At 40.3% G+C, this 1,153,433-nt stretch overlaps 7 protein-coding genes and 1 long non-coding RNA gene across 14 annotated transcripts; 5 read left to right on the top strand and 3 right to left on the bottom strand.

Annotated features, from left to right (window-relative positions):
* The first annotated feature begins 7,673 nt into the window (after positions 1-7,673).
* LOC134212167 (neprilysin-3) lies at positions 7,674-59,103 on the top strand. 3 transcript variants are annotated; one of them, XM_062689785.1, is made up of 5 exons: positions 7,674-8,339; positions 33,805-34,081; positions 55,250-55,770; positions 55,829-56,247; positions 56,306-59,103. In XM_062689785.1, exons 1-5 carry the CDS (start codon positions 8,316-8,318, stop codon positions 57,459-57,461), a joined length of 2,397 nt encoding a protein of 798 aa, XP_062545769.1. In that variant the 5' UTR covers positions 7,674-8,315; the 3' UTR covers positions 57,462-59,103. The 3 variants fall into 3 exon arrangements, with proteins under 3 accessions (XP_062545769.1, XP_062545770.1, XP_062545771.1); XM_062689786.1 differs by lacking the exon at positions 7,674-8,339 and adding an exon at positions 33,303-33,461; XM_062689787.1 differs by lacking the exon at positions 7,674-8,339 and adding an exon at positions 33,529-33,718.
* Positions 59,104-64,411: 5,308 nt separating this feature from the next.
* On the bottom strand, positions 64,412-91,315 carry LOC134216264 (transmembrane protease serine 9-like). Its single transcript, XM_062695201.1, has 6 exons — positions 91,030-91,315; positions 90,452-90,886; positions 65,350-65,658; positions 65,085-65,267; positions 64,819-64,957; positions 64,412-64,747 (listed from the first exon to the last, which is right to left on the bottom strand). Exons 1-6 carry the CDS (start codon positions 91,283-91,285, stop codon positions 64,471-64,473), a joined length of 1,599 nt encoding a protein of 532 aa, XP_062551185.1. The 5' UTR covers positions 91,286-91,315; the 3' UTR covers positions 64,412-64,470.
* Positions 91,316-129,313: 37,998 nt separating this feature from the next.
* On the bottom strand, positions 129,314-130,849 carry LOC134216263 (regucalcin-like). Its single transcript, XM_062695200.1, has 4 exons — positions 130,617-130,849; positions 130,129-130,554; positions 129,931-130,069; positions 129,314-129,870 (listed from the first exon to the last, which is right to left on the bottom strand). Exons 1-4 carry the CDS (start codon positions 130,777-130,779, stop codon positions 129,672-129,674), a joined length of 927 nt encoding a protein of 308 aa, XP_062551184.1. The 5' UTR covers positions 130,780-130,849; the 3' UTR covers positions 129,314-129,671.
* Positions 130,850-195,672: 64,823 nt separating this feature from the next.
* Positions 195,673-999,350, top strand: LOC134212165 (protein madd-4). Of its 3 annotated transcripts, XM_062689781.1 has the most exons (19): positions 195,673-196,844; positions 729,014-729,083; positions 889,807-889,926; positions 890,597-890,749; positions 890,815-890,942; positions 905,206-905,383; positions 930,921-931,065; positions 931,803-931,932; positions 932,313-932,511; positions 956,593-956,981; positions 966,866-967,081; positions 967,136-967,597; positions 967,659-968,243; positions 968,303-968,399; positions 968,619-968,750; positions 996,525-996,812; positions 996,873-997,202; positions 997,273-997,423; positions 997,486-999,350. In XM_062689781.1, the coding sequence occupies exons 2-19, from the start codon at positions 729,054-729,056 to the stop codon at positions 997,602-997,604; spliced, it is 3,852 nt and encodes a 1,283-aa protein (XP_062545765.1). In that variant the 5' UTR covers positions 195,673-196,844; positions 729,014-729,053; the 3' UTR covers positions 997,605-999,350. The 3 variants fall into 3 exon arrangements, with proteins under 3 accessions (XP_062545765.1, XP_062545766.1, XP_062545767.1); XM_062689782.1 differs by lacking the exon at positions 968,619-968,750; XM_062689783.1 differs by lacking the exons at positions 195,673-196,844; positions 729,014-729,083; positions 889,807-889,926; ... (2 more) ...; positions 905,206-905,383; positions 930,921-931,065 and adding an exon at positions 931,303-931,736.
* Positions 200,117-201,202, top strand: LOC134216262 (uncharacterized). The gene is made up of 4 exons (XR_009980577.1): positions 200,117-200,202; positions 200,259-200,361; positions 200,422-200,574; positions 200,634-201,202. It is a non-coding gene; the product is annotated as an uncharacterized LOC134216262 (long non-coding RNA).
* LOC134216261 (endoplasmic reticulum metallopeptidase 1-like) lies at positions 230,849-233,542 on the bottom strand. The gene has a single exon (XM_062695199.1). It carries the CDS (start codon positions 233,521-233,523, stop codon positions 230,881-230,883), a length of 2,643 nt encoding a protein of 880 aa, XP_062551183.1. The 5' UTR covers positions 233,524-233,542; the 3' UTR covers positions 230,849-230,880.
* LOC134212166 (3-oxoacyl-[acyl-carrier-protein] reductase FabG-like) lies at positions 944,556-945,498 on the top strand. Its single transcript, XM_062689784.1, has 2 exons — positions 944,556-945,143; positions 945,204-945,498. Exons 1-2 carry the CDS (start codon positions 944,597-944,599, stop codon positions 945,419-945,421), a joined length of 765 nt encoding a protein of 254 aa, XP_062545768.1. The 5' UTR covers positions 944,556-944,596; the 3' UTR covers positions 945,422-945,498.
* Positions 999,351-1,036,900: 37,550 nt separating the features above from the next.
* On the top strand, positions 1,036,901-1,152,903 carry LOC134212164 (sodium/potassium-transporting ATPase subunit beta-2-like). Of its 3 annotated transcripts, XM_062689779.1 has the most exons (7): positions 1,036,901-1,037,058; positions 1,049,226-1,049,464; positions 1,116,632-1,116,772; positions 1,141,082-1,141,201; positions 1,141,811-1,142,103; positions 1,142,175-1,142,343; positions 1,151,399-1,152,903. In XM_062689779.1, exons 2-7 carry the CDS (start codon positions 1,049,320-1,049,322, stop codon positions 1,151,500-1,151,502), a joined length of 972 nt encoding a protein of 323 aa, XP_062545763.1. In that variant the 5' UTR covers positions 1,036,901-1,037,058; positions 1,049,226-1,049,319; the 3' UTR covers positions 1,151,503-1,152,903. The 3 variants fall into 3 exon arrangements, with proteins under 3 accessions (XP_062545763.1, XP_062545764.1, XP_062545762.1); XM_062689780.1 differs by lacking the exon at positions 1,036,901-1,037,058 and having other exon boundaries at positions 1,049,218-1,049,464; XM_062689778.1 differs by lacking the exons at positions 1,036,901-1,037,058; positions 1,049,226-1,049,464 and adding an exon at positions 1,060,607-1,061,329.
* The last annotated feature ends 530 nt before the right edge of the window (positions 1,152,904-1,153,433 follow it).

Here is a 1,153,433-nt window from a genome sequence, read left to right as displayed (position 1 = left end):
GTAAGACGCGCGGCTACAAAGCAAGACCATGCTGAGGGTGGCTGGGTTCGATTCCCGGTGCCGGTCTAGGCAATTTTCGGATTGGAAATTGTCTCGACTTCCCTGGGCATAAAAGTATCATCGTGTTAGCCTCATGATATACGAATGCAAAAATGGTAACCTGGCTTAGAAACCTTGCAGTTAATAACTGTGGAAGTGCTTAATGAACACTAAGCTGCGAGGCGGCTTTGTCCCAGTGTGGGGATGTAATGCCAATAAGAAGAAGAAGTGTTAAGAAAACACGGAACACCTAGTCTAAGAGATGAATGCATGTATTAGATAATTAGCAAATAAAATTAGTAAAAAAAAAAAAAAAAAAAAGTTTGTGAAGGCAAGTGGCTAGCTTTTCCGGGCCCATCTTGATGAGCTCAGCTCCGATACCATCCTTACCAGCTGCTTTATTGGTCTTTAGCTGTTGAATGGCATCCTTAACTTCCCTCAAGGTGGGGACTGGTTGGCTTCTATCGTCCGCTGAACTGACGTAGTCTTGACTTTCACTGCCTGTACTCTCAGCGCCATTCAAATGTTCCTCGTAGTGCTGCTTCCACCTTTCGATCACCACACGTTCGTCCGTCAAGATGCTCCCATCCTTATCCTGGCACATTTCGGCTCGCGGCACGAAGCCTTTGCGGGATGCGTTGAGCTTCTGGTAGAACTTGCTTGTTTCTTGAGAACGGCACAGCTGTTCCATCTCCTCGCACTCCGCTTCTTCCAGGCGGCGTTTCTTCTCCTGAAAAAAGCGGGTCTGTTGTCTCCACTTCCGTCTATAACGTTCCACGTTCTGCCGGGTACCTTGCTGCAGCGCGACCGCCCGCGCTGCGTCCTTCTCCTCCAGAATCTGTCTGCACTCTTCGTCGAACCAATCGTTCCGTCGACTTCGTCTTATATACCCGACGTTGTTCTCCGCTGCGTCGTTAATGGCTGCTTTGACTGTATTACAGCAGTCCTCAAGAGCGGCCCCATCGAGCTCACTCTCTTCCGACAACGCTGCCTCGAGATGCTGCGCGTATGCAGTGGCGGCATCAGGTTGCTTCAGTCGCTCTAGGTCGTACCGCGGCGGTCGTCGGTACCGAACATTGTTGATGACGGATAGTTTTGGGCGCAGTTTAACCATCACCAGATAGTGGTCAGAGTCGATGTTAGCGCCACGATATGTCCTGACGTCGATAATGTCGGAGAAGTGCCGTCGATCAATCAGAACGTGGTCGATTTGTGATTCTGTCTGCAGTGGTGATCTCCAGGTGTACCGCTACGGAAGGCTGTGTTGAAAGTAGGTGCTGCGAATGGCCATATTCTTGGAGGCAGCGAAATCAATTAGTCGTAGGCCTTGTCACACGCAAATCTATGAAAATGCTATTCGGAAATGCTATTCCGAAACATTACACGGCAGGACTTAAACGCTGTTGGTACCTACCTATACCTTCGATGCTCGTACATTCCGTTTTGTTCGAAGCAAAACCGAGTTTAACGTCATATTCCAGGTCCATGTCCCCCGTTGGATATACCCCGTTGAGCATAAGTACGTTAGGCGTAAATACGTTACATTATAAGGCAGGTTCTCCACGATATGCCAGACGAGTTGAAATCGGCCGTCAGTGGACAATGGTCGGATTCGTCAAATTTCACGACATAAATCGATAACTCAAAAACCACCAGTGCTAGAGTTTTGACGTCTTCAGAAGAAATGATCTACAAGAAAAGATTTATTTTTGGTGTAAGTTGCCCTTATGTGTTTTTTTGAGAATGTATTTTTTTAATCTTTTGAGTTAGGAGATCATGTTATTCTACAAAGTTGTAGAGAATTTAATTCTTAACATTTTTGCTTAATAAACCTTTATTTTATCTCATATAGGTAATGTTTTTTTGTGGGCCCTCTTTAGCCGTTAGGTAAGACGCGCGGCTACAAAGCAAGACCATGCTGAGGGTTGCTGGGTTCGTTTCCCGGTGCCGGTCTAGGCAATTTTCGGATTGGAAATTGTCTCGGCTTCCCTGGGCATAAAAGTATCATCGTCCTAGCCTCATGATATACGAATGCAAAAATGGTAACCTGGCTTAGAAACCTCGCAGTTAATAACTGTGGAAGTGCTTAATGAACACTAAGCTGCGAGGCGGCTCTGTCTCAGGGTGGGGATGTAATGCCAATAAGAAGAAGAAGAATGTAAAGTTTTATGACAAAATTACTAAATTTAGATAGGGTGGTCCCGAAAAAAATAGTTTTTAGCTTCCATTTTCATCAATTCAAAATATTTTCAAAAAACGTGTAGCATCTCTTCACCGTCATTGGATAGCGCATCTTTTGGTTACATGAAATGGTTGATAGCTTCATTTTCAAGCATATTATGAGCGTTTTTTTTGTGAAAAAGTGATATTTTTGTGAGCATTCTACTGCAACTAGTAGCAAATATTAGCAAAAATTTCAATCGTATTCTGAAAGTATACATTCAGGCCCATCAAATCCATGGTATTTCATTTGTCCATCTTTGTCCACTTTTGTTTTAAAATCATATTAGTTTTTGTATGAAAAAATCAGCTATTCCATGGGAAACACATATACCATATCTCTGGTTTTCGCAATATTTGGTAGAATCATTCTTTTTCGAAAATAAATAAACTCACTTTTTTATTTTGTGCGATGCACTAATTTCGATCCAGGATGGGCGAAAAAATCAACATTTTTGAAAAAATATGTTTTTAAAACATAATTTTTGAGCTACTGGACCGATTATCATTTTCATGGAATGTTCATGGAGACCCTCACTTAGAAACTACGAAAATGAAATTCGGCGAATTAGCCATGAAAAATCAACTTGGATTTTATGGTTTCGTACTTCGACACAAAAGTAGTGCTCTTAAGCACTTATTTCATGAGAACACCTTGAAATCGGTCCAGTAGTTCAAATGTCAAAATGATTTTTTCGACTACTTTTCCACACGAGTTGATTTAAATATTTATGATAAAGAACGATAAAGATTCTGTGTGGGCTTTGTGGCCATGCGGTCAGCGATGGCAATCGTCTAGACGCATGGGCTATGGAGCCCGAGTTCGATTCACGCCTCGGTAAGAAGGAAACTTTTCGTGATCGAAAAAATCTCCACCGGTCCAGTGGGTGTTATGTGTCCTGTCCGTTGTCTAGGTGTTAAGTGTTCAGTCTGTACGACCTCTGGTCGAAGATGGTGTTCCTGTCTTTTATTCTACCAAATATTGCAGAAATCCAAAAGAGGAAAAGAGGATACTAATATGATTGTCAAACAAAAGTGGACAAAGATGGACAAATGAAATACCATGGATTTGATGGACCTGAATGTATACTTTCAGAACACGATTGATTTTTTTTGCTAATATTTGCTACTAGCTGTAGTAGAATGCTCAGAAAAATATAGCTTTTTTAAGAAAAAAAAAAAACGCTTATATAGAATGACCCAGAAAGTATAAGCACGATTTTGATGCACTCTTGTTTTCAGAAAAAAAATTAAATGACAAAAATTAAAAATTAAATACGTTTTTATGCGATTGCGAAGCTTTTTCCTTGAAAAGCGCAAACAGACTTTGCACGAATGATGCACTATTCCAAACATTCACTGAGTCAGATGGCGAAAATAGAAAATTAGACCATCGGAGCAGTTTGCAATGCGATTCGGAAGTATGGTGTGGGTTTTTCATTTCAGGGCATCAACAAATCTGAGCGTAAATCGGTCCCTATGAGCCATATGTTCGATCGGAAAAAATTCAATCTTTTCCGGTAAAAATGGTACTTCTGTTCAAGATTTGTAAAAATCTGAGAACATCAAAGAATAAAGTCGACCGAACAGGACACAAAATGAATCACGGACTTCCAGGGAGCAGAAGAAGAAAAAATGAAGTGAATAACATGATGCATGTGTTCGAATATGGGCCCATAAGTTATACGATGAACTTTTGTGTGGAAGATCGTTATGCAAGGTGATGATGATGATAAACCATGAGTGAAGTTCGATTATAAAATGCTTCTACCGGACCATTTCAACATAATCTGTACTGGTAAAGTATTGATGATGCTGATAAGCAAGTTTATTTTGGCAAATTCTGTAAAAAGGCAATGATTTTGTAAGAAAATTGTAAGTGTGTAATTCTCTCAAATCCATTTGCAGCGATCGAAACAATAACGGTTGATGTGTACGTTCAGGAATTCTTGTAGTGGCGATTACTGTCCATTATCCGAAAGCATCATAATCCAGCACTATTTTGGACGGTTTTGATTTTAATGTATTACGCGATGTACACGGTAATCTGGTACAAAGCAAAAATAGTCGAATCCGTACTCAAGGAGATGGATTCTTTAAATCATTTCCAGGAAATTTCTATTATGACTTTTTTTGCTTTGACAAAGGCACATTTGTGAAAGCATGTTCAGGAAGCGGACTCCATCATAACTTTGCAAAAAAGATGGAAAATGTAGCCTAAATCAATGACGAACGGTCCGTGCAGAAGCTAATGGATACCATCTGATGAAAATCCAACTCCTTAGCATACGATCAAAAGGATCTGAGAAAAGTGATAACAGGGGCACCCTAATGGCAACTTACACCAAAAATAGACCTCTTCTTGTAGATCATTTTTTCTGAAGACGTCAAAACTTTAGCACTGATGGTTTTCGTGTTATCAATTTATGTCGTTAAATTTGACGAAGCCGACCATTGTGGTAGTGGCGGCAGCGGAAGAATCCGATCGACAAGAGCATCCACTAACTCCTTGTCACGTGTAAAGGTGGTAAGTAGGGTTCTTCTTCTTCTTATTGGCATTACATCCCCGCACTGGGACAGAGCCGCTTCGCAGCTTAGTGTTCATTGAGCACTTCCACAGTTATTAACTGTGAGGTTTCTAAGCCAAGTTACCATTTTTGCATTCGTATATCATGAGGCTAACACGATGATACTTTTATGCTCAGGGAAGTCGAGACAAATTACAATCCGAAAATTTCCTAGACCGGCACCGGGAATCGAACCCAGCCACCCTCAGCATGGTATTGCTTTGTAGCCGCGTGTCTTACCACACGGCTAAGGAGGGCCCCTTAGCCGTGTGGTAAGACGCGTGGTAAATACATCCTTAGTAAGTAGGGTAAAGGATGTATTTTGGACCACCCTTACCGGGGCTCTTCTTTTGAACCACCAAGAGGAATTTGCACTCAGTGGTCTTAAATATGATCTGTCGAATTGGTGGTCCAAAATACCTCCCTTACCCTATGCTGCACAGGTAACAAAATTGCGGTATACTGAGTCAACTGATCTTTATAGTAGCTCCAAATAGCTTAAGGAATCTTTTTCGGTCGCGCGAGATCTCAGCTTTTCGTTAACAACCATTACCATGGCATCTCCAGTAGGTTTGCGACTGTTATTCGTGTTGCGATCGCATCGGAATATGTACTTCGTATTCCGTGCTAAAAACTAAATAAGATTTCGTTCGTTGGTCGAGCCAAGTTTCCGTCAGCACAACCACGTTATAGCAGCTATCAGAGATTGATAGACGGTTCTATTCATACCGCTTATATTCTGGAAGTATATAGCAATGTTAGCGACGGTAGGGACTTCGTTATGATGATTGTAACCCGGTCTCATAGGTTCACTATCGACTAGCAAATACCGGGCCGACGAGTTTAAAAGCGGCATGTGCTCCGGAGCATTTGATGGAACTGGGTCTGTAGCTGCATTACATGTGTGGTCATCGGACGTATCGATTATCGGAATATGACAAAGGTTGCCGGTAGTGTTGAAAATAGACCATTAGTGGTTGATAGAGGCTCCTGAATGTAGTCGTATGTACTTGCCTGTCAAAGCAGGCTGGAAGACCTCAGAACCTCTTCTAGGACTACACAGCAAAAAAATTTGAATGTTACGAGACATGTAAATCGGAAATACATGTAACATTCACATGCTGTGAATCAATTTCCGACTCTAAAATGCGTCAAATGTGATGCACATAATGGGAGCATGACGTCATCCTCAATAACACATCAATGAATTATTGGCAGTGGCTGATTTTCTACTCGCCGCTGTCACATCCAGGCGCTATAGTATATGCGCAAAACAGCCAGCAAGAGTTAACCGCCAGAAATTTGTATGGCGAAAGTCATCTAACGCGGGTTTTCTCAAAATAAGAAACTTTTCATGAAAAACTATTTGGTACCGATTATGCAGGAAGGTGTCCGCTACCATGCCTACCAAATATTTTTTTGATGAAAGTGCTTATTTTTGAGAAACCGAGCCTTAGATGCCTTTCGCCATACTGATTTCAGAAAGTTAACTCCTAGTGTGCCGCTGTAAGCACGCTCAAAGCAGGCGATTCATTCACTACTATTATTACCAGCCCTCCGAATGGTCCATGTAAAAGCAAAGAGCTTTACATGTCTTCATGTAAATGTGCCTCTACATCGTGCCATGCATCAAAAGCAAAATAAACAAGACGGCTTTCGTACCTATTACGTCTCCGTGCGTAATCATTGTCGCGTCGATTTTATCGGTTTCAACGGTTTCAACTGAGAAAAATTTAACTGTAGTACCGTGAATTCGTACCAATCATAGGCAGCTATGAACGCGGTTGGCTTGATCGATTGCCATAGTGACCATTGCGGGAATACGATGAGCTAAAAATTAGAACTACGGAAGATTATAACTCATGCGCCAAACCAGGTCCTACTCGAGTTTGCTGCAAAACCAACTTTATTATGGCATCCTGTTTGCGTGACAACGAGAGCATCGCTGCCCGGTAGTTCCGTTTTTCGAGGCGATCCTTGCCTGATAAGTGACATTTTAGACAACGGATCCAGAACATTTGGATACAGGTAGCCGCTGCATAATCATTTTTTTTTTTTGTTTCTTTATTAAGGAGACTTTCAGCCCGAGGCTGGCTCGTCTCCGGCTGCATAATCATGCACTGCATCACTGTGGTGTTAGAGGGTGTCCCACGGGCGGTCGGTTATTATGGGAAACTGACGACAATACAAATATTTGTCAAGAAATTATTATTATTTGTTATGTTTTATTATGATTGTAGATATTAAAAGGTGCTTCCGAGAATAAAATAGTTGAAACTAAATGGTTGATTTTAATTACTGAAAGAAAGACCACTAGAGGAATAAAAATTGCTTCCTGTTTGATGCACCCAATATTTCACTCGGCATGTACAATTACAGGCAAATGTAATTGTACTTCCAAAACTGTTTTGATGATCAATGTAAATATAAAATCTAATGTGACTTTCCATTTTATGTCACGCTTCAATTATGTGCATAATATTTAATGTAAATCTACATATATTTTTCAAACTGTGTAGATTCTAATGAGCTCGAATCGCATACAATTTTGCAAGTTTTTCTTAGAATTCCTGTACAAGACTTTTTTTCTGTATTAAAATCAAGCAATTTCACAATTTTTCGGTTCTTATTCACATTTTGGTAGGATCCAAGACATAATTGAACGAAAATCTGTAAATATCTAAAACTAGAAGCAAATCACACATGTAAATGTAACGACCGTTGCCACGTGCTCTCAAGTTCAGGCATTTTGTTGCCGGTTACTATTCGTTGGTCCATTTTTGCGGTATATTTCCAGCACTGACAGTTACATTCATATTCGCGCAGTCGCTTTCGGGAGTATTCTGGCGCATGCCAGCTATCGATGTTTTTATCGCCATTCCCATATGGATACGCTGTTCGGGACAATAAAATGTTTGTGACAAAGATTGTCCTTGTTTTGGGAAAATTTGAATACTAATTTGTATCCATTTTACAAATACTGCCAGTGATTAATGTTTTGCTCATAAAAAGTGCGCTGCAGTGGTATCCCAGTGTGGTTAAAACGTGATAGTTGAAATGTGCTGCGTTATTTTCACAAAGCCCGGATGCTACATCGTGGAAAGTGTTGACACAGAAACTGAATAGATAGTGGATTTTTTTTATCCCAAGCATTGTGATTTTACATATTCGTTCAATTAACCCCAATCATATCAATAACCAACGGGATTGAGTGTAGAGCCGATTGGAAACAAACGAGCTGGCTTCGCCGTGGAAAACTGCCAGCGGATGTGTTTATTGATTTTCCCAAAAGGATAAACAAAGCACCCAACAGGGGTGAAGTTTCCCGGATGCCAATAATAAAATATGCATTGAAAACCACACGCAAAGAACGAACGAGATTATAAATTTTCTGGTCTTCGACGAGGCGAGCGCCTTCGATGTAGAACAGAAGGAGCAAAAAGTGTTGTACTCCAGTGCGGTTGAAGCTAGGCAGCGGAGGTGAAATAAATGAGTCTTATAATGTCAGTTCAGGTAATACTGTTTGTTCATTGATAAGAGCGTTTGCATAACACAGTTGCTGAGTCAAATGAAGACCTTCATTATTTTGTTCATTTAGCAAAAATTTGGTGTTTCATAATATCTTTTCCGATATGCATGGATATGTTCAAAATAAAACAAAAAATTAAAACGATCGATCCACGGTCTGGTAAACATCAACCCAGAGTATTTTAAATTTTGATAAGCGACTCTAGGAACTTTTTTATTTCAAATGCGCGTAATTGATTTTGACCTTGATTTTATGAACAGCGATTGTGCTCTTCATTTAAATTATTTTGGCTGAATAATGTACCCAAACGAAAGAAAGGATTGCGATCCATCTGGTAGTAACTTCAGTTGAGCAGAATATTAAAATATGAGTCGTTTCAAATTTCATGGAAAATACAGCTACGCTTATTTGAAAATAGGTAGTTCCTAGATCTGTAGGTACGGATAGAATGTTCAACTTTACACAAAGATTTGAGAAAATCAACAGTTGCTCTAGCTGACCCGTCGAACTTCGTCTCGCCCAAAATAATTAGCTATAACTAATATTGTATTGACAATTTAAGTTTTAATGTTTACTCTGCGATTCGATTTAATTCAACAGGCAACATTAAAATTTCTTCTTCCCACACGCCAAATTTGGCTCCATTTGCTTGATTTATGGAGAAATTTGAGTTTTATTTGTAGGGGAGCCCCCCGCTCGCTTCTAGAGCGGGGAGGGGTCTCGAACAATCTTAAAAATCTTCTCCGGGCCCAAAAACCCCTGCATACAAAATTTTCTCGCCGATCTGTTCATTAGTGTCCGAGCCCATGAGGGTCGAACAGACAGAAACTCATTATGTATGTTGATGAAGATATGCAAAAAGTGTTGGGTTTCTGCGAGAACTTGAGGTTCATAATTTCCAGCGCCGTTTAGCAGGCAAGATTAAATCTAACTTAGGGGCTATTCAAGTATGGCGTCCACTACTTTTCGGGATTTCTAGACCCCCTCCCCCCTCTGTCTCGCTTTTTTGTGTACCTAGTATATGTACTGTCACAAAGTGTCAGACCCCCTCCCCCCCTTAAACCTGTGACACCATTATTGAACGACCCCTTATTTAAAAAGTACTGCATTAGAAATGAATTACCAATAGGAATATCGAATCAATATATTGGTATATATATATGGTATCGACTGAGAATAGAGGAGATGGGGGCTGATTGGCCGAAGCGGCAGGATGACTTTTGTGAAAACGTTTTGAGGCGCATGACTTGTATATTTATGACAGTGAAAACCGTTTTTTGAAAAGTCGAGCCAGAATTAGTACAGACATTTCGAAAGTAAAACTTGGCCAACCAGCCCCGGTCTCCCCTACTCACAGTGGAATCGAGGAGGTTAGAAGCCAATGCACGATGGGCCACGTCGGAAAATTAGGAGAAAAAAATATTTTCACTTAGATAATATTTTAGCAACAAAGAGTCTTCAGCGAAGTCAAAGCTTATTGTTTGAGCTTTATTTTAACAACTACTTTTTGAGATATTTTTTTAAAACTTCTGTATACACCATTGTACGATGTTCTAGAAAATTGTTCCTTTTTTAATTTTGTGGCAGTTTGCTGAAAAAACTATTGTATGTCGTTTGTATCCTTTGATATGATAATTCAATATTTCAATATCAATAAATCAATATTTTGATTGTAACTTTTATATTTAAATTTTTAACGCAGTTGAAGTAAAAGTGATTTTACAAAAATGTCACGGATTGCCTTGATACTAGAATCATTAATGATGATACTTTTATGCCCCGGTTAGTCGAGAAAATTTCCATCCCGAAAATTTGAATTTTTGCAATCATGTATTTATGCAGTATTTTTTTAGGTTTACTGACGATTGACATAATAAAAAATAGTACGATAGTTTTTTAATCACATTTCAAAATGATGTGAAACTCGGTTCGGGCAGCTTATTGGTTCAGCTATGGGTACCTTTTGATTGACAAATCGTTGAATACCGCTGTAGATGTCACCTAGCATAACGTTTTAATTCATTTCTTGCCATTGTAAACACACTTTCTACACTTTTAAGATCTTATCAGTAATCCATTTATGTGCAACAAGTTGCATTTGAGGAGAAATCCAGTCGAATAGTTTGCTATTAAAAATTGGACCAATCAGATATTGCCTTCTGAAGGTATTGGAAAATTATCTTTTATTTCCCCAGGTTCCTAGGCTCTTGTAAAAAGTGAAATATTTAAAATATTTTTTTCCGTGACGTCTATGAATGAGTGCAACACATTTAAGTCAATGAAAAGATTGAAATCAGTATACCTGATTATTTTCATTATTGTCCTTAATGCACGTGAAAGGCAACATAACTACTAGGTGAATTAGTTTGGGGTTTTAGTGCCTTATGGCTATTAATATAAATTTTATTTTAATATGGGCGGTTTTCACTTTTCTTCCACCATTTTTATCTCGGTTTTTAAGGGTGCTCACAACCGAACCACAAAATTTAAATGTCTAAAAATTTGCCAAATTGCCAATACAAATTTCCAAACCGACAAAATCTAGCTCATTTCTTTGTTAGTAGTAAGGTTAGGTTGTTTACGTCATCCACAGAAGGCCTTATTCATAATACGTCTTTTCACTTCAAGGGAAACGTCATTATCGCAAAGCCCAGCAGCAAAAAACTTTATTCAGCATTATTATTAGATCTTCGTTAATAATTATGTTTTCTGTGTTACTTGGGTATCAGGTATCAGAACGTCGGCTCCAGGGGCACGTTCACCTCAATTCGGGAGATTTGTGCCATCGCTTTCACAGTCTTTCTCATCACGCACCAGACGGAAAAGGAAGTGAACAAAAAGGAAAGGAATATGGATGGGAGAAAAATGGGAAGTTTGGGAAAGGGACCCTTGCAGAGGGTATACAACGTATACAACACGTACAAAAGCTCATAGCTCCTTGACACAACGGGTTATGAACAACGGAATACTTTGAAAGTTTAGGTTTCTGTAGTCAATTTCACTTAGTAAGTGTTTACCAAATATTTGGAAACGCAGTTGCGCATAAACTGGGCAGTTACATATCAGATGATAAGAAGTTTCATAATCGGATTCACAACCTTCACAGACAAAAGATTCAATACGTTGAATATTTGCCATGTGATAGTTTAGTCGGCAGTGACCTGTCAAGGCCTTGGCTAAAGCACTGCAATTCTGTTTAGACAGATTAGCTAAATACCGGAGATGGCTCTCGGATATATAATTTTGTTTGTCGACATGAATCCGAACTACTCCAATACCGTTTGTGCTGAGTGGAAGCCCAAGAGCTAATCAAACGCTTCACCCAATACTTAGATATTGGAATAGCTGGCTCAGGACCAAAAAAGTCTTGTGATGCTCCAGTGCAAGCTAACTCATCAGCCAATTCGTTTCCAGCTATGGAAGAATGGCCAAGTACCCATATAAGGTGCAACGTATTAACTGAATTCAGTTCCTCAATTTGAGTTCGACATGCGATTACTGACTTCGACCTTGAGTTGGCCGAAGCGAGGACTTTGATAGCTGCTTGGCTATCTGAACAGAAGTATATTACTTTGCCCATAATGCGTTGCTGCAGTGCAGATTGCACTCCACACATGATGGCAAATATTTCCGCTTGAAAGACAGTGCAGTGTCTACCCAGTGAGTGGGACTGTTCCAATCTTAGCTCACGCGAGTAGACACCTGCACCTGCTCTACCTTCGAAGAGGAGCCGTCAGTGTAACAAACAATGTTGTCCGACATACTTCTCTCCAAATAGCCAGATGTCCACTCATCCCGCGAGGGGAATTGTGTTGAAAATGTCCTATAAGGAAAACTACTAGCGAGTGTGAGATCACTTGGAGCGAGGACAGTTCTGTCCCAATCAACCATGAGTTGTAACAACGAAGTGTGTGTAGAACTGCGGTTTACAGGATTCTCTTCCATGAAACCGAGAACCCATAATCGGTAAGTACAAGAAAGTGCTTCTTGTTTGAGATGTATGTGTAGTGGGACCACGTCGAAGAGAACCTCGAGAGCAGCCGTGGGTGTCGAAGAGAACGCACCAGTCATTGCCATTTGGCACATCCTTTGAAGATGCGTCCCACCTGGCTAAAACGCCCCCCTTTGATTTCAAGAAAACTATAACTGACTAACATTCTGGAGTGACGCTAACATACTGTCGCAAAATTTACACTGAAACACTCAGTTGGGCAACAAAATAACTTTTCTTAGTGCACTTGTCATAAGACGAGTTTGTGCAATCCCATTGAATTCCACCACTTAATTGTATCTTGACAGATACGTATTTCGACCTCAACAGTAAGGTCGTCTTCAGTGTCTCGTACTTGACTCGAGTTGAGTTACTGTTGAGGTCGAAATACGTATCTGTCAAGATACAATTAAGTGGTGGAATTCAATGACTCGAGTTGAGTTACTGTTGAGGTCGAAATACGTATCTGTCAAGATACAATTAAGTGGTAGAATTCAATGGGATTGTACAAATTCGTCTTATGACAAGTGAAGATATTCCACTAAAAAGCTCAAAATAATTTTGTTAACTTTTCTTAGTGGTTAATATGATATAAAATTGTTTCCATCTTCAAAAATGTAACGTTTTTCGAAAATATGTTTCATTGGTCAAAACGCCCCAGCGTAGGCAGGACGATATGCTCTTACCAACTGGATACAAGCGCGGTGAGCTTGCAGCACTTTTTTTTTATTTATTTGTTTTATTGTGATTGGCTGGTGGTGGTGGGCGGATGGCAGCGTGAAACGATAGGAGCATAATATGCATATCATTAAACGTGTGGATCGGTTCAAAAGGTTTAGGATTTTCAGCTTCACCGACTTTCGGACTACAGATTTATAGTGATGCAACATGGGTGCATTTTTGTGACTCTCTGGTAAAGCGTTATAAAGGTTACTTCCAAAGTAGGTGAATCTTTTCTTCCCATATTCCGTGTTAGGCCGTATCAGTGCACTATGGTCCAGGATACAGATTTACGCGGAAAGATGAATTTTACGCCAAAACTATATTTTTTAGAAAAAACTGTTGTTCTACAAAATTGTTCGAAATAGTAAGGCCATCATTATGTTTTTACCAAAAAATAGGGTGGCCCATCATATAAAAAAAATTAGAAAATATTTTTTTTATTTCTTGGAATACTGACATGTTATCACGGTGTGTCTGTGACCATTATTAACGAAAAAAAATGTCCATCCATTCTGAACTCGCCTTTCGAAAGATATAATATCCAGGCGTCTGCTATGAAAATTTCAAAATCTTTCATCTAGGGAATCGAAAGTTATAGCAGTTACAAATTTAATGATTTTTGCGTTCGATATCTCACTAATATGCAACCATATATACCGTGAATTTTTCCTGATTACATCCAAATAAATTATCATCAAATATGCAATTTGCAACCTCAATCAACTATAACCTAAAACCTATTCTTTGAATAATAAAAAAAATAGCAAAGGATGTTAGAGATAACATTGTACAAATATCGATGGCAAAATAGACAATACAACCAAAATACAGTAATCAAATTACAGAGTTATTGCACTTCAATCTCCTAATCATACCAAAGTGTGAATATTGTCTATGACAGACAAGTAACTACACTCTGTATGATGATTCTGCTTTTATTAAATATGATAATAGTTGGTAACATAGAATACCGCGCTGAAATAATTTTGTCTTTCATGGGTACTGGGTAGTTAGTAAGACTAGTAACCAACATTTAAACAACAATGTGCATCATTTGTTGTCAGTTATACAACCATCATCCAGTTCGATTCAAGCAGTGGTACGAAAACGAGTTCCATTTGGGAAAAAATGGGAAAGTCTACACCCAAAAAAATCTGCACGTTGTTTCCACCTGAAAAAGTACGTAGATTTTTTTTCACCTGAAATTCACGTAACCTTCACCTGATTTGTCGATAGAATTTCCATTCTACGTGAAAATCAGGTAAGTTCTACCAAAGTTTTGGATAGAATTCACCGGACACGTAAGTTTCACCTGAATTTTCTGAAGCATTTGCAGTTACGTGTGCACGTAAAATGTACCTGAAAATTCAGGTGGAAACAACGTTTAGATTATTTGGAGTGTAGATCACACAAGCAGTGTTGTAAAATGTCATTTGCATTCGTTTGTATATTTTTTCCAGATCTTTTTCCAGACGGTAGCTATCAATTCATGATGTATGACGAACTTATAGCGCTTAAATGTGCCTACAACTTTGTCTAACCAGACATTGTTGTAAATATGTAATCTGGGCCGTGGGAGGCAAATGACATTCAAATGACATTATGTCAAATGACACGTGACATTTTGGAGAGTTTTCACTCTCCAGCCTCAGATGTTATATTTAGAGCAATGAACCCTTGGACAAAAATGTAGCCCTACTCAAGAGTTATAAGTACATCTAAAATTATAAAATAAATTTGGCTTCTAAAGAAAGTTATGAACAAATTGGTCAAATGACATGCAGATGACATTTTACAAGCCTGCACACAAGGAAAACCGCCTTCCGGAACGTCTCAACAATTACTGAAACTGACTTGCTGGACTACGATACATTTACTTGATAAATTAACTGACACAGGGAATACTAGTATCCGACTAGAAGATGGAAACCATCGCATTTCCATGAAGCCAGGTCAGAAAATGAGAGATTTCAAAAGACTGAAACTATTTAAGAGATATTTCACTGTCATGAGACGATTTTAGTACAATTCCATTTAATTCCACCAAATCATATTACATATCGTATTTCGACCTCAACTGTATGGTCGTCTTCAGTGTCTCGTACTTGACCATGACTCGACTCAAGTCGAGACACTGAAGACGACCTTACAAGTCAACAGACTAAATACTCACGCTCCTCTAATGTGGACGTGTACAATACACTTATGGAAGTGTTGGCTTGACAAATGGATTGCGAGTGATTTGACTATGCGTCCAATTTAGGAATCTCGAGCTCATTCAGTAGCCTCTAGGTTGCGAAGGCCGATGGAGGTCCTTCGTAGCTTAGTTGGTTAAAGCACTAGTCTAGCGTACTGTAGGGTCGTGGGTTCGAGTCCTACCGAAGGGAAAGTGGTTACCTCCAATACATTTTCAATTCATTATCTTCCACAAAATGTACATATTTACATATAAGTTTTCATAACATTGTAAATTAATTTATGTAATAAATGCATTATTTTATGAAGTAAATGCATCGTTTTTCAGCAAATCAGTTAAATTGTTGAGACGTTCCAAAGTGGTGCATATATGCTTTTTCCGTCTACCGTTCTCGGAAAAGGCGGTTTTACTCGTGTGATCTAGACTTTCCCATTTTTTCCCAAATGGAACTCGTTTTCGTACCTCTGCTTGAATCGAACTGGATGATGGTTGTATAACTGACAACCAATGATGCACATTGCACATTGTTGTTTAAATGTTGGTTACTAGTCTTACTAGCTACCCAGTACTCATGAAAGACAACATTGTTTCAGCGCGATATTCTATGTTACCAACTATTATCATATTTAATAAAAGCAGAATCATCATACAGAGTGTAGTTACTTGTCTGTCATAGACAATATTCACACTTTGGTATGATTAGGAGATTGAAGTGCAATAACTCTGTAATTTGATTACTGTATTTTGGTTGTATTGTCTATTTTGCCATCGATATTTGTACAATGTTATCTCTAACATCCTTTGCTATTTTTTCTATTATTCAAAGAATAGGTTTTAGGTTATAGTTGATTGAGGTTGCAAATTGCATATTTGATGATAATTTATTTGGATGTAATCAGGAAAAATTCACGGTATATATGGTTGCATATTAGTGAGATATCGAACGCAAAAATCATTAAATTTGTAACTGCTATAACTTTCGATTCCCTAGATGAAAGATTTTGAAATTTTCATAGCAGACGCCTGGATATTATATCTTTCGAAAGGCAAGTTCAGAATGGATGGACATTTTTTTTCGTTAATAATGGTCACAGACACACCGTGGTTATGTTCTACAAAGTTGTAGCGTAGCTTATTCCAATCAATTTTGCTAAAAAACTTTTTCTGTAGCTCTTAAGTTGGCTGATTTAGAGCAATTTTACCTAATTGGATTAGGGTGTACCTCAAAAAACAGTATTTTTGATCTAATTTTTTTGTTTTAGATTTCTCGAAAAAGTCGTCTTCAGGTGACTTTTAGAGCTCAAAAAAATGCAACTTTTGATGGGTAAATATGCACAATATCTTTTTCCGATCAAAAGTTATAATTGTTTTTCTGTCAAAATTACATTTTTTTCATAAGTTGATATCTCCAGTTAGGGCAGACCAAAAAAATATGTTTACACGGCATTTGAAAGATAAATTAATATTCTTCATTATGTCAAAAAATTGGGGATATGTTATTTTTTTATCTCAAGTTTTACCAATTTTACTAAAATCATGTTTTTTCAAATAAATTAATATAACTCAACAACGGAAAAAGATACAGACGATATTCTTATAGCAAAACACGCGTTTTGAAAAGCCTCAAAAGTCTTCAGAAGATGACATTCGTGAGAAATGAAAAATAAAAAATCTACAGCTCTAACACTTTTTATAAGTTTTGTCATTATCATCGTATTGCAAGATTTACGAGAAAAGCTGCATTTCGGTCTGAAGCATACTTTGAAGAAATAAAATTGGTTCTACAAGGTTTTTTGGATACTTGGGCCCTTATTATAGAGTTACCGAAAAATAGGGTGGGCAATTTTATAAAAATGTAAAATCTTCATTTTTTTTATTTTGCGGAATATTGACGTAAAATGTTCTACAAAGTTGTAGCGCAGCTTTTTCCAATCAACTTTGCTATATAAACTTTTAATGTAGCTCTTAAGCTCATTTGTTTAGAGTAATTTTACTTACCAGGATTAGGGTGTCCCTAAAAAAACAAGATTTATGATCTGCTCATTTCATTTTTTATTTTTCACGGATGTCACCTTCTGAAGACTTTTGAGGCTTTTCAAAACGCGTGTTTTGCTATAAGAATATCGTCTGTATCTTCTTCCGTTGTCGAGTTATATCAATTTATTTGAAAAAACATGATTTTAGTAAAATTGGTGAAACTTGAGATAGAAAAAGGTTTTTTGGATACTTGGGCCCTTATTATAGAGTTACCGAAAAATAGGGTGGGCAATTTTATAAAAATGTAAAATCTTCATTTTTTTTATTTTGCGGAATATTGACGTAAAATGTTCTACAAAGTTGTAGCGCAGCTTTTTCCAATCAACTTTGCTATATAAACTTTTAATGTAGCTCTTAAGCTCATTTGTTTAGAGTAATTTTACTTACCAGGATTAGGGTGTCCCTAAAAAAACAAGATTTATGATCTGCTCATTTCATTTTTTATTTTTCACGGATGTCACCTTCTGAAGACTTTTGAGGCTTTTCAAAACGCGTGTTTTGCTATAAGAATATCGTCTGTATCTTCTTCCGTTGTCGAGTTATATCAATTTATTTGAAAAAACATGATTTTAGTAAAATTGGTGAAACTTGAGATAGAAAAACAACACATCCTCAATTTTTTGACATAATGAAGAATATTAATTTTTCTTTTAGATGCCGTGTAAACATATTTTTTTGGTTTGCCCTAACCGAAGATATCAACTTATGAAAAAAATGTAATTTTGACAGAAAAATGATTATAACTTTTGATCGGAAAAAGATATTGTGCATATTTACCCATCAAAAGTTGAATTTTTTTGAGCTCTAAAAGTCACCTGAAGATGACTTTTTCGAGAAATCTGAAACAAAAAAGTTAGATCAAAAATACTGTTTTTTTGAGGTACACCCTAATCCAATTAGGTAAAATTGCTCTAAATCAGCCAACTTAAGAGCTACAGAAAATTTTTTTTAGCAAAATTGATTGGAATTAGCTGCGCTACAACTTTGTAGAACATAACATGTCAATATTCTGAGAAATAAAAAAAATATTTTCTATTTTTTTTATATGATGGGTCACCCTATTTTTTGGTAGAGCCATAATGATGGCCTTACTATTTGGAACAATTTTGTAGAACAAAAGTTTTTTCTAAAAAATATAGTTTTGGCGTAAAATTCATCTTTCCGCGTAAATCTGTATCCTGGACCATAGTGCAGTGAGATATGACTGGATTGCCGCGACGCTCGGTTCGGATGTATTCTACGAAGGACCGTATTGTGGTGTGTTGAGTTTTCTTTAACGATCTTCTGCATTTGCACCAAAGCTTGGAATTCGTAAAGCCCTTTTATTGGTAACAGGGAGTCAGCATCATTGGAATATAGACGATAAGTGGGGTACATATAGGGCTTTCGGAAAACGATTTTTAGACAACGATTTTGCAAGACCTGGAGTTCCCGTAGATGGGATTTACTTGCTGATCCCCAGATGGCTACCAAGTATTGCAACCTGGAGTGTACCAAAGCAAAGTACATCTTCTTCATACAGGACTGAGGCATAACTTGCATATCTTCCATAATATTCCGCAAATTGAACTTAGTTTTGCTTTCAATTTGTTAATGTGGGCCGACCAATTCACTACGGAATCAATAGTAAGGCCCAGAAATTCGTATTCAAGCACTTTTTCTAAGGTGTGTCCATGGATAGAATACACACCGTTAACATGGACTTTCCTTCTTGCTTCCAAATGATATGGAAACTATTGAAATGTAAATCGATCCTGCTTATATGGACCTATTGGTTTTTCAATGTCAAGCACATAAGGATCTGTAACCTTTTCATTAAGGGATTGATAAAATACTAATGAAGGGCTACGAAACGTCTTTGGTTAAGGTGGGGCCCAGGCACTTGTTGAAATTCATTTTTTCACGACTTTTCAAAAAAGCTTTATTACGTGTTCTCTGCAATATTTTTATATGACTACTCATAGGCAATGCATTTGCGACTTTTTGGACTACCAAATAACACGAAGTTGGCATAAATTGCGTTGAAAAGTAAAAAGTTATCATAGGTATTGTCTTAGGGGGGGGGGGCATATTATACCGTCTTACCCTACATAGTCAGTGCCTTTTCTTATAGATCGGGCATATGAGGCCATCCATCCAGCCATTAGGTAGTTCTTCCTCTTCTCTTCTTCTTTTTATTGGCATTACATCCCCACACTGGGACAGAGCCGCCTCGCAGCTTAGTGTTCATTAAGCACTTCTACAGTTATTAACTGCGAGGTTTCTAAGCCAGGTTACCATTTTTGCATTCGTATATCATGAGGATAACACGATGATACTTTTATGCCCAGGGAAGTCGAGACAATTTCCAATCCGAAAATTGCCTAGACCGACACCGGGAATCGAACCCAGCCATCCTCATCATGGTCTTGCTTTGTAGCCGCGCGTCTTACCGCACGGCTAAGGAGGGCCCCGTCCTCTTCTCATATCTTTTAAATAATGAGGTGGATATATTGACGCAGCTGCTTACTTCCAAGTTTGAGAAGCTCGACCGGGATCTCGTCCTTCCTTGCAGCTTTACTCCTGTTTATCTTATTTAGGGGAAGAGGCCCCAAAACTCCCCCCGAGGCAAAACGCCTTTTGTGGTTTCCATCATATTTACCGTCATTAAAATAGCCTTTACAAAACTGAAAGGGGCCCTCCTTAGCCGTGCGGCAAGACGCGCGGCTACAAAGCAAAACCATGCTGAGGGTGGCTGGGTTCGATTCCCGGTGCCGGTCTAGACAATTTTCGGATTGGAAATTGTCTCGACTTCCCTGGGCATAAAAGTATGATCGTGTTAGCCTCATGATATACGAATGCAAAAATGGTAACTTGGCTTAGAAACCTCGCAGTTAATAACTGTGGAAGTGCTTAATGAAAACTAAGCTGTGAGGCGGCTCTGTCCCAGTGTGGGGATGTAATGCCAATAAGAAGAAAGAAGAAGAAGTTACAAAACTAGATCTAAAATTATGTAGGTTAGGCGAAAAAAGTTTCAAAATAGTGTATGGGAAGGTTGGAAAAACCGAAAATTTCCACATTTTGAGGCAAAATGCCCTAGTGGCAGTAACCTTCAATGTACTTGCGTCTCCACGCACTATCCATACCAGAATGCTGATTCGCCGACGCATGGTGCTTTGTTCCCTAGGAGCTGCCAGCTAAAAGGCGTTTTGCCTCATGAGTTTTCCGGCGATAGAATATCACCATTTTTTTTAAATGTGTATACAGTGTTGACCCGATTTTGTCACTCCCCGATTTTGTCTACCCCCGATTTTATCACGTTTTCGACCCGATTTTATCACGTCCCGAATTTGTCACTTTTTCGACCCGATTTTGTCACCCCAAAAAATTTTGTCATTCTTTTTATTTTCGTAAATAATACCAAAAACAACATTTCATGAAATAAATTTCACCGACTGTAGTTTATTACGAATGACTTCTGAGTACCTACCTGTGAAATATTCTGTAAGCAATTTCGACAAGAAATAACGGGTACCCTTCACGCATTTGGGCTTTCCAAAGCATAAAATGATTCATATTTGTGGAATAAATTTAAAAAAAATTAAAATATTTTTTTTCCAATTTTGTCACATACCCTGTTTTATCACCCCAAAATTCACCAGGGGGGTGATAAAATCGGGATATTACTGTATTATCAATATGATTGAGATTTTTGACAATTTTTGAATGGCATCAACTAGCTATCTTGTTTAATTGTTGCATAATGTAAAAATACTAATGAATAGCGTTACAAATAAGACAATAAAAGCAGTGTTTGCTTAGCTAGGGCATATTGCCCCCCGCTTCCCCTAGAGCATTCTTAACATCATCCAGCGTTAGTGGTTCCACAGCTTGACCGTCGCCGTTCATGTCTATTTTACTTCTTATTACACCTTTTTTTCACCGTGTATGAAGTGTTCCTTCTAAAAAATGCTAGCTCCATATGTAAGATATACATCTGGAATAGAATACATGGAATAGTGGAATCATTTTTCAAATTATTAAAATATTTCTCTAAAAATGCCTGAAAATGAAATTATAATAATTTACTTCCTTCACTTCACAACTGAGTATATTTGTGTTCAAGTTATCAGACTTTTCCAAAGAGTTGTCGACAAACAAAACATAGTCATACTAATAAAATCATTGCTAAACTGCTCATTGATACAGATGAACACATGTTTATTACAACCAAGCTCGATTTATAAACATTTACAAATCATCTGACATATAAAAGCAAAATCGAATGATTGTCGGTAACGGCACAAGTTAGGTGGGCGATGTAAATCAGAATTCCGTCGTCGCATCTTTCTATTTAGTCTAAGGAATTTGATTGACAATACGGAACCGGTAGAACAACCTTTTCGAAGGTTTCCCTTCAATTACCCAATTATATTTGATTAGTTTGGTTGTGTAAGTTTCCACCATCATAATTTTAATTACCCTCTTTGTCTAATGTGGTTTTGTGTGCGACATACAATATTAAATTTAGTAAAAATATTAAATTTAGTATAATTGTGAACATGTTTATACAGACCATTAAGCTTTTTTCTGTTGGATGAATCTATACTTTCTCCTCTAATTCTACCATGAACATGTGCGTCTAAGTTTGGAAGATGATATTAACGTTTCCATATCAATGGATTTATGTTTAATCCTTCAGATTTGCACCAATTGATTGTAAAGTTTAAAGCTTGTTGCATTCTATTTGAAAGGATACCATCATACTTTCCTTTAACTATTATGACAATGTCATCAGCAAACCTTACTACTTCGAATCCTAGTGATTCTAGATTTGCTAATAGTTCATCCACTATTAATGACGAGAGGAGAGGCGATAAGACGTCTTCTTTACAGCTTTCACAGATATGCATGAATTACCAAGTTCTGATGATATTTCACGTTTTGATAGCATTTCTGTAAGCCAGTTCTCGTCATCGTCATGCATTATCAAACAATGCTTCTATATCAAAAAATGAAGCGAGTAAAATTTCTTTTATTTCAAAAGTTTTTTTCTATTTTTAAAATAAGCTTATGTAGTGCTGTCACAGTTGATTTTCTTGATTGATAGACAAACTGGAAATTATTGAAAGGACTTTTCACTAACATTAAGCTCAATAGCAATTCAATGTAATGGAATCGTATTTTCCTTAAGTGTCTTATTCGTCATCATACAAATGTTTTGTGTTGCTCATGGAGCTAACGAAATATAAGTAACACGGAAAAACGTCCGCAATGCTACTGATAAGATAACAAGTAGAATGTCTATTTCATTATTTATAACACGATCATATATTAGTTGCAAACGTGAGCAAATAATTATTGTGTCTATACAAAAAAATGAGATAAAAAACAACACAACTTGTGATTCAGAAGAGTTAAGGTAGGTACATGTAATGAAGCAAATTATTAGTTAGCTTGATGTAAAATATTACCATCAGTTGCTGATGTTGAAGATCCCATATCACATGCGTTGAACAACATAATTTTCAAGACAACGTGTCGATAAATTAATTACAACACTTTTTTTCTAAAAGTGCTTCGGAAACTATGAATGTTTCCTAGGACATGTTGATATAACATTTTAGTAGGGTAAAAGTTCTGATGATGAAAAGGACTGGAAACAGAGAAATGTTTTTTTGGCATTTGAACAGCTAAAGGATATTGATCTTCTCTCGACAATGACAATATTCTCAGCAAAGAATATCGCCGCCAACTCATCACAATGTGTCATAATGGAAATTGTACAAATAACTAGCTGGGTTAGCTGATTGGAAGTTTTAAGTTGTCCTTTTTGTCGATCGTTTTTTATTTGTTTTAAATGCTGCTTATTGGTCAGGTCTGTTTAGACTTTAGAGTCGCACCCCACACCAAGATTTGGGCTAATACGCGTTGAGTGGCACACGGTTGTTTTGTTAAGGCCTGCTTTCCGATACATGAGCCTTTCTAAAGAGGATCGACAGAACCACATCATAAACTATTATGGCAAGCCTCGCAACTCGCAGTGATCAGGGGAGGAGTCATCAGCATGTTCCCTGCTGCCCGTTTATTTGCAACCGATTCATTCAACTGTTGTGTTAAAGTAGTTATTCTTCACAGAATCATTTGTAAGGTAGACAGTCTCACTTGTCAACCTTGTATACGATAGTAACGTCATTATTTCCTCAATACTCAAAGAGTTGGAGAATTTATGAGATTGGTGAACTGTTTTGTTTTTTAGATAACTATAAAATTTGTTTTTGAGCACGTCGATGTTCCAAAGTTCTGCTTTTGATGCAGGAACATTAAGCACTTAGATTCTAATCTCAGGAATCACAACCATAAACAACCCACAAAGGCAATACGATTAATCCCAAGATTTTTTTTATCTGTATACGATGTGATGTAGCTTGGAAAACTTATTAAACTTGATTGCATTATGATTTTTTCAAAAAGAATTTCCAAATATCGATATTTATTAAAATTGTTATTATTTTTCTTCATTGGCATTACATCGGTGCTCAACAGAAAAACCCATTTTTATTCACACTCGATGCTGCCTTTCTCGCATTTAGTCAAGATACCAACCTTATATGGGGCTTATATGGTTCAATGTACTATTTTCTTCATAATTTTGAAACGCAAAGGTCGATCGTTATCAAATTCAATGGTGATCAACAAGGCTTTGCCCCCTGTCGAATAAAACTTGTTGCGAGAAAATCGGTTTAAGATTGCTATACGAAAAGTTGTCTAATGTTTTTCTTAGCTTTTGTGCACACACACACACACATACACACATACATACACACGGACAGACAGACATGTGCTCAGTTCGTCGAGCTGCGTCGATTGGTATATAACATCATGGGTTTCCGAGACTTCTATAAAAAGTTCGATTTTGGAGTGAAATGACAGCCTTTCGGTGCAACTTCGTTGTACGAGAAAGGCAAAAATGAATAAGTGCATCACAAAAAATAAGATGACTAACATTCTCATTCTAGTGCAACCACCGTTTCGTGGCACGTGAAAATAAATTGGTTTGAAAGCTGAAGATTAGAATTAATTTGACTGAGCCAGAGCGTAAGTTTTGTTTATTGCTTCGAACATCATCACTGTCTAATAAAATAATATGTGCGCGCGCAATTTGTACATCTCTGCTCGCGAATTCCGCTATAGCGTCGTCAGATCTTCGCCGTGCCGTTGATGGTATAGGAAGAGGTTGCCTTTTGTAGCGAGGGACGCTTCTATTATCATCAGTGTGTTTGGAGTACACACCACATAGCACCCCCGAGGCGTGGTATTTTTTAAATCTGTTCATTTTGGAGAGGTGTTTTTGGATGTTCGATCGTGATCATGAAAAAGAAAACTTTTTTAAAGTTCAGTTACTTAATCTTCTCGATCTGTGAGGAGTTAAATACCTAGTTCTTGGCGGTCAGATTTCAACCTTTGGTGAGGTTGTAAGATATACTGAGCGAGATGGGAAGAGATAAGATTTTTTCATACATCTACCATTTTTTGAACAGTAAAATCTCAAAGCTCGTGAATGATTCAAATCAAACGTGAGTTGTAACACAATGAAACCATCTTACAAAACCTCAATCATGAGTTGAACCATCAGTGGGTCACGTTAAGTTTTAGTTAAATAAGTGAGACGATGCGATTTTGCATAACAAACACAAGCGTGATGTTTTCCTTCGTGAGGTTTCCTTTTTCCGCGTGAGGGCATGATGATTGTAGTTTGAAAATGATTTTACCATTTTTTTAATCATTTTTCAGGTGTGTTGATAGCTTTTTTGTTTTGAATTTGGATTTTTTTCGTTTGATTTTTTTTTGAAAATCAAAAGCCCAAAGTCGCCCACGGAACCAAAAGATGATGATAGTCACATGATAGGATAGGGAAGTGCCACAGAAATATTCACACGTAAACTTAAAATATGTTAGTATAAAAATATGTATACTTCGTAGATTGGGAACTAGTATCACTATGTTTTAGTTTTGCTATCAATTTTATATATATGAAAACCTTACAAAATCTGTTTAATACCATGGCATAAGTTTTTGATCTGTTCTGTTCCAAATATTCCATATGACAATATGGTTATATTATATTTTAACTAATATAGATTAAATATAGTTATATTATATTAAACTAAAAGAACGTACCTGATCTTTACTTGCCTGGTTGAATTTTTTGATCTGGTAATTGCTGGGTTGATTATAGCGCTGCTCTTTAAATCGATTTTAGTACTAGCTTAATGGCTGATTGAGGTCAAAAAGTTGTATATTTACGACTTTTTAGCTTTCCCATTAAAATGTTTGACTTTTTCATTTTAATAAACATTCTTCAAAACAAAAACTGTGTAAATAAAGGAAAAAATATTTAAACTCTGATGATCCCAACATGAATCGAGCAGCAAACAAATATTTTAGTGACCCTCCTCTCTCCCCCACACCAAAATACTCAAAATGACCATTCTGGTAGTGGACACTCAATTCTCAGCCACAGCAACACGAAAAATAAAAAAGAAAAACTTGAAAATTGGCTGAGAATAATTTAAAAATTTAATAGAAAAAAAATGTGAGATGAAATACTATAAATACAAATTAGGTACTTCTAGTGGATTGAGCATCCTTTTAAAGAAGCACGAAGTGTAGGCATAATAAGCAAACGTATATAATTATTAGAAAAAAAGTGACTATTTTTTTAAATTTAATTTAATTTCTCTATGGCGGTTACATACACATGAAACAGATAACATAAAAGAATTATGACATAAATCAAATTAATAATTGTGTTATTTGACTTTTCAAAAAAGATTTTATGTTGGATTTAAATTCTAAACGATTAGATATTATTTGTAGACTTCTAGGTAAATTATTATATTTTGCTGGGCCGACAAAAGTGAACCGTTTCTGACCAAAGCTAGAAAACACGCGAGATCTAGATAGATGATTAATTTGTCTTGTAATCTGCAAACGTGGCGTTAAATTTATAACTAAATTATGGATAATTCTGGGATTATGTAAAATATTATGAATCATAAGTAATGTTTGTTCTTCAAACATTCCTTGTAATGGCAATATTTTATGTGGAAAATCTGAGTATATCTGTGATGTTGGATATAGTAAGTTAAAAATAATTTTTATGCAACGGTTCTGTAAGGTTTGAAGTTTCTTCAGTTTTGATTTACATGCTCTTCCCCACACTATAATCAAATAATTCAAATGTGAATGTATATGAGCAAAATAGAACATCAGTAGAGCTTTTCGAGACACAAAGCTACTGATTCGTTTCATAATTCCGCACATTGATGAAACTTTCCCAGCGATTTTCTTGATGTGCTGATCCCAAGATAAGGTACAATCTAAGTGAATGCCAAGGTACTTGAAAGAATCAACTTTTTCTATTGTGTGACTGCCCATCATTAAGTTACGAACTATTGGAGGTCTTCTTCTTGGCGATCGGAAAATCATATATCTGGTTTTTTCCAAGTTTAATGAGAGCAAATTGTTACAAAAATAACGCTGCAGGATGTCCAAGTCTTCGGCCATGCTTGAAATGATGGATTCTGGGTTAGTATATGGGTAGAATATGGCAGTATCGTCAGCAAATAATTTTGGAGTTCCTGTGAGTCCTATTTTGTTTATATCGTTGATGTACATAAGGAAAAGGAGAGGCCCAATATTACTCCCTTGGGGCACGCCAGTGTGAATAGGCCTCAAAGAACTTCTCTTTTCTTTATAAGAGACAAACTGTTTTCTATGCTCCAAGTAACTTCGAATAATATTGTTTGCGATTCCTCTGATTCCATAATATTCTAGTTTTTGTAGTAAAATGTTATGAATCAGAGTATCAAAGGCTTTCTTCAGATCTAAGAATAAGGCTCCAACATACCTCTTCGAATCCGTTTCATCCAATAAGTTGTCAACTAGCTCTGTGATGGCAATAGTTGTACTGCTACCGCTTCGAAATCCGTATTGCTGACAATAAATCAAATTATAACGGTCAAAAAAACTAATGAAGCGATTGACCAACATTTTTTTCCAATATTTTGGTGATAACAGATAAGGTCGATATAGGACGATAATTATCTGTTTTTTGTAGAATCTCCAGACTTGAAAATTGAAATTACTTTAGTGTTGAGACAGTATGAGTTAATACCAGTTTGAATCATATTATTGAATGATTCGGACATAATACGCGAAAATGATACCACATTATTTTTCAATATTTTAGCTGGAATATTATCAGGTCCTGGGCTTTTACCTATTTTTAACTCGTTAATTAATAATACCACTTCATTTATGGATGATGGTTGCAGAAAAATCGAATTTGCCATGGGTGCAATGTGCTCTACCGGGCTCATGTTTACCGGAGTGATGTTTTCTGCCAATTTTGCACCTACTGTAGAGAAATGTTCGTTGAAAGCTTCACATATTTGTTTGCTGTCATTTATGTGGTAACCATTAACTTCCAATATTATTTTTTGTTTATTTTCCGATTTACCTAATAAAGCGTTGATATTTTTCCAAATTTTAGAATGCGATGTGTTGTCTAATAATCTTTCAAAATAATTCTTTTTAGCTATTTTTTTGGCAGAATCTAGCTTCTTAGAAACGTAGTTTAGTTGCTGAGCGAATGTTATTGGGATTTCGACGACATCTTTTTAAACAATTGTTTTTGATTTTTATCAACGTCCACAAATCTAAAGTCATCCACGGACATTGTTTTTCTTTAACATTCACAGACTTTTTAACTATTTTTGTGCAATCCTCGAGTAATGAATTGTATTTGGATATAATGTTTTCCGAGCAGTTGTTGGCATCCTGGACGAGTCCAACATTATCAACATAAGTTTTGAATTCAAGATTTAATTTTTCATGATTTATTATTCTTTTGGTTAAAATAATCCGGTTTGTGCCAACTTTCATATTAAATTCTGAAAGAATCAAACAGTGATCACTCAAGTCGTTAAATATTGTGTGGTTACTTAGCCGGTGAGAATCACCCATTTTACATACAGTATGATCTAGAATATTTGAGCTAGACGGTCTCGTAACGAATGTATTTGTGCAAATAAAACCATAGGACTCTAACAGATATTTGTATTTTAGGACAACGTTATTATTAGTCATATTTACTGGAACATTCATATCACCAAAGATTAAACAGGGGTTTTTACTACTGCTCTTATTGAGCCAACTTTCCAAGCAATCATGGAATTTATTGCACTCGTAAGATGGAGGACGATATACACCATGGACATCTAAGACCTCACCATGCGACATCAATTCTACATTTATATGATGAAAACCTTCAGTGCACACGTTCTCAATAAGTTTATATTCAATATTATCTCTACACAGAAAAAAATAATGAAAACTAAGAAGCGCGTAAAAAATAAAGACATGGAAAGTTACACTAAATTGGGCGTACATGAATATTTTTTAACAAGTACACCCTAAATGTATGCAATTTCTATAGCATTATGTCAGTTTCTGTGGCATACATCATATAAAAATTGACATAATGCAATGGAAATTGCATACATTCAGGCGATAAAATCGTTGAAATTTACGCTCTTTTTGGCATTCCCTTTATGTGCATTACTTTCGTGTAAATTTCAACAACTTTTTCTATCTGTGTAATATACATAGCTAATCCTCCAAATGAGCTTTCTCTACTTGAGAATATACTAGTGTAGCCTTTAATTTTATATAGCGCAGTGTTTCCAGCTTTAATCCAGGTTTCTCCAATGATGAGGACGTCAATCGGCACAGCTAAATGATCCATCGACATTAAAATATTATCAAATTTATGTAGATCATTAATACCCCGTACATTCCATTGTAGAACACGCAATTTTTTCGGACATAAGACAAGACATATTAAAATCATCGATATGATTATGGAAATAATTTAACGTTTGATACATTTTTACATTTAATTGAGAGCACAGAGACCTTGACGAACAAGTTAAAAAAAAATGTAATATCATTAGCTTTGATCATTTTCCTTGCGTTTTAGACACAGGGTTCGTTTAGAGGATTCATTATAACGATTAACTAAAATTTTGAAATCCTCCCTAGTTCTAATCAAGTCTGGCTTAGAGTTATCGTCTTTTTTAACCAATATGCCACCTCCTCTAGCAGGCCAGACATACTTTATTTTGAATGACTCCTGGCATTCACGCATTTTTCGTAATAGCTCAGTAGATAAAGCAGACATTTCCTCTCTAATTGTGATGCTTGTTGCCTTGCCATTAACTACTAGAGATGGGTCAATATTAGTTGAGAGCACACTTCCAATTTCTTTTTTACATGAAAGAACCAACTGCTTAATATTCTTATCTTTAAACACTATTTGGATTGGGACGAGCACGTTTGTCTTGTTAGGTGTATACAGTCTTGTAGTTGAAACAATGGAATTAGATGGCAGAGCCACTCCAATGTGGGCAAAAGTACGGTCAACTAATTCCCTTGTATTCTCATTAACAACGTTTGGAAGCCCTAGCAAAACTGCGTTGTTCGAGACTGCCCTACGATCAGAATGATCCACGTTAGCCTCCAGTTGATTAACGATTCTGCTTAAATCAGTATGTGACCTAGATAGTTCATTAATTTCCCTTTTCAAATTTTCATTTTCTGTTTTAAGTTTGTTGAAGTTTGACAACATTTCTTCAAACTTAGCCGATAGAAATTCCTGCGACTTTTCTACGGCTGCAAATACTAAACGCACCTCAGATTTAACATTAGTCATTTGAGCCGCAACAGCGCTTGCAACAGTTTCTTTCAATTCAGAAGCTATCATTTTTATCAATGAAGATCTGTTGTTTTGCATCTCTACGATCTGTTTGTATATTTCTGAGCATTTGGGTGTGCAGAAGTACATGTTTGCTTTCGCCCGACCAACAGCATTACCTATTATGTTTTTACATTTAAAATGTGCTGCAGAGAAGCAATACATGCACGATATTATTTTATTATTATCCGGCTCTTGCCTCTTACATTCAACACACCAAACTTTGTCATTATTCATATCGACCAAATTTGACATACCTACAAAATACAAGACAAGAAAAATGTTTATGGACAAAAAAACACGTTTAAAAAGAGACAAGCGGAAACAAAATAATATATTATTAGTTTGATTTACGCTAGCTTGAAAACGAGTATTGGTTGAGAATTGTGGACTGTATATTAGAAATGTTTTTGAGCGTTCAACTGCTAGATAATCATCATCTAATCAAAGGATCCCACCGCACTACTAGTTGTAGGCCAATAATCTACTGAGTTTCTTTCGGTGTTTACTAAGTCAGCTGCTTCTCCGACCACAGCTAGCTTTGTATGTATGCGAACCTTCTGAGCACAGCCGCATACAGTGAGACCAGCCGTTGCCTTCCACTGCTGAGCCACAAGAGTGTAGACAGTGACGTACTAGAATGTATTACGAAATCAAATACAGGAGACTTTCGTACCGTGGAAGCTCTGGTAAAACAAACACTTCGACACTTTTTAAAGCAACTACGTGTAATCATCAAGAACTCCACAGGACTACTCACCTCATGTTATTAATCCCCATTCGTTCAGTTTGCCCTAAATCAGTCGTTTCTCCGACCACAGCCAGCTCTGTATGTATGCAAACTGTCTGAGCACAGCAGCATACAGTGAGACTGGCCCTTGCCTTCCACGACCGAAACAACAGTTGTGTGTAAAGGTACGTACTAGAATACTTCTGAAATTATTTATAGCCTAGCAACTTTCCGCCACGGAACCAATCAGTGACAGAGTCGACCACTGGCAGCAACAGCAGCAAACAACAACAGCAGCAGCAAACAACAATAGCAGCCGCAATTAAGGTAGTACCAGACGATTGAAAGCGATATTAAAACAACTACAATATTCGTTCACTTTCCACTAATCTTCACCAAACTAATTGCATATTATCTCATTTGCGCCAATCCTCACAATATACGTTGGACAAGCACTATTGAAAACACAAATCCAAATATATACAAGTATTTTAAAACTACAAAATACAGTGAAATTAGTGATTTTAAAGTCAGAGCTAAAGGGTGTTATAAATTAACCGCCACAGTGTTCCCAAACCGTCACAGTGTTCCCAAACCGAGTGTTAGCCACAGAATCCCTAAAGAATTCCCTTCGGAATCCCTAGAAGGTTTCCTTTGTAGTTTCTGAAGGTTTTCCTTCAGAATCCCTAGAGGATTCCATTCGTAATTCCTGAATGATTCCCTCCAAAATCTCAAAAGGATTGCCAGCGGGATCTGTAAAGGATTCCCCAAGGATGCCCTACAGCATTCCCTGCAGATGCGCTAGAGGATTGGCTGGAAGGAGTTTCCTGAGGATGATAGTTTGGAGGCAAGATAAGTTTCGATGATATAATGGTTGACGAGGGGACTTTGAACACTTAGTCGTCATGATGGGTTTTAGAATGGTACGAACCAAGATTTGTTCGAAAGTAATAAAACTGGTTTCGATTTGGTGATCTTCTAGGATTGACACTTCTTCTAAAGCTTCGCCATAAATGGATTCTCCGACGCTGGTTTTGACTAGATTGTTTACTTTTTCCAGTTCGAATGCAAACTTGCTTGGCCCAACTGCTTTATACCTCCCACATGAAAATGCATTTGTTCAAATTCAGCAGTAGCAGATAAGCCCGGAGCTCCGCTTCATTCCGGCAAAGGATCACATTCAGCTCCCGGTCATGATACATCTACATGTACTTCAAACATTGCAAACACTTGGTCATATTTTCCGTGTTGATCTTGTTGAATCCAGTGCCCGAAATCGCTCCTACGCTGGCAACGCCGGCTTCCTAGCAAATGACTCAAATTCGATTCTAGCATCAACTCGCTTTAATCGCTATCGGATCGTCTTAACACAGCAAATCCATCGCTGTGCACTGCCGCCAGAAATCGTTGAGATTACTCTGCATATCATAGCGCCGTTGAGCGAGGAGTGCAACGTCATCAGCCAATTCGAAGTCGGTTACGTGCTCCATGGTTATAGGCTGCCATAGCAGCCCGCGGTTTGGTTCACGGTCAATCGCACCTAGCAGAATCTCGTCGATTACGATGAGGAACAGTAACGGTGATAGAATACATCCTTGCCTTACACCAGCTACAACCCGGATAGGGTCGGACAAGACCCCACTCTACATGAGAAGGCCTCGTACTGTGCCTCGATGAGGCCGATGATCTTATATATGAGAGAGCGTGAGAGTAAATCGTCGATTTCCCCTCTTGGGAAAAAAATGTTGCAAAAGGCAGTTTTGTTTGTTGTGATCAAAGTTCTTTTTTTCCTTCAGGCTTTATGTCGCAAGCTTGTTGCTTATGGTAATTAGGTTACAGTGCAGTTTAAACTTGATGCATGTATCAGCAAATTGTGTAGCAAGTACAAGGATGCTCTATGCCCAGAGAAGTCAAGAAAATTTCCAAGTCAAGAAGATCCCTTTTACCGGATCCGGAATCGAAAATGCCTTCTTAGACAGTCTCATGCAACTGTAGGCAGCCAATTTCTGTTTTCACACGATTTACATTTTCTTAATTTTGTACTCATCCAAAATGTTTACCGTATATTAATTACCATGTGATTTTTCTTTGAATTATTTAGGATTTTTTGAAACATGTTGCAAGGGCTTGGGTGGCAAATTGAAGTCACACGATCAAAATTACGAGCGAAAAAAATAGTGTAAAATTAAATTATTTGATATGGATATTTTTACAAACTTCAGGCACATAACAAGTAATAATATCTTTAAAGCAGATATGGCTTTATTTATAGCACTTTAGTTCTTTTATGACAAAAACATTGTTTTATCATCAAAAACATTTTATAAGTAAATATGTAAATAGCACTGTTCATTACGATTAGTAACAATAATTGTCTGTGTAAAAATAACGTGCGTACATACCGATTTAAAGTGGTACACGTCTTATAAAGAAGTAGCCGGCTGCTATTTTCTAAGAGGAGGGCACACTGAACATGTAGTACTTCCCTACTATTTGCCAGAAGCGGCCGCTATCAACGGAGTGAATCGTATCTACGCGCGAAAACAGTGCTTGTTTACATTATCAGAACCTACAGAAGCGGACGAGCGGTGCTCGGGTTTATCTGTTCAAACTTGAAACCCTCTTTAAGGTTAGTGACGCTAATCGAACTTGCACTTGGCTGCCGCCCCGCTAGCGAAAGTCCTCTTGCTGATGTGCAAATCGCGCTCGGCACCCTATGCGATAGGAGCGTAAATCTAATTGCCGTATCTATTGAAAAGCCTGCCGACGCTGAATTGATTTGCGTCAACTTTCCTGTCTGCACCTAAATGAGAAAGAGTGATTTGTTTGTGGACGATCGAATCGAAAGTCATCAGTGTTGGCTCCGAGGGGGGTCGTTAATTGAAGGCAACTCTTATTTTTCATTACTCAACCACCCTCAATAGACATTCTAAACGGCGCAATTCCTCCATGCATATATCTTTCACCCGCAGATGACCCGATACAAACAGGCACAGTTTGCCGATGAGGACAGCAGCAGCATTGGCTCGGTCCAGATCACAGAGACTAGACACAGTCCGACGAGGCACATTCGGTATCACGCGGCAAGGGGGACATCGCTGTGGAACGCCCGCAGCAGACTAGAGCGGGTACTGCTGCTGCTGGTGCTGATATCGGTTGTGACGATTGTCGCCCTGATCAGCATACTGGCAACCGAAAGCACCAGAATACTGCACGTGCAGCCCCACGTTGACTCCAACATATACAGAGGTGAGTGAATGGGGGGGAGGTGATTAGCTATAGTTGACTGGCTGACGTCGTCGGAGGGATGCGAATTTAATTATAGCAATGCACAAGAAGCGAATGAACATTGGTAGTATTTGTTCCTTATGTGTCGTTTCTGCATAGAATCAGGTGGAATGTGGCACTATTTCAAATGGTTTAATCACAGTAAACTTGCTTTCAGATTTCTAGTTCCTGGAATTTTACTTTAATATTGCTCAATAAGTTCGGATACATTTTCAAAGTGCCCTACAATAAAGCATATGTTACGTATTAAATGTCTACTGATATTTTTTGGACGTATTGTTTGAGTAGATTAACTGCAGATAATGATTCACAATATCTCTACTTCAGCCTGTTTACTAGCTTTTTACCGTAACAGGTGGTACGCACGAATTCCATGTGCAAGTCCTTCCAAGATTTCTGGATATCCGCCTTAAAATGAAGCAAAATCTAGACTGTGTGGTCATTCGCTTTGGACAGCAAGTAAGATCGAAGGAAAAAAATCCTCCGGATTCAGATTAGAGAGTTAGGGGAGGATATTTTTCCCTGCTCAGAAAATTAGTCAAATGATCAAATATTTGTGCGACTGGACTCTATTTTGCAGGGATATAAATGATCCTCTTGAAAGAGCACAAAAACAGCGTAGATATTGAGAAAACTTGGGAGGACTTAGTATTAGAATTCGCGCGTGTCAGCTGTTACATGTGAAGCTGATGATGGCTAAAGGGGGGGCTATTTCTAAATATTTGCGATAGTTAATCAACACAAACAATGCTTTGAGAAATATCACAAGACATTTGTTAATATTACGTAACGACGATATGCAACCCTACAGTAAAATAAGACTTCCAAAATACGAAAACAATCTGAAAAAATCTAAAAGAACCTACTTTTAAAAGGTTGAAACATTCACAATTATGTATAAGAACCTACCAAAATATGTACTTTAGAACCGGGCATATGCAAAATTGCTAGAGCAATAGTTCTAGAGCAAAGGTTCCCAAACTTTTTGGATATGCGACCCACCTAGCAGAATACCATATTGCTGGCGACTTACCAGGTGGCAAATGTATTGATTTTCAGAAATTGGATAAAAATTAGTTTCATACCTCATCATTGTATTTGCCAAAATCTCATCAGGAACTAGACCCTAAAGCATCAAATTGATCCTGCTACATATTTGCTTGTAGTATAATTGCCTCCTGGATAGCCTTTGTCACATCTTCCAACGTAACTGTATCCTTTTCTTGACGCAATTTCTCCACATAATCGATGGTATCCTCTACAACAGCGGTTCTCAACCTTTCCCTTGAGAGGAACCCCTTTGAACTTGTGACTTTATTGAGGTACCCCCTATTTTTACGCTCTAAATGGAAATAACCCTAGCTCATGAAATATATGGAAAACGGATCTGAAGACTAACGGGATATATGGCTCTCCAAGAAATTGTCTAAAATTTTTGTTATTCCGTTAAACTTTCCAATGCATATTAAATTTATACTGCCGCTAACCTCAAGTCAATCCACCTCGGTATGTGGATGTCATATACAGGTGGAACCGACTTGCAGTTAGCGGCATTATACATCAAGCTTCATACAAGACTTAAAGACTTTTGGAGTCTTCCGAGCCCCTTGCTAAGAGGCTGCCAAGCCTCTTGCAAGGAGACTTCCGAGCCTCCTGAAAGAAGGCTTTCGAGCCTCTTGAAAGGAGGCTTCCGGGCCTCTTCAAAAGAGGGTTACGCGCCTCTTGAAAAGAGGCTTCCGAGAGGATTTCAAACCTCTTGAAAGATGGCTTCCGAGCCTCTTGAAAGAAAGCTTCCAAGCAAGGAGGCTTCCGAGCCTTTTGCAAGGAGGCTTCCGAGCATTTTGCAATAAGGCTTCTTTCAAGAGGCTCGGAAGCCTCCTTTCAAGAGGCTCGGAAGCCTTCTTTCAAAAGGCTCGGCATCCTCTTTTCAAGATGCTCTTGAAAGGAGGCTTACGATCCTCTTGAAAAGAGGATGCCGAGCCTCTTGAAAGAAGGCTTCCGAGCCTTTTGCAAGGAGGCTTTCGAGCATTTTGTAATCTTGATTTTTTTCCGAAGTATTATTTTTGCATATATCTATACTCAGTGTTGGTAGAATCATACTCAAATCTCAATCATCGAGGCTTCATACACGATCTAACACGCTTGCGTTTCTATAGGGAGAGCATCGTGCTTGAGTTTCTACAACAGAATCGCATCACTTCGTTTACTCGCAAATAAATGATTTCACTTTAAAGGACGTCAAAACGCAATAGTGACGTATGTTTGATTTACATATAGATTGAAGAATCATTATTTTAAGCGAAAAAAGTTAATTCAATGCATTCAACAATTCCTTACGTCAGGTATTGTAGAAATGCCGCGAATACAACGTGCCCACACATGCACGAAAGCGAATTTTCATATAAACTGATACGGTGACTGGGTGATGTGCGTAGTTCGAATTTCCGGGGCATTCTCGAGTCCCTTCGAAACGCGCAGCGGGTTACGGCAAGGTGATGGTCTTTCGTGTCTGCTATTTAGCATCTCTTGCTTGGGAGGGGTAATACAAAGGGCAGGGATTGACACGAATTCCGTCCAGTTATTTGGTTTCGCCGACGACATAGATATTATGGCACGTAACTCTGAGAAGATGGAGGAAGCCCACAACATACTGGAAAGCGAAGCTAAACGGATGTGACTAGTCATCAACACGCCGAGGACGAAGTGCATGATAGGAAGAGGCTCAAGAGAAGCCAACGTAAGCCACCCACTGCAAGGTTGTATCGATGGTGACGAAATCGAGGTGGTAGGAGAATTCGTGTATTTGGGCTCACTGGTGACCTTCGATAACGATACCAGCAGAGAAATTTGGAGACGCATCATGGCATGAAGTCGTACGTACTTTGAACTTAGCAAAACGCTCCGTTCGAATAGAGTTCACCGCCACACCAAACTGACTATCTACGAAACGCTTATTAGTTGCATCTGCTGTTGGAAGAACCATCTATCATTCATTCCGCGAAAATCGTGGGCCTATGGTGGAACTATGGTGGGCCGGGCACGTAGCCAGAATGTCGGACAGAAATCCGGTGAAAATGATTCTTGACAACGATCCAACGAGATGGTGAAGAATACAACGAGGTAGATGGAACGATCAAGTGTAGGACGATTTGCGGACCCTCCGCAAACTGCGTGGTTGGCGACGTGCAGCCATTAATCGAGCTGAATGGAGAAAACATTTATGCATTGCACAGGACAGGCCACTCCAGTTTCAGTCTGATTATAAATAAATAAATCAACAATGAAGAACACGTAAAAATCTTGCAATGATACAAATCGCGATTCGAATCATGAGCGATTCTCTGGGCAATAATTCTGATGGGATGTGACTAACGCACGATTTGAATCGCCAATGAGATTTGAGAATTTGAGAGTTTGCCAACACTTATACAATACTGATGAAAAAACCTATTACTGCTCCATTACTAGCATTTGAGTCAAGAATATCGACGATTTCAGGAAAATTTGATTCTAGGTTAAATAGATTCGAAAAACATACGAAAACGACCGAAAATAAAACAAATCAGTGTTATTCATTTTAAGACCGTTGTATCTCAGAAATGGTAGCACTTAGAAAAAAATTTCCGTTCAACTTTTTCATTGGAAAATTTACTTATTTTCTTCAAATCGAGCATTTAATCAATTTAAAACGAAAAATAAATCCGGCCATGTTGATAAACCGACTTATTAAAAAAATACTTTTTTGTCCATCATTTCTGAATTATGGCCCAAATTGCAAAATCTATATAAATGAAGTTTAACTCATGAACGGGTTAACCGATTTGCAAAATTTTCTCCCTGATCGATTCGCCTTGGGATCCGTACGTAAGGTTTGTATGTAAAAAAAGTTTGTTAATTTTCTCGGGTTAATTTAACTGGGATAGGTGAAAAAACAGTATAATGTAGCTTTGGGTCAGTGCTTGCTGCAAATAGTACAGTATATGGCAGTTGCAACACAAACACCCAGGCAAAGCTAATATATATATATAATATATATATATATATATATATATATATATATATATATATATATATATATATATATATATATATATATATATATATATATATATATATATATATATATATATATATATATATATATATATTACAGTCGACTCTCTACATCTCGATGTTCTATATCTCGATATCTCTCCCTATGTCGATGGTTTCCTCAGTCCCTTCAATCTACATACATTTGGGCTTTCTACATCTCGATAACCTCCCTATCTCGATATCTCTCTATCTCGATGTGTTCTGATCATATTTTGTTCAGGATTCACTCTCCTTATGTCGATATGTTCAAATTTTTAGGTTACTAGACCATCTTTGGACAATAACAAACACATCAACAACAGGAAACGACATTTGTTTTGTTGTCGTTTTTCATAGCAACGAGCTTTTTTGGATCTAGTACCCATCTCAATTTTGCTTCCATTCCTCGATCTCTCCCTATCTCGATGGTCCCTTCAATATCGAGATGTGGAGAGGCGACTGTACTAACAGACCCGACGAACTTCGTTTCGTCTAAAATGGATTTATTCTCTGATTAGTTCTCTCGTTATGAAGTAATTGGTGTTTCATTTGCATGGGAGCCTCCCTTTCCAAAGGTGGGAGAGAACCTTCCCCGATTCCAAAAACCTCTGCATACAAATTTCCACGCCGATTGGTTCAGTAGTTTCCGAGTCCATAAGGGTCAGACACACAGAAATTCATTTTTATGTATATTGATTTGTTACCAATTGATTACCATTGCCAAAGACACGAAGTCAATCAGACTAGCCATTTTAAAGTTATATTTTTATTAGAGTTTCCATCCAATCCAGAGTTTCCAAAAAATCCCGGGATTTAGGAAAATTCGGGATTTCCCGATTCCCGGGATATTATTTTTGAAATCCCGAAAATCCCGGGATACCCGGGACATAAAATATTGTTTCATTCCCGGTTCGCAAACAGTGTAAATTTTACTTAGGTGATTAACTCATATCATATTTTTAAACTTCCTATCAGACATGATTTTTTTTCAAGTTCGTTTATTTGGTAAGCTCAGGCACGACGCAGCCCAGGTTATTTGTGATGCACAATCGATCATCTTATCTTATTATCATCTTATTATTAAATTAGTAAGAGAGGAACAGACAAGAAAATATCGGGGATAGTTAATAGAACACCTTCACAAAAAATATTAGATTCCCCTATACCACTCAACTGACTGATACTTTTTACTTTTTACTGACTGATACTTACTACTGACTGATACTTTCTCCAGCAGTTACAGCTCTTTATTAATTAAACGACAAGTACCTACTACAGTACAAGATCAGCTACATCTATTTGGCGCATGCTTCCTACCCATCTCCCGTTTTTTTTTTTTTTTACAAGGGAGAATGCATTTACACACTAACCCAGTACACGTGCATTGTAGTTGCCAAACTACCACACGGAAGTGTACTGGAGTGTCGGACTCGACCATACCGGTAATACCGACTAAACTCCCTTGGGCTCCACCATCGTTTCCCCCAGGAACTACCTCCCAGTACTACTTCTGGGGGATGGCAGTACTAAACGTACTCGCTCGTTCCCGCTCACACAGGCACCCGTCCCGTGCGAGACTGACTTGGGTGCTCGCTCTATCGCACCCTCAAACACACCCTACATACTCTGTTGCACCTCTGTCATGCCGTGCGGGTTTAACTTGTGTGCCCACCCTTCTCATGCCATGTGGGTCTAACTTGTATGCCCACCCAAACCCTTGATTCATGCTCATACACTCCATGCTTGCACACACGCTAACGCTCCTATGGGTCTGACTTGTGTGCCCACCCTTCTCATGCCGTGCGGGACTAACTAATAATGCCGTGTGGGACTAACTTGTATGCCCACCTTTATCGTACCATGTGAGACTGCTCACCTCTTTCATTCAGTTCGCGCTGACACATACTACTCGAGTCATTCGACCTAACACTCCCTCTGGCATCCCTTGTGGGACTCTTCGCTTAGGTTCCCACTTCTGACATACCATGTGAGTCTGACTCACCTCGTTCATGCCATATGAGACTAGCTCAACACGACTCAACTCATTCCTTTCGTACCATGTGAGACTAACTTGGATGCTCACCCACACTCCTCTGCCACGCCGCGGGGTATCAGTAGTCGTAGGAACCAACATTCCTGCGCTACTCCCAGCGCGGCGTGTGCAGTCCATACATACACCTATTCATTCACCCTTCTGCCATGCTTCGAGGTGACGATCTTGGTTGCCACCCGCTGCGCCATTACCTCTGCATGGGCAGACCATTCACACACTTCTTCGCGTTCGGCACTTTCGCTCTAACTTACCAATCACAAGTTAGTCATGCTTGTCGATTGTTGCTCGGCGCGCCAGATTCTCTGCAAGCTGCAGGCAATCTGAGTGGTTGCAGTCGAGACTGCGTTCCACTTCTCCACCGCTTGACACATCCTTTGGATAAGATTATCCGGAGTTGTGTCCCGGCCGCAAACGTCTAGCATTGCTCTTCTTTCGACGTCGAAACGAGGACATACGAACAGTATGTGCTCTGCAGTTTCGTCAACACCTGGGCAGTCAGGGCAGACGGGGACCTCCGCGTGCCCAAACCTGTGGTGGTACTGTCGGAAACAGCCATGGCCTGACAGGAATTGTGTCAGATGGAAGTGAACCTCCCCATGGGGTCTCCCCACCCAGCTTGATATGTTAGGAATCAGCCGGTGGGTCCACCTACCTTTCGAGGAGTTATCCCACTCGCGCTGCCATCTGGCAACCGAAGTCACCCTGGTACGCTCGCGGGCTCCTCTGGTGCCACGTAGGTCAAAACACTCCTCGTCCTCCCGGATGACCAGCCCGACTGGCATCATACTCGCTATCACGCAGGATGCGTCGCGCGATACCGTGCGGTAGGCCGATATCACCCTGAGACACATCAAGCGGTAGGTGCTCTCCAGTTTCTGCAGGTAACTGGTTACCCCCAGTGCTTTTGCTCAGGACGGGCCGCCGTACCTAAGAATAGATGCGGCAACGCCTGCCAGTAGCCTACGTCTACTGGCGCACACCTTGGAGCTGTTGGACATCATCCTCGATAATGCCGCCACAGCAGTCGAAGCCTTCTTGCACGCATATTCGACATGGCTACCGAAGGTAAGCTTGTCGTCTATGATGACCCCAAGAATCTTCAGACTCCGCTTTGAAGTGATCGCGACGTCTCCCACGTGTACAACTGCATGTTGTGCCGACTTACGGTTGCTGACGATAACCACCTCCGTCTTATGTTGAGCGAGCTCAAGGCCTCTCCCACTCATCCAGTCCGCCACAGTGCTGATCGCGTGTTCTGCGCTTAGTTCTACTTCGGGGATCGACTCCTCGTACACCTCTAGGGTTACATCGTCAGCAAAACCGACGATCTTCACACCAGGAGGAAACTTTAGCTTCAGAACCCCGTCATACATCAGGTTCCATAGTACCGGGCCCAGGATTGACCCTTGCGGGACTCCTGCGGTAATAGGAACACTTTTCTGACCGGCATCGGTATCGTATAGCAGCACACGGTTCTGGAAGTAGCTTTCCAAGATCCGGTACAGTCCCACCGGCAGGCTAAGCCGGTGTAACGAGAGCGCGATGGCATCCCAGCTTGCGCTGTTGAATGCGTTCTTCACGTCCAGTGTCGCCAACGCACAGTATCGAATTCCTCGCCTTTTCCGTTGGATCGCTACCTCTGCAGTCTTGAGGACTGAATTGATAGCGTCCACCGTGGACTTACCCTTCCGAAAACCAAACTGGTTACTCGACAGGCCATCCGTACCCTCTGCGTACGGGGTGAGCCTGTTGAGGATGATCCTCTCGAGCAGTTTACCCGTCGTGTCGATCAGGCAAATTGGTCTGTACGCCGATGGGTCACCCGGAGGCTTCCCGGCCTTCGGCAGCAGTACCAACTTCTGCCTTTTCCATCTCTCAGGGAAACAACACTCATCCAGGCATCTCTGCATAGCTAGCCTGAACATGTTCGGGTTCGCTATGATCGCTGCCTTAAGTGTACTCCATCGGGGCCTGGAGCTTTGTTCATCGCAAGGGTGTTAGCCACTGCGAGTAACTCTTCGTTCGTCACCGGAGCCACCATTTCGGCCACATTCCCAGCGCCTTGCAGCGCAGGAGGAGGCCAGCGATTTGTGGCTCGGGACGGAAGAGTACTTCGATAATCCTCGCCAACCGGTCCGGTGACCGTTCGGGGGTGAAGAGCCCCTTTGGTCTTGGCCATCACGATCCTATAGGCGTCACCCACGGATTCGCACCCTCGCACAGGTTGTCGAAGCACGCTCTCTTGCTGCTCTTGATGGCCTTGTTAAGGGCCAGTCTCGCAGCTTGAAACACTTCCCGGCGGACCGCTCTTTCCTCCTCGGTGCGGGCTTCGTTGCGTCCTACGTCTAGCCTTGAGGCAGGCTGATCGTAGGGCTGCAATTTCGGCACTCCACCAGTATACCGGGCGTCTGCCATTTCTTGGCAGGGCTTTCCTCGGCATAGTAGCGTCGCACGCGCGTGATAGGACAGCTATCAGCGCATCCCCGTTTAGACTGTCGGTGTTGGCCTCCAGTCCCAGGGCCGCGGTGAAAACTTCGCTGTCGAAGTGATTTGTCTTCCACCCACGGACCTGACGGACGCTGCACAACATAGTTGATCTTGAAGCGAATTGCTAGGTGATCACTATGGGTGTAGCCCTCGTCTACCCTCCAGTCCAGATCCGAGACCAGACTGGGGCTGACAAACGTTACATCTATCCATGACTCGGCCCCTATTCATACGGAATGTGCTACTGGCTCCGTCATTGACAAGCACTGCGTCGAGTTTTGCAAGTGCCTCAAGTAACGCTTGTCCCCTCTGATTGGTGCAGCGGCTGCCCCATTCCACTGCCCAAGCATTAAAGTCTCCCGCTATAACGAACGGGCTCCGACCTACTAGATTGGCCGATAGCCTATCGATCATCTGGTTGAACTGTTCCATTGGCCACCTTGGTGGGGCGTAGCAGCTACAATAGAACACCCCTTTGATCTTGGCTATCGCGACACCCTCCGCGGAGGAGTGTACAACATCTTGAACGGGGTACCTTCCCGTTGTGCAGATTGCCGCCGACCTAGACCCGTCCGCCGCCCAGTTGCCATTGTCGGCAGGGACGTTGTACGGGTCGGACAGGAGGGCGACATCGATCCTCGACTCTGAGACCGCCTGCCACAGCAGTTGCTGGGCAGGTGCACAGTGATTCAGATTCAGCTGTGTTACTTGCACGGCTTTTTTCGATTGGCTTCACCGAAGGGACACGCAGGCCCGCCCTTAGCATGGTTCCGGTCCTGCTTCTTACTGGCGCAGATAAGGCACCTAGGTGCCTTGTCGCATTCCTGTGCCTTGTCTCTCCTCGCCGCAGCGACGACACATCTTGCTTCGGTCTGGGCCCTTGCAGTCATAAGACTTGTGCCCGGACTCAAGGCACCGGTAGCACCTGTCCACTGAAGGTGGCTGGAGCACGCTTACTGGGCATACTGACCAGCCGATCTTCAGCTTCCCTTTCTCGATGACCTTTTTGGCGTCAGCCACCGGTAGTCTGAGATAGGCTACCTGCGTACCAAAGAATCCTCCTTCTTGGGCACACGCCCTTCAGGCTCCGGTGCACCATCCAGGCGACGCTTCGCCTTAATGGTAGCGCGTTTGGGTCGCTTCGTACTTGGCGTTTTCTTGCCCTCACTGGCCGTAAGGGCGGTCGCCTCTTTCACCGCAGTAACACCGCTAGGGGAGGAGAGGGCCTTGGTCTGCGTACCTTTGGCTGCCTTCTCTGCTGCCGCTACACGCCTGATATAAGCGACCTGTTCTTGTCTTGCGACACGAACAGCTCGCCGGAGCACCAACAGGCTCTGCTTAAGCTCCTTGTTGGTGTTCTGCCTGCCGCTTACGAACTCGATGATCTCATCGAGTTGCTCGGCCACCACCCGTATCCCTGGTAGTGGCTCGTCAGGCGTGCAGGCAGGGCTACTCCCCACCACCACTGGAGACTCTTCGGTACTGCCAATAGCAGCAGCCGTCACTCCACTCGCCCCTCTTTAATAGGGGACCTCGCTAGACCCCTTTTGGCAAAGGGGTCCGTCACCCAACTCCAAAGATTGATTTCGTTCAATACTCATTGCTTATGGGTCCCCCTTGCGGCTGCCGCCGAATCCTACTGGAGTAGTCGCCTTTAGTGATCCCATGGTTATCTATGCCTGCCTTGCGGCAAGCAGGTTGACACTTTCGTGTTCAGAGCTAGATCAGCGCAAGTCAGGAAAGGGCATCTGAGCCTACTCCCACCCAGTAGGCAAAACTGGATGGCAGGATTGGGCAGCGTGCTACAAGGCCCGCCACGGTTTTATGGGACGGAAGACAGCCTAGCCATTAGCCCACTCGCCGTTTCGAGTCGGTGTCACCCGGCCCTACTAAGAGAGTAGAATGTCAGACTGCCAGCCCTCACTTCACAATATAACAATATCCAAATACAAAACCAGTACACGCAACCAGTATGCCATAATCAGGGTCTTACTGATATCAACCCTGATGTGCCAGTGGCACTCCCTGGGCTTGTGCTTTTGAAGCGGCACACAGTCGCTTTGATAGAGTCTGATTACGGGCACTTGTGGTTTTTTGGGAGGGATTTTAGCAGAGCCCACTGCTAAATCCCACCACGCCCTAGGCAGTTCTCCCTGACTCAGCTGGGGAGGGGTCGTCAAGCCCTTGGACATGGTCCATGCTGTCCCTGCTGTCCCTGCTGCCCCCACCCATCTCCCGTTTACAGCGAGGTTGTGTACACAGCTAATATTCGCCTTGCTAATCTCCTCGCACCGCCCAACATTGAGTCAGTCTTCCTGAGCTCCATGCCTCCAAAGCAATTCTTGATGCAATCCATGTCCTCACAATCGACGTTCGTACAACAAACTTTCCAGCACATGCGCAAGTATAAGTGGTCCGACCCCGATGCTCTGCCTATTTTTTTGTTGCTGCTGACCAGCTCCTGACCAAAGCTTCGCTTGGACTCCTACTGACCAACTAGCAAGCTACTGAAAGTACGAAGTACCACTAAATTCCGTACGGCGCTATCCGTGACTTTCGTAGCCAATGCATGATCCCACGATGCCACGAGACTTTTGCGCCCGACCCGACTGCGATTACGTTTCTGTAGATAATCCATCGACACTATGTTTAAGATCCGAAATCTTCCTGGACCATAATCTGTTCCAGGGTTGTTAATCGATAAATGATCGTCGTTAATTTAACGCCAACTTCGATAACGATAACGGTTGTACGATGATGTTTCATTGATGATAAAGTGAGCGTTGATTTAATTTAATCGTTATCGAGTACTCGTTGATTTATCGATAATTATGGAGTTAACTGTAACGTATACTGCCGCTAACCGCAAGTCGAGCACATATGTATATGGAGGCCCATGTACAAATGTGGTCGACTTGCGGTTAGCGGCAGTATACTACAGTTAAAAGTACAAATATTCTCAGATTGGTTTTACAAAACCTTATTCCAGCATTGCATCACCTTCAAATATTCAGAATCGCATTTAAATCGTGGATTTAACCGTTGTGTGGCCGGCAAAAAAAACACCCTTAACAGGCCGGCAGGGTACCCGGGTACCCACGAAACTAAAATGCTTATATCTCTGGAAATTTTCAACCGATTTCAACAATTTTGGGCTTATTCGATTCAGAATTTTCTCTTCTATAAAGATGTTATCAGGATGAACCGATCCGGTCAATTCGATTCCTGGAAAATCCGGATTTCCAGGAACATGTCCTGCATAAATGATACTGATCGTAGATTTCGGTAGCTAATCATCTATATGGGTATCAAACTTCTTGAAATTTCATCATTAGATTGATTTTTATCGATTTGGGTCCATCAGAAGTGCAGACTTTCGATTGGCCATTCCAGAACAGGTTCCTCGAGGGGTCATAGGTGGCCATGAACATTGTTCAAGGGAACATCAACTATATGGGTATCAAACTTCATGAAATTAACTCTTGCGTATGTCCTTCATGATCCTAGGCTCACCAGACAAGTTGACTCCGGAGTGGCCAGTCTGGAACAGGTTCCCCAGGAGCCGGGGTTGACCAAAAACATTTCTCATTGGAGCCCCAACAATATGGGTGTCAAACTTCTTGAAATTGTCTCAAGCGTTTATGTCTGATCTATTTGAGTACATCAAACAAGTTCACCCCGGATTGCCAATTCCGGAATAGGTTCCCTGAGGAATCAGGAATGTTCATAAGCATTTTCAGAGCCGCATTTTGTTTTAAATCAATTTATCTAGCAATGTGAGTGCAAAATCAATGCAAGGACCACTCATTGACGCCGGGTGACCAGCAGGAGACCCACCATAAGATTCCGGACGCTCGGAGATATGATCGATTCCAGAAATTCTTCTAGATAGATGTGACTTTTCATAAACCGTTTGTTTTAACATTGTCACATCAAAACCAATACATGCACTACTCTTCGATTCTAGGTTGCCTCTATCTGATACTACGAAAGTTTGTTCTAGAAATTTGCGCGTTTTTTATAAACAATCCGTTGTGAAGTAATGTCCAGGGCCATCAACTAATTCCAGGTGGACACTAAGTTATCCTTGGGAAGCTCCGAATCATCCGGAGCAGTGGTTAATTCTTGAAATTCGTCATTTGTTTTGAGAGCAAAATTAATGCAAGGGCTACCTGGTGGTCCCCAAATGGTGCTCCAGAATTGCAGGGACATCTAGAGCAGTGGTCAATTATTGCAGTTCGTTCTAGAAACTTACGAATATTGTTTGTAATAGCAGTATAGAAGCAGAGTCATTGCTTGCGCTTAGAATCATAAGGGCGTAACTGTATTGATCGATTTCTCTTCATCGATTTTATATTTACTTTTGGTAGGAGATGCAATCATCCTTCATTACAACCATGAACTCGTCGAAGATAAATCCATCAAAACAGTTTCGCCCATATGATTCTAAGCGCGAGATTGCGAATATCATTCATTGATCCCGAGTGGCCACCAAGAAGTCCTCCTGAAATACCTGAAATACCGCAGCAATCGTCATTTCTTACATTTTGTTTTCAACAGTTGCGTAATCGTGAACATTTTGTTGTAACAAAGTAAAAAAAGAGAGAGAATAGACCGGGTTGGTAGTCATAAGGCTACTGCTTCTGCCTCATACGCTGGAGGTCGTGGGTTCAATCCAAGGTCCGTTCCATTCTCCTACTTTGTATATTTATCTCTAGCAATCGCTAGAACTGGAAATGGACTTGGCATGTGCAGAGGTATATTCGGCTTGCAGTGGGCGAGTGATTGTATCATCATTTCATCCCCCTTCTCTACATTGACTTGCATTCTGAATCCACTGATAATCTGTGTGAAAAAAAAATCTGTAACTAGATGCGCTCCCTCAGTAGATGAAGAAACTGGCTAGTCTTATCATAAGAAAATTATTTTGAGCTTTTTAGTGGAATGTCTTCACTTGTCATAAGACGAGTTTATACAATCCCATTGAATTCCACCACTTAATTGTATCTTGACAGATACGTATTTCGACCTCAACAGTAAGGCCGTCTTCAGTGTCTTGTACTTGACTCGACTTAGTGTCTTGTACTTGACTCGACGTAGTCTTATCAGTTTCTTCGTTCTAGTTTCAAAATCTACCTGTCTGGCCGTGAAGGCCGATCAACGACTGATGAGATGTTTAGCCTGAAGATGATCCTTTATGAATTTCGGGATGCAACTTGCAGACTCACCATCTGTCTATTGATTTCAAAGCGGCGTACGATTCAATGAAACAAATTAGCTGTGGCAGATAATGTCTGAACATGGTTCTTCCCCGAGCAGGAGAAATTGGCTCAATAATACCTAATTCTGTTATTGATACCATACTCTGTTATGAACTAGCCCTGCATGAGAGGTAAAATACCAAAGGAATAATACCAAAAACTAATATGCACAATACTTGAGCCATAACATACTCAGTTATTAAATTGAATTTCAATATCAAATGCATAACCAATTATTATTCGTTTGGTATTGAAATAACTAAGCATGTTATGCCTCCAGTATTCTTCATATAAGTTTTTGGTATTATTTTTTGGTATTTTACCTCTTATGCAAGGCTAGTTCATACCAATTTCTGTTATCGAGGTCGTCGCTCCTGCTCGGGTCGGCGAAGCTGATTACGATGATACGTGCAATGCTTGATGACTCGAAATAAAGTATTCGGGTGGAGAGATTGAAGCATAGTGATGCGCTTTCAAATTTATTGTAAACTAGCAGACCCGACGAACTTAGTTTTGCCTAAAATTAATTTATTCTCTGCTTAGATCTCGAGTTATGCAGAAATTTCTGTTTCATTTGTATGGGAGCCCCCTTTCCAAAGAAGGGAGAGGTCTCGAACCATCTTAAGAACCTTCCCCGGCCCCAAAAACCTCTGCATACATATTTTCACGCCGATCGGTTTAGTAGTTTCGGAGTCTATAAGGCTTAGACAGACAGGAATCTGATGGAATACAAACAATAGCATAATCATGATCAAATCGTTTATCAGATATGACCAGTGCTATCGGCAGGTGCCTTGCTACAATAGATGGTAGTATCATCATCATCTGAGACGAGACCTGCAAAGAGGAAAAAATGTAACTTCAGCTGCTGCCAGTCAACTGCTGTCACGAACTGTCAGGTGCAACCAGCAGCTTTTTGAGTGAAAGTATTGGTATCCCAAATAAAATATTCCACATCATTTTTGTTTTACCAAGACTTTTTTACTTTAACGAGTATTCCAAACCTTCCGTTTAGCTTGTTAATAATCAGTAATAAACCTCTGTTTTGTTCCCGGTATAAAAATCCTTATGAAAATGAATTAACTAATTCGTGAATTGGATACACTTTTATTGTGCTCAGAAGGGTCCACCTGGGGCTTAGGTGAAACAGTCAAGTAAACAGTTGAAACTCGATGGTCAACTGTGATGAAAAGAAGAACAAGTGTCAAAACAAGAAAAAAGAAGCAGCGTCTTTGCAGGTCTCGTCTCAGATCATCATCATCATCATCTATAAGGCTTAGACAGACAGAAATTCATTTTTATGTATATATATATATATATATATTGCACTCGAGGGGGTGATTAGGAGATCTGGTGTGCAGAAGAATGACACTATCATCACATGGTCGCATGGACATTGACTACATTCGATCGCAGAGCAATAGTGGAGGCTTTTGCCATAATCAAAAGGAAGCCGGTGAAGATAGGCTAAATCATCGACTCTACTAATACGGAGTAGATGGTTGCGGGTAGACCTATAGATATAGACCTATAGATAAAGGTAGACCTATTGGTGTTAGTGCTGAGATAGTGCTTGATGGGGAAGTCCTGTGAAGTGAAAAGACGTATTCCTGCTGCGAATAGGGGCTTCCTCGAATATTGGAAACGAAATTTGCTCTGATTCGTAAGGATGTAAAAAAAAAGCGGACAGGAAAGCTTTTGACGATTTCGAGCGAAAAGTGCTACTTACAGTTCTTGATGGGAAACTAGAAAAAGATGTGTGGCGCAGACGCATGAATCACGAGCTGTATCAAGTGTATAAAGAAGAAAATATTGTGAATCGTATAAAATACGGCAAACTCCAGTGAGCCGGTCACTTAGTGGGAATGTCGGAAGAAAGAATAGCAAAAACAATATTCACCAGAGATCCGGATAGAGGCCAGTGACTTCGCTGAATGCCACGAACACGCTAGCTGCTGCACGCGGTGGAATCGGACCTGGGAACCCTAAACGTTTATGAAAACTGGAGGAACATCACCCAAGATTGACAATTGTGGAGCTCTACAATACGTCAGTCAAAGGTTGTTTAGAGCTTCTAGTGAAGTGTCTTCACTTCCCGAGCAGCACAAGTCAGGCAAATCTGGTTGTAGCAACTTGATTGCGACTGAATCTGGTCACATATGAGTTGCAGTAACCTATATGGAATATGTGTGCTGCTAGGGTTGTCATAAGACGATTTCGTACTATCCCATTTTATTCCATCACTTGAAGTGAACGAACGATTTATTGAAAGTCGCAGCATTATTGGATGTATTGTGGCTATCCGTTTAGATTGCATCAATTATGCTCTCACATTTCTAAAAACTCACAACTTTCTCGGACGACTTAAAAATTGGCACATCTTCGAAAGTTTCGAAGCTCCCAGATGCTCACCTAACGGCCACACGGTGTCAATGAATGATCCTCGAATTGATTTTGATCGCAAACAGCTACTAGGGCGAGTTTCTAGAAATGATTACCTTTTCGGCTATTCCGGAGCTTCTGGAACACCACTTAGTGGCCTCCCGAGGCCAACGTTCGGTTCTTGAAATGATATTGGTCTCATTTTGATGCATAAATCGTTTTGTGAAACAGTACGGTTTACGAGGATGAATTTAAAAATTGGCCCTTTTCTCAGAATGTTCCGGAGTTCCTTATTTAGCGTAGTTTTGCTCTCACATTCATAACAAACCACTGTATTCTAGGACGATTTTCAAGAATTTGTCTTTACTATGGGTGTTTCGGACCTTCAGTGCCAGATGACCAATGGTGGTCAATGCGTTGTTCATGCAATGATTTTACTCTCACAATGCTACAACAAGTAATAGTTTCTAGGACGGATTTCCAGAATTGGCATTACGCCAACAATAGATTTATAAAAAAAAATTATACAAAATTATTATAAAAATTTATTATAAAAATTTATTTATAAAAAAACTTCAAAATATAATCTTCTACAAATGGTCATTTCTCCTGATGTTCCAGCACTTTCTAAAAACCACTTAGTGGCCATCCGGAATGAATGAGTAGTCCTTGTAATGATTTTGCTCGCTCATTGCTACAACACTAAATTTCTAAAAAGTCTCAGTTTTCTAGGATAAACTTTCAGAATCGGCAACTTCTCCGGATGTTTTGGAGCTTTCGGTGATCCACTTAGTTGCCTTCTGGTGGCAAAGGGTGGTCCTTGCAATAATTTTGCTCTCAACACACGGATTACAAAAAACTGCAGCTTTCTATTTTTTTATTTATATTTATTTATATTGACAAGTATTTATGGCCATTTAAGACCCTACGGGGAACCTGCCCTGGAATAAAAACTATAAAGTCAGCACGTCTGGTGGCTCTAAAACAATCAGAAACAAACTGCTGAGGCCATTTCAAGAAGTTTGATGCCCATATTGTTTAGGTTCCATTGAAAAATGTTTATGACCATTCTTGGCCCCACTGGGAACCTGTTCCGAAATGGACACTCAAATTTTCACACATCTGTTGGATTGGAACCAAGATAATAAACAACAGTTTATGTGGAGGTTTCAAGAATTTTGACATCCATATTGTTGGGGATCCAATGAGAAATGTTTTTGTCCAACCTTGAGCAAACAAACCCCCCGCTCCCCAACTTCCCCACACGGGAGACTTGTTCCAAAATGGCCACTCCGGTGTCAACTTGTCAAGAACACACGCTGGAAATAATTTCAAGATGTTTGATACCCATATTGTTGATGTTCCCTTGAAAATTGTTCATGGCCACCTATGACCCCTCGAGGAACCTGTTCTGGAATGGCCAATTGAAGATCTGCACGTCTGATGGACCCAAATTAATAAAAATCGGCCTGCTGATGAAATATCAAGAAGTTTGATACCCATTTTGCTGATTAGCTACCGATATCCACGATCAGTATAATCTTTGCAAGATATGTCCGTAGAAATTCGGATTGCCTGGTGATCTGAGGGACCGGACCGGTCCAATACTAAATCAGCATGATAAAGGACAAAATTCTGAATCGAATGAGCCCAAATCGATTAAAAACGGTTGAAAATTGCCGAAGATATAAGCATTTTAGTTTCGTGGGTACCCGGGTACCCTGCCGGCCATTTAAAGGGTAAAAAAATGTCGGAACCCCGCCCTCCACCCCTCCTTGATCAAAATTTCAGTTAACCCGTACAATCGATTTTGGCCGTCATTATTGAGGATATGACAGAGTTTCAACCTCCTACTATGAAAATTCATTTAGATATCGCGAATTGAATTCCAAAAAGGTACCCGGGTACCCAGCCGGCCACACAAGGGTTAATTGGAATTCGAGAAGGTCACCGAATTTACCAATCATTAAATTTCTTACAGAGTCTTAGTTTTCCATAGTAAATAATCTGACCAACAGTGAGGTGAGGACAAAATTCCTCGGCCTAACCAAATTATACTGAATAGGGGACGATGTTAGTTCACCAATTCATTGAGAGTATTTTTACTCGGCGCTAGAATGCAGTAATGCAGGTCGCTGCATTAAATATTGTTTTAGAGCTTTCTAAAATATGAACTTTACCCCTGAACATTGAATAAAATCGTTTTTAAATAAAAAATAAGTTTTCTAAGGAAACATCGAAAAATCCTGATCCTGGATTTCCAGGATATACGAACAAGTTCATCCCGAATCCCGGGACAACGAAAATGGTCGGGAAATGGAAACTCTAATTTTTATTTTTGAAAAAGTCCAAGGTGTTTTTGCTTGAGCCCTTGCCAACAGTTAGGCTATAGTTAAAATGGCAAACTAATGATTCAAATTATGTTTTATGCTCATAAAGAATTTATATGCAAAATTTCAGGAAAATCATAAAGAACAAAAATAAATTGACCTACGATTTCACAGAGAATTGCTCAAGAGTTAGGGGATAAAATTACACCATTCAGTTTCTGTAGCGTCCTGGAACTTAAGGAAGAGATTCTTGAAGTATTTTTGGTTGTTTTCCTCGCCAAATCACGGGACTTATAGCTTCGCACGGTATACCAAGAATTGATCCAGTGATCCGTCTGGCGCAAGTTTTGCAGCTACAGGGTGTGGCAGAAAATAATACGTAAATTGGTTCTATTTCTTTCAAATCCCATTTGAACTGCTCCAAGCAATAATAGCAATAATATGACGCCGGAGTAAAACACCTCTTTCGAACTTAGTCCTCCGACATCGACTGCCATGTGCATGTTAGGGCTGACATTAGGGTCTTCATACAAGGGTGCGATGATTTGCATGCTCGTGCTTCAACATATGCCCCAATCGTATAACCCAACGGATTAAGATCCGGACTGCCACAAATCTCTCAATTAAAATTTCATTTTATTCTTTTGCCATTGTTGGGTCGATTGGACGTGTGACATGGCGCTCCATCATGCCGTAGGACAACACCCAACATAACGACAGTTTCAAACCATTGCGACTATCAAGAGAAACATCATGACTTCAGCCGAATAGGTTTGGAATTTAAACTTCATTTTCTCCAAAACATCCACAACTTTTATCGAGGAAATGAACTGGTCCGTGCGGCCGTTGGCACCTAGAGATGTCGCAAATTAATCGATTACTTCGATTAATCGATTCATCGTTGTGATAATCGATTAATTTTGAATCGATTATTACCCAACGATTAATCGATTCAATAATCGAGATGAATCGTGAGTAATCGATTAGTTACTAATCGATTAATCAGAATTTTACGACATCATAAGGATGTCGAAAATTAATTGATTATTTCGATTAATCGATTCATCGTTGTGATAATCGATTAATTTTGAATCGATTACTATACAATGATTAATCGATTCAATAATCGACAAGAATCAAGAGTAATCGATTAGTAACTAATCGATTAATCGGGATTTTACGACATCTCTATTGGCACCAGCATCGATGCTGTAAAGTTTTCCGCGTCGGAGAACAGGATTATGTTTTTTTCCTTCTTCAACAAAGAAATCAATCTTTTTGTACGAGTCACTCGTAGTTCCTATACCCGGTCAGTAATCAAGTGGCACTTCACTCAAGATCTGTAAGGTACATACAAGTCTTCTTTAATGGATCTCGCATAGATTTCTCAGAAATGGTGCCTTCTTTGGCAATCTTTTTGATGGAACGCACCAGGTTGTGAGTAATCTTTCCACAAGCCGATTTGATCACGTTTGGCATACGTGCAAAGCATAGACGTCCACTTCCCGGCTTCCGCTGCTTAGACCCATCCTGCAGAGACTTTTTAAGGCGATAAACTGTGGCTAGAAGACATCCTACCACCATAGTAATCTCATTCGGCGTCTTCTGGGCATGCAACAAACTAGTAACCAATTGTTTTGCGTACATTTTTAGAAATTTGCAATAAAACAATCACAATATCTCGGTGCAGCATTTGAAAGTACACATAAACAAATATGCTTCCAACAGAAATTAGTCACTAGCTGCTCAAATTAAAAAATACTCAAATTTAAGCATTTTCGCATTATTTTCTGCCGCACCCTGTACATAGCAGCTATACTATTTAAAGAAATACAGCACCAATCTCGTTTTTTCTTTTTGCTAATATACGTGCTCACTGCTGAAAAAATCACAAAAATTAAAAATCATTTCCATCCCATCAAACACAAATCAAATTCCTTTTCATTGCTTTGTTTTTGATGGGATATAAATGGGAGCTATGAGATGAAGTGCCGAACCGTTCCCCTAAATCAACAAGATGGTTCGTTCTCAAGCGATGAATTTATCTTTATCATGGTTACCGTCCAGCAAACAAGAAGCTTTACCAGAATATTAAACAATTTTTACAAAATAATGCTAAACTCATGGGAAATATATTTGTTGATAGCAAGAATTGATATAGGGTAATTCGCCAAATGTTGAACGGCTAATTTCTTCGCCTATTGTTGAACGCACGTGCATTCCTTATGGGCGTTCAACAATAGACAAGAATTTTAGCCGTTCAACATTTGGCGGTTTCTATCATTTGCATACGCACAACTCCTCACAACACTACAGACGGTGACTGGGTTCTCAATATAGTTTTGTTGCTTACTAGGTATCAAATCCAATCTAAACTTTCTGAAATCTGTATTCAATCTAGTATCATCCTAGTTGATACTTACCGCCATTAGAGGACGATTGTCCCTTCCCTAAATAATGATTTGTCGATTTTATTCCATATTTCATTGTAACGGTCCCAGCGTACCGGATGTAATTCTGTCTTCTCCCTTTTACTAAATAGGAGCCTCTTTGGACGGCGACGTATCACTGCCGTGTCTGAACAAACATTGCATTTTCGCCGCAAGCGAAATACTGCACTCCATTGATTCCACCGTTGATCCTTGCGATGATTTCTACGGGTACTCCTGCAACCAGTGGATCAAGAACAATCCCATCCCGGATGGTAAGTCAATGTGGGGAACGTTCGGCAAGTTGGAGCAGCAAAATCAGTTGGTCGTTAAGAATGTTTTGGAGCGCCCGGAAGCGGAGTTCAAGTCCAAATCGGAGAAGAAGGCCAAACTGTACTACCAATCTTGCTTAGACGAGGATGAAACCATGGAAAAATTGGGGGCTGATCCATTGCTCAAGCTGTTGAAAAATATTGGCGGCTGGAATATTACCGCTAATGCCACTGGGTTCGACGTGAAGAAGTGGTCGCTGCAGAAGTCGTTGCAGATACTGCAGATCAAGTACAACATGGGTGGTCTGTTTGGGTGGGCCGTTGGTGAAGATGACCGTAATTCTAGTAAACATATCATCCAGGTAGGTTTGGTTTGCTAAGGTTTTGTTGATACAGCTTAAGAACTTTACCAATTAATAGATTGATCAAGGTGGATTGACTCTTCCGTCGCGGGACAATTATCTCAATAAAACAGCTAATGCTAAAATTTTAACTGCTTACCTTGACTATATGGTAAAAGTATCAGTGCTGTTGGGGGCAAATGAAGCCGATGCACGTCGACAGATGACAGATGTGATTGACTTTGAAACCCGACTGGCCAATATCACAACACCGCAAGACATGCGTCGTGACGAGGAGGAAATGTATCATCTTATGCCAGTTAAGACATTGCAGTTGAAAGCTCCGTTCATCAATTGGCGTGACCACTTCGATGAAGCATTCCGATTGGTGAAGCGGAAAATTACTGAAAAGGAAAATGTAGTGGTTTACGCTCCGGAATATTTAGAGAAACTTAATGCCCTTGTTAAAGAGTATAATGCTACTGACGACAAGAAAATGTAAGTAGCATACGCAAAAGGTTTTTATTGTTAGTTTGAGTTTCATTTCATTTCACAGAATCTTGAATAACTATTTGGTGTGGCAAACGGTGCGCACTCTGACATCTTGCTTATCGAAAGCTTTTCGAGATGCATACAAAGGACTCCGGAAGGCGCTAATTGGTTCTGATGGAGGCGAAGAACCGTGGAGATACTGCGTGAGTGACACAACAAATGTGCTCGGATTCGCCATAGGAGCTATGTTCGTGCGAGAGGTGTTCCACGGCGAATCGAAAAGCCGAGCGGAAGAAATGATCAATGAAGTACGAACAGCTTTCAAAGATAATCTCGACAGTTTGGCGTGGATGGACAATGAGACAAGGCAGTTAGCTAACGAAAAGGCCGATAAAATTTCCGACATGATAGGGTTTCCTGACTACATCTTAATTCCGGACGAACTAGATAAAAAATATCAAGAGTTAAATATAGATCCAAAGGCTTATTTTGATAACAATATAAATTTCAATATCTATAGCTTAAAGAAAAATTTGGAGAAATTAGATCAACCAGTTGATAAGACTCGATGGGGTATGACCCCTCCCACTGTTAATGCGTACTACACACCGACCAAGAACCAGATTGTGTTTCCAGCGGGTATATTGCAGCTTCCATTCTTCGGGATGCAGAATCCTAAAAGTTTGAACTATGGTGGCATGGGCGTAGTAATGGGACATGAGTTGACTCATGCTTTCGATGATCAGGGTAGGGAGTACGATAAATTTGGGAATTTACATCAATGGTGGAATAACAAAACAATAGACAAATTCAAGAAACAAACTGAATGTTTCAATAAGCAGTATAGTGCGTACAAAGTGAATGGTAAGAATCTGAATGGAAAGCAAACAATGGGAGAAAACATAGCCGATAATGGGGGTCTAAAGGCAGCTTTCCATGCGTATATCAAAAATGAAAAATACAGTACTTCGGACACCGATACATTACCACTTCCTGGCTTGAATCTAACGCATCGGCAGCTATTTTTCGTTTCGTTCGCTCAGGTCTGGTGCTCCACGGTGACTGACGAAACGACTACTTTGCAGATAGAGAAGGATCCTCACTCTCCACCGATGTACCGAGTGATAGGATCACTGTCAAATTTGAGGGAATTCTCGGATACTTTCAAGTGTCAGCAGGGTTCAAGAATGAATCCTATAAACAAGTGCGAAGTATGGTAAAAGACTGTGTAGTATGTTGATCGTGGAGAAGCTCAAAGCTTAATGAAAAGCGGAAAAGGGAGAGCTAGGAACTTCGTACCTTTATTTTTTAATTATGTTCAGATAGTAGCATTATGTCAAACTATCATCATTATATGTTACCTCAATTTACAGTTAGGAAGATAAAAGGAAAATTGCTCTAATTGCTGTATCAAAAGAAAACTAAGTTTATATTCGTGTACAAACATACACTTTAGTTCTACTTCCAGCCATCGGCATTTACCAGTAGTGATTTAATTGATTGAAAGTGAAATCAAACAATTGCGATGCCAAATATTCCTATCACTTGACAAAAATCTCTGTCCTATTGTATTAATGAGCTAGTGATTAGAATCGAAACTGTGCTAATTGAAAATATGTATGAGTGTAAAAAATTGCAAAGTTACTAAATGTGATTTACAGACCAGAACAAAAAATCTGATACGTTCAAAGTAAATGACTGCAGTGCAGGAAATTTATTGTTGTGAAGAAAGTTCTAGGGTATCCATCATAAAAGATTTTTCCAATCTTTATAGTTAACCTTCCAAAATAATTTGAGCGCGTTATGTTGCGTCAATCCATTGATTGTGGGCGAATTTATTTTCGTTCAATCTGTTGAGAAAACGTAATTGATGTTGAATTCTTAAACGAATAAATACTGTACTGTAAAATTTCTCTTTGGCCGCAAAGCGTGAAAAGCTAGAGCGTAAAAATAACGTATGTTGTTTTGAGATTTGAATGTAAAAGAATTAGGGTAAAACGACCTATTATGGAGGGGTTAAGCACCGTTTCAAAATAAAATTGATTACAAAAATTCTTCAAAAATTACCTGTTGGTCGAATTCCACATTGTAGTAGTTGAATAGGATGCTCGTTAACTATAGTTTCGTAAATATTACGTGAATTGTGCTGAACTTATGTTGTTTTGTTTTTATCACAATAAAAACAAACTACCGCAATAACAGGACGCAGTTGCCTATCGTTGCGATATTTTTTGAAGGTCAGTCCTATTGTTGTGGTATTGCATGTAATTCTTATGGAGAGCGATACCGCAACAATAGGACCTTAGCACTACCGCAATAATAGGCTCAAGGGATTCAAATTTTTAACGAAAAATGTTGATTTTTCATCATTTTGAACGGAATTTCGTCAAACAAAAGCTGTTCTAGTCGTTAATCCGAAGAGTTTTAGCGTACCCACAATTGTTTTTAATAGTATTATATCCAGATTGGACTATTTTAACACTACCGCAACATTAGGACATACCACAACGATAGGACGTTTTACCCTAGCATTTCTCACATTTTGTGTGTGAAAATGGAGAACAGCATAAAAAGAAGTTTTACAGTACACAAATTTTACATGTCTAATTTATTTCGGATGATTATGGCAGATCTCGAAGTATTCACAGGAACAGCCTATATGAAGGTATGAAAAATTCTGATATAAATGATTACATAAATGTATATGTGTATAAATTATACGTTATTACAGCATTTAGTTATGTAACGTCCTGTACTTTTTCCGTTTGTATTCCATTTATTTATTGCATTTCAGAAAACGGAAGCACAATTTGAAACAATTTGAGAATAAATAAAAATAAATAAACTGATACATTAAGTTTACTTCTATGTTTTCATGTAGATATATCCGAAAAGTCCCTCATGGCATCCTTTTTGCTGTAATGGAGGTAAGTACAGATTGTTAAGAAAATTATTTTGAGCTTTTTAAGGACTGTATCGAAAATAAGTTATCCACTTTCAAAGTGTTACTACTCAGAAGCTCATGAAGGCATTGGTTTGTTTTACCCTGCAATCGATGTATTCATATGTTTAGTTTCAAAAAAGAAGTTGTGTATTTGTTGAAAATTTGTTATTTTCGATGTATCGCAAATTGAAAGGAATATTGAAATTCGAGTTTTGGACACATGGCTCCGTAAGAAGGGCATCGAGATGTATAATTTGACCAAGCGTTTCGCTATCCACCCCCAAAGGTAAAAAAACATGGTCAACAAGCTTGGGGAATATTGCACGTTCGCTAGCCTCTTGGAAAAGGAAGAAAATCAAAATCAAGTGACCGGAATTTGGACCAGAAAGTAATCATTTTATAAAACGAGGAAATTTTACGCCAATTTATGCCCAGGAAAAAAGCTTGAATAAATGTTGGAATAGTGCAATATTTATTCAGTATTATATTTTTTCATAAAACTTAACAAACAGAATTAACATATATTGCTGGACAAATTTTAATAAATTTTTAAAATTCATCCGATTTTATTCGAATAAAATGATGTGGATAACTTATTTTCGATACAGTCCTTAGTGTAATGTCTTCACTTGTCATAAGACGAGTTTTCACCATCCCATTTAATTCCACCCAGGGGACTGAAGAGAAGGCTAATACGCCTACCCACCATTCATTCAATATGGCGTACAATGTTTTTGTTTTAATTTCGTTTAATGCATGATAACAAAGCTTCGGAAGTATCGACGGGCTATTTTTCGACATAAAAAAAGCCATTCAAACACAAAAGGCTCGAAGTTTTCGCCAGGAAAAGTTAATTGCCGACAATTAGCACTAACTGCGTACGAACCAGTCACCCAAAATGAGCAGCTGAATTCGGGTATACCACCCAGAAACTGGGTACCAAAAACAGAAGTACCAAAAACGATCTTGGCTAGAGTGCCATTGTACCGCGGATGACAGACGTTTCACCCTCCTGATTCCACCACACAGATACGTATTTCGACCTCAACAGTAAGATCGTCTTCAGTGTGTCGTACTTGACTCGACTTCCAAGTCGTTTTTACAGCAGATTAGCAGCGGAAACAAATTTTATTTTACTTAATTTATTGGTCCAACTAATTTGATAAAACGCGTTACAGGACATAAACATTTGATACACAATCGGTATGATGATATGGACAGAGTTGCCCCGTTAGCTTTAGTATGGGCTGGACACTGAATGACAATAGACTTTCGTAGAATTTTCCGAAACCCCTCCCTCACCCCCTTGAAGTCTACGTAGACTTTTTCAAATTTTATAAAATATCATATGTATTGGAAAAATTATGGTAATAAACCACGTTTTCAGCAATTCAGCTGAATTTCCAAATCCCTTGTAAACATTACAGTAATATTAAAATTTCAAACATAACAAAATCCAACACAATATCAATTAAAAATTCAAAACGAAATTCAATTCAATCCTCTGTTCATAGCTCCTGAAACAAAGCCTCGAAGCCAATTAATTTCATTTCTGTTGAATTTGACTCCTCCTAGAGGTGTGCGCCACCGCCATCGCCACTTGCATCTGCGCGCCACTGCTTAAAATTTGTCACGCATCTGAATTATAATTTTTCATGCCGGTTCAAATTTGTAGAAAACCCAGCAATTTTCAAAATTTCGTCGAAATTCCGAGAATGTCAAGTCAATAAGTTTTTCGGGGAAATTCCCGATTGATAACCTTTAAAGTGAATGACAACGGCCAACGATGCATAAACTTCGCAGCCTCCCGAGGAATGGTAATCCGAAGCACCTTCTTTCCCCGTTAAAATATCCACAAGGAGGGTTGGTTTGCTCAGAGGGGTATTCAAGGGAAGGTGTAAAATCTCTTTCTCGACCTGTTATCCGAGTGTATCGTGCAGAAATACACTTTCTCTTTGAATTAAAGAGCGTGCGTCATACACACTCGTCATCACACAAGCTCACAAATGTAAGGAGTACAGGAAAATGCCAATTAGCTGTTTACCAAAATGCATACATTTAGGCTGTGTTCTAAATCTTCCATATAAATAAGTTGTTGTAAACGCCTAAACATAGACCTTTTCTATACACAACAGCAAACCACACACGTTCGAAAATATTCTCACTCTTTATCGATCATGTTTCTCTAGGCTTCAATCACACGCACGTATGAACGCTCTCGAGTGTGATTCAATACACTTCTCTTTACTTGCACAATCTCTGCACATTTCAAGACGAAGTGTGAGAAATGACCAACCCTGTCCACAAGGCCACATGGAGATCACCTAACCAAGAAACGGAACACCAAATCGACCACGTTCTAATCGACGGTAAATTCTTCTCCGACACCTCGAACGTCCGCACTTACCGCAGTGCGAATATTGAATCCGACCACTACCTCGTTGCAGTATGCCTGCGCTCAAAACTCTCGACGGTGTACAACACGCGTAGAAGTCGGGCGTCGCGGCTTAACATTTGAGCGGCTACAAGACGGTAGACTAGCCCAAGAATACGCACAGTGGCACTTCCAACGGAAGAGCAGCTAGGCGCAGCATCTCTTGAAGATGGCTGGAGAGATATTCCATCCGCCATTGGTAGCACCGCAACCGCTGCACTTGGCATGGTGCCCCAGGATCAGAGAAACGACTGGTAGGACGGCGAATGTGAGCAGTTAGTAGAAGAGAAGAATTCAGCATGGGCGAGATTGCAACACCGCACGAGGGCGAACGAGGCACGATATAAACGGGCGCGGAACAGACAAAACTCGATTTTCCGGAGGAAAAGCGCCAGCAGGAAGATCGAGACCGTGAAGAGACGGAGGAACTGTACCGCGCTAATAACACACGAAAGTTCTATGAGAAGTTAAACCGTTCACATTAGGGCCACGTGTCACAGCCTGATATGTGTAAGGACATAACCGGGAGCCTTCTTACGAACGAGCGTGAGGTGATCCAAAGGTGGCGGCAGCACTACGAAGAACACCTGAATGGCGATGTGGCAGACAAAGATGGCGGTAGGGTGATGGACCTGGGAGAACGCGCGCAGGACATAATTTTACCGGCTCCGGATCTCCAGGAAATCCAGGAGGAGGTTGACCGGCTGAAGAACAACAAAGCCCCTGGGGTTGACCAACTACCAGGAGAGCTATTTAAACACGGTGGTGAGGCACTGGCTGGAGCGCTGTACTGGGTCATTACCAAGATTTGGGAGGAGGAAGTTTTGCCGCAGGAGTGGATGGAAGGTGCCGTGTGTCCCATCTACAAAAAGGGCGATAAGCTGGATTGTAGCAACTACCGCGCAATCACATTGCTGAACGCCGCCTACAAGGTACTCTCCCAAATCTTATGCCGTCGACTAGCACCAATTGCAAGGGAGTTCGTGGGGCAGTACCAGGCGGGGTTTATGGGCAAACGCTCCACCACGGACCAGGTGTTCGCCATTCGTCAAGTACTGCAGAAATGCCGCGAATACAACTTGCCCACACATCATTTATTCATCGACTTCAAAGCCGCATATGATACAATCGATCGGGATCATCTATGGCAGCTAATGCACGAACACGGATTTCCGAATAAACTGACACGGTTGATCAAAGCGACGATGGATCGGGTGATGTGCGTAGTTCGAGTTTCAGGGGCATTCTCGAGTCCCTTCGAAACCCACATAGGGTTATGGCAAGGTGATGGTCTTTCGTGTCTGCTATTCAACATCGTTTTGGAAGGGGTAATACGAAGAGCAGGGATTAACACGAGTGCAATTTTCAATAAGTCCGTCCAACTATTTGGATTCGCCGATGACATAGATATTATGGCACGTAACTTTGAGAAGATGGAGGAAGCCTACATCAGACTGAAGAGGGAAGCCAAGCGGATCGGACTAGTCATCAACACGTCGAAGACGAAGTACATGATAGGAAGAGGTTCAAGAGAAGACAATGTGAGCCACCCACCGCGAGTTTGCATCGGTGGTGACGAAAGCGAGGTGGTAGAAGAATTTGTGTTCTTGGGCTCACTGGTGACTGCCGAAAATGATACCAGCAGTGAAATTCGGAGACGTATAGTGGCTGGAAATCGTGCATACTTTGGACTCCGCAAGACGCTCCGATCGAATAAAGTTCGCCGCTGTACCAAACTGACAATCTACAAAACGCTCATTAGACCGGTACTCCCTTACGGACAAGAGACCTGGACGATGCTCGTGGAGGACCAACGTGCACTGGGAGTTTTCGAAAGGAAAGTGCTGCGTACCATCTATGGTGGAGTGCTGATGGCGGACGGTACGTGGAGGAGCCGAATGTTGCATGAGCTGCTGGGAGAACCATCCATCGTTCACACCGCGAAAATCGGACGACTGCGGTGGACCGGGCACGTAGCCAGAATGTCGGACAGTAACCCGGTGAAAATGGTTCTCGACAACGATCCGACGGGCACAAGAAGGCGAGGTGCGCAGCGGGCAAGGTGGATCGATCAGTTGGAAGAGCAGAAGAAGAGAATTGAAGAATTGAAATATTTTTTTTGTGGAAACTCAAAGAGTTTTTGGTGGGAAATTCAAATATTTCTCGTGAAAATATTCAACAATTTCTTTTTCCATCGATAATTCCAAAGAATTTGCCTTATAAATGCCGAAGAAATACAGCAGCTGAATTGCAGGATTGGATAGCGTGTCACAAGGCCCGCCACGGTTTTAGGGTACGGAAGACAGCCTCAATAATTGGCACTCCTTGGGCCCCTGTCAAACGGTCGCTTTGATAGGGTCTGCTTGCGGACACATGCAGCTTTTTGTAGAGGTTTAACAGAGCCCACCGCTAAACCCCACCACGTCCTAGGCAGGCCCCCTAACTCGCAGAGGCTGTGGGGAGAGATCGTTAAGCTCTTGGACATAGTCCATGCTGCTCTAATGCATAATGATCTCCTTTGGATCCGCGAGTTATAAAAAAGTTTCAGTCATTAGAAGTATATGTTCATTGTTGCTCATCATATTTTGCAATCATTTGTCAGTACTCCATAAAAAAATCACTACAAGTAGAGATGAATTACAACTTCTTAGTATCATCACCCAATTCTCAATTCATTTCCACATCTATCATTGGCTCATTTTTGTTCCATATGTTTTACAATCGCGGATGCAACTATTATGTATATTGAGTGATATTTGCATACAAAAAAAGACAACAATCAACCATTTCGAAATCGTCAATCTAGATTTATCTTTCACATTATACTACCACTGGAAAAAAGCTCCATTTATCAATCTCTCTTCCACACAATACTTTCAATCCATGGCACAAATTTCGGAAGCTTAATAAATCTTATCGTCGTGCACGTGCTGTTAATCACAATGCCAACCAAATGGTAGTAATCTCGCTCTATCATAATGGATGGCGCCAGTAGCTGATTGAAGCATTTTACCGATGAATCCGTTGATGGTGGTCGGCCCGAATCAGTCATCGCCGAGTAAAGAAATATTTTACCTAGATCCAACTCTCCGCGGCTCCATAGGCAGACAAACTGGCTGCTGGGAAGTCTGGAAGCAATTCGTTAGTGATAAAGGATTCGTTCGCAAATGATTAACATATGGGCAAATTAAGGTCATACGATACGTCTCGGTTCAGCTCAATTAGCGCGAGGTTGTTTTCGGATGGGTTGTGCGAATAGCTTGGATGCCGGTGGAAGCCTTCTATTCTGTACTGCAGTGCCCGGCCTTCCGATTCGACAATAACAAATTGCTTGGGTCCTGAATATTAGTGGGGAATGGGAAGGATGAAAAATAAAATATTCTATCTATTATGTGCACCTTTACATCGCAGTGCTGAACAGTGTTCATCTGGAGTAAATAATCATATATCACTTTCCAAACTCACCTGATTTTGTGGAATGCGAGGCTAGAGGTGAATAACAGTCAGCCTTTGCTAGGAGGAAACGCTCACTTATCAATACTGCGAAACAATCAATCTTACGCATGAATGGGGAACCCTCTGAAACGTATGCCAAATAGGACAATTCTTGGAATTTTGTCTTCGATTTGTTGTGATACTGGACACACTCTGGACAAATGGCACAGAAACGAGAAATAGAAAGTTTCGTATTACGCTTGGCATATCAGAGATAGATGATCGATTTTAATACTTTTCTCACTGATGCTGATTGACGACGTTGTTGTCGTGGGTGTCACCGCGCTGTTGGGCCTAGAATACGATTTTTCATCGCTATTGTCTGAGGAGGATTCAATTGGTAGAAAGCGATCTTTGTTTACCATCCTTTCAATCCAGCCCACGTATCGAGGGATGTTGACAAAACCGGCTAGGCTTTCCGCCTTGCACAGCGTTACGGACGAATCTCTCAGCCCCGTGAACGACACTATTCCTCGTGCAGCCCAGGTTCCATTGATGTCTATGGCAAAGGCACCGCCACTGTCTCCATTGCATACGTTTGTGGCTGTGTGGAACATTGGGAGGTAAGCGTTAGATGCTTTGTAAAAATGACATAAAAAGTATAGTATGAGAGTTAATTAATAGCATAATACAATCGAAGTTTATTCCGTTAATGTAAATAAAATCCGTTGAAACAAAACAATATAATAAACAATAACCAATATACATAAACAGAAATAAATATGCATAGGTATTAATTAAAATAGTATAGTCCAATCGAGTCTACTGAATGAACAACGTTGAGTCATTAATGTAAAACTGAAAGCTAGTAGGATCATAGTAACTCGTCTATAACAAGTATAGGTATTGCTTGAGTCTAGCTAGTAGTGACTCTGACTTTATCGCATTCACATTAATCAATGTGGTTGGTTCGGTACACCATATTTTTTGTAACTGCTAGTTACTAGTAGTTGCTGACTGCTAGTCATCAATTCATTGAATGCTTGCATTTCCCGTGCACTAGAAGCTGTTACTAAGAGGTAAGTAAATAATTATTAGTTCAGTATGTACGTACACCCTTAGTGGTGCAAAGGGTCGATTAGAATGATCTCCATCCTGAGCGATGCCTAGCTGTTGCTTCAACCTGTTGCCAGGTTAGATTTCGATCGACTTCTTTTGAGCATGAGCATTATAACCGCACAATTCGTAGTTGCTATTTCGTGATTGACTAGAACTTCCGAAATTGTACATGGGGTTCGGGACTAGCTATCCATTCTCAATATACACGTTTCGGGAGCTCAAATATCTAAAGTCAATAACGGCGCCGGCCACTTCCTTACGGTCATATAGGAAGGGAAAGATTGTAAGTACGACTCTCGATGCTACTATAGACCGAGCATACCTCTGCATCGTCATGATTGTCTTGGGATACGATATCGTTTTAGTTACAAATGATAATTTATTTGGATTCACTTCTGTAAGTGATGCGATCTACGGGATGGAAAATAATACTAATTCGCTGTCTCGCCACGAGGCAAATGTTAAACCATGCACGCCCGGTTCCAAGCTTCCAATCGTGATACTTTATTCGTCGCCTAGGTCGTTGCCGATTATATCGAGTCGTATTATCTTCTATGTCGTTCGTAATAGTTGTTTTTAAAGGCGGCTTATTGTGCCTGCGCAAACCTCCTGTCTCGTCGGAGGGCCGTCGTGTCAGGGCTGTTTAGCGTCCCACCTAACACCAGGACTTGGGCTTGTGCGCTTTGAGCGGCACACGGTCGCTTTGGCGGAGCCATGCAGCTTTTTATAGAGGTTTAACAGGGCCCACTGTCAAACCCCACCACATCCTAGGCAGGCGCCTCAACTCGCAGATGGCCTGGGGAGGGATCGTCAAGCCCTTGGAAATAGTCCCTGCTGCCCCGGGAAGGCGAGGTGCACAGCGGGCAAGGTGGATCGATCAGGTGGAGGTCGATTTGCGGACCCTCCGCAGACTGCGTGGTTGGCGAAGTGCAGCCATGGACCGAGCTGAATGGAGAAGACTTTTATGTGCAGTACAGGCCACTCCGGCCTTAGTCTGATAATAAATAAAAAAATGCACGCCCGGTGGCATACGAAAACGAGGGAGAAATGTTTTGGACGACCGAACGGACGCGCAGTACTCTGTACTTACTTGCCCGATAGCTACTGCAAACAATTGAAGATCGCACTTGTCTCGACCGGAGCAAAGCGCAATACATGCGCATGAGCCACCGAACACGAAATAGATATTTTATTATTTTCCCGACGACTGAAACACGCACTGCACTTACTTGCTCGATGGCTACTACAAACTCGCTTACTGGAGAAACACGACTGGACAAGGAACAAACTTCCACTTTCTGATTTATTTACTCACTCGCACAAAGCAAAACTAAATTTCGATGACCGGCTGATCCGCTTACTGGAGAAACATGACTGAATAATAAACAAACTTTCACTTCTCGGTTAGATTTCGATCGACTTCTTTTATTTAACTATCGAGGCTGCGCCGCCATAACCCTCTGGATCTGCCTCTTCTGTGATGTCTCGCTGAGTTCCAGTCTAATGCTCGTTTTCAGAGTTCGTTTCCGCCCCTAGGTAAGGTGTGACCGCCCCAGCCCCACTTTCGATCCCGAATTTCTGTTGCTATCTGGTTGGTGCCTCCGGCGCCAGTTGTGAGGCAACCAGGTTCGAATTATTTACCGCAGGCATCTGTTAATGAACAACTGCAGCCGTTGAGTGTTCTCCACTGATACACAACATGTTTCGCTAGAGATTTTTTTTTATCTTTATTAACCTTCCTAGTGCATTGGGGTCTATTTTGGCCCATAGATGATTTAAAACGTTGTAGCTTTGTAATCAAATGAGATAGGGCGTTGAAATTTTCTGACTTTTCCTAACTTTTGGAAATGAAAATTTTGGGGTGATAACCAGCTATCAGCGACCTCTAGGAACGCCACAACAAAAAAAGTGACACATTGTGCATTAGCGGGTCAAAACTGATCCCAACTTGAATTTGCTCCCAAAAGTTCATTTTCGCACCGATTCTCAATGATTTGGAACCAAATTGAAGGTATGGAATCCACGGATGTCGTTACGGACAGATTTTTGCACTTTGGCCATTCTGGTCCCCAGGAATCGATGTTGAAGGAACATAGATTCTTAGGTCAATTTTTGGCGTGATTTCTTGCCTCTCGAAGGGTGATTTTGGAAATGTTCATTAATTTGCGTAGCAATAATCCTATTAAAATGTAGCCATTGTCCATTTCCATGGATCAACACAATTCCTGGTTATTTCACGGTCCGGTGTCCCTCCGGAAGATCCGGAACATCCGTAGAAGTGGTCAAATCATTGAACTCATCATAGAAGAGCGCTGTTTTTTTTAAAGCTTTTAATTATCAAACGCTGAGTAACAAATGATTGTGGTGACCCACTGTGATAGACCTGAGTGGCCACCGGAGTTCCTTTAGAAGATCCGGAACATCCGTAAAAATGGTCAATTCATGGAACTCATCTTAGAAGTGCGCGATTTTGTTTTCAAAGCTTTTCATTAAAGTACTTTGAGTAACAAATGATTGTGGTGACCCAATTTGGTGGACCTGGGTGGCCACCGGAGGTCCTCCAGTAGATCCGGAACGTCCGTAAAAATGGCCAATTCATGAAACTTATCATAACAGGGTGCGGTTTTTTCCAAAGCTTTTCCTCATAGTACTTTGAGTAACAAATGATTGTGAGGACCTATTTTGGTGGACCTGGGTGGCCACCGGAGGTGCTCCAGAAGATCCGGAACGTTCGTAAAAATTGCCAATTCATGAAACTTATCATAAAAGGGTGCGGTTTTTTCCAAAGCTTTTCCTTATAGTACTTTGAGTAACAAATGATTGTGGGGACCTATTTTAGTGGACCCGGGCGGCCACCGGAGGTGCTCCAGAAGATCCGGAACGTCCGTAAAAATTGTCAATTCATGGAACTCATCCTAGAAGTGCGCTTTTTTCCAAACTTTTCATTATCGTACTTTGAGTAACAAATGATTGTGGTGACCCAATTTGGTGGACCTGGGTGGCCAAGCAAAGTCCTCCAGTAGATCCGGAACGTCCGTAAAAATGGCCAATTCATGAAACTTATCATAAAAGGGTGCGGTTTTTTCCAAAGCTTTTCCTTATAGTACTTTGAATAACAAATGATTGAGGTGACTCAATTTGGTGGACCTGGGTGGCCACCGAAAGTCCTCCAGTAGATCCGGAACGTCCGTAAAAATGGCCAATTCATGAAACTTATCATAAAAGGGTGCGGTTTTTTCCAAAGCTTTTCCTTATAGTACTTTGAGTAACAAATTATTGTGGGGACATATTTTGGTGGACCTGGGCGGCCACCGGAGGTGCTCCAGAAGATCCGGAACGTCCGTAAAAACTATTAATTCATGGAACTCATCCTAGAAGTGCGCTTTTTTTCCAAAGCTTTTCATTATCGTACTTTGAGTAACAAATGATTGTGGTGACCCAATTTGGTGAACCTGGGTGGCTACCGGAGGTCCTCCAATAGATCCGGAACGTCCGTAAAAATGGCAGATTCATGAAACTTATCATAAAAGGGTGCGGTTTTTTCCAAAGCTTTTCCTCATAGTACTTTGAGTAACAAATGATTGTGGGGGTCTATTTTGGTGGACCTAGGGGCCCTCCTTAGCCATGCGGTAAGACGCGCGACTACAAAGCAAGACCATGCTGAGGGTGGCTGGGTTCGATTCCTGATGCCGGTCTAGGCAGTTTCGGATTGAAATTGTTTCGACTTCCCTGGGCATAAAAGTATCATCGTGTTAGCCTCATGATATACGAATGCAAAAATGGTAACCTGGCTTACAAACCTCGCAGTTAATAACTGTGGAAGTGCAGAATGAACACTAAGCTGCGAGGCGGCTCTGTCCCAGTGTGGGGATGTAACGACAATAAGAAGAAGAAGAAGAAGAAGGGTGGCCACCGGAGGTGCTCCAGAGGAGCCGGAATGTCCGTAAAAGTTGTCATTTCTTGGAATTCGGGTTTGGGACAGTTCGGCGAATGGCGTTTAGTTCGTCATTTTTTCGAAAGGACATTTGGTCGAAGGATCTTTTAGTCTAGTGGTCATTTGAACGAATGGATATTTAGTCGAATGGACATTTAGTCGAATGGAGATTCGGTCGAATGGACATTTAGTCGAAAGGAGATTTAAACATTTCTGGTTAAATAATCTATAAGATACATGAATAAACTGGTTGGAGGAATTCAGTGGACATGAGGAATTTCAATCAGCAGCTGAAGAAACGAATAAGGAAGCCAATGAGGATTTTTCATCTGAGCTAACAGAAACTTCTGGAGACCTGGTGGATTATTGAAAGATTGAAAACCTTCAGAAGTAGCAAAATATATACTGTCGCTAACCGCAAGTCGAGCACATCTGTATATGGGGCTCCATGTACAGATGTGTTCGACTTGCGGTTAGCGGCAGTATACCCTCTATTCTATTTTCGGCACATGGTCTAAAACCAATGATATCAATGTTATTTTGCTAATACTTCATCGCAGTCGGCTTTGGAACGTTTCGTTGATTGACATTTGGTCGAATGGAAATGGTTTTTTATTCTTTTCATTAATACTCTTTCTTCCACTCAATATGTATACAATAATTAGTTCAGTATAAAATGGTCTTTGAACCATAATTCGTTAGTTATTGGCCGAAAACTTTATTTCGACCAAATGATCATATGACCTAATCTGCCATCACACGCATATTCGTCCAATATTTGCTGGAATTTCCGATGTACATGGGACAGTTATGCGTGTAACGGTAGTAATGTCTATTCGGCGTCATGTGTAATGACGAAACATCATTCGACTACATTTCTTTTGACGAGGTGGTATAGATTCAATGTAGTCGGTTAGAGGGGTTCGCGGAAGTCAATATCCAGTCAAGAATAATATCGCAATATTCACCGTTTTCGTATTATTTATTCTTTTTATCAGCCCATCATTCTTTGGACAATATTGGAACAATAATTATATGACTTTTAGGAATACCGCAATAAATCATTTATTTTTTAATTGTTATTGGCTTAAGTTCTTTTTTTCAAATATCCATTCGGCGGAACGTCATTAGACTGAATGTACCAAGATTATCAATTCGAAAATCCACTTTCGACCAAATGTACGAAGATTCTTTCAGAAAACTGATTTCGACTAAATGTCAATTCGACGTAGTGTCCTTTCGACCAAACGTCATTCGATCAAATGTCCTACGTCTCTAGTGGATTAAAAAATCATTTTCGACTAAATGTCCCTTCGATCAAACGTCCATTCGACGTAATGTCCTTTCGACCAAATGTCATTAGACTAAATGTCATTCGATGAAATGTCTTTCGACGAAATGGTATAGATTCATGGAATTCATCCTAGAAGTGCGCGTTTTTTTTCCAAAGCTTTTCATTATCGTACTTTGAGTAACAAATGATTGTGGTGACCCAATTTGGTGAACCTGGGTGGCCACCAGTAGATCCGGAACGTCCGTAAAAATGGTCAATTCATAAAACTTATCATAAAAGGGTGCGGTTTTTTCCAAAGCTTTTCATTATCGAACACTGAGTAACAAATGATTATGGTGACCCAGTGTGATGGACCTGAGTGGCCACCGGAGTTCCTCCAGAAGATCTGGAACATCCGTAGAAGTGGTCAATTCATAAAACTCACCATGGAATAGCTGAATCACCGAACGCTGAGTAAAAAATGATTATGATGACCCTTTTTGAAGGACCTGGGTGGCTACCGAGGTTTTCCGGAAGATTTGGAACGTCCGTTAAAGTGGTCAATTCGTGGTGAATGGTGAATATCGATCATGGAAGCAAATTATGCCATACTTGAAAATATTTTCTGGGTTAATGTGATTGTCCTTTCACAAAAAAAGTGTCATCTTAATTTTAATGAATTGACTATATTTACAGATTTTTTGATCTTGCGGAGTTTCATTCGTGACTACACACGTTCCTGAGAATGGGTTACAACGATCATCCATTACTCAGGATACGAAAAAGGAAAACTATGACAAGTTTCATGAATTGACCGATTTTACGGATGATCTGAATGTACCTGAAGACATACAGTGGGCAATCCATGCGAATTGGTTACGATCATTTGTTTCTAAAATTAGGAAAATAAAAAGGTTTAGAAGAATAGTGTGCTTCTTCTTCTTCTATGGAAAACACGCCATTTCTAAGGTGGGTTTTATGAATTGATCTCTTTTACGTGTGATACGGATATTCCGAAGGGCCTTTAGTTGCTACTCACATCCGTGAGAAAAGGTCACGGCAATAATTTCATGTTCAGAGTACGACAAGGGAATTTAAAAAAAGGCTCTTCTAGTATGTATTACAAAAATTAACCACTTTAACCGATGTTCCGTATCTTCCGTAAGACCTCCGGTAGTCACTTTGGTAAATAAGAACGGGTCACGACATTCCTTCGTATCTTGCTCAGAGTTCGATAATAGAAAGATTTTTTTTAAAAGTTCGATAATGAAAAGCTTTAGAAAAAACCGTGCTCTTTTATGATAAGTTTCATGAATTGACCATTTTTACGGGCGTTCTGGATCTTCTGGAGCACTTCCGGTGGCCACCCAGATCCACCAAAATAGGTCACCACAATCATTTCCTACTCAAAGCACTATGAAGAAAAGCTTTGGAAAAAACCGCGCTCTTCTATGATGTATTTCATGAATTGACCACTTTTACGGACATTCCGGGTCTTCTGAAGGACCTTCGGCCATACAGGTCCATCCAAATGGGTTACCACAATCATTTGTTACTTGTAGTTCGATAATGAAAAGCTTTGGAAAAAACCGCGCTATTATATGATAAGTTTCATTAATTGACCATTTTTACGGATGTTCCGGATCTTCCGGAAAACTCCGGTGGCCACCCAGTTCCACCAAAATGAGTAACCACAATCATTTGTTACTCAAATTACGATAATCAAAAGTTTTGTGAAAACTGCATTCATCTAGGATGAGTTCCATGAATTGACCACTTCACCGAATGTTCCGGATCCTCTGGAGGACCTCCGGTGGCCACGCAGGTCCATCAAAATGGGTCACCACAATCATTTGTTACTCAGCGTTCGATAATTAAAAGCTTTGGAAAAAACCACGCTCTTCTAGGATGAGTTCAATGAATTGACCACTTCTACGGATGTTCCGGATCTTCCGGAGGGACACCGGACCGTCAAATAACCAGGAATTGTGTTGATCCATGGAAATGAACAATGGCTACATTCTAATAATATTATTGCTACGCAAATTAATGAGCATTTCCAAAATCACCCTTCGAGAGGCACAAATTGACCTAAGAATCTATGTTCCTTCAACATCGATTCCTGGAACCAGAATGGCCAAAGTGCAAAATCTGTCTGTAACGACATCCGTGGAATCCATACCTTCAATTTGATTCCAAAAGATTGAGAATCGGTTCGAAAATGAACTTTTGGGAGCGAATTCAATTTGGGGTCATTTTTGACCCGCTAATGCACAATGTGTAACTTTTTTTTAATGCACTAGGAAGGTTAATGTGTTTTTGCCTTTCTCAAAAACAAAGTATACGTAAAGGCTATAGGATCACTCCAAAACCGAACTTTTGATAGAGGGTTCGAAGGCCCATAGTGTTGTATATCAATAGACTCAGCTCGACGAATTAAAGTGATGTCTGTATGTGGGTGTGCGTTCGTGTACAAAAATGTGAGACATACTAATTGGTACTTAGCATTATTCGATTTGCTCGCAACAAGTTGCAGTCGACGCGGATTGTGGTCTAGTTGTTTCCTATTGAAAATTGGCCCGATCGGCCATTGCGTTCCAAAGTTATTCAAAAAACATTGTTTTTCTGCCAAAGGCCTTGGCATTTTTTTTTCAAAAACGATTTTTTTTTCAAGGATTGCAGCAATGCATTCAAATGACCGCAAATGCATATGAATTGATGGAAAAAGTAAAATCTATCCCCCTAAAGTGCTATTTAGACCTCTCTTATGTGTTTTTCTTATTTTTTTTTTTTAAGAGCCAGTTCGTGAGAAGCGCGACCCCCATTTCAACGTCAACGATGTTCTCCGATTTGGATGAAATTTTCAGGATATGTTCATATACGTAAAAGAAGACATTTTGCAAATTTTCAGATTTTTTTCATTGAGGGGAAGTGGCGTAAAACGGCCCTTCAAAAATTATTGTTCAAAATCGCCAAAACAAAAAAATGCAATAACTTTGGCAATGAGTGACCGATTTTGTTTAAATTTCGCACGTTTTTTCTACTCAATTAGTACTTTATACCAAGTGGTTAATAGGGTTATAAAGCTGTTTACTTTAGGAGAAAAATGGCCTTTTTGATAAAAATGGTCGTTTTTCCAAAGGGAATATTTTTCACCAACAGATCTAGGATAAAAAACTAAACCCGTAAGGCAATTACGGAACTAAAGAGCTTTCATCTCACATATAATTCAGAAGCGCCAACTCAAGAATTTCTTAGAAAATCGCAATTTTCTGCAACACTGTTTATTCTTAAGAAAGTTCGCACAAATTTCGACCCTACTTATGTTGATGTTTTTCGATCTGGTAAAAACTGTCCAAACTTTTTTGTCTCAGTTGAAATTAAAAATCAGAATTTTCTATTAGGGGAGTGTAGGGTAAAATAGTCCTTTAAAAATAAATGTCAAAAAATACATCATTTTTGCCTTTCTCGTATACTAAGTATACGGTAAAGGCTATATGATCGCTCCAAAAACAAACTTTTTATAGAAGGCCCGGAGACCCATAGTGTTATATACCAATCGACTCAGTTCGACGAATCGAGGTGATGTCTGTGTGTGTGTGTGTGTGTGTGTGTGTGTGTATGTGTGTGTGTGTGTGCGCAAAACTACTCAAAAAATGTCACTCATTTTTCGGGCACTTATCCTCAACCGATTTGCTCGCAACAAGTTGCATTCGACGCAGAATCCTGTCCCATTGTTTCCTATTTGAAATTGGCCAGATCGAACTATGGGGACCAGAGTTGCGGCCAAAAGACAAAGTCATACGAAAAAATCGCGTAAAAAATGTCACTCATTTTTCGGGCACTTATCCTCAACCGATTTGCTCGCAACAAGTTGCATTCGACGCAGAATCCTGTCCCATTGTTTCCTATTTGAAATTGCCCAGATCGGACTATGGGGTCGAAAGTTATGGCCAAAATACAAAATCCTACGAAAAAATCGCGTAAAAATGTCACTCATTTTTCGGGCACTTATCCTCAACCGATTTGCTCGCAACAAGTTGCATTCGACGCAGAATCCTGTCCCATTGTTTCCTATTTGAAATTGGCCAGATCGAACTATGGGATCAAAAGTTATGGCCAAAACACAAAATCATACGGAAAAATCGTGTAAAAAATGTCACTCATTTTTCGGACACTTATCCTCAACCGATTTGCTCGCAACAAGTTGCATTCGACGCAGAATCCTGTCCCATTATTTCCTATTTGAAATTGGCCAGATCGGACTATAGGATCGAGAGTTATGGCCAAAATACAAATTCATACGAAAATATTGCGTAAAAAATGTCACTCATTTTTCAGGCACTTATTCTCAACCGATTTGCTCGCAACAAATTGCATTCGACGCAAAATCCTTTCCCATTGTTTCCTATTGAAAATTGGACAGGTCGGACTATGGGATCAGAAGTTATGACCAAAATACCTTTTTCATAAAAATCACAAAAATGTCACCTATTTTCGGACACCTAACCTTAATCGATTCACACGCAACAAGTTGTATTCGACGCATAATCCTGTCCCATTGTTTCCTATTGAAAATTGGCTATATCGGACTATGGAATCGGAAGTTATGGCCGAAACACCATTTTAGCCTTTTATACGAAAAGGCTGTATGTTCGCTCAAAAACCAAACTTTTACAGAAGGCCTGGAGACCCATAGTGTTATATACCAATCGATTCAGCTCGACGAACTGAGATGATGTCTCTGTCTCTCCACTTCATACGGGAGTTTGGCAGAAAGACGGTCATGAGATTTATATCATAACAAATATTGCCCTCCGCTCGCGTGATGGGAATGACATTTTCGTTTTCTTTTGTGTAGTCGAGCTTCAGTTCACCTAACACCCAAAAGTGATATCCTTAAAATATCTATCTGGGTGAAATAAAACAGGGTTATGTACGTCAAAAAGATTGGAAAAGGAAACAAAATGTCGAAATTCTTATTAGCATATTGTAGATCAAGCTGAAAACCGAACCGAGGTCCCGCGAAATCGCATTTTCTCGCATTTCCGGATGTTGCAACTGCATCGCGAGTAGTGCGCAACTGTGCCATAGTCGGGCACCACTCGCGATGTAGTTGCGACATCCGGAAATGGGACAAAATATGATTTTCGGTTTTCAACTGGATCTACAATATCTTTGCCATAAATAATCTGATTTTCATAGAACGGACAAAGAAATTTGTCTTTTTTACTCCTAGCCACTAGCTCATCTTTTTTCAAGCACACACATTTTACGAAGGTCGAGAAAGGCACCATCACCGCTAGGTGGATTAATCTGGGTTTTATGTGAGTTCTAGCAGAAAATACATAAGTTTAAAAACACTTCTTAGATTTGATTATTCCGACCCAACTGGCAACTAATCTAGTGATTTTGCTAGTTTGCTTCGAAATTCTTCCAAGCTTAGTATTTTTATGGTTTTCTATCTGTCAACAATTAAATCTTTCACAATCTCTCAAACTCAAAAAATAGCGTGAACTAGTCAACTAGTCATGTCATTTCTATAATATTCCGGCGGAGGTATTGTAAACTTTGCGCCGTCTTAAACTCCCGTTCAAAAATATTGTTCCACCAAAATATATTCCCACCAGTTCTTCCATGGTGACGTCTTAATTGCAAGAACGATGCATGGTTCAAGAACGACGTAAAGCAAAATCCAATGCTTTAGCTAGTTTCCATCCATTCGGAAGTGAGAACATTTGTTTTGGTACTTTGTTTGTTACATTGCTACTTCAACACGGTAGTCTATTCCTCGGTGAAAAAAGCAATAGATAGATTTCTCAAAAAGTATTGCAAGCTGTTACTACCCAAGCACTACTTCTTAGCAAACCACACCTTATGGTTTGTTGGAAATATGTTCATATAAGGTTAGCAAAGATTTCAAAAGAAAAAGGCTGATATTTAAGGCATCCTTTTTACAATCAACTACACAGTTTTGTTGAGGTACTCAAACACTTTCAGGTGGTGTAAATTAAGCCGAGAATAAAACAGTTTTGCTTGGTAATCTTTAAATTAAAAATCAGAATTTTCTATTAGGGGAGTGTAGGGTAAAATAGTCCTTTAAAAATAAATGTCAAAAAATACATCATTTTTTTATGTGAGTTCTAGCAGAAAATACATAAGTTTAAAAACACTTCTTAGATTTGATTATTCCGACCCAACTGGCAACTAATCTAGTGATTTTGCTAGTTTGCTTCGAAATTCTTCCAAGCTTAGTATTTTTATGGTTTTCTATCTGTCAACAATTAAATCTTTCACAATCTCTCAATCTCAAAAAATAACGTGAACTAGTCAACTAGTCATGTCATTTCTATAATATTCCGGCGGAGGTATTGTAAACTTTGCGCCGTCTTAAACTCCCGTTCAAAAATATTGTTCCACCAAAATATATTCCCACCAGTTCTTCCATGGTGACGTCTTAATTGCAAGAACGATGCATGGTTCAAGAACGACGTAAAGCAAAATCCAATGCTTTAGCTAGTTTCCATCCATTCGGAAGTGAGAACATTTGTTTTGGTACTTTGTTTGTTACATTGGTACTTCAACACGGTAGTCTATTCCTCGGTGAAAAAAGAAATAGATAGATTTCTCAAAAAGCATTGCAAGCTGTTACTACCCAAGTACTACTTCTTAGCAAACCACACCTTATGGTTTGTTGGAAATATGTTCATATAAGGTTAGCAAAGATTTCAAAAGAAAAAGGCTGATATTTAAGGCATCCTTTTTACAATCAACTACACAGTTTTGTTGAGGTACTCAAGCACTTTCAGGTGGTGTAAATTAAGCCGAGAATAAAACAGTTTTGCTTGGTAATCTTTAAATTAATTGATTAAGCGATCTACAATTTACATACTTTATCTATGAGTGTAGAAACGTGTATCCTAAAATTTGAAGTATTTTCATGAATTTGTGTTTTCAAATCTTCAGACAATTGATACACTATCCTATTCAATAGTATACACATTACATTGTTACGCTCTCCTTGTAAAAATCAGCTCGTTGTAGAAAAAAGGTTTCTCCTGTATTGTGCAAAATGAATGAAACTTTGTTACACTTTGGAGTGTTTTTACACAGTTGTGTAAACATAGAATCGAGGGGATTCCGTTACCTATGAGATAAAATTGTCCAACTCTTGAAAATATATACACCCGATTAGAACTGGTATAGTCCATTCAGTCAAACATTTTGTTCAGATTGTATCTCTGTAATATTGGCAGTTTGAAGGTGAGTAATTCAAAATGTATGAATGGTACACGGTTTGACGTTTTTGCACAATAAACTTGCAGAATTTGGTTTAAATTGATAATGATGGAGGATGAAAGAGAGTTATGAATACCACACAATCGTTACAAGCTACAAAAACAAGCCTATGGTAACCTGATGCAAGTAGGTACAAAAGAAAAATATAATCTGAGAAGCAGCTCCACCAACAAGCTACACAGATAAAAATATGTTGTGATTTTAAATGTATTTCCATGCACATGTTTGGAACATGTAAATAAACGCAACATTCAATCGATCTTACTATTCTTTTAAATCGAAATAAATTTAAACGGTGCTTGCTTGCAAAGTTCAATCAAATTGAATTGAATATCGAATGTTAATTCGTTTGATGGGTGATCAGTTTGATCAGCTGCAATTTTACACGTCGTTGAATTTTCAAAATTTTTTGTTGTGTATGTTTAAACGTTACGAACTTGCTCATTTGCCGTTAAGAATAATTGTTTTTTTCGCATAGCTGTAAAAGCAACATCAGTACCGGTACCCACAGTAATTGTAGCTAATTCAAAAATATATCAACAAGCACTTTCGTTGAATCCGTTCATTTTTGTTTCAGTTTGCGAAGAACGATGCTAATGTTTAAGGAACTTATTTTGGTCCTATTTGACTTCTGTTGAAAATTGTTCTGCAAATAGTTTGCTATCTAATATAGATCAGCGAAGGATATACGTATCTATTGAGACGAAAATATAGATAAATTGAACGTAAGAAGAAACAGTTTTTAAAACTTATGTATTTTCTGCTAGAACTCACATAAAAAATGATGTATATTTTGACATTTATTTTTAAAGGACTATTTTACCCTACACTCCCTAATAGAAAATTCTGATTTTTAATTTCAACTTGGACAAAAAAAGTTTGGACAGTTTCCCCAGATCGGAAAACATCAACTTAAGTAGGGTCAAAATTTGTGCGAACTTTCTTTGAATAAACAGTGTTGCAGAAAATTGCGATTTTCTAAGAAATTCTTGAGTTGGCGCTTCTACATTATATATGAGATGAAAGCTCTTTAGTTCCTTAATTGCCTTACAGGTTTAGTTTTTTATCCTAGATCTGTTGGTGAAAAATATTCCCTTTGGAAAAACGACCATTTTTATCGAAAAGTCAATTTTCTCCTAAAGTAAACAACTTTATAACCCTATTAACCACTTGGTACAAAGTACTAATTGAGCAGAAAAACGTGCAAAATTTAAACAAAATCGGTCACTCATTGCCAAAGTTATTGCATTTTTTGTTTTGGCGATTTTGAACAATAATTTTGAAGAGCCGTTTTACCCACTTCCCCTTTATGAAAAAATCTGAAAATTTGCAAAATGTCTTCTCTTACATATATGAACAAACCCTGAAAATTTCATCCAAATCGGATAATATCGATACAAGAGGGGGTCGCGCTTCTCGCGAACTGGCTCTTAATGCGCGAGAAAGGCACAACCAGCGCTAGTTGGATTGATCTGGGTTTTTTAATCTACAGATTAAGTTCAACACCGAGTTTCGCTAGAGTATGACAGCACAGATTTCTCGTTAGAGTTGAAAATTTGTATTTTGGTGCGTTCACTTATCTGCCTGGTTTTCCAGATATTTCTTAAACTCGCAACGGCAGCCCTTGCTTTCTTGATCCGTGCGCCTATGTCGATCTTCGTACGGCGTATGACGTTATTTGGCCACCAAGATATTGGAAGCTTTCAACATTCTCCACTGATTGCCGGCTACTGTGAAACCCGGAAGGGGTCGCCGTGTTTACATCCAACGATTTGGTTTTGTTGACGTTGATGACTCAACGTTTCGCTCATTTCTCCGAGACCATGGCGTTCCATAATGCACTCGTGGTTCGAGTTGTCGGATCCGATATTCGCATTGAAGTCGGCCATAAAGATCTTGATGTCATCCTTCGGAGTTCTATCTACGACGGCATTAAGTTGGGTGTAGAAGTTCTCTTTATGTTGCAGTTGCAGATCGGCAGCACCGGTTGGCGCATAACATTGGATTATAGTAAGATTTTGTGTTTTTAATCTGGCAACGATTATCCTTTCACTTATAGCTTCCCACTTCATAAGCGCAAAGTGTGCCCGTGCGCTTAGTAGGAAGGCATCTCCACGATGTTGGGGAGCGTGTTCACCTCGTAATCCAGAGTAGCTATAGCAGAATGTGTATTCCAAAGTTTGGCCAACGGACGTCACTCAGTCCCAGGATCTCAAGCTTTATGCGAAACCTCCAGCTTTAGCTAATACTATCGCAGATGCAGATGAAAAGGGAGATGGATAACTTGCCGAACATCCAGGGACAGTTGTGGCTGCTAGTAGTTCACGCGATTGCGCCAGAGCTGTACTGGAATAGTCCATAATAATATTTCTTGATTCAGGGCATCACGAGTGTTCGTTGTTCTCGTCTCCACTGCTATGGTAGTTGAAGGAATCGTTTAAGAAGCCATCGTGCTAACTGCTGGTAATGGCAGGGTATATCTTGACGATGTTCGTTTCGACTGATCGGCTCCGTCATCTATGGATCCCTTATTACGCCTTTTTCTCCAGTTACTCCCGTCCCCTTCTCACGCTTTCTCCACTTTTTCTACTCGAGGCACCCTGCTCGTCGCTGATCTGCATAAGCAACTCGTAATTTCCGTTTTAGAAACTCCTGCTCTCCATTCATGGCCTTCAACTTAGTTTCTTCCTCTAACCGCCGCATCTGCAATTCTTCTTCCATACGCATACGCTTTTGCTGTTGTTGTTCTTCCAACAACTGAAGACTGAGTTGTAAACGCTGTGAGAGCCGGCTCCTCTTACTAACGGATGAGTCGTGGAAGGATATAACAGATTTGGAGGAGTCTTTTCAAACTGTCACCAGCGCACTGAAAATGTATGAAATTTGTTTCCGTAAATAATAAACGAATATCGGTTTGCTGTGCAGCTACAAAGCTGCAAGGTTATAATTTTGTAGAACGATTTCAAATTTTATATTTAATGACTTACAAATTCAGTGTTTCGGTTAACAATTTTCAGGTCGTCTGGCAAACTCGTGAGGAATGGTAAAGATCTACAGCACATTGTTTTAGGTTATCGAACGAGATAAGTATTTCTAGGAATTTCAATCTGCCTATCAACAAGATTTGTCACCGCAGTCAACGCCGAAGGGAAATCTTTAGCTCTGCTGTGCAACCAACTAGGGAACATAAAAAAGTAATATTTATTATATATTATATTAAAAATGTATTAGAAAAAGAATTATACCAATATATATATAAACAGAATACATGATCCTTCAAATCAACTTTCAGAAATCTGCGAGCTCAATTCAGCTAATGTTCACTTCTGCTAACTCCTGATGTCATTTGTTTTGCCCTCTGACACTGCAACGTCAAAATGACTTTCCGAGTGACGGAACGGACAGTTGGTTCACTACAATTTCACCGCAACGAGGGGTATCGCCTAAGGAGACGCATTATTGCAAACAAATTTGGTCTTTCCAAGACCAGTTTTGTATACAAAAGAAAGCTGATCCGAGATGAAATTTCTTCAATACACAAACGGTCCATAACTCTATTTCCGGGCCCTTTATAGGGACCCACATTTACACCGGAGGTATCTAAACGGAAATGTGAAATGAGAACGCAAGTCAAAATTAGCCATCAGTTTCCAAATTTAGCGCCCCATACTGGGTTGCTAAATTTCCATACAGGGTTGCTATTTTGTGGAACGTCACTTTGGCATTTAAAAAAATGCGGAAATTCTTTTTTTTATTTTCCAGAACAATTTCGGTGTATGTAATTAAACAGCAAGGGAGTCATTTGCTCACGTGCCCCAGCTTAACTCCTCGAAGAAGAAGTAATTACAGTAGTAGATCAGCTACGAAGAGGAGCGATGCGCACCGGCGTCCGCCAAAGCCTGTAATATTTATAAATTTTTCGTGAAAGAAATTCCTACTGTTTGTCTTTTGCAAGTAATTCCAAGGAGGAGGTTTTCCAGGAATCCCTCAGAAGGTTCATTCAGGTTCCTTTCTCAACCACGGATACAAGTAGCCTTGCGGGTACCTCCTTTCAAAAGGCTCGGAAGCCTCCTTCCAAGAGGCTCGGAAGCCTCCTTCCAAGAGGCTCGGAAGCCTCCTTCCAAGAGGCTCGGAAGCCTCCTTCCAAGAGGCTCGGAAGCCTCCTTCCAAGAGGCTCGGAAGCCTCCTTCCAAGAGGCTCGGAAGCCTCCTTTCAAGAGGCTCAGGAAGCCTCCTTTCAAGAGGCTCGGAAGCCTCCTTACAACAGGCTCAGGAAGCCTCCTCCAAGAGGCTCGGAAGCCTCCTTCCAAGAGGCTCGGAGGCCTCCTTCCAAGAGGCCCGGAAGCCTCCTTCCAAGAGGCTCGGAAGCCTCCTTCCAAGAGGCTCGGAAGCCTCCTTCCAAGAGGCTCGGAAGCCTCCTTCCAAGAGGCTCGGAAGCCTCCTTCCAAGAGGCGCCTCCTTCCAAGAGGCTCGGAAGCCTCCTTCCAAGAGCTCAGAAGCCTCCTTCCAAGAGGCTCAGAAGCCTCCTTCCAAGAGGCTCAGGCCTCCTTCCAAGAGGCTCGGAAGCCTCCTTCCAAGAGGCTCAGGCCTCCTTCCAAGAGGCTCAGGAGCCTCCTTCCAAGAGGCTCAGGAGCCTCCTTCCAAGAGGCTCAGGAGCCTCCTTCCAAGAGGCTCAGGAGCCTCCTTCCAAGAGGCTCAGGAGCCTCCTTCCAAGAGGCTCAGGAGCCTCCTTCCAAGAGGCTCAGGAGCCTCCTTCCAAGAGGCTCAGGAGCCTCCTTCCAAGAGGCTCAGGAGCCTCCTTCCAAGAGGCTCAGGGCCTCCTTCCAAGAGGCTCAGGAGCCTCCTTCCAAGAGGCTCAGGAGCCTCCTTCCAAGAGGCTCGAAGCCTCCTTCCAAGAGGCTCAGAAGCCTCCTTCCAAGAGGCTCAGAAGCCTCCTTCCAAGAGGCTCAGAAGCCTCCTTCCAAGAGGCTCGGAAGCCTCCTTCCAAGAGCTCAGAAGCCTCCTTCCAAGAGGCTCGGAAGCCTTCTTCTAAGAGACTCGGAAGCCTTCTTCTAAGAGACTCGGAAGCCCTTCTTCTAAGAGGCTCGGAAGCCTGCTTTCAAGAGGCTCGGAAGCCTCCTTCCAAGAGGCTCAGAAGCCTCCTTCCAATAGGCTCAGAATCCTCCTTCCAACAGGCTCAGAAGCCTCCTTCCAAAAGGCTCGGAAACCTCCTTCCAGAGGCTCAGGAAGCCTCCTTCCAAGAGGCTCGGAAGCCTCCTTCCAAGAGGCTCAGAAGCCTCCTTCCAAGAGGCTCAGGAAGCCTCCTTCCAAGAGGCTCAGAAGCCTCCTTCCAAGAGGCTCAGGAAGCCTCCTTCCAAGAGGCTCAAGCCTCCTTCCAAGAGGCCTGGAAGCCTCCTTCCAAGAGGCTCGGAAGCCTCCTTTCAAGAGGCTCGGAAGCCTCCTTTCAAGAGGCTCGAAAGCCTCCTTTCAAGAGGCTCAAAAGCCTCCTTTTAAGAGGCTCGGAAGCCTCCTACCAAGAGGCTCGGAAGCCTCCTTTCAAGAGGCTCGGAAGCCTCCTTTCAAGAGGCTCGGAAGCCTCCTTTCAAGAGGCTCGGAAGCAGACATAATGCACGTGTACAAAAAAGGATGAGATTGAGCAACGACTGCTACGCGCACATAAAATTTATCGCACGCGAGTCTCACGAAGCTTGTGTACCTCACATTAACATTGGTGAGTCGCATTGAGACATCTCAATGCGATCAGCTCATGCGCTGTTTGCCATGGCAAACCTTTGCAAACAACAGCGGAGGTGTGTAAAACAGCTTGGGCGGGAAATTTTCATTCAATAATATCGTCGCCTAAGTAACGCCAACTATGCATTCCTAGCGCATGAGATGAGTCTCATGAGACGTACATTGAGACACGCTCACTCAGTTATTTTATGCGCGCGCTAGCTTCTCTCGTCGCACAGAATCGGTGCTACGTGAGCTTTTGTAGCTCATGGCACACTGTCTGATCCATGTATACACGAGAACTAGGAGACTCTGCTCGGAAGCCTCCTTTCAAGAGGCTCGGAAGCCTCCTTTCAAGAGACTCAGAAGCCTTCTTTCAAGAGGCTCATGAGCCTCCTTTCAAGAGGCTCGGAAGCCCTTTCAAGAGACTCAGAAGCTTTAATTCAAGAGGCTCGGAAGCCTCCTTTCAAGAGACTCAGAAGCCTCCATTTAAGAGGGTCGGAAGCATCCTTTCAAGAGGCTCAAAATCTTTGGAAGCCTTTTTTGAAGAGGCTCGGAAGCTTTCATTCAAGAGGCTCGGAAGCCTCCATTGAAGAGGCTCGGAAACCTCCTATCAAGAGGCTCAAAATCCTCCTTTCAAGAGGCTCGGAAGCCTCCTTCAAGAGGCTCAGAAGCCTCCTTTCAAGAGGCTCAGAAGCCTCCTTTCAAGAGGCTCAGGAAGCCTCCTTTCAAGAGGCTCAGGAAGCCTCCTTTCAAGAGGCTCGGAAGCCTCCTTTCAAGAGCTCAGAGCCTCCTTTCAAGAGGCTCAGGCCTCCTTTCAAGAGGCTCAGAAGCCTCCTTTCAAGAGGCTCAGGCCTCCTTTCAAGAGGCTCGGAAGCCTCCTTTCAAGAGCTCAGGAAGCCTCCTTTCAAGAGGCTCAGAAGCCTCCTTTCAAGAGGCTCAGAAGCCTCCTTTCAAGAGGCTCAGAAGCCTCCTTTCAAGAGGCTCAGAAGCCTCCTTTCACAGCTCAGAAGCCTCCTTTCAAGAAGCTCAGAGCCTCCTTTCAAGAGGCTCAGGAAGCCTCCTTTCAAGAGGCTCCAGAAGCCTCCTTTCAAGAGGCTCAGGAAGCCTCCTTTCAAGAGGCTCGGAAGCCTCCTTTCAAGAGGCTCAGGAAGCCTCCTTTCAAGAGGCTCAGAGCCTCCTTTCAAGAGGCTCAGGAAGCCTCCTTTCAAGAGGCTCGGAAGCCTCCTTTCAAGAGGCTCAGAAGCCTCCTTTCAAGAGGCTCAGGAAGCCTCCTCTCAAGAGGCTCAGGAAGCCTCCTCTCAAGAGGCTCAAGCCTCCTCTCTCAAGAGGCTGGAAGCCTCCTTTCAAGAGGCTCGGAAGCCTCCTTTCAAGAGGCTCAGAAGCCTCCTTTCAAGAGGCTCAGAAGCCTCCTTTCAAGAGGCTCAGAAGCCTCCTTTCAAGAGGCTCAGAGCCTCCTTTCAAGAGGCTCAGGAAGCCTCCTTTCAAGAGGCTCAGGAAGCCTCCTTTCAAGAGGCTCAAGCCTCCTTTCAAGAGGCTCGGAAGCCTCCTTTCAAGAGGCTCAGGAAGCCTCCTTTCAAGAGGCTCAGAAGCCTCCTTTCAAGAGCTCGAAGCCTCCTTTCAAGAGGCTCAGAAGCCTCCTTTCAAGAGGCTCAGAAGCCTCCTTTCAAGAGGCTCAGAAGCCTCCTTTCAAGAGGCCTGGAAGCCTCCTTTCAAGAGGCTCAGGCCTCCTTTCAAAGGTTTGAAGCCTTTTTCAAGAGGCTCGGAAGCCTCCTTTCAAGAGGCTTGGAAGTCCTCTTTCAAGAGGCTTGGAAGTCCTCTTTCAAGAGGCTTGGAAGTCCTCTTTCAAGAGGCTTGGAAGTCCTCTTTCAAGAGGCTTGGAAGTCCTCTTTCAAGAGGCTTGGAAGTCCTCTTTCAAGAGGCTTGGAAGTCCTCTTTCAAGAGGCTTGGAAGTCTTTTTTCAAGGGGCCTCTTTCAAGAGGCTTGGAAGTCCTCTTTCAAGAGGCTTGGAAGTCCTCTTTCAAGAGGCTTGGAAGTCCTCTTTCAAGAGACTTGGAAGTCTTCTTCCAAAAAACTTGGAAGTCCTCTTTCAAGAGGCTTGGAAGTCCTCTTCCAAGAGAGAAGTCCTCTTTCTAAAGGCTTACAATTCCTCTTTCAAGATACTCAGAAGCCTCCGATCAAGAAGCCGTCAGAAGCCTTCTTCCAAAATGTTCAGTTCAGAATTCTCCATTCAAGATGCTAGGAAGCCTTTTTTCAAGACATCCGGAGTTATTATTCAAAGAGGCCTCCTTTCAAGAGTCTGAGAAGATTCCTTTCAAGATGCTCAAAAGTTTCCTTTCAAGAGCCTCGGAAGCCTTCTTGAGGCTCAGAAGTCTCCAAAAGTCCTTAAAGTCTTATAGGTAGCCTGATATATAAACTTAATTTCAATTTACTATTTCTGATACTTGATACTAAGTGAAACTTTATGGAAACCGGTTGAGAACCCCTGTAACGGTATTACCATAGGAGCAGTGGTCCTCAACACGGTTTCACTTCAGGGTCGTTTTCCAACTCGATTCTCCCGGATATTTCTTCCTATAATTGGTGGCAAGGCGGACTATACAGAACAAAATGGCGGAGAACAAGATTTTCTTTTAAACAATTAACGTGGAACAAATACAGTTAGGGTTTAGAGGCCATACAAAATTTATTTAAAAAAAAACATATTCAAATTAATTTATTTTATTGAGTGCACTAATTTGGGGATTTTATTTGGGGTTTTACTTGGATTGAGCTCACCGTTGCGGCCGATGCTGGAACCGTTGGCATGCAAGATGGTCTCGTCTCGTCTCGTGGGGATCTCGAACTTGGGGCTTGATTCTGCGTCTTCTTCTTTCTTCAAAACTTCGTCTTCTTCGCTTCTTCTTCTTGTTTCTGTTCCCACTATTAACTAGGGAACACACTTCACTGACGGTTTGGCCAAATATAATGTGGGCCACAGTTCCGAGTCCGGGGAGCGGTACAGATTTCGCGCGCACTTTTAGTGGTCTCTGTCAAGCGAGCGTGCACCTTTCTGAGCAGTACGTTCACAGGTTTTACTGAATACCACTTTGCACATGCGTTCTCTGCTCGACCACTCTTGTTCACTGCAGTCTTTGTCTTTCACCACTGCTCGCTTGACCAATGTCGTACGTTAGTAACCAATGCAATTTTAACGCGGCTAAGATTCACTTTTCGATTATTGGTGCTTGTTCTTAACCGTCCGTGGTGATTATCACAATTGGTCCGTACTAATTTAGCTTTAGGTGTTTTAATTTTAAGTGGTATTTTAACTGTAACAATTACACCTATTAGTTCGTAAGTTTTAACATCATTGTATAATTTAGACTTTAAGTTTTATTCAACGACTATTCACTTACGCGGAACTACTAACGGTTAGTTTAAAAGCGTACTAAACCGCGAACCGTCACTATCTTCGCTCCTCCGGACTTATTCAAAAAAAGAGACCAACCCTGTTTGGGGAATCCCTTTTATATCATCCTCGATTACTCATTCTCATTCGATGACTAGGCAATCCCCAGACGACGATGATGGCGGCCACGAAGCAGATTATGGTTGTAGTAGAGACGATGAATACACGAACACGAACAGGAACCTTACACTATAAAATATTTTGGTTGATATCCTATACTAATTTACAAGTTTACTCCGACACTGGCTGCATGCTAAGCCTTAACAATTTAAAATACCCTAACACTTGTTTCCGCATTGTTATTTATAAAAAAAATACAAAGAAAATAAATAAGCAATTGCATAAATAAACTATAGATGAATAAATAAGTAAATAAATATTTAAATATACAAAATAAATAAATAGAGAAAACACTATGAATAAATAAATAAATAAATAAATAAATAAATAAATAAGTAAATAAATAAATAAATAATAACTAATTGAATAAATAAATGAATTAAAGTCGGAGTAAAAGAAACGAACAAAATAAATAATAAATCTGAAGACATCAACCAAAAGCTACTGTACACAAAATAAACATCACTCAAACACTTGAAAAAGTGGAGACAGACATTTATTTTACATTCAGACATTTACAACAACACAAGACATTTATAACAATGTTTTATTTGAGCTAAACCACTAACTGGCCTTCCCACCAAATATTTAATTGTGACCCGAAAATGAACGGTCACATACTCGATTTATGCATATGCAGAACATGTGATAGATTTAGTTCGGAAAAGGTATTGGAGGGTAACTGCTCCCTTCGTTGGGGTTTGATCCCACGAAACCAGTACGCTAGACAGGTGTTTTCCCTACTAAGCTACGAAGGACCTCCGTCGTTCTTCACAGTTTAGTGGGTACTGATGAAACCAAATTCCCAGCACTAGGCACGTAGCCGAACTCTCGTTATCCATTTTCAAAACTAACTCTCTCATATGTATTTTTGTACATTTTGTACATGTAGAATCAGTATAAGTATTGTATGGCTCCTACACACTAGCTTCATCAGCAACTGCGCTCGATGAAGAAGGGTTGTGTGAGGTTGTGCCGGTTGGTCATCAGATCCCAGCCAGACAACCTAAGCGGCTACTGAGTAAATGCTAATAGAATACTAAGTTGAGCAGTTCCAGTTGGAATATAGAGCCATTGAAGAAGAAGATAACTACTTTTAGTATAGCCCGGTGAGAACTAACTATGTTTATGAAGTCGCTATATTTAAAATAGAAACCACCGCCGCACATAGGAGTACGCAGAGTAAAATCGTGGCCAATGTCAATGTCAATCATTTTATTGTCTGGAAATGCATTCAATATACACGGCAAAGTGTATTTTTTTCGTTTTTATGCTTTTTGCATTCATAGCAGTGCAGTATGACCACTGGTGGCGTCAGTTATTGTTATTTGATAAAGCATCACTTGGCGCAAGAACGCTGCCTTTGAAAACTACAGCGTGCTTGCGACGAGCGGTGGCCACCTCTGAATCCGTCATTGAGTATGATCTTTCTTATTTTATTCTTCATTCTTTGATTATCATTACTTACAAAATTTTTGGCCTCACTCTTTTCGGAAGCAAAACATAATTTATGTGAGTTTTGTCGCTCAAAACCAATATTATTTATCTTTTGACTAGCTTTTTAGCAAACTTCACTTTATTAAAATACAAATAAGTCACGAATGCGTGAGGATGCGTGAAATGTGTTTTGTGGAGCTTTTTAAGGAAACTCCAATCTTTCCAACGCTGAAAATTTTGTTGCTTGGACGGGTTTGGAACCTTATTAAAAGTTTAATTTTGTAAAACATATTATTGTAAAAAAGGTAGAAAAAAGCTAGCAAATAATATCATGATTATGGATCACCTGAGAACGGTTTCAGATCAAATCATGCTTGAAAACGTTTTACATACTCTCATCATTGATACCTATATTGATTTTCATCTTCAAAATCACTAATAACCAAGAAAAACACGAAAAAAGGGGACATTTTTTTATGCACAATTGCGATTAAACTTGCATTGAAATTATAGTGAAGTTTTGACAGTCAGCATTGCTTACAAGCAAACAATATGATTTCAAAAACCCCTTGGCAAATTAGTATTACTATTTGAGAGTTCAAAAACAAAAAATAATATGGAAATATCTAAAATTTTTGTTTTTGACTTTTGGCCAGGATTTGGGCTGAAATACTGAAATACACCTCCTGCGCCGGTGAGAAGATGGGGCGCTATATTAAATAGCACTCAGGAGGGTGCGCTAGAATAAGAATAGCAATGAGGACTCCCGTCGAGATAATCTCTTATTCAAAAGGCAATGATTTTCTGTGGTTGCAATAGTTCTAATTTAGACTATTAAAAAATGGCTATGTACTGCTGGGGTCTTTTCTTCAATTTCTGCTTGATCAAATGAATGCCCATTGATCACACGAATTTTCAAGGATCGCAAGACTTTGGAAAAGATTCCTGAGAATCAAGGAAAATTTTGTATATGCTTCATAATACTTTACTAAAAAAGACTGTTTCATTTGATACCCATATACCCAATCTTCATGATCTAAGAATTAAACTTACTGTTTGTGAGTCCAGCGCAGAACATTCCGTCGAAAATTGCTTGTGAGAATAAATCTCGATCGCTTTCCAGGCACTCCAAAACACTAACCATGGGCAACCTGGCCGACTTGAGCTCATCTGCCAACATGTCGTACTCTGTTATTCCCCATCCTGACACTATACCGACAAGGTTATCTCCAGGTCCATACTTTCCGTCCTCCCACAAACAAATCGGCTGAACATAATCGTTGAACTCCAATATCGTTCGCAATAGCAGCAGTGCAATGTCGTGCCTATAGGAACTTGCGTTATAGTCATGATGTCGATAGATTCTTTCAACACGATGTTCTTGTGTGTTTTTCGTCATGCTAAGCAGCTCGAACAACCCCAAACGTACGGAAACACTGCTAGGAGCAATCTGATATCCATTGGTGGCCGTAGCGCAATGGGCGGCAGCAGTGGCGTAGCCAGAAAATTGGTCTGGGGGGGGTTTTCCGAACATTTTTTTTTTCGAAAAAAAAAAATTCTCCCAAAAATTTTGTCTCTGGGGGGGGTTTTGTACCCAAAACCACCCCCGTGGCTACGCCACTGGGCGGCAGTAAGGACAATGCGATCAGTAACGATGAATCCTCCGCAGATGTATTCGCTTCCTAGCCCTTTCGTTCGGAATAGTGCTGCGTGCCATGGGAACTGCCCTGGCCAGGTCGATTGCCCAGAAGTGATGACTCCTACTCCGTTGATTGGCCGCCGACCGCATGCGTACCTATGCTGGTCTGATTTCACTTGGATTGATAACGCGGACGGAAGAGGAAACAACAGAAATAATAGTTCGACGAGAGTGAACGTTGCTCTCATGGTTAAAATCTAGCACTGAACTTGACTAACGGTTGAGACGCCCTAGTGATGGCATAAGATCACTCAAGGATTTACGCATGTTTGTAAATAGAGGCGATAGAAAGCTAATCGGATTCAATATTGGTTTTGATTAATCGTATTCATAATCAAGCAAGAAAAAAATGGAAATGTGTAATAATAAGGAGTGGAACATTTCACACATTTTATTCTAGAAGAAGTAAGTGTTTTGTTCACTTGACGTCATGCATAATGCACCTTTCACACTACTAGTGGTACATGAATCCAATATTGATGATATAATGTTTGAAATTTGCACCAAACTTACAATGAGCCCCCTTCGTTCGCCGAAATAGTCGGTAGACCGCACACCTCAAAAGACCTTCCGCGCTTTTTATGACTTTATTACCCTTCAAAGTACAAAGCGATAAATGAGTATGAATAATAATGACTCATGGACGCGCTTTACGACATGCATCACAGGGCAGCAAAATGTTGCTATCGCTGCTCCATTTCCATACAGCAGCAGTAGCAGCAGCATCCTCGGCGTCGTCGTCGTCGGTTGTGACTTTGATGACGATGCTGATCATAATGTCGTTGGAGGAGTAAACACGCGAGAAGAAGCAAAACACCCTTCTGGTTACTACACTACCGAACAACGTAAATTGGTTGCTTCCCCTGGAGAATTCTTGCGAGACGGAAAATATGAGACCTCACGGGACGCCGTTGCTGAGGCGGTGGCCCATAAAATGTGAAGACAACACCGAACGAAGCATGGAAACCGAGTGGGTATCCGTTCTAAAGCACCGACGTATTGACGTGACATATTTATAGCATTATTAAGATGCATCAATAACACTTTCGGTTAAACTGTGCTTCGCTTCGGTAGCATCCACTTGTACAGAGATGAGTTATGTTGAAAATCATGCTCAAGTGCAAGATTTGAGATGGGATCAGTTGCTGTGAAATCGATCCTGTTCCAAGTTTTATTGGTTTGCCACAATATCCCTTGAACTAGAACAAAGCTGCTAATTAATATGTTAACAATAAAGCCATATTTTAGACAAATTTCTCCCTACATACGCCCCTGTTCTACTTCGAAGAAGATGCACCTATTAATGCATGGCCAAGCAGTATATCGATTTATAATGTCGACGCGGAATTATGCTAATGATCTCATTATAGGCATGGTTGGATAAATTAACATGATAAAAACAGTAAACAAAAACTTATCGATTGCGGCTGGTCGCAGACTGATGAACTTGCTATAGAGCATGTTGGGATTCCGAGAAACAGCGAACTCGGTGAAAGATTTAAATGGGCTATGATATTTGTTGCTATGATTGAGGGGGAGAAGCAAAAGGGATGTACATAGACGAAATTCTGGTGAAATTTCAGCTGAGTAAAGTAAAAAAATGGTATAGATAGCTAAGATTATTGCTTCGTTGAGCATAACAAACGGAAGTCCGGTTATGGGTGAGTTCCAATGCGTATTTATATAGTAGACTTATTCTATTTAATATTGATGCTTGAAATTATTTAGACATAATTGATTAAAATAATGATTTATTGTCAATCACCTGATATTACATTGCCTTTTTGACAATATTGACAAATCGTCGTTTTTTCCTAGGGCTACCTTCAGGAATTTAATCCTAAAGAGAATGCACTAGTGAGAACACTTATCATCTCTGTACACATATACGACATGTAGTATACCGCGAGAGACTTTTTCGCAAGCTGTAATGATAAAGAACTGATTCGGGAGCCTATACCTGATGATAAATGACTTTAAAAAAGCTCCAAACGCGGGGAGCACTGGTTCTGATGATGCATTTCAACTTGCTCTACACAGCTGTGCGATCCCCAACACAAAATGAGCGAGAACAAAGCGAGAATCATCACTTCTCTGTGGGGACTGCCTATCCGATTCTGTTTTTCGCACTTGTATACAAGTTTGATAAATTTGTTATCATGGCTTTTTATGTTTCGGAACAGTTTTTGCCTTTCCTTCATCGTTGTTCGATATCAATTTAGAGCGATTTCTGCAAACCCTGTCCCTGCTCTTTGTGTTCCCAAAATGGTGTTAAATAGCAGACCTCCCGAATTTTTTTCCAAATGTTAAATTTTCCTAACAGAACTGGTAAGCTTTCTTCCTTCCGACTGTTGCTGTCACATGCTTGCAATGTTTCACAAACAGGAAATCCAAGAACCATAAAACACAGAGAACAATAATTTTGCTTTATACTTTTAAAAGAACATGTTTTAAAATAATTTCTGAATACAGTAATGAGTTGCTGTAACACCATAACGTCCGCTGAAATTGTGCGTTTCCTCTCTATGAAGGGTCAATTCCATATGGTCCTGGGAAATACGTCATCATATGAAGCCTTCCCTGCAAAGTTCTGAACCGGTCGCATTGAAAGATAGTTCCGAAACCATTAAGGTCTTTGTCGCAAAATACCCCATGCTCCCCATCGCTTGAAACAATGCATTGTCGGCATCTACTCAATCGTATGATAAATTTCCACCGGGAGACGCACGTTCCTGCAAGCATCGTACCGGTTGCTACTGCTTGCGCTACCAGTTCGCAATAGGCCCCAGGCGTAATGAACCGAAAAAGTATGAGCTAATTTATGTATTCTTGAATAAGGGCTGCCGCCTGTTGTTCGTGTGCTCAGGCTACCGAATCTAATGAATTTTACAATGTTATTATCAAATTTTCTTGCCGTTTTATGGTTTATGCGCTGCGAAACTTGATGCACTTATAAGAAAGTCGAAATGAGTCGGCCGTAAATCATGGAATCAATTCTGCCGAGCGTACATTGATAGTACGTGAAAAAAGAGAAGCTTAAAATTTGAGACATTCACTTTATTTGTGACTTCGGACACAGCTATCTGAATCCAAAAGTAGGGAGAGAAAATAAATTGAACACTAGGAAAGTGTATCGAACTAGAATCCCGATTGGAAGCCGTACTTGTTGAATACAAATCAGTTTTCTTTCTTGCAAATTTTTTACATTGCTTGGTGGGGGTAATTCAAATGTGACGTCCACTGTTTATTTCTACAATCTATCAATCTCTTAATCTCCTATTTTACGTGTTTTTGTATACCTTGTGTACCGTTATGTCAAAATCTAAGATCCTCTTCTCCTATAAAGTTTATAGGTGCCCCTTGATATTCTTCCATGATACAGAAGTACACATCGATGAATAGGCCTGAAGTATATGACTTTCAAATGAAAAATCTATGCAATGACTTATCAGGTACCTGTTCTATATAAATTAACCATAATTGTATAGTGTGTTCGTATAAACATTATAATTAAACTACATCCTACATTTCGTTGCAAAAAATTATACAACTCGTTGCCAAAACCTCTATTTCTCCAACTCTACAATTTGTCCTAAAAGATGTATATTTTTAGTGTTAACAAGCGTGAATAGTGAATATGTATATGTCTTTTTTTCTGACAGTATAACAAATTTGTGTTGGTGATTTTTACTTACTTCCTGCGTTAGCTACCTTATTGCCGAGAATCCAACAGCCGAGATATTGGTGATAATTTCGACGAATTTCGGTCAAATTTTCACCGAGTTTTCGGTAAATTTTACCGAGTAATCGGTAATCGTTAAAAAAATCAACTTTGCCGAGTTTCGGCAATATATTGCCGAAATTTCGGTAAAGAAATTACCGAATTTCAGTAAAAAATATTACTGAGATCTCGACTGTTGGAATCTCGGCAAAAATTTTGCCGAGGTCTACAAAATAATTTAAGTGTGTGGGTTCTCCGTAGAGCTAGGCGAACTTGTGATTCAGTTCAAATATTGTTTACTTACTGTATTATTTTCTGATAAAGAGAACTTTTCTAATTGAGAGACAAGAGATCAGTATGCCAGTTTACTAAATCGAATTCACCTGAACAGTGAACACTGCACGATGAAAAGGTGGAATGAATATTCATACCAGTGGACGTAAGAGTTTGCAAAAAGTTTAACAACTACGGCCAGAGCCAAAATCTGGGATTCCGAATGGATAAATCGTGAACGAAATTTTATTTAAAAAAACTATTTACAGAACGAGATAGGATAGGTCGGGTCAGTTGGACATAAGGGTGAAAGGGAAAGCGCTTTAGACATTTGTTAAAATTCATTAACTTTCGCCAGGAATTTCGCGGGAGTGTAAGCTAGGTCAAGAAATAGATCTTCGTCCACTTCGAAGTTAGATCACGTAATCACTTGATAGTTTGGCTAGATCGTGATTGGTAGTTATCAAACCTTTGACCCAAAAGTTATTTTTACGTTTTGGTAGTAACTAGAAAGATCTATTGAAAAATCTGGTTATCATCTCAATCCTAAAATTGGGGAAGGGTCATTTGGCCGAAAGCCATTTGACCGAATGCCACTAGGCCGAACAGACCATTAGGCCGAAACTCATCTGGCCGAAAGGGTCGTTTGACCGAAAGGGTTGTTTGGCCAAAAGGGTCATTTGGCCGAAAGGGTAGTTTGGCCGAAAGGGTCGTTTGGCCGAAAGGGATGTTTGGCCGAAAGACGTCTCACTACTCACTTCGCACTCCTTTTTTTACAGTGAGTAGTGAGAAATGAAGAGTGAGAAGTGAGACGTCTCTTTTCTCATTCCTAATTTCTCACTTTTCAAATGAACTATTCGGCCAAATGACCTTTTCGGCCAAATGTCCTATTCGGCCAAATGACCCTTTCGGCCAAATGACCCTTTTGGCTAAACGACCCTTTCGACCAAATGACCCTTTCGGCCAAATGACCCATTCGGCAAAATGACTTTCGGCCTAATGGTCTGTTCGGCCAAATGGCTTCCGGCTGAATAGGTTTCGGCCAAATGACCCTTCCCCCTAAAATTATAAAAGTATGTGATACGGTTGAAATACTGAAAAGCCTCGAAATTGAGGCTTTTCCGTGCGGAATATTTTGGTTACAAGGAAAGCGGAGGTGAATCTCCAAGCAACAGCGCGAGTGAGAAGAAGTCGAAAATCTCGACACGCTGGCCACCCTAATCTACGTGGTACTCGACATTGAGAACCGGTCTTTGAAGTGAAGCCAAACGTACGTTGACCGGCCCAAATGCTAGAGCTATCCGCAGTGGTGAATGTACGGTTGATCCCTGATTTGGTAGCCGTACACTTCGTTCCCACTATCCGTACTAGGATTGAATAAACCGCGTGATCGCGCTTTGATAGCGACCCAATTTCGCACGTGCACACCATCTCTTCCAGCCAAGTCGGCACGTGGGCGTTCACTACGATTGCCGACAGCAATTCGTTCGCACTAAGAACCACTAGAGGTTATGGACGGCCCATGGCTTGTGGGGGCGATGAACCGCAAACGCGATGGGCTTTCGGCCTTCGAGGTGGCGACGGAACAGCTGGACGCCATCATCGACTTTGCGTCATCGAAGTATAATATCAGTAAGGACCTCAAGAGTAGTTTGCTGAAACTTCGAAAGTCGATGTTGGACGCCAAGCTGGAGAGGGCGGTTGGGACGGCCAAGTGTAAACCCGTGGAGTCGAGGTCTACCCAGACTGAGGCCCAAAAATTCGCGGACTCGGGCAAGGTCGAATCGACCGAGGGCGTGCCAGCGTAGACGGTGGTGCCAAAGTCTACCCAGACTGAGGCTCAAGTATTCGGGGGCACGTCGGGGGTGACTGCTCCAACGGAGCCGACGCTGCGGATTGGAGGGACATAAGGCACAATGCTGCACGAACCCTCCCAATTGTTTGATTTGTTCCAGCAAAGCTGCGAACAGCAAGCACCACATGGGGGGTTCGATGTGCCGGGCGTTTAAGCGTGCTGCAAAATCACAGTGCAGGCAACGCAGCTGACTTGCTCGGCCTCGCCCGAGTGTTTGGTGTGCGCAGGTTTAGAGGAAACGGCGGAACACGTGTTGTTCGTGTGCTCACGTTTTTGCGCAATGCGTGACCACATGCTTGCCACATGTGGTCTGGACACTACTCCGGACAACCTAGTTCGGAGGATATGTAAAGATGAAGTTGGCTGGAACGCCGTTTCATCGGCTATCGCCCAAATCGTCTCGCAGCAACACAGAAGGTTAGTTCAGGCGCAAATAAGAGGTGGTCCAAGGGTTCGGAGTCGGCTTCATCGGTCATACCGGTGGCCATGCCTTGTGGTCGAACTCGATCCTTTTATCGAACAAGTGGCCGCGCGAAGAACAACATGGTATCGTCGCTTTCGCGGCGTCGGTCAACCGGGCGGGTTCCGAGCCCGAGGACGGAAAGGGGTCCTCGTCAAGGTTGGGGCAGGCGTAGGCACCGCGTCGGCAAGTCCCTCTATGTGTTGACGAATAGACCCTATCCCAGAGAGGTCAATTTGGGGTGCACGGGGCATCATCATTCTTGATACCAGTCGTGCAGAGGGAAGCAGGCGCGAAATCGACCCTTCCCACCTTCCGATGACATAGAGCGTGGTAAGGCCACCTGGAAAGCCGGCAATGCGCTGGCACAATACGTGTTCTTCTAAAAAAGCGAGTCACGATGTTCGATGCTGCAAGGACACGCAGCTAACCTCGAGGGTGCATTGTGCACTGGCCCCCCTTTGAAGCATTACTTTCTGGTTGTACCGAAGGGACGATGGGCTTGGAGGCAATGGAAACGATTTAGCGGGTCGGGGATGTAGTCTTGCCTCCCTCGTTTGCTGTTGGAGGTAGTCCCTAACCTCGCACTTCCTGGACAACCCAGGATGTCTGTTGAGCAGATTCCTCCTCCATTGCTTAGGAAGAAAAATAAAATAAAATCACATACACACACCCAAGCAGGTTAGGTTTAGGGCCTATCCGTATACCCCGTAGCATTAAGCCAGGGAGAGAACCTACAATACATTGTTAACCTAATGTTTGTATTACTGCTACATTTACTGTCTCTAAAGAGTTGGGTTATTGGGGGACTCGTGTTGATTTAGATTCCAAGTGATTTTATTTCCGATATAAAAAAAAGACAGAATCACCATCTTCGACCAGAGGTCGCACAGACTGAACACTTAACATGTAGCATGAGACAACGGACAAGAACATTTACACAACGACCAGTGAAGCAATGGAGAACTTTTCGCTTTACGAAAAAAAATCTCCCCGGTACGGGAATCGAATCCACACTCCACAGCACATGCGTTTAGACGATTTACGTCGCTAACCGCACGGCCACGGAGCCCACAGACACGTACCTGTGTAGAACTTGATCGGTTTTGATTCGTTGGCGTTAGAGAATGAAATTGAGGTAGTGTTGAGAGTATTCTTTCGGACATTCGAGTGATCCACAGAACCTGCCCAGGGCTTCATTCTCAGTAGTTGGTCGGGCTCAAAACACCAAGCTGGTAATCTGGAAGTCTATCCAGATTGGCGCGTAAGCCGGTTTCGGTATAGGAAGCTGGATTTGTTCTAAACGCACCTTACACATCCTTCGCCGCTACAAACCGTCTGCTTGCACACCGACAAAGATGGTCCTAAGTACTCGTCTCTAGAATACTCGCGAGTGCTTGCAAGTCCTCCTCGAGCATGGTCCAAGTTTCAGGTCCGTAGAGGACTACCGGTCTCATAAGCGTTTTATACATGACACATTTGGTGCATCATTTGTTATTCTGTCAACAGTGGTGATCTCCAGGTGTACCGATACGGATGCCGAATCCACGGTCCTTGAGCACAGGTTACAAATCTAGACCAACATTTGAAAAGGGCGTAACAGCCAAAATTTATTCCTTCTGATTCTTCGCCTACATATAAAGCTTTATATGTAGACAAAGAATCAGAAGGAATAAATTTTGGCTGTTACGCCCTTTTCAAATGTTGGTCTAGAAATGATGTTTAAATTTAAACCTTAACCCTTACACTCGATTTTGATCAGTTGAACGTAATACGAATCAGCCGTATCAGTTTTGCCAGAAAGTCATGTTCTAGCATATGTCATAATTGACATCTGCTTTGAAATCAATGAACATATAATGTGTCTGCAAGTTCTACTCCCGGAATTTATCAAGGATTTATCTAAGGGTAAACATTTGATACGTCGTTGATTGGCCCTCACGAAATCCTGCCCGGTATTCGCCGACGAAGGACTCTTCAAGCGGTCTCAATCGGTTGAACAAAATACGGGACATAATTTTGTCACCAAATCCAGGAGGTTTTTTCCTCGGTAGTTGGCGCACTCCAGTCTGTGCCGTTTCTTTAACAATATGCAAATAAGTCCGTTCAACCAGCTAGCAGGTTACTTCTCGTATTCCCATATATTCGACATAATATGGTGCAGGACTTCATGAAGCTGTTCACTGTCATCTTTGAGAAGTTCAGCCGGAAGCTGGTCCTTCTCCACAGGCTTATTGTTTTTCAGCTCCATTATGGCTTTTCTAACCTCATTTAGTGTAGGCAGTTCCACAGCTTGTCACCCATCGCTAATGTTTATTCTGTTCACCGATGTACCGTCAATTCCACTATTCAACAAACGAAGCTACAACTGTCCTGAAAGTCACCTGTTTGTTATTTGAAATAACTAATTGATCACACTGTTTCGAAAATGTTGGTGGGTTGTAGTTTATGCATTATATGTAAATACAGATGTCTGCCTACCAAATGTAGCTTAACACTTCTGATATTATACATATACAATACATTTGCAATAGTTTGGCAAAAATCGTTTCTGCATTCATAACAGTTTGCACTAGAGGACTTATCTTGAAAAAAGAAATATTTAGGCAAACCCTTGAAGAGATTAAATGAGATTATTCACAAAGTTTTATCGTATTCTAGTCGAAGAGAAGTTCCCAAGCTGGCACACATGGAGGCTAATGGTTTCTGGGATGTGTGCTTGCCTCACTTGTATGTTTGAGTATGATGTGAATACGACAAGCCTATATAACCATCAAGCGATTGTTGCCAAAAAGATGATATATGATTACAAATAGATTATGGATAGGATGACAAATCTATTGGATAAAATATGTACAAGTGTTAATCGAATATTGTTCGCTCAAGGAATTGGTATTAAGTCTGTTTGTTCATGTGTTGCATTTTAAAACTTATGAAATGGAAGAGTTTTGGCTATTCCCTCATCTTTTTATCATTATCATTATTGTTACTTACTAAATTGCATATCAAAGAAAACGAAAATTGTTTCAGAAAGATAAATTGGTGCCTTAAGTAATGTAGTGAAACTTATCACACAGATAATGACAAGTTTACTGGAACTTACGATACAAAACATAAATACACAAATGGAGGAAAAACATCACATCAAAAATAGCTCCCGGCGCTTTAGCGCAATTACCAGCAATATAGGGGGAAGTCAGTCAATAAACTTATTTCCATTATATAGATAAAAAATCTGTTGTTTAATGTACTCAGAAAAATATGAGTACCCTGAGGTCACTTTCTACGCGGTCAGATTTTCCCAGCTTCTAACCTACCCCCTGATTTATCTTTGTTTTTTGTGAGGTTCACTAAATGTTTCAATATATCCAGAGGTCAGAAAGAACCAAAAACAAGCAGCGTAAAAAGCGACCCCAGTGTATTTGGTTTGCATTTTTTCAGAGTTTATTATATAGATTTACGCAAAGAGTAAAGCCAAATCTACCTATTAAACTGTTAAAACTTAAACAAATGCTTCTTGGTAGTGCGTAAGTATTGTTATCGCCTGGTAATTATATTGGCGAATTAAAATGCATAACCTAATTGTACGATATTTGTTTCAGAAAAATCTGATAAAAATAGAGGAAGGTGGTCGGTTGTCGGCACCTTTTGACTTTTGACAGAGCATAGATATATGGATATTTAAATATTTTTTAGAATTATTTACCGGAATGGTCCTATACGAAGAATTTCAAATTCATCAATTGCCTTAAATGTCCTTCATAGCTTAGTTGGCAAATCAGCTTTTGAGAATTCAAATATTGCATGAAATAGGGAGATGGATCATTTGGCCTGAACGTTTACTCCCGTTCTCAACGTTTATTGCTCGGCCACTCATTAATCATCACTAAAAGCCTACAGATACTCTTCTTCATCAATGTTATATATTCCAACTAGAACCTGACATGCTTTTCAATCAACATACATTCAAAGCTTTCCTATGCTTGTCATTGCATGAATATGTATCCGGTGTGGTAGGCACAATGGAAATATATATCTTTTGCCCAAGGAGTCGAGACTGTAAAAGATCTTTCTCTCAAATTGCAAAGCAATTCTCACTGTTCAAATGTCCTACACAAAGCGACTATCCTTTAACAATTTTCCTATCAATTTGCCGTAGTTGGCTAACACACTGGGCGCTCGCTTCGCTAGTTCCTAGCTCATCTTCGCTTCTAGCTTGAATCAGAAATTTGCGCAGTTTTTAACTGCACACGGCAATAAATTAAACCGAAAGCTTTTTAGTCTTCGTCCCCTAAAAACGGTGCCACTGCCACTGATGTCTGATGGCCGTCCACTTGCATCCGGATACAAACTCGACGACGGCATTAAATCATGTCCTGCGGAGGTAAATATTTGCCCGAAAACTGAGTATTACTTCCAGATGCAATTCATCTTACTCCGGATGGCAGTCAAGGCGAACTGTTTTCTGCTTCATTGTGCAAACAATTAAATCTAATGCAGGCACCGATTGGCAACGGGTGGAACTTTTACCAGTTTGAAAAGCGTTATGCGAGGATTCGTTTCCAGTAAGCTAGCGTTTTAGCTGCTGAATGTGGAAGGAGTAAGTAATAGGAATGGAGCGTGGTGTCCAATTCATGACAATTAGCGATTTTTTAGCTTTTGATTGGAATGCAGTAAGTGAGTTTTGACAGTTCGGTTGAGTTAGATAACTGGATCATTGTGAAATAGTAAATGGTTGTAGAAACGATTCACACGAATTTGGGGCTCAGCTACGAAGCACGAGGTCCCGTGAAAAAAAAATATTCACCTTGAATTCATTCAACCGGCTATCAAGCCCGGATTTATACATGTATATCTAAACTTCACAATATGTATCGTAAATGAGTTCATTATCCATATATCATGACTAAGAGAAATCGATCAATACAGTTACGCCCCTATGAAACTAAGTGCGAGAATTGTTCTGAGATATTCTCAGTTATGGAGAGACAAATGAGACAAATGAAAAACAAATTTTACTTAAGGTGAAATCCATAGATTAATAACGCCATCATGATCCAGAAAACACGTTTCATGGATCCAAACATCAAAATTTTATCGTTGGTTTTAATTGCATTGTGAATAATATTGAGGGAAGATTATACCCCGCGTATCAGGGCATAGGTACTTTATGCTTGCATGAATAGTAACCTCGTAATAATATCTATTTGGTGTTCGGTGGGTCATGCACATGTATTGCGCTTGCTCCGGTCGAAACAAGCGCGATCTTCAATAGTTTGTAATAGCCATTGAGCAAGTAAGTGCAGTGCGTGTTTTAGTCGCCGCGAAGTTGTTAAGATATCGAATCAGTCTTTGGGAAAATACGATAGAAACGCGTTACTTTTCCGTCTTTGTATCATCATGAATATGGCGTCGTTCAAAAGAAATATCTAGTCGCTTACCAAGGCTAACCAACTAACATACTATTTCTTTCCAGTGCGCTCATGGAGATGCAGAGGATTCCTCGGTCTCTTGTAGCAATGAGTGTCGAACTAATTTTTCTCCCCTTATCCTTATTGACTTCGATTCCTGCATATCAAGTATATAATAGTATTGCAATTAAATACTTACTTGATACTTGATGGGTCACAGCTCTTCGATGAACCTACGCCGAATGGAGTATCCTTCTCCACTGGACTCGATCCTGGGCCAATCGCTTCCAGTCGCCCTGAACATTGAGCGCCCTCAGGTCCTCTTCAACTGCAAAAAGCCATCGTGTACGCGGCCTTCCATGAAGCCTGCGGCCTCTTCCGGGTGCCCTACTAAATATTATCTTCGCTTAACGTTCTATTGACATACGAACAGCGTGACCAGCCCACCGTAGTCTGCCGTGTTGAATAAGCTTAATAATATACAGCCCTTTATACACCTGGTACAATTCGTGATTCATGCGACGCCGCCAGATACCGTTCTCCTGTTTACCGTCGAGTATTGTCCGCAGCACCTTATGCTCAAACACTCCGAAAGCTCTCCGATCAGCCTCCTTTAACGTCCATGTCTCATGGCCGTATAAAGCCACCGGAAGAATCAGAGTAGTATACAGCGCGAGTTTTGTTTTCGTTTGCAGACTAAATGTGGGACTTAAGCTGGTTATTACGTTACCGTAATAAGCCCTATTTTCAGCTGCAATACGCCTTTTCACCTCGCGGGTAACATCATTATCGTACGTCACTAATGTTCCAAGATACACAAATTCTTCTACCACTTCAAATTTTTCACCATCCAGCACCATTTCACTACCACCACCACTAATGAACCCACGTTGATTGCCAACGACCATGTACTTCGTTTTGCTGGTATTGATCGTGAGTCCAATCCTCGCTATATTGAACAGTAGATTCGAGAGTGCATCACCCTGCTTTAATCCATCTAAGGTAACAAATGACGTCGATATTTCATCCGCAACCCTTGATTTCGATCCGTCCAACGTTATACGAATCAGCCGTATCAGTTTCGCCGGAAAACCATGTTCAAGCATAATTTGCCATAATTCATTCCGTTTCACTGAATCTTACGCTGCCTTGAAATCAATAAACAGATGATTTGTCTCCAAGTTGTACTTCCGGAATTAATCAAGGATTTGTCTTAGGTTAAACATTTGATCCGTCGTTGATCGGCCCTCACGAAATCCTGCTTGGTATTCGCCGACGAAGGACTCTTCAAGCGGTTTCAATCTGTTGAACAGAATACGGGACATAAATTTGTACGCCGAATTAAGGAGGGTTATTCCTCGGTAATTGGCACACTCCATTCTTAAAAAGAGGGTAAATGAGGCCATCCAACCAGCTAGCAGGCATTTCCTCGTCTTCCCATATTTTCGACATAATATGGTGCAGAACTTCATATAGCTGCTCACTGCCATGTTTGAGAAGTTCAGCCGGGAGCTGGTCCTTCCCCGCAGCCTTATTGTTTTTCAGCTCTTCAACAGCTTTTGTAACCTCATCTAGTGTAGGTGACTCCACAGCTTGTCCATCGTCGCTAATATTTATTCTGTTCACCGATGCACCGTCACTTCCTCCATTCAACAAAGTCTCGAAGTGTTGCTTCCACCTGGCAGCCACTTCAGTTTTATCTGTCAGCAAATTCCCTTGTTGGTCATTGCACATGACGGGAGATGGCGCTGTCTTTCTCCGCACGCCATTGACAGACTCATAAAACCTCCGCATATCGTTCTGCTCCATTTTTTCCTGCGCCTCACTAATAACTTGTTCTTCGTACTCTTTTTTCTTCCTGCGTTGGGTTCGTTTTTCGGCTGCTCTTGCCTCCTTGTACCGATCTCTATTCGATCGGGTACCCGACACCAACAATTAAATACTAATGCATAATTTTCAAAATATTTCTAAAAATTATTGTTGTAATTGTTTATTTGCAAATGATTCACAGACTTATTGCGCTGTTCACACTAAATCGAACAACACAGTTTGAAAGCGTGACGGTTACAAACTGTGACCAAAAGTGTGACGGTGTCGATTACAATGGATTTTGACATCGATAAATGTCAGACGAAAGCAAACACTGTGAGAACCACGTGCTCTTGTTTTGAACATTTTCTTCTGACATTTTCGCATTTTTGCAAGTTCTTGCATTTTCTCCTTCTGAATGATGGCCAAGGTTGCCAGTTGTGCAGTTTTCATAATTATTTCCTTAGGAAAATAATATTATTTAGTAGGATTCGAGAAAAAGAATTCGGCAACAGTGCACACGCAATAGAAAAGTGTGATTATCGAAGTGCATCTAAAATCCATGTTTCAAGGCAAACTGCAATAATTCAAGATTGGTTCGAATCCAGTCTGCCGCACTTTGTTTTTTTAAATAAAAATTATCTATCATAAGGCATCCTTTTGAAAACCATACCGATTCCTTGTGGCAAATTTCCATAAGGCGTTTGCCCTTTTCCCTCAGTGCACTATGGTCCAGGATACAGTTTTACGCGGAAAGATGCATTTTAGCCAAAACTATATTTTATAGAAAAAAAAATTGTTCTACAAAATTGTTAGAAGAAGTGAGGCCATCATTATGGTGCTATCAAAAAATAGGGTGGCCCATCATTGATTTTTTTTTTTTTTGGTTTGGTTGATTGACTGCTCGTAGTTGCTACTCCATTATGACCAGATCAGCTGTTCTTGCACAGGGAACCAACAGATGTTTGCTTGGGACTAGCACACATCTTCAATGTACAAGTACTGGTGATCTCATTTGTTAGGTCATACTGGCGCCTGCCACGTCAGAATGCAAGTCAATGTAGGGAAGGGGAGGAAATGATGATGCAATCACTCGCCCACTGCAAGCCGAGTATACCTCTGCACTTGCCACGAGTTCATGCGGAATTTGTTGGAATTTATGGGTTAGGTTGGAGAGGCAGGGGTCCGTCTTGGTTAACGAGCTGCCAATGTGATAGATAGGAGAAGGTAACTGATGGAATTTCTAATTGGATGTAGGAAACGAGCTCTATAGTTCATTTCCAATTCTAGCAGATTACTGATAGAATACTCAAGTTGGAGGTATAGGAATAGTAATGGAAACGGTATGGAAGTCCATTTCCAGTTCTAGCGATTGCTAGAACATGAGGAATAAAGAGAAAGATACAAAGTAGGAGAATGGAACGGACCTGGGATTTAACCCACGACCTCCTGCGTATGAGGCAGAAGCAGTAGCCATATGACTACCAAGCCCGCTCAAAAAATAGGGTGGCCCATCATACAAAAAAAAATAGAAATTTTTTTTTTATTTCTCGGAATATTGACATGTTATTTTCTACAAAATTGTAGCGCAGCTAATTCCAATAAATTTTGCTAAAAAAGCCTTTAACTGTAGCTCTCAAATTGGCTGATTTAAAGCAATTTTACCTAATTGGATTAGGGTGTACCTCAAAAAACAGTATTTTTGGTCTACTTCGGGTGGTCTTCGGGTGACTTTTAGAGCTCAAAAAATGCAACTTCTGATGGGTAAATATGCCTAATATCTTTTTCCGATCAAAAGTTATAATCATTTTTCTGTCAAAATTACATATTTTTCATAAGTTGATATCTCCGGTTTGGGCAGACCAAAAAAATATGTTTAGACGGCATTTGAAAGAGCAATTGATATTCTTTATTATGTCAAAAAATTGGAGATATGTTATTTTTTAACACAAGTTTTACCAATTTTACTGAAGTCATGTTATTTCACGTAAATTGATATAACTCGACAACGGAAAAAGATACAGACGATGTTATTATAGCAAAACACGCGTTTTGAAAAACCCCAAAAGTCTTCAGAAGGTGACGCTCGTGAAAAATAAAAAATAAGAAATGAGCAGATCATAAATATTGTTTTTTGAGGGACACCCTAATCCTGGTAAGTAAAATTGCCCTAAACAAGTGAGCTTAAGAGCTACTTAAAAAGTTTATATGGCAAAGTTGATTGGAAAAAGCTGCCCTACAATTTTGTAGAACATTTTATGTCAATATTCCGCAAAATAGAAAACAAAAATTTCACATTTTTATAAAATGGCCCACCCTATTTTTCGATAACTCTATAATAAGGGCCCAAGTATCCAGAATAACTTTGTAGAACAAATTTTGTTTTCTTAAAAGTATACTTTAGGCCAAAAATGCATCTTTTCTCGTTAATCTTGTAATACGGTGATAATGATAAAACTTATAAAAAGTGTTAAAGCTGTAATTTTTTTTTATTTTTCATTTTTCACGAATGTTACTTTTGGGGCTTTTCAAAACGCGTGTTTTGCTATAATAACATCGTTTGTATCTTTTTGTATCGTCGTCGAGTTATATAAATTTATTTGAAATAACATGACTTCAGTAAAATTGGTAAAACTTGGGATACAAAAATAACATATCTCCAATTTTTTGACATAATAAAAATATTAATTGCTCTTTCAAATGCCGTCTATACATATTTTTTTGGTCTGCCCAAACCGGAGATACCAACTTATGACAAAAAATGTAATTTTGACAGAAAAACGATTATAACTTCCCAAGTAGCAAAATTAATTTTATGATGCACTTGAAGCATACTTCTAGACTTGTGCCTTAAAACCACATTTAAAGCCAATTGTCCTACAAGCTTGCTCCAAGACAGCCATAAAACCACTATAAGACGAAAGAGGCCCACTCTTGAGAAGGTGTTCAAGACCATTTTCCAAGGTTCGCTTAAAACTTGTTAGTTTTATCAAAGTGAGCTTATGATGGCATGAAAGATCAGCATAAAACCCTGTTAGGATTACTAAGGAATTTGACAGCATTTGTTTTCGTTATCTAGATCCGCTGATGTTTATACTTGTTTATATTGAATTTTGTCTGAACCAAATCGAACAGTATCTCATAATGATAAAAATTATTATGGATACGTTGATAACTTGAAACTTAATTGCATTGTGATCGTGTAATTCCACATGCCACAACCACTTTGTCGATGCTTTTCCGAATAAATGTAACGAATATTGAATGCGCCTTATTTATATTGCAAGATATAATATTATTTTGAAAAACTATTTTTATTTAAAAAATTGTACACACCCAAAAAAATAAATTTTGCTCTACTTTTTATTTCGCAGATGTAACAATATTTGTTTTATGCCCCAATCTATGAAATGATTCATGCATGTAAAATTAAAACAAATAGTTTTCATCGTTCATATAGAAATGGCTTCCATCAAGAAATTTGAAGCAGACCGCCATGATTTCAATAGTTCTATCGAAAACCATTATAAGATTGGATTAAAACCACTTTATCTCATACAAAACCTATTAGGTTTATGCAGGAGCATGATAAATTGAACTAGATTTATCGCAATCTTGACGAAGCTTAGTTTGTCTTGAATAAAACTAGTTAGAATAAAACTGGTCAAAACTAAGAAGTTTTATTGAAGAGCGTTATAAGTTTGGTGCTTTCATTATAACATGTTGTTTACATATCCAACGAAAACAAGTTCATTTGGAAAGAGTTCGCCGTTAAATATTTACTAAACTAAATATCTGCACAAAATGCTGAATTAAATTAAAACTCAGTAGGGTTACTGCTCCTCGGGTTCATTATACCTATCTATCTATAATATAGATTCTATATCAATAACAATCGAGAACAAATAATTGGAGCGCAAAATGTTTTGATTCTCATGCTTGTGATGGTTTTCAGTAGTGGGCACGCATGATTGCAATAAAAAAACGACACAGTTGTTGCGTAGCTCAACCGTTCGTTGAAAACTAGAGAAATTCGCCTGTGTATTGTTCCCAGTTGGTTATGATTACGAACGCCCGAAAATCGAGAAAATGTATTTAAAAGAAAATTGATCGATCATATGATAAATGGGAGGATATGAAATCTGCCTGGTATTGGAAGATCAAGACAGCTGATGCAGCTGGTGGTAAATTTGATCCGATAGAAAGAAAACTCCGATAGAAAAATAAAACAGATGCTTGCGCAAATGGAGTTTCCATATATGGGATAAATTTACATTATTTTCCACTTGTTTTTAATTTATACACTTGTTTGCGTCCAATTTGACATTATGTTTTGATTGTTTTGATGTATTCTTCAACAAGAGCACTTTCTCCCACTCAAAACCACATAGTTTTAAGGAAGTTTTATAATGGCATTTTCAAGATCGTTCTTTCTTAATGAAGAGTACCATAAAACTTTCTCAAAACTATTTGGTTTCAATTGGGATATAGTGCTCTTGCTGCATAATTTATCAAAATAAACAGCTTAAGATGGACCTGGAGCATATCATAAAACTATTATAAGAGAATTTAGCTTTGAGGTAACTTGGACTAGATGAAAACTATGATAAAACTCTACAGTTTATGCGAATCCTTGATAAAACGGCAATAAAACTTGAATAAATCCAAATAGAATTCAAAATGTTACTTGGGATTTGATCGGAACAAGATATTTAAGCATATTCACCCATCAAAAGCTGCATTTCTTTGAGCTCTAAAAGTCACCCGAAGACAACTTTTTCGAGAAATCTAAAACAAAAGAAGTAGGTCAAAAATACTTTTTTTTTTAGGTTCACCCTATTTCAATTAAGTAAAATTGCTCCCAATCAGCCAACTCAAGAGCTACAGACAGGGCCGGATTTATGGGGGGGCCGGGGGGGCCGTGGCCCCGGGCCACCACAAATCTTATGTACCAAAACCAACCTTTTTTGTACATTTTGGGGCCCCCACATACCGTCGGCCCCGGGGCCCCCTTCCGGCTAAATCCGGTCCTGGCTACAGAAGAAGCTTTTTTAGCATTTTTTTGGAATAAGGTGCACTACAACTTTGTAGAACAAAATGTTTTTCTATAAAATATAGTTTTGGCGTAAAATGCATCTTTCTGTATCCTGGACCATAGTGCAGTGAGGCGTATGCACTGGAAAAAGGGTCGAAAGGCCCAACAGAAGTAGGGCCCAAAGCCAAAACAGGAATGGCCACCCTATAGGGAATTTAATCACAGTGGGCACATCGTATTGCATCTTGGTGTTGCTTTAACATTCGAACCATCTATCTGGCAACGTGCGTTCGGTGCTGCACAGAGATGCATCTGAACACGAAAACGCGTGTTCGTGTTCAAAACGTTCTGAACACTGCACACTGTTCAAGAGCACTGACCTAACTAAGCAACTTGTATCCTAGGAAAACAAATTCAAGCGACGGCATGCTACACATTTTTCGGCTAGTAATGGAACACGTGGCCATCTAACGGATAGAAATCAAGCATGCTCGTATGTTTTTGCATAGTTTCAAATCTAAGGAATCTTAGTTACCATGATCATTTTGCTTGCGTACCAACAGTAGAAGCATAAGTACTAGAACGCTAGTGGCGCTGTAGTCAATTAAATTATTTTGTTAAATTATGCTTCAACAACCTTCATAATTTATACATCATGTTGTAGTGCATGTTTTGTTTCATCACCAACATCGGTTTGACACTTGTAGTACCAGTACTTTGGCTGCCAGGTCGAAGTGACCTAGATGTTAGTCACGCGAACAGGGGCGACATTAGCAGTCTATTACTTATGCATCTCATGTTCTGTTCAGGATGCATCTCTGGCTGCAATAAGCTTCAACATTCGATATTTTAATCACATAATTTACTTTTATTTTATTCACATAATATCCCTAGCAAAGCCGGGTACATATACCTAGTTGATAATTAATGAAAATGCTATCCTTAGCCGTGCGGTAAGACGCGCGGCTACAAAGCAAGACCATGCTGAGGGTGGCTGGGTTCGATTCCCGGCGCCGGTCTAGACAATTTTCGATTTGGAAATTGTCTCGACTTCCCTGGGCATAAAAGTATCATCGTGTTAGCCTCATGATATACGAATGCAAAAATGGTAACTTGGCTTAGAAACCTCGCAGTTAATAACTGTGGAAGTGCTTAATGAACACTAAGCTGCGAGGCGGCTCTCTCCCAGTGTGGGGATGTAATGCCAATAAGAAAAAGAAGAAGAATTAATGAAAATGAAAATTAACTTCTGTCATAAGTTTAGTACTATTCCATTTTATAACTTGTTTAATGATAAGTGAATACATACCATTCTATTTTCGTTATGTAAATTATGATTTTTGCTTTTATAGAATGCAACCAACCAATGCAACCAAATAAAAAATAGGGTTTCGAAAGATGTTAGGACATCTGCAAATGTTTTCGATTTTTAGCAATTATTAGTGTATTTTGTTATAAACTATTTATTGAAAATGTGATTTTATAAAAATTGGCGGAAAATCAGTTTGTTAAGACAGTTATCCTAAAAAAAATCTTAAATGTCGATCTGGGAGAGTGCTCAGAGATCGAAATGCCGTTTCTAAATTCAAGGTCAAAATCAATATCGTCCTTTTGAAAATTGTCACATAGTATGTCCAGATTCCATACCATAATCTTATTTGACATTCTTCTTCTTCTTATTGGCATTACATCTTCACACTGGGACAGAGCCGCCTCGCAGCTTAGTGTTCATTAAGTACTTCCACAGTTATTAACTGCGAGGTTTCTAAGCCATGTTACCATTTTTGCATTCGTATATCATGAGGCTAACACGATGATACTTTTATGCCCAGGGAAGTCGAGACAATTTCCAATCCGAAAATTTGCCTAGACCGGCACCGGGAATCGAACGTCTTACCGCACGGCTAAGGAGGGCCCACTATTTGATATTAGGAATCCTAATTTAGGAAACTTTTTCATGTTGTAAATGAGGATGACTCATACAATACGAGAAAAACCAAAAGTTTTGTTGAACAGAAGATGGAAAAAGTTGGATAGTAATCGATATTTGCACCGCTTGGAGGATTATACCCAGATTCTAGGAATCATTTTAGTGTAGATTCTAGGAATCATTTTAGTGTCTTCGAGACACTCTATTCAACGTTTTCTTGGAATATAGTACAGACTAAACGCTTGCAGGCTTGAGACGTCTTTTGTCTGGAAACAAATGATCTCCACTTTTGACGCAAACAATATGATATGATTGAGGAGATTTTTTTTTCGTGCATTCTCATTATCTGTATCAACCCCACGCCTCGGCTGTATTATTCCGTTCGTGAAAATAAACTTCCATCAATGGGTTTTCTTTTGAGAAATACGGCCAGTCATCGTCTTTGGAAAAAGGGAAACAAATCTTCAACCCAATGAAAAGTAACAAATGAATTGTGATGACGGAGTGGAATCCGGCTTCTATTCTTTTGCAGGGTGGCAAGGGGGCGGGTTGGCAGTAAGACCCCTGTACGAAGGATTACACCCAGTTGCCCTTTTTGACGTCTTAGAAACTGTAAACAGACTAATGGAGATATTTGAACAAGCATCTCCGTCCTTCTCAATTGTTCAAGGAAAAAGAAAGCTCCGGATGAGATGGGAAATTTACGTTCCGGTTGCGCGACCCTTCCAGTATCTATGGTTAGTCGATGGAAAGGATTGCAGCCTGCGGATCTATACGAAATGAATTGATAAATTAACCGCAAAATGACCAAATGAAATACATAGTCAGAAATAATACAAGTCCTTTTGCATTTATTTTAGATTTTTTATGAAATTGCTGGCGGTAATTTTGAACTCGGAAGGATACTATTTATTAGTGCCTCAGTGAAATAAGTTCTTTCTTCTTCTCTTCTCTTTATTGGCAGTACTGGGACATTGCAGTCTCGCAGCTTAGTGTTCAATCAGCACTTCGAGAGTAACCCAAGTTACCATTTATGCATTCGTGTTGCAACGAGAAATGAGTTACTACAGCCAATTGAAGGTAATGAATTTTGTATTGTAGGCTTCTAAACGTTGCCCAAGTATTGAATCACTCATGGATATCTACGCTGATAACCCGCAACGTTTTGCTAAGCTTTCAAGCACTGAAAAGATTGAAACAGCTCAATGAAAAATCCATAACAATTGTGTAGATTTTACATCAGCAGAGGTGTTCCAAGCTTTAGTGTCGAAATCGAATAAATTTCATGCAAGTCAAATCATCCTACACACTCAATAGTGTGACACGATATGATATTGCTGATTTTGTGGTTATTTCGTCATGAACACAGCATATTAGACATAAAGCTGATTTCATTTCGTTGCCCGCCTCGATTCAGCTAGATTATAATGCGGTGTGACAAAATATCTTCGTTGCTGGGCGACACTTGCTTGCAAATTGTTTTTGTCTCGCCATTCGAATGTGCATTTACGCAAATGCAATTATATCACGATGATGATTATCGTCGCTGAGCGAATATATAAAGCCGAAAAGTTTTGTTTCAAAACGTTTCCCGCCAACGGCAGACATGCATTGGTGCTTTTTAAAATGTTCCCCATCTACATTTTTGCCACATAAATTTATATGGTACGAGTAAGCGGAGTGCTTATAAGATGAAGTCTTCAGAGCATACCCGAATAGGATAGCCATCTGCCAAAATTCTACGAGCGATAAAAAAATGTCACCCTCATGGACCGACGACGAGAGTGAGTGCGCGAACAGCAGAGATAAATGCTGGCAGCATGGAGACAGTGTTAGACGGTTGGTGTTAGTATTAGAAATAATGCACGGAGCTTGGGGGAAAGCAAGGAGAAATTGTCAAGGATGGCTCCACATTGTCTGGCTTTGAAAATAATGCACATTTTGGATGTACATATGTTGAGCTGTGCCGACCGGGTCGAGCCTCCTCGTTGCTTGTGGCGATAGAACGTATATCTACTTCGATATTCATTAAGTATAGGATATGAATGTAGAAGACCATATTTATGATAGTGAAGGCTCGAATCAAGAATTTTTGGAGACTTCTTAATGCAAAAGAAACTATCTACCCAACAGATGGATTGTTTTGTATGGGGCCCTTAGTTTGGATCTGGGAGTAAGGAATAAAGAACATGACATTTATCAACTCGTGAGCCTAGATTTGTTTGACATAAAAATGAAGTCGGAGGTGAAGATTTTAAATAAATAATCAAAGTATTATGGCTTAATTTCTTGTAACAAATCGTTATTCTAAATATTGCATCACATACTTTTCTTCCACATTTGGGTTCTTCTTCTGCATAATAGCTTCATAACACAGCAAACACGGCTATATAAAATCAATTGAGGAGTAAGATAGATTGAAATGTGAACAAATTGTCTCTCCGTTTACGATTCATGCGTTTACATTTATCCAGTTCCTGTAATGACGTATAGTAAAGGTAAAACGATGTTAAGCAACCACGTAAAGGTTATCGTTGATTGCATGAAATTATGTTTTTGATTGAAGCGATAGAAACCGCATTCAATCCATTAGGTGAGCTCTCTGTGGTACAAATAGTTTTGCGGTTTTGAATTTTGGATGCATCTGAGCGCTGCTTGCTACCTACATCTGTATTCATGCAAACCACTTTTTTACGATTATGTTTTCCATCCATTGATGCTTCAGCATGACATTAATATCGCCAGCTATAATATTTAGAGGTAATAAACTATAGAGAAAGATTGTCGCTGTCGTCGCTGGCGAAGCATCTTTTGTTGACGAGGATAGGGCACTAAATGTCAACGAAGTAAAAATTAGTACGTTTTGACAGTTCAGCACCCTACCTGTTTGGGAACGAGAACAAATTGAACTGCAGCGACAGTCTTCCTCTATGGTTTATTACCTTCATACCTGATTTCAGCTATATATCTGATACCAAACAAAGCATGGTATGGAATACGATTGCATAGTTCAGAGGGTATGCTGTGTTGGAACATAAATGCAGAGGGAAATTCTGTCGAAGTTAGCATCATTCACAGATTTACCACCGAAGAACCGACATGATGCTTGCGTTTTACAAATATTTCTCTCTACTGTGTAATAATCATTTACTGTTTCGGACGATCGCTGTTGTCAAATGAGCTAAGGCTTTGTCACATTTCCCAAAACATCGATAACTTCATACAGCCCCATATTCAGCAAAACACCTTTCTGATATTCCCTCATATTTACCGTGTGTGGGTGTAATATGTATGTTAGTCGAAAATAATAAATGAGAAGGTGGGAAAACCGGAATCTTCCACATTTTGATGAAACATCTAACATTTCAGTGAAGCAAAACGCCCTAGTAGGACTAACCTACAATATACTACGCGTCTCCACGTGCTGTCAGCTAAAAGGCGTTTTGCCTCATGAGCTTTCCGGCAACATATCATCACATTTTTGAGATGTAAATGTTACTAATATAAATTGATATTTCCTACAATTTAAAAATGACATAAGCTTGCTATATTGCTTAACTGTTGCATGAGGTGAAAATATCCATTAAAAACCCAGATTAATCCACCTAGCGGCGATGATGTCTTTCTCGTGCATCGTAAAATGAACTGAAAAAATCACATAAGAAAGGTCAAAAAAGTACTTTAGGGGAATAGATCGCATATTTTCTATCATTTTGCATGTTTTTGCATTAATTACTATGCATTGCCACCATTCTTGAAAAAAATATTTTTTTCGATTTTGAAATTTTTTTCCAAGGGAGGACCCTTGGGAAAAAACAATATTTTTTTCAATAATTCCGAAAAGCAATGTCCAATCGAGCCAATTTTCAATAGCAAAAAATGGGACCGCATTCCCCGTCGAATGCAACTTGTTGCGAGTAAATCGGGTAATTCTAAGTTCCAAAAAGTGTGTCTACAAAATTTGTACACATACACACACACATACACACACACAATTGCGAACCTGCGCCACGCCTGCCTACGGGCAAGGAGGCGGATGCAGCGAGCACGCACAGAAGAGGAGCATGTTGAACGACGGGTGGCGTTCGTGGCTGCTAGAGCCGCTCTGAAGACTGAGATTAGATCAAGCAAAAAAGCCTGCTTCGAGGGCCTGTGTCAAAGTGCCAACGCGAATCCATGGGGTGACGCCTATAGGGTCGTAATGGCCAAGACACGTGGGGCGATGGCCCCTACAGAGCGGTCTCCAGATCGCGGGGCTCTTCCTACGTCACGACCCAAGTCCCTGGCGTCCCTTTGTGGAGCTGCCAGGGGCCATGGTGGCCGACGAGGGAAGAGTAACTGTGGCGGAACTTGCGGGGATTGCACAGTCCCTTAGTGTAGGTAAGGCGCCAGGACCGGATGGTATTCCGAACCTGGCCATCAAAGCGGCCATTGCTGAGGCTCCCGAGATGTTCTGATCGGTCATGCAGAGATGCCTAGATGATGGAGTCTTCCCTGAAGCATTGAAAAGGCAGAGCTTGGTCCTATTGCCAAAGGCGGGAAAGCCACCGGGGGATCCGTCGGCATATAGACCAATATGCCTGCTTGATACGGCGGGGAAGGTGCTCGAGAAGATCATCCTCAACAGGTTGTTGATACGCACGGAGGGTGCTGATGGTCTATCGAGTAACCAGTTTGGCTTCCGAAAGGGTAAGTCGACCGTAGACGCTATCTTGTCGGTTACCAAATCCGCGGAGATGGCTATCGAGCGTAAGAGGAGGGGAGTTCGCTATTGTGCAGTAGTGACTCTCGACGTGAGGAATGCTTTCAATAGTGCCAGCTATTGCAGATGCGCTCCTGCGTCTTGGAATTCCCGAGTACCTGTACAAGATTCTCGGAAGCTACTTCCAGAATCGAGTACTGGTATACGACACGGAGGCGGGTCGGAAGTGCGTTGACATAACTTCAGGGGTTCCGCAAGGTTCCATACTGGGTCTGGTGTTATGGAACGTTATGTACGACGGTGTCTTGAGGTTGAAGTTCCCGGTGGGCGTGGTAATCGTCGGCTTCGCTGACGATATTACGCTGGAGGTCTACGGCGAATCGATCGAAGAGGTGGAGTTGACTGCAGGGCAGCCCACTCGATCGCAATTGTGGAGGAGTGGATGAGTTCCAGGAAGTTAGAACTGGCTCACCACAAGACTGAGGTGGTTGTTGTTAACAACCGAAAGTCGGAGCAACAAGCGGTGATAAGGGCAGGCAACTGCACGGTCACCTCTGAACACTCCATCAAACTCTTGGGGGTAATGATCGACGATAAGCTCACCTTTGGTAGCCACGTCAATTACGCCTGCAAGCGTGCCTCCACAGCTATAGTGGCATTGTCCCGGATGATGTCCAATAGCTCTGCGGTTTATGAGGTATGGAAGGCCAGCTTGGGGCACGGCCCTGCGTATTAACTGCTACAGAACGAAGTTAGAAAGTACGTATAGGCTCATGTGCCTAAGAGTTGCGAGCGCGTACCGTACCGTGTCGCACGATGCACTTTGCGTCATCACCGGTATGATGCATATTGACATCGTTATCGGTGAAGACATAGAGTGCTTCGAAATGCGCGGCACGAGAGGCATCCGTAGGACTGTCAGGTTGGCCTCAATGGTCAAATGGCAGCGTACGTGGGACAGTTCCACTAAGGGTAGATGGACACATAGGTTGATACCGGAGATAGGTACGTGGGTCAAGAGGCGCCATGGGGAAATCACTTTCCACCTGACCCAGGTCCTTACAGGCCATGGTTGCTTCAGACAGTACCTACACCGGTTCGGACACTCGGCCTCGCCCGAGTGTCCGGTGTGCGCAGGTTTAGAGGAAACGGCGGAACACGTGTTGTTCGTGTGCCCGCGTTTTCACACAATGCGTGACCACATGCTTGCCACATGTGGTCTGGACACTACCCCGGACAACCTAGTCCGGAGGATGTGTAAAGATGAAGTTGGCTGGAACGCCGTTTTATCGGCTATCGTCCAAATCGTGGCTAGTTCAGGCACAAATAAGAGGTGGTCCAAGGGTTCGGAGTCGGCTTCATGGGTCATACCGGTGCCCTGTGGTCGAACTCGATTCCTTTATCGAACAAGTGGCCGCGCGAAGAACAACATGGTATCGTCACTTTCATGGCGTCGGTCAACCGGGCGGGTTCCGAGCCCGAGGACGGAAAGGGGTCCTCGTCAAGGCTGTGGCAGGCGTAGGCACCGCGTCGGCAAGTCTCTCTGTGTGCTGGAATAGGCCCTATCGCAGAGAGGTCAATTTGGGGTGCACGCGGCATCATCATTCTTGATACCAGTCGTGCAGAGGGAAGCAGGCGCGAAGTCGGCCCTTCCCACCTTCCGAGGACATAGGGCGTGGTAAGGCCACCTGAAAAGCCGACAATGCGCTGGCACGATACCATGGTGTTCTTCTAAAAAAGCGAGTCACGATATTCGATGCTGCAAGGACACGCAGCTAACCTCGAGGGTGCGTTATGCACTGGCCCCCCTTTGAAGCATTACTTGGGCTTGGCGGCAATGGAAACGGTTTAGCGGGTCGGGGATACAGTCCTGCCTCCCTCGTTTGCTGTTGGAGGTGGCCCTCAACCCCGCACTTCCTGGACAACCCAGGATGTCTGTTGAGCAGATTCCCCCTCCATTGCTTAGGAAGAAAAAAAAACATACACACACATACATACGCACATACAGACATCACCTCGATTCGTCGAACTGAGTCGATCGGTATATAACACTATGGGTCTCCGGGCCTTCTATCAAAAGTTGTTTTTTGGAGTAGTCCTATAGCCTTTCGGTACAACTTTGTTGTACGAGAAAGGCAAAACGTTACAGCCAAGACAACAATGCAGTCTGAGCTTAGCTAGGGCATATTATCACCCCTATCCCTATTTTTTGAAATAGGAATAGAATCAAAGCGGAAAGGCAACTTTTATGAAACTATATTCCATGAATTGAACCTCAAGCATTTTCGAATGGAATCCAGAATTGGAAAGAAATTTGACACCGATTTAAAAAAATTATCGAAATCAAATTATTATTAATTTACATAAGTAGGTAACGGTATCAATAGTACAGGTATAGAGTGAAGCGCGGTATGTTTGCGCACGGGGTAAGAGTGCGCACTAGAGCTCTCAAACAACATGAGCATAATAAATTGTCAACAATATATTTGTTTAACACATCATTAGACCACCGATGGGGTCCTCCTTAGCCGTGAGGTAAGACGCGCGGCTACAAAGCAAGACCATGCTGAGGGTGGCTGGGTTCGATTCCCGGTGCCGGTCTAGGCAATTTTCGGATTGGAAATTATCTCAACTCCCTGGGCATTAAAGTATCATCGTGTTAGCCTCATGATATACGAATGCAAAAATGGTAACCTGGCTTAGAAACCTCGCAGTTAACAACTGTGGAAGTGCTTAATGAACAGTAAGCTGCCAAGAAGAAGAAGAAGAAGAAGAAGATCATTAGACCACCGAATCGTATATGAAAAAATATAAACAATTCCGTTGTTGTTTGCTGAAGATATGAAGTTATTTGTATTTTAAGCAATTTGATGTAGTTTTTACATAAAATATTACACAGGATTCTGTTTCACACGATTTTTTTTCGCTCGTGTTTTTGATCGTGTGACTTCACTTTACCACCAAAATCTTTGCAACATGTTTCAAAAAATTCTGAATAATTCAAATAATAATCACATGATAGTTATTATGCGCAAAATATTTAGGAAGAGTGCAAAATTGAGAAAATGTAAATCGGACTAAATAAGACTGCGCCAGTGCCCACCATGTGCAATGATCGAGAGGAAAATTTGCTGACAAACAAGACTATGGTGGCAGCCAGGTGGAAGGAGAACTTCGAAAACTTGTTGAGCGGTGAAAATGAAGGTGTATTAAGGAAAAGGATGGAATTAGTCGGCGACGGTCAAGCTGTGGAACCTCCAACGCTGGACGAGGTTGAGAAGGCTCTAGATGAGCTGAAAAACAGTAAAGCTGTGGGAAGGACTGTGGAAATCCCGGTCGAGCTTCTCAAACACGGAAGTGAGCAGCTGCATCAATCAATCCACCACATTATCCAGAAAATATGGGAGGATGAAGAACTGCCTGCCGGCTGGTTGGATGGCCTCATATGCCCAATCTATGAGAAAGGGCACAGACTAGAGTGTGCCAATTACAGAGGGGTCACCCTTCTGAACTCGGCGTACAAAATCCTGTTGCGTATCCTGTTTAACAGAATGAGACCGCTTGAGGAGTCCTTTGTCGGCGAATACCAAGCAGGTTTTCGTGAGGGCTGATCAACGACGGATCAGAGGTTTAGCCTGCGGATGATCCTTGATAAATTCCGGGAGTACAACTTGCAGACATTGATTTCAAAACAGCGTACGATTCAGTGAAAAGAAATCAGTTGCGGCAGATAATGTCCGAACATGGTTTTCCGGCGAAACTGATTAGACTGATACGTGTAAAGCTGGATGACTCGAAATCAAGTATTCGGATTGCAGACGAAATGTCAACCTCGTTTGTGACCTTAGACGGATTGAAGCAGGGTGATGCACTTTCGAATTTATTGTGCAACATTGCATTGTACTCGAAGGCGCTATTAGGAGACCTGGCATGCAGAGGAACGGCACCACCATCACACGGTCTTTAAGATATTTAATTGTGATCAATTTAATCAGATTTTGCGAAACAATAAACGATCCGATTATTTTCACAGATATAGACAACAATACAAATTATCATCGCTTTCCAGCAAAAAATAAAAATAAGTTAAAAGAACCGTTGAGCTCTACTGCAGATGTTCGCAAGCATCATCAGTGATACAGCGAGTCCGATACAAATACAAAACTTGTGATACCTCTTGCATGAAGCCATAAGTTTCGTCAGGAAGCGCGTACTCAAACCATTCTTGCTAGTACCAATCAATTTACTGTACAAAGCTCGACAACATTAAAAACTTGTGTTACCTCTCCGTAGATACCACACAGCAAAAAAAAAATGAATATTTCAAGCAATGTAATAAGAAAAAATAATGTAATTTATAATCATGTACGCCGTTTTTTAATGTAACTTTGTGTTGATAGTCGTGCACATAAATGGAGCATGACAAAACCTGTAAAATTACATTAATGTTCCCTCATAATTGAAAATCTTTAACTTGTATACAATGAGAGTTCAGTAAGCCCTGAAAATTTCAATTTCAGAACCATGAAATTTACATGATGTAATGTAAGCTCACGTAACCGTTTGCCTACGAATATACAAGATGGCTGCCGTGTTGTACGTGTCATAATTATCGAGTCGCGTCGTTAAATTTGTAAAGGCTGAAAATAATTGATAATTAAGTGATTTGTTGGATCATGGAAGAAACGGTAAGGTTTGCGATCTGCGTTTAAAGGTTTTAAAATGCCCCGTCGCCACTTGTTCGTTTTTGCTCATTTGCTGCTTTTAGAAAGCATCTAAGACAACAGCAATGCCGCGAGAAAAAAGGGCTGGCAAGAAAATGTCTTGTTGTGTCGTGTGAATTCACTACTTAAGAGCTCACTACTTTTCTACAGTATCTTTCAAGCAGTTTCAAATATTTCAAATTGTAGTGATAAATACAAAAAAAGTCATTTATACCTGTATTACGCTCGCGATTCACAAACTTTCGTAGACTACACATAAAGAATAAAAGTTAAAACACATCAACAAATAAAATACCATCATCATCATCGAGGCGAACAATATAGTCTGTGAGCACCCTAATGAAATAACAAATCATTTTCATTCGTCCAATCAAAAATATCCGTTATCACAAACTTCATCAAGATACACAATTAGTCAATAATAAAAACTTAAATAAATAGGGTTAAGGCAGGTATTTTCGTCTTTTCGTCATAGTCTCGAAAACCAATAAAGGATACACTTTTTTGACAAACTCATTCGTATCAAATCTTAAGCTCAGGAGATACGTTCTGCTATAGTGGAGCTCTAGCGAATGGATGTTGCTTTCGATGGTTTTAGCCCCTATGACGATGGACGGAAATACCTGCCGTGTCCCTAGCTGTTTAAAAAACAGTTTTCATGTGTGAAATGCAAAGTCTCTTGAACTGTACTTGAAGTGTACTTGCTCGCTTGTGCAGGCATCGAATTGAAAACATTTATTCCTTTATAAAACAATGAATTTTGTGAAGCACCATGCAAAAAATAAGGTGTACTTATTTCTTCCACGTTTCTAGTATTATATCCATGAATGTCACTTCTTCTTTCAATTCGATTACACAATTATCGTGGCAGCAATATATTTATTATTTAAAAAATGAACACCATAGTCAAATAAACAATTCTCTACTTCACTGATAACCATTGTAAAGCGTCCAACAAAAAGGAGGAGGACGTGAATCTATTACATCTCAAAATCGAACGCATTACTTTATTTTGCAAACGCTGCAAACCAAGTCAAAGTACATGGTGGCAGGTAGAGATAGAGGAAGACCTAGTGGTGTTGGTGAAGAGGTAGTGCTCGATAGGGATGTGTTTGAAGCAGGCATTGCAATTTATCCCATCATTCAATCTTTGGAGCAAAGATACTGATGATATGCTGGGATATCGATCTAAGTTATCTATCTGCTCAGTAAACAAAGTGCAATGTTCGCCATGGACAAAAGTTTTTTTTTACTGCTTTTGTTGTAGCAATGCTCTCGCAACGTGAACAAACCCCGAACCGCGCTGGCTATCAGGATCATCATCAAATGCTCAAATGATAATATCTTTCCAGAGTGCTCTTTGATTAGGGATAATATCTTTGCACAAGCAAAGATGATATCCTGTGCTCAGATGATATTGTAATGCCTGGTTTGAAGTTGTTGAAGAATTTGTTTACTTTGGAACGCTTGTGACATGTGACTATGACGTTTCCCGTGAAGTGAAAAGACGTATTGCTGCTGCGAATATGGCCTTTTACGGATTACGTAATTAGCTTAGGTCCCGCAGCATGCAGATGGAAACGAAAATTGCTATATGCAAAACTCTGAATGTACCAGTGGTCCTTTATGGACATGAAGCATGGACGTTAAAAGAGGCCGACCCGAGAGCTTTTTGGGGTTTTCGAGCGAAAAGTGCTGCGTACAATACGCGGAGGGATACTACAAAATGTTGTGTGGCGCAGACGCATGAATCATGAGCTGTATCAAAAGAACAAAGAAGAAAATATTGTGAATCGTGTGAAATACGGCAGACTTCAGTGGACTGGTCACTTAGTGCGAATGTCGGAAGAAAGAATAGCGAAAACAATATTCAACAGAGAACCAGATAGGGGCCGGGCGATTTCGTAGAAGGCCACGAATACGCTGGCTGTACGCGGTGGAATCGGAAATGGCACCCTGAACGTTCGGAGAAAATGGAGGAAGATCGCCAAAAACTGACGATTATGGAGCTTTACAGTACACCAGGCATAAGTGTATCGACGCTGTAGCCAAACATGTATCCAGATAGGTAAATCGTGTAAAAACAGAATCCAGTTGTAACCAACGGGTAACAATCCATACATGTAAAGCCCATCTCGATAATAAATTTTGTTATATTTCTTTATTCCCACACATCTCTATGAATAGTCTGTGCCCATGCACGATAGTCTAATACAGGCGAGTGTTGTCGCCGACTCATAAATGTGGTTCATTTCCGATATATACCAAAAAAAAACTAATGTTTGTGGATCTCATTTACGGGTTGCAGATTAGGCTACCGTACATGGAAGTGAGAGTGGTAAAATTTAAAATCTTTAAATCCCATTGAAGGGCAAATCACATATATGAAATATCAAAATTGTACTATTGAATTATTATCAGATTTAAATATATAAGAGATATGAACAGAATTGACTAACATTAAACAGAAATTAATAGCTTTGTGTAAAAATATGGCGATGGAGGCCACACCTGTAAAATAACTATTAATTCCTGTAGTAGATAGACTACTAAAAAATAGCGCCAAACCACTCTCAGAAGTATACTAAATAACCCACTCAGATAGGAAATACTAAAATCAACCGTCAAATCAAATTCATCGCAGAATTCAACTGAGGATACCTAAAGAGCTTCCGAAACATGGCGTCAAAGTAAGGAAAGAAAATACGAAAATGGGCTGTTTAGCAGGATTCTGGTTAAGAGTGAGTGCGACTGAGATCAAGAGGGATGAGGAAATAAAAGCCCGGATGACACGTGAATAGTTTCTGGATCTTCGGAATACGTTAAAATTATAACACCAGTAAACGGGATCGCGGTTTTTACTCGAGTAAAGTCTACTCTTTAGTAGAAAACGTTACAAACGGGCGTGATTTTGTGCATAAGCCTCGTGTCTCGGCTATTCACTGTGTGAAAGTTTTTTTAGGGATTAATCTTAACCTAAGTGGTGTCCAAAAGGACCAAAAGCATGCCGATTAGACCGGGATCGTTCGTCTGGTCCCGCTAGAGGTCTATCGGTGAACGCATGCCCGTTTTTTTTTATTTTTGGCAGAATATCCCTCAGTGAAACCCACTCAGTGCACAGTGACACGGCGAAAAATCTGGTGTTCCACTCGAGTTCGTTTAGGCCGTCCGTTACCATACGGTCCCGCCATCCCGTGCTTCGAACCATCCTTTGTGGAATTGGTTTCCTCGTCATCGCTACCCGACGAGACGAAAATCCAGGCACCAACACCTCTCAACGACTGAAGAGCACGTGTTTTCGGAGCGCAAAGCCCCATCCTCCGGGGGGATTGCAACGACGTCTGAGGTTGGATTTGTCGCACACCGACAAAGGACCGCTCTCATCGCCCTAGCCCCGAATGACCATCGATGATAGGAGAGGACTGACCATCACGATCTGCACGAAAGAGCTATTAGCACCGAACAACAATTTTCTCTCCACTCACGCAGCGATTCAACATCAGCGAGTCCCTTATCGCACACAGGTATGTGGTTGATACTCTTGCCCAAGCCCCAACTGTTTGCCACCTTCAAACGAGCCGACAGTCTACACGGAACCTTCTAAGGCGCCCAACCGACCGGCCGCAACAAAGCTAGCCAACGTTTCTTACACTGCGCATGTCTAATTTTTCCTAGTATCTTTTCCAATAAATTAAGACTTATGAGCACTCTAGAATAACCAAATTTGCCAATTATTCAAAGTTAGATAAATCATAAAGTGGATCTTTAATCAAACTCCCTTATTTTGAAGAAGAAACCGGAATCAATTGTGAGGCTTTATACGTAAAGGTAAGTGCCAATTTATTGATCGATCATCCCTGATTTGCCCTGAGGTCTATAGAGTGTTAAGGAAGAGTCTCATTACACAGTGTTTATCACTTTAATGTTTCGCTTTTAAAAAAATATTGATCGTGCTGATTCTTTAAATAATAAAAAATACTAGTATCTATTTTTTTTTTAACAAAATACATATATTTTTTTGTAAACATAATTTATAACATTAAATAGCGCTGGGACAAGTGTGCGCTGTTGATTTCATCGATGAGCCGACATTCTGATTGTTCGAATAAAAGGCTCACAATTTAAAGGGGGTATTCTTACTGGGCAAGACCTTACCAAATGAATAGTTGCCTTTTTAAAATTATAGTGAACGCGGAATGAAAATTTTTACAATAATTATTGAAAATTAGCCAATCTTTCTTGTCTTTACCTCAGACAGGGGGCAAGTGTGCGCATTTAATGTTCTGCAAAAACTATCTTATTCTCAAATTAAAATAGAATATATCAGAAATGTAATAAGAAGCTTCGAAGACAATAAAACAAACTTTCAAACCAAATCAAATTTTCAAAAGTTATTCTAAGGCAAAAGCTAGGTGCGCCAACTTGCCCCACGTTACTCTATGTAAATCCACAAAGGAAAATATTTAAAAAAATCTATAATTATGCGATATCTACAGGTTCAACACATTAGAAAATCATCTGATCATCTAATAAATTTGCTTATAACGAAAAATGTTATTAAACCTTCTACCTCCACTATTGGTGCTACCTCTACTAAGAGTACCGTTACCCTAATAGCCTTTAAAACCTTTATAGGTTTTCAAAGAATATGATATCATAACTATAACTAATTGCAGAATGCCATGGTGATGGCACTTTAACTATGGGTAAAAAATAATGCAATACTATTCTTAAACGAATAAAAAAATAATTCATGCTTACAGTTTAATGGCAACTCACTCCATAATTTGATCGCATGGTGACGAAATGAATCTTTCAAGTAATTTGTAAAGCATATCGAAATAATCAATGACGGTGTTGTTGCTGAACGCGTAGGTATAATTGAACAAGCTTTCGAGGTATTTAAGAGGATTACTGAGTGTTTCCAAGTAACATTGTATGTTTTATTCCGCTCTAGGGATGATTTTCAAGATTAATTTATGAGCTCGAACAATAAAACCCAACATTACACGACAATCTCCTGATGACCACTATAAATGTAAGATATGGCCAAGTGGCAGTCTCTAGATAACCACTATAAACGGAAAAAAAAATCTGGAAAAACATCCGGAGGAATTCCTGGAGGAACCTCCGGCGGAATTCCTGGAGTCACTTCCGGAGGAATTACTTGGGGAATTTCTGGAAAACCAATAGAAGGAATTACTGGAGGAACTTTTTTGCTTTAGATATGGCTTTTCAGTCGTGACAAAATAAAAGCATTTTGTCAAGACTGAATTAATCTTGTACGACAGCGACGTTTCGGTCCGTTTGGGATCTTCCTCAGGGACTCAATTCTTACAGGTTTATCCTCAACTGTGGTTCTGCTGAATCATTGATTATCACGAGATCAAGATTTTCCCAAATAAACGAGAATGTTTCGAACACGGCGTTTAGGAAAGATCCATTAATTACGTTTGCAAAAATGGCTATTTTCGACCCCCCTCCCCTTCATGTCACACTTTTTGTATGAAGCATCCAGCAATTTTGTATGGATTATCACACTTCGAGAAACCCTCCTTGATCTTAGTACCTGTAAGAATTGCAGGGCTGGTAGCGACCGATGTCGCTCAAAACAGTGACTTTAATGACCAAATCTTTTTTTTCGTAATTTGTGGCGGAAAACATCTTTCACTCAGCACTCTTTTCTCTTAGAACGAACTAAGAAGAGAAACGAAACGCTATCTTTTATCTACTCAGTGACTAAGTAAAATTGTATTGCCCTCTCTTTCAATCCCACGGAAATTTTACTAAATATCAGTCAAAAGCAGGACTACTCAAAACTATGAGTGGTCTTGCGAGCAGATCACATTTTTACGCTACTGGAAGTAAGCGAAACAAGATAATCAATCATAAGACCTGTTTTTTTTTTTTTCGAAAAACGATTTTTAGGCAAAAAATCTGCGTGAATGAGCATTTTCTTCTTGTGAGAATGAGGGAAAATTACGTTCACTGGATTAGCTGTACACCTACTTAAGAAAGATGCTGAGAACTCTACGATTTGTCATAGGTGCCACGAAAGTTATTGGAATTTTAAGTACAAAAGTAATAACAGTACGGATCGTTTTGGTAGAAAACGAAACAAAAATTATGAAGATTCCGGTACAACCAGCCTGGGATTGAACGCTTGAGAACAATTTATATTTTCTTGAATTTTTTTGCCAAACTTCTCAAGTTTCAAGGATCAACCCAGTCAACACAAGATCGTATATGATGTCACATAAGAAGCTAAAGTGGAGGCCTTATAGGTCCTTTCCCATACAATATGTACGTATGTCGCCTCTACTTTAGCATCTTATATTGGGAAGTCTCACTCAAAATCCAATTATCCTGAAAATGTGGTGGGATGTTGGCATTTTTATCGGTGAAGATGATTTAGCATATTTACGAAATTTGCGGTGAAAAAATGATAGCATTTTGTCATTATTAGAAGAAATTGTTCAAGTTTTGCGTGGCCAGTTACAAACATCTTTAGGAGGGACTAAACACAGTAAATAATAGAGTAAATAAGGTTGTCGATAAAAAAAATAGTTCTCGGTAAAATTGCGGAGAATTAAGTCTCTTAAAGGATCAAGTCTCCCAAGAAATCAAGTCTTCCCACCTTTCCCTACTGTATAAAATTTAAGCTTAAAAACAAAATCGGAATCGGCAGGTCTCCTGCTCGCATGACTGTATACCAATTTATAAATTGTGACGTAAAACACCTATAGTTAGCTACTGGTGAAATGCCAATAACAACAGCGAGTTAAATGGCTGGCGAAGTTTCTGAGCGATCATTTTTTTTAAGATCCGTAATTTATATTCCGCCATGATCAAAGGATCATCGGACGGATACATAAAGCTTTATTAAAAAAAATCTAAGTCAATATTTTCAAAATAGTTGAAAATTGTGACTTTTTGCGAGAAAAAGTAAATTTAGTGACTTGAAGTCAAAAAAAAAGACTTTTTAGTGACCCGCTACCAGGCCTGATTGAGTTCCTGAGGAACTTTTGGAGGAATTCCTGGAGGGACTTCCGGAAAAAATTGTAGAGGATTTTCTGGAGGAATTTCTGGAGGAACTTTCAGAGGAATTCCAAGTGGACCGTCTGGAGGAATTTGCTAGAAGAACTTCCGGAAAAACTCCTGGAGGAATCTCCGTTTGAACTCTTGAAGGAACTTTCTGAGGAACTTCTAAAGGATTTTTCGCAGGAGCTTCCGGAGGAATTTTTTTTAAAACTTCCCAAGGAATTCGTTGAGGAACTTCCGAAAAAACTCCGGACAATTTTTGACTTTTGAAATCAGTTCACGCCGCCGACGGTAAATTTTTAAAAAGATCTAATTTTTCCTTCTTCCTTCTTTCTTTTATTTCTGCCATCATCCCAAAAATATTCAAATTTTGGTCACTTCACACTTTTCGCTTGCTTGCAATATCTATCCATTCTATTCTTCATTGCTTCATTGCGCTCACTCTGAGCAGTTAATATTGTACGCACCGATAAATGCCATTAAATCAATAATGATACAAGAATCAATATGCCCAAATAAAATTTTTAGTTTCATAACGTTCTTGAAGACCATAATTTGCTCTACAAGAGTGCCTTAAAACCATTATAAAGCCAAAATGTTACTGCGGTGTGGATTGCCGAGTACTTGGACTTTCAATTATTGGTTGAAATTCCAGACAATTCTGGAATCTTATCGAAAAAAAAACCTAATCGCACACAGAAGCAGATATCAATTCATGATTTTGTTTTGTTTTATCATTTCTTGCTGACATGACCACCTGTGATTCGTGGCTTTTGAATAATTATTTATGACATAGTTCAATGTTAATTATGTAAACATGTAATAATCTGGTAAATATGTTCCCAAAAAGCAGAATGACCGAGAACTTTGGTCTCGCTTGCTCGGCGTACCGTGGTTTAACTCCTGTTCCGAGTCTAACCAATGGTCATTGTCGATGATCTCCCTAAGCGATTGAAAGTTTTGTCTTATTTCCGAGGTTTTCCAAATTTCGTGATTGAAGGTATGTGAAGCAAAAATAAAAAAATTAAAAAATCCCAAAAATACGAAACAAATCGACTTTCTTTTCATTGCTTTGTTTCCCGGATGAATGTCGGAGCAGTGAGTCGAGGAGCAGTAACCCTACATTGATATTTAATATGCAACTATTGAAGTAATGACGTAATGATCGAAAGAAAAAACACGAGTAGTACTTTCCCACCCTGTAATAAACTAGTATGCAGTAAATATTATACAGTAGGCAACTTAAAAAAAAAAATCAATTCAACAAAATGTATTTATAATTATCCGAACAGTCCACAGTACTCATCAATCTATTTCACAATAAATATAAAACATGAATTTTGTAATTTGTTGTAGGTATATGTAACTTGGTCAGATCACGGAAGTCAACTTATTTTTTCAACATACATGCTGTTCAAGAGAAAATCATGAAAAGACGTTCCTCAAGGAATCTTCAAGTAAAGGATGCCAAACTTGGTAATCAGTTTCTTTTAAACTATATCGATCAAAGGATAATGTGCAATTATCCTTGTGCTGTTAACTGAGGTGGATTGCTCAACTCCTTTATAACAGATCGTACAGAAGAATTGAAAACAGATCCTTGTCCGAATACATCATAGTTCTAATTCCGTCATCGGAAACCCTCGGACACAAAGCCCAGACACCTTAAAAGTAGCACCTGCAGGTGGCCCCTGCGCTTCAATTGATGTTTTGTTACCCGTTGTAACGAAGAGTTCATCTAAGTTTGGACCACCAAATGCCACCGATGTTATTTGCTTTGTTGGAATCATTATCTCTTGTAGAATTTGTCCGCTGTCGAAAAAATAGTTAGAATTAAAGGAATAATCATTAAGGATATCTTATCTACAAAACCTGGGACTAATTTTTAAAACTCTTGAGCCGTTTAAAATAGCTGAGTAGATGTTTCCTTCGGTATCAATGGTCATGCCGTCTGGAAATTCTTTCGGCTGTTTACTATTTTCACTAATATCGAAAAACAGGTTTCCATTACCTAGAATTCAAAAACCATCAAATTAGTTTTCGATTACGCTTTTTAACTAATGAACTTACTTAAATCACCATTATCATCAAAGTCGAACACCTTTATAGCATACGCTCCAGAGTCCACGTAGTAGAATTTGTTGGCCTCACTATTCCACGCCAGCCCGTTTGAGATGAAAACCCTATCGAACTGTTCCACGAACTTTCCGCTTTTTGCATGGAATCGCAACAGCTTCCCGGAATTCATTTCGAACGGATTTCCACTGTGCTCGGCTTTCATCGTACCGGCAAACAAACGTCCTTTCGGGTCCGCTTTCCCATCATTGAATCGGTTGGTTTTCTCCGTATCTCCAAGATCGGCAATGACTTTCAAAGTTTTCGCTTTGTCAGCGATGCCGTTCCAGGTAATCAATACAAGGCGCGTTCCATCACCTACCACGAATTCATTGCTTCTGCCCTTCACCGGAATGATGAATGATGTCCATGTGCAGCCCTCTGCAATGCAATGTTTTTTTGATCGAAATTATTGAAATTACGTCATACTTCGTGGGACTTACCAACCGATGCCGAATAGGATTTATTTTCTCGGTAGTCCCAGCGATGGATTGTCGCTTCAAACAAATCAACAAAGTACAAACTTTGGGACTTGATGTCCCAATGCGGTCCTTCGCCCAAGTCTAATTTTGGAGCAGAAATTTCTTCCACCTTGTAGTTGGCCATCGCTGGTTGATTCCCTCAATGGTATGATAAGGTACGATGTTGATGGATGCAATGTGCAGGTTGCTTTGCTAATAATTTATATGGAGCTATATGCCGGAACGCGTCAATAGAGATAAGATATGCAGTATTTAGATTTGTTAATGTCAATTTATCGATAGTGAATAATAAGTATTGCATCAACGCAAAGTTAATATCAAATATTTATAATGAGGTACTGATTTTCAATATTACACACTCCTCACACTATTATGGGTCAGCTTCGGCCTTCTTTGTCACTTAACTTCTAAACATATTCATATTCGGCTCTGCACCGTCAATTTTCAGAATGAATATGGGTCAGTGAATATTTATTTGAATATCACAAATTATTAAATAATGGTAAAACTGAGCACATGTTTGATGATTTAAATAAATACACGCATAGATCTAATCCCGACGTATAATTGAGGGGCATTTTTAGCGCCAAATGTCAATATAATCAAGGGTAATTTTGCTTTTTTCACGCGCAGTTACCATACTCAGTGGTAATCAATTGAATAATCAAAGCACGAATGTCAAAAGTCGGAGTGAATGTGCTTCATGAAAGTGAATATTTCATGCTCTGAAGGATATATTTATCAAATCAAATAGAAATCTTCGTTTCAAATTATCATCATTCTTCTATCTAAAACTTTTTTTTTTATATCTTTATTAAAGAGATTTTCAGCCCTAGGCTGGCTCATCTCTCCATCTAAAACTTCCTTGCATTTAATTTACATGTATATTTTTGGCCCAATGAGAATTTAGCTTCAAAACTTTATATCATTGTTGTAGAAAAGCCAAATTGCGCCAAAACCTGAAAACACAAATATTGGTCATTTTTCCTAGGAGATACAGATTCGCTCGGTATATGAATGCTAATAATATTTAAACCAGTTTATTTTATTGATTCAAGTACAGTATAATTTAAATAATATTATTTCACTCAGTTAATGTCACGAAAGCTGAAGATAGAGGGGCTGGAGGTAATATGGACACCCTAATGAATCGACTCATTTTCACATGGACAACTTTGTAATATTATGGTAACCGTACCCTCAGTTAATGAGATTTATCATATTTATAAACTTTACGATGGTTCCAGTTGCTACGTCGTGCTTTAAATATCCTGTTAAATGCAACTTACCTTAAGAATTCGCTTGAAAAACTATTGAAAACAATGATTTTCCTCAACAAAATTGACTCCCTATTTATTATTTTATTCAGACTAAGGCCGAAGTGGCCTGTGCGGTATATAAGAGTCTTCTCCATTCGGCTCGGTCCATGGCTACACGTCGCCAACCACGCAGTCTACCGAGGTCTACTGTCCGACATTCTGGCTACGTGCCCGGCCCACCGCAGTCGTCCGATTTTCGCGGTGTGAACGATGGATGGTTCTCCCAGCAGCTCATGCAACTCGTGGTTCATTTGCCTCCTCCACGTACCGTCCGCCATCTGCACCCCACCATAGATGGTACGCAGCACTTTCCTTTCGAAAACTCCAAGTGCGCGTTGGTCTTCCACGAGCATCGTCCAGGTCTCGTGTCCGTAGAGGACTAACGGTCTAATGAGCGTTTTGTAGATTGTCAGTTTGGTACGGCGGCGAACTCTATTCGATCGGAGCGTCTTGCGGAGTCCAAAGTACGTACGATTTCCAGCCACTATGCGTCTCCGAATTTCTCTGCTGGTATCATTTTCGGCAGTCACCAGTGAGCCCAAGTACACACATTTTTCTACCACCTCGATTTCGTCACCACCGATGCAAACTCGCGGTGGGTGGCTCACATTGTCTTCTCTTGAACCTCTTCCTATCATGTACTTTGTCTTCGACGTGTTAATGACTAGTCCGATCCACTTGGATTCCTTCTTCTGTCTGATGTAGGCTTCCTCCATCTTCTCAAAGTTACAGGCCATAATATCTATGTCGTCGGCGAAGCCAAATAGCTGGACGGACTTATTGAAAATTGTACCACTCCTGTTAATCCCTGCTCTTCGTATTATCCCTTCCAAAGCGATGTTGAATAGCAGACATGAAAGACCATCACCTTGCCGTAACCCTCTGCGCTTTTCGAGGGGACTCGAGAGTGCCCCTGAAACTCGAACAACGCACATCACCCGATCCATCGTCGCTTGGATCAACCGTGCTAGTTTATCCGGAAATCCGTATTCGTGCATTAGCTGCCATAGCTGGTCCCGATCGATTGTATCATATACGGTCGATAAATAGATGATGTGTGGGCACGTTGTATTCGCGGCATTTCTGCAGTACTTGGCGATTGGCGAACACCTGGGTTGTGGTGGAGCGTTCACCCATAAAACACGCCTGGTACTGACACACGAACTCCCTTGGAATTGTTGCTAGTCGACGGCATAAAATTTGGGAGAGTACCTTGTAGGCGGCATTCAGCAATGTGATTACGCGGTAGTTGCTACAATCCAGCTTATCGCTCTTTTTGTAGATGGGACACACGACACCTTCCATCCACTCCTGTGGCAAAACTTCCTCCTCCCAAATCTTGGTAATGACCCAGTGCAGTGCTCTAGCTAGTGCCTCACCACCGTGTTTAAATAGCTCTCCTGGTAGTTGGTCAACCCCAGGGGCTTTGTTGTTTTTCAGCCGTCCAATCTCCTCCTGGATTTCCTGGAGATCCGGAGCCGGTAGAATTATGTCCTGCACGCGTTCTCCCAGGTCCATCACCATACCGCCATCTTCGTCTGCCATATCGCCATTCAGGTGTTCTTCGTAGTGCTGCCACCACCTTTGGATCACCTCACGCTCGTTTGTAAGAAGATTCCCGTTTATGTCCTTACACATATCAGGCTGAAGTGGCTGCCAGGTGGAAGCAACACTTCGAGACTTTGTTGAATGGAGGAAGTGACGGTGCATCGGTGAACAGAAAATATGGGAAGACGAGGAAATGCCTGCTAGCTGGTTGGACGGCCTCATTTGCCCTCTCTTTAAGAAAGGGCACAGACTGGAGTGCGCCAATTACCGAGGAATAACCCTCCTTAATTCAGCGTACAAAATTATGTCCCGTATTCTGTTCAACAGATTGAGACCGCTTGAAGAGTCCTTCGTCGGCGAATACCAAGCAGGTTTTTGTGAGGGCCGATCAACGACGGATCAAATGTTTACCCTGAGACAAATCCTTGATAAATTCCGGGAGTACAACTTGCAGACACATCATCTGTTTATTGATTTCAAGGCGGCGTACGATTCAGTGAAACGGAATGAATTATGGCAAATTATGCTTGAACATGCAGCTGCAAATAGGGCTTATTACGGACTTCGTAACCAGCTTAAGTCCCGTAGTCTACAAACGAAAACAAAACTCGCGCTGTATACTACTCTGATTCTTGCGGTGGCTTTATACGGCCATGAGACATGGACGTTAAAGGAGGCTGATCGGAGAGCTCTCGGAGTGTTTGAGCGTAAGGTGTTGCGGATAATACTCGGCGGTAAACAGGAGAACGGTATCTGGCGGCGTCGCATGAATCACGAATTGTACCAGGTGTAAAAAGGGCTGGATATTATTAAGCTTATACAACACGGCAGACTACGGTGGGCTGGTCACGTTGTTCGTATGCCGGAAGAACGTCAAGCGAAGATAATATTTAGTAGAGAACCCGGAAGAGGCCGCAGGCTTCGTGGAAGGCCGCGTACACGATGGCTTTCTGCAGTTGAAGAGGACCTGAGGGCGCTCAATGTTCAGGGCGACTGGAAGCGATTGGCCCAGGATCGAGTCCAGTGGAGAAGGATACTCCATTCGGCGTAGGTTCATCGAAGAGCTGTATCCCATCAAGTATCAAGTAAGTACATATCAGGCTGTGGCACGTGGCCCTTACGTAAACGGTTTAACTTCTCATAGAACTTTCGTGTGTTATTAGCGCGGTACAGTTGCTTCGTCTCTTCACGGTTTCGATCTTCCTGCTGGCGCTTTTTCCTCCGGAAAATCGAGTTTTGTCTGTTCCGCGCCCGTTTGTATCGTGCCTCGTTGGCCCTCGTGCGGTGTTGCAGCAATCTCGCCCATGTTGCATTCTTCTCTTCTACTAACTGCTCACATTCGTCGTCATACCTGTCGTTTCTCTGATCCGGAGCCACCATGCCTATAGGCTGCACTATAGTGCAGCGGTTGCGGTGCTTCCAATGGCGGATCGAATATCTTTCCAGCCATCTTCAAGAGATGTTGCGCCTAGCTGCTCTTCCGTTGGGAGTGCCACTTCCAGCTGCTGCGCGTATTCTTGGGCTAGTCTACCGTCTTATAGCCGCCCAATGTTAAGCCGCGGCGTCCGATTTTGACGCGTGTTGTACACCGTCGAGAGTTTTGAGCGTAGGCATACTGCATCGAGGTAGTGGTCGGATTCAATATTCGCACTGCGGTAAGTGCGGACGTTCGTGATGTTGGAGAAGAATTTACCGTCGACTAGAACGTGGTCGATTTGGTTTTCCGTTTCTTGGTTAGGTGATCTCCATGTGGCCTTGTGGATATTTTTGTGGGGAAAGAAGGTGCTTCGGACTACCATTCCGCGGGAGGCTGCGAAGTTTATGCATCGTTGGCCGTTGTCATTCGATACGGTGGTGTGCAGATTATCCGGTCCGATAACCGGTATAGACCATTTCCTCCCTTCCTACCTGTGCGTCCATGTCGCCGATGACGATTTTGACGTCTCGCAGTGGGCATCCATCGTATTTCTGCTCCAGCTGTGCGTAGAACGCTTCTTTCTCGTCGTCGGGTCTCCCTTCGTATGGACAGTGCACGTTGATGACGCTATATTTGAAGAAACGGCCTTTAATCCTCTGCTTGCACATCCTTGCGTTGATTGGCTGCCACCCAATCACGCGTTGGCGCATCTTTCCCAGCACTATGAAGCCGTTTTCCAGCTCGTTGGTGGTGCACAGCTTTAGTAGAAGCTAGCTGCTCGATGCCCGCTTTTCCACACTTTCCACACAACAGATTTCCTGCAGCGCCACGACGTCGAAGTTGCGGGGATGTAATTCATCGTAGATCATCCTGTCGCAACCTGCGAAACCTAGCAGTTCCATGTTCCAAGCTTCCAATCATTGGACTAAACCATAAAGACATTCCAACACTTGGGAAGCTATATTTTGGATTGCGTAATCATCAATTCAGGAAAATTCTGGAGAAGTAAATTTCTTAGTTTGCAAACTTCTTCAACACTGTGTGGTACAACAATCCTGAAACATGATTTCTTGGATTATTTCCGTTTCTATTTGAACTGAACACATCGGGTCAGGATAATAAGGATTGCAGTTCAGAGGCATTAAAAATTCCAGTGCATGTATAATTGCATACTGGTTCGGGATATCTCTCCACGTCTGTACACCATCTCACCAGACCGAAAACTACACCATTCTGCCGGTAGATGTGGGCAATGGTCGGAAAAGGTGACATGTTCTACATTTTCTAGAACATTGCCATAAAATTGTATTACATTACCTTACTTGTACTGAAATGCCCACACGAGTGAAACGGTAGGTAGGGGTCGAGCCTTGATACAGCGATATGTGCGCCGTCTTCCATGTTCCAGGCGATATTTAATTATTTGCATAGAATGAAGGCAAATGAGAGACATGATTCAGACCAGCATGATATAAAAAAATGTTGTAGGGTTTTTCTCTGAGCCTTTTGGATTTCGTCTATGCTTTATATGAACGGGAGAATAGATTTGCTCCCCACTGTGTCAATCGGCGAGCAGCAAGCCATGACTTTGCCTCTACTTGTATATTTTTTTTTTGATTCTGACGCGGTTGATTTGTGAAGAATAAAATCTCGCTTAACTTTTCAAAAGGACCTAAGTAACATTTTTTTCATGAATTAATTTGAATAGCGCAATCAATAGAACAACATGAAAGCTATTGATTGCTGTATTCAAATTAATTCATGAAAAAATGTTACTTAGGACCTTTTGAAAAGTTAAGCGAGAAATCTTTTATGATTTGAAAAATCACTAGGTGCGTCGGGAAGGTCGTCCAAAAATTGTTAATGGTTTAATGGAATAATGGTTTGGAGGTTGGATGGAAATTTAATCATCGTTGTTTTAATGACAAAGCCCGATTAGTGATAAGTCAATCAACCTAACCAAAAATTACAACTACAGTCGCTTCAGGAAACAGATCTAGAAAATCTCGATACCCAGCGAGCATTGATTTTGGTTTAAAAAATTGATTGAAATGTATTCACTGTGCATGCATCGAACTACCGAGACTACCAGTTGAGCTAAATATAACGAAATCTGAGAAATATGGAGAATTATCGTATGCTGCAGTACTAGTTTATATGACTGCCATTTGAGTATGAGTTCTCAGACTCTGCGAAATTTTAGATAAATGTAATTTTCCTAGTGATTGTTCGAAAGGTCAACATCGAAATGTGTCACCAATACCTAACCTTAATCAACCTCCCGCGCGAGCAAACTTGTTTGAGAATTTGAAAGAATGCATCTCACATGAGTTTTTGATGCTAAATCGCATCGTTCAACTCATTTTCAATAAAAAATGTCGCTTCTAAAAGCGTTAAAAACCAATTTGGAACCAATTTATTGTTCAAACACTCAAGCATATCCATTGTTGTGTGCCACAAACGTCAATTCACTGTTTTCAACGAAGAAAAGTAAAAGAAAGACCACGATGATTCAAATAGATCAGTCATGTGTTTGGATTTGTTGACGATTGATTCAAATCTTTCATGAGTTTTGAGATTTTTCCAACACCAGAAGAAAGGCAGTCTAACTAGAATTGTGATTTTGTGCAAGAAAAAGAATTAAGGAAAAGAGAAGGTGGGATTGACATGTTCCCTAATGAATGTGAATCTTGCAAGACCTATAAGCAAAATTTTGACAAATTTGCATAATAGACAATTAATTACAAAAGAATCAAAAATATCATAACAATATGCTTCTAAATATATTTGAAGAGCATCTTTATGACTGCTGCAAATGAACACACCGCAAAATTTGGTGGCGTAATTCTAGATGCTCGTTTTCCTTCACAATTATAAACTCACATAAATTGCAGCAGGAAGTTTGATATTTTTTTCCTTTCTGCCGGAAGCGGTTTCACAAATGGGCAACGGTATCCACCATGTTATAATGGTCATTCCCCGCCTGATGACGGTTCAGTGCTACATCATCCACTCCAGCCCCGGCAGCGCTCTTCTGCTTACTCACTTGTCCGGTTTAATTCACTTGGGTCCCTGTTCGCCTGTATGATTCATTGCTACCGTGGTTTTGCCTAATGAAACCCATTCTCCGAGAGCCGGTAGTCTGTTTTCGGGCATTTCGTAGGTGGTCAGCTGGAGAGTTGATATGAAACCAGTGAATATCAGACATTAAAATGCCACTGATCATGCTCACCCGTCCAGGACAACGACTCTGGCCTGACGGGTTAATCACATCACTGGGAAGAAGCTGGGAAGATTTATGAACTGCTTCTTGGCGAGCTTTTGGCTCCCGATGATGCAATAAATCGGGGAAAAATCACTCCCCGTTGTCCGGGCCGCTGCATCTCTTCCTTGTCTTTATTGATGTCCATGGATTGCATTTGGCTCAGGGTTGCTCATAATTATTTGAGCATGTCCAGCCCCTTTCTGGCTTGCAGCGCGTACAATTTATGCACGAATTTATGTTACTCTGTGATTTATCTTCCATGGAAAGAGTTTAAAATAATCCCTTCAAACATATCGCTCCCCAACAGAATGGCACAACTGGTGGCGTTTGCAGCAATCGGGCGGGCCCGAAGTACCAGGAATGGGAACACTATGAGTATATCCGCCGTCGAAATGATGTAGCGATGATTGTGGACCACCAGGCGCCGAAGATAGGAATCGTCCGGAGGCCTCATGGTCGTAGATGGGGCGTGAGCTTGGGTTGGTCGTGTGTTTTAAATATTAAGAAGTTTAACAATTGATGCTAATCAATACGATACAAAGCCAATCAGCAATTCTTACACTTCCGTATAAAATCTTGACATATTGTTCAAAAAGCTGCTATTCAAAAAAGTAAATATCTTAGTGGTTCTTATTTTGATATTGTATAGTAAGCTTGAGGAATTGTACGCGTTTCATACAAAGTTTTATACCAATGAATTATTGGCAGTGGCTGATTTTCTACCCGCCACTGTCACATCCAGGCGCTATAGTATATGCGCAAAATAGCCAGCAAGAGTTAACCGCTAGACATTTGTATGGCGTAAGTGATCTAACGCGGGTTTTCTCAAAATAAGAGACTTTTTGGTACCGTACTATTTGGTATCGATTATGTAGGAAGGTGTCCGCTACCATGCCTACCAAATATTTTTTTGATGAGAGTGCTTAACTTTGAGAAATCGAACCTAAGATGCCTTTCGCCATACTGATTTTAGAAAGTTAACTCCTAGTGTTCCGCTGTAAGCACGCTCAAAGCAGGCGATTCATTAAGTAATTTTGTATGTACCTTCAATTTTTGCAATGGTGATTCAAAACTGTAAGAAAATTAGGCATCTAAACAATTGATGTATCAAATGCAAATGTGATATCTTCAAATGCAACGAATGCATTACAAAATTCCAATTCTATAGAAAGTGAATACAGTACATATGACTAGTTATCAGCATTGGTAACAGCAGCTAACCCCTTTCGTGATCAAAATTGTTCCAGGCATGCCACTGTGGGGTTAGTTACAAAGACTGGGAGGCTGTGCCCAGTGATCTCATCCCCTGCGGGGTGCCTTGGCGTGTAAAAGGATTATGTTGTAAAACGGGCCGAAGTTAATAAAATATTATTTCACATTGCCTTACAATGATAGACCTAGTGGAGAGTGTACGTACTGTATGCGCATTCTGACAGGAAATTTTTGGCAGCCACCGTTGGGCACTACCGAACATATATAGATCTACCATTTTTTGGTGTAAACATTTCATTACAACTGCAGTATAGGACGAGACTATTTTTTACAGCAACTGAAACCATACGGTTGGAATAAAGTTGGTTCATGAGCTTTACAAACAAAATTAATTAAACTTTGCTGCATGATTTCGAGGCACAGTTGAAGGGCGAGCTGGACATCAAGGCAGAAAGTGAAATCAACATCAATTTCACAGCATGTACAATTTATAGTTAAATGTTGTTCTATCTCCAGTGCTCAAGATGTCTCAATCTATGGATATAAAATATATCAAGTAATAGATGAAGGCACTGCCTACCACAAAAGTTCAACTCAATGGACGCAGTGGTTCTACGCCCCAACAAAAAAAAAGGCGCTGCCAAACATGACATGCAAATATAATCTAATTGCTAATGGCATGGTAATACCAGGTCGAAGGTAGTCCCACAACCTTCGACCAAATTTAAGGCTCCTCCAGACCTAAGCGATTTAATCGTTGCGACGGTGACAATTAGTCGACAATTAGCTGCTGGGGCATGTGTTTGGAGGAACTTTTAAGCACAGTAACTTTTTGTACAACATGGTAAACACGCGAACAATTGTACCTGGAACTCCGCGTTTGCTGGGTGGCGATTTGTGTTTAATTTGTGTTGTTCCTATTTCAAAGCCCACTTCCACTTCAATTAAGAAAAAGCTTACTCTCAAGTTTATGAAAAGGTTGAAATAAATTGTTTATAAATTTTCTATTTTAAACTTGCTACCCTTTCATTTTCTGATTTCTCACGAGCTGAACGAATTTTGGATCCACACGTTACCCCTGTTTATTATTATTATTATTATTTATTTTCCAGACTAAAGACAGAGTGGCCTGTGATGTGAATCAAAATCTTCTCCATTCAGATCCGTCCATTGCTGCACGTCACCAACCACGCAGTCTGCTAAGGGTCCTCAAATCGTCTTCCACGTGATCGATCTACCTTGCTCGCTACGCCCTTCGCCTTGTCCGTCGGATCGTTGCCGAGAACCATTTCGGATTACTGTCCGACATTCTGGCTACGTGCCCGGCCAACTGCAGTTTCGAGGTGTGAACGATGGATGGTTCTCCCAACAGGTTTTGCAACTCGTGGTTCATTCGCCTCTTCCATGTACCGTGTTCCATCTACACCCCGCCGTAGATAGTACGTAACACTATCCTATCAAAAACTCCAAGTGCGCGTTGATCATCCACTGGCATGGTCCAGGTATACGTAAAGAACTACCAGTCTAATGAGCGTTTCGTAGATAGTCAGTTTGGTACGGCGGCGAACTCTATTCGATCAGAGCGTCTTATGGAGTCCAATGTACGTACGATATCTTGCCACGATGCGTCTCCGAATTTCTCTGCTGGTATCGTTATTGGAGGTCACAAGTGACCCCAAGTACTCGAATTCTTCAACCACCTCGATTTCGGTACCAGCGATAGAAACTCGTGTTGTATCCACTGTTTTTCCCTCTTTAGTCAGAACTAGGTTTCTACCAACTTCCCAAAGTGCCGTAATATCAATGTCATCGACGAAACCAAATAACCGAACGGAGCTCGTGAAAATCGTACCATGCGTGTCAATCAATGCCCTTCGTATTACTTCTTCCGAAGCTATGTTGAATGGCAGGCACGAAAGATCGTAACTCTGCCGTAACCCTCTGCGCGTTTCAAAGGGACTCGAGAATGCCCCTGAAACTCGAACTACGCACATCACCCGCTCCATCGTCGCCTTGATTATCCGTATAAGTTTGTCCGGAAATCCGGATTCGTTTATTAGCTGCCATAGCTGGTCTCCCATAAATCCGGCCTGGTACTGCTCTACAAACTTTCTTGCAATTGGTGTTAGCCGGCGGATTATATTTCGGGAGAGCGCGTTGTTCAGCAATATGATTGCGCGGTTGTTGCTACAATCCAGCTTATCCCCATTTTTAGAGACAGGACACACGACACCTTCTACGAGGTCCACCCCTGCGGCCGAACCTCATCTTCCCAATCTTCACATTTTGTTATACATGTTATTTACTCAAATAACTAATTTAGTTATTATTTAGTTATCAGCCATCACTGTTTTATCGACCAAAATAGTTAAATCTTCTTTGCCGACTTCGTTACGCATTGAAAAAAATGTTGGCCTTCACTGGGATTCGAACTCGAATCGAATGATTGTACGGCGTCGTCTCTAGGCACTCACCCAATTACGCCTTTTTGAGGAGCAGCAGAGAAGATCACTACGCTTTCTACGATCTTGCATTTACTGAAGACTATTTATAATCAAATCATGAAACCATAACCACTTATGTAAATAACAGTAGGCTGGACAGAGTGCAAAGCAGAATAACTTATTAATAACAAACTTAATTATCCAGTTATATTGACAACTAGAATTGTTATCATTCTGGTTGAATTACAAGTCCACATAGCAAAAATGATAACCGAAATGAATTTAATTCAAAATAGCGAATCGGCAATCAATTAGGATAAATACGGTTCATCGTCCTTTTATTGAATACATTTTGTTTTCAGTTGTGATTAATTAAATAATAGGCTTAGGTTAGTTTTTCTCTCTTATATTATCAATCATTATGTTGCTAGCAACACCATGCTGTAAATCGATTTCGGTTATAGGTTTTATTCATTCTAAACCACAGCCTTGCATTTCACAGTGACATGTTTCATGTTTTCATATGCATATATAAACATAAACACTGCTGATTCCAGGAAGAATTATTCCGTGAAAAAATGTTGCTATTCGGTGGATGATCCAGGACCGGACATTTTCCGGGGGGCCCGAAATGTACGAAAAAGGTTGATTTTGGTACATAAGGTTATGTGGGAGCCCGGGGCCATGGCCATTTAGTATGGCTACCTAGTTCACAACGCGAATTTTTGCTTACAATGCCGGGTCGACTAATTAAACATATTTTTTGGGCTACTGTGATGGTCCATTCAAACACCTTCCAAAGGATTTTCTATTTCACATCTCAATATTCCCATGAGTCAACCGTCCTTTCATCATCGACTACCGTGCGGGACCGAAATCCGTACAGCACCGAAATCCGTCCACCTCATGAGATATCAATAAATTAATGGAGTTTAAAGGTAATTAATGTAGGAATAATTAATCTTATCCTGTTCAGATACTTGAGAGTAAGCTTTTAGGGCATAGAATTAAAAAGAAGACTTTGAAATTAAAACAAAAAAAAATCAAAAACAAATCTCCACCCACCAAACGCGGAGTTTGTGCCGCCATTTTGTTTTCGGGTAGAGCATAATTGCACCAAAAGTAACTGTGTTTTAATTGCTAATTGCAAATCATTACATAAGATAAGCGGAATACAAATCGAAGGGATCGCTTCTCTAGGTGCGTATCGTACTATTCACAGTGGTAGTTTAGTCAATCAGTCTGTTTCAATTTAAATATTTAATTAAGAAATAGCTTTACGGATTTTGATCCTTTGATTCGAATTTCGTCCACGGTGGACGGATTTCGAGTCAGGAGTAGTTGACTTAATTCATATTTTTATCATGTTTTTCGTAGATTTTAATGAGTAAATATGAAACACTTCAAAAGTAGAAGCCTTCATGCGCCTGTGTCAATGACAAACGTTTTATTTACATTCGATTCCTATTTTCTAATTACTTTTTCATATACTAAGGTGCTTAAGTGTACGGATTTCGATGCCCCACGGTATTGGAGGTTTGACTGCAGATGATCTTGCTCGTTAGGTTTAAACTGTCAGTAGTTGAGCAATTACTCTTTGGTTGAGCACATTAATAAATCGACTAAAAAGCGAGCATAATTGTTTTCTCTACAACACACCAGAACGTTGAAATTTCTTGATTATCTGACACTTCCAGTTAAATTTTCCGCTTCCCCATATACATAAGCACTGTGGATCCCAAGACGAATTATATTGCGGTTAGTCAATACTATTCACCGTTCCTGAATGAGCGCATGCCCTTGGATCATATGTTCCGGGAGCTGCAAGGCCATTTTAAGTACTTATCAAACTACAACGCTTGGTTCTCAGATACATATTTCATTATTCAACAACACCTGAAATGAAAGTAAAGTTAATAAGCAGAGTATAAAACAGATAGGAAAATTTCAACTTTTGTGGAATGTTGACAGAGAAATAAACAAAACAGTAGATATCGTTAGTAACACGAGGAAAATCACAGTATGCTTAGACGAAATTTCAGTTCAGTGTTTGTAAACAGCTCTTGTCACACTATTCATAGCATTGGCCGGGTACATTTAGCAGAAGTATTGTGCCTTGTTGACATCTTTCATGATCATTTTTTCAAGGCTTCTACAGATCTGGTATTCATCGCTACAAACCAACGCGTGGCGGTCAAATTTTCAAAATGATCAAAGTAGCTTTTTTGCTACAGATATGTTTTTCTTAGGCGCCTATCTGGCGCTTATTTTTGGTTGCGTCGAAAAATAAGCAGATGAGTAGATTTTTTATGCGCTGTACAATATGTTTGAAAGAATAAAATGCTTAGCCCGATATCTGAACGACGCGAAATTTAGAAGAAAATACCAAATTTGTATTGATAATACATTTTGTTATTATTCAGTTATCCGTTAATCACATGATTGATAACTAAATATCAAGATGATAATAAGGATTACTAATCCTGTTATCAGTTTGATATCATTTCAGTTATCTGCCTTTGCTCGGTTAGAGTTTCCATCCCTGGACATCCCGGGATTTTGGAAAATTTGGGATTTCCTTATTCTCGGGATATAAGTTTTAAAATAAAAAAAACTTTATCACTACAGGTATACTAACAGTGCACTGTTTCTGCTCACAAATTTTATTTGTGTTGGTATCCATAACATCTTTTTTGTACCTCGCATCAATCATGAACACATGAAAGATAAGGAAACCTCTCACAAAGAAAACACAATCCTAAGCCCAAGTAACATTTTAAGTTTTATAACGCTCTTGAAGTCCATAATTTACTCTTCAAGAGTGTAATAAAACCAGCATAAAACCAAAATGTTACTAGGGAAGGTTTCCTCTAATCCAGATTGGGCTACTGACTGATTCGTGTGCCTATAGCTGTAGCTCTTATTATTTATGTTATCTACAATATATCTTCAAAAATATTACTTAAATAATTAAATCTTATTCATTGATTATCATACAAAATGGCCATGTTTGAAGATTAAAATCTCGACTTCTAGCTATTAGACTAAAGAGATATTTTGCATCACAGCCTGAAAGGTCCTGAATTTTTAATTTTTGATTGTTTGTTTTGTATGCAGTTTAACTGAAAAGACACGATTCAGTTGGAAATACGTCACGCATTATTTTTAGATTTTCAACCCCCCCCCCTTGTCACGCTTTTTGTAACAAACCTCTAAAATTTCTGTATCGATCGTCACGTTGTTTTGAACCCCCTCCCCCCCCTACAGGCGTGAGGTACTTTGTGGATGGCCCCTCAGTGTACACGTATTGCAAATATCTTCAATCCTCCTAGTATTGAGCCAGTCGTCCTGAGCTCCTCGCCTCCAAAACAATTCATGGTCCAATCTTTTGTCCGTACCATTGTCCTTCCATTCGACGTCTCTACAACAACCTCTCCATCACATCCGCTTATACAACTTCGATGTATTTACAGCACATCTCGATGCTCTGCTCCTAAATATTTTGGTTCTGCTATCCAGCTAGCAACCTACCGAACGTTCCAACATCCCGATAAATTCCGTATAACTCCACTCACCACTTATGAAGCCAATTTATAATCCTACGGCGTCATGCGACTTAGGCGGCCGATCTTTGGATCGGATACTACGATTACGTCTTTGTAGCTAATCCTTTGACATTAAGCTCAAATCCGAAATCACTCCTGGGCCCATAACATGTTAGAATGATGCAGCTGTCAATTAATAGCCCAGCGAAAATATCAGTCATTGGACTGCCATTTGTCTTTTCTTTTAGATGGGGTTCCCCTATCTCCAACAGATAAAGGATTCATTGCCTTTCAACTGCGCATTTTCCGTCTACAGTGAGGTGTTGTACACTACCTGATATTCTAACAGAAAATAGTTTGCTTCGAAAGAGCAATGTAACTCAGTAAAAGTCTAAATCCAATATATATTCAAAACAATGGAAACAATCAAGGTGACTTCGTCCTGCAGAGAACGCGTTTCGTACTCGGCAAACTTCTGTTCCAAGTAAAGTGCATTCCACTTTTCGTTGAGAACATGAATATATTTACTCCTTGAAGTCGTTTTTTTTTTTAAGAAATGATTCAAAGCAATTGAGCTTCAATTTGAACTCTGTTATTAGAATCTACTCAATGACTGAGTATCCATCGGTTTCTCACCATTGTGATAACGAATTTAGTTGAAAAACTTTAAAAAATCAGCGTATCATAAATGTTTGACATTCTTACGTAACCCAAATTACACTATTATGTTAAACAATTGAAGGAAAATCAGATTCAGCTAATTACATTTTCAGTTTTTACGGTAAGTTTAGTTCCAATCTATGCACTTGTTGGCGACAAAATTTTTATTGAAAGAAAAAAAAAATTAGCAGCGTTACTAAAATGAGGATTGATTATTTTTTTAAAATTTTATTGATTTTGTTACTTTTTAGTTTCTTATTTATTTGATATAATAGTTATGTTCAAATCCCAGGAGTTCCTTCAAAAGTTCATTTCTGGATTCCACTAGAGATTCAATCAGGAGTTCCTTCTAAGATTCCTCTTAGACATCAAAGTTTGTTCGAAAATTCCATACAGGATTTCACTTGTTCCTTGGAGACGTTCTTCTAGGAAGTTCCTTCAGGAATTCATCCAGGAGTTCCTCCGAATATTCCTCCAGGAATTCGTCCGAAAGTTTCTTAAGGATTTCTTCCGTAAGTTCCTCCAGCAAATCCTCCGGAAGTTCCTCCAGCAAATCCTCCGGAAGTTCCTCCAGGAGTTCTTTCGGAAGTTCCTTCGTAAATTTCTCCAGGAATACCTCCGGAAGTTCCCTCAGGGATCCCTCCAGAAGTTCCTTCATGAATTCCTCCAGAAGTTCCTCCATGAGTTCCTCTGGAAGTTCCTCCATGAGTTCCTCCGGAAGTTCCTCTAGGAGTTTCTCCGGAAGTTCCTCTAGAAGTTCCTTCGGAAGTTCCTCTAGGAATTGCTCCAGAAGTTCCTCCAGAAATTCTTCCGGAGATTTTTCATAAAAAAAACCTGCGTAGGTTTCTCCAGAAATTCTTCCGGAAATTTCTTCGGAAGTTTTTCCAGAAATTCCTCCGGAAGCTCCTCCAGAAATTCTTATGGAAATTCTACCAGGAACTCCTCTGGAAGTTCGTCTATAAATTCTTTCGGAAGTTCCTTCAAAACATCGACAAGGGCTCATAAGAGTGGGCTAGTCAAATTTCCCAAAAAAATCCGTGTATTCTTTCAAAAATTCCTCCGAACATCCATCTTAAATTATTGCCAAGTATTTGTCCGCTAATTCTTTCAAAAATACCCTAAATTTCCCTTATTTCCTTGGTGGTTTCTTCAACAATTCACTGAAGAATTCCCTTACAAATATCTATGTATCCTGTCTCAGAACTTCCAACAGAAAATCTAATCTAATCTAATATCATACTTGCGTAGCCAATACTTGAAAGCATCCTGGAAAATGACGGTTTCTGAATTCCGTAATTTTTCTTTTCATATGGCCAGGCCAACTACGCAGTATGTACCGCAGAGATGACTCCTAGATATTGAGCGACTTCAGGAATACCTAAAGTCACTTAATAGCTTGGAATCGAGGGGAAACGAAGAAAGCGTGGACCTCCCGTACCAAACGCTTCCAATAATATATGTACCTAATATATAATAAAAATCGTGTACGTATTTATGTATGATGTATATCTGTATGTGTGTATATGAGTGTGTATGTGTGTTTATATGTGTACACTGATAGACAAAAGTATTCGTCATGTTTTAATAGAGTTTACTATGAAAACACTCACGTCCATCAGTTTATGTATGTATTTGTGTATATATGTGAATGTGTGTGTGTTTTTGTGTGGGTGCATGCGTGTTTAAATAAATTTACAGGTTTTCAAAACCTTACCTCTCCTCAATAATTCTGACGCTGAACATGTTTGAGCATTTACATAGGCTTGATCGCAATATTAGAAAGGGCATTGCCCTTGATAACAATCGATCAGCCCTAGCAAGCACGAACATGCGCACGTCTTCAGGATCTGCAGCACTTTTTTATACACTACACATTTGTTTCGACCGCGGTCACTGCACTGGTTCTATTGTTCTACTTTTAGGCGAATCTCCGCACAAAAGTAGAGCGCAAAAACCAACCGCATTGGAAGACGGTCGAAATGAGACTCATTACCGGCCGCGCAATGCAAAACACAAAATTTCGGCAAATCGCGCGATCGTTCGGCCGTCCGAAATAAGAGCCAACTCGCACTGCCCAGAACTTCCACCAGAAAATCAATCAAAAATTCTCATGTAACTCTATCTGACATTCTCTCTGGAGAAACTCCAGAAATTCCACCAAGCTTTCTTCATTAATTACTTCGAGGTCTTTCCATAACTTCCTTTTGAATTTCTTCAGTAGCTAACGTGGAAGCCCTCGATAGCCACTTTCGTTCCTACTAACGCTCCGGGAACAATTCCGAATGTTCTTCCAAGAACTATCCCGGAAATTGTTCAGGAATGTTTTCTTCGGGAATATTCCCGGAAAGTTCTTGAGAAATTCGTTAGCCTATTTCTCCAGATTTTCTTCCTAAAATTTCGTCAAAACTCTTTCGGAGTTACCTTCTAAAATTCTCCTTGAAAATCCTCTGGAAATTATTTAAGGAATTCTCCCGGAATTTTCAAGGTTTTAGCGGGTACTTCGCCTAAAATTTCTACAAAAAATCGTTCAGAAAGCCCTTTAGGATTTCAAAAGAAGTACTTCCAGGAATTCGCATTCTTCAAAAAATAACTCTAAACATTCTTCTAGAAATTATCTCCCCTTTCTTCCACTAATTCCTCCATAGATTCTCCCAAAAAATTCGTCAAGAATTTCCCCGAAAATTAAATCAAAAACTCCTCCAGAAATTCTTTTATAAGTTCCCTCGAAAATTTCTTCAACAATTTTCAAAGAATTGCAATAGTCACTTTTTCTGGGGTACTGCTGTGGATCGATCGGCAGTTGGAAATGGCTGATTCGGATGCATCCGCCTCATGCGAACACGACACTCTTAAGAGCCAGAAAGCTTGTATTCACGAAAAAAAATTAGCATGTTAAAAATGATAGCAAAAACTAAAATAATCCACCTAGCGGTGGTGATGCCTTTCTCGCACATTATATGAAAAAAAGAAAAAAAACACAAAATATCATTTTAAGGGGGATAGATTCCAGTTCCATTCTATAACACATTGCAGCAAATTGTAAAAAAACCGATTTTGAATTTCATTTCTCTGAGGGCAAAAATCAAAGTTTTGAAATGCAATAGGGATACGGCAGGTATTTCCGTCCATCGTCATAGGGGCTAAAACCAACGAAAGCAACGTACATTTGCTATAACTCCACTATAGCAGAACGTTTCTCCTGAGCTTACGATTTGGTACGCATGAGTTTTACAAAAAAGCGTCTCTTTTATTGGTTTTCGAGACTATGACGAACAGACGAAAATACCTGCCGTGTCCCTAACCGATCGGGCCAATTTTCAATCGTTTCAATTCGACGAGCTGAGTCGATTAGTATATAACAGTATGAGTCTCCGAGCCTTCTATCATAAGTTTGGTTTTCGAGTGCTCCTTTAGCCTTCTGTATACTGTATATCTGTGTATACTCTGTATTAAGGGTATGCGATAACACAATTTTTCCTGACGAAACGAAACGAAATTAGAAAAGCTATTGTTGTTTCGAAACGGAACGAAACGAAATTCAGATTTACTTCCGAGACTTCGAAACGAAACGAAATCGAAGTCCATTTGATTCGAAATTTTACGGAACGAAACGAAATTAAATTATTTTTCCGCGGAATTTTTATTTCCTAGTTTTTAGTACAGTCGCCTCTCCACATCTCGATATTGAAGGGACTATCGAGATAGGGAGAGATCGAGGAGTGGAAGGAAAATTGAATTGGGTACTAGATTTAAAAAAGCTCGTTGCTATGAAACAAATGTCGTTTCCTGTTGTTGATGTGTTTGTTATTGTCCAAAGATGGTCTAGTAGCCTAAAAATTTGAGCATATCGACATAAGGAGAGTGAATCCTGAACAAAATATGATCAGAACACATCGAGATAGAGAGATATCGAGATAGGGAGGTTATCGAGATGTTGAAAGCCCAAATATATGTAGATTGAAGGGACTGAGAAAACCATCGACTTAGGAAGGGATATCGAGATATAGAACATCGAGATGTAGAGAGTCGACTGTATAATGCAAAAACGAAAAAAAAAATCGCGAAGAAAATTAATTTTGTTTCATATTTTCAAAGCCAAATATTGTTACCCAAAATGCCATAGAGAGAATCTAGCTTAATTTTACAAACGGACATATGTAACAGATCAGTTTAGGACATGTTTACCATTTGCAAAAGTACGCCCCTCACCATAAACAACGTAAACATATTCATCGCTCAATATTTCCAACAGACCTCAGTGAAAATAAAAACAGCAGATTTTTTAACTGCAAACAACAAATTTCATATTGATCCAATCATTTGACATTTTGAAAAATATTACAGATTCAAAGTGCCACCCCTCCATTTCAATTAACATCTTGAATACAGTCTCCAGGTAAATTTTCAACCAAGTTCATGAAGATTTATTCAATCTGTAAAACTTTCCAAAATAGCCTTTTCAACAGATCTAAGCAATATGAAAGCTGTTGGTTGCAGTAGAAAACTCGACTTTTTCTAAATGTTTACTAAAGTCCGTTGGGAATATTCGGTGAGCATTTATTTTGATTTGAGAACAATTAGAAAAATTCTATGATACGCTGGGATGGGAGTCGAGCCTTAAAAATAATAGCCGCTTACTCTAGCAACACCATTACGTTATCTGCATGTAGGCGTTAGGTTACAGTGGCCAGTCCCAGATCATACGAGACAGTGCCGGGTTCAGCCTGCTTGCGTTGCATTATCATTTTATATGGAATGTGAATAAATCTGCAACAGATTTGAATAATTAAGAGAAAATAGAGAACTTGAGCCTACTGGAGTTGAGGGTCTTGAGGGTCTACTGAAGTTATAGGATCAAGGTAATTTTGAGTATCTAAACAACTCAAATCCCGAACCCTGGCGTTTTAGCGCCCTAAAACTAAAGTTTTCATCGTTTTTTTTTGTACTGAGGATCAAGATTGCAAAAGAATTTAAGCACTATGGAGAAAATTACATAAACAAATCCAAAATGGCCATTGTATCCATTGTATCCAGATGGTGACCAGTGTATCGAAAATAATTTGGTACATAATCTTCCAAACAATGTGTTTTAAAACTCTATGTTTATCTTCCTTCATATCCATTATTTTTTGTAGAGAAGCGATAGATTCAAACACAAAAGATTTCGCTTAAAATTACAAAAAATGAATATAATACTTAAAACTAACAGTTATAAATCTTTGCAGACCTTAAGAATAATGTATAGGCCTTTTATGCCAACAAACTCAAACGCAGACATTTACGTTTATTGCTAAATATTAACTTTTAAAACCAGCAGCACGTCCAAACTAACAACAAACTGCCCTACGGAAAACGCGCCGCACCGGCACGATTGTAACAGAAAATCGATACAACTTTGAAGCATTTGAATAATCTGGATCTGCAGGATCTAGAAAATGTGAGAAAATTCTAGATTTCCACACGCAATAAAAAGGTTATCCAATTCGTGAACCAGCAAAAATACACCGTGATTAAAGTCATGGATTCAGGAGCTTCAGTCACGTTTTCCAGAACGTTCCAGAAAAAGTGACTGATTTTCCCGAATCCGTGACATAAAATACACCGTGAACTCGTTAGTTCACGAGTACATGAACGCTTTTTTTTCGCGTGCATGATATACGGAATCAAACATATCCGAAGGTAAAAGTTTAAGTCATGTAAATGATCCCAATCGGACTGAATTCGTTCAAAAGACAAAGGAAAACAAACAATACTCAGTAGATCAGTGAGTAATATTTCGATTACCGAAAAGATTCCATAACTAAAGCACAGTTCGAACAATCGCCTCAAAATACATTACATTTCCCCAAAACTAACACTATGAATAAGAATCAAGAAATGTACTATTAAACTTGATCTCGGCTTCGTAACGCTTCATGGCAATTAAGGCTCCAAAATAAACGAAAGATTTTTACATTTTATTTACACAACTCAGTCAAATTAAATAAAATTAGAGCATGTCAAAACGATGAGATGTACAAATTATTTTTACGTCAATCAACAATTTTATTTAAATCAGCAAATATTACGATTTATAGTTGAACACTTTCAACAAAACATTGAAGAAATTTTCAAGTGGAAACCTGAATGCGTTTCTGTTGAAGATACAGAATTGTATAACGTAGTTAGATTTAGTGAAGAAATTTATATGTATAAAATTTTGAGTAGAGTTTGAATGATTTATTCAGCGGCGCAGCCGAATTTTTTTATGTTTAAAAACTTGAATTAATCAAAATTCATTTCGAAATTCCGCGAAATTTCGTAAAATTTCGTTAAAAGTATGATTTTTCAGTCGAAATTTTCCAAATTTTACGATACGAAACGAAATCAGAATATCAGATTTCGCCAAACTCAAATTTCGCGGAATTCCGCGGAATTTCGTTTCGAATGCCCTAAAACGAAATTTTTCGAAATACCGCATATGCTTACTCTGTATATAGAAAATCAGTTGACATGACCGATATTGTTGACGTAGATTCAACGATCCCCGTTTTCGTTGATGTCGGTTTCTCGTAACATCTACGTAGCTACGTTCACGTTCAACCTCTGAAGAGTGATCGCCACAAAAATAAAAGAAGCTCGTTCGTCAAATGACACTTCGGACAATTTTGAAGCCATACAATTTAGCACAAAACAGGAATTATTTTTATATGCCAGGGCTTACGGCGATTTTTCATGATAAACTTTGACATTAATGTGAACATTATTTTTTCGGCTTGCCTCAAAAGCACAAAAGCTTTTTATTCTGAAAATATGGCTCTGTTGTTTTATTGTCTACAGAGGGCCTTAACTTATTAAGAACTGCGTATGTGTTTCCAATAATCTGAGTAAAGCATATTATAATGATCGAACACATTGATCTGTGTCGTGAAAAAAACTAAGTAGAGAGATTTGGGATGCACAGCCGAGGCATGTATCATTTGTAGAACCATAAAATTTACTCCAACTTCAATCTGCACTTAAAATACAGCTCGAGTTTCGACTTAAAATCAACGTCATTGAACGATTTCTCATAGGGTAGATGATGGCTGAGCGCGTCGAAGTGGAGATGAATCACTACGGCACAGATTTGACTACCCATATCGGATTAAGATATCTCTCCGTTCTGCACCTCCAATCCAGTCCATGGTGGCGTCTGCAACTTATCCCATGGCACACGACGACGCTGAGCGGTGCCTGAGAGCGATAGAAGCGTGACAGAAGAAATCATCCATCCCAACCCAATTTACGTCTAATATTTATGACCGAAATTGGAAATTTAAAAATAACAAAGCATATATCACTACTGGAACTGGAACGGTTGACTTGTTCATTGATAGCCCTCATCTGTTGTCGTGTCGTCGGATTTATTTGGAAATGGGATAGGAATAGCAACAAACAGCCCTGCCATCGCCCGATGCACTGAAGACCGGCGCGCACGGGAGAGATTGGGAGACAGAATGGGCAAGAATGGATCAATGATCAAAGAATCGAATGGTGACACACATGGAGGAGATAAGACTGTTGAAGAATGAACTGCCCGAATAGGAGAAGCGTTTCGCGTAAGAAGGGCGACGATGAGAAGATGATTCTAAATTTATGAATCAGGTCGAGGAGGTCTATGTTGGGATCTTTGAATAGCTCCAATCATTCATTTTTCTATTTTTTAAACCACTATGCTGTTGTTCTCTGCTTTACGTGTATTAAAAGTTAGATGCCGAATCTTCATAATTTTAGAATAAATTTTGAAAGCATGTCGAAAAATTCTTACCTATACAATTGAAATTAGTTCAAAGTTTTTGCTCAATTATGTAATCCGATTTTGATACAACCGAAAACTTAACTCCAAACCTTTTATTATTATATATTTTTGTTCTACTCCACTACATGTTCCAAATGATAGCAGAGACAAGAAAGCGTCGATAAACATATTATTCAAATCAAGAAAGCATTATAAGCATCACCTTTTGTCTGTCTTCTGAGTATAATTAGTAAATATGAATGTATCCAGAATTTTGGGCTTCGTGAAAGTTTCATTGTAGAACTTGAACGTCATGCAAAATATTATACAATAAACAATTTCTGAACGATCTAAACATATTTGAAGGATCAAATTTTAATTAATTTCACCCTAATAAAATTATTTGGATCTAATTGGACACTTTAGTATTCAACTTATTATTCATGTTTTATATATCTGGTGGTTCTAGTAATTAGTTACATAGCTTCATGTAGGTATTTTGAACGAATTCAGTCTTAATAAATATATTTACCCTAATGTACAAATCCATTTGTATAGTAATTATCAGTCTTCTATTAACAAATTATTCAATGTGCATTAAATCTTTTTCCTCCTTAAAGTTGTGAAAGTTCTTTCTTAAAATGGTCAAGAGCTGACACCGGATTATGTAACATGCATATAAAAAGCATTAGTTCTCTGAGACAGACAAAGGGTTTAACCAGTGTCAGTCAGACCATCGGAGGTCGATTCCTAAGCTAACTTTCTCTGTTGAACCTTTCGTTATTCGTGATAAATAATGCCAAGGCACCAATATTTCACGATGACTCACTGCATTGATCACACCGCCAATGTGCATCGATGGGATGGGAGAATCTTCGACAATGCGCCAAGCACGTAATTCATCTTCTGTGCTTCTGGTGAACAAAGCCAATGAAATACTGCTGGAAAATGCGATTCTGATTGCTCATTAAATACATTAATGATACCATTAGGATGACAAATGTACATATTTTCACTCTGAAGCAACTGTTTCAGTGTTTTGAATCGCTAGATGTAGCTATAAGTTTAAAATATTAGATATTGATTGATTTAAATAATCGATCAATTAAACTGCCATGCAAATGTAAAAGAGTAAATTCATGCACTGTTATTCTAAAAATGTAATTCTGTTACAACAAATGCCTAAAATGTACTTATGTTCTGTGATTAGAGCAGAATCGCTTACATATTGATAACACACATATAAATCATATTATACACCTATGTACAATTAAAAGTAAATTAGCTGGCCTCATTTACTTGTATAGTATGAAGGAGCTTCAATTTCACATTCTCGTTGGATTATCTTTAATTACCAATTAAATATTTATTCCTCTCCGGAGCTCAGGTGGTCACTGAGCTGGTACAGCCGACCTAAATTACGTTATGTTAAACTGGAAGCTTGAGATTAAAGAATAATCTCAACCTAATATTACGGTCATCTAAAAAAACATAATTACCGTATATGATGCTATTCGCACGTCAGAACAATTTCCATACAGCCACCTTGTCTTGGTTAGGATATCACAAGGACGATCTAATCAAAATCTTTATTCCAGTCCATTTACTGCTGACCACAGAAAACCACTCGAACACACTGTAGGTACCACAAAATGCAAACAACCGCAGACAATTTTCAACAGGCTCATGTGTTTTCTTAACAAATTAGCATCCGTACCACAATTACCCGTCTTTCCGGTTTGCATATAGTGCAATCTTCTCGTGTATGTGGGTGTGTGTGCGGTTCTTAACCGTTGTGGTTTGTGCTTTCGGCATCCTAATCTGACGCGTGAAGGAGGGCTTTCACCAAATCTGGAGCGTGGAGCCACCTTCTGGTGAAATGCAGTTGGTGTATCGTGTGTATAAAACTGGCCACCCTCGCTTAGTCAATGGTCCCTTGATTGTCTGATGAGGAAGATATCGTAGACGTATAAATAAGATAGGTAGATAGGAGAAGTAGTAACCCTTTCCAGGTTACTGCGAGTTTTGACGCTTGCCGAGGGTGTGGTGGAGTTTGATGGTGGGCGGTAATTAAACTTCTATAAAAAATCTCTATGTATTCGAAAGTAGGCCTCACCAAAGCGGCCATGTACCGCTCATAGCGCACTACTAGGTCCAATCCTAATCCACCGAGCGTTTGTTTACCAAGATGGTGCGGTTCACAATGAGTGATGGTAATCAGATCGTTTTTGTTTTGTTTTGCAAATCTGATTAAATTGTTGCGAAATTAAATTCAATTCATTATCTTAAAGATAAATCGTCTAGCTCAAACCTTTGAAGGGGTATGTGGCGGGACCACCATCTTCATCACAAAAGTGTTTGTTTCCCATGTTAGGGGCGGCTGATCATCGTCCGAGAGCCTACTAGGGACTCTATGCAAATCTGTGCAGCATAGTTCGCCTTAAATTTGAGGGAATGATGTCAGGCCTTGCAAGCCAGCCCAAAACAAACAACCAACGAACAATCAACTCAGACCGCATTGTGCTTTCGTGTTGTGCGGTTCTTTTTTCTCTTTGCTGAAAGAAGTTTTTAATGCTAACCGAGGCTATTTTAATTTCAACAGTGCTCCTCAGCGCTATTTGTACATACTGATCCAGTTACGATCTTTGCTTGGATTCGTGCCTTCGTTTTACGTTGGACCCGTTTGCAGAAGTAAAATTCCGACAAGCGATGGTAATCCTGTAGGTACACCGTTCTGAAAAAAAAAACTCTTAGAAGGCCACGTCTCCACGCTCAGCAATGATTATTAATAAAAACAAGAGGAAGGGGATGTCTCTGAATTCTCCACTTCCTTTTAAGAAACAAGGTTTCAAGACCATCCTGCCAAAGCGCGGACAAAATAGAAGGAAGCTGGAGACTTCAGATGTTCTTTTTAACTCTAACATTGGAAATAATTCTTCTCCTATCAAACTGAGCAATCAGTTCGATTTGATTCATGGCGAAATTGAGCAAATCGAATCTACCTCTAGCCCAGCGGATTCGATCAACGCGAAAAAGCAAAGGACCGCCAATTTTGGTATCTGTTGCCGAGTTCTCTGGCTTTAGGAATAAGATTTTGAATAACCTTCAGGGGATCAAGATTTTATTTCAGATGGCCAGGAAGGGTGACTGCCGCGTTTTGCTGGGATCCTTTGACGATCGCAAACGTCTTCTTCAGTATTTAACTGATAAGGGGCATAAATGAATTATGAATTATTGGCAGTGGCTGATTTCCTACTCGCCGCTGCCACATCCAGGCGCTATAGTATATGCGCAAAATAGCCAGCAAGAGTTAACCGCCAGAAATTTGTATGGCGAAAGGCATCTATAGCGGGATTTCTCAAAAGTAGGAACTTTTCACGAAAAAATATTTGGTACCAGTAGTGTAGGAAGGTGTCCGCTACTACGCCTACCAAATATTTTTTCGATGAAGGTGCTTAATTTTGAGAAATCGAACCTTAGATGCCTTTCGCCATACTGATTTCAGAAAGTTAACTCCTAGTGTGCCGCTGTAATTACGCTCAAAGCAGGCGATTCATTGGCAGTAGCTGATTTTCTACTCGCCGCTATCACATCCCGGCGCTATAGTATATGCGCAAAATAGCCAGCATGAGTTAACCGCCAGAAATTTGTATGGCGAAAGACATCTAACGCGGGTTTTCTCAAGATTAGGAACTTTTCATGAAAAACTATTTGGTACCGGTTATGAAGGATGGTGTCCGCTACTACGCCTACCAAATATTGTTTCGATTAAGGTGCTTAATTTCGAGTAATCGAACCATAGATGCCTTTCGCCATACAGATTTCAGAAAGTTAACTCCTTCTGTGCCGCTGTAAGCACGCTCAAAGCAGGCGATTCATTCTTCTCGTACGACGACAAAACTAAGCGATTGTTCAAAGTCGTATTGAAAGGTCTCCCCAGTGATGATAAATCGCTGGATGAGATGAAAATTGAAGTTTTTCGATTACTTTGATTTTCACCAGTCCAAGTACTTTAACAAGAGTGAACTAAATAATATGAAAAGTCTGGAAAAGGCCTGTATTATGTCCCATGTCCTTGTTACATGGGAACATTTCCGCAGACCTGAGGGAATTTCCAAAACCCCACTCAGTGTAGTAAGTGCTAAAAGTGGGGTCACGGAACTAAACATTGCCATTTGTGGGGGCAATCACAATTTCTGGGAATGCCCTTCACGCAAAAAAGTTTTGAATTCCCGTGAAAAATTGGAATTCCAATAGGATCCCAGATTTGCGGTGAGGCTTATTTCAAACGCTCAAAATCCACAATCATTTATCGGTTGAGCAATTAATACCCACCACAATCAACGAACAAATTTTGCTCCTACCTCTCACCGGGTAACGAACAGTTTGTCGAATTCTAATTTTTCAAACATGCCTACCTACGCAAGCATCGCTTCATGCAGGCTAAATTTAATTTCTGAAAATTTACCGATGATGAATGATTTTCATACCCATTCTTCAACAGAAAATAACGTTCGTTCTGACGCCGCAAGTAACATGTCTGCTTCGGACTTTAATTTTTTAAATGAACAATAGCATCACATGATTGATGCAATGTTCAAAGCAAATACCAAAACAGAAGCTGTTCAGTAGAGTGGCCCAAGCTTATATGGAAAAAGTGAAAAGTCTGGAATTTCAAACCTTGCACCCTTAAATGACAGCTTGGGGGTCCCAGAAGCTTCCCTGAAAATTTAAGCTCATCCGGTCCAGTGGTTGGCGTGCGCAAATGGTGCAAAGTTTGTATGGGAAAAGTGATCCAAATGTATGGGGAAACGCAACCGTTTCAATTTTTTTGCTTCTAGGTGGCGCTGTAGTCGACGGATTCCTGTTGTGGACAAAATGTAGAACCTTTTTTATATTAGGAAGCGACTGGTGAAGACCGGATGTAAATCCCTTTGAAATTGACCAAGTTATAAGCATCCAAAGTCGAGGGTGTCGAGCGTGTCCCCAGGGGTGTTTAAAATGAGAGCAACGTACCACCAACCATTGCGGCGGCGATGCAGGCGTATTCGGTGCCGTGCGCAATTAAATGCATGATTATCACGCAATCTCGTGAATTTTTATCCGATTGCTAAATACTTTCCGTACTCTGTACAGTAGTGTAGCTAGAGAGGGAGCCCCGTGTGATGATGATTTTTTCTACAAACTTATCAAAAAACTTTCTGAGAGCTCTTTATCCTTTTTGGTTAATCTATTTAACAAATGTTTTCAATTGGCACTTAAGAGGATTCAAAATAAAATTTTGAAAATTCTTCTGAAGTTGCCTCCGTGATACTTTATAGAATTTCTAATATTGATTGCAACAAATGTCCAACAAAGAAATTTCCAATTTTAAACAAAAATCGTTGCAATCTTCTATTGCAGCGGTTCTTAACCTTTTTCTTGAGAGGTACCACTTCAAACTTGTGCATTAATAGGAGGTCGTCAGTTGCATTCTAGCAAAAATTCCGCTTGAGGCCTTTCAAAGCATTTTAACAACAGCCACTACACCTGATGGTATATTTGCAATATTTCCATTATCAGACGACAGGTGGTGTTGCTGCATGTTTGTATTAATGTAATATTGCATATACACTAGTGACATCTGCTGTTCGATATCGTAAGCTTTCAATGTTTCTTCCACACACACGAGGTAGAGAACAGTCTTGAAGAAATAAGGTACCAGTCAAAACGATTAATGCAAGAGATGGCGGTTTTTCAATGGTAGTGTTTATTCCTGTTTTGTTACAACTTTTTTCTCTTCTTCTTCTTGTTATGATGTTCACTGTACGATGGATCGAAACGAACAGACGAACTGACACGCGATGGAGCTCTCGTTATATACTCGCACTGTCTGACTTGTCGAACGCAGCATACTACCACAGACAAACAGACATAACACATAACATTGAACATTCACTCATCAAATTCATCGTCGTTTAAACACTAATGACATCTGTTGATTTCAATTAGTTGGGCAAATCGCGAACCAGATGGCGGTAGTGAGCAAACGTCAAACTCGAGCAAATCCGATGCGCACGCCACTAGTGATCGATTGGCCAACTAATGAATATTTGAATAGGAGATCGTCAGTTGCGTTCTAGCAAAAATTCCGCTTGAGGCCCTTCCTAAATATTTTAACAACAGCCACTACACCTGACGGTATAATTACAATATTTCCATTATCAGGCGACAGGTGGTGTTGCTGTGTGTTTGTATCAATGTAATATTGCATATACACTAGTGACATCTGCTGTTCGATATCGTAAGCTTTCAATGTTCCTTCCACACACACGAGGTGGAGAACAGTCTTGAAGAAATTGAAAGTATAAAGCTAGAATTTAGTATGGAGGTACAATGAAATCTCTTTTATTGTTTAGAACTGTAAAACAAGTCGTGGGAACAAAAAATCTAAAAATTATTTGTTGCTTTTTGACCTAGGTTTCATATTGATGCGATGCGTAGTTAATGAGAACGGATGATTTGTCCATACAAGGAAATTCATTTTACTTTAAATGTTGTGGCGCCATCTCGTTCAAACAGCACCTTTGTCTTTGCCTTATTGACCAGTAAATCAGTGATCGATGGAAATTTGACGAGGTTATGTCTGTTTGTCTGTGATACTACTTAGGGGCGTGGCTTATGATGGTTGGTGTTGTTGCTTGTAGTGATGTTTCCTCCGATTCCACTTCAGTGCGCTGACGCGGAACTGAACAGGTAGTAAAATCGAAATTTCATCACGATTAGACTATAAATCATTGCAAACTAAGTGCAGGTGATAATCTTTTCACCTCATACTTCATTACTTATCTCTACTTTCCTCTAAAATACCACTATTTTCCATAAATTTGCAAAATACTTGATTTTTCCATACATTTTATCGATTTCCAACTACTATTCTTCCATAAGCTCATGGTGAAAATTGTGAAAATCTCAGAACATAGAGTAGCAGGCTTAACAACACAGATAGAAACGCCGGTATCGCCACTCAGTGACGAGTACCGTAAACATGGTGCACGGAAGGTTGTTGTCTACACTTTTTACGGCTGCTGCACCCTGGAAGTAAATGTCATCGAAGTAAACAGTCGGTCTCTCATTGAAAGTATACAGCTAGAATTTAGTATGGAGGTACAATGAAATCTCTTTCTTTGTTTAGAACTGTAAAACAAGTCGTGGGTATAAAATATCTAAAAATTATTTGTTGCTTTTTGACCTAGCTTTCATATTGATGCGATGCCTAGTTGATGAGAACGAATGATTTGTCCATACAAGGAAATTCATTTTACTTTAAATATTGTGGAGCCATCTCGTTCAAACAGCACCTTTGTCTTTGCCTTATTGAGGTATCCCTTATTTTTGGTGTAAATGCAAATTAGCGTAAGTCATAAGATTTATGAAGGATGAACTAACGGAATTCGTGTTACCGTGAATCGCATATTTGTCCCATATGAATAGGAAACCCATCGAAGATGGGACAATAGCCATAAAAGTCCTGTAGTAAGCTTTATGCATAAGATTAATTTGAATTGGAAAGTGTCACGGAATAATGGAACTTCAAGGAAGGCCATACTACCGTAAATTGCGATTTCTTTTATGGTTATTGGACTCTTAAAAGGAGGCTTCCGAGGCCCTTTAATGGCGGCTTTGTAGCTACTTAAAAGGACGCCTTTGATCCTCTTGAAAGAATAATTCCGGGTCCTTTGAAGGGAGTTTTCTGAGCCTTTTTTTAAAGCTATCGAATTTCATGAAAGTTGGCTTCCGCGTCTCTGAGCCTTTTGAAGATAGACTTCCGAGCCTCTTTAATGGCGGCTATTGAGCTAGAATATTTTGAAAGGATGTTTCTGAGCTTCTTGAAAGTACGCTTCCAAGTATCTTGAGGAGAGGCTTACCAGCTTCTCGGAAGAAGGCTTCCGAGCCTCTTACAAGGAGGCTTCCGGGCCTTTTAGCAGAAGGCTTCCGAGCCCCTTAAAAGAGGTTTCCGGTTCTCTTGAAAGGAGGCTTCCAGGCCTCCAGGCTTGCGGACCTCTTAAAAGAAGGCTTTCGGGCCTCTTGAAAGGAGGCTTCCGGACCTCTTGAAAGAAGGCTTCCGGGCCTCTTGAAAGGAGGCTTCCGGGTCTCTTGAAAGGAGGCTTCCGGGCCTCTTGAAAGGAGGCTTCCGGGCCTCTTGAAAGGAGGCTTCCGGGCCTCTTGAAAGGAGGCTTTCGGGCCTCTTGAAAGGAGGCTTCCGGGCCTCTTGAAAGGAGGCTTTCGGGCCTCTTGAAAGGAGGCTTTCGGGCCTCTTGAAAGGAGGCTTCCGGGCCTCTTGAAAGGAGGCTTCCGGGCCTCTTGAAAGGAGGCTTCCGGGCCTCTTGAAAGGAGGCTTCCGGGCCTCTTGAAAGGAGGCTTCCGGGCTTCTTGAAAGGAGGCTTCCGGGCGTCTTGAAAGGAGGCTTCCGGGCCTCTTGAAAGGAGGCTTCCGGGCCTCTTGAAAGGAGGCTTCCGGGCCTCTTGAAAGGAGGCTTCCGGGCCTTTTGAAAGGAGGCTTCCGGGCCTCTTGAAAGGAGGCTTCCGGGCCTCTTGAAAGGAGGCTTCAGGGCCTCTTGAAAGGAGGCTTCCGGGCCTCTTGAAAGGAGGCTTTCGGGCCTCTTGAAAGGAGGCTTCCGGGCCTCTTGAAAGGAGGCTTTCGGGCCTCTTGAAAGGAGGCTTCCGGGCCTCTTGAAAGGAGGCTTCCGGGCCTCTTGAAAGGAGGCTTCCGGGCCTCTTGAAAGGAGGCTTCCGGGCCTCTTGAAAGGAGGCTTTCGGGCCTCTTGAAAGGAGGCTTCCGGGCCTCTTGAAAGGAGGCTTCCGGGCCTCTTGAAAGGAGGCTTCTGGGCCTCTTGAAAGGAGGCTTCCGGGCCTCTTGAAAGGAGGCTGCCGGCCTCTTGAAAGGAAGCTTCCGGGCCTCTTGAAAGGAGGCTTCCGGCCTTTTGAAAGGAGGCTTCCGGGCCTCTTGAAAGGAGGCTTCCGGGCCTCTTGAAAGGAGGCTTCCGGGCCTCTTGAAAGGAGGCTTCCGGGCCTCTTGAAAGGAGGCTTCCGGGCCTCTTGAAAGGAGGCTTCCGGGCCTCTTGAAAGGAGGCTTTCGAGCTGCTTGGAAGAACACAGCAAACAGCTTTGAAAATTCAATGACGTGTAAAACAGCTCGCATGAGGGAATATCATTTAAACCCGTTGGAAATGATAACGATCATATTTGCTGAAGGAATGAAGAAGATTCATCCAGCCGTGTTCGAGTTATGCGGATACGAACACAGACCATTTCATTTTTATTATATAGATATGGATGTGAAGCAAAAGTGGATTAGGATGGATGAACTACAGAATTTAAAATTGCCCTTCTCGTTAGAAAAAAAGAAACAATAATGGTTTTGTTCCTAATAACTTCTAGAAGATCCCATTAGAATATATTCCAATTGTCTTGTTGGGAATCGAATGATGTCTTGCAACCAAATCTTGCTTTATAGTTATTTATTCCATATATAGTAAGGACACGTCCATAAAATACGTTGCACATTTACGGGGGCGTTTCGAGTAGAATGGCGATTCTCACACTATACAGATACATACATTCATCGTTCAATATGGGTTAGAAGGTTAATGGTCAACCTATGCGTGGCATAGTTGATAGATCTCCCTCAAACTATAAATCTTAAAGAATCAAGTCAATAGCTCGTGGGATTAGTAAGGTGTGTGAGATCTATTCGTAGCGTGTCTATCGGTTTTAGCCAACGCGCTCTGTTCGAAGAGAATGCATACCCTCCTTGGTTGGAACGTGCGTAAGAACAAACCTCCGAAGACGCTTTGGTGATCCACAACGTGGAAGGTGTTGTTAGCGATTCGATTGTAACTCATACAGAACGATCGCGAAGCGCCCGACAGCGCCCAATATAAAACATCGTAAAATCTTCTATAAAATGGCTTTCAACAGTTAATTAAAAACGCAACCGATGACTACCGCCGCCCCAGTAAGAGTTGATGATCGTATTGTTGTGGTCGCCCGCACTCTTGGCTTAGCTGGATCAGCTGAAAAATTTGATGCTTCGTAATAGATTTCTTTAATCGGAAAGTGAGTAAATGAAATATGCATATGTGGTTCTGTGATTCTTTCATATTTTGATATGGTTATGCTAATTAATGTGTCCATGATGGTGATAGCTTGAATAAGAAAATGCGTTCACATTTCTGTATAATAACATGTTTTCAAATACTCCACGATAATTTTTAAAGTTGAGTTTTTCTGCGATCTTCTTTATTGGGCAAATGCACCGGATCGATCGATTGAAAACACGTCATGGTTTCCATTCGAAAAGGCACAACTCTTTGAAAAGAACAATCGAAACAATTGATGCGGCCTGAGCGCGTACTAGCAGATCGGTGGCGGTTGTGAGAATCGGAAAACTTTCCACTCACGGCCATCGAGACTTGCCAGAGGAAGTCAGTCAGCCAGCCAGTAGCGCAGCGAGGCGCATCTTGCCAATTTGGTACCCTACTGTGTGTCACACTGGGAAAACTTTTCCGGCTGGGCCTCGCTCGCAAGATACGAACGGGAAAACTAATATTGATTGTCACCAGAAGTTGGCAATTTATAGATAAAGTTGGTGAGTTGCTACGTCTTCCTGCAAGCTTTTGTTCCGCTTCAAGCCGATGAGGGAATGTGTACAATGCTGTAATAAAGGGATTAAGTTTGGCACAGAATAAATTGAAAAATTATTGCGGCTGTAAGTGAGCTCCGGTCTGTTACTGAGCACGATAGTTGGTGGAACAAAAGTACCGAGGAAGTAATATTTTGTGCTGCTATTATTGGTAACAGTTTCGAACCTTCCGTTTCAATTAAAATGATGGTCCGATGCGTGGTTTGGAATATATTTTTGATATCTAATAAGGAATGATGTATCTTTGACATACCAAGGCGAAGAAATGCCAAGAAATTCAACTATATACACATGGAAGCATGTTAGCATAAACAATGTCAAGCACATAGCCCCACAAATATGGCACACTCTTTGCACTGCAACATTATCGAGTTACCGTATTCAAACTCAACTAACGCCGTGCAGATCAATGTAGACCCGCATTTTTTTCTATTTAATGTTTAATTGTTCGCAACAGTAGAGATTTTGTTATGCACTATTTTTACGAAAAACGCTGGGTAAGATGGTATAATTCGCCTTCCACATAAAGGCAACACTTAAGCCTTGTGAGGTCAAAATAATACAATTTTTGTCGGTTGTTTGAAATGTTTGCAGCTGAAATTTCGAACAGCTATTAGGCGAGGTTTCTTGAAGATGTACAATTTGTCAAGGATCAAGGGTCAAATGGGCGAGGGTGAGGCTTGTGGTAGACATCCGTGGATAGCAGTTACTTTCTCGAACCCCATATAGCCCACATTCAAATCTTTCTTTCCGAATCAATTTCTTTTGCAATGGCTATCAATAGATAATACAGAATGGCAAAAAATAAACACAACGGCCTTTCCATAAATGTGAATCTCGTCTGTCAACTACACCGAAAAGAAAGACATAAATTAGGTCGCCGGTCTTAAGTCTATTTTAAAGAAAACAATGATCCAGGAAGATACTGCGGCGATGGTTGCAGTCGATATATTTCTTTCCGCACCGATGCGACCTAGAAATATTATGGCAAGCATAAGAACATCACAACATCAGCAATCAGGAACTGGCACTGCAGTCGTATCGAAGTGAATCAGAGAGTGGAGGTGGCAGATAGGCTATTGTGAAGCAAAAACCTCTTTGAAGAAAGTTTTCTATTTATTCTTTCCGGGGCACAATTGCACGATTCCGCTTAAATCTGACCTAAATTTTTCGGCACCAGAATGCTCCACGGCTGCCACGCCACCACTACTATACTGTGCTGCTGATGCGACTGGCACAATTCGAACCTTTTGCTGCGTTTGGACTTTCTTGGGAAAACTATTTTTATTGTTGCACTTTTATCCTTCCACCGCACCAGTTCGGCTCATTTGGATGGGAGCCATCTCTGTCTTGAGAATCGCATGGAGGGACCAAACGCTTTTCACCCGCATTCTCGTTGGATGATGAAGCTGTGGTTCAGCCTCCTTCATCCTTCCGAGTTTTTCTCGCTCCATAGGTACAGTAATTTCTATCGTTTCCTCGAACGAAAATGTTGTGTGTGTGTTTTTCATTTATCATAGCCCGGCGAAACAAAACACTCTTTCTCCATTCGAGTTAACCCCAGTATTGGATGTAGTAAATGTATTGCCCCAGATGAGTTGGAAATAACAAACGCTTCCAACTAAGAAATGGATTTTCAGAAAAATGGTTTGTTAAATTGCATGTGAAATTGTGAATTCTTTCACAGAAAATCGATTCTTGTTATTTGATATACTCAACAGAATGTAAAAGTAAATTAATGTTTTCTAGGTTTCGTTCATTCGTTATACTATTCTTCTTTTTCTGTTTTGCACGTCTTTTTCCATATTGCATTTTTTTTATAATAAAGAAATAAAAAAAACATATTGCATTTTTTATGCATAGCCCATTCGATTTTGGCAACATTCGATGTTGACAACAAAGTTATTCGATTTTGGCAACAGAACCATTTGATTTTGCCAACATTTTTTTATTTTAACCCAAAACTGGCGTATAAAAATTACTTTAAAAAATCGCGTAAAAATCAAGGCTCCTTCATTAGAGTGATTCAAATTTCGACTTTTTCGCTGCCCTATGCTTAAAAAATTACATTTGCTATCTTAATACTTTTCCTAAAATTTTAGCTAATTTGTTTGTAATTTAAGTTATCAGTTTGAAGATTTTATGAAATTTACTATGGAAACAGTAACTTTTGTAGAAAACTGGACTCTTGATTTTGTCTAGACTAGAGATGGGCAAAATGGATCACTTCGTTGAACTGATCAGATATGTGTCGTTCACAGACCTCCCTTGCTTCTGGGGGCGCCCCACAGTTTTTCGTGATTCATGCGATCGAAGGAATTTCCGTGTTCAATCAGTACAAAATGGAGAGATTCTTGAAATTCGTTGACCTGCACTAGGATGATGCAAAGCGTGACAGTATGGTTCTCACATGATTGTCCGCAGCCAGGGAATCAATATTCGAGCATCGCCTAACAATATACCCTTTGTCGTCAACAGAGTTTGTAACTGACAAACGCACCTTGCAACAAGCCTTTATCAGAACCCAAACACAATATGACAAGAATCATTTGGCTTGCATGCTCTGATATTTCCCAAAATACGATGCTAATTTTGTAACCATAGTTAGATTTTCGAAAATTTCTATAAAAGAAGAAAGAAGAAGATGGATAATGCAAAATAGCGGAATGAAAAGTTAGCAACAAAATTGTTTTCTTTTTTGTTGCTGACCATTTTTTTCGGATCTTTGTCATTATTATCCCCGACAAAAACAAAGCTTTGTCGTTGGTTCTCTTTTGTCGTTTGTTTCGCAAGCGCATCCGAGAAAAATTGATTCCCTGTCCGCAGCAGAAGCTTATCTGCTGCCGTCGGAGAATTGTCCACCTTTTCCTATATCCGAATTAGGGATAAAGGCAAGGGATTTTCAGATAGGGTCAGAGCTTTGTCCCCATTTGAATTCTCTGATGTAAGGCCATTTTATCTCCACTGTTACTTCTAAGCGTGGTGAAGTTGTAAAGATTCAATATGTACCAACCACAGGATAGGATAAACCCCATCCCAAAGTGGGTGGTTATTTGGGACCCTACGATCCGGCCAGAAATTTGGATTCCGTCGGTTGGCAAGCCGCTTAGCATCCACCAGTATCGGTCCGAGTACAAATCTACCTCGTGAGTGGCTGATTCCATTGTGCGATAAGCCACGCGGTACGGCCATTCTGACAAAGTTGGACACGTGGGTCAGGTCCAGGAACCGTCGATATTCTGCCTTCGCTTCGCTCATCCTGGAGGAAGGAACCCAAGACCGTAAGCTAGTGCATGAAGAAATTGAAAAGAGCTCGAAAGTAAAATTGTAATCTAGCTGTAGATTTGGCGCCAAATAGATTTATTCGACGGAAGCTCACAGCGTTCGTCCGTTTCCTGTTGATAGGAAATAAGTTCCCAAGTAACCTTCTTCTTTTTATTGGCATTACATCCCCACACTGGGACAGAGCCGCCTCGCAGCTTAGTGTTCACACTTAAGCACTTCCACAGTTATTAACTGCGAGGTTTCTAAGCCAAGTTACCATTTTTGCATTCGTATACCATGAGGCTAACACGATGATACTTTTATGCCCAGGGAAGTCGAGACAATTTCCAAACCGAAAATTGTCTAGACCGGCACCGGGAATCGAACCCAGCCACCCTCAGCATGGTCTTGCTTTGTAGCCGCGCGTCTTACCGCACGGCCAAGGTGGGCGCCAAGTAACCATCAGCACTATATTACGCCAAACCGCCATATAGGGCCAATATACGGATATTTAAAAACTTATAAGTATTAAAGTATATGGCCGGTTTGGCGTAATATACGGCTTATTGGTTACTTGGGTTATTTAAATAAATTTGGAAACTTTTGGAGTTGAATATACACTTAGACTAGATTGCAAAATAAATACTAATTAATGATCGGCGTGCTCACTAACTGCTAGAATTTTTGAATTTAATGCAGACTGCACCAAACTTTTATGAGAACGTTTGAGCGGAACCGATTGAGATATCTAAGACGCAAACCCGTTATATTTTAAGTTTCTTTCTACAGCTTCAAATACCAAGCCTGCCCTGAGGAGAAGTCTCTGGCCGGACTAAACTGTTCCTGTGGCCTCTTTCCGAAGAGTCGCGCTTAACGCACGAGTCGGAGACATGTAAGCAGCGGGCTGCGTCGATGATGCAGTTTCTGAACTCGATTGATATTTTGAATTGCGGACTCGTGACGTTGATGAATAGCATAAACTATAATGTTGTATCGATCTATGTTACGCTGTTTAGTATTTTCACACGGTTTGCTCCATTATCGAAAGATCGCCCGTTTCGGAAGAACTCGTACCCAGAATGGTTCTCTCCGACTGTTATTCAAGTTCTCAAGGATAAACGGAAAGCGTGGAAGAAAAAGCGGAGAAACCCTACTCCGGAGAATATTGCCTCCTACAAGCAGCTTCTAGCAACTTTCAAAGTATTGCACCGAGAAGCGTATCAGGTGTACATCGCACGGGTTCAAAATGAAATTAAAGAGAATCCTAAATCTTTCTGGAAATTTGTGAACAGCAGAAGGAAGAATGTCGGCATTCCAGAGGAGATGAAGTATGGAAACAAATCTTCCATCAATGGCCAGGACACTGCAGAACTTTTCGCTGACTACTTCAAGAGTGTTTATCAAAGTGCTCCCGTAAATGAAATCAATTCTCCAGACGATGCTGCCACGCAATATGCAAATGTGATTAATATATACATATATATACCATATTGGCTACGACGGACTTTATGAATTGGTCACGAGATGAAGTAGAGCAAGGATTGATGGAGCTAGACGTAAGCAAGTCGGCAGGGCCCGACAGAATTCCAGCTAAGCTGCTAAAAGATTTTAAGGATGAACTTGCAGGACCACTGTCTTTTCTCTTCAATTCATCGCTATCATCTGGCTACTTTCCGCAACTATGGACAATTTCGCATGTCACTCCAATCCACAAGAAAGGATCCCGCTCTAATACTGAAAACTACCGTGGTACACCAATCCAATCGGCGATGCTGAAATTATTTGAACGACTAGTTTACTCACATCTCTATGAGCGCATCATCGAACAGGTCTTAACATCTCAACATGGATTCCTGAAAGGTAAGTCTGTTGTGACGAATCTGTGTGAGTTCAGCTCCATGGTTACAGACTATATGTCTAAAGGCTATCAAGTTGATTGTGTCTATACGGATATGAACAAGGCATGCGATGTTGTTGGGGTGGATAGCATAATGCGCGCAGTAGGAGACTTTGGTATCAGAGGAATGCTGTTCGAATGGATTAAAACAGTGGTGCTCAGCACTTTGGGCGTTTTTTTTTTCCTTAATTTACTTCTCACACAATAAAAATGAGCTTTAATCATACAAATTAGCACTTGGTCGAAAGCTTTCAAATATATTGGTGTTAAATTCACTCCGTACGAAACGATCAAAGCAAAACAAAAGTGCGGCCCGCGGGCCGCAGGGTAATTTTAAGGTTCCCCCAAACACAAGCGACGCGACAGTCGCGACGCGATTCTATCGCATGGCGACAGCGATTCTGTCGCCGTTGGTATGGAAGCGTAAATAGAACATTGCCTGCAACGACCCAACGATAGAATCGCGGCGACTAGTTGTCGCCGTCGCGGCGATGAAATCGCTTAGGTCTGGGGGAGCCTTTACTTTGATCAAGTCGTACGGAGTGATTTTAACACCAATATTCGGTTTAATATCCTCATCTGATACTCATCTTTCGTACAAGTACTAACTTGTAAGGTGAAGGCTCATTTTTATTGTGTGACAAGCAAATTAAGGCAAAAAACGCACAAAATGCTGATCACCACTGGAGTAAAACATATCTGTTGAGCAGAATTCAGTATGTGAAAGTTTTCAACAATTCATCGGCTTCCTTCGAAGTTAATTCAGGAGCCCCACAGGGTAATCTTTTTATCTTGGTCATAGATCAGTTGCCTGAATGACTAACGCCATTTAGCTTATCTATGCTGACGACGTACAACTGTTCATGCCAGTGAAAGTCCTCAATGACTGCATTTTGCTGCAAAAGGATCTTCACAACTTTGAAAGATTTGTAAGCGAAAATGGACTAAGCGTTAATCCAAGCAAATGCTCGGTGATTACTTACACCAGGAGAGTTCAGCCGATATTTTTTACGTACAGTTTAGGACATGCAATTCTGCAACGAGTAGATAACGTTCGGGATTTGGGCGTAATAATGGATCAGTCACTGACATTCAACGACCATATCATTGGAGTCATTAAGGAGTCACTGCAACTTTTTGCGCTTATACGACGGTTTGGCCGTGATCTTACCGATCCACACGCAATCCTAACAATATACACCGGCCTCGTTAGGACTAAATTGGATTTTGCAAGTGTGGTGTTTTTTTTTCTTCTCAAACAATGGAGGGGGAATCTGCTCAACAGACATCCTGGGTTGACCAGGAAGTGCGGGGTTTTGGATCACCGAGGGAGGCAGGACTACATCCCCGACCCGCCAAACCGTTTCCATTGCCGCCAAGCCGATAGTCCCTTCGGTACAACCAGAAAGTAATGCTTCAAAGGGGGCCAGTGCACAAAGCACCCTCGAGGTTAGCTACGTGTTCTTGCAGCACCGAACATCGTAACTCGCTGTTTTAGAAGAACACCATGGTATCGTGCCAGCGCGTTGCCGGCTTTCCAGGTGGCCTCACCACGCCCTATGTCCTCGGAAGGTGGGAAGGGTCGACTTCGCGCCTGCTTCCCTCTGCACGACTGGTATCAAGAATGATGATGCCGCGTGCACCCCAAATTGACCTTTCTGCGATAGGGCCTTTTCGCCAGCACACAGAGGGACTTGCCGACGCGAGGCCTACGCCTACCCCAGCCTTGACGAGAACCCCTTTCCGTCCTCGGGCTCGGAACCCGCCCGGTTGACCGACGCCGCGAAAGCGACGATACCATGTTGTTCTTCGCGCGGCCACTTGTTCGATAAAAGGATCGAGTTCGACCACAGAGCATGACCACCGGTATGACCCATGAAGCCGACTCCGATCCCTTGGACCACCTCTTATTTGCGCCTGAACTAGCCATCCTTGAGTCTACGCGCCACCTTCTGTGTAGCTCCGAGACGATTTGGGCGATAGCCGATAAAACGGCGTTCCAGCCAACTTCATCTTTACACATCCTCCGAACTAGGTTGTCCGGGGTAGTGTCCAGACCACATGTGGCAAGCATGTGGTCACGCATTGCGCGAAAACGTGAGCACACGAACAACACGTGTTCCGCCGTTTCCTCTAAACCTGCGCACACCAAACACTCGGGCGAGGCCGAGCAAGCCAGCTGCGTTACCTGCACTTTGATTTGGTGTCAGGCCATTAGGCCGAAGGCCGTTAGGCCGAAGGCCATTTGGCCGAAGGTCGTTAGGCCGAATTTGCAAAAAGAAGCAAGAAGTGAAAAATGAGAAGTTCTTTCTTTACCATACCCCTTCTTCCTTCTCCCTTCTTGAATCTTTATTCTTCTTTCTTCCTTCTTCTTCCTTTTCTTCCTTCCTTCTTCCTTATTCCTTTTTCCTTCTTCCTTCTCTTTTTTTCCTTCTTTCTTCTTCCTTCTCTATTCTTCCCTCCTCCTTCTATCTTCTTTCTTCCTCCTTCTTTTTTATTCTTTCTTCTTCCTTCCGTTTTCTTCCTTCTTCCTTCTTTCTTCTTTCTTCTTCCTCCTTCCATCATCCTTCTTTCTTCCCTCTTCCTTCTTCCTTCTTCTTTCTTCCTTCCGTTTTCTTCCTTCTTCCTTCTTTCTTCCTTCTACCTTCTTCCTTCTTCCTTTTTTTCTTCTTCCTCCTTCCATCGTCCTACTTTCTTCTTCTTTCTTCCCTCTTTCTTCTTCCTTCTTCTTTCTTCCCTCTTCCTTCTTTCTTCTTCCTTCTTTCTTCTTCCTTCTCCCTTCTTCCTTCTTTCTTCTTCCTTCTTCCTTCTTCTTTCTTTCTTCTTTCTTCTCTCTTCTTCCTTCTTTCTTCTTTCTTTTTCCTTCTTTCTTCTTCCTTCGTCTTCCTTCTTTCTTCTTTCTTCTATCTTCTTCCTTCTTTCTTCTTCCTTCTTTATTCTTCCTTTATTCTTCTTCTTTCCTTCTTTTCCTTCTTCTTTCTTCCTTCTTCATTCTTACTTTTTCCTTCTTGCTTCTTCCTCCTTTCTTCTTCCTTCTTCCTTCTTCCTTCTTTCTTCTTCCTTCTTCCTGCTTCCTTCTTCCTTCTTCATTCTTCCTTATTCCTTCTTCTTTCTTCCTTCTTCCTTCTTTATTCTTCCTTCTTCCTTGTTCCTTCTTACTTCTTCCTCCTTTTTCTCTATTCCTTTCTACTTCTTCCTCATTGCGCACTACTCACTTCTCACTCCCCAGTTCTCATTCGGCCTAATGGCCATTCGGCCTAACGGCCATTCGGCCTAATGACCGTTCGGCCTAATGACCATTCGGCCTAATGACCATTCGGCCTAATGGCCTTCGGCCTAATGACCTTCGGCCTAATGACCCAGCATCTTAAACGCCGGGCACATCGAACCCCCCATGGGGTGCTTGCTGTTCACAGCTTTGCTGGAACAAATCAAACAATTGGGAGGGTTCGTGCAGCATTGTGCCTTATGTCCCTCCAATCCGCAGCGTCGGCAGAGATTGCTTCTGTCAGGGCCTTTGCAGTCCCATTGCTTGTGTTCCGGTTCCAGGCACTTGAAGCAAACTTCGGGTTGCTCGTATATGCCCACAGGGCACAACGACCATCGCACTATGACGCTCCCTAACTTGACTACCTTGGAGGCGTCCGCTGCAAATAGCCGAACCAATGCTACCTGCGTCCCTGCCGGACCTTTCCGTAGCCGAACGGCTGCGGTGGGCGTCTCCACTTCACACTGTCGCCGCAGTGCCGTGACGAGCTCTTCGACTTCAGTGATCTCGTCCAGGTCTTAACCCTTAGATTCACCTCCGTCGTGAGTGCCCTCACCTTGACCGTCTCGCCTAGGACCTCCTCCGCCAACTTCTTGTAGGCGGCGCCCTTTTGCGAGACGCCCCGCTTCAGCTCGAGGATCATCTCGCCCATCCGGGTACGTCTTATTCGACGTACGTCGGCGCCGAGTTCACCGAGCTTGACGTCACTCCTCATCGCCTTCAAAACGTCCGAGTACTTAGCCTCGTCCGCCGTGATGACTAGGGCATCGCCCTGGCGAAATTGGCACTTACCCTAGACTTCTTGCTACCCTCATTCGCCTGGGCCTTCTTTTCGGCCCTTGACGTCTTTGGTTTCCCCTTGTTCTTGACCAGGGTCCAGGAGGCGTCATTCCCTCTATTTCCCTGGTCTGTTGCGGCTGAGAACTTTCAGCCTGCCGTAACCCCTTACCACCGTCTTGCCTGAGTGGACGGACCTTTCCAGGTCCTTCCTCCCCGGTTTTGGAGGTACCTGACCGGGGTTCAGCTTCCCAGCCCCACTACCCTTGTTCGGGGTAGTAACCCTCCGCGTTTTGGAGCGGCCCCAGGGAGCTCATCCCCTGGAGACTGTCTCCCCGTTTTGTGTCTGCTCCGTTGGAGTAGTCACCCCGACGTACCCGCAAATACTTGAGCCTCAGTCTGGGTAGACTTTGGCACCACCGTCTTAGCTGGCACGCCTTCGGTCGACTTGACCTTGCCTGAGTCCGCGAATCCTTGGGCCTCAGTCTGGGTAGACCTCGACTCCACCGATTTCACGGGTTTACACTTGGCCGTCCCGACCGCCCTCTCCAGCTTGGCGTCCAGCATCGACTTTCGAAGTTTCTGCAAGCTCCTCTTGAGGTCCTTGCTGATATTATGCTTCGATGACGCAAAGTCGATGATGGCGTCCAGCTGTTCCGTCGCCACCTCGAAGGCCGAAAGCCCATCGCGTTTGCGGTTCATCGCCTTCACAAGCCATGGGCCGTCAATAACCCCTTCCGGCGTTTTTATAGCCGAGAGGAAGGTTGAGTGACCCACGCTGGCGCTGCGCACTGAGCTGCCGACTATTGCCTCTGGCCTCCTAGGCGGAGACCTGAACAACCCACCTCTTGCGAAGGGTTTGTCGCCTACACTACTACCACTAATTGAAGAATTGACTTGGTTTTCCATTTTGGTCCCACGAGTTGCTCGGGAAAAGAGGTCCACCACGCCAGAGCCCAGCATAACGTGGTAAGGGACAGTTACTGTGGAGGGTGCCCAGGTACCCCACAGGCTCCGTTAAAGGCCTAGCTTATTATTTCACCCCCCTGGCCATGCATCCCCTCGGCACGGGTCGCTTGACGCCTTGGGACTAGGGGTTAGGGACGATGGTCCCGGTCTAACTCGCAGTGGCTATGGGGAGGGGTCGTCAAGCCCTTGGACAAAGTCGCTGCTGCCCCCAAGTGTGGTGTGGCGGCCCCAATACGACGTAGACATTCAACGGCTGGAAGCAGTACCGTGGAAGCTTTTGAAATTTGGTGTGAGAAATCTCGAATAGAGAGAACAGTTACCGGTGTATGGAGATCTCTGCTCATTGGTTGATTTCGACACCATCAATAGCAGGCACAAGATCGCTGACATAGTGTTTTTCTGCAACATCCTGAGAGGGCGGATCAGCAGTCCGTATCTTTACAACCGGCTTCACTTCAACACTAGTCCGGTTACTGTTCGTCGTCGGAGAGTCTTCGATCCTCCATTCAGATCGAGGAACTACACGCAGCATGAGCCAACTAGTAGGTTCATGAATGATTTCAACAGACTACAGGATGTTATTTCCACAACTATGACAACAGAAGTGATTCGCAATAAGTTAAGATTATATTTAAGAGGACAACTGTATGTGTAACATTAATTTTGTGTATAATATTTTAGCAGGGTAACGGGCTTACAGCCTATAGTCCAATAAACCAAACAATCAACTGTTAATGGAATTAATTGCATATTATTCGGCAACTCGGCCGTACGAAAATATCGCAGGAATTGATAACCTGTCCTCTTTCGCTGCCTAACTTGTGTTGATTTGATAGAAACGACCGTTGGTTGAACCAACGGACACGGGGAAAGGTTTCAAAGTGAGAAGCGATAATTGCGAAGTGAATGGTGAGAAGTGAGAAGTGCAAAGTGAGTAGTGAGAGGTGAGAAGTGAAAAGTCAGAAGAGTGGAAAGAGAACTGACCAAGTAGTGAGAAATAAAAGAGAATTGATTTTTTTTAACTTTATCTTTATTGCTTCTAATCATTCCTTCTCTTTACTGCTTTCTTTGAAAAGCTAGAAGTGAAAAAGTTCTGAGAAGTGCTGACTTCGAACAATTGATTTCTCACTTCTCAATTCTCACTTTTCACTATTCATTTCGAACATTTCACTTCTCGCTTCACTTCAAATTATCCTAGCTAGGTCTTAATCCCAGGTTAATAAAATGGATTGAATCATATTTGACTGGCAGAACCCAAAGAGTAAGATTTGATGGTTGTTTGTCAAAACAAGTTATGGTTACATCTGGTGTACCACAAGGATTCCACCTTGGTCCATTGTTATTGTTCGTCAACGATGTAGATCATGTTTTGAATTAGGGGAAACCGCCAAATGTTGAACGGCTAATTTTGTCGCCTATTGTTAAGCTCCCATGAGAAATGCACGTGCGTTCAACAATAGGCGAAGAAATTAGCCGTTCAAAATTTGGCGAATTACCCTACCTGAATGTTTCAATTTACGCAGATGACATGAAACTCTTTTTGGAAATACGTAAAGAATCTGATCAAGTAGTGTTTCAAAATGAAATTAACGATTTTTACAAATGGTGTAAGAAAAATCTGTAACAGACGAATTTCGCGCCAACCCTTCTATGGGGCTGGCAGCACCATCTCAGAATCGAATGAAACTTGGTGGGCATAAAGATATGGTATTTCTAAGCCACTCTGCATACTTAGTTTTTCAAAAATTGTCAAGAGTAACATTTGATGAGGGCCTAATGTTTGTTCATGGATTTTTATAAATCGATGTAACTCTAAAATGACAAGACCTGCAAAAAGTGTTATATGGCGGACTGTCGTGAAATTCCATGAAGTTTTTTGGAAAAATATTCAAGAAATAATAAAACCGATTTCTACACTGAAAAAATTAGTTTAAAATATTAAAATTGATATAAAAAAAAACTTATTTCAGAAATCGATGAAATTTTTTCTGCAGATAGGTATTTTAATTATCTAACTTTTCTGGGAATAATGTTCCTGTGACATATTTAAGGAAAAAAAGTTTTTCTAACAAAAACATATTGAGTGAAAATTTATCAGCGTGTTTTATGTCTACAGCGTCAATTATAAGTTCAGCAGCCTATCATCAACCAACGACACATTTTGGACGTATAAAAATTTGTTTGGGAAGCAATTGTGGATAATCTAACATAATTGTGGACCAACATTTGAAAAGGGTTTATGTTTTATTTGACTTTTTGTTTCGAAGTAACTTAAAAACAATTACAAAAAAATAATTACTTTGGAAACGGGCAATGTTGCCGAAACGAAATTGAAGTGATATTTAATTGTAATAGTGGAAAAGAAGATGTTGTTTTTCAACAAAGGCTAACCACTGAACGGTGTAATTTAGAAACAAAGCCTGTAGATGATTTTGTATCGTATTTTATTGAAAAAATTGATAAACTTATAACTTATGACATTATTTGCAAACAACAATACACTTGTACTGTTAGATTTATCTGAAAATTATCCATTCATTATCCAAAATGCTGCTCAAGGTTGGAATAATTCCCAGGCAACAATACATCCATTCGAAGTTTACTTTAAAAGAAACGGTTAATTAGAAAACGTTAGCTTTATTAATCAGAAGTAATGACCCATGACACAAAAGCTGTTCACTTATTCATTTCAAAATTAATTGACTTTTTGAAACAGTCGATCGATTTTCCAAAAATAACTTTTGTGTCTGGGTGAGCTGCAGCACATTATAAAAAAAAGGAACTTTGCAAGTCTGTGTAATTTAAATTTAAAACATGGCTTAGAAGCAGAATGGCACTTTTTTACAACATCGCACGGAAAAGGCCCTTGCGAAGCTATTGGTGGCACTCTCAAACGAATGGCAAAACGAGCAACTCTTGCCAAAGATTATGGAAATACTCTCAAGACTCTTCGGGAGTTGTACGAATGGGCGAATGGGCACGTTTTCAATCAAACAAAAATATCACTATATTACATTTCTGTTATATCACGAATGAGCAATATCGCTATCGGGGGTGGCAATGGGTCTGGGGGTGAGAATGGGTCATCGCTCTCACCGCGAGCATGGAGGGCGTAGAGAAAAATCGTTTAAAAAGGTCTCTTATATTTTTGTCTTTTTGTCCTCAGATACATCCATTCTACAAGCATTCTAAGTAGTTGAAACAGTGACCCATTCTCACCCCCATTTGACCCATTGTCACCCCCGACGACGGTACTCAACAAAAGTTTGATGAACTTTTCAAAAAAGCAAAAACTATAATTGGCACACAAAAGCTTCATTCTTTTATACCATTCTTTTATACCAATCGCTCATAATAAAAAAAAGTCGTTGAATTGTTCGACTAAGTTTACAAATTAAATTAAACAAATAAAATTGAAGAAAAAAATAAAAAAAATGCGTATTCTTTAAATGTGCATTTACCGGAAATCCCCCTAATGAAATTACCTACCGAGCTTCATCGTTTGGAATCAAAATGTTTATCTGATAAAAAAAATCGACCTCCAATTTTTATTTTTGCTAAACCAATTTTAATCTTTACATTCAATAATTTATTTTCTCGATGAACGAAACGCTCTTTTATGTTTCAGACTTCATAGTTCAGACAAATTTACAATAGTCCATCAAACATCACAATTTTGTAAATCTGGTCATTTGTGTGTAACATTGATATAAGCAATCTAGGAAAATATACGCCCTTTCCAAATGTTGGTCCACATTAATGTTAGATTATGCTAAATTGCTTCCTAAACAATTTTTTATACTTCCAAAATGTGTCGTTGGTTGATGATAGGCGGCTGAACCTTTAATTGGCGCTGTAGGCATAAAACACGATGATAAGTTTTCACCTAATATGGACATGAAAAAAGTTTTTGTTAGAAAAACTTTTTTTCCTTAAATATGTCACAGGAACATTATTCCCAGAAAAGTTAGATAATTAAAATACCTATCTGCAGAAAAAACTTCATTGGTTTCTGAGATGAGGTTTTTTTTGTAATATCGATTTTAATTTTTAAAACTAATTTTTTTCAGTGTAGAAGTCGGTTTTTTATTTTTTGGAATTTCACGACAGCCCGCCATACAGCACTTTTTTGTAGGTCTTTCCATTTTAGAGTTACATCGATTTTTAAATAAATCAATGAAAAAAAATTAGGCCCTCATCAAATGCTACTCTTGACAATTTTTGAAAAACTAAGTATGCCGAGTGGCTTGGAAATACCGCATCTTTATGCCCTCCAAGATTCATTCGATTCTGAGATGGTGCTGCCAACCGCTGGTCGAGTTGGCGCGAAATTCGTCAACAACTAAATTTCAAAAAGGCCATTCAATCTCGTTTACAAGAAAGATCAATACGGAACAAGAGCAAATATACATAGGCCAGAAAACAGTTGTAAGGTGCAAACTAATTAGAGATTTAGGTATCATTCTGGACTCCAAATTGTCGTTCATAGATCACTATAATCATATTATTCATAAAGCAAGCAACATGCTTAGTTTTATCAAAAGATTCAGCTTTAATTTTAATGATCCTTACGCAATCAAAACATTGTACGTTGCACATGTTAGGCCTCTTTTAGAATACTGCTGTGTAGTTTGGGCTCCGTATCAAGAGACACATGTGATCCGCATTGAATCAGTACAGAAACAGTTTTTACTCTTTGCGCTGCGAAAACTAAGGTGGACGTCTCTACCATTGCCTCCTTATGAATCACGGTGTTCATTAATCAACCTGGAAGAACTAAAAAAACGTAGGGAATTCTCAATGATAGCTTTCATAAACGATATTATCGCACAAAGAGTGGATAGTGGTGAAATTTTGGCAAATATTAATTTTTACGCTCCTATCCGTCCACTTAGAAATAGAAATCTATTTTTTATCAATAATCAATGGACAAACTATGGCCGAAATGGCCAAATAAATAGAATGATGTCATGTTATAACGCACATTGTGAAACAATTGATGTAACAATGAGTAAAACTGATCTAAAAAAAGTGTTTTTCTCTAGACTAGTTAGGTAATGACTGAACTACACATAGACTAGATAATAAGTATTTTTTGTGCTAGGTATAATTGGTCTACATTTGATTGACGGCAAATAATTAAAATAAATAAAAAATAAAATAAAATAAGGAAATAAATTTCAACTATTCGGCCAAATGACATTCTGTAAAATTACCCTTAACCATATTTTTAGACCTCTTCATGCTTTCAAAAAGTATCAAAAATGCAACCGGTCAGCCCAGAATCACAATTCTTATAGTAAAATAAGTCTCCTGTCAAAATTTCAGCTAATTCGGATAAAATTTCGAGGTGGCTCAAGTCAATTTAGTGTTTTTGGGCTATTTTCAATTTTGGAAAAAATCTAACAAGAGATATAAACGTCGAAAACTATCGCAACAACCTCTATACGGAAGCTTTGGGTGTACTCTACAAGTCTTGTGAACATTGCGATTCGTTCCGTTCACGTTTTGTCCATGTTAAAGTGATTTTCAAGCTTTTAAGTGCATAAAAATACTGTTTCCCACAAAAGTCGTTGTTCTACAAAATTCTTGAACTTATGACAAATGATTGCTTATTTATTATATTATTATTCCTCTTTTTTCTCTGGAAATTTGAGTAATATAATTGTCACTCTGCGATTTATCGTTAAATTCTTAAAAATCAGAAGCTGAACATTTGTCATAAATTTGCACGTTAGGATTTCTTCAAACAAATTGTTCGAACAAAACATAAATCAAATCATATGATATTTGATGCTTACAACAAACGACTTCCAAATTTTGTTAATTTCACCATATGTCTGCATGCTTTTAACATTGAGTGCATCGTAGTAACAAGTGAAATCGAAGCTTCTTTGTTTGAACAACTTGTTTAAAGAAATCTCAGTGTGCAAATTTATGACAAATATTTTGCTTCTGATTTATAAGAATTTAACGAAAAATCGCACATTGAAAACTATATTACTCAAATGTCCAGAGAAAAAAGATATAATATAATAAATTAGCAATTATTTGTAATAAATTCAAGAATTTTATAGAACAACGATTTTTAGGGAAACAGTGTTTTTATGCACTTAAAAGCCCGAAAATCACTTTAACATGGCCAAACGTGAACGGAACTAATCGCAATGTTTACAAGACTTGTAGACCACACCAAAAGCTTCCGTTGCCTGCATTTATATCTCCTGCTAGGTTTTTTTCAAAATTGAAAATTGCCCAAAAACACTAATTCGACTTGAGCCACCTCGAAATTATATCCGAATTATCTGAAAATTTGAAGGGAGGCTTATTTTAGCATAAGAATTGTGATTCTGGGCTGACCGGTTGAATTTTTGATACTTTTGAAAACATGAATAGGTATAATATTTATACATGGGAAAAGATTGGTTAGTTGAAACCCATTCGGCCGAAAGTCATTTGGCCAAATTCCAATAGGCCGAACACACCATAAGGCCGAAATCCTCAGGACGAAAGTCATTTGGTCAAATAGGACACAGTAAGAAGTGAAAGCTTAATATTGAGAAATGAGCCGTCTCAATTCTCACCCTTTATTTTTCACTTTTCACTGTACAAACGTCTCACTGCCCACTTCGCACTACTCACTTTTCATACTTTTCATACTTCGCACTACTTCACTATTATTTCCATACGACAAAAATGGTCAAGGCCGATAATAAATCAAAATAGGCACTTGCTAAAAATCAATACAGTTTCAATGCTGATATTTGCATAATCCAAAACAAATTTTCCACTGTAACAGTGATAGGTACATAAATCCCTTTTACCTGTTTACAATATGGGCTCCCATATATGTCACTAGCACGTGTGTTGTCCCCTATTTGGCGTGCGTCCAGCCTATCTCTCGTCAATCTTGCACAGATTCGTTTCGTTCTTTCCATCATCGTGGTTGATTTACCATTCATTGCCATTATTAGGCGTGACAAACGGTGCTTCCCCAGTGCGGAACAGATGATGTTGTCATATTTTCACTTCATGGCAGACCAACTCTATTCCAGTTCCAACGAATAAGGCAGCTAGTGGACTGCTTGTTCATTCTCAATGGTTGCTCTTATTTTTAGGGTTTTTCTAAGGCATCTCATAATACAATGAAATTATGTGCAATAAACTTTTTGTTTTCTTTATTCCAGCTCCAATTAAATAAATCCAAAGTGGCTTATTCTAATCTCCTACAATGAACGGGATCCTTGAAATTAATCTGATAGATATACAGCATTTCATCTAATTTAGATGTAATTGTAAATTCTGATCACAACTGTTTTAAATTTTCACGTTTATTTTTACACCAAAATCTGTCATCGAATACCCCTACTTTGATGAGTATTATTAGGTTTAATTAGTTGATCATATGTCTCATGTGATCGCTTATATTACCAAAGCTGGTGAGTTTTTCGGGGTGGTAGACGATTGCCCAAAAAAATGCCAACGGACTATTGAGTGATTTTGCATGTGCCACTTCTACGATAATTAATGAGAGTGATGAATTACGCGTCGTTCTAGTTATTGGACCGCCGCCGCCAGATGCAATAGCGTGTTCGCGTTAAGATAGGATGCTGCTATGAGCACAATCAACTAGCCGTTGGAAATCATGCTGACAACGTTGACCCTGTCTCACGGCGTACGTTTATCATGATTAAATATAATAAGCTCAAGTTCAATAGCACTCCCAATGGCTGAAACTGAATGTCAACGTGATTGAATTGGTTCCCTGCAATGTGACGTGTCACGGTTCAACGGCAAGGGAATCTGTTAAACAAGCTCCGCTCGTCAAAACAAACCACCGATCGCTCGAAGACAGGTTCATCTGCCGCTTCCATATGAGCCATTAATCTATGCTGCTCTTGTCTATCACGTTTCTAATCTGATTTCGGATCTACGCAGCGATACCGTCGCATCAAGACAAAAAGTAGAAACAATTATAATTATGGAAGATGAATGGGGACTATGCTGTGCGTTTTGGTGCCCTTTGGGCTTGTTAGCGCTGATGGTGTCTCGCTTTCAGAGTGATTGCCTGTTGGGAAACATCTGTTGCACCATAATGTGTGAATGAAATGTGGACGTGTATCGAACAACGTGAAAATTGTGTACAACAAATTTTGTTTTAACGTGACTTTATATTCGATGATGTAATTTTGTTAACCACCTTTTTGTGCAACGGTAAAAAAACTTTAATCATATTCATAATCGTATTGAATGTTATTGAAAGGGTCTGATGGTTGTCTTAGATTAGGCTATTAAAGCACTCTTTAATTATTTTTTTGCAGGGGTGACTCCACAGTAGTATGTAGTTGGAGACCACATATCGATGACCACACTAATTGTCTCTACCAATAATTCACTTTTTTAGATAGCATGTTAGGAATGAAAGCCATTACTAATAAAATATTCATATAAATCATTTTCATTAAAAATCATACGTATATTACTCCTAAAATTAGGTTCCATGAATCAAATACTAAACAAAAATCCGTTCAATTTCAAAAGGCAGAAACCGCACGACGGAGGCCTCCAAAAATCGCATTGCGAGCCGTGATGCAGAGCGCAGCGATTACGCTCCTGCAATTTATGACACTACAAAGTTGAGCTCATAACTCACAGGATGTTAAGTGATTTCCCATATGATTCCCAAAACATCGTTGAGGAACAGCTTCTATCTGACAGGCATGAACGGAACAAACATGTGAATCAAACGCACGACTCGACTGTGTGCATTCAAATTCAGCATAAACAACACCCATCGCGAGCATCGTCGCTGGTCTGTCTGAGTCCTGAGAGGTGGTCGTCAGGCGATGCGCAGTGACCTCCCGAGTCGATGAGTGGCGGTTTGTTTTGGTTTTCATTATCTTTCGCTTCGCCTTTCCACAACTTCGGACTGAAAGGGGAAAGGCACTCAGACTCAGTTCGTGGGAATTATATTTGGGCTTTTCCAGATTTTCCGTTGGCTCCGAACGGCATAGACGAAATCTTGCGCTCAATTCTCTCGGTGCAAAGGGGGGTAATTTTTCACGTGCTGGATTGATGCAAAGAAATAGATATTTTGAGGCTCTCTTGTTTTGTTGTTAGAGATTCGAATGGTCGGAGCTTTTCTCTTTTTTGATTTCTATTGAGCTTTCCAGCAGTTCTATATAATTGGACGATTTCGGAGAATCATGATTCTTGGTAGAAGATAAAGTAATCCAATAGACAGCGACAGTAAAGACTCTACGATATTGTCTGCTGTATTTTCTAACTAGGCTAAGAAAAATGCTGTTGGAAAAACGGATAAAGTATACGATGTAGACTAATATTGTTGTTTCGTGAATCAAAGCCGTAGTGAAAGACTATACTTTCACTGCGAAATTACTATGGGAAGATCCAATAGTCAAGATTCACATACTAATCGATTCCGCTCAATAAAATCCGTTAATGTCTGTGTAAAGGTATGCAATACAATATTATATAGTTTTCATGTACTTAGCTTTAACTGATTTTAGTGTAATACATATTATTGTAATGTATTCGGTAGATCAACACGTTTCACTGAAGGAAGTGGTTACCCTCCAATACATTTTTGAACTAAATCTTTCACATGTTTTGCGATTGCACAAATCGATTTTCAGACATAGTAATTACATTTGCACTCCTAGTGGCTAATATCCGGAATATAAGCAATTAACTTTGATTGTACTGAAATAAGGTAGATAAATTATGGTCGGAATGCGCCCAGTTATTCCAATTTGTCTAATTCATTCAAAAATAGTTTGTCTAATTAGTCTTTTCTTTTTTAACAATAAGTGTTATCCACTGAATTTGTTTAATATTTCTAAACTATTTTGTATATCATGTGAGACTATTTTCATCGGCTTTTTTCGGTGTACATTCATTAAACTAAGCAATTACCGGACGATTCGACCTACTAATACGTTCGGTCATCATCAGCGGATCATGCTATAGAGAAAATCTACTCCCATCACTTCTCCGCTTTTGTGATGGGAGCAGAGAAACAAAGGACAACAGCATTTTTTAAATGATATTTCGGTGCATATTGTTGCCTGTTCTTTTATCTCTTATATCAATCAAGTCCATATCATGTTTTGTTATTTTGTTCATGGCTTCTGCCCGGATTCTGTGCATAAAGGTTCCCCCAAACACACGCGACGCGACAGTCGCGACGCGATTCTATCGCTTGGCGACAGCGATTCTGTCGCCATTGGTATGGATGCGTAAATAGAACATTGCATGCAGCGACCCAACGATAGAATCGCGGCGACTAGTTGTCGCCGTCGCGGCGATCAAATCGCTTAGGTCTGGTGGAGCCTTAACACTGTTTTGATTATGATGAAAAAAGAAATCTGGGAAAATTGATCTACTTTCTTTTCTAGCGTTCGATCATTTTTAGTATTTTTTCCAACCTTCGGTGTATTCAATAAATTATAACTCAAATTTCAAATTAAGAAAATAGTTCACTCACAGCTAGAAGTCACACGTGCGCAGTTATCTTAGAAGGCAATTGAAGCTGTATCGCTGAAGCTGCTTCATTAGAATAGCAGAATAAGCTTGAGCTTGATTGACTGCTCGTAGTTGCTACTCCATTATGACCAGATCAGCTGTTCTTGCACAGGGAACCAACAAGATGTTTGCTTGGGACTAGCACACATCTTCAATGTACAAGTACTGGTGATCTCATTTGTTAGGTATATATATTTGCATGGGTATATATTTTGTGTGGCAAGTACAATGGATACACTTTGCCCAGAGTGTCGAGAAAGTTTTCAACCCGAAAACATCCTAGACCGAACCGAGAATTGAACTCGTCATCTCCGGATTGCCAATTCTACCATTTTTCCAAGCATTTTACCTAAGTCTTCAATTTTTACTAACACTTATACTGCCCAAAATCTCATATTTGTCTCATATGAATAGAAAGTCCAGCAAAAATGGGACTGATATGCGATGATAGGCAGTATACAACTTACATGTCCGATTAACTTAACACGTACGTCCCCAACCCCCATTTTACGACAAAACAAAAAATTCAAAACCACGCAGCTTAGCCAATTTCTAACGGATTTGCAAGCAATCTTCTGGAATCGATCACAAAATCCCTATTGTCAATTTTTATGCAATGGCCATGGTTCTGGATATATTCCGGGGAGTACTGGGGTTACCTCCGTCCCGAAGAAATGGTCATTGACAGATCGGCTTCGAAATACATCGTGCGACATGTCAAACTTCATGATTTTGCAAAACAAGTACACTGGAGTACATTTTGGCGATTTTCGATCGAATTGACCACCATCCGGGAAGTACCCGAAGGAAGCAGGGCCTGGTTCCCTTGGGGAAGTGGCCAATATCCGTATACTCTTGGAAACCACCTTCATAATTTTGCAAAACAAGTACACTGGAGTCCATTTCGGTGATTTTCGATCGAATTGGCTACCTTCCGAATACTTCCAGGTAGACCTGTGCGCTGATTGAAATTCTACCGGCGGTGGCGTGATAGATCATTTTCAGCCAGCGGCGGCAGTGTGGATCGGCGTGGACCAGTTTCAAGCGCCAAAGTTTCTTCAGAAGTTCCTCCAGGAATTCTTTCAGAAGTTCCTTCACAAGTTTTTTCAAAAGAAATTCCTTCGGACATTCCTCCAAAAGTGCCTCTGCGAAACTCCTCCAGATATTCCTCCTGGATTTCGTCTGGAAGTTCCTTTAGGAAGCTTCTCCAAGAAATCCTCCAGGAATTTTTCCGGAAGTTCCTCCAGGAATTCCTCCGGAAGTTCCTCCAGGAATTCCTCCGGAAGTTCCTCCAGGAATTCCTCCGGAAGTTCCTCCAGGAATTCCTCCGAAAGTTCCTCCACGAATTCCTCCTGAAGTTCCTCCAGGAATTCCTCCTGAAGTTCCTCCAGGAATTCCTCCGGAAGTTCCTCCAGGAATTCCTCCGGAAATTCCTCCAGGAATTCCTTCTCCAGGAATTCCTCCGGAAGTCCCTCCAGGAATTCCTCCGGAAGTTCCACCGGAAATTCCTGAAGGAACTTCAGGAGGAATTCCTAAAGGAACTTCCGGAAGAATTCATGGAGGAACTTCCGGAGGAATTCCTGGATGAACTTCCAGATGATTTCCTGAAGGAGCTTCCGGAGGAATTCCTGAAGGAACTTCCAGACAAAATCCGGGAGGAGTTTCTGGAGGAACTTCCCAGAGGCACTTACGGAGGAACGTCCAAAGGAATTTCTTGACGATCTTTAAAAACAACTAGTGGAGGAACTTCTGGAAGAATTCCTTGACGAAATTGTTTTGCAAAATCATGAAGTTTGACATGTCGCACGATGGATTTCGAAGCCGATCTGCCAGTGACAGGGTTTGCAGAAATCGCTCTCAATACATAACGAACAACGATAAAAGAGAGGCAAAAACTGTTCCGAATCATAACAAGCCATGATAACAAATTTATCAAACTTGTATTCAGTTGCGAAAAAACAGAATCGGATAGGCAGCCTCCACAGAAAAATGGTGATTTTCGCTTTGTTTTCGCTCATTTCGTGTTGGTTACTGCACAGCTGTGTAGAACAAGTTGAAATGCATCATCAGAGCCAGTGCTCCCCACATTTGGAGCTTTCTAAAAGAAATTTATCATGGGGTATAGCATCCCGAATCAGTCCTCTATCATGACAGCTTGCGAAAAAAGTTTCTCGCGGTATGCTACATATCGTATATGTACACAGAGATGATAAGTGAGAGACTTGCTCTTTCTCTTTAGGATTCAATCCCTGGTTAGTGACCATTTTTTTCGGGAGGCAGGTATATCCGGAACCATGGCCATTGCACAAAATTGACCTCGGTTCCTAAAACTATAGGAATTTTGTGATCGATTCCAGAAGATTGCTTGAAAATCCGTTAGACATTGGCTGAGCTGCGTGGTTTTGAATTTTGAGTTTTGTCGTATAATGGGATGGGGGACGTACGTGTTAATATATCAAATGATTGTATGACATTTGCCAGAAAACCAGACATTTGCCAGAATAGACCATTTGCCAGAATGTAATTTGCCAGAATGTACCATTCCCCAGAAATAGTAAAACTGGAAATTACGATTATTCCACCAATATAAAAGAATTATATAAAGAAGGTAGTTATGCATAACGGGGATTTTGCATTATTTACTAATGTAATTAATTTTCACGAAAGTGATTATTTAACATATTAAACATTTTTTCCGAAAGATGGATACTATTTATCAGAAAAAACAATCATTCTGGCCTAACGCCAAACAAACTGTTTACGAATGGATATCATATTTGTTCGCTTCATTCCAGATGCAGACTTCATTTCAAAAATTAATTCCTATCTACGATTGGGCAACCCAGTTAACACAAGATCGTATATGATGTCTCATAAGATGCTAAAGTGGAGGCCATATAGGTACTTCCCCATACAATAAGTACGTATATCGCCTCCACTTTAGCGTCTTATTTTGCATCATATACGATTTTGTGTTGACTGGGAATATCACTGTAAGTCATACTATACAGCTATTTGCTTTCATTAAAGAAGTTAACTTCTTATTATTATAGTCTAGGCAAAATGTATATAGATGGAATCATGTCCCCAATTGTCATATTCAAACACGGGGACAGGCAAACACCTACTTCTAGAGAAGGAATCACCATTGCCTTAATCCGGACAAGTGCCTACTTTTAATAAAGGAATTACATACATCATGACCTTAATCCTGACAAACGTCTATTTTAAAAGAAGGGATCACATTCACAGTTGCCTCAATCTGGGAAAGCGCCTACTTTTAAAGAAGAAATTAAATCTTTACTTTACTTTGATGGGCTACAGCTCTTCGATGAACCTACGCTCGATCCTGGGCCAATCGCTTCCAGTCGCCCTGAACATTGAGCGCCCTCAGGTTCTCTTCAACTGCAAAAAGCCATTTTGTACGCAGCCTTCCACGAAGCCTGAGGTCTCTTCCAGGAATTAAATCTACTATTGCCTTAATCTGGACAAGCGCCTGTTTTTAAGAAGGAATCACATCCACCATTTCTTTAATGCCAGTAAGCGCCTACTTTGAAAGATGGGATTGCATCGCCTTAATCCGGGCAAGCGCCTTTTTTAAAGAATGAATAACATCCTCCATAGCGTTAATCCGAGCAAGCGCCTACTTTTAAAGAAGGAATCACATCCACCATTGCCTTAATCCGGGCAAGCGCCTTCTTTTGAAGAAGGGATCATATATACCATTGCTTTAATCCTTGCAAACGTCTATTTTTAAAGAAGGGATCACATCCACCATTGCCTTAATTCAGGCGAGCGCCTACTTTTAAAGAAGTAATTACATCCACCATTGCCATTATCCGGGAGAGCGCCATATCATATCCGGAGCGGGATCATATCCATCATTGCCTACCGGCCAAACACCTATTTGAAAGAAACGATCACATCCGCCATTGCCTTAATCCGAGCAAGTGGCCCAGAGTTACGTCTCTTCAATTCTATTATCGACCGGTGCGGTATTATGTTCCTCACTAGAAAACAAATTAAAAACAACCAAAATTTATGGAAAATGTATGCTGAATGACCCCTCCCCCCCTTTTAACGCTGTTCACAGTTATGCCAAAAGTTCATGGCGTTATGAATTATTGCGTAAACTGGGCAAACGCGTGCATGGCAGATAGCAGATGACCAATTCTGGGGAATGGTACATTCTGGCAAAAAGCCTTCTGGCAAATGTCATACAACCTATCAAATATCCACAATTTTATCAATTTATCTGATTTGTGATTATCTTAGGGGAGGTGGTTTGGTTGTGGGCACCTCCACGTATCTTTTGACAGAAAGCAGATACTGTTATTCTGACATCTGTCATTCATTTGCTATTGAAACACGATGTTTAATGCAGAGTACCAAACTAGATAGACACCTCTACTTTGAACTATGAACATTTTTTTTCTACATAAAAATCAACACGAAAATTTTGTTTGACCTATTTCAAATTGTCTTAAAATGGTGTGATTGAATTGAAAAAGTGAGTTCGTATTCATACGGTAAATTTAGTCTTTTTAGTGGTTCAATAACTATTGCCATCAAAATTTCAGCTCGAACATTTTTCTCATCACTTTCTTGAAACGCTGCTAAATTCGGTTGTGGGCACCATTATTGGTTCAGTTATAGGCACCCTCTTTTTATCGACAAATCGTTCAATATCACTGAGTTTATCAACAAACATATCTACAAACTTATTTTTATGCTGTTTTTATGTATTTTCTTCGAATTATTCTGTCATTTTTTTTTTTCTTGTTGGGTATCATTATCACTGCGACCAGTTTTTTGATCTATTGTGATGTATTCCCCTTGTTAATATGGCTATATCACGATGCAGAGCCACTATTCAGAATGACCGTCATATTTGACTAGTAGCCTTTTCCCAATCTGGTAGTACATTTTTAATAAACTGCACCACCAGATTGGGTGTTGTTCTCCAAATTTCATAGGGTTCTAATAGCCCTTTGTTGAAGAACTTCATTCTTTTGTTGACAATTGCCGGGCAATGGCATAAAATGTGTTCCGAGTCTTCCATGCCACAGAATCGACATGAATCATCTTGAAGTTTTTTCATTTGCTTCAAGTGATAACGGCTCGGACAATGACCAGTTATTAGGCCCGCATATGTTCTAAGATCTTTTTTGGAAAGTTCTAAGATTTTACGGGTTACAGAAATATTTGGTATGATAAACCTTTTGGACTGCCTCGCATTTGGAGTGTGCTTCCAATTTGTTTCTACTTTTGAGGTTATCCACATTTTCAGCTCCATTTTTAGAGCACATGCAGATAAAGCACAAAATGGTTCTGGTCCACAGAAACTGTTTGATGATCCGAGTTTTGCCAATTTATCGGCTCTCTCGTTCCCATCAATTCCACAGTGGCCAGGAACCCAATATAAAGTGACTTGATTACAACAAGACAAGTTTTGAAGGGAATTTATACATTCCCAGACGTGTTTAGAAGTACATGTCGCTGACTTCAAGGCATTCAAAGCGGCTTGACTGTCCGACATAATGCAGATATTTGAATGCCTGTATTTGCGTCGCAAACACAAATTAGAGCATTCCAAAATCGCTTGTATTTCAGCTTGAAACACAGTGGGCCACTTACCCATGGGTATTGAGATTGCTGCCCCTGGGCCAGCCACCCCGGCTCCTGCTTGGTTATTCAGCCTCGAACCATCTGTGTAGAAAACTATTGATCCTGATCGTAGATTTGGACCGCCGTTTTCCCAAGAAGTACGCCCAGGATTTATTACCTGGAATAAACGCTCAAAGTTATATTTTTTACCCATCCAGTCTTCATTATTTATTACTAGTGGGTTTATTTTAATCATATTTAGAATACTCAGATGACCTGTAAGGTCACCTTCCAAGAGGTTCATTGATCGTCGGATCTTTAGAGCACTCTTTTCGGCTTCTAATTGGATGAATTGATGTAAAGGAAGTACAAAAAGTAAGCAATCCAACGCCTTGGATGGTGTACTTCTCATTGCACCATTGTTGCTAATCGTTGAACTCTGTTAAGCTTTTTTTGCTCAATTTTCTCCTTTGATTTTGGCCACCATACCAATGAAGCATAGATAATTCTGGGTCTTACAATTGCCGAGTAAATCCAGTGAATCATCTTCGGCTTCAGGCCCCATTGCTTACCAAACGTTCGTTTACATATCCAAAGAGCATTTATCGCTTTGTTAATTGCTTGCTCCAGATGTACATTCCAGTTGAGCTTCCTGTCAAGTGTAACTCCAAGATATTTAACCGCATTTGAAAGTTTCAAAAGTGTTCCTTTCATTTTTATATTTCCTAATCGAATGTTTTTCCTTCTGGTGAATGGTATAATAGTAGTTTTACATGGATTTATATTCAATCCCTCTTTATCACACCACATAGCCACAAAATTTAGTGCTATTTGCATTCTGTTTTCAATAATACTGTCATATTTTCCTCGGACTATTATGACAATATCATCAGCAAAACCGATTATCTCGAAACCTTGGTTCGACAAGTATGTGAGAAGATCGTCAACAACTAATGACCACAATAGAGGTGACAGCACGCCTCCTTGAGGGCACCCTTTTACTGCTCTAATATTCATAGATGAGCATCCTAAGGTAGCTGATATTTCCCTGTTTACCAACATTGCCTTAATCCATTCGATAATGTATTTGTGGAAGCCACGCTTCGCCATAGCTTTTGCTATAGAATTGTGTGAAGTGTTGTCAAACGCTCCTTCAATATCTAAGAAAGCAGCAAGTGAAATTTCTTTTGCTTTAAAAGATTTTTCAATTTTTGTAACTAAATTATGTAATGCAGTCACTGACGATCTACCCTCCTGATAAGCAAACTGATGTTTACTTAATGGGGTTCGTGATTAAATATTATGGTTTTATATGCTCATCAATTATTCGTTCCATAGTTTTTAGCATTATAGACAGCAAAGTTATCGGCCTAAAAGATTGAGGTGATGATTTATCTTTTTTATTGGCTATTGCAATAAAAATTACCCTTACTTGCCTCCAAACCGCTGGGAAGTCCCTTAATTCCAAGCTTGATTGAAATAGTTTTGTGAGAATATGTGTTAAAGTCCTTTTCGTCTTCTGTAACAGGGGCTTGATAGATTCCATCCATACCAAGTGACTTAAAAGGTTCGAAAGAGACAATCGCCCATTTAACTTGTAAATATTGTATTGATCAAAGTGCTTGCACCCCTGGTTTCCGCTACCCCAGTCGTTGTTTCTGGTATTGTTTGAATACCCGTCCTGGTTCTATTGATTCCAGTATGTATTGCAGATGCGCTGTGATCTATACTTGTATTAGTGATGGAACAAGGAAAATGTGTTTTCATCATTATGTCTAGTTAGGGCTTCCATTTTTCCCGGGAATCAACTTCCCGGGAAACGGGAAATGAAATAATAATTTCCCGGGATTTCCCGGGATCCCGGGAAATAAAAAAAAACTCTCGAAACTAATTCAAAATCGTAGTTTGAATTTTGTCGTAAAATATGATTTTGAAAATATACATTCGACATCAGGGAGGCTTGCTATTTTGTCCTCAAATGATGAAAGAGTTGTTGAAAGCCTGAGAATGTTTCTTCAGTTCGAAAAGCCTTAACTCCTTCTACATAACGTTCGCCATGTCATAAGTATCAGCATCTGCTCTGGCTCAAGAGTAAGATGTGCTACTTTTCCATAATTTTTTCAGAAACTTTTTCAGGCTGTATCCGCATTTTATTTCAGTTTTTGTACAACGACGGCTTCGAGAGATTCTCTTCTATTATCGCCAAAATATTCCTAACATGAACTATTCTTATACTCGACGACTTTTTTTAGTTCATAGAATCTTCTGGTCAGCTTTGAAGGATAAACCATTTTTATTCATGTACGTCCACTTGAACACATTTTATATTTAAAGCAGATGAATGAAATATTTGAAATGAGAATTCTTCCATTCGAAATAAAAAAGAGCTTTCAGGCGAGTGCTTGATTGTCGTACTTTAATGATACTGACTGTAATTTTTTTTTTCAGTCAAACTTTGTTTGAAATTCCGAACAGAACCTAAAACGCATATAATTGCAGAAGTTTTGCAAGTATTTGTTGTAAGACAGTTGTAAGGGTCGCATACTAAATACCTAAAATCTGTCTTCCACTAAGATCTGTTAGCCCACCAATATTATAAAATATTCGAATGAAATATTTCAGAAATATCGCAAAATACTTCGGAATGTGAGTCTGTTCGGGAATTTAATCAAAAAGGATTGGAGGTCTTAAAAAACCTTTGACAATAATAGAACAAAGCTGCCAAAGCGGCCTGAATATCTGCGAACATTGATAGCTCTTCTGTTTCACCACAGACACTAAATTTTTAATTCGACTTCACAACGCTTACCGACTGAATAAACGAAAGATAGATACAAACTGGTTCTTTGTCTCGCCTCTCTTCAACGTGTGTTGGAATGCACCGTATGATTCTGTAACATTTTCAGTTGGTCGGGGTTCTGCCAGATGACACCAAGCGCCATTAAAAATTTACCCATTTTTCAGCCCAAGCTTTCGTTTAGCAGATTAAATTGATCACAAATCGTATCAGATATCCCTTAATTCCATAACGGAGGATGCCCTACAACAAATGTATGTATGAATTAATGTGAAATGATTTCCGTTTTGCTTTTATCACCAAAATATCACAAGTCAATAGAAAAGCCCCTTGGCTCTTTGATGGATTAGTTCTGATAGTTGTTCGGTGCTTTTTTCAAATTCTTGAATTGAGCCTGAACAAATGTCAAGGTTGGCTATACCATCTATTAATTCTGTCATAATTTATTGTAATAATAAGTTTTATTATTTATTTGTTTTTAGGCGCATCTAACTATTGTACATGCTACTATTGTATATGCGCTTTTTGGAACTAAGCGTTGATCGATTTGCATGCAACAAAGTGCATCCGACGGGGAATTCAGTCTTATTGTTGTTGCCATTTAAAATTGGACCTTTTAGACATTACCTTCCGAAGTTGTTGACAAATTATCATTTATTTTCATAGGGGCATTGAGAAGAAAAACGCGAAATTTAAAAAAATAATTTTTGCCTGCGATGTATATAAATGAATATATGTAAATTGATGGAAAAGTTAAATCCAACTTCCTAAAGTGCTATTTTTGACCTTTCTTAAGTGATTCAATGAATAGTTGCTAGGTTTTTTTTTATTGTTTCATGATAATTAAAACTAATAAAATACTGTTTTTCTTTGAATTTGGGTGGATTTTATTTGTTATTCTTCATTATTAGGATTTTCATGGGTGCCCTCAACCGAACCACAAAACTGAAATGTCCAAAAATTCCTAATTTGCGCAATGAATTATTGGCAGTGGCTGAGTTAACCGCCAGAAATTTGTATGACGAAAGACATCTAACGCGGGTTTTCACAAAATTAGGAACTTTTCATGAAAAACTATTTGGTACCGGTTATAACAGATGGTGTCCGCTACTACGCCTACCAAATATTTTTTTTTGGTTAAGGTGCTTAATTTTGAGAAATCGAATCTTAGAAGCCTTTCGGCATACTTATTTCAGAAAGTTAACTCCTAGTGTGTCGCTATAAGCACGCTCAAAGCGGGCGATTCATTGACAATAAAATGATTCAAATCGATGAAACCAAACCAATTTCTTTTCTAGCAGTAAGATTGTACGTCTAGCTTTCCATTGGTATAAAATGTAGACATAATACCAACTAGAACCAAAGTTATGGACAAAATTCAAAAGGGTGCCCAGAACCGAACCTCCTCCCCTACTATTACTATAATCAATTTATCAGATTTGTCCAATCCATTCGATAGGCAGCCTATATTCTACAATATGCTCAATTTTCCGTTTTAATCAGTTTATCCGAATAACTTTTCCTGTCAAAAAATCATATGTACTTCGGCTATGAACCCCAAACTGATTTTCAGCACTGCTTATTGTGACACCTATCATATAACGTTTGGAAAAATCTTATGACACGTATGAAAATTCACCGAATTGGGTACTTGTAATCATCGCATCGCACCAGTCCCGAAATTCCCATGCTGCCCATCTCTCGTCATCTCATTCTCAGAACTGACAGCATAATCACGTTAGAACATCAGAGATGCATAAGCATCGTTCGTTCATCGTCGTTCGATCGCACCATCATCCTCTCCACCACCCACTTCTGTATGCAGCGCAGCATAGCCCGTTCCAACATCGGAAATCTCTCTCGCATGCTTCTCCACCGCGCGCCGTTCGGTTCCGATCGGAGCTTTTCCCGTCTTCGTCGTGGGAACCATGCTGGTAGAGTCATCATCGTCGGCACTGGAAGACACCCGAGACTCGTGGGCTCGTCCTATGCTCTCCGTGCGCTCGAATGTCATTCGCATGCGGGACTTGGTGCTGTCGGTATCTCGGAATCTGCGTCCGTCGGTCCGTTACACGTGTCGCGCCTCTGCTGCTAGCTGCCCTGCTTCAGCTGCATATAGATACATAATAATCAAAACTGCAGCATATTCATCGACACAGATATATAAGGTTTACGGCGTTTCTCGGCTGAGAAGGTGAGGATAAGTGACGCCGGTGAAGTGGAGTCTGTGATCCTGTGGAGTCTGTGGTCCTTTCCGGACAGTCTAATTCAATCCAATCATCATCGTCGGCCAACGGCATAAGCGCTGCAGCAAAGTGTAGTGAGTGTTCTGGTGACTTCCGTTTGATATTTGGTTTGCTTGGAGCTTTGGGTTTTGGCGAAACTTAGTGAAGATCTCTCTGAGTAAAGGAATACATTACAGTGAGTGGACGGGTAGAAATTGATATTCTTAATTAAATATTAAACCGAGTGATCAGCCGTGGGGTAGACGAAACGGAGCCAAGCTTTTCGGTGACCGAAAAGCAAGGATATAAGGAGGATATCGTAATTTGGCAAGTGGTGGTGATACTTTTTGAGGCAGCATATGTACAGTGGAAATGGCCAATTCGTTTAATGAAATTGTGTAAACACTGGTGGAATCGAATAGATTGAATTCGGTTGAAGAAAAGCAAACGGTGGTATTGTTCATTAATTAAACTCGTGTTTGCTGAAAACGTCTTGGAAGTTCTTGGATCTCGGTGGTCTATTCAACATACTGAGGTTATAAATTGTGCAGCATTTGACAGTTTGTGTTAACAACAAGTTCGATTTGGATGAAACCAGAGACAAGGGAGTAGCATTGTCGTGCCCCACAAAATCTCTGCAAAATCAACCAATTGGTGATCAAATGAAAATATTCAACATCAAAAGATTGTGGAAAAAATATTAGTGCATTTGTGAAGTTTCAATCATTCGGTCAAATTTTCAAGTGAATGTTCAAAACTACTGAGACTGTGTGATCTAGTGAAGTGCAACTGAGGGAAAGAAATACTAAAGGATTACATCATACCTAAAATATAGGTATTGCAGGCTAAGAAGAACATTTTGCGTTGCGCCAAGGAGCACATAGGAAGAAAGGTGTCCATCGGAAACTGTTCAACCTTTGCTAATCCGTTGTTTCGTTCTGGATTAAGACGACCGCTGCAGGCAGGCAAATGCCGCTATCATGTTTCTGTAAGTAGCTCATGAAAATTTTGCTTCACTTAGTTGGGGTTATCTGGCACTAAAATACAAATTGCTTTCAATTTTAGGAACCATAATATGTACCTAACTCCGGGTATAATTAACACAACAGTCTTTCCTCAAAGAGCTTATAATGTATCTTACAGCAGTTGAATAAGTAGGATACGTTACATTTATAATAAAATATGAATTCCACACTTCAACTACTTTTGGTAAGCATTCCTACACTTTGGTATGCAACAGCTTCTAAGAAGAGGAATGTATTTAACAAAATGAAGGGAAGGAGTCGCTGTACAAACATTGTTTTATTCCGGATCAAAATACCTTGTATTATAGTTCGTGTCTGAGTGATAAAACGATGTTCTTTAAATATTCAAGCAATGAGCGTTATAATGGAAACTATAGCACTCAAATGAGTTGTATAAAGTTCATAATAACACTCATTCGGGAGCTCTTTAGAAAAACCAAAATTGGAACCACACTTGCAAAATAACATGTAGCCCATTTAGCATAGTTGAGTTTGATTCATTTCACATGACATTTTCAAGTTGAAAGATATACTATCAGTTTCCATATTATCGAGCCGTATAGCACAGCTCACAAACTATGATGCGAAAGATGAGTCTGCCTACGGATAATGTTGAAGAAAGTAATGTCTTTCAAACTATTTCACTTATTATGAGACGCAGAGAATATGTCTTTTGAACACACATCTATGCGAAATGAACAAAATTTTGTCATGTAACTAATGCTCGTTTTTATAATGACAATTAGCGCACCAATTTCTTTGCTGTTGAAAAGTAGGCCATTTTAGCACTCAAACACGTTTATCATGAAAACTCGTTTTTCCGCACTCGTGCAACTCTCACTAAAAATCTTCATTTTCCATAGCATTTTCAAATGAAGGCAATGACAAAATCTAACCAGAATATCAATCATTTCTTGATGGGGTAAACATTTTAAGAATTGTTTGTTACATAATGCATAATGTGTTGAACTTAATGTTTATTAAAAAAAACACCTCAACCCTCTTATGCCCACGACCGCCTTTAGACGGGATATTTTGATTATTTTTTGTAATTTTCAATTGATCATATTTCAAAAAGTTTTTGATTTTGATCAATAATATAAACTTCAATGCATGCTTAAATGCGGTTTAAAGTCAAATTTCAAAGTTCTACACATTTATAAAAAAATATTTAAAATTGAGTAATATTTTGTTCCTCCGTATTTTTGCTCGTATACCTTTGAAGGGTGAAATATTTCTAGTTTAGTATTTTTCTACAACTAACCTTATTCAATAGAAGGTTATAGTGATGAATGTCACACTCTAGAATATTTATCCAGCTCGTTACAGGTAAAATAAAAAATTAACCCCGAAAATTTAAAAATTTCAATAAGTCAGGCTTAAATAGGAATTTTCAAATTCTAAGTATGTTGAAAAATCAAAAAAGATTGATAAATTCAAAAAAATATTTAATTGGATAATAAACTTGAGCAGCAAAAAACAAAAAAAATGAGTACAAAACCATTTTTAGACCGATTTTAGAAAGCAAAATAATGATTTTGAGCGAAAACAAAAACGTGGGTTGTAGAGGGTTAATGAAGCTTAAAACAAATAATAATGCATATAACTGACTGTATAAAGTTTGAGATAGGTATTCAAATGAATAAGACTTATCATAAGATCGATAGTCCATGAAATTCAAAATCGCACTCAAAATATTCCCTAATTTCTTCAAAAATTTATATTTGTTTCTGACTTAATGATTGGACCGATTTATCCCATCTATTAGTTACTACTTTAAATATTGTTCATGGAATCGACAGAAAGAAATGCCAATTATCTTATTGCAATATTGCTTTTGCATGTGGAATCTGGAGACGCGTTTTATTTCGGAGGAGAAAATATCTTTCATATTCGTGCTTGATTGCAAAACTTAGTATACCCCTCGGATTTTTTAATGTATTCCAACATTTGAAAGACAAACAAATTGTTTTTTTTATATATCTTTTAATTCATTTCAACGCTTTTTCTTATTCTGTAATACGGACATAAAAAGTTTGAGAATTGTTTTCGATGTGTATTTCATTAAAAATAATCGTGAAAAAGACAAGATTTCTCTGAGTCAATGTAAGGCACTGCGCGCATGGGTTGCAATAGAAATTGTTTGATTTTGTTCATCGTTCATCCGTCTTGGAGCTAAGATTACGAAATTCGCAACAAAAACATACATCTGATTTCCAATGATTCTATTGCTTAAAAATGCTGTGTCTGGGTAAATTTGTCTTCTCCATATAACTAAATGTAGACAAATGTGTAATCTAAGATTGAAGAATCCTTTTCGCATTGTTCACAAAGGAAATTCGATCTGAGTGTATTTCTGAAAATTTTCAAGCATTTCCGTGATTGAATGCATAAAATATTTCAATTCAGCTTTAATTTTTTTGAAATTCTTTAGATGTGAAATAAATTCTATGAAATTTCATCATAATCAATATAAGTATTCATGCATTTCCAAAATGTGTGGGAATTCTGAAAATAACATTCGAAAATGTTTTGAGATAGGGGAACGGTTCGCCACTTCATCTCATAGCTCCTATTTCCATCCCATCAAAAACAAAGCAATGGAAAGGAATTTGATTTGTTTATATTTTTTGTAATTTTTTTCAGCAGTGAGCACGCATGTTGACAAAAAAGAAGCGATGAATTTGGTGCCGTATTTCTTTGTTTGGCGATGAGATGGATATATGTACAGTGAGATGGAGATGGGAACAGTTCCCCTACTTAAGTATCGATGAACAAAAATTTGGAATCGAGAAGTTTTTTTTATGAGTTATCAAAAAATATTAAATTCCAGAATAACATGTTTTTTCTGTCGTTGCTCACGTTAGGAAGCGGCTAAAAAGCCGCTTCAAAATGCTATAAAATAAATTGACTAAAGAAAGATTTCTTTGCAAAAATCAAAGAGACTCGAGAAGCAACCAAATCGATCGGAATTGCGCTGCAAGAGATATGTTTTCTGATGCGAAGTGTTGCGTTCACACTCGCATTACCCGAACGGAACGGAACGAAGTATAAGTTTACTAGCGTTAGCCATAGTATAAAACTGCACAAAATAGATATTATAATAGGCCACAAGGGCGTCCGCTTGCAAATGCACAACCCACTCGGAATTATCTTGCCGATCAGGACAAGATACGACACTTCCGAAACACATCTAACTGAGAGAGCAAAGCCGAGCCAAGCAGTACGTACGATACAGTGATCAAGTACAGACGGATGCATGACCAGCACCGTCAGTGCATTGACGTGTGGACGATTATAAACTGAGGGTAAAATTCAATAGTAGGTACTCCGTGGTCTCACTAGCCAACCAATTTAACCGGACCCTACTTTTACAGTTTCCTGACAAGCAAAATCTCACCAGATACACCGGTGGACTGCTCGAGATCAATACTCCACGTGTGTGAACGATGGCGATTAGCTACACGTTGTAGTTCTATGGTAGGCGTTAATATGATCCTCCACGCAACGGTCATAATATTTCGTTCTAATATGTTACAGTGATCGCATGCCCCAGTTGGCTCTGGTGAAGGTCACTTAAAGCTCGGGGAGAGCAATCTATTGTGTCTGTGGACTCGCTACTCAGGTATCGCATAACACGCACGATCGTACGGACACTTTTGATACCACAAGGCCTTCTACCACGGAATAGAAGTGAGTTAACACATTGATTGCAATGTAGAATGCAAGATCTGATCGATTGGTGCCATCAGGGCCTTTTTTCTGTTTTCCATAATCTCCGATCTCCAGCATCGTTGGACGGTCAAGACTGTAACACATCAGCACGTCTCACGACGGCAACGTCATTGGAAACCACCACGCGGGACTCGCTCGAGAGACGGTCACCGGCCGCTTCAATCCAACCAGTGCAGAAAGAGTGCAAGTATTACGAGAAGCAGAGCGGGGAGCAAGGGAGGAAGCTCATCGGCGATCGCCGTCCGTCAGCCGGATAGGGTGAAGACACCGAGCCGAGCAGCATCCACAATAGCCAGAGTGACGACGGCGGCGTGACCTGTCGTTCCATGCAAGCAAGCGGACAGCGTAGGCTAAGTCAAAATAGATGGGCCCATCGTAAGTTTTGAGACAATTGTGCATGTATAGACACCTCTAGAAATAGAAACATTAGCATGCTACTATCGGTGAATAATTAGGCTAGGAAAATCGTTGATTCAATCAATAAATGTAAAATCTGTAAGGGTGATCGAGTGTTAGTATTTTGTTGTGGCGAGCTACGTGGCTTGGCGACTCATGAGCTGTTTTAATTGAGCTAGTCGACCAAAATTAACAGAAGGTTTTTAAATCTAAAACAGTTTTTGTTATCCGAACAATATACCATTCTATTTGAACGCCAGGCAGGTACAAAAGAGTTCTCTGATGATCCTTATTACGATATATGATATCAACTCTTTATTTATCTCGGAATGTGTTTTGGATAATTGCCAAAAAATTAAATGTAACAAGATTTGTGGACCTTGTGAAGATTATAATTTTTTTTAATGCAATCTTCGTTATGAGTGAGAATTAGAGATGGGCGTTCAGATCCGGAACCGTTCAAATGATCCGGATCTTCAATGTGAGTGAATGATTCGTAGATCACTTTTTAAAAGACCCGGTTCACCAGATCAGTAAAATTCGTGAGCATTTAAAAAGGAATGACAAATGGAAAAGAAAATTGTAAGTACTTTTTACATGTTATATATGATTGTTAGCGAAAGAGGGAGGAAATATTGTCTGATTGTGTCAAAAGAGTGAGCCTGAATAACAGCCGCTACGCCATTTTGCATTTTTCTCATGTTAAGTTCAAAAGATCCGATCCGGTTCAAAGATCCGGATCTTTAAGGGGAATGACCTAGATCTGATCCGTTCAGCGAAGTGATCCGTTTTGCCCTTCTCTAATGAGAATGTTACCTAGGTTTTGTCCTTATATTTTTTAACAAATTCGAATGCTTTGCAATTTTTTGTCATTTTAACAAAGATTCTTGAGTTTTATAATTCTGAAAAAAAAAAATGTATGGGAATTTGAGAAATTTAGAGACCTAGAACGATGTTTAAAGTATTAAATGAAGGCCCATGAGTTCCAGGGATTTAGAAGAAAATTATTCGATTTCTTGAAGATACATGTGATTCTTCGTGAATTTCATCGCATTTTGGGTCCTAGTTTTAAATGTGTATGATTATGCATAGTGAGATTCTGGAGAGATTCTGAATACATTTCACTTATAATAATTCAAACAGTTTTCAAAAGGGATAAGTTCTGTTCTTTCTTGTAGGCCCGACTTCCACAGATGATGCGCCTTCGTATTTCACGGCAAACATTGTTATCAGCCGTTAGCAAGGATCCGAGGATAGACGAATTCCTCCACCTCGAAGGTATCCCCGTCTATCGTAGCACTGCCCTGTCGCTCTCAGTTCCGCCCACAAGCATTCACTTTGTCTTTGACGCATTTACCACCAGTCCAACTTTTGTTGCTTCACGTTTCTGGCGGGTGTACAGTTCTGCCACCTTTGTAAATGTTCGGTCGACAATGTCCATGTCATCCGCGAAACAAATAAATTGACTGGATCTGTTGAAAATCGTACCCCGGCTGTTACACCCGGCTCTCCGCATGAAACCTTCTAGCGCAATGTTGAACAACAGACGCGAAAGTTCATCACCTTGTCTTAGTCCCCGGCGCGATTCGAACGAATTGGAGTGTTCGTCCGAAATCTTCACACAGTTTTGCACACCATCCACCGTTGCTTTGATCAGTCTGGTAAGCTTCCCAGGAAAGCTGTTCTCGTCCATAATTTTCCATAGCTCTACGCGGTCTATACTGTCGTATGCCGCCTTGAAATCAACGAACAGATGGTGCGTTGGGACCTGGTATTCACGGCATTTTTGAAGGATTTGCCGTACAGATCTGGTCCGTTGTCGAGCGGCCGTCGACGAAGCCGGCTTGATAACTTCCCACGAACTCATTCACTAATGGTGACAGACGACGGAAGATGATCTGGGATATCACTTTATAGGCGGCATTAAGGATGGTGATCGCTCGAAAGTTCTCACACTCCAGCTTGTCGCCTTTCTTGTAGATGGGGCATATAACCCCTTCCTTCCACTCCTCCGGTAGCTGTTCAGTTTCCCAGATTCCCATCTTGATGAGCTCAGCTCCGATACCATCCTTACCAGCTGCTTTATTGGTCTTTAGCTGTTGGATAGCATCCTTAACTTCCCTCAAGGTGGGGGCTGGTTGGCTTCCATCGTCCGCTGAACTGACGTAGTCATCTCCTCCGTTGCCTTGACTTTCACTGCCTGTACTCTCAGCGCCATTCAAAGGTTCTTCGTTGTGCTGTTTCAACCATTCGATCACCACACGTTCGTCCATCAAGATGCTTCCATCCTTATCCCGGCACATTTCGGCTCGCGGCACGAAGCCTTTTCGGGATGCGTTGAGCTTCTGATAGAACTTGCGTGTTTCTTGAGAACGGCACAGCTGTTCCATCTCCTCGCACTCCGCTTCTTCCAGGCGGCGTTTCTTCTTCTGTAAAAGTCGGGTCTGCTGTCTCCGCTTCCATCTATAACGTTCCACGTTCTGCCGGGTACCTTGAGTTACGTTTTTATAATTTACTTCATTGACTCCATCCATTAGGCGCAAAAGATGGGTCATCTAAAAGCAAATTACAGTCGTTCCATACTCTTCGACCATCACTCATAAGTATTAACAAGAATAGTAAGAACTACAGCACAGTGTGGTAGATCTTACTCCGTAATGCACCACGAAAATGTGTCTACCCAGCATCACAGGATCCGTTAACTGCCTGGCTAATTGTTTCACCCCTCAAGCCATTCATCCCCTCGGCACGGGTCGCCTGACACCTTGGGATTTGGGATTAGGGATATTGTCAGCTTCAGTGTTGTACCGAGCCTGGCGATATGACCGGATTTACACCGTTACACACTACTTATGAGTATCCATATCCCAGCGTAACGGGCACGGCATACCTTGCGATTGACTCGAGGATTTTTGAAAAAATAATAGTTCGAAATTTCATTGGCCGGATTTATGTACATGTGCGCATTTAGATGTAGTTCTAAAATGTCTTTTTAGAAGCGGATCGAAGCTGGTAGTTTAACAGAACAGGAATGTTTATCTTCAAACAATTATGTTTCTGAACTTGGTACAATCAGAAGAACTTCTTAATGTATATACAAATAAGATGACATATAACATATACAATATTTTTAGCGTAAATCAAGACCAACATTTAAAAAGGACGTAACAGCCAAAATTTATTCCTTCTGATTCTTTGTCCACATATATAGCTATATATGTAGACGAAAAATCAGAAGGAATAAATTTTGGCTGTTACGCCCTTTTCAAATGTTGGTCTAGGAATGTCGATATCGGACCCCTACAGAAAGTGCTTACGAATCAGGGTTGTTAATCGTTAATTTATCGTTATCGCCGATAAAGTTGATTGTGTCCAATGTTTTAGGTTAGGATAAAGATTATTCAACTCAATAACTATTGGAGTTCGATAATTGAACGTTAACGTAAGTTCACTCGATAATTTTAGTTACAAGATTAGGCAAATAAAGTTAGCTTATATTTTTGACAATATTGATCTTTTTCAGAATATCTTACTCTGATTGCAGCAGATTGTCCATAGATGATTTTCATTGAAGCTAGATTCTCTAGAAATAATAAATACCTAATGCCTGACACTATACGGAGCGAAAACAAGTTAGCTGTTCTGTTGATGGTTTGGTGAAATTTTGAATACTGCATACATTTTCTGTGGATTTGGTGCCGGCAGCATAAAATAATGCGAGTATTTGCACAAACCAGACAGACTTGCTCTCATGGATAGAGACATATGAATATATGAAGATTTTTTTTTCTAGACATCAGATATCAGATAAGCAAGAATATACAGCTGGAATCAGAACACAATATATTTGTAGCTACTTGCAGTATTGCGTGTCAGGCAAGTACTAAACAGAATGAAAATACCTTCAGTGACGAACAAGCCGCCTATTCAACACGGTTTGATTAGGCTGAGGAGTTTAGTCCTCTCTTTGAGTCGTACCGTATTTTGATTTATGTATATATAGTTGCTCCGCATCTCATCTTTGCAAAACCAATCTGTTCATATTGTATTTTTGTATTGTGTTTTTCTCTAAATTCTCTAAATTGATAATTATCAATAAATCAACGAATACTCGATATCGATAACGATAATTCAACGCTCACTTTATCTTCAACGAAGTATCATCGTACAATCGTTACGTTATCGAAGATGGCGTTAAATTAACGACGATAATTTATCGATTAACAACCCTGTTACGAATAACGGCGTGTATCTCTCCAAGGGCAAGTTTGAAACAAACGGAAATCTCACTATACCATGAGCCTGAGCATGAGCATGAGATGATCGTACAATTCATAGTTGCTACTCCGTGATTGACCAGAACTAGCGGAATTGCACAGGGAACCAACAGATGGGACTTGGGATTAGCACTCCATCCTCAATGTGCACGTTCCGAAAGTTCAACTTTTAATGGGTCAATAACGGTGCCGGCCACGTCCTTATGATCATCGAGGGAAGGAAAGGAATGTTAGTGTAACAACCGTTGTTTTAGAGACCGACGAATCGTCTGCATCTCTACGGTTGTTACGGGAAGGAGTATTGTAGGGAGTAGGAGTAGGGAGAGGAAGTGTCATTACTTAGATCAGGATTCACCTTGGTAAGTGATGTAATTCAAGTAACTAGCATGTTAATGTTGACGCGAGAACAAAGTATAGATCAGCTACGACGTATTTTGTCAATGCTCACCCAACATAAGGGCAGACAATCAATTGCTCCGGTAGAGCTATTGTGAATTTATCTTTCAACTGTCCGGCAAACGGAAATCCCACTATACCATGGATGAAGTGTTATTGATGAAATAGTAATTTTAAATGGGCATCAGTTGTTGATTAATGTCCTAAGATTCAACTGTCTAAGGCGGCCTCACAGTTGAGATCGAAATGCGTATCTGTAAAGATAACAAAACGTAGTGGAATTAAACGGATAGTACTAAACTCGTATTAGACAGTTGAATACATTCCACTAAAAGAACTTAAATAATTTTATGTTTAGGTTTTTAACGAACACGTAAACGAAGCACGATTTGAAGAGTATTGCTTACCTTCTTAAACAAGCTGATCCCAATAAAATTTCATTTAAATATCGGTTTCTTCGACCAGGAAACTAGTCAAACAAATGCAGAAGAATTTTATTGTTTGAAGACAGTGACGGAATTAGTAGCGGCAATGATTTTAGTTTAGAAATCGAGAAAATTTTACCAGAGGTCCAGCTCAATGTGTTTGCTAAACAAATGGTCATAGATGTGATATAATCCAAAACACAAAAAAAAAGTTTTATAGAATTTGCGATTTCGCGAATTTTCACTGCAGAAGGCTTTTTTTTATACTGGATTCAAAATAATTTACTCATAGTGTGCTAGCTGTGTAGTGGAGTTGACCTTCTTCCTTATTGTTCAAACCCGAGCTCAACCCGTATCCGATTGAATAAATCTTTTCCAACCCAGACCCAACCCGAAATTGATTTATCTTCTCATCTAACTCAAATGAGAGATGATATAATATAGCAAGTTATTAAATTATTCGAATACATATAGAGTCACACTGATTATAATCATATGCTCTACAAACTTTGCAGACTTTTTTTCTACCTTTAATCTGACTTGGTTTTTGATGAAACTATGGTAGGCCAAATATGGTAGAGAACTTGGTAGAAAGCATACACTGTGTCAAAAAATTGTCCATACAGCATATGCACATATAAAAAATCATTTATAAAATACATAATACGTTAGGGGTCTCCAGTAGCCTTGCAAGCAAAGGCGTAGGATTGCCAATCCTGATCCTTGGAACCTATAAACGTTTAGCCTTCTGTTCCACGTTTCTGTTCAGACGCATTAGTTTTACTTTTTTGGGGCTAAGTCCAATTGAACATGCGTAAGAACCACGGTGGCATGACCTGGTAAGTATACAATAGAAAATATTTAATATTCCTTTGGACGCTAGGCTTTTAATTTCCAGCTGAAACAAGTCAACTCATATTTAACGACTGAAACAAGTGTTTTCTCTGTGTTTTAGTGTGAAACAGCTATCAAAATTGATGTGATATAAGTGTAGCTAAAAGTAAAAATAAAGAGTCAATCAATATCTGGATTTAAATTTTACACAAACTATGCTAACTTGTTAAAATTACATTAATAGGATTGAATGTCGAATGCAAATATGTTTGTATTTTGAGTTTACTGTGCAGAAACAATCATATATTGGATTTTATAAATCACATGTCAGATAAAAACTGTTAAAACAATTAATTTATTTTAAACCGCACCAAATCCACATTTAATGAATATCTATCAGCGAATGCAGGATATTCTTTTGATGTTATCTACCGAATCCACTTTGCGCTTTCCGGCGAAGTACAGCCTCCCCTATCGCATGGATGCGCTCTCGACTGGAATTCAATACGGATGCGTTCCACGCCGAGTGGTTGAGCATCGGAGAGAATTTGAGGGTCTTTAGCGATTTCGACCAGAAGCCAACCGGCACGGCATCATCAGTGAAGCCAACGAGCAGCTCACGGCTAATTACATTAAGCGTGAAATGTGTTGACCCAAGCCAGTAAACATGCCAACCGACCAACCAATGGAACGTGCATCGGTCGGCAACTGCAGAAGCCTACGATTGGTTTCCTACCAGAGGAAATCCATTGACCAACGTATCCGGTGTATGAGCTAGTACGAGGAGAATTATAATGCTTTGCGTTCGTGCGTGCTGATGCTGAATTGCATCTTTGATGTACTGGACGTCAGGAAGAATCACGTTGCGGTGAAATGTGGGAAACTGTTTCTTGTGAGTAGCAACCAAGCGGAATTGTTTTTCGATTTACTATTCCAAGCAATGAAGCCCAAGTTACGTTTGAGGCTTTATAACGCTCTTGCAACCAGAGATTTACTCTTGAGATAGTATACTATAAATTTATAATTAATATGTCAATACTACTGAGCAGCTCTTCTTTTCAATAAGCACATTCAAATGGCTCTCAGTGAATACTATATTGTCACTATTATTTAACGTATTCTGACGTCAAGTTTTGTTAATATATAATATGATACTAGTCGACCCGGCAGACGTTGTTCTACATAGTAGGCATAGATGCGTGTTGTGAACTGCCTATGCTAATCTTTGTTTTAGTTTTTTACTATTTACTCAACTTTGCTTATGATTTTCACATTGGGAAACATCATATAAACCCGTCGGAAACTATAACGAACCTGACTGCTGAAGGAATGAAGAAAATCCATTCAGCCGTTTTCGTGTTATGCGGATACGAACACAGACCATTTCTCGGGTACTTATTCAAAAGGACGTATGTGATTTTGTAAACAAAGATTCAAACGTCGATTTGTCCGATCTGATGGCACTCCCACGCAAACCAACACCACTAACAGGTATCCGAAGCCTTCTCTTATCTGTCTATGGTGATTGTTTGCGTGGGAGGGCAATCAGATCGGACAAATCGACGTCTGAATCTTTGTTTACAAAATCACATACGTCCTTTTGAATAAGTACCCGAGATTTCATTTTTATTATATACGACCCGACAGACGTTGTCCTGTATAGTAGGCGAAAATGCGCGTTCTGAACTGCCAATGCAAAATTTCCATACAATTCTTAGTTTTAGTTTTTCACGATTTGCTCAACCTTATTAGTGAATTTCGCTTGAGGAAATATCATATAAACCCGTCGGAAACGATAACGAACATAATTGCTGAAGGAATGAAGAAAATCCATCCAGCCGTTTTCGAGTTATGCGGATACGAACACAGACCATTTCATTTATATATATATATATAGATTTCTGCAGGCTCACTCTTTTAGGGTGGTGTCTTCGAAGAGAATGGTAAATCATACAATTGGTCATACCTTACATGAAGACAACTTGCACGCACACTTAACTTATTTTGTAGATGTGAATTTCACCGAATTCTCAACAGCCAAACTGTGATTTGTAATTTGGAAACCACATAGGCGATTTCCGAATTTACGGTGATACATTTATCGGTTCAAGAATAATCCATTAAAGACGGATTCATAGAATGTATTGAAATCCAGAACGGTTTTGAGAACCTGGGAAGTTCTACATAAATTCAAAGGTAAAAAGTTGTTATTGTTCTGTTTGATTGGATGTATGTAGTTACTTGCACTACTTATTGATGTTGGGACATTGTCTTTATCTTATTGGCATTACAACTCTCTCACTGAGTCATTGCCGCCTCGCTGCCTAATGTTTATTTAGCACTTTCATAGTTATTAACTGCGATGATTCTAAAGCAAGTTTAACCATTTTTGCATTTTCATATCATGAAGCTAACACGATGATAATTTTATGCCCAAGAAAGTCAAGAAAATTTCCAACCTGAAAATTTCCTAGATTGTTACCAACAACTGGTAAACAATGTGATCTTAGATATATTTTATTTTATTTTATTTAATGATCTATATAGTAACATAAATAACCTTTAAAGGTTTTCAAAGTATATGATACCATAACTATAACTAATTGCAGAATGCCATTGTACTCTAACTACGGTTGAAAAATGATGTAATTCTATTTTTAAACGAATGAAAATGTCTTTCAAGCCTACAATTTGACGGTAACTCGTTCCATAATTTGACCGCGCGGTGATGAAATGAATCCTTCAAGTAATTTGTGTAGTATCTCGAAACAATCAGTGACGGTGTTCTTGCTGAACGCGTATAAGTGAAAAATTTTTCGGGATATTAAGGAGGGTTGTTAAGTATTTTAAACGTTTGTGTGCATGTTCTAATCTTAAGATGGTTAGAAAAACTGCACCCAAGAAGTAGATTAGCGTAATTTGATATGTGGTCAAACTTTCTTAAATTGAATACATATCTTGTAATAGTGTTAAAAACTAGTGTCAGTTTTCTGAGGTTTCTTTGAGAAACAAGTCCAAATAGTACATCTCCGTAATCCAAAAGTGGAATAATTTGAGATCTAGCCATTTTTGGTCTAATATGTTGAGGGGTGTAATGTCTTAATATTACTAATGTATGGAGAGCGTTGTATACTTTACCACACACAGCATTAACTTGAGCATTCCAATTCATATTGCAATTCATGATAATTCCAAGGTTTTTAACTGTTGTAGAATATTCAATAATGTTATCCCCAACTTTTACTATCTGGACATCTCGCACACACATACGTTTTGTACGGAAAATAATAGATTGGGTTTTCTTGGTGTTTAGTGTTAGTCCAAAATTTTCACACCATCTGACCACATTATTAATGTCGATGTTCATTTTCCTAACTATTTCCGGAAGATCACTATGTTTACCCGAAATATACAACTGGTAATCATCAGCGTATAAATGGAATTTATAAAATTATAGTGCAAGGGGTAGATCATTTATGTTCATTGTGAATAGCAGGGGACCCAGTACCCAGTGTACCTTGAGGTACACCACATGGTACCGATATTTCTAAGACCGTTTGTTGTTAAATTCAACAAATTGGTGTCTTTTTGTTAAGTTGGAAAACATGAGGTTTATTAAAGGTTGATTGAGCTTAAAGTTTGGAAAAGGCTTATCACAAAGTAAATGATGTTTAATTGAGTCAAATGTCTTATTTAAATCTAATAACACCATTAAAATTGCCATTTTGTTATCAAGCGCCTCTCGAATATAGTTTTCAATTCTGATCAAGGCTGTGACTGTACTGCTAGTTTTGCGATATCCTGATTAAAGTGTACATAGCAAATTACGTTAAGTTAAATATTCTTTAAGCTGATTAGAGAGAATGGATTCAAATATTGTCGAAAAAGCGCAACAATACTTCTAAGTCGATTTTTCTCTGATTTAGGACAGTCCGTTTTTTCTATTGGTATTACCTTTGCAGTTTTCCAACCACTAGGAAATTCGGAGCTAGTTATGCTAAAATTGAAAATATCGGTAATGTAGGGAAGAATAACAAGCAAAGACATTTTCAAGATTTTTAAAGGAAATTGATCATCTCCAACAGCATCACATGAAGCTTTAGCAAATTGACCTAGAACCTCGTCATTGGTTACACATTTAAATGAAAAACGAGATTGAGATACTGAGTCATTCAGTGAGTCGTTGAATGTATGTGGCACACAGTGTGAAGTGAAATAGCGATTTAGAGTTTCAGCACAGACATCTCCTCCACCTGCTTTTGAATGTGTTTGTTTTAAGTCCAAGCATTTTAATATTTTTCATGATATTTGAAATTATAATTATTTAGATTAACTTAATAACTTTACTTTAAATAATATACTCTAAAACAAAAAAAAAACGATCGATTCAAAAAAACTGTCCTTTTAAATTAAAACGATTCGCATCCCATCCACTCCTATCCCTTCCACGATTATTCGTAAATGTTGCCTGTCTGGATGCAAGAGGGATGAGAAGAGAAACAATGATGACAGGACGAGAAAGCGAGGAAGGAGAGGAAGGAGGACAAGAGGAGGGTGAGGGAGAAGATCGATGGATGAGGAAAAAGATGGCGAAGGAATTAAAGCTGCGAGGAGAAGAGTGAATTTTCGTGCCGGGAGTAGAGTTTGACAATCACCAGAACCACAAGTGAGGACAATTTTATGGGAGGTTCCGGCGAGTCCCGAGCTGGTGGTCCTAGAGCCGTACGTCATTGCCAGGCCACACGGCACGGATAGTAGTGGTGGACGTTTTGGAGGTGAGGGGCTTGTGATGTCCGCGGGCTTCCCCGCTCACTAGTACCCAATATCCGATGAGCCACTACCCCGTGTTCGAGCCCGTGGAACGTCGGGACAAAGCTCCCGAACGCCACATCGGCCAGCTGCAGCCTACCTCCAATGTCCAAGGTAACTCGATTCCCACAGTCTCTCTATCGACTGCATGCCCCCACCAAGATGGACGCCTCTACCCAGTGCGACAGCCCCTTCATTCACAAGCCTTCCATAACCCCTAAATCCTTGCACTATTTAAGTTAATATAACTATGTTCACTGTGTCGTGTTTAATTTATTTATTTTGATAGACGGTCTTGGTCCACTTTGTTCATTTGTTCTTGGTAAGTGTTTTGTGTGTCTTCCCGAGTACGCCGACCCTGTTGGAAAGAACCCCTGAGCTAGCCGCTTCTTACAAGATCAAACAAGAAATCAAGACCAACCACTTTTGCTTTCAGCTTGACCTTACTATGTAACCGTACATTGGCGTAACTAAGAAAAAAATCTAGGGGGACTAACTTTTTTTTAATTTTTCTATTTTACAGTCAAAACACAGAAAAGCTTGGCCTACCAGACAGCTCTTGCAACACATTACAGATGTTGAATGTTACAAATGATTCCCAAAAATAACAAGGACAAAGACTCTTTTCTGTTGTATTTGGTTCTTATATTTCCGAAAGGATTCCTTGGATAAACGGTCTGGAAAAAACCTAAAAATTTCAACGGATTCACTTGCTCATTTGCTGAGAAAATCCACCAAAAACTTAGGAATTGTTAGAAAATGTTCGGTAACCTAAACATTCAGTGTCTCTGTGAATCTTGAATAATTTTTCCAAAATTTAATATTGTCTCAATATAAAGACCATATAAGCAGTTAAGTATTATACTTTGAATTTTCTTCATCATCTCAAAATCTCTGAAGTTGTGTTCGTTCCTTTAGTTTTTTATTCCTATTATTCATTCCATCAGCATGCATTCATTGTTCTTACTCCAACTTCCTGGCGTTGAGAATCAAAAAAGCGTCGTCTTTAGTAATGTTATCGCAAGATTTATTTTTTTCAGCACTTGTAGTATTTCGGCAAGCCTCGTTGGATAAACGTACAACTCGTGCTGAAAAAAATCATCTTTTTGCAACTTTTTTTTTTTTTTTTGACTAATTTTATTTGCTAATTATCTAATACATGCATTCATCTCTTAGACTAGGTGTTCCGTGTTTTCTTAACACTATCATCCTTATTTGCTATGTTATATTTTTAGTTATTATTAATACATTTCAATTGCCTCTGGCAGTTAGAATTTTTCCTCTGGTTGAATTGAACCATGTAGGAAGAAGAGCAACTCCAGTCGAATATCCTTCAGATTTGTTGAGCCGAATTAAGTTCGTAACTCTTAATAACTGATGAGTGGTTGAATGCCCATGGCGAAAACCAAATTGCTCATCAGCAAAAATAGAATTGTCATTAATATGAACCATCATTCTATTTAAAATAATCTTTTCAAACAGTTTGCTTATTGAAGAAAGCAAACTGATTAAGGATAACTAGAAGCCTCAGCTGGATTTTGTCCGGCTTCAAAATTGGAACAACTTTGGCATTTTTCCATTTATCTGGGAAGTATGCCAATTGAAAACATCTGTTAAATAAATTAACCAAAAGGATAAAGAGCTCTCAGGAAGTTTTTTGATAAGTATGTAGAAAATACCATCATCACCCGGAGCTTTCATATTTTTAAATTTTCTAGTAATAGATCTCACTTCATCCAAATTAGTTTCCAACGAAGGGTCAAAAACATTATCTTGGTTGAGAATGTCTTCGAAGCTTCGTGTAACCTGATCCTCAATTGGACTAGTGAGACCTAGACGAAAATTATGGGCACTCTCGAACTGCTGAGCAAGGTTTTGAGCCTTTTCGCCATTTGTTAATAAAATTTTATTTCCTTCTTTAAGGGCTGGAATTGGCTTTTGAGGTTTTTAAGAATTTTCGTTAATTTCCAAAAGGTTTCGAACTGGGGTCCAACTTTGAGACATTATTCTCAAAGTTGGTATTTCTCGGAATAGCGGAACGTGTTTAATTTCATTTTGCAAATCTCGCCAAATAACTTTCAAAGCGGGATCGCGAGTTCTTTGGTATTGCCTTCACCTAACATTTTTAAGACGGATCAGTAGCTGAAAATCGTCGTCAATAATAATGGAGTTGAATTTAACTTCACATTTCGGAATTGCAATGCCTCTGGCTTCGACAATTAAATTTGTCAAAGATACGAGCGCATTGTCAATATCACTTTTGGTATCCAAAGGAATATTAACATCAAAATTCCTATCGATATACGTTTTATATAAATCCCAATCAGCTCTATGATAATTAAAAGTAGAGCTGATTGGATTATAAATGGCTTCTTGTGAGATTTCAAATGTCACAGGAAGGTGATCAGAGTCAAAGTCAGCATGGGTTACCAATTGGCCACACAGCTGACTTGAATCCGTTAAAACCAAATCAATTGTCGAAGGATTTCGAGTGGATGAAAAACAAGTTGGGCCATTGGGATATTGAATAGTATAATATCCCGCAGAACAATCTTCAAATAAAATTTTACCATTGGAATTGCTTTGAGCATTACGAAGAATTTTGATTTGTTGCGAGTCAGAATTTGAAGATCAGCTTTCAACAAATTATTTTGCTGCCCATTGCATTGAAAAGGCAAATAGGCTGCAATGAAGGAAAATTGACCAAAATTTGTTTCAATTGAAACTCCCAAGGTTTCAAAAACTTTGGTTTCAAACGAAGAAAATAATTTATGTTTGATACGTCTATTGATGACAATGGCGACCCCACCACAGGCGCTGTCAAGACGATCATTTCTGTAGATAAAATAATTTGGATCTCTTTTAATGGAGAGTCCTGGTTTTAAATAGGTTTCAGTTATAATGGCAATATGCACATTATGAACTGTTAGGAAGTTGAATAATTCATCTTCCTTACCCTTTAGAGAGCGGGCATTCCAATTTAGAACTTTCACACAATTATTTAGATCCATTAAAGGATCCGATAACAATTTTTTGTGTGTACTTTATACCAACCTGAACAGCTTCTGGTATGGTATTTGCTTTGAACATTGCATCAATCATGTGATGCAATTGATCAGTTAAAAAATCAAAATCGGAAGCAGTCATGCTACCTGAATCGGCAACATAACCATTATTTTCCGTTGGGACATGGGTATAAACCTCATTTTGAGAAGAGAAATTTTGTCTACATTCGAGGTACATTCGAAAAATAGGAATTTTCTGAAGTGCTTGCTACCCGTTGAGGAGCGGCAAAATTTGTTTGCGGATTGTGGTGCGTATGAATTGCTCGACCGGTAACTGGTTTCGAAATTTGAGCGTTTGAAAAATTTCTACCCGTCGAATCTGGGATCCGATTGGAATTTCCTGTCATCAATTTTGCACGGGAATTCAAAACTTTTTGCGTGAAGGGCATTCCCAGAAATTGGATTTATGATTGCCCCACAATTTGCACATTTAAATTTATTGGAATCTTCTCTCACAGGACATGCGTCCTTGGCGTGAGAAGTTCCACCACAAATCATGCATTTAGCATCCATGTGACAATGTTTGGTTCCATGACCCCACTTTTGGCACTTACGGCACTGGGTGGGGTTTTGGAAATTTCCCAAAGGCCTGCGGAAATGTTCCCATGTAACACGGACATGGGACATAATACAGGCCTTTTCCAAACTTTTTCATATTATTTAGTTCACTTTTGTTAAAATGAACTAAATAAAATTCTTGAGAAATGCCCTCTGGGAAGTACCATAGTGGGATTTCTTTTTCATCTTAATTTTCACTGGTGAAAATCCAAGTAATTGAGAAATTTCAATTTTAATCTCATCCAGTGATTTATCATCACTGGGGAGACCTTTCAAGACGACTTTGAACAATCGCTCAGTTTTGTCGTCGTATGTGAAGAATTTATGGCGCTTCTCAGTTAAATAGTGAAGAAGACGTTTGCGATCGTCAAAGGATCCCGGCAAAACGCGGCAGACACCCTTCCTAGCAAATGAAATGAAACCTTGATCCCCTGAAGGTTACTCAAAATCTCATTCCGGAAGCCAGAAAACTCGGCAACAGATACCACAATTGGCGGAATCCTTTGCTTTTTCGCTTGGATCGAATAACCTGAGCTAGAGGTAGATTCGATTTGCTCAATTTCATCATGAATCAAATCAAACTGATTGGTCAGTTCGATAGGAGAAGAATTGTTTCCGATATTATAGTTAGAAGAAATATCTGAAGTCTCCAGCTTCCATCTATTTTTTCCGCGCTTTCGCAGGACGGTCTTGAAACCTTGTTTCATAGAAGGGAGTGGAGAATTCAGCGATTCCCTCTTCCTCTTGTTTTTATTAATGCTCATTGTTGAGCGTGGAGACGTGACCTTCTAAGAGGTTTTTTCCCAGAACGGTGTCCCTGCAGGATTACCACCGCTTGTCGGAATTTTACTTCCGCAAACGGGTCCAACGTAAAACGAAGGCACGGGTCCTTGCAAAGATCGTAACGGGATCAGTGGGTACAAATAGCGCTAAGAAGCACCGTTGAAATTAAAATAGCTTCGGGTAGTATTAAAAACTTCCTTCCGCAAAGAGAGAAAGAACCGCACAGCACGAAAGCACGATGCGGTCTGATCTTTTTGCAACTAGTTGCACAAACTACTATTTCTCTCCAATCTGATTCCTTAGTATGTTTCAAAAATATGTAATTGAAATAGTATCGTCCTACGAGACGAGCCAGCCTCGGCTGAAAGTCTCGATAATAAAGACAAAAAAGTGTTTTCTAAAAAAGATATGGATGACATCCTTGACTCCAATTATACAGTTTTCATAAATATTTTAAAACTTTAAATTTTAATATTTCCTTAGAAAAAACAGAATCACTCTTAATAAATTCCATTGAAAAAACTCCAAGGCGCAGTCCATTTGGTTCTACGTAAAAGTACGTTTTCCACTCAATAATATTTTATGCAAATTGCGATATATTATTAGAGAAATCGACAAAATCGAACTAACTTCTATATCATAGATTTCGTATGCTTCACTTGAAATCTAGAAGCGTTGATAAAATCCACTCTATCTAATCTCAGCTTAGCATTGATATTTGCAGCCATGTTCCAATAGGCCCATTGAGAAAGCATCAATGAGATTCGCATTTTAGGAACATAAATAAAAATATTGTAACTCTTGAAATGAATGTTATTATTTAACGTAACAACTTTTTTACATTTAAAATGTGTTTGCATGAAATAAAGTTTAACATCCTTTTATACACTCTAGCTCTACACTTTATGAGCATCATATGATACAAGTAGGTATCTAGACTTTTAATTCGATGGTATCGATACTTTCATACAATACTACTTGGAAGTAAAAGTATCGATACCTTTGCGGTATCATATCCATTCAATTAGAATACAATTTAGCTCAAATGATTACTAAGAGGATGCTTCATATCTAAAAGATGCTAATAGAATTTTCGTTATGCGTATGTACTTTAAGGCCAGTAGTTCAATTCTTGAAACTCTTGACCAAGCCATCCAAATACTCCATGGAACATGCATTCAAATCAAATCCAATTTAGTTCAAATTATTTCTGACTTCTGCTTAACCCTTCCGTTACCAACCCCTTTTATGAAAACGAAAATAAAAATCTTTTATGGCTGTAACTTTTTTGTGTTTTAACATTTTTCATCACAACTTTCACCAAAAGAAGCGGAATTTATTAAAGTTTCATGAGTTCTATTGATTTTTGAATTGGCATCTTGGTTTCGGAGTTATTCCGGATTTTAAATGGATGTTAGCTTTCGACCATTTCTCAGAACTCCGGAAATGATTATTTAAATATTTTGATTGGAAACGACGCATAAACTATATCAAATTTGATCAGGAATTTGATCGGTCCAAAATATGACCTGTAATTCGAATTCCGGACGATCCACCACTTTACGGAAATAGGCGAAATAGGAAATATATCGCATGATGGTAATATTCAACTTCATGATGTCATAAGTTATAGCAATATATGGTAGTTTTGTACTTTATGGACCATTTTTAAACCGATTAGAATCGGTAAACGGTTTTCCCGAGTACCAGTTCAAGGGTAAGTTTTGGGAAATAAGCAAACCCCATCATGATCTCAAAAGTAATGGCATTCTTTGGTAGTTTTGTACCTTTTGGATCATATTTGGCCCTAACGGGCTTTGTGGTCTCGGACTGTGCACATTGAGGTTGGAGAGCAAATCCCATGCTTCCATCCATTGATTCCCTGTGCAATTGCGATTGTTCTGGTCGATCACGGAGTAGCAACTACGAAATGCACGGTCATCATGCTCATGCTCATGGATCATATTTGGCCCACTCACAGGCTCCCAGAATCACATCTACTCAATACGATTTCTTCAAGGGTCGTTCTAATACGGCAGCAAAATAAAATTTCCATGAAGAATTAGAAATTTTCCATAAAAATATAGGAAATTGCCAATAAAGAAATCAGAGTTTGAGCAATAAACAAGTATAAAAGCATTTTTTTCATAGATGACCCCTTCTTTAAAAGCGTTCAAAGTTCATGGAAAGTTTAATCAATTTTTATATTTCTTCATGGAATTTATCTTATTTTTTATTGCTTTTTATTGATTTTCTCGTGGAAAGTTTTAAGTTTTTTGTGGAAAAAATATTTATTATGTGGAAAAATTTGTAATTGTTTTTAGCTAACATTGATTTTTTTATTTATGGAAATTTTGTTTCTTTTTTGTGAAACGTTTTGATTTCTTTATGGAAAATTTTCTTTTATAATGGCAATTTTTGCTTTTAGAAGTGCCAATTTATGTTTGTGTTGTGGGAAATTCTGAAGATATTATGGTAGAATCAGGGATTCAGGAATAATCTTGGACTCAAAACTTACTTTTTTGACCATTACAGCACGTTTATAAATAGAGCAACACTAATAAAAATCCACACATTTTTATTGGCAAAAATCTTAAGACATTTACAAATAAATTTTATGTGTGCGCTATAGGAGAATCCACATAAAGGTTATTAGTCAATAAGAGTTATGTGTGTTTCCACATACATATATGCCATGCGATTCGCATGATGCGAATTCACATAGCCATTATGTGGGAAATGTTATAGTCAGATGTGTACCTCACATAAATAAAATGATTGAATTTTTGTCAGTGTAGCAGAAACTTACATGATCCATATTTAATAGAAACGTCATATATTGCCTATGTCTGGTCAATTTTAGAATTTGGTAGCATTGCTTGGGTTCCATTTTTGATTACGCATTTTAACCGGATTGAGTCATTTCAGACACAATTTTTACTATATGCTCTTTGAAAGTTAATTTGAACTAATTTTCCTTTGCCATCATACGAAGCTTGCTGTACGATTATCAATATATAAACTTTATGTAAAAGGGGAGACATTCATAAAAAATTTGGTTGCACATAAAAACGATTCTTTCGAAATATAATAAACATATTTTTTCATAAGAAAATTATTTTGAGCTTTTTAGTGGAATGTCTTAACTTGTCATAAGACGAGTTTGTACAATCCCATTGAATTCCACCACTTAATTGTATCTTGACAGATACGTATTTCGACCTCAACAGTAAGGCCGTCTTCAAGTCGAGTCAAGTACGAGACACTGAAGACGGCCTTACTGTTGAGGTCGAAATACGTATCTCTCAAGATACAATTAAGTGGTGGAATTTAATGGGATTGTACAAACTCGTCTTATGACAAGTGATATTTTTTCAAATCCCATCACGGCAGCTACAACGCTAAATATATTCAACAAATCATCATCGAATAAATTAGGTAAAGTGTTGTCCCTTGAATCAAATGAAGGCAATCTTCTTCTTCTATATATATAAAAACCAATCTATGTATGTATGTTCGCTAACTACTTCTGAACCACTAGGCCGAATCCACCCAAATTTGGTACACACGTTCTCTATCCTCAGGGGAAGTTAACAAAGGGGGTGGGAGGGTCATTGGAAAAGGGGGGTGGGTGTGGGAGGAGGGATACTGTTTGAGTCGAAAAAACCAGTATAACTTCCACCTCCCAGGACCGATTTAAACAAAATTTGGAACACATACTCTTTGTCCTAAGGATACAATTATAGTGAGGATAGGGGAGTTATTGGAAAAGGGGGAGGGTGTGGTGGGAGGTGTTGGTGTTTAGATAACGATCAATTTAGTGTAACTTCTGAACCCCTTGATCGATTTCCACCAAATTTGGAACACATATTCTTTGTCCTATAGAGAGACTTTTTTAGTGCAGGTGAGTAGGTTATTGTAAAAGGGGAGGTGTGAGGGAGGGGTTTGATGTTTAGATTACTAAGTGTAACTTTTGAATCCATTGACCTTATTCAACCAAATTTGCAACATATGTTATTTATTCATAGAGAGACGATTGTAGAGAGGATGAAAGGGTGGGAACTTGAAAGATATGTTTTGTTCAGCAACTGAATAATTCAGTGCAAATTTTAAACACATATTCTTAAACAAATTATCATGGAAAGAGGGGGAGGGTTGACAAATATAAGTGAGAGGGAGAATTGTTCGAAATTTAAGTAACGCAATATCAATTAAAACGGCTGGGCCATGAGTTTGATATAAAAGAAAAACCGGACAAAACAGCTGAAAATGCTGGATCCAGTTACCAATATATTTTTGTAGACCAATAGATGAGAGTTTACTGTCACGGGCATTGTTACTAGAGGGAAGAACTTGGCAAAAATCAAGTACATCGATTTTTTATCCATCGATATTTTTTATTTTATTTTGAAATCATACAGCAAATCAAATTGATTTGCTTAAAAATAATGTTATCATGTGAATAATATTTATGTTCTGATAAAATGTGTCTTACTGGCTACAAACCATGTTCATAAAAATAAAGCGATAGATATTTTTTTTTTGTCCAGGTTCAGCTCACATCTCATTTTATTTGTCGTTCTTTTCTTCCTTCGAAGCTAACGTTTAGTATGAGCTCTTCACATTTAGCCTATTTTTAACGAGTTCCAATACAACTTAGTAATTTTCTGCAAATATGGTACCACATACACCTAAGTACTTGGAAATGTGTGTACTGTATTTGTATCTATAAACGCATCGTAAAGTCGTCGTTCGTGTGACAGTAATGTGGCACGAGTTTATAAGAAAAAATCGATCTGTTCTGTTGTCTTTTCGAAAGCATAATCATCTTTTGGTTTTGAATTGCTGCTCAAAAAGTAAGTGGTACAATGATCTATACCGATGCAATTCTAATGTAATAATACCGTATTCTGAACACATAGTACAAGGTGTATACAAAATGCCCCGTAGAAGTCGAAGCTCATTTCGTAGCACCGCAGCAAAAAGAATGAGGGAAGCACGATCTTTAGAAACAAGTCAAGAGCGCGATGCCCGACTGGAAGCAAATCGATTGCGAAACTCTACTGCAAGAGCGAATGAATCAATTGAACGACGTAGCGTGCGTTTGCAAACCATGCGACAGCGAAATGCAGATTCACGAGCAAGTGAAACAAGTGCGCAGCGTATAGTTCGACTGGACTCCATGCGCTTACGAAATGCAGTATCCAACCAAAGAATGCACTTCGTTTGGAATTTAGCGGCATTTAATTATGACAACACTTGCAATTATGCTACCCATCCAGATGTCTTGGTTGGTCAAATGGATAAGGAGTGCACTTATTGTCATGCTCTTAAGTTCAGTACTGAACCACCTGGAATGTGCTGTGCCAATGGAAAAGTTCGTGTGCCGTTAATTGAAGAGCCACCGGAGCCACTTCGATCGTATATTTCTGGGAGGACATCAGCGTCGAAGGATTTTCTACAAAATATCCGTAAATATAATTCGTGTTTTCAAATGACTTCGTTTGGCGCAAAACAGATTTCTCATGGCGGATTTATGCCCACGTTCAAAATTCAAGGGCAAATATATCATCAAATCGGATCCCTTTTGCCAATTCAAGACAGCCGTCCAAAATTTTGCAAATTTATTTTATGGACAATGAAAATATCGAAGTCGATCAACGCAATAGAATTGTACCTGGTACCAAACGTCCAGTTATTCAAGACCTGCAAAATTTACTGCATCAACATAATGAATTAGTCAAACTGTTCAAAACGGCATTAGAGCAAATGCCAACGGATGAAGCCAAAGTCGTAATTAAAGCGGATCGAACACCGGCTGGGGAGCATCAGCGACGTTTCAATGCTCCAGTTGTTAGCGAAATGGCAGTTGTTTTGGTTGACCAACAGCATGATCGTCGAGATATTGTAATTCGACGACGGAACGATACCTTACAGCGTGTTTGCGAAACCCACCGACTTTACGACGCACTCCAATATCCTTTGATATTTTGGAAAGGAGAGGACGGCTATCACTTCAATATTATGCAAATAAATCCATCAAATGGTGAGTAAAGAGTAATGCACTATTTGGCTACCGCCTATAAATTACGCCACGCTTCAATGGAGGTAACAAATGTAAACTTGATGATTCTTGCATGGATATTGGAAGGCTTCAAATGAAAAATAGTTAAGGGGAGGTCAAAGTATTTTTTATGTTTTAATATGCTTTGAAACCTTACACGGTTAAAAGAATTTGCCTATTAATAGGTACTCTTTTATTATTGATATTATTCCCACTGTGAAAAATTCACCCATTTTCTTTTAAAAGTAGGGAGAGAAATTTTTTGTGAGAAAATATTTGAATTTAGTGATCATTTCAAATAATTACCTACGAGGTAAAATATCAGTTTTTGCGATACGCAATATGTGAACAAGTTTTTGAACATATTTTTCGCACATTAGGTCGATAGAAATATTAAAAACAAATTATGTCCCCCTCGGATTTTTTCGGCCATAAATAATATTTTGAGGGGGCAGCAAAAAAAATTTGGCCAATTTTAAGGATGTTCAAAACATTCTTTAACAAATCCGTGGAGTTTTTTGATTTTTTTCAATTTTAATATTTATTTTTTATTATCCCCCCCCCCCCCTTGACCCTTCGAAGAGCAGTAGGACATAATTTTAATTAAATATTTGTAACGGCCTTATACAAAAATAAACAAAATTTGAAAATGGGGAAAACCCAATGTGGAGGAAAGGAGGTTGCAAAATCTATAACAACGATTAACATAATAAGCGCAAGGCATTACATAAAAAAAGATATCAACATCGAATTGGGCTCAACTTAATTTATATTTTTGTTGGATTTTTACCAGGTGAGCAAACAAATAAAAAAGTGTCAGCCATGGACTATTATGCTCATCGTTTAATGATTCGGGCCAATTCAACGAACCACATTTTGAAATATCGGCAGCTTTTCCATCAGTTTATTGTTGATATGTATGCCAAAATTGAAACGGAACGCCTTCTATTTATTCGTTTGAATCAAAAAAAACTTCGTGTTGACAATTACATTCATTTGCATGATGCAATTGCAAACGACGGAAACGTAAATGACATTGGAAAAATGGTCATACTTCCTGCCACATTCACTGGAAGTCCAAGACATATGCAAGAATATGCGCAAGATGCGATGACATATGTTCGAAATTATGGTCGTCCAGATTTATTTATTACGTTTACCTGTAATTCGTCATGGAATGAAATTCAAGAGCTCCTTTTAGATGGTCAAACGAAAAACGATCGTCATGATGTCATAGCGAGAGTATTTAGAGAAAAGCTTGCCAAACTCATAGGTTTGATAACGAAGAGCCACATTTATGGAGATGTGCAATGTTGGATGTACTCAATCGAATGGCAAAAGCGAGGACTACCACATGCACATTTGTTAGTTTGGTTGAGAACAAAATCCTTCCGAATCAGATTGACGATATTATTTCAGCTGAGTTGCCTGCTCCAGAAAATGACCCCGGACTCTTTGAAATTATCAAAAACATATGGTTCATGGGCCATGTGGATCATTCAACAGAAATTCACCATGCATGCAAGACGGCAAATGTTCGAAAAGATACCCACGTGAATTTATACGAGAAACTCAAACCGGAAATGATGGCTATCCAACATACAAACGACGAAAGCCAGAAGATGGTGGGTTCACAGCAACGGTGAATGGGAATGATATCGATAATCGGTGGATTGTGCCATATTCACCGCTTTTATCTAAAGCATTTAATGCGCACATTAATGTCGAATATTGCAATTCCGTAAAATCGATTAAATATATTTGCAAATATGTCAATAAAGGCGGTGATATGGCTGTTATCGGTTTATCAAACGCAAATGCACTCGATGAAGTCAGTCAGTATCAAATTGGTCGTTACATTAGTAGTAATGAGGCTGCCTGGCGGATCTTTGGTTTCTCAATTCATAAGCGATATCCATCAGTTCAACATCTTAGCGTTCATTTGGAAAACGGCCAAAGAATATATTTTACAGAGGAAAATGCACAACAACAGGCTACCAATCCACCAAATACTACCTTGACAGCATATTTCAAATTATGTTCAAGTGATCCATTTGCGAAGACATTGTTATATGCAGAAGTTCCGAAGTTTTACACGTGGAATGCATCGCGAAAGCAATTTCAAAGAAGAAAACAAGGCACTCGCGTTGCTGATCAAAATGGTATTTTGCTGCTGAAGTTCTAGGTCGCGTTTATACCGTTCATCCAAAAATGACGAATGTTATTTTTTGCGAATACTACTACATGAAGTAAGAGGACCTACGTCGTTTGCATCATTGAAAATCGTTGGTGAACAGCAATGCGAGACATATCGAGAAGCGTGTGAGAAACTTGGGTTACTCGAAAATGATCAACATTGGGACACAACGCTAGCAGAAGCTTCAGAAGCTTGCCATTCGTATCAAATACGCAATTTATTTGCAATCATTCTAACTACGTGCAGTCCATCGAATGCTAAAATGTTGTGGGAAAAATACAAAGAAAATCTAAGCGAAGATATTTTGTATCAACTGCGAAGAGTGAATTCAAATGATGAATTGCCTTTTTCCGCAGAAATATTCAATCAAGCACTTATAAAGCTTGAAGATAAATGCATTGCGATCAATAACAAAACTTTGGTACAATTAGGTCTACCAGCATCCGAAAGGAATAGCAATGATTTATTTGATAGAGAACTTTTACGCGAACGACAATATGATACTGATGAGTTGCGTGCATACATCGAAAATCAAACATCTCGATTAGTAGCTGATCAAAATTGGCTTTCGATACTGTAATGAATCATGTTGCGAACAATAGCGGTGGACTCATTTTCTTGATGCTCCTGGCGGCACAGGCAAAACATTTCTGATTAATTTAATACTTGCTGCTATTCGCGAAAAACGTGATATTGCACTAGCCATCGCTTCATCTGGAATTGCAGCAACGTTACTGGATGGCGGACGAACAGCTCATTCAGCTCTCAAATTGCCATTGAATCTATCCCATATGGAAAACGCGACATGCAACATCACTAGAAATTCTGGAATGGGAAAGGTTCTGAAGGAATGCAGAATCATTATATGGGACGAATGCACCATGGCGCATAAAAATGCCTTAGAAGCACTTGATCGTACATTGAAGGACATAAAGGGAAATAATCGAATATTTGGTGGTGTTCTAATCTTGCTAGCAGGTGATTTCCGTCAAATTTTACCCGTTATACCACGATCAACACCTGCAGACGAAATCAATGCTTGCTTGAAATCATCTTATCTTTGGCGATATGTTTCAAAATAACACTATCCACTAATATGCGTGTTCATTTATTGAATGATGTGGCTGCGCAAAACTTTTCAACACAACTCTTGAATATTGGCAATGGAGAATTTCCTGTGGATCATGAAACCGGCTACATTGCACTTCCTTCTGATTTTTGCCAGGTGGTGCCTTCACTGGAAGATGTAATTAAAAGGTGTTTCCACATGTATCAACAAACTACAAAAATCATAATTGGCTCTGCGAACGAGCAATATTGGCACCAAAAATGAAAACGTTAACCGCATCAATGAACAAATTCAGCATCAACTGCCAGGCCCAGTCACAACATACAAATCTGTCGATAGTACATTGGAAGACGATGAAGCAGTGAATTATCCGGTAGAATTTCTGAATTCTTTGGAGCCATCTGGTATGCCACCACATCAATTGTTCTTGAAAGTCGGTTCACCAATTATGTTATTAAGAAACATTGATCCACCGAAATTATGCAATGGAACCAGACTTTCTGTAAAAAATTAATGCCAAATGTTATCGAAGCGACAATTATCACTGGTAAATCCAAGGGCGAAAATGTATTCATTCCCCGTATTCCAATGATTCCAACAGATTTGCCATTTGAATTCAAGCGGCTTCAATTCCCGGTACGACTCGCATTTGCAATGACTATTAATAAGGCACAAGGCCAATCCTTGAAATTTTGCGGTGTGAACTTAGAAAATCCATGTTTCTCCCATGGACAATTGTACGTTGCTTGCTCTAGAGTAGGAACGCCGACAAATTTATTCATTTACGCACCAAATGGAAAAACTAAAAATATTGTTTATCTGAACGCTTTAGATTAATTTTGATATTTATATTGATTCAAATAAAAGAGTTTTCAAACAAAACACGATGCATTTTTTTTTAATTTAATATCATTGATGCGTTGCAAAGCGCGCCGGGTAACAGCTACCTTCATCTATCTATCTTCTATCTTCTTCTATCTTTTTTCTTCTATTTCCTTCTTTCTTTCTATCTTTATTCTTTCTTCTTTCTATCTTTCTACTTTCTTCTTTTCTTTCTATCTATCTATATATATAAAAACCAATCTATGTATGTATGTATGTATGTATGTTAGCTAACTACTTCTGAACCAAATTTGGAAATAATATTCTTTATCCTCAGTGAAAGGTAACGAAGGGGGTGGGAGGGTCATTGTAAAAAGGGAAAGGGTATGAGGGGAGGGATACTCTTTAGAAAACAAAAAAATCAGTGTAACTTCGAACCCTTAGAACCGATTTAAACTAAATTTGGAACGCACATTCTCTGTCCTATGGAGACGATTATAGTGGTGGTGGGTAGGGTAGAACGGTCATTGGAAAAACGGGAGTGTTTGGGAAGTGTATGTTACCTATAAGTATGTTGGCATAATGTACGTTAAAACGGAGAGGCATAACGGACGTAAAGTATAATTTATATTCTCCCTTCTTATGAACTTGAGAGGTATTTTAAAATGTACAATTCCCCAAATTGAAAAAAAAAATCCAAAAGAAAACATTTCTCCGAAAATAACATTTTCCAAAAAATTACTTTTCGCCGAATATGACATTTTCCAGAAAATAACATAGGGGAAAACAACTTTTCCCCGGAAATATAATTTCTAGAATGCAAAGAAAAAAATTGGTCGTGCTCCTGAGACGAGCCAGCTTAGGGCTGCAAGTCTTGCTAATAAAGACATATAAAAAATATATGGTCGAATGATTATATTCAACAGTGAAATCTGCCTTCTTTCAATCATTGGATGTTCTTTAAAATATTGTTTTCCCTTCTCATCGATTGATGAAGTAGCAACATTAAAACACAATAAACCTTTTGACCAATTGGTTTTATCATTTTCCGATTGTAAAAGCAATTGCAAAATCAAACTGGCAATTCCGGGCAAGACCGGGTACATACAGCTAGTATATAATAAATATTGCTATGCTATTAACCTCAGTATGGCCGAATCAAAATTAAAACCAAATTATTTTTGTAATCAACAATAGAAACATCTAATTGTAAAATTACTTCTATAACACATATCTAAAACGTGTTATTTAGTATTATATGCACTCAATGTAACAATACGGTCTACAACAGTGGTTCTCATCTTTTTCGGGCTTGCGACCTCCTTGACGATTAGCCAAGCTGCCCACGGCCCCCTGAAAATGTAATGCTAAAATCAAGAACGAACATATATTTTTAAGTCATTTTCTTGCAACATCCTTGAACACTCTAATATTAATTTTTCCAGCACTGATTCATTTAGTGGATTGTACGACAAATCCCCGAAAACCAATTCCCCGAATGCAATTTTCCAGAATAAAATTTCTTCGAATAACAATTCCCCGAACGTAACATTTCCCCGAATGTAACAATTCCCCGAATGCAACATTTTCCCGAATGTAATTTTCCCCGAATTGTTTCCAAGTATGGAGTAAGAAGTGAGAAGTAAAAATATGAAGTGTTATGTGAGGAGCTAGAAAGGGCGAAATACGAAGTGAGATGTAGGAAGAGAGAATGCAAAAATAAGGAAGCAGGATAGAGATAAAGGAAGAAAATAATGAGTCTTCCGGTATAAGGCGAAGGAAAGGGATAATGTTTTTTTTTTATAATCGCTTCGCCCGGTATTAGGAGAAGACGAGTTATAATGCCTTCTTAAAATGAACACGTTTGCCCGATCTAAGTCAAAGAGGGTAGATGGACCCTTCTTCAATTGTACACGTTTGCCTGGAGTGAAGCGAAGGAAGGAGATAATGCCTTCCTTAAATAATCGCGTCTACGCAGTAATTGATTTTTGTTGCTCGATGCGATCTCATATATTATATCAATTCCAGCCAAACTCGTCTACATCAAAGGAAGAGACTACATTTATCATAACCTTATTGCAGGCAAACTCCTACTTTTGAAAAGGTAATTTCATTCTACTTTGGCTTATTTCGAGCTAACGCCTCACTTTAATGAATTGATCACATCTAACGTTTCCACATACCAGGTAGATACAGATTTTTTAAGAAGGAATAACATTCACTTCTTCATTATTCTGGGAAAACACCTACTTTCAAAGTAGAGATCAAATTAATCCATTGCGTTATTCCGAGTAGATGCACTATTTTTAAAGAAGGGATCACATTCACGATTGCCTTATTCCGGGCATACGCATTATTTTTTTTAAGGATTCATATCCACGATTACAGTAACTTCTTAAGAAGGGATAGACCTTTCATAGGATAGGAGTTTGATTTCACAAATTTTTACCATGATGCTTTCAAACGGAGTTTCTGTTCGCGATTCTGCTCCACCAAATAAATTCAGCCTTTGTTCGACTATTTTAGAAAAAAAAAATGAATAGGAAAACACTTTATTATAATATCTTTATAATTTAACAATAAGATATATAATTTAACAGTAAGGAAGATCAAGGGCATACAATTATGTGTTTGCAAAAAAATACTTTATTTTCGGGGATTTGTTACATTCGGGGAAATGTTACATTCGGGGAATTGTTACATTCGGGGAAATTGCATTCGGGGATTTTTTACATTCGGGGAAATTGCATTCGGGGTATTGGTTTTCGGGGAATTGTCGTACAATCCATTAAGTGCGATTATTGAACTAGCGTTTGTGATACCAGCCTTTGAAGTTGTGTGTTTGATAAAGCCTATATCAAATCGTCTTCATTGTTCAATATGGTCGGGGTTCGACCAAATCGCACCAAGCGCCAACAAAAATTTACTCTTTTTTCTACCCAAGTTTTCGTTTGGCAGATTTAGTTGATCATGAATCGTATTGGATATCCCTCAACCCCATAACTGAGGATATCCTATAACAAAAAAAATGGATTGATATTAAATGATTCCCGTTTTCTTTGTACGAACAAAATATCACAAGCCAGTTAAAAAGCCGCTTGGTGCGTTTTGGTAGAACCCCGACCATATGTGTCTCACTTTGGTCTTTATCTGGAGATGTGTTGAAAATCCATTCTCGCATAGGTATGAAGTTGCGAAAGCGTATTAGAATATTCAATGCTTGGAAAGTGGCTTTGGGTTATGCTTCGTGTAGGTACACACAAAACTAAAAATATTCCACCAAATAACTCACGCGATGATGATCTTTTTCGCATGTCCAAAACTCATTTAGAATTTAATCGAGCTAGCTAAGAAAATATAGATCAATCTATTGTTCCAGTGAGTCAAGATGAGCCATAATTGCCAATTTGAGGTCTACATCTAATTAAGTTGATCCTTCCTCAATCAAACTGCCGTTCATCCGACACTTACTTCACCTCGCCAGTTTTAAACCTTTGCTTGCAAATTGACTCTGAATTGAATCAGATTGGTTTTCTAGGCCTGTAACTTCATGATCAGCGAGTTTAGTTGATCGAAAATGTCTGTTAGGTAAGCGAGACGATTCATTTTCAAAAATTTCAAAAAATTTCAAAAATTTCAATATCATTCCTCAATTTAAAAACGCGATTGTTAAAAAGAAGGACTCCGTGATTTACATCCATTTAGGTATGTGTTGAGAAATCTTGATTTGATATAGTTCAATTAATAACTGTGTAAATGCTAGTAGAACGCAAAGTTGAAAAACAGCTAGATGGAATGTTGAGCCATTGAAGAAGAAAACGAAGCGATGATAGAAGGCAAGGCTTTCTTAGAATGAACGCGGCTGACTGGTATAAAGCGAAGTGAGGAGATAATGCTTTCTTCAAATTAATTTATTGTATCCATAATGTCGTCGATTAAGGTTGTGGATTTCAAATCACCACAGAGAAGAAACGATTCTTTCAAAAGTCCAATTCCGAGTAAAGCAAATAAATTGATATTTGAGTACAAAAAATGTCAATTAAAAAAAAGAACAGGAACACCGTCTTCGACCAGAGGTCGTACAGACTGAACATTAACACCTGGAATGAGACAACGTCTCACGGCCCCTTTGATATGTTCTCGCGGCCCCCAGGGGCTCGCAGACCACCGGTTGGGAAGCACTGGTCTACAAGTTTGATTGACGACAAATTAATAAATAATGGCAATGATTTCGTTAGTGCATGTTTTTTTCGGCTACTAATACTTCAAATACTAATATTAATACTGTTAGGCCTGTTAAAAATCGTCGCATACTGCAACTGCAAATGACGCATTTTTTTAAAAGTCATGGTATTTTTTCATGAAAACAGACCAAGTTTCAGGTAGTAATTTTCAATAGATCATTAAAAAACTTTTTTTATTGATTGAGGAATGGTTGAAGAACGATGCACTGTGTCGTTGATTTTTTTTCTGGAAATGAAAACAGACACAGAAATGATCAAGGAAATCCAAGGAAATAAAAAAAAACTGTTCGACACTTATAGATTTTTATTTCCACAAAATAAATGATCAGAATACATACACGTTCATAACTGCGACGGACGGTATCACGTGAGCCCACGAAGGGAACTTCTTGATCAGATCGGTAAAATTTTGCGTGTGCTTGTCATGATGCTCCCAGAACGTTGTAACAACAGCAATATCCACCAAAGGCCCATCGTAGTTCGGATCAGGATGCTCGAAATCCATCGAAACGTTCCAAGGTTCACCTGGCAAACCATGGGTTATGAGCACAAAGTGACCCCGTTGACCGTTAAATTCAGTTTCCGCGGTTAGCTCATCAAGCAAACTCCAGCCAACCAACCGGACTCCGACTTTTGGACCAATTATAAGCGACGACTGGATGCTACCTTCAATTGTAAAATGCAGTCGCCGGATATGCGCATCGATCTGCTCCGTATGTATAAGTGTGAGAGTTACCATTGTGTCCACGGTTGGCGCCGGACCTGCAAGCCAGAAGTTATCGAACCGTATTTGGTGCCATATCGAGTAGAATGGGACAGCACAAAATATTTCCTCAGCGCAGCTGGCCATTTCACGCATTCGGACGACTCCTTCATGACCAACAATGTCTCGAATGACTCGCTCCGAATTACGATCCATTTCACGTAGAAGAAATCCTGAATCACTATGCCGCAGCTCTCCTGCTCGGTCATGGTACAGACGTAAGGCATGTGTGAGGTAGTGCCTCTGAACTGATGGAGCTTTGGCGCTTTCATCTCTGTATGGGAAACTGGCCGGGGTGAGGCATGTCAGGAAGAATGTTATCAGAATTGGAGCCACAATTCGTGCGGTAAGTTCTGATGGTTTCTTTAACAACGATATCAGTGGTGTAACGTAGCTAGTGGTTAGAAGCGTGCAGAATGCAGCAAGCAAGCCAATCAAGTTTTCTGGGTTTTTGGTTCCGCCAATTCTTCCGGAAACAGGAATAAAAAGTTGCATATAAGTGTTGTAGAAGTTGGTGGCCCAGAGCATCGTTAGAATTTGAAAAGACATGTGCAGCAATAACCACTTCCGCGTAGTATTGTGGAATCCTAGTACAGATGTAGTCAGAGATGACAAAGCTGAGATCAGAGCCACAACCATAAACATGTACGTGCTCCGAATCCCGGCTAACGTCAATGGTATAATGACCAACCCCCAAAACACGCTCACTCCAATTAATCTCGATTGCACAGTCTGCGATAAATTTAGCGGGCTCTTGTTATCAACGAAAAGTTTGTTGACAATCATTTGCGAGAGGCAATGGCAGAGTAATGCCGGTCCACAATATAGGCCCAGAATGAGATAGCGCGAAGAGTACCACGATAACGCGTAGCCCAGTGCATCCAGTTGATGTCCGATAATAAGATTAGTTAGTACACTTCCAAGCGTTCCCCCGATTGTTGCCAGAAATCCGTAGGCAGCTTCTTTCAAAATCGTTGTTTTACCTTTTGGTATTGCTTGGCCTAACCCATAGAGTGGAAACAATGCAGCCAGAATTGACACCACCGTGTTAATTATAAACGCAGCCTCGGTACTGTAACTCACAAACAGTAGTCCAAGATAATCAAAAAAGACACTTTTTCCTTCAGCGGCTTCCACTTTCTTGGTGTTTGCTAACTCATCACTGTTCACCATTTTTCTCGTTAGTGCAAGTATGTTATCTCCTGTTCTCTGCAGCACCGGCAGCGACAGATAGTCGATGTTGTCGTACTTGGTATGATAACGGTATCCATCGGCAACGTGAGCAAAATCCATCCCGGGAATATTACCAAAGTCCCGAAATATTCTAAAATCCGTATCGGATGGGATCAACCCCGATTGAAACAACTCCTCCGCCGCAGCTTGAGCGAATGGATGTCGGATGGCCTCCGCATATAGATCAATCATCCACGGATGGCGTGGTCCACTTTGAAACAGCACTTCCTTACCACCGGAGCCGCCAGATTCCAGATTTAAAAATGCCGCAACCTGTCTGGCCCACGGATGTTGAGTAATGAACCCATGCGCCGCTTGCAGTGGAGTCTCTTCAGCACCATTGAACAGAAAAATAATCGAGTGGCGGTTTCGTTTTGGTTCTCTCGACAACACCCTCATGATTTCCAACATGACACAACAGCTGGCGCCATCATCGCTCGCTCCAGGGCTGCTGGCCACCGTGTCAAAGTGGCAATTCAGCATTAGTGCTGGTTTCGTTCCGTCGTCATTCTTTCCCTCCAGTTTCACCACCAAATTTTGCACATTCCGGTACAAGCTGGCCAATGGATGTCCCAGAAAGGCTACTGAATACCCGCCGGATACAACCTGATGCTCGACAAGGAGTTGCTGATTGGCATGTTTACTTGCTTGGATCAACTCAATTTCACGCTTAATGTAATTAGCCGTAAGCTTCTCATTTGCTTCACTGCCGGTTGGTTTCGGTCCAAAATCGTTCAGTACCTTTAGATTTTCCCATGCTCGCTCGGCGATGAATGCTCCCGGATTGTTTTCCAGCTGAGCACGTGTCAATGCATCGGGGAGATTGCTAAGAAGGTAGCTCGAAATAGATCCACAAATTAGGATTAGAAGAACTCCCAGCATTCCCAGCTGGGAATCGATCTGGTGCAGGTTCGTCACATCTTTCGATGATTTTGATTTCGTTTTCGAAACTTTCCTCTGTCGGTCGACCATGTCGCTAAGAGATTAGAGACACACTGACTGCCGTAGTGGAGGCAATCTTATTCGATGATAATTGTAACCATATTTAAACTGGTTATCATATCTCCGAACGAGGTAATCAGGCTTAGATAACAGTTTGCTGGAAGATGGAAGTTCAAAGCATCTATGATGACTAAGCTGAATATTCGCCTTGGTGGTATGCATCATAAATTAAGCAGGTATTATTCTGTGAAATTGATTTTGAATACAGATGTACGGTAATAGATTAAGCTATTTTAGACACATAGTATAGTTTTTGTTTTCTAATGCAATCTCTTTATCTCGGCTAATACAAACTATGCTCAATTGTATGTGTAAAGAGTTAACATGTAACAGACTCAAACTAAGACTAGACCACCTGTGCACCGCCGGCGGTGGTTTTACTAACGCCGCCGCCGCTGACGATTTTGGGTCATAATCATAATTTTGCCACACCGATGGCTAATCACATTAAAAAAAATTAACTTCAGTCAAATCGAGTAAAGTACGAAATACTTAGGAGTTGGAATTAATTGGAATAGTACTGAACTCGTATTATGATAGTTCATAAATGTTAAGGTGGAACTCGTCAAGTGTTGGTGTCTCTAAGTCAGTGTGGTGGCATACATTGTCTTGGTTAATGAATAAGTTGGTTGATTAGTTTGTGAATTTGAATGAGGATTAATCTAGTAGATTTATTCTACTAAGTAGAATAATACATAAAATGTTTAACTGATCTTTAGAATTCGTCTAAGCCAAGGCCTCATTCAGTCGGGCACCTAAACCTGTAGGTGAATTGTAAATTATGTTTGTTGCGGTACATAAGCTTTTGTCAAGACTTGAATACATGTCCAAAGCGCCCCCATTCTTGTAGGATATGGAATTGGTGTAGGCCAGCGGTTCTCAACCTTGTTCTTGAGAGGTACCCCTTCGTGTTTTTGTAATCATTGAGGAACCCCCTATTTTGATAAGCGTAACTCTTAAGATTATCTTGAAAGAGTGCTTTCGAACCTATTGAAAAGAGACTTTTGAACATCTTAAAATAACGTTTCTAAACCTTTTGAAAGTAGGCTTCCAAGCTTCTTGAAAGAAGAGTTCCGAGCCACTTGAAAAGGGGCTGGCTGAAAGAAGAATTCAGAGCCCCTCGAAAGGAGGTTTCCAAGCCTTTTAAAATGGTGCTTGGAAGGAGGCTTTCGAACCCCGTAGCTGAAGCCTTCCAAGAGCTTTTTTTAAAAGCCTTTATGCCTTAGGCTTCTGAACTTTCAAATTTAATATTGTAGTTAAGAAGTATAATATTCTTAACATATTTAATAATTTTGTTTCTATCAAGTAGATTGCTTTTGAAGATTATTTTGATCTTTTGACCAAAGCCCTTCGTGCACTGTGTTAGCTGTGGTGGAAATGATTCGATATGTTTTAATTTACTGATTGCTATGCATATTATGTACAATACAAAGCCTTGCAATATAAATTTATATAATTATTACAACTTTACCAATATTTTTTTTTATTGCAATTGTAATTCGTCCGCTATTAGGTATTTTCGTCCGAGGCACCCCCTGGGGTCAGCGAATGTACCCCTGGGGATACATGTACCCCAGCTTGTGAACCGCTGGTGTAGGCAAATCATTGCTTTTCAGAAGTTTCAAGTCAAATACCACATTAGTTATCTTGACAATATATTCTTTTAATTGATATCAACAAGACCACTTATTTAATCAGTTTTCTCTGTTTTTTATTTATGCTATTTGAACAGTTTACTTATTTGGCAAACCAATTCAGCAAAATAATTAAATCCCTACTGTAAATGCTTTTCCAGTGTTTTTCCAGCATAACTAATTTTGATTTTAAAATCAATTTTTGAATATGATTGACAAACCCACTTGGTAGAAATATTTCACCTGGAATTCATTTTATGGCGCCGATATTCATCCCATCAAAAATAAAGCAATTTGATTTTTTTCTTATTTTTGTAATTTTTTTAGCAGTGTGCACGCATGTTAACAGAAAGAAGCATCGAATTTGGTACTGTATTTCTTTGTTTCGCGATGACATGTATAAATGTTCAGTGAGATGGATATCGGGACAGTTGATCCTATGATCCCATGTAAATTCCTCCGTAAAGTTTCTTTAAAAAAACCTTAGAATATTACTTTAGCAATTCTTCCGAAAATTGCTTACGAATTAGATAAACAAATGGTAATTTTCTGTGAATTTTCACAATTTTTATAAACATTGTACAAACTATATCAACATATTGCCGCAAAGCTCGGAATCCAAAGCATGTTTTACAGTAGTAAACTCATTTTTGACAAAAATGTAACTTACACCCCTCTGCTTCTAACCCCCTCAATTACAAAATTTTCCACAAAATAAATACTTTTTTCATAAAAAAGAAAAAAATTCCACAAAATAATCAATAAAGAGCTATGAAAAAATAAGAAAATTTCCATTAAAAATTCAAAAAAAGCAATAAAACTGATAAAATTTTCCATGAACTTTATACGCTTTTTAAAGAAGGGATCATCTATGGCAAAATGCACATTTTTATTGCTTTTTATATTTCTTCGGAAATTTTCATATTTTATTATTGCTCTTTATTAAATTTTCATGGATTTTTTAAATTTTTTTTGTAAAAAAAAAAATATTTCGTAGACAATTTTGTAATAGTTTAATGCTAATTAAGCATATGCGGTATTTCGAAAAATTTTGTTTCAGGTGGTTCGAAACGAAATCTCGCGGAATTTCGCGGAATTTGAGAATGGCGAAATCTGATTTCTTTATTTCGTTTCGTTTCGTAAAATTACAAAAATTTCGCTAGAAAAAAAACCAGCTTCTCACAAAATTTAACGGAATTCCGCGGAATTTCGAAACAAATGCTGCGCCGCTGAAATAATACACAAAACTATTTTTGAAACATTCTGTTATACAATTTTTTTTCTAATAACGCTTACTTCTTCTTCCTCAATGGTTCTACATTCCAACTGGAACTTGATCTGCTTTTTAACTTAGTATTCTATTAGCACTTCCTCAGTTATTAATTGAATTTTTTTTCTATGTCCGCCATTGCGTGAGTATGTATCTTGTGTGGCAAAACAATGGATACACTTTGTCCAAGGTGTCCAGAACGTTTCCAAACTGAAAACATCTTTGACCAGACCGAGAATCGAGCTCGCCATCTCCGGATTGGCAATCTTACGCCTTTGCTCACATAACCCCGTTCTGAGTCGACAAATACGTATTTATATTTCTCCTATAAAACGTCTTCAGTATTTTGTTAGAAATTTCTAACAGAAAACGAAAAGTATCTTTAACTATTCTATTATTATTAATTATCCTATTTGTGTAAATGTAAACAGATATGAATCAGACCAGTATAACTTTGTCAAAGATACAAAGTCGTGTCGTGGATCCCAAGGTCCCTTTTGATATCATTTTTCATACCGATTTACCGATTTCTTCACCTCCACTTCGGTCTCAAACCAGGTTTAAGGACATGGGTAAGCACCGCTTAAGAGTTAAGAAGGCCCTTAGGGATAAATTGACTGTAAGCACATGACCGGCATCATTATTGGTCATGAATTGGAAACTCCGAGGCAAGTGAATAACTTTTTTATACTATATTATTTAGTAGATTACACCCAGTTCTTTTTTTACACGGTTGGTTTTCACTCGATTACGACCTTTAGCGTCAATAAAACTACGAGTTTACTCTATGAAAAAAATCACAAAAGAATTAAAGAAAATTCAGGTAAAATTAGGTTTTTAACGAAATTTGAAACGAAAAATCAAACAATTCCCAACAAACATTAGAAGCTGATTGAGCCCTTATTCAACCAAAAATAGTTTTCTTCAGCTGAAAACAAAGCTTATTCAGCTCAAATTGTTTGTTGGGTTTCTATATTTTCATATACTTACTATAATATAAAACTGAACTGATTGATCAGATTCGGGAGCACACGCTTCTCGATGCATTATTGCTTTGAAAGCGACACAAATGCTGGAACGAGGCGATTTATCATAGACTACTTCTTCTCTTATTATAACTCTATTTGTCGCAAAAGAGTTATTTAAATTTGAAAAATGAAATCGAAATTCCGTACATAATATAAAACCAATTTAATAAAAATTCTGCGGAAAAAAAACGTTTCGTTTCGAAAAATTACGAATTAAATGGATCCTGATTTCGTATCGTTTCGAATCAACATAGACATTTTAAATTTCGTTTCGTTTCGTTAGGAAAAATTGTGCTATCGCATACCCTTAATGCTAATATTAATTTAGTCATGGAAATTTTATGTTTTTCCTGTGGAACATTTTTATTTCTATATGTAAAATTCTTCTTTTATAATTGCAATTTTTGCTTTTACAAGTGCTAATTTATTTTTGCTTTGTGAAAAATTCTTGATTGTTGGAAATTTTGCTTTATTTGTGGAAATTTTATATTTATTTATTGCTTATACCCTAATTTCTTTATTGGCAGTTTTCTATTTTTTTACCTAGACAGGTAAGATAGTTCCCAAGCTATCAGCCAAGCCGTTTCTGGGTGGACGTTAGGCAAAATAACAGCGATTTCAATTCCGTGTTGTTCTTCAATGGCCCTCTGCTTACTTTTCAACTTCTATGCGATTTCATACTTGTCGCTTGATTTCAATTCTGTGCTTCATCGTACTTTTTAAAAATGCTCCCTTCCACTTTCTGTACTTTCAATCTCGCTAATGTCGATTGCAGTAGATTCGAGTATGGCGAGAATGAGAAACTTCTCGTTGCCTTCGGGACATTCAGTATTATAGCGGTGATCAGTCAATCTAGATAGGGGATCTGCAATATTAGCTGAACCTTTCCTATACTTTACATCATACGTGCAATGACTGCAATCGTAATACCCATCTCTCTAAACGGGCGCAGGGGCGGGAAGTAGGTACAAATATCGTTTCAAGCGGCTTATGATCCGTTTCAAGTTCAAATCGACGTCCTACAAGATACACGGAGAAACGCTCGACTGCCCAAACTAGTGCTAATGATTCTTTTTCTGTTTGACAGTAGCGTTGCTTGGTGGATGTCAAACTCCTACTGGCATAACAAATTATACGAGGGTTGTCGTCACTATTATGCTCGAATCGCAACAGCCCAACGCCTAACGCTACCGGTGAAGCATCTGCTACAACTCTAGTGCGCAATTCGGTATCGAAGAACTTCAAATGCTTAATATCGCTTATAAGGTCTTTCTGTTGCTTGAATGCTTCTTCATGTACGTCCGTCCATCGAAACGGTACTCCGTTAAGCGTCAATAAACGTAGGGGAGATGCTACTGTTCCCAAATCCGGTAGAAACGGCGTCTTTTGGTGTCCGAAACGCCTTTACTGCGTCAACTTTACTTTCTGCTGGTTTGATTCCATCACCTGAGAGATGATGACCCAAAAAATGTAGCTCAGTGACTTTGAACAAGCACTTCTATGCATTGAGTAACACATTGCGGTTCTTCAAAATCCCTAACACTTTGTTTAAACACCGATCATGCTCTGCTTCATCAGCGCCAAACACGATGGTGTCATTAATGAAGCTGATACAGTTTTCACACTCTGATAGTATTTGTTCGTTGATTTTTTTGAACATTTCGGGGGCACAAGACACTCCAAATGTCAGATGTTTCTATCTGTAAGTACCGCGATGACTCATCTAGTTCGATTTGATGAAAGGCGTCTTTTATATCTAACTTGAAGAAAAATTTTGCCGATTTCATCCGAGGCAGAAAATCGTCAATCACAAGGAACGGTGATAACTAATCACTATATGGTGATTATTTGATGATTCTGATTCTGCCAAATCACACCAAGCGCCAATGAAAAATTTCCAATTATTTAGCCAACGTTTTCGTGTATCAGTTTCAATTAATCACAAATTGCATCGGTCATCGATCAACGCTATAACTAAGGATATCCTACCACAAACGTACGCATGACTTGACATAAAATACTTTCCGTTTTTCTTTTGCGGGCAAAATATCACAAGTCAGTCAAAAAGCCGCTTGGTGCGGTTTGGCTGAACCCCAACCATATATTTAAAATTACGGATAATTTTAGCTAAAATTTTGAACGCGTTCAAATTTTAGAACTGAACGCGAAGAGCAAGAGCTTTCTCTAAATTTTGAACGATGATCAACTGATGATTACTGGGTTTGCGATCAGTTTTTATGAACGAACAGTTTTAATTGCCAAACTCCTTTTAGGAATTCCTTCGGATTGTTTTTTTTAAGAAATTCCTCTAGGGGTTCCTTAAAGAGTTGCTTGACAATTTTTCCTCAAATTACCATAGGTATTCTTTCAAAACTACTTTAGGCAATTTAGGAAATTTTCTCCGGGTAAAATTCCTCCAGTAATTTCTTTGGTAACTTTAGGAAGCTACGTACCCTATATACACTAACAGAACTTGCTCTGTACACATCGTTGATTTGTCCAGTCGCCCTGTACTTCCACGACGCATGGACGTTCAAAGATGCAGATTATCGAATACTCGGAGTGTTTGAGTGTTTCAATATTTAATGGTGGAAAATGGTAAATGGAGCAGACGAACTAATGAATCACGAGATGTACCATGTGTACAAAAGTGCAGACATGGGCAAGTTGATACAGTACGGCAGATTACAGTGGGCTGGACATGTAGTGCGTAATCCGGAAGCGAAACCAGCGAAAGAACCTGCAGAGTACCTGGAAGAGGACGTCGGCTCTGGGGTAATCCCCGCACTCGCTGGCTGTGTAACAATCCTCGATTGTTTGCTAATGATACAGCAATTTTCTATCCAGACCATGATAATTCATCTATTATCTAGTATCTATTATCTATTATATTGCAATCAGTCCAACAGATGGGTTCAAATGCGATACAATTTTCTTCCGTGGGGAGTGAAATAGCATATACTTTGTTTTTGATAGATTCAAAGACAATAAATTAGAGTCAAAATATCTCATAAGTATTTGTAAATCGTTGTTCATACATTCCAGCTTTCCACGATCGCCATAATGGCGGATGCTATAATTTTTTTTGACATTAACTGCTTCCCGACACTGAACTGAAATTTTCGTCTAAGCAAGCCATGATGTTCTTCGTTGCCAATGACATCCCTCAGTTTGTTATTTTCTGTCATCAAGAAAAAACTGGTGTCGGAAAACATGTCTTTGAAAATACCTTCTGATTCTTCTACATTTTCAAATACTTATTTTATTTCAGATAATTGGTAATCGTAAAAAAAAAACTGTGTGGAGCTAATACGTTTATAAAGTGGATTTTTAACCGCAAGCTGACCGACAAATCTAAGACAAGGACGAGGTTGCCCACTTTCAAGCCCACTTCATACACTTGGTTCGACGTTGCCAATCAGCATAATGATAGTGAAGGCAGATACCATCTGTCCTTTGAGGGCTATGATATACCGGACTTTCCTGATACTCCATTTGACACAAATTTCGGTATTTTTGACCAATCAACGCGTTCTAAAATTATATGCATTTTCTAAAAACTACGGCCTACAGTCCCGTAGATGCAACATTAAAACTTTTATTAATGTTTACTATTGTAGCTTGAACTTTCGCAGCGGTTCACTTTCACATCTATCTTTAAGTTATTTTTATTATTGTTACCGTAACATCCGAATATAAGTAATAAGTGTGAATAAAGCATTTAGAATCGAATGTATTCGATTGACTCGAAATCTTTTATCGTCCGTAATAAAGCATAAGGACGGAAGCGTCTGATTTTTTTGTATTTGAATATTTTTTAGGATGTCGACTACGTGGAAAAATCTGGAAAGTCAGAGAAAGTCAGGGAATTTCATTTCGGACCTGGAATGTCAGGGAAAGTCAGGGAAATTTGATTGAGGTCAGGGAAAAAAATCACAAAAGCCAATATTTTAAATTTATAGAGATTTGTTTTTAATTCGGGCAATATACTATACTAAGGACACTTATGACAATGAAATTCTGAACCAATTTCAATCCATTGAAAAAGGACCAATAAAGGTACTGAAACGTCGCGTCGTACCGAAATCATATAACTTCTGGTCATCAGACTGCATAGCCGATAAACAATACTCCGAGGCAGTTACAGTCGACAACCACCTCCACTATCAAGCTATAAAGCTTTTTTGTGTGGCAGTTGGCAGTCTCTAGACTAAAAGTCTACTCCGGGCTCTTTTCATGTTCCCCATGGTAATCGAGTTTGTTTTAATCACTAAACAATAACAGATGTTCCAAAGCCATATTGCTCAAATGGCCACTGTTGAGACCTGATCCAAATAGTTTTTTAAAGTCCCCTGTAATATTTTAGATTATTTAGTTGGAACGGTTTTGTATCGGAGTCAACTTGATTTTTTTGCAGTTTCCTTATTAGTAGCGTTTGAGTCATGTTCCCATCAAAAAAAAAAGTTCGTTCAAATACTTTGATGATTATAAAATAATTTGATGTACCTATGATATAGCAAAATTTCATTTAATGCTCTAGTGAACCCTACTAAAAATCTAATATAATACATTTCCTTTTGATAAAATGTGACGCCCAATAAATTATCTAGTGAAAGCAGTCGAAACTGAATCAAATGGCTAAAATAGGCCATAGTTCAGAACAGTTCAACAAACAATCATCAAACATGTTCAACCTACAATCAACAACTAGATATTTGGAAGCTTGTTAAACGAAAACCCCGAATAGTATCTTTGTTGACCTGTGACGGCACTCTACAGCATCGGCCTCATCTCCAAACATGATTCTGAGGGTAATATTTCAAAAACATTACGTGAACTTCCATTTGATGATGGGCTTATAAAGTCATTGGTCGATCCTCGCGTCCTTGGGTGATCAAATTAATGGTCATGTAGAGAAAATGATAGTGGATAAAAGCATCATATGGACTACCTCATGTACGTAGGTGGCGATGGTCTCAATTAAATCACATTAAACGTTACTCGATACTCCATAATAATGCTCGAACGCAAGAGGAGGATGATGTTGTTGTCAATGGTAATGTTTCAGTTTTACATTCGCTGCTTTTGATTTTTATAAAACAATTTTATCAAGAAGTATTCTGGTTGATCTTTGAGAATTTTGTCCAGAAATTACTTCAGAATTCTCACTGAAACATAAAAAAAATCCCAAAGGATTTAAACAAGATGTCTGGATAGTTTTTATTCTGGAGCTCCTCGATGGATGTTCAGTAGATTTTCTCAAAAGCTCCGCTCCAAAAATTTGGTATGGTATTTACTCAAATTTGAATAGAATGTCTTCGTGAAGGGATTCATATAAAAAAACAAAGGAATCTTCTAACATATTTCCACGAGTTCTTAAAAAAAACTCTATTAGATGATCCTTATTAAGTTTCATTGCTTGTTGCAACTCTCTATAAATAAAACAATGATAGAACTCCAAGACCATTTTTGAAAAACAACTAAAAATCGATAAAATAAATAGAGTAGGTGTAACTCCCCTTAGTATTTGAGACTAGTTATGCCCCTTTAAAAAAACACCTATTTTTTGGATATTTTTCCATGGGACCATTTCTTTATTTAAACAAAAGGCCACAATCGACCAAAGTTTTCACGACCTGACTGTGTTCAAACCAAGTTATTTAAGGTATTGCAGTGGTTAGAATATTATGCTAGGCTTACTATAAGTGCACCAATGATTTATGTGAGTTTGTAGGGTTTGCATTCATGATTAGATTATCTGGAAGATTGCAAGCAGTCCTTAACTATATTTAGAAGTCTATAAACTCCACAGAGAGAAGACAAAGTACATGATAGGAAGAGGTTCAAGAGACGACAATGTGAGCCACCCACCGCGAGTTTGCATCGGTGGTGACGAAATCGAGGTAGTAGAAGAATTTGTGTACTTGGGCTCACTGGTGACTGCCGAAAATGACACCAACAGAGAAATTCGGAGTCGCATAGTGGCTGGAAATCGTACGTAATTTGGACTCCACAAGACGCTCCGATCGAATAGAGTTCGCCGCCGTACCAAACTGACAATCTACAAAACGCTCATTAGACCGGTAGTCCTCTACGGACACGAGACCTGGACGATGCTCGTGGAGGACCAACGCGCACTTGGAGTTTTCGAAAGGAAAGTGCTGCGTACCATCTATGGTGTGGTGCAGATGGCAGACGGTACGTGGAGGAGGCGAATGAACCACGAGTTGCATCAGCTGTTGGGAGAACCATCCATAGTTCACACCGCGAAAATCGGACGACTGCGGTGGGCCGGGAACGTAGCCAGAATGTCGGACAGTAACCCGGTGAAAATGGTTCTCGACAACGATCCGACGGGCACAAGAAGGCGAGGTGCGCAGGTGGGCAAGGTGGATCGATCAGGTGGAAGATGACTTGCGAACCCTCCGTAGACTGCGTGGTTGGCGACGTGTAGCCATGTACCGAGCCAAACGGAGAAGACTCTCAAATACCGCACAGGCCACTTCGGCCTTAGTCTGAATAAATAATAATAAACTCCACAGAGAGTGAATATGAATAGTATACTTGAGAGCCATGGAGGTTTCTCGATGTTCACCTAATCCGTAAGATTTTTTAACGGCATTAGAAGGATTTCTAAAAGCTTCCACGATGGTTTGGAAAGAGTTCAAAAGTCGTGTCAAAAGATACAAGATTTCACACAAATTTCCAGAAAGATAATGAAAATGATTTGAAGAAGTCCGTCAGTAGTATTGGAGGTCTATTGCGACACCAGGAAATTCGTGAGAGTTCCCAATGGTGGATGAAGGCACTAGAAAATTTATAACATTAATTGGAGCCAATTTTAGAAAAATGTGAATTATGGAAAATTTTCAGGAGTTCTGCGCATTATGAACGACCAGAATTGCCAACGATATTCTCCAAATCCTCGATGTTCTGTTTCTAAAGGTGATTAGGCTTTCAGTAGCTCAAGAACTCATAATGGGCTGCAAGAGTTTATACATGCAGAGATTTTCATATCCTTCTAAGAATTGAAAAAACATTTTTCATACCAGAAATTTTTCAAAAAATTGTCTGGAAAGTCAGGTAATTTTATTCTCAAATTTGAGTCGACACCCTGTTTTTTCTTGTCATCGGATGAAACTTTGTTAAATTTAGCAAGTTTTAAGGCTGGAATCTGTATTTATTGTGTTTGTTTTGATCTTCTTCAATTATGTATACATGGAACAGCTTGAGAGAATCTTTGACGTGTCTTTCGCCTACAGCATATCGAGAAAATTTCTGCTAAGAAGAATGCAAATTTGTCTTCCGAACCATCAATCAGGAGGAACCGAATCTTTTTAGATGAGTTCTCCTATGTAGTGGATAACAACATGTGGTGCTTCTTTCTTCATACTGAAATACCGAGCAACAATACTTGAAACTTTGTAGTATTGGATTACTACGGAGCTGAGAGCTCAGCTCCAGAAAAGAACTCACAGCCTGTTACAGTTACAGCTTACAGCCTTACAGTTACAGGTGTTACCGACCTTTGGCATCCGAAAGGTTATTACCTTGATCATAATTACCGCGTTTTACCTAGAAATAAATAGTATATTAGTTATGTTAGTTATGTATTTAATTCATATTTTAAAAGGTAAAAATTGAATGTAAAAAAGATAACAAACTCTAGGCTGTCATTGGTATTGAACAACATCGCTTGCTTAGACGAAAAATCCAGTTCAGTGTCGGGAAGCAGTTAATGTCAAAAAAAAAATATAGCATCCGCCATTATGGCGATCGTGGAAAGCTGGAATGTATGAACAACGATTTACAAATACTTATGAGATATTTTGACTCTAATTTATTGTCTTTGAATCTATCAAAAACAAAGTATATGCTATTTCACTCCCCACGGAAGAAAATTGTATCGCATTTGAACCCATCTGTTGGACTGATTGAAATTGAAAAAGTTTCTGAATTCAAGTATCTGGGATTGATTCTAGATTCTACGCTATCATGGGGAAATCATATAGCGACTTTACATAGAAAAATTGCTTATCTTTGTGGATTAATGTACCGAGTTCGGAGATTTGTTCCACGTAGTGCACTTTTGAAGTTTTACTTTTGATGCATATATTCGCATATTCAATATCTTATCATTGTCTGGGGTCATGCATGTAAAGCTAAACTTAAAATAAAAAACTGCAAACCTTGCAAAATAGATGTATAAAAAATATTTTCTCGTTGCCACTGTTGTTTCCTTCGGTTACACTGTATACTAGTTCTTCACACAATATTCTACCAATACGGGCATTATGTGACTTGCAAACTTGCCTGTTTATTTTCGATACGATAAAAACTTCCTACAGACATCAAACTTTGGTTCTGCCAATAAGATGATTTTTGCGACCATTCTGGATCGAGATCAGATCAGACAAAACACAAAAAGTGAGTTTATTCATTTTCGAAAAAGAATGTTTCTACTACATATTGCGTAAACAGAGATATGGTATATGTGTTTTCTATGGAATAGCAGATTTTTCATACAAAAATCAATATAATTTTCAAAATAAAGTGGACAAAGATGGACAAATGAAATACCATGGATTTGATGGGCCTGCATGTATACTTTCAGAATACAATTGAAATGTTTGCTAATATTTGCTAGGGTAAATGATATATTTTGGACATGTACATATTTTGGACAAGCCTGAGCTTCTTCGATCAATTTTAGATAATGTGTAGGAAAATTTTTATCGAAAGTATGATCATTGCATACTTTTACCTCAACTCTAGCGGCCCCTGATGAGAATTCACAAATCAACTATTATTTATCGTTAAAATTATCTAAAATAAAAAGCTTTCTACCAAAGTGCCTGCTGGACGCCAGTATGCAGGAGAACATGCATTATAGGACTCTTCGTAACATGCACCTGAAACACGTTTAAATTGGTTCAAACGGCAATCTTGAGGTCCTGCGGCCAAAGTTTGATTGTAATTGAGATACTAACATATTCCAATAGCTTAACATGAAGGGGAAGTGGGGGTAGCACGCCCATAGGGGTTAAAACGCGCCACCCCTGAATAAGGTTAAATATCCCCATTTTGATTATTTTCAATAGTCTATACGATAAAGCAATGAAAAATATTGCCATTGGATACATATACACTGGATTTTGTTTTTACGCGATTTACATTTTCTCAATTTTCCACTCATCCTAAATGTTTAACGTATATTAATTATCATGTGATTTTTCTTTGATTTATTCTGGATTTTTGAAACATGTTGCGAAGAGTTTGGTGGCAAATTGAAGTCACACGATCAAAATACGAGTGAAAAAAATCGTGTAAAAACAAAATCCTGTGTATTTCATGATTTTTCTCTAGTTATACATGAAAAACTCGAAAAAACGATTTTTGCGTGTTTTGATGCAATTCTAGCTCGGTGGAATTTAGTCTTTCTGTCGCTGTTATACATTGATAAATTAATAATTGAGCCATGAACCATGCTGCTTACTCGTGTTCTTTATGTTCCACACGAAATCGTCGTCAAAAATGGTTTTAAAACGATTTTATGGGCCTTCAAACTTGAGGTCGGTGGGGCATTACGCCCATGCTCATTTCGTATGACCGAAACAGCTGAAATATTCGGTTAATTGCCTTAATGTAGGCAATTAAAATGAAAATCAGTACGATAAGCACATGCGCGTTTTAACCCATCCACTGGCGCATCTCACCCCGCATGGTTTCAAAATCATTTTTTTCGGGTGCTTTTTAAAATCAAATTTCTGTGCAATAAAATGGACAATTAGATATCTGTTATCGGTAGTCAGTCGCAGATATGCTGTTCTTCAGTATGCGCTGATGAAAACTGGCTGAAATGGTGGTTTTCATTGATAAAAATGGCATTTTCCTTAACGTGGGTGTCCTACCCCCAGTTCCCCTAAATGAATGTGGATACGTGTAGGTAAGTCATACCATTGAGATCTGTAGGTGGCCATTTTTAAATAAGGAGAAAATGACTCTGTCCAAAATATATTCATTTTCCATGTCGAAATTATATATTTGATGTCCAAAAAGAAAATATTTCAGTTCGCAGTATATCACAGTTTACACCTAGTAAACGTAATTTACTCAAAAATTGGGTAATGGAGACACAAGACTAATCATAGGTTATGTATTTGGATGAACCTAGTGGTTTTCAATTGGTTTATACTATTCAATCTCGATATATTTTCTAATGAATGTCCTGCGCTTGTCCAAGATACATCATTTACCCTAGTATGTAGAATGCTCGGAAAAATATCACTTTTTCATGAAAAAAACGCTTATAATATGCTTGAAAATGAAGCTATCAACCATCTTATGTAACCAAACATGCGCTTTCCAAAGACCGTGAAGCGATACTTACACAGTTTTTGAAATTTTTTTGAATTAGTGAAAGTGGAAGCTAAAAACTATTTTTTTCGGGACCACCCTATCTAAATTTAGTAATTTTGTCATAAAACATTACCTGTATGAGATAAAACAAATGTTTATTAAGCAAAAATGCTTAGAATTAAATTCTCTATAACTTTGTAGAATACTATGATCTCCTAACTCAAAAGGTTAAAATAATAGATTTACAAAAAAAAAAAATTCAAAAGGGCCACCCTAATGACAACTAACACCAAAAATAAATCTTTTCTTGTAGATCATTTCTTCTGAAGACGTCAAAACTCTAGCACCGATAGTTTCCGAGTTATCGATTTATGTCGTGAAATTTTACGAATCCGACCATTGTGCGACCTCGCGAATATTGAGTTACCGTCAACTGGGGGGAAGATGATCATTGAGGTGAAGATGATCATTTGATGTGTCAGTCAAAAGTGCCAAATTTTTTAATGAAACGGTAGTCAACAATATTCTCCGTTCAACTAATGTTACCGCTAGGTAGAAATCCGAGTTTTTCGATTATAATCATGAAAATGTATTTTGTGGAAGAAAGAGAGAGATAGTCATAAATGACGCTATTTTCGTTTCAAATATTGACTTCGTAGACTTCTTTACGTAGTAAATTCAACATTCATACAAATAACCTAGTGTATTTTGACTACTAGGTCATAATGATTTTAGTAGAGCTGTCTTGATCAACTTCACCCCAAACCAGATTACTCAAAACATGTGTGATAATTTAATTTATTTTAATAAATGCGAACGCATTTCAGAAAACTAAAGTTGTTGATTATTGCAACGTATAGCAGTACATGTTTTGAAAATATTTGTGTCAATTTAAAATGTAAACACACATTGTTATTGCATATTTTGTCTTAAAAATGATCATCTTCCCCCCAGTTGACGGTACCTTTTCAATAATGTCCAACGATACGAGCTGATCTAATTTCTCTTCGATTCGACCGAGCAGAGCGATCGGCGGTCGTCGGGCATGTTGAGCCACTGGAGTGACAGTTGTATCTATCGGTATTCGAAGCTTTATTTCCTTCATTTTAGGAAATGGTGCAGTATTTTGAGCTTTATTATACATGAAATTGAAGTTTTGCTTTGGGAAAACTGTCAAAACGCACGCAAACGTATCCATTCTGCTCCTCTCTTAAATCCCAAAACGATCAGTTTTTACGAACGAACAGGTTGTTCTTAGCTCTTTTAAATGCAACACTGCTTTTAGGAATTCATTCGGATTGTTTTTTTTTAGAAATTCCTCTAGGGGTTCCTTAGAGAGTTGCTTGACAATTTTTCCTCAAATTACCATAGGTATTCTTTCAAAACTACTTTAAGCAATTTCTGGAAAATTTCTCCGGGTGATCCTTTGAAAATTCCCCCAGTAATTTCTTTGGTAACTTTAGGAAGCTACCTACAGACACTGACAGAACTTGCTCTGTACACACCGTTGATTTGTTAGGTCGCCCTTTATGGTCATGAATCATAGACGTTAAAAGAGTGTTTCAATATTTAGTGGTGGAAAATGGTAAATGGAGCAGACGAACTAATGAATCACGAGATGTACCATGTGTACAAAAATGCAGACATGGGCAAGCTGATACAGTACGGCAGATTACAGTGGGCTGGACATGTAGTGCGTAATCCGGAAGCGAAACCAGCGAAAGAACCTGCAGAGAACCTGGAAGAGGACGTCGGCTCTGGGGTAGACCCCGCACTCGCTGGCTGTGTGCAATCGAGGAAGATGCGCGTGCAGCCGGTGTGCAGGGAGACTGGCGACTGGCGGCCCAAGAACGAGCGACCTGGAATAGGAAATTACATTCGGTTTTGCTCCGGACAACACGGAGTGTACGACCATCATAGGTATAGGTATAGAGATTCTTGGACCTCCTTCACAACATTCTCCGTTTCTTTTGATTTTTTTCGGGATCTCTTCAGAAATTCATTCAAATCGGGATTCGTCGGAAATTTATTTGAAAATTCCTTCTAAAATCGCTTTTGGGATGCATTAGGAATTCCATTGAAAATTTCTGAAGAAATTCTCGTAGGATTTTACGTAGAAATTCCTAATGAAATTTTCTAAGAAATGCCTGTACGAATTTACCTAGTTTCCTCCATAAATTTTCCAAATGAGAAAGACCCTCAGTTTCTTTCCAAATATGTAATTAATTTTAGTTGAGATTAGTGCAGCCAATTTCTTTCAACGCGAAAAATGCTACGTTGTCTTGGCTAATTGCGAGAAATTAATGTCAATACTATGAGTGTATGACTTTTTTATGATTAGGTGGGTACTCATTGCATAAGTCTTCGAAAATTTGAAGAAGTATTCTAAGAATATCATATGAAGGAATGTGCAAGAAAATACCTAAACGATTTGTACTTCTTCTAGTTTCTTTGAAAGTGTTTCAAAATGCATAAAAAATATTAACCTTTTTTGCTCTCTGTTAATATTTACTGTATTCAGCTTATTTCTTTACTGCATCTATCTCCATATATCATTCGAGATATGACTCTGTATGATTGTCGACTTCGTTAAAATTTTGCGACATGATGCCACATCGCGAGACATTTCAAAAACAATAACAGTCAAATTTTTCACCCGGTGCACAAGTTTTAATCTTGCTGGGAAATCAACCGGGGGGTTGGGGGAACTTGAGTGCAAAGTGTACATAGTTCGAACGGCTACATGAGAGTATGAGCAACAACGGCGGCGCACATAGAACCGAAATCAGGTTCTCCCTCATGCTGGGAAAGTTGAAATGGGAAGAAATCCGTTCATTGAAAATTTATGAAATTTGCTGCACGGTTCGGGCGATGCTGTTCGCTCGCTCCGCTGGAAATCTTCACGCTGCGATACATAGGAAAAAAGGAAACCGCTTCTTCTTAGCCGAAAATACCACTGGAGAGCTATTATAAGTGATGCTAGGATGAGCTCATTGTTTGCGCTCCGTTTATCCTCATTCCACAGCCCTATGGTTCGTCTAATATTCCACACGAGAGAAAATGGGTTGGATTATTTCACGAGATGATATGTCGGCAATCTGCTGGGAAAATGAGGCGCACATTTCGGTAATGGTTAGTTTGCGAGGCGCGTTTTGTTGTTGGTATGAGTTTTTTCGTTAATACTTAAAATAAATTTCTGCAGTCAAGTCCACGTTCGATCTGTATAGTTCAATTTATGAAACATAAACATGAAACATAAACATGTCTTAAATTGTATTTGAATGCAATATTTTCAGCGTGGGCGATTGTCGCAACTTGTAATTTTTTATCAAGAATTTTTTCCCCAGGGGTTCTTCCATAGATTTCCTGAGTTTCTCGAGCTCTTCAAATTCGGCCTTACAAAAGAAATGAACTTCTAGGGAATACTCTCTTGGAATTTATCTCAAACAATATCCAGATACAACCATGGGGATCCCACATCGTAGTGGCTGCATTTCCGTCATAGAATAGGTAATAGGTTTGATTTCCAGCCTTATAGCTATGTTTTGTTTCGGTATTTCCGCAGGAAATTGTTGGAAATTTCCTCGGAAAAAATGCTCGGAATGTTGATCGTTTTTTTAGTTTCCACGATTTTTTTCCGGAATTTCCACGAGAAATTCTTTGGAAGTTTCCCATGAAATTATTCGGAATTACCTTGGGAAATATTTCGAAATTTTCACGGAAAATTCATCGTGATTTCCACGGGAATTCCCATCTGAATTTTTTCGCGAATCACTAGAGAACCTTTTTTTTTATTTTTACGGACAATTCGTTGGAATTCCCATCGAAACTCTTCGGGCTCTCCACAGGAAAATTTTCGGAACATCTTCGGGAAATGGATAAAAAAATTCCATGTAACATTTTTCAGAGTTTTCAGACATGATTATTTGTTTTCCTTCTTATTAATATGAGTTTAGACTTTGATAGTTAGTTCTTCACTTGTCATTAGGATGCCGAGGTTGGAAGGGGACTCAGGCTAAGACGAGGGCACCAAAGTAGCTTATAATTGTCTTATTTTTTTTTAATTTGATGATTACGGATTTTGGGGTATCAATTACATTTTTTACTAGCATCATCTCACTATTTATTTCACTTTTGAAGTTTAAAAACTGAAAATGCTACATAATCATACGGTGCATTCCATCACGTGTTGAAGAGAGGCGAAACAAAGAACCAATTTGTATCTACCGTTCGTTTATTCAGTAGGTCCAAACGTTGGTAAGCGTTGTGAAGTCGAATTAAAAATTTAGTATCTTAGGTGAAATAGCAGAGCTACCAATGTTCGCAGATATTCAGGCAATAGCAGTGACCGCTTTGGCAGGCTTGTCCTATTATTGTCAAAGGTTTTAAAAGACCTTCAATCATTTTTGATTCAATTCCCGAACAGACTCATATTCCGAAAACTCGTTTGTATTTTGAGATATTTCTGAAATATTTCATTTGAATATTTTATAATATTAGTGGGCTAACAAATCTTGATGGATAAACAGATTTTAGGTCTTTAGTATGTGATCATTACAACTTTATTATTTTAAACTAGTTTATTTGTCGACGCTGTAGCGCCCGTGTCGAGTGTTTTTTTTTTCAATCTAAATTTTCAACGTCTGTTGTCTGTGATTTTTTCATCAAATGATGTGTCTGGTTGTCTAAGGTTGTCACTGGCTTTGTTTTCTGAATCTGATAGTAAAAAAAGAATTGAAGTGTCAAATATTTTATTTTTTGTGAGAATTTCCCCGCGTGCTGCGTCTGGTTGGCTAGTCACCGGACAGACAAACAGGGCTATTATATTTTAAATACTCGCAAAACTTTCGCAATTTGATGCGGTTTAGGTGCTGTTCGGCATGTCAAGCAATGTTTGACTGAAAAAAAGGTTGTAGTCAGGATCATTAAAGTACGTCAATCAAGCACTCGCCTGAAAGCTCTTTTTATTTCGAATGGAAGAATTCTCATTTCAAATATTTCATTCATCTGCTTTAAATACATTCAAAGTCGAAAATGTGTTCAAGTGGACGTACATGAATAAAAATGGTTTATCCTTCAAAGTTGACCAGAAGATTCTATGCACTAAAAAAAGTCGTCGAGTATAAGAATAGTTCATGTTAGGAATATTTTGGCGATAATAGAAGAGAATCTCTCGAAGCCGTCGTTGTCCAAAAATGGAAAAAAATGCGGATACAACCTGAAAAAGTTTTGAAAAAATTATGGAAAAGTAGTACATAGCGGAGCTCATCAGGACACTGCATATCTTACTCTAGAGCCAGCGCAGAAGCTGATACTTATAACATGGTGAACGTTTTGTAGAAGGAGTTAACGCTTTTCGAACTGAACAAAAACTTTCTCAGCTTTCAACAACTCTTTCATCATTTGAGGACAAAATAGCAAGCATCCCTGATGTCGAATGTATATTTTCGAAATCATAGTTTCGAGAGCTTTTTTATTTCCCGGGATCCCGGGAAATCCCGGGAAATTATTATTTCATTTCCCGTTTCCCGGGAAGTTGATTCCCGGGAAAAATGCAAGCCCTAATTAGGTCCAAACCCGCAAGTTTCTTGATTTTGATGTCTGTGCTTGCGATGCATGCACGGGATTGGATATTTTACTATTTATAAATTGTTTGCATATTTTCAGTAATAAATAGATGAAAATCTGTATTTATAGAACGATACAATGAAACGTTGATCGAATGGTCCAAAAATATTGGAAATCCACGGTTGAGATATTAACGTTCAAAGTCTATCAGATTTTCGTGATGTTTTCCGATTTTCACGTAGTCCTTCGTCAAAACGAAAAACAGATAGTCTTAACACTAAAAAGATTAAAATTGGATAAAATTTGGTCCATTGGTTAAATTGGTCGAAACAGGAAAGGAAATTAGATGAAGGTATTTAAAAGGGATAAAAAATAGTGGGTTGACATCAAGGAAGGAGCGCACAACATAGGTTTGGTCTCCACAAGTTCCTATCTCACGCTTCCACGGGTCGTCCGATGACAAAATACCGCCAGCAAAGGGTTGTGTACTTAGCTGGTAGTGCAGCCTGGGCACTGTTGTCTTTCTGACGCCTCGAGGTACGCCTCGAGCATCTGTTCACCAGGAGGTGCGGCTCAAACAGCGTCTGCCTGGTACCCAGCGGCTGATTAACGAAATGCTGTATCGCGTCAGCTATACCTAAGGTGGCAGCCCCACCAGCGCGATGTAGATGAAGCCTCTCAAATACCACGAAAAATGAAGATAGAAGAAAAAGAGAACGTTATTTTTGGCAACCGACCGGGCAACGAAATAAGGACTATGATTGGGAACTCGGTACCTGGAATGTCAGGTCTCTAAATGAACCTGGACGAGCGAGCATTCTGACCCGTGAACTGCAGAGTGAACGTGGCCGTTATTCAAGAAGTCCGATGGCCTAGATCCGGAAAACGTGAATTCCGAGCCGTGGACCCCACGACCAACACTGCATTCAAATAAATAAAACATCTATCACAGCGGCGGCTGAAAAGCAGAGCATGGAGTTGGTTTCGTAGTGATGGGCAAGAAGATGAAGCGAACGAATCTATGTGTTTAGAATACTGGGCAAATTCTTCAATTACAGTCTAATCAACGTTTAAGCACCGACAAACGATGAATCCGACGACGTAAACGACACGTTTTATGAATTTCTTGATAAAGTGCCCAAAGCATGCCATGAAAATTGTTATTGGAGACGCTAACGCTCAGGTCGGTAGAGAGGAATTTTTTCCGTCCCATAATCGGTAGGAAAGCCTTCACTCCGCTGCCAATGACAACGGCCTACGGCTAGTAAATTTCGCAGCTGCCAGAGGGAGGGCCATATGTGGCACCTACTTTGCACGAAAGAACATCCGAAAGCACACCTGGAGACACCCAAATGGTGAAACTTGCAACCAGATTGACCATGTTCTGGTGGATGGGCGCCATATCTCGGATGTTATCGATGTGCGGACATTCAGATATTGGTGAATAGAGATCGGTACAAGGTAGTAAGAGCATCCGAAAAACGAACCCACCGCAGAAAAAAAGTGTACGAAGAACAAGTGATTAACGAGGCGCAGGAAAACATGGAGCAGAATGATATGCGGAGGTTTTATGAGACAGTCAATGGCGTGCGGGGAAAGACAGTGCCATCTCCCTTCATGTTCAACAACCAAGAAGTGAATTTGCTGACAGATAAAACCGAAGTGGGTGCCAGGTGGAAGCAACACTTCGAAACTTTGTTGAATAGTGGAAGTAACGGTGCATCGGTGAGCAGAATAAATATTAGCGACGATGGACAAGCTGTGGAGTCGCCTACACTAGATGAGGTTATTAGAAAAGCTGTTAAAGAGTTGAAAAACAATAAGGCTGCGGGGAAGGACCAGTTCTCGGTTGAACTTCTCAAACATGGCAGTGAGCAGCTTTATGAAGCTCTGCACCATATTATGTCGAAAATGTGGGAACACGAAAAATTGCATGCTAGCTGGTTGGACGGCCTCATCTGCCCTCTCTTTAAGAAAGGGCACAGACTGGAGTGCGCCAATGACCGAGGAATAACCCTCCTTAATTCGGCGTACAAAACTATGTCCCGTATTCTGTTCAACAAATTGAGACCGCTTGAAGAGTCCTTCGTCGGCCAATACCAAGCAGGTTTTCGTGATGGCCGAACGACGGATCAAATGTTTACCCTGAGACAAATCCTTGATAAATTCCTTGATAAAAAACAACTTGCAGACACATCATCTGTTTATTGATTTCAAGGCGGCGTACGATTCAGTGTAACTGAAGGAATCATGGCAAATAATGCTAGAACATGGTTTTCCGGCAAAACTGATGCGGCTGATTCGTATAACGTTGGACGGATCGCAATCATGTGTAAGGGTTGGGGAGAGATATCGACATCATTTGTTACCTTAGATGGGTTAGGAGTGTTTGAGCGTAAGGTGCTGTGGACAATACTCGGCGGTAAACAGGAGAACGGTATCTGGCGGCGGCGCATGAATCATGAGTTGTACCAAGTGTATAAAGGGCTGGATATTGGTATGCTTATACAACATGGCAGACTACGGTGGGCTGGACACGTTGTTCGTATGTTGGAAAATGTCAAGCGAAGATAATATTTAGAGAGAGAACCCGGAAGAGGCCGCCGGCTTCGTGGCAAGCCGCGTACACGATGGCTTTTTGCAGTTCTAGACCAACATTTGAAAAGGGCGTAACAGCCAAATTTTATACCTTCTGATTCTTCGTCTACATATATAGCTATATATGTGAACGAAGAATAAGGCGGAATAAATTTTGGCTGTTACGCCCTTTTCAAATATTGGTCTAGAGTTGAAGAGGGCCTGAGGGCGTTCAATGTTCAGGGCGACTGGAAGCGATTGACCCAGGATCGAGTCCAGTGGAGAAGGATACTCCATTCGCCGTAGGTTCATCGAAGAGCTGTAGCCCATCAAGAAAGTAAGTCTCATTTCTAGAGTTTAAAAATATCAAACTATGACAGCCATCGAACCACAACTGGCTTCAGAAGCAATGTGGAGTGGAATGTACTGTGGGGTAACGGAATCCATACAACACCTAAATTCGTCCACCTTATGAGATATCTTTACATGTATAATAGAGGGTGTTTGAAGTAATTGTTCGAAAAATGTTCACATTACCCCCACTACCCATGCTTCGTTCAAGAACAATTGAAAAGTAATAATCGCCCAATCACATAAATAATACTTATGCCAAGGTATCTTCTAAAATGGTCAAATGTTGGCTAGAAATCCATTATGCATACGTCTGCTAATTCCTCGCCACCAACTGATATTTTCCCCCACGTACATTTGCAATTAATACTCTCGATTCCACACGGACCGATGTTATTATCTGCGGACAACTGGTTCGATTCTCAAACCTTCCATTACGAGTCCCGAAAGGTACTGCCCTGGACGTGAAATACGATATCGAATCTAAGCCGTCCTCGCAAAAGCATCTCCATTGCGTACCGAAAGCTTTTCGACCATCTCACAGTCTCGAGCCGACAGAAGACGACTTGCAAGTGCCCAAACCTTCCTCTTCCGTAGCAAATTGCCAGAAGCATCTAGGAAATATCAATTACCGATAATAAATTGGCTAGCACATTATAGTGGCAAAGCACTCGATTAAAAGTTTCTCTCTGCACAAGAACTATCTAAATTCAATTTATACCTGGTTCGACAGCTTCATCTGGCATTTCATTCACATTCCCGGATTAATACGGCTGTAGCCTTTCTACCGTTTCCTTCCCAATAGGACCAGGCTCTCCAGTGGCGACGCAACACATCGCCGTTTGTCCGTTCTGGCCAAGAGCATCGGCGATCAGCGCCAACGACGAGGCAAGATGTTCTTCGGATTTCAAGAGCGTACATACATTGCTTGTTGTTGGTCTTATTCTTTCGTGCCCTTTTGAGCGTTAGATGAGGACATGCATTCACTTCCCCCAGTCGACCGGCACATAGTGTTGTCGTCATTGAAGGTGCAACTTTAGCAAGCTACATCCGTATCCTACCCCTACGGGGCAATAGGAAGCCACCACCACAGTATGAATGAAAAGTGGACCCTTTCTTTTCACCAGCACGGTGCCACACACCAGTCGTCTCGTCCGGGCGCATCGTTCCAAGGGTGACCGTCATCATTGTGCCCTCTCGACGCGAGTCTAGAGCAGTGAAGTGCCTGTACTCATTGTGGAAGGATTCACCGAAAGGTAGACGCTCTTATTCAATGGTGCCATGCTGCCTGAGTCTTATTGCCGGCTAGGGTTAATTATTCTAATTGTTAGTCATGATACCAGAGGGGGATTCCGTATTTTGGGAAATTCTTACGATGTTGAGTATCAAACTGTCATACAGATTTCTGTCACCCTCGTACAATTATCACTTGTATTATTGATGACTTCAGTCTGTGCAATACAGCAGCTAACTACACAAATATGTACAAATCTGTGAATTGGAAGAATCGCCAACAAACCCCCTCATTCTTCCCCTCCGGTCTGCTCGGTTCGAAAAAGGTCACAACTCGCAGTTAAACAAAGGTTGACAGAGGTGTAAATTGCATTTTCATGTTCTTCCTCAAACCGGTCGGAGCCTTCCCCAGCTTCGGATGTCGCCAGCTACTGGCTGTTTGCTACGTTAAGCACAAACCGTATATATTTCGGCTTGATCGGCGGCGCGTGCCATCTGGAACAAGTGTACGACAGTGCGTTAACCATCATCTTCCCACTGCTGTGTGCCGGAGGTACCGAGTGTCAGACAGAATTTGGTTCGGCCTACAGGTTTACCCGAAGATGCTGCATCGAACCGACTGGATGCCGTAATTGAAATTTTTACGAGCTGTTTTGTGGTCACTTTTACCTCAGTTTTTATGACACATTTGATTTTATTCTATACTTTTGTTGACGCCGTTACTTACTTTCTCGGTAGCCGTACCCGTCCTCATTGTCGAACGACTGTTTAGTGGTGGAACGATGTGTTATCAAGATTCGACAGTGTTACAAATTGGGCAGTTTGTCAGAGGGTAGAACACTTACCATTCATCCTAAAAAACAGTGATCCCTTAAATTCAAGAAGGCCGTCAGGGTTTTTTATTGATTTTTGCGCATATTTTGGGATTTTTCGTAGTTAGTTCGATCGTAAAACAAATTGTTATGCCAAAACATTTTTAAGATTTATCAATTTATTCTCGGTTAATTAGGTCAAGGAGAAAATAACTGGAGAAATGAAATAAAATATGTATCTATATATTAGGTACACTGGGGGAAGTGGAAAAGATAGTGCATGTTTGAATTAGTGTAAAACCAGTTTAAATGATCTAAATGCATTCAATTAAAATGGGGCTATCAAAAACAAAAATTAGGATTTTTTTTCCACTTACGCCACCCATGTTTCCTTGACCTCCAATTGTGATGAGTAGTTACATAAAACTAAAATCAAAACGATTATTGCTCTAAGTATCTTTGGTTGAATAATTTCATTAGCTTAACGGAATAGGTCTCCAAAGAATTCTCGTAATAGCTAGTGGAGGGCTGGTTTTGCCTCCTCGAACACTAAGCGTACGTAAAATTTATATGTTCGCCCCAAAGATGAGCTTTTTATAGGATAATGGACCTTACAGGGTTATAAACTAATCAACTTAATTTAACGAATGAATAGAGATGAGGTTTGTGTGTGCGTGTTATGTATGTGCGCAAAACACGTACAGAAGTATCACCTATTTTTAAGCACTTGTCCTTAACCAATTTGTTCGCAAAAAAAATGCAATCAAAGGCGAAACTTGTTTAGAATATAAATGAATGTGAATTATGGAATATATTTACCCTCCTTAGCCGTGCGGTAAGACGCGCAGCTACAAAGCAAGACCATGCTGAGGGTGGCTGGATTTGATTCCCGGTGCCGGTCTAGGCAATTTTCGGATTGGAAATTATCTCGACTTCCCTGGGCATAAAAGTATCATCGTGTTAGCCTCATGATATACGAATGCAAAAATGGTAACTTGGCTTAGAAACCTCGCAGTGAATAACTGTGGAAGTGCTTAATGAACACTAAGCTGCAAGGCGGCTCTGCCCCTGTGTAGGGATGTAATGCCAATAAGAAGAAGAAGATTTACCTATCAGTGCTATTTTTGTCTTTCTTATCCAGTATTTTGCGATCGGTAATGGCGGCCAAATGAGTGTCTTTTTGACACTCAAGAGGTAGAAAATATTTACATACTTTAATCAATGTAGGCTTCGATTCTAAAATAAATATTGGCGCTCACCAGTTCTGACTGAATTATTATTATTATTTATTCAGACTAAGACTGAAGTGGCCTGTGCGGTATATAAGAGTCTTCTCCATTCGGCTCGGTCCATGGCTACACGTCGCCAACCACGCAGTCTACGGAGGGTCCGCAAGTCATCTTCCACCTGATCGATCCACCTCGCCCGCTGCGCACCTCGCCTTCTTGTGCCCGTCGGATCGTTGTCAAGAACCATTTTCACCGGGTTACTGTCCGACATTCTGGCTACGTGCCCGGCCCATCGCAGTCGTCCGATTATCGCGGTGTGAACGATGGATGGTTCTCCCAACAGCTGATGCAATTCGTGGTTCATTCGCCTCCTCCACGTACCGTCCGCCATCTGCACCCCACCATAGATGGTACGCAGCACTTTCCTTTCGAAAACTCCAAGTGCGCGTTGGTCCTCCACGAGCATCGTCCAGGTCTCGTGTCCGTAGAGGACTACCGGTCTAATTAGCGTTTTGTAGATTGTCAGTTTGGTACGGCGGCGAACTCTATTCGATCGGAGCGTCTTGCGGAGTCCAAAGTACGTACGATTTCCAGCCACTATGCGTCTCCGAATTTCTCTGCTGGTGTCATTTTCGGCAGTCACCAGTGAGCCCAAGTACACAAATTCTTCTACCACCTCGATTTCGTCAACACCGATGCAAACTCGCGGTGGGTGGCTCACATTGTCTTCTCTTGAACCTCTGCCTATCATGTACTTCGTCTTCGACGTGTTGATGACTAGTCCGATCCGCTTAGCTTCCCTCTTCAGTCTGATGTAGGCTTCCTCCATCTTCTCAAAGTTACGTGCCATAATATCTATGTCGTCGGCGAAACCAAATAGCTGGACGGACTTATTGAAAATTGTACCACTCGTGTTAATCCCTGCTCTTCGTATTACCCCTTCCAAAGCGATGTTGAATAGCAAACACGAAAGACCATCACCTTGCCGTAAACCTCGGCGGGTTTCGAAGGGACTCGAGAATGCCCCTGAAACTCGAACTACGCACATCACCCGATCCATCGTCGCTTTGATCAACAGTGTCAGTTTATCCGGAAATCCGTGTTCGTGCATTAGCTGCCATAGCTGGTCCCGATCGATTGTATCATATGCGGCTTTGAAGTCGATGAATAGATGATGTGTGGGCACGTTGTATTCGCGGCATTTCTGCAGTACTTGGCGAATGGCGAACACCTGGTCCGTGGTGGAGCGTTCGCCCATAAAACCCGCCTGGTACTGCCCCACGAACTCCCTTGCAGTTGGTGCTAGTCGACGGCATAAAATTTGGGAGAGTACCTTGTAGGCGGCGTTCAGCAATGTGATTGCGCGGTAGTTGCTACAATCAAGCTTTATCGCCCTTTTGTAGATGGGACACACGACACCTTCCATCCGATCCTGCGGCAAAACTTCCTCCTCCCAAATCTTGGTAATGACCCAGTGCCACGCTCTAGCCAGTGCCTCACCACCGTGTTTTAATTGTTTATCTGGTAGTTGGTCAACCCTAGGGGCTTTGCCGGCTCAGCCGGCCAATCTCCTCCTGGATTTCCTGGAGATCCGGAGCCGGTAGAATTATGTCCTGCGCGCGTTCTCCCAGGTCCATCACCATACCGTCATCTTCGTCTGCCACATCGCCATTCAGGTGTTCTTCGTAGTGCTGCCGCCACCTTTGGATCACCTCACGCTCGTTCGTAAGAAGGTTCCCGTTTATGTCCTTACACATATCAGGCTGTGGCACGTGGCCCTTACGTGAACGGTTTAACTTCTCATAGAACTTTCGTGTGTTATTAGTGCGGTACAGTTGCTCCGTCTCTTTACGGTCTCGATCTTCCTGCTGGCGCTTTTTCCTCCGGAAAATCGAGTTTTGTCTGTTCCGCGCCTGTTTATATCGTGCCTCGTTCGCCCTCGTGCGGTGTTGCAGCAATCTCGCCCATGCTGCATTCTTCTCTTCCACTAACTGCTCACATTCGCCGTCATACCAGTCGTTTCTCTGATCCGGGGGCACCGTGCCTAGTGCAGCGGTTGCGGTGCTACCAATGGCGGATCGAATATCTCTCCAGCCATCTTCAAGAGACGCTGCGCCTAGCTGCTCTTCCGTTGGAAGTGCCACTTCCAGCTGCTGCGCGTATTCTTGGGCTAGTCTACCGTCTTGTAGCCGCCCAATGTTAAGCCGCGGCGGCCGACTTCGACGCGTGTTGTACACCGTCGAGAGTTTTGAGCGCAGGCATACTGCAACGAGGTAGTGGTCGGATTCAATATTCGCACTGCGGTAAGTGCGGACATTCGTGATGTCGGAGAAGAATTTACCGTCGATTAGAACGTGATCGATTTGGTTTTCCGTTTCTTGGTTAGGGTGATCTCCATGTGGCCTTGTGGATATTTTGCGGGGAAAGAAGGTGCTTCGGACTACCATTCCGCGGGAGGCTGCGAAGTTTATGCATCGTTGGCCGTTGTCATTCGATACGGTGTGCAGACTATCCGGTCCGATGACCGGTCTATACATTTCCTCCCTTCCTACCTGTGCGTTTATGTCACCGATGACGATTTTAACGTCCCGCAGTGGGCATCCATCGTATGTCTGCTCCAGCTGTGCGTAGAACGCTTCTTTCTCGTCGTCGGGTCTCCCTTCGTGTGGGCAGTGCACGTTGATGATGCTATAGTTGAAGAAACGGCCTTTAATCCTCAGCTTGCATATCCTTGCGTTGATTGGCTGCCACCCAATCACGCGTTGGCGCATCTTTCCCAGCACTATGAAGCCGGTTCCCAGCTCGTTGGTGGTGCCACAGCTTTGGTAGAAGGTAGCCGCTCGATGCCCGCTTTTCCACACTTTCTGTCCTGTCCAGCAAATCTCCTGCAGCGCCACGACGTCGAAGTTGCGGGGATGTAATTCATCGTAGATCATCCTGTCGCAACCTGCGAAACCTAGCGACTTGCAGTTCCATGTTCCAAGCTTCCAATCGTGATCCTGTATTCGTCGCCTAGGTCTTTGCCGATTATATCGAGCCGCATTATCTCTTATATTGTTCGTAATGATTGGTTTTCCAGGCGGCTTATTGGGCCTGCGCAAACCTCCTGTCTCGTCGGAGGGCCGTCGTGTCAGGGCTGTTTAGCGTCCCACCTAACACCAGGACTTGGGCTTGTGCGCTTTGAGCGGCACACGGTCGCTTTGGTGGGGCCTACTTGCGGATACATGCAGCTTTTTATAGAGGTTTAACAGGGCCCACTGTCAAACCCCACCACATCCTAGGCAAGCCCCACAACTCGCAGATGGCCTGGGGAGGGATCGTCAAGCCCTTGGACATAGTCCCTGCTGCCCGCAAGTTCTGACTGAAACAACAATAATTATTGAGTTTCTCAAAAGTTAACAAATAATCCTCCGAAATTGTTTGTATCTTTATTTGCTGTACCCTGATTGTGAACATTTATCTTTTATTTCCTGCTGTGGAATACGAAGATCACAAGCACAACACTTTGGAAACTTAATACTGCTACTGAAAATCGGAAAACCTATCTCATCTTATTGCGTTATTCTGAGAAGGAGTTTCATAGAACATTTATTAATTACCGTTCTTCTGATTTCAGCTACGAAGAGTCTATGGTCCTCTCCTTTATTATTAAGCATGACAATTAACAAAAAATTGCTGATTCGCTTTCAAACTAATGGTCGGGATCAGTATGTGGACTTGGACTTCGGTAAGAACGCCTGGACAAGCTTGGCGAACATAAAACGTTATTCGATGAGTTTGGCTTTTTTAACAATAGATCCGTTGTTGTCACGGACATGAAAAACGCAGACAAAATTCAATATTGAGTATGTGGAATATAGTTTAAATGAGTATACTGCATTATAATTGAGAAAGTCTTGCGTTCTTGCATTAAAGAAAGTCCTTGCTTCCATCCGGCCATAAAGAATTGCCCGTCAAGCTTAAGTACTGGGGAACTTTGCCTGAGTTCATAAGCCCCATTGTGTCTGCATTCTACAAGTCCTTTGAATGCAAATTAAACCTGTAAAATTCGAATGGATAATGTCCGTCAAGCTTGTACTGGTACTGGTGACAAGAGTCCGAACCATACGTCAAGTCCATCTTGTCCGTTTGAGTAACTGCCAAGTTGTCCATCGATCATCGTACTGAGAACGGTCCATTACTCCGAGCTATGAAGGGGCGTTTTTATTTAGGCAAAAAGACATTGTGCCTATTCTCAGGTTTCATAATAAGTACATCCAAATTGGTATTATAAACTCTTTTTAGCTGGAATCAAAAGTGTAGATACTAATTGCATTTTTCTGTGTAACTCTTTTTTAGAAATTCACATTCCAATGATTCGCACAAAGTATTAACATTTATCAGTTCATCAAAGCAGGATTAACTTTTCCAACTTTTCCAGCTTGCATTTTCCTTATTTTTCAGCTGGATATTAAGGATACATATTAAACAGCGAGGAATAAAAGGAACAAACAAGCAACGAATGTTACTCTTTGTTTTTTGGGAAACAAAACTGTTGATTTATGGCTGTTTATGGCAGAGCTGATGAGTGCCAATATTTTTCATTTGATCAAAGCCTACATTGATTAAAATTTGTAAATATTTTCTACCTCTTGAATGTCAAAAAGGCACTCACTTGGCCGTCATTATCAAACGCAAAACGCTGGATACATTTTTTCATATGTAAAACATGTGAAAATCATCAATACCGATAGATGGAATAATCAGGCGTTTTCTTATGCATATTAGTCCAATCACCACTGAAATCACAATGATAACAAAAAAGGAACATATTAAGATTAACAGCTATCGAAATAAAACTCGGAGGGAAGAAAAAGTTTGCGAAATAAAATCGGTGCAAATAGGAATTGATTTTATGAATGCAAAAATCAACTTCTCGCGAAACCTAAAATGACAGTTCAAGCGTTAACCGTGTTAGTGTATGTATTATACAAATTTTAACATAGAATTAGTGTGAGCAAAGTATATATTTGCACAATGTTATGATGTGGTAAGAACTGTAAAGTATGTACAATTCCATTTTTTCGTATCGATTTTTACACTTACCCCCTTTTTCCACTTCCCTCAGTGTAGCCTATTGAATAAGAAAGTAATACACAATTGACATCATCGTACCAAAAACCTTTAAAAATCAGCTTTGATTTCGTGGACTAAAATAAAAACTCCCCCTGGAAACTTATAAATTTTCCCGAAAATTGCATATTGAATATTCTAAAAACCTGGCTGGTGCGAATAGAATCGATTTGGTTGTCAAACTGAAGCAAGAATTTTCCATTTTGCCGGAGCCAAACATTGATTATTGTGGTTATGTTCGTTTCAGATCTTAAATTGTGAAGCATTGTTGTTTTTTAATCTTTCGTTTAGTGAGCCTCCAATCATTTGCCGTGAAGCGTTACGAAGCCGAAATCAAGTTTAACAATTAATTTCTAAATTCTTATATATGGTGTTAGTTTTGGGGAACCGAAAGATCGCGGTTTGAGGCTCGATAATACAGTAGGATTTAGGGTGCTTAGGTAATTACGATGCTGATGTTCACATAGTTGACATTCTTGGCGACATAGTTGACATAGTTGACATTCTTACATCTGTAACGAGACAAACAAACATTTTCTTGAGAGACAACAATGAGAGGAAGACATACGAAAGGGGTTAACGACAGGCGTTGAAATGGACAACTAGAGTAAGACATTCGATATGGGGTACGACAGACAAAAGGATGGGCAGACTAAGATCACAGTCTTACGTCAGCAACTTCCACAAATTGGTGGACGAGGGACATGTATTCGAGATCAAGGCCCGCCAACACTTCTCTAATAGGCTTTGGTTGTTTTCCTCGGACCCGGAGATGTTCAGTTAATGCAGATCTTGGGCCGCGATTCTCTTCGCACGCACACATGACATGATCAATGTCCTGATAATCCTCGCCGCAAACACAGATATTGCTTTCCGAGAGCCCCAATCTGAAAAGATGTGCGTTTAAAGTGTAGTGATCAGACATTAGACGACACATGGTTCGAATGAAGTCTCGTCCTATATTAATTTCTTTGAACCATGGATGCTTCGACACATGCGGGCAAATTGAATACAGCCATCTACCCAACTTCCCATTTGTCCATTTCTGCTGCCAGCTGATCAAGGTTTCCTGACGAACTAATGAGAAAAAATCATCGAAGGTGATTTGCCGATCGTAAATATCACCTCCGCAGTGCCCACCATTGCCAAAGAGTCCGCTTTCTCATTTCCCGGGTTCGAGCAATGAGAAGGGACCCAAGCCATGGTGATTGTGAATGACCTTTTTGATAAAGCACTCAAAGCTTTCCGTATCCCGGTTAGAAGATACGCTGAGTGCTTACCGGTTTCATTAACCGAACAGCCTCCAGGGTCGGTGACTGGTAAAGGTAAAGAAGTGGTCAGGAGGTAGGGATGCAAAATGCTCAAGTGAATAGTGTACAGCTGCTAGTTCAGCGGTATACACGGAACAAGGCTCTTTCAGATTGAAGTAGGCGCTATGAAAAACGTTAAAAACACCAAAACCAGTGGAGTCATCCATTTTTTGACCCGTCTGTAAAAAAAGCTTCTCTCCTCGCTGGCGTGTCCGTATCTGCTTGCAAATAATGGAGGTATGACCTCCGCACGAAGAAAGTCTGGTATTCCATGAACCTCCTGCTTCATGGACAGATCAAGAGTAACAGAGGAACTGTAAGAGTCTAAGAAATTAGCACGATTGGTGTCAACCGAAGATGGTCTTACCTCCAGCGTTATATACCAGTGGTAAATACCCATGAATCGAGATTGAGGGTTTTGTTCGAGCAGCTTTTCGAAGTTGTCAATGACCAACGGATTGAGAACCTCACAGCGGATGAGGAACCGGAGCGATAATTCCGAGAAACGATCTGTCAGAGGCAGTACTCCCGCAAGTACCTCCAGACTCATCGTATGAGTCGAATTCATACATCCTAACGCGATACGGAGACAACGGTACTGAATCCGTTGAAGCTTCAGCATTTGTGTTTTAACCGCGGACTGGAAGCAGAAACTACCATATTTGAGAACCGACAGAATGGTTGTTCGGTACAACGTGATAAGACTTCGGGATGCCCCACCAAGTTCCCGTTATCTTTTGCATGAAGTTGATTCTTTTCTGGTACTTTTGTGTCAGATACACAATGTGCTTCCCAAAGGTGCATTTCGAGTCGAACAAGAACCCGAGGTATTTATAAGACATGCTATGAGTGATTGCCTTACCCATCAGTTGGAGCGGGAACTTTGCCGGCTTATGTTTTTTAAAAAGACAACCATCTCAGTTTTTTTCCGTAGAGAATGCGATACCCAGCTTTGAAGCCCAAGTAGACACATTGTCCAGAGTATCTTGCAGATCAACTGCGGTTGGCCCCGAAATGGATACAACACATTCATCTGCAAGCTGTCTTAACGAGCAATTTGCCAAGATACATTCATCAATGTCTCAGACGTAAAAATTGTAAAAAAGGGGGCTTAAACATGAGCCCTGAAGGACCCATGTAGCTAACTCGTGAAGTTGCCTAGTCACCATGAGAAAAACTCATACGCTTCTCTGGCAATAGATTGTACAAATAATTGTTTAAACTTGGTGAAAGTGGAGTTTGTCAGATAAGACATCGACGCAAACTGAATCAAAAGCTTAATGTCCAAAAACACTAAGCCCATTTGCTCTATTTTAGCGAAAGTTAGTTGAATTTCTGGTAATTGTCTCGACTTCCCTGGGCATAAAAGTATCATCGTGTTAGCCCCATGATATACGAATGCCAAAATGGTAACTTGGCTTAGAAACCTCGCAGTTAATAACTGTGGCAGTGCTTAATGAATACTAAGCTGCGAGGCGGCTCAGTCCCAGTGTGGGGATGTAATGCCAATAAGAAGAAGAAGTTGAATTTCTGAAGATAGTAACGCAAGACGGTCGTTCGTTCCCTTGCCCCTGCGGAAACCAAACTGTGTATCTGACAACAAATCATTCAATTCAGCCCATTTGTCTCGCCAGAAGAGAATCATCTTCTCCAATAGCTTTCGAAGACAGGATAGCATCGCGATTGGACGATACGAATCCGACGCGGGTTTTCCGGGCTTCTGGATGGCTATAACCTTCACTTGCCTCCAATCATCCGGAACAATGTTGCACTCCAGTAACTGATTGAACAAGCTCAATAAGCGCCTCTTCGCGACGTCTGGGAGGTTTTTGAGCAAATTGAACCTTATTCGATCCATGCCTGGAGCAGAATTGCTACATGAAAGTAGAGCAAGCGAGAATTCAATCATCGAAAAGGGCCGATCCATATCATCCCTGTCAGCAAAAGCATCACGTGACACTTGCTTCACCGGCACCGAATCTGGACACACTTTCTTTGCGAAGGCGAGTATCCGCCACGACAAGTTTTCACGATCTTCGTTTAAGGACGACGCGTTACGCATTCTTCTCCCGACGGAGTTTTCATTGAGGTCTCGCGCGATAAACCTTCAACAAAAGTGCGCCAATATCCACGATTCTTCCCTTTCACCAGTTTCTTGAATTGGATCTCGAACGCGATGTACCGTTTGTCGAGAACGATTGAACCGTGTTTTCGGAATTTTTTAAACGCGGTAGATTTCTTACGATAAAGTTGTGTACACTCGACATCCCACCACGGACTATGTGGTTTCTTTCCTACGAACCGAAGCTCCTGGCACTGGCCGGCGTTGTGCCTAAAGAGCGCTGTCAAGGATCAACTGGGATAGAAACTCGTACTCTTCTCGCGGGGGAAGTGTTTCTATCGACATTACGCCATCAAGGATGGCCTCAGCATATGTAGCCCAATCGATGTGCTTCGTGAGGTCACATGAGAGGTCGATAGAAACAGATTGATTACGTCCATTGGAAATCGAGACTTCAATCGGCAAATGATCACTTCCATGGGGATCTTGGACCACCTTCCAAATACAGTCCAACGATAATGAGCTCGAACAAATGGAAAGATCTAGACGGCTATCTCTTGTTGGAGGAGCCACTTGTGTAACTTCTTCTGTATTCAAAATTGACATATTAAAGTCAAGTACAGAGGTCGCAGAGGTCGTATATCTTTGTTGAATGGTTGTCTTCGTACAGTTCCCCCAGCCTGTTCCGTGGGAGTTAAAATCTCCCAAGAGCAACCGTGGCTCGGGCATAACCGAGCAGATGTGCGAGATATCTGTACGAGATATCGCGGTGTTTGGAGGAAGATATATAGAGGCGATACTGAAGTCTCCTGACATGCGACAGCTTCGGTGCCTGACATCGGAGCAAAATCGACCCTATAGAAGCAGTACTGTTTTTTTGATCCCTAAAAGCACCCCTCCATATGGATTTGCTCGATCGCGGCGAATGATGTTAAAATCGGGAAAATGAAGGTTTACATCTGGTGCTAGCCAAGTTTTACATAAAACAAAAACATCTCATTGTTATTTGTTAACTAAAAATTTGAAAATATCTAATTTTGGAAGAATACTTCGACATTTCCACTATAGAATCGAAATCATATGAGCCTTATCGACGAAATTAGTCATCGAAGGATACGAATGACTCGAGGAGGGGCATTTTTTAAGCCAGCTGCTTTAGGAGAGGAGTCAGAATAGGAAGAACAGTTTTGACCATGTTTTTCACGGGGTCGGAATCATCAAAGAAGTTGAGGATGAGCTCTACGATGCCAGAAAGTGTGAACATTGGAGCGCTCAGAGGTTGTTCTGCTCGCTCTCTATGCTCTCTTTTTGTCTGAGAAATCGCAAAAATGGGGGCATCTGGGATTTTAGATGTTCCCGGAAGCGGTGGAAACTCTCGTTCATCCTGATGTGAAACCACAAAAGTTGGACGTTTTTGAATTCCACCTGCGTTTGATTTCACCATGTTGGAATGGGGCTCACTTTGAGGCTGTTTTCATAGGCTTTTTCGAGGGACGCTGGCTTTGTTTTACTCGTTTCTCCGTTGAGCCTTTGAAAACAAAGGCCCATTTCCAACTTCGGAGTCAGAGCTACCTTGATCGTCCAAAGGAAGAGACGAGTAGATGGTGTCAGAAACTACTGGTGAAGCGGCCTTCCTCAGCATTTCGGCGTAGCTACGTCGAGAACGCTCCTGGTGGATTCGCCGCTGTATGTACGTCGGGCAAGCTTCAAGAGCATGTAGAGGGCCTTCGTTGCAATAGCCACATTTCGGTGCCGTCTTGCATGCGCCCTCCACATGCTTCTCTCCGCACGATGCACAGCGCGATTTATTGCAGCAGTACAGAGCAGTGTGGCCCAGTTGCTTGCAATTAACATAATTCATCACCTTCGGTACATACAGCCGCACAGGTAGACGAATTTTGCCATTCACTACGTAGTCAGGCAGTGCGGACCCGGAAAAGGTGATGCAGAAAGAGTCAGACGGGAAATAAATCCGCTTCTCTCCAACCTTCGACACCGAATACATTTGTTTGCAATCCAGTATCGCAATAGGTGGCAAAGAAATGTTCTTGAAACTACCGAAACCTTGTTTCAAATCGTCGCATGTCATACTTTCCTCCGTCACCACCCCCGCGATCTCAAACACTGCTGACGGTAAATAAACCATATATGCGAGAGTGAAAAGCTCACAGGTGGCAATCTCGTTGGCCTGTTTGCGATCACTGACCGTGACGCGAAACTTACTGGACCCAACCAGGTAAATGGTCGTGACAGACGAGAATCGCTTTTCCAGATCTTTGCTGATCTGACTATGGCGTCCATATCTGAGACGAGACCTGCAAAGACGCCGCTTTTTTTCTCTTGTTTTGACACTTGTTTTTCTTTTCATCACAGTTGACCATAGAGTTTCAACTGTTTCCTTAACTGTTTCACCTAAGCTCCGGGTGGACTCATCTGAGCACAATAAAAGTGTTTCCAATTCACGAATTAGTGAATTCATTTTCATAAAGATTTTTATACCGGGAACAAAACACATGTTTGTAACTGGATATTAACAAGCTAAATGGATGATTAGGAATACTCGTTAAAGTGAAAAAGTCTTCGTAAAACAAAAATCATGCGGAATATTTTATTTGAGATACCAATACCTTCACACAAAAAGCTGCTGGCTGCACCTCACAGTTCGTGACAGCAGTTGACTGGCAGCAGCTGAAGCTACATTTGTTCCTCTTTGCAAGTCCCATCCCTGGTCCATACTACCCACACCATAACGTGTCCGTTTTACCCCACCATAATCCTATTTGAAGAAAATTCTCAAAAAATCGAATTTTGAGATAAATCATCAATTAAACCCGTACACAATCTTTGGATAGACTAAGTTTGTGATCCTCGAGGATCATGCGAGTTAGTTTTGCCGATTTTTGTTTTAAAAGCTTAAATACTGCACATCAAAAATTACATCCCCATGACATTTCAGCCATAGTTTATCTTTAATAAACAGAATAGTTTTCATTATTTGAATGTAGTAAAACATGTTACTTTCATAATTTGAAACAAGAAATAAGATCCACTCGATGGAGTTTCAAATTTATAACTATTTAGCTCAAACGGGATCCCTGTCCGTTTTACCCACCCTGTCCTTTTAACCCCCACCTCCCCTAAGCCTTTTTTGTAATGGATGACTTTCTCTTTATAAGCGCTTGTTGTTCATTGTAATTAATAAATGTTTCCCATTTATGAATTTTATTTATTTTTTCTTTTTCTGCTTGATTTTTTATTTTATTTTTCTATACCTAGGGTATCTGTTCCCATATTAATAACAGCCCGTATATTAATCCCAACCGTCGATAAAGTAAATAAAGAATCAATTTATTTACAATTTCTCACATCGTATGTACACAATAATGGATGGAACACATTCTTGAATGTTTGGAATATTATTTAAGATTTTTTTAAAATATAATGTTTAAATGCACAAGAATCAAATTTTTAAAAGATAAAATCATAAAGCACTTTTATTTTCATTTTCATACCTCTGATCTGTTGGTTCAATGCACTGCTCGATTGTTACTAGCAGATTCATCTGTTTTCACGCCGTTATTTTCACTCAATTTCAAGCTAACACAAGGGTATCCTTTCGAAATTCACTTCACAGTACATCACATTTTCACTATACATATAATTATATTTGAAAAACCAACGCGATTTCCTATAGTTTGATATAGGTTTATTTCGAACAACGTCTAAATTATCCTTGCCCGTATTCCAAACTTTTTACATGCCTTGCAGTACTCAAGGTTTGCCGACCTAGATTTTTATTTCAAAAATGCTTGAATAAACTTTTACTGTGAAATTCAACTCTTATGTTTGTAAAATAATATACCTTAAAAGCAGTGGCGTAGCCAGAAAATTGGTCTGGGGGGGGTTTTCTGAACATTTTTTTTCCGAACAAAAAATTCTACCAAAAAATTTTGTCTTGGGGGGGGGGGGGGGGTTTGGTACCCAAAACCACCCCCGTGGCTACGCCACTGCTTAAAAGATAATCTACGACAAACATAGAATTAAACTGATAAGTTGAAAAACTACAACAAAAACTGCAATTTTGTAATTATATTTCAACTTAAATACAAAACATTGTAGAATTCGGCGTCACTGCAAACATATCGTTACGTATACACACAAGTAATAGTGAGCGTATTTTATCTTGAAAACAGTATTTTTGATATAGGTACAAGCATAGGAATTACTGTTCTTGAATGTTATTTAAATAGGTGCATGGCGGTGATGATGTTTTTAGCTAAATACTTCTATAACGTGATAATAATTTCATTTTTGAAGTTACCAAATTGTTTTCAACTAAAAATTACGTGAGTGGAGCATAATTATTCTCAAGTTTCTTGATTATTGGGTGAGAAATCAATGCATTTTATATGCGCATTGCCTTATTGTTATTGATATAGTAACAAATACCCTGTTTGTTTCATTTTTTGAATTGCAATTTTTACATTTTGAATTCTCTATATCTTTTTGATTGTTGAAAAATTCTCTTTAATAATAAATCTCTTTAATAATAAATTTGCATTATTTAGGGAAATTTAAAGGATAATTTCGCAATGATTGATATTTAATTGGATGATCTGATCTTCAATAATCCCGACCCGCCATTGCCAAGGCATTGGAAGCCAACCGTCGTAGGTCGTTTTCGTCCTCCGGTTTGTAGATCAAGCATCTCGGTTGCTTCGTGCAGTACCTAGGGGCCATCCACAAAGTACGTCACATCTCTAGGGGGAAGGGGTTCAGAGCAGCGTGACGATCCATACAAAAAATTAGAGCTTTATTACAACAAGCGTGATAAAAAGGGGAGGGGGGTTGAAAATCCCCCTGCGTGACGGGGGGGGGGGGCGTGACGTACTTTATGGCTCCTAGTGTGAGGGTGAGATATATTATAAATTGGGCAGTCCACTTCCAGCGTGCATTGATGACAGATATGCAAATGTCATCCGTATAACGGAGCGGTTACAACATTGACTAGTGAATAGCAGGCCATGACTTTGCCTCTTTGGGCTTTGATCCCACGACCCCAGTTCGCATGACAGGTGCTTTCCCTACTAAGCTACGAAGGACCTTCGTCGTCCACCGCAGCTTAGCGGGTACTGATGAAACCAAATTCCCAGCACCAGGTACAAGCCGATCTCTCGCAATACATTTTCAGAACTAACTCTCTCATATGTATTTTTGTACACATGCCAACCAAGTAGGATGAGTATTTAGTATTGTCCGGCTCCTACACCCCTACCTACACCCTACACCCTACAGAATACAATAGCGCGCGTGCTCTACACACTTAATGTTTTTTACCGGGATTTCAGCAATTTGTTGATTTTTAACTGAGATTCGCACAGCTGAGCCCCAGCAAGCGTGTTTTTTGTCGAGAATGCTGTCAAAATTGCTGAAAATCAGCAAATTATTTGCCGAAAACCAGCTAACAAACGTTGTTTTTGACGAGATATCAGTTTTTATTTTACTGGGCACACGGCTGTGCCGATTTTGCAGAGCTGTAGAAATTAAAACTGTGTGTGTAGTGTCTAAAGTTTCAAAAAATATTCCGATTCATTTCTCAAAGCTCTCATAATCGAGTTTTCTAATTATTCTAATTCATTTAGGGCACATAAAAAGAAATATATTTCTGAATTTTCATATTCGATAAATCCTTGCAACCGTTGCTGTTCCTACAAGATGCATACATATTTATACCCAAATGCATACTCTAGATTTATCGTCCTGGCGGGCAATAAAGCTTGATAATCCCGCAAAGATATTTCATGTTTACTATTGGAACGCAACCGAGAGACAACATCCAAATCGAGAGTGCAGCAAAAAAAAAGAAATGAAATCTCTGAAACCAATGGGAAAATAGTTGTAAAAGAGCGGAACTGCCACCGCTGAGAACTATAAAATTTACCAACAGACTGCGGAATCATTGCACCTCCCCGTTCGCTGCCTTTTTCCTCAGGCAACAATTGCGCATTTTGGCGCCTCATGGAACAGCGCCAAATAAAGTGGGCATCGCCACCACTGTTCCCCATACCGCCAGAGCTGAAACAACTGCACTCCTGTGCCAGATCTTTCGGTTGAGGAAATTTCAATGTGTGTTTGCCGGTTGGATTGATGGTAGAGCACGAGGATATGTTTGTATCCTGTGGGACTTTTACTCCGTTGCCAGGAGCCCCCAAACCTCTGAATATATGTAAGTAATCTTAAAAACTGTACAGTTCAATTGATACCTATAAGTCATTTAATATAGTTGTTTTTATGTTATCATTGTTCCTCCTAGTTTTTGTTCGTAAACTTTTGAAGACTGAAATATTTTTAGTTCACTATTTTCCCACAACTAACTTTATTCAATATAAGGTTATAGTGGTAAATGATACACTCTAAAATATTTCTACAATTTCTTACACGAAAAATATAAAATAAACCTTAAAACCTTAACTTTAAAAATGGCGTAATATCAGCGTTGAATGACAATTTTCAAACTCTCAATATGAACAGATAGGGGAAACCGTAAGGCATCCAACAATAGGCGAAGAAATTAGCCGTTCAACATTTGGCGAATTGCCCTAATACCTATATAGATTCAAGATAATATTTTTTTAATAAAAAAATGGTAAAACAAAATTCTAATGATTTTAGATAGGAAAACAGTGATTCTGAACGAAAACAAAATTTTAGGGTGTTGAAATTTATTGTTCTTACTCATTTTGTTTTTGTTATGTGAGATAAAATATGTATTTCTTCTTTGAGCGGAATGTCTTCCCTTATAAGAACAGTTAGTATTATCTACTTGATTGTAGCTTTACATATACGTATTTCGACCTCAACAGTCATTTTTCTAATGACGTGTTTCCGGGTCGTTGAGAACCACACGAGGTAACCCGTTTGTGTTGTTCATGTTTCTTATCAGATAAATCAGCGCTCTTGGAGGGGAGTTTTTTTTTCTTTCTTGGAACAGCTCTCGGCTCGGAATGCCTGTGTGAGGGAATGCAGTTTTTCCTCCCATCCGGAAATGCGATTAAAAGTCAACAACTGGGGAGCGTGATGGCATTCTTGGCTTGGGATGAAAATGGTGTGTCGAGTCATGGTTGCTTTGGCTGGTATGCATATGACCGATACAAAAGCGCAGTGTAGCGTACTGCAAGAATACTCATCCGTAGTGAAGCAATAAAGAGAATAGGTTCATACAACGAATAAAAGGCAGAGATTTATTCCACGATATCTTATGGCCACGTCGGTTTCAGGATTTTTACAGCGCTTTTTACAGAAATAATTCTGAAGAAAGCACAATGGCTCAGAGATGTAAACAGATAAAGGGTAGATGTACTAGTCGTGGTTATAGCATACAACAAATGACACATCAAATCATCAATAAAAACATATTCAGATCAGAACCATATTTATATGATAAGAAATCTCCTCCAAAACAAACAAAACATAATAGTATAAACATGATTTTGCTTAATTTTAAGGCCTTTTGCACCTGATGTCGCACTAGTGGTCCCATTATGGCAAATCACATAACCCATGCAGGAGCGACAACCTCTATAACATAAGTTGGTATGAATTAGCATAAGAGGTAAAATACAAAAAAAATACCAAAATAATATGCAAAATATTTTAAGCATAGCCTGCTTAGGTATTTCAATACAAAACGAATGATAACTTGCGATGGGTTTGGTATCGTAATAACAGAGTATGTTATGCATGAATATTTATATATATCTTCGACCATTTCGCACAGATTGCTTCCCAATAGCTGAATTATTCGAATTCTCTAATCCTAACACTAAACGCATTTTTGGACAGAATAAAATCGAACTTGTGACAAACTTCGTTAAAAGATCGCAAACACAAATCAAAACAATTATTGTAGCTAAAGTTTGTTCTGTGAAAAGGAATTACAAATAAAGGCGAGTTTTGCCCTCTGCGCGAGAGAACATTCCAACAAACGAGCTCCAATAGCTTGGGACAATCCAGATTCCCTGCTAGGAGGTCTAAGATAAACAATCTCTGCATTTTTTAGCGCTTGGCGGGAAGAGTTTCCAAGTCAATCAGCTATCACAGTGGTTCTCAACCTTTTTCTTTATAGGTACCCCTTCGAACTTTCATATTCATTGAGGTACCCCCTATATTTTTTCGCTGTAAATGAAAATAAGCATAGCTCATAAGATATATGGTAAACGGACCTGAAAATTAACGCAATATATGCCCCTCCAAAATGTTGTCTGAATTCTTCGTTATTCAGTGTAACTTTGCAATTAAAATTAGGTTTATACATCTAGCTTCCTATAAGACGTTGATGACCTTTGGAGGCTTCCGAGCCTCTTGAAAGTATGCTTCTTTGTCTTCTTTAACAAATAATTCCGATCCTCTTGAAGGGAGGCTTCCGAGCCTCTTGAAAGGGCGTTTCCGCCCCTCTGGAAAGAACGTTTCTGAGCCTCTTGAAAGGAGGCTTCCGAGCCTCTTGAAAGGAGGCTTCCGAGCCTCTTGAAAGGAGGCTTCCGAGCCTCTTGAAAGGAGGCTTCCGAGCCTCTTGAAAGGAGGCTTCCGAGCCTCTTGAAAGGAGGCTTCCGAGCCTCTTGAAAGGAGGCTTCCTGAGCCTCTTGAAAGGAGGCTTCTGAGCCTCTTGAAAGGAGGCTTCTGAGCCTCTTGAAAGGAGGCTTGAGCCTCTTGAAAGGAGGCTTCTGAGCCTCTTGAAAGGAGGCTTCTGAGCCTCTTGAAAGGAGGCTTCTGAGCCTCTTGAAAGGAGGCTTCTGAGCCTCTTGAAAGGAGGCTTCTGAGCCTCTTGAAAGGAGGCTCTGAGCCTCTTGAAAGGAGGCTTCCGAGCCTCTTGAAAGGAGGCTTCCGAGCCTCTTGAAAGGAGGCTTCCGAGCCTCTTGAAAGGAGGCTTCCGAGCCTCTTGAAAGGAGGCTTCCGAGCCTCTTGAAAGGAGGCTTCCGAGCCTCTTGAAAGGAGGCTTCCTGGTCTCCTAAAAGGAGGCCTATTGTAAGGAGACTTCCAAGCATCTTGAAAAGAGGCTTCAGAGCCTCTTAAGATGAGGCTTTTGAAAGAAAGTTTCGGAGCCAGAATGATTTCCTTGAAATAAGGGTTTAATTCCTTTATCAACGACGCTACTGAGCTTTTCAAAAAAATCCTTTCTGCCTCTTAAATAGTGGTTTACAAACCCCTAGATGTTAGTCACTAAACTGTTTGCAGAATTCAATAGACTTTGATTTACTGAGCGCCATGCATTTTACGTACAATACAAAGTTTTGTAATCTAAAAATACATAATTATTTTGGTCCGAGGTACCCCCTGGGGCCGGCAAAGGTACTCCCACGGGTACATGTACCGCTGAGCTAGCCTAACGACTTGGATAGCTCGGGAGGTTAAATGGGCCGTTCAAAGGTAACTGTTTCAAAGCAAACCTAATGAAGATCTTCTGAATTCGTTCGAGTGCCACCGGATGGACCAGGTAGCATGGCGCCCAGACTGATGAAGCGTATTCTAAAATGCTCCGGATCAATGAGCAGAACAGTATTTTTATACAGTAAACATCGCTGAAGCCGACAGCATGACGACGCACAGTGGGGAAAATGGGACCCAAAAAGGTACCTATTTAATACGGCTACTTGCTGCGTCGAAAAAATACCTTTCCTAAAGGGAAAATTCACGACAAATCGAATGGTGCTATTTTCATGCGCCGGAAATTATGGGAGTTGGCCGTTTTGCCCCATTTACTCCTAAAAATCATATTTTTTCTATGGCAGCTACAATTTAAAGTCGATTGCGGCTAACTATTTCTATGTTTTCTGATGCTAATTAAGTAGAAATTACGAGTGGTATCTATTCCGACCTTAAACCATGACTGGAAGTGGCTGTTTTGCCCCATTTGCCCCCAGAATCGTATTTTTTCTATGACAGCTCCGATTTAAAATCAATTGCGGCTGTCTATTTCTATGTTTTCTGATGCTTAGTCAATAGTAAATACGAATGGTATGAATTCTGGCCTTGAAAACTGACTGGAAGTGGATATTTTGCCCCATTCACCCACGAAAATCGTAGTTTTTCTATGACAACTACAATTTAAAATCGATTTAGGCTAACTATTTCTATGTTTTCTGATGCTTAGTCAGTAGAAAATACGAAGGGTATCTATTCCGACCTTATACCATGACTGGAAGTGATCGTTTTGCCCCAGTTACCCATGAAATCGTATTTTCCTATGAAAGCTACAATTAAAAATGAACTGCGGCTAACTATTTCCATGTTTTCTGATGCTAATTTAGTAGAAAATACGAATGGTCTAAATTGTATATAATCCGGCCTTGGACTGTCACAAGTAATGGCTGTATACCTCTGCCTCCTTTACCTCTAAAAGTCAATTTTTCATATGATCGCTAAGACTTAAAATCGATTTTGGCTAATTATTTCTATGATTGTCAATGCCAATTCAGTAGGAACTACAAACCTGAAATTGTGACTAAAAATGGCCTATATGCCTCAATTAAAAAAAATATTTTTTGTATGACCGCCACGATTTAAAATCAATTGCCGCTAGGTATTTCTATGTTTTCTAATACTAATTTGTAAGAAAATATGGTTGTTACATATTCCAGCCTTGGATTATGACTGCAAGTGGCCGTTTTGCTCCATTTTCCTCTAAAAATTATTTTTTCTAATACAGCTATTATATGAAATCGATTGTGCCCTACTATTTCCATTTTAATTATTGAGAAGATCGGAAAATCTAGCTTAGATGTGAGGCTACTTTAAGCATCAGAAAACATAGAATTAGCTGGCCGCAATAGATTTTAAGAAGTAAATGAGGGGAAACGGCCACTTCCAGTTATAATTAAAGGCCGAAATATATGACAATTGTATTTTCTTTCAAATTAGCATCAGAAAACAAAGAAATCGTTTGCTTAAATCAATTTCAAATTGTAGTTGTCATAGAAAAATACGATTCCAGGGGGTAAATGGGGCAAAACGACCACTTCCAGTCATGGTATAAGGTCGGAATAGATTCTACTCGGCCACTTCCAGTCATGATTCAAGGCCGAAATTAGCATCAGAAAACATAGAAATAATTAGCCACAATAAATTTTAAATTGTAACTTCCAGAAAAAAAAGTCGAAGGTAAATGGGGCAAAATGGCCACTTCCAGTCATTTTCCAAGGTCCAAATTTTTACCATTCGTATTTTCCACTAAACTATAAAACACATAGAAATAATCAGCCGCATTTGATTTTAAATGGTAGCTGTCGTAGAAAAATAGAATTCCAGGGGTAAATGGGGCAAAACAGCCACTTCCTGCCATGGTATAAGGTCGGAATAGTTTATACTATTTTTCTACTAAATTAGCATTAGAAAACATAGAAACAGTTAGTCGAAATCGATTTTAAATTGTGTGTGTCATAGAAAAACATCGATTTTCGTGGGTAAATGGGGCAAAATAGCCACTTCCAGTCATTTTTCATGGCCGGAATTTATACCATTTGTATTTTCTACTAAACTAGCATAAAAAACAAAGAAATAGTCAGCCGAATATGATTTTATATTGTAGCTGGCATAGAAAAATACGAATCCAGGGGTAAATGGGGCAAACGGCTACTTCCAGTCATGGTTTAAGGTCGGAATAGATACCATTATTATTTTCTACTTAATTAGCATCAGAAAACATAGAAATAGTTAGCCGCAATCGATTTTAAATTGTAGCTATCATAGAAAAAATATGATTTTTAGGGTAAAATGGGGCAAAACGGCCAGTTCCGATAATTTCCGGCGCATTAAAATAGCACCATTCGATTTGTCGTGGATTTTCCCTTTAGAAATTGTATTTTTCCGGCGCAGCAAGTAGCCGCAATAAATAGGTACCTTTTTGGATCGCATTTTCTCCACTGTGCGACGGATAAAACCCAGCACAGTGATGCAAACGATTAATGTCAGGCTACTCTTCTTTTTGTTTTGTTTTGATTCTGCAGTCCGTTTCACCATGTACAAATTTCCTTTTTTCTAAACCACGGGCTGAATCACGTTTGAACACATTTTAATTTGAACGATGTTCAAATGAATTGGGTTCAAATCAAAAAGTGTTCAAATTAAAAACGGTCATATTACCGGGGGTCCACAGTAGTTCCAGAAACGGCAAGGATTCTTCTTGACAAAAGCTCGAACGTAGTGCACATAGTTTTCGAAGAAAGGGATTGCTTTATAGTCCTGCTCGAAATCACGAAGTCTGTCAGAAACGTTCTTTATTACGAAGTATCGGCTACGCAGCTTGGGGAGATTGTTGCAAAGGTTATGTGGCTCAGGAATCCACCAAGGTTGATTGAAATCAGACTTTGTAGTACGCTTCTCCCGATGAAATTGTGCGTTGATAATAGCAAAGATGAATTCGTAGATGGCCGATAACATTTCGTCCACTGTTTCAGACCGCAGAAATGGTATCGAATCGATGTTGTCGAAAATAGAATTAATCATTTTTTTTATCCAATTTCGTTTATTTGGTAGGCTCAGGCGTGTATAACACTTTACGGAGCCATTGTTCTTTGTTATATATATAAAATCAATATCATTTTATTATACGGTTAGTAAGAGGGAGGTAGAAGCCTGCGTACTCGTGATGGACGGGGCTTAGGATTTGGGATCAGGAAATTTCAGCTTCTCATCCGGGCATTTGGCGTCAGTGACGATGTGGCGTGTCGTCGTGCTCGAGGAATGGTTCGACTGGGAGCAACTTCCGGATGGCAAGAGCTATGGACCTCTACGGAACAAAAAGGCAGAGACAGAACAAAAAAAAAACTTTAAAGAAAGAAAAAAAAAAACAAAATATTAATTTACAATGTTATGGAAACTCATATGTGAATATGTACGTTATGTGGAAGATATTGATTTGAAAAATGTATTGGAGGTAACCACTTTCCCTTCGATGGGACTCGAACCCATGACCCTACAGTACTGTAGGGTACTGTACTGTAGGGTCATGGGTTCGAGTCCCATCGAAGGGAAAGTGGTTACCTCCAATACATTTTCCAAATCAATATCTTCCACATAACGTACATATTCACATATGAGTTTTCATAACATTGTAAATTAACGTCCAAGTCGGGTGGTTTAATCCCCGGAAATAGGCAATTACCTTTGATTGAACCAAAATGTTAGATTTTGGTGTCAGAAGCACAAAGAAAACTATAAATGGCCTGCATATAGACAATATCACGATCTCCCAAAACACCGCGAACGTCCCTGAAGGGTTGTTTACCTCGGGCCACAAGGGTATCCAATAATTGCTCTCTGGAGGCGTCATTTTCCGTGCAGGACCAAACTACGTGATCGATGTCATCATAACCGGCTCCGCACCTACATAAGTTGCTATCGACAAGGTTTATTCTGTACAGATGTGCGTTTAGTGAATAGTGATTAGACATAAGTCTCGACATCACGCGAATGAAGCCTCGACTTAAGTCCTTACCTCTGAACCACGCTCGCCCAGAAACTTTTGGAACTATGGAAAATAGCCACCGTCCAAGTTCGTTGTGTGTCCAATTTCTTTGCCAACTTTGAAGAGTACTCTGACGGACTAATGGGAAAAACTCGTTGCTCGAGTATTGTCTACCATAAACCTTTGCCAGCGAGTCTGCCTTCTCATTGCCGTAGATTGAGCAGTGAGAAGGGACCCAAACAAAGGTAATCTTGAATGATCTTTCGACCAAAACACGCATCTGCTCTCTTATGTTTGTAAGAAAGTAAGATGCGTGCTTAACAGGTTTCATCGACCGGAGTGCCTCGATAGAACTAAGACTATCCGAGAAGATGAAATAATGGTCTACGGGCTGATTGGAAATTATCCCCAAAGCGAAGTTAATTGCTGCCAGCTCAGCAACATAAACCGAGCACGGTTCCTGAAGTTTTCGGAAGGTGGTTGAAGTTACATTAAAAACACCGAAGCCAGTGGATCCGTTAATGCGAGAACCATCAGTGAAATATCTGTTGTTGCAATTGACATGTTCATATTTTTCAGAAAAAATGGAAGGAATAGATATTTGTCGAAGATGACCTGGTATTCCTTGAATAGCGTGTTTCATGGACAGATCGTATTCAATTGAGGAACTGTCGTTGGTGAAGTGAACTCGAGGGGGGTTATAACACGGAAGACAAAGATCTGAAGAAATGTAGTTGAGATAGACTCTAAGGAATCTTGAACGACAAGTCAGTTCAAGCATTTTATCGAAGTTATCTAAGACAAGTGTGTTACTTGTTCCACATTTGACGAGTATTCTAAGTGAGAGCTCCCAGTAACGGTGCTTTAAAGGAGTGACTCCAGCAAGCACCTCCAGGCTCATGTTATGCGTTGAATGCATGCAGCCAAGGGCAATACGCAAACAACGATACTGAATTCGTTCCAATTTGATCAGGTGGCAATCAGCTGCTGAGAGGAAGCAGAAAGAGCCATACTCTAAAACAGAGAGAATAGTCGAATGGATCCTTTTCCGGCATTTTTGTATCAAATACTCAAAATGGAGTTTCCAAGTACATTTAGAATCAAACACGACCCCAAGGTATTTAGAAGATAAAGATTGGTTGATGTCATCATTCAACAGTTTTAGTTTCAGTTGAGCTGGGTACCGCTTCCTAGTAAACACAACCAACTGAGTTTTTTGCGGTGAAAACTCGATCCCCAGATGTCTGGCCCAAACAGTCAGATTATCCAGGGTACTTTGCAATGGTCCTTGCAAGACAGCTGCACATGGACCTCTTAGAGAGACCACGGCATCATCTGCAAGTTGTCTGAGCGTGCATTGTCCTTCCAAACAATTGTCAATATCTTTAACATAGAAATTATAAAGCAAGGGACTTAAACATGATCCTTGGGGAAGGCCCATGTAGCTATTTCTGGAAGTTGTCAGAGTGCCGAGTGTGAAGTTCATTTGTTTTTCTGACAACAAATTATACAAGAAATTGTTCAAAATAACGGGTAATCCACTACTGTGCAGATTGTCTGACAGTACTTCTATGGAAACTGAATCAAAAGCGCCTTTAATATCCAAGAATACTGAAGCCAATTGCTCCTTGTGCGCAAAGACCAGTTGTATATCTGAAGAAAGCAACGCTAGACAATCGTTTGTTAATTTCCGTTTTCGAAATCCAAACCGAGTATTTGAAAGCAATGCATTTTCTTCGACTCAATGGTCGACTCTTGAAAGGATCATTTTCTCCAATAATTTTCTCATGCATGATAGCATGGCAATCGGTCGGTATGAATTGTGATTAGACGCTGGTTTCCCAGGCTTTTGAATAGCTATTACTTTGACCTGTCGCCATTCAGGTGGCACAATGTTGTACTCCATGAAACAGTTGTACAGGTCAAGTAATCGTCTTTTTGCGATATCTGGGAGGTTTTTAAGAAGATTGAATTTGATGTTATCGCATCCCGGAGCAGAGTTATTCGATGAAAGAAGAGACATAGATAGTTCCTGCATTGTGAATGGTCCACCTAAAGAACCGGGATCAGTGACTGATTCTCGAAATAGCGGTTCTGCTGGTACGGAATCTGGGCAGACCTTTTTTGCGAAGTTGAATATCCATCGATTGGAGTATTCTTCACTCTCATTGGTGGAAATGCGGTTCCGCATGTTGCGAGCCGTTTTCCAAAGTGTTGTCATTGAGGTTTCTCGTGATAGTCCCTCGACAAAACGTCGCCAGTAGCTACGTTTTTTGCCTTGAGAAGTTTTTGAGTTTTCTTTCGAGCCTCAAATACTCATCAAAGCTCTGACCTTCCGTGTTTACGGAAGGCCTTGAAGGCATCAGATTTCTCAGAATACAACTTAGTACATTCATCATCCCATCCAGGAGTGGCTGGTCTTCTGATGACAGATGTACTTGGAACGCGTCGTTTCTGAGCTTCTAGTGCGCTTTTTTGAATCAACTCAATAAGGAATCGGTATTCATCCAAAGGTGGAAGAGTGTCAGTCAATACCAATTTTTACCGCTGATGCAAATTTTTGCCAGTCAATGTTCTTCGTGAGATCGAAAGGAACATTAACTGGCTCAGATTGTTGATAGCCACTCTTAATTGTGGTGACTATCGGCAGATGGTCACTACCATGGGGATCTTGAATTACCTTCCACGTGCAATCTAATGATAGTGAATTTGAACATAAAGACAGATCAATACGGCTTTGTTGACCATTTGGTCCTATTCGAGTTACTTCACCAGTGTTCAAAATATTCAAATTGAAATCGTCACACAAATCATAGAAAATAGGCGCTCTATAATCGTCATACGTTTCGCCCCATCCAATACCATGTGCGTTCATATCACATTTACTTGGCATGCGACGATTTCTAAGCCGGGAACAGTCGGAATGGGTATTCTGTAGAAGGAGTAGCATTTTTTGATCCCCAAAAGAACGCCACCATAATGATCATCCCGATCTTGGCGAATAATATTAAAATCGTGGAAGTTGATTTCATCTTCAGAAGAAAGCCATGTTTCACAGAGTGCAAATATATCGCAATTGGAATTGCGAATCAAAAACTTGAACACGTCTAATTTATTTTTCAGACTATGACAGTTCCACTGCAGCACAGTGATCGTATCTTGTATGGCCGTATTATCCATCGAAAGATACAATTTCTGCAAGAAGGGCCATGAAATAGTCAAAACAAATTCAGAAAACGGTCCACGAGGTCCTTAAAGGAGATCAATCCTCGCTTGGACGAAATATTTTTCTGGAAGTGCGAATTGCATTTTTCTTTCATTGATTCTCTAACCGGATGTTTCTTGGAAACATCGGTTTTAGGCAATGGCGGGAATGTCTTGCTGCAACTAGGATCCAAAGGAGCAGTGAAGACAGATTGCTTCAGGTGCGCTTTTTGTACACCGGGCATTCCTGCAAACCATGGGAGGATTCAAACCACAATAAGCACATTTTGTTGCCTGTTGCTGGCAGGACTCCTCCCGATGCCTTTCAGAACATTTGCCACAACGTGGTTTGTTGTCACAAAACTCGGCAGTGTGACCAAGTTGTTTGCAATTGGTACAATTAAATACCCTTGGCACAAAAAGACGCACTGGAAATAGCATGCTTTCAATATCAACATATTTTGGGAGCATCGAACCGGCGAACGTCACCCGAAGCGAACCTGACTTGGAATATATCTTCTTTCCATCTACCGTGGCTGCTGAATGCAATTCCTTGCAGTCCAGAATATCCACGGTAGACTCCATTGCATTCTTTAGGCGGCCTTTTCCCGCAAGTACATCCTTGCAAGTCAGGCTCGCTGCGTTGATCACACCTTCGATTTCGACCTCCCGCGAGGGGACATAAACCATATATTCAACATTGTACGCCCTGTCGCCAGCAATTTCATTCGCCACCTGGTATGTAGGTGCGGTGATGCGTAGTTTGTTCCTGTTGATCTGGCTAAAATTAAGCTTCGGAAAACGACGCGTCAAATCTCGTTTAATGCCGAGAAAATCTAGGCTTTTTACTTTCTGCCGAAAGTAAACAACCCAAGGCCCAGGCGAAGCCGCATGGTACAATCGAGTGCGCCCTTACATCTTTAGCAGGCACATTGCCTTCTCCAGTCTCCGCCTCCATTCTCACCCCGCAAGGTGGAAGGATAATTTTGCTTATACTAACTTAAAACTAATAGCAAATTAGAAAAAAACTTAAAAAACTAATTCGATTAATTCTAAGCAGTCCCACTCTGTATCAAACAGAAGGGAGAACAATAAAAAGTTTTGCCACTTATCTGTCCCTGCTGGTGTAGGTAGCAGCAGTAACAATAGCCTGCTTCACTGGCGTCGCCAGAAGCAGCTACAGTCCCATCCCGATTTTGGCAACACCCGTTTTTGTCTACCCCCGATTTTGGCAACACCCGTTTTTGGCAACATTTTCTTCCCGATTTTGGCAACAACCTCGAAAATATTTTTTTTATTACTTTTCAGAGCTAAAACCTTTTTATTAATATGTATATATGATAAACAAAACCAAAAGTGAATGTCATTAAGGTTTATATGCGTATTATGGGCTCTATACGAATAATGGGCACTTTCACTGAAATAATGAACCACCACCGTATTACCGCTCATTGCAAATAATTTCTATTGGAACTTTTCTACTCTTTTTATTCACGTTTTCCATGCCCTTATTCACACTATCCTAATCTAACCAGCCCACCGTAGAATGTCGTATTTTTGGAATTCGCACCGATTTTGTCATCGACAAGCTGACTCACACCGTTGTACATAGTACAACACCTATTAAACGAAGCCCGCTGTTTACATCACAATGCAACCGATACTGCATGAGTGATCCAGGACCAAGTAAACTGACCCCACAATCATGGGTCACACACTAATATGGGTCATTTCCATTTGATCAACATGCAAAATTGAGTGACTAATAGTTGTTACAAAATGACCCATATATGGGATCAGTGTAAGCCCCAGTAGGTTTAATTGCTTATTAGGGTCTTGCCGACATTTCTCTCAACACAAACGCATGGTTCGTGATTGCAAATAATCCATTTGATTTTGCCGTGACAACAGCTCGTGGTTGCAAACAAACTGAGTAAAAGTGTGAGTGAAATGTGCGTGTGAGTACACGCTCGCAGAAAGGCTAATGATTAGCAAATTCGATTTTCTAAACACGCTATATAGCCATCAGGTCGTTTTGCTCATTATGCGCCTCTTTTCTGGTATCAGCCGAGAAAATATCGTTTTTTTAAAAATATTTCCGTCTTTCTGTTGCATTCCCGTATGGATAATAAGAAACAATTTTATTTCAAAGAGTATTATTATTTAAAATTGACGCAAATTTATCTAGCGATTATTATCACATTGTTGGCTTTTCCAGTTTCCTGATATGCCAATTGCATAACGAGCCTTTTGATTTCAGCTTGTTTTCCAACAGTTCAACAGTAATGGTAAGAGTTTGGTAACATATAACCGTAAGGCTCTCGCAGGCATTGAAAAAAATCAGAACATGAGAAAAAATCGGGTTAATCTTAGCCAACTTGATGCTTTGCCGCGGGGCAAGTTATGAGCTTCCTCAGATCTTTGAAATTGAATGTTCGATGATTCACCGTTTAATGATCTTCAACGCTCACCAATGGAAGCCTTTTGAGTAACGCGAATCACTTGGTAACACAACAATGAGCGTCGTTACGGTGTGCTGATAGAAGAAGCCATTCAAGCATTCTAGAAATGAAGACTTCTATGAGTCTGGAACTCTAGCACACTGAATGGGAGGCGTTGATACTTTCTCTTTTTCACACGTCCAATGCCGTTTCCATCCCAAGAAACATTTTGGGTTTTATAACGGTCATGAAAACCAATATTTGCTCTACAAATCTTCTATAAAACTATTATGAAACTTGTATGTTACTGGGACATGAACGCGTTGGTCCTCCACAAGCATTGTCCACATCTCGTGTCCAAGGAGGACTACCGCCACCGGTTTAATGAGGGAGTCTGTTTAGTACGGCGGTGAACTCTATTCGATCGGAGTGTTTTATGGAGTCCAAATTATGTACGCTTTCCTGTCACGTTGCGTCTCCGAATTTGTCTGCTGGTATCGTTATCGGAGGTCAAGTGAGCCCAAGTACACAAATTCTTCAACCACCTTGATTTTGTCGCCATTAATACAAGTTCGTGGTAAATGGCCGTTGTCTTCTCTTAAGCCTACTTCGTCTTCAACGTGTTAATGACTTGTCAGATCTGCTTCCCATGCTTGCTTCCCTATTCAGTCTGATGTAGGATTCATCCATCTTTTCAATGTTAAAATAATGAAAGTAGTGCATGGAGAACTGGAGTGCGATGACCTGCAGCGAGCACCAGTTTGTCCGTAGGTAGACTGTTGTCGAGTGTCAGAGGTGGCATGCCGCAAATGGTCTTCCAGCTTCCACTTGGCCACACTGTCACTCGTAGTGCGAGGTGCACATTGTGCTCATGGATCAATCATTGCCGTCTGAAATATTCCTGGGTTGAGTGCTAGGAGACCGACTAGTGCAAAGGGATTTGGTTTTAGTGAGTCGAGTAACTACACCCATACTCACACTACATTGGATACGTTTGACCAATGCACAGAATGGATATTTCCGTTACCATTTTCTAAAACATTATATTAGAATTCGAAATTTGTAGCACATTAAGTCATCTTGTATCCGTAAAAACAAGTATTTTTGGTGGACTAAATTTTATATGAGATGTCAGATTGTAGTCAGCACTTCAATGGACAATAGAAACGTTTTTTTTATCACCACACATTTTTGTAAGGACGTGGCCGAGGCTATTGTTAATTTCAAATATTATTTATTATTAAATGTGTATTGTGAAATTGGCTAATTACATTATTGTTTGATTACCATTCTAGAGTTTGATACAATTTTGTTTGAACTACAATCTCCGAGTTATGAATAATATATTATGATGCACGTGCATCACTTAAACACACTCTACATACTTTGTAGTATATATTCTAAATATTTAGCTTCAATCATGCAAACCAAAAAAAATTGAAATTTTGTATGAAATTTTTCCCATTTTAACAACATCCCCATTTTGGCAACATTAAAATCCGGTCGTGTTGCCAAAATCGGGAAGGCACTGTACTTCACTCGCCGACAGCGAACGCCTTGGATCCGTAGGTAGGAGCGCACCACACAATAGCCTTTTCACTACCGAACACAATCCGCGGTGAGACACAGCACACACGTCTGGCTCGTTCGAACTATCGGCACGGAATGTAGAATTAATCATATTGAAATTGCATGCCGAATGTATAAAACAGTCTACGTCGTCAGGTAATGCTGGCATGACATTTCCGTCAAGAAGTAAGATGATTGGTTTACGGTGGATATCAATAGGCAGTAGCGGAGACTTTGGCTCAATTATATCAACGATCTCAGGGAGAGTGATGAATATCAGATCGAGAAGTCTTCCATTTATGTTTACAACATGGTTAATTTGCCTCAAGCCATTGGTGAACATTGCTTCCGTGAATAGAGCTCGGTGTCAGTGGAAACTTTGGAAGGGACGTACCCGTTAATATCGACATCGAAATATCTGCATAAAGATGGAAGGTTATGGTCACCAATCGATAGAAGCATATCAGACTCACAGGAATTATCTTCTATGGAACGTACATACAGTATTCGCATGAGCAATGCATAACTGCATATTGGAGTTTTGCGGAAGATACACAGCAATTACAAAAAGCGAACAAGGCTTCGACTTAATGTGGACTGCGATTTGCTCCAGTTCAATCGAGTAGGTTAACGATACAGATTCACTTTACATTGAATTTCTGACTGCGACCAAAACGCCACCACCTCGTGAATAATGACTGGTTAAATCGTTGCGATCACATCGGAAAAATGTGTAATCGGAAGAAATTTCATTACTTTTGATATCTGCTCGGATTCACGTTTCTGTGAAAACGAGTACGTCATAGTCACAGCTGGATAACGCCAAACGAAGTTGACTAATTTTTGTGCGCAACTCTCTCACATTCTGGTAGTACACAGATATCATGTGGTTTGAAGAATGCCGAGCGCTGGTAGGCGTAACTGGCAGAGGCGGTGCATCGTAGTTCGGTGGCTTGCTGGCTGAGACGATATACGGAGCGGCCTGAAGTTCTCCAATCACACTGCGTCAGGCAGTGAGCCGATCCTACTAAGAGTGTACTTGCCTAAAGATGATTGGCGGAAGACCCTCTCTCCTGATTCATGCACAGGACCGGGATAACTGATGAACGTAGGCTGGAATGGCTCGAGTAAACGGATAAGCATCTTCCTCACGGCCAGCGGCAAGTGTGCGTCCCGGTGTCCATTTGTGGGCAGATATGCGTCCTGGTGATGTGTTTGTCAGTTCGTGATAAATGTAAAGCGTGGCGAAGTCAGATGTCACGTTAGCAGTTTCAACTGATTGTTATGCTGAAAAATCTATGCGTTGGCGAGCGGACTTGAGGCGCTTGATAAAGATGGGACAGTCGATATTCCAGGAAGAGTGACTCACATTGATAAGTTCATCGTATGGTGAGCTGCGACTAGTGTTCAGCAGGTGGCAATTGATGCATTTTACGAAATCAGAATCACATTTACTAACTTGATGGCCCTCAGCACATTTTTAACAGCATGTGGTTTTCTTGCAATGTACAGCTTTGTGTCCGTATTCGGAACAATTGAAGCAACGCATGACATCAGTTGCTTCGATCACTCTGCAACGTTCCCAACCAATGTTCACTCGTTGTCTGTTGATGAGATTTTCAAATCCATGGGCATCGGTCTCCAATGTAGATGGATCGCGCTTGAAAAGAACCGTTTGTTCTTTTTTCATGACTGTGTTAGATTTGCGGTGTGACAGGAGCCGGAGGTTCAGCAGGCGGCCGTAGGACCACTGGAGTCCTGTCTGTGTTGGATTTTTTTTTTCAATTTTACGTCGCTTACCTGAACGGAGCAGACCGCCCAGATCGGAAATAACTGGATCGCGTATGGTTCAAACACTACCAAAGTAAACTTGCGCTTTGGATTTCTTCGAATCTGCGAAACCTTAGATGAACGAACCACACGTGCAAATGTTGGGGTATTCACAAGACTTACTATTAGTAGTATAAGTAAGTTTTTTTTTCCATTCCTGCAACACCCGTGAGATTTTCTAATTTATTGACAATTTCGTCCAACCGTTTTTCACTGTGCCCATATGTGCATATTATTTTCGTGTTGTGCATAATAATTTTTGGTATCAATCCTTTGATATTTTACCTCCTATGCAGGGTTAGTTCAGTACAGAGTATGGTTTCAATAACAGAATGTAGTATTATTAAGTTAATGCACAAGGTCGGCCTAAGCGTGACAGCAATCTAGGAAAGACCCCTGGCCCTACAATCCGGAGAACGTTAATTTCGAGACGTGGATCCCAACGCAAGTAATGTCTGACACATCGGTAGTATGGGACTAGCAACGTGAAGATCAGGAAGTGATCGTATATGCGTATTGAAAATGAAGGCAATTTCTTCAAATGCAACCTGAACAACAGTTATGCTCAAACGAACCTTAACCCTGATCAGTTTGCGTTCTATAAAAGCATTGATAAGACCCGAAGGGGAAACTAAGAGTAACAGCTTGGAAACTAGAGGTAGAATCGTTCGGCCGAAAATCTCTTTGATAAAGATATAAAAAAAGCTTGCAAATTGATATCTTTGCAAGCTGATACTCTTTGCTTCCCCTTCATACGAAGCTTGACAGAGGGCAGGTCGTGCGTTTTATATCGTCACAAAAATTACCCTCCGTTCGTTTTTAAAACCACTTCTATATAAATATCTTCATGTTTGCCTCTAGTTCTATCATGAAAATGTACGTCTGAGTTTGGAAGATGATATTAGCATTTCCATATCATTATAAAATGCGTTTAACTTCACGCAGAAGAGATACACTCATCTCATTAATTATGAGAAATAATTGTGAATTTTGTACAATACAGCAGACTCCGGTGGGCTGGTCACTTGGCTCGCATGTCACAAGAAAGAATAGTGAAACAATTTTGAGCAAAAAACCTGTAAAAGCCGGTCTCTTTGTGAAAGCTCAAGAACATGCTGACAGCAATGGGTGGAATCGAACCTGGTAACGCTAACTAACTTAACCATCATTTGTTCGTGAGTCGGAGGATTGAAAATAGTATTTGTACAAATGCATTTTTCAGCAATGAGTGCACATTTAAACAACAATAATGTAGGATGTACATAGATGCCTAATACATATATTTCCCATATTTCTGTTCCAAAATTCATTAATCCAATTGGTTGGCTTATCTATTATGTAAGCCTTTGGAAATTTTTACCCGAAAAAAAAATCGCATCTTCTTTTCACACCATCGAATCAGCCAGTCAACATATAGCTAGGCAACAGCACCAACAACCGTTCCGAAAGTCCGACTGTAAACCCGACACGGCTATAGAACTATAGTTTTCCCCCACCCCAGCATCCACAATTCGGGACGACAAAATCATATAGAAGGGCGCCACGGCGTCCCGGAGACACAAAGTAGATCGTTACACAGTTGTACACACGCGTCGCATTTTCCGAGCACCACCCCTTCCATACCGATCCGCGGGGCTCGGGCGGCCGGCGCGGCGTAGGTCCTTTCTAGGGCGGACAGAGAGTGTAGCAACCCCGGCAAGTGTTCTGATGTTGCCGTCGCTACTATCGTCGTCGTCGTCGTCGTTCTCGTTCGCTGTAGGTTGGGGAATGATTTCTACATAACCGGCGAAAATGTGGCTCACGACAAGAGAGGAAGAGTACGACTCCGTTCGTAGTATTTTTTCTTCTTTTTGGTATTGAATTGGACGCGACTGAGAAAAAATGCTCTGTGATTACGGTGGAGACAGACACTGAGATGAACGGAAAATTACAATGGATTAATACATATCATGTATGCTAATTAAACGATTTGAAGTGCTGCAGTGGAACAGTTTTACTAATTTTGCTGAGCTTCCAAAGGGTGATTTGATTTGAGTGCTATGCTTAATTTAACTTGAGTGATGCGGATTACGTGTACTTTTACGTTAATTTGATATGGAATTTGACACAAATTTCAAGACACAAATTTTAATCAAAATTTTTAATTTATCGTAAGGCTCACTCCGAAATGATTTTTTGGAGTAGAATACTTCTTTGCTTTTGATACGAATGCAGGGCTACATTTCACAAGTTTGAAAAATGAGCGCGTCACGAAAAAATGAGAGCCTTTAGTACATCCAACCAGCGGTTGTTAGATTTTCTAACAATTATGTATAAGAATCTACCAAAACCTGTATAAGAACTGGGCATATGCGAAATTGTTAGATTCTTATACAAAAAATGTAAGCTCTCAAACAAATATTGTTAGAAAAGCTTACAATATTGTTAGATTCTTATACAATACTTGTATAAGAATCTAACAATTTCGCATATGCCCAGTTCTTATACAGGTTTTGGTAGATTCTTATACAGAATTGTTAGAAAATCTAACATCCGCCGGTTGGGTGTAGCTAATAAGTCATTCATTTTCCAACCTATTTTCCATTTTTACCTTTTCCTACTTATTTTCGTAAGAATCGTTTTTTTATCTATTGTTTATTTGAAAAGCCCATTTACCGTGCAGCCGTTACGGAGCCGAAATAATATTTTTAAAAACATTTTTTACAATTCCTGATCATAATAGGGTGGGTGTACCAATTGTCGCCATACATAAGAACAACTAGGTATTTAAAAAAAAATAAGTAAAAAGCATGTGGGTGGACTTTATATTATATCAAGCGAAAGGTTTTACTTCCTGCTCCTTAGAACAACTGTGAAAACCACAATAAAATTTATTATTATCCTCAAAATTGATTAATCCATAATATGAACGCATGCACCAGTTGTGGCACTATTCTTAATTTTGGTTCCTTATTTGGCAAATCTCATTGTTTTCTTATGGGACTGGCCAAATCGGGACCACTAGTGCGACAACTGGTGCAAAGGACGTCAAAAATTAAGCAAAATCAATTTTTACAATTATGCTTTGCTTGTTTTGGAGGAAATCAAAGGTGATATCGTATCATATGGATATGCTTTATCGATATGAACTTGGATTGCGGTGATTTTTTCAACAATTTGGCATATAAAGCACTAGTGCGAAAGCTAGTGCTATAGCCACAACCGGTACATCTAGCCTACCTGGTTCACAGTTCGTCTTTGAATGATAAAACGGCGTACTTTTCCATACCAACAGAATGGGTGCTTTAATGACCATTATGCAACTCAAATATTCATTATAGCACTCATTTAAGTGCTATAATGAAAAACCTACGTTGGGACAGTAGTTATATGACTACATTTAGCTGAATTAGTTTGGGTGAGTGTTTAAATAGTGTATTCTAAGCGTCTCGTAATAAATGAAATAGATTGTTGGACATAACATCACAATTTTCCAAAGGCAATTGCATTCATTGCTTGTCGAGCTATGTAATTTGGCCGCAACATAATTTATTGGCATGAATGATCATGTGGAGTAAATTCGACTGTACAATTTTGGTACAAATTTATCATATTATAGCCCATTTTTCGTCATTGCAAAAAATAGCGTGTGCAACTCGTTGCAAAACTCGATTTTTGCCAGCACTCGTAGTATTTATTCAGCGAGGCTTGCCGAGTACAACTCGCACAACTAGTGCTGAAAAAATCATCTTTTTGCAACTTGTGCAACTACTATTTTATGATTCTCAGATAATAATAAACCGAAAGACTCACGGTTTGGTCAAGGTTTTAACAATCAAATGCTTTCAATTAGTTGATGGTACGAGCAGTTTGGATGTTCTATTAGATTCAGCCACTTATTTCATAGTAGCTTTGTTTCTACGTCCACAGTTTTTACAGCCAATCATAGAGCTGGCCCTTGTAGTTTTTTTGGGCTTCGTGGCCGTGCGGTTAGTGACGTCAATTGTCTAGACGCATGTGCTAGGGAGTGTGGGTTCGATTCCCGCCCGGTAAGGAAGAAACTTTTCGTGATCGAAAAATTCTCCTCTGGTCCACTGGGTGTTATGTGTCCTGTCCGTTGTCTCATGCTAGGTATTAAGTGTTCAGTCTGTATGACCTCTGGTCGAAGACGGTGTTACTGTCTTTATTTTTTTTTTTTCATGAGAGATCGATTAATTCAATATGAAGAACCACGGTGATGTCTGTTTTTGTGTGCTTTCGTTCACCAAATAACTAGTTTTTACGCCGCTTACTTTCACCCGATTGACTGAGAAGCTAATTGCATACGTTGGGGCATCTTGTCTTGTCTCATTGTTTCCTGTAGAATTGGATAAGGCTTGTGGTTAATAAACTTCGATTTATTGAACCAGAAAGTACGCTTGGACTGTAATCATACACCCCTATTCTTGATTACGGGCGAACGAAATTGCATTCGTTCGGTCGAGTGCTAAAATTGATCTAGGATTTTGAGTTCATTCGCAGTATTGCTCTACCCTACGGAGAATAATCATTCATTTTCCTGGAAGCATCCATGGTTTCACAGGAATTGGACGCATTCGTTGATCTTGAATTTGATCTTGTGAATTGGAAGAAGTATACGGTGATTTTTTTTTTCTTCCTTAACAATGGAGGGGGAATCTGCTCAACAGACATCCTGGGTTGACCAGGAAGTGCGGGGTTAGGGATCACCGAGGGAGGCAGGACTACATTCCCGACCCGCTAAACCGTTTCCATTGCCGCCAAGCCCATAGTCCCTTTGGTACAACCAGAAAGTAATGCTTCAAAGGGGGCCAGTGCACAACGCACCCTCGAGGTTAGCTGCGTGTCCTTGCAGCACCGAACATCGTAACTCGCTTTTCTAGAAGAACACCATGGTATCGTGCCAGCGCGTTGCCGGCTTTCCAGGTGGCCTTACCACGCCCTATGTCCTCGGAAGGTGCGAAGGGTCGACTTCGCGCCTGCTTCCCTCTGCACGACTGGGGTGCCGCGTGCACCCCATATTGACCTTTCTGCGATAGGGCCTATTCGCCAGCACACAGAGGGACTTGCCGACGCGAGGCCTACGCCTGCCCCAGCCTTGACGAGGACCCCTTTCCGTCCTCGGGCTCGGAACCCGCCCGGTTGACCGACGCCGCGAAAGCGACGATACCATGTTGTTCTTCGCGCGGCCACTTGTTCGATAAAAGGATCGAGTTCGACCACAGAGCATGACCACCGGTATGACCCATGAAGCCGACTCCGATCCCTTGGACCACCTCTTATTTGCGCCTGAACTAGCCATCCTTGAGTCCACGCGCCACCTTCTTTGTAGCTCCGAGACGATTTGGGCGATAGCCGATAAAACGGCGTTCCAGCCAACTTCATCTTTACACATCCTCCGAACTAGGTTGTCCGGGGTAGTGTCCAGACCACATGTGGCAAGCATGTGGTCACGCATTGCGCGAAAACGTGAGCACACGAACAGCACGTGTTCCGCCGTTTCCTCTAAACCTGCGCACACCAAACACTCGGGCGAGGCCGAGCAAGCCAGCTGCGTTACCTGCACTTTGATTTTGCAGCACGCTTAAACGCCGGGCACATCGAACCCCCCATGGGGTGCTTGCTGTTCACAGCTTTGCTGGAATAAATCAAACAATTGGGAGGGTTCGTGCAGCATTGTGCCTTATGTCCCTCCAATCCGCAGCGTCGGCAGAGATTGCTTCTGTCAGGGCCTTTGCAGTCCCATTGCTTGTGCCCCGGTTCCAGGCACTTGAAGCAAACTTCGGGTTGCTCGTATATGCGCACAGGGCATACCGACCATCCCACCTTGACGCTCCCTAACTTGACTACCTTGAGGCGTCCGCTGCAGATAGCCGAACCAATGCTACCTGCGTCCCTGCCGGACCTTTCCGTAGCCGAACGGCTGCGGTGGTCGTCTCCACTTCACACTGTCGCCGCAGTGCCGTGACGAGCTCTTCGACTTCAGTGATCTCGTCCAGGTCTTTAACCCTTAGATTCACCTCCGTCGTGAGTGCCCTCACCTTGACCGTCTCGCCTAGGACCTCCTCCGCCAACTTCTTGTAGGCGGCGCCCTTTTTGCGAGACGCCCCGCTTCAGCTCGAGTATCATCTCGCCCATCCGGGTACGTCTTATTCGACGTACGTCGGCGCCGAGTTGACCGAGCTTGACGTCACTCCTCATCGCCTTCAAAACATCCGAGTACTTAGCCTCGTCCGCCGTGATGACTAGGGCATCGCCCTGGAGCGATTGGCGCCTACCCTAGACTTCTTGCTACCCTCATTCGCCTGGGCCTTCTTTTCGGCCCTTGACGTCTTCGGTTTCCTCTTGTTCTTGACCAGGGTCCAGGAGGCGTCACCCCCTCTATTTCCCTGGTCTGGTGCGGCTGAGAACTTTCAGCCTGCCGTAACCCCTTACCACCGTCTTTCCTGGGTGGACGGACCTTTCAGGGTCCTTCCTTCCCCGGTTTTGGAGGTACCTGGCCGGGGTTCAGCTTCCCAGCTCCACTACCCTTGTTCCGCGTTTTGGAGCGGCCCCCAGGGAGCTCATCCCCTGGAGACTGTCTCCCCCGTTTTTGTGTCTGCTCTGTTGGAGCAGTCACCCCCGACGTGCCCGCAATTACTTGAGCCTCCGTCTGGGTAGACTTTGGCACCACCGTCTTTGCTGAAACGCCCTCGGTCGATTGGACCTTGTCCGAGTCCGCGAATCCTTGGGCCTCAGTCTGGGTAGACCTCGACTCCACCGATTTCACGGGTTTACACCGTCTCGACCACCCTCTCCAGCTTGGCGTCCAGCATCGACTTTCGAAGTTTCTGCAAGCTCCTCTTGAGGTCCTTGCTGATATTATGCTTCGATGACGCAAAGTCGATGATGGCGTCCAGCTGTTCCGTCGCCACCTCGAAGGCCGAAAGCCCATCGCGTTTGCGGTTCATCGCCTCCACAAGCCATGGGCCGTCAATAACCCCTACCGGCGTTTTTTCTAGCCGAGAGGAAGGTTGAGTGACCCACGCTGGCGCTGCGCACTGAGCTGCCGACTATTGCCTCTGGCCTCCTAGGCGGAGACCTGAACAACCCACCTCTTGCGAAGGGGTTGTCGCCTACACTACTACCACTAATTGAAGAATTGACTTGGTTTTCCATTTTGGTCCCACGAGTTGCTCGGGAAAAGAGGTCCACCACGCCAGAGCCCAGCATGACGCGGTAAGGGACAATTACTGTGGAGGGTGCCCAGGTACCCCACAGGCTCCGTTAAAGGCCTAGCTTATTATTTCCCCCCTGGCCATGCATCCCCTCGGCACGGGTCGCTTGACGCCTTGGGATTAGGGGTTAGGGACGATGGTCCCGGTCTAACTCGCAGTGGCCATGGGGAGGGGTCGTCAAGCCCTTGGACAAAGTCCCTGCTGCCCCCAAGTATATGGTGATGTTAACTTCTATCTGTTAACATCACTTTCACCATACTTTTTCCAATTCACAAGATCATATTCAAGATCAACGGATGCGTTCAAGTTTCGTTCTCAGCCATGTCCAACTTTTTGTTTGAAATATTGATTATAGATTTATTTCATTAAACCATATAGCCAGGTCCGGGATCCAATAAGTAGTGCCAAAAAGCATATTTTCAGTCGGCAAGTCGCGTTGCCCTCCTGGTGTTAAGACCGCCGGTTTCGCAGATGACGTAACCTTGGAGGTCTACGGGGAGTCAATTCCCGAGGTAGAACTGACCGCAGCACACGCGATCAGCACGGTGGCCGATTGGATGAGCGCTAGAGCTCGCTCAACTTAAGACGGAGGTGCAGGGATTCACGTGGGTGAAGTCGCGATCGCATCAATGCGGTGTTTGAACCTCTTTGGGGTCGTAATAGACGACAAGCTGACCTTCGCCGGCCATGTCGACTACGCGTGCAAGACGGCTTCGACTGCTGTTGCGGCATTATCGAGGATGATGTCCAATAGTTCCAAGGAGTGTGCCAGTAGACGTAGGCTACTGGCAGGCGTTGCCGTATCAATTCTTAGGTATGGCGGCCCGTCCTGGGCGAGAGCTCTGGGGGTAACCAGTTACCTGCGGAAGCTGGAGAGCACATACCGCTTAAATGTCTCAGAGTGATATCTGCCTACCGCACGATATCACACGATGCAGCTTGCGTGATTGCGATCATGATGCCAGTCGAGCTGATCATCCGGGAAGACGAGGAGTGTTTCGAGCTACGTTGCACAAGAGGAGCCCGCGAACGCATCAGGGTGACTTCGATTGCTAGATGGCAGCGCGAGTGGGATAACTCTTCTAAAGATAGGTGGACCTAACATATCGAGCTGGGCGGAGAGACCCCTATGTGGAAGTTCACTTTCATCTGACACAATTGGCTGCTTCTGGCAGTACCTCCACAGGTTTGGGCACGCGGAGAGCCCCGTCTGCCCTGACTGCCGAGGTGTTAACGAAACTGCAGAGCACATACTGTTCGTATGTCCTCGTTTCAACGTCGAAAGAAGAGCTATGCTAGACGTTTGCGGTCGGGACACAACCCCGGATACCTTTATAGTGCCAAGCGGTGGAGAAGTGGAACGCAGTTTCGACTGCAACCACTCTCATTGTCTGCAGCTTGCAGAGAATCTGGCGCGCCGAGCAGCAGTCGACAAGCATGCCTAACTTGTGATTGGTTAGTTAGAGCGAAAACAGCCTGAGCGCGGGGAAGTGAATGAAAGGTTTGCACATGTCGAGGTGAGAGTATCGCAGCGGGTGGCAACCGCAGTCGCTACCACGAGGCATGGCAGAAGTTGAGTGACCAGAGTGTAAAATAATCGAAAATTTTTGGTGACGACCACCTCTCTTCACTTGTCAGCTTACTTCCAGACACATTCATAGTCGGCTCTGGACTGTCAATATTCGGTTCTCTCCACGAACAGCGTAGATAGCCATGTGGTGTCGGCAGCTGGTTAGCTGACTAAGAATAACATTACGGATTGCCTGTTCCAGCGGTAAAAGTCCACCATACAGGTGACCCCTAATTCTCGATGTGATGCGGCTTTATGCTTACCGTGCCTACGAATGGATGGTTGGGGGGTCTAATAAGAACCTAACCGCAAACGAAGCCTGTGAAGCACCAGGGCCCCCTTCACAGTATTCAGCCCTCGATGCGCTAACCGGAGCTATGGCGTAGTTGACTTTTTGCTTCTCCGAGATAATCGGCTACTCTTATTCAATCTCAATGTGAGTTTTAATAAGAGTGGGGTTATGAATATGTGTTTTACTTAGTTTTTCAACAACTTGTCAACTATAAAAAAAAAAACTATATAGATTCGCATTATGCGTTTTTTTACAATGTACTTTGTGTTTGGTAACTACATGGATTCGCATTATGCGTTTTTCACAGTGTACTCTGAGTCTCGTCCTTGACGTTCAGCTTCGGCTACTCTTGTTTAATCTCAACTTGAGGTTAAATAAGGGTGGCGTTATGAATATGTGTTTTACTTAGTTTTTCAACAAGCTGTCACCTATATGGATTCGCATTATGCGATTTTTACAATGTACTTCGTGTTCGTCACCTATATGGATTCGCATGATGCGTTTTTCACAGTGTACTATGTGTTTCGTCTTTGACGCTCGGCTTCGGCTACTTTTGTTCAATCTCAACATGAGGTTAGATAAGAGTGGGGTTATGAATATGTATTTATTTAGTTTTCATCAAATTGCCACCTATATAGATTCGCATTATGCGTTTTTTTACAATGCACTTTGTGCTTGTCACCTATATGGATTTTCATGATGCGTTTTTCACATTGTACTCTGTGTTTCATCTTTGACGTTCGGCTTCGGCTACTCTTGTTCAATCTCAACTTGAGGTTAAATAGAGGTGGGGTTGTGAATATGTTGTTTTTTACTTAGTTTTTCAACAAATTGTCACCAATATGGATTCGCATTATGCGTTTTTCATAGTGCACTCTGTGTTTCGTCTTTGACGTTCGTCAATTGTTACGTCCTCAGTGTTTTTGTGACACCTCTCTTTATTCCCTAGTTTAATGCGTGTGAGTCTACATAATTGACTTTCCTATAAATGGTATATCTTACGCATTTGCATTGTGTGACTTATCCAGTATATTGTATGCTTCGCATTTCATTGCGTTTTACAAAATGCATCGTATGTATGTATTATTGATTGTATCCTCCTTCTCCAGAAACGTGTTCCCCTTTTCGCTTCCTTTTCCGTCAGGTAAATGATGAGAAAGGCCAGTGAAGGCGATGACACAAATCTCTCAAATTGAGGGGAACGTGCCTCCTGAGCCGACGTCCTGATACCTGATACCTGATACCTGTCAGCTCACTTCCAGACACATTCATAGTCGGCTCTGGACTGTCAATATTCGGTTGAATATTAGTCATTGAATATTTTGCACATTCTACAAATTGATAAATTATCTGAAATCTAAACACGTTTTGAATGCGTAAAGTAATTTCTCACATAGAACTGAATCCGATTTTCATCCACGAGGCACTTTCAACGGTGAACATCAATATAAACAATGCTAATTATGTTTTTCCTGCACATAGCAAGCGCATTCAGTGACACTCGAATGAATGAGTTGGTGGAGTAGTCGTCTGATTATGTCATTCTTTGTTTTGAATAATCATGCGATGTTTGTCAAAATTCGGACTGAAATTGCTTCATGAAGATGAATATTTTAAGCTCTGTTTGGCACCTATCGCTATAGAAACCTCGAGGCATGGCAGAGGTGAGTAGAGTGAGCATCCAAGTCAGACTCCGGTAGCATGTTAGAGGTGAGCACTCAAGTCAGACTCACATGGTATGTTAAGGGCGAGCACCCAAGTCAGACTCGCATGGCATGTCAGAAGTGAGAACCTATGTAAGTCCCACATGGTGTGTCAGAGCGTGTGTCAGGAGAAGTGGCAGGTTGTGCTAGAGTGAGTACCCAAATAAAGCTCAGATTTGTGTTCTAGAGCGTGAATCAGGTGGTAGGGTGAGCATCCAAGTTATTCTCACATGGTGCGTAAAAGGTGAGCACCCAAGTTAGACTGACATGGTATGTCAGTGGTGAGCATCCAAGTAAGACTCATATGGTGCGTCAGAAAGCATGTCAAGGTGTGTCAGAGGGTGTGTTAGAGAGAGCACCCAAGTAAGACTCATACGGGATGAGTACCTGTGTGAGCGTAAATGAGCGAGTACATTAAGTACTGCCTATCCCCCAGAAGTAATGCTGGGAGGTAGTTCTTGGGGGAATCAGGGTATTAGTAGAGAGGGTAACTCAAGTAACCTTCTGTTGCTTCGGTGGGTTTAGTGGGTCCGGCGGGCTGGCCTTCTGCCTTCCGCGCCAACCCAACTCCCTGAGTGATAATTTCAGGTGTCTGTATGCAGATTTGAAAAAAAAAGTCGCGTTGCGCCCTTTATCTCCAGTGGCAACTTTCCGCCATGCTGGAAAATTGGTCACATGTTCCTAATCCACAAGAAAGGTCAAAAACGAGACTGTGGTGTTTGCGCTCATCCTTTTTCGGCTGGATGCTTTTCATGTAGGGTAACTGTACCAATTTTGGCCATGTTCCTAATTTGGCCAGTTTCTCACATAACTCCAAAAATAAAGCAATTTCCGAGGGGCTTATTAGCCCCTCTAACAGTCATTTAGCCGAAGTGATTGATGTTAATTGTGAAGTCTGGAGTAACTCATGAGAAGTGTTAAATGAAAACCAAGTAGTGGGTTGAACAACTCACTTCTCACTTTTATTTTTGCTTCTTACATTTCAATGTAAAAAGAGATAAATGCGTAGTGAGGAGTGAGAAGTGAGATGACTCACTTCTCACATCTTACTTCCCACTTTTTACTTCTCATTTGGTTCTTCTCTTTTCTCATTCTCACTACCCCTTTGAGAAGTGAAAAGAAACAAGTTGAGAAAAGAGCAGTATGAAGTAAGACATCTCACATCTAACTTATTACTTAGCTTTTGTTACTTTTCACTTCTCACAGTGAGAAGTGGGAGTAAAAAACGAGAAGGGAGAAAAAACATAGAGTAGAACGTAATGAAATGAGATATGAGAAGTGTAACACCTCCTTTTCACTTATATGAGAAGTGAGAAGTGAGATGTTTCGCTCTTCACTGCTCACCTTTCACTCCTTATTTCTCATTGATCCCTACTCGCTTTTTACTTTTCACTTCTAATTTTTCACGATTGAAGACATCTCGCTTTTTATTTTTCATTTCTCAATTTTTATTTCACACTTCTTTCTTTTATTTTTCACTTCTCACTTCACACCTCTTATTTCGCACTTCTCATTTCTCACTTCTCAATTATCATAAATGCCCTCACACTTTGCACATTCACTAAATTCGACCAAATGACTTTTTTGGCCGTTGAAAATGACATTCACGGTCGTATCCACATCCAAATGATATTTTCGGCCATGTCACATGTTCGGCCAAAAGACATTTTCGCACAGGTCGTTCGCCCAAATGGCCCTTTCTATCAAACGACTGACAGCTGAAAGACATTTTTGACCGTATGTTCATTTCTGCCAAACAGATTTCGGCTGAATTTTTGTTCGGCCATATGACCAACTTCGTTTGACTATTATCGGCTCTTTCAGTCTTATAGAGCAGCTGAAACGTTATTGCGTCGGAAATAGACGCAACAACGATTTATCAGCTTTATAAGACTGGAAGAGCCGATAATATTCAAACAAAATTGGGCACAACAGTCGAAAGCATCATATCAAACATATGACCAACTATGGCTCTCTGCAGTATGACTTTCGGCTCACGCATACTTAGGGCCGATGCCCACGTAGCGTTTTTTCAACGCTGCGTGCACGTGGCGTTGAAAAAACGCAGGTGTGTATCGGTGCGGCGACGCTGCGTTACCGCTTTTTCCCGATGCATACATGCGTCCTTTTAACGCCGTGTGCATGCAGCGTTGAAAAAACGCTACGTGGGCATCGGGCCTTAACGTACGAGGAATGCAAAAATGTTAAACAGAGGATAGAAGAGGTTTAAAGTGCCCAATTTTCGCATGACGTAATTTATTTATTTATATGTATATCTTCATTTGACTATCCAAGTAACATTTTTGGGTTTATAACGCTTTTCAAAACCATTATAAAAGTCCTGCATCTTCTTTAAAAACATACAGTATTTAACAATTACACTACACTAAAATAGCGAAAGCAAGTTTAGTTAAAAAATAAAACACATACATTTTTTGTTTGTGACCCCAGGCCACTTTGAAAAGCTGTTATTATTTAGTTTTCAACCGATTCTCATAATTTTTGGTAGTTTGGTAAAACTTGTCTTTTGGGGTAAATTCGCTTGAAAAATTTTGGAAATAAGCACTGCAATGTGCTTTTAGCAAAAAACTTACGTTGTCTGTCCTCTGTGGTCATATTAACCACAAATTTAAACTACATTAGCTTTTTTATTGTTTGGCCCATTTCGGATTTTGTGGACTGTTTCGAAAGATAATCTATTTATCTTTCAGGATGTTTTCCAGTATTGGCCATAGTTAGGCGTCGTTACCTCGCGTTGAGGGGTTTTTGGAAAACAGCGTTTAAAACAATGATTTTTAGGATTATTTCACTTATACCTAAAAATCTTACCATATTGGAACTGCATCATTTCAAAAAAAAAATTATACAGGAAGGCGTAGACTTTGACATGAGGCATTGTTTAGCTTAGAACTTGGCCGCTAGACGGTGATATATACGAAATCATTATTTTAGACTGCTCAAGATATTTCGATAAATGAAATTTTCCACATTGTAAATATTCTTATCGCACAAATTTGAAATTTGTGAGTATGATGTCTTTAGCAAAGTTCGTCTAGTGGAAATGGACTGTATTATTATGACGGAAAAAAATAATTAGGGATTTTACAAATAGGCGCCGCTGGTGAACTTGCAATATTCGTGCATGTGTGGAATATTGCTCTAGATTGCGATCCTTCGTAACTATACCCAAGTTGTATTCGGCAAAATTGTTCAGGATATCCAGGAAAAAAATAGTGCAATATAATAGGCACTTCTTCCAAAAGGCGGCGGTAGTGAGGAGTTATATTTGAGTATATTGTTCAATATGAGTTCTGACGTATTTTGGTGCGTAGTATTTTTGGCAAACATGAATGTTGTGGCGAATTGTACCAAAAGTTTTATTTGTATTCAACCTGCTCCAGCGATGCAAATAATAAAATGCGTTCACAGAATATGTTTTAGGTCTTCCAAGAAAACCTTGAGATTCCCAAAATTGGACGCATAGTCGAATCACTCACAATCCATTTGTCAAGCCAACACTTCCACATGTGTATAGTACGCGCTCACATTAGATGAGCGTGAGTATTTAGGATGTCTGGCGGCTACACACATTTTTATCAGCAATTTTACTGATCAAGCGAGGTTGTGTGAGCTATTTGCTAGTCGGTCGTCAAGCTCAGACCCGACCGCATCGCGTAGGCAAGTGAACGCAACTCAAGTTCAGTCCAATCAAAGTTAATTGCCTGTTTTCGGGTACATATTAAGTTTCCCCCGATGCGACAATTGCGACGCGATTCTATCGCTTGGCGACTGCGATTCTATCGCTTGGCGATGATAGAATCGGTGATGAAATCGCTTAGGTCTGGGGAGCCTTTAGACCACCCGAATTGGACATTAATTTACAATGTTCTTAAAACTCAGATGTAAATATGTACATTATGTAGAGCATTCAGTAGCCGCTAAGTTGCGAAGCTTTGTTGATTATAGCACCAGTCTAGCGTACTGGGTTCAAATCCCATCGAAGGCAAGTAGTTACCTCCAATACATTTTCCAAATCATAATCTTCCACGCTCAAATTTTTTTATGATATTTTTGCTATTGCTGACGGAGAGATGCCTTTCTTGGTACTTAAAATGGAACTAACATTATTGGAGTGGTGCTAAGCTAGTTTACCAACAAAGATGCCATTGGAAGCATACTCTCGCCCTTGAGAGATTTTAGTTTCAACAATGTTTGAATAAGAAATCCCACTAGAGAGTGGCACGGTACACATTTTTATGGCCCTTTGACAAGTTTGAAACGTGATTTACTGTACGAATGAAGGTTGAATTTCATTTCAATCCTGTTGCCATTTGTATTTTATTGATGGCCCGCTGCCCCTCCGTGTGCACTCCAAGATTGTCCTTGAAACTGTACGAACTCAAATGAAACGGTACTGAAATTACGTCAACCTAAATTATAGCTCCTGGCTGCACAGGTCAGTAATACAATTTAATTTTCATCTCCTGCCCAAAAACGTCTCCACTCCGTCCGAGCAACATAGTTGATGGAATTCACAGATGAAGAAAAGCGTTACCAGTTTGGATTGAAGCCAAAACAAAGCTCTAGCATGACAGCTCGGAAAATTTACACCCCGTAGTGCTACAATCGTTCTAACGGCTGAAAATGGGAACCTGCCAAGTGCGAGGGCAAAAAGATACTCGCTCTGGTATCCCGGACTGTTTTTAGAAGCAGTGCTCCACCGGCTACAGTGGCCAATGTGTCGCAGCTAGGTAGGGGAAGGTGATCTAACATGCGCCTTATCTGAAGCATGAGTATTTAAGAACTGTTCCCATTTCCATCTCACTGACCATATATTCATCTCATCACGAAAGAAAGAAATTTAACACCAATCTTGTCGCTCCTCTTTGCGTAGTCATTGCTGGAAAATATACAGAATCAAAAACAAAATGAAATTCTTTTTTATCGCTTTGTTTTGGATGTGCTATGAGATGATGTCTAGTAGTAACTATAAACTAGATATTGCCTATATTTCCAAGGTTGTAATCGTCGCTTTTTTATTGGTTAAAAAAAAGACGAAATTGCATTTTGCGTTTTCTTGATCAGAGATTATTGAATTAACAAGCTTAATTGGTTGTTATCGAAAGAAAGGATAATGTTTCGATGTGACCATGGCTCTTTCTACACAGTGTTGTTTCATACTAGATATTTGCAAGTGTATTATTTTTTTTGCCAATGTTCTTCAATGTTTTGACTGAATAATATGTAGCATGAAATAAAGTTTAAATACATGTGCTGAGCTATTGTGATAACCGGGTGCTTTTGGACTATACCCCTCTGCAACCTGCACCAACATCCCGGTCGATGGCCATCGCCTAGTGAAGCCGAACGCTCTCCTTGAAATATATAAAAAGAAAAAGATTTTTTTAGAAAAAAAAGGAACTGTTAACTAACTTTGTACCTTGCTTCTCCCGACGGGATTCAACGGTCATTCCCCCGAGCTTCGCGCCACGGACACGTGTCGCATTGGCTTAATTTCGCAATCTACAGTTTTCTCTGCGCTGTTCTATTTTTTTCCACTTGCTCGTTTTTTTTTTGCGTCGAATTTCTTTGATAGGGCACCGCCGTGGTGTCTACCGACGACCACGATGTACCCGCCATCGCCGCGCAAAACCGCGTAACGAGGGCAAGATAAAGTTGTGTGTGCCAGTCATTATTTAAATCCTCGTTTTAATACGATAACAAATTGCAAAGTTTAGAGTGGAGAAAAAGTTTCCCTAATTGCTGCTCCTGGTTGGAAATTGATGGGACGTTTTGAATCGGTTCGAAATGCAGTGCTTCGCACACGGTGAAGCGGTAAGTTCGCGATGACAAAATGGTCGCGATAGAGCTTACTCATGGCAAACAAATTACATTTAATGCATTTGTAGATGGAAGTCTGACTTGAGGGAGCAAATGATGTATATGAGTACAACTGTTTTGCTTTATATTCGGATACAATAAAAAATACCGTCAACGGGGACGACAACGAGTCTTGGGTGTGAGATTGGGTTATCGCTGTTACTGACAGTCCCATTTGACCCATTATCACTCCCGATAACAGTAGTTTGAATTGTAAAATTTGGCATCACTTGAACACGAGCACCATGGTACTGTGTATTACGTTATTTAAAGAAAATGTCGTCAGTGATAAACAGAAAGAGGGCGTATCTACACAGTATAAAAATGTTACAGCATATATGATGTAACAAAAAGGCTCCGTTCGATTCGACTCATTTTTCCATCACTTTTTAAAATTACAGGTTGTCATTACTATGGGGCTTGTATTCAATATTGTGTACAAGAAAAAGTTGGATGTAAAATCAGAGGTTATTGAACACAAAAATATGGGTTCAAATATTTCCATGGCATGTAATCCTCAGAATTTTTAACTGTGTATATGTTCAAATATTTCCATGGCATGTAATTTTCAGAATTTTTAACTGTGTATGTTTTTGATTGACTACATGTGATGTAATACGAAGGTTTGAGTATTTCGGCTGTGCAGTCCTAATGCTCAGTAAGAACGAAAATTTAATGGTAATCTCTAACTTTTTTTTTAATTCTGTGTAAGACCTTACCAACATCTGTATAAGAACTGCGAAATTGCGAGATTCTTATACTAACTAAAATTGTTATTTTGTTATGCGGACCTACCACGGTGGTACATTGTAATGCATTTAACTTCACATTCTGCCTTTCTCAGCATTAATAGGATGACCGGTGAAGTCTCCACGAGGAGCTATTTTACCCGGAACTAACACTTCCTCTACGTGAAGGGTTGTTTGCCCGAACAAGTCGAGCCTCTCTCCGGCATACGATTAGTCGTCAAGCAACTTTATTCGATCATCGGGTCATGAGTATTTTGGTTTGTAAGTAACCAAATAAATGTTGTGTAAGCCCTAGAAAAACATTAGGACGTTATGCTACAATAGTACCAAAGTCAAATATTCTTAAAAATTTAATTTATTTTTTAAATTTGATGAAAAAATGAGATGCGAATGGAACCTATTTGTTACATTACATGAACTGTAACATTTTTATACTGTGTATCATTTTTCTTGTCAAAATTTATTGTTTATTATTGTTATGTTATGTTTGCCTTAATTAATCTCAAACCTAAATTTTAAAAAGATCACTTTGTAAGTCGAAGTCAAAATTCAAAAACGTCTCGTTAAATACGTTCATCATTGATCGAATTGGTTCATTCAGGTCGTAGTCATGGTGTCGTCGAGGCAAACGGAAGAAGGCACTAGAACGGGAAAAAAATAAGAGGAAATGTGTGGACCAGGCCTACTGTGCAGCGTTATTGAAAATACCTGTGAGAATAAATCTCGCTTAACTTTCCAAAATGACCTAAGTAACATTTTTTCATGATTTAATTTGAGTACTGCAATAAAAAGCATTCATGTTGGCCTGTTGATTACAATTTTGAGCTCACTGTTTTCTAATCATCTTTCCTTTTCAAACACGCCGACAGGATAGGATTTGTTTTCATCGAGAAACATTTCCCAGCCTTTCTGTGTGCTTGAATGGGAAAGATGATAAGACGTCAGCAAGCTCAATTGTCGAATCGTTGGAAGATGATTAACCTTCCTAACGTGTTCGGATCAATATGACTACACAGTATAAAAATGTTACAGCATATATGATGTAACAAAAAGGCTCCATTCAATTCGACTCATTTTTCCATCACATTTTAAAATTACAGGTTGTCATTACTATGGAGCTTGTGTACAATATTGTATACAAGTAAAAGTTGGATGTAAAATTAAATGTTATTGAGCACAAAATTCTGGGTTCAAATATTTCCGTAGCGTGTAAATTTCAGAATTTTTAACTGTGTAGAATCGGACTTTCAAAATGTAATAACTTTTTAACGCAACACTTTAAACGTCTGAAACTTCTTGACTTTTCCTATTTTGTGGAAAACTAGGTTTCTGCACTGTTATTATAAGTACAACGCATTGAGCAAATGTGAGATACATTTTCTGTCAGTTGACCAATTTACACCAAACCACCATGTATTCCTTATTAAATTAGTTCTTTATCAATTGAGAAGATATTAAAAGTGATTCGACTTCGCGGTCGACTTCGCGCCTGCTTCCCTCTGCACAGCTGATATCAAGAATGATGTTGCCGCGTGCACCCCGAATTGACCTCTCTGCGATAGGGCCTATTCGTCAACATACAGAGGGACTTGCCGACGCGGTGCCTACGCCTACCCCAGCCTTCACAGGGACCCCTTTCCGTCCTCGGATCGAGGATTGAGTTCGACCACAGGACACCAGTATGACCCATGAAGCCGACTCCGAACCCTTGGACCACCTCTTATTCGCACCTGAACTAGCCATTCCTCGTCCACGCGCCATTCTCTGTGTAGCTCCGAGACGACTTGGACGATAGCCGATAAAACGGCATTTCAGCTAACTTCATCTTTACACATCCTCCGGACTACGTGGTCCAGGGTAGTGTCCAGAACACATGTGGCAAGCATGTGGTCACGCATTGTGCGAAAACGTGGGCACACAAACAACACACCGGATACTTGGGCGAGGCCGAGTGTCCGAACCGGTGTAGATGCTGTAAGGACCTGGGTCAGGTGGAAAGTGATTTCCCCATGGCGCCTCTTGTCCCACGTACCTATCTCCGATATCAACCTATGTGTACATCTACCATTAGTGGAATTGTCCCACGCACGGTACCATTTGACCATTGAGGCCAACCTGACAGTCCTACGGATGCCTCTCGTGCCGCGCATTTCGAAGCACTCTATGTCTTCACCGATAACGATGTCAATAGGCATCATACCGGTGATGACGTACGCGCTCGCAACTCTTAGGCACATGAGCCTATACGTACTTTCTAACTTCGTTCTGTAGCAGTTAATACGCAGGGCCGTGCCCCAAGCTGGCCCCCATACCTCAGTATGGCCAGAGCGACACTAGCCAGAAGCTTGCGCTTGCTGGTATAAACTGCAGAGCTTTTGGACATCATCCGGGACAATGCTACTATAGCTGTGGAGGCACGCTTGCAGGCGTAATTGACGTGGCTACCAAAGGTAAGCTTATAGTCGATCATTACCCCCAAGAGTTTGATGGAGCGTTCAGAGGTGACCACGCAGATGCCTGCCCTTATCACCGCTTGTTGCTCCGACATACGGTTGTTAACAACAACCACCTTAGTCTTGTGGTGAGCCAGTTCTAACTTCCTGGAACTCATCCACTCCTCCCCAATTGCGATCGAGTGGGCTGCAGTCAACTTCACCTCTTCGATCGATTCGCCGTAGACGTCCAGCTGACGATTACCACGCCCACCGGGAACTTCAACCTCAAGACACCGTCGTACAAATAGTACAAGATAGCGTCTACGGTCGACTTACCCTTTCGGAAGCCAAACTGATTACTCGATAGACCATCCGCACCCTCCGTGCGTATCAACAACCCGTTGAGGATGATCTTCTCGAGCACCTGCCCCGCCGTATCAAGCAGGCATATTGGTTATATGCCGACGGATCCCCCGGTGGTTTTCCCGCCCTTGGCAATAAGATTATGCTCTGCCTTTTCCATGCTTCAGAGAAGACTCCCTCGTCCAGGCATCTTTGCATGACAGATCTGAGCATCTTGGGAGCCTCAGCAATGGTCGCTTTGATGGCCAGGTTCAGAATGCCATCCTGGCGCCTTACCTACAGTAAGGGACTGTGCAATCCCCGCAAGTTCAGCCACAGTTACTCTTCCCTCGTCAGTCACCATGGCCTCTGGCAGCTCCACAAAGTGAGGCCAGGGACTTAGGTCATGGCGTGGGAAGAGCCCCGCGATGATCCTCTTCAGCATCTCCGGAGATCGCTCTGTAGGGGCCATCGCTCCACGTCTCTTGGCCATTACGACCCTACAGGCGTCACCCCATGGATTCGCGTTGGCACTTTGACACAGGCCCTCGAAGCAGGCTTTTTTGCTTGATCTAATCTCAGTCTTCAGAGCGGCTCTAGCAGCCACGAACGCCACCCGTCGTTCAACACGCTCCTCTTCTGTGCATTCGTGCCCGTAGGCAGGCGCGGCGCAGGTTCGCAAATTGCTTGAGTCCACCAGTAAACCGGTGGCCTCCCATTCCTAGGATGGACTTTCCTAGGCATGGTGGCATCGCATGCACGCGAGAGTACTGTTACTAGCTGATCGCCGCTCAGACCGAGAGTATTGTGCTCGAAGCGGAGCGCTTTCTTAAACACCTCGTCGTCGAAGTACGATGTCTTACACATACGCGGGCTAGGGCTCGCCCCTACTTCCGTCCGCTGAATGCTGGTCGTATAGTCGATACTGTAGCGAACCGCCTGGTGGTCGCTGTGAGTGCAGCCATTATCTACCCTCCAGTTCGAACTACTCGTTTGGCCAGGGCTCCAGAACGTAACGTCGATAATCGACTTGTCCCCGTTCCAGTTGTAGGTACTTTTGGTACCGAAATTACCCAATCCACATCCAACATGGCCAGTGATTGCAGCAGGATCTGCCCCGTTGATTCGTGGAACGGCTTCCCCATTCCACGGCCCAAGCATTGAAGTCCCCCGGTATCACCACCGGTCTGCGCCCCATAATGTGTGTGTGGATTTGTGTGGATGTGTGGGTGTGTGCACACAAAAATCGACAAATATTAGTCACTTTTTCATATAGTAATTCTTAACCGATTTTCTCGCAACAAGTTGCATTCGACGGGGGTTAAACCCTAGCTAATTACTATTGAATATAATCGCGATCGGTCATTGCGTTCAAAAGTTATGAAGAAGATGGTGTGTTGAACCATATACGGTTGGTTGGTTGTTTGCCTTACAGCGTTTGCAAGAGCCGTGATCTAGGCAATTATTTATTATGTGTATCACACTAAGGCAAAATTAAGGGATTGAATCGAGAAAGGTATCGTCACCGCTAGGTGGATTAATCTGGGTTTTTTTTTTCTCTATACAAGTTCCGATTGCTATAACACTAGGAATTTAGAGAAAGGTTCAAGGTAGGAGAATGGAACGGGCCTGGGATTAATCCCACGGCCTTCTGCGTATAAGACAGAAACGGTAGCCATATGACTACCCCGGCCGATTTTTAATCCATTGGTTTCAAATAACTGTTAATGACGATAACTTTCTAGATCCCGCAGATCCCGAGATATCTAACCAAACTGGTTGTCCCATATAGTACCGCTTAGCGGATGTATTCCAAACTGATCAGTTTTTCAGTATATTGGTTTCCATCCCCAAACAGCTGGAACACAGCTTCCTTAATATCATAGATCCGAGGGTATATAACCAAAATGATAGTCTCACATTCACTAGCACTACTCTGCGAATAAATTCTAAGCTAAACAGTTTCTCAACATGTCGGCAATCCCCGAATAACTTTGTAGAGGATGGCAACTTTGTAAATCCCACAGAACCCGAGATATCGAATGAAACAGATCTCTCATATACTCTAGAGCCGCTTTGCCGATGAATTCTAAACCAAATAGTTTCTCTACATTTTGGTTTCCATTCCCCGAGCAACATTGAAAAGGACGGCAACATTATAAATTCCATGGATCACGAGATATCGAATCACACTGATCTCTCATATACATTAGCGCAACGCCTTGCGAATGGATTCTAAACTTAACAAGTTTTTCAAAGTCTAATAAATTCTGAGATATCAAATCAAACTGATTTCTCATATACAGTAGCGACGTCTTGCGGATGAGCTCTTAATTAAGTAGCCTCTCAATATATTGGTTCCCAATCCTCAAACAAGAAGACGACAACTTTCTAACTCCAACTAATCACGCAATATCGAATCAAACAAAAGATATTTTAGTTACCAGATAAAGTTTGTCGATTCAGTTCCCTTTATTCTGCTGTCCGAAACATGTGTGGTACCTAACTGTCAAATCGTATGTATTTTTCCTTCATTGACATTTAGATCCCTTATCCTCGCCAGCAAAAGATGTAACTAAAATATCTTTTAACCAAACTAATCGTTCATATGCAGCAGTACCCAAGCAGCACACTTGTCATAATAACCGATAATTTGACTTAGCAATATCTCAGGCATTTCTCAGTCAAATTCACATACCCAAAATAATCGTCAGCTCATAAATTTACCAAAACTAACCTCAGATTGGTGATCAGCCACAGCTATGTACATTAGGGTGGTTCAAAAAATCGATTTTGCTCCACAGTGCTCATCTGATTCTTTACCATGTTCTGAGTGTCCTCTGAAAATTTGAGCTCATTTGGATTAAAACTGATTTAGCACAAGCCGTTTCAAGTTTGCATGCAAATTAGTATGGGAAATTATTTTCTTCATTATACTGTTAATGACGCTTCCCCATCAACCGCATGTTAAAGAAAAGCTATATAGCTAAAAGGAATACTCAACAGCTTTTACTCAGAGAAAACCGCATCTCAATTAATCGTTCCAATAATTAGGAATCGAATTTAATCTATACCGTGGGTTTCTGGAGCTAATTGCATAACTCATCAACAGGCAACATTGCTGCTCGTGGCGCGAAAGATAGCACACACAAATTCAGGCTACTATGTTGCACTGCACATTTCAGTGATGCCCTCAAAGAAGTTTAACGATCATGACTAAAGATTCGCAACCTGTCTTAAAATCGATTACTAATTATTGCGACGATTAATCAACATGCGGTTTTCGTTGGGTGAAAGCTGTTGAGTATCCCTTTTAGCTATGTAGGTTTTCTTTTAACCTGCGGTTAATGGGGAAACGTCATTAACAGTATAATGAAAATATAAATTTCCCCATACTAATTTACATGCAAACTTGAAACGGCTTGTGCTAAATCAATTTTAATCCAAATGAGCTCAAATTTTCAGAGGACACTCAGAACATGGTAAAGAATCAGATGAGCACTGTGGAGCAAAATCGATTTTTTGAACCACCCTAATGTACATCCTATAATCTTCGGAGGAAGGATCGTCTGTTGGCCACTTTTATATGGACGAAAATTGCACTCGAGCATGAACGATTTTATAACTCTTTTGACGTAGAGTTACGCCCTCCAGGAAGATAGGGGGGCCATTCTGCAGATTCAATTTTTTTTCTCAAAAATGTGCCCAGAACTATTTAAGAGATGACGAATAATGAATGTAGTCAATATTCCTACAGATGTTCAAGGTGCTGGAGAGAACGTATAGGCTGAAGTGTGGCAGAGTGATAACTACCTGTCCACACCAAGGCATCACTTGTCAAAGCAAGTGCCGGAAACAAAACAAAAACAAGAGGTTGTCAAGGTAGTGGAAGAGGCCCCAAAATGCCCAATGTTTTGTAATGTTTTTTCATACCTATCATCATTTTTAATTATTTGCATTTATCAAAGTTGTTCATAAAGGTGTTTCTTTAGTTCATGTTGTTTTATTTGATTCGACCTAACACATTATTTATGATAAACAAATGGAGGTGTAACCTAGGAGACTTAGCGCAGCAAATTTGACTAACCCGTAAAATTGAACAATGGCTCAACAAGCATCGGTTCTATGAAAGTAAGAAATGAGTGACTTAATCATACTAGCTTGCTGGAGAAAGGAAGTGAGAATAAGCCTAACAACAAGAAAGGTATGAAATGAGGAGGAAGTAGCAAGCCGCTGTTCATCAATTCGTATTTATGTTACCTTTTCATAAATTTGTCAATATCCCAACTCAATCTTCATGCATTATCTCAACTAAGGCCAACGTCATCACCCTTGATGAAGGTAAGCAAAACCATAAAACGAATATGCAAAGTAGTTTCACCTCCGATTCCTCGATACATTTTTTTTTTTCGTACACTCTCCAGCAGCCTACCGAACCCGACAAAATGTTTCCAGCTTAACCTCAATACGACCTGTAGTGAGCTGGTACCGCGCCACTTTTCCCAGTTTTGTAATTCACATCCTGGGAAAAATGCTTCTGGCTGAATTGGTGATGATGTCGGGATGGCAAAACAACAAAGTGGGGCTTCGTGAGTCGAAGCTACATGAAGGCAGGGAAGGGTGATATGCCGATGATGGTGATGATGATGATGATGGGGGCGGTGGATCTTTTTATGCGTTGGAGTTATTTTTTTTCCTTTCACGACCTGATGGGCACTTGTCGCGTTACCCCGCAGATATTTGCCAATCGTCTCAAGTATAGCAACAGGGAAAACAAAGTTTCTTTACCTCCGTTTTTTGCTTTTATTTTAATCAAACTTTGTTGTCGCTATGGTGCTCGCTGTGCTACTGACTGTAAGGATGTATTTAATAGCTTCAATTGCCCTGGGGGCAGTTTCTACAATGTGTTTGACTTAGTGGCTGTACGTAAAAGAAACTTTAGACCAGTGTAAAGGTTTTTAGTCATTTATGGTCTGTCATCAAAGTCTAGACTGCAGGCTATATAAGAAAACAACAAATCCTTCTCTGCCTGGTTACACAGCCTAGTGCCATAGAATCTCAAAATATGTAGAATATTTGACCAAAGGAGTTTGAAATTCTGATTTGCGACGATTAATTTATAATACTGATTATTTCCATATATGGTCTTTAAATTTGATTGTTTTACGCTAGAAGAAAGGAAGAAAGGATGATTTCACAGTACTTAATCTTCAACGGTAGAGAAGATTGACCACCTAATTCTCAGAATCGGATAGGATAATAGATCTCTACCAATCAAATCCGTGAATTGCTCGATTGATAACAATTCATTAACATCGCTTAGCGGCTCAACATTCACCGTTCACCCACTCCTGGTGACTGCCACAGCTTTACCGTGGTCCCATTAATTAATAGACCTTATAATGAAACGCTGATTGACGCATTACAATAATCAAATGCAATTACAATAAATCTGCCCCGCCTGTTCGGTGTTCCCGGTAAGCGCTCACAACAATGAATCCATAAATTTTGCACAAACAGCAAATATTGATTTTCCCAGGAGCATAAATTCGTGTCCACGAGGTAGTTTTTTATCCTGGTCACCATCGTGAACAAGGGCCGGCGAACCGCACGCGTCGCCTAATTCCTCACCTCATTTTCCATTGCACTCGCTCCGCCACAGTTAACCGACACCCAAACTTTCGGCGGAAACCATTTTGTACGCTTCGTGTACCGTCCAGGTAGCCAGAGGTACTTATGGCGTAGTTTCACATCACGGCGGGCGGAGGTCCAATCGGGTTCCGACCTACCGCAGAGCGCTGGACAACATACGTATCACGGACGCCGGAAAGCCACAAGCAGTGTGATTACACGAGGTTTATGGTAATTTATTGGCCAAGAGGCAAGGGGTTTTAGCTTTGGGGATATAAACGGCACTCGAAAATATTTTCACACGTCACCCCATGAAAGTTTTCCTATGTGTGCACTGACTGACCCAGCAGCGTGTGGTGGTTGACTTTTGGAAAAATGATTTTTGGTGTGACAGCAAAATTTGCACTACAAAGACCGTAATTGAAGGGTGCCACTAATGTTCTCTGAAGTGGCGTCATTTCTGCGGTTTCAGTAAGCTGAATTGATTAATATTTTCCAAACACACCAAATTCTTGAATGGCACTTGGTACGTGTATATTCAAATTGTTATCGTAATCGGTTAAATTCAACTAAGGATAAAATATTATAAAATTGATAAGTAAAACGCGCTTCTTTATGTATTTATTCCAGCTTATATGTATTACATACAATATGTGATAATAACTGTGAAGTTTAGACACATTTAAAAATACAAAGTTAAAAATAAAACCCATTCTTCCTTTCTTTTCCTCCACAGGTAAGTTTCAAACATCATCGTTCGGAAAATAAACCCATACATTAATGGATGGATATCATCATTTATTAGGTAATACCGTTTTTTTGCGTTTAGATTGCAATAAACTATACACAAAATTTCAGTTTCCTCTTATTGGTACAACGCAATAAATCACGACTTCTTATTTGAAGGATCATATGCATCCCGTATTTGGGTATGACTTTTGATGTAATATCAACCGGACTTGCTGTGGCGTATGGGATAAATCACAATTGGGGGAATCATACGTAAAGGTGACAAAACTTAGTTTTGAGAAAAATGGGTGTAAAGTTTTTCAATATTTTTTCGTTTCATGCAAATTGTATGGAAGTTGAAAAAAAATACAAATTTTCTGCGAATTTTCACATTCATTATGAACTACGTACAAACTATATTAATATATTGCCGCAAAGCTCAACACAATTTTGATCAAAGTATCACTTACACCCCTCTGCTTCTAATCCTCTCAATTCAAATTTGCACGCATATTAATAAACAGTCGCTTACGAACCAATTAACGAAGTTTAATTGATGAATTATTGGCCGATTTTCCACCCGCCGCTAGCAGAATCCAGGCGCTTTCGTATATACGCAAATAGCCAGCATGAGTTGAACGCCAGAAATTTGTATGGCGAAAGACATCTAACGCGGCTTTTCTCAAAATTATGAACTTTTATGAACCGGTGATGAAGGAAGGTGTCCGCTAATACGATTACCAAATATTTTATTGATAAAAGTGCATAATTTTGAGAAATCGAACGTTAGATGCCTTTCGCCATACTGATTTCAAAAAAATAATCTTTAATTTTTGAAATTTTTAAATTTTGAAATTTTTAAATTTTTAAATTTTTAAATTTTTGAATTTTTAAATTTTTAAATTTTCAACTTTTCAACTTTTTAAATTTTTAAATTTTTAAATTTTTAAATTTTTAATTTTTTTTAAATTTTTAAATTTTTAAATTTTTAAATTTTTAAATTTTTAAATTTTTAAATTTTTAAATTTTTAAATTTTAAATTTTTAAATTTTAAAATTTTTAAATTTTTAATTTTTTTGAATTTTTAAATTTTTAAATTTTCAAATTTTTAAATTTTTAAATTTTTAATTTTTTCAAGTTTTTGAATTTTTTAATTTTCAAGTTTTTAAATTTTCAAATTTTTGAAATTTTCAAATTTCTAAATTTTTCATTTTTTAATTTGAAAAATTTTTTTTTTTAAATTTTTAAATTTTTAAATTTTTAAATTTTTAAATTTTTAAATTTTTAAATTTTTAAATTTTTAAATTTTTAAATTTTTAAATTTTTAAAATTTCAAATTTTGAATTTTAAATTTTAAATTTTAAATTTTTAAATTTTGAAATTTTTCAATTTCCAAATTTTTAAATTTTAAATTTTTAAATTTTTAATTTTTAAATTTTGAATTTTAAATTTTAAATTTTAAATTTTTAAATTTTAAATTTTAAATTTTTAAATTTTTCAAGTCTTTGAATTTTTAATTTTCAAGTTTTAAATTTTAAATTTTAAATTTTAAATTCCTAAATTCTCTAATTTTAAAATTTTAAATTTTAAATTTTAAATTTTTAAATTTTAAATTTTTAAATTTTAAATTTTAAATTTTAAATTTTTAAATTTTAAATTTTAAATTTTAAATTTTTAAATTTTTAAATTTTAAATTTTAAATTTTTAAATTTTAAATTTTAAATTTTAAATTTTAAATTTTAAATTTTAAATTTTTAAATTTTAAATTTTTAAATTTTAAATTTTAAATTTTAAATTTTAAAATTTTAAATTCTTAAATTTTAAATTTTAAATTTTGAAATTTTTAAATTTTTGAATTTTGAAATTTTGAAATTTTTAAATTTTTAAATTTTAAATTTTAAATTTTTAAATTTTAAATTTTTAAATTTTAAATTTTAAAATTTTAAATTTTAAAATTTTCAAATTTTTAAGTTTTCAAATTTTAAAATTTTAATTTTTTTTAAATCTTTAAATTTTTAAATTTTTTAATTTTCAAATTTTTAAACTTTAAATTTACGAATTTTAAATTTTAAATTTTTAAAATTCTAAATTTTTAAATTTTTAAATTTTTAAATTTTTAAATTTTTAAATTTTTAAATTTTTAAATTTTTAAATTTTTAAATTTTTAAATTTTAAAATTTTTAAATTTTAAAATTTTTAAATTTTAAAATTTTTAAATTTTTAAATTTTTAAATTTTTAAATTTTTAAATTTTTAAATTTCAAAGTTAAATTTTTAAATTTTCAATTTTTTTTATTTTTAAATTTTTAGATTTGCAACTTTTGATAAATAAATATGCTCAATATATTTTTCCGATCAAAAGTTATAATCATTTTTTTTTTGTCAAAATTACATTTTTTTCATAAGTTGATATCTCCGGTTAGGGCAGACCAAAAAAATATGTTCACACGGCATTTGAAAGAGCAATTCATATTCTTAATTAGGTCAAGAAATTGGAGATATGTTTTTTTTCTCAAGTCTTACCAATTTTACCATCCAGAAACCACGTGGTCATATTTTTGAAGATTTTCAACCCCCTCCCCATGTGGCTTATCGTGGTCATTTGGCAGACCGCCCCCCAATGACGGCGTGGTTTTTTCAAGTACAAAATTTAAAAAAACGCTTGTGTATCTAAAACATATGGTTAATCCGATCAATTTTGAAGATGGACAATTTCAATTGATCCAAAATCAAACTTAACCCAGCATGGAAATTATAAATTTGCATGAAGTCGAAAATTTTGATGATGTTATCATGTTGTAATGTGTATCAGGTATTAGGATAGCACACCTTCAATGCATCAGGAGGATACAAAAAAATGTGGACTCGCGAATATCTTATAAAAATTTCGAAAAAAATTTATAATGGTTTAGAAATTTTCCAAAATTGCCCTATATTTAAAAAAAAATAATTTTTAAGTTCATCACAAAATATCCCTAAAGATTCCTTAGAGTATTTGGGACCTTCCATAGCTCTGGAGGTACTGGAAATTCTTAAGATATTAACCTCAGCGAAGCATCTGAACTGAACTCTTACAACGAAAAGTTTATCAGAGAATCACAAAGTTAATATGTAATCTTAGAGATGCAAATAAAACCTCCTACTGTTGTTTCTTTTGAGTAGCATTCCTGTAGAAATTTCAGTATTGTTTTCAGAATCATCAATATTAGAAACAAATAATTATATATATATATTTTTTTTATTCTTCATTGCTAATATTGATTTATTCATGAAAATTTTGCATTTTTTCGTTGAACATTTTGATTTCTTTATGGAAAATTCTTATTTCATAATTGCAATTTTTGCTTTTACAATTTCTTTTTTTTTTCTCTACTAAAGAGATTTTCAATCCAGAGCTGACTCATCTCTCAAAATTTCTAATTCTTCATTGAAATTTTATTTTGATATCGACTCGTGGAAGCCAATGATGCCATACTAAAAATAATAATTTTTAAAGGAGCTTCTATTCCACATCTCGAATATGCTTCAGTCAATGGTCCTTTCATTAGCGACTCATAGAGGAATGAATGTATTATAGACCAATTATTATTTTGGAGTTCGGATCATTTGATTTATCCAATTAACCAACTTATGAATGATGTATGATATAATATCCCAGTAGGTCCATTGGGTTGATATGACTTCAATTATTATTTATACAAGCTACTACAGACTTTTTTTTAGGTTATACAAAACGTCCTGGAAGTCGTAATGTTTGAACTACTTGATCATTCAAGTCCGTGAACCCAGCGCTTCTAAGGCCCTACAAGACAGTTTGCGAACAAACCTCATAGCCATTGTGCAACTTGATGTTGACTCAAGATAATATTGGTTACATTGTCTCTTGGATCTCATGTTAATGGAAATTACAATCATATGCTCCGATCCAATCCGATAAAATAGATTGGGTATATACCGATGATGAGAACATTGCAAATGTCTTGATTGATCTGGTAGATTCGTGGGCAGAACTTGAGAGCATTTGAGAGCATTTCCTGAATATTAATCACTGGCTTAACGTTCAGGATGGCCCATCTTATCTGACCACCCAACTATTCAGAATGAATCAAACATTTAAACTTTATTTACATGCTCTTAGAATCGAAATCTTCCAAAGGTTTCGGATATCTGAGTTTTCAGGGTCAGTCAAATTTGAGCTCCCATATTTTTTCTGTAAAACCAATATCTAGATGAACAATTTAGCTGAAGAAAATGGTGGCCTAGCTCTCTTTTGTGATTTTATAGACAATCTAAAACGCTGGGCATATATGACCCATCATTCCTGAAAGGGTTGAGATTTGTTTTGGAATTCAATTTCAATCGTTATTATAACACTATTTTTTAACCTAGATTGTTTTAGGAATTGGAGTGTTTTTTCTGGAACACTGCCACTTTTTTTCATATCGCAGGAATCTCCTTAGTTCTAAGACCCTTTTATGAATTTAAAAAGCATTTTATTTAGAATTTCATGTTGATTTTTTAAATGCAAGCTTCATAACCTTTTTCATGCGCACTACTAGAATTTTGTGCATTTAGAACATTTAGGTGCATTGTTAATTTTTTGGATCATTAATTATTCAATATCATAAAAACTGGGCTTCTTAAGACCACGTGGTTCGAGAGCAACACCCCCTCCCCCATGTGGCTTATCGTGGTCATTTTCCAACCCCCCTCCCCCATATATGACCACGTGGTTTCTGGACGGCCCCTAAAGTCATGTTTTTTTTCAAGTAAATTGATATAACTCGACAACGGAAGAAGATACAGACGATATTCTTATAGCTAAACACGCGTTTTGAAAAGCATTTGTGAAAATAAAATAAAAAATCTAAAGCTTTAACACTGTTTATAAGTTTTATCATTATCACCGTATTGCAAGATTTTTGAGAAAAGATGCATTTTTGGCCTATAGTATACTTTTAAGAATTTTTTTTTATTTTGCAAGATATTGACATAAAATAATCCACAATATTGTAGCATAGCTTTGTCCAATCAACTTTGCTATATATTTTTTTTATGTAACTCTTAAGCTCAATTTTTTTGGGCAATTGTACCTACCAGGATTAGGGTGTCCCTCAAAAAACAATATTTATAATCTGCTCATTTTATTTTTCATTTTTCACGAATGTCACCTGCTGAATACTTTTGAGGCTTTTCGAAACGCGTGTTTTGCTATAATAGTATCGTCTGTATCTTCTTCCGTTGTCGAGTTATATCAATTTACTTGAAAGAAAAACATGAAGTAAAATTGGTAAAACTTGAGATAAAAAAATAACATATCTCCTACTTTTTGACATAATGAAGAATATGAATAGCTCTTTCAAATGCCGTATAGACATAGTTTTTTAGTCTGTCCTAACCGGATATATCAACTTATGAAAAAAATGTAATTTTGACAGAAAAACGATTATAACTTTTGATCGGGAAAAGATATTGAGCATATTTACCTATCAAAAGTTGCATATTTTCTGATGGGCCACCTTTTTTTTTATAGCACCAACAAATTTGTAGAACAACAGTTTTTTCCTAAAAAAAATATTTTTGGCGTAAAATGCATCTTTCCGCGTATAACTGTATCCTGGACCATAGTGCGTTGCAAACCAGGGGCTTCATTGCGCATCTCCTTTCGACAGCTCTTTCGTATGACCGTTTGCATGGTTTGCTCGTTTCGAGTCGAGATGTGCAATGCCACCCCGAAAAGTGGCCACTCACCTCCATGGAACACATTCCATTGCAAAATCTAGAACTTTGATACTTCGCAAACCAGGTTTCACTATTGATCAAAAAGTGGTCACTTCCCCCAGGGAATTAACATTCAAGAGCATTCTGGAATATGACCAGATGGACCAAATACCCTTAGAACATATTTTTATGAACTTGTTTTGCAAAATCATGAAGTTTGACTCGTCGAAAGATGTGTTTCCAGCTCAATCAGACAGTGGCCATTTTTCCGGACCGGAAAAAAAACGATGACTAATGTCCATAAAACTATAGGAACTATGTGATCGATTGCAGAAAACAGAACCAAATTCCGATGCAAGACTGCTGAGAACCATCATATTGAAAATTTGGTTTTCCGTGAAATTGGGGGTCAGGTACGTAATTCTCATTAGCTTCCGTATTCGTTTCTTCCGCTGCTGATGGAACTTACTCACGTCTACTGAACTCCACCAATCAGTTCATCCATGTATCTTGTGGATTTTTAAATAAAATTTAATTAAAAATTTATTGACTTTTTTCACTTCACCACATTTTACCGACATTTTATGCTGAAATTTACTTTCAACATTAGACTTATTTCCCATCCGACCAATGTCCCTTTGAGCAAATGTCCTTTTGACTAGATTTTCTTTCGACTAAATGTCCACGCGACCAAATGTTCATTCAACCAAATGTCATTCGACGAACTGTCCCAAAACCATAATGCCATACAGCAATCCTGCAAAAATTTGGTGTAGATTTTTTTCTTTATCATGTGGTGTTCTTTCACGAAGAAGATTGACTGCAGTGTTGGCAGAGCTACATTTTATATCCGCGTTTCTCGTATCCAGGCTCTATTGGAACTTCGCGTTGGCTGGATGTCGATTTGTTTTCAATTGTTTTATTTCTAGAGCCTACTGTCAAGTATAAAATGAGGATGAAATAAATTGTTTACAAATTAATTCCCTTAAGCCCCCTATTGCGGATTTAGGTCCCCCACGGTACGAGTTCCAAAATTATTTATAGGATTTCAGTATTCACTTTTGGGATTTTTAAATTGCTTTTCGGAAGCTTTTCCTAGGAAACTCAGTATTGTGACTAACAACCATTATCGAGGAGGATTATACATCTCTTTTGTCATATCTCATTATCATTTCACAGCGAATTTTGCAACCCCCGAGAAGTGTTTTATGCTTTGGCCATTTGATATTACCCGTTATTATAATGATGACCCAGATATATACTTTTTACAATTATTCATTCATCATAACAATGGACAAAGCTCATGCTGAAACGCGCAGGGTACTTGCTAGTCATAAAGCTTTAATTTTTTAATATTCATTTTTGCGACCGAAAACGATATCATAAACTTTGCAAAGCTCGTAAAAGCGCGAAAAACGGCTCCAGTCCGTCGTCTGTTCGTAAAACCCACCACCGTCAGGATATCAGCAAACCCATCCAGCAGTGTGGTTCGAAAACACCGAAAGTAGTGTTCAGCTCACTCACCAAAACCATAGGATCTACGTTGTTGGCTACGCCGCCGAAGCGTAGCACTGAATTAGGTGCAAACGACACCCTACTTCGTTTATCAGCCGGGTCAGGTTCGCGTATAAGGCGAATTTAATTGTGGTACTTTTATGTGGGGATAGATTATTAATAGCATCGTCTCGCTTCGCAGTACCTTCAGATACCTTATGCTCCAGATATAAATTAACACCGAAGGTAGGCGCGCTCGTACTGCTCCAAATTTCGCATCAACCGTCAGGCAGCGCATCGACCTGTAGTTATAACTGGGTTAACTCGATTTTTCCTCACACGCACCCGAATGAAGGCTCACGTATAGGTCCGTGCGTGATGTTTTCGCTTCCACGGAGGAAACCTAGGGCTAATTTCGGTACATTTTTCATCAGCCTTGGGCATCAATATGGATGTTCCGGATCGAAACCGAAAGCTGTGCTCGATTTCTCGCCGAATTCAATTTGGCAGGGAAGGTCAATTCTTCGAACAGGCAGACACGTTGCAACCTGCTCGTAGCGTAGCCATCCAAAGCAATAATTCTTGTTAAAGTACGGCCGTAAGTAGAGGAACCATTAACGGAATGGGAATGAGGATTCGGAAAACTTGATTAGCAGCACAAAATTGATCAAAATATCGACAGCCGAATATTCATTAACAACATGGGAGAGTTGATTGATTCTGCGTCTGTGTTTTGGCCCAAGAAAATTGTATAAATACAATTTTCAAAATTTTGAAAATATGGAAATTGTTCCATACTCTCTCTTATGCACTTTTAACAATCCTATCAAAAACCGAAATAGTAAAGTAACAATTTGATTGGGATATTTTCAAAGCAAGCCTACCCGCTACTGACATAAAAACAAATGAAATATAGGGTAGTGGTACCAATAGTGTAAGTATTAATAGATCAACAAAAGAGAATATTTTCTGCCGGTCTGCCCCATGATGTTGTTCCTACGATATACGAATAAGAATTAGCCAATTTTCGCCTTGTGATTGGTAGATTCTGTTGCTTTCGGTCGCAAAAGTTTGATTATTTTTTCAATAGTTTCACATTTGAAAATAGCCACAGTGGAAAAATCGGGAAACCAAGGAAAATTTCCACACTCTTCCCAAGTCGGTTTAATAAATAAATATTTCGAAAACTTATTGAAAGATAACAGTGCTATTAGCGATCAAAATCTTACATGATTTTTGAAGCAAGCTGATTCTGAGGCACAACCTAGCACACGCGCTTAGTAGTTTCCAAACTACCTCACGAGAGTGTACCGGAGTGTCGAACTCTGCCAGTTGGGTGATAGTTAATACCGACTAAACTCACCTTGGGCTCCGCCATCAATTCCCTCAGGAACTGCCTTTTAGCATTACTTCTAGTGTACCAGACACAAGCACTTACATCATTTGAGACTTATTTAGATGCTCACGCTGATGCTTCACTGCCATACCTCGAGGTGTCGATAGCGTTAACTGCCTGGGCCTACTATATAATACTCTACGACACTGCTGCCTCAGCACAAGCTCTGGCAGCAACAGGGACTATGTCCAAAGGCTTTACGACCCCTCCTCACGGCCTCTGCGAGTTAGGGGACCTGTCTAGGGTGAGGTGGGGTTTGGCAGTGGGCTCCTTTAAACCTCTACAAAAAGCTACATATGTCCGCATGCAGGCCCTATCAAAGCGACCATGTGCCGCTCAAAGCGCACAGGAGCCCAGTTAGTGCCAATTGGCCTATTAGGACCAATACTCGTGAGATCCTGATCATGGCATTCTGGCCGCATGTTAACGGACCTTGGCTTGGATATCGTAATGCTGTGAAAGAGTTCGACGGCAGCCACAAGGGAGACCCAACAATAATGAGTTATTCAAAATATAATTCTTCTTTTGACGATGCGTTAGCTATGGATATGGTAAATCACTTTGGCAAGAGGGGTTTGGCGAGATCTTTTCTCGGGGAGGCGGAGAGCGGAGTGATGAAGGCTGCGAATAGCAGTACCAGAGTCTCCCCAACAGCAATGGGGTATAGCCCTGAACTGAAGCAGAACCTTCGGATATTCTGTCAGGCTGTTTGAGTCGCAAGACAAGAACAGGGTGCTTTTATCGGGCGGGTGGTCAAGAGAGAAGGCCGATAAAGGTTCCTTCCTTGAAGGAGCGTTCATGGCCCAAGAAGCGATGGATTTCGCCCTGAAGGCCAATGGGGAAAAAGCGAAACGGCTCAGGTAGCATTCCGGCGAAGAGGTAAGGTCGATGTGGGCGGAAGTGACCCTCTAGTACAAGTGACTGGACGAAGTCATGAACGCGGACGACGTCGTCTCTGCTATTAAAGACCCTTGCGATACAGATGAAGAGAAGACCTCTGTACGCCTAAGAGGCGTTCCCTTTAGCACACAGGTAGCCTACCTTAGGTTATCGATCGCGGAAGCCAAAAAGCTAATGGAGCGAGGGAAGTTTAAGATCGGCTGGTCAGTATGCCCAGTGAGCAAACTCCAGCCGCCTTCAGTGGACAGGTGCTATCGGTGCTTAGAGTCGGGGCACAAGTCCTACGACTGTAAGTGCCGAGACCGTAGCAACCTGTGTCGTCGTTCTGGTGAGGAAGGGCACACGGCGCAGGAATGCGATAAGGCACCAAAACGGCTTATCTACGCCAGCAAAAAGCAAGCCTGTGACCATGTTATGGGTGGTATAACACTCTTGCTACTCTCAGTCGATTTGGGGTATCTGCAGGGTCGGAACGAGGGAATCAATACTCACAGTCACTAACAATTCCACTGCTAGCAGGAGCTCACTATTAGGGCAGACCCATAAACAATTTTGAGGATGGCGTCTGTTACGCTACGTAGCGTATTTTAAATTTGAACCCTAGCTTTTTTTTCGAGCATCTCTAAAAAATATTAAATTCACCTGTAAGGCATAACTATCTATAAGACTATTCAGTTTAAAGATGTGTGTCAGTAGCTCAGGATGGAAGTAATTGTCTTCCTAGTAAATCACCGAATTTGTAAGTTATTCTGTATTCAATTTACTGTTTTTTGCCTTTCTCGTATACTAAGTATACGGTAAAGGCTATAGAACTGCTCCAAAACCGAACTTTTTATAGAAGGCTCGGAGACCCATAGTGTTATATACCAATCGACTCAGCTCGACGAATTGAGGTGATGTCTGTATGTGTGTATGTATGTGTGTGTGTGTGTGTGTGTGTGTATGTGTAAAAAATGTGAGACACGTTTTTAGGCATTTATCATCATCCGATTTGCTCGCAACAAGTTGCATTCGACGCGGAATGCAGTCCCATTGGTTCCTATTTAAAATTAGATCGATTGAACTTTGCGTTTCGGAGTTATGGCCAAAAACTGTTTTTACGTGCAAAAAAAGCAAAATGCTCCAATTTGGATTCGAACTCGTGATCTCTTGATCGGAAGGCGGCTACTACACCACAGCACCATCAATACACATAGCGTGCGACAAGATACATACAAATATAAATCATCGAATTGGGCATATATTCATTACCTCTATAAGCATCAGAGTTTATCCTGCTAGGGTACCAATTCCTATACTGGAAGAATGGATAAGAAAATATTAGCTTTTATCGTTGGTTATTAAAATATACAGTTTCAATACATTAACTTAGAGCAAGATTGCCGGTGGTGAGTATAAGCCGTTTGGCAGCGCAGTATCATTACTTGACACTGTTCCGGTCGCTACTAAACACACTGCTAAAACAGTAGCGCAGCGGACAGGTGATCAAATTTGGTACCGCGATAACAGCGCTGCTATTTGATAAACTATTAAACGTCACCTGTACGGAATGCAGCCACCAAAATGATAACCGAAAATAGTGACCAGTGCGAAAAAGAGTGACTAAACTAAAATGACAGCGCTGCGAGGATGATCAAAACACTCGCGCCCAGTAATGATGCTCTAATAGATAAACTATTGAAATCGCTTGGATACGCTGTTACTTTAATTGTGATAAAAGTAGATTCACTATTGATTCGAGGATGTTAATGCAAAATTATATTGGTATAATTGCATAATTACATCCAAACTAGTAGACACATATGTGTGTAATAATGGGAAGTATCAATAAGAACCCCTCAGGTTACGGGTGCCCTATGCAAATTACTAAATAGTAATTTGGGGTGACTTTTTTACAATAGGATATCCTTTCAATAATTAAAAATCCTCTTCTCTGCTAAACGTTAGACATAACTTTTCTCATGTCTTATTGCTATCAAGCGCTTAGAAAAGCACAAATACCCTATATAACAGCCTGTAAATACTCCTCAGTCCTCATATAGCAATTTCAAAAAGCATCGTGCTTTGTTTAACACGTTCAACGCTCTCCCGTTCGAATGCGCCTGAAAGAATGAATGGCAATGTGCCGTCGCGCAGTGGTGGTCCCCATACAAATGCTCGACTAAACCTACGATTGCGCTTAAAATTTAGCAACAGTAATTTTGTAACGCTGAATTCATTTTGAAATTTAAATAGTTATCCGACATATGCTATGCTATCCAAATACTTCCGGAAGCCCATGACTTAGGATCACAGCAAAAATTAAATTTACCAACTACAATTAACAAATTGAGGAATTATCATTGACTAAATGTGCAAAATTAAAATAATATCAGCTTCACGAAAGAACGATTTGTTTTGGGTTTTGTCTGGGTTTCCGCCACTGTGAATCGGTCGGCTTAACCATCGTAGCATCAGCGGCAAGCCGTGCTTCTGTTCTATTTTTACGCATATGCATGCATCATTCTTTGTGGCGTTCAATCAGCATATGGGAGCGCAGCTGGTGTGCGGGGAGACGCGGGACGCATGCGCATTCGCTTCAGTCTCTTGCCGTCGGATGAATATTGCCGAAGGAAGCATCACCAACACACATCGCATTGCGTGCGGCAATGTTCTATTTTTAGCTCAGCTGGGTTGAATGTTGATCCGAGCAAATGAGATTTGGGGAAACTGGTTCATGAGTATGTATTACGGAAAGAAAGAAAATTTTGGATAGCTCCGCGGAAATAACGCGCAGAGGGAAATCCGGTCTCAATTCCTTATGGATATAGCGTCTGCTGCACCATAAACTGGCAAGCTTCTAATTTTATTGAATAATTATGTCTTTTCTATTCAGTAAAGCATATTTTCTTTTGTGCATTGAAGCAATATAGAATATAATTTCCTACTTATGTTTACTGTCTATTGAAACTCGGTGGGCACTGATTACTACCAAGATAAATCAAAAGCTATTTTGTTTCTGCTAACAATCATTAAAGAAAACTGTTGAGTACATATCGATTCTCAACTTATGTATTTATGTTTCATTTCCTACCTCATCATCCAAAGTTCAGACCTGAATTCTTTCAAATATTCCAAATAATCAGATGGATTCAATTATAGAAATGTCATGAATATAAATATAAACAATACACAGCAATAGGTTCCATTGATTATTAGCATGGAAAATATTAAATACAAAATTTTTTTAAAGGCGCTTGAATTTTCTAGTATTCAAAATTTTTCTTGCAATGCGTTTTATACTACACAACTAGAAAATATGAATTTTGAAAAAAAAAAGATGGTTTACACGAGGATCGAACATAAATCCTCTGAATGAGAGCCTATCACGTTACCACTGAGCTATCTTTGCTTTTTGAGATATTAGTGTTCGAAGAACAAGAGGCTACGCGATTTGCAATAAATAACTATTTCACTACATCAAGACATAGGTTGCTTGTGCATACGTGTGGTCACGCACCGGGGGCTGTGCTTTGGTTCGGTGGCATATAATCTGAACCGATAAAAAGTTTAGTTATATCGGAATATAAGTCATGTTCGGGATTTGAGTCAAAACGGTACGATTGAGTTTACGTCAGGTGCTTTTGTGTCATATAATTCAAATAAGTCACATGTAATATTCTTATTGTTTTGGTGCGCAGGGAAGCAACTTCATAATCGATTTCAACATTTTATTTTGAATCCTCTGTAAATGCATTCTTCCTGGCATTGCAGCAAATAACCCATATTGGCACAGTATATGTAAAATATGGCTGGCCTAACAATTAGTTTGTAAATCAAAAAAATATTTTAAGATTTTAATTTTCTATGAATATTCACTTACTATATTTGTACCTTTTTGCTTGCATACCTTCTGTGTGGTTTTTGATAGTTAATTCTTTCATGCTATACATAAGTCCTAAATCTTGGACTTCGCTAGACCAAATAATTGGAACCCCGTTCATAGTGACAGCATGACTGTTAGACGAATTCAAATGAAAAGCACTCGGATTATGTAGAAGAAAATGTGTTTTGGTAGGCTTCGGAGAAAATTTTCTATTTTTGGAAGTCAGTAGAAAAAGTATTCAAACTTTTCTATAATCCAAGTATGTTTTAGATAATTTAATAGTCTTAGTTCGATCATTTACAAACTACAATGACTCATTCCAGAGGTTAAATGTCAAAACGTGTTACAGCAGAGTTCTAGTGCGATTATTTTTCTACAGCTCTGCCTAATAGTTTGTTGTTTCAATTCAACTAATAACAGAGTTAAAGGACTAGTTACTAATACTAAATGATAACAAAATTTCGATCAGCCTGTATAATAAGTTACTGCAACTAGCGCAATAACTCTGTTATTATTGCAATAGAAACAAAAATTAGGCAGAGTTGTAAAACCTTCGCTCTAGAAGTCCTCCACATATCACTTTTGAAATTTAACCTCTGGAATGAGTTATTGACAAACTACTAAACTATCGAAACTATATTACTAAATGATCGAAAACAGTCTTGCTATAATCCATAACAAATTACACGAAGGTAAGCAACGATTTTCGATTTTCCGATATATGTTATCAATACGATATAAAGTATTGCACAATAAGAGCTCAAGAATGCTGTCACGCTCTGTCACGCGTTATCTATCAGATTTTGTGCTTGAATCGTTTACCTGTAAAGAGTGATCTGATAAATAATTTTGGATCAGTTTAGAAATTAAAATATTCAATTTTAACCATACATTCATACCAATTACTGCGAAATGCTTTCCATATAAATAAAAGCAACCCCAGTAGAATTCTCTTCAGATTTTTTTAAGTCGGATCAAATTTATAAATCTTGTTGAAAAGTGTTTGAATGATAATGACAAAAATGGAACTGCTCATCAGCAAAAATTTACCTTTCTCGTCAAAAATGTTCATTCCCTTAATCGATTCTTTGGCTTATTTAAGGTCAACATTCCCAATTAACCTATATTTTTTTTACGCCACTAAATATTTTTTTTGCAATTCCTGATCATAATATTTGGTTTACAGTTCGCATTTGAGTGATAAAACGGCCTACTTTTCCATACCATTGGAATTGGTGCTTTAATGATCATTATGCAACCCAAATGGGTTGCATTAAGTTCATTATAGCACTCATTTGGGTGCTATAATGGAAAACCAGCATTGCAACAATAGTTACATGACCACATTTTGCTCAATTAGCTTGGGTGAGTGTTCAAATTGTGTATTCTCTGTGTCGCGTAATAAATGAAATAATTTAATGGACATGACATCAAAATTCCCCAAAGACAGATTTATCTATCGCTATATGGTCTGTCGAGCATTCAATATGTCACGATAACATGGAATCTGTTTGTTTTCTGCAGCAACATGATTTTTTGGCCAGATTTGTCATAAAACGTAAATCAGACAGTACCATTTTGGTCCAGATTTATTATATTAAAGCCCATTTTTCGTCATTGCAAAAAATAGCGTGTGCAACTCGTTGCAAAACTCGATTTTTTCAGCACTCGTAGTATTTATCCAACTCGGCAAGCCTCGTCGGATAAACGTACAACTCGTGCTGAAAAAATCATTTTTTTGCAACTAGTTGCACAAACTACTATTTAAATTCAAAACAAAAATCGAAAAAGTGCTGTTTTTTAAGATTGACCCGATTTTGAACGAACATTGAGTGAATTTTTGCAGACGGTTCACACATGCACACGTTTTCGGTTTTTGTTTTCGATTTAATAAAAGATATTTTAGTTACTAGATAAAGATTGTCGCTTCGGTTCCCTTTGTTCTGCTGTCCGGAACATGTTGGGTATCAAGCTGTCAAATCGTATGGATTTTCCTTCTTTGACATTTAGCTCCCCTATCATCCCCTATCCCCATCTATCATCTATCATTTTGACGGGAAGGGTCAACTGAATTTTTATTTATATGAAGAATCATATTATTCAAAACAACAATTTCAAAAAAGCTAACTTATTGATTGGATGATGGAAGTCTAAGCTGGATTCTGGCTTCGAAACGGAAAGCACTCGAAAGTTTGACAAATGGAAACATTTGTTTTTTCTCACAACCGTTTTTTGGCTTTTCTCGTATTCAAAGCAAACGATACGAACTTTTTCAGAAGAAGTATGTGTATGTGCATGTGTGCAAAAAAATCTAACTCATTTTTCGAAATCTTATCCTGAACCGATTATTTAAACGGCGAACTCACTATGGGCTCAAAAGTTATGGCCAAAATACAAATTTTTATACTATGCCTGAAACTCGATTTGTGCAATTGCACATTTTCCGGGCACTTAACCTCATCCGATTTGCTTGCAACAAATTGCATCCGGCAGCAATTATAAAAAATATGAATTTTCAATTCATTCTATCTTTATTTACGAGATCTTCGACCCTAGGCCGGTTCATCTGGTATAAATAAATGTGAAAAATAACTCTTATTCGCCAATTGTTATTTTAGACTTTTCATATATGTTTATCAACTATTTTGAACGAGCGAGAAAGGCACCATTACCGCTAGGTGGATTAATCAGGGTTTTAATAAATAGAATTTATAGCTTTTTAGCTGATTAAAGACAACATCCATGTCTTGTCTGCTGTAAGAGTCGGAACGATGCTACATTACCACATCCGAAACGCAACAGCGTCCTCGTCCTCGAATAACCCTCTGTGGAAATTTTGCTCAAAAGCCACGCTGCCAAGTCAATGTTGGCGAACCGTAAAGCGAGGGAGGTTTGATAGCTCTTTTTCGAGTTCAAGAAGTTCGGAAATAAACAAATTGATCTACTTGCGAGTGTGTTTGCAGCGTTGGGATTAGCGAAGTATTAACCGTGTATAGATAATACAATGGTGCTCGTATCGATCTCTCCGTTAGTCTGCACCGGAATTGCATGCATCGGTGCTGGGGTTTATATCGGCCTGTACAATACATAAAAGTCTTCTCCATTCAGTTCGGTCCATGGCTGCACGTCGCCAACCACGCAGTATACGGAGCGTCCGCAATTCGTCCTCCACCTGATCGATCCACCTTGCCCGCTGTGCACCTCGTCTTTTTGTTCCCGTCGGATCGTTGTCGAGAACCATTTTCACCGGATTACTGTCCGACATTCTGGCTACGTGCCCGGCCCACCGCAGCCTTCCGATTTCCGCGGTGTGAACGATGGATGGTTCTCCCAACAGTTGATGCAACTCGGACTCGAAAATGCCCCTGAAACTCGAACTACGAACATCACCCGATCCATCGTAGCCTCAACCGTATCAGTTTATCCGGAAATCCATTTTCGAGCATTAGCTGCCATAGCTGGTCCCGATCGATTGTATCATATGCGGCTTTGAGTTCGATAAATAGATGATATAAAGGCACGTTGTATTCGCGGCATTCCTGCAATACCTGATGTATGGCGAACATCTGATCTGTGGTAGAGCGTTCACCCATAAATCCCGCCTGGTGTTAGTCGGCGGCATAAAATTTGGGAGAGTACCTTGTAGGCGGCGTTCAGCAATGTGATTGCGCGGTAGTTGCTACAATCCAGCTTAACGCCCTTTTTGTACCATGTAAACCCATATTTCGGGCGCATTAAAACTTCGGACACCAGATTTTGTATGGAAAGCTTTTTGAAATATTTCATGTGAATTCTGTCAATGGGCTCGTTGAAAGAACTGCATGTTTAAATGTAATTTAAACATACTTCTACCAGAGTTAGCCATGTAATTTTAAATTGATTGTTTATTCACCTGTAGTACGAAACAAATTGTCAAGAAAAAACAAAGTTTTCGCTACAAGTTTTATTGAAAACAGCTGTCCGAAGTTCGGGTGAAAAGTGTCCGAAGATAGATTTCAACAGAAGACAATATCGAACAATCAACTATATTTTGTTTCCCTTTCAATTTGTGTTTAATTATGTTTGAAAGGAAATGATTAACAGTTCGAGTGTCTCACATGTTTCAATGTCGCGAAGCCAGTAAGCGTCCGAAATATGAATTTGCACGGTAGATAGGACACACGACACCATCCATCCACTCCTGCGGCAGAACCTCATCCTCCCAAACCTTGGTAGCCAGTGCCTCACCACCGTGTTCAAACAGCTCTCCTGGTAGTTGGTCAACTCCCTTACGTGAACTGCTTAATTTCTTATAGAACTTTCGTGCGTTATTAGCGCGGTGAATTCTACAATCCTCGAAATCCACCGGGTTATTTCCAATTGTAGCCGTTTGTTGTGTCACGGGCGATCATTCACCAAGTCGCCCAAATGAAAATGGATTACAGATAGCGGACTCCCGACCTGCGGGACGGCATAAAATTGCCTCGTTTTATAACATTCTGGTCAAAATTCCGGTCCTTTCACGACAGATTAGCGAATGTGTAGTATTCCCCAACCTTGTTGACCATGAATTTTCACCTTTGGGGATGGATAGCGCAACGCTTTGTCTAAATATCCATCTCGATGTCCTCCTTACGGAGCCATGTGTCCAAAACTCAAGTTTCAATATCACTTTCAATTTGCGATACATCGGAAGCAACACATTTTCAACAAACAATCAAATTCCAATTTGAAACTGAACATATGAATACATCGAATGCAAGGTAAAAGCATCCAATACCTTCATAAGTTCCTGAATAGTAACACTTTGGAAGCATTAGTCGTGAATAGCTTCTCCAGACTATTATCTACCACTTTGTTATTGATACTATGATGTTTAGAGGGCTTATTATTTATCTTTTTAGTTGATTTATATGAAAAAAAAACGCCTAAGAACCAGAAAAATAATGTTGGGTGCTTATAGGGGTGGTATAAATTTTCAATATGTACCCAAATTATTTTTTTCCGTTCATTTCCTTCAAGTGTTGCGCGGAAGTTTCGTCCATACATAACTTGATTCTGAAAAAATAATCTTCGGTGTATAATAATGTAGTTTTCATGAAATACTCAACATTTGAATAGAGTAGTCAAGCAAGACAAAGACTGTTCATATTATTGCAGGAGTTTCGCAAGGTTCACTACTAGGCCAGGTATTACATACTGTATGTACGACGGGGTTCTAAAACTAAGGTTCCCTTCGCCGATGACGTAACCTTGGAGGTCTACGAGGAGTCAATTGACCTTTTCCGTCAAAAAAAAATAATTGCCAAATCGATTTTTTTAATTTAAGGTCAACTTTTCCAAAGAACCCATATTTTTCGACGACGAAAAAGTGCTGTTTTTCAAGATTGGCCTAACATTTGCCCGAACTTGAACGAACATCGGGTCATTGGGACATCAGGCCGGTTCACACGTGCAGCACTTTTTCGAGTTGTGTTTGCGATTTTTAAAATAGTTAGAGGCTTTAAAAAATATGGGTTCTTCGAGAAACTTTACCTTATATAAGCCAAAGAATCGACTGGAACAATAAAAACGAGATACAATTTTTTACGGGAAAGGTCAATTCCTGAGGTAGAACTGACCGCAGCACACGCGATAAGCACGGTGGCAGAACGGATGAGCGCTAGAAGCCTGGAGTTCTATCGACACTAGACAGAGGTGGTTATCGTCAACAACTGCATTCGGTACAACATGTAGAGATTCATGTGGGTGAAGTCGCGATCGCATCAAAGCGGAGTTTGAAGCTCCTTGGGGTCGTAATAGACGACAAGCTGACCTTCGGCAGCCATGTCGACTATGCGTGCAAGAGGGCTTCAAATGCTGTTGCTGCATTATCGAGAATAATGTTCAACACTTCCAAGGTGTGTGCCAGTAGACGTAAGCTACTGTCAGGCGTTGCCGTATCTATTCTTAGGTACGGCGGCCCATCTTGGGCGAGAGCTCTGGGGGTAACCAGTTACCTGCGGAAGCTCTAGAGCACGTACCGCTTGATGTGTCTCAGAGTTATATCTGCCTACCACACGATATCACACGATGCCACCTGCATGAAGGCACGGGCTGGTCATCCGGGAAGATGAGGAGTGTTTCGAGCTACGTGGCACCAGAGGATCCCGCAAGCGGGTGACTTCAGTCGGCAGATGGCAGCGCGTATAGTGTACTCCAGCTTCTTCTTGTGATGTGACGTCCACACCACAGAGCTAAGGCCTCGAGCGATATGCTTCATCCCGAGCGATAAGGGTCACACAATCGTCTCGGAGCTACACAGAAGGTGGCGCGTGGACTCAAGGATGGCTAGTTCAGGCGCAAATAAGAGGTGGTCCAAGGGATCGGAGTCGGCTTCATGGGTCATACCGGTGGTCATGCTCTGTGGTCGAACTCGATCCTTTTATCGAACAAGTGGCCGCGCGAAGAACAACATGGTATCGTCGCTTTCGCGGCGTCGGTCAACCGGGCGGGTTCCGAGCCCGAGGTCGGAAAGGGGTCCTCGTCAAGGCTGGGGCAGGCGTAGGCCTCGCGTCGGCAAGTCCCTCTGTGTGCTGGCGAATAGGCCCTATCGCAGAAAGGTCAATTTGGGGTGCACGCGGCATCATCATTCTTGATACCAGTCGTGCAGAGGGAAGCAGGCGCGAAGTCGACCCTGCCCACCTTCCGAGGACATAGGGCGTGGTAAGGCCACCTGGAAAGCCGGCAATGCGCTGGCACGATACCATGGTGTTCTTCTAAAAAGCGAGTCACGATGTTCGATGCTGCAAGGACACGCAGCTAACCTCGAGGGTGCGTCATGCACTGGCCCCCCTTTGAAGCATTACTTTCTGGTTGTACCGAAGGGACGATGGGCTTGGCGGCAATGGAAACGGTTTAGCTGGTCGGGGATGCAGCCCTGCCTCCCTCATTGGAGGTGGCCCCTAACCCAGCACTTCCTGGTCAACCCAGGATGTCTGTTGAGCAGATTCCCCCTCCATTGTTTAGGAAGAAGAAAAAAAAAAAAGGGTCACTCTTCACGAAAATTGGCAGACACTTCTAATTCAGCCCAGGCGATTTTTTTACAATCGTTCGAATATGGGGCCTTCCTTAGCCGTGTGGTGAGATGCATGGTTACAAAGCAAAACCATACTGAAGGTGGCGGGGTTCGATTCCCTGTCCCTACGAAATTTTCGGGTTGGAAATGTTCTTGACTTCCCTGGGCATACAGGTATCATTCTATCAACCTCAGATATACATATGCAAAAATGATAGCATGGCTTAGAAACCTCGTGGTTAATAACTGTGGAAGTGCTTAGAGAGCACTAAGCTGCGAGGCAGCAAAGTTCCAGTGGGGGATGTGATACCAATAAGAAGAAGAAGAAGATGGACATTGCGTATTCTCATGATTAAGTTGGTCGAAAGCTTTTTAATGGTCAAAGAACATCACTTTTGTAAATTTATTTACACGATCCAGTATATTTGTCAGCATGACATTATGTTTCGCTAAAGACAGGATCATTTAGCCCCGAAGCCAGCCTGCCTTGTAATGGACGAAAAACTCAACCCCGAGTACATGTTACCCAACTCGCATCTCGAAGTTTATGGAACGTAAATCGTGCAACGGTTCACACGCTTCAAACGGAATACACAGTGTAATTCTCATTCAAATAACCCCGAGAGAAGCTAAGCGTATTTGAAAAATCGGAACAACCCTGAGCAGACATACAGCCAGAATAAACAAACCAGCAGTAGTTAGCCGTCCGTTTGGAAGAATTTTCGTTATATTTTCCCATGTTTGAAGTATATAGAGAACATACGGCCGATACCCTTCTGCTTGCATGAAAGAGCATGTTGCTCCAAACTCACGTCACATGGTCGACGAACGGTAATCGAAGGTTCTTAGTGGGGCCATAATCGATGGTACACACGGCAGCAGAATCAACAGCAGCACGGAATCACTGCCAGCGCCAGGTACGGCAATGTTGGATCAGGATGACGCAGGAAGGTCGAGGGTTAAATAAACGAGGGCAAATAAATGTGAGCTTATCAATGGTAGCACAAATTGAACATTGATTTTTTTTTCTTCGGATTTAATGCTCGCTGCTGTTGGCGGGTATTGATGGCCGAGAGCCATATGTGGAATGGAGCCCATGGAACGTTCGCAGTCATTTGGCTGAATAGTTTTACATCAATACGTTAATGGAATAAGAAAATTTGATTGAATGATTCAAAACAGTTTCTTTTTGTATGTAAAGAACCCAGAGGATATAAAAACGTCATATACTAAGTGTACCGATAAATAATACAGACTCAAAGCAAATCATTACTGTAGCGTACAGGCTATTTAGATAGAGGCCCTATAACGAAGCCGACGTTTAAACTCCTCACTGACCTTACAGATATTCCCTAAAATTCATCGTGTTTAAAGAAGATACAATAAAACGTCATTCAAATTAGTAAATTAGCTGAAACAGTACAAAAAATAGACAGGAAAATATGAACTGAAAATGTCTACCTGGCTTGGGTTCCCTGGTTTCCTGTCAAATTTTCTAATATGAGGTGACCCCACAGCCTTTCTCTACATTTAAAAAAGGCAAAATGAAAACAAATTGCAAATCAAATTGATTCCCCATTTTTTCGCATGTTGACAAACGTTACATACCGTCATACGTTCTCAAACACAAGCTGCACCGCAATGATGTCTCCGGCGTTCCACGCAATCCAATCGATTACCGCTAATCGTTTATTCAAATTCCAATCGCAGGTATTACGTTGAAAGGCATGTTTGTGGCAGCGTCAGGGCCAAACCAAGGCTGGTTGTGCCAGCAAAAAAAATGGCAAAAAAGTTCAACCTACTCGGTCCGATGGTGCACGGGCGGGAAAACGGAGCGGCGTTATGTCACATCGATTTTATTTTTATGCAAATTCATCCTCCAATATGGATTTCCCAATCCTCCTCGGCAGGATATCACCGTGCACAGGTGAAGTACGAACAAATGTCTGGATGAGGGCATAACAATTCACGGCCGCAGGCAGATCGTGCGTTTTCGCTTCGCTCTTTTCTGGTGAGGTGAGGCCGGGAATAAAAATCAACGCCACACATAAAACGGTTGTTATACAAACACAAATTTGACTTCCGCACTGCGCTTTCAGTTGCGTTCTTTAAATGGGATGTGACTGAAGAAGATTACTCCTCCGGAAACTGGAGAGTATCTGTCGAAAGCAGGTAACGAAGAATAGGGATGTTACACAACTGATGAATTTTGAATGGTTTTAAAATACCTTCTGGAAAAAAAAATCTGGCACTTCTATGTAATTCTTACGTAGTTAGTTATTACTATTTTCGTCGGATCTTTCTGTAAGCATGTGATGCTTCTTGTTGAAAATAGTCGCAAAAATGGAAAACATATAACAAACGCAAACAAATATTAAATCAATACGATGGTATTCAATGTAGAAATAAACATTAGAACCATATTTTGACACAAAGAAAAGTTCATACTTCCATGAGACGAATTCATCTTAGCTGTTATTGAAAGATTGCTCCAAGGATTGCTCGCATTGCGAGGAAAACGATCTGAAAACCAACTTTTGCTGCCGGGATCCTGTACAGAGTAACGGTTAGAACGGTTTGGTGGAAAGTAATCTGCCTCGGGATAAGTTCATTTCGGATCCAGAAAATGTCGATTGTGAGGTCGCGTACCAGCCGGGAGGTGGGTTGTTTATGTGTCTGTCTATATATCTTCTCTGGTTCATCCAACAAAACGAAGAACATGATACACGACTTGAAAGGGAAAGTTTTCACTCTCTCTCTCTCTGTCGGTCGTTCATCAAATGGGAGTAGAGAATAATGTGCTTTATATTGGTTTTCCATGCAAGGGCTTTCCTCCTGTTTTGTGATTTATTTCCTCAAGTTTGTGGCGTGTGCGCCCGGGGAACAGCGGAACATTAATGAACGTGATGCTTTTCTCCATTATGGAAATGGAAAATAAATATTGGGTGTAAAGTGATGATTGTCTATATTTAGTCCACGTACTGCTTCAATTCAATTTCGAGGCCTCTCGGTGATGGCAAGGAAGAAGGAAAATATTTTATTGAATAAAAATTGATGTGATCAGTATCATAATGAAGCGTACGTGATCTATAACAGCTGAAAAGTTCTGTTCCTTATTTTATGTTCTTCAGGAATATGAATTTCGTTGCCAAAGTATATCGTACCTACATATACAATTTATATTGAATGATTGACACGATTTTTCGAATATTAGAGCAGAGAATGGCACTATTTACTGATTGTTTTATCCTAATAAAGCCTGTCCACGTTAAATTTCGAACACTTAGGTAATGTCCAATTGATTTGTTGTCATTTAATCAATTTGAGCGTGTTTAAAACGTGCCGCAAGCAGCACATAAAGCAGTGGTTTGTGAAGATTTTCAAAAATCGCATTATCAGATGGGTGTTTGAAATTTTACGTTGTTAAGCATTGAATGGTTACTCATCGAAACGAAGCGAATGAATGGCTGGATTTTCCGAAATACTAACATTGCAATTTTGCTGTTCATTGAAATGAGTTTGGTCAAATGATGTGATAAGCTGAAAGTACAAATTTGATCTCTCTGCTGGTAAATCAGTTAAACACATGTACCGACTAGAAAGTCGATTCAAATTTTAAGGTCAATAACGTCCATTTAAAAAAACTCCACCCAAATGATGTATATGTCTCAAGCTTAACCCACGCCTGAGAGTGAAATTTAGATTTCCGAAAATAAATAAAAAAGTCAATGAACCAAACGGATCTAACGAATATTTACCCATCAAAGATTCCAATAGGGTGCACCTTTTTCGCGTTCACGGTTATGCACTTGTAAGATTACCTTTGTTTCAATAAAGAAAATTAAAATGTGAGAGATTTTTATAACTAACGCTGTAGTGCTACCATGGACCCCCGATAATTTGAATGGTACTTCATTCATATAAACGGGGCTTACTTTTAAATTAGAACTTCTGGTTACTTTATGGGCATCAATCAAACCGGCTTATGGCTGCTCTCTTTGCTGTTTTGTTTTGCTTCTGCATTCCGCTTCACGGTGCTAAATGGCTTTTAAACCTTTTTTTTTAATTTGAACGATTTTCAAACCAACGGGGTTCAAATTAAAAAGTGTTCATATTAAATACGGTCATATTACCAGAGGTCCATGGTATTTAGAAAATAGTCAGTCTGTGAGAATAAAACCCGGATTTATACGCTTAGTAGTGGTGGTGCTTTTTCTGCGTATATTAAAATATAATAAGAAAACATATTAGACAGGTCAAAATAGCACTCTACAAAGATGGATTTTATTATTTACATCAATTCACATTTATTTTCGATAATTTTAATCAAGTGCCGTTTATATTTTTCTATTTTGCTCTTTTTTGTTCAAGAAAGAAACCATCATTATTCAATAACTCCGGAACGCTCGGGCTAATTTTCAATGAATTGCCTGCTTTGAGCGTGCTTACAGCGGCACACTAGGAATTAACTTTTGGAAATCAGTTTGGCGAAAGACATCTAATGTTTAATATCTCGAAAATGAGCTCCCCAATCAAAAAAATATTTGGTAGACGTAGTAGCGGACACCTTCCTACATAACCGGTACCAAATATTTTTTCATGAAAAGTTCCTAATTTTGAGAAAACCCGCGTTAAATGTCTTTCGCCACACACATTTCTGGCGGTTAACTCATGCTGGCTATTTTGCGCATATACTGTACTGTCGCTAACCGCAAGTCGAGCACATCTGTATATGGGCCTCCATATACAGATGTGCTCGACTTGCGGTTAGCGGCAGTATAGCGCCTGGATGTGGCAGCGGCGGGTAGAAAATCAGCCACTGCCAATAATTAATTGGGGCAAACTAAGGTGGGGTTCCAGTCCACCTGTTCTGAAGTACCTTGACATTCCGCCATCGATCGTATGCTGGCGGTAATCTGCCGCAAAGTAGAGATGGTCGGGTTTCGAGTTTTCAAACCCGAAACCCGACTTGAACCCGGACCCGACAGGTTCGGATCGGGTTCGGGTTTGGAAAATTAGTGCAATGTCGGGTTCGGGTCGGGTACGAGTTTGTGAGATGAAAAATTGTTGGGTTCAGGTCGAGTACAGGTTTAAAATAGCGATTTTTATTTAAATAAAAAAACGAGTATTTATTTATTCGTGTCTGGTAATTTTGAGGCTTTTCGTTGTTTAGACCTACATCTTTTATGATGCAAAGAGAAATATAAAATATCTAGTTTGAGTTTTCCGGCAAAAAAAAGTTCGGGTTCAGCTCGGGTTTAAATAGTAGATTTATTCTACTATCCAAGCATTATGAAGAATTCTCATACAAATGGATGGACAAAAATATGTTTTCAATGAAAAACTATTTCTGTGCAACATATACTATGTGAAGAAACATTTTAGGACTCCCTTCGAATCAATATGGTCGAAACTTAGGTATCCAAGTTATATCTGTGCTTTTGTTAAAATTTCAGCAAAAGTGGTTCACGGAAAACCGAGATCTAATGCTCCAAAATTCCGATTCTTCTATATAGGGTGCATAATTTTATACGATATATCGATACATTATACGCATAATCAGGACGTCTGGTCATTTTTCATTATAATAACAAATCTATTTTGAGCATGCAGTACCGATAAACCTTATGATCCCAAATCAGTGATCGCCGAAGTGCGGCCTTGGGATATTAAAAGATATAACTAGTGTCACGCAAAAGGATAATCTGCGTCATCACCGTAGTAAAGATGTGCCTGACTGTCACGATATTCTGAAACTATGGAGATTTAAAAACATTTAATGCTTAAATCCATTCTTGGCTACCTTTAGGCAGTTTCAAACATTACGAAATATTAGTTATATTTTATCGTCTGGAAATTATTAAGTAATTTATTAGGACAGCTTCTAAGAATTCTTCCAAATGTTTTTCTGGGACATCTTCCGATATTTGGAATTCTTAGGGAATTTTCTTCAGAAGTTTCTTGAAAAAAAATGTCATGGTGTTATTTCCAAAATTCATCTAGAAATGCCAACAAGAATTCTTCGTAAATACTCCAAGGACTTCTTTAGGGAATATATTAGTAATTATTTTGGAAAGTTATTAAGAAATTATTTCAGGAATTCCATTTTTAAAATTTCTTTCAGAAATTTCTCCAGGAATTCATTCTAACACTCCTCTTAAAATTTCTTCAAAAATTCATTTAGGAAAACTTTAAGTGATTCCACAAGCAATTCTCCCGGAAATTTCTTTAGAAATTCCTTCAAAAACTTTCTTGAAAATTCGCGGAATTTCTTTGAAAAAAAGCCGTTCAACATTTGGCGATCTACTCTATTTCTTTAATTCATCCAGAAATTCTATTCCGTGCGATATTCTTTTCCTTCGGAAATTCTACCAGTATTTTTTTCAAAATATCCTTTGTAAATTCCTTCAAAAATTCTACGACGAAATTGTGAGAATTTCAGAATATATTTCTAACGGAATTTCCGAAAGAATTCTTGAAGAAATTTCTGACATTTTCAAATTTCTTCAAAATTGTCTTTGGAATTCAAGAGTTCCTTCGGAAATTCTTTAAGGAATCTTAGAAATTTCCTCGGAATACCTTTTGCACACTCCCTTAGAAATTTCACTGAAAAATCTTTAAGAAATTCTTTCGTACTTGAAAAAAATCTTTGGGAATTATTTCGAAAGATCCTTAAAGAATTCCTTTGTGGAATTCAGTGGCATTTACGTCGGGTAGCAGATTTTGTTAAAAATTTCAGCAAGTTTTTTTAATATTACCGCCATGGCTGCTTTTGCACAACGGGCAGTTTTAGTATGATTTAACGGCCAAAATTATGTAACGATGTAATATAATCTTCCGTAGTATCGCGATGATAGTTTAATCTGAACTTGATCCGAGCGGTTAGGTCTACATAATGTTGATGTTTTTTTGAATATTATATATGTATATCTACATATATGGATTGCTTGATAGCAGTAAATTTCTCTTTTCTTAATGGCGAGGGGAAAATGCTTCAGTTTCAGGGTGTAATGTCAGTAGTAATTAAAAATGTACAGAAAATAGAATGAGCGGTATAACGATAGTAAGATTTAAAATGCAATTATAAAAATGTTATAAAAATAATCTGCAACGGCCTGCCGAGAAAAAAAATCATGTTTCAGATACATATTCAAAATGAATGACCCCGAACAATTTGAATCTGTGCTGATTGTCTTCTATATCAGTTAAATAATAAAGCATCTTAAATGTAAAATTTCACCATATTTTACCAACCACACCATACATAGATGCTTGATGATAATATTGTTTATACTTCGTACTTCCTATTCCTCAATGGATTATTACCATAAGCATTGAGTAATTCGCACCAATTCGTTGGTGTTGCAAGCCTAGACTGTTGTATGAGAGTAGCATTACTTTCATCCGTTACCACAGATATTGATTTGGGATTAATCACTAGGGTAAATGATATATTTTGGACATGTACATATTTTGGACAAGCCTGAGCTTCTTCGATCAATTTTAGATAATGTGTAGGAAAATTTTTATCGAAAGTATGATCATTGCATACTTTTACCTCAACTCTAGCGGCTCCTGATGAGAATTCACAAATCAACTATTATTAATCTTCAAAATTATCTAAAATGTAAAGCTATCTACCAAAGTGCTGCTGGACGCCAGTATGCAGGAGAACATGCATTATAGGACTCTTCGTAACATGCACCTGAAACACGTTTAAATTGGTTCAAACGGCAATCTTGAGGTCGTGCGGCCAAAGTTTGATTGTAATTGAGATACTAACATATTCCAATCGCTTAACATGAACTTGAGACGGATGAAAAAGGAGTGACCAAAATGAAGTTCTGTTTTTATGCATCAGACATTTATTGGTCACCCCATGAACAGTACATGGATGAACCATTGCCAACTTTCAGGCTGTTTTCAATGATATCGATAAGATTGCGAAACAATGTAAATTTCTGGTTTAATCTATGTCAGTCAAGCAAATAAATGCATTTAAATGAATGTGGATACGTCTAGGTAGGTCATACCATTAAGATCTGTAGGTGGCCATTTTTAAATTAGGAGAAAATGACTCTGTTCAAAATATATGCATTTTCCATGTCGAAATTATATATTTGATGTCCAAAAAGAAAATATTTCTGTTCGCAGTATATCACAGTTTACACCTAGTAAACGTAATTAACTCAAAAATTGGAGCAATGGAGACACAAGACTAATCATAGGTTATGAATTTGGATGAACCTAGTGGTTTTCAATTGTTTTATACTATTCAATCTCGATATATTTTATAATAAATGTCCTGCGCTTGTCCAAGATACATCATTTACCCTATCTCTTAGATGAAAGCAATGCACTTTCCAACAGTCGAGATCTGTCCTGGTCATTGCGAATGCTGAGGAAGGGGAAGGATGTTTAGTTGGATACCTACTTAAGAAAGATGCAGAGAACTCTACGACCTCTCATAGGTGCCACGGGAGGTTTTGAAATAGTTAGTATTGAAGGGTATAACAGTAGAGAGAGTGAAACACAGCAAGAACTAAGATAGAAACCCAAAGTAGGAAAGGAACGAGCCTGGAATTGAACCCAGGAAACAGAATGACATTTAGAATATTTTTTATTAAAATTGTGATTTAATAAGTAGCAGTTGGGCATCTAATAGTGATTATTGCATTATTTGCGTCGTAATGATTTCTTGAAATTCTGAAAATTTCATGTCAGGTGCTTGCTTACTAGAAAATGTATGATCAGGTTAGTTTTGATAAATAAAATTTGATCTGAAATTGAACTTTACAAATTTATATCTTAGAACACGTTAAGGACATTTCTCATGGAATCCAAAATGATATGCACTCGCGTTTTCAAGGGCACCCCACTCAACACAGAAGCAACGCACAACTGTCATTGTTATTATTCCACGCATGCTCCGATGCTGCAAAGCCGAAATAAAAAGGTAACAGTTGTGCGTTGCTTCCGTGTTGAGTGGGTACCCTTGAAAACGCGAGTAGATTTAAATTTGGAATCCATGAGGATTTTGTCCTTCAAAAATCTTTGATCATTTTATTTGCGAAACATTCAGTGGAATAACTGAATGAAACAAATGTTTTTAGCCATCTGATATGCCATAGTTCATGGATTCCACTATAAACATAATATTCTTGGACAATGCCATTATAAGTCTGTTGAAAACCATGAAGTTTTATTATAGTTATTTATAAGACTAGGTCATGACCAAAAGATATAGCTTTATAATTGTTTTTAAAGTTGGTTTTATCAGACGCCCCAAGATAATGATAAGGTCACTTATAAGCCTACAAAGCATTTGACGTTTGTGGATTTATTAGACTATTTATTACGGTTTTGAGGATAGCAATAAGTGCATCATTAAAGTTTATCTTGCGGAATTGAATAAAACTCTGATAAATCCGTTATAAAACTTAAATAAACCTATGCAGTCTTGAAATTGTTACTTGGGTTAGGACAAGTAGAGCATGTAATATGTATGAAAGTATCTGAGTATGACAGTCAAATATTGGAAAACCATTTTATCCAGATAACATTTGTATAGCCATACTATTAAAGGAGTTTAAATTCTAGTCTCACTAATTCAAACGTGAATAGGCTAGGTGTACCAGTTGTCACACTAGTGCTTTATATGCCAAATGACCAATCAAATCACCGCAAACCAAGTTCATATCGATAAAGCATATTAATATGACATGATAACACCTTTGATTTCCTCCAAAACAAGCAAAGCATAATTGTAAAAATTGATTTTGCTTAATTTTTAACGTCCTTTGCACCAGTTGTCGCACTAGTGGTCCCTATTTGGCCAGTCCCATAAGAAAACAATGGGATTTGCCAAATAAGGAACCAAAATTAAGAATAGTGTCATAAATGCTGCATGCGTTCCTATTATAGATTAATCAATTTTGATGATTATAACAAATCTTATTGCGGTTTTTACAGCTGTTCTAAGGATTAGGAAGTAAAAGTTTTCGCTTGATATATAAAGTCCTCCCACATGCCTTTTACTTATTTTTTTAAAAATAGTTGTTCTTATGTATGGCGACAATTGGTACACCTACCCTAGTTTAACTCTTATTATTATGTATGAAGTTAATTGGAGACAAATTCTGTACACTAGTGAAAAGGGGTTTCTGGGAATCCGAAGAAATAATCATTTTTCGAAAAGCTACTGACAGGAGGTATTTTCAAGATTTTTAAAGATAGATTAATTATTGGAAGTCTATAAGATAAACTTTTCTAAAAGCCGGTAAGAATTAATCGAAATTTATGGGTCTGCATGTAAATTAAAAATAACCTTGATGTTCTGAGAACTTTTTCTGTATTTGTATCAAAGTAAATCAGTTCATGCCAGAAAGGTGTGCTGCAAACGATTTGTTATCACTCCTGAAGCAAGTAAAGGACATAATTACTCCTGGACGTATGTCATGTATTTTCAAAATTCCCAATAATCCTTAAGAGCCTCGCACAATGGATACGTTTGCATACGTTTTGACAGTTTTTCTATGGGAAAACTGTCAAAACTTACGCAAACGTAACCAGGGTGTCTTAATAAAGGTGATTTGATGTATCAAACAAGAAAAATATCCATCTGTAGGTGGTCATAGCGGAATTAGAACTTTGTATCAACTCCTTTGTATCACTTTCCAAACTTTCAACTTTCCAAAATGACATTTTTACGGATATTGCCCCCTTACGGTCATGGATGAGGGAGAACTGCGAATTAATCCTGAGGTCATTGTCAAAATTCAAAATTCCACCACTTAAGGATGAATTGTTTTTTTTTGTCTTTATTTAAGAGGTTTTCAGCCCTAGGCTGGCTCACCTATGAAAGAATTGTTATGAAATAAATGAAGAATGCTTTATTGATCACTTTTTTCCGCTGTAACGTTCTACGTTTTTTACCGTTTTAAACTTACGTAAATTTCCGTAGCTTCAGACATTTTTATCTTTTTAAATAAAATCAAGTGTAAATAAGGGCAAAACATACTTTTGCATATAAACGATAAAGACGGATCCATAAAAAAATGAAAAACGATCCATAAATAACATCTGAATGTTCCATAAAACGTTACCATAAATCCATAAAATTGTTCAGGAGATTCCATAAAGAATAATTTTTCGATCCAGCGCTGAGCTAAAATTTAGCAATGAACAGAGAAATATGTTTCATTAACAGGGTCAAGAAAAACAATACAATTCTTGCTATTTTCCCATGAACATATGATAAATGATCCATAAAAACTATATTTTGATCCATAAAACTTCAAAATTGCGCTTTTTTTTATCGTGATGATGATCCATAATTTCAGTAATATGATCCATAATTTTAGTCATATGATCCATAATTCTGGCCATTTGATCCATAACTTTGTTAAAATGATCCATAGTTTTGGTGATATGATCCATAAATTTTGATAAATGATCCATAGATTTTATAAAATGTGTGGATCAATTAATATAGTTTCATTGGCCTTCTTTCCAAGAATTATGGATCACATTATCAAAATTATGGATCATATGACCAAAATTATGGATCATATGGCTGAAATTATGGATCATCATCAGGATAAAAATTGCGCAAATTTGAAATTTTATGGATCAATTTATAGTTTTATGGATCATTTTTCAAAGTTTTATGGATCATAAAAATATTCTTTATGGAATCTCTCGAAATATTTTATGGATTTATGGTAGCGTTTTATGGAACATTCAGATGTTATTTATGGATCGTTTTTCATTCTTTTATGGATCGTTTTTCCACATTGAACGGTGCAAAGTAAGGGCTGCCGTAAATAAGTTTTTGAAAATAGTTTTTATGTGTCGTTTATTTTAGTTGAGTTTAATATTTGTAGCATTTGACGTTTTTTTTCCTTTTAAGTAAAATATAATGCATTTCGAGAAAATATAGAATACTGCGGCGTCCTGCTGGCTGCTGCTCAGGTAATCGCAACAGTCACTAAACACGACAGAGTCAATGAAAATCTTACCCACCGTATGCACTTGTCATGATAAACACTCTCCATGTACTCAGTGACTCCAGTTGCCTCTCACTAATACAATCGAGTACTGCTGTCATTTGGCGAAAAGCACGTGGTTTTGTTTTGAGAGGGAAAATTTTCCCTATCTTTTAAGGTGAAGGTGGGTTGAGTACCAAAACAAAGCTTTAAAAGTATTGGTACAATAAAAACTGTCATATACTGTAGTAGCATTGGTGTCGTATTTATAAAAAACATAAAATATTAGTAGGGTGGTTCGAAATACGACCCAGCTCCAACACGCTCACTCGATTCCGTCCCATGCTCTGAGTGTCCTCCAAGAACCGAATTGAACAAAAGACTGGTTGAGCGCCGGTTCAAGTTTGTATGAAAATTAGTATGGGAAACTAAACCTTTCATTACACTGGCTACAGCGCCTCCCCTCCAAACGCTGGCGAAAAGAGAACCCACATAGCTGAAAGCAACATTCCAGAGACATCACTGAACGAAAATCGCACCACAGGAAAGATCCATTGATTACGCAACGCAAAAAAAATAGCATTTTATACCCCGCTCACCCCCATGTCACACTTTTTGTATGAAGTATCTGCCCCTGGTGCGATAGATATAACAGACAAGTTCTGGCTATTTTGTAGAATTATACGTTTCACTGATGCCTCCTGAGAAGCCTAATTATCATGCTAAAGACTCGCAACCTCGATTAAAATCGACTTCCAAATATTGGAACAACCATTCAATATGCATTGTCTATGGAGTTAAAGCTCTTGAATATTTCATCCAGTCATATGGTCTCCCCCCTCGCCAGCGCCTAATGACGGAGTGCCACAATCAGAATAATGTAAAATTCAACCTCGCCATATCAACTGTTATACAAACCTGAAACGACCTCTACCCGATAAGCCCCTATTCAAACTGACCCAAACCATCGGAGACACCTAAAATATCGACTGAGCGGTGGCGGAGCAAAATCATTTTTGAACCACCCTAATTATTAGTTTGCTGCTATCGGTCCCGGTGTTTACATTCGCTCCGCGATCAGTTTGTAATCGTTTTTTGACGTAGGACTTACGTCTTTCTTTACTATACTGGGTGTCATTTAGATTTTTGGAAATCGAGAGCGTTACGCTGGAAGGGAAGATTTCGAACGTTACTAGCGCCATTATCTTTCGATGGATTTTTAGGATTTATATATCAATCGACTCGGACACTCTCCAGCATTTTGCCTATTTCATTGAAACCTAAGATTAGTAACGATAAGCTATTGAAAATTTCAATTCTTGTCAAAGCCAGCAAAAATTTCATATGTAACCAATCCCGAGCATTCCTAACACGGACATCAGAATGCAGTATGCCACGGGCCTCCGGGTCCACCGCAAGATTTTCTTTGTGTATAAAAGAAGCAGTGCCTGCCGTGTGCGAGTCATTACAAGTTTTGACAGCAGCGCGTACTGACGTGCTTTTTGCTCGCGCATTTTTCGTTTTGTTCGTTCGTTTGCTGTGCTTACCTACACAGCATGCAACGCCAGCGGGAGAGCTGCCGGTGGGTCTGCGAATATGCAAAAGTTGCAATGGATGCGATTGCCATCGCATCGCTCGGAGTTCACGGCTAGAGGCAAATGATGGCTGAGGCAGCGATGGCAGCGGTGGTAGATAAAGAAAAATAAAATTTGATTTGATCTGATTTCGAAAAGTGATGTTTAATTTGCATTCCATCAACATTTCGGGCTGCTCATGTGCGGAGAAGTGAGTAAGAACTTGATTTTTCCAGTGCCCTTTGAGGAGAAGTGAAGTGCAGTGATAATCCCACCAAATCGCGAACGGCTATTAAATTGGCACGAATCTGCTGATTTATTATATAATTCGAGCCGAAATACATAGGGCTCTTTGGAGAAACATGTTCATTGTCACGGGAAGTGAATAAATATGCTGTAAACAGGTTAGTGATTTGTATATTAAACTTTTGTTCGATGCTGTTAGATGCATTCGAATGCCGGTGGGAGAGGAGTGCGGGAGGTGTGGGGTGGACCCGTGGAAGGTCGGGTGCCATATTTACTGCCATCGTGGTACTCTTCCATCTATGTCCTTAACCCGGCGGCTATCTTGTCTTGACGTCTACCTTCGCAGTCAAGCCTGCGAGAGTAAGACCGCTGCGAAAGTCTAGAAAAAGATAAGCGCGGCAATAATGTTCATATTCAAATTAAATTCGATACGTGTCAACGAGAAAGCAATTCGTCGACATGGTTTGTGTCTCGACTAAATGTTGTGATCAGAGTCTATTATATAGAGTTGCGCAAAGAGTGAAGCCAAATCTACCTATTGAACTGTCAAACCGTCTACCTATCGAGCAAAGTAAACAAATGCTTGTTGGTGAGGCGGAAGTATTGTTATCGCCTAATGATTATTATGGCGAATTAAAACGCATGAATTGTAATGTAATAGATTTGATCTAGAAACTATCTTAAAAAACAACAATACATTCCCCAATAAAGTAGCAACAAGAAACTCACGTGTTTGCGCTCTGTGGGTGACTATGCTATCGAATTAAAAAGCTTTAGAAGTGAACGCTCCCGTGAAGTCACTTGAAGGGTTGAACAAAAGTAAAAATTGGCAACAGAGTAACAAGAGCATCATTCAGAATAAGTGTAAGAAGATCCTCTTTGCGTAACTCTATATAATAGACTCTGGTTGTGATGTTTGAGTACTATGACGACAGCCACATACAATATGGCAACGATACTTTGTAATGTTCTATGTAGTAAAGTTAGCTCGATATTTCCGAAGGCGCGAACTCTATGTCGCCATTTGAAATTGAAATTGGCGCGATTGCTAAATAATGGGTAAATTGTTGTAGAAGGTTTCTTGTTCAAGAACAAACTCAAACTCAGTCACTTCGCTTCCATAACGGCAGGCAGTTAGAAGTTTAAGAATTTTATTCAGAGAATTTGAGTAAAGTTCAGTTTGTCGAGATTTTATTCTGTCCGTGCGCTCGTCAAGGCCCGCCCTTCGAGGTAGCGAAACGGAGTGTGCTGAAGTTTCGTCAAAAAGAGAAGCGAAAAGTGAACCATCGATCGCCAATCAATCGACGCTGGTCCAAATCGGAGAGCTCGCCGTGGGGAATACGTCGCCAATTGCGTACCACAGTGCCGGATTAGAACCGAAGGCGAGGGTTCATTTCATCACGGGCGGTCATAGCCGTAAAAAGCGAAGCCGTGCGAATGTACGCTGGCCCTTGTCCGAAGAGGAAAATCAACCCGGGAAGCGCGACATCCGTCGACGCAGCTCTCACGAGAAAATCGGAGGCCTTCCGTCCAGCCGCCACCCACTTCGCAACTTTAGTTCGGCCATACTTGCACGGGCTCATACTTGTCGCCGCCATCGTCAAGGACAGCTTCGCCGTCATCGGCACGACGCCATCGTTCCGAACCGGTTCGCCGTCATCGCGCCGGCGAAACCCAGCAAGTCGACGAAGAAGAAAACCTGCTCAGGTATGTGACTAGTGTGTAGACATGGCCATGAGCTAGATAAACATTTCCATTTCCGTACCAATTCCAAATGTGTTCAACCCGAAACAAATAAACCCCATGCATTTTAAGTAAGAAGATCGAGTAGTTTTTTAGTTGGAGTAATCGCTGAGAGATCATTCCGTTCGCTTTTCCGTTCCGTTCCATTGACTACCATAATTTCTGCCGGGATTTGTTGACGGGTTGGAAGAGTTTGAGGGTTCGAGTAACATAACTTGGGAGGTGGCCAAGTTGGAGAAGCCTTGGTGCAAAGCTATTGCTCCAACTTGGCCAACTTTTAAGTTTCAGCCAGCGACTGTTCGAGTGACCCCTGAGGAGAGAAGTCGAGTATTAGTCGGGCAAAGCAACTCGACCGGTGGTCTTCCGGATCCCGGAAGTGGCGATTAAGCCTCCGGTTATTAATAAACCTCAAGCTGAAGCTACGAACGGTTACACCGTGAACCTGAGCTTTTATATTTACCCGAGACTTCAATCGAATCATTATTGATATCTTCCCAATTGATGAAGAAATTTTTTGAAGAACACATGGTGGTTTGGTGCAAATTGGTTAACTGACTGAAATGATATCTGCTTCCAAACTGGCAACAATCAGAAGACAGTACTTCCGCAAATTTGAACAATCCTTTATTTCACACTAGGATGCGTTAAATTTTCCCTGTGGGTTTTAATAATAGTAATTTCAATACATCGTGCTCTATGTTTAAAAAATGATTCGATCAGAATCTGACTCATCTAAATACTCACGTTTAGTATCTTCGTAATCCCGTTTTATCCGGAAAGCGGTCTTGTACGGTAAGTAAGTTTTATCTGCCTGATGCATATTTTATGTTACACTTTAGGGACTATACATTAATATTTTGTTTCATTTAACTCAGTGTACGTACTTCTGCACGAATTATGGCCTGTGTCACGCACTGCGTTCAACTAACTGTGATATTCGCTCTGTGATTTAGATTTAAAGTTTGTCTTACGCCGTCTCAATCACTTACATTCAAACTCAATTACCTCAATCTCGTGATAAATAACTATTAAACTTTGTCTGTGATTAAACTGTTAAACTGTGCACTGTTCGTACTATTTTACACTAGCTCAGTAATTTGTACCTAGTAAATAATGTTTAGTTTTGTAAAATTCATAATCTGTCCTAGAGAATTTCTACCCGATAATTGTAATCAAGAATCGATCACTAACTTTCATTCATTTAACATATAGTTTTCTTTTGTTCCGTTTTCTGAAGTCCCTTGTATCGCATAGCTACTCCGCATACAGTGATGATGAATGTGGATGGGGGAATGGTGTTGTACGCACAGAAAATAATTATTGTTGAATTATCCGTCATGGGATAACACAAATTCACTGCTTCTAATTGATGGCAGCGGCGCGTACGCAATTTGCGTAACACTCCCCCACAGTGCACAAGATCTATAATCTTATGTACTTTCAGTTGCGCCGATGTCCAGCATTGCTGCTTTTCAACAAGACGTTGATAGATGTTGAATGCAGTCCGAACTGTAACGCTTCTTATTTGATCGACCTCACAGCTGACGGCCACTACGCAACCCCACGGCAAACGTAGATACGCAATAGTTATGTGAACGATCAAGTTGAGCTTCGCTGGATAGTGCCACTTTGTGCGATAGTTGATCAGTGCCAGACGCTCATGCAGTTGTCGTTTTCTGAAGGCGTTGGCAAAAGTTTGTTCTAAATTTTGAAAAGGCTGTTGGCTTTTGTTTATTAGCGTAGCGGGGCTAACATCATAGGGTTCTAAGAGTTTTATACTAACGCAAGATTCCAACAGCAAATGATTGAACTTCAGGGCTTCGTGTATGACGTTTTCAATTGGAGCATAGGTGAGGGGGAGTAGATAAATGATAAATTCCTTCTCCATCAGAATTTTCCGAAAAGCTTCGTCGGTGGGTGTCCTCGAAACATGCACGTTGATATTGATCCGTTGATCCTTTTGTTTGAAATTCCAGAGCTTTCTCCTGCAGTTCCTTCACCGCTTCGCGACTCATGCGCTTGTCCCAACAGTCGTGTCGGTTTAGGGTTATGGATTTACCCTTCACCAACCATATATCTTCGCCGTGGTATAGTAGACTGGTCTCTCGTCTTCTACTCTTATGAATAGTGTTTGTTTGTATCATTTCCAAGGCTCGTTCACAATTTGTTAACATAAGTGGCTGGCCAGGAAATTGGTCCCGGAAATTATCCGTGGAATACTTCGCAGGTAATCCCTTACATTCGTTTATTTGGTGGCCATACATAACCTCTAATGCCCAAGTCCTGGTGTTAGGTGGGACGCTAAACAGCCCTGACACGACGGCCCTCCGACGAGACAGGAGGTTTGCGCAGGCCCAATAAGCCGCCTAGAAAACCAATCATTACGAACAATATAAGAGATAATACGACTCTATATAATCGGCAAAGACCTAGGCGATGAATAAAGGATCACGATTGGAAGCTTGGAACATGGAACTGCAAGTCGCTAGGTTTCGCAGGTTGCGACAGGATGATGTATGATGAATTACATCCCGCAACTTCGACATCGTGGCGCTGCAGGAGCTGGACAGGACAGAAAGTGTTGAAGAGCGGGCATCGAGCAGCTACCTTCTACCAAAGCTGTGGCACCACCAACGAGCTGGGAACCGGCTTCATAGTACTGGGAAAGATGCGCCAACGTGTGATTGGGTGGCAGCCAATCAACGCAAGGATGTGCAAGCTGAGGATTAAAGGCCGTTTCTTCAACTATAGCATCATCAACGTACACTGCCCACACGAAGGGAGACGACGACGAGAAAGAAGCGTTCTACGCACAGCTGGAGCAGACATACGATGGATGCCCACTGCGGGACGTTAAAATCGTCATCGGTGACATGAACGCACAGGTAGGAAGGGAGGAAATGTATAGACCGGTCATCGGACCGGATAGTCTGCATACCGTATCGAATGACAACGGCCAACGATGCATAAACTTCGCAGCCTCCCGCGGAATGGTAGTCCGAAGCACCTTCTTTCCCCGCAAAAATATCCACAAGGCCACATGGAGATCACCTAACCAAGAAACGGAAAACCAAATCGACCACGTTCTAATCGACGGTAAATTCTTCTCCGACATCACGAACGTCCGCACTTACCGCAGTGCGAATATTGAATCCGACCACTACCTCGTTGCAGTATGCCTGCGCTGAAAACTCTCGACGGTGTACAACACGCGTCGAAGTCGGACGCCGCGGCTTAACATTGCGCGGCTACAAGACGGTAGACTAGCCCAATAATACGCGCAGCAGCTGGAAGTGGCACTTCCAACGGAAGAGCAGCTAGGCGCAGCGTCTCTTGAAGATGGCTGGAGATATTCGATCTGCCATTGGTAGCACCGCAACCACTGCACTTGGCACGGTGCCCCCGGATCAGAGAAACGACTGGTATGACGGCGAATGTGAGCAGTTAGTGGAAAAGAAGAATGCAGCATGGGCGAGATTGCTGCAACACCGCAAGAGGGCGAACGAGGCACGATATAAACAGGCGCGGAACAGACAAAACTCGATTTTCCGGAGGAAAAAGCGCCAGCAGGAAGATCGAGACCGTGAAGAGATGGAGCAACTGTACCGCGCTAATAACACACGAAAGTTCTATGAGAAGTTAAACCGTTCACGTAAGGGCCACGTGCCACAGCTTGATATGTGTAAGGACATAAACGGGAACCTTCTTACGAACGAGCGTGAGGTGATCCAAAGGTGGCGGCAACACTACGAAGAACACCTGAATGGCGATGTGGCAGACGAAGATGGCGGTATGGTGATGGACCTGGGAGAATGCGCGCAGGACATAATTCTACCGGCTCCGGATCTCCAGGAAATCCAGGAGGAGATTGACCGGCTGAAGAACAACAAAGCCCCTAGGGTTGACCAACTACCAGGAAAGCTATTTAAACACGGTGGTGAGGCACTGGCTAGAGCGCTGCACTGGGTCATTACCAAGATTTGGGAGGAGGAAGTTTTGCCGCAGGAGTGGATGGAAGGTGTCGTGTGTCCCATCTACAAAAAGGGCGATAAGCTGGATTGTAGCAACTACCGCACAATCACATTGCTGAACGCCGCCTACAAGGTACTCTCCCAAATTGTATGCCGTCGACTAGCACCAACTGCAAGGGAGTTCGTGGGGCAGTACCAGGCGGGTTTTATGGGTGAACGCTCCACCACGGACCAGGTGTTCGCCATTCGCCAAGTACTGCAGAAATGCCGCGAATACAACGTGCCCACACATCATCTATTCATCGACTTCAAAGCCGCATATGATACAATCGATCGGGACCAGCTATGGCAGCTAATGCACGAACACGGTTTTCCGGATAAACTGACACGGTTGATCAAAGCGACGATGGATCGGGTGATGTGCGTAGTTCGAGTTTCAGGGGCATTCTCGAGTCCCTTCGAAACCCGCAGAGGGTTACGGCAAGGTGATGGTCTTTCGTGTTTGCTATTCAACATCGCTTTGGAAGGGGTAATATGAAGAGCAGGGATTAACACGAGTGGTACAATTTTCAATAAGTCCGTCCAGCTATTTGGTTTCGCCGACGACATAGATATTATGGCACGTAACTTTGAGAAGATGGAGGAAGCCTACATCAGACTGAAGAGGGAAGCTAAGCGGATCGGACTAGTCATCAACACGTCGAAGACGAAGTACATGATAGGAAGAGGTTCGAGAGAAGACATTGTGAGCCACCCACCGCGAGTTTGCATCGGTGGTGACGAAATCGAGGTGGTAGAAGAATTTGTGTACTTGGGCTCACTGGTGACTTGCAAAAATGACACCAGCAGAGAAATTCGGAGACGCATAGTGGCTGGAAATCGTACGTACTTTGGACTCCGCAAGACGCTCCGATCGAATAGAGTTCGCCGCCGTACCAAACTGACAATCTACAAAACGCTAATTAGACCGGTAGTCCTCTACGGACACGAGACCTGGACGATGCTCGTGGAGGACCAACGCGCACTTGGAGTTTTCGAAAGGAAAGTGCTGCGTACCATCTATGGTGGGGTGCAGATGGCGGACGGTGCGTGGAGGAGGCGAATGAACCACGAATTGCATCAGCTGTTGGGAGAACCATCCATCGTTCACACCGCGAAAATCGGACGACTGCGATGGGCCGGGCACGTAGCCAGAATGTCGGACAGTAACCCGGTGAAAATGGTTCTCGACAACGATCCGACGGGCACAAGAAGGCGAGGTGCGCAGCGGGCAAGGTGGATCGATCAGGTGGAAGATGACTTGCGGACCCTCCGTAGACTGCGTGGTTGGCGACGTGTAGCCATGGACCGAGCCGAATGGAGAAGACTCTTATATACCGCACAGGCCACTTCGGCCTTAGTCTGAATAAATAATAATAAATACATAACCTCTCTCTCCACTATATTTTCCTCTGCCGAAGAGCAAGGACCGTAGATCACCCAACCCAAACGTGTTAGTGCCGCCATCGGCTGATCATCGTTGCCCTCCCTAGAATCAAGTGGGTACTCCAATCGACAGCTGTCAACACCCATTAGTAGATCCGACAAGTGTTGATAACGCTTTGCTAGATCCATTGCAGACACAGTTTTTGCAGGAAGATCCAGGCTCTGCACTGTGTGTACTTTGGGGATATGGAAGTTGTTCCCCGGCGTTTCGGCACTAGCGATCCCAACCGAGAATATGACTGAGTTTCTCTCGTATCGTCCTTGTCCGCCAGTCCATGAGATGTATAGTGGGGTTTCCTCGCCATCGAGGTTCAGTTCCTCCCACAAACTGTGCTCCATCAGCGTTGAAGTTGATCCTGTGTCAAGGAAGGCGAATGTCGATATTGATTTCCCTTTTCCATGAACTGTGACACCGGCAAACTGGCAACACTTTACTCAATGTGTTGTACTTTTTACAACAAAATACGAGTACCAAAGGTTTAAGAGGTGAACCTATTTTGAGAATGAGGGCCGCCAGACTTTAAAAAAAATTCCCGTAAGGTTAATGTCCATTTCGGGTGGTCAATACCCGGAAAATAGGCAATTATTATTTATTGAACTGAACGTCATTCTTGTTTAAATTGTGCATCAGTATTTGCATCTTCGGCGGACTCGGATCACCCTATTTATCAGATGGTCCGCTTGTATAACGCATAGACTTATAGCTACAAGCCAAATCCGTTGAAAACTTTATCCACGATGGAAAATTTCCACTTCGTGTGCCAGCCACTTCAAACGCCTTCAAACCCTCCACAACGTTTATTGTTTAGTTTAGATCGGATGTGTCGGGATTAGTCGTAACTTCGGGAAGAGTGCAAATTGGCTACACTCAGACAGCGCCAAGCATGGCGGAAGTGGTTGCGAAACGATCGTAAAAATCACTGTCATGATTAGTTATCGAATTTTCCCGTTGTGTTGTGCAACGTTCGTCTCAAAGCTTCTACCGATCCTGACCTGACTGCACGGCTGAATTCAAATCGGCCAGCCAGACAAACCAATCAGACCCGATAAAGGTGTAGTCGATTCGCACAAATCGAGGTGGTAGATACGACGGAAGGAAGGCGACGGGCTGGAACGTTAACATTGTGACGGCGCATTTCAGTGCCATCGTATTGATGTTTTTGGGGGGTGAATTGGGTTGCTAGAAGTAGGAAGCAGTCATTTCCTATTTGTGACGACGACGAACGTACGACGTCGACGACGCCGGAATGTGCTGGTAGACTGGCGGTTGATGACGACGGAGGATCGTGATGTTGTGGTAGTTGTCGGTTAGAAGTGGGCCTAATTTTCACGGGAAATGGCTGTTTGATTTGTGGGCTTCCTTTAGAGCTCAGAAACACGTGTCTGGGTGGATGAATGACGGAGATGATGATTTGACTGGAAAGGTAAATTTAGTGGAAAATTTGGCATTTATTGTTATTATTGGATGCGATCAATGACTAAGATCAGATTTATGAGCATTGTTGTGGAAATAATAAAATTAATATTAACATAAAAATCTATTGGATTCTGTTTCTTGATCCATCTACGGTAAGTGAACATTCGAATTTTGCTAGATTTATTTAATTTTTTATTATTTTTTTCCTAACACGGGTAAAAGTAGTTAATTTAATTCACTGCATTCTGCAAAAAACAATTAGTTTATTTTGCAATCTAGATTTTCTACGATATCTCAATTGTTTACCTTCACTGTACAGTTGTATATGAGAGTTTGTTTCAGAGTATCAGCATAATTGAGGCTGACTCCAGCCTGTAGACGAGTAACAGAAACTTGGATAAAAATAAGCAAAAGCTATTTTTGATCTCATATTTTTTTTGCATAAGTTTATTCACCTAAAAATTTTCCGGAAATATGACTAACAGAAATTATTGTTTTAAACACAGCAGAAACTATTAAGAATCGAATCACATTTTTAAGCAGGAAAAAAATCGATTGAATGCTGAGAAATATATCATCGTCTGAAGCATCATTAGCAGCAGACTATGATCCTGAAATGAATATGCCGTGATTTTAACTTTGGATTTAGGAACTGAACGTTCCAGAAAACAAAATTGGTGCTCCCGAATGCGTGACGGTGTACTTCTGCTATGTAGTTTTCATGTATAGAAAATATTTTACAATTAAGTTGTTTAACATAGTATTTACTTTTCTTACCATTTCAGGTAAGTTCCAAATATTTTACATCGAATATTCAATCATGCAGGTAATTGTAAAATTTTCATATTGTAACAAGTGTAATAATGTTCTTCTTATTGGTTTTCTTTTTAGTCTCACAAACATTTCTTTTTAAATAGCGGTTATTAATTGTGTTCAAACTTTTCCCACCCTTCGGCAAGGAACGCAATTTATCGAAGGCTGTGGTCAGGAAATCTTAAATTTGCCGCAAGCACACATTAGCTCGGTACACCGAAATGACTGTCCAACCTACTTTATTGACTTCATTTGCCCCGAAGGATATCAGGCCGTCTAACCTTACGGCCTCCGAGCTACAATAAAGTCTAAAATAGCCATGGGAAAATGAGAAAAGAACCAGCACCAAGAAAAACCTCTTCCTTTGTCGCTTTCTAGGAAACGATAAACTTCGGAAGCATTCATACAATGTCTCTCCGAGCGGCATCCCTTTCCCCATTCAAGGCTTGATGATGACCGGCTTTCACTGTGGGAGCTTTGTGCATTGGGTAGACATGTGCGGGGACCTTAATAAATTGAAAGAAAACGAGATCATTATTTATGCAGGCTGTCCGTGCCTCCGGTGGACACATTGACCGAGGGAGTGGGAGAGCGCCACGTTAGCGGAGAAGCGTTAGGTGGCATTTTTTCAAATCTTGTACATTAAGCCTCCTTCACCCAACGACAATTTATTTAGGTGCGTTTGGGATGCCGCCCTGTGGAATTTATGGCAATAGGCAGAGACACAAGAAAGTTTGTTTTTTCGTTTTCAAGAAGCTGACTTTGACGACGATTTTTATCTCAAATATTTTCTATGGCGATGACTGAAATAAGGTTATAGTGTCAAGTGTCAAGTGATTTTTTATGATACGTGTCACTGGATATGAGGACCGAACTTATTAGAAGATTGAAGCAAAAGAAAAAGATTTATATTTATCTTTATCGCACTTGTTTAGTATTGCTAGTTATACGTAAACCAAGATCCCGTCTAATAGATCTGCGTGTTGCAAGTTTTTTTTCCTTCGGATAAGCCAGTTTTAACGTAACGCAAAAATTGAACATTTTCAACACCCCTCCCTATGTAACATTTTAGTATGAAGCATCTGAAAATGTTCTATGGATCGTCAGGCAACTCCCCTCCTCCCCTAGGAATTCAAATGAATTTCACCTGGAAATTCAAATGAATTTCCCCTGGAAATTCGAATGAATTTCCCCTGGAAATTCGAATGAATTTCCCCTGGAAATTCGAATGAATTTCCCCTGGAAATTCGAATGAATTTCCCTGGAAATTCGAATGAATTTCCCTGGAAATTCGAATGAATTTCTCTTGAAAATTCGAACGAATTCCCTGAAATTCGAATGAAATTCCCATGGATATTTGAATGAATTTCCCCTGCAATTCGAATGAATTTCTCCTGCAAATTCGAATGAATTTCCCCTGGAAATTGAATGAATTTCCCTGGAAATACGAATGAATTTCCCTGAAATTGGAATGAATTTCCTGGAAATTCGAATGAATTTCCCTGGAAATTGAATGAATTTCTGAAATTCGAATGAATTTCCCTTGGAAATTCGAATGAATTTCCCCTGGAAATTCGAATGAATTTCTCTTGGAAATTCGAATGAATTTCTCTTGGAAATTAGAATGAATTTCTCTTGGAAATTCGAATGAATTTCATTTGAAATTCGAATGAATTTCCTGGAAATTGAATGAATTTCCTGAAATTGAATGAATTTCCCTGGAAATCGAATGAATTTCTCCTGGAAATTCGAATGAATTTCCTGGAAATCGAATGAATTTCCCCTGGAAATTCGAATGAATTTCCCCTGGAAATTCGAATGAATTTCCCTGGAAATTCGAATGAATTTCCCTGGAAATTCGAATGAATTTCCTCTGGAAATTCGAATGAATTTCCTCTGCAAATTCAAATGAATTTCCTCTGGAAATTCGAATGAATTGTCCCCTGGAAAATCGATTTTTCCCCTGGAAATGCAAATGAATTTCTCCTGGAAATTCGAATGAATTTTCCCTGGAAATTCGAATGAATTTCCCTTGAAAATTCAAATGAATCTCCCGTTGAAATCCAAATAAATTTCCCCTGGAAATTCGAATAAATTTCCCCTGGAAATTCGAATGAATTTCCACTGGAAATTTGAATGAATTTCCACTGGAAGTTTTTTTTTTAATTCGAATGAATTTCCTCTGGAAATTCGAATGAATTTCCTCTGGAAGTTCTAATAAATTTCCTGGAAATTCGAAATGAATTTCCCTGGAAATTCGAATGAATTTCCTGGAAATTCGAATGAATTTCCCTGAAATTGAATGAATTTCCTGGAAATTCGAATGAATTTCCTGGAAATTCGAATGAATTTCCCTGGAAATTGAATGAATTTCCGCTGGAAATTCGAATGAAATTCCTGGAAATTCGAATGAATTTCCTGGAAATTCGAATGAATTTCCCTGAAATCGAATGAATTTCCCTGGAAATTCGAATGAATTTCCCTGAAATTCGAATGAATTTCCTTGAAATTGAATGAATTTCCTGGAAATCGAATGAATTTCTCTTGGAAATTCGAATGAATTTCCTGGAAATTCTAATGAATTTCCTGGAAATTGAATGAATTTCTCCTGGAAATTCGAATGAATTTCCCTTGAAATTCGAATGAACTTCCCTGGAAATACGAATGAATTTCCCTGGAAATTCGAATGAATTTCCTGGAAATTCGAATGAATTTCCTGAAATTGAATGAATTTCCCTGGAAATTCGAATGAATTTCCTGGAAATTCGAATGAACTTCCCTGGAAATACGAATGAATTTCCCTGAAATTCGAATGAATTTCCTGGAATTTCGAATGAATTTCCCTGGAAATTCGAATGAATTTCCCTGAAATTGGAATGAATTTCCTGGAAATTCGAATGAATTTCCTGAATTCGAATGAATTTCCCTGAAATTCGAATGAATTTCCTGGAAATTCGAATGAATTTCCCTGGAAATTCGAATGAATTTCCTGAAATTCAAATGAATTTCCCTGGAAATTCGAATGAAATTCCCTGGAAATTCGAATGAATTTCCCTGGAAATTCGAATGAATTTCCTGGAAATTGAATGAATTTCCTGGAAATTCGAATGAATTTCCCTGGAAATTGAATGAATTTCCTGGAAATTCGAATGAATTTCCCTGAAATTCGAATGAATTTCCCTGAAATTCGAATGAATTTCCTTGGAAATCGAATGAATTTCCTGGAAATTCGAATGAATTTCTCTTGGAAATTCGAATGAATTTCCCTGAAATTCTAATGAATTTCCCTGGAAATCGAATGAATTTCTCCTGGAAATTCGAATGAATTTCCTTGAAATTCGAATGAACTTCCCTGGAAATACGAATGAATTACCCTGGAAATTCGAATGAATTTCCTGGAAATCGAATGAATTTCCCTGGAAATCGAATGAATTTCCCTGGAAATTCGAATGAATTTCCCTGGAAATTGAATGAATTTCCTGAAATTGAATGAATTTCCTGAAATTCGAATGAATTTCCCTGAAATACGAATGAATTTCCTGGAAATGTGAATGAATTTCCCTGGAAATTCGAATGAATTTCCTGGAAATTCGAATGAATTTCCCTGGAAATTCGAATGAATTTTCCTGGAAATTCGAATGAATTTCCTGAAATTCGAATGAAATTCCTGGAAATTCGAATGAAATTCTGAAATTCGAATGAATTTCCTGGAAATTCGAATGAATTTCCCTGGAAATCGAATGAATTTCTCTTGGAAATTCGAATGAATTTCCTGGAAATTCGAATGAATTTCCTGGAAATTCGAATGAATTTCCTGAAATCGAATGAATTTCTCCTGGAAATTCGAATGAATTTCCTTGAAATTCGAATGAATTTCCCTGGAAATACGAATGAATTTCCCTGGAAATTCGAATGAATTTCCCTGAAATTCGAATGAATTTCCTGGAAATTCGAATGAATTTCTCTTGGAAATTCGAATGAATTTCCTGAAATTCGAATGAATTTCCTGGAAATTGGAATGAATTTCCCTGAAATTGAATGAATTTCCTGGAAATTCGAATGAATTTCCCTGGAAATTCGAATGAATTTCCCTGAAATTCGAATGAATTTCCTGAAAATCGAATGAATTTCCCTGGAAATTCGAATGAATTTCCCTGAAATTGAATGAATTTCCTGGAAATTCGAATGAATTTCTCTTGAAATTCGAATGAATTTCCTGAAATTCAAATGAATTTCCCCTGGAAATTCGAATGAATTTCTCCTGGAAATTCGAATGAATTTCCCCTTGAAATTCGAATGAATTTCTCTTGGAAATTCGAATGAATTTCCCCTGGAAATTCGAATGAATTTCTCCTGGAAATTCGAATGAATTTCCTGGAAATCGAATGAATTTCCTCTGGAAATTCGAATGAATTTCCCCTGGAAATTTTAATGAATTTCTCCTGGAAATTCGAATGAATTTCCCTTGAAATTCGAATGAATTTCCTGGAAATACGAATGAATTTCCCTGGAAATTCGAATGAATTTCCTGGAAATTCGAATGAATTTCCCTGGAAATTCGAATGAATTTCCCTGGAAATTCGAATGAATTTCCTGAAATTGAATGAATTTCCTTGGAAATTCGAATGAATTTCCTGGAAATTCGAATGAATTTCTCCTGAAATTCGAATGAATTTCTCCTGGAAATTCGAATGAATTTCCTGGAAATTGAATGAATTTCTCCTGGAAATTCAGATGAATTTCCTTGAAATTCGAATGAATTTCCTTGAAATTCGAATGAATTTCCTGGAAATACGAATGAATTTCCCTGGAAATTGAATGAATTTCCTGGAATTCGAATGAATTTCCTGAAATTCGAATGAATTTCCCTGGAAATTCGAAATGAATTTCTGAAATTGAATGAATTTCTTGAAATTGAATGAATTTCCCTGGAAATTCAGATGAATTTCCTGGAAATTCGAATGAATTTCCCTGAAATTCGAATGAATTTCCTGGAAATTCGAATGAATTTCCCTGGAAATTCGAATGAATTTCCCTGGAAATTGAATGAATTTCCCTGGAAATTCGAATGAATTTCCTGAAATTGGAATGAATTTCGAATTGAATGAATTTCCCTGAAATTGAAATGAATTTCCTGAAATTGAATGAATTTCCTGAAATTCGAATGAATTTCCCTGGAAATTCGAATGAATTTCCTGAAATTCGAATGAATTTCCCTGGAAATTCGAATGAATTTCCTGGAAATTCGAATGAATTTCCCTGGAAATTCGAATGAATTTCCTGGAAATTCGAATGAATTTCCTGGAAATTGAATGAATTTCCCTGAAATTCGAATGAATTTCCCTGGAAATTCGAATGAATTTCCTGGAAATTCGAATGAATTTCCCTGGAAATTCGAATGAATTTCCCTGGAAATTCGAATGAATTTCCCTGAAATTCGAATGAATTTCCTGGAAATTCAATGAATTTCCTGAAATTCGAATGAATTTCCTGGAAATTCGAATGAATTTCCTGAAATTCGAATGAATTTCCTGGAATTCGAATGAATTTCCTGGAAATTCGAATGAATTTCCCTGGAAATTCGAATGAATTTCCCTGAAATTCGAATGAATTTCTGGAATTCGAATGAATTTCCTGGAATTCGAATGAATTTCCCTGGAAATTGAATGAATTTCCCTGAAATTCGAATGAATTTCCTGGAAATCGAATGAATTTCCCTGGAATTCGAATGAATTTCCTGGAAATTCGAATGAATTTCCCTGGAAATCGAATGAATTTCCTGGAAATTGAATGAATTTCCCTGGAAGTCGAATGAATTTCCCTGAATTCGAATGAATTTCCCTGGAAATTCAGATGAATTTCCTGAATTCGAATGAATTTCCCTGGAAATCGAATGAATTTCCTGAAATTCGAATGAATTTCCTGAAATTCGAATGAATTTCCCTGGAAATTCAGATGAATTTCCCTGAAATTCGAATGAATTTCCTGAAATCGAATGAATTTCCTGGAAATCGAATGAATTTCCTGAATTCGAATGAATTTCCTGAAATCGAATGAATTTCCCTGAAATTCAGATGAATTTCCCTGGAAATCGAATGAATTTCCTGGAAATTGAAATGAATTTCCTGAAATTCGAATGAATTTCCTGAATTGAATGAATTTCCCTGGAAATTCGAATGAATTTCCTGGAAATTCGAATGAATTTCCTGGAAATCGAATGAATTTCCTGGAATTCGAATGAATTTCCCTGGAATTCGAATGAATTTCCTGGAAATCGAATGAATTTCCTGGAAATTCGAATGAATTTCCTGGAAATTCGAATGAATTTCCCTGGAAATTCGAATGAATTTCCTGGAATTCGAATGAATTTCCTGGAAATTCGAATGAATTTCCCTGGAAATTGAATGAATTTCCCTGGAAATTCAGATGAATTTCCTGGAAATCGAATGAATTTCCTGGAAATTGAATGAATTTCCCTGGAAATTCAGATGAATTTCCCTGGAAATTCGAATGAATTTCCCTGGAAATTCGAATGAATTTCCCTGAATTCGAATGAATTTCCTGGAAAATTCGAATGAATTTCCCTGGAAATCGAATGAATTTCCTGGAAATTGAATGAATTTCCCTGAAATTCGAATGAATTTCCTGGAAATTGGAATGAATTTCCCTGGAATTCGAATGAATTTCCCTGGAAATTCGAATGAATTTCCCTGGAAATTCGAATGAATTTCCTGGAAATCGAATGAATTTCCCTGGAAATTCGAATGAATTTCCTGGAATTCGAATGAATTTCCTGAAATTCGAATGAATTTCCTGAATTCGAATGAATTTCCCTGGAAATTCGAATGAATTTCCTGGAATTCGAATGAATTTCCCTGAAATTGAAATGAATTTCCCTGGAAATTCGAATGAATTTCCTGAAATTCGAATGAATTTCCTGGAAATTCGAATGAATTTCCCTGGAAATTCGAATGAATTTCCCTGGAAATTCGAATGAATTTCCCTGAATTCGAATGAATTTCCCTGAAATTCGAATGAATTTCCCCTGAAATTGAAATGAATTTCCTGGAAATCGAATGAATTTCCTGGAAATTCGAATGAATTTCCCTGAAATTCGAATGAATTTCCCTGGAAATTCGAATGAATTTCCCTGGAAATCGAATGAATTTCCCTGGAAATTCGAATGAATTTCCCTGAATTCGAATGAATTTCCCTGGAAATTCGAATGAATTTCCCTGGAAATTCGAATGAATTTCCTGGAATTCGAATGAATTTCCCTGGAAATTCGAATGAATTTCCCTGAAATTCGAATGAATTTCCCTGAAATTCGAATGAATTTCCCTGGAAATTCGAATGAATTTCCTGGAAATTCGAATGAATTTCCCTGGAAATTCGAATGAATTTCCCTGAAATTCGAATGAATTTCCTCTGGAAATTCGAATGAATTTCCTGGAAATTCGAATGAATTTCCTGAAATTCGAATAAATTTCCCCTGGAAATTCGAATAAATTTCCCCTGGAAATTCGAATAAATTTCCCCTGGAACTTCGAATGAATTTCCCTTGGAAATTCGAATAAATTTCCCCTGGAAATTCGAATGAATTTCCCCTGGAAATTCGAATAGATTTCCCCTGGAAATTCGAATGAATTTCCCCCGGAATGAATTTCCCTTTGAAATTCGAATGAATTTCCCCTGGAAATTCGAATGAATTTCCCCTGGAAATTCGAATGAATTTCCTCTGGAAATTCGAATGAATTTCCCCTGGAAATTCGAATGAATTTCCCCTGGAAATTCGAATGAATTTCCCCTGGAAATTCGAATGAATTTCCTCTGGAAATTCGAATGAATTTCCTCTGGAAATTCGAATGAATTTCCTCTGGAAATTCGAATGAATTTCCTCTGGAAATTCGAATGAATTTCCTCTGGAAATTCGAATGAATTTCCTCTGGAAATTCGAATGAATTTTGTCGGGAAATTCGAATGAATTTCCTTGAATGAATTACCACTGGAAATTCGAATGAATTTCCACTGGAAATTTCTCTGGAAATTCGAATGAATTTCCTCTGGAAATTCGAATGATTTTCCACTGTATATTCGAATAAATTTCCTCTGTATATTCGATTGAATTTCCTCTGAAAATTCGAATGAATTTCTCTGGAATTTCGATTGAATTTCCTCCGGAAATTAGAACGAATTTCCTCTGGAAATTCGAATGAATTTCCTCTGGAAATTCGAATGAATTTCCTCTGGAAATTCGAATGAATTTCCTCTGGAAATTCGAATGAATTTCCTCTTGAAAATCGAATGAATTTCCTCTGGAAATTCGAATGAATTTCCTCTGGAATGAATTTCCCCTGGAAATTCGAATGAATTTCCTCTGGAAATTCGAATGAATTTCCTCTGGAATTTCCTCTGGAAATTCGAATGAATTTCCTCTGGAATTTCCTCTGGAAATTCGAATGAATTTCCTCTGGAAATTCGAATGAATTTCCTCTGGAAATTCGAATGAATTTCCTCTGGAAATTCGAATGAATTTCCTCTGGAAATTCGAATGAATTTCCTCTGGAAATTCGAATGAATTTCCTCTGGAAATTCGAATGAATTTCCTCTGGAAATTCGAATGAATTTCCTCTGGAATTCGAATGAATTTCCTCTGGAAATTCGAATGAATTTCCTCTGGAAATTCGGATGAATTTCGTCTGGAAATTCGGATGAATTTCGTCTGGAAATTCGTATGAATTTCCTCTGGAAATTCGAATGAATTTCCTCTGGAAATTCGAATGAATTTCCTCTGGAAATTCGAATGAATTTCCTCTGGAAATTCGAATGAATTTCCTCTGGAAATTCGAATGAATTTCCTCTGGAAATTCGAATTAATTTCCTCTGGAAATTCGAATGAATTTCCTCTGGAAATCGAATGAATTTCCTCTGGAAATTCGAATGAATTTCCTCTGGAAATCGAATGAATTTCCTCTGAAATCGAATGAATTTCCCCTGGAAATTCGAATGAATTTCCCTGGAAATTCGAATGAATTTCCCCTGGAAATTCGAATGAATTTCCCCTGGAAATTCGAATGAATTTCCCCTGGAAATTCGTATGAATTTCCTCTGGAAATTCGAATGAATTTCCCCTGCAAAATTCGAATGAATTTCCCCTGCAAAATTCGAATGAATTTCCCCTGGAAATTCGAATGAATTTCCCCTGGAAATTCGAATGAATTTCCCCTGGAAATTCGAATGAATTTCCCCTGGAAATTCGAATGAATTCCCACTGGAAATTCGAATGAATTTCCTGGAAATTCGAATGAATTTCTGGAAATTGAATGAATGAATTTCCTGAAATTCGAATGAATTTCCCTGGAAATTCGAATGAATTTCCCAGGAAATTCGAATGAATTTCCCCTGGAAATTCGAATGAATTTCCCTGGAAAATCGAATGAATTTCCCCCTGGAAAATCAAATGAATTTCCTTTGGAACTTCGAATGAATTTCCAGTTGGAAATTCGAATGAATTTCCAGTTGGAAATTCGAACGAATTTCCAGTTGGAAATTCGAACGAATTTCCAGTTGGAAATTCGAATGAATTTCCCCTGGAAATTCGAATGAATTTCCCCTGGAAATTCGAATGAATTTCCCCTGGAAGTTCGAATGCAATCTCCTTTCCTGGAATGAATTTCCTCGGGAAATTCGAATGAATTTCCTCGGGAAATTCGAATGAATTTCCTCGGGAAATTCGAATGAATTTCCTCGGGAAATTCGAATGAATTTCCTCTGGAAATTTTAATGAATTTCCTCTGGAATTCGAATGAATTTCCTCTGGAATTCGAATGAATTTCCTCTGGAAATTCGAATGAATTTCCTCTGGAAATTCGAATGAATTTCCTCTGGAAATTCGAATGAATTTCCTCTGGAAATTCGAATGAATTTCCTCTGGAAATTCGAATGAATTTCCTCTGGAAATTCGAATGAATTTCCTCTGGAAATAAGTTCCCTCTGGAAATTCGAATGAATTTCCTCTGGAAATTCGAATGAATGTCCTCTGGAAAATACGAATGAATTTCCTCTGGAAATTCGAATGAATTTCCCCTGGAATTTCGAATGAATTTCCCCTGCAAAATTCGAATGAATTTCCCCTGGAAATTCGAATGAATTTCCCCTGGAAATTCGAATGAATTTCCCCTGGAAATTCGAATGAATTTCCTCTGGAAATTCGAATGAATTTTCTCTGGAAATTCGAATGAATTTCCTCTGGAAATTCGAATGAATTTCCTCTGGAAATTCGAATGAATTTCCTCTGGAAATTCGAATGAATTTCTTCTGGAAATTCGAATGAATTTCCTCTGGAAATTAGAATGAATTTCCTCTGGAAATTAGAATGAATTTCCTCTGGAAATTCGAATGAATTTCCTCTGGAAATTCGAATGAATTTCCTCTGGAAATTCGAATGAATTTCCTCTGGAAATTCGAATGAATTTCCTCTGGAAATTCGAATAAATTTCCCCTGGAAATTCGAATGAATTTCCCCTGGAAATTCGAATGAATTTCCCCTGGAAATTCGAATGAATTTCCCCTGGAAATTCGAATGAATTTCCTGAAATCGAATGAATTTCCCTGAAATTCGAATGAATTTCCCTGGAAATTCAGATGAATTTCCCTGGAAATTGAATGAATTTCCCTGAAATTCGAATGAATTTCCCCTGGAAATTCGAATGAATTTCCCCTGGAAATTCGAATGAATTTCCCCTGGAAATTCGAATGAATTTCCCCTGGAAATTCGAATGAATTTCCCCTGGAAATTCGAATGAACTGGATTCGAATTAACTGGAGATTCATTCAAATATCTACATTATTCATTTGATTTTCCACACGAGATTCATTCGATTTTTCAGGGAAAATTCATGCCACAGGACATTCGTTTGACAGGAAATTCATTAGATTTTCCACTTAAAATTCTCTCACACATTCCTCACGAAATCCATTCGAATTTTTTAATTTTTTTCTACGGGAGATCCATTTAGTTTTTCTCTAAAAATTCATTCAAACGTCCGCAGAATTTTGATTTTCCACACGAATTGTTTTGGAATTTCCGCGGGAAATTTATTAGAACTTTCACGGGAAATTCATTTGATAAGAAATTCATTTGATTTTCCACTGGAAATTCATTCAAAGTTTCACAGAAGATTAATTCGATTTTCCACAGGAAATTTATTCGAATTTTATTCATTCAAATCTTCACCGGAAAGTCATTTGAAATAGGAAATTTATTTCAATTTCAGTTTCCATTCTACAAGGTTCGAAATAAATCTCTCAATGGAAGAACAGGGATAGCAGTTTAGTGTCAAAAACTGTTTACTCCCAGGGACGTAGAGATATAATTTACCCGAAGAAGATGATTGAAAATCAGCTCAAGATGATCGAAAAACAGGACACTAAAGTTGTGAGCAAAAGTTCAAAATGTTGATGGAACACAGGACCCAGATGATTTGATGTAGGTCGAGCATTCATCAGCCAGAATCTCAAACTCCCAAAAGTACGTCTGGAGTTGGAGACGGTCAGATAAATATTGAACGTACGCTTATTGACGGCAGCTTCGTGTGGATTGATGATATTTTGGCCGAGGTTGTAAGCGCTGACAAAGTGTCGACCCTTCTCAGCAAAAGTTCGAGTGATCCACTGACCTGTTGTTACCTAACGAAGTAAACAGGGAAATAAGCCATGCTTAGTGGAAACACAATGACCGGATCGATGGAATGCTTACTGCGTAATTGTATGTTTCAATTTATCATGCTGGCTCCTCAAAAATCGAGGCGAAATTACCTAATTAAAATTAATTTTTTTTTAGAGAAACAGAATGCTTGAGGAAAAGCGAATAAGAACAGAGGTCAAATTAACATATGAACGTAGAGCTATGAAAAAATATAATAGGTTTTTTCTCAGTTAAACATCCTATACTCAAATCTTGCACCCTATGTGTAGAGTGTGTGGTTCGTTCGATTTAAAGAAGAACGTTAAACACAATTTAAATTTGATTATTATCGGCATTAAAGGTTAATTGAAGTAATAATTCAAGCACTGATGCATAAAAATGGCACATACTACTCATTTTCGTCGTTGGCATACAGAATAGCAAAAACGTGCTTTTATCGTTAACTACATTTTAATAACTGTGCCAATTTATCACCACTTCGACCCATTTATCTTCATACAATGTGGGAATCATATGTGGTTGGAATGATGTGAAATTAAAGCAGGCTTCAAACAAGCGCCAGTCAGCAGCAATCCATACTATACTCTTCTTGAAAATAAACATAAACATTATAAACCTAAATCATTAATGTTGCGCAAATTCAATTTGAATTCATCAACATCCGGGTTTTGTCACAATCAGCTAGATTATGTTCGCATCTAGATCAGCAGTCTCGTGTTCGCCATCTCCCCCACCAGCCGAATAAGGCAACGGGACGGAACCAGGCTAACAAATGAATTCAAATTAATTAATCGTGTTATCACATTTCCAGCTGTACATATTCTCGCATAGTCACTGGGCTGGAAGAACAATCTCGTCACCCACCATCCGGCACCGGATGGCGGGGTTGAAGTGAAAAAGTTTCCAAAAGCATCGAAAAAAAAACGGATTGGCAAAAAATCTTTCTCTCTCGGACCTCATCGTGGTCGGCATCGGATCCGTTGATGAGTCCATTCGTTTCGAAGAGTTTTGTGGTGAGTTGAACAAACACTGAACCGCGGTCATCATTCGGTTCGTGGAGTTCACGTTTTTTTCGTTTTGCTTTGTGGGTGGAACATTGCTGGTAACGGTTTCGATGATTTTTTTTGTGTAACGAAAAACCATGGAACAAGGGTGCGAACAATTTGAAAAACAAGCACACTAAGGGTGGAAAATTCATTGCAGTTTGTGGCATTCATAGGATTAACTGATGCTTTTGTGTGAAAGTTATCAGCTAGCACGGTTGTAAAACATGATGGCTAGTCAAAAATAAACTAAATACCAACATTTTTTTTTATAGTTTTGAATTAATAATTGAAGTAACAAAGTCAAGAAACAGAATAAAAAATAGTATCACTATAGGGACATAAAAATGTGATTACAATCTTCTTACTAAGCACTTCGAATACTGCCTGTCCTGATTACCCAGTCAACTCGGATTTACTTACAATAACTTCAAGAGTGCTCAACCAAATAGCCTGCTAGACGTCAGTTTTTCAGAAGTTATGCCACTTGGGAGTACAAGATGAATCAGATCCACGTCTTCTACAACCTTTGAAGTATTGCAATCACTTTTCATTTGCTCCTCGTCATCAAAGAAGTCAACAAAAAACTGTTCGAATCAAGACCGTAACCATTTCTCATTCTGTCCACGTGTTCCGCATTTATAGCTGATTGCCGTCTGGTTTGTGTCATCTGAAAAAGGTTTACGATCAAACAGAGTAAAAAAATATCTCCGCATATTTATCCAATCACAGTCAATTATGCTCCAATCTCTTCCCAGCAATATTTGTACGCTCGGAAAACGTGTGCAAAGCGTCCTCCATCACTTCGCCCACCATCGCCACCAGTTGGCAATGTCAAATGAAAGCTACACCTTTCCCCAGCGAGGGTGCATTTGCAGCACCACCTCCTCATCGCATCGCAATGGGATCCGGCATTCAGGCAGCCACACAAACGTCGTCGTGTATCAGCATTTATTGGGACGCGCGAACTGGGAAAAAACCTCCGTTGATCCTTGATAGTTGCCTCGTTCCGCCCTTCTCGGGATGCTCAGACTTGTAAAGGGTCGGCTCGAGGATGTCACTGATTTTGTTCATCACTTTTAGCTTGATGTTTATTGTATGTTATTATTTTTTGTATAAAATCAGAAAAACATAGAACTACCTACAATCAACACACTTGAAAGCCATTAAATATAAATCAATTGTTGCCAACGCCTATACTATTTGCGATATATTAACACAAAAGGCCGGTTCTGACCATATGACTTAAAAATACGAATCCTTTATCCAATCACATTCGCACAGCTTGCGCATCAGGAAGCCACGTGTAATTCAGGGCACGTATCGCGAATAGCATATAATTTAACGTTCATCATCAATTCCCGTTGCACATAATAATGACGGCTTCTGGATGGCGGCACCGAGCGTGCGAAGCCAATCTTTGCAAAACGGGCTGCCGACCGAGGCGCCTCCATCTCCACTGGGAGAGCGAGGCGTGTGTCGAGATGTTCATATCTTTATCCCTCGCGGGAAACCTTTGTCGCTCCGCGTCCGTTCACATCCGGTCCCGTCCAATCGGGGCTGCGGTTTGGTTGCTAGTTGTGTCAGTGAAGTGGATGTGTAAGTTGGAGTCAGGTGGATTGACAGACAGGAGAAGGTCGTTGTTGCAAACCGTCTCCGATGACGCCGACCTGCCTTTCACCTTTAGGGATAGGGGATGATGTTTTCTGCCTACCACCGCACGGTGGCTGACGACGGTGAGATGATGCAGCGACAACGGCGATGGTGGCGAATGGCAATGATGGTCGGTGGTGGCACCATGAATAATGGATCGAGGTGTGGCAATTTCTCATTTTTATTCCAAGCGGAAGACAACCCGCAGGATAAGCCGGTGAGCTCATTCCGCTGTCAGAAGTAAATTGACTTGATGGGATAGAAAAAAGTGCATTACGGTGTAGACGAAATTCGAATGAACATTTTAGATGGAGATTCTTTTTTCAGCATGATAATATATTTACCTTTGTGGACAGGCTAATATCAAAAGCACAAAATTACCATTTGCCTTTCTTTTTCATCAAGATCCGTTGAAGGGCTACATGATCTTTTCCAAGACGATTCAATTTCGACGGATCGAAGTGATTCGTGTATCATACGTGTTATCAAAATTCGACACAATCAAGATAAAATCAATACATCGCTTACTGTCCTATTAGTTATCACCAAAGCCCTGTTGAAACATCGGCAAAAAATATTAATCTGTCTGAAAAACAGAATGTTACAAAATACTCAACAATTGTACCACATAAATCTTCTATATAATAAAAATGAAATGGTCTGTTTTCGTATCCGCATAACTTGAAAACGGCTGGATGGATTTTCTTCATTCCTTCAGCGGAAACGTTCATTATCGTTTCCGACGGATTTATATGATATTTTCTCATGCAAAAATTATGAGTAAGGTTTAGTAAATCGCGAAACACTAAAATTAAGATTCGTATGAAAATTTTGCATGAGCAGTTCATAACGCACATTTTGGCCTACTATGCAGGACAACGTCTGCCGGGTCGACTAGTACTACATGGAGCCATAGTTCTTTGTGATACATACAAACAATATCTAAATCTAAGACTAAGCAAAAATCTTCAAAGAAAGAAAAAAATCATAAGGGTTGTGTACATGATACGACCGACCAGTGTTGGGAAAAACTCAAAATCTCAAAATTCATGACCGATTTGAATCAAACATGAGTTGAAACGCACCCAACTCAGCACCTAAAAAATCATGGCTGTGTTGAATCATCCATTCGAATCATCATAGGTTTTCTTTTGTTATCCTTCGTAAAAAAACAGTAAATTAACAATGATGTGGAAATGCTAATATCATCTTAATATTATCGCCTCTAATTCTATCATGAACATGTACGTCTAAGTTTGGAAGATGATATTAGCATTTCCATATCATTGTAAATCGTTTAACTTCACGTAGAAGTAACACACACAAAATCATTAATTTGGAGTCAATTAACGTTCAACACATAGATACACATAGATACAATGGATACTATTGTGTGTGTAAGCAATAAATTGCCCACAAATTGATTTTAAACGCTTTTTGGAGCGAAATGATTTTTTTGAGAAATGAGTAAAATTATCCGTTTTAGCATGAAAAACTCACACATGATTCATTCCTTTAAACTCACAAACGAGTTAGTTCGCGCGGGAGCGCTCAATGATTGAGTTTTATGAATTATTTTACCATCACTGACGACCACCCGAAGTAAACTACGAAAAATTGTTTGATGCTCTAAGGAATGTAGTGCCACAATGCATGAACATTTTTCAATCATTTATTTAGTTTACATCTAAACAGAGAACATCTCTCCATCCTTGAATGCGCCCCACGCTCGCCAAGTCGTTTTGCTCCTGGTATGCCCACCTAGCTCGCTGCACTCCACGCCGTCTCTTACCTGCCGGATCGGAAGCGAACACCATCTTTGCAGGGTTGCTGTCCGGCATTCTTGCAACATGCCCTGCCCATCGTATCCTTCCGGCTTTAGCTACCTTCTGGATACTGGGTTCGCCCTAGAGCTGGGCGAGTTCGTAGTTCATTCTTCGCCGCCACACACCATCTTCTTGCACACCGCCAAAGTTGGTCCTAAGCACCCGTCTCTCGAATACTCCACGTGCTTGCAAGTCCTCCTCGAGCATTGTCTATGTTTCACGTCCGTAGAAGACAACCGGTCTTATTGGCGTCTTGTTCATGACACATTTGGTGCGGTAGCGAATCGTTTTTGACCGAAGTTTTTTCTGGAGCCCGTAGTACCCGACTTCCACAGATGATGCGCCTCCGTATTTCACGACTAACATTGTAATCAGTGGTTAGGAAGCATCCAAAGTAGACGAATTCCTCGACCACCTCGAAGGTATCCCCGTCTATCGTAACACTGCTTCCCAGGCGGGCCGTGTCGCGCTCGGTTCCGCCCACAAGCATGTTCTTTGTCTTTGATGCATTCACCACCAGTTCAACTTTTGTTGCTTCACGTTTCAGGCGGGTATACAGTTCTGCCACCTTTGAAAATGTTCGGCCGTCAATGTCCATATCATCCGCGAAACAAATAAATTAACTGGATCTGTTGAAAATCGTACCCTGGCTGTTACACCCGGCGGAGATGACACCTTCTAGCGCAATGTTGAACAACGGGCACGAAAGTCCATCACTTTGTCTTAGGCGCGATTCGAACGAACTGGAGTGTTCGCCCAAAATCTTCGCACAGTTTTGCACACCATCCACCGTTGCTTTGATCAGTCTGGTAAGCTTCAGAGGGAAGCTGTTCTCGTCCATAATTTTCCATAACTCTACGCGGTCTATACTGTCGTATGCCGCCTTGAAATCAACAGATAGATGGTGCGTTGGGACCTGGTATTCACGGCATTTTTGAAGAATTTGCCGTACAGTAAAGATCTGGTCCGTTGTCGAGCGGCCGTCAACGAAGCCGGCTTGGTAACTTCCCACGAACTCATTCACTGATGGTGACAGACGACGGAAGATGATCTGGGATATCACTTTGTAGGCGGCATTGAGGATGGTGATCGCTCGAAAGTTCTCACACTCCAGCTTGTCGCCTTTCTTGTAGGTGGGGCATTTAACCCCTTTCTTCTACTCCTCCGGTAGCTGTTCATTTTCCCAGATTCTGACTATCAATTTGTGCAGGCAAGTGGCTAGCTTTTCCGGGCCCATCTTGATGAGCTCAGCTCCGATACCATCCTCACCAGCTGCTTTATTGGTCTTTAGCTGTTGGATGGCATCCTTAACTTCCCTCAAAGTGGGGTTGGCTTCCATCGTCCGCTGAACTGACGTGGTCATCTCCTCCACTGCCTTGACTTTCACTGCCTGTACTCTCAGCGCCATTCAAATGTTCCTCGTAGCGCTGCTTCCACCTTTCGATCACCACACGTTCGTCCATCAAGATGCTCCCATCCTTATCCCGGCACATTTCGGCTCGCGGCACAAAGCCTTTGCGGGATGCGTTTAGCTTCTGGTAGAACTTGCGTGTTTCTTGAGAACGGCACAGCTGTTCCATCTCCTCGCACTCCGCTTCTTCCAGGCGGCGTTTCTTCTCCTGAAAAAGGCGGGTCTGCTGTCTCCGCTTCCGTCTATAACGTTCCACGTTCTGCCGGGTACAAACCGGGCCACAAACCCGACGATGTTCTCCGCTGCGTCGTTAATGGCTGCTTTAACTGTATTCCAGCAGTCCTCAAGAGGGGCCCCAACGAGCTCATCCTCTGCCGGCAACGCTGCCTCGAGATACTGCGCGTATGCAGTGGCGACATTAAGTTGCTTCAGTCGCTCTAGGTCGTACCGCGGCGGTCGTCGGTACCGAACATTGTTGATGGCGGATAGTTTTGTGCGCAGTTTCACCATCACCAGATAGTGGTCAGAGTCGATGTTAGCGCCACGATATGTCCTGACGTCAATAATGTCGGAGAAGTGCCGTCCATCAATCAGAACGTGGTCGATTTGTGATTCTATCTGCAGTGGTGATCTCCAGGTGTACCGATACGGGAGGCTGTGTTGGAAGTAGGTGCTAGGCGGCGAAATCATTTAGTCGTAGGCCGTTTTCGTTCGGTGAGCGGTGAGCGCTGAACTTACCAATAGTCGGTCTAAATTCCTCCTCTTGGCCAACCTGAGCATTCAAACCTCCAAACGTCCTTATAATCATCAGTGCTTCCGGAGTGTGGGCTATGGACGTTGATTATGCTAAAGTTGAAGAACCGGCCTTTGATCCTCAACCTGCACATTGTCTCGTTGATCGCCCACCACTCGACGCGCCTTTGCATATCGCCTATCACTATGAAAGCTGTTCCCAGCTCATGTGTGTTGCCGTAGCTCTGGTAGATGGTATGATTAGCTCTGATCGTTGGCACCATTGATCCCTTCCAACAAACCTCCTGCAGTGCTACGATGCCGAGTCCACGGTCCTTGAGCACATCGGCGAGTATGCGTGTGCTCCCGATGAAGTTGAGAGATTTGCAGTTCCACGAATTGAGTTTCCAATTGCTAGTCCCTTTTCGTCGCAGTGGTCTTCGCCGATGGTTCTGGTCCGTACTCTCTTGTTCATTGTTCGTTGCATGAGTTTTTTTTATACCAAACCCTCTGAATTTCCGGAGGACCATTCCTCCTTATTTCCGGTGGACCATGGTGCACAGTTTCACTTAGAGTCCCTCGCTGTCACTCGGACGATGATCAGCCGCCCCTAACATGGAGAACAGACGCTGTTGTGAGCCGATCCTGGCATGTCAATAAGATGGCAATAAGATTTGCACCTCCGGAGATGAGCAAAATCCTCCTTCCCTGTCAGCATACGACCATAGTTCCCACCGGGGTTGGTTACCCGATCTTCTCTAAAGTTGCTCATATCCCGGCCAGCACCACGGGGAGGTAGGGATAGGAGTTGCTGGGAAAGAGGCTAAGGACCGCGAGATGGGGTCTATTTTATTCCTTCAGGTACGCGAAGTACCAATGGTACGCTTTACCCAGCATTTGTCCGACCCAATCTTCCCTGGTTCTGCGATGTTGGAAATCCTTGGATTGCTGTTTGTAGCTGTTCTTGCTCTTCTTGAATTAATGTTCCTATGACTGAATTCTCGGTATTTCAATTAGCTGTTATTCCGCAGATCGTGGGTTTTATTCCAAACTTCATCCAGAAATCCATACCTAAGATCAAAATGGGTGACATGGTTTCTATGATGAGCATGGGAAGTGTGATGTTCTTATTGTTATAAGCGATTAATACTTGGGAGTAAAACAACACTTGATGCGGCGAATTGTTCGCCGTCTTCACTTCTCCTGTAACCAGAAACTTTTGAAGTCCTAATTCGTCTGCTATCTTTACAAGGGATCCTCCGATTAGACTGCAAGTTGCGCCACTGTCTAGGAGACCCCGTAGTTATCGACCTAGGCCTGATATAGATGCATATGGTCGGTTGTTTTTATTTTCGGTATTGATTATTATTGAGTCCGTCTTGCAGAAAGCGGAAATATTAGTGAGCAAAGGAACATTCGGTTCTATGAGAGATTCCATCTCCTTCATTGTGGATTCTCCCAACTCAGGTTTCCCGAAAGAGTAGACACGTTTTGTACTTCTAACTGCGTCCAACGTAAGATACAAGCCTCGCAGTTACGTGTAGTGCAATTCTTATTCCCACAGCTGTGGGGAAAAACAGGAAACGTTTCGGGTTGGGACATCTGGGATACGTAGTTGACCCCAATTCATTCCGGTAAGCTATATTCTGCTGAACTACTTCTTTCTCCCTGATGTCTGCCGCATCCCATTCTTCTTCTTAGGCTTGATTGTGTTCCATCATGTTGACTTGTGCTGACGAATGGTTGCCGGTTCAACAAAGGCCGATCATTATTATCCAATCTGCTGATTAGCGGTCGCTGAAATGCTGATCCCAAGTAACATTTTAAGTTTTATGACGCTCTTGATGCGTCATGTCGTGGTCCTAAGGTTCGTGATGCTGTTGGATTTCGTCCTTTCATTGAATAAGACCGAGATACTTCGAAGTCTTTGCAGACCGTAATCGGTACTAGAGCATGAGACTCTTAATCTCAGGGTCGTGGGTTCGGGCCCCACGTTGGGCGCCAATATAACGAGACTATTTATAAACGAAATTATTACCCTTTTGTGCGCAACTGTGCGTCTCCATCAGGTGGCAGCACACCTATTACTTTCAACTGTTACAACCGGCTTGCTACTTTCTGATCATAAGGTGTGCCATTGATTAACGAACAATCGCAAAAATTTGCTGCATGTCCACGACTCTTATTCAATGAATCTCGGAATCTTCTTACAAACTAGTACATACATTGATCTCTTCTACTCTTCGGTGGGGGCCCCATGATGTTGCGTTGACTGCATCGCTGTTTCCTGCTGTGTAGCACCCTTGTGTTGCATGGAAGTATGCACCATAAAGTTGCACGCCGACTACTCACACCACCACACTACCGCTTGTCGCACTGATGGCTGCTTGACGCGTCTGGGCAGAGCAATTGTCAGCCTTGTACTTCACTGCTGATAGCCCAACGTGGCTCGGTTGTTGCCTTTCGTTGCTCGTTGCACATGCGTCACGCGGGTACCGATCGTTGCTCTCGTAGATAATCTTTCTACCGGCCGTGCTTTCTAGAGACGAGCCCTCGTTGTGTCGACCATGTGAAGGTCACTCGTATGATCGTTAGTGCAGGTAGCTCCACTACGGGATGCGGCGAACTCGAGTTGGTGTGTGCTAAATGAGCTGGACAAGCGAAGGTCGTGATCGATGCTCGAATGGCTTGTGTGCAGGACTGGAAACAAGAGGCCTGTTTTGAAGGTCTTCTGTACGCTTGAGTTTCTTGCACCGGGTGTGATATTTAAATAGGCCAACCACTATCCTCTACGATGATTGCACCGTCTATTGTTTCACCGCGAGGCAAGAGAACCCAACTCATCCAGTCCGGTAGATTCTACTGGTCATATGCATGCACGGACTCCTCTGAAGATGTTAGAACTTCCGAATTTTCTGCTAACACGTGTCTCAATCGACCTTCTGGGATCTTCTGGCTTGCGATGTATAACTTATCCGCAATCCGGTTTAGGAGAATCGTTGATTAGGAACGATCGATTTGCACTAAATCACTTGCATGCACTCAATTATTTTTTGTTGTTATGAGTATATAGCCACCGCTTTCGAGTCTTGTTCGATCAACAATGAGCATTGTGTCTATCCTCAGTGGATGTTTTCCTTCTGATGCGCCTTTGGGGTAGTGTGTGAGAGGAAGTTCAATAACGTTGCGTTCTGGATGTGGACGATTTTTATTCCATTTCTTCTGCACTCCGAGAAAAAACTCCAACATTTATATCGGCATAATCTCAAATTCGTAACAGAATTTCTTCGACGCATGCGAGCGTCCGGTACGAGCCACCAACGTAGACCCGGCGTCATTCTCTCCGTTTGACCTGACGACACGCTCACCGATCTCGTAACCGGTCGTATCGGTCAGTCGACACCCCTACACACCCGTAAGTGTTGTTGGTCATCATCTCAGTCGAGGTCGCCACGACCACACAGCGACGTGCCTGCTACCTAGCGCACCAGCCTTTTTATGGTATTGAAGGTAAATTTCATACAAAAATCAGAGCTGTCAGTAAATGTCACGAATAATTGCACCTACTCGCAGTACCACCACCAATTGGAATAGGAATAAACAAATTATAGACGTTAGGATAGAACATTTTTAAGCATGCAAAAACTTACGAAATACAAAACAAGAAACAGAATGTCATCACAATTAAAGAACAGACAATTTTAGTTTTGAACAGCCAAGAACCTATGAATGAAAGTATGATGAGTTTAAAACAGAAATGTTTGCAACTCCTAGTTAACTAGAAATAAGTTATTACCTTTTAATGGTTTCTCTTACACTTTTTTTTAGAATTATTCGAATTTGGGATTGGAGAGAGATATTTTGGGTAGATTTTGAGCTGCTGCAGATGTGGACATGTTAAAGGGTAAAACAAAAAGCTGGGCAAATAAATCATAAATTATGGCAGACGGTTTTACCATCTGGCGCATAAGATAGAATTTGAAGGTCCTTAGCAGGAACCACAAAGCCTTGAGTACATTACAGCCCCTTAGCAATCAGCTGGCAAATTTTCGGGCGAAATTCCGCCGGATCGCCCTTCACCTGCAGCGGCGATTGCTGCTTCGTTTCTTCTGCGAATTGCCGGTATCGTACAACGACGAATATACGTTGCTCTGCAAAAGCTGCTTGGAGGGTTTACCCGCGCCTCCAAGAACAGTGTGCTTAGGCACCTTTCCCGCGAGCGAATCGGCCACCGAGTTAATTAGTTGTTCAAGAGTTGTATATCATAAACTTCACCATCCTGTGCGCCCACCTTTACTAGAAAGTCCGCCTTTTCATTCCCGTAGATTTAGCAGTGGTATGGAACCCAGACAAATGTAATCTTGAAGTTTTCTGAAGCTGGTTGAAGTTATATTAAAAACACCGAAGCCAGTGGATCCGTTAATACGAGAACCATCAGTGAAATATCTGTTGTTATAATTGACATATTCATATTTTTCAGGAAAAAGTGAGTGAATAGATATTTGTCGTAGGTGATCTGGTATTCCTTAAATATAGTGTTTCATGGTCAGATCGTATTCAATTGAGGAATTGTCGTTGGTCAAGTAAACTCGATACGGAAGATAAAGAAAAGTTGATATGTTTTTGAGATAGATTCTCAGGAATTTTGACCGACTCACCAGTTCAAGCATTTTATCGAAGTTATCTAAGACAAGTGTGTTACTTGTTCCACATTAATTCTAAGTGAGAGCTCCTAGTAACGGTGCTTCAAAGAAGTGACTCCAGCAAGCACCTCCAGGCTCGTGTTATGTGTTGAATGCATGCAGCCAAGGGCAATACGCAAACAATGATACTGAATTGGTCAGTTGCTAAGAGGAAGTAGAAAGAACTGTACTCTAAAACAGAGACAATATGTAGTCGTTCTATAGAGTTTGACGAGGTCTGCATTCCCTATCTATCAGACTAAATAACTGAACTGTCTTAGTGAAAATCTTGATCTTTCATTGGAAGTGCCAATTCTAGCTGCTGCGCTTAGTCTACTGTTTAGTTGCTGCTCAATGTCGAGACGTGATGTACAACGTCGACGCGTGCCGTGCACCGTTGAGAGTTTTGAGCACAGGCATACTGCATCGAGGTAGTGGTCGGATTCAAAATTCAAATTGTACGGTACATGCGGACGTTCGTTATGTCAGAAAGGAGTTTATCGTTAAGTTTCCTGCAGTGCCACGACGACGTCGAAACTAAGGGATGTATCTCATTGTAGATTATCCTGTCACAATCCACGGAACCTAGCGACATCTAGTCCCATGTTCCAAGCTTCCATTCGCAATATTTTTTTCGTCGCCTAGGCCGTTGTTGATTGTATCGAGTCGTATTATCTTTGATGCCGTTAATAATAACTGGTTTTACAGGTTGTATTGTATTAGGTCTGTATAGTGTCCCATCCAACACCAGGACTTGGGCTTATATTCTATACTGCCCATGATCGCATATTTGTAACATTTGCATTTTTGGCGATTTTGAGATAGGCTCATGAATCATCTCCAAATTGCTAATTTGTTCAGCTGACCAGGTGAAATAAGAAAGATTGTTCCAAAAAACTCGAAAAAACTATCAAGTTGTTTTGTAACATTGAGCAAAGTGACTGCATAACCGTAACACCGAAAAACTTTATTGCCGGTACGCCATGTGCTGTGTACCAAAATTTTCGCAATTAGTTTGCTTTCAAATACCAAATAATGGAAATGTTTCTACCGAAGATTCCAACTGGATAAAGTGTTTGTGCAATTTTTGGGAATTTTTAGAAAATCATTAAGATTTGCATAGTTATGCATATCGCAAACTTCATCGTTCCATTTCTCCCATGCCTACTTTTGTCGATTGTTACAAATATGCAATCATAGGCTACTATTCTAGCAGTTACGGTTAGAATGCTAATAAATGGAAGCTTGATTTTGCATCCAATTGAGAATACCTCACCCAATCAGCATAAGAACGTTACAGAAGCTGTATAAAATTTTGGCATATACAATTTTGGAAAATTTAGATACAACCATTGTATTGGTATCTCTCAATTTTGTTTGACTATTATCGGCTCTTTCAGTCTTATAAAGCAGCTAAAACGTTGTTGCGTCAATGTTCCAACGTTTCGGTGAATATTTCACCGTCTTCAGGGATTTAGAGGCTGAAGATGGTGAAATATTCACCGAAACGTCGGGAAACAGACGCAACAACATTTTAGCTGCTTTAGAGATCTGAACGAGCCGATAATAGTCAAACAAAACTGAGCACAACAGTCGAAAGCATCCCATCAAATCTTAAATATTTTTATTGATTTTATACAGTAGCTGAATAAAAAGCTTACATTTCTTGTATTAAAAACTTGCAGAATTGTATACCGTCGTGCGGGGCTTCTTTTGACAAATCAGGGGCTACTTTGGACATTTTAAAACAAGAATTATAACAAAAATTACTATAAAATTGTCATTATCACCAATCGGGTGTCTTGTTGATAGTTGGATGGCAACTTTCTGTTTCAAATTTGGTATTTCTTCCGTTTATTTTTTTCAAAAAATCAAAAATCCAAAGTAGCCCCCGGAACCAAAAGAAGCCCCGCACGACGGTATGTCAAGATTTTAAACAAAAAAGTAAGATTTGTTTTTGGATGCACTCTTTCATTTCTATTACTTTGGCAATCCGTTAACCAGGACGAACCTCTGCCACAGTACGTATGCCCCCAGATTCCAATAAAAATGATTGCATCATCAATTCCTTCCTATTTCCAATAGACCGTAAGGACGTGGCCAGTGCCGTTATTAACTATTTAACAATTCTAGAGCTCTATTACGGTACATAATTACTGCGCAATGTATGGTCAGCGTACGTAAGATTTAAAAAGAGGGGAAAAGGGGATCATCTAATAAATCTACTTGTGTTTAAGGTTTCGGGGTAAAAAACTATAAAAAAATAATCACATTGTTTATGGACGACCCATTATTGATGATCATTTTTTAATGGTGGGCTGTGATTTCTTAACTCTAATCTTTATTTATTTAACTTGCTTACAAGCTTTATATACAAAATAACAAACTTTTGCTTTTTATATACTCCACTCACTCTAGCAAGATTTTTGTAACACTATTATGGTTGAATCACAGTTGAATCTGTAGTTGAGTTCGGCAGTAGGAGATACTTGAAACAGATATCATTGACAGATAAGATATTTCCAAAGGCACATGCTCCTCATTTTTAATTCATAAGTATAAGAAACTAATAGTTAAACACTAATAATAGAAAGAAAATGTTTTACGTCACGTCAGAAGTAATCATGAAGAAATGTTCCATACCTGAATAATCATATAACCAATTTTCATAATTGCTTAGAAAAAAGCATTTTTTGTCATTTAGATTTCTTGTACTAAATAAAATCTGTTTGAGGTACTTGTTTCATAAATAGATATTAATTAGGTAATTGATTCACCTGGGAAGTTTCAAATTGAAAAGATTTTTTGTTTCACGAAAGTTATCCTGTTTTCAAAATTGAACAAAATGTTCAGCCTGAAAAACTCTTTCGTACCAGTTCCTTGGACTTTGTTTATTCAATATACCGATTTCATCTCTTAACCAACTGCGTCATGTATGTATCTGCCTCCTTCATCCTGGATAAATCGTCATCCCAAACACGTGAAATGAAAGAAGTATCCCACCCGAAATCTAATCGGAAAAACAACCTTCTCGCATGTACCCATTTCGATCCATGTAATTCCACACTTTTCCCCTTGGAGTACTTTTGCGGCCCCGGTCGACAGGTTGGAAGGTCAGATTGAGCACGGAACGACGGCTGTCAATCCCAGATCCATTTAGCAAACGAATCACAAACTCGGCCAACCAATCGACTCGGGCTGCGACGATGAGGACGACGGCTGGCCGACCGACCGACGACACAGGAGAGTCATCTTCAACCCGGTCCCCCATGACTATCGAATAAACATTGAACTGAGAAACAGATCGTATACCTACTTCGGTACGTCGCACGTCTGAATGGGAACAACCAAATGGCCGGAACAACATAGATTCGGACCAACAGACATCCCATTCATTCGTACATAGGCCACAGTCGCAACGATGGAGTACCATAGCCTCCATCGCACAATCTATCACCATCATGGGTGTAATTTAGTACAAATATCGGAATAAAATATTGCAATCACACACTTGTATCACCCCGATCGGCTATCGAAGGAGCAACGCAGAGGAGGATGCAGGCAGCCTCCGCAGATGGATAGATGTCTGGGTGGGCTTGTGTCACAGGGATCTGGACTTGGACTGGCACTTTCGAGTTGTCTGGCTCTTATCAGTCTGGTGAAATATTAATTCGATTTTCCCTTCGCTTCAGTTGGTGTACGGCTCAGTCACTCGAAAACTATGCTCGATGCTAGGAAATTGGTGGCCCAGGTTTGACATGGCAACAGTAAGTTGGTGGAGCTGGCACAAATTATATCTTGGCGTTGAAAGGCACTTGTCGAAATTGACTTTTCCGGAAACGGGAATAATGAAAGGGTGGGGGTGAAGTTAGTGCCTTATCTTGCATCAGTGGAGAGTATGTCGAATTACTGGCAATTTGCGTCTGAGTGGACAGGTTGAAAGCAATAGTGTAGTTAGTTAACAGATGAGTGACAAGCACAAGGCCACGGAACGAGTGTAAGATTGTGGTAGACAATTTCGTCTTTAGAATGTCAAGCAAAATACTCATCTAATCCTTAATGGACCATATATTTGGACTGGTCTATTTCTTGAAAGTGTAGATAAAATGGCATTGAAACAAAAAGATTTAATTCGATTTCGAAATAACGAAGAAATGTTCCTACTCAATCTAACGCTCTTATGTTTATCACATCGAACCACCATCAATCTTTGCTTTTATCTTGTCATGCAATACACATTGTGTATTGCCACAATATGCAAAATAAGGATAATACTTGACTATTTCTTTAACTTCTGCTTCTGCAAATGTTAAAAAAGTGCAATAATTTTCATGTATAGTAATAAAATAAGGTCATATTTGGTACGACAATAACAATTGACTTACTCGCATGTTTTCTATTTTATCCGTGTGCACAATAAATACCCAAATAATAGAATCAGAATCAGATAATCATTCGTATTCGAAAAACATAAAGCATCAAAGGGAAACACGAGCACGTAGGATCAAACCGGATGGAAATGGCTTGAGCAAATTTGACTTCGGGTGCCATAGAAGTGGGATTACCTGGGATATTTTCTTGTTCAAGAATATAAATGGAGCATTTTTTTTGGCTTCGACCCCGCTGCTGATCGTTGCTTATCGTTGAACCGTGCAACTTGTCTTTTCTGGTTGTTTTCTTCAAGGGGATTATTCACTCACCCACAAATTTGAATAAAACGTCAATTCAAATGGACTTGGTTATCTTTCTGTTATTGAGCCAAATCGATAGCAATTCGAGAGCAAATCCGCGTTTCATCTTTGCGAATAATGTAGGTGCACTCGAGTTCGGTTGCTTACTGATGCAAACAAAAGGGATGATGGTTTTATTATATTCGTTAAATTGACAAACATAATATGGTGATATATGTGTTGGTTTATTACCGTTTATATATTTTTGTAAATGTTTATTTGTTTTGCAATTCCTGATCATAATATCTGATTTACAGTTCAGGTTTGAGTTATGAAACGGCTTACTTTTCCATGCTAATTAAATGGATGTTTTAATGACCATCATGCAACTCAAATATGATAGTAGTTTGTGCAACTAGTTGCAAAAAGATTATTTTTCAGCACGAGTTGTACGTTTATCCAACGAAGCTTGCCGAGTTGAATAGTTACTACGAATGCTGAGAAAATCGAGTTCTGCAACGAGTTGAACACGCTATTTTTTGCAATGACAAAAATGGGCTTTTATATGATAAGTATATGAAAATACCAAAATAGTACAATCGACGAACTGTAAACCAGGTGTCATGATCAGGAATTGCAAAAAATCTATTAGCACTATAACACTCATTTGGGTGCTATAATTAAAAACCAACATTAGGACAATAGTTACATGACTACGTTTTGCTGAATTAGCTTGTAAGTGTTCATGTAGTGTATTCTCTGCGTCTCGTAATAAATGAAATAGTTTGATGAACATGACATCAATATTGCCTAAAGGCAAGTCCATCTAACTCTTCATGGCTTGTCGAGCTATGCATTTTGGCACGATAACATGGAATCTGATTGTAACATGATTTATTGGCAAGAATAGTCATGTGAAGTATATTAAATTGAACAATTTTGGTACAGATTTACAGCGTCCGGAAGTTGAAGTGCTACATCAGAATAAACGAATAGGTTAATCAAAACAAAAATATTTAATTCCAATTTCATTAAATTGTACAAAAAACATATCACTTTGTAAGTTCACTGGTCAAGTTAATCTTTTTCGTCCTTGAGGATAACCACTCGTCGCAGACGATCAAGGAACGCGTCGTACGAGTCTAGCAGGTGCTCTTGTGTATTTTTTTAGATGCCACCAGATGTCGCTCTAGGACTAGCGCAAAAAACGTGATGTTTTAGAGCAGACGCGGCCTCCAAAATACTCCATAGAGTGAAATTCATAGGGTTCAGGTCCAAAGGACGCGCTGGCCACTCTTGGATCGAAATTAACCCCGAAATCCCCTTAGTTGGGTTTTCTTCACTTTTTGAACCAGCGTCAGATCCTGCTGTAAGACGCAACCTCTGGTATCAAAATAATGTCGTGCCCACAGTTCGAAGACTTCTTCTTCTTCTTCTTGGCATTACATCCCACACTGGGACAGAGCCGCCTCGCAGCTTGGTGTTCATTAAGCACTTCCAAAGTTATTAGCTGCGAGGTTTCTACTAAGCCAGGATACCATTTTTGCATTCGTATATCATGAGGCTAGCATGATGATACTTTTATGCCCAGGGAAGTCGAGACAATTTCCAATCCGAAAATTGCCTAGACCGGCGGCACCGGGAATCGAACCCAGCCACCCTCAGCATGGTCTTGCTTTGTAGCCACGCGTTTTACCGCACGGCTAAGGAGGGCCCCGGTTCGAAGACGTTTTGTATAATTAGTTCCTAATACGTACATATTTTATGTTACATTATTTTTACTCACTTATGTAGCAGTCCAATTGCCGGACCCTAAATCATATCAAAGCCCATTTTTCATCATTGCTAAAAAAGGCGTGTGCATAGCAAAACTCGATTTTTTCAGCATTCACAGTATTTATCTAACTCGTCGTCGTCGCGTCGTTGGATGCAACTTGTGCTGAAAAAATCGTCTTTTTGCAATTAGTTGCAAAAACTACTATTTTTATGAAGTTTAACGACTCTCGAGCTCTCGCAATCTACTTTTCAGAACTAACTCTTCGTAGCTTAGTAGAGAAAGCACCAGTTATTCATTGAATACCATTTTTTCTAGGGTAAAATGACCTATTATCTAAAATTGAGTCATATTTTGTTCGTTTCAATAGATAGACCCGTAGTTTGAGAAAGTTTTTCTGTACATTATTTCTGACAACTTTCCCAAAGACGCCAGTTTGTTTCAACAAATTTTGAAAAAAACAAATAAAATTTCTATCTCACTTTAAAGTGAATTAATCAAAAATAAAATTTTCTCGAATGATTCCCCTTGATGTATGCAACATACTTGCTGAACATACTATGCCATTTACCCCTTTCAGGACGGATGGGTCGTATATGCCCAGCGTTTTAGATTGGCTGTGTAAAATCACAGAAGAGAGATAGGTCACCACTTTCTTCAGCAAAACTGTTCACCAGGATGTTGGCTTTGCAGGAAAAATATCAGGGGTCAAGTTTCCTTACACCCTGAAGACTCAGATACCCGAAACCTGGGGAAGATTTCGCTTCTGTTAGCATGTAAATAAATCTGGTATGTTTGAATCCTAAATCTCATTGTTTGATAGTTCTAAATACTCAGACAAGTTGGGCCATCCCGAACGTTATGCCTGTGATTAATTTTCAGGAATACGAGATGCTCAAAGTATTCCAAAACGTTTTGGAGTTCATCCCACGGTATCTATCAGATCAACCAAGGCTTTGGCCTATGTCCTCTTCGTCGTTATACAGTCAATTTTGCTCAATAGGCATATACGCATCATGCAAATCAAATTTTCTTGAATGCTGGTTGCTCAAGGTACTCCAAAACGTTCTGGAGCTCAACCCACGGTATCTACCAGATCAATCAAGGCTTTGAGCTATGTCCTCATCATCGATATACTCTCAATATGGATCATGGAAACCCAATTTTCTTGAATACGAGATGCTCAAGGTACTCCAAAACGTTCTGGAGTCCAGCCCACGGTATCTATTTAGATCAATAAAGGCTTCGGCATATGTCCTCATCGTCGGTATTCACACAATCTGGTGCAATAAGCATATACGCATCATGCAAACCCAACTTTCTTGAATATTAGATGCTCAAGGTACTCCAAAATGTTCTGCAGTTCAGCCCAACGTGTCTACCGGATTAATCAAGGCTGTTGCAATTCCCTTATCGTCGGTATTTACCCAATCCGATGTAATAAGCATATAATTCTTATTTCCATGATCATGAGATCCAATGTCCAAGGTGCTGCCAAATAATCATGAGTCTAGAAGCACAATCACAATGAGGTTAACCTGCGATTTTTTCTGCATACACGGACTTGGATGATCAACTGATTGACTCAAGCATACATCCAGATATGGGAAAATCGATTCATTCAGCGCTATTCTTTCCCTTGTCCTACACACTATCACAAATTAGACAACTGATAGATATGAATCGTTTGTTGGTTCGCTGTTGGGTTGAGTAACATTCATTTTGCGATCGTTTGTTCGCTGATTGATTGGGAGCTGAAATCGGTGTGGTTCGTGTAAGTGAGTGAGTTTTTCCATAGCTGATATCAAGATGTGGAATAGAAGTTCCTTAGAAAATTGTTCGAAAGAACCATCAGAGTAACTGAAGAAATAATTTTAGTATGGCATCATTTGCTTCCACGAGTCGATATCGAGTAGAAGAACATCGAATCATAGCTTGTGAAAAAAATGAATGAAATCGTATCGGCTCATCGAGCCTGCTAAACGGATACATCGTTCAGGACTTGGTTGATCGGGTAGATCGCACGTTCTGAACTCTTTGCCGGTTTGAAGAACCATAAAGGTCTGTAGTAGCTAGTAAAAGTGTTGAGTGAAATCCTATCAGCTCAATGGACCTGCTGGGATGTTTAGCGTTGCACGAATACATCGTTCAGGACTTGGTTGATCGGGTAGATCGCATGTTCTGGACTGTTCTGAATTCCGAAAAAGCAGACGATCACGTTTATCTGGATTTTAACCACTGTGTGCCGTCCGCTTCTTGCTGCCGGGTGAGCTGACCAAGCACGTCGTCTCGCAGGAAACCAAAGCCTTTATCATGTACACTAACTCCAATTAAACGAGAACGAGCCCTATCCAAAACATAACCTTTTCATAGCACAAGCCGCGTTCACAGAAGAGGGAGTTTTCGTACCGAGCACGCAGAAATTCAGAATTTTGGAAGAATATTTCAATTGACTGCAACTGATGCCAACGTCAGCCACTCGATGATTTTCCGTCATCCAGTCGTCAGAATTGCGAAGACGTCATCCATGCGAATAAATTTTCGCAGTGTCATTTTCCGACGAGCGCTTTCACGTTGCCAGGCGGTTATGATTTGCACTTTGAAGATAATTTGCTCTTCTCTTGTGTAAAATGGTGGATCTGAAAGGAATCGATTTTCAATCCACAATGCGCCTAACCTACCAAACATTAGACCGAACATTGCCCAATAGTCACTCGAATATTTTCCGCCAAGTCCCCACCATTTGGAATACATTTTTATTACCACCACTGGTGTCCCAACAAATGACGCCATTTTTACATTCAACCCTCTCTACTCATAAAATGTTAGTCCTAAAAAGAACTGATTTCCTTTTCACAATGCGCTAACTTTCTATTCACTAACAGCTATGAAACGATGTTTCGACCCAAGATTTTTTTATGTACAGGTTATCCGACTTGTCAATATCCCCAATTCAGCCATCTTGGATTTTTGTATGGAATTTATGCTCGTTTGTTTACGTTTTGCACTGAAAATGTATGTTTCCCCCCCGCGCTGGTTATTCCCATCTACTGACTGTAACGGTAGTCAATATTTGTTTTGAAGTTCTTTGTAAATTAAGTTTCTAAATTTGTAAATATAAATATCTAAAACTGTAAATATATACTTTTTTGTTAATGTTAATAATTATTCTAGACTTAATTTAAATTCGTAAATTTCGATACAACACAACATGGAATACCAAATAAAACGAACCGTGCAGCTGGTGCAGACTTGCATGCAATTTAAATAGAACGTTGCGTGAAGAGGTTAGTTGCTACGCCTGAAACGCATAAGTGCCTTTGAAGCGGATCACCATTCGTGACACCGTTACATAAAGTCCGAACAATGAGAAAGGGTTCGACTTGCAATCGGGAATATGAGTAGCAGACCAAACACCCCCCTGCAATGAGATGTAGTTCTTGAAGCCGTCTACCGATTGGGTGGCGCTAGTGTTGCCTTTCCCAATTTAAGCTCCAGAGCATTGGCGATTGGCACTTTGATGCTTCATGAAGAAGAAGAAGACGCAGAAAGATGATAATCAAAAATAGTCGCACGGGAAAACATACAAAGAAATTTTTGAAACACTTCTTTCAAATTCTAGAAGCAATTTAATTAAAAACGGTAAGCAGTGCGGGGTTAGTCTTGTTTTCTACTGCACAATAAATACAATATTAAATATTTTATATATTTAAATTTTCAATTTTTATTCTGTGATATCATACTCAATACACAATATAAGAAAAGTCCAACCCCGTACTGTTTACCGTTTTTAAATATATTGCCTCTAGAATTTCAGAGAAGAGTTTCAAAAATATCCTCGTATGTTTTCCAGTACGAAATTTTTTGAATATCATCTTGCTGCTTCTTCTTCTTCATGTAACATCAAAGCGCCAATTGATAACGTCGAAAATCACGCAACAATGCAATACATCTCATTGAATATAATTTAACAATGCAACACATGCCGCTTACGCCGATTACGCATCCGACTGTTCTGACTTCGTGTGTTTATTGCTTAACCGGCAATGTTTACATCCAGCACCATGTTGCAGCACCATGTTTTTGGCTTCAGTCGAGTTGTTCGTGGATGACAGCCGTTTCATGGGGGTGAGACCAAACCGCTTCGAATGAGAGGGAGATGTTTACAATCTATCTCTTACAATCAGGGTCAACGTAATCCGTCGCGCTTCAATTTCCGGTTACATTGCCAAAGAACGTTAATCTGAGGATTATTTGCAATCGACTCGTTCACTTTCATCCTTACCGTGGTGAAAGAAGGGCGCGATCCTTTAGTTTGTTCCGTGGTGTTATTGGTACGTGAATTTAAACGTGAAGTATTCGACAGGATAATTATTTTTTTCTGTGTTCCCTGTATAGGCTAGCCTAGTTGTAGATTGTGCGGTGTGCGACTGTCTTGTGTGAACCAGACCCAGAATTGAGTGTCATTAGTGTAGTCTAATTGTGTCAATGTCCTATATGTGCAGTCAACAAACTTCGCTGTCTTTATTTTTGAACAGCCTAGACGATAAAGCCACCGCCTGCACGCCATAACCATTGCTCGTCGCCATCGCCAACTCTTGCCACGCACTGGACTCAAGACTTCCCGCCTTGACGAAGGCGGAAAGGAGTAGCAACCGTCAAACTGCACTCCAACCGGCGACCCCCAGTCAAACTTCGGCCGTTTGAGTCGGCCCGAACCGTAAGTGTTTCCAAATTTTTTTTTCCGGACCTTTCTCGGTTCCGAGTGTGCTGTAGTAAGCGAAAATAGGCGAACCGTCGTAAACTCCAGTCGGAGTCCATCGCAGTGGCTGAAATGGCCAATTTGAATTAGTCGTTGTAAGCAAGACAAGTTACACCGAGAAGCGCTAGAGTTAGAGATAGTAGTAGAAGACCGCACAAGCTAGGGAAGAGAAGGGGACTAAGTAGGCCGGCCCAGAGATATGATTTGAAGCAAATTATAAAAATGTCCTACCGAAATAAACTATGTTTTTTGTTTCTGTAAATTGTAGTTCCTAGTTAGACAGATGTGATTGAGAGAGTCTGAAGGGTATTTCACGTTTCGCGTTAGTATTGTCTGTCCGCGTATGTTGATCCGAATTGTTCGTCTTTCGAAGCGAGAGGGAAAGATGGGGTGGGAAGATTGTTACCAGTGATGATAACTTTATACTGTGGACACGTGATAGGATTTGGGAGTGTGCTAGGTTTCGTTGGTCAGGATTGTAAGAGTTTGGTTGTCGGTATCGTGGGTTAGACAATTTGAGTGTAGGTGGTCGGTTACGCGTGTTCCTGGTGTGTTGAACAATTTCCGGACTGGTTCATTAACCAGTCTATAGCCGGGCAAACTAACACGACGGGTGGTCCTCTTCGGAGGTGGCGCGTAAGCCATCCGTTGCAAAATCCTCCAGGAACAGCCGCGGCACTGCGACCACTACATGACGAAGTCGGATAACCTGTACATAAAAAAATCTTGGTTCGACCATTGCGTGGAAATTTGCTGTTAGCGACGGCCACTCGATGATCCGCTTTCTGCTGGAACTGCTGCTACCGGCGTCATCGTTGTGACAGTACTGTACGGCCCTCGTGTCCGTTCTCCGTGAACTCTTGAATGAACTGAGGATTAGAGTGCAGCTCGTAAGTTGCGCGATTTTGATGTCTGTGCTTGCGATGCACGTACGGGATTAATTGGTTTACCGATTTTTAACAGCATGGCGAAATTCAATTTTGCAATAGTTTAGCGCCTTTAATCCATTGTTTTTAATAGTTGGGCGAAACCTTAAGGAGTTCGTCGATCGATTGATACCAATATCTTCAAAATCGGTTGGAAGACGGCTGAGTTATTAGAGTTATTAGAAGTCTGCCGCATTTTATAGGATTCACAATATTTTCTTCTTTGTACACTTGATACAGCCATCATAGTCAATTGTGTATTGAGATTGGTGGTGAAAAAGGACGCTTCCACCTTGCTTGCATAGGCATGACGTTTTTGCCCCTACCCAGGACATGAAAAAAAAAACGATATCGTATAGATCTAATACATCATGTGTCAAACATCATACGAGCTTGAAAACTTCTCATCCATGACGCCCCGTGGATAGCTTTATGGGAAGTCCCTGTTCCTTCTTTTCAGTCGCGCTTTTGAAGCCAACCTTAGAACGAGTCGTCCTGACCTTGAATTTGGTTGTGAATCAAAAATCTCCTAAAGTGCAACTTCGAGCAAGTGATCTTAATAATCACGAAATTATAATCGCACCTTCGTTGACTCATGCTGCTCAAAACTCCAGCACCTCACCCGGCGTTTATCTCCATCAAGAATATCATATTGCCTGATTTTCTCAAAATTGCACGCGGGGAACCCTTCATGAAAGGTACCGCCGCGCTTTCTGCAACCCGTTTACCCGTCCGTACCATTCGACCGTCATTCGTCGCGTGGAGTTTTGTGCAAGTACCCATTTGGGAACATTACAAACGACGCGCAGTGTATCATATCCAGAAAATCTGACAATACATCCCCGAAGGTTCATGACGCAAGTCAACAAGCTTCTATTCTAAGCAACTCATCCTTTGGATCTTCAGGACGCCCCATGAAAAGCATTTCGGGAGTATTGCCCGGTCGCTCAAGTTCTCTCACGCCTGTTGCAGTCTGTCACGACTGTGAAGGTCCTGGCTCTGAACTCAGATGTAGACCGGGGATCTCCCAGCCTGCTGTTGCAGGCAAGTGCTCACATATCCCTGAACCTTTACCGCCTGATATCGCTCAAATTTCCAGAGCTCGGTTCGTGGGTTCGTGGTTGAAATATTATCAGAACGCTGGCGGGATGAACTGTGATGTCGAACAATATCTTCTTGCCACGCCCGATGATTGCTACGACGTGATTGTGCTGGGTGAAGCATGACTCCCGTACCACAGACAAACAGACGTAACACTTTATTTCAATTCATCGTACATGAATTATTTTGCGCGATTCGTTCAGCAGAGGCGCTAGCAGTCAACCTCCTTTAACATTTGACGCACGGAATGATAATCTTCTGGGGCAACGCTTTATTTTACATCATAGCATGTGCTTCTTAATACACCCGATTCTGGTTTTACACGGATTTTTTTTTTACACGGCCGTGTAAAAAAAAATCCCATACAAAATTTTTGCAAAGTTGCTCCATTTTGCATGATTTGTCGAGAAATCATAAAACTTTTTCTACACGGATTTTCAGATCTTGAACTGAAAACTTGTTTTACACGGAACGCATCCCCCGTGTAAAAATAGAATCTGGTGTAATGGGTAAACAAGAAACAGCCTAATAGTCTATTCAGATTGGGCTATTTATGACTTTGTTAAGTGAGAGGGTATCCAATTATTACGAGGTGTTCAGACTGCAGCAAGATAATATATCTTGACGTTTCCATGTTTCCTCATTTGCACGCTAATACAGGGTTGAATTCAAGGAGAGTTTTAAAATTTAATTTGCGAAATCAAGCATTTGTGTGGCGACAATCGAACATTTTTTTCTGAACAAAATTTCTACGAAAAAAAATATAAAAAAATATATGAAAAGGGATTTTCGAAGAATATTTGAAGCTCTCATTAAGGATAATGAGCGAAGTTGGGTGCGCCGTTCTTCGGGGAATCAGACTATTCCTCAATTTATTTTTAAGTTTAAAAAGTATTTTGATTCTGTACTATGATCGAACGGAGATTTGATAGAAAAATTTAGATACTTTTGGGAATTCTCACAAATAAATGAAAAAAGGACGATTGGACCAATTTTCAAGAAATATTATCGAACTAAAATGTATTTCCACCAGTATCTCCATGTATGAAGGGCAACTCAGCAATTGAATTTTTTTTTTCAAAAATGGAAACTGAACCATTGCGTTCTACTCGACAATCAATGATACAGCTTCTAACAAAATCGAATCGTGTGATATAATTTAAACTGGATTTTGGATGAATTAATGCATTACCAATCCATGTTTTATTTAAGGTTATTCTACTTTATATATACATCCCATTCAAATCGTACAGTTGTCCCACGTGAAAAATGTTGAAATCCAAAGTATATTAAGCCATTCAAGGAGCAGAATTGAAACAATTTATGAAATCATGTTTATTCATCAAATATATTCGTTTTACAACCATTCCTACGTTTTAAATTGTCTTCCGCATTGGCCCTTGAACTTTGAAAATTTATTCGATTTGTTCTATTAAATCTAGGTTTAGGTTAAATACTTCATGTTAATTTTAGAGAGCATCTGTTTTCTAAACAATTCATGTTGAATAAGTGGAGAATAAATAATTATCATCATTATTTCTCATCATATAAAATGCTTTCCACAAAACCATCACAATCCGAGTTATTCTTCAGCGCTCAGAAGATTTCCATCTAACATGCATTCGACCCTGCTGCGACAGAAAGAGCATGACTGTCAACTACGAAACGAAATGAAAACAGAGAGAATTTTCTCTCTGGCAAAGAGAGCGTGACGCTTATCAGTTTTGTTTTGTTGAATTTCTCCCTGCATCCCAGTTAGAACGAAAGCTCTCTCGTAATAATTGTTCGTAATAAATTCTTTATGACTCTTTAGCGGGTATCTTTTGACAGCGCAAAATGTATGGAATATTACGTAAATAATGACATCATAAAGCGTATTTACCCTGAAACGCCAATTATTATGTCATTAATGGCGTAATCTGAATAGGCTATAATGTTAATTTCTGGTTTTCACGCAGAAGTTTAAATTGTGCATTGGTGGAGCTCTAACTATACTTTGAAAATTAAACTTTTATCGGGTCAGATTGAAGATTCGCTAAAGAATCTATCCAACTTTAAAGTCGATTGGTTTGCTAACTTTCTCTATTGGATTATCGAACGATGTTAAAGTCGGTCTTCTTGGTGAATAGGCGATCGATCATCCACAAGTACCACAAAATAAGAGCAAACTCAAGAGAAAACTTCTTTTTTTCTGTCGTCATACGACCAAAGTATCCACCAGGGTTGGTTAAACGAACTTTAATGTTACTTGTACCCCGGACTGTCCCATGGAGAAGGAGTCTATTTTATTTCTTCGTGTAGCGAAGTATCAATAGTACCGAGCATTTACCAATTTGAATTGAGTAGAAGTGTACGTGATTCCGCTGTATTCCTCTCGGAGTGTTTGTGATGTTTTTGCTGCAACTGGATTACCACCCACTTTTATTTCATACATCGTACACTTAGTGTACGGTACACAGTGACATTAGTGTTGGTGGTTCTGACTTTGGAGAACTCAATTAATGAGAAAACTGTTTCGCTACAGCTTTTGTTCAAATTGTTTCGAATTAATGGACTTAGATAAATCAGTAAGTTAATGAGATATATTCTGAATCCCATTAAAATCACTTAATATTGGCATACTTAAAATTGGCATCGCTTTCCATTGAATATTTGTTTTCGGGGATTAATTTCTGGTATGGTGTAACTTCTCCTGTCGTTTAACTGAATTAGGAATATTATCGATAAGCTGCCATCATCAATATGACTTGGAATTTGTTATGTTGAATGTTGATGTTGAATTTAGTCAATTTTTCAATTATCAAATTGCTAGACCCAAACCTTGGACGGCTGTCATGAATTTAATAAACATTATACAAGGTATAACCATAGTATTACTTATAAGATATGATCAAGCATTGCTTCGCTCGAGTCAAGTCAGGTTCGAGACATCGGAGACGACCTTATTCGAAATGTTTATCTGTTAGGTTGCAATCATCATGTGGGAAAATTGAATGGAATAGGTCTGATTAGATAACATTGCAAACAGGATTTTGTTTTATTGGATGAAAGAATAATTACTTAAAAGATAGAATTATGTGATATGAGATGAGCCAGCCTCGTGCTGAACGTCTCGATAATATAGATAATATCTTCCGTTTGCTTTTGTTTTTTCCTATAGAAATAACAATTTAAGTTTTAAATTAGTTTGATAAATACACCCAGATCTAAAATTACTAAAATATCATTTACTTGAGACCAATTTCGATGACGATTTCGCATGGAACCAAATAAGGCGAGTAAGCAGCATTGATCGTGGTTTAATTTCCAATCTATAAATGTATAGAAGTGATAGAAAGACTAAAACTCTCCGAGCCAAAATTGAATAATAACAAGCGTGAACTGCTCTTTGAGTTTCAATCAATAAATTTATAATTTATTCTGTAGCAATATTTTTCATCACTTTATCTTACATACTGTTTTTATTATTTTACTAACGTGATTTTTTTTAGTTTTTCTTAGTTACTGACATCGTACATACTATTGAAAATCAAGCATCCTCTGGTTGGGTGTAGTTTACCAGATTTCGGCAATTCAAAATGCGATCCGAAGGCCTCGTGATGGGTTTCCATCCACCCTGTCTATTTTGATAAATCAATTATATAATATAAACAAGTCATTCAACACAAGGGTCTGTTTTAACAAATTGCTTCCCTGAATAGAACAATAAAGATGCTTCCATCAACCACCCGCTTATTCGAAACGGAAGTCTCTTCGCCTGTTCCACTCCACTTCGTAGCCTCGATTAACCGCTCTTCCGTCTGTTTGCTCGCATTCAACGTGGATTCCACCAAGTAGCAGGCTTTCTTCACGTGTTCCGTGCGACAATGTTGCTACTTCCCTCCTGCTTGGCCGGGTTAAATATTCATAATTAAGTTGTTCAACATCAGGACAATTACACAATCCAGCATTGTGGTGGAAAGAATTCGCATTGTTTCACGGAACAATCCTTGCGGGGGAAATCACGGAGCCACCCTCATTTGTTAAACTCGGCAGCCATTCGGGATTCCGGCCGGTGTGTATTCTAATAATAGATCAGATGTTCATGCTCTCGTAGAGTGGCACGCAACATGCTTGGTTCTGGCGTCGTTGGAGGGTCAGCCTAAAGCGGCGGCGCCCCGTACGGTGGTAGGTTGCTTCCTGATTACTGACCTGTTGAACGTAACCACCATTATCATCTATCATGTTTTGTCTCTCCGGCGCCCTCCAGTATCATTGAGAAGTGGATTGATGGTATGATATTCGGTCTGTGCATTACTTAATTGGATGATCACAGTGATTTATTTCTGGCGAATCATTTCATACTTCTGCTTGATAAATATGAGAATTCGAGAAACTCAATACAATGAGAGCATTGAAAAAATGACAAAAGAAATTCTTTGATTCTGTCAGAGTACATTTCGTGTAAAAATAATACATTACTGTTATCAAATGTTAAGATTGTCACTGGTGGCGCTAGAGCGGTGGAAACGGTGGAGCACCAGCCTTTTTGGCGTAATTGGTTCATTTATAATTTGGTGTCAGTAGTAAGAACTATTATTGGAGGGCATAATCAGTCAAGCGATAAATCAATTTAAAAAAAGTCAGGCAGTTTCAAATATTACGAAATATTAATTAATATTAAAAAATATCGTCTGTAAATTGTGTAGTAAATTATTAAAAAAAAGTCTTAAGGAATTATTATTGTCTTTATTAACGAGACTTTCGGCCCTTGGCTGGCTTATCTCGTAAGTCACTAGGTAGTTTTTGGAATGTTTTTACAAAAACTTCCAATTTCTTGAATTCCTGAGAATATCCGAAGAAAAATGACAATGGGTAGAATGTAATCGCGACATTTTGCTTTTCTAGCAAGCAATTCCAGAGTCCAAACCGGGGTTTACTACTATCAAGAATTCCTTGGGAATTACCTTCTCTCCTTTTTAGTAAATATCTTAAATATGTCCTTAGGAAATACTTCCGTAATTTTTCCTGAAAATTCCTTCAGATACCATCAGAAATTCCATTGCCGCGGAGATTTCCCCAGTAATTCTTCCGGGACTTCCTCCAAGAATTCTTTTTACAATATCTAGGACAACATTTCAGGAATTTACTTAGGAATTTCCGAACGAAATTCTAACGAAGTTTTTCAAGAGACCCCTCCAGAAAATTCTTCGAAAATTGTTACCAACAGCAGCATCTTCCAGCAGGGCAATAAGTACACAATTGTGTAAGTACACAATTGTATTTATCCCACATGCTATAAAGCCAAAATATAGTTTCATCTTTTAATAATTAGTACATGAAATATGAGCTTGAGCATGATTATCGTTTCGTAGTTGCTACTCCGTGATCTAGGGCAACATTTCAGAAATTTACTTAGGAATTTCCGAACGAAATTCTAACGAAGTTTTTCAAAGGACCCCTCCAGAAAATCCTTCGGAAATTGTTACCAACAGCAGCATCTTCCAGACCTGTGCGCCGAAGTATTTGTGAACGGCGGCGGCGTAAGGCCATTTTTACACCGGCGGCGGCGGCGTCGGCGGCGTCACGCCGTAGGCAATGTTCGGCGGCGGCGGCGGCGGCGTGTATCGGCGTGAAGAATTTTTAGCTTAGAAAAAAAATTACACCGCAAGGCATATGATGCTTTTTATGAATTCGATTTGTTTTCGATGAGTTCGATGAGTTTTTTGTATAATTTCTAGCTACAGTCAGACTGATGGGGTGAATACCATAATGTCCCTAATAGCTATATCTTGTATCTCCACAGCAAAGTTTACATTACATCCTTCACTTAATATAGAATTCCCTCAATGAATTCTTTCAGAACTTCCTCTAAGAATTCTCTTGAAAATTTATTTGAGTATTTCTTCGGGGTTTGCTTCGGAAATTCCTTTACGGAGTCTTTTATCTTTAGAAATTCATTCGAAAACTTTTTAAGGAAGTCCTTTGAAAATTCCTTTAAGAATTCCTTAGAAATACCCATGGAAAATCTTTCAAGAATTTCTATAGGAATACCTACGGACACTGTTTTAGGAATACATTCGATAAAACCCTTTAAAAGAAAACCTTCGGAAATAGATTAAGGATTTTTTTCAGAAATTTCTTGAGGAATTTCTTCTGGGAATTTCTAACTAAAATTCTTCCAGTAATTCCTCAAAAAAAATCTTCGGAAACTCTAGGAAGATATTTTTGGTATTCTTCCGAAATTTCCATCTGGAATTTATTTAGAACTTTCTCCAGGAACTTTTTCCGAATTTCCTATAGGAATTTTTTCGAACATTCCTCCGGAAATTCCTTTAGGGTCTCCACAAACCACGTAGCCCAAAAATTTCACATTTTCAAACCCCCTCCCCCTAGTTGACTTCCGTAGACTTTTCCGAAACCCTTCCGCCCCTTGAAGTCTACGTAGACTTTTCCAAATCTTGGAAATCAACTAAGTTTTAAAAATTCAGCTATTCAAATCCATTTAGTATGCATACCTTACAACAAAATTCGAATTTCAAACAAAATCAAACTGAACAAAATCCAACAAAAAATCAATTTAAAACGGAATCAAAAAGCTTCGTCTATGTCTATTGAATTCGATTCCTCCTAGAGGTGTGCGCCACCGTCGCCGACACTTTTGCATCGGCGCGCCACTGCTTAACATCTGTCACGCATCGGACCTATAAGTCTCCACGCCCTTTCAAATTTGTAGAAAACCGAAGAATTTTCAGGATTTCGAAAAAAATCTAGTTGAAATTCCGAGAATGTCATTTTTACATTCCAATAAGTTTTCGGTAGGAATTTCGTAGAACCAAAGAACTCTCCGTGAAATTTCCGATGTTTTTCTTGAATATCTCATGCAATATCCCGTTGAATAATCATCCGGTGAAATCCCAAGAATTTCCATCTAAATTCCAAAAGTTTTTCCGTTAAAATTCCGAGCAATTTTCCGTGGAAATTTAGATTTATTTCCCGAGGTAATTTAAAGATTAAACAAACATTCCGAACAATTTAAAGCGATTTCCTGAGGAAAAGCTTTTTTACAGAAATTGCATAAAAAATGTGCTCTCAAAGAATTTTTGGTAGGAAATTCAAATAATTTCTTTCTAGAAATTCCTAACATTTCCATAGATAGTTCTAAAGAATTTGCAATAGTACCGCCGAAGAAATTGCCATGAAATTTACGAAAAGTTTCTCATGGGAATTTCGAAGAATTTTGCTTATATGTCCAAAGAATTTCCAAAATTAGGAAAAAAAAAATCCGATAACTTCCCAGAAAATCTCCAGTAGAAATTCTGAAGGGGTTTCTCTCCCCTTAAAAGTTCCAAAGACTTTTGTTTAATATGCTTTATTTGGAAGTTTCCAAAGAAGTTAATGCTGAAAATCAAAAGATATTCTAGTAAAATCTGCAATAAAATCCATTTGGAAATTTTGAAAAACTTTCGAAAGTTTTTTATAGAATACTTTAAAGAAATTTTCTGCTCAACACAGAAGATTTTTATAGTGAAATCCATTAAAGTTTTAAGCCGTAGTTCATACTGTGGGGAATAAAGTGAGTCTGAAAAATGCATTTGCATTTTTTACATTGATGGATAAAGTGGAACGTATTTCTTATTTCATGATAAAAATACTGAAATAAACTAAAATATAAAAAATGACATTAATAGAAAAAATGATAACGAATTTGAAATTCAATCGTAGTTGGCATTTAAAATGCCAGCATACTAAGAAGCTAATGAGAAGAAATTTGAAATTCAATCTCAGTAGGCTGACAGGAATTCTAGATGATTCGAACGGTGAAAATAAACGATCATTCAGTGTTATGTTTTTGAGGCGTGAACATGCGAATTATCCTTCGGTGTTCCGCGCATGTTTTCGTTAGTAAAAGGAAATTCGGAAGACGGATTTGCTTGGCTACGACAATGACGTAGTCGTTGCTCCCTACAAGGTAAGAAAGGTCAGCAGTAGAAGAAATGCTGAATGAGGCAAAAAAATATGGTAAGTCTCCGACGTGAAAAATATGGCAAAAAATGATAAGCTATGATTGGTGAAGGGTAAAAAAAAGGTAAACCCCAGACGAGATATGGCAAAAAATAGTGGTAAGCCTCAGTCTGAAAAAAAAATGGCAAAAAATAATGGTAAGCCATGCTATATAAAAGGCAAAAAAAATAATGGTAAGCCTAAGTTGGAAAAGAGAACGGCAAAAAAAAAGATAAGCCTTGATATGCTAAGGGCAAATAGAAAGAGAAAGAGAACGCGAGAAAATAACATGGCAAAAAAAAATTTAGAAAAGTCATGAAAAAAAAATTACACGCATATGAAAAAAATAAGGAGTGTCAATAGGCGAGAGATATGGTCTACCATTTCAAGCAGCGTGTTAGATTGACAGTTACATTGGCAGTTCGGCTGAATATCTTGACATCTGTGAGATTTGAAAAGATGTCTTCTACAGAAACGTTGAGAAAACCAAAATCAATGAGATGAATATTTGTTAAGTCTTAAATTTATCTGATTGACGGAGCTGTTGTTCAAGATAGTAGGTTGAGTTGAGTATCTCTTTGTCGGTGAGATTTTGAAAGTTTTCGTAATCTAAAAAAGTTGTGAAAAAAAAATAAAAAATAAAAATAAAAATGCTGAATTGAAGATGGTTTTGTTTGCAATTCATCTACTTGGTGGCATCAAATTGCATGTTTTCCAATTCGGTTAAGTATCTCAAAATCTTGGATTTGGATCGGATTTGCATTGGATATAGATTGGATTTGAATTTCATTTGGATTGGATTTAGAATAGATTTGGATTGGGTTTGGATTGGATTTGGATTGGATTTAGATTGGATTTGGATTGGATTTGGATTGGATTTGGATTAGATTTGGATTGGATTTGGATTGGATTTGGATTTGAATTAGATTTGAATTGGATTTGAATTAGATTTGGATTGGATTTGGATTTCATTGGATTTGAATTAGATTTGGATTTCATTGGATTTGGATTGGATCTAGATTGGATTTGGATTGGATCTGGATTGGATTTGGAATGGATTTGGATTTGAATTGGATTTGAATAAGATTTGGATTTCATTGGATTTGGAATGGATTTGGATTGGATTTGGATTGGATTTGAATAAGATTTGGATTGGATTTGGATTTCATTGGGTTTGGATTGGATTTGGATTGGATTTGGATTGATTGATTGGGTTGGTTTGGTTGGATTGATTTGGATTGGTTTGGATTGAATTTGGATTGATTTGGATTGGTTGGATTGGTTGGATTGGATTGGTTTGGACTGGTTTGATTGATTTGGATTGGTTTGGATTGGTTTGGATTGGTTGGATTGGTTTGGACTGGTTTGGATTGATTGATTTGGATTGGTTTGGATTGGTTTGGATTGGTTTGGATTGGTTTGGATTGGTTTGGATTGGTTTGGATTTGATTTGATTGGTTTGGATTGGTTTGGATTGGTTTGGATTGGTTTGGATTGGTTTGGGTTGGTTTGGATTGGTTTGGATTGGTTTGGATTGGTTTGGATTGGTTTGGATTGGTTTGGATTGGTTTGGATTGGATTTGGATTGGATTCGTATTGTATTTTGATTGGATTTGGATTGGATTGGATTTGGATTGGATTTGGATTGGATTTGGATTTGAATTAGATTTGGATTGGATTTGGATTTGAATTGGATTTGAATAAGATTTGGATTGGATTTGGATTTCATTGGGTTTGGATTGGATTTGGATTGGATTTGGATTGGATTTGGATTGGATTGGATTGGTTTGGATTGGTTTGGATTGGTTTGGATTGATTTGGATTGGTTTGGATTGGTTTGGATTGGTTTGGATTGGTTTGGATTGGTTTGGATTGGTTTGGATTGATTTGGATTGGTTTGGATTGGTTTGGATTGGTTTGGATTGGTTTGGATTGGTTTGGATTGATTCGGATTGTATTTGATTGATTTGGATTGGATTGGGTTTGGATTGGATTGATTTGGATTGGTTTGGATTGGTTTGAATTGGTTTGGTTTGAATTAGATTTGGATTGGTTTGGTTTGAATTGGATTTGAATAAGATTTGGATTGGATTTCGCTTTCATTGGGTTTGGATTGGATTTGGATTGGTTTGATTGGATCTGGGTTGGTTGGAATGGTTTGGATTGGTTTGGATTGGTTTGGTTGGATTGGTTTGGATTGGTTTGGATTGATTTTGATTGGTTTGGATTGGTTTTGATTGAATTTTGATTGGTTTGGATTGGTTTGGATTGGTTTGCATTGGTTTGGATTTTGATTGGTTTGGATTGATTTTGATTGGTTTTGATTGGATTTGGATTGGGTTTGTATTGGATTTGGTTTGGATTGGCTTTGGTTTGGATTTGGATTGGTTTGGATTGGTTTGGATTGATTTGGATTGGATTTGGATTGGATTTAGATTGAATTTGGATCAGATTTGGATTGGATTTGGGTTTTGATTGGATTTGTTTAGAATGTGGATTGGATTTGGGTTAGATTGGTTTAGTTAATGGTTTAATAAATCAATAGTTTAAACAGAATTATCTGAACAGTTTAAGGACAGCGTCAATGCTTTAGAGCCACAGATAATAAATTCACAGCTGTTATTGATATATAAACAACTGCACCGGTATGAAATAAAGAATACAATTAAATTCATGTTATCGTATTAACATCTAAAAAAAAAATTCCTATATTCCTATATATATTCCTAATATCAGATATAATTTCCGAAGGAACTCCTAAAGGAATTACCGCCATTCTTAAATTTCTTAAAGAAATTCTTTAGACATTTCTCCAGGACCTTCGGAATTTTCTCCAGGGATTCCTTCAGAAAATCCTCCAGAAATTACTACGAAAATTGATCCAGAAATTCCTCAAGACTCTAAGAATTTTATTCAGGACTCCAGGACTTCCTTCGAAATTTATTTCACAAAGACCAAGAAATTTATTTGGGAATTGTTTATCAAAATAAAGTATGTATTGCGAATCTATTTATTAGTCTGTTGGGTTACACTGTTGAAAGGAGATTCTATCTATCCCGCGGGCTTTGCGTAAGTTTCTCTGCTCTGCCTAGGAAAATCATCTAGTAATTCCTTCGTAATTTTCTCCGCCATTCCTTCCGAAATTCTAGGACGAATTTTCGAAATCTCCGTATGAAAATTATTTCAGGAAATCCAAGAAATTTCTTTGGGAATTGTTTATCAAAATATATTGAAAAGTTTTTTTGTTAACCATTCTTAAGTACAAGGAGAAGCGAAGGAAACGTTCAATTTGGAGGGTCACGGGTCCCATCTTGCTCCAGCTCCAGAAGCCAAGTTACCATTTTTGCATCGGGGGTTTGTTCCAAATCCAACAGCTATTTCATTAATACCTGGCTTTGGTTCGGCAGATGCAAACGCATTGCATCCTGCATCCTTTGTTTTTTGTGTTGACCAATCATCGGCGTGAAATACGAAATTCGGCGGCGTGGAGCCAACCGGCGTATGGCGCGCCGCCGATACCTTGACCGGCGTCGGCGTACGTCAAAAAGTATCGGCGGCGGCGGCGTGGCGCGGCGGCGCACAGGTCTACTTCCAGCAGGGCAATAAGTACACAATTGTGTAAGTACACAATTGTATTTATCCCACATGCTATAAAGCCAAAATATAGTTTCATCTTTTAATAATTAGTACATGAAATATGAGCTTGAGCATGATGACCGTGCATTTCGTAGTTGCTACTCCGTGATCGACCAGAACTATCGCAATTGCACAGGGAGCCAATGGATAGAAGCATGGGATTTGCTCTCCAACCTTAATGTGCATAGTCCGAGAGTATTAGTATTTTGGATGGTCGATAACGGCCACGGCCATTAGGAATGTGAAGGAATTGATGATGCAGTCACTCGCCCACTGCAAGCCGAGAACCCCTCTGCACTCGCAACGAGTTTCGCGGAATTTTATTGGAATCTGGGCAGAGGTTCGTCTTGGTTAACGGGTTGTCAATGGATGCCGAAACGAGCTTTTTGGCTCATTTCGAATTCTAACAGTTAACTACCTGCTAGAACTAATCAAGTTGTAGGTATAGGAATAGAAGATGGAAACGCTATGAAAGCTTATTTCCAGTTCTAGCGATTGGTAGAACATGAGAAATGTATGAAAAGATACAAAGTAGAAGGAATGGAACGGGCCTGGGATTGAACCTACGACCTCCTGCGTATGAGGCAGAAGCGGTTGCCATATGACCACCAAGCCCGTTTTTTCATCCTTTAATAATTAGTACACGAAATAATTAGCAAAATACTCACATCTTCGGTATTTTTCGCTTCAGAATAGTGAATTGGGTTCCATTGCGCCCGTGCTCTCGCTATATTTTTATTGCTTCTTAGGGCATCAACAAGCACGTCACAGTAGAGCAAAAAAACACATACAATCACATTCTCATGTAACATGTAACATTGCTTCGGAGATAAACCCAGAAATTTCTTTGAAAACTCCTTTAGACATTCATTTGCAAATGCAGAGAAGGTATTCTTAGGAAATTTTCTCAGAATTTTTTTTGTGAATTCTTTTGAAATTTTCTTCGGAAATACGAAACTTTAGAAATTTCTTCAGGATATGTTTTCAAAAATCCTTCTTTGGGGAACTCCTCCAGGAATTTACTCTAGGAGAAATTCCTTTTCACATTTATCCAGAGATTCTTTTAGAAAAATTTCCAGAAAGGCTTTTCTTGAAATTTAATTTGGAAATTCTTTAGAAACTTTCCTCCTTTCGAAAGAATATCTGGAAGAAATTTCGAAGGAATTCTTTACGCTATGCCCGGAAAAATTCAAGAACATCAAGAATTTCTTTAGGAATTCGTTCAGAAATTCCTGAAGGAATTACGGAAGCCAAAGGAAAGTTATTGCTGAAGGAATTCTTAAGGGGAATTCCGGAGGGCCTTCTAAAATTATTCTTGGAAAATTAATTTACAATGTTCTGAAAACTCAGATGTGAATAGGGTAACCGTACCCTTAGTGGAGGTAGCACCAATAGTGGAGGTAGTGGGGTTTTAATGAGATTTATCATATTTATACACTTTACGATGGTTTCAGTTGACGCGTCGTGCTTTAAATATCCTGTGAAATGCAACTTATCTTAAGATTTTGCTTGAAAAACTATTGAAAACAAAGATTTTTCTTAACAAAATTGTCTCCCTTGCACCTATAGTGGTGCAACTGTACCAATAGTGGCGAGTCTCATAAGAAACCAATGGATAGCACCACTATGGGAACCAAAATTATTTTTCACCGCCACTAAAGGAACAGTGTACCAATAGTGGTGCAAGCAATATTTGATGATTGTTGATGTTAAATGACGTCTATCTCATTTTTGTTAGCAAATTTATTAGTTTATCTATTGGCTATGATATTAAAGCTGTAAATTTCCCATAATTATCAATTTTTAACAAATATTTTCTGTTGTGGATCTACTAATACCTCCACTATTGGTACCGTTATCCTACGTACATTATGTGGAAGATTCTGATTTGAAAAATGTATTGAAGGTAACCACTTTTCCTTCGATGAGACTCGAACCCACGACACTCAGAACGCTAGACTGGTGTTTTAACCAACTAAGCCACGTAGGCTACACATATTCTGCATCAGCAATTGTACTGATCAAGTGCGGTCGGGTCTGACCTTGACGACCGACTGGCAAATAGCACACACAGTCTCAGTTGATCAGTACAATTGCTGATGAAGAATGTGTGTAGCCGCCGGACATTCTAAATACTCATGCTCCTCTAAACTCCTAACTTTTGAGCTCACAGTCCGATTCAGCCAATTTTTAATAGGAAACACTGGGAAAGAGTTCCCCGACGAATGCTTCTCACGAGCAAATCAGTTAAGGATAAGTGTATTAAAACGAGTAAGTTTTTTAACGCATTTAGCGTACAAAAATGTAAAATCCCGATTAATCGATTAGTTACTAATCGATTACTCTTGATTCTTGTCGATTATTGAATCGATTAATCATTGTATAGTAATCGATTCAAAATTAATCGATTCAAAATTAATCGATTATCACAACGATGAATCGATTAATCGAAGTAATCGATTAATTTGCGACATCTCTAGCGTGAACATGCGAATTATCCTACGGTGTTCCGCGCTTTTTTTGGTGAAAGGCAAATCGGAAGACGGATTTGCTTGGCTACGACACTTCTCTCCTCGCTGGCGTGCCCGTATTTGCTTGCAAATAATGGAGGTATGACCTCCGCTCAAAGAAAGTCTGGTATTCCATGAACCACCTGCTTCATGAACAGATCAAAAGTTACAGAGGAACTGTTATAGGAGTCTAAGAAGTTAGCACGATTGGTGTCAACCGAAGAAGGGCTTACCTCCAGCGTCACATACCGGTGGTAAATACTCATGAATCGAAATTGAGGATTCTGTTCGAGCAGCTTCTCGAAGTTGTCAAGGACCAATGGATTGAGAACCTCACAGCGGATGAGGAACCGGAGCCATAATTTCGCGAAACGATCTGTTAGTGGCAGTACTCCCGCAAGTACTTCCAATCCAAGCTCATCGTATGAGTCGAATTCATACATCCTAACGCGATACGGAGACAGCGGTACTGAATCCGTTGAAGCTTCAGCATGTGTGTCTTAGCCGCGGACTGGAAGCAGAAACTACCGTATTCGAGGACCGACAAAATTGTTGATCGATACAACGCCATAAGATCTTCGGGATGCGCTCCCCACCATGTTCCGGTCATTGATCGCATGAAGTTGATCCATTTCTGGCATTTTTGTGTCAGATTCACAATGTGCTTCCTGAAGGTGTATTTCGAGTCCAACCAGACCCCGAGGTATTTAGAAGACATGCTATGAGTGACATGCTACTCTTACCCAGCAGAGCGGGAACTTTGCCGGCTTATGTGTTTTTTTTAAATAGACAACCATCTCAGTTTTCTCCGGATAAAATTCGATACCCAGCCTCAAAGCCCAAGTGGACAAATTGTCCAGAGTGTCTTGCAATGGTCCTTGCAGATCAATTGCGGTTGGGCCCGAAACGGATACAACGCACTAATACGCAAGCTAACAATTCGGCATGAGATATTCATCAATGTCTCTGACGAAAAAATTGTGCGAGTGGAAAGAATTTGTGAAGGACTTCCGAAAAAAAATCCAGCAGAAATTTTAAAAATCCTTGAAGAATTTTCCAAAGAAAATCTGAAACATTTTGTAAACAAATTTCCTAAGGAATTCTTACAAGAATTTATGAAGGAATTTCCAATTGAATATCCGGATGAATGTCTACTGGAATTGGCAAAGAAATTCCTACAGATCCCTAAAAATTCTTTCGAAACTAACTCCAAGAATTCCTTTGAAAGTTTTTCATAATTAGGGGGAATGACGGCTTTGGCAGGTTTTGTTCTATTATTGGCAGGGGTTTTTATGCCTGACTATGCTCAAATTTGGCCTAAACATTCTCTGCATATCAAAGAACATTTTGGCCAAATTTCATAAAATTTGATCGACAAAAACCCCCCTGCCAGTAATAGAACAAAACCTGCCAAAGCCGTCTTTCCCCCTAATTCAAATTCTAAAACCCTTTTTTTCAGCACAATTTTGGCGTATGTAATAAATTTTTAGGCAAAAATTGGCAAAAATTAGATTTGGTGGATCATGTTCCCCAGCTCAACTCCGCCAGTGATTATAAAAATTGGCGGAAAATCAGTTTTTTCTCAGAGAAATTTCGGCGATCGTAATTAAATTTTGAGGAAAATATTCGATTTGGTGGGTCACGTGCCTCATCGTGCCCCAGCTTGATTCCGTCAGTGAAGATTTTCAAACAGAAAACAGTGAGTTCGATACTTTTGTCTTGGTTTTTGTCTTCTCGTGAGGCTATTGTTGATCACCGAAAAACCAAGGGAGCTTTTTTAGGTTTTCTATATAAAACTGAACTTCTTCAATATCGAATTGGAGTGAATAAACCAAACAACGGCGACGTGATGCCAAAACTTGTTTGCATCGGCTGCATAATACGGTGGCGCACACCTCTAGGCTCAAGATCAACCATAGTGGTCTATTTTATTCCTTTAGTTCCACAAAGTACCAATGCAATGGTACGTAATGGCTGCGTTAATCGTGCCAAAGATCACAAGGCTACTTCTTCCAATTCCGGAAGGAACGTGCTCCATACGATCCCTCATGATGATGGTGATAATACTACCATCTATTGTAGCAAGGTACCTGCCAATAGCACTGGCCATATCTGACAAACGATTTGATCATGTTTATATCATTGTTTGCATTTCACTCCTGTATGAAGGGCCAAAAATGGGGTAGGGGTAATGGGTGGGGTAGTTCCATAAATAAAAACACTCATGCGAAATCCACTGGATGAATAGAGAATCTTCTTCCAGAAGAAAGTTCGTACAAGTGATAATACAAACAAGCCCTCGTTTCCCAGTTTGACCCAATAAATGGGGCGAAAAGTCCGCCCTTTATCCACGAAATGTTGACAATAGGAAGTTGGCGATCCCACTCTTCCTACCCAAATCGCTTCAATCGGGTGCCCTGATGGTTATTTCGTATTCAGGTAATAAAATAGTTTACGATTCCTCATATTTTTAATTTTGACCGCAACGTATCGCTATCGAGGAATTGAAAGGCAGTCACATACAATTGTGAGTTTTTCCTGTCTCGTGGGTCCCTTTGTCAAATTAACATTCTCCCTGATAAGTCATAGCAAAGCACACGCAACTGACAACAATACCTGTTAACAATTATGGGACGATCGTGCAAAACAGACAACGTAGATTTACACACGCCTAATAGCTATGTATATATTAGTCTTACAGACTATTACTCAACATTATCGAATATGATTACAAACAGATTTTTCAGAAAGCATAACTTTTTCCAAATTTCAATCACCAGTCACAAAACAAAGAGGAACATATAGATGCGTGGTACTTATTTTCTTTTCCATAAAACAAACTCAATCTCAATTGCTGCATTATGCAACGAGTTCCCCTCGCATGCTGTTCACCACCGAATCGCTCCGGTGGTGTTACGAACATTCCTGAATCAGGGTTCCGGCCACAGCCTTCAGTAGCAGCATTCAAGTGCCATCACATTGCCATCATGGCCGGACAGATTTCCGGGATCAGGGCGGCACAGACAGACCAGCAAAAGCAGAGCCAGTAAAAACAACCGCAAAAACAAACCAATCAAAATCATGAAATTCGCTTTCGCCCTACGAGTTCGTGGTTATCGTCAGTGTCCGAAAAAACCGACAACCTGTCCGCCGGATGAAAACGGACCGAGAGGATGATGGTCGGAGACGTACGAATGGGCAAACGGATGGATGATAGTCCGATTTGGGAATGCCGGTTGAACAATGATGACGGTTGCCCGACCTGGCCGGTACGGAACGGCGCGGTTCAGTGGCTTCTCTAACTGAAGTGTGGTTTTTCACAACGGAGCTTTCGGTGTGCCCCGTCGTCGGTCGTGTTGGAAAAGTCGGGTGCAGTGCAAGTCAGGGCCCTAGGCTGGCTGCTGTAATTAAGTGTGATTTATCAAATAAATTAGGATCAATTGATGTTTTGCCGTTTGTCAAGGACATGACGGATCCAGGTTTTTGGAAATATTATGAGTTTTTTTGCGTTTGGAATAAGCTCAAACGTAACAATATAAGTCTTGTTAAATTGCGTGTTTAATTGGCAAAGATAAAATTAATTTTGCATAGTAGGGTTAATATTATTATCCTCAAATAATTATTTTGACACCTGTATTATACTTGGATTTTACTCCTACAAATACTCAAAAATGTTTGAAAAACGATTTCAAATTGTAACTAGATGAATTAAAAATGAACTCAATTGTTATAATAACTGTATGTACTTTGTTTACTTTCAGGTGAGTATTGTTTTAACATCTACAAAATCCAACTTGAATATCTATCATGTCAGCAGCTTTAAATGTAAGTAACTTTTTTTCGATTTGGATTCCTGAAGTATTTGTTAGATAACGACACATTTTTCAATATTCATAATTTCAAAACAAATATTTCCGAAAAAATGTAAGCAGTGAGATATGAACATTCATGAGACTGTGCTGTATTTTTAGAAGTGACAATGAACTTTCATGAACATTTACGTTTAGTTCCGTTATATAATTTCAATTGTTTCGTTCTGACACTACTGCGTATGCTGGGCTCGAGTGCCCTAATGATAGATTAGTGAGCATAATTCATGTTGTACTCATAATTATCAATCTAGCACACAATGATTCGCGGTACTCTAACAGTTAGATTGATTGGGAATTCAACTTGCTGGTGCGTTAGTAGTGTAAAACCTAATTATGGATCACATAGGGTAAGCTGGGGTAATATGCACCCCGGGGCAAAACGATAATTAAGGGAAGATCCATAAAGTACGTCACGCAAAAATCTGCGATTTTCAGGCCACCCCTCCCCCCTTCGTCACACTTTTTGTAATAAACCTCTAAAATTTTTTGTATGGATCGTCACGCTGCTCTGAACCCCCCCTCCCCCCTAGAGGCGTGACGTACTTTGTGGACGGCCTCATTATCAATATCAAATAATAATTATCAATTTCACCTTTATAATCTAGTACTTCACAATCATTCACGGTACATACTCTAAAAGTCAGATCGGTTAGGAATTCAAATTCAAATTATGGATCACATATCGGTTATTTATCTGATTTGATATAGCATTTATGGCTTGCCGGCTATAAATTATGATTTCTGCTTCAAACAACACTACAAAAAGGCTATGACTGGCGGTTTTGGGAACAAATTATTCTTATTTAGATTGGAAAAATTAATTGGGTTTGGCTATGGCTTAACGTGTAGTAGTAGATGGATTAAAGTGATACTGGAATATACGTTAGACGCATGTCGGCTAACAACGTCTTACCTCAATTGAGGTTACTGGTAGTAATTAAGTTCATAAATATGGATGGAAGTAATGAGGGAGTCATTAAAAAAAAGTTCGCGTAAAATCCCTAAAGGGCCTCATCGTTTTGATTAGGATTTGAATGGAAGATTTTTTTATATTATTCCGTGTCCATTGATGAACAGGTTTTTAAAAATAGGCTGAAAAGAATTTTCATCAAATTCAAAAATTTCATTCAAAAGTTCCGAAGCATAGCAAGAGAAGAAATATGACAGAGAGTGTAAACCATCTAATTATATTCCAGTTGTTTTTTTACCCATTATGATATCACCGAAGCCATTCAATTACAATTTTACTATCCTACCGAAAAGATTTGGAACTACCAAATATTCAAAACGAGGAAGAGAAGGATCATAAGAATCTTATGTTTCGCGTAAAAGGCTTGTTCCTTTGGCTTGTTTCATCGTTTGCCCTATTTGACCTGAAGTGGACTTTCAACTATGCCTTTCATAGCTAAGTCGGGTGAGTAACAACCTTATGGAAGCAGGCAAGGTCCCGTTTGGCACAACCAAAATCGCACAACAGGAGACAATTTGAACTAAGCTCTGCCTTCGCTTGGTTTGCCATTGCCGGCAGACGGTTTCAAATTACACGCCACTTTAGTTTCGTTAAAGTTCTCTGTTTGGGGCATCCTAAAGTACACCTGTCGCAAAAGTGAGACGGCTTGGAATGTTCTTTGTTTCTCGGCAGACTAACTTCCACGCGCGCGTACCGGACTGCTGGGCTGCCACTAAGGAAGACAACACTCGAAATTTTAAGGAAATACTTTTTCCCGCCTGCAGATTGAAGTTTTGCAACCGTGTAGGCACTGGACATTGAGGAAGTGAGCAACGGAAAGAAGTGCCGTCCCTGATTTACCTCATCCGTTTTCGAGCTGGCAGCACGAGCAGCGGGAAATTGCGTTCCATCTACTTTTTTTTCCTCTATTGTCGCCCGAGCTTGAAGTTCCATAACTTTCCCGGACACGAAGGTCGGAGGAGCGGTGTTTTGTTTCCTGGACCAGAACCGTTGTCGACGACCGGTAATGCGAATTATATGTGTCGCAATTTGTTAGTCTGACCAGAAGGGTGGTTGTGTTTCGGGAAGACTTCCATGACCGTCCTTTTTTCCAGGTGTAAACGTTTTGTAATGGACAGGGAACATTTTTATTCAATTCAATAGCAGGTGTGAATTACAGTGCGAACATTCCGTGTTTGTTGCAGTATTAAATCTGTGAGAAGAGGTTGGCAGTTTAGAATAAGGCCGTTGGATCCAATTTGACCCATCAGACATTGTTCTACATAAATATGATATTTTCCGGGGTCTTTTTTTTGCCAATAAATCAAACAATAATTACGAAACAATTTTATTGGTACTGCCCAGAAGCAAAAAGTTCTTTTAGTTTCTCCCGATTTTCACAAGTAATTTCCAAATGATTTTTTTAAACGAATTGAGGGAAACATGAAGACATTCTATTCAGCCTATCTCAAGTTATGCTGCATCTTCTTCTTCTATGGTTCTACATTCCAACTGGAAATTGGCCTGCTTTTCAACTTTGCATAGTTATTAACTGAAAGCTTTCTATGCCCGCATGAGTATGTATCCTGTATGGCAAGTACAAGAGATACACTATGCCCAGAGAGTCGTCCAAACGTTCTAGACTGGGCCGAGAATCGAATTCGTCATCTCCGGACTGGCAATCCTACGCCTTTGCCCACAAGGCGAAATTCATAGCCAATAAAGACGGTTCTTCAAAGTCACAAGTAGGAATCTACGAGGTTTAACGTGAAAAATCTGTGCAAGATTGTGAACGATTTAATCCGGGAAAATGTACACAGGGTCATAATAGTTCCAACCAATGACACACTCCCTGAAAGGTCTCCAGCAGCGCTGTAAGGACCGAACGACTCTACCGATGTGGTACCGCTAGTTATTAACGATGGGCTTATAATTTCTGCTTAATATCTCAAGCTGGATAAGGCACCGGGTACTGACGTGACCCCGAACCTTGTTCTCAAATATGTTATGCTTGCCGATCCGGATATGTCCAGGCGTTGCCTACAATGTTGTCTGGACAAATATAGTTTCCCAAACCGTTGGAAACGACAGAAGCTGGTGCCACCGTTTAAGCTTAGGAAACACCGATAGGTCCTTTGGCTTTTATCCTTAACAGAATAGAGGTTTACAAAAAGGGAGCCGGTGGCACATGATGATCATCCAGTTAAGTGTGCAAAAAAGTCAATCTACCTTGGAAACAATAAAATTAGCACCTGAGTGGTACAGACGTGATGCCCGGTAATAATCGAACAAGTCATGAAGATGTACAGCATTGAGCTAAAAAAACGCATAAGACGGAGAACATATTATGTAAGCGAGCGGGTTCAGCTGAGTGAGTAGTTTGGGCGAGGAAATTATTAAGTTCGACCGAACTGGTCGTTTAGTCGTATAAGGTATAAGGCAATAAACAAACCTTTCAGCTCCAAGCAAGAAAAAATGCTTGAGCAGTATACTTTTTCTTCTTTTATTTGTATTACACCTTCCCCCCTTCACCCCTTCGAAACTATCGTTAGGCCGAATAGGTCATTTAGCCGACCTGTTTGACCAAACGTCCATTTCTACCAAATGATCTTTTAGACGACTAACCGTAACCTAAGAACCGTTTCGACTAAACGATTAATTCGGTAAGATATAATTTAGCTTGATGACCTTCCGCTTACCTTTTTTTTCGACCAAATAGCAATCCAACAAATGGTTTTACGTCGAATGACTTTCGGCCAAACGACGGGAAGGGTCGTTTGGCCGGAAGTTGATCGTTTGAAAACCATTCGGCCTTGCAATATGCCATTTGACCGAACAAACCATTAGGCCGAAAGCCATCTGGCCAAAATTGTCATTTGACCGAAATGGACAGCTGGTCGTTTAGCAGAATCAGCCATTTGGCTTGGAATGTATTTTCCCAAAAGGGACATCCCGGGATGCACAGTACACACGTGGCAAAGAGGTTTCTGCAACCTATATACAACTGATTTCGGTTACATTTGAGCTGCCGCAACCAAATCTGGCCGACTTGTGCTGCTTGAGAAATATCGTTCGGTCGAACAAGTTGTTTAGCAGAAACGGCAAAATTACCCGTTCAATAAGTGACTTTTTTCGCTGCACCAGATGGCTTTTTCTGCCAACCGACCATTTTTGCTAAACGGCTACTTCGGTCGCATAAACTCTTCGACCAAACTACCAATTCGTCCAAATGTAGGACAAACGGCATTTTCGTATGTTACTCTCGGCCAAATTACATAATATTTTCTCCAAAACCGCTGATAGTCGTTTCAGCTCCACGTTCAATTCTACAAAATGAGGTTCTCAACCTGGGGTACCTGTACCCCTAGGGGTTACCTTTGCTGCCTCAAGGGGGTACCTCGAACAGAAATGCGTAAAGGCGGATGTATTACAATTTCAACAGAAACTTATTGATAAAATTTTAAAATTTAGAATTTCAAAACTTTCTATTGTACATAATATGCATGGCGATCAAAAAATCGAAGACTTTTGAATCCTGTCCACCCCAAGCAGAGCAATGTATGAAGGGCTGTGGGACAAAAGATCATAAGGGTAAAACGTCGAATAAACAAAATCTATATACATAAAAATGAATTTCTGTCTGTTTGAACCTTATAGACTCGGAAACTACTAAACCGATCGGCGTGAAAATTTGTATACAGAGGTTGTTGAGGCCAGGGAAGGTACTTAATATGGTTAGAGACCTCTCCTCGCTTTGAAAAGGGGGGCTCCCATACAAATGAAACACCAATTTCTTCATTACACCAGGCGAAACGAAGTTTGTCGGGTCTGCTAGTTAAAGATAAAATCTTCAATGAAATCTACTTGATCCAGATAAAATATTGATATGCTTCCGAGCTAAAGTCAAGAATCTAAAGGTTCAGAAGCCTCCAGTTGCGAAACATGAAGGCCTTTTTCCGAAAAGCTCAGTAGCTTCACTGCAAGAAGTTTTGAAGTCTCCTTTCAAAAGTCTCCTTCCGACTCGTAAGCCTCCTTCAAAGAAGCTCGGACACCTGCTGCCAATAGGCTTGGAAAGCGCCTGCTCGGAAGCCTCGTTTCAAGAGGCTCGAAAGCCTGCTTTCAAAACGCTCAGATAGATTCCAAGATGCTCAGATACCTAGTTTCAAGAATTCTTCGGAAAACATTTTTCAAGGGGCTTGGAAGCCTCTTTTTTAAAAAGGATCGGAAGCCTAGTTTCAAAAAGCTCGGAAACCTGCTTTCAAGACACTTGGAAGCATTTTTTCAAAATGCTCGGTGGCCTCCTTTCACAAGGTTCCGAGGCCTCCTTATAAGGGGGTCGGAAGCTTCTTTTAAAGAGGTTCAGAAGCCTCTTTTCAAGAGGCTTAGAAGTCTCTTTTCAAGATGCTGAGAAGCGTCCTTTCAAGGTGCTCAGAAGCCTCCTCTTAAGATGCTCGGAAGTCTCCTTTCAAAAGCCTAAGAAGCCTCCTTTCAAGAAGCTCTGAGGAATCCTCGTTTAAAGAGGCTCTGAGGAAGCCTCATTTCAAGAGACTCTGAGGAAGCCTCCTTTCAAGAGGCTCTGAGGAAGCCTCATTTCAAGAGACTCTGAGGAAGCCTCCTTTCAAGAGGCTCTGAGGAAGCCTCATTTCAAGAGACTCTGAGGAAGCCTCCTTTCAAGAGGCTCTGACGAAGCCTCCTATCAAGCGGCTCTGAGGAAGCCTCCTTTCAAGAAGTTCGGAAGCCTCCTTTCAAGAGGCTCGGAAGCCTCCTTTCAAGAGGCTCGGAAGCCTCCTTTCAAGAGGCTCGGAAGCCTCCTTTCAAGAGGCTCGGAAGCCTCCTTTCAAGAGGCTCGGAAGCCTCCTTTCAAGAGGCTCGGAAGCCTCCTTTCAAGAGGCTCGGAAGCCTCCTTTCAAGAGGCTCAAGAAGCCTCCTTTCAAGAGGCTCAAGAAGCCTCCTTTCAAGAGGCTCGGAAGCCTCCTTTCAAGAGGCTCAGAAGCCTCCTTTCAAGAGGCCTCAGGAAGCCTCCTTTCAAGAGGCTCGGAAGCCTCCGTTCAAGAGGCTCGGAAGCCTCCGTTCAAGAGGCTCGGAAGCCTCCGTTCAAGAGGCTCGGAAGCCTCCTTTCAAGAGGCTCCAAAGCCTCCTTTCAAGAGGCTCGAAAGCCTCCTTTCAAGAGGCTCGGGAGCCTCCTTTCAAGAACTCAGAAGCCTCCTTTCAAGAGGCTCAGAAGCCTCCTTTCAAGAGGCTCAGGAGCCTCCTTTCAAGAGGCTCAGGAGCCTCCTTTCAAGAGGCTCAGGAGCCTCCTTTCCAAGAGGCCCAGAAGCCTCCGTTCAAGAGGCTCAGAAGCCTCCGTTCAAGAGGCTCAGAAGCCTCCTTTCAAGAGGCCCAGAAGCCTCCTTTCAGAAGGCCCGGAAGCCTCCTTTCAAGAGGCCTCAAGCCTCCTTTCAAGAGGCTCAGAAGCCTCCTTTCAAGAGGCTCAGAAGCCTCCTTTCAAGAGGCTCGAAGCCTCCTTTCAAGTGGCTCAGAAGTCTCTCCTTTCAAGAGGCTCAGGAAGCCTCGTTTCAAGAGGCTCAGAAGCCTCCTTTCAAGAGGCTCAGAAGCCTCCTTTCAAGAGGCTCAAGCCTCCTTTCAAGAGGCTCAGAAGCCTCCTTTCAAGAGGCTCAGGCCTCCTTTCAAGAGGCTCAGGAAGCCTCCTTCAAGGCTCAGGCCTCCTTTCAAGAGGCTCAAGCCTCCTTTCAAGAGGCTCAAGCCTCCTTTCAAGAGGCTCCGGAAGCCTCCTTTCAAGAGGCTCAGAAGCCTCCTTTCAAGAGGCTCAGGCCTCCTTTCAAGAGGCTCAGGAAGCCTCCTTTCAAGAGGCTCAGAGCCTCCTTTCAAGAGGCTCAGAAGCCTCCTTTCAAGAGCTCAGGAAGCCTCCTTTCAAGAGGCTCAGGCCTCCTTTCAAGAGGCTCAAGCCTCCTTTCAAGAGGCTCAGAAGCCTCCTTTCCAAGAGCTCAGAAGCCTCCTTTCAAGAGGCTCAGAAGCCTCCTTTCAAGAGGCTCAGAAGCCTCCTTTCAAGAGGCTCGGAAGCCTCCTTTCAAGAGGCTCAGAAGCCTCCTTTCAAGAGGCTCAGGAAGCCTCCTTACAAGAGGCTCAGGAGCCTCCTTTCAAGAGGCTCAGGAGCCTCCTTTCAAGAGGCCTCGGAGCCTCCTTTCAAGAGCTCAGGAGCCTCCTTTCAAGAGGCTCAGAGCCTCCTTTCAAGAGGCTCAGGAGCCTCCTTTCCAAGAGGCTCAGGAGCCTCCTTTCCAGAGGCTCAGAGCCTCCGTTCAAGAGGCTCAGAAGCCTCCGTTCAAGAGGCTCGAAGCCTCCTTTCAAGAGGCTCGGAAGCCTCCCTTTAAAGAGGCTCAGAAGCCTCATTTCAAAAGGCTCGGAAGCCTCTTTCAAGAAGCTCGGAAGCCTCCTTTCAAGAGGCTCGGAAGCCTCCTTTCATAAAGCTCGGAAGGCTCCTTTCAAGAGGCTCCGAAGCCTTCATTCAAGAGGCTCGGAAGCCTCTTTTCAAGTGCCTCGGAAGCCTCCTTTCAAGTGGCTCGGAAGTCTCCTTTCAAGTGGCTCGGAAGCCTCCTTTCAAGAGGCTCGGAATCCTCCTTTCAACTGACTCAGAAGCCTCCTTTCAAGAGGCTCAGGAAGCCTCCTTTCAAGAGGCCTCAGAAGCCTCCTTTCTAGAGGCTCCGAAGCCTCCTTTCAAGAGGCTCGGAAGCCTACTTTCAATAGGCTCGGACGCCTCCTTTCAAGAGGCTCGGAAGCCTCCTTTCTAGAGGCTCGGAAGCCTCCTTTCAAGAGGCTCGGAAGCCTCCTTTCAAGAGGCTCGAAGCCTCCTTTCAAGAGGCCTGGAAGCCTCCGTTCAAGAGGCTCAGAAGCCTCCGTTCAAGAGGCTCAGAAGCCTCCTTTCAAGAGGCTCAAAGCCTCCTTTCAAGAGGCTCAAGCCTCCTTCAAGAGGCCTGGAAAGCCTCCTTCAAGAGGCCCGAAAGCCTCCTTTCAAGAGGCTCTGGAAGCCTCCTTTCAAGAGGCTCAAGCCTCCTTTCAAGAGGCTCAGAAGCCTCCTTTCAAGAGGCCTGGAAGCCTCCTTTCAAGAGGCTCCAGGAGCCTCCTTCAAGAGGCCTCAGAGCCTCCTTTCAAGAGGCTCAGGAGCCTCCTTTCAAGAGGCCTGGAGCCTCCTTTCAAGAGCTCCAGGAGCCTCCTTTCAAGAGGCTCAGAAGCCTCCGTTCAAGAGGCTCAGAAGCCTCCGTTCAAGAGGCTCAGGAAGCCTCCTTTCAAGAGGCTCAGGAAGCCTCCTTTCAAGAGGCTCAGAAGCCTCCTTTCAAGAGGCCCGGAAGCCTCCTTTCAAGAGGCTCAGAAGCCTCCTTTCAAGAGCTCGGAAGCCTCCCTTTCAAGAGGCTCAAGCCTCCTTTCAAGAGGCTCGGAAGCCTCCTTTCAAGAGGCTCAGAAGCCTCCTTTCAAGAGGCTCAGAAGCCTCCTTTCAAGAGGCTCAGAAGCCTCCTTTCAAGTGGCTCAGGAAGTCTCCTTTCAAGAGGCTCAGAAGCCTCCTTTCAAGAGGCTCGGAAGCCTCCTTTCAAGTGGCTCTGGAAGTCTCCTTTCAAGAGGCTCAGAAGCCTCCTTTCAAGAGCTCAGGAAGCCTCCCTTCAAGAGCTCAAGCCTCCTTTCAAGAGGCTCAGAAGCCTCCTTTCAAGAGGCCTGGAAGCCTCCTTTCAAGAGGCTCAGAGCCTCCTTTCAAGAGGCTCGGAAGCCTCCTTTCAAGAGGCTCAGAAGCCTCCTTTCAGAGGCTCAGGCCTCCTTTCAAGAGGCTCAGGAAGCCTCCTTTCAAGAGGCTCAGGCCTCCTTTCAAGAGGCTCGGAAGCCTCCTTTCAAGAGGCTCCAGCCTCCTTTCAAGAGGCTCAGAAGCCTCCTTTCAAGAGGCTCAGAAGCCTCCTTTCAAGAGGCTCAGAAGCCTCCTTTCAAGAGCTCAGAAGCCTCCTTTCAAGAGGCTCAGAAGCCTCCTTTCAAGAGGCTCAGAAGCCTCCTTTCAAGAGGCTCAGAAGCCTCCTTTCAAGAGCTCCAGAAGCCTCCTTTCAAGAGGCTCAGAAGCCTCCTTTCAAGAGCTCAAGCCTCCTTTCAAGAGGCTCCAGAAGCCTCCTTTCAAGAGGCTCAGAAGCCTCCTTTCAAGAGGCTCAGGAAGCCTCCTTTCAAGAGGCTCAGAAGCCTCCTTTCAAGAGGCTCGGAAGCCTCCTTTCAAGAGGCCTCAGGAGCCTCCTTTCAAGAGGCTCAGGCCTCCTTTCAGAGGCTCGGAAGCCTCCTTTCAAGAGGCTCAGAGCCTCCTTTCAAGAGGCTCGGAAGCCTCCTTTCAAGAGGCTCCTCCTCCTTTCAAGAGGCTCGGAAGCCTCCTTTCAAGAGGCTCGGAAGCCTCCTTTCAAGAGGCTCGGAAGCCTCCTTTCAAGAGGCTCGGAAGCCTCCTTTCAAGAGGCTCGGAAGCCTCATTTCAAGAGGTTCGGAAGACTGCTTTCAAGAGGCTCGGATGCCTCTTGTCAAGAGGCTGGGATTTCTTTCAAGAGAGCTTTTTTAAACATACTTAAAAGCATGCTCTCAAGAAGGGTCGGAAAGCCTCCCTTCTAGAGACTCGGAAGCTCCTTATCAAAAGGCTCGTAAGTCGTAATCCTACTCAGGAGGCTTGGAAAGTCTTGTGGAAAGCTTGATGTAAAACATTAATTTGAATCAGAAAGTTTGACGGAATAACGACAACTACAGACAATTTTTTAGGGTGTCATATATCCTGTTAGTTTTGTGATTCGTTTTTAATATATCTTATGAAATACGCTTATTTTAATTTTTCAGAGAAAATAAAATAGGGGGTACCTCAATGAAAGCATAGGTTTGAAGGGGTACCTCTCAAGAAAAAGGTTTAGAACCGCTGAACTAGATGACTTTCGGCTACATTCTATCAAATGGCTTTCAGACATATTCACCTAAATGTTTTGATAAATTCATTGAATATTCCGGAAAATTATGTGTGAGAAATCCATAGGAATTTGCATAAACATAAAAAAAAATTCAATTTGGAACATCTAAAAATCTTCCTGTAAAAATGACGAGAAAATTCCCGATTCCTAATAGTTTTCCTTGAATACTCAAAAGATTTTTTTTTAGGAAATTCCGAAGAATTTTGCGCGGAAATTCTAATTATTTGCTCTTAGAAATTATAAATAAAAACATTTTCATAGGGAATTTTCTAATTATTTTCCCTTGGAAACAGTTTTCCTTGGATTTCTAAAAAGCTTTCCCTGGAAATTCCCGTGGAAGCTTTAGAATATCTCCCTTGGAAAAGACGGAACATAAAATTCAAGTGAATATTTCTGGAAAAAAATACTGCCGTTAATGTATTGCAAAAATAGATATAAAAATCCACGAAAAAATCTTTAAGTAATGAACGCAATAAAAAACGCCACGCTGATTCACGCCATCCGCCGCTGCTGGCTTAAATGACTTTCGGTATGATTCCGAAAATGCCGCCGGCTACAAAAATCATGACAAACGCTGCCGCTTACAACTTTTGGATCAGCTCATACCTCCAGTCCAGTTCTCCAGACTTTTACGATCGTAACTGACCTTTTTTGGCAATTTGACATGTTCGGTTAAATAATATTTTCTGCCAAACGATCATTTCGGCCAAACGGAATTTAAGGGGGTTCTATTCGGCCATATGACATATTCGACCAAATGACTTTGACCAAACGGCCCTTTTCCGTTCAACCAAACGAATTTTTTGGTCAAATCCATTTAGGGTAGAAAAGACCCATTCGGCCAAATGATTTGTTTGGCGAAACAATTTATTAGTTAATAACACCTGTTGGCGAAACAATTCTTCGATAAATTGTCTGATCTAATACTAGTGAGCAAAGTGAACTCATTTGCTATTCATCACTTGATACTAAATTATGTACATGATAAATCAAACAGATAACAATTCGGTCAGATGACCATTTCGGCTGAATGTCAATTCAAACATAATCCCATCACACGACTTTTAGCCCAAGGTTTATCGGCCAAGTGATAATCGTTCAACTAGATTGAAAAGGTAACTTTGTAATTAAAATAATTTCAAACATTGATGAAAAACAAACAAAGCGGCAAACTATTGAAGAAATGTCTGAAGTACTGATCGAAATTTGAACCATTTTGTGAGCCTAAAATTTATTTTTATTTCCCCGGTGAATGGGAAGAAGTTGATTTTTCATAAGACGAGTTTGTACAAATCCATTCATTTCTATTACTTTATTGTACTTTTGACATATACGTATTTCGACCTCAACAGTATGGTCGTCTTAAGTGTCTCGTACTTGACTCGACTCGAGTCAAGTACGAGACACTGAAGGCGACCTTACTGTTGGGGTCGGAATACGTATCTGTCGAAGGTACAATAAAGTAGTGGAATTAAATGGAATTGTACAAACTCGTCTTATGACTAGTAAATACATTCCACTAAAAGCTTAATTAATTTTCGTATCAAGAAGTTGATATTAGAAGAATAAACACATACCGTTTGCTCTACGCTAGTGATATCCAATCCAACGAAATAAATGTTAGAAGCACATGTCAAAATTTGACATTTTGATATTTCAGCAAACGGCACGTCAAAAGCAGCTTAGAGCATAATTCAGCTGGATTAGAGTCATCGAGCGCTCGCGTGGAAACTTAATTTAGATCCGCTTGTTGCTTATCTATAATCGCTAGCTAATTAATCTACTACACGCTCACTCTGGCCTCATTATCTAAATATCTGTCGTTCCTTCCAGCAGCGGTCGGTTCCAGCAGATTCTGCTGCGATAGCCGAAGACGGTCGCTCGGGGCATCCACTACGTGGTGTGGTCTCCTGCGTGAAATCGAGCATCCGGGCTGCGACGGTGGCGATGGAATGAAAACAATAATTGATGAGCTTCCATACCATATACCTACTTATAGCGAGCCCTGGCCCCTGAGTGATGTCCGTGTAGGAGGGGTGGTTGGTGTGTGACGTGAAGTCATTCCCGGAAAGTGTGCTTAAAGAGCAATTCAATTCCTCTATAATGAAGTTAATCTTATTTGTGCTCTTCGTTTCCGGCTCTCTGGTGTTTCTTCTTCTTTTTCTAATTCTTTGTATAAATGATGCTGAAAGTTCATTTACTGTGCTTAACGCTTTCAGCTTTGTATCCATAGTTAATAGAGGAATTGTTCAGCTAAGAAAGAACTTTTTCTCAGTGGAAAGAAAACGAAGTAGAAATAAATTAATTGAAATGCAGAAATAAGTTTCAAAATCATTCTCATGTGTTTCAAATGAAGCCATAATTGTGGGGCTAATAATTAGATTAACGATTAACGAAACGAAAGACAAATTATTTTGAATTAGAATTGTCTAAATTTGTTCTTGCATTAATGGAAACTTTATTAGATTAGAAGAAATTATTATATTCAAGCTTGCAGGTGACACGAAGTGCTACTGAAAAAAGAAGAACAACATTTTCCATTTCCAGTTATCTGTTACCGAAGTAACCACTGGAAGAGATGACATTGAAGTCGAAGGTTACTTGAACGAATCTATACCGTTTCGTCGAAAGACATTACGTCGAATGGTCATTTGGTTGGACGGATATTTAGTTGAAAATGATTTTTTTGTCCACTAGAGACGTATGACATTTGGTCGAAAGGACACTACGTCGAATGGACATTAAGTCGAAAGCAGATTTTAGAATGCGAATGAAATTCAGTCTAAAGCAGATTTTCTAAAGAATAATCTTGTACATTTCGTCTAATGACGTCGAATGGATATTTGAAAGAATGAAACTTTAGTTATTCATAATTAAAAATGATTTATTGCGATGTCACATAATTAATGCTCCGATTTTGATCAATGAATAATGGGTTCATAAAAAGAATAAATGAGGGGGTCTAACGCAATGGAGTGTAAGTGACAAAAGCTTAGTTTTGAGAAAAATGTGTGTAAAGTTTTTCAATATTTTTTCGTTCCATACAAATCGTATGGAAGTTCGAAAATTACTAATTTTTTGTGGATTTTCACATTTTTTACAAATAACGTACAAAACCAAAGCAGTTTTTGCTATAGTCACCTCAAATTTGACCAAAATGTCACTTACACCTCTTTGCTTCTAACCCCCTCAAATAATAAGGAATCGTTTGATACTCCCGACAGGATATAAACTTTGGCGAATCCCTCTAACCAAATACGATGAATCTATACCACCTGGTCAAAAGACATTTAGGCGAATGATTATTTCGTTGTATGTATGACAGTTGGTCGAAAAGACACCACGTCGAATAGACATAAGGTCATATGGGCTAAATTAAGTTTTTGACAACCCATTAATGAATTAGGATTGGAAGTGAACTATATTCTGAACTAACTATTGTATAAATATTGAGTGAAAGAAAGAGTATTCATAAAAAGAATGAGAAAACAAATGCTGTACTTTACTTTAGATTGAATTTCCATTCGACCAAATGTCTCTTCGACTAAACGTTATTTCGACGAAATGTCATTTGACCAAATGTCTTTGGACCCAATATCAATCAACGATATGTCACAAAGCCGACAACGATGAAGCATTGGCTACAAAACATTGATATAATTGGTTTTTGATCTGGTGCCAAAAAATAGAATAAGGTACCTCGGGGCAAGTGAAAATACGGGGTAAGTGGGTACTATGGCTGCCAATTAATCGGTGAACGTTTTTAATGGTAACAATGTTCTAGAATTCGCCTGACACAAAAAAAAATTGGAATCAAAACCATTTGCGGCACCATACTAATGGTATTGTTTAATCATGACTTTAAACTACCGGCAAAATCTATTACTTTTATTTTAATTCAACGAATTTCCAAAAAAAATAGTCGTTTCTAAATTCATCATTGATGTGGAAGGTGAATATTTTGAGCAATTAAATAATTGTGTGACATCGAAAACGATTTAAAAGTTTTGATTAAAGCCAAAATCTGAAATTTTCACTTGCCCTTAAGTTTTAACATGCATGGGGCAAGTGGGACATATTTGAAAAACATTTTCGATAGAGCCATTTTACCTGTTTTTAGATTGTTTTCTAGTGAAAAATAACTTCGACACTCATATATCATATGGATCTGAATCAAATGCAGTTGATATCGTTGGTTTCGTTGTTAAGAAGTGGTGTACAGTTGATTTACCAAATGTGTATTTTACTTTCTGGAAATTATTTTCCTCATGGAAAAGAGCAATGGTTATAGCTATGCTAAATTTTCCGTTTACAGTGCAAACAATCTATTTATTCTACAATAGATCAACAGGTTTTTTCTTGTGTTTTGTTATTTTTAAACATCGCATCAGATTAACAGATTTTCAGATAAATAAAGTGCTTAAGACATAAATTGGCCATTTCGTTCTATTACAAATTTACAACACTGCGCATCGCCTGAATAAAAACGTTCCTTTTGAAGTTCTAATTTATGTAATAATTTGTGTTCTAAACAGAGAAACATTCATTCGAAAAGTGAACAAAGATTTGCTCATCTCTTCCATCTAACACATTTGGTAAGAAAGTAAGCTAATGGAAAGCCAGACAAAAACCAATTAAACAGTAAACCGGCTGTTGCCTTGTTTTTATATCTGATAACATTGTAATCCCTTTCTTTTTGCAAAAACAAAAGTCTGACAAGCAACAAACCTCCATCCATGATCTGAAATACTACAACTCAGAAATTACATGAACATTATATCTACATTCTTCAAATTTGTTTCGTCCGATAGTATAAAACAGGATAGGTCCCACTTGCCCCGTTTGAAGGGGTAAGTAGGTCCCACAGGTAAATTTATTTATGTCACTACCAATATTTTTGTAACTGAATAAATGGCTTACAACACGTCTACACTTCAACAACGGAAGCATATAATGATGTATCCGTGGTTAATGTCCTGAAATACCCTGTTTTCTAAGTATGCGTTAACGATTTTGCTGAACTAGCGTTTTTTAGGTCCCACTTGCCCCGGGGTACCTTAAAGGATATTTGACCATAGGTAGGTACCTAATATTTTGCTATTTCTATAGGTTTGCTGCAGATTCACCTCCAATCTATGCATTAATTTATCTTGTGCATTAATTTATAAAATTTACCCAAAAAAAATGGTTGACTAAGGCCTACATAATGTCCATTAGGCTAAACGTCCTTTTGACGAAATGTCCTTTCAACTAAATGTTCATTAGTCCAAATGTCTATTCGGCTAAATATCAATTCGACCAAATGTCCTTTCGACTAAATGTTATTCGACTAAATGTCCATTTGATTAATTGTTTATTCGACCAAATGTCTCTTCGATCAAACGCCCTTTCGACCAATTGTCCTTTCGGCCAAATGTTCCTTCGACCCAATGTCCATTCGACTAAATGTCATTCGACTAAACGTCATTCGACAAACTGTCCCAAAGCCACTTGAACATATGGAAACAGAAATATAGACCCACTTACTCTTTAACCGGCTGAAACAAGTTATGCCAGTACTTAGTAGAGGATCATCTGGTTTTCCACTGATTAAGGATTCCTGAGTAGAGGGGGAAAAGATTGAACGATTGGGTGTGACCTGGGCATTTGAGTTTTGCGTCACTTCGAAATAACAGCAAATTGTTTGTATAAAACATCACAATTCATAATCGTCTTTTAAACGGCATCAAATCTTGTTAATAAAGACACGAAAAAATCTTTTCAATTTTGAACTATTTGGCACATTATACCTGCATTACAATAGTTCTATTCTATTTTCTACTATTCAGAGAACGATTCAGACACTCTTAGACTCCCCTAACTGTTCGAAATACCGTTTTGATTCATATTCCGAAGATTCAAGCAGATTTGGCACCTGCATTAAAATATTTCAATAGATGCAATACAAGCGAAATTTTTCAGATACATCTCCATTGTGTGGCAGTGAAATGGCACTAGGGGATTCAGTTAACGGCGTAGGTTGCTGTGTATCTGTTTATGGAAATGTTTCGTAGGCGATTTGAAATATGTCCCTTGTGATTGAGCGTGAAACATTTCTATAATCAGATACGCAGCAACCTACGCTGTTAAGTGTATACCCTTACTAGGGGTATACACTTAACAGCGTAGGTTGCTGTGTATCTGATTATAGAAATATTTCACACTCAATCACAAGGGACATATTTCAAATCGCCTGTGAAACATTTCCATAAACAGATACACAGCAACCTACGCCGTTAAGTGAATCCCCCTACTGTGTTTTAAGTATGGAAAGGAAATATCCAATTGATTTGAAAGTATCGAAGTAGGCTTCATATGAACGACAACGGAGAGCCACCAAAATATTAATCAAAGCAATCGTGGTATTTTGCCGTTAGGTAAATACACGTGGTGAACCATTGCAGACAGGAGTGATAGTTTTCCGACAGACTCCCGCTTGCCTATTCCCACAATAAGCTCCACATTTGGCGATCCTGCCGGATTTTCACCATTTCTGAATTAGATCTCATTGTAGAGTCTGGAGCAAGCGGGAGTGTGTATGGACAAAATATAATTAATTTTATTTACGTGGGTGAAAGTGAAAAAAAAATTACATAGGTTTTTATGCTGTGTTTTAGTGCTTCTTTATATAATGGTAAGTGCATATTAAAATACATATTTTGCGAGAGGTGCAAACTTATTTTTTTTGAAAAGTTGAACCAGAGAAAGGCATAGTTCGGCATTAGGCTGACTACTTATCAAATGGAACTTTTGTTCATAGTCGTAACTATAGTTTATACATATACCCGGTCTAGGGGGAACATGACCCCAGCTGTTGAGAGATAATTTTCTTAGCCGATATAGGGCACTGCTTTAATTCCTTTATTGCCCATTTGTCTTGTTATTAACATTACTCCACTGAAAAAAAATCAACTAGTTTTCAATAATGGTGTGATTGCAAAAACACGGTGACTACTTTTCGCATTGTAATAATTGTAGATAAATGAGTGAGGTAGATTGAGGCATCGTAATCGCGTATGAACTGAATGTGGGTTATTGTAACATTTTTTCGATTTATGCACAAGGTTTTTGGAATCAAATTTGCAGATTTTGGAACACTGGATGTGGAGTAAATTCCATGAAGCTTCATAATAATTAATACAAGTATTCATGGATTCCCGAAGATTTGTAAATGCTACCTGATCATAACAGTGAAACTGCGTTTAACATTTCAAACGCGAATTCAAAAAAATATAATAAAATCTAATGTTCGAGAAGGATAGATTTTTTCAGTATTTGCGAAGTCTTATGGAATCAGATTAGGATACTTTTCTATAATTTCGAAATTAGGTTATTTGAAGAAATATAGGAGATGTGAGTTTATTATATTTTGGAAGAATTTTCTTACAGGACTTCGTTAGGACGTTTTCTGAAATAGGAAATCATAAATATTTTACGTAATCAAAAAAAAAAATACTGATAGTTTTTGGAAGTTTTAGGAACACTCTAAACTTTCTAAGAAACTCTGACCGTAGTTGGCAGTGTAATAGAAAAGATATATACATTTTTTCATACAATGAACGACTGAGTGAAATCACCAAACCAGAATGTCCACAAGTCTTGAACACTACATTCTGCAACAACAAGCCTATACACTGCCGGACAGATCACCTTAAAAGTCATACGTTTCAATGTGTGTAAAATAATGTTGATAAAATGCCAAACCTGAATAAGAAAAAATGAAAAATTGTTTTTTTAACTCTCTTTTAAAAATTTTAGAAGGGAGCCGCAAGTGGGTCATAAAAGGACCAAGCCCTCCTGACACCCCTTGGCCCTTATTTAAGCTGATTATATTAATTGTAGTATCAATTTTCAAACTAGGACTCTATTGGAAAATTACCATTTTCAACATGCAGACTTAGTATTCCTTAATTTTGTAATGAGCGCTAGTTGTGCTCGCATAAAGTGCTCAGTGCAACTTAGCGTTGCTTTGCTTGATTTTTAAATGAGCCCGAGTGGTGCTCGCATAAAGTGCTCAGTGCAACTTAGCGTTGCTTGATTTTTTTTTTAATGAGCGCGAGTGGTGCTCGCATAAAGTGCTCAGTGCAACTTAGCGTTGCTTGATTTTGTAATGAGCGCGAGTGGTGCTCGCATAAGGTGCTCAGTACGGATTTAACAATGCTGATTTTTATAATGAGATCGCGTGGTGCTCACATATTGTGTTCTGTATCGGTGAATTCAGCTTTAGCGGTAAAGTATATAACAGGCTGGTGAAACCTAGTGGTGTATTAAAACAAAAGAAAAATGTTTTGAGATCTTTATAATTTATATTTATTATATTGTTCATTCATCAGTTATCTATATATCCATTGATCACCTCAACTATCTAAGGTATACCAAAAATTGTTACCCGGATTTGATACCCGGTAGGTTGGCAGCTTTTCTCACTTATGTTTGGTACTTAAGGCTTTTAGAGGCACCAGTTTTTCATCTATGTTTACTTGCAGCAAGTACTAAAACATAGTTTTCGAATTTGTTGATCACTTATTTAATGTCAGAGCGTCTATTGTGGCAGATATTTCTGAACTCTACCGTGGTTCTCCTTAATGTATCTGCCCATTTAGGGTGAAAGGTTTTTGTTTAACAAATCCTAATTATCGGCAATTGACCTTTTTTTATGGGTACATGATTTGTTTGTTCAGTTTTTGAGAATGTTGTGTTTATAGCACCTCTGTTTTATGCCAGATGAAAAAAAAACTCCATGCCTGCCTTTGAAATATTTTGATGCTCGCCGTCTGTCAACCAAATACAACGTTAGCTGGCGTTAGTGTTTTAGAATGTTACTTTCCATAATAAAACAAAACCTGAGAAAGGGGGAATGTGTGGCAGTGAAATGGCACTGGGTTTTAAGTATGGAAAGGAAATATCCAATTGATTTGAAAGTATCGAAGTAGGCTTCATATGAACGACAACGGAGAGCCACCAAAATATTAATCAAAGCAATCGTGGTAATTTGCCGTCAGTTAAATACACGTGGTGAACCATTGCAGACAGGAGTGATAGTTTTCCGACAGACTCCCGCTTGCCTATTCCCACAAAAAGCTCCACATCCATGTGACGATTGTTTGGAATATGAGTCTATTTGGAATTTGAGTCAAAACGGTAATTCAATATTTTTTTAAATACCTCGATTTTTTTTCTAAGACTCCAATCCATGTAGCAGAAATTTAAATTGTCTGATTTGATTTTAGTCAATTATCTTTAATTGAAACACAGCGATTTAAATATGTTTTTTCAATCCACCACTGCACTTAAAGCCTTATAGCCTGGTGTAAGTTCTGCCGCACAAAGAGTACACTGATGCATAACTATAAAGCTTCTCTAGGAAATGAAAACATATTATTGAATTATTCTGATTTCCTTTCGCATGCATTTATAAAAATAAAACCTTGAATTTGGCTCTTTCCTACGTGCAGTATGGCATCCTCAACATTTCAATCCACTTCACTCTCTGATAGCTTTATCAGTAGAGCTTCCACCAACACGCACCAATAGAACGAACAGCTGAGTACCGAGAAATAAAGGCAAAATCTTGAGTAAACTATTTTCCTATTATGAACACATTTGAATGAAAAGTAAATATGTTCGCTAGCATTCACCTCCGTCGTGAATCTTCAGCCAAGAGCGGTTATCACTGTTAGTTGACGAAGCAGCTGAATGGTAGGTTGCTTGCAGGAGAAATTTCTAGTATGGAGGAGATGCGCATTCAGAGAACGTTTCAAATGCACTCAAATTATGAGCAATATAAAATAATGATAAAAACATGGCACGCAGATTTGCTGGAACACGGTGCTTCAATAACATGAGGAAAAATGCCTTTTTGATGTTATTTTTGATGTGAACTTAAATATCAGAGCACTACAACTTGTTGACATCAGGTTTATAATAAATACCTACTGCGTTGATATATTACTGTTAACCTTAAATAAAATTAAAATCTTGTATTGATATATGGAACTGATAGGTTTTATATGTGAGAGGCAACTTAATCCATTGGAGCATTATTTTTTGTATTTGAAAATAACTCAAGATTCTTCGTCGAAAAAATCTACTTTATTGCAAAACAAAATCTGCATCGCACTGAGCGCAAGAAAATATCAACCTCATGATCTCGCACACAAACCCACGCCGCAACCCCATGCAATTGAAAAGCAATCCTTCCGCACTTGGAAGGACGAAAGTAAATATTTCGCATATTCTCGGCACAGATCAGCACTGCTTCCACCCGCCGCTCTACTCTGACTGACGCCCTCATGGAATGTAATGCATGTGCAAAGCTTTCTTGGAGAATATAAATGCGATTTGAAGATGGCATGGATATCTGCTTTGCCAGTTGAAGCTGTTGAGAGGGAACCACCATGATAGGGTACACAAGGATACACGTGCCAACTGTAATGCGGTAAGCGTAACGAGGAACGAACACACTCGATGTACAGCACACAGCATGGCAAAAGAACAGCAGTGCATACCGTGGCTGATGTTCATAAACATTTTTCCATCTTTCGTGTAACTAATTTGTACTGAAAGGGCATCATTTCCTTAAAAAAAACAAATGTTTGATTGGAGCATAACGAAAACAAATCTTTGTAAAGGATCGTGTAAAATAATAGCGAATTATATAACAAACCAGTGGAAGGCAGATCAGGCAAAGTTGTAGCAAATCCTTCGCACAAGAAGTCCACAATAAACCACATTTTAGAATTTAGCTTAACTTGACTTCTGATGAAAGCTTGCAAAGATATTCAATAATCGTAAAAAATCCTGTATGTCATGCTTCTTAAAGGGCCTTAATAATTTTTGAAAAACAATGTTTGTAAGAAATTCTCGAATCATGAGAGTATTCCCTGCAAGAACTTTTCAAGTCCTGATCAAATATTTTTAATCAAGACCACTGCATTCATAACTTTTCTATATTAAAATGGATATCATATCAACATGGGAGGGTTATGCTTTCGGGGGTAGTATGAGTAGAATGTGCAACGATTTCTCAACACCCAAATAGAAGACAAGCTCGGTGCTCTACTCGAGCAACACAAGTCAGACAAAAATGGTTATAGCAACTTGAATGTGACGAAATGCGATCATATATGAGTTCAAGTAACCTATGTGAAATATGTGTGCTGCTAGGGTAGTAGCTATCCCATGTGCCTATAAGCAGCAGGTCGTAGTCTCGATCGCAGGCTCGAAGGCTCCTTTCTGTATGCCTTCGTTTTTTGTCTGTTTTTCGTATTCTACCATAATGATTCCTACTGTTATGCCTTCCACACTACCACTTTCTTAAATACATAGGTTCCAGTCCATCCTTTCCCCTTAAAACATTCGCATGTGGTCAGGACGTGGTCGACTGTTGGAGAGTGCCTCTGTGATAACGGATTTCAGCGGAGATGTTAATCTCATACAACACCTACGAATTTATGCCACTTAATGCTAATTTAAATATCAGAACTTTTACCCAAATTGGCATTTTCTATTTGTCCTACCCAAGACTTGGATTGTGGATGCGCCTCTGACCAAAACCAACCTTTTTTGTATACATGTTGGGGCATTTTCCGGCTAAATCCGGCTTTGTGTATACGCCGAAAATTTTTGGCATCACGCTGCCACTGACATGGTACAGAATTGAGTTTTGCAAAACTTGCAAAAATTATTCTTGCAGTGAAATCGAATGTGATTCAAATTGCGTGGGAAGATTGATGTTGAACCTTGAATGCGTTTATCCAGAGGTCGTGATTCAAAGGTTTTGCAATAATGCACGATTTATGAAAATTAGCATCAGTTCAAGAAAGCCACTTGTCAAATAAATTTATAGGAATTTGTGAATCGGTAAAAAAATTCAAATAAAAAATCTTGTCCAAATTTGAAAGTTTTTCCTTTGGAAAATCAAAATATTAGGTATCCCAAGTAACATTTTAAGTTTTATAACGCTCTTGAAAACCATAATTTGCTCTTCAAGAGTGTTATAAAACCAGCATAAAACTAAAATGTTAATAGGGATCTCAATGCATTTTTAAACACTTTCCTTGGATTTTGAAACGCATTCAGAATAAGCACTTTGAACAGTTTCCGTTAAACATCTTAACAATTTTATGAAAAAAGATTAAAAAATCTTTCCGTGTGAAACCAAAAACAAATTTTCGTAAATTTTTTTTTAAAAAAATCAGTGAAAATTTCTAAGGTATTCCCATGGTAATTCAAAAAGTTAATCGTGAAGAGTTTCACGTAGAATTTTGGAAGATTAATAGGGTAATATACTAATATATAGGGTAGAATACTGCATTGGCAGGTTGTGGCTATTGTTGGCAACCCAAACAAAATACGCGTAATGCGTAATGAATATTATTTATATACCTCCTTAGCCGTGAGGTAAGACGCGCGGCTTCAAAGCAAGACCATGCTGAGGGTGGCTGGGTTCGATTCCCGGTGCCGGTCTAGGCAATTTTCGGATTGGAAATTATCTCGACTCCTTGGGCATAAAAGTATCATCATGTTAGCCTCATGATATACGAATGCAAAAATGGTAACCTGGCTTAGAAGACTCGCAGTTAACAACTGTGGAAGTGCTTAACGAACACTAAGCTGCGAGGCGGCTCTGTCCCAGTGTGGGGATGTAATGCCAATGAGAAGAAGAAGAAGAAGTTATATACAAAAACTTAATTTAAAGGCTTACATTTAAATAAGTTGTTTGCGTAGAAGTAGAAATATTTGCGGAATTATAAACCGATACAAATGTGCACCTGCGAAATCCTTGCCAGGGTTTCTACTCATCTGTAAAACCAAAATTCCCTGATTTTTCCAGGTTTTTTCCAGGTGTTTTACATGAGTTTCCAGGTAGAAACAAACGTGCCATATATAGATTTTAGCAGCAAAATAATCAATTCAAAAAAGTAAATATAGCGAAAAATATTTGTTTAAAGAATTTTTTGGTAGCAATGTTGTAAATTACTTAAGAAATTCCTCCGCAAGTTCACCCAGAAATTAAGATTTTTTTTGGAAATTTCTTTGAATTTTATTTCAGCTGTTTTTTTTTGAGAAACTTAAGAAAACTTCTTGAGGAAATGTTCCGGAAATATGTTTGGGATTTTTTTCAGGAAATCCTTCAGAACTTCTTACGAAAACTTCTTCAGGAAATGTGTTGATGCAAAAATATGAGATTGCTAGGTCCATGACGTTAAGCATAAGGACGTTAGGCATAATACCTTCTTTATGTCGTGGGCTGTTTTTGGGGCATTTTATGCTTAACATCCTTTATGCCTAACGTACTCATGCCTAACGTCCTTATACCTGTTCGCGTGACCAACATCTAGTTTGTGACCAACATCTAGTTTGCTTGGACCTAGCAGCCAAGGTACCGGTACTATAAGTGTCAAACGGCCAAGTTATAGCCTATTCAGATTACGCCATTTATGATCATAAATATCATGATAAACAACAACCTGATGCTATCCCCATACATTCAATTTTCTTTCTCAGCTTTAACACGATATTTATAACGATAAATAATCTAATCGTAATCTGAATAGGCTATTAAGCTTAATGAAGCATAATTTGGCAGAATAATTTCAATGGTTACAGCTCCACTAGCGTTGTATTACTGCTATTTTTTTTAAATTCCATGGGATTTTTTAGGAATTCATTCAGAATTCAACTTTAGAAAACACCCGGAGGAGTTTTTCCGGATAATTTGTTTTTAAGAACTCTTTGGAAATTCTTCGAGAATACCTTTAGAAACTCCTTTGAAAAATCCATTCGGGATTCCTTCGGCTATTTTGTCAAGAATTTTTTTAGCAAAATCGCTTCACAAAACACTTTACACATAACTTTTTTGACATCATTTTTTTTGAAAATCCCTTCAGGTTCCCTTTCGGGAATTTCTTAAAATAACCAAACGAAAAATCGTCCGGAAATTCGTTTTTATCTTGAAAATTCCTCCAGAAATAATTTAAAAAATTGCTAATCATTCTTATAGACACTCTTTTGATGATTTCTTTGAAAAATTCCTTGGAAAACTGATCCCGAAATTCCTTTGGAAGTTCTTCCAGTAATTGCTTTGAAAAATCCTAACTAATTTAGTATTATTTAATATAATCATACATAATTACCGAGGGAATATTGCGGATCTTTTGAAAATTTTCCATTTTGCGGATTCCACAAAGTTCTTCCGCAAGCCTGCAAATCTTCAATACACTGAAACAAAAACCTGATATTTGGCGTTGTCATCGTAGAGTGCCATGCCAAACAGCAGGGAAGAAGTATGAAGTGACAGCTGCGGTAGTTTGAAAATTCAACCGGAAAGTGGATAGTTTTTCCTGGAATAGCAATACTTAAAAGAATTTACAAAGTAATCTCTAATTGATTTCCCGAATAAATTCCTAGGTTTCACTAAGAATAGCTCCGGAAATTCTCCAGGAATTCTTTTGAAAATGGCGTTGATTTGCGGAACAACGATCCATTAACGTTCACTACATTTTCAATTAATTTGATTGATATATTTATTCAATTTTTTTAATGATTTTTTTACATCTTTTGAAAGAATTTCACTCATGATCACCGGGTATTGAAATTTCCCTGAGGGGAGAAATTCCCTGATAATTCCATGTTTTCCAGGTTTTCCCAGGTAGTAGACACCCTGCTTGCCATTATTGCATTGTCAAAGAAAACAACACACGAATAGCAAACTTTTACTTGCTTTACTTTTCCTCTTTGTTGTGTATGACACGACAAATTTCCAAAGTAAACCACGTAAAGGCTCCCCCAGACCTAAGCGATTTCATCGCCACGACGGCGACAACTAGTCGCCGCGAATCTATCGTTGAGTCGCTGCTAGCAATGTTCTATTTACGCTTCCATACCAACGGCGACAGAATCGCTGTCGCCAAGCGATAAAATCGCGTCGCGACTGTCGCGTCGCGTGTGTTTGGGGGAACCTTAATGCACCACTTTATTATCACCACACGGAAGAAAAAAAGTACCCAGCGTTGAGTTTTTTAAACTTATTTTTGAGTTATTTTTTCTCTTCTCTTTCATCCACTCTGTTGTCAAAAACAACAGAGCCAAACAATCCAACGACGCCAGTTAAATACGGGAAGCCAATTTTGAGTTTTATTACCTGAGGTCGAAATTGAGTGAATTAAACTTACATTTGGGTAAATACATTTTCTGTTGGGTACTTTTTTAACATGGGAATAAAGGCAAACTACTTCGACCCTACTTACTCAATTTTGGCTTCCCGTGCGGATGTTCGAGGTTGGGTGAATTAAACTCACTATTGGGTAGTTTATTTCTTCAGTGCAGGGGAAAAGCAAATATATTTGATAGGGTAGAATACGGCATCGACAGGATGTGACGGTTGTTGGCACCCTCAACAATATTTCAAGACAAAATTTTCAAAACGACTTATCTGCTTTTGTAAACAAAGATTCAAACGACGATTTGACGAATCTGATGGCTCTCCCACGCAAACCAACACCACCAATAGGTAGGTGATAAGATAAGTCGTTTTGAAAATTTTGTCTTGATTTGCATTTCCAGCAAACATATGTTATCGATCATTTAGTAATTCGCGATCGATCATTTAGTAGTTTGTCAATAACTCATTCCAGAAGCTGAATTTCAAAATGTGTAGTATGGTGGACTTATAGTGCGAAGGTTTTTCTACAACTCTGCCTAATAATTCGTTGTTATAATTCAACTTATTACGGAGTTAAATGATTGGAATTTTGTTATCATTTAGTCTAAGTTACTGAAACTATAGCTATAACTCCGTTACTAGTGGAATTCAGACAACGAACCATAAGGCAGAGTTGCAGAAAAACCTTCGCACTAGAACTCCACCATACAACACATTTTGAAATTCAGCTTCTGGAATGAGTTATTGACAAACTATTAAATAATCCATCGCGAATTACTAAATGATCGATAACATCCTTGATTGTGTTTAAATACAAATGCTCATTTCAGAATTTTACGCAGAACATGAATTATATCATAAGCGATAGCCACACCGTAGTACTTTAACCCTAATGTGGCTGACAGAACCGTTTTTCTTTTGCAACTTCAATACCGTCGTTCGGGGTGACATTGGGCCTAGGGGGTAAGATTGGGCCAAAAACGAAAAATGTTTCAACTCCTTATATCTCAGAAACTGTTACGATTTTTGATGAAAACTTCAAATATTAAAATTCACGTCTAGGAAATCGCAAAACAAATTCCAAGAACTAATTGTGCTCGTACCATAATGCTTGGAATTTGAATGTAAAACTATTGATCGAATGAACCCGTATTAAAATAGTGTCAGTAATGCCCCACAAATCTATTACATAACTAGTTTTTAGATCGATGGATACCTGGTTGGTTATCATGTTTCGATAATCTCTTGTAGTTTATCGAATTTTATGAATATTTATTTTTTTTCCAAGTTCGTTTATTTGGTAGGCTCAGGCGTGTATAACACTTTACGGAGCCACGTTTCTTTGTGATATGTACAATCGACTTATGAATATTTATATAGCGGTTCTGGTTTTTCTTAGCAACAAGCAATGCACGCTGAAAAGGGGTGAGATTGGGCCAAGCCTTTCGTTGATTTGCCATACATAGTTGGTAAGAGCCGTAATGTAGGCAATTATTTTTAATGAACGATTGAATCGTTGCATCGTCACCGCAGAACTTTATTGTACTTGGCCTAATGTCACCCCCTGTGAGGGGTGAGAATGGGCCAATTTTAAACAACATATAATTTTGAAATTCATCGTTCAAGCTTGTACCAAACTTATTAAAACTTGATTCCAATGTTAACTACTAGAGCTTTGTAACATTTACTTGGAGCATACCACATTTTGGCCCAATGACACCCCCGTTGGCGGTACTTTTCAAGTTCATCAACAAATTCATAACCATTCCCGTTCCTACATGGCGCATTTCAACCATAATAAATTGCCTACTTTTATGGTATTATCTATTATTCAACTGTGAAACGTAGAGTATGAATTGCCTCCAGCTGCAGGATAGGGCAGTGCTGCCCATTATCTAACATATGAAGACTCACGAGGTGGAATATTGCTAATATACTATACTGGCCAGGCCTATGCTAAGAGCTCATGTTTAGCGTAGCCAACACCAACACAAACGCCGAGCAACGTACGTCAAATCTAAAAAAGCTTAACATCATAAAACATCTTCAATATGCAACTTTTATCGGGCATATTCATTAAACATGACTTCATTAGTTTAATTGATTCAAAACTTATCTACATGATCAATTTTGATTTTACTTACATGGAGAACAACAATTTGCCTTTTATTTCACCATGAAAACCTTGAGCAGAATCTAAAAATAAATTCTGTTCCTTTATTGTTGTGGATATTTTTAATTATTAAGCTACAATCATTGGTGTTGTTGACGATTGTTGACATCTCATGCAACTGACAGCGGTCTATCTGCACACTGTGCCCGGGACATGGTGGCTATTTTTGGGCTAAGGGAGTTAGATAGGGATGTCTATAGCCTGATACTGGCAGAACCAACGAACTTCGTTTCACCTAAAATTGATTAATTCTATATTTTTTACATTTGGAATTTATTTAAAAGCCGGTTAATTATTCGAAATTTGTAAATTTGGCTTCCATTTTCTAGACTAATTCTCGATTTAAGCAGAAATTTGTTCTTCATTTGTATGGGAGTCCCCCTTTCCAGAAGAGGGACGGGTCTAAACCATCATAAGAATGTTCTCCGTTCCCAAAAACCTCTACATACAAATGTTCATGCCGATCGGTTCAGTATCTTCCGAGTCTATAAGGGCAGACCGACAAAAATCATTCTTTTGTGTATAGATTTGGTTCTTGGTAGTTTACGTCTAGCGGTCGTGTCTTTTACATAGGCCTTGTAGCGGGTTACTTTTTAGTGACTTGGTCACTTTTTTCGGCCTAGTCACTAAACAGTTTTTTTTTTCGACCTCAAGTCACTAAAGTCACTTTTTCTCGCAAAAAGTCACTATTTTGAAACTATTGACCAAGATTTATAAAGCTTTATGTATCCATCGGATGATGCTTTGTTCATGGAAGAAATGAAATTACGGATCTTGGAAAAATGATCGCTCTGAAACTTCCCCAGTCATTTAACTTGCTGCTCTTATTGGCATTCCACCAGTAGGTAATTGAAGGTGTTTTACGTTACAATTTGATAAATTGGTATACAGTCATGCAAGCAGGCGACTTTTCGATTTCAAGTTTGTAAAACTCAATCTTTATACACACAGATAAAAATATGTTGTGATTTTAAATGTATTTCCATGCACATGTTTGGAACATGCAAATAAACGCAACATTCAATCGATCTTACTATTCTTTTAAATCGAAATAAATTTAAAAGGTGCTTGCTTGCGAAGTTCAATCAAATTGAATTGAATATCGAATGTTAATTCGTTTGATGGGTTCAGCTGCAATTTTACACGTCGTTGAATTTTCAAAATTATTATCTGTGCAGTAGGGGAAGGTGGGGAGACTTGACCCCTTGGGATACATGCTTTTCCCCTGTTTTATCAAGAACTAAAGTAGTATTGGTATACCGTATGTTTATAATAGATCCTCTAGACAAATGATTGTTATGTGACGAATTTGTTTTTATTGATAAGACAACCTTATTTACTCTGTTATTTACTGTATTTCGTTCCTCCTCAAGATGTTTTTAGTGGCCACGCAAAATTTGAATAACTTCTCCCAATAATGATCAAATGCTATCATTTTTTTTCACAGCACATATCCATAAATATGCTGAATGATCTTTATTGATGAAAATGCCAACATTCCACCACAGTTTCAGGATTTTTGGATTTTGACATTTTGAAAATTCTTCCTGTAGTTCTTCAATAAGTTCCTCCAGAAGTTCCACCGGCAGTTCCTCCGAGAATTCCTCTGATGATTTCTCCGGAAATTCCTATAGAAAATCCCCCGGGAGTTCCTCCGGAAATTACTCTGGGAGTTTCTCCGGGAGTTCCTTTTCAGAGAAACACCCGGAGAAACTGCCGGTGAAACTCCCGGAGGGATTCTCGTAGAAACTACTCGTGGATCTCCCGGAGGAATTCCCGAAGGAACTGCCGGAGGAGCTCCCGTAAGATCTTCCGTAAAAACTCCCGGAGGAATTTCAGAGGGAACTCCTAGAATAATTCCTAGAGGACCTCCCGGATGAGCTCCCAGAGAAACTATCGGAAGAACTCGGAAACTATCGGAGGAATTTCCAGCTTAATTTCTGAAGAAAGCCTAAATGATTTCCTGGAAAAAGCCTGAATAATTTCCTGGAATAGCTTCTGGTGGAACTCCCGGAGGAATTTCCGGAGAAACTCCCGGATGAATTGCTGGTGGAATTCCCAGAGGAACTCTCGAAGGAATTTTCTGGAAGAATTTCTGAAGAAACTCCCGGGAGAATTTTCAAAGGAACCCCGGGAAAACTACCAGAAGCATTCTCGGAAACAAGAGAATTCATCTTATAGACAAATCTCGTCTCGCTGAAACCTTTGTTGGGGTTTGTAGCTGGACCATCATCATCATCAGAGGACCTCCCGGAGAATTCCCTGAGGAGCTCGCAGAGAAATTCTCGGAGGAGCTTCTGGTGGAAAATCTATATAAATTCCTGAAGAAGCCTAAATAAATTCCAATTCTGCCGAAATTCCCGGAAGAATTTTCTGAGGAACTGCCGATAGAACTACCGGAATAATTCTCGAAGGAAATCCTAGAGAAATTCTTGGTGGAAATGCCGGTGGAACTCCTGGAAGAATTCCAGGAGGAATTTGCGGAGAAACTCCTGGAGGATCTCCCAGTGGAAATCTTGAAGTTTCCACCGGAATTCTCTTAGGATTTCTTTGCGAATTAATCTTGGAATCCCTCCGAAAATTCCATTGTTGATTTCATTTTCGGTATAATTTCTGTATAAAATTCCGGTGGAATTCCTGGAGAAATTTTTTGAAATTTTCACAAGAAATTATTCGAACCAATTCACGGAAAATTTTATGGAATTTACACAAGAAATTCGAAGATTTTTCGTGAAATTCTCAGGAATGGTTACTGGCAATTCTGCAAAATTTCCACGGAATATTCTTATTCTTAAAAATTATGGGAAACAGCACGAAATTATTTGAATTATTGCAGGGAATTCTGCAGTACTTGTAAAGAAGTTCGTGAAGATTTTCTTGGAGTAAATAATGGTGGAATTTTCTGATCAATTCCCGGCAAAATTTATGGTGGAATTCCTGAAGACACTGCCGAAGAAGTTGCTGGAGGCATTCCTAAAGAATCCCTGATAGAATTTCGGATAGAATGCCAGGAGCAATTGTCGAAGGAATTCCTGGATAAAGCTTGCATATTGATTTTTCTGCCTATTTTATAATAAATATTATTTCAGAGAGGATTTGTTTAGAAATTCAGATGTATTGTTTTAGCACCGGTGGTTTGTCGGTGGTTTTAGTTTTCTTTTAGTTTTTGAAAGAATGCATGATTTTTTTATAATAATTGTTATAGCCGATTTTATATTCTTTCTGAACACTAAGTTCGTTAATATTTTTCTCACTTTATTTAAAAATATTTGATGAGCAATAAATCACGCATTGATAAGCAATAAATCACGCATTATTGTTTTAATCATTATTGTTTCGATTTGGTTTGAATTTGGTTTCATGTGTTAATATTCATGTGTTTTTTATAAAACTACTATAAAACTACGATTTAGAAGACCAAAAAAGTTGCCCCCCTTCTCGAAATCCTGGCTACGCCCATGACGACTTTCGTTTCTCTTCTGAGTTTGTTCTAAGAGATGTTCTAAGAGTGGTGAGTGAAAGATGTTTTCCTCCACAAATTACGGAAAAATTATTCTCCTTCGACCCAAAGACGCTTGATTTCGTCTCATCGAACTTGCAACTGAAATTGGAAGTCACTATTTGGTCACTTTTTCTGCAACTGAAAGTCACTATTTGGTCCCTTTTTTCGTCAGCTTTGGTCACTAAAGTCACTATTTTAAGTGGCTTCGATCGCTACCAGCCCTGTGTACACAACCCTCATGATTTTTTGTTGATGACACAAACATATCATATTTGAATTTGGTAGATAGACTTTTGGTTACGCGTGTAGAATCTAAGACATTATTTCTCGGGTACTTATTCAAAAGGACGTATGTGATTTTGTAAACAAAGATTGAGACGTCGATTTATCCAATCTGAGGGGACTCCCACGCAAACCAACACCACCAACAGGTAGCCGAAAGCTTCCCCTACCTATCTGTGGCGATGGATTGCGTGGGAGGGCTATCAGATTGGACAAATCGACGTTTGAATCTTTGTTTACAAAATCACATACGTCCTTTTGAATAAGTACCCGAGATTTACATACTTTGAGGATTTCTTGAATAACCATAGACAAAAGCTGTAAATTTCGGCAGCGGACCAAAAGTATATTCTTTACAATGGCCAAAATTATTCAAATAGGTTGAAAATTGAAAAAAAATATGAAAATGTCATGGGTACGGGTACCCATCTGCCATTCACGTCTGTTTTTTGTTGGCCGCATAAGGGTTACATTTGTTGTGCAATGTGTTTGCCTATCTGTTTACATGACATAATTGTTCAGTTCAATCAAAGTTAATTGCCTATTTCCGGGGATTAAACCACCCGACTTGGACGTTAATTTACAATGTTGTGAAAACTCATATGTGAATATGTACGTTATGTGGAAGATATTGGATTTGGATAATGTATTGGAGGTAACCACTTTCCCTTCGGTGGGACTAGAACCCATGACCCTATACAGTATGCTAGACTGGTGCTTTAACCAACTAAGCTACGAAGGACCTCCGTCGGCCTTCGCAACCTAGCGGCTACTGAACGAGCTCGAGATTCCAAAACAAATTGGACACAACCTCACTTGATCAGTACAGTTGCACAACATTGTAAAGAGAATTGTTGTCAAGGCTAAAAATTCATGTTTTGTATTAAGCCAGTTTTGAAAATTAATTAAATTGTTTCCAAATTTGAGTGGCGGACCAAAAGAATCCGGCTCCTACACACTTGCTTCATCAGCAACGGCGCTCAATGAAGTAGGGTTGTGTGAGGTTGTGCCAGTTTGGTCGTCAGATCCCAACCCAAATACCTACTATCCAAATACTCATCCTACTTGGTTGACATGTGTACAAAAATACATATGAGAGAGTTAGTTCTGAAAATGTATTGCGAGAGATCGGCTGGTACCTGGTGCTGGGAATTTGGTTTCATCAGTACCCGCTAAGCTGCGGTGGACGACGGAGGTCCTTCGTAGCTTAGTAGGGAAAGCACCTTTCATGCGAACTGGGGTCGTGGGATCAAATCCCACCGAAGGGGCGGTTACCCTCCAATACCTTTTCCGAACTAAATCTATCACATGTTGTACATATGCATAATCAAGTTTCAGACATAGTAATTAATTTCCACACCGGGTGGCTTAATACCCGGCATATAGGCAATTAACTTTGAATGTGCTAGTACCAGATACTCACTCGAACTTTGGCTTTCGACATGCGATAATGTTTCGCAAATTTTCGATCGCTCTTCAAAAACGATTTTTCAGCATGATTTTCTATACGGTCGGTATCGTTGAGACCAACGTTTTCCTCCAAATCAGAGCATGAATCGCTGGAAATCTCGCTGTCGCTACTAGACGAAGAAATACTTCTGAAAAGAAGACTTCACTCGTCCAGAATTTGGGCAATGTGCTCCTTTGTCGAATATCGAAAAGAATTATTCATGATTTTCAATAAGATTTTGGATAATTTATTAGAAATTTTAACGCAAATAAGTATACTCACAACTTCAGAAGAACACAAATTTCAGGAGGGCGAAGAAAAATTTCAAAACATATGTTTGTGTTTCCATTCAGCCATACCGCTGTCTTGGCAACAACCCATCATGATCCATGATCCACCTTACGATGCATTGATGGGTCGCATGATGGTTGTGGATGAACAACTTGCCGTGCAGCGCGACGTCGTTGTGACAACATGAAACAAACACATCAAAAAACGATAAGATGAGTTTAACAACACACCTTAGGTGCTAGTGTATTCATCTTGTAGAATACATTCATCTTTTATCATTCAATTTGGCGAATGTCTTAGACTGCCAAGAATAGGTATTTTCCTCTATTTGATAAATCTTTTAAAATGGAATCACGAAATAAAAATAGCTGTTGTTTCCATTGAAAGCAACACACTTCGAATAGAGCGTGAGAGTGTATTTGAACCGTTTGTTTGAGAAACTGCGTCGAATGTAATTTGTTGCCAGCAAATTTATTTAGGGTAAGTGTCTGAAAAATTGGCGACACTTTTTTACGACTTATCTGCGTGAAAAATGCATTTTGACCATTTGATCATTCTGATCCCATAGTTCGATGAAGTCAATTTTCAATGGGAAACAATGGGACAAAATTTCCCGTGAAATGTAGCTTATTGCGAGCAAATCGGATAAGAATAAGTCGCTACCAGAAAAATTTACGGGACTTTTCAATTTTTTTTTTTGCGTAAAAAAAAATGTTTATCCCATTGTACGATCCAGTAAATTTTCAATCAGAAACAATAAATTTAGGGTCAGTGCCTGAAAAATTGTAAAAAACATAAAAATAAAAAACTTTTTTACGTGTTTTTTTTTTCGTGGAAAATGTGCTTCGTCTATAACTTCTGATCTTAAAGTCCGATCCGGTCAATTTTCGATAGGAAACAATGGGACAGGATATCATGCCGAATACAAATTATTGCGAGCAAATCGTATAAGAATAAGTACCAGAAAAATCGGCGAGACTTTTTGCGCACATACACACACAGACATCACCACCAACTGAGTCGATTGGTATATAATACTGTGGGTTTCCGAGACTTCTATAAAAAGTTTGTTTTTGGGGCGAACATATAGCCTCCCCAGTAACATTTTGGTTTTACAATGGTTTCAAGGTGCTCTTGTAGAATAAATAATGATCTACAAGAGCGCTACAAAACTAAAAATGTTACTTGGACTTCACTCTTACTTAGTGTACGAGAAAGGCAAACATCTATTTTGTACTCGATATTCTATTACACGGGGATGTTATCTCGACCACCAATCAAACAATATAACAGTACCACTTTTAGATGGATTAATCAGAGCTTTGTACAGCTTTGACTGAAAGTGTGGAGGTTTACCCACTTTAGCGAGCAAACCAAACAGAATCAAACGTTGGGTTTACATTGCTGAAGAAGTTTATCGTAGTGACAAGAGTGCTTTTGAAGTGATGGATCTAATATCATCAGCTGGTATGAAAGGATATTGTAGCAATGGCATAACACCTTTAGATTGCCGTACTTGACATTTGGATAATGGAATAATTTCAAAGCAAATATGTTTTGATTCGTCTCGCCCTTGCTCCTCAAGTAACTCAAATACAGAAAGCTTCCGGTATTCGCATCAAATTTAATGACAAACAAACGTTTCAAAAAATATGTAGGTATTCCTCATTTTTTATTCACGTAGCCTTTCGTGGCTTCACGGTAAGACACACGGCTACAAAGCAGACACTCATTGCTGTTCTTTGAGCGAGCAGTTTTAAGAAATCTAGACCAACATTTGAAAAGGGTGTAACAGCCAAAATTTATTCTTTCCGGTTTCATACATAGCTTTATAAATAGACAAAGAATCAGATAAAATAAGTTTTGGCTGTTACACCCTTTTTAAATGTGTGTCATTAGGTTACTACGTGATTGGAATATTTTTCTCCATTTTGTGACTTTAACGCATGCATATATTGACTTTATTAAAACAGTAGTCTTCAGTGTCTAGCGTACGCTTCACTAAAGATGGTCCTTCTGTTAATGTCAAAATACGTATCTGTGAGGTTACAGTTCCAAACTGATTGGAATAATTTACTTTCCTTGACATTATGTATTTAGTAATCAGGTGATCGATAAAGAACGATACCCTTCATGCCTTTTTAGTGACAGTTTTTTCATTTGTAACATTTTTTCATTCCCTGAACCCAAATCTCAGTACAAACGTAGCTATGCACATTGTTTAGGAGCCAATTAAAATAACTAACTATTTTCAATTTACCCAATCTAGCAGCAAACTGTTCTCGCTCCCTGTTACCACTGTCGGAGCACTCCAGGAGCAACAATAAAACTCGATTTCTCTTCAGCCAGCCAATTTCACTCGACCCAGAGTCATTCAATGAAGTCCATTTGTAATAATCAACTACAAGCTGGCTCTCAGCGCTGCCGCATCATGGGGCTCTGGGACTTCGCAGTAAACGTTGTAGGGCGCGCGCGATTGTGCTACTTTCTCTCCAATTCGATTTGCTCAAGTGCATTTAGGTTTTTTCTAGTACTCGGGCAGAGTTAGTTTCCCTCGGCGAGTTCACCACCCACAAATCGCACAAAAAACAACTAAGTATATCCGCACACGTAGCAGCGGGAATGGAATCCGCACGATAGTTCTGAACTTTTGTTCTACCCGGTGATATCGTTTCGCTTGAAAGCAACAATCAATTTTATTGATTTTCAAGCTAACCCGCACTCAGTTAGTGCCTTTTTGGTAGCCTTTTGTGGGGGATTTGGAGTATAATGCGGCTTTGTTTTTTTATTTATAAATCTCACATTAGATTTTAGGTGCACCGAAGGTATGGTATTATTGATAATATAATATAATTATCAATAATTCAATACCTATAGTTGATAATTGTTTCGTTACTTTTCAAATCCAACGCACTATGGTCCAGGATACAGATTTACGCGGAAAGATGCATTTTACTCCAAAACTATATTTTTTAGAAAAAACTGTTGTTCTACAAAATTGTTCGAAATAGTAAGGCCATCATTATGGTGCAACCAAAAAATAGGGTGGCCCACCATATAAAAGTAAAATTAGTAAAACTTGAGATAAAAAAATAACATATCCCCAATTTTTTGACATAATAAGGAATATGAATTTCTCTTTCAAATGCCGTGTAAACATATTTTTTTGGTCTGCCCTAACCGGAGATATCAACTTATGAAAAAAATGTAATTTTGACAGAAAAACGATTATAACTTTTGATTGGTAGAAGATATTGAGCATATTCACCCATCAAAAGTTGCATTTTTTTGAGCTCTAAAAGTCACCTGAAGACGACTTTTTCGAGAAATCCAAAACAAAAAAAGTAGATCAAAAATACTGTTTTTGTGAGGTACACCCTAATCCAATTAGGTAAAATTGCTCCAAATCAGCCAACTTAAGAGCTACAGAAAAAGTTTTTTTAGCAAAATTAATTGGAATAAGCTGCGCTACAACTTTGTAGAACATAACATGTCAATATTCCAAAAAAAAAAAAAAATAAAAAAAAATTTTTATATGGTGGGCCACCCTATTTTTCGGTTGCACCATAATGACGGCCTTACTATTTTGAACAATTTTGTAGAACAACAGTTTTTTTAAAAATATAGTTGGCGTAAAATGCATCTTTCCGCGTAAATATGTATCCTATACCATAGTGCAACGGAAACTGCTGAAATTCTGATCCTAAGATCAACGATCGGCCAAAAACAGGACAAAACATGAATCAATCGCGTAAATAGTGATCACTATCGTTCTCTTTTTCAATCACTTTTATTACGTGGCGACTTTGCCTAGTTCTTGAATTATTGATCTCTCGAAAGTACATCGTACATCGCCAATAGAAGATTCAGATTTTGTCAGATTTAGATCCAATTCTGAAGAACCTGATATCAAATGTATAAATTTTTGGCTCATACAAAATCTCCAATTCAAAAGCTTGTTTGCAAACAATCGAAGTAGTAGCATTGAAATGTCCCAAATGCACTTTGAACCAATCTTCCCACACTCTTTCTACACTTCAATCTGGGTACGTTAGTACATGGGGATGAAGTCGCTGCGGGTACTGCAGAGTGGTGGGGCTGGCGTGTGTTTCAGTGTTTTGGAACATAAATTTTTCATTTGCTCGACTTCCACAATCGACAGGAGCAGCAAACGGTAACGTGAACAATGCGAATCCTACGATGACGACAACGGGGACGATGACGAGCATGATGTTGATTGAGTCAAAACCAGCAGAACCTGGTTTTTGTGTTTGTAGAAAGCTAATAAGCCATGAAAGAGAACACAAAAGATAACAGTTCTTGTTGCGATAGCATCGTAATGTCGTTGAATATAGCGGTAGGAGATACTGACATAAGATTTACTATCATAAAAGGAATTATTCTAAGTAAAGCCGCTTTTCTCAAGACATGGATACAAGCGGAGGAAAACGAGCCCGTTGCTGGAAAAGCAGGGTGAAGTGCAAATAACTATGCCATGAGGTCTAACCTTATACGAAGCATAATGATAATTCTTACAAATCAATTTAATGGTGTGCAATTTAATGAGATTTTTTTAAATCCATAATTGTAAAAATATATTGGCAAATAACCGTCACTATTGGAATTAAGGCAGAAGCACACCAATGAAGAGTGAATAGTCCGCTTCGGTAACAGAGTGGTGCATGAAGTTTGTCAACCTTTTGGGATCTCTAACAGTAGTGCTCCTACAATTTGAGGTCTAGAATCAGTCAGACGTTCTGACATAGCGCTCGTGTTTAGCAGGTTACAACCCCTCCAACAGTTTTGTGCGCTGGGGTGTGAGACTTGTCCGGACGCAAAATTGCGATAAGGAACACCCACTAAAGAAACAACTTGGGCTCCAGCGTAGGTCTTCCTGGAACTGTTATTCGGTACTACTCCGAAAGGTAGACCATTCGTTCAAGCTAGCGTGATCCGTTTGAGCCGTTTAGCTCTTTTTCGTAGTATTTGGGTAATTTTCACGCTGCCGTTGCCTTTCACGCAGCTCCCCCTCGATCGCAACTATTCGGATAGTACTCGGCTTACTTACTCTGATGGGAAGTTCACCGACGTCGGAAACTAACTCACGATGACGACCTGCCTCAACGGGTGACCGGGCGAATGGTCGAAATCGATCCCCAGATTCAGGATGGAGTTAGTCTCCTGTTCAATGGTGCCGCTACGACCTGAAACCGGTACGTTCGTATGCCACAATCTACTCAAATAGTCCCCGGTGGTGAATTTTACCTAATCCGATAACCGATTTCCAATGCCCTTGAGCCAATTAGCTCTCAGCTTAGTCGTTAAGCTATTTAGCTCCCGTCTCGATCGTGAATGACTCGGATAGTTCCCACCGGCGGATCTATTCCACTCCGAGAAGTTTCCCGAGAACGGGAGCTCCTTTTTATCCGACCGTAACACCACGCTCTACTGCTACGCATTCACCGCAAGGTAACGATAGGTGCGGTGTTGATGGCAGGCCCTGATATGCCCGTGTATTATCAACATCTGCCATCCAAGACAACCTGCTCTGACGCTCATGCGCTCTGCTGCTCCGTACTCCAACCCCGCTGCAGGATGTCGGTTATTCTTGTCGTCCCTCTGGCCACTGCACTCCACTGATCAGACATTCTTCCGGCGATGTTGTCGGTGGTAGTGTTCATTTCGCAAGCCTCCAGTATCGCACTCCTCTCCGCGTTGGGACCGGGGATGTGCTCAGTCATTTCTTGCACGTCTGAACATCCTGAACAGGCGGGGACTCCGCATGTTCGAACCTATGCAGGTACAACCTGAAGCATTTGTGGCTTGTTAAAAATTACCCAGTTCAGTTTGCATGTTGCCTCACGATATACAGTTCGGTATGCGCTGATAGCTCTTAGGCACATCAGATAGATTGGTTTGTGCGCCGGGTGTCTCTTAGTGGCTTGATAACAGGACCAATTAGGGAATGTCCGCTCGTCCAGGCATCTTTGAAGGGCTGACCTGAACATGTCCGGATCTGCTAATATGACTGTCTCTAAGACTATGTTCGCGGTTCCGCCTGAACTGGGTGCTTTCCTAGTTTCATCCGGCTTTCACCCTCGTCACTTCTTCGTTGACTGTCCTTGCCCTTACTTCTAGCTGCAGTACAGGAATAGCATTTCAATAATATTCTTCGGCCTCTTTGGACACCGTTCGGGAAATGGAAGTACTCCTTTTGTTTTGGACATCACCATCATTCGTGTTGGCAGGTTTAAAGTGGGCCTAGAGGGCTGACCTACTAACCTCAACTCAACCCGTTCGTCTCAAAAAGAAGGCTATAGCAAAAATGAAATGGGCTGCAAAAGTTTTTTTTTCGAATAATAAACAATAAATCGCGTTAGAGTCAGCCCATCTGACTGCGATTGATTAAACGTCTGGTTATAACTATATGACTTGAATTGAAACCAACTCCGCAAAATAAATTTGAACTTTAGATTCAGAGCTTGAAAACCACGATAGTTCCAACCTTCTAGTGTTAACGAATAAAACGAGACTGATTTCGATTCACTTCTTGGCCACTTTAAGCACACCACAAAATAAGGTCCAAATCTCTTGTCCTTGGACGATAACCGGATTTATGCGCGTTCCATCCATTCAGTGTCTTTATGATTAAGGTGATCTTTGATATGGATATGACTGGATCTGTTAGGAAACATACTTTGACTTTTCCATCCGACTCTGTGCTTGACACCTTATAGCGCAATATTAAAAAACAGCCACGAAAATGCATCACCTTGACGGGTCCGAAAGCTGGATTCAAGCGAACTGTAGTGTTCACCCGCGATGTTTACACAATTGTAAATCTGGAAAACGTAAACAGCAAAATTATCCATAAAAAGGTATTTAGGTGGACTAACATATTTTAAAATTAAATTAAAAATTTCGTTCAAACTTAAAACGAGTGAATACGAAGGCCTTCCTCCCTTTGCATAAGCTGATACAGTGATACAGCTATAATGGCAGTGGCAGAATCCGATAGGATGAGAATAGATTTATCAGCAGGTGCAGTTACAGTTGATAAGATGGCCTCAGCCTCAGTTGAGAATACGCTACATTGCGTGGGCGAGTTGTCGGAGACGGTTGAATTTTGTATCCAGTTTGGTCAGCACCAAGAATCTCAACCATAGATCTTCGGGGAGCTTCCAAGAGCTCTCCTGAAATGGTTGAGTTGCTCCCTTTCGTCGCGGCGGAGTCATTGATTTTCACCTTGGAGGAGATCCAGCTACTCGCTCCTTATGAGTGAACTCTGGCCACTGAAGGGAGAACGAGGGCGATCACCGTGCGCAGAATCTGAGTAAAAAGAGGGACTTTGTATTCTTTTTGGCAGATAACCGCTTGCACACGCTGACAAAATGGCAGAAGACCATTTTCGGAGCAGACACATATGATCGACAGATGTACAATTGTACATAGATGGCGTAATCCAAATATTTCAAATATCGCGCGATCGTTCTGCTTATAAGATGAAACACGATCGAACGCGCACTAATATTTCATTTGCTAATTTATGTTTTCACCCATTCAAAGCAGATCAAAATATTTCGCAGATTCCGTGATCGTTCTGTATTTGTTGAATTATTCACTTTTTAAAATAAAATGAAAAACAATAATTTACAAATTAGTCGTTGATAACTATTAAAAACATATCTTTACTAAACATGTAACAATTAACTTGCTGGACTGATACTTGCTATCTATTATCCAATTCTATATCAGTAGCATTGAGAGCTGGAAACAGAAATTTCATATCTTGTTATTGTAATATTTTCGAAAATATAATATGTTTGCAATTCGGAAAATAATTTGAAAATGTCCAATAATAATAAAAAGAAATGATATGAAAAAAGTTGGTAATTGTATTGCTGTGAATGTTATGATTATTATAATACCATTTATATATCTTTTCTAGCTATATGTTTCAGGTCTTGCGCAGAATTGAAAAATAGAGTTTTGAAAACATACATTCAATTTTGAAGCTGAATGCAGCACTACATTCTTAAACATGGACAGATAGATAATTGCATTCCAGATAAATCTGTTAAGTATTCTGTAATCATTTTCTTCACAAGGTGACTATCCCGTATTTGGCCTAGTGTTTTTCTTTGGCCATAGTTGCGAATAAAACAACAACAAAATTTTCTGATGTTTTCTATGGTGCTTTTTGTCTGGGGCTAGTTGATTTACAAGGCAATCACCCCTATTCTTGTTTACGGGCGAACGAAACTTTCGAACGAATGCAGTTCGTTCGAATCGTTTTCCCATTTGATTTTGCTGACGTAAATGAGAATCCGCATCAATTTTCGTTCGAAAGCGCGTTCGTACGTAAACAAGAATGAGGGTGAATATTTTTTAGTATTTGATTATAATGGAGCTCGATGTGGAAAAGCTGCACTAATCAAATTGTCAATCAAACATTAGACGTATTGCGTAGCATTGTCTCGTCAATTCTAACAGGCTTTCACATATACTTTTGTAATCCACGCACTGTTAGAAGTCGTAGGTGTAATGTCCTAGGAAATGTGCAATCTAGTGCACGTTGCAGTTTTCATTCAGTAACGGTGGAGAAACAGATGTTTATAAAATTTTATCTAACGACAACATTATTCACAAAATGGAGAACAAATGCTAGAAGCACCCTTGGAAGTATTTCGTGGTTAATGTTATTAATGTAATTACTATGATTGTTTAATAAATTTACAGTTATAAGTGCCAAGAGTAGGGGGTCCCGTAGCGTAGTTGGCTACACGTTCGCCTTACAAGCGAATGGTCATGGGTTCGATTCCCAGCCCCTCCACCAAACCCTCGTCAGTCGCCGCATCCGCAGCCCATACGGAGGCGTTCTGGGGTGCACGCCTTACCGTCACGGCTGCCTGATGACGACTGACAACACGTTCTTTTCGGAGGCATTCTTCCAACATTATGGATCCTGTACATCTCCGGTGGTGCAAAGGGCCGACTTGAAAGATCTCCATCCTGAGCGTTGCCCGGCTATCGCTTTAACCTGTTGCCAGGTTAGATTTCGGTCGACTTCTTTTATTTCTTTATTGAGACTTCGCCGCTATGAGCCCCTGGGTCTGCCTCTGCCGCTGGGTTCTAGTCTAATGTTTGTTTACAGATTTCGTTTCCGCCCCTACGGTGGCCGACCTAGCTCCACTTCAGACCCAGAATTTCTGTTGCTATCGGCGTCTGGTGACAACGAGGATGGAGCTCGTTGTTTGAGATCCAGTTGTGAGGCCCGAATTATATACCGCAGGCATCTGTTGATGAACACCTGCAGCAGTTGAGTGTTCTCCACTGATACGCACCATGTTTCGCTAGCGTATAACAGCACAGATTTCACGTTAGAGTTAAAAATTCGTATTTTGGTGCGTTCACTTATCTGCCTGTTTTTCCAGATATTTCTTAAACTCGCCGATTACGACGAGGAACAGTAACGGTGATAGAATACATCCTTGCCTCACACCAGCTACGACCCGGATCATCAATTCCTCCAACGTTACCCGGACAAATGGCAACCGAACAATGCAACGATCATTGGATAGACGACATGGACAAAAGGACACAATGGACTCACGATGAGATGGACAAACAACGACAACAATAATGATAATGGAAAATCTAAAAATAGATTCTGTGTGGATTTTGGCAGCAGAATGCCACAGTAGATCTCGGCGCACAGTAGCGGTTAAGTAACACAGAGTGCCTACCAAATAAAAAAAAGAATTAAAAAAAGGGCCAAGAGCAACCTATTTTTATGAATATGTACATATAACAAAAATGTTGGAAATAGCAAATATAAATTTTAGGCAGTACCACTTATCAGAAATGTAGTTAAGTAAATTGTAATCACCTTTCCATATCCCGTGAAGGACTTACTACCATCTTATGGACTTACTGGCATTGCGCATTGCCCAAATAATCCCCACTCCGAACAGACGTTGGTTTGCTGAGCAACATGAGGCATCGACGAGAACACGTTATTTAAGGTCGTCGTCGTTTCCATTCTTGATGTCTCAGAATTCAGGAACCATCGCCACCGCCGTTTTCCGTCTTCATGGTTGTCGTTGGTAGCGATCTGTAGTCGTCATACTTCCACCACTGCATCCTATCAAATTTTTGTCAGTATCCAAGCCGTTATTGGTTTCCGCTACCATCAAAGCCTCCAATGGACCCCTTCAAGCCGAGATTAAGGATTCGTTAGAAACGATTTTGATTTTTCTTTTGAATACTTTGAATACTTTTGAATAACTCCATATTACACTAAATCTTAATTATTATTGAGAAAGAAAAAAATTGACAAGAGAAAATTTGCACGTCCAATATCTGGCTCAGCATACTGCGATCTCTCCCATAAATTGAGTCGATTCTTCCCATATAAACTTCATGCTCGTTGAGCATCCACTTAGACTTGATGGATCTGGTTGAAATTTTTACAGTAGCTTCTGGGAGCAAAAAACTATATTTTCAGGAGGTATACGTATCGGAAAAATGATTTTGATTTTTTTCATATAAGAGTGGTACACCTTACTCCTGAAGGTAAGTTCCTGATTAACACTCAGAAGAAGTGACCGGTGAGACAATTCTCGTTATATTTTCGATAAAGCCCCGTTAAGATAAAGCCCCGCTGATATTGCACTAGGGCTGTCCAGGTGCGGTTCAACGGTTCTGAGAGGAGCTTTAGGAGACAATATCAGTGTGCTTTCCTTTCCTAATAACCTTCTGGAGAACGTCCTCTACCTTACCTAGAAGACCTTTAACAGATATCCATATATCCCGTGCTTCTCTAGCTTCTCCCGTAGATGCCGGTTATCCCTCCTTTCCACAACCTTGATGGTATAAGAGCTCAATGAGCTCGGCTGGAAACTAGATGCCTCCCGACCAGAGACTTTTCTCTTTGGAATCCGAGTAATGTAACTCTGGGAAAATGTGGACACACCATTCCTGGTTAATTCATTCCAAGGAGGTGGCTTTTGCATAGCAATTCGCAATTCGCACAAATTCGTAGGTGGTACAAGTCAAGACTATTTTATGAGAGCAGCATCACTTCCATCCGTTACCTCAGATATTGATTTGGGATCAATAAATATATTTTAGATGGAAGCAATGCATTCTCCAACAGTCGAGATCTGTCCTGGCCACGTTCTAAGATAGAATTGTTCGCGCCTATTGGCGAAGTTTCTATGCGTTTAGACAGATTTAGAAATTCCTTCTCGTGCTCTCTTTCACACACACACTGTCGTTTGTTTGGTTTGCACCTGTCATCGATCGACCAACACATTCAAGCATCATTTAATAGAAGCCACGCCCTCCATCATCAGAAAATGAGACTTCAACATCCGATGCAATATTTTTCAGTATATAACAAGTGTGCCTTCCCTATTTCATTCATTCAGTTTGTAACATTCAATCGATCAATTTATTACCGTGGAGCTCTCCTCAAACAGCCCTTCTCAAGGCTAGAGTTAATGGATTAATGTTATAGTTGTCGAGCTATTATCTGCTGCTGATCCCATCAACCCCAGTGTCCGTGATCGGACAAGAATAACAAAGTAGGAAGGGGACGAGCCTGGAATTGAACGCACGACCTCCTGCTTATAAGGCAGAAGCGTTAACCACTAGACATGCATTATTTTTTTTTGTCATGCAATTTTCATTAAATAATCAAAAAATTGAAATATTAGGTTCAATAGGGAATCATTTTTGCCATTCGATTTTGATACCAGTAACGGAAATCCATCTCATGTAACAAAATGATACAGTTACCCCATATTTATAATTGATTAACTTTTTATCGCAGTTTTTGTGACCGTACCATCTTCAGTAATTTCATGACAAAACCAGTCGCTGCATTCCCTAACGTCCATACGATTCGCTTATTTACTGCGACAAATAAAAAAAATCGTAATGAATTACGACTTCAGATGCCACCAAAAATTTATGCCGCAAATACCACGGAAAAAAATCATTATAACAATTGCCCGAGGCAGTTTTGACATGGTCCCTGTCCCGTTTCCGCTTCATCTAGTTTCGTTTTTCGCACACAAATGCTACCGATTGCGTTGTCTAACGTACATAGCGTACTTCTTGGGACCCGCAGCAATATGGTGGCGCAGTGCAAAGTTTTGTGTAAACAATATTAATGTTGGCCATAAAGTTGGAAAGACATACAGCGCGCTACCCGAAGAAGATTAATTGATATTTTATTTCCTTTTCCTTCTGTCTGTTGGGGCCAGTTTTTCCCCGTTCCAACTCAATCTGACGGAAATTATTCGCTGCCTATGGACTCTCCCTCGCTATGTCGCTTCCTTTGGTGGCATTTCACGTTGGCCTTTTTCCGACTAGGGCGGTCGGCTGAGTAGTCGTTCGTATTAGTGAAAAAACTTTTTTTATGGTTTTCGATTACAGATAAATGTCGATACTAACAGCAAAGGACGAAGGAAAGGTCCTCTCCATTCTCTATGTGCAAATCATACTAAATGACTCGTTATGATAAGCCATTTTCCACTATGCAGTGAAAAGCAGTCAGAGCTCCGATTTTGATTTATTACAGCCTTCATTAACATTTTGGCTGATTGCTACAAAGCTTGGTTTCCTCCTAGTAGATAGTCTGGAACGGAACAGCGTTGAAGACAAATTTTCACCTCGTCCTTTTGCTTTTTCCTACAGACCGTAGTCTTCGTAAGCCACGCGAAAAGACACGGATAGTATGGCGGAAAACCCTAGACGTCGCCGTTATTGTTGTTCGCCGGTCCGGTTGATGGTAACCGAGAATCAGACACAAAACGACCAGAGCCAAAGTCGGAGAATAAATCGCAGAGCGAATACGGCGGCGGCGGTCTCGTTTTCCTTCGCAATTAGAATGCCATCCAGCTTGACTGTGTGTCATTATCCAAATTACCGAAGCAGATGGCAGCGGCGCGGTAATGGTCGTCCAATAGAACCAAACAAATGACTGACTTTGATGATTGGTTGTTGGCACTTGGTTCCCATCAATCAATCGCAATCACGATGGAATTGGTTTCATGAATTATTCAATAAATTTGTTTTATTAAGAGTATTCTCTCGCGGTGGTGTGGAAACAGTATTTATTTCGATGCCGTGAAAATTGGGGCATTCATGCTCGAGTGAGTCGGCATTACTTAATTTGTGAAATATGCATCATGGAATCACAATTTTTTTTTGGTAACTCAAGAATAAAACCCAACATTGGCATTCCGAAACGTTTGAATTTTGGTATTTTGAAGGCTTATTGTCAATTATAATTTACCAGCCCTATCACTTCTTTTATGTAAGATTAAAATTGTTCTCTAAATGTAAAATGTGTGCACTTCATTTCCCTAACACCCAATTGAGATTTCGCCAAGGGCGCTGGTAGTTGACGGCTTTTTGTATTGGCAATATTTTGTCTGAACATATCGACTACTCTAAAGTACTTCAATCGATCGGTGACAACTTTCCCAGACATGTGCTAAATAATCTGCTTCACCTTTTATGTCAAAAGTTTATTTTGTGTGCAGATCTTTGATCCTGTTGGTATAAGAATGGATTCTTAGAAGTTCAATATGACGTTATAAGAAAGACTTGTTTTCCTATTTCATTGAATGAGCCATATGAAAAATTATTGAGATTAATTACTAAACCGACTTACAGCATTATCTTGTTGAAACTATGAAAAACAAAAAAACATTAGACAACTTTTCATATAGTAATTCTTTACCGATTTTCTCGCAACAAGTTGCATTTGACAGGGGACAACCTAGTTGATCACTATTGAATTTTATAACGATCGACCGTCGCGTTAAAAAGTTATGAGGAAAATGGTACATTTAACCATATCAGCACCATATAAGGTAAATACGTCTTGGCTAAATACGAGAAAGGCAATATCACTACTCGGTGAAATCAGTTGGGTTTTTTGTTCGTAAGCATGCGTACCTAGATCGTACAAATCCTGCTTAACATTGGTATTCTATCCTCAATAATAAAATTGGCGATTTCCGTAATTTATTTACAATATTTTATCCCGTAAAACTTTTTGCTTGCATTTCGAGCGACGAGGAAACGATTCCAGCTTTTTTTTCCTATTTCCGATCGACCAAAGTAAACTCTTATAACTTTGACTTCGATTTGTAAAAAGCCAACAAAGACTGATCCAATTGAAAGTCATGTTTTTTGCGCTGTGCTTCCTTCTTCCTCGTCAATGAAACCAGTGCAAATCAAATGCTGTTTGTATGCTAAGTAGAAAGCGAAAACTGTTGGAAATAAACAGAAACTGCTATTACCAGCCATTTATGAATATTTCCGCATCACCGGTAACCCATCCAAGCATCGACCTTTGCTGTGCTTCGTACCGCACAGGAAAGTACACCTGATACTTATCGACCTGACGGCGGCGGTACGGTGCGGCGGTTGAGCTGAACGATGGCATAACGATTTGAACAGCAAAAGCCACCCACCCATCCTTCGACCGCCCTGTCGGGTCGTCCACCGCATCCCGGTGGTCGATTATGGAAAATGCAAACCCACCAGCGCACAATATTGCACGATAAATCAATTAAGTAAATAATACAGCCAATTAAAAACAGTTTCTCCCGGTTTTCATGCTTAGAAATTAAAATCTGGAACCCGGCTACGAAAATTGGTTTCATTCCGTTCTAACGGCTGAATGAACTGCCGCGCCCGGCGGAAAAATCGCTACCCTGATTGGCTTGTCCCGTCCCGAAAGCGAACAGGTTGGCATCGGAAAGTGAGTTGGACCCTGTCGGAGCGACGTGACTGGGATGGGATGGGTAAGTGGCTATATTGTTTCCAATTTTCCAATTTATCGCTAGCCCGCTCGCGTTCTATAAGTGGCTCCAACTCCAATTGGAAATCGAAATCTTATTACCGGATGCATCATCAAGAGTCATACAAAAAGGGGGGAGGGGGGATGGCGCAAGGTACGACGCAAAACCTGGATTCAGATCCAGTTTTCTTCCTTTCTTCTTCTGGGGGCGGGTATCACAAAGTCAATAGTTTTGTGTTGGGGCGAAGGATGCGGCGAAGCTCGTTACCGACGATGACTTGGACAATAAACGAGCGGGAAATGCAGCAACTATCGGAGATCGTGGGGCATTCGATACAATGTAGAAAGATAAATCGAAATTGATATTGCCGGAAAATCAAATTTCAGCTGTCGTATTACAGAAATTAGTTTAGTGACAACTTTTATTTTAGGGAGAATAAAAGGTTCGTTGATATAAATACAATGAAACATTTCCGTACGATTGGATTATTCTGGGATCAGTTATGTTAGCGGTAATAGTTCTAAAGCAATCAATCGGTTCGGTCCAGTTTAGTATAGAAAATGACACTTCTTACACGAGATAAAATAAAAACTGTGGACAAATTCTGGCCGCCATAGTTAAAGGAGATGTATTGAATTAAATATCTGCCGTATACATACAATTTTGTACCTATGTTATGGTTAACGTCACCAAAACGCAGTCTACGGAGGGTCCGCAAATCGTCTTCCACCTGATCGATCCACTTTGCTCCCTACGCACCTCGCCTTTTCGTGCCCGTCGAATCGTTAACGAGAATCATTTTCACCGGGTTATTGTCCGACATTCTTGTAACGTGCCCGGTCCATCGCAGTCGTCCAATTTTCGCGGTGTGAACGATGGATGGTTCTCCCAAAAGCTGATGCATTTCGTAGTTCATTCGCCTCCTCCACGAACCGGGTTCATCGGCACTTCACCGTAGATTGTACGCAACACTTTTTCTTTTTTTTAACACGTTCATTTGGAAGACTACATTACTCAATTTGGTACATTACAAATACGGACAATTTAAAACGAAATCTAATGCTTCTGAAGATTTTTGATCATTGGCCTCTAAAATGAAATTTACATATACAATAAATATTTTTTGAGCTTGGTATCTACATCTCCTATTCATATTTTCCAATTCCGGAAATCCCAGACTGGTGAAAGACATCCTTCTACCTATGGTGGTTTCCAATCGAGACTGAAGATGATTCCATAATGCACTGGTGTTCCTACAGGTCGCGAATTTGTGCTCTAGATCTTCTTCTGAATTAGGGCAGTGTTGACAGCAAGGTGTTGCAATCCGGTTTTGTCGATGAAGTAGTCGAGCATGTGGAATTTTCCCATTTACTAACAGATAGTACACTGATTGCTCCCTCGAGGTTAGTCCTCTCGTATTCAAGTTCTCCCACACTCTCCTCCATGCGATGTTGGGGTTCTCTTCCATGATTTTCGGCTTTTTTAATTTATCTCGGCAGTGCTGGTGTAAAGTTGAAGCAGATGAGTTTTCTTTCAGTTGTGCAAGAAGGTATGGTATTATCTTGGCGAGGCTTTTCATGCACGGATATAGCTCCGGAATAGAAGCTATGTTTGGTGGGTTCTCCAGGCATTGGGAAAAAGAATTAGCAGTTTGCTCGATTTCTCTCAAAAATCTCGACGAAAGAAGCGATTTGCATTTGTGCATTGGAAGGTGCAGGTTTAAGCCCCCCATGTCTTTCAGTAGCGTCAGTTACTCAATGGGAACTCTGGTTGGAAATCGTTCCCAGATAAAAGTTCCTATATACGAAGTCAAACGTGCCACACTTTGATTTGGGACACTTATCACCGATGACATAAACCAGAGTCTCGATGTAATGAATGTATTCAATACAATAACTTTCTGATGCAACGTAAGGTTTCTTGACTTGATCATCCACATCAATCGACATGTTTTTCTAATGATACCAGTTGTAGTCGATGTTTCAGTGAGTTGAAGAAAGTTACACCCAAAATTTTGATTGATTCCTGAGTTCTTGGCCAGCCAGAGTTGCTTACTTCTCGATGTGGTCCCAGGTTAACGGCAAAAGTTTTTCCTATGTTGAGTAAGGATCCGGAGCACCTCCCGAACTCCCGAAATGCTTGTTGAATTTGCGTCAGTTTCCGTTCATCAGTGATCACTATAGATATGTCATCAGCGTATGCTACCACGAGGTCCATTGGATCATTGCAAATAGTGCGAAGCTTTTCTAGGAGCGGATGGAGGTAAAGGACGAATAGGTGCATACTTAGAGGATCGCCTTGTCTTACGGAGCGTTGGATAGGAAAATTAGGAGTGAAATTTCCATTAATGAGCAAACGAGATTTTGAGGTGGACATAATCTTCCCTAAGAGCTGTACGAAGTTGGAGTTTAATTGAATGTTCCGCATCACGACCATCAGATAGTTCTGATTCACTCGATCAAACGCATGATCAAAATCAAACGAGATCAGTTTTCCACACCTTCTTCTGCAATTGAGCTCTGCGATACGATCTTTTATTGCATGTAAAGCTTCAAAAATAGTTCTGTCAGAGTTCGAACACTTTTGGCTGGGGTTCAACAAATGGTTTTCAATCATGACTTTTTCCAAGCGCGACTTTAAGATTCTTGACAGAAGTTTGTAGTCAAAATTTAGCAGACTAATACTGCCGCTAACAGGAGGTCCATATACAGATGTGCTCGACTTGCGGTTAGCGGCAGAATAGGTCTATATGCTTTAATCGTTTGATCGTCTGTCTTTTTTTGCATAGACCAATCGTGCCTTCAACAATTTTTTCTGGAATTGTTCCTTGCAAAGCTTCATTGATAATCATGTTGAGTTGACGATGGATAATATCGAAAGCCTTCATGTAAAACTCTTTGGGAATTCCATCACATCCCGGCGACTTGCGCGATGCACTTGCCTTGATTTCCAAAAAAAATTCCATTGTTGTAATTTCATTCATCATTGCATTATTTGTGTATGAGTTGGGAGGGATGCTACGATTTGTAGGAAAATTATTGCTAGTAGCTAAATTCTCACCCTCATACAAAGCTTTGAAGTAATCATAAACGTGATTTTCAATCTCAGTTCCATCAATTATTGAACGATTTTCATGGGAAATTGCGTTTATTATAGTTTGTCTGCGGTAGCGATCACCTATCTGAAACGAGGAGACTTTTTCACCACCCACATACCTATCATTCAGACGTTCATATGCTTTTGCCAAATGACTCTGATGATTCAACATTTTTGCTTTAATTCTATTGACTTCTATTATTCCGTTGGGGTTTTGGTACTGCGATCGTATGCATTTTTCAATTGACAATATAGCATTTCATTTGTCGTATGGAATCTACGAAACGCTTCGTTCATTTTCCATCTAAAAAAGATTCGAATTTTCGGTTTTGCGAGCTTTAGCCACCATGCCATCCAACTGTCATAATTTCGATGATCTCGAAGCCACCGATCCCATTTTTGCCGAAATTCTTCCAAATTTTCTTCATTGAGAACGTGAGCACGGATGGACCAAAACCCACGGCCATGTGGTTTGCCTAAGCTGGGCAGACAGCAGCAAATCTTATATGCTTTATGATCAGAGATCGACGTAACAAGCAACTCTGAGCTACGAAGATGCGGAACTAACGACCTGGATACATAAATACGATCAATACGAGAGGCAGAGTTAGAGCGGACGAAACTATAATCACTTCTATTCCTGTTAAGGGTATGCGATAACACACTTTTTCCTAACGAAACGAAACGAAACGAAATTTAAAATGTCTATGTTGATTGGGATCGAATCGAAACGAAATAAAGATTTCTTTCGATACTTCGAAACGATACGAAATCAAGGTTCATTTAATTCGAAATTTTTCGAAACGAAACGAAATTTTAATTTTTTTCCGCGGAATTTTTATTAAATTGTTTTTACATTATGTAAGCAATTCTGATTTCACTTTTTCGAAGTCGAATAACTGTTTTGCGACCAAAAGAGTTACAATAACAGAAAAGGCAATCTGTGATAAATCGCCACATTCTCACCGCATATACCATTGGCGATAAGACAATACCCCAGCATTTGTGCCGCTTTCAAAGAAATTCATCGTGGAGCGTGTGCTCCCGAATCTGATCAATTTTATATCAGTTTTATATCAGTAAGTATATAAAAATAAAGAAATTGTGGGATTTTTCATATACCTACGGATTCAAATTTCGTTTAAAACCTAAAACCTAAAAGCATACTTCATATTGGGGGCCCTCCTTAGCCGTGCGGTAAGACGCGCGGCTACAAAGCAAGACCATGCTGAGGGTGGCTGGGTTCGATTCCCGGTGCCGGTCTAGGCAATTTTCGGATTTGAAATTGTCTCGACTTCCCTGGGCATAAAAGTATCGTCGTGCTAGCCTCATGATATACGAATGCAAAAATGGTAACCTGGCTTAGCAACCTCGCAGTTAATAACTGTGGAAGTGCTTAATGAACACTAAGCTGCGAGGCGGCTCTGTCCAAGTGTGGGGATGTAATGCCAATAAGAAGAAGAAGAAGACGAAATAGTAAACTGTTTTTTTTATTTTCCGTCGGCTTATTTCGTTATGTAGCGGCCAGGCGTAGGAAGACGACCTGGCATCTGTCAGATTCTCTGTTGAATATTGTTTTCGCTATTCTTTCTTCCGACATTCGCACTAAATGCCCAGCTCATTCAAGTCAAGGGATGTAATGCCAATAAGAAGAAGATACTTCATATTGTCTTGTCAGCGTGGACAAGTACTGACTTAGTCAAAATTAGGAAATAAATGCTTAGATTTATTTTTTATTCAGTGGGGTACTCAATTACGTTTCCATATCTGCCAGGCGTATACGCAGATAGAACCAAAATGTATTCCTTCTTATTCTTCGTCTACATATATAGCATACATTTGCTCACTAGAAGAATCCTGGGCACCGTTCTAAAATGTACGAAGATATGTATTTCCTATTGAATTTAACAGACCCATATTGCCGTGAATCGCATATCTCTCCCATCTTTGCTGGGTTTCCTATTCATATGGGACAAATATGCGATTCACGGCAGCATAGTCTTATATACAATCAGCTCGACAAACTGGGCTATTGTCTGTGTGTCCTTGACATATGAGAATAGCTGTTATGGTCAGTATAAGCTGAAAGCAATCTTAAGTAAAGAACTTCCAGCAATTTTAATGATCTTTCAACCCGTTCTGGATTTTATTTTTGCAAATTCCATGCGAAGATCTAGAAATGTCCACAAATCTGCAATGTTACTGACATAGAGCGCCGTAGCGTGCGGTTCGCCAGGTTGGCCTCCGCCAAGGGCGCCAGTCTTTAGGGGGCGCCGAAATCAAGGATTACGCTATAAGCAAAAGACAAATTTATTTAGTTTAGGGTTGGTACAATGATATCTCGCGTGATTTTTGAAAACGTCGTAAGTCCAAAAGAGAGGCTCTCTTTGTTTACTTTCTCTTTCGATTATTACAAAGCCATACTAATATTTACATTAGATTTTCCAGCACCGACTTGAAGAAAATAGCTTTGTCTAGTGTGCTGAGGTGAAAATATTGCAACAAATTTTAAACTAGCCTAGATATTAGCAAAAGAGATCGTAATGAAAGAGAGTCTCTCATTTGGACTTACGACGTTTTCAAAAATCACGCGAGATATGTCCTATGACAAGTGAGAGATATGTGGAATAATCTAGAGCAAGCCAAAAATATTGCCTTTTTCCACATCAACATGTTATATGGATTTGGTTTAGTTTTGACTGCTAATCCGATTTCTCAAGGACTTCTGAAACCGGTTACAAGAGATCAGTAGAAAAAAGAAAAAAACAAAAATATAATATTTAACAAGTTATTTGACAACCATGGATTTTGATTATCAACATTGTGTGAATCGGATTATTTAATATTTTAGTTATTACATATTAGGACCACCGAGGGGTTTCCGGACCCATAATGTTTGATAGCAGTGACTATTCGCGAAATGTAGAACTTATTGAAGCAGTGCAGCATACATTCAAGCGTTTTTTGTATAGAAAATTCTATTACCCTTATGAACCATATCAGAGAAGAATAAGTCGCATGCAGATCACATCATTAACTGATCGTCGGCGCGTCCTTGATGTGTCTACGCTTCATCGACTTGTACATGGTTCTATTCACTGCAGCATTACTAGTGCCCTCCAGCTTTGGTTTCCCACGCATGGTCTACGTCAGTTGGATCTATTCTACATCCCTAGATCAAAGACAACCCTGGGAAAAGCTGCACCTTTTTCTCGTTTATGCCTTTTTCTCGTCTATTGTATTGTGTGGTGAAAACTTGCCTACAGAAATGATCCTGTGAAGCACAGTCTTTATTGTATTTATTGTATTTATTGTATTGTGGTCCGATTATTTTGTAACCCTGTAGGACACTATACAATGAATAATATCTTATATATAAAAATGAAATGGTCTGTGTTCGTATCCGCATAACTCGAAAACGGCTGGATGGATTTTTTTCATTTCTTCAGCAGAAACATCCGTTACAGTTTCCGACGGGTTTATATGATATTTCCTCATGCGAAAGTCAAAGGTAAGGTTGATTAAATCGTGAAAAACTAAAATTAAGATTCATATGGATATTTCGCATGGGCAGTTCACAAAACGCATTGTCGCCTACTATGCAGGACAACGTCTGCCGGGTCGACTAGTATGAGATAAATAAATAACTTAATTAACTAAAAAAGGACAATTTACACTCAAATTCATTGGTTTGAATTTATTCAGCTTTTTTAAGTGGACATCTTTAAAAGGTTACATTCATAATAAACCGATTGACAAAATCTAGAAGTGCCTTTTGTTCTTATATCCTGAAGTAGTGGATGGATTTTTGTGTAATTTATAGTTCAGGTAAATTCCCGTTTTTTGGGTTTTTTTCATTTCTTCTTATTATAATCAAATGTATATTGGTCCTGAGGTGGACGGCAATTCCGACCATTGAACAACCCACTGCATAGTTGAATTTTATCAACACAAATATGTACAGGAAGTGACTTCAAACTATCGACAGACACAGTCCTGAGTTAAGTTTTGCTTGATCCAAACAGATCCGTTGGCGATTTCGACCACCAACCAATCTACACACCATACAGTTATTTTTGATTTAATTTGTCCTAACTGGGTTCAGTGGTCTGTCGGGATCCTACCGACTGCGCCATTGTCGAGATTTTCTTTAAATGAACACAACACACAGCACATTTTTCCATATAATTATTATTCCTTTTTTTTATTATTTAGGATTTCTTTATACATTCAATTTACACGACTCACACCCGCTATCTACGCCATTCGTCACAAAACTGATTTCTCCGCTTCTTAAGCATCCTCTTCGCGTTGTTCGCATCTCACTCTCCCCGCATTTCTCTCCTCTCTGGTCAATTCAATTTTACCAAATAGACACTTTCGATCGGACACTCTAATAAATTACTAAGCAATTTTGAGTAAGAACTATATTCAAATACTTTAACTAATATTTGGCATTCACGAATGAGTTAGTATTATTATAATGTCAATATTGTATTCTTATTCCCTACATGGTCCAAAGCTACATTTTACTTGATCCAAATACGTTCAATGGCAACTCCCGGCCACCAACAAACCCACTCCAAAAAATGGTCTTCCCTGATTCTACTAGATCCGGTAGAAACTCTGACCTTCAACCATCTCACCCCAGAGTGAAATTTTATTAACTCTGTTAGGTCCAGAAGTGGTTTCAAAACACCGTCAGACCCACTCTAGAATTGGATTTTCCTTGACGCGAATAGGTCCGATAACGATTCCGATAATCGACCGACGCATTTCAGAGCTGGATTTTATTGACCCAACTAGACCCAGCAGTGCGTAGGCTCTGAAAAAAAAACCTTAACATTTTTAATGAATTTCCAGCACGGCTCTGGAAGGTCGCTTAAATAACTTGTGAAATAATCAAAAAAAGTATCGACATTCTGCAATTCAAATGAACTTCAGGAACAAAAGTTCTTGTTCTCTTCACAGTATTGAAACATCATTCAAGCATCTTTAAACCACTAAACCTTCTAATTTTACTGTTGATGCATTTCAAATTGTCAAAGAAAGAAAGAGAAACAGCAAATATGCACAGCTCACCAATTAAATAATATTCTTGGGATACAAAAAAGTTATTCTTATTGTTTACTTGCTTCGGTGTTTCCAATTCATGACCAATTATGATGCTGGTCACGTGCTTATAGTCAATTTAGGATTAGGAGAAGAAAATTAGTTTAACACTCATTGTTATAAGAGACCAAGGAATGATCTGCATCTCCGTGAGCGCTACGGGAAAGGAATAGTTGGTTAGCTGATAAGGTAATTCGTGTGAAGCCCCTTGGTAAGCGACAAAATATGTATTACGAAGTTAATTTCAAAATAAGAAGACGAAAACTGTGTTTCAAGTCAATCCAACGCAAGATCAATGTGTTTCGTTTAATAATCTTCTACAACACTATCGATTCCGCACTAAATAATTTTGTGCTCTTCGATGCAGACATTAGTTTTATCACTTCACGTTCTCCCACACTAGTTGGCGTGATCAGCATCAACATCGATTGCACACTGGTTTAACAAATTTCTGCTACGCGAGGTAGATTTTTTTCACTTCGCATTCTCCCGGACTAACTGCCGTCCCATGACCAGCATCCACATGATTGTTTCCGCATTCATATAGAAGAAAACTACATACGAATTTGTCGACTAAGAATGAGGTTATGTAGTAAGCGTTAATAGGAATATTGTATAACCTAAAGTTTTGAAAACAACTTTACGATTATGTTCAGCGGCGCAGCCAAAATTTTCAATAATATAAAGTATGGTTTAAGTTAAAATTTGTTTCGAATTCCGCGGAATTCCGTTAAATTTCGTTAGAAGCTAGTTTTTTCTAGCGAAATTTTTGAAATTTTACGAAACGAAACGAAATCAAGAAATCAGATTTCGCCATGCTCAAATTCCGCGAAATTCCGCGGAATTTCGTTTCGAATCACCTGAAACGAAATTTTTCGAAATACCGCATATGCTTAATTCCTGTTCAGACAATCCCATGTATCTGTGAGTTGCATATTTTCTATATTGATTTCGCCGCCTCCAAGAATATGGCCATTCGCAGCACCTACTTCCAACACAGCCTCCCGTATCGGTACACCTGGAGATCGCCACTGCAGACAGAATCACAAATCGACCACGTTCTGATTGATGGACGGCACTTCTCCGACATTATCGACGTCAGGACTTATCGTGGCGCTAACATCGACTCTGACCACTATCTGGTGATGGTTAAACTGCGCTCAAAACTATCCGTCATCAACAATGTTCGGTACCGACGACCGCCGCGGTACGACCTAGAGCGACTGAAGCAACCTGATGTCGCCACTGCATACGCGCAGCATCTCGAGGCAGCGTTGCCGGAAGAGGGTGAGCTCGATGGGGCCCCTCTTGAGGACTGCTGGAATACAGTCAAAGCAGCCATTAACGACGCAGCGGAGAACAACGTCGGGTATATGGGTCGAAGTCGACGGAACGATTGGTTCGACGAAGAGTGCAGACAGATTCTGGAGGAGAAGGACGCAGCGCGGGCGGTCGCGCTGCAGCAAGGTACCCGGCAGAACGTGGAACGTTATAGACGGAAGCGGAGACAGCAGACCCGCCTTTTCAGGAGAAGAAACGCCGCCTGAAAGAAGCGGAGTGCGAGGAGATGGAACAGCTGTGCCGTTCTCAAGATGCACGCAAGTTCTATCAGAAGCTCAACGCATCCCGCAAAGGCTTCGTGCCGCGAGCCGAAATGTGCCGGGATAAGGATGGGAGCATCTTGACGGACGAACGTGTGGTGATCGAAAGGTGGAAGCAGCACTACGAGGAACATCTGAATGGCGCTGAGAGTACAGGCAATGAAAGTCAAGGCAGCGGAGGAGATGACTACGTCAGTTCAGCGGACGATGGAAGCCAACCAGCCCCCACCTTGAGGGAAGTTAAGGATGCCATTCAACAGCTAAAGACCAATAAAGCAGCTGGTAAGGATGGTATCGGAGCTGAGCTCATCAAGATGGGCCCGGAAAAGCTGGCCACTTGCCTGCACAAACTGATAGTCAGAATCTGGGAAAACGAACAGCTACCGGAGGAGTGGAAAGAAGGGGTTATATGCCCCATCTACAAGAAAGGTGACAAACTGGAGTGTGAGAACTTTCGAGCGATCACCATCCTTAATGCCGCCTACAAAGTGATATCCCAGATCATCTTCCGTCGTCTGTCACCATTAGTGAACGAGTTCGTGGGAAGTTATCAAGCCGGCTTCGTTGACGGCCGCTCGACAACGGACCAGATCTTTACTGTACGGCAAATCCTTCAAAAATGCCGTGAATACCAGGTCCCAACGCACCATCTGTTCGTTGATTTCAAGGTGGCATACGACAGTATAGACCGCGTAGAGCTATGGAAAATTATGGACGAGAACAGATTCCCTGGAAAGCTTACCAGACTGATCAAAGCAACGGTGGATGGTGTGCAAAACTGTGTGAAGATCTCGGGCGAACACTCCAGTTCGTTCGAATCGCGCCGGGGACTAAGACAAGGTGATGGACTTTCGTGCCTGTTGTTCAACATTGCGCTAGAAGGTGTCATGCGGAGAGCCGGGTGTAACAGCCGGGGAACGATTTTCAACAGATCCAGTCAATTTATTTGCTTCGCGGATGACATGGACATTGTCGGCCGAACATTTGCAAAGGTGGCAGAACTGTACACCCGCCTGAAACGTGAAGCAACAAAAGTTGGACTGGTGGTGAATGCGTCAAAGACAAAGTACATGCTTGTGGGTGGAACCGAGCGCGACAGGGTCCGCCTGGGAAGCAGTGTTACGGTAGACGGGGATACCTTCGAGGTGGTCGAGGAATTCGTCTACCTCGGATCCTTGCTAACGGCTGACAACAACGTTAGTCGTGAAATACGAAGGCGCATCATCTGTGGAAGTCGGGCATACTACGGGCTCCAGAAGAAACTGCGGTCGAAAAAGATTCGCCACCGCACCAAATGTGTCATGTACAAGACGTTAATAAGACCGGTAGTCCTCTACGGACATGAAACATGGACAATGCTCGAGGAGGACTTGCAAGCACTCGGAGTATTCGAGAGACGGGTGCTTAGGACCATCTTTGGCGGTGTACAAGAAGACGGTGTGTGGCGGCGAAGAATGAACCATGAGCTCGCCCAGCTCTACGGCGAACCCAGTATCCAGAAGGTAGCTAAAGCCGGAAGGGTACGATGGGCAGGGCATGTTGCAAGAATGCCGGACAGCAACCCTGCAAAGATGGTGTTCGCTTCCGATCCGGCAGGTACGAGACGACGTGGAGCGCAGCGAGCGAGATGGGCAGACCAGGTGCAGAACGACTTGGCGAGCGTGGGGCGTATTCGAGGATGGAGAGATGCGGCCTCGAACCGTGTATTGTGGCGTCAACTTGTTGATTCAGTGTTATCTGTATAGATGTAGACTAAATAAATGAATGAATGAATATTTTCTACAATTTGTATCAGGGAAGGACTGTGGTTATTTGAACCAGTTGCATCTTTGGTAGCAATTACGCAATTAAAATCACCACTTCATCATTGGTGTATCATTCAGTAGCAGATTGGAGGTAGAATGACAATTGTTCTTTAAACAGGTTCTCGCGAGAGGTGAAATTTTGTGTTCCTGAATGGGCATAAACAATGCAAATAGTGATAGAATTTCCAAATTTTTGTTTTTTTTAGCGTCCCCTTGTACGCATTTCTATGGAGAAAGAACCACTTTCGGACTCGTTGCTCTCACTCTCGGAAATCTCCATGGAGATTGGAAGAAATATTTGGGAGAGGAATTTTGAAGGCACTCACGTGACATGGTACGGTGATCTTCTTTTTGTGTTGAGCATCGACTACTTGTTGAAGAGTTTGTTCAGTCATTTCGATCTCAGCTTCATCTGGAACGGTCATAACAGCAGTCGTAGTCGCCACATCCTCTGCAGACGTATCCACAACGGCATCAACAGCAACACCATCAGCAGCAACGACATCAGCAATCCCATCAGCAGCAACAATAACAGCAGAATCAGCACCTGCAACAGTATCCACTTCTGTTTCGTCCTTGCGTTCGCCATCCATGGAACCTGAGGGCAATGCAGATATGACCGTCAGCTCTCGTTCTCCACCAACCGCATGTGCACGAGGTGATCGTGCGCTTGCATTCAATTCATTCAGATTTGTACCAATGAACTCAGGCATGAGAATAGCATCCTGAGCTATCTTCAGATCGCGACATTTTACGTGGGCACAGTTTTGTGCGTGGTTCATTTGCAGGCGGAGCACTTGGTCTATGGTGAGTCCGATTTTCTCGTGAACGAAAGCGTGAATTTCTTCGAAAGAAGGCCGTTTTGGGAAGTGGAACAGATCCACTTTGAATCTGTTCTCACGAGCACGCACAGTCACGTTCCACGTTCCGTCACCGAATTTCTGTGCTAGTATCGTTTTCGGAGGTCAACAATGAGCCCACGTAGGGGAAGATGCCCCAAAACGACCCCCCCCCGCCGAGGCAAAACGCCTTTTGTGGTTTCCCTCATATTTACCGTCATTAAAATGGCCGTAACAAAACTAGATATAAAATTATGTAGGTTAGGCGAAAAAAGTTTCAAAATAGTGTATGGGAAGGTCGGAAAAACCGAAAATTTCCCCATTTTGAAGAAACATCTTACATTGTGTGCCCCAGTGGCACTAACCCACAATGTACTTGCGTCTCCACGCACTAGGGGAAGAGGCCCCAAAACGCCGCCCACCCCCACCCCCCCTGGGGCAAAACGACTTTCGGGTATTCACTTATATTTACCATGTTTGAGATAGCCTTCATGAAACTAGACGTGAAGTTATGTAGGTTAGGCGAAAAAAGTGTCAAAATAATATATAGGAATGTAGCAAACACTGAAATTTTCCACATTTTGATGAAACATCTAACCATTCGGCGAGGCAAAACGTCCAAAACTATCCTACAATGTACTTGCGTCTCCACGCACTGTCCATACCAGAATGCTGATGTGCCGACGCGTGGTACCTTGATCCCTAAAAGCTGCCTGCTAAAGGGCGTTTTGCCTCATGAGTTTTCCGGCAACGAAATATCACCACTTTTTTGAAATGTGAATATTATCAATATGATTGAGATTTTTGACAATTTTTGAATGGCATCAACTAGCTATCTTGTTTAACTGATGCATAATGTAAAAATACCCATGAATAGCGTTACAAATAAGACAATAAAGTACTGTTTGCTTAGCTAGGGCATATTTTTTTTAAATTTTTATTAAAGTGATAACTAGAGCATATTGCCCCCTTCCCCTACACGATTTTTTTAACCACTCCTATTTTGTCATCATCGATAACGATTGTCCTCTCTTGAGCTAGACCTGCGCGACGATTAAAAAAAAAGTCAGCGGCGCACAGAAGCGAAAATCGTTTTTCGCTCATTTATTGTTTACTCCTTCTATAATGCGATTTAGCAAAATGGTGTTTTTCAGACCTTTTATCAGTAGGTTAATGCGTTTCTTGGAAAATATTTGGCTTAATAATAGATCCTCCTCAGAGTAAGACGAAAAATATATTTCCACTTCACCACATACCAGGTTTGTGTCTTCACAAAAGTTCTCCTGAAAAACTATGTCGAAGACGCCAAGTTCGTAGTTTACTTAAGTTTTATTACATTTTTGCCAGCAAGTTTTAAACATATTCATCATAAAAGCACTCAGGCATATGGAGACGCATGGTGTATTGTTTCATTAACTCCTTGTAATTTAACTTTTTGTTAAAAAATAAAGATTTATAATATTCTGCATATCAGGGAGAGTATATTTGTGAGAAATCACTATGGTCCAGAATACAGTTTCGCGCCAAACAGATGCATTTTACGCCAAAGCTGTATTTTTAAGAAAAAATAAATTCCACAAAGTTGATCGGAATAGTAAGGCCATAATTATGGTGCTCTCAAAGAATAAGGTGGCCCATCATATTTTTTTTAATTTTGCATGCAGTGTTCTACAAAGTTGTAGCGCAGCATGCTCCAATAAATTCCGCAATTTTTTTTTATATATTTCTTTCAATTTTACCTACTTGAATTGGGTTAACCCAAAACATAGTATCTTTGATTTACTTTTTTTGTTTTTGATTTTTCGGAAAAGTCGTCTTCACGTGACTTTTAGAATTTAAAAAAATACAACTTTCGATGTATAAATATGCTTAATACATTTTGCCGATCTTGAGTTATAATCTTTTTTCTGTCAAAATTATGTTCACGTTTTTTCCAAAAGATATCTCCGATTAAGGTAAACAAAAAAAATTAAATAATTCCACGTCGAGCATCGGTGCGAGACGGTTGTAAGTCCGCGTACGGTCTGCTGCTCATTCGGTTTTTTCCTGAAGTATGGTTTTTTTTTCGAAAGTGTTTGGAAGTATAATAGTACTTGAGTGGAAGTGGTGCGTTCATCGCAGGGTCAGGCATCATCGCCCCACGCCGACAGTCATCATCCATCGTGCGTCTCCACCAACACAGACGCTGCCGTCCTGCCAACATCCATGCACCCAGTTGCAGTGTTGTCTGCGGCGAGGACACCAACAACAGCGTGGTTCGCACCACCGGCGAGTGTCCACCCAGTCATTGTGTGTTGCCAGATCCGTTAGCCGGCGACACAGCAGTGTGAACGCAAGTATTTACTTGAGTTCCCCTCTCTTCACCATCTTATTGAAATAGTTTTTTTTTCTTTTTTACTCGTCTTCCCCTCTGTTCCAAATAATTATTTTGTATGTGTGTGTTTTTTCTGTCCTTGTGATAATTGTTTAGATTTAAAATAGATTGCTGCAGCGTACTATGGGGATTTCTCATACAAATGGGCGGCCAAAAATATTTTTTCAATGAAAACTGTTTCCATGCAACAAATATTATGTGAAGGAATATTTAAGAACCTTTTCCAACCCTTTAAGGGCCATCGTTAACCCTTCGAAAAGAGTAAACCATGAAAAAAAAAAAAAAAATTTGGAAATTTTTTTTTCGTTTGTTTCCAATGCAGCATGCAATCATATTTCTAGCGATAATGTTGTTCATTTTCTAATCATTACGAGGTTTAGAGAATAAAAACCACAATTTTCAAGAAAACTTTGATTGCAGCGTTCTCGTAAATGCGCAAATATGCGCAAGCAAATCACTCACTAAAAGGTGGTCTTCTTCTTCTTCTTATTGGCATTACATCCCCACACTGGGACAGAGCCGGTACTAACATTATATTTCAATCCCTCATTTACAGATGAGGGGACATTTGGGAACATTAGGTTTGCGGGACCATTTTATAGAGAAGAATTATGGCAATTAAAGTTTTGCTTCTACAACTTTTTGATATTGGTCTTTGCGTGCAAAAAAAACCGAACTAACAAAAAGTTGACGTTTTAAGCTTTGAAATGGTATATAAAACTTTATATTTGGAGAAAAATTGACTTCATAACATACAAATCAAGGTAGGGAATGATTTTTTATTTTCACCAGCTTTTTTCACTTCACCAGCCCATATCTTTTGACTGAATGAACACAGCGCTTTAATATTTTCCGATTCTCTTATCTAGGGTATATACTTTCATATGATATATAAATTAGACAAATTGGAGATAGTAAATTTTTCGATTAATGGCCACCCTTTTCCCCATAGTGCAGCGGCGCATTTCGTGTCCGCAATGCGCGAAGGAGAAGATGGCGGGGGTACTTCGTATTCCATGTCAGATGTCTCGTTGCATTCGGGTGTTCCAAACCAAAACGAAATGGACACCAGGACCCAGCACCAGTTGGGTCCAGTAAACTTCGCGTCACGGTCAGTGATCGCAAACAGGTCAACGAAATTGCCACCTGCGAGCTTTTCACTCTCGAATATAAGGTCTATTTACCGTCAGCAGTGTGTGAGATCGCGGGGATGGTGACGGAGGGAAGTATGACATACGACGATCTGGAACTGAAACAGGGTTTGGGTCGCTTCAAGAACGTTTCTTTGCCTCCTGTTGCGATACTGGATTGCAAACAAATGTATTCGGTGTCGCAGGAGGGAGAGAAGCGGATTTATTCTCCGTCTGACTCTTTCTGCGTCACTTTTCCTGGGTTCGCATTGTCTGACTACGTGATGATTGGCAAACTTCGTCTACCTGTTCGGCTGTATGTACCGAAGGTGATGAATTGTGTTGATTGCAAGCAGCTGGGCCACACCGCTCAGTAGTGCTGCAATAAACCTCGCTCGCTGTGTACCATGCGGAGAGAAGAATGTGGAGGGCGCGTGCAAGACGGCACCGAAATGTGTACATTGAAGCTTGCCCAACATACATACAGCAGCGAACCAACCAAAAGCGGTCTCGTAAGCAGTGTTCTCGGCGAAGTTACGCCGAAATGTTGAGGAAGGCCACTTCTGCAGTCGTTTCTGACACCATCCACCCGTCTCTTCCTTTGGACGATCAAGGTAGCTCTGACTCCGAGGTTGGAAATAGGGTTTCCTTCGTTTTCAATGGCTCAACGAGGAAGAGAATAAAACAGAGCCAGTGACCCTCGAAAAAGACTAGAAAACAGCCTCAAAGTGAGCCCCAATCCAACATGGTCAAATTTAAAGCGGGTGGAAACACTCACAAACGTTCAACATTTATGGTTTCACACCAGGATGATCGAGAGTTTCCACCGCTTCCGGGAACATCTAAAATCCCAGATGCCCCAATTTTTGCGATTTCTCAGTCGGAAAGAGAGCATAGAGAGCGAGCGGAACAACCTCTGAGCGCTCCAATGTTCACACTTTCTGGCATCGTAGAGCTCATTCTCAACTTCTTTGATGCTTCCGACTCCCGTGGAAAACATGGTCCAAACTGTTCTTCCTATTCTGACTCCTCTCCTGGCCGGAAGGATCGTTTGGCCGAAAGGGTCATTTGTCCGAAAGAGTCGTTTGACCGAAAGGGTTGTTTGGTCGAAAGAGTCATTTGGCCGAAAAGTTCATTTGGCCGAAAGGGTTGTTTGGCCGAAAAGGTCGTTTGGCCGAAAGGGTCATTTGGCCAAAGGGTCATTTGGCTGAAAGGGTCGTTTGGTCGAATGGGTAATTTGGCCGAAAGTGTCATTTGACCGAAAGGGACCAAATGACCAAATGCCAAATGACCCTTTCGGCCAAACGACCTTGTTGGCCAAATGACCCTTTCGGCCAAATGACCATTTCTACCAAATGACTCTTTCGGCCTAACGACCCTTTCGGCAAAACGACCCTTTCGGCCAAATGACCTTTTCGGCCAAATGACCCTTTCGGCCAAATGATCCTTTCGGCCAAACGACCCTTTCGGCCAAACGACTCTTTCGGCCAAACGACCCTTTCGGCCTAATGACCCTTTCGGCCTAATGACCCTTTCAGCCAAATGACCCTTTCGGCCAAATGACTCATTTAGAGAATCGACCCTTTCGGCCAAACGACCTTTTCGGCTAAACGACCATTTCGGCCAAACGACCCTTTCGGCCAAACGATCCTTCTGGCCAAATGACCCTTTCTCGAATTTTTCACATAAGTTCATCAAAAAACCTTGAATAGCTGGCAAAAGAAATGGACAAATGGGGAGTTGGGTAGATGACTGTATTCGATTCGCCCGCAGGTGTCGAAGCGTCCATGGTTCAACAAATTGAATATTGGACGAGACTTCATTCGAACCATGTGTCGTCTAATGTCCAATCACTACACTTTAAATGCACATCTTTTCAGAGTGGGGCTCTCGGAAGGAAATCTCTGTATTTGCGGCGAGGATTATCAGAACATCGATCATGTCGTATGGAGCGTGGCCCTATATCTGCGCTAACCGAACATATCCGGGTTCGAGGAAAACAACCAAAGTCTATTAGGGAAGTGTTGTCGGGCCTTGATCTCGAGTACATGTCCCTGGTTCAACAATTTTTGAAAGTTGCTGATGTAAGACTGTAGCCATTGTCTGCCCATTCCCTTGTCTGTGGTACCCTATTACGAATATCTTCCTCTCGTCGTTGTCCCCCAAAAAAAGTTTGTTTGTCCCGATACAGATGTGAAACATCGCGAGGAACTTGGTGAACATTAGCATCGTAATTACTTAAGTACCCTAAAATCCTTTCCTTTCCTACTGTATTATTGTATTCCCTAACCTCGACTAAACCGCGAGTCTTTCGGTTCCCCAAAACTAGCACTATGTATAAGAATTAAAAAATGTATTGTTAAACTTGATTTCGGCTCCGTAACGCTTCACGGCAAATGAGCCTTCCAAATAAACGAAAGATTAAAAAAAATTACATGGCATTTGAAAAAGCAGCACATTTTCTTTATTATGTAAAAAAAAAATTGGAGATTTGTATGTTACTTTTTATCTCAAGTTTTAGCAATTTGTGCCAAGTTTCAATCGATGTGTTTGGTCGATGTGTCATTCTGTGTGGAATCCGTCTCCTGGTCTCGATCAATTGTATCATGAACGGCCTTTAATTCGATGAATAGATGATGTATGGACGGCACGGCAAATGCTGGGTAAAGCGTACCATTGGTACTTCGCGTACCTGAAGGAATAAAATAGACCCCATCTCGCGGTCCTTAGCCTCTTACCCAGCAACTCCTATCCATACCTCCCCGTGGTGGAGTAACCTTAGGGGAGATCGGGTAACCAACCCCAGTGGGAGCAATGGTCGTTGCTTACAGGGATGGGGGTTTGCTCCTCTTCGGAGGTGCAGATCTGATCGAGCGTCTGTTCTCCATGTCAGGATCGGCTCACAACAGCGTCTGTTCTCCATGTTAGGGGCGGCTGATCATCGCCCGAGTGCCAGCGAGGGACTCTAAGTGAAACTGTGCACCATGGTCCACCGGAAATAAGGATGAATGGTCCTCCGGAAATTTAGGGGGTTTGGTGTCAGGCCCTGCAAGCCAGCCTTTAAAAAATCATAAGCAACGAACAATCAACAAGAGAGTACGGACCGGAACCATCGGCGAAGACCACTGCGACGAAAAGGGACTAGCGATTGGAAACTCGGTTCGTGGAAATCTCTCAAATGTGCTCAAGGACCGTGGATTCGGCATCGTAGCGCTGCAGGAGGTTTGTTGGAAGGGATCAATGGTGCGAACGTTTAGAGGTAATCATACCATCTACCAGAGCTGCGGCAACACACATGAGCTGGGAAAAGCGTTCATAGTGATGGGCGATATGCAAAGGCGCGTGATCGGCTGGTGGCCGATCAATGAAAGAATGTTGAGGATCAAAGGCCGGTTCTTCCACTTCAGCATAATCAACGTCCATAGCCCACACTCCGGAAGCACTGATGATGATAAAGACGCATTCTACGCGCAGCTGGAACGTGAGTACGACAGCTGCCCAAGCCACGACGTCAAAATCATCATAGGAGATTTGAACGCTCAGGTTGGTAAAGAGGAGGAGTTTAGACCGACTATTGGAAAGTTCAGCGCTCACCGGCTGACGAACGAAAACGGCCTACGACTAATTGATTTCGCCGCCTCCAAGAATATGGCCATTCGTAGCACCTACTTCCAACACAGCCTCCCGTATCGGTACACCGGTAGATCACCACTGCAGACAGAATCACAAATTGACCACGTTCTGATTGATGGACGGCACTTCTCCGACATTATCGACGTCAGGACATATCGTGGCGCTAACATCGACTCTGACCACTATCTGGTGATGGTTAAACTGCGCCCAAAACTATCCGTCATCAACAATGTTCGGTACCGACGACCGCCGCGGTACGACCTAGAGCGACTGAAGCAACTTGATGTCGCCACTGCATACGCGCAGCATCTCGAGGCAGCGTTGCCGGAAGAGGGTGAGCTCGATGGGGCCCCTCTTGAGGACTGCTGGAGTACAGTCAAAGCAGCCATTAACGACGCAGCGGAGAACAACGTCGGGTATATGGGTCGAAGTCGACGGAACGATTGGTTCGACGAAGAGTGCAGACAGATTCTGGAGGAGAAGGACGCAGCGCGGGCGGTCGCAAGTTCTATCAGAAGCTCAACGCATCCCGCAAAGGCTTCGTGCCGCGAGCCGAAATGTGCCGGGAAAAGGATGGGAACATCTTGACGGACGAACGTGTGGTGATCGAAAGGTGGAAGCAGCACTACGAGGAACATCTGAATGGCGCTGAGAGTACAGGCAGTGAAAGTCAAGGCAGCAGAGGAGATGACTACGTCAGTTCAGCGGACGATGGAAGCCAACCAGCCCCCACCTTGAGGGAAGTTAAGGATGCCATTCAACAGCTAAAGACCAATAAAGCAGCTGGTAAGGATGGTATCGGAGCTGAGCTCATCAAGATGGGCCCGGAAAAGCTGGCCATTTGCCTGCACAAACTGATAGTCAGAATCTGGGAAACCGAACAGCTACCGGGGGAGTGGAAGGAAGGGGTTATATGCCCCATCTACAAAAAGGCGACAAACTGGAGTGTGAGAACTTTCGAGCGATCACCATCCTTAATGCCGCCTACAAAGTGATATCCCAGATCATCTTCCGTCGTCTGTCACCATTAGTGAATGAGTTCGTAGGAAGTTATCAAGCCGGCTTCGTTGACGGCCGCTCGCCAACGGACCAGATCTTTACTGTACGGCAAATCCTTCAAAAATTCCGTGAATACCAGGTCCCAACGTACCATCTGTTCGTTGATTTCAAGGCGGCAGTATAGAACGCGTAGAGCTATGGAAAATTATGGACGAGAACAGCTTCCCTGGGAAGCTTACCAGACTGATCAAAGCAACGGTGGATGGTGTGCAAAACTGTGTGAAGATTTCGGGCGAACACTCCAGTTCGTTCGAATCGCGCCGGGGACTAAGACAAGGTGATGGACTTTCGTGCCTGTTGTTCAACATTGCGCTAGAAGGTGTCATGCGGAGAACAGGGTGTAACAGCCGGGGTACGATTTTCAACAGATCCAGTCAATTTATTTGCTTCGCGGATGACATGGATATTGTCGGCCGAACATTTGCAAAGGTGGCAGAACTGTACACCCGCCTGAAACGTGAAGCAACAAAAGTTGGACTGGTGGTGAATGCGTCAAAGACAAAGTACATGCTTTCCTAAGCACATGAGAGACGGGTGCTTAGGACCATCTTTGGCGGTGTGCAAGAAGACGGTGTGTGGCGGCGAAGAATGAACCATGAGCTCGCCCAACTCTACGGCGAACTCAGTATCCAGAAGGTAGCTAAAGCCGGAAGGGTACGATGGGCAGGACATGTTGAAAGAATGCCGGACAGCAATCCTGCAAAGATGGTGTTCGCTTCCGATCCGGCAGGTACGAGACGGCGTGGAGCGCAGCGAGCGAGATGGGCAGACCAGGTGCAGAACGACTTGGCGAGCGTGGGGCGTACCCCGGAGAGATGCGGCCTCGAACCGTGCATTGTGGCGTCAAATTGTTGATTCAGTGTTATTGAATGTTAGATGTTAACTAAATAAATGAAAATGAATGATGTATGGACACGTTGCATTCGCGGCATTTAATTTTTCAGTGGTATTGCTTAAAAATCAAAATTCTGTAACTCTTCAGGAGCGTTGAAACTATTAGATGAAACTGTCATAAAAAATATCATCATTGTTGAAGCCTTGAAATTGATTACTACGATGCTATTGAAAATGAATTTATTTGTTTCAGTCTTATAGGAAAATCAATGCTGCGAGTGCCTTAATAGAAGCTTCCAGTCTATACTAAATGTATCACAACACGCATAGCAAAAACTCATTCAAGTATCCGCTCGAATTTTAAGTTTCATTTCAGTCAAATATTTTTCCATAACACCAGTTCCCTACAACGCAAGGTCTGGTTTACGGCTCATGCCTCAAAAATCCAGAATGGTATTTCACGTAGCTGTTCCGCTAGATATAAACAATTTCGGCCAAGATTTCCTGTACGAAACCAAGCTGTTATGGCCATCAAAACCATAGCAATGCAAAGCCCAGAGAAACCAGCCATCTGAAAGCATCCAGCACCAAACAATGCCGGCAAAAATTATGTACATTTCACATTTTCATTACATTCCCGATTCGACCATCACCATCATCATCTTCATCACCGGAGCAGTCCCGGCACAGGGCCACAGCATGCCATTCTTTTCCCTACTGACCAGGCAAATCCTTCGAATTCCCACACTCTTCTCGAGTACGAGTCCGAGCTGGGTTTGAATAGCACCCCAAACAAGAGCAGCCATAATTCACTTCTTATCTCCACAAGAGACTATGCCGAGCCTAAGCTGGCACATATTTAAAAGTTGATCCTCGGCCACCGGCGCTGCATTCCGATGTTCATTGCCGAGGGCCGTACCTGCCTGCACTGCATCGAAAACGGTGGCTCCTTTCAGGCACGTGCTCCGGAGGCTTTTGTTTGAAGGCATTCTAAAATATTGCACACATCGTTGGGATGCTGTGGAGTTACCACCGAGTCGGACCTAAGCCTGCAGCAATCGTACATGACTCTCGAAAGTGTATTCACGAGTGCAACAGTAGCAAGAACGATACCGAAAATTGTGGGATCCATCATTGGAACGTACCCCAGAGGGGGACTTCGGTATCTCGTTTCATCAAGAGCAAGCGGCGTCAAAGTCATCACCCGTGAACAAACCGACACATAGACAAAGGTTGCCACCCGATTGGAACAAAAGCCGCTTCCTATCAAAGGGGACGATAGCCCTAAATACTGATTTCCAGAGCCATATTGTTTGTGACGATCCTGCCATTACTTCCAATTGACTATCAAAAATATGTTCAACGACACCTCTTCCTTTCACGCCTCTTCAGCAAAAGTTTCGCATGTAATGTAACATGGCATGTTTTTCCTAGCTACGATACCGTCACACGGAGGAAAGGAAAATGTTGGAAATGCTTCCCATCGCTTGTAGAGGCGCCTGGCAAGCTGAACCATTCGTTGTTCTTGCCCAGAAACATCCCACACCCAAGAGGCACGAATTGTAGTCGGTCGTGTGTCCGGAACCATCCGGCAGCTAGACAAAACGAGAAAATGAAAACGAGAAGCTCATAATGAAATTACGACCAACTGCCGTCGCAAATTAGCAGACCATTGTAAAGTATTCGACTCTGAGCAGCAGCAGCAGCAGGACAGGGTGGCACTGACAAGGCATGTTTGCGTTGGTTTGTTTTGTCGGAGGTCAAGCTACTTATGTTTCTGGAGTCAGATAGTGGACCTTTTTCCCTATCTGCTAGTGGCACCGCATGTAACGAAGCAATGCCATTCGAAAAAATAAGCGCCATTGAGCACAGGAGATAAGTAGTGAAATTAACATTCTTTGGTGATCGAGTTGCCATGAATTGGTTGGGTTTTGATAAGATGTTGGTGAATGGATGTACAGAGCGTCGTAAAGCGTCCAAGACTGTGACCAATTGGTGTTAAGCCACGTCGAATATTACGTCTGTTTTTATAAGTGTATGTTAGGGTGGCTCAAAAAACACTTTTTAAATTTGATGGGCCGCCCTCTTATTCGGTTCTATTTGATGCTCTGGACAAAATTTCAGACAAATCAGTCAACGTTTGGGCGGTGCTAAACTCGTTGGAAGTTTATATGGAAAAATGTATGCAGAAACATCCAAAAACAGTAATTTGCAATTGGACGGCACAATTTACGATCAAGAACAATGATACTCATTCAGTTCTTGTAGAATTATATATTTGGCTGAAATTTTGCCCAGAGCATCAAATAGAACCGAATAAGAGGGCGGCCCATAAAATAAAATGAAAAAAGTTTTTCCCATACTAATTTAAGCCACCCTAGTGTATGTGTATACGTGCCCTTTTTTATAATATGTATACTAGGGCAATTCAAAATTCAAAAATGTTCGAAAATTCCAACTCCCATATGTTTATTAGCATCATTTTGATAATATAGGAGTCCTGGCAAAATTTCAGGCAATTCGGTGGCCATTTAGGGGTGGCGCGAAGTCAATTTATGTTTATATGGAAATTTGTATGGGAGAAACGTAAAATGTATTCAAGTATCTCTACAGCTGTCGAATCGTGATGAATTCAAATAAACATCCCCAACCTCCCTTTTTGGAATCTATATAAATGAGACCTCCGGGTAACACATTAGTTATGAGTGGATTGAACGGTTCTATTGACAGCGTGAATATGGTATGAATGGCTAAAATGGTGTAATAAGCCTCAACGTAGCAGTGGAAATATAAATCAAAATTAATGAGTTACCCACTGGTTGAGCTCAAATAGATTCCAAAAATGAAGGTTGGGGATGTTTATTTGAATTCATGACGATTTAAGAGCTGTAGGAGGATTTGAATAAATTTTAAGTTTTTCCCATACAAATATCCATATAAACATAAATTAACTTCGCGCCACCCCTAAATGGCCACCGAATTGCCTGAAATTTTGCCAGGACTCCTATATTATCAGAATGATGCTAATAGACATATGGGAGATGGAATTTTCGAACATTTTTGAAATTTGAACTGCCCTAATGTATACCTACATATTTCATTCAGTTACTTCAAAACTGATTCGAGCGCAAGGAGTTGCATTCGACGGGAATTGTTATCTAGTTGACCATTATTACAAATTATTGTTGACCGCACATTTGAACGCATTTTAAATTTGTGGCGAAATAATGTGATCGTTTAGCTTAGCTTGATTGACTGTACACATTGTAGTTGACAGTCGTGATTGGCAACAACAAATATACACAGCTTACCAATTGAATAGTCTTCTTCGGATTAGAAAGCTATTCTCACTGTAAATTATTTGGGGTTCCATTAATTTAAAACCAATACGATGCCCTCCTTAGCCGTGCGGTAAGATGCGTGGCTACAAAGCAAGACCATGCTGAGAGTGGCTGGGTTCAATTCCCGGTGCCGGTCTAGTCAATTTTCGGATTGGAAATTGTCTCGGCTTCCCTGGGCATAAAAAGTATCAAGTATCATGATATACGAATGCAAAAATGGTAACCTGGCTTAGAAACCTGGCAGTTAATAACTGTGGAAGTGCTTAATGAACACTAAGCTGCGAGGCGGCTCTGTCCCAGTGCGGGAATGTAATGCCAATAAGAAGAAGAAGAAGAAGAAGAAGACGATGCCGACCACGTCCTCACAGTCAATTTAGGATAAGGAGAGGAAAATTAGTTCGACACTCATTGCTATAAGAGACTATACAACTATAAAAGACTTTGAGAAATTTTTACATACCCCATGGCCTTGCTCGCAGTACAATAAAATCTACATCACCGAAAATTTTATTATATAGCAAGAAATTGTTCGGCGGTAGATAAATGTGCCTAGGAAATATCCGGTCCTGTCTGTAACACAGTCGCAATGGCCAACGAGATGAAGTTAACTAAATCATTTCCTAACATACTGAACGTGATTTGAAGCTTAAAAGACAAGCTCATTACACGACTGTATGAATCAAAATGAGCCTACGTAGATCCTCTGCTACAGACTTCATCAGCAAAGAATGACAATAGCTAGATAATTGGCTGGCAGCCCAAACATGAAGTTCCATTTTTTGCACATTAGCTTGGTGGAGAAACGAAAGATTCTGAATATGTAATGGAATGTGTATTCACAGACCAAATGTGAATACGCCATCTACGAGACAGAAAAAATGACCCGTCCGAGGAATTATCGCTCGGTAGGAAAACTTACAAGCCCACATAGATCATACACACATGCCGTAAAGCAAAACCCAGCAAGCAAGCGAACGAGGTGACACTGTCGGACATACTGCGCCATGCTGCTGTTTTCGGCTTTCGGCAGAAGACGGGCAGTTCGCAGTGGATGTGGTTATGCAAATTACAAATGTTTCAAACATTTATGCATATCATCTGTCCAAGAGGCACAAATGAGTTCCGTAACCGACGCCGCTGCTGTTGCCCTTACATTGTTCGAGAATAGTGAAGCATCTACATTTTATAGTGGGATAATTTTCCTGAATTAAAATGGACATTACCAGAACAAGAACAATATGCTGAAGCAAAGCAATTAAAAATCAGTACTAACAATTGTTTCTAAAAAACAGAAGCTAAATCTTAATTCAGATTACACTCAACACCCGTCCAAAAACAAGAATCAAAACTAGAACCAAGGTCAAAAGCAAACGTGAGAGGAAAATCGATGCAGATGAGGTTTACTTTCATGCTAATAAATAGTTAAAAGAAAGTCAAAATTATCAATCCAAAGTGTTTTCAACACCACTAAATGTAAGTTGATTTGGTAACTTAACCAAATAATATCTTTACCAAATTTCTTGGCTGTGCATATGTACAGCACATGTTTCGAAATGGTCAAATTGATATAAATTTGCGAAAAAGAATCCACGTGTCTTGGAGGGACTTGAACCCTTAAGCTTCTACTCTCTCGATAGGCGCGATAACCCCTACACAACAAGACCACTTAAAGGTCATGTTTGCGGAAAAGCCATCAGAATCCGAGTACCAACCTCCACCGCGGTGCGCTCTTTTTTTTTTTGCAAATTGAATATCATCGGATGTTTGATTTGTCCAATCTCCACATGTGCTTTATTGTTGTATATCCACAGACACGTGGATTCTTTTTCGATATCAATTTGTCCATTTCGAAACATATGCACAGCCAAGATATTTAACAAAAAAATGTTTTTTTTCGTACGGCCGAGTTGCCTAATAATAAGTAATTAATTGTAATCAAGTGTCGGTCTTCCACCGTCATTAGTCGTCTGAGTACACGCGACCGCTTACGTATTAAGGCAATCAAACTCATCAAATGCTTTAGCCAAGCAAGCCTTTGGCACAGCAGAGTGCGATTGATTCGCATTCTATACCAGCCCGCCCAGCTCGTTGTTGGGGGCATGGAGTGCGATCCTCTCGTTTAATAAACAATGTGCACTCGCTTGACTGTGGATATACAACAGTAAAGCATATGTGGAGATTGGACAAATCAAGCATCCGAAAGATATTCAATTTGCAAAAAAAAGAGCTAACCGCGGTGGAGATTGCTACTCGGATTCTGATGGCTTTTCCGAAAACGTGACCTTTAAGTGGTCTTATTGTGTAGGGCCTATCTAGAGAGTAGGAGGTTGAGAGTTCGAGTCCCTCCAAGACACGTGGATTCTTTTTCGCAAATTTCATATCAATTTGTCCATTTCGAAACATGTGCTGGGCATATGCACAGATATTTAACAAAAAAATGGTTTTTCGTACGGCCGAGTTGCCGAATAATATGCAATGAATTGTTAATATCTTTACGTTTGTTTTTCTGCACGAGGATGTTAAGGGTGCTCCATCTGGAAAAAGACACAAACAATATTTTTGGTAAGGGGTCCCGTGGCGTAGTTGACTACACGTTCGCCTTATAAGTGGACAGTCATGGGTTCGACTCCCAGCCCTGCCACAGAGTCCTTGTCATTCGCCGAAGGTGCAGCCCAAACGGTGGCATTTTGGGTGTGCGTATTACCGACACGGCAACCCGATGACGACTGACAAATTATTCTTTTTCTCGGAGGCATTCCTCCAACGTACCCGTATAAATGACAATCGAACAATGCAACAAGCAATTGGATTTCACGATATGGACAAATGGGCACAACGGACTAATGATGAGATGGACCTTGGCAATGATAACAATAACGAATATCTAAAAATAAATTATGTTTGGATTCTGTGCAGCAGAATACCACAGTAAATCACGGCACTGTATCCGTTAAGAAACACAGAGTGGCTAACAAGTAAAGAAAAGAATAAGAAAAATATATAGTTTTGATTGTTTCGATATACTAACAAGCTGATACAATTAGTAAAGGACAGCAAAATTAGCTATTCGAATTTTAGCGAATTTTAGTCGAAATCTAGAATTGCACTATGAGAAATGATGGAAAATCTCATCAAGGTTTGATAACTTTTAAATTTTCATTGAATCTTTGTAAATTCTTTGGTGGAGTTAACTCATTGTTTTATTGATGCTGAAGGTCTCAATCGGCTAAAATCAAATCGTGTAAAAAACCTTGGTGTATTCTCAAACTTACCGGTTCAAAGTGTTTCAGATTCAAGCTCGGGGATTACAAACGATTCCCTCGGGGATTACATCCGTAATCAACCGTTTAACTGATTTCCGAAAGGTCCCTTTCCATCAATAACTGATACAGGAATCAGAACGTCGGCTCAAGGAGCATCTTCACTGACTTTTTTTTATCATTTACCTGATGGAAAAGGAAGTGAAAAATAGCAAGGAACAGGAAATACAAATAAAAAGAAACAAGGTTCTGGGGAAGAATCCCTAGATTAGGACTTCAACACACCAAAAGCGAAATACAGAGTAGTCTGTAAAAAAACGCGTATAGTTTTGATCGGGATTAAGAAATCTAACCCTTTTTTTTAATAGATACTTTCACTCGGAAGTATTGATAGGGAGTTTGTTAGATTTTTAAAATAAATTCTCTCATTTTATGCAGGCAAACTATTTGAGGTTTACAAACGGACCAAAACGATCGCATTTGATTCAGTGACATTTTCGATTTTTTTTTAAATCAGACACATGTATGATTGATTTTTTATTTTGGGTCTGAATGTATATAATCTGGTGAAGCATTAAACGAGGCACTTATTTAAAAACATGCTGAATACGAGAATCTGTATCGAGGGATTTCAGTAATGATGGCAGCTGATCTACTTCGAAGTTGAAATTTATTGGCCTAATTACGTCAACCAATGCCACCAAACTACCGATAGACCCACTCCAGGAATTTATATTTTTCGATCCGATCCGATGCGTCTTGGTCAAATCGCTATTCCTACCTTCTACCAATTCTCTCCAAAGTTGAATTTCATTTAAAGTCCAGCAATTCTTTCAAACCACCGACCAAGATCTAGGGCGATTCCGAAGGCCAAAACAGGATTCTTTTTGATGCGACTTGTGGAAGTGATCCAACCATGTAGCAAAAGTGTCACACATTTTTCGGGAACTTATCCTCATTATCCAAAAATCAATTAAAAAAATTGGCACCCATTTTTCAGGCACTTATCTTTAACCGTTGCATTCGATGCAGAATACTGTCCCATTATTGCCTATCGAAAATTGGCAAAATCTAAACTGACCAGATAAATTTTGTGTTAGCGCGGGACAAAAAAGGTAACAGTTGAATATGTTTTAGAAATGCGCTTAAAACAAATCTTTCAAATTTCATAACTTTTTTTTGTCTTTATTTGAGAGGTAACCAGCCTAGGGCTGAATCTTATTTTCATAACTTATTTGTTACCAATGTTTAGTTTGCTAACTGTTCGATAAACGGCAACTCCACTCAGAAGTCAAAGCTTACTTCAAACATTGAATGAACAACGCAATGTAGCTGTAATTGAGTTTCATACCGTTTTGATTCAAAACTTTTGAAGTTTTGCAGTCCGATAAATGCAAAACTGTTGCATCTATAGTATTGCAGTTAAAAAGTATTGTAGTTAAATAACTTTCAGTCTAGTGCATAGTATTTCGCCAGAATATTATTTTTTAGTAACGATATCAATAATGGTATCAAATCTTAGGAATTATTTTCTGAAAGACCTAAGTAACCTTTTCTAAATTACCTAACAAAAGTAGATACGGTGATTTAGAATTAATTAGATCATATTTTTTAAAGTCTAATCTGGTTAAAGCTTTCGACTTCAGGAATATGGCCACGGTTTTTGTTCTAACTTATTTCCAAACGTATGTAACTGAATAGATAGGCTCAGAAAATCAAGAATTCCGTCCCATTCCAGAATCCGGTGGAAAATTTTCATTTCATATTCATATTTTAGAGCTTTTTTAGTATCGAGTTATTCAACGTAACTGTCGGATCTTTTACTATCGATATCCAATATCAACACTCTAAAGGTCGTCTTTCAGCTGGGGTAAATTGACAAAAACAAACTATAGAGATTATTATGCCTGATTCATAGAAGCATATTCTTATCTTGACTTCTATGATCCATATGATTGCTTTACAAAACATTTGCTTTAGTCAAAATTATAAATTTTGAAAATCCAATAATTTCGTTGAAAATGTTCGCTGAGGAATAGCTAATTATGTATTCTATTTTTTCTATCTTTATTTCGCGGGACAAGAAGTTAAACGCGGGACGTTTCGCGGGACGCTTTTCAGCGCGGGACAAATAGTGAAAAAGCGGGATTGTCCTGGTCACATTAGTAAAATCGAACTGTAATCTCAAAAGTATTGGCAAAAATACTATTTTTTATAATGCACCAGAAGAGCACCATCACCGCTAGGTGGATTAATCAGGGTTATTTTATTAATCCATACCTATTTTGACATGTGCAGGTTATAGAGGCTTAACGAATTTATAAAGCAAACATTTATAGAATCCACCACGCAAAAAAAGGTTGATTAAAAATATCCCAGCTCTTATCGTGCTATTTGTTTCAAACATGTATGAGTATGGGGCGATTGGGGGGAAGGCATCCAATCGGAACGACAAACAAAATAAAGTTATTAATTAAAAGATTTGAGTGTATTACTTCTACGTGAAGTTAAACGATTTACAATGATATGGAAATGCTAATATCATCTTCCAAACTTAGACGTACATGTTCATGATAGAATTAGAGGCGAAAGTATAGAATTGATAGTTCCGTTAGTATAGAATTATAGAATTGATAGTTCCGCCAGTGGAGATATATCAGCTTCCAAACTGATATTCTTCCCTCCCCCTTCATACGGGAGTTTGGCAGAAGGAAGGTCGTGCGATATGTGCCATCACAAATATTGCCCTCCGCTCGCTTTCAAATCGACTTCTATAAAAAAAAACATCCTTCATACCTGCCGTATCCTAACGGAACTATCAATTCTATACTTTCGCTCCTAATTCTATCATGAACATGTACGTCTAAGTTTGGAAGATGATAAATAAAATACAGTTGCCAAAACCCGCACCAGGAAGCTGTACCGAGAGTGGCTGACTAAACTGAGGTCCTCCGTGATGGACGACGGGATTTACATCAAGGTGGGCCCAAAGCGATTTCCGGGGCAGGCGTTTTCACATCACGGTTGGCCGCTCCAAACGATATAAGAAAGAAGAAGAAGGTAGACCGTATGTATGTGGGTGCGGCATGATGAGCCAGCCGTACAAACGAGTGCCTCCAAAAGCTCCTGCTCCCCTTCTTCAGGTCTCACGGAGGCGTTAAGCTATAAAACATTCTTCATGCCTGCTGTATCCTTACGGAACTACCAAATCTATACTTTCGCCTCTAATTCTATCATAAACATGTACGTCTAATTTTGGAAGATGATATTAGCATTTCCATAACATTGTAAATAACATGTGATCAAGCTTTGTGAATTATGTTTTGTTATGCTATTTTATTTTGTTTTGTCTTATTTTATCTCATTTCAGAGAGCGAGTATTTCCCTTTACTCTATGCGTAATAGTCAGGACATATGGGAGAAATATCAGCGTTCCTGGAAGTTGGTACTTTGCATTTGACACCTCTCAAAAGGTTTTTTTGCAATGGTAGTGTCCACATTTTTTTTACTTTTACCCACTGTTTCTTCAAATCCAGTATGTTTTGCGAAGCTTGGTCTTCATAATATCCCAAAATGTTTCAATTTGACAATGTTGATTGGTCGTGCTTAGTGACAGGATATCGACTCCGGCCAAATTAGCATCCTGTCCAGATTCCAAGGTATTGAAAGCCTTCCACTTTCCCCATATTCACATTTAACGATTTAGTTATGTTTGACGTTTATGATTAAACCTGCCGATGAAGAGCGCTCGACAAGGTCGCGGAGCTTATTCTACTTTCGGTATGTCGGAGCAACAGTGAGATACAGATACAAACTAACATTCCCTGCCTTCCCAAATACTTGTGATAATCTTAATCGGCGCCGATCTTAAGGACAATCCTCACGGAATCCAAATTCAAAAGTACTCGCGTGTTGGAATTTAGAGTCATTGATGAAGGAAAAGTTTCTGTAAAAGTTCTTGTGAAATTCTAAGAAGAATTCTTCTGAATTTCCAAAAAAAAATCCTATGTTTTCGAAATGCTTCCAAAAATTCTTTCGAATTAAAAAACAAAAACTCAAGGAGGATCTATGGGAATCTCTTTTTAATTTCCATGGGAACTTTTATTGAATTATTCAACTTTTGCGTGACATACTTACCATTCCTGTACTGGATCAACATTCTTAACGGAGTCCAATATGGATCAATTATTTGATTTGAGGTCGAGCAATTTTCAACTGAAACAGAATAGCAGAGTAGAAGAAAATATCCATAAAATATTTTGGATATCAAATGTCTTACACCATTTGATAGATACAATTTCAATTGGTCCATCGGAATAATGGTAGCCCTTTAAGGACAAGCATCTCAGAATCCAAAACAAAATTCACTCGTGTTTTCAAGGGCACACCACTCAATACGGAAGCATCGTACAACTATCATTTTCATTCTTCCACGCAGACATGGGCGAAACACCGAACCGTTGTGCACTGGTGGCAAATTTACCATCATGCACGCCACCGAGTGTATTGTATTAACCACTCTGCTTCGGTACTCTTGTACGAGCACGGCACCCAAAAACTGTAGGCACCAGTGTCGGTGGCGGTGGTTAATGTTCGACACCGCATTAGGTGCTTCAATGTCAGTGTTACGAAGTGGAGCCGGGTTTTTACGAACATTACCCGAGTGTTCATCTTCACAGGGAGCACACAGACTGGTTCTCTCCATGCCCCGCACTGGATGGAGGCAGCTAAATCAAATCGTCCAGTACAACTGTACCGACGGCTATGCGTGGGTCTTGTAATTGCATGTTGAAAGGCTCTAGTTTGACTCGCCTATGTATTGAACACATGGTAGTAACACGCATAGAAGGCAACGATATAATATGTAGTTTAAAGTAACCATTCTGATGGCTGAAATAGAAATCTAGTTGTTTTGAGCTACATGTTTGTTGTTCGAAATTAATAATGTTTGTTCAATTAATCAAGCAGGTTATGGTTAGTTCATACAAAGTTTTTTCTACCAAAAACTTGTGTTGTTAAAAAATCACGTATGTTGTTAGTAAACCCATTGCAGTAAATTAGATAGACGGAAACAAGTCGTTATATGATGAATACAATGCAAATCGCCTTCATATGTAGGTAGATACGGAGGTGTTTCAGTGAGAAAGATATATGTATTGTACATTAGTTTTAGGAAATTATCATTTTATCATTAAATTTATCTTATTTCAGGCAATAATAGTTCTCTCTCTTATTTGGTTTGCTTTTCCCATAATAGGGTAACGGTTAGGCACTTCATCTCATAGCTTCCGTTTCATCCCATCAAAAACAAAGCAATGAAAAGTAATTTGGTTTGTTTCTTAATTTTTTGATTTCAGTGAGCACGCATGTTATAGCAAAAAGAAGGGACGAGATAGGGTGAATTATGTATTTTGGAAATATATTTTGGACTTTTGGTTATGTTTTGCGTAGTTTTCTACTTAGCTTTCTTTAAATAAATATGAATCATGTGTCTTTATGTAGACTCGTTCATAATCACTTTTCAAACCATATTTATGTAACAAAATAAACAAAATATATTCAGATGTCGAAAATGCCATCGTAGCCCTAGGTGCTGTACTTCTTTGTTTTGCGATGAGATGAAGAACGGGACAGTTCCTCTACATAACAGTAGCTTAGCACTGAGTTCTTGATAAAATGTTTTTTTTTTACATTTTACATTTTACAGCTACATTTTCTAGTTCAAGGAATCAACTTTGTTCTTTGTTGTATTGGAATGTCTCTAAAAAAAAGTTTCAAATATTGTGAATTTGACTACAAGTCTTTACAAGAAAGAATAAAAAAATGACTACAAAACAAGGAACGAATTGACATCGTATTCCATAGCATCTATGTTTTTACCAACGAACCCGTTTAAAATGAACTAACTTTATGCGCACAAAAATAGCCTTAACATCAGTATATATGGCATAATCTAAGATTTGGTTATTTGGCTTGAAGATTTGCATATTTATTGGAAAATACATGGTCGCTTTTTACTTGGATCGTTTTTTACGCGATTTACAAGCGGTTTTTTACGCGGATTATGGGATTGACGCGGTGTTTTAAAATGGTCGGATTTCAGGACTTAAGCGGAACTTGGCCTGCTTTTCAACTTAATATTCTGTAAGTTATTAATCGAAAGCTTGCTTTGCCCGCCATTGCATGAGTATGTATCTTCTGTGACAAGTACAATAGATAAACTATGCCCAGGGTATCGAGCAGGCATGTCCAAAACACAGCACTGCACTAGGAACGGTTTTCTAAGACACCACCGAACCCACTAGATTCACCACTCATTTTCAGTGCCTGGCGAAAAGGGATGCAACACAAGGAATGCAGCAACGGCACTATAAGTTGATTTTTCTCGCAATCCGGACGTTAAATCTAACTTTGCTAGTGGCACGCTAAACCAATTAGGGACTAATTAGTCTAGAGCACTACTAGCGAAGTTAGGTTTAACGTACGGTTTGCGAGAAAATCCAACTTCGATAGTCCTCCATTCCGGTTTTCAACTTGACTAACGATATAATGGAGAGGAGAAGACCGCCAGCAATCATCGAGAGAAAAAGTAGAATCATTTAAATTACACACGGTGTGATATAGTAAATGGAATATATTTTTGTTATAAAACAAAAATTAAAGATGTTTTTCAAAAAAAATCTTGGTTTAAGGGGTTAGAATTTTCTCGAATCAGCAGTTAATGCTTAAGATTGTTGAATTTCTAACCCCATAAACTAAAAATAGTTCGAATATTTTTTTATAACGTTCTCGAAACATTTCAATTCTCATTTCCTATATCATGCCATGTAAAATTTCTAAGATTCTACTTTTCCTGGAGATTTTTCCAGGTGGCAGTACTGCTGAAGGAATTGTCCCCATACTCGGCACCGTGTTAGGACATTTGGTCCAACACCGAAGCCGAGTACTCCTGATCGTACAAGGCACCGAAACCGAGTTCTACCGATAGTACAAGACATTCGAATTGCTTTTCTGCTCGGCGCTATACCATCCTACGGGTTTCGAAAAATATTGAAGCAGCATCTTCTACGAAGAGGTGACATACATATAGTGTTATAATTACCGTTCTGTCCGTGCGCTTCAGATTCGCGATATTGTAGCTGTTGGTAATTAGGATTATTTCAGCATGTCGGACGCAAAACGACAAAAATTTCAAAAGATGTGGAATCAGCGGTGAATGAAGCATTCACCAGGAAGGTGATGGAACCCCCAAAATGTAACTTGTGTTCCAAAACTATTTTGTGGATAAAGTTAACAATTTGAAGAGGCATCTTAAGAATTTGCACGGAGATATGTTCAACGATATAGTGCAAAGATGTGAAGCAGAAGAAAATGTTCCCTCAAGAAGAAAGATTCCGTCAGTTCCAGTGCCCATCGACAAACAGTTGCTAACTGAGTTAAGTGTGAAAATGGTAACGACTGGCGGAATGGCTTTTAACATGCTGGATCAACCAGGGCTGAAAGATATTCTCGGTATTCTTACCAGTGCACTAAAGATTCCATTCATAAGCCGGAAGACTATTCCCGAAGATGTGGCTATAACGGCTAATGCTTTTAAAATGGCGATGATTGAAGAGCTGAAAGGAAGGATGATATGTCTGAAACTCGACTCTGCAACCAGAAAAGGGAAGAGCGTGATTGCTATTTGCGGTCAATATATAGAGGAAAGCAAACTGATAATGAGAACACTTGCCATTTATGAGCTAACTGCCGCTCATACGGCAGAAAGAATCAAGGACGAGGTCATACGTGTGCTGCAGGAGTTTAAGGTGGATGTGACACAGATTTATGCTGTAACAACGGACAACGGAGCTAACTATTTAAAAGCAGCAAAACTAATTCATGAGGCTCAGCGAGGCTTAGATCCTAACGATACTGACGACCTGGATTTTGAAGAAGTGGACGAACCTATATGCTATGAAGGCAATGATGAGGAAGAGCGGTGCCTTGAGCTGCTGACTAATGCAATCGCAGATAGCGTGAGATGTGCTGCGCATACGCTCCAACTTTGTGTGTACGATACCGCCAAGAAGTTGAAAATTAAACCAAGCTTGGACAGGGTGAAGTGTACTGTGAAACAACTTCGAACAAAACAGTGAGTATGGAACCGTTTTTACAATTTACGATGAAAAAGCTGTGTGTGTGTTTGTGTATAAATGGTGTATTATGTGAATCAAATGATAACCACATGAAATATCTTCAGCTTTTTTCCAAGTATACTTCATTAAACGAATTCACTTGAAAATTTTGAACAGAACTCTCATTAAATCTGTATTACGGGATCGTTCAAAAATTACGTCTAAGGTTTGAGGGGGAGAGGGGGTCCGAGTTTTGTGACAGTCAATGATTTGTGACAGATTGTGACAGGAGGAGGGAGGGGGGTTGAAATACTGAAAAACTATGGACGTAATTTTGAACGATTCCTACATATTACTATATTCAAATTTTTTAAACAACTTAAATTTTATTTTTACCCCATACAATTGTCATTTTCCACAACATATTTGGACACAGTATTTGAAAAAAAAATATCGATCAATTTGTGAATTAAGGATTTTTTTTTAAATATATCATGTTTTCATACTTATTGACACACCTTTTAGGACTTGGCATAATCCGATTTGCTTGCATCAAGTTACATTCAAAGCGGAATGCACCCTTGTTTATATAATTTCTGATTATATTTAATAATACACGAGCAAGGCTGGTCACTAGGTGGATTACTCTGTTTTTTTTTTACTTTTATTTATGTATTCGTCCAATTGAAAACACAGCGCTTTCTGCGTGAATAGATTTAATTATAGATAGTAAAATCTATAGATGAGCGAAAGCATGGTTGGGTTCATTGTTTTGACCGAGTACCAGACGCATATGACATCACACCCTTAATATTTTCATTGAAATCGTGACGTCATGCTCGTTTTCAGACACGTTTGAGAGTTTGTTAGGAGACAGAGGATCTTCGTTCATCTATATATTCCACTATATATGGATTTAATCTATTTCTCGGGTCAACATTTTCCGCAACTTTTGAAAAACCCTGCCTTTTCTTCAATTTTGGTGAATCGATTACAGTGAAATTTTGTTTTTGTTATTTTAATAAAGATAACGATTAAATTTGTCATTTTGTTGTTCATTGAGTTTTTAAAGCAATCATTAAATTATTATTTTTATATGTTTGAAAATTATATTGTTTTCCTCAAGTTCATGTATTTTGAATATTCTGTTATGAAAAGCCAAAACTAAACATATCCATTTATTTTCCGTTCCTATTCCTAAGGTTTCGACGGATCATTGAGCAAAGTGGAGTAAGTGTTCGAAGCTCGAGAATGATACGCGTTGGAATTCTGGATATTCCATGTTGGAATATTTTGTTAAAATGAAAGGTTTCTTCGTGAATTGCTCGATGGCAATGATCAAGTTCACATATCCGATGAAGACTGGCATTTTATCAAAGAGTACGTGCAAGTGTTCCATCCGGTTTACCGCGCAACAATACGCTTGCAGAATGAATCTTTGACCATGGGCGACTTTTTCTTTATCTGGCTCGAGTGTGTTATGGAGCTGGAAGAAATGACCGGAAGTGAATTGGCCAACTCTATGACAGCTGCTATGAAAAAACGTCAGGAAGTTATGTTCGAAGGAAAGGCGTTTTTAGCTGCTTTGTATCTTGACCCACGTATTAATTATTTGAAAACAGATTTCCTTACTGATGAGCAGAAAAATGTTGGTCTTGAGCACTTGTTGAATTTGTGGGAGAAGATTAAGAAAAAGCAATCAATAGTTGCCCCCGATGCACCGGTAAGTTCTACTAGCTCTGGCTCAAAAATGGAAGCCATGATGGTAAAAAACGAAAGAGCCGAGGACATGCCGTCGTGCTCTAGTGCTCCTGTCTCGAGAATTGAGGAGATGCTGAGAAAAAAGCATTCTACAATTGATCCGCCGAAGCATAACATGGAAACTCGATTGAGGGAAATGATACTGCGTCCACGGTTGTCGTCAATGGAATCTGTCATCCAATATTACTCGAACCTGAAGAAAACGGACCCTATGCTTTATTCGCTGGCGCAAGTGGCTCTAGCTGTTCCTTGCACGCAAGTGTCCGCTGAACGTTCATTCAGTGCGCTTGGACTCATATTAACGGACAAGCGTATGCGGCTTAGTGATAAGAACTTATCAAACGTCCTATTTGTCAAACAGAACAGTGAATTATTCGGAAAAGTTTGTAATAAGTGAAGTTTATGTTACATTGATTGAAAACAGCGTTTTTAAATACTTTTCACGAAATAAATTGTTTTAAGTATTTTCGTTCATTTTCATTAATAACCTTGGAAGAAAATCACAAACATATATCTCACCCCCCAGACCCATTGTCACCCCCGATGGCGGTACCTATGTTTATTCTGCCGTTTTCAAGACACACAAATAATTGTGTGGCCTTCATTTGGTAACACCTTTGGCTACACCCAGGTGAAGCCTGGTACCACCGAACAAAATTGATATGTTTCCCTTAATCTCCGATTATTATTTTTCCATCGAACGTAAAAAAGATAAAAAGATAAATGTGTTAAAATGAATGCAAAAAATGGGCATAAAAACTTGCAACAAACATCAGGTCTTGCTTCAGGTGAAATTTAAAACAAATTTGACAATATGTTTAAGCCAAAAAAAAAAATTACAAAAAAATAACAAAAGTCAAAGCCAAATAACAAAAGTCTTACAGAATTGTAAGTACATATGTAGTGTAGTCAATTGGTTAACAAGCGGTTAATAAAAAAGCAATATAGCTACTTACACTTTTGTAAGTTGATCCTGACATTTGTTACGTTCGGGAGTTCGTTATTCGTTTATTCGTGATAGAAACATGGTGTGGATAAATAATTGCGGGTTCTTCATTGATTCACATACATAATCTTTATGTGTTTTTTTAATAAATGCTCGTTAAGTTTGTTTCAAATATTTAAATTGATTTTTCAAAAGAAATTCAGCAAACGATCATTTTTAAAATTGCTCCAGAGATATTTATCATTGATACGAACGAATGCTTCAAGTTATCCTGCCTTGAAAACCAACGGCGTTTGAAGCTGCCTTCATCCGAAGGAATTTCTTCAGAAGTTTGTTGAAACATTTCTTCATAAGTTTCATCAAGATCCCCAGGAGTTTTTCGCGATAGTTCATTTTTAAGAAAGAGCAAGTTCGAAAATACACATGTTTTTTCCAGGAATTATATAAAAAAATACTTGGCACTTTCCTTCAAAAATTTTCAAAAACCCTAATGAAAGATTATCGTTTTTTTATCCAATATAAAATTGACTATGTTATTGAATCAACCCACAAAACCAGAACACTACACAAAGCAAGGAGCAACAGATAACTTTCTCGCTTACAGAAACATTACCTAACACTCTAGCAGAAGAGTCCCGTATAGTAAGCCTAGAGTATGGAAATACCGGATAAGAAAGCAATTCGAGTGCGATCTATAATCGGTAAAACTCGGCTCGGTGCTTTGCGTAATCGGGAGTACCCGGCTTCGGTGCTAGGCTAAACGACCTAACACGGTGCCGATGGTTGAAGACAGACACCGAGAGCGGTTTTACACTCGTGGCGGGGCCTAGTCATTCGTCAGCCACCGAAATCGAGTGGTAAGTTTAATGCATTTGGTGGTGTGCTTCGAAACAGTTCTCGGTGCGGTGCGGTGTTTGGACATGCCTGCTTCCACGCATGCTGAGACGCAGCAAAGCTGAAATAATTAAAAAAAAGTTGTCCACTGCCTTCGTATTGAGTGGTGTGCCCATGAAAACGTGAGCGAATTTAGTTTTGGATTCTGTGATACTTGTCCTCAATAGCCTATTTAGATTACGTTATTTATCGTAATAAAAGAAAATTTTATATATGAAGATTGGCATAAAGTCATTCTTTATCATGATAATTATCATAAATGATGTAATCTGAATAGGCCATGAGTTTAAGTTTGTTTTTAGTTTGTTATTCTGCTAAGTTAATGATTATTAATGGGTCATTTTCATTTGCTGTTCCAGTCCACTACATTTAAATTTTACCCCCATTTACTATATGGAAGTACCGGAAATCGTTCCAGATGTAATCTTGGTAAGATACTATGAATTCTGGAGTGTGATATCGAGCAGTTTCGGCCAAGAAGCATTGAACAAACACCCGTCTGTGTAACAAAGAGAACTGTAGGGCCACTGCCGAACTATGTAGGTAGTTTACATAAGGTAATCTCCATCGTTCCGTCGAAGTCGTTTTATCACATTTGGGTCATACAGTGATAGTCATTCATTTAGACGCACTTTACTTTTGAACATTTTTTAAAATAATGAAACTCAAATCGATGCAAGTATTCTAACCAGTCAATTAAATTAAACTTTTTTGTATACTGCTTACAGTTCAATGCATTAGTGATTAATCATGATTAATTATTAATCATAACCATCCAAAAAATATGATTTAATCATTAATCACTAATCATTATTCATAGAATATTACACTTATACATTAATCACTAATCATATTCATAAGGTACACTAGGGGAAGTGGAAAAATGGGTAAGTGTAAAAATCGACTCGAAAAATTGGAATTGTACATACTTAACAGTTTTTTCCACATCATAACATCATGCAAGAATATACTTTGATGCTCACACTAATACTATGATCAAATTTGTATAATACATACACTAAGACGGTTAACGCTTGAACTGTAGGTTTCGCGAAAAGTTGATTTTTGCATTCATAAAATCAATTCTTATTTGCACCAATTGTTCCTTTTTCAAGTGAATTTTTATCACAGGTGACCATTATAATACAAATAAACTAATCCCATTCAATTGGTAGTGGTTTGTACCAAGAAAGCAAATAATTCAAAGATTTTACACTTACCCCAGGTATCAAACACTGCGGGGGAAGTGGATAATGTTCTGATTCTGCATTTTTTTTCTTCCCTCCAGGGTTTATTTCGATAGCTGTGAATTTTAATATGTTCCTTCTTTGTTATCATTGTGATTCCAGTGGTGATTGGACTAATATAAATGAGAAAATGCTTGATTAATCCACCTATTGGTAATCATGCCATTCACATGTTTTACATAAGAAAAAAAAATTAGAAAGTTAAAAATAGCACTGATAGGTAAATATATTCTATAATTCACATTAATTTTTATTCATAACAAGTTTCGCCGTTGAATGGAGTTTTTTGCGAACAAATTGTTTAAGGACAAGTGTTTAAGAATAGCTGATAATATTGTACGTGCTTCGCGCACACACAAACATACAAATACGCACATACAGACATCATCTCAATTCGTTAAACTAAGTTGTTGGTTTATAACCCTGTAAGTCCCATTTTTCCTTTGAAAAGTTCATCTTTGGGGCGAACATATAGATTTTACGTACACTTAGTATTCGAGAAGGCAAAATCAACCCTCCCTTAGCTATTACGAGAACTCCTTGAGGATCTATTCCGTTAAGGTAATGAAATTATTCCACAAAAGATACTCAGAGCAATTATCGTGTTGATTTTAGTTATATGTAACTACTCGTCACTATTAAAGGTCAAGGTAACATGGGTTTTCCACTTACCCCACCCCACTAGGGTAAGAGGAAAAACAACTCCTAATTTTAAAAACTATTTCCATAAATTCCAAGCGATTAAAATTGTATGAATTACCGCACAGTGGGTGCAAAATTGACTGTTTTTAATAGACCATTTTGATTGAACGCATTTAGATCATTTAAACTGGTTTTACACTAATTCAAACATGCACTATCGATTTTTCCTTTTCCACTTCCCCCAGTATACCTTAATTGCTTTGAGATCAATTATTTATCATCATTGCACACATCGCTTTTATTCATTAATCTCTTATTATAATCATATAACTTATACCATTTGATAACCCAATTTGGTAGCCTGAGAGAAAGATAGCTTGATTATTCATTAGTATGCAAATCATTCAATTCGATTTTTCATAATCATTAATCATTAATCATATCGATGGTTATTAATTAATCATATACATACTTTGTCAGCATTTTATTCACGATCAGTAATCGTTAAACATACTCTAAACGTTTTATTCATTTATCATGATTGTTAATCATTATCAAAAATTAATTTAATCGTTAATCATAATCATTAATCATTGTCAAAAGTGAAATAATCATTAATCTTTAATCATAGAGCTAAATAAACGATTTAATCGTAAACAAATTATTCATTCATTGCAATCTTTATTTATTAACGCTCTGTTACAGTTTACACTTTACACTTTCTGGAGTTTTATACAAAAAGTCATGAATATCATGCACTGCAAATATTTCAAATTATGTTCAAAGAAACAATCATTCTTCTGTAGAAAAAATTGGTGTATAAAAAAATTGTATATTATTTTATTAAACAAAAGATGTAGTATAGGAAACTTGCAAAAATATAAAAGTTTTTAAGTTTCATACATTTTAATATAAGAAACTAGCAATTTGATATACATTTTTAAATTTTATTCAAATTTCCGTATGAATACTTATAAGAACATCTTACATCCGCTGGTAGGATACTGAAGCGAACCAACGACCCCAGTACGATAGAGTGGTGCTTCGTACAGCCCAATGGCTACTAATGAATCCGAATTCCCAACCAAACACATGGCTAAAGCACGGCTAAACGAATGTCTAACACTGTACTTTACGAGGAACACGGTTTTTGCTGCCTGCCTGCCGGTCGTTTGATACTCTGACTGGGCTGTGAAAATTTCATTTCGCATGTCTGTAGCGCCTCTTCGGCCGTTACCGGGTATCAGCATCAATACATCTCGCTTCGTTTGAAGTTCTGATGAAAATTGGATATGCTGCAAAGAAGACGGATAATAGAATGACGTAAACTCACGGCGAGCCATGTTGATCAGAAGGAGGACATGTTTGCTCATCAGGATTGACAGAACCATTAGGAAAGGTCCAACCTTGGTGGTCGAAATGGGAAATGGGAAGGAAGCTGCGGCCCATGGGGGATAATCGAATAATCGAAATCCACTGTAAATGCGAAATTATTGAGTGAGTTTCCCTCCGCAGCATAAAATTGCTTACATGAATTAGGAATGTCGCCAATCTGAAAATAAAGTTAAATACTGAGCTCCCCTAGAAAGTTTGCAGCGAGCGATAAGCATCATATTAACCTTGTTGGTGGTAAATACAAACATTCGCCCGCAAATTTCCTAATGTTTACCAACACCGGCCTAAAAACCGAGAGCTTAAACGACTCGCAACAAGATTGGCACCTTCCAGGAAGTGGCGTATCCTAGTAAATAAAATTACATTTCCTCTCACCGTTCGCAAGATTCCTACGCAATGCAAAGGTGGGACCATGTTTGCCGTTCCACATCTTCGGCTTAATGAACTTTAAAAGTGGAAGAGCTTTTTATGTTCGTGTGAAGGTGATATGTCGGCGCCGCCGAGTGTCACATGGAAAGAAGGCAGTTTTCTGTTCCGTTTTTTTTTTCATTTGCGACATCCATTCGGTACGGTTGTTTGGTACAGCTACTGCTGCTTGTAAAATTTGAAGACAGCCGCATAGGCCCCTAAAACTTCATCTTACTTTGAAGGCGTAATGCGTTGCCGCGCGCTTACAATGCGAACTCTTCCAAGTAAGTGCTGAAAGGTGGGTTTAATTCAATATACCATCGGAAAGTTTTCACCGGGTTCTGCTCGTTTGCCGGAAATCCAAAAAAAGTCTGAATAACTTCAACTTTAACAAGAGTTCTTGCAGATGATTGAAATTAGCGCCACTGGAACAGGACATTTTTAAAATCATTCATAATGATGATGTCCGATGTAAAATCACTACTATTACTTCTAGACCAACATTTGAAAAGGGCGTAACAGCCAAAATTTATTCCTTCTGATTCTTTGTCTACATATATTGCTATATATGTAGACGAGGAATCAGAAGGAATAAATTTTGGCTGTTACGCCCTTTTAAAATGTTGGTCTAGACTTATTCTGTTTGATCCCAGAAGTAAGGATTCTAATTTTCCCGGGAATCCGGCACCGTTATAGGCTGAAAATACGCGGACTTTCAAGCCCCATTCATTTCACAAGTTCTAGTAAATCAAGAAGCAACTACGAATTGTACGGTCAAAATGCTCATGCTCATACTCAATATAAGGACGATTACTTTTTTTTTTACTGGGAGAATGCATTTACACACTAACCCAACACACGTGCATTGTAGTTGCCAAGCTACCACACGGAAGTGTACTGGAGTGTCGGACTCGACCGTACCGGTAATACCGACTAAACTCCCTTGGGCTCCGCCATCGTTTCCCCCAGGAACTACCTCCTAGTACAACTTCTGGGGGATGGCAGTGCTTAACGTACTCGCTCATTCTCGCTCACACAGGCACCCGTCCCATGCGAGTCTTACTTGGGTGCTCGCTCTATCACACCCTCTAACACACCCTACACGCTCTGTCACACCATGTGAGTCTGACTTGGATGCTCACCTCTTACATACCGTGTGAGACTGACTTGTATGCTCACCCAACCACCTGGATGACGCCTATGGTGGCTGAAATGTACATTTAGTATGCTCGCAAGACTAACTGGAGACCCTGGAGATCGAATGGCTTAGACCACTTGAACATGAGGAATATGAGTTAACATACCAATATCAGCGACAGCGCTTATTAATTTTCATGCAATGGCTTTCATTATGTCATTTTATCTGAAGCACGAATCCCATTGATGACGTACAGACATAAGCAAATTGAACTGATCCATTACACTTACTGGTTCTAAGAAAACGATCAATCCAGTATAATTTTCAATCCCCTGGATCGATTTCAACCAAGTTTTGTACACATATCAACTATGAGGAGACGATTATATGGGAGGGTAATTTTGGAAAGGGGAAGGGTGTGGAGGGAGGGGTATTGTTTAAAACTCCGCATTTTATTCATGAGTTTACACATGGATTTTTGCAATGGGGGTAGCGAAATAGATTCCATATTTACGGCACATATATTTCATGCGCCCGCATACATTCCATGAGTGCTCACACGTACTAGGGGTAGGGTGGCTCAAAAAACACTTTTTCAAATTTTTTGATGGGCCGCCCTCTTATTCGGTTCTATTTGATGCCCTGATGCTCTGGACAAAATTTCAGCCAAATCGGTCAACGTTTGGGCAGTGCTAAACTCGTTGGAAGTTTATATAGAAAAATGTATGCAGAAACATCCCAAAACAGTGATTTGCAGTTGGACGGCACAATTTACGATCAAGAACCATGATACTCATTCAGTTCTTGTAAAATAAAATACAGAATGTTATGCTGAAAACCGCGAGAAGATTAGAGTTTATTACGCAAAGATATTAGCATTTTACTGAAGTGTTGTAGGGGTGAATTTATTTCTTTTCAAAGGTAAAAGAAACGAAATTTGCTCAAACCCCACTGCAGAGAAATGCTAATAACTTAGCCGGGCAAGCTCGAATCTTCTCGCGGTTTTCTGCATAACATTCTGTATTGAATTCTTCAAGATCTGAATGAGTATCATAGTTCTTCATCGTGAGTTGTGTAGCCCAGCTGCAATTTACTGTTTTTGGATGTTTCTGCATACATTTTTCCATATAAACTTCCAAAGAGTTTAGCACCGCTCAAACGTTGACCGATTTGGCTGAAATTTTGTCCAGAGCATCAGGGCATCAAATAGAACCGAATAAGAGGGCGGCCCATCAAAAAAATTGTACAAAGTTTTTCCCATACTAATTTGAGCCACCCTAACTAGGGGCCATCTAGAAACCACGTGGTCATATTTTTGAAGATTTTCAACCCCCCTCCCCCATGTGGTTTATCGTGGTCATTTGGCAGACTCCTCCCCCCCTTTGACCACGTGGTTTTTTTAGGTACAAAAAAAATTAAAAAAAAACTTGATTAACTAAAACATATGATTAATCCGATCAATTTTGAAGATGGACAATTTCAACTGATTCAAAACAAACTAAACCCAGCATGGGAATTATAAATTTTCATTAATTCGAAAATTTTGATGATGTTATCATGTTGTAATTTGTATCAGGTATTAGGATATCTAGAACTCTTAAACTTCGATGCATCAGGAGGGTACAAAACAATGTGGACTCGCGAATATGTTATAAAAATTTTGAGAAAGATTTGTAATGGTTTGGAAATTTTCCAAAATATCCCTATATTTTTTTTTTATTTCTTTATTAGTGATTTTTTTAAAATAATTTTAAAGTTCATCACTAAATATCCCTATACATTCCTTTCGGGTACTTTCCCAACTTCGGAAGCAGTGCGCTGGATTCGCCTAAAAATGCGTTAAACAACGCATCAATTAGTTTGACATATAAAACTTCGGAAGAAAGTTCGGATCAGAAGTTTATACAAAACACACTATCTCTGCTCAAACTTCTCCCATGTAATATGATGGTTATGATAAGAACCAATTTGTTTTTCACAATACTAAGACGAATTAAGTACTCTCCATTTAATTCCACCAATTAAATTAACCAATTAATTGGTGGAATTAAATGGAGAGTACTTAATTCGTCTTAGACGGTTGAATACATTCCACTAAAAGAGCTAAATATATTTTTCTTTCACAATACGCCAATCCAATCACAAGCAGCAACACAGCTTATGAACTTTGAAAAATATTTGTCTCGGCTCAATCTTCTCTCGTGTGAAATTATGATTCTGAAAAGAACCCTTTTGTAATCATCAGTAATGCACTTTCCCAATCACCGAAGCAGAATCTAGAGAAAATTTCATTTCATTGCTACTGACCCCAATGTCAGCCACTCGATAAGTTACCGCTAAAACGCGATAGACACCATCCATGCAAATCAATTTTCGCACCATCCTCCTCCGAAGAGCGCTTGCGCTGCTGCCGACGCCAAGCGATAATAATTCGCACTTTGAAGAACTAGAAGAAGAAGAAGAGTTCCTGGTTATGTACGAAAGCACTGACATCGAACGAAAGAAAGGAAGGCGGAGCAAGCAAGCCGATGCCAAGCGATTATATTTAGCACTTTGAAGAAGTAAAATAAGAAGAATAAGAAGAAGAAGAAGATGCCCTAGTTATGTACGAAAGCACTGGCATCGAACGAAAAAAAAGGCGGAGCAAGCAAGCCGATGCCAATGATACGGCTCCCAAAGGGGCGGGGCCTCGGACTCCATGCAAACGTATTCTGACCAGCCGAAGTCTGATTTTCTCGGAAAATCGGCAGGACAATTGCATCGCAGCGCCAACCAGACTTCACCGGCGGTGGAAAGGCTGCGAAGAAGGCAACAGCAATGATGGTTGCTACGGGCGGTGGCAGCAAGGCTCAGAGAAACATCATCATAGGCGTCTTATCGAAGGCGTCGAGCATTATAAACAGCCTCGTAAACGACATCTTCGTGCGTGTCGAGCTGGCCAAGCCCGCCGTTTCGGAGGGTTCCAAAGTCGTCACCAGTCAGGGTCAGCTCCTAATGAATGAACGAGGAAATAGCTTCACTTAAAACGGACCTTTTCAGGGCCACAGTCCCACTCAAAGAGGAGAGGAATTTTCGTACTGCGCACGCCGGAAATCAAAATTTTAAAATGAATTTCCACTACTGATGCCACTCAGCCAATTTATGATTTGCCGCTGGAACACGATACACGTCATCCATTCTATTACATTGTTTTGTGCTGCAAGGAGCGCATGGGCTGCAACCGACAAAGAATTTTGCCCGTCACCAAGTGATTATGATTTGCATTTTTTGCAATTTTTTGTCTCGGCTCAACCTTCTCTCGTGTAAAATGATAATTTTGTTTCCAATAATAAACAGCAAGTATACCGAAATCAGAAATCTCATTTGACTGCTAACGCAACTCAATGTTGTGAGACGTCATCATTGTTTACTTCCCGCACTTTTACTGCCATCTATTCCAACTTACTACCGTCACCAAGCGGTTATGATGTGCAATTTAAAGAAAATATTTCGGCTCTACCTTCTCTTGTGTACAATAATAGATTTGACAAAGAATCGATTTTGATCCACAATACGCTTTTCTGATCATTAATAGACTAACGCAAAATGAATTCCCCCATTATGACGTTTGAGTGGGTCGCATAATGAACGCAAAATGAACTTTTGTTCGAGTGGACGACTCGCTCAAATGTCAAAATCCATCGGGTGAGTGAATTTGATGAACTTTTGCATAGGTCTATAGCAAACGATAGTCCGTACCTTGCGTAAAAATTTCACTTTTCTGCTAAATAGCCACTATTAAGAAAACATTTTCAGTGCCATTTTTGCAATCAACTCTTCCTTCTCATAAAATTTTGGTCCTAAGAAGAACAGATTTTCTTTTCACAATGCGCCACTAACAGTAACTAAACGATAGTCCAAAGATTGTTGTTTTTGGCGATGGCCTCTCGACGTTTCGCTTTCTGCTGAGACTGCTGCTATGGGCGTCATCGTTGTGCCCGCTCTCCGAGGAAATTTATTTGAACTGAGGATTGGTTCGAGCCCGTAAGTTGCACGATTTTGATGTCTGTGCTTGCGATGCACATACGCGATTGGTTGGTTTAACGATTTTTCAGTGCCTAGTAAAATTCAATTTTTCAATAGTTTAGCACCTTGAATGCATTTTTTTTATAGTTAAGCAAAATCTTAAAGAGTTCGTCGATCGATAGACACCAACATCTTTAAAATCGGTTGAAAGACAGCTGAGTTATTAGCCCATACTTCCTGACCACTTTACGTGACGGACGCAGATTTGAAACTGCAGAATGACCCCTCTATGTTCCGGAAAGACGTAATCCTACGTCAAAAAAGATTAGGGAAAAATCTTGCAAATCGGTCCTGTAAGTCGTAATGTTTGAACTACCGCCATCGGATGTGATAATGGGTCTAGGGGTGAGAATGGGTTTCGCTCTCACCGGCAGTCTGGAGGTCGTAGAGAAAAATTGCTCAAAAAGGTCTCTTATATTTTAGTCTTCCTGCCCTCAGATGCATTTAATCTATTCTACAAGCACTCTAAGTAGTTGAAACAGTGACCCATTCTCACCCCAGATGACGGTACTTAATCATTCAAGTCCGTGAACCCAGTGCTTCATAGGCCCTACAAAAAAGTTTGCGAACAAACCTCATTGTCATTGTGCAACTTCATGTTGACTCAAGATAATTTTGGGTACCTTGACTCTTGGATCTCATGTTAATGGAAATTAGGATCATATGCTTATTCCATCGGATTGGGTATATACCGTTGATGAGGACATTGCAAATGTCTTGATTGATCTGGTAGATATCGTGGGCTGAACTTGAGAGCATTTTGGAGTACCTTGAGCATCTCATATTCCTGAATATTAATCACTGGCTTAACGTTCAGGAAGACCCATCTTATCTGAGTGTTCAGAATGATTCAAACATTTCAACTTCATTTACATGCTCTTAGAATCGAAATCTTCCCAAGGTTTCGAATATCTAAGTTTTCAGGGTCAGTCAAATTTGAGCTTTCATATTTTTTCTGCAAAGCCAATATCTAGATAAACAATTTTGATGAAGAAAATGGTGGCCTAGCTCTCTTTTGTGCTTTCATAGACAATCTATAACGCTGGGCATATATGACCCATCCGTCCTGAAAGTGTTGAGATTTGTTTTGAAATTCAATTTCAATCGTTATTATAACACTATTTATTAACCTAGATTGTTTTAGGAATTGGAGAGTTTTTTCTGGAACACTGACACTTTTTTCATATCGCAGGAATCTCCTTAATTCTAAGACCCTTTTATGAATTTAAAAAGCATTTTATTTAAATTTTACTGTTGATTTTTTAAATACCAGCTTCTCTATGTCATAACCTTTTTCATTCGCACTAGCAGAATTTTGTGAATTTAGAACATTTAGGTGCATTATAAATTTTTCGATCAATTATCCTTATTATTCAATATCATAAAAACTAGGCTTCTTAAGCCAAAATTATTGCTTGGATTAATTTTAAACTCCAAGATCTCCAAATTTTCAAGACACTTATTAATGAAGAGTTGCAACGGAAACCCTTCGGAATATTGAGAAGAAATTCTCCACGGAAGTCTCCACGGAAAAATCTTTAGAATTTCAACGACATTTTTTCCGAACTTCTGAGTAAGAGTTCCGAAAAATGTTCGGTAGAAATTTTGAAGAACTATAAGAATCCGTAGAAGCATCTGAAATGCATATTTACGATGAAAATTCCAATAAACATCAAATTCCGAAGAATTTCCAGTATAAATTAGAAAAAAAATCCAGCTTACTTTTTTTACAGAATCTCTAAAGATTTTTTTTTTCAAAATCCTGGGCAACTTTAATGAATCTTCAAAGGAAATTCTTCTAAATTTCCAATGGTTTTTTTTTCATTTTCCAAAAGAAATTCTTAGAAATTTTCAGTAGTTTTTTTAAATTTCCAAAAGAAATTATTCGGAATATGCCAAAATATTTCCAATGGAAATTCCTTAAATTTTCCAGTAGAAAATCGAAAAAAGTTCATCTGAAACACTAATAAGGAAATTCCGATGTTTTTACAAGTGGAAATTACGAAAAAAAAATGTACTTTTGTTGTACTTGTGAAGCATTTCCAGTTGGAATTCCTTAAAAAATTAAATCAAAATTTTGTAGATTTTCTGATGAATTAGCGTTTGATGTGGCATTGGCTGTTTAATTAATTTCATTTATTTAGTCTACATCTAAACAGATAACACTGAATCAACAATTTGACGCCACAATACACGGTTCGAGGCCGCATCTCTCCATCCTCGAATACGCCCCACGCTCGACAAGTCGTTCTGCACCTGGTCTGCCCATCTCGCTCGCTGCGCTCCACGTCGTCTCGTACCTGCCGGATCGGAAGTGAACACGATCTTTGCAGGGTTGCTGTCCGGCATTTTTGTAACATGCCCTGCCCATCGTACCCTTCCGGCTTTAGCTACCTTCTGGATACTGGGTTCGCTGTAGAGCTGGGCGAGCTCATGGTTCATTCTTCGCCGCCACACACCGTCTTCTTGCACACCGCCAAAGATGGTCCTAAGCACCCGTCTCTCGAATACTCCGAGTGCTTGCAAATCCTCCTCGAGCATTGTCCATGTTTCATGTCCGTAGAGGACTACCGGTCTTATAAGCGTCTTGTACATGACACATTTGGTGTGGTGGCGAATCTTTTTTGACCGCAGTTTCTTCTGGAGCCCGTAGTAGGCCCAACATCCACAGATAATGCGCCTTCGTATTTCACGACTGACATTGCTATCAGCCGTTAGCAAGGATCCGAGGTAGACGAATTCCTCGACCACCTCGAAGGTATCCCCGTCTATCGTAACACTGCACAATGGGGAAATACGATTTCAAAGGTGGAAAAAATTGATAACTTTTTTCACGAACAACTTACAGAAGAGATCAAGAGCTTATTCGAAAGGGAATTTTGCAAAGAATTCAGTGAGTGCTGTTTCATGGACGTGGAACGCTTCTGTATGTAGTTATTGAGCTCGTTTTGCCCTAATGCCCCATATATCGAGAGTTTCCAAACTATTTGTCATTTTATCTTTAAGACATTGTTCTAAAATTGTGTTTATCTCTTCACTGTGGATTCACAGAAGGGTACTAAATATATTTTGTTGGTAAAAGTTGGAAATTTAAGGGATTTTGTGGTCAAATAAGCATCAAAGTGCATTTTATGTGCAATTTTCATGTATTCTGTAAAAAATAGTAATATGCACAGATAAGTGTTGATATTATTGTCTCAAAGTGTTGAACAGATATTGACAAATGTTTGCCGAACGAAAATTAATGAAATAAATCGTTTCACAAATGTTTCATTTGGTTATTTATTGAGTAAAAAACGATTTTTAAAAACTTTCGAATAGCACCGATGCCAAACATTTTTAAACCATACCCGATAACACAACTAGACAAGAATAGTCATATGTTATGAGTCTTGATGTGATCATAGATAGGAGGTGATGGGAGATATTCTTTTTTTTACTTTTTTGCCCAAATTCCCCTATGAAGTAATATAGCTCAATGTTTCTGAGGAAGGAAATGATGTGGTAATGTTAATCTAATTGATATTTTCCAATGATATAATGAAAATAACAAATAATCATATAATTCATTAAAAATATTGAATTATAGGGGATGTAGGGGTCTTACAGCTCATTTAATGTAACTTTTTATACAAAATAGGATAACTTTTCTCACGAGCGACTCACAGATAAGGTTTAGGGCTTATTCGAAAGCGAATTTTCCAGAAATCCAGTGAGTGATGTTTTATAGACATAAGACGCTTCTGTATGTAGTAATTGAGCTGGTTTGCCCCAATGTCTCATACATCAAAACTTTTTCATCTTGGTACTTTTATCTTTCAAAAATTACACTGAAATTCTGTTTTCCTCTTCATTGTAGATCCATGTATAGCACTATACATATTTTGTTAAAAAAAAAGTTGGAAATTTAAGGGATTTTGGGGTCAAATAATCATCAAACTGCGTCTATGTGAATTTTTCATGTATTCTGTAAAAAATAATAATACCAAAGAAATCATTTGCACTACATTACGTCAAATGATCATTTAGGGTTATTATACGGTGATTTAAAAACTTGTTAGCATTGATGTAGCTCTACATATGGTCAATTTTGACGAAACCTACAGCCTATTGATTATTCAGATATTTACAGATAATAGTTGATATTATTGTCATAATTTTTTTTAACAGAAATTTATACCATAAAAACAAATATCCATATAATTACGCTACGACTGACCTCCTGTTAGAGCCAGATCAGCAATAAAGGACAGCAGTCATCATTTCTACATATCGGACGATCGACCCATCAGCCAATCATCGACGAGGTGCATCAATGTGCCGCATCAGCATTTCAATATCATAAATACTGCCATCAACCCCGGAATGCTTGTTCAGTTTTTCTTTATCGACGACCGTGATTACTTCTGTTGTCGTTTTAATTAGTGAATAAACGTAGTTTCTGTTAAACTTAGTGTTAGTGCTTTTTTAAAACACCGAACTGTCGTCCCCGGTCAAGATTATATATTACATTAAAAATGGATTTTTAAGGTATTTTGGGACAAATTAGTGAAAAAACTCATTAATTATGTATTCAATAAAAAAAGGTTCTGAGCCCTGCACTCTTGGATTTTTTTTTCAATACAATCCACGAATATTTGTTATTTTTATAGTATCATTGAAAAATTATAATTGAATCAATGTGACTTCATCATTTCTTAACCCAGAATCATTGAGCTATGTTATTTCATAAGGGAAATTTGGGTGAAACGTCGTGAGAAAAGAATATTTCCTATTTATTATCACATCGACTAATATATTTACTCTTATCTAGTTGTGCAAACGGGTATGGTTTGGGAATGATTGGCATCGGCACTTTTCAGAAGCATTTGAAAAATCGGGTTTTATCCAGTAAATCACAAAACAAAACACTTGCGAAATGAATTACTTCATTAGTAATGTTTTGCAAACATTTATCAATGTCTGTAGAACATTTTGGGAGAATAATAATATTTTTATTAATTTTTACAGAATACATGAAAAATTCACGTAAATTGCAATTGAATACTTATTTGACCCCAAAATCCCTTAAATTGGATGTATAGTGCTTTTCTATGGATCTATAATGAAGAGGAGAACAAATCTTTAGTACAATACTTGGAAGATAAAAGCCGAAAAATATGATAAACTGTGATGTATACGACATTGGGGCAAAAGAGAAGAAGCGTTCCACGTCCATGAAACAGCACTCACTGAATTCTTTGCAAAATTCCCTTTCGAATAAGCTCTTGATCTCTTCTGTAAGTTGTTCGTGAAGAAAGTTATCAATTTTTTCCACCTTTGGAATCGGATTTCCCCATTGTGCACTGCTTTCCTGGCGGGCCCTGTCGCGCTCGGTTCCGCCCACAAGCATGTACTTTGTCTTTGACGCATTCACCACCAGTCCAACTTTTGTTGCTTCACGTTTCAGACGGGTGGAGTGCGAGTGCGACGAACTGGAGTGTTCGCCCGAAATCTTCACACAGTTTTGCACACCATCCACCGTTGCTTTGATCAGTCTGGTAAGCTTCCCAGGGAAGCTGTTCTCGTCCATAATTTTCCATAGCTCTACGCGGTCTATACTGTCGTATGCCGCCTTGAAATCAACGAACAGATGGTGCGTTGGGACCTGGTATTCACGGCATTTTTGAAGGATTTACCGTACAGTAAAGATCTGGTCCGTTGTCGAGCGGCCGTCAACGAAGCCGGCTTGATAACCTCCCACGAACTCATTCACCAATGGTGACAGACGACGGAAGATGATATCACTTTGTAGGCGGCATTAAGGATGGTGATCGCTCGAAAGTTCTCACACTCCAGCTTGTCGCCTTTCTTGTAGATGGGGCACAGGGCCGGATTTAGCCGGAAGGGGGCCCCGGGGCCGACAGTATGTGGGGGCCCCAAAATGTACAAAATGGGTTGGTTTTGGTACATAAGATTTGTGGGGGCCCGGGGCCATGGCCCCGCCGCCCCCCCCCCTAAATCAGGCCCTGGGGGCATATAACCCCTTCCTTCCACTCCACACTGGTTCAAAAGCCCTCAAAACGTGCGTGTTTTAGTTTTCGCCCTGAAAACTCCATTTTAGAGTCATGATGTCTTCAGAAGAGTTGAAGGATATTTCTTGGGCTTTCTTTTGATATGAAAACATCAAGGATCTATCCACCTTAAAGGGCGGTGTGAAATTAAAAAAAATACGCAGATGTACAAAAGCAGTGGTTGTCCTCTGCAATGTTATAAAGATTATGAATTGGAACATCTTTTCTGAAGACACCATATTGGAATAACGGTTTTGTAACGAGATAGAGCACTTTTTGTATGAATGACCCCCAAAAATCATATTTTGAGCATAACTTTTTTGAAAATGATTTTAGCAGTATGGTTTGTTTTAGAAAGTTGAGCATAATGACAAAAACATGTTTGTCTAGAAGTCTACTTTGATCTATTTTGAAACCTGTCAAATTTATTGAGGAATCTTTAGAAAAAATAGTCAATTTTCACATCAAAACACAATGAAAAGCGGCAAGAGGCGGCAAGCCAAATAGCCACCATCTGAAAGATTCGGTTTTAAGGTTCCCCCAAACACACGCGACGCGACAGTCGCGACGCGGTTCTATCGATTGGCGACAGCGATTCTGTCGCCGTTGGTATGGAAGCGTAAATAGAACATTGCCTGCAGCGACCCAACGATAGAATCGCGGCGACTAGTTGTCGCCGTCGCGGCGATGAAATCGCTTAGGTCTGGGGGAGCCTTTAAGCTACCGAATGCACAATGTTTTGTTTTGTTCCGCCGTGTTCCACTATTATTTTGAATCAACTTAAAAAAGTCCTTAATGTACGTTTTTTAGTATTATTGTTACGTAAGCAATTCCAAGTGGCTAGCATGATTAGTTATTTATTGCAAGATTACAATTTCGACAAATGACAGTCCTTCGTCTTAAATGTGGATGTTTCGTCTTCATGGAGATTGTTACTTTGCTACGATGGAGATTGTTACTATACGTAACAGTTGTACTGAAAAACGTACATTAAGGACTTTTTTAAGTTGATACAAAACATTGTGCATTTGGTAGCTTAAAACCGAATCTTTCAGATGGTGGCTATTTGGCTTGCCGCCTCTTGCCGCTTTTCATTGTGTTTTGATGTGAAAATGGACTATTTTTTCTAAAGATTCCTCAATTACTTTGACAGGTTTCAAGATAGATCAAAGTAGTCTTCTAGACAAACATGTTTCTTGTCATTATGCACAACTTTCTAGAACAAACCATACTGCTAAAATCATTTTCAAAAAAGTTATGCTCAAAATATGATTTTTGGGGGTCATCATACAAAACGTGCTCTATCTCGTTACAAAGCCGTTATTCCAATATGGTGTCTTCAGAAAAAAATGTTCCAATTCACATTCTTGATAACATTACAGAGGACAACCACTGCTTTTGTACATCGGCGTAATTTTTTTTTATTTCACACCGCCCTTCAAGGTGGATAGATCATTGATGTTTTCTCATCAAAAGAAAGCCCAAGAAATATCCTCCAACTCTTCTGAAGACATCATGACTTTAAAATGTAGTTTTCATGTCGAAAACTAAGAAACGCACGTTTTGGGGGCTTTTGAACCAGTGTGCACTCCTCCGGTAGCTGTTCAGTTTCCCAGATTCTGACTATCAATTTGTGCAGGCAAGTGGCTAGCTTTTCCGGGCTCATCTTGATGAGCTCAGCTCCGATACCATCCTTACCAGCTGCTTTATTGCTCTTTAGCTGTTGGATGGCATCCTTAACTTCCCTCAAGGTGGGGGCTGGTTGGCTTCCATCGTCCGCTGAACTGACGTAGTCATCTCCTCCGCTGCCTTGACTTTCACTGCCTGTACTCTCAGCGCCATTCAAATGTTCCTCGTAGTGCTGCTTCTACCTTTCGATCACCACACGTTCGTCCGTCAAGATGCTCCCATCCTTATCCCGGCACATTTCGGCTAGCGGCACGAAGTCTTTGCGGGATGCGTTGAGCTTCTGGTAGAACTTGCGTGTTTCTTGAGAACGGCACAGCTTTCGCACTCCGCTTCTTCCAGGCGGCGTTTCTTATCCTGAAAAGGCGGGTCTGCTGTCTCCGCTTCCGTCTATAACGTTCCACGTTCTGCCGGGTACCTTGCTGCAGCGCGACCGCCCGCGCTGCGTCCTTCTCCTCCAGAATCTGTCTGCACTCTTCGTCGAACCAATCGTTCCGTCGCCTTCGTCCCATACACCCGACGTTGTTCTCCGCTGCGTCGCTGGCTGTTTAATATCTCTTGGTTTTGAAGATTTTTTCTTCTTCTTCTTCTATGGCTCCACATTTCAACTGGAAGTTGGTCTACTTTTCAACTTATTATATTCTATCAGCATTTCCTCAGTTATAAATTCAATGCTTTAATATGCCAGCCGGGGTTGAAATATGTCAAAGTCAATGCAGTGAAATACATGAATCTCAGCATATTCTTCGGTCGAACTCATCGCCGCCGTCGTGAGTGCAACTGTAGGGCAGCCAAAAAATCATTCCAGCACCAATCATTCAATTTAGCGTTCAACCCAACACAAGTCGCTCTAACAGGCTGCTCAGTTCGTGCGTTACCGCACGAATGTGAGTGGCCCATTTAAACGCGTGGTGATTGCAAGGCTAACTGGAGACTGAACATTTTGAAGTGTACTCCTTAGAACTTGTCGAAGAAATTCATATAGAATATAAAAAAAATATGAAAACAGGAACAATTTTTTCCACCAAAAATCATATGTATTTTCCACGGGACTGCTTCGAATTTTCAGACAGAATTCACATGGAAATTTTATCGGAGTTTTAAGGAAAAATTTTTGGAATTCACACTGGAGATGTTTTGTTTTTTTTTTTCAGAGGTAGGTAATTGTTAAAAAAAATATTCGGAATGCCAGCACTGTATCAGGATTGTAAAGTAATGTCAAAGTTTTTACAGGAAATTTCTTTACTGGATTTTTCCTGAATATCCACAAGAAATTCTTTTGAAGTTTTTTTCTTGGATTATTGTAAAAACATGAACATTTTTCGAAATTGTAGCTGCAGTCCGTTGATGCAAAGATTCGGCGGCGTGATGCCAAAAATCATCAGCGACGGTGGCGTGGCGCGGCGGATTTTTTTAAAAATATTTTCCCATTTTTCCTTTCCAATTTTTTTTTTTGGAAATTGAGACTGAATCGCAACCTGTTTTTTCGTTTATTTTTTTATGGAAATAGGATCTAAGGCTCGCTTTGAGAAAAAAGTTTGAATTTCATAATTTCCTACAACTTTGAAGCAACGTGAAGCTTAAATACAGATTGGCAGAGAAGAGATGCCAAATTTCAATGAAAATACGTACTTTTGTGAATTCAATTCCGTTTTCTAAAACAACTGAACGTGCAAAAAAACTAAAAACCCGTATGTCTTCTGCAAGGCCCATTCTATGAAAATCAAATTGTATTTTACGTACTTTTATGAATTAAAAGTCGTTTTCTCAAAAACTGGACGTGTTACAGAAAATCTGAAATGTATCTGAATTCAGCATGAAAAGTCTATTGAGTACATTGAAAATGGTTGAAGAGAGCGTAAAAATCTATTTTGGTGGATAGTGAATCAGCATTGTATAAAATTGATAAAAATTGAAAATTTACCATTAAGCTACTGGGTCAAATTGATCTGTCGCCGTAAAGTTTCTCAGAAAAGCGAGAAAAAACTTATTTGATAATTTTGGTAACCAAATCTACAAAGAATCCATTTAGAAGCTGTTCATGTAATAATTCTTTTTGGAACTCTGGAGTTGTAAGATATTCGAACGTTTATCTATACTTCCAAAACAAAACTCATCATTCAACGTTTCATACTGCCAATTGTCATTGTAAACGATGAACCGTCAAAGTGGAAAATTAACTTCCAGAGCAGCTATAGCTAGTGATTTATTGACACGAGAACGCAACACAATGTTTGCAGACAGCAAGTACCTATTTCACATCCAGGTGTTTGTTCTACCGGGGCACATAGAGAAAGCAAACGAGAACGCGTATCGGGAGCCAGACTTCAATCAGATAACACCTTCGTCGCTGTCACGGCAATATTCCACTGACACCCTTCCCGGTCCACTTTTTCTGTGAAGCTAAACGACTCACTTTCCGGGGCTGTATTTGTTATTTCACGCGGAAAATTGAAGATGGTGTTATGGAAATGCCTTGCTCTTTCTGTGTATCTAATCGATTTGGGCACTCGGGTGCAGAAACTCAACGGAAGACGAGGAGTGATTAACTTCTCGAAAAAAGGTGAACAAAATGTAAGAAACGCTCGTAAGGTGACATTGAGAGAGCACCCGTTAAAAATGAACCGAGAACAAAAAGGTAGAAAATCAACAAAAAAAAGTAGAACAAGAGAAAAGGACGAAACATTCCCAAATGGCGAATGAATTGGGACGGTTGATAACAGATTGCCACGACCAAATCTCCTTCTGGTCATGTTTTGCTATCACCATCGTCATCATCCTCATCATCATCCGGTATCTATTGTAATTCGCATTGTTCCCGTCTCAGTGCCCACCCCCCGCCCAACTGAACTCAACATTGTTCTATTTGTCAAGGTTGGGTGGAGGCATTACTTTCCCAACAATCTGTCGCCACCAGCACCCGCCGCCGCCTCCCGGTGAGGCAAGGATGTTTTGCTGGGTGGAGCAGTGTTTATGGTCTTTTGAAATCGAACATCGGAGCGGAGCGTTTCTGTTCAAGACGTCAGTCAGTCAGTCAGTGCTGGGTAGCGATGAATGGGAAAATTCACATTTTGAGAACAAAATCTCATTTTATGGTTGTGATTTTCATCGGTTGTGCAATTGGAACGAGCAAAGAACAAAAATACTTTACTGAAATTTCCGCGAAAAGCCGCGCCTTCTCTTGATCATGATATGAAAGGATGTGAAATGGCATGCTTTTTTATGGAGTTCTTTGAAGCTGTTGAAATCATAGCAAATTACTGCTTACTTTTCACTGAGGCCATCACTTCAGCCGATGGAACAAACTTAATGTGTTTAGGCGTCTGGTTAGCAGTTTATGCCTGTGGATTAATTAACGTTTTTAAATATAGATGCGCATATTTGGTGAACAAAAAAAACTAAATAAACATTGATGAAGATTCAACCAAGAAACGAATGAGGCAAAGCACCTAAGAGAGATCGTAAAGTTCTCGGCATCTTTTTGCCTTTCTCCAAATATATTATATTAACAATATAGCTCACTCTCATGCAATACTGGCGACCCATGCTTTAGCGTATGTGGCGCCACCCGTGGCAGAAATGCAACTACTACACGCTAAAATTTCGCGCAAACCTTATTGACGCAAGTGGTGTCAAATCTAAATAGCAAGAGTCCTTCATGAAAAGGACGGAATGGCAAAACTGTGGAATCGATACAATTTTTTTACCAATCGACAGGAAGCGTAAACTCGATTTCTGACACTGGACACTTCCATCCAGCAGACGGCTTGTTTTATTTTTTTGGGGTGTGCCACTGCGACCAGTTCCTCCTGGCGCGGGGTTTATTGCGGATCATAACAATACACCTTGTGGGATTTAATACCTAAAGCAGTTTTATGAAATAAATTATTCTAGTGAGTGAATTAGTGAGCTTGAAAGTTTATTATTTTACCTGTGCTACGTAAATTCGTGCCCATCAAAAGATACATAGTACACGCTTGGGAGGGAGCTCTCGATACTGCACATCAAATTAAATATATACTGTCGTAATGCAACAAGAAAAATTGTCAACAAGAAAAAAACAATCAACGTAGGCGCCACCTGAAAAGACTAAATTTTGTTTTGTTGTCGCCATACATAAGAACAACTGTTTTTTAAATAAGTAAAATACATGTGTTTTGTTTTCGGCTCACACTGACAGCTAGATTTCAGCTCGGCTTGACACACACATTTTTCGAATCTGTTTCTCCCTCCCAAGTACACGCTATTCTGAGATTACCCAGAGAGGATAGATTTATCCGAATTCTGCGTCGTCTAGAGAGTTGTAAAAATCTGAGTAAACGTCAAAATAAATTTGTGCCATTTGTACTAAAATCTAGGTAAATTGAACTTCCCCATTTTCGGATTTAACAACATGCTTCTCGATGAAAAATCTCTCCTTTTTTATCGAATGCAGCAAAAATAAGGCAAGAATAGTGAAATACTTTATGGAAGCCAAGCGTATGGAAGCGTTCAATGGATGAAATGCCGTCAGTTAAAAGGGTTTATCTCTCAATGTCTAACCATTTAAAAAAACCCAAGGGTTAATACGTCGATTTGACGAATCTGATAGCACTCCCACGCAAATCAACCAACACGTAGGTGAATGCTTCTGTTATCTGTTGGTGGTGTTGGTTCGTGTGGGAGTGCTATTGAGATCTCCAAATGAATAAAAGTGTGTGTGAGTCCGCTGTATTCCTCTCGAAGTGTTTGTGATGGTTTTGCTGCAACTGGATTATCACCCACTTTTATTTTATACATCCTACACAGTGACATTAGTGTTGGTGGTTTTGGATTTGAAGAAATCAATTAGAATCGTCAAATTGATGTTTGAATCTTTGTTTACAAAAGCAGATAAGTCTTTTTGAAAATTTGGTATTAATTTTCAGGAGAAACGTCACATCTACACGCTTAGAAGATAATGGTCAAAACAAGTTTATCTACCATTTCAGATAACAGATGGTGCTGTATGCACTAGTAAGTATAGATAGTAGAATCTATAGATGAGCGAAAGCATGGCTGAGTCGATTTTTTTGCCCGTGCACACGTGCATATGACGTCGTTTCCATTGAAATCGTGACGTCATGCTCGTTTGGAGACACGTTTGACAGTTCGTTTGGACACAGAGGATTTATCTTCGCTCATCTATATATTCCACTATCTATACTAGTAAGGTTGTCTCTATTATGATGTATGGGGAAGAGCGAAGTGACCTATATTGTTAATATAATATATTTGCTTTCTCGTACACTAAGTGTACGTAAAGGCTATAATACTGCTTTTAAAACAAAATTTCGATAGAAGGGCCGATTTTGATATATTGATCGACTCAGCTCGACGAATTGAGGTGGTGTCTGTATGTGTGTATGTATGTATGTGTGTGTGTGTGTGTGTGTATGTGTGTGTTTTTTTTCTTCCTAAACAATGGAGGGGGAATCTGCTCAACAGACATCCTGGGTTGACCAGGAAGTGCTGGGTTAGGGGCCACCTCCAATGAGGGAGGCAGGGCTGCATCCCCGACCAGCTAAACCGTTTCCATTGCCGCCAAGCCCATCGTCCCTTCGGTACAACCAGAAAGTAATGCTTCAAAGGGGGGCCAGTGCATGACGCACCCTCGAGATTAGCTGCGTGTCCTTGCAGCATCGAACATCGTGACTCGCTTTTTTAGAAGAACACCATGGTATCGTGCCAGCGCATTGCCGGCTTTCCAGGTGGCCTTACCACGCCCTATGTCCTCGGAAGGTGGGCAGGGTCGACTTCGCGCCTGCTTCCCTCTGCACGACTGGTATCAAGAATGATGATGCCGCGTGCACCCCAAATTGACCTTTCTGCGAGAGGGCCTATTCGCCAGCACACAGAGGGACTTGCCGACGCGAGGCCTACGCCTGCCCCAGCCTTGACGAGGACCCCTTTCCGTCCTCGGGCTCGGAACCCGCCCGGTTGACCGACGCCGCGAAAGCGACGATACCATGTTGTTCTTCGCGCGGCCACTTGTTCGATAAAAGGATCGAGTTCGACCACAGGGCATGACCACCGGTATGACCCATGAAGCCGACTCCGATCCCTTGGACCACCTCTTATTTGCGCCTGAACTAGCCATCCTTGAGTCCACGCGCCACCTTCTGTGTAGCTCCGAGATGATTTGGGCGATAGCCGATAAAACGGCGTTCCAGCCAACTTCGTCTTTACACATCCTCCAAACTAGGTTGCCCGGGGTAGTGTCCAGACCACATGTGGCAAGCATGTGGTCACGCATTGCGCGAAAACGTGAGCACACGAACAACACGTGTTCCGCCGTTTCCTCTAAACCTGGGCACACCAAACACTCGGGCGAAGCCGAGCAAGCCAGCTGCCCTGCACTTTGATATTGCAGCACGCTTAAACGCCGGGCACATCGAACCCCCATGGGGTGCTTGCTGTTCACAGCTTTGCTGGAACAAATCAAACAATTGGGAGGGTTCGTGCAGCATTGTGCCTTATGTCCCTCCAATCCGCAGCGTCGGCAGTCCCATTGCTTGTGCCCCGGTTCCAGGCACTTGAAGCAAACTTCGGGTTGCTCGTATATGCCCACAGGGCATACCGACCATCCCACCTTGACGCTCCCTAACTTGACTACCTTGGAGGCGTCCGCTGCAGATAGCCGAACCAATGCTACCTGCGTCCCTGCTGGACCTTTCCGTAGCCGAACGGCTGCGGTGGGCGTCTCCACTTCACACTGTCGCCGCAGTGCCGTGACGAGCTCTTCGACTTCGGTGATCTCGCCCAGGTCTTTAACCCTTAGTCGTGAGTGCCCTCACCTTGACCGTCTCGCCTAGGACCTCCTCCGCCAACTTCTTGTAGGCGGCGCCCTTTTGCGAGACGCCCCGCTTCAGCACGAGTATCATCTCGCCCATCCGGGTACGTCTTATTCGACGTACGTCGGCGCCGAGTTCACCGAGCTTGACGTCACTCCTCATCGCCTGCAAAACATCCGAGTACTTAGCCTCGTCCGCCGTGATGACTAGGGCATCGCCCCTGGAGCGATTGGCGCCTACCCTAGACTTCTTGCTACCCTCGTTCGCCTGGGCCTTCTTTTCGGCCCTTGACGTCTTCGGTTTCCTCTTGTTCTTGACCAGGGTCCAGGAGGCGTCAACCCCTCTATTTCCCTGGTCTGAGAACGGCTGAGAACTTTCAGCCTGCCGTAACCCCTTACCACCGTCTTGCCTGAGTGGACGGAACTTTTCAGGTCCTTCCTCCCCCGGTTTTGGAGGTACCTGACCGGGGTTCAGCTTCCCAGCCCCACTACCCTTGTTCGGGGTAGTAACCCTCCGCGTTTTGGAGCGGCCCCCAGGGAGCTCATCCCCTGGAGACTGTCTCCTGTTTTTGTGTCTGCTCCGTTGGAGTAGTCACCCCTGACGTACCTGCAAATTCTTGAGCCTCAGTCCGGGTAGACTTTGGCACCACCGTCTTAGCTGGCACGCCTTCGGTCGACTCGACCTTGCCTGAGTCCGCGAATCCTTGGGCCTCAGTCTGCAGACCTCGACTCCACCGATTTCACGGGTTTACACTTGGCCGTCCTGACCGCCCTCTCCAGCTTGGCGTCCAGCATCGACTTTCGAAGTTTCTGCAAGCTCCTCTTGAGGTCCTTGCTGATATTATGCTTCGATGACGCAAAGTCGATGATGGCGTCCAGCTGTTCCGTCGCCACCTCGAAGGCCGAAAGCCCATCGCGTTTGCGGTTCATCGCCTTCACAAGCCATGGGCCGTCAATAACCCCTTCCGGCGTTTTTATAGCCGAGAGGAAGGTTGAGTGACTCACGCTGGCGCTGCGCACTGAGCTGCCGACTATTGCCTCTGGCCTCCTAGGCGGAGACCTGAACAACCCACCTCTTGCGAAGGGGTTGTCGCCTACACTACTACCACTAATTGAAGAATTGACTTGGTTTTCCATTTTGGTCCCACGAGTTGCTCGGGAAAAGAGGTCCACCACGCCAGAGCCCAGCATAACGCGGTAAGGGACAATTACTGTGGAGGGTGCCCAGGTACCCCACAGGCTCCGTTAAAGGCCTAGCTTATTATTTCACCCCCCTGGCCATGCATCCCCTCGGCACGGGTCGCTTGACGCCTTGGGATTAGGGGTTAGGGACGATGGTCCCGGTCTGTGTGTATGTGTGTATGTGTACAAATTTTGTAGACACACTTTTTTGAACTTCCCATTGTCCGATTTGCTCGCAACAAGTTGCAGTCGACGCGGAATTCAGTCCCATTGTTTGCTATTTAAAATTAGATCAATAGCTCATCGCAATCTGGAGTTATGTTTTTGCGTATAAAAAAATAGCAAAATGTTCTACACTAAATTTTCGTAGATTTGAACTGCTGACCTTTGGGGTGGAAAGCGCTTGCTATACCACAAAACCATCGGAACACACATGATGTGAGTAAATATAAGTTGTACAGTATTCATCGAATTGGTATACGTTCATTTCTTTTCAAAGCCACAGAGTTCGGGGGCAGCAGGGACAGCAGGGACAGCATGGACCATGTCCAAGGGCTTCACGACCCCTCCCCAGCTGTCTGCGAGTCAGGGAGAACTGCCTAGGGCGTGGTGGGATTTAGCAGTGGGCTCTGCTAAAATCCCTCCCAAAAACCACAAGTGCCCGTAATCAGACTCTATCAAAGCGACTGTGTGCCGCTTCAAAAGCACAAGCCCAGGGAGTGCCAATTGGCATGGGGAGTGTCCCTACTCCGGTAGGGTAGCGCGTGAGCTGCTTCGGCAGGGAGTGAGTGATCTGGTTGTGCTGAGGCAGGAGTGTCATAGCGTGTCGCCGCTATTGACACCTCGAAGAGCAGCAGAAGTCTGAGTATGGACTGCACATGCTGAGGTAGGAGTCGAGGTACCTATCGTCACCTCGAGGCATGGCAGTGGAGTGTTAGAGTGAGCACCCGAAAAAGGGTCACATGGAGCGAATGGTCTTTGGAGAAGCTGCTTTGGCGGCATGGTAGCAGTGGGTTGTACCCACACACCTACAGTTGTGCACATGTGGTGCATGGGGAGTGTCCCTGCTTCGGCAGGGTAGCGTGTGGTCTGCTTCGGCAGTGGTGTGATTGATCTGCTCGTGCTGAGGCAGGCAGTCTGTAGGCCCAGGCAGTTACCGCTATTGACACCTCGAGGCATGGCAGCGGAGCGCCCGGGAGAGCATCCAAGTAAGACTCAAATGGAGTGAATGGTGTGCGAGCACCCAAGTCAGTCTCGCGTGGGACGAGTGCCTGTGTGAGCGATAATGAGCGAGTACGCTTAGTACTGCCATCCCCCCAGAAGTAGTACTGCGAGGTAGTTCCTGGGGGAAACGATGGTGGAGCCCAAGGGAGTTTAGTCGGTATTACCGGTATGGTCGAGTCCGACACTCCAGTACACTTCCGTGTGGTAGTTTGGCAACTACAATGCACGTGTACTGGGTTAGTGTGTAAATGCATTCCCCCTCGAAAAAAAAAAAAAAAAGCCACAGAGTTCACTCTGCTAGGGTAACGGTACTAATATTGGAAGTATTATTGAATCAATAAAAGAAAATATATTTGATAAAATCAATAGTGGTTCTAAATTGATAGTTTCAATACATTAACTGATAGACAAACTTTGAATTTGCTAGAAATGAAATTGGATTCATTTCGCCTTGATAATTAATCTAAATTTTTTGGAGGTAAAATGAGCTCCTGCCGTCGCAAGCATAATCGTCCAATATTGATTTTGCGTGGAAGAAAATATGGAACAGTTACGCTTGCGGCGGCAGTATATAGGTAGGAAAGCCAATTTGTTGGGGAAATTATTGTTTTCAGTTAGTATTCATAATGGCATAATTACAACGTGTCGCTTCAAGTAAAGCAAACGTTAAGAAATGCAATGATGAACAATATTATTAAGAACCCATTGTCTTCACTGAAGGCATGATCGCCCTATAAGTGTTTATTTGGGTAACCTCTAACGAAGAGAAAACTGTTCAATAATTAATAACGTTTCTCTTTACTAAACGTAATCAGGCCCATTTTTTCTATTATTTTGCTATGATGCGCTCGCATACCCTATATACGAGTGAACTTCTCACGTGGCAGCTATTTTTGTGGCGTTCAATCAGCGTATGGGAGCGCAGCTGGTGTACGTGAGGACGCTATGCAAGCACATTTCGGCGGGAGCGAACGGCATTGCATTCACTTCAGTCGCTTGCCGTCGGATGAATATCGCAGAAGGAAGCATCACCAACACACCGCTTTGGCCCTGACGGAAGCGAGTAAACAAAATGGGGGCCGGGTGATGCTTTTTTATATCACTTGGTAAGGTATATAAGGCGTCAATTTTAAAATAATTGTTAAAACACATTTTAGCCGAAAATAGTAAGATTTTTCGGGTTTGAAATTTAATTTACTTTTAGATTGGCAACATGAAAGTCTAATTATTTCGATTAAAAACATGTGTAAATATGTAGCCTAACATATAGGTGAAGATTTCGGCTATCTGTTGCTGGTGTTGGATTGCGTGGGAGTGCTCTCGGCTCTCAGATTTGACAAATCGATGTTTTAATCTTAAACGCAGAGAAGTCGTTTTAAAAATTTGGTATTGAGTTATAGAAAAGAAAAATTGTTTATAAATATGTTTAAAAAAAAAAGAAGACCGACACTAGCGTCGAACATAGACTCTCTGAGTGAGAGCCTAGAACGATACCCCTCAGCTATCTTTACTTCTTGGAAGAGCGGTGATCGAAGTATAACAGCTTATACGCAATTTGCACTGATCATCGGCTGCTTGTGCATTCGTGCGGCATGCGGCAATGCACCGGATGCTGTGTTTAGGTTCCGTGGCATATTTAAATCATCTCTTGCGCTTAGTTTCATAGGGGCGTAACTGTATTGATCGATTTCTCTTAATCGATTTTATATTTTGTTAATAACTCAATTGTTTCAAAAGCTACAACCGTGATTATTGATTCTGGTGCAAGATACAATCATCCTTTATCACACCAAACCATTAAATCATCGACAAACTAGCGAAATTCGATACAATAATAAAAATAAAAAATCGACGAAGAGAAATCGATCTATGCAGTTACGCCCCTATGAAACTAAACGCGAGATCTGACGTTGAAAAACATATACGATTGAGTCTACGTCATGTGCTTAGTGTTTTGATGTGCAGGGAAGCAACATCAATTTCAACGTTTAATTTGAAGTTTTCAAATATCACTCGGATTATGTGGGAGAAGCTGAGTTTCAGAAGGATTTGGAGAAAATGTTCCATTCTTGCAAGTCAACGGAAAATGTATCCAAACTTTTCTACAATCCAAGCATGTTTTGGATCATGTAGTAATCTCAGTTCGATCATTTAGTTTGTCGATGACTCATCCCGGAGGTTGAATTTCAAAACGTGTTTTATGGTGGACTTCTGGTGCGAAAATTTTTCGACAGCTCTGCCCTACTGTTTGTTGTTTTAATTTAACTAATAATTGATTTAAAGCACTAGTTTGTAATAACTTATACTGAATGATAACAAATTTTTTTTTTATTGGTTATTATTAGTCAGTATAAGTTACTGCAACTAGCGCTATCATTTTGTTATTAGTGCAAAAGAAACAACAATAAGGCAGAGTTGTATAAACCTTCGCACTAAAAGTCCACCATACATCACGTTTGAAATTCAACCTTTGGAATGAGTTATTGACAAACTACTAAATGTATAGGTTTGATAATTGATAAATTAATTAAGTATAATATTAGGTATGCAATCAGTATGATATAAAGTATTACACATTATTGGCCCAAGTATGCTGATTTAGGTAACACCAGCTCTGTCACGAGTAATCTATCAGATTGTGTACATGGATAGTTTACCTGTATGGAGTGAACTGATAAATAATTTTGGATCTTTTGGATTTTGGATACAAAAGCAAATTAAAATTAATTAGTTCTAATCCAACCTTCGTACCATCACTGTGAAATGCTCTCCATATGAAAAAAAAAGCAACCATAGTAGAATTATCTTCAGATTTTATAAGGTCGGATCTAATTCGTTAATTTTATTTGAAAAGTGGTTGAATGTCAATGACAAAAACGAAGCTGCTATCAGCAAAAAATGAATTCTTACCAATATGAAGAATCATACTATTCAAAACAATAATTTTAAAAAGGCTAGCTTATTGATTGGGTGACAGAAGCCTAAGCTGGATTCTGACTTCAAACTGGGAAGCACTCGAATGTTTGCTAACTGTAAAATTTTTTGTTCTATATCCCGGGATTTTTTGTAATACTAAAAAAAAAGCTAATACTAAAATAAAACGTCACTGCTTCAGTCGCTTGCCGTTGGATGAATATTGCAGAAGGAAGCATCACCAACACGCCCCATTGGCCCATCACCCCGCCAAGGGTGAAGGGCGTCAATTTTAAAATGATTGTTAAAATGTTAAAACACATTTTAGCCGAAAATAGTTAGATTTTTCGGGTTTGAAATTTAATTTTCTTTTAGATTGGCAACAAGAAAGTCTAATTATTTCGATTAAAAGACATGTGTAGATATGTAGTCTAACATATAGGTATATGCTATACTTCGGCTACCTGTTGGTGGTGTTGGATTGCGTGGGAGTGCTCTCGCCTCTCAGATTTGACGAATCGATGTTTTAATCTTTGTTTACAAACGCAGAGAAGTCGTTTTTAAAATTTGGTATTGAGTTATAGAAAATAAAAATTGTTTATAAATATGTTTTTGAAAAAAAAATGAGAACCGAACGAGCGTCGAACATAGATCCTCTGATTGAGAGCCCAGAACGTTACCACTCAGCTATCTTTACTTTTTGGTGATGTGGTGATCGAAGTATAACAGGTTATATGCAATTTGCACTTATCATCGGCTGCTTGTGCATTCGTGCGGCAACGCACCTGGTGAGCTCAAAGAAGTTATCCAGTACCATACCAGCCAGTAAATTTATTGTTCTAAAATCATTTTAGTACAGGAAGATATCCAGCGCCATACCAGCCAGTAAGCATATGATCACACTGGCTGGAGTGGAAATTTCCTCGAAGTTTCCCTCAGAGTTTTCCCAGAACCCCCAGTGAAGTTTTCCTGAAGAGATTTTCCACGGCTAATAGGTGTGAGGTGGGCAGCCGAGGCAAAAAATGATTAATTCGCAATATTTTCATTAATATCCAGTGACCTCGACCTCACTGGCTGGACTGGCGTTGCATCCAATCAACCCGGAATTTCCCTCAGAGTTTTCCCAGAGCACCCAGTGAAGTTTTCCTGAAGAGATTTTCCACGGCTAATAGATGTGAGGTGGGCAGCCGAGGCATGAATTGATTAATTCGAATAATTTTCATTAATATCCAGTAGCCTCGACCTCACTGGCTGGACTGGCGTTGCATCCAATCAACTTGGAATTTCGCTCAGAGTTTTCCCAGAGCACCCAGTGAAGTTTTCCTGAAGAGATTTTCCACGGCTAATAGATGTGAGGTGGGCAGCCGAGGCAAGAATTGATGAATTCGAATAATTTCCATTATATCCAGTGACCTCGACCTCACTGGCTGGACTGGCATTGCATCCAATCAACCCGGAATTTTCCTCAAAGTTTTCCCAGAACCCCCAGTGAAGTTTTCCCGAAGATTTTTTCCACGGCTAATGAGTGCGAGGTGGGCAGCCGAGGCAAAAAATGATTAATTCGCAATATTTTCATTAATATCCAGTGACCTCGACCTCACTGGCTGGACTGGCGTTGCATCCAATCAACTTGGAATCTCGCTCAGAGTTTTCCCAGAGCACCCAATGAAGTTTTTCTGAAGTGATTTTCCACGGCTAGTAGGCGTGAGGTGGGCAGCCGAGGCAAGAATTGATTAATTCGAATAATTTTCATTAATATCCAATGACCTCGACCTCACTGGCTGGACTGGCGTTGCATCCAATCAACCCGGAATTTCCCTCAGAGTTTTCCCAGAGCCCCCAGTGAAGTTTTCCTGAAGAGATTTTCCACGGCTAATAGGTGTGAGGTGGGCAGCCGAGGCAAAAAATGATTAATTCGCAATATTTTCATTAATATCCAGTGACCTCGACCTCACTGGCTGGACTGGCGTTGCATCCAATCAACCCGGAATTTCCCTCAGAGTTTTCCCAGAGCACCCAGTGAAGTTTTCCTGAAGAGATTTTCCACGGCTAATAGGTGTGAGGTGGGCAGCCGAGGCAATAATTGATTAATTCGAATAATTTTCATTAATATCCAGTGACCTCGACCTCACTGGCTGGACTGGCGTTGCATCCAATCAACTAGGAATTTCCCTCAGAGTTTTCCCAGAGCCCCCAATGAAGTTTTCCTGAAGAGATTTTCCACGGCTAATAGGTGTGAGGTGGGCAGCCGAGGCAAGAATTGATTAATTCGAATAATTTTCATTAATATCCAGTGACCTCGACCTCACTGGCTGGACTGGCGTTGCATCCAATCAACCCGGAATTTCCCTCAGAGTTTTCCCAGAGCACCCAGTGAAGTTTTCCTGAAGCGATTTTCCTCGGCTTATAGATGTGAGGTGGGCAGCCGAGGCATGAATTGTTTAATTCGAATAATTTTCAATTATATCCAGTGACCTCGACCTCACTGGCTGGACTGGCGCTGCATCCAATCAACCCGGAATTTCCTCAAAGTTTTCCCAGAACCCCCAGTGAAGTTTTCCTGAAGAGATTTTCCACGGCTAATAGGTGTGAGGTGGGCAGCCGAAGCAAGAATTGATTAATTCGAATAATTTTCATTAATATCCAGTGACCTCGACCTCACTGGCTGGACTGGCGTTGCATCCAATCAACCCGGTATTTTCCTCAGAGTTTTCCCAGAGCACCCAGTGAAGTTTTCCTGAAGAGATTTTCCACGGCTAATAGATGTGAGGTGGGCAGCCGAGGCAAGAATTGATGAATTCGAATAATTTTCATTAATATCCAGTGACCTCGACCTCACTGGCGGGACTGGCGTCGCATCCAATCAACCCGGTATTTTACTCAGAGTTTTCCCAGAACCCCCAGTGAAGTTTTCCTGAAGAGATTTTCCACGGCTAATAGGTGTGAGGTGGGCAGCCGAGGCAAGAATTGATTAATTCGAATAATTTTCATTAATATCCAGTGACCTCGACCTCACTGGCTGGACTGGCGTTGCATCCAATCAACCCGGAATTTCCCTCAAAGTTTTCCCAGAACCCCCAGTGAAGTTTTCCTGAAGAGATTTTCCACGGCTAATAGGTGTGAGGTGGGCAGCCGAGGCAAGAATTGATTAATTCGAATAATTTTCATTAATATCCAGTGACCTCGACCTCACTGGCTGGACTGGCGTTGCATCCAATCAACTCGGAATGTCCCTCAGAGTTTTCCCAGAGAACTCAGTGAAGTTTTCCTGAAGAGGTTTTCCACTGCTAATAGGTGTGAGGTGGGCAGCCGAGGCAAGAATTGTTTAATTCGAATAATTTTCATTAATATCCAATGACCTCGACCTCACTGGCTAGACTGACGTTGCATCCAATCAACCCGGAATTTCCCTCAGAGTTTTCCCAGAACCCCCAGTGAAGTTTCCTGAAGAGATTTTCCACGGCTAATAGATGTGAGGTGGGCAGCCGAGGATGAATTGATTAATTCGAATAATTTTCATTAATATCCATTGACCTCGACCTCACTGGCTGGACTGGCGTTGCATCCAATCAACCCGGAATTTCCCTCAGAGTTTTCCCAGAGCACCCAGTGAAGTTTTCCTGAAGAGATTTTCCACGGCTAATAGATGTGAGGTGGGCAGCCGAGGCATGAATTGATTAATTCGAATAATTTTCATTAATATCCAGTGACCTCGACCTCACTGGCTGGACTGGCGTTGCATCCAATCAACTCGGAATTTCGCTCAGAGTTTTCCCAGAGCACCCAGTGAAGTTTTCCTGAAGAGATTTTCCACGGCTAATAGGTGTGAGGTGGGCAGCCGAAGCAAGAATTGATTAATTCGAATAATTTTCATTAATATCCAGTGACCTCGACCTCACTGGCTGGACTGGCGTTGCATCCAATCAACTCGGAATGTCCCTCAGAGTTTTCCCAGAGAACTCAGTGATGTTTTGCTGAGGAGGTTTTCGAGAGCTACTCGGTGTCAGGTCGGGAGGCGAGGCAGGTCTTGATTAATTCGAATAATTTTCATTTATATCCAGTGACCTCGACCTCACTGGCTGGACTGGCGTTGCATCCAATCAACCCGGAATTTCCCCCAGAGTTTTCCCAGAGCCTCCAGTGAAGTTTTCCTGAAGAGGTTTTCCTCGGCTAATAGGTGCGAGGTGGGCAGCCAAGGCAAAAAAAATGATTAATTCGCAATATTTTCATTAATATCCAGTGACCTCGACCTCACTGGCTGGACTGGCGTTGCCTCCAATCAACTCGGAATTTCCCTCAGAGTTTTCCCAGAGCCTCCAGTGAAGTTTTCCTGAAGAGATTTTCCACGGCTAATAGGTGCGAGGTGGGCAGCCGAGGCAAAAAATGATTAATTTGCAATATTTTCATTAATATCCAGGGACTTCGACCTCACTGGCTGGACTGGCGATTCATCCAATCAACTCGGAATTTCCCTCAGAGTTTTCCCAGAGCCTCCAGTGAAGTTTTTCTGAAGTGATTTTCCACGGCTAGTAGGCGTGAGGTGGGCAGCCGAGGCAAGAATTGATTAATTTGCAATATTTTCATTAATATCCAGTGACCTCGACCTCACTGGCTGGACTGGCGATGCATCCAATCAATAAGGAATTTCTCTCAGAGTTTTCCCAGAGCCTCCAGTGAAGTTTTCCTGACGAGATTTTGCACGGCTAATAGGTGTGAGGTGGGCAGCCGAGGCAAAAAATGATTAATTTGCAATATTTTCATTAATATCCAGTGACCTCGACCTCACTGGCTGGACTGGCGTTGCCTCCAATCAACTCGGAATTTCCCTCAGAGTTTTCCCAGAGCCTCCAGTGAAGTTTTCCTGAAGAGATTTTCCACGGCTAATAGGTGTGAAGTGGGCAGCAGAAGCAAGAATTGATTGATTTGAATAATTTTCATTAATATCCGGTCACCTCGACCTCACTGGCTGGACTGGCATTGCATCCCATCAACTCGGAATTTCCCTCAGAGTTTTCCCAGAGCCTCCAGTGAAGTTTTTCTGAAGAGATTTTCCACGGCTAATAGGTGTGAGGTGGTAGTTCTTCGAGAAACTTCCGGAGGAATTCCTGGAGGAACTTTCGGAGGAATTCCTGGAGGAACTTTCGGAGGAATTCCTGGAAGAACTTTCGGAGGAATTCCTGGAGGAACTTCCGGAGGAATTCCTGGAGGAACTTCCGGAGGAATTCCTGGAGGAACTTCCGGAGGAATTCCTGGAGGAACTTCCGGAGGAATTCCTGGAGGAACTTCCGGAGGAATTCCTGGAGGAACTTCCGGAGGAATTCCTGGAGGAACTTCCGGAGGAATTCCTGGAGGAACTTCCGGAGGAATTCCTGGAGGAACTTCCGGAGGAATTCCTGGAGGAACTTCCGGAGGAATTCCTGGAGGAACTTCCGGAGGAATTCCTGGAGGAACTTCCGGAGGAATTCCTGGAGGAACTTCCGGAGGACTTCCTGGAGGAACTTCCGGAGGAATTCCTGGAGGAATTTCCGGAGGAATTCCTGGAGGAACTTCCGGAGGAATTCCTGGAGGAACTTCCGGAGGAATTCCTGAAGGAACTTCCGGAGGAATTCCTGGAGGAACTTCCGGAGGAATTCCTGGAGGAACTTCCGGAGGACTTCCTGGAGGCACTTCCGGAGGAATTCCTGGAGGAATTTCCGGAGGAATTCCTGGAGGAATTTCCGGAGGAATTCCTGGAGGAACTTCCGGAGGAATTCCTGGAGGAACTTCCGGAGGAATTCCTGGAGGAACTTCCGGAGGAATTCCTGGAGGAACTTCCGGAGGAATTCCTCGAGGAACTTCCGGAGGAATTCCTCGAGGAACTTCCGGAGGAATTCCTGGAGGAACTTCCGGAGGAATTCCTGGAGGAACTTCCGGAGGAATTCCTGGAGGAACTTCCGGAGGAATTCCTGGAGGAACTTCCGGAGGAATGCCAGGAGGAACTTCCGGAGGAATTCCTGAAGGAACTTCCGGAGGAATTCCTGGAGGAACTTCCGGAGGAATTCCTGGAGGAACTTCCGGAGTAATTCCTGGAGGAACTTCCGGAGGAATTCCTGGAGGAACTTCCGGAGGAATTCCTGGAGGAACTTCCGGAGGAATTCCTGGAGGAACTTCCGGAGGAATTCCTGGAGGAACTTCCGGAGGAATTCCTGGAGGAACTTCCGGAGGAATTCCTGGAGGAACTTCCGGAGGAATTCCTGGAGGAACTTCCGGAGGAATTCCTGGAGGAACTTCCGGAGGAATTCCTGGAGGAACTTCCGGAGGAATTCCTGGAGGAACTTCCGGAGGAATTCCTGGAGGAACTTCCGGAGGAATTCCTGGAGGAACTTCCGGAGGAATTCCTGGAGGAACTTCCGGAGGAATTCCTGGAGGAACTTCCGGAGGACTTCCTGGAGGAACTTCCGGAGGAATTCCTGGAGGAATTTCCGGAGGAATTCCTGGAGGAATTTCCGGAGGAATTCCTGGAGGAACTTCCGGAGGAATTCCTGGAGGAACTTCCGGAGGAATTCCTGGAGGAACTTCCGGAAGAATTCCTCGAGGAACTTCCGGAGGAATTCCTGGAGGAACTTCCGGAGGAATTCCTGGAGGAACTTCCGGAGGAATTCCTGGAGGAACTTCCGGAGGAATTCCTGGAGGAACTTCCGGAGGAATTCCTGGAGGAACTTCCGGAGGAATTCCTGGAGGAACTTTCGGAGGAATTCCTCGAGGAACTTCGGAGGAATTCCAGGAGGAACTTCGGAGGAATTCTGAAGGAACTTCCGGAGGAATTCCTGGAGGAACTTCCGGAGGAATTCCTGGAGGAACTTCCGGAGGAATTCCTGGAGGAACTCCCGGAGGAATTCCTGGAGGAACTTTCGGAGGGATTCCTGGAGGAACTTCCGAATTGATTCCTGATGGAACCTCCGGAGGAATTCCTGGAGGAACTCGCGGAGGAATTCCTGGAGGAACTTCCGGAGGAATTCCTGGAGGAACTTCCGGAGGAATTCCTGGAGGAACTTCCGGAGGAATTCCTGGAGGAACTTCCGTTGGAATTCCTGGAGGAACTTCCGTTGGAATTCCTGGAGGAACTTCCTGAGGAATTCCTGGAGGAAATTCCGGAGGAAGTCCTGGAGGAACTTCCGGAGGAACTTCCGGAGGAATTCCTGGAGGAACTTCCGGAGGAACTTCCGGAGGAATTCCCGGAGGAACTTCCGGAGGAATTCCCGGAGGAACTTCCGGACGAATTCCCGGAGGAACTTCCGGAGGAATTCCAGGAGGAACTTCCGGAGGAATTCCCGGAGGAACTTCCGGAGGAATTCCCGGAGGAACTTCCGGACGAATTCCCGGAGGAACTTCGGAGGAATTCGAAGGAACTTCCGGAGGAATTCGGAGGATCTTCCGGAGGAATTCCCGGAGGAACTTCCGGAGGAATTCCCGGAGGAACTTCGGAGGAATTCGGAGGAACTTCCGGAGGAATTCCCGGAGGAACTTCCGGAGGAATTCCGGAGGAACTTCCGGAGGAATTCGGAGGAACTTCGGAGGAATTCCCGGAGGAACTTCGGAGGAATTCGGAGGAACTTCCGGAGGAATTCCGGAGGAACTTCCGGAGGAATTCCCGGAGGAACTTCCGGAGGAATTCCCGGAGGAACTTCCGGAGGAATTCCAGGAGGAACTTCCGGAGGAAGTCCCGGAGGAACTGCCGGAGTAATTGCGGGAGGAACTTCGGAGGAATTCGGAGGAACTTCCGGAGGAATTCCCGGAGGAACTTCCGGAGGAATTCCCGGAGGAACTTCCGGAGGAATTCCCGGAGGAACTTCCGGAGGAATTCCCGGAGGAACTTCCGCAGGAATTCCCGAAGGAACTTCCGCAGGAATTCCCGAAGGAACTTCCGCAGGAATTCCCGGAGGAACTTCCAGAGGAATTCCCGGAGGAGCTTCCGGAGGAATTCCCCATAATATTCTTCGGGAATTCCTCTTGAAGTTCCTTTGGAAGCATTCACGGAAATATCTCCGAAAATTCCCGGAGGAACTTCCGGAAGAATTCCTGGAGGAACTTCTGGAGGAACTTACGGAAGAATTCCTGGAGGAACTTCCGGAGGAATTCCTGGAGGAACTTAAGAAGGAATTCCCGTAGGAACTTCCGGAGGAATTTCCGGAGGAACTTCCGGAGGAATTCCAGGAGGAACTTCCGGAGGAATTCCCGGAGGAACTTCCGGAGGAATTCCCGGAGGAACTTCCGGAGGAATTCCCGGAGGAACTTCCGGCGGAATTCCCGGAAGAACTTCCGGAGGAATTCCCGGAAGAACTTCCGAAGGAATTCCCAGAAGAATTTCCGGAGGAATTCTCGAAGGAATTCCTGGAGGAACTTCCGGAGGAATTCTTGAAGGAACTGCCCGACGAACTTCGGAAGGAATTCCTGGAGGAACTTCCGGAGGAATTCCTGGAAGAACTTCTTCAAGAAAACTTCACTGGGTGCTCTGATAAAACTCTGAGGGAAATTCCGGGTTGATTGGATGCAACACCAGTCCAGCCAGTGAGGTCGAGGTCACTGGATATTAATGAAAATTATTCGAATTAATCAATTCTTGCCTCGGCTGCCCACCTCACACCTATTAGCCGTGGAAAATCTCTTCAGGAAAACTTCGCTGGGGGTTCTGGGAAAACTTTGAGGGAAATTCCGGGTTGATTGGATGCAACGCCAGTCCAGCCAGTGAGGTCGAGGTCACTGGATATAATTGAAAATTATTCGAATTAAACAATTCTTGCCTCGGCTGCCCACCTCACATCTATTAGCCGTGGAAAACCTCTTCAGGAAAACTTCACTGGGGTCTCTGGGAAAACTCTGAGGGAAATTCCGAGTTGATTGGATGCAACGCCAGTCCAGCCAGTGAGGTCGAGGTCACTGGATATTAATGAAAATATTGCGAATTAATCATTTTTTGCCTTGGCTGCCCACCTCGCACCTATTACCCGTGGAAAACCACTTCAGGAAAACTTCACTGGGGGCTCTGGGAAAACTCTGAGGGAAATTCCGAGTTGATTGGATGCAACGCCAGTCCGGCCAGTGAGGTCGAGGTCACTGGATATTATTGAAAATTATTCGAATTAATCAATTCTTGCATCGGCTGCCCACCTCACACCTATTAGCAGTGGAAAACCTCTTCAGAAAAACTGGAAGTCCTCTGGAAGTTCCTTTGGAAGCACTCACGGAAATATCTCCGAAAATTCCCGGAGGAACTTCCGGAGGAATTCCTGGAGGAATTTAAGAAGGAATTCCCGTAGGAACTTCCGGAGGAATTTCCGGAGGAACTTCCGGAGGAATTCCAGGAGGAACTTCCGGAGGAATTCCCGGAGGAACTTCCGGAGGAATTCCCGGAGGAACTTCCGGCGGAATTCCCGGAAGAACTTCCGGAGGAATCCCCGGAAGAACTTCCGAAGGAATTCCCAGAAGAATTTCCGGAGGAATTCTCGAAGGAATTCCTGGAGGAACTTCCGGAGGAATTCTCGAAGGAACATCCGGAGGAACTTCCGAAGGAATTCCTGGAGGAACTTCCGGAGGAATTCCTGGAAGAACTTCTTCAAGAAAACTTCACTGGGTGCTCTGATAAAACTCTGAGGGAAATTCCGGGTTGATTGGATGCAACACCAGTCCAGCCAGTGAGGTCGAGGTCACTGGATATTAATGAAAATTATTCGAATTAATCAATTCTTGCCTCGGCTGCCCACCTCACACCTATTAGCCGTGGAAAATCTCTTCAGGAAAACTTCGCTGGGGGTTCTGGGAAAACTTTGAGGGAAATTCCGGGTTGATTGGATGCAACGCCAGTCCAGCCAGTGAGGTCGAGGTCACTGGATATAATTGAAAATTATTCGAATTAAACAATTCTTGCCTCGGCTGCCCACCTCACATCTATTAGCCGTGGAAAACCTCTTCAGGAAAACTTCACTGGGGGGTCTGGGAAAACTCTGAGGGAAATTCCGAGTTGATTGGATGCAACGCCAGTCCAGCCAGTGAGGTCGAGGTCACTGGATATTAATGAAAATATTGCGAATTAATCATTTTTTGCCTTGGCTGCCCACCTCGCACCTATTATCCGTGGAAAACCTCTTCAGGAAAACTTCACTGGGGGCTCTGGGAAAACTCTGAGGAAATTCCGAGTTGATTGGATGCAACGCCAGTCCAGCCAGTGAGGTCGAGGTCACTGGATATAATTGAAAATTATTCGAATTAAACAATTCTTGCCACGGCTGCCCACCTCCCACCTAGGAACGGGGGAAAACCTCTTCAGAAAAACTTCACTGAGTTCTCTGGGAAAACTCTGAGGGACATTCCGAGTTGATTGGATGCAACGCCAGTCCAGCCAGTGAGGTCGAGGTCACTGGATATTAATGAAAATATTGCAAATTAATCATTTTTTGTCTCGGCTGCCCACCTCACACCTATTAGCCGAGGAAAACCTCTTCAGGAAAACTTCACTGGGGGCTCTGGGAAAACTCTGAGGGAAATTCCGAGTTGATTGGATGCAACGCCAGTCCAGCCAGTGAGGTCGAGGTCACTGGATATTAATGAAAATTATTCGAATTAATCAATTCTTGCTTCGGCTGCCCACCTCACACCTATTAGCCGTGGAAAATCTCTTCAGGAAAACTTCACTGGGGGTTCTGGGAAAACTTTGAGGGAAATTCCGGGTTGATTGGATGCAACGCCAGTCCAGCCAGTGAGGTCGAGGTCACTGGATATAATTGAAAATTATTCTAATTAAACAATTCTAGCCTCGGCTGCCCACCTCACATCTCTTAGCCGTGGAAAATCGCTCCAGGAAAACTTCACTGGGTGCTCTGGGAAAACTCTGAGCGAAATTCCGAGTTGATTGGATGCAGCGCCAGTCCAGCCAGTGAGGTCGAGGTCACTGGATATTAATGAAAATTATTCGAATTAATCAATTCTTGCCTCGGCTGCCCACCTCACATCTATTAGCCGTGGAAAATCTCTTCAGGAAAACTTCACTGGGTGCTCTGGGAAAACTCTGAGGGAAATTCCGGGTTGATTGGATGCAACGCCAGTCCAGCCAGTGAGGTCGAGGTCACTGGATATTAATGAAAATTATTCGAATTAATCAATTCTTGCCTCGGCTGCCCACCTCACACCTATTAGCCGTGGAAAATCTCTTCAGGAAAACTTCACTGGGTGCTCTGGGAAAACTCTGAGGGAAATTCCGGGTTGATTGGATGCAACGCCAGTCCAGCCAGTGAGGTCGAGGTCACTGGATATTAATGAAAATTATTCGAATTAATCAATTCTTGCCTCGGCTGCCCACCTCACACCTATTAGCCGTGGAAAATCTCTTCAGGAAAACTTCGCTGGGGGTCCTGGGAAAACTTTGAGGGAAATTCCGGGTTGATTGGATGCAACGCCAGTCCAGCCAGTGAGGTCGAGGTCACTGGATATTAATGAAAATTATTCGAATTAATCAATTCATGCCTCGGCTGCCCACCTCACACCTATTAGCCGTGGAAAATCTCTTCAGGAAAACTTCGCTGGGGGTCCTGGGAAAACTTTGAGGGAAATTCCGGGTTGATTGGATGCAACGCCAGTCCAGCCAGTGAGGTCGAGGTCACTGGATATTAATGAAAATTATTCGAATTAATCAATTCTTGCCTCGGCTGCCCACCTCACACCTATTAGCCGTGGAAAATCTCTTCAGGAAAACTTCACTGGGTGCTCTGGGAAAACTCTGAGGGAAATTCCGGGTTGATTGGATGCAACGCCAGTCCAGCCAGTGAGGTCGAGGTCACTGGATATTAATGAAAATTATTCGAATTAATCAATTCATGCCTCGGCTGCCCACCTCACATCTATTAGCCGTGGAAAATCTCTTCAGGAAAACTTCACTGGGTGCTCTTGGAAAACTACGAGGGAAATTCCGGGCTGATTGGATGCAACGCCAGTCTAGCCAGTGAGGTCGAGGTCATTGGATATTAATGAAAATTATTCGAATTAATCAATTCTTGCCTCGGCTGCCCACCTCACACCTACCCGATCAAGAATGCATAACAAAATAATAACAAGGGGAGTTATTTGTTTCAGAAAAATAATGTAACAAAATGTGTTATAAAATTGACTGGTTAGTTGTTAAAATAACAAAAATTATATCAAAATTCCCTCTAGCCGTAACATAATTATATCAGAGGTTGTTACCTTCATTTCAACATTATAACAACCGTTGATACGATTATGAGGTACAAAAATCTACTTTCATGGTAATTGCCTACATCACGTATAAAAATGTGGTACGCTACAACGCAGGATTTCCATCCATAATGTAGGCAATTAACTTTGTACTAGCTATTAACATCGAACATTGATTCAAGTTATACTGGAGGTGATTACCTCCGCTTTTTACCAATATCAAAAAATGTAGGCAATTATTTTGTGTAAATATACATAACTAATGTTGTTATAATTTTGATATGAAATAAAACTGGCCGAAGACCCATTTTTATCGAATTATCTAATTATAACACACGTTGTTTTAAATAACAACCATTGATAGAATTGAGTTATAATTTTGTTATGTATTCCTGATCGGGTATTAGCCGTGGAAAATCTCTTCAGGAAAACTTCACTGGGTGCTCTGGGAAAACTCTGAGCGAAATTCCAAGTTGATTGGATGCAACGCCAGTCCAGCCAGTGAGGTCGAGGTCACTGGATATTAATGAAAATTATTCGAATTAATCAATTCATGCCTCGGCACCTCACATCTATTAGCCGTGGAAAATCTCTTCAGGAAAACTTCACTGGAGGCTCTGGGAAAACTCTGAGGGAAATTCCGAGTTGATTGGATGCAACGCCAGTCCAGCCAGTGAGGTCGAGGTCACTGGATATTAATGAAAATATTGCGAATTAATCATTTTTTGCCTCGGCTGCCCACCTCACACTCATTAGCCGTGGAAAAAATCTTCGGGAAAACTTCACTGGGGGTTCTGGGAAAACTTTGAGGGAAACTTCGAGGAAATTTCCACTCCAGCCAGTGTGATCATATGCTTACTGGCTGGTATGGCGCTGGATATCTTCCTGTACTAAAATGATTTTAGAACAATAAATTTACTGGCTGGTATGGTACTGGATAACTTCTTTGAGCTCGACAACGCACCTGGTGCTGTGTTTTTAGGTTCCGTGGCATATTTAAATCATCTGACGTTGAAAAACATATACGATTGAGTTTACGTCACGTTACGTTTTGTGTCAATTCATTCAAATATGTCACCTAATATTCATAATGTTTTGGTGTGCAGGGAAGCAACTTCAGAATCAATTTCAACATTTATTTTGAATACTCTGTAATGCTTTCTTCCTGGCGTTTCAGCAAATAATTCATATTGGCACAGTATATGTAAAACATGGCTGGTCTAACAATTAGTTTGTAAATACAACAATTTATTTTAGTAAATGGTTTTGATTTTCTATAACTACTTACTATATACGTACCTTTTCGCTTGCATACCTTCGGTGTGGTTTTTGATAGTTAATCAATTCATGCTATACATAAGTCCTAAATCTTGGACTTCGCTAGACCAATTGGAACCCCATTCATAGTGACAACACATCTGTTTGAAGATTTCAAATAGCACTCGGATTATGTGGGAGAAGCTGAGATTCGGTAGGATTTGAAGAAAAATTTTCTTTTTGGCAAGTCAATGGAAAATGTATCCAAACTTTTCTACAATCCAAGCATGTTTTGGATCATGTAGTAATCTAAGTTCGATCATTTAGTTTGTCGATCACTCATACCAGAAGTTAGGATCAAGTTTTATTTTGCTCTGTCAATTTTTTTTTTCCTCAAATTAAAAAATTATTTAGCAATCCTGAATATCTGAAATATATATACAGTACTGACCCGATTTTGTCACTCCCCGATTTTGTCTACCCCCGATTTTGTCTACCCCCGATTTTATCACGTTTTCGACCCGATTTTATCACGTCCCGATTTTGTCACGTTTTCGACCCGATTTTGTCACCCCAAAAAAAATTGTCATTCTTTTTATTTTCGTAAATAATACCAAAAACAACATTGACTTTCATGAAATAACTTTCACCGCCTGTAGTTTATTACGAACGACTTCTGAGTACCTGGGAAATATTCTGTAAGCAATTTCGACAAGAAATAACGGGTACCGTTCACGCATTTTGCCTTTCCAAGGCATAAAATGATTCATATTTGTGGAATGAATTTAAAAAAATGAAAATATTTTTTTTCCAATTTTGTCACATACCCTGTTTTATCACCCTAGAATTCACCAGGGGGGTGACAAAATCGGGATATTACTGTATGTGCTTGGACATTGTGGTATAAGTGTTATAAGTTGATTGTGTGTTTCGAAGCGAATGCAAAAAGTGTCTTACGAGCAAGCTTACGAGGGTTACAATGAAATTGTGTGTGTGAAGCAGTAATGTTCTCTGTCATAAGTGTCAGTAGGAGTTTCGAAAAATATAGATGGTCTGGAGAAAGAAGCTGGAAGCTGTCCTATAAGAGGAGTTAAAAGGGAAGTAGGGTCTACAAATAACGAGTTGTGCCCCGCCATCTTTCGCTGTTATCCAAGAATATATATTTTTGCCGGATTCGGGAAAGATCTCCATTCTGGGTGGCTCTTTGATTTGGCACTGACCTGGTTCCCGATCAGATTAATGCTGACTTCTTTTGTTGCTTGGTAGTGAACAGTAAACAGGTAAAACTGGAAGGAATACCATAAAGGAGCATGAAGGTAAGGGATAATTTGTGCCAATTTACACAATTTATGGACAACAAATAGTGCAAACAATAGAGGCTTGTTTGCAGCAGTTTGATCATTTATTCATCCACTTAGAATTCATTTGTTATCAAAATCATTATCATATCAGGGGGGAAGGGGAATTTAATTTCTTTTTGCTCTTTTTTCGTTTCAGAGAGCGAGCAAAGGCGCTTAAACCTAGGCTATTAGCCAGGGCAAGGCTAATACCTTCGCCCCATCCGAGAAAAATCATCGGCAAGGATAATGGAGTGACATAAATTTCTTTAGCAAAGTCACTCCCAACGTATTTCCACAAACTTTCTATCATTTGCTTATAATGATACTCCTAAACCACATACCCTACCCACCATCCAATTCCTTGACATCTATGAGGGCGTCGGTGAGTCGCTGGCCTCTCGTTAAGTAGATGTCATATCATCATTTCCTTCCCTTTCCTAGTAACGGAGAAGATGGGCGTGGCCGGCAATGATAGCTTTCATGTTTTATCATTTTGGACCCCCAATTGGATTTCCATTGAATCCCAAATGGAAATCCATAAGCAATTGGGGTAAGAAAGGTAAAGAATATACATGACAACTGTCAGTATGCAATCTACGAAATACTCCGTTACAACGCAACGCAACGCAACGCAACGCAACTCATACCAGAAGTTAGATTTTAAACGTGTTTTATGGTGGACTTCTGGTGCGCATATTTTTCGACATTTATCCTCTGGAAGGAGTTATTGACAAACTACTAAATTATCGAACCTATATTACTAAATGATCGAAAACATCCTTGCTATAATCCATAACAAATTACTCTAAGGCAATCAACGATTTTTGATTTCCTGATAGAATAATATCAGGTATGCAATCAGTATGATATAAAGTATTAGACATTATTGGCCCAAGTATGCTGATTTCGGTAACACCAGCTCTGTCACGAGTAATCTATCAGATTTTGTACAGTGATAGTTTACTTGTACAGAGTGATCTGATAAATAATTTTAGATCAGTGCATTATAATATATACAAAAACAAATTAATATGAATCAATTTTAATAAAACCTTCGGTTAATCACTCCGAAATGCTCTCCATATGAAGAAAAGCACCCATAGTAGAATTCCCTTCAAATTTTATTAAGTCGGATCAAATTCGTAAATCTTAGTTAAAAGTGGTTGAATGTCAATGACAAAAACGGAACTGCTATCAGCAAAAAATGAATTCTTAGCTATATGAAGAATCATACTATTCAAAACAATAATTTTAAAAATGCTAACTTATTGATGGGTGCCAGAAGCCTAAGCTGGATTCTGACTTCAAAACAAGAAACACTCGAAAGTTTGTGTGACCAACATTGTGGATCATATATCCAAAACTATGGATCATATTACCGAAGTTTTGGATCATAATCACGATAGATCATTTTCCAAATGGATGATTGGAAAATAGCAGGAATGATATTGTTTTTCTTGATCATGTTTAAAGGTACATACTTATTTTCCAATTATTTGGTTTATTTTTTTAGCTTAGTTATGCTTAGTTATGGATCTTAAAATTAATCTTTATGGATACGCCTGAGCTATTTTTTGGATTTAAGGTAGCGTTTTATGGAACATTCAGATGTTATTTATGGATCGTTTTTCATTTTTTATGGATCGTTTTTGTGCATTTAACGGTACAAAGTAAGGCTGCCATAAACAAATGTGAAAAATATGTTTGTCAACCCTTTTGAAACGAGCGAGAAAGGCATCATCACCGCTAGGTGGATTAATCAGGGTTTTTAAGTAAGTCTAACTAACCATTCTTCCACATAGCTCGCAAGGCAGAGGTGCCAATTCATATAGTGTACGTGTACCGCCTTATCACGAAATTATTAATATCACTTAGTCATGCCCATTCTATTGACTGATATACAACGTCGAAGCAAGTTTTAAATGAATCATATAATACATGTCTATGCTATTTTTTTCATGCACGTTGAACTGGAATGATTGAGCAATGATATTTCTTATTCATATGCCTCAGTACACCTTAACATACTTTCATCCCCCCACATCCAAGCTCCAAACAGATGAATGCTGCTGAAATGTCATCTCAGCTTCCGTACAAGACGAAGTGGCTTCACTTAACCGCATACATCTTTCACGGCTCAGTAGAGTCAGCCACAGGAAAAAAAGCCCCGAAAGAAGCTTTGTTAGTTTTACGTAACACCGCTTGCTCATACGGAAGGTAAAATTTCAGATAATAACATGACATTAGTCTCGCTGCTGTCTCACTACTACTGTGCGGTCGATGTGACAAAGCCGACTTGCTCGGAAGCTTTTTATTCTTCCCTCGTAGGTGGAATACCTTCTTGTCGAGTGCCTTTCGGAAAAGATCTAGGAACACATTGTACCTTTTAGTGCGCTGATAGTGGCACCGACGGACATAGCCATAGAACATATGCCATGGCTCAGCTGTGCAGCTTTTCCGGTAACACGGAAGACCTTTGATAACAATAGCAAATGAGCCCCCACGAAAACTTGCTCGCAGTAGCACGTGAGATAGTGGGATTGAAATTTATATTCAACGTTCGTTCGGAATGGAATTAATGTATCTTTTTAAATGTTGTATAACTTTTGAGTAGAATAAAAGCTTAAATCAAAATCGGGATATGAAAGCATCAATGAAAGCTCTAAATATATAAATTCTATTTAAATGTTATTTTGCAAATGCAAATGCAATCAATTTGAATTTAAATTAAAAAAAATCGACTCAATCAACACCAAAAATGGTTTAAAGTTGATCTCTAAATTTGGATGAAAGATGTCAAGATACAATTAAAATGGTGAATAAAATATTTGTTGGATGGTAAATTAAATGGAAATGTTTAAACAATAATAACATGAACTGATATCTACTGATAAGGACATATTCCATTTACAAACATCAAAAAATTTACATTATAAAAATGTTGTGCCAATTGATAGCTAAAAATCATCTTATAATATTTTGCACAACCTCCCGTTGTTCGTTTGACAGAGGAATGAATGACGCTATGACACTACCTCCGGTCTGCTCTCCAAGGTATTTACACTAGACTGATGATGAGAGCGCTGTTCACCTTTTCCGCGAACGATAGTTTTATCACCTTTGTCAGTGTTTTCGGCTGCAGGGTGTGCGCAACTACATATCTCCTAGCCGGGAACACTCGCAAGGGTGGTTTTAGTCCCGCCGACTCGCGTATCATCTGGTTAGAGATATGTTCTACCAGTACTTCCTCATTCTACTGCGGCGTTCGACGGAGCCGAAGATAATTTATTGAAATTTTTCCGTCAACTCACAGCGATAATTACATTTGAGCGCTTTTCCTTCCGTTCGTTCGGCGATTCACACCGTTGGTTTAGGTCGGCGACGTTGCTACTGACAAGCCAACAGTTTGGCACCTATGGGTTCTTGATGTTGATGACAACATTTTCACCGTTCTGTCCTTCATTAGAGGCTCGGTTTTGGATGATTTCACATGACAAAAGGGCTCTCTCCGACCACTTCGGACTCCTTTCGTTTGATTTCGTCGTCATGCTTCCCACATATATTTGGATAGAATAAGGTCAGAAGTCTTCAGCCGTGGGCCTTTTTGCAACGGAATTAAGTTGATTATACAGCAAGCCACAAATCATTCATCTTGAAAAGGACGTGTTTTTCGATAGGGGTGAACTGCCGTCATACGCATATTTGTCCCATGTTTGCTGGGATTCCCTATATACATGGGACATTTATGCGTATAACGGCAGTAAACTAGTTGTAAATTACGTACAAATGCAGAATAATCGACATGATTTTCAACACTGTACAAAATGAATACCTTGAACATTGCAGGATCAGTATCGTAGGCTAGTTTTTTTTTTATTTCGTGGGTCGTGGGTTCAAGTTCTATCAAAGGGAAAGTGGTCACCTCCAATACATTTTTTACACATAATGTACATATTCACATCTGAGTTTTTAGACCATTATAAATGTACGTCTATGTTTGGATGATGACTATTAGCTTTTCCATAACATTATATAGTTTTAAAGAAATTCTAATGGGTTCAAAAAACCTAACGTTGTTGGCTTCCTCCTCGATGGCATCGAACTGCTATCGTTATGTATTTTATATATCCGTGGTTGATAACAACGGCTGGAATGAAAGATATGCCAGATCACCAACCAACTCAAATTTTGTATTGTTTGATCCAACCGTGAACCAAAGAAAGGGACGAGAATCGAGAAGTATCTACTGAAATTTCCAGTTGCGCTATTTTAATCTACCGAACGATGGGAATGACATTTTGTTTTTCTTCTTGTGAAACTTCAATTTATCAAGACTCCAAAAATTATGTCCTAAAAATATATGACTGGGTAAAAATAAAACAGAGGTAACTTATCTTTGCTTGGAATAATCCGATTTTCATAGAACGAACGCAGAATTTTTTTCTGTTTTACTCCTTAGATCATCTAATTGTGCACGCACACATTTACGATAGTCGAGAAAGGCACCATCACCGCTACGTGGATTAATCTGGATTTTTGAAGTTTAATATGGAATATGCGATTTGGAACTTCAATGGATATTATCTCAGTATGCAGAAAAACGGTATGGGACTGACATGCGAGTGGGGGCAGAATATCACTCTGTTAAAATCACTAGTACTTTTCTCTGGAGTGACTCAACGACCGGAATCGTTTGAATAAGGTCTGATTCTTAGACGCTATCGCCAGTTCGTTGCCTTTAGAGTTAACGAAATTCTCAGCCTCAGCAAATGAATTATGAAAAGATATAACATCGCAGATGAAGCGACTAAATGAGAGAGCCTTTACGTTTCCTGGGGTCGGTAACTTTGAGCCGTATATGATCAAGGGAAGTGTAGAAGCGCAGTGAAGCGTTTGGGTGTTGTTTTCACCTGTTCAACGATCAGAGCTGGAATGAAATTCATATTGAAGTTGCTAAAAGTTTGTCTGCTTATTCTTGCAAGAAAGCTGTTCATAGATTTATTGCTCGACGTGGAGCTCCCCAAGAAATTTTCTCGAAAAATGGAACTAATGTTGCTGGAATTACGAGAAATTAGTGAGATGTTAGGAAGTAAATTTATTTTAAAGTTATAACGACCCTAAACAAAATCTTGAGCAGTGATTTTCGATCAGCACGTAAAAAAGCATACAATTTCAAAAACTTTTCCAGTCAGCGTGTTTTTAAGAATCTTTCAAGAGGCCTGGAAGCCTCCTTTCAAGAGGCCTGGAAGCCTTCTTTCAAGAGGCCTGGAAGCCTCCTTTCAAGAGACCTGGAAGCCTCCTTTCAAGAGGCCTGGAAGCCTCCTTTCAAGAGGCCTGGAAGCCTCCTTTCAAGAGGCCTGGAAGCCTCCTTTCAAGAGGCCTGGAAGCCTCCTTTCAAGAGGCCTGGAAGCCTCCTTTCAAGAGGCCTGGAAGCCTCCTTTCAAGAGGCCTGGAAGCCTCCTTTCAACGGCCCTGGAAGCCTCCTTTCAAGAGGCCTGGAAGCCTCCTTTCAAGAGGCCTGGAAGCCTCCTTTCAAGAGGCCTGGAAGCCTCCTTTCAAGAGGCCTGGAAGCCTCCTTTCAAGAGGCCTGGAAGCCTCCTTTCAAGAGGCCTGGAAGCCTCCTTTCAAAGGGCCTGGAAGCCTCCTTTCAAGAGGCCTGGAAGCCTCCTTTCAAGAGGCCTGGAAGCCTCCTTTCAAGAGGCCTGGAAGCCTCCTTTCAAGAGGCCTGGAAGCCTCCTTTCAAGAGGCCTGGAAGCCTCCTTTCAAGGGGCCTGGCAGCCTCCTTTCAAGAGGCCTGGAAGCCTCCTTTCAAGAGGCCTGGAAGCCTCCTTTCAAGAGGCCTGGAAGCCTCCTTTCAAGAGGCCTGGAAGCCTCCTTTCAAGAGGCCTGGAAGCCTCCTTTCAAGAGGCCTGGAAGCCTCCTTTCAAGAGGCCTGGAAGCCTCCTTTCAAGAGGCCTTGGAAGCCTCCTTTCAAGAGGCCTGGAAGCCTCCTTTCAAGAGGCCTGGAAGCCTCCTTTCAAGAGGCCTGGAAGCCTCCTTTCAAGAGGCCTGGAAGCCTCCTTTCAAGAGGCCTGGAAGCCTCCTTTCAAGAGGCCTGGAAGCCTCCTTTCAAGAGGCCTGGAAGCCTCCTTTCAAGAGGCCTGGAAGCCTCCTTTCAAGAGGCCTGGAAGCCTCCTTTCAAGAGGCCTGGAAGCCTCCTTTCAAGAGGCCTGGAAGCCTCCTTTCAAGAGGCCTGGAAGCCTCCTTTCAAGAGGCCTGGAAGCCTCCTTTCAAGAGGCCTGGAAGCCTCCTTTCAAGAGGCCTGGAAGCCTCCTTTCAAGAGGCCTGGAAGCCTCCTTTCAAGAGGCCTGGAAGCCTCCTTTCAAGAGGCCTGGAAGCCTCCTTTCAAGAGGCCTGGAAGCCTCCTTTCAAGAGGCCTGGAAGCCTCCTTTCAAGAGGCCTGGAAGCCTCCTTTCAAGAGGCCTGGAAGCCTCCTTTCAAGAGGCCTGGAAGCCTCCTTTCAAGAGGCCTGGAAGCCTCCTTTCAAGAGGCCTGGAAGCCTCCTTTCAAGAGGCCTGGAAGCCTCCTTTCAAGAGGCCTGGAAGCCTCCTTTCAAGAGGCCTGGAAGCCTCCTTTCAAGAGGCCTGGAAGCCTCCTTTCAAGAGGCCTGGAAGCCTCCTTTCAAGAGGCCTGGAAGCCTCCTTTCAAGAGGCCTGGAAGCCTCCTTTCAAGAGGCCTGGAAGCCTCCTTTCAAGAGGACTGAAACCTCCTTTCAAGAGGCCTGGAAGCCTCCTTTAAAGAGGCCTGGAAGCCTCCTTTCAAACGGCCTGGACGCCTCCTGTCCAGAGGCCTGGAAGCCTCCTTTCAAGAGGCCTGGAAGCCTCCTTTCAAGAGGCCTGGAAGCCTCCTTTCAAGAGGCCTGGAAGCCTCCTTTCAAGAGGCCTGGAAGCCTCCTTTCAAGAGGCCTGGAAGCCTCCTTTCAAGAGGCCTGGAAGCCTCCTTTCAAGAGGCCTGGAAGCCTCCTTTCAAGAGGCCTGGAAGCCTCCTTTCAAGAGGCCTGGAAGCCTCCTTTCAAGAGGCCTGGAAGCCTCCTTTCAAGAGGCCTGGAAGTCTCCACCTTTCAAGAGGCCTGGAAGTCTCCTCCTTTCAAGAGGCCTGGAAGCCTCCTTTCAAGAGGCCTGGAAGCCTCCTTTCAAGAGGCCTGGAGGCCTCCTTTCAAGAGGCCTGGAGGCCTCCTTTCAAGGGGCCTGGAGGCCTCCTTTCAAGAGACCTGGAGGCCTCCTTTCAAGAGACCTGGAGGCATCCTTTCAAGAGACCTGGAGGCCTCTTTTCAAGAGACCTGGAGGCCTCCTTTCAAGAGGCCTGGAAGCCTCCTTTCAAGAGGCCTGGAAGCCTCCTTTCAAGAGGCCTGGAAGCCTCCTTTCAAGAGGCCTGGAAGCCTCCTTTCAAGAGGCCTGGAAGCCTCCTGTCAAGAGGCCTGGAAGCCTCCTGTCAAGAGGCCTGGAAGCCTCCTTTCAAGAGGCCTGGAAGCCTCCTTTCAAGAGGCCTGGAAGCCTCCTTTCAAGAGGCCTGGAAGCCTCCTTTCAAGAGGCCTGGAAGCCTCCTTTCAAGAGGCCTGGAAGCCTCCTTTCAAGAGGCCTGGAAGCCTCCTTTCAAGAGGCCTGGAAGCCTCCTTTCAAGAGGCCTGGAAGCCTCCTTTCAAGAGGCCTGGAAGCCTCCTTTCAAGAGGCCTGGAAGCCTCCTTTCAAGAGGCCTGGAAGCCTCCTTTCAAGAGGCCTGGAAGCCTCCTTTCAAGAGGCCTGGAAGCCTCCTTTCAAGAGGCCTGGAAGCCTCCTTTCAAGAGGCCTGGAAGCCTCCTTTCAAGAGGCCTGGAAGCCTCCTTTCAAGAGGCCTGGAAGCCTCCTTTCAAGAGGCCTGGAAGCCTCCTTTCAAGAGGCCTGGAAGCCTCCTTTCAAGAGAGGCCTGGAAGCCTCCTTTCCAAGAGAGCCTGGAAGCCTCCTTTCAAGAGGCCTGGAAGCCTCCTTTCAAGAGGCCTGGAAGCCTCCTTTCAAGAGGCCTGGAAGCCTCCTTTCAAGAGGCCTGGAAGCCTCCTTTCAAGAGGCCTGGAAGCCTCCTTTCAAGAGGCCTGGAAGCCTCCTTTCAAGAGGCCTGGAAGCCTCCTTTCAAGAGGCCTGGAAGCCTCCTTTCAAGAGGCCTGGAAGCCTCCTTTCAAGAGGCCTGGAAGCCTCCTTTCAAGAGGCCTGGAAGCCTCCTTTCAAGAGGCCTGGAAGCCTCCTTTCAAGAGGCCTGGAAGCCTCCTTTCAAGAGGCCTGGAAGCCTCCTTTCAAGAGGCCTGGAAGCCTCCTTTCAAGAGGCCTGGAAGCCTCCTTTCAAGAGGCCTGGAAGCCTCCTTTCAAGAGGCCTGGAAGCCTCCTTTCAAGAGGCCTGGAAGCCTCCTTTCAAGAGGCCTGGAAGCCTCCTTTCAAGAGGCCTGGAAGCCTCCTTTCAAGAGGCCTGGAAGCCTCCTTTCAAGAGGCCTGGAAGCCTCCTTTCAAGAGGCCTGAAAGCCTCCTTTCAAGAGGCCTGAAAGCCTCCTTTCAAGAGGCCTGGAAGCCTCCTTTCAAGAGGCCTGGAAGCCTCCTTTCAAGAGGCCTGGAAGCCTCCTTTCAAGAGGCCTGGAAGCCTCCTTTCAAGAGGCCTGGAAGCCTCCTTTCAAGAGGCCTGGAAGCCTCCTTTCAAGAGGCCTGGAAGCCTCCTTTCAAGAGGCCTGGAAGCCTCCTTTCAAGAGGCCTGGAAGCCTCCTTTCAAGAGGCCTGGAAGCCTCCTTTCAAGAGGCCTGGAAGCCTCCTTTCAAGAGGCCTGGAAGCCTCCTTTCAAGAGGCCTGGAAGCCTCCTTTCAAGAGGCCTGGAAGCCTCCTTTCAAGAGGCCTGGAAGCCTCCTTTCAAGAGGCCTGGAAGCCTCCTTTCAAGAGTCCTGGAAGCCTCCTGTCAAGAGGCCTCAAGCCTCCTTTCAAGAGGCCTGGAAGCCTCCTTTCAAGAGGCCTGGAAGCCTCCTTTCAAAAGGCCTGGAAGCCTCCTTTCAAGAGGCCTGACAGCCTCCTTTCCAGAGGCCTGGAAGCCTCCTTTCAAGAGGCCTGGAAGCCTCCTTTCAAGAGGCCTGGAAGCCTCCTTTCAAGAGGCCTGGAAGCCTCCTTTCAAGAGGCCTGGAAGCCTCCTTTCAAGAGGCCTGGAAGCCTCCTTTCAAGAGGCCTGGAAGCCTCCTTTCAAGAGGCCTGGAAGCCTCCTTTCAAGAGGCTTGGAAGCCTCCTTTCAAGAGGCTTGGAAGCCTCCTTTCAAGAGGCTTGGAAGCCTCCTTTCAAGAGGCTTGGAAGCCTCCTTTCAAGAGGCTTGGAAGCCTCCTTTCAAGAGGCTTGGAAGCCTCCTTTCAAGAGGCTTGGAAGCCTCCTTTCAAGAGGCTTGGAAGCCTACTTTCAACAGGCTTGGAAGCCTGCTTTCAAGAGGCTTGGAAGCCTCCTTTCAAGAAGCTCGGAAGCCTCCTTTCAAGAGGCTCGGAAGCCTCCTTTCAAGAGGCTTGGAAGCCTCCTTTCAAGAGGCTTGGAAGCCTCCTTTCAAGAGGCTTGGAAGCCTCCTTTCAAGAGGCTCGGAAGCCTCCTTTCAAGAGGCTCGGAAGCCTCCTTTCAACAGGCCCGGAAGCCTCCTTTCAAGAGGCCCGGGAGCCTCTTTTCAAGATGCCTGGAAGCCTCCTTTCAAGAGGCTCGGAAGCCTCCTTTCAAAAGGACCGGAAGCCTCCTTTCAAAAGGACCGGAAGCCTTCTTTCAAGAGACATGGAAGCCTCCTTTCAAGAGGCATGGAAGCCTCCTTTCAAGAGGCATGGAAGCCTCCTTTCAAGAGGCATGGAAGCCTCCTTTCAAGAGGCTCGGAAGCCTCCTTACAAGAGGCTCGGAAGCCTCCTTTCAAGAGGCATGGAGGCCTCCTTTAAAGAGGCATGGAGGCCTCCTTTAAAGATGCTCGGAGGCCTCCTTTAAAGATGCTCGGAGGCCTCCTTTCAAGAGGCTCAAAAGCCTCCTTTCAAGAGGCTCGAAAGCCTCCTTTTAAGAGGCTCGAAAGGCTTCTTTTAAGAGGCTCGAAAGCCTCCTTTCAAGAGGCTCGAAAGCCTCCTTTCAAGAGGCTCGAAAGCCTCCTTTCAAGAGGCTCAGGAAGCCTCCTTTCAAGAGGCTCAGAAGCCTCCTTTCAAGAGGCTCAGAAGCCTCCTTTCAAGAGGCTCAGAGCCTCCTTTCAAGAGGCTCAGAGCCTCCTTTCAAGAGGCTCCAAGCCTCCTTTCAAGAGGCTCAGAAGCCTCCTTTCAAGAGGCTCAGAAGCCTCCTTTCAAGAGGCTCAAAGCCTCCTTTCCAAGAGGCTCAAGCCTCCTTTCAAGAGGCTCAGAAGCCTCCTTTCAAGAGGCTCAGAAGCCTCCTTTCAAGAGGCTCAGAAGCCTCCTTTCAAGAGGCTCAGAAGCCTCCTTTCAAGAGGCTCAGGAAGCCTCCTTTCAAGAGGCTCAGAAGCCTCCTTTCAAGAGGCTCAGAAGCCTCCTTTCAAGAGGCTCAGAAGCCTCCTTTCAAGAGGCTCAGGAAGCCTCCTTTCAAGAGGCTCAGGAAGCCTCCTTTCAAGAGGCTCAGGAAGCCTCCTTTCAAGAGGCTCAGAAGCCTCCTTTCAAGAGGCTTGAAGCCTCCTTTCAAGAGGCTTGGAAGCCTCCTTTCAAGAGGCTCAGAAGCCTCCTTTCAAGAGGCTCAAGCCTCCTTTCAAGAGGCTCAGGCCTCCTTTCAAGAGGCCTGGAAGCCTCCTTCAAGAGGCTCAGAAGCCTCCTTTCAAGAGGCTCGAAGCCTCCTTTCAAGAGGCCTGGAAGCCTCCTTTCAAGAGGCTCGGAAGCCTCCTTTCAAGAGGCTCGGAAGCCTCCTTTCAAGAGGCTCGGAAGCCTCCTTTCAAGAGGCTCGGAAGCCTCCTTTCAAGAGGCTCGGAAGCCTCCTTTCAAGAGGCTCGGAAGCCTCCTTTCAAGAGGCCCGGAAGCCTCCTTTCAAGATGCCTGGAAGCCTCCTTTCAAGAGGTCCGAAAGCCTTCTTTCTAGAGGCCCGGAAGCCTCCTTTCAAGACGCTGGAAAGCCTCTTCTCATGAAGTTCGGAAGCCTTCTCTCAAAAGGCTCGGAAGCCTCCTTTCGAGAGGTTTGGAAGCCTTCTTTCAAGATGCGCGAAAGGCTATATTTAAATGGCTCGGAAGCCCTTTATAGTCATAAAAATCATGTAGAAAGCATGATGTATAAAACAAATTTGCTTTGGTAAGTTTCACGTTTTCGTTCACGATGTTTCCAACTTCTTGGAGTTTAAGGTCTATTTTTCATATCTCTTACGACTTACGCTTATTTTCATTCACAGAAAAAAATAGGAGGTACCTCAATCAATGCAAAAGCTCCAAGGGGTAGCTCTCATAGAAAAGGTTGAGAACCGCTGCCATGTGACTTTAAAATGCATGAAACGTCAAGATCTGATGTTATTTGAAAAAAAAATGAAAAAAATCTGTTTTTTCTCTCAAATCATTTCAGATTATGAAAAATTATTCCCCTATGCAAAATTTGAGTTTAATCGGACATCATGTAGGGTTGCTCAAAATTAGTCAAAACCTTGGTCAAAACTTTTTTTTCTCTGAAGGAAGAAATAATATCACCAAAGGACTCAAAATGCATGAAACTTTGAGAATTATTTTTTTGAAAAAAAAAATCGACTTTGGGACTTTGAAAAAATTTCTTATGGCGAAAACAATTTTTCATCGAATTTAAAAACCGGACGTTACGCAAACATTTCCTAAGCCCTAAAATATGCCCCTATGCTAAATTTGAGCTCCATCGGATATGATTTAGGGGCGCTCAAAATCTTGCTATCAAAATTTTGAATTTTTTGTAACCTTGAAAACTTCTTGAAAAACTTGAAAACCTGAACAGATTTACGGAGAAAATTATCAGATTGCTAGGCAATGTTTATTACACTGAGGTTTACTCTTACGTGGTTATTATTATACGGTACCGCAAACACAACGTGTAAAGATCAAGAAAACTGATAATGTAGAAACACAATTCACGTCGTTGTGGAACTTTTTTTCAACATTTTTTTTATTGGATTTTTGAAATAACACAATTTTTCACGTCGTGGTTTAGTTTTACGCGGATTTAGTTTACATTGAAATAGATCGACGTGAGAAAAACCTCTGTTTATTGATCTTAAGTGAAATAGATAATCCTGATTTGTAAAATAAATAAGTAAAGGAGTTCAAAAAGTCATTAAGAAAATTAAGTTGTCGTTCAAAAAACTCTAATAAAGAACTCGTTTTCTGTTATTGATGATTTAACGAATGTATCGTTCATACCTGAGCGATAGGAACTCTTTTCTAGGCGGTGCCATTCCGTCTGAAATCGCTTGAAAATTTCGACATTCGGAGATTGAGAATTTTAGAATTGTATTCTGTGGAATTGTGTATTCTCTTAAACATTTCGTCTAAATGTTTACATGCTCCTCTTTTTCGTCCGGTGTTTGATGCAGTTGACATTATTCGACGTGAAGATAATCCTCGAAGAGAAAAATATATGAATTATTATTACAGTTTTAAATAAAGAAAAATAACACAAAACATACTTGTCTTCAAGATCCCAATCGACAATCGTATTATATACCGCTGTGGCTTGTTCTATCCCTGTTTAATTTTGGATTGGCGCAACAGCTAATAATGTTCGAATGCTTTCACAAGAGACAATTATGGTCAAACGCTCAGATTTCCCCAGCGCCTTAGATGGTGATATGTTAGGAAGTTAGGTTTGCTTGTGGCTTGAATGTGGCTTTCAGTTCGATTTGTTTTTGTACACGAATTTCTTTCCTTGATTTTCTGACAGACTCTTTGTTCAACAATATTGTCGAAACGTCATGTCCCAAAGATTTAACGATAGACGAAATTAAAAAAACTGCATTTCGGTCTAACTTTGCAATGGTCCATAGCAGCAGCAACCTCGATCGTGACTACATTTTTTAACTGTGGTTTGGTACCGGGTTGATTTAGAAGGACCTAAAAACACATAAATAAAATAAAATATAAAATAAAAAAGCACAAAGAAAATAGAAAAACTGTTTGCATGAATGCTTTGTATTTATAATAGAATTATAATTCAATTAAAATTATAAAATCAGCAAAACTTGCTATAACATAAAATATGAAGTATTTAGGTATCTGTAAACATTCTCCACTAGTACAAACTGAAGGGTCGGTCTCGCTTTGTGTTTCAGTTCGTGACGAAGATTCAAAATCACTTGCTGTTAAAACATTAAAGACTGTGTTGGCTTTTCTTACAAGTTTTGGTTGGATCTGATACATTTTCCGCGTCGAATTTTATTTGTTTGGTTTGTTCTTCTTCAAAGGTACTGGTGGAGATAATTTCTGTAAGGTACGGTTCATTCGTGTCTCCAGGATTCTCATCTGCCTTCTCAAAGTCACTGCATGAAATAGTATCCACGTGGGTCCACGTGTATTCGTCCCTTGATTGTTGGTCCGCTGTCGCTGTTCTTGCAAGTAGCGCATTGCTTGCTTTTCCAACTTGTTCTTCGGTTTACACTTCTTCTTCTTCTTCTTATTGGCATTACTGGGACAGAGCCGCCTCGCAGCTCAGTGTTCATTAAGCACTTCCACAGTTATTAACTGCGAGGTTTCTAAGCCAAGTTACCATTTTTGCATTCGTATATCATGAGGCTAACACGATGATACTTTTATGCCCAGGGAAGTCGAGACAATTTCCAAGCCGAAAATTGCCTAGACCGGCACCGGGAATCGAACCCAGCCACCCTCAGCATGGTCTTGCTTTGTAGCCGCGCGTTTTACCGCACAGCTAAGGAGGGCCCACGTTTACACTTCTTACAGATGTCGAATAAATCTCCAATGGAATCAGAAAAGTATTGCCTCTTCTCAAGTTCAAAATTTTAAATTAAATTGCCCTTTTACCAATCACTTGAATAATTTGTTTTCCTTTCCATACAGCTATCAACGCTTCTGTTGTTATTTGCGCACTTTGTTTAGCAGATTGTTTCTCAGCACGCGAATAAAACATGAACGAAGAATTTCACCATACGACGACAGATTAGATGACTTGGGAAACAATGGCAAATACTCCCCAACAAACAGAGTATCCTCCATTTTATGAAAAATAATAATAATAAACAGTGTTACTGCTTTCAATTCTTAAGTTCAAATAAATACTGGTAACGGGAAAACCTAGAATGGAAAAAAAAAATTTTGATTAATTTTGAGCAACCCTATATCTAATTTATCCCAAATTTTGCTTCAGGGGGATATTTTTGGCTACGAAACGTTTGCGTATCGTCCGGTGTTAAAATTCGATGAAAAAAATTTTCATCGTCTGAAAAAAGTCCAAAAAATGTTTTAAAAGAAAAAATCGATTTAAAAAGAAAAAAAAATTGAAACATCAGATTTTGACGTTTTATGCATTTTAAAGTCATTTGGCATCAAAAACAATTTCAATTTCAAATCTCATACAAAATTGACAACTTAGCATCTGATATTCCATGCGGGAAAGGATTTTGCAATGGTTTTCTTTTGTATTACATAAGATGGTGGAGGGACCTATGCATGCAAGTGTCGTTTTAAGAAGTTTCCGGTTTTTGGGGAGGTATCCAACTTCCCCTATATAAGAAGTTTTGTTTAATTATAGAGTCCCTTGGAGAATCGAGCAAGAATATTTGGAGGTTTGAAACTAGATTTATCGAGCCCTTTCCCTGATAATATACAGTGCAACAAATTCTCGCGTCAATAATTTGTCAATCAAAGTCCATCCTCACAGTTAAACCCGTCAATCGAATGTCCTGACGAGTACACATAATACCTCATACCTGATAGGCAAGGTGGTGTCACATAGTGATGTGTTACTGCACAAAAGTAACAAAAGCCAGGTGCCAGTTCTCATCACCAATTCCGTGAATTTCCTCCTTCTCGGTGCATATTTCAATAGAAGTTCCACAATGCAAAGTGGTGAACCCGCATTCTAACCGGGTACACAGGTTGACATAAATCTGGCCCACAAATCAGAGTGTTTGATATCCGGCATTAGACGGTTCTGCTCCGGTGACCGCTAATCCCTGGTACCGCCGGTAGTCGGGCTTTTGTTGTGTTCCCATACACGGACGTAGAACTCAAAACATGGCGTTTGGCAATGCGGTTAGTATTGTCGAGTATCGTGTAATTCCCCATGTTTTGATCTAACCGCGACTGATAGCATTTATTTATATTGATGGTAGTGACGGGTATCATTGAAGATTTAGATTATAAATAAATCTAAATACTAGCCTGCCTCAGTATAGTTTCTTTTATTCGCAATATTCCTGAGTTATGTTTGTAGTTTTATTTAATATTTATATCGAGTTGGTTCATTCTAATTGATAATTGGTATTTTGTTGCTCATATTTTTTCAGAAAAAATTTGGTCTTTTAAAAATATTTTGGACACAAATCGTATGTATGTTATATAAATTATGAATGCTGTAGTTGTAGTTGAGCATACAACAAATCAATGAGTTTTATATTTTGTTATTTGCAACATTGTCTTATATTAAAGTAGTCATACTTTGCAAGAGAATCGAAATGTTTTCTTATTTCACTACAATAATAAATAATTCCTAATTCACACCTCATAGTAAGACATAGAAAGGAAACATACACAACAATACTAATTCACCCTCCATGAGTTCCTCCTCGAAGCCTTAACATCACAATCAAAAAGTTTTACAACCAACTCGTGAATTTCGGTAACTTGATTCCTCAATGCTGAACTATGCCATACGACACGACAGGTTTACATTACACAACCCACCTCCTGATGCCCTTTTCTTGCTCAGTCATTCTCAACGTTGCCGACATCGTTGAACCCAATGTTGTGTTCTTTGCCAGCAACGACACCCGCACCATCTATGATGACTTTAATTTTAGTGTCAGTCAAAACAAACCAATCATTGCACTTTAAGGAGAAGTTGCAAGATTTGTTTTTGAAAACTTTGCCCTCTTGCGAGCACCGGCGATATCGATAGCAGCATCCCTGGTACAGACGCCGAACACATGATTCAGTCGTTGTTAGTGGTGTGCTGTATCCTGCTTCCTAATCCAAGATCGATACCATGTGTGTGCGACCGGATGCACAGTTTCAGGTCGTGCTTTGAGTGAATTATTATGATGTTATAACAAAACTAGCCTCGACATCGACATTCCTTTGGCACACTGCACATTGGTATCCATTGCGTCTGCTGCTAACATGGAAGTACGCCTCGGGGAGCTTTTATTGTAGCTCTTCCATAATTTGTGTGTTGAGATTGCTTAAGTTTCCTATCCGTCGCCTAATTACAGTAACTTCTGAGTAGGATGGTTGCGTGAATTTTAGTGAACTGCTTTTTCTTTAATAGAATGAAAGTCAGGGCCTGACTTATTCTAAAGGGGGTCCCGGACCGACAGATTTTTTAGACCTCCAAATGTACAAATCAGTTTGATTTTGATACATTTACTTAAACCATCCACTTGAAGAACGAGAAACTTCATTCAAGTGTTCAATCGCTTTCTCCAGATTTTGAGCTGCAATGAATATTACAGTATCATCAGCAAACAAATTAATATCACAATAACGTAAGACCCGTAGCATGTCCAGTGTTGGTAAAAACTCAAAATCTCAAAACTCATGGATGATTCAAATCAAGCATGAGTTGAAACGCACCCAACTCAGTACCTAAAAACTCATGGATGAGTTGAATCATCGTAGGTTTTCTTTTGTTCTCCTTCGTTCAAAACAGTGAATTGACGTTTGTCGCATAAAATATTACACACTATTTTATGTATAAGCAATAAATTGCCTCCAAATTGAATTCAAATGCGTTTTTAAACCAAAATGATTTTTTGGCAAATGAGTGAAATGATGCGTTTTAGCATGAAAAATTCAAGCGTGATGCATTCCTTTAAAATCACAGATGATTTCGATCGCACGGGAGCACTCGTTGATTGAGTTTTATGAGTGATTTTACCAACACTGAGCATGAGCATGGTCGTTAAGCCGGAAGGGTTACTTGGCCAAAAGGCTGATTTGACCGGAAGGGTCGTTTGGCCGAAAGGACCTTTTGACCGAAAGGGTCGATTGGCTGACAGGGTCATTTGGCCAAAAGGGTCATTTGGCCGAAAGGGCCATTTGACCGAAATGGTCATTAGGTCGAAAGCGTCATTTGGCCGAATAAGACATTTGGTCGAATAGGTCCTTTGGCTGAATAGGTCATTTGGTCGAAAAGGTTATTTTAAAAGTGAGAAATTAAGAGTAAGAAGAGAGACTTCTCAAATCTCTTTCCTCGTTTTTCACACACTTAATTCTATTTGCCGGGCTCGGTAAATGAATTACCGATTTCTCAACAGCTGAGCTCTCGGTAATCAAATTCAATTACCGAGTTCTCGGTTCAGCATTCATGATAGCGAACTGTCAGAAAATACCGAGCAGATTTGTAATAGTTACTGAGTCATCGGTAAAATAATACTAGTAGATATGTAAAAATATGACCGATTTCAGTAATTCATAGTTCCGAAAGGAATATGATTCAATTTTCACCTTTTTATTGATATTTAAAAACACAAGAAAACTCAGGTCTACAGACATATTTATTGCGGTTTTTTAATCAGAAAACATACAAAAAGTTTCTGCGGCTAGCTTCTTCCAGTATTACAGCACTAGCGGTATTCCTTTCACGCCCGGGAAATCATCACAATGTTAGCGGCAGGGAACCTCATTGCCACTCAATTATATAAAAATGTGGAAAAAATTCTAACTGCCAGAGGCAATTGAAATGTATTAATAATAACTAAAACCGTAACATAGCAAATAAGGATGATAGTGTTAAGAAAACACGGAACACCTAGTCTAAGAGATGAATGCATGTATTAGATAATTAGCAAATAAAATTAGTTAAAAAAAAAAAAAAAAATCTAAAAATGTGGAAACAAGTTGTAGAAAGTAAATTATTAGAAAAACCGTATTGGAAAACAGTATATTCATAGTTTACATACCCGATGTGTTGTTATAGATCCAGAGTCCAGACCCAGAACTAAGCATTTTGGTGATCCGGCATGCCGTAAGTCGTATGCTGATGATTTTTGTTTTCATTGACCTGGAAATGTATAAATTAAAAAATAAACAAATCTTCAGGAACCTAGCACAAATAAACTTATACATGATAGTACAAAGGTTTGAGCTTACCTGAATATTTAAGTGAACAAGAATTTCTACGGGTAGCATCAATCACTCGCCAAAAAAGTTCGTGCGATGCAATCAGACTTCCAGAAGTTTCGGTTCGCAAATAAATATGTTGTCAAACCATGCGGCACCTGGCTGAAAACTGAGAACTTTGTACTTATTTTACCGGGTGCTCAGTAAAGTGAATTTGTTTTTACTGAGTGATCGGTTTGTTTTTTGACAAGTGCAGGATATTTTCTTAGAACAGAGTTGATCGGTAATACATACTACCGAAACCCAGTATTTTATTTTTTACAACTGAGACATTGGTAAAACTTATTGCAGAAATCCGTTAATTCTTTTGAATTAACTGTGCTCTCGGTTAAAATTGTCTTTTACCGTATAAAATCAGTAAAAAATACTACCGAGCTGGAATTATCAATTTAAGTGTGCACTTCTCACTGTAAAAAATGAGGAGCGCGAAGTGAGTAGTCAGACGTCTCACTACTCACTTTTTACGGCGAGAAGTGATAAATAAGGAGTGAGAAGTGAGACGTCTCACTTCTCACTCCTTATTTCTCACATCTCACTGTAAAAAAGGAGGAGCACGAAGTGAGTCGTGAGACGGGAAGTGTCATTTCGATGTCATGGGACTAATTTGCTAATAACTTTTTTCACACATTATTGTATATTGTAAATTTGTGTTTTTTTACATAAACATATAGCCCTCAAAGGACCCCATAAAATTTTCTAATAGGTCATTTCTCTAAATCTGATATTGGCGGCGCGAGAGCCGAATTAGTGTCAAATGACATTGACGTCATGATATTCCGTGACATTTTTTTTATTTCACTCTCATGGGTTCGACTTTGTAATTAGAACAATGATCTGTTCGACAAAGTTCTTAGATGTTTTAAGCATTAAATGTTAATAAAAAATCCACTACATTTTTTACATTTCTCGTCACTGCTTTTTACAGTGAAAAGAGAAAAATGAAGAGTGAGAAGTTAGACGTCTCTCTTCTCATTCCTAATTTCTCAGTTTTCAAATGACCTATTCGGGCAAAAGTCCTATTTGGCCAAATTCCCCTTTCGGCCAAATGACCCTTTCGGAAAAAACGACCCTTTCGGCCTACACGGAAGCTCTCAAGTACCCATTAATGGGTACTTACGTACCCATTTTGAAGAAAAGCGGCATAACTCATTAAATGGGTAAACTCGATTTACTCATTAATGAGTATATCCCCTGAACTTCATATAATGGGTAATTTTTGCTCTTGAGTTTTATTGACGAAATGGGTAAATATGTCCCATTTTTTATTTTTGTAGATTTGAGGTTATGTTACATAAATAATGGTATGCATATTCAAATAAGCTCAGATTGGATTATACGAGCAGCATCGTAATTAAAGAATGATAGGAATAAGTTAAACATTTATTGCAGTTTTAAGAAACAATTTAAATAAATTTTGGAGTCGACAGCCAACAATAGTTTTCTCTTTATTAAGGAACGATCACTGCTTCCACCTTCTCCTTCCGCAAGTGGCATATTTTCTCTCATGATAGACAGAAGATAATTTTGTTTCGTCGGGTTCTAGACTTGGTCTCATGTGCAAGACCATAATTATCTGCAGGACATAGTATTCCTGTTTACAGGAATCCGGAACAGTATTTGCTGTAATGATCCGAAGAAATAATAGTAGTAAAAGTCTATTTATATGTATTACGGATAGAAGAACTTACTCAACAAATTCCTTTCGCTGTAGTTATCTTTACTTCTCGGCCGCAACCATTTCCGGATAGCACAAAACTCGGCACAAACTCTGAAAAAGTGCACTTCTTGTAATTCAGATGCTAATTTCTTTGAGATCAAACTATTTTCTAAAAAATGATGCCGGAACTGAACAAATATTTTCGCGGGTAATGTTTACGCATTATTATTATCAGAAGAGATTGCATATAATGATGTTAATTTACCCATTTTATGTTATTATAAAAATGCAAAATTTTGACATCTCCATACTGATTGAAAAAGAGGGTACTCTGGACCCATTCAATGGGTACTTACAAATGTCCGTGTAACGACCGTTTCGACCAAATGACCCTTTCAGCCTAATGTCCCTTTCGGCCAAATGATCCTTTCAGCCAAATGACCCTTTCGACCAAATGAAGCTTTTGGCCAAATGACTATTTCGGACAAATAACCCTGACGGCTAAACGACCCTTTCAGGTCAAATAACCCTTTCGGCCAAATGACTTTCGACCAGATGGGTTTTGGCCTAGTGGCATTCGGCCAAATGGCTTTCTGCCGAATGGGTTTCGAACAAACGACCCTTCCCCGTCAAATACTGCGATAAAAAACATGAGAATCATGATTCCAAATAGAAGCATGTCCATTAAAGTCCCAGGAGCCCTTGCGTATCATATTCAGTTGAAAATAGTTTGATGCAGATGGTCTTAGTTTACCAAATTGTTCTGGATTACAATCAATGCACAAAAGCAAATGGAGCAACTTGTATTGAAGGAAACCTAAACCTAATTACCCGTTGAAAAGTACGTACATGGCTAATATCTCGATCAGAAAATCATGCAAACCAATAAGTTCTAACAGCTGGTCTTCGGATGGTTTTTTCTCCTAGTAACGACCTTTCGACAAAATGTCATTTGACCAAACGTCATTCGACTAAATGTCAATCAATGAAATGTTCCAAAGCCGACCACGATGAATTATTGAAAAAATAACATTGATATCATTTGTTTCTTTTTGGGGCAGCAAGGACTATGTCCAAATGCTTGACGATCCCTTCCCAGGCCATTCCCAGGCCATCTCCTATGAATAGCTGCATGTATCCGCAAGTAGGCTCTGCCAAAGCGACCATATGCCGCACGAACTGCGCAAGTCCAAGTCCTGGTGTGAGGTGGGACGCTGAACAGACCTGACACGACGGCCCTCCGACGAGACAGGAGGTATGCGCAGGCCCAATAAGCCGCCTTTGAAAACAACCATTACGAACGATATAGAAGCTAATACGACTCGATACAATCGGCAACGACCTAGGCGACGAATAAAGGATCACGATTGGAAGCTTAGTGTGGGGAATAAAGTGAGTCTGAAAAATGCATTTGCATTTGTTGGTTACATTGATGGATAAAGTAGAACGTATTTCTTATTTCATGATAAAAATAATGAAATAAACTAAAATATTTAAAATGACATTAATAGAAAAATTATAACGAATTTGAAATTAAATCGTAGTTGGCAATTGAAATGCCAGCATACTAAGAAGCTAATGAGAAGAAATTTGAAATTCAATCTCAGTAGACTGACAGGAATTCTAGATGATTCGAATGGTGAAAATAAACGATCATTCAGTGTTATGTTTTCGAGGCGTGAACATGCGAATTATCCTTCGGTGTTCCACGCTTGTTTTCGTTTGTAAAAGGCAAATCGGAAGACGGATTTGCTTGGCTACGACACTTAGAACATGGAACTGCAAGTCGCTAGGATTCGCAGTAAAAATGAGTCAAATAAAAAATTAGAAAGGCCAGTGAAGACGATGACACAAATCTCCCAAATTGGGGGGATTGTGCCTTCTGAACCGACGTTCTGATACCTGATACCGTAAAAATTGTGAAAAATGCCTGCATTGCTATCGATGATCTAGTGCAATTTCCTCAAGACGCAGCTATGTATATTTGCCAATAGTTATGAGCATGCTCTAGTGATTCAATTCTATTATGCGTTAATCGCTATGGTGAGAAGTTAGAAATACTTTTACGCTTATGCTTTTTATGCCCACTCCAAGGACTACCCTATCAACTTTCCCCTTTTTTCTCCGTCTTCCCATTCCATCTATTTTTATTCACGCTTTCCGCCGGAGGAAATGGTTCACGTCTCCTGTATTGACGGAAACCCGATTCTTCACAATGTTTCGAATGTGAGAAACCGCGAGACAAAAATAATAGGTCGAATATTTATAATTGTATAATTAAGTTCTAAGCTTTCTCAACTCTGAAATAAGTTAAGGGTAAAACTAACGATTTTGATTTGGAATTCATTTTTTGTCCACGAAACGTCGCACTGTGTGACGTTCTTATACCTGAATGGAACCAGACGTGCAATGTTTTGCGATCATATGGAAAATATCTATGCAATGCTCCCCGACACGACCCTGCCTTAGTGGCTCCAGGCTACAACAGCAAGTGCTACATGGGAACAGGTAATTAAGCAATGCGGTGTTACAATAAATCATTCGGCTGCCTGATGGTTGACTGGTTGCTGGCTGGTCAAGATTACACGACTGGGATGAGGAAGCGTGCGTAAAAGTCGGACTTAGGAGGAAAAGCACTACGCGCTACGGGATCTATTACCACCGGCAATGGTCCAATTAATCACTGGTTCCGATTAGAGAAGGAATAAGTCACGAATTTGATAATATGCGAGTGACTTTTTTCATGAAGGTTTTTCTTTGTTAATTTGATTATGTTTGTTACTGGAAATATTGTTGGACGTTTGTAATTTGGTTTTATTGAAATAAAATAATATGAATTGACAAACAAATCTATTGTTGAATGTGCACATAGTTTTTGCGTTTTTGACAACACATGATTGCTTCCTTTCGATTTAAGAAAATTTTCAATTTCAATTCTTAACGCAATTAGCTCAAAAAAGGAAACCCAAAAAAAAATGTTGGTGGTATTAGTAACAGAAATACTCTACTAGTGAATTCTCTGGAAACTAAAGTGGACGAAAATTATATGTTGTCCGAAATGTAAAAAAATAACAGATTCTACTCAGTAATCCAGTTGAAATAATGTGTTTATTTTATTTTTTTACTTTCAGGTGAGTCTCATGAACGTAATCTTAGGCGATATTTATTTATATATAAAACGTAAGTAGGACAAAATTGTAGATCGTATCAATCCCAAATTAAATCATGCATCTTGATGAACTTATCGAACTTCTGCGGTTCATTGAATGCAGGTTTAGCTTAAATGTGAGAGATGAGCAGTTCATATACGTAATACGTGGATGTCAGATATTCTTATAGTTCTTCAAAATATGGCTGTATAAAATCTTGTCATTTACAAAATTTCAAAATACAATTACTCTACAAAACCCCTCAAATTCTAAATCCTTCAAATTACCGCCAGATTAGGATATCACTATTATTGAAATTTGCACAGTTATAATTTAAATTTCCGACTCATCTATGAAGAAATTCTTATGTGAAAACGTTACTTCATAATATTTCAAGCTTAAGCAACTACCCCTCTAGCCCGTCCCAGCCACAAACCCAGCATCCAAAACAAAATCATCCTATCACGTTATCAAACCACTCGACAACACGATAATACTTCCTCGAAGCAAAATACCTTTCACCACTTCGTGCTGTCAGCATTACCAACGCATCGGTTTCCTCTGATATATTCAGCAGCTGTTTCCAGACCTCATACAATGTGAAGGCTCAGTTACGCTCGGTGTTTTCGGGTGGGTTACCATCAACATACAAACACCTCCGCTACCGCACCTAAACACTAAACAGTAGCACACCATCATCCGGGAGTCAAGGGTCGAGGAATGAACACAAAAGTCCTTTTCAACACCAAGTGGTTTACTTTGGAGACCTTTGAAAAGGAAGACACTCGACAGCAGCAGTGTGAACAGAAAGCCGAACGTGTGCGACGATGACTAAACGATTTTTGTCCAACCAACAAGGCGTCGATTTTCCCGGCAGAGTGTGGGAATGGTGTAGCATAAGTTTTGATCTAGCTGGCAGCTTGAACAAACCTAAAACTTTCACAAAGTTGATAATGAATGAAACGAGTTCTAACTTTCCTATCCACACACATGTTGACCCAAGACTGTGCGGTTCGCCGCAATCCTCTAAACGTGCAAGTTTGACTGTGTACCGAAATTTCGAAAGAAAAACAGAAAATTTCATTAGCAGCCCAACGGGCGGCACTTTGTCAGAAAGACGGGAACCGTTCCACCCCCCAGAGAAAGAGCCGAAGCACGCGAGTTGACGCCGATGATGGGTGTAATTAATTTCAAGTGTTAAAATAAACATTCATACGGAAAGCGCGTGTGTAATGCTGGCTGGAAGGCTTCTGGGCCCGAAGTTGAAGCTCAGCTCGTTTCTTCTCTTTTTGCTATGGCGTTCTGGCATCAAAGCCGGGTGCTTTGCGTCACGTGGTTTCACACTTGCTCTCGTGCTTGCACTTATGTGGGAATGTGGGATAGGGTTTGAAGTGGGCTTGGGCAACCTTCAACTTTTTTTTCGGCCGCTTGTTGGTTGGTTAGTAGCGCTAACAGGTGGCAATTGTTGTTTTGAATAATGAGCGCAATAATGGGTTGGAATGAATTCCAGGAAGATTTGGAAACAGTAGGTCGACGTGTAAGACGCGCGGCTACAAAGCAAGACCATGCTGAGGGTGGCTGGGTTCGATTCCCGGTGCCGGTCTAGACAATTTTCGGATTGGAAATTATCTCGACTTCCCTGGGCATGAAAGTATCATCGTGTTAGCCTCATGATATACGAATGCAAAAATGGTAACTTGGCTTAGAAACCTCGCAGTTAATAACTGTGGAAGTGCTTAATGAACACTAAGCTGCGAGGCGGCTCTGTCCCAGTGTGGGGATGTAATGCCAATAAGAAGAAGAAGAAGAAGAAGAAGAAGAAGAAGGTCGACGTGTTTTGAATGAATAATGAAGACAGTCTGATGAGTTGAATTGAACGTTTCTCAAAAAAAAAGTCTTTTGTACAAGGCGAATAACCGTCAGTAGAAATCAAAATCTTGAGAAAATATTTATTAACTGGGAGCTGCGGACTCGATCGAATCCAATTTTCAAGATATTTTGCTTGAAACTCGCAAATTTCCTCTCGGTGTTCAATGTACACGTTACGATTTTCTCACATTGAATTATTATTGTGTTTATCTTTATAGAATTAATTATAAAGATTTCGTCAATTTACTGCATCGCATAAATTAACGTGTCGAATATAAAATTAATTCATACCCTCCACTTATTTTGAATCCGTCGATATATTTAAAATGACGCCAGAAAATTGAAATTTGTTCAAAATGAGCTGTATTTAGTATGAGTTGATTTATACGTGTACTCTCTCGGATGCGCTCAAAATGCACAAAACCTCTCTCGATGCGATGGATACTGTTTGACAGCTTACCCTGGAGATTTTTTGGCACTCGTTTTGACTCTATCCGCAGCTCCCAGCTTATTAGTCTACCTGTGGCTGTAAGAACTGGCTTGTAAGCACAAATTGTTGTAAGTTCTATTTTTGAGCAATTTTGTACTACAATCCAAAGAAAAAAGTCATAGAAATATAGAATTAATTATTTCCATGAATTTTTCTTCTCTGTGTGGACCCATAATGTTAAATACGTTGGAGGACATTGTTGATTATTTTCATCTATAAAGCATTTACCTTAAAGGTAAAACACTGCACAAGTTTAAACAAATCTCCAACATCGGAATTAGTGTTGGCCTGGATATATTTGTATATTTGAAGACTTGGCAAAATCAGCTCCTTTCAGTGACTGACATCATCTAATTTTCATTAGGTCGTTTTTGGCAGCTTGTATCTAAATCGGTGCAGATTCAAAAGTTTCGAATTGCGAAATAACAATTTATATTCAAATTTTAGCATCACCCTCTTCTATCGGCACTCGCTTTCTGATTCTGACCCATGCTGTAATGATGGCGTGGCGTCTTAAATAATCGATCCCAAATCAAAACCGTAGATGACCTTTTTTGGGATTCCTCTTTTTCTAGCGTTTCGGCAACGCCTTCGCCGTTCTGGAGTTTTGTTTGTTCGTGATTATGGAGCAGCAAATTCGTCAATTAATGTGTATCCTGTTCCTACAAGGATTTTTGACTGATGGGGTTTTGTACCCGAGGCATTCCACGGGGGCATGTCAGTCGATCCTGAGCGACCATTTCGAAAATATTTGAAACTCTGCACAGTTTTTCAATTTCATCTAAATCGTCAATTTTCGATATCAAATCTTCATATTGAGTCACGACTAACTTTTCAAAAGGGTGTATGTGAAAATGGTTCAAAAATATTTAAAAAGCTGCACAGCAAAAACGGAATGTTCGATTGTTATGATTTTTTCAGCAAAGTTAGACAACCAAATGGTGATTCTTAAGAAAATGTGCACAGTAAAAAAAATTTTTTGCCTTTAAAAATATCATTTTGTCACAAAAACTCAAATATCTCAAAACCCTATCTTTTTTCGAACGTAATTTTCTTAGGGAAAACGGTCCATTATATTAGCTATCTACCATAAAAATTTGGTGATGGTAAACTAATAAACAAAAAAGTTATGACATTTCAAACATTTCACAATTTTCACATTTAGTAAAAACATTTTTTTTTCTGTGTAAGTTATTTCGAGAATTGCAGTTTGATGCAGATTTTATTGTTAAGGGACGTGATTTAAACAAGTTGTTTTCATGATATTTTGATTTAATTATTCATAGCATCTATAAGAAACTTAGACACGATCCAGTGTTGTGATCAAAAGTATTGATAGTGTCATAATTTTCATTGCACGTGACTGGCGAAAAATTCTTTTAATAGTGTTGAAACCTGTTGATAATAACGTTGATAGAAACATATCAAAAAATGTTATTTTTAAGACAAAAGCTGCAAAATCAAAGATTTATATACACGTGTACGTCTATAGTTTACAGCTGCAAAAAATATACCTCTTAGAGAATAGACTTTATGATCGGGAGGAAACGGGTATCTTCAACAACAACAAATGCATGATAGGTACATACCATGACAATGCTCACGAAAAAGCAAAAAAAATACTACTACTAAGGTTGTTAAAGATCTTATAGTAATTTTTTTCTTCAGTCAAGCAAATGACACCAAACTAGTCAGTAAAAACTTAAAAGTGATTTTGTTTATTGAAATATTACGAACAACATGAGTAGCCGCTTTCTCAACTGTTGTAGGCCGTTTGATGGAAAAAAGTGTTCAAAAGAGTTACGAAATCTCACCGAAAGCACCATAGATAAACTGAAAGCGACTGGTTATGCTCCAATGTCCACATTGAATACAAATTTACGCATTTGCACGTCCTGCCGTCTAAACGTTGACAAAAGAGCAATCTGTATATCATCGGTTGAGCAGAGCGCAGGAAGTTCGAAAACGACAGCAACTGAGGAATTGCCAGATGTATCGACAACAACTGAGGAATTACCAGAAGTATTAAGTGCTGAGAGACTTGCCACCGTACCATCAGCGAAATCTGTTTCAACAAATCAATCGGAAGACGAGTGTAACCAAAAGGACAACATCGAACCCTTTAACGAGGGCATAGCTGGGATAAAAGGGACTCCGATTAAATGGAGTAAGATGGACTACGTTTAGGACCCGGAGAAAAATACCGTGAAATAAACGAAGCTGTACGATGAAACCTCTTCAAATTAGGGACCTGATGATGTGAAAATACAGACTGCGATGAGGTAATTATAAATATGAAGGAAAGGTTCTCGAATGCAGCCACGACAAGGAAAGAAAAATTATTGATTTTGTCGATGCTGCCAAGTTCGTGGTCTATTCAGGATGCCATTGATGAGTTCAAAACCAATAGAAATACAGTAAAAGAGGCAAAACAATTGAAGAATAACTGTCTTTCAACCAAAAATACTAGGTCCAGTACTGCATTAACAGATGAGACAAAAGAAATAGTAGTTCAATATTTTGAAGATGATGAAGTAAGTCGAGCTATGCCTGGTCAAAAAGATTATGTATCAGTAAAAAAAGATGGAAAGCGTCAAGCAATCCAAAAACGATTAATGATGACGACTTTGAAAGAAGCGTACACATGCTTCAAGGAAATTCACGATAATATTAAAATAGGTTTTTCCTCATTTGCAAGCCTTCGGCCAAGGCAATGTAAGCTTCTTTCCAATTCAGGAACACATAATGTGTGTGTGCACAACCCATGAGAATATTAATCTTATTTTACATAGTTTGAAAAGAATCAATTTAACAAAGGATATTAAAATGTTAACTGGTAGTCTTTTGTGTGAAAATACAACATCAAATTGCTATCTACGATCTTGTTCGGATTGTCCAGATTCTTCATCATTGGAAAATACTTTATTCGCTGAGTTTGAAGAAAAATATATTGATCAGTTATCATTTGAGCAATGGGTGACCACGGATAGGTGTGACATAGAAACTATTGTAAAACCTGTAGATGAGTTTGTGTCATATTTTTGCTTGAAATTAGCACGATTTCATTAAAACAGAACAATCCAGCTTTTTAAAAAATACGAAAAATACATTACAAAATGGTGAATTTTAGTCATTTGTGATTTTTCTGAAAATTACAGCTTTGTATTGCAAGATGAAGTGCAGTCCCATCACTGGAACGTACAACAAGCTACAATTCATCCATTCGTTATTTATTTTAATGGAAGTACGCAAATTGAACACTTAAGTTTTATTATAATTTCCGAAGATTTAAGACACGATTCAGTATCCGTAAACTTGTTCATTGAAAATGATTAACTTTTACGCATTGATAAGCATAAAGAAGTCAAAAGATATATTTCATGTCTGATGGAGCAGCGTCGCAGTACAAAAATCGTAAGAATTTTTCGAGCCTATGTCAATTTAAATTAATGTACGGAATTGATGCAGAATGGCATTTTTTTGCTACATCACATGGCAAAGGTCCTTGTGATGCTATTGGAGGAACAATAAAGCGCATGGCCACAAGAGCAAGTTTAGCCAAAGAACGTGAGCATCCAATTAAAACTGCGAAAGAACTTTTTGATTGGGCAAATCGTAGAAAAGAAAAACCAAATTATCATTTTGTTTTACTACTACTGAAGAGTACGAAATAAAGGCTTCAGAGCTCAGCGAGCAATTTAATAACGCGAAAACGATCCAAGGAACCCAAAAATTTCACTGTTTCATTCCATTGTCGGAAAATAAAATTAAAGCAAAACTATACTCAAACTGTGCTGATAATAATTCAAAAGTGTTCGATATTTTAAAAAATTGAATAAAAATAAATAAAAAATAAGTATTAATAAACTGTTTTCATGATATCATAACCCATACCAAAATTCAAACCCAAAACTCTTAGAGTTTCTATAACAACATTGTGTAACTGCCACATTTAATTTAATACTTAGGATAATATTAATTCATTTTATTTATTTATACATATAATATTTATACATATAATATACATAATATCGATGAATACATAAATATGGAATATCATACAAACAACTTGTTTAACTCACGCAAGGCCCTTAGCAATAAAATCAGCATCAAACTGCGATTCTTGAAAAAAAATACACGGAATTTTTTTTGTTTACCATCTGTGAAAATTGTGAAATGTTTGAAATGTCATAACTTTTTTGTTTATTAGTTTACCATCACCAAATTTTATGGTAGATAGCTAATATAATGGACCGTTTTCCTAAAAAATTACGTTCGAAAAAAGATAGGGTTTTGAGATATTTGAGTTTTGTGACAAAAATGATATTTTAAAGGCAAAAAATTTTTTTTTACTGTGCACATTTTCTTAAGAATCACCATTTAGTTGTCTAACTTTGCTGAAAAAATCATAACAATCGAACATTCCGTTTTTGTTGTGCAGCTTTTAAATATTTTTGAACCATTTTCACATACACCCTTTTGAAAAGTTAGTCGTGACTCAATATGAAGATTTGATATCGAAAATGACGATTTAGATGAAATTGAAAAACTGTGCAAAGTTTCAACTCAATAGAAAATCATGAATTAAAAATTTTCTTAAATTTTGATGCTGTTGCTTGGAATCGCTCGTCCATCTCCATACCCTTCGAATCAATTTCAAAAATAAAACAAATAGTTTGCAACAGCTGATTACTTAAAAAAAAATGTTGATAAACAGTGTCATACTTTAATATTTACACTGTTCGATAAAAACGATGGGTCCGAATAGCTTAACATAATAAAAAAAAGTTTGAAAAAGCATAGTTTAGAATTAGGAAATAAATACACAAAAAATCAAAGCAAAGCTGTGAATTCTATAAGTTTCTCCCGATCCGGTCAAGAAGGGAATTTTGCGGATTTGAAATTTTGTCGACTTCTCTGGGCATATGCAATCATTGTAACACGAAAAAGTCAAAGATCGACTATTAGACTATTGCCAACCTAATAGCAATAGCTTTGCAAAAAATTTCGACTTCTTCTCGACTTCGACTTGAAGAAGTACTTAATTATTTGGTGTGATCCGTTCTTTTGCTACAATATGTACTACTCTACCCTAGTAGAGCATATTTTAAAAGTAGGTTAAATGTTCATCGATTCCTGTAGCGGGGAAGGAAAACTTTTTCGATTTAAGGCGCTTTCTGCCCAAACAGTTGCGGCTGACTGACTTCGGTATTTATGGATGAATCATTTCTTCAGGATGCCAGAACAATTACAATTGTTATCGTTTGGGTGTTTGAAATTGATGGAGTTTCTACTTTTCACGCATTGCATGATATTTGACCAGATCATGATAATTCCCTTTCATTCATCCTACAAGCAACAGTAATGCATCTGAATTTCCAATTGTAGCACCGAGATGCCCATAATCAATCTTCATCCATTGCATTGACTGGTTGTTGAGAAAATTATGTTATTACATTATGCACCAGTAAAGGGCATCTCGGACCGGCCATCATCGGTCTCCTTCGTCTGAGCTTTACGCAAACTTACAACTCCATTGTTAGCCAAACGAAATGAAAAATGTTTATCCATCCGATCCACCGCCAGTACCACCTCGCTATGATCGCTTGCTGGCTCGGAACGCAGCATAATGGATTGGAGATAATCCTCGCTAGATGAGATAATGCACTTTGTTACTTTGTGCATTATTACTTCGCCATCCGTTTCGGTAAGAAGCTGCACAGCAACGCATCGGGGTTAAGTAAATATTAATGCTCTGCCGAGGAATTGTGAGCAGAGTGATGACGGTGGCAAACGTCAGATCGAATGCGGAATATTCATACTTGGGAATGCACGCAAAATGATTAATTGAATGAATATTACTAGCTTTTGCAAAATTAAATAGAAGGAACCAGGACGCGTCAACTATTTAAAGAAGGGTTTTGCGTTTACCATTAATCGACCTACTCGAAACAAATTGCATTCGACGTTGTTTAAATTTCGTATCGAAAGGTTATGCCTCCCCTGGGCTCCATTGCTTTGCTGTCTGAGGTCGCTTATGGCACCTGTATGTAAAAACATCGTATTTTCAACATGAACTGAATTTCTGCATTCATTCAGGCACGCACACTTCATAAAAGAGAGAATTTAGTGTCGCACTTAAAAACGTGACAATGAGCTAAGTATATTTTTATGAATGACATCATTCATTCATAGACTCTAATTCACAAATTGGAGACAAAACTATTTTCAATCCATAACCGGAATAATTATTATGCACTCCTCAATTAACTGAACCCGTAAAAAAACACAAACATTCCGACCGGTGCAATATCAACCCTATTTGCGTGCATTCCAGCTGAATAGTTCAAATCTCGTTCAAAATAAACCAATTAAGCTCGGTTAATATTCATTCCCCAAGGATGACGGTGCTCTATCACCGGCGGGGTATCACGAAAGCGCCTCACGGCCGCTGTTGTCGGTGGCCTCATTTTGCTAGGATCGTGCCATATACCGTCGAAAGCCAGCGTGATTAAGTTACGCTTTTGGTTCGCAACATTCTTTTTTTTTTATTTTCACATCATCATTGTCCATTGTTCGCTTATTATGAAGCGATTAAACGCGCTCCTGTCCCCCGGTAGGTTGCACTGTCGATTAAATGTGGAGTAGAGGAACCAATTGATTACCGGCTGATGATGATTACCACGGGGTGGAGTGGTGGGCGCGTGTGATTTTTTGCGTTGCACAATCTGCGGCTGCTCATCGGATGGGTAAATATGAATTATTACCATTTGCATCTCTTCGGAATGCATATGCCATTGTAGGGGGAAGCAGTCTTTTACTATTCTTTATCAAAACATTCAGAAAGGGTGATATTGTGCGGTAGAGCATAATAAATTCTATTTTATATGAGGTTTCCATTTTTCGTAATTTTCGTTTTCGGGATTCGATTTAAATATTTTGTTATATTCCAGGAAATACCGGTATCCTGGGTTCTCCAGTAGCCTTGCGAGCAAGGGCGTAGGATTGCCAATCCAGAGGTAGAGATTTCGATTCTCGATCCGGTTTTCAAACTGGTTGGAACATTCCTGATTCCCTGGGCTTAGTATATATATTGTACTTGCCACACAATATACACATACACCCGATTCTGTTTTTACACGGATTTTTTTTACACGGCCGTGTTAAAAAAATCTCATACAAAATTTTTGCAAAGTTGCTCCATTTTGCATGATTTGTCGAGAAATCATAAAACTTTTTTTACACGGATTTTCAAATTTTGAACTGAAAACTTTTTTTACACGGAACGCATCCCCTGTGTAAAAAAAGAATGGGGTGTACTCATGCAATGGAAGGCATAGGAAAGCTTTCAATCAATAACTTCTTCTATCTCCAGGTTTGAAAATGTTTTAATCTATGGATATAAACAGTAAAAACACCAATAAATAATTATATGTAGATAGGTTCTTTCATGAAAGACAAAAGGATGTTATGGGTTAATTACCTAAGTTAGTGTTGCGGGCTGAATACAAATACAACTTGAACTCCTACATTCCTGTCAACGCTTCGTCTGAACAAGAAATAGCTCTGCTGCAGACTATCCTTGTCTGCGGACTACAGCAGATACAGGATATACGTAATATGAATGACAGATTGCCTTCGACCTGGCCTTCGTTAGCGACGTGGATAATATTGAACTATTTGAATCACCAAACGGAATTTCAAAACTTGACGCCCATTATATAATTAAATTTGACTATCTTCGTAGTACTAACGATGTTGGACAAGACTGCTGCTATTATGATTTCATATCCTGCAACTAAATTGCAATTAGCGTCGATAAACTGGGAATCGATTTTGTCGAATTGTGATGTGGACGAGGCTGTATACCGATTTTATGGTATTATTTTTGACACCATCCATGAATATACTCCTATTCGTCGCAAAAGCTTCCGCACCCATTTTAATCAAGCATGGTGGACTCCAGAGCTTCGCAACCTCCGAAACAGATTGCGAAAAGCTAGGAAACGTTTTCTCAAATCACGGAGTGAGGCCAACAAGCAACTGCTTCACAATATGGAGGAACACTACTCATCTCGGCTGACAACTGTTTTCACGATTACATACAGCGCAACGAATCGAATGCTAAACGGGACCCATCGTCATTCTGGTCATTTGTGAAGAAGCTTAGACGTAATAATGGTATTCCACAGAATGTCTACTTCGAGGACACTAATGCAGATAATGCGGAAGGTGCCGCCAACCTATTTGCTGAATTCTTCAAGAATGTGTTCTCAAATGTCCCCCCTGCTCATTCACCTGATGAACATCGGGATTGGAAAGGTAGCTTAGCACATTACAATCTCCATTTGCTGTAATTAAATGTTTCTGTTGATGAAGTGAGGAAAGTTCTTTCAAAAGTAGATGCTTCGAAAGGCCCTGGCCCGGATCGTCTACCACCATCGTTTATATTCACTGCACCTTCAGCCTAGCCGGCCTCAATCATCTTCAACCGTTCCCTCAACAGTAGTGTGTTCCCTTCAGCATGGAAGGTCGCATACATTATTCCAAAACACAAGACAGGAAATATACACAACGTGGAGAGTTATCGTGGGACCTCCATTCTGAGCTGCCTACCTAAAGTGCTCGAAAAGATGGTATATAAAGTTATGTATCACGCAGTGCAACCAATGGTTACCGAGCATCAACATGGATTTATGCGGAAACGATCTACTACGACTAACCTCATGTGGTTGTCAACTCACTGATTAAATCAATTGAGAAAAAACGTCAAGCTGATAGCATCTACGTGGACTTTAGCGAGGCGTTCGACAAAGTTCCTCATATGCTCGCTGTTGACAAATTGAAATGGGATGGGATTACCGGACTGGGTTACACAATGGCTGCAGTCCTATGTGACCGATCGCACTGCCTTTATTAGTAGCAACGGAGTCAATTCGCCCAGCTTTGAAATGCCGTCGGAGGTTCCTCAGGAAAACCACTTTGGACCTGTTTATCAACGACCTCTCTACCCGTCTGAAATCGTCTGAAAAATATTACTTGCAATTGAGTCTAATCTCGACTGTTGTGCCCTCCAGCAAGATATTGATTATCTTTTGCACTGGTGCACTCTGAATGGCATGGAAGTTAACATATCCAAATGCAGTGTTATCTCCTTCACCCGCTTGCACGATCCCTCGTACGTTGACTATTCAATGGGAAGCAACAATCTCCTACGAGTTTCCACAGTTAAGGACCAGGGAGTAGTAATTGACTCAAAAGTGAGGGTCAATGAGCACTACCCGTAACGCTGGGTAGACAGGCAAATCCTGACCCAACGAATACCTTCCTCATTATCCCAACTCCGTGGTACTTATGAGGATGTCGCTGAATCGGTGACCTCTCGTTAAGTAAGTATCACATCAACACTTCCTTCCTCTCCCTAGTTACGGTGAAGATGGGCGTGGCCAGGAGTAGTAATCCTCATGCTTTTGTTATTTTTGTCTAAGACTGGAATCAAGGAACACTCCCCTTCGTTATTCTCGATAGCATTCTAGATAAGTATCTCAAAAGTTAAACATGAGTATCACTAGTGTCCAATCTACGAATTACACCGTAACAATGCTAAGGCAAAAGGGAGGTTCAATGAGCACATCACAATGGTCAAAGCAAAATTTTACGCCATGCTAGGCTTCATGAAAAGGAATACAAAACGCTTTCCAGGATGTTTATGCGCTCAAATCTATATATTATGGCATAGTTCGTAGCCTCCTGGAATATGCTGTTGTTGTTTGGGCACCCTTCCACGTCGTACAAAATGATAGAATAGAAGCTATCCAACGGAACTTCATTAGATACCCAAGCCAATTGAACTTCCACGCTCCCCAACGACGACTATGACAATACTCGTTTTTTTGGCACACCACCCGTCGCACCAACTACACTGCCGTAATCTGAAAAAGTGACGTAACAGCCATTTTACAACATGCATGTTTTCCATTTTTCTGTTAAAGAGCTCGATGAGTAGTACTCTTTAACACCATTTTTGGAAAATGGCGTATACGTCACTTTTTCAGATAACGGCAGTGCAGCTTCAACGAACCATGGACTATGTGCTGCCGTGTATTCAACGAAACTAGTGTCGTCTATGATTTTGGCATAAATAAGTCCACATTCAAGTAAAGGATTGTCCATTTAGCATAAGTTTTTATCTGTACAACTTTAAGTTGAAGGTTTAATAATAAATAAATAAAATAAATGTGTGAGCAAAATGATTACACTGTTTTAGGCAACATCAATTCATTCATAAATACTAATAAAATAAAAAAAATATTTATAAAAAAATGCGTAACGCTACAAATATAAAATTTTAACCATCTCACAACTATTTGTAAATCCTTTCTACTTTTTTCTATGTAAATTCAATTTGTCTCATGATGGGCTCATAATTATTATGCTTTGAACAAACCCTGGATTGTAATAATTCAGCGGCAATGGTGACTTTTTTGCTTAAAAAATCCTATTTTATTTCCAGAGTTCACCACAAATCTCCATCTTCTCATAAACATGGTTACTGTTGTCGAAATTAATTTATTGGCTTTTTTCGGTGATAATTATACTACTCAAAGCGAAAGGGAGTAGATGAAAGTAATGAAGATACAGATTCGATTGACACCGCAAGCGAGCGACAAGTGTGAAATGAATAGAAACTGAAGATTAGCAGAGGGCCATATGAGAGAACAAGCATTGTTGAAATCGCTGTTATTCTGCCTAACGTCCACCCAGGAACGGCTTGGATAGTGACGTGGTGATCACTGTACCAAGACAGGCAAAATAACAGCGATTTCAACCTGCTAATGTGCTGTTCGGCAAGCGTAAACAGTTCTATTGATTCGTGGCATATTTTCAGAGATTCATACAAGAGCGCGCTAAATCTCTTCACGCATAACTCTCGCAAGCTCATACTTCGCCCAAATTGAATCTTATTCGAACTGTATTTCATCAATTTTTCGCCAATTGGATTCTATAATTAGGAAAGCTTTGATCACCGCGTGACTTTATCGAAATTAATTTATTGGCTTTTTCGGTGATAATTATACTACTCAAAGCGACATGACAGTAAATAAGATACAGATTCGATTGACACCGCAAGCGAGCGGCAAGTGTGAAATGAATGAAGATTGAAACTGAAGATTAGCAGAGGGCCATATGAGAGAACAAGCATTGTTGAAATCGCTGTTATTCTGCCTAACGTCCACCCCGGAACGGCTTGGATAGTGACGTGGTGATCACTGTACCAAGACAGGCAAAATAACAGAGATTTCCACCTGCTAACGTGCTGTTCGGCAAGCGTAACCCGTTCTATTGCTTCGTGGCATATTTTCCGAGAAGTATGAGCTTGCGAGTTATGCGTGAAGAGATTTAGCGCGCTCTTGTATGAATCTCTGAAAATATGCCACGAATCAATAGAACTGTTTACGCTTGCCGAACAGCACATTAGCAGGTTGAAATCGCTGTTATTTTGCCTGTCTTGGTACAGTGATCACCACGTCACTATCCAAGCCGTTCCTGGGTGGACGTTAGGCAGAATAACAGCGATTTCAACAATGCTTGTTCTCTCATATGGCCCTCTGCTAATCTTCAGTTTCTATTCATTTCACACTTGCCGCTCGCTTGCGGTGTCAATCGAATCTGTATCTTCATTACTTTCATCTACTCCCTTTCGCTTTGAGTAGTATAATTATCACCGAAAAAGCCAATAAATTAATTTCGATAAAGTCACGCGGTGATCAAAGCTTTCCTAATTATGGTTACTGTTGGTATTTTCGTCTGCGTTCTAATTTTCGCATTAGTCTCGAAAACAAGAAAAAGAAACACTTTTTTGGCTATAACTCATTCATTTAAAAACATAGGCTCAGAAGGGATGTTCTGATAGTGGAGTTATAGCAAATGAATTTTGATTATATTGATTTTTGCACATATAACAGGAAATATACCATGAACGGAAATACTCCCCTAATGTCCCTATAATGCTTGATTCTTGTCTCTTTGCATTTCCTTTGAACAGCAGTTTTAGTAGTTTTGAATAGAAGCAACACGACTAGTCTCCTATCTGCCAACACCACATTATGTTGGATACCACCACCCAATGATATAACGTGACTGCAGATTGTCTGACGAGCCAACCAAGGTCTGGAGTAGATGCACGCAGAAAAGTCTCAAATGGAAATCACCGAACATGGCAACAACAATGTTATTCAAATAAAGACGTGTTCCTAAAAAATCAAAAGTAACTCAGCTGGAGGACGGAACGATCGTGTATATTGTAAGAAGCAGACGGTTTTGTCATTTTTGGGAGTTCGCCACACTAGAACAATTGTTCGTACTACATCTCAGTGACTCCTAGATCAACTTGTCCAATATGTCGTGTAAGTAACTTTAGCTGTTGAACATCTTCTGAGAAACTGTTCACAGTTTGAAGCAGCAGAGGATAACCTAGATCGTTAAGGATGGAATAGGAAATATTCTGCTGAAAAGTACAGAAAAGGTCATTGACGTAACTAGCCCCGATGCCGATGGGGGAGGGGGGAGGGGTCTAGAGCTCCTTCATCTATTTCAAGCTTCTTTCAAAAATTCTCGAACACTGTGCCACCTCAGTAAGTTATCTTGGGGGTAATGTGATAACCACCTACGGCAATTGCAGATTAATCACACTCATCCATATTCTCTTTTCTCAAACATGTGTTTTTTGTTGTAGCCCAAAGTATCAAAGCGTGTGGCCGATTTAAGTTGATAAGGTATAGTGTCTAAGTGTAGTAGCGCTCGGATTTGTCTCGCACACTCAAAGAACAATGTATGACGGATCGCCGACTTCCCACCGATAGGCACTGGGGCCCTCCTTAGCCGTGCGGTGAGACGCGCGGCTACAAAGCAAGACCATGCTGAGGGTGGCTGGGTTCGATTCCCGGTGCCAGTCTACGCAATTTTCGGATTGGAAATTGTCTCGACTTCCCTGGGCATAAAAGTATCATCGTGCTAGCCTCATGATATACGAATGCAAAAATGGTAACCTGGCTTAGAAACCTCGCAGTTAATAACTGTGGAAGTGCTCAATGAACACTAAGCTGCGAGGCGGCTCTGTCCCAGTGTGGGGATGTAATGCCAATAAGAAGAAGAAGGCACTGGATATTTTAGCATATTTCATTAAAAAAATTATCTATATCTAATGAAAAAATAATGCAACATTCCTTCAGGTCACTCCTGACAGAATCTAAGTTTCAAAGTGCTCGCGTTTTCGGGGGCACACCACTCGATACGGAGGCGGCGGACAACTGTCATTTTTGTTGATTCAACTTTGCTGCGTGAAAAAATGAAAATGACAGTTGTGCGTTGCCTCCGTATCGAGTGGTGTGCCCCCGAAAACGCGAGCACTTTGAAACTTGGATTCTGTCAGGAGTGACCTTCATAGATTCCGACGGGAATGTACAAAAAAAATCCGATGGGAATGTTTCAGGGATTCCAATGAGAATCTTCTAGACATTTTGGAAGGAATTTTCCAGGAGTTCTGACGGGAATGTTCCAGAGATTTCGTCGCAAATTCCCCTCGTCGGAAAACTTCGTAGGCCATGTTCTAGGAATGTAAAAGCAAATTGTCGAAGGATTCCGAAGCATTCTGTCGAAGGATCCCAACGAAAATAGTCGAGGGACTCCGAATTAATCCTCCAGGGATTCCGAGAAGAGTCCTTCAGCAATTCCGAAGGGAATCTTCCAGGAATGAAGCAAATTTTCGAGAGATTCCGAAGCTAGTCTTCAAAGGATCTCGAAGCAAATCGTCGAATGATTACGAAGCAAATGGTTAGAGGAATTCCGGAGCAAACCGTCGATGTATTCCAAAGCTAATCGTCGAATGATTCCAAAGAAATTTGTCGAGGGATTCCAAAGCAAATCATTGAGGGATTCCGAGGCAAAACGTCGGATGACTCCGAATTGAATCTTAAAAGGATTCCGAAGCAAATCGAAGGGTATCCCCCACATGTTCCCAAGGGTATCCCTCAAAAATACTGAAAGGAATCCAGTATGAAGTCTTCTGAATTCTGGTTAGAATACTTTGATTATTCTGAAAGAAGTTCTTTAGAGATTCCAATGAGAATTCTTCACGAATTCTGATGGGAATTCCTCTCGGATTCTGATGAGAACCCTATTTGGATGCTGATGAGAATCTTTCTCAGAAATGAGGAACAAGCTCTTGTGTTTTCCACTCAGACGAAAATTCCATTATGATAGGGAGAATATGGGAGATAACTCTTTTGTCTTCTATCTTTTTCAGTGAAACTCATTATGCTATATTGAGGTTGTCCATTCAAAATCGATTTTCAGATTCCCGCTTTTTCCCGGTTGGAAAAACGAATACTAAAATATCATACTAGCGGATCTAAACAAAAAATTAGCTAATTTTTATGTTTGTGTTAAACATATGAAAAAATCATCTGAAATTGACTCGAAAATTATTTTAAGCTTTTAGTTGAATGTATTTACTTGTCATAAGACGAGTTTGTACTATCTGAAATAGTAGCATTTGAAATTATTTATTATAAGGCCGATACAAATATTAAAAAACTATTTTGTCTATTGGGTTTTTTTTTGCCAAAAAATAATATTTTGAGGGGGCAAAAAAATGAAATTCGGATATTTTTGAGGATTTTCAAAACATTCTTTATAGGGGGGTCCCGTAGCGTAGTTGGCTACACGTTCGCCTTACAAGCGAATGGTCATGGGTTCGATTCCCAGCCCCTCCAGCAAACCCTTGTCAGGCGTCGGATGTGCAGCCCATACGGTAGCGTATTGGGAGACGCACCTTATCGTCATGGCTGCCTGATGACGACTGACAACTTGTTCTTCTCGGAGGCATTCCTCCAACGTACCCGGATAAATGGCAACCGAACAATGCAACGATCATTGGATGAACGACAGGGACAAACGGACACAATGGACTCACGATGAGCTGGACTGGCGACGACAACGATAATGGTAATGGAAATCTAAAAATAGATTCTGTGTGATTCTGTACAGCAGAATACCACAGTAGATCTCGGCACAGTAGCGGTTAAATAACACAGAGTGCCAAAAAATAAAGAAAGGAATAAAAACATTCTTTGAGAAATTCGAGGAGTTTTTTTTCATTTCAATATTTATTTTTTATTATCCCCCTTTGACCTTTCGGAGACCAGTAGGACAAAATTTTATTTTAATATTTGTAACGGCCTAATTTGAAATTAAAAAAAAATCATCAATAAGTTCCTTTAGAAACTCTTGAGAATGCCTTGCTCTTCGAGTTTCCTCGGGAGATTTCTTCATTACTTTCTAGCAACTGGTTCAGGACCAGGATGAAGATCTTCCAATTTATGATATGATTCACTTGGGTATATATAAGTAGTATATTGGGCGTTCCAAACCAAAACCAAAGGAAATAAAATAGATGTTAGAGCAATATAATCCACCTAATCAAATCATAAAACATCGGCATCATTCGCAAATTTTACTTAGAAAACGATTAAAACTTAAATTTCGGTTATTATGAAAAAAAAAAATGTTTTTGACGAATCCACAGACACTATGAGATGTCTGTCAAAAATATGTTTGACCTTATGGAAGATCCATTAATTACGTAACGCAAAAATTAAAGAAAATTCCATTTGGAAAATATTAAAATGCAATAAAACTGAGTATTTAACCATCGATAACCCCTTATTTAAAAGCGTTTATGGACATGAAAAATAATGTTCACACAGTATAAAAATGTTACAGCATATATGATGTAGCAAAAAGGCTTCGTTCGATTCGACTCATTTTTTCATCACTTTTTAACCCTTATGCGTCCAACAAAAAAAACACACGTGGATGGCGGACGGGGACCCTTGTTCCCATCAATTGATATTCTCATAACTTTAACAATTTTCAACCGATTTGGATAATTTTGACAGTTTTGGAAACAGAAACTCATATACTTGTCAAGGTTAACAGCTTATGCCCATGGTTATACAAGACATCTTTGAAGTAAGGCCTTATAGTCTACACGCGTAACCAAAGGCCATTTAACCAGTTTCAAATATGCTACAAGCTCTTTGCGCTTCTTAGAATTGATGGTGTTCACAGTACATGCTTTGGGTAATGCAAAAATCCCTTAGTCATCCGAGAAATCTCTGGAGTAAAGCCTAAAAATCTACTCGCGTAACCAAAGGCCTATTATGCAAATTCAAATACGGTACATGCTCTTTGTGGTACTTAGCATAGAATGCGTTCACAGTATATGTTCCGAGTCATCCAAGAAATCTCTGGAGTAAGGCCTTAAGTTCTACACTTGTAACCATGGGTCTATGGACTTGTCTCAAAAGTGGTACATGCTCTTTGCGCATCTTGAAATCAAATGTGATCACTACATATGCTCTGCGCTATCGAAGAAATCTCTCGGATAAGTCCTCTGGCGCCTTCATTGCATATGTTCATGGTCATCCAAGAAAACCCTGGAAAAGGCCTTCAGGTCTACACGCGTAACCAGAGATCTTTTAGATTGTTTCAAAAGTGGTGCATACCCTTTGTGGTACATAGAAAAGAGCGCTTTCATTGCATATGTTTATGGTCATCCAAGAAAACCCTGGAAAAGGCCTTAAGATCTACACGCGTAACCAAAGATCTTTCAGATTTTTTCAAAAGTGTTACATGCCCTTTGTGGTACATAGAATAGATTGCGTCCATTGCATAGGTTCATGGTCATCCAAGAAAACCCTGGAATAGGCCTTTAAATCTGCATGGGTACCCAGAGATCTTTTGGCTTGTTTCGGTTTTGTTTCGGCCTATTTGAATAGTTATACATGCCTTTTATGGTACGTAGAATAGAACGCACCCATTTCAAATGTTCATGGTCATCCTAGAAAACCCTGAAGTAAGGCATTAAGATCTTCTTCTTCTTCTTCTTCTTCTTCTTCTTCTTCTTCTTCTTCTTCTTCTTCTTCTTCTTCTTCTTCTTCTTCTTCTTCTTCTTCTTCTTCTTCTTCTTCTTCTTATTGGCATTACATCCCCACACTGGGACAGAGCCGCCTCGCAGCTTAGTGTTCATTAAGCACTTCCACAGTTATTAACTGCGAGGTTTCTAAGCCAAGTTACCATTTTTGCATTCGTATATTATAAGGCTAGCACGATGATACTTTTATGTCCAGGGAAGTCGAGACAATTTCTAATCCGAAAATTGCCTAGACCGGCACCGGGAATCGAACCCAGCCACCCTCAGCATGGTCTTGCTTTGTAGCCGCGCGTCTTACCGCACGGCTAAGGAGGGCCCACATTAAGATCTACACCAGAGATATATCATCCTGTTTTAAATTTGGTACATGCCTTTGGGGTCCATGAATAAAATGCGTTCATGGCATATGCTAATGGTCATCCTAGAAATTTATGGAGTAAGACTTCTAGGCTTACGCGAATATCTAGAGAACGATACAACTTCACGCCGAGAACGTGAGGGAAAAAACGGGCTAATATCGCAAAAGATCATGTACCATATTAAAATTAGATTAAGGACACTCCCCACGGAATCCAAGTTTCAAAGTGCTCACGTTTTCGGGGGCACACCACTCGATACGGAAGCAACGCACAACGCAGCAAAGCTAAATCAACAAAAATGACAGTTGTGCGCCGCCTCCGTATCGATTGGTGTGCTCCCGAAAACGCGAGCACTTTGAAACTTGGATTCCGTGAGGAGTGTCTTTAATCTTATTTTAATATGGTACATGATCTTTGCGATATTACCACGTTCATCGTTCAATTTATTTACATTTTGCATTTCCAAAGAATAGACAACTTCATATTAGCGATATGAATGAAGTTTGTATACTACCTGGAACCAACATCAACAAAACAACAATAACTACTTGGAATGCTAATATATCAAGATGAGGTTTCACATCTTGTTTATTCTCCAATAACTGCCCAGAACTAATGACAACAACTTGAACTACTTGAAATGCAAACATATACCAATAGCCTTCCGTTCGTGGGTTGATCTGCAGATCTTTCCTACATGGAGTTCATAGACTACCTAGTACCATAGCAAAAACAAAAACTACAGCAGACGTTCGATAACTTCAAGTCATTTAACTGCAATGCTTTTTAACTGCAATTCGATAGTTGCAACAGTTTTACAGTTATCGGACCGCTGAACTTCAAACTGATGTCAGACTCAATGACAGCTGCATTGCGCTGCTCATTTAGATGCACTTTTATTGCATCTGACGTCGATTGACAACCGTTTGACGTCTACAGTGCGTTGCAGTTATCGAACGACATTCGATAACTGAAAAGTAAACATTTTGCAGTTATCGAACGGCTACTGTACTAGGAATGCGTACATTCACTCAGATGAGGTTGACCCGATTTTGTCACTCCCAGATTTTGTCCACCCCTGATTTTGCCTAACCCGATTTTATCAAGTTTGTAAGTCTCTTCGACAAAAAAATACGGATTCCATTCACGTATTTTGCCTTGCCTTCATTACGGTGCCCACGACAACGAATATAACTACTTAAAATACAAACATATACCAAGAAGGGGTTTCACAGCTTGTTTATTTTCAAATGACTGCCTCCATTAAGGAGGTTGATCCATCGACCTTAACTCTATTTCATAGACTACCTGGAACTCACGACAACAACAAGAACTAATTGGGAAAGTTTTTTGATCACCGTACATGACTCAATCATTATTGATTTATTTTCATTTATCGGTGAGTACAACATCCAAAGCTCAAAGTAAGAGGGAGCGCAACAATGAAGAACAGTATGGATAGGTGTCACAAGCGAGCGACGAGTATGAAGCGAACAGAAATTGAAATTTTAGTAGAGGGCCAGTTGTGAGAACAGCATTGTTGAAATCGCTGTTATTCTGCCTAACGTCCACCCAGGAACGGCTTGGGTAGTAGCATGGTGACTACTCTTACCAAGACAGGCAAAATAACAGTGATTTCAACCTACTATTATGCTGTTCGGCGCATGAGAACAGTTCTAGCGATCGGTGGCTTGTTCGGAGATTCATACGAAAGTCGTGCTACTTTGCTTCACGCCTCATCCCACAGCTCTTACTTTGCATAAGATGATCTTATTTGAACCGCATTTCAATTTTTGCCATTCCTTTTTGCCAATTCGTATTCTAATTGGGAAAGTTACAACAAGAATACACACATATACCAAGAAGGGGTCACGCAACTTGTTTATTCTTCGATAACTGCCTTCATTACGGAGATAGATCCGAAGATCTTGACTGTATGGAGTTCGTAGACTACCTGGAACTCAAGACAACAACAAGAACTACATGAAATACAAACATATACCAAAAAGGGGTCACACAACTTGTTTGTTCTTCAATAACTGCCTCCATTACGGAGGTTGATCCACCGACCTTGAATCTATGGAGTTCGTAGACTACCTGGAGCCAACGACAAGAGCAAGAACTACTTGGAATACAAACATATATCAAGAAGGGGTCACAAAACTTGTTTATTCTTCAAACGCTGCCTCGGTTACCGAGGTCAATCCCCACACCTTGACTCTATGGAGTTCGTAGACTACCTGGAGTCCTCAACTTGGAATACAAACATATACCAAGAAAGGGTCACGCAACTTGTTTATTCTTCGATAACTGCCTCCATTACGGAGATTGATCCGAAGATCTTGACTGTATGGAGTTTGTAGACTACCTGGAACTCACGACAACAACAAGAACTACATGAAATACAAACATATACCAAGAAGGGGTCACGCAACTTGTTTATTCTTCGATAAACGCCTCCATTACGGAGATTGTTCCGAAGACCTTGACTGTATGAAGTTCGTAGACTACCTGGAACTCACGACAACAACAAGAACTACATGAAAAACAAACATATGCCAAGAAGGGGTCACAAAACATGTTTATTCTTCAATAACTGCCTCCATTACGGAGGTTGATCCACCGACCTTGAATCTATGAAGTTCGTAGACTACCTAGAGCCCATGACAACAACCAGAACTACTTGGAATACACACATATACCAAGAAGGGGTCACACAACTTGTTTATTCTTCAATAACTGCCTCCATTACGGAGATTGATTCGAAGACCTTGACTGTGTGGAGTTCGTAGACAACCTGAAGCTCACGACAACAACTAGAACTACTCGAAATACAAAAAATACCATAAAGGGGTCACACAACTTGTTTATTCTTCAATAACTGCCTCCATTACGGAGGTTGATCCACAGACCTTGACTCTATGGGGTTCGTAGACTACCTGGAGCCCACGACAACAACAAAAACTACTTAGAATACAAACATATACCAAGGAGGGGTCACGCAACTTGTTTATTCTTCGTTAACTGCCTCCATTACGGAGACTGATTGTATGGAGTTAGTAGACTACCCGGAATTTTATTCCAGGGATTTTTGAATGACTTAGGCCTTACTCCAGAGGTTTTGGGGACCCGGAATATATACTGTGAACACACGCTATTATAAGAAGCGCAATGAGCATGTAATATATTTGAAACTGGTTGATAGTCCTTCGGGTACGTGTGTAGACTCTTAAGCCTTACTTCAAGGATTTCTTGTATAACCATGGCCAAAGCTGTAAACCTTGACAGTGGACGAAAAGTATATGAGTTTCTGTTTCCAAAACAGTCAAAATGGTCTAAATCGGTTGAAAATGGTTAATGTTATAAAAATATAAATTTATGGGAACACGGGTACCCTGTCGGCCATCCACCTGGTAAAAAAAATCAGATGCCCCTCCCCACGTCCCTCCTCGCTGTATCAACGTGATTCTCTCACAGATGCTACATTTTATGGAGTTCTTAGATGTCACCGAGTTTCAGCTTTCAGTTATAAAAATTCATTGAAAAATCACCACTTGAATTTGAAAAAGGAACACGGGTACCCCGTCGGCCGCATAAGGGTTAAAATTACAGGTTGTCCTTACTATGGGGCTTGTATACAATGTTGCGTACAAGAAAAAGTTGAATGTAAAATTAAAGGGTTTATGGGTTCAAATATTTCCATGGCATGTAATTTTCAGAATTTTTAACTGTGCAGTTCTATTAAACTTTTATACATTTTATGACAATTTTTTTATTGCTCTTTCTTATTTTAGTGTGGAAAACATATTTATTTTGTGGAAAATATGGTGATTGTTTTTTGCTGATAATGTTTTATTTTAGGAAATTTTGTGTTTTGTTTTCAATAAAAAAAATTGATTTCTTCGTGTTAAATTATTCTTTTATTATTGAAATTTTTGCTTTAATAAAAAAACAAAGAACGGGAACACCGTCTTCAACCAGAGATCGTACAGACTGAACACTCAACACCTAGACAACGGACAGGACACATAACACCCTGTGGACCGGTGGAGAATTTTTCGATCACGAAAAGTTTTCTCCTTATCGGGCGGGAATCGAACCCACGCTCCATAGCCCATGTATCGATTGGCGCTAACCGCACGGCACAAACTATAAGTACAGATCTAGTTTTGTTTCTTGGTGAATTTTACATTGTTAAATTTGTATTAGGCGGATACTTTTTCATCAAATTTATGTCCACTTCAAAAAAAACTCAAAGGTTCAGCCCAATCGGGTTGTACGCAAAGGTGACGTTGAACTACGTAGCTGCATGTAATCTACAGGTGTTCGATTATTCTGTGCGATGAGAATAAAGCAAGCGTTTTTCAAGCCCAGCCTGAATCTGCATTCGATGTGATGTATATAATTTTTGGACCAACATTTGAAAATGAAGCTAAATTTTTTTTTTTCAAAAAATCGAGGATAAACAACACTCTCAAGCGTTCACATATCCAAATTACCAATTGATAAAAACTCGCTAGAGAGTAAGAATCGTTCGATAATTGTATCTCGATTCGAAGCATTGCCAAACAATGCTAAACATCCGATTGAACTTCATTGTTGACATTAAATTGGTATTAATTATGTTTATATTATTTTAAATGATAATCGATTACACAATTTGAAAAGCATAAGCCTGGCTGATAGTGTACAGCTGCAACCATCACCGACGCAAACTGCTACAGAGACTTACCGCCCATCGCTAAGTCAGTCTAAGCCCTCATGGTGGCTCATTACAGAAAAACCCATTGCGAAAGCTGGGCTGTCAACGGCGTTATTGATAATAATAATTATTCCTTCACGTGAATTGCGTCGGACTTACCGTTTACTCCGGCAGACGCCTACGAATCAGCAAAAACGAGCCAAAGAAAGTTTACCAGAACGCATTCACTGCAGCAGCGAAGAAGATTCCGAGCCCCTCTACTGCATCAACAGACGTAAACAAGAAGCTATCGTCAAATGCCCCCAAGCTTTCCAAGGAAAACGCACGTTTAAGTTAGCATAAACGAACTGCACCAGCTAAAAGCCCTGCAATGGCGGACATAAAAAAAAACTTTCAATGAATAACTAAAGAAATGCTGATAAATTAGTTGAGTTGAGTTGAGTTGAAAAGCAGGCCAAGTTCTAGTTGGAATGTAGTGCTATGGAAGAAAAAGATTGCGATGCACTTACGAGATTGACTCATTCACCGAAATCAAGTGCTAAACTGTTAGCAAGTTTTTAATAGTAAATATTATCAAACATAGATATTGTAACACACTAGAGTCGGTTTTTACGCGGAAGATATGGGCCGCGTAAATTAAAACAACGTAAAAAACCGCGTAAATCCCAAAGTATGTCTAAAGGAACCGCGGAAATCCAGAAACTCGCGTGAATAAAAAATCGCATAAAAAACGATTCCTGTAAAAATAACCGCGTAACAAACGACTTCAGTGCACATCGGGTATGAAGCGTTGACTCTTCCTTGATCGAATGGTCCAAGAAAATTGAAAATCAATCGAGAAACGGCTGAGATATTAACGATCAAAGTCTATCATATTTTCGTGACGATTTTCAATTTTTTGCAATCGTAAAGTGTACCCTAATATAGAAAAGACAAACGTAGTTCTACGTCAAAAATGAAGAGTTAAATAAATGTTCTGAAACCATTTTTATTTTATAGAGTAGACCGTACGAACTTTTGCACGTAGATCAATGCGGTTGGATCTCCAAAGATTTCTCAAACACGTGAAGGCAGTTCCAACCTTCTCGACTAGTGCTTCCAAGTCGATCCTAATTCCACCATCCGAGGATATCAGACTGTCAAGATAATGAAAGCTTCCGACACCCTTCATAGTGTTGAACTTAATAACAATTGGAAAAACACTAAAAATAATGGAAAAAACCTAGAATATACCACCCAGAGGTGATGGTGCCTTTCTCGTATATTATGAAATGTAACGAGAATAGCACATACGAGGGGTCAAAACTGCACTTTAGGGAGATAGATTCAGATATTTCTTTTGGCCAAATTACCCTTTCGGATTTCGGATTTGTATCGGCCATATTTTTGTAAATTTCATATCTATTTCTTCGCCTAGGTCGTTGCCAATTGTATCGAGTCGTATTATCTTCTATGTCGTTCGTGATGGTTGTTTTTTAAGGCGGCTCATTGGGCTGCGCAAACCTTCTGTCTCGTCGAAGGGCCGTCAGGTCTGTTTAGCGTCCTACCTAACACCAGGCCTTGGGCTTGTGTGCTTCGACCGGCACACGGTCGCTTTGGTGGGGCCTTGTTGCGGATACATGCAGCTTTTTATAGGAGTTTAACCCCACCACATCCTAGACAAGCACCACAACTCGCAGATGGCTTTGGGAGGGATCGTCAAGCCCTTGGACAATTGACATAGTCCCTGCTGCCCCTATTGGGATTGAAACGAGTGGTACGATTTCCACGAAGTCCGACCAGTTATTTAGTTTCGCCGACAACATTGATATTATGGCACGTTACTTTAAAAGGATGGAGGAAGCCTACATCAGACTGAAAAGCGAAGCTAAACGGATTGGACCAGTAGTCATCAACACGTCGAAGATAAGCTTTCGTAAGAAATAAGCTTTCCTCGTCGTCCTCTTTCCTCCGCTCATTGAAAGAACCTTTATGTTGATTTTTATCCAGAAATGTTTCACTTTGTTTATGTCTATTTTAAGTAACGGTAGTGAAACGATTTTATTAAATTTTGTATTTCTGGGAATCCATTAGATTCGTGAACGACCATGAATCAAATTTACGACACAAGCAGAATCTGTGTTGAGCTTTGTTTCATGAATAATTCATGCTCTTCATACCTGAGCGAAAGTTCATAGTTGCATTCATAGAGACATTTGCTCTTCGCAATTAATTACACATCACCTAGTCTTCGTACATTGCCCGGAAACAAGTTTGACACTCATCTTTCGTTCTTATTGGCATCAATGAGATTTTCTTCCTTCGCATTAGTCCGTAGCCAGCAACCTGTCCCAACTAAACTAAAGCATTACAATGTAGTCCGTTGATGGATCCTGCACCTACAGTCCTTCTGTTTCGCTGTAAGCAAGCACCAGGTAAGAAAGGGTAATCTGTCGGAAACAAGCTCCGAATAATATTTTATTCAGTGAATTAATTTAAAACTTATCCCCCGATTCACTGCAGTTCAAATTGAATTCCATCCGAGAGATGAAAGAACAGTAAGGGGCGATTCAAATATGACGTTCACTACTTTTCGACATTTTTAGACCTTCTCCCCTTCCCCCTGTCACGCTTTTTTGGATACCATGTATGTATTTGTATATCTACTGCCACAAAATCTTAAACCCCCTTGCCCCTAGGATCAGTGACGTCATTTTAAAACGACCCCTAAGATACTTTCATTTCTGTGTTTTTTATTTGTTCTTCTTTAACTATCCGTTCACCTGCACAAGGTTTTGACTCCTCAGCGCCCCTTCCTTTGGGGTACGCTCAACATAGATACGACTTTTCATCATCATCATCATCATCAACAACATCAATGGTCCAATTCGGTTCCAGGCTGTCCCATCAGCCGGCAGCGTAACTTTCCCATCACTCATTTGCTATTCAACGTGCACAGTTGCATTTAGAAGTACCTCAAGTGCCATCAGGGGGCGCAAGCTCAAGGGTGCACTTTCATCTCACTTGGGCTGTGATTTTTTTGTTCTGTTGACTCTCGATTTGTACCGCTTCCCTCATCATGATGCCCCCTATTTACACAGCAATTTCAAGTGAATGAGCTGGCACAAAATAGATGCACTTGAGCGGGATATTGAATTTTAGCTTTTAAATGTGTAATCGACTGAACATATATTACTCTTACGTCCATAGATTACGTAACGCTTAGAGGAAAAAGGAGGAGACAAGAAGTGTGACGATCCATACACAATTTTTCGAAGATTCATTCAAAAAGTGTGGGGAGGAGGGAGCAATAATGGCCAACTTTGCGTTACCTAATTATTGGATATATTAAAGGTAAGGTAAAAAGAACCATTTCTTTTCGTTGTAATTGGAGTAAACTGCATCTGATAACACGTTTAATCATCCATACAAATAATAAATAAAGTGAAATCTAGTGGAAATGGGTTGGTTCACTAATTTGACTTACAAACAAATGATGTGATCTGTTTCTTTTCATACGAATTTTAACATCCTTCGAATAAATGCGTCGCCGCTTTAACCCGAATTTTAACTTGCCGTGGTAATTATTACTCCTGTGATTATTTGGTAAAACCTGTGAATTAAAATCTATATGCTAGTTATTTTTTTTTGCATTTCATGTTGCCTTTCAAGCAGAATGATAAATTTATCACAGAGAGCCGAGAACCTTAACTACTCCTCGACCTTACCGGACATCTAACTCACCGTCTACTGAATGGCAATCCATTGTTTTACTCGCAATATCAAGTGGAAATTTTCGGAAATCCACCGATGCACACTGCACACGAAAAACGAACAACAAAATGCCTTGCCTTAGCCTTCGGTAATTTATTCTTATGTTGATGGATGGTAATTTGAATGATTCGTCGAATTTCGTCAACAACATAAGCGTAGTCAATTTTGTAGAAAGCTTTTCATTTTGTGATTTTTATGTTATTTACTAAATGAAACCCATTTCCAGAATTACCATAATAGCCTTTGCGACATTTACTTTTGGATTTATTTCTTATTCCTTATTGGAAATTATACAATTTTTTCACTTATTGTATTATATTTAAAATGATGTCCCCGGAGCAAATCGTGTTTCTGTAGTCCTTTTTAACTATCGTGTACTGCCTTTCTACGCATAATTGTCCCATGTTACCTTCGATGAAAAATTCAAACTCGAGTCAATTTGTCTCACTCAAAAAATGAAGTTGTCGTTTGAAGATAATGAAGACTGAAAAACGTTTACATAAGTAGTGGTCCGTATTATGGTCTGAAAATGTCAGATCTTATCGATTCTAATCAAAGGTAACATGGGACAATTATGCGTAGAACGCCAGTATGTATGTTCAAAAAACCTAGGCTCACAGAAATGTACGTTGGGTGAAAAATAACTAGGGTAAATCACTACTTTGGCACTTGGACCAATTCCCAGCACACTTTACAGATGCCGTAGGACTATGATAATTTCAAGACAAAATTTTCAAAACTACTTATCTGCTTTTGTAAACAAAAATTCAAACGACGATTTGACGAATCTGATAACTCTCCCACGCAAACCAACACCATCAACAGGTAGCGGATACCTTCATCTACCTATTGGTGATGTTGGTTTGCGTGGGAGAGCAATCAGATTCGTCAAATCGTCGTTTGAATCTTTGTTTACAAAAGCAGATAAGTCTTTTTGAAAATTTTGTCTTGATTTAATAAATTAGGAAACCAAAGAAATAGAAACATAAAGATGATTTTTTTTTATTTTTTAGCAGTTACTGTCACGATATTCGAAGGTACAGAATAGAGACTTGATATTAAACACATGCTACGCAAAAGTTTCAATTCAGTATAATTCTTAGTTTGCAATATTTCAATCAAGAATGTAAGCCGAGTGTCACGTGGTTAGTCCTATCATCACCTCAATATATCAACAATGTTACCCCACCGTCATGATGCACCAGACATAACAAAACTCCATTACCAAATCGGCTCACCACCCTGCACTCCGCAAACAAGACCAGCAGACCACTTCCCGAACATACATCACTCGTTGTTTCACCTCAACCTAATTCTGTCGACCTTGCCAAAAACCTACCCCAGTTCGATGCGCCCATCATGTGTGTATGTGAATTATATAAGGATTTCCTACTAACAAGCGTGTGCTCGAACTTGGTCTACTCCTCCAACACGTGCCCAGTTTGAAAACATGTGGCATTGACATTTGTTGGCATTTGCAGATTGTCTGTAGTAGGATAGTATTTCCATTCCGTCTGGGCCTCTCTTGAGTTCCCAATTTGCTAGCCATCAAGGCAACAACATCATCGCCGGCTGAAAGCGGACTCGAAACGGGTCTTGATTGATAAGGAAAATCCTCGATCAATCACACTTCATTGTGGCCAAGGGACTGAAGAGCAAACCAAATCCGAACGTACATATTATTATCTGGCTGTTTCGCTGCACGGTGCTCGAGATTCGTTTGGTTGGCCGCCATCGACGTTGAAATGATTTTCGACAGTTAGCTTTCCCGCAGCCTTCTTCACGCTTTCCCCGGCGAACAAATCTGGCTCTGGGATGACCGGCTACGGTACGAAACAGCAATAATCCTCGGCTGTTGATGATGAAGACGGATGTGAAGCGAAACAGAATGGGGATTCGAATTCCGGGGCGCAAAAAAAATATGAAAACGATCCAACCGGACACACGTAGTTGCTCTTGTTGTTCGAAGCCAATCAGTCAGCCGGATCGGAAAACAAGCATAATCTTTCACCGGAAGGTCTGATTAGCAGCTGCATGGATTGAGTATTGTTGATGGCTGACACGAGTTGATGGCGAACCAGACGGAGTAGGTTGTTTTCAGCGAAACAAATGGTGGGGTTCATTTTTTATTCAATTTTTACAGCCAGATTTAGAATGACTAAATAGAGAACATGTGAATTTTGGTATATACCTATCAAATATTACTCAACAAACAATTTGAGCTGTAAAAGCTAGATTTTTAGCTGAAGAAGGCTACTTTGGTTTAACAAGTGCTCTATCAGCTTCCAATGCTTGTTGGGTAGGTCACGCAAATGTATTGCTAACGGTTCGATTCCCATTACGCATAGTGGACACTTCTACGCGGTTTGCTACCATGGTCATTAAAGTGATTCCAATTTTATACGCGACTTTCACGCGCCGTGATTTAGGTTGTTTCTTTCCTTTGGATTTAGTAAAACATTTGTTTGAACCCACGGCCGAACATTTGCAAAGGTGGCAGAACTGTACACCCGCCTGAAACGTGAAGCAACAAAAGTTGAACTGGTGGTGAATGCGTCAAAGACAAAGTACATGCTTGTGGGCGAAACCGAGCGCGACAGGGCCCGCCTGGGAAACAGTGTTACGATAGACGGGGATACCTTCGAGGTGGTCCAGGAATTCGTCTACCCTGGATCCTTGCTAGCGGCTGATAACAATGTTAGTCGCTAAATACGAAGGCGCATCATCTGTGGAAGTCGGGCCTACTACGGGCTCCAGAAGAAACTGCGGTCAAAAAAGATTCGCCACCACGACCACCATGTGTCATGTACAAGACGCTAATAAGACCGGTTGTCCTCTACGGACATGAAACATGGACAATGCTCGAGGACGACTTGCAAGCACTCGGATTATTCGAGAGACGGGTGCTTAGGACCATCTTTGGCGGTATGCAAGAAGACGGTGTGTGGCGGCGAAGAATGATCCGCGAGCTCGCTCAGCTCTACCGCCAACCCAGTATCCAGAAAGTAACTAAAGCCGGTTGGGTACGATGGGCAGGGCATGTTGCAAGAATGCCAGACAGCAACCCTGCAAAGATGGTGTTCGCTTCCGATCCAGCAGGCACTAGATGGCGTGGAGCGCAGCGAGCGAAGTGGGCAGACCAGGTCCAAAACGACTTGTCGAGCGTGGGGCGTATTCGAGGATGGAGAGATGCGGCCTCGAGCCGTGTATTGTGGCGTCAAATAGTTGATTCAGTGTTATCTGGTTAGATGTAAACATAATAAATAAATGAACCCATGAAAAAAAATCCATAAAACCGAGACCGAGAAACCGTGAAGTCGACAAACTCAATCCACGTTAAATCGACTCCAGTACACTACTAAAAATCCACACATATTTATTGCCGGGGCAGCAGACGACCCCTCCCCATGGCCACTGCGAGTTAGACCGGGACCATCGTCCCTAACCCCTAATCCCAAGGCGTCAAGCGACCCGTGCCGAGGGGATGCATGGCCAGGGGGTGAAATAATAAGCTAGGCCTTTAACGGAGCCTGTAGAGTACCTGGGCACCCTCCACAGTAATTGTCCCTTACCGCGTCATGCTGCTCTCTGGCGTGGTGGACCTCTTTTCCCGAGCAACTCGTGGGACCAAAATGGAAAACCAAGTCAATTCTTAAATTAGTGGTAGTAGTGTAGGCGACAACCCCTTCGCAAGAGGTGGGTTGTTCAGGTCTCCGCCTAGGAGGCCAGAGGCAATAGTCGGCAGCTCAGCGTGGGTCACTCAACCTTCCTCTCGGCTAAAAAAACGCCGGTAGGGGTTATTGACGACGGCCCATGGCTTGTGGAGGCGATGAACCGCAAACGCGATGGGCTTTCGGCCTTCGAGGTGGCGACGGAACAGCTGGACACCATCATCGACTTTGCGAAGCATAATATCAAACTTCGAAAGTCAATGCTGGACGCCAAGCTGGAGAGGGCGGTCGAGACGCGGTCGAGTGTAAACCCGTGAAATCGGTGGAGTCGAGGTTTACCCAGACTGAGGCCCAAGGATTCGCGGACTCGGGCAAGGTCGAATCGACCGAGGGCGTGCCAGCGAAGACGGTGGTACCAAAGTCTACCCAGACTGAGGCTCAAGTATTTGCTGGTACGTCGGGGGTGACTGCTCCAACGGAGCAGACACAAAAACGGGGGAGACAGTCTCCAGGGGATGAGCTCCCTGGGGGCCGCTCCAAAACGCGGAGGGTTACTACCCCGAACAAGGGTAGTAGGGCTGGGAAGCTGAACCCCGGCCAGGTACCTCCAAAACCGGGGGAGGAAGGACCTGGAAAGGTCCGTCCACTAAGGAAAGACGGTGGCAAGGGGTTACGGCAGGTTGAAAGTTCTCAGCCGCACCAGACCAGGGAAATAGAGGGGGATGACGCCTCCTGGACCCTGGTCAAGAACAAGAGGAAACCGAAGACGTCAAGGGCCGAAAAGAAGGCCCAGGTGAATGAGGGTAGCAAGAAGTCTAGGGTAGGCGCCAATCGCTCCAGGGGCGATGCCCTAGTCATCACGGCGGACGAGGCTAAGTACTCGGACGCCTTGAAGGCGATGAGGAGTGACGTCAAGTTCAGTGAACTCGGCGCCGACGTACGTCGAATAAGACGTACCCGGATGGGCGAGATGATACTCGAGCTGAAGCGGGGCGTCTCGCAAAAGGGCGCCGCCTACAAGAAGTTGGCGGAGGAAGTTCTAGGCGAGACGGTCAAGGTGAGGGCACTCACTACGGAGGTGAATCTAAGGGTTAAAGACCTGGACGAGATCACCGAAGTCGAAGAGCTCGTCACGGCACTGCGGCGACAGTGTGAAGTGGAGACGCCCACCGCAGCCGTTCGGCTACGGAAAGGTCCGGCAGGGACGCAGGTAGCATTGGTTCGGCTAACTGAAGCGGACGCCTCCAAGGTAGTCAAGTTAGGGAGCGTCAAGGTGGGATGGTCGGTATGCCCTGTGGGCATATACGAGCAACCCGAAGTTTGCTTCAAGTGCCTGGAACCGGGGCACAAGCAATGGGACTGCAAAGGCCCTGACAGAAGTAATCTCTGCCGACGCTGCGAATTGGAGGGACATAAGGTACAATGCTGCACGAACCCTCCCAATTGTTTGATTTGTTCCAGCAAAGCTGTGAACAGCAAGCACCCCATGGGGGGTTTGATGTGCCCGGCGTTTAAGCGTGCTGCAAAATCACAGTGCAGGTAACGCAGCTGGCTTGCTCGGCCTCGCCCGAGTGTTTGGTGTGCGCAGGTTTAGAGGAAACGGCGGAACACGTGTTGTTCGTGTGCTCACGTTTTCGCGCAATGCGTGACCACATGCTTGCCACATGTGATCTGGACACTACCCCGGACAACCTAGTTCGGAGGATGTGTAAAGATGAAGTTGGCTGGAACGCCGTTTTATCGGCTATCGCCCAAATCGTCTCGGAGCTACACAGAAGGTGGCGCGTGGACTCAAGGATGGCTAGTTCAGGCGCAAATAAGAGGTGGTCCAAGGGATCGGAGTCGGCTTCATGGGTCATACCTGTGGTCATGCCCTGTGGTCGAACTCGATCCTTTTATCAAATAAGTAGCCGCGCGAAGAACAACATGGTATCGTCGCTTTCGCAGCGTCGGTCAACTCAGGCGGGTTCCGAGCCCGAGGACGGAAAGGGTCCTCGTCAAGGCTGGGGCAGGCGTAGGCACCGCGTCAGTAAGTCCCTCTGTGTGTTGGCGAATAGACCCTGTCGCAGAGAGGTCAATTTGGGGTGCACGCGGCATCATCATTCTTGATATCAGTCGTGCAGAGGGAAGCAGGCGCGAAGTCGACCCTTCCCACCTTCCGAGGACATAGGGCGTGGTAAGGCCATCTGTAAACCACGATACCATGGTGTTCTTCTAAAAAAGCGAGTCACGATGTTCGTTGCTGCAAGGACACGCAGCTAACCTCAAGGGTACGTTGAACACTGGCCCCCCTTTGAAACATTACTTTCTGGTTGTACCGAAGGGACTATGGGCTTGGCGGCAATAGAAACGGTTTAGCGGGTCGGGGATGTAGTCCTGCCTCCCTCGTTTGATGTTGGAGGTGGTCCCTTACCCCGTACTTCCTGGACAACTCAGGATGTCTGTTGAGCAGATTTCCCTCCATTGCTTAGGAAGAAAAAAAAGGAAACTACGCTGGTTGACAAATTTGAGCCCACCCACCCAATCCAACGCTACTGATGGAAGCAGCGAATCCTCTTCTTTCATTACATTGCGCTGGATTTCGTGGGTGGGCACAAATTAGCGAGTGAGAAAGGAGATGCTCTTGTTTACAAAAGCAGTTTCGCCCTGTTGAAATGTTGGTGCCGAATAATTGAATACTTGATAACAATAGTTTTCATAGTTGAAGATATGCCATTCAATGAAAAACAAATTTCCAATAGAACTCTAAATAGAATAGAATTGGCACGCATCCATCAAGACGTAGAACGCGTAAAACTAAAAACACAAACAAACAGAGGTAACAGCTAGAACATTTTCCTGAAAAATTCATCGCTCAGTTATTTCGCCACCATCTCGCGTGCATGTTGCACGAAATCAAGTTTAGTACAACAATGTCAACAGAAGGCGCTAGTGTGAAATGTCAAACATGAAGGAATACGATGCGCGCGCCTCTGGATGTGAAACTCGCAATCAATTGAATTTAAAACGGTCGTTGAATTCATGGTCGATGGGAATTTCGTCAGTGTTACGTCTGTTTGTCTGTGCTAAAAATATACCTCTTAAATAAGAAATAACTTAGGCAACAGCCCTGTCAACCCTTTCACCATGATTGTTAAACGACACTTCAAAGAATTTCCTGCAAATTTCATTACCATTGATAAGTCCAACACGTCACCACGGCTCAACCGTTGCATGACTGCAACCACACATTTAGCACCAACACGTCATTTTAATAACAAACGACCTTTAACAGCGCGCCATGCCTTCAGCGGCTCTGCTGTCGACAGGGCTTATCATTTATGGGCCAGCAACTATGCACCGGTAGGTGACTTCAGTTACGGTGGTGTCGGAAACCGCTGCACAAAATGATTCCATTGCGCTCTCCGTCCACAGTTTCAGCCTAACCAAATGGTATTACCCATGTTAAAGGTCAATCAATCTCCCGATGGTCATAAAGCATTTTGTCATGCTCGTGATGCTTGCACCCGGAGCCATTTGCCGTGATTTGATGTGGTTGTTTAATTTTCCGATAGCTCATTGCTGGAGATTCTATGATGGCGCACTTTCCAATGATTAATGTTGCGTAATTCCCGGTAAATTAATTCAAGATTGTGATAAGGGATGAAAATTAGGGGTTCTTTTGCACAACCACGCCACACTTGGTTCCCAGGGTAAGCAAATTACGTAACACTTGAAAATGGCGTATTCCCGTCCCTGACGCTGTTGGTAGATTAGATGTATAATGTTTGTGTTGAGTAAAAATATACCTCCCTTTCAGACAGTATCGTGATTTTAAAACCAACTCCCACACATCCTTCCCCCGTGAAAAGGGTTGATTGGTTGACGTATGGGCTGTCTGGGTGGAAGGTTGAGTCCGTGCAAAGTGTGAATGGGAAAGGTCTTGCTGTGATTGATTCAATTGGCTGTCGGAACGTATTAAATTTTCAGACAGGGGGTTTTGTGAGAACTTGGAAAATGGATTACCCTTCGGAATGGAGTGGAAAATACACTGCTACGTATGTTGTCGCTTTGGTTCAACAATGTTTCCAACATAGCGAAAACACGCTTTTTCAAGTTTAATACATTTGGGGATTCGCTGTTGACAAACACGTAAAGAATGACCAAGTGAATACAATAAAACGGATTTTTCAATATCATAGGTGTTCAAACAGTAGGCTCAGTTCTATCCAGTACCAGTTTATCATTCAGAATTCTAAGATTTTCAAAGTTCCAGATTTTTTATCTAGTTGGGGACTAACTCTCGTATTATTGACTGATTGGAAGCCAAGCCACGTATCATGAACCGTTAAGTTAAGCGTTTCCGTTAAGTTTTAAATATATGCCTGTTAGTTTAGTGCAAAGAAAGAAATTATGAAAAGTAAACAGCGCGTAAAACTTGAGATCTACGCTGAAATGGTGCCCTTCCTTACAAGTTTGCTTACAACTTGCATGCAATATTGATGATTCACGTCAAATATTTCATACATTAAGGCCATATCCCGCATTGAATTACGCTAATAATGGCGTTCCATTTATGTGCACGATTTTTGGCGTAAATTTCAGTGGATTTTTCTATCTGTGTGGGCCTCAATCTTTGTTGTCCTAGGAGGGGCATGCAGGAACTTGTTTTGGACCCGTTGGTGTTTCAAGTGTTGAGTTTTCTTAAGGAAAATCACAAAAGAGTCCAAAAATGACTGCCACAATGGTCGTCCTAGGACTGGTGACTGGTGACTGCGCTCACCTCACGTTTTTCCTCGCACAAATGTAAATTTACAGGCGAGCACACCAGAAAACCATTTTTTTTGTAAACAATATTTTGAGCTTATAGTGGAATGAAGACATAATACGAGTTTGTACTTTCCCATTTGATTCCTTTTGATTTTTTTGTTTGATCCTATTTGATTGTACCTTTGACAGATACGTATTTTGACCTCAACAATAAGGCCGTCTTCAGTATCTCGTACTTCACTTAAGTTACAACACTGACCCTAAGATAAGGCTGATGTAACAACAGCTTTTCGGATAGGAAGGATCCTTCTCAGACTTCCGGGTTTGAAAATGTTTTGCTGTCTTCAAGCAGCTAATTTAATGTTGAAAATTAGCGAGAAAGATGTGCAAAGAAATGGATTTAGAAGGGTTTACAACAACGAATTTTCTCCGAAAACTCCTTCAAAAGTTTAAACAAAAATGGTAAAAATGCGTTTGAGTACTAAACACTTTAAGTTTGAGTGGTTTATTAGTATACAGATATTATAGTTGTTAGTTGATTTCAACGCATTTCCCCTAAGCAATATTGAATAAAGTTCCCATATAATGCCGTGCTAAGAAAAGTTGTTCCATTTCGATCTTTTACGATGCCATTTTAACTTTGCTGGCGGTGGCTTATTTGCCCAAACAAGGTCACACTTGCCAGGAACCCATTCTAGTTCTAAAAATCATTGATGGATACTTCCGGTGACCACCAGTGTAACAAGAAAGGCATCATATAAATATTTCATGGAACAATTATGCTTGGTATTTCAGTGCTTTCACTCAACAAAAACCGCATAGCATCGTTCCATTAATTAGTAACCGCGCATTAATTTTTTCCATAATTCCCATGCAAACTTTAAACGGCCAAATCATTCACTCAACTCAGAACATGGGTCAGAAATGAATGATAGGTGTTATGGGGGGAAAGTCTTGCAATCTTTTTTGAGCAAACCGTTTATTGGGTAATAGTGAGCTAAAAACTGTAAATGAGCTATTAGTATCATTTGTACTACATTCGTTCCTTGTTACTTACAATTTTTGGTGACTTCTAAGCATGGACGAATAAATTACAATCACTATAGTTCGTGTTTATAGATACTGCAAATTCAAGTTACTTTAGTTTCATTAGGTTGTAGAAAACCAGCATACTTACATCTAATTCATTTAGAATTCTGGCCAAAGCAGTGCCTTTACTGTACCCTAGATTTATAGTAATTTCAGTTAGGGTTATGTATTTTAGTTTTAGGACATATTTTCCTCACCTCCGTGTAGGGATTGAGACGGGTATTGATAATATAAATATAAACAGAATAAGAGGGCATATACATTGGACACGAGTGCCAGATGTGTGAGTGACAGATGAGCGGAGTCAGCTTCAGTTTTGTGATGTAGGGTATATGCTCCTATCTCAATCTCAGCCCCTATGTTCATCTCAATTTGCATTCACTTCACTTTGAACATAAATAACACACTATATTCGCACTAATTCTTAAAAAAGGCTAACGTAGCACTTTTCTATGAGTTTGATTTAGATGATTTGACCCATAGATGTGAGAATAAATCATCAATTAATTTAAATTTAATCGAAAAAGTGATGTAAAGCCTGTCCACGTTAAATTTCGGACAGTTAGATAATGTTCAACTGATTTGTCGCCATTTCATTAGTTTGGACGAGAGCTAAAACATGCTGAAAGCAGCGGTTAAGCGAAAAGATTGAGCTGTCATGTAAATAGTTCATCTCAGTGGTTGGTAAAAATGTTTAAAAATCGCGTTGGAAGATGGGTGTCCGAAATTTAACGTGGACAGGCTTTACTTACTTGAGTAGGATGAAATTCTTTTTTGCTTCCATGAGTTGTTCATCGCTACTACTGCACAAACAGTCACCGACAGTCAACTTTATCGTTGAATTGCAACACATCCACAACATAATGCACCACAAATCACTACACAGAACATTGTTTGTTTTACAAATTGAATTATTATTTATTTATTATTTCAAAACTAACTCACGAAAGCTTAAAAACTATGGGATGAATTTTTTTTTAAAGTTTAATTTGCCAGATTGTATTTACATCTTATTTCAACGCTATCGTAGCAGCACAGCGGTGCCAGATTTCACGACAATAATAATGATACTGTTCATATTTTCTACTTAGTATATAAGCTCATCACACTATTATGCGTAACTAAATATAGTTTCACTTCATCACTCAATACTAGAAATAAATAATAATCATTTTTTCAAAGCTGAAAATCAGTTTTGCGAATGGATTAGATGACAATAAAAATCAGTGCATTCCATTATAATACTTTGCCGCTGTGAATTCCCAGAGTTTGGCATCACAGCGCATGTGCTTCTGCCGCTTTCATAGCAACATGCTGCGCATGCGCTTGTTGGCAAAGAAAAAGTTCGTTTTGACAAATAGACAATTCTAACCATGTTGTAATGCAATCTGTTGTTGACGATTCACCCATAGCAAGCAAGAAAACAAGTCCATAGGAACTGTCACTCACTACGCAAAATCAAATGTTTATGTATATAAGTAGTATTGTCTATGCTGCGCGAGCATGATTGTGGTAGTAGATGATGCAATTTAGAGAGATGAAAAATGAGATGTATATTGGTGCATATGGTAAGATGGAAATTTTACGGTGAGATGAAAAATGCTACAAAGTGGTGGAATTTTTAATCATTTTATAGAATTATTATAGACAGGAACTGTGATATTTCATAAAGCCAGTTCAATTGTAAATTGTGAGAAAGCCTGTTTGTGGTACTGCATCAACAGTCGAATGATTTTCTACAGCGTTATTGCGGTTTATTGTAGACACACTGGCTTAATGAAATGGACATACAGATACCCTATTTCGCGGGAAGCAGTAGTGCTTCGGAGCTGCTGCGGATCGAGCAGCAGCTGGAGACGGCTGATTCGGATGCAGCCGTCTCCTGAGGACACGACAATGGCCAAGTCGGTACGTTATGATCAGTGGCGCTCCCGAAATTATACGCTCGGTCGCAAGTGAAAAAAAATCGGAATCGCGAGTGCTTGTTTTGTTTGAAAAAAAGTACACGGAAACGCAATAATAATAAAGTTTCGTTTGTGACATGTATGACACTGGGAAAAAAATTGTTTGCAAAAATAGAATGTGTGACACCATAAAAATTATTTTTCTTAAAAAGGTAAATTTCTCATTCGAGACAACCAGAAATTTTATTTGAATATATATTATTTGTATATCGCTTGGAGATATTTATGTGTGCGCTGATAAACTAAGTGGATTAAATCTATAGATTTCAAAGTGTGGATTATTAGTAGTGTGAACTAGACAATAATTTCCTAAAAGGTAATCCCTGATAAAGTAAACAATCATTCCCCCGAGAGGGTATCCCTGATAGGGTAAACAATCATTTCCCTGAGAGGGTACACAATAATTCCCCCGAGAGGGTAAACAATAATTCCCCCGAGAGGGTATCCCTGATAGGGTAAACAATCATTCCCCCGAGAGGGTACCAATGTATGAATATGTAAGCAAATAGTTGCGTAGAATATTGTTGATGATTTGGTTTTGATTTAGATGCGAGATGTTCTAGACCCTGGTAGGTTCTATCCGTGACTGAATTCCAAGATCAGTAGTTGATTTGCGTTCAGTGTTAGAAAATGTAAACAAAGAAAAGAAACATGTAAGCAATGAGTTGCGTAGAATATTGTTGATGATTTGTTTCTGATTTTGATGCAAGATTGATGTTCTAGAGCCTGGTAAGTTCTATCCAAGACTGCATTCCGAGATCATTGGTTGCAATTCTTTTGAGATCAGTGTTTGTCTTGAGTTCGTTGTTAGAAAATGTAAACAAACAGTAAAAAAAATAAGCAAAGAGTTGCGTATAATGTTGTTAATGATTGTTTTCTGATTTTGATGCAATATTGATGTTCTAGAGCCTGGTAAGTTCTATCCATGACTGCATTCCGAGATCAGTGTTTGTCTTGAGTTCGGTGTTAGAAAATGCAAACAAACAGGAAAAAGAAAGAAAAGAGTTGCGTAGAATGTTGTTAATGATTATTTTTCGATTTTGATGCAAGATTGATGTTCTAGAGCCTGGTAAGTTCTATCCATGACTGCATTCCGAGATCAGTGTTTGTCTTGAGTTCGGTGTTAGAAAATGCAAACAAACAGGAAAAAGAAAGAAAAGAGTTGCGTAGAATGTTGTTGATGATTATTTTTCTGATTATGATGCAAGATTGATGCTCTAGAGCCTGGTAAGTTCTATCCATGACTGCATTCTGAGATCAGTGTTTGCCTTGAGTTCAGTGTTAGAAAATGGTAACAAAGATTAGGTTCAAGTAAGCGAAGAGTAGAATGTTGTTAATGATTGTTTTCTGATTTTGATGCAAGATTGATGTTCTAGAGCCTGGTATTTTATCCATGACTGCATTCCGAGATCAGTGTTTGTATTGAGTTCGGTGTTAGAAAATGTAAACAAACAGTAGAAAAGTAAGCAAAGAGTTGCGTAGAATGTTGTTAATGATATTTTTTTGATCTTAATGCAAGATTGATGTTCTAGAGCATGGTAAGTTCTATCCATGACTGCATTCCGAGATCAGTGTTTGTCTTGAGTTCAGTTTTAGAAAATGTAAACAAAGAGTAGGAAAAAGTAAGCAAAGAATTGCATAGAATGTTGTTAATGATTGTTTTCTGATTTCGATGCAAGAATAATGTTTTAGAGCCTGGTAAGCTCTATCTATGACTGCATTCCGAGATCAGTAGTTGATTTGAGGTCAGTGTTAGAAAATGTAAACAAAGCGAGAAGCTTGGAAGCGATGAGCTGCGTAGAATATTGTTGAAGATTTATTTCTCATTTTGATGCAAGATTGATGTTCTAGAGCCTGGTATGTTCTATCCATGACTGCATTTCGAGATCAGTGTTTGTCTTGAATTCAGTTTTAGAAAATGTAAACAAAAAGTAGGAAAAAGTAAGCAAAGAGTTGCGTAGAATGTTGTTAATGATTGTTCTCTGATTTTGATGCAATATTGATGTTCTAGAGCCTGGTAAGTTCTATGCATGAGTACATTCCAAGATCAGTGTTTGATTTGAGTTCAGTGTTAGAAAATGTAAACAAAAAAGTTGGGAAAAGTAAGCAAAGAGTTGCGTAGAATGTTGTTAATGATTATTTTTCGATTTTGATGCAAGATTGATGTTCTAGAGCCTGGTAAGTTCTATCCATGACTGCATTCTGAGATCAGTGTTTGTCTTGAGTTCGGTGTTAGAAAATGTAAACAAAGAGTAGAACAAACAGTAGAACAAAAATAAGCAAAGAGTTGCGTATAATGTTGTTAATGATTGTTTTCTGATTTTGATGCAAGATTGATGTTCTAGAGCCTGGTATTTTATCCATGACTGCATTCCGAGATCAGTGTTTGTATTGAGTTTGGTGTTAGAAATGTAAACAAACAGAAAAAAGTAAGCAAAGAGTTGCGTAGAATGTTGTTAATGATTGTTTTCTGATTTTGATTCAAGATTGATGTTCTAGATCCTGGTATGTTCTATCCATGACTGCATTTCGAGATCAGTGTTTGTCTTGAATTCAGTTTTAGAAAATGTAAACAAAAAGTAGGAAAAAGTAAGCAAAGAGTTGCGTAGAATGTTGTTAATGATTGTTTTCTGATTTCGATGCAAGAATAATGTTCTAGAGCCTGGTAAGCTTTATCTATGACTGCATTCCGAGATCAGTAGTTGATTTGAGTTCAGCGTTAGAAAATGTAAACAAAGAGAGAAACATGTAAGCAACGAGTTGCGTAGAATATTGTTGATGATTTGTTTCTGATTTTGATGCAAGATTGATGTTCTAGAGACTGGTATGTTTTATCCATGACTGCATTTCGAGATCAGTGTTTGTCTTGAATTCAGTTTTAGAAAATGTAAACAAAAAGTAAGCAAAGAGTTGCGTAGAATGTTGTTAATGATTGTTCTCTGATTTTGATGCAATATTGATGTTCTAGAGCCTGGTAAGCTCTATGCATGAGTACATTCCAAGATCAGTGTTTGATTTGAGTTCAGTGTTAGAAAATGTAAACAAAAAAGTTGGGAAAAGTAAGCAAAGAGTTGCGTAGAATGTTGTTAATGATTATTTTTCTATTTTGATGCAAGATTGATGTTCTAGAGCCTGGTCAGTTCTATCCATGACTGCATTCTGAGATCAGTGTTTGCCTTGAGTTCAGTGTTAGAAAATGGTAACAAAGATTAAGTTCCAGTAAGCGAAGAGTTGCGTAGAATGTTGTTGATGATTGTTTTCTGATTTTGATGCAAGATTGATGTTCTAGAGCCTGGTACGTTCTATCCATGACTGCATTCCGAGATCAGTGTTTGTCTTGAGTTCGTTGTTAGAAAATGTAAACAAACAGTAGAAAAAAAATAAGCAAAGAGTTGCGTATAATGTTGTTAATGATTGTTTTCTGATTTTGATGCAAGATTGATGTTCTAGAGCCTGGTATTTTATCCATGACTGCATTCCGAGATCAGTGTTTGTATTGAGTTTGGTGTTAGAAATGTAAACAAACAGAAAAAAGTAAGCAAAGAGTTGCGTAGAATGTTGTTAATGATTGTTTTCTGATTTTGATTCAAGATTGATGTTCTAGATCCTGGTATGTTCTATCCATGACTGCATTTCGAGATCAGTGTTTGTCTTGAATTCAGTTTTAGAACATGTAACCAAAAAGTAGGAAAAAGTAAGCAAAGAGTTGCGTAGAATGTTGTTAATGATTGTTCTCTGATTTTGATGCAATATTGATGTTCTAGAGCCTGGTAAGTTCTATGCATGAGTACATTCCAAGATCATTGTTTGATTTGAGTTCAGTGTTAGAAAATGTAAACAAAAAAGTTGGGAAAAGTAAGCAAAGAGTTGCGTAGAATGTTGTTAATGATTATTTTTCTATTTTGATGCAAGATTGATGTTCTAGAGCCTGGTAAGTTCTATCCATGACTGCATTCTGAGATCAGTGTTTGTCTAGAGTTCAGTGTTAGAAAATGGTAACAAAGATTAAGTTCAAGTAAGCGAAGAGTTGCGTAGAATGTTGTTAATGGTTTGATTGGAGATTCGAATTACGAGTTTGTGTGTGAATTTTATTTGAAATTTTAAATTGCATGATTTGAACACTTTCTATGTAAATCGGTTTGAAACTATGTAAAACTTATGTGGAATTAGTGAACACTCATATGAGTAGAAAAAAAAGCTTGATGAGTTTATTCGTTTATTTTTTTAATTTGTTGTGAATCTCATGAATGTCACAGTTCTCTGTTCGGTCGGAACTTAAAAGCTCGCAACTGAAAAAAAAGCTAATTATAAAATAGTAGATTGAATTAAATCGTGGAACAAAATAATGATAATGAAGCTATAAGAGAGTAGAACAGGCAGAAGATGTAGGGATTGAGACGGGTATTGATAATATAAATATAAACAGAATAAGAGGGCATATACATTGGACACGAGTGCCAGATGTGTGAGTGACAGATGAGCGGAGTCAGCTTCAGTTTTGTGATGTATTTCGCGGGAAGCAGTAGTGCTTCGGAGCTGCTGCCGATCGAGCAGCAGCTGGAGACGGCTGATTCGGATGCAGCCGTCTCCTGAGGACACGACACTCCGTACTATAGTTTGTAAGTAAATACTGCATGAAACTGTACTAGGCGAAACTGTATAATTTATAGTGCACTAGATTTACCTAACTACTAACTATCTGCGTGAAATAGCAAAGGGAATTAAATTTAATAAAATAAAATTCGCCACAGTGGACTATTGGCAGGGGGATGACGTGACAATAGGTGTAGAGCAAATTTCAAGCACCCTGCTGAATATTCACGTGTTCCAGTTCCAAGTTCAAGAAGTTGTCGAAGCCGGGAGCTTTCATGTTTTGCATGACTTAATGAAGGGCTCTGGACTCTGGTTTACGAGGTGAACACGCTCCACGCGCTGGCATCGCGGAGTTGGCTTCCTACTAAGCGCTCAGGCACACTCTGCGCTTATGAAGTGGGAACCTATAAGTGAAAGGATAATCGTTGCCAGATTTAGAACACGGGTCCGAAACCTTACTATAATCCAATGTTATGCGCCAACCGATGCTGCCGATCTGCAAGACAAAGAGAACTTCTACAGTCAACTCAATGCCGTCGTAGATAGAATTCCGAAGGGTGATATCAAGATATGTTTGGGCGACTTCAATGCGAAGATCGGATCCGACAACTCGAACCATGAGCGCGTTATGGAACGCCATGGTCTCGGAGAAATGAGCGAAAACGGAGAGCTGTTCGCAGAATTTTGTGGTAATAACGACATGGTGATCGGGGGATCGCTCTTCCCTCATCGACCGGTTCACAAGGTCACGTGGGTCTCCCGTGACGGCTTTACAGAAAATCAAATCGACCACATCTGCATCAACCGAAAATGGAAACGGAGCCTTCTTGATGTACGGAATAAACGTAGTGCCGATATCGCGTCTGATCATCACCTCCTCATCGGCGAAATACGCCTGCGCATTGCGCGGATTCGTCGGCAGGAGGAAAGAGTTGGACGACGATTCAACACACGCCGACTGGAAGATGCCACGGTGAAACGGTCCTTCGTTGAAGAACTGGAGACGCGTGCTGCAGATATTCCGGAAGGTGGCAGCGAGGAAGACCAATGGACCGCCATCAAGAATGCCTTCATCGCCACCAGCGAGAACAATCTGGGCGAACTACGCACCCAGAGAAAACAATGGATCACCGATGAGACCTGGAGGAAGATAGAGGAGCGAAGAGAAGCCAAAGCCGCGATAGAGCGATCGAAAACCAGAGGAGCCAAAGTCTTAGCCCGTCAACGATACGCGGCTCTTAAGAAGGAAGTAAAACGCTCATGTCGATGGGACAAGCGAGCGTGGGCAGACTCTCTGGCCGACGAAGGAGAGAAAGCCGCCGCAACCGGGGACATTCGCCTCCTCTACGATATCTCACGACGCTTAAGCGGGGCGAAGATGAATGCAACGATGCCTGTGAAAGACGCGAATGATCAGTTATTGACCGACCCAACTGACCAGCTGAAACGCTGGTTCGAGCACTTCGAACAACTTTTTCAAGTGCCAGCCAGGCCATCACCACCTCGGCATGATCTGCCTAGGATCCGACGTATAACACGCGTCAATACCGAAGCTCCATCACTGCTAGAGATTCAAACAGCCATCCAAAGCATGAAATCGAATAAAGCCCCAGGGGTCGATCGCATATCAGCCGAGATGCTCAAAGCTGATCCCATGATATCCGCTCAAATACTGCATCGTTTATTTCGTAAGATCTGGGACACCGCAACTTTCCCGATCGACTGGATGCGAGGTGTCTTAGTGAAGGTGTGCAAAAAGGGTGACCTGCGATAACTGGCGAGGCATTATGTTGCTGTGTACCGTTCTCAAAGTTCTGTGCAAAATTATCCTAGCCCGGATTCAGGAGAAGATCGATGCGACTCTCCGGCGGCAGCAAGCCGGATTCCGTGCCGGAAGATCATGTGTGGACCATATTGTCACGCTCCGCATCATTCTGGAGCAGGTCAACGAATTCCAAGAGTCCCTTTACTTGGTATTCATTGACTACGAAAAAGCTTTCGACCGTCTCAATCACGAGAATATGTGGGGAGCCCTGAGACGCAAGGGAGTTCCTGAGAAAATCATCGGCCTCATCGAGGCACAGTACGAGGCCTTCTCGTGTAGAGTGCTGCACAATGGGGTCTTGTCCAACCCTATCCGGGTCGTAGCTGGTGTGAGGCAAGGCTGTATTCTATCACCGTTACTGTTCCTCATCGTAATCGACGAGATTCTGGTAGATGCGATTGACCGTGAACCAAACCGTGGGCTGTTATGGCAGCCTATAACCATGGAGCACCTAAATGACTTCGAATTGGCGGATGATGTTGCACTCCTCGCGCAACGGCGCTCTGATATGCAGAGTAAGCTCAACGACCTTGCCGAGCGCTCCTCTTCGGCAGGTTTAGTCATCAACGTCAACAAAACCAAATCGTTGGATGTAAACACGGTGCCTCCTTCCAGTTTCACAGTAGCCGGGCAACCAGTGGAGAATATTGAAAGCTTCCAATATCTTGGTAGCCAAATGGCGTCAGACGGCGGTACCAAGATCGACATAGACGCACGGATCAAGAAAGCAAGGGCTTCCTTTGCAAGTTTAAGAAATATCTGGAAAAACAGGCAGATAAGTGAACGTACCAAAATACGAATTTTCAACTCCAACGTGAAATCTGTGCTGTTATACGCTGGCGAAACATGGTGTGTATCAGTGGAGAACACTCAACGGCTGCAGGTGTTCATTAACAGATGCCTGCGGTATATAATTCGGGCCTGGTGGCCTCACAACTGGATCTCAAACAACGAGCTCCATCGTCGTTGTCACCAGAGGCCGATAGCATCAGAAATTCGGGATCGGAAGTGGGTCGGCCACACTCTACGTAGGGGCGGAAACGAAATCTGTAAACAAGCATTAGACTGGAACCCAGCGGGACATCGCAGCAGAGGCAGACCCAGAGGCTCATGGCGGCGAAGCCTCAATAAAGAAATAAAAGAAGTCGACCGAAATCTAACCTGGCAACAGGTTAAAGCGATAGCCGGGCAACGCTCAGGATGGAGATCTTTCAAGTCGGCCCTTTGCACCACCGGAGGTGTACAGGATCCATAAATAAAATAAATAAATGAAGGGCTGGGAGTCAAATGAACACAATATATGTGGATACACTTTTTTGTGCGTATGCATCTTGAGTGAAAAAATGAAAACTTGTATGAAAAAAAAAACAAAATCTCGTATACCAAAAGATTAACTTTAGTGACATTCCCCACATGTTGTTAGTGATTGCAAATACTCGTTATTAGAATAAATCGATCCTTTTCAGGACCACCACTTAACACAGAAGTAGGTTTGATTTGCCGTAATTGAGTTTGACGATAAGGTGATTTTTTTTTCCACAAATTCTGACTCGTTTTGTTGCTGTTAGTGACTGTAAAGGAGCATTATTGGAAATGCATCGGTCTTTTTCAGCACCACTTATATACAAAAGTAAATTAAACTGAGAGGAATTTTCTGCCACTACAAACCACAATCCCATGGTAACTGCAGAAAATCCGAAAGCTTCGGTGTCTGGCTCTGTGACGGCCGTCGGCGGGTAGTTGGTGCAGCAAATTTATCCGCAAGGATGGCATGTGTAGCAATTAAGCGGTTAATGGCTGTCGGCGTTAGAAGATTGCAAGTGAAATTTTTCTCACAAAATTCCGACTAGGTTTTATTGACTGAAAATAATTGAATACAGCAACTGGAAAGTTTATTTTTGAAGAATTCTAATGCAGAAATTAATTCAGAACACCGCCGTGACAATAATGGGACAAATGGGAGAGAGAATGGCTCACTGTTTCAACTACATAGAATGCTTGTAGAATAGATTTATTGTATCTAAGTTTATTGCTGGACCTACATTAGCATTTGCATGAGCAACTACCTAAAGGTATCATTAATTTATCGTTACGGATTGCGGCAGTGCTACAGAAACTACATCACTCGAACAATTTTGATCGGATGGTATTTATTAGAACTTAATTTCTTTCCTCGATACCATCAGTTGACATTCCCGAATATTAAACAATGCACCAAACCAGCTGAGGCGAATTAAGATTCCTTTTCTGGGGTAACAGCAAAACTACGGCTCACGTCCTCCGCGTGCCTTGTATTTTGCCTGCCATTTTAAGTCTCCTTTGTGAACTGCCAAAAACTGCATAATAATCGGATGTACGGGTTGATATTTAAATAAGTGAAACAATTTCCGGAGCTTTTTTTTCTTGCTGTCGTTCCATTCAAACCTCTGAATAAAAAAAAACGTCACGTCTACCGACAGCATCGTCGTCCGTCCTCCGGTTTAGTCCGGCGATGTTAGTTGGTGCAAGAATGGCAAGCGTTGATGAGTGCTGGCCGCGTGTGACATGGAAGCAAAAGTTTCACTTACGAACATTCGCCAGCCCGGAATGAGCTGGTGCTGGTCGCTTTCAGAGCGCTTTGCCATGGTGACAGGGATACAGCAGCACAGGGGAACTCCTCTGTGCAATTTTCTGCAATAAAGAGGCAATCATTCGAAGAATAGCTGAGCTGTCAACGGGCGACCCACACCGGAGAATGGAGCTTTAGAAAATCTTGTCATCTGGTATGCTGAAAGCGTTTCGGAATGGTGATAGGCGAAAAAAGTTTCTATCCGGACTATTCAAAGCATTAGTTCGTTTTGTGTTGCTAAATTGAATATTGTCTTTTGCAGGGGGCAAAATATAATTTAGACTGACCGAAACTATTGGTCAATATTGCAAAAAACGATCACTCGATAATTATAAATGATTTAATTTGGTTTCACAATTGTATTGTTTAATCTTCTCAAGATTCACAACACACTTCGAATTTTTTTTCTGCATTGGACGTTCACTGTTCTCGTACTCAACAAGCAATAAATTTATCATTGCCGTGCGTCTACAAACATATTTCAATAAATAGTTCAAGTGAACAGTTTGTTTGGTCTACCATATTCAAATGGTATCGTTCCCCGAGTCTCCTCCGCTATGAAATCGGCCCACGCCATCGAGCTCCCCCTTCTAATGGTTTTGTTGTGATGAATAACATATCACATTCCAAATAACCGGATAGAGCAATCCCATCATACGCCTTTTGGATATTAGGATTCGCCGAAAATAGCTTGTTACCTTCCATCGATTTCTGATGGGGTCTCGAAAGGCATTGGGAACAGTCAAACATTTCCATTTCAATGCGATCGGTACACATTTGAGCACCTTTACCAATCGCACCGTGGTGGATCTGCGGCCAGCCCATTCAACCTCGCATGTTCGCGGAAAATCACGTGTATTTCAGTTGCTATCATTCCAGTGCGGGGGTATCTCTGTATGTGTAATTGGGGCCCAGGCCATCATCGGATAGATGAATCCGTTTTCCAAACATAGCCCCAAATGCGATATTGGGGAAAACTGAGATTGGATGTCATTTACAAATTTATTCATGACTTTGAATTTAAAAGCATCACACATCAACGTTGAAAATTGTGAAAAATCCATTAACATAATTAAAAATACATGATAGACCAGTGGATAACATACAGGTGCATTTTCCACCATCCTCCTCCATTGTCGATTTTCGGAGAAGGAAACGCGGAGTGTTGTTTGGTGCCTTCGGGTTGGGCGAGTATTTGTAGCTCACACAACCAATTGTATGCATAGCATAAAATTGGCATATCATTCCATTAGGGATAGGGGAAAGCTCTGGTAATGCTTTTGCTTCATGCGCTTGGTTTAATGCTACTGAAATATCAGGCAACTACCATCGATACATGTTTAAGGTAAATTTTTCCAAAGGAATTCTTAAATAGACTGAAGGCAGTGTGAAATAAGACATCAAATGCTTTCAGGACTCGGTGACAATATCCCAAGCTGCGTACTCTTGTGCACTCTTAAATTTTAAACCATATATGAGAAAGAGTAACTGTAAAAGTAACTGGAAACTCTCCGAGAGTTTAATCAATGTACAAATATATGGATCTGAAAAGGATCCATTCAAAGTTGTTATAATTCATATTTATTCAACACAACAGTTCAAGTAATAATAAAAATGAAATCAATATTAAAAATCCCAATAAACTTTCAAATTAAAATAGTGTTATTTTTTTCTTCTATTTTCAGGTAAGTTTCTGCATATTTATTGAAGAGTGTTACAAATAATGATGTTCCAATTAAAAAAGTAAGTCTGTCTTTTTCACCTATATCGGGAGTATTGCTCAACTTCATCTTCATAGGTTTTGGGCAATGTTTATTCCGCAATTCTGTGTTTTATATTTGCATTGAAAGATCAGCCCATTGAAGTTTACTTTATTTAATACATTTAAAAAACCATGTTTGTAAACGTGATACAGCTCTTGATTCTTCTTATTTACTGCGTGCTGTAATTTTAGTAAATTTTACTTAATTTTAAGGGATCAAAGAAGAAGGGTTCAAACCCACCAATGCCTTATTTTGGGCAAGCGCCTACTTTTAAAAAAAGGGACCACATCCACAATTAACTTATTCTGGAAAATGGCTTTATGCCAATGGCCCTCTCCTTCCAAAGATACTTCATTATCAGGTAAATGTCATATTCGGGAAAATATCATTCTCGTTGAAAAGTCATTTTTGGGGAAATGTTATTTTCGGGAAGCCTTCGTAGTTTCGGTACCATCAGTAGCCATCACGCGCCGGTTGCCATCCATTCGTTCGCCGGTGGTGTCTTACAATCGTAGAAATCGCACCGTTCAGTTTCGGTTCCCAGTTGGAAGTAGCGCCCCTCTTGGACAGAAATCGCCAACTTTTTTAAGCACCTGTAGACTGATTTATTGCTTATGGACACAGTGTACAAAACGATCGCTGTACATCAAATTCGATTCCCGTGATGCGTTGGAAGAATACGGAGCCGCCAAAGGTTTGTTTACTCAAGCGGGACATCGATTGAAGGACGTCGGACGCAGGTATCAATTTGCGGTATGGCCGCGTATTTGATCTGCCGCCGGAAGTCAAAGATCAAAATTTATCGTTGGTGCTCGGATTATTTGGTAAAACGGATCGTATGTTACGAGAGAAATTTCCCTCGGAATTAAGCCTGGAACACAGGACACATGCTTTCGGTGTCAAGCAATTGGTCATCGACGGGATTCCTGTCCTCAACAAGCGTGGAACAAGCCAGGAAAGCAAGAGAAAGTAACAACATATGCTGGCGTTCGAAGCTGGAAAGAAAGAAGAACAAGTATCATCGGAATCCTCGGATGATGACTTCATCGAGGTGTTAGAGGAAAGTCCGAAGTCATAAAACAGGACACAAACAATACAAACGTGACAACAAACAGGTGGATAAAAAACCCGTCGTAAGAAAGTAGACGCAACACTGGAAGAGGTTGCAATCGCGACTAAGGAAGCTATATCTCATCCACCTGCGGATCAGCGACGGGCTCATCTTTCAGCTTCCAGGTCTGGCTCAAGTGGTTCGACAACACGGCCGAAAAAGAAATGTGTCTGTGGATCATATTAATAATAATTTATTATATTGCTCTCGGATCCGTAGAGTTTTTCTTAAAACAACTGAGCGTATTAAATAAACAAATGAAAAAAAGGACCTCGGATGAACTAAGGGATGGGCAATTTTAATTATGCCTAGCATACATTATGTCTGATGCAACGTACACACCAGTCAAGCAGTTTGACCAATCTTGACTCCGTCGCCAAGAAAATGCTTCGGTTGCTGCTTTGTTTGAACGTGTGTGAAGTGGTTCGAACAACCATTTGACAGTTGGCGGCTCGGTTGGAAAAAATTAAAACGGTTTGATTTTGGTTTGAGTTGTCGGGGGTGGAGTCAAGGTTCGCCGAACGTGTTTGAGCATTTGTAGTGAAGTTGCACAAACCCCCATATATTTTTTGATGGTTGGTGCTCGAGTTGGTGCTTCGGTCGTTCGTGTGTGATATTGTTGGTCGAATAAATTGATTGTTCGTGCCGCTGTTGGTAAAACTTGATGGATGTTTGAATAAACGAGAGGTGGAGTCAATGTTGGTCAAACTGCTTGACCGTGTGTACGTTCCATAACGTTATTTTGCTTAACATACTCATGCATAACCTCGCACTCATCACCACTTACACACCTCCCCTTTCCCAATGACCATTCCAAGCCATCTATATTCGTCTGCTATAGTTAGAGAATATGTGTTCCAATATTGGTGGTGATTGGTTAAGGGGTTCAGAAGTTATACTGAATCATTCGTATTTTAAACCACACACAACCCCAAAAACCACCCGCTTTCCAAATTACCCTCCCAACCTCTCTATAATTGTTTCCTTTGGATAGAGAATACGTGTTCCAAATGTTACAAAACTTATACAAAACTATTCCTTTCATAAATAAACCTTCCCTTCCTTTCCTCTATAGCACTCCCACCTAGTCCAATATAGTCTTCCTTAGACAGAGAACATGTGTGGTGCTGGACACCTCCTTCACGCACTCCCATTTTTTATTTATTTATTTATAACGAGACATATAACTCCTGAAAATAAAGTTTTTCACTATCAGCACATACTTTAAAAAATTCGGGAGTATTCGGGAACCTCTTCGTAATGAAGTAAAGATTGTAACTAATGAGTGAGGTTGGATGACACAGCGCCTTCTAGAGGTAAAAGAGTGAAAAGTATGCATTTTCCCATATATTTAGTCGATTTTTACATGTAAACTTGTTGGGAGAACCATCCATCGTTCACACCGCGAAAATCGGAAGACTGTGGTGAGCAGGGCACGTAGCCAGAATGTCGGACAGTAATCCGATGAAAATGGTTCTCGACAACGATCCGACGGCTACAAGAAGGCGAGGTGCATAGCGGGCAAGGTGGATCGATCAGGTGGAGGACGATTTGCGAACCCTCCGCAGACTGCGTGGTTGGCGAAGTGCAGCCATGGACCGAGCTGAATGGAGAAGACTTTTATGTGGAGCACAGGCCACTCCGGCCTTAGTCTGATAATAAATAAAAAACCATTACCGTTTCTCTATCCTAGACCATAAAATTGACTCTTCTAGCAATAACTGCTAGAATTGCAATTAGACGAAAAAAACCCAGATTAATCCACCTAGCGGTGATAGTGCCTTTCTCGTTTCTTGTGAGTGAGTAATTTCTTCACACTTTTGGTATGAAAAAAAGTATTTTGGCCATAACTTCTGAGCCCATAGTCCGATCCGGCCAATTTTTAATAGGAAACAATGGGACATGATTCTGCGTCGAATGTTGCGAGTAAATCGGCCGAGAGTAAGTGCCTAAATAGAGAAAAAGAATTTTTCTTGTAAAAACTGGCCATAACTCCGAAGCCCATAGTTCGACTGGGCCGGTTTTCGATACGAAATAATGGGATAAGATTCCGCGTCGAATGCAACTTGTTGCGAGCAAATCGGTTGAGGATAAATGCCTAGGAAATGAAATGGTTAAGGATAAGTGCCTGAAAAATCAGTGAGATTATTTTGCGCACACACAGACATCACTTTAATTCGTCGAGCTGAGTCGATAAGGTATATAACACTAAGGCTCTACGGGCTTCCTATAAAAAGTTCGTTTTTGAAGCGAACATATAGCCTTTAAGTAGGGGAAGGTGGGTAGACTTGATCCCCGGGGAGACTTGATCACCCCCTGTTTTATCGAGAACTAAAGTAGTTTTATCGAAGGCCGCCCAAGGCGGTAAAGATTAAATAAACAACAACAACAACAAGTAGTTTTGTTCTAGCGTATTTTTTAGTATAGATCCTCTAGACAAATGACCTTTATGTGGTGAGTTATTTTTTGGGTTGACAACCTTATTTATTCTGCAGGGCGGTTTGTATGTTTTGACCTTCCTAAAGATTTTTTTATTTGCCTCGCAAAATTTGAATAACTTTTCATAACAATGACCAAATGCTTTCGTTTTTTTCACAGCACAAAGCCATAAATATGCTTAATGATTTGTACTGGTGGAAATGTCAACATTCCATCAAAGTTTTAGGATATTTGAATTTGAAGTTATTGCCTCAATATGGGGAAATTTGATCCCCCATTAGTCACCCATACAAAAAATTGGCGAAAAAATTCAAAAAAATATAAATCTGTTCTCTGGCTTCTGATTTTTTGTAGATTTGACAGATTTGATGAAGGGTTGGCAGGAAAAATGATTTGTTGGGTAGATATCATAGAAAGAGGATCAAGTCTCCCCAAATTTAAAAATAACATGTGCTGTCGAATTCAATAACAAAAATCGTTCATGTATACGCAAGGAATTTGAAAATTGCGCGTGTTTTGAAGGAAAAATATTTAAAAAATCTGAGGGCACTTTTCTAATTTTAACAAAGCAAGCTTTTGAAGAGGGATTAATTTCCCCCGAATATTTTAAAAGTAGACTTTTGACAGCACTCTAAAAAATCGATTATGTATCAATAACAACAATATTTTAAGGACTGTCAGTAAGGTTAAATACTATATTTCTTAGAGAGTCAGTGTGGAAATCGCGTATGTTTATTTATTTTTGGCTGTGATACATCGGAAATCAGAAAAAGGGGATCAAGTCTACCCAGTCTCCACTATATTTTGTATACAAGAAAGGCTAAAAGAATTTTGGTCATAACTTCTAAGCCCAAAGCCCAATTTTCAATTTTCAATTTGAATGGGACAGGATTCTGCGTCGAATGCAACTTGTTGCGAGCAAATCGGTTGAGAATAAGTGCCCAAAAAGTGAGCTAGACTTTTTAATGTGCTTTTATATGAAAAAAACCCAGATTAATCCACCTAGCGGTGATAGTGCCTTTCTCGTTTCTTGCGAGGGAGTAATTTCTTCGCACTTTTGGTATGAAAAAAAGTATTTTGACCATAACTTCTGAGCCAATAGTCCGATCCGGCCAATTTTTAATAGGAAACAATGGGACATGATTCTGCGTCGAATGTTGCGAGCAAATCGGCCGAGAGTAAGTCAAGACAAAATTTTCAAAACGACTGATCTGCTTTTGTAAACAAAGATTCGAACGTCGATTCGACGAGTCTGATAACACTCCCACGCAAACAAACACTACCAATAGGCAGGTGAAGGCCTCGGCTACCTGATGATGGCGTTGGTTTGTGTCGAAGTGCTATGAGATTCGTGCAATCGACGTTTGAATCTCTGTTTACAAAAGCAGATAAGTCGTTTTGAAAATTTTGTCTTGAAGTGCCTAAATAGAGAGTAAGATTTTTTTTTGTAAAAACTGGCCATAACTCCGAAGCCCATAGTCCGATTGGGCCGGTTTTTATACGAAACAATGGGACAAGATTTAGATAGAGGTTAAGGATAAGTGAGTGTCAGTCAGTGAGTGAGAGAGATTATTTTGCGCACACACATACACACACAGACATCACTTCAATTCGTCGAGCTGAGTCGATCGGTATATAACACTATGGGTCTACGGGGGTCCTATAAAAAGTTCGTTTTTAGAGCGAACATATAGCCTTTACGTATACTTTGTATACGAGAAAGGCAAAAAGTATTTTGGCCATAACTTCTTAGCCCATAGTCCGATCGGGTCAATTTTCAACAAATAATGGGACAGGACTCTGCGTCGAATGCAACTTGTTGCGAGCAAATCGGTTAAAGACAAGTGCCTAAAAAATGAGCTAGACTTTTTAACGTGTTTTAATATGAAAAAAAGTATTTTGGCCATAGCTTCTAAGCCCATAGTCCGATCGGGTCAATTTTCAATAGGAAACAATGGGACAGGATTCTGTGTCGAATGCAACTTGTTGCGAGCAAATCGGTTAAGAATAAGTGCCTAAAAATGAGCTAGACTTTTTGCGCACACACACACATACATACACATACACACACACACATACACACACACAGACATCACTCCAATTCGTCGAGCTGAGTCGATCGGTATATAACACTATGGGTCTCCGGGTCTCCTATAAAAAGTTCGTTTTTGGAGCGAACATATAGCCTTTACGTATACTTTGTATACGAGAAAGGCAAAAAGTATTTTGGCCATTACTTCTAAGCCCATAGTCCGATCGGGTCAATTTTCAATAGGAAACAATGGGATAGGATTCTGCGTCGAATGAAACTTGTTGAGAGCAAATCGGTTGAGGATAAGTGCCCAAAAAGTGAGCAAGACTTTTTAATGTGCTTTTATATGAAAAAAAAGTATTTTGGCCATAACTTCCAAGCCCATAGTCCGATCGGGTCAATTTTTAATAGGAAACAATGGGATAGGATTCTGCGTCGAATGAAACTTATTGAGAGCAAATCGGTTGAGGATAAGTGCCTAAAAAGTGAGCTAAACTTTTTGCGCACACACACACATACACACACATACACACACACAGACATCACTCCAATTCGTCGAGCTGAATCGATTGGTATATAACACTATGGGTCTCCGGTCCTCGGATCAAAAGTTTGTTTTTGGAGCGAACATATAGCCTTTACGTATACTTTGTATACGAGAAAGGCAAAAAGTATTTTGGCCATTACTTCTAAGCCCATAGTCCGATCGGGTCAATTTTCAATAGGAAACAATGGGATAGGATTCTGCGTCGAATGAAACTTGTTGAGAGCAAATCGGTTGAGGATAAGTGCCCAAAAAGTGAGCAAGACTTTTTAATGTGCTTTTATATGAAAAAAAAAGTATTTTGGCCATAACTTCCAAGCCCATAGTCCGATCGGGTCAATTTTCAATAGGAAACAATGGGATGGGATTCTGCATCAAATGAAACTTGTTGAGAGCAAATCGGTTGAGGATAAGTGCCTAAAAAGTGAGCTAGACTTTTTAATGTGCTTTTATATGAAAAAAAAGTATTTTGGCCATAACTTCCAAGCCCATAGTACGATCGGGTCAATTTTCAATAGGAAACAATGGGATAGGATTCTGCGTCGAATGAAACTTGTTGAGAGCAAATCGGTTGAGGATAAGTGCCCAAAAAGTGAGCTAGACTTTTTAATGTGCTTTTATATGAACAAATGTATTTTGGCCATAACTTCTAAGCCCACAGTCCGATCGGGTCAATTATGAATAGGAAGCAATGGGACAGGATTTTGCGTCGAATGAAACTTGTTGAGAGCAAATCGGTTGAGGATAAGTGCCCAAAAAGTGAGCTAGACTTTTTAATGTGCTTTTATATGAAAAAAAAGTATTTTGGCCATAACTTCCAAGCCCATAGTCCGATCGGGTCAATTTTCAATAGGAAACAATGGGATAGGATTCTGCGTCGAATGAAACTTGTTGAGAGCAAATCGGTTGAGGATAAGTGCCCAAAAAGTGAGCTAGACTTTTTAATGTGCTTTTATATGAAAAAAGTATTTTGGCCATAACTTCCAAGCCCATAGTCCGATCGGGTCAATTTTCAATAGGAAACAATGGGACAGGATTCTGTGTCGAATGCAACTTGTTGCGAGCAAATCGGTTAAGGATAAGTGCCTGAAAAATGAGCTAGACTTTTTGCGCACACACACACATACACACACACATACACACACACATACACACACACAGACATCACTCCAATTCGTCGAGCTGAGTCGATCGGTATATAACACTATGGGTCTCCGGGTCTCCTATAAAAAGTTCGTTTTTGGAGCGAACATATAGCCTTTACGTATACTTTGTATGCGAGAAAGGCAAAAAGTATTTTGGCCATTACTTCTAAGCCCATAGTCCGATCGGGTCAATTTTCAATAGGAAACAATGGGATAGGATTCTGCGTCGAATGAAACTTGTTGAGAGCAAATCGGTTGAGGATAAGTGCCCAAAAAGTGAGCAAGACTTTTTAATGTGCTTTATATTAAAAAAGTATTTTGGCCATAACTTCCAAGCCCATAGTCCGATCGGGTCAATTTTCAATAGGAAACAATGGGATAGGATTCTGCATCAAATGAAACTAGTTGAGAGCAAATCGGTTGAGGATAAGTGCCTAAAAAGTGAGCTAGACTTTTTAATGTGCTTTTATATGAAAAAAAAGTATTTTGGCCATAACTTCCAAGCCCATAGTCCGATCGGGTCAATTTTCAATAGGAAACAATGGGATAGGATTCTGCGTCGAATGAAACTTGTTGAGAGCAAATCGGTTGAGGATAAGTGCCCAAAAAGTGAGCTAGACTTTTAATGTGCTTTTATATGAAAAAGTATTTTGGCCATAACTTCTAAGCCCATAGTCCGATCGGGTCAATTTTCAATAGGAAACAATGGGACAGGATTCTGTGTCGAATGCAACTTGTTGCGAGCAAATCGTTTAAGAATAAGTGCCTGAAAAATGAGCTAGACTTTTTGCGCACACACACACATACACACACATACACACACACATACACACACACAGACATCACTCCAATTCGTCGAGCTGAGTCGATCGGTATATAACACTATGGGTCTCCGGGTCTCCTATAAAAAGTTCGTTTTTGGAGCGAACATATAGCCTTTACGTATACTTTGTATACGAGAAAGGCAAAAAGTATGTTGGCCATTACTTCTAAGCCCATAGTCCGATCGGGTCAATTTTCAATAGGAAACAATGGGATAGGATTCTGCGTCGAATGAAACTTGTTGAGAGCAAATCGGTTGAGGATAAGTGCCCAAAAAGTGAGCTAGACTTTTTAATGTGCTTTATATTAAAAAAGTATTTTGGCCATAACTTCCAAGCCCATAGTCCGATCGGGTCAATTTTCAATAGGAAACAATGGGATAGGATTCTGCGTCGAATGAAACTTGTTGAGAGCAAATCGGTTGAGGATAAGTGCCTAAAAAGTGAGCTAAACTTTTTGCGCACACACACACATACACACACACAGACATCACTCCAATTCGTCGAGCTGAATCGATTGGTATATAACACTATGGGTCTCCGGTCCTCGGATCAAAAGTTTGTTTTTGGAGCGAACATATAGCCTTTACGTATACTTTGTATACGAGAAAGGCAAAAAGTATTTTGGCCATTACTTCTAAGCCCATAGTCCGATCGGGTCAATTTTCAATAGGAAACAATGGGATAGGATTCTGCGTCGAATGAAACTTGTTGAGAGCAAATCGGTTGAGGATAAGTGCCCAAAAAGTGAGCAAGACTTTTTAATGTGCTTTTATATGAAAAAAAGTATTTTGGCCATAACTTCCAAGCCCATAGTCCGATCGGGTCAATTTTCAATAGGAAACAATGGGATAGGATTCTGCGTCGAATGAAACTTGTTGAGAGCAAATCGGTTGAGGATAAGTGCCCAAAAAGTGAGCTAGACTTTTTTATATGAAAAAAGTATTTTGGCCATAACTTCTAAGCCCATAGTCCGATCGGGTAAATTTTCAATAGGAAACAATGGGACAAGATTCTGCGTCGAATGAAACTTGTTGTGAGCAAACCGGTTGAGAATAAGTGCCCCAAAAAGTGAGCTAGACTTTTTAATGTGCTTTTATATGAAAAAAAAAAGTATTTTGGCCATAACTTCCAAGCCCATAGTCCGATCGGGTCAATTTTCAATAGGAAACAATGGGATAGGATTCTGCGTCGAATGCAACTTGTTGAGAGCAAATCGGTTGAGGATAAGTGCCCAAAAAGTGAGCTAGACTTTTTAATGTGCTTTTATATGAAAAAAAGTATTTTGGCCATAACTTCCAAGCCCATAGTCCGATCGGGTCAATTTTCAATAGGAAACAATGGGATAGGATTCTGCGTCGAATGAAACTTGTTGAGAGCAAATCGGTTGAGGATAAGTGCCTAAAAAGTGAGCTAAACTTTTTGCGCACACACACACATACACACACACATACACACACACATACACACACACATACACACACACAGACATCACTCCAATTCGTCGAGCTGAATCGATTGGTATATAACACTATGGGTCTCCGGTCCTCGGATCAAAAGTTTGTTTTTGGAGCGAACATATAGCCTTTACGTATACTTTGTATACGAGAAAGGCAAAAAGTAATTTGGCCATAACTTCTAAGCCCATAGTCCGATCGAGTCAATTTTCAATAGAAAACAATTGGACAGGATTCTGCGTCGAATGCAGCTTGTTGCGAGCAAATCGGTTGAGAATAAGTGCCCAAATAGTGAGCTTGACTTTTTAATGTGCTTTTATATGAAAAAAAAAAAAATTTGGCCTTAACTTCTAAGCCCATAGTCCGATCGGGTCAATTTTCAATACGAAACAATGGGACAGGATTCTGCGAGCAAATTGAGAATAAGTGCCCAAAAAGTGAGCTAGACTTTATAAAGTGCTTTTACATAAAAAATTTTTTTGGCCATAACTTCTAAGCTCATAGATCGGGTCAGTTTTCAATAAGCAACAATGGGACAGGATTCTGCGTCGAATGCAACTTATTGCGAGCAAATCGGTTGAGAATAAGTGCCCAAAAAGTGAGCTAGACTTTTTAATGTGCTTTTTTATGAAAAAAAGTATTTTGGCCATAACTTCTAAGCCCATAGTTCGATCGGGTCAGTTTTCAATAGGAAACAATGGGACAGGATTTTGCGTCGAATGCAACTTATTTGCGAGCAAATCAGTTGAGAATAAGTTCCCAAAAAGTGAGCTAGACTTTTAATGTGCTTTTTATGAAAAAAGTATTTTGGCCATAACTTCTAAGCCCATAGTCCGATCGGGTTAGTTTTCAATAGGAAACAATGGGACAGGATTCTGCGTCGAATGCAACTTGTTGCGAGCAAATCGGTTGAGGATAATTGCCCAAAAAGTGAGCTAGACTTTTTGCGCACACACACACATACACACACAAATACACACACACAGACATCACTCCAATTCGTCGAGCTGAGTCGATCGGTATATAACACTATGGGTCTCCGGGCCTCCTATAAAAAGTTCGTTTTTGGAGCGAAAATATAGCCTTTACGTATACTTTGTATACGAGAAAGGCAAAAACGTATCCTACATCCAATTAGAAATTAAATCAATTGCTTCTCCTAACTATCATATTGGCAGCTCGTTAACCTCTGCCCCTATTACCTAACCCAAAAATTCCAATAAATTTCGCATTAACTCGTAACAAGTGCAGATGTTTTTCAGGCTTGCAGTGGGCGAGTGATTTCATCATCATTTCCTCCCCCTTCCCTACATTGACTTGCATTCTGACGTGGCAGGCGCCAGTGTGACCTAACAAATGAGATCACCAGTACTTGTACATTGAAGATGAGTGCTAGTCCAAAGTAAACATCTGTTGGATCTCTGTGCAAGAACAACTGATCTGATCATATTGGAGTTACAACTACGGGCAGTCAATAATGCTGAAGCTCAAGCTCTTTATATACGTCTCGAAAAAATGATTCTTATTTTCCAACACTAGCTCCAAACGAAGCACAGTGTTTTCTAACCTTCTAAAGTTGATTTTAGAGGCTCAGTGACTTTGGAGAAAAATTTCAGTATGTTAAGCTCCATATTTTGGAAAAAAATTTCTTACTAATCCCCCTAGAAGTGAGATGAAAATTCTCTTTCTTCCAATTATGAAGATACATTAATGGTGCCTTCGAGAAAGTTGTAGAAAAAGTTTCTACAAAAAATTTTGCTTTATAAACTTTATTTCTATCTGCTATAGAAGTCGAGATATAGGTCGTTATTTATGAACGACCACCAAAAATCAGGTTTTTCACGATATTTTCGTCAATATATTTTTTAGATTTAAAAACATGAACCTTTCGAAGACAGTTTCTTTTTATTTCCAATATTGACAAATTTATTGACGATTTGAGCTTTTTGACATCAACTGCATACATTTAGGGGCAAAATGGGGCAGAATTTTAATTAGGAGATTGAAAGTATAACTCAAGCACTAACGGTTGCATTGCAACATATATGTGACTTAGCTTGCCGTATGTATCGTATGGATATTTTTTCTTCTTCTTCTTCTTGTTATATAAAATTGAATTGGTCTGTATTCCGCATAACTAGGAAACGGCTGGGTTCAGATTTGTTCATCACAATTTCCGATGAGCTTACAGAATATTTTCTTATGTGAAAGTTACGACTAAAACTGAAAACAAATATGAAAAATTCAAATTAGAATTTGTATTGAAATTTTGTATAGGCAGATCACAACACGCATTCTCGCCTACTGTGCAAGACGACGTCTGCTGGGTCAAGATGAATACACCACTAGGTGTTCCAATCTGCTAAATTCATGATTCAGCCATCTTGGATTTTTGTATGGGAGAGCCAGCGGGTTTGTTTATGTTTTACACTGAAAATGAATTTTTCACCCCCGCCTTCTTCTCTTCCACAAACTTGGCAGATTGGGACACCTACTAGTGTATTCATCTTGTGCTGGGTCATCTGGTTCATGATAATAACACTTACGCCAGACCTATGGCTTGTCTTAATACCAAATTTAGAAAATGATTATCGAATCGACGGATATTTTGCAGAGAAATACCAATATATCGGGATATCGGTATTTCTAGGGAATTCTAAATGAAAAGAAATGAACTAAAATTTTTGGAACACTTTTCTGTTAACTTGTTTTGCAATATCCTAATGTTTTAGACGTAACAAATCGGCTTTTTATTATTTCGAGATATTCCGAAATGTAAATACATAGGTAAAACAAGTACCTTCGAATTGTTTACATAAACTTATTTTTAAACTCGTGAGAAACCCGGGAGTTGTTTTTAAAAAAGGTTCTACACCATTTGACCACTATCAAAAGACTGACTTTATTAAACCTAGCTAAGAAACACCTAACCGATGAACGCTCGCTGCTTCTGCTGCCTCAGTACCTCGTGCGATGGGTACCAAGTCCGATCGACCGACCCATTGATCGGTGGATGAATTCTGCTGACTCCGTCGGTTGGAGTTTTGGAATGTGTCGAGCCCCGGTTGGCAACGTCGTTAACTCGCGTTGTTTCTTCCTGCAGAATTTGAAATTCATGTCAATTCTGTAAAACATCCATCGACACCTAATCATTTAAAAATGTTTTTATTTGGCTAAATCATAGGTCTGTCATAAGTGTAAAGATGATCCTGCAGACGTTGTCCTGCACAGTAGGCGAGAATGCGTGTTGTGATTTGCCTTTTAAAATTACCATACAAATTCTAATTTCAATTTTTTCATATTTTTTCAACTTTAGTCGAGATTTTATATGAGAAAATATTCTGCAAATCCGTTGGACATGTCGATAAACAACTTTGTTGTAGGAATGAAGAAAGTCTATCCAGCCTTTTCTTAGTCATGCACAATAAAGACCAATACATTTATATATATATATATATATATATATATATATATATATATATATATATATATATATATATATATATATATATATATATATATATATATATATATATGAAAAGAAGGGGCCCTCCTTAGCCGTGCGGTAAGATGCGCGGCTACAAAGCAAGACCATGCTGAGGGTGGCTGGGTTCGATTCCCGGTGCCGGTCTAGACAATTTTCGGATTGTAAATTGTCTCGACTTCCCTGGGCATAAAAGTATCATCGTGTTAGCCTCATGATATACGAATGCAGAAATGGTAACTTGGCTTAGAAACCTCGCAGTTAATAACTGTGGAAGTGCTGAATGAACACTAAGCTGCGAGGCGGCAATGTCCCAATGGGGGATGTAATGCCAATGAAGAAGAAGAAGATATATGAAAAGAAGAAAAAGATGTTCATATGGCACTTACGTCAATGTATGTCACATATATGTTGCCATGCAACCATTAGTGCATGAGTTATACTTTTCAATACCTAAATAAAACTCTGCCCATTTTGGCCCTAAATGTAGGCATTTAATATCAGAATGTTCATTTTTGAACCGAAAATCGTCAATAACTTCGTCAATATTAAAAATAAAAAGAAACTGCCTTCGTTCATGTTTTCATGTTTTTTATCCCGACGTAAATCTAAAAAATATGTTCATGAAAGTATCGTGAAAAACCTGATTTTTGGTGGTAGTTCATAAATAACGACCCATGTCTCGATTACTATAGCACAGCGGTTCTCAACCTGGGGTACATGTACCCCTGGGGGTACCTTCGCTGGCCCTAGGGGGTACCTCGGAAAAAGATGCGTAATGGCGGACGTAAAACAATTTCAATACAAACTTGTTGATAAAGTTTCAATAATTTTTAATTCTAAGACTTTGCATTGTACATAACATAAATGGCGATCGATCAAAGACTTTTGAATCCTGCTTACCCCAACCAGTACACTAAATGGAGGGCTGTGAGACAAAATAAACAAAGGGACAAAACGTAGAATAGACAATCTTCAATGTAATCCACCTGTTCGAGACAAAATGTTGAATAATATGTTAAGAATATGTTTCAGATCTGTAATATAGAATCTAAAGGTTCGAAAGGCTCATTCGAGACATATGAAGGCATTTTTCTGAAAGGCTCGGAAGCCTCCTTTCGAGAGGCTCGGAAGCCTCCTTTCGAGAGGCTCGGAAGCCTTCTTTCGAGAGGCTCGGAAGCCTCCTTTCGAGAGGCTCGGAAGCCTCCTTTCGAGAGGCTCGGGAGCCTCCTTTCGAGAGGCGCGGAAGGCTCCTTTCGAGAGGCTCGGAAGCCTGCTTTAATTCGAGAGGCTCGGAAGCCTCTTTTCAAGAGGCTCGGAAGCCTACTTTCAAGAGGCTCGGAAGCCTCCTTTCAAGAGGCCCGGAAGCCTCATTTCAAGAGGCCCGGACACCTCCTTTCAAGAGACCCGGAAGCCTCCTTTCAAGAGGCCCGGAAGCCTCCTTTCAAGAGGCTCGGAAGCCTCCTTTCAAAAGGCTCGGGAGCCTCCTTTCAAAAGGCTCGGGAGCCTCCTTTCAAAAGGCTCGGGAGCCTCCTTTCAAAAGGCTCGGGAGCCTCCTTTCAAAAGGCTCGGGAGCCTCCTTTCAAAAGGCTCGGGAGCCTCCTTTCAAAAGGCTCGGGAGCCTCCTTTCAAAAGGCTCGGAAGCCTCCTTTCAAGAGGCTCGGAAGCCTCCTTTTAAGAGGCTCGGAAGCCTCCTTTCAAGAGGCTCGGAAGCCTCCTTTCAAGAGGCTCGGAAGCCTCCTTTTAAGAGGCTCGGAAGCCTCCTTTCAAGAGGCTCGGAAGCCTCCTTTCAAGAGGCTCAGGCCTCCTTTCAAGAGGCCTGGAAGCCTCCTTTCAAGAGGCTCAGAGCCTCCTTTCAAGAGGCTCAGGAAGCCTCCTTTCAAGAGGCTCAGAAGCCTCCTTTCAAGAGCTCAGAAGCCTCCTTTCAAGAGGCTCAGAGCCTCCTTTCAAGAGGCTCAAGCCTCCTTTCAAGAGGCCTGGAAGCCTCCTTTCAAGAGGCTCAGAAGCCTCCTTTCAAGAGGCTCAGGAAGCCTCCTTTCAAGAGGCTCAGAAGCCTCCTTTCAAGAGGCTCAGGAAGCCTCCTTTCAAGAGGCTCAGAGCCTCCTTTCAAGAGGCCTGGAAGCCTCCTTTCAAGAGGCTCAGAAGCCTCCTTTCAAGAGGCCCGGAAGCCTCCTTTCAAGAGGCCTGGAAGCCTCCTTTCAAGAGGCTCAGAAGCCTCCTTTCAAGAGGCTCAGAAGCCTCCTTTCAAGAGGCTCGGAAGCCTCCTTTCAAGAGGCTCAAGCCTCCTTTCAAGAGGCTCGGAAGCCTCCTTTCAAGAGGCTCAAAGCCTCCTTTCAAGAGGCCTCAAGCCTCCTTTCAAGAGGCTCAGAAGCCTCCTTTCAAGAGGCTCAGAAGCCTCCTTTCAAGAGGCTCAGGAAGCCTCCTTTCAAGAGCTCAGGAAGCCTCCTTTCAAGAGGCTCGGAAGCCTCCTTTCAAGAGGCCTGGAAGCCTCCTTTCAAGAGGCTCAGAGCCTCCCTTTCAAGAGGCCTGGAAGCCTCCTTTCAAGAGGCCCAGAAGCCTCCTTTCAAGAGGCTCAGAAGCCTCCTTCAAGAGGCCTGGAAGCCTCCTTCAAGAGGCTCAGAAGCCTCCTTCAAGAGGCTCAGAAGCCTCCTTTCAAGAGGCTCAGAAGCCTCCTTTCAAGAGGCTCAGAAGCCTCCTTTCAAGAGGCCTGGAAGCCTCCTTTCAAGAGGCTCAAGCCTCCTTTCAAGAGGCCCGGAAGCCTCCTTCAAGAGGCCTGGAAGCCTCCTTTCAAGAGGCTCGAAGCCTCCTTTCAAGATGCTCAGAGTCATCCTTTCAAGAGGTTCAGAAGCCTCCTTTCAAGAGGCTCGGAAGCCTCCTTCAAGAGGCTCAAGCCTCCTTTCAAGAGGCTCAGAGCCTCCTTCAAGAGGCCTGGAAGTCTCCTTTCAAGAGGCTCAGGAAGCCTCCTTTCAAGAGGCTAGGAAGCCTCCTTTCAAGAGGCTCGGAAGCCTCCTTTCAAGAGGCTCTGGAAGCCTCCTTTCAAGAGGCTCGGAAGCCTCCTTCAAGAGGCTCAGAAGCCTCCTTTCAAGAGGCCTCAAGCCTCCTTCAAGAGGCTCAGAGCCTCCTTTCAAGAGGCTGGAAGCCTCCTTTCAAGAGGCTGGAAGCCTCCTTCAAGAGGCTCGGAAGCCTCCTTTCAAGAGGCTCGGAAGCCTACTTTCAAGAGGCCTGGAGCTTCCTTTCAAGAGGCTCAGGGAGCCTCCTTTCAAGAGGCCTGGAAAGCCTCCTTTCAAGAGGCTCAGGAAGCTTCCTTTCAAGAGGCCTGGAAGCCTCCTTTCAAGAGGCTCCAGCCTCCTTTCAAGAGGCTGGAAGCCTCCTTTCAAGAGGCCCGGAAGCCTCCTTTCAAGAGGCCCGGAAGCCTCCTTTCAAGACGGCCGCAAGCCTCCTTTCAAGAGGCTCGGAAGCCTCCTTTCAAGAGGTTCGGAAGCCTCCTTTCAAGAGGCTCGGAAGCCTCCTTTCAAGAGGCTCGGAAGCCTCCTTTCAAGAGGCTCGGAAGCCTCCTTTTAAGAGGCTCAGAAGCCTTCTCTCAGAAGCCTCCTTTCCAGGATTTCGAAAGCCCTCCTCTCAAGAGGTTTGGAAGCGTCCTTTAAAAAGGTTTTTAAACATTATTTCAAGAGGTTAGAAATTATTCTTTCAAGAGGCTTGAAGGCCTCTTTTCAAGATGATATTGAGCCTCCTTTTTAGAGGCTCGGAAGCCTTTATTTCAGAGGCTCGGAAGATTCCAAATGCCATAAAAGTTGTAATGATGTCTAAACGTAAATTGAATTGGAAACTTTCACGAAATTACGAACATTTCAGACATTTTTTTGGAGAGCAGTTAGTTCTGTCTGTTGAAGAGCGAACAAAATAGGGGGTACCTCAATATATGCAAAAGTTCGAAGGGGTACCTCGCAAGAAAAAGGTTGAGAACCGCTGCTATAGCAGATAGAAATAAAGTTTATATAGCAAAATTGTTCGTAGAAACTTTTTCTACTACTTTCTCGAAGACACCAATGATGTATCTTTATAATTGGAGGAAAGAGAACTTCCATCTCACTTTTAGGGGGATAAATAAAAAAAAATCCGAAATATGGAGCTTAACATACTGAAACTTTTCTCCGAAGTCACGGAGCCTTTTAAAGGCAAAACATTTTCGATCATGAATTCTTGGGTTAGAAAACACTGTGCGAAGGGTGAAAAACATTCTCTAGATTGTCGCCTTCGAACCTCCGCGTGACCTGTTTCTCAATAGGACTAGTGAGACTTAAACTAAAATGATGGGCACTCTCAAACTGCAGGATAAGCTTTTGTGCTTTTTCGCCATTTGTTAATACAACTTTATTTCCCTCTTTAAGCGCTGAAATTGGCTTTTGAGGTTGTTTAAAAGTTTCCGTTAATTTCCAAAATGGTTACGAACTGGGAGTCAACTTTGATACATTCTCAAAGTTGGTATTTCTCAGAATAGCGAAACGTTTTCTAATTTCGTTTTGCAAATTCTCGTCAAATAACTTTCAAAGCGTGATCGCGAGTTCTTTGATATTGCTTCCGCCTCACAATTTTTAAGACGGATCGGTAGTGTGTTCCAAATTTGGTTGAACTCGGCCAAGAGGTTCAGGAGGGTCAATTGGCATAACGCCGTTTGGCATAAAGGTCGTTTGGCACAATGTAGTTTGGCATAATAGTTGTGTAATCACCGATTTTGAAGCTTGTGCATAATATGTTCAATTATTTATAATTATTGTCGCTTGAACATTATAAGACAGATGCTTTGAATTGTTTTATTTTAAATTAAAGATTGTATCAAATCACTGCTCAAAGGCACATTTTTTTTTTGTCCTGTTCGGGTGTGCCACTGCGACCAATTATTAGATCTATTGGTGCGTTACCCGTATTCTTTACCCAGTCAACACAAGATCGTATATGGTGTCGCATAAGATGCTAATGTGGAGGCCATATAGGTACTTCCCCATACAATATGTACGTATATGGCCTCCACTTTAGCATCTTATGTTGCATCATATACGATTTTGTGTTGACTGGGTAGTGTTTAAGTGCATGTCGAATTACTCCAGTGCTATTGAGAAGCAATGCAGTATCGGTTTCGATACAGTTGTTGTTTTGTTTTCTCAAGACCACCATAACAAGGTCCCGCTATTTTGACCCTTCATAGAGAGCAATCCCATTGAAGGCGCGCCCCTTATCAATAGGAAATCAATCCTTTCTTGAGAAAACAGAACACTAATACTGTTTTTGGCCATGCATCGGAGCCCTAGCCACATCCTTGTCTTGCTTCTAGAATATCACCAGTAAAACTCCTAAAACCCGGGATTTAGCTCTGTCTACAAGACCATTTCAAGCAAGAGAATTTGTACAGTAACAAAAACTTCCGTGTGTTCCTCTCACTACCATTGTTCACCAGTTCAAGAAGAGTTAGTACGTATTTAAACCCCCAACTCGATTTTTCCAGCAGTCAGTTCAGCCTAGGACCGGGTACCTAAAAGTTCCGATAGTCGTGGTTGCTCCTATAGTTGCGGTAGTGTAGTTTTTAGAGAAACTACAGATTTAACGTAGCAACCCACATTGTTGATCAATTACGTGTACTGTCATTAGACGAAACAAGCACAAACAGCCTCGGAATATCCTCGAAAACGGTAAATAATACTCAAATAATTTATTTTTTTCTAGGCTTGGCACCAATAGTTGCGCTAGTGTTCCTATAGTTGCGAGTTCCATACAAAAACAGTGAGATTCGCAACTATAGGAACACACATTAATAAATACCGCAACTATTGGAACATTGTACCAATACTTGGAGAAATGATTTTAGGTCACAATCAAGGATTTTCTTGCGATCGGAACATAATTCTCATAAAATAGTGTTACTGGGCTTTCGAATACACCCTGGAGGAAAGTGAAATACTTTATCTATGAGGTGTAAGCGAGAAATTTGTGATGGCGCGTGCCCTTTACCCCCACTATTGGGTCTTTGACCCTAGCTTGAAAAGTTGTTTCCGCTGCATACAGTTTAGCCTCAAACAAGAGGGATTCGAGTCTTTCAACTGTCTGCAAGGTAACATTATTTATGTTTTATTTCTGAGACTGCTGTTGGTAGCGGGGACTAAATACGATGAATCCTTAATTACCACAACTTATTGCCCTAGCTAGAAGAATTGATTTAGCTAGGGCTCTGTTTGGTAGATCTTACACCGCAACACACTACGTCAAAGTGATCTACCGTGTTACGGGAACAAAGGCACATTAGTAGACTTCATTTTTATTATCTGCCTATTCTATTGAAAATCTGTTTACCTCTGGGTCAGTAGCAAGATCGTTTTTGACTAAGACAAACTACAGAGACAGAAACTCGAATAGCAAAATTATAAAGATATGATCCATTCCTTCTAAAAATGCATTTGCCCGTCCGATATGGCTCGTGCCCTTAACTCAGGCATTTACTCGGTTAAAGTCAGGGTGGGATATGATCCGTTCATTCAAAGGTTGAATCTTTTCGTCAGTCGGCAAGAGCAAAAATGCTCCTTATTTCAAAGGATGCATTTGCCCGGCAGATGACAAAAGACGATATGGTTCCTTCTTCTTGTGGAAATCCAATATAAAGCTAGGAAAAGGGACCACTATCGTAAACACGTCTACCCTGTCAGAATGACTAAAGCTGAAAGAGGACGAGGTTTTCTAGGTTGCTACGATGAGCTGTTGCATGAATACTCGTGATGAACCCAACTGTCATATCACGGTTACCGCATAGCATGCGTTCTTGACGTTCATCATCTAGTACCACACACTTCTGATTCAGGAGTTTTCTCAGTTAAAGCCGATGGACGATACAATCCCTTCTTTCCAAGTGCTGTAGAAGATGCTATAGTTCCTTCTTTCAAATCAAGGACATGCTCGATTGGAGGCTAGGGATGAGATTCCTTCATTTATAGAATGCATTTGCCCAGCAGTAGGTAAAAGATGATATGATTCCTGTGTTCAATTCAGGCAAAACATGCATTTGCCCGGCAGAAGGGAAGAGACGATATGGCTCCTGCTTTCAATTTGAGCATTTGTTAGGTTTGGAAAGGAAAGGAATGGAAAGTAATGATCCCTTCGTTCGAAGGATGTCTTTGTCCGGCAGAAGCCAATTCCCTTACCTGTTAGAGGAAAGCCTAATTTATCGGTGGTTTCCTAAGGAAATGCTTACTTTAACAGGAATTCGTCTTACAATATTTGTTTACAAAATAAGTTACGCCCAAATCGCAAATCAGACCCATATATCTTTATAGAAGCCCTGGAGTTCCATAATGCTATGTACCAATAAACTCAGCTTGACAAATAGTAGCGATGTCTACATGTATGTATGAGCGTTCTGGGGGAACGCGAAAACATGATTCCTTTAAAAAAAACTTTTCTTAACGCATGAGCGAGTATGAATTCCTTTCCTAACAAAAAGAAAGTTTTCTAGCCTACTCTTTCACGAAAAACAAAACTAGCCAACAATGTCAACATTTGAAATATTCCCGTTTTTACAGGAAGCTTCTTTATTCTTCATTTACCACGTCATACAATCCTGTTTCCAATTACAGTCTACTCTCTACATCTCGATGTTCTATATCTCGATGTCTCTCTATCTCGCTGTGTTCTGGTCATATTTCGTTCAGAATTCACTCTCCTCATGTCGATATGTTCAAATTTTTGGGCTACTTGACCATTTTTGGACAATAACAAACACAACAACAACAGGAAACGACATTTGCTTTGTTGTTGTTTTTCATAGCAGCGAGTTTTTTTTTTTATCTTGTACCCATTTAAATTTTTCTCCCATTCCTCGATCACTCCATATACCGATGGTCCCTTCAATATCGAAATGTATCATGTATTGCCCATATGGTAAAAACAACGTAGCTGAATGGCTCGATAAATTTTACTTATTAATCACACAGCTCAAAAAACAATTATGCCAAATGACCTTATGCCAAACGACTTTATGCCAAACGGGGTACAATCGTGCAGTCGAGGGAGGTGGTCCTTTCTGAATATCAACAAAAGTTTAGTTACTTTGCCAGATTCTTGATAAAAGGGAAATCTTAGAAATTTGAAGGATTTGAATGTGACCGAAGAGAATGTGGGAATATTAAGAATTTGTATAATCTGAAAATATTCTAAAAAGTTAAGGTCATGGAAATTATGTGAATAGGAAGGATCTGAGTCAGCTCTAGAATTCTGATAAAATTGGGTATCAGAATATGTGTACAATCTGGAGCATCCTAAAATATACAAAATTAGGCAGACGAACAAGATCGAAAAAAACTATTTCACCGTCTTCAACCAATTGTTATGCAGACTGAGCACTTGCATAAGATAATTGACAACGAACCCAGTGGTTAAGATTTCAGTAGTCGAAGAGTTTCTATGACTGGATCGAGGCGACCGGCGCCGCTAACCGCACGAGGTCCAGATTTTGAAACATTTCTTATTTCACAAATATTAGAAAAAATTAAAGATTTTATATCCTACTCAGATACTAGTTTTGTTTTTACTAAATATCATCATCCTCTTGACCCTTATAGACGCGGAAACTACTGAACAGATTGGCGTAAAAATTTGTATGCAGGGGTTTTTGGGGCCGGGGAAGGTTTTTAAGATGGTTCGAGATCCCTACCCTCTAGAAGAAGAGGCTTCTATTCAAATGAAACACAAATTGCTGCATAGCTCGAGAACTAATCGAACAAATGGAACCAAATTTGGAATGTGGAGATTGTTGTAGCCAATCAGTGTGGATATTCTCCCCCCCCCCCTTCATACGGGAGCTTGGCAGAAGGAAGGTCGTGTGATATGTGCCATCACAAATATTTCCCTCCGCTCGCTTTCAAATCGACTTCTATAAAAACATTCTTCATGCCTGCCGTATCCTAACGGAACTATAAATTCTATACTTTCGTCTCTAATTCTATCATGAACATGTACGTCTAAGTTTGGAAGATAATATTAGCATTTCCATATCATTACAATACTGTTTATCAAAATATAAAGTTCGTATACTATAGTATAAATATGCTATTGAAGCATTTGTTTCTATATGGAATCGCTTCATTTGATACGCTTTCAAAATTTATAATGCGTAAGGTATCCCGGATTGGCCTAGGAAAAATCGAGTCACTTTAGCTTAGAGCTTTTTGAGTAATAAATTAAAAAAAAACACTATATATATATATATATATATATATATATATATATATATATATATATATATATATATATATATATATATATATAAACGAAAAGCTCTTCGTATTTGTTAAATTGAAAGTGTTTTAGAAACTATCAAATAGATCGGAAGTTTTATTAATTCCCTCTTCAATCGACATTCTGGACCCAGAAAATCTTTACTTGAGAGTAATTCTCAAAATTACCTTGTTCTTGTTCCAAACATAAAAATGCTCTTCTATACATGCAGAATCTCTAATAAAGACATCAAAATCTTGAGCCCCATTTGCAGTAAAGAAAAAAAAAATCTTTTCGTTTATTCCGTAATTACTCATGCATTAAAAGTTCTACTCTACCTAACAAACGCCTCAGGTCGCAAGAAAATAAGAACTGAGCAAATCCGGTGAATGTTTAATAAATCTCTAAACGCCAGCTGTGTCAAAGATCGCATTTAAACGACCGACTGAATGACAAACGGGCAAAGTTACTGACTTTTTAAAAGCACCTAACCTACTCGAGACTCGCCTTTGGTGTCAAGCAATATACGCACAGAGCGTCTTCCGGAGAAAACTGATCCCTGGGGAATCGCATCCTATTCTTATTTCTTGCCACTGCCAACGGCTTACCGTGGGTTTTCTAAGCCTCATTGCCGAAGTCGTTTGGATCTGTTGCGTGTGCTCTGGAAGCCGCTCAGCTGCGACTAGAGTCAGCCAATTTTGTCTTCGAGGGAGATAATTTAATCGGCAATGAGCAAGTTTGCTATTAAACCGTACGATTGCTCCGAAAATTAGCAAGCAAGAGGATGAAAATGGGTGAAATGTTGGGAGTTAGCGAAAGCATGCAGCAAGAAAACAACTTCATCGTCTTTTGACAGAGCAGGAGGAGGGTGCTAAGCAGTCGCAGTCGGTTCGGTGTCTTGTCGCCAGTCACTGTCCCTAAATCTTGTACCACTTTGTCGCACCAAGAGACAGTCGAAAAGTTTCCCCATTCCCTGATTATGCTAATTTCCAGCTCAGTGGCAGTTGGGAGGCACTTGAGAGAACTAAACGGGTGCCGAAGGGTACGGTGGTGGGGGAAAACGGAACTGGTGATGAGAAAATCAATTCGTGTTACCGCATTGGTGTTGATGCATAAGGAGTTTTTTTTGGAAAAATAAGGAAAGGAAGTTGTTAGATGTTGGATGCAAGTTTTATTCTATGCATATTATGAAATCTCTAAAAACAGGACTAAAAAAAAGTTTTGGGATGCATCATATATCCTCAAGACAAGCAAAATGGAATGAAGGCTTTATTTTTGCCAATCCACAAAACTTTTTGTCTTATCCCCAAATGTTTGAAAAGAAAAGTTTCACATTTATTGCTTCTTGTTCATCACACCACGTCACGTCTTGAAACAATAACTCCGATCGCAATCGCCGATTGGGCCAATTTTCAAAAACGGAATAATCCTCGAGTATTCCTTGTGGGATGCAATCTGTTGTGAGCAAATCGGATAATGCCTTAGATAACGGTAATTTCCAAGTACAAAAAATGTATACCCCAGCACGATTTGTAAATAAAAATATGGGTCTCCAAGCCGTCTATTAAAAGAGGATTCATGGCCTTACTCTAAAGAAAGTGATGAATTGTTATTCGACAAACTGTTTCGAAAGCTTTTTAATGAACAGTGATTTAGTTATGTGAAGCACCAAGTGTTTCTTTTAGATGTGTTTGAAATAGTTGATGATTTTTTAGCGTTTTAATATGAACAATTTGGAATGGCAATAATTTATGTTGAACAACTGTGCCAATCGGAACTCTGCTAATCGAAATAGTAATAATGATAGCAATGTGGCTGAGTACAGATAATTCTACTTTGCGCTAAATGTGTCGATAAACATAAATTTCAAATCACAAAACAGTTGACATTATTATTTTAATCCCCTTGCGAATTCCTACGCTATGAACATTATAACAAAACCACTAACAATTAGTCCGGGTCTAAGTTTGGTTTATGCGTGTCGTACAAGCAAATTACCACCAACTGAATGCAAATACTAACGAACATCAGCCACCATCAACCTCAGTCAACAAACTGCAAACTGGCCAAACTGGGTTAAGTGAAACGTGGGAATAATTAATAACGAAAATATTTATACCGGGAAATATCACACATAATAAATTAAATGAGCTGTTGTGCGGCTGGCAGCGGTGCAAACACCACGGCCATTGACGACGACGTTATGCTAAGCCCGGATCGTGTGTTTGTGCTGCTGAATGAGCTATCAAGAGCGCGCGGTCGTTGGGTTGGCGGATGTAGTAGCGAAATGTCACCCGTGAATGTTCTCATGACTGGTAGGACCCAAGACACTGCACCGGGTGGAAAACGGCTGCGAAGGCGTCCAACAACAACGAATTCAAGCATCGTGTGTGCTGTTATCCCTTCCGACGAAATTTCAGCTGGCTCCTTCGTAGTATAGGATGTGGGACAGAGTTCTAATAGTGTCGCGTGGGTGATGGAAGTTTTCGTTTCTCTCCAGTAGCATAATATTTGGTTGTAGCAACTTCACTGAACAGAAACAGGTTGTAAATTGGTTACATAAACTTGTCTACATCGCGTGTGCTTCTCAGGCTACGTATGCAGACTGGGCTGTTCTTTTCAGTGGAAAACCCTTTGGAACGATAGAGATGTGTTCATCACATCCTCGGAACTTTTGTGGAGCTTTCCATTCTTCATAGCTACATTAATTATGACCATCTACTGGTACATTTCCACTTCGCTACATAGTTTTCAATGAGCTTTTTCAGTGTTACCATCTGTAAGTCCTCTGAATCTATTTCCATTTTAACATATGTTAATCATTTCTGCTGAGCAGAATTCTTGTTCAACTCGATTGGGATTTGTTTTATTAATAATGATAGACGATTGAAGAGAAGCAATCGTTGAAACAAATTTTCTCACAATCTGACACAAGTGCCAGAAAACTGAATCGAATAAACAGCCCCCCACGACAATCTATGATGAAACGCTTCGTTCTCGATTATTTTCCGTTGGGGGTCATAAACTCTGTCACAACTAAGTACCTGGTGGCTGGCAGATGATGTGCCAGTCCAAACAGTGCTAATCCCGAGGCGGAAATTAATGGGATGCGGTTTTGGTTGTCGTCGAATTCATATATTTTGGAACACTCGTTACATGTGATAATGGCGTTATCCGCTAGGTGAAAGGACGTGTTGCGGCTGCAAGCAGGACTTTTTACGGTTTGCGTAGCCAGCTAAAATCTCGCAGCTTACAGATACGGACAAAGCTAGCTCTGAACACATCGTTGATTCGTCCAGTTGCCCTGTACAGCCATGAAGTATGTACGTTAAAATATGCAGACTATCGAATTCTCGAAGTGTTTGAGCGGAAAATAAAATTTGCCAGTGTGTCATAGCAGCAATAGTGACGTCTTCTGTGAAAAAGAAAGATAACCCACCTGCATACCTGGTTGTCTACATCGTCAATACACCTATGGCTGGCGTATTGTAGAGCTCCACAATCGTCGGTCTTGGGCGATGTTCCTCCAGTTTCCCCGAACGTTCAGGGTCCCCAGGTCCGACTCCACCGCGTGCAGCCAGCGTGTTCGAAGTCGCCGGCCCCTGTCTGGTTTTCTGTTGAATATTGTTTTCACTATTCTTTCTTCCGACATTTGCACTAAGTGACCAGCCCACTGGAGTCTGCCGTATTTTATACGATTCACAATATTTTCTTCTTTGTATACTTGATACAGCTCATGATTCATGCGTCTGCGCCACACACCATTTTCTAGTTTCTCTCCCAGTATTGTACGCAGCACTACGCAGCACAGCACTCGCTTAAAAACCAGAGTTTTGTATAGAGCAAATTTCGTTTCCAACTGCATGTTGCGGGACCCAAGCTGGTTATGAACCAATAAAGGCCCTATTCTCAGCAGCATTACGTCTTTTCACTTCATGGGAAACGTCATTGTCACATGTCACAAGCGTTCCAAGGTAAACAAATTCTTCAACAACTTCAAACACATCCCCATCAAGCACTACCTCAGCACCAACACCACTAGGTATTCCTCTATCTCTGGCACCATGTACTTCCTCTTGGTAGAGTTAATGGTTAATGGTTCGAGGAATGTTCTCGAGATATTACTAATTCGCTGGCTTAAGCGCCGCTCTCGAGACCACCGCTCGTGTTTGATTTGTCCGACTTTTGAGAGACTATTTCGCTCAGGGAAACTCTCGAACGGTTCACGGAACAATGGTAATAAATCTCATAGAGCATGCACTTACTTCGACTCGTTATTCGAACGAAACATAGGGAACTCAGAGGGAATGTTCGCTCATTCGAGTATTAAAACAGAACGAAACGTAATTGAGTTTAATGAGTATGTTTTATTGCCAACTGGCGTTAAACGTAACCGGAAGTCAACCAACTCAACAAAATTCTTCACGTACCTGCGCAGGATTTTTGTTGACTCGATGCTGGCGGGAACGATGAGGCTTCCGTTGTCACGGTGATGGCGACGATTACTTTGAAGATGGCGGTAACACGATGACGGTCACCGACTTGTCCGTGCTGCGATTTGGCGCGCAGCGATGAAAGTGACCCTGCGATATGGCCGAACTAAAGGTGCGGAGAGAGTGGCGGCTGGAACGGAAGCTTCCGATTTCGATCGGAGAGAGTGTTGTGGCATTTGGCCTGAATTTCCCCGGGACGATCGGCCCCGCTAAATAGTGGCACACGTACCCAAGTGACCCAGCTTCGCATACCTATCAGGTTCACCGAGCGGGGAGTGGTGTGTCCTCTATCCTTTGGTTAGGATCGAGGTTCGTGGCGTGCAATTGACGACACGCGTAGAACAAACGAACGTACACTCTCTGGAACACTGGTCCGAAAATGTAACGGTCCTCGGATGGTCGACGAACGAAGTCGTGGTAGACTACCACGAACGGAATCTCGATGAGACGATGAATGCCGCCGATTAGCGACAGAAAACCCAGCCGTAGAAAAAATGGTAGGGCGCTGCGTTCCAACACGAAATCACATTATTTCAAGAATTGCTCAACTTAATTAAATTTAAACACCTTTTATCAAATGAATGCACTTTAATAAATTATCTGAGCAGAACACGCAATCGGTACCTCGGTCCACTAATCTAGAAAGAAAAACACAGAACAGTTAACACCATTTTTTTCTTAAACTCACACACTAATTTTACCTTCAATTTTATTGGCATATCGGTCTCGATGCTGCTCGTATAGAGGAAGGGAGCAGCGTGTGTGCGAAAGCAGATGGGAAAGAAACGGAGTCCAAATGTTATCGCTAGGCAGCGAAAAGTGTGAAAATGGTTGAAAGGTGTTGAAGTATGCGAGGGCCATTTGAGAATAATTAAATTATCGAAGCGTCCGTCTTTGACGTACATCCTTTCTGGGGATGGCTCGGGCAGTGAATGAAAGTCACTGTTACCGAGACTGGCAAAAACGGAGGCAACGATACGCATATTTATTATTCGGCTAATACTTAATTAGTTCTAGCGATCGATGTTCATCATTTGGAGAATCATCGATGGTCGTGTATGGTTTGTACACATTGCACCGAGTCTCTCCCGATGCCACCATATGATGCTGTTGGAACCACAATTCTTATTTACGCGCCAAATCATTTCGTATCTCATAAGAAATGATTTGGCGCGTAAATAAGAATTGTAAGAAAAATCACTCAATCGAAAATTAAAGTTTCTCAAAACTAAACGTAAGGTATTAATTAGCGCACTTCTGCTCTCCAGCCGATTCGTAGATGAAATGATCGAGTCTGAGTTGTACTTGCGCCAAGAAATTTCGAATCTTTTTAAATCATTTCAATATTCAACTATTCAAATCTGGGCTATCATTCAATTTAATCGGAGGCATGACGCCTGTTTGTCGCCTATTTGCAGCCCACATGCGTGCCATAATGAGTTGTGCTTTTATGACAAATACTATAAACTTGAAATTGATACAGGAACGAACAGATTTTATGAACGCAAAAGAAACACGACACATGATCACAAATTAAAAAAACTATTTTTTTATTGTATCGGTTCTAATTAAAATTTTCATCTAAATTCCAATTGAAATGAACGTTGAACGTTACAAAGCCAATCCTCGCCGTCTCCCTCTTCAGTGGGATAAAAACCTCCACTACTGCTCTGCGATCGACTCCAATAAGGTCGATGTCGTCCGCAAAGCCCAGGAGCATATGTGACCATATGATAATAGTGCCGTTCCTCTGCACTATCAGATCTCCAAATAGCGTCTTTGAGTGCAATGTTGAACAATAAATTCGAAAGTGCATCACCCTGCTTCAATCGGTCTAAGGTCACAAACGAGGTTGACACTTCGTCTGCAATCCGAATACTTGATTTCTAGCCATCCAGCGTTGCACGTATCAGTTTTGCCGGAAAACCATTATCGGACATTATCTGCCACAGCTTATTTCTTTTCACTAAATCGTACGCTGCTTTGAAATCAATGAACAAATGGTGAGTCTGCAAGTTGTACTACCGGAATTTATCAAGGATCATCCGCCGGCTAAACATCTGATCCGTAGTTGAACGGCTCTCACGAAAACCTGTCTGGTATTCTCCGACAAAGGACTCCTCAAGCGGTCTCAGTCGGTTAAACAGAATACGCGACAGGATTTTGTACGCCGAGTTCAGGAGGGTGATCCCTCTGTAATTGGCATACTCTAGTATGTGCCCTTTCTTATAGATTGGGCATATGAGGCCATCCAACCAGCCGGCAGTCAGTTCTTCTTCCTCCTATATTTTCTGGATAATGTGGTAGATTGATTGATGCAGGTGCTCACTTCCGTATTTGAGAAGCTCGACCGGGATCTCGTCCTGCCCAGCAGCTTTACTGTTTTTCAGCTCGTTTAGAGCCTTCTTAACCTCGTCCAGCGTTGGTGGTTCCACAGCTTTACAGTCGCCGACTATGTCCATCCTGCTCCTTAATACACCTTCATTTTTACCGTTCAACAAACCTTCGAAGTACTGCTTCAACCTGGCTTCCACCATAGTCTTGTCTGTCAGCAAATCCCCCTCTCGGTCATTACACATGGCGTGCACTGGCGCAGTCTTATTACAGTTGCGAAAAACCTCCGCATATCGTTTATATACATGTTCTCCTGCGCTCCAGCTATCACACTCTCTTCGTGTTGCCTTTTTTTCTGCGGTGGTTTCGTTTCTCTTCTGCCCTTGCTACACTGTACCGCTCTCTGTTGGAACGGGTGCGAGCCACTAGCATTCGACTCCTTCACAAGTAAGCGCAGTTCAAATTCCATTCGAGTAAAAATTACAGAAGGTTCGATTGGTTTTTGTCTTTATTTGCACACTCCACAGCTATGCATTAGAATCGACTTCTTCAAAGCCAGAATCATCACACTAATGTCACTGTGTAGGATGTGTAAAATAAAAGTGGGTGGTAATCTAGTTGCAACAAAACTATCACAAAAACCTTAAGAGCAATACTGCGGAATCACACATATTTTTATACATTTGGAGAAATCAATACATTTCTAGACCAACATTTGAAAACTTTCAAAATATGTTTATCGGTGAAATGGTCACTGTTTGAATAGTCGCAATCTGGTGACGCTTTCAGTTGACTTTGTGCAAGACAAATTCTTCGTCGAATCTTTGTGAACTGATTGATTCGAAGTAAAATAGATAGTCTTTTTCATGACATAAAATATATCTCATTTCTCGTTCCTAATTATTTTAAGTAGATATGGACCCAAATCAATTTTGGCAACACGTTCGGAACATTCATTTCAATGCTTTTTGTTTTTCAATGAAACTCATCATTTCTCGCTTAACTTTTCATAAGGACCTTTATTTGTGGATTAATTTGACACACTTTATTTGTGGATTAATTTGAGTACTGCAATCAAAAGCTTTCATATTGATCTGATGATTGCAATATTCAACTTCAATAATGAAAAAAATGATATTTAGATCCTTTGGTAAAGTTATGCTAGATTTATTCACTTCTCACGCAATAATTTAACACGATTTTTCAAAGAAATTATTGGAATTTGCGCTTCTTACGCGGATTTTTTGATCTATTAATTTTCTAGAAACGTTTTTTCGCGACTTTGTTAAGTAATATTTTATGTGATTTTTCGTGTTGTTTCACGCGGTTTTAAATTTCGCGATACGCATCACCCGTTTTACAACAGACTTTAGTGTATAAACAAACAAATTCTAAATAGAATATAGAAAATCTGTCGCTGACAACGGCCGTTCAAGATTGTTGGAAGTTAGACATAAAACACTGCTTTCGGAATGTTAGCATTGGGTTCGCAAAATTGTCTTACGATTTGTGATGTCGTCAAAGCATTAAGCACTACTAAGATGATGCGATACAATCGGCTACGACCTAGGCGACGAATAAAGGGTCACGATTGGAACATGGAACTACAAGTCGCTAGGCTTCTCATCGTAGCGCTGTAGGAAATCTGCTGGACAGGACAGAAAGTGTTGAAAAGCGGGCATCGAGCGGCTACCTTCTACCAAAGCTGTGGCACTACCAACGAGCTGGGAACCAGCTTCAAGATGCGTCAAGATGCGCCAACGTGTGATTGGGTGGCAGCCAATCAATGCAAAGATGTGCAAGCTGAGGATAATAGGCCGTTTCTTCAACTATAGCATCATCAACGTGCACTGCCCACACGAAGGGAGACCCGACGACGAGAAAGAAGCGTTCTACGCACAGCTGGACATACGATGGATGTCCACTGCGAGACGTCAAAATCGTCATTGATTTGAACACACATGAACACACAGATAGGAAGGGAGGACATGTATAGACCGGTTATCGGACCGGATAGTCTGTGTATCGAATGATAACGGCCGATGATGCATAAACTTCGCAGCCTCCCGCGGAATGGTAGTCCGAAGCACCTTCTTTCCCCGCAAAAATATCCACAAGGCCACATGGAGGTCACCTATCCAAGAAACAAACGTCCGCACTAACAGATTGAATCCGACCACTACCTCGTTGCAGTATGCCTGCGCTTAAAACTCTCGACGGTGTACAACGCGCGTCGAAGTCGAACGCCGCGGCTAAACATTGGGCGGCTACAAGACGGTAGACTGGCGCAAGGCTACACGCAGCAGCTGGAAGTGGCTCTCCCAACGGAAGAGCAGCTAGGCACAGCGTCTCTTGAAGATGACTGGAAACGATCTGCCTTTGGTAGCACCACAACCACTGAACTTGGCACGGTGCCTCCGGATCAGAGAAATGACTGGTATGGCCCAGGAAATCTAGGCGGAGATTGGCCGGCTGAAGAACAACAAAGCCCCTGGGGTTGACCAACTACCAGGAGAGCTATTTAAACACGGTGGTGAGGCACTGGCTAAAGCGCTGCACTGGGTAATTACCAAGATTTGGGAGGAGGAATTAAGTATTCTTAGTATACTCTCAGAAAATGTTCGGTGGCCAGGGTCGGTCTTGTAAACTAACAATAAAAGGACAGTGGGTAATGTCTTTGACATAGCCGCAAAGTGGACGTAGGACTTGGAATAAAAAAAATGACGATAAAAGCCCAAACATTATTATCACAATATTCGTGACCAATTTACAACAAATCTCAAAAAAAAACTATCAATCAGTTTTTTTATCAGATGTTGGATTTTTTGACATTGATAAAAATTATATAGAAAAACATTGTTTGATACTGCTTGCATACAAAGCGAACGTGACTGAATGATCTTCGTTAGTTACCAATCACCCGAAATCCCATGGCCCATCCTACTAATCCCGAGTCAACTGCGGATTTTTCAGTCCCACTACTACTCACAATGTTGTCTCAGAAAAGAAAACGCTTTTTCCACTTGAATTGTGATTCTTAGGGTCGATGCCCACGTAACGTTTTCTGAACGCGGCGTTCTCGTGGCATTGAACAAAAGCAGGTGTGCATCGGTGCGGCAACGCTGAGTTACCGATTTTTCCCGTTGCACAACTGTGTCTTTTTAACGCCGTGTGCACGCAGCACACGAAAAGACGCTACGTAGGCATCGTGCCTTAACGGGTGGCCACTAAAAAACTGGAATTTCAAAACTTCAATACTTTTCTATGAGAACATTAATGCTTTCAGAGAAATATTTCCTTATGTAAATGAATCCTTAGAATATTCAGAAAATGTCGCCCACACACTTTCACTCCGACATGTTATGTTGTGTATAATATGGCGTCAAAACACAAAGTAATGCGGCGCGCATTTTACAATTCTTTCAAGCGACCAAAGATTTTGAGAAAAGTACACGGAGGACCATTTTAAGCGTGAAAATGTTTCGAAAACTGATAAAGGACTATTGGTCTACTGAGCTCCGTTGTATAGAAAGGTGATTGGTAGCTCAAAAACATGAAGCAACTCATCAATAGGATAAGCAGCATCATCCGGAAATCGCGGCCGTCCAGCAGTCTTGTGATACCTGCAAGTTTAAACTACGCCGCACAGCGGACCAAAGAGCATATGCTATTATTGTTTAATCTAAGTTTAAAGACTAAGGCTAACTCTTTATATAACGTATATCAGATTGAACTGTACTGCTTTGTAATTTTCTTCCCGAGCTAGTCTCTCCAATTCCTGCTTTTTAGTGGCCCGTTAGTTTGCTTGCCTGGCTTGCACCCACTACTGTTCGGTTTTTAGGAATATTGACCCAGAAGGTTATTCATCCCTAATGACTCCCATACAGCATGCACTGCTTCTTCTATATACACAAAGAAAATCTTGCGGCGGTCCCGTTATTTAAATAATTTTGTTGCCCGTGTTAGGAATGCACGAACGGGATTGGTTATATCTGAAATATTTACTGGCTTTGACAAGAATTGAAATTTTCAATAGCTTATCGTTAATAATTCTAAGTTTCAGTAAAATTTGCAAATTGCTGAAGAGTGTCCGAGCCGATTTATATACAAAACTTCAAAATCCATCGGAAGATTAAGGCGCTAGTAACGTTCAAAGTCTTCCCTTTCATCGTAACGCCCCCACGCAAAAAAAAAAGCGTTAATGAATTCGTGAACTAACGAGTTCACGGTGTATTTTTTCGGGAACAACAGTCACGGATTCGGGAATACAGTCACGGTTTTTGGAACGTTCTAGAAAACGTGACTGGTGTTCCCGAATCCATGAATTAAATCACGGTGTATTGCTGTTTCACGAATTCGGGAAAGCTTTTTTTGCGTGCTCGATTTCCAAAAAAAAAATAAACCGCACCCATTATAGTAAAGAAAGACGTAAGTCCTACGTCAATACAATTTTCGGATCTTAGTTTCAAAAAAGCCTTTTGTGAAGCTACAAGTATTATTTGGCAAAATTTCATGAGTGGGCATCTTCCTGATATCAAAAAAAGTGGGTGAAACTTTGATTGCTATAACAAATTATGTAGAAATCAACAATTTCAGCACATAAGTAACACCCATATCATGATACTTTGTCGATTTGACTAATGCAATACAAAATTTATTTATGTAATCCATTACCAACCATTAGCGGCATGCCACTGAAGAGCGCTTCAGCCTATCGCGACATTCAGAACGCAGACTGCACATCGATAGCGCGCAGCCCGACGACGTGTTCTCAGCGCTGTTAATCCACATAATTTTCCCGGAAACACGAGCTTTGACCACAGCTTGGCTTCCGGGAAAACAAAGCGTCTGCATCATGGAAACAACATCGACCGAAACCGCGGTGGCGGTGATTGCATGCCTAACCACTATTAAAATCCCCTCTGCCCCGGTCAACATGCCGTCGTGATGCAGCGGCACTTGCCTTCATAAAACCCTCGCTCGCCACACATGTTTTGATATTTTCATACCTACGTTCACATTGATCTCGCATGTGCCGTCCAACCTATAAGCACGGCAACGTCTAACACACTTATAATGACCCATAATGTGCATGTAGCCAGATTAGTGTGTTTATGTCTAGTTTCCTCTTGTTCAATTTTCCGATTTGCCGACAACAGCCAGACTGCGCGTTTTCCCCATACACAGTAAAAAAATTTTTGTAATATTACATCGGATTCGATGCACATCATCGCCGTCGTAATTCGTGTGTGTTATTACATCTGATTTGTGTACCAGAAAATGACGTAATTGGCATTTTGTCGCCAAAATGAAACGATGTAACACGTAATATGTTCGACGTAATGAAAAAAACGACGTAATAACCAGCCAGCACAAACCTCGCTTTTGGCTGCTGGGTTAGGGGTGTTCAGGAATTTTCTTCCATGTTTCCAAAATGCATATCAAATAAATATTATATTTGTTTTTATTTCTCATAGTTTTGCACGTCAATATACAATATAATAACAAATTATTGATTTTTGTTTAAACTAACAGTATTTTGAAGCAAAATTTGTTTGTTAGTACCTAAATTTGGCAATACTATATTTTTCCAGTAACGGGTTTTCCGGATATTTTATTCGTAAATTTTCAGTTTTTCATGCTTAAAGATTAGTTTTTTAAGATTTTCGGTTTTTTGGTAGACTCGATAAAAATATTGTCCCAGCGGCGTGATAGATTATTTCCATCCTGCTGGGATTGTCGTGGACTTATTTTATTCGTTTAACGTTTTTTGACACATTTTGATTTATTTCGCCTAACAAACATCTTTAAAAAGTCCTCCTCAAATTCCCCCGGAAACTCCTTCAGGAATCCTCCGAAAATTCCTCTATGATTTTTTTTGTAATTTCTCCAGTAGTTCCTCCGAAAATTCATACAGGTGTTCTTTCGAGTATTCCCACAGGAGTTCCTTCGAATATTTCTCCAAGAGTTCCTTCAGAAATTATTCCAGGAAATGCTCAAAAGGAGAAAATCATCCAAGAGTTCATACGAATAGTCCTCCAGGAGTTCCTTCAGAAATTCTTTAAAGAATTTCTCTGCTTCCGGGGTATCCCTCCAGGATATCCTCTGGAACTTCTTTCGAAAAATCCTCAAGGAGTCCCTACGGACATTTCCAAAGTAGTTTTAGAGTTCTTATGGAATGTCTGTCGAAAGTTCCTTTCGGTAATTACTCCAAAAACTGCTTCAGAATAACCTCCATCAATTCTTCCTCCAGTAGTTGCTCTGAAAACTCCTCCAGAATATTACTCCGGAAGTTTCTCATGGAATTCTATCGGAAATTCCTTCAGGAATTCTTTCAAAAGTTCCTTCAGGCATTGTTTCGGAAATTCCTCCAGGAATTACTTTCGTCCAGGAATTCATTCGAAAAAAGCTCCAGAAATTCCTCCGGAAGTTGCTCCAGGAGTACCTCCGGTAGTTCCTCCAGAAATTCCTCCGAAAGTTTCTCCAGTTATTTCTTCGGAAGTTCTTCTAAGAATCCCTCCGGAAGTTCCTCCTGCAATTCCTCTAGCAGTTCCTCCAGGAATTCTCAGGAGAGTTCTTCCAGGAATTCCTCCAGAAGTTCCTCCAGGATTTCCTCTGGAAGTTCCTCCAGGAATTCCTTCTGAAGTTCCTTCACTAATTCCTTCGGAAGCTCTTTCGGAAGTTCCTCCAGGAATTCCTTAGGAAGTTACTCCAGGAATTCCTTCGGAAGTTACTCCAGGAATTCCTTCGGAAGTTCCTCCTGGAATTCTTTCGGAAGTTCCTCCAGGAATTCCTTCGTAAGATCCTCCAGGAATTCCTTCGGAAGTTCCTCCAGGAATTCCTTCTGAAGATCCTCCAGGAATTCCTTTGGAAGTTCCTCCAGGAATTCCATCGAAAGTTCCTACAGGAATTCCTTCGGAAGTTCCTCCAGGAATTCCTTCTGAAGTTTCTCCAGGAATTCCTTCAAAAGTTCCTCCAGGAATTCCTTCGGAAGCTCCTTCAGGAATTCCTTCGGATATTTCTCCAGTAATTCCTTGAGAAGTTTCTCCAGTAATTCCTTCGGAAGTTCTACCAGGAATTCCTTCGAAAGTTCCTCCAGGACTTCCTTCGAAAGTTTCTTCAGGAATTCCTTCAGAAGTTCCTTCTGGAATTCCTTCGGAAGTTTCTCCAGGAATACCTTCGGAAGCTCCTCCAGGATATCCTTCGGAAAGTTCCCCCAGCAGTTACTCCAGGAATTCTCAGGGGAGTTCTTCCAGGAATTCCTCCAAAAGTTCCTCCAGTATCTCCTTCGGAAGTTCCTCCTGGAATACCTTCCTCCAGGAATTCCTTCGGAAGTTCCTTCAATAATTCCTTCGGAAGCTCCTTCGGAATTTCTTCCAGTAATTCTTTCGGAAGTTTCTCCAGAAATTCCTTCGGAAGTTCCTCCAGGATTTCCTTCGCAAGTTCCTCCAGGAATTCCTTCGAAAGTTCCCCCAGGAATTCTTTCGGAAATTCCTCCAAGAATACCTCCGAAAGTTCCTCCAGTAATTCCTTCGGGAGCTCCAACAGGAATTCGTTCGGAAGTTTCTCCAGTAATTCCTTCGAAAGTTTCTCCAGTAATTCCTTCGGAAGCTCTACCAGGAATTCCTTCGAAAGTTCCTCCAGGAATTCCTTCGGAAGTTTCTTCAGGAACTCTTTCGGAAGTTCCTTCAGCAATTCCTTCGGAAGTTTCTCCAGGAATTCTTTCGGAAGTTCCTCCAGGTTATCCTTCGGAAGTTCCTCCAGAAATTCCTTTGAAAGTTTCTCCAGGATTTCCTTCGGAAGCTCCTCCAGGATATCCTTCGGAAATTCCTCCAGGAATTCCTTTGAAAGTTTCTCCAGAAATTCCTTCGGAAGTTCCTCCAGAAATTCCTTCGAAAGTTCCTCCAGAAATTCCTTAGGAAGTTCTTCTACGAATTCCTTCTAAAATTCCTCCAGGAATTTATTCGAAAGTTACTATACAGTTAAACCTCCATGAGTCGATGTTCTATGACTCGATATCGACTCATGGAAGCAAATTATGCCATATTAAAAATATTTTCTGGGATACTGTGATGGTCCTTTCAAACAGCTTCCTGAGGATTTCCTATTCCACATCTCGATATTTCCATGAGTCGATGGTCCCTTCAATATCGACTCATGGAGGTTTGACTGTAGTTATTTCTTCGGAAGTTCTTCTAGAAATCGCTCCGAAAGTTCCTCCAGGAATTCTCAAGGAAGTTCCTCCAGGAATTCCTCCGGAAGTTCCTCCAGGAATTCCTCCGGAAGTTCCTCCAGGAATACCTTCCTCCAGGAATTCCTTCTAAAGTTCTTTCACTAATTCCTTCGGAAGCTCCTTCGGAAGTTCCTCCAGGAATTCCTTCGTAAGTTCCTCCAGGAATTCCTTTGAAAGTTTCTTCAGGAATTCCTTCGGAAGTTCCTCCAGAAATTCCTTCGGGAGTTCTTCTACGAATTCCTTCTGAAGTTCCTCCAGGAATTTCTTCGAAAGTTACCTAAGGAATTTCTTCGAAAGTTCCTCCGGGAATTTATTCAAAAGTTCCTCCAAGAATTCCTTCGGAAGTTCCTTCAGGAATTCCTTCGGAAGTTCCTCCAGGAATTCCTTCGGAAGTTCCTTCAGGAATTCCTTCGGAAGTTCCTCCAGGAATTCCTTTGAAAGTTGCTCCAGGAATTCCTTCGGGAGTTCCTCTACGAATTCCTTCTGAAGTTCCTACAGAAATTCCTTCGGAAGTTCCTCCAGGAATTCTTTCAGAAGTTCCTCCAGTTATTCCTTCGTAAGTACCTCCAGGAATTCCTTCGGATGTTCCTCCAGGAATTCTTTCGAAAGTTCCTCCAGGAATTCCTTCTGAAGTTCCTCCAGAAATTTCGTCGGAAGTTCCTCCAGGAATTCCTTTGGAAGTTCCTTCAGGAATTTCTTGGGAAGTTCCTTCAGAAATTCCTTCGGAAGTTCCTAGAGGAATTCATTCGGAGGTTCTTCCAAGAATTCCTTTAAAAGTTTCTCCAGGAATTCCTTCGTAAGTTCCTACAGGAATTCCTTCGGAAGTTTCTTCAGGAATTCTTTCGGAAGTTCTTTCAGGAATTCCTTCGGAAGTTTCTCCAGGAATTCTTTCGGAAGTTCCTCCAGGAATTCCTTCGGAAGCTCCTCCAGGATATCTTCCGGAAGTTCCTCCAGGAATTCCTTTGAAAGTTCCTCCAGGAATTCCTTTAAAAGTTTTTCCAAGAATTCCTTCGGAAGTTCCTCTACGAATTCCTTCTGAAGTTCCTCCAGGAATTCCTTCGAAAGTTCCTCCAGGAATTCCTTCAGGAATTCCTTCGGAAGTTTCTCCTGGCATTCCTTAGGAAGCTCCTCCAGGAATTCCTTCGGAAGTTCCTTCAGGGATTCCTTCGGGAGTTACTCTACGAATTCCTTCGGAAGTTCCTCCAGTTATTCCTTCGGAAGAACCTCCAGGAATTCCTTCGGATGTTCCTCTGAATTCTTTCGGAAGTTCCTGCAGAATTCCTTCTGAAGTTCCTCCAGGAATTCCTTCAAAAGTTTCTCCTGGAATTTCTTTGAAAGTTTCCAGGAAATCTTTCGGAAGTTCCTCCAAGAATTCCTTCGGAAGGTCCTCCAGAAATTCCTTCGGCAGTTCCTTTAGGAATTCCTCTGGAAGTACCTCCAGGAATTCCACAACAAGTTCCTCCAAAAATTCCTCCGAAAGTTCCGCCACAAGTTCCTTCATTAATTCCTCAGGAAGTTCCTCCTGAAAATCCTTGGGAAGCTCCTCCAGGAATTCTTTCGGAAGTTCTTCCAGGAATTCCTCCGGCAGTTCCTTCAGGAATTCCTCCAGAAGTTCCTCCAGGAATTCTTCCAGGAGGAAGGAATTCTTCAGGAATTTTTTCCGAAAGTACCTTAAAATTCCTCAGGTAGTTCCTTCAGGTATTCCATCGGAAATTCCTCCAGGTACTCCTCCGGAAGTTCGTGAATAAATTCTTTCGAAATTTCCTTCAGGAATTTCCCCATTGGGTTGCTGCAGGGCAGGATTTTACCTGGAAGGCATCCTCGAGAAATTTCTCTGAATTCCTGGAAGATCTTCAGAATGAATTCCTGGAGGAACTTCCGAAGGATTTGCTGGAGGAACTTCCGGAGGAATTAATGGAGGAACTTGTGGCGGAACTTTTGGAGGAATTCTTGGAGGAACTTGTGGTGGAATTCCTGGAGGAACTTCCGGAAGTATTACTGGAGCAACTTCCGAAGGAATTCCTGGCGGAACTTCCGAAGGAATTCCTGGAGGAACTTCCGAAGGAATTTGTGGAAGAACTTCCGAAGGAATTCCAGGAGGAACTTCCTGAAGAATTTCTGGAGGAACTTCCGAAGGAATAAGTGAAGGAACTTACTAAGGAATTCCTGGAGGAACTTCCTAAGGAATTCTTGGAGGAACTTCCGAAGGAATTCCTGGAGGAACTTCCGAAGGAATTCCTGGTAGAACTTCCGAAGGAATTCCTGGAGGAACTTCCGAAGGAATTCCTGGAGGAACTTCCGATGGAATTCCTGGAGGAACCTTCGAAGCATGGAGGTGAGCCAGCCAAGGGCTGAAAGCCTCCTTAATAAAGATACAAAAAAAAACTTTCGAAGGAATTCCTGGAGGAACTTCCGAAGGAATTCTTGGAGGAACTTTCAAAGGAATTCCTGGAGGAACTTCCGAAAGAATTCTTGGAGCAACTTCCGAAGAAATTAGTGAAGGAACTTCATAAAGAATTCCTGAAGGAATTTCCGAAGGTATTCCTGAAGAACTTTCGAAGGAAATCCTGGAGGAACTTCTGGAGGAATTCGTGGAGGAACTTCCGGAAGGATTCTAAGAAGAACTTCCGAGGAAATGACTGGAGAAACTTTCGGAGGAATTTCTGGAGGAACTTTCGGGGGAATTCCTGGAAGAACTTCCGAAAGAATTCTTGGAGCAACTTCCGAAGAAATTAGTGAAGGAACTTCATAAAGAATTCCTGAAGGAACTTCCGAAGGTATTCCTGAAGAACTTTCGAAGGAAATCCTGGAGGAACTTCTGGAGGAATTCGTGGAGGAACTTCCGGAAGGATTCTAAGAAGAACTTCCGAGGAAATGACTGGAGAAACTTTCGGAGGAATTTCTGGAGGAACTTTCGGGGGAATTCCTGGAGGAACTTCCGAAGGAATTAGTGAAGGAACTTCATAAAAAATTCCTGGAGAAACTTCCGAAGGTATTCCTGAAGAACTTCCGAAGGAATTCCTGGAGGAACTTCCGAAGGTATTCCTGGAGGAACTTCCGAAGGAATTCCTGGAAGAACTTCCGAAGGAATTCCTGGAGAAACTTCCGAAGGAATTCCTGGAGGAACTTCCGAAGGAATTCCTGGAGGAGCTTCCGAAGGAATTCCTGGAGGAACTTCCAAGGGAATTCCTGGAGGAACTTCCGAAGGAATTCCTGGTGGAACTTCCGAAGGAATTCCTGGAGGAACTTCCGAAGGAATTCCTGGAGGAACTTCTGACAGAATTTCTGGAGGAACTTCCGAAGGAATTTCTTGAAGAACTTCCGAAGGAATTTCTGGAGGAACTTCCGAAGGAATTCCTGGAGGAACTTCCGACAGAATTTCTGAAGGAACTTCCGAAGGAATTCCTGGAGGAACTTCTGACAGAATTTCTGGAGGAACTTCCGAAGGAATTTCTTGAAGAACTTCCGAAGGAATTTCTGGAGGAACTTCCGAAGGAATTCCTGGAGGAACTTCCGAAGGAATTCCTGGAGGAACTTCCGAAGGAATTCCTGGAGGAACTTCCGAAGGAATTCCTGGAGGAACTTCCGAAGGAATTCCTGGAGGAACTTCCGAAGGAATTTCTTGAAGAACTTCCGAAGGAATTTCTGGAGGAACTTCCGAAGGAATTCCTGGAGGAACTTCCGACAGAATTTCTGGAGGAACTTCCGAAAGAATTTCTGGAGGAACCTCTGAAGGAATTCCTGGAGGAACGTCCGAAGGAATTTCTTGAAGAACTTCCGAAGGAATTCCTGGAGGAACTTCCGAAGGAATTCCTGGAGGAACTTCCGAAGGAATTCCTGGAGGAACTTCCGAAGGAATTCCTGGAGGAACTTCCGAAGGAATTCCTGGAGGAACTTCCGAAGGAATTCCTGGAAAAACTTCTGAAGGAATTCCTGGAGAATCTTCCGAAGGAATTCCTGGAGAAGCTTCCGAAGGAATTCCTGGAAAAACTTCGGAAAGAATTTCTGGAGGAACTTCCGAAAGAATTTCTGGAGGAACCTCTGAAGGAATTCCTGGAGGAACTTCAGAAGGAATTCATATCAAAATTTAAAAATTTTATATTTTTATTTTTTTTTTATTTTTCATGTTTTGAAATTTTCAAATTTTTAAATTTTTAAATTTTTATATTTTAATTTTTAAAAATCCCTTATTTTTTTAATTTTAAAGTTTTTAAATCTTTAACTTTTTTTAGTTTTAAGACTTTATAATTTTTAAATTTTAATTTTTTTGAGTTTTTAAGTTTTAAAGTTTTGAATTTTCAATTTTAAAATTTCTAAATTTTAAAATTTCTAAACATTAAAACTTTTGAATATTAAAATTTTTTAATTATTAAATTTTTCAGACTTAAATCTTTAATTTTTGAATTATGAAATTTTTGAATTTTTAATTTTTTTCGTTTTTAAATTTTCAAATATCCAAATTTTTAAATTTTTGATTTTTTTAGGGGAAAAGACGGCTTTGGCAGGTTTTGTTCTATTATTGTCAGGGGAGGTTTTTGTCGAACAAATTTTATGAAATTTAGTCACAACATTCTTTGATATGCAAAGAATGTTTAGGCCAAATTTGAGCATAATCAGTCATGAAAAACCCTGACAATAATAGAACAAAACCTGCCAAAGCCGTAATTCCCCCCATTTAAAAATTTTTATTTTTTTTTATTTTAAAGTTTTTAAGTTTTTACATCTTTATTTATTTCAATTTTAAAAATTTTAAATTTTAAAATTTAGGAATCTTAAATTTTTAAGTTTTAAAGTTCTTAATTTTTTAAATTTTCAATTTCAAAATTTCTACATTTTTTATTTTTGAATATTAAGTTTTGGAACTTCCAGGATCTAATTTTTAATTTTTTTAAATTTTTATTTTTTGAAAATTTCAGAAACCTAAGTTCTCAAAGTTTTAAAAATTATGTATTTTAAAAAGTTTAAAGTTTTAAATCTCTAAAGTCTTAAACTTTTAAATTTTCAAATTCTTAAGTTTTTAAATTTATAACTTTAATATTTTAAAATCAACCATTTTTTTAATTTTTAAGTTATCAAATTTTTGTCAAGGTTTCAATTGTAAAATTTTAATTAAAATTTTTGAAATCTAAATTTTTAAATTTTTTAATCCAAAAATTTAAAAAAAATCAGATATTAAAAATTTTAACAAGGTTAAAATACTTCAAACTTCCATTTACTTCCACTATATTTACTTATGTATCATCAGATACGTATTTCGTTTTCTACTTGAAAACTTCTTCAGTGTTTTGTTATCGACTTTAAGCTAATTATATTTTTTTAAATTTTAATACTAAGGAATCAATAAAGTTTCAAATATTGAAATTAGGGATATTTTTATTGTTTTTCAGTTTTTTGTTTTATAATTCGTAAATTTTGCAACTTTCTAAGTAACCAAATTTGAAAATTTTGTAATTTTTAAATTTTTACATGTTTATATTTTTAATCTTTTAAATTTTTAAACCTTAAAATTTTTAAATTTTCAAATGTTCAAACTTTTATTTTTTTCAATTTTCAAACTTTAAATTTTTTAAATTTAAAAAAATTAAATTTTTAAATTTAAAATTTTAAAATTTTTTGATTTTTTTTAATTTTTAAGGTTTAAAATTTAAAGAAATTAAATTTAGGAATATTTTTTTTTTAATTTGTGTTTTAAAATTTTAAAAATTTTATATTTTTAAGTATTAGGTTTTGAATTTTTTAAATGTTTAAGTTTTTAATTTTTTTATATCCTAATTTTTAAATTTTCATATTTTGAAATTTTTGCTTCCAAACTTTCAAAATTTTCAATCTTTAATTTCCTATTTTTTTTCTTATATATTAACTTTTAAGCCTATATTAAATTTCAATACATTTTTCAATATGATTTTGTCACGCTCTAGTTTTGATTTTTAGGTCAATTTTTTTTTCTAAAGATGAACATATTTTACATAATTTTATAGATAATAATACAATAATATGAATGAAAAATAGGTAATTCATAATAATATATCCATTTTCCTGTTTTTTTTTCAATACCAGCCCTGCGATGCTATGTTTATCAGAAGTGAGCGAAACAGCCCTAATGTTATCTTTCTATCAGAATGTCCTTTATTTAAAATAAATACCTTTTTTCGTACCATCTTTCGTCATCTATTCTCCTTTCTCCGTGACTTGTTAGTCGCGGTTAAATGCACTTTTTGATAGTAATCGTGCGACGGATCGGTGCTAAAAATCTTTTTTAGTTTGCCAGCGTTCTTCCACATTTCCACATACGAGGACCTGTTTATGTCTGTGAAAAGATCAAATTGCACTCAATTATCCGATAACTGCTTTGTGAATACTATTGTTTAAACTTGCCTGCAGGTTTTCATGTTCGTCCAATGCCGTTTTGTTGCCCGTTTCAACTCATATGCTGATTGATGATTCTGTTTCCTCCGCAGATCCACAAAACGGGTAATCCTTCTCGTTGTTTACGCTTCTGGAACATTTTATTCATTTTAGCACCGGCTGGGTAGAAATCAAAACACTAAACTTACCTGTCAAAACATTCTTTTCTGCTATTGCGGGTATAAAATCAAACAGCACACTTTACGTTTTGCTATTTTCTGATAGATAGGATATTATTATTCCCAATCATTCACTAAATTAATAATATTCACAAGAACGGCATTGATTTTGATGCGAGCAAAATGAACCGAAAAATAATATGGCGTCTAGTTCTGTTGACGCGCTGGCAGCATGTTTTTTTATTTGATATTCCCGATAACGGTGTAAAATTACGCTGATTTTGGGGTAATATTATGTTTTATTGTCGGCAATTCTTATGTGCCCATTTTGGATGTATTCAAATACTGAATTGGGCTGGTAATTTCACGTCGGGTCCACGTAACCGAAAAATGGTTTTTCACATTTATGTATTACGACGAGGAATGTAGTAAAGCATGGATCTGACGTAAAAGTACGTCAAATACCTTATTACATCAAATTTAAGGGTACGTTTCACGATGTTACGTCCACGGATATTAATATTTTTTTTGCTGTGTAACGCAGGGTAGCGGGCACCCGGCAGGAAGAATAAAAGCATGACTTCTTGTGTAGTTTCAGGGCCCTCCTGTACCTGATAACTAGCTGCTGTCGCTCATGTTATCGTAGTCGTGTCGGTCGGTGGAGGAAAATGAGAGTTCTCGTTTGTTTCAAACAGTCGCAGCTCAAGCAAAGCGGTCGTTGCATAATTTGCATCGGTTTAACATCTTTTGAAGATCGTAAGACGAGAGATGTAGCGGAAATTTATTATACATTCAGTCGATGAATTTAAAAAACACCTTGACATTTGGTGAATGCATTTGTGATGTTGTCACTTTTTCTATGACCAAAAGTCATGTTGACTAGTGTCATTATCAACGGAGAAACATAATGACCGATCTGATCCGCTTTCAATAAAGAGAAAAAGATAGTTTTTTCTTGTCATTCGCAACCTTTTGGGAGCGAATCGTCAAAACCAAACAAAAAATCATTTTTACAGGCACATCTTCTTTTTCCAACAGGAACTTTGCCTGCTTTTCAACCTAGTGGTCTAAAAGCATTTCCTTAGCTATTAAGTGCAAGCTTTTTTATGGCCGCCATAGCATGAGTATGTATCTTGTGAGGCGAGTACAATGGATACTATGCCCAGAATGTCGAGTCGAGAATGATTCCCAGCCAGAAACATCATAGACCGGATTGATGGCCAAGGCCGCAAGGCCAAATGAAAATACTTTTTATAGGCACCTAAGAGTGCTATATAACAATGGAGCTTCTGGCATTTTATCAAAAGTTGGTTTCTCACCTTTGACTTTTACGTACATTAGTTTACGACAACTAAATCCCTGTTATTCGACATTTCACTGTAGTTGCTGAACAAACAACAAACGCTATTTGAACTCTAAAACGTATTCTCTTTCTGCTATGGAAAGTCCTGTGCCACTGAAGCGGTGTAGAATTTAAGCCAATATTGCGGTGAATGCTGTTAAACGCAAGTTAACTTAATGATATAAACTTTGAATACCACATCAGCTTTACATGATTACGGTTTGCTGTTGTGATTCAAATCAGTTTCTCTGATAGCAATAGATTAGAATTATTGTTTTACAGATACTTGTAAAGACTACACAGCAAAAAAAATATTAATATCCCGTGACGTAACATTGGTCAATGTACTCAAAAAATCAATGTAATAGCCAATTTGACGTATTTTCACGTCTAATCGATGTACAATTACATAACTGAACGTAAAATGTAACTGGCAAAATATTTTTTCAGTTACGCACAAAGTACGTAAAATTACCTCTATAAATCAGTAATTTATTACACATTAAATGATGCACATCATGTCAGTTGGAAAGGAAGCGTAATATTACATAATCAGGTTGGTTATCATGTTAAATCAACGTGATATCGCTGAGCAATGGTGTGATCGCACTCAAACCCGCAGCTCGAAACGAACTGTCAGTCAGACTAAATTCTCGTTTGTTGTTTATTGGCAAACAAGTCGGTGCGCGGAGAAAAACTTTTTGAGATTTGATCAAAGTTCGCTTCGAGTGTTTATTAATTTTAGATTATGTAGTTTAAAGTTTAAACATAAGTGTGGAGATTGATGGGCTTTGGTTTGGATGAATTGTATCATGGAGGTAAGTTTCCGATCGGCGGTAAATTCATTGGAATTTTGAATTGTACTCACGGAAGTCTTTTTATTGTTGCAGTCATCGCCGGATTTAATGTACTAGTGCTCGTCTACGAGTATTCTGCTGGATGCTTTTTAAAATCTACCGCCCATAGATTATCGTGCCGGAAATCAATTGTCGATGTTTTCACCGGGAAGCAAAATGTCAGAGAGATTATGCTATTTTTCGGCTGCTAGCAGAAAGTGGAAAACCCAAACGCTACCTGTGAGTTAATTTTGATCGCTACCTAATAATTACTGTATGTATTGCTGTGAGATTCGTATAAATACAATTTTTATATCCAGGGCTGTTTGACCATTATGGATTTGAAATGCATAGCAGGGCTGTTAGAAAATTTGAAAATGGTGACAAAAAATAAAGCACATCAAAATTATATAGTGATATCCCGATTTTACCACGTTGAATTTTGGGGCGATAAAATATGCAATGTGACAAAATCAGTAATTTTTTTTATTTTCTTTTTTTTTAATTTTTTCACAAATATGTATCAGTTTATGCCCTGAAACAGATTAATCCACCTAGCGTTGGTGGTGCCTTTCTCGCATTTAGTTAAGACACCAACCTTATATGGGGTTTATATGGTCCGATGTACTATTTTCTTCATAACTTTTAAACGCAATGACCGATCGTTATAAAACTCAATAGTGATCAACAAGGCTTTGTCCCCTGTCGAATAAAACTTGTTGCGAGAAAATCGGTTAAGGATTTCTATACGAAAAGTTGTCTAATGTTTTTTATAGCTTTTGTGCACACACATACACACACACATACATACACACGGACAGACAGACATGTGCTCAGCTCGTCGAGTTGAGTCGATTGGTATATAATACTATGGGTCTCAGAGGCTTCTGTAAAAAGTTCGTTTTCGGAGTGAAATGATAGCCTTTCGGTACAACTTAGTTGTACGAGAAAGGCAAAAAGCAAAATACGTCAACGGAACTTGTAATTTCTTGTCAAAAAGGCTTACAAAATTCTTGAAAAGTTATTTAATGAAAATCTTTGTTGTTTACGGTATTATTTACATAAAGCAAAAGGACGACTAACATTTTAATTTATTTTTGATGACAAAATCGGGTCAAAAACGTGATAAGAGCGGGGCAGACAAAATCGAGGAGTGACTCGGGTAAATACTGTAATTATAAAAAAAAACCCTGAAATTTTCAATATCCAATTGATCCAATTGATTGTAATAATTTCAAATTTTTATTTTTAAACAATTTCCTGTCTGCACTGTATTAAAAAACCATGCACACAGAAAAAAGTATGGTACAAACAAACATATTTGAGGTATTGCGCATAAACCTCAAAATTTTATTCCCACTTTTGGGTTTCCGCGCCGAGCACTCAGCGCCAGACTCGGCGACAAGGAGATAGTCGTCAAGTTGGTACTCCTGATTTTTTGACAACTGATGTCGATTGGTTGTGTGAGGGCACCGGTGTCAAATAATAGAGCTTTTAGCTGAAAATTTAATTGTCAAATGCACATTTTGACAGTAATATAGATGTATGAGTGAATAAAATGTGCAAATGCTCTATCGCGGAAGCAGTCGCTGAAGACAAGTGTCAATGATTTCAGTGACGAAAGGAAAAGTTTCAATGCAAAAAGCAATAAATCCTAAAATGTTCAGTTTGTTCTAGCACCAAAAATAAATACGTTTGAAACAAACATATTGTTATAACCACCGGAACTTTTGAAGCAGACATACACACTTATTTTTTTTACCGGGATCTCAGCAAAATGTTGAACTTGATTCGCACAGCCGCGCCCCAGCAAACATGTTTTTTGCCAAGATTTCTGTCAAAATTGCTTAAAATCAGCAAATAATTTGCTGAAAATCAGCTAACAAACGTCATTTTTGCCGGAATATTTGACTATCAATCCTTGTAATATTTATATTCTAGTAGCATTTGACTAGCAGATTCCACAATTGCTAACGTGCATATTACATTTACTTACGTTTTGTACCTGAGAAACATCCTCTTCAGCAATTTGGAAGCAAGGAAAAAAAACTTGCTTACATACCTTTACTGGCTTCCAAAGAATGCATTTACTAATTTTAGTCGCAGTGATTCTACCTATAAGGATTACTGTCAGAAAAGGATAGCTATCAGATATATTTATACCATTTTTATATCCAGAGCTGTTATTCCTCCGGGATTTCCTCCGGAAGTTCTTCCGGGAATGCCTGCGGAAGTTCCTCCAGGAATTTCTCCGGAAGTTCCTCTAGGAATTCCTCCAGAAGTTCCTCCGGGAATTCATCCGGAAGTTCCTCTGGAAATTCATCCGAAAGTTCCTCCAGGAATACCTCCAGAAGTTACTCCAGGAATCCCTCCGGCAGTTCTTCCGGTGATTCCTCCGAAAGTTCCTACATAAGTTCCTCTGAAAGTTCCCCCAGGAGTTATTCAGGCATTTTATCCAGGAATTCCACCAGAAGATCCTCCAGAAATTCCTCCGGAAGTACCTCTAGGAATTCCTCTGGAAGTTATTCCAGAAACTCCTTCGGAAGTTTATCTAAAAATTCCCCCGGAAGTTGGTCTCAAAATTCCTCAGAACGTTTCTCCGGGAATACCTCCAGAAGTTTATCGGGAAGTTCTTTCGGGAATTCCTCTGGAAGTTCCTCCAGTAATTCCTCTGGGAATTCTCTCGGAAGTTGCTCCGGTTATTCTTCCGAAATTTCCTCCGACAATTCCTTCTTAAGTTAGATCGTATTTTTTTTTTCGGAAATTCCTCCGTAAATTCCTCTAGGGATTCCTCCGGGAGTTCCTTCTAGTAGTTATTGCAGAAGTTCTTCTAGGAATTCCTGCGGAAGTTCTTCTAGGAATCCATAAAGGATTTTATCCAAAAGTGCCTCCATAATTCCTCAAATAACTCTTCCAGAAGTTCCTCCGGAAGCTCCTCCAGGAATTCCTTCGGAAGTTCCTCCAGGTATTCTTCCGGAAGTTCCTCCAGGGATTGGTAAACAATTACTTTCGACTGTGATTAAATACTTTAGAGATGGCTTTCCAGTCTAGACAAAATCAAAACACTGTTAGTTAATCTTCTTCAGGAACTTTATCCATAAACTCCACCAAAGATCCTCCAGGAGTTCCTCCTGAAATGCCTCCAGAAATACCTCTGGAAGTACCTTTGAAAATTTATCTGGAAGTTTCAACAGTAATTCCTCTCAAGATTTATCCAATAATTCACCCGAAAGTTCCTTCCGGAAAGCTCCCCTGGACATTCCTCTGGATGTTCCTCCGTTAATTCCTCTGGGTACTCTTTCGGAAGTTCCTCCTGGTATTTCTCGAGAAGTTCCTCCGAAAATTGCTCCCTAGATTACTCCATAAGTTTTTTCAGGAATTCCTCCGTAAATTCCTCTTGGAACTATTCTGAAAAATCCTTCGAAGGTTCCTCCTGGAACTCCCCTGGAAGTTTCTCCAGGAAGTTTTATGGAAGTTTCTCCCAGTGATTTCTCCGGAGGAATTTCACATCCGGAGAAATTCCTTGAGGAACTTCATGAAGACTTTCTAGCGGAACTTCCGGAGGAATTCAAAGAGGAAGTTCCGAAGGAATACCTGGAGGAACTCTTTGAGGAATTCCTGGAGGAATTTTCGGATAAATTTTTAGAGAAACTTCCGGAGGAATTCCTGAAGGAATTTTTGAAGAAACTTTCGGAGGAATTCCTGGAGGAAATTTCGAAGGAGTTCCCGAAGGAACTTCCAGGGATAAGTTCAGGAGGAACTTCCTAGAGGAACTGCCGTAGGAATTCCTGGAGGAACTTTCCACAGGAACTTCCCAGAGGAACTTCCGAAAGAATTCATAGAAGATCTTCCGGAATGATTCCTAGAGGAAATTCCGCAATTATTACTTCCAGAGGAATTCCTGGAGGAACTTCCGGAGGAATTCCTGGAGGAACTTCTGGAGGAATTCCTGGAGAAACTTCCGGAGGAATTCTTGGAGCAACTTCCGAAGGAATTTCTGGAGGAACTTCCGGAGGAAATCCTAGAGGAACTTCTATAAGGATTCCTAGATGAACTTTCGGAAGAATTACTGGATGAAGTTCCAGAGGAACTTTCGAAAGAATTTCTGGAAGAACCTCCGGAGGAATTCCTGAAGGAATTTCTGGAGGAATTTCCGGAGGAATTGCTGGAGGAGCTCCTGAAGAAACTTACGTGGGATTTGCTGGAGGTACTTCAGGAGCAATTTTTGGTGGATCCTTCCGAAAAATTTCTGGAAGAACTTTCTTAGGAAATCCTGGAGGAACTTACAGAGGAATTGCTGGAGAAACTTCCGGAGGATTTTCTGGAAAAATTTGAGGAGTAATTTCTGGAAAATCTTTCGGAGGAATTCGTGCTTCCGGAGGAATTCCTGAAGAAACTTTCGAAAAAAATAGTTGGAGGATCTTCTGGAGATATTCCTGGAAGGATTTTTGTAGGAAATACTGGAGGATCATCTGTAGGAACTCCAGGAGGAATTTCTGGAGAAACTTCCGGAAGAATTGTTCGAAGAATTCCTATGTGAACTTGTGGAGAAATTCCTGATGAAACTTCCGGAGGAACTCCTTAATGAGCTTCCGGAAGAATATCTCGAGGAATGTCCAGAGCAAATTGGTTATAAACTTCCCAACGATCTTGTAGCAGAACATTCTGCGGAACGTTTGAAGAAATACCGAAGGATTGTGGATTTTTGGAGGAATTTTCCGAAGATCCATGGAGAAATTTGTCGAAGAATTCCTAGAGGAACTTCTTATCTAATTCCTTCGGAAGAATTTGTCAAAGACTTTTCGTAGGAACTCCTGGAGAAATATTCGGAAAAACTTCCCTAGCAGTTCCTGAAGGAACCTTGCGAATAATTTCTGGAAGAACTTCCGTAGAAACTCCTGGAGGAACTTCCGGAGAAATTGCTGGAGGATCTTCCGGATCAATTTCTGGAGGGACTTCCGGAGGAATTCCTGGAGGAACTTTCGAAGGAATTCTTGAAGGAACTTCCAGAGAAATTGCTGGAGAAACTTCCGGAGGAATTCTTGGGAGAACTTCCGGAGGATTTCCTGTAGGAACCCCCGGAAGCATTTATAAAATAAAAATTGAAGATTGAAAATTAAAGGTACGGTAATATCCCGATTTTATCGCCCGCTGATGAATTTTGGGGTGATAAAATAGCAAATGTGACAAAATCGGATTTTATTTTTATTTTCAATGGTTGGTTTGTTACATAAATATGAATCAATTTATGCCTTGAAATGGCAGAATACGTCACGGCACTCATAACGTCTTGCCAAAAAGGCTTTCAAAACTCCTGACAGGTTCTCAGAAATGATTTATAATGAACCACAAGCGGTGCAAGTTATATTATTGAAATCATTGTATTATTTATTGGTATTATTTTCAAAAATAAAAAGAACGAATAAAATTTTTCAGAAAGTTTTTGGTGATAAAATCGAGTCTAAATCATGATAAAATCGGGGAGTGACAAAATCTGATGCGCCTTGAATAAATAAAATTTGAAAATGTTACATCTGAAAAGGTATTTTAAAGCATGAAAGAAAAAATCCGAATACCCCCAATCCCGCTGCCGAAACGGGATTCATCCTGACCGGTTTTTACGTCGTTTTTCCTTTACATCGAAAATATTACGTCGAAAATGAATTACACTGTTTTAATTCGAAGACGAAATATCAAGTACGTCAACTTTTTGTTACGTCATTCCGATGTAATAAAACATTATATTTACGACGGCGATGATGTGCATCAAATCTGATGTGATATTACTTTTTATTTTTTACTGTGTATGCTATACGCTACTGATTTCTTTTCCATAACTATGAGCATCGCAACATTATCAGTCTGTTTGATAGCGTTAGAGCTTGAACCAGTTATGCAAGCGTAGCTTAGGTGTAAACGCACCTTTTTCATCAAATATATAAATCAAGCTCTATCTGGTAAAAGAGAATTGTAAAAGAGAATTGAGAATTCTTTTCGTCGACTTCCCCTCTTTTGAATAAAAGTGACAAGTAGAGGATGTCTTTGCAATTTACCACCGCAGAATGCAAGTTCGCATTGTTTTCTATCGTTTTGAGGTTATAAACGACATAGAAATAAGGCTTGCTGATGTTTAAACATCTTTCTCTTGCACGCGCACGGAGTGGATTGAATTTGTTTTCATCAGGAAACGCTTCCGTATCGTTTCCCGATAAAAACAAATCCTATCCTTCTCATACGCTTGAAAGAGAAGGGTGAGTAAACGTCAGCAAGCTCTATAATTCTCGGGTACTTATTCAAAAGAACGTATGTTATTTTGTAAACAAAGATTCAAACGTCGATTTGTCCAATCCGAAAGTACTAGCTCTGTCCCAGTGTGGGGATGTAATGCCAATAAGAAGAAGAAGAAGATTAGATTCAAACGATAGCTTGAGTATTAATAACTCTGTAATCCCGGTACGGTCTAATTGAACACACGTCGATTTGAATAGGCCGTTCTGTCAATCCGCTGATCAACAATTCTAACTTTTATAACTCGATGGACCTTCATATAAATGAACCTTCTAAAGCCCAAGAAACTTAAAATCTGAACGCAAAACCGTTGGGTAAAAACTTCGAGAACTTCGAGAATAAGGATCTGTCGCGGATTCATGAAACGGATCTAAGATCTTCTGACTGTTGTTCGGAAGCAAAGCCTAAAAAAGCCGTCAGATCAACGAGAACGATCACAAACGCGTGGTTGGGGCCTTCAAACGGAAACCGAACGGCTCAGTTCGAGATGTGACTAAAAAGTTGATGTGGGCGAGACCTTTGTACAAAATACCAAAACTCGAGCCGGACTATGTACGTTTAAGGTTTAGAAGTCCCCAAACCCTGACGAAAACATAATACGATCACAAAAAGTCGTGCTCATAAGTTGCACAACCTGAAGGTAACGAAACCACACTGCTACGTAACGGATGACGAAACAGATGTAAAAACGGAATTCAACCAGATTCCAGGAAACCTGTATGTGACTGCCACGGATAAGTGTGATGTTCCCGAGAACCTCCGAACAACGGCGTAGCCAGAAGGGTCGTCGCCCCCTGAATGGTGGAACGGGTAATAAAACGAATTCCCTTAAACATGTGCACTTTACGATCCAATCATATTCAGAAATAAGTGGTTGAAATTCAAAAGATTCCTAAATACTTATTAGGGAGTCCAGGATCCATAATATATGAAGCATTACGGGTTCAAGAATTCTCCTTGAAATGTCTGTAGTCTGTTTAAAATCTCTTAATTCAATTGTGAAGCTAAATAATAACATTAATACAGTATTGTGGACTTTTTTTGTTGTTACCATATTTTTTAACCGGTCTTAATATTTTTCACTATTTCTAAAATATATAGTTTTTAAAATCATAAATCACTCTGTAAGAAGGGTCTTGGTGGGGCCTCTAAAATTCCCAGCTTCTGCGCCAGACGGCCTAAGGTCGTCTGCCAGGAACTACTGATCAAAGTGCCCAGCTAACTTAATTGTTCAACCCCACAGCAAGACCACACTTGAAGACTTATTTCCCAATTCACTCAATTCACTGGTTCCCCAATTTCCGTATAAATTGATTGTGAATTCCTAATTCAATAAAGTTGTTGGCGACGTGTCAGAAGTTTTTCATGCTGACGCGATCGCGAATTAAGAACAAATTTTATTAATATTCTCAAGGCATTTCATTTTCCTATCGTTCCGTTTCGATCTACAATTCTAATAACGATCGCTTTCGATCGGATCTCTAACCTATCTGTGACGTCACGGTTGAATTTTAATCATGGTATGCGTTGTAGACTATTAAACTTTCTCTTTTTGTGGTTTTTCTGGCTATATACGTTTTACTAGTGTGTATCCTTAACAATGTATGGTACTTACGGCCTCGTACCTACTTCACCGTACCCTCCTAGACTGATGATGGGCCTTGACGAGCTGCATGCAGCCGATGGCGATCGTTGACGAACGTTGGCGCCGATAGTGCGGTGGCCGCCCGCAAGCGACGAATGGATGGACGCCGGCTTGGGTGTTCGTAGTCAAACGACGACGCCGATATTGTTGTGGCCGCCAGCAAGCGACGAATGGATGGACGACGGCTTGGGTGTTCGTCGGGTGATTGCGCAGGTCGGCAGCGACCGATCGGCGGCGCACCTAGCCACCCCCAGGACAGTCGAAAACGAACGGGTAGGATGCACTTAAAACGAACTACGGTGGTCGCTACGGGTATTGCAGTTGTCGCTAGGAGATAGGAAGGCGGACGGCTGATCTCGATCTTAGGTGGACAGAAGCTTGCACAATCTTGGCGCTTGGAAGTACGTGAGCCAGTGATCAATCCTGCTGGCGTGGCAATCTTCCCCCGCTAGATCACTCGCAGGAAACTAACCACCTTAACACGGTGGGAATGCGAGGCCGAGTTTTCGTATACGTTGGCCGACGCTTTCCGGATGGCCTATTATGACCCGCAGCCACGATGCTATAGGACGCACCCAGGCGGAATGATCTTTTGCTTCCCTCGCGCTTATTCGGTGGGTAGTTACCGAGGAACAGCCCAATTCTGCCGTTGGCCGGCACGTGCAAGCTTTCAACTATCTGTTTGTTTCACGAATTTTGGTTTCGTTTATTCGGAACTCAAAACTGATTCTCGGTTAAAAAATATTGTCCATACTCTTCACGACTCACGATTTCGTAACTTTGGACATTAGTAAAATTGTAACACCTTTTTTAAAGGAAGAATTACGGCACGGTTTCACTTAACTGAATAAAACTTTTTTTATAACTTTCTGACTCGGCGGTCTAGCAGAGTATGAGAGATCGGGTATGTATTTCGTCCCCCACAGGAGACCTCGGTTTATCTAGAATTTCGCATTTCCACAATTATTTCCGTTCTCTTGATTGGTATTAACCTTAGTAAAATTTTCTTGATAGATAATCCAGTTACTAGTCACCCATTAAACGCTCATTTACACTATCATCAAAATCCGCACTACTCGAGTCGAGCACTACATATTCTTATAGAACTTATCGTTTCTCTTTTGAAACGAACGTTGTTCGTTTCAACTCTTTAGAATATTTTTTGTAATGCTCGAAGTTGTATCGTTCTTTATGGCATTATAAATCAACTCTAGAACACCAAACCCTGGAATTAACTTTGAAAATGAAAGATTAGTTGTAGATATTCAAAATGTTTTTCTAAAAACCAGTGTTCTCTACCATGGAGTTCTCTACCATTTCAATGCTTTTATAAAACCCCGCTCAGCTAAATCTAATACTGCAACATGAAAATTTTCAGCAAAATAACAAACAAATATGCTAATCACTTTGGAAAAAAGTGTTGATTCTTTAAAATACTACTAAATATTAATCGCCAAGGAGGATGGTTCCTCTCGACCAGCCAAGATGGCTAAGCCAGGGTCTACTAATTATTCCAAGAAGAAAAGACGTAGGTACCATACGGTCCAGAACCACTCATGACGACTGTCCGTTGTGTTGCGAGAAATCCAATAGCTAGCCGACCATGGAATTGCCGGATAGTCTCTTCTGTCCTCAGTTGGTCAGTTACTGTTGGTTGTGGATTTGGTTTCAAAGTCTTTTGAACTGAAGGAAATAGTGCCAAGCATTAATATTCATGAGTTTTTATAAAAGTTCAGAATACCAATAATACCAATTCCAATGCAATAATTCCAATACAAGCTTTTGCCAAAACTACGATTCAGAAGATCTTAAAAAATTGCCCCCGCCTTCCCTGCTCGAAATCCTGGCTACGCCCATGCTCCGAACACAGGATATGTCAATGTTAGCCAAGATGTTCCTAATTCTGCGAGCGAACCACAAACCACGTAGACCAAATTTTCACATTTTCACACCCCCTTCCACCCTAGTAGACTTTCGTACGTTTTCAAACCTTGATGACAACAATTTGTCTCGAAGTCTGAACGAGGAAACCAGTACCGTTAGCTGGACGGCTCGAACTAGTTCTAGCTAGTCGGCTGTAACTCAGGATACTGGCTTAGTTCTGTGTTTCCGAGGAGCGCATACAAGATCTAGCATCCTATATGTTTCTAAACGCCCTATTTGGCAAAACAAAACTAATCGTTTTGACTCAATCAGACTGAGAAAGCCATATAATATAGCATCAAATCTTCCAGTCGTAACCTATTTATTATTATTCTTATTGGCATTACATTCCCCACTGGGACATTGCCACCTCGCTGCTTAGAGATCATTCAGCACTTCCACAGTTATTAACTACGAGGTTTCTAAGCCAAGTTACCATTTTTGCATTCGTATATCGTGAGGCTAACACGATGATACTTTTATGGCCAGGGAAATCGAGACAATTTCCAAACCGAAAATTGCCTCGACCGGCACCGGGTATCGAACCAAGCCACTCTCAGCATGGTCTTGCTTCATAGCCGCGCATCTTACCGCTAGGCTAAGGAGGGCCCCCCTATTTATTATTGATTACATTAAAACATTCACAACAAACGTCAAACGGGTTTGTTTGCCCATATAATGCACTGTGTGCAGTAGAGATGGGCAAAACGGATCACTTCGTTGAGCGGATCAGTTCTGAGTCATTCAGTCTAATGATCCAGATCTTCCATATGGATCGGATTTTTGGATCAAAACGTAAAAAGAATGCAAAATTGTGAAACGGTTGTCATTCAGGACCATAATTCTGACCCATACAGACGTCAATTTCATCCTTCTCTCGCTCACTAGCATACGTAACAGGTATATAGAATAAGAAAACCTATAATAAACTTTTAATTTTGCTATTTCCCTATGAAAAAGTTACATAATTTGTTGATCTAATGAACCGGGTCTTTCGGTTCCGGATCTGAACGCCCATCTCTAGTGTGCACGGCGTCGGAAAAAGTCTGCTCTTCGAACTGCTCTTTCGGGGGCAATAAAACGGTGTTTCGCCCGTAGAACTGGGCAGTCAATGTTGTTCTGCAGTAGATCCGATACAAAGATTCTCTGAAGAAGCATTCTCCTACTCCTCAAAGTAGGAAAACTCACGAGTTCGCATCGGGGCTCATATAGTACAGCTCACGTCGATTACACCAGGGAAGCCTTCGAAGCGTAAATCTGACGAAAGCTTTCTAGACACGTTCGATTCTCATTGTTCGATTGTCAGTTTGGTACGGCGTCGAACTCTATTCGATCGGAGCGTCTTGCGGAGTCCAAAGTACGTACGATTTCCAGCCACTATGCGTCTCCGAATTTCTCTGCTGGTATCATTTTCGGCAGTCACCAGTGATCCCAAGTACACACATTCTTCTACCACCTCGATTTCGTCACAACGGATGCAAACTCGCGGTGGGTGGCTCACATTATCTTCTCTTGAACCTCTTTCTATCATGTACTTCATCTTCGACGTGTTGATAACTAGTCTGATACGCTTGGCTTCCCTCTTCAGTCTAATGTAGGCTTCCTCCATCTTCTCAAAGTTACGTGCCATAATATCTATGTCGTCGGCGAAGCCAAATAGCTGGACGGTCTTATTGAAAATTGTACCACTCGTGTCGCTCTTGCTCTTCGTATTACCCCTTCCAAAGCGATGTTGAATAGCAGACACGAAAGACCATCACCTTGCCGTAACCCTCTGCGGGTTTCGAAGGGACTCGAGAATGCCCCTGAAACTCGAACTACGCACATCACCCGATCCATCGTCGCTTTGATCAACCGTGTCAGTTTATCCGGAAATCCTTGTTCGTGCATTAGCTGCTATAGCTGGTCCCGATCGATTGTATCATATGCGGCTTTGAAGTCGATGAATAGATGATGTGTGGGCACGTTGTATTCGCGGCATTTCTGAAGTATTTGCGAATGGCGAACACCTGGTCCGTGGTGGAGCGTTCGCCCATAAAACTCGCCTGGTACTGCCCCACGAACTCCCTTGCAATTGGTGCTAGTCGATGGCATAAAATTTGGGAGAGTACCTTGTAGGCGACGCTCAGCAATGTGATTGCGCGGTAGTTGCCACAATCCAGCTTATCGCCCTTTTTGTAGATGGGACACATGACACCTTCCATCCACTCCTGCGGCAGAACTTCCTCCTCCCAAATCTTGGCAATGACCCAGTGCAGCGCTCTAGCCAGTGCCTCACCACCGTGTTTAAATAGCTCTCCTAGTAGTTGGTCAACCCCAAGGGCTTTGTTGTTCTTCAGCCGACCAATCTCCTCCTGGATTTCCTGGAGATCCGGAGCCGGTGGAATTATGCCCTGCGCGCGTTCCCCCAGGTCCATCACCATACCGCCATCTTTGTCTGCCACATCGCCATTCAGATGCTCTTCGTAGTGCTGTCGCCACCTTTGGATCACCTCACGCTCGTTCGTAAGAAGGTTCCCGTTTATGTCCTTACACATATCAGGCTTAGTTCTGAACATTATACAGAATAGTTGGTGAAAAATTAAAATAATTTTCCTAGGAAATTTTCAGCAGTTTCTTCAGGAATTTCAAACATTTTCCAATCATAGTTTCAAAGAAAATCCATTAGCAATATCAAAGAAATTGCCGTTAATTGCCGAAGAATTTCCAGTGGAAATAACGAAGAATTTTTCACGGAAATTCCGAAGAATTTCCCGTTAATTCCCAAAGAATTACTCGTGGAAATTCCGAATAATTTTCAGTGGAATTTCCTAAAATATTCCCGTGGAAATTTTTAAGAATTTATCAAGGACTTTCCGGAAATTGTCTAGCGAAAAATCCGAAGGGTTTCTTGCGGAAATTTCGAAGAACTTCCCTTGTAGATTCCAAAAGGCTTCCAAGAATTTGAAAATTCCAAACAATTTCCCAAAAAAATTCTAAAAAATGTCTTGAGTAATAAAATTCTTGAGTAAAAGTTTCTGAAAACTCTAAAGGTTTTTTCCAAGCGGGCTTGGTAGTCATATGGCTACTGCTTCTGCCTCATACGCAGGAGGTCGTGGGTTCAATCCCAGGTCCGTTCCATTCCTCCTACTTTGTATCTTTCTCTATATTTCACATGTTCTAGCAATCGCTAGAACTGGTAATGGACTTCCATACCGTTTCCATTACTATTCCTTTACCTTCAACTTGAGTATTCTAACAGTAATCTGCTAGAATTGGAAATGAACTATAGAGCTCGTTTCCTACATCCAATTAGAAATTCCATCAGTTGCCTTCTCCTATCTATCACATTGGTAGCTCGTTAACCAAGACAGACCTCTGCCTCTCGGAACCTAACCCAAAAATTCCAACAAATTCCGCATGAACTCGTGGCAAGTGCAGAGGTATATTCGGCTTGCAGTGGGCGAGTGATTGCATCATCATTTCCTCCCACGTCCTTACATTGACTTGCACTCTGACGTGGCAGGCGCCAGTATGACCTAACAAATGAGATAACCAGTACTTGTACATTGAAGATGTGTGCTAGTCCCAAGCAAAAACATCTGTTGGTTCCCTGTGCAAGAACAGCTGATCTGGTCATAATGGAGTAGCAACTACGAGCAGTCAATCAAGCTCAAGCTCAAGCTGAAAACTCTAAAGGTTTTTTCCTGGAATCTGCAAAGAATTTCAAGTGAAAATACTTGAAAGTTTTCCATCATATCTTTTAAAATACTCAGAAGAGCTCAACACAGAAAAAAATCCAGTTCACAGTTTTACGCCAAAATGTAGACTATTACTTCAGTAAATAGTGGGTGCTTGGTGGCCTTGTGTCACTGCTTCTGCCTCATAAGCAGGAGATTAAGGGTTTGATCCCTGGCCCTTTCCAATTTCCTATTAGATAATTTCATTGATCATGTAACTCAATCTCTTTGCAAATCAAATTCTCATTGCTAGCAAGTATGATTCTAAATATAGAATTGTTATAAAAAGCTGCCTGTTACTTAGTAGCAGTAAATAAAATGTAAAAATAGATTGGTATTCATTTGTACCCGCATACGAATGCTATATACGGTCGCTATGCTCGTGCAGGCCTCATACAAGTAAGAATGTGTGAGGTTGATGTGCGGGTAGCGATGGTATGGTAGACGTGTGCGTGGTATTAGAATCCAATAGCATTCAAATTCTAATTGTAAAAAAATGAATCCCATTAGAATTCACTTTAATACTTTCTCATTACTCTAGTACTTCTAATTCTCATTCATATATTCCTATCCCATAGATCGCATCACTTACCAAAGTGAATCCAGATAATATATCCCTTCATACTAACACAATATCCTATCCTAAGACTATCGTGGAGATGCAGAGGTATACTCGGTCTCTAGTAGCAACGAGAGACGAACTAATAATCCTTCCTTCCCTTGATGACCGTAAGGACGTGGCCGGCGCCGTAATTGACTTAGTAAAATGCATTGAATTTCCGAAATTTGCACATTGAGAATGATAGCTAAACCCAAGCTCCATTCAATTGGTTCCCTGTGCAATTTCGCAAGTTCTAGTCAATCACGGAGTAGCAACTACGAATTGTACGGTTATCCTGCTCATGCTCATGCTCAAAATGTAGACTATTACTTCAGTAAAATTCTTTAGATTTGTCTTTAGATTTGTTTCAAAAGATATTTTCGGAGAACTCCCAAAAAAGTTAAAACAAATGAACACAATAAAAAATTGCAACGTTAATCCACGCCGCCGCCTCCGCTGGTTTTCGTGAGCTTGAGCTTGAGCTTGATTGACTGCCCGTAGTTGCTACTCCATTATGACCAGATCAGCTGTTCTTGCACAGAGAACCAACAGATGTTTGCTTGGGACTAGCACTCATCTTCAATGTACAAGCACTGGTGATCTCTTTTGTTAGGTCACACTGGCGCCTGCCACGTCAGAATGCAAGTCAATGTAGGGAAGGGGGAGGAAATGATGATGTAATCACTCGCCCGCTGCAAGCCGAATATACCTCTGCACTTGCCACGAGTTCATGCGGAATTTGTTGGAATTTTTGGATTAGGTTCGAGAGGCAGAGGTCCGTCTTGTTTAACGAGCTGCCAATGTGATAGATAGGAGAAGGCAAATTATGGAATTTCTAATTGGATGTAGGAAACGAGCTCTACAGTTCATTTCCAATTCTAGCAGATTGCTGTTAGAATACTGAAGCTGAAGATATAGCAATAGTAATGGAAACGGTATGGAAGTCCATTTCCAGTTCTAGCGATTGCTAGAACATGAGAAATATAGAGAAAGATACAAAGAAGGATAATGGAACGAACCTGGGATTGAACCCACGACCTCCTGCGTATGAGGCAGAAGCAGTAGCCATATGACTACCAAGCCCGCTCGTAAAGCTCTCGTTGATGAACAGAAAAACATATAATTTGTTGGTGGCACTGCCTTATAGAAGGTTTTGAGGGCAACAATATAGGGCTCCTAAAAATACATTTTAGCATATGAAGATATGGAGACGAATGGTGTCATCATGGTTACATCATGTTCAGGGAATCAATTTTTCTAGAATGCGCTTGCGACACAAGCGACAAAAGAGAATCAACGACAAAGGTTTGTTTTTGTCGAAGATAATAATGACAAAGATCCGATTTTTTTTGTCAGAAACAAAAAAGAAGACAATTTTGTTGCTAACTTTTCATACCGTTATTTTGCATTATCTTTACAGCAAATTTCGGTTTTATGCTATCGTAGTTCCTGCTATTATGGAAATATTCGAGAATCTAACTCTGATTACGAAAATAGCATCGTATTTTCGGAAATATCAGAGCATGCAATGGAAATGATTCTTGTCATATTGTGTTCGGGTTCTGACAAAGGCTTGTTGCGAAGTGCGTTTGTCAGTAACAAACTCTGTTGATGACAAAGAGTATATTGTTAGGCGTTGCTCGAATATTGATTCCCTGATCATGTTTCAATATCACCAAATTGAAAATAATGATTACAACATCTATAATTATTCTAAATTGAATTATGTTTGTCTTTCTAGTGCCTAAATTTTCTAAACAATTTTAACATGTGCCTGGACATTGGTAAGGAATGTACCAAGTTATTGAAATGTTGTCTTTACTACATTTCATTATAAAAACACTTATTTTAATATTGAAAATAATATGCAACGTAATGCAGACTAAAACGCGCCCATCAGATATGCTTGACTGTGAGAGCCACTGTCTAATAAGGGCGTGTCCCATAAATAATTACTAATTGAAACGTTCATAGCGCATAAGGAATACAGCAAGTGCAAGGATCCTAGACGCTGTTTCTCCGAAGGACTCCGTGAGAAGCAAGCAAGTTCTGTCTGGCGTAATCGGGACGTATTGTTCTTCCCCGACGAACGACGGGGGACACAAGCCGACAAGTAGCAGCAAGCTGATCAACCGAGACCACCAAGCAGTTAGTAAGGACGCTGTGAGTAAAATAAGCTTCCTTGTTCACTCCGGGTCCTCTATTTCGGAAAGTAAGTCCCATCGGCCGCTTTCCGGGCATCCCGGGGTCACTTACCCCGAGGCCATAAGTCTCAACTGATACAGCGTCCTAGGCTCCCTGGGCACTGCAATCCGAGTGATAGTTCTTCAACTGCCAGCACTTCACCAAATTCAATCCAGCTCCTTTTGGCGGTTCTACCTACTGGCCTATATGTCACCCAGACTCGACCATCTAAGAAACTCCCGTCTACAACAGTATTCTTCCGGATACCTCCAAGGGTATCCACTTCAACTGCTAAAGCGCTCTTTTCCCTTCTGACCAGCGCAAAGCAACTGGTACACAGTTATCATCGCCTTCCACTGGAGGTCAACAACCTGCACAACCTGGAGCTATTGACAAACGATAGTTTACTCTGGATTATAATAGCCCTCCAAAAGGTTAACTAAGGCGTACTAATTGAATTTTTATTATTTATTTCTATGATGTATGGGGTGTTTCATTTGATAAAGTAAATGGTGTAACTTGATTAAGGCAAATAGCATCTCCTAAATGAAAGATAAAAATAATAGTATCAGAATAATCAAAAAGGAAGTCTAGAATACTTTGTTTCGTAATTGATTCTAATTAATTCAAATAAGCCAATGTGGGAAAGTGGCACTCTTTAGCCACCAGGTCAGCAGTACGAGAATTTTGTTTACGAAATTGAACACTTTTATAGCAACATATAAACAATTGTCCAGTTATTAAGGGAAAGCAATGGTTCTACCAAAAATTACGATAATCGGAGTTATCGTCCATCGAATTTGGAGTGTAATCAGTAAGTGCTAATGTTTTTCCTTTTAATCCATAACTTGAGAAGACTCTTTTTAACTGTTCAGTTTTTAGGTTGAGCGAAATAATCGAATAAAAACGCTGCCACAAATTAGAAAGCAATGATTAGAAATACACAATAGAAATCAACATAAAAATTGTGGATGATAAGAAATGAACCTAAGAATATAGAGAGAAAAAATAAACCTAGATACAATTCTGATTGGCAGTCGTAAAGTCACTGCTGTATAACAATCGCACGAAGCCTATCGCAATCGAATCCTGCTAGGGCTTGAAGTAAGCATTGGTGGTCTAACCTATCCGCCTCCCGGGAAGCGTACCGTTTGATTTCAAAATCGATAAAACATACCCATGCAATCACCAATAATTGTAATACAATATGGATCGTTCCCGAAAAAAAGCACCGAACAGCTAAGCGCCCACATTCCGTTCCTTCTAAACGTACTCAATATAGTACTTTGCAAAACATATTTATTCGACATGTTGATGTGTTTTTCTGCTATCTTGCATTGGGCACTGAACTGAACCTCACTGGTGGAAGGTACCTAAACTCGTCCGTCGGGGGAAAAAAGTGCTCAAACACTGATATTTTGCCATTCTACGAGCGAGCAGTAAGTGCGGGAGGTGGGTGGCGTAGTAATATTTGCAATTTGACTGAGGAAAAGTGCCTTTAAAAGGGTGTTTTTGCTGCCGTCGTCGTCCTGCGGGAACCGTATGTCTTTTCCAATACAAATTCGTAAATGATATCTGACCGGCTGGTTGGCAGCGTGTACGGCTCGGTTGTTGGTTAGGCGGTTGGGCTTTGCTGAACCTCGGTACGTACTCTCCACGGATGCATATATGCCAAAGGAAGACGAGGGTAGCAAAAAGGTTTACCCCGTATAATGAAGAGTGTGGCGGAATTTGCTTTTCGTTACGCCATACGGAAGTCATACTATTAAGGTTAAACTTGAAAAGTGTGGCAAAAACCGAACCATTTACTCCCCGGCAGTTCAGGCCGTGCCTTCTGCTGGGGCGGTATATCTATGAAGATACACAGCAGTTCAACTTCCCGGACGCTTTTGTGGAATCATGCTGCAGAACATACCACTGCTGTCTGATTTTTATGCAAAATGTTGCGGCATAACGAGTTTAAATCCCGTTATGAGAACGATGCTTGAATGTGAGCGCTGCGAATCATACGTGATGTAGTGTATAGCAGTAATATAAAGTATGATGTGGTAAAAAATCATTCAACTTCGCACCAGTAGGTGTTACTTACAACAGCAACATGCATGCGTTTTTATTTCAATTATAATCCAGGAGCTTTTTTTGTATTGCGATTACACTTAGTTTTCCATTGATTTTTTAAACGGTTGAATGGGGTTTTACTGTTGTATCGGTTGGAAACATAATAAAAACATTGTGACTACCATGGTATACTTGATACAATATTATTGAATATAGTTAATTACATAGGTAGGTTACATTGCCAACCTTACTGCCAACAAAACAAAAAATGCATCCTGAAATCACATAAATATTACGTGTTGTGCTCTTGGCTTAGCACTTAGCAGTCTTGTTAATTTACTCGAACGAGCTACACTGTTCTTTTTTCCAACGATTCAAGTTTGGGACCTTCTTCAGAGATAATGCACTCATCGCTCTGTCCTAATACTTTTTGACAGCCGGGTTGTCTGTATCGGTCGTACATTTGGGAATCAGTTAAATCGTGTCTAGTCGGAAATGGATATTGGTTTTTCATTGGTTATGTTCTTTAAGGAAAACCGTTATGACGGGGCGATACGAATAGATCTTGTTCTGGCCAACCTGATGTAGCCGAGTTCATGCAGTGGCCAGTGGAGGATGGCGGCAAGAAACTATAATAATGAAAATATGATTAGCGGCGGCCGAAAGGTGGCTTGTCAAAGTACCGCGAACAGCATTATGTGGACGACTAGGTACTTAGTTAGCGTAGATCTCGTTGAAGAAGCAGTCAAACTGGCAAATGAGGTGGCATGTTCATGCACTGTGCGGAGGCAAAATCCGAAACTTTGCCTCGAATTCATTGGACGTTCTTCGCCAATTAGGAGAAGGGGTTTATTCAAAGATGAAGTCACTTGACCTGGACAGACCAACGCATATCGAGTGTGATAGGGATGATTTATTTATTTATTTATTCAGACTAAGGCCGAAGTGGCCTGTGCGGTATATAAGAGTCGTAGTAGTCGAGTAGCAAACCGCGATCCATAACCTTCGATGGCACATTAAAACAGTCAGAACAAGTTATTGCAGATAAATTCAATCAATATTTCGTCAACAGTGTCTCACTGATTAACCAGTCAATTGAGTTAGTTGATGAGCCTGACGAAATAAAACAGCCGATTAATTTTAATTGTAGATTTGATGGATTTCACCCAATAACATTAGAAGAACTTGAAAATATTTGCTTTTCAATTGGAAAAACGGCTGGAGTCGATAATGTTAATGCCAAGGTAATACAAGACTGCTTTGATGTCATCGGACACAACTTGCTGGACCTTATAAATGAATCTTTACGAACTGGGCACGTGCCACACGTTTGGAAGGAATCTCTAGTGATTCCGATTCAAAAAGTTGCTGGGACGATTAAAGCCGAAGAGTTTCGTCCTATCAATATGTTGCACACATTAGAGAAAATTTTGGAACTTGTAGTAAAAGGCCAGCTGCTTGAGTATTTGAATAGAAATAACTTGCTGATACCGGAACAATCGGGATATCGAGAAGGTCATTCTTGTGAAACCGCATTGAACTTGGTATTAGCTAAATGGAAGGAAAATGTAGAGCGTAAAGATACGATTGTTGCTGTGTTCTTGGATCTAAAACGCGCTTTTGAGACAATTTCTCGGCCCTTATTGTTGAGCACAATCAAGCGCTTTGGAATTTCGGGATCTGCATACAATTGGTTTGAAAGCTATTTGTCTGACAGATCTCAAAGGACTGCTTTTAATGATTCTGTTTCTAGTCCCGTGGAGAACACGCTAGGAGTGCCACAGGGAAGTGTATTAGGGCCTATTTTATTCATTATGTATATAAATGACATGCGACGAGTCTTACGATTTTGTGATATAAATCTTTTTGCTGATGACACCGTGATATTCATTGCAGCTAAAAATTTAGCAGATGCCGTTTCACGCTTGAACGAGGATTTACACTCTCTAAGTAGATGGTTGAAATACAAGCAATTGAAATTGAATATTAATAAAACAAAATACATGGTAATTTCGCGAACCCGAGTAAATGAGGATGTCTCTGTTAAAATTGATGATGAGACAATTGATCGCGTCCGCGATATTAAATATCTTGGCGTGATTATTGATGACAAGCTAAAATTTGACATACATATTGACAATGTTATCAAGAAAATAGCCAAGAAGTATGGAATGCTCTGTCGATTAAAACACGATTTGACTATTGGTAGCAAAATACTCTTGTATAAATCAATCATCTCTCCTCATCTGGATTTTTGCCCTTCCATCCTTTTCTTGGCTAACGAAACACAAATATCGAGATTGCAGCGCTTACAAAATAAAATAATGCGTTTGATTTTAAAATGTGATAGATTCACTTCCTCAACTTTCCTGTTGGACGCCTTACAATGGCTGTCAGTGAAGCAAAGAATAGTGTACTTGACTATGGTGTTCATTTTTAAAGTAATAAACGGTTTACTGCCTCGATATTTGTGTGATCGAATTGAAAGAGGAAGTGATATTCATAGTTATAATACTAGACACGCGGATAATGTGAGAACACCCTATTTTCTGTATGGCGCTTCACAAAACTCTTTGTTTTTTAAAGGTATAAATGTTTTCAATTCGATGCCTTCACACATCAAACGTGCAGTCACGCTAACGCAGTTTAAGAGACAATGTATTTCACACGTCAAAGCTGCCTTTTGAACAGCTACCCGGCAATTTTTACCCGTTAACACATGTATCTTGACGAAGTTTTTAACAACGGATGATTTGTATGGACCATTTTTTATTTTTATTATTTATTGAGGCATTAATAAGCTATAACGTTCGCCTCGATGATGATGATGGATTTTAATTTATTGACGTAGTTTATTTTTAACCTTTCTTTGTGTAGTCTACAAAAGTTTGAGCATCGCGCGCGGATTACAGATATGAATGATTTTGAATTTATTTAAAACTTGCATATTTCGAACTGTTGAATCATGCTCTTGAATTAGTAGTAAGCCTTCTGGTAGATTATTTTGTACTCGCGGTTGTTCCGAAACTTTTGTTATCGACGGAGCGGTTACACAAGTTTTGATGTTTGGTTGTCGAACCTAATGATCCATGTTCAGATACATGTGAGTTTTAGATTGCGATATTGGTTTGTGAAAAGAACGCGATGTTTGGCGGAGCTTTTGAAATCTGTGCGAGAGGTTTCACAAGTTTAGCTTTTGATGAGCTCCATGTATCACTACTGTTGATTACGAAAATTCTAGGTGTAGTTCTTTAGTTCATTTTACCAATTTATTTTTGCTGTACAGTATGGAATTTTATTTTGGATTTTATATCTGTATATACAATCGGATCGTTTGTTTGCAAAACCGATTACATTGATCTTATTTAATTATCTTAAAGATAACTCGTCCAGCTCAAACCTTTGTCCCGTATGTGGCGGGACCATCATCATCATCATCATCATCATCATGTACTTTGTCTTCGACGTGTTTATGACTAGTCCGATCCGCTTAGCTTCCCTCTTCTGTCTGATGTAGGCTTTCCTCCATCTTCTCAAAGTTACGTGCCATAATATCAATGTCGTCGGCGAAGCCAAATAGCTGGACGGACTTATTGAAAATTGTACCACTCGTGTTAATCCCTGCTCTTCGTATTACCCCTTCCAAAGCGATGTTGAATAGCAAACACGAAAGACCATCACCTTGCCGTAACCCTCTGCGGGTTTCGAAGGGACTCGAGAATGCCCCTGAAACTCGAACTACGCACATCACCCGATCCATCGTCGCTTTGATCAACCGTGTCAGTTTATCCGGAAAACCGTGTTTTGAAGTGCTTGCTTTGAAGTCGATGAATAGATGATGTGTGGGCACGTTGTATTCGCGGCATTTCTGCAGTACTTGGCGAATGGCGAACACCTGGTCCGTGGTGGAGCGTTCGCCCATAAAACCCGCCTGGTACTGTCCCATGAACTCCCTTGCAGTTGGTGCTAGTCGACGGCATAAAATTTGGGAGAGTACCTTGTAGGCGACGTTCAGCAATGTGATTGCGCGGTAGTTGCTACAATCTAGCTTATCGCCCTTTTTGTAGATGGGACACACGACACCTTCCATCCACTCCTGCGGCAAAACTTCCACCTCCCAAATCTTGGTAATGACCCAGTGCAGCGCTCTAGCCAGTGCCTCACCACCGTGTTTAAATAGCTCTCCTGGTAGTTGGTCAACCCCAGGGGCTTTGTTGTTCTTCAGCCGGCCAATCTCCTTCTGGATTTCCTGGAGATCCGGAACCGGTAAAATTATGTCCTGCGCGCGTTCTCCCAGGTCCATCACCATACCGCCATCTTCGTCTGCCACATCGCCATTCAGGTGTTCTTCGTAGTGCTGCCGCCACCTTTGGATCACCTCACGCTCGTTCGTAAGAAGGTTCCCGTTTATGTCCTTACACATATCAGGCTGTGGCACGTGGCCCTTACATGAACGGTTTAACTTCTCATAGAACTTTCGTGTGTTATTAGCGCGGTACAGTTGCTCCGTCTCTTCACGGTCTTGATCTTCCTGCTGGCGCTTTTTCCTCCGGAAAATCGAGTTTTGTCTGTTCCGCGCCTGTTTATATCGTGCCTCGTTCGCCCTCGTGCGGCGTTGCAGCAATCTTGCCCATGCTGCATTCTTCTCTTCCACTAACTGCTCACATTCGCCGTCATACCAGTCGTTTCTCTGATCCGGGGGCACCGTGCCAAGTGCAGCGGTTGCGGTGCTACCAATGGCGGATCGAATATCTCTCCAGCCATCTTCAAGAGACGCTGCGCCTAGCTGCTCTTCAGTTGGAAGTGCCACTTCCAGCTGCTGCGCGTATTCTTGGGGCCGTCTTGTAGCCGCCCAATGTTGAGCCGCGGCGTCCGACTTCGACGCGTGTTGTACACCGTCGAGAGTTTTGAGCGCAGGCATACTGCAACGAGGTAGTGGTCGGATTCAATATTCGCACTGCGGTAAGTGCGGACGTTCGTGATGTCGGAGAAGAATTTACCGTCGATTAGAACGTGGTCGATTTGGTTTTCCGTTTCTTGGTTAGGTGATCTCCATGTGGCCTTGTGGATATTCTTACGGGGGAAGAAAGTGCTTCGGACTACCATTCCGCGGGAGGCTGCAAAGTTTATGCATCGTTGGCCGTTGTCGTTCGATACGGTATGCAGACTATCCGGTCCGATGACCGGTCTATACATTTCCTCCCTTCCTACCTGTGCGTTCATGTCACCGATGACGATTTTGACGTCCCGCAGTGGGCATCCATCATATATTTGCTCCAGCTCATAGAACGTTTCTTTCTCGTCGAGGGTCTCCCTTCGTGTGGGCAGTGCACGTTGATGATGCTATGATTGAAGAAACGGCCTTTTATCCTCAGTTTGCACATCCTTGGGTTGATTGGCTGCCACCCAATCACGCGTTGACGCATCTTGCCCAAAACTATATAGCCGGTTCCCAGCTCGTTGGTGGTGCTACAGTTTTGGTAGAAGTTAGCCGTCCGATGCCGCTATTCCACACTTTCTGTTCTGTTCAGCAGATTTCCTGCAGCGCCACGACGTCAAAGATGCGAGGATGTAATTCATCGTAGATCATCCTGTCGCAACCTGCGAAACCTAGCGACTTGCAATTCCATGTTCCAAGCTTCCAATCGTGATCCTGTATTCGTCGCCTAGGTATTTGCCGATTATATCGAGTCGCATTATCTCTTATATTGTTCATAATGATTGGTTTTCCAGGCGGCTTATTGGGCCTGCGCAAACCTCCTGTCTCGTCGGAGGGCCGTCGTGTCAGGGCTGTTTAGCGTCCCACCTAACACCAGGACTTGGGCTTGTGCGCTTTGAGCGGCACACGGTCGCTTTGGTGGGGCCTACTTGCGGATACATGCAGCTTTTTATAGAGGTTTAACAGGGCCCACTGTCAAACCCTACCACATCCTAGGCAAGCCCCACAACTCGCAGATGGCCTGGGGAGGGATCGTCAAGCCCTTGGACATAGTCCCTGCTGCCCCCGTGGTAAGCCATTGCGGTTAGCCATTGCTGAAAAACAACGTCTTTTTTTCACTATTACAATTAAATATCACTTCAGATTCGTTTCGGCAACATTGTCAGTTTTCAAAGCAATTATTTGTTTTTGTGCATTCAATTGTTTTTAAGTTACTTCGATTCAAAGAAAATATAAACCCTTTTCAAATGTTGGTCAACATTGATGTTAGATTATCCTAAATTGCTTTCTAAACAAATTTTCATACGTCCAAAATATGTCGTTGGTTGATGATAGGCTGCTGAACCTATATTTGGCGCTGTAGGCATAAAACTCGCTGATAAATGTTCACTCAATATGTAGGGGAACTGTTCCGTTTTCCATCTCACTGAACATTTATTCATATCATGGCAAAACAAAGAAATGCAGCATCAATCTCGTCACTTTTTTTTGCTAGCATGCTTTACTGGTAAAAAAAAATATAAAAATAAGAAACAAATTTAATTTCTTTCATTGCTTTGTTTTTGATGGGCTGGAAATAGGAGCTATGGAGTAAAGTGCCAAACCGTTCCCCTACATGAAAAACATTTTTGTTAGAAAGACTTTTTTTTCCTTAAATATGTCACAGGAACATTATTCCCAGAAAAGTTAGATATTTGAAATACCTACCTGCAGAAAAATTTTCATCGATTTCTGAGATGCGGTTTTTTTGTAATATCGATTTTAATTTTCAAAACTATTTTTTTTTCAGTGTGGAAATCGGTTTTTTATCTTTTGGATATTTTTCCAAAAAACTTCTGGGAATTTCACGACAGTCCGCCATACAACACTGTTTTGTAGGTCTTATCATTTTAGAGTTACATCAATTTAAGAAAAAACAATGAAAAAAATTTGGCCCTTATCAAATGTTACTCTTGACTATTATTGAAAAACCAAGTATAAACCAAGAAATACCATATCTTTATGCCCACCAAGTTTCATTCGATTCTTTGATGGTGCTGCCAGCTCCATTGAAGGGTTGGCGCGAAATTCGTCCAAATGTCTCAACCCAAGTAACATTTTTGAAGACCATAATTTACTCTACAAGAGTGTTATAAAACCAGTATAAAACCAAAATGTTACTAGGGAATCGGCCAAATCGGTCTCATTCGACCAAATGTCGAGAGTTCGACTATGTGCCTGGTGTTGGAAATTTGATCTCATCAGTAGCCTTCTAATCTGCGGAGGACGATGGAGGTCCTTCGTATCTTAGTAGGGAAAGCACCTGTCTTGCGTACAGGTTTCAAGGGACTAAACCTTACCGAAGGAAGTGGTTTGAGACATTTCAAAATACTTAAAGGCGTAAAAATATGGGTTCTTTGGGAAAGCTGACCTCAAATCATATATAGGATCGATGAAGCGAAAACAAAAATTGACGGAAAGGTTCATTCTCAGTTCACTCTTTTATTTCACTTCTTGTTTCTCACTTATCACTTCTCAGTCCTTCTATCTCGCTTTTCATTTCTCAATTTCATTCCTTTTCATTTCTTGATTCTCATTTGTCTAATCTCATTCCTCACTTCTAACTTATCTTGGCTCCCGTTTATTTCACGCTTCTTTCCTCTCTCATCTCATTTTTTTCTGCCTGCGTCTCGCTTCTTACTTTTCTTCTCTCATTTCCTGTTTCTAGATTCCTTCCTAATTCTCCTATTGAGCTTCTGCTTCCCATGTTGCACTGTACACGTCTCGCGTGTCCCTTTTACATTACATTTATCACATTTTGCTTCTCGCTTTAAACTTTTCAAAACTCTCATATCATATTTCACTTCTCGCGTCCCGCTTCTCCCTTCGAAATACTCGGATCTAGTCTTGCATTTTAACCGTCTAAGACGAGTTTAGTACTTTTCATTTAATTCTACTCGACTCGACTTGCGACGAAGTACAAGACACTGAAGACGACCTCACAGTTGAGGTTGAAATACGTATCTGCAAAGATAACAAAACTTAGTGGAATTAAATGGAAAGTACTAAACTCGTCTTAGACGGTTGAATACATTCCACTAAAAAGAGCTTAAAATATTTTTTCTTGCATTTTAATTTTCACTCTTCATATTTATTTATCACTTTTTACTGCTCGCGTATTGCTTCAAAATTTTCATCCTTAATTTTCACTTCTATCATCTCACTTGTTACTTCTTATATCCAAATTTTCAGTTTATAATTTGTTGTTTCTAACTTTCCACCATTGCAAATTATATCACTTATAACTATTCTCGTTTCTTTTCTCACTTTATACTTCTCACCATTTTACTTTTGATTAGTAATGAAATTATGTTTTGCACGCGCCCTTACCAAACAACGTTTGCTTAAAATGTATATTTTATTATGAGAAAAACCAAGCCAATGAGAAAAGCAAAGCCAAGTTGTTAATAACTTGCTGCAATCCTTACAAATGTGTTCTTCCAGACATATGACATATGTATGTGTTGTAATTATCATTTTCATATAGTGACTTGGAAGCATGTTTGAACCATGTGCAGTTGAATTCAGCCTATTAGCCATAAGTTAAGTGACTCAGCTATAAAACAAACCACGATGAAGTCTTCCACTACCGGGAATGTTGATTTCATAACTCGAAAAAAAACACAATATTTGAACGATTTAATTGGATAAAACACATAGGAGAGATCTATGCATACGCAAAAGCAGCTTTATGTGAACTAAACATCTATGAGTTTTGCTGAACGGTTTTATGCGAAACAAACCTTAAGAAACGTTAAATAATTTAATTCGTAAAATTTTAACTTCCAACTGAGTTTATTTTCAGCCAATCAAACAATGTTGCATGGATACTCTTCTCCAGAAACTCAAGTCAATCACAAACACATCGGTTGATATTCTCCGAACCCTGTCACTACTGGTCTAACTTTTATTATTCGGGACCCAAGCGATTTCGCTCTGTCCCGAGTAGCTTTTAGCCGTGGTTTCGCAAACAATACACCCGGATCTACTGTGGGGTACTACTGGCACCGCATACCTGATGAACCTTTGCGCCTCGGGGGCCGGGAAAACTTTATCCACGTCGGCATTGTTGTCGGATGCGAGTGGGAAACAAATTTTCGTACTTCCTACCAACCCCACTCGACGGGGGGGCACCGGGAGATAGATGTATGTTTGTATGTATGTATGCTGGATGTGTGCAGATCGTCCGGAGCCGGAAACGTATCGTTCGCGACTTTTGTTTTCACGCTCGGCTTTTTCGCCACAAAACGAAGTTAGCATCCACCGGAACCTGATCATGCGAATATGCAGAGCAGCCGGAGGGGCTGGCAAGGAGGGCGATGGCGACGTCGGATGGCCACAAAGGTGGTACACAAATGCACCACTCCTCTCGCCGACAACGATTCCGGACCCGGATTCGTGCGGTTCACAAATAAGTTTTTGTTTTGCCAACTGGAAGTGGTTTTCTGCCAAGTAGCGAGACGCCAAATTGAATATGCGATCGGGTGATACTTGGGCGCCGGGCTTGGTATGCGGAGATAAATGTGGAAAAACGGTTCACAATAGTACCAGTCTGAGTAAAATTGTGCATATGATATTTGTGAATCATGCATATGATATTTGTGACATCAAAATGTGATGCATTATCATTGCATTAAAAATTTACATTTATGACGCAAGGTTCTGGATGACGTTTTTATTCCTGCTGTGTTTAGTTGTGCGACAATAAAAACTTCACTTGTGTTACTGCAACGTGAAAATGGAACACGAAAATGCATCCGCAGACATGTTTTGACCGTCATAATAATCCCACTGTCCAACGCAAGCGTGCAAAGGAACAACGGCCAAGTCATCGCGTTGCGTTCCTGGCAGGGCGGTAAGATGGCTGTGCAGCCAAGTGCAAGTGTTGTTGCGAGTGGAAAAGTTTTCCGCCGGAGGAAATCCGTTCGCTGTAGCAGTTTGGATTTTAATTAAGTTTTCATGCTGCTCAAAGCAAGTTATAGTGGCTGAAAAGTTTAAAGTTGCGAGTGCGCAATATACATACACACAATTTTGGGAGGAGATGATTCAATGATTTCGTTGTCGAACGTAAACAAATTAGAGCTATGAGTTGGACTCGCAAACAGTTAACAAGTTAGTGCAAATTGTTTTGCGACTGAAGATGCTGGAGAAAGAACGGGCAGTTCTAAAATAATGTTTTTTTTTCTCGTGTTGATATACTTTCAACAAGGCCTAACTTTTAATCAGCATTTAAACATATTTATTGGACATTTCGATTATTTTATTATCTTTAAATATTGCCACAATTTTCCAATCCAAAAATGGTTCATTACTTGAAATTATTATCTGCAAACAAGTTTTCGGAATATTTTCCATTAGAAAATCTATTTCACAGTCTTTTTACTTTACTAATGCGTTTATGATTAGTTTTCACGCTAGAGAAAGACAATGATACCATAAATTATTTTAGATTTTTTTAGGCAGAAAGACTATAATGACTAATAAAAATATTTCATAAAGCTACATAAAACTAATGTTGACCACAAAATAAATGATTCATAAAATAAATATGTGTAGGATATTTGTTAATGCGCTTCTTAGCAGGTATCCAGCTTGATGTTGAAGTATTCAGCAAAAAGTGAAATGATTTTTTTTTTACTTAACAACATACGAGGTTTGTGTCTTCACAAAAGTTGCAGAAAAACTTTGTCGAAGACGCCAAGTTCGTAATTTCATTACTTTTTGAGATATATTACTATTTATGCTTACAACATTAAAACATGTTCATCATATAAGAATACAGGCATACGGAGACGCATGGTGTATTGTTTCATCAACTCCTTGGAACTAAACTTTTTGTGCAAAAATTAAAGGTTTAAATTATTCTGCATGCCAGTGAGAATATATTTGCATGAAGTTATGATCATCACAACCTGGCATGATGTTAAGGTCATAAGAGTAATTCTTCCTCTATGCATTTACACTGTAATTCCTTTCATAACACTGGAACAATCTTCCACGACTTTTTCTGGAAGATCTCGAATACAAGGAAACACGAGGGAACGCGGCGGACTTTGGAATTTTCTCTAAATCATCGATAGCCATACTAGAGTTTCTAGTACGGGTCGCAAGGAGAAAACGCACTTTCTTTATTAGGTCGATAAGCTAACGGGATTCACCCGATCGCGTCGACGTCAAGATTCTTCTTCTTCTTCTTATTGGCATTACATCCCCACACTGGGACAGAGCCGCCTCGCAGCTTAGTGTTCATTAAGCACTTCCACAGTTATTAACTGCGAGGTTTCTTAGCCCGGTTACCATTTTTGCATTCGTATATCATGAGGCTAACACGATGATACTTTTATGCCCAGGGAAGTCGATACAATTTCCAATCCGGAAATTGCCTAGACCGGCACCGGGAATCGAACCCAGCCACCCTCAGCATGGTCTTGCTTTGTAGCCGCGCGTCTTACCGCACGGCTATGGAGGGCCCCTCGACGTCAAGATTTAGAGTTCTTTATTCAACGAAATCGATCCGGGTTTTATACCCTTCGATTTACAATCAATTCATTCATTACAAAAAATACTTGGATTTGCTGATGAGACAGTTAGAGCGACGAAGTGACCAAAATGCATAGTTGTAAATTAATAATTGCTGTATCGTTCTATCGGGCTCGGCTCTCGCGGGCATGAATTAGCAAGAACGATGCAGCTCAGTCGTGGCGCACATCTAGATATGTTTTGCTATTGTATAATATGCGTTATGCGCCAGGCTATTGACTTGTGCTGCGATGGTTTCAAATAGAAGTTTAATGACTTGGTTTGTTTTGCGCTATCATACTAAGAGTAGTTGATGTGTGGATTTATAAATGAGTAGATTAATTGCTTTGCTAAGATTTTGGTCGAGTGGTATACTACAATGGCAACATATCGATGATTGCTTTCTGCTTTGAACAGTTGGGAAAGGTTTTTGATTGAGCATACCTTACATCCACTTACAACTCGACAGTTAATACCTGAACTCAAAAAAAAACATAGAACATGCAAATAATGTAGAAATGATAATAAAAAAGATTTAATGAAAAAAAAAATTTAAGGGGTTGTTGGCATAAAACGTGACAAAAATAATAAAATTACGAACTTGGCGTCTTCGACGAAGATTTTCAGGGAAAATATTTTTTCATCTCACTAATAGGGGGATTGACCATTAATGAATACCATACGTTGCGACCTAATGACCCTTTCGGCCAAATGATCCTTTCGGCCTAATGACCCTTTCGGCCTAATGACACTTTTGGCCAAATGACCCTTTCGGCCAAATGGATTTCGGCCCAGTGCACAATGGTTCGAAGGCAGCCAAAACCTCAAAAATCGAAATTCGTATTTCGGTCGAAATTACATTTTTCTCATTTTATAGAATACTTATGTGGTTAAAATTCAAAATTTGAAGAAGTTCTGTTGAGTTTTGACTTTGTTACATAATTTTTAATTGAACATGAGTGTTGATTTCTAATTGAAAACGCTGTTTGACAAAGCGCTTAGATCAGCGTCGTACGGCTTCAATTACATCGCAACCCCAATATTATTTCAAAACTTCATTATCAGGGTCTTAAATAGTATGCCTATGTCAAATATAGGTGACCGAACTCAACTTAAGTTAACTTTATATACAAATTTAATTTAAATACTCACATTTTTTTTATTGAAGTGATCCAAAAGTATATGCGCCAATGAGTGCCCATAATGATTCTATGCTCATTACAAAGCTGAAAGCTATTAATCACTATTTTGTTTTGCGAAAACTTGCGATAAGCTGCTTTTTTAACGTTTTAGTTTGAAATGTGCTTAGTATTTTTTGGTCTGTTTCTAATTGAAACCTTACAAATGCGTACCGTGGATAATCAAATTTCGGTAATACTCAAACTTCAGACGCTTAAATTCGTATGGGAAATTTTCTGAAATATTTCATCGAAATGTTCGTCAAGCTGGATCGGAAGGACTAATAGTTTTAGCTTGTTTTAGTGTAGTAACATTATAATACGACATGTTACAAAAATGCGATAAAATTATCAAAAGACAGTCTGAGCTGTCAGTGAGAATTATTTTCAATTATTCTTCCCGGTACTGAGTAATCAGGTGTCCGAAGTTTGAATCTTTGTGTGCGAAATATGAATCCAACCCCGCCGGTGTCCGAGGTTTGAATCGTACACAAGGCGGACCTTTTTCATAAATTGCAAACATTCTTCGCAATATCTTGCACATATTAAAAACATAGTTCAAAGATGAAGTGATTGCAATGGTGATTTGAAAGTTGTGATTTGAAATGTGAGCAAACAGGATGATTGTATATCAGAAAGTGAGTTTGCACGGCATTTTTTGTTCACAAGAACCATAAAAATGCCTTTTTCTAATTATTAGATTGAAGTGTCTTCTTCCAAAATCTGCTCCTGGCATCCAATTACAGTTTTAAGTTTTTTTTTCACATGGATTTTATTGTTGCGATTTTGTTTTTGTCTATTAATCCGAAATATGTAATCATGCTGAAAACTTTTCTAGAGCATAGAAACCTAGAAACCCATAGTATTGGATGTTAGCATGGTTCATCACTTTGCTATCAAAATAATTCTACCTATAAATAGTTTCAAGTTCTAATGTTGGAGCTCGAGCTAAACTATCCTTGCCAGAAATAGACAATGTTGGTACTGATATTTGAACTGAAAGCTGACCCGAAACAACTATTTGAACAAGCATCCCGGGCAGAAGCCATGAACAGAATAACAAAACATGATATGGAATTGATTGATATAAGAGATAAAAGAACAGGCGACAACATCAAAAAGTTGCTCCGAAATATCATTTGAATAGCAAGATATGCTATGGATAAGAGCAAACTAATGGCACATGATATTGATCACTTCTACAAATAACATAACTTGATCTCCTCATGATATTTTAGTGCAAAATATTGATATTGCCGTTTGATCTTTTATATGAGATATCAATCATGTCCATATCTCATTTTGCTATCTTATCAACATTTGATATTTTTTAGCTATTTTCGTCTACTCGGGATAACAGATGAATAAAGCTACCGCGATTCCAAATCAAATAACACACTACTACTATATTTGTCTTTGCTTAAACGATAACATTTGCTATTTCAAAAGTCCTTCAAATTTTTGAGAGTTGATTGTAATTGAATAGAGCACAAGCCGTTTGCAGTTTTTATGGAACTCACTACATCAACAGTAACTTTAGTCAAGAAACAATGTTTCGCAGCACTGTCCACTGACCTTTTAAAATATATTATTACGTTGTGAACAAATAGATCATCTTTTGTTTTGTCTTGTCTTAGCACAGGGGCAGCCAGTATAGGAAAATTATTTAGAGCTTTTTTTTGTGGAATATTTTTACTTGCCGCGTGTCACTTGGACGAGTTAGTACTACCCTATTTAATTCCACCACTTGAGTCAAGCACGAAACACTGAGGACGGCGTTGCTGTTGGAGTTGAAATACGTATCTGTAAAATAACAATCATATAGTGGAATTAAATGGAATAGTACTAACTAGTTTTATGGCATGTGAAATCGTCTCTGTAAATCAGTTTTCAAAAACCGAATTCAGCTGTAAAATGAAAGTTTTGACTATACACAGAAATGCCGAAAAACGGCTATATATTACCAAAGCAATGCTTCCAACACCCACGATCAAGTCTGTATGTGACAAAAAACCTCGAAATACCATGATACAAACATAAAAACAACTTTTAGGGATATTTTGAGGTTTTGGCCATCCTTTGTTTTAGAGCGAACCACTGTGCAGTGGTTTGTTCGGCCTAGTGGCGTTCGGCCAAATGGCTTCCGGCCGAACGCCACTTCCCCAGCAAAAATCTGAATTAAAGAGAATTTCCCGTAGAAATTCAAAAGCAATATCTGTGGGAATTCGTGCAAATTTTCTGTGCAAAACTACTTGTTTAGAAGAATATCGTGTGGAAATTAAAAAAAAAATCGTGTGAAGCAAATTTATGTCTCGTAAAATCTAGAATAAATTATTAATATTATATTCATTGCTCATCTCATCAGGGAAACTATATATATTTAATCAATGATATACGAATGCAGCATCAATTCTAAAGGAAAGTTAAAAAAATAAGCTTGACTGGAATTCGAATTCCGCCACCCTCATATATGTTTGTACATCAAGCCGCTCAGCTACAGAAGCTCCTGGCTATAATGTTATTTACCAAACATATCCTAAAATTTGCCATTCATCCACCCATTGAAGTGAAAGCCGGTATACATTTGAGAGCATCCAGCGTACAACGATCATTCATCATTGTTCAACCGCAATTCTGCTGTGCTTAAGGGTTTACCAAATACAATATCATATGTATATCACCAAATTCGTTCATTCACCTACCGCTATTACACTGTCGGTATAATCCATTCCATCAAACAGCACGCCATTCGAATCTAACTGGACCACCTACCTTTCAAGATAAAGGGATTCGTAAAATGATTGTTCCGATTTCCTGCATACTTCCATTTTCAAATGCACAAAAGCTGTTTCCCATTTGCTGAAAATCCTGCCGGTAAAAACCAATAGATGCGAGTACAACCATCAGGATTGCCTCTGCTGATTGCCGGGCGTTCCCACCGCAATGTTCACCACCGAATTGGCGAACCTCAACCCGTATCGTGGGCAAACGTGAGCAACGGGCGTTCGATGCTGGCAGCAAGTCCGAGGGAGGGCCACCCAGACGAAAAGGCAATCTGAATTCTCGTAGAAATTTATTTACCTTTTATTGTTTATTTTATTTTCACTCGTTTGTATCCTTCGTCGGTTCGTTGACTGTAGGTGAGTGGGTAGTTCCCTCAACCGGGGCAGGGATCACTGGGGCAAAATTGAAGTGAAAGTGGCTGACAACACCGAAGCAGCACCGATGGATCTGTTACGCTGAGTCAACAACCGTGTGGCATAAGTGCCTTCAAACCTCTCGCCTTGTTGACGACGAAGACGGTTCCTAATGGCTTTTTGCTGCGGTGCTTGTTCTTCAGTGCTGGCTGGCCGAGTGGTTGTCTGACGGGCGAGCAAAGTCAAAACAGTTCCAACTTAATGGCTTTGGCATATCGACGCAGCCCCGCCAGGTGAACCGGCTCCGCATCGGTTACTGCTGGTCGTCATCCCCGGGGACGCTTCGAGGAAATCACTGTGCGATGGATGCACGGAGCGGAGGTAACCAGCAATGGAAAGAATTCGGAATAATGCCGTTCAACGCCATGACAAGAAGCACTAAAGCGGTTTACTGCACAAAATAGGATATAAACAATTCAAATCGGGTCAACTAAGGATTGTTTTATTTTCGGGCGAGACGAAGGAATGACAGCTGGGAATTATGAGCATGTGAATGGAGGATTATACTCTGGAAGTGGTGTGTTGTTGGTTGACCAAATGTGGCAAACTGGCAAGATATGAAGCATGGCTACAGAGAGATGTTTCTGTACGTAAACATATAAGACAGTCAGTATTATTTGTTTATAGCGAAACATAAAATACTTTAAGCTGGAATATTTTTGAGATATAATCCGGACGAACCCAAGTAAGTATTTTCTCTTTATTATTAAATGCGTGGCACTACCATTTGTCTTGTATTGTTTACTATGAAATTATGTGAGTCACGTGTGAAGCAATAAATCACGCTCGTACGTAAATTAATATATTTTTTATGAACTAGATTTTGTTCTAAACTGCCGTACACTTGAATATCTTACGTAATTGGTTGATGATCCCATATTCATCAGACTAATGATATTAGCTACAAGAACATGAGTACAACAGCTGCCGTAGCCATCATAGGAGATTTTAACACTCAGGTTGTCCAAGAGGAGGACCGACTTTGGGAAAGTTCAACGCCCATCGGCTGATGAACGAAAACGACCTAAGACCAGAGCCGTAGCGTGGACTCCCAGCGCCCTATTGGGCGCCCCTCACTCTTGCAAATGCTCAAAACAAAGAGCGTGTTAAGAGCAGGGAGATTAAAAATTAACATTTTTTGCGGGGAGGATCTAATGAATTTTTGTTTTATGAACTCCTAAAGCCTCTGTATGATTTCCTATAGGTAGAAAGCAAGACCAGAACATTTCTAGAAATTCCTTGAAGTTTAACGCTTTTCTGAAAGATTCAATAAACCAATGCAAGTAAAACAAACTAGATCCAGTAGTGCGTGGATTCTCGAAAAAAATAGGATTTAATTAGGTCAATAAAATAGCTCTCAATTGTGCCAGTCCGTGGTTTGATTGCTATCGAACCTAGTCACATCAAGAAGAACCCTTTTATGGAGTGGATTGGATGACCTTCGGATGACGAAAAATCCAACTCCAGAGTGACTTGGTCGGTGGTTTGCAAAAACTACTGATCTTTCAATGAACTTCAAATTTGGAGTGAATTGGTTGATTGTGAGAATAGCGATTGGTCCAAGTCGTATCAAGAACAAAACAATTCCGGAGTGTATTGATTGATGGCCAGAATAACCAACGGGCCTATTCGGATCAAGATATTTAAATTTTTGGAGTGGGTCTGACGGTAGTTTGGTGGCACTGGTTGTTTTGGTTGAACCAATAAATTTCAACTTTGAAGAAAGTTGCCGTCGTTACTGAAATCCCTCGATGCATATTCTTATATTCAGCATACCGTCATTTCAAATACTTACCCCGTTAACTACCAGTTTATAAAGATTACACTGGATCAAATGCGATCGCATAGTTTGTCTGCATAAAATGACAATTAATTGCATTTTATTCGGCAACTCGGCCGTACGAAAACCATTTTTTTGTTAAATAACTTGGCTGTACATATGCACATATGCATAAAATGAGCTAATTTATCTCAAATTCACACAAATTTCTTATCAGTACTTCCGAATATCTATTATTAGATAAAGGTTTGAATTTTTTATTTCCTTCCATTTCCTTTTCCATCAAGTAAATTATGAAAAAGACATTTCCAAATTAGGGGAGCATGCTGACGATACCTGATACCTCTAAACGTTATGACCCCGGGAGTTCTTGCTGTCCCATAAAGGGACTAGCCTAGACTCCAAGCTGCTGGTCTGACGAGGCAAAAGGCCTCTTTTCTCCCAGGTCCCAGTGCGTTCGAGTGTGGGAAGCTTTCGAATGGTGAATAATCTAAACAGAATTTATTCTGTACAGTTTACCTTTATAGTTCATTCAGCGGTATGGGCGGCGATGAGATACAGTGGCAATGGCTTGGTTGGGTAGCAGTGGCACTTTCGCAGATGGCGTTAGGCACTGGTGCACCATGTAGCCGGATGGTCGTCGAATGACCCAGCGGCGTCCGCGAGGCGTTGCTTGTCGACGATCTTATGGCCGAGGTAAATTGCGGAATTTTCATCCGTTGACGGAAGCCGATAACACGGCTTTAACTGGGACGAACAATAGCTGTCGTTGTCAGGACGCAGTATGACAAAATGGCGTTCGTGGCGTGCTACCACCCGTCGGTTCGGACGAGAAAGTACCTTTAGGAATACGTAGAAATCCCGGCACCTATGGGCAGGATGTTAGTAGGCTCGGTGGTTCTCTCGGTGGCTTGTACACTACGCGCTCACTGGAAGTCGTCTGCCGACCTTATAGCTTTGGTCCACGGAAGTCGTCTCGCAGAATTGGGGCAGTATTTGCTCCGGAGGTGCACTTAGGCAAGCGGATAACTACAGCAACAGGACGCCGACTTCCAAGATGGTGTTCTCGTGTTAATAGCACCTACAGAGGCGTCGAAAAGGCGCAATCACCACACACGCACGCAGCTGGATTCCCACTTAGTTCGTTCCCGAATGTCACAATATTGGACTTATCTCCAAATTCCGAGTTTCACGAGGAGTGAAATAAACTTCAAAGATGCGAACTGGCTGTAGGTTCTTAGTATATCGTACCTCGACTGATCGCTTTCTTTTTTGCCTTCTTCATTGAAGCCTCTGGAGCTCATATTTTTGGTAACCGTATTCATTTCCCAACCAATTTGCCAAAATTCACCGAGCGCTTTGATTCATCGCCTACCCGTTTTGAAATGACGGTTAGACTCTAACTTGACAAATTATTTCCCAGCATTTCAACACCATACACAAAGTGTTACCATTCGGTAACAACCTGTATCAGTTTTTGGAGGAACAGGGCCTTCTGAAAATACGTCAAACGATTTATTATGGATGTAGTCCCCGAGAGAATCGTGATAAGAGGTTAAATCTGTATTACTTTGAACCAGTGAATTTGTGAATAATTTGTCATATTTCCCATAGCGGAATTCTGAAGATCGGCGCCCCCCCAAAGCCTGGCGCCCTTGGCGAGGGCCAACCCTGCCAACCACACGCTACGTCGCTGCCTAACACTAATTGATTTCACCGCCTCCAAGAATATGCCCATTCGCCGCACCCACTTCCAACACAGCCTTCCGTATCAATATACAGAATCACAAATTGACCACGTTCTGATTGATGGACAGCCCTTCTGACCACTGCGCCCAAAAATATCTGTCATTAACAATGTACGGTAAGGTACTGGCGGCTGCGCTGTCCCGGTACCGCTGTCCCGGTACGACCTAGAGAGACTGAAGCAACCTGATGTCGCCACTGCATACGCACTGCATATAGAAGCAGCGTTGTCAGGAGAGGGTGAGCTTAATGGAACTTGAGGACTGCTGGAGTATAATTAAAGAAGCCATTACGACGCAATGAAGATTAATGTAGGGTGTGTGGGACGAAGTCAGCGGAACTATTGGTGCGACGAAGAGTGCAAACAGATTCTTGACGAAAGTGACGCAGCGCAGGTGGTTGCGCTGCAGTAGGGTCCCTTACGTCCCAAGAACATGGAACGCTAAAACCGTCTTTTTCAGGAGAATAAATGTGCCGTTCTCAAGAAACACGCAAGTTCTACCAGAAGTTCAATGCATCCCGCAAAGGTTTCGTGCCACCAACTGAGATGTGCAGGGAAAAGGATGGGAATATCTTGAATGATTAACGATTGGTGATCGAAAGGTGGAAACAACACATGAAGGAACACCTAAATGGGGCTGAGAGTAGAGGCCTTTGAAGGTCAAGGCAACGAAGGAGACGACTTCGTCAGTTCAACAGACGATGAAACTACCCAGTTGCATTAGTTGCCATAGCTGGTCCCGATCGATTTTTGAAATATATAATTACGATACTAAGTCACTCTCGGATTAAAAAAAAACTAACACTGACATTATTTATTATTTTACACACTATATTCGATGAATTAAACTGCACTGATTGAAATATAATCTTAGAATAAATCGATAAACGAGCGTCGGGCTCTATTTAATAAGTAAAACTGCTGATCCAGTGTAACTGAGAAATTCCGCTGACTACTGTAGTCCGTTGCTGTCTGGCTGTCTGTCGCTAACTATGCTTGGTGCAAAGTCCGATGTTGGGTTGATAGCCTGATAATTTGTTGCGGTGGCTAAAGTAACTCCTCCGGAGGTGAAAAAAGGTCGTCCTCGGCCTGAATGTTAATGTTTCTGGTTTGCTTTATGGGATGATTTCTCGAAGTTTCCTTTCCTGTGCTGTCCATGTATGCTAATAGCGTAAGAGCATCTATTTCTTTTAGTAAAATTTGGTTTTGGACTCCGTTGCTTTGAATCATTTGATTGACTGTGCTTGTAATGTCCTGGATGCGGTCGTTGATCTTATTGTTGATTTGTAACTGTTGGTTATTGCCATCGATTAGCTCATTTAACGTCCTATTGATGATGCTGAGGTCGTCCGCGTCTGGAGTTCCAGCTATCCATTTGAATGCTGTACCAATCTTATCGTACCTTCTAACTTTTCTACTCTTCATAGGCTTGATTTGATAAAAAGTATTGAATAGGTTTTTGTTTCGTTTTAGTACAAGTTCGGAAATCGTCAATTTAGGATCTAGTTGTCTAGCTAATTTGTTATAAGTAAATATGTTTTCTTTAACATTCGTTAGATTGATGGGGTGAATTATCGCTGTGGTACCAGTTTGTATGCCGCTATTTCCTAATTTTATCAGAAGTACTGGATTGGAATGTAGGTCTCTTATTTTCATTTTGGCTTCGGCTAGCAGTATAAATGTTCCAGTTGAATGATTATCATTACGATGCTTTTTCAGAATGTTTGTTACGTCTTCTTTTGAAAAGTTTGGTTCGGTCACGATGGTTCTATAGCGGTTGCCAAAGAGTTCAATCAAAGGTTATTGCCTATTTCCCGGGATTAAACCACCCGACTTGGACGTTAATTTACAATGTTATGAAAACTCATATGTGAATATGTACGTTATGTGGAAGATATTGATTTGGAAAATGTATTGGAGGTAACCACTTTCCCTTCGATGGGACTCAAACCCATGACCCTACAGTACGCTAGACTGGTGCTTTAACCAACTAAGCTACGAAGGACCTCCGTCGGCCTTCGCAACCTAGCGGCTACTGAACGAGCTCGAGATTCCCAAATTGGACGCATAGTCAAATCACTCGCAATCCATTTCTCAAGCCAATACTTCCACATGTGTATTGTACACGTCCACATTAGAGGAGCGTGAGTATTTAGAGAGTGTTTCGGCTATCGTGGTGGCGAATCCTGATGTCCGGAATCTAAGTTGGTTCTTGTAACAATTGATCTACAAAATGTATATAAAAATCATTAGAATCTTCGCCGGAAATGAGCATAAGCAATTATTCTGGGATTTTCGACCCCCCCTCCCCATACAAATGATTTTTTATTTATATGGTGCGTAAGAAAACGACCGAAACCCCCCTCCCTCCCCTAAGTGCTTACGTAATATGTGTACGACCCCTAATATATTGCTCATCTTGAAGATTTAAAACTGCGTCTTTCTTTAAATATTTCGTCATGTTTCTCGTGATCTTTGAAAAATCTTTGATGAAACGGCGATAATAACCAGCTAGTCATAAAAATTGTTTTATTTGCTTTTCGGTTTTTGGGAGAGGCCAGTTAATAATCTTATCAATTTCCTCTGGGTTTGGCTTGACACCATTTTCAGAGATTATGCGTCCTAGAAATTCTGCTTCTTTTTTTAAAAATTCGCATTTGTCGAGTTGAATTTAGAGAGACGTTTCAGAACAAGAGTTAGATTTTCTAGATGTTCTTTAAGTTCCTTCCATCGATAACGATGTCGTCAAGGTACACGTAACAATGTGTCCAATGTATTCACCAAGAATATGGTTCATTTCATAGCCCTCTGAAACGTGGCCGGGGCATTCTTTAAGCCAAATGGCATCCGGGTGCATTCAAAGTGACCTTTGTCTGTGGAGAATGCTGGAACCTTATGCTTAGGATCCATTTCGATCTGGTGAAATCCATATTACAGGTCCAGCGTAGTAAAGTAAACAGACTTTCCAAGATGGCCGAGGATGTCCTCAATTTGTGGCATCGGATATTTATCGTCTACATTCTTCTCATTTAGCTTCCTGTAGTCGATAACGACTCGCACTTTGCGTTTTCCAGACGCATCTGATTTTTTGGGTACTACCCTTATCGGAGAAGAATATGGGCTAACCGAATGAGAAATGATACCAATGTCCAGCATTTCTTGAATTTGTTCTTTAATATCTTTTCGGAAATGGTGTGGGTAACGGTAGCTTTTGATATACACAGGAGCCTCGTTGTTGGTTATTATCCTATGTTTGATAGCCGTAGTAGCTGACAATTTTTCGTTTTTATGAAGAAGGACTTCTTTGTTTTCATGAATTAGGTCTAATAAATAAGATTTTTCCAGTGGTGATAGGTGTCCTGTTCGTATCATTTTATCGATTTCCTCGGTAGTTAGTTTATGATTGGGTGCAATAGGGATAGGATCAAGTATTTCAAAGTTATTTACAGTTAGTTGAAGACTCGGAAATTTGGGAGATTTCTTTTCGGTGCTTAAAATGTTAATAGTTGATTTAAAATTTTCTGCGCCAATAATTTTGTGTGTCTAGAGTTACTGTGTAGTGATATGTGGCGGCTTTCAAGGGGTAAAATTTTGAAAATTTAATTTTTTCTCCGTTCAAAAGTAGTGTTTGGGATTGGACACGGAGCACAGTGCTTTGTCCCTTGGACAAAAATGGAAAAATCGACTTTCGTATTTAGTCGAATCAAGTAGACCATGATATTAACATATGTTTCAATTATGCTGTATGAGTATTAGTATCAGTGACCTCTGGGACGATCAAAACAATTCGTATTTGTAAACATTTCCATCGCTGGAAGTGGATGATTTATCACCTGTTAGTGTAAAGCATCTTTTGCATTGCCTAAGTTTTCGAACGGTACCTTTTACTGTGGAAATCGATATGGAAAGCGTAAAATCAAGTAAGTAAGATCCAATTTAATGTGTTTCAGTTGGACATATTTCGATCATTGTGATAAGTAAAGCTTCCAAGTCATGGGCATGAAGTTATATAGGAAGAAATAATCTTCAACTTCAAACAGCTTTTTAAAAAAATACATCAAAACACATCTCTGAAAATCGCACCAGAGCTCACTTATAGTATTCTTAAGAGAATGGAAGTGATTCCAGCTGCTCTTATTTGCTCTATTAATAGCTGTTAACGATTTTCTAGGTGATACTCTTGCGCTAAAAAACATAGATATATACAAACAATAGCTTCCATTGATCCATCCCAACGAAAAGCTCATGTGTTGAAGTTTCTGTCGGATTTTTATAACCCAGATAATTTCTCCGAGGAACTTGAAAAAGAATTAAAGCAGTTTTGTAAATTCTTTTGTTTGAGAATTGATCAAAAATGGTCACAAAGTTTTCGATCATCCGAAAAATTCGAGAAGCAAAACTCTCGCTGGTTGTCTTCGTTGGTAAATCTTCCTCACTATCCGAATACAATTATTGAAGGAATTGCCGAGTCTTCATTCAACATCGCGTAGGGAAGACCTCAAAAACCGTTTCAGGAATGTTCAAATATAACAAAGAAACAACGTGTTGAAAACCTCATCAATAATAATGAACCTTAGGAGCTAGCATTTGCGGCCAATATATCAAGTAGCTCATGCGCAAATCAGGATAAGGTTATGACAGCGGCAAAAGCACTGGCGTTGTACATTAACTTGGATTTATCCAGATCTTTACGCGTTGAAACGTCCACTAAGGTTGACTTGCAATACCTTACGACTTGTACCTCGCTAAGCATTATGCAGCAACTTTCGGTAGAGAGCTCAAGGACGGTAAAACTTGTATGCAAATGGGCTTTTGATGGAAGCTCAGGACATAGGGGCTGCGAAATGGTGAGTTGACATCCGGGAAGGGGCGCCTAACATAGCTCTGGTCCTCACAAGTTCCAATACTCACGCTTCCACGGGTCTTCCGATGACAATTGACCGCCAGCTAAGGGTTGCGTACTTAGCTGGTAGTGCAGCCTGGGCACTGTTGTCCCTCTGACATCAGCTAGAGTGAGAGGGTGCGTACTGTGGGGTCTGCCTAGGATGTGGTGGGGTTCGACAGTGGGCTCTGTTGAACTTCTATAAAAAGCTGCATGTGTCCCCAAGCAGGCCCTATCAAAGCGACCGTGTGCCGCTCAAAGCGCACTAGCCTAGTCCTGGTGTTGGGTGGGACTTTAAACAAATTTGACCCGACTGATCGAGCGTCTGTCCACCAAGGAGGTGCGCCTCCAACAGCGTCTGTTCTGGCATCCAGCGGCTGAGTATGAAATGCTATTCGCCGGAAGCTATACCTAAGATGGCAGCCCCATCCCGGTGGATAGGGAACCTTGGGCCAACAACCTACTGTTCCCGAAACATCAATTTGTTCGAGAATCCGATAATGAAAAAATACGGACTGATTTTACGGCGACGACTCTTAGCGCGAAACAACGGACACGAATAGGAACATGGAACGTTTTAACCCTAGCCCAGCAGGGTAAATTGGCACAACTTGCCAATGAGGCACGCCGCATGAAGCTTGAGATCCTGGGACTGAGTGAAGTCCGTTGGCAAAACTTTGGAGAACACAGAACGCCGTCGGGACAAGTTCTGCTATACTCTGGTTTACGAGGTGAACACGCTCCCCGGCATCGCGGAGTTGGCTTCATACTAAGCGCTCAGGCACACTCTGCGCTTATGAAGTGGGAACCTATAAGTGAAAGGATAATCGTTGCCAGATTTAGAACACGGGTCCGAAACCTTACTATAATCCAATGTTATGCGCCAACCGATGCTGCCGATCTGCAAGACAAAGAGAACTTCTACAGTCAACTCAATGCCATCGTAGATAGAATTCCGAAGGGTGATATCAAGATCTGTTTGGGCGACTTCAATGCGAAGATCGGATCCGACAACTCGAACCATGAGCGCATTATGGGACGCCATGGTCTCGGAGAAATGAGCGAAAACGGAGAGCTGTTCGCAGAATTTTGTGGTAATAACGACATGGTGATCTGGGGATCGCTCTTCCCTCATCGACCGGTTCACAAGGTCACGTGGGTCTCCCGTGACGGCTTTACAGAAAATCAAATCGACCACATCTGCATCAGCCGAAAATGGAAACGGAGCCTTCTTGATGTACGGAATAAACGTAGTGCCGATATCGCGTCTGATCATCACCTCCTCATCGGCGAAATACGCCTGCGCATTGCGCGGATTCGTCGGCAGGAGGAAAGAGTTGGACGACGATTTAACACACGCCGACTGGAAGATGCCACGGTGAAACGGTCCTTCGTTGAAGAACTGGAGACGCGTGCTGCAGATATTCCGGAAGGTGGCAGCGTGGAAGACCAATGGACCGCCATCAAGAATGCCTTCATCACCACCAGCGAGAACAATCTGGGCGAACTACGCACCCAGAGAAAACAATGGATCACCGATGAGACCTGGAGAAAGATAGAGGAGCGAAGAGAAGCCAAAGCCGCGATAGAGCGATCGAAAACCAGAGGAGCCAAAGTCTTAGCCCGTCAACGATACGCGGCTCTTGAGAAGGAAGTAAAACGCTCATGTCGACGGGACAAACGAGCGTGGGCAGACTCTCTGGCCGACGAAGGAGAGAGAGCCGCCGCAACCGGGGACATTCGCCTCCTCTACGATATCTCACGACGCTTAAGCGGGGCGAAGATGAATGCAACGATGCCTGTGAAAGACGCGAATGATCAGTTATTGACCGACCCAACTGACCAGCTGAAACGCTGGTTCGAGCACTTCGAACAACTTTTTCAAGTGCCAACCAGGCCATCACCACCTCGGCATGACCTGCCTAGGATCCGACGTATAACACGCGTCAATACCGAAGCTCCATCACTGCTAGAGATTCAAACAGCCATCCAAAGCATGAAATCGAATAAAGCCCCAGGGGTCGACCGCATATCAGCCGAGATGCTCAAAGCTGACCCCATGACATCCGCTCAACTACTGCATCGTTTATTTCGTAATATCTGGGACACCGCAACTTTCCCGGTCGACTGGATGCAAGGTATCTTAGTGAAGGTGCAAAAAAAGGTGACCTGACTGTATGCGATAACTGGCGAGGCATTATGTTGCTGTGTACCGTTCTCAAAGTTCTGTGCAAAATTATCCTAGCCCGGATTCAGGAGATGATCGATGCGAGTCTCCGGCGGCAGCAAGCCGGATTCCGTGCCGGAAGATCCTGTGTGGAACATATTGTCACACTCCGCATTATTTGGAGCAAGTCAACGAATTCCAAGAGTCCCTTTACTTGGTATTCATTGACTACAAAAAGCTTTCGACCGTCTCAATCACGAGAATATGTGGGGCGCTCTGAGACGCAAGGGGGTTCCTGAGAAAATCATCGGCCTCATCGAAGCACAGTACGAGGCCTCTTCGTGTAGAGTGCTGCACAATGGGGTCCTGTCCGACCCTATCCGGGTCGTAGCCGGTGTGAGACAAGGATGTATTCTATCACCGTTACTGTTCCTCATCATAATCGATGAGATTCTGGTAGATGCGATTGACCGTGAACCAAACCGCGGGCTGTTATGGCAGCCTATAACCATGGAGCACCTAAACGACTTCGAATTGGCGGATGACGTTGCACTACTCGCGCAACGGCGCTCTGATATGCAGAGTAAGCTCAACGACCTTGCCGATCGCTCCTCCTCGGCAGGTTTAGTCATCAACGTCAACAAAACCAAATCGTTAGATGTAAACACGGTGACTCCTTCCAGTTTCACAGTAGCCGGGCAACCAGTGGAGAATGTTGAAAGCTTCCAATATCTTGGTAGCCAAATGGCGTCAGACGGCGGTACCAAGATCGACATAGGCGCACGGATCAAGAAAGCAAGGGCTGCCTTTGCGAGTTTAAGAAATATCTGGAAAAACAGGCAGATAAGTGAACGCACCAAAATACGAATTTTCAACTCTAACGTGAAATCTGTGCTGTTATACGCTAGCGAAACATGGTGTGTATCAGTGGAGAACACTCAACGGCTGCAGGTGTTCATTAACAGATGCCTGCGGTATATAATTCGGGCCTGGTGGCCTCACAACTGGATCTCAAACAACGAGCTCCATCGTCGTTGTCACCAGAGGCCGATAACAACAGAAATTCGGAATCGGAAGTGGGGCTGGGTCGGCCACACTCTACGTAGGGGCGGAAACGAAATCTGTAAGCAAGCATTAGACTGGAACCCAGCGGGACATCGCAGCAGAGGCAGACCCAGAGGCTCATGGCGGCGAAGCCTGAATAAAGAAATAAAAGAAGTCGACCGAAATCTAACCTGGCAACAGGTTAAAGCGATAGCCGGGCATCGCTCAGGATGGAGATCTTTCAAGTCGGCCCTTTGCACCACCGGAGGTGTACAGGATCCATAAGTAAGTAAGTAAGTCAGGACATAGCACCTACACACAAAAATTACCAAAGGCTGAAAGCGTGTCGCGGCTCTAGTTCCATAAAAAAAATATCGACATTAAAAACAACACTATCCTCTGGTCAAATCCGCGGCCATGTCCGACATCCTTCATTTTCTGGCCATCCGCAAGATGCTCCCAGTCGAACTTGATTCTATAGTATACAACATTAGAGCTTTGAAAACTGTTATCATACCTTATATTTTTCGTAAAAAGATCCTGATTCATTGAGGCATATCGTAAAATCTGGCGTTTACGGCATTTATGCAATTATCTATTCAACATAGGTCAATCACGCAAATATTAGTTTTTATTATAAGTGACAATTTTCCCAAATGGATCTCGATTATACGAAGCGTATTATATGTTATGTAATTTTGGCGTTTACGCCACTTATGCAATTATCAATTTAACATAGGTCAATAATGCAACTAGTAGAAAAACTAGTTTACAACCGTTTCCCCAAAGACACCATTGAGTTAGAACTTGTAGAATGTAAGTTATGACCCGTAGCTCCATACGTTCGAAGCACTGTGCGGTGCCCCCAGACGCGAATATTATCGCACTTTCATGAACCTCCGTGGTTTTCTCACGAAAAGAAAGCTTAGAGCACCAGGAAAAGGATACGGGGTGTTTTAAAATCTTTCATCGGTGAAATTTTGAATACGCCCTATTTTAAAATTGTATGGTTTTTCCCATATACATACATGTTAGCTGCAAAATATAAATATATAGTGCTATATATACAGTATTTTTGAAATGCCAGTAGCAATACGAAATCTTCCAAATAAATGAATGTTCTTCGACATTCGGGTAATGTGTCCAGCCCACGTAGGTCTGTCATACATTAAGATTGGTCGAACTATAAATCTGATGGAACAACATCGATCACGAAAAGCGCCCCAACTTAGTTTGCGTTCTGTGTTTGGAAAGGAAATCCTAATAAAAGATGTGTGTAAATGCCAATTCACTATTGCATTATCACGATAAATTCAGCGAATTTTATTGGATAAAAGGGATTCTAAGTAAAGTGTGACATGTAAAAATAATATATTAAAACAAGCATAAGATATTCGCTTTGCTAATGCATAAGTAATTGTCTGAGCACAAAGATGTAAAATTGAATGATTATAAAAAACAAATCATTGGTTACAAAAACCTACACGGACAGATAAATCAACCCAAAACTTGAGTTCAAAATACTTCAATTTACTCAAAATTTGGTTAGTTTCCCCTTTCTTTCCCATGATAAAAAGAGAGCAAGACGCAAGCACCTCACCGGGGTAGTTCGGCCCAGCAACCCAGACAACCCGTATGCAATCTTTACACGGTAAGCTTAGCAAGTTATTCCATCCAAATTACTTGATTTTTAGAACATGGCTAGTTTCACTCACTTAAATGAGTAGATCCACTTACTCTCCCAAAATGGGTAAATTTTCCAGCAGAGGGAAAGAGATAGCAAACAAAAGTATCTATTAATGAGTAAACGAGTTTCTCCGTGTATTGAAATTAGCCATGTTTCAAAAATCAAGTAATTTGGATGGAATGCAGCTGAGTAATAAACGCTAAAAATAAGAATATTAATGATGTCTTTTCCCTATTGTTTGCTTTTGGACAAGTTTTAGAATGATTGAAATGCGATATTTTCAGTTTTAAACAATAGAACTTGCTAAGCTTACCGTGTACCGATTGCATAGGTATTGAGTCTTTTGCTAGATTTTTGTAACCAGTGATTTGTTTTTATTATAATCATACAATTTTACATATCTGTGCTCAGGCTTTGACAATTGCTGATGCATTAGGAAAGCGAATATTTTATGCTTGTTTTAATTTATTATGTTTACATGTGACACCCTTTTCTTACAATACCTACACAGATAAAAATATGTTGTGATTTTAAATGTATTTTCATGCACATATTTTGAGCATGCAAAAATACTCAAAATTCAATCGATATTAGTGTTCTTCCAAATTAAAATGAATTCAAACTGTGCTTGCTTGTAAAATTCAATCAAATTCAATTGGATATCGAATGTTTATTCGTTTGTTTGGGTCAGCTGCAATTGTACACGTCATTGAATTTTCAAAATTATTAGCTGTGTATTATCCAATAAAATTCGTTGAATTTATTTTGATAATGCAATAGTGAAATGGCATTTGCACACACAATATAAAATGATATCTTTTCCAAACACAGAACGCAAAGTAAGTTGGGGTGCTTTTCGTGATCGATCTTCATGACTATTGGGAACATATCACTTACTCAATATCATAACATGTCTTGACATATGGGTTTATTGCCATGAAAACATTGAATTGTCTAATCTGGAGAGTGCTCTGCAATTAAGTGCAAAAACTTACGCGTCCAGCACTATTGTTCCATGAGATTTATAGTTCGACCAATCTTAATGTATGACAGACCTAAGTGGGCTGGACACATTACCCGAATGTCGAAGACCATTAATTTATTTGGAAGATTTCGTATTGCTACTGGCATTTCAACAATAGTTGATTTAATTACTATTGGAAAGGTAAGCACTATATATTTATATTTTGCAGCTAACATGTATGTATATGGGAAAAGCCATACAATTTTAAAATAGGGCGTATTCAAAATTTCACCGATGAAAGATTTTAAAATACTCCGTATCCTTTTCCTGGTGCTCTCAGCTTTCCTTTCGTGAGAAAACCACGGAGGTTCATGAAAGTGCGATAATATTCGCTTCTGGGGGCACCGTGTGGAAGTAGGGTTTGGCTTTAGATTTTGCAAGGGTTTGTGCGCCTAATATTCCGTCAAAGAAATCATGGAATTGGAATTCATAGAAGGTAAGATGTGGAAGGTGTTTACATAGGTTCAGCTTTCCTTTCTTTTCGGCAGTGTGATTTCCTGAAACATTTTTTATTGAACTCTGGATAGATTTAGGGTTTGTCAGTATTCCTGGAGAGATTATATTTTATTAGCGCCGGAGTCGATTAAAATTTTAATAATTTGGTTGGTCTCCAGTATGGATGTGGAATCTCTAAATATGGAAGGTAATTCGTGTTCTTCATGTGATTGTCTCTGTCCCGGTGTTCACTAAAAAGTTATCAATAATTCATCTTCTTCTTTTTCTTCTTCTGAGTCGCTGTTTTCTAGTTCTTGATTATTGATGAGTTTTTTGTTGAGCGTTAATCTACTCCTGATGGATGGGTCTATTTCTATCGGGATGGGCTGATTTGACTGTGTGGAATTAGTTGGTTTGTTTTTTGAGGGACCCTGTCTTTCAAATTTGGAGTTTTGTCGGAATGGTTTGGAGGGTTTTGTCTCGGACATGTAAGAGGCAGTAATTTCTTTTGATTTGAATTTACATAAGAATGCGTAGGCATCCTCAATGTTGCTGGGTCTTGCAGCTTGTGCGTACCCGAATAGGGTTCCTCTAGCCGGCTATGAAGGCAGCAAGGCTGTCTTCATCGATGAACGAATTGATGGCTTTCCAGTTGTCTTTGTAAACTTGTTTTTGCTTGGCAAGATTTCTAATACTTTGCACAATTTTTTTTGGTACGTTGATAATATTTGTGTATCGGTGTGTTATCTCCCATTTTATTCTGCCAGAGCTCTTCGAGAGCTCTTGTCTGTTGCCAAGAGCGTTGACTAAAATATCTTTTATAGAATCAAAATCTTGCGGGTTTCCAGCTAGGCATAGAATGTCCTTTGCTTTACCCTGTATTTTGTTCGTCACCGCGGTGTTGTACATGTCAAACAGTGAATCGTTCACATATGGTTTGAACCGATTCAATGTGTTTTCCGCTGTCTGAATCCAGGCGGATAATTGCTTTATATTACCCTCAAAAGTTGGAAGTGATTTTATTGGGTCAGGTATTTTGAATAAATAATCCAAGTTTGTTCTATTAGCATCTAGCGGTGCACTGGACGATGCACTTGCTGACGAAGTTGAGCCGGGCGACATTTCGATCCGGTTACATTTCGTATGATTGCGTCGTGCTCGTTTTGTTTCGCGTTTATTCTCTCTATCGCCTGCATTATTGCGGTTAACTGTTGCGTAATATGTGGGTTACTTTCAGACATCGTTATGTTTTGGAATGGGATGTCTAGGTTTTTAATTGGAATACGCGAATTTTCTGCTGATTCGATTGAATCGTTGTCAGATTCGCTATTTGAATCGGAATCAGATTGGGCTCTGATCCTATTTTTCAGAAGTGCCTTTGTGATATCCAAGGCACTCTTGGCCTTGTTTGTAATTTTAGGCATTAACTGAGAGGGGTTAAAATAATGCACACGTTCTCTTAGAACTCGTGTGTGTATTGTTCAGAAAAACAATTCTCTATGAACATTTATTTTCTGATGGGGAAGAAGCTTCTCTAAGAAAGGCTTAGACCCCGCGGGTAAATTATTCGAAAGATGAATAATAAAAGTACTCACCTAATTGCTGTCGTGGTGGGTCGCGGTTCCGCGGACTTCGACTCCAGCACACCCTAGATGACGCTGGATGATTTCGCTTGTTCTCTCAGAACTCAAGGTACTTTCGGATCAACTGAATTTGGATTTACGAATCCAAATTTTTACACTGTTTTCACACGCCCTTTTTCGAAGCCCGGACGGCTGCGCCAATTACGATACTAAGTCACGTTCGGATTTTAAAAAAAACTAACACTGACATTATTTCTTATTTTACACACTATATTCGATGAATTAAACTGCACTGATTGAAATATAAACTTAGAATGAATCGATAATCGAGCCTCGGGCTCTATTTAATAAGTAAAACTGCTGATCCAGTGTAACTGAGGAATTCCGCTGACTACTGTGGTCTGTTGCTGGGTGCTGGTCGACAATTGCTGACTTTGCTTGGTGCAAAGTCCGATGTTGGGTTGATGGCCTGATGATTCGTTACGATGGCTAACGTAACTATATATTTTGAATTAATGCTTGACGACTGTTGATAGATAATGGAACGTGTAGTTATCCGGCTGAGCAGTCTTGTAACGCAGCAAAAACAAGTTTACTTCTGCATCAGACGGTTTTGGTAATTTACTTTACCTTTTTTAAGGATTGGAAAGTTGTTTTTATATGTAAAAATTTAAAAAAATAAAAGAAAAACAATTTTTACAAAAACAATAAAATAAATTACCGAAATCGTCGGATGCGCCCTCTACTTTTTTGAAAATTCGAAAAAAAAATCGGGACAACTAAAATGCGTGGAAAAAGAAAAGAAAGTTATTGGTTGTTAATCAATAGGTACTTGATTGTTTTCAATAGTTTATCTATCCAGCTTTTTACGAGTCGGTGCCATAATACTTTGAATCACCCCTTTTGACACATGCTGTATCCACTATAATATTTATAGATGGGTCTTAGCAATCGGTGATTCGTTGAATTTTTTGTAAAAAAAATTTCAATTGTCATAATTCTACTTGGATTTCGAGCACATATTCAAAACTTGGTTTAACATTTTGTCCATCAAAATATATTATTAATTTGCACTTCTTTTAGGTATCCAAGATAATATAAGCTTGGCTGGCGTTTGAATTAATGTTTATTGAGCTAACCTCAAGGCTTCCCTGCATTATTTCTATAATAAAGGACACGAGCGTTCTACGTCAGTGTGATATTATATAACTATCAATGTTTTGTAAAATCTATGATTTTGGGGCTTCAAAATGTTACTCGGATATCGCGATGCTAATTCATCTATCGCACAGATTAGTGAATGACATCATTGTTGTAGTTATCTCATCTAACATACAAAGTGCCTACCTGAATGATCGTCTTGAAGCCTCGCGTCTCCAAGCTTAATTAACTGACAAAATGCAATATGTACTATTACAAAAAAGCTTTTGGGAGGAAGAGCATAGAGGAAAACAATTTTTCCCACATGGGCGTTTTTGATTATTAGACGAGACGAGATACGAACTAGATGAACTAGATGCTCTTATGTGCGATGCGTGGTCGATTAACAAAAGAATTACCGAATGAATCATCTTACACCTCAGTCGTAAGATACTAGCAATTTTGAAATAAATCACGTAATTTGAAACTTAATTAATCGTAGAATTTCAGGAGAATTAATCTTTAATTTAAGCTCGGAAGCTTCAACTAGGATTAGGATTAGGATTAAAATATAAATAGCTGCAAAGGGCTTCGTCGTAAAGAGCCGACACGGGAGTTTCGGCTTGTTCCTAGAGCCAAAGAAAACGTTTCATGGCACAGGCCAACCAGACGAGCTCTGAATTTTGAACACCAAAGTTGATACCAATGAAATTTCGTAACCGTTACTGACACCATTCAGCGTGGCTTTAAGGCTATTTATAAAATGAAATCCCTAAAATAGAAAATTGATTAGCAATATATATAGGTATTAAAGAAAAATAATTTCCTTGTTGTTTAAAAATAAACAACATGCAAAATCTCGATGGTAACGGGGAGATCAAAACTCTATTTCAAGGCTACCAAGATATTATTTAAATTTAAGTTCACAGCATGTGTCAAATTCGATTCACCCCTTGTTAGTTTATGGCTAGCGTAAAAAGCTGGATTTGTGTTAAAAATTGATAAGAAAATTATTTTGAGCTTTTTAGTGGAATGTTTTCACCTGTCATAAGACGAGTTTGAACAATCCCATTGAATTCCACCACTTAATTGTATCCTGACAGATACGTATTTCGACCTCAACAGTAAGGCCGTCTTCAGTGTCTTGTACTTGACTCGACTTGAAGAAAATGATCGCAGCTTACACTATTTATACTATGCGTAGGTATAATAATTTATCTAGGTACTTATCTTACTACGGTGCTTATTTCTACTCGCTTGATGCTTAGGTATAAACTTGAAGAGCCAGGAGCTACCATTTCCTTGATCTTTATTCAACAACCGCGTTTGTACCTGTCGGTAGATTTCCAAGCTCTCAGCAACATCAAGTTTCCACGGAGAAGAGACATTTCTTAAAATTTTAATGTTTGATGTCGTAATTGAATGATTTTCCTGATATACATGTTCAGCTACCTTAGACCTAAACTCATAATTTAATCCCTTATCAGTTTCCCTCTTAGCCTTACTTACTTCTGCAATATGTTCTTTGAACCTTACATCTAACGATCTTTTGTTTGACCTACATATGCTTTATCACACTGTGAACAATTAATTTGATAAACACCGGCCTTGTTTAACATTTCTACTCTATCCTTTGTGGAGCCCAACAGTGTCTTCAGTTGATTGCTTCTGCTGGAGAATACTAAATCGATGCCGAATTTCCTCAGTCGATGGCGTAGCTGGTGGGTGATGTGTCGATCATAGGGGACCGATACCCTCTTCAGCGGTTCATCGATCGGTGTTAGTGTTGTCAGTTCGTTTTTCCGTAGGTTCCTCTGCTTCTTGTTGATGATTGCTTGTATTGTTCTTTCCTTGTATCCATTGATCTCTTTGTTTCCAAGATGTGTTGTAGCTCCTTCGTTTTTCCTTCTTCGCTCAGGGAATCGTCTGCATCCTGTGGATCATGTGATGAAAAGCTGCCATTTTGTGCTGATACGAATGATTTGATGTGTATGGGATGACTCTCATGGTGTTGGTGGGCTTCCTGTAGATTTCGAAGTCTAATGTTGCATTTGTTCCTTGATAACCAGTAGATCCAAGAAAGGTAATTTACCTTCCTTTTCCTCCTCGTGGGTGAATTTGATGTCTTTATGCACGTTGTTTATCGCTTCCAAAATCCTGGGTAGATCTTTCCGGTTGATGATGCTGAAAATGTCGTCCACGTATCTCCACCACTTCTCAGGTAGTACTCCTTGTTCCTCTAGGTTGTCCTCCAAATTCGCCATGAATAATTCGCACAAAAACGGTGATAGCGGATTTCCCAGGTGCACCCTTCGTTTGTTTGTAGAAGCTTCCACGGAATGTAAAAGTAGTTCTCATTCATGCATAATCTTGCAAGCTTGAGATACATCTTTACCTTTCCTCGCCATGTTGTATCCGTCCGTTGTCCTGGTAGCCAATCCTCCAAAGGGTTCAGAGCATCCTTCACTGGAACGCTTGGGAACAATGCCGCTACGTCGAATCGAATGATACCATGATGTCCTCTTCTCCGATGTTTCCTGATTCCAATATCCTCTTGGTGAACTCCTAGGGTGTTTACAACTGAGTCTGCTGAAGGAGAACGACATTCTCTGGAACTCCTTGACTAACCACTTGGCCAAGTTTTGTGTAGGGATCCCAGGATCCACTGATGAAACTATTTCTCGCATCTCTGTACCTGGCTTATGTATCTTTGGTAGTCCTTTGATCCTTGGTAAAACAGGGTTCGTCATTTTAACGCAAGCTTCTCCGATGATCGTCTTGCATTCCTTTATCAGTTTATCCGGAAGTCGGATTAGTGGGTCACCTCTCAAATGCCTGTATGGTCCTCCGTTGATTTTTGTCGTCATCTGTTCATCGTAGTCCTCTTTGTCCATTATCACCACTGCGTTTCCTTTGTCCGCCTTCATAGCGTAGTAAACTGGTTTCTCCTTTAACTCCTTTAAAATCTCCTCTCTTCTTTGTTCGATGTCCCATGATGTCCTGCTTTGATGGCGTCTGCTACGATGTTTCTCACGCTATTCTGGTCCCGTTGTACAACATATCGTGAAATCGCTGTCTCAGTATCCACGATTATCTGCTCTAGGTCCGCTTTCTTCTGGGTTGTCGCATACCCTAACCCCTTGTTGAGGTGTGCTCATTGTTCCTCCGTAAACTGCTGTGTCGAACGGTTAACAACGAATCCCTCGATCATTTGTACTGTGGAGTTAGTCGTTCTACCTTCCGTCGCTGATTTCAATCGTCGAATGGTCTCCTCTTCATGTCCGCTTCACACTCTTCGGTCCGCTGTACCTTCTCTAGGAATATGTCGAAAAGAATCTTGGTTCTCCTTTGCCAGCTTGAGGTGCAGGTTGTAACTCTATCAGTTCAACGTAGCTTGGCATGGTGTCCCATGATTGACAACTTCAACAAATCCGATTCCGCCCTCTTACTGATAGATTTTGGGATGTGAGCTCCCATCTTAATCCTATAGGCTGACAGAGTCAGCCTCTCGAATGGCACTTCTTAAGTGGAAGCCCAAACAAACGACCTGCGATCCTCCTCTTCAAATCTATAAAAATTACTACGCTCGTTCGCTTGGATGCCATTTGATAAGAAAATTATTTTGAGTGGTGGAGATGTTTTCACCTGGACGAGTTTGAGCATCAATCAAGAAGATCCACCCAGGATTTAATTGATATCCTGACAGATACGTATTTCGACCTCAACAGTAAGGCCGTCTTCAGTGTCTTGTTGACTCGACTTGAACAAATGATCAACATTACACTATTTATACTATGCGAAGGTATAATAATTTATCTAGGTACTTATCTTACTACGGTGCTTATTTCTACAGGATGCAGATGATTCTGTGCTTGAAGAAGGTATAAACTTGAAGAGCCAGGAGCTACCATTTCCTTGATCTTTATTCAACAACCGCGTTTGGACCTACAAGGAAAGAACAATTTCAAGCTCTCAACAACATCAAGTTTCCACGGAAAACGAGACATTTCTTAAAATTCGATTAATGTTTGATGTCGTAATTGAATGATTTTCCTGATACGCCATGTTCAGCTACCTTAGACCTAGCAACAATCATGAATTTAATCCCTTATCAGTTTCCCTCTTATCCTTAAATTCTGCAATATGTTCTTTGAACCTTACATCTAACGATCTTTTGTTTGTTCAAAGATATACTTTGCAGAACAATTAATTTGATAAACTGATAAGGCCTTATTTATGATTTCTATCCTTTGTGGAGCCCAACAGTGTCTTCAGTTGATTGCTTCAATTGCTGGAGATCATACTAAATCGATGCCGAATTTCCTCAGTCGATGGCGTAACTTGATGTTGCTGAGAGCTTGGGGACCGATACCCTTCAGCGGTTCATCCATAGGTGTTAGTGTTGTCAGTTCGTTTTCCGTAGGTTCCTCTGCTTCTTGTTGATGATTGCTTGTATTGTTCTTTCCTAGATCCATTGATCCGCTGTTTCCAAGATGTGTTGTAAGCTCCTTCGTTTTCCTTCAAGTCGCTCCAGGGAATCGTCTGACATCCTGTGGATCATGTGATGAAATACTGCCATTTGTGCTGATACGAATGATTTGATGTCAATGGGGATGACTCTCATGGTGTTGGTGGGCTTCCTGTAGATTTCGAAGTCTAATGTTGCATTTGTTCCCTTGATAGCCAGTAAATCCAAGAAAAGGTAATTTACCTTCTTTTTCCTCCTCGTGGGTGAATTTGATGTCTTTTATGCACGTTGTTTATCGCTTAAGAATCCTGGGTAGATCTTTCCGGTTGATGATGAAAATGTCGTCCACGTATCTCCACCACTTCTCAGGTAGTACTCCTTGTTCCTCTAGGTTGTCCTCCAAATTCGCCATGAATAATTCGCACAAGTTAGAGAGGTTGATAGCGGATTTCCATACCTGCACCCTTCAAGTTTGTTTGTAGAAGCTTCCACGGACATATTAAAGTAGTTCTCATTCATGCATAATCTTGCAAGAGGAGACTTGAAGAAATTTACCTTTCTACGCCATGTTGTATCCGTCCGGAAGGTCCTAGTAGCCAATCCTCCAAAGGTTCAGAGCATCCTTCACTGGAACGCTTGGGAACAATGCAGTTTACGTCGAGGATACAATTAGCACCTCTTCTCCGATGTTAGGGTGATTCCAATATCCTCTTGGTGAACTCCTGGGTGTTTACAATCTGATCTGCTGAGACAGCGATTTCACGGCATACTCTGGAACTCCTTGAATACTTGAGAAACATCGTAGCAGACGCCATCAAAGCAGGGACATCATGGGACATCGAACAAAGACGAGAGGAGGATTTTAAAGGAGTTAAAGGAGAAACCAGTTTACTACATGAAGGCGGACAAAGGAAACGCAGTGGTGATAATGGACAAAGAGGACTACGATGAACAGATGACGACAAAAATCAACGGAGGACCATACAGGCATTTTGAGAGTGGACCATTACCGGACTAATCCGACTTACGGATAAAACGATAAAGGGAATGCAAGACGATCATCGGAGAAGCCCGCGTTAAAAATGACGAACCCTGTTTTACCAAGGATCAAAGGACTACCAAAGATACATAAGCCAGGTACAGAGATGCGAGAAATAGTTTCATCAGTGGATCCCCTACACAAAACTTGGCCAAGTGGTTAGTCAAGGAGTTCCAGAGTATGCCGAAGCCGTTCTTAGCAGATCAGTTGTAAACACCCAGGAGTTCACCAAGAGGATATTGAATCAGGAAACATCGGAGAAGAGGACATCATGGTATCATTCTGACGTAGCGGCATTGTTCCCAAGCGTTCCAGTGAAGGATGCTCTGAACCTTTTGGAGGATTGGCTACTAGGACAACGGATTGATACAACATGGCGAGGAAAGGTAAAGATGTATCCAAGCTTGCAAAGATTATGCATGAATGAGAACCACTTTACATTCCGTGGAAGCTTCACAAACAAACGAAGGGTGCACCTATGGGAAATCCGCTATCACCGTTTTTTAAAGGAATTATTCATGGCGAATTTGGAGGACAACCTAGAGGAACAAGGAGTACTACCCGAGAAATGGTGGAGATACGTGGACGACATTTTCAGCATTATCAACCGGAAAGATCTACCCAGGATTGTAGAAGCGATAAACAACGTGCATAAAGACATCAAATTCACCCACGAGGAGGAAAAGCAATGTAAATTACCTTTCTTGGATCTACTGGTTATCAAGGGAACAAATGCAACATTAGACTTCGGAATCTACAGGAAGCCTACCAATACCATGAGAGTCATCCCATACACATCAAATCATTCGTATCAGCATACAATGGTAGCTTTTCATCACATGAACCACAGGATGCAGACGATCCTCCTGAGCGAAGAAGGAAAAACGAAGGAGCTACAACACATCATGGAAGCAGCGAAGATCAACGGATACAAGGAAAGAACAATACCTACAATCAATCATCAACAAGAAGCAGAGGAGCCTACGGAAAACGAAACTGACAACACTAACACCGATCGATGAACCGCTGAAGAGGGTATCGGTCCCCTATGATCGACACATCACCCACCAGCCACGCCATCGACTGAGAAATTCGGCATCGATTTAGTATTCTCCAGCAGAAGTAATCAACTGAAAACACTGTTGGGCTCCACAAAGGATAGAGTAGAAATGTTGAATAAGGCCGGGGTTTATCAAATTAATTGTTCACAGTGTGACAAAGTATATGTAGGTCAAACAAAAAGATCGTTAGATGTAAGGTTCAAAGAACATATCGCAGAAGTAAGTAAGGCCAAAAGGGAAACTGATAAGGGATTAAATTATGAGTTTAGGTCTAAGGTAGCTGAACATGTATATCAGGAAAATCATTCAATTACGACATCAAACATTAAAATTTTAAGAAATGTCTCTTCTCCGTGGAAACTTGATGTTGCTGAGAGCTTGGAAATCTACCGACAGGTACAAACGCGGTTGTTGAATAAAGATCAAGGAAATGGCTCTTCAAGTTTATACCTAAGCATTGCACATCAAGCGAGTAGAAATAAGCACCGTAGTAAGATAAGTACTCAGATAAATTATTATACCCATACGCATAGTATAAATAGTGAAAGCTGCGATCATTTTCTTCAAGTCGAGTCAAGTACAAGACACTGAAGACGGCCTTACTGTTGAGGTCGAAATTCATCTGTCAGGATACAATTAAGTGGTGGAATTCAATGGGATTGTTCAAACTGTCTTATGACAGGTGAAAACATTCCACTAAAAAGCTCAAAATAATTTTCTTATCAAAATGGTATCCAAGCCGAACGAGCGTAGTACTTTTATAGATTTGAAGAGGAGGATCGCAGGTATTTAAGGACGTGGCCTTCTTAAGAAGTGCGAAAGGAGAGGCTGACCCCTGTCAGCCATAGGATTAAGATGGGAGCTCACATCCCAAAATCTATCAGTAAGAGGGCGGAATCGGATTTGTTGAAGTTGTCAATCAGGACACTATGCCAAGCTAGAGGTTGAACTAGAGTGCTACAACCTGCACCTCAAGCTGGCAAAGGAGAACCAAGATTCTTTCGACATATTCCCAAAGAAGGTACAGCGGGCCGAAGAGTGAAGCGGACAGGAAGAGGAGACTGCACAAGAAGAAATTGACCATTCTACGAGGGAAATCAGCGACGGAAGGTAGAACGACTAACCCCACAGTACAAATGATCGAGGATTCGTTGTTAACCGTTCGACACAGCAGTTTATCCGGAGGAACAATTAGCACACCTCAACAAGGGGTTAGGGTATGCGACAACCCAGAAAGCGGATCTAGAGCAGATAATCGTGGATACTGAGACAGCGATTTCACGAAATGTTGATCAACAGGACCAGAATAGCGTGAGAAACATCGTAGCAGACGCCATCAAAGCAGGACATCATGGGACATCGAACAAAGACGAGAGGAGGATTTTAAAGGAGTTAAAGGAGAAACCAGTTTACTACATGAAGGCGGACAAAGGAAACGCAGTAGTGATAATGGACAAAGAGGACTACGATGAACAGATGACGACAAAAATCAACGGAGGACCATACAGGCATTTGAGAGTGGACCTTTACTACCCGGACTAATCCGACTTACGGATAAAACGATAATAGATTGCAAGACGACCATTGGAGAAGCTGACAGTAAAAATTAGGAACCCTGTTTTTCCAAGAATCGAAGGACTACCAAAGATACATAAACCAGGAAAAAAGATGCGTGAAATAATTTCATCAGTGGGATCCTTTACAAAACTTGGCCTCCAAGTTCGATGTCCAGATGTATGCTTTCCTCAGCAGATTGTAAACACCCAGGAGTTCACCAAGAGGATATTGGAATCAGGAAACATCGGAGAAGAGGACATCATGGTATCATGCTCTAGACCGCTTTCTGGCATTGTCGCATACCCTAAGCGTTCCAGTGCTAATTGATGCTCTGAAACTGCTGTGTCGAGGATTGGCTACTAGGACAACGGACGGATACAACATGGCGAGGAAAGGTAAGATGTATCTCAAGCTTGCAAGATTATGCATGAATGAGAACTACTTTACATTCCGTGGAAGCTTCTACAAACAAACGAAGGGTGCACCTATGGGAAATCCGCTATCACCGTTTTTGTGCGAATTATTCATGGCGAATTTGGAGGACAACCTAGAGGAACAAGGAGTACTACCGAGAAGTGGTGGAGATACGTGGACGACATTTTCAGCATCATCAACCGGAAAGATCTACCCAGGATTTTTGGAAGCGATAAACAACGTGCATAAAGACATCAAATTCACCCACGAGGAGGAAAAGGAAGGTAAATTACCTTTCTTGGATCTACTGGGATCTCAAGGAACAAATGCAACATTAGACTTCGAAATCTACAGGAAGCCCACCAACACCATGAGAGTCATCCCATACACATCAAATCATTCGTATCAGCACAAAATGGCAGCTTTTCATCACATGATCCACAGGATGCAGACGATTCCCCTGAGCGAAGAAGGAAAAACGAAGGAGCTACAACACATCTTGGAAACAGCGAGGATCAATGGATACAAGGAAAGAACAATACAAGCAATCATCAACAAGAAGCAGAGGAACCTACGGAAAAACGAACTGACAACACTAACACCGATCGATGAACCGCTGAAGAGGGTATCGGTCCCCTATGATCGACACATCACCCCCCAGCTACGCCATCGACTGAGGAAATTCGGCATCGATTTAGTATTCTCCAGCAGAAGCAATCAACTGAAGACACTGTTGGGCTCCACAAAGGATAGAGTAGAAATGTTAAATAAGGCCGGGGTTTATCAAATTAATTGTTCACAGTGTGATAAAGTATATGTAGGTCAAACAAAAGATCGTTAGATGTAAGGTTCAAAGAACATATTGCAGAAGTAAGTAAGGCTAAGAGGGAAACTGATAAGGGATTAAATTATGAGTTTAGGTCTAAGGTAGCTGAACATGTATATCAGGAAAATCATTCAATTACGACATCAAACATTAAAATTTTAAGAAATGTCTCTTCTCCGTGGAAACTTGATGTTGCTGAGAGCTTGGAAATCTACCGACAGGTACAAACGCGGTTGTTGAATAAAGATCAAGGAAATGGTAGCTCCTGGCTCTTCAAGTTTATACCTAAGCATTAAGCACATCAAGCGAGTAGAAATAAGCACCGTAGTAAGATAAGTACCTAGATAAATTATTATACCTACGCATAGTATAAATAGTGTAAGCTGCGATCATTTTCTTCAAGTCGAGTCAAGTACAAGACACTGAAGACGGCCTTACTGTTGAGGTCGAAATACGTATCTGTCAGGATACAATTAAGTGGTGGAATTCAATGGGATTGTTCAAACTCGTCTTATGACAGGTTAAAAATTGATTATATAGGTATTTAGCAGTCTAATAGAACCCGAAAGATAAGCAAAATATAGATTTTTGTTGTTGAAACAATAAGCTGAAGCTCAGAAGGTACAAAATTTGATGGTGCTCTACAGACACCATGGGCAGGAGAGGGATGAAATGCATAAACCAGATTCGTATTTTTACAGAATTATTCGGTAACAAGTCACTTCAAAAGTGCTTATAATACTTATTACAAAGAAATAGTTTTGAAAAAAGAAAAATTGCAAAACTTGGTTTCTCATTGAAATATAACATTTAACAGGATTAACGTAGAAATCTGAACAGCATCATGCCGAATGCTTCTGGACACGATATCTTTTCGTCATTTAACCAGAGTTCATCCAAAAAGAAGTATGATGAATAGCTTAGTTTTGGCGAATATATAATTGACCTGGCAAGTGAACACAAATAGAGCATTCATTTTTTTGCTCGTGATCCAATAAACATAAATTTCACCAAAACTTGGGCTGAACGAAATACTTCATAACTGTCAAATACGGCGATAATCCTTGCGAAAAGTTTGGCTGAAAATATGAACTGAGAGAATTAACCAGTAAGGCACTTTGGAAGAGAGAAACAACCAATTCTTCTTTACACAAATAAAAAGCTATCAAACCGCAAAACCCAAACACGATAGGCGATGGCAGCGGCCAAAAGCAAATTCACCCCGCTTGCGGCTTACTATTGAATCATAAAATTTGATACCAATTTTCAATAACGACACCACCATCCCGCACAATCTTGGCATCCCTGGCCTGGAACCACACAAAAAACCGCATCCGTAAATTGGAACAAAAAATAAAACTGAGTGTACCGCTCTAACGAACTCCTGAAATATATGGCAGTAGGCTGGTCCATAGGTGATTTTATTCGAAAGTATTTTTTAAATCACTTCAAAGTGGATTTAAAAGATGAGTTCATTCGAATTCCTCGATTTCAGGAAAAAAAACCAATGAAAGAGATTAATTGTTTTTTTTTATGCAGCTTCTTGCTGGCTTCGTTTTAGTTCCAATCTGGTTTAGGAAAAACAAATCTCATTGAAAGAAACAGAAAAAAAATGTCCCTGTAAATGTGAACTAGTCTACGTTGGCCACCACCCGCAGAACCCTTTCTTTGGGCGGTTGGTTTGTGAAAAGTCACCATGGAGGAGAAATGGCTCTCTTTCCAGAACAAATTTTTCATGTTCCAGTTTCACTTCACAAGAAAAGGATAAGTTTGCTTTCAGCTCCTTTTTTTGGTGTGCTGCTCGGAATAAAACCTGGTTGTCCTCGTCGCGATGATTGGGGAAGCGAAGACCAGTTTGGAAACGCTTGCTGTCGAATAATAACAATGTCATCGATTGGGGGTCAAGTTGGAAGAAGTTCCGACCGATCTCGCAGAAAAGCCACTCAGTATATCGATAGGATCCGTTCGTCCGACGTCGTCGTCGCAGGCCGGGGCTCGATGCAGATGACAGGCCACCCAGCCAGCCAACAGCAAGTGGAAAGCCAAGCGAATGAATAAATCTTGTTCGATTTCTTGCTTCCGGGCCTTAACGGCCGTCCGACCCAAGAAAGATGCGACTGTGGATTTTGTAGATGTTTTTATTAGCTCTCGAGCCATATTCAATAAACCAACTTTTCACTTATAGTATTTTTTTTCCTGTTCTCTTCTTTTGCAGATAATCAATAAAAGATGGTAGACGATCTGAGTTGATAAATATGGATTTCAAGGAAATAATACTGCTGCTAGTAAGTAATTTCTTGCGAAAAGTCTTCCGTACAAGGAAACTAATAATGATGAGAGAAGTTTCAAACAGACGTTGTTCGGTGATAGATGAAATGATTGATGACAGTCTTGGATATATATTTTGCACATATTTTCTAAAGCTAGATAGCTAGATAAACTCTCCATAAGTTAATGGAAATTGTCCTTAGGTAATTTAAAAATTTGCTATTATGCAGAACGAAAACAATTTTCTATTTTAAACCAATATTAATTCTGATAAAATAATTTAGGAAAAAAATCACCTGAAAATAATAATACGCAGTCAAGTAATTCAACAACCGGATTAGTGTAAAACCGAGAAGTGGCTAATCAGGGAAATAATTGCAAAAAATAAGAAGTGTTTCGTTTTTCATAATAAACTTAGAACCTTGGAATTCTGTTTACGTCCTCATTTTACGCCCCTCTATACTCAAAATTTGAATTAACGCTCCCCCTTTATACGCTCTATCGACTTCTTGAAATTAAAAAAGTGTGCGTGACTCCGCTGTATTCCTCTCAAAGTGATATTATATTGTGCTTTATTAATGTGTTTTTTACAAAGTGTGCAACTGGTGTGTCAAGTAAAAACAATAAGATTTAAATAACATTTCATCTATAAATTATCATAAGTATTTTAAAATGATCTTCCTATATTAAGTCATGTGACATGTTAAAGCTTTTTATTTTTTTTATTGTCTTTATTAGGGAGACCTTCAGCCTGAGCCTGGCTCGTTTCCGACATGTCAAAGATAACACCATCGGTTGTCTTTTTCTTATTTTAATGGATTTGTCTATGGGAGAGTAAAAAAGTTTCAAGCATTTTTATGAGGCTAATTAAAATCGGTTTCAGAAGCTTTTTTGTAGATTGTAGAATATAATTACATTACATTCGAAGTATTGTTACATGTTGTCATAGGGTTTAGGTAGACCTGTGCGTCGATTAAAATTTTACCGGCGACGGCGTGATAAATCATTTTCAGCCAGCGGCGGCGTCACGCCGTTGATGATCGGCAGCGGCATGGGTCGGTGTAGACTAATTGAATTTTGGTGCACGGGAACTATTATAAATTAATTTGGAAAAACCTAATTATTTCACGTATTGAACACCCTTAACTTAATTTTATTATGGGCCGAGCTGTCAACCTGTGAGCCAACTGCCAAACAGCTTCAAAAATTCTCCGAAATTTCTTCAGAAGTATCTCAACGAATTCCTCAGGATTTTGTCCGTGAGTTTGATGGAAAGCTCATCAAGAAATTCCTCTGAACATTCCATTCCTCTAGATATTTTTGTGGAAGTATCTCCAGAGATTCTTCTGGAAGCTCATCCAGTATTTCGTCCGGAAGTTCCTCCAGGATTTAGTCCGGAAGCCTTCAAGAATTTCGTTCGGAAGTTCCTGAAAGATTTCGTCTTGAAGTTCCTCTAGAAGTTGCTGCAGAATTTCTTAGGAAAGTTCCTCCAGGATTGCGTGTGGAAGTTCCTCCAGGATTTCGTTCGGAAGTTCCTTCAGGATTTCGTGTGGAATATCGTTCAGAATTTCTTACGAAAGTTCCTCCAGGATTTTGTGTGGAAGTTCCTCCAGGATTTCGTTCGGAAGCTCCCCAGTATTTCGTGTGGAAGTTCCTCCAGGATTTTGTCTGGAAGTTCCTTCGGGGTTTCGTCCGGAAGCTCCTCCAGGATTTCGTCTTGAAGTTCCTCTAGAAGTTGCTGCAGAATTTCTTAGGAAAGTTCCACCTGGATTTCGTGTGAAAGTTCCTCGAGGATTTCGTTCGGAAGTTCCTCCAGGATTTCGTGTGGAAGATCGTTCAGAATTTCTTAAGAAAGTTCCTCCAGGATTTCGTGTGGAAGTTCCTCCAAGATTTGGCTCGGAAGCTCCCCAGTATTTCGTGTGGAAGTTCCTCCAGGATTTCGTTTGGAAATTCCTTCGAGATTTCGCCCGGAAGCTCCTCCAGGATTTCGTCTGGATGTTCCTCCAGGACTCCGTTCGGGAGTTCCTCCGGGATGTCCTCCGGAAGTTCCTTCAAAATTTCGTCCAGTAAGTTCTTCCAGGATTTCGTCAGGAAGTTGTTCCAGGATTACGTTCAGAAGTTGCTCCAGAATTTCATCCGAAAGTTCCTCCAGGATTTCGTGGAGAAGTTTGTTCAGAACTTCGTTCGGAAGTTCTTCTAGGATTTCGTCCGGAAGTTTGTCCGGGATTTCATCCGGAAGTTTCTCCAGGATTTCGTCCGGAAGTTCCTCCAGGATGTCGTTCGGAAATTCCTAAAGATTTCGTCTTCAAGTTCCTGCAGGATTTCGTCCAGTTCTTGCAGGATTTCGTCTATGAGATCCTGCAGGATGTCGTCCGAAAGTTCTTCCAGGATTTCATCCAGAAGCTCCTCCAGGATTTTGTCCGAAATTTCTTCAAGGGTGTCGTCCAGAAGTTCCCCCGACCTTTCCAGGAAATTTCTCCGGGATTGCGCCTGGAAGTTCCTCCATGATTTCGTCCAGAGGTTCCTCCAAAACTTCGTACGGAAATTCCTCCAGGATTCTATCCGAAGGTTCCTCAGGATTTCGTGTGGAAATTCATCCAGGAATTCCTCTGAAAGTTCCTCTAGGATTTCGTCCGGATGTTCCTCCAGGATGTCATCCGGATATTCATTCAGGATTTCAAACGGAGGTTCATTCAGGATTTCGTCCAAAAGTTCCTCCAGGATTTCGTGCGGAAGTTCCTCCGGAAATTTCCTCCTGAATTTCGTCTGGAAGTTCCTCCAGGATGTCGTCCAGGAAGTGCCTCCATGAGTTCGTCCAGAAGTTCTTCCAGAAAGTCGACCGGATTTTCCTCCAGGATTTCGTCCGACTGGTTCTCCAGGATTTCATCCAGGCAGTTCTTCCAGGATTTCATCCGAAAGTTCCTCAAGTATTTCGTGTGGAAGTTCTTTCAGGATTTCAGTCTGAATTTCCTCCAGGATTTCGAGCGGAAGTTTCTCCAGGATTTCGTCAGAAAGTTCCTCCAATATATCGTTCGGAAGTTCCTCCAGGATTACTTCCAAAAGTTTCTCCAGATTTCCGAAAGTTCCTGCAGGAGTTCGTGTGGAACTTTCTCCAGGATTACGTATGGCAGTTTCTCCAGGGTTTCGTTCGGAAGTTCCTCCAGGATTTCGCGTGGAAGTTCGTTTATAATTTCGTCCGGAAGTTCCTCCAGGATTTCGTCCAGAAGTTCCTCCAGAATTTCGTCCGGAAGTTCCTCCAGGATGTCATCAAGAAGTTCCTTCAAGAGTTCGTCCGAAAGTTCCTCCAGGATGTCGTCCGGAAGTTCCTCTAAAATTTGGTCCGGCAACTTCTCCAGAGTTCCGTACGAATGTTCTTCAGGATTTCGTCCGGAATTTCCTCCAGAATTTCGTCCGGAAGTTCCTCCAGAATTTTGTCCGGAAGTTGCTTCAGGATTTAGTCCAGAAGCTCCTCTAAGATTTCGTCCGGAAGTTCCTTCAAAATGTCGTCCAGAAGCTCCTTCAGGATTTCGGTCAGAAATTTCCTCCAGGATTTAATCCGGACGTTCCTTCAGGATGCAGCCCGTAAATACCTCCGGGATTTCATCTGAAAGTTCTTCCAGTTCCTCCTCCTCCTATCGTTCGGAAGTTCCTCCAGTATTACTTCCAAAAGTTTCTCCAGATTTCCGAAAGTTCATCCAGGAGCTCGTGTGGAACTTTCTCCAGGATTACGTATGGCAGTTTCTCCAGGGTTTCGTTCGGAAGTTCCTCCAGGATTTCGTGTGGAAGTTCGTTTATAATTTCGTCCGGAAGTTCCTCCAGGATTTCGTCCAGAAGTTCCTCCAGAATTTCGTCCGAAAGTTTCTCCAGGATGTCATCAAGAAGTTCCTTCAAGATTTCGTCCGAAAGTTCCTCCAGGATGTCGTCCGGAAGTTCCTCAAAAATTTGGTCCGGAATCTTCTTCAGAATTCCGTACGAATGTTCCTCAGGATTTCGTCCGGAATTTCCTCCAGAATTTCGTCCGGAAGTTCCTCCAGAATTTTGTCCGGAAGTTCCTTCAGGATTTAGTCCAGAAGCTCCTCTAGGATTTCGTCCGGAAGTTCCTTCAGGATGTCGTCCAGAAGTTCCTTCAGGATTTCGGTCAGGAATTTTCTCCAGAATTTAATCCGGACGTTCCTTCAGGATGTAGCCCGTAAATACCTCCCGGATTTCATCTGAAAGTTCCTCTAGGATGTCGTCCGGAGGTTCCTCCAAAACTTCGTCCGTAAGTTCCTCCAGGATTCCGTCCAGATGTTCATTCAGGAATTGCTGTGGAAGTTCCTCCAGAATTTCGACCGGAAGTTTTCCAGGATTTCGTCCAAAAAGTCCTCCAGAATTTCTGATCAATTTCCGTAACGGAGCCAGTTACTGAAGAATTACCAAGTTGTGTGACCACATATTGGTATAACATTGCATTCCAAGTAGTTCTTGTTGATGACATGTGTTCAAAGTAGTTTACGAACTCGATAGAGTAACGGTCTGCCGGTCAACCTCTGTGACTGGGGCAGTTATTGTAGATAACAAGCTGTGTGACATCATCTTGGTATAAGATTTCATTCTAAGCATTTTTTGGTGTTGTCATGGGTTCTAAGTACAGTCAAACATGCATGGCTCGATATGGAAGGGATCTTCGGCTCATGGAAATGTTGAATAGAAAATGGTTTCGAAGTTGTCTGAAGAGACTATCATTGTAGCCCAGAAAATATTCTTTAATATGGCGTAATTTGCTTCCATGAGTCGATATCGAGCGATTCATGGAGATTTAACTGAGTCTGCGACCTCCATAGAGTCCATATCTGCTGATAATCCTCAGTAAGGTAGGTTGGCAGATATTAAAGTTTTTTTTTGCTTTATTAAAGTGATTTTTCAAATGGCACATCGAGTTCATCACTTAGTTATTAATGAATTAACAAGTTGTGAGCCCTTTTTTGGTATATAGTTGCATTCCAAGTAGCTCTTGTTTTCTCTGTCATTGTTACATCCCATTAATATAAAAATGTGATGGGACCTACCATATTCGTACCATATTCGAACCAAAAGATCTTTCCTCGAGCAGGAGAAAATAACTTAATAATACCTTATTCTGTTATTGATACCATACTGTGTTACAAACTTGCCTTGCATAAGAGATATAATACCAAAGGGTTAATACCAATAATTAGCATGCAAAATATTGCAGGCATAACTAAGGGTATGCGATAAGACACTTTTTCCTAACGAAACGAAACGAAATTCAAAATATCTATGTTGATTCGAAACGAAACGAAATATATATTTACTTCCGAGACTTTGAAACGGTACGAAATCAAGGTCCATTTAATTCAAATTTTACGAAACGAAACGAAATTTTAATTTTTTTCCGCGTATTTTTTATTGAATTGATTTTACATTATGTACGTAATTCTGATTTCATTTATTCAAAGTCAAATAACTGCTTTGCGACCAATACAGTTACAGTAACGGAAGAAGCTGTCTGTGATAAATCGCCACGTTCCCGTTTACCATTGGCGATAAGGCAATACCCCAGCATTTTTGTTACTTTCAAAGGAATTTATCGTGGAGTGTGTGCTCCCGAATCTGATCAATTATATCAGTTCGGGTTTATATCAGTAAGTATATAAAAATATAGGAATTGTGAGATTTTTTGTATTCTGATTCAAATTCTGTTAAAAACCTTATTTCATTTAAGAATTATGTGATTATGGTGAAGAAAACATATAGCAGACGTATTCGCTAATAGAGAATTGTTAGAAGCATACATTTGCATTTTTTTCGTTTTCTTTTGGACATTTCTAACAATACACTGAAGACGTTTTATAGAAGAAATCTAAATACGTATTTGTCGACTCAGAATGGGATTATGTAGTAAGCGTTAATAGAAAAAATTGTATAACATTAAATTTTGAAAACAGTTTTATGGTTTTGTTCAACGGCGCAGCCAAAATTTTTGATAATACACGACCTTACGAGACAGTTTATGTCTATGGTTTAAGTCTTAATTAGCTTCGAAATTTCGCGGAATTTCGTTAAATTTCGTTTTTAGTTTAAGTTCTTCTTATCTAGCGGAATTGTTGTAATTTTTCGAAACGAAACGAATTTAAGAAATCAGGGGTGGCATTGTGCATCTCGATTCGAACGTAATTCTATCGAGTCGAACATGTTTGGCATTACGGGTTTCGATTCGATCTCGAAAACGACTCATCGTTCGAGTATGCTCGAGGAGGTACAAGAATAACGATATGTTTTGGCATTATGGATGCTCAATAACACACTGAAAAACGACTCAAGTCGAATGAAAAATACTCGTCACCTTTTTAGCTTTCGAATGTTGTTCGAGAGTCATTTCTTGCTGAAAGTTTTTAATTATAATTTGTTATTATTTCTCTACGAGAAGAGAATAAATGTTTTATTATTATTTCTTAGGGAAAACAATGTCATAAGTATACCTACTTTTACAGTTCCCTGACAATATGCAATCTCTAATTATCCAGAAATCCGCGTAAAAACGACTTCAACTAAAATCGGTTTTTCAAAGTTTTCACGTATTTCTTGACGATTTCGATAAACCGCGTGAAAAATCCATGAGGAAAATCTGCAAAAAACGTGTTTATTCCACAACTAGCAGACCCGACGAACTACGTTTCGCCTAAAATTAATTTATGATCAGAGACAGTTATGCAAAAAGTTGTGTTCCATTTGTGTGGGAGTCCCTCCTTCTAGAGCGGGGAGGGGTCTCGAACCATCTTGAGAACCTTCCCCGGGCCCAAAAACCCCACCATACAAATTTTCACGCCGATCGGTTCAGTAGTTTCCGAGTCTATAAGGTTCAGACAGACAGAAATTCATTTTTATGTATATAGATAGAAGATAGAAGATCTACGTAAAAATAAATGAGTTAAATAAAAAAAAAACGCGCATGAGATGACTCAAGTGCATTTAACTGAAACACATAGAAACATCAAAGTAATTTATTATCGAATCCTTCTTTAGCTTTAAATTATTTAGCTCAAAATTGAATCTGTGGCATAAATTCGAATAAACATAAAACTTATAATTTGTGTCGTAACAATATCTTAATTTACAAAACATGTCGTATCGGCATAATGTTTTAATCGGTTGCAACTGCTCAATAAATAATATTGCCTTTTAAAGTCATCGAGCACAATTTGCTTGTTTATAAATTAACTGTCAATTCATACCATGAAGGATGCCTTTCCAACAGGCAACATACTACACGCAGATGAAATTACTCTTATTCTCTCTGTTTACTCACATTCGCCTTGCGCTGAAGGTTGTCTCTCCTGCAGGCGGCATACTAAACACGGAGACAGCTATCTCTTATTCTCTCTGTTTACATTCCGTTTGACAGAACATACTCGATTGAACTAGTACAACACCATTCGAAATCTTGTACTGCGACTGAATGAAATCGAACGAAATACATAATGCCGCAATTTTTTCGAAGCGAATCGAAAAACTTACGAATCGAGTGATTCGATTCGAGATGCGCAATGTCACCCCAGATTTCGCCTTGCTGAAATTCCGCGGAATTTCGTTTCGAACCACCTGAAACGATTTTTTTCGAAATACCGCATATGCATATTTACCGTTGAAATTGAGAAGAGCTTTCCAGGGAAAATCTGATGAATTTCCCTCGCCGACTCAGAAGAATGTCCAGATAATGTTAGGAAAAAATCCTTGGAAAATAAGAATAATTTCCCGTGCAAATCGGATAAACTTTCTGTGGAAAACAGAAATTTTTACTGTGGAACTAGATAATTTTCCGTGAAAGGCTTTCTAATTAAAAAGAAAATCATCATAATTTGAAACACATTGAACACATGAAATCATTTCAGGTCAGCACAGTTAAAGATTCAATTGAAATCATTGTGAAAGAAGTCAGACTGAAACCAAGTTTGTCATTAATAATAAAAGAATCTTACCAGTTCCGTAGCTCTTCAAACCGCCAGAGGTTGTACTTCGCGCCTCACCTCACTAAAACTGTAGCCGATGGGTAACAATGAAACTAGATTAATCAAATTTATGTAAATATTTGACGGTGTTATCTGATTGAATACAAATAGCTCGACTATTTAAGACAGAGTGGGCACCGGGCACCGGCTGAGAGTATGGGCCTCGGTGCTTTCCCCAACAAATAGCAGGAAGCATTATGTTCCGTCGGAAATTTCAGATTCACTTACATTATTGACGGAATATGGAAACGATCGTTCGATGTAATTGCTGATGTTGGTCGAATTAATTAATGCCTTTTCGTGGGAGTAGTTTTCGGAACCAAAGCCCACCTCGAAGTGTTCGGAAAAGTTCTGATGCCTATCGGGCTGTTTGTTCGGGTCGGGTCGGATGGCAGCAGGGAAACCATAAAGTTCCGTTTATGATATTCATAGCTAATGGGAAATTAATGACTAATTTCGACTACGGATAAGGCTAATAGATCAATGTTGTCTGGTCGTCATATTGACAGAGATATAACCATTTAAATATTTAATGAGATTAGCTACACTCGTACACGATTGGAAAAAATATGGAACTAAACTATCGCTGAAGTTAGTTATCCATTGATTATAATCCTATTCGAAACTTCTAATTGGCTCCACCAGAAAAAAGCTTATTAATACAAATTGAAGAATGATCATCAACTGCATCCTAAATATGATTAATCAATTTAAACAACAGTGCCATCGACTTTTTCATATTGACTCAAATTTACACCATTTCTCCATGTAAACAAACGAAGGTAAACGGGCCCACTCAACATGGCTCGAAATCAGCTAATCTGATTACAGGAAAACTTCAGCTCACTTACTCGGACGCACAGTTACCGACAACCATCGGGGGAGGGCAACCATCTGCATACTCTAACTACATTGTTGCAGCAGCACCACATCAGCAAACCAAACTGTAACCGAGGAATAGCGGGAAGCATGTTGTTTGCAAAACTTTCCCTTTACTGTGTGGCATCTGGTGAACCGCATGGCTACGAAGCCACCCAATCCTCCAGAAGGAGCACTATAATAGTGCAAAAGTAAGTTTAAAGCATGCATACTGTTGGCTTTCGTCACCCTTTTCTCAGGTGAATCCAGCCCTGCGAGATAGAGATAGCTCGCTTGAAGAAAGTCCTTATGCTTTTGCTCGGTTAGGTTGGCATTGTTCTTCTTGCCAGTCAATGTGAGCCCGCTTCTCCACTGTCGACGGCGCTGATGATGACACCGCATGCGGCAGGCCCACGGTGGAGCATTACTATCTACATCGGAGCTTATCCTGCAGGAACACTTCATCATTTTCAACTTCTTTGTTGAACGGTGAGATAAGAACACTTGTCCTTTAAATGGTTGCCCTTTTTCCCCGGTGCCACTCGACCGAGCGCATGAACCTTTAATTTTATTCATAGTCAAAGTCTGGCACCACTTCATCCGAACCGAACACCACCGAACGGCTTAGGACTAAGCAGGTTGGGTTGCGAGTTTCAGTTTGCAGTAGTTGAGAAAGGCTTGGTTACACTTGATCCAGGCACGCTCGTACAGGGATAAAGTTGGCCAAACTTTCTCTCCCAAACTATTCCAGCTTGCAGTGAATCAGAAAGATGGATGCGAGGCTAGTTCTGGTCTTGTTAGGTCATGTGTGAGGATGAAAGGAATCGTTGGTAAAGTTTTTCTGGGCTTTTTATTCACTTTGGGCCCGTTTGAATAGAACGGCACGAGCCAGATGTTATCTCTGATGAGTGGAAGTTTCGACCGTTCAACGAGAAAATTGTTACACTTGAATGACAGCAATCGTCTTGTTTAGTGTCCCGAAATGAATGAACAAGAATACATTTCACTGTAAATGATATAAAATTCATTTAATAGTTTATAAACACATCTCAAAATATTGCAATTTGGCAGTAATGAGAAATTCGCTGACTTTCTCATTGATTGGGATTCAATCACATTGTAATATGAAGTTTATTGAATTATTGAGCACACTATTTTAAGGAAACACCTCCTCAACAACAGTAAAAGAATATTATTTCTAAAAAACTATAAATCGGGATTTATTCAAATTGTTTTAAGAGAGCTCAAAATACATTGTTCGCCTGTTATATAGCGTTAGGTACTATTCAATTAAATTCCACCACGTTGTAATCTTTACAGTTACGTATTTCGACCTCAACTGTAAGATCATCTTCAGTGGCTCGTACTTTACTCGAGTCAAGTACGAGACATGAGCTCCAACCCCATAATTCCCCCCTACTTGGATAATCCCTGGCGGTGGATCAGCCCCGACAGGGAGATCCTCGACGCCGGAAGCTTCCCCGTAACCGACGACCCGCCTCAACGGGTGACCGGTCTAGTGCCGAGGTCGAAACGATCAATGCAATTGATGGCGTTGATTCAGTGATAGTAATATCGAAATTTCATCACCATAAAACTACTTATCAGTGGAAACTAAGTGCATGAGATAATCTTTCCACCTCATACTGCATTCCTTATCACTGCTTTCTTCTAAAATACCACCATATCCCATAAACTTGCGAAATACCTGATTGTCCCAAACATTTTATCGATTTCCAACTACCATTCTTCCATGAGCTCATGGTGAAAATTTCCATACATATAGTAGCAGGTTTAACAGTGTTATCTACACTTTTCACTGTTGCTGCCAACTGGGAGTAAATTTCATCGAAGTAAACAGTCGGTACCTCATTAGTCCCCGGCGGTGGATCTAGCCTACTACGATAACCGAAAAGCATATCTGAACATGTCCAGGTACCACCTGAAGCACCAGTGGCATATTAAGAACCAGGTCAAACCAAAGCTCTCCATGTGGTCTGCTAATCCATGCGATACACTTGAGACTAGACGATGGGTCCACCTGCCCTTACTCGAGTTGCCCCACTCCCTCTGCCATTTGGCTACCGTTTGAGTACTCTCCAGCTTTCGGGTGTTGCAGTTCAACACTCAACGCTCAACACCGACATCCAAATTTGACATCCTTACCGCAGTATTGAAACCGCCACACTTGTCAGCACCCTGCGCTTACTGGAACATACCCTAGAACTGTTCGCCATTATCCTAGATAGTGCCGCTGTCGCCGTCGACGCACACTTGCAGGCGTAGTCGACATGAGTTTTTTGGCACAGTTTAGCGTCGAGCATCACCAGCAATTGTTTAAGAGATCTCTTAAAGGTGATGTCGCAGCCGCCGACTCTAATTGACGCCTCCCGCACCGATCTCCGGTTGTTGACGACTATATAAGCAACCATTCCTCGACGAAACCGATCGAATAGGCTGCAATCAAGTCGACCTCCATCGTTACATCATCGGCGAATCCCACTAGCTTAACTCCTCAGCACGCCATCGTAAAGCTATGTCCATTTAGAATCCGGAATCATTTATTGTATTGCAGCGGTACGGAAAGTGACCGCTGCAAGAATTCTTTACAGTGGTTTGTCTACCTAGGCGCCCACTTGCTGTGGTATAAATTTCACGAAATTTCGTGCAGCGTGTCAAAAATTATTCCAGATGGAAGCCGAAAGGAAAGAAAAAAGTCTGCACACCCACGTTGATAATCCTGCTCGTCGATGATGGAGCCTACGTCAAAATGGATTTCGGACAGCTTCCTAGCCAAAAATTCTACATGGTGACGGCACGAGGAGTCGTTTCTGCGAAGTTTACGTTTGATTTTTGAACAAACTTGCAAAAAAACAGATGATTTTGGCAAGGGATATGCAACTGTGGGGCAAAGGCCTAAGTGTTTGTGACGAATAAGACGATGGACTCGAAGCTGTACAAGGAGGAATGTCTCAAAAACCGCGGTCGACCTTCCATAAAGGCCATAAAGGTCCCGTGAAGTTTTGGCCAGATTTGGCGAGTTGCCACTTCAGCCGGGAAGTCATCCAGTGGTACCGCGATAATAACGAAAATTTTATCGATAAAAACATAAATCCACGCAACTGCCCACAGCTCCGGCCCATCGAGACATTTATTTGTTTATTTGTTTATTTGGAGCAGGGAAAAGCCTATTTGAGTAGAACCATGGAATCTTTCTCAAATGGGCGCAAAACCTCCTCATCTTTTCATATCAACAGAAATACAATAATTCCAAATGATACATTTTTGGGCAGTACATTTGGGCAATAATGAAGCGGAAGCTCAAGAAAAGTGGAAAAACAGCTCGGGACGCGACACAGATGACCAAAATGTGGAACACATGTGCCAAGGAAGTTGACTCTAGAGGCATTCAGCGTTTGATAGGAGGAATAAAGAAGAAAGTGTGAATTTTCATTAGAAACAAGAAGAAATTATTTGTATCAATAATTTTTGCTTAAAGTACAGTGAGTTACCCTTGTTTTGATGCATTAACCTTCTTTGTACGTCAATCCGTTACCGAGATACAAATGATTTTATTATTCCGGATTCTAAATGGACATAGCTTTATATCAAGTTCCACAGCAGTGGACCCAGAATTGATCCCTGTGAAACACTTGTCGTGTTGGTGGCGCTAGCTAAACTTCCATTTGTCTTGAAGATCGTTATTCGAATCTGAAAGTAGCTTCCCAGAATCTTGTACATCCCTACCGGTACTCCCAACTGAAGCAACAAGTTTGTAATCTCCATCCAGCTGGCACTGTTGAATGCATTCCCCACGTCGAGTGTTATTACTGCGCAGTAACGGATACCGCCCCGCTTGCATTCAATGACGACTTCTGCAATGTTAATCACCGATTTTATGGCGCCCATAATAGGCCCTCCTCTCCGAAAGCCGAATTGCAAACTTTTTAGAAGAATTTTTTTTTTCAAACATTCTCAAATTTAAAAAAAATGTTCAGAAACCCAACCCCCTTCCCCCCGGCCAATTTTCTGGCTACGCCACTGATTAGACAGCTTGGTCTGTACGCTCTGGGGTCTCCTGTTGGCTTGCCAGGTTTCGGTAACAGGAACAAACGCTGCCTCTTCCATTAAAATCCTGCAATGTCCACTCGTCGACGCACCTCTGCATGGCTGACCCGAACATGTTCGTATATTGTCATTATGGTACCTTTAACGCCATACTCGGAATCGCGTCTGCCGTCATCCTCGCCATCTCTTCGTTGTCTTCTCTTATCGTCTTCAGCCTTATTGGTCATCGCTCGGGAGAGGCCAGTGCTCCACTAGTTTTGGCCATCATCACCCGACCGTCGTTTCTTCATAGGTTCGATTTGGCGCGCTGGCATATTCTGTCGAAATCGGCTTTCTTGATCTCTGTGACGGCCTTGTTTATGAACAAACTCGCCGCTCTGAATAGCTCGATGCGCTCATCCCTCACTTCTGCATATCGTGCCTTTTTGCAGTCTGCTTGTGGCCGTGAGACAGGTTGCACGAAAGGCTGTAATTAAGCGGTAGCCTCTTCCTCGACGCTTGTGACGCTGTTTTCTTCCCACTGTCGAAATGGGCGACCTTCCACGCTCGGGTTGTATGAGTAGCAGTATGTTATGTCTGCTATAGATTCCTCTCTGGTTGGCTGGAAGGTACCTTGAGAGCCGCCGCTGCCCAGCGCGCCGTTCAGCTTGGCTAAGACTTCTAGCAGCGTTTGCCCTCTCCAGTTAGTACAGCAGTCTTCTGACATAACTAATGGCTTGCGACCCACAAGAACTGATGTCAGCTGATTGACCATCTGAGTGTATTGTTCTATCGTCCGTCTTGGTGGGGCATAGCAAATGCAGTAGTACACTAAATTTATCTTCGCTATAACTGCACCCACCACCCTGGGGCCCTCCTTAGCCGTGCGGTAAGACGCGCGGCTACAAAGCAAGACCATGCTGAGGGTGGCTGGGTTCGATTCCCGGTGCCGGTCTAGGCAATTTTCGGATTGGAAATTGTCTCGACTTCCCTGGGCATAAAAGTATCATCGTGCTAGCCTCATGATATACGAATGCAAAAATGGTAACCTGGCTTAGAAACCTCGTAGTTAATAACTGTGGAAGTGCTTAATGAACACTAAGCTGCGAGGCGGCTCTGTCCCAGTGTGGGGATGTAATGCCAATAAGAAGAAGAAGAAGAAGCACCCTCCGCTTTTGAGTTCACCACTTCCAGGATCGAGAATTTTTTCCGCTCGCACATAGCGTGCACGATGATGCTTTATCGCACGTATACACGCATAAAAAATCGTTCCCGAAGGGAAAGGGATAGATAGTAAGATGAGATGGTAATCTGTAGGAAGTCGCCTTGGTAAGCGACCAAATAATTATTTTGACGTAAACTACGTCTGAAGGAAAGGCTCGGATACAGGGTGTAAAACGGAAATTTCCAAATTCGAGACCGTCACGAGAGATTTCAAACGTGAATAGCATATCTTTCAATGGATTTTCGAGATTTTCTTGTCAATCGATTTGGAAACTCTCTAGCAATTTGCCAAACCCATCGATACTATTGATTATCAACGTTAAACTATTGAAAATGTTATTATTATTGGTGGTACAGCAGCAAAATTTTCGCTACGGTAGCGGTCACGGCAGCAGCAGCGCGTCATTCTCGTCCGTGTTCCAATCAGCATCCCCGAGTAGCACAACTCAACCAAATTTGGTTGCATATGAGTTACTGTAACTCCTCTATGACATGTGTTCTGCTTTGGTCGGAGGTGATCGTCGGCAGATCTGGCAATCGACGGCGTCTGTAACGGCGAACTATCGGATGGCGGTTAGTGAGGCACATAGTTTCAAATAAATCGGTTCTTTTCAGGACCATCATTAATTTGGAAAGCAGGTAAAATTGAGATGATTTTTCCAGAGTGCAATCACAGTGTGTGTGTGTGTGTTTCATCCTCTAACCCTCACCCAGCTGGGGGTGTTGGACAAGTAGTATTGCGAATAATTTGATCAAATCTCATGCTCCGTAATGGTGCCCTTTTTTGTTAAGAACGCTAGTAATGTAAAAAGGATTCACTCCTGAAACAAGATAAGTATCGTCAGGATGTGTAGGAGATTGGGATTACTAGCTGTTCATAACAGGTGCAGCAAAACATCACAAGGACGCCTTTATTCGTACTAACTACTCAGGGAATAGAAGGTCAGGAAGAGCCACCGTTGCTAACTAAAGCGTGAACCGGATACCTGTGACTCCCACTATATCTGCGGCGATAGCAGCAAACGATGCCCTGTGCGTATTTAGTTTTCATATTTTATATAGAAAATAATATCAAGGTATGAACCGGAACGTGCTCACCAATAATGTTTGTTTGTACGCTGTCTTCCGTCAAAACAGCTGCCAGCATCAGGACGCTCTTCAGGAAGGGCCATAGTCACACTTCCGCTTATTATGCACGAAAGAAGCAGCGAAAGGGCAAAAATTACACGGTACAGCCCATGGTTACCTCCGCTCAGCCTTCGTGGACACCCCACTATATGATCCAGCTGTTGCGCTCCTATAATATTCATGGCTGAAGCATCCGGGAAAACACCATAAAACCACTAATAACACACTAAACAAAAGTAAAATCACTAGCACTCCCGACACAAAAACAGAATTCAAAGAGAAAAAAACTATTCAAATTGTCAAATTTATGTGAGCGCGAAAAAAATCCGTCCTAACCTACGCGCAGCACACTTCGATCTTTTTCCAAAGTACAATCACAGTGACTTGCAAATTCTCCAGTGAATTTTTTTCGTGTGATTCTGTGTTAGGTTTTGTGATTCAAAAGGCATATTGTTGAAAAGACTAACAAGTGAAAGTTGATTCTAAACGAATTTGCTTTTCATAGAAGCAGTAGCAGAATCATGGCGTCAGCGTCAAACCGAACAGCGACTATCGACAGCTGGATGCTGCAATGAATGGAAATGAAATCTGAAATGAATTTCATTGAAAGTGCAAAGCATAATCGCTTGGTGACTGCACAAAGTTGCCATCGGTAGCAGAATCTCAAGCACGTGTTGGAATGAGACGATTTGTATGATGACTGAAGACAAATTGTTGGCATCAGTATCGGTCCTAACGACGGCCGTCGTCGGATGTATGACCTCGAAAATGTATTCACTGAGGAGAATGCCTCCGAAAATAAATAGGAGAAGATTAATCCGAGATTAATATTCTTGAAATTACAAAATATAATCGTTGGCAGCGGCAGAATATTGCCGTCGGTAGAAGAATCTCAAGTACGAACCGGAAGAAAATTCGATGGCATCAGTAATGTTGGTCGTCTGTAGCTGATTACTGCAGAATTTTCGTTTCGGGCGTCATACCATTTTTTTTTCAGTCACCTTGCGAATGAATTTATTACAGCGCTTCTCTCCAACATACTTGTGATTCCGCTGCCGACGGCATCGTTACGATCGAACTGTCCACCCTCGTAATGCGATTGTGCTTTGAATTATGAATAAATATTGACTCAGATTAACTAATGGTAGTCCTGAAAAATCGAATTATTTTCAATAATGCTCATCTTCAATAACTTATAGCCAGGGAATCAATTTTTCTTGGATGCGCATGCGAAACAAGTGACAAAAGAAAACCAACGACAAAGCTTTGTTTTGGTGCGAGAAAATAATGGCAAAGATCGGAAAATGTTTGTCAGCAAGAAGACAGCAGAAGACAATTATGTTGCTAACTTTTCATCCTGTTATTTTGTGTAATCTCTACAGAAAACTTCGGTTTATATTCGAGAATCTAACTCTGATTACAAAAATTGCATCGTGTTCGTCATATTGTCATATTGTGTTCGACTTCTGATAAAGGCTTGTTGCGAGATGCGTTTATGGATTCGATTCCCACTCCCTCCTCAGCCCTAATACAGTGAAAATCAACATGACTATAAAAGAAAGCAAAGTCTACGGACGTAAAAAAAAATAACAACTACAGTGACCGGCATAATAAAAAGCCCACTAGCCGTTTTTCATACAAAATGGTCAACTTTGGAGATCTAGATCTCGATTGCGTGTGAACCAATTTTGCTGAAAATTTGACCAGAGCTCAGATATAACTTGAATTTTATTACACCTGAGTTTCGACCATATTGATTGATAGGGTAAAAAATTATTGCGGTAATACCAAAATGAATTTTTTGGCAAAAAAATATTTTTTAAATATCTTGAATTCTATAGGTTGTAAACTGATGACTTATTCAGCAAAAACGCGTATTTTGGCAATACAAAAAGTTTGCGGAATATACTTGTACACTAAGAGTTGTAGTTTTCAAGATATTATAAAATCAATTTTTTGCCAAAAAAATCGTTTTGGTATTACCGCAATAATTTTTTACCCTATGAATTAATATGGTCGAAATTCAGGTGTGGTAAAATTCAAGTTATATCTGAGCTCTGGTCAAATTTTCAGCAAAATTGGTTCACACGCAATCGAGATCTAGATTTCCAAAGTTGACCATTTTGTATGAAAAACGGCAAGTGGGCTTTTTATTATGCAGGTCATAAGAATGTAAAAGGTCGATAAAGCAGATCACAATTTGTAAACTCCACGGAGTATAAATAGAAATACAGTGGGTCCAAAAAGTATTCGTCTAGCTGCATATTTTCAAGTAAAACTTAGGCGTGATAGAAGTGAAATCAAAAACTTTCTTTTAAATTTGGTAGAAAATTTATCAACACATGGTTATTATTCAAAAACAAATAGAAATTTCAATTACTTTTTCTGGTATGTAGAGAATATCTAAATTTCGTCAATTTCGCTTACTCAAAAAGTATTCGTCTATTCAGGAAATATTCGAGTGAAACACGAATATAATAGTTTTATTAACACTTACACACTCTATTGATGTCTAGCAACCTTTGTCAATACTCAATGACAGATTAAATAATGTTTTTGTTTGTTTGTTTGAACTTGGCGCGGAAAATAGAAGCACCATGGGTGGGAAAAGTAAAAAGATGAGTCCCAATGAAAAAAAAAACTTATTCTACGCCTGCATAATTAGTGCAAGTTGACTTATGACTTTGCATGAAATGTGGGTAGACCAAGGGTAGCAAGAATTCAACCATTTAATTGGGGATTGGTCGCATCAGCGCCACAAAAATCTATCAAAACAAATAACAGAGTGGTCGTCAGCGATGGTAAACAGATAACGATGAGCGATTTGTTGTGCGGAAAATAAAAAAATCCTTAAAAACGAGTTCACCCATATAGGCAAGTGAGTTGGAGAGAAGAAGTGCTCAGATATGAACCAATACGAACAGAAATACCTGTGAAAAGTATGGGTATAATGGGCGAGTATCACGGAAGAAAATTCAAGTGAGCCATCAAATTATCAAAAACAGCTCGATTTCAGCTAAAAATATCGCTGGAAGAAGGATGACTTTCGGAATCAAGTCATGTTATCTAACGAAAGCAAGTACAGCATATTTGGATCAAATGGCCGATGTATGGTATGGCGGAAAATGAATATTGAGATACAGCCGCAGAATCTCTTTTGAGCAGTAAAGCATGGTGGGGGCTCCGTCATGGTCTCTGAGGTGCTTGAGCGCAACCGGTGTGGGAAAATTTCCCATTATTGAAGGAATTATGTATCACAAAATGTTCATCCGCATTTTGAAAGAAAATTTGAACGCCATTGCTGAGAAATTAGGCTTACAGGGAACATACATCTTACGGGGTTATAATTACCTCGAGCACACAGCCCAAAGTACTAAGCTGTAGCTACTCTATAATACCCCAATCAACTCAAAACGCCTCTTCAGAGCCCAGATATGAATCCAATTCAACTAAATTTGAAGGTTCTGGACGACAAACTTTTCGTGAAATTCGTGAAAGTCATATTTCCAACAACAACGAATTGAAATTAGTGTTGAAAGAAGAATGGAAGAATATTCCGTCCCCCGTTTCGGCTAATTTGGTCAGTTCCATGCCACAAGAACTACAGCCCGTCATAGATACACAGGGGAATCCAACGAAATATTGAATTCCATTCTACAACTCCTGTTTTCGTTTCTAAAGCGCGCTAAACCTGAATAGACGAATACTTTTTGAGCCCGTATTTAATGAATTGTTATGTTTTGTTACCTTTGTTTTTGTTATTGTTTTATTCTTCTGTTTGATTTTTAACAATAAAGATGAATTGATTATTTTGCTACACAATGTAATCGATAGTTTTATTTTTTTGAGCTTACTAGATTCTATTTTTGACATTTTCTAGAAAACGCACAGCTAGACGAATACTTTTTGGACTCACTGTAGGTTGGACATATGGCCTGCGATGCCGGTCAGTTAGGTGGGTGTGTGCGCAAAAGAAAAGCAAGCCAAAACAAAAAGTATGAGAGTAGCATCACTTTCATCCGTTATCACAGATAATGATACTAATCAGTAAGTCTTAGATGGAAGCAATGCACTCTCCAATAGTCGAGATCTGTCCTGGGCACGTCCTTGCGAATGCTGAGGAAGAGAAGGATGGTTAGTTGGACACCTCTCATAGGTGTGCCACGGCAGGATTCGGGTTTGTGTGGAAGGTTATAACAGTAGGAATCGTGTTGGTAGAACGTGAGACACAGAAAGAACTAAGATATAAATAGAAAGTAGGAAAAGGACGAGCCTGGAATTGAACCCACGACCTCCTGCTTATAAGGCAGGAGCGGTAGTTACTAGACCACCGAGTTCGTCTATCGATTTGGTCGTTATCCGCGAAAAGTAAAATTGGATCGCGAAATTATGACTTTGGTTTTGTTGCTCTTAGTAATTGGACATGCATATCATTCAAAATAAATTGGTTCTATTCAGAACTAAAATTGCGACGTAAACTACGTCTAAGGGGAAACCTCGGATACAGGGTGCAAAATGAGAATTTCCAAATTGAGGACCATCACGAAATCATGTAAGATTTCAAGCGTTAATAGCGACTTTATCTTTCGATGAATTTTCAAGATTTTCTTACCATTAGATTCGGAAACTTTCCACCAATTCGCTATTTGTTTGAAAAACAATTGATTATCAACGTCAAACTATTGAAAATTTTAGTTCTCTCACGTCTGGTAAACATTTCAGAACCAACCAATTCCGTTCATGCATCCCCAACACGGACATCAGATTGTTGTAACGTACGCACCGATTAGGGGAACTGGGGGTAGGACGCCCACGTTAAGGAAAATGCCATTTTTATCAATGAAAACCACCATTTCAGCCAGTTTTCATCAGCGCATACTGAAGAACAGCATATCTGCGACTGACTACCGATAACAGATATCTAATTGTCCATTTTATTGCACAGAAATTTGATTTTTAAAAGCACCCGAAAAAAATGATTTTGAAACCATGCGGGGTGAGATGCGCCAGTGGATGGGTTAAAACGCGCATGTGCTTATCGTACTGATTTTCATTTTAATTGCCTACATTAAGGCAATTAACCGAATGTTTCAGCTGTTTCGGTCATACGAAATGAGCATGGGCGTAATGCCCCACACCGACCTCAGAAGTTTGAAGGCCCATAAAATCGTTTTAAAACCATTTTTGACGACGATTTCGTGTGGAACATAAAGAACACGAGTAAGCAGCATGGCTCATGGCTCAATTATTAATTTATCAATGTATAACAGCGACAGAAAGACTAAATTTCACCGAGCTAGAATTGCATCAAAACACGCAAAAATCGTTTTTTCGAGTTTTTCATGTATAACTAGAGAAAAATCATGAAATATATGTATCCAATGGCAATATTTTTCATTGCTTTATCGTATAGACTATTGAAAATAATCAAAATGGGGATATTTAACCTTATTCAGGGGTGGCGCGTTTTAACCCCTATGGGCGTGCTACCCCCACTTCCCCTAATTTTCCTTGTGCATAAAAATGGTCGTGTCTTGCGCGCGCGTCATTTTCGTTCGAGATTTAACGGCGAGTGGAGCGTGGGTTGTCTGGTAGCAGTCTAGTAACAATGGCTTGATGACGTTGGCGTTCGGTGGTGTGTGTGGCGGTCGTGGCAGCAGCAGCAGCGCGTCATTTACGATTGAGATTTCATGGAGCGTTAACATTTGGCGGTTTGTAATTTTTCGCGGTATGATATTTGGCTGGTTGTACCTTTTCGCCGAATGACTTTAGGCGGAATGTACCATTTTGCGGAATGCACCATTTCACGAAATATCAATAATAATAGCCTTTGTTCATTCAGCATTCCCACAATTATCTGCGAGGTCTCTAAGACAAGTTACCATTTTGTTTTGCATTCGTTTAACACGATATTAATACGTTGAAACTTTTATAAAAACCGAAGATTTTTTTTTGAGAAATTTCCTAGACCGGGCCGGAAGCTGAGCTCAGCCTCCTTCAGCATAGTCTTGCTTGGCAGTCACGCATCTCCCCGCACGGCTATGGAACGCCTCCCAGAATATTTAGAAGTAGTTTTCAAAATTTCAGTTGCCCTTATACCGGGCAGATACATTCATTTAAAGAAGACGTTAACCCTCCTTTTGCCTTATACCGGGCAGACGCGTTCATTTAAAGAAAGCATTATCAACTCCTTTCCCCTTCTACCGAGCAGATGCATCCATTTAAAGAAGGCGTTACCCCTGTCTTCGCCTTATACCGGGTAGATGCATTCTTTTAAATAAGGCATTATCAACTCCTTTCGCCTTATACCGAGCAGATGCATCCATTTAAAGAAGGCGTTACCCTTGTCTTCGCCTTATACCGGGCAGACGCATTCTTTTGAAGAAGGAATTATCAACTTCTTTCGCCTTATACTGGGCAGATGCATCCATTTAAAGAATGCGTTACTCCTCCCTCCGCCTTATACCGGGCAGACGCGTTATTTTAAAGAAGGCATTATCAACTTCTTTCGCCTTATACCGGGCAGACGCATTATTTTAAAGAAGGCATTATCAACTCCTTTCGCATTATACCGGGCAGATGCACCCATTTAAAGAAGGCGTTACTCCTCCCTTCGCCTTATACCGAGCAGACGCGTTCTTTTAAAGAAGGCATTATCAACTCCTTTCGGCTTAAACCGAGCAGATGCATCTATTTAAAGAAGGCGTTACCATTGTCTTCGCCTTGTACAGGTCAGACGCCTTCTTTTAAAGAAGGCAACCTGATTCTGATTCAAATCAACAATATTTTTGCTTTGATTTATGAATAACAATATTTATTGTTGATACAACCACCAGTTGGGTGGTTGTCAACCATACGCGATAGTGGGAATCAACCATACACACTCAGTTTTTATTTCTGCAGCTCGGCAAAAATCCGCACAGCCGTGCGCCAGCAAAACAAAAAACTGATATTTCAGCAAAAATGACGTTTGTTAGCTGATTTTCGGCAAAATATTTGCTGATTTTTAGCAATTTTGACAGAAATCTCGGCAAAAAACATGTTTGCTGGGGCACGGCTGTGCGAATCTCGGTAAAAGTTCAACATTTTGCTGAGATCCCGGAAAAAAAAATTAAGTGTGTACGCGATAGTTGTTTCAACTCTCGTATATATTTGTTTCAACTATGCTTTCCAGCTGTCACTGTCAAATAATGCATCAGAAAACAACAATATTCATGGTTGTTTTTACTTTCGAAAATGCTGCGAAACTACTTTATCGACTATACGATGACATCAACAAAAGAGTAAAAAGTGACAGAAACAGAATCGAATTAGTGACACGGGGAGTGAGAGTCATCCACCTTACCACTGCTCCATGCTTACTTCATGTGGGACGGATGATTTATGTTGATCAGTTTATGTAGTTTTTCCATATTATGAAATGGTTGTCGAAAGAACGATACTAATGTTGTTTCAATCATGCGATGCAGGACTGAAACAACAATAATATTGAATTGAATAAAGCAGTGAATCAGTGTTGAAACAACAACTTTGGAGATTGAAACAACAATGTCCACGTTGTTGGATGCAACAATCAAAATAGTTGTTTCAATCTCACAAGATTCTTCTGCGTGTACGGGTCTGAGAAATAAAATACTGAAAATTATTTTATTCAGTTTTGTTAATTGTGTTGTCTGGGCTTATATTTTTTTTCAATTTAAAGAGAACCAGAAAATATCTAGTTTGAAATTTTCTTTGAAAAATTTTGTGAGGGCTAAAATAATTAAATTATGTCTGGTTCGAGTCGAGTACGGGTTTGCGAATGCAAAAATTCTCGGGAACGGGTCGGGTTCGGGTTTGCATTGAATCCAAAAAAAAAGCCCGGATTTCATGTAATTAAGCAGAAATCGGTAATTATTTGAATGATAATTATTCTAACTGAATTCCGCCAAATGGCATTCCGCGGAATGATTTTCGGTGAAAACGTACATTCCGCGATATGGTTTTCGGAAAAAAAAAAGGTGCATTCCGCGAAATGTGTTTCGGAGAGTTGATACATTTCGCGGAATGTCATACCGCGAAAAAAAAAATCCGAGAAATGTTTTTCGGCGAAATAGTACACAACCAGCGTGAGCCATCCGGCGTCCGTAGCAACGAATCATCGGACAGCGGTCGTGGTACAATTAAAATTAATCGGACCTTTGTTAGGACCACCGTTATACACAGAAGAGTTGTTTAACCGAAAATGTCCAACAATGGCGGCCAAAAAAGAAACACGAACTGTTAAAACATGTATTAAGTTCCGGAATTGCGAAACAAAAGTAGTGCTTAATATAACTGTTTTCCATATGAGAGATGAAACCGATTGCCATAGATATAATCAGTGATCTGAAATATCCACTCAATGCGAAAACTGGAAATTCTGCAACCCATTTCCCACTCTTCCTCATATTTACAAAACATTTTGACATACTCAGTTTAATTGAATTCACATGCAAAAAGCATCCAAACCAGTTGCTCGCGTATATGCATTTCAAAATTATGCCATGGACAGTTTCGACAGCTGGCTGGAAACTGAAAAATAGCGCTATAACGATTCTACATTTGACCTGTCAACTCGTCCCTTGACCGTTGCATATCCATTACTGGCTGCAACTACTTGATTTTAGTTGGTAGATAGGGTAATTGTTCCAATTCTTCCAAAGCTTCCAACTTTATGTAATCTCAAACAAAATAAGAAGACCAATCGTATTCATTTTTTATGCTTGCGTGGGTTATCAGAAGTGACTACGCTTTACAGCAAAAAGAACCGGTCGTATTGATGCTTTATTCTTTTTTTTTTCCCGAGATAACATGGATCCCAGAGTGTAGGATGAAAAATGGAACACTTCTCCTACATGTATGCTCCTTCCGTGCCCTACCGTAAATGGCGGATGCCATTGGACAGACACAACCAGGATCAAAAACCGTACTTACTCGACCCGGTTCTGATTCAGTCGTTCTCCTCCCATTCCACGGGAAGTAGCAGAACCGGAATGACACGGTACGCTTTGGGAAGTTGATTGATTTACTTCAATCTACGGCGACAGCCAGTTCAGTAAATAGAATGCTTTTTCGTTGCACTGTTGGTATTTTGGTGGCTCAAATTTGAAAAGTGACTTACACTAAGACGAGTTCGTACAATTCCATTTAATTCTACCACTTAATTGTACATTGACAGATACGTATGTCAACCTCAACAGTAAGGTCGTCTTCAGTGTCTCGTACTTGACTCGAGTCGAGAGTACTGAGCACAGCCCAGTGCCGATAACACACTGCAATTAGAAACATATCGAACTGCTTTTAATTTCTTTGTTTTTGATAAAATTTTCTCTATAGACCCTGCGTAAACTGCATGACTAACGATGTGCAGTAATTTAATTGCGTTCCTTGTACCAATTCGTAGAATATCGGACAGCTCGCAACATGAGCAAATACAAATTTGACCACCCAATCGTAAAACAATTTTCCACTGTGCGCGGTATGACTGTGCGACGAAACTTGCACACAATGCCGATCGATCCTTCCACTTTGCAAATATGACAGGGTTATTCTGCGATCCTTGCCCTCCCACAGTGTGTATGACACTAAAAGTTCACTGATCGATATGTGGCTTTGTACTCGGGGAGCGAGGGTGTTGGAAACCGAAACCACTATGGCGGGAACCGGGAAAAGTGCTTTCTATGTTCTTCCCTTGCGCAATTCGCAATCCACCGCGCGCGCTCTTCGGTCTGAGAAAATCCCCGCGAATTTCGGTTTGCTGGATGGATGGATGTACGGCACGAATGGATTCGCTAAAAGACGATAATATCGCAAACCATTTATCAAAGCAGTTTTGATTGACGGCGAACCGACGCGACTCTTGTGCCGCGTGTATAACAACAAGAAGTTATTGCTGCCTATTAGTTTGGATAAAAGTTTGCGTCTGTAAAGTTAGATTTTGTTTGGAATTTCGGTTGACACTGTTAAACATAAATCATTTTGCTCAGTGCGATTGATTGCCCTTGATTCAGAAGCCAGTCATCATTTTACTGAAGCAACATTAGTCACTTGGTGAGGTACTTTACGTCCATTCTCAATCATATTGTTCTTATCATTTGATTTCCATTCTATTCCAGAAAGTGATGATTTTTATATATTGGTATGATAAAAACTATATTCTTTTATCATGGTACTGATTTTTTTATAATTCTCTCAAATTTTATTTGCTCATTTTTATTGTCGCTTTATATGAATTTATTATTTACTATTACAATCATCTTTCAATTAACTGATAATTCAAGTGCCATACTAGACTCCATCCGACATTCAACTCAGCAATATATGTACAAATACCACAGATGAAGGCGACCACTAATTTTCGCCTGCAAATATCGTGTAAAAACGAATAAACTATGCCCGTGGAACGAGAGTAGGTACACCAAACCCAGCAAAACCAGCACCGTTGTCTTCATCATCGTCAGTGTTTTTCATTGCCCATGGCGGAAAATAAAATGATGTCATGCCACGCTTTCTTTACCTAGATGCAATATTTACAAGCACTGGCTGCAATGTCATGTTCTCTTACCCACATAGAAACAAATTTTCGGTTACATCTATGTTTGGTCCCACAAAGTCGACGGAACGGTGCTTGTAGTCCGTGCAGTCAAATTCTGAATTCATGGAACTAAGCCGCCAACCATCCTACGTTGGCAAACAAGCTTGGTTATCTTCACACCTTATATGGACTGGGAAGGTTTATTCTGGAGCCGACCAAAAATCTAAAGGATATTTGGAAACTTAATTAATCATAAAGTATATTATCGAGAAACTTGTCTCAAGCTAGATCTCAGTTACGAATTTGCTTCAAATTTAAAATGAAACAGTTTTCCTATATGTAGCAATTACGAAAAGGTAGCTATCTATTAATAACATGGGCAAACTGGAACAATTCAGAAACAAAATCCAATTAAAATCAAAATCCAACAATAGAGTTGAAGCCAGAATCAGAACGAAAGGCACACTAAAGATTCAGCGAAAATAATCTTCCGTTTGCAAACTCCTGTTTGGGTCACATTTTGATATGCAGGTATGCATGAAATCGATGTTTTGGGAGCAAGCTTTTGAAAAATTTGCTTTAGTAGTCAAACGATCATTGATACCACAAACTTTATTAATCACAACAAAGGTAAATTGAAATCATTATTATTCAAAACAGTCAACCCCGGTTTTGATTACTTCCGGCCACATCCCCAGCCCCGATCAAGTATGCATCTCTGCTTCCATTTTTAATTCCGGTGGACGTTGGTTGACGGCATCCAGGTGACCCACAAAGGCATGGGCGGGAAAGGATAAAATATGCAAAACACGTGTAAATCTATGCCCAAGGTGGAATCATCCTAAAGAATCCCTTCGGCCGTAATCCTGTTCATTCTTCCTTTCAAATTAACCGCTTCATCCAGTGGCTTTGGTTTGGGTTATTTTTTAGGTTCTTTTCTTTTATTTATTTACTAGGCTGTTCTAGGCAAGCTGTACTACGCCAATTTAAAGAGAATATTGAAAATATATCGCTATAGAGATATATAAATGTAGAGGAAGGTGGTCGATTGCTTGCACTGGTTGGGTGTCGGCACCCCGACCACTTTTTGACAGATAACAGATATGGATATTTTGACAAGACCCGGTAGCCTGCTTCTAATTGGTAAATGACATTGGAATGATTTGATGCGATGGAACTATAGCATTTTTGGATGCAGCTCTTTGACATTTGCAATAGGCCAACGCATTGATAGCAACGATGATGACTAGGTGATTCTTTTTCAGCTGAACGGGTTGTTACCAGGTGGGTGGCACGGCGCCATGTTTTTGCAGCCAACATCTCAGTGTAAAATTCATGACAGTATGTGTTTTGTTTACAAGCATCACATTTGATTCTCATTAGGATACAGAACTGTCAGTGGGATACGGTCGCGCAGTGTTGGCTGCAAAACAAACCTATTGTGTGACATGGGGATGCCACCGGGCTGGTTGTTACAACCACGTTTCCAAACATCTAGGAGTAATTTCTGGATTCGCTACCACGGGTGTAAACGATTGGTTGGATTGCCACTATGGAGCGGCTCCGTACAAAATGGAAGCCAATAATATTTTTTTGGTTTTTCTGTCTTTTTTATAGTATTCTAGTAAGATTAGCATAAGATTAATCATATTTATGTATTTCCATCGCATCCGGAAGTTGTAACTAGTATTTAACCCAGTAATGAGCTACGTATTCTTGAACAATAAACTTGAACGATTGTTTTTAACTTCAGGGACAGTTCAAATACAAATCAAAACTAGAATAAGATTGCTGTGCATAAGATTTAATAGAATAGGTACATGTGGAAGCTCAGAAACCTTCCCCTAACCCCCCTCCTTTAAGCAAGATCTGACCGCTTCCCCATTTTTTTAAATATGTTGTATAAGAGTACTGTCAATCAGGTATTTTGGTGAAGAAATATTTCTCTTCCAAACCTCTCCCTCCCCCCACACAAACTTATCTGCCCCGCCCCCACCTCCTGGAGATATTTTTTCCGTACAAATAATCATTCAAACTAGTCGAAAGGATTATTTTTCAATATGTTTCCATTATTTTTACTGAACACATATCAACATCTTTAACCCTTATGCGGCCGACGGGGTACCCGTGTTCCTTTTTCAAATTCAAGTGGCGATATTTTAATGAATTTTTATAGCTGAAAGCTGAAACTCGGTGACATCTAAGAACTCCATAAAATGTAGCATCTGTGAGAAAATCACGTTGATACAGTGAGGAGGGACGTGGGGAGGGGCATCTGATTTTTTTTACCACGTGGATGGCCGACAGGGTACCCGTGTTCCCATAAATTGATATTTTCATAACTTTAACAATTTTCAACCGATTTGGATAATTTTGACAGTTTTGGAAACAGAAACTCATATACTTTTTGCCCATTGTCAAGGTTTACAGCTTTTGTCCATGGTTATACAAGAAATCTTTGAAGTAAGGCTTAAGAGTCTACACACGTAACCGAAGGACTATCAACCAGTTTCAAATATATTACATGCTCATTGCGCTTCTTAGAATAGTCGGTGTTCACAGTATATATTCTGGGTCTCCAAAAACCCCTGGAGTAAGGCCTAAGTCATCCAAAAAATCCCTGGAATAAGACCTTATGGTCTGCTAACGTAACCAAAGGTCTATCGTGTAAATTCAAAAACGGTACATGTTCTTTATGGTGCTTAGCATATAATGCTTTCACAGTATATGTTCCGGGTCATCCAATGACCTTTTCTCAAGACATGTTTGCATTCCAAGTAGTTCTTGTTGCTGTCATTGATTCCAGGTAGTCTACGAACTCCATACAGTCAAGGTCTTCAAATCAATCTCCGTAATGGAGGCAGTTAACGAAGAATGAACAAGTTGCGTGACCCCTTCTTGGTATATGCTTGTATTCTAAGTAGTTCTTGTTGTTGTCGTGGGATCCAGGTAGTCTACGAACTCCATAGAGTCAAGATCGGTGGATCATTCTCAGTAACGGAGGCAGTTATTGAAGAATAAACAAGTTGTGTGACCCCTTCTTGGTATTTGTTTGTATTCCAAGTAATTCTTGTTGTTGTCATTGGTTCCAAGTAGTCTACAAACTCCATAAATTCAAGGTCTGTTGATCAACCTCCGTAATGGAGGCAGTTAATGAGGAATAAACAAGTTGTGTGACTCCTTCTTGATATATATCTGTTTTTCATGTAGTTCTTGTTGTCCCAGGTAGTCTAGGAACTCCATACAGTCAAGGTCTTCGGATCAATCTCCGTGATGGAGGCAGTTATCGGAGAATAAGCAAGTTGCATGACCCCTTCTTGGTATATGTTTGTATTCCAAGTAGTTCCTGTTTTTGTCAAAAGTTCCAGGTAGTCTACGAGCTCCACACAGTCAAGGTCTTCGAATCAATCTCCGTAATGGAGGCAGTTATCGAAGAATAAACAAGTTGTGTGACCTCTTCTTGGCATATGTTTGTATTTCAAGTAGTTATGGTTGTTGTCGTGGGCTCTAGGTAGTCTACGCACTTCATAGATTCAAGGTCAGTGGATCAACCTCCGTAATGGAGGCAGTTATTGAAGAATAAATATGTTTTGTGACCCCTTCTTGGCATATGTTTGTTTTTCATGTAGTTCTTGTTGTTGTCGTGAGTTCCAGGTAGTCTACGAACTCCATACAGTCAAGGTCTTCGGAACAATCTCCGTAATGGAGGCGTCTATCGAAGAATAAACAAGTTGCGTGATTCCTTCTTGATATATGTTTGTATTTCATGTAGTTCTTGTTGCTGTCGAGGACTCCAGGTGGTCTATGAACTCCATAGAGTCAAGGTCTGGGGATCGACCTCGGTAACGGAGTCAGCGTTTGAAGAATAAACAAGTTGTGTGACCCCTTCTTGATATATGTTTGTATTCCAAGTAGTTCTTGTTGTTGTCGTTGGCTCCAGGTAGTCTACGAACTCCGTAGATTCAAGGTCGGTGGATCAACCTCCGTAATGGAGGCAGTTATTGAAGAATAAACAAGTTGTGTGACCCCTTCTTGGTATATGTTTGTATTTCATGTAGTTCTTGTTGTTGTCGTGAGTTCCAGGAAGTCTACGAACTCCATACAGTCAAGATCTTCGGATCAATCTCCGTAATGGAGGCAGTTATCGAAGATTAAACAAGTTGCGTGACCCCTTCTTGGTATATGTGTGTATTCCAAGTAGTTCTTGTTGTTGTCGAGGACTCCAGGTAGTCAAGGTATGGGGTTCGACCTTGGTAACGGAGGCAGTTATTGAAGAACAACTGGGAGGGACGGAAGGTAGCGGTTTTCCTCCAATACCTTTTCCGAACTTAATCTATCACATGTTGTGCATATGCATAATCGAGTTTCAGACATAGTAATTAATTTCCAATCCGGGTGGCTCAATACCCGGAACATAGGCAATTAACTTTGAATATTCTGAACTCGAAAGGCGATCTCTCTTCGCTTATGTGGGATCTGACAACCAACTGCCACAATCTCACACAACCCTACTTCATCGAGCGCCGTTGGTGATGAAGCAAGTGTGTAAGAGCCAGATAATACTAAATACTCATCCTACTTGGTTGACATTGTACAAAAACATATATAAGAGAGCTAGTTCTGAGAATGTATTGCGAGAGTTCGGTTGCATGCCCGGTGCTGTGAATTTGGTTTCATCAGTACCCGCTAAGCTACGGAGGACGACGGATGTCCTTCGTAGTTATCGAAGTTATTAAATGACTTGCAGTTATCGAACGTCTGCTGTAGTTTTTGTTTTTGCCATGGTACTAAGTAGTCTATGAACTCCATATAGGAATGATCTGCAGATCAACCCACGAACGGAAGGCTATTGGTATATGTTTGCATTTCAAGTAGTTCAAGTTATTGTCATTAGCTCTGGGCAGTTATTGAAGAATAAACAATATGTGAAACCTCATCTTGATATATTAGCATTCCAAGTAGTTATTGTTGTCTTTTTGTTGTTGGTTCCAGGTAGTATATAAACTTCATTAATATCACTATTATGAAGTTGTCTATTCTTTGGAAATGCAAAATGTAAATAAATTGGAACGGTACAACTTCACGCCGAGAACGTGAGGGGGAAAACGGGCTAATATTGCAAAGATCATGTACCATATTGAAATTAGATTAAGGACATTCCTCACGGAATCCAAGTTTCAAAGTGCTCGCGTTTTCGGGGGCACACCAATCGATACGGAGGCGGCGCACAACTGTCATTTTTGTTGATTTAGCTTTGCTGCTTCGCAGCATGCGTGAAATAATAAAAATGACAGTTGTGCGTTGCTTACGTATCGAGTGGTGTGCCCCGAAAACACGAGCACTTTGAAACTTGGATTCCGTAAGGAGTGACCTTAAAGACCCTCTAGATATTCGTTTAAACCTAGAAGTCTTACCCCATAAATTTCTAGGATGACCATTAGCATATGCCATGAACGCATGTTATTCATGAACCCCAAAGGTATGTACCAAATTTAAAACAGGCTGATATATCTCTGGTGTAGATCCTAATGCCTTACTTCAGGGTTTGCTTGGATGACCATGAACATTTGAAATGGGTGCATTATATTCTACGTACCATAAAAGGCATGTATACCTATTCAAATAGGCCGAAAGAACTCTGGTTACGCGTGAAGTTTCTGAGGATTGTTCTAGTGTTCTCTTAGATACCCAAGAACATATGCAATGAAAGCGGTATATTCTATGTACCGCAAAGGGCATATGCCACTTTTGAAACAATCCGAAAGTTATCTGGTTAAATATGAAGATCCTGAGGCCTATTCTAGCATTTTCTTGGAAGACCATAAACATATGCAATGGACGTATTCTATTCTATGTACCACAAAGGGCATGTACCACTTTTGAAACAAGCCAAAAGATCTCTGGGTACCCATTCAGATTTAAAAGCCTATTTCAGGATTTTCTTGGATGACCATGAACCTATGCAATGGTCGCAATCTATTCTATGTGCCACAAAGGGCATGTAACACTTTTGAAAAAATCTGAAAGATCTTTGGTTACGCGTGTAGATCTTAAGGCCTTTTCCAGGGTTTCTTGGATGACCATGAACATATGCAATAAAGGCGTTCTATTCTATGTACCACACAGGGCATGTACCAGTTTTGAAACAAACTAAAAGATCTCTGGTTACGCGTGTAGATCTTAAGGCCTTTTCCAGGATTTTCTTGGCTGACCATCAACATATGCAATGAAAGCGCTCTTTTCTATGTACCACAAAGGGCATGCACCACTTTTGAAACAATATAAAAGATCTCTGGTTACGCGTGTAGACCTGAAAAACTTTTCCAGGGTTTTCTTGGATGACCATGAACATATGGAATGAAGGCGCCAGAGGACTTATCCGAGAGAATTCTTCGATAGCGCAGAACATATGTAGTGATCACATTTCATTTCAAGATGCGCAAAGAGCATGTACCACTTTTGAGACAAGTCCATAGACCCATAGTTACGAGTGTAGACCTTAAGGCCTTACTCCAGAAATTTCTTGGATGACTCGGAACATATACTGTAAACGCATTCTATGCTAAGTACCACAAAGAGCATGTACCGTATTTGAATTTGCATAATAGGCCTTTGGTTACGCGAGTAGATCTTTAGGCTTTACTCCAGAGATTTCTCGGATGACTAAGACCTCATTTCAGGGATTTTTACATTACCCGAAGCACAAACTGTGAACACCGACAATTCTAAGAAGCGAAAAGAGCATGTAGCTTATTTGAAACTGGTTGAATGGCCTTTGGTTACGCGTGTAGACTCTTAGGCCTTACCTCAGGAATTTCTGGTATAACCATGGACAAAAGCTGTAAACCTTGAGAGTGGACAGAAAGTATGGGAGTTTCTGTTTCCAAAACTGTCAAAACTATCCAAATCGGTTGAAAATTGTTGAAGTTATAAAAATATCAATTTATGAGAACACGGGTACCCTGTCGGCCATCCACGTGTGTTTTTTTGTTGGCCGCATAAGGGTTAACTAAGTCCAATTTTCATACTGCAGGGATGAATATAGGAGAACTGTACCGATCTCCATCTCACTGAAAATATATTTATCTCATTGCGAAACAAAGAAATACGGCACCAATTTGGTCGCTCTTTTTGTCAACATGCGTGCTCACTGCTGAAAAAAAATCACAAAAATAAGAAACAAACTAAATTCCTTTTTATTGCATTGTTTTTGATGAGATGAACATCGCAACCATGAGTTGAAATCAAGGAGCAGCTCTCCTACTACAAAATTAAACATAATTTTATTGAGATTGCTGACAGCTCACATCGGCTGGCTCAGCTGATTCCAAACTCGATGAAAAGATTGTATGACATTTGCCAGAAAACCATTTGCCAGAATCAATTTGCCAGAACGATTTTTGCCAGAAACCCATTTGCCAGAATGAACCATATGCCAGAAAGCCTTTCCCCAGAATAGACCATTTGCCAGAATGTAATTTGCCAGAATGTACCATTCCCCAGAAATAGTAAAACTGGAAATTCCAATTATTATTGATGGCTAAAGAATAGAAAAAAATATATATAAAGAAGGTAATTTTGCATTATTTGGTGGATTTGGCATTATTTTGTGATGAAGGGATTTGCGGTATAATTTTCATAAAAGGGATTATTCAACATATTAGACAATTTTCAGAAAGATGGATACTATTTATCAAAAAAAATCATATTTGTCTATTACCAAACAAAATGTTTACGAATGGATATCATATTTCTTCGTCTCATTCCACACGCAGACTTCATTTCAAAATTAAATCATATCTACAATTTGCATTTGCTTTCATTGAAGAAATTATATCTACAAGTCTAGGCAAAATGTCTATTTCTAAAGAAGGAATCATATTCACAATTGACATATTCAAACACGGACACGGGCAACCACCTACGTTTAAAGAAGGGATAACATCTTCTTCTTCATTGGCATTACATCCCCACTGGGACAGAGCCGCCTCACTGTTTAGTGTTCATTTAGTACTTCCACAGTTATTAACCGTGAAGTTTCTAAGTCAAGTTACCATTTTTGCATTCGTATATCAAGTGAACGGCCTTGAGATCCTTCATCACTCCTCATATCAGATCACGGGATATATCGTAGGAATCTTTAAACCAAACATAGAAGAAAGCGTAAAACTTTGAGACAGACTCAGCTGACCCATTTACTTGCGATCAGCTGATCCAAATGGTTACGTTATTCTCGGACCTTTCGTGGGGTCCAAAGTCCAGTCTGATGCAATTCATGAAATCATTGTGAAATTCAGAACTCGGATTAACTATAAATACCGTGCGCTTTTCCAAGCTCGGGGTCAGTCCCAAATATTCAGCAGCACCTCTATTGGAATTCGGCGCTTTCTAGGTTTCCCTAGCCGGCCTACCGAACACTCCAATTGAATCAGGGTTGTCCCTTAGACACCTCGACACTCGTGACTAGTGCACGAATCGAGATCTAAGTTTAAATTAATTAACTTTTTGAACAAAACCATAAGTGAACAGTTAAATAGTCCGTCGCGGTAAAATCGAAAATCGGTGTTAGAGTCTCAGAGTGTTAGAGTATCGATAAAGAAAAAGTGTTAGTATCTCTGGGAAAGACATTGTCATACGGGAAATAGTGCAAAAGTTTGTTAAAAGGAAAATATTCGAGTTTATGATTATACGAAAGTGTTAATTGTAATAATTGTAATAAATAAGTGCTGAAATGTAAAAGAAGTTTATAATTGTACAAACAAGTGATACATAAATAATAAAGTTTTATTCTAACCGTAGTTGAGTGTTTGAACTAGAAAAACCGAAAGACCAGTGCCGCGCCTTCGGCATAGAACGCTTAACACATCGTGGAACGGTGGTTATTAACATTTGAGCTTGAACAATACATCGTAAAAAAAAGAAGTTCGCTTCCCAAGAGGCTAACACTATGATACTTTTATGCCCAGGGAAGTCGAGACAATTTCCAAACCGAAAATTGCCTAGACCGGCATCGGGAATCGAACCCAGTCACCCTCAGCATGGTCTTGCTTTATAACCGAGCATCTTATCACTAGGCTAAGGAGGACACCGGGATAACATCTATCCTTGCCTTAATCGGAGCAAGCACCTTTTTTTAAGAAATGGATCATATCCACCATTGCTTCATTTCTGACAAACGCCTATTTTCAAAGAAGGGATCACATCCACTTTTGCTTTTATTTGGACAAGCGCCTACTTTTAAAGAAGGAATCACATTCACCATTGCTTCATTTGAGGCAAACGCCTACTTTTAAACAAGGGACCACATCCACCATTGCCTTAATCCGAGCAAGGGCCTTCTTTTAAAGAATGAATTACATGCACAATTACCCTTATCCGGAAAAGCGCCTTCTTTTGAAGAAGGGATCATATCGACCATTGCCTTAATCCTGGCAAACACCTATTTTTAAAGAAGGGTTCACATCAACCATTGCCTTAATCGGGGCAACCCGAGCAGCACAAGTCAGACACAAATGGTTGCAGCAACTTGATTGTGACTAATTCTGGTCACATTTGAGTTATATTAATCTTTGTGGAACATGTGTGCTGCTAGGGAAGCACCTAATTTCAAAGAAGGTATCACATTAACCATTGCCTTAATTCGGACAAGCGCCTTCTTTTGAAGAAGGGATCATATCCACCATTGTTTTAATTTTGGCAATCACCTATTTTCAAAGAAGGGTTCACATCCACCGTTGCCTTAATCCCGGCAAGCGTCTGCTTTTAAAGAAGGGATCACATCCACCATTGCCATAATCCGGGCAAGTGCCTACTTTTAAAGAAGGAATTACATCAACCATTGCGTTGATTTGGACAAATGCTTATTTTTAAAGAAGGATTCACATCTACCATTACTTTAATCCGGGTAAGCACCTATTTTGGAAGAAGGGATCACACCCACCATTGCCTTAATCCGGGCAAACACCTATTTGAAAGCCATACGTCTTATGTACAGATTAGTTATTTTCAATTCTATTATCGACTGGTTCGGTGTTTTATTCCTCAGCAGAAAACAACTATACAACAACAACAAAGCAAAATTATAAAAAATGTCCCTTATTCCAAATGACCCTCTCTTTTAACGCTGTTCATATGCCTATTCATGGCGTTAAGAATTATTGCGCATACTGGGCAAACGCGCGCATGGCAAATGACGACCAATTCTGGGGAATGGTGCATTCTGGCGAATGGCTTTCTGGGGAATGGTGCATTCTGGCAAAAAGCCTTCTGGCAAATGACTTTCTGGCGAATGTCATACAACCGATGAAAATATAATAATAAATAGCCGTCAGAACTAACCCAGATGGTGCAATTGTTCACGAACCTGCATTTCCAGTCACAGGGCTTCAAATTTGATAAATTTTACCAGGTGGGATGACTGGGTTGAAGTTTGTTTGTTGTTGTTTTCGTCGAGTTCTGCGGAGGAAACCCAATGATGATAAAATGGTAACCTGTTTGTTGAGGATGGCAGCGGACTGTACTGCGCTGGTGTGCCTCGGTGGGTGCTCGCGTTCCTCTCGGGAACCGAGCGGGTGGGAGCAGGACCCTTGCGTTCCTTCCCGGGGATGACTTCGCCTCATGAAGCCACGGGGGTGGGTTGAACTGGACTAGCGCCCTGGCTAGCAGCAACCGAAAACTATTTTTCATTAACTCTTAGCCTTGATAAAGGCTAATTATTTCAATTAACTCTGTTGGTGGGACTGGAAGGGCAGTGGGTGGAAGCAAACACGGGAACACAACTTAAACAACTATATTCATTTTCTTCTCCATACTTCAACACTTTACTGCCAGAAGGCAGCTTCTTCTTCTTCTTCAGCTTCTGTTGTTGCTACTCGGCTCGTCGCGGCCTCGTGAGCACCCGGTCGGCAGCCAGCTTGCGATCAAGCCGTCTCGCTCGCGCTCGGCTCACTCCGTTGGTCTCGATGCTTCGATGTTCGCTTGCTGCTCGTCCTGCTGTTGCTTCCGTGGTCGAATGAAAACTGAACGCCATCTTGCTGTCGTGCCTCCGTATATGTATACGAAAAGCTGCCGGTGACGCTGGAACGGGTGGGCTTCCGGTGTGGATAATTTTGATGGGCGGAGCCTCGTGTGATGCAAGATTGGTCTTCTTCATCTGATGTTGCGGCTAGACATTCAGTTCGGTTGGGAATGAACTGAACATCCTCCCCCAGGCAAAATGTGGAATTTGTGAATGTAAGCTCATTATCTATTATAGGCAAAGGCGCAAGTTTGTGTATGGGTCGTCTATATGTACCAGTTTTAGTTTTAACGTCTACCACTCTTACCAGGTTATCTGTTCCAGGATGCACTGTCTCCACTATCCCCAATTTCCAGCATTGCGGGGGCAAATTGTCATCCTTTAGCACAACAATCATTCCCGGTTTTACGTTGTTCTTCTGTTTGGTCCACTTTCCGCGCACTTGTAGCTCGTTGAGGTATTGGAGATCAGAATAAGCTCTGACTGGAAGAGGACGTGTTTTTCGTACCCTTGTGTCATTTCTTGAGTGAAAAAAATTATAATTATTTCGGCTGCTCGTTTCTACAAGGCATTTTCCGTAAAATAAAGTGAAGCAGGAGAAAAGGAGCCTGCTTTAAACTTGAAAAAAAAACTTTAAATTGAAAACCGCAAAGCGACAGTTCAGAAGTCTGTCGGAAGGAAAATCAAAATTTTCTGAAAGGCGAATGGATCCCGGGTGCGATACTGTAAAAGTTTTGACGAAAGCGCTGCACAGACAAAAATAATGATGGGGGCAAGTTTCCTACTCAGTATCCTTACAAATTTCAAGGCTGGAAAAAGATGTAAATAAGTATGAATTATGAAGACCTGACCTGACGAAATTTCGAAGCTGTCCTTTCCGAATATACGAGATCTTGGCAGTTTAAGATGAATATCTCAAATCTGAACAGGGACTTCGGACGACTACCTATATGGTTTGATATGGAAAAGGCGTCGCTTGTAGCATACAATACTACATATTTGGTGAGTTCGTTCCTTGTCTCATTCGTAATATAGTAAACGTACTTAAGAATATATAAAAACATACTGATCGTTAAATGAAACATGGGTTGTGCGCTACATATATTTGCTTTCTATCCAATTCGCTATCTAACAACAATGGAGAACATAGCGCGAGCGATGATCTTCTCATGCTGTTGCGTTGCTGTGCAATGTATTTTTTTTTAGCAATTTTCTGCTCCGCGGATTCAAAATATTGCTGATTACATTATTCGAGATCTTCTTAAAACGGATTACCTCAATAAAAAGTTGTTTGTTTGTTTACTATGGACCCAATATAATTGTCTTTTTTTAATCTATCGTACGTTTGGCAAACACAAGTTATTACTTTAATTATCCAGCCCAATCCAAAGCAGAATTTCATTTAATAATCTCTAAACGTGAGGAGTTTTTTTAAATAATGCTGTAAACATCGCTGTAAAATTAAACACACAAAAATCATTGATGAATTTTATTATTATTCTTGATATCCTTCCTCAGATATACGACAGACTTACAGTTTTTAACACACAGTGTAATAATGTCCTGCTACAATTTCGTTCCAAAAATTCAAGTATACATTTTCATACAGTGATTTGTATATACTATATCGCAGTCCAGATTTTCTTTCCATCTATTGTCTTTAAACATTTATTTTTATTTCCTTTCCTACTTTGCATCTAATATTATATCGCTGGACCATATCTCTCCTTTTCTTCAATCTCAAGCCCGTTCTACTTTATTCCCTTTGAAAAAATGGTGTCGTGGGCATTTCACCCAAAATGCAAATAAATAATCGCTTACTTTGAAAGAGTGATTGTTTAGTCTCGCGATGGATGTACAATTAAACATCTGAACTGGGTTTGATTTCGATGACCCTGGAGGGATCGATCTTGCTTAACGGGCAAGAAATTGTCAAATGAGATTTGTGTTTAAATTTATAATAAATTAAGAACGTTTTGTTTGGGCCATCGATATTGTTACAAATTATGAAATTGCCGCGAATGTCCCTGTAATAAAAAGACAATAAAAGTTTAGTTGATATATAAAAGCCATATAGTGATTTTAACATTTTGGATGAGATCAAAAAATGGGTAATCTCAAACAAAGCTTAAGTATTATACTATTTTTACTGCGTTTTTATTTTTTTGTTACACATATATTTTTTATTTTTTACTTTTTTGCTTTTACAAGTCATCAATTGTAAGGGAGGTCGGATTTTTTCTCTTCTACGACAATAGAGGCATGTTTGTAGCCGTTTGATCATTTATTCATCCACTTAGAATTATCATATCAGGGGGGAAGGGGAATTTAATTTCTTTTTGCTCTTTTTTCGTTTCAGAGAGCGAGCAAAGGCGCTTAAACCTAGGCTATTAGCCAGGGCAAGGCTAATACCTTCGCCCCATCCGAGGAAAATCATCGACAAGGATAATGGAGTGACATAAATTTCTTAGCAAAGTCACTCCCAACGTATTTCCACAAATTTTCTATCATTTGCTTATAATGATACTCCTAAACCACATACCCTACCCACCATCCAATTCCTTGACATCTATGAGGGCGTCGGTGAGTCGCTGGCCTCTCGTTAAGTAGATGTCATATCATCATTTCCTTCCCTTTCCTAGTAACGGAGAAGATGGGCGTGGCCAGCAATGATAGCTTTCATGTTTTATCATTTTGGACCCCCAATTGGATTTCCATTGAATCCCAAATGGAAATCCATAAGCAATTGGGGTAAGAAAGGTAAAGAATATACATGACAACTATCAGTATGCAATCTACGAAATACTCCGTTACAACGCAACGCAACGCAACGCAACGCAACTTGTAGCTCGTTGAGGTATTCTCTCGACCATCGCTTCCAGAAATGTTCTCGAAGCTGTTGGATGTGCTGCCAGTGGGATAATCGATTTGTCGGAACACCCTCCACAGATGGCTCCGGAATAGCTAATAACGGTCGATTAATGATGAAATGGCCAGGAGTCAAAGCTTCTGGTTCCGTCGGGTCGTTAGATAGGGAATATAATGGTCTCGAGTTGAGGATTGCTTCTATCTGGCACAATAGGGTGGATAGTCCGGAAAGCGTTAAAGAGGTTGTCTGGTAAACCTTTTTCAGCACTGTTTTCACACTTTTCACGCCGGCCTCCCAAAGTCCCCCGAAGTGTGGGGCGTTTGGGGGTATTGTCCTCCATTCGATCTGCTTCGCTTGACAATATTCAAAGATCTTCTTCTGGGTAGCCTCCTGCTGAAACAGCTGATATAACTCATTCAACGCAGATCTCGCTCCGATGAAGTTTGTGCCATTGTCACTGAACATCTGCTTTGGATATCCTCGCCTGGATACGAAGCGTTGAAGGGCGGCCATGAACGAATCCGTTGACAAATCTTCGACGGCCTCCAAATGAATGGCTTTCGTCACCATGCACAGGAAAACACAGATGTACCCTTTAACTGGAACTGCTCGTCGCACCGATTGCTTGACGAAAATGGGACCTGCAAAGTCAAGTCCTACCCTCTCAAAGACTGGTGCTGGAGTAATCCGACTTGGTGGTAAATCTCCCATCTGCTGATCGATAGTAATGGGTTTGGTTCTAAAACAGGTTACACAGTTTCTCAGAACCTTTCGAATCGTTGATCTTGCGTTGACCAACCAAAACTGTTGTCGTAATAGATAATGCACACTGGTACAACCAGCGTGGTGGTTTTCTCGATGAATTTCAGCAATCAAACTGTGCACAATGGGGCTCTTGTTAGGTAGGATTAACTGATGCTTCGCTCCAAATGGGAGCTGAGAATGACTCAGCCGACTACCAACTCGAAGCAAATCTCCTTCCAAAAACGGCTTCAAATTGTTAAGAAGATGATTAGGAACATTTGGTCTCACACACTCAATTTCCTTGGAGAACTCCTGGTGCTGGATTGCTCCGACTATAACGTTTGAAGCGGTTCGAAGTTTTGGAATGGTAAGCTAACGGCATGGCATGGGATAATAACACTTGCCGTGGGATATGAATTTGCTCCGACGATGGCAATGCTGCTAGAAAGTTTCTCCACTCCTCCAGAAGGCTGCCATCTAATGTATCATCCCATTTCAGTTTACTGATCCACAACTTTTGCATGACTATTTTAGCCAACACGACTACAGGAGAAATTAGCCCAAGAGGATCATAAATCTTGGCGATTTCGGATAGTACCTGACGCTTAGTGGGTCGGTTGACCTGGGATGGAACTGGTAAGCAGAACAAGAACTCGTCAGTTGAAGGATTCCACATCAATCCTAACGTCTTAATTACTTCGTTGACCTCACTTTCACTGAACGAAACACACCTATCTCTATCGTCGCTAGCAATAGGGGACAGTAATCGGCCGGTATTGGATGACCACTTATGAAGGTGCATACCGCCAGCCTTTAATAGGGCTATCAGTTGATCTCGAATTTCACACGCCTGGTGAAAGTCATCAGAACCGAAAAGAGCGTCATCAATGTAGATATTCTTCTCGACGACCAAAGAAGCCAGTGGAAACCTTTCTCGTTCATCACGTGCAAGCTGCAGAAGAGCCCGAGTAGCCAAGAAGGGCGCTGCTGCGGTGCCATAGGTCACAGTTGAGAGCTCAAGAACGCGTAATGGATCGTCGGGCGACTTCCTCCAAAAAATCCGCTGTAGTGGAGTGTGATCACGATCTACCGCAATCTGACGATACATCTTGGACACATCTGCACTCATGACGTAGCGGTACTTTCGAAAACGTAGGATGATGGACAAAAGATCACTTTGCACAGTGGGGCCTATCATCAAGACATCATTGAGTGACAGACCAGAAACCTTTGCGGAAGCGTCGAAAACAACGCGGCATTTGGTTGTTGTATTAGAAGGGCGTAGAACGGCGTGGTGAGGCAGGTACCATTTCAACAGTCCAGGGGGGTCATCACGTTCCATAACTTCTCGACAGTGTTCGAGGGTTTCGTACTCGTCCATGAAGTCATCATACTGGGCTTTCAAATCCGGATGGCGTTGCAGTTTCGACTCGAGCATGTAGAACCTTCGCAAAGCCATGGTGCGGGAATCCGACAGCTGCGAAGCGACATCCTTCAATGGGAGTTGAACGATGAAACGACCAGTGTTGTCTCGACGATAGGTTGTAGCAAACTGTGCTTCACACTTCTCTTCCTCGCTGGAAACAACATCCTCTGTTGACACACTTTCTACCTCCCAAAACTTCTGCATCAGCTCTTCCACTGGATCAACACGAACAGCACAGGAATGTAGTGCAAGATTGGACATTGAACTCTCTAATAGCTTTCCCCCAACTAACCAACCTAATTTGGAATCATGAAGACTAGGAAGGTTGTCGTTCAATTTCAAACAACCTGGTTTCAAAATTTCGTAAAACCAATCCATTCCAATGAGCAAATCAACTTGGCTAGGCTCATGGAAGGATGGATCAGCCAGTTTTAGACCATGAGGAATTTCCCAATTCTCCAAATTTATCTTGACCGACGGAACGTGTCCAGTAATCTTAGGAGAGACCAAACAATTCAGCGTGAAGGAAAAATCATTTGATCTAGAGTGGACGTTTATGGTACATTTTTGTCTAATTGTTGACCGTACACTGCCTATGCCTGTTATCGGAATGCTTACTTCTTCCACACTAATACCAAGAGTAGCGGCTAATGATTGAGAGATAAAACTCACCTGGGATCCGCAGTCTAGCAGGGCTTTGCACACACGAGGCCGCTCTTGATGGTCCATGACGTTGACAAGGGCAGTGAGCAACACCACCTGACTCGCTGGATTCGTCGGATTGCTGGAATGTACTGCTGTTACTAATGGCTGATGGTCGAGACTTCCGTTCCCCGAAGCATTGTTGCTGGGTCCTGGAACACTGGTTGTTGCGTTCAAGTTCGTTGAAGATTTTGTTCTGCTGGGTTGTTCTGCCGGCTTTTCCAGGTGGAGAAGCGTGTGGTGCCTCTTGTTGCATCTCGAACAGGCTTTCTTCGATGGGCAATTCTTCACACCGTGGCCATTCCGCAAGCAATTGTAGCAGGCATTCTTCTCCTTGACTCGTGACAATCTTTCACTTACACCGTTGAACACTGAGCACTTGTATGTAGCATGGTCTTCATCACACATGGTACATCTAGGATCTGATGCTGGAGAAGTTGTCGCTGCGTTGGCTTTGGGATATGCTTGCTTCCTCGCTGGTTTACCTGTTGCTTGCTGGGTCTTGGCTTCGTCGGTTGTGCTGTGACACCTCTCCAGTACTGAAACGTGGTCTTTCAAGTACTGGATAGTATCCTCGTAGCTTGGCAGTTCTCCTTGCTTGATAGTCGACTCCCACTGTTTCTTGGTTGTCGGATCCAGAGCACGAGAGATCAGGTGGACGATGATGAGTTCGGAGACACCAGTTAGCTCTTGGCCAAGAAACTTCAGGTTTTCCACATGACTATTGATGGATCCGGCTCGAACGGACCAATTCCTATGTTGAGGATGGCAGCGGACTGTACTGCGCTGGTGTGCCTCGGTGGGTGCTCGCGTTCCTCTCGGGAACCGAGCGAGTGGGAGCAGGACCCTTGCGTTCCTTCCCGGGATGGCTTCGCCTCATGAAGCCAGGGGGTGGGTTGAGCTGGACTAGCGCCCTGGCTAGCAGCAACCGAAAACTATTTTTCATTAACTCTTAGCCTTGATAAAGGCTAATTATTTCAATTAACTCTGTTGGTGGGACTGGAAGGGCAGTGGGTGGAAGCAAACACGGGAACTCAACTTAAACAACTATATTCATTTTCTTCTCCATACTTCAACACTTTACTGCCAGAAGGCAGCTTCTTCTTCTTCTTCTTCTTCAGCTTCTGTTGTTGCTACTCGGCTCGTCGCGGCCTCGTGAGCACCCGGTCGGCAGCCAGCTTGCGATCAAGCCGTCTCGCTCGCGCTCGGCTCACTCCGTTGGTCTCGATGCTTTGATGTTCGCTTGCTGCTCGTCCTGCTGTCGCTCCCGTGGTCGAATGAAAACTGAACGCCATCGTTACCGCGCGTCTTACCGCACGGCTAAGGAGGGCCCCAGTACCCTAGTAACATTTTGGTTTTATGTTGGTTTTATAGCACTCTTGAAGAGTAAATTATGGTCTTCAAGAGCGTTATAAAATTTAAAATGATACTTGGGTATGTGTGTTTGTGCGTACTCACCAAAAAAATGAAGCAAAAGTGTCACTCATTTTTCGGGCACTAATCTATAACCGATTTGCAACAAGTTGCATTCGATGCAGAATACTGTCCGATTGTTTCCTATTGAAAATTTGTCGAATCGGACTATGGGCTCAAAAAGAATGGCCAAAATACTATTTTTTATAATGCACGAGAAAGGCACCATCACCGCTAGGTGGATTAATCAGGGGTGTTTTCCCCTTATAACGATCGAGCATAACAAAACAAAAAAGAACAAATAAAACACTGCTTGGAAGGTGAAACTCGGTTCAGGATAAGTGCCTGAAAAATGAGTCATATTTTTCGATCTTTTCAATAAAAAATAACATTTTGACCATAACCTCGGGGCCCATAGTCCGATATGGCCAATTTTCAATAGCAAACAATGAGACAGGTTTCTGCGTCGAATTTAACTTGTTGCGGGTAAATCGGTTAAGGATAAGTGCCTGAAAAAAGAGTGGCATTTTTTGCGCAATTTTTCAATGAGAGATATTATTTTGGCCATTATTTCCGAGTCCATAGTCTTATCTGGCCAATTTTAAATAGGAAACAATGCAGTGCCAAAATGACGCTCATCCGCAGCTATCCGCAGCTGGATTCTTGTTCCGCAGATCGTATAGACCCCAATCTAAACTGTGCTGGTGGTCTCTTAGGACTGCTCGGCCCTGCTTATTAGATATAGTCCAACTTAAGCAAAAATATCATTTTTTTTGATAATTACCCATTTTTTTGCTAATTTTAATTACCCGTGTAACCTCGGCACCATACATATTTTGAAGTTTCGACAATTATCTTTCCAACGGTGTGTCAAATTAAAAAAATGGACCATTATTCGCTGAGAAAATTGCATTTGTTTGAAATGCATTTTTTCTACAATTTCCATAATTGAGGCATTCCACGGGGGCATGTCAGTCGATCCTGAGCGACCATTTCGAAAATATTTGAAACTCTGCACAGTTTTTCAATTTCATCTAAATCGTCATTTTTCGATATCAAATCTTCATATTGAGTCACGACTAACTTTTCAAAAGGGTGTATGTGAAAATGGTTCAAAAATATTTAAAAAGCTGCACAGCAAAAACGGAATGTTCGATTGTTATGATTTTTTCAGCAAAGTTAGACAACTAAATGGTGATTCTTAAGAAAATGTGCACAGTAAAAAAAAAATTTTTTGCCTTTAAAAATATCATTTTGTCACAAAACTCAAATATCTCAAAACCCTATCTTTTTCGAACGTAATTTTTTAGGGAAAACGGTCCATTATATTAGCTATCTACCATAAAAATTTGGTGATGGTAAACTAATAAACAAAAAAGTTATGACATTTCAAACATTTCACAATTTTCACATTTAGTAAAAAAATTTTTTCTGTGTAAGTTATTTCGAGAATTGCAGTTTGATGCAGATTTTATTGTTAAGGGACGTGATTTAAACAAGTTGTTTTCATGATATTTTGATTTAATTATTCATAGCATCTATAAGAAACTTAGACACGATCCAGTGTTGTGATCAAAAGTATTGATAGTGTCATAATTTTCATTGCACGTGACTGGCGAAAAATTCTTTTAATAGTGTTGAAACCTGTTGATAATAACGTTGATAGAAACATATCAGAAATGTTATTTTTAAGACAAAAGCTGCAAAATCAAAGATTTATATACACGTGTACGTCTATAGTTTACCTGCAAAAAATATACCTCTTAGAGAATAGACTTTATGATCGAGAGGAAACGGGTATCTTCAACAACAACAAATGCATGATAGGTACATACCATGACAATGCTCACGAAAAAGCAAAAAAATTACTACTACTAAGGTTGTTAAAGATCTTATAGTAATTTTTTTCTTCAGTCAAGCAAATGACACCAAACTAGTCAGTAAAAACTTAAAAGTGATTTTGTTTATTGAAATATTACGAACAACATGAGTAGCCGCTTTCTCAACTGTTGTAGGCCGTTTGATGGAAAAAAGTGTTCAAAAGAGTTACGAAATCTCACCGAAAGCACCATAGATAAACTGAAAGCGACTGGTTATGCTCCAATGTCCACATTGAATACAAATTTACGCATTTGCACGTCCTGCCGTCTAAACGTTGACAAAAGAGCAATCTGTATATCATCGGTTGAGCAGAGCGCAGGAAGTTCGAAAACGACAGCAACTGAGGAATTGCCAGATGTATCGACAACAACTTAGGAATTACCAGAAGTATTAAGTGCTGAGAGCCTTGCCACCGTACCATCAGCGAAATCTGTTTCAACAAATCAATCGGAAGATGAGTGTATCCAAAAGGTCAACATCGAACGCTTTAACGAGGGCATAGCTGGGATAAAAGTGACCTGATTAAATGGAGTAAGATGGACTACGTTTATTACCCGGAGAAAAATACCGTGAAATAAACGAAGCTGTACGAAGAAACCTCTTCAAATTAGGACCTGATGATGTGGAAAATACAGACTACGATGAGGTAATTATAAATATGAAGGAAAGGTTCTCGAATGCAGCCACGACAAGGAAAGAAAAATTATTGATTTTGTCGATGCTGCCAAGTTCGTGGTCTATTCAGGATGCCATTGATGAGTTCAAAACCAATAGAAATACAGTAAAAGAGGCAAAACAATTGAAGAATAACTGTCTTTCAACCAAAAATACTAGGTCTAGTACTGCATTAACAGATGAGACAAAAGAAATAGTAGTTCAATATTTTGAAGATAATGAAGTAAGTCGAGCTATGCCTGGTCAAAAGATTATGTATCAGTAAAAAGATGGAAAGCGTCAAGCAATCCAAAAACGATTAATGATGACGACTTTGAAAGAAGCGTACACACGCTTCAAGGAAATTCACGATAATATTAAAATAGGTTTTCCTCATTTGCAAGCCTTCGGCCAAGGCAATGTAAGCTTCTTTCCAATTCAGGAACACATAATGTGTGTGTGTGCACAACCCATGAGAATATTAATCTTATTTTACATAGTTTGAAAAGAATCAATTTAACAAAGGATATTAAATGTTAACTGGTAGTCTTTTGTGTGAAAATACAACATCAAATTGCTATCTACGATCTTGCTCGGATTGTCCAGATTCTTCATCATTGGAAAATACTTTATTCGCTAATTTTGAAGAAAAATATATTGATCAGTTATCATTTGAGCAATGGGTGACCACGGATAGGTGTGACATAGAAACTATTGTAAAACCTGTAGATGAGTTTGTGTCATATTTTTGCTTGAAATTAGAAAGTTTAATCCCTCACGATTTCATTAAAACAGAACAATCCAGCTTTTTAAAAAATACGAAAAATACATTACAAAATGGTGAATTTTTAGTCATTTGTGATTTTTCTGAAAATTACAGCTTTGTATTGCAAGATGAAGTGCAGTCCCATCACTGGAACATACAACAAGCTACAATTCATCCATTCGTTATTTATTTTAATGGAAGTACGCAAATTGAACACTTAAGTTTTATTATAATTTCCGAAGATTTAAGACACGATTCAGTATCCGTAAACTTGTTCATTGAAAAAATGATTAACTTTTACGCGTTGATAAGCATAAAGAAGTCAAAAAGATATATTTCATGTCTGATGGAGCAGCGTCGCAGTACAAAAATCGTAAGAATTTTTCGAGCCTATGTCAATTTAAATCAATGTACGGAATTGATGCAGAATGGCATTTTTTTGCTACATCACATGGCAAAGGTCCTTGTGATGCTATTGGAGGAACAATAAAGCGCATGGCCACAAGAGCAAGTTTAGCCAAAGAACGTGAGCATCCAATTAAAACTGCGAAAGAACTTTTTGATTGGGCACATCGTAGAAAAGAAAAAGATTTAACCAAATTATCATTTTGTTTTACTACTACTGAAGAGTACGAAATAAAGGCTTCAGAGCTCAGCGAGCAATTTAATAACGCGAAAACGATCCAAGGAACCCAAAAATTTCACTGTTTCATTCCATTGTCGGAAAATAAAATTAAAGCAAAACTGTACTCAAACTGTGCTGATAATAATTCAAAAGTGTTCAATATTTTAAAAAATTTGAATAGAAATAAATCAAAGATAAGTATTAATAAACTGTTTTCATGATATCATAACCCATACCAAAATTCAAACCCAAAACTCTTAGAGTTTCTATAACAACATTGTGTAACTGCCACATTTAATTTAATACTTAGGATAATATTAATTCATTTTATTTATTTATACATATAATATTTATACATATAATATACATAATATCGATGAATACATAAATATGGAATATCATACAAACAACTTGTTTAACTCACGCAAGGCCCTTAACAATAAAATCAGCATCAAACTGCGATTCTTGAAAAAAAAAATACACGGAAATTTTTTTTTGTTTACTATATGTGAAAATTGTGAAATGTTTGAAATGTCATAACTTTTTTGTTTATTAGTTTACCATCACCAAATTTTTATGGTAGATAGCTAATATAATGGACCGTTTACGTTCGAAAAAAGATAGGGTTTTGAGATATTTGAGTTTTTGTGACAAAAATGATATTTTTAAAGGCAAAAATTTTTTTTTTTTTTACTGTGCACATTTTCTTAAGAATCACCATTTAGTTGTCTAACTTTGCTGAAAAAATCATAACAATCGAACATTCCGTTTTTGCTGTGCAGCTTTTTAAATATTTTTGAACCATTTTCACATACACCCTTTTGAAAAGTTAGTCGTGACTCAATATGAAGATTTGATATCGAAAAATGACGATTTAGATGAAATTGAAAAACTGTGCAAAGTTTCAACTCAATAGAAAATCATGAATTAAAAATTTTCTTAAATTTTGATGCTGTTGCTTGGAATCGCTCAATTTTCCCAAGTCTGATGTCTGTGGCGCAATGAGTTTTCATCACAGAAGACTGAACATTTGGGAATCTAGATTTGAACTATCCGTCTATCCTAGCGTCTATCAAGTGGTATGCAAGACACGTCATTCAAAGCAAGTCAATTTTTCAATTTTTGGCCACCACTTTCCCCATACTGGATTGGACGCATAGTCGCTATCTAGGACGGATTGAAGCAACAAGGACTTGGCCCGGAATAAGAGCCTGAAGGTCCAATTGGTCGTCCGAGAGTTTCGATAGAGGCCGTGAATTGAGACAGTCGAATGGTGGCTGCGATCTACTAAAACTCTCACGAAATATTCCTGGGCCGAGTTGATTGCCGCTTCCCACAAAGCTCCGAAGTGAGATTTACGCGACGGTTTGAAATTGAACCCCCGTTGTTGGAGCATTCACTGTCGAACGTAATAACCTGCGAAGCTCTTTATCAGCCCGACGATTTTTTCCCCCTTGCCTGAAAATAATTAAGCGATCCTTCAGTTACATTGGTCCCCAGAGATCAATGTCAACAAAAGAAAACGGGCGAGAGGCGGTAACTCGTTGTACTGGAAGCTCTGTCTTGAACTGCTCCACGACTTTTGGTTTTGCTCTGAAACAGTTGAAGCAACCATGGACGACGCGTCGAACAGCGTTTCTGCCTCCAAGAATCCAATAACGCAGACGAATAGTGTTCATAAGAAGTTGTGTCGCTGCGGGTAGGCACTTTTGCGTGGTTCGTTACGGTGTAAGATCTACCACGGTCACATTGTCAGCTACAGGCAAATCCTGACCCAACGAATACCTTCCCCAATATACAACTCCGTGATACTAATGAGGGTATCGCTGAGTCGGGGGCCTCTCGTTAAGTAAGTACTACACCAACAATTCCTTCCCCTCCCAAGCTACGGTGAAGATGGCCGTGGCCAGGAATAGTAATCCTCATGCTTTTGTGACTTTTATCCTAGATTGAAATCAAGGACCATACCCACCTTGATTTCTGATACCAATCTGAATAAGGATGTCAAAAGAAAAACATGAGCATCACTACACTTGAGTGTCACTACTCAAGTACACCGTAACTATGCTATGCTATGCATTTTAAACGGAATGCGGCCTAGTTTTTCGCTGCGTTCCAGAGTTATTGGGGAATTTTTTTCCCAAGGGTCTCCCCTTGAAAAACAACTTTCAAAATCTAAATTGATGAAAATAATGTAATCTTTTCCCCTGAAGCGCCATTTGGACCTCTCTTATGTAGGGTGACCATATGAAAATTTTCCAAAGGAAGACAATTCACCCAACTCGTAGCTAAATAGGAGAACATTTGGTTGGAAAAGGAGGACATGAAAGATTTTTCTTTATAAAATATTTGATTGATTTTTTATTTTTTATTTGGTTTAGAATATTATAGGAGAACAGTTCCCATTTCCATTCTGCTAAACAAATATTCATCTCAATGAGAACGAAAGAAATACAGCACCAATATCCATGCTTTGTTTTGCTGAAAAAATCACAAAAACCATGAACAAATCAAATTCTTTGTGATTGCTGTGTTTTTGATGGGATGAACACATGAGCTATGAGATGAAGTTCATGAGCTCAGTAACATTCTTTGTTAGAATTTTGATGAAATCTATTGGAAAAAGTTTTTGAAAGTCGAGACAAATGCGGTATCTCCTTCTTCTTTAATGATGTTACATCCCAAATTGCCCACTTACCTTTATCACAAGTACTTTTCTAGTTATAAACTGTGGGCATTATTTTAATAATGAGAAGATTCTGTGAAACAAGACTCAACTAATTTTATTAACAGAAAATTGTTTTAGTACTAATTATTTAGGCTGGAAATTTCAATGACATAATTTTAGTGAGAGAAATATCATGACCTTTAAATGCCAAAAAAAATTGCATACAATTCTAAACATTTAGGCAGCAATCGATAACTGACTGAACATTCCACAAGATGCTTAGACCAGACGAGTGGAGATTTTTCCTTAAATATCGCAATCACAAGGACTACAATTCAAGGCATGTGAATAAGAATGACTCCGTTAACCGTATGATCACGAGTTCTCAAATGTTGACTGAAAAAATCTTAAATTGTTTAGTTTTAGATGTTTCTAATATTTTGTAATAGACGTCATCGAAAGATTTGAAAAGTACTATAGATTATAGCAGGCTGGCAATTGCTCTTTACCTCACATATTTTAGGGAACGCCTGAGATGCGTGTTTACTCGCAGCAGATCTTGAGAAGCATTTGAAGTTTTCCTCCTAGTCTTTTTCTCACAATTTCGAATATTTCGACACCGGTATCACTGTAATTCAAGCATTTCATAATCGGCCCTCCTTAGCCGTGTGGTAAGACGCGCGGCTACAAAGCAAGACCATGCTGAGGGTGGCTGGGTTCGATTCCCGGTGCCGGTCTAGGCAATTTTCGGATTAGAAATTGTCTCGACTTCCCTGGGCATAAAAGTATCATCGTGTTAGCCTCATGATATACGAATGCAAAAATGGTAGCCTGGCTTAGAAACCTCGCAGTTAATAACTGTGGAAGTGCTTAATGAACACTAAGCTGCGAGGCGGCTCTGTCCAAGTGTGGGGACGTAATGCCAATAAGAAGAAGAAGAAGAAGATAATCGTAATTCAACGGTTTATAAGAAACATGTCAAAATAGAAAGGAAGGAAGCATACGTGTGCCTCTATAAATTGCAGATATTATCGAATATAACAGTAATATAATAGAAAAAAATAGAAAGAAATGCTTCTTTTGTGTTTCAGAAGGCCTAAACGGCGTCTCTTACACTGAATTTGGTCCAATACTGCTGAATGGCACCCAAGTTCACAAGATGTGAACCTCTTGGATAACTTCATGTGGCCATACATATTTGCGAGAAAAAAACGAACATAAAGTTTATAGTCATAAATCTACATGCGGACTTCCGTATACACTGATACGGTTGATCAAGCTGACCTGGACGATGCTCATGGAGGACCAACGCGCACTGGGAGTTTTCAAAAAGAAAGTGCTGCGTACCATCTATGGTGGAGTGTACGTGGAGGAGACTAATGAACCACGAGATGCATCAGCTGTCGGAAAAACCATCCATCGTTCACACCGCGAAAATCGGAAGACTGCGGTGGGCCGGGCACGTAGCTAGAATATCGGAAAGTAATCCGTTGAAAATGGTTCTCGACAACGATTCGACGGGAACAAGAAGGCGAGGTGCACAGCGGGCAAGGTGAATCAATCAGGTGGAGGACAATTTGCGGACCCTCCACAGACTGCGTGGTTGGCGACGTGGAGCCATGGACCTGGAGAGTCTGGTTATAAATGAATAACACATGCTGCAATTGATCCATATTATATTGACTCTCATCAAGAAAAACAATTACCATTGAAATCTGATTTTTTTCATATTTCTCTGTTTCACTAACAGACAAACCTTTTTTTCGCCGCACATAGCAATAACCTTAAAAACGTTTTCCACCGACCTCTATAGCCGTGTAAATATTTCATAGATAGGTATACAACTTAATAAAAACGTAAAGCTAGAAGGTATAATCTGGCCACCAGCCTGCTAGACGAAACCCGAATAAATAGTGCTTACATAAATTCCAGGGAAAAAAACATTGAAGACGCCACAATGTCTGTACTACGGCATCTTTTTACACCACACACGCGAATCCTCTCGGCCTTCGCAGCAAACGGCGACGACGTCTATGGCCAACCAACCAGCCAGCCGAGCCGGTATCGTTTATATTCCAATCGATCCCGCAATTGTGTCGCGTTGCTTCCATTCCACCACAGCTCACGCTCCGTGTGGTGAACCTAGCCCACTGAGCTGCTGATGGCGTCGCGGTTCGTTTGGTCTCTCTAGGCCAGTCAGCCAGCAAGACGATACTATACGCAAACAGAACCGACGAAAGGAGGATGACGGCGATGACAATTTTCACCGTGAGAATGCCGAGGACCTATCGGTTAAACGATTTTTGCGGTCGCGGACGATTTCCTTGACTTTGATGCGCTAGCTTTGCCTAATTGGGTCACAATCAGTGATTATGGTGCTCGGGATTATTCAAGCAAACCGATTTCATGTTCGAGATGTTCGACAGAATATTTGATGAAGGAGGCTCGCTGCTCTTCGCGTTGGATTTTGTGTCCCCACTGTAGCGTGACCAAAAGGATGTTCATTTTTTCAATAGTGCGATACTTGTTTTCTCTATCTGGTTGTACGGTTGTTCCCTCTTGTTTTGGTTACGTAGTAATAAACTACCAAATAGAAGTAGCTGGTTGGAAAACAGTGTGCTAATGAAAAGACGTATCGGTTCTGGAATTAACAAACGGTGAAAACTCCGCATCTAAAACAAAAGCCAAAGCTTGGTTTCCATTGAAAGAACCGGTTGTAGGTGTAGAACCTGATCTATAAATAGCGCGATTCCTTGGAAGCACCGACTGTAACGAATGGATGGATATGTTGTTCGCTGTCAATCTACCTGACTAGACATTTCAGCACATTGAGGACGGTTACTCTACAGAACTGGATGTGAATAATTGAGTTTGCACAAAGTTACTGTGAGATAATAGTTCGGCGTGGAGCAATCTGATCATCCAATTCAGGCTAGCCCATTCTTTATCAGCATTGATTTGACCATAATGTTAATCCTAGCCATTACGACAGATATTTTCTCATGAAAGTTTTCGTACGAAAGCATCTGTAAGCCAATCCATAAAAGAAGACATTTATTCCTGTTTATCAAAACCATGATCTGCCGGCTCTGGAGAAAGGCTTTGTGAAGTTCTGCCTGTGAGCTGAATTTGTACCCACTGATGTTTATCTGTTTAGCTTACCGATCATCTATTTGCAGACTTTCTTGACCATTTTACAGTGCAACTTAGGACACTCAGTAACACTCAGGACCTCAGGTGGGTGATCTTGGGGACGGCTGTTTGATCAATAATAAAGTGTTGAGCGGGTCTCGCGACACGCATTTAGGCTCAGAAGAACGTCTGCAGCTTCGTCACAGATAAGTCGGATCCCACGCTCTTCACCCACTTCTTCAGTGCAAACGTTTTTCGTTCACTCTTCGGAGTACAATGAGGATGTCGTCTGCGTACACGCAATAAAGCTTTTTTGAAAAGTAGTGAAAAATGGATTTTGAAAAGTGCCTGGGCAATGCGACCTTAACCAAAGACGTTTCAAAGCCCTTCATTAGTATTTTATTAATCCCATAATAAAAAGGTTACAAATCCTTATGCGCATGACATTAAAAAACCAACATAAGTCCATTTAAGCAGGTTTGAATTACATTTCAATAGTTTCCATATAATTTGGAAGCAACTACTGCAAGCTCGCCGCGTTTGTGTCCAGTTGGTTTGGTAAGGGCATATCGTCCTGCCTACACTGGGGCGTTTTGACCAGTGAAACACATTTTTGAAAAACGAAACTTTTTTGAAGATGGAAGCTATTTTATATCAAATTAACCAACGTCAAATAAATGTCGAGCCCTTTTTTTTCATAAAACACGTTTTTGCTCTACCTAATCAGTGATTAATGCCCTGAATGAACCAAAACATGTACCAAACGCCAAAGTCATTTGATTTTCAAAGCACGTTGGTATGGTAGTGGGAATTATTATTCACCAAGATAACGTTTGTACATTTTCGGGGTTTACTGGACAGCGTAACATACTTGTAACCTCTTCTCGACAACAAGACTAGCATTGCTATACACCTGCAATGGAAATTCAATTGATATAATAGCTATACGTTTTTTCTCTGGCAATTTTTAAAGAAAAAGCGTTCTACAAATGGTTCATTTGTGCAAACCAAATTGTCTGACCAAAAACAAAAGCTAAATATTTTCAAAAGATGAAGCAAAATTTTGTGAGAAAAATACATAACGTTAATTAAATGGATGTTATCTGATGTATCGCGATTTTGATGGAACATTACGTTCAGTTCAATTTGTCGACTATTTGTTAGTTTTCTTCTAATTTCTGGAACAGTTTATAGCAACCATGATCAACGTTTCGGACAGTGTGGACCCCTGTGGCACACCGTACCCCTGCAGATATTCTTCAGACATGAACCCGTCTATAGGCACTTGAAATATGTCGTTTTGTCAGGTCAGTTCTTTAACAGCTCTGGAAATCTGTTGACCGACTGAGTAGTGGTGGTTGCTTGGTGGAAGGAGAACTTTGAGTTATTGTTGTATGGACAATCCGACAGAGAGGGCACAAACAGAATCAGGATTGAGGATGATGGACTAGCAGCGAAGCCACCAACGCCACTGTGGTCGGATATCATGAAATCATGGCATTAATAAATAACTCCTTAGGGTTGCTTCATAGAAGTTTGGGTTCTTCCACAAAGTTGTTGCTTATATAGAAGAGTCTGAGCCGATTTGACCATGAAATAGCGTGAAGAACGCCTTAAATTTTGTAAAATATTCAAAAATATGATAAAAATTCGATTTGTTTTCCTACTCACTCCACTTCCCGCTTAGATTTTATCACGGATAGAATCTTTGGGTTATACAGAATTTAACGGACGCGAATTCGGTTGCAGAAATTTGCCGTAAATCTTTCACAGTGCCTTAATATTTATTGAGTTCCTCATGTGTTTGACGGAAACCTGTCACTTATTCAATCAAAGTAGGCCGTAAAATTCATATTATAATGAGCACATAAACTTTCTGGGCCTCGTTTTAATTATTTTGCAGTATTTTTTTTAAAATATATTGGTCTGTAATTTAGCTTAGAAATCACTTTATGGCAATACAGATTTGGTTCCCTTGAAGTTAAAGTTAGTACACTCTGGACGGATTTCGAAACAAGAAGTATTGATTTTAACTATACTCTCAGCAAGCTCTGCCTAGTTCATGTCAAAACATAAATTAATTAACGTTGTCCGTAGATCTATGTCTAATTCTAGGAGTGTGCAAATCAATTAGAAAATGTGTATTTGAAAAGATTCGTCAGAAATACCATCTGGTGTCAGTATATTTGGCGTTATTCTATTTTCTTCTTCAAGATCTAAATCGTTGAAAATGGGCTCTCATGAAACATCACCTGAAATTGTGAAACAGCTCCTAGTTCTGAAAAAGATAGTTACGTTCTTTGATGATTAATGTACAAAACATTTTGTATTTATATTACGTTCAGCATAAGCAGGTCGTATGCCAACGTTAAATAAAGATTAAAATATAATTATTATTCAAGAAAAATATAGTACCAGCAAAAAACTTCAATTGCTACTTCTTCATAAATGGTAGTAATAGTAGGACTACATCCAAGGAATTCGTGGCGTATGTTAAATTGAGCGCAAAATCATACAGTTGCACAAATAAAAGTAGGTCGTTTGAGAGTTACGGCAAGTTTCTGCACCCAAAGTCCCCTCCGTTTCATTCTTTACAACCCAAACATTCTCTCCGAGATAAAATCTCGGTGGGATGTGGAGGGAGTGGAAAAATAAACCGATTTTTCCATATATTTTAAATGTTTTACAATAATTGAGAAATTTTTTAGCTTGTTTGTTGGTTAAATCGGGTCAGACCCTACCATATATTATTCTCTGGGATATAGAAAGTTTATGCGAAAATAAATATTGTACATAGATACAAAATTAAACTAAAACAATCAAATTTTGGGAATAAAAGCACATTTTATACAAAAAAGGCATTGTATCTCAGAATCAAAAGCCATTTCAGAGATGGTTTCTTCGCAAGAGTTGCTTACTAAATTCTAAAACTTTGCAGAAGACACCATCATCCTGTCATGCTCATATAAAAAGTTAGCTAAGCGCCGCCCTAGCGGTAGAGTTCGGAACTATAGTTCCATCACCACATGAAGGCCTACTTATCAAGCAACAACTTTGTGGAAGACACCAAACTTCTATTAGGCAACCCTAAGGAGTTATTTATTAATGCCATGATTTCATGATATCCGACCACAGTGGCAACGCTAGACGAAGTGAAAAAAGCCGTTCGAGAGCTGAAGAATCGAAATTAATTTATTGACTTTTTTCGGTGATAAGGAGTATATGAAAGTAATGAAGATACAGATTCGATTAACACCGCAAGCGAGCGGCAAGTGAGAAATGGGAAGAACGGTAACAAACTGTGATATATAATGCTAGAACATGGTGATGGATGCAGAAATGACTCTAGTCATGCAGGGAAGCTTGCCACCTGCCGCAATGTCCACTATTCGCAAATCTGCTCGGAATATGCCAAATCCAGGTCATCAGTCAATGAGCGACTGACCATCGTTGATTTCAAAAGAACTGGGTCGCAAACCAGGACTACACCGAAAAAAAAGAGCGAGACGCAGCAGTACCCGCAGGTGCAATGAAGCGGACGAGCAGCGACAAAGATTCATATGCAACGGGACTTTCACGTAAGCCTGAATCGCATAAGGCTGAAAATGTAAAAATATTACATAAGGCCGAAATAACAAAAAGCTGAAGCTCGAAAAATTCACATTTTCTTGCGACTCCTTGCTGTCTTTCAATTTTGATCGGTGTTGAACTTAATCTATAGATTAAAAAAACACATTACTAAAGATAAAACAAAAAAAAACACTTGTCATAAGACGAGTTTGTACAATTCCATTTAATTCCAACGTATCTGTCAAGGTACAATTAAGTGGTGGTTAATTGTACCTTGACAGATACGTATTTCGACCTCAACAGTCTTCAGTGTCTCGTACTTGACTCGACTCGAAAAAAAATCAATTTTGATATGGAATTTTCATTTTTTGCATCTAGTTTTTGATTCTTGTCAAGAATATTTATTATTTTTTATTCTTTCTCTTTTCTTTATCCTTTTTTAATTTCTCTTCCTTCTTCAGTCTTCCTTCATCCGTCTTCCTACTTCTTTCTGGTTTCTTCCTGATTCCTTGTTCTTTTTTCTTTGTTCCTCATCCCTTTTTTGTTCTTAATTTTTTTCTCTTTATTCTCCTATTTTCTTCCTTATTCCTTCTCCCTTTTACTTTCTTCCTCCATTCTTCTTCTACTTCCTTCCTTCTTCTTTATTCCTTCTTCCTTTTTCTTCCTCCTTCTTCTTTTTTCCTTCTTCCTCTTCTTTCTTCTTTCTATCTTTTTCCTCTCTCTGTCTTCAATCTTTTTCCTGTTTTATTCTGTAAGTGTTGGTTATGTTATGTAATGAGTGTTGCCGAGAAATTCGTGGAATTTTAGTGTTATGCGTGAATTGTTTGTGAATGGCAGGTAAAACTCGTCTTTATGTGTAGGTTTTCCATGTACAGTAGCGACTGTAGTAGAGCAGGGCATGATTAGCCTCCACCACCCTAAAAGACCGCAGCCAACCACTCACCGTAGTCCTCCAACCTAACACCAGAGGGCCAGAAGCACCATCGTCTAGCGCAATGAATGAATCGCCTGCTTTGAGCGTGCTTACAGCGGCACACTAGGAGTTAACTTTCTGAAATCAGTATGGCAAAAGGCATTATTGGCAGTGGCTGATTTTCTACCCGCCGCTTCCACATCCAAGCACTATCGTATATGCGTCAATAGCCAGCATGAGTTAACCGCCAGAAATTTGTATGGTGCAAGACATCTAACGCGGGTTTTCTCAAAATTAGGTTCTTTTCGTGAAAAACTATTTGGTACCGGTTATGTAGGAAGGTGTCCGCTACTACGCCTACCAAATATGTTTGTGCTTAATTTTGAGAAATCGAGCCTTAGATGCCTTTCGCCATACTGGTTTCAGAAAGTTAACTCCTAGTGTGCCGCTGTAAGCACGCTCGAAGCAGGCAATTTATTGGGTTGATGCAATGATGCGAGGTGACTGACATGAAAAAGGAGGTCATGATCCTAGGATGCGGGAAACAAGCCCAAAATCGGTCACTTATCCAACGCAATTCGAAGTAAACGGATTAAAGTTTGAAAGCTAGCGAAAGTTACCGAGTTTGAAAAAGTTGAAGTTAGAGAGTTTGTGGAAGAAGACCAGGCGTAGATGGCGTCAGGTAACTTGAAGTGGCTGCTTCCGGAGACAGAAGCTGATCCCATCATTTTCTCCTTCTCAGAACCCCGCCGTTTTATGATTAAAACCCCATCGAGAACCGCCATCGTACCCAGGTTCCATTGTCGGCCTGATTCGGCATTGTTCCGCCGATAGCCGTTCGGCCATCTTATTGGTCGTTTTGGACCGCAGTGAGAAGCGAGGAGTATCCCCAAGCCACCCCGACGTTACTACCGGATCCGTAGTGAGCAGAGTAACCGGCTACCGACGCGCAGGTGGCCGAAGAAGGATGGTAGAGAGGGAGTAGGAAGTGCAGGAAGCCTAGATACCGTAGCGAGTTGGAGTAGAGCCGCCAAAGCCGGCAGGAGTGCGCTTGCAAGGAAGGTAGAGGACGAGGAAGAACCGGAGTCAAAGAAGGAAGAAGTGGAGTGGTGTAGTGCTGCCAGGAAGAGGGGCCCCAAGGAAGACAGGTTAGCTAGGCTTAAGGACACTCCTGACGGAATCCAAGTTTGAAAGTGCTCGCGTTTTCGCGGGCACACCATTCGATACGGAGGCGGCGCACAACTGTCATTTTTGTTGATTTAGCTTCGCTGCGTCGCAGCATGCGTGAAATAATAAAAATGACAGTTGTGCGTTGCTTCCGTATCGAGTAATGTGCCCCGAAAACGTGAGCTCTCTAAAACTTGGATTCCATAAGGAGTGATCTTGAGAAAGTGCAAAGGTCAATAAAGTGTCGCAAAGTGAAGCTCTGTGCGGTTTTCCCTATATTATGATTGTGAGAGTTCCCTGCCCGCGAGTAGCTTGAGGTGAGTGTGCCGACCCTGAGGCCAATGCTTTAGGGCATAGCTCAGGCCATACTTATCCAATTATTACAATTCTCTCTTCTTCTTTCTTGGGTCTTTCTTCTTCCTTCTTCATTAATCGTTTTTGCATTCTGCCTTCTACCATCTTCATTCTTCCTTCTTCTTGCTTCTATTTTCTACTTTCCTTCTTTTTGCCTTTCTCGTACAACAAAGTTGTACCGAAAGGCTATCATTTCACTACGAAAACGACCTTTTTATAGAAGCCTCGGAGACCCATAGTGTTATATACCAATCGACTCAGCTCGACAAACTGAGCACATGTCTGTCTGTCCGTGTGTATGTATGTGTGTATGTGTGTGTGTATGTGTGTGCACAAAAGCTAAGAAAAACATTAGACAACTTTTCTTATAGTAATCCTCAACCGATTTCCTCGCAACAAGTTTCATTCGACAGGGGGCAAAGCCTAGTTGATCACTATTGAATTTGATAACAATCGGCCGTTGCGTTTAAAAGTTATAAAGAAAATGGTACATCGAACCATATTAGCACCATATAAGGTTGGTGTCTTGGCTAAATGCGAGAAAGGCAGTATCACTACTCGGTGAATTAAGTTGGGTTTTTTCTATCTTGTCCCTTGTTTGTTCATCCTTCTTTCTTCCTGCTTTCTTCTCCCTTTTTTTCTTTACGTCTCCCTTATTCTTTTTTCCTTTTCCTTCTTCTTTCTTAATTCTACCTTTTACCTTATTCTTTCTTCCTTTCTATCTATCTTTTTCTTTCTTCCTTCTTCATTCATCCATCATCTTCTTCCGTTTTCTTCTTCCTTCTTTTTTCTTCATTGTTCCTTCTTCTTTCTTCTTTCTTTATTCGTTTGTCTTTCTTCTTTTTTCTTACTTCTGTCTTCTCCCTTCTATGTTGTCTCTTTATCCTTCTTTCTCCTGCCATCTCCTTTCTTCCATCTTCCTTTTTGCGCCTTAACTCTTTTAACTATTATCTTAATTTTTCTTCTTCCTTTTTTCTTCTACCTCCCATATTCTTTATTCGTTTTTCAATTCTTCATTCTGTATTCTCTATTCTCTATTCTTTATTCCTTATTATTTATTATAAACTAAGCTAAGCCAAACACCTTGAGCCCTTTGGCTCAGTTCTTTTTTCATAGGAATTCACTGTTTTGGTGAGCTTCTTTAAGCTCCCGGCTTGATCACGAATTGCTCAGACAGCATCCGGCGGCGGATCTATCTTACACTAACAAGAAGTTTATATGGCTAAGGAATCTCCTCAGAAACCGACGACACGCTTCCGTGAAGGCTACTGCGTAATCCCCAGGTCGACGCAAATCCGAGACACGTTTTCACTTCAGTCCGGAAATTCCGAGTGGAGTAAAAAATCCGCTTCAATGGCACCCCGAATCGATACTTTAACACGTCACGATCTACTCGGTCTAGCCTTCAGCGATGGCTCTAGCCTACTCCGACTCCGATAGCGGCGGAATCCTCCCGAAACCAATCTCATTTGTTCTTGAGCCATTCAGATCCACGATTTATCGCAAACTAATACTTGTGCATTTCGAATCTATTCTCTTCTGACTTTATGATCCATTCAGCTCCAGGATTGGTCATGCACTACTCAAATAATCCCCGGCAGCGATCTATCTTACGCTGACAGCGAGCTCCCCGCATTTGCACACATCGACGAGATGCCATCTGGCCCAGGAGAGTGCGAAAGCTTAAGTTTTCCAACCGCATATTTGACCATCTCTGGAGAAACGTGGAACAATAATATCTCTTGGAGAAACGTGGAACACATTGAAGTCAATAATATCTCTTGGTATTGAAGTCAAGGCAAGAGCAATTTCCTGTGCTATTAGGAACTTGATTCTTGAGGACGCCACTGAATATCTGGGAGAAAATTTTGCATTTCTGCATTGTAGATCAAGCGGGTGATACGTACATGGTACTCTGCTCTACCGGTATACCGCTCTCATTGCGTTTGATATTCACATTCCTCCAAAATCATTTTGGATTCCGCCGCAGATCGTCTTGCTAGGTTTAATGTAGCATTTGTACAAGAAGCGTTAGTTCTCTCGATAGATGCAATTAGCTTCATCGAATAGGCGTTTCATGAATGTGCATCTTCGATGAGTGTATTGCTCCAACAATTTTGAAAGCCGTCCACGAAAAATGCAAAGATGGCCATTGGACCAGACTGGTTAATGAGGTGGCCCGCCGTGGAAGAGCTTGCACAAGACAGGAGTTAATGATCCTTGTCAGTCAGTAGCATTATCTACGTCCATGATATGGCATACATCGGACCAGTCAGCCTCAGAGAAAAGGCGGTCTTAAAAGCTGTACTCTTCCCGGCGAATGTCATAATCGTCGACATATATAATACCAAGTTGGCATTGAACGTTGAAAGCTAGGGAACTACTGCTTCGTTGGAAAACACATGATCCAGAATACGATCAGAGCAATTATGAATAAGGTTCCGTTACCGCAGACTGCGAAAGGCTAAATTGATTCAGGAAAGCCATCCAAAACTCCTTTAGAGAATTCCTTTTATAAATTCAATATTTGATTCATTTGGTTAGGGAATTCATTCGATTTTTATAAGGAATTGCTTCAGCAATTATTTTAGAAATGTCTCAGGAAATTCTTCTAGTGATTTTTTAAGTAATCCCTTCCGAAACTGTAGGAAGAAATTCTTGGAATTCCTACGAAATTTCTTTAGAACTTCATCCAAGAATTCAATTGAATTTTTTCTAGTAATTCTTCAGACCTTCTTCCGTAAATTTAATTAGAAAATCATTAAGACCTTCGCATATTCCTTTAATATTTTTTCGGAAATCTATTGAGAAATTGTTGGGATTATTCGGAAATTACTTTAAGTGTTCTTTTGAAATTTTAATCGGGAAATTTCTTACAAATTTCCGTTAGAAACTAATATTTCTTATTGCATTCTTTAATAAATTGCCAGAAAAATCTTCCTACAAAATTTCCGGAACAATTCCTGCAGGTTTTGTATGGTTTTACTAAAAGAAAGATCCGAATCCGATTTTCTGGAGGAATTTTATAAGGAATTACCGGAGAAATTAATGAAGACCGTTCCACAGAATATTCCGAAGAAATCTTGTGAATGTTAAAATGTAATCTTGAATAAATTTCTAAATCAATTTCCGAATAAATTCCCAAAGTAATTTTAGAGAATTTTTCGAAGGATTTCTCCAAAAGAGATTTCCGAAGTTATTCCTAAATAATTTCTCTAGGTATTCTGAAGGTAATTTCTAAAGGATCTTCCTTAGCTATTTTCCGAAGAAATATTCAAACGAATTTCAAAGGAATATCAAAGAATTTGTAAAAGAACTTCTAAAGAAATTCCCAAAACAATTCGTGCAGGAATTTCCGATAAAAATAGAAACTTTATTAGTATTCCTTTTTTGATGTTCGAGGGATTCTTGGATTAATCTCCGAAGTAATTTCCGGAGGTCTAAGTAAATGAAATTCTGAAAAACTCTTGAAGAAATCTCGCTTAACTTTTCAAAAGGACCTAAGTAACATTTTTTTCATGAATTAAATTGAATAGCGCAATCAACAGAACAACATAAAAGCTATTGATTGCAGTATTCAAATTAATTCATGAAAAAAATGTTAATTAGGTCCTTTTGAAAAGTTAAGCGAGAAATGTCCAAAAAAAATTTTGGAGAAATTTAAAAATATTGAAAATTCCTTCAGAAGTTCCTTCGGAAATTCCGTTAAGAATTCGTTCGGAAATTCCTGATCTTTTGTCATAGAATTGTGGGAAGACTTCTTAGAGCAAATTTTTTCATGATTTAATTTGAGTACTACTCGAAAGCTTTCATGCTGGTCTATCGATTGCAATTCATGAAAAAAAAAATATTTAGGTCCTTTTGAAAAGTTAAGCGAGAATTGGTTTTTCCCGTCAAAAAATTGTATTCGCTCAATCGATTATATATTTAATTTAAGGCCAACTTTTTTCTTCTTTCAAGTATTTTTAAAATTTAAAACAAAAAAATGAAAAATAATTTGAATCTACATATATGAGTGTTGATTTCATACAGATGGTTCAGAAATAAAAACAGGTACTGGAAATATTACCATTTCCTGTATCATGATATGAAAATAAGAATGACAAAAAAAAGAAGAATGACAAGCTGCAGCTGACATATACTTTTGGAGAAATCGTTCGGGATTTAACTTTCGAAACACAACGCAAAGCTCTTGAACGAAAACAGTTCTACTAACCAGAAATAACAATTCGTCACCGATAATCATCGCTGCGGAGTTTTTCCGAGCCACATGTCCACTTCCGATGGATTCTGGCAGGATTCCCCCCTCCCCACCAGAGTGCTGGTTACTGTACCATCACACGTCGCCAGTCCAACTTTTTCGTGTTCACTCTCCTGCAGTGAAGTTTGGCTCCATCCACCGGAAGAGAGAGCGTGCTGAAACTTTTTTTTTTCCGTGATGTCGTCGTAAGTCTTCCAATTTCCTCCGCCATAATCTAGTTTTAAGACAAGATCGAAAGCAAACTCTGGGAAAAAGCCATCACGAAACTTTGGCTCACTTTGCATAGATGTTCTTTCCCCATCCATCACACCGTAGTATTGACTGTCGCGTCGTCCGTCGCTTCTATTCGACCCAGGGTCGTTTTCAATGGCGATTATTCAAATCTCTTGTATTGCATGCAAAATTCGACAAAACCGTTGTGAACATGAGCTCTCCCGAAGCCATTGTTGAGCATGGGGCAGAATTTTGGTAATGGTTCTGAAAAATTTAATCTCTTGTTTAACGGTCCTTGATAGTCGACAATTTATCTGTATGGACTTTTTTCTCCTCTTCATCTTTGCCTGTAGCCCGTGTCGAGTGTCTACTTTCCGCAATGGACAAACTTTGTCTATTCACACAGCACACCGAAGTGGAAGGATGTAGATTTTATCGGTCCAAGTTTCAACACACTGTCACGGGCTTATCGAGTGATATTACCCCCAGACAAAGTTTACAATCATGGTCCTGTTCTCTGGCTGTATAGCTTTTGCACGATTGCAGTTAATCTGCTCGTTTGCATGGTTTATGTTTATCAAACAATGGGGCTTTAGGTCTGATCAGTAATAACAAATTTTTCTGCCGAGATTACAGCGTACTGGGTGGAAATTTTGCATTCTTTTGGCATAGTTGTGTCGTTGGAAAATGTGACAAGATTTCCATTATTCCCGATACGGAAATTTTATTCTGATTAGTTTTGACACCTGCTGTCACTCATCGATAAGGAATCGAAGCCACGCGCTATCCAGCAGCAAATCCCAGTGCAATTACGATTTTCACACTGACAGTCTGCACAGGAAAAGCTTGCCTGTGAATGTGTACAGGACCATGATGCTTCTATCAATAATGGAAAGTCCAATTTCGCACGAAGTGTCCCATGAGAATAGGCTAGAACAGTACAAGTTGTCGGATCCCGTTCTAAAGAAGTCGGATCATTTCAAGTTTCTTGGCGATGATTACGTTCGGTGGCAGTTTTTTTTAGACACGAGATGGCAGGAATAAAGTGAATTTCTCAGGTCTAGTTGAAAATAAACAAATTTAGATGGAAATTTATTCTGAATGTGTTCAACCGTAATGTAATCATCCTAGCGGGACAAACAAGATTGTTAGTGAAATAATCATTTCAATGTCAACGTCCACCAAATGTCAACAAGAACCTAATCAGAGCTGTTAAATTTATAAATAAAATTATAACACATCTGTAAAGTCCAAATGACTAGATGAAAAACGTTTATCGCCTACAAATGATCGAATCCTTTTCCCTTTTCATGACATTATTGTCCAGATACTATCTTCCTAAAATAATACACCAATACTCTTTATCACTTACAGTCCTCTTTAAAATTCAACTTTTAATTCTAAAATATCCCCTCCACACATTTTGCTTCATTCTTATCTATTTCAGCTATGCTCTCGTTCCCTCCCACAACCCTGTCGGTCAGCAATTTGTGAAACATTTTTTGCGCTCCGTTCGCCTGCGTCGGTGATAAGAGAGTGAAAATCCGGCAGCTACCCCAACAGCAATCAAACGGATGCTGATTAAATTCTCTGACTTTTGGTCTGGTTACATTCGCAAAACGTTTTTGCAAGCCAACGAACAAAATACAGTTGGTGACCGCTCTCTGGCAGTTCTTCTCGCCAGCAATTTCAACGACCGCAGAAAAATTCTCACTCTACCATCGGATCGGTTTGCATGTTTTCCGAGATTTTTAACATTTTATCCTTGGAGGCGCGCTTCCACTCACAGGAATTGGAGTCCGATTCTTGGTAAATCTGTAACATTTGTTTGGTTGTGCAAACAATGCGTATGTTTCGACACGAATGAAGTAATATATTTCATCGGAAATGCGTTATTGTACGAATTAAATTTATTAAGGTTCAAATGTCGTACATCAAATCGACTTCTTTTTCTTGCTGTTCGCTTCTTTTTTTTTGCGGAGAGCCTGCTCATTCGCTCAGATCTGATTTTGTACAAAGTACACAAACATTTCAAAAGGCATCAAACTCTATATATTTCCACAAAATATTAACGTCCTTTTCAATACTTGTACAGCGCACAGATTATAGTGATACGCATAAACAGCCTCAAACATGCATCTGAGATTGATTTGTTATGCATCCTTCTCCTAATTACACAATTTCCTACATGCATTTTACATGAATGTAAAATTATGATGTAGTTGACTACCTTCTCAAATGTTCGTCCAGATTCAATGGATTGTTTACATGACCATATGATCGGTCTTCTCTCTGTGTACATGAAAAGTGATGCCGTTTTAGCATTACATTATTATTTTAGCATTACATTACATTATCAACACTAGAATTATGGAAAAATAAATAACCTGCGTTGCTTATGAATGCTTGCGTTTTTACAGTTCTAGCTCACATCTAATATTTAGTGTCAATATATAGCATGAAAAGCATAATTTTCATAGATTATTGCTTGATGTTTACGTACATATTCGAGAAAACAAGCATAACATATAGAACAAATCAACACGCAACACTGAACGATGATTTTCGAGTATCTGCAAAGTATAAGAGAGCGTGAGAGTAAATCGACGGTTTCCCCTCCTGGAAAAATATTTTTTCTACTTTGCAATATTTTCTGCAAAAGCCAGTTTTTTTTAAATAATATTACGAAATTCATCCAAATGAAGCAACCCACGGATGTATTGAAGTCACCACTATATGTTGATGTAGTTTTAAAACAGCTGGGGAATGCTTTTTTTCCTCAGTGGGCGGATTTTTTCCTGGGGGTGGTACAAGCACGTGGCTGTTTTCTTGTCAATGACTGGATTACGGTAATTTGGGCCTTAAACTTGCATCATTATATAAACGAAACGTCCTAAATATTTGAATGCTTAACGCGCATAACTTGTTCAATTGTGAGTTTAATACTGTCCAAATTCAAAGAAAATTTCATTTGAAAGTATGACTTGTGTTTTATTCTGACAACGTGAGTTTTGGAAGAGAAAACTGCTGCCTACCATTAAAGGTAGGATGCAGATAGAAGGATGTATTGAGGCAGCAACGAACTTTCGTCTTTTTTTCTGGGGGAAGGGCCGTTTGGCCGAATGCCACTAGGCCGAACTAGGGACGTTCCGATACTTCAAAATATCGATATTTGATTCGATACGATATTCGAATCAAAGTATCGATATCACCGATATATTGGAATGAAAATATCGATATATCGGAAAATCATATGATATTTCAGAAATGAGATTATCTTCTATCCATATAATAAAAATGAAATGATCTGTGTTCGTATCCACATAACTCGAAAACGGCTGGATGGATTTTCTTTATTTCTTCAGCAGATATGTTCGATATCGTTTTCGACGGGTTTATATGATATTTTCTCATGCGAAAATTACGAGTTAGATTGAGTAAATCGTGAAAAAGTAAAATTTAGATTCGTATGGAAATTTCGCACTAGCATATTCGCCTACTATGCAGGACAACGTCTGCCAGGTCGAGTAGTTAAGAATATATTTGTTGTAGTTGTTCAATTACTATTGTATTACCGTATTACCCCTGTACAATAATTATTAGAAATGACTTGTTTTATTACTTCATCCAACCTGCTTATAGAGTGTGCCACTCCAACAACCATCGGTGCACAGTGTTTTATTTCGTCATTTTCACGATCGAAATACAAAAACTCGAAAAGTGTTTAAAAAAATTACATGCTTTTGCTGATTATTGTAACATTCCATCTCACATGCAACAAAAGTTATCCTTAAATTATACAAATTCTTGGAGGTATTTCCACTTGTGATTACTCCCTTAATTGCAAAAAGTCGCAAATTTCTTCACAATATGCTGGAAAACGCTCATTTCATTTTTCTACTGACATTGAAAACTTTTGTCGACAAGAGTCTTCTCGAATACTGTGATAAAAACTTGTAAACCTATGAAAAATCATAATATTTGAATAACTTTTGTTTTATAAGAGATAGAAAGTTATAATGTTCAGAAAAAAAACATGTTATTTTGCTGGTTTGACAACTTTGTAGAAGAGACGGAAAATGTGAAAAATCATTAGAGTTAGTTTTAAGTTAAAAGAATGATTTTATGGGGATTTCCACATGTTCAGTTTGTTAGATATGTATAATAGATATGTATAATTTAAAGATAACTTTTGTTGTATGTGAGATGGAATGTTACAATGGTTAGCAAAAACATGTAATTTTGCTTGTTTAACAACTTTGTGGAAGAGACGAAAAATGGGAAAAATCATTGAAAAGAGTTAGAATGAAAAATTAGATTTTATGGGGTTTTACATAAAACGTCTCAAGTTTGTTATATATAAGAGATAGAAACTCAGGATGTTCAGCAAAGTTGCTCGTATTAACATTTGCTACAACTTTGCGGAGGACACAACGTGTCTATCTCATTCTGGTGGAATAATAATTGTCTCAACTAACTTTTAGGGGGATTAATCATCAAACTGTTTTTATCGAAAGATGCGCCCCTAAATATCTTGAAACTTCTGTGAACAGACCCTATATCCAAAATCAACACTTTTCGAGTTTTTGTATTTCGATCGTGGAAATGACGAAATAAAACACTGTGCGGTGGCGCCGTTGGTCGTAGTTTTAACAGGTAGCGGCGGCGTTTCGGCATAATACTGACTTCACCATTTTCCGTTCGCTGTTTCGCTGTTCGCTATTTCTGTATTTCTTCTCGGGTTATTCTGATTTTTAATAAATTACAAAAAATTCTCTCTTCAGAATTTCTAAGGAAGTTTTTTTTTAACTTATTTTCGAAGTAAATTCAGATTTTTTACGAAAAAATCTATAGAAATATTCTTAATTAAAAATATAAATTCTCTTAAACTTTCACGAGAAATTATCTTTTTGTTTTCCTTGAATTTCGGCAGGAAATTCTCTTCGATTTTAAAGGGGCGTGCTTCAAAATTTACTCAAAAATTACAACCAGATTTATTTTTATTTTCATCAGAGAACCCGTAGACATATTTTTTTTAAAAATTCTCTTTAATTCCTACGGAGCATTCTTTTCAATATTGGAAGGCAATTTTCATATGGTTTCCAATTCTTCTATATTTCCATTCCCAAAAAATCTCTTCCTAATTTCTGAAGTTAATTTAGCTTATTTATCATAGGAACATGTCAAATATATAATTGAATTCGTGTAAGGATTCAAGGACCAGTGGCATGACAAATGTCACACAACGGCACGTCAATGCACAGTGTCCGAGTTGCCAAAATTATTTGTAATGGCAGCGCACACCTCACACCATCCGCGTTACAGAAAAAAAAATCATCTTAACTATTAATTTTGACCCATTTTGATAATATGCAATTATTATGTTTCTGTTACTTTGTTCTGATTCAATATATGTATAGATATCGAAAGCAAAAATATCGATATGGCCAATATATTGCAAGTAAAATATCGATAGAAAAATATCGGATATCGAAACAAAAATATCGATATTCCGATATATCGGAAGTATCGGAACGTCCCTAGGCCGAACAAACCATTAGGCCGATCAGGACATTTGGCTGAACATGTTATTCGGCTGAACAAATCATTTGGCCGAATATGTCATTTGAAAAGTAAGAAATGAGGAATGTAAAGTGAGACGTCTCACTATTGTCCTATTCGGCCAAATGTCCTATACGGCCAAATGTCCTATTCGGCCAAATGACCCAAGTAGCACACTTGTCATATATCAGTTAATGTGACACATATGCGACCGAATCCAGTCACATTGGAGTTGCTGCAAGAAAACCGATCTGAATTGTGCTCAGGGATTGAATCCTAAAGAGAAAGAGCAAGTCTCTCACGTATCATCTCTGTATACATATACGATATATAGTATCCCGCGAAAGACTTTTTTCGCAAGTTGTCATGATAGAGAACTGATTCAGGAGGCTATACCCCTTGAAAATTTTCTTTTAGAAAACTCCAAATGCGTGGAGCACTGGCTCTGATGATGCATTTCAACTTGTTCTACACAGCTGTGCAATAACCAACACTAAAGGTGCGAAAACAAAGCGAAAATCACCATTTTTCTGTGGGGGCTGCCTATCCGATTCTGTTTTTTCGCACTTGTTTACTAGTTTGATAAATTTGTTATCATGGCTTGTTATGATTCGGAACAGTTTTTGCCTTTTTTATCGTTGTTCGTTATCTGATGAGAGGGATTTCTTCAAACCCTGATTGTACTACTAGAAGACCTATTCGGCTAAATGACCTCTTCGGCGAAATTACCTATTCGGAAAGGGAAAGGGAAAGATACTGGTATGCATTTCAAAATTGCGACCAAAATAATATCCTTAGGGTAGGGCTTAACCCGTATTAGTCTGACCAAAAGAAGAAACAAACAATTTTCTCTACTTCGTCATTTTTTGTCGAATTGGCCTGATGTTATCACTATTCAGAATTCAGAATTCCAGAAATCAGAACACATGTTGGCGCTTCTGATGTGGTTCTTCTATCCGGAGTTATTCCGGTGGGTCACTGAGTCAGATGCAGTAAATTTGACCAAAACAAAACTTCCTATTTGGCGATATAACTCCAACAAAAGGGGGGGGGGGGGGGTCCCGTAGCGCATGCTATGTTTAAAGGCAACTATTATGCAAAGTGAATGCACCTCGGATGTTAAGATGTTAGATCATAGTTTTTGACCTCTAGTTTAAGGATCTGCGTTGATTAAAATATTTCATCGGTGAAATTTTGACTTTTTTACTATTTAAGGTATCATTTTTAACCCTAAAACATTTTCTGTTTTTTTTTAATTTTTTGAAACAAGTTATATAAAATCCAACCACTAGTTTTTTTTCCTGTTGCTTTAAGAAGCATTTTCATGTAAAAACATTTTTCATATGATGAAAATAGTAGAAGTTTTATTAAAATTACTGCCAGTCTTAAATGTTCTTATGGTTTATTATGAATAGATCTGTAGACTTCCTTAGCCGTGCGGTAAGATGCACTGCTACACTGCAAGACCATGCCAAAGGGACTGGGTTCGATTCCCGTCTTGTCTAGGAAATATTCTCGGCTTCCCTGGGCCTCATGATATAGGAATGCAAAAATGGTAGCTTGGACTAGAAACCTCGCAGTTAATAACTATGGAAGTGCTAAATGAACACTAAGCTCCGAGGCGGCATATATCAGAGTGGTTGATGTAATGCCAATAAGAAGAAGTATTATTAATTTTAAGAACATAATATCACTCTTTAACATTTCAAATCAACAAAAAAATAAAACTACGAACTAGTTCAAAGTAGTATTTATGTTCTGTATTTCAAACTAGATTAAACCTCAATGGACGTCTGCATTATGTGACCACTGTTATATGCTACCACCGTGGAGAACAGTTTACTTGCATATTGTTCGGGGTTATCTGGCATTTGGTAGTTTTGGTAGATAGTATAATAATTTCTGTGAATGGCTTCCGTTGTTTGCTCCGTATACTTTGTAAGGCTTCCCTGTGATGCGCTCAATTCAAGAACATGGAATTTCAAAATAAGAAATTGTTCGGTGATTGAAGCCCGGCTGCTATCCAACTGTAACAAAAAAGCTCGTATGGCGTCTGAATAAAAGTCCAATAATGTTACACTTACAGCAATCAACTAGCTGTGGTAGACTCTCCAATACCTTGTAATAACCATCGCATTACACCATCATCGTTACACAAGAATTCGCTTACGAAAAATGAAATATATGTTCGGTATCAACAGTAATTTTAGTATAACTTCTGCTACTTTCGTCATATAAAATTTGTTTCTATATGAAAATTTTCCTTGAAGTATCAGGAAAAAAATGTGGTGCCTGAATTTTACATAACTTGCTTCAAAAAAAATTAAAAAACCAGTATAGATTTTTAGGTTAAAAATATTCCCTTAAATGGTAAAAAAGTCAAATTTTCACCGATGAAATAATTCAATCGACACGGCTCCTTAAACTAGAGGTCAAAAACTATGACCTAACGACTTAACATCTGAGGTGCATTCACTTTGCATAATAGTTGCCTTTAAACATAGCGTGTAGCGTAGTTGGCTACACGTTCGCCTTACAAGCGAATGGTCATGGGTTCGATTCCCAGCCCCTCCACCAAACCCTCGTCAGTCGCCAGATCCGCAGCCCATACGGTGGCGTTCTGGGGTACGCGCCTTACCGTCACGGCTATTTGATGACGACTGACAACTTGTTCTTCTCGGAGGCATTCCTCCAACGTTCCCGGATAAATGGCAACCGAACAATGCAACAATCATTGGATAGACGACATGGTCAAACGGATTCAATGGACTCACGATGAGATGGACAGGCAACGACAACAACAATGATAATGTTATGAAAACTCATATGTGAATATGTACGTTATGTGGAAGATATTGATTTGGAAAATGTATTGGGTAACCACTTTCCTTCGATGGGACTCGAACCCATGACCCTACAGTACGCTAGACTGGTGCTTTAATCAAGTAAGCTACGAAGGACCTCCGTCGGCCTTCGCAACCTAGCAACTACTGAACGAGCTCAAGATTCCCAAATTGGACGCATAGTCAAATCACTCGCAATCCATTTTCTCAAGCCAATACTTCCACATGTGTATTGTACACGTCCACATTAGAGGAGCGTGAGTATTTAGAATGTCTGGCGGCTATACATTCTTCATCAGCAACGGTACTGATCAAGTGAGGTTGTGTAAGCTATTTGCCAGTCGGTCGTCAAGCTCAGACCCGACCGCATTGCGTAGGCAAGAGAGCACGTGGTCGCAATGCGGTCAGGTCTGAGCTTGACGACCGACTGGCAATACACACACGAAAAATTGAGTCATGTAATCTCACTTTGATAAATAACGTCAAGTCGGGTGGTTTAATCCCCGGAAATAGGCAATTACCTTTGATTGAACTGAACAATGATAATGGAAAACCTAAAACTAGATTCTGTGTGGATTCTGGCAGCAGAATGCTACAGTAGATCTCGGCACAGTAGCGGTTAAGTAACACAGAGTGCCTATCAAATAAAGAAAGGAATAAAAAAAACTCCAACAAAATGTCGCTATTTTCGTATCTGTTAATACCATTCCGGTAGATTTGTATATATAGATATAAGTAACAAAAATCATTGCGACACCTGTTCCAGAAACGGCCATCGATAGGGTTTCTTCGAAGTGGCCCTTTGAGAACCGCCCCCAAAATGGTCATTTAAGTATTTTCTCTCGATATGAGCAATATGGGTATCAAACTTCAGCATTTTGCAAGGGAAGTTGGATTATGACATCCAGATATGACTGTGAAGATATTCACCCTTCCACTTTGAGCATAATTGATAGACAAAAGCGACTGGAGAAGTCCTCTTTGCGGGCCAACATAGTGGGAACAACATAGTTAAGGGGAAGGGTTGGCCAGAGGGGCCACCCTTGCGTGCCAGCCAAGGAAATCGCCAATTAATTATAACTTAACCTATACACAAAAGGAAAACATTGATCAAAAGTTAATAATTATTAAAAGGAAACAGTAATAAAATGAACACGAAAAACGACGACGGAGTTTTGATTGCCGGTATCAAAAAATCACGGTTTTCTGTTGAAGACGGTGTTTTGGAGCTCCTGCAACATCGTGTGGTTCCGTTAGATCCTGGTTTCATCCTGGGCTCAAAGTTCTGAGTTTTGAGTGCGCTGTTCTTCGGTGGTTGTTATTTGAAGGTAAGAGTCAAATTAAGGACCTGCCTATAGGTTTTATTTTCGGTTTTTTAGCCATATTCTGCCATATTCCTTTTGTATCATTCAGTCCGTTCATGGAAAGGTCAAAAGCCAAGTAGTAAAAAATAGGGCAATCTCAGAGCTCTAATTTTTCGCAGGAGCCTGTCTTGCTCAAAAAAGATTATTTTTGAGATCTTGATGAAAAGGCAAATAAAATTTCGAAAACATGGCAGAGCGTCATGTGAAAATGGCTAAAAATAGAATAAGCTGAGGCCCGCTTAGGTTCACTGAAAGGGTGGGAATTAAATCCGAAGAATGCCCGTTCACCTCGGCAGAAGGCCAAATCTTCGGGGGGTCCTAGATTTGATAATAGAGCCCAGCAGCCTTCACAAAGCAGAATAGAGCTGCCACTTTGGCTTCGTCGTCGACTAGAGCGTCCCGAATAGGGATCCCATAGATTTCCCTAGGATACTCGTATTTGGGACGTCTGCAGATGAAGTGCTTGATACTGATCCTGACTTTGCACAGGTCACATTGAACCCAGAAAGGGCCCACACCATTGTAAGAGACCTTTGTATGGCCGGTCTGTAACCTCGAGGCGATTGTCTGTTCTTTCTGCGAAGCCAGTTGTTGTTGCTCCAAATCCGTACTCAATACTGGCCGACGACACTTTTTATCCACTTTTTAATGTCGGCCAGCGGAGCGGAGCGGGTGAAGGGAAGACCTTCATGACAAATGCTTGCACAGGCATCGACATCTACATTACCCCTGATGCCACTATGACCAGGGATCCAGGCGAAGCAGGCATTTGGCGCCATGACAACGAGAATTCCTTGGAGTGTTACGCTGTAGTGCTGACTAAATCCGTGAGGATCGCAATCGGCTTGTTGGCCGAGACCGTATTGGCGACAAAAACTGCAGCGGCTTCAGCCGACATCCGATCTATTTAGACCGGGTCCGGAGACTCCAAAACTGACCCCACGGCTGGAGACGGATCCGTCGATGTACAGGATCTCATGGCTCCAAAGCCGTGTTCCTAACAGTTCTAGAACAGATCTTATTTATTCGTTAGTGTTTTTTCCACTTCTGAACCGGATGGCAATGGTGTGGTCGATCCTGGCAGGATGCATTAGTCAGCTTCTCACTCCGTGTCAGTGGAACCGCGTAATTGGGGGGAGAACGGTGCCAGCAGCATTTCTTAGGATCCGGTCAGCTTCGTCGAGGAGAGGGATCCTGAATTCTGCTGAAGAGGCAGCCGCAAAAGAGGCGGCTTTGCGGTAGATGGCCATCAGAACCCGTTGTCGGAAGGGAAGAATGCCTGGCGTCAACGCGTGTAGCTTCAGCGGGAGTGGACAGAAGCAGGCCGGAGGGTAACCGGACGTAATTGTTGAGGACGGGCGAGAGAGTTTTGACAACATTCCGGTAAGCAGGACACGTTAGCTTGAGACTTAAAGCAAGTGGCTGTCGATAATAGCTTGTCCAACTGTTAGTCTAGTTCTATTGTTGGTACGATGTATTTTCGTAAGGATTTTCATAAGACGGGACTTGCAAGCTACTTTCACCGCCCGGAAATGCAACAGAAGCGTGAGTTTCCGGTCGATGTCGACTTCAAGGACCCGGACAATCTTTCAGTTGGGGATGGCTTTGGTGCCGAGCTTTACGGAAGGTCCAACTAACTGGTGCCGGCCACTGCAGATGTGCCCCCGGGCACATATACTGGCGTTCATGACAAAACCGACGGATGAAGCTCAGCGATAAATGGTGCTTACATCCGCCTGAGTTCTGATCCTGGTCCTTCCAAGTGTCCTGCCGGCCATGATCAAGAGATGTACAAATACGTACACACTCGCAGGTAGAACGCTGAAAACCTCGTCCATAGCGATTAGGCAGAGCGTTACCGCAAAGACTGACCCTTGGGGAACGCCTGTTTTTTTTACGTAGGACTACGTCTGTCTTTTCTATATTGGGGTACACTTTACGATTGCGAAAATCGGGGACCGTTACGAAAATATGATAGACTTCAAACTTCAATATCTCAGCCGTTTCTCGATAGATTTTCAATTTTTTTTTGGGCTATTCGATCAAGGGTGAGTCAACGCTTCTTTGCATTTATATAAAAAGACTGATTTTCAACTATATAGAATCGATAATTGAAAAAAAGTTTAGAAATAGGCAAAGCAATCAATCACGTAATGCATCACTACCACAGACATCAAAAATCAATCATTTGCGGATTTGGATCTAATCCTCAGTTTGAACAAGATTTCACGCAGAGCGGACGCATCAAAGCGATCGAGGCGGAGCGGACACAGCATCACGGAGGCGCTGGTAACATTTTCAACGGAAATCCATCGCATTGGTGGTGGTCCTCGGATCATTCAACCTCAACGAACCAGCATTTAATATGAGAGAAAGGGTTGACTACAAAAATAGCACTGTTGCAATCCCGTGCCGCCAGTGGAGATGCATTTCTTTCATTACATTATATTTATTACATTACATTTATTACATTACATTTACATTTATTACAAATTGTGGTGTCAGTTAGTTAATGGAAAGGCGCATTGGGGAAAGAAAATTGGTTCTTCTCAGGACTAGCATTTTCTGGACAGAAAGGTTTAATTGCGAAAATGGAATGTTTCGGTGGCATCAGCGTTTAGCGTTGAAGCTTGGTTTCTGTTAATGATTCCATCCATTCAAATTTACGGGCTCAATTTATTGAATACAAGAAAGTTGCTTTCCAGCGAGTGACCCATTTGGATCGTGATTCCGCAATGAGCGGTTTAACCATTTATAAGGTAGTGGCAACTAGGAAAACTTTTCCAAAAGAAGCGACGAGATTGGTGCTGTATTTCTTTGTTTTGCGATGAGATAAATATATTTTCTGTGAGATGGAAAATGGAACTGTTCCCCTGTTTGGTTTTGGAATTTTGGATTTTCCAACTAGGACTCTTCGCAAAAAAATGTAACGTGCCTTGTTTCGATTTGTTTTACGTAAAACTTATTTTTTTGAAATCTTTTATTTATTTTTGTTGCATTTTCTCCTGCTTGCAAGGCAGTGGCAAAAAACATTCTCCGAACGGTCCGTTGTCTGCGGAATCCCGATTAAAATGGCTCGCACGCGCCGGAAAGCAGCTTTCTTATATCTAATGAAGTAATTCCATTAGCCCCGCCCCTTCATTAATCGTTATGAGTGCACATTATATTTACATCCATATCAGATCACCAAAAGGCGTGGCTAACGGGCTCAATTTATTGAATACAAGAAAGGTGCTTTCCGGCGCGCACGAGCCATTTTGATCGGGATTCCACAAAGAGCGGTTCGACATTTGATGCAGCGGACACAGCAGCACGATGGCGTGGGTAGCAGTGGCAGGTAATGCTGAAAATTTATTCTAAATGGTGGAGGCTTAGCGAAAAAACCTCGAGTGGCGGTCGGACAGTTTCAATGGAAAGTGCCGACAAGCGTTTGGATGCAGTTAGTTATTGGAGAGGCGCAGTTAGTTATTGGAAAGAAAGAGTTAATTGCGAAAATGGATTGTTTCGTTGGCATCGGCTTTGGCGTGATAGCTTTGTTGCTGTTAGTGATTACATCCATTCAAATTTACTGCATCATCTCCCTCAAACGCGCTATCAAATTCGCTATTTACGATTGAGTTTTGCACTTTGAAGAAACATTATTTCGGATAGTCGGATCAACCTTCTTTTGTATAAAATGGTGGCTTTTGTATAAAATCAATGAAGACGCTACCTCAGTGGAAACTATCTACAGCTATATATCGGCGAACGTCACTCGGACAGACAGATGCCAAGAGATAATTTTTATAATATGAAGAAACTTTGTCTTGAGTCAAATTTATGTTGTTACTAGCTTTATGTACCCGGCCTTGCTCGGAGTTGCCAGTTTGGTTAGCAGTTTTTTTTCACAATCGAAAAATAATAAAACCAATTGATTAACAGGGTAATTGTGTTTACTTGTTGATACTTCATCATTTGATTAAAAGTAGGCTTTTGGAAATATTGACTGATTTTGAAGAAGGGGGTTTGAATAGCCTTATTCCGGGCAAATGTCTATTTCTAAAGAAGGGAAAACATCAACTGATGTCTTATTCCGGGCAAACGCATATTTTTAAAGAAGGGATCACACCCACCATTGCCTTATTCCGGGAAAATGACTACTTTTAAAGGAGAAATCACATCCACCATCCAGAAGGAAACACATTATTCATTGCTTTTCACTGGGTAAACTATGATTCCGATGAAGGGTAACAATTATCATTGCTTTATTCCCAGCAAAAGCATGCTATCTATGAAAGATTTTTCTGATGCTGTTCAGTATTATCCCAAATTCACTCCATGTCGAATGACCTTTGGCCAAATAGTGTTATGTTAATAGCTTGCTTCATTCAGGGATATGTAATTTTCAGGGAAATGTTATTGTTGAAGATTTGCTATTTTTGAAGAATTGTTTTCGGAGCATTGTACAATGTCAAAGAACCTCGGATGAACCACAGATAACAGATATTGAAGCTAGAACAAATTTTATTGAAAATCCTGTGTAAACTTTTGAATTGATATACGTTAGCCCACTACTGCCATCTACTCAACTGATTGCGGCAGTACATAAGGATGCAACTGAATTACAACCGCCGAACGCAGCCAGTGCATTTGACAGCCGCAATCGGGCTGCGTTTTCAATAACAATAACCCTTGCGCCATCTCCAATCGATTGCCAAACGCGGTCCCAATTTAAAAGACATTTGAATTAACGGTTGAGGATGTTTACACACGTATGGGATGCCAGCCTCAATATCTGTTATCTGTGGATGAACTAAATAAGAAGGATTTTAAATTAAGTCGTTTTCTAAACAATACCCAACCCCAACATCCTCCCGCATTTCAAAAACTCCTCCAAGCCTCTCTAAAATAGTTTCCTTTGGGTAAACAATACGTGTTTAAATATTTGGTTTGAATTCACCCATGCGATAAAAAGGTATACTAAACTGTTCGTTTAATAAATATATTCTCTCTCGTTCAGCTATGACAGTCCTACCCAGTCTGATATAGTCTTTCATAGACAGAGAATATGGGTTCCAAATTTGATGAACATCGGAAATGGGTTTAGAAGTTATGCTGAATAGATCGCCAACTAAACAATACCTCTCTCTCACAACCTCCCCATTTTAAACGGACCTACCAATATCCACTAAAATCGTTTCCTTAGGACAGACAATATTTGATACAAATTTGGTTCAAATCGGTCATGGGGCTCAAGACTTACATTGAGTTGATCGATTGCTAAACAATACCCCTCCCCACATACCATCTCTTATTTCCAAAGAGCATGTTTAACCTTTCTATCGTCGTCTCCTTAAGATAAAGAGTGTGTGTTCCAAATTTGGTTGAGATCGGCCAAGGGGTTCAGAAGGTACACTGAGTTGATCGATGACTAAGCAATACCCCTCCCCCTTTTCCGAACAGCATCCATAACCCCCTATCGTCGTCTCCTTAAGATAAAGATTGTGTGTTCCGAATTTGGTTGAGATCGGTCAAGGGGTTCAGCCGGTACACTCACTTGACCGATGACTAAGCAATACCCCCCCCCCCCCACCCTCCTCCTTTTCCAAACAGCATCCATAACCCCCCTATCGTCGTCTCCTTAAAATAAAGAATGTGTGTTCCAAATTTGGTTGAGATCGGCCAAGGGTTCAGAAGGTACATTGAGTTGATCGATGACTAAGCAATAACCCTCCCCCCTTACCCTCCCCCTTTTCCAAAGAGCATCCATAACCCCCCTATCGTCGTCTCCTTAAGATAAAGAATGTGTGTTCCAAATTTGGTTGAGATCGGCCAAGGGGTTCAGAAGGTACACTGAGTTGATGGATGACTAAGCAATACCCCTCCCCCACACCCCTCCCCCTTTTCCGAACAGCATCTATAACCCCCCTATCGTCGTCTCCTTAAGATAAAGAATGTGTGTTCCAAATTTGGTTAAAATCGGCCAATGCGTTCCGAAGTTATGCTGGAACATACATACAAACATACATACAAACATACAAACATTGAGTTTTATATATATATAATATATATATATAGAAAGAAAGAAAGATAGAAAGATAGATAGATAGATAGATAGATAGATAGAAGAAGAAGATAGAAGAAGATAGATAGATATAGATAGATAGATAGATAGATAGATAGATAGATAGATTCCTCACAACAATACGCATCTTGGATAACCAACATCTCATAACCAAATTCAGAATATTGCGAGAAACTTTCTTAAGATTCTTAGAATTTGTCATTCTCCGAACGGTTCGATGTCTGCGGAGTCCCGATTAAAATGGCTCACGCGCGCCGTAAAACAGCTTTTCTATATCTAATGAAATAATTCCATTAATCGTTTCGAGTGCACATTATATTTACATCCATATCAGATCACAAAAATGCGTGGCTAACGGGCTCAATTTATTGAATACAAAAGCTCCTTTCCGGCGCGCGCGAGCCATTTCGATTGGGATTCCGTAAAGAGCGATTCGACATAATCTGATGCAGCGGAGCGGACACTGCAGCACGAAGGCGTGGTTAGCACCAGTGAAAATACTGAAATTTATTTCAAACGGTGGAGGCTTATCGAAAAATCATCAAGTGGCGGTCGAACAATTTCAACGGAAGGTGCCGACAAGCGTTTGGATGCAGTTAGTTATTGGGAAAGCGCATTGGAAAGAAAGATTTAATTGCGAAAAAGGACTGTTTCGTTGGCATCGGCTTTGGCGTGGTAGCTTGGTTGCTGTTAGTGATTACATCCATTCAACAAATTTATTGCATCATCCCTTCCATCGAGCTCTTGTGATTCTGCTACCGGAGAGTAGCTTTCTGCCATCGCAAAACGATTAAGTTTTGCACCTAGGAGAAAATTTATCTCGGATTGGCCTTCTTTTGTATAAAATAGTGGCCCGGAAAAACTGATTTCAATTTTTATGACTAACAGAAACATAACCAAATAATCTTGCCAGAAAATTTCCCTTTCCGCCGATGACAGTCAAATAGATGAAGACGCCAATACCTCTTCTTGGATGAATAGTTCAAGTCCTGAAAAGAACTATGTATAATTAATTCATGAAGTTCTCCTCACTTTGCCACGTACGTTCCCATCGCGGTCGAACACCAAACGTTTGAAATTAATATATTTGGGTTTGGTTTCGTGCCACTACTGATTCTGCTTATTTCTCCTTTATTTCGGACATTTTTGAGGATGATGTCTTCTAGGATTGTGATATCCTCCACCGGAAGCCACTCGAGTGGTTTCAGCGGCGATGCGGCCGATGAATCATGTTAATTCCATTCAAACTGGGAGCAACTATTCGCCTTCATGATTCAGTTGACCTCCGAGCAGTTCGCTCAGAGAACATTATTATGGCAAATACCATCCATTTCGTATAGCTAAGTAGTCCTACGTCACCTTTGCGTACAACCCGATTGGGCTGCACTTTTGAGTTTTTTGGGGAACTTATCTGATGCTATGCCGCCAATGAGCACTTGAAAGGTTCGTCGGGTGATACCCCCAGTCTTGTAGTTTGCTAGGGACCAAGGGTATCCAGGTCCTGCTAAAAGCTATGGCAATATCAAGTAATACAAGGTCAACATGCATGCCTTCCTCTACGCTTTTTAGAGCACACTGTCCAGGTTGGCAAAATATGTGCTGGTACCATAGCCTGGGCGAAAAGCGTGTTGACGGTTACCGAACCTTCCTTCAGCTTCCACTTTCTCCCTGAGTCGCCGGTTGATCATCCTTTCGACGGATTTGGACGCGCAAGAAGTTAGGGAGATTGGGGAAGTGGCTACCAGAGAGGAAAAGTAGCATTGGTAACCTGGACAGGGTAGGACATAATACGGGTGCGCTGATCGATGTGAATGGGAAATACTCTCGATCTGCCCCTGATTGCGTTTACCCGGCTCCACAGTTCGACGGAGGTCTGAGACGGGTTGATGCTGTCGATGAAATCTTTCCACTGCTTAGACTTTGCCTCCTTGATGACTATTTTGTACAGCCGGCGTTTCTCCTTGTAGCATTCCAGGGCGTCAGGTCTGAAAGAGCGATCGGTGCTGAGCTTTCTTAGTGCGCGTAAGGCCTTGCGCATAGCTTTGACAGCACGCCGAGTTTCCTCGGTCCACCATCGAAGTGCACGATGGCCAGGACAACCACTAGAATATAGGACGCTGAGCGGCAGCGAGGATCGTGTGGGTAAAATCGATGAAGGATGAGGGAAGTTGGTTCGTGTAAGCGTTCGACATGTTGCGCTCGTATACTTCACAATCCGCTTCACCATATTTCCAACGACATCTCTTGATGTCAACAGGAGGGGGAGCGTTGATGGACATCTGCACAGAGTAGTGGTAGTAGTAGTAGTAGTGATTGCAATGGATGTGACAGAGTGCCCGTTGAAAAAAGTGGGGGACCCGTCATTGAGAGTGTCGAGGTCACCTTCCTGGAACGCGTCGACTAAAGCAGTGCCTCGATGGTCGGCCCTGGACCCTCCTCACATAGGATGATGGGCGTTCTTATCCCCAAGGAGGAGCAGGGGGAGTAGCGTTCTGGATCAAATTGCTCTCATTTATAAAACGCCGCATGGAATGTAAACATTTATGATTCTAGTTTCCTTCGACTGACTTCACTTTAGCGCCAAGCAGACGATTGAATCGTTTGCTTGTGAAGCAGTAATGTTTGTATGCCCGGCGAGACTCAGGGCGAGTCCATCAAAACACAGAGAACAGACGATCATCTTCATTCGCGTGCTTGTGTAAAAGTTTGTACCGGTCATTTTGCAGTATGTCGTAATGCCCCCGTTGCGCGGTGCTAGTGTGCTGATAAATATGGCTTTTTAGCGCTAGTGTTCATTCCAAATTGCTCCTAGGCTCGCTCCTAGGTGGCAGCACTACTTTGTTTATGTAGTGTATGCCAACGCCATCACTCAGTGAGATTGAGTTTTTGACGTAGGACTACGTCTGTCTTTTCTATATTGGGGTACACTTTACGATTGCAAAAATCGGTGACCGTTACGAAAATATGATAGACTTTAAACTTTAATATCTCACCCGTTCCTCGATGGATTTTCAATTTTTTTGGACCATTCGATCAACGATGAGTCAACGCTTCTTTGTATTGATATGAAAATACTGGTTTTTAACTATTCATTATCGATAATTGATAAAAAGTTTAGAAATAGGCAAACCAACCAATCACGTACATGCATCACTAGTACAGACATCAAAAATCAATCACTTGCGGGTTTGGATCTAATCCTCAGTTTGAACAAGAGCGCACGCATCAAAGCGATCGTAGCGGAGCGGACACAGCATCACGGAGGTGCTGGTAACATTTTCAACGGAAATCCATCATATTGGTGGTGGTCCTCGGTGTGTTGCTGCAGATCATTCAACCTCAATGAACCACCATTTCATATGAAGAAAGGGTTGACTAAAAAATAGCACTGTTGCTAACCCGCGCCACCAGTGGCGATGTTGAAAATTTATTACAAAATGTGGTGTCAGTTAGTTGTTGGAAAGGCGCATTGGGAAAAGAAAATTGGTTCTTCTCAGGACCAGCATTTTCTGAAAAGAAAGGTTGAATTGCAAAAATGGACCGTTTCATTGGAATCGGCGTTTGTCGTGGAAGCTTGTTTGTTGTTAGTGATTCCATCCATTCAAGTTTACAGGCTTAATTTTAGATTACAAGAAAGCTGCTTCCCGGCGCGCTAGCCGGGATTCCGCAAAGCGCGGTTTAACCATTTATAAGGCAGTGGCATCTATATTTCGACCAACAAATTATATCTCGCTTAACTTTTCAAAAAGACCTAAGTAACATTTTTTCATGAATTAATTTGAATATTGCAAACAACAGACCAGTATCAAAGCTTTTGATTGCAGTACTCAAATTAATTCATGAAATAAATGTTACTTAGGTCCTTTTGAAAAGTTAAGCAAGATATGTTTTTCTGTTTATTAACAAGACCTCTACTTATTATTTCCCATGTAGTGGCTATATTTGCTACCTAGTAACCCCCCAGATGAATTTGAGCCATAAGAATTGAAATGCCAATTTGAGAACGGTTTTTTTTACAAAAAGATCGTAAGTTTCGAGTGGAAGAAGGATTTTTAGTTAAAATTCGTTGAAAAAATACGACAAAGATATACTTTTTCCCATTGATAATAATTATTTTGAATCTCATGTTTTAGATTATGGCGTGATGAGCGTGAAGAATGCTTTGTCTCTCTTGTATATTTGGTTTTTAGATTTTTGACGAAATTGCTTGGGAAAAAAATGCAAAAAACATCGCTTCTCATGCGTTTTCCAACTAGGACTCTTCGCTGAAAAATGTAAAGTGCCTTATTTTGATTTGTATAACGTAAAACCATTTTTTTTAATCTTTTGACAATCCGGAATTGTCGAATCCTCCTACACCTACCTCCGGTTCTAGAACCCGGCAGGAACACCTTCGCGTGAAGAATAATTAGGTTCTCCCGAGCTTACCTGAGCCTCGAGCAGCAGATTCTTAATTAAGCTGATTTGTCTCCAGCTATTATCTTTTTAAAGATCTAAAAACGACACACAATCTTCATTAAAAACTACCTCATCATCATGGCGGATCCAAACTCACATTGGAAATCTCTGTTTCACTCACTTGGGCCTACTAGTTTCCACTGCCTGACTCACATAACTTTATCAACCAGGTAACAGTCACTTTTAGACTTTATATTATTTCCACAATATTTTGGGACCACGTCCGCTTGGAGTCACTGATCAAATCGGAAAGACTTTTGATTGGGTTTCTTACTTCTTAGTTAGCTTTATACTATTATAATGATTTAAGCAATTGCCGTTAAAATTGAACTCATGAGTTAAACAAATAATTTAATATCGTGAGTGGGCATACAAATTGTATCGGGATAAGGTAATATGTAGAATAATTAGGCTATCCACCAATAGAATGGCCCTTCTTAGCCGTGCGGTAAGCCGCGCGGCTACAAAGCAAGACCATACTGAGGGTGGCTGGGTTCGATTCCCGGTGCCGGTCTAGGCAATTTTCGGATTGGAAATTGACTCGACTTCCCTGGGTATAAAAGTATCAACGTGTTAGCCTCATGATATACGAATGCAAAAATGGTAACCTGGCTTAGAAACCTCGCAGTTAATAACTGTGGAAGTGTTTAATGAATACTAAGCTCTGTCCCAGTGTGGGGATGTAATGCCAATAAGAGGATAAGAAGGAGAATACCACTAGAAGGCGCGAATATCATAAAACGGCCGAATATGGCTGCGATCTGATCTGCTTCTGATTTGAATCAATCTTACTCAAGACGAAAAGAATATATTTTGTCTAATCTTGTAACTTAGTTACAATTGGCATAGGCTAGGTGTACCAGTTGTGGCTATAGCACCAGTTGTCGCACTAGTGCTTTATATGCCAAATGACCAATCAAATCACCGCAAACCAAGTTCATATCGATAAAGCATATTCATATGACACGATTACACCTTTGATTTCGTCCAAAACAAGCAAAGCATAATTGTAAAAATTGATTTTGCTTAATTTTTGACGTCCTTTGCACCAGTTGTCGCACTAGTGGTCCCAATTTGGCCAGTCCCATAAGAAAACAATGGGATTTGCCAAATAAGGAACCAAAATTAAGAATAGTGCCACAACTGGTGCATGTGTTCCTATTATGGATTAATTAATTTTGAGGATAATAACAAATTTTATTGTGGTTTTCACAGCTGTGCTAAGGAGCAGAAAGTAAAACCTTTCGCTTGATATATAAAGTCCACCTACATGCCTGTTACTTATTTTTTAAAAAATAGTTGTTCTTATGTATGGCGACAATTGGTACACCGACCCTACTACTGGGGCTTATGATCTGAGGCTTAGATTCGTCTTGGTTTACGGGTTGCTAATGAGATAGTAATGAAAGGGTGGTATATTCTAATTGGATGCCAAAATGAGCGTTTCCGCTCATTTCGAGTTCTAACAGTAACTTGCTAGAACTAGTCAAGCTGTAGGTATATGATGTAATATGGAAACGGTGCGAAAGCTTTCATTGATAGCGATTGATAGAAAATAAGAGAAATATATGTAAAGGTGCAAAGTAGAAGGAATGCAACTACCCTGGGATTGAACCCACGATCTCCTGCATATGAAGTAGAAGTGGTAGCCACATGACCATCAATCCCGTTAGCATATGAACTTATTTCCAATTAAGTATTTGGTAAATACATTGGGTTAAATTAACGTACGAGGAAAGCATAATCAAGTGGTGAATTCATCTCGGCTTAATAAACTGTTCTACCGTAGCGTGGAATCGAATCGAGTCAAACTCGATGTATCTACCACACTATACGGTAAAAATCAACACGCTTAATTGAAACTGTTCTTTTAAATATACAACATACCAATCGGAATGATTGAAAGTGACATTCTCAAGTAGTACATTTTGAACAGATTTGGTTGAAGCAATTTAGTTGTGACCGAAGTCGGTGACATATAAGTTGCGGCTACTAACTTGCAAATGTGTGCTAGTCAGATCCTTTCATTTTGGAATACTAAAACACTACATTGATAAATGTCCCATGTATTATGATTTTTCTGTGGTTCAAATAAAGGAATAATAATTTTTAAATGATAATTTTATTTCCGGATTTGAACAAATTTTGCTTGAACCAGGCCTTCCGTGTTTGGTTGGGAAAATCAAACCTCCTCTTACCATACCCCGTATGACTGCGGCTTTCGTTTTTTCTAAACCCTGCACTATAGAATAAAAAAGCTCTTGAAAAAGGGGAACCTGGTTGAAGCTCTTGAAAAACAATAAAGAACTCCCCTCAACAAAAAAAAACTCTGACAGGGTGAAAGGCACAGTGTTATTCGGATGGTGAAACGAACAGGACCTCACCCACCGGTAGGTAGTGGAGAGAAAAGAGAAAAGAACGAAAGAAAACACTCCGCCACCACAACGCATACTGTGGAAGCGACTCGGAAGGAATTAAATATTCATTAGAATGTGGCTAATAAAATCATAATAACTTTTAATAATTGATAAAATATTCATTATCGGTTGAACAATGGATGCTGACTTGAACGGTCGGGCATATGGAAACTTTTTATATTTGCGCAAATTTACCGCAAGTAAATGATGATGTTGTTTTTCATGAATTGGTTTTTGGCAAATAATTTATATGAAACCATACATACAATGATTATTTAAAAATATATAAATAGATAAAGTAAAGGCATTATGTCAAAGATAACTATTAATTGCTACAGAATTGAAATTCTTTTGTATTTCATTACTGTAAGCACCTTATGGAAAATTCCTTGCTTACTTATACTGAACTTGTGTCATCTTCAAGATTGATATCTACGAAAATAATCTACATACAACTTTTTTCGAAAATGGACGTTTGCTATGCGATAGCAGAAAATATCATCGAATACGATTCAATTATGCTCTCCATCCAAAAATCAGAAACGTCTCATTTAACAGCTATTTTCCACTGATTTGCACAAATCGAACTACACAAATTAAATTACCAATAATGTCTTCAAATAGGAAATCCATGAAAATGCTAACTTCATCCCACGGATCTGCGTTCAACCTCATGATGATGAAATCTTATCGTTGCTTGCCTCGACGAATCCGCCTGCCGAATGATGAAACCGAAAACGGAGGGATCGTATCGGTGCAATCTGGTACGAGAGCAGCAATCTGGACCTAGAGCAGACATGCTTGACTGCAAAATAAAATTATCGACCGAAAATTTCCTTCCATTACATTTTCCCACGAATCACCAGTCTGCCATTGCCGCACCGCTACCGCACCGTGCGCGTCTCTATCCACTCTAGTTTAAATGTTTATCATGCGAGATAAAATTTTGTCCAACACAACGGAGATGAAGACGCAGAGGTGCTTCTCGGAGTTGAGTTCTTCGAATTTGATGTCTTGAAAATCACGAAATTGGAGGAACTGACAGACAGGGCTCGGGGCATAATTTATTTGAGTAATGTCTCCCAGGGGGGAAAGATGGTTCATATATTTATTTTAAGGTTAGGCGAATAGAATATAGAAAAACAGACAGGAAAGTTATGGTTCTCAATATTTTGAATCGAACATTGGCTAATAGCCTAATAGAATTACATACTACGATCTGCTCACACTGAAAAAAGCAAGCGCATGGTGCATTGTTCCCTCAAAAATCAAGTGCCAATTTTTTTTAAATAAAATTACCAATTAATATTGTTAAAACGGAAATATTGTGAAGGAGCATCTGGCCCCCTCCTCTTTGTATATCATATGTTGGTCCTATTCTATAATGATCGGTATTCTTCTTATATTAATTAAATCTGACGATGAATACGTTTTCAGAAATTAATGCAAAATCAGTTTGTTCACTTTGAAGAAATATAAATTTAAGCCGAAATTGTTAAAATTGGTGACCTATATTATTGCAATATTTATCTCGCAATATCGAAAGTAGTTCATAATGAACTTTGGACTTTATATGCTTGACTTATGCATGGAAAATTCCTAAACTCAACAAACACTGCCGATAAGCCGATTGGAATGGCTAGACGGGAAATTGTCAAAGTCACACAGCAGATACCAGCCTGCACGCTCTTCCTCTGACTTTGGAGAGATGGCAAAGACAAGTCAAAGATTGATAAATTATTCAAAACTTTCTGTCAGCCTTTGTCAGTCAATTAGAGGAAAACGGTGAATTGTTGAACAGACGACGCACGAGCGTAGTCGTTTCCCGAAAAGCAAATCTTTTGTAGCGCAAAATTTGGACATTTTCCCTTCTGTTTTGTATGTTTTGGTTTACATGGAAGAGAAGAGATGCCAGATGTGAATAGTTTGCTTCTACACATCGTATATCAACTGTATCATCATAACAACGACATTGATGCTTGCTGCAATAACTTTAGGGAATCTCGAAACCTAACTCCACATATATCAGCTACTGCAACGTTTCCGAAACCATAATCCATTTTTTATTCATTGAAAATGCTGTAAACTGGCAAAAATTTGCTTTAAATAAAATTAAACATTTCAACAACGATTTACCTGCCTAGCTAGCATCACTTGCTGGATTGGCACATAAACATAGAGCCATGAAGGGACATTGTATTCCATGGTGGTTGGTTATTTTTATCTTGAATTCAACCTCTCCCTCTCTATCCCTCTTCCTTCAACAGGATCTCGTCGACACCTTCCATGATTGTTTTCCTACTGGTCGCAAAAGTTGTCCGTTGAGCTCTGGATCGAAAGTCCTCTTAGACGAGCAGTAACGTAGTAACTAGGTAATGGACCTTTCACTCCACATGTCTGTCCGGGCAGCCGAAATTTCTACTGGTGTTTTATAATGCATGAATTTTTTCCCCTCGGAGGAAAACGGTTCGATACTAGCCGCTTTTGAACATCTTCAATTCTTTAAAATTTGATATTCGATTATTATCATGAAACCATGATAAGAAAATCGTATCTTTCAGTCACATTCATTACTATTAGAAACCAACAGAAAAGAAAATTGTAATTTATTTTGAATTGTAAACCTTTCACTAGGATTAAAGTTTTGAAGTGTTTGAACATTGTTTTGCTTTAAAGGCGTAGGGTCACTCTAAAACTGAATGGTTGATAGAAGGCCTGGAGTGCTGACCCATAATGTTATGTAATAATATACTCAGCTCGACAGATTGATGTGAACTCTATATAAGTGTATGAATATGTGTGCAAGTTATTAACAAAACATTATTTTTTCACAGGAGATATCCTTTGAAAAAACTCAAAGGTGCAGCTCAATCGAGTTGTACGCAAAGGTGACGTAGGACTATGTAGCTATTCGAAATTGATGGTATTTGCCATAATAATTTGTGTCGTTTTATTAACATTGAGCAAACTGCTTGGAGGTTAACTGAATCAAGAAGTCGAATAGTTGTTCCCAGTTGGATGGACTTTGAGTCTCTAACTGTGGAATTAACATGACTCATCGGCCGCCGAAGCCACTCGACTGGCTTTCAGTCGGGGTCATCACAATCCTTACTTTGCCACGAACGCTTACATCGCGGGCGAAAACCAAACGTTGCAAATATATATATTTGCGTTTGGTTTCACGCCACTTCTGATTCTGGTTATTTCTCCTTTATTTCGGCCATTTTTGAGGATGGTGTCCTCCAAAAAGGTCTTTATACAAAAGAAGGTTCCGACAATCCGATATGAATTTTCTTCAAAGGGGAAAACTCGATCGTAACTAGGGAGATGATGCAATTCATTTAAACGGATGGAAACACTAACAACAACTAAGCTACCACGCTAAACCCGATGCCGCCGAAACAATCCATTTTCGCAATTAACTCTTTCTTTCCATAAAATGCTGGTCTTGAGAAGAACCAATTTTCTTTTCCCAATGCGTCTTTCCAATAAATAACTGCATCCAAATGCTTGTCGGCACCTTGCGTTGAAATTGTTCAACCGCGACTTGATGATTTTTCGCTACGCCTCCACTTTTTGGAATACATTTTCAGCATTGCCACTGCTAGTCACGCCTTCGTGCTGCTGTGTCCGTGTCCGCTCCGCTGAATCAAATTGTGTCGAACCGCTCATTCCGCTCTTTCCGCGGAATCCCGATCAAAATGGCTCGCGCGCGCCGGAAAGCAGCTTTCTTGTATTCAATAAATTAAGCCCGTTAGCCCCGCCCCTTTGTGATCTGTATCGGTGTGAATATAATGTGCACTCATATCGATTAATGAAGGGGCGGGGCTAATGGAATTTCTTCATTAGATATATGAAAGCTGCTTTTTGATCGAGATTCCGCAGCAGACAACGGAACGTTCGGATAATGACAAATTCTAATAATCCTTGCATGATTCTGAATTTGGTTATGATATGTTTGTTATCTAAGATGCGTATTGTTGCGAGGAATAACAACAGAAATTTGACTCAAGACGAAGTTTCTTCATATTACAATACATTACCTCTTGGCATCTGTCTGTCCGAGCTATGTTCACCGATGGATGGTTGCTGTAGATCAGGCCTGGCCAACCTTTTCAAACCACGGGCCAATTTTCAAATTGGCCACATATCCATATTTTTTAAACATTTTCAAAATAACCAAAGTAAAATACATTTTTTCAGAATAAGATCTAGTTTTACAGAATGGCTCATTTTTAAAGGAAAAACTAAACACAATATAATTGCGTTTAAGCAATCTTTATTGTGTGTGCTTATTTTCTTTTTCTTTTTAAGTAACAGGACATGGAATTTTTGACTTCTTTCCAATACTCGACGCATATTGATTTCACAATCGGTGATCGAATTTCGCAAGCAGATAATGAAGATCAGCAACTATTTTTTACTGCTTTCATTCCTAATAAGAGCTGTTCACACAGATATGTACTTCTGGGGAGAGAAAATATCGTACAAGGGAACTGTCTTTATGAAATTTAATTTTGAGCTCGTTGTTGCATTCGAGGTCAATTATCTCCATTTGAAACATTCCAGGTGCATTTGCATCAGGAAAAGGTATCGAGGAAAAGTGTTCTCAAACATTAGCGAAGAGGCTTGAAAGTAATGTCGAAATGCTTCTAATTTACCGGCATGTTCAACAGATTTGCAAAAAACTGTTATCTACCGGATTAGGGTAGATTAGCATTAGTTTTCGACAATCAATTGTGCCAAATTGTTTCAATTTTATATATTGGATAATAAAAGTTCAACCTATTGATCCCTAACTTGCAGCTTAATGTTCAAGTCATTGAGATGTTTAGTGACACGTACTATAAAGCCATTCAGGATCATGCAGCTTGTGCATTGGTTTAGCTTTGTCTTGTAAAAATAATGTGATTCCTGAGAAGAACCAATTTTTCTTTTCCCAATGCTCTCTTCCAACTAACTGGCACCACAATTTGTAATAAATTTTCAGCATCGGCACTGGCGGTGCGGGATCGCCACAGTGCTATTTGTATGGTCAACCCTTTCATTATATGGAATGCTGGTTCGTTGAGGTTGAATGATCTGCAGCAACACATTGAGCACCACCACCAATGCGATGGATTTCCGTTGAAAATTTTATTAGCGCCTCCGTGATGCTGTGTCCACTTCGCTGCGATCGCTTTGATGCATCTGCACTGCGTGAAACCTTGTTCAAACTGAGGATTAGATCCAAACCCGCAAGTGACTGATTTTTGATGTCTGTGATAGTGATGCATATACGTGATTGGTGGTTGACCTAATCTAACTTTTTATCAATTATCGATAAAAAATAGTTAAACATCACTATTTTCAAATAAATACAAATAAGCGTTGACTCATCCTTGATCGAATGGGCCAAAAAAATTGAAAATCCATCGAGAAACGGCTTAGATATTGAAGTTGAAAGTCTATCATATTTTCGTGACGGTCCCCGATTTTCGCAATCTTAAAGTGTACCTCAATATAGAAAACACAGACGTAGTCCTACGTCAAAAAGAAATCAAAAGATTTGTTTTTTTTTTCAAAGGTTACTTACCTGCACCCTATGTGCAAAACCGAATGTACACCGTGTCCAATATGTTCTAAATTAATCATAGTTTTTCATAATTACCACAAGCGGCACGCACGTAGAAGTGAGGCTTTGAACTGGTTCAGAACAAGGTATTTTTTCTCGACACCATGATCACATAGAATAATCCAAGATGTTTACATCTGGTGAACTGGGAGGCCATTCTGCAGTTTTGGACCAAAATCAGTGTATGAGAAGCCGCTTCGGCCTTCTGAAACACGCAATCGTCCTTTTCGTTCATTTTCTGTAAGCATGGCTTAACGACATTCTGTAACACTTCCATTTTATTATAGAAAGCATTAACCCTTTTGTTACCCTGTCGGTTACCCGGGTACCTTTTTCGTTTTCAAGTGATTTTTTTTAGGGTTACAAACATCGCAGGAACTTGAAACCCCGTGACACCTTCAAACTCGGCAAAATTTAGGTTTAGGTGATATCAAAATTAAAATCCAGTAAGGGGGGATTGGGGAAAGGCATCTGAATATTTTTACCCCGTAACTTACCGACAGGGTACCCGGGTACCCACGTTCTTGACCATAGCTTCGTCAGTTTTCAACCGATTTGGACGATTCTGTTTGCTATGGATTAAGAAATTCATCCTCTATCTGATCCATGTCACATAGGACCCATCCAGATTACCTGGATACCGAAGTTCCGGATTTGCTAGACGATGTATCAAAAATGGAGAAGTTGTTCTTATAGAATCCAAATGATGATTTCTTGTATCCTGAGTTACCAGTTTCGCAGAAAATTCGAGGATTATGACTTCCCAACGTATTAGGACCACGTTATCATATGGACTCGGAACGGACATCCCGGAATAGGTTCCCGTGGGCCCTATAGAGGCCGCAAATTCATTCCTGGCAATATGGGTATCAAAATTCTTGGAATTCTTCCGGAAAAATAACTTTCATGTAGTTGAGACCATAGAATGGATATGAACCGGAACGGTCATTTGGGAACAGGTTCCCGGAGGGCCCGAAGGGCCCGTAGCGGCCAAAAACTTATTTAGAATAAACCCTAGCAATATGGGTACCAAAATTCTTGGAATTATTCCGGACACATGTTTTCCATGTAGTTGAGACCATAGGATGGATATGAACCGGAATGGTCATTCTGGAACAGGTTCCCGGAGGGCTCGTCGTGGCCAAAAACTCATTTAGAATAAACCCTAGCTATATGAGCATCAAAATTCTTGGAATTGTTCCGGAAACATATATTCCATGTAGTTGAAACCATAGGATGGATATGAACCGGAACGGTCATTCTGGAACAAGTTCCCGGAAGGCCAGTAGTTGCCAAAAACTCATTTAGAATAAACCCTGGCAATATGCGTATTAAAATTCTTGGAAACATTTGATTCATGTAGTTGAGACCATTAGATGAATATCAACCGGAATGGTCATTCTTGAACAGTTTCTCGGAGGCCTAAAATGACCATAAATTTATTTAGAATAAACCCTGACAATATGAGAATCAAAACTCTTGAAATTGTTTCGGGAACATGTTATTCATATAGTTGAAACCATAGGATGGATATTAGACTGGCCCAGGAAACAAAAAGTTGTCTAATTCCACGGGGCACCCCCCAGGATTGTGTCTTTGAGTGAGAAAATCAATCTCTGAAAATTTCAGCTCAATCGCTTGTTGCATAAGCTGGCGCATTTGATTTGAAGTTTGTATGGGGATTTCAGCCAAAATGTATAGGAAAATACACCTCCGTCACTCCTTCGATCTGGAAATTGGTTCTGATTGCTCGATTGACCTCAGAATTGCAAAAACGCCAGTTGGTATGCTACAGAACAATTTCACAGAACATTGTATGATGATTAAATGAACTTTTATATAGGTTTCGGCTGATACGAATTGATCAATAAATCCAAAAATACACAATTCAGCGCCTAATAAATCAGACCAAAACTATATAAAAGTTCATTCAATCATCATACAATGTTCTGTGAAATTGTTCTGTAGCATACCATCTGCCGTTTTTGCAATTCTGAGCTCAATCGAGCAATCAGAACCAATTTTCAGATCGAATGAGTGACAAAGGTGTATTTTCCTATATATTTTGACTGAAATCCCCATACATCAAATCCCCATCAAATCAAATGCGCCAGCTTATGCAACAAGCGATTGAGCTGAAATTTTCAGAGATTGATTTTCTCACCTAAAGACACAATTCTGGGGGGTGCCTTTTGGAATTCGACAACAATTTTTCTCCCCATAGTAATCTGGGCCAGTCTAATGGATATGAACCAGAACGGTCATCCTAGCACAAGCTCCCGAAAGGCCTTTAGTGGCCACAAACTCATTTAGAAGACACCCTGGCATCAAAGTTGTTGGAATATTTTCGGAAACATGTCTGTTAGGCCGAATGGTTATTGGGTCGAATGAGAAGTGAGGAGCGAATAGTGAGAAGTGAGCAGTGAGAAGTGCAAAGTAAAAAGTGAAAAGTGAAATGAGATAAATGAGAAGAGAAAAGAGAGAAGTGAAAAGTTACACAGTGTTGACCCGATTTTGTCACTCCCCGATTTTATCTACCTCCGACCTTATCACATTTTCAACCCGATTTTATCACGTCCCGCTTTTGTCACGTTTTTGACCCATTTTGCAACCACAAAAAAATAGAAATTTTATTCGTTCTTTTTATTTTTGTAAATTATTCAGCAAACACCAATGATACTTACAACGTTCATTATAAATCATTTCTGAGTACCTGTCAAGAATTTTTAAGTCTTTTTGACAAGAAATAACGGAAAAAGAAGATAGCAAGTGTTTCTTCCAAATGAGGGTCCTCTCGGAAACCTGTTTGGAAATGACCGGTCCATTGTCAAACCATCTTATGGCCTAATAACCCAAAAGATCATGCTTCCGAGACAATTTCATGAATTTTGATACCCATATTGCCAGGGTTTCTTCAGAATAAGTTTGTGGCCACTTTATGCCCCATGGGAACCTGTTTCCGAAATAATTGTTCCGGGATTAATTCATAAGATGGTCATGTAACGTAGTTAAGTTATATTATTTAAATTTTCAACGAAGTTTATTAGTAATGACGCAAGAAATCTTCACTTGGTTGAATATATCATCAATTTACACATACTTTGAGACTTGGCCCAGTTAATCCGGAATTCCGGATACCAGGTAATCCGAATCGGTTCTCTGTAACATGTATCGAATAGCGGGTAAGTTCCTGCATCCGTAGCAACCAAAATCGTCAAAATCGGTGAAAAACTGGCAATGTTATGATCATTTTAAGTCCGTGTGTACCCGGGTACCCTGTCGGTAACGTAAAAGTGTTTTTTTTTTGACGGTAAAAAAAGGGTTAATCATAATGTCGTTATCTATCTATCTAAGTAAGTCACCGTTTGTTTTTATCGAGAACTAGCTGCATGTACCCGGCCTTACTCGGAATTGCCAGTTTGATTCACAGTTTTTTTACAATCGGAAATGACAAAATTAATTGGTAACCAATCAACAGGGTAATTGTGTTTTGTTATTGATTTGATCATTTGATCAAACCCACAATCGGTTTATTCCTGGCAAACGCTTATTTCTAAGGGGCCCCACACACGCTCCGACGTGTGTCGGATTAAAGTCGGACCGTCTGTTGGCAAGGTGTACTGTCCAACAGTCGTTCAACTTACCCATATACGGCCCGACTTTACCCAGACCGAACCAAATTTCCTGAGAGCGGAGTCAAAGTTGTACACTATGTCGGGGTGTGTATAGGGTGCCCCAGTCAACACAAGATCGTATATGATGTCATATAATATGCTAAAGTGGAGGCAATGTGCGTATGTACTTCCCCATACAACTTGTACGTTATATGGCCTCCACTTTACCATCTTATGTGGCATCATATACGACTTTGTGATGACTGGATGGGTCCTAAAAAGTGAATCACAGTTGTTATTTTGCTCACAACGCGCGCGGGGCGTGTATCCCGCATAGAAACGGTATATGAAACAGCGACAAATCGTTACCTGTTCGTGAAATTCATTTCGTTAGCTGCAATGCAGGAGTCATTTAGAAAGAATATGGAACCGCGAAAATTCCATTATTCTAGCGGGATTTCAGTAGAAGTGACTATGATGGTTGCTGGTAGCAACGTACACTACATCCAAGTATTCGACTTACTACCATAACTACCTAGGGGTGTCCCGTAGCGTAGTTGGCTACACGTTCGCCTTACAAGCGAATGGTCATGGGTTCGATTCCCAGCCCCTCCACCAAAACCCTCGTCAGTCGTCGGATGCGCAGCCTATGCGGTGGCGTATTGGGGTGCACGCCTCACCGTCACGGCTGCCTGATGACGACTGACAACTTGTTCTTCTCGGAGACATTCCTCCAACGTTACCCGGATAAATGGCAACCGGACAATGCAACGATCATTGGATACACGACATGGACAAAACGAACACAATGGACTCACGACGAGATGGACCAGCAACGACAACAACAATGAATAATGGAAAAATCGTAAAATAGATTCTTTGTGGATTCTAACTGCAGAATACCACAGTAGATCTCGGCACAGTAGCGGTTAAGTAACACAGAGTGCCTACCAAATAAATAAAGGAATAAAAAAAACCATAACTACCGGGTAACGAGCATAAACAGTGTCTTGCGGAGTGCGAAGAAGTAGATCGCGTAATCCGAGAAAAATTCCTGTTAAACTTTTGTCTGGACCATATGTTTACCGGAGTGAGAGGTGTGTATATCGATACAAAGAAAGGAATTCCTCCATCACTGGAAGTGTCTAATTGGAAGAGGAGTGTATTTCACCAGACATGCAAAAAAAAAGAGAAACAAATCGACATTGTTGTTTCAAAAGGGCGAATGTCGCAAACGTAAACATTGACTTCTTCTGCTGATTTCAGGAAGATTAGAGACTTCTGATGGTATTTTCCACTTACGTTCGATAGAAGGCGCGGAGCGCCACCAGTTCCAAGTGGTTGTTAGCTGGGAACGGTCCTAGTTGTTGAGGAATTTGCAGGAAAAGGCATTGTTTACGTTTGCGACATTGGCCCTTATGAAACAACCGTGTCGAAATGTTTATGCGCCGAGCAGAAGGTCATCGGAAGGATGAGTGTCCACAGAAGGAAAAAAGGAAATCAGCGGAAGGAAAAAGATCCGGGCAACCATCAACGGAAAGAACGAAGAATAATGTCATCGAAGTGCCAGAGGAAGATGTAGTTGAATTGGATACTGGTACAACAGAACGAACGGATACATTCGAAATACCCGATTCGATGGTGCAACGTGAGACGCTAGCGAAAACAATGATGTTCAAAAACGAATCAGATCGGATCTGGTTAGTGAAGAAAGGAATGAGGACCATTACAGGAATGCAGATGCAGTCGATGCAGACACAATAGCTGATATTAGCTGTACCGTAAAAGCCTCGACTAGCTGTGGACCAGATGGAATTCCTGCGTACGTCTTGAAGAAATGGTCTAATAGCAATAATCTGCAAATAAACTTCTGATACTTCTTCGGAATAATTTGTAATAGTATCCAATGTTTTCGGCTCCGTAGAGTTTTTTGTTAAACAATTGAGCCAAATATGAACGAACTGGTAAGAAAAAGGATGAGTCTTATCCACCAATGCAGTATTTTGGTCAAACGCGTACTTTTAGAGAAAAGATTAAACCCACTATAGCTCAATTCCGGGCAAACGCCTTTTTAAAGTAGCAATCATAGCAATCCATACCAATGCAGAAGGAGATAAGTTAATCATTGATTTCACTGGGCAAACCATGATGTCGATGGAAGGATAACAATTATCATTTCCTTATACCTAGCTAATGCATGTATTCAACGAAAGGATTAGGTGTTTTTAATTATATTACCGACCAGAGTTATTTTGGCTTTATTGCAGCACCCTGCGAATGTTGAAAGATTTCAATATCTTGGTAGCCAAACGGCGTTATACGGCGTTACCAACATGGACATAGGCGCACCGACCAGGAAAGCAAGTGCTGCCTTTGTGAGTTTAAGAAATATCTGGAAAAACAGACAGATAAGTGGACGCAAAAGTGCGTCTTTATTTGAGAAATATTCTCTTTTTGGGATTTAAAATTGTTGGAGCACAGAAAATTTTCCGAAATCAAAAAAAAAATTTTGATGTCAAATGCCTCAAAAATGCATGAAACGTCGAGATTTGGATCTCGAGAAAAAATTAACTTTTGGAACAAATTTCGGTTTCGAATTTTTCCTGTAATCAACCCCCCCCCCCAGCCCCCCTATGGGAAATTTTCGTATTTCTAAATAGTGAAACTTTGACCGCTTTGTTCAAACACTTAACGAAGTCCGATTGAGCTGAAATTTTGCATAGAGCCTTTTTTCGGAGAGATGAAACTTTTGAGCACTACCCGTTTTTGAAAATGGAAAGTCGAATCGAACCTGGTAACAGGTTGAAGCGTGGACATCGCTCAGGATGGAGATCTTTCAAGTCGGCCCTTTGTCTACTCACAAGTAGAGCAGCGTTAATTTCTGTTTCTACATGAAAGGCATAACAACTTTACAAGAGTTCGTAATTTTAATTTATTCGTTCATTGTTCGTTACAGACAAGTTACTAAAACAAACAAAAGTCACAAATTTTCAACCAAACTGAATCCCCCAACAACCGTGTGTTTCGATTGAATTGTCACCACATACGCCGTTTTCGGCTCAAACCAATTCCGAGACAGACACAGGTGGGTTTTAAAATTTCAGCTTTCTGGTGGTGTTTTTCCGATTTCAGCCAGTATCAGTACCTCACCGGCGGCGGCAGAAGGTGAAGCCATCCGAGGAATGCTTTTAAATTCCATTAAATATTTAAAATCAATATTGTCGAACATGTAAGAGGCATATCATATGCTTGAACAGAACACACAGACAGTCGCATGTACCAGCTCGAAATCGGGAATTTTCGTTTTCGTCAAATCCCTGCTAGGGAATTGACGTGACAGGATCATGTTTGGATTGAATTTAAAACAGTCCGAGTTTTAGCATGACATGTATGTTGTTTCATTGACGTGGCATTTTGATTGGTTTGATAGCGTGGTGTAGTTGATTTTTTATAGCTTTATATAAAACATCATGAGGAACTTTCACTTTTTTAGTTTTTAGGCAACGCAAGATATTTCAAATTCAACTTCGAAACCCATAGTCCGATTGGGCCAATTTTCAATACGAAACAATTGGACAATATTCTACGTCGAATGAAACTTGTTGCGAGTAAATCAGCTAAGAGTAAGTGCCTAAAGAGTGAGTAAGAATTTTTCTTGTTAAAAAAAAATTTCGGACATAATTCCGAGGCCCATAGTCCGATTGGGCCAATTTTCAATACGAAACAATGGGACAAGATTCCGCGTCGAATGCAACTTGTTGCGAGCAAATCGATTAAGGATAACTGCCTGAAAATGAGTGAGATTATTTTGCGCACACACATACATGCTTGCCACATGTGTGGTCTGGACACTACCCCGGACAACCTAGCTCGGAGGATGTGTAAAGATGAAGTTGGCTGGAACGCCGTTTTAGCGGCTATCGCCCACATCGTCTCGGAGCTACATAGAAGGTGGCGCGTGGACTCAAGGATGGTCAGGTCAGGTCAGGCGCAAATAAGAGGTGGTCCAAGGGATCGGAGTCGGCTTCATGGGTCATACCGGTGGTCATGCTCTGTGGTCGAACTCGATCCTTTTACCGAACAAGTGGCCGCGCGAAGAACAACATGGTATCGTCGCTTTCGCGGCGTCGGTCAACCGGGCGGGTTCCGAGCCCGAGGACAGAAAGGGGTCCTCGTCAAGGCTGGGGCAGGCGTAGGCAGCGCGCCGGCAAGTCCCTCTGTGTGCTGGCGAATAGGCCCTATCGCAGAAAGGTCAATTTGGGGTACACGCGGCATCATCATTCTTGATACCAGTCGTGCAGAGGGAAGCAGGCGCGAAGTCGACCCTTCCCACCTTCCGAGGACATAGGGCGTGGTAAGGCCACCTGGAAAGCCGGCAATGCGCTGGCACGATACCATGGTGTTCTTCTAAAAAGCGAGTCACGATGTTCGATGCTGCAAGGACACGCAGCTAACCTCGAGGGTGCGTTGTGCACTGGCCCCCTTTGAAGCATTACTTTCTGGTTGTACCGAAGGGACTATGGGCTTGGCGGCAATGGAAACGGTTTAGCGGGTCGGGGATGTAGTCCTGCCTCCCCCGGTGATCCCCAACCCCGCACTTCCTGGACAACCCAGGATGTCTGTTGAGCAGATTCCCCCTCCATTGTTTAGGAAGAAAAAAAAAACACATACACACACACGCACACACAGACATCACCAGGTTCCATACTGGGTCCGGTGTTATGGAACGTCATGTACGACGGTGTCTTGAGGTTGAAGTTCCCGGTGGGCGTGGTAATCGTCGGCTTCGCTGACGATATTACGCTGGAGGTCTACGGCGAATCGATCGAAGAGGTGGAGTTGACTGCAGCCCACTCGATCGCAATTGTGGAGGAGTGGATGAGTTCCAGGAAGTTAGAACTGGCTCACCACAAAACTGAGGTGGTTGTTGTTAACAACCGAAAGTCGGAGCAGCAAGCGGTGATAAGGGCAGGCAACTGCACGATCACCTCTGAACGCTCCATCAAACTCTTGGGGGTAATGATCGACGATAAGCTCACCTTTGGTAGCCACGTCAATTACGCCTGCAAGCGTGCCTCCACAGCTATAGTGGCATTGTCCCGGATGATGTCCAATAGCTCTGCGGTTTATGCCAGCAAGCGCAAGCTTCTGGCTAGCGTTGCTCTGTCCATACTCAGGTATGGGGGCCAGCAGGGCACGGCCCTGCGTATTAACTGCTACAGAACGAAGTTAGAAAGTACGTATAGGCTCATGTGCCTAAGAGTTGCGAGCGCGTACCGTACCGTGTCGCACGATGCACTTTGCGTCATCACCGGTATGATGCCTATCGACATAGTTATCGGTGAAGACATAGTGTGCTTCGAAATGCGCGGCACGAGAGGCATCCGTAGGACTGTCAGGTTGGCCTCAATGGTCAAATGGCAGCGTGCGTGGGACAGTTCCACTAAGGGTAGATGGACACATAGGTTGATACCGGAGATAGGTACGTGGATCAAGTGGCGCCATGGGGAAATCACTTTCCACGTGACCCAGGTCCTTATAGGCCATGGTTGCTTCAGACAGTCCGGTTCGGACACTCGGCCACGCCCGAGTGCCCGGTGTGCGTTGGTTTAGAGGAAACGGCGGAACACGTGTTGTTCGTGTGCCCGCGTTTTCGCGCAATGCGTAACCATATGCTTGCCACATGTGGTCTGGACACTTCCCCGGACAACCTCGTCCGGAGGATGTGTAAAGATGAAGTTGGCTGGAACGCCGTTTTATCGGCTATCGTCCGAATCGTCTCCGAGCTACACAGAAGGTGGCAAATAAAAGGTGGTCCAAGGGTTCGGAGTCGGCTTCATGGGTCATACCGGTGCCCTGTGGTCGAACTCGATCCTTTTATCGAACAAGTGGCCGCGTGAAGAACAACATGGTATCGTCGCTTTCGCGGCGTCGGTCAACCGGGCGGGTTCCGAGCCCGAGGACGGAAAGGGGTCCTCGTCAAGGCTGGGGCAGGCGTAGGCACCGCGTCGGCATGTCCCTCTGTGTGCTGGCGAATAGGCCCTATCGCAGAGAGGTCAATTTGGGGTGCACGCGGCATCATCATTCTTGATACCAGTCGTGCAGAGGGAAGCAGGCGCGAAGTCGACCCTGCCCACCTTCCGAGGACATAGGGCGTGGTAAGGCCACTTGGAAAGTCGGCAATGCGCTGGCACGATACCATGGTGTTCTTCTAATGTTCGATGCTGCTAGGACACCCCAAGTAGCACACGCAACATCTTCCAAAAAGCACCTTGTTTCTATTCAGTTTCATTAAAGGCATTGGAAAAACATCAAAGCACGAAAAAGTTGCATCAAGATGTCAAAAACGTTCGAATTGTGATCAATGTTTCATTAAAATTGCAATGCAGTACGTGTTTGACATTTGGAAACAAACAAACAAAGAATACTGCACTTCATGTTGCAAACACGAAACAAAATCATTAAGTTGCATATTTTTTACCATGTAACTTCAATGCGTCTTTCAAAATTTATTTGTTTGTTTAAATTAAGTTGCAGATAAGTTGAGTGTGTCTTCATGTTTAATTTAGCATCGTTCAACGTTTTGACAACTCACATTTTTTTCCTGTGATGATGCAATCAAGTAACAGAAAACCCGAGTACAAAACTTCATAATCGTATGGTTTTTATGGTGAGTCAACATGCAGTCCCTTCGAAGTGTTGAATGGTGCAGTGGTAGAGTGAAGGACTATCAATCACAAGATCCATAAATCGAATCCAGTTTTATATTTTTATTTTATTTTTTTTTCGCTGTAGTATTTTGCAACATTATTGCAATTTTCCTGCAATTGAAGGATGTTTCCGTAGGCTCCACCTCTTGCGCTTTTTAGATTGCAAGAGAGTTATATTTGATGGCACATACGCAAAGATTGTTTCTTCTCGAATAGTTGCAACACAGTGAAATGTTCAGTAGTGAAACAAGTTGCGCTGCTTGGGACGCAGCTAACCTCGAGGGTGCGTTATGCACTGGCCCCCCTTTGAAGCATTACTTTCTGGTTGTACCGAAGGGACTCTTATCAGTTCTAATCGATCAAATAGAATACAACTTTTACGAGTAGAAACCACATCATATCATAGATGGAGGTCTTATTTAGGAAATAGAATTGCGAGTACACTGGGGTATCTTTTAACGCGGGTCGCTTTTTACGTGGATTTTGGGATCTACGCGGTTTTTTTTTCCGCGGATTTTTTCAAAAGTTTTTTTTACGCGTTTTTCAAAAAAGTTCGGAAACACATGAAAACCACAAAAAAACGATTTTTAGTGAAGTCGTTTTTTACACGGTTTTTGATCACGCGGTTTTTTTATGCGTTTTTGGTTTACGCGGAACGTATCCTCCGCGTAAAAACCGGCTCCAGTGTATAAGTTGTTGATTAAAACACCAAAGTTGCAACTTACTGAAACGCAAATTAACTTCATTTTGGACAATACAACACCCAACCGGCAGTTGTTAGATTTTCTAACAATTCTGTATAAGAATCTACCAAAACCTGTATTAGAACTGGGCTCATACGAAATTGTTAGATTCTTATACAAAAAATGAAGCTATCTTACAAATATTGTTAGAAAAGCTTACAAAATTGTTAGATTATTATATAATACTTGTATAAGAATCTAACATTTTCGCATATGCCCAGTTCTTTTTAAAATTTTTTTTTTAGATTCTTATACAGAATTGTTAGAAAATCTAACATCCGCCGGTTGGATGAACATATTCTGGACTTCCCTAAATGTACACATATAAGACACCCCAAATTTATTCGGTAAAAGTCGAATTTCAAATTTACAGTCAATCAGGCTAGAACAATGTCCTACTTTCCGATTGGCTTGCATTAATCAAGGGGTCCAGGTCAGGTTGATTACCTTTAAATTGAAATTTAATCTCACACAATCTCCAACATACCCTGACTTCTTCACAGGCGACAGGTGTTGAAATTGTGTTGTATGCAAATATGTGAAAAACCATCAATCTTTTGAAATCTCCATCAACGTCATCCCATCCCGATGGCATTCGGAATGTGTAGGATACTTTCCGTGGCGAACGTCGATCCATTGCTTCTGGTGTTTGCAAATCCAACAATCGTATCTCGTTTGCCTACCTTTTCAGTTCATGACCGGAGTCGAAGCAAACAAAAAAAAATCTCTCGAGTCGGTTGCTTCAACCACTTGACCGACAGCTGAACATGCATGCGAATGATGAAAATATATTGGCCCAGTAATGAAGAATATGTTTTTCATGAAAAGTACCAAATTTCCACAAATAAGCTGCTGGATACCTTTGAGAAAAAATAGAACTTCTATGGACACATCGACAAAATAATTGATAAAGGTATGTGCATATAAAAGCATTCCATATGTAAACAATTTCCAAGCAAGCTCAAATTGAAAGATGAAATATCTAAATTTATAAAAAGGAATGGGAAAACCACAATAGAAAATAGGTACCTATCATCACTAACATTTATTTCTACTCACTGTAAGATTTCCTGTAGAACTCAAGTTGTAGCGAGCAAATACTTGAAAAACGATTGACCTTTTCGCAACCATACACATACATTCACACACACACACACACAGACACCACATCAATTCGTCAAACTGAGTCAGACTGACTGACTTGATACTTATATACCATTATGGGTCTTTGGGCTTTCTATAAAAAGTTTATTTCCAGAGCGAGCATATATTTAGCGATAGCCCTTGACTACACTAGGTGTCAGATAATGGCAAAACTAATTGAAAAATAATCAGTAGACTAATAAAAATTGGCAAACATTAAACGTCGAAATCAATCAATAACGACTCTTTACTATGCAATTTTTATGGAGTGTTCATTCTACCGCTCATTTTTTGAGTAGCTCCCAATCGATATATGAATACCTCATGCATTTTTGGGAGACTGAAAGATCAGTTTCAATAGATTTGACCACGAACAATGTTGACGTTGAACCAATTGAAAATCTATAGCATCAGAGCAGATATTCAAACCAGGTGCATTTTCCATTTTCTTTCTCCCGCTTTCGGGGAGCAAACAGGCTGCTATTTGATGACGAGGGAAACCTCTGGCTGCCGTATCATTTTATCACTCGAGGATCCCGACCTATCGGGACAGTCACATAACGGTTTGGTTTATCCGGAATTGAATCGATCTATCCTTTATTGAGAAGGCGACTGTTCTAAACTACATACTTTGAGGGGATGTCATGACGTCAAGCTGTTCGGATTCATCGGTGGCGTGGCGCTTCTTTTGACTTGTTGCAACGCAGAAGGACACGTGAGGTGACCATGTTATTCAAATGGGACTATACGACTCTTCTCACGTTATTCGAGCAATCTCACGTCACTCCACTCGTAGAATAAGCCCATTTATCGAGAACATACGTTTCATTTCACAATATAAAAGGACATATCGTGCGGTGCGTTTAATGTAGCATTAATCACGATGTTTGCCCATTTGTACCATATCTTGAGAAATAGTTGTACCCCTCCTTATAGAACGGGCAAGTTTTCCTTGATGTCATAGTAAAAACGAATAGAAAACATATTTTTATATATTAAAATAATAATTTGTTGTCCACCAGCAGTTTCTACGAGAATCCCTCTGGGAGTTTCACCGGCAGTTTCTCCGGGTGTTTCTCTGAAAAGGAACTCCCGGAGGAACTCCCAGAGTAATTTCCGGAGGAACTCCCGGGGGATTTTTTATAGGAATTCCCGGAGAAATTATCAGAGTAATTCTCGGAGGAACTGCCGGTGGAACTTCTGGAGGAATTTATTGAAGAACTACAGGAAGAATTTCCAGAGGAAATCCTGGAGGAACTCTCGTAAGAATTCTAGGGTGAACTCTCAAAGGAACTTCCGTAAGAATTCCAGGAACTCCTGGAAGAATTCTTAAAAGAACCTCCCGGAGAAATTCTCCGAGGAACTTCTAGAGGAATTTGTATATAAATGCCTAAAGAAATGCTAAATGAATTCCTGGAAGAAAGCCTGATTGAATACTCAAAGGAACTACTGGTGGAACTTCAGAGGAACATCCGGTGGAATACCCTCGAGGAAGAGAAATAATATTTCTAGAGGAACTTCCGAAATCATATTTCCCGTGAAATTCCTGCCAAATATCCTCCAGGAATTCCCTGTGAAGTTCCTGAAGGTATTACCGGAGAACTTGTTGGAAAAACTTCTGGAAGAACTCCCCTGGAAGAACAAGCACTTCCGGAGGAATTCCCACATGGAAGTCCTGAAATAATTCTTAGAGAAGTTCCTAAAGGAATTTCCGAAAAAATATCTGAAGGAATTCCAAGAAAAATACCAGGAGGAATTAATGCAGAAATTCCCAGATGAAATCCTGAAAGTGTTCCCAGATGAATTGCTGAAGAAAATCCCTGCGGATTGGATTCACGAACAGAGCATCCAATAGCTAGTGTCTTTTTGTCGATGTGGTCTCCGCCCATTGTTCCGATCTGTATTCTCTCGCAGATTGTTCGTTGTTTGCTTTTTTGAGGCTGGCTTTCAGCGACTGACGCCAAACCCACTACATTTCCAGTTGACCATAGTGTTTAGAGTCCCTCGCTGGCACATGGACGACGATCAGCAGCCCTTAACATGGGGAACAGACGCTGTTGTGAGCCACTCCTAACATGAAGAACAAACGCTATGTCAGATTTATGGAGAACAAAGAAAATATTGAACGTCGCTCACTACCCATTTGCAAAAAATATTTCAATTTTTTTTCCGAGAACATCTGCTAGGTACGCTATGACAGAAATGAAAAAAAAATCTAACAGATTCGCCTTACGCTTAGAATACCCAAATTCGTTTATTTGGATGCATAATTTCGAATATTTCAGTCACAATTTTATAGCTCAAGGTCATAGTACTTCCAACTGGAACTTGGCCTGCTTTTCAACTTAGGGGTCGTACACATATTACGTAAGCATTTTTTCTGGGTTTTTCGACCCCCCCTCCCCCCATGTAAGATTTTTTTCATACAAATGATTTTTTATTTATATGGTGCGTAAGGAAATGACGGACCCCCTTACCCCTTAAGTGCTTACGTAATATGTGTACGGCCCCTTAGTGTTCTATTAGCTTTTTCTTAGTTATTAATTGAAAATTTTCCTTAAGTCCGCCATTGCATAAGTATGTATCTTGTGTGGCAAGTACAATGGGTACACTATGTCCAAGGAGTCGAGCATGTTTCCCACCCGAAAATATCCTAGACCGGACCGAGAATCGAACTCGCCATCTCCGAGTTGGCAATCCAACGTCTCTGCTCGAAAAGGGTAATTGAAGATTTTTACTAATAAGCGCCAGCGAAACCTGGAGCCCTCCTTAGCCGTGCGGTAAGATGCGCGGCTACAAATCAAGACCATGCTGAGGGTGGCTGGGTTCGATTCCCGGTGCTGGTCTAGGCAATTTTCGGATTGGAAATTGTCTCGACATTCCTGGGCATTAATGTATCATCGTGTTAGCCTCATGATATACGAATGCAAAAATGGTAACCTGGCTTAGAAACCTCGCAGTTAATAACTGTGGAAGTGCTTAATGAACACTAAGCTGCGAGGCGGCTCTGTCCCAGTGTGGGGATGTAACCCCAATAAGAAAAAGAAGAAACCTGGTGTGTAATGATGGGAAACATTAAACGACTGCAAGTGCCTGCGGTATATAATTCGTACATAAAGGCTTCACAATTCGCTATCCAAACTGGAATCTTGTTGGTGTGGCCAAAAACCGATGGCAACAAAAATCAGGGAGCGAAAGTGAAGATGGTTCGTAGAAGCAGAATGTAATCCTCAAGCGAGCGCTGGAATGAAGCCCAGCATGCCATAACAGGACCAGATTTGGTTTCACATGGCAACGTTGCTTCTAAAGGGGAACAAAGAAGGACGATCAAATTTCTGGTAATAGGTCAAAGCAAAAACGAGCAATTGCCCAGAACCGAATCTCACACGATGATGGTCCGATAGTGCAATCTTGCAAAACTTGAACGTTTTATTTATGGTTTAGGCTACAGTTGAACAGATCAAAGGATGCGCTTTTAACCATCTTCCCCACAACTGTGTGTTGCCAATATCTTTAGCACGCATTTGGTCGTTCGTTTGTAGGACGGGTCTCCTACTGTTCGGGACCGACGATACCATTAGTGTGAGGGCGATAGTGGAAATGGCTTTTGTTGAGCCCGGAAACTATCATCAAGGGAAGGAACCAGGCATAAAAACAGCTCTTTGTACACCGCACAGAGAAGAAGATTAAATCCCCATACCGTTGCCTGTTCGTTCAGACACCTGTACCGGTGCACATCCCCAAAGATGCTGGGGCAGATTTCAATCACCATCCTGCAAATCCGGTCAATGTCGTTCACAGTTCGGAAGAAGCACATGCAAACTGCCTTCCGTAGTAATAGTGGGATGAATGTTGGAATCGGCGTGCGATGGCAACGACCAGACATCGCTTTTGGCAACTGCAGCTATAAACGAATTTTCGAACGATTCATAGGAAAATTCAGTTTGCATTCGTGCTTTTATTCCCCACAGGGATTTGCGATTGCTAATCGAATTCGAACCGATTGACGCGGCAAGATCGTCAATTTTGCCGTCACATCTACCGTTTATTTTCGTTCCTAAAATCACAGACAAACAGACTCAATACGTATGGGGAAAACAAAAGATCAAATCTCGGGTACTTTTTCAAATCGGCGTATGTAACATTTTGATCAAGCTGAGAAAATGGGCTTGGAAGTTTTCAGATTTTATTTTTATTCCTATTTAGAGACTAAACATTTTAATTGCAATTGAATTCACCTCAACGATACATTATGAATAGGTTCATCGTCACTGACTCTGACATCTGCACTGCGTGTGAATATTTCAGTTATTTTGATAAAAATTTATGTTACAACGTTCTGCAGCAGATAAATCACATACGTCGTTTTGATAAGTCAGCATGACCGAGGTCATGCTACTTTCGTCGAAATGTTACGCTGCTCCGTCAGCTGCATTGTTGATACGTCGAAATGTTGCGTCAAGTTGAAATGTTTCACGCACATGCGACAAAAAAGTTGCAACACTTACAACACGACGTAACAACATTTGATGCAGAAAAACAACGTAAAATGTTTTTCTTAACGAAAATCGGAATATACAAGCAACAAGCTTAATTTTGAAATCAGTGATGAAAAAGTACAAACAGACGCACGTTTTAAACTATTTAGTTGTTCGAAAAAACTTTTTAAAGTACATTTTCTGCTAAGCGGTGTATGTGCAATATTTTCAACAATGATGTTACACCGTTTTGCAAAAAATTGATTTACATTTTTAATAACACATTTTCATGTAGCTTTGAAGATATACACATTTTTAGATGAATTTTATACTATAAACGGGTTTGTTTACAATTTGCGACATACGTCGTTTTGAAAAAGTACCCGAGAAATGTTGGCATTCTATGCCGTTTTGCAATTTGAAAAGCAGGAAGGATGATTATTATACCGAAAACGACGGGCAAAGCACAACTCTCGCTTAACTTTCCAAAAGGACCTAAGCAACATTTTTTTCATGATCTAATTTGAATAGCGCAATCAACACAAAAACATGAAAGCTTTTGATTGCAGTACTCAAATTAATTCATGAACCAAAATGTTACTTAGGAACTTTTGAAAAGTTAAGCGAGAACTGATGTACATTTGTATCCTCTACCTTGAACATTTGTTCATTGACTATAAAAGCTATAACAATTTATTTTTAAATTTTGATATGAAAAACAACACGACTACTTTTGTTTTTTTGGTTATGCAATTTCAATAGGTAAAATCCAATCCAAATCCAATTTAAATCCAACCCAAAACCAATCAAAATTTAATCCAAATCCAGTACAAATCAAATTCCATTTAAATCCAAATCCAATCCAAATTTAATCCAATTTCAATTAAAATCTAATCCAAATCCAATCCAAATCCAATCCAAATCCAATCCAAATCCAATCCAAATCCAATTCAATTCAATCCAAATCCAATCCAATCCAAATCCAATCCAAATCCAACCCAAATCCAATCCAAATCCAATCCAAATCCAATCCAAATCCAATCCAATCCAATCCAAATCAATCCAAACCAATCCAAACCAATCCAAACCAATCCAAACCAATCCAAACCAATCCAAACCAATCCAAACCAATCCAAACCAATCCAATCCAAACCAATCCAAACCAATCCAAACCAATCCAAACCAATCCAAACCAATCCAAACCAATCCAAACCAATCCAATCCAAACCAATCCAAACCAATCCAAACCAATTCAAACCAATTCAAACCAATCCAAACCAATCCAACCAATCCGAACCAATCTAAACCAATCCAAACCAATCCAAACCAATCCAAACCAATCCAAACCAATCAGAATCCAACCAAACCAATCCAAACCAATCCAAACCCAAACCAATCCAAACACAATCCAAACACAATCCAAACCAATCCAAATACAATCCAAATCCAATCCAAACCAATCCAAACCAATCCAAACCAATCCAAACCAATCCAAACCAATCCAAACCAATCCAAACCAATCCAAACCAATCCAAACCAATCCAAACCAATCCAAACCAATCCAAACCAATCCAAATCCAAACCAAATCCAATCCAAACCAATCCAAACCAATCCAAACCAATCCAAACCAATCCAAACCAATCCAAACCAATCCAAACCAATCCAAACCAATCCAAACCAATCCAAACCAACCAAACCAATCCAAACCAATCCAAACCAATCCAAACCAATCCAAATCGAATCCAAACCAATCCAAACCAACCAAACCAATCCAAATCAAACCAAACCAATCCAAACCAATCCAAACCAATCCAAACCATTCCAAATCCATTCCAAACCAATCCAAACCAATCCAAACCAATCCAAACCAATCCAAACCAATCCAAATTCAATCCAAACCAATCCAAACCAATCCGAACCAATCCAAACCAATCAAAATCTAATCCAAACCAATCCAAACCAATCCAAACCAATCCAAACCAATCCAAACCAATCCAAACCAATCCAAACCAATCCAAACCAATCCAAACCAATCCAAACCAACCAAACCAATCCAAACCAATCCAAACCAATCCAAACCAATCCAAACCAATCCAAACCAATCCAAACCAATCCAAACCAATCCAAACCAATCCAAACCAATCCAAACCAATCCAAACCAATCCAAACCAATCCAAACCAATCCAAACCATTCCAAACCATTCCAAACCAATCCAAACCAATCCAAACCAACCAAACCAATCCAAACCAATCCAAACATAATCCAAACCAATCCAAACCAATCCAAACCAACCAAACCAATCCAAACCAATTCAAACCAATCCAAACCAATCCACATCCAATCCAAACCAATCCAAACCAACCAAACCAATCCAAACCAATCCAAACCAATCCAACCAATCCAAACCAATCCAAACCAATCCAAACCATTCCAAACCATTCCAAACCAATCCAAACCAATCCAAACCAATCCAAACCAATCCAAACCAATCCAAACCAATCCAAACCAATCCAAACCAATCCAAACCAATCAAACCAATCAAACCAATCCAAACCAATCCAAACCAATCCAAACCAATCCAAACCAATCCAAACCAATCCAAACCAATCCAAACCAATCCAAACCAATCCAAACCAATCCAAACCAATCCAAACCAATCCAACCAATCCAAACCAATCCAAACCAATCCAACCAATCCAAACCAATCCAAACCAATCCAAACCAATCCAACCAATCCAAACCAATCCAAATCCAATCCAACCAATCCATCCAATCCAAATCCAATCCAAATCCAATCCAAATCCAATCCAAATCCAATCCAAATCCAATCCAAATCCAATCCAAATCCAATCCAAATCCAATCCAAATCCAATCCAAATCCAATCCAAATCCAATCCAAATCCAAATCCAATTAAAACCAAATCCAAATCCAATGAGTGCTTTTTCCGCATATAGGTAGCAAAAATTGACTAATTCTTGAATTTTCTTTTCGTCGAATCGTCATCGTCAGACAGTTCTTTTAAATGCTGCTGCACGTGTTTTTTTTATACCAAGGGCTTCATTCAGAAGCTGAATGGCAAGTGGAATTTATTTGTTCTCAATACATTACAATTCCATAAATTTATGTTTAATGAGATCGTTTTCACCGTAGAGCAAACATGGATTATCAGCCCTAATCTATCATTCCCAGTCTCATTTAGACCCTTAATGCATTTACCACTTCAATTCCGGATATCCCGCTGAATGCGATTGCAATGCATCTCGTCAGTGTCATTCCTTCCATGGCGAAAGCCCATTTACCAAGCTCTGTGCAAATCGTGTCATCCATCCGCTCCGGTAAAAGAATTCCAATAATTCATCACCAGATCATCCCGGTGGCGGCGAAACCATGAAGCGAGAGTAAAATTGATGGGAAATAAATCCGTCGAAAAGGTAGATAAGTGCTTTTTCGAGTGCCCGAGTTAGTCAATGCTTTCCCAAAACCACATTCCCACCGTCTCAGTTTCGCTCTTATTCGCCAGTTCGACCTTCGCCGACGTCATCGTCGTCGCTTGGAGTTTATTTTGGTTATGAGCAAACTGTTTTTATGTAAATTCCGTTTCCCGCGCGCAGGGTGTGCAATGTTCGGCTCGGTACAGGACGCCCGGTAGATCAGGACCTTACAGTTCGGTTGGTAGGAACCGGTAGTCATCGCTCGCTACAGGCGATCTCTGGAGGACGAACACGAATTATGCTGCTGGTTATATGGGTTGTGGATTATCGTTAGCATCACGGTGGAGTGACGGTTAGATGGCGCAATGATGGGATTTTGTGGAAGGATGGCCGCCGTACTTCTGAGGTGCGATACGTGGGGGAAAGACCGTCGAAAAAATCCGGAATCGTTATCGTTGTACCGACAACCGACCGTTGAGAGTCATTAGTGGGTTCTTACGACGATGGATAAATTAGAAAATAAGGATGAATGGAGGTATTTTGAGGAAATCACGACTGCATTCAAGTCGATTGCTCGCTATGGTTGGGATGAGGTGAATGAATAATTTATCATGGCTTTTCATTATACTTTAATATGAAATCGATTGCTACAATTAGAAACTTCATCCTGATTATTGGCTTGCAATAGGGATCTTTCGTTTATAGGACGAAGAAGACAAATGAAACAAAGAAGATAAAGAAGACAAAACAAGCAAAGTCGACGAATGAAACAAAAAAGACAAAGAAGATGAAGTACTCAAAGAAGGTAAAGAAGACAAAGAATGAAAAGAAGATAAAGAAGACAAAGAAGGCAAAGAAGATAAAGAAGGCAAAAAAGACAAAGAAGACAAAGAAGATAAAGGAGACAAGACAAATACAAAGAAGGCAAAGAAATGAAAGTGAAAGTGAAGACGAACTTGCTGTATTGAAAATAGGATAGATTCGTGATTATTCAGTTTTATGTTATATGTAACATGTTACTATAACGCTGTATGTACGATATTAATTGCATTTCTGAAATCAACGCGAGGGCAGCTCTCTGGAAAGCTTTGCATACCTTCTAGTCTGAAATTTACAAGTAATCCAAAATAAACGTATGGTTTCTGAACGCATCTTCTGTGTAGTGTTTGATCAAAACGTCAAACGTTGAAACGGCTTCATGCATATATTCGCAAACCTATGAGCTTCTGAACGAAACGATACCATCGTAGTGAGTGCGGGCACTGTCATGACGATAGGCCCTTCACTACCCACAATTTCCATGAAAGCGTTTGCAGTGCACAGGGCTTGTGGAGTAAACGGCAGCCACAAAAGTTGGGACATGCTCATCGATAAGCATATGCGTACGTGATAGTTGGAATCAGATGTTTCTGCTTGCGGTATTTGCGTAGACGGTCGTACGGTCTATGACGGGTGGACCCTGCTTGAGCTTGTTTTGAACCGAGAACGCCTCGACATTGCTGTGTGTATGCGAGTATGTGCATGTGTGTATGCGTGAAGATTTTCATATTTGATATTGACGCAATATGGAATTATGAATCCCTTGTGAACCGCTGTGATAATCCTGATGGAAGAACTACTTTGGCAAAACTCATTCGCTGGTGCTGAAGATGCCGCACGGTTCATATAGCAGATATAGACGTAATGAACAGCTGGTACACTTGGTGTCTTCATGGCGGTTTGAATTTTGATGATGATGATGATGAAAAATAGTTTTAGATAATTTGATTCACTTCATAGATAAAGTTCAATGCGGACGTATTTGAGAATGAGCTATGATTGACAGAATAAGTCTTTTTCGTGCAAGTGATTAGAATGGTAATTAAATTAACCCTAATTCATCATTTACATCATTATTCATCATTCATTATTTATAACAGACTAATAGATCTTTTCCGTTTATTATAATCAGTTAATGTTAAAATGCTATATTATTAAATGTTATTTCTTTATTTAAATTATATTTTAATACATGAATAATTTAATAGTAGCTCATACACTTTCCCATAAGTTAAAAAAAATGGTATTTGCATCCCACAACTAAATGATCCATACATTGTTTAGGGAATTAGAACAAAAAATCAGAAGGGTTGTGTACAAGATACAACCGCAAAGTAGCCATTAGTCAACGTAAGGCAATCGTTGCAATTGATGCTTCTGCAGTCATCAAGCGAATATGTTTTGTACTTTGAAGAATTGTCTTTTGTAAGAAATGATAGTTCCGAATAGAATATATTTGATTACAATAATGCACGTTTCAATTACTAACAGCAACAAATCAGAGTGCGAGAATATCTAAAGTGTTATATGCAAAACACGACCATCCGACGTGAACCACATAACACAGTTCGGTGCATTGAGGAAGATCGTGCCATCATTCATGAATGATATGAGATAACTCATTTTGTTTCTTATGTCACTAATTTCGAACAAAACTGGCGTAACTCAAAATATGAAAATTGTTGAATACGATAATTCAAAATTTCCACCTAGAAAAACAAAACTAAAGTGAGAATATTGAGATAAAGTTCCATTTGGCTGCTACTAACGCCAACGTCAGCCACTCGATGAATTATCACTGAAACTCTATGATCGCCATCCATCCGAATAAACTTATAGCATCATCTCCCTCCGATGCGCACTTATGATTCTGATAACGAAGGAATTTTTTCACCTTCGCCAAGCGATTATATATTTCACTTTGAGGAAAATTCATCTCAGATCAACTTTCACTTGTGAAAAAATAGCCGATTTTATTTCCTATCTTTATTAGAAAAAAACTAAGAATCATTCCAGAGAGTTGCACTTTTTCCGACGACAGCTAAATGAATGAAGACGCCACCATAGTGAAAAAAAATCTTGGGGCCATGATTCCGCTACCGATTATACGATTAGACTTAGATCGACTTTCTCTAGTTACTCTTCTTATATCAAATCAATAATAGCACTACCGTTTATCCTTAATAGAATTCCTCTTAACATTCATCCGAATTATTTTCAATAATATCCAACCAGTAACAACAACCACTCAATATTTTGAATATTGTGAGAAAAATATTCTAAGCGCTGCTTTTTTCTGCAGACGCCACCGATGCCAAATATTTCACAGGAGTGCTCGCCGTCTCGACCACCGATGATTCGCCGCTCCACCATCGATGACTGCCACTGATACAACTGATGCCACATTCCCCGATGGGAACGCTACCGGAAGCCATCGTCCGCTCTCCGTGAAATCTCGAACAAAAACGACAAGCACGCGTGAAAACACGGGTTTTTTCATACACTGAAAAATAAGCTCGTGACATACATCAAAACTGATGTCTGTGTTGGGAATGCATGAACGGGATTAATTGGTACTGACATTCTTACTGCAAGAATTGAAATTTTCAATAGTTCGTCATTGATAAGAGAGAAATTGGTGGAGAGCTTCTTCTTCTTATTGGCATTACATCCCTCACTGGGACATTGCCGCCTCGCTGTTTAGTTTTCATTCAGCACTTCCACAGTTTTCAACCGCGAGGTTTCTAAGCCAAGTTACCATTTTTGCATTCGTATATCATGAGGCTAACACGATGATACTTTTATGCCCAGGGAAGTCGAGACAATTTCTACACCGAAAATTGCCTAGACCGGCACCGGGATTCGAATCCAGCCACCCTCAGCTTGGTCTTGCTTTATAGCCGTGCTTCTTACTGTTAGGCTAAGGAAGGACAGAATGATCGGGACAGGCATATTTTTTTTAATTCAAATGACCACAACTCTGTTAAATTTTAACCGATATCTTTGGTTCTGTCAGGATTCGACGGGAAAATTCATTTACTTTTGGAAAACTTGGTCGCCAGATACTGAAGATATTCCAGATTGTTTGGAGGCAAGCCAAAAAAGCTTTATTTGCTCGTATTTTCCATATAAGTGGAATATGGTCTCTTTAAATATTTTTAGCAGAAACACGAGTTTTTCCTGAGTTGATTGAAATTTTGATGTTTCAGATCGGCCGACGAACACTTGAGATATGGCTATTTCCGTGAAATCTGTGAAATCAATTGAAAATTCCCAATTCGTTTCAATCAATTTACCATGGTGAAGGAATAAATATTCTCGGGGAAATTCAGAAGCGTTTTCAAGGTATTCTTATAAGAAATTTTTGGGAAAATTGCATATTTTATATAATTTGTAAGAATCATCCATGGAAGTATAGAAGAGCTTTCTAGTCAATTACAGAATAATTTTACGATTTTTGTTGAAGTTTAGAAGATATGACCGTCACCTCCAGTGATGATTTTCGGAACGGCGCACACTTTTAGGGCAATTGTTTGTGGAAACGTTCGCTCCGAAATGTAGTGTAAATAATTTCGTTGAATTTTCTTCTCCATGTATTTTAGACCATTCGACCTCTACACCAAAAATATTTGTATTGTTAATGGCCTTGATGTGCTTTGAAGACCATGAGAGATCCGTGATGCATTCGAGATCCAAGCAAGTTATGAAATAAAAAGGACGCGAAAAAAAATCTGACGTTTTTTCTGCCGCTTGTAGCTAATCACCCAAATGTAAAAAAAATCTGAGCGGAAGTGTAATGATTAAGCTTTTAAGAAAAGAGTGAACAAACATTGTTTACATATGATAATATATATAGTTTAGGGTGAATAGTGAAAAACGTATAACAAGTTCGCCATTTTGTGCCCGGTTCGCGATTGTGACGATTGTGCTCATGCTGTTGAAGATTCATGGAAACTCCGGTGAGATCCACCCTTATTTAATATCTTTATATTTTAAAGGATTGACAAGATTTGATTTCAATGCTTATTGGTTAACATAAACAGAAAATTCTTTAATATAATTGAGTATTAGACATCGGATTACGATTGGTTTGAATAAAAGTTTGATTGAGAGGGGTGTACGCGGAGTCCACATGTGTTGTATTGCCGTGGATCGCATATCTGTCCCATCTTTGCTGGGTTTCCTATTCATATGGGACAGATATGCGATTCTAGTGTATCTAGTGTGTATATATGTGGCAGTGTATCTATGTGAATCAGGTATTTATGTGAACCGATTATGGAAAAATGGAATTTTATTAATGATTATGCGCATGACATTTACATTTTTTTGAATTTGCTGATTTGTTCCCTATTTTATATTTTATCTTGTTGTTTTTAACGCTAGGAATTAGGGGTAAATTTTATAATCTTTGGAACTAAAGAAGGATTCCATATAGTTTCATTTCAAGCTCTGTCGTAGAATTTGAATTCCCAAAACAAAGGGGTGCCATGAGACTTCGCGGTTGTGGCATCATTTAGATACGACAAAAAATATTTTCTCTTCATTCATTATTTTAATTTGTTTCACATGTTGATTTAATCTTGTATCTATATTTATCATCATTATGTCCTATATTTTCAATACATATACACATTAATTTTCAATCAACTAATTATATTCATTTAATACACATTATAATTATGTTCATTCAATTAATTATATTGATTAAACGAATGCACGGACTAGAACGAAAATAAATATTATCCTAAATCAATAACTCTTTCAATAGAAGGACACCGCAAGATTGAATGTCCTTACGAAACAGAAAATAGAAGCCATGCTTATTCTTCATATTTTTATTATTATTTTGAATATTCATATATAATATTTATATTATATTATTATTTATTTTTAAACCCTTTTGTTATTTAATTGACAGCATCCGATCTTGATATAAGGAAATAATAGTTTCGGCGGTAATTTGATTTTTTCATCTATACAATAAAAATAGATGCAATTTATTTATATTGTTCATAATTACATCGTTTTTACTGGCAACTGAAAATGTATATATCAATTGGGGGTGTATTAAAGCTGCATTCGGAAGAGTTTGGCAACATCCGTGTAGATGGATACTTTAATTCAAAGTTGTAATGAATTTGCCATTTCTTTGAGGATTTAGTGCATCTTATAAAATCTTGTATTATATCATATGCAAATTATTTTTTTTATCATATTATATTAAAACGTAGGTTGGATGAAGAAGATCCGTGATCCAACAAATACAAAAATAAATAAACTCTAGTATAAAGCATATTTTTATTTGACCCTACATGACTGAAACATTTGAGTATTTCAGCATTCCATGGAACTCCTACTTTTACAAGGCAATCTTCACATTATTTTTGTATATAATTGATTAATCCGAGAAAGTGTAAATTTGTTTCTTGTCCACTCGTGATTCTCCAGTAAGCAGAACGATCGGTCGGTCAAAATGAAATTTAGTTTTGCTTTGTGCGGAAAGCAAAACGATCGGCCGGTCACCGAAATTTTGTTCTGCCTTGTGCGGGTGAGTAAGTTGATCAGAAAGTGAAAATTTAGTTCGCATCCAGCTGTGTTTGTTTTAATTCAAACTACACGCTACCCGGGCAGAAGCTATGAACAGAATAACTTAACATGATATTGATTTGATTGATATAAGAGATAAAAGAACAAGCAACAAGATCAAAAATTTGCACCGTAATATCATTTTAATATCAAGATATGCTATTGATAAGAACAAACTAATAGCACTTGATATTGATCACTTATTACAAATAGCATAACTTGATCTCCTCATGATATTTCAGTGCAAAATATTGATATTGTCGTTTGATCTTTTATCTCTTATATCAATCATGTCCATATCTCATTTTGCTATCTAATCAACATTTGATATTATTGAGCTATTTTCGTCTACTCGGGTATACACGGCAGACCGTTTACCAAAACGAACCTTGTCACACGTCCTACCCCATATATCCAACATCCCAGTGATTTCTCGTGGAAGTGCAGATGACTCGTCGGCTTCTATCAAAGCGAGTATCACGTTAACAATTTCCTACCTATTCCTCAATTGACCTGCATTCGGACACGGCCGGCGCTGGTATTGCTTATTTTTGGGTCTTCAGTTCTTACACATTGAAGATGATGTTAGTCCCAAACTTCATCTGTTGGTTCTCTGTGTAATTACAGCTGACCTGGCAATAACGGAGTAGCAACCGTGGGCGGTCAATCATGCTCATGCTCATGCTCATGATGTGCTTTGAAGACCATGAAGTTTGATACCCAGATTGACAGATTTGGAAAAAGTTTAACAATGGCCACACTTTGCTCAGAACCGGTTTCACGGATTTCACGGAAACGGCCATATCTCATAGTGTTCGTTGTCCGATCTGTGACATCAATATCTCAATCAACTCAGGAAGAACTCTAGTTTCTAGTTCTAGTTTAAATTTAACAGAGTTATGGTAATTTGCATTTTGAGAAATTTTTTCCTGTCTTGATCATTTTGTCCAAACCCTGTAAATCTTTGCAACCTCCGTAAGATGAAGGTGGGAGATGATTTGGTGACAGCCAAATGACAAGAAGCTCACTCAATCTCTACTTGATCAATTCATTTGTTAATGGGAATCTCGAGTATCTTTATGACAATAACGAACACTCCTAGTGAATTAACCTTTCTAGTCAAACACTTCGTCTCGTTATATTATCTTTGTCTAATTCGTCACCGTTTGAAAATAAGCTTGTTGTCGAGAGTCAAGCTAAGATAGTCAGCCTCAATGGCCCATTCCACTATCGTGTCATTTAAGGTGATTTTACAATCCTCAGACTGAACATGTCTGGGGAATTTCGAGTGGGGGAAGATGTTGGCCTGGGTATTCGTCGCGTTGAAACAGATCTGCCAGCTGGTGAAGTGGTGAGGTACTCTATCATGATATCCAGGTCTCGTTGGAGTTTTCCTAGTAGCGCTCTGATTCCTCTATATTTTGTAGACGAGTGAAATGTCATCGGCGAACATAGACGGAATCCCGCCTTCTGGAGGTTTGGCATGAACAGGTCAAATAGCAGGGGCCCGATGACACTGTCATAGGCGACGCCTGTGATGATGTCGTGCAATCAAGGGCCATGGCAGGGGTTTTGGAAACAAACTACGACTCACGGTTGATCGACCGCGTTGGAAAGCAAACTGTTCCTCGAGCAAGATGTTGTGCTGGTCGACAGACTGAAAGCGGGCAATGAATCGCTTGGGACTAAAACTTTTGGGGGTAAAAGAAATGCGCATGTGGATGACTTTCCTGTCGTAATCTGAAAAAGTGACGTATGCGCCATTTTACAACATACATGTTTTCCATTTATCTGTTAAAGAGTACGATGACTACTTATTAACACCATTTTTGGAAAATGGCGTATACGTCACTTTGCAAGATTGCGCCAGTTTTACTGACCAGAACGATGGGAAGTAGCTAAGTCGGAGACACTGATTAAATATCAGCAAAATGTGCTCGACAAAAGTGCTTCGTTAGTATTGAATGGTAGGTAAATCGAGGGCATTGTGATCTTTGTCGGAGCTAGAAGTTATACAGCAATAGCATGGATATTGGTTCGTATTGGGATTCTAAAGATAAACTCGTACATGTTGCCGAGAAACTGGTCTGGTAGTCGTTTTGGATCCATCCCTAGCAGCAAAATCCAACGACTTTTGGTTGCAATAAGGAGCTGTCCATATACCACGTGGACAGGTTTTGGTCAGTTTTAGATACCTCCTCCCCCAACGTGAACATTTGTCTATATATATTTTTTAAAAATTTGTATGGACCGTGGAAATTTGCCATACCACTCCTCTCCCTAAACTGTCCACATGGCATATTGACAGCCCCTAACTTGTTTATGACCAGCTTCTGTTATACATATATATATATATATATATATATATATATATATATATATATATATATATATATATATATATATATATATATATATATATATATATATATATATATATATATATATATATATATATATATATATATATATATAAGTCGAGGCAGCTTTTTTGTGACATGTATGCCACTCGGGATATTTGTTTCTTGTAGGCAAATCATAATAGGACGGTATTTCATGGCCAGGATGTGCAACTCATTCTTTTGGGACCGTGACCGCAAATGTTTCACTGTAGTGCGAATATTGGCTTGGTATCTTCGATGTTTTTTTTTTCAAGTTCGTTTATTTGGTAGGCTCAGGCGTGTGGAGCCATGGTTTACCACTTTACGGTTAGCCACTTTACGGAGCCATGGTTCTTTGTGATATATACAATCAATATCATTTAATTTTTCAGTTAGTAAGAGAGGGGTAGAAGCCAGCGTACTCGTGGTGACTCGAGGTTAGTTTACAATGTTTAAGGATGGACGGGGCTAAGGATTTGGGATCAGGGAATTTCAGCTTCTCATCCGGGTATTTGGCGTCAGGGACGATGTGGCGTGTCGTCGTGCTCGAGGAATGGTTCGACTGGGAGCATCTTCCGGATGGCAAGAGCTATGGTGCTCTACGGAACAGAAAGCAGAGACTAAACACAAAAAAAAACTTTGAAGAAAGAAAAAAAAAACTATTAGATTTTGATATCAGAAGCACAAAGAAAACTATAAATGGCCTGCATATAGACCACATCACGATCTCCCAAAACACCTCGAACTTCCCTGAAGGGTTGTTTACCTCGGGCCACTAGGGTATCCAATAATTGCTCTCTGGAGGCATCGTTTTCCGAGCAGGACCAAACTACGTGATCGATGTCATCATAACCGGCTCCGCACCTACATAAGTTGCTATCAACAAGGTTTATTCTGTACAGATGTGCGTTTAGTGAATAGTGATTAGACATAAGTCTCGACATCACGCGAATGAAGCCTCGGCTTAAGTTCTCACCTCTGAACCACGCTCGCCCAGACACTTTTGGAACTATAGAAAATAGCCACCGTCCAAGTTCGTTGTGTGTCCAATTTCTTTGCCAACTTTGAAGAGTACTCTGACGGACTAATGGGAAAAACTCGTTGCTCGAGAATTGTCTATCATAAACCTCACCTTCCTGTGCGCCCACCTTTGCCAGCGAGTCTGCCTTCTCATTGCCGTAGATTGAGCAGTGAGAAGGGACCCAAATAAAGGTAATCTTGAATGATCTTTCGATTCAAAACACGCATCTGCTCTCTTATGTTTGTAAGAAAGTAAGATGCGTGCTTAACAGGTTTCATCGACCGGAGTGCCTCGATAGAACTAAGACTATCCGAGAAGATGAAATAATGGTCTACGGGCTGATTTGAAATTATCCCCAAAGCGAAGTTAATTGCTGCCAGCTCAGCAACATAAACCGAACACGGTTCCTGAAGTTTTCGGAAGGTGGTTGAAGTTACATTGAAAACACCGAAGCCAGTGGATCCGTTGATGCGAGAACCATCAGTGAAATATCTGTTGCTGCAATTGACATGTTCATATTTTTCAGAAAAAAATAGGAATAGATATTTGTCGAAGATGATCTGGTATTCCTTGAATAGCATGTTTCATGGACAGATCGTATACAATTGAGGAACTGTCTTTGGTGAAGTGAACTCGAGGGGGATTATAACACGGAAGACAAAGATCTGATGATATGTAGTTGAGATAAACTCTCAGGAATCTTGAACGACAAGTTAGTTCAAGCATATTATCGAAGTTATCTAGAACAAGTTTGTTACTTGTTCCACATTTGATGAGTATTCTTAGTGAGAGCTCCCAGTAACGGTGCTTTAAAGGAGTGACTCCAGCAAGCACCTCCAGGCTCATGTTATGCGTTGAATGCATGCAGCCAAGGGCAATACGCAAACAACGATACTGAATTCGTTCCAATTTGATCAGGTGGCAATCAGCTGCTGAGAGGAAGCAGAAGGAGCCATACAGAGAGAATATTCGTTCTATAGAGTTTGATGAGGTCTTCCGGGTGAGCACCCCACCATGTTCCGGAGATAGAACGTAGAAAATGGATCCTTTTTCGGCGTTTTTGTATCAAATACTCAATGTGGAGTTTCCAGGTACATTTGGAATCAAACACGACCCCAAGGTATTTAGAAGATAAAGATTGGTTGATGTCATCATTCAACAGCTTGAGTTTCAGTTGAGCAGGATACCGCTTCTTAGTAAACACAACCAACTGAGTTTTTTGCGGTGAAAACTCGATCCCTAAATGTCTGGCCCAAACAGTCAGATTATCTAAGGTACTTTGCAATGGTCCTTGCAAGACAGCTGCATATGGACCTCTTAGAGAGACCACGGCATCATCTGCAAGTTGTCTGAGCGTGCATTGTCCTTCCAAACAATTGTCAATATCTTTAACATAGAAATTATAAAGCAAGCGACTTAAACACGAACCTTGGGGAAGGCCCATGTAGCTATTTGTTGTCAGAGTGCCGAGTGTGAAGTTCATTTGTTTTTCTGACAACAAAGTGTACAAGAAATTATTTAAAAATACGGGTAGTCCATTACTGTGCAGATTGTCTGACAGTACTTCAATGGAAACTGAATCAAAAGCGCCCTTAATATCCAAGAATACTGAAGCCAATTGCTCCTTGTGCGCAAAGGCCAGCTGTATATCTGAAGAGAGCAACGCTAGACAATCGTTTGTTCCTTTACCTTTTCGAAATCCAAACTGAGTATTTGAGAGTAATGCATTTTGTTCAACCCAATGGTCGACTCTTGAAAGGATCATTTTCTCCAATAATTTTCTCATGCATGATAGCATGGCAATCGGTCGGTATGAATTGTGATTAGACGCTGGTTTCCCAGGCTTTTGAATAGCTATTACTTTGACCTGTCGCCATTCAGGTGGTACAATGTTGTACTCCATGAAACAGTTGTACAGGTCAAGTAATCGTCTTTTAGCGATATCTGGGAGGTTTTTTAGAAGATTGAATTTGATGTTATCGCATCCCGGAGCAGAGTTATTCGATGAAAGAAGAGACATAGAAAGTTCCAGCATTGTGAATGGTCCACCCAAAGAACCGGGATCATTGACTGATTCTCGAAATAGCGGTTCTGCTGGTACGGAATCTGGACAGACCTTTTTTGCGAAGTTGAATATCCATCGATTGGAGTATTCTTCACTCTCGTTGGTGGAAGTGCGGTTCCGCATGTTGCGGGCCGTTTTCCAAAGTGTTGTCATTGAGGTTTCTCGCGATAGTCCCTCGACAAAACGTCGCCAGTAGCTACGTTTTTTAGCCTTGAGAAGATTTTTGAGCTTTCTTTCAAGCCTCAAATACTCTTCGAAAAGCTCAGACCTTCCGTATTTACGGAAAGCCTTGAAGGCATCAGATTTCTCAAAATACAACTTAGTACATTCATCATCCCATCCAGGAGTGGCTGGTCTTCTTATGACAAATGTATTTGGAACGCGTCGTTTCTGGGCTTCTAGTGCGCTTTTTTTTAATTAATTCGGTAAGGAATCGATATTCATCCAGCGGTGGAAGAACATCAGTTGATTCAATACCAATATTTAACGCCGATGCAAATTTTTGCCAGTCAATGTGCTTCGTGAGGTCGAAAGGAACATTAACTGGCTCAGATTGTTGATAGCTACTTTTAATTGTAGTAACTATCGGCATATGGTCACTACCGTGGGGATCTTGGATAACCTTCCACGTGCAATCTAACGATAGTGAATTTGAACATAAAGACAGATCAATACGGCTTTGTTGACCATTTGGTCCTATTCGAGTTACTTCACCAGTGTTCAAAACATTCAAATTGAAATCGTCACACAAATCATAGAAAATAGGCGCTCCATAATCGTCATACGTGTCGCCCCATCCAATACCATGTGCGTTCATGTCACCCAATATCAACACTGGAGATGATAAAAGGGAGACTGGGCTCGAAAGATGTTGACGATTAAGAGAGGCATTTGGAGGAATGTACAGTGAAGATATGCAAAGATCTTTATTCTTCACATTTACTTGGCATGCGACGATTTCTAAGCCATTAACAGTCGGAATGGGAATTCTGTAGAAGGAGTAGCATTTTTTGATCCCCAAAAGAACGCCACCATAATGATCATTCCGATCTTGGCGAATAATACTAAAATCGTGGAAGTTGATTTCGTCTTCGGAAGAAAGCCATGTTTCACAAAGTGCAAATATGACGCAATCGGAATTGCGAATCAAAAACTTGAACACGTCTAATTTATTTTTAAGACTATGACAGTTCCACTGCAGCACAGTGATTGTATCTTGTGTAATAGCCGTATTATCCATCGAAAGAAACAATTCCTGCAAGAAGGGGCCATGAAACAGTCAATTGCTTCAGATAACTTTCCACTGTTGGTATAAAGAGGTCAATGATTGGCCTCAATGAATTTGGAATATTGAATAAATTCAAAAAACGGTCCACAAGGTCCTTAAAGGAGATCAATCCTCGCTTTGACGGAATACTTTTACTAGAAGTGCGAATTACTTTTTTTTCTTTCGTTGATTCTCCTAGCCGGATGTTTCTTCGAAACATCGGATTTTGGCAATGGCGGGAATGCCTTACTGCAACTAGGATCAAAAGAAGCAGTAGGGACAGGTTGCTTCGGGATTTTAAATAAACCCCCATTACCTTCAGATTTTGCCAAGCTTTTATGGATGATTTTTGTTCTCTTGCGGCGCGATCCCGGGAAGACGGTTGCTTCCTCTTTTCGGGCACGTGTACCTCCGCAGGATCATCCATATCGGCTGCGTCAGAGTCCAATTCATCAATGGATATGGAATCATAATAATCACTAACACGAACGGTGGCTGAAATAGCGGTCGATGCAGTGGCTGTGGCGGATGTGTCTTGCGACTTAACCATTTCCGCATACGATCGCTTGGAGCGCTGTACCAACGAGCGCTTCACTTTTGGGTGCGCTTTTGTACACCGGGCATTCCTGCAAACCATGGGGAGGATTCAAACCACAATAAGCACATTTTGTTGCCTGTTGCTGGCAGGACTCCTCCCGATGCCTTTCAGAACATTTGCCACAACGTGGTTTGTTGTCACAAAACTCGGCAGTGTGACCAAGTTGTTTGCAATTGGTACAATTAAATACCCGTGGTACAAAAAGACGCACCGGAAACAACATATTCTCTAAATCGACATATTTTGGGAGAATCGAACCGGCAAACGTCACCCGAAGCGAGCCTGACTTAGAATATACTTTTTTGCCATCTACCATGGTTGCTGAATGCAATTCCTTGCAATCCAGAATATCCACGGTAGACTCCATTGCGTTCTTTAAGCGGCCTTTTCCCGCAAGTACATCCTTGCAAGTCAGGCTCGCTGCGTTGATCACACCTTCGATTTCGACCTCCCGCGAGGGGACATAAACAAAATATTCTACATTGTAGGCCTTGTCTTTAGCAATTTCGTTCGCCACCTGATATGTAGGTGCGGTGATTCGTAGCTTGTTCCTGTTGATCTGATTAAAATCAAGCTTCGTAAAACGACGCGTCAAATCTCGCTTAATGCCGAGAAAGTCTAGACTTTTCACTTTCTGCCGAAAGTAAACAACCCAAGGCCCAGGCGAAGCTGCATGGTACAATCGTGTGCGGACATCTTTTGGAGGACTATCGCCCCCCATAGTCTCTGCCTCCATTCTCACCTCGCAAGGTGGAAGGACAATTAATTCTTATGCTAACTTAGAACTAATAGCAAATTAGAAAAAAAAAAAATGGAAAAAAAAAACTAAATTAATTTATTATAATTAATCCCACTCCGTATCAGAGATATGGGAGAACAATAAAACAATGCCTTCCACTTATCTGCGCTGCTGCTGTAGGTAGCAGCAGAAACAATAGCCTGCTTCACTGGCGTCGCCAGAAGCAGCTACTTCGCTCGCCGACAGTGATCCCCTTGGATCCGTAGGTAGGCACCACACAATAAGCTCGCACTACCGAACAAAACCCGCGATGAGACACAGCACACACGTCTGGCTCGTTCGAACTATCGGCACGGAATGATCTTCGATGTTGTTAGATTCTAGATTGGTAGAAAAGCTTGTAGTAGTAGTAGTAAAATTCTTCTTTATTGTTTCATTTTCTGTTCTACAATTATTTTTTACATGTACAGTGCTCGGCCGGCTTGGCCCTCCAACTTCAATTTTAAATTTTCATGTTTATATTGTTATTTAAGTGTTAATATGATATATCATGACGGCCTTTAGGAGGCGCTGGTGTGTTTTTCTAAATTTGATAACCTAACTACTATGTACACTAATATTTACAATAAGAAATTTGATAACCTAGATTGGAACTAGCGCCCTAATTGGAGCCTGATCCGAATGCAAGCAACGGACCCTAAACTTTTCTTTACACTCACCAAAGCGTTCATGTAAGGTTTTTATTCCGGCCAGACGGTGGACCTCGGATGTTCTTGTCCTGGGAGGGTGTTGAGGATCATCCTCAGGAATTTGTTTTGGACCCGTTGAAGTTTGAGGTGGTGGGTTTTAGCGCAGCTCTCCCAGACCGGCATGCCATATTCGATCACAGGGAGGATGATTTGCTTGTAGACAGCAAGCTTATTTTTCAGGGACAATGACGACCGGCGGTTGATCAAAGGGTACAGTAGTTTCAACAAGACGTTACACTTTGTCACCGTTTTGTCAACCTGTTGCCTGAAAATAAGCTTGCTGTCGAGGGTCAAGCTTACAGGTAGCCGGCCTCATTGGCCCATTCCACAGTCGTGCCATTGAGGATGATTTTACAGTCCCCCGGCGGAACATGTTTAGGGGATTTGGAGTGGGGGAAAATGATGGCCTAGGTCTTCGCAGCGTTGATACAAATCTTCCAGCTGGTGAGGTACTCTGTCAGGGCATCCAGCCCTCGTTGGAGTTTTGCCACTAGCGCTCTGATCACTCTACCTTTGTAGACGATGGAGGGGTCGTCTGCGAACAGAGACAGAATGCCGCCTTCTGGAGGTTCTGGCATGTCGGAGGTGAACAGATTGAAAAGCAGGGGCCCGAGTATACTGCCCTGGGGGACGCCTGCAACGATGTTGTGCGCATTGGAACTCGTTCCGCTGATTGAGACCCGGAATGTCCTTGCCGACAGGTAATTGTTGATGATTTTCACCAGGTAGCTGGGAAGATTGTAGCGTTGTAGTTTGTACACCAGGCCATCATGCCATACATTGTCAAATGCCTTCTCGACATCGAGTAAGGCCATGGCGGATGTTTTCGAGACAAACTTGTTCCGTCTGAGGACGTTGGTAACTCGGGTCAGTTGGTGTACAGTTGACCGACCGCGTCGGAAACCAAACTGTTCCTCGAGCAAGATGTTGAGATTTTCGGCAGACTCAAGTAACCGATGATGAATAGCTTTTTCGAATAGCTTGGATAACCCTGAGAGAAGGCTGATGGGTCGATAACTTTTGGGGAGGAAGGATCCTTCCCAGGCTTCCGGATGGGGATGACTTTCGCTGACTTCCAGGACGATGGGAAGTAGCTAAGCCGGAGACACTGATTAAAGATCAGCGAGAGGTGCTCAAAGAACGGAGCACTCATGTGTTTGAGCTCGAGATTCAGGATGCTGTCGAAGCCTGGGGCCTTCATGTTCTTCGACGATTTGATATAGGCCGTCAATTCGTCAGTTGAGATCTCCAACTCCTCCGAGAAGTCGTTGGGAATCAAATGGATGTTGTTAGCATGCTCGTTGACGGCTGCTTCGTGTGGACTGACGATGTTCTGCCCAAGATTGTGTGAGCTGACGAAGTGACGACCTATTTCAGCGACCTTCTCTGCAGGAGTTATCAAGCGATCCTTAGAGCCATTATTGTCTAGTGGGATCAAAGGTGGAATGGGCCGAGGCTTGGATTTTAGAATTTTGGTCATTTTCCAGAATGGCTTTGCATAATCTAGGAGAGTGCGGATCTTATTAAAAAAATCGTTATTTTTGAGGTCCACCATTCTGGCATTGATAATTTTTTTGATTCGATTGCAGCGTGGTTTCAGCTCAAGCAGTCCAGTTCGCTGAAACTGCCTGCGAGTGATATTCCGCAATCGAATCAAATCTTTGGTGAGTGTATCGATGTTTAAGGAGTTGCTTACCTGCCGAGCCGTCGGTACGTGTTGCTCTCGGGCCGCCGTGATCGCCTCCTCGATAGCGCACAGCTGGCGGTCGATACTTTCCGGCGTCTCCGGACGCACCTCGTAGTCGACGGTGTTATCGACGCACTGCTGGAAACGCTGCCAGTTCACTCGGTGGTAGTTCCGCCGTAACTGCTGGTGCCGATTGACCGAGGAGCCCAGTTCCGCCACCACCGGATAGTGATCCGAACTGAGCTCCTGGTATACAACCGGCTGCGAGACGTGGTCACTCAGGTTTGTTACGTAGAGGTCGAGCGTTGCGTGGGCACCGGACCGACTCAGCCGAGTGGGGGAATCCGGGCTCAGGATCGTGTAGTGGCCTTCCTCCATGTCGTTGCTCCAGATGGTGCCGTTTCGATTGTCGCGACTGTTGCCCCAGGCTTGATGTTTGGCAATGATATACTGGCCTTGCCTCCGCGTCAGCTTGACGATGTCCCTCCGAAGGGCAGCCGATGATCCATCGCCGGATTTGGCTTGCGTTGGACAGTACGCCGCGATGAGCGCGATTGTGCCGACCGAAGTGGTGATTTCGACACCGATGGCCTCGATGACACTGAGCTGGAAGCTTGGAAGCAGACGACAGTTGATGTTGTAGCGAAGAGCGATGGCCACACCACCTCCCCTGGTCGGCCGGTCGAGTCGCACGATGCGGAAGTCCGGGATGTTGATGTTCACCTCCGGTTTTAGGTGCGTTTCGGTGATGAACGCCACGTCTATTTCCTTCTCCTCAAGGAAATCCTTCAGCTCGATTGTTTTGCTCTTTAGCGAGCAAGCGTTCCAGTTGACCAGGCCCACTGTAACATGTGCATCACACATGTTATTCATATTTCTTCTTTAACACACTTTCAGCAGACTCAGTGGGAACATACTGAGAAGGTCAATTTCATCCGGCATTGAACCTTCAGTTCAATGCCTAGCAACTCTAGCACCGTTGGCGACAAGCAGAAAGTGTCGCATTACAAATGTATCGAGACATGCTGTTACCAAGTGAACAGTCATGTATTTTTCGAGGGTCTCTGTCCCTCGCTCTTTTGCGTTAACAACGATCACTGATTGGTGATCGATGTACATAGCTAGGTTCATGTATTGGTGCTTCAAGTATCTCCCGTAGGTTAAATTATATTTCTTTAAATTTCAATAAAGCATTAAGATTCCAACCTTCTAAGAGGATGGTAATTTATTTTAACAGTGAATATCACTACCCAACGAAAAGTGTTATAACACCACCCTAGCAGCCATTTTCAATGATGAACATGCCAAGTGTGAAGACCTGGTCGAATCGGGTTTTGCAGCCGCGCAGTCGAGTGGCGAGCTGCGCGAAGATCGGCATCAGTTGCTCCGGAGTGTACAGCGGGGCAGATTCCTCCGGTGGGACGGCTTCGTTCTCTGACTGCCGACGGAACCCAGGAGGAGGGAGCGGGGGCCATTCGCTGGTGGATGGTGACGACGATGTTGGAGCTTGGACCGATGCAGCTGCCGCTGCCAGTCGCTTGTGCGGCTGTAGCGGTGGGAGTATTGGAATCACACGACGGGGAGCAGGGATGGCTGGAAAGTTCACCTCGTTGATTACAGGAACACGGTTCTTCTTCGGCATGGTCCTGGTGGAAGCCTTCTTCCGGATTTCCAGGAACTCGGCTCGCTTTGGGCAGCCCTTTGTGGTGGCCTGATGTTTGTCGCCACAGTTGGCGCACTTGGGATCGGCCACCTCCATTTTGTCGCACTCGTCAGTCGGATGGGGTTCGCCACACTTGTTGCAGCGCGGCTTCATGCGGCAGTTCCTGGTGCCGTGCCCGAAATTGAAGCAGTTGGTGCATTGCGTTACATCGCGGTGCACTGGCCGATATCGCCCCCAGTCAACGACGGTGTAATTTATAACGCCAACCAGCTTCAGGTCCTTCCAGGTAGTGGAGCCGTGCTCCAGATGGATCAGGTAAAGCTGGTCGCGATATTTCCTCGCCTTGTCGTGACGAGCGATCTTGTGGACGGCTACTGGCTTCAGTCCGCAACTTTCAAGCTCTGCTTGGAGCTCTTCCTCCTTCATGTCGTGAAGTCCTCGCAGCAAAGCCTTGAGCGGCTTCGTGCCGGGATGGTCATGAGTGTAATACTCATACTTGTGGACCTCGAGGAACTCCACGACGGATTGATGATGGTCCCGGTTGGCCGGCATCACTTTCACGCCCTCGCTGCAGAGCCGAAAAGTACATTTCAGCCCCTTAGCGATCAGCTGGCGAATTTTTTGGCGTAAATCCGGCGGATCGCCCTTCACAAACACGGGCGGGCACTTCTCCTTCCGCTCCGGTTGCACCTGCGGCAGCTGCGATTGCTGCTTCTTCCTCTTTTTCGGCGGATTGCCGGCGTCATCAAGCGGCAACGGCGAGAACACGTTGCTCTGTAAAAGCTGCTTGAGGGGTTACCTGCGCCTCCAAGAGCAGTGCGCTTAGGCACTTTTCCAGCGACCGAATCGGCCACCGAGTCTCCCATGACGGGTCCGGGAGAAAATAACGCCAACGCGACAAGCGAAAACGTAAACAGCGAAAGAACGAGAAAAAATACTTCGAAAAAATGCGCGAGCAAAAAACACGTCCGTACGTGTTGCTGTCTCGAACTGGAATGAGAAAAGCTTGTAGCAGTTGACTGTGCATTGAATGGTGCAGAAGAGGGATTACTTGCCATGAAGGATGGCTCAACCAGACCGACTGCCGCCAGAGGTTCATCGAATAGATCCGGGACGTCTCTGGTCAGTATCAACGTGGTAAGCCTAGCTTTTGGCGAATCAGTTGATTCCGTGCTGGACGATGGTCAACTGTACGATCTTGGTTTGAAGAAGTGTTAGCAAGTTGGACGGTGATTTCCTCATGGTTGCGGCCAATTGAGTTAAGAAAATTATTTTAAGCTTTTTAGTGGAATGTCTTCACTTGTCATAAGACGAGTTTGTACAATCCCATTTAATTCCACTACTTAATTGTACCTTGACAGATACGTATTTCGACCTCAACAGTAATGTCGTCTTCAGTGTCTCGTACTTGACTCGACTCAGTTGGTTCGCCAAAGTCAACATCCTGTCGGGAATATGTTCCGCTTTCCTATTACACCTAATTTTTTTTACGCTGTTGGACTTCATTAATTTCTCGGTTAACCCGAACTTTCACAGCTTTTTCAATACCACCTGAATTTTCTTTGATTTTTTTCTGAATTTTTTCGTGGAGTTGATTCATTGTTTCGTTGACGCTGAAAGTTTTAAACGACTAAAACAAAACCGTGTAAAAAAAAACCTGGGAATATTTATTTTCTTTATGAACCCATCGTTCTTTGGACAATATTGGAGCAATAATTAGTGACCTTTTAAAACACCGCAATAAATCATTTAGTTCCAATTATTATTGACGAATGTTCATTTCTTTTAAACACAATTTGGTGGAATAATGTTCAACCAAATATACCAAGATTATTCATTTGAAAATCCGCTTTCGACCAAATGTACTTTCGACCAAACGTCATTTGACCAAGCCTACAAAGATTCTTCATTCTAAAATCTGCTTTCGACTAAATGTTCATTCGTCCAAATGTCCATTAGACGTAGTGTCCTTTCGACCAAATGTCCTACGTCTCTAGTGGACTAAAAATTTGTGTTTGACTAAATGTCCATTTGACGTAATGTCCTTTCGACTAAATGTCATTGGACGAAATGTCTTTCGACGAAATGGTATAGATTCATGGCATACATATGCCAGATTGCTGACAGGGTTTGAGTAGATGGCCATATTTTTCTGGCATCTATTTCCAACGAAAATCTAAACAATATATGAACGAATATGCGTCTAATGTTGAACGTAGATTTTATGCATGCAAAAGACATTTATTGGTAAACATCATAAATCTCACTTGATACACCTCATGATCTTCATAATTTTGACTGATTAGGTTCAAAGACTATGTGATGTGTTCATCGAAATGAGATGAAACTTATGTCGAATCTGTTTTTAAAAGTTCCAACCTAGGTTGGAACCAGTTCCAACCTAAGTGCTGTCAAAGTGTTTTTTTATTCGCTCAGGTTGGAACTAGGTTCGCACTAGTTCCAACCCCAAAGCGGTCGGGTTCGCACTGTGTTGTTTCACGGTTTCGAACCGGGTTCACCAATACAACTGTATTTCAACTGTCAAAACCACGTGGGTGGGTGGGACTGGGTGGAATGAACAAGCAGAAGGGAGAAACGAAACTGTCTATTTATTAAAATGAAATGCGCGTTGAAAATCTTTTTTTTTTGGAAATTTTGTGATATTTGTTATTGTAGTTTTAAATGAAATTAATCCGGTACTGTTGTCTAGATTCATTTTTTAAAAATAATTGTTAGGGAAGTTGTGTATTCATAAGTTCCTTCAGGTTTTCCTCACAGATTGTGTCCTAAATTAGGTCGGTGGATGGAATTGTGTAGTTAAGAATAGTCACTAAGAATAGTCGCTAAGAATAGTTAAAAAAATATATTTGAGGAATACCGAATAGAATTATTTCTTATGCAGAAATTACTTCAGAAATTCTTTCTTTTGAAATTCTTCCAAAAACTCTTTCATGCGTTTCAGAATTTTCTTCGGGAATTCTGCCAGAAATTACTTCAGAAATTCTTTCAGTAATTACAGTAAATACAGGAACTAACTCGAAGTTTCCTTCAGGAATTGCTCAGCAAGGTTCGTACATAAATTCCCCCGGAAGTACATTGAGCAATTCCTCCGGGAGATTCTTGAAAATTGAAAATGCACGGGGCCCAACATCTGGTGGAACATTTTCCTGAGCTTTGAGGCTACCTTCATCAGGAGAGGTAGCGAGGAAAAAAAATTAGCGAATCCTGGATAATTTTTATTACATGCTTCTCAGTGTTCTCCGGAAACTTTAGCAGAAATAGATGAATTTTTGTAGAATGGAAAATCTCTTTGACATGAATTCTATACGGAATTCTTGGTATAAAAATGTGCACGGGATTATTGAATATAATTAAATAGGGGAACTGTTCCGACCTTCATCTCACTGAACATAATCTCATCGGGAAACAAAGAAATACAGCACCAATTTCGTCGCCTTTTTTTGTCAACATGCGTGCTCACTGCTGAAAAAATCGCAAAAATAATAAACAATCCAAATTCCTTTACATTGCCTTTTTTTTGGATGGGATGAATATCGGAGCCATGAGACGAATTCCAGGAGCAGTTCCCCTATTTATATACACCCAAAAGTAAATTCCACTATCCGCAAAAATCAGTTCACGCACTTTAAACATATTTATTTATCATGATCTGATTAGTCAAGGCCAACGCACTGCCAGTGCACTGGATGTCCTGGATCATATGTTTCGAATCAAAACAAACACGATGCTACGCACACCAACATATCCACTGACAGATGGAACTGAAAATGTTTTTTTATTCAGAGTTCGGGTTGGCACTGACCCAGGTTTAAAAACGAATTCGACATTAGAATCTGCCCAGGTAACCAGTAAGCGCCTCTACGGCAAAACATCAAATGCCAATAAGCCCTATAGTAACCTTTAATGGTAGTTTAATGCTGGTTTTGGCCCAATATATGGCGTCTTAAGTGCTTTATCCTACTTTATCGATAAAGTAGAAATTTTGCTGAATAGCATTTATTCAGCATCCGGAAAACTGAATAAATGCTTAATTTTAAAAACAAAAAACTTTTTTTTTTAGTTCTATATGTTCATAGTTTTGCCTTTCTCGTATACAAAGTATACGTAAAGGCTATATGTTCGCTCCAAAAACGAACTTTTTATAGGAGGCCCAGAGACCCATAGTGTTAAATACCGATCGACTCAGCTCGACGAATTGGAGTGATGTCTGTGTGTGTGTATGTGAGTGTGTATGTGTGTGTGCGCGCAAAAAGTCTTGCTCACTTTTTGGGCATTTATCCTCAACCGATTTGCTCGCAATAAGTTGCATTCGACGCAGAATCCTGTCCCATTGTTTTCTATTGAAAACTGACCCGATCGGACTATCGGGCTTAGAAGTTATGCCCAAAATACTTTTTTTTCATAAAAAAGCACATTAAAAAGTCTAGCTCACTTTTTGGGAACTTATTCTCAACCGATTTGCTCGCAACAAGTTGCAATCGACGCAGAATCCTGTCCCATTGTTTCCTATTAAAAACTGACCTGATCAGAATATGGGCTTAGAAGTTATGGCCAAAATACTTTTTGCCTTTCTCGTATACAAAGTATACGTAAAGGCTATATGTTCGCTCCAAAAACGAACTTTTTATAGGAGGCCCAGAGACCCATAGTGTTATATACCGATCGACTCAGCTCGACGAATTGGATTGATGTCTGTGTGTGTGTATGTGTGTTTTTTTTTTCTTCCTGAACAATGGAGGGGGAATCTGCTCAACAGACATCCTGGGTTGACCAGGAAGTGCTGGGTTAGGGGCCACCTCCAATGAGGGAGGCAGGACTGCATTCCCGACCAGCTAAACCGTTTCCATTGCCGCCAAGCCCATCGTCCCTTCGGTACAACCAGAAAGTAATGCTTCAAAGGGGGGCCAGTGCATAACGCACCCTCGAGGTTAGCTGCGTGTCCTTGCAGCATCGAACATCGTGACTCGCTTTTTTAAAAGAACACCATGGTATCGTGCCAGCGCATTGTCGGCTTTCCAGGTGGCCTTACCACGCCCTATGTCCTCGGAAGGTGGGCAGGGTCGACTTCGCGCCTGCTTCCCTCTGCACGACTGATATCAAGAATGATGATGCCGCGTGCACCCCAAATTGACCTTTCTGCGATAGGGCCTATTCGCCAGTACACAGAGGGACTTGCCGACGCGGTGCCTACGCCTGCCCCAGCCTTGACGAGGACCCCTTTCCGTCCTCGGGCTCGGAACCCGCCCGGTTGACCGACGCCGCGAAAGCGACGATACCATGTTGTTTTTCACGCGGCCACTTGTTCGATAAAAGGATCGAGTTCGACCACAGGGCACCGGTATGACCCATGAAGCCGACTCCGAACCCTTGGACCACCTCTTATTTGCGCTTGAACTAGCCATCCCTCGAATCCACGCGCCACCTTCTGTGTAGCTCCGAGACGATTTGGACGATAGCCGATAAAACGGCGTTCCAGCTAACTTCATCTTTACACATCCTCCGAACTAGGTAGTCCGGGGTAGTGTCCAGACCACATGTGGCAAGCATGTGGTCACGCATTGTGCGAAAACGCGGGCACACGAACAACACGTGTTCCGCCGTTTCCTCTAAACCAACGCACACCGGACACTCGAGCGAGGCCGAGTGTCCGAACCGGTGGAGGTACTGTCTGAAGCAACCATGGCCTGTAAGGACCTGGGTCAGGTGGAAAGTGATTTCCCATGGCGCCTCTTGACCCACGTACCTATCTCCGGTATCAACCTATGTGTCCATCTACCCTTAGTGGAACTGTCCCACGCACGCTGCCATTTGACCATTGAGGCCAACCTGACAGTCCTACGGATGCCTCTCGTGCCGCGCATTTCGAAGCACTCTATGTCTTCACCGATAACTATGTCGATAGGCATCATACCGGTGATGACGCAAAGTGCATCGTGCGACACGGTACGGTACGCGCTCGCAACTCTTAGGCACATGAGCCTATACGTACTTTCTAACTTCGTTCTGTAGCAGTTAATACGCAGGGCCGTGCCCCAAGCTGGCCCCCATACCTCAGTATGGACAGAGCAACGCTAGCCAGAAGCTTGCGCTTGCTGGCATAAACCGCAGAGCTATTGGACATCATCCGGCACAACGCCACTATAGCTGTGGAGGCACGACTGCAGGCGTAATTGACGTGGTTACCAAATGTTAGCTTATCGTCGATCATTACCCCCAAGAGTTTGATGGAGCGTTCAGAGGTGACCGTGCAGTTGCCTGCCCTTATCACCGCTTGTTGCTCTGACTTTCGGTTGTTAACAACAACCACCTCAGTCTTGTGGTGAGCCAGTTCTAACTTCCTGGAGCTCATCCACTCCTCCACAATTGCGATCGAGTGGGCTGCAGTCAACTCCACCTCTTCGATCGATTCGCCGTAGACCTCCAGCGTAATATCGTCAGCGAAGCCGACGATTACCACGCCCACCGGGAACTTCAACCTCAAGACACCGTCGTACATGACGTTCCATAACACCGGACCCAGTATGGAACCTTGCGGAACCCCTGAGGTTATGTCAACGCACTTCCGACCTGCCTCCGTGTCGTATACCAGTACTCGATTCTGGAAGTAGCTTCCGAGAATCTTGTACAGGTACTGGCATTCCAAGACGCAGGAGCGCATCTGCAATAGCTGCCCAACTGGCACTATTGAAAGCATTCCTCACGTCGAGAGTCACTACTGCACAATAGCGAACTCCCTCCTCTTACGCTGGATAGCTATCTCCGCGGATTTGGTAACCGACAAGATAGCGTCTACGGTCGACTTACCCTTTCGGAAGCCAAACTGGTTACTCGATAGACCATCCGCACCCTCCGTGCGTATCAACAACCTGTTGAGGATGATCTTCTCGAGCACTTTCCCTGCCGTATCAAGCAGGCATATTGGTCTATATGCCGACGGATTCCCCGGTGGTTTTCCGCCTTTGGCAATAGGGACCAAGCTCTGCCTTTTCCATGCTTCAGGGAAGACTCCTCGTCCAGGCATCTCTGCATGACAGATCTGAACATCTCGGGAGCCTCGGCAATGGTCGCTTTAATGGCCAGATTCGGAATACCATCCGGTCCTGGCGCCTTACCTACACTAAGGGACTGTGCAATCCCCGCAAGTTCCGCCACAGTTACTCTTCCCTCGTCGGCCACCCTGGCTCCTGGCAGCTCCACGAAGGGAGGCCAGGGCTTGGGTCGTGACGTGGGAAGAGCCCTGCGATGATCCTCTCCAGCATCTCTGGAGACCGCTCTGTAGGGCCATCGCCCCACGTGTCTTGGCCATTACGACCCTATAGGCGTTACCCCATGGATTCGCGTTGGCACTTTGACACAGGCCCTCGAAGCAGGCTTTTTGCTTGATCTAATCTCAGTCTTCAGAGCGGCTCTAGCAGCCACGAACGCCACCCGTCGTTCAACACGCTCCTCTTCTGTGCGTGCTCGCTGCATCCGCCTCCTTATCCGTAGGCAGGCGCGGCGCAGGTTCGCAATTGCTTGAGTCCACCAGTAAGCCGGTGGGCTCCCATTCCTAGGGTGGACTTTCCTAGGCATGGTGGCATCGCATGCACGCGAGAGTACTGTTACCAGCTGCTCGCCACTCAGACCGAGAGTATTGTGCTCGCGGCGGAGCGCTTCCTTAAACACCTCGTCGTCGAAGTATGATGTCTTCCACATACGAGGACTAGGCCTCGCCCCTTCTTCCGTCCGCTGAATGCTGGTCGTATAGTCGATACTGTAGCGAACCGCCAGGTGGTTGCTGTGAGTGTAGCCATCATCTACCCTCCAGTTCGAACTACTCGTTTGGCCAGGGCTCCAGAACGTAACATCGATAATCGACTCGGCACTTGTGTGTATGTGTGTGTGTATGTGTGTGCGGGCGCAAAAAGTCTAGCTCACTTTTTGGGCACTTATCCTCAACCGATTTGCTCGCAATAAATTGCATTCGACGCAGAATCCTGTCCCATTGTTTCCTATTGAAAACTGACCCGATCGGACTATGGGCTTAGAAGTTATGGCCAAAATACTTTTTTTCAAAAAAAAGCATATTAAAAAGTCTAGCTCACTTTTTGGGCACTTATTCTCAACCGATTTGCTCGCAACAAGTTGAATTTGATGCAGAATCCTGTCCCATTGTTTCCTATTGAAAATTGACCCGATCGGACAATGGGAAGTTATGGCCAAAATTCTTTTTTTCATAAAAAAGCACATTAAAAAGTCTATCTCACATTTTGGGCAATTATTCTCAACCGATTTGCTCGCAACAAGTTGCATTCGACGCAAAATCCTTTCCCATTGTTTCTTATTGAAAATTGACCTGATCGGACTATGGGCTTAGAAGTTACGGCCAAAATACTTATTTCATAAAACAAAATCACATTAAAAAGTCTAGCTCACTTTTTGGGAATTTATTCTTATTCATACCAAAAGTGCGAAGAAATTACTCACTCACAAGAAACGAGAAAGGAACTATCACTGCTAGGTGGATTAATCTGGGTTTTTTTTTCATATTAAATCGTTATTGTATTTTTTTTGGGTATCCAGCTGGTGCTACATGGTAGCTTAAATTGTCATGACTGGACCCGAACAAGGATCCAGTCATGCCTCTACTAGGACCAATACTTAGACGAACTAGTCTATGTTGACCGCTTGAACACTATTTGTTTGAGTATTGTAGAAGCTAGTAGAATCTCAAAATTTCTGTTTTTGTATAGATTTCCCTTTTCCCTTCAATCTATTTACCGTCAGCCTGTCAATAATTAACCAAACAAATAATGGAAGCTCTAAAGACACAAGAAATGTTTTTCGAGAAGTAAAATGTTATATTTGTAGAGAATTTAAATATAAAATTGAGTTTAGAGTTTCTTGGAGCCGACAATCAATATCTAATAGCAGTCTATGTTGACAAAGGGTGATACTATTGCCACCTCCAAGTAACATTATTCTGATAGTGTTTATACAAGTTATGTTATAATGAATCGAACTATTAATCTAAGAGCTTCCCTTATTTTGACGCGGTTAAAGAAGTAGTATGGAGAATTGTACCTATCTTTATGTCTTCTACCAATTTCAGTGATGTCTGGTATTACAAGATTTAATAGTCAAACAGTAAGTTGTTTTGTCGTATATTTCGTAAGATGTCATTTTGCTTTAACTTGTTTAAATTCACCTATCACATTGTCTTTCTTAGTTTTTTGTGTTCCCTACGTAATTCAGTCGATACTCAATGTAGATTATGTTGCGTCGTTCCTTCATTTTATTTGTCTAATACTAATCTCCCAGGGTCGTGTCCGCATAGATGAAAAACCTAGTTTAAAAGTTTGAAAAAGCATTGCTTTAAAGTTGAGCAAAGATAATGAAATTTGCCCTACCGTTTCTAATCGTCTTAAATCCTTACAAGCAAGTGTAAAATAACTATCATCATATAAGTCGTAGTCAGCAATAGGATTCACTTTTCGATGGCAAAATAAAGCTTCATCACCCCTATACCCTATCTGTTAATGAAATTTATCAAAAATAAAGCCATTATTAGATTGTTTGCATACCATAGTTGTCATGTGTGGTATTTTATATTATGGCTCTTTAATGTGAGACATAACAAAATAAGAGATGCGCCACGCTCCTAGTTTTGAAAGAAAAACTTCTACTCAGTGAATCCTATTAATGTCAATTTCCTATTAATGTCGATAAAGTTGATTACATTTTCTTGTATACCTATCTAGCTAGATTTAAGCGTAGCTACTACGACTCATCATCATCAGGGAACACATCAGAAAAGTATTGCAAAAAAGGAGGAGATCTCACTTCATTATTACTGAGGAAAGAGGCCCACCTCACTGCATCACTATTCCAAGTTCCAAAACACGATGCCCGTTGGTTCACATGCACATCCGTAAAATCAGTGCGTCAATGCCAAATTGTGACGCGGCATTGATCACATATGTACAGATGTGTTTATTATTTTATTCCAACATGTCAAATTCACTGCTTGCTGTTTTACTGATGAAAATGTTATTTCAGAATTCCTTCTTATCTCACGGGGAGCTTCAAGATTTGTTAAAAGTTCATGTCCAAATCTATGAGTTTTTCGCCAATAAATAAATTCAGCTAATAGAAGTAAATGTTTCCGATATCTTTTGTTTAATCAGAATAAATTGTTCACACTATTGAAATCCAAGTAAATGAAATAAACACAATTCAGGCATCCAATAGCTCCATACAAACACTGTGGTGCTATTAATCAATAATCATTGAATTATTCAGCGCGCGTTTTCCGTCAGGTAGCCATCAAACGCGGAATCGAACCATCAGGAATCGATAAGGCACACCGTGCAAACGCATTGAAGAGCAACCATTGGATTGGATGGCAAACACATCCTAAAGCCTCACAGATACCTACCGACCTTCATTGATGATCAACAAGGTGAGGTTTGGCAAAGTAGGGTGCAACAGAATTTCGGGTTTCTGATTATATGACGTGTTGGGCAAAATCGTTTATTTTTAAATGTTTTTTTCTCTGTGGATGTTCGCCAATGTTTATAAAAACGAAGTCAAAATTCAGACTTGCCTCTATTATAATATCAATGAAAGATACACTTTTTGCCAAACTCATCCGTACCAAATCGTACATACGCTCAGTAGAAATATTCTGCTAGTGGAGTTCTAGCAAATGAACATTTCGTTGTTTTTAGTCCCTACGACGATGGACGGAAATACTTGCCGTGCCCTACCACGGAATTCATTTTTGAATACAGTCAGTCAGTGCGGGATGTATTCTCCAGCTCTACTGACTGATTCAACGTGTGCTCTGTTGAGCTCGAAATGTAGACACATGATGCAGAAAATCCGGTGAAATCCATGCCAGATAATTTTGTTGTTTTTTTTTTTCAGTACGATCCGATAACCATCGACTATTTCTGGAACAAGCGTAGCGGAATCAATGCATCATTAGTCGATATTAAAGATAGAATGTATACGTGACAATATTTGAGAGGTCGTTGTTTGGCAGATGGATATCCTCCGACAGCGTTTACCATCTGAAAATGAGAGTTGTCAGTATTTCACTAGCGTAGCGCAATGCGCGCTGACATGAATCAATGATATACATAACAGCACGCGGTATGATAAGTTCAACATAACATCAACACGATCTATTTTAAATAAAAATTTCATGTAATATTGTTGAAAGATGTAGAATAGAGTGATTCAAATTTTGCCTTTTTTGTCCCCCGATGCTTAAACGATTGCATTTGCCATTTTAATAATCCTCCTAATTTTTAAACAAATTTGGATGTAATTTGATTGTCCACACGTCATTTAAAGTTTGTATGTAAATTACTGTGAAAATCGACCCTTAGGTATGTGAAATACCGTTCCCTGAGGTGGCACATGAAGTATTTATAAATAATCAACACATTAACTTCATAGAATATTTCCTAATCTGAAAGGCAGTTGTTGTTGCGAAGCGATTTGTCGTTTGGAAGCAAAGTAATGAAGAAAACAAAAATGCTCATTATTGATATTGATGTCATTCTTGTACGTGTTAAATTGAATTTCCCAAGATTCAGTATTCCCTTAATGACTGTTCTTGCAAGCTTCAAATCGTTTCGCAACAAAGACGACCTGTTTCCTGTTGGAAATTTCTATGTTTACAGTTTAAATGTATTGCTATCGATTAAATGTTTCATTCATTCGCATGCTCTAAATATGTGTATTAAAATATACGTTTAAAATCACAAAAAAATGTTTATCTGTGTACGCTAGAACCGTATCATGTTGTTTAAATTTGTATAAAGTATTCTTCACTTCCCAGTATTCTTTGTTTGAAGTTTCCTCAAGGGGTTTCCACTGCTTCCCATAGAAAGCTAATTAAATACATTTCGTTAATTAATTGAAGGATTCAAGTTCAGTTTTATCACTTTCTGGATTTCGTACCCACGTTGCACCGTCTCGCACAGATTCCCCCTTGCTTGCCTTCAACAAAGTTGTTGAATCCCTTCCATTAGAGAGTGCGAATGTTGTGAAGCCCAAAAAAGCTATCTACTCGCTGCAACTGACTAGAAAATCATCCGTTCGCCCACTACCGGAGTGTACCTACACATTAAAAGGGCCAAACTTTTGATACTTTTCCACCTCGGCAACTCTGAGCTGCGAGGAATTCCAGTAAAAGTTTTCCCGTAATCGAGAGCAAACGAACGAACCCAGTTAGTAGTTGGGTAAATTCCTGGTGTGGCCAAGTGCACAAAAAAGGCTTCCGAGCTGGGTACAAAGTGTTCCGACTTCCAGGAAGAGGCGGGCTGCTTCAGGGACGTGTTCGTTATATTGCTGCGCTCATTAATCGAACGGAGCGATGTTTAGTTATTCCAAAAGTTTGGAACAACAACAACACCGTCGGACAGAAAATGAAATTGGATCGAGTTCTGGTTAAATCCGCAGCTCGCATATGCCGTTGGCAATTTGTAAAGAATTGTTATGCAGTAATAACACGATTTTATCACGTTTCAAATCGTTTTTTTTGCACGTCTCGATTTTGCCACCCAATTTTTATTTGTTTATAGTTAAATAAATAAATATTGAAATAATTATTAAGTTAATCGTCCCAAAATGTCTGTAAATATCAGGAAGCTTTATTGTTGGCAAAATCATTCTCAAAACTCAATCGTTGTTATTTTGAATTTTTATTTATTTCACTAATACATATAGCAATTTATGGACGTTTGAACGGAACAACTAAACAGATTAAAGGGGAAAGGATTTGTTTGGCTGAAAACCGTTCATTTGGTTTTCAAAACCAAAGTCATTTAGTCGAAAGGGTCATACAGCCGAACAGGTCATTTGGCCGAAGAGGTCATTTAACCGAATAGATCACTAGGCCGAATAGGTCTTTTGGCCGAATAGACCCTTAAGGCCAAATAGTTGATTTGATCCAATAAGTCATTTGACCTAACAGGTCGTTCGGCCGGGTATGTCATTTAACCAAATAGGTAATTTGACATCTCAATTCTCAATCATCATTTCTCAGTTCACACTGCGAAAAATGAGAAACAAGAAGCTAGAAATGATAAGTGAGAAGTAAGTCGTCTCTTTTCTTACTTCGCTCTTCCCACTATTCACAGTGAGAAGTGATAAGTGAGAAATCAGGAGTGACAAGTAAATCTGTAAAAAGTCAGAAGTGAGGAGTGAGAAATGATTAGTGAAAAGTCAGAAGTGAGACATTTCACTTCACACTGCTTATTTCTTACTTCTTACTTTTCACAGTGGGGAGTGAAAAATAGTTTGTGAGAAGTGAGATTTCTCACTTCTAACTTCCCACTGTTAAAAATGAGTATTGCGGATTAGAAGTGGGATATCTCGCTTCTCACGAATCATTTATCAATTCTTATTTCTCTTTTCTCACTTCACATTTACCACTGCGAAAAGGGAATTTTCCATATAATCGAAGCAAATTTTTTTTTTCTCGAAATTTGTGTTAAAATTTAAAATTAAAAAAAATCAAAATTTTGTCCTATTGTCTCCTATTAGGGGAAATTGTCCTATTGTTTCCTATTGAAAATTGGACGGATTGAACTATGGGCTCAGAAGATATGGTCAAAATGCATTTGTTTATGCAAAAATCGCGTAGAAACAGTATCACTTTTCTGACACTTATCTTCAAAAGATCTCCTTGCAACAAGTTGCGTTTGATTGATATTCTTAAAAAGAATTTAAATCAATGTAAATAAGGGGCCCTATCCACGTATCAGTGTCACTTTTACAAGAACCAATTGACATTTCCCGCCAAAAAATGTATCTCGTTTTATTGTCTCAGTCACATATTTGACTTATTTAAGTTCAACTTTTTCACAGAACTCATATTTTAGAATCAAAAAAAAAATAGGAAAAGTGCCGCACGTTTGAAGAATTGGAATTGGCCTTATTTTAATTCAAAATCGGGCGAATGTTAGGCCAAGCTTGGAAACCGCACTATTCGTCAAAAGTATGGCGTCAAAAGTATGGGTTCTTTGGGAACGTTGTCCTCAAAAAATTGAAGAATCGATTGAGCGGATAAAAATTGTTGACGGGAAAGGTCAATTGCACAGTGCACATACACCTGCTAAGTAAAATATTAAAAGATAAATTGTTATGGCTATTTTAGACTATGTTCGTATATTAAAGCAGGGCTGTATTTTGCAACGGGTTTTAAAATTCAAAACGACGCACAGCAGCGGGCCCTCATAAAAATCCCGGACAAAACTTGAGATTGCATTCAAAATTTCACCACCGCGCGCTGTTGTATTTTGTACAACACTAACGAAAAACACATCGCTCACATTACACAACATGAACGAGTTTGCATGAGCGTTTCAGGATCACGCTTTGCTGAACGGTTTAGCAACAATTGATTTAAGAACTGCTAACAAGAACATTCTAAAGATATTCAATTTCTTTTCCTACCGTTGAGCGTCAGTATAATCCTTAAGCCTTGTGCTGAACAAATGTGAATACCAGGATATTCGACAACATTTATTTAAACATAAAGACTGCTCGAAGAGTTTTCAGTTTTTTACATTCAAATAATAAATAAGTTCGTCCAGAAGAAATAATGCCAGGTTTGAAAACCATTTGGAACTTTATGTATCACATATTGTTATCACATATTGTATTGTTATAAACTCTTCCAGTTTCGTGGATATACCTGGGTCCGATTTGCTGGATGTTGATGCATCACCCGTCCTTCTATACTTAATTCTATGCACCAAAAGCAGAAAAAGGTTGGAAGCAAAGATCTAACAGCTAAATATGACAATCACATCTTATCACTTGCTCCGCATACTGTCAGTCTGACAATTCACTTCACGTTTTCGTATGGCAGAGATCACCAAAAATACGCATTATTTTTCACCACCTTTTTGTAAGGACGTGGCCGTGGCTTTTGCAGATTAAAGAATTGTATATTTATCATTATATACAATGAAATTTTCCAACGCGAAAATGGTAAATCAATCAAGTCAATCGAAAATATGACTCAGAGTGCATCTCCATATATAACATCATAACATGCCTTACGGGCCTTTATTTGCCCCAATGTACCATAATAAATATAGAATTAATGTAAAATATGACAATATTCAACATCTTTTAAAAACCCCAAAACACAAAAAAAAATTGAGCAAAAAAAAAATGTCCATATAATCGAGGTAAAAAGTCCATATAATCGAAGTCCATATAATCGAGGGTCCATATAATCGAGGTAAACCTGTAGTGCGAAGTGAGAACTGAGACGTCTCATTTCTCACTAATCTTTTCTCAATTCGCACGTCTCAATTTTCACAGTAAGAAGTGGGAAATGACAAAAGAGGTGTTAGAAGTGAGACGACTCACTTATCACTCCTCCCTCTCACTTATCACTTCTCACTATGAAAAGTGAGAGGGGCGAAGTAAGAAGGAAAACGACTCACTCATCATTTCTAATTTCTCATTTTTCGCAGTGAGAAGCGAGAAATGATGATTTAGAACTGAGAAGTAAGACGCCAAATGACCTATTTGGCTAAATGACATGTTCGGCCGAATTACTCGATCGGTCATTCTACTTCTTCACTGGCATGGCATCCTCCACTGGCACATTGCCGCCTCGCAGCTAAGTGTTCATTAAGCTCTTCCGCAGTTGTTAATTCCGTGATTTCTAAGCGAGTTATAACTTTTAGCATTATTTTTGAAAATATCGTGTGTTAAAATAAGAGACTCTCTTTCATCACGCTCTCTTTGGCTAATATCTAGGATAGTTTTAATTTTGTTGCAATATTATCACCTCAGCTTCTTCTTCTTCTTATTGGCATTACATCCCCACACTGGGATAGAGCCGCCCCACAGCTTAGTGTTCATTAAGCACTTCCACAGTTATTAATTGCGAGGTCTCTAAGCCAGGTTACCATTTTTGCATTCGTATATCATGAGGCTAGCACGATGATACTTTTATGCCCAGGGAAGTCGAGACAATTTCCAATCCGAAAATTGCCTAGACCGGCACCGGGAATCGAACCCAGCCACCCTCAGCATGGTCTTGATATGTAGCCGCACATTTTACCGCACGGCTAAGGAGGACCCCCAAATGACTTGTTAAGCCAAATAACTTATTCGGCAAAATTACCTATTCGGCCGTCAGTCGAATGGCTTTCAGCCAAATAAATTTCGGTTTAATGACCCTTTTTACAGAAAAACAGCCTGGGACGTTACATGTTTCTCATCGAACGACCTCTTTGTTCAACACTTGGCCAGGTCCTTACGAGTGGAAATATGGGTAGGATGTGTTGATTAAATAGCTACTAAATAAGATGAGGAAAACTCGCACGACCTTCACAGATATCTGGAGTTGGAATGTGGATGGGGATTATGGAATGCTTTCCATGGCGACGAAGCGTAAAATTCAGATGTTTTTGGACATTTTGAATCAAAGGATCAAAATCCGTACAGCTATTTTTTAACTAAATATTTAAATTGAAGCAGTCTGATTGACTAAACTACCACTATAAATAGTTCGATACGCATCTTGAGAAGCGATCCCTTCAATTTGTATTCCGCTTATCTTATGTAATGATTCGCAATTAGCAATTAAAACACAGTTACTTGCAATTATGCTCTACCTAAAACCAAAATGGCGGCAAAAACTCCGTGTTTGGTGGGTGGCGATTTGTTTTTAATTTTTGTTGTTTCAATTTCAAAGCCTTGTTTCCATTACTATGCCCTAAAAGTTTACTGCCAAGTATCTGAACAGGATAAGATAAATCATTTCTACATTAATTACCTTTATCCCCCTTTAATTTATTGATATCTCATGAGGTGGACGGATTTCGGTGCTGTACGGATTTCGGTCCCGCACGGTACACCGTTAAGGAAATCCTGATAATCGTCGATGCCCTCAGGGAATTTATATGGAATAGATCAAGGAAAAGACTCACTGGAATCGCAGAACGATCTGACTACTTCTTTTAACAACTACAACTTTAAAAGCACCTAATACCTACTTTCACAAAAAAATACAAATCTTTTTATAAAACAGCCGAACTTGAATCGCAAAAATAATTACAGGAAAATATCACTGGCACAACCGCTTGCTATGATTACTGTCTTCTGCAAATAAGCTCAATAAATACTACGTCTGATTGAAAAAAATGAGACGAAGAGTGGAACAGCAATTCTACGACATACCAGAAAAACACATTTGCCGTGTTTACATTTAATTCATAACACATTTCCCGCTCACGAAATTGTTTACGTAATTCGCAAGAGCTAAGCTGTCGAAACAGCGTCAAGTCTAAAACCCTTTTCCGGATTGTGCCGCATTATGCACAGATTACAATCATTTATTTTCTACGGCTCTTATGATTGATTTGTTCCTTTCCATGCTTCAATTGTGCCAACAGTAATACAGTTATAGTAGGTATGAATATGGGACACGACTCTTACATATAGAATCCGTATAGCGTGTTACTTTTTCAACTTGTTTGATTACTTCCCAACTACCTTTGCCGGAGCTGCAAGTTGATTCTGATAGATTTTGTCACTTTCCATCCATCGTTTTTTGCTGAAATTTTTTTCGCGTTTGTAAAGTTAAGAAACATATTACTCAACCTTCTATAAATAGTCGAACTAATTGCATACCTCGTCTAACGCCGTCATCGTTCATATTTCTCAGCACCTGGACCAGGTTCGGAAGCATCCCTTGATGTACCTACGCTTGACGTGACTCGCCATTCATCTACCGGAAAAGCTTACGTATCGAAGCAAATAGGAGCTGACATTTTGCTTACTGTGTGATTAGCCGATAGAAAAACGTCGATGCAGCAAATGGTACAGCTCAATTTTCCTATTACACAACCCGTAGGAAGTTACAGGAAATGATTACCATAAGAAGTTCGATCCAGAAATCTAATAATAAGAGCATGACATAATGACATTCATCTTTATGCGTCTTCCCGAAAGCTTCGGTTCTGGAGTTCTACTCCAAAAAAATTACAAAGCAATTACAACAACAGTTTTTCATATGAGACTAATTGGTTTAAATGCATAAAATCTTACGGCGGTATAATCAACATTTCTTGTAATACTTTGTGCTTCACATTTTACAGTACAATTATAGACAACTAGCTGACCCGGCGAACTTTGTCTCGCCCAAAACTGATCCATTTGCTGATATATTTTTTACGTACACAATTTACCTAAAAAAACTTAAACTCAAAATATTTTTTTTCTTTTTTGACATTTTTATCATGACACTTTTCGAATTAATTTAATAGCCAAACCAAAATTAACACAAATCGATCTTTCCGTTATATGTTGATAATGTCAACATAGATGACAAACCATTTCATCGGAGAGATTGGATTTTGATTGTAAATTTTTTTCAGCTTCATCGTATATAGAAGAAGGGAAGGGATATAAATTAGCAAAAATTGGGCTGTCTATTCTTGAGTGATGCGCGGTGGTACAAATGCCAAATTTGTTTTATATAGGGTAAAATGCCCAATAGTGAACCCCCTAGTAGCGAAATTTTGCTCTTTTTGTCATAAGGAGTAGAAATTTTCAACATATTAATTCTGCTTGACATCTAATACCAAGTTCTGCATCTCCTATTCACGATACATACATAAAACACTCAAATACACGACGTTATTCGTTGAAATTAACATTTTAAAGTCTGACTTAATTCACCCTATAGTAGCCACCTGGGGGGTCCATAATAGGAATTTGCTTCCCTATAGTCGACACTTCATTTGATTTTTATGTTCCGGACGTTCTTCTTCCCTATTATGGACCCCCCAAACTATTCCTATAATGGACACTTTCGTGTTTATTTTTTATAGAATTGTTAAAAATCATTTAATTTTACTCTCCATAGGATTTCCAATCCATGTAATTAAATCATAGGACTGTAAGGTAGTAAGGGTATGCGATAACATATTTTTTCCTAACGAAACGAAACGAAACGAAATTTAAAATGCTTATGTTGATTCGGATCGAAACGAAACGAAATATAGATTTACTTTCGAGACTTCGAAACGATACGAAATCAAGGTTCACTTATTTCGAAATTTCTCGAAACGAAACGAAATTTTCATTTTTTTCCGCGGAATTTTTATTAAATTGGTTTTACATTATGTACGCAATTCTGATTTCACTTTTTCGAAGTCAAATAACTGTTTTGCGACCAATAGTTGACCAATAGCAGAAAAAGTTGGACAAAACTGGTTGCAGCACCTTGATTGTGACTAAATCTGCGCTAGGAGTCTTCCCAGATGAGTGGAAAATATCAGCAGTTACTCCAATTCATAAGGCGGGTAGCTCCCATAATGTTGAGAACTATCGTCCAATCTCGATTCTTAATTGTCTGGCCAAAACACTCGAACTGCTGATTCATGAACGTATGTATGTGGCTGCTAAACCTGTTATCTCTGAGTACCAACAAGGCTTTGTACGAAATCGCTCAACTGTAACAAACCTGATGACCTACACTAGCATGCTGAATTCTAACCTGGAGAAGAGATGTCAAGTTGACATCATTGACATCGACTTTTCGGAGACTTTCGATAAAGTTCCTCACGTTCCTCAACTTTAAATAAATTAGAACGTTTGGGTTTTCCTGACTGGATTGTCACTTGGCTGCGTTCTTACCTGATTGGTAGGCCATCCTTCGTTAAATTAGGCACTGTCTCATCCAATACATATCCTACGCCATCCGAAGTGCCACAAGGCAGTCACCTAGGGCCGCTGATTTTCATCATTTTCGTGAACGACTTATGCTGTAAACTTCGATCTCATCGCCTCATGTACGCCGATGATTAGAAAATATTTCTAATTACCTATTCGACCATTGACCGATTGCCTTGCGCTGCAGCAAGATCTAGATGTCATAGCCAACTGGTGTTGTTTAAATGGTATGGAGATAAATGCGACGAAATGCAACTCAATAAGTTCTACCAGATGCAGAACGCAGATAAACCTTTCGTTATTCGTCATGCGGAAAAGAACTAGTGTGAGCTCCATTAAAGACCTGGGAGTTACGTTTGACCGCCAGCCGAATTTTAATGAACATATTGCAACGAGTACTACCAAGGCTTTCGCCGTACTAGGCTTCATGCGCTGGAACGCTGCAGATTTTGATGGCGCTTACTCCCTGAAAAGCCTGTATTGCAGCTTCGTGCGAAGTGTACTCGAATATGCTGTGCAGGTGTGGGCGCCCTATCACGAAATACAGATGACGCGAATTGAAAGGGTCCAACGCAGTTTCGTTCGTTTTGCCCTCAGGCGATTGCCGTGGAATAATCCTTTGAGGTTACCGCACTACGAAGAGCGATGCCAACTGATTCGACTTGAAACCTTTCGACAACGATGTGGAGATTTGCAGAGGGTTTTTGCATTTGACATTATAAACAACCACGTGGACTGTCCTGAGCTCTTGAAGTAGATAGGCTGGAAGAGCTGACGTTGGCGGAACATGAAAGTTAACTTGCTGTAACTTTCATGTTCCGCCAACGTCAGCTCTTCCAGCCTGTCTGACACTTTACAATGTTTGGGCAAAATCTTCCGCTTGATTGTGCTTCAACCTCCTCAACGACATTGATTGGTTCGATTTTAATTGTAGCAGAACGATATTCAAAACTAGATTAAGGCAAATTTTTAGTTAGCATATAAGTTTTAAACCAGTCTGCACAGTTAATATTGAAGATATAAATAAATAAATAACTATTTATTGTAAACGAAGTTATTTTGAAAACAAGAAGACGAAAACTGTGTTGCAAATCAATCTAATTAATTAATGTTGTGCTCTTCGATGCAGATAGATTTTTTTCGCCTCGCGTTCTCCCGGACTAGCTGCCGTCCCACGATCGATTCCCCATTCATATTGTGCAAATAGTAAAAAAATAGCATAGCATAGCATAGTTACAGTGTACTTCGTAGATTGGACACTAGTGATACTCATGTTTTTCTTTTGAAATCCCTATTCAGATTGCTATCAGAAATCAAGGTGGATGTGATCCTTGATTTCAATCTAGGACAAAAATCACAAAAGCATGAGGATTACTACTCCTGGCCACGCCCATCTTCACCGTAACTTGGGAGGGGAAGGAAGTGTTGACTCAGCGACACCCTCATAAGTACCACGGAGTTGAATATTGGGGAAGGTATTCGTTGGGTCAGGATTTGCCTGTAGCTGGCAATATGACCGTGGTAGATCTTACACCGTAACACACCACGCAAAGGTGTCTACCCAGCGTTACGGGAAATTGTGCAAATATTTAAAAAACATCACCAAATTTAAATTTGAATCAGTGTTTCACTAAAGACGTTTTATAGAAGAAAACTACATACGTATTTGTCAACTGAGAATGGGGTTATGTAGTAAGCGTTAATAGAAAAATATGTATAATCTAAAGTTTTGAAAACAACTTTAAGATTTTGTTCAGCGGCGCAGCCAAAATTTCTGATAATATAAAGTCGGGTTTAAGTTTAAATTTGTTACGAAATTCCGCGGAATTCCGTTTAGTTTCGTTAAAATCTAGTTTTTTCTAGCGAAATTTTAGCAATTTTTCGAAACGGAACGAAATCAAGAAATCAAATTTCGCCATGCTCAAATTCCGCGAAATTCCGCGGAATTTCGTTTCGAACCACCTGAAACGAAATTTTTCGAAATACCGCATATGCTTATAAGGTAGGTTCTCCCGATGAAATTCCATAGCAAAATGTTTACATTGTGCTGTAATAATGCAAAAATAGCTGGAGGGTCCACTATTGGTTGGGGGTCCACTATTGGGCACTTTACCCTATAAAAGAAAATAATTCATAATTTCAATTCTTATGGAGCCTAGCCATAAGGCTATGATAGAAATGAACTTCATTATTATTGTCTTTTTTTAAAAACATTTGCTGCCTTAGGCAGGCTCATCTCTGAATGAGCTTTAATAAATGGCATCAAAACCTTCATTGTTATATACTATAGTGTATAAACGACTTTAACCTGACGAGTTCAGTAAATCTCGTGTACTTATTCAAAATTATGCATACACCCAACATTTTATTGCAATCTCGCATTAGTTTCGAGTACAGTTTGTTATAATTTGCGACATATGCACAATTTGCATTTAAAGTAAACGGCAGGCCCTTGCGACAACAAGAACGAATTAAGTAGGTGGATTGTGGCGCTTACCGCGCCTCCGGAACCATGAGCTCCGCTACACCGACGGTTCCATGTCTGACCGAGGTTTCGATCTTGGAGTCTCTGATCCAAACCGACCCAAATTGGACAGCCTGGCCCGCCAATTCAGTATATTTTCGGCTGAAACTACTGCCGTCTTCGTTGTGGCTACACATCAGGCAAGTGAACCTCCAGTGTCATTGCGGGTCTCCAGAGCGAGCACTCCTGGAACCAGGGAATCCTTCCTGGTATGGCGTCTAACACCACTTCCTCCTTAATACTCAACCACTGTTTCTTCATCTTGGACCCCCGGACACTCTGTTTCGGGGATAAGTCCCTCTGCCAACGGTGAACGGGCATTCTTCGGATTTATGTCCCACCTCCTAGCAGTGATCGTATTCTACCGCTCAGCTGGTGGATGAAGGGGTGTGAGCCTTCACTGTCTCCGGAATTCCAGACACTTTTCATCATACAACTTAACTTGTCTCCGAAACTTACCAACAATTGGCGTTCTGAAAAAACGATGCATTTCGCGGTGAAAAGTTCGAAGTGTCGCCATTTTTTTTTCTCGTAGAGCAAAACAAATTCTTTTTCCCGATAAAAAAATGATTTAAAAAAAGCAAATTGTTGCAAAAACTATATTCGTAACGAAGTAACACAAGAACAATTTGTTATTTCATTGTTTTGAGTACGAAAATTACCAAAGTGTGAAGTGAGGAGCTGATTAACAAAATGGGGAAGCCGCCGGACGGCGGAAATCCGTACCAAGTGTGCGAATATGATAAAACAGATACTGCGCCGTACAACTGCTAGATAACAAGGATAGAACGATCGCGAAAAATAAACTATCTTTTGGACAACTGATGACAAAATCGGACGCATATCGGCAAATCGTATCCAACATACGTGCACTCGGAAAATACAAACTCATCGTATTCATGAAAACGCACCAAGCTGCTAATCAGTTGCAGAAAGATCCGTCGCTGAAAGGAATGAATTTCAAGGCATACATACCAAGAGACTTTGTTTCGGTATCCGGGGTAGTAGCAGGAGTCCCGATCGACATGGACATGGAAGACATCCATGAGAGTATCGTCAGTACGTGCCCAATCATCAGCTATGAAGGAGAGAGGAAAATTCCAACGAGCAGAATCGGAATAATTATTCGGGCAAGTCAGCTCCCACGAGCAGTGCGCATGTTTTGCTGCATTAATGCCGTCCGGCCTTTTGTCAACCGACCGGTACTTTACAACAACTGTCTAAGGTACAACCACCGCACGGAAAACTGCAGATCATAACAACGATGCTCACACTGTGCCGCAATTCACGAAGATTCGGAAACATGGGATTGCCAGAAAGCAAAGAGATGCTTCTACTGCAAGTCGGAACATCGAACCACGGACATGGACTGTCCGGAAAGAATCCGGCAACTGAACATTAACACTATTATGGCACGAACAACATTAACCCACCTGGAGGCCAAGGAGCAACACCCCAACTTCACTCAGAATCGGTATGATATTCTAACGAACGAAGAGGATTTCCCAACTCTTCCACAGTCATACTCGGAAATGGCTTCCGGTGATTACTCAGCCAAACCTGGATACAAACACAAACCACAAAGGACGAAAAGACCGATTGAAGATATAGTCATCGCGGATCAGGTTGAAGTGTTAGCGGACAAGCGGAAGAAGTCATCTGGTGAACCAACGAACAATGGAATCGCACTTTTCAACAAATTCCGTGACACAGATTATGAACAATGGGCTCAAAAAATGACAGAACAACGTGCACAAGAAATTAATGATCAACTTGGCGCAGAAACAAGTACGAGCGGCAGCATAATGGAACGCACGTCCAAAGCATTGGGCGCCGTCCATCAAATCAGCAACGACGAGAAGAAGCGCAAAGAAAGATCACGTAGCAGGAGCAAACGCAGGGATGAGAAGGAACCATGTAAAACGTAAGTCAATGTCAGACACATCAATCAGAATTTTCCAAATTAATATCCAAAGTTTTGAGAAACACAAGGAAGAACTTACACGAGAAGCTTATATCGGAGTGCTGGAGTAAAGTAGAGCTTGAACAAACCAAATATAAAATACCAGGGTATTTCACTTTCTTGAATTCCAGAAGTGACGGATTAGTGATGATGAAAAGATTAGTAGTGATGAAAAGGAAAATAAAGTCCAGAACCGTTGAGTTACCCGTTTTTCCAAAAATATGGGCGACAGGTCGTGATATTATTGCAGAAGATATTTTGGTCGTTTCGATGTATATAGCGCCGAATATTTTAGTTTCTGATTTTGAGAGTGAGATGAAAGAGATTCTGCAAAAAAAAACTGTTGGGTTCAAGAAAATTATAATAGGTGGCGACTTCAATGCACACCACTATTCGTGGGATCCTCTGCATCAGGATGGAGAGGGTGCGATATTATTTGATCTGGTGAATGACGGAAACTTTGTAATAATGAATAACGGCCAACTTACCTTTGTCCCAGTTGAAGTCAATATTAGAAACTGTGGTCCAGCTAACTAAGTGTCGGAAACCGCAGTTTTTCGTAAACAAAAGAAAAATCTTTGAAGGAATGAAAAACATTGGAGCTGATACGGTAGCAACCATTGTCGATCTGCAAAGGGATACGAAACAAATTCTAAAAGGGTCCAAACAAAGAAACAGACCCAAGTTTTGGTGGACTGCTGAAGTCTAACAGGCGTGGGAAGACAAGATAATGGCTTTTCAACATAACCGGAAGTATCGAGGCGCTTTTGGACTACAAAAGGAAGAAAGAGTCGTCGAAGGCAAAATTCCAGGATTTTATTTCTAGCATAGACCGGCTTCCATTGTGTGGGAACAATTAAGAAGACTTACGGGAGGGAAAAGGAAGATCCAGAACGTTTTGGTCCACGCTGACATCAATTTGGCAAACGAATTCCTTCAAAAACATTTTCCTTCATACGATACGATACTCCTGCTCGTACAGCGAATTACGATATACTAACGGTGGAGTTTTGGCAAAGTCAAATAGCAAAGAAAACCAAGGGAAAAGTTCGGCTCTAGGACCCGACGGTATATCTTATCAAATGCTAGGTATACTCAACGCAACGGTTAGAGACAACGTAATCCGAGACTTAAACAAAATTTGGAGAACAAATCGAATACCAACCGACCTAAAAACAATAAAAGTTATTGCCATCCCAAAACCGGGTAAAAATCCTGAAACGGTTGAGGGATTTTCGACCAATTTCATTGATCAACTGTGGACTAAAAATCTTGAATGCAGCGGCTCTTCAACATTTGGAAGATTTCATTGAACAGAAAGGCATGACATGACTTTCGGCTTCAGGAAACAGATGTCAACCATAACATGCCTGGAAGTTGTCACAAACAAGATAGCTCAAATTAAAAGCCGAAATCAAGTCGCAGCTGTTGTATTCGTTGACCTTTCAAACGCTTTCAACTGCGCAAAAGTGGATAAATTGGAAGAAATACTTTTCAAGCTAAGCATACCACCGGAAATCATTAGCTGGTTTGTAACTTTTCTAGAAAACAGGAAGATTCATATCCAAGTCAATGGCGACACGCTTACTAGGTTTGTTAGCCAAGGCTTGCCACAAGGAGATGTGTGTTCCCCTACATCAGAGGTTCCCAAACTTTTGGATATACGACCCACCTAGCAGAATCCCATATTGCTTGCGACCCACCAGGTATTAAATCTCGCGCTTAGTTTCATAGGGGCGTAACTGTATCGATTTCTCTTCGTCGATGTTTTCTTTTTATTATTGTACCAAATTGCACTAGTTTGTCGATGATGTAATGGGTTGGTGTGATAAAGGATGATTGTATCTTGCACCAGAATCAATAATCAAGGTTGTAGCTTTTGAAACAATTAAGTAATTAACAAAATATAAAATCGATTAAGAGAAATCGATCAATACAGTTACGTCCCTATGAAACTAAGCGCGAGAAATGCATTGTTTTTGTGAAATTAGATAAAAATGAGTTCGCGTTAGATTGGATAAATTATAATAAATTGCTTTATAACCCATCATTGCATTTGTCAAAAATTCGTCATTTTATTTAATTGGATGTGGATTGGATTTGGATGAATTTTAATTGAATGTGGGTTGGATTTGGATTAGATTTGACATTTATTCACAGGCTTGCCAAAAACTCCTCGCCGAGTAGAAAATGAGCAAGAGCAAGAGTTTTTTTGAGGAGCAGAAATAAGCATCAAAACTCACAACATTGTGCATCATTAAACCTGAGCTTGTGCGCCGCAAAATAAGAGCGAGTCTATCTGTTCATCTGTTTCTTGTGGTCACTCACTTACACTCACACTCAAAACAGCCTCCAAGATTTTTTTCACATACAAAGCGTCGCTCCGAAGGCTCAATGAGTGTTGCTCTCTCGCTAGACGCCTCACTTACATGTGTTTTTTTTTTTTTTTTCCTCACTCTGCGTTTTTGTTCCCCTGCTTTTTTACGCTTCCACTCAATTGTGAGGATGCGAAGGCAGCATTTTGCTGATGATGATTTTTTTTGACTCTAGCGAAGGTGAGGAGTTTTGTCAAGCTTGTATTTAGATTGGATTTGAATTGGATTTGGATTTGATTAGGATTGGATTTTGATTGAATTTGAATTAGATTTGGATTGGATTTTAAATTGATTTGGATTTGAATGAGATCGGATTTGAATTGGATTAGGTTTGGTTTTGGATTGGGTTCGGGGCATATATTTGGATTGTATAGGATTTCTTTCTCTTGCCCAAATATCGTATAACAAAAAAAAAGGCCGTTGACCTCGTCAGGTTTGTTGTTCTTTAATCATCCAATCATTAGTTAGATCCTAATTCGAAATATGGAATAGATTTGTGGGACAAAACAGTAACAAAATTATAAATTAAGATTTGTCTTTCGCGACCCACTACTGTACAGTAAACGACCCCCCTGGGGGTCGCGACCCACAGTTTGGGAACCTCTGCCGTACATTATTTAATGTGTACACTACGGTTCTTCACGAGATAAAGGTTGACGGGGTCGTACTCGTTCAGTATGCTGACGATTTTGCGATGATAATCGAAGACGGCACTAGAGACCATGTAGTGACCAGAGGAGAGATTTTTTTTGGAAAAGTTTAAACGCATGGCGGAGGAACTCAATCTAACGGTGAACCAGCAAAAAACGAAGGCGATGTGTTTTATCAATAGTACGAAGGAGTTAAACATCCACATTGGAAATATAAAACTACCCGAGCAGCACACATGTGGTACAACAGTTTTTGTGACTTAAATACAACCGAATTTGGTTACATTTGAGTTGCTGCAACCAAATCGTGCTGGTTGTGCTGCTAGGGTAAAAACCGTTCGGAAACACAAGTACCTAGGATTGATTTTGGACAGATCTCTTCGATATGGTGCACATATAAGGGATTTAGTTCAAATACTGACAGGAAGACAAAACATGATTAAGGTAATCAGCGGCTAAAGTATAGCGCACATCCGCAGACAATAGGAATGGCTAATACCGCCCAGAAGCTGTGTAGATTACGGTTCCACCATATACGGCTCTGCTTGTAAATCCAATTTAGGAAAAATCGACGTTCTAAATAATCAGTGTCTACGGAGTAAAAGTTCGTGCAGAAGATTTGAAAACTACGTTATGTGAAAAAGTTTCCTGATTCAAATTCTACTCTCTCGCAATCGATGATAATATTGATGTTAAAACATGGTGCAGGTAGTTGTCTTCATAAGGGAAGTTGATGATCATCTTTCAATCACTGAGAAATAGACAGCTTTGATCCCAATGAGTGGAATGACCGTAAAAGACCTGAGGGGAACTGTCAAGACCTGTATAAAGGAGCTTGGACACTCCTTTGAAAACTTAAGTTGCCTTACAATAGATGAAGCCGTTATCGACAATAACGGAAAATAACGCTGGAATCGTGACCGTCCGTCCGTCGTGACCTTTGACCGTGTTCCGTCCTGGCCAGTTCCACCGTAGGCCCTATGACCAAGCCCCGAACCAATTAGAAATCAAAAACACTATTTCTCACTTAACGAAGCCTTCATTTGGAAGTGCCCATTCGTAGTTATTACGAACTAATATCAAAATTGAAACCACTCGCTTTAGCGAAACTTGCCGAGTAGCCGATAACGAGCTTCAACGCTCGAATCGGTGCACTGATATCAAATCCTGCTTAGAATGTAATTTCAAAGTTCAAGCATGGCTCACATGTCATGCGATTGCAATTATTGTGACAGGACGATAGCGCACATTATGCAAAACGGAGGCAGATCAATATTTGCTCCGCTATTATCGTGTTGCCGGCTCAAGTAGGCATCGAGGACCAGCATTTAGCATCCTCACTACCACGGAGACGCTCAATTTATAATGACAAATTCCAATTATTATTAATGCATAGGGTTACCAGTTCGGGCGTCCCTAAGAGTATTTAGATTTTTGTAGAATAACTAAAACGCCAAACGATCGAATAAAAATTCCGACTCAGTGCATATAATAAAGTCATTATTAAAAATATAATTTACGATGTTCACCTTACTACAGCACTCGAGGGTGCTGTTCACCTCATTTAATCACCGTGTCAAGTATGGACTTAAGGGATGCGTGATCTTCAGCTATCGTCGTGCTGCTCGGATCTATGTTGGTATCAATATTTCAACTATGCACGTTAATATGGCACACGTGGGGCATTTTGCCCCTCCCCAGACTCTGTATTCCACTTCAAAAGTGTCATCATAAGACAATGGAAATCAACTGTTATGCACTGCATTTTCTGCATACCAAATAAGCATAGTTCGGTGCAAATACGGCATTGGTGAATGGGGAGCATAATGCTTTGAAGAGGCTCTTGCCTAGTTGTGCTTATTAAACGTACCTTCCGAACAAAGAGAATGATACCGTGGCTAGCTGCTGGGACGACGACAGCTTCATCTAGCCACATAATACTCCAAAGGAGTGCTTATCCGCTAAGTCCCCCAGATGGTGCTGCTGCCTCTGAGTATGCTTGCTTTCGTTCAAGTGCAAACAGCAGCATCATCACGTACTTAACGTACGCTATCTGCGTTTATCGGTTTTACTCCCCAGTGCGAAATATGCAGCAGCTGGGGAAACTCAAACTGAAAATTACTCTGTCACCTGTTTCACTGAAGATATGCATATGTATGAGGGTGTAGGGATGCAACGTAATTGATATGCTTACTTCTCATCTTGAGCCGAACAACCTTTGCTTGAAGTAAACTTTTTCCAATGAATTAATTTCTAACCCACCCGTTCCTATCTGTGTTTACTTTCAGTGTTTGGTTTTAACATTAGCTCGAGCAACACACAAAGATAATAGAGGCTTGAATGAAACATTGAGCAGTTGGAAACCATCAGGAACGGATTCGGAGGATGAAGACGATGAAGAAGTACAGGTGAGTAACATGTCACTGCCACTCAGTATATAGAAGATATCCATACCCAAGCGGGAGTTAGTGATATTGATATAGCGAAATAGTTGACGAGATAAAAGGTATACATTTTTTGTTCGTCGGCCAACAATATTTTTCAATGGGCTCCCATCCTGAGACAGAAGGTTCGACTCTAAGTCCGATCAACAATAGTTAAGTATATTGCTAGTGAAAAAGATTCTCGAATCCCTTAGTACAGTTAATTATTGTGCTTACCACACATTAACGTAGTGGCTGACATAGAACATTAATAATTGTTGTTGGAACCTTAAATGATCAACTTGGGAACAAATTTGGGAACGAAAGTGGGTCAGCCACACATAACGTAGTATCACAATAATAAAGACGTAAAATAACACATAACGAAAGGACGAAAACTAAATCGGCAAACAGACATTGGATTGAAACCCAGCAGGATATCGCAGAAGATTTGAACCTAAAGTCTTACAATGGCGTAGCCCCCATAGAGAAAAAAAATTAAATCTAGCAACATGTAAAGCCGATAGCAATCAATAACCAGGATACAGCCCTAAGCACCATAACACCAGAGATGCCCCAAACATATAATTTGTTTTAATTATATAATCCTATGTTTAATTTACAAATTTACATTATACTTTTCTATCTCTTCTAGAAACGTGCGAAGGCTCAGGGTTGGTCATCGTGGACCGAATGGTCAACATGCTCCAGATCTTGTGACGGTGGCGTAGCATATCAGCTACGGCGCTGTCACGCTCCCCATGGCTGCAAAGGAGATGCCGTTCGGTATAAGATCTGCAACATGCAGGTATGGCGCGACCTTTCTTTAGCACTACAGGTTTCAAAACAAAAATCCTTTCATCTCCATTTCAGCCATGTCCTGAACAGCAGGACTTTCGGGCCCATCAGTGCTCAGCGTACGACGATGTGCCCTACGATGGAGCACTGCTCAAGTGGACTCCCCACTACGATTATTCGGAGCCGTGCGCTCTGACGTGCAGGTATGATTGATTTCCAAACATATTCCCTCTTTCTTCATGGAAAAAAATGCATGAAACCATCAAAAGACATCCACTCGACGAAATATGTTCTCGCATCAAAGAGCTTTGAGGTTGATTCCATCTTTCGTGTGAAATGGAAACAATTTTTACTACAACAACGTTTTGTCTGGCTTCTGGAAAACAGTCGTTCTGCTCTACCATGCCTTGAGAGCTTTGTTGAATAGCTACACGTGTTGGAGAACATTTTTCCAACACACTTCGAATGGGTTCAACAGTTTGCTCGTAACTTTTAATACCACCATAATACTTCTGTTTGCTGGAATACGAATGCTGCTCTGCACGGACGATGGTGGCACCTCTGTCTCCATAACCAGAAAGAAGCTTCCGAAGGAATCCAACCAAACGATTCCCCAGAGAGGCACCCACACAATCGGGCTCCGTTTATCTTCATTTGCGGTTGGAAGCATTGCCGGGCCCATTTTGTCTGTGTGCAACCTTTTTTCGTGGACTTGCGGTGCTGACGGTGGCGGTTGTTGAAAAATCATTTCGCAGCTCGTTTGTCCCCCCCCCATAGTGCGAGGCAAATTTGGCGGAAAATTTCTCACTGTATTCTATGCTGATTCATGGAATTATTTTAAGCCTCTTGGAAAACTTCTTTGCTATTTGAACCGGAACAATGTCGCGAAAAGGTGTTAATTCTCTGTGATAACAAAGAATTTATCGATTCTGTTATCCTGTTCCATGAGCCATAGTGAATAGAATTATTTGTGTTTTGTGCCTTAAACACATGGATTACTTTCAAACAGTTGATTTCAATAATGACTCTATTCAAATAGCAAATTTCTAAGTTGAATAATTATTAAAATTACATGTCGATCAATCCAACATATTTTAAAGAAAACGGGAAACACTGTTGGTTTTAAAGGAAAAGTACCTAACTTAGCAAAACATATTGCGATCAAAAATGAACTGACATTCAATATAACATCATATAGTCAAGCTATGAAATCCTACGAATGTTGTCAAATGTAGTCAAACATTTTAGGTTAACATTTCCATCCCTGACGTTTGTTTTTAAATTAAAACTGCTGTAAAAATCACATTTTTGTCCGATGATTCCTTTGCAACAAGTTGCATTCGATCTCCATTTCCATCCCAATTTTCAATTTTTTTTTGGATTTAGGTCAATCCCAAGGTCAATCCTTAGTATGATTCCAGAATTACTCAAAAAAAACCATTGGGGTCAGTTGTCGCCGGAAAAAGTGGTCATTTATAAATTTATGTCAAAATAGGTCGTGTGACAAGTGCAACAAGGTACCCGGCAGAACGTGAAACGTTATAGGTGGAAGTGGGGACAGCAGACCCGCCTTTTTCAGGAGAAGAAACGCCACCTGAAAGAAGCGGAGTGCGAGGAAAAGGAACATCTGTGCCGTTCTCAAGAAACATGCAAGTTCTATCAGAAGCTCTACGCAGCCCGCAAATACTTCGTACCGCGAGTCGAAATGTGCAGGGATAAGGGTGGGAGCATCTTGACGGACGAACGTGTGGTGATCGAAAGGTGGAAGCAGCACTACGAAGAACACCTAAATGGCGCTGAGAGTACAGGCAGTGAAAGTCAAGACAGCAGAGAAGTTGACTACGTCAGTTCAGCGGACGATGGAAGCCAACCAGCTCCCACGTTGAGGGAAGTTAAGGATGCCATCCAACAGCTAAAGACCAATAAAGCAGCTGGTAAGGATGGTATCGGAGCTGAGCTCATCTAAATGGGCCACAAAAAGCTGGTCACTTGCCTGCACAAACTGATAGTCAGAATCTGGGAAACTGAACAGCTACCGGAGAAGTGGAAGGAAAAGGTTATATGCCCCTTCTACCAGCAAGGCGACAAGCTGGAGTGCGAGAACTTTCGAGCGATCACCATCCTCAATGCCGCCTACAAAGATATCCCAGATCATCTTCCTTCGTTTGTCACCATTAGTGAATGAGTTCGTGGGAAGTTATCAAGCCGGCTTCGTTGATGGCCGCTCGACAACGGACCAGATCTTTACTGTACGGCAAATCCTTAAAAAATCTCGTGAATACCAGATCCCAACGCATTATCTGTTCATTGATTTCAAGGCGTATAGACCGCGTAGAGTTATGGAAAATTATGGACGAGAACAGCCTCCCTGGGAAGCTTACCAGGCTACCTGTTGTTCAACATGCGCTAGAAGGTGTCATGCGGAGAGCCTTGGCACAATTTTCAACAGCCAGTCAATTTATTTGTTTCGCGACATTGTCGGCCGAATATTTGCAAAGGTGGCAGAAATGTATACTTGCATGAAACGTGATGAAACAAAAGTTGGACTGGTGGTGAATGCGTCAAAGACAAAGTACATGCTTGTGGGCGGAACTGAGCGCGACAGGGCCCGCCTGGGAAGCAGTGTTACGATAGACGGGGATACCTTCGAGGTGGTCGAGGAATTCGTCTACCTCGGATCCTTGCTAACGGCTCATAACAATGTTAGTCGTGAAATTCGAAGGCGCATCATCTGTGGAAGTCAGGCCTACTACGGGCTCCAGAAGAAACTGCGGACAAAAAAGATTCGCCACCAAATGTGTCATTACAAGACGCTTACGGACCTCTACGGACCTGACTACCTCTACGGACATGAAACATGGAAAATGCTCGAGGAAGACTTCCAAGCTCTCAGAGTATTCGAGAGATGGATGCTTAGGACCATCTTTGGCGGTGTGCAAGAAGACGGTGTGTGGCGGCGAAGAATGAACCACGAGCTCGCCCAGCTCTACGGCGAACCCAGTATCCAGAAGGTAGCTAAAGCCAGAAAGGTATGATGGGCAGGGCATGTTACAAGAATGGCCGGACAGCAACCCTGCAAAGATGGTGTTCGCTTCCGGTCCGGGAGGTACGAGACGACGTGGAGCACAGCGAGCGAGGTAGGCAGACCAGATGCAAAACGACTTGGCTATAGTCAAGCTATGAAATCCTACGAATGTTGTCAAATGTAGTCAAACATTTTAGGTTAACATTTCCATCCCTGACGTTTGTTTTTAAATTAAAACTGCTGTAAAAACCACATTTTTGTCCGATGATTCCTTCCAGAATTACTCAAAAAACCGTTGGGGTCAGTTGTCGCCGGAAAAAGTGGCCATTTATAAATTTATGTCAAAATAGGTCGTGTGACAAGTGCAACAAGGTACCCGGCAGAGCATGAAAGGCTATAGGTGGAAGTGGTGACAGTAGACTCTCCTTTTTCAGGAGAAGAAACGCCACCTGAAAGAAGCGGAGTGCAAGGAAATGGAACATCTGTGCCGTTCTCAAGAAACACGCAAGTTCTATCAGAAGCTCAACGCAGCCCGCAAAGGCTTCGTGCCGCGAGTCGAAATGTGCAGGGATAAGGGTGGGAGCATCTTGACGGACGAACGTGTGGTGATCGAAAGGTGGAAGCAGCACTTCGAAGAACACCTAAATGGCGCTGAGAGTACAGGCAGTGAAAGTCAAGGCAGCAGAGAAATTGACTACGTCAGTTCAGCGGACGATGGAAGCAGCCCAGCTCCCACCTTGAGGGAAGTTAAGGATCCAACAGCTATAGACCAATATAGCAGCTGATAAGGATGGTATCGGAGCTGAGCTCATCTAAATGGGCCAGAAAAGCTGGTCACTTGCCTGCACAAACTGATAGTCAGAATCTGGGAAACTGAACAGCTACCGGAGGAGTGGAAGGAAGGGGTCATATGCCCCTTCTACTAGCAAGGCGACAAGCTGGAGTGCGAGAACTTTCGAGCGATCACCATCCTTAATGCCGCCTACAAAGATATCCCAGATCATCTTCCTTCGTTTGTCACCATTAGTGAATGAGTTCGTGGGAAGTTATCAAGCCGGCTTCGTTGATGGCCGCTCGTCAACGGACCAGATCTTTACTGTACGGAAAATCCTTAAAAAAACTCGTGAATACCAGATCCCAACGCACCATCTGTTCGTTGATTTCAAGGCGGCATACGACAGTATAGACCGCGTAGAGCTATGGAAAATTATGGACGAGAACAACTTCCCTGGGAAGCTTACCAGGCTGATCAAAGCAACGGTGGATGGTGTGCAAAACTGTGTGATGATTTCGGGCAAACACTCCAGTTCGTTCGAATCGCGCCGACAAGATGAAGGTGATGGACTTTCGTGCCTGTTGTTCAACATGCGCTAGAAGGTGTCATGCGCAGAGCCTTGGCACAATTTTCAACAGAACCAGTCAATTTATTTGTTTCGCGGATGACATGGACATTGTCGGCCGAATATTTGCAAAGGTGACAGAAATGTACACCTGCATGAAACGTGATGCAAAGTACATGCTTGTCGGCGGAACCGAGCGCGACAGGGCCCGCCTGGGAAGCAGTGTTACGATAGACGGGGATACCTTCGAGGTGGTCGAGGAATTCGTCTACCTCGGATCCTTGCTAACGGCTGATAACAATGCTAGTCGTGAAATTCGAAGGCGCATCATCTGTGGAAGTCGGGCCTACTACGGGCGCCAGAAGAAACTGCGATCAAAAAAGATTCACCACCAAATGTGTTATGTACAAGACGCTTATAAGACCGGTACTCCTCTACGGACATGAAACATGGAAAATGCTCGAGGAGGACTTGCAAGCTCTCGGAGTATTCGAGAGATGGATGCTTAGGACCATCTTTGGCGGTGTGCAAGAAGACGTTGTATGGCGGCGAAGAATGAACCACGAGCTCGCCAAGCTCTACGGCGAACCCAGTATCCAGCCAGAAAGGTATGATGGGCAGGACATGTTACAAGAATGGCCGGATAGCAACCCCGCAAAGATGGTGTTCGCTTCCGGTTCGGGAGGTACGAGACGACGTGGAGCACAGCGAGCGAGGTAGGCAGACCAGATGCAAAATGACTTGGCGAGCGTGGGGCGTATTTGAGGATGTAGAGATGCTGCCTCGAACCGTGTATTGTGGTGTCAAATTGTAGATTCAGTGTTACCTGTTTAGATGTTAGCTAAATAAATGAACGAATTCATTGGCACGTCAAAAAAATTGTTTGGATTTTGCAAAAAACAAAAAATAACCAATAGCACTGTCGTAATCTGGAAAAGTGACGTAACAGCCATTTTACAACATGCATGTTTTCCATTTTTCTGTTAAAGAGCTCGATGAGTAGTACTCGTTAACACCATTTTTGGAAAATGGCGTTCACGTCACTTTCTCAGATTACGGCAGTGCAGCAGGGATTGCAATCTTCCGGGAATGGCAATCAGAAGGTGCGTTTAGGGGAGTAGTTTGTTAAAAAAATCAGTGCATTAGGTCATTTTCTATCTGAATTACAGCTTTCGTTTCCACTTACCCCGCATTTCAACTTACTCCGGTGTACCTTAACCTCTCCGTCCCTGACTGCTGTAGAAACCACATTTCTTGATCGATTCATTCGCAACAAGTTGCATTTGATCCAGATGCAGATCCAGATCCAGATTTTTGGGGTCAGTTGTCCCCAGAAAAAGTGGCTATTTACAAAATTATGTCAAAACAGCTCATCTGACACCTCAAACTTCATGATTTCACAAAACAATAATGGAAATGATATTTCCCTGGACTCAGGTATAATCCAGTCACAATGCGGGGGACCTCTGGAATGGCCATTTCCTAAATTAGGCCAAACAGGTCGTGTGACACCTCAAACTTCATGATTTCACAAAACATTGACCGAAATGATATTTTCAGGGTTCCTGGGACACTCGCGTTCAATCCAATCGCATCGGCCACAATTCGGTGGACCTCCGGAATGGTTATTTCCTAAAATAAATCAAAATAGGTCGTATGACACCTCAAACTTCATGATTTCACAAAGCGTTCCTGGGCCTCGTGACGTCAATCCGGCCACATCGGCTTCAATCTGAAGGACCTATGGAATGGTTCGAAATTGAGTTAAAACAAGTCGTGTAACAGCGTAAGCTTCATGATTTTACAAAGCATTTATGGGAATGATTTTTTAGGGTTTCTTGGCGACTTGTGTTCAATCCGACTAGACTAGGCTTGATTCTGATAACTTATTTTGATCAAATTGAACAAGCTATCCTTTAGTAGGTTTCACGGATCGCAGCCTAAGAGCCACAAAAACAGATTTTATTTCATTGTATCGTGAAATCATCAAGTATGAGTTGGCACACGTCCTATTTTAATTGAATTTAAAAAATGTCAATTTTGCAGATCTTCGGATTGTGGCCCGGACTGAGCCCAAGTGGCCCAGGAACTCTAAGAATATTATTTCATTATTGTTTTGTAAAATTATGAAGTTTGAGGTGTCGCACGACTTAATATAGGAAATGGTCATTCCGGAGGTCCCCCAGATTGTGGCAAAATTGAACCCGAGTGGCCCAGGAACCCAGAAAATATCATTCCCATCATTGCTATTTGAAATCATAAAGTTTGAGGTTTCGCACGACCTATTCTGTTCAATTTAGGTTAATGGCTATTCCGGAGGTCCCCCGGATTATGGCCGATGTAGCCGTATTGAGCCCGAGTGGCTCAGAAACCCTGAAAATATCGTTCCCACCATTGTTTTGTGGAATCATGAAGTTTGTAATGTCGCACGACCTATTTTGACTCAATTTAGGAAATGGCTAATTTGGCGGTGGATCATGGCCGGATTGAACCTGAGAGGTCCAGAAACCCTAAAAATGTCATTTCCATCACTGTTTTGTGAAATCATGAAGCTTGAGGTGTCACATGACCTGTTTCGACATAAATGACCACTTTTTCAGGGGACAACTGACCCCAACGAGTTCTGGAATAACTCTGGAACCGTATTGAGGATTGGCCCAAATCCAGTATGAATCAAAAATTGGGATCCATCTGGATTGAATGCAATTTGTGGCGAAGGAATCGGTCAAGAAATGTGATTTTTACAGCAGTTTTTATTTTTAAACGCCCTTGAAAACAGATGTCAGGGACGGAAAGGTTAAGTATTATAATAATTTATCGGGTCTACAGTTAGCCTTGCGAGTAGGATTGCCATTTCGCAGATAAAGAGTTCGATTATCGATCTGGTCCAAGCAGTTTTCGGGTGGAAAATATTTTTCTTGTTTGGTTGTGCCAATGCAAATGACAATCTATTGCAGCTAGGGTGGTCTAACCGGTAGTACCGAAACCGGTAATATCGGTATTACCGATCAATTTTGGGTACCGAAAATACCGGTATTAGAGACGGAAAATACCGGTATTTTCGGTATTTTAAATTTGGCTGACAGTATAAAACATCTCGAACAGTTTTCACCTACATATATCAGCTAAACTGCCTGTAATCGCATATCTGTCCATATAAATAAGAAATCCAACGCATCATTGACGAAGTTCACGCTACAACAAAAATCGATCATCATCGTCATTAATCATACGTGTTGCTTCATTCTCTTAGCTATCTGCCAAATTGCAAATGACTTTTTTCTTCAATGAAAATTGTTGACATCGTCGAGAATTTTCCCGCAATATATGAAATTGTGAAAAAGGTACGTGACGTAGTAGTTCTTTTCCGGAGATCACCTATAAAAAAGTTTTACTGAAAAAATATGTCCGTTCTGAATTCGGAAAAGAATTTTAATTAGTGGCTGAGTTGAAACTTTAATACAACTTCAGTGATGATTGTTGGGCGGTTGGTGAAATAATTCAAGTCCTTGAACCTGGTCAAGCTGCTGTGGAACTACTCTGCTGTGAGTTCTGTACTCTATATGAAGCCGACGTGGCGCTACAATTTATGTTGGAACAATTATCAATTATTCGATGCTTTTAAGTAATGAATCCAAGAGAGACGATCAGAATACGCCGAACTTTTAGCTTTTTTGAATAATTCTGCCGTGCAGCAAAATCATAAACGATTTTGGCATTTTCTTCAAGACATCCAGAAACACTTTGATTAAGCAAGCGGAGCGATATTGAAGCATCTTATCATTCCGGATGCAATTAATACTTGCGTTGCTGGTGGCAAATATGTTGACGCCAGGATCCTTACATGCCATCCGTAAGGAATTCTCCTGATATGAATCTGAAGGGATTAAGGGCAAGTACTTGACACTGATTTTCGACGGTCTTGGAACATTGCCTACATAAACCAAAGCAGATTGGGAGATGAGTCGCTTAGTATGTTATGTCTACTTAAGTTTAGCTTTGCACAGCTCAACAAGCAATGATTTTAACATTTGAAATTTGTCAACAAATATTGTTTTTCATCCAAAAGTCCTAATCAATAGTTTTTCTTTTAATACCTGAACTTTCACGAAAACCGGTATTCTACCGGTATTACCGAATACCGGTATTTGTCAAAAATGGCCAATACCGACCACCCTAATTGCAGCACTCCCTGGGCAACGCAACGTGTGTATCCATTGTGCATGTGACTTATTTCATACTTGTCGAGCTACAGCTCCTAAATGAACCTACACCGAATAGACTCGATGCTGAGCCGAAGCCATTGGATTTTCACACAATGTATTTTGCAAATTCATGCTTGCTTGCAATTAATAACTGTAGAACTCTTAGTTGAAACACAATAATGTAGAGCGATTGAAGAAAAGAAGAAGAATGTACTCCTACTTTGTTTCATCAAGATATTTCTTAACCTAATGTGAGCCCTTCTCCCCCGCTATTGTGGGGAGGCAAACGTTTTCTGTTTGGCGATATCGGGACGTTCCGCTCTACTCCGACGAACGTGGGATGAAAATCTTCAAGCTGCAACAGCTAAGCGTAGCAACCCGCATCAAGCAACTGCCATAATAATGGACGCTATGAGTATAAGAAGTCTCTAAGGTGCCGCGAACCTTCCATTCCAGTTGAAAAGCCCCCGCCCGGCCCCCTATCTTCAGACCACTTTATCACAACATCCAGGACCAGATGTCATCCAGATCCGACTTCACAAGAAGCTGTCGCTAGCAGCAGCTTCGTACGGAGAACTCCGGAGCGACGTGTATTCTTGTCCGTCATACAGTTTAGCTGATTTTTCTCCTGGATCGTCCCTGCTTTCGGATAAAATGGAGCAAAACAACTTTCCAGCGATCTTCCCGACCAGAATTTGGATCATTGAGGTAGAAACCAGCATCTGGCATTCAGTGGCGATATGGGTCCTTCGATAGATCGCATTCGATCGAGTTAACCGAACATTTACCTGTAGTCGGACTCCACCCCCGAGTCAACAATTCAATCAGTGTGGTCAATGTATAACTCTTCTGTGGCTTCCGGGCATTAAATAGAAAGCAATACTCCATCTGCTCTTTTCCCATCGACCAATGCACAAAGTAGACCTACCGAAATTCAAATAGAACACTCCGCTTCAGCCAAAAATGGAGACGAAGCCTTCTTGGTGTCCGGAATAAACACACCGCAGACATCGCGTCTGACCATAACCTTCTAATTGGCGAGATCTGATGACGCATTGACGGATTCAGCGGCGGGAGGAGAGACTCAGACGGCGATTCAACACCCGAACTAGAAGATCCAACTGTGCAGAGAACGTTCGTTGAAGAACTTGGAACACGGGCAGCAGATTTTCCGAAAAGTGGCAGCGTAGAAGAGCATTGCAGCACGACCATCAAGAACGCCGTTATCGAAACAAGCGAGAACAACCTGGGTGGGTTCATCCTGTAGCAGGTAAACGCATTCCCCTATTTGGTTTTCCATCCCTCTATTTGGTTTTCATTCTACGAAAAAGCTTTTGAGTGTCTGAACCACGAAAATCTGTGGGGCGCCCGACAAAAATGGTCGGCCTCATCAAAGCACAGTACGAAGCTTTTACGTGCAGACCCCATCCGGGTAATCGCTGGAGTGAGACAAGGATATACTTTATCTTCGCTGCTCAACCTCATCGTAATCGACCTGGACCGTAATTGGACCTTCGAAGTGGTGCTATTAGAAGCATTTGGGATAGCAGACCTGGTAGCTCTCAAGAACGGATGATTTACCTGCATCAACGGTCACACGGCTCCTGCTATCGATTAATCACTGCCTTCCTGAAAAAGGAGGAAGCAACTACTACCGGTTCAAAAGGGCTGCTAGCACGGCCATTCCGCAAACCAGTAATCGCTTGGGGCGGAGGGCCATTCGTTTGTCAAAGCCGGAAGGAAAGAGGACCAAGCAGCACAACTCAAGTGGAACTCAATCTCAAAACACTCACCGTGGGCGCAATGTAGGCTCTCCCTCGACAGACTTCCGTAAAGATAACCTCCAAATTTATTACCAAAATGCAGGTGTCATCAATTCAAATGTCCTGGATTACCACCTGGCCCAAGACCTGGCCACTTCGGCCCAATGTTATGACGTGATCGTGTTAACGGAAACCTGGCTCGATAGTCGCACACTCTCTAATCAAGTATTCGATTCTGGTTACGAGGTACACCGCAGCGATCGTAGTTCACGAAACAGCAGAAAGTCTTCCGGTGGTGGTAAGATGTGGCTTGAAGGCTAGAGTCATCAAACATTCTGAATGGGAACGCTTGGAGCAGATCTGGGTGACCATTGTCCTGCAAGATCGCCTCCTTCATATTTGCGCTGTTTACATTCCTCCTGACAGAACTAGAGATCTGGTTTACATCGATACTCATTGCCACTCTGTTTCATCTATAGTGAAAAATATGGTCTCAAGCGACGAAGTTATTGTTCTAGGAGATTTCAATTCACCCGGTGTCTCATGGAAACCATCCCGACGGCGAACATTCCACATTCCATTCCGGGGCATTGAAATTAATCGACAGCTACACTGCCGTGAATTGCATATTTGTCCCATATGAATAGGAAACCCAGCAAAGATGGGACAGATATGCGATTCACGGCAGTACAGCGTGGCGACGCTAGCTCAAGTTAATCACGTCGTAAACGAAAATCTACGCAGTTTGGACCTATGTTTTGTTAGTGCAAGAGACATCCTTTGGTCAAACTCGTCCCGCATCATCCACCTTTAGTTGTCTCTATTCCGAAAAACTTGGAAAACGACTTCCACGATTTTCCTGTTCCCGTAGCGTACGACTACCGGAAAGCCGACCACGAAAGTATCGTCGAAGTGTTGGGAAGTATGGACTGGAGTTCGATATTCTCCAACGACATCGAGAATGCTGCTCTTACTTTTTCGCACGTCTTGGCCTATGTAATCGAAAGGCACGTTCCTAAAAAGATCAACAATAGAGATTTGCATCCCTCCTGGCAAACAAAGGAGCATAGAAAACTGAAATACACGAAACATCGTACACTTCTACTTAAATCCTACTATGTGAGATTGAATTATAATTATAAGCGGCACAGTCGTTTATGCTACTCACAATACCAAAGCAATCGAAGCTTAAAACGCATCCGAAGACTTTTTAGAATTTTGTGAACAAACAACGGAAAGAATCTGGTCTTCTTTCGACAATGACGTTACACGGTGAGACCGCTTCAACTCCTAAGGAAATTTCCCGTCTTTTTTCGTTGAAGTTTTCTGACGTTTTCATCGACGAGCAGCTGTCCGACGCCGAAGTTACTCTCGCGGCGAATAACGTCCCCCTGTTCGGCCAAGCACTGAGCAATAACCACATCGACGGCAGCTTCACGACTCAAGCTTTCATTTAACCCCGACCCCGATGGTGTCCCCGCTGCATTCCTGAAGAAACACATTTCTAGTTTGCTATCACCTTTGCTTGCTCTATTTAGGCAATCTATCTCCAATGGCCATCTCCTTCATGCTGAAAGACTGCTAGATTTCACTTGAAAAACTATTGAAAACAATGATTTTCCTTAACCAAATTGACTCCCTTGCACCTATAGTGGTGCAACTGTACCAATAGTGGCGAGTCTCATAAGAAACCAATGGATAGCACCACTATGGGAACCAAAATTATTTTTTACCGCCACTAAAGGAACAGTGTACCCATAGTGGTGCAAGCAATATTTAGTAATTGTTGATGTTAAATGACATCTATCTCATTTTTGTTAGTAAATTTATTAGTTTATCTATTGACTAAGATAATAAAGCTGTAAATTTTCAATAATTATCAATTTTTAAAAAATATTTTCATTTGTGGCTCTACTAATACCTCCACTATTGGTACCGTTACCCTAACAAGTTTCCTGTTCACAAAAGGGAAATAGACGAGACGTGGATAACTATAGAGGAATAACGTCTCTGATCTCCATTTCAAAGCTGCTTGAACTTGGAACCTCTGCTTTCTCACTGCAAACATTATTTGCCCGAAGACCAACATGGGTTTACGATTGGCCGCTCCGGACGTAACGGACGTAATATATACCGACTTATCCGCCGCCTTCGACAAGCTGAACCACTCTATCGCTATAGCAAAACTCCACAGGCTTGGAATATGTGGTTCCTTCTTAGAATGGCTCCGTACATACATGACAGGACGCCGGCTGTCGGTCTCCGTCGGCGAATGCACATCTGACGATTTCCCGGCTTCATCGGGAATACCACAAGGAAGCCACCTAGGACCGCTGATTTTCTTATTATACTTCAATGACGCGAACTTCATAATTCCTCCGGATCAACTCGATAAACGATTGTCACATTTTGCAAAATCAACTACTATTATTTTCTGGCTGGTGTTCCATCCACCGAATGGTAGGATACTCCATCAGAAAAATATATTAAGCTCTTTTAGTGGAATGTATTAAACCGTCTAAGACGAATTAAGTACTGTCCATTTAATTCCACCAGTTAATTTTCGTTATCTTTTGCAGATACGTTTTTCGACCACAACTGTGTGGTCGTCTTCAGTGGCTCGTACTTGACTCGAAGTCGAAGTCGAGTCAAGTACGAGGCACTGAAGACTACCACACAGTTGTGGTCGAAATACGTATCTGCAAAGATAACGAAAATTAACTGGTGGAATTAAATGGACAGTACTTAATTCGTCTTAGACGGTTTAGATACTCCATACCTATAAATCTTCACCCTTCTTTCAACTCATTGTTTCTGGACCTGGTCAACCGAGTCTGGACGAACCGGTATTTTTCGAACAAGTGGCGGTAAAGTGTTTGCCGCTTTTAAGCTGACCTCCTGCATCTCTTAGGTCGTGGAGACGTCAACTGCGGGCTTTCGGTCGGAAGCTGAAAGCAAATAAAAACTGGGCTTCCGTCAACACGAGTTTTGCGCTGGGTATGGGACAGGACCTTATTTCGCTGGCCTTAGAGACGTCTTTTAGGCCGCCTGCGAGCAGGGTCAGCACGCGGACCAAACATTCCCGGACATCTCGAAGGCGTTCAACTGCATCTGCCTCGAGTTCTCCAACAAATCAGCGAATTGAGCTTTTCGTAGCATCCCTGCCTTTATCCCCAGCTTCCTTTCGGGGCGTTTCTTCCAGGTCCTCATTGGAAATGAAGCTTCGTAATCCTACTAGATCAGTTCTGATGGTCAATCTTTTCCTTGTCGCCATGGGTGGATGTCTACGCATCGTAACCTCCAACATATGTTCAATGACAGCTAGTAAGTGTGTTCAATGTAACGTGTACAGAAGGAGGCATCAGTTATTCGGATCAAGCATTAAACTGGGCGAGCTTCCCATCACAAACCAAAAAGGATCAACAATCTTGTTTTCAGTATGTGGTTCATTCAGTCCAATAGCGACATCGGACCTACATTCTATCGCCGACCAGAATTGCTTCCGTTCTGTCGAAGGGGATCGGATCCTGCGCAAGAATGGCCGGCGTCGATCTTCCCCTTGTAGCGCAGGTCCACAGACGCGAAACGAGAAGTTGGCACTCTACAGCCACTTTCAACAGCACTATAACTCGTTTCTAGAAAGGGTGATAACTCGGAGGTCAGTTCCAGAATTGTTAAATGCTGAATTTGTTCACGTATGGGTCTGTTTCTTCCCTCCCGTCGGTGTCGCTGGGTTAATTATGTGCGTTGTGTTTACGTAACCAAAAAGTCTCTTTTTTTAATTGCCCAATCCCCAACGCAAATAGCTTTAGGGATGAGAACATTTCGTCGACTGACATTGAGTCGAATGACGGTTTGTTGAATGACATGTGGCTGAAATAATTTGCGGCAGAGTGGGTCGCGGGATGTATCGGGATGTCGAAAGAGCAATGTCTTTCAACCAAATAGTTTAGATACAACACAAATTATGGAAAGAAGAACGTCAATTATTTGAGAGAATAATTGAATTCTTGATTACATTGTCTCCAAAAGGTAACCCAGCCTAAGGTTTAGAAGAATAAAAATAATCATTGCATTGATTGTACTCTCGATAATAACGGTTGTCTTTTACATTCTAATTTTCGTTTCTGCAGGGGTCGACCTCAACATCTGCTGGAGGATATGCCAGATTCGGCATCAGCCAGCGAGTCCTTTCCACCGGTGGCGGGAGATGATGAGCCTAGTGTAATAGTGCAGCTTTCTAACCGAGTGCAGGATGGAACCAGATGCCGACCGGGCAGCTTGGACATGTGCATCCAGGGCAAGTGCCAGGTTAGTATTAGAGATAAATAAATGTTTATGTTTTGTGGAGTTTCGGTTAAGTTATGGCAGATAATTTAATAAAAACGATATATTTATGCTGCCATAATCTGGCAAAGTTATGCATACGCCAGATTGCAACATACATGTTTTTCATTTTTCTATTGAAAAGCTCTATGAATATTACTCGACACAGCATCATTGCCGATTGGCATATATGTAACTTTTTCAGATTACGTCAATATGGGCGCATAACATTGCTTTTTTGTCCTAGCCATCGAACTTACTACAGGGGCCATCCAGAAACCACGTGGTTATGTTTTTGAATATTTCCAATCCCTCCCTACCCCCATGTGGTTTATCGTGGTCATTTGGTAGACTCTCACCTCGCTCTATCCCTCCTTATGACTTTGTGGTTTTTTTCCCTAGTGCAAACTTTATATTACTCATTAAAATCAAACTAAACGCACCATGGGAATCATAAATTTTTCTGAAATTCTGATGTTGTAATCATGTTTTAATGTGTACATGGATCTGTTCAAATTTCAAAAAGTTTCTTAAAATCGACCGATCAACTGGTATTCACAATTCTTATGCTAAATTAGACTTCCAGTGAAAATTTCAGCTCAATTGGTTGAAATTCAGGTGTTAATTTTTTAAATAATCATCTTTCAAACTTAGACGTACTGTTCATAATAGAATTAGAAGCGGAAATACAGGCAGACCGCATCGTGCTTTCGTGCTGTGCGGTTCTTTCTCTCTTTGCGGAAGGAAGTTTTTAATACTACCCGAAGCTATTTTAATTTCAACGGTGCTTCTTAGCGCTATTTGTACCCACTGATCCCGTTACGATCTTTGCAAGGACCCGTGCCTTCGTTTTACGTTAAAGTAGCGGAAGTAAAATTCCGACAAGCGGTGGTAATCCTGCAGGGACACCGTTCTGGGAAAAAACCTCTTAGAAGGTCACGTCTCCACGCTCAGCAATGAGTATTAACAAAAACAAGAGGAAGGGGGAGTCTCTGAATTCTCCACTTCCTTCAAAGAAACAAGGTTTCAAGACCGTCCTGCCCAAGCGCGGAAAAAATAGAAGGAAGCTGGAGAATTCAGATATTCCTTCTAACTCTAATATCGGAAATAATTTTTCTCCAATCGAACTGAGCAATCAGTTCGATTTGATTAATGATGATATTGAGCAAATCGAATCTACCTCTAGCCCAGGTGATTCGATTCATGCGAAAAGCAAAGGATTCCGCCAATTGTGGTATCTGTTGCCGAGTTTTCTGGCTTCCGGAATGAGATTTTGAGTAACCTTCAGGATCAAGGTTTCATTTCAGATTGCTAGGAAGGGTGACTGCCGCGTTTTGCCGGGATCCTTTGACGATCGCAAACGTCTTCTTCAGTATTTAACTGAGAAGCGCCATAAATTCTTCACATACGACGACAAAACTGAGCGATTGTTCAAAGTCGTCTTGAAGGTCTCCCAGTGATGACAAATCACTGGATGAGATTAAAATTGAAATTTCTCAATTACTTGGATTTTCACCAGTCCAAGTAATTAAGATGAAAAAGAAATCCCATTCTGGTACTTCCCAGAGGGCATTTCTCAAGAATTTTATTTAGTTCATTTTAACAAAAGTGAACTAAATAATATGAAAAGTTTGGAAAAGGCCTGTATTATGTCCCATGTCCGTGTTACATGGAACATTTTTGCAGGCCTGGGGAAATTTCCAAAACCCTACCCAGTGCCGTAAGTGCCAAAATGGGGTCATGGAACCAAACATTGTCACATGGATGCTAGATGCATGATTTGTGGTGGAACCTCTCACGCCAAGGACGCATGTCCTGTGCGAGAAGATTCGAATAAATTCAAGTGCGCAAACTGTGGGGGCAATCATAAATCCAATTTCTGGGAATGCCCTTCACGCAAAAAAGTTTAGAATTCCCGTGCAAAATTGATGACGGGAAATTCCAATCAGATCCCAGATTCGACGGGTAGAAATTTTTCAAACGCTCAAATTTCGAAACCGGTTACCGGTCGAGCAATTCATACCCACCACAATTCACAAACAAATTTTGCCGCTCGTCAACGGGTAGCAAGCACTTCAGTAAATTCCAATTTTTCCAATGTACCTACGTATGCAAACATCGCTGCTGGTAGACCAAATTTCTCTTCTCAAAATGAGGTTTATACCCATGTCCCAACGGAAAATAACGGTCATGTTGCCGATTCAGGTAGACTGCTTCCGATTTTGATATTTTAACTGAACAATTGCATCACATGATTGATGCAATGTTCAAAGCAAATACCATTCCTGAAGCTGTTCAGGTTGGTATAAAGTACACACAAAAAATTGTTATCGGACTCCGTTTCAATGGATCCAAATAATTGTGTGAAAGTTCTAAATTGGAATGCCCGCTCTCTAAAGGGTAAGGAAGATGAATTATTCAACTTCCTTTCAGTTCATAATGTGCATATTGCCATTATAACTGAAACGTATTTAAAACCAGGACTCTCCAAACAGACAGATCCAAACTATTTTATCTACAGAAATGATCGTCTTGACAGCGCCTGTGGTGGGGTCGCCATTGTCATTAATAGACGTATCAAACATAAATTATTTTCTTCGTTTGAAACCAAAGTTTTTGAAACCTTGGGAGTTTCTGTTGAAACAAATTTTGGACAATTTTCCTTCATTGCAGCCTACTTGCCTTTTCAATGCAATGGGCAGCAAAAGAATTTGTTGAAAGCTGATCTTCAAATTCTGACTCGCAACAAATCAAAATTCTTCGTAATTGGTGACTTCAATGCCAAACACCGTTCATGGAATAATGCTCAAAGCAATTCCAATGGTAAAATTTTATTTGAAGATTGTTCTGCGGGATATTATACTATTCAATATCCCAATGGACCAATTTGTTTTTCTTCCAGTCGAAATCCTTCTACAATTGATTTAGTTTTAACGGATTCAAGTCAGCTGTGTGGCCAATTGGTAACTCATGCTGACTTTCACTCTGATCACCTTCCTGTGACATTTGAAATCTCACAAGAAGCCATTTATAATCCAATCAGCTCTACTTTTAATTATCATAGAGCTGATTGGGATTTATATAAAACGTATATCGATAGGAATTTTGATGTTGATATTCCTCTCGATACCAAAAGTGATATTGATAATGCTCTCGTATCTTTGACAAATTTAATTGTCGAAGCCAGAGGCATTGCAATTCCGAAATGTGAAGTTAAATTCAACTCCATTAATATTGACGACGATCTTCAGCTACTGATCCGTCTTAAAAATGTGAGGCGAAGGCAATACCAAAGAACTCGCGATCCCGCGTTGAAAGTTATTTGGCGAGATTTGCAATATTAAAAAACGTTCCGCTATTCTGAGAAATACCAACTTTGAGAATGATGTCTCGAAGTTGGATCCCAGTTCGAAACCCTTTTGGAAATTAACGAAAATTCTTAAAAAAAAACCTCAAAAGCCAATTCCAGCGCTTAAAGAGGGAAATAAAATTTTATTAACAAATGGCGAAAAGGCTCAAAAACTTGCTCAGCAGTTCGAGAGTGCCCATAATTTTAGTCTAGGTCTCACTAGTCCAATTGAGGATCAGGTTACACGAAGCTTCGAAGACATTCTCAACCAAGATAATGTTTTTGACCCTTCGTTGGGAACTAATTTGGATGAAGTGAGATCTATTACTAGAAAATTTAAAAATATGAAAGCACCGGGTGATGATGGTATTTTCTACATACTTATCAAAAAGAGAGAGCTCTTTATCCTTTTTGGTTAATTTATTTAACAAATGTTTTCAATTGGCATCAGATAAATGGAAAAACGCCAAAGTTGTTCTAATTTTGAAGCAGGATAAAAACTCAGCTGAGACTTCTTGTTATCGCCCAATCAGTTTGCTTTCTTCAATAAGCAAACTGTTTGAAAAGATTATTTTAAATAGAATGATGGTTCATATTAATGACAATTCTATATTTGCTGATGAGCAATTTGGTTTTCGCCATGGGCATTCAACCACTCATCAGTTATTAAGAGTTACGAACTTAATTCGGCTCAACAAATCTGAAGGATATTCGACTGGAGTTGCTCTTCTTGATATAGAGAAAGCATTTGACAGTGTTTGGCATGAAGGTTTGATTGTAAAATTGATGAATTTTAATTTTCCTCTGTACATCATTAAACTGATCCAAAATTATTTATCAGATCGCTTCACTGCAGGTAAACTATCAGAATACTAAATCTGATAGATTACCTGTAAGGGCTGGTGTCCCCAAGGCAGCATACTGGGGCCCATATTGTATAACATTTTTACTTCTGACTTACCTGATTTACCACCAGGGTGTCAAAAATCTTTGTTTGCAGACGACACGGGCCTTTCCGCCAAAGCGCGAAGCCTTCGTGTCCTTTGCAGTAGAATGCAAAAAGTTTGGATATTTTCTCCGCTTACTTGCAAAATGGAAAATTTCCTGAATGCTTCCAAAACTCAGCTTATAATTTTCCCACATAAGCCGAGAGCTTCTTATTTGAAACCTTCTAGCAGACATATTGTCACTATGAATGGGGTTCCAATTAATTGGTCTAGCGAAGCTAAATATTTAGGACTTCTGCTAGATCAAAATTAACTTTTAAAAATCACATTGAAGGCCTTCAAGCCAAAATGTATCAAATATATTAAGTGCCTATATCCACTTATAAACAGAAAATCAAAACTTTGTCTTAAGAACAAACTTTTGATTTACAAACAAATTTTTAGACCTGCCATGTTGTATGCTGTGCCAATATGGGCTAGTTGCTGCAATACCAGAAAGAAGGCACTCCAGAGGATTCAAAATAAAATTTTGAAAATGATTCTGAAGTTGCCTCCGTGGTATAGTACCAATGAACTTCATAGAATTTCTAATATTGAGACATTGCAACAAATGTCCAACAAAATAATTTCAATTTTAGATAAAAAATCGTTGCAATCTTCTATTGCAACGATTAACTCCTTGTACCCTAAGTATAAAATAGGTTAAGTTTAGTTTAAGTAGAAAACATTGTAATTCCTACATGGTTCAATTCAACCAAAGGAAAAATTCTAACTGCTAGAGGCAATTGAAATGTATTAATAATAACTAAAAGCGTAACATAGCAAATAAGGATGATAGTGTTAAGAAAACACGGAACACCTAGTCTAAGAGATGAATGCATGTATTAGATAATTAGCAAATAAAATTAGAAATTTAAAAAAAAAAAAAAAAAAAGAAGCGGAAGTACAAACCTACTTCTATATAGAAACCGTTGTAATCGTTGAATTTTTTTTATACAAATAGGATCTAAAGATGCGCTTTGCGTTCATTGATTTATTGATGTGTACTTTTTACACCGCTATTGTAATTCACCAAGAGCTTTTTATGTTAAAAAATGAAATACAAAAAAACCACGTGGTTCGGGAGCTAAACAACCCCCTCCCACCTTCCCCTCTAATAACCACGTGGACGGCCCCAAACAGCAAACATACGTATCGATATATAAACAAATTGCTTTTCCCGAAAAAAAAACTCCCTTGGTACCGATATAAATATGTTAAACATGTCTTATAACAAGACGATCAATGATACCAACAGACTTTTCCTTTTGCTGTCAAACATCTACCGCCTAATCGCTTAATGCATCAATCTCGCAGACAGGGGCATTATGATATCCTTCTCTATCTTTGAAGGGTTTAAAAGCGGTGGTGAAAGATAGAGACATAGAGCCAACAAAAAAAATCAAATCTATATTCAAATTAGTCTTTAGTCCTTCCTTCGTCACATACCCAGACCAAACACTCCCAAAAGAGCAATTTACCCCAAAAAGAATGCGCTGCCACTGAACTTTGGTACAACGATGGTTGCCAGTCTTGATCCTAACTTGTCGGGACGCGCACTGATGGTTGTTCCACTTCAACCCGGACCTTTTTACGCCCCGTCCGATCCAACCTTTTACCGTGCAGAAAATGCCCCAAAGTCGTCCGCCGGCACGGAAACGGTGAAAATAGTTCTTGTCTATTATAACATCTCGAAGGACAATCAATTATTTTCGAATTCAATTTTACTCAAATTAACATCTCGACCATGAGGGTCGACCCGACCGACTCAGTGTCTCAGGGTGGCTGCCACGACGGTGCAGTTTCATATCATGTTTCGCTGCTCATTAGAGTAACTCTCTCAAACGTGCTTCGTATAGGGACGGCTTCCTTTCGGCCGGCACACACATGGTTCAATCAGGGTTGAGGTCGTGAGTGTGGTCAGTGGGGGTGGGTGATTTTCAACAATAATGGACTAAGATTCTCAATATGATGTCTAGCTTCATAGTTCGCTTACCTATCTGACGATATTTCCTTCATCAATAGGGACTTACCTTTCATGTAAGGAATGAGGTACTTTGTGGAGAGAGAGACGACTGTGCACAGCCTCCAAGGATGTAGCTATGTAAATCACTTGAATCAGACAGGATAAGTATTCTAGTGCCGCATGTAAATGCTGTAAGTGTGTCATTATTGCAAACACTTGATGCAGTAATTGATCCAACAGCCATCTTCTCAGCTTCAGTTTGACAGAGTTTTGTAGATACGATAATGTGCTTTTATTTAAACTCATATTGAACTATAGTAACACGAAGTTTCAGGGGTCTTCCCTAGCCGTGCGGTAAGATGCGCGGCTACAAAGCAAGACCATGCTGAACGTGGCTGAGTTCGATTCCCGGTCCAGTCTAGGAAATTTTTGGGTTGGAAATTTCCTCGATTTCCCTGCGCATAAATGTATCATCGTGGTAGCCACATGATATAGCACTATAGGAAAAAAGGAGGAATTTTTGGCCATAATTATGCATTCTGTAACTATCTTCCCGAGAAGAAGATCGATGTGCCATCTATCACCGAAACTCATCTGAATGTGATCGGTGTTTAAATTCCGAACTTCAGTGTAGTAGCTCGACCGACTAAACTTCAGGGGATAAGGTATCGCCCGTCCATGGAACACCAACTGTATTCTGGTATTCTACCAGGTCTCTAGCTAATATCAGCCTCCCCTCATACTATGGCGTACTGTTCAACGCAAACCAAAAATAGTGATGGAACGTCTGCTGCTTTTCAGATAGAAACATTGTCCAGATAACTCGGCAGCAGATGCAATACCTACATCATGGTCAGCGACCGGCAAACATCAAGCTTGGAAAGTCTTATGTCGAATTCGTTTTTAAAAAGTTCCAACCTAAGTTCTGTCAAAGTGTTTTTTTATTCGCTCAGGTTGGAACTAGGTTCGCACTAGTTCCAACCCCAAAGCTGTCGGGTTCGCACTGTGTTGTTTCACGGTTTCGCATCGGGTTCACTAATACAACTGTACTACAACTGTCAAAACCACGTGGGTGGGTGGGACTGGGCGGAATAAACAAGCAGAAGGGAGAAATGAAACTGTTTATTAAAATAAAACGCGCGTTGAAAATCTTTTTTTGAGGAATTTTGTGATATTTGTTATTGTAGTTTAAAATGAAATTAATCCGGTAATCTTGTCTAGATTCAGTTTTGAAAATAATTGTTAGGGAAGTTATATATTCATAAGTTCATTCAGTTTTCCTCACAGATGATGTCCTAAATTAGGTCGGATGATGGAATTATGTAGTTTGGGAATTCCCCTTGAAACCCGTTCACAAAATCCGCTAAGAATTGTCAGAAAAAAAAATATTTGAGGAATACCAAATAGAATTTTCTTATGCAGAATTTCTCTTTCGTGCGTTTCAGAATTTTCTTCTGGAATTCTGCCAGAAATTACTTCAGAAATTCTTTCAATAATTCTTTCTTGAATTTTTGGCGATATCTTTCAAGAATTCCTCCATACTTTTTCCAAGGGATCCTTTCGAGATGAATTCCTTTGAAAATTCCTCTAGAAATATCTTTGAATACTGTTTCAGGATTTTCTCTGGAAGTTGCTCCAGGAACTAATTTGGAAATTCCTAGAATATAATTCCTTCAGGAAATCCTTCTAGAATACAGGAACTTACTCGAAGTATCCTTCAGGAATTGCTCCGCAAGTTTCGTACATAAATTCCCCCGGAAGTACCTTGAGCCATTCCTCCGGGAGATTCTTGAAAATTGAAAATGCACGGGGCCCAAAATCCGGCGGAAAATTTTCCCGAGGTGTGAGGCTACCTTTATCAGGAGAGGTAGCGAGGAAAAAAAATTAGCGAATCCTGGAGAATTTTTATTACATGCTTCTGAGTGTTCTCCGAAAAAAAAACTTTTGCAGAAATAGATGAATTTACGGAAATACGGAAAATACGGAATTCTTGGTATAAAAATGTGCACAGGATTATTGAATATAATTAAATAGGGGAACTGTTCCAATCTCCATCTCACTGAACATATATTCATCTCAACGGGAAACAAAGAAATGCAGCACCAATTTCGTCGCCTCTTTTTGTCAACATTTGTGCTCACTGCTGAGAAAAATCCCAAAAATAATAAACAATCCAAATTCCTTTCCATTGCTTTGTTTATGATGGGATGAATATCGGAGCCATGAGATGAATTCCAGGAGCAGTTTCCCTGTTTATATCCACCCAAAAGTAAATTCCACTATCCGCAAAAATCAGTTCACGCACTTAAACACTGCCGCCAACACACTGCCAGTTTTCATTGACACTGCCGAACACTGCGGACCATCCAACGAAGCGACAAGTATTCAGCGGGGAAGGAAAGCCATTTGGCAGTAGGCCACTGAACCGAAAATTGTTTGACCGAATATATCATTTGGCCGAATCCCATCTGGCCGAATGAGTCATACGACCGAAAAGGTCATTAGGCCATGTCATAAATGTCAAAACGCCGAAAATGTAAATTGGCCGAAAATTTCAAATAGGTCATTTGGCCGAAATGATTGTTTGCCACAAAGGGCTATTTGTCCGAAAATGTCATTTTGCCCGAAAATGTGATACGGCTGAAAAAATTTTACCGAACAGGTCATTTGACCGAATAGGTCTTTTTGCCGAAAATGTCATTTGGCCGAAACGGTCCTTTGGCGCGAAATGGGTATATGGCGAAAATTTCGTTTAGGCGAACGGAACGTATGGCCGTAAATGTCGTTTGGCCAAACAATAGAGAATGTGTGAAGGGATCAATTTTCAACAGATTAGTGAGAATAAAGAAATGAGAAGTGGGAAGTAAGAAGTAAAAAGGACGGCGCACTTATCACTCCTAATTTCTCACTTCTTATTCCTCACTACTCACTGCAAAAAAAGAGAAGTGAGAAGTTGAAAAAAAATATTTATTTGTTTTTTTAATATTTCACTTTGTCTTCAGCTATGACTGTACAGACTGATAAAAACTTACATATCTAGTTGTCCTAATAACAAACATTTAAAAGAAACTCTACTCACATTGAAATCAAAGCCTTCAACACCGTTCAGAAGCGCAAAACATCTCTTAAGCTGGTTGTTTTGTGTCCGAAGGTTGTACGATGGCGTGCAGTCCAAAACAGCAAACGCTGGCGGGAGCGGCGAGCAGGAACAAAAATATTCACCTGCTGTAGAAGATCCGGACAGTCTATTCGGTTGCTGATTATGTCAAATGAGAACATTGTTTGCAGAAATATGCGTCGTTTTCGTAGAGACTCCAATCGTATTAGCTGGAGCCGGTTCTCATACGAGGGCAACCTTATTGGATTGTTCCACGATAGTCGTCGTAAAGCGAAATGGATGCTACGTTGAACTCTTTGAATTCTAGTGATGTGCGTTTCTTGGTATGGTGCCCAGACTTGCACACTTGCAAAAAGAAGTGAAAAATTATGATCCTGCATCAGTTGTGAGACATCTCACTTCTCACTTCTGATGATGAGTTCATTTTCACATCTCATTTCTCACTTCTCACAATGAAAAGTAAAAAGAGCGAAGAGAGACGTCTCACGTTTTATTTCTTATTCCTTATTGCATTTCTCACTTCTGATACCTGATACGGAGCCGACGTCCTCGTTCAGGTTCTCTACTAAACATGACTTTTTGCTAATCTCTCTTCCGGCATACACACTAAATGTCCAACCCACTATAATCTGCCGTATTTTATCAGCCTGCCGATGTCTGCATTTTTATACACCTCGTGATTTATGCGTCTGTGCCATTCCCCATATTCCATCACGCCGCCAAGTATTGATCTTTCAGCTCAAACATTCCGGGAATTCGAAAGTCTGCATTTTTTGACGTCCATGCTTCATGGCCGTACATGACGACTGGACGAATCAATTTGTCTGTATCTGTAGGCTGCGAGATTTTAGCTGGCTGCGCAAACCGTAGAAAGTCCTACTTGCAGGCGCAACAAGTCTTTTAACTTCGCGGCTAACGTCATTATCACATGTAACGAGTGTTCTAAGATATATGAATTACTCGACAACCTCAAATCGCATCCCATCCAGTCCCACCTCGGGACCAACGCAGTTTGAACTGCCAAGTTTTTCTGCCAGTCACCAAGTACTTAACTTTGACAGATTTTATGATAAGTCCTATTTTTTTTACGTTGGCTTTCTCAGTCTAATTTAATTAAGATGGCTAGTTTGGCATAGCCCGACGTTTCGGTCCCGGGTATTGGACCTTTTTCAAGGGATAAGCCGACAGCCTATTCCTTTGAAAAAGGTCCAATACAGGGTACCGATAGGTCGAGCTATGCCAAACTAGCCGTCTTAATTAAATTAAACTGAGAAAGCCAGCGTCAAAATATCCATTCTACCAGCCGCAATCTCCTACAACCTATTCTTTCAGTCTCCTGTTTTAAAGACACGAAAGCCTCTTCCACTGCTATGCGATCTACACCAATGATGTTGATACCACCCGAAAAACCAAGGAGCATGTAAGACTTTTTGATGATTGTTCCGTTTCTTTGCACGTCAGATCTTCGAATTGCACCTTTCAGAGCTATGTTGAACAGCAGATTAGCGCATCACCCTGCTACAATCCATCTAACGTCACGAACGATTAGGATGTCTCACCGGACATTCTGACGCTTGATTCCAGCGTTGCTCAAATCAGCCTAATAAGCTTTGCCGGAAAGCCATGCTAGCCAAAGCCATGCTAGCATTATATTTTTTTATCTATTGCGTTTATTTGACAGGCTCAGGCGTGTATAACACTTAACGGAGCCGAGACTTTATGATATTTTCAATCGATATCATCTTATTATCAACAGTTAGTTAGATTGCGTAATTTCAGGACGGACTAGGTTGGGATTTAGGTTTGAGGTATTACAGCTGCTCATCCAGGTATTTGACGTCATTCTTCAAACAGATAATGGGCCCGCAAGGGCTATTCCCGAAATTTATCAAGGATTTATCGCAGAGTGAACATCTGGTCCGATGTTGATCTTCCTCTCCCTCTTCCTTCCCTCTCGAAAACCGCTGTGATATTAACCGAAAAGGATCGCTGCAAACGGCCACAGTCTTCTAAACAGAATTCAGAAGATTACCTTGTAGGTGGTATTGAGGAGTGTTATAGCTCGATTATGCTAGCTCAAAGGTATCTCTTTCCTCTCCCAAATCGTTTCGGGACTTTGGTGGATTTTTTCGTTCAGCTGGTCACTCACAACTTTAAGAAGCTCGGCATAGATTCCATCCTTTCCAGCGGCCTTGCCGTTCTTCAGCTCTTTAACAGATTGTCTCACGTCGTCTAGCCTTGATGACTCCACTGCTTGTCCATCATCTTCAATCCTGATTTTATTTGTGCCCTGTTTTTGTCCATTCAACAAAAAACTCAAAGTGCTCCTTCCACCTAACAACCACCCCTACTCGGTTGGACAACAGATTTCCGTAGCTTTCAATGATCATGACTTGCGCCGGTGTGCTTTTTTTACGCATGTTGTTTTGTAGGACTACCGTGCGTCGTCTCTAGCAATGCTTCCTTCTGCCTCCGAGTGTACTTTTTCGTCGTACCACCGTTTCTTACGCTGGTGAAGTTTTTTCTCAGCTGTTCTTACTTCTTTATATCGTTCATTATTCTGACGTGTAGTTGCAACTAGCATGCGGCTCCTGGCTTGGTTTTTCTCATCTGTCGCTCTTTAACACTCCATATCAAACCAGCCTTTCAGTTGATTTCCTTGTGTCACACAACAGTTGTGTGGTACCAAGTACCTCTGTGGCTGTTAAATTGACCGCCTCGTGAACTTGTTGCTACAATGCGTTCAAATTCTTCGATTCTTTCATCGAGCTTATGAGCGAATTGCTCCGCAACGCCCTCGCCCGACGATCGCTGCGTGTTTAGCCGCATGGCTCTCTCACGTCTATAACCGGTGATGCTGGACAGCCTTGCGCGAATATTTGGGCCTCGGAAGGTCCTCACATCTATGACATCTGAGAAAGAGACCATTCACCAAAACATGATCGATTTGAGAACACGTATCGCCATTTGGGTGTCTCCAGGTGTGCTTTCGAATACTCTTACGTGCAAAATAGGTGCTACAGATAGCTATTCCTCTGGCTGCGGCAAAATTAACTAGGCCGTTGTGTAGGCTTTCCTTTCCAATGACTGGACGAAATAACTTTTCCCTTCCGACCTGTGCGTTTGCGTCACCGATGATGAATTCGATTCCACATCATGTTTAGGGCATTCTTCGTAGGTCTTGTTTAGACGCTCATAGAACGCGTCCATCACATCATTAGGTTTGTCGTTGGTTGGTGCATATGCATTGATCAAGCTGTAGAATGAATTTGCCCTTAATTCTCAAAACATGGATGCGATCACTCACCTTTGGCTGAATGACTGATTCGGCTAAATGGCCCTTTCTTCCGAACGACCATTTCGACAAAACGGCATTTTCGGCCAAACAACTTTAGCAGCCAAAATACTTTTTCGGTCAAACGACAGTTTTGGCCAATGGACCTATTTAACCAAACGACATTTTCCGCCAAATGGACCTTTCTGCCAAACAATCATTTCGGCCATACGGTATTTTCGTTTAAATGACCTATTCGGCCAACCGACTTTTTCGGCCAAATGACCGGTTTGGCCAAACGTCGTTTTGGCTGTATGATCATCTTCGGCCAAATGGAATTTTCAGCCGAATGACTTTTTCATCCATATGACAGTCCCTGTCGGCTGTACGTCGGCCAATGGAGAAGGCGTAAACAGCAATATTTTGTATGATGCAAACATATTTTTTTTTTTTTTCTTTCTTTATTTGTTAGGCACTCTGTGCTACTTAACCGCTACTGTGCCGAGATCTACTGTGATATCCTGCTGTACAGATTCCACACAGAATCTATTTTTAGATTTCCATTACTCATTATTGTTGTCGTTGCCAGTCGATCTCATCGTGAGTCCATTGTGTCCGTTTTTCCATGTTGTGTCCATTGACCGTTGCATTGTTCGGTTGCCATTAATCTGGGTAACGTTGGAGGAATGCCTCCGAGAATAACAAGTTGTCGGTCGTCATCAGGCAGCCGTAACGGTAAGGCCCGCACCGCAAAACCCCACCGTAGGGGCTGCGGATACGACGACTGACGAGGGTTTGGTAGAGGGGCTGGGAATCGAGCCCATGACCATCCGCGTGTAAGGCAAACGTGTAGCTAACTACGATACGGGACCTTCCTATCTGTCTGTCTGTCTGTCAAAGTGAACTATTTTCTTCAAGAATCATGAACAGGAGACGACAAACCGTGTTCGGCTTTCACTGTACAGTGAAAAGATGGTTAGTGTTGTTCACTTACCTTATTTTGCGTGCTGTGTATCTGGAGGTAGGGGTAGAGTACTGTAGAGACAGGGAACGAATTTCGTAAGAGCGAACATTGACTTCCGCACGGAGATGGCTGCTATGGATCAACTGCTTGCCGAGATGTCACCAACACTTAAACTCGCTGGTTCTTTTAAAGCGTCATGTTCTGTTAGCGTCATGATAAACAAATGCAGAAACGGTAACTTGACTTTAAAACCTCGTAGTAGATATCTATAGAAGTGCGAGATAAACACCTAAATGCAAGACGACAATATTTACTTCTTAGTTCGTCAAAAATGCTCAACATTCAGAAAATATTATCTGTACCATCTAGATTGTTTGGCATGAACGTTCATATAGAGTAAAACTATTAGAGACGCAAATAATAAAAATGTAAGTCCATTCTTTTTCTTTGCAATGTCATAGATTTGATCTAAAGGATATACCATCTCCACTTTTTCTCGCCCTAACAACTTCTAGTCTCATAGTAGTACAAACATACAGCCCTGTGCCCCGAAATTCTAATGTTCCATCCCACTTGAGAACTTATCCGCTTCCCCGGAGCTACTTGTAATATGTGTAATGTGATGCTGCTGATGCATATCATAGCACTGAGAGCCAAGAATGTAAAGGTTCTTGTCTTTTCACTAGCCGGTTCCTTTTTCTTCAACTTTTCTTCCGCAAATTTCTTCAAGTAAACTTTGCCGGGAAGTGGTCTGGAAACGAGGTCAACCGTTTAGTGTGCCCCCAGAGCTGCCCACCTCCGAGGTTATCCATGTCGACGTCGTCGTCGTGTCGTATTCGTCGACTTCCCGCTCCATTCTGTCCGAGCGGAACAGCGAGGCAGAACCCAAAGTCCCATTCATATTTTATGTCCTTATTTGCATCATATATTCAACGAAAACCCTCCACTTATCCAACTTGGCTAGGATCTGTGGAGGGGGTCTTACTCAGTAAGACGAATTTCCGATGCAGCTGGAAAAACATATCGAATCGTCTGAATGGGTTTGATGCTTTTACGCTATTCAGCAGCTAGTTAGCATGGTCTGACACCCATTTCGGATTTCTAACTACCCTCCTCCGGTAACGATGGCATGCAAAAATGTTACAAGGAATGTGCTCAGTAATGGACTGAGGAACTGAACAGAAGGAGAAAAATGGATGCACAACCAACCATGAAGTGATGATGGGCAAAGTGGATGTTGCATACCATATTGGTTGCATGTGGTTCTTCGGTATGTGACAGAGGGATTCCTGCAGTTCTTTGATATATGAGCGCATTTCTGGGTGCTTCTCTTGCGACAAAGGGGATTTGGGAGAAAATTTCGCTATCGGTTCTGTTTGCATTGAAGACTACTGCTTCTAGCAGAAGTACCATTGAGTCTCGAAATTATATTTCCTGACATAGTAAAACCATTACTCTATTTACTCTACTCTGGTCCACTCTATTCTTTTCTAATGCATTCTATTCTATTCATATTAATCTAATCCAGTTTTATAATATTTTTGTTCAATATATTTGTCTATAACATTAATTTACGTTGTATCTCTTTAAATATTCTGTGGAAAAGCGTCCATTCGACAAAGTCTCAGCTAAAAAATTGTAGCCTTAAATACTTTAAACAAAAGAGATTCCTCTCCAAAGTATTACAATTTTGGCATCACTTGAATTCCAGTAATGGTAAACAACCATTAGGTCCTAAAAAATACACTTGTACCGGAAAAGGAAAATAATAGACATAGGTACCAAACTTTGCCATTTCATCCACTGGGATGTTACTTCTCACTTAAAACTTGTGCCGTTGCGCTGTCGATCAAATTTACGAAAGAATCATGTTTTCTCTACCAAGCGTGTGCGTCGAGACTGTCAACAAGTTTATACGATGGAAATTCGCGAAAAAAAAAGAATAACATCGAGTGTAAAAGTCACTAACCAAAATAACGTTCTGGGCTCGTTTTTGTTGGACGAGGAATAGAAAACAAACCGGAAATCGCATGAACAGCGGAGGCGTATAAAAGATCAACTTCTGGAGTGAAACAAATTCCGCCGAAGACGAACTTCCACAAATGGTTCCGCGAAAAGTGAAGAAGCCGTTCTCCTTTTTGGGATGAAAATGGAAAAAAATCATTTTTGCTCGAAATAGCTGAAGCACATAGAACGTATGAATGAATGCCAAGCTGGAGCAGGCAAATCGCTAAGAGAAAACTCGCTCGTATATAATCAAAATCAATGCTTTAATTCAATTTGCCTTTTGGTGGAACGAGCGCCGAGCGACGGTTTACGAGAGCTTTTTTTTCGTTCAAGCTAAAGGCAATAAAAGTTGCTTTAAATATTCATCAACCTTCTGAAATGAGAACGAAATCGGTTTGCACCACCATGCTCAGCCAGCAATATTTTTGCGCGAAGTTGTTGAATCTTTCAGGAGGCTTCCTATTGCCTGTTGGATTTGAGAGCAGAGTTTTCTGCTACCCTTTGAAAAGGAATGTGCTTCGAGAATGCTAGACTACGGTTTCGGGGCACATAATGTATGAACGAAACGGGAAAACTTTATCACTAAATTAAACTGCTTTATTACTGTGAATCGGTCCATAGTAGACATGAACATTTTTTGAAGAAAAGTTCGCTTGCCAGTGATATGTCAGTACCGGTTGAACGTAACTAACTAAGAAAATTCTGTGTTCATCTTTGATCTTATCAGGTGTGAATAATTCGTGAATTCCTGCACAAGATTTTTGAGGCGCATGATGTGGAAGAAGTTCTCTCAGTTAGAACGAATTGATCAAAATCCTGAATGTATTATTGGCTGTTGTGCAATGCCGAATCAATGCTCCCGCTCTCCAGACCTCAACCCCATTGAAAATCTGTGGGTTTCTTGTAAAGAAAGTTCGAGATCACGCGATACAGAACATCGACCAATTGAAGAAGGTTCTCGTGGAAAAATTACAGAATATCTCCCGGAAACAATTGTAGGAAAAACTGGAAATACGAAGGGTTAAAATAAATAGTTAAAGGTTAAAGGGTTAAAATAAAATAAAATAAAAATAAAATACCTATGCTTATTCTGCGTCTCGTATGAGGTGAGGTGTTTCGAATGAAGTGACAATTGTCGATTCCTCCTATTTGAATTACATTTTGGATTTTGTATCTATTTCTGTTGATGAGTTTAGTGAAAAGATTAGACTGTTTATATTTATATGCATTGAAGCTGGAAAGACATAAACACAGCAAAAATTATTAAATTTACTCAACATGTGAATTAGAAATGATGAAATAATAAATTGATTTAATTTGACTATTCTATGAGCATTGAGCATTTATATTTCAGGGTCAATAAATTTTTCTCAACATCTACAAAAGGCTTCAATGGCTCTATAATTGAACTAGAACTGCTTTTCAATTTATTATTCTATTAGCATTTCCTCAGTTATTAATTGAAAGCATTTCTGTGCCTGCCATTGCATAAGTATGTTTTTGTGTGGTAAGTACAATTAATACACTATGCCTAGAAAGTCGAGAATGTTTCCCACCCGAAAACATCATAGACTGGGACCGATAATCGAACTCGCCATATCCGGATAAGCGATCCTACGCCTTTGCTCGCAAGGCTACTGGACACAAGGAACAAATTTAATATGACCAGCAAGCGTCCTGCGAAACGCGGGTTGCGTATCGGGATTGCGTCACTGGCTTGAAAATGCATTTCGCATAGATTTTGGCCCAAAAAAAATTGAAAAAAATATTTGTAAGGCTGTATGAATTGTAATAAATTTGTAAAATGCAGCGTCCTCTTCACATTAAAAAAAAAATAATGTGATTCTCCAGAATATTCCCTACTTAGAAGAATAATGTTTCGATCATTTTTAACAATTTCCAATGTATAGGGGAGAGTATACTAAATGAAACACTTGGCGGAGCAAATGACAAAAACCATTTCTAATTCTCCAACTGTTACCATGATTACAAACAATTTTCCTTTTTTTGGGTGGTAGGATCTGATACATTTTTAGTTTTTAGGATCAGTCAAAATCACCCAAGCAACCAAAAGTTCGGATAAGGGGGATGTTTAGGCTAAATCAGCTCGCATTTTAAGTAATTTTGTGTATGGTAGAAGCGCAAAAAGTGAACTTTGAAGTTCCGTTAAGGTGCTTGGAACTCAATGTTAACCAAAAGTGAACCAATCGGTTCGGTTAGGATCAAGTTTAAGTAAAATTTGAACTTTTGGTTGCTTGGGCAAACACTACAATGTATCAACCAGTTTGATTTTGACGCTATTTGGTTCTCTAGATTATTTCACAACGGTCAGTAGATTATTTACATTTACATTTATAGAGGAGTCAAGTACGAGACACTGAAGACGACCATACAGTTGTGGTCGAAATGCATATCTGCAAAGATATCGAAATAATTGGAGAGTACTTAACTCGTCTTTGACGGTTTTACAGAGGAGTTTGAACAAAATGAGACGCTTTATAGTCTTCGACAAAAATAAAAAGCTATCATACACTATTCGGTTCATTCCGATAGTAAAACCAATGTTTAGCGTCATTAACCCTCAACGTAACCTTACGAAATGAAATATACTCAATTTATAGGGGAAACTGATCACTTCCCATATATTATCTTCAAAGGGGTCGCCACTGTCAGATTCTTCGAATTTTTGTGATTTTTTTTTGTATTACCCTCGATGTACAAGCCTTGGTTGAATTGCTCCCGTTTTTATATCGATTTTGCATATTGTGCAAGGGCGACCTTTATAACATTTTGGGAAGATCACTCTTTCCTCCATTGGCCTGCTCACATGAGAGCAGTTGTGATAGATTGCCGTTTTACTACATTCGAAATTGAATCCGAAAACTCGTTGTTGTACAAATACATGAACTCCTCTGTTGCGTCAACATTTATTTGATAATCTACTGAAGATACGTTTTGCTCCAACGTTATGGATTTTATACAGTTTCTGGCAAGAGGGCACTATATAACATGTGCGTGATACGATGAAGTCAGTAGTTGTGTTTTTTTTCGCCCGACGATGCCGGTGGCTGTGAGGCCGGAAACAAAAGAACGCTGACTTACACAGCTTACACTTTTTGAGTTTCTCACACGAACAAAAAGCACGCTGAGCCGGACCTGTATAGAATAAATGACATTGGCTTTTCTCCCCATAGCTGATCACATTTTAGTATCCACCATGGTAGTAGATCGAGCGGTTAGACCAGGCCTATGCTAAGAGCTCATGTTTAGCGTAGCCAACACCAACACCAACACCGAGCAACGTACGTCAAATCTAAAAATGCTTAACATCATAAAACATCCAAATTCAGCTTTCTTCAATATGCAACTTTAATCGGGAATATTCATTAAATATGACTAATGAGTTTATTTGACGGTAAGACGCGCGGCTACAAAGCAAGACCATGCTGAGGGTGGCTGGGTTCGATTCCCGGTGCCGGTCTAGACAATTTTCGGATTGGAAATTGTCTCGACTGCCCTGGGCATAAAAGTATCATCGTGCTAGCCTCATGATATACGAATGCAAAAATGGTAACCTGGCTTAGAAACCTCGCAGTTAATAACTGTGGAAGTGCTTAATGAACACTAAGCTGCGAGGCGGCTCTGTCCCAGTGTGGGGATGTAATGCCAATAAGAAGAAGAAGAAGACTAATGAGTTTAATTGATTCAAAACTTATCTACATGATCAATTTTGATTATACTTACATGGAGAACAACAATTTGTCTTTTTTTTTCACCGTGAAAAGCTTGAGCAGAATTTAAAAATAAATCCTGCTCTTTTATTGTTGTGGATATTTTTAATTATCAAGCTACAATCATTGGTATTGTTGACGACTGTTGACATCTCATGCAACTGACAGCGGTCTACCTGCACGCTGTGCCCGGGACATGGTGGCTATTTTTAGGCTAAGGGAGTTAGATAGGGATGTCCATAGCCTGGGTTAGACAGCTCAAAGAATTGTCTTCAACGTCGTCGAAAGTTGCTACACCGAGGCATTCATTTAGTCTTTGTGGAATAGCGTGAGATTGGTAATGCCTTCACAAAGTATCTGCCAAAATCTCATATTACCAGTTTAGAATCTTCTTCTTCTTCAATGGCTCTACATTCCAAATGGAATTTGGCCTACTTTTCAACTTAGTATTCAATTCGCATTTCCTCAGTTATTAATTGAAAGCTTTTCTATGCCCGCCATTGCATGAGTATGTGTCTTGTGAGACAAGTACAATGGATACACTATGCCCAGGGAGTCGAGAATGTTTCCAACCCGGAAACATCCTAGATCGGAATGAGAATCGAACTCGCAATCTCCGGGATGGCAATCCTACGCCTTTGCTCGCAAGGCTACCAGTAAGCTGAAGAATATCTTCTTCCAATTCCGCAATGGCTATAAAAAGCCCAAAAGCCGCCTGGCCAGATTCTAAATGCACTTATCGACTCTGGAGTTCTAAAGCATCTATTTGGTCCATTCAAATTGGCGATTGCCAATAACGTGTTGTAACGCTATCTGACGTTTATCATCTTTCTCTTGCACTCGCACAGACGGAATAGAGTTTGTTTTCATACAGAAACGCTTCCGAAGCGTTTCCGTATGAAAACAAATCCTATCTTTTCCACGCGCGTGCAAGAGAAAGATGTTTAAACGTCAGATAAGATATTATTATAGAGCTTGCTGACGTAAATCATCTTTCTCTTGCACGCGCACGGAGGAGATAGGATTTGTTTTCATCGGGAAACGCTTCGGAAGCGTTTCCCGATGAAAACAAATCCTATCCATTCTGTGCGCGTACAAGAGAAAGATGATCAAACGTCAGCTAGCTCTATAGGTAGTGACTAACAGTTAATTGCATAAAAGCACCAATGCCAAACGTAGTAGGCTATGTTGGATGGAGCTATGAAAGCGTTCACGGTGTATAGAAAACAAGGTAGGCTCATGAGAAAATGACACTTTAAGAGTAACACATAGTTTATCGCCACATGGTGGAGTACAAAAATAAGCATGCTGAGACTCCTGTCATAAGACGAGTTTATACAATCCCATTGAATTCCACCACTTAATTGTATATTGACAGATACGTATTTCGACCTCAAAAGTAAGGCCGTCTTCAGTGTCTCGTACTTGACTCGACTAAGTCAAATGTATGCATTGATATGAAATGACTTCCGTTTTTTTTGTTGTGAACAAAAAGCACAAATCAGTCAGAAAGCCCCTTGGTGCGGGTTAGCTGAACCCCGACCAATTGTCAAGAGCTTTCAATCAACGGGGATCGCATATTTATTGGTCGTTCTCAAGGTCTTTCCAATGGTTATTAATCTACATTGGTCGGAATCATTAATCTTTATAACTGGGGGCCCTCATTGCCGTGCGGTAAGACACGCAGCTACAAAGCAAGACCATGCTGAGGGTGGCTGGGTTCGATTCCCGGTGCCGGCCTAGACAATTTTTGAATTCGAAATTTGTCTCGACTTCTCTGGGCATACAAATATCATCGTGTTAATCTCATGATATACGAATGCAGAAATGGTAACTTGGCTTAGAAACCTCGCAGTTAATAACTGTGGAAGTGCTTAATGAACACTAACATGCGAGGCGGCTCTCTCCCATTGTGGGGATGTAATGCCTATAAGAGAAAAAAAGAAGAAGAAGAAGAAGCTTTATAACTGAAACCTGCAATGCAGTATAAATTAATTTTGCTATCTTTTCGCACCAGGAGCAATAATATTGCATGTTGAATAGTTATGCGGAAACTACGACATAGATTGAAATCGATGGCCAAACATTAGAACGAATGATTACAGTGTGGCTTTCGTTGAGTGAAAGCTATGGAGTGTTATTTTAGCTAGGTGAGGTCTTTTTTCGCCGGCGCTTGGTAGTGAGGCGCTGTAAGCAGTGTAATGAAAGCTTTAGTTTCCACATACCAGTTTTCATACAAACTTGAAACGACTTGTGCCGAATCAGGTTTAAGTAAATCAGCTCAAAGGTTTTCGGAGGACACTCGGAGCATAGGACGGAGTTGAGCAAGCGCGGTGGTGCAGGATCGGTTTATTGAACCACCCTTCTAATAATCTGCTAAAGTAAATAAATGTCTTCATTGCACCAATAAAGCCTTGTTTTGGGTGCTCAACCAACCTTCACCTTTCAGTCTGTGCGACTGCATGGTGGTGAAAGACGATGATTCTGTTTTAAAGACAGCATGTCAGATCTGTCACGGGACATAGCAATCGAGCCTTTCACAAACAGCGATTTTTTAAAGATCCACCAAAAGGCAATCAGGATCTCAACAACATCCTTTCCACCGATCGTTCGCTGATTATTTCTACTTCTCTCATGAGACCACTCAGTTCACGCCGGTTATGAATCTTCGGTTCCAAGAAACAACATTATAAGATTCCTGCTTCAGTGATGAGCAATTTCTAGACACTTTTTGGGTCTACATCTGTACTGCCTCCGTTCGCATAAGCGTCTCATGTCAGTTTTTTTCAGCTTGAATAATATGCAATTGTTCAAATACGTTTTACATGGAGAAATATAGAAATTCTAATAAATTGTTAAAATCTGCAAATTTCTGAAATTTGGCACAATATTTTTCATGTGTATACATCACTATGAAACTATTAAAAGTGTAATATAAAAATGGGGTTTTATTTTTCACAGATTCGGGTTATTTTTGGAAAAAAATCGACGGGATCACGATATCATTGCAAGCGTCTCTTGGGACAGTACCATCGAGCCCCCTGCTGTTCAACCAGTTCACCTGCGTCATACCGGCAGTTCAAGGAGATTACTGCCTTTATTTGTAGATGACCTCTCAATCGTCTATAAAGGTATAGTGATCGGAACACTCACGCCCTAGCGACTGACAGAAGTGTGAAAACTCAAGAATTATTATTAAATGAATCAGGTCAAAAGCAAACATTGAACATGAAATATACAAAAATAATTTGAAATTTGCAAAGAAAAGAGTATTATGTTAAATTTTTAAAAAAATTATAAGAGTTTTCCCAAAACTAAGAACATATTAACAATTTTATACTGCAAAAATTTCAATTTCAATTTCTGCAAAAAAAACGAACAGATCATTGAAAGCCATTTTTTTTCTAAATATTCTAAACTAGCAACAAAAACTCTAAATTTCCCTCAATCTTAGTGAGTTATTCACAATCAAACTCCTATTTACATGAGGTTAAAAACTTGTCAAATGTATAATCATTCGAAATCTTTTGGCGAGTATATGAAACATTCGAGAATAATTCCTTAGAAAGATGTTGTTCCGGCCGGAGTCATCATATAGACCTGAAATTGAAACATAAAAATGAATTATAATAATTACAAATCAATGAATCACATACAGTGGCTGGTTTCCTACCCGCCACTGCCAGCACCAGGCGCTAACGTATATGTGAAAATAGCCAGCATGAGTTGTAAGGCGAAAGACATCTAACGTGGGTTTTTCAACAGTAGGAACTCACGAAAAACTATTTGGTACCAGTTATGTAAGAAGGTGTCCGCTACTACGTCTACCAAATATGTTTTCGATTAGGATGCTTATTTTCGAGCTATTAAACCCTAGATGCCTTTCGCCATACTGATTTCCGAAATTTAACTCCTAGTGTGCCGCTGTAAGCACGCTCAAAATAGGCGATTCATTTATAACAAATTACTTACTTACCGAAACAATCCGCCAACTGCAGCATATTTCGACATTGTTGTTTTATAAGGGCGAAAGTCGCAAACGTAAACATTGACTTTTTTTTTGTGATTTCATGAATATTAGAGACTTCTGGCGGTATTTTCCACTTCCGATAGAAGTAAAATGTAAAATCAGTTATAAAATCGTGATCAAAGTGAAATATACTTTATCCAAATCGTTATTCCAGTGCTCTTATTCGAAACCGTGACTCTGTAGCCGTGAACCGTTGTCGGTAGTAGTAAACCGTTGCCAGTACCAGTGATTCCGAGCCAGTTCGAGACGAAAAGTAGTGCGAAAGGTGATACGCGAAATTAACCCTTAACGACCCAGGACCTAAAACTTTCATCGTTGAAAATTAGGTCGATGCGAAAATACTTGGCGCTGTAGACAGGATGCCTTCAAAAATAACGTATTACCAATATAGTCCACTCTGGTTGATTTAAAGAGACAACGCAGTAGCTCCGCGGTGTCACAAAAGGCAAGCAATGTAGTGAAGAGACATTCCGAAGGGTGCTTAAACGTATGTTTCAATATGCAGTATAACATGTCGAAATAATATGCTAGAAATCATCCCATGACCCCATTTTGATATCTGAGTTTAAAAATAAAATTTTGAAAAATGTAGCTCAAATTTTCCGATATTGTAAAATTAGTGCAATTTTTGCAATTATCGTTCCTCTTGGCTATCGTTTTCAGGCGTCAGTTACCTTTTGTTACGTACGATGGTGTGAATGTGCTGTCTCTTGCCTAATATATGGGGATTCACAAAGTGGACTATATTGTTAATATACTATATTTGATGCCTTCAACATTCACCATGAAACAGCTAGTGCTGCCACGCTCCGCAGTGGAATGAAAGTTGAAGCGGTCCACGACACGAGTGAGCAAGCTCAAAACGGACACGGTTTCTATCGACGAACTCAACGCTGAGCTCGATAACTTGCATCTCCTTTGGTAAGACTTTCGAGACCTGCAAATCTCCATTCTCGGCCTCTGTGAGGACGCCGAGGCCATCGAAACCCACCTGGAAGCCAACATCACACAGTTTATACGAATGACTGCTAATCGAGACAATCGGAATCATCGCCAGGAGTTTCGAATTCGGTTGTTGGCCCGGAGCCGAATGCTACGCTAGTTCCCCCCGAGCAACTCCTTCCGAAGCGAATCCCATTACCTTTTCGGGAGATTACGGAGAGTGGAATTCCTTCTACAAATCCACTCAAACATATGTCACTTACAAGTAAGATAAAGTAAACCGTTATAAGTGGTGGAACGTGTTTAGTTCCTCCACTATTGGATCATGACCTCTAAGGTATTATAGAATGTGCGTTATCATGTCTGAAGTGAAAGTATAGATATGCAAAAATATGTACATAGATAACCTGTATATAAATCACACCGCGATCCCCCAAATAGCATTGTGTAGTAAGTAAGGGATGTGCTGGTTAAAATCCTCTATGATCAAGTTACTGAAAATAATTGGTACGAAAATCAATACTATGCAATTATTTATTTATTCAATTATCCATTATTTACAAAAAAAAATAGCCGATCTTTTTATGTCAAATAGAGCGAATTTTCCGAAATAAAAAAAAATTAAAAGAAAAAAGGCCTTTTGCTGAAAATTATTCGGTCAAATGCCATTTGGCCAAAGGCATATCGGTCGAAAGTTGTTTGGCCGAACACTTCATTTAACCGAATCCGAAAATATTGTTTGGCGGAAAAATAGTTAATGTGAAAAGTGTGAAGTGATTAATGAGAAGTGAAAGGAAGAAACGAAAAGTAAGAAATGTGGAATGAAAAGTGATCCTATAAAACGTCTCACTTCTCACATCTCATTTCTCTCTTTCTACTTCGATCTTGTTACTTGTCACGTTGATAACTCCTTACTTCACTTCTCATTTCTAACTTCTTACTTCTAACCATTAAAAGTGAAAATCGTTCTGAAAATCGCTTGATTTCGAATCTATATGGGACAGCTATGTCTTTATTGTCATTATACATCTTCTTAAAATCTATTAAAACACCCCGAATTTGCCATGACATAAAACACCACTTTACTGAGCTCAGCCACTAGAATAATGCCGAGACATATTGATATTTATTATCCTACCCTTATTCCATTCTCAGCGTGTCGGCTGTGACCTCAAAATTGGTTCAACGAAGAAAATCGACGTCTGTGGAGTGTGCGGCGGCGATGGGACATCCTGCACTCAACCTCTGTACCAATGGGAGATAGCACCGATGTCTCTCTGCTCAGTCACCTGTGGAGGCGGTAAGTGAATTCCGATACTTTATGTTTGTCTGCTGGAACTAGAGTGTTCAGAAAATTTCAAAAGAAAGAGTTTAATTTTAATCTTATGTTTCGTATTTATCTTATTTTGCAGCAAAAGAATAATGTCATAAATTTATTAGTTCTTTCTACCGTGTTTCGATGAGGTTAGCAGCCAATTAAATTTCCTTGGTTACAGAAATCCAGTTTTTTTTAAAACCCGAAATGTTGTGTGTCAATGTTTCACGGGCACCAATACTTTTTAACGATGAATTTTTGGAACACCCTAGCATTCACCCCAGCTGTCTATATCCTTTGATAAGAAATGTTGTGATGATATTCTTTTCGCGTACGGAGAACGTCCTGCACTCAAGCGAATAACCTCTTCAAATGCGTCATTGTTCTGCTGCCGTTCAAGCTTCCCCAAACAACGATGCTGTTCAAGCTTTAAACAAATCAAAAGGATGAGAGCAGTCCTCTTCTGGCCTTTCAGAGCGCACTTGAAAATCCGAAGTCTGATTGCTTTATTGTTGGAAGAATACTTTCTTTTCTGCAGTTTGTTTGACCGTTCCGAGAATCCTTTCTTCTACGGGCTCGACACACTTGAATCGAAATACGATTATTCAAGAGAATCTTCAATACGCTATTAAGCTGATGAATTTTCAATAGCTGCGGTGCTTTGTTTTTTTTTATTCAAACCGACGAGAAGCTAATTTTTCCGTTTCTTATTTTTCTTCTAGGATACAAAATGGCGATGCCCACCTGTAGGAACCGAGTGACAGGAGTAGACGTAGAAGAATCCTTGTGCAATGCCTCGTCACGACCAGAGCCCACTGTTGTCCAGTGTAACACGCACCTCTGCCCACCCAAGTAAGACATGCATTAATGGGATCGGGGAGCCATCACCAACTTTTGATGTATTCAAAAAAGGGAGATGTATTTTAAAAACCATATAATAGAACTAACTAATTAACATGCACTAGGAGTGGTTTGGTATTTGAATGGGAAGCACTTCTTCGAAAATCACCTTCGACAGGCGCCCTATGCGATACAAAAAAAGTCAATAAGTACTTAAAAATGAGGGAAAATTCATTGAAAACAAAATATTTTCATGGAAATTTTTGCTTTCCATTCAATCTGGATGCCGAAATGGCTTTCCAAAATAGTGCAACCGGTCGAAACCATTCACGCATACTGAATACCTGGATATTAATATCGTCCATGTGCTTTGCACGTTTTGCTCTTTCCAGATGGGTGACCGACGAGTGGCGACCTTGCTCCAAATCCTGCGGAGGTGGCATCCGAGAGCGGGTGGTTGTCTGCGCCGAGGAGAGTAACGGTGCTAAAAACAAAGTCCCGGATGAGGCTTGCCGGGGCGTTCGACCGAAAAGTCAGGAAACGTGCAACGTTCAGGAGTGCCCCAAATGGGTAGCTGGCGAGTGGAGTGGGGTAAGTAAAGGAAGAGGGGCACGGATTTGCATTTTAGACGATTTCGAAGTATTTCATGGATGCTAATCAATACGTACTAAACATAGAAACCAAATTTATTTAGTTTGGAACTCAGTTAGGTGAGACAGATTCAGAGAAATCGTGATACAAGCTGAAAACAAATATAAAATATTAACACGCAGAGGTACAAATTGATGTAATAGGCATATTATTTTTAAGGTAAATTTCCGCCAAATTAGGCGTGAATATATTTATTTGCATACCTCTCTCTTTGGAACAGTGACGGGAAATGTCATATCGATGTCATGGGACTAACTTGCTAATAACTTTTCTCAGAAGTCATTTACAATTATGTTTTCCATATAAACATGTAGCCCTCAAATGACCCGAAAACTTTTTCTAATAGGTAATTTCTCTAAATATGATATTGGCGGCGTGAGAGCCGAATTAGTGTCAGATGACATTAATGTCATGACATTCCGTGACATTTTTTTAATCTCGCTCTCATGGCTTACACTTTGTATTTAGAACAATGATCTGTTCGACAAAGTTCTAGGACCCTTTAAGTACTACATTGTAATAAAAAAATCCGAACTGTAAATAACTTTTGGAAAAAGTTATTACGAAATTAGTAATAGCAATGCCATGACATTTTTTTGACATTTCCCATCACTGCTTTGAAAACGTAGAGATGGAATATGCATCACCACACCATATCATTGGCTCGTCACATCACACTGCAATCATTTTATAGGGAATACGGTTCAAACGTTGGCCTAATATGCTGCGGTTGAGCACATGTATGGTTATACATATTTATGTATTGTAGTTTCAACCAAAGCTATTCCACCAGGCTTGCTTACTTTTGGTTTTGACGCCAAACCGTGGTTTGTCCACAATATCTCATTTAAACCAGCGAAAGTCTCGAGCAAAATGGACAAAATGTTGACCCATTGTCCCCCCAACGGTTATCAGATGTTGTTTATATTACAAGCAATTTTGCTTGAGATGAATAAAGACGGCATACAAACAAATGGAGAAAATCAAAACATCTTATTGAGTGTGAATTCTAATTGATTGCATGAAAGATGCTATAATGATTGCATGCTTGTTTTCAACGCTGGCTGCCTGCAATGAAGTTTTATGTTTGGTACGTGCGTTTGACTCCACTCCTCTCTATATCAATCAACTGTTGTGAATCCTTTCAAAACTCTCTCGTGTTTCAACTTCCCAAGTTGCAAAAATACTTTTTTTTGTATCATATTCTTCTTCTTCTTCTTGGCATTACATCCCCCACTGGGACATTGCCGCCTCGCAGCTGTTTATTAAGCACTTCCACAGTTATTAACTGCGAGGTTTCTAGGCCAAGGTACCATTTTGCATTTGCATCATGAGGCTAACACGATGATACTTTTATGCCCAGGGTAGTCGAGACAATTTCCAATCCGAAAATTGTCTAGACCGGCACCGGGAATCGAACCCAGCCACCCTCAGCATGGTCTTGCTTTGTAGCCGCGCATCTTACTGCACAGCTAAGAAGGGCCCCATTTTGTATCATATTACGGATGAATATACTTTTCGGTTTTTACCATTTAACAGATAAAATGTTCAATACTTTTACGGGCAGCAGGGACTATGTCCAAGGGCTTGACGATCCCTCCCCAGGCCATCTGCGTGTTGTGGGGCTTGTCTAGGATGTGGTGGGGTTTGACAGTGGGCCCTCCCAAGTAACATTTCGGTTTAATGCTGGTTTTATAACACTCTTGTAGAGTAAATTATGGTCTCCAAGAGCGTTTTAAAACTTAGAATGTTACTTGGGCTGTTAAATTCCTATAAAAAGCTGCATGTATCCGCTAGTAGACCCCACCAAAGCGACAGTGTGCCGCTCAAAGCGCACAAGCCCAAGTCCTGGTGTTAGGACAGGAGGTTTTCGCAGGCCCAATAAGCCGCCTGGAAACCAATAATTGAGCAGTTGGAAGAATGTGAGCAGTTAGTGGAAGAGAAGAATGCAGCATGGGCGAGGTTGTTGCAACACCGCACGAGGGCGAACGAGGCACGATATAAACGGGCGCGGAATGGATAAAACTCGATTTTCCGGAAGGAAAAGCGCCAGCAGGAAGATCGAGACCGTGAAGAGACGGAGGAACTGTACCGCGCTAATAACGCACGAAAGTTCAATGAAGTTGAACTGTTCACGTAAGGGCCACGTGCCACAGCCCGATATGTGTAAGGACATAAACGGGAACCTTCTTACAAACAAGCGTGAGGTGATCTAAAGGTGGCGGCAGCACTACGAAGAGCACCTGAATGGCGATATGGCAAACAACGCTGGCGGTATGGTAATGAAGCTAGGAGCACGCGCGCAGTACATGCGACTTCCGGCTCCGAATCTTCAGGAAATCCAGGAGGAGATCGGCCGGCTGAAAAACAACAAAGCCCCTGGAGTTGACCAACTTCCAGGAGAGCTGTTTAAACACGGTGGTGCGGCACTGGCTAGAGCGCTGCACTGGGTGATTACCATGGTTTGGGAGGATGAGGTTCTGCCGCAGGAGTGGATGGAAGGTGTCGTGTGTCCCACGGATTTTATGCCGCCGACTAACACAAATTGCAAGGGAGTTCGTGGGGCAGTACCAGGCGGGATTTATGGGTGAACGCTCTACCACAGACCAGGTGTTCGCCATACGTCAGGTATTGCAGAAATGCCGCGAATACAACGTGCCCACACATCATCTATTTATCGACTTCAAAGCCGCATATGATACAATCGATCGGGACCAGCTATGGCAGCTAATGAACGAAAACGGATTCCCGGACAAACTGATACTGTTGATCAAGGCGACGATGGATCGGGTGATGTACGTAGTTCGAGTTTCAGGGGCATTCTCTACGGGGCAGCAGGGACTTTGTCCAAGGGCTTGACGACCCCTCCCCGTGGCCACTGCGAGTTAGACCGGGACCATCGTCCCTAACCCCTAAGCCCAAGGCGTCAAGCGACCCGTGCCGAGGGGATGCATGGCCAGGGGGTGAAATAATAAGCTAGGCCTTTAACGGAGCCTGTGGGGTACCTGGGCACCCTCCACAGTAATTGTCCCTTACCGCGTCATGCTGGGCTCTGGCGTGGTGGACCTCTTTTCCCGAGCAACTCGTGGGACCAAAATGGAAAATCAAGTCAATTCTTCAATTAGTGGTAGTAGTGTAGGCGACAACCCCTTCGCAAGAGGTGGGTTGTTCAGGTCTCCGCCTAGGAGGCCAGAGGCAATAGTCGGCAGCTCAGTGCGCAGCGCCAGCGTGGGTCACTCAACCTTCCTCTCGACTATAAAAACGCCGGTAGGGGTTATTGACGGCCCATGGCTTGTGGAGGCGATGAACCGCAAACGCGATGGGCTTTCGGCCTTCGAGGTGGCGACGGAACAGCTGGACGCCATCATCGACTTTGCGTCATCGAAGCATAATATCAGCAAGGACCTCAAGAGGAGCTTGCAGAAACTTCGAAAGTCGATGCTGGACGCCAAGCTGGAGAGGGCGGTCGGGACGGCCAAGTGTAAATCCGTGAAGTCGGCGGAGTCGAGGTCCACCCAGACTGAGGCCCAAGGATTCGCGGACTCGGGCAAGGTCGAATCGACCGAAGGCGTGCCAGCTAAGACGGTGGTGCCAAAGTCTACCCAGACTGAGGCTCAAGTATTTGCGGGTACGTCGGGGATGACTGCTCCAACGGAGAAGACACAAAAACGGGGGAGACAGTCTTCAGGGGATGAGCTCCCTGGGGGCCGCTCTAAAACGCGGAGGGTTACTACCCCGAACAAGGGTAGTGGGGCTGGGAAGCTGAACCCCGGCCAGGTATCTCCAAAACCGGGTGAGGAAGGACCTGGAGAGGTCCGTCCACTCAGAAAAGACGGTGGCAAGGGTAACGGCATGCTGAAAGTTCTCAGCCGCACCAGACCAGGGAAGTAGAGGGGGATGACGCCTGGTGGGCATTGATCACGAACATGAGGAAACCGAAGACGTCAAGGGCCGAATGGCGAATAAGGGTAGCAAGAAGTCCAGGGTAGGCGCCAACCGCTCCAGGGGCGATGTCCTAGTCATCAAAACGGACGAGGCTAAGTACTCGGACGTCTTGAAGGCGATGAGAAGTGACGTCAAGCTCGGTGAACTCAGCGCCGACGTACGTCGAATAAGATATTCCCGGATGATCCTCGAGCTGAAGCGGGGCGTCTCGTAAAAGGGCGCCGCCTAAAAGAAGTTGGCGGAGGAAGTCCTAGGCGAGACGGTCAAGGTGAGGGCACTCACGATGGAGGTGAATCTAAGGGTTAAAGACCTGGACGAGATCACTGAAGTCGAAGAGCTGGTCACGGCACTGCGGCGACAGTGTGAAGTGGAGACGCCCACCGCAGCCGTTCGGCTACGGAAAGGTCCGGCAGGGACGCAGGTAACATTGGTTCGGCTATCTGCAGCGGCCTCCAAGGTAGTCAAGTTAGGGAGCGTCAAAGTGGGATGGTCGATATGCCATGCGCGCATATACGAGCAACCCGAAGTTTGCTTCAAGTGCCTGGAACCGGGGCACAAGCAATGGGACTGCAAAGGCCCTGACAGAAGCAATCTCTGCCGACGCTGCGGATTGGAGGGACATAAGGCACAATGCTGCACGAACTCTCCCAATTGTTTGATTTGTTCCAGCAAAGCTGTGAACAGCAAGCACCCCATGGGGGGTTCGATGTGCCCGGCGTTTAAGCGTGCTACAAAATCAAAGTGCAGGTAACGCAGCTGGCTTGCTCGGCCTCGCCCGAGTGTTTGGTGTGCGCAGGTTTAGAGGAAACGGCGGAACACGTGTTGTTCGTGTGCTCACGTTTTCGCGCAATGCGTGACCACATGCTTGCCACATGTGGTCTGGACACTACCCCGGACAACCTAGTTCGGAGGATGTGTAAAGATGAATTTGTCTGGAACGCCGTTTTATCGGCTATCGTCCAAATCGTCTCGGAGCTACACAGAAGGTGGCGCGTGGACTCAAGGATGGCTAGTTCAGGCGCAAATAAGAGGTGGTCCAAGGGATCGGAGTCGGCTTCATGGGTCATACCGGTGGTCATGCTCTGTGGTCGAACTCGATCCTTTTATCAAACAAGTGACCGTCCGAAGAACAACATGGTATAGTCGCTTTTGCGGCGTCGGTCAACCGGGCAGGTTCCGAGCTCGAGGACGGAAAGGGGTCCTCGTCAAGGCTGGGGCAAGCGTAGGCACCGCGTCGGCAAGTCCCTCTGTGTGCTGGCGAATAGGCCCTATCGCAGAAAGGTCAATTTGGGGTGCACGCGACATCATCATTTTTGATACCAGTCGTGCAGAGGGAAGCAGGCGCGAAGTCGACCCTTCCCACCTTCCGAGGACATAGGGCGTGGTAAGGCCACCTGGAAAGCCGGCAACGCGCTGGCACGATACCATGGTGTTCTTCTAAAAAAGCGAGTTACGATGTTCGGTGCTGCAAGGACACGCAGCTAACCTCGAGGGTGCGTTGTGCACTGGCCCCCCTTTGAAGCATTACTTTCTGGTTGTACCGAAGGGATTATGGGCTTGGCGGCAATGGAAACGGTTTAGCGGGTCGGGGATGTAGTCCTGCCTCCCTCGGTGATCTCTAACCCCGCACTTCCTGGTCAACCCAGGATGTCTGTTGGGCAGATTCCCCCTCCATTGTTTAGGAAGAAAAAAAAGGGAGCATTCTCGAGTCCCTTCGAAACGCATAGTTGGTTACGGCAAGGTGATGGTCTTTCGTGTCTGCTTTTAAACATCGCTTTGGAGGGAGTAATACGAAGGGCAGGGATTGACACGAGTGGTACGATTTTCACGAAGTCCGTCAAGACGAAGTACATGATAGGAAGAGGCTCAAGAGAGGTCAATGTAAGCCACCCACCACGAGTTTCTATCGGTGGTGACGAAATCGAGGTGGTTGATCGAGGTGGTTCGTGTACTTGGGCTCACTGGTGACCGCCGATAACGATACCAGCAGAGAAATTCGGAGACGCATATTGCCTGAAAATCGTACGTACTTTAGACTCCGCAAGACGCTCCGATCGAATAGAGTTCGCCGCCATACCAAACTGACTATCTACAAAACGCTTATTAGACCGGTAGTTCTCTACGGACACGAGACCTGGACGATGCTCGTGGAAGACCAACGCGCACTGGGAGTTTTCGAAAGGAAAGTGTTGCGTACCATCTATGGTGGGGTGCAGATGGCGGACGGTACGTGGAGGAGGCGAATGAACCACTGGTTGCATCAGCTGTTGGGAGAACCATCCATCGTTCACACCGCGAAAATAGGAAGACTGCTGTGGGCCGGGCACGTAGCCAGAATGTCGGACAGTAATCCAGTGAAAATGTTTCTCGACAACGATCCGACGGGAACAAGAAGGCGAGGTGCACAGCGGGCAAGGTGGATCGATCAGGTGGAGGACGATTTGCGGACCCTCCGCAGACTGCGTGGTTGGCGAAGTGCAGCCATGGACCGAGCTGAATGGAAAAGACTTTTATGTGCAGCACAGGCCACTCCGGCCTTAGTCTGGTAATAAATAAATAAATAAATAAATAATGCAACGAGGTAGTGGTCGAACTTTTTGTTCACACTGCGGTAGATGCGGACATTCGTGAGAATAAGAATTTACTGTCGATCAGAACGTGATCGATTCGATTTTCCGATTCTTGGTTAGGTGATCTCCAAGAAAGGGATATTCTTGCGGAAAAAAAGTGCTTCAGACTTCCATGGAGGCTAAGTTTAAGGTGTCATTCGATACGAATTGCAGACCTTCCTGGCCGTTCACCGATCTATACATTTTCTCCCTTCGTATCTATGCATTAATGTCGCCGATGACGATTTTGACGTCCCGTAATGGGCATTCATCGTACGCTTCTTCCTCGTCGGCGGTTCGCCCTTCGATGGCAGTTTCTTCCTCGTCGGCGGTTCGCCCACGCTTATGATGCTGTAGTTGAAGAAATGGCCAATGATCCGCAACTTTCACTTCGTTAGTTGCGCTTTGGTAGAAGGTAGCCGCTTGCCACGAGCGACGTTGAAGTTGCAGGCATGTCATTCATGGTGATGAGATGAAAACATGTTCAGTTAGCTGGCAATGGGTAAAGTTTCAATAAAACTTGTTACGCTTGTTCAATGCAGAAAACAAAGAATTTATGCTTGTCCATCGCGCCTATCAGCGAACGACGTTTGCTAATTGAGGTCTGGTTGTGCCTCAAAAAGTGAAGTATCACCCTTACTTGATTGTGATTTTGTTTATATAATATGTGTATTTTGGTCATAACATTTAGCCACTTCTACGCTCAAATGATGTCACCCATTAATCGGAGTGAATTACTCGCTAGCAACGAAAATGTGGCTGCCATCCCCCACATTGCTGTGTCGATATACACACATTAGTGCATTATATCAATTGGAACATATTTCAAAACGCTGAGCATTCCAAACGAAACCAAACAGTGGATGCAACTGTTGCTACTCAACTCTACCTAAGTTCAGTTTTAGTTCATCAACTGCAAAACAGGGAAAAGTTCTGTCATGTTTTTACTAACTACGCTCATATTCCACTGCACTCGAGCACGATACGTAGATGGTGGGGGACTGGTAAAAGTTTCGCACTCGTTCGAAGTTCATTGCAAACTGCTGTTGGAAATAAATTACTCGTCATTATAATATTTACCGCAAGTGTTTTGGGGAACTTTCGTGTAAAAGCATACAACAGCATCCAATTTATGGAAACCAATTTATGGATTTATTTTGGGAAGTTATGACCAGGTTTGTCATTTGCCATTTGACTAGAACAGATAATTAGGTTTCACATATGCAAATGCTTGAAAGACACAGACTCAAAAGCAAGTGAATAAGTTTTCCAGTCCGGTCAAAGACATTTTCTTCGAATTGCATTGGCATAAAAATATCAACGTTTTTGCCTCATAAATCCTCGCAATTAATCACTGAAAAAGTGTTTAACGAACACTAGGCGTCGAAAGTGTACTGTCCCAATTGGGTCCTAAAATGAAGAATCGGTTTTTGGTTTTCTTTCAGAGCTAATCATCCTGAACGCGTAAGATTTTCTTCTGCTAGTCCTGAATAAAATATGACCAGAATTTTGACTCAGAACATACACAGTAAAAAAATCTGAAAATTAAACGCTATGGAAATATTTGAACTCATATTTTTGTGTTCAATAACCCTTAACTTTACATCCAACTTTTTCTTGTATGCAATATTGAATACAAGCTTCATAATTAATCGAAAAATTGCAATATTTTCCCCTTTAAGGACACTCCTCACGGAATCCAAGTTTCAAAGTGCTCGCGTTTTCGGGGGCACACCACTTGATACGGAGGCGGCGCACAACTGTCATTTTTGTTGATTTAGCTTTGCTGCGTCGCAGCATGCGTGAAATAATAAAAATGACAGTTGTGCGTAGCTTCCTTATCGAGTGCTAGGATAGGATGTGTCAAGTAGTCAGTAAAAATCGTACCGATTTTCTGTCACAATCGTACCGGTTGCTGATTGGTTGAAAATGACAATCGATTACTTCGATTAGTGGCGGCGTGTTTTTCGTAGGGCAGCATGGTTTTGGTTTGGCCGTGTTGCAGGTTTGTAAAGTTGATGTTAAGCAAATTACATAGATGTTTGAGTTCCAGTTTTTTGGTAAAAAATGAATTTATATTGAACTGCAAACGCCATATAAATTATTTTCAAGGATTGTAAAGGTTTTAAACTGTTGATTTCAAGCATTACCATTCTCCTTTCTGTCATTTTTGATCTCAAAATCATATTTTCATTAGCGAAAACTTCTCTTAGTTGGTCTTCCGCTTCTCTTACATAAACAATGGGTGGAACGGAAAGAAAAACATAAAGTTTTGATACATGAATACATTTGGAAGATTTTGTACCAAATAACTTTGGCTGCACTGGCGACCACCTCGTCAGAGCAACCGACTAAAAAAACAAGTCAGGCTCAATTGAGTTGTCACATCCTATCCTAGATCGAGTAGTGTGCCCCCGAAAACGCGAGGACTTTGAAACTTGGATTCCATAAGGATTGACCTTAAATAATGCAAATACACCCGATTCTGTTTTACACGGATTTTTTTACACGGCCGTATAAAAAAATACCACACAAAATTTTTGCAAAGTTGCTCAATTTTTACATGATTCGTCTAGAAATCATAAAACTTTTTTTATACGGATTTTCAAATTTTGAACTGAAAACTTTTTTTACACGGAACGCATTCCCCGTGTAAAAAAAGAATCGGATGTTTAACGATTTTAGAAGTAAGGTACACTGGGGGAAGTGGAAAAAGGGGGTAAGTGTAAAAATCGACTCGAAAAATTGGAATTGTACATACTTTACAGTTTTTACCACATCATAACATTATGCAAGAAAATGCTTTGATGCTCACACTAATACTATGTTGAAATTGGTATAATACATACACTAACACGGTTAACGCTTGAACGGTAATTTTAGGTTTCGCGAAAAGTTGATTTTTGTATGAATTGTATGAATGCAATCAATTCTTATTTGCACAAATTGTTCTTTTTTCAGGAGAATTTATATCACAGGGGACCATTCTAATAATTGTATTACTAATCCCATTCAATCGGTAGTGGTTTGTACCAAGAAAGAAAATAATTCAAAGATTTTACACTTATCCCAGGTATCAAACACTGCGGGGAAGTGGATAATGTTCTAATTACGCAATTTTTGTCTTCCCTCTAGGGTTTATTTCGATAGCTGTGAATCTTTATATGTTCCTTCTTTGTTATTATTATGATTCCAGTGGTGATTGGCTTAATATAAAAGAGAAAATGCCTGATAAATCCACCTATCCACCTATTGATGCATTTCACATGTGTTACATATGAAAAAAATGTATAGGAAAGTTTAAAATGGCACTTAAAGGTAAACATATTGTGTAATTCACATTAATTTTTATTCATAACAAGTTTCGCCGTTGAATGCAATTTTTTTGCGAACAAATTGGTGGACAAGTGCTTAAGAATACATAGCTGATAATTTTGTACGTGCTTTGTGCACACACATACTTACAAATACCCACATACAGACATCAGCTCAATTCCTTAAACCAAGTTGATTAGTTTATAACCCTGTAAGTCCCATTTTTCCTTTAAAAAGTTCATCATTGGGGCGAACATATAAACTTTACGTACACTCAGTGTTCGAGAAGGCAAAACCAGCCCTCCCCTAGCTATTACGAGAATTCCTTGCGAATCTATTCCGTTAAGTTAATGAAATTAATCCACAAAAGATACTCAGAGCAATTATCGTATTGATTTTAGTTATATGTAACTACTCATCACTATTGAAGGTCAAGGGTTTTCCACTTACCCCTTCTCACTAGGGTAAGTGGAAAAACAACTCCTAATTTTAAAGTCTATTTCCATACATTTCACGCGACCAAAATGGTGCGAATTACCACACAGTTGGTGCAAAATTGACTGTTTTTGATAGTCCATTTTTGATTGAATGCATTCAAATAATTTAAACAGGTTTTACACTAATTCAAACATGCACTATCGATTTTTCCTTTTCCACTTCCCCCAGTGTACCTTGTCCTCTTTTTCAATAGTTAACGAACATAGTTAGGGGAAGATGCCCCAAAACGCCCTCCCGAGGCAAAACGCCTTTTCTGGTTTCCCTCATATTTACGTCATTAAGATGGGCGTTACAAAACTAGATCTAAAATTATGTAGGTTAGGCGAAAAAAGTTTCAGAATAGTATATGGGAAGGTCGGGAAAACCGTAAAATTTCCACATTTTGAAGAAACATCTAACATTTTGGCAAGGCAAAACGCCCTAGTGGCACTTATCTACAATGTACTTGCGTCTCCATGCACTATCCATACCAGAATGCTGATTCGCCGACGCGTGGTGCTTTGTTCCCTAGGAGCTGTCAGCTAAAAGGCGTTTTGCCTCATAAGTTTTCCGGCAACAGAATATCAACACTTTTTTGAAATGTGAATATTATAAATATGATTGAGATTTTTAACCTTTTTTGAATGGCATCAACTAGCTATTTTGTTTAACTGTTGCATAATGTAAAAATACCCATGAATAGCGTTACAAATAAGACAATAAAGCAGTGTTTGCTTAGCTAGGGCATATTGCCCACCCTTCCCCTAGATGATGCCTTCTCTGCATTGCAAAGAAACATGTTACCTATAACCAATTTTGCAATTCATAAAATTGTGAAGTAGGTACTGTATGATGTTGGAAAACACATGGCGGCAAATCTGTTACTCTGCATTTCTTAGGAAGCAACGTAATCCGTTTTCTTAATCTTCATGTGCATTCAGCATGGAGACGCGTGGTGCCTCATAGGTCTGTGCTGTAAACGAATTTTATCACGCAAAACCGTTAGATACTGCATCCAACAATAATGGTGCGAATATGATAAATAGGAGGAACTTTATTTTGAAATCTATGATTTTGTGGCAACCATGTTCGTTTTCTATAGATCCATGTCATCGAGCATTTTATGAGCACTTAACTGGCACCGCATGCATAACTGTCCCATGTTGATATGAATTCCATATCAATATGGTACATTTCTGATTGCAGCGGCAACTATGGCATTTCGCAATAATGGTTAATTTTAGCCCTTTAAGGGAAATGGAAGCATAATGACTTGGCCAATTTTCTTCAATTTTTAGAGTTTATCTTGAATGGTTTTGCTCTTATACAATGAACTTATTTATAGCTCGTTCAACACTACCTAGGGTGAGTGTAACGGCGGTTTTGTCACATAAGCTGCAAATTTTACTACCCCGCCAATTTTTCTTTAACTCTGGAGAGCCATCCATTTCAAAAGCAAAAACCTTCAAAATTGAAGATTTGTTAGAGCAAATAAAATCTTATGAGAATGATGTAATAATATTTGATTCGCAAAATATCAGTTTTTGCCAAAAATCCCAGCCTTGTTCAAAATCCGTACAGCTACCCTTTACAAATATTGCCTATCTGATAACGACATAGTATAAAAAGATAGTGCACTATGAGAGCACAGGTCAGTTTCGTCCGGCAAGCCAACCGCAATGGATTTTACGGGCAAAGTCGTTCTCATCACGGGTGCAAGCAGCGGAATCGGGGCCGTTACTGCAAAGTACTTGACGCATTTGGGCGCCTCAGTCGTCATGACCGGTAGAAACGTAGAGAGTCTCAAGAAAAGTGGAGCAAAATGTGTGGGTAAGCACGAGCCATTGCTCATTGCTGCCGACGTAACGAAGGAAGAAGACAACGTTCGCGTTATTGAGGAGACAATTAACAAATATGGGAAGTTGGATGTGCTGATAAATAATGCAGGTCGGGGAGTGTTTGGAAGCATCGAAACTACTAGCCTGGATCAGCTGGACGATATGTTGAACATCAATGTGAGAGGAGCTTATCACATCACGATGCTTGCTGTACCTCATTTGATCAAAAGCAAAGGAAACATTGTTAACGTATCCAGCATAACCGGAATCCGCGTTTTCCCAAATTCGTTGGCTTACTGTATATCGAAAGCTGCTTTGGACCAATTCACCAGATGCGTTGCCCTTGAGCTTGCACCGAAGCAAGTTAGAGTTAATTCTGTTAACCCAGGTAATACGCTTACCTCAGCAGTTGCACTTTCAAACTTTATCTAACCGTGAGCATATTTAGCTGTTATTGCAACAGATTTTCAACTTCGCGAGGGGATGAGTCCCGCACAATACGCTGCCTTTGTGAAGCATAGTGAGCAAACTCACGCCCTCGGAAGGATTGGACAACCCCAAGAGGTGGCCGAAGCTATCGCATTCCTGGCTGCAGATACTGCCACCTTCATTACCGGGACATGTCTTTGCGTGGATGGCGGACGAACAATCATGTGTCCGCGATAATAAAACATTTTCAGAAGGTGATGTGGCTAATAAATCAGTGAATCAGTTTGCAAAAAATAAACATATTTAAATGAAAATGTTGATTAGAAACAATCTTTCATTATATGGTTTAAAATTGAAGGCTGGCATGATATATAACTTTTTTTACTAATTATACTTTCAAATTCCACGTTTAGTATCAAAATTAAAATTACAATCATTTTGCTTCAGTTTGTACAATTGTTGCAAGCTAAAAATAAAGAAGGTCAATTATTTCAATTTCCGAGTCATATTTATTAGTAGCGTGGAACTCACTACTCCATAAATTTTAAAAATTTGCCGGCTTCCTCGAAATTCTAATTCCAATATTCCATCATAACACTTGTTCGCTATTTCAACACTTCTCGCATCACGTCGTTCCGCCTACAGCCGCCCAGTACCGCCAGATCGAAACTATTAACTTTGCCGTGTCAAACAAGTTCTCAACTGCGGAGTGCAGATGTTGTTCGGCAAACTTTTCATCGCACAACAGCACTATCGGGAACGGCCTGGAGAAAATTCATCGTTGCCAATGTGCGGTCGCTATTCCGCTTCCAGCTCTGCGCTCCAACTGTACACAAATCAACACGGACCTAGTCACATGCTTTATTTATGCTAGAGACACTCCACTAGCAAGCCTCCCTTCCAATTGTTTCAGTTTCGGCCGCTCCGGAACCAAACGACAACACGGGCAGCTGGAGTGTAGTCGAGTAGTTCCTCTCTACGGCAGTGGTTCTGAAACTTATTTGCATTACGACAGAACCAATAAGCTGTAAAGTTTTTTATTAAATTGCTCATGCACCTTAAAATGATGCTTTTAAGATTTTTTCTTTTATTTTATGATTTTTTTTTCTATTTCGTTTATTACACTTTACGGAGCCATGTTTCTTTGTGATTTATACAATCAATGTCTTTTTTTAATTAGTAAGAGAGGGGTAGGAGCCAGCGTACTCGTAATGACTCGAGGTTAGTTTACAATATTTATGGATGGACGGGGCTTAGGATTCGGGATCAGGGAATTTTGGCTGCTCATCCGGGTATTTTATGAAGTTCTCGCTATTCGGTTATTGAATTACAGACATTGCAATAACAATTTTGTTTTGAATATCCTGGATGAGCAACACGAAGCTTCATTTGAAAAATCAATAGATAAAAATCTACTCAGTATGTAGACGCCGTTTGTTTGATTTTTTTTATAATATTACCAGATGGCACCAAGCACCAATGATTAACAGAAGAAGTTTTATTTTAAGAGAAGTTCAGAAGTTTAATAATGGGATAACTATTTTGTTTTGATTTATCGATGAAATATGTATCCAAATGCGTATCAATTTCACCTGGTTGTATATTTTGTAGGAAGTTGTCAAGTTTAGTGCTTCTTCGTGATTTTCAAATTTAGCTAAAACCTAAGATGCTAAAACATACGAACCATCTTTGCTATATTGTGAAAATATGTCCTCATGAGTCATGATCATTTTGTTTACAAATCGGCCTTGGCATTACAATTATATCCGGGGTTGTTTTGCACAAGATCAGTGGATGCCTTATAATCTGTTATCACACTGTTCTTGGAATTCAAATTTTAAAATGACGTTCAAGCAATTCTAAAGTATTAGTAAGATTCAGCAACTATTTCCAGGAAACTACATGATCAACCACGAATCGAGGCTGTAGTTAATTATTGGGACATATCTAAATTTATAAGTTTCTAAGTCCCTACCATCCTCCGAAACTCAATTTTCGTGGGAAGGGACAATTGGTGAGATTTTTTCAATTTAAAAATTTTCTGAACCTGTTTAGTTATATTCGTTTACCCCCTCGGGTAAAATTCTGCTCTGCTCAGACGCTGGTCACTCCTGACGGAATCCAAGTTACAAAGTGCTCGCGTTTTCGGGGGCACACTACTCGATACGAAGGCGGCGCACAACTGTCATTTTTGTTGATTTCGCTTTGTTGCGTCGCAGCATGCGTGAAATAATAAAAATGACAGTTGTGCGTTGCTTCCGTATCGAGTGGTGTGCCCCCGAAAACGCGAACACTTTGAAACTTGGATTCCGTCAGGAGTGACCTTAAGTTGCAGATTCGATGGTAGTGAATGCCCAAGGACACTGGCTGAAATTTTAACATTAGCTTTTGGGAACATTTTGTTGTCATATAAAAGTGGTTCATCTGAGTAGGTCATCTGATCGAACAGATCATTTAGCTTTATAAGTTATTTGGCCGAATAGATCATTTGTCCAAATAGGTCATTTGGCCGAATAGGTCATTTGGCCGAATAGGTTCTTCTTCTTCTTATTGGCATTACATCCCCAGACTGGGACAGAGCCGCCTCGCAGCTTAGTGTTCATTAAGCACTTCCACAGTTATTAACTGCGAGGTTTCTAAGCCAGGTTACCATTTTCGCATTCGTATATCATGAGGCTAGCACGACGATACTTTTATGCCCAGGGAAGTCGAGACAATTTCCAATCCGAAAATTGCCTAGACCGGGACCGGGAATCGAACCCAGCCACCCTCAGCATGGTCTTGCTTTGTAGCCGCGCGTCTTACCGCACGGCTAAGGAGGGCCCCCACCGAATAGGTCTTTTGGCCGAATAAATCATTTGGCCGAATAGGTCATTTGGCCGTAAAAATCCTTTGCCAATAAGTCTTTTGGTAGAATAGGTCATTTGGCTGAATAGGTAATTCAACCGAATATATCATTTACCACAAAAAGTCATTCGGCCGAATATGTCATTTGGCCAATTAAATCATTCGACCGAACAAGTCATTAGACCAAATATATTATTTGGCCAAATAGGTCATTCGGCTGATTATCCTATTTAGCAAAATAGATCAGTCAACGTCACATAATTTCTCACTTCTCACTGCAAAAGTGAGAAATAAAAAGTTAGAACGTGAATATTAAACGGCCCGTTTTGATATTCATGTTTCTTGTATACCTATTGATTATTCCATCGAATTTGCAAGATTGGAAATCTAACGCTCGAAATAAAAAAAATATAATCCACTGCTGTTATTATTTTCAGATTCGCGCATCTGTATTGAGGAAAATGCATGGGATTTCGAATAGGGTGGGGACCAAGTTTTTAGGATCTTTTGAACCGTAGTTTTGGCAAAATTAACAAAACATATATCATATTCTGAATCTACTTTAATACTCATTCTTCTTAATAGTGCATGGGCACTATTCCAATCCATCTTCGAAAAACGTTATCGACAAGCAGCATTAACTGACCAACTCAAAACACAAAAGACTTTCCGGCGATCCAGGACTCGACTAATTAATGTATAATCAATGGTTTTCGCGACAAAAAAGCTAACAGCCATGAACTTATACTTTGCATTGTGTGTTTGGTAAGTGTTAGGCCGACGGTACTAATCGAATAGTCAAATGCGGTACCAAACGAGCAATATAAACATACATCACTAATCGGTAGTAAATGCGAGAGTATTGTATTGTAATGAAAAGTTTTCATTTAATTTATTTAGTTTACATCTAAACAGATAACACATCTCTCGCCGCATCTCTCCATCCTCGAATGCGCCCCACGCTCGCCAAGTCGTTTGGTATCTGGTCTGCCCACCTCGCTCGCTGCGCTCCATGCCGTCTCGTACCTGCCGGATCGGAAGCGAACACCATCTTTGCAGGGTTGCTGTCCGGCATTCTTGCAACATGCCGTGCCCATCGTACCCTTCTGGCTTTAGCTACCTTCTGGATACTGGGTTCGCCGTAGAACTGGCCGAGCATTGTCCATGTTTCATGTCCGTAGAGGACTATCGGTCTTATCAGTGTCTTGTACATGACACATTTGGTGCGGTGGTGAATCTTTTTTGACCGCAGTTTCTTCTGGAGCCCGACTTCCACAGATGATGCGCCTTCGTATTTCATGACTAACATTGTTATCAGCCGTTAGCAAGGATCCAAGGCAGACGAGTTCCTCGACCACCTCAGAGGTATCCCCGTCTATCGTAACACTGTTTCTCAGGCGGGCCCTGTCGTGCACGGTTTGTCCACTCGCATGTATTTTGTCTTCGATGCATTCACCACCAGTCCAACTTTTGTTGCATCACGTTTTAGGCGGGTGTACAGCTCTACCACCTTTGCAAATGTTCGGCCGACAATGTCCATGTCATCCACGAAACTGACTGGATCTGTTGAAATTCGTACCCCGGCTGTAACACCCGGCTCTTCACATGCCACCTTCTAGCGCAATGTTGAACAACAGGCACAAAAGTCCATCACCTTGTCTTAGTCCCCGACGCGATTCGAACTCGAAAGTTCTCACACTCCAGTTTGTCACCGTTTGTCTTGTAGATGTGGCATATAACCCCTTCCTTCCACTTCTCCGGGAACAGCTCAGTTTCCCAGATTCTGACTATTAGTTTGTGCAGGCAAGTGACCAGTTTTTCCGGACCCATCTTGATGAGCTCAGCTCCGATACCATCCCTACCAGCTGCTTTATTGGTCTTTAGCTGTTGGATAGTATCCTTAACTTCCCTCAAGGTGGGGGCCATCGTGCGTTGTACTGACGTAGTCATCTCCTTCGCTACCTTAACTCTCACTGCCTGTACTCTTTTTTTTATTTTTAACGATGGTAACGGAAATCTGCAAACAGACACCTGGGGAGGCGAACCCAGGTAGTGTGGGGATGGGATCACCACTCCCGACCCACTAAAACCAACTCCTTCCTCTCCAGTCATTCCCCCGGCCCGCAATTAAGCAATACTTCGGGGGATGACTATTGGGCATTGCGCCTCCTCCATGACGTACACAAGTGCACGTATGCGCCTCAACTCTTCGACACTCCCCATGCAACACATTTGCACAAGACATACTGGCACCACATGTGCCCCAACACTCACCTGCCTATGCCGCTTGAATGACTGCAAGGGAAGACCAGGTACCCTGCAGGGGATACCCAATGCCGCCATCTCACAACATAGACAGTCCTCATTCAGTATGGTGCTCACCCCGTCCTGCAACAGAATGGCACCACTTGTCTACCAAGCCGGAGGCGACCCTAGGTGGCTCCTATGCCGCTGCTACCCAGCAACGAGACAGACCCACTCATGTCTCCTATTTCTGAGGTGCCGCAGAGGCATCAACCCCCCGACACTCCTGCCAGTCATAGCGGGACTTTCGTGTCCCCTACTTCTGAGGTGCCGCAGAGGTATCTGCCCCCCGACACACCCAGCGAGACTTCACTCATTCCGTCCCTGACAGCCGGATCACACTGCTGCCTAAGCAGCCACTCTGACCATACGTACCATGCGAGTCTGACTTGTGTGCTCGCTCATACATTCAGTCCCAATCGCTTGCACCACTTGTGCACCATTCTCTTTGACGTTCAGTCACTCACTCAGTGGGGGTTGTGATACCCCCATCTCCCATTTTTATCCACTCTGTGCACCTCCTGTGCATCGTTTGGGCGTGGAACACCCGGCACGTCAAGCGTGCCTAACACTCACCTACCCAGGCTTTGATACTGTCAATAGGTCTCCGTAAGGTACTTTGCAGGCAGCACCCACCTATTGACATTTCGAGGCCCAGATAGTCCTCAGCCAGTGTGATGGTCTCCCCATCCTGCAATGGGCGGCACCACTTACCTTACATGTCTCCGATTTCTGAGGTGCCGCAGAAGCATCAACCCCTGACACTCCTGCCAGACGCAGCGAGACTTTCGTGTCCCCTACTTCTGAGGTGCCGCAGAGGTATCTGCCCCTGACACTCCTGCCAGGCCTCACCAGACTTCAGTCATTCTAAAAATACCGACCATGCGTACCATGCGACCCTTACTTGTGTGCTCAACCATACACTCGGTCCCTCATTCTGTGGTGGCATTACGAGTAATAACCCCAACTCCCATTCGATTGCACCACATGTGCACCACTTGGGGTGTGTGGGTACCACCCACTGCCACCCGCTTGCCGCCGAAGCAGCCCTCACTCTGTGGAACCTCTACAGGCTTCTTTAGCGACGTGGCTAATTGTTTCAACCCCAGGCCATTCATCCCTTCGGCACGGGACGCGTGACACCTTGGGATTCGGGGTTAGGGGCTTGTATGCTTTAAGCGGCACACGGTCGCTTGATAAGGTTTGCTTGCGGATATGTGGTTTTTGGGAGGGAATTAACAGCGCCCCCTGTTAACCCCACCACCTCCTAGGCAGAACCCCCTGACTCACAGACAGCTGGGGAGGGGTCGTCAAGCCCTTGGACATGGTCCCTGCTGCCCCCACTCTTAGCGCCATTAAAATGTTCCTCGTAGTGCTGCTACCTCCTTTCGATCACCACACGTTCGTCCGTCAAGATGCTCCCATCCTTATCCCTGCACATTTCGGCTCACGGCACGAAGCCTTTGCGGAATGCGTTGAGCCTCTCACAGAACTTGCGTGTTTCTTGAGAACGGCACAGCTGTTCCATCTCCTCGCACTCCCCTTCTTCCAGACGGGTCTGCTGTCTCCGCTTCCGTCTATAACGTTCCACGTTCTGCCGGGTACCTTGCAGCAGCGCGACTGCCAGCAGTCCTCAAGAGGGGCCCCATCGAGCTCACCCTATTCCGGCAACAATGCCTCGAAGTACTGCGCGTATGCAGTAGCGACATAAGGTTGCTTCAGTCGCTCTAGGTCGCACCGCGGCGGTCGTCGGTACCGAACATTGTTGATGACGGATAGTTTTGGGCACAGTTTAACTATCACCAGATAGTGGTCAGAGTCGATGTTAGCGCCACGATATGTCCTGACGTCGATAATGTCGGAAAAGTGCCGTCCATCAATTAGAACGTGGTACATTTTTGATTATGTCTGCAGTGGTGATTTCCAGGTGTACCAATACGGAAGGCTCTGCTGCAGCGCTACGATGCCGAATCTACGGTCCTTAAGCACATCGGCGAGTATGCGTGTGCTCCCGATGAAGTTGAGAGATTTCGAGTTCCACGAACCGAGTTTCCAATCGCTAGTCCCTTTTCGTCGCAGTCGTCTTCGCCGATGGTTCCGGTCCGTACTCTCTTGTCGATTGTTCGTTGCGTGAGTTTTTTTAAAGGCTGGCTTGTAGGGCCTGACACCAAACCCCCTAAATTATCGGAGGACCACCGTTTTCACCGAGGTTGGTTTCCCGAACTTCCCTAAGGCTACTCGTATCCCAGCCAGCGCCACGAGGAGGTAGGGATAGGAGCTGCTGGGAAAGAGGCTAAGGACCGCGAGATGTGGTCTATTTTATTCCTTCAGGTACGCGAGGTACCAATGGTACGCTTTACCCAGCATTTACCAACCAGCCAGTAATGAGAAACGTATAAAAATTATGTACAAGTTTGAAATCAAGCTGTTATTATGTTATGTATATTGTTGTTGGGGAAGGTTAATTAGTCTGTAAAACTGACTGCCTGTTCACTATTGTAGCTAAAAGCGAATCAATCCGTACGAGTTACAAGTTCAATTGAAAAAATGCCTTTTGGTAATCCCCAATTCGGGCACTTAGATGTAAGTAATTTTAAGTAAATCTCTACGTCTCACTGCTCATTGTAAAAAGTGAGTAGCCCGAAATGAGAGGTCTACTCATTTTAGACAGGGAGATGTGAGGATTGATTAGTGAGAAGAGAGAAGAGAGACGTCACAAATAATTTCTCACTGAGAAAAGTGGGAAGAGCGTACACTGCCAAAAATATCTATATAAGATATATGTGTCGCCGTTATATTTTTTTGCAATAGCTCCACCCTAATATAATTGATATAGAACCACACATAAATTAAATAATTGCCAATTCGACATAAAGTTTATTTGGATATATATTTTATTAGTAGTTCGCGTGGAGAATGTGTGCGCTGATATACATCATAAGTAAAATCTATGGATTTTTGCCAATAAATATGTGTTGATTTTTAGTAGTGTAGTAAAGCAGGGAGGCGCTTCTCTCCTCACTCAACATTTCTATTTTCTTATTTCTCACTTTTACAGTATGAAGTGAGAAATGATTATTGATAAGTGAGAAGTGAGACGTCAAATAACCTATTTAGCCAAATGACCTATTTGGCCTGATGACCTTTTCGGCCATATGGCATTTTCGAGTAAATGACCTATTCGGCCGTACGACCCGTTCGGCCCCAACTTTCAGACAGATGGGTTTCGGCCTAATATTCGGCCCAGCATTCGATTAAATGACTTTCAGCTTAATGGGTTTCGATTGCAAATAATTAGGCAGAACTGTGTCAGTTGAAGAGATTTTCATAGAATGTTTGATGTAGAATTTTGTTTTGTTTTTACTAATCAATCACAATTCAAAATATTCATTTCAGCCCTAATCGATATTCGATTTTACGCTTGAATATCAACTGACTATTGAGTATCAGGCGGCAAATTTTGTTTGGAAGTTTGACAATATGCTGCAAGATACTCGTGCCTACATTGTTGAATGTCTGATAAAAACAAACACTAGTCAATGACGACGCTGCTGTCGAGTGTCGATACAAGTGATAGTAAAATGAAGATTTCCGTCCTTGAGTGTGGCATCCATCGATAAAGATTGCTTACAATTTGAGTGTTGGCTGCGATGCCCTGGTGTACAGGTTTAAAACTTTTACAACTAAAGCCTTAAACGAGTTATTGTCCTTTTCGAATTCCTCGCATGCTCGGTAGATCGAATAGTGAGCAGATTTATTAGGAGCGAATCCTTAGAATCTTCTGTAATTTCTGTAATTTCTTTAAGATCGAAAATCTGGAGCGATCTTCCAAACCTTATAGTGGTCGGTGATATATCGAGAATATGCAGAATATGGTCACCAACAGTAGCAATTACTATTAAAGCGCATTTCCTTGTCGCATTCTTTATCACTGTCTTCGAAATTATTATGAGAATTTCTTTTCTCAGAAGCTAAACAAGGGACAACTATTCAAATAAATGCAACACTTATGGGATCACATAGGGAAATTAAATCTCATAATAGTTTCGAAGACAGTGATAAAGAACATAGCTACGACGAACTTATAGCGAGAACCGAAATATCGCTGAAATTGCATTAACAATTGATACCACAAATATCTAACTTAAGTATAAAAACTATTCAGAGCAATAAAAGTAAGTTGTGTGAATAACTACAACCGGTCCCTATGTATGACTTCTGCGGCAATTGAATCAAATACAGTCTAATCCTAAATCAGAATAAACAGAATCTGCACCGCAACCAAGGACGGTTCTTCTGGTACGAATATATTTTGCTCGCAACATGTGCACTGTGGCAGTTGTACAACCATGCAACTCCATCAGCCGTATGTAGAAGTTCGATTAATCCAATGCAGCATTGCAATTGCGTTTAGTTGAAACACACCATAAGCTGAATAAACATTCAACACTTCTTTTCTACCTTACATCACTTGTCGTAATGAAAATTACAATCTTCTTATAGATTATAGATTATAAAAAAAAAGATTCCGCTCTCACGTTTTAAAAATTAAAAAAAAAATATTTCACTGGCAATGCAACGATTTTTCTCTAGAATCGGCTCTGTTCGAATCTGCGGCTGCGACGTCATCATTAACAAAGCATTTTTAGTAGCCCCACAAAAAAAAGCAAATCCTGGAAGTATCAAACTCAAAATATACAAGTTGTACCAAAGCCCAAAAAGCATTGAGAACCGTTACTCCATATGACCTCGCTAGTTCACACCGCAATTGGTCCAGCCGTTGGGATACAACCTGATAGAACCCAATCTACAATTCATAGCCGGTGCAGCAGCGCACTACTTGTTCTGTAAACACCGATTGGTTTGATAGCCCACTGTGCTGCAGACCGCCAAGTGTAGCTAGGCCATAATGACATTCATAAAAAATCTTTATGACTTTATTTAAATTTCGGGCGATAAATTTATGGCTCAGCAAGACGCAAGACAACCGTCGACTACCCGACGCTGACGGATCGAGCGAGGAGGGTCGGAAGGGGGGGGGGGTTATGGAAACAACTTGTACCCCGAACATAAATGACTGCGATACGCTATCGTTTTGTTGAATCTGAATAATTTGGTGTGAATGTGAAAATTTATTGATTTATGGAATATACATAAGCGAACGCGGGCCGGAGCCAAGTGATGGCCAGCGGAGCTTTTCCCAGGATCTCGACTCTCGAATGCAGGAGGAGGGAAAAGTTTTTCGAGCCTAAAATAACCAAACTTTACCAGCGATGGCGACAACTCGATTAGGGACTACGGGCATTGGGATGAGATTGGGGCCGACGCTCATTGTACTGCCGTAAATTAAATCGCAACTCTAGCGTGTCCGTGAGCGAAAAAGTTTTATAGGGGTAATGGAGATGATTTAGGAAAACAGTGTTTAGCTCATTGGAGGCTATGTTTGCGTTTCCTGGGAATTTCTTGACGTTAGCCTTTTTTAAATGCTCTTATAGCGATCCATTTTATTGGAAATAGATTTCAAACGTATTAGGGTTCATTCACAAGTTACGTAACACTAAGTTTTGCGATTCAGAACTCCCTCCCTCTTAGCGCTTTTCGTCAGGAAAAAAGTTTTGTTGCTTGTGAAACATAACGCTGGCTCCCTTCACACCCTCTCCCCACTACATCTTTAAGTAATTTGAGATCAGCTCCTCACTAGCATGGATCAGATTTTAAATTAATATCCACCTGTGAATATATAATGCATATTAGAAGAAAATAAAAGAAAAACGGAATTTTCAAAGACGATTCGGAATAGGATCTAAAACTTATATTTCAGAAAATCGCCTTCAAAAGCCATATCAACTTAATTTGCACAATTCTTTTCTTGAAATCCCAAAGTCGTTTGCAATCATGATTCTCCATACGGAAACCATTAACGCAAAATGCCAGTGTTTATAGCAGGAGTCGTCATGTTCGGGATTTGAGTTAAAACGGTAATAGATGAACAACAAGCGAAATTTTTTAACCCAACAGGTTGGACTAACTCAAGAATTATAAAAAAATGTCATACTTTTCTTCTGTATCATTCATTAACACTGATTTAAGTACAACTTGAACACTATTAGAAATAATTAAAGAATAATATTTGGTTCTCTATGAATAAAAGTACGGTGGATTTCCGTTAAGATCTCTAAAATCTCATCCAAGTCATAATACACTCAAATAATAAAACCACCGAACTAATCTAATTAACCCAACTCTCATCTTTGCAGTGTTCCGTGTCGTGCGGCAGCGGTATCCAGATCCGCAGCGTCGAGTGCATGGACTCGAGTGGTCACTTCAGCAACCAGTGCGACCACAAATCTAAGCCCTCCACCGGCCAGCAGTGCACCACCGGTATCGGCTGTACCGGCGATTCGTCTGCTTCGTCAGCTCTAACCGCGGTAATTGCCCCGCCAGCGGGGGCGCCATCGCCCGTGCCAGGCCTAACGTCGCTGGATAGCAATGTGGCGTCGCAGCTGAAGGAAAAGTTATCGCACTCCGAACGGGACCCCACGCTGATGACGTACAACGATCAACCCTACTACGCTCAACCGCTCCGGCAGGATCGACTACCGAAGGCGGAGAAAATTGTTTCCCAACGAGTGCCGAGCGAGGCAACGTGAGTGAAAATATCTGCAACGATTTTTTCGTTGGCTTTCATCCTTTCGTCATACTCAAATTTTCCACTCTGATTCCTTTGACCGTATTTTTCGTTTGGTTCGTGATTCGAAAGCTGCAACCACCTCTTGATGCAGAGGAAGCTCATTTGTCATATCTAGTGGATGGATGCGATGTGAGTGCCGGGTTGGGTGGTTCCATCATCTGGGCAAAGGCGAATCATATTTTAGGGACGTCGTCGGTAGCTAGAATTGCCGCCTGGAACGATGACACCGAGTTTTTTTTCCTGCGAAAAGAGTTTACGATACATCGAATATTGCTCAATCATACCTGAATCATGGAGATGGGAAGAACACCTACAATAAAGAGATGCTACCAAGATATGCTTCCCATCGATTGATGGAAGGTACACGAAACGGAAAATTGCGCTGGGATAGGATTGAGTCAGCATATTCGTACCAGCGGGTGATCAGTTTAATAACGATTCAATTACCATCATGACATGCAAAATCGTTGCATAAAAGCTCAAATGATGGGATGAGATATGGAATTGATGGCCATCAACAGCATCCATGTAAACTTGAGAACAACTGAGAAAAGTTTTTGTGTTCAAATCGAGTACTTAGCACAGTGTTGCTCCGTTAATCTTTCCCAGCGTTTATGTAATAAATACGCTTTTCATGACATTTCTAAAGCTTCTCAACTCTCCCACGTTTCAATTCAAAGGTCTTGAATTTCGAAGTATTTTAATGATTATGATCTTTTCTGACAATGTTGATGCCCATTCCTGGAAATTCTACAGTCACATTTCATCCCTTTTATTCTTGACAATTCCTTACAAGTATGATTGTTGGCATTGAATTGAGTGAGGAGCACTAGCCTGTTGATGGTAGCCAATAGCGAATACTTGATTTCCCCGCGCAAGAACGGCGTTATCAAACAAAGTGTTTGTATCTCTGTATTTCACTCGCGAGAAACTTTTAATTATATTGTGGCCCTTGTTCCTTCTGTTTAACTAATTATGCGTATCCCAACGAATTTATAAACTGGCCCAGCCTCAGCCATGTTCAGACTCTGAGTGCTTTTGCCGAGCGGAATAGCAGCAATTGTTAGCAGAACTGTTTAATCGAAATGACGATTTTGTTTACAAAATTTTAATTTGAGGGTTTGATAAAAAATTATACAAAAAATAAGAGAATTTGCATACTTGGTTTGCTAAGGGTATAGGGGAGACTGGGGATACTTGATCCCCTTTCTTGGTTTCCGATGCATCACAGCCAAAAATAAATAAACATAAGCGATTTCCACACAGTCCTTGAATTATTGTTGTTAATGATACACAATCGATTTTTTGGAGTGCTGTCAAAAATCGAATTTAAAAATATTCGGGGGAAATTGATCCCTCTCCAAGAACTTGCTTTGATAAAATTAGAAAGGTGCCCTCAGATTTTTTAAATGTTTTTACTTCAAAATAGGCGGAGTTTTCGAATTGCTGTGCGTATACTTGGATGATTTTTGTTATTAAATTCGACAGCACATGCTATTTTAAAATTTGGGGAGACTTGATCCCCTTTCGATGATATTTACGCAATAAATTATGTTTTTTTGACAGCCCTCAATCAAATCAGTCAAATCTACAAAAAAAAATTAGAAACATGAGAACAAATTTTTATTTTTTTTAATTTGTTCGCCAATTTTTTGTATAGGTGACTAATGGGGGATCAAGTGTCCACATATTGAGGCAATAACTTCAAATACAAATATACTAAAACTTTGATGGAATGTTGACATTTTCATCAGTACAGATCATTAAGCATATTTATGGCTTTGTGCTGTGAAAAAACGAAATCATTTGGTCATTGTTATAAAAATTCCACCATTTAATTCCACCACTTAATAGTACCTTGACAGATACGTATTTCGATCTCAACAGTAAGGTCGTATTCCTGTTGAGGTCGAAATACGTATCTGTCAAGGTACAATTACCACCACTTAATTAACCCTTTTGTTACCGACAGGGTACCCGGGTACCTTTATCGTTTTCAAGTGAATTTTTTTTACGGTTCTTAACATCGCAGGAAATTGAAACTCCGTGACATCTTCAAACTTGGCAAATTTAAGGTTTGGGTGGTATGAAAATGAAAATCCAGTAACGGGGGGCTTAGGGAGGGGCTTCTGAATATTTTTACCCCGTAACGTACCGACAGGGTACCCGGGTACCCACGTTTTGGTGTGACCATAACTTCGTTAGTTTTCAACTGATTTGGACGATTCCGTTTGCTATGAATGAAGAAATTCATCCTTTATCCGAACCATTTCACATAGGACCGATCCTGATTACCTGGTTACCGGAGTTCCGGATTTGCTAGACCATGTCTCAAAAAAGAAGAAGTTGATCTTATAGAATCCAAATGATGATTTCTTGTATCCTGAGTTACCAGTTTCGCAGAAAACTCGAGGATTATGACTTCCCAACGTATTAGGACCAAGTGATCATATGGACTCGGAACGGACATCACGGAATAGGTTCCCGTGGGCCCTATAGTGGCCGCAAATTCATTCTGAAGGAACCCTGGCAATATGGGTATCAAAATTCTTCAAATTGTTTCGGAAACATGTTATTCATATAGTTGAGCCCATAGGATGGATATGAACCGGGACAGTCATTCTGGAACAGGTTCCCGGAGGGCCCGTAATGGCCAAAAACTCATTTAGAATAAACCCTGGCAATATGGGTATCAACATTCTTGGAATTGTTCCGGAAACATATTTTCCATGTAGTTGAGACCATAGGATGGATCAACCGGAACGGTCATCCTGGAATAGGTTCCCAAAGGGCCTAAAGTGACCATAAATTCATTTGGAAGAATTTCTGGCAATATGGGTATCAAAATTCTTGGAATTGTTCCGGAAACATATTTTCCATGTAGTTGAGACCATAGAATGGATATCAACCGGAATGGTCATTCTGGAACAGGTTCCCGGAGGGCTCGTAGGGGCCAAAAACTCATTTGGAATAAACCCTGGCAATATGGGTATAAAAACTCTTGAATTGTTTCGGAACTATGGTATCAAGAAAGTTGAAACCATAGGATGGATATCAACCGGTTCCCGAAAGGCCTTCAGTGGCCACAAACTCATTTAGAAGACACCCTGGCATCAAAATTCTTGGAATATTTTCGGAAACATGTTTTTCCAAGAAGATGGAACTGATGTTGGGTCATCAGGCTGAATGGCCGTTAGGCCGAATGGTTATTTGGTCGAATGACAAGTGAGGAGTGAATAGTGAGAAATGAGCAGTGGGAAGTGGAAAGTAAAAAGTGAAAAGTGAAATGAAAGAAATGAGAAGAGAGAATTGAAAAGTGACACAGTGTTGACCCGATTTTGTCATTCCCCGATTTTATCTTCCTTCGACATTATCACATTTTCGACCCGATTTTATCACGTCCCGCTTTTGTCACGTTTTTGGCGTTTTTAGCAAGAGTTTCTTCTAAATAAGGGGCCCCATGGAAACCTGTTTGAGAATGACCGGTCCATTGTCAAACCATCTTATGGTCTAATAACCCAAAAGATCATGCTTCCGAGACAATTTCATGAATTTTGATACCCATCCATTGTCAAACCATCCTATGGTCTAATTACTTATCAGATCATGCTTCCGAAACAATTTCATGAATTTTGATACCCATATTGCCAGGGTTTCTGCAGAATGAACTTGTGGCCACTTTCGGCCCCACAGGAACCTGTTCCAGGATGACCGGTTCGTTGTCAAACTATCCTATGGTCCAATTACTAATCAGATAATGCTTCCGAAACAATTTCATGAATTTTGATACCCATATTGCTAGGGTTTCTTCAAAATGAGTTTGTGGCCACTTTCGGCCCCACGGGAACCTGTTCCAGGATGACCGGTTCGTTGTCAAACCATTCTATGGTCCAATAACTTATCAGATCATGCTTCCGAAGCAATTTCATGAATTTTGATACCCATATTGCCAGGGTTTCTTCAGAATGAGTTTGTGGTACATCACAACGATGCCAACAGGGACCCGTAATGCTGGGTAGACACCTTTAAGTGGTGTGTTACGGGGTAAGATCTACCACGGTTACTTTGCTACTACAGGCAAATCCTGACCCAACGATTACCTTCCTCATTATCCAACTCCGTGGTACTTATGAGGGTGTCGCTAAGTCGGTGGCCTCTCGTTAAGTAAGTACTACATCTACACTTCCTTCCTCTCCCTAGTTACGGTGAAGATGGGCGTGGCCAGGAGTAGTAATCCTCATGCTTTTGTTATTTTTGTTTAAGACTGGAATCAAGGACCACTCCCCTTCTTGACTTCTGATAGCATTCTAGATAAGGATCTCAAAAGTAAAACATGAGTATCACTAGTGTCCAATCTACGAATTACACCGTAACAATGCTAATGCTAATGCTAATGCATCACAACGATGCCAACAGGCAGTTGACATGTTGACATTTCGTAGCCCAGATAGTCGTCAATCACTGTGGTTGGTGGTCACCCCGTCCTGCAACAGAGTGGCATCATGAGTCTTACCTACCTGGATACCTGGTTGGCTACAGCGTCGATACACCTATGCCTGGCGTATTGTAGAGCTCCATAATCGTCGGTCTTAGGCGATGTTCCTTCAGTTTCTCCGAACGTTCAGTGTCCCCAGGTCCGATTCCACCGCGTGCAGCCAGCGTCTTCGTGGCCTTCCACGAAGTCGCCGGCCCCTATCTGGTTCTCTGTTGAATATTGTTTTCGCTATTCTTTCTTCCGACATTCGCACTAAGAGACTAGCCCACTGAAGTCTGCCGTATTTTATACGATTCCTAATATTTTCTTTGTATATTTGATACAGCTCATGATTCATGCGTCTGCGCCACACACCATTTTCTAGTTTCCCTCCGAGTATTGTACGCAACCCCGAAAGCTCTCCGATCGGCCTCTTTTAACTTCCATGCTTTATGTCCATAAAGGGCCTCTGGTAGAATCAGAGTTTTGTATAGAGGAAATTTCCTTTCCGTCTGCATGCTGCGGGACCTAAGCTGATTACGTAATCCTTTTTTTGTGTCTTTATTAAGGAGACTTTCAGCCCGAGGCTGGCTCGTCTCCGGATTACGTAATCCGTAAAAGGCCCTATTCGCAGCAGCAATACGTCTTTTCACTTCACGGGAAACGTCATTGTCACATGTCACAAACGTTCCAAAGTAAACAAATTTTTCAACAACTTCAAACTCATCCCCATCAAGCACTACCTCAGCACTAACACCACTAGGTCTTTCCCTATATCTACCTGCCAGCCTGCCACCACGTACTTTGTCTTGGTAGTTGTTAAGCCTATCCTCGCCGTCTCCCTCTTCAGTGGGACAAAAGCCTCAACTACTGCTCTGAGATCGATTCCAATAAGGTCGATGTCGTCCGCAAAGCCCAGGAGCATATGCGACCGTGTGATGAGAGTGCCGTTCCTCTGCACGCCAGATCTCCTAATAGCGCCTTCGAGGGCAATTTTGAACAATAAATTCGAAAGTGCATCACCTCGCTTTATTCCATCTAAGGTCACAAACGAGGTTGACACTTCTTCTGCAATCCAAATACTTGATTTCGAGCCATCCAGCGTTGCACGTATCAGTCTAATCAGTTTCGCCGGAAAACCATGTTCGAACATTATCTGCCACAGCTCATTTCTCTTCACTGAATCGTACGCTGCTTTGAAACCAATGAACAGGTGGTGAGTCTGCAAGTTGTACTCCCGGAATTTATCACGGATCATTCGCAGACCAAACATCTGATCCGTCGTTGATTAACCCTCGCGAAAGCCTGCCTGGAATTCACCGACAAAGGACTCCTCAAGCGGTCTCAGCCTCTTAAACAGGATATGCGATAGGATTTTGTACGGCGAGTTCAGAAGGGTGATCCCTCCAAAATTGGCACACTCTAGTCTATGACCTTTCTTATAGATTGGGCATATGAGGCCATCCAACCAGCCGGCAGGCAGTTCTTCATCCTCCCATATTTTCTGGATAATGTGGTGGATTGATTGATGCAGCTGCTCACTTCCGAGTTTGAGAAGCTCGACCGGGATCTCGTCCTTCCCAGCAGTTTTACTGTTTTTCAGCTCTTTTAGAGCCTTCTTTACCTCGTCTAACGTTGGTGGTTCCACAGCTTGACCGTCGCCGACTATGTCCATCCTACTCCTTAATCTTCTTCTTCTTGTTGTTGTTGGCATTACATCCCCACACTGGGACAGAGCCGCCTCACAGCTTAGTGTTCATTAAGCACTTCCACAGTTATTAACTGCGAACTTTCTAAGCCAAGTTACCATTTTTGCATTCGTATATCATGAGGCTAACACGATGATACTTTTATGCCTAGGGAAGTCGAGACAGTTTCCAAACCGAAAATTGTCTATACCGGCACCGGGAATCGAACCCGGCCACCCTCAGCATGGTCTTGCTTTATAGCCGCGCGTCTTACCGCACGGCTAAGGAGGGACCTTCTCCTTAATACACCTTTATTTTCCCCGTTCAACAAATCTTCGAAGTGCTCCTTCCACCTGGTTGCCACCATAGTCTTGTCTGTCAGCAAATTCCTCTCTCGGTCATTGCACATGGCGGGCACTGGCACAGTCTTATGCCGCGCGCCATTGACAGTTGCGTAAAACCTCCGCATATCGTTTCTATCCATGTTCTCCTGCGCTTCAGCTATCACACTCTCTTCGTGTTGCCTTTTTTCTGCGGTGGATTCGTTTCTCTTCTGCCCTTGCTACACTGTACCGCTCTCTGTTGAAACGGGTACGAGCCACTAGCGTTCGACTCCTAGCAACATTTTTCTCGTCCGTCACTCGCTGGCACTCCTCATCGAACCAACCATGAGTCTTACATGTCTCCTATTTCTGAGGTGCCGCAGGAGCATCAACCCCCCGACACTCCTGTCAGGCATAACAAGACCTTCATGTCACCAAATTTTAAAGTTCCGCAGAGGTATCTGTCCTTCGATGCTCCTACCAGGCATAGCGAGATTTCACTCATTCTATCACTACCGAGCATGCGTACCATGCGAGGCTTACTTTTGTGCTCACCCAAACATTCGGTTCCTCACTCTGTGGGGGTATTACGTGTAATACTCTCAAATCCGCTAGTGATGAACTTAATTTTAAAATTAAAAAATCACTTAAATAAAGAGAAAAAAATCAACTCCGTTTCGCTTGCACCACATGTGCATCACTGCAAATGTCCTATACGGACAAAAGTTCTATTCAGCCAAATGTCCTATTCGGCCACATACCATATTAGGCCAATGGCACAAATCTCCCAAATTGAGGTGAACGTGCCCCTGGAGCCGACGTTCTGATACCTGATACCATATTAGGCCAAATGTCCTATTCGGCCAACTGTCCTATTCGGCCAACTGTCCTATTAGGCCAAATGTCCTATTCGTCTAAATGTCCTATTCGTCTAAATGTCCTATTCGTCTAAATGTCCTATTCGTCTAAATGTCCTATTCGTCTAAATGTTCTATTCGGTCAAATGTTCTATTCGGCCAAATGTTCTATTCGGCCAAATGTCCTATTCGGCCAAATGTCCTATTCAACCAAATTTTCTATTCGGCCAAATTTCCTATTCGGCCAAATGTCCTAATCGGCCAAATGTCCTATTTGGCCAAATGATCTATTCAACCAAATGTCCTATTCCGCCAAATGTCCTATTCGTCTAAATGTCCTATTCGTCTAAATGTTCTATACGGCCAAATGTTCTATTCGGCCAAATGTCCTATTCGGCCAAATTTTCTATTCGGCCAAATTTCCTATTCGGCCAAATTTCCTATTCGGCCAAATGTCCTATTCGGCCAAATGTCCTATTCAACCAAAAGTCCTATTCGGCCAAATGTCCAATTCGGCCAAATGGGGAAGAACCGTTTGGCAGAGCGCCATTTGGCCGAAGGCCACTAGGCCTACCTCCTTGAAAATCTTCTTTAGCTTCATCTGCGCCGGTAGCAGCATAAGAGGTTCACATTTTTGGTGCAGATTTTCACAGACTGGAAAGAAAAAACCGAATAGTTTCGAAACTCAAAGTAAAATATGTTCACCTCACATTTTAAAGTACAATGGGCTGATGCAACAGACTTAGAGTTAATGCCGATGAAAAATTCGGAAAAATTGACGGCATGAAAATTGTACAACAAGAGATACATATTAGGAATTAAACAGCGTATAGAAGTAAACATGAAAACTGTATGGGAAGATCCATTAATTACGTAACGCAAATTCAATACAATAAAGAGTGTCTCTAATTATTATGGTCTGAATACCAAAAAAATAATAGAAACTATTGATACAGCTACGAAACTGTCACTCGCCTGGACGGATGTTGCTTGATTTTGGAAAATCTAGGAAATTCCGCTGGAGTAAATAAAACTTCTTGTCGTTTAATTAAATTTAGAATCAGAAGAGACCTTAATTTCGTTTCATTCCGAGGTTTCGAAATCAAATCTGTATTTCGTTCCGTCTCGTTTCATTTCGACTTGTAGAAGTATGATATTATGATATCCCATATTTTTAGATATTGAGACCCGGAACAGCAATTAATAATTTTACGAAATTCTGTCAGAAAAAACTAAATAGCTCGTCACAGAGGCGTTATGGGGCATATTTTTCTAGTGCTGACATTATGTTGCCGAATAGCTATTGGATCCCGAATTCCTCTTGTCATAAGACTATATTAACTCGTCTTATGACAAGTGAAGACATTCCACTAAAAAGCTCAAAAAAATTGTCTTACCCGAATTCCTGTTATTGCTGGCAATTGTTAGGGAATAATGCACCAAGCGCACACTTTTCACTAATTTAAAGATAACATGTATTAGCATTCAATTGCCTGAAGCATGTTGCCCTATTTCTCCTACGTGCTTACCCGACTATGAATGCCTAATTTGTTTGTTACAAAATCTATAATCGTTAACGATAATTTATTCCAACACTGCACTGTGTACCGGTTCAACCCTTCAATATCTGATTCAATAAAAATCAACATGTGTACGAAGCTGCTGGTGCCCAAGTGCCCAAGTCAATGCACTGCCTATGAGAGTTTGGTGCTTCTTGTCTCGTGGAAACTCTGTGCCATATTGATTGCTTTTTGAAATCATCGTCATCGTCGTCATCGGTGTCACTGTTTTCATGTAGAAAGTGGCTTTCATCTAGTGTACGTATCACGTAAGAGAAAGATGCCTAAATAAATCCTTTTTTGGTATGAGGGTTTTAAACTTTCTGTAAGAATGCACATGTTAAAATTTGATTTACTAAGATCGTTAGATTTTTCTTTTTCTTCCATGATTCATATTCAGCATGATCATGCTTTGAAGTCGCGCATCTTACCGCTAGACTGAGGAAACTGCCTAAAATCTTAATAAAAAATTAGGATTAAATACAAATGTAGACTACTGACATACTTCACACCATTCCCAAAGGCATATATCGCCATCAAGTGAAAAAAAAAATCTGATGCAAACATTTCGATAAACAGCGCGAATCATCGGTTCCGCTCATAGCATTCATGACATTTAAACATTAATCCACATTCGGGAAATGAGTTTGAACTATCGTCATATTGATATAGCCACATGAGCTCGCAGTGGTATAACTCAATCAACTCTAATTACTGTTCCCACATCAAACGACCTTGGGCTATCCGTGACAATTGAACCACATCGGGCTTCCCTGCATCGCAACGGTACAATCTGGGCTCCAGGGAGACCGCCAGCATAATAATCATCGTCGGTGTCGATGCGATAATAATTGCACAATCCACTCGTTATGATTTATTCTCTTGTGGTTTGGCTTGTTCCCGCTGGTTTAATCGACGTTTTTGTTGTTCCTACACAGGTTCATTCAAGACACCGAATGGTCCCCGTGCAGCGTCACATGCGGCGAGGGTATCCGACGGAAGCCATTTCGGTGCAAGATATTCCTGGAATTCTCCAAGCGAGTGGCAACCCTCAATGACTCGCTGTGCCACTCGTACAAACCCTTGGACGAAGTGGAACGCTGCGTCATGGAGCCTTGCTCGTACTCGCACAACTTTGAGGAGTCGTATTTGAAGTAAAGCAACTGGAGTGAATTGATTGATGGAAAACTAATTGGATTTTTTTGTAGGGATGGTAATCGACAAAACCTGGACGGAATCAAAGTTCAAGCCGCCGTACCTGGAAAGACCTACTCGTGGAGAGAGGAGGGTTATACGAGCTGTAGTGCTTCCTGCTTAGGAGGCGTCGAAGAGCTCATTATCAATTGTATAAGAGACGACACCGGAAAAATTGTGTCGCCGTTCTTGTGCTCTCCGGAAACCAAGCCGGAAGCTCGGATACGAACGTGTAACGACATACCATGTCCACCTCGGTGGAACTATTCAGAGTTTACACCGTGCTCGAAGTCCTGCGGGTTCGGGATTCAAACGCGCGAGGTAACCTGCATCCACGAAGTGACACGTGGTGGAGAGAACACAATGATCGTCCCGAACAGTATGTGTACTACGAAACCTCAACCGGATCGGCAGTATTGCAATATAATCGATTGTCCTGTTCGGTGGGAGGTATCCGAATGGAGCAAGTGTTCAAAGTATGAGAAAAAAGGCTGATTTTCTGTAGAATAAATTTGACAGACTGTTATCCCATTTCAGACCATGCGGAGGAGGAATCAAAGAACGACGGGTTGAGTGTAAGCAAATCATGGCACAAGAACACAAAGTGGAACGACCGGCGTCAATGTGCCCCAGCAGTAAACCCCCAGACAAAAAACCATGCAATACTAAGGCTTGCGCTCCGGAAGACCAACGACCTCCAATCGCCGGCACTAATTCAACATTCATTCAGCACGACCCCAAGAAGAATAAAATCACACTGAAGATCGGTGGCGCAGCTACCGTATTTTTTGGAACGCAAATCAAAATCAAATGTCCAGTAAAGCGGTTCAATCGTACAAAAATCCGATGGAGTAAGGATCAAACACCGTTGATTAAATCTAAGAAGATCAAAATTTCCAAGAAAGGAGCGCTGCGGATCATCGACGTTACGTTCAAAGAGGCGGGAGTCTACACATGCCACGCCGGTCTGAGCCATGCAGACCTCAGACTAGCGGTCAAACCGAAGCCAGGAGGAGTACATAACCATGACGAAGACCGGGAAAGGCTTCGAGAGGGTGCTGGTTTGAATGCACTGAGGGACCACACGTATGTAGCGTCACAAAATAGGAGTGACGAAAAAGGGTAATTTCTGGGTAATTTCTATGAAATATTTAATATTTATTATTTATCATCATCAACAGAGGGCGGCGGAATCGTGATCGAAATCGAGGGAAAAACAGACAACGACAGCCACCTGATATCGTCCAAAATGCTGAGAGTAGCGTTATGGAAGACGAGGTAAGTCAAACAACAACTTTTTGGCACATATTAATGCTCGAACGTAGATCGTAGTTTGCGCAACTAATAAATATGCTATTTGTAACTAACCGTTTCCTTCTTTTTAACCGTAATCGATTCTTTCTTCTATTGTGTCCGGCTTCGTAATGGTTACTAAAACCCTTATCGAATTGGCATTTTCTTTATTGTAATTCCAAAAATAAAACACCGAACCGCTAGGAGATATTGAGGTCCCATTCCCAAATGACCGCTGCGGATAGTACGCTCGCACCCGATGCGGCAGTAGCAGCTAGTTCCGGCACCCGAACGATGCCGATGCCACACTTTCAGCATTTACTGGCTAGCTTGCAGGTGAGATAGGCAGTTGCACCAAACTGTCAACGATGTTTTGTGCGCTCGTTACGCTCGTGCCTTGTCTTGTCCCAGATGAGTCGTTGAACTAGCAGAAACTGTACCCTATGTGTATATTTTGTTTCGTTCGTAAATGGTGTATCTCGTTAATTTTGTTCATATGGTTTTTGCATGAGGTAATTGTGAAATCGCATGTTTTCGTTTGGCTCAGCTAACTCATCTCCTTATTTTTAACAAAAAACGTATGTGTGTATCGGCGCGGCAACGCTTTGTTACCGCTTTTTCCTGCGTCTTTTTAACGTCCCGTACATACAGACGCTACGTGATCAACGTACCTTGAAGAGAGGGTCACCGTCACATATGAGGTGAGAAAGTCATCGAATGAGAGAAATGAACCGGTGCAAATTATAGACACTGTAGTCACTGTACTGTTTGACACTAGCTGGAGGAAAGCTCACTGGCGTTCCTGAGTGAGGGGAAGGGAAAAAAGGCCTTTTTACCAGTGAGTTTTCCTCCAGCTAGTGTCAAACAGTACAGCGACCGATTGATTTTCACACACCGACAAGCCGCCATTACCGAGCGTGGAAAGCTGGATAGACGAGCTGAGGCGAAGGCGAGTGTAGCCAAATGAACTGTCAGTTAGCCAAACGAACATGACGTCACAATTGCAATCCAAGCAACAGAGCGTGTGACGTAGAACACTGTGAAAACCGGGAAAACACACTAAATCGAAGTTACTCAACCGTGTCTCCGCTCGTCTATGGGACCTATAGTGTCTATAGTCCAAATACCTGAATCTATTTCAACAAGTAGAGGTTCCTGTTGAAGACAAAATTTTCAAAACAACTTATCTGCTTTCGTAAACAAAGATTCAAATGTCGATTTGACGAATCTGATTGCACTCCGACGCAAACCAACGCTATCAACAGGTAGCCGAAACCTTCACCCACGGTTTGATAGCGTTCACTCAGCGAACTGCACTAGTGAAAATCATAACTGCCACCTAATGAATCTTCGACTGATTATTCCACCAACAGTGCTTCTTACACGCAGTTACCTTCCCAAGTATTCATGCGTCAATGGGCGTGGTGTCTACTTACCGGCCTCCCGACCCCGACGTCCATGGTTCGAACCCAGTCTGCCGCCTTTTTTTAATGAAAATCATCGTTCATAAGGCAACATATTGAAATTCATACCGATTCCTTGTGGCAAATTTTCATAAACCGTTTGATTGAAAATTATACATCCATTTTCCTCAGTGTTGGTTTGCGTGGAAGTGCTATCAGTTTCGTCAAATCGACGTTCGAATCTTTGTTTACAAAAGCAGGTAACGCGTTTTGAAAATTTTGTCTTGTGTTCAACTATTCCTATCTCTATCTCACTGAATATTGTCGCGCTTATCTTTTTTTTAGAATACCGCCACATAACATATCTAATATCATATCTAATATAATATATATATATCATAACATATAACATATCTAATCTATAACATCTTTGCTGGAGAACGTGGTCCTTCCATGATTTTGAAACGCTAGCGAACCTAGCAGTGGAAGTCAAGCTTTACTGAACAACGCTCATAAGACAGAGCAGCATCGCATGCTTTGCTGTCTCTTTTTTTCGCCTTGGATATACGGAAGTGCCGTTCGTCAATTGTTGATACACAAAGAGCCTTATTTGAAACTCGCAGTTGATTCTATGATGCCTAACTGTTTTGTGATAACGCGGTGGTGTTATGCGTACACACCAGTCAAGCAGTTTGACAAACATTGTCTCATTGTCATGACAAACATTGACATTGTCAAACATTGTTGGCGACTCGGTTGGAAAAAAATCAAAGCGGTTTGATTTTGGTTTGATCTGTCGGGGGCGGAGTCAAAATTCGTCGAACATGTTTGAGCGTTTGTAGTGAAGTCGTACAAACTCCCATATATTTTTTGATGGTTGCTGTTCAAGTTAGCGCGTCGGTCATTCATGTGTGACATTGTTGGTCGAATAAATTGTGTGTTCATGTCACGGTTTGTAGATGCTTGACTAAACGAGAAGCGGAGTCAATGTTGGTCAAACTGCTTGACTAGTGTGTACGCTACATTACGCTATCATGCTTGACTGCGAAGGTAAACGTCAAGATAGAACCCGGGTTAAAAGGTAGGGAGAATTTCCCCACAAAAAATAAAACCACGTGTTTTTTGCCAAATGACAGCAGTGTTCGATTGTATTAGTGAGAGACCACCGGAGTCACTGAGCACATAGAGAGTGTTTTTCATGGCAAGTGCATACGATGGGGAAGATTCATATTGACTCTGTTGTATTTAGTGGCAGATTACCTGAGTGGCAACCAGCAGGAATCTGCAATAATTGTGTTTTTCTCGAGAGGCATAATATAAATATTCATCTCATCCCGTAAGAAAGTAACACAACACCAATCTCGTTGCTTCTTTCTGATTCTGAATCATACTCATGTTATTATGTTGGCAACTTGTATTTTTGTTCAACCCTCCAAGTGACTTCACTTACGCTGTTTCTAAAACAAATCCAATACATTTTAGTTATTGTTTACTTTGCTTGATAGGGAGACGGTTGGAAAGTTCAATATGTAGATTTAGCTTCACCCTTTGCGTAACACTATATACAGTCGCCTCTCCACATCTCGATATTGAAGGGACCATCGACCGATATTGAAGGGACCATAGGGAGAGATCGAGGAATGGAAGGAAAATTTAAATGGGTACCGTCAACTGGGGGGAAGATGATCATTGAGGTGAAGATGATCATTTGATGTGTCAGTCAAAAGTGCCAATTTTTTTATGAAACGGTAGTCAACAATATTCTCCGTTCAAGTAATGTTACCGCTAGGTAGAAATCCGAGTTTTTCGATTATAATCATGAAAATGTATTTTGTGGAAGAAAGAGAGAAATAGTCATAAATGACGCTATTTTCGTTTCAAATATTGACTTCTTAGACTTCTTTACGTAGTAAATTCAACATTCATACAAATAGCCTAGTGTATTTTGACTACTAGGTCATAACGGTTTTAGTAGAGCTGTCTTGATCAACTTCACCCCAAACCAGATTATTCAAAAAATGTGTGATAATTTAATTTATTTTAATAAATGCGAACGCATTTCAGAAAACTAAAGTTGTTGATTATTGCAACGTATAGCAGTACATGTTTTGAAAATATTTGTTTCGATTTAAAATGAAAACACGCATTGTTATTGCATGTTTTGTCTTAAAAATGATCATCTTCCCCCCAGTTGACGGTACTAGATCCAAAAAAGTTCGTTGCTATGAAAAACGACAACAAAACAAATGTCATTTATTGTTGTTGATGTGTTTTTTATTGTCCAGATGGTCTAATAGCTTAAGAAATAGAACATATCGCCATTTATTTATTTATTTAACAGACTAAGGCCGGAGTGGCCTGTGCTGCACATAAAAGTCTTCTCCATTCAGCTCGGTCCATGGCTGCACTTCGCCAACCACGTAGTCTGCGGAGGATCCGCAAATCGTCCTCCACCTGATCGATCCACCTTGCCCGCTGTGCACCTCGCCTTCTTGTTTCCGTCGGATCGTTGTCGAGAACCATTTTCACCGGATTACTGTCCGACATTCTGGCTACGTGCCCGGCCCACCGCAGTCTTCCGATTTTCGCGGTGTGAACGATGGATGGTTCTCCCAACAGCTGATGCAACTCGTGGTTCATTCGCCTCCTCCACGTACCGTCCGCCATCTGCACCCCACCATAGATGGTACGCAACACTTTCCTTTCAAAAACTCCCAGTGCGCGTTGATCCTCCACGAGCATCGTCCAGGTCTCGTATCCGAAGAGAACTACCGGTCTTATAAGCGTTTTGTAGATAGTCAGTTTGGTACGGCGGCGAACTCTATTCGATCGGAGCGTCTTACGGAGTTCAAAGTACGTACGATTTCCAGCCATTATGCGCCTCCGAATTTCTCTGCTGGTATCGTTATCAGCGGTCACCAGTGAGCCCAAGTACACGAATTCTTCAACCACCTCGATTTCGTCACCACCGATAGAAACTCGTGGTGGGTGGCTTACATTGACCTCTCTTGAGCCTCTTCCTATCATGTACTTCGTCTTCGACGTGTTGATGACTAGTCCAATCCGTTTAGCTTCGCTTTTCAGTCTGATGTAGGCTTCCTCCATCCTCTCAAAGTTACGTGCCATGATATCAATGTCGTCGGGGAAACCAAATAACTGGACGGACTTCGTGAAAATCGTACCACTCGTGTCAATCCCTGCCCTTCGTATTACTCCCTCCAAACCGATGTTGAATATCAGACACGAAAGACCATCACCTTGCCGTAACCCTCTACGCGTTTCGAAGGGACTCGAGGATGCCCCTGAAACTCGAACTACGCACATCACCCGATCTATCGTCGCCTTGATCAACCGTATCAGTTTTTCCGGAAATCCGTTTTCGTGCATTAGCTGCCATAGCTGGTCCCGATTGATTGTATCATATGCGGCTTTGAAGTCGATAAATAGATGATGTGTGGGCACGTTGTATTCGCGGCATTTCTGCAATACCTGACGTATGGCGAACACCTGGTCTGTGGTAGAGCGTTCACCCATAAATCCCGCCTGGTACTGCCCCACGAACTCTCTTGCAATTGGTGTTAGTCGGCGGCATAAAATTTGGGAGAGTACCTTGTAGGCGGCGTTCAGCAATGTGATTGCGCGGTAGTTGCTTCAATCCAGCTTATCGCCCTTTTTGTAGATGGGACATACGACACCTTCCATCCACTCCTGCGGCAGAACCTCATCCTCCCAAACCTTGGTAATCACCCAGTGCAGCGCTCTAGCCAGTGCCTCACCACCGTGTTTAAACAGCTCTCCTGGTAGTTGGTCAACTCCAGGGGCTTTGTTGTTTATCAGCCGGCCGATCTCCTCCTGGATTTCCTGGAGATTCGGAGCCGGAAGTCGCATGTCCTGCGCGCGTGCTCCTAGGTTCATTACCATACCGCCATGTCCTTACACATATCGGGCTGTGGCACGTGGCCCTTACGTGAACGGTTCAACTTCTCATAGAACTTTCGTGCGCTATTAGCGCGGTACAGTTCCTCCGTCTCTTCACGGTCTCGATCTTCCTGCTGGCGCTTTTTCCTCCGGAAAATCGAGTTTTGTCTGTTCCGCGCCCGTTTGTATCGTGCCTCGTTCGCCCTCGTGCGGTGTTGCAGCAATCTCGTCCATGCTGCATTCTTCTCCTCAACTAACTGCTCACATTCGCCGTCATACCAGTCGTTTCTCTGATCCGGAGCCACCGTGCCTAGTGCAGCGGTTGCGATGCTTCCAATGGCGGATCGAATATCTCTCCAGCCATCTTCAAGAGATGCTGCGCCTAGCTGCTCTTCCGTTGAGAGTGCCACTTCCAGCTGCTGCGCGTATTCTTGGGCTAGTCTACCGTATTGTAGCCGCCCAATGTTTATCCGCGGCGGACGACTCCGACGCGTGTTGATCACCGTCGAGAGATTTGAGCGCAGGCATACTGCAACGAGGTAGTGGTCGGATTCAATATTCGCACTGTGGTAAGTGCGGACGTTCATGTCACCGATGACGATTTCGACGTCCTGCAGTGGGCATCCATCGTATTTCTGCTCCAGCTGTACAAAGAACGCTTCTTTCTCGTCGTCGGCTCTCCCTTCGTGAGGGGTGTGCACGTTGATGATGCTAAAGTTGAAGAATCGGCCTTTTATCCTCAGCTTGCACATCCTTGCGTTGATTGGCTGCCACCCAATCACGCGTTGGCGCATCTTTCCCAGCACTATGAAGCCGGTTCCCAGCTCATTGGTGGTGCCACAGCTTTGGTAGAAGGTAGCCGCTCGATGCCCGCTTTTCCACACTTTCTGTCCAGCAGATTTCCTGCAGCGCTACGACACCGAAGTTGCGGGGATGTAATTCATCGTAGATTATCCTGTCGCAACCTGCGAAGCCTAGCGACTTGCAGTTCCATGTTCCAAGCTTCCAATCGTGATCCTTTATTCGTCGCCTAGGTCGTTGCCGATTGTATCGAGTCGTATTATCTTCTATGTCGTTCGTAATAGTTGTTTTTAAAGGCGGCTTATTGGGCCTGCGCAAACCTCCTGGCTCGTCGGAGGGCCGTCGTGTCAGGGCTGTTTATGCGTCCCACCTAACACCAGGACTTGGGCTTGTGCGCTTTGAGCGGCACACGGTCGCTTTGGCAGAGCCTACTTGCGGATTCATGCAGCTTTTTATAGAGGTTTAACAGGGCCCACTGTCCGTAGATAAGCCGAGTAAAAACTTCCATCTGCTACATCTCGACCGTCCTGCTGTCTATCGCCCCCGAAAGTTTGAGATAAGAATCTAAATGCTGTCCAGTGATTCAAATATAAACGCAAACGATATAAAGCATTAAACATTTGTCCAGATAACTTGTCCACAAACAACTTGTTAAGTGGCCTAAAGTTTATGTACGCACATTCGGAGCTTGTTGTTCATTTTCCTTACTAATACCACGCGGCAATAACCATTGGTCTGACTTTTTCTGATAATTTCTTTGCCAACATCTCATCAATAATCAAAACCAGAGGGCAATTTAGAAACTTACCGGTGATCCTTGATCGACAAGAGCATTGAAATGCTGACAAGATTTGTCGAACAAAACCATCGCCGGCGTTCAACTTCCTTCATCAACTTCCAAATAGTGGGGCTTTGTTCCGATGATAACATCGTCTTGTCGGTCCTCGTTATGCAAAAAGTGAACTTGACTTGTTCGCTCGTTTAGCTTCGGCTTCAGGTGCGTGTAAGCAATGTTCCTCCGGATGTCCAACCCTTTCACATTTAGTACATAGTGGCATTTTCTAAGGCAATTGACATTTCGCTGACACATGACCTTTCTCATTGCAATTGAAGCAACGTCTCACCAGTGATTGCTTATCAGCATTTGCGATGGCGATAGCCTCCTTACGTTCGTTGTTCCGGGGTACTTGATATTTCACGGTTGGTTTACTAACGGCCTTTGTATTTACACCAGCTCTCATTCGAAGGTATCGTTTGAGACAACGGACTAGTTCTTTGACTTGGCGCAAATCTTTTGAAATGAGATACTCTTGAATCATGTCGTCGTTCACGTTTCGTACTACATAGGCTATTGTAGCTTCTTCTGATAGTCAACCTTCCTTCACAATCTTCTGCATCTCGTATACGCAAAATGGTGCCTTTTGCATCTCGTATACGCAAAACGTTTGTCCAGATTAGAAGTCCAAAATTACGACTGAACACGTTTAGTCGCGATGAACCGGCATTTTTTTCAAAGCAGCACTTTCTGGGAAAATCGATTAGAACGGATCGTTTTCACAAAACGCAAGTATTCTTTGAGACAAATAATTATGTTCCGTGCCTCTTTTATTGAATGTTCTCTTCGATCAGTTATATTGTAATGAGTGAGAAACTATTCGATAACTGTTTACAGCCGACAATCGATAATGCCAAATTGTCTAGAGAAGAAAAGTAGAGTTGCGCTCCGTAGATAACCCGAGTAAAACCTTCCATCTGCTACAGCAGCGGCTCTCAACCTTTTTCTTGAGAGGTACCCCTTCAAACCTTCCGAGCCACTTGAAAGAAGGCTTCCGAGCCTCTTGAAATGAGGCTTCCGAACCTCTTGAAAGGAGGCTTCCGAGCCTCTTGAAAGGAGGCTTCAGAGCCTCTGGAAAGGAGGCTTCAGAGCCTCTGGAAAGGAGGCTTCAGAGCCTCTGGAAAGGAGGCTTCCGAGCCTCTTGAAAGGAGGTTTCCGAGCCTCTTGAAAGGAGGCTTCCGAGCCTCTTAAAAGAAGGACTTCGAGCCTCTTGAAAGGAGGCTTCCGAGCCTCTTGAAAGGAGGCTTTCGAGCCTCTTGAAAGGAGGCTTCCGAACCTCTTGAAAGGAGGCTTCTGAGCCCTCTTGAAAGGAGGCTTGAGCCTCTTGAAAGGAGGCTTCTGAGCCTCTTGAAAGGAGGCTTCTGAGCCTCTTGAAAGGAGGCTTGAGCCTCTTGAAAGGAGGCTTGAGCCTCTTGAAAGGAGGCTTCTGAACCTCTTGAAAGGAGGCTTCTGAGCCTCTTGAAAGGAGGCTTCTGAGCCTCTTGAAAGGAGGCTTCTGAGCCTCTTGAAAGGAGGCTTCTGAGCCTCTTGAAGGAGGCTTCTGAGCCTCTTGAAAGGAGGCTTCTGAGCCTCTTGAAAGGAGGCTTCTGAGCCTCTTGAAAGGAGGCTTCTGAGCCTCTTGAAAGGAGGCTTCTGAGCCTCTTGAAAGGAGGCTTCTGAGCCTCTTGAAAGGAGGCTTCTGAGCCTCTTGAAAGGAGGCTTCTGAGCCTCTTGCATGGAGGCTTCTAAGCCTTTTGAAAGGAGGCTTCTGAGCCTCTTGAAAGGAGGCTTCTGAGCCTCTTGAAAGGAGGCTTCCGAGCCTCTTGTAAGAAGGCTTCTGAGCCTCTTGAAAGGAGGCTTCTGAGCCTCTTGAAATGAGGCTTCTGAGCCTCTTGAAATGAGGCTTCTGAGGCCTCTTGAAATGAGGCTTCCAGGCCTCTTGAAAGGAGGCTTCTGAGCCTCTTGGAAGGAGGCTTCTGAGCCTCTTGAAAGGAGGCTTCTGAGCCTCTTGAAAGGAGGCTTCTGAGCCTCTTGAAAGGAGGCCTGAGCCTCTTGAAAGGAGGCTTCTGAGCCTCTTGAAGGAGGCTTCTGAGCCTCTTGAAAGGAGGCTTCTGAGCCTCTTGAAAGGAGGCTTGAGCCTCTTGAGAGGAGGCTTCTGAGCCTCTTGAAAGGAGGCCTGAGCCTCTTGAAGGAGGCTTCTGAGCCTCTTGAAAGGAGGCTTCTGAGCCTCTTGAAAGGAGGCTTCTGAGCCTCTTGAAAGGAGGCTTGAGCCTCTTGAAAGGAGGCTTCTGAGCCTCTTGAAAGGAGGCTTCCGGGCCTCTTGAAAGGAGGCCGAGCCTCTTGAAAGGAGGCTTCTGAGCCTCTTGAAAGGAGGCCTGAGCCTCTTGAAAGGAGGCTTGAGCCTCTTGAAATGAGGCTTCTGAGCCTCTTGAAAGGAGGCTTCTGAGCTCTTGAAATGAGGCTCTGAGCCTCTTGAAAGGAGGCTTCTGAGCCTCTTGAAAGGAGGCTTGAGCCTCTTGAAAGGAGGCTTCTGAGCCTCTTGAAAGGAGGCTTCTGAGCCTCTTGAAAGGAGGCTTCCGGGCCTCTTGAAAGGAGGCTTGAGCCTCTTGAAAGGAGGCCTGAGCCTCTTGAAAGGAGGCTCTGAGCCTCTTGAAGGAGGCTTCTGAGCCTCTTGAAAGGAGGCTTCTGAGCCTCTTGAAAGGAGGCCTGAGCCTCTTGAAAGGAGGCTTCCTGAGCCTCTTGAAAGGAGGCTTCTGAGCCTCTTGAAAGGAGGCTTCTGAGCCTCTTGAAAGGAGGCTCTGAGCCTCTTGAAAGAAGGCTTCTGAGCCTCTTGAAAGGAGGCTTCCGAGGCCTCTTGAAGGAGGCTTCTGAGCCTCTTGAAAGGAGGCTTCTGAGCCTCTTGAAGGAGGCTTCTGAGGCCTCTTGAAAGGAGGCTTCTGAGCCTCTTGAAAGGAGGCCTGAGCCTCTTGAAAGGAGGCTTCTGAGCCTCTTGAAAGGAGGCTTCCGAGGCTCTTGAAAAGAGGTTCCGAGCCTCTTAAAAAGAGGCTTCCGAGCCTCTTGAAAGGAGGCTTCCGAGCCTCTTGAAAGGAGGCTTCCGAGCCTCTTGAAAGGAGGCTTCCGAGCCTCTTGAAAGGAGCCTTCCAAGCCTCTTGGAATGAGCCTTCCGAGTCTTTTGAAAGGAGGTTTCCAAGCTTTTATAAACTAGCTTTCCGAGCCGTTGAAAAAGAGGCTTCCAAGCCCCTGGAAATATGTATTTCGAAGTATTCTTGAAACTAGGCTTCCGAGCAGGAAGTTTCTGAGCTTATTGGCAGGAGCCCTCCGAGCTTCTTGAAAGGAGGCTTACAAGTTGCTTCGGAAGGAGTCTTTTGAAAGGAGGCTTACAAGTTGCTTCGGAAGGAGTCTTTTGAAAGGAGGCTTCCAAGCTTTTTGCAACGAAGCTACTGATTTTATCGAAAAAAAAGTCTCCATGTCTCTCAACTGGATGCTTCAGAACCTTTCGATATTTGATTTCAGTTCATAAGCAGATTATCAATGTGTCCTAAGCACCCCTAGGAGTACATAGGCCCAATGTAAAAGATCCCCATCCTGGGCAACTGCTCAATTTAGCCTTAACCTGAGCCCGAGTCTGATCCCTATCTACTCCACTTATTAAGGTTACGAAGCCACGAGCGGGTAATGCGGGTCGCACTTTTGGCAACTCATGCCGAGATGTTGATGGTTGGTCGGACGTCGAAATTTGAAGAAGTTTTTCGAAGAACCAACGTTTAAGCTAATCAGATGGGTCGGTGAGTAACCTGTCGCATCTTTCACCGGCATCCTCGGATTCATCCTTGCTCCACTCTGGCGTCATGAGATATCGTAGAGCAGGCTAGTATCGCCAGTTGTCGCCACTTTCTCCCTCCGTCGGCCAGCTTTCTCTAGAGACGAATATCGTTGACGGGACTCGTACTTGGCTGCTCTGGTTCTTGCCCGCTCTATCATGGCCACCGATCCTTAATCTTCTGCCAGGTTGCATCTGTCCTAATCCACTTTTTTCGCTGAGTACGCAGTTAACCCAGGTTGTTCTCGCACTCTTGATGGCCTAGGTACACGAATTCTTCATCCTCATCGATTTCATCACCGTGGTGTGTGGCTAATGTTGCCCGCTCTTAAGCTTCTTCCTTTTATGTTTTTCGTCTTCGACGTGTTGATGACTAGTCCGATCTGCTTTGCTTCAGTCTTATTATCTTTTCAAAGTTACATGCCATAATATCGAAGTCGTCTGCTAGACCAAGTGCACTTTGATAATTACTTGCGAATATTATGTGAAAAATCCGGCCAAACAAAAGTTGCAAAACCCGAGTCATTCAATCTCGATTTCGGCATCTATCCTAATGTTTTGTTAATATTTCATAATTGACAGTTCTAGTGTAATAAATTTCAAGAAATTTTCTTCAAATAAAATCAGAAGTGATTAATTTCCAAATGATTAGTTCTTTTGCAATCATCATACTATACATATTATTTTCACTTTCAGAGCTGTTACGTCCGTAATGTTGGGCTGAATGCAAATTGTTGAGTAGACTTTAAACTCGCATTTTCTCATGTGACCTGTACATTATTTATGTTATGTGCAACAATTGATCCCTCGTTAGCCTGCGCAATAAATGACTGGTGTTTGAAGGTGCATGTTTCATCGTGTTTGTCATTTTATTGTATCCATATTGCATGTCACACTAAGCTTTACAAACGATCTGCAAACATTTCATACCGAATCATCTTCACAATAGATACAATCTGTTGATACGCTATTTGTAGCTTTTTAATGTTTAATGTTGAACGGACATGCAAAAAACACAAACACGATATTATACCTCGAATTTTTTCCACCTATCTTTTCAATTACATTGTATTCTCTCCGCAACCCCAACTACCACCACCTTTACTTCTACCAACAACAAAAACAACAACAACACCACCACCATAACCACCGATATCCCATACATGGACACAAATAGGTAATTTCCTTTAATTAACTTTGGTTCTACTTCCACCCTGCCCGAAACAACCAATTCCCGACCAAGCCAAACGTGTTTGTCCACGTGTTAATGTGCTACCGTTTCATGCTAACGGTTTTAATAACGGTTGCCGCAATGGCCACCGAAAATAGCATTCGAATGGACGCTCCATAATAAAATAGGAAATATCATTTCATGAAAAGCAAGTCGATCATTACTGTTCTTAAACATTTCAAACGAAAAAAAAGCATTAACAATCAACGAATTTGCAATACACAGGAAAAATTTTGATTAAATGAAAAAAAAAATGCAAAACAATATATAAATCATCTTTCAAGTTATAGCTTTACAAACAAAATCTCAACTGATTTTTATTTGTTTAGATTATTATCAGGTGTTCTACTCAGGAAATGTAATTAACCTAGAGGCATTTTAATTTCACACTTATTTCATTTTTTTTATTTGCAATTCCAAAACTCACCGGAAAATACTGCTCCATAATGAAGCGTACACATTTCAGCCACCGAAAACATCCTCATTTTCACCATGTCCACTGTCAGCTCACCAAGCACCAAGCAATCACAGTTTTGTTTTTCACGCACCCTTAATATACATATTTGATTGTTGTTTGATATGGCTGGTGGTAGCATAGCTGTTGATTTTGGCACGTGAAGCACTGAAACTCCGGAACAGGATGGAGTAGAGATACAAGCGAAAATAATTGGCACTGCTCTGGAAACTGATCCGTCCGCACCCACCGCACTTCATCACACCTGTCGAACCAAATTTCATGCATACGTTTGGGGATGCATCCAGTCCAGCGTGATTGAGTAATCGGAGGCGATTTTCCCGCGATGAGGGCGTTTCATTTTAAATTGCACTGAGATTTGAAGGCGGAATGTTTATATTGGCTTCCCATAATTTTCCGAGGTTCATATCATCGTTTTGTATTTGAAATGTGCTTTATTCATTCTTCGTGGTTAAAATGTTCCAGTTTGGGATGTAATGCCGAAGAAGAAGTAACAAACGATCAGAAACAATTTCAATAGCTTTCAAAATGTTAATTTTGTGTGGTAAAAATAGTCTCTACAGTTAATAAATTCTGATTTGAAATTAAAAATTCATACCGAATCTTTTTTCATAAAATATTTTGCATTTATTATCATGTATAAGTTATACATTGGAAATTGTTCATTTCATAATGATACATAGAAAGATACTTTCAGTTTATGTATGGAAATTGTATACTAAGGCTCTGTCTCAATTGGATAATTAAACTGAAATTAAACTTAAAAGTGACATTTCAATAATTAACAAATAACCCTGCTCGCAGAGCAAGATTACTTTTGACAGATATCGAATCATTTTCCATCGATGTCCTATTGGAATTGCTGGGTAGCACCAGCCATTCTTATAACGGGGTGATTTTTTTAATTTTCGAACTGTCACTTTTAAGTTTAATTCTCCAAATGAAACAGACCCTAAGTTATTTATAGAAGGCTTATTTTGCTACCATATTTACTAGAGTGGGGCACAATTGTATGCAAAAACGCAAACTTCATCCAAACAAGTGAGATCAAGGTTTTTCTGAATTGAGGCCCCAATTTGGGGGCCCCAATCAACTGTGCAAAACATGGTCTCGATTGGTTGCGTCCACGCTTTCCACGTTGCGTTTCAAATTTATATAGAGATTAGTATGGGAAAACCCCCTTTTTTACAGTTGCTCTTAGCGGCTTCAATTTATCGCCAATCACGTGACTCAAAACGATAGCATATGGTCTGAAAGATGCCGACAAACTTTGCTGAAGAAGGTACGTAGCTGGAAGGTCTGAAAAAAATGTTATTACGCTTTGAAAATAGATTCACAGCAAATAATTTTGAAAATTCAACGATGTGTAAAATTGCAGCTTATCCCATTAAACAAATTAGCACTCGATATTCAGTAAAATTTGATTGAATTTTACAAGCAAGCACCGGTTAAATGTATTTCGATTTAAAAGAATAGTGAGATCGATTGAATGTTACGTTTATTTGCATGCTCCAAATATGTGCATGAAAATACATTTAAAATCACAACATATTTTTATATGTGTTGTTCAAATCATATTCCAGAAATCAATGTTTCTGCCAGCACTACGGATCAACCCATCTTATTTCGTGTCGGAATTTCAACTTTGTAAAAAAATCCGAATAACTCCCATTAGCTCCAAAGCCTCAATATGATCAATAATTCTGAAATAACACTCAGTCAAATTATTGGGATACGTGATTCAGCAGTACTGGCAGAATAAACGATTTTTTGCAAATGGTTTGATTTGAACATTCAATCTTCGTTGCGTTATATTTTTTTTCGTGGACGTTCCAGCAAAGTATCTTTTTCAACAAAGATTTTGGATTATATCAAATTTTTGGAATATACCACTTTTTTGTGCTGAACTGCAACCTCTGGTAGTTAAAATGCAAAAATATACATTTTCCCACACTAATTTCCACAAAGCTTTAAATGCGATGTGGAAAGCCCAGATTCTGCACAGTTGTTTAGGACCCATAATCACTTCGAAAAACCATTGATTTGAAAAAAAATTACCATAACTCTCCACTCTAATATTCAAATTTTTAATACAACCAAATGTTTGTGCAATTGATTTTTAGCGAAACTGTAGACTGATTTTTAATGTGTAAAACTGAGGGAATCCAGTTTTCTGCGAGCGGCAATGGCCGCCAGCTTGCCTGCGGGTCAGTCTCTGATTTGACGTTTGTGGAGGTCAACTGCACCCACCGCTCCGAGCAATCTGACCAATGTGGCATATAAGAAGGTGCTGATTCAGTGAATTCAAGCCTTCTTATATACCACATTGATCAAAATGCTTGAAAGGTGGGTGTAGTTGACCTCCAGAAACGTCAAATCAGAGACTAACCCGCAGGCAAGCTGGCGGCCATTATCGCTCGCGGAAAATTGGATATAAGAAGCGCAATAACAACCAACAGGTAATAATTCATAAACAAAAAGCGATTGACAAATAATTTCCCTTGAAAAAGACCAAAAACATTCGTCCGAATCGTCAGATAATTCCAAAATTTAGCCGTTTTGATTATCCTCAGACTGAGAAAGCCACATTCTTAAAACAACTATAATTCCAGTCGATAATAATTAACAACAAATACAAAAATGGGTGATAATAATGTTAGTCATGAAATACAAAAGCAGCCGTGAAATTGCGGTCATAAAGCCGGTGGTTCTCTACGGATATGAAACATGGGCTTTGTCCAATGAATGAGGACTTGCAAGCACTCCGGATTATTCGAGAGACGCGTATCTTTGGCGGTGTGCAAGAGAGCGATGTGTGGCGGCGAATGAAGACCACGAGCTTTCCCAACTCTAAAGAGCCCCGCAGAATGGATACGTTTTCGTACGTTTTGACAGTTTTTCCATTGAAATACAGTCCCTTCCCGATTTTGGCAACACGACCGGATTTTAATGTTGCCAAAATGGGGATGTTGCCAAAAACGGGAAAAAAGTTTCATACAAAATTTCAATTTTTTTTTGTTTGCATGATTGAAGCAAATACTAAGAATATGTACTACAAAGTATGTGGAGTGTGTTTAAGTGATGCACGTGCATCATAATTGACATTTTTGCGATATTATTCATAACTCGGAGATTGTAGTTCAAACAAAATTGAAACAAACTCAAGAATGGTATTCAAACGATAATCTAACTAATTAGCCAATTTCATAATACAAATTTAATAATAAATTATATTTGAAATTAACAATAGCGTCGGCCACGTCCTTACAAAAAATTGTGGTGATAAAAAAACGTTTTAATTGCAGTCCATTGAAGTGCTGACTTCAAATTGACATCTCATATAAATTTAAGTCCACCAAAATACTTGTTTTTATCATAATTCACTGTATAAATCAAATAGTGATCCGACGGATGCAAGATGACTAAATGTGCTATAAGTTTCGAATACTTATATAATGGATTTTGATGTTTTAGAAAATGGTAAAGGAAATATCCATTCTGTGCATTGGTCAAGCGTATCCAATGTAGTGTGAGTATGGGTTAACTACACTCGACTCACTAGAACCAAATCCCTTGGCACTAGTCGGTCTACTAGCACTCAACCCAGGAATATTCCATGCGGTAATGATTGATCCATGGGCACAATGTGCACCTGGAAGACCATTTGCGGCATGCCACCTCTGACACTCGACAGCAGTCAACCTTCGGATAAACTGCTGCTCGCTGCAGGCCATCGCACTCCAGTTCTCCACGCACTTTCATTATTTTAACTTTGAAAAGATGGAAGAATCCTACATCAGACTGAAGAGGGAAGGAAAGTAGATCGGACTAGTCATTAACACGTTGAAGACGAAGTAGGCTCAAGAGAAGACAACGGCCATTCACCACGAGCTTGTATCAATGGCGACAAAATCAAGGTGGTTGAAGAATTTGTGTACTTGGGCACACTTGACCTCCGATAACGATACTAGCAGACAAATAGAGTTCGCCGCCGTACTAAACAGACTCCCTCATTAAACCGGTGGCGGTAGTTCTCCTTGGACACGAGATCTGGACAATGCTGACCAACGCGCACTTGAAGTATAAATGGTTCTGTACAACGATCCGACATGCACAAGAAGGGGAGGTGTGCAGTGATCAAGGTGGATCGATCAGGTGGAAGACGATGTACGGACTCTCCGTAGACTGTGTGACTGGTAACGTACAGTACAGAAGTGGACGAAGACGACTGTTATGTACCGCAGAGGCCACTCCGGCCTTGGGCTGAATAAATAATAACAAAAACCACATGTGACGCATCACTCGCCTATCGAAGCAGCTAGAATTACACCAGCGATCTCATGGGAACGGCATTAGAAGTGTGATTGAGCATTGTGAGCATTGATCTAATGCAATCGTATTATCCATAGCCAATGAGTGAACTGCCTCGCTCAGATGGATGCCAAATAACGAGTAGGAGCGATCGTTGCTGTGATAAACGATGAGCACCACCGTCTAACAGGCCAAGCCGTGGTGAGGTATCCATGTAAGCTACGATTTTTGCATTCGTACCCCGCTTGCTCTAGTACAATGAAACAAAACAATCAAACCACATCATGCGTTCTGCTTTATTCGCTCTTCTTTCAAGATTATAAGATAGTCGAGAGAAAGTATCAACGCCTCCCATTCAGTGTGCTAGAGTTCCAGACTCATAGAGGTCTTCATTTCTAGAATGCTTGAATGGCTTCTTCTATCAGCGCACCGTAACGACGCTCATTGTTGTGTTACCAAGTGATACCAGAAAAGAGGCGCATAATGAGCAAAACGACCTGATGGCTATATAGCGCATTTAGAAAATCGAATGTGCTAATCATTAGCAATTAAACCTACTGGGGCTTACTTGGTCCTGGATCACTCATGCAGTATTGGTTGCATTGTGATGTAAACAGCGGGCTTTGCTTAATAGGTGTTGTACTATGTACAACGGTGTGAGTCAGCTTGTCGATGACAAAATCAGTGCGAATGCCAAAAAATACGACATTCTACGGTGGGCTGGTTAGATTAGGGTAGTGTGAATAGGGACATGGAAAACGTGAATAAAAAGAGTAGAAAAGCTCCAATAGAAATTATTTGCAATGAGCGGTAATACGGTGGTGGTTCATTATTAGCTTAGCTTAGCTTAGCTTTGACTGACTACACATATCTATGGTTGCTACTCCGTGATTGACCAGAATCAGTGAAATTGCACAAAGAATCAACTGAATGATTGACTGGGATTGTTCAAGCATTCTCAGTGTGCAAGTTTCAGTGACTCTAAAATTCAAATGATCAATAACGGCGCCGGCCACGTCCTTGTAGTCAGTTAGGAAGAAGGAAGGAATATTAGTAGGTGGTTTTTGCTATTTGAAGACCGTGTTTACCTCTGCGTCTCCACAAAAACCACAGGAAGGATTATCAGTTAAATGGTAGGCATCGTTGGATCTGGATTCACTCTGATAAGCGATACGACCGTGTCATTCATTATACACAGTGATTTTACCAAGCCATGAATCGGGCGCGAAAAGTAGTACAAACTAACTACCGGCCTACCGGGCGCGCAATGCAGAACACAATATTTCGTCCGATCGCGCCATCGTTCTGCTGTCCGAAACAAGAGGAATCTCGCACTTAACTGATTTTTATTACCGGCCGCGCAAAGCAGAACACAATATTTCGTCCGATCGTGCCATCGTTCTGCTGTCCGAAACAAGAGAAATCTCGCACTGAACTGATTTTTATTACCGGCCGCGCAAAGCAGAACACAATATTTCGTCCGATCGCGCCATCGTTCTGCTGTCCGAAACAAGAGAAATCTCGCACTGAACTGATTTTTATTACCGGCCGCGCAATGCAGAACACAATATTTCGTCCGATCGCGCCATCGTTCTGCTGTCCGAAACAAGAGAAATCTCGCACTGAACTGATTTTTATTACCGGCCGCGCAATGCAGAACACAATATTTCGTCCGATCGCGCCATCGTTCTGCTGTCCGAAACAAGAGAAATCTCGCACTGAACTGATTTTTATTACCGGCCGCGCAAAGCAGAACACAATATTTCGTCCGATCGCGCCATCGTTCTGCTGTCCGAAACAAGAGAAATCTCGCACTGAACTGATTTTTATTACCGGCCGCGCAATGCAGAACACAATATTTCGTCCGATCGCGCCATCGTTCTGCTGTCCGAAACAAGAGAAATCTCGCACTGAACTGATTTTTATTACCGGCCGCGCAAAGCAGAACACAATATTTCGTCCGATCGCGCCATCGTTCTGCTGTCCGAAACAAGAGAAATCTCGCACTCAATACGGTGGTCGTTCATTATTTCAGTGAAAGTGCCCACTATTCGTAAAGAGCCCATAATACGCATATAAACCTTAATGACATTCACTTTTGATTTTGTTTATCATATTTCATATTAATAAAAAGGTTTCAGCTCTAAAAAGTAATAAAATAAATATTTTCGAGGTTGTTGCCAAAATCGGGAAGAAAATGTTGCCAAAAACGGGTGTTGCCAAAATCGGGGGTAGACAAAAACGGGTGTTGCCAAAATCGGGATGGGACTGTACTGTCCAAATGTACGAAAACGTATCCATTCTGCTTGGCTTTTGATGCTGGCAGGATACGAAGGGCATGTTGCAAGAATTCCAGATAACAACCATGTAAAGATGGTGTTTGCTTCTGACTAGGCGAGTACAAGAAGGAGTGAATCAAAACTTGCTACGGGGGCGTAGTGGTAGTAGTTAAATTCATTTTTATTTTCCAAATTTTGTATATTTTTACATTTTAAGTGTTCGACCATGTGGTCCTTCATCTTTGTGATGATTAATTATTAAAAAAGAAAATCTAGTCCTAACAATTGCAATATTCTACAGTACAGCCATCTTAGGCAATAGTTAGTTCTAAAATTTAACTTCAGACTAATAATTTGATAACCTAACACTAACTACAATATTTACACAACATGTTTTATTCTAGTTTGGGAACAGGTTACGGATAACCTGCTGGGCGGACGCCATGCAACGATCCCTAAACCGTGTTATACACACACACCAAAGCGCTCAGTAAGTTGTTTGATCCCTGCCAGAAGGTGGACCTCAGAAGCTCGTGGCCTGGGAGGGGTGTTGAGGATCATCCTCATGAATTTGTTCTGCACTCTTTGGAGTTTGAGGTGATAGGTTTTGGCGCAGCTCTCCCACCCCGGCATGCCGTATTCGATCACCGGGAGGATGATTTGCTTGTAGACAGCAAGCTTATTTCTATGGGACTAAGACGACCGTCGGTTGATCAAAGGGTAAAGCAGTTTCAACAAAACGTTACACTTTGTCATTGTCTTGTCAAACTTTGCCGAAAAATAAGATTGTAGCGATATAATTTGTACACCAGCAGACCATCATGCCATACATTGTCGAATGCCTTCTCGATATCGAGTAAGACCATGGCGGATGTGTGAGAGGCCACGCACACCCCCCCTTTTAATCCGGCCCTGGAGCTGACTAAATGGCGTCCTTTTTCGGGTGCCTTCTCTGCAGGAGTTATCAAGCGATCCTTAGAGTCATTGTTGTCTAGTGGGATCAAAGGTGGAATGGGCCGAGGCTTGGATTTTAGAATTTTGGTCAATTTCCAGAACGGCACAGATCTTATTGAAAAAATCACTATTTCTGAGGTGCACCATTCTGGCTTGGACAATTTTAGTCATGCGATTGCATCGGATCTTAAGCGCAGGCAGCCCAGTACGTTGGTACTGCCTGCGAGTGACATTTCGCAGACGAATCAAATCTTTTGTGTATCAATGGTCAGGGTGTTGCTTACCTGCTGGGCCTTTGATACATTTTGCTCGTGGGCTAGGCAGATTGCCTCCTGGATGGCAAACAGCTGCAGCTGTCGACATCTTCGGATGACACCGGATGTCGCTGGTAATCGATGTTCTCGTCCACGCACCGTTGAAACCGACCTTAGTCGACTTGGTGGTAGTTTCGCCGGGTTAGTTCGTGCCGATTCACCGAAGTTCCAACTTCCGCCACCACCAGATAGTGGTCCGAGCTGAGTTCCTGGAAGACGACAGGCTGGGAGATGTGACCGTTCGTGTTCGTGATGAAGATGTCAAGTGTTGCATGGCCCCCGGATCGTGTCAACCGGGTAGGGCTGTCAGGGCTCAGGAATTCAGGATGGTGTAGTGGCCCTCCAGCTCGTCGTTGGACCAGACAACTCCGTTCCGGTTTGAGGCGGTGTTTCCCCACGATTGATGCTTTGCGTTCAGATCTCCAGTGATGATGAACTGCCCCTGCCGCCGAATGAGTTTCACTATATCCCTTCGTAGTTCGGCCGACGTGCCGTCGTCGACTTTGACTTGTGTGGGACAGTAAGCTACGATGAACGTGACAACTCCGACGGATGTGGTGACTTGCACTCCAATGGCTTCGATGATTTTGAGCTTGAAATCCGACAGCAGGTGGCAGGCGATGTTGCACCGCAAGGCGATTACCACTCCTCCCCCTTTGGAGCTTGTTTGATCGAACCTTACCAGCCTAAAACCCGGAATTGTTGCGCTTACCTCGGACTTCAGTTTCGGTGATGAAAGCCGCGTCAAACTCCTTCTCCTGAAAGAAATCACTGAGCTCGACGATTTTGCTTTTAAGCGAGCAACCATTCCAATTTACCAGACCCAAAAAAGTAGCCATTTTCAATTACGAAAAAGCCCAGAGTGTAAATCTGGTCGAACCGGGATTTGCAGCTTCGAAGCCAAGCCGCAAGTTGGCTGAATATCAGAGCAGCTGCTCCGGGGGTCAGTGTTGTCCTACACTCAGGGCATAAAATTTTGCTCTTTGATTTTACTCCATCTAAACGATTTTATAGTCTCAACTAAGTAAGTTCAACTAATAGAAGGATATTTGAATTTTCTTAATGTCATGGCAAACTGTCAAAAAAATGCACTCCAGAGCCACAGGAGCGCGCGCACTGAAAATACACTGGAGTGTTTTCACTGGAGTGTATTTTCAGCGCGCGCGCTCCTGTGGCTCTGGAGTGCAGTTTTTTGACAGTTTGCCATGACATTTAGAAAATTCAAATATCCTTCTATTAGTTGAACTTATTTAGTTGACACTATAAAATCGTTTAGATGGAGTAAAATCAAAGAGCAGAATGTTTTGCCTTGAATGCCTTGAATGTAGGTCAACACTACCGGGGGTAGAGGGTGCTCATCTTGCTGCTGGCGGAATCCTGGGGGAGGGAGTCATTGCGGTCATTCGCTAGTGGACGGGCTAGATGTTGCTTTGCTTGCCTGACTTCCGGTGGGACCGAGGCAGCAGCAGCTGCGAGTCTTCTTTGCGTTTGCAGCGGCGGGAAGACTGGGATCGGCCGCCGAGGAAGCCGGATTGTCGGGAAGTTTCATTCGTCGAGCAATAGGCGTGATCTCTGGGCTGGACGATTTTTTGTGGAAGCTTTCTTCCGGATTTCGCAGAACTCCGCGCGTTTCAGGCAGGCCTTCGTGGTGGCCCGATGTTTTTCCCCACAGTTGGCACACTTGGGGTCAGCCTCTTCCATTTGCTCGCACTCGTCGATGCCGTGGTCTCCACCGCACCGTGCGTGTGTTCATGAAGCAGTTCCGTGTGCCATGGCCGAAGCAGAGACAGTTCATGCACTGCGGGACGTCTCGATGCACTAGCTTGTATTTTGTACACTCGATGACAGTGCTGTTGATGGCCTTGATTTGCTTGAGGTCCTTCATCGTGGTAGTACCGTGCTCCAGGTGCACCAGGTACAGATGATCACGGTAGTCCCGAGAAGTGTCATGCCAGCAGATTTTGTAAACATTGGTCGGCTTCAGACACTTTCCTATCTTTTTAACGCCTTTCATAATCATTTGCAAAGTCGTCTCAGGAATAATCCCAAAAGTTTTCGGCGGTACGTCAACGAACAACGGAACGAATCTGGATTGCCCTCGACGATGACTGACGGTTTATCCGAAGCCCAAACTACCAACGACATTGCTAATTTGTTCCGTACACAATTCAGTAGCGTATTTACTAATGAGTATCTCGACCCGCAAGATGTATCTATTGCCAGCAGCAATGTTCTTGCCTCTAGACTGCCTTGGTCATCACAAACGATTCAATCATAGCTTGTTATTAAACGTTGCGGGGAGTCGCTTATCAGACCGCTTACTACAGAGTTCAGCCTCTCGTGTTTATTTCAGAGGTGTTTCCAGTTTTCTGGAAGCAATCATATGTATATCTAGTTTTCAAAAAGGGCCGTATCAGACTACCGGGGAATAGCTGCGCTGTGCACCGTTTCCAAGCTATTTGAGTTGATTGTTTTTGGCGAATTGACATCAAGCTACGCCGATTACATTTTAAACGACCAGCACGGGTTTATGCCCAAACGATTAACGATCATTAACATAGCGTGCTTCCCTTCTTTTGTAATAAGACAAATAGAGAGTGGCCATGAGGTGGATGCAATCTATATAGATATTTTTGCTGCATTCGACAAAATGAATCACCAGATTACCAGAGCAAGATTTGACAAATTAGTCATTCATAAAGCTCTGCCCAACTAGCTCCAATCCTATTTATCAGGTCGCAGTATGGCGGTGAAAATTGGAGATCACATTTTCTCAGTCAGTTTGCAGTCAGATCCGGCGTTCCCTGGGACGCATTATCTCTTGGATCGTGGACCGTTTCTGTTTCTGCTGTATATGAATGGTGTCAGCATGCAGTCGCCACCGAAAACTAATATCAATCTTCTCCTGAAACCTGGATAGAAATCGCTTTGCAAAGAGTTTTACGAACGGTACACGGCACAAAATCCCTCGCAAATGGAAATTTCAGTGACTCAGATATTGCAAAATAACCAGTGCAACAGTTAAGTGCATATGTGATTAACCTCTTGGACTTCATTTGGATTTGGAAATCCTGAAATGACGGAGCTGTGCTGGCGGAAGCCACCTGGTGTTAAGTGGGACGCTAAACAGCCCTGACACGACGGCCCTCCGGCGAGACAGGAGGTTTGCGCAGGCCCAATAAGCCGCCTGGAAAACCAATGATTACGAACAATATAAGAGATAATGCGATTCGATATAATCGGTATGCCTGCGCTCGGTAGACTAGCCCAAGAATACGCGCAGCAGCTGGAAGTGGCACTCCCAACGGAAGAGCAGCTAGGCGCAGCGTCTCTTGAAGATAGCTGGAGAGATATTCGATCCGTAGCACCGTAGCACCGCAACCGCTGCACTTAGCACGGTGCCCTCGGATCAGAGAAACGACTGGTATGACGGCGAATGTGAGCAGTTAGTAGAAGAGAAGAATGCAGCATGGGCGAGATTGCTGCAACACCGCACGAGGGCGAACGAGGCACGATATAAACGGGCGCGGAACAGACAAAACAAAAATTTTCCGGAGGAAAAAGCGTCAGCAAGAAGATCGAGACCGTGAAGAGACGGAGCAACCGCGCTAATAACACACGAAAGTTCTATGAGAAGTTGAACCGTTCACGTAAGGGCCACGTGCCACAGCCTGTTATGTGTAAACATAAACGGGAACCTTCTTACGAAATTTCTCCTAAATTTTATGCCGTCGACTAGCACCAATTGCAAGGGAGTTCGTGGGGCAGTACCAGCCGGGTTTTATGAGCGAACGCTCCACCACGGACCAGGTGTTCGCCATTCGCCAAGTACTGCAGAAATGCCGCGAATACAACGTGCGCACACATCATCTATTCATCGACTTCAAAGCCGCATATGATACAATCGATCGGGACCAGCTATGGCAGCTAATGCACGAAAACGGATTTCCGGATAAACTGACACGGTTGATCAAAGCGACGATGGATCGGGTGATGTGCGTAGTTCGAGTTTCAGGGGCATTATCGAGTCCCTTCGAAACGCGCAGAGGGTTATGGCAAGGTGATGTTCTTTCGTGTCTGCTATTCATCATCGCTTTGGTATAGAGATGGGCAAAACGGATCACTTCGCTGAATGGATCAGATCTGGGTCATTCACTTTAATGATCCGGATCTTTAGACCGGATCGGATCGGATCTAAACATGAGAAAAATGCAAAATGGCGTAGCGGCTGTTATTCAGGCTCACTCTTTTGACACAATCATACAATATTTCCTCCCTCTTTCGCTAACAATCATATATAACATGTAAAAGTACTTACAATTTTCTTCTCAATTTGTCATTCCTCTTTTAATGCTCACGAATTTTACTATTCTGGCGAACCGGGTCTTTTAACCTTTTGTCTGTGCTCTGGGGTCAATATGACCCCAGGCCACTTTGAGTGGCTGCCATTTTTTTAGTTTTCAACCGATTCTCCTAATTTTTGGTAGTTTGGTAAAACTCGCCGAGATCTGTCTCCTAGGTGCAAATTTTTTCAAAAAACTTACGTTGTCTGTGCTCTGGGGTCAAATTGACCCCAAATTGAAATTGCTATAACTTTTTTAATGTTTGGCCAATTTTGGATTTTTGGGACTGTTTCGAAAGATAATTTAATCATCTATCAGGTCGTTACCAAAGATTGACTATAAGTGGTCGGGTACATCGCGGGGATGGGTTTTCGTAAAAAAGGGTACAAAAACAGTGATTTTTCATACTTATTTTACTTATATCATAGGATTTTCATACCCATTTTGAACTGCACCTTTTCAAAAAGGTTATGCAGGAAGGCGTGTGCTTTGACATGAGGCATTGATTAGCTTAGAGCTTGGTCGCTAGGTGGCGGTATATTTAAATTCATTATATTAGACTACTCAAGTAATTCCGATATATGGAATTCTGCTCATTGTAAATACTCTTATCGCACAAGTTTGAAATTTGTAAAGATTACGTCTTTAACTAAGTTCGTCTGGTGGGAATGAACTGTCATGTGACGGAATAAATAATTAGGAAATTTACAAATAGGCGGCGCTAGTGTACTTATTCTTGCATGTTTGAAATATTGCTTTAATTGTCATGAGGTGAACCGGTCAAGGGCCGAAAACCTCATTAATAAAGACAATAAAAAAAAATATTGCTTTAGCTTAAGATCCCTCATACCTACACCCAAGTTGTATTCGGCGACATTGTTCAGGATGTCCAGGACTACAAAGCAGTGCTCAATATAATGATCACTTCTACCAAGATGCGGCACTAGTAAGCTGTTATATTTGAGTATATTGTTCCATGTGTTATCTGATGTATTTTGGTTTGTAGCATTTTTGGCAAACATGAATGTTGTGGTAGAGTTCATCAAAAGTTTTCTTTGTATTCAACCTGCTCCAGCGATGCTGCAAATAATAGAATGTGTTCACAGAATATGTTTTAGGTCATCCAAGAAAACCCTGGAATTAAGGCCTTTGGGTCTACATGCGTAACCAAAGATCAGCCAATTTGCCGCCTATTTGTAAAATTTCCAATTATTAATTCCGTCACAAGACGGTCCATTCCCACTAGACGACCTTTGGTCAAGACGCCATTTTAACAAATTTTTAATTTGTGCGATAAGAATATTTACACTAAAGAGAATAAGGTACCAGTCAAAACGATTATTGCAAGAGATGGCGTTTTTTCAATGGTAGTAAAATCGAAATTTCATCACTATTAGACTACTAATCAGTGCAAACTAAGTGTAGGAGATAATCTTTTCACCTCATACTTCATTCCTTATCACTACTTTATTCTAAAACACCACCATTTTCCATAAATTTGCAAAATACTTGATTTTTCCATACACATTATTGATTTCCAACTACCATTCTTCCATGAGCTCATGATGAAAATTGGGAAAATCTCAGAACATAGAGTAGCAGGCTTAACAACATAGATAGAAACGTCGGTAGCGCCACTCAGTGACGGGTACCGTAAACATGGTGTACGGAAGGTTGTTGTCTACACTTTTTACGGCTGCTGCACCCTGGAAGTAAATGTCATCGAAGTAAACAGTCGGTCCCTTATTCTATATATCGGAATATCTTGAGTAGTCTAAAATAATGATTTCAAATATACCACCACCTGGCGGCCAAGTTCTAAACTTATCAACGCCTCAGGCCAAAGCACACGCCTTCCTGCATAACCTTTTTATAAAAAATGCAGTTCAAAATGGGTAGGATTTTCATATATAAGTAAAATATTCATGAAAAATCACTGTTTTGGTTCACTAAAAACCCTCCCCGCGATGTACCCGCCAACCAATAGTCAACCTTTGGTTACGACCTGAAAAATGATTAAATTATCTTTTGAAATAGCCCCAAAAATCCAAAATCGGCCAAACAATAAAAAAGTTATATCAATTTCAATTTGGGGTAAATTTGACCCCAGAGCACAGACAACGTAAGTTTTTCTGAGCACAGGCAGAAGGTTAAAAAGTGATCTGCGAATCATTCACTCACATTGAAGATCCGGATCATTTGAACGGTTCCGGATCTGAACGCCCATCTCTAATCTGAACGCCCATCTTTAGTTTATGTGTATGGTCGCTTTGCACTCTTACACTGTTTTCATTGTTTCAACGCAACGGATTGCATTTGACGAATAAACTTGTCACATTACACATAAATAAAGAAGAAAAAACCCAAAATAATCCACCTAGCGGTGATAGTGCCTTTCTCGTGTATTATAAAACAAGAAATCGTGGTAGGTAGGTAGATAGATTCAGTTATTTCCATCAATTTACATTTATTTGCGTTCATTTGAATGCATTGCAGCCGTTTTTGAAAAAAAAAATCGGTTTTAAAATATTTTTTTCCAAGGGGGAACCCTTGGGAAAAATGGGGAAAAAACAATGTTTTTTGAATAACTCAGAAACGCAATGGGCGATTGGGCCAATTTTCAATGGCGAAAAATTAGGAAGGATTCTACGTCGAATAAAACCAGTTGCAAGTAAATCGGGTAAGGCTATGTACAAAAAAGTGCGTCTCACTTTTTTTTGTACACACACACATACATACATACATACACACATACAGACTCACCTCAATTCGTAGAGCTGAGTCGATTGGTATTTAACACTATGGGTCCCCGAGCTTTCTAGCAAAAGTTATCCTATAGCCTTTACGTATACTTTGTATACGCGAAAGGCAAAAATGCAATCAATTTCGCTCGAGATCAGTTCAGGCAATTATAGGTCACCACAGAAAGGTTGACAACATTAAGATTAACATTCATAAGTTAAAACAATATGGTCTCGGGCAGTGAGAAGTGCAGTATCAAAACTTGGAGGTTAAATTTGGTTTTTGTTTTACAAGTAGAGTTTATTCAGTTTGTTTTCCAAATCACGACTACTAGCACCTGTCCTTTTATTATTGAAGCCAAAACAAATTACGTAGGTGAAATTCTGGATGGCATCATAACAAAACCTGCATTCGAATGCATCACAAATTTAGTATGCAAATATATCCCATCACTGTACGTAAATACATTGATGATATTATTTGCCGTAACGATGTTGTTGATTTTCCATTTCACTGTCATGCACAACACACTGATTGACTGTGTTCCTCCTCGCTTTGAATCCCTTCCGTTTTCAAGTGCTCACCCTCTCCAATTGTCGAAAATCTTACTCGGTACACGTATGGCAGGTTTAATTAACGGCGTCAATCTGGTTATCTCTTTTTTCCCCCTAACTGCCACACCACTTCATCCTGGTCGGATTGCAGTTTCTCTGGCCATTTCAGACTTTTACCAACTCGAAAGGTCATCAGATGCTTATGGAGCACGAGTATAGTCATCTAGATTCGGAACGGGCCGAAAAGGACGAACCAGTCAAGCCGTTCAACATCTACGAATTGCTGAAGTCCAGGGATAACGGCGCCAGCGGAAGCGATGATCCAGCCCACTATGATGCTGATCGGGCTGCGGCCCTGGAGAGCATCGAGTTCGAGTGGATGACGACACCGTGGTCGGAGTGCTCGCAAAGCTGTGGCGCCAATGGGAGTGGTTATCGGGTAAGTTAAACTTGTTATTGAGGAAATTTCACCTTTCATAATTTTGGTTCAATTATGCAGCTCCGATCTGTCCGCTGCATGGTTCAGATGGTGAATACTTCTTACACGGTGGACAACAGTCTTTGCGAAGACGCTGGAATCGTAATCCCGGAAACGGTGGAAAAATGCGGCAACGTGGATTGTCCTCGATGGGTATCCACAGAATGGTCGCTCTGTTTGCAATCCAAGTGCTTCGCTTGGCATACGGCTCTGCAGAAGCGGGACGTATTCTGCAAGTTTGGTAACGTAAGCAGCAGTGAGCGGTGTGATGATCAGGAGAAGCCGGTCACAAAGCAGGAATGCTACAACGAAATGTGCAAAGGCGTCTGGCGAGTGGAGCCCTGGTCAGAGGTAAGTATCTGGTTGTTGAAAGTTGTTCTTCTAAGCTACTATGCTCAATACAAAAATTAAACACTTCCAGTGCAACGCTGCATGCGGTGGCCAGGGCATCAAATACAGGATACTGCAGTGTGTCTGGTACGGTACCAAAAAGCCGGCTGGCAACGCATGTAGGGATCAGCCGCGACCTGCCGTGATGAAAGTTTGTAAAGGACCACCTTGTATTTCAAACCGTAAGTGGACCGACATATGTTCGTTTCCATGAAGAGTCTAATTTTAACCATTTTTCCCTTAGCCTCGGAGTGCAAAGACTTATCGAAGTATTGTAGAAATGTAAAAACAATGGGCCTATGTAGACTGCATCGTTACCAGCAACAATGTTGCAAAACTTGTAGGTTTAATATTTATAACTAAAGTATTCTGCGCCGACATCCAAACTAAGTAACTGCAGCAACGGTAAGATGCAGTGAAATCGATACGGGGAACCAACGCTAACAGACAAGCAGTGCAACAGATTGGTTGATTGTTCCAACGAAGACACTACCTACCTAAAATACAAGAAAACGAAATCCTACCAAAACCAAAATGACTTTGTAGCGAGCCTGGGACCGCTTCGATCTTGTTGATAAGAGGAGCTTCAAAAAAAAAAACAGAAGGACGTGTATATTATATTTGACATGTATTACATAAGTTTAACTGAACCGATAACGATAACTGAGGGAAAGGCCAATGAACGAAATGATTATATTTAGACAAAAATATGACATTTACTGTGCTTTAATCGAAGAATCTTTATTTATAAGGATTGCTAGGAGGCAATAGATGTAAATAGCTATCTTGAAAAGAAAATACAGAATTTAAAATTAACAAATGAAGATACTAGGATAATCAAGGATATATCGATAGGCAAATCGAAACGAATGAACGATCACGAGTTTTGTTTGAATTTACAGTATTTCGGCTCTTGGTAATTTACGTAAAATCGAGTAATGGCCAAACACATCAAAAGTTCTTGGTATAACTTCTGAGGAGTACTTTTGAACTTCAAAACTACGAATTGTTCCTCCGAAAACATGTAACCATCCACATTAAGAACCATCAATATTAAATTGAATGACCACGCTGTTGTAATACACGCAAAAGAGGAACGAAGCTAAGCGCCTAAGTTTTTACTATCCACAACTCATCTAGATTTTTATCATTCATTCCCTTCGTACGTTTTAAGACAAGTTTCATGTTCAAATTACATCTTAGATAATTGGAAACGAGTTCACCGACAAATCCACACAAACCATTTTAGGAAAAACAAAAACAAAACTCGGTTGAGAGAAACTAAAACTCAACCTAAAACAATTCAATACACTAACTTTAAACACTTTCGAATATCGAATACCATACCTTAGTACCGTTTCTAATAAGCGAAGTGAAAATGGAAACTATCCAACATTCCTATTCGGCGGAACAGTCCGGAACGCAAATAAGCATCCTGCCTTTCAATTATCTTCAATTAACTTGTATTACTGCATCAATTGATGGTTGGACAGAAGGGTTTTTCTTCGCAGGCATATGATTGAAGGAATAAATTCTTAAGTTTTTGTGTCTCGAAACTGATAGGTCTAACGGAAAGTGAGAAAGAAACATGATAAGGTTAAACCAAAAACAAAAAGCACGCTAGGGAGCGTCAAATGTATAGCAATCATACGTCCAATCCATACTCAGTTACTAGGGATGACCTGAGCTACCATTTACATTACATTGTTTGAAAGTTGTGTACAAATGAAGTGAACCGAATGCTAAATGATGGGGTTTTGTTCTCGACTAAAATCATTCTTTTTTTTGTTGACGATTCTGCAGCAATCCACTACTGAAGCAATTCGAGTCAATTATTATAGATGATGTGTCCTTTGGATTGATGTTTTTAAAGGTAGTTAAATAATTGAGATCTTTATTTTTCGTTTCATCACAAACATTGGAAAGTGTGGCATATGACGTACAAAGCCCAAAAAATAATAATAATAATAATACACATTTTAATTTATATCGCCGCGGATCACGATTTGAGCAATTTTATCGAGTATCAGTCAACTAACCGCTTGATTGCTTATGACCAAACAGGTTCAGCTGATCTACGGCAGCTTTAATTGACATCCATTAAAACTTGTTCCCCAATTTTAACAATTAACGTAAATTCATCAACATACATTTCATATTTTCCCACACATTTCCATTGAAACTATTGATTATTAACGACAAACTAATGAAAATGACGGTTCTTGTAAAAAGAGTTGAATCAAGGAATCTCAATTATGCATCGCAAACGCAGGCAATAAATTAGTGTTACGGCCAAGGTCGCGGACCAGGAATACCTCCGGTCGATGTGACAAATGAGAAAATTGTATAGAATTTCCCTCAAAACTGTAAAATATTTTTTTTATTTCTCATGATTGTTATCAAAAGTTTAACGACCCAAGGACTCTTGGAATTCGTTGACCTGCTTCAGAATGATGCGGAGAGTGATAATATGATCCACACATAAACTTTTGGCATGTCATCAGGTCTGCTGCCACAGGTGAGTGGCATCCATCTTCATCCAGGCTAGGATAACTTTGCATTGAAATTTGAGAACGGTATAAAGCAACCTAATACCTCGCCAGTTATCGCATACAGTCAGGTCACCCTTCTTGGGAACTTTCACTAATATACCTTGCATCCAGTCGACAGCGAAAGTTCCGGTGTCCCAGATATTACGCTATAAACTATGCAGGAGTAGAACGGATGTAGGGTCAGCTATGAGGATCTCGGTTGATATGCGATCAACTCCGGGGGCTTTGTACGATTCCATGTTTTGGATGGCCGTTTGAATCTCTAGCAATGATGGAGTATTGATACGTGGTATACGTCGGATTCTAGGCAGATCATGCAGAGGGGTACAGACTTATCAGGTACTTAAAAAAGTAGTTCGAAGTCCTCGCTGGTCAGTTGGGTTGGTCAGTAGCTGACCTTTCGAGACATTCACAGGCATCGTCTTCGCCCCGTTTCAGCGTCATGATATATCGTAGAGGGGGTGAATGCCCCTGGTTACTGTGGCTCTCTCTCTCCTTCATCGGCGAAAAAGTCCGCCCACTCCCGCTTGTCCCTTAGGCCAAACTACCTTGTGCTAAATGAGTTAGAACAACTCAATTTTGAGTAAACTTTCATTTCCGTGTATTTTTTTTGTTTGTGTCATTATCCACAGAATTTCTTTCGAACGAGGTGTCTTCCTCCTGCTGACTGTGCTCGCATCCATCGTCACTAGTCTCAGAAACCAGGTACAATAAAGCACAACCATATGTTCCAAGGGTTTGCAAGTTCAGAGCACTTCTCGCGCTCAAAGTATTTCAGCTATTAAATACTCACTGAGCACTTTTGCGAGCAGCACCCGTGCTCAAAATATTCAGCAATTTTGAATACGCACTGAGCACTATTGCGAGCGTCACTCGCGCTCAAAATGTTTTGAGATTTCATTACGAACTGAACATTTTTGCGAGCATCACGCGTACTCAAATTGTTTTAGCGATTTGAATACACATCGGGCACTTATGCAAGTACCACTCGTGCTCAAAATATTTTAGCGATTTCATCACGCACTGAGCACTTTTGCAAGCAACACTCGTGCTCAAAATATTTCAGGGATTTTGAATACGCGCTGAGCACTTTTGCGAGCTCTACTCGCACTCAAAATATTTTACGATTCAATATGCACTGGGCACTTATGTTAGCACCACTTGCGCTCAACGTAATTTTGCGTTTGTTTAACACTCACTGAACACTTTTGCACCACTCGCGAATTAAAATGTTTAAGCGATTTGTATACGCACTAAGCACTTTTGCGAGCACCACTCGCGCTCAAAATATTTTAACGATTTTTCACACGCACTGAGCACTTTTGCGAGCACCACTCGCGCTCAAAATATTTTAGCGATTTTTCACACGCACTGAACACTTTTGCGAGCACCACTCGCGCTCAAAATGTTTTAGCGATTTGGATACGCACTGAGCACTTATGCGAGCACCACTCGCGCTCAAAATATTTTAGCGATTTGGACACGCACTGAGCACTTACGCGAGCACCACTCGCGCTCAAAATGTATAACGATTTTCAACACGCACTGAGCAGTTTTGCGAACATCACTCACGCTCAAAATATTTTAGCGATTTTTCACACGCACTGAGCACATTTGCGAGCACCACTCGCGCTCAAAATATTTTAGCGATTTTTCACACACACTGAGCACTTTTGCGAGCACCGCTCGCGCTCAAAAAGTTTTAGCGATTTGGATACGCACTGAGCCCTTTTGCGAGCACTACTCGCGCTTGTTTGAGAAACTACATACAGTGCGTACACGCACTTTGAAGAACAATTCAATACAAAATTTTCAAAACGACTTATCTGCTTTTGTAAACAAAGATTCAAACGACGATTTGACGAATCTGATAGCTCTCCCACGCAAACCAACACCATCAATAGGTAGATGAAGGATTCCGCTACCTGTCGATGGTGTTGGTTTGCGTGGGAGAGCTATCAGTTTCGTCAAATCGTCGTTTGAATCTTTGTTTACAAAAGCAGATAAGTCGTTTTGAAAATTTTGTCTTGAATTATGGAGTACTGCCTGTAGTTATCGAACTAGAAGTCTCCAAGATGTTGAGTTTTGCTAGAAACAAAAAGACTATTATTGTGTATCGTAGAAATTGAAAGATGTGGTGCCAATTTGTTCAAAAACAGTTTTTAGTTGTTTTCTCGGAATTATTTAAAATGGATACCGTCGTTCGGGGTGACATTGGGCCTAGGGGGTAAGATTGAGCCAAAAACGAAAAATGTTTCAACTTCTAATATCTCAGAAACTGTTACGAATTTTGATGAAAACTTCAAACGGTTCGAAATTATATTAAAACTCACGTCTAGGAAATCACAAAACAAATTCCAAGGATTAATTGTGCTCGTACCATAATGCTTGGAATTTGAATGTAAAACTATTGATCGAATGAACCCGTATTAAAATGGTGTCAGTAATGCCCCACAAATCTATTACATAGGGTATCTGTTCCCATATTAATAACAGCCCGTATATTAATCCCAACCGTCGATGAACCAAATAAAAAATCAATTTAATTACAATTTCTCACATCGTATGTACACAATAATGGATGGAACACATTCTTGAATGTTTCGAGTATTATTCAAGATTTTCTTAAAGTAATGTTTTAATGCACAAGAATCAAATTATCAAAAGATAAAATTATTATGAACTTTTATTTTCATTTTCCTACCTCTGAACTGTTGATTTGATGCACTGCTCGATTGCTACTAGCAGATTCATCCGTTTTCAAGCCGTTGTTTTCCACTCAATTTTAAGCTAACACAAGTGTATCCTTTCGAAATTCACTTCACAACACATAAAGCACATCACATTTTCACTATACATATAACTATATTTGAAAAACCAACGCGATTTCCTATAGTTTGATATAGGTTTATTTCGAACAACGTCTAAATTATCCTTGCCCGTATTCCAAACTGTTTACATGCCTTGCAGTACTCTCAAGGGTTGCCGACCTAGATTTTTATTTCAAAAATGCTTGAATAAACTTTTACTGTGAAATTCAACTCTTATGTTTGTAAAATAAGGTATATCGAAAAGATAATCTACGACAAACATAAAATTTAACTGATAAGTTGAAAAACTACAACAAAAACTGCAATTTCGTAATTATATTTCAACTCAAATACAAAACATTGTAGAATTCGGCATCACTGCAATCATATCGTTACGTATACACACAAGTAATAGTGTGCGTATTTTATGTTGGAAACAGTATTATTGATATAGGTACAGGCATAGGATTAACTATTCTTGAATGTTATTGAAATAGGTGCATGGCGGTGATGATGTTTTTCAGCTAAATACTTCTAAAATGTGATGATAATTTCATTTTTGAAGTTACCAAATTGTTATCAATTCAAAATTACGTGAGCCGAGCATAATTATTCTCATGTTTCTTGATTATTGGGTGAGAAATCAATGCATTTTATATACGCATTGCCTTATTGTTATTGATATAGGAACAGATACCCTAACTAAATTTTACATCGATGGATACCTGGTGATCATGTTACGATAATCTGTTTGTTGTTTTATCGAATTTTATGAATATTTATTTAGCGTTCTTGCTTTTTCGTAGCAACGAGCAATGCATGCTTAAAAGGGGTGAGATTGGGCCAAGCCTTTGGTTGATTTGCCATACATAGTTGGTAAAAGCCGTAATGTAGGCAATTATTTTTATTGAACGATTGAATCGTTGCATCGTCACCGCTGAACTTTATTGTATGTGGCCCAATGTCACCCCCTGTGAGGGGTGAGAATGGGCCAATTTTAAACAACATATAACTTTGAAGAATTTCTCTCATTTATTATTGTTTCCCCACACAGTGGTAAATTTATTGTTCAAGCTTGTACCTAACTAATTACAACTTGATTCCAATATTAACTACTAGAGCTTTGTAACATTTACTTGGAGCATACCACATTTTGGCCCAATGACACCCCCGTAGACGGTATATGCAATTCCTCACACAAATGGTTCATGTGGCCATTGATCTTTTTATCTAAGTTACTTCTTCCTAAATCTTGAATATTTCGAAAATTTCGGGAAATAACAGCAAAATGTATAAAAATATCATTTAAATAACTGAGAAACTCAATTGAAAACTCAGAAATCGTTAAAAAAAAACTTCGGTAGATTAGTCTACTCGTTGTCGCTTTTAAAGCATAAGCATGTTTCATAGTGCTCACTCAATCTCAGGAGCACTCAGGAGCAAATCCCTCACGAAAATTTTCGGGGAGAAATCGTTTTTCGGGAAAGAGAAACAGCCTGGAGAGTGATAATCATTTTTCGCTCACTTCAATTGCCGAAAAACGTTGGTTTGCTCTTTTTCATTCATATTCGACTCTTCTCGTGGCATCATCGAAAAAAGATTTTCATCTTATAAGCAAGACTTTCGTTTATCTTTCAATGCTAATTCAAGGGAAAAAATGGTTGAAAGATGATTCTCAACGTAAACAACGAAAAAGATTCTGCCTTGGTCGAAAAACGCTTGCTTTGGTCTCATTGAAACGAAAAGTCGAAACCCTGGGCATGAGCAATGCATGACTTCTCACAATATTACCTTCCTTATTCAAAGGAATATTTGTCTTCTTTTAATCTGATCCTTGTATTTATTTTTATTCAATCAACATTGAATAACAGTTTAAATCACTGTTCCGACTTCAACTTCCCTAAGCAATGAAATGGTGCTCAGGAACACAGGGGCGTGCCTGCTTTAGGCGATTTCTCTTTGTCATATTTCTCTTTCCCGAGCAACACTATTTAGACCAACATGGTTGCAGCAACTTGATTGTGCTATATCTGGTCACATATGAGTAGTTGTAACTTATGTGGTACATGTTTGCTGCTAGGGTTTATTTATAGCTTGGGATAAAAAAAAGATTTCATTTGGCCGAAAAGGTCATTTGGCCAAAAAGGTCAAATAAGCAGAAATAAGAAGTTAGTGATGAGTAAGAAGAGAGACGTCTAACTTTGCTGTTCTCACTTTATGCAGTGAGAAGTCTTCTTCTTATTGGCATTACATCCCCACACTGGGACAAAGCCGCCTCGCAGCTTAGTGTTCATTAAGCACTTCCACAGTTATTAACTGCGAGGTTTCTAAGCCAGGTTACCATTTTTGCATTCGTATATCATGAGGCTAACACGATGATACTTTTATGCCCAGGGAAGTCGAGACAATTTCCAATCCGAAAATTGCCTAGACCGGCACCGGGAATCGAACCCAGCCACCCTCAGCATGGTCTTGCTTTGTAGCCACGCATCTTACCGCACGGCTAAGGAGGGCCCGTGATAAGTGATAAGTGAGAAATGAGCGGTGAGAAGTGATACAACTCACTTTTCACTTCCCATCTCAAACTTTTCACTGTGAAAAGTGAGTAGTACGAAGTGAGTAGTGAGACGTTTCACTCCTCACTTCGCACTTCTCACTTTTCACAGTGAGAAGTGAGAAGAAGTCTTACTCATTACGTCTCCTCATTTCTCACTTCTCACTGTAAGAAGAGTGAAGCACGAAATGAGTAGTAAGACGTTTCACTTCTCGCTTCGCACTAAGTACTCACTTTTCACACCTCATTTTTCACTTTTCAAATGACCTATTCAGCCAAATGTATTATTCGGCCAAATGTCCTAATATTCTGTTCGGCAAAATGACCTTTTTCAGCCAAATGACCTATTCAGCGAGATGACCCATTCGGCCAAATGGCTTTCGGTCGAATGTGTTTCGGCCATACGACCCTTCCCCGACTAATGCGAGGAATAGAAAAGCCGAAACATCTAACCGAAACAACTAATAATAATGATGATGATGATAATAGTTTTGCAAATATAAAGTGATGTAATCATTGCATTTCACATTTTGAATTACTCTCATTTGTCAAACTTTCATCGATTCCTTTTCGTAAGTGCCATAATCTAAGAAGCGGCGTATGCGCCAAATTACAACAAAAAGCTCGATTAATACAACTACTTTTTGACACCATTCTCGTAAAATCTAGACCAACATTTGAAAAGGGCGTAACAGCCAAAATTTATTCCTTCTGATTCTTCGTCTACATACATAGCTATATATGTAGACAAGGAATCAGAAGGAATAAATTTTGGCTGTTACGCCCTTTTCAAATGTTGGTCTAGAAATGACGTGAGCGCCATTGTTTGACTAACAACTTCACCTCAACACGGCGCAGAGTATTGAATGAAAAGGACCACCGAGTTGTGATTTGATCTTAGCGATATATATTTTGTTTCTTGAGAATATATTGCAAACGGTGTACTTCCAATCGCGAAAGTAATACCAATTATTTATTCGAAAAAACGGACCTATAAGAGTAGAAGGTATTCGACAAAAAGGCAGAAGACCATTTGCTGACATTGACATGAGCTAAAATGTTCCAGGGTGAGATAAAAACGGATAAAATAAAAAATTTATTTCACTTAAACATATTTGTTTTTGCACTAAATAACCTTAGTAGCATCATTTAAGGATACATCATGATCAAATTAATTGTGTCAATTGCTTGATATATTCGGCGAAAGGAGCACCAAATTTATTTATTTTTTGGGATGGAATACGGACTAGCATTTATTGCAAACAATTCAACACAAAACAAAACGCGAATGAGTGCTGACTTTTAAGCGAGAGAGAACAAATACCATGTTAGTTAGAAAATAAATTTATGAAATTGTGAGAGTATAAAATACGAGTAAATCACTAATATTTAAAACAACCTATACAAGCTAAATGAAGGAAAAATAAAACAAAATACTAGTTCGAAACAATGAAGAAAAGAGGAGAATGGATTGTAAATTGAATTTATTAAAATGAAACAGAAACCCATAAACTTTAAGGTAGGTCAAACACTTTTAGGATAGTAAGAAAATCATCCACGGGAAAACATATTTAACACACTAGCTGAATTATGTTGGTAGCCAGATTCGTTTAGTTTAATTTGTAGATGATTTCATTCGACTGATAGGCAAATCATGCAAAATTAGTACTTGTCGTAGCTCGTAATGCACTTTTAAGTTAAAAATTAGAGAACAAAAAAAAAGTGGAAAAAAGAAACCCCTCACATGCAAACTACGCCAACACCCACAAATTTCTAAAGCCTAAGAACCAAACTATAGAGCAATGCCTGTTAGAGAGAACAAACGAGAAGGAAGCCTTTGACCAGCAAACCTAATAAGCTTTTGAACCTAGTGACATAACCAACCGTTGATCCTTTGAACTGCGAGGCAAACTCTGCGTAACGTTTGTAAGATGACATGAGAGTGCATTTATGACGATATTGTGATATTTCATCCCGATAGAAATTAACACGTACGTCCCCAACCCCATTTTACGACAAAACTCAAAATTCAAAACCATGCAGCTCAGCCAATTTCTAACGGATTTTCAAGCAATCTTCTGGAATCGATCACAAAATTCCTATAGTTTTAGGAACCGAGGTCAATTTTTGTGCAATGGCCATGGTTCCGGATATATTCCGGGGAGTACTGGGGTTACCTCCCTCCCGGAAAAAATGGTCACTGGCAGATCGGCTTCGAAATCCATCATGCGACATGTCAAACTTCATGATTTTGCAAAACAAGTACACTGGAGTACATTTCGGCGATTTTCGATCGAATTGGCCACCCTCCGGGTACTTCCAGGGCCTGGTTCCCTTGGGGAAGTGACCAATTTTCATTCGCTCTTGGAACCCATCTTGCGACATATCAAACTTCATGATTTTGCAAAACAAGTACACTGGAGTACATTTCGGCGATTTTCGATCGAATTGGCCGCCCTCCGGGTACTTCCAGGGCCTGGTTCCCTTGGGGAAGTGGCCAATTTTCATTCGCTCTTGGAACCCATCTTGCGACATATCAAACTTCATGATTTTGCAAAACAAGTACACTGGAGTACATTTCGGCGATTTTCGATCGAATTGGCCACCCTCCGGGTACTTCCAGGGCCTGGTTCCCTTAGGGAAGTGGCCAATTTTCATTCGCTCTTGGAACAAATCTTGCGACATATCAAACTTCATGATTTTGCAAAACAAGTACACTGGAGGACATTTCGGCGATTTTCGATCGAATTGGCCACCCTCCGGGTACTTCCAGGCAGTGGTGGAAATCTATGAACCTTGCCCACAAAACGAGAAGTAGGCAATGCAAAATACTCGCGAACACTTGTTTTGCATTTTTCTTGCCTACCTACTACTCGCAGAGAAAACAAAAAAACGAACCCCGAAAAATGTTCGTGAAGCTTCGCGAGTCATTCGGGTTGATTTGCAAAATGTCATAAAACAACTTCGGAACATGTTTATCACGGATGTTCGAGGTGTTCGAGCAAGAATATCTTTGTTTATAGTTATTGTGTTTATCACAAGTGAAATTTATCCATTGTATTCGAAATAATCACAAATACTCGCGACCGTGATTTTTACTCCCGAACAAAATACTGCCCTGCTTTTTTACTTTGCTCTGCCCGTACTCGCGAACAAAGCAAGCACCAGAAAAATGCAGGCAGTAGGTTCGCGCGAGTGTGGCATTTTTTGTAGGCCCAATTACACTCTTTTCTTACTCGTGAAGCGAGTATTTCCACCACTGCTTCCAGGGCCTGGTTCCCTTGGGGAAGTGGCCAATTTTCGTTCAATTTTGGAACCCATCTTGCGACATGTCAAATTTCATGATTTTGCGAAACAAGTACACTGGAGTCCATTTCGGTGATTTTCGATCGAATTGGCCACCCTCCGGGTACTTCCAGGGCCTGGTTCTCTTGGTTAAGTGGCCAATTTTCATTCGCTCTTGGAACCCATCTTGCGACACATCAAACTTCATGATTTTGCAAAACAAGTACACTGGAGTACATTTCGGCGATTTTAGATGGAATTGACCACTATCCGGGTACTTAAAGGGCCTGGTTCCCTTGGGGAAGTGGCCAATTTTCATTCGCTCTTGGAAACCATCTTGCGACATATCAAACGTCATGATTTTGCAAAACAAGTACACTGGAGTACATTTCGGCGATTTTCGATCGAATTGGCCACCCTCCGGGTACTTCCAGGGCCTGGTTCCCTTTGGGAAGTGGCTTTTTTTTTATTCGCTCTTGGAACCCATCTTGCGACATATCAAACGTCATGATTTTGCAAAACAAGTATACTGGAGTACATTTCGGCGATTTTTGATCGAATTGGCCAACCACCGGGTACTTCCAGGGCCTGGCTCCCTTGGGGAAGTGGCCAATTTTCGTTCAATCTTGGAACCCGTCTTGCGACATGTCAAACTTCATGATTTTGCAAAACAAGTACACTGGAGTCCATTTCGGTGATTTTCGATCGAATTGGCCACCCTCCGGGTTCTTCCAGGTAGGCCCGTGCGCTGATTGAAATTTTACCGGCAGTGGCGTGATAGATCATTTTCAGGCAGCGGCGGCGGCGATCATTTTCAGGCAGCGCCAAAATTTCTTCAAAAGTTCGTCAAGGAATTCTTCCAGAATAGACTAGATTTTTTAAAAGATCGTCAAGTAATTCCTTTGGACATTCCTCCGTAAGTGCCTCTGGGAAGTTCAGAAAGTTCAGAATTCCTCCGGAAGTTCCTCCAGGAATTCCTGGAGGAACTTCCGGAGGAATTCCTGGAGGAACTTCCGGAAAAATTCCCGGAGGAGCACCGGAGGAATTGCTGGAAGAACTTCCGGAGGAATTCCTGGAGGAATTTCCGGAGGAATTCCTGGAGGACCTTCCGGAGGAATTCCTGGAGGAACTTCCGGAGGAATTCCTGGAGGAACTTCCGGAGAAATTCCTGGAGGAACTTCCGGAGGAATTCCTAGAGGAACTTCCGGAGGAATTCCTAGAGGAACTTCCGGAGGAATTCCTAGAGGAACTTCCGGAGGAATTCCTAGAGGAACTTCCGGAGGAATTCCTATAGGAACTTGCGGAGGAATTCCTGGAGGAACTTCCGGAGGAATTCCTGGATGAACTTGCGGAGGAATTCCTGGAGGAACTTCCGGAGGAATTCCTGGAGGAACTTCCGGAGGAATTCCTGGAGGAACTTCCGGAGGAATTCCTGGAGGAACTTCCGGAGGAATTCCTGGAGGAACTTCCGGAGGAATTCCTGGAGGAACTTCCGGAGGAATTCCTGGAGGAACTTCCGGAGGAATTCCTGGAGGAACTTCCGGAGGAATTCCTGGAGGAACTTCCGGAGGAATTCCTGGAGGAACTTCCGGAGGAATTCCTTGAGGAACTTCCGGAGGAATTCCTTGAGGAACTTCCGGAGGAATTCCTTGAGGAACTTCCGGAGGAATTCCTGGAGGAACTTCCGGAGGAATTCCTGGAGGAACTTCCGGAGGAATTCCTGGAGGAACTTCCGGAGGAATTCCTGGAGGAACTTCCGGAGGAATTCCTGAAGGAACTTCCGGAGGAATTCCTGAAGGAACTTCCGGAGGAATTCCTAAAGGAACTTCCAGAGGAATTCCTGAAGGAACTTCCGGAGGAATTCCTGAAGGAACTTCCGGAGGAATTCCTGAAGGAACTTCCGGAGGAATTCCTGAAGGAACTTCCGGAGGAATTCCTGAAGGAACTTCCGGAGGAATTCCTGAAGGAACTTCCGGAGGAATTCCTGAAATAACTTCCGGAGGAATTCCTGGAGGAACTTCCGGAGGAATTCCTGAAATAACTTCCGGAGGAATTCCTGGAGGAACTTCCGGGAGAAATTTTAAAGGAACTTCCGGGGGGAATTTTAAGGAAACTTCCGGAGGAATTCTTAGAGGAACTTCCGGAGGAATTCCTGGAGGAACTTCCGGAGGAATTCCTAGAGGAACTTCCGGAGGAATTCCTAGAGGAACTTCCGGAGGAATTCCTAGAGGAACTTCCGGAGGAATTCCTAGAGGAACTTCCGGAGGAATTCCTAGAGGAACTTCCGGAGGAATTCCTAGAGAAACTTCCGGAGGAATTCCTAGAGTAACTTCCGGAGGAATCCCTAGAGGAACTTCCGGAGGAATTCCTAGAGGAACTTCCGGAGGAATTCCTAGAGGAACTTCCGGAGGAATTGCTGGAGGAACTTCCGGAGGAATTGCTGGAGGAACTTCCGGAGAAATTCCTGGAGGAGTATCTGGAAGAATTTCCCAGAGGCACTTCTAGGGAAATATCTGGAGTAATGTCCAAAGGAATTTCTTGACGATCTTTTAAAAAAAACTCGTGGAGGAACTTCTGGAAGAATTTCTGGAGGAACTACTAAATAAATTTAGGCGCTTGAAACTGGTTCACGCCGATCCACGCCGCCGCCAATCACCAACGGCGTGACGCCGCTGGCTGAAAATGATCTATCACGCCACCGCCAGTTAAAATTCAATCAGCGCACAGGTCTACCTGGAAGTACCCGGAAGGTGGCCAATTCGATCGAAAATCACCGAAATGGACTCCAGTGTACTTGTTTTGCAAAATTATGAAGTTTGACATGCCGCAAGGTGGATTCCAAGAGTAAACGAAAATTGGCCACTTCCCCAAGGGAACCAGGCCCTGCTTCCTTCGGGTACTTCCCGGAGGGTGGCCAATTCGATCGAAAATCGCCGAAATGTACTCCAGTGTACTTGTTTTGCAAAATCATGAAGTTTGACATGTCGCAAGATGGGTTCCAAGATTGAACGAAAATTGGCCACTTCTCCAAGGGAACCAGGCCCTGGAAGTACCCGGAGGGTGGCCAATTCGATCGAAAATCACCGAAATGTACTCCAGTGTACTTGTTCTGCAAAATCATGAAGTTTGACATGTCGCAAGATGGGTTCCAAGGTTGAACGAAAATTGGCCACTTTCCCAATGAAACCAGGCCCTGGAAGTACCCGGAGGGTGGCCAATTCGATCGAAAATCGCCTAAATGTACTCCAGTGTACTTGTTTTGCAAAATTATGAAGTTTGAAATGCCGCAAAGTGGATTCCAAGAGTAAACGAAAATTGGCCACTTCCCTAAAGGAACCAGGCCCTGCTTCCTTCGGGTACTTCCCGGAGGGTGGCCAATTCGATCGAAAATCGCCTGAATGTACTCCAGTGTACTTGTTTCGCAAAATCATGAAGTTTGACATGTTGCAAGATGGGTTCCAAGATTGAACGAAAATTGGCCACTTTCCCAATGGAACCAGGCCCTGGAAGTACCCGGAGGGTGGCCAATTCGATCGAAAATCACCGAAATGTACTCCAGTGTACTTGTTTTGCAAAATCATGAAGTTTGATATGTCGCAAGATGGGTTCCAAGATTGAATGAAAATTGGCCACTTCCCCAAGGGAACCAGGCCCTGGAAGTACCCGGAGGGTGGCCAATTCGATCGAAAATCGCCGAAATGTACTCCAGTGTACTTGTTTTGCAAAATTATGAAGTTTGACATGTAGCACGATGGATTTCGAAGCCGATCTGCCAGTGACCATTTTTTCCGGGAGGGAGGTAACCCCAGTACTTCCCGGAATATATCCGGAACCATGGCCATTGCACAAAAATTGACTTAGGTTCCTAAAACTATAGGAATTTTGTGATCGATTCCAGAAGATTGCTTGAAAATCCGTTAGAAATTGGCTGAGCTGCGTGGTTTTGAATTTTGAGTTTTGTCGTAAAATGGGGGTTGGGGACGTACGTGTTAATAACCTATCCCCGGAACGCAACGCAAAGAGACACTAATCAGAGATTATTTTTCCATCGTATTCGGGTGGTTCAAATGGTCATCCTTCTAACCGTAAACCAATGAGTTGAACGTTTGCTTCTTAGTCAAATGTTCGATATTACCATTGTAACTCATCCTAGTGAAGCATTATGGCAATACACCGCATCGATTCGTGCATTGAATCAATATACGCTTAGAGAATTCCCTCCTAATTTGAAAAAAATCCTTGATTTTGTTGGATATTGATAAAATAGAGTCACTCGTGCGTCATTGTCAAAGGAATGAACGATGTAAAGCAACTATTTATTATTATACATTTCACTGAACTATGATTATCATTGCAACTACAATTATAACTATAAATAATAGGAAGGTTATTAGTTAAACAAGAAAAACTTATAACAATTATGGAATCGAAAATGGAAACTGAATAAAATATTTTTATTTAAAACGATAAGCTGTATTTGATTTCACGATTTTGATGGTATTACGCGAATCAGTTGAGATGAGTATGTAATCTTGAACCTACCGAAAATACTTTTGTTCTTGATGACGATTACTTTTGTTTATGTTGAGAATTGTTTCGCAGCCTAAAAAAAACCGGGCAAATAATAAAGTAGTACTTGCTTCCACGTGATACCGTCATACGATGTCCACAATTTTTACAATTTTTTGATAAAATCGATGCTATCCGAAATTAATTAATTTCCTGTTTCTGTTTTTATTTCGCCAGTTTCGAAATAGGATGGCCAGAAAAGTCGTTATGTTCATAATATCACTTTTCTCGTAAACTCAACCGCAACTACTGAACCGATTTTTACTCGAAATGAAATAAAAACTAAATGCTGTTTATGTCTTATATGGCTGACACTTATATGATTTTTTTTCTTTTTTGTTTTATTTCGAAGTAATTCAACAACTCTTTGTTTTTATTTGAAAGGTATTTTATTTTTAAAACTTCACCTCTTTGATTGGTGACATGTCTTAAAAGCCAGCCAATTGGTTATCACGCTTTTCACCTTCATTCACCTCTAAGTTGATCACTTGTCACGAGATAAAATCGATGCTATCCGAAATTAATTAATTTCCTGTTTCTGTTTTCATTTCGCCAGTTTCGAGATAGGATGGCCAGAAAAGTCGGCATGTTCAAAAAAATTGTTTTCCCATAAACTCAATCGCAACTACTGAACCGATTTTAACTCGAAACGAAATAAGAACCAAATGCTGCTTAATTACGTTTTATATGGCTGACACTTATATGATTTTTTTTTCTTTTTTGTTTTCGAGATACTTCAACAACTCTTTGTATTTTATTTGGAAGATATTTTAATTTAAAAAAATTTCCCTCTTTAATTGGTGGCATTTCGTAAAAACTAACCAATTGGTTATCACGCTTTTTTTCACTTTCATTTACCTCTAAGGCGATCACTTGTCATTAGACGAGTTAGTGCTATCTGCTATCCCATTTAAATCCACCACTTGTATGTATCTTTCCGGATATATCAATATCATAGTCGAGACACTGAAGACGTTCTTACTGCTGAGATCAAAATACGTATCTATGAAGTTGCAATCGTGTAGCATTTTGCAGGCCTATAACATGAACAAGCCTAACATCCCTCTGTTTTTTAGTTACATTATGCAGCGTACACACCAGTCAAGCAGTTTGACAAACATTGACTCCGCCCCCAAGAAAACGCTTCGATTGCTGCTTCTTTTGAACGTGTGTGAAGTTGTTCGAACAACCATTTGACAGTTGGCGGCTCGGTTGGAAAAAATTAAAACGGTTTGATTTTGGTTTGAGTTGTCGGGGGCGGAGTCAAGCCTCGCCGAACATGTTTGAGCTTTAGCAGTGAAGTTGCACAAACCTCCATATATTTTTTGATGGTTGGTGCTCAAGTTGGCGCTTCGGTCGTTCGAACAAATTGATTGTTCGTGCCGCTGTTGTTAAAACTTGATGGATGTTTGCATTGTCGAGAGGTGTAGTCAATGTTGGTCAAACTGCTTGACCGTGTGTACGTTCCATTACACGTTAACCTCCAACAACTCAGTCGCTGGGTCGCTTGTACCCGGATTTTTCAGAATCTGTTGTCAAAATCTGGGTATGTCAACAAAACTGGATCTGAGTCAGACGAACCCAAAATCTAGGTAACTGGAAACTTAAACATTTTCGGATGTATCAACATGGCGTCGACTGGCGTCGAAGTCGCATGCCAGAATAAATGTTAGGTTTTTTTGCAGAATGCAGCAAGAAACAGGTAAGAAGTGTTGATTTTATCATGGCGGAGCATTGTCGGCACAGCCGGCAAATGATATGCGTTGGGGGATTTGTTTTATTTAATATTTTTTACACAATAATTATTTTCTGGAGCGATAAGAGCTGGGTACCGGTTACCCAGATTTTTTCGCTTGTACGGTTACCCAGATTTGAGTCAAGGTACCCTTACCCATATTAGAGTAACCACGGTTTTGCCGATTCTAGGTCACTTTGACATAATTTTGGGTAGATCCAGGTTAGCGTGTACAAGTCATAGCAGCCATTATACTAGACATTAGAGTGGCTCAGCCCAGTATGGGGAGAAAAAAAGTCGTCGGATTCTACGGGGCACCCCACAGGATTTTGCCTTTGGGTAAGAAAATCATTCTCTGAAAATTTCAGCCTGATAACCGTATTGCATAAGCTGGCGCAATTGATTTGAAGTTAATATGGGGGTTTCAGCCGAAAAATATATGAGAAAATACACCTCTGTTACTATTTCGTTCAGGAAATTGGATGGAAGAGCCCGATTGAGCCCAGATTTGCAGGAAATGAAGTTAACATGCTCATGAACAATTCGACCTAAAATTTTTCTATCACTAAATAAACTTTGAATCAGTTTTTGGTTGATTTATTTGGAGTTGGGTTGAGCACTTTGAAATTCATTAATTGCCATGAAAACATAGGCATGCAATCAAAGGTGCCTGCAATGCGTGGTTTCGCGCGCACTGAAACATAAGTAACTGCACGCGCGCCACAACACATATCGCAGCTACCTTCGATTACACGCGCTTGTTTTCAAGGCAATTAATGAATTTCAAAGTGCTCAACCAAACTCCAAATAAATCAGCTAAAAACTAATTTAAAGTTTATTTAATCGTAGTAGAATTTTATGTCGAATTGTTCATTGGCATGTTAACTTCATTTCCTGCAAATCTGGGCTCAATAAGGCTTTTCCATCCAATTTCCTGTACGAAATTGTAACAGAGGTGTATTTTCCCATATATTTCGGCCGAAACCCCCATATTAACTTTACATCAATTGCGCCAGCTTATGCACTAACCGATCAGGCTGAAATTTTCAGAGAATGATTTTCTTACCCAAAGGAAAAATCCTACAAAAATACAAAAATACTTTTTGTATCCTGGGCCAGTCTACTAGACATACATTCGTAGTTATTCATTCCAACTTTCCTCATGAGGTGAGTCGTGAGTGTAAGTAATGCTACCATGATGGATGATTGATACGTGCGATGTTGAATTCCACAACAATCAAGTGGTGGAACTGAAAGGGATAGTCCTAACTCATTTTATGGCACGTATACACATTCAACTTGTAACGATTGTCCCTTCCCGTAATCCATACCCTACCCCATTTCGATCTGCCAGCATGCGGACAGCGCTGTCTATCCACGAAGGTGAAAACTGCAACACTCACGAGACGGTAAATTAAATTTGGCTCCGCACAGAAAAAACCTCTGTTCTTTCATGACTCCAGCCCGCTCGGCTAGGCTATAACACATTTCTACCTAGTAATCACGCCTTCAATGCGATCATCGTTTGGATCGCTCTCCACTTGAGTCTTGACCGTTGAATTTATTAGATCGAAGACTATACCTTCCGTAAAAATTAGAAGACTAGAGGCAGTGATTAAGGAAAATTAAGTGCCAACTAAAAGCAAGAGTAGGATTAGCTTAAGAGCTGCAGAGTACTCCAATAGAGTTTTAGTGTGCCAGTGCGCGGCTCCGTGGGATTTCCAGGCTGAAGCGGTGATTTATGGCCTAACCCCGAAGGTAACTACCACGTGATTTGGAACAATAAGCCACCATTGTTATAATTTGATCGCTATGCTTTAAACCCGCCTGTGCCAGTGAATTCCAAGGTCATTCGATTAAACTAAGCCTAAGCCTCGATTAAACAAGCCAGCCTTGTGTAAACCAGGTAAAATTATATCTTTGATACCAAATCAACCTGATGCCTAATTGTTCACGTCAAGCAGGAACAAAACCCGCGTTGACGTGGGTTTTTGTTGGGAGTACCGTCATGCCAACCTACGGTAAACCCACTTTCAGGAGCACGATTGGCTGGGAAAACCCGCTGCGTTATCCGCACCGTACGAAACCACCCCCGAAACCGACCCCAAGAGAGTGCCGCTCCGGCGACGAGCCAGTGGCTGTCGTGCCTCCCATCTTTCGACAGCGCGAGAAGCAGGAGAATTGCGCGCCACCGTGTAGCAGGTGGGGAGATTCAGACGAACGTTAATTCCACCGTTATCCTCGTTACGGTGCGTCATCCAAACTGCGCACATTCTCACGCAATCGGAAAACGCCCTGACTACATCGTCCGGCGACAAGGCCCCGATCGAACCTGAGACTCCTAACACGAACCACTCCACCCACCGACGGCAAGGCGTCGTCGCGATCGGGCAAGTTGATTGCTACCGTCGCTCATATCATAAACGTGCTGCATACACCTAGCCAAACATCGTCGGACATCGCCGTCACTCCCATATCCTACACTGCGTAGGATTCCCCGCAAATCGTCGAACATTCTGCATGTCTTCATCGTTTCCCTGCATCCCGCACCTACGTGCATACAGGTCAAAATAAAGTAAGCCAATATTGTCCTAAACCACAATCTAAACAATCGTCCCAGGACTGGATAGGTAGGGTATGATACACATTGTGAATATACGTATACCATGCTCAAACGACATCCAAAGCTAGTGTTTTAGATTTGATGAAGGAGATGATCCTCATTCAAGTGGCCCGTTTTTTTTTGCTTTGTTTATTTTTTTAAATTTTTAGAAAAAGTGTTATAGCTTAAATTAGTAGTTTTGGTTTCGAATTCTTTCTGGATTTTTCATAGATTGAGGAAGCTGAGTGTTTCAGAGTGTTTGAGCCAAGCCTTACACCCGCCCTTAGGCAAGAGTCTCTGGCCGGAGTCGGAACGTGCCATGGGCGTAGCCAGGATTTCGAGAAGGGGGGGCCAACTTTTTTGGTCTTCTAAATCGTAGTTTTATAAAAACACATGAATATTAACACATGAAACCAAATCCAAAACAAATCGAAACAATAATCATTAAAACAATAATGGATTTAAAAATGCGTGATTTATTGCTCATCAGATATTTTTAAATAAAGTGAGAAAAATATTAACGAACTTAGTATTCAGAAAGAATATAAAATCGGCTATAACAATTATTATAAAAATCCTGCATTCTTCCATAAGTTTAAGAAAGTTCTAGTTTCTATACATCTGAATTTCTAAACAAATCCTCTCTGAAATAATATTTATTATAAAATAGGCAGAAAAATCAATATGCAAGCTTTCTCCAGGAATTCCTTCGACAATTGCTCCTGGCATTCTATCCGAAATTCTATCAGGGATTCTTTAGGAATGCCTCCAGCAACTTATTTGGCAGTGTCTTCAGGAATTCCATCATAAATTTTGCCGGGAATTGATCCGAAAATTCCATCATTATTTACTCCAAAAAAGTCTTCACGAACTTCTTTATGCAGAGTTCCCTGCAATAATTCAAATAATTTCGTGCTGTTTCCCATAATTTTTAAGAATAAGAATATTCCGAGGAAATTCCGCAGAATTGCTAGTAAATATTCCTGAGAATTTCACGAAAAATCTTCGAATTTCTTGTGTAAATTCCATAAAATTTTCCGTGAATTGTTTCGAATAATTTCTTGTGAAAATTTCAAAGAATTTCTCCAGGAATTCCACCGGAATTTTATACAGAAATTATACTTAAAATGAAATCAACTATGGAATTTTCGGAGGAATTCCTAGATTAATTCGCAATGAAATCCTGAAAGAATTCCGGTGGAAACTTCAAGATTTCCACTGGGAGATCCTCCAGGAGTTTCTCCGAAAATTCCTCCTGGAATTCTTCCAGGAGTTCCACCGGCATTTCCACCAAGAATTTCTCTAGGGTTTCCTTCGAGAATTTTTCCGGTAGTTCTATCGGCAGTTCCTCTGAAAATTCTTCCGGGAATTTCGGCAGAATTGGAATTTATTTAGGCTTCTTCAGGAATTTATATAGATTTTCCACCAGAAGCTCCTCCGAGAATTTCTCTGCGAGCTCCTCAGGGAATTCTCCGGGAAGTGATGATGATGATGGACCAGCTACAAACCCCAACAAAGGTTTCAGCTAGACGAGATTTGTCTATAAGATGAATTCTCTTGTTTCTGCTTCTGGTAGTTTTCCCGGGGTTCCTTTGAAATTTCTCCCGGGAGTTTCTTCAGAAATTCTTCCAGAAAATTCCTTCTCCGGGAATTCCACCAGCAATTTATCCCGGAGTTTCTCCGGAAATTCCTCCGGGAGCTCCACCAGAAGCTATTCCAGGAAATTATTCAGGCTTTTTTCAGGAAATCATTTAGGCTTTCTTCAGAAATTAAGCTGGAAATTCCTCCCGGAGTTCTTCCGATAGTTTCTCTGGGAGTTCATCCGGGAGGTCCTCTAGGAATTCTTCTAGGAGTTCCTCCTGAAATTCCTCCGGGAGCTCTTACGGGAGCTCCTCCGGCAGTTCCTTCGGGAATTCCTCCGGGAGATCCACCAGCAGTTTCTACGAGAATCCATCCGGGAGTTTCACTGGCAGTTTCTCCGGGTGTTTCTCTGAAAAGGAACTCCCGGAGGAACTCCCAGAGTAATTTCCGGAGGAACTCCCGGGGGATTTTCTTTAGGAATTTCCGGAGAAATTATCAGAGGAATTCTCGGAAGAACTGCCGGTGGAACTTCTGGAGGAATTTATTGAAGAAATTCAGGAAGAATTTCCGGAGGAAATCCTGGAGGAACTCTCGTAAGAATTCTAGGATGAACTCCCAAAGGAACTTCCGTAAGAATTCCAGGAGGAACTCCTGGAAGAATTCTTAAAAGAACCTCTCGGAGTAACTCCCATAAGAACTCCCAGAGACATTCTCCAAGGAACTTCTGGAGGCATTTGTAGATAAATGCCTAAAGAAATGCTTAATGAATTTCTGGAAGAAAACCTGATTGAATTCCCGAAGGAACTACTGGTGGAACTTCAGAGGAACATCCGGTGGAATACCCTAGAGGAAGAGAAAAAATATTTCTGAAGGAACTTCCGAAATCCCATTTCCCGTGAAATTCCTGCCAAATATCGTCCAGGAATTCCCTGTAAAGTTCCTGGAGGTATTACCGGAGAATTTCTTGGAAAAACTCCTGGAAGAACCTCCGGAGAAACTCCCACAAGCACTTCCGGAGGAATTCCCACATGGAAGTCCTGAAATAATTCTTAGAGAAGTTCCTAAAGGAATTTCCGAAAAAATATCTGAAGGAATTCCCAGAAAAATACGAGGAGGAATTAATGCAGAAATTCCCAGATGAAATCCTAAAAGTGTTCCCGAAGAAATTTCTGGAAGAACTCTTGGCAGATATCCGAGTAAATTCCGAGTCTGGAAGGAATTCTAGTACACTTCCGCGGAAAATCTACCGGGAAAATTCCTGAAGGAATTCCTGGAGAAGTACCTAGAGAAACTCCCGAAAAAATACCTGTAAGAATTTCTGGGGAAATACTTGGACGAATTCCAGGAGAAATTCATGAAGATATTTCTAGAGGATTTCTTGAAGAATATTCTGAAGTAATTGCGAAAAGAATTCCAGATTGGAATGCTAGATGATTTCGCTATTGAATGTTTGGAGGTATTCCCGGAAAATTTCCTGGAAGTAATCCCGGAGGAATTAAAGGAAGAGTTCCGAGAGGAATGCCCGGAGAAGTTCCTAGAAGAATTTCCGAAGGAATTTTCCTGAAGAGAGAATAGCCGAAGAAATATCTAGAAGTAAATCTTGGAGAGAAGAAAAGAAATCTTCAGGGAATTTCCTCGTGAATTTCCTAAAAACATTTAGTGGGGGGTTTCTAGATAAGGAGGAATTACAATTACATGAGAAGGATTTTCGAACGATTTTCAGAGGAATTTGTGGATAACTTTCCGGAGGAATTCAGAAGTTCCCAGGAGAGCTTCTAGAAGGATTTCAAGGAGAATTTTGGAGCCCGAAATGTTTCGAGTTGTTTTGAACTTCCAAATATTATGGATCCTGTATGCCCTAATAAGTTTTGGGAATCTTTTGAATTTCAACCACCTATTTCTGTATATGATTGGATCGTAAAGTGCACATGTTTGAGGGAATTCATTTCAGTACCCGTTCAATCTTTCCACAATTTAGGGGGGCGACGGCCCCCCCATGCCCCCCCTTGGCTACGCCCTTGGAACGTGCGTTTGCAACCTTCCCTTCGGAAGTGGCGCTTAAGTTGCAGGCGTTGAGAAACCAAACCGCTCGTTACAAACTAAATGAGCTCGAGAATAATATACCAAACTCGAAGACAAACTTTTCGGAATCTATTTTTTTTCAGCTCGCGTTCTCAAAGGCACCACTTCTTCTTCTTCTCTGAAGAAAATCTATGCAAACTGCATTTCTCCTGGTTGACCCCACGTTCGTTTACGAGCAGTTTATACTCGATTAGTATAACCTCCGTATCCTCGCCGTGTAACGATTTAATCTTGCATATATTACTTTTTTACTCTCGCTTAGTATAAACTTTGAACATATGAAAAATGATTTGTTTGTATGTTATTAAAGGTTTCGTCTATTTCTGAGTGTAAGGATCGGGAAAAAAAGTTTCCTTTTAATAATTGTCCAATTTGGTACACCACAAAAATGTGAATGAAAATCATACTTTGTCATCCGAAGCTGCTTCTACTTAATCAAACAAACGTTTTTTTTTGTTAGTCGTCTGTTTCAATGCAAAATAATGCATCATATTTCTGTTGTCCGTTAACTTTTTGTTGCGATTGACGTCGTTGAAAGCCTAAGATTATTTGAGATTATAGATAAACTTGATCTCTGAACCATTTCACCTAGACGCTTCATGGTAGTATGCATAAAAATACAGCCTAGCGGGAAAAACAGGAACCATTATAGCTTTTGCAATGAACCATAATGAATCATAGAAAAAGCTCAAAGCAGAGTTTTATGGCTGAATGTTATTCATATGTATGTAAGAGCATGCGCAAAATGAAAGCTCACTCGCATATGAATTCATTTGTTTTCTCGAAAGAAAAATATAGGTATGGCATTCGAGATTCCCTATTATGAACTTTTTGTTGTAGTATTTATAATGTTTCTGATGAACAAATTGCCTTTATTTTAAAAGCAGTATTAATTACTACTTTTTATTTGACAATTTGAATTATATTAAATAGCAATTGAGGATAGATCTTTTCAAATTTGTAAGCTTTTAGACCGCATATCTATGTGCTTGCGCTCGCTTCGAGTTCCAAAGTTTAAATCATGGAGGAGAATGGTTGTGCACTCAATGTACTCCTCCCAACGTGAGTTAAGTTGTGAAGCTATTTCCACGTAGGATAAGACGATATAATATGCCCCCTAAGGCAATACATATGAAAACTTTTTACTTTTCAACGCCTTTCATGCAAACTTTGTGTTGCCTTTGGTAGTCATATAAAAATATTACTGAGAACATGTAATAAAGCTTTTGTGAAAAGTCGTTAAACATGGATTTCAAAAAGTGCCTGGGCAATACGCCCCACCGTAACCAAACACGTTTCATAGCCCTTCATTGGTATTTTATCTATCCCATAATAAAAAATGTTACAAATCATCATTAAAAATCCAACATAAGTCAATTTATAGCAGGTGTGAATAACATTTCAATATTTTCCATATTTCGAAGCAACTACTGCAGGCTCGCTGCGCTTGTGTCCAGTTGGTAAGGACATATCGTCATACCTAAACTGGGGTGTTTTGATCAGTAGAACATATTTTCGAAAATCGTTACATTTTTGAAGATGGAAGCAATTTTATAACTGAGCAAAGTTATTTCGTTGCCCAACTGAGTGTTCCAGTGAAAGTTTTGCGGACAGTATGCTAGAGTCGCTCCAGAATGTTGAACAAAAGAACATTGAAAGTTACATCAAAACTGTAACTTTTTGTATTTTGCTATTATTTTCATTATGTCATACAAAAATACTTCCACATTCACATAGTATGATGGTTTTACAAATATTTAAAGGTACCAACTGATTTTGACCCTTAGTGGGTTATAGTTTTCTAGAAATCAAAGGGGGGAATTTTGGCGCATTATACCGTCTTGCCCTAATATTCCTGCATTTCATTTCATAGCTCATCCCATAAAAAAAATAATGATTTCCCATTTTGGTGATTTATTTTTCACTAGCAAAAAGAAGCGACGAGATTGGTAATGTATTTGTGTGCCGCTGTAAGCACGCTCAAAGCAGGTGGTTCATTCAATGTCAACCGGATTCCCGACCATTTATCGGTTCTTCACGGTTCCATCAAATTCCCGCTTCTCAAGGTTTTCCCGGTTCTTTGGCCACTTGGAATTGTACGGCATCTGTTTCACTCGCTTCTAAGAGAAATTTTTTTGGTTAAAATCGGTACGAAAATTCTCAAATTTTAACCTGCATATGCCTGCAAAAATTCCTAGGTCGCTGAAAGGCGTGACTCGTTCGACTGATAAGCTAAATGCGAGGGGTCACATACTCATATCTCATTAAATACATTATCACTTCCTTCGAATAATGATGATCTATAAAATGGTTTTATAAGCTATTGCTAATTTCTCCACGTTTGCATTGTAAACCATCCATCCCTGTTATGCAAGATTTCTCTGAGTTGCTAGATCATAACAACTCGGGATTTACATATCATACAAACGAGTGTTGATTGGCAAAAACAATTTACCGTTTGGACTCATATTTCGAACACTGCTTTTCTGGCGACAAACCTAATAATATTTAAAAAAAATATGTACTTGTTATTTCTAGCTAATGACACTAAGCTGCGAGGCGGCAATGTTCCAGTGGGAGATGTAATGCCAATAAGAAGAAGAAGAAGTATGTAAAAAGTAGCAGGTTGTATCCTAGACACGACGGCCAGTTGGACGTAGGATTAGGTAAAGTATACAAAAAATTAATGCTCTGTATGTGTGAATGAATGAAATCTAACTTAACTTTTCAAAAGGACCTAAGCAACATGTTTTTCATGAATTAATTTGAGTAATGCAATCAAAAGCTTTCATGTTGTTCTGTTGATTGCGCTATTCAAATTAATTCATGAAAAAATGTTACTTAGGTCTTTTTAAAAAGTTAAGCGAGAAATGTCTTTTTTTTTAGACGTTTTGAATTCTCTGCGGTTTTGTTTTGTAAATTTAAGAAAATTCCTTAAACTTCTTGTTACATAATTGTGGTATCGTTCCATTTTCAATAATGCGCATTTCCTACGCTGAAAACCAAAACTAGGTACTCTAAAGTGAGTTGTCTTCACTCAAAACCATAGTTTGGGCTGATAACCAAAATTTGAGTAAAATGACTTTTCTGGCACTAGGTAGATTGGACAACATGCATCGGATAAAAGGGAAAACTACCCAAATAAGGGAATTTTTTTTCTGCGATGTTCTAATCAGTGCGTATATTAAACCTCATATTTTGGGTTGATTTATCTGTCCGTGTATCATTAAAAGGAGCAAAATCAAAGTCAGAGAATTGTGAGAAAATTTCACTCTACTGCTACTGGCGCCAACGTTACCAAGTCAACACAAGATCGTATACACACGGTATACGCACATATTGTATCGTGATGTACGTATATCGCCTCCACTTTTGTGTGACATTATATACGATTTTGTGTTGACTGGGTAGCCACATGATTTGCCGCTGAAACAACGCGATAGAGTCCATCCGTGCAATAAATTTCTGCAGCGGTTCCATCCAACAAGCGCTAATGATTTCTGCCAGTGCCAAGGGATAATGGTTTTCACATTAAAAAAAATCTTCATTCTCAAACTTTTTTTGTATAAAATAATGGTTCTGTTAACTGCCGCTAACCGCAAGTCGAGAACATCTGTATATAGATGCCCATATACAGATGGGCTCGACTTGCGGTTAGCGGCAGTTAAGAACTGACTTGTTTTCAATACTCCATTGCGCAGTGACGTCACGCACTACTTTTGACAGGTACTGGTCCTGTTGTTTACAGACGATTGCATTTTAATTTTGAGATACTTCTATAATTCTTTGGATTATGATATGGATTATGGATATGATCTATAATTACATAAACTTGTCTTCAATATCGTGAAATATGCAGATTTAATTTTGATCAAAAAATTCTAAGTCCGAAACGTAAACAACAGGACTAGTACCTGTCGAAATTATGAAGCTAGTTTTTCCGCGCTCAATGACCTATAATGTGTCGAAAGAAAGAAAGAATTAAAAAAAATTAACTTGTCTACTCTGATGCCAACGTTAGCCACTCGATGATTTGACACTAAAAGCGATAAACGCCATTTATTCAAAAAAATTTCTATAGCGTCTTTCTAATGACTCACAGTCCCCAAACATTAGTCCGAACTTTGCATAAAAACTTCTCAAAAGTACTGCGCTGCTGCTGTCCGATGGCCGCTCGATGATTATCCACTAAGACGTTCAGTCCCGCCACTAATATCCCGGGACCAAAACCGACGCCATTTTTGCAATCAATCCTTTCTTTTGATAAAGTGTTGGCCCTGAAAAGAACCGAAAATGAAAATGAAATTACAACTCGTCTTATGACAAGCGATGACATTCCCATAAATTTATTCAATCATTTTTAAATAATTTTGATATCATATTTTGTACATGAAGATATCAAATAATCTACCAAATCAATCTACCTGTAACTATGTTTTCAGCAAAGATATGTACCCTACCGTATCTTCCGAGTATGCATGAGATATTCTGTATGTATGAGATATTCTACACTCTTCAAAAATTTTTGATTCAGTAATTCAATTATGACCAAAGCAAGTAATAAGCTAGTTTATAAAATTTTATGTTAAAATGAATAAAATGTTGCTTTTGATTTATACGAGTTACAAGATAAATCAAGGCTTTCAGATATCATCAGCTACGACATAAAACAAATCGTGTTTTCCGAATCTATGTACAAAACTTATTATTTATTATTTATTTATTCAGACTCAGGCCGAAGTGGCCTGTGCGGTATATAAGAGTCTTCTCCATTCGGTTCGGTCCATGGCTACACGTCGCCAACCACGCAGTCTACGGAGGGTCCGCAAGTTATCTTCCACCTGATCGATCCACCTGGCCCGCTGCGCAACTCGCCTTCTTGTACCCGTCGGATCGTTGTCGAGAACCATTTTGACCGGGTTACTGTCCGACATTCTGGCTACGTGCCCGGCCCACCGCAGTCGTCCGATTTTTGCGGTGTGAACGATGGATGGTTCTCCCAGCAGCTCATACAACTCGTAGTTCATTCGCCTCCTCCACGTACCGTCCGCCATCTGCACCCCACTATAGATGGTACGCAGCACTTTCCTTTCGAAAACTCCAAGTGCGCGTTGGTTCTCCACGAGCATCGTCCAGGTCTCGTGTCCGTAGAGGACTACCGATCTAATGAGCGTTTTGTAGATTGTCAGTTTGGTACGGCGGCGAACTCTATTTGATCGGAGCGTCTTGCGAAGTCCAAAGTACGTACGATTTCCAGCCACTATGCGTCTCCGAATTTCTCTGCTGGTATCATTTTCGGCAGTCACCAGTGAGCCTAAGTACACAAATTCTTCTACCACCTCAAATTCGTCACCACAGATGCACGCTCGCGGTGGGTGGCTCACATTTACTTCTCTTGAACCTTTTCCTATCATGTACTTCGTCTTCGACGTGTTGATGACTAGTCCGATCCGCTTGGCTTCCCTCTTCAGTCTGATGTAGGCTTCCTCCATCTTCTCAAAGTTACGTGCCATAGTATCTTATGTCGTCGGCGAAGCCAAATAGCTGGACGGACTTATTGAAAATTGTACCACTCGTGTCAATCCCTGCTCTTCGTATGACCGCTTCCAAAGCGATGTTGAATAGCAGACACGAAATACCATCACCTTGACGTAACCCTCTGCGGGTTTCGAAGCGACTCGAGAATGCCCCTGAAACTCGAACTACGCACATCACCCGATCCATCGTCGCTTTGATCAACCGTGTCAGTTTATCCGGAAATCCGTATTCGTGCATTAGCTGCCATAGCTGGTCCCGATCGATTGTATCATATGCGACTTTGAAGTCGATGAATAGATTATGTGTGGGCACGTTGTATTTGCGGCATTTCTGCAGTACTTGGCGAATGGCGGACACCTGTTCCGTGGTGCAGTGTTCGCCAATAAAACCCGCCTGGTACTACCCCACGAACTCCCTTGCGATTGGTGCTAGTCGACGGCATAAAATTTGGGAGAGTACCTTGTAGGCGGCGTTCAGAAATGTGATTTTGCGGTAGTTGCTACAATCCAGCTTAACGCCCTTTTTGTAGATGGGACACATGACACCTTCCATCCACACCTGCGGCAAAACTTCCTCCTCCCAAATCTTGGCAATGGCCCAGTGCAGTGCTCTAGCCAGTTCCTCACCACCGTGTTTGAATAGCTCTCCTAGTAGATGGTCAACCCCAGAGGCATTGTTGTTTTCAGCCGGCCAATGTCCTCCTGGATTTCCTGGAGATCCGGACCCGGTAAAATTATGCCCTGTGCGCGTTCTCCCAGGTCCATCACCATACCGCCATCTTCGTCTGCCACATCGCCATTCAGGTGCTCTTCGTAGTGCTGCCGCCACCTTTGGATCACCCCACACTCGTTCGTAAGAAGGTTTCCGTTTATGTCCTTACACATATAGGGCTATGGCACGTGGCCCTCACGTGAACGGTTTAACTTCTCATAGAACTTTCGTGTGTTATTAGCGAGGTACAGTTGTTCCGTCTCTTCACGGTCTCGATCTTCCTGATTACGCTTTTTCCTCCGGAAAATCGAGTTTTGTCTGTTCCGCGCCCGTTTATATAGTGCCTTGTTCGCCCTCGTGCGGTGTTGCACCAATCTCGCCCATGCTGCATTCTTCTCTTCTACTGACTGCTCACATTCGCCGTCATACCAGTCGTTTTTCTGATCCAGGGGCACCGTACCAAGTGCAGCGGTTGCGGTGCTACCAATGGCGGATCGAATATCTCTCCAGCTATCTTCAAGAGACGCTGCGCCTAGATGCTCTTCCGTTGGGAGGGCCAATTCCAGCTGCTGCGCGTATTCTTGGGCTAGTCTACCATCTTGTAGCCGCCCAATGTTAAGCCGCGGCGTCCGACTTCGACGCGTATTGTACAGCGTTGAGAGTTTTGAGCGCAGGCATACTGCCTGCGGTAAGTGCAGACGTTCGTGATGTTGGAGAAGAATTTACCGTCGATTAGAACGTGGTCGATTTGTTTTTCCGTTTCTTGGTTAGGTGATCTCAATGTGGCCTTGTGGATATTCTTGCGGGGTGAGAAGGTGCTTCGGACTACCATTCCGCGGGAGGCTACAAAGTTTATGCATCGTTGGCCGTTGTCATTCGATACGGTGTGCTGACTATCCGGTCCGATGACCGGTTTATACATTTCCTCTCTTCCTACCTGTGCGTTCATGTCATCGATGACGATTTTGACGTCCCGCAGTGGGCATCCATCGTATGTCTGCTCCAGTTGTGCGTAGAACGCTTCTTTCTCGTCGTCGGGTCTCCCTTCGTGTGGGCAGTGCACGTTGATGATGCTGTAGTTGAAGAAACGGCATTTAATCCTCAGCTTGCACATCCTTGCGTTGATTGGCTACCACCCAATCACACGATTGCGCATCTTACCCAGCACTATGAAGCCGGTTCCCAGCTCGTTGGTGGTGCCACAGCTCTGGTAGAAGGTAGCCGCTTGATGCCCGCTTTTCCACACTTTCTGTCCTGTCCAGCAAATCTCCTGCAGCGCCACGACGTCGAAGTTGCGGGGATGTAATTCATCGTAGATTATCCTGTCGCAACCTGCGAAACCTAGCGACTTGCAGTTCCATGTTCCAAGCTTCCAATCGTGATCCTTTACTCGTCGCCTAGGTCTTTGCCGATTATATCGAGTCGCATTATCTTTTATATTGTTCGTAAATATTGGTTTTCCAGGCGGCTTATTGGGCCTGCGCAAACCTCCTGTCTCGTCGGAGGGCCGTCGTGTCAGGGCTGTTTAACGTCCCACCTTACACCAGGACTTGGGCTTGTGCGCTTTGAGCGGCACACGGTCGCTTTGGCGGAGCCTACTTGCGGATACATGCAGCTTTTTATAGAGGTTTAACAGGGCCCACGTCAAACCCCACCACATTCTAGGCAAGCCCCACAACTCGCAGATGGCCTCCCGATCAATAATGCATAACAAAATTATAACAAGGGGAGTTATTTATTTCAGAAAAATATTGTAACAAAATGTGTTACAAATTTTGCTGGTTAGTTGTTAAAATAACAAAAATTATATCAAAAATACCTCTAGCCATAACACAATTAAAACAGAGGTTGATACCCTCATATCAACAATATAACAACCGTTGATATAATTTTTCTGTACAAAAATTTACTTTCAAGGTAATTGCCTACATCACAGAAAGAAATCTGGTACGCTACCAAGACGAATTTCCATCCATAATGTAGGCAATTAACTTTGTTCCGGCTATGCATTAATATCGAGCGGGTTCAAGTTATACCGGTTACCTCCGAAGTCGAAATCCCCAAAAATTTACGATAAATTTTAACCCGATGCGTTTAACAAACACAAGAACAATTTGCTTCTCGTATTCTGTTTCGTACAATAATAGCACACTGACTGGGTGGCTAGTTGGATACCCTGCTAAAACGACGCATATAAACTCTGCTATCTGTAAGCTGTTTTTCTCACAGTAAATCTTCTTGCATTTCTCACAAGGTTTCAATCCGTTGTTGTTTGTCAAGCAACTTTCGCATTCCTCGGATGTGTTTGTGCCATCAAGGTGCTTAACATGCTTAAGGTCACTCCTGACAGAATCCAAGTTTAAAAGTGCTCGCGTTTTCGGGGGCACACCACTCGATACGGAAGCAACACACAACTGTCATTTTTATTATTTCACGCATGCTGCGACGCAGCAAAGCTAAATCAACAAAAATGACAGTTGTCCACCGCCTCTGAATCGAGTGGTGTGCCCCCGAAAACGCGAGCACTTTTTAACTTGGATTCCGTCAGGAGTGACCTTAACAAACCGAATAGTATCGTTCCTCAAATGCGCATTGTAATGTTTTCCAAAAAACGAAGAAACTCAGTCAAAAACTCTGCATTAAAAATTAAAAAAAAATAAAATTTTTGTTTGGCTCATTCCAACGCAATTTCGGCGTTTACGTGCTCAATGCTTTTTCTTTATGCAACGTACACACCAGTCAAGCAGTTCGACGAACATTGACTCCGCCCCCAAGAAAACGCTTCGGTTGCTGCTTTGTATGAACGTGTGTGAAGTTGTTCGAACAACAATTTGACAGTTGGCGGCTCGGTTGGAAAAAATGAAAACGGTTTGATTTTGGTTTGAGTTGTCGGGGGTGGAGTCAAGGTTCGCCGAACATGTTTGAGCATTTGTAGTGAAGTTGCACAAACCCCCATATATTTTTTGATGGTTGGTGCTCAAGTTGGCGCTTCGGTCGTTCGTGTGTGATATTGTTGGTCGAATAAATTGATTGTTCGTGTCGCTGTTGATAAAACTTGATGGATGTTTGAATGAACGATAGGTGGAGTCAATGTTGGTCAAACTGCTTGACCGTGTGTACGTTCCATTAGATAGGTATCCAATTTTTTTCTCCTTACTACCATCAGTCGGAGACATTGACTACCTTAAAGGATAGAGTTGAAACTAATCTTGTGCAGAAAGTTTAAATATGTTGGTGAAAAATATTGGTATATTCTGATTATTACCTTTCGGTGGCGCATTTTGCCCTGCATCGTTTATTTTGGATTGAAATTCTCAATTGGGTCCTAAAAAGAAGAATCGATATTTGATTTTCTTTCGTGGAACGATGAAGTTTATCATCCTGAACGCGTATTCTTGATCTATGCATTATCGTTTGCAACCATAAGCGAGGTAGGGCTTTAAGACCCAATTTTGGAATAAAATTGTTTTGTTGCAATATTGCTGGCTTTCCATAGAAATGTTTGGATCATACAATGACTGATATGTTCGATTATTGATAAACACTTCGAAAATGTATGTTTCGGATGAAATCATTATTAAATTTAGTAATTAGCTTAGGGGGCGCATATTGGTCGCATCTCCCCTACATTTACTTTTCATCTCAGATCATTTGATTCAAACTTCAGGACAATTGAGAGATCTTGCAACATCTCAAATGCCTAGATTTGAGACACAAGTGAAACTTGGTTGATACCGCGGCTGGGGACATCATGGAAGCTTTGATTGATTCGATAGACCATTTTACTCAAACTTTAGGATAAATGAAAGTGGAATATAAATACTTGGAGGGTATAACTGGGTTGATAACGCAACATGGAATATCACAAGGCCTTGACCTCAAGCCTTGCCCTACCAGCACACATATTTCACTTAGATTACTACAACTCAAATGTAACAAGATTTAGTGACAATCAAGTTGCTGCATCCAATTTTGCCCGACTTGTGCTGCTCGGGTGGTTGATTCGGTAGACCATTTGATTCAAATTCCAGGACAGTTCGGAGATCCTAGAACATCATAATTTATTATCACACATGTTTCGTGTATAGTTTACATTTATTTAACAAGTTCACAGAAGACAACATGCATGAAAACATTTTCTGAAGCTTCATACATCCTGTAGTATAAAGTGGTTCCATCAGGCACCGAATTATCATCGTATGCATAGTAGGGATGCTCAAAATGTGTTCTTTTGTTCCAGGTGATGTCTTTTATGTGTTTTTTGCCTTTCTCGTATACTAAGTGTATACGTAAAGGCTATATGATCACTCCAAAACCAAACTTTTGATAGAAGGCTTGGAGACCCATAGTGTTGTATATTAATCGACGAACTGAGGTGATGCCTGTTTGTGTGTATGTGTGTGTGTGTGTGTGTGTGTACAAAATTTTATAGACACATTTTGTGGAACTTAGCATTGGCCGAATTACTCGCAACAAGTTCCATTCGACTGAGAATCCTGTCCCATTGTTTGCTATTGGTCAGATTGGACTATGAGATCAGAATACTGTTTTCTATGCGCAAAACATGCTAAAAAGCACTCACTCATATTTTTTAGTATTTTCTGCACGAGAAAGGCACCAACACCGCTAGGTGGATTAATCAGGGTTTTTACAATAGAGATGGCTAAGAGGTTAGTGAAAAATTAAGAAAATCGGTTGAAAAACCATTAAGATATAGCCATTTAAAAATTTAGTTACAACGGATTTCTACACGAATGTATCCGCGTAAGGTTTTTTTAGCGAATAAATCCTAGTGTTAAACTTCCTCACGTCCACTAAGTTCCTCTATTCAGTTCATCCATGTATCTTAAGGATTATTATATCAGATTTAACCAAAAATCTATTATTGATTATCCGTTTTACTAAATAACCTTTTACCAACCTATTATGCGGAAATTTACGTTACGGTCAACATTCGACTTAATGTCTTTTCGATTAAATGACCTTTCGACTAAATGTCCAAATGTGCATACGACTAGATTTTTATTCGATTAAATGCTCATTCGACAAAATGTCTCTTCGACCAAATGGCCTTTGGGAACATCCATTTAGAGGTGTGCGCCGCCGCCGGCATTTTTGCATCGGCGCGCCACCGTTTGAAATTCGTCACGCCGTTGGTCTATAATTTTCCACGCCGATTCAAACTTAAAGAAATCCGCAGAATTTTCCATTAAAATTTGGACGATTTATTGAAACTTCTGTAGATTTTCAGGGATACCGACAGGGAATCCTCCAAGGATTTCGATGATTGAAGTGAACCTCCAGGAATTCTGAAGGCAATCCACCAGGGATGTTCTAGGGATTCCAATGAGAATTGTCTAGAGATTCCGAATAGAATCCTCCAGGAATTCCGACGAGAATATTCAAAGATTTCGTAGGCAATGTTCCAGGGATGTAGAAGCAAATCGTCGAATAATTCCGAAGCAATCTGTAGAGGGATCCCGAAAAAAATCGTGGAGGGACTCCGAATCAATCCTCCAGAGATTCCGTAAATAATTCTCCAGCGATGCCGAAGGGAATCCTCCATGTATGTTTAAGCAAATCGTTGAAGGATTCCGAAGCAAATCTTCGAGGGACTCCGAAGCAAATCTTTGAGGGATTCCGAAGTAAATCGTTGAAGGAGTCCGAAATTAATCTTCTAGGAATTCCGATGCAAACCGTCAAAGTATTCCGAAGTGAATTGTAGAATGATTCCGAAGCAATTCGTCGAAGCAAATCATTCAGGGATTACGAGGCAAAACGTCGAGAGACTCCGAAATAAATATTCAAGGGATTCTGAAGCAAATCGTCGAAGTATTCTGAAACAAATCGTCAAGGAATTCCGAAGCAAATCTCCGAACAATTTCGAAACAAATCTTCGAACGACTCCGAAGGGATTCCGAAGCAAATTAATGAGAGATTCGGAAACAAATCCTCCCACAGATTTCCAAAAGTATCTCTTAACGATACCGATAGGAATCCAAAGTGAATTCTTCTGGATTCCGGTTGGAATATTTCGATGATTCTCAATGGAATTCTTCAAAGTTTCCTATGAGAATTCTTCTCGGATGGTGATGGGATCTGCTGGTAGGCAAGCGGAAGTCTGCTGGAAAACTGTCACTCTAGTCCGTGATGGTTGACCACATGTCTTTGCTTTCTGGCAAAGTATCACGTTTGCTTTGATTGATATTTTAGATTGATTTTTAGTAGCTCTCCGTTGTTGTTCATATTAAGCTTATTTTAAGGCTTTCAAATCAATTGAATAGGTATGGCCTTTTCATAATTATCAACAAGTGCAATTTCACTGCCACACAGGAATCTTTCTCAGAAATAAAAAAAACTCATTTGTTTTCCATTCATTTTATTATGATAGGCTGAATATGTTTTCAAACTTTTTCAGTAATTCGTTCGGCTATATTTTAAATAATTATATCACCTTCAAATTATCTTTACAAATCCTGGGGGGGCTATTTTTTCTAGGAAGGGGTAAGCCATTTCCCCCTCCCTCAATTGGCGATTTGGTCATTTGGCAAGTGTCGCTCGGCTGAATTGGTCACTCTGCCAAAAAAGCCGTTTAGCTGAATAGGTTATTTGGCAGAAAAAGCTGTTTGGCTACGATGTTTGTTTTGTAGAGCCAAATGACTCTTTCTGCCAAACGACCATTTCTACCAAACGACATTTTCGCCCAAATTACAATTTCAGCCAAATAAACTGTTAGGACAAACAACTTTTGCGGTCAAATTACCAATTCGGCCGAATGAGCCTTTCGGCTGTTTGTCGCTCTCCGCCAAATGTTATTTTCGGTCAAACCATTTCGACCTAATACCGTTTTGGACAAACGTTTAATTCAGCCTAATGGAATTTTGCTAGATGGCTTTTGGCCTAACCTGTTATTCTTTACTTTCGGGCAAACGACAGGTAGGGTGATTTGGCCGATAGACACAAAATCGGAAGATATTTGGCCGAATATGTCATTTGGCCGAACAAACCATTAGGGCCAAACCAATGGGACATAGGGCAAGCAACTTGATTTAGACACCTACAGATTTTAGACCCTCCTGGTGACTTTTTCTTGAATTCTGACCAAAAATCAATGCAGCTGCTTATTCCATCACTGGTTTCAAGATAATAATGTTGTTCTGCTTTTGTTTAACTAGTTTCCTGTGGGCAAGAAGGCAAGTGTTCAAATGCGTTACGCTTTAAAGCATACATAGCTGAAAATCTCACAATGCATACAATAAGTAATTGTCGATATTTAGTATTTATAATGCAGGAATCATCATATTTATGTATGCCAATCGAAAGATAAGGATTTGCTTCGGCTCAATTGACCAGAGCGAACTGATAATTTGACTTTTAAAAGACTTAAAGGGGGGTGTCTAAAATATGTACATTTGAGGGTCCAAAATATGTTGCACTGTCTAAAACAAAGAATATTATCATTTCGAAAAATTGCAAAATTGCAAAAATTGCCGGTTTATCAATAAATGAAGCCCATTTGGAATTTCTTTTTCGCCGACCTAAATTCTGGCAAACACCGCCGCCAATTTTCGGACCGGCGCACACCTCTACATCCATTAATTACGTAACGCAAAAATGGCCATTTTCAACCCCCTCCTCCCATGTCACACTTTTTGTATGAAACATCCGAAACTTTGTATGGATCGTCACACTTTGCCCAACCCCCCTCCCCCTCTAAGCGTAACGCTCCCTTTCTACTAAATATTATTTGACTAAACGTCATTCGACGAACTGTCCCAAAGCCAGATATAAGAACGTCATTTAAATAATCTAGCAGATAGTATATAAACATTATAAATTCCGTTATTTGTACAATTTAAACGTATAAAGTTATAAATGTGCTCAAGCGTGTGGAATATGAAACAAAACGGTATTCCGTTTGATGAACATACTGCAGTACTGAATGATCAAGATTTATCTGTGTCTACGGCTGCGGTTCGACAGTATCCCGAGTGAAACTAGAGCAAATGTACATGTTTGTATCATTACCACCTTGCAGCATCATTTGAATGATTATGAATTCAAATTTTAATGGCTAGATGGCTAGAATAGTGGCAAAGATTTAACATTAGCTTAATTTGGTCCCGCGCAATGTCTCGCTACTTGACGACACCGAATAGAAGAAGCCCGTCGATTCACGCTCGTTGATTTAGACTGCGCTTCGGAGAACGTGTGATATCACGGCAGCGAGGCAGGATGTTCTCGTATATTGACAATGAGTTTATGTATATCATGGCACATTATTTTCTTTCTTGTTCAATAGATCATATCCGTTCCGCCTACGAAAGAACACAAGAGACATTCTGTTGGTCGCGATTCTTGCTAGTGCGAGCAAAGCCGAGCAGTGAATTGTGCAAATGAGATCTTTTCAATTAGTTTTAGGTTGAAACTGCTGAAGGGCAGCTGGCTGGTGGAATGTTACAGACCTGCGAAGCGAGCTCGAGATGTTCCTTCGAAATCGTCTACTTAAATTGTATTTTGGAATATATATTTTTCAGGCCAGAAATGTTCCTAAGGTCGCCCTACATCTCTTGAAACATAAGGCAACAGCCAGGAGATAAACTAACTTACAAATAATGATGCTCAAATATTCGGAAATTTACGCAATTATTGAATAAGTTGCTATTACATAAAACTGCACGGGTGACAGTAAGTCAAGAAAACGAAAGTGAGGTAACAACAATTGAACCGTTTGTTTGAGAAACTGCATATGTAACATTTTTGGTCAAAGTGAGATTTTTATATATTCTGAATCCTCTTCCACAAATACGTATTCTGGCAAAAAATACGAAAAAAAAATTTTGTTCAGGAAAGTATGAATTTTTTTTTCGTTTGTTTGAGAAACTACATATGTCCACGCACTTTGAAGAGCAATCATGGAGTACTGCTTAGAGTTTTTGCACTGAAAGTGCACCAGGGTGTTGAGTTTTGCCAAAAACTATTGATCTGTATCGAAGAAATCGAAAGGTTCGGTGCCAATTTGTTCAAAAACAGTTTTTTGTTGTTTTCTCGAAATTGTGTAATTGTGACTTATGCAGTTTCTCAAACAAATGATTCAATTACAATTAACTGGGATCGTTTCCAGAACTGATCTTTCTATATTTATTGTGTATAAGACATGTTTTTCCAACCTAATCTAAAGGACATGTACAAAGAGAGCCTGCATGAGAAAATTTGAAGCGGTAGGACTTGACATGTTCAACTCATTCATCATCCTTGAAATTGGATTACTTTTTAATCTTCAAGGTGAAAAGTAAGAAAGCAGAATATTTATTTTTCTCGAATTGTGTTTACCATTTTAAAATACGATATTTGAGCGAACAATTCAGAATAGAGAACTATAATCCTTCAACTGGTTTCGGTACAGCAGAACGAAAGTCAGTGCCAGGTTATGTTGCTGGTCGCAGTGCGATATACAGTTGTAAATTGCGTCCGTTTAAGCTCATCATACTCTAGATTTTCTAAATTGGAAGATTACTCCGATCCGACCGCGCACCGTGCATATTGTGATGGTTAGGAGACAGCACACGAGAAAAATGTCAATCCAGCCAGGGTCGCGGTTTGATCCGATTTGAACTGCCCGGTACGGTTACCGTTCAGTTTCTCCAGTACGGTGGCATACATCTGATCCGAGAGTGTCGCAAAGCCTTGCGGTCCGATTTGCCTTAGTCTGTGACTAGCCGTGCGCGGAGTGAAACGTCTTAAGACTCGGTTCGTTCTTACGGTGCGAGTGCGGTAACGCGTGTGATTGAAAAGCTGGTAATGAAAGGATCTTTTGTGGGGTTTCTAAGTGAATAAGGATTGCGGTTGCTGCTGGATCAATGTTTGTGCGTGTTAACAGAATAATGGAAAAAAAATTAAGCTCTTTTAGTGGAATGAAAGAATAATGTGTGTGAAGTTTGTTTAGTTACAATAGCTTGGTGTGCAAATAGCATGATTGATGATAGCGAACAAGTGTATCATCACCGAAAAGTAATACATTAGCAGCCTATTCATATTAATGTCGCTGTTTCACTAATGAAAAGCCCGTTAAAAATAAACATGTTGTTCCGTTCAAAATTCCTATTATAAAGTTTGATTCACTGGAAGTGCATCGGATTTGGAACAATATGGAAAATATCTCAAACAAATAGTCAATTATATGTCACAGTAATGTCACAGAGAGCTTGGAGCACGATAATACGAATGTGGGGGTCTGCTTGGCGATCTTTCATTTTTTTTAATTATCTCATTCATTACGTTATTTACCAACTAACGCATAGGTTGACATCGAAAAAAAATTTAAAAAAAAAATAAGCAAAATGTTTGCAAAAGGCCTAAGAGTTAAACTGAAAGAAGTACCTTTCGATTGCGACCTATCTGCTTTGAGTTCCCTTCAGATCACTATCGATGATTATTTTCACTGGATTCTCGTCTGAAATTCTTCGCGTAATGAACTGTGGGTAGAGCTCCCAACAGCTGTTGCAACTCATGGCATCATTGACGTGAAGATCACTAATGTCCTAAACGAGCGTTACCGATGTATGCTGTCGGAAACAAGATGATCAGAAGACGTGCGAGCTATATTCGATTAAAGAGTCTTGCGGACATCCACTTCTAGTGAGCCTTTAGGATCACAACTCGAATTTCTTAATTTCAATAAGAGATGTCACGCGATGCTTACATATTCCCACCTCCCTCTCTTTAGAAGCTCGAACTCATATGTGACCAGATTCAGTCACATTGAAGTTACTGCATCCATTTTTGTCTGATATGTGCTGCTCGGGAAGCGAAGTTAAAATTGTAGACGTCTAGGTCTAAACTCTAGATTTGAACATATCTACACCGTAAATCATATGCATGGCGTCTTAAGCCCTACATGGGCATAATGGATAGCTATTATTTTGTACCAAGCGTGGTTAATGTGGTAGACCTTTCAGAACTTAGAACATCCGATTTGTACATTATTATTTATTTATTCAGACTAAGGCCGAAGTGGCCTGTGCGGTATATAAGAGTCTCCTCCATTCGGCTCGGTCCATGGCTACACGTCGCCAACCACGCAGTCTACGGAGGGTCCGCAAGTCATCTTCCACCTGATCGATCCACCTTGCCCGCTACGCACCTCGCCTTCTTGTGCCCGTCGGATCGTTGTCGAGAACCATTTTCACCGGGTTACTATCCGACATTCTGGCTACGTGCCCGGCCCATCACAGTCGTCCGATTTTCGCGGTGTGAACGATGGATGGTTCTCCCAACAGCTGATGCAATTCGTGGTTCATTCGGCGATTTGTACATATCTTAAACGAAAATTATCCGTATGGCCTCTAAGGACCTATATGGACACAATGCGATGCTATTGGTTTTGTACCGAGGGCAGTTGACGTGTTAGGCCTTTAAGGTCTGAATTCCAGAACGATTTGGATGGCTTAGAACATAAGATTTGGACATATTTAAATCGCAAATCGTATGCATGGCATCTAAGGACCTATATGGATACAATGTGGTGCTATTGGTTTTGTACCGAGGATAGTTGACACTGTAGATTTTCAAGGTCTGAGCTCTAGAATGGTTTGGAGAACCTAGAACATCTGCAGGAATATTGTCATCATCAAGGCATATAGAACATTAATTTAAGAATGCTTATTAAAAGTTTACAACCGAAAATACTCGACTATTTTTCTTCGGATTAGAAATTTGTAGTACTCTTAGATTAGCAAAACGAAAGTTGTCTGTACAAGTCCAGAAGACTAATTTTAGATATTTAATATAATCCGGCTCCATACTGAATTGATACGCCTGCTTCAACCTCAAAATTAACGTTGAAGAACTTATATCCGAGCAGGTACTTCAAGAATCTCTTCAGGATCCTAAGGAAATTCTCAAACACACTTTTAATTTGTCCATAAATATAAAACACGCAAAAATGATTTGCAAACATCCTACAGGATCTGAAAATTTAGGTTTAAAAAAACATAGAACAATATTGGAAACTGTATTTGAGAATAAATTGTATGGGCCCCATAATGTCATCAAATTATTTTGTATTAGATTGTTTATAAAACTTTCCTGGATTACATACATAGATAAATGTCGAAGAATGTCTAAGGATCCCCCAGAAATATCAAAAATCTGTCTAAATCTCTCAATAAAAGAAATGAACAACATGAAAAAATATTTTCCCCATGCGTGCAGTTTCCTATATGGACTAAGAAAATTATTCCTCACCAGCTGGGGTCATGGCCTCTCCTTGACCGGGACTCCAGTTACACCAATGTTCACCGGATGAAACATTTCCCCGAATGAGCCAGTACCCCGAATAAGTCAGTTTTTCAAGTTTATTCTTCATTTCAATGAAATCAATTGCTACTCAATAAAAGTTTTTTTCAGAATCCTTATAAGGCCGTTACAAATATTAAATTTATTTTATGTCCGCCAGCTCTTGTAATGTACGGCGGGAGAAAACGAAAAAAAAATCCAAAATGCAATTATTTCTTGGAAAATTTTAAATTTTAATGGAAAATGATAGCAAAGAATGTTAAGAAAAAGCAAAGAATATGAATATTTCTAACATATTCCAGTAGTGAATTTAGCACAAACTTTATATAATTAAAAAAATACTGGAACTTATTTTTGTAGAAATTTCTGTTTTTCTTTTTGGAAAAGGGCTGGTTTTGCTGATGAACTCTAAGTAAACTGTTGAATACATAACACCAAAATTTTCCATAATCCATAACACCAAAGTACTGCTAGAATTATAAGCTTTTGTTTAAGTCAAGTATGAAACTCAAACTGGTTGAATCAATTAGGGCAATGGTCAGATGTACTTCTGAAATCACAGATGTGTTGAATGAACATGACTGTTTCATTTCTTGCATAGGCTCGGAAATGCAGACCTCCCAGACTATACGGAATACTTCAGTGACGTCTGAAGCAGAATCGGCGAGCACGCCATATCAGCATGCCCACGATTTTAAAATTATTGGAATGATATGCTACTTGTTAGCGGTATAGGTACGAGCTCGGACAAACCTGTAGAGGGGATGCAATGGACGCTAAACTCACCCATACAAGAAACATGCGCGGATGAGCTGCGGGGGTTCTGTATAGTCGTAAGGAGGCTATTTCGGCTCATGGACAGCGATAGCGCTTCTCGACCCCCACACGATCTGAGATGACTTCTCAGGCGTCTGATTGCAGTTTTTCGTTTACCTTACTCCAAGCAAAGGTACGATATACTGAAAATAACCTTGCTTTTTGATAGTTACAGTTCCAATTGATTTATGAAAAATTAGAGTTTCCATCCCGGGACATCCCGGGACAAAAAATCCCGGGATTTAGGAAAATTCGGGATTTCCCGATTCCCGGGATATTATTTTTTAAATCCCGAAAATCCCGGGATACCCGGGACAAAAAATACTGTTTCATTTCTGGTTCGCAAAAATAGTGTAATTTTTCTTCTTACAAAAGTTATTTGTTTTGAACGCGAAACCCAACTTAGGTGATAAACTCATATCATATTTTTATACCTCCCATCAGACATGATTTTGTTTCCAAGTTTGTTTATTTGGTAGGATCAGGCATGTATACGGAGCCAAGGTTCTTTGTGATGCACAATCGATATCATCTTATTATTAAATTAGTAAGAGAGGAACAGACATGAAAATATCGGAGATAGTTAATAGAACACCTTCACAAAAAATATAAGATTCCGCTATACCACTCAATGGCTACTGACTGACTACTGACTGATATTTTTCCAGCAGCAACAGCTCTCTATTAATTAAACGACAAGTATCTACAGTACAAGATCAGCTACATCTATATGGTGCCTGCTCCCTACTCATCTCACGTCTACAGCGGGGTTGTGTACACTAGCTGATATTCGCCTTGCTAAACTCCTCGCGCCGCCCAACATTGAGTCAGTCTTCCTGAGCTTCTTCCTTTAAAAACAATTCTTGATCCAATTTCCTTCCAATCGACGTTCGCACAACAAACTTTCCAGCACATGCGTAAGTACAAGTAGGCCGACACCGATGCTCTGCCTATTTTTTTTTTGGTTCTTGCTGCTGACCAGCTCCTGACCAAAGCTTCGCTTGGACTCATACTGACCAAACAGCAAGCTACCGAACCTCCCACTAAATTCTGTAAGGTGCTACCGCAGACAGACGTTTAAGCTCATACATCTGAATTCGATTTTCTTGTGTAAATTTTCAAATCTAAATACGTTGGAATTGCATAGCACGCTAGCGCCGTCTATACAACTTATTGCTACATGAAAACTGACGTTTTGCCGATCGCCTTCTATCTCACCCACGTTTGCCACGCACCGAACCATGGAAGCAAAAAGAAACACTCAACAAAGATCTCCCCGCACGACCGCATTTTTATCTGAAAGACTTTACAATCGACTTAAACCATGTAGCAAAGCAAATCACTTTACTTGCAGTTCTTGCCACGATATACCTAGTAAAGAAATTGTGAGGCTGCGTGTAGGGGAAGTGGGGGTAGTACGCCCATAGGGGTTAAAACGCGCCACCCCTGAATAAGGTTAAATATCCCCATTTTGATTATTTTCAATAGTCTATACGATAAAGCAATGAAAAATATTGCCATTGGATACATATATTTCATGATTTTTCTCTAGCTATACATGAAAAACTCGAAAAAACGATTTTTGCGTGTTTTGATGCAATTCTAGCTCGGTGGAATTTAGTCTTTCTGTCGCTGTTATACATTGATAAATTAATAATTGAGCCATGAGCCATGCTGCTTACTCGTGTTCTTTATGTTCCACACGAAATCGTCGTCAAAAATAATTTTAAAACGATTTTATGGGCCTTCAAACTTCTGAGGTCGGTGTGGGGCATTACGCCCATGCTCATTTCGTATGACCGAAACAGCTGAAACATTCGGTTAATTGCCTTAATGTAGGCAATTAAAATGAAAATCAGTACGATAAGCACATGCGCGTTTTAACCCATCCACTGGCGCATCTCACCCCGCATGGTTTCAAAATCATTTTTCTGTGCAATAAAATGGACAATTAGATATCTGTTATCGGTAGTCAGTCGCAGATATGCTGTTCTTCAGTATGCGCTGATGAAAACTGGCTGAAATGGTGGTTTTCATTGATAAAAATGGCATTTTCCTTAACGTGGGCGTCCTACCCCCAGTTCCCCTATGCTGTTACCATCTTTTTGGAACTATATCGCGTTGGCTCTTTTACCTTAGATCCTTTCACATGTGTGTTTTTTTGGCGGTTGTGATTCAAAACATGTGCCAGGACCGAAAATCGTAGATTTTTTCATTGCAAAACTAACGAATAGTCCAGTAAAGTAGGACATGAAAAAGAATTTAAAAATCAAAAATGAATTAACCCCTCCTGAGTAACTGGCGTGCTGAGCTTTCTTCAATTCGCTTTTCAACAGCGCGTCTGCGTGATCATGCATTTTTATTAAGGCTGTGAACCATTCCACCGATTCGTTTAACTTTTAGTTAAAATTCGAGCAGATCCGATCAAGAAACTAAAATATTTTGACGAAATAAAAATCAAAACAAAACGGCAAATAACGTTTGCCGGGTTTGCCGTTTTGACATGTGGCGCCATCTCTTCGCTTATTGCTACTTGGCATGTCATGTTTTTTACACAAGTTAGTGAGTCGAACTTGAACGTCTGTCTGCGGTGCTACCCATGACTTTCGCAGCCAATGCATGATGGCCCTCCTTAGTCGATGTAATGCCAATAAGAAGAAGAAACATGATCCCAGTATGCCACGAGACTTAGAAGCCCGATCCATGAATCCCAGACTGCGATTACGTTTCTGTAGATAATCCATCGACACTATGTTTAAGATCCGAAATCTTCCTGGACCATACTCTGTTCCAGGGTTGTTAATCGATAGATTATCATCGTTAATTTAACGCCATCTTCGATAACGATAACGGTTGTACGATGATGTTTCGTTGACGATAAAGTGAGCGTTGATTTAACGTTATCGTTATCGAGTAATCGTTGATTTAATATATCAATATGAACTCTGTATTATCTGGCCTTTCTAAAATATGAACTATACCCCTGAGCATTGAATCAAATCGTTTTTAAATCAAAACATACATTTTCTAAGAAAATATCGAAAAATCCCGGGATCCCGGAATTTCCCGGGATATACGAGCAAGTTCATCCCGAATCCCTGAATCCAAAGAGTTTCAAAATAAATCTCTGCCCGAGAAGCACACTTGTCATAGATAAGTTTCTGCGATTTATATGTGACCAAATCGAGTCACAGTCGAGTTGCTGCAACCAAATTAGTCAGATTTGTGCTACTAGGGTGCCAGGGAGATCATAGGTCTGCCCCTGCTGCGATGTCCTGCCGGATTCCAGCGCTTGCTTGCGGATTTAGTCTTCGCTCTTACGTGGTGTATGGCAGGCCTGCGTCACCCTGTGGAGTTGCTGTTGATATCGGATTTCGATGACATCGTCGATGGGACGATGGGACATTTAGAAACCAGTTGTGAGACCATCAGGTCCGAACGTTGACATCGGTTGATGAATACTTCCAAATCTATGTGATCTCTGCGAATACGCACCAAGTATCACTGGCGTATGACATCACAGATTTCACGTTAGAGTTGAGTATTCGAGGTTTGGTGCATTGCCTAGACCGCCGCCTAACGTTGACTGGCTTTGGTTTTCGACCTTCTCCACTGTTTGCCCGGCTACCGTGGAGTTGGAGTTGTTCACATCCAATGATTCGGTGTTGTTGATGTTGATGAGGGGAACGTTCAACCAGGTCATTCAGTTTACTCAACTGTTGCGTTAGTACTGCAGTATCGTCATCTGGGTCGAGGTAGTACATTTGCTCTATGGTGGTTGGCGCGGCCCATGATTTCGTCGATTACTATGGGAAACAGCAACAGAGATATAATACATCCAGCCTTGCCTCACTTTAGCGATTAAATTGTGCTGGACTCTGGATTTTGTCTAGACCTCCCTTGCTTCTAGGGAGCCCTTCACTTTTCCGTGATTCAGACGATCGAAGGCTTTTCCGTGGTCAATCTGTATCAAATAGAGGAACTCTTGAAATTCATTGACCTACTCCAGGATGATGCAAAGCATGATCGTATGGTTCTCACATGATGATCCGGCGAAATCTTGCCTGCTGCCGTAGGAGAATTGTCAACCTTTCCCTATATCTGAATTAGGATAAGTCGTCAAAATTCGAAGAAGTTGTTCTAAGTGGACGTTACACCTGATCAGTTGGATCGGTGAGTGACTGACATATCGCGTCTTTCTCTGGCACCTACGGATTTGTCCTTTCTCCAATCATGCGTCGTGATATATCTTAGAGGAGGCGATTATCGCCGGTTGTTGCGGCTTTCCTACCATCGTTGACTGGGGAGTTCACCTGCGCCGGCTTCTCCCGTCTGCAGCCAACAACGTTTAACTTACTTCTCTAGAGCCGCTTTCAGTTGTCAGGGCGTTTGACTATCATCTTTTAATTGGCAAGATCCGACCACGCATTTCCAGAATGCAGCGGCAGGAGAATTCACTCGGGTTTCGTTTCACCATATATCGACTAGAAGATCCAGCTGTGAAGAGATCGTTCGTTGAATAATATGGAACTCAGGTAGTGGATGTTCTGGAAGGTGGCAGCGTAGAAAAGAAGTGGGAGGCGAAGAATACTTTTATCGAAACCGGCTAGATCAACTTGGATGAGCTGCGCACTCAGCGAATAGAATGGATTACACGTCAACGGAATATATCTTTGTCAGTGGAAGTCGGGCGTTGCTGCAGACAGGACTGGACTGGACATCCTGGCCGATGAAGAAAAGATAGAATTTTTTTTGACCTTTCAATATTTTAGAAAAGTATAGGGGGGGGGTGACATGAAATAAATTTAATATTTGTATCGGCCCTAATGTTTAGCAAATGTTTAAAAAAATAATCAATAGCAATCCTTCATCACCTCCTTTTTACGTCTTTTTCAAGAAGGTTCACCGTGTAAGACTTGCAAGTACTCGACGGTGCGTTCCGTTTTTTAAACTGGAATTGTTTCAATACAGTATACAACGATGAATTCCTGTTCCGTAAAAACTCATTCCACTTCGTGTGCCACCCTTCCTGGTTATTAAGACTGGGGTTATATTTTGCATCAATTTTCATGCAAAATGCAGAGAGTTGGTGGAAACTTTAGTCCTCGACGACTGGGCTATACTTCAGACACAGACTGCATACTTTAGATATAGAATTTGACAGAATAAATTAAAAGAACTTTTGTGTGAATGTGGCTTCAATAGTGTATGGAAAGCTGGCGGTATACCTTGTTGCTACACGAAGCCTTTTTATTTTACTTCATAGCAGGCACGTTGAATCAAAGGAGGCATCCTCTCTGTTTGCTTTATACCGGGCAAATTCGCTCATTTAAGGTGATTATACAATCAAGCCATGTGGTGCATTTCAAATTCACCACACGGTTTTCTACTCCTATTATCAAAAATTTAAATCTATCGTAATAATTTTCATACAATGCTGAAATTAAAGTCGATGGTTTAGAATGAGTAAGCAAACGATCTACGGATGTTTCATCCCAATGGGCGTTGTGGTTCTCTCAATTCGTGCTCTTGAAAAATCACTAAAAAAAAGCACGTGGTTTCCAAGATGGCCGATTTGTAGCTTTGTTGAATAACCACCTTAAAGAAGGCATTATTTCAGCTTTTTGCATTATACCGGGCAGACGCATTGATTTAAAGAAGGCATTGCTCTATAGTTTGATTCTTAGGCTTTAGAAATTTGTGGGTGTTGGCGTAGTTTGCATGTGATTTTCTTTTTTTTCACTTTTTTTTCTCTAATTAGTAACTTAAAACTGCATTGCGAGCTACGATTTGCCTATCAGTCGAATGAAATCATCTACAAATTAAACTAAACGAATCTGGCTACCAACGGTATTTTCTTGTTTCTGCCTTATACCGAGCAGGCGCATTGATTCATCTCCTCTGATCGCCTTACACAGGACGAACGAGTTTTTTTCTATCTGCCTTATTCCGAGCAGACGCGTTGATTTAAAGAATGCATTATCTTCTCTGTTCGCCTTATACCGAGCAAACGCGTTCATTTGAAGAAGGAATCATCTCTTCTTTTTGCCTTATACCGGGCAGACGCGTTAATTTTAAGAAAGCATCATCTCCTCTGTTTTCCTGGGCAAACGCGTTGATTCAAAGAAGGCGTTATTACTTCTTTTTATCTCATACAGGCCAGACGCTTTCATTTGACGAAGGCATTATCTCCTCTATTCGAATTATACCAGGTAAACACATTCATTACACCCTTTCCATCCCATGACTTTTTTCTAAACAAGGAAAAATGCTAGAACAAAAGCCATTTTCCACAGTGGAAAATAATGAAAAATAGTGGAAAACGAAAAAAATGCTTAATTATGAATCAATAGTTACTTGAATGTTTTCATTACTTTCACTATTTTTAAACACAAAATTGAGTATATATGCAGTCTAATGAAACTATAAAGGTATGCTAAATATTGCAAAATAATATTTTGCAATTCCTGATCATAATATCTGGTTTACAGTTCACCTTTGAGTCATAAAATGGCCTACTTTTCCATACAAACGAAATGGGTGCTGTAATGAACATTATGCAACTCAAATGGCTTGCATAATATTCATTATAACACTCACACACACACACACTTGCCGCTTGCTTGCGGTGTCAATCGAATCTGTATCTTCATTACTTTCATCTACTCCCTTTCGCTTTGAGTAGTATAATCAACACCGAAAAAGCCAATAAATTATTTTCGATTCTGGCTATGTGCCTGGACCACCGAAGTCATCCGATTTTCACGGAGTTAACGATGAATGGTTCTCCCAACAGCTTTTGCATCTGCACACTGCCATAGATAGTACGCAAAGTTTTCCTTTCAAAAACTGCAACATTGTCCAGGTCTCATGAGCGTAGAGGACTATCGGTCTCATGAACGTTTAGTAGATAGCAAGTTCGGACTTCGCATTTTTCTGCTGGTATCGTAATCGGAGCCCAAGTACATGAATTCTTCAACCACCTCGATTTCATCACCACCGATACAAACTCGTAGTGGGTGACTAACATTATCCTCTTTTCAGCCTCTGCCTATCATGTACTTCGTCTTCGACGTGTCGATGACTAGTCCAATCCGCTGAACTTCCCCTTTCAGCCTGATGCAGGCTTCCTCCACCTTATCAAAGACTTCGTGAAAATCGTACCACTCGTGTCCATCCCTGCTCTTCTTTATTACTCTCTCTAATGCGATGATCAATAGCTGACACGAAAGACCACGCCATAGTTCTTGCAATAACCCTCTGCGCGTTTCAAAAGGAAAGGACTCGATGTGTGGGCACGTCATTTTTGCAATACCTATCTGGCGTATGGCAAGCACCTGGTCCGTGGTTTGAGCGTAGAAATACTGTAACGAGGTAGTGGTTGCATTCAATATTCGCACTACGGTAAGTGTGGACGTTCGTGATGTCGGATGCTTCTTGGTTAGGTGTTCTCGTTGTAACCTTATAGATAATCGTGTCTGTGTAGAAAGTGCTTCAGAATACCATTCGAAAGCAGGCTGCAAATTTTATACATCGGTGGCCGTTGTAGTTCGATACAGTATTCAAACTATCCGGTTCGATCACCAGTCTATACTCTTTACATTTCCTTCCTTTCTACCGGAGCGTCCACATCGCTGATGACGATCGTATGTATGCTCCAGCTGTGCATATGTAAAACGCTTCCTTCTCGTCGTTGGGTCGTCCTTCGTGTGGGCAGCTTGCAAATTAGAATTGCAAATCAAAAATGTTTCCAATTTCTAGGTTAAAGGGAAAATAATATTGAGGTTCTATAAGTGAATAATTTACAAATAAAGCCTCAACTAACCACCTCATCTTCCTTTGAGTTAAAATTTGAGCCTTTAAAAACAGATTTTTATGTTAAATATCTTGGCTGTGAACATGCACAGCACATGTTTCGAAATGGACAAATTGATATGAAATTTGCGAAAAAGAATTCACATGTCTTGGAGGGACTTGAACCCTCAACCTCCTACTCTCTAGATAGGCGTGATAACCCCTACAAAACAAGACCACTTAAAGGTCACGTTTGCGGAAAAGCCATCAGAATCCGAGTACCAACCTCCACCGCGGTTAGCTCTTTTTTGCAAATTGAATATCTTTCGGATGCTTGATTTGTCCAATCTTCACATGTGCTTTACTGTTGTATATCCACAGTCAAGCAAGTGCACATTGTTTATTAAACGAGAGGATCACACTCTATGCCCCCAACAACGTGCAACAACAAGAACAGTTTCACATATAACAGCATGACCGATATTTCAAAAATTCAAGGTCTACACCAATGTAAGATTTTTTTTAAAGATGTATATAGCAAATAGCACAATTTATCATTCGTGCAACCATAACAGCCTCATTGACAAATAACAAATTTAATAATCCTAACGAGCTCATAAAAAGATGTTGCCGAGCGTTATTGCTACACCTTCTAAAGGAAGAACTCACATAAGCATAATATTTCAATAATAATGTTTTTGCCCTAACGCTAAACGAAATGGCAATTTATGAGATGGGGCTTGTTATGTCCAGCACAGTGAACGAAGAATAGACTCTCAAGTCGTAAACAAAGCCTAGACTTTGGGACGCCAAACGCGCTAAGACTGTTCATATAAAATATTTATCTGGTAGTACGTGCATGTCGCAAGCTCCAAATTACCATATCCCCATTATTCCTTTTGAAACATTCACGAACAGCTGAATGCAATCGAACATAGTTACGCATTTTCCACACACACACACTCAATGATCCAGCAACAGCATTAAAAGTATGTAACCGAAGTGGAAGTACAAACGATTTGATTATTTTATGTTGTCCCACTTTGGGGGTGCTCTAGGGGAGAGTCACGTCGCGAGGCGGAAGACCATTGAACGAAGTCAATTGTGGCGTCATCAGCAGCAACAAAGAGCCGGAAGAACGCTCCCAGCAAAATGCCCAAGCCGGTGGAAGAACCCTTCGACCAGTTCCAGCAGTACTATCGCAGTCCGAACAAGCTGTCGGCCAAGGAGAGCTTTAAACTGTTTTTGTGGAACCCGTCGGAGGGGGCGATATTCGGTCGGACACCGTCCAGTTGGAGTAAGTATTAGGATAAGCAATTATTTTATCAATTTCCAATCCGAAAATTGCCTAGACCGGCACCGGGAATCCAACCAAGCCACCATAAGCATGACCTTGCCTTGTAGCCGCGCGTTTCACCGCACGGCTAAGGAGGGCCCCAAGTAGCCGATCACAAAATACATAACACTGATTGATGCACCGATAAGCCGCGTAGTATTTGCATTTTGAGTACTTTTGTAGAGCTCCTCTTTTCTTGGTTTTGATAGCCAATCTGCTAATTTAGAACGTTGTGAATCTTTTTTGTCAACGTGTCTTTCAATGACATGAGCCAAATATTCGAAAAAGTTTGTGCATGCCAATCGATAGCGCGAAGAATATCGATGATACTAGCATAATCCCCGTTATTGATGATGTATTCATCCAACATTCAATGATGCCATGGAAGTTTTACTCAACATGCAGCAGTGAAGAGCACAAATCAAATGAAGCCTTTTTATTAATAATGACAAGACGTAAGAACCATCAGATCTGAGCGACTGCGTTTTCTTTGAGTATGTTGACATCATGCTTTAAAAATTCTTCGTAGGCCGTAGCATGCTACTTTTACCGTGAATATCAATCATAATTTAAGTTCATTACGCATAGGGCCGTACACTAGTTACGTAAACAAATTTTCTGGGGTTTTCAAATCAATACCTCAACCCGCCCCCCTCCACCAATGTAAGATTTTTCTCATACAAATCGTATTTCATTTATATGGAGTGCAGAAAATGGCAGATCCCCCCTTCCCCATTAGTGCTTACGGAATTAGTGTACGACCCCACAGGAGTTAAGTATTTGCGAAAAGATCCTCACTCCCATGTAGATTGTGAGTAAGCACGCGCCGGTGATACTTTTTCAAAACCATATTTGTTGTAGAAACTGAACAGAAACTGAATGTTGTTCAACATTGCGCTAGAAGGTGTCATGCGGAGAGCCGGGTGTAACAGCCGGGATACGATCTTCAACAGATCCAGTCAATTTATTTGCTTTGCGGATGACATGGACATTGTCGGCCGAACATTTGCAAAGGTGGCAGAACTGTACACCCGCCTGAAACGTGAAGCAACAAAAGTTGGACTGGTGGTGAATGCGTCAAAGACAAAGTACAGGCTTGTGGGCGGAACTGAGCGCGACAGGGCCCTCCTGGGAAGCAGTGTTACGATAGACGGGGACACCTTCGAGGTGGTCGATGAATTCGTCTACCTTGGACCCTTGCGAACAGCTGATAACAATGTTTGTCGTGAAATACGAAGGCGCATCATCTGTGGAAGTCGGGTCTACTACGGGCTCCAGAAGAAACTGCGGTCAAAAAAGACTCGCCACCGCACCAAATATGTCATGTACAAGACGCTAATAAGACCGGTTGTCCTCTACGGACATGAAACATGGACAATGCTCGAGGAGGACTTGCAAGCACTCAGAGTATTCGAGAGACGGGTGCTGAGGACCATCTTTGGTGGTGTGCAAGAAAACGGTGTGTGGCGGCGAAGAATGAGCCACGATCTCGCCCAGCTCTACGGCGAACCCAGAATCCAGAAGGTAGCTAAAGCCGGAAGGGTACGATGGGCAGAGCATGTTGCAAGAATGCCGAACAGCAACCCTGCAAAGATGGTGTTTGTTTCCGATCCGGCAGGTACGAGACGGCGTGGAGCGCAGCGAGCGAGGTGGGTAGGCCAGGTGCAAAACGACTTGGCGAGCGTGGGGCGCATGCGAGGATGAAGAGATGCGGCCTCGAACCGTGTATTGTGGCGTCAAATTGTTGACTCAGTGTTATCTGTTTAGATGTAAACTAAATAAATTAAATGAATTGACATGCATTCGGTGATTTTCATAATCGTATGGATCTAACAGCATAAATATTTTTGAGGTTTTGACAAAGCACTGCTCATCATGTCATTCAGATACTGACGACAAACATTGGAGAATAGCAAACGTATTTATAAGTTACTGCTTAGTAGCCGTGGGCTACCCTAATCTGCATCGTGTTGAAAGTGCTGCAGTCCGAATCAATATTAATTTCATGCGACCAATCAACAATACCAGATTCCCTTATCTTGAAGAGGAAAGCTGATTTTATTTGCTACATTACGTGATTTACACATGAGGCACTTATCCATATCCTGGAAAATATTTGCTTGCCAAGCGTATGCTTGCAAAATCAATTACGCCATCATCGCCGAAATTGAGGCAGCAAAATATCGACCATGCCTCAATCCCAGAGATTTGTGGAATTTTGGACAATTATTACAACATACTTCGACATTTGGACAATTCATTACACATACTTCGGACCTAGAACTATATTTTAAACAATCGGTTTACCATCATTTTTATTTCCATGATTCCGGTCTACTGTTGGAAGCCCGGCCAACATGGCGTCCAAGCATCTTTAAAGAATGGTTAATAAACAAAGGATGAAAGAAAAATTTTATTGGATTGTATTTTAATTATTATTTTTTCATTGGCTTGCGAAATTCTTGAATGTTTTATTGCACTTGTTTATACAGTGTTTAATAGAGGTTTTTTCATTGATTTTCGTAACAATTTTATTCTATGGTAATTCGTAACGATTTGATTTCTTCATTAGTTATTTATAAATCGTTTTGATATACAGGCCGGACTCGATTATCCGGAGTGTTGAAAATATTTCACTCCGGATAATCGAACCCTCCGGATAATCGAGCCATTTTTTGTTGTCGCTGAAAACTTAACTTTTGCTCAAATAATGTTTATTCTAGTTATATAAAATCTAATAAAATATCCCGTTGGTCAGTTCATGGGTTCTTCTGACTACCGTTAGAGGTCTGCGCCGATCCGAAAATCGTCAGCGGCGTTTGTCATAATTTTGGTCGACGAAGGCTTGGCGATTTATTTATTACGTTCGAAACGTAAAGTTTTTTTTAGGATATATTTAAAACATTAAGGGCCAATTTCTTCACCTCCGCTTAACTCTTAAGCGGTGCTTACCCATACGCTTAAACCTGGTTTAAGCACTAAGCGGAGGTGAAGAAATCGGCCCTAAGGGGGGTGTACGAAAACGTCTTTTTCGGACAAGAAGGCAAACACTGGCAAGTTACTGTTAAGGTCACTCCTGGCGGAATCCAAGTTTCAAAGTGCTCGCGTTTTACACCACTCGATACTGGAAGCAACGCACAACTGTCATTTTTGTTGATTTATTTCTGCTGCATCGCAGCATGCGTGCAAAAATAAAAATGACAGTTGTGCGTTGCTTCCGTATCGAGTGGTGTGCCCCCAAAAACGCGAGCACTTTGAAACTTGGATTCCGTCAGGAGTGACCTTAAATGAAAACGCACACTTTATTAACACTTCACTTTACTTGTTACGCGGGGTAAAAATATAACTGAACTACACGCGCAACGCGTGCATATTTATATCTCCACGCTTCATGTTCCAGAAGCACGTGGAATGTTCTGGCACAGCGTAGCTCATTCTAGGCGTGCATGATGTTGATGATAATGATGATGATGATGATGATGATGATGATGATGCTGATGATGGCGATGATTATGGTGATATGTCCATACTCGTCTCGCCGATGTGCGCTGTGTATGCCATTGTTGGTGCTGTTTGCAATCGAGGAGCACGAACACTTCGCGTTATCGACGTTGGGCATAAATTCACTCCCTTTCTTTCTGAACATACCGCCGGCCTTGAAGGCTCGCCTTCAACAATCTGATTCTTGACTATTCTTCTCCGTATGTCAGTTCTTGGGAGTACCTTGAAGATGCGTGATGGATACTCTGGATAGTACCCTCTATGTGATACAGAGCTTCTGCTGTTCAACTCTGCTGAATATTCTTGGTGTTTTCCTTTTATCCGCTGAATTGGCTCTGCTCTAAAAGCAGATGAAATCACGCAACACTGACTATGTTGATCATGCACCTGACCTTGCCTGATATCGCTCGACCGATGCAACAAGCTATTATGTCTTCCATTGCAAGTTTTACAGTCTCTAGAACTACATCCTCCCATTTCGTGCTTTGGAGAAAAGCAGTTGAAGCACAACTTCAGCTTCTTAACCTTTCGTTTCTTGGCTGTATAGCTCATCACTATGAATTTCTTGCATTTCCATATTGGATGATAACGTTTGCTTTCACATACCTTGCAACCCACTGAGAACGTTGACATAAACGACACTGGTGGGTTAGAATGCATAGGTCTGTAATGTTCACTTTTCGCTGTCATCAATATTTCCAACGTGTGGCATCTTTTGGTGATGAATTGAATGATCTGTTCGTATGTCGGCGAATCGTCGTCCTGGGTCTGGTTTTCCCAATCTTGTCTTGATGCTTTATCAAGCTTGCTGGTGATCATGTATACCAGAATTGTACTCCATTGATCAGTGGGTTCACCAAGTTGCTTCAGTGCATTAACGTTCCGCTGGCACTCAGTTAGCAAACGACGCAATTCCTTTGACGAATCTTCAGGAACCTGCTTGATTGTGAACAGTGCCTTCAAATGTTTTTGTTTGACTAGTCGTAGATTTTCAAACCTCTCCACAAGTAGGTCCCATGCTATGCGGTAGTTATGATCGGTAATGTCCATAGCATCCAACATGTTCGCTGCCTCACCTTGCAGGGTTGATTTCAGGGTTGATTTCAGCTTTTGCACGTTTAATAGCTGTCCGTTTTTATCGATGAGCGCATCAAACGTGTCTCGGAATGTCGGCCAATCAGTGTATTCACCGCTGAACGTTGGCAACTCTAATGTGGGCAGTTGCACAGCTATTTTTTGTGGTTCCACTGCAGGTTGCTGGTATTGAGAATGCCTGCTGCCCGCGATCATTTGTCCTGATCCTTGCAATCTTTCGATGATTGAATGCAATGAAGCTCTTGCATTCATACATCTATCTTCGAAGATTGCGCGTTTCTCTTCTTCTTCTTCCTTGTTTATGTCTTCTTCTGCGTCGATGGCAGTTTGTACTGAGTCATAATCTGTCCAGCATTGGTCGACGACTTCTAATCGCGCACGAACCAATGCTGCTGTAATCCCAGGCTTGGATTCGATGTCTCGGATAAACACCTCGATCCGTGTCAGGCGTCCGAGAATAACCACACGCTGCTGATTTAACTGAACCATGCTAAACGATTTGTGGATTCGTTTTTCTGTCGAAAATTGATGTGCTGTTGCCCGGTGACGTCGTTGAAATAATCAGCTGCTCGTGTCTGAATTAAACTACAATCGACAACTGACGCGCGCCAAAGCACTGTATCGGATACTGTAGCTGCGTTGCTACCGTTAAAACCGACGAACTACTAAAATAGTGAACTACTCGAAACCAACAGTCCCCCTAACAGCGACGGACACTGTTACCACGGTCCCGTGACTATCACTTTCGCGCACACTAACCGACCCGCTACGCGATTCTTCACAGTGCGACCGTACACGATTTCGCGAAACTTGCCTTGCCTTCTGGATTGCTGGATTCACGCTATCCGGTTCGAAGGACCAAATGTACGAAAACGTCTTTTTCGGACAAGAAGGCAAACACTGGCAAGTTACTGTTAAATGAAAACGCACACTTTATTAACACTTCACTTTACTTGTTACGCGGGGTAAAAATATAACTGAACTACACGCGCAACGCGTGCATATTTATATCTCCACGCTTCATGTTCCAGAAGCACGTGGAATGTTCTGGCACAGCGTAGCTCATTCTAGGCGTGCATGATGTTGATGATAATGATGATGATGATGATGATGATGATGATGATGCTGATGATGGCGATGATTATGGTGATATGTCCATACTCGTCTCGCCGATGTGCGCTGTGTATGCCATTGTTGGTGCTGTTTGCAATCGAGGAGCACGAACACTTCGCGTTATCGACGTTGGGCATAAATTCACTCCCTTTCTTTCTGAACAGGGGGAATCTTTTTATTTCGCCGGAAAACTCTAATGAACTGTCCCAGGGGTTTTTCGAACTTTCAACAGGAAATGCTCTAAAGTTTTTACCGGAATTTCTTTGAAATTTTCACAGGAAATTGTTTAGAAGTTTGCCTATGTCACCGGGCATGCACGCTTCGATTTTTTTCTCGTCGAGAATTTTCCTGAGTTTCCACTAAACAGAATTTCCTTGTGATTTTTTAAGTTTCACAAAAACGGAATTTCAACTGGATTTGTGCGGAATTTCTTTGGATTTCCACGTGAAATTTTTTATGTTGTCCATTAGTAATTCTTCGGAAAAACTACGAGAAAATTTTCAAAAGACGAAGGGTCGTTTGGTTGAAAATGTTATTCGACTGATCGGATTATATGACGAATTACGACGACCCGTTCGGCCAAACGCCATTTTTGAACTAATGAGCTGTCGGAGTAAACGTCTTTTTCGGTCAAATTATCAGATCTTCACCCGTACGTCGCTTTCAGCCAAATGATATTTTTGGCCAAACCGTTTTCGACCTTATGTCACCTCGTCCGACCATTCAACATTTTCGGTCAAACGATTTTTTCTGCAGCTCGGGCAAACAACACTTTCGGTCATATGTTCATTTCGGCCAAATGGCCCCTTTATGCCAAACGACCATCAAGGTCTTCTTGGCTGAATGACTTGTTCGGCCGATTGACATTATCGGCCATATGTCTATTTCGGCCAAATGCCAGTCGAGTTTCAGATTAATGATATATTCGGCAAAACAACAAACGGCCCTTCCCCGAATTTTCTGGAATTTGCAAGTGTGAGTGTGATTCTCGCCCTAGTAGGAGAAAACGTTTCGTGAAACGGAAAACGCTCCTCTGATTCACTGGGTGCTGTGTGAATGTCCTGTCCGTTGTCTAATGCTAAGTGTTAAGTATTCAGTCTGTGCGACCTCTGGTCAAAGACGGTGATCCTGTCTTCCTTTTTTTAAATTATACAAAAAAAATCTTCCAAATTTTTAAGGAAATTTACTTAGAATTTCAACGGTAGTATTTTCGAGATAACGAAGGAAATTCTTCAGAATTTTCAATGAAATAGAAACGAATAGCTTTTTCGATTTTCCAACGAAAATTGTATGGAATTTTTAAGAAAAATTGCTTTTTTCACGAGAAATCCTTTTGAGTTTCAACGGGATTGCCATAAACTGTTGGCGGCGACGGCACACACCTCTAACCACCGTGTGAAGGGTAAAAAAAAGAAAACTTCTAAATTTTATCGTTAAGCACCTAGATTTTTCAGATGCACTTGATATTGTGGCTTATACATCTCGTAGTCTTCCGAAAATTCCGGAACCTCCATGAAATAAAACAAAAAAAAATAAAATGAATTTCATTGCATAGCACCATTTGACATTCTAACATCGAAATTTATTTCATTTGAAAACAAAGGCCTCTGCAATACATAAATTTCATCTACATTCAGCTCGGTCTGTAGATGCACGTCGCCAACTTTGTAGTCCACGGAGGGACCTCAAATCGATCCACCTTGCTCTCTGCGCACCTCGCCTTCTTGTCCCCTGCGGATCCCTATCAGGAACCATTTTCACCGGGTTATTGCCCGACATTCTGAGCATGACATTGTGTATGGATCACCTTGGCCACCGAGTGATTCTTTTGAAAATGAAAATGTTCTTTTCATCATTAGGGAAGATCCATTAATTACGTAATGCGAAATGGCCATTTTCAATCCCCTCCCCCCTATGTCACACTTTTTGTACCTGAATGACCAATGTTTAACAATGACCAATGTTAAAAGGTCAAAAATTAAATAAACACTTTTTGTATACATGTGGTAACTAAAAAAATTGTATGGATTGTCACACTTCAGGAACCCCACCCTCTCTAAACGTTACGTAATTTATGGATGTTCCCCAAACACAAAGATTTTTCAGCGCCATTTGTTGTTACTATGAATATAGAACACCATAATCCATACATGGACCACCGTTGGTGAAATAATTATGTTTTCATATAAATATTGAGGTAATTCACAAATTACGTAACGCTGGACGGAAAGGGAATGGGTCAGGCCGTGCGTTACGATTCATACAAACCAATTAAACCTTCCATATAAAAAGCGGTACGAGGGGGAGTCTGAAGGACCATTTGGTGGCATGAATCACAATGTCAATGCTGTACTCAGAATGTACATACATACGAATTATTTTAAGCATTCGGTGCTTTGAATTGAAATTCATAAGATGACCAATTATGAATTTTCTTGATTTCCGTTCCCTTAGGGTTCTTTCACAAAATCCGTAACGTTGAATTTTATAATTTTGTTACCCCACCCTCCCTCTCGTAACTTATGAAAGGTTTATTTTTTTACGGATCGTAACGCTTGGTCTGACTTCCTTATTTCCCCTAAAGCGTTACGTAATTTGTGAACAGTCCCTTAGGGGAGACCCATAAATTACGTAATGCAAAAATTGGCAATTTTCAACCCTCAACCTCCCGTATGAATCATTGCAAATTTTTGTATGGATTGTCACACTTCGGGCAACACCCCCTCCCCCTCTGAGCGTTACGTAATTTATGGATGTTCCCTAGGGAAAGCGAGAAAGTCACTATATGTCTTGCACATATTGGATACGTTACGGATACACAAAGATAATATTTCTATTTTTGCAAGATGGGTAAAATTATTACTCCGGATAATCGATCCATTTTCTCCGGTTAATCGAGCTCCGGATAATCGAGCCTCTGGTTAATCGAGCCTCCGGATAATCGAGTCCGGCCTGTATCATATAGGATTCAAATCAGTTCAAAAGGCCAATGGATTTGAGGATCTGAAGTCATTGAATGCTCATAATGGCGTTCTCGATAAAAATGTTGTCAAAGAAGCAAAAAAAAATAACAATCTCTATTCCATTTTGGATTACGGTAGTACTTTTTCTAAATTAATTACGAATACAAACTTTCAAAAGATGCATGCATTTTACAACCGTTTAACCGTTTAATGCATAGAACTACAGTCAAACTTCCATGAGTCGATGTTGAAGGGATCATCATCTCAAGGAAATATGTATAGAGATGTGGAATAAAAATTTTATAGAAAGCTGTTTGAGGGGACCATCACAGTAAGCTAGAAAATATTGTTCAATATGGCATAATATGCTTCTATGAGTCGATATCGAGTTATAGAACATCGAGGGAGGTTTGACTTCAAGAAGCTTTCTGTGCTATAAAATTCATTTACTTCATAGTGTGGGTTGTTTACCCATCTGTATATTCAGCATCCAGACCATCCAGACTTGAACTAGAATGAACTAAAGCTTTGCTTGGCGTCACACCTGTGACTATTTGATGTCACAACAAAGGCGCATATGTTGAACAACGGCGTTGTACAATCAATTTGGTTTCTTGCTCGAAATACTCATTTACAGGGAGAAGTCCCCTAGGGACCGTTAACAAATATGTAAACTATAAGGGGAGGGAGAATTCAGATCAAGCATTATATTTTTCACAAGTAAATTGAATTATCCTTACAAAAGTGTTACAAAAGCGCGAAAACCTCTCCTACATGTTAAATCGTACTAAAGTAAAATAAAATGTAAAGAATAAAATACTATGTTATATAGAAAACGTTGCAATGGGGAAAAATGGCTCACCACATTCTCACCGAAATAAGTTACTCTTTGTCGACATATTCCATCTGTCATCAGCACTTAATCATTGCTTTAGCATACGTTTATGCTGTGCAGTAAGATATCACACGAAATTTTCACAGCTACTGAAGCCTATCTGGGCTTTGCTCAGATACAAAATTGCGCAAGCTGATTCAAAAATATTTTGTTCCAGTGTAAGCAAGGTCCATCTCTAAAAAAGATATTTAAGTTACAAGATAAAGATTTTCGCTGTCGTCGCTGTCCGGAACATCTTTTGCTGTCGAGGATAGGGGATCTAAATGTCAATGAAGGAAAAATACATACGATTTGACAGTTAGGTACCACACATGTTTCGGAAAGCAGAACAAAGGGAACCGAAGCGACAATCTTTATCTGGTAACTAAAATATCTTTTATCTCTAACAACAGACACGAATAGGGAAACCGCTCCTTTATTCATCCTAACATAACAAATTCATCTCAACTCGGAGCAAAGAAATAAAACACCAACTTTAAGCTAACATGCGTGCTCACTGCTGGAAAAATCACAAAAATAAAATAATAAAACAATTCCTATTTATTCCAATTTCACTGTTTTTGATAGTATGAACTTGAACATTGAAGCTATGAGTTGAAAAGCGAGAATAGTAACCCTGTATGCCAAAATAAACAGCTGTAATAAATCATCTTTGATTTCCAACACACGTGGTGAAGACAATCGTAAGGTCAGGAGTGCGCTACTTTCAATGATTCCTGATTCAAAATATTACTGCATCTTCTGAAAATTAGAAATAATTGTTATTTAACCATAGCAATTAATTTGTGTTGTATCGTAATAAATTTCCTGCTTACAGATTTTCCTAAAAGCTACAAGTCAACTGTGCTGTTTTAGTCTGGTTTCGAATCACTCCTGCCTCTCGTGATACCACGATAGTAGAGCTTCGCGTAGCTTCATGCCATGAAACTGCTTATTTACCTGGGAAACCCTCCGTTCATCAACAACCTGTCGGTTGTGCCGTTTTTGCCGCTTTGTTCACATTTAGCGGTGTATTGTAGGCATGCGTGGCACAAACACCACCAAAGGAAACAAACTACAGTGCAACCCCGGGGCCATGGGTGCGCTGCCTTTGCACGCGTGTAACGTGTCCGTTGACTGTATGGTGAGCTGTGATGAACACGATGAACACACAATACAGTAACCGCGAAACCGTCCACGGAATGCCAATGGCCAGCGTGGATGTGTTTGAAAAGAAAGTGTAATGCCGATGAGAGAGTATGGAACGAAAACTGGTTCTGCAACTGGGCAATGGAAATGTATTGAAGTGGCAGATGGAGTTACCAGAGTTCGTCCAACATCGATTACTTTAATCGTAGAATACATAAAGGTGACACGAAAATTCGAATGCATTCAACAGTAGTGGCAGCGAACAACGTTTTCCTAGCTATTTCACAACCTTAACTGTTGGTCACCCTATCCAGCGGTATCACCTGTATGTGTGGCCCCATGGTGGATAAACTGTGAAGAACAAAAAATTGCTTTCGGGCTGAACGATCGTTGAAGCATCAACAATACACACAGTTTCTTCACGATCGAAGACCTGTTTGGACGGTTTCGCGAATTGGAAACTCCCTTTCGATAGACGGCATTCTATTTTTAATTTGAAACTTAGAATATTTGCTCGCCTTCCCTGCTTTTAAATATAACGTTCACATCACATCCTTGCGACGCCCTTATTCCATCAGGGATAGATTTTTCCGTCACGGTCGTTATATTTTTCCCATCATTTTGCTCTCGCGCGCGCACCATTCTGAACACAAGTTTCAGGTATTCGCAGTGGTACATGAAAGAAAAGTCTAAAGTGAATAGTAGGATTTTGGCTTCAGTATTCTAAATTTGGCCCGTGTATTATATAAAAATTAATTCAGTTCAAGTGTAACAACATCGGAAAGTAATTTGTTTTGCAAGTACTTCGTAGTATCAACAGAATAATAAGTTGATTTCGTAGCCTTCTGAGAAGCGTGTAGCTATGCTGCATTGATAAAGTTGAAGCCCTTCATTGCAAGAACACTGCCGCTTTGTATGCGTACGTGCTAAAGACGGAGTTGATTGGTTGAATATTTGTTGAACAACTGCAAAAGTGCATAAAAATGTCAAAACCAAAATCACCTAGCCACCCAGTTCCCGAGGCGGAGAAAGAAGTGTTTATGAGGAGCAAACCGGACCCGATTCCGTTCGGCAAGTTCCTATACAACTCCAATGAGGGGACCGTTCTCGGCCGTAACGCTGCTTCTTGGGGTAAGTGTTCTCCGACCAGTGGTGTTGAAGAGTGCAATGCTCACTGGCATATTTAGAGGGGGTCAGGATTCTACGTACATGTAATTTATATGACAAGCAATGTGCTCGTCCATAGATGAATCATAGCCAGCACATTCTTAGTAGAACACGCAACTGGGAGGTGGGGTTCACGCTAAGCGTGCTTCGCGTAAATTTGTGCACTGTGATGTTTATAAAGCACCAACGACCATTGGGATGTCTGGATTTCTAATTTATCAATAGACAGAAGGCCAGACAATGTGACGCAGCATGTGTGGTTGATATTTTGGGAAAACAGATGTGTAAATAAATGCTGAAGCCACTTCATTCGAAGTGTATATACTTTAATTCGCTATGAGCGGAGCAAACCTGTGTGTGAAGGATTTTACACGTGTTCAAAAACAAAACACTGTGAAAAGAACAGTGAGCAACATAGAGACCTAAATAGAATTGAAAAAAGAGAAACGATTTTATGATTAATTTTTGAAACCTTAAAATTAACTTAATAAAACTTAACAACAAGGAAACAAACTAGCAATTGTAATTTGATTGATTTGCAGGCTGGTTTAGATTTTTATGAAAAGTTCAAAACATTAGGTACAGCGAATATTTTATGGAAATTGTCTAGTGAATGATGTAAACTTATACACGTAGTCTTTTGTATGGCTCTATAGACTCTATATAAATTTTGATTAAAAATTCGCATTTTCTACATCGTTTTTACATGGATGTACTAGGTACAGTGTTGTAATATTTCATTTGCACATCAGCTGACTTACTTGATTTGTGCTTTTATTAGAATCTTTAAAAAAATCATAAATCTGGACAAACGCATAGCGCCTGATAATTCATTATTTTTTGTCAAATTGTACGCTGCTCAAAACATAAAATCTGATACAATAAAGCGAAATCTTTGCATAATGTCCGCTGACATTATATGTCATTCTAAAAGTATTTTGGATTTCACGCCGCAGATTAAGGTTTAAATTGTTACAATTTCGTTCAATCTAGTATAAAAATTGATATTCAATTTTTGAAGAAAGTTCTGAGAACATTATACAACAAGAATTCATCGATATGAATATTTTTTTCAGTTATACTCCTTGCTTGAATTTTTTTGTCAAATATTTTAATTCCAGGGTAGTGACACTATTTAGAACCTAAGAAAAATGTTTTAAAACTCTTCAAGAAATTGTTACTCAACAACGGTTTGTTTGATCGTTTAAGTTTCTCTGGCTACAATAAGGTTCAATGTTAAATACACGCTTTAAGTAAGGGTTCACTTTGTTTTAGGTATATATCAAAAACAGGTTGGTTAAGTTATGTTTTAGAAATTGATGTTTAAAAATTGTCGTTTTTTTACCAGATTTTTATTATGTTGATCATTCTCAAGTAACATGTTGGTTTTATTATGGTTTTAAGGCACTCTTGTAGAGTAAATAATGGTCTTAAAGAGCGTTATAAAACTAAAAATGTTATTTGGGATTTTATATAATGTTTATTTCACATCAAAAACGATTTACCTCTATAAGGGTTGCTTAGAAAGAAATATTTTTTTCAATACATACTTAAATTAACGTGCAATAATTCAACAACTTTCAAAAATCCCGGGCGAAAAAAAAGTTATTCATAGTTTCTTTTCTTGGCCCATAATGCAAAAAACTTTTCCAGTTGACAACTGCGAACATCATATCAAAAAATCTCCCCAGCCCCGACGTCCATGGTTGAAAAAAAAAATGAAAATCATCTTTCAAAAGGCAAACTATTGAAATTCATACCAATTTCGTTGTGTTAAATTTCCATATGGCATATTTGATTGAAATTCTTATGTTCATTTGCCTCAGTATAGAACAAACCATGTCTGAGTTCAATGTTAAAAATGGCTAGAATAAAAAACAGTGTTGTGAAATGTCATTTGACATTATTTGACCTAAACTAATCTTAAAAGCTTAATTTATTTCAAAATTTTTGACACACCCATAACACCTGAATGATTCCATATTCTGGCCTGCAGTACACCGCCAAAAAAAATAATAATTCAAAAACGAGACAGTGAAATCTCTCCAAAATGTCACATGCCATCTCTTCTCTGTATATATAAAACAAAGTTGGCATTTGTACGACCGCGCATCACTCAAGAATAGGCAGTCCAATTGTTGCTAATTTATATTCGTTTTCCTCTTCTATTTACGAAGAAAAATGTTATGATGGAACTGGAATACTTTGAAGATCATTGCTCAACCTTTTCGATGAAATGGTTTTTCGTACAATTAGCATGATTTTTTTCCCATTTTGAAATGAAAATCATTCTGAAGAACCCATTTTTTCTGGATAAATTATGTACGCAACAAATTGTATCAGAAAAATGATCAATTTTTGGCGAGACAAAGTTCGCCGAGTCAGCAAACACTATGATTCTTTTATGTCCTTGTTCCTTAATAGTCCCATCTCTTTTCAGTAGGCTAAGAAAGACCTCACACTTACTTTATTTCGCTGGAATTCAGTTAATTTTTGCGATTTCAGTAAATTGTATTATGCAGGGCTGACAATAGTCATTCTCGCCGTATGAAGAATGCGAAAAAAAAACTATAGTATACGTTATAACATTGCACGACGCTACACCCATTCGGTTTCTACGCGCCGCATACCTACCACGAAGATAGTCGCGCAGCCAAAAGTTATGACGATTGCCGTCGTCACCTTAAAGACTTAAATGTTATTAACTTATTCAAAATCCAGCATTTTGGAAAACGTAGTGGTTTTGGTGAGCTGACGATAAAGTGGAAGTTGAACGGACTGGAAAAATACATTCAGCATTCAATAAATCCAAACGTTTTTTATTCCTTTTCTAAGATGTGTACGCAATGCATCTTGCATGCTAATCTTGTTCTACAAGAGCAGTTAAACTTCATTCGATTTTGTTATCTACCCCAGCTGGAAATATTTAGGAGTACGAAACACAGATATAACAGAATTGTTTTTAATAAAAATAATTAATGATATTTCCTTATCTATCAACCTTGTACAACTTATACAACACAAATTTTGCAAATGATAAACCAAAAAACTTCATGGCAACGGCACCTTCCCAATCGTTTATTATTCCAACTTTTTATTTCTGAATAACGTACTTCAGAAGCAAATTTGCCAGAGACTGCAAAGAATATTTTTTGCTACAGTCAACACAAATCTGGACTCTCAAGATTCTTATACACCAACACTGAATCACTTTGTCAGTAGATGGGAGAGACCTGAGATGAGAGACCAGCATGGGGGTGAAAACTACATTTTCAGTGTAAACGTAAACTCAATTTTCATTACATACAAAAATCCAAGATGCCTTAACTAGCGATACTGAGATATTCTAACACCTAATGCGTGTTCTACAATTAATTTACATTTATTTCGATGCACATATTTGGGGCATGAAAATAAACGCAAAAAACGAAAGTGCTGTAATTTTATATCATTGAAAATAAGAATAAACTCTTTTGGAACTTTGAACTATTTAGTCCAAAAATAACTGTACGGATTTTGATTCTTAGATTCTGTGGACTGTGGGCGGATTTCGATTCAGGAGGTAATGAATCAGGGAATCAATATTCGAGCAACGCCTAACAATATACCCTTTGTCGTCAACAGAGTTTGTTACTGACAAACGCACCTCGCAACAAGCCCTTATCAGAACCCAAACACAATATGACAAGAATCATCTGCCTTACATGCTCTGATACTTCCGAGAATTCGATGCTAATTTTGTAATAGTTAGATTCTCAAATATTTCCATAAAAGCAGCAACTATGATAACAAAAAACGACAAAAAAAAACAAAAAACGGGATGAAAAGTTAGCAACAAAATTGTATTATTTTTTGTAGCTGCCAAAAATTGGTGACTGCACAGCTGTGTAGAACAAGTTGAAATGCATCATCAGAGCCAGTGCTCCCCGCATTTGGAGTTTTCTAAAAGAAATTTATCATGGGGTATAGCCTCTCGAATCAGTTCTCTATCATGACAACTTGCGAAAAAAAAAGTCTCTCGCGGGATGCTACATATCGTATATGTATACAGAGATGATAAGTGAGAGACTTGCTCTTTCTCTTTAGGATTCAATCCCTGGATTTTATTCATTACTAGCATTCCCGACGAACTTCGTCTCGCCTAAAATTGATTAATTCACCATAGAAACATTTCTTATCTTCAAAAATCTCCACATGCCAAATTTGGTTCCACTTGCTTAATTATAACTCGAGTTATGCACAAATTTCTATGGTAAGAACCTTCCCCATCCCCAGAAACCTCTGCATACAAATTTTCACGCTTATCGGTTCAGTGGTTTCGAAATCTAAAAGAAATCTAAAAGAGTCAGACGGACAGGAATAATTTTTATGAATATAGATTTTATCATGTAAAATGTTGTACAACTACATATTAAAATGCATAAAGTGAAACACTTAAAAAAAGCCTTCGTGCACCTGAATCTACGAAGAACGTTTCATATGCATTTGATTCGTATTTTCTAGAGACTTTCCCATATACTGAAGTGCTTAAGTGTACGGATTTCGATACCCCACGTTACTGTGTCTATTTGAAATAAAACTAATCACATTTGATCGAAAAAAGTACAAAAAAAAATCGTTTTTGCTCTTCTTCTTACTAGCGAACATTTCAAGTGCCAGAAAACGAAGGCATTATGTTTGCGAGTATGAGAGTGTTGTTTTCTACTCGTGATGCAAGTATTTCCATCCCTGTATCAAACTTCTGAACAAAATTAATTTTAAACAAAATGAAATAAAACCAATAGACGTTGTCGTCAAAAATTGTGTCTCGTTCTATCTCGTTATATAACTTGTATTGTATTAAAAATATATGCGTACATGAAAAAATCGAATACAAAAAATATAAAATGTACCGAAGCGTGACCGGTTTGTTGTTTGACCAGAATCGTATAAAAATATTTGATGGTTGACAGTGATTCTAAACAGTTTTTAAAAAATTGGCGTCGTAGCTTTAACAAATAATGGAAGTTGACAGTAATCAAGGCGAAACATGAGATAGTAAAAGAGTGCCTGAGTGCTTTTTGAATTATAATACAGTAGAAGCATAAGTACTAGAACGCTAATAGCGCTGTAGTTAGTTTTTTTTCTTTTTTTTTTTAATTATGACTCAATAATCTCATCCTGGCTATTTATGATGCACTATGTTGTAGTGAGTGATTCATTTTATCGACAACATTTGTCTTTTATAGTAGGGTAACTGTACCTGTTTTGGGATTGTTCCTAATTTGGCCAGTTTATCGCATAAGAAAATAAAGCTATTTGCAAAGGTTTTATTAGCTGTTACAGGGGATATATCCCTTATGAACCTTCGCTGTGGAAAATGATCGATAGTTTATGGAAATAATGCATTTTTCACTGTTGGCCAAATTAGGCACTAAGGTGGACAAAACCGGTACACTTCCCCTACCGATACTTTAGCTTCTACGCCGATGAAAACTAACTGTTGTTTATGCGAACAGGAGCGACACTAGCCATCTTATAGTTACTTATGCATCAACTTATAATACAGATGAAAACGATGGTTTACATTTAAAATGCCATTTAAATTTGGCAACAATGTTCTGCTGCATGTTTTCGGTGACAGTAGTGTCACTGCATTTCACTGCTATTCGAAATCTTTCCTCTCTTACAGGATATCTACTTTTCATTTCGTTAGAGAAAAGGGAGGAAACTGATTATAGAAAATCTCAATAAGAAATACACATTTTATAGAAAAGTGACCACAAACACGCTTTCTTTTGTTTTCCTTCGTAAATTAACAGTAAATTAACGTTCAACGCATTGAACAATGGATACTCTTGCGTGTGTAAACACTAAATTACACTAAAATTGTTTTTAAACACTTTTTGGAGCGAAATGATTTTTTGGGAAATGAGTGAAATGATCCGTTTTAGCATGAAAAACTCAGACGTGATGCATTCCTTTAAAATCGCAAACGAGTTAGTTCGCGCGGGAGCGCTCAATGATTGAGTTTTATGAATGATTTTACCAACACTGCAAACCATATCATATCCTTTGACTTAATAAACATAACGTTACAATATTCTCTAATGTTCGTACCCTGTGTACAAGGGGCCCCGCCCCATACACGCTCCGACATGTTGTACAACTTTGACTTTGTCGAAGAAAAGTCGGACCGTCTGTGGGCAAGTTGTACGACTGTTGGACAGTACAACTTGCCCACAGACGATCCGACTTTACTCCGATCGAATCAAATTTCCTGGGGGCGGAGTCAAAGTTGTTCAACATGTCGGAGCGTGTATGGGGCGCCTAATACTTCCATGTGGTACATAAATTGGACAAATTGTAGGTAGTCAGCTTTTCGATTAATGGCCTGCTCACTCTCTTCCCCATATTGTAAGTGTCGGCTAATCATCATTCTGATATGGACAGCACGTGGAGGCGCATGGTACATCGTCGTTTACTGCCGCTGAAGCAATTTGCCTCACTGTAAGGCGGGTGGCGTTTTGGCGGCTCTTCCTCTTATACGGAATCAAGCGAGCCGAAGGAAATTTTGAGTAGGGGAGAACAGTGCATAATGCACCCCTGCACAATAGGACAGCCCCATATAAAATTGTGGTTAACACTACCAAAAGGCCAATTTTGATTTGGGCGAGTAAAATGTGATGAATACACAGCTTATAACCTACATATATTTCTATAATCAGCACGGTTTTTATTTTTTAGATTTTTTAGGGAGGGGTGGGGGGGTTCAAACTAGGCCCCCCTAGAAATGATATTTTTGCGTTTTTTTGGGAAAACGGTCAGCTTTGCCATGTTTTCGTTTCAAAAGTAACATATTTATATATCGTTACAAAGCTCTTAAACAGATCTATGCAATAGGGTTGATAATGTAATAATAGTTACATCCAGAATTCAATTTTTAGTAGTTTTGTGAAAGCATATTTTACGCAATATTTAACAAACAAAACAGTTTGGTACCCCGCAATACCCCGCAGTAAAACATCATGCACTACACTATTGAACTCTTAAGCTTTGAGGACCATGAATAAAATTCTGCCCAAATTCACAATTTTGTAAGATACATGAATTTTAAAAATTTCCCCTTTTTTGCCTTTCTCGTGTACTAAGTATACTTAGAAGCTATATGACCGCTCTAAAAGCATTTGAAAAAGCACAAACACTCATAGTGTTGTATACCGATCGACTCAGTTTGAAGAATTGAGGTGATGTCTGTGTGTACGTGTGTGTGAATGTCTGTATGTGTGTGAGCCAAAATGGTCCTAACTCTTTTTTAAGCACTTACTCTAAACCGATTTAATCGCAACAAGTTACATTCGTCAGAGAACGTTGGTCCATTGCTCCCTATTAAAAATAGGCTGGATCGGACTATGGGCTCACAAGTTATGACCAAAATACATTTTCTTATAATGTACGAGAAAGACAACATTACCGCTAAGGGGATTAATCAAGTGTTTTGGTAAACTTCTTATTTTTCAATTTTAATCTGAGGTACTCAATAATGTAAAGTAGCATTGAATTTAATGACGAACACAATTTACATAATATTTCAAGGGGGATGGTTACGCCTTAACGTTGGGCATAATTCAAGAAAAAATAATCTATCATATAAAAAGCGTTACGCAGCGAAAAGGGAAGTTGTTCAAAATTTACAATTTTGACATTACTACATTATAGGAGCGAATTATAGATTAAACCATAACGTGTCATAACGTGTTGGATGAGTAGTGTGTTGAATGACTCTATGCCACAATACCTTTTTATAATTATGAAAGAAATCTTAATGAAATATCAAATAAATGAAATTCCATTTCGTTGATGTCACAATATAACGCTAATTGAATCTGAACCCCCTTTTTTGGTTTAATAAGTTCTACTCAGTGAATTTTCAACACCAGAAGCTGATAGAGCTTTTTGATCTTTTAAGAAACATGTGTTGCGTCCATTTGTCTGTGACACGAATATACAGTTTATATGACCATTAATATTTTATCCAGCATCAAACAGGCTTATTACAAGCCAAAAAGTGACCAAATTCCGTTGGTTTTGTAGAATATGACAAAAATCGATACTATGCCGAAAATTGGCCCCATACCCCATTGAAGGCTCAGAAAAAATATTTTTCTTTTCTATCTATGCTTTTAAGATGAATACCACTGTTTATTGTAGGATTCATAATTTTGGCCAAAAATACATCCTTTTTTCCTATTCTGCCCTGGGGCAAAATGGCCTAACTCATAATATCACTCATATTATCTGTTGTAAGACATTTATGAACGGATATTACCATTACAATTCATAATTAGTTATCCATTATTGATCTCCATTGGAAAAAGTGAGTAAATCTCCTTCATATTCATTCAAATCATTTTTTTTTTCAATACATTAAGAAAAAACAAACAACCATGCGTTCACAGGCCTGGTAGCGGGTCACTTTTTAGTGACTTGGTCACTTTTTTCGGGAAAGTCACTAAAAAGTCTCTTTTTTCGACCTCAAGTCATTGAAGTCACTTTTTCTCGCAAAAAGTCACTATTTTCAACTATTTTGAAACTATTTACAAATATTTTTTTAACAAAGCTTTAAGTGTCCGTCGAATGATGCTTTGATTAAGGTGGGTATGAAATTAAGGATCTTGGAAAAAATATCGCTCTGAAACTTAGCCAGCCAATAAATTCGCTGTTCTTATTCGCATTTCACCAGTAGCTAATTGAAGGTATTCTACGTCACAATTTTACGTAACAGTCATTCAAGCAGAAGACTTTTGATTTATTTTGATTTAAAAAAAACTCAAACTTTACAGTAAGGGAAGGTGGGGAGACTTGATCCCTTGGGAGATTTGATTCTCCCCTGTTTTACCGAGAACTAAAGTAGTATTGTTATAACGTATTTTTATACAGTCGCAATTCGCTGGTTGGGCCACGACCTCGACCCAACTAACGAATTTGGTTTTTTAGTTGGGTCAACTGACGGCCATTTGAACATGTGTATTTCGACTTGAACATCCTAAAGGATGTCCAGTGTTTACATTGAATTTTGACGTACGATTGCTTTTTAGTTGGGCCATGACCCAACCAGCGAAGGTTCGACTAGCAAGTGACCTAAGTATTAAAATCTCAACCAGCGAATCCCGACTGTAATAGATCCTCTAGACAAATGATTGTTATGTGGCGAGCTATTTTTTCGCTTGACAACCTTATTTACTTTATTATTTACTTTGTTTTGTCCCTACTAAAGATGTTTTTGATGTTGTAGATGTTGTTGAGAAGTTGTTCAAATTTTGCGTGGGCACTAAACCACGCAAAATTTGAACAACTTCTCCCAATAATGACCAAATGCTATCATTTTTTTTCACAGCACAAAGCCATAAATATGCTAAATAATCTTCATGATAAAAATGCCAACATCATCCCATTTTCAGGAAATTCAGATTTTGAGTTGTTGTCTCAATATGAGTAGACTGGATCCCTCATTAGTCATCCATACAAAAATTTGTTCTCAAGCGGCCTTTTTTTGTAGATTTGACATATGTAATGAAGGGTTTGCTCTAAAAAAATATTTATTGAGTAGGTATAGAAAGAATACCAGGTCTCCCCAATTTTGAAGATTGCATGCGCTGTTGAATTCCATAGCAAAAATCGTTCATGAATACAGCAAGTCCGAAAATCTGCGTATTTTGGAGGAAAAATATTTAAAAACTCAGAGAACATGGTCCTGCATTATAAGCAGGAGGTCGATCGTTCAATCCCAGGCTCGTTGTACAATCTAAAAAAATTTGTTTCGTTTTCTACCAAAACGATTCGTACTGTTGTTCCTTTCGCACTGAAAATTCCAAAAACTTCCGTGGCAATTATGACAAATCGTAGAATTTTCTGGATCTTTCTTAAGTAGGTGTTCAGCAAATCCAGTGATCGCAATTTTCACTTATTCTCACGCAGATTTTCGCCGAGTAATTATTTTCGGGAAAGAAAAACAGGTCTTATGATTAATAACCATGTTTCGCTTAATTCCAGTGACGTTAAAAATTTAATTTGCTCGCAAGACTGCTCATAATTTTGAGTAGTCCTGATTTTGACTGATATTGAGTAAAATTTCCGTTGGATTGAAAGAGAGGGCAACATAATTTTACTTAGTTGTTAGCGTGTACGATTTTCGTTTCTCTTCTGAGTTCATTCTAAGAGAAAAGAGTGGTGTGTGAAAGATGTTTTCCGTCACAAATTACGAAATAAAGATTCTCCTTCGACCCAAAAACGCTTGATTTCGTCTCATCGAACTTGCAACTGAAACTGAAAGTCACTATTTGGCCCCTTTTTTCGTTATTTTTGGTCACTAAAGTCAATTTTTTGAGCATCATCGGTCGCTACCAGCCCTGGAACTTCACCATTATTTTACACCACCATTCGGGCGTTCTGCCCCAGGCCTATTTTTTAAACATTTTTAAAATGCGTTAGAAAGTCATGAAAACCTTACTGTTTTGAATAGGGGATCATTGTGAAATGTAGCTGATTTTGTAAATTTTGCATCTACATACACATTGAAATGGTTCGGTATTCTTGTTTATATTGGTTTAAATTGTTTTGGAAAATCGTGAAAATGATGAGGTATAACACAAAGATATCTTCTGCAGAGTTTTGTGTTTCCTAATAATTCAGAACTCCGCAGAAGATACCTTTGTTGTATACGTATAGTTTTTACGTTATTTGCAAAACATTTTTTGTATTGAAAATTTCTTATCGTAAAATCCTTGTAACTATTGAATGTGTGAATGAAAAAGACTGATATTTAAAAAACTTAAAGCTATGTCCATTTAGAATCCGGAATCATTTATTCTATTGCAGCGGCACGGAAAGTGAAAGCTGCAAGAACTTTTTTACAGCGGTTTGTCTACCTAGGCGCCCACTTGCTGTGGTATAAGTTTCACGAAGTTTCGTGCAGCGTGTCAAAAATTATTCCAGATGGAAGTCGAAAGGATAGAAAAAAGTCTGCACACCCACGTTGATAATCCTGCTCTTCGACGATGGAACCTACGTCAAAATGGATTTTGGACAGCTTCCTAGCCAAAAATTCTACATGGTGACGGCACGAGGAGTAGTTGTAACGGGCGGGGCTGTTTTCAGGGTTTAAAGGGAGCTCACGACCTTCACTTATGCGCCAGGTGACCGAGGTCACCGCGAAGGAGCGATTTAACAATTTATAAACTTCCCGTTCCGGCTAGAGACCTCAGGGCAAGTTGTCCGAAAATCATACACTGCCGAACCGTTCGTGTGAAACCAACAGACGGAGAATAATTGGAAATAAACAACTAAAATTGCCGCAAAGAACAAAAAAAAACATTCGATTTGCGTATCTTTCAATAAACCTTCCACTTCACAACTCAACGTTTCATTCAAACATAGGTTTTTCATCAATGAGCGCCATCCATTCTCCAATACATTAATTTCTAGGGGTTAGTATCGGGTATCGCTTACTGCGTACGTCACTGTCGAGATGGATGCTGCACAGGTGGTGGGTTTCGTTGCGCGCGATTGTTGCATTATGCTGGTGGGTGGTAGCTTAAATCCTTGACATACACCATCAGCCGTCGAACGGTGGCTGCGATGCTATATCGGTTGCCTGCCGTTTGAGCTTACCGAACGGCGGCTGGCCGCATACGAGCTTACAGAGCGGCGGTATTGATCGTGGTTGCAGGCGGCTAGTACGGTGGTCTACGATAACTGGGAAGCTTTAGCTGAGAGGGTTCGGGTTAGAGTTTCCATTTCCCGGCCATTTTCGTTGTCCCGGGATTCGGGATGAACTTGTTCGTATATCCTGGAAATCCTGGATCCTGGATTTTCGATATTTCCTTAAAAAACTTATTTTTTGGTTTAAAAACGATTTTATACAATGTTCAGGGGTAAAGTTAATATTTTAGAAAGGCTAGATAATACAGATTTCAAATTGGAACTCAATTCAATTCTTTCGAAAAAAAAACGACTTCAAAAAGCAAATAATATTCACGTTTTTCTCGGAAGGTAGAGTACCCTTTTGGAATATATGATCGCCGAGTCCGAGAAGAAGGGTTCGCTGGCGGTTGAAGTCGGCTTGACTGTTTGCATTGTTTTGAATATGCATTGGGTTTAGACAGTTTCTGGGATTGCATTCAATACGCTTGTGACGAGAGATGGAAGATGTGCAGTAGAATCGTACTGGGCACATAACTTATTGGAGATATGGGAACTCGATAATTTAACGATAATGGGGTTAATAGATTACGCGATTAAAGCTGGTATATAATTTTGACAGAAGCCGAGAATTGGACAAATTGATTGCAGCCTGTTGAACAGAGTTGATTTTGATCGAAGCGATACACAAAAAAAAAGGAGAGCATCGGGATCGGACCACTCGTACTTGCGCATGTGATGGAAAGTTTGTTGTACGAACGTCGATTGGAAGGACATGAATTGGATCAAGAATTGTTTTGGAAGCAATAAACTCAGGAAGACTGACTCAATGTTGGGCGGTGCGAGGAGATTAGTAAGGTGAACATCAGCTAGCGTACCCAATTACACAACTTTTCTGTAGACGGGAGATGGGTAAGAAGCAGGCGCCAAATAGTTGTAGCTGATATTGTACTGTAGATACTTGTCGTTTAATTAATAGAGAGCTGTAGCTGCTGGAAAAGTATCAGTCAGTAGCCCTCCATTGAGTGGTATAGGGAATCTAATATTTTTTGTAAAGGTGTTCTATTAACTCTCTCCGATATTTCCATGTCTGTTCCTCTCTCACTAATTTAATAATAAGATGATATCGATTGTGCATCACAAAAAACCTTGGCTTCGTATACATGCCTGAGCCTACCAAATAAACGAACTTGGAAAAAAATCATGTCTGATGGGAGGTTTTTATGATTTGAGTTCATCTTCTAAGTTGGGTTTCGCGTTCAAAACCAATAACTTTTGTAAGAAGAAAAATTACACTGTTTGCGAACCGGAAATGAAACAGTATTTTTTGTCCCGGGTATCCCGGGATTTTCGGGATTTTAAAAATAATATCCCGGGAATCGGGAAATCCCGAATTTTCTGAAATCCCGGGATTTTTTGTCCCGGGATGTCCCGGGATGGAAACTCTAGTTCGGGTCGTTCGGGTCGACACGTACCACCGTCTAGGGTGTCACTCGTTTTGTCGACACGTGTAGGTTGGGCCTGCTGACCAAGGTGGGCTCGCGGCCGGACTTCTAGCCCTTTTAGTTTACTGCAATTCACGCAGTGTTGAGCAGTCTTGGTTAGGTTTTCTCGTACCACCTTCTTACAGACTCTAGTCAATGCTTTCCGGAAAGACTACTTTTTATTACCAGCTCGCTCAACCTTTGCACTAAACTCTACTTTTCTATGCTAAGCTACTGTTCGGGTTTGGGTGCTCACAACTAAGTTATCCTGTCACGTTTTCACTGCTTCGTGGTCGGAATGATATCTGATTACCCAGATGGAATATTCTGGCTATACACATATATTGCCTTTTATTCTACACCCGAGTACCTGCGAAGTTTAAGTTTGATTTTTGGACAAACTTGCAAAAAAAACGGATGATTTTGGCAAGGGATATGCAACTGTGGGGCAAAGACCTAAGTGTTTGTGACGAATAAGACGATGGACTCGAAGCTGTACAAGGAGGAATGTCTCAAAAACCGCGGTCGACCTTCCATAAAGCCCATAAAGGTCTCGTGAAGTTTTGGCCAGATTTGGCGAGTTGCCACTACAGCCGGGAAGTCATCCAGTGGTACCGCGATAATAACGAAGATTTCATCGATAAAAACATAAATCCACGCAACTCCCCACAGCTCCGGCCCATCGAGACATTTTGGGCAGTAATGAAGCGGAAGCTTAAGAAAAGTGGAAAAAGTGGAAAAACAGCTCGGGTCGCGACTCAGATGACCAAAATGTTGAACAAACTTTTGATGAGAGGAATAAAGAAGAAGGTGCGAATTTTCACTAGAAACAAGAAGAAATTATTTGTATCAATAATTTTTCCTTAAAGTACAGTGAATTACCCTTGTTTTGATGTATTACCCTTCTTTGTTCATCAATCCGTTACCGAGATATAGATGATTTTATTATTCCGGATTCTAAATGGATATAGCTTTATGTGAAAATTGCAGCGGAATCGATTGATCCACTAATGAGGACCGGGCCGTCAAACTTGACTATTTTGTATGAAAAAGGGCCAATGCATCTATTAAATTGTCCAGCAGTACTATATATGTATCAACTACGAAATTGCTTTCTGTTTCAGATTTATTTGTTTTTATCTTGAAATCGCGTAAAAAAAATATTCAATTTTACTTTCAAATCTACGACAGCAATGAAACGTTCGTGCTCCGTTCCTGGAAGTTAGGTCACCATAAATACCATTTAATTATTAAAAGGGTCTGCACATTAGCCCTGATCGAATTGTTGTTTGCCTGACATGTTTGATGCCATGCAAGCATCAATAATAAATAAATAAATAGTCAACAGATGTCTATCATTTTCCAGAATTCTTCCATACTGCTTCATATATGTATGTAAAGCAGACTAGACTATTAATATAGCATTACTGTCTGTTATTCGCATAATCGTTTTGAGAAGCCCATTTCAACGGAACATATTCTAAATGACACTCTCCCCTATAATCGATCTGAAGCAGTAGCTCGATTTTCGGAAGGTACAATTATCTTTCTAGCCCGTACTTCTACGGGCTAACGCAATTCGGCAGTCGGTACTCGAAATCCCCATGCACAGGAGCCATTAACCGGCCGGCCGGCCGGCGCACGGCATAAAACTCTCGCAGCAGAGCCAGAAATGTAAACCAACCCAAGGCTCGGGCGCTATAATAACAAACGTGAAATCCTACTGAAAAAAAGCTGACTTGCGGTTGCCTCGGCGGCGGGCGGTTACCTGGTAGACACACCAGTTCGGATATTTACCCTCTATTACAAGATCGGTTCCAAACAGCCAACCGCAGCCAAAGTGCCTACGCGACAACAAAAGACGACCTGCTGTTTGCTCTGGCTCTCGTTGCAGGGTTGTTTTTACAACTTGATAAGCGCGCGGCTCTATGTGATGAGAAACCCCGCACAGCACTGTTTGTTCAAATGTAGTTTGACCTTTCTCAAACAAATCCTATGAATCAGATGATTGGTATCAAAAAATTATAACTTAAACTTGTATTTTTACATATGTTTGCTCAAATACGCTGAAGCCACATTGTTCAGTACTATGTACGTACATATATGCAATCATACCATCTCGATTCATATTCTGAACACCCATTAAAAACGATCATTTGGATTGAAAATAATCAATTATTGCAAATAGCTATTTTTCTAACACATTGCAATATTACCAAATTACCAATGAGTTGTACATATACACTTTGTTTCGTTGTATACACTTTGTTGTTGATAATACAGGTCAACGATGAATTTGTCAAATCAGCGATCGTGGTAATAAATGCAGTTGTTGTAGAACACAATATAGTTATCAGTAGCTTCCAAAATGTAGATGCGCTCAAAATTGTTCTATGGACTAAAAAGCGAAATTCACAACCCATAACCTGCAAGGAGTTTGACGTGCAATTTGGCGTTTATAATTCTTTTTTTTACGTAGGACTACGTCTGTGTTTTCTATATTGGGGTACACTTTACGATTGCAAAAATCGGGGCCGTCACGAAAATATGATAGACTTTAAACTTTAATATCTAAGCCGTTTCTCGATGGATTTTCAATTTTTTTGGACCATTCGATCAAGGATGAGTCAACGCTTCTTTGTATTTATTTGAAAATACTGGTTTTCAACTATTTATTATTGATAATTGATAAACAGTTTAGAAATAGGTCAACCAACCAATCACGTACATGCATCCCAAGCACAGACATCAAAATCAATCACTTGCGGGTTTGGATCTAATCCTCAGTTAGAACAAGGTTTCACGCAGAGCAGACGCATCAAAAGCGATTGCAGCGGAGCGGACACAACATCACGGAGGCGCTTGTAACATTTTCAAAGGAAATCCATCGCATTGGTGGTGTGCTCGATGTGTTGCTGCATTCAACCTCAACGAATTAGCATTTCATACGAAGAAAGGGTTGACCATAAAAATAGCACTGTGGCATTCCCGCACCGCCAGTGCCGATGCTGAAAATTTATTACAAATTGTGGTGTCAGTTAGTTGGAAAATTGGGAGAAGAAAAATTGGTTCTTCTCAGGACCAACATTTTATAAAAAGAAAGAGTTGATTGCGAACATGGACTGTTTCGGGCATCGGGTTTGGCGTGGTAGCTTGGTTGCTGTTAGTGATTCCATCCATTAAAATTTACTGCATCATCTCTGACGCGCTATCAAATTCGCTATTTACGATTGAGTTTTCACTTTAAAGAAAGTTTTTTTCGAATAGTCGGATCAACCTTCTTTTGTATAAAATGGTGGCTTCCCAATCAGGAGAGAATAACAAATTTATATCATATTGTACTACTGAGTTCAACTGTTTTTCTAACATAGGCTGTAATAAACTTGGCTCAGGATGTTGTTAAAATAACTAAATTTTCTAACAAATAAATGAAACATAACTTATTCTGTTATAATTTTGCTAAGAAAAAATGTGATAATAATTTATCATAACTTAAATTTCTGTTGTCATTCCTCGCAACAATACGCATCTTAGATAAACAACATCTCATAACCAAATTCAGAATCTTGCGAAAAAATTTCATAGGATTCTTAGAATTTGTCATTCTCCGAACGGTCCGTTGTCTGCTCCCGATCAAAATGGCTCGCGCGCGTCGGTAAGCAGCTTTCTTATATCTAATGAAGAAACTCCATAAGCCCCGCCCTTTCATTAATCGTTATGAGTGCACATTATATTTACACCCACACAGATCACAAAGGGGCGGGGCTAACGGGCTTAATTTATTGAATACAAGAAAGCTGCTGTCCGGCGCGCCCGAGCCATTTAGATCGGGATTCCGCGGAAAGAGCGGAATGAGCGGTTCGACAAAATTTGATGCAGCGGAGCGGACACAGCAGCACGAAGGCGTGGGTAGCATTGGCAATGCTTAATTTTTTTTCAAAATGGTGGAGGTTTAGCGAAAAATCATCAAGTGGCGGTCGGACAGTTTCATCGCAAGATGCTGACAAGCGTTTGGATGCAGTTAGTTATTGGAAAGACGCATTGGGAAAAGAAAATTGGTTCTTCTCAGGACCAGCATTTTATGGAAAGAAAAAGTTAATTTCGAAAATGGATTGTTTCGGTGGCATCGGTGGTTTCGGTGGCGTGGTAGCTTGGTTGCTGTTAATGATTCCATCCGTTCAAATTAATTACATCATCTCCCTCCGCCGCGCTATCAAATTTGCTAGTTACGATTGAGTTTTGCACTTTGAAGAAAGTTCATATCGGATTGTCGGATCAACCTTCTTTTGTATAAATACCTTTTTGGAGGACACCATCCTCAAAAATGGCCGAAATAAAGAAGAAATAAGCAGAATCAGAAGTGGCGTGAAACTAAACGCAAATATATTTTTTTGCAACGTTTGGTTTTCGCCCGAGATGTAAGCGTACGTGGCAAAGTAAGGATTAAGATGTCCCCGACTGAAAGCCAGTCGAGTGGCTTCAGCGGCCGATGAGTCATGTTAATTCCACGGTTAGAGAATTAAAGTCCATCCAACTGGGAACAACCATTCGACTTCTTGATTCAGTTGGACTCCGAGCAGTTTGCTCAATGTTAATAAAACGACACAAATTATTATGGCAAATACCATCAATTTCGAATAGCTACGTAGTCCTACGTCACCTTTGCGTACAACCCGATTGGGCTGCACCTTTGAGTTTTATTTGAAAAGATGAAGTACAGTTCTTCTCAAATGTATCTCTTCCTCAAACAGGGACGAAACCTTTTTCTTCTTAACATTTTCATTATTTTGCTCAAAAATCCTTTCCAATTAGTTATAACTCCTTAAAGGAGCCTAAGGTTGTTTTACTAAAATTAATCAATGCGTGGTGCTTTGGGGGCTTTTTGAGTAAATGCTGATTATGCGAGTAGTGCAATACTCTTTCCAAAGATGTGAAATAGTTGGCAGTTTTTTTTATTCAAACACGATCTGTACAAACAGGTTCTTTGATTCAGAATTGCGAAAAATGTTTTAGGACGTCATAATGCCAGTGATTGTAATATGAGTCATAAACCGGTTTGAATCCAAACCGTCCTCTTCTGTTACTCAGCTGAATTCCAATCCTATGATATATTAAGTATTTGTATGAAATAAATATGTAATTAAACAATGTTAGCATTTGATTCAAAAGCGCCTGAGAAGCCGTGACAGAAACTGTTGATGAAATAGTTTTATTTCCGCTTCTTGTTGGTAACAATGTAACTGCATAGTAGGTTATCTCAAAGGTAGTTCTAAACAGTCCTACAAACATTGACCGACTATGTAAACCTTAAAGGTGAGAACTTGTTGCTCGATCGGTGTTTGTGCATCCCTTCAAGGAATGATCGGTTGAAAATCAGTCAAACTGTGTCGTCAGTTAATTAAGACAATTATCTCGATTTTGACGAGCTATCAATTATGAATCGGCAAATGTGGTGAAAAGTGATGGCAGCTAGGTGTGAAAAATGGGAACTCATTAAATTTGTTACCACGTTGTAACGTTTCTCTGTACATTGAAATGGAATAGGGCTGCATTCACCAGATGAAATAATTTCTCAAACCTGACCTTAAAATAGATTAGAGATATTTAACTAGAAATCACAGATCGAAATGTTTACCCAATTTTGTGAGGATGAAAAGACCTCTGTTCTATTGTACAGAGATATATAAATGTGGTAATAAATATCAATAGAATTTCACGAGAAATACCCTCCTCTGGCATTATCTTCTGGTACTGTAACAACAGCGATGCTGTCAATTTGCATTAATGTGCCTGTAACTAAGGCATGCAAAAAATCCATAATACAAAAGATTCAACGACGATTATGTTTTTTTGTCGTCACCTTTGCGATGTCACCTTCCACGCTATCTACGTTTGGATAGATTTCTCACTAATAGCCATGTTTGGAGTTCATGAGAAATGAGACTTTTTCGCATTGTATGACACCCGTGCGGAGCTATTTCCAAACGGAAACGACTAGTTCAATCGCAAAATAACATGAATGTCTGTGCACAACTTTTCCAGCCGTGATGGAAAAGACGTGGACGTGTGTCGATGAAATTTGTTTGCTCTTCAATGCTGTGAGGAGAAAACTTGAATCACAGTTTTTCTTTATTTGAGCTGGAACACATTTTTATTTTATCTTCTATCTAGGAGTTTTATGACCAAATTCAATTGAACTTGTAAAAAATAAAAAATATTTAACTTTTACGAACAAGAAGAACTATGAGTTAGCGTTTTTATCTTTTTGTAGATATTTGTTTATTTAAATATCCTATTTTTAATTGTATTACATAGATCAGTTAATCACTTGTCCAGGCGTTGAAAGAACATTCCCAAGAATCGGATGGAAAGATGGACAAACTATCGTCATATCAGTTTAAAAATTGATTATCCTAATGGTAAAATTAGTGATGCCATGATGAGAGGTGATAGTTCAATATGGTCATCATTCTGCCAGTCAGTGGTCGACGTAATCCGTTCATACTGTTTCGTGCGATTCATGATAACTGACATCTACTCAGCGGCTGAGTAGAATTGTATTGCCGTCAGTTTCTTTCCAAAGGAAATTTTTCTCAATTTCCGGCAACAGCGGCACTACTCAGAACTATGAGTAATCCTGCTTTTGATGGAAATTGAGTAAAATTCATTGAGAAGAAAGGTGAAAGCAACACAATTTTACTGGTTAAAATCTAATGAGCGCCTCGCAACACTGATGGGACTAGGCGAAGTCCGACCAAAAAGGCTTCTTACCACTATGTCCTTGGAATGCCGTTACTCCAAATGTTGTTTCCCAGAAAGCCATTCCTCTGGGCGTTATTACCCCAAAAACAAGACCGCTGGAAAATGATTTGTGTCTAAGAATTCCACAAGGTGTGTCATGGGAGACTGCCGAGGATCTAAAAAATCCCAGAGTGAGTCATTAGGCCGAAAGGGTCATTTGGCCGAAAGGGTCATTAGGCCGAAAGGGTCATTTGGCCGAAAAAGTCATTTGGCCTAAAGGGTCGTTTGGCCGAAAGGGTCATTTGGATGAAATGGACATTGGGCCGAAAGGGTCATTTGGCCGAAAGGGTCATTTAGCCGAAAGGCTCATTTGGCCGAATAGGACATTTAGCCGAAAAGGTCATTTGAAAAGTGTGAAATTAGGAATGAGAAGAGAGACGTTGCACTTCTCACTCTTCATTTTTTTCTCTCACTGTAAAACATGAGAAGCATGAAATGAGTAGTGAGACGTCTCACTACCAACTTCGTACTACTCACTTTTCACAGTGAGAAATGAGGAGTGAGAAGTGAGACGTTTCAGTTTTCAAAAGAATAAAATAGTTACTCAAATGTCACATGTTCAATGTTCATCTTCGTCTCGTCCAAAAAAACTTGCATTTTATACTAGAGGATTTTGTTGCCTTTTTATGAAAGATGAAGGGGAACGTGGGAGTGTAAGTCATGAGTGTAAGCGAAATAAAAATAGTACCACCATGTTTTTTACTAATATTTTTTTTTTTTAAATGAACATATGATGGTAATTTCAGTTCAGAATGTAAATAAATTCTTATTCGCAGCTTTTCAGTGCAATACATTGATGTTAGGCGGACCATTTACATTGAAGCTGAAAGATTCACGAAAAAAGGTGCGAACCTTCCAACCTTACTTCAAAAATTTGTTTTTTGATGGACACAATCATTTTTGCAAGAGTGTTTAGATCGAATTGCTCCCAGCATTCACGATAACGTTTTTTTTTCTTCATATTTATGTTGACGAATTGTTTACCTTTTGTATAAAAATATCGAGCAAATACAACACAAAAGTCTCTCAAAACTCTCTATATTTACCTAAAAATCTTGTTTAAGCCAACTCAGAGTTGTGGACGCATGAATGACTCGCCGTGCCAAATTACGCCTCTCTCTAGCATTTTGAAGTGATCCTCCGCGATATTAACAGCGATGAAAGATTCACTTAATTAAAAAAATATATAATCATCATTACTTCATCTCCAATGTTGCGACTAATTTTGATAACCAATGGTAGGTGCAAATCGCCCAAATAGTATTGTCAACCATCAAGATTGAACTTCTCGACAAGAAACTTCATTCATCCACTTACTTGTGCAGGTAATGTACATCTAATCAAAATTGCTTGCCGCCTTCTGCACCACTTTAAGTTTTCATTGCTAGGCAGAATAAGGTTCACATATCTTATTGGCATTCAATATTGCAATTCTGCACGACTTTGGTATGATTTACTCTTTTAGTCCACTGTTTTCTAGAAATTTCTGCACTCATATTTTGCCGTAAGCTGACTTCTTCTTCCTCGTTTGTCTTTGGAATAGCCATTATTGAATTTTTGCTAAAATCGTTCGACAGAGACAGGGACATGCATCATTGCATGATTAAATTTTTACAATCTATTTCAAAAGAATATGCTACACTCGACCCATTTCTGCAAAATTACCGAAAACAAAGCTCCATTTCATCAGTTTTTGCATTCAACTTCACTTTCCATGTTTGTTGTTAGCAATTAACTGAAATTCGAAATAAAAATCGGTAAAAATTTTAATATTATATATTTTTTTCATAGTGGTGCTTTTTTTATTTCGCACAGTACATGCACACGGGAAAAAATCCGTTGCCAGATTCATGACTAAAAGGTCATGAAATCATAAAATTTGTTGCTTCATGTTATCATGACTATAATTCATGATATCATGACCCAAAAGACGATTATTTTAAATAAAAAATAGGTTTTTCTTAATATGAGTGTCAGAAGCGACTAAAATAAATACTCCCCCTAAGCAATTAGAAAATTCCCATAAGAAAATAGAAAATTGCCAATAAAGAAATCAGGGTATGAGCAATAAATAAATATAAAATTTCCACAAATAAAACAAAATTTCCATAAACAATTAAAATTTTCCACAAAACAAAAATAAAAAGCACTTTTAAAGCAAAAAATGCAATTATAAAGAAGAATTTTCTATAAAAAAAAAAATGTCACACGAAAAAAAAATACAAAATTTCCATAAATAAATCAATATTAGCAATAAAAATTACAAAATTTTCCACAAAATAAATATTTTTTTCCAAAAAAAAATAAAAAATTTTCAACAAAATGATCAATAAAGAGCAATAAAAAATAAGAAAATTTCCATAAAGAAATATAAGAAAGCAATCAAACTGTGCTTTTTTCCATAGACGAAACCTTATTTAAAAGCGTTTAAAGTTCATGTAAAATTTCATCAGTTTTATTGCTTTCTTGTATTTTTTAATGGAAATTTTCTTATTTTTTTATTGCTCTTTATTGATTATTTTGTGGAATTTTTTTATTTTTTTATGGAAAAAAAATATTTATTTTGTGGAAAATTTTGAAATTGTTTATTGCTAATATTGATTTATTTATGGAAATTTTGTATTTTTTTCGTGAAACATTTTCATTTCTTTATGGAAAATTCTTCTTTTATAATTGCTATTTTTACTTTTAAAAGTGCTTATTTATTTTTGTTTTGTGGAAAGTTCTTAATAGTTTATGGAAATTTTGTTTTATTTGTGGAAATTTTATAATTATTTATTGCTCATACCCTGATTTTTTTATTGGCAATTTCCTAATTGTTTATGGAAAATTTCTAATTTTAAATGGAAATTTTATTTAGCTGCCGTCAGAAGCGTTATAACATGCATTCGCATTTTCATAAACAAAATACATTGAGGCTGAGTCGTGCAATCCTGACTCAGAGTCATGTAATCATGACTCAGAATCATGGAATCATGACTCAAGGTCATGAAACATGACCCAAACATCCGAAATATGTATCAAATTTAATAAATTTTCATTACGTTACGCAAACTTGACAGCAACGATGTTTTGCATCTCGGTCAAGGCGTCCCTTGCGGATGTTCTCGGTAGTATTTTTGCGAGTTTCGCGAGTATATGTGTCGTGAAATCGCGAGTGTCATCAGCATCTACAGGTGGCCATATTTTTTAAAATCTCTTTTTTAAATAAAACAAACATAGTGAATGGTACTCTTGTGTTGCAATCCACCTTTACCTTGCACCTTTACGGAATGTGCCAGCTGTAACGCGATGTGCCAGAGATGGAAGTACATGGCAACGATTTCTTTTGGGGACGTGATCAAGTTGCGGCTTCGTCAGATGAACTGGAAGCAAGCAAGATCCGTCCAGAAGTTTTCCAACCAACCATGCATCTTATGGTAGAGCCATCGCCGTCAACATCGATGATGCAGACAGCAAGACTCTCGTATGATTCCACAACTGCTTCCCGCAGTTGCCGTTCATAGCAAAATATTTCCTATACTGCCGGATTACCTGCGAAAGTAGAATAGTGTGGACGAAGAAAGTGAATTAGAATATTTACCTTTATTTAGCTGGACAATCGCACATATGTGTAAATTTTGTCGAAAGAATACAATTGCAACATAATTCCTAGTAGTAGTAACAAATGCATCCACTATAAACGTTGATCTCTTCGAGTTTGGTAGGTAATTTATGAGCTCAATACCACATAATAAACAAATTGTATTTTTATTTATTCATCAAACTAAAATTTATTTTGATTTTTTACTTTGCGATGACACTCTTGGATCATAAATGACAGCTACCAAATTCATGAATTATGATTCTACTAACATGATCTTAGTTCATGGTTCCAGTGTGCATGAGTCATGATATCATGGCCCAAATTTCGATTTTTCATCAAATCAATCAGAATCATAATCGACAGCTAGCAGATTCATGAACTATGATTCTGTTTTCATGACTTCATTTCATTGTTCTGGAGTATATGCTTTTGTTCTGAAACACACGTTTGTCTCGATTTTCTCCACAACAAAACAAGAGCACGTGTTTGCGTTGACAACAATAGATGATTCCTTTTGAAAGAAGAAACAAGAAGAAAGTGTAGATGACAGAAACACTCTTACAAAGCTCGCATTTGCCTATTTCTTTCATAACACGCGTTTTTCCCGAAAAAAGCAGATGACTTGTTCTTCAAGTTCTTCAAATCGCTACCGAGAACCAGAACTCGTGATTCATTCGCCTCCTCCATGTACCGTCTTTCATCTGCACCTGCCATAGATGGTATGCAAAACTTTCTCTTCGAAAACTTCTAGTGTGTGTTGGTCCTCAACCAGCATTGTCCACGTCTCATGTCCGTAGAGGACTACCGGTCTAATGCACGTTTTTCGGAGTCCAAAGTACGTACGATTTCATGATGCATCTCCGAAATTATCTGTTGGTATCGTTATCGGTGGTCACCGTTGAGCCCAACTACACGAGTTCTTCAACCGAATCAATTTCTTCAATATCGATACAAACTCCTGGTGAGTGTATTGCATTGTCCCTTCTTGAGCCGGCCTTAGCAGCACAGATCTACCTGATTTGGTTGCAGCAACTGCTATCGCTATGTGACTCGATTTGGTCATATATAAGTCACAATAACTCTACTGTAACATTTAATCATCGTACAATATTCTGTGGAATTGTTCTGTAACATACCAACAGCCCTTTTTGCAATTCTGGGCTGAATCGAGCAATCAGAACCAATTTCCTGATCGAATGAATGTCGGAGGTGTATTTTCCTATATATTTTGATCAAAATCCCCATACAAACTTCAAATCAAATGCGCCAGCTTATGCAACAAGCGATTGAGCTGAAATTTTCAGAGATAGATTTTCTCACCAAAAGACACAATCCTGGGGGGTGCCCTATGGAATTCGACAACTTTTTGTTTCCTGGGCCAGTTCACTAGCAATATGATTGCATGTAGATAGGACACACGACACCTATCATTCACTACTGCGGCAGAACCTTATCCTCCCAAAGCCTCACCACCGTGTTTAAACAGTTTTCCTGGTAGTTGGTCAACTCCAGAAGCTTTGTTGTTTTCCAGCCGGCCGATCTCCTCCTGGATTTCCTGCAGATCTGGAGCTGCAAAACGTATATCCTGTGCGCGTGCTCCTAAGTTCGTCACCATACCAGCCTCATTTTCTGCCTCATCGCCATTCAGGGGCTCTTCGTAGTGCTGCCGCTACCTTTGGATCACCTCACACTCGTTCGTAAGATGATTTCCGTTTATGTTCTTACACATGTCAGGCTGAGGCACGTGGTTCTTACGTGAACGGTTCATCTTCTTATAGAACTTTCGTGCGTTATTTACGCTGTAAGGTTGCTCCGTCTCTTCGCGGTCTCGATTAGCGGCTTCAATTTATCATCAATCACGTGACTCAATACGTTAGCATATAGTCTGGAAGATGCCGAAAGACTTTGCCGAAGAAGGTACGTAGCTGGAAGGTCTACAAAAAATGTTATTACGTTTCGAAAATTGATTGTTCAAACCATATGCAAGAAATCATTGTTTCTGCCAGCACTACCGGACGACCTATGGTTATCGAAGGGCAAAACCCATCTTCCTTCTTGTCGGCTTTTTTTCTTTGTGAAATGATTCAGGATAGCTCCCATGAGCTCTAAAACCCTATAAGAACCCTATTTTGAAATAACACTCAGTCAAATTATTGGTCTACGTAGTTCGGCAGTGCTGGCAGAATAAACGATTTTTTGCATATGGTTTGAACACTCAATCTTCGAAACGTTATAACTTTTTTCGTGAACGTTCCAGCAACGTGCCTTCTTCAGCAAAGTTTTTCGGCATCCTTTGGGTTATACTTTAACGCAATGTGCCACTTGGTTTACGATGAACTGAAACCTCTAGCAGTAGAAATGTAAAAATATAAGTTCTCCCATACTAATTTCCATACAAACTTCAAACGCGATGCGGAAAGCGAGGAAGCAACCAATCGGTCCCAAATTCCGCACAGTTGTCCAGGACCCAGAATGGCTTCGAAAAACCATTGATTTGAAAAAAATGACCATGACGCCCCACTCTAATATTCATGCAATGGGACGCTTAGAAAAGCTTTCAATTAATAACTGTGATAATGCTGATAGAACAATAAGTTAAAAGACAGGTCAAGCTGCATACTTCATGGGCAGTATTCCATTCAAGGTAGTGGCCCGTTCAAAGTAATGTCATAAAACCGCAGAAGCCATGAACAGAATAACAAAACATGATATAGACTTGATTGATATAAGAGATAAAATAACAGGCAACAATATAAAAAATTTGCACCGAAATATCATTTAAATATCAAGATATGCTATGGATAAGAACAAACTAATGGCACATGATATTGATTACTTCTTACAAATATCATAACTTGATCTCGTAAAATATATAATATTGTATATTTATATTATCGTTTGATTTTTTATCTCTTATATTAATCATATCCATATCTCATTTTGATATCTAATCATTTCATATTATTGGGCTATTTTCGTTTAGTCGGGAACACTCTCCTGGATTAAAATTTGGATCATTTGAAAAGAATTGTTAAGTCATATTAAAATGGAGCACAAATAGTTAAAGCTATCGAGATCTGTCAATTTATATTGGTTTCAGCTATCAAAATCTCAACGAACCGAGTAGATAATATAAACAACCGGCAAGCAGTTAAGAATCCCAAAAGACAACGCAAACCATCATTAGTGGAATTTTAATTTCTGCGGCCGCAAAGGTGAAATCCCTCCTACTACCATAGATACATACCACCTAGCGAACAACCCAAAAACAGACGGTTCCTTCACCAACACATCAAAATATTTTCGAAGAAAACATGCAAACTCAAAGGACTGGGCTTACTGAGCGAACGGTCATTTGCCTTCATGTCACGCCCAACAGCACCGTCTATAGTGGGGTCGGGTGCGGTCCAGTCGAATTCGATAAACCGTGCAATGGATGTTCCTTAGATACCGTAGAATTTTCGACATCGACCCCTCCTTTTTTCCAAACCTATATTCTACTCTTTGATAACAGGTTCGCAAATAAATCGTCCCACTTTCCAATAACGCTACGCCATTTGAGGATGACACATTAATTGATTTGGGTCTACGTCTGTTGAAGCACTACCATTCATTCTTATTAAACGACAACCAGCTATCTAGCTGGCAAAAATTACGCGCTTAAACTCAATTACTTATAACCCGAATGCACTGCGTGCGGGTAGACCTTGCCAAAGGCCGCATAACTAATCCCAGACAAGACTCAATAATCGCTCGCTCGGCCGGTCGTAAACTGCAACAATTAAATTTCAATCCAGTCGGATCCAACTATACACTAACGACCACTGAATGAACTGCATACATGATACGAGAGCCCGTAAGTGGAGTACCTAACTTTATGACGTGGTGGAAGTAAATCGCGGAATCAAGGCACCACTTGCTTATGTTCCTTTGCCGTAAGGGGTGCGGTGGAGGAGCTTCGAGTAGAACTCGACCCTGTTGAACCGTAGTGACGATGACCGCGAGATCTTTGCTTTTCGTAGTGAGTCTCGTTGCCAGACAAGGCGCTAACGATCGTGAGTCAGTGATCGACAGGGTTACCAGTTTATGTTTCAAAGTTGTGAGCTGCTTTTCTGCTATGTATTTGATGTAAATGTTCCAATTAAAAAATAGAAAATTGGGAAATTCAAACATTGTTAACAAATTTTCTGATTTTATTATATTATAGTCGGTTTATATAATTGACTAGCTATATCAATAAAACCTGTTGTACGTTATCACGAAGTTTAAATTTAAAACATCAATTGATGAGAATAATGATGATGGCAAATGTAATATTAGAAATACCACATCACGTCCTCGTAGATAACGATCTCTCCCATTAAATCTAACTATCGCGTCAAAGACTCCTTCATTTAGATGGCACGCGATGGATGAGAAATCTTTTACGCAAGTAACCGCCCTCGTTTGATAGTTTCATCTCACTTCACAATCCATCCCTCATTCGGTCAAAGTATCTTGTTGCTGATTAATTAATTCAATTGGCCCATGCCCCATTCAGTTAGTCCACAGAGCGCCATTGAATAACGGCAAGCTCTCTTTGTCCCATACATCAATATGACATAATCTAAATTTCCGCTACCCGTTGGAAGTTCCTGAGCATCTTCCGCACCAAATGATGCATCCGAACAATTGATAATCCAACAAGTGGGTGCGGTTATGACGAACGATGTCGAACTGATCATGAATCGATCGAGTTCACCTACACCTGTGGCTCCACTACACATACCCCGGGCAAGCATGTCATCGTGAGCATACAAATAAGAGGAGAGAAACATAAACAACCACATGTTGTTGCAGTTGAAGAATAACCGCGATAGTCAACAGCATGGTACGACGTTAGACGGTGGAGTTGGCAAACATTTCAAAAGGGTGTAATTAACAACCAAGCTTTTATTCCATTTATCCATGATTTTCACCAAAGTTGCACATTTGAAGGGTTGATTCTCATCTGAAACTATTGATTGAAGAAATGCATAAAGATCTACACTACCTATATCCATTGCATGTAGCATGGAAACTTGTTGATTCCAAAACATTGAGTCCAGACGAGAGCCAAACGTCTACCACATTGTCTACGATAGAGACAAACGCCCGCATGCTGTAAAGCGCGATGTGTTTGTGCATAGCAACGGCATTTGGTAAACAAAATTGACTCCACTCCCCGTAGTGCAACACATTGATAGCTACGCGCTGCACTTATTGGTGTGGATGATTAGCAACAGTTTGCTGGCAGCAATTGTGTCAGTCGTTCATCTATGCTACTATTGGATGTAATCCATTGTAAGGCGTTGGAAAATCCGGAATAAACTATGAACCGAGCGAGAGGTTTGGTTGAATATTGGATCAACAGATAAAATTCTACGATGTAATGTAATGTAAGGTGGAGGAAATCAAACATGAACTTACGTGTGAATCTATTACACTTTTAATTTGAGCATGTGTAATTCATGAAGTTAACTTTTTACTGGTATTTATTAAGAAACTCCCAGTTTCACACCGTCTACAGTATTCAAGCCTCAACCAATTTAATATTTCCCTGTTCAGTTCAGTAATATATATCCTTTGCGATACTCGACTACGTTTTGATGAATACGCCTCAAAGAAATATGACTTGAGAAATAGTACTACTACCAATACATAGGAAACTTTAAATGAACTTTCAAACTACTGTGCCTAATGTAAAATTCGCAATACAGTAGGGAACCAAATTTAACAACGCCCTAATATTGTTTGCCTTCGATTTTATGTAATCCTCACAAGTCGTGAGATTTATACCATCGCAAATATTGCCCTCCGCTCGCTTTCAAATCCACTTCTATAGAACATACGTATCCTAACGGAACTATCAAATCTAGACTTTACCCAAGCAACCAAAAGTTCGTCGTTACATAACAATATCCCCTTTGAAGTTTCCGACAGTACTTGCTAGCTGATTAAGAGGCTAATTATGTCTTGAAGCTACTTCTGGCTCCCAAAAGTTCCAATGTGAACTTTAAGCAACTTAAAGTTCTAAACAAGATCCGAAAGTACTTCCAAGCAACTACGAAGTAGAGTAAAGGCTTCTTAATAGCGTCTGAAGAACTTCGTACCTTTTAAGCGACTTCTATGTTTCTAAAAGTTCAACTAAAATTCTTATGCAAAATTTAACAAGAAGTGTAGACATTTTATCAAAGTTTATTCAAAAGGTTAGGCTAAAAATAATTCTTCACGTTATATTTATGTAAAGCATTCATAAAAAAAATATGGATGAAGTGGGATTCGAACCCGCAGACTTTGCATTAGAGCCGCAATTGCTAACCACTACACTGTCGAGGTGTTGTGATATGTAGATGAAATGACTACAATTTAAACTTCATCATGTTGGCATTAAAGATTATTTGCACTTAATCAGTAAGTGACATTACTCACTCGGTTCAAACATGTCCGCTGGCGCATCGGATCATGTAGGGACTTGCACGCAGAGACATCTAGTTCAATACCACCAGGAGGAGAAGCAAGAAAGAGACAAACATCTGTTAACAAATAAATAAAAATAGACTTTGACAATTCCCCTTCCAACGCTCAGTAAAACATATAATTTAACCACCCGGAAAATAATTTTTCAAAAGTTCTTTTAGAAGCTGCTTAGAAGGCTCTGTAACTTAGTGAAGGAACTTTCAGGTTCGTTTAACGTTTAGGCTGCTTAGAATGCTATATAGCCACTTCAGTCAAGCTGATTAAGCGAAAAACGTACTTTTATAGGAACTTTTGGTTACTTGCGTAGCCTCTAATTCTATCCTGAGCATGTGCGTCTATGTTTGGAAGATGATATTAGCATTTCCAGATCATTGCATCGCAAGATCCTTTAATGGAGAGATCGACTATGATGGTAATGTTTGATGGCCTCAGTATGATCAAAAACGGGTTTTACGCAAAACTCATAAATGTATAATGAAATAATAGCTAAAAGCCATTACCCCAAGTCATTGAAAAAAATTGATTTTTGTCGAGAGTTGCATAGTGGACTTGTAATCAGCGTTGCAAAATGTAATTTCAGTGTCATTGGATTGTGATTACTTTTTCAAAAGGTTTTTTGCAATTCGGGATTTTGGAGGAACATGCAACGCTTGAAGGATTGTCACAACCACAGTACTGGGAATAAAATTGATCCATTATTATCACATTATCTCTATCTTTCATCAATATCAGGATCACGATAAATCTAGACCAACATTTGAAAAGGGCGTAAATGGGCGTAACAACCAAGATTTATTCTTTCCGGTTCTTTGTCTATGTATATAGCTATGCATATGATAGGAGAAGAAATACGCTGTCATAAAAAGAAAAAGTAGAATCATGAAAAAATGTCCATAACAATATATGGGATGCAATTCCCCAAATATTTTTAAAAATTTAAAAATGGGTATTAAGACACCCGGAGTGGAAATTAATTACTATGTCTGAAACTCGATTATGAAACTCGATTATTAGTTCGGAAAAGGTATTGGAGGGTAACCGCCCCTTCGGTGGGGTTTGATCCCACGAAACCAGCACGCTAGACATATGTATATTTGTTTGTTACGGAAACAAAGTTTTTTTCGTGAATTGATTTCGGAGAAGGTTCTACTTTTGATGTTCATTGAATTTATAATAAATAATTTCCAAAAATATCACCCAACTTTTTTTTAAATTATTTTTAGTTCCATTTGCAATACCTTGCCGTGTTTTTTTTTTCGTGATTCTACTCTTCCTTTGATGACAGGGTTCATTCGTTTCTCCTAGCGTATGTAGGCAATGAGATAGATATAAGGTAATATTGATTTCCATACCTTAGTATTTATTTTCATTGAACAAAGACGAGAAATGTTCCAATTGGAATTCCAAATTCACTGTCAGAGACATTTATATCGAACAAAAGAGCTTCTGAAGCGTGATATCAATTCATGAACGGAGGCATAATGTAGTGTAAATGATATTATATCAAAAGACTCGTGTTTTTTTAGAGATTCCATTTTCGAGCTCTCTCGGATTTTATATTTAAAGCAATTTGCTGTTGGACAGAAATGAAGCACCACTCAAACTTATATCAACTCTAATTGATGTCAATTAGGCCGTCGATGACTTTTTGTATTGGTGCACCGCTGATTTATAATTTCTCACGTCGGTTAACACTTTTAGGAGTCAAGACATCAAACAATTTCCAATGGTAATCCCAAAAAAAATCTTTTCGTTAAATTTCTCGGGGAAAAATGTTCCGTAGAAATCCCGAAGAATTTGTTAAGAAATTTTAGAAGCATTTGTTGAGAAAATTTTGAAAAATTTGCAGAAAAAATAACGAAGGATTTTTCCGAGGAAATCCCGAAGATTTTTCCAAGGGACTTCTGAATAAGTTCCGGAATAAACTCCGACAAAAATTGCATTATAAATTTGAGACAATATAATATTACCATGCTGACTCACGCAGCCACCGTCAAGAAAACTCACGACAAACGCCGCCGTCGATGATTTCGCAGGAGTGAACCTCTACTGAAGATATGCTTATTGTTGTGATCTAAATACGTTGGCCTGTAAAGTTAAAACCGAGTTGTGGAATTACTAACTAATCATGAAAAGAGTACTAACACGTCTTATGAATGAAAAATGATTTTTCTAAAGAGATCTTTAAAATACTTCTGTTAAAAAATAACCACTTATCTTTAAAAAGTAGAAAACAGAACTGTCTGAGTTTCTTATATTATATAATAGTTCTCAAAACAATTTGAATTTATAATTGAATATTAGAGGATCGGTGTTGAACTTAATTTAAAATTTAAAAAACATCTTAATAAAGACAAAAACCTGAATTTTAGGGAAGTTAATTGAAATTTAATTTATTTTTATTGTAATACTATTATTTCCTACATGAACCAGGGAAGAAATATTTCATAGTCAATGCGGTCGTATTCATCGCCGCCGTGGTCAGCGTGACTGTGCGGCAGACAAAAAAATCATTGCCAACACGAACCATTCAATTTATCATTCATCCACACACAAGTCGCTCTGATAGACTGCTCAGTTCGTGCGTTACCGCATGAATGTGAGTGACCTATTTAAACGTGTGATGAATTTTTATCATTTGTTGGGTGAATTTGTATTTTTTTGAACTTTATTATAGTGGTTTTTAAATTTGATTCTGAGTTCATTACTGCGAGGGTGAACGTGTACATTTTGCTGTGATTGCATATTCATAACGCATTGGGTGATGTGAGCTCTGTTGTTCGCTCCTTTGCTTCTCCGGGAATGTGAGGATGATTTCAAAACAGCGAGAAAATGAAAAACCCATTTTAATTCACCGAGTAGTGATACCGCCTTTATCGCATTTAGTCAAGACACCAACCTTATTTCTTTATTTCTTTATTTGGAGCAGGTAAAAGCGCGTTTGAGTAGAATTATTTATGAAATCTTTCTCAAACAAGCGCAAAACCTCTTCTTCTTTCATATCAACAGATAACAATATTTCCGAATGATACATATTTTTGCTTAAACTTAACTTCCTAATTACTTAATATTATACAAAAAAATACATCAATACAGCTACCTGGCCTAATGTGTAATACTGTCGGATGTAGAGAGGAGTATAGTGAACCTTTTCCGAAGAATACACCGGGAATGATGAAAATCAAACGCGGTAGAGCAACGATTAAAAGTGCGACACGCCGACACATGCTAGTGAAAGGCTCGTTTTGCGCATAATTTGTGCGAGCTCCTCTCAAAAAATTAAAGGAGTTGATCGAAGTAGACGGTAGGGTATATTAAGGGCAATCAATTCTCGATTGTAGAAGATGTGAAACAAACAGCGCTTTGGATATGTCTCGACGATCACTTTTTAAACTAATAAATCGGCAGCGTGCCTCATAGCTGGGTAAATTATGTGAGTCATTCCAAGGAAGACGACGTAGAGCGAAACCGACGAACTTGCTTCGATTCGCATTATGCTATTTTGATAAAAAGGAGCCCAGACAACTGATGAATATTCTAGTAATGACCTCACTAAAGCGCAGTAAAGCGATTTTAGACATTAGATATTATTGAGAGTGTTTTCTTATGCGAAAAATAAATCCAAGTGTTTGGAACGCTTTCACGCTTTCGAGGTAATATAGGCGATGTGATCCTTGAAAGTCAATTGAGAGTCTAATAACACACCCAGATCTTTAGCAACAGATTCTTGTCTAATAACTGTAGGTCCGATTTTATAATAAAAGTCAACCGCAGAGCGCTTACGAGAAAAAGAAATTACAGAACACTTATCGGCGTTGAGGACCATGCGATTTGTCTCACACCATTTGACGAAAGTGTCCAGCTGACGTTTGCAAAAATAGAGCATCCGGATCATGATTAACTATCCAGTACAAATCAAAATCATCAACAAACGAAAGCTTGAAAGATTCGAGTATGAGATTCACATCATTTAGATATACTAGACATATCAAAGGACCTACATAAGTGGCTCCCTTGTGGTACACCTGAGGTAACATCGAAATATTGCGAGGTAGAGTCTCCAACGCTGATGGCCATTTCACGACCAGTTAGATAGGATTCAAGCCAGAACAGAAAGGATCCGGAAAACCCTAGGCGATCAAACTTGGCAACCGTAATCCTATGATTGGTTTTATCGAAGGCAGCCCAAAAATCAGAGTAAATTGAGTCCACTTGATATCTCTTTTGCAAAGATTGGGCGATGAACGATGTGTAGAGAGTCTAATTCGTGTCGGTTGAACGCCTTGGCATGAACCCATGTTGATGCTCAGAGATGAATTCTTGACAATTGTGGAGTAAAAACTTGTAGACTAATTGTTCAAACGCATAGTGCGGCTATACCACGATACTGTAAAACCTCTTTTTACGCTCCCTCCTTTTACGCTCCCTCTTTTTACGCTCAAAATTCCAAATAACGCTCCCTCTTTTTACGCTCTAAATTCGAAATAACGCTCCCTCTTTTTACGCCCTATAGGAGCGTAAAAAAAGTTTCAAGCATTTATATGAGGCAAATTTGGATTAGTTTCGGAGGTTGTTTTTAGATGATCTAAGTACTACGGATGTTCTAGAAATAGAATATAGGCTTGCATGCGAAGTGGTATTAGCGGTTGTCATGATCTACGAACTCCACACAGTCAAGATCTGTTGATCAACCTTCGTAATGGAGACAGTTATTGAAGAATAAACAAGTTGTGTGACCCCTTCTTGGTACATATTTGTATTCCAAGTAGTTCTTGTTGTTGTCGTGGGCTCCAGGAAGTCTACAAACTCCACAGAGTCAAGTTCTGTGGATCAACCTCCGTAATGGAGGCAGTTATTGAAGAATAAACAAGTTGTTTGACCCCTTCTGGGTATATGTTTGTATTCCTTGTAGTTCTTGTTGTTGTCGTGGGTTCCAGGAAGTTTACCAACTTTATAGAGTCAAGGTCTGTGGATCAACCTCCGTAACGGAGACAGTTATTGGAAAATAAACAAGTTGTGTAACCCCTTCTTGGTATATGTTTGTATTCCAAGTAGTTCTTGTTGTTGTCGTAGGCTCCAGGTAGTCTACGAACTCCACAGAGTCAAGGTCTGTGGATCAACCTCCGTAATTGAGGCAGTTATTGAAGAATAAACAAGTTGTGCGACCCCTTCTAGATATATATTTGTATTTCAAGTAGATCTTGATGTTGTCATTGATGCCAGGTAGTCTACGAACTCCATAGAGTCAAGGTCTGTGGATAAACCTCCGTAATGGAGGCAGTTATTGAAGAATAAACAAGTTGTGTGACCCCTTCTGAGTATATGTTTGTATTCCTTGTAGTTCTTGTTGTTGTCGTGGGCTCCAGGAAGATTACCAACTCTATAGAGTCAAGGTCTGTGGATCAACCTCCGTAACGGAGACAGCTATTGGAGAACAAACAAGTTGTGTAACCCCCTCTTGGAATATATTTGTATTTCAAGTAGTTCTTGTTGTTGTCGTAGGCTCCAGGTAGTCTACGAACTCCACAGAGTCAAGGTCTGTGGATCAACCTCCGTAATGGAGGCAGTTATTGAAGAATAAACAAGTTGTGTGACCCCTTCTGGGTATATGTTTGTATTCCTTGTAATTCTTGTTGTTGTCGTGGGTTCCAGGAAGTTTACCAACTTTATAGAGTCAAGGTCTGTGGATCAACCTCCGTAACGGAGACAGTTATTGGAGAACAAACAAGTTGTGTAACCCCTTCTTGGTATTTGTTTGTATTCCAAGTAGTTCTTGTTGTTGTCGTAGGCTCCAGGTAGTCTACGAACTCCACAGAGTCAAGGTCCGCGGATCAACCTCCGTAATGGAGGCAGTTATTGAAGAATAAACAAGTTGTGCGATCCCTTCTGGGTATATATTTGTATTTCAAGTAGATCTTGATGTTGCCATTGATGCCAGGTAGTCTACGAACTCCATAGAGTCAAGGTCTGTGGATCATTCTCCGTAATGGAGGCAATTATTGAAGAATAAACAAGTTGTGTATATACCCTTCTGGGTATATGTTTATATTCCTTGTAGTTCTTGTTGTTGTCGTGGGCTCCAGGAAGTTTACCAACTCCATAGAGTCAAGGTCTGTGGATCAACCTCCGTAACGGAGACAGCTATTGGAAAACAAACAAGTTGTGTAACCCCTTCTTGGAATATATTTGTATTTCAAGTAGTTCTTGTTGTTGTCGTAGGCTCCAGGTAGTCTACGAACTCCACAGAGTCAAGGTCTGTGGATCAACCTCCGTAATGGAGGCAGTTATTGAAGAATAAACAAGTTGTGCGACCCCTTCTAGGTATATATTTGTATTTCAAGTAGATCTTGATGTTGTCATTGATGCCAGGTAGTCTACGAACTCCATAGAGTCAAGGTCTGTGGATCATCCTCCGTAATGGAGGCAGTTATTGAAGAATAAATAAATTGTGCGACCCCTTCTAGGTATATATTTGTATTTTAAGTAGATCTTGATGTTGTCATTCATGCCAGGTAGTCTACGAACTCCATAGAGTCAAGGTCTGTGGATCAACCTCCGTAATGGAGGCAGTTATTGAAGAATAAACAAGTTGTGTGACCCCTTCTTTGTATTCCTTGTAGTTCTTGTTGTTGTCGTGGGCTCCAGGAAGTTTACCAACTCCATAGAGTCAAGGTCTGTGGATCAACCTCCGTAACGGAGACAGTAATTGGAGAACAAACAAGTTGTGTAACCCCTTCTTGGTATATGTTTGTATTCCAAGTAATTCTTGTTGTTGTCGTAGGCTCCAGGTAGTCTACGAACTCCACAGAGTCAAGGTCTGTGGATCAACCTCCGTAATGGAGGTAGTTATTGAAGAATAAACAAGTTGTGCGACCCCTTCTAGATATATATTTGTATTTCAAGTAGTTGATGTTGTCATTGACGCCAGGTAGTCTACAAACTCCATAGAGTCAAGGTCTGTGGATCAACCTCCGTAATGGAGGCAGTTATTGAAGAATAAACAAGTTATGTGACCCCTTCCTTATATATGTGTGTATTTAAAGTAGTTCTTGTTGTTGTCGTGAGTTCCTGGTAGTCTACGAACATAAAGTCAACCTCCTTAATGGGGGCAGTTATTTGAAAATAAACAAGTTGTGTAACCCCTTCTTGGTCTATGTTTGTTTTTAAAGTAATTCTTTTTGTGGTCGTGTGCTCCGTAATGGATGCAGTTATCGAACCTCTTCTTGGTACAGTAATATCCCGATTTTATCATTCCTAGTGAATTCTGGGTGATGAAATAGAAAATGTGACAAAATTGGAACAATTTTTATTTTAATTTTTTTTGTTTGTTTCGCCAATACGAATCAGTTTATGCCTTGGAAAGGCAAAATACGTGAACGGAATCCGTAATTTCTTGTCGAAGAGGCTTACAAAATTCTTGACAGGTTCTTTGAATTAATTCAGAATAAACCACAGGCGATGAACGTTATTTCACGAAAATCATTGTAGTTTGCGTTATTATTTGAAAATAATAAAAACGACAAAAATGCGGGGTCGACAAAATCAGAGATGACAATATCGGAGAGTGACAAAATCGGGTCAATACTGTATATTAGTGTTACGATAGACGAGGAAACCTTCGAGGCGGTCGAGGAATTCGTCTTCCTCGGATCCTTGCTTACGGCTGATAACAATTTTAGTCGTGAAATACGAAGGCGCATCATTTGTGGAAGTCGGGCTTACTACGGGCTCCAGAAGAAACTGCGGTCAAAAAAGATTCGCCAAATCGCCACCGCACCAAATGTGTCATGTACAAGACGCTAATAAGACCGGTTGTCCTTACAGACATGAAACATGGACAATGCTCGAAGAGGACTTACAAGCACTCGGAGTATTCAAGAGACGGGTGCTTAGGACCATCTTTGGCGGTGTGCAAGAAAACGGTGTGTGGCGGCGAAGAATGAACCACGAGCTCGCCCAACTCTACGGCGAACCCAGTATCCAGAAGGTAGCTAAAGTCGGAAGGGTACGATGGGCAGGACATATTGCAAGAATGTCGGACAGCAACCCTGCAAAGATGGTGTTCGCTTTCGATCCGGCAGGTACGAGACGGTGTGGAGCGCAGCGAGCGAGATGGGCAGACCAGGTGCAAAACGACTTGGCGAGCGTGGGGCGTATCCGAGGATGGAGAGATGCGGCCTCGAACCGTGTATTGTGGCGTCAAATTGTTGATTCAGTGTTATCTGTTTAGATGTAGTCTAAATAAATGAAAATGTACTTTATATATTTGCATTCCATGTACTGCTTGTTATTGTCATGAGTTCGAAGTAATCTACGAACTCCGTAGAGTCAAGGTCTACTGGTTACCCTCCATTATGGAACCATTAATTGAAAAAATAACAAGTTGCGCATCTTCATCTGTTGGAATGTGTGCATCCCAAGTAGTTCTTGTTGTCATGGGTTCCAGGTAGTATACAAAATTCATTCATATCACGTACGTAACTGTTTATTCCTTGGAAATGCAAAATGTGAATAAATTGGAACGAGACGGAAACGTAAGGAAAAAAAACGGGCTAATATTGCATAGACCATGTACCGTATTTATATCAGGTTAAAGACCAACTGTTATTGGTGTAAGCCTAGAAGTATTACTCCATAAATTTCTAGGATGGCCATTAGCATATGCCATGAACACATTTTATTCTATGTACCACAAAGGGGTTGTACCATTTTTGAAACAAGGCGAAAGATTTTTGGTTACGCGTGTAGATCTTAAGGCCATTTCAAGAGTTTTTTTGGATGACCATGAACCTATGCAATGAGCGCATTATATTTTATGTACCACAACGAGCTTGTACCACTTTTGAAACAAGGCGAAAGATTTTTGGTTAAGCGTGTAGATTTTAAGGCTTTTTGCTAAGGGGTTGTACCACTTTTAAAACAAACCGAAAGATTTTAAATAACACGTGTAGATCTTAAGGCCCTTATCCAGTGTTTTCTTGGATGACCACGAAACTATGCAATGGACGCATTCTATTATATGTACCACAAAGGGGTTATACCACTTTCGAAACAAGCCGAAATATTTTTCAGTTTACGCGTGTAGATCTTAAGGCCTATTCCAGGGTTTTCTTGGATGACCGTGAACTCAGGCTATGGACGCATTCTATTCTATGTACCACATAGAGGTTGTACCGTTTTTGAAACAAGGCGAAAGATTTCTGGTTACGCGTGTAGATTTTAAGGCCTATTCCAGGGTTTTCTTGGATGGCCGTGAACCTATGCAATGGACGCATTCTATTCTATGTACCACAAAGGTTGTACCATTTTGGAACAAGGCGAAAGATTTCTGTTTACATGTGGAGATCTTAAAGCCTATTCCACGATTTTCTTGGATGACCGTGAACCTATGCAATGGACGCATTCTATTCTATGTACCATAAAGGGGTTGTACCATTTTTGAAACAAGGCGAAAGATTTCAGTTTACGCGTGTAGATCTTAAGGCCAGATCCTATTCCACGGTTTCTTGGATGACCGTGAACCTATGTAATTGACGCATTCTATTCTATGTACCGCAAAGAGGTTGTACCATTTTTGAAACAAGGCGAAAGATTTCTGTTTACGCGTGTAGATCTTAAGGCCTATTCCAGGGTTTTCTTGGATGACCGTGAACCTAGGCTATGGACGCATTCTATTCTATGTACCGCAAAGAGGTTGTACCATTTTTGAAACAAGGCGAAAGATTTCAGTTTACGCGTGTAGATCTTAAGGCCTATTCCACGGTTTCTTGGATGACCGTGAACCTATGTAATTGACGCATTCTATTCTATGTACCACAAAGAGGTTGTACCATTTTTGAAACAAGGCGAAAGATTTCTGTTACGCGTGTAGATCTTAAGGCCTATTCCAGGGTTTTCTTGGATGACCGTGAACCTAGGCTATGGACGCATTCTATTCTATGTACCACAAAGGGGTTGTACCATTTTTGAAACAAGGCGAAAGATTTTTGGTTACGCGTGTAGATCATAAGGCCTATTCCAGGGTTTTCTTGGATGACCGTGAACCTATGCAATGGACGCATTCTATTCTATGTACCACAAAGGGGTTGTACCATTTTTGAAACAAGGCGAAAGATTTCTGTTTACGCGTGTAGATCTTAAGGCCTTTTCCAGGGTTTTCTTGGATGACCGTGAACCTAGGCTATGGACGCATTCTATTCTATGTACCACAAAGGGGTTGTACCATTTTTGAAACAAGGCGAAAGATTTTTGGTTACGCGTGTAGATCTTAAGGCCTATTCTAGGGTTTTCTTGGATGACCGTGAACCTAGGCTATGGACGCATTCTATTCTATGTACCACATAGGGGTTGTACCATTTTTGAAACAAGGCGAAAGATTTCTGGTTACGCGTGTAGATTTTAAGGCCTATTCCAGGGTTTTCTTGGATGACCGTGAACCTAGGCTATGGACGCATTCTATTCTATGTACCACAAAGGGGTTGTACCATTTTTGAAACAAGGCGAAAGATTTCTGGTTACGCGTGTAGATCTTAAGGCCTATTCCAGGGTTTTCTTGGATGACCGTGAACCTATGCAATGGACGCATTCTATTCTATGTACCACAAAGGGGTTGTACCATTTTTGAAACAAGGCGAAAGATTTTTGGTTACGCGTGTAGATCTTAAGGCCTATTCCAGGGTTTTCTTGGATGACCGTGAACCTATGCAATGGACGCATTCTATTCTATGTACCACAAAGGGGTTGTACCATTTTTGAAACAAGGCGAAAGATTTTTGGTTACGCGTGTAGATCTTAAGGCCTTTTCCAGGGTTTTCTTGGATGACCGTGAACCTAGGCTATGGACGCATTCTATTCTATGTACCACATAGAGGTTGTACCATTTTTGAAACAAGGCGAAAGATTTCTGGTTACGCGTGTAGATTTTAAGGCCTATTCCAGGGTTTTCTTGGATGACCGTGAACCTAGGCTATGGACGCATTCTATTCTATGTATCACAAAGGGGTTGTACCATTTTTGAAACAAGGCGAAAGATTTCTGGTTACGCGTGTAGATCATAAGGCCTATTCCAGGGTTTTCTTGGATGACCGTGAACCTATGCAATGGACGCATTCTATTCTATGTACCACAAAGGGGTTGTACCATTTTTGAAACAAGGCGAAAGATTTTTGGTTACGCGTGTAGATCTTAAGGCCTATTCCAGGGTTTTCTTGGATGACCGTGAACCTATGCAATGGACGCATTCTATTCTATGTACCACAAAGGGGTTGTACCATTTTTGAAACAAGGCGAAAGATTTTTGGTTACGCGTGTAGATCTTAAGGCCTATTCCAGGGTTTTCTTGGATGACCGTGAACCTAGGCTATGGACGCATTCTATTCTATGTACCACAAAGGGGTTGTACCATTTTTGAAACAAGGCGAAAGATTTCTTGTTACGCGTGTAGATCTTAAGGCCTATTCCAGGGTTTTCTTGGATGACCGTGAACCTATGCAATGGACGCATTCTATTCTATGTACCACAAAGGGGTTGTACCATTTTTGAAACAAGCTGAAATATTTTTCAGTTTACGCGTGTAGATCTTAAGGCCTATTCCAGGGTTTTCTTGGATGACCGTGAACCTAGGCTATGGACGCATTCTATTCTATGTACCACATAGGGGTTGTACCATTTTTGAAACAAGGCGAAAGATTTCTGGTTACGCGTGTAGATTTTAAGGCCTATTCCAGGGTTTTCTTGGATGACCGTGAACCTAGGCTATGGACGCATTCTATTCTATGTACCACAAAGGGGTTGTACCATTTTTGAAACAAGGCGAAAGATTTCTGGTTACGCGTGTAGATCATAAGGCCTATTCCAGGGTTTTCTTGGATGACCGTGAACCTATGCAATGGACGCATTCTATTCTATGTACCACAAAGGGGTTGTACCATTTTTGAAACAAGGCGAAAGATTTTTGGTTACGCGTGTAGATCTTAAGGCCTATTCCAGGGTTTTCTTGGATGACCGTGAACCTAGGCTATGGACGCATTCTATTCTATGTACCACAAAGGGGTTGTACCATTTTTGAAACAAGGCGAAAGATTTCTGTTTACGCGTGTAGATCTTAAGGCCTATTCCAGGGTTTTCTTGGATGACCGTGAACCTATGCAATGGACGCATTCTATTCTATGTACCACAAAGGGGTTGTACCATTTTTGAAACAAGGCGAAAGATTTCTGTTACGCGTGCAGATCTTAAGGCCTATTCCAGGGTTTTCTTGGATGACCGTGAACCTATGCAATGGACGCATTCTATTCTATGTACCACAAAGGAGTTGTACCATTTTTGAAACAAGGCGAAAGATTTTTGTTTACGCGTGTAGATCTTAAGGCCTATTCCAGGGTTTTCTTGGATGACCGTGAACCTATGCAATGGACGCATTCTATTCTATGTACCACAAAGGGGTTGTACCATTTTTGAAACAAGGCGAAAGATTTCTTGTTACGCGTGTAGATCTTAAGGCCTATTCCAGGGTTTTCTTGGATAACCGTGAACCTAGGCTATGGACGCATTCTATTCTATGTACCACAAAGGGGTTGTACCATTTTTGAAACAAGGCGAAAGATTTCTGGTTATGCGTGTAGATCTTAAGGCCTATTCCAGGGTTTTCTTGGATGACCGTGAACCTATGCAATGGACGCATTCTATTCTATGTACCACAAAGGGTTGTACCATTTTGAAACAAGGCGAAAGATTTTGGTTACGCGCGTAGATCTTAAGGCGTATTCCAGGGTTTTCTTGGATGACCGTGAACCTAGGCAATGGACGCATTCTATTCTATGTACCACAAAGGGGTTGTACCATATTTGAAACATGGCGAAAGATTTCTGTTTACGCGTAAAGATCTTATGGCCTATCCCAGGGTTTTTTTTGGAATACCGTGAACCTATGCAAAGGACGCATTCTATTCTATGTACCACAAAGGGGTTGTACCATATTTGAAACATGGCGAAAGATTTCTGTTTACGCGTGCAGATCTTAAGGCCTATTCCAGGGTTTTCTTGGATGACCGTGAACCTATGCAATGGACGCATTCTATTCTATGTACCACAAAGGGGTTGTACCATTTTTGAAACAAGGCGAAAGATTTCTGGTTACGCGTGTAGATCTTAAGGCCTATTCCAGGGTTTTCTTGGATGACCGTGAACCTAGGCTATGGACGCATTCTATTCTATGTACCACAAAGGGGTTGTACCATTTTTGAAACAAGGCGAAAGATTTCTGGTTACGCGTGTAGATCTTAAGGCCTATTCCAGGGTTTTCTTGGATGGCCGTGAACCTATGCAATGGTTGCGTTCTATCCAATGTGTCACAAAACACAAGTCCAAGCTCCAGGAGGTTCTTGTAAAACTTTAAATACGTGAAAACGGTGATGAACGTCTTACTGTGCGTTATCAAGGATCTGCACCACTCATGACTTGTTGATTTTTTGGCGTACCAAGAACATCTTAAGGCCTCAGCATTCAAACAATTGGACGACCATGACAACGGAAACAATTTGGACGACCCTAATACCAAAATTGGTAAAAGACACACCTTAAGACTAAAAGTGAGGTAAATATCAAATTTTGCTTACCTAAAAGATTGCAAACTTTTTTTACGCTCCAAATTCCAAATAGCGCTCCCTCTTTTTACGCTCAAAATTCCAAATAACGCTCCCTCTTTTTACGCCCTAAATTCGAAATAACGCTCCCTCTTTTTACGCTCTGATTCCATTTACGCTCCCCCGTTTTGGGCGCAAAAAGAGGTTTTGCAGTAATTGCTGACTTCACGCTTGTTTTCTCTCTTGAAGACAGGGGAAATGAAAGACTTCTTCCACTAATGCTCAGTTGCTCAAAATGCTCAAAATTCTGAGTTGAAGCGATGCGTTGAGGAGACTAGCTAGAGGAACGGATAGACTACTGAAACATTTTTTCAAGACGAACGCAGGGATACCATCTGGTCCACAACTAGTAGAACGTTTTGCGGTTGCGTTGCGTTGCGTTGCGTTGTAACGGAGTATTTCGTAGATTGCATACTGAAAGCTGTCATGTATATTCTTTAACACTTTCACCCCAATTGCTTATGGATTTCCATTTGGGTTTTAATGGTAATCCAATTGGGTGTCCGAAACGATAAAGCAAGAAAGCTACCATTGCTGTCCATGCCCATCTTCTCCGTTACTAGGGAAAGGGGGGGGGGAAATGATGATATGACATCTACTTAATGAGAGGCCAGTAACTCACCGACGCCCTCTTAGATGTCAAGGAGTTGGATGGTTGGTAGGGTTTGAGGTTTCGGAGTATCATTATAAGCAAATGATAGAACTTTGGTGAAAAAACGTTGGAAGTGTATTTGCTAAGAAATTTATATCACTCCGTTATCCTGGCTGATGACTTCCCTCGGATGGGGCGAAGGTATTAGCCTTGCCCTGGCTAATTAGCCTTAGGGTTTAAGCGCCTTTGCTCGCTCTCTAAAACGATAAAGAGCAAAAAATAAATTAAAACCCCTTCCCCCCTTATATATTTTTAGAATTTAAATTGACATTTAATTTTGATCAAAAATTTTATCCTATCAGGATGAAAATATGAATCATAAAATGATGAAATAAATGCGGTATGTAGTCTGCACAAATCAATTGGTGTTGTGCATTTAAATTAAACTATAATTATTGAAATGTCACTTTTAAGTTTAATTTCAGTTTAATTATCCAATTGAGATAGACCCTCAATATGGTATTTTTTACTACAATGCTATTTTCAGTGTAGGCTAAAGCGCCATTACTCGCTCTCTGAAACGAGAAAGGCAAAAAAAAAATAAATTAAATCTAATCCTAAAACCAAATTTACAAACCTCGATTACCTATAATTGTAATCACTTAATTATGAAGAAGGATTTAGAAACAAAAAAATCTTAATGAACGCCATGTGACATACGAAATACAGATCAATACAATAATATGTTATGCCAAAACGGGGCATTTCAAGTAGCACGAGAAATCATCGATAGAATTTAATTATCTCGGTATGAATGGATGCATGGATGTATGGATAAATGGATGCAAAATGAGCTGTTGTTGCTCAGAACATGTAACTAATTGATCTTACCTTGGATGAAATTATACTTATCCTCTAATTCAAACCGGAGCAATCAACGAGCGTCCCTTTCTTACAAGGGTGTTCCTCCTCGCAAATTTTCCTCCTTTTGGATACGGTTATTCACCAGCTCCAGATCCAAATAGGTTCCACACGTCCACAGTCCTGCCGACTCCGTCTGTATCGTCATAGTTGGTGATGTTGACACCCACAATGGTTTCTGGGTGCTGGCTTCGACCGCCGTTTCACCTTTGGACAATACGGTACCCGGAGTGATTTTTGCCAACCCCGGAACATAATAGAATAAAATCTGACAAATATTTCGCGGAAAAAATATTGCAAGATTTTGACAACGGATAAAAAACGACCTTTCACGCGCACAGCCTACTTCCCTCTCACAACTAGTAGAACGTTTTGCGGTACAGCAAATACTCGCTACTGTGTCTGCATCAACAACTTGGTGGGTTACAATTGGAGGACGAACAGGGACGTCGCTAGTGGCTTCATTTATTTGTTGTAAATCCAAGGACTCTTTGCTAAACACACCCGAGAATTGCTGTTGAATCAATATTGGGCTTATATGGTTGGATGTACCACTTTCTTCATAACTTTTAAACGCAACGGTCGATCGATATCAAATTCAATAGCAATCAACAAGGCTTTGTCCCCCGTTGAATAAAACATGTTGGGAGACAATCGGCTAAAGACAGTTATACGAAAAGTTGTCTAATGTTTTTATTAGCTTTTGTGCACACACATACACACATACATACACACGGACAGACCACATGTTCAGTTCGTCGTGATGGTATATAACACTATGGGTCTCTCACTGACTCATAATTGTGACAAGATACGATTTCGCACACAATCATTGATAAATAAATGTTACTGGTATCTTCAATTTTCGTGATATTAGCTGAGTGACATAAGATTGCTAAGATAATATTGTTCTTAATTCAATAAAAATAACTGGATTAAACATAACTTTCCTTTGTGTACCGAACAGATCTGTATACCTCCTCAGCCTAAGGAAAAGTGGCCCATATTTGTGTTTTCAGGACCTTCGAGCAATTTGGCTTTTTAACAACAATGATATAAAGTTTTGAAGCTAAATCCGCATTGGTCCAACAAATATACATTTAAGTGAGAAGCATGGAGCTATCAGGTAGAAAAAAATTGTAATTTGGAACGAAAATTGCTTTTTGATTTGATAAATAGATCCTTAGCTGTGTGAGGAGTGTACATTCGATATTATCTTATTATTAAATGTTAGCAAGAGATGGACATAGGCCAACGTACTTTTGGTGACATGGGGTTAAGTTACTAATGTTTAGGATTGGGGATCATGCAATTTGGCATCAGGGATGCTGTGGCGTGTCGTCATGTGCGAGGTATGGTTGGACTGGAAGCATCTTTCGAATGGCCAGAGCTGGGAAGCTCTGCGGAACAAAAAGGCAGAGACAAACAAAAAAAGTATTAAACTTTGATGTCAAATGAGCAAAGTAAAATATACATAGTCTGCTTATAGACACGATCTTCTAAAACACCTCAAATATCCCTGAAGGGTTGTTTATCATGGGCCACAAGGGTACTAGTTGCTCTTTGGGGGCTGCATTTTTCTGAGCAGTATCAAACCACGTGCATTTATAATCGGTTGCTATCGACAAGGTTTATTCGGTTATGCCATATGACCGTTACTTTTGATGCAGTTCATGAGTATGCCAAATGTTCGTTATGTCGAATGTTATTTAAAGCAAATGATTTTAGTTCAAACGATGCTATGCCAAATGACCTTTTCCCATTTCGGGAGAAGACTGTAAGTTCCCGCTGTTGATTTAGGCTTCTACTATGGAACCTTTGGTGTCGAAGAAAAATCTGACAAGCACTAGTTGGGCATATAGTTGAAAGCGCTAGCCAGAATTTGTCAGACACTTGGATGATTTTTTTTCCGGTGTGTACTCTACGCGTTCCACATAACAGCCAGCTTCCGGACTAGCCTCAAAAGATTGTTCACTCAACAAATATTGTGTTGTATGCGGGTGTCGGAAGCTGGGTCTTCTCTGCGAGCTACTTCCATGCCATAGGTTATTTTTTCGTTCACCAAAGACAACCAAGCTTGCAGGCAACAGGGGTGTTCGAGTGCGATCATCTTCAGAATTCGCCACCAACATTTGATCGATGGTGACAAATATTTTGATAACTTCGATGCGATGTGGTCTCGATCGATTTGGGACGAAGATTATCGGCGTGCATTTGAGCCGCTTCAAAATATGTACATGCGACTACGACGCCAAGGACACATACCCAAAGCATTTGACCAACTTTTCGATGGTCCAAGAGTTAGGGAAAAGTTAAAATAAACCATGTTTTGATCAAACACATTTGTACACACACACGCTTCTACCTATTGAAAGCGAAAAAAATTGTTAAAGATTATGAAGATAAAGTTTGTAGAAAAGCAGTCTATATTGTTAGATTTGCGATATTTTCAATACAGAAGGTGTAGTCTAAATAGTAAAACTTATTGATTTCGTGGATAGGCATAGTAAGGGTATGCGATAACACACTTTTTCCTAACGAAATGAAACGAAACGAAACGAAATTTAAAATGTCTATGTTGACTCGAAACGAAACGAAACGAAATATAGATTTACTTTCGAGTCTTCGAAACGATATAAAATCAGGGTCCATTTAATTCGAAATTTTTCGAAACGAAACGAAATTTATTTTTTTTTCGCGGAATTTTCATTAAATTGGTTTTATATTATGTACGAAATTTCGTTAAAAACCTCACCTGAATTTTCTTTAATTTTTTGTGATTTTTTTTTCATAGGGTTCACTCATAGTTTCATTGACGATTAAGGTCGTAATCGAGTAAAAACCAACAGTGTAAAAAAAGAATTGGGTGTAATCTACTCTGGATAAAAAAAAGTTATTCACTTGCTTCGGAGTTTCCATTTCATGACCAATAATGATGTGCTTACAGTCAATTCATCCCTTAGAGCCTTCTCAACTCTTAAGCGGTGCTTACCCATGTTCTTAAACCTGGTTTGGGGCCGAAGTGGAGGTGAATAAATCGGTTAATAATAAGAGGCGCTGAAAAATGACTTCAAAAGGGCCCTTGGAATCCACGACACGACTTTGCATCTTTGACAAAGTTATACTGATTCATAGCTGGTTACGTTAAAACAAATAGGATAGAATAGTTAAAGATACTTTTTGTTTTCTGTTAGATATTTCTAACAAAACACTGAAGACGTTTTATAGAATAAAACTAAATACGTATTTGTCGACTCAGAACGGGGTTTGTAGGAAGCATCTCAAATAGCTATGCGAGCAAAAGCGTAGGATTGCCAATCCAGAGATGGTGAGCTCGATTCTCGGTCTGGTCAAAGATGTTTTCGGGTTGGAAACTTTTTCGACACCCTGGACATAGTGTATCCATTGTCTTGCCACACAAGATGCATACTAATGACTGATGAAGTGCTAATAGAATACTAAGTTGAAAAGCAGATCAAGTTCCAGTTGGAATGTAGAACCATTAAAGAAGAAGAAGTAAGCGTTAATAGAAAAAAATGTATAGACTTAATCATTTGTTTATTTATTTGTTTATATGATACATCAACAGGCTGTATTGGCCCCAATGAACCTTTCGCGAATTAGTTGACGGGACAAGTTAAAATCGAAACGAGATGCAACTCTGTTGAATAGTCTTTGAAGACGATAGCACCGAACATACCGTAGTTCGTTCGATGCATAGGAGCCCTGAACATCGAACTATTCCTAAGGGATCGGGGTTGCACGTGGTAGTTAATTTGTTCCAGAAGAGAAGGGCAGTCGAATCGTCCTTGTAGTAGATCTGCTATCAGTAATCTGCCGTAATCTGAAGAAGTGACGTATACGCCATTTTCAAAAAATGGTGTTAATGAGTACTACTCATCGAGCTCTTTAACAGAAAAATGGAAAACTTGCATATTGTAAAATGGCTGTTACGTCACTTTTCCAGATTACGGCAGTAATGCCCTCGTTGTGCTTCGGCGGACGAAAAGGGGTTCCAGATCAATCAAACGGCAACGGCTTTCATAGCTTGGAAGACGGAAGGGGTTTTGCCACGGTAATCTGCGCAATGCGAATCTCAGAAAACGACGCTGGACGGATTCAATTCTTTCGGCGCCATTATTATAGTGTGGAGACCAGACGACCGAGCAGTACTCCAGAACGGAATGAGTCGAGAACAGTACAACGACTTTAGACAGTAAATGTCCGTGAATTCTCTGGCAATCCTGAAGATAAAACCTAAAACCTTTGATGCTTTGCTGACAACGTAGGAAACATGCTGCTTAAAGGTGAGTTTTGAGTCTCCCAGATCCTTAACTTGATTGACTCGTTCAAGTTCTGTGTCATACAAGATATACTTGTGAATTATTGTTTCCCTTTTCCGCGAGAAAGAGATTACCGAACATTTAGATGGGTTAACATCCATTCGGTTAAGCACGCACCAACTTGCAAAGGCATCCAGTTGGCGTTGGAGAGAGTGACAGTCTTCAATGGAACAAATTCGGAGATACAGTTTGAGGTCGTCTGCATAACAGAGCCGTGGTCCTTTGATTGTTAGAATGGCGTCGTTGAAATAGATCAGAAATATTAGTGGTCCCAGGTGACTACCCTGAGGAATGCCTGAGGTAGCGGCAAAATGGTTCGACTGATGATGTCCGATAACCACGGTAAGGCTGCGACCGGTTAAATACGACTGGAACCATCGCAAGAGAGAACCATTGATTCCGAGGCGATCCAGTTTAGCAATAACTATGCGGTGATTCAATTTGTCAAAGGCTGCTGTTAGGTCGGTATAGATAACGTCCGTTTGACTGCGATCCACCATGCTGCTATTGATGTAGGAGGTAAGACACAAAAGATTTGTAACCGTGGAACGTCCGGGCATAAATCCATGTTGGTCGTCACTAATGTATGATTTACAATGGGCGAGTAGAGGTTCCATGATGACTAGCTCGAACAACTTGGCAACAGCAGACAATGAGGTGATACCACGGTAATTTGCAACGTCCCGTCTGTTACCTTTCTTATGAGCAGGGAACATGTGCGCTATCTTCCAACAAGACGGAAAAATTCCTGACGTAATCGAAAGTTGGAAAACTCATAGCATTTCGTATTTGGTCTTCTGATAATCTTTCATTGCTGAAAACACTGGCGAATTTTTCTGCAAACAGTCTACTGATGTCCTGAGAATTAGACGCCAAAATTCCGTTGAGCGTCATTCGCGAAGGAAGGCCAGATTCATTACGTTGCTCTTTTACGTACTTCCAGAACTTTTAAGGATGTGTTTTCAGCTTCCTTTGCAGTCCACGCTGATACTGCGAGAAGCAACTTTTGGCAGTCCGTTTGTATTCGTGATTGATTTCTGCATAGTGCCGTTTCAGTGACAATGTACGGTACTTTGAGAACTTCCTTAACGCTGCTCTTTTATACGACTTCAGTCGTCGAAGACCACTTGTTTGCCAAGGTGCGTGGGGAGGGTTATGCTTCACTATTTTGGGAACATGTCTGTCAACGATATATGACAGTACATGAAAGAACGTGTCAGCTGCTCGGTCGACGTCGTCATTGTCCAGAATATTACCACAGTCTAAACTAGATATGAGATTTGAAATACTGCGATGATCAGCTTTTCTGAAGTCATAGAAGAATACAGCGGAGGATCGGACATAGTTTTCTAACTTTCGGTGTAGAGAAACCAGCAGAGGAGGATGGTGGTTAACTAGTTTTACCAGTGGTGATGGAGCCTCGCATATGAACGGCGCGACATCTTGAACGCTGACAAAACATAGGTCTAAGCTACGTCCATTCTGGTTAGTTACGTGATTTATTTGCGAGAGCGTGGCAGAGCTGTAATTGTCTAGAAGGTACGAGGTGTTCTGATGAATGGCAGAGTGGCGCACATTCGGAAAGAGAAATCCATTGGAAGAATTCACCCAAGAAATTCCTGGGAGGTTGAAATCGCCGATCACAATCATTTCATCGGAAGCTTCCGTTTTTTCCAGAATAGTGGAATCAGATTGACAATGAGTTTCAATAACGCTACGTTCGCGAATTTTGTCGGATGGAATATACAGCGCGCAGAGGAACAATGTATGATCTCCGAATTCGATTGAAGCCCACAACTGTTCCAAGCAGTTCCATTCCAACTCAATCGAGTTGGAGTGAAGTTTTTTATTAACAGCAACTAATACGCCGCCGCCTGTAGCTTTTTGACTATTATCCGCAGACCGGTCACATCGGTGAACCTCATAATCGTTGCCAAATATCTGGCTGGAGAGCGTGCGTGAGTCCAACCATGTTTCAGTGAGAATGATGATGTCGTAAGAAAGGTCAGAAATAACATAAAGTTTTGAAGATAGTTTTATGATTTAGTTCAGCGGCGCAGCCAAAATTTTTGACAATATAAAGTAAGGTTTAAGTTTAAATTTGTTTCGAAATTCCGCGGAATTCCGTTAAATTTCGTGAGAAGCTGGTTTTTTGTAGCGAAATTTTTGTAATTTTACGAAACGAAACGAAATGAATAAATCAGATTTCGCCATGCTCAAATTCCGCGAAATTCCGCGGAATTTCGTTTCGAACCACCTGAAACGAAATTTTTCGAAATACCGCATATGCTTACTAGATAGGACAGTCAAATTCCAAAAACTATTATACCAATTTTTGACGCCCTTGCAAGGCCTTGGTGGAAACATGGACTGTTCAACTGTATCTGCGATTCCTCTAAATGCTCCAAATAAATGAAAATAAATACTTACACTTTAGTTCTACAACCTATTTCTATCGTATTTAAGAGCATTTGTTCCATTGCTCCAAACGCGTATTAAAAAGGTTCTGTAAGCTAGACAGTTTTTGAAGATGTAGTTAATGATATGATAGACATAATAAATAAATGAAATTGAATAAATTCGTCTTCTACATCAACACAGTGTATGTCATATTTTCTTACAATTCTATGTAAAAACTTACCAAAACTTACAAAAACTGGACATATAGGGTAAGATGGTATAATGCGCCCCTCCTGGCCAAAACGCCCCCCTTTGATTTCTTGAAAACCATAACTAACTAGGGGTAAAAATCAGTTGATACCTTTAAATATTTGTAAAACCATCGTACAATGTGAATGTGGAAGTATTTTTGTATTACATAATGAAAATAATAACTCATAGTTTGTTTGCTCAACATTCTGGAGCGACGCTAGAATACTGTCCGCAAAACTTGCACTGGAACACTTAGTTGGGCAACAAAACAATGTTTCTCAGTGGTTAATATGATGAAAAAATGCTTCCATCTTAAAAAATGTAACGTTTTTCAAAAACATGTTCCACTGATTTACAATGTTATGGAAACTCATATGTGAATATGTACGTTATGTGGAAGATATTGATTTGAAAAATGTATTGGAGGTAACCACTTTCCAGACGGAGGTCCTTCGTAGCTTAGTTGGTTAAAGCACCAGTCTAGCGTACTGTAGGGTCATGGGTTCGAGTCCCATCGAAGGGAAAGTGGTTACCTCCAATACATTTTTCAAATCAATATCTTCCACATAACGTACATATTCACATATGAGTTTCCATAACATTGTAAATTAACGTCCAAGTCGGGTGGTTTAATCCCCGGAAATAGGCAATTAACTTTGATTGAAATGTTCCACTGGTCAAAATGTGTAGGCAGGACGATATGCCCTTACCAAGCGCACACAAGCGCGGTGAACCTTCTTCTTCTTATTGGCATTGCATCCCCCATTGGGACATTGCCGCCTCGCTGCTTAGTGTTCATTCAGTACCTCCACAGTTATTAACCGCGAGGTTCCTAAGCCAAGTTTCCATTTTTGAATTCGTATATCATGAGGCTAACACGATGCCTAGACCGGCACAGCGAACCGAACCCAGTCAACCTCAGCAAGGTCTTGCTTTATAGCCGCGCATCCCTGCGCAAACCTGCTTAAATGGACTTATGTTGGTTTTTAATGTCAAGTACATAGGGAGTTGTAACCTTTTTATGATGGGATAGATTAAATGCTAATGAAGGGCTTTGAAACGTCTTTGGTTACGGGGGAGTTTTGTCCAGGCATTTGTTGAAATCCATTTTTCCACGACTTTTCAGAAAAGCTTTATTACGTGTTCTCTGTAGCATTTTTATATGACCTCTCACAGGCAATACATGTTCGACTTTTTGGACTACCAAATAACACAAAGTTTGCATGCATGTAAAAAGTTATCAAGGTATTGCCTTAGGAGGAGTATATTATACCGTCTTACCATACGTGAAACGTCAATATTGCATACAAGTTGTAAGCAATCTTGTTAGGAAGAAGGCCATTTCAGCGTAAAATAGTGTAAATTTCCGCATGTCAAGTTTTACGCGCTGTTTATTTTTCATTATTTTCTTCTGTGTAGATATTACATTTTTAGTAAGCTTTTCTCACAACATCTGAATAAAAGCTTACATTTTTTGTGTCAGATGTTAGCATTTGTACAGTTTTTCTAAAGATTTTGGAAGGATCCTTTACAAAATTGTAAGTTAATCTAACACCCACTGCTTGGGTGAGACTTAATTGTAATAACCATCCACTTCAACCGAAAATCCATAACTTGCTTTTATTAGATTAATCGACTACATGACACAACAGCAGCCTTGGAAAACACCCATCAAAAGCAAATACCCTAACGAGTCTAGAAATCCTAGATTACACGTTTGCTGCTTGGTTTTAATCCAGTGACACCACATGGCACGAGAAAACATTCTTATCTATTGGGAAATTGATTCTCGCCTCTTGAAATCTAATTACAATTCAATCCGAACTTTATTCGTTCTTGCTCAATACCCGACTCAATATTGACACTCGGCTAAGCACATCCTATAGGCAACCTTCGGCAGTCATGTGCTATCACTTGGCTAATGATTGCCGTGATAATTACTTGCCACCACAATCTATTCATAACGTGACAATCGCCTAGTATAGAGGAGCTACACGTTTCAACTTCAAGTATCTTTCACCGGTTGCAGATCCAGCGCCAAGTAATGACGGCATCAAATTGCATACTGTGCTGCACACTTAACCACTTGAGGCCGAAAGTCGCGCTAACCCGATCGCTGTAGATGCATTACAAGTTTTGAAATCTATTTCTAGAAGTGAGATTATATTCCTCGGATGAGAGCTTCTAGGTTTGTAATTCGATTTTCCAACCATTGATTCTGACTACTGATTACCCAAGATAAAGGATACGATTGCGTTACTAATTGACCCCGTCCGAAACACGCAATCGTATCGATTTAGGGAAAACCCACCCAAACCGGTTCCGAGGGTTAAATTTCGGTGCTGAACTAAAAGATTTTGTTACAATTCGTGAGCCTGTCTGGTTGAAGCCAGCTGCGATGGTTCGGCAGGATATTTTATTTATTACATCAACAGCGTCACTTGTCTAGACTAGACATGACAGATAACTGTGTATAGGTATGATGATTAATCGTGTTTTCGAGCGAACATATGAGGAATCCCATTGGGATTTTTAGGGTTAGCATGGAATGAAAAAATATTATAATAAAGCTTGATATATGACAATTCCGATAAGCATAACTCAAATTCAGAAGCATAACTCACCAACAGAAAAGAGTCACTTTGGAAATTACATATGACATTTTTTATGTATGTACAGTCAAGAATAAAGACTTTCACTTTTTTTTATCTTCGTTTATTATTATTACGCTTTGAAGCATTCAAGAGTTTAATGATATTAGACATAATATAATATGGAGCTGCATATAAAAGTAGTGGATTTATAGTTCTTTAAATCTGTAAAGGTCATAAGCAACCATAATTGCATACAAATAACATTCATTGGTTGAAATTTCAAATCATTTTGAACAGAAAGACAAAATATCAACTCGGTGTAATTGCTAGGAGTCGAGAAATTCATCATCAAATGGATGATTTTGTATGAAATATGCGATTAAATAATATAGGTTTAAAATAGCAACACCTATACAGATTAAAATGGTTGGCACAATAATAATTCTATACCATTTATTTTGCACCTTCTTTCAGCTAAAATTGGCACATTCTACTTCATCTTCTACTGCGTGTTAGCTGCCCTTGTTGCCGTATGCATGTGGGTATTTTTCCAAACGCTTGACCCCAGGACTCCGAAGTGGCAGCTGGATCAGTCACTAATCGGCACAAATCCAGGTAAGACTAAACAAATCTTAACATAGTTGTCTTGTATTGTCTACTGCGGCATCATATCATTATAATCGAAATGCAGCACAACACCATGGCCAACGTCGGAATATGGGCGTTACACTCACTCCGTATGACCGTTTTGTTTCACCCCAAGGCAGCCAGTATGTCAAGCGGTGAAAAACAACGCGTAGAGAATCCATTAATACACATGATACAGTAACGGCCGAAATCACAATATTTTTATTTATTTTTTTCTCTCTTGGAAACATGGAAGCTGTGTACTTCGATATACATACGTCACTTACTATTCACTAAAAATTTCATATTGTAGAAAACCATATTGTAGTTATCAATTTTTGTTCCGATCTGTAGATGAGATGCACGAAATGTCTTGAAATGCGGCGCCTGTGATCCTGTCTCGGTGGCTGGCTGGTTGGCTGGCCCCCCTATATAGAACGACATTTCACCAAGTTTCACACCCATTTTTTGCTGTTCTATTTATAGAACGCTTCTGATGGTATGAAGCCGGTGCAATTATGAGACGAGAAAATGCCAGTAAAATCAATCAATGATTGGCAGAACCAGGCAAAACTTTCTTAGATGTTTCTATCACGGCTTGTACGGTTTGAGAATAGACTTTGGCTAATGGTGAGATAAATTTGATATTTATTGACGTCATTGGAACTTGCACTTCTATTGGGTATATCATATTGTTCTTGTTTGATTTCTTTTCAACTGTAAGAAATACGAGGAAGGCAAAAACATATTTTAAACTGTGCTTGGATAGAAACATATTTTATACATGAGAATTTTACACTCGAACATTCTCCTCCAGAATTGTGTAAGTTCATCATTTCAGTCACCTTCACGAGTTTTCAAAAAGATTCAGCTTTAAAAATAGAAACCAAATATTTGTGTTTGTGCATGAGCAGAAATTCAAACAGAACTAAAAATATAATCCATTAATTTTGTTTATGAAACCAGGTAAACGAAATTATTGAATTCAAATATATTGATTGAGAATTTTACAAAAATTATGACTATGATATATTAACAACTCTTAATGTGAAAATTGCAATTAGAACTCAAAATGTTCCATGAAAATATTAGTTTTCCACAGAATAAAACACTATTTTTTTCCTTTCTCGTACACTAAGTACGAGAAAAGGCTCTATATTCGCTCCAAAACCAAAATTTTTATAGAAGGCCTTGAGACCCATAATGTTATAAGTTCTAAGTCCGACGAATTGAGGTGATGTCTGTGTGTGTATATGTGTGTGCGCAAAAAGTCTAGCTCACTTTTTGGGCACTTACCCTTAATCGATTTGCTCACAGCAGTTCGTATGGGAATCCTGTCCAGTTGTTTCCATTTGAAAATGGGCCAGATGGGCTTGGAAGCTATGGCCAAAATACATGGCCAATTATCCTCAACCGATTTGCTCACGACAAAACTCATTCGACTGAGAATTCTGTCCCATTGCTTGAAAATTGGGCTCAGAAGTTATGACCAACAAAATACATTTTTTTAAACCACCAAGCACCAAGTGTAAAAAAGTTTAGCTCATTTTTTGGGCACTTATCCTCAACCGATTGGCTCACAACAAATTGCATTCGACTGAGAATCCTGTCCCATTGTTTTTGGCTAGATTGCACACGCATTCATTTCATTTATTTAGTTAACATCTAAACAGATAACACTGAATCAACAATTTGACTCCACAATGCACGGTTCGAGGCCGCATCTCTCCATCCTCGGATACGCCCCACGCTCGCCAAGTCGTTCTGCACCTGGTCTGCCCATCTCGCTCGCTGCGCTCCACGCCGTCTCGTACCTGCCGGATCGGAAGCGAACACCATCTTTGCAGGGTTGCTGTCCGGCATTCTTGCAACATGTCCTGCCCATCGTACCCTTCCGGCTTTAGCTACCTTCTGGATACTGGGTTCGCCGTAGAGTTGGGCGAGCTCATGGTTCATTCTTCGCCGCCACACACCGCCAAAGATGGTCCTAAGCACCCGTCTCTCGAATACTCCGAGTGCTTGCAAGTCCTCCTCGAGCATTGTCCATGTTTCATGTCCGTAGAGGACAACCGGTCTTATTAACGTCTTGTACATGACACATTTGGTGCGGTGGCGAATCTTTTTCGACCGCAGTTTCTTCTGGAGCCCGTAGTAGGCCCGACTTCCACAGATGATGCGCCTTCGTATTTCACGACTAACGTTGTTGTCAGCCGTTAGCAAGGATCCGAGGTAGACGAATTCCTCGACCACCTCGAAGGTATCCCCGTCTATCGTAACACTGCTTCCCATCCACCGTTGCTTTGATCAGTCTGGTAAGCTTCCCAGGGAAGCTGTTCTCGTCCATAATTTTCCATAGCTCTACGCGGTCTATACTGTCGTATGCCGCCTTGAAATCAACGAACAGATGGTGCGTTGGGACCTGGTATTCACGGCATTCTTGAAGGATTTGCCGTACAGTAAAGATCTGGTCCGTTGTCGAGCGGCCGTCAACGAAGCCGGCTTGATAACTTCCCACGAACTCGTTCACTAATGGTGACAGACGACGGATCGCACACGCATTATGGGCTTAGAAGTTATGACCAAAAATACATTTTTTTAAACCACCAAGCTCGCTTTTTTCGCACTTATCCTTAACTGATTTGCTCGCATTACATTGCATTGCATGCATTCGACTGGGATGCGAATTAGAGTGGGATCAAATGAGATCGATTCAAAATTGGCTGGATCGCACTTGGAAGTTATGGCCAAAATATTATTTTTGCCTTTCTTGTATATTAAGTATACGTATAGGCGATATATCCCATTGTTTCCTATTGGAAATTGAACTCTGGGCTCGGAATTTTTGGCCAATATACTATTTTTTACAAAAAAAAAACAAACTTTTTATAGGAGGCTCGGAGACTCATTTTTCATTCATAAAATGTATTTCAAAAATTCGCTCATTTTTACGACACTAAGTCGTAACCTTTTTACTAACAATAAGTTATATAGCGCAAGGAATCCTGCTTCATTGTTTCCTATTAGAAATGGGCCATTTCGGACTATAGCCTCAGAAGGTATGGTCAAAATATATTTTTTACATGCAAAATGCGATCAAAAAACTCTCTCATTATACGGGAATTTATCCTTAACCGATGTACTGTAAAAAGTTGCACTTAGCGATGCTGTCTCATTATTTGGTATCGAAAATGACTATTCAAGTTATAGGCAGAACATTAGATATTATAAACTCACTCATTTTTCAAGCACGGTTAAATAAGAATCTGAGTAGGCAAAGCCGCGTTGTCGAAAGCAGTTCTATTCTGCTGTCACGTATTTTTTCATGAATATTAAAAAATGTGAATTCGTAACTAGTGAAGTCTCAATAGAATATCAAGTGTCATCGACAAATACAGATTGAAGATTTTCTCAAGTCACGCTCCTTTGGCACAGAAATATTCCATTAAAGTAAGGCGGAGCAACTTCAATGTTAACGTAAAAATGAGCGTTTTTCAAATCCGTTTATTTATCTTAAATGGTTTGATTGAAATTATTCATAACATAACGGAATACGAGCCGTGGACATAATTGAAGCCTTGAAATATTATTCCAACAGTCAGTCACCGCCAATTTGAAAAATCCAAAAATCCATAGCTCGGATGTTGCATTTTGAACCCGTTTGTAAGACTAGTTCTACATACATCGGTATAAGCGATTCATAGTCGACTTTCTAAAAACAAATTAGTGTGTGAGATGACGAGTTCTTCTTTAATCAGAACAATTTAAAGTTAGTGTCCGGCGTAATACACTTCTATCTACCACTAGGTTCTACCACTAGATACTGTGATTATTTTTCGAGATTTTGGAACACGTGTAATATAAAAAGTACACTATTTTCGATTTCTATTCTTTCAAAAATGGACGCATGCAGGCTTCAGATTGTTTTTTTTTTGTTGTTAAAAATTTAACTACGAATGAGATGATGTTTAATTCTTTGTGAAGAAATGGCCATAACATTAGTCCGTAAATGAATATGTGATGACCCGATTTTTAACATGTTTTAATTTTGTCTGCTCCTGATTTCGTCTACACCCGATTATATGACAGTTTTGATATGATTTTGCCACATTTTTTTGTACAGAATTTCATACTCAAAAAAAAATACTGGAAACAACTAATAATGTTCATCGTCTGTTGCTTATGACGAATTATTTCATGAATTTGGAAGTCTAGAAGAATTAGAATTATTCCAAATGTTTTGGTACTTTTCTCGATACATTTTATAATGAGCGAGAAAGGCATTATCACTGCTAGGTGGATTAATCTGTTTTTTTTATAAATAAGTCATCACAGTAAATATATTATTCCCATAAAAAAATAAAGTTTAAAACTCTGAATAATACACCTATCTGTAAAAGTTCCTTATTGGTGCATTTAGAAAAATTCTATTTTGGCGAAAGCGATTTTTTAAAGGATATTCTTCCTAAATTTTTTAGTAAATTCTCCAAAACGATATTTTTTTTGGATTATCCCGGAAAATTAATTGAAATTAATTCAAGAAATTCTAAATAAGTTCCTTGCTAGAATCTTTGGAATTCCCTCGATAAATTCTTCAAAGCTTTTTCAGGAAGTTCTTTGATATTTGCTTATAGAATTCATTAAAATATTTTTGGAATGTTCTTCAAAATTCCCTTTGCAAATTCCTCGGAATTTTTTTCGGAAATTCTTTGTAATTTCATCGGAAAATATCCTTCGTAATCTCCCGGTAAATAATTCCCAACTCCCACGTAAAAATCCTCGTACTTTTTTTTAAAGAAATTCTTCAGAGTTTACTCGGCAAATTGTTCAGAATTTCGTTGAAAAATTCTTCGGAAGCTGCTCGGCATTTTTTTTGTGATTGCCTAGGTAAATAGTTCAAAATTTACTCAGAATTTTTTTTTATTTCTCCGAAAGTTGAAGGGGTTGTACTTCGGATATTTTCGAAAAATTCTGTGTAGTTTACCCAGAAAATTCTTCTGAAGTTTCACGGCAAATGCTTTGGGTTTTCCTCCATGAATTCTTTGGAATTTCATCAGAATTTCTTAGTTATTTCTTCGGAAAATCTATGCGCAAATTCATTGTACAGTGATCGTTCACTAATTGGGGAACGACCTCACCCCAACTAGCAAATGCCGTTCGTTAATTGGGGCGTTTTAACAAGCGTCAATGTTGTTTACTTTTTGCATTGAACAAAGGGAAATTTTACGCGCCAGAACTAAACTAAAAAGCACCCCAGCTAGAAAAAAAACTTAATTAGCGAACGTTCATTGTAATTCCTTTGGGAAACTATTCAAAAACTTTTTCGTAATTTACTCGACAAATTCTTCGAAATTTCCTCATGAAATTCTTTGGAATTTATATAGCAAGCTTTTTGGTATTTCCCCAGCTAATTCTTCGTAAGCCATTTGGAAACAACTTCAGAGTTTTCTCGGAATATTCTTCCTAAATTTCACGGCATATTTTACAGAATTTCAACGAAAAACTCTTCGGTATGTTCTCAGAATGTTCTCAGAAAAATCTTCAAGCCTTTCTCCGAAAATTCTTACTTACTCCTCTTCCACACAAATCAGAACAAAATATTTCTGGTGATCGCGCGATCGTTCTGCGTACTTCACGAACAAATACGAACTGATTATTTAACTTCCCGTCCGCACAAAGCAGAACAAATCATTTCCGATGATCGAAAACAAGAAAACACACACTGATTAATTGACTCACTCTCACAAAACCGAACAAACTAGTTCGGATGATCGCTCGATCGTTCAACGTACTTTTCAAAAGCACAAATAAAAACCCAGATTAATCCACCTAGCGGTGATAGTGCCTTTCTCGTTTCTTGTGAGTGAGTAATTTCTTCGCACTTTTGGTATGAAAAAAAGTATTTTGACCATAACTTCTGAGCCCATAGTCCGATCCGGCCAATTTTAGTAGGAAACAATGGGACATGATTCTGCGTCGAATGTTGCGAGTAAATCGGCCTAGAGTAAGTGCCTAAATAGAGAAAAAAAAATTTCTTGTAAAAACTGGCCATAACTCCGAAGCTTATGGTTCACTGGGCCGGTTTTCGATACGAAACAATGGGACAAGATCCCGCGTCGAATGCAACTTGTTGCGAGCAAATCGGTTGAGGATAAATGCCTAAGAAATGAAATGGTTAAGGATAAGTGCCTGAAAAATCAGTGTGATTATTTTGCGCACACACATACACACACAGACATCACTTTAATTCGTCGAGCTGAGTCGATCGGTACACACCCGAATCTTTTTTACACGGATTATTTTCACACGGATTTTTTTACACGGCTTTATTTACACGGATTCTTGAAATAATATGGATTTTTTTTGCACGGTTTCTCGAAATAGCACGGATTTTTTTTACACGGATTTTCGAAATAACACGGATTTTTTTTACACGGATTTATTTTTACACGGAACGCATCCCCCATATTAACAAAGACCCGGTTACTTTTTTTACACGGACATTTTTTACATGGCTTTTTTACATGGTTTCTCGAAATAGCACGGATTTTTTTTACACGGATTTTTGAAATAACACGGATTATTTTAACACGGATTTTTTTCGCACGGCACGCATCCCCCGTGTAAAAAAAGAATCGGGTGTATAACACTATGGATCTACGGGCCTCCTATAAAAAGTTCGTTTTTGGAGCGAACATATAGCCTTTAAGTAGAGAAAGGTGGGTAGACTTGATCCCCGGGGAGACTTGATCACCCCCTGATTTATCAAGAACTAAAGTAGTTTTGTTCTAGCGTATTTTTTAGTATAGATCCTCTAGACAAATGACCTTTATGTGGTGAGTTATTTTTTGGGTTGACAACCTTATTTATTCTGCAGGGCGGTTTGTATGTTTTAACCTTCCTAAAGATTTTTTTATTGGCCACGCAAAATTTGAATAACTTTTCATAATAATGACCAAATGCTTTCGTTTTTTCACAGCACAAAGCCATAAATATGCTTAATGATTTGTACTGGTGGAAATGTCAACATTCCATCAAAGTTTTAGAATATTTGGATTTGAACTTATTGCCTCAATATGGAGACATTTGATCCCCCATTAGTCACCCATACAAAAATTTGTCGAAAAAATTCAAAAAAATATAAATCTGTTCTCAGGCTTCTGATTTTTTGTAGATTTGACAGATTTGATGAAGGGTTGGCAGGAAACATTATTTATTGGGTAAATATCATAGAAAGAGGATCAAGTCTCCCCAAATTTAAAAATAACATGTGCTGTCGACTTCAATAACAAAAATCGTTCATGTATACGCACAGCAATTCGAAAATTGCGCGTTTTTTGAAGGAAAAATATTTAAAAAATCTGAGGGCACCTTTCTAATTTTAACAAAGCAAGCTCTTGAAGAGGGATCAATTTCCCCCGAATATTTTAAAAGTAGACTTTTGACAGCACTCTAAAAAATCGATTATGTATCAATAATAACAATATTTTAAGGACTGTCATACATCAGTAAAGTAAATATTATATTTCTTAGAGAGTCAGTGTGGAAATCGCGTATGTTTATTTATTTTTTGCTGTGATACATCGGAAATCAGAAAAGGGGATAAAGTCTACCCAGTCTCCCCTATACTTTGTATACAAGAAAGGCAAAAAGATTTTTGGTCATAAGTGAGCTAGACTTTTAAATGTGCTTTTATATGAAAAAAAAAAAAAATAATAATTTGGCCATAACTTCGAAGCCCATAGTCCGATCAATAGGGTCAATTTTCAATAGGAAACAATAGGACAGGATTTTGCGTCGAATGCAATTTGTTGCGAGCAAATCGGTTGAGGATAAGTGCCCAAAAAGTGAGCTAGACTTTTTGCGCACACACACACATACACACACACAGACATCACTCCAATTCGTCAAGCTGAGTTGATCGGTATATAACACTATGGGTCTCCGGGCCTCCTATAAAAAGTTCGTTTTTGGAGCGAACATATAGCCTTTACGTATACTTTGTATACGAGAAAGGCAAAACGTACTGATTAATTAACTTCCCGGCCGCTGAAAAGCAGAACAAATTATTACGCATTGCAAGAAAAATTTGGAACCCTAGAAAATCCAAAGCGCCTCCAATGAATATTTTCCAGGCTAGTGATCAAAGCAGCTATTGCTAGATTTGCGATGTTTTGTTTATATTTATAATTATGACATTCCTAGAAAATATGCATTACTGAACAGAAAACACATAATTCAATGAAATGTTGAAAATATTTGAAATTTAATGTGTCTCAGGGATCAGCAGAATCACTGCTTTTTTTAGCGGGATTTGACTGCGGGCTCTGGTAACCTTTTCAAGATGTTTCTGTAACTGGTTCAACTAAAGCGATACCGTTTAGCTCAGAACCTAGCTCAGAAAGCACAGAACGCAATCTTGGTATTGATGGGTCTCTTAACAGACCCAGCACGAAGACATTTGGGCGAAATGGAATGTCAGCTCAGGTTCAATAGGCCGCCGATCAAACCAATTATTACGAACAGTGTAAGCGTTTTGGGACGTGTTATATGGAAGCTTTTTTTCTATTTTGATATGAAGTCGATATTATGTAAAATATTTTATTGATTAGCTTTCCCAATTAACTGATCTACTGAAAATTAAATTTCTGCAGAGAAAACATCAATTACGAACTAAGCTGCGGTAAAACTGATATGGATGTTAAGGTTTTCGTAATACATACATTAGTGCCTCAAGGGATCAATCCCTTCCATTTCAGATTAGTTTACACCTAGGCAGGAAACTGATAATTGATCTTTCCATGTTTATGGGCACGCCATTCAAATGATTGGTTTGCATGAAAGTTGATTTGTTTTAATAATTTTATCTCAATTCAACGCACACTATGCATGATTTGTTCTATGCGGGGTTTGCCCTCTGCGCCTTTTTTTCGGCGGAGGTATCCAATTTTTTCTTTTTCTCCGTAATATTTCTTATGATCACGCGATCATTTTCGTACTATTCTATGAATCTAATGGAACGTACACACGGTCAAGCAGTTTGACCAACATTGACTTCACCTCTTGTTTATTCAAACATCCATTAAGTTTAACCAACAGCGGCACGAACAATATATTTTTTCGACCAACAATATCACACACGAACAACCGAAGCGCTGACTTGAGCACCAACCATCAACAAATATATGGGAGTTTGTGCAACTTCACTACAAATGCTCAAACATGTTCAGCGAACCTTGACTCCACCCCCGACAACTCAAACCCTTTTATTTTTTTCCAACCGAGCTGCCAAATGTCAAATGGTTGTTCAAACAACTTCGCACACGTTCAAACAAAGCAGCAACCAAAGCGTTTTCTTGGGAGCGGAGTCAATGTTCATCAAACTGCTTGACTGGTGTGTACGCTGCATAACAAACACGCGTTGATTATTTAACATTTCGTCCGCACAAAGCAGAACAAATTATCTCGCTGTCAAGTCGAGTCAAGTACGAGACACTGAAAACGACCTTACAGTTGAGTTCGAAATAATTTTGTACTATACTCGTCTTATGACAGTGAAAACATTCCACTAAAAAAGAGCTAAATAATTTTCATGGAAATTATTCCGGATAATCGTAGCATAGTTCTCCGTACTTTTAGAAGACACGAACAAACACGCACTTCATTACCTTACCGGCCGCACAAAGCAGAATAAATTATTTCCGATGATCGCTCGATCGTTCTGCAAACTTTTTGAAAACACGAACAAACACGCACCGATTAATCAACATTTCAAGCTTTATAACGCTCTTGGTCTCCAGTAGTCTTGTGAGCGAAGGCGTAGGAAGTTGAAAAGCAGGCCAAGTTCCAGTTGGAATGTTGAGCCATCAAAGAAGATGATAAATAACGCTCTTGAAGCATAATTTATACTACAAGAGTGCGATAAAACTAGTACAAATCCAAAATGTTACTAGGAATTTATTCGGGGCCCAAGGCAGAAAAAACTATTTCAGATGATCGCGCGATCGTTCTGCGTGCTTTTCGAAGACTCGAACAAACACACATTGATTAATTAACTTCCCTTCCGAACAAAGTATAACAAATTAGTTCTTATGATCGCGCGATCATTCTGCGTAGGGGAGGTGGGGGTAGAACGGGCAGGCTGGTTAAAACGGGGTCCCGTTTGAGCTAAATCTTTACAAATTTGGCACTCCATCAAGTGAATCTTATTGCTTGTTTCAAATTATGAGTATGATATGTTTTACTGCATTCAAATAATGAAAACTATTCTGTTTATAAATGATTTAACGTAAACTATGGCTGAAATGCTATGGTGATGTTATTTTTGATTTGCAGTATTTACGCTTTTAAAATAGATATCGGCAAAACTAATGTGCATGATCTTCGAGGCTCTCAAACCTAATCTATTCAAAGAATGTGTACGGGTTGAATTGATGACTTATTTCAAAATTCAATTTTTTGATTTTTTTTTCGTTCTGGTGTGGATAATATGGACCATATGAAGTGCATAGATTTTTTTTACCGAAATTATATTTTGAAAATTCAGTCTTGTTTACTTCCGAAAACGGCAAGCATTTTATTCAACTGAATGGCATTTTTAAGTGATTTTTTTTTGATGTAACATGCTTTTTTTCTGAAAAATCATTGTAAGTTACTAATATATCAATTACTAGTAGAACATATCCAACCCTATCCGACCTTGCTCGGGTTGTATTATTTTGCATTCTAACTGTCAATTGTTGAGTAAATTGCAGCGCCGCACTCTAGATCATTTTTTGTGCGATCGCATTGGGATTTCTCTCAACTCGCCTTAATATTGCATTTCGACAATTTTCAACTTTTCCTGTCAAATTTGCATACTTTTTGTAGATATAAACACAGCTGTCCTCGAGACGAATCGATTAGTGAGAAAATATTAAAAATCTGTCCATCCGTTGGTGAATTATATTGCCTCAAAGGAAATGCAAACTTATGTTTAAAGGGGAACTGTTCCGTTTTCCATCTCACTGAACATATATTCATTTCATCGCAAAACAAAGAAATAGAGCAGCAATCTTGTCGCTTCTTTTTGCTAACACGCGTGCTCACTGGTGAAAAAAAATCCCAAAAAAAGAAACAAACCAAATTCCTTTTCATTGCTTTGTTTTTGATGTGATGGAAATAGGAACTATGGGATGAAGTGCCGAACCGTTCCCCTATATAGAAGAGAAAAAAAGATAGAGAAGAAGATTATCCAACATTTTTATTACAAGAGGTATATTTTATAGATGCTAAGCCTTCTCAACTTCTTTGGTCGAAGATGTAATTTGGCCGAACAAACCGTTAGGCCCAAAGTCATTTGTCTAAGCATTTGCCGAAAAAGTTTGTCCAAATAGATCAAACGGGTCGATATTTTTGGCCATATGACCCGTTTGGCAATGTCATTTTCGGCCGTATGTCGTCTTCGGCTAAATGTCATTTTCGGCCGAACTATTTTCGACCTAATAACCGTTGTAGTTGATCGTCCAATTCATCCAAATTTGACAATTTAAATTACAATCGACCAAGTGGAATTCGAACAAATGTCCTTCGCCGTATGACTTTCAGTCAAACGACGAGAATGGCCGAAAGTTGTTTAGCCAAATGGTGGGATAAAGTCGTTTGGCATAATGGTTGTTTGACATAATGGTCATTTGGTCTGATAGTTGTGAATTCACCAATTTCGGAACTAATGCTAAATATGATCAATGCTTTATAATTATTGTCGCTATTATAATCTTTTAATTCAAGCATTTGCTCGTTTTAAGACACAGAAAGGTATAATTCCTTCTATCAATGAATGCATTTATCTGAGGCAAAAGATGTGGTTTCTTCATTCAATTCAGGCATTTGCTCAGTTTCAGGCATCTGGAAATATGATCCCTTCTTTTCCTTCTTTCGCCAAAAGACGATATGACTCCTCCTTTTAATTCAAGCATTTGCCCGGTTTAAGGCAATGGGGGATATGATCTCTTCTTTCGAAGTATGAATTTAACCGGCAGAAGGCAAGAAAGAATATGATTCCTTCTTTCGATTTAGCCATTAGCCATTTGCTCGGTTTAAGGCAAGGGTGATATGATCCCTTCTTTGAAGAAGGCATTTTCCCAGCAGAAAGCAAGCGAGGATATGCTTCCATCTTTTGATTCAGGAATTTGCTCGGTTTACGGCAAGGGTTGATATGATCCTTTTTTTAATGCATTATGCATTGGTTTAAGGCAAAAGAAGATATTTTTTTTTTTCTTGAGGGATGCATTTGCTCGGCAGATGGCAAGAGAGGATATGATTCTTTTAATTCAGGCATTTTCTCAATATAAGGAAAGGGAAGAAGAGATCAGTTTTCCCGGCTGATGGTAAGGTAGGATAGCATATGATGCCGATGGCGGATAAGATCGACAAATAGAAGTAATGTCTTTATGTTTGAGCGAATGAGATTCGTTTTCAAAAAATATTTTTCAGGACACGAGCGAATAAGAATTCTTTGACTAATGAAAGGAGAAATGTACAATGTATAGTTTTCCTGCATACCCTTACATAGAAAACAAAACTAGCCACCAATGTGAAATTAATTCAAAGCTTGCTAGTAGGAGCGTCAACATTTGAAATACTTCTGTTTTTAAAGGAATCTTCTTTATTCTCCCTTCTTATAAAAGGGACCCCACTGTATAACGTATAATGTAAGTACTCAATCAAAATGGAATTCAGTCAAATTTCTCAACATTCTACAATGACATTGACTCTTATGCCCGTGTTTTGTTATGAGCCAGATTTCTAAACACACGGATATTAATATTGTGACTAAATTAAACTAAGAAGCATTTTTCAATGCTTCTTTGCCTTTCCTCAGAATCTAGTGCAAACCAGATTACGCTCTGTTTTGTTTAGCAAGATGGGATTTCACCCAGTTCGTCTGCATTCAGCTTGTTTGGTGATGCGGCGGTGAATTACGATACCTGGCTATTAGCCACTCAACCGGAGATTTCGCAAGTTATTCTCGCGCTGCGATTTAGCTATTTGCATGTGCATCTGGAGCACGTGTGATGAGTGCTGAAATATGCACATTATCTGAAATTTCCTGCACTACTAGTAAACAGATTCGCCGCCAAGGTTAAGTAAATCGAACAATCGTTCCTTCGGTTGTTTCATGAGAATTTGTCTATGTAAATATACCTACCTGTACATGAACGATAAACTGATAAACGTTAAACTCCAGGCTCAAATGTGTAAGCTTCTACATGCTATCGGTGTAAGTTAATCATGTGGAACGGTCGACCCCATCAGTACTAGAACGTGCTGAATTGTGGTGACTGCTTACCAGCAGCTTAGAATGCTGGTAATATGTATACACGAGAAACAAGATCTACTTAACGTTGGAGCCCAAGTATTACAAACTGAGATCATCACTTTCGCGTTTAATCCAGACAAACACAAACTTATTTTTAAGGTTTAAAATGTAGTCTCGAACCATATTCTTCGCATAAAAAAAATCGTTATCCCAACACGATGGAACGCAACGCAAGTCGAATACGAACAGCCGAGATAAATCACACAGCGTGGGAATGACGTTAAATGCTCATCCGGGCATTCATCAGGAGTGCGTCAGTTGGCCAGAGCCGCCGTCGTATCAATTTCGCGAAACGGTTGTAAATTGGGTCATTATAATGCTTACACCGTGAGTAGTGGATCTGCGGATAGATACCGGCCGCCTAGTTCCAGTACGAATTCGTGCTGGATATCTCGGCGAGAAGTTCAACCTCGTCATTCATTCATTTATTTTCTAGACCAGATCGTATACGGTCATTCATGTAACGATTGCATAATGACGGGAAGCTGATGATTAAACGGTTTTAGTGCGCAGCTCGGCTTGTGTTGCCAATACTGGCGACCGGAATGAACTTGAACGACCGAAATCAGAGGATTGATTTTCGGGTTGATATTTCTGCAATATTAGAGCTGTCTATTGTGCATGTGTACAATTTCAGTGTCTAATAGAATTAATCCATTTTGTAGTTCAAATGAAGATGAATTTGGGTTCCATCATAAAAAGCTAATCATACGAAATGAACATATGATTTTCAATGGCAAAATAAACTAATGGATGCTTTTGGCTGCTCAGTTGTAAAACGGTCTATAGAACGGACTGTTTTAAAACTATGTTCAAATCGCGGTACCGGTTTTAGAAATTATCTGAATATGATCGCTCCTGCTCGGGTATCAATATTGTTTCCTCGTACAAGATTATTCTGCGTGTATGAAAAATTCTTCAAAATTTCAACTAAACTGTTTTAGAACTTCAGTATTCAATTTTTAAATTTCTACGGAAAGCGGTTTGGTTTTTCGAAATTTTTAACTAATTTGCTTGGATTTCTACGGGAAATTCTTTGTTTCGCAAATAGGAAATTCTTAGAAAATTGTTCGAAAAATTACTAAAAAAATTAAGGTCGTTTGGCCGAAAATTGTACAGCAGAAAAACATTTCGGACGAAATGGTTATTAAATGAAACAAAAAATGGTCGTTTGGCCAAATGAGTCATCAGGACGAAATTGCCGTTTGGTCGCAATGATCGTTTGACAGAAAGGGCCATTTAGCCGTATGATCATACGACCAAATGGCCTTTCAGTCAGACGGCCATTTTAGGTCGTATGTTCATTTCGGCAATTGTTTTTTTTTCGGCCAAAAACCTTTCGACCACGGAATTGGCGGAATTGAACGTTTGTCCAAAACAGTTTGGACGAAAATGTAATTTGGCTGAAACTGTCGTTTGGACGAAATGATCATTTGACCAAAAATGCCGTTTTGCCGAATAGAAAATTTAGCTGAAAATGTCGTTTGGTAGAAATGGCCGTTTGTCAGAAAGGGCCATTTGCCCCAAAAATGACCTTTTTGCAAAACAGTCAGACATTTTCGGCCGAATGTCCATTTCGGCTAATTGGTCTTTTTTGTCAAACGGCCATTTCGGCCAATCGAGCTATTCGATCAACGGATTTTTTCGGCCAAAGGAACTGTTCGGTCGAACGTCATTTGCGACTGTATTTCTTACCTTTTTTTCTGCTCCGTTCTTTCTACTTCGTTTTCCTTTTTCTTTCATATTTCTTCCCCTTTGTCAATCCTTCTTTTATTTTCTACAATATTCTATTCCTCCTTTTTTGCCTTCAACCTTCTTCTTTCCATTTTTTCTTCTTCCTTCATATTTACTTTACTTTGGTATTTACGGTTTTCAGTCTCACAAAAAGTCATGTTTACTTTTATATGTTTTCCTTGTTCTTTCTTAATCTTATACTTTTAATATTTTTTTTCTTTCGCTTATCTTCTGTCTGTAGTCTTCTTCACTTCACAGTTTTCTTCTACATTTTTCGTTTCTCTAAATGGCTTCATGTGTTCACCTAATTTAAATATGCATTCCAAAACAAAAACATCCTTTCCCTTTTTCACTGACATCCCCACTTCCTATAATAGTCTCCAAGGACAGATAATATTTCTACAAAGTTTGATTGAAATCAGTTAAAGGGCTAAGAAATTACAATTGAATTGTTTGTTTGCCAAACACCCTTACACTCTCCGAATTTCCCAATAAGGACTGTCTCCTCTAAGAATAGAGAATATGTGTCCCAAATGAGGAAAAAATCGGTCCATATGCTCAGAATTTACATAAAATTGTTCAACTACTAAACAATACTCAAAATTGTTCAATTTCTAAACAAAACTCAAAATTTTTAAATTTCTAAACAACACTCAAATTTTAATATCAAACGCTTATAATAAAATTCAATTCTTCAACTTTTTCGCTAGCTGATGGAAACTATTGCCCTGTTAAAATATTTTAATTCATATCCCATGAAAACCTATTAAATGAAAAATGTGCTTAAGGACACTCCTCACGGAACTCAATTTTCAAGGGCACACCTCGCGTTTTCAAGGGCACACCATTCGATACGGAAGCAACGCACAACTGTCATTTCTATTGTTTCAGCTTTGCTACGTCGCAGCATGCGTAAAAAAATAAAAATGACAGTTGTGCGTTACTTCTGTATCGACTGATGTGCCCTTGAAAACGCGAGTACTTTGAAATTTGGATTTCGTGAAAAGTGCCCTTAAAGCCCCAAACGCAATACAACGGAACGGCGACGGAAATGGAAAATTTGACAGAAAATATATGCGCTAACTGTCAAATTTTCCGTTTCCGTCGCCGTTCCGTTGAATTGCGTTTGGGGCTTAAGTGTTCGGAATATGAGTTGAAACGATATGTGCGTCCAGGTTTGAACACACGAGTTTAAACTTGGAGCAGTTTGAACACCGCATGTTAATCATCTATTCGTGTTAGTGGTTTCACTGCCTGAGCAGCAGTGATGGTTTAGTGGTAACTCGTTAGGCACTCACTCAAGAGACTAGTGTTTGAATCATTTTCTTTTACATATCATAATATATCTATCAAGTAGCACCGCGAAGCAAGTAGAATTAATCATTCCCTTATAAACGGTGTTAAAACATCTTATCCTCAGCTTCGATAATTCTTTTGGAAAGAATTCCGTATTGGAATTCCAGAAAGATTCCTTTTGATAGTCCAAAAGGATTCCGTTCGAAAGTCAGAGAGAATTTCGTTCGGCTGCGTGAAAGAATTTCATTTCAAAACCCAAATAAATTCCATTCGGATGTCTAAATAATTCCGTTCGAAAACCCAAAAGAACGGAATGGTCGTTCTTTAGACTTACGAACGGAAATCTTTTTGACTCTCGAACGAAAATGTTTTGGACTTTCAAACGGAATCGTTCTGGGACTCCGAATGGATTTTTTGGGCTTCCAAATAGAATCATTTTAGGATTCCCACAGAGGGTTTCCTTTCGGAATACTTATAGATTTTTGTTCGGAATTCCAGAAGTATTTCGTTTGAAAGCCCATAAGGGTTCTGTTCGGAAGCCCAACATGATTTCGTTCGGAGACTCAAAAAAGTACTGTTCAAAACTCAAAAATTCGGTTCGGAAGTCCAAACAGGTTCGAAAGCCTGAAGTAATTCCGTTTGAAAACCCAAAAGAACGTAATAGACTTTCTTATGGGCCTACGAAAGAGACTCTTTTGGATTTATGAACGGAAATCTTTTGCGTTCCCAAACGGAATCCTTTTGGTACTCCGAACGGAATCCTTTCTGATTTCCGAGTGGAGACTTTTGGGCATCAGAGCCAAATCCTTTTGCGTTTTCGAATGAGATCCTTACTAACTGTTAATAACAATAACATTGTTTATAAATATCATAAAGAGTCTCGGCTCCGTTAAGTGTTATATACGCCTGAGCCTCTCAAATAAATGCAATAGATAAAAATTCCAGAAGAATTTTCTTCGGAATCCCAAAAATATTATTTTTGGAACAGAATGGAATAATAAAAGGTGTCTGTGTCCACAGTTAAATTGCATCACTTAGAACTACCTGCCAAACATAAGTCTCTAAACCGATTCTCACGAAATTGTCAGGTACTGAAATACAACTACACCCGATTCTGTTTTTACACGGATTTTTTTTACGCGGCCGTGTAAAAAAAATCCCATACAAAATTTTTGCAAAGATGTTCCATTTTGCATGATTCGTCGAGAAATCATAAAACTTTTTTTACACGGATTTTCAAATTTTGAACTGAAAACTTTTTTTACACGGAACGCATCCCCCGTGTAAAAAAAGAATCGGGTGTAAATATTTTACTTTTATTCTTTCACACATTCAAATATTTGAACTTTTTTCTTTAATGCGCACTTAAATGATTTTATGCTCAAATCAACATTTAAGCCTTTCCCGTAAAAACAAATTATCTCGTTCTAATATCTCTGTCGATTACATGACTCAATTAAGGTCAACTTTCTCAAAAAAAACACATTTTTGACTACTCTAACTAATTCAAAAATATAAATCAAGAAAGCGGTCTGAACCGATTTGAAAAATAAGCTTAATGCTTTCCCAAAGTCTGCCGAATATCAGTCCAGATTATATTTCTGCATTTTTTCGATTTTGGTTTTCCACCGTAGAAGCGCCAAACATAGTTCTTTGCTATTTGAAAAGTTTACCTAAGATTAGTCAAATAATCGAACACATTTCACGTGACTGTTATTAGCCATTTTAGAGGTCAATTCAACATTTTATGTTTGGTAATGACGAATTTTAAATGATTATGAAACTCCTCTTCTAAAGCTATGTCTATTTAGAATCCGGAATAATATAATCTGTATCTCGGCAACGGATTGACGTACAAAAAAGGTTAAAACATCAAAACAAGGGTAATTCAATGTACTTTAAGGAAAAATTATTGATAATAATTTCTTCTTGTTTCTAGTGAAAATTCGCACCTTCTTCTTTATTCCTCTCATCAAAAGTTGCACGCCTCCGCAGTCAACTTCCTTGGCACATTTGTTCCACATTTTGGTCATCTAAGTCGCGAGCCGAGCTGTTTTTCCACTTTTCCACTTTTCTTAAGCTTCTGCTTCATTACTGCCCAAAAATGTCTCGATGGGCCGGAGCTGTGGGCAGTTGCGTGGATTTATGTTTTTATCAATGAAATCTTCGTTATTATCGCGGTACCACTGGATGACTTCCCGGCTGTAGTGGCAACTCGCCAAATCTGGCCAAAACTTCACGAGACCTTTATGGGCTTTATGGAAGGTCAACCGCGGTTTTTGAGACATTCCTCCTTTTGAGACATTGCTTCGAGTCCATCGTCTTATTCGTCACAAACACTTAGGTCTTTGCCCCACAGTTGCATATCCCTTGCCAAAATCATCCGTTTTGTTGGCAAGTTTGTCCAAAAATCAAACTTAAACTTCGAAGGAACTACTCCTCGTGCCGTCACCATGTAGAATTTTTGTCTAGGAAGCTGTCCGAAATCCATTTTGACGTAGGTTTCATCGTCGATGAGCAGGATTATTAACGTGGGTGTGCAGACTTTTTTTCTCCTTTCGGCTTCCATCTGGAATAATTTTTGACACGCTGCACGAAACTTCGTGGAATTTATACCACAGCAAGTGGGCAGTGGGCACCTAGGTAGACAAACCGCTGTAAAATAATTCTTGCAGCGGTCACTTTCCGTGCCGCTGCAATACAATAAATGATTCCGGATTCTAAATGGACATAGCTTTAGTCCAGTATCCTACAATTGGCCACAACTCTGGTGTTTTCTGTAGTAATTGGCACGAAAAAGTATTGCTAACATTTTTTCGATATAAATTTGTTGTTGATTTCTAGATTATCTGAACTGATATCAAACTTATTACTTATTTCGTTATCCAAAACCAATATCAAAATCAGTTTTTCTCATCGACAGCAGAAATAGTTTTCAATTTGCTGTCACAGTATCTGCTATACATTTTGTTATTTTAATCGTCAAAACGACCAAAAGGATATCATCCTGAGTTCTCAAAATTAGGTGATTTCCCGAGCAAAGTCTGAAAACATATTGAGAGCATATAGAAAACATATTTTGACTCTGATTTGATCATCATGACTGATTACATATTTTGATCTCATTTTGCTTGGGATCTGACATCAAGCTGTGTACTTATTTTGTTATTGGATCCAATATCAATATTAGTTTTCGATTTGCTCTCATCGATAGCAGGATTAGTTTTCGATTTGATGTCACAGTAAGATTTTTCTGCTATACATTATTATATATTATTATTACATATATATATATATATATATATATATATATATATATATATATATATATATATATATATATATATATATATATATATATATATATATATATATATATATATATATATATATATATATATATATATATGTTAGATATATATATGTTATATATTATTATTTATATCAAATTAAGTAATCATATTCGGTTCACAACATCAAAACAAGTTAAATCGATCTGCTCCCAAGCTTTGCTCGGGTTCCCAACATCAAAATAAGTTATCGATTTGCTCTCAATCTTTGCTCGGGTAGTGCACTTGTAGCAGAATCTCCAAATAGAATTGATGATGTGATGGTTATAGTAAAAGGTTACAAATCTCAAGGTCCATGGTTCGATTCCCGGGTGGTATTTGTGTTTTTATTTTCATTGTAGCCGCAAGATGTTGCAGATAGGCTCCACCTCTTGCGCTTTTTGTGTCACAAAGGAGTTCCAAATACGACGTGTTGTGCATAACTCAGACCCTTAGTAAGTCACTCCACAGTTGTTGTTACTCACTGAGAAACAAGTGTTGTTGCATGGAAATAACTAAGGAGGTGGTAGTATAGAGCAATGTTCATTCGAATGTAACTGCGGAATTTGTTTGGTACGGGCGTAGAACCATTAAGTTCATGGGCTTGAAGGATTACGGGCCGATGTCCACGTAGCGTTTTTTAAGCTGCGTGCACGCATCGTCCACGCAGGAACTCAGCATCGATTGTAGTCGTGCACACGTATAAGTGCCCTCAGAAGTAATGCTGGGAGTATATGAGTGCATTACTCCATTTCATGTTGAGTACCTTGCGTGGACGCGTACCCTACACCAAACGATACAACTTCCAGGATATTTTAGCCAACCGTAAAGGCCTATACAAGTTATAATTGAAGTGATATTATCTAACATCACCTATAAGGAGAACCATTGGATAGGTCAAATGATCTGAGCTCCAGGACGTTTTGAAGAACCAAGAAGGGTCTGTAATGCAGTCGACCCTTGAGATGTAATACAGTTGATATCGAGATGTGGAACAAAAGTTCTTGGAAAATTGGACTAGGTATCAGAGTAATCGAGAAAATATTTCAGTATGGCATTATTTGTCTCCACGAGTCGATACGATTCTTAGAACATCGACTCATTTAGGGTCCACTGTAGCTTGAAAAAGAATTGAGTAAAATCCTATCAGCTCGATGGAACTGCTGGAATATCATTCAGGACTTAGTTGATAGGGTAGATTGCCTGTTCGGAATTTCGGGACGTTTTGGAGAATCTAACAGGCATGTAGTAGCTTGCAATAGTAATGAGTAACATTCTATCGGCTCGACGGACCTGCTGGGATGTTCAAATGAAGCACGGATTCATCATTCAGGATTTAGTTGATCGGATGGATCACATGTTCTGAGCTACAGGACGATCTGGAGAACCGAAAGGTCTGTACTAGCTCGTGAAAGTAATGAGTGAAATCCTACCGGCTTAATGGACCTGCTGGGATGTTCGGCGATGCACGGGTACATTGTTAAGGGATTAGTTGAACGGGTAGATCATATGTTTTGAATTTCAGAAGGTTTTGGATACTCTGAAATAGTTGACGTTTATTCAAAACTCGATCAATTTATGTCTTACACTTTGTTTCTAGACATATTTTCTAATCATTCGAGGATATGTAGTCCAGAACAGGTTGGACGGCCTAGAACATCCAAAAAAATATTTCAAGTTCTTCCAGTTCTATCTATACTAGTTTTGGTAGGATCCAGTGGAAAACCCCAAATTTGTACGTTAAATCTCCTTTCAAAAAAGTCATCCTAAAAGTGTTAGAAAATATTGAAAAAAAGCAACTCATTTACACAAGAATTCAGACATCTCGTAAATGTCATTTTATCACATTACGATAGTTTTGTTCTCTAATTCATTTTTATAATGCACGAGACAGGTACAGCCATTGTTGGGTGCATTAATCTGAGTTCTGTAAATTACTTTCACTGCATGAAGAAAAACCGATTGACGTCTTCAAGTATCGATGTCGTCATGACGATTTGGTCGCACGGCAAAAGCTCATGTCTTGCTCGTTCGTCATCGATCTACGTCTGGGAGAAGATATTAGCACTCATCGCTACTGTGCTATTTTGTGCTGTGACGATGAATTTTGTCAGCTCTAGCCGTACATAACAACAATGGAGCGTATAAAAATCTTAAATTTAAATAATTAAAATGACGATGTCAGACACTGACAGTTTTGGTCTAGTTACTAAAATGTTTGGACGTCAGAGGATCAAAATGGATTGAGAGACAGAATTGTTAACTATTAAACAATAACGGATACAAAAATATGACATAATCGATCGACCCTAACACTCACACAAAATCTTCAACTAACAAAAGACACTAATAATGTTTCTAGTGTACCATATATCGAGATATGATCAGTGAGATTCTCACCTCATCCTTATCCTTTAGGCAATAATATACCTAGCGTATACAACGTAAAACCGAAATCACCCATGTGTAAGGAGGTTGCGATGGCCATCCCCACACCCCAATAGCGGCGATGCATTGTGGAAAGTATGAATTCATGCTGGAGACATGACCCTCGTCAATCATGAAAATGAAATTATGAATTATGCTTAAAGTGTATGTTCCGGCGTTTGACAAAATGAGATAAGCAAAATTTTGTCGAAAATCAAGCTTTGCAAATAATTTACCAGTTTTGATGAAACTGAAAACATTGGACGCAAAATTCTTCTAGTTCGCCACCTTCACTTGAAATTTTAGAACAGTATGCACATCGGTTTCGGGTTTTTCGAGACCTATATTCTCATTAAATTTAAAGCATAATCCAAAAACTATCCGCAAATTGTGAATCTGGCAGAAATTTGTATAGATCTCAAGCCATACTTTAGATTTTTAATCAATTTCCTTTCAAGAAAAGGCTATAAGATCAGTTAGCAAATGCGCCTAGAGTATGGTATGGATTATGGTCATTTCTCGCTTAACTTTTCAAAAGGACCTAAGTAACATTTTTTTCATGAATTAATTTGAGTACTGCAATCAAAAGCTTTCATGTTTTTCTGTTGATTGCGCTATTCAAATTAATTCATGAAAAAAATGTTACTTAGGTCCTTTTGATAAGTTAAGCGAGATTTCTATTAAATTCTCGCTTAACTTTTCAAAAGGACCTAAGTAACATTTTTTTCATGAATTAATTTGAATAGCGCAATCAATAGAACAACATGAAAGCTTTTGTTTTCTGTATTCAAATTATTTCATGAAAAAAATGTTACTTAGGACCTTTTGAAAAGTTAAGCGAGAATTGGTCGATTTTATTATCATGGAAATGTGATAATCAAAGACATTTTCAAAATGTCATTCATGTACACCTAGGATTTTTACGCGGTTGAAATTCCTTAATTTTCTGGCCATCCTGAACTTTCAAGAAAATTTAATTCCTCTTGAATTTTGTTTGATTTTTGTGGATTTTATGTCGGTGAACAGTTTTGAAACCAATCGATATGTATCAATGTCGGTATAAAATGACTAACTAGAAATTCTCAGGACCATAAGATTTAGCCGATATTTCACAGCTTTCATATATGATGTTGGGAATTGGAAGAAGGTAGCACAACCAACTTAAATTCTATGAACGACTTAGTGGACAATGAAAATTCCCCTGATTTTTCAATTCAGATTCCAATTGGTGAAATGGTCAGATAAAACTAAACACATTTTAGTAACACTTAGCTATTCGTTTGACTTTGCACTTTCGACAATAGTTAACGCTTATGTAAACACATTTAATTAAGCAATGGTAACAAAGCTCTTTCTCATATGAAATAATATTTTAGGTAAACTACAACATTTAGCGATAACTTATAGTTGTGGTTGTTTCTATAGATACTTACGGAAGTGTAGTTTTTATTTATAAAATCATCGAAAATGTACATTGCAACCCGCATTGTCGGTTGAATAAAAATTAGAAATTTCTGTTTACGGACACCATTACTCAACCATTCTTCACTCTTATTTTTTACCCCAGGAGTGCACGTATTACATCAACAACTTGATTGTTATTGGTCTGGGAGGGATGTTTTGCTGATATTTTCGGACTATCTCGCACTTGGGTATTCCGAACGGGGTAAATTAGATTTGTCCTATGCAAATTTAATGCTTTCGAATTTTGCCCAAGGGTGGGAAAGCCGGAAAATATTTGCAATACAGCAAGCAACATTTGCTCGTATGATTATGGATTTCAGTGGGACAGTCATTCTGTTACATTGAGGTTCAAAAGGTTCGATTTAAATAGAACCATGCGTCTCCTCCAGGATGCAATTGATCAAATAGATTTTTTTGTGAACAAAAAACGGTCATTTAAGTGCCGCTAATTGGTACCAAGGAACGATACTGCTAAAATTGGAGCAAGATTTATCTGCCATTCCCACAAAAAACTCTCTAACCACTACAGATTCTTAGTTTTTAGTTTGGAAACGTACATATTATCGGTCAATGGTGGATGTGAAATGCAAAAAAAAAAATGTTTATGTAACATAATATGAAAATAATTGTTCAGGTGAAAAATGATTAAATCGATATGCAATTCTAAATTATTTTTTTTCTCATTTCCAGGTTTAGGCTTCCGTCCGCTCCCGTCGGAAGACAATGTTGAAAGCACGCTGATCTGGTACAAAGGCACTGAAGAGAAGAATTACAAGCAATGGACTGATGCACTGGACGATTTCCTGCAAGGTAAAATACAATTGTTGGTTAAATTTGATGAACTTTTCTAAGTGACGTCACCGAGAAAAACAAATTAATTTCAATTAATGAATTCCATGGTGATTAACTCAAACTAGAAGATGCGATAATTCCATTCCTCCCTTGTCCCTAATTATATGACTTCGCCAATATCGCGACCTTTTCTCGCTACGATCAATTAGCAATACTGCTGGTAGATTTGTTTCCTATTTTAAATCGAATCGCGCAACTGAATGCTGCCAGTTTGGTACGGTGCACGCCGTTACTCCAAGAGCGAGAATGCATTCCTCACTTCTAATTAATATAATAATGGACCGATGGAGTCAAGCCAGAAGATGTACAAGATGCTATTTTCGTATTGTTCAACATTTCGATGTCACTTCACTCTGGCGCTGTCGCGTAAATTTGGCAGGCCATGTGAGCTGCTGACTGTGTGTGGAAAAGGTTACCAAGGCCAACCTATGACGACGGCTGTTGCTTGGCTCGGCACGTCTGGCTAAAAATCATTTTTTGCTATTTTTAAAAAAAATGTTGAAACGCTGAAGAAGCATCACTACTCAGAATCCACGTGATGAAGACACTCAAATTTTTCTTCCACAGACTACAGAACACCCGGACAGATTTCCGGTCGAGGACAAAACATTTACAACTGTGATTACACTCAGCCCCCGCCGCCAAGGACCGTGTGCGATGTTGACATCAAGCAGTACGGCCCATGCACCCTGGAGAACCACTACAACTACCACAAGAGCGCTCCGTGCATATTCCTGAAGCTAAACAAGATCTACGGATGGATTCCGAGCTTCTTCAACGACTCCACTAACCTGCCAAACAATATGCCAAAGGATCTCCAGGAATATATCAAGCTTGTGGACGAAAAGGAAAAGCATACCGTAAGAATATTTAGAATTAATGCAGTCGGGTATAAGTTACGTTTCAAACTTTGTTTATTATTTGTTTGTAGATGAACACCGTTTGGGTATCGTGTGAAGGCGAGAACCCTGCCGACATTGAAAACGTAGGACCAATTAAGTATTACCCACGTCGTGGTTTCCCCGGCTATTACTATCCTTATGAAAACTCGGAAGGCTACCTGAGTCCGCTGGTTGCGGTTCATTTTGAGCGTCCAATTCGTAAGTATCAAACAGTTAACTTAGAGGTAATTAGTGAGATAAAAAAATTAGTAATAATAGAACAAAAAGTGGTAAAGCCGGGGCTTTCCCAACTTATTTGACGAGCTTAAACCTAATGACAATTTCACCAAATGTTCGCTTAAGAAATGTATTCCAACAAAGAAGAACTACTTTCAAACACCACACGATTATCTAGCTAAAAACGGAATAGTTACAATCGAATAATTGCTTATACTCTGGCAGCAAACACCAGTTGATATTGTTTCAGGTTTGTTTCTGAAACAATAAAATTCCTTGGCCAAAGTCACGGAGGTTACCGGAATTGAATTTCCCGGATCATACAGGAAATAATGTTCAGTTGAGTAAAATATCTTACTTTCATCATTTTGATACGCTTCCAATTGGGTATTCTTAACGTTCCTGGGATTTTTTTAATTTCAATTGCATTTTTTTCTGAACTTCACTGTTAAGAAATGCTGATTTTCTCCGGCATATTATTTTGATTTTTTTTCGCCTTGAGATTATTCTGAATTGTCCCAAGATGCTACTCGAATTTCCCAGGGAATTTGGCTAAATTTCCTGAATAAATTCGTCCGAACTTTCATGTCGTTTTTTTTTTCCTGAGCAATTATTATAAATTCACACAAAATTTCCTTCCGAGGCATTCTTTAAAATATAATCGGGTTTTTTGTTCTGTAAATTCTTCTGAATCAGTTCTCCTGCATTTTACCGTATTTTATTATTCCTATGGTTAAGTCTTTTGATTTTCCACTAAAAACAATCTTGAATTTGATTTACTTGGAAATCTTTCCACAGAAATTGATTCATTCTTGAACTGGAAAATTCTTCTAAATCTTCACATTAAATTCTCCTCGGGAAATACTTTTGAATATCCCCGGGAAGATTCCATTACAAACGCCCGAATGTCATAGGCCCGAATGACAAGCATCCGAATTCCATTCGCCCAAATAGACCAAACGCTCGAAAATACCATTTGCCCGAATGGATCATTGCACAGTGGCTAAAACCGTGTTTTAAGCGCGTTTAATTAATATCACCTTTATTATGCAAGTTAGCTTAATGGTTTCTTCGAGACATTTGATCAGTAAGTAAATGCGCTTCTTTGAAAGTATTTAGCTTACTGATCAATACCCCTAAAAGTGAGATAAAAATTTTGTTTTTTCTGCTTTACAATGGACAAGGTTAATGTCTTTACAAAAGTTGTAGTAAAAGTTCTCCTGAAAAACTTTGTCGAAGACACCGAGTTCGTGATTTCATTGCTTTTGAAGATTTGTTACGTTTTATTCCAAAAACCCCCTAAAAATGGTTTTTCCATCATAGCTTTTTTATTTTCAATTCTACATTTTTTGCATGTTCTAGAAAGTTATAGATAATAACAAAATACGTCATTTGGTGGTAATTGCACCTTAAAAACTTGGAAAATAAAAAAGTTATAACAGTTTTATTGGATTTTTTAGTCATATTTGATGTAGTTGTAACTGAGTATAGGGCAAATTGTGGCAAACAATCTCATACGCATATCAAAGTACAAGTAATGGACTTTAATTTAATACTTAAATTGTCGAGTTGTAAGCGAATGTAAGACATGTTTGAACAAATAACTTTTATTGCTATATTAGAAGTGTATTAATGAAAATGCATTCAAGAAGTTGGCAGTGGAAATAGCGACAGCGATTAGCGAATTGAATGCTTTAAAATGATTTTGTGCAGTATCTCAAATAAGCATAGCAACTCCTTCCGATTGATAATGATGTGAGGCTAACCACTACCTGAAAAAAGGCATTTAAAAACAAAACGCAGAGATCCGTCCAGGTCATGTCCTTGCGAACGCTGTGGAAAGGAAGGGATGGTTAGTTGGCCACATACTTAAAAAAGCGATCTCTCACAAGAGGTTTGGGGATTGTCAGTATGAAAGGTATAACATGAGGAAACGTTTGGTAGAACGAAGAAAGACTGTTAGAACAATATTTTTTATCATTCGTGGATAATGGTGATACTATAAAGGAGAAGTGAATAATTTGGTTCATCCATTTTGTCCGATTTTATATGCTTAATAGTCGAAAATCTGGTTGACAACATTTATAGCTTTAAAAATGCGTGTTATAATACATTTTTAAAACTATAAGCATTTTTAAAATAGCATTGACCATATTTTGCTAGAACAATATGTCAACTCTGAACATCCCTAGCGACTCCAAAGTGACCTCTTTATTGATGAAAGACGTTATGCACATTTCGGCTAATAAAACTTCAGAAACCAGACCAGCCAGATGAAAACACGTTATGCTTAAGACGTTTTGTTTGACCATAACTAAGTGAAAAGTCATAAGTGTCGGCTATATGGACTGGCATGGACCATATAGCCAACACTTTTCCACTCAGTTATGGTCAAACAAAACGTCTTAGGTTCTCCAAACTGTTCTGGAATTTGGATCAATTGTCTTACCAGGTCAATTACTCTTGATGCAGAACCACTGCACTGGAAAAGATCTTAATCATAATAAAATATTATGAGTTATTATGAGTTTTCATCGGTTTAAGATTTGTAACAAGCATAGTTGACCTGGTAGACCGAATGATCTGAACTGCGGAACAATTTGAAGAGCTTAGAACATCTGTTAGGATATTATTTGATTAGTGAACAATTCACAAGGGATTTACATAAACATGTTGGATCGCTTCATGTTAGATAAACAATCAAATATAAAATATATATGCAACCAAAGCCCACATAGTAATTGTGGACATGATTTCCAGGATGTTGATGATGGCCTTGAAAATTCAATATTAGCCTCATAAACTGTCCAAATGTTCTTTGGGGATCCCATGAAGTACTCTGGACCACTTCATGCACGTAAAACTTTCATGTATATAGAGCACAGCACAGTATTACAAATGTATTTCTTCGATTCCCAGAGTTTCTTCGAAAGGTCTGTTGGGGATCTGTTCACAAAAGGGACAATCCAAATTCGAATCGTTCGTTTATTATTCAGGGCCGGATTTGCAGAAATTACTCTCAACAGATTAAAAAAAACCTTCTTCGAATCATTATAAGCTATGAAAACTAGAGGTGTGCGCCACCGCGCCACGCCGCCGCCGACAGTTTTTCGCACGCCGCTGCCGCCAATATTTTTGCATCGGCGTGCCGCCGTTTAAAATCTGTCATGCCGCTTATTTTCCACGTCGATTTAAATTTGCAAAGCTCGTAAAATTTCCTGATGATGATTCCATACGACTTCCTATTAAAATTTAGAAAAACTATTCTCCGTAAAAACTAAGAAAAAACTCGTGTATTAATTACGAAGGATTTCCCGTTGAAATCCAAAGAATTTCTCGTTGCAATTGACTTTTTGAACGACAAAGCGTCGTTCGGCAGAAAACCATTTGGCCGAAGACCACAAGGCTGAGTTGATTCGCCGAATATATCGTTTGACCGAATAGACCAATGTCATTTGGCCGAACATTTCATTTGCCTGAAAATATCGGTTGGCCGACTAGCTCAAATGGCCGAATATGCCCTTTTGCCGAAATGGTCGTTTGACAGAAAGCACCATTTGGCCAAAATGGACGTTCAGCCGATAGTCTCGTTCGGCTGAATTGGTCATTTTGGATATTTTCAAGACATTAATGGAAGAATCTTTTGAGTTCCGCCGGAAAAATCTGATCAATTTCCCAAGAAAATACTTTAAATTTATCCAGAATATTCATTTGGAAATTATTATCAGATTTTCCACGATATCCGCGGAAACTTCCTATTGAGTTTCTGTTGAGTACTCTTCAAAATTTACACAGCAAATCCTTCATAATTGTAGGAGCTTGTGACCGGAAGAAAGGATGCTTCAACGTTGACTTTCTTAATCTAGATTTGATAAAGACGACTAGTTCGTCATAGCCAACATGATAAAAGATAATTTTTCGGAATATCTGCGGGAGATTCGCTGGAATTTTTACGAGAAATGTTCCGGAAATTCCGCGGAAAATTTTTGGTTTTCAACGGAAAACTGCTAGAGATTTTTAAAGATTTTCTTTAGATTTCTAAAGGAAATTCTATATAGATATTGTCTATAAGAAATTCTTGGGAAATTCGATTAGCCGAAGGCATCAGACGATCGAACTGGTAATTTGGCCGAGCCGAAAGGCACATTCGGCGGAACTGGTAATTTGACCGAAAAAGTTGTTTGCCCTAATAAGTCATTTGACTGAAAATGCAATTTGGTGAGAATGGTCGTTTGGCAGAAAGAGCCATTTGGCCCAAAAATGTCCTTTCTGCCATGTCGTGGCCGAGCGAATATCCTTAGGACATCCGTCGAATTATATCGAATTATATAAAAAGTATCGCCTCTTTCTTCGTTTCGTTCTGTCAATCGCGCTCATATTCGTGTGCTAATGGGCGCCTACTATTCGAACGCCGATTTCGTATCTTTGATTATTATTTTAACACAATCCGCTACTACTACATGCCAAACAATCATTTCGGCCAAAAGACATTTTCTGCGCAGTGTCGTTCGGCTGAATTGATCATTTCGCTAAAAAATCCTTTAGCCGAGTAGGTCATTTGCCAGAAAATGCCGTTTGGCCGAAAGGGTTGTTTTGCAGAAAGGGCATTTTCGGGCCAAATGATTATTTCTGCCAAATGACCACCTACCAAACGGCATTTTCGGTCAAATGAACTATTCGGTCTAACGATTTTGTCGGCCAAACTACATTTGCGGACAAACCATTTTCAAACCTGATAACAGTTTCGGATATTATTCAGCTTATTAAGATTTGGTTAGAAGGCTTTTGGCTTAAATCGACTTTCAAAGAAGAGAGGCTACGAAATTTCGTTCAATTGACAATAAGGCGATTACGCCATACAGGGTGTTCAATAAGTTCGGATACAAATGTTTGATCATTGTGTTTGTAAGCCCAATATACATATTCTGTATTAGTATTGGTGTCAGCGTTAGCGGTATATATACGTTATCGGATGTGTGTGGTGTTGACATTCTGTCACTTGTTGTTTGCTTATTACGCACGTTGAAAATGGATTGGGGCATCATAAATAGCCGTTTTTGAAGGTCAAAATAATTGCGGCGTACTATAACATTGAGATTTTGGTCACGATTGATGCCCCCAGTGACCCGGTGCTAAGACGGAATGTTCTAATAGGACGATAACCCTTTATACACGGAAATTGAGATTTTAGCCTAATATGGGGACAATTTCATCAACTTTTTGGACAAAACTTTGCGACCTCCCAGCTTCCCGGATTCGATCTCTCTTAACTTTTTTGTTTGGTCCTTTATTATGTTAAAGCTGTACGAATACACGGTAAGTAACTTGGACCAGTTCAAGGCGTTATTCTCAAAATCTGGAACTAAATGCCCATGCAGACGGTGCGTGCCGCTTACGATGGGTTTTAGAAACGTTTGAAGCTCGTGTACAAAATAGAGGTCATTCCAAAAGAAATGTTACAAACGTTCCTCATAAACAATACTTAAAATGAAATGCAACCGGGAAAAGAAATAATTTAATCTCAATTTTTAAACAGTTTTTGAAAGTGTATTCGAACTTATTGAACACCCTCTAAATGTAATTTGGCCAAACGAGTGGACATTTTCGACCAGACTATTCGTTCAGTTATTGACATTTGGCCGTTGGACCAAACAACATTTTCGGCTGAATGGCCCATTCTGTCAAACGGCCAATTCAGCGAAACACATTTCGGACTAATGACCTATTTGCCCAAATGACATGTTAGGCAAAAAGGACTTTTTCGGCCAAATTACCGGTTCGGCCGCATTTTGCCTTCAACGAATGGAATTTCCCAAGATTTTTTTTACGGGCAATACACTAGACGTTAAATAACTGCAACATGTTTACGTTTCAGTTAGCGAATGCCATTCGATAACTGCAACGCATTATAGGCGTCAAACGGTTGTCAGTCGACGTCAGATGCAGTAGAAGTACACCGGATTATGTAGCGCAATGCAGCTATCATCGACTTTGACATCGTTTTGAAGTTCAGCGGTCCGATAACTGCAGAATTGTTGCAACTATCGAGCTTTGCAGTGACATGCAGTTATCATAAAGCTTTGCAGTTAAATGACTTGCAGTTATCAAACGTCTACTGTTCAAAGAATTCCTTCTAGAAATTCAAAGAAATTATGAAGAAATTTCTGTGTAAATTTCGAAAAAGATCCAACAGTATCTCTTAACGAACTTTCCGTGGATATTCCCAACATTTTCCTCTAGAAATTTCGAACAATTTCTCATGTAAATTCCGAAGAATCTCCTGCTGAAATTCCAAACAATTTTCTTTGGGATTTCCAAAGAGCTTCTGTTGTTAATTTAAAAAAATCGAAACTTCAAAGTAGTTCCCGTGGAAAATCAGAAAATAATTTCCAAATGAATATTTTGGAAAAAAAAAACTCAAATAAATTTTTGGCGAAAATTTTTCAGGCGAAATTCGAAAGATTTTTCCGTCAAATTCTTGAAAATATCCCGGAAAAAAGGAATTTTTCTATACCTTTTGTCTGTACTCTGGGGTCAATATGACCCCAGGCTACTTTGAAAGGCTGCCATTTTTTTTATTTTTCAACCGATTTTCGTAATTTTTGGTAGTTTTGTAAAACTCGCCAAAATCTTTCCGCCAGGTGCAAATTCGCTAAAAAAAATCTTGAAAGTAAGCGCTACAGCTTAATTTTATCGAAAAACTTACGTTGTCCATTGACCCCAAATTGAAATTGTTATAACTTTTTGATTGTTTGATCAATTCTGGATTTTTTGGGCTGTTTCGAAAAATAATTCAATCATCTTTTAGAACGTTACCTAAGATTGACGGGCGGGTACCTCGCGGGGAGTAGTTTTCGTAAAAAAAGGGTGCGAAAACAGTGATTTTTTATGTTTATTTTGCTTATATCTGAAAATCCTACCCATTTTTAACTGCACCTTATCAAAAAGGTTATGCAGGAAGGAGTATGCTTTGATATAAGGCATTGATTAGTCTAGAATTTGACCGCTAAGTGGTGGTATGTATGAACCCTTTATTTTAAACTACTCAAGATACTCCGATGTATGGAATAATGTACATTGTAAATATTTTTATCGAACAAATTTTGAATTTGTAAAAATGATGCCTTTAGCAAAGATCGTCTAGTGGCAATTGACTGCCCTGTAATGGGAGAAATTTACAAATAGGTGGCGCTAGTGTCAATCTTAGGTAATGTTCTAAAAGATGATAAATTATCTTTCGAAACAGCCCAAAAAATCCATAATTCACCAAACAACCAAAAAGTTATAACAACTTCAATTTGGGGCCAATATGACCCCAGAGCACAGACAACGTAAGTTTTTGTGAGCACAGCCAGAAGGTTAAGAAACATTATAAAAAAATGCCACGCTGATTAACGCCGCCAGCTAAAATGGCTTTCGGCGTGATGCCGAAAACGCCGCCGCCGCCAACCAACATTCTGACCAACGCAATTAAGAGGTTTCTCTCTTACGATACGATCCACTTTGAAAAAAATCATCCAAGCACTTTATCGCACTTGTAAGTTCGTGTTTTTGTTCGCATAGCTGTGTAAAAAATAAAGTTGGAAAGCATCATCAGCACTGGTACACAATTGAAGCTTTTCAAAAAAAAAAAAATATCATGGAATACTTGCCCCGAATCAGATCTTTATCGTATTTCACTGTATGCTATCATATCGTGAGTGTACACAGAAATGATAAATGCGAGATTTTCTACATTTGCCTTTGCACGCTTAAAATCAATAACACAGAGATATGTTTGCTTCACACAAAACGGACCTAATGCAGAACATTCCCTAGATGAGCGACAGTTACACAGCCACAAAGAAATAGCTCGTGTAATTTTATTGAAGCTTGGATTTCAATATTTTCAACAGTGTTTGGTTCCTCACGAAACGAGGAATCTCCACAAACGTTTACATGTTGAAAAAGGACGCTACGAGACATTTTTGTGCCTGTGTAACTAGCATCGCTCATCTAGGGGATGTTCTGCATTAGGTCCGAATGTATGAAGCAAACACATCTCTGTGTTATTGATTTTAAGCGTGTGGATTCAATCCCTGGTTCAGCGGCTATTGGCAGATCTGAGGCTCTTGAGAGAACCAACGCCAACGGGGTCAATGTCAATCGAACATTTGAAAAAAATCATCCCGCTTGGCAGGATGGGCAACAAACTTCAACGTTTAGCAAGACACATATTTGAAAGTAACGGTACACTTTTTCTTAGCAAATGCTGGGATTTGTTACCGATTGCTGATATAGAGCCTTTGCCGAATTAACCCTTTGAGCACCCCAGAAAAGTCAATTCTAAAATAAACTGCTTTTGGCCATGCCTGTAACAGACTCCACAAACAATTTTGGATTTAAAATAATCCAAATATACGAATCTACCAAATGGAAATGGACAAAAGGTCGAAATGGACGAAAGGTCGAAATGGACAAAAGGTCTATCAAGAAATAGGTAATAACAAGTTGGGTGTATTCCAAAGGAATTTGTGAAATGCATTTAACTTCAAGCAGAAGTAATACGGAGTTATTACTATGAAACAATATTATGAATATCTATATAGTTCTGTTAGAGATAAAAAGATTGCTGATTTAAGAAAGGAGCCTTCCTTAGCCGTGCGGTGGAACAAACCCCCGGAGCATTGATTTCCTGAAGGATCAGAGCTTAGCTTTGTTAGATATCGGTGATCGTATAATTTGAAATATAAGTGTCTTTTACTAAAGAATAATTGAATGTGGTGCCTTAGAAAATGCGAGGTGCGGCAGAAATGGACCATATTTGAATTTCAAAAGATTGTAACATTTATTAAAACCTAAATAAAAACTAGTGAGCCCTTGTCTATTGAAGGACTATTTAAATGATCACAAATACAAATATCTAATGCTACATAAAAATTTATAATAATTGGAAAATAGTTCATGAACATATGAACATTCGCATTAATAAATAAGGAAAACAGTATCAAGTATTTGAAAACTAATATTTATATTCCCATATTTTTTTCGTTCACAGGCGGAATTATCATTAACGTCGAGTGCAAGGCCTGGGCTCGTAACATCAAACACGACCGACATGAACGATTGGGATCGGTACATTTCGAGCTGCTGATCGACTAAACCTGGAGCAAGTCAGCCAGCATAGAAGCTAGGGGTACCGTCTCAGGATGCATCCATCTGATATGGTGCTAGCCATGTGTCTAGCGCGCAGCTCATCTGCCTCCACCAGTTCTTATCGAACCGCTAGGTAGCTCGTAATTGATTTTTCTAAACAAAAACTAATAGTTAGTCAAAAGTTAGCTATTCATCCACCGCTTTTTACCAGGGTGATTCAAAACAGCCACCGCCTTTTTATCGCTTTTCACAAAATTTTACAACCTCTCAATGTTTCTAAAGTTATTGATTGAAGAAAAAATGCTACCTTTACTATATTCTTGTTTATTTGAAATCCATGAGCGTAAATTAAGATTAGGTGATCTCTTTAGATCTTCTTAGAGGACGAAGAAAAAAAATCTAAAACTAACATAAAAAGACGTTAAGAAGAATCTGTCTATTAAGATGTATGATGTTGTGCTTTCAATTTTTATGATTGTAAATAATAAATGACAGTTCAAATCGTTAATGAGACATCATTTCAATTGCCGAACAAAAAGTTGAAGATTCCAACCGAATTACTCAACAAAATACCGGTCCATCGCAAAATAGAAAAGATTTATTTATTATTTTTCCGCATCTTTGTACTACTGCCAAATCGATAGGTTTGTTCTATAAATATTTGACAGACATTAATTGTATCCAGACGCCATCACTTGCAAGTGGCAGTTATTGGAAACATACTGAATATGTTCTCCAATATTAATACTACTTATCGTTGCTTAGCACAATTGTTAATGCGGACCATTTCCTCAGTACTACTCAAATTGAAATAAACAGTCTACGTTCATACAATTTGATCCAAGACAGAACCAAGACATACAAACATTGAACTAAATCTGTAACTACGATAGAAATAAATTTAAATTAATGATGGAATAAGATAAAAAAAAGTATTATTTAATGTGGCAATATAGCAATGAGTGACCAGTGTTCATGAATAAACTAAAGTGTCAATACATGCTTATGAAAGAGAATTCAACGTACAGCCGGAAGTAAAATTCCCACCTTGTAGACATATTCCACATCCTTTCGAATATTTACCAATTCACATCTTTAAAAAAAAATCTCGGTATTGTAAGTGTTTTTCCAATCTTCTGTCCAAATATTTGTTTCATTGTTTCAAACAAGATAATTGCGTCCTCGGAATCAAAATTCCACGTTCTATGTAATTCGTTTGTTAATACGTAAGCTTTCAATCAGGTATCAATTAGGTCAACTGATTATTGGTGTACTTCGAGATGATATTGCACCAAATTTGAGAACAAATTGTTTCTACTTTTGCATTCGAATGATGAAATTCCACCACCTGGATAACACTGTTACTAGAGGGAGGGAGAAAATAAAAGAATACAAAAACAGAAAGAATCTATTGTTTTATTATTAGAATTTTACCTATAATTATGAAGATCCTAAGAAACATTTTTCGATGACATATTCGTTCCCTGGTCTTTCTTCTTCAATGACTCTACTCTACATCCCAACTGGAGCTTGGCTTGGTTTTCAACTAAGTATTCTATTAGTTACCAGTTAGTTATTATTTGAAAGCCTTTCTATAATCACCAAATACAGGAATATGTATCATGTGCGGAAAGCACAATGGATACACTATGCCCAGAGATTCGAGAATATTTCCCACCCGGAAATATCCTAGACCGAATGGATACGAATAATGTAACCTTAACGACTTATACGGCTAGTAAATTTCTCTGATGTATGAGTGCAATCAACTTTAGCGTCTACATCAACGGGAGTCGATTCATGGAGCGGTAAACAAAACTGCACGATAAGTTATAGACATTGCACAGAGGCGGCCCAGGATGGGTTGGTTCGATACTGGAGCATAAAGATCTTGCAATGAACGAAGAACGTTGTCAGAAGCCGGATATTGGTGTCGA

The sequence above is a fragment of the Armigeres subalbatus genome, chromosome 2 (genome assembly GCF_024139115.2).
Source record: "Armigeres subalbatus isolate Guangzhou_Male chromosome 2, GZ_Asu_2, whole genome shotgun sequence".
NCBI classification, from domain to species: domain Eukaryota; kingdom Metazoa; phylum Arthropoda; class Insecta; order Diptera; family Culicidae; genus Armigeres; species Armigeres subalbatus.
Note: the sequence above shows the minus strand (reverse complement) of the source record. Positions and strands in the feature narration are given on the sequence as shown.

Coding starts and splice junctions, on each gene's coding strand:
- LOC134212167 (XM_062689785.1), top strand. CDS start 8,316: ATGAGTCTTATAATGTCAGTTCAG. Junction 34,082..55,249: donor TGACTCCAACATATACAGAG/GTGAGTGAATGG, acceptor TTTACTAAATAG/GAGCCTCTTTGGACGGCGAC. Junction 55,771..55,828: donor CTAGTAAACATATCATCCAG/GTAGGTTTGGTT, acceptor ACCAATTAATAG/ATTGATCAAGGTGGATTGAC.
- LOC134216264 (XM_062695201.1), bottom strand. CDS start 91,285: ATGAGAGCAACGTTCACTCTCGTCGAACTATTATTTCTGTTGTTTCCT. Junction 65,268..65,349: donor AATCAGCATCAGTGAGAAAA/GTATTAAAATCG, acceptor CCATTTGTCCAG/AGTGTGTCCAGTATCACAAC. Junction 64,748..64,818: donor GAGCTGAACCGAGACGTATC/GTATGACCTTAA, acceptor AATTGCTTCCAG/ACTTCCCAGCAGCCAGTTTG.
- LOC134216263 (XM_062695200.1), bottom strand. CDS start 130,779: ATGGCCAACTACAAGGTGGAAGAAATTTCTGCTCCAAAATTAGACTTG. Junction 130,070..130,128: donor TGATGATAATGGTGATTTAA/GTAAGTTCATTA, acceptor TTTGAATTCTAG/GTAATGGAAACCTGTTTTTC. Junction 129,871..129,930: donor GTTTTAAAAATTAGTCCCAG/GTTTTGTAGATA, acceptor TTTTTTCGACAG/CGGACAAATTCTACAAGAGA.
- LOC134216261 (XM_062695199.1), bottom strand. CDS start 233,523: ATGGTCGACCGACAGAGGAAAGTTTCGAAAACGAAATCAAAATCATCG.
- LOC134212165 (XM_062689781.1), top strand. CDS start 729,054: ATGGATTTCAAGGAAATAATACTGCTGCTA. Junction 931,933..932,312: donor ACGCACCTCTGCCCACCCAA/GTAAGACATGCA, acceptor TGCTCTTTCCAG/ATGGGTGACCGACGAGTGGC. Junction 967,082..967,135: donor TTTGAGGAGTCGTATTTGAA/GTAAAGCAACTG, acceptor ATTTTTTTGTAG/GGATGGTAATCGACAAAACC.
- LOC134212166 (XM_062689784.1), top strand. CDS start 944,597: ATGGATTTTACGGGCAAAGTCGTTCTCATCACGGGTGCAAGCAGCGGA. Junction 945,144..945,203: donor AGTTAATTCTGTTAACCCAG/GTAATACGCTTA, acceptor GAGCATATTTAG/CTGTTATTGCAACAGATTTT.
- LOC134212164 (XM_062689778.1), top strand. CDS start 1,061,182: ATGTCAAAACCAAAATCACCTAGCCACCCAGTTCCCGAGGCGGAGAAA. Junction 1,061,330..1,116,631: donor CCGTAACGCTGCTTCTTGGG/GTAAGTGTTCTC, acceptor ACCTTCTTTCAG/CTAAAATTGGCACATTCTAC. Junction 1,116,773..1,141,081: donor ACTAATCGGCACAAATCCAG/GTAAGACTAAAC, acceptor TCTCATTTCCAG/GTTTAGGCTTCCGTCCGCTC.